Source organism: Crocodylus siamensis, chromosome 15 (genome assembly GCF_052110815.1).
Source record: "Crocodylus siamensis isolate JL-2025a chromosome 15, ASM5211081v1, whole genome shotgun sequence".
Classification (NCBI taxonomy): domain Eukaryota; kingdom Metazoa; phylum Chordata; order Crocodylia; family Crocodylidae; genus Crocodylus; species Crocodylus siamensis.
In genome coordinates this window covers 27,975,636-29,100,016 of record NC_143409.1, presented here as the reverse complement: position 1 = coordinate 29,100,016, position 1,124,381 = coordinate 27,975,636, and the positions used below count along the sequence as shown (strand labels likewise).

The 1,124,381-nt window shown below is 47.4% G+C and overlaps 5 protein-coding genes, 2 long non-coding RNA genes and 1 pseudogene across 30 annotated transcripts; 5 read left to right on the top strand and 3 right to left on the bottom strand.

Moving 5' to 3' along the window:
* The first annotated feature begins 108,096 nt into the window (after positions 1 to 108,096).
* Positions 108,097 to 108,350, top strand: LOC149852289 (U2 spliceosomal RNA; annotated as a pseudogene).
* Positions 108,351 to 162,491: 54,141 nt separating this feature from the next.
* Positions 162,492 to 252,223, top strand: LOC149852288 (uncharacterized). Of its 3 annotated transcripts, XR_016439336.1 has the most exons (8): positions 162,533 to 162,619; positions 163,676 to 163,876; positions 181,016 to 181,136; positions 193,235 to 193,439; positions 193,608 to 193,743; positions 195,175 to 195,310; positions 249,694 to 249,772; positions 252,105 to 252,223. It is a non-coding gene; the product is annotated as an uncharacterized LOC149852288 (long non-coding RNA). The 3 variants fall into 3 exon arrangements; XR_016439337.1 differs by lacking the exons at positions 163,676 to 163,876; positions 193,235 to 193,439 and having other exon boundaries at positions 162,492 to 162,619; XR_016439338.1 differs by lacking the exons at positions 162,533 to 162,619; positions 163,676 to 163,876; positions 193,235 to 193,439 and adding an exon at positions 179,656 to 179,806.
* LINGO1 (leucine rich repeat and Ig domain containing 1) lies at positions 251,871 to 722,884 on the bottom strand. Of its 11 annotated transcripts, none has more exons than XM_090029091.1 (5): positions 722,489 to 722,884; positions 671,438 to 671,636; positions 542,655 to 542,697; positions 415,228 to 415,313; positions 251,873 to 254,193 (listed from the first exon to the last, which is right to left on the bottom strand). In XM_090029091.1, the coding sequence occupies exon 5, from the start codon at positions 254,179 to 254,181 to the stop codon at positions 252,340 to 252,342; it is 1,842 nt and encodes a 613-aa protein (XP_089885217.1). In that variant the 5' UTR covers positions 254,182 to 254,193; positions 415,228 to 415,313; positions 542,655 to 542,697; positions 671,438 to 671,636; positions 722,489 to 722,884; the 3' UTR covers positions 251,873 to 252,339. The 11 variants fall into 11 exon arrangements, with proteins under 11 accessions (XP_089885215.1, XP_089885225.1, XP_089885217.1 ...); XM_090029096.1 differs by having other exon boundaries at positions 415,228 to 415,308; XM_090029092.1 differs by lacking the exon at positions 722,489 to 722,884 and adding an exon at positions 711,564 to 711,929.
* LOC149852287 (uncharacterized) lies at positions 284,332 to 298,775 on the top strand. 3 transcript variants are annotated; one of them, XR_016439396.1, is made up of 4 exons: positions 284,332 to 290,963; positions 291,506 to 292,194; positions 298,156 to 298,246; positions 298,497 to 298,775. It is a non-coding gene; the product is annotated as an uncharacterized LOC149852287 (long non-coding RNA). The 3 variants fall into 3 exon arrangements; XR_016439397.1 differs by having other exon boundaries at positions 284,332 to 291,778; positions 292,037 to 292,194; XR_016439395.1 differs by having other exon boundaries at positions 284,332 to 292,194.
* Positions 722,885 to 950,470: 227,586 nt separating the features above from the next.
* Positions 950,471 to 962,322, bottom strand: CIMAP1C (ciliary microtubule associated protein 1C). The gene is made up of 4 exons (XM_090029128.1): positions 961,571 to 962,322; positions 960,306 to 960,416; positions 959,511 to 959,624; positions 950,471 to 951,189 (listed from the first exon to the last, which is right to left on the bottom strand). The coding sequence occupies exons 1-4, from the start codon at positions 961,686 to 961,688 to the stop codon at positions 950,714 to 950,716; spliced, it is 819 nt and encodes a 272-aa protein (XP_089885254.1). The 5' UTR covers positions 961,689 to 962,322; the 3' UTR covers positions 950,471 to 950,713.
* Positions 962,323 to 986,360: 24,038 nt separating this feature from the next.
* On the top strand, positions 986,361 to 1,061,478 carry CSPG4 (chondroitin sulfate proteoglycan 4). The gene is made up of 10 exons (XM_090029917.1): positions 986,361 to 986,571; positions 1,028,052 to 1,028,215; positions 1,031,690 to 1,035,274; positions 1,035,717 to 1,036,196; positions 1,036,692 to 1,036,868; positions 1,046,067 to 1,046,265; positions 1,047,233 to 1,047,367; positions 1,048,205 to 1,048,371; positions 1,054,173 to 1,054,356; positions 1,055,240 to 1,061,478. Exons 1-10 carry the CDS (start codon positions 986,478 to 986,480, stop codon positions 1,057,198 to 1,057,200), a joined length of 7,146 nt encoding a protein of 2,381 aa, XP_089886043.1. The 5' UTR covers positions 986,361 to 986,477; the 3' UTR covers positions 1,057,201 to 1,061,478.
* Positions 1,044,119 to 1,109,094, bottom strand: SNX33 (sorting nexin 33). 9 transcript variants are annotated; one of them, XR_016439447.1, is made up of 10 exons: positions 1,108,960 to 1,109,094; positions 1,106,425 to 1,108,437; positions 1,070,190 to 1,070,330; positions 1,054,232 to 1,054,364; positions 1,051,620 to 1,051,797; positions 1,047,884 to 1,047,947; positions 1,047,190 to 1,047,333; positions 1,046,487 to 1,046,541; positions 1,044,837 to 1,045,790; positions 1,044,119 to 1,044,751 (listed from the first exon to the last, which is right to left on the bottom strand). XR_016439447.1 is itself a non-coding variant. In XM_090029918.1 (3 exons), exons 2-3 carry the CDS (start codon positions 1,107,860 to 1,107,862, stop codon positions 1,094,008 to 1,094,010), a joined length of 1,692 nt encoding a protein of 563 aa, XP_089886044.1. In that variant the 5' UTR covers positions 1,107,863 to 1,108,437; positions 1,108,960 to 1,109,094; the 3' UTR covers positions 1,093,336 to 1,094,007. The 9 variants fall into 9 exon arrangements, 1 of the variants encoding a protein (XP_089886044.1); XR_016439448.1 differs by having other exon boundaries at positions 1,044,119 to 1,044,664; XR_016439449.1 differs by having other exon boundaries at positions 1,044,119 to 1,044,664; positions 1,044,837 to 1,044,904.
* A 3,041-nt stretch (positions 1,109,095 to 1,112,135) lies between these two features.
* Positions 1,112,136 to 1,123,763, top strand: SNUPN (snurportin 1). Of its 2 annotated transcripts, none has more exons than XM_090029314.1 (8): positions 1,112,136 to 1,112,389; positions 1,113,081 to 1,113,234; positions 1,115,498 to 1,115,602; positions 1,115,996 to 1,116,083; positions 1,116,592 to 1,116,689; positions 1,117,096 to 1,117,173; positions 1,118,894 to 1,118,974; positions 1,122,578 to 1,123,763. In XM_090029314.1, the coding sequence occupies exons 1-8, from the start codon at positions 1,112,223 to 1,112,225 to the stop codon at positions 1,122,905 to 1,122,907; spliced, it is 1,101 nt and encodes a 366-aa protein (XP_089885440.1). In that variant the 5' UTR covers positions 1,112,136 to 1,112,222; the 3' UTR covers positions 1,122,908 to 1,123,763. The 2 variants fall into 2 exon arrangements, with proteins under 2 accessions (XP_089885440.1, XP_089885439.1); XM_090029313.1 differs by having other exon boundaries at positions 1,115,996 to 1,116,092.
* The last annotated feature ends 618 nt before the right edge of the window (positions 1,123,764 to 1,124,381 follow it).

Genomic DNA, 1,124,381 nt, shown 5'->3' with positions numbered 1-1,124,381 from the left:
GCTTACTGGAGGTCCAGCTTACAAAATCGTTGCAAGGAATTTGAGAGGTAAAAGGTACTATTTAATTGGAGATTCAAAAATTTCATTTTGTGAAGTAAATTGCTACTCCCACAGCCTTAATCCCCAGTTGAAAGTCATGCCTCAGGGCTTGTACACGTTATCTCACAATTGTTCACACTTGTACGTGAGTTATCTCACAATTGGTGCAATCTCAGATGTATAAACATAAGACACAGCATTAGAAAGAAATGTGTTTTAAATCATTTTCTCTATGAAGTGGAAAAATTCCCAACAACACTGCCCCTCTCCCTGGAACCAATTTCCAGGATAGGTTGAAATGTTAACAAGGTCAACAAAGTGAAGCTGTAAACTGAAGGTCAACTTGTACACGTGACGCCATTAAGATACATATGATGAAAATGTCACTTTGTATGGCTTAATGCAGGGGTGGGCAAAATGCAGCCTGGGGGCCGGATACAGCCTGCCAGGCCATTCTATCTAGCCTGCGGGGCCCCTAAAAAATTTAGAAAATTAATATTTATATGCCTCTGGCTGCCTATCATGTGATCCTCGATGGCTTGCCAAAACTCAGTAAGCGGCCCTCCACCCAAAATAATTGCCCGCCCCTGGCTTAATGGCATCACAGTGTACATGTGTAAGACTTTCGGGGTTTTTAAATGACTTTGCATTGTTGCAAACTAAACTACATCTGGATGTAGTTTAGTTTACAATGTTGCAAATTCCAACAGTGCAGCTGTCAGCTTGCCCCTTGGCCACAGGAGGCAGGCAGGTTCCAAAGAAGAAAAAGGATTGGGCCCCTCACCCCCAGCTCACAGGGGAAGGGGGGGAGCAGGCCCCTTGCTGATTGTGCTTCTAGCAGCTTGCTATGGCCAGCTGGATGCCTGGTGTTGCCTGGGAACAGGCTGCCTTGCCCCAGAGGCATGGCAGGAAGGTGGCTGGGTGCCCTGGCAGTGGGAGAAGGTGGCAGGGACAGTGTACAAGGTGCTGGAAGCCTGGGTGGGCGCATGGGGAATTTGTATCGGGTGCCTCTGAGCTGGGGCAGCACCTAGCCTGCTAGCAGCTCACCTGGGCATCCCCGGGGGTGTCACCACTGAGAGGAAGGACTGGGGCCACTTGGCCCGCCAGCAGCTCACTCCTGCAGCCGCAGTCAGGCTCTGGCCCTGCCCATCCCCCTTCCCCCCCCCCCCAAAAAGGATTGGGCCCCTCGCCATAACATGATTGGAAAAATAGAAATGGTTGAAGCAGTGGGGCATAAAATAAAACTTCAAGAATAACTGAAGTATAGAATAAAACCTCATAGAGGCATAGAATAAAACCTCATAGAATAATTGAAGCAGTGGGGCATAGAATAAAACCTCAAGGACTAAACTCCAATCACATATACAAGTGCCCTCATGTCTTAAGGATCTGCAGGCCACATGTGAGAAGAATATTCCATCACTAAGAAAATTGACAATTTGCCCTTTTTTTAAGTAAATACAAAAAGCTTTTAAAAAAAAAAAAACATGTTAGAGAGGTTTATCATAGTTCATAGATTGTAGAGTCAGAAGGGACCACGATGGATCATTGTGTCTGACCCCTTGCCCCTGGCAGCAAAGAGGACCAAGGTCAGATGACCCCAGCCAGGTGTCTGTCAGGTGACTATCAAGCCTCCTCTTGAAGACCTCCAAGTTAGGTGACAGTACTACCTCTCTTGGAAGCCCATTACAGATTCTGGCCGCCCTTACTGTGAAAAATTTCTTCCTAATGTCTAACTTAAATCTACTGCTCCCTGCCCTTTGGTGTGTTAACTTTGCCCCATAACTTGGTATCATCTGCGAACTTGGAGAGGGTGCTCTCCACACCCTCGTCCAAATTGCTGATGAAGATATTAAATAACACCAGTCCAAGGACTGAATCCTGCAGGACCCCACTGCCCACCTCCTTCCAGGCAGAGAACGACCTGTCCACCACTGTCTGGGTGCCATCCCTGAGCCAGTTGGCCACCCACCTGACTTTGTAGGCATCCACTACACAGCCTGCTAGCTTCCCTATGAGAACAGGATGCAAAACTGTGCCAAAGGCCTTCCTAAAATCCAGGTAGATGACATTGGCCTCTGCTCCTGTGTCAAGGCAGTATGTGACCTGGTCATAAAAGGCTATAAGGTTTGTCAGGCAGGATCTACCTGTGACAAACCCATGCTGGTTTCCTTTCAGCATCATTTCCCCTGCTGGGCCTTCACAAATGCACTCTTTGATTTTTTTTCCAGGGATAGAGGTCAGACTGACTGGCCTAAAGTTACCCGGCTCCTCCCTTCTCCCTTTCTTAAAAATGGGCACCACATTGGCCCTTTTCCAGTCCTCAGGGACCTGGCCAGAGCACCATGAGAGCTCCAACAGCCCTGCCAGCAGCTCAGCAATGACACTGACTAATTCCTTCAGCACCCGTGGATGGAGGTCATCCAGGCCGGCTGACTTGTACCCATCCAGCCCCTCCAAGTGCTCCTTAACTAAGTCAGCACTAACCTTTGGTGGTCTGGTGCCTTTTGGACATCTCTCTATGCTCAAGGTGGGGGAGTTGTCTTGGTCAGTACTTAGGAATACTGAAGCAAAGAACTCATTGAAGAGCTCTGCCTCTTTCTCTGCGTCAACCACCAACTGTCCTGCATGGGCCCTATGCTACTCTGCGCTTTCCTTTTGCTCGCTATGTATCTGTAGAAGGACTTTTTATTGTCCTTAATTGTTGAAGCCAGCCTAAGCTCCAGTCCTGCCTTGGCCTGCCTAACTGATTCCCTGTAATAGCGCGCCAGGGAGGTGTACGCCTCCTTGGTGGCTTCTCCCTGCTTCCACTGCCTATAAATCTTTCTTTGCCCCCAGTCTTTCCTGGAGTTCCCTGTTCAGCCAAGAGGGCTTTTTAATCCCCTTAGCCTCTTTCCGGCATACGGGGATAAACTCCTTTTGTGCCCCAAGGATCACTCCCTTGAGAAACCTCCAACCCCCCTGGACTCCCATTTGCTCGATGCTCTTGAGTTCTGCCACCTCACTAACTAGCCTTCTAAGTTTACTAAAGATGGCCCTTCTGAAGTCTAACACTTTAGCCTCACTAGATATTTTCCCCACCCTTTGCTGAACTCTACCAAGTGATGGTCAGTATCTCCCAGGTTACTGTGTACTCTCAGGTTCCCCATGAGATCATCCCCTGTTGCTAAGACCAGGTCTAGCAAGGCGCTACCCCTGGTGGGACTGGACACCATCTGGCTTAGGTGGAGGTCCTGGACACAGCGTAAGAACCTCCATGAGCGGCTGTTTTGGCCGTCTGTTCCTCCCAGCGGATGTCCAGGTAATTTAGATCCCCTATGACCACTGCCTCCCTCGCCTGCGTGGCATCTGAGAGCTGCCTGGAGAATACATTGTCTAGCTTGTCATCCTGGTGAGGAGGTCTATAGTAGACCCCCCACTACCAAATCCTTTTCTGATGGCCCCACCTGAACCCTGACCCACAATGCCTCGGTATTCCCCTCCTCTACACCCACCTTGATGATGGAAGATGCGTACTGCTCCTTAACATAGAGGGCTACACTCCCACCTTTTTTTCCCCACTCTGTTGCATCTATACAACCTGTAACCCTCAGTACCTACCGCCCAGTTATGCATAGAATCCCACCATGTTTCAGTAAGCCAACTAGGTCATACTGTGCACTAGCAAGCTTAACTTAAGCATCACAACTGTTAAAGCAGTTTGTTGAAAATCAGGCTCCCCTAGCCTAGAATTCTGCAGTCAGGCCTGGTATGGATTCTTAACACCTTATGAATAGTCATTTGCACCAGTTTGAGCATGGGCATAAAATACTTCCATATGGGTCTGGTGTTGGACCAAGGCCCTCCACAAGACAGCCCCTGTTTTTTTTCCAGCTGATGATGATCAAATGGTTACCTCTTCATGCTGTGTAAATAATGCTTCTGTTCATATTTGAATGTTCAAGTATAAGTCAGGTGGATTTGCCCACTCAGACCTGAGATTTCAGCAGGTAAAAGTCTATAGATTTTCTCCAGAAATCTGTTTCTGTAGCCTTAAAAGCCATCTTTGCTCCTTGTCTAAAATGTAAATCATTAACAGGTTCTTTCTTTCTAAAGCATTTTACTTTTCAAATCTTTGGGCAAGATCCTTAACTGATCTCCATTGGCATAACTGCCCTATTTCAGTGAAAGTACAGTATAGGAATCAACAGTAGTTGGGCATTCCTGTCTGGGGTATAGTTAATTTTCAGCCTGGTGTAATACTGTTATGGGATTTCTCTGTGCCTGTCTCCTGTGAACTGTATTAGTTTTATTAAATCTGCTCCAGTGTCAGTCAGAGAGAACTCCCTCATGTAATTTATTTAAAATAATTATCACTTCAGCTCAGGCCACTTGCTAGGAAATCCCATGCTGAAGTTTTAGGGCTGCCTATCAAACATCCATTCTCCCCCCAGCCCTGCCAAATAAATTGTACCATTGTACAACTGCATCAGCTTCACAGTTCCTGCTCAGAGGAAGTTTCTTGTTTCCTGTATGAAACTTCAGATTCCTGCTTGGACTGTTTTTATTTCCTCCTTAATACCAGAATGAAAAAAAGGAAGCTGTTCCAAAACAGACTGAGGGGAGGGGAAGATCTTAGCTTGAAGTTTATCAAAAACAGAAGAGACAGTAAGGATGGCTGAGCCCTAGAGATGGAAAAACTCTGGAAACCTAGTTGTGCTTCAGTCCTTTCCAGCAAAGCTGCCTCTTCATCATGAAAGTTGCTTGCACTCTCAGACATGCATAAATATTGATTCTGGATAGTGTTGACCCTTGGAATATTATATTCCTTTAAGCATATTGTGTTGGTATGTTTAGCTAAGAGAAGAGCCTATTGTGTCTGGAGAAGGGAAAATGGAAGTTTGAAAGCATGCAGCTTTTTGGTGGGTAGAAAACACAACTTGCAAAATAGAATGTGTGCTTTTTTTTTCTCATGGATTAGGATCATTAGTAACTAGTGGCTCTGGCATTCCTAATTGTACAAACTATGGAGTGATAAATTTCTATACAGATGCCCTGCTTGTTCCCTTCTGTAAGAGAAAAATATAGCCCAGAGCTGAGCTTCTTGGTGTTTTTAAGGGGTGGATATTTGGGGGGAAAGGGGGCTTCTTTGGTGGAAGTGTTACCTTTTTTAAATCTTCTAAAGTAAAAGGGGGTTTGGGGATGAGGGAGAGGCAGGGGTAAAGGGCTGAAAGAATAAAATTTGCCACAGTGCATGAAGCTTATGTTAATCCCCTACTGCTTTAGAGACATTTGAGAGGTAGGAGATTTTCCCCCTGATCACGTGTGCCTGGGCTCAGACATGCAAATTCCACATTTTTAAGTGCTTTATTAAGAGGAATGTAACAAAAGTGAAAATGATATTCTCATTGCACATCATTTTAGGATTCACAGTTATGTGGTAAATGCACAGTTCCACATGTCTGAAATCTATATCCATTTAAACCAAATTTCTGCTGGGGGAAGTGGTGCCCTCTAATGACAAGTTCTGGTATAGCATAATAGAATGGAAAAAGCCTGTGTTAACAGAGCTAAAGCCAGAGAGCTTGTATGCCAGAAACAGAAATCAATCCCATTCTTTTGTTCTAGACAGGCAGTAGCATGATCTGAGGATCAGCTGGTTCGTTTTCCTGTTTTTACTATGCTTTCAGAGCCAATCAAGATAGTGGGAGGAGGGAAGATGTTTCTCTCTTACAGGGGAATTTCAGTACAGCAAGTGAAGTAAAGTCGTTATCTTGACTGCAAGGAAGGGCTGTGTTGATAATACTCTGTTCCTTAAAAGCTGCTGCTGAGTGTCTTCACTCAGGTGTAATAAAGAGCCCGCAGCCAGCACTGTTGGAAAATCCCAGGATTTTTTTCCCCTTAACTTTTTTTGTTCTCAGTATTTTGATTAGACAGGATAAAATAATTAGAAATCATGGACACAGATCCCTACAATTGATGCCATGTGACTTCTGGTGCTGCAGCATAGTCTTGGGCTCTTTGAAAAGCTGGTCCCTATGCAGAACACTTCAAAGTTTTCAAGTTCCACTATATTGCAAGAGCATGTGGAACATAAGGGCAATTGCTTCATCTTTATTAAGAAGGGCTTCTTCTGTGGGGTGCTGAAGGCTGCAGTATTATCAGTTAAAAGTATTCACAAAGTATTAATAAGGTTTGTACAGTGTTCTGGTTGTTAAGTATTTAGAGCTCACATATTCAAGTTTAGATAGCTAGCTCTCGTAGCTGCATAAAAATAATTTTTAAAAAGTGAAGCTAAGATTAAATGAAATCCAAGGACTTCAGAAGTTTAGAATTCAAAATAAACTGAGACTCAGTAAAATCATAAGAATAGGTAACATGGGTGGCATTAAGCTGTCATGGCTACAGCAGTTTTAGTATGAACTATAGGAGCCCTGGTAGGGGATAGTGTAGAAACACAAGCTTTGAGGCAGCATGTTGTTATTTCCTTCCCAGCGGAAGACACTCTATGGAATGGGGCTGCTAGCTGTGGAGAAACACATAGCTTGTAACAAACTAAGCCCTTTGCTACAAGAGTCGCTTAAAGAGTGCTGCGTTTGGGAAGGACGTATGTCACAATTCCTGCAATCTCGGATGTATAAATAGAAGACAAAGCATTAGAAATAGATGTGTTTTAAATTATTTTCTCTATGAAATGGAAAAATTTCCAACAACAACACTGCCCCTCTTTCTGGGGCCAATTTCCAGGATAGGTTGAAAGGCTGACAAGGTCAACAAAGTGGAGCTGTAAACTGAGGATCTTTATCTGTGTGGGATATAGGAAAATCATTTTACTGATAAGAGGAAATACAATAAATAGCATAGAAATTCCTGGTTGAATCCTTGGGGTTACTTGCCCCATTGTAGAAATAATGTGTATGGCAGAAAAAGTTGTGCTGTTTCAAGCACATTTCAAAAGAACACACCCCCTTTTTACTTTGTAGCAATTCCTCATTGCAAAATTCAGTTCCAAGCATCTCAGAATCTTTTTTTGGCCATAAGTCAATGTAGCTGATATATGTTACCTATGGGCCAGCTTGTACATGGGTAGTTTAATCTCGCTACGTCTCTCCCATGCATTGAAAGTCTGTTGTATTTAATGGGATGTTAAGTCAGTTTATTCTTTGGGATTTGTGCTGTAATTTTACTGCCTGCAAAAGCAGCAACTTGAGGAAGGATAAAGGGCTCATACTCTCTAGAATACTTGCAGAGCTTTGCAGTGGTGCCTGAACATGCTTGCCTCATCTCCAACATTTATATTTTCTCGTTGCAATTTTTGCAATTTCCACTGTGGCGGTTTTAATTGTATTTCTCCTTGTGAACTTCAGAGTCTTCTTCCTTCCACCAGGAAATAGGCTTTTATTGCTCCCATCACCCACCAGCTCCACTGTCTGATGTGGTTCCAAATCCATTATTGCCTGGATGGATTTTTGAAGTCAAATCCTGCCTTGGACTCATGAAATAATTTTATAGCAGTGTGTTTGTACAGACATAGCTAAATGTAGGATTTGGTCCTTACATTTTCCATGGTTTTAGTACATCTTAAGTCTGACTTCATTTCCATCTCATCCTGTGTCCTTCTTTCCTTCAGTCCTGGCTTCTTCCTTGTGACTTCACAGCTGGTAGTCACTCTTTCACTTGCCCAGTGTCATTTATCTGGATAAACTTCTTTTTCTGTTTGACCTGTAAATGTCTGTAGGGAGTCCCAAGCTCCTCTCTATGAAGGGATATACAAATACAGTGTTACTCTGGTGTAAACAATACTATGTGTTAGATAGATTAGAGACTCTGTGCCTCTGACACCTGTATTGCTAAGGCTTCAGCAAAACCTTGGCTCAACAAGACCTTAGCTTCTAGTAGGCCTCCCTCCCCCTTTCCCCTGCTTTCTCCTTAGTTTAGTGAGGTCTCTACTTCTATGTAAATTCCTCCTCTTCACTCTCTCTTTCTGCAAGACAGTACCGGGCTCAATTGGGCTGCCAAAAGTATAATGAGCAAAGAGCTTCAAGGCCCTTGTATATCACACTGGGAAGATGGTAAGTTAAGTGACACATCTTCCAGAAAAATAGGGAGGTTCGAAAGGAGGTTCAACAATAAGGGGACAACTATTTAGTACACATACCAGACTAGTGAAATGGGTCACACATGCGTGAGTATCTATGTGGTAAGTGGTTCTGGGTTGGCTTTTTTTATGCAGCCACTAGAATTTTGTTTTTCTAGTTATTCAATATATAACACAGCTATAAAAGAGCTTTTTTTTTTTTTTTTTTTTACTTATCCCCAAAATACAGGGCAAATTATGCAACAAGCCTTACTAACTTCCTCAGGATTAGTATTCATCTGAAGCCAGTAAAAAAATGTCCCAAGCCTATGGATTCCTAAATGGATTCCTCTTTAACATATTTTTTCATAACACCTTAGAAATCCTCATCCCAGTGCCTTTAAGTACTATATCATCTGAACTGAAAGCCTACTCTTAATCATAAGGGATGGAAATATACTGTTGTAGCCACCTTGTGCTAATTAATTAATTTTTGCAGGTCTAATCTTCTGCAATAAACTGGCACTCACAGTCCACATTTTGTCTGAGACCACTCAGGCTTTTAAAAAATCAGATTGGCATGTACACGATCTAGCTATGACTTACAAACTTTTGTCAAATGCAGCAGAGAGTATATCTATGAAGACCAAATTACTTTTATGTTTCCAATGTGTCAATCCTACATTTATGGCTGGAAAACGTTCTCTGAATTTTTGGGGGAGTGGGGGTTTACCAGACCCTTTTGGGTAATGACAATTAATAGTTTATGGTCAGTTTTCTCTAATGCAGTCTTCCCATGAACCATTTTAGCTTCATGGACTAAATCCAAAAGTCTCTTTTTCTATCTGATCATATTGAAGTTTTTATTAAGTGCCCATGGTGCATAAGTCACTGGTCCCCACTTTTGACCATGCTGCTATAAGACAAGTAAGCCAGCATCCCCGTTGGCAGTGTCCCTGAAAAACTGAGGTTGGCATTTTAAGCCCTAGCACCTCAGGACTGAGGCTGTTTAATTCCTTCAGCTTTTCAAGTTCTTTATGAAGATTTACATCTATTTTATTAGATGTCTATGTGTATTCTGCAGTTGTGGGTTCAAGCAGCTAGATTAGCCATAAACTTCCATACATAGTGTGCCATTCCAAAGGATCCTTTTACACCCACCTTATCTACTGAAGCAGGCATGTTTGTGGTGATTTCAGCCTTGACTATAATTACTAGAACAACAAGCCTACCCAGCTCCACTCTTAATCTTAGCTGTAGGGCGAGGGGAATCTTTCCTAAAGATGTGAGTCGAGTTCTTTTATATCTATTGGGTATGCTGCTGAGACCTTCCTTCTCCCCTGGAATATGTCCTCAAACTCTTCCTTAATTGTTTGGTCACCTGCCACTCCAAATAATTTTTTTCTTGATGCGACCATGGGTTTGACATGCTTTTAACCTAGTTGTGGTTGGTATTTTTAGGGTACCATTTGAAATTGTATTTTTCCCAAATTGCTGTTTGCTCATTTAGTTTACATATGACTTTAGTGAAGATAAGCTCAGCATTAAAAAAGCCTGGAGTTCTATCCATTTACCTTCCAGCACCTGTGGCTTTTCTTTTAGCCCCAACACTGTTTCTGACAGCTCATTAGCTTGTGCACCAGTGTCCAAATTAAAATTCATAAATGTCCCCATTTGCATTCAGACTGATAATCCAATTGTCTTTTCTGCTGCATTGTTGTTCATTGCTCCTGTGAGAAATTTCTCTGCGGTAATGATGTTGTCATCCTCCTTTTTGTTCAGCATATTCTGCCTGCACACCCAAACTCTAGTGAAGTGATGGAATCCACTGCATTTTTTGTATCTTTTTTCCTTTATGTCAGGCACTGTTTGTGCTGTTTTTTCTAGACTCTGTCTTCTGGATCAGCCTGCCTTTCTGCCTCTCTTATAGTAATTTGGATACTATAATCTGTTTTCAGTGTCAGAACACTGTCTGCCACCACAAGCTTCACCCTGGACTAGTTAACTTCCCATGCTTAACAAAGTCTAATTGTTTTGTCAAGGATTCATTCTGTCTCTTCTGTTAGTCTTTCCCTGAAAACTTTGGTTCTAGATTTCAATCACAATCTGATTTCTCATCAGAAATTCAGTTAAAGCCCCAGAATTGCAAAATTGGCCCTTTAGTTTTAAAGAGGTATGTCGGTCTGAAAGTTAGTCTTCAGTTTTAAAGCCAGGTACTGTAAGAAGTAGGTCCACCTTCTGATTTCTCTTCTTTGGCACCCTTCACTTGCTAATACAGAATGGAATGCTATTTAGACCTTTTTCAGTTGTCCTTATTTTTAGAGCTTGTCTGCTCTGGTGGGTTTTTAAACTGTGCCATTCTTCTACTGTTCTTTTTTCTCCTACTATGTGGTGTTCAGTAATAATTCAGTGCTGGGGAAAGATCTACTTTATTCTCAGCCCCCCTGCCTGGCTATGCATAAGTTCTTAATGATACCCTGATCAGCTCTGTCTGGGCACCTCATAGGCTAAGTACAGACAGTCAAGAAGCCCGAGGCTGTTTTGATTCAGTCTTTGCAGGTTAGTCTAAACTGCAGAGGTTAACTGAGAAACAACTGGCCACACATTTACTTTTGACTCAGGAAATGCAGCCAGATGCCTGCAGTGGCTCAGGCCAGAAGCCGGGGGGTGCTGTATCCAGCTTGAGCTTTGTGTTTGCTTGCTCTTCCTGCTGCCCCCCAGGTCTCTGGAATCTGCAGTCCAGACTCACAACAGCAGGATTCTTCCTGTTTCCAGGCACAGGCAGGGGCTGCTTCCAGGTGCCTCCGGGATTTGTAGTTCACAGCTGCAGCCAGCAATAAGTTTGAGTGGGGGAAGGGGTGTTTAACCCCTTCCCCACCTGCCCCCCCCCGGCCCCAGACCCTAGCTGGGTTTTGCCTGGGGTGGGGGCAGTCTCTGACTCCTTCCTCCTCCACCTTTCTTTGCTGGAGCAGACAGCACAGCCCAGCCCAGGGCTGGAAAGCATGCTGGGGAATGATTTTAACTTGAACCAGGAAGGGGTCTGGGACAGAAGTTTCATAAATCAGTCTGACCCAAATCAGTTAAGTCTGATACAGGTTTATCTTAAACCAGCTTCAGCCATTTTGAAACTAGTTTATGTGCACTGAACTTCTGTTCTGTTACATGTTTAAACAAATTTCTGATCATTTAATCCAGTTTGTGTAACTTTTATCCCTAGCCATAAAGAGCAACCTCCAGTTCCACAAATACTATGTTATGTTAAATATTAAAAGCAATAAATCCTGCTTCTGTGCAAGGGGTTGAATTTGATGACTCAGGGGTGACGCATAGGGGGTGCACGCAGGTGCGCATGCATCTCCTGCAAAAATATTGCTGCTCACCACCCTGCTGCCGACCCCGCTGGCGGCATCTGCAGATAATCCGCAATCCCCACTGGCCGCCGCTGATGCTACCAGCACTGGCTGCAGGTGGTCACTGACCCTTGGTCAACGTTCACCACCCCCAAGCCCCCCACCACCAACAGCACTGGTGGCCTCTGCGGGAGCTCCCTCACTTGCCACCACTATGCACCCCCCCAGCCACTGGGGGCATGCACATTCATGTGATGACCCTTGAGGTTCTTTCCAATCCCATAATTCTGTCTGTCCTCCTGGCATTACAGGCAAGTATGTAGTTTGAATGGAAGAAGGATGTTAAACAGTACAAGTCTAGTTAGGTTTGCTTTTAATGATGGAGTTGGAGGATATTGTGGCAGTCAGGTTTAATGAAATTATAAAAGAAAGTGACTAAGATGCCAGAACAATGATGACATACAAATTCCTTCTATGTGGAAATGCTAACAGGATGCAATGGGATCAGAAGACAATGGGGCAGGAAGGACCAAGGACTGAACAAAATACCAGTGTTCTTAAAATTAATTGACACTAGTGACTGAACAATTTCTGCATACAATTCACAAATAGCAATAATACCATCTTTCCTGAGGCAGTTCCACCCCTGCTGAGGATGAGAGGATTGTTAAATTTCAAGGCAAATTCATTCCTTGACTTCCTAGCTAAACCTGTCATATGTGAGAAGGAACAAGTGGCCACTTGTCAAAAATCACCCGGTATTGGACCAAACTTTTTAAGCCATCTCATATAAGCCAGCACAGAGCTTTCCAATGATGAGAGAACTTGGGTTGAAGTCTTGGCTCCACTGAAGTTTATGGAAAGTTTGCCACGGTTTGCAATGGGGCCGGAATTCCATCGTCACCCTCCAGCAATCCCAGCCAACTACTATCTGCAACCAATCATATAGTTAAAACTAACTCTACAGCAGAGGTATCGAACATACAGCATGTGAGCTGGATCTGCCTGGGAAACTCTGCCATCCACCTCCTAGTGCTGCCCCTGGGTCAGCACAAACCCATGTGGTGCTGGTCTGTGGGCTAGATCAAGCCCACAGGCCCCCTCCCCCAATCTCCCAACTCCACCTTCCCCCCTCCTCTTGCTGGGGGAACTGAAGGGGGTCTGTGGGCCTCTTCTGGCCCATGGACCAGCCCTGTGACACTCATCCAACCCATAGGGCTGGATGAATTTGATACCCCTGCTGTTCAGCCCACTCCTGGGATCCATCTAGTCTCTCTAGCCACTGTCTTTTATTTTCATGGAGGAACCTGTAAAGGGGCTTCCCATACTGCCCAGAGTCACGTCACCTCCTGACTGGAACAGTAGTGTCTTGTAATTGATCTCCTGCCACGCTTTCGAATTTATGGGAGATATGCCTAGACACTACTGGGAGGCAACTAAGAATGGTTATGGACTCAAAACATCTGTGGCTCTTCACAGGGCTCCACAATCCCTATACCCTGCCCTCACCACACCTGATATTCCGGGCGCTGTTGATTGCCTCTAAGGTTTGTTACTATCTTTGCTTGAAGGATCTTGACTAGGGTCCTTCCCTAAGTGGCTGCTTGCCCCATTCTTCCTGGTACAAGTCTCAAGACGGCTACCTCTCTCTGTGGTTCTCCCCTTGTCACCCTCTTGTGACTGGGGTCCTCTCTCTCTTCTTCCCCTTCTGGGAGAGTAAGTTCAGCTTCATTTTCCTCTTCTTTTAAGTCCCAGAAGTGGTTCCCTTCACCCCCCAGAATTGGACTCACTGGTCACTCAAGCTTCTTTGGCTGCTCCAATTCTTGGCTGGACCTCGTCTGGTAAGTGAGTCTTTGAGGAGATGAGCTACCTCAGGTTCGTTTGGATCTGGACTTATGAGGTGAAGGAAGCATGTATGCATAACGGTTTGAACAGAGAACGAATTTATTGACTTGCGTCCCTTGGTTGACTGAGACGCAGGTTGTATTTGAACTTGACAACGCAGCGTAATGGTTACAACGGCTTGCAAGCTGAAACGGTCAATAGTGGGGTGGGATTTTACGCCAAGGGGGAGCAGTGGCGGGAGACAGTGGTGAGCGGAAAGCGCAACGGTTGATCAGGCCGGTGCATACAACTTAAGTTATTCAGTTGTCCGTGTCAGTTCTCCAAGCTTCTCCCCAAGCCTTGATGGGAGGAGGCCTTTATACAGGGAGTGACGTGGGTCAGCCAATCATGTTCGGCCCTCATGTCATTACCTTATTTGGCCCAGACACACTCACTGAGGCAAGTGCCTCTCTGAGGTAACCGTTGCTATGAGGTTACTATGGGGGTCAGGGAGGTGCATGAGGCACAGAGCCAGCTTTTCATCATGTCAGTAAGTGGCAGGTTCAGAGCTTACCGTTTGGTCCTCTACCCATTTGCCTTCCCTCACCTGCTCTCTCCTCTTCTCTCCTTCTCTTCTCTGCTTGCTTTCTTCTTCTGCCTCTCCCCAGATGCTCCCTTGGCGTCTCTTAAATCTCCTTCTTTTCAGCTGGGTCCATCATGGCAGTTCCCTACTGGCTGCCTGCCTGACCCAGCTGTTCCTTCTTTGCTCACTGGCATGGTACTTCTTCCTTTCTCTTTGTTCTTTTCCCATGCTACTCTTTTTTCTCCATGCTTGGATTCTAGCAGCTGGGTCTGCCATGGCAACCTTTGATCTGCTGTGGCCCCAGCCAACTTCTTCAGTCGTCCAGATTGCTTTGGGGTTTGCCGTGGCTCCTCCAGCTCCATCAGGTAAGTTTCTCTCTTTTAGTCCTTCCTGATTTTCTGTTTGTGGCAGGGTGCTTCAGGCACCCTGTCACAGAACCCCTATACTGACTCCTTGTGACCATTCAAACGAACGCTGCAGAGGTGTGTTTATACTGGCATTTACACAGTATCTATTTAGCTAAAATAGCAATATTTGCCATTCTCACTCTCTCTCTTCCCCCCGGCCCCCCTCCTTAATGGGGTCACTGTTTCTCTCTCTCGTATTTGTTATTTTATGGATACTGCCCAGCAGGGGCCCAGCAGTTTGATAATGAAAAATATCAGCTTTGTCATTTAAAAATTCTGAAAATGGAACAGCTTCAAATTAGTTGTAAAGTCAGTCCCACCATTTAAAAATAACATTTTTAGTTGATTAGCATTTGCTTTCACAGCTGCTACATTAACCAGCTAGGCTTTTATTTATTTATAAATATATTTTATATATATAACAGAGTTTACCTCAATTTGAAATGTCCTCATTTCTAGAATATTCTAATAAATCCCTTTGCAACTGCTTGCATCACCCGGGACCAAATCCTGCTCACCATATAGTGAAAAAATTCAGAAGGGAGTAAGGATAGTCTTGCATCTAGGACACTAGACTGGGACTCGGGTAATATAGGTTCAACTCCCAGCTCTGCCATAAGCTTCCTCTGTGTGTGACAGATGTTACTGATGTTGCTGCCTCCGTTAACAGAAGGTGCTCAGGAACAATGGTGATGAGGGTGCTCTAAAAGCCTATACAGGGTACAACTGTGTTCTTGTTTGACCTAAGCCCAAGTCACTTACTCTTCCAGGCTTCAGCTTCCCTCCCCATCCCCTATCAGAGGGCAATGATAATGCTTTTTTTTCTACCTTTCGTCTGTCACCCCTATTTAGACGGAAAGCTCTGTGGGATGCAGATTGTCTCTTGCTATGCATAGATACAATCCTTGAGCAATGGGCCTTGATCAGAAATGGGGCCTCAAGCTACTTCCGTATTATGCATCAGTTATAAATACCTGCCTTCAATGGCAGTTTTATGTAGAAGGTAAAAGAGATTTGGTGGTAGAAAAGTACAATGTGGTGACATTCTGTTTGCTTGTCTTTGTTGTCATCATATTTAAGACTTCCTAGTGATTCCTTCTTTTTTCCACTTTCATATGGTGATTAGACTCTCTCTCATTTTAGTGGAACTCTCCTTCAATTATCCTTCCTCAAATTCTAGCTTTGGAGCTTTTAAAAACATGAGTGGCAAAGAAATCTGTATTAAACTGCTGGAAAGGAGGTAGTAAAATTCTTAGTAGTGATCTGAAAACAACTTATTTTGGTTTTTATGAAGTCTATTAGGAAGAGGTTTAACTAAACATAAATAAGGCACTCTTACAGTGAAATCATTGTCCACCCAAGCTTCAGTATTTACTCACCCATATCAATTGAAAAGCTGATTCGCATTAAATTGAAGCAAATTTGGGTTCCTTACCTGAGACCTCATTGTGTCATCACATAAAGTTATCTACCATGATTGTAAGTCCTCATCCGAGTCAGTGCTTTCCAAAACCCATCCTTTGGTTTTTTTTTTTTACTTCCAGGGAGAATTACCTTAGTTCAGTTTTAGCCTCAATTCTCCCAGCTCCCAGAGAGGGAAATGGATTTCCAGTACTTGGAGGAAAACTGTTCTGTGGGAAATTTGCTACAAGTGATATTCTGCCAGAGGGGGCTTAAGTGGAAGCTAGATATGTGGGCATCTTGGGTGCACATTTCAGAAGGGGTGTGATGACTCCAGGAGTTCTGTTGCAGCAGGAAACTGGTAGCCCATTTCCAAAGCATAAGGATAAGAAAAGAAATGACTGGCCTAAAGCAATAGATGCCAGAGCATGCCATTCAGAGGAGAAACCAAAGGATGGAGAACAGATGGAAATTTTGTTTTATTAGTGTGGGAAGGGATAGAGAAACAAGATGTCTGTAATCTTGGTCTCCAAAAATACCCTGGGCCAAACTTGTTCCTATTTGAGGAAGAATTCCCATCAGCTACAAGTTTCCCTTGATCTTTTGCTAAATTTATGTAATAAGAAGGTTCATCACTAATGTCAGCCTGGACAGTTCTCTAGTTTAAATGTCTGATATATTCTTGAGCAGAGGTTTCTAAATATAAAGTAGGCTTGTGAAGTTTTATCTTATGAATATTCACTTGTTGAATTTACATTTTGTTTTTCATCTCTCAGCTTCTAGAGCAGAGCCTGCACAGAGGACAGCCTTCCCAGCTGTCTGATTAAACTCTCTGATGGAAAGATTTTGAGAAAACAGTAACTCATTGTTTCATTATATGTCTCTCTCCCCTTTAGTTATTTTTTTCAGACACTTTGAAAAAGGCCAGTCACTATGTCGCATGCAGGTCCTAGTGATCTAGGGAGATGAGCAGAATTCTGACTTCATTTACATTTGAATAAATTCTGGCTCCAGTGAAAAATGAATATAGATGTTTACCCATGGACCACGGGGTTATTTGATCATCCACCATCCAGGTGTGGGGTTTTCATCAAACCCTGAATAGAGAAAATGTTTCTGACAAATATCCCTCTATGCTTTGCAGCAGGCAGGACTGGGTTTGCTAGGGTACAGCATGGCTGGATGTAGTTGTACTAGGACAGCTGAAGTGGACAAGCTTGTGAGATACTTGCTTCATCTTTCTTTCTACTGTGCTTATCATCATAGTACTTGTCCTTCTATGTGAGGCTTAGCTATTGCTGGCAGTCCCATGCTTTCATGCATGTGAAAAATCACAAGCAAAGGAAGGAAATAGATGAATAGGGACATGTATTCTTCACAGAAGAGCCTTGGATGTGAAATCACTTCTAGGTAGAGGATTTATCTTCTGTTCCCAGCTACTTTCTTCTTTACTATTGTATCAAGTTATTCCCCAATCTGACTCCAGGTGGTTAGTGGAACAGAATTGATGCAATTGCTCCAAAAAGGGCTTTTAGTCAGTACAGTCTAATTAAAGCAACCCTTTTTCGGGGGGGGGGGGGAATCCTTGTTAAAAGAGTCCATTTCCTTTGCACTCTTAGACTATATGTGGGATAACTTATCATCCTACTGAAGACAGCATTTGAAACACCCTGGGAGCAGCTATGTGCAATAATGTGCAGGTGTGGGAAGTTCAGAACATTTTTGTCAAAACAGGTTTGTGTTAGCAAGTACCACTTCAATGACAGCAACGTTTTTTGTAAAAATCATAGATTTTGTAGATATTTCCTTTGAAATGGAAATTTCAAATTTTGATAATTACAGCATAACTTCTATCTTGCCTCCTCAGCTAGTCATAGTGTGGGGGCAAGAGAGTTTGAGTTAATATTTTTACTATGTGTTCAATTGTTCTCAGGGAGACAGAGGCATAACAAGCAGTCTCTGCACCCTGGCTGTCAGTGACAACCAGAGCGGTAGTGGTTTCAGAAGTAGCCCAGGCAACAGTAGCCATTCTTGTACCTCCTTAAAATTGGCTCCTGGGGTTGGTGCCCTGCTTGCCTGCCCCTGGTTATGCTACTGCATGAGGAAAGCAGAAAGGAGATGTTGCTAAGACTGCCTGTGAAAGCTATTCGTGAAAGACTAAGAGTTGCTCCTACTGCAGGAATAACGAAGATTAAAAAAACCAAAAAAGAATTCAAGAAAATGGCTAGATATGTGGAATAAAGCAATTTGAAAAGAATCTCTCTCTTTAAATAAAATGATTCAGCAGAGCTTTACTTAACTGGATTAAGGAATTAACCTGTGCAGAGAGAACACTTCCCAGCATGGAACTTCGCTGCTTCCCCAGACCCCCCACCAAGTGCTATGTGTGACCTGGCCATCCTGGTACAAAGGGGCTCCAGGAAGTCCAAGGAAGCCTGCAGTGGCACAACCAACCACTTAAAATGGCTGCTGCTGTTATGTGCTCCCCATACTGATGTCAGTCTGTATTTTGTTATGATACTACCTCCTCTCCCAAAAAGCATGATAGTATGCTCCATCTTTCCCCTCCCCTTTTTCTTTATTTGCCAACCCACAGCAATGAGAAAGGGTATAGAGCTGTTATATAGCCCCTGCCAGTAACCATCTATTCCCCCAGAATAAGCATGTATAGCCTCTGTGAGGAGTAAGCACTTGTAATCTCCTTGGAACAGTCACTGCCCCCCACCTTAGAATAATTATCCATAGCCCTTTAAACACAATAAACAGGCAGGATTGTGCTGCAATTGTGCCACCTTCATAGTGCTATCTCTGGGGCTAAAGAGCTAAGGGCTGTCACAAATCTCATCCTTCCACACTGAGTGCCAAGCACACTTGCTTGACTTGCTGTTTCTAACATAAATGTCTAACAGTGGATGCATACAAAACAACTCTCCTCTCCCTTACACTGCAGGCCCAGAGAAAGAATGCTATGGTTGACAGCTGCTAGTCACATCGGCTAATATATGATAGGAAGGCGCTCCAAAGTTATGTAATGAGACTACAATAAGACTCTGAATAAAATACGATTCCCCTCCTAGCCCCCCTGGAATAACTATTACCCCCCCCCCAAAAATACCTGTTCTTGGTCCCCCCCTTGGAGCTGGGAAGGGGCTCCTTGTGGCCTCACTGTGTGTGTGGGGGGAGGGTTGCTGTCAAATAGGCCAAGGAAAGAACTGTATTTTCCTTGGCTCCCCTTCCCCCTGTTTCATTTCACCTGAGCTGGCTGAATCTGTGCAGCTGCTAAACCTGTAAGTGTTGCTAGTCTCCTCTGAGTCAGAGCAGCTTTTAAATTTGAGTGTAAAATGAGACTCCTACGACAGTAAACAGTGAGCACATACCTGCTTTGAAGTTACCATTTAAATAACCTCCAGGGCTTCACTAATGCAGGGAAATGAGCAAGAAGAAATAATTCCCTTCTTCCCTCCTACTCTTTTCAGAAGTCAGGAAAATGAAAATGAATCCCCTGGAAGAAGCGGGACACTAGTTTTCAGGGAACTGCAGGGAAGATGAATGACTCTCACTTACAGTTTAGTTAATGAGTCAGCATATATTCATTCATGGACACAATTTATTAACCCATAAACACTGCAGATGACGGTGTTATCACTGTGATAAAGTTATTGTAATTAGCTGTATAATTTATAAGGTGGCTGCTGCCTTGGAGGGGACCCAACACATGTGCTTGTCTCTTCCCATACTGTGTTTGTACTGGTGACAGAGGAAGGGTATGCAGGGGAAATGGCAGGGGTGACCATTATGGGGTTGCCCTGACATTGTTCAGTCTGCAGGGGAATGCAGCTGATTTGTACGCTGTCTTCTGCTGAGTTCTATTTCTGCAGGCTGTTGCCAGCATTGCTAATGCAAGAAAGGGAAGGGTGCTTGGGCCTGGTCTCCAGTTCTCCATCTAAAGTGATGGCTGGATGGCAGCATTTCCCCAGAAGGCATTGAGAAACGATATACAACATCCAATATCTAACAGCATCAAAGGGATGCTCGGTGGAACAGAGGTCATCTCGCCCTGGACAAGATGATGCTGCCACCACTGTAATGCAGATGGCAGCATTACATGTTCAGGAGGTTACAGCACAGTCCTGTCTGTTTATTATGCTGGGTGGTTACTGAATATCAACAGTCACTACATGACGTCTCTGAGAGGTTATGGGCAACATATCCAGTGATGATGACAAGAAATTTATAAGGGGATAAGCTTCTAAGGGAGGCTGGGGATTACAAAATGCCAGAGAAACTCAAAGTAAGAGGAGATCCTAGGGGGATCTCTGGAAAATGTAACACTCACTATTATTATTGTTTTACAACAGCATTCAAAGTTCCCAATTAGATTTCATAGACATAGGGCTGGAAGGGACCTTGCAAGATCATCAAGTCCAGCCCCCGCCCAAAGGGGAGAAAGTCAGCTGGGGTCATAAGATCCCAGCAAGATAAGCATCCAATTTGCTCTTGAAGGTGTTCAATGTAGGTGCTTGAACCACGTCTGATGGCAGGCTGTTCCAGACCTTGGGGGCTCGGACAGCAAAGAAATTCTTCCTTATGTCCAGCCTGAAACGGTCTTGTAGTAGTTTATGACGGTTCGACCTCATCATCCCTTGAGGTGCTCTGGTGAACAAACATTCCCCCATATCCTGGTGGTCACCCCCTGATAAACTTATAGGTGGCCATCAGATCACCCCTGAGCCTGCACTTTTCCAGGCTAAAGAGCCCCATGGCTCTCAGCCTGTCATTGTAAGGTCTGTTTTCCTGACCTCTGATCATGCACGTGGCTCTTCTCTGGACTCTCTCAAGCTTCTCCACATCCTTTTTGTGTTGTGGAGCCCAAAACTGGACACAGTACTCCAGCTGCAGCTTCACCAAGGCCGAGTACAACAGGAAAATGACGTCCTAGGATTTGCTTGAGAAGCATCTATGGATGCAAGCCAGCATTTTGGCCGCTTTACTAGCCACAGCATCACATTGCAGGCTCATGTTCATCTTGTGGTCAATGATGACCCCCAAGTCTCTTTCTTGCATAGTGCTAGCCAGTGTAGCACTGCCAAACCTATAAGCATGCTACAGGTTTTTCTTCCCAAAGTGGCGAACCTTGCATTTTTCAGTGTTAAACACCATCAGGTTCTCATCCGCCCATTTGCTGAGCCTGTCCAGGTCAGCCTGGATCACCCTTCTGTCTTCTGGTATGGATACTTTGCCTCAAAGTTTGGTGTCATTGGCAAACTTGGCCAGTCCACTTTGGACTCCAATGTCCCCATCATTAATGAAGATGTTGAACAATATGGGTCTGAGGACAGAGCCTTGGGGGATCCCACTAGTCACAGGACACCATGATGAGTGACTTCCATCAATTACTACCCTCTGGGTCTGACCACAGAGCCAATTTCCCAACCAGCAGATTGTGGTGGACCCAAGGCCACAATTGGCCAGTTTCGCGAAGAGGTGATCATGGATACCAGATGGACGGCTTTTTTGAAGTCAAGATATATGACATCAATCTCTTCTCCTTTGTCCAGGTGATAGGTCACCTGGTTGTAGAAGAAAATGAGATTGATCAAGCAAGACCTACCCGCAACAAACCCATACTGGCTATCCCTCAGGATGTCGGTTTCAGCCAGTCCATTAAGGATGACCTCTTTAATAAACTTTTCTAAGATCTTCCCCAAGATAGAAGTCAGGCTGATAGACCTATAGTTAGCCGGATCCACTTTCCTCCCTTTCTTAAAGATCGGCACCACATTGGCCTTCTTCCAGTCTTTGGGCACTACACCAGAGCGCCAGGAGTTTTCAAAGATCCGTGCCAGGGGTTGGGCTATGATGCTTGCCAGCTCCTTGAGTACCCTGGGGTGTAGATTGTCAGGGCCGGCTGACTTGAAGGTATCCAGCTTCTCAGGTGTTCCTTCACGAGGTCAGCATTGATGGAGGGCAGGGGATCTCCCTCACCCGGACCTCCCTGTCCCATAGCGGGCATGGGCATCCCATGGGACTGATGAAAGACCGATGCAAAGTACCCATTTAATAGGTTGGCTTTTTCCTGAGCATCAGTTGCCCCATCTGGTTTAGCAGGGGTCCAATGTTGCCCTTGCTTTTCCTCTGGCTCCCCATATATCTGAAAAAGTACTTGTTATTGTCCTTGATGCTCCAAGCTAGTTGGAGTTCAGTTGCAGCCTCGGCTTTTCTGGTTTGCTCCCTGCAAGACCGGACCAGTGCAGAATAATCCTCCTTGGAGGTGAATCTCATCCTCCATCCTTTGCAGGCCTTTCTTTTTAGCCTCAGGAGGTCTGCTAGGTCCCTGGAGAGCCAGGGGGCTGCTGTGCCCTCTTGCTGCCTTTCCTCTGAGATGGAATAGACTTAGCTTGTGCATTGAGGATCGCTCCCTTGAGGAGCAACCACTTTTCTTGAATTCCCCTCTCCCTGGGGTCGTGGTCCCTTAGGGCCTGACTGACAAGCCTCCTGAGTTTGTCAAAGTTGGCTTTCCTGAAGTCAAGGACTTCCATATTGCTGACTGACTTGCCAGCTTTACGGCAGAAGGTGAAGGTGATCAGCTCATGGTCTCTGTCACCCAGCTTCCCTTCGATCATCAGGTTGCCGATTACGTCATCCCCAGTAGCCAGTACCAGGTCAAGCAGCGCTTTACCTCTTGTTGGCCCATAGACTCTTGAGTCAGGTAGAGGTCATCCACCCATGAGAGGAATCTTTGTGACTGCTTGGATTTTGCTGAGTGATCCTCCCACAAGATGTCCAGGTAATTGAAGTCACCAATGGAAACCATGGTCCTGGAGCATGTGGCCTCAGCTAGTTCCCAGGCAAACTCCTGGTCATGCTCTAGACTTTGGGTGGGAGGTCTGTAGTAGACTCCCACCTGTGCCATGTTCCCCACGAATTTTAACCCAGAGGGTCTCCAGTTGTCCACCCTGGTTGCCAATATCAGCTTGCAGGGACGTGTAGCTTTCCTTAACATAGAAAACTACACCCCCGCCCCTTTTATCTGCACGATCCCTCCTGTGCAGCGTATAGCCATCTATACCTGTGGTCCAGTCATGGGTAGAGCCCCATTGTGCTAGGTGTGGTACAAACAAGCAAGAGACACTCGGCTGTCTTGAGGTCCTATTGCACTGACACTGAGGACCACCACACAGCACCATCCATGGGAACACTTTTCAGACATTATTAAATGATGATTCACTGTTGCGGTGTTGTTAACTTTGCACTGCAGATGGGGAAATGATGGCAGAGAGGCTGGCTGGCCCACCCTAAATGTTAGGGAAAATTCATAATGGAGTTAGCAATGGAGGCCAGAAAACAAGTGCAGACTCCCATTTCACGTTTCTTACCACAGTGTCCTGCTGCCTTCCTGTTAAGAGTTGCATAATGCCTTTGTAGCATGTAGTATGCAAGTTGGGAGCAGCAACAGCAGCCCTAGTTCTCTCCTGCCTTATTCCTTCTCTCCTTTTTCTGTTTTTTTTTTCTGCTTAATGTTTCTGTTAATCTTAGTGACACTTTCCTCCACTCAGGCTAATGCAAGAGCCACTTTTTTTTCCACAGTGGTGCCTCACAGCACTAGAATGCTCCAGCATATCAGGCAGCATCTATCTCCAATGTCCATCTGGCTTAGCCCAGACCCACTGTATTTTCATGGGATGCTCTTGAAAGCCTTCCTCTTGGCCTAGAGCATGTTTTTGTGCTGTTAGTGGGCAGCTCCATTTCTCCAGTCTTACCAAGTCTGTTGCTCTCAATGGGTGGATGGTTTCTCTCTGCCTGCCTGCCAAGCACCACCTCTGTCCTTTGAAAAAAAATTACCTTCCTTTCAGGAATCCTTCCCAGTTTGTTTTCACCACTAATCCCCTGGGAACACTCTCCATGTTTTGTCCTTCACTGTCTTTCTCTCTCAGGTTCTAATCCTGCAGTTGGATGCACACAAATGGGGCTCTTGTGACTTAGCAGTTCTGACTGCTCAAGTGAGCAACCATTTCATATTTTCATAGACATTTGGGCTGGAAGGGACCCCGGAGGATCATCGAGTTCAGCCTCTTGCCCCAGGGGCAGGAAGTCAGCACCAATCATAGGATCCCAGCAAGATAAGGATCTAAATGTGTCTTGAAAGTGTTCAAAGTGGGTGCTTGAACTGTCTCCGGTGGCAGTCAATTCCAAAACTTGGGGGCTCGGACAGTGAAGAAGTTCTTTCTTATGTCCAGCCTGAATCGGTCACAGTGAAGTTTGTGACCATTCGATCTTGTCATCCCTTGGTATAAAGACAGTGAAGTTTTCAGAGAGTAACTTGTTGTGCTGCCTCTGTGTCTCTATCAAGAAATAAAAAATGGGATGTGTCAGTGTGATGTTGGTATCATAATGCTGCATGGTGCGTGGGGATGATGGGAAATAGCAACAAGAGAATTTAAACCCTGAAGTTAAGGGTCCTTGATGAGGATAAGAGGCTACTTTTTGTCCTAATAAACTCTGGGTTTTTCTACAGAAGAAAAGATGGAGTCACCAAAACAATTCCATGATTCTTTTGGTAGAGGCAAACCATCAGAATCTATTAGCCATGGTGTTAAGGCTGCTGTGGCACCTATATAGCAGTAGCAAAGACATTACTCCTTTTTTCCATCGTTTTCTATCGTTATTACCAGTGCTGGCTTCTTGCTTTATCCATTTCTGAGACTTGTTACAGGGGATGTAGGAATACAGTAGGATTTCAAGGCTGCCTGGACCTGCTCCCTTTCCCCCTTCTCAGCAAATTTTCCTGAGAATGAAAGGTTAGAGAGACCTTCTTTCATATCCACAGCATGGTCTTGCATTTCATCAAACACATTATTGAATTCTGAATTCTTCCCTACTTTTTGGTAAGACTCCTAGCTTCCCCAGATTCCTTTGATCCCATTCCAAACAATGACAAATTGTACAAGTCCCCATCAAAAACCTTGCAGGAGTGTCATGAATGCCAGTCTTTCTGTGCAGCACATTAGCTCAAGTAGTTTAAGCTTAAGACTGATGAGTTTGATTCTTCTATTTCAATCTGCTCTTTCAGATTAAAAAGCTGTTAAAAGCTTCATCCTGTCTTTGTACATCTGCTGCTTCACAGCCAATGAATTACATGTCCAGGATTTGAGGCTGTGGGTAGGAGGATGATATTTTGTGATAAATATATTTGGTGGGAGTTTGTGTTAGGGGATTTTGTAAAAAACCTGCCACAGCAAATGATCAATCTGTTGTGGAGATTGCTCAGATGGCATCTAATACACCTCCAAGTTTTACAGAGAGAATAGAAGCCTACAAAGTCCTTGGACTTGCAGGCTGTGCAAAGCTAACTTTTGCTTACATTTCTTAATTGCTTTCCTCTCTGCTGCTCCATAATTGTATTATGGATTGGTTATAACTGTAGAATATCATTCTGTAAATATGTTATATATTAGCCTGGTTATTAATTCTGTAATTCTTCTATACAGTTTTGCAACTATATGATTAAATCTGGAAACCCTTTATATCAAAGACTCCATAAAAATAACATATTATTGTTACTCTTTACTTGCCCTGAATTTCAATTTTCAAAGCACCAGCAGTTCTGAGAGACAGATTTAGTGCCCATGGAAATCAGTGAGGTTTGAGTTTTAGTGGTGTGATGATATGGGTCTTTTCATGAGTAAACTGGGCAGAAACATGTGAAAGGATACAGAACGATGGGCAAAAGCTTTGGCAGGCTAAAGACGTGCAAACCCTAGGCTTTCCATTGACATGACAGTCCGATCTATCACGGCATTTGAGAAACTTTGTTCACAGGCAAAGACACTTGACACTTCTAGAGATGGGGGTATGTGGTTGGATTTGAAACAAATCTAAACTGAGTATAGGTTTTGACTTTGAAGACAAGTCTTGGTTCAGGTTAAGTGTGAGGTTGAATCTGGGTGTGGGTGCACAGTTTTAGTGACTCCAACCCCCTAAAAACTGATTTAATGAGGCTTCAAAAAGCAATGGCTAAGCAAAATCAGCCCAGAGGTGAGCCACATCCCAACAGGAAAGAGGGGCTCCTGGTTTCAGATCCATCATGGAGCCAGCATCACTTAGGATGGGGAAGATCCAGGGATTCAAATCCAACCCCTTTTCCCCAGTCAGAAGGATGTCTGGCTCTACATGACATTTGTGGAACCTCCAGCGCAGAGACCCTGTCCAGAGCATTCTTGTTGGGACAGTCAGGACATGCTATTCTTCCACTTGGCTGTTCCCAGCTGTCACTGATCAACAAGGGCTGTGAGCTGACAGCTAGGTTAGCCATTAATGCTGGCCTGATCTGCTTTGGGTTCAACCAGCCCTCCAAAGCCTCAACAAATCCACCTTTCTCCCTTCTCATTTTCTGTACCAAGCTGGGCTCCACTAGAGAGGAACTGAGAAAAACTGAGCTTGCAAGCTTTTTCAGGCTGGGGGCATGTCTTGATTGCTATCCATAAAGCAAATCAAATTCATAGCAGCAGGGGAGTGACAGGGTTGTAAGATCACTCACGGTCTTCTCAAATATTTATGACTCCAGATCTCTTCTCCAGCTTGTTGCCTCCTATCTGAGCTTGCCTGTTTGTACCCGTATCTATTTACAATGGCTTGCTTCATCTGGACAAGTGCAAAGGCAGTGTTCAGCTACCTGTTTAGGTTCATTTAGGTCCAGCTTACCCAGTGAAACACCCTCTCCCCCTGCTACTTGGAAGCTTAAAGAAAAAAAAAGATGTCTGGCAAATAGAAATTCAATTGGTTTAATATAGAGACTATTTTACTGCAGTCTAACTGGAGCCTCTTATTAAGAACCTGATGGAATTTCTAAACAGGGAAAGCTGCTCCCTTGGTGGGGGCAATCTCCAATCATACACCAACATTGCTTTTGACATATTTATGACTCCAATAAAATCTCCCATCTGGTATATTTTAAAATAAAATTGAAAATTTATCACTTTCCCTTAGTTGGTTTGTCGTTCTCCCCGAGAGAAGATAGCCAGCCTGAGATTATTGCATCGGCAGCCTGTCAGCTGAGGTTAGGCCGAGGTGTGATTTAAATTTCAATACTTTCCACATTACAGCTGTCTGGGGTGGGAAAATTACAAGGAGAGAAGCAGAGAGTGTTTCTCTTATTATTTCTATTTGTTAGGCTCCCCTGATTTGTTTTACTTTGTTTAGCTCCACCCGCTGCTTGGTGTGTCTGGGAAATAAAATCCTCTGGCATGTCGCTGGAATCCCAACAAACCAGCCCAGCAGGCAATAGCAGGTTTGTTAGGAAAACCCAGGAAGGGGTGAGGGGAAACTTGGGTCTGACCATTCTTCCTGCTTTCTTATTACCATATTTCACAGTGTATAAGTTGAGGTTTGAAGCCAAAATATTTATCTTTAAATTTCCACCTCGACTTATACACCATTCCCTGTGAGTGGCGCTGCCTGGATCCCGTGCTGGTGTCCTGCCGCATGGGGAAGCAGCATGAGGTGGGCTTCCAGGAAGTTGGACTGAGCCCCTGGGAGCTCAGGTAGCACCCAGCCTATTGGCAGCCTAGCTGGCTAGCCCTGGGGGGTGCCACTGCTGGGGAAGGCCCTGCCCCCCACCACAGTTCCGGGGCTGCTCAGCCCACTGGCAGCTCACCCCCCAAGTGTGTGGGGCTGGGGGCAGACTCTACCAAAAGCAGCCCCTTGTGGCTGCTGCCTTCAGCAGGCTCCTGCAGCTGGCAGGATGCTTGGCACCACTGGGTAAGGGGCTGCCTCATCCCATTGGCAGTACAGGGTGTTGGGCAGGGGAGGGGGAAGGACAGGCTAAGGATGTTGGGCACGATCCCCAAATGACTTACTGAGGAATTCACTTTAGCCTATGTTATACAGATACCACAGACAAAGGGGATGAAGAATGCTTCCTTATGTCTCTTCTGCCCAGTTCCAGTCTTAGAACCTGTAGTGGCAGGAAAATAAGGGGAGCACAGGGGTTCTCATGAAGTGAGGTGAGAAGCTTCCCAAATAGAGGGAAGGTCCTGGATACTCACCCTTTCATGCCCCTGGCAAAGGTCCACCCCAGCTTAGCAGCACATGGCTATGGCATCCCAGTTTCTGTAACCAGAAGCACACTTCAGTGACCAGGTATCCATAAGCAGCAGGGGAAGGGCAGCTTCAGGATTTGGCAGAGGTGTGGGAGCAGCCACCTGCACTGCAGACATGGCTGTACCCTTCCTCCCAGGCTCCTTCCCCTTGGAATCTCCATCCTTGGAGTTTTTTTAAGATCCAGATTGACAAAGCCTTGACTGGGGTGATCTAGTTGGAGATGGTCCTGCTTTTAGCAGGGGGTTTGACTAGATAACCATCTGAGGTCCCTTCCAAACCTAATTTTCCCTGATTCTATGATGCTCCAAAATTGATATGCAGATGAGGCATAGGGCATCCTCATCCAGCTTCATCTCACAGAGGGCAGGGCTACACTAATCATATGCAACAGACTGAGAAAAGTGGCAGCAGAAGGATTCTGAGTAAACTGTTTGGGGACCCATTTGGTGATATTTGTGAGGCAAACTTCCAATAATGAGACTCTATACTTGGAAAATTATTACAGATTTATAAATTTTCCATATCTAGAATCTAATTATTGGTGGGACATCTTCTATTTGAGTAAATATGGTACCCCCAGAACTGGCTTCATATGTTCCTGGCTTCTCTGGCATTGCCCACTGACATTTTAGATTAGGTCAGTCCAAATGCTGAGCCAATTGGGTGGCAAATTGTCACAGGTCTTTCCTCGCAGGTCTAGGGATTTAGCAACCCCGTTTCCCTGCTCAGACTGAGAACCTAGCTGTGGTGGGAAAGCTTGCCTGGGACACCCCACTGTGAAAAATAGGCAGAGAGGTGGGCACAGGGAAGAGCCCTTGCTCTTTGTCTCCCCTATTTACCAAGCAGAATGCACATTTGGTGTAAGGTGTCCCATGCCAGGGGTGAAGTCATTTAACCCTCCCACCCCTACAGCAAGAGGGACACAGAGGAGAAATCATGACTGATTTCACCACCTCATCTCTGTGCTCATGCAAGTACTTACTGCTCTTTACTAAGGGCAGATCCTGCATAGGTCTAGCCCTGAGGGATTAAATCTAGCAGTGCAGGTTATGGGCAGGTGCTCAAACATCTGGAAGATTAAACCTTGGCCTCTAGGCCCCATGTATATGCTGTGCCAGAAGAGAGATCAAGCTTAACAGCCCAGGTATTGTGCATATGCCATACCAGCTGAGAGTACCCTGCATGTGTTCTGCCCTAAGTACCCTGCGTGTGTGTTCTGCACCAGACAGGAAATTAAAGCCAGGGTCTCAGATTCCTCATTACACTCTGTCTAGGTCTCTAAAAAGTGTTTTCCTGAGGCATGTAAGCGTGACTTCCATATGCAGCATATTTGCTTGTTTGGGAGAGTTTGTGTACAATGCATTTTTGTCTTGCCTCTGAATGTCCTTTGTGTGTTTGTGACTGTTTATATACATGGGGCTTTAGGGGCATCCTGCATGTATTTGTATCTATGAACATACACTGTGATGAATATCACAGGGTACCCAAAAATGTTTTTTGGAATACATTTGAGCCTCCATGAAATGCCACGCATGGGCCGCTCCAATCTGCCCAGCTCTTACCTGTCATGCCTTGATGTTAGTTCAAATACAGTGCAGGAGGCTGCCCTGGTCTTATTATAATGACCACCTGGATTGTGGTCCTGGCTTTATGGGCCAATTGCAAGGCTCTGTACCTCCCCTACACTATGCCCCATGCCTTGCAGATGTTCTACCGCTTGCTGATGCAGCCTGTCTCTGGGCCTTCCAACCCCTCGGCCTCTCTGTCGCATACCAGGCCTCAGATCTCTCCGTCTCTCTGCACAGCCCCCTCCTGGGTTGCCAGACCCCTTGGTCTTTATCTCAGCCCCACTCATGTTGCTAGACCCCTTGGTCTCTCCTTCAGCCCCTCTCTGGGCCCTCAGACACCTTGGTCTCATACAACCATTCACTTGGCTACCAGGCCCCCTCCCTGGCCCCTCTCTGGTCCCTTGTCCTAGCCTTTTTTTCTGTTCTTTACTTCCTCAGCTGCTCTCCAAGCCTTCAGACCCATCTGGCTCTGCACTCTATTCCCAGCCGTCTGCTGGACACTTCCAGTCCTGCTATGCTTGCTGGGCTTCACTATGCTCCTCAGGCCCCTCACTGGGCCTCTGGATCCGCATAGTCCTGGTCTCCCCTGCCAAGTGTTTTTTTGTTGGGGTGTGCTCCCCTAGCCTTCCCCCTCCATGGAATAACCCACAAGGCAGTGGGAGCTGAGGTTTTCCAGTGGCCCAGCCTCAACTTTCCTTGGAGTGGCCCATGTGTGGCATTTCATGGAGGCTGCCCTGCCACAGGCAGCCCCACCATGCTGACCAGCTCCAGTAGGGTGCAGTTTCAGGTCTTACCCAGGACCGGTCTTAAGGCCTACTTGATCTTGCTACCTGATTTCCTATGCCCCTCCTGGGCTGCTAACTACTGGCTCCTCTAGCACTGGCTCCATCTCTCATCTGAGTCTTCCATCTCTGTCCCCCAGCTCACTCTCGGACCTCTTTCCTTGATCACTCCTCATTAGATGGCCTAGCACCAGCCATCATCATTCTGGGCTGCACACCCCTTGACCCCTTCCTCTCAACTGTGGCCACACAAGGACTTTTGGCCTCCCCTAAGCCCTGGCCCTGCCTCAGACCAGCCAAGAATTCCAGGCTCTCTTGGCTCTGGCAGTCTCTGCTGTGGTCTCTTTCACTCTTTGTCTTCTCCTGGGCCCTGGCCCTGCACAGGCCAGTTGAGATTCCCAGGGTCAGTCTGTTGGCTATCAGCCCCCTCATCTCTGTGGGTCTGCCCTCTCAGGCCCCTCCATAGATTGCTCCCTCTCTCTGGGGTCACCTGGAGCCCTCCATAGTTCTTTCCATGAAGTCTCTCCTTCTCTGGGCTCATCGGGACCCCTCAGTGGGCCCCCTGTATTCTGCCCCACTTACTGGGTTCACCCAGACCTCCGCTGGGTCTCTCAAGCACTTGGCCCCTCACTATATCTACCAACTCTCAGCCCCTCTCTGGGCTCATCTAGCCTCACAACAGGCTCCAGGCACTCAGCACTCTTCTCAGGGCTCTGGACCCACCTCAGACTGGGTCCCCCAGGAAACTCCTATATCCCCTTAGTGCCCATCCAAACCTCCAGATGCCATTCTCCTTGCTAGCACTCAGAAGCAGCAATCATCCTGCTGGGTGATGTTCCTACACCAGCTCCCAAGGGTCTGGGTTTACACCTTGTCCAAACTCAGCCTGTCTCCAATCAGGTGACTCCTAGCCTCACCTGCCAGCCCTGGACCAGCTGACCCTGCAATTAGCCCTGACCCTCACCTGCTGGAAGCTCAGTAGGCTACCTGTCCTCTTCAAGTTGTACGGTAACCATATTTCCAAGTCCAAAAAAGAGGATACCTGTCACGGGTGGGGGTGTAGGGAGGGACAGGGGAAAATATGATGGTGGCAGGGGGCAATGACATTCCAGTGCCCTGCTCCCACCCATTCTGTTGTCCCTCACTAACAAGCCACAGTTCCCCCCAGCCCTGCTGCTGCCCCTCACTCTAGACCCACTGACTCCAGCCCTGCCAGCGCCCCTCACTTCCAAACAGCAGTACTCTGCCCCACCCCCCCTCCACACACACCTCCTGCTGGTGCCCCTCACTCCAGACCACAGCTTCCTGCTGCTACCAGTGCCCTGCATACCCAACCTGCAGTCACCCATCCTGTCCCCTGTGCCCCTTGCTTCTGAACCACAGCCCCCTACCAGAAGGTGCCCCTCACACCTGACCCACAGCCCCTTGCCCCCCCAGCCCTGCTGCTGCCCCTGATTTCTGGCCCACAGCCTCTGCCCCACTGCCCTGCTAGTGTCCCACACTCTGGACCTGCAGCCTCTGCCTCCTCAGCCCTGTTGGTGCCCCTCACTCCTGATCCGCAGAACCCTGCCCCCCAACCCCTTGGTGTCCAAGCAGCTCCTGCATTGCGCATGCACAGGCACTCTCACACACTCTCTCTCTCTCTTAGCTGGGAGCTTGCCAGAGCCCATGTGGTAAGCATGTGACCCCTGACAGCCAATCACATTGCTCGCTGCTGCCAGCCCCAGGCGACCAGCCTGGGAGAGTAGAAAACCGGATGCTTGCTCTTATTTTAAAAACCTGCCTGGACGCAGCACAAGGGACCAAAAAAGAGGACATGTCTGGGAAAACCTGGATATATGGCAACCCTATGCAAGTGGTAGGCACGTCAAGTGCCCTGCCACAATGAATATGCTTTAAGAGCACATGTTTGATTGCATTGGTAGAATGTGGCAAATTTCATCTGCTGAGAACAGTGTTAGTTTTTGTGAGGTGTTCTGTGTTCAGCTCTAAGTATATTTTGTAAACACATGTATGTTTTATTTAGTGCATGCAGTTGTTTCATTTTCCTGTTTGTGCGCAGAACAATTATATTCTTTGCAGGTGTAATGAATGTGTTTACTTCGTTGAAATTCCTTGCATCTGTTTAAGTAGGTATCTGTTGGTGTTGATTTCTGCTTGTGAAATATGTGCCTGCTCAAATCTTGGGGGTGTATGTGAAACGAATGGCTATTTTGTCTGCCTAGACAGTGTGTACATGTTGAATTCAGTACTGCACAAGTCTTCGTGGTCTCTAGAATCAGCATGTACCTTGTGGTGAGGGCTTAACAAATGTATATTCCCTTTGTGTACCATATATAACAAGAAGGAGAGGGGCACTGTGTGCAGTACTAGTAGACTGTTCATAGTGTGTGTTTGTATAATGAGGTTAGGAAGGTTTTGTTTGTGCAGTGTGTGTGCACACCTTTTTGTGTCTAATGGCACAGGAGTGTTGAGTCTACATATTATTGAGATAACATAAAAGATGTCCATATATACTGTAATTTTTCAGAACTTCAAATAGCTATCATGGTTTAAATTCCTAAGTGTCCATCTAAATGATGTATGTCAAAACATCAGGAGGGATATTTAACAGATAATGTCAAAGGAATGGAACAATGTCATGAGCTACTGCTTTTCTGATGCATTGCATGGCAGGCTACATAAAAGGCAAAATGGTGAAGAGAAGCCACAAATGAAGTACAAAATAAACAAAACCAAACCAGGTTAAGTGGGGATGCTTTTTCTCAAATTGGGAGAAATTTGCCAGCGGAGAACATTTTATTTCAAGGTCTGTATTTCTATTTTACACCAATCAGGGATCTTCCCAGCCATTCCCTGAACTCAGTTCCCCTGGGATCAAGCCTCAGGTTGTCACATCATGTTGGAATCCAGATGCAGTGATGTGGATGGACATCGGGATCTGGATACCTCCTCTCATTCACCCTGCCACTACTCAAGTATTTTGCATAAGAGCTTAATTATTCCAATCTTTCTTATCAAGGACATTTTAAAACAGTTGTAGCATCATAGCCATGATTAAAGCACCTGCTGCTAGTCTCTGTAATTATTCAGTTTCCTCATTGGGAGCTAGATTATTGCCATGTTAGAGTGCAGCATTCCTACTGCCACTTAAATAAGAGTGAGCCAAGCACCAATCTGCCTGGCTCCTGCTAATGCCATTCCAGATATTTAGACATAAAAATGATTTCCTTCTGCCATCATATTAACCCTGGAGCAATGAACTCTCTCCAGAGAGGCAGAACTGCATGAAAGAAATGGAATGGGGGATGAGAGAGAAGAGTGCTGCAAAGAGGAGTTGACAGAGGCTGGGGACAGGGCACTACTGAGAGAAACAAGAAAGGGAGTATACTGTAGAACTAGTAAATGCTTGTGAGGTGTGTAAGTGGCACTCATCCCTTTTTCTCTGTCTTACTAATAGAAAACTCCATTGTCTCCATTTTTCCAGCCCTTCACCCAAACGTTTTTTCAGCTGTTTTTTCTCTGCATTGCTTTTGCCTCCATTGCGTGTCCTTTCAGGCCAGCCATACAATGCACTCTTCTGCTGTGTAGATCCTTCTCTCTAGCCCAGTGGCTCCCAACCTTTTTTTCCTGCAACCTTAAATGTGCGTCATGACCCCTGCCCCTGCTGTCACCTCACTCATGCCTGGTCATGCCAGCAGAGCCTGGGCCAGGCCAGGATTGTGTGGGGGCAGCAGCAGCAAGAGCCATGTGTACCATGTGTCAGGAGAGCCCCACAGGCGGGAGGAGCAGAGCAAGGGGCAGACCCCCCTGTGACCCTGATTTGAGTCGTGCCCCGAGGTTGGGAGCCACTGCTCTAGACAGTAGGTGGAGCCAGAATAAGGGGGCTCCAGATTTTTGACTAGCTTGACAATGACCTGTGTGCCAGAATCCTCTTTTCTTGCTGCAGGGTCAAATAAGCACAGTAACCACTGTTAGAATGAATAAGATAATCACTCATATTTGGCGTTGGGGCAAATGGTTCCTATTTGTCAGGAATGGCCTGGGATTGTGCATGACATCCAGAGGCAGCTATAAGGACTGACCATTTCAGGGACTTGCTTCAGCCTTCCTTTATCAGACACAGCCTCCAATTCAAATGTAAAACAGTAGGCAGATTGCCAGGCACTGCGCTTCTTTCTCTCTCTTCATAGCCAGTTGAGCTCTAGGAGCTTCCATCTGGACAACGTTGTCAGTACATGAGATATACCCAGGAAAGGTATCTGGGATTAGCCAGTGGGTATGCAAGCAGGGCAAGGACAGGAAGGGAGAGGCAGAGCTGCGAGGAGTATGCCGAGAGCCCGCTGCACTTACCAGAGCATCCGGGCTGCTTCCCCTGTAATGAAAAGAGAGATGACAAGATGCTGTGTAGCATTACAGGCTCATGGTGAAACTCTAGCTTAGCCCATTGAGTCTGTCATGGAACTTGACTCATTACATTAGCATCCCAGATGCTTGGCCTTCACTTCCTGTCTGTCTTAGCAACCCATTTCTCACCACCCACCTTGTCTGCGACAGGCCTACAAGCCCTAGGACCCCTGAAACTGGATTGGCATCCTGGCCTCACTGGAATAAGCACCAAGCTTTGAAGCTGCCTCCAAAGCCTTTGGAGAGCCAAGCGGCTCTATTTTTCATGTAGAGATGTTGGAGAGTGCTATGGGAAAAGGTCAGGGGACAGGGTGGGAATGAATAGGTCACATAGGGCTTGGCTTAGGCCATAACAACATTGGTTCTTTAAGATCTCCAAGCCTGCTTTGTATAAATAAGTGTCTCTGACTGAGCTGCCTGGGAAAGAGTAGAGCCCAGCTTCCTGAAAATGGATGCTCACAGCATTTCTCTGGGTTTGTTCTACACAGATGGGCCTTCTGCCTTGGTGTCCGATTGTTGACCTGCTCATCAGCCAGACAGCCCCCTAAAATTTAGTGCCTGGCATTTAAAACAGCCCTTTAGTTACTGCATTGACCTTTGTCATGCAAAGAGAAATGCTTCCTGAGCAGGGGCTGCTCTCCTGCTGTCATCACACATTACTGGCTTGGAGGCACTGGGAGCAGAGTTGTAGGCCTGGGCTGTGGGATTCATTATTCTACCCAACTGGGCCTGAGTGGATTCTGGAAGCAAGTTGTGCAGGGCTCATTACTAAAGAGTCATTTGGCCTTTTCCCCTCCCCGCTACTTTGCTTCATTGAATCTCAAAGGAAGAATTAATAAAAAAAAATAGGAATTAAACAAGTAATATGTGCTCGGCTCCCACTCCTCACCTCTCTGCTGCATACTTCAGCAAGAAAGAGGGGGAAGTGTGAAGGAACAGGAAGGAGGAGGCTGAGGCAGAGGGTAATTTACATTGTAAATAGAAGCTGAATGTTTCTCAGCTCTCTCCCCATCAATCACTCCCATTTCCTATACAATATGGAATGATGAAGAAGAGTGGGCCTCCCTCCTTCTCCCCTTGGGGATGGAAACAGGCTCACTCTTTTCATCACCAAGAACTGCTGAGCACTCAAAACATTTGTTGTTAATAGACACAGATGGTTTTACATGCAAGCTTTCTGCTTCCGCTCATTCAGTCACTTGGGGTATCCCCCCCATGGCCTATGGAGACGGGGATTCACTCTGCCTTACTTCCAGCTCTGTGATGGACAGACTGGCAATGCTGCAGTGCAGGCAAGTGCTCTGTCCCTAGTCTGAGTCTAGCTAGGCAAGCACTCGCATTCTCAACAATGCATGTTGTTCTTTTGGGGTATTGGCAGTTTTCTTCTATTCCTTATAGTATCTGCAGCTAATTGTCACTCCTCAATGATTATGGGATAGATTTTTAAAGGCACAGTGGATAGGAGATACCCGAATTCCATTTATCTGTGAAAAGGGAGCCAGATAAGAGTGAGAATGGATGGCCCAGTTAGTGGGCATGTTTCATTGCTAACTCTGCCCCTGCTCTGTTGGGGTGATGGAGCTATAGAAGACATAGAAATAGGAGGAGCGGCTGGAGAAAGAAACAAGGAACAAGAATGGCGAGAAGAGTGAAGGAGGATTAGTGAGAGGAGGATAAAAGAAACAGAAAGAGGCGGAGGGAAAGGAAGTAGGAAAGTGATTGGAGAGTTGTGTCTCTTGCTCTTTGCAGGAATCACTCAGGTGTGGTATACCCCAGATAGCAGTGGGTACTGCATATAGACAATATGCAAAACTAAGCTACAAGTATCTATTACTGCTTTGAGTGGCTCTGTCATCTTTTAATATACTGAGCACAGTGAGCACCAATAGATAGCTCACATACACTTCAAAGCAGTACAACCTTACTCCTTTGTGCTGAAGAGTATTTAGAGAGTATAATGTGCTCACTGCTTGAAAAAATGTTACTGCTAATGGGACTGTATCAGCAAATGCTTCATTCTGCAGGTATGGGTTTCCTATAGCTGGACCATAAGGGGCTCTGATACTGCAGACAGTTCTGTTGCTCTTGGACAGCCAAGGGGCTGGTACTGCTTAAAGTTTTCATGTGACTACTTTAGCACTGACCATATGGGTTGGGGGTGTGTGGGGGAGAAAGGCAGGGAAGAGGCATAGCTTTTTTGCAGCTTCATTAATGTAACTGGAGCTGGGATATGTTCAGCACTAATCAAGTTATTTTCATAGAACAGCTAATTGCATGTTGTGTCCTTGGAGTGGTATTTCAGCCAGGAAATTCCTCTTGGCTGCAGAGGCTTTAGGTTGAACTGCAACCATACCACCTGGGGATGTGAGCTCATCAGTTTTTTTATGAGCTAAGCAATGTTGGGTCTTGGCAGTGCCCCCATGGGAGACTGATCCGGAAAACCCAAGCTGTGGAAGGAAGTGCTATTGATGATTCAACAGGCAGTGCTCTTCCCTCTGGTTATATTGGATCTTGGCCACAAAGCCACATCCTTTCATGACAGCTTTAGTGGCTCCCTACTCTTTTTGGGAACTGCCGTCACTTTCTCTTGCTGCCCATCAGTTTTGGAACAAGATTGAATTATGCCCCAGTGAATCTGTTATCATATCAACATTTGCAGTTTCTGAAAAGTTGGAATACATTTGCTTTTGTCTTGGAAAACGGGCTGCCTCATGCCTGTTCATATATTCGTGATGTGCAACCCTGTCTCGGAGAACTAGCTACATGGAAAGGTTTTCATAAACCATTCAGTTGCAATATGGGACATATTTATGGTTACCATGGGAATATTTATTGTGCCTGTGGTTACCTAGCAATTTTAATGGGAAGGATTGTACCCAGGAAAAAAACCAGTACTATAACCTTTATTAGCAAATGGTGGGTACAGGTTGGGCAAAATTTCTGACCCGTTTCTGGAGTTGTATGGGAATTGAGTGACTCAGTTGCAGGAATGGATATGGAAGAGAAACAATTTAGCACTGACTGAGGGAGAAAAATCTCTTTAATGTTCCATGTTAAGAGAGAGAGACCCCTAGTGGTCATCTCGAGAAAGGACACTTCCTTAGGTTCAAATGTAGATCCAGGCAAATAGTTTATTTTTGGCTCCTGCATGTAGGTTGACCGGAAATGAAATATCCTTGGGTTTCTTGGCAAAATGAAAAACTAATACTTCATTTTGAATCAACTGAAATGTTGCATTTTATTTTAGATTAGAATCTTTTGTTTTGTTTTTGTTTAGCCTGTTCTTCATTATGTTTAGGCAAATTTTGAAATGGAATTATGTTACAAAATAAGCCCCCAAAATGATTCATGTTGAACATGTCAAAATGTAGCACCTCACTATTTTCAATTCTCCTCTCCCCTTTCTTTTTTGGCTCAGCTGAATTCAATGAATAGTTTCAGCAACTCCAGATTGAATTTTTGGAGAATAATCTGTTCATCTAAAAGCAACTGTCCCTCCTTAGTGGAGTTATTTATTTGAGTTTAGTCTCTTTGCTAGGAAAGACCTGGGATGTTTGCTGACATGGAGCTGAAATGGGTGTTGGGTATTTGCAATCTGGAGTTAGCTCACTTATACAGTAGCTACTCTCTATACCTAAACAGCTATATAGTCTAACCTCAGCAGGGCCTTGGCCTGTGTGGGCTGCTGTGTTCTTTGGTGTCAGACTGCTCTGTCTGAGCTCATCATAGCAGTCACACTAAAATTGCTTAGGTACCAAGCAGAAGAAGGAAGAACAGTAATAACTAGGAATCTGCTTTTGGAGTTTGCTTTGTTAGGGATTTTGGCACTTAGGTGGTGTACCAAGGTTCTGCCTTCCACCAAGGCTATGGTACAATTGAAATGAGGCCTGCTGAGAGTCCGGAGAAATGGCTTGGGGTTATTTTGTGGGTCTGACACTGAAGGTGCGTCCAGACAAGCATGCATGTGTGTTTCCCCAGGGACAAATAGCAGCAGTATCCCCTGGGAACACCTCTGTACCCACACTCTAGCATGTGGCAAATTGCCCTGGATGAGGTACCGGAGGCTGAGCCAGCATTTGGACTGGCCCCAGCAGCCTTTCCTGGGGGGCCTCCTGGGGCTCCAGTGGTGGCAATCTGGCAGCAGAGAGCCTGGCTGGCAGCTGGAGTGCAGCTCTGGCTGGCCAGGCCCCAGTTTCAGGCAGCAAGTGCTGTTGCCACATGCACTGTCCCGCTTTTTTCTAGCATGGGTTTTTTTGACACTGGAATCTCCCACTGTCAAAAAAAGCCCCCACACTATAAATTAGTAGTGCAGGGAACTCCTGCATGTGCAGCCTGCCTGGTGTGTGGCGCCGCGAACAAGTCTGCATATCACATGTGAATGCTTGTCTGGATGTGTCCTGATGGGCTGTGTGTCCTTGGACGAATCATTCATCTCTGTGGACCTTAATTCCCCCTTCTGGAAAATGGAGCTGATAATACTGACTCACCCTTGTAGGCTAAATACAGGCAGTCAAAAAGCTGAATCGATTCAATCCTCGCAGGTTAGTCTAAACTGCAGAAATTAAACTGAAACAGAACGGAACATTTACCTTTGATTCATGAAATGCAGCCACAGGCCTCCAACCAGTTCAGGCCAGAAGCCAAGAGGTGCTAGAGCTGGGCTCTCTGGCTGTGTGTTCACTTCCTCTTCCTGTTGCCCTGAGGTCTCTGGGATTTGTAGTCCAGAATTATAGCAGCAGGACTCTGCAGGGTTGCTCATTACTTCCTCTTCCTGCTTCCAGTTGCCTCTGGGATTTGTAGTTCATAGTTGGCTGTGTGTGGGTGGAGGGTGGCTGGAGTGTATGAGATTGTGTGGGTGTGGGGATCTGTGTGTATGGCAGTGCGAGGGAGGGTGTAGGTGCACGTCTGTGGTGGGGAGGTACATGTGGGACTCGCCCTATGAACACATACACACTCCCTCCCTCCTTGCATACACAGAGACACAGTGTCCCTCCCTCCCTGTACACATACACTCTCTCCCTCCCTCCCTGCAGACACAGACAGGAGCACACCCCTCCTGCTCCTGGCCCCAGGGTACCAGCACAGGATGGCTGCTTCCGTGGCCCAGCGATGTAGCTAGGAGCCATGTGGTGCTGGAGTGGTCAGCAGCAGGTGGGGAAGCAGGGAAATGGCAGTGAGCGGGTACGCGGGAGGACAGTGACAGCTAGGCAGGAGTATGGGGCCTGTGCTGGTGTTGCAGTGCCAGCACCGGCAGGGCCCAGAACAGGGTGGCAGGAGCACGGGGTTTGGCATCAGCTGTGCTGGAGGGGGGACAGGGGTCCTGTGCTCCTGCTGCCCTACTCTGGGTCCCACTGATGCTGGCTCCCCAACACTGGCACAGGTCCCGTGCTCCTGCCCCGGCTGTCACTAGGCTCCCGCTCACCCACTTGCTGCCACTCACTCCTACCTGTAGCTGCCATTTTCCTGCTTTCTCGCCCACTGATGGCCACTCCAGCACCACGTGGCTTTTGGCTGCATCGCCGTGACCGCAGGACTTGGCAGAATCCAGTCCAGCCCAGCCCCAAGGACTGGGGCAACCACCCGCGGTCCTCCTCTGCCTCCCCCACTTGTTATCTGAGTTTCCTTCTCCAGTGCAGAGAGATAGGAACAGCCCCAGGGTTGCAGGCCAGAAGCTCTGCTAGGCACAGGCTTCCAGCTGGGGGCGCGGAGCCATGCCAGCCTTGCTGCTGGACTTCCAGGTCCTGCTGTCAGTTTTCCCAGCGTCCTACTGCCCCTTGCTCCTCTTAGCTTTAGTAGGCAGCCAGGAACAGATAAATATTCATTTTTAAAAATTTTAGGAGCTCCACGGGCCATATTTGGCCTGCCCCTGAGCTAGCAGTAAGTTTGAATGGGGGAAGAGGTGTTTAACTCCTTTCCCTGACCACAGACCCGAGCTGGGGTTTGCCTGGAGGGAGTGGTCCCACCCCCCTGTACACTGGGCTGCATCCCCAGCTGGACTTGCTCCCCACCCCCTTGTCAGCCAGCCCTCACTGCTTCAGCTAGGGAACAGAAGGGTGGGGCCAGGCCTGCTCTCTGGAGCAGACAGCCCAGCCCAGTCCAGGGCTGCAAAGCATGCTGGGATGCTGGAGGACTCTGATTTAACTTGAACCAAGAAGGGGTATGGGACAGAAGTCTCATAAACCCAGCTTATAAATCCGATACTACATTCAACCAAGTTTATCTTAAACCAGTTTCAGCCATTTTTGAAACTGGTTTATGTGCACTGAGCTTCTGTTCTGTTACAGGTTTAAATGTGTTCCCAATCACTTAAACTGGTTTATGTGTAACTTCTGTCCCTAGCCCTAAAGAACACTGAGAATTTGTTACAGAAAATGCAATGGAAAAAGACAATCCAGACCTTTGGCAGAGGTCACTGATACCCCATGCAAAGGTCTTCCTTACTCTTCATGCCTCTGCTGGAGCTATTTGTCCAGCTGTGCACACTGGTTCTTTATGCTGCCACAGTGTTACAACTGGACTCATCTTACAACAACTCACTTTGCAACAACATTCCATCCTGTCCTATTATTCCAGCTCGGTGATTTGGGATGTTCAGTGTCCTGGATTCAGGAGGTGGAACTGAGTGATCAAAAGCATAATGATCCTGCAAAAGCCTAGGCAGGAGGAAGCTCCTCTCAGCAAAATCCCCTCTAGTGCAGCTGTTGTTAGTTGTATCATTTATTCACACACATAGGCTTTATTAAAACATAGGCTGCCACAGCACAAAGTAAAAACTGTGCACAAACAGGAGAGAAGCAGATGGGCTTTGAAGAAGCACATGTTCCTCGACTATGTATCTGCAGCATGGATGGGAGGAGGACACTGGGAGGAACTGGGAGGTTTCAGTTCTGCAAGTCTCATTAATATTGTGGCGAGCAGCAGAATCTGAACTCCTGGTTGAGAGCTGGCAGAAAGTTCCCCAAGGAGTCCAGACTGCAGCATCTCTTTAAGTCCTTATTGAGTTTCATTCTCTCTATAAACCTTTTACCCAATAGGGCTGTGTGAAGCTTCAAGTGCTGATTCGATTCAGGGGAGATTCAGCCTGACTCGGTGGTCAAATCTCCAAATCCAAATTGAATCAGGGGACCAATAAAAAGGCCCAAATTGATTCGAACCTCTCTGAATCTTCAGAAAAGATTCAGAAAGTTTCAATGAATTGGCCAGTCATTGCCTGCTGCAGCAGGGAGCTGGAGCTGGACTTGGAGCTGGTAAGTAGGGGGCAGGGGAGCAGGGGCTGGGAGAAGAGGACCATGGGGGTACACCTGCCAGGCCCCATCTCTTCCCCGCTCCCCCAGCCCCACCTATGGCTACCCCATCCGCCCCAGCTCCTGGTAGTTTAAAAAAAAACCCCCAAAACACCGGGTGCTGCTGGGCGGGTGGGATCCCCGCTGTTCCCCACTGCCCCATGCTGCATGGGGGGCTCTATCATGAGCTCCCCCAACCCCCCCTACTCTTCTATGGCTGCCCCTCCCACCCCAGCTCTTGCCCTTTAAGAACCCCCCCTGCCCCAGAACTCACCAGCTTCTCCAGCAGCCTTGGGGCTTCAGGGGGCTCTTAGAAAAGCCCCCCACATGGTGTATGGCAGTGGGGATCACCCCCTGCCAGGCAGGAACTGGTGAGTGTGGGGTTTTTAGTTTTTTTTTTTCCTTAAAGGGCCAGAGCTGGGGTGGGTGGGGCAGCCATGGGGCAGAGTCCTGGGACAGCGGAGGGGGGCCAGGGGGCTCATGGCAGAGCCCCCCATACAGTGGGGGGCAGTGGGGATCACCCCCCCACCCCCTGCAGTACCTGCTGAGTCAGAGCCTTTTTTTTTCCAAAAAGCCAGGAACTGGGGTGAGTGGGGCAGCCATTGTCAGGCTGGGACAGCAGGCAGGGGATAGGCCTGGGTGATTCGGAGATTTGGCGATTCAGCTGCTGCCAAATCTCCAAATCAGATTTGGCCAAATTGATTGGGGACAGTGATTTGAATCACTAAATCAAATCGCTGTTCCCCAAATCAGCCGAATCCAAAGCAAATACTAGCTTCTTTGCACAGGCCTAGTACCCAGCTCGCTCTTCTCTCTTAGCTGTCTTTTAGTGTATTTAGTCCTAATGAGTACTTCTGTACCAGTGATTCTCAACCAGGATGTCATGAGATCCCATTAAGGGTGCCACACAATATTAATACTTTTAGGTATGCAAACTTTCACGCATGAGTCACAAGATAAACCCGGAGACTTCAAAAAGAAATCTATTGTGTCAGATGCATTCTGACTTGCTGTGGTTTTTTTGAGCTCATTGCAACAGAAGAATTGTTCTAATATTTTTCCGTCGTCAAAAATCAAATAAAGCTAGGAGCATTTTCCAAGGGTGTTTTGAGTCTAGTGAAGGGTACCTGGAGTCTAAAAAGTTTAAGAACTACTGTTCTATACAAAGCATTTTTTCTTTTTTATTCTGAATGGAAAACTATCCATGAGGGACTCAGACCAAAGCCTGTTTTATATAAATAGGCACCTTGGGCACAGACTTACCCAAGGATTGCATTGAATTGGCATTTGTAAGAGGCAAAGTGCATACATGTCAAGGACACATTTAGAGCAGGCAGTTACTGTTTTTAATGCCTGCATCCCCTCCTTCCTTTCCTTCCACTCTCTCTGGATATCTTGGTGACATGGATTTTTTTCCTTTTGCCTGATTTCAAAGGTGTGGTTTATGGGATTTAACACCTGATTGTATAAACCAGACTGTGCAGGTTTTGCTCAGACTGTAGCATATCATGTGTCTGACAGGTGCAGCAAGCAGAAGTGGTTTCAGAGGCTGCAGTGTTGTAACAAGGGGGTGGGGGAGGCGAGCAGGGCTACTGCCCCAAAGCAATGTTCTCCTAGGTAGAAAAGAAAGTTCATATTTCATAGGAGAGTTAAAGAGGTGGTAAAATCTCCTGTTTGGCACAGTTCATTTTATGCAGGTTAGGCTGAGATAAAAATTGGAATAGTCTCGAAGTTGAAATATGAACTTTCTCCCTGTCATGGGGCTACAGGTCCAAGGGGCCAGATGCTGTTGCAGGTGGCAACAGGTCACAGTCAGGCACCAGCCCCCACTGCCAGACTGCTGCAGTGGGTAGAGTGTAGAGGGGCTTCAGCAGTCTAGCTGGCACAAGGGACTAGTGTGCCCAGATACCAACTGACCAGGCCTCAGAAGCTCCTGAGGGCAAGTAGCCCTGAGCTGCTTGCCAGGGCAGCTTTTTGTACTGCTTTTTGTTCCTCTAGCTTTCCTGGCTGAAGATCTGGGAGGAGCTGAACAGGGTCAGTTTTTCCCAAGTGGCACAATTTTCCCCACACCAAAATGCATGTTCAGGCACATGTGCTGAGGCACAAATCTCTAGCACAAATTTGTGCTACTGCTACCTGAGCTCCTACAGATGCATATGCCTGCATGTGTGGATGCACCCAGTGTGTAGTCAATTAGTTTATGTCCATACACAATATAGTTAATGCTTGGATAGCAGCTGTGGCTACTAAGAGTTGTGATACTGTCACAACTAGAAAGTGGCTTTCTTCCTGTTGTGGATTCATATTTATTTGCACTAGGGGCCCCTCTGTGCCAGGCACTTCCCAAACACTTCAGAAAGATGTTTTCTGCTCCAGAGAGGCAGAAATCAGGGGAACATGACTAACACATGGCACATCACTTTGATTTTTTTCAGGTGCTGTGGCAGAGCTGGGCCTCTGAGGGCAAGTCTGTACTATAGTATTGGTGTTCTAAACTTGGCTAACTCAGTTTAAAATAGGAATGAAGACAAGGTAACTTACCTGCTCAAGTTCAACCTCAGGCTCTTCTCTAGGCTTGAATTTGAATGGCTAACCCAGCTTACAAATCAAGTTGCCTTATCATCACTGCTACTTTAACTCATGTTAGCTGATTTGATTTAGGCAACCTGAGTTAAGAGCATCCCTTCTTTTGTATAGATATATTCTGTGAGGGTGCCTATAGGCGCGCTCCAACGTGTTCTAATTAGAATGCTCCCAAGTGCCTCACTGTCATGTGTATTAAGTGTCCTGTGTTTCAAAATGGCTATGAGGATACTTTAACCAAAACTTGTCAAATGAGCTTTAGTTAAAGTGTCCCCACAACCATTTTGAAATGCAGGTTGTTTAATACATGTGAAAGTGAGGCACTTTAATTACACTGGCTCCAGAAACCACTTCTACTAAAATGCTTGCCCCCTGCCCACTCCCCCCCAAGCACATGTATAGACACCCTGAGTGACTTTCAGATGGACAGGATAAGGACTTTGGGATGAGCTCCAGGAGACTGAATGATACAGGAATAGGGTTTACATAGAAGTGAATCTGACAAATGGATAAAGGTGACTGAGAGCTTTGGGAAAGTGCATGGGATAGCAGAGTGCAACATGCAACTTGATAAAAGAGGATAAGCAGGAAGCCACTGATTTATATAGAGCTCTGGAGATTCTGAAGAGCAGTTTAGATTTGCTAGAGTACTGCCTAGATCACTGGTGCAAAGGAGTTACTTGATCAAACAGATGAAAAAGGAACATGAGTTTGGCTTAAGGGTGATATTCACACGAGCATGGACTTTTGGTTCCCTGGGGACAACTAGCAGCAGGACACCTTGTGCCGTTGCTAGCTGTCTTTGGGGAACATCTGTGCCATGTGCCCTCTGGCATGCGGCAGATTGCCCCGGTGGGGTCAGGAAGACTTGAGCCAGCACTGTACTGGCCATAGCAGCTTTACCTGGTGTCCTGGGGGCCTCCTGGGGCTGCAGCAATGGTGATCCTGCTGCCTGGAGCCTGGCCAGCAGCCAGAGTGTGGCTCTGGCTGGCTAGGCTCCAGTTTTGAGTGGTATGTGCTGCCCCCCAAATGCGCCACCCTGTTTTTATTTTGTGCAGGTTTTTTTGACCCCAGGATATCTAGGGGTCAGCCCCCACCCCCCGTTGTTCCCTTGCAGAACGGAGAACAACTGGAGCGGGTCTGTGGCACCACATCCGCACGGCCATGCTTATCTGGACGCAGTCAAGGAGTTTTTGGAGTAGAGCTCTCACACTGCCTTAGTTAATGCTAATGACCTGTACTCTGCCAGCTGCTGCAGTGTCTTGGTGGTTTGTGCTGCTGCATACAGAATTATAGTGCTTTTGTGGGAACATTATGCTCCCTGAATAGAGCCCTGCAGAGCAATTTGCCTTACCCTTACAAACCCATCCAAATAACTAGCAATGCCATACAAATGGAAAACAATTGAAAAAATAAATGTAGTATACTGTACATCTGTGACACAACAGTGCTTTCATGTGCACAGAGAGAAGTGTGTTTGCTTAACTTATGGTCTCACATTTGGAAATAAATGCATTCATTTAAATCAAAATGGGACATTCTGCAATGTCAAGGTATTTTGCATGCTAGATGTAACAAATATACTACTTGTAAATCGGCTACAAACCTGTGGCTATCACAGTAGTCAGTGTGACCATAAGTATGCATGCATTGGCTTATCTTGGAAAATGCCCCTGTCCCCATGGGACATCCCTACTCTTGCAATCAGGAGAGGCACTTGAATTAAACCCCCATGGTTTAAATAAAAAGGGGCTGCTGGCAGGGTGTTCTCTGCACGTGGCTTTGTAATTTACTTTCTTCTTAAGGCCTTGTCACATGAGACACTTAGCATGTTTTATTTAAAATTAGAGCTTGTTCTGAGCAGTTGCACAGTAATGCTTACTACAATCTGGACAGGGCTAGAGCCAGCTGTGCAGTCAACAAACAGCTGTTTATCACTTCCAGCTATCACACTGCACTAGAGCCTTGAACCCGCTCCAGTGGGGTCCCAGGGCTGGGACTGACAAATGGCTGTTTCAGTCCCAGACTGCACTGGAGCCTTGATCTGACTCTGGTGCAGTGCTGGGGCTGTGACTGGCAAACAGCAGAGCCTGTGTGGACTGCTCACATTATCTCTTTGGAACAGTCCCATGATAGCTGAACATGTTACTTAATACCATCTGGAGATGCTCCTCCTTAGAAACGTACTAACTTTGCTGTGATATGATGACACTTAGCACGTTTCACTGCTTAAATGCACAGATGCTGGTGTTTTAAGTTAGCACGTCCTAAGTTTAACATGTGACAACAGGCTGGAGCCTGTACCCCTTTGCACACGGGCTATGAAGCCTCTTATCCTCTAGGGTGTACAGGGTGAAGGAGTGCTAACAGGTTGACACACTTTATTTTATTGCAGCATTGTGATCTTTCGGTAGGCTTGTTTCATTGTGGGAGTACTGCAAGTCCAACATATATGTGATTGGTTTCCATTTTTGTATTAAACAACGTTAGTTTAGTTTGTGTAGAGCACCTAAAAGTTTAGACTGGGAGCTTTAAAGTTGAAAGAAATAACAATCAATATTGATTTTTGAAAAATGTACTTTCCCTTGTAATTTCTATTCTTTTAAATGGTTGAGCCTTTGTAATGGAAATAAGCAAGCTCTTGATGCTGGATTTCAGTTTACACACAAGCTTAACTATATCTAACCAATATGGTTTTATGAGTTAACATTTACATTTTGGAAATGAACAATGCAATGCAGGACAAAACGAGATGTGAATGAAGCATAATACAATACACTGTGTGCGCTGTTACTTATAGGCCCTGTCAAAAAGATACTAAGATATGATTTAGTTCATTATTCAGAGCATGGATATGCAACTAAATGTATCCAAGGCTATTTGGTCTATACAAATCTAGCTTGTAATCCAGTAAAATCAGGGTTTCTTGTGGGGTTCCCAAGACTTCGTGATTTAGGCTAACCCAGAGTAATGTGAATATTCAAGTACTTCCATGAGTACCTGAGATCAGGAAACAGAGGCATGTGAGAACTATAAATCAGGCTGAGGAATTTATGATGCATCAGATCTGTCATGGCTGTGTCAGAAAATGCAGTTTCATCAAGTTTACGCATCATGCAGCAATTTGTCAGTTTCAATGATATTTTCAATGGCAAAAAATCAAAACAAAGTAGTTTAATTTATTTCATTTTAATGGTATCAAAGCATTTTATTTTGATGAGGTAAAATGTGTAGTTTTGACTTTTACTTTTGTGCCTATATTATATTGAAATATTAATTTTAATCTATCATTTAATGTTGCTCCTTATAATTAATATTTAATATAATAATTTTCCAGCATTATAGAAAATAAACATTATAGCAAAGAAAGAAATATTTTTATTATTATTGAAGTGATATTTTTTGTAATTTTTATTTTGTGGGAAATTTAAAACAAATTTGGCTTTTAATTCAGACTTGGAATAAAAGAACACTTTGAAGGTTGCTATTTCCACAGATTGGAAATTCCAATTTGGATCAGCTGATCATCAAAAAAAATGCTGGCAGAGAGTGTGCTTGCTGTGTTGTATGTCAGAGGTCAGTGCATGTGGGTAAGAGCCTACTGCACCTGCTAGCATGATTTCATTAGCTAGTAGCAATAGTAAACTGGCATCCTATAGTGGATTAGTTATTAAAAGGGGGATGTAATAGACACCGCTGATGGAAAAAAAATTGAATTGTTCTAACTTAAATTTCCAAAAGGACAAAAACCATTGCTCAGATCACTCTCCAGGTAAATCTTCACCTTTGTTCTCATTTTATCCAAATGGCTACTTATATTCCCAGGTGAGGAAGATAGTGATTTTTCTGAGTTATGCACTTTTACCCCTTAGGTACTGAAGCCACACCACATAGTATGTTGAGATCTCTACCCTGTTCTTCACTAGTTTCTCAGAGCTACAGAAGTATGCGTTATAATGTTACCACCTTGTGGCTGGAGGCCAAAATAAGATATAAGCTTATCTTATAATTTAATACCCAGTTGAATACTCACAGAATTATAGGAAAGCAGAGCTGGAAGAGATGTCATGACGGCATCTAGTCCAACTTCGTGATCAAGATAGGATCGTCCCTGACTAAACCATGCCTGTCAGTCCCCTCTTCAACCATCCCCTCTCCAAACTACTCTTGAAAATTTCCAGGAATGGAGATTCCACAGCTTCTCTAGGCAGCCTGTACCAGTGCTTGACCATCCTCATAGTCGACAGCTTCTTCCTAATACCCAACCTAAATTTTCTTTGCTGCAATTTGAGCCCATTGCTCCAAGTGCTGTTCCTTATGGCCCCAGAAAATAGTCTATCTCCATCCTCTCTATAATTGCCCTTCTGGTATTTAAGAGCTGTTAACAAATTCCCTCTCCATCTTCTCTTCTCCAGACTAAATAACCCTAGTTCTTTTAGCCTCTCCTCATAAGTCATGCTTCCCAGGCCTCTACTTATTTTTGTGACTCTGCTAGGCTCTTTCCAACCTGTCCATATCTTTCTTGATACCTCTGGCCAGGTATTTGTTACACATCTCCAGCACCAACGGTATTATGTTCTTCAAGGCAAACACTGATGCACTGGCTGATTGACTGACAAGTTTGGATAGTTTGGCCTCCCTCTATTTCTTCCACAGGTTGATTAATCAAATACTTTAAATAATTGCTGCAGCTGTGATTGATGTCAACTGCATAGCTAATTACCTGGGAGATTAAAATGACTCTTTCTATTTAAAAAAGCTGCAAATTAGTTAATTATTTACTTTGCTCACCTCTCTAACCTCGTTATGCTTGTAAATGAATAGTAATATTGATCTAGGAACTGATTTAGGTGTTATACAGCCTGAATTATTTTAATTAGGGGGTTTAAACATTGCCCTACTTGCTCCTTCAGGCAGAGCGCATATCTCTTTACTGTACTTACCTGTCATAAAATCACAGGTAATACAGCTGGAAAAGGCTGTTTCAGCCTTTTTGACCTTTCACATCTTGCAGCACTTCTTTTTGAACAATCCCACTGCTATCTAATCTAGCCTCTTCTTGACTCATTGCAGCAAGGGCACCTCACACATCCCTTGATAGTAGATTCCACTGTCCAGTTGCTATTACCACCATGACAGCTTTCCTGTAACCTAACTTAAATGTTTCCTTCTGTTAACTTCAGGTCATATATTCCTGTTCATCTGTCTTCTGGGGAATGTGAATAATTTCCTTTCCCTTCACGTGTGCTAATATCTAGCACTAGAGCAGGTCCATTTTTTCCACAGAAATTCTTCTGGGGTGAAAAATAGTCTGTTTTTCAAACAATAATTTTCACAGAAAATTTACATTTCATTAATAAATTCCAATACTGATGAAAAATGACTGTTCTCAATTTCATAGATTTTTTAAACCTGAAAACCCTTTGATTTTTATAAAGAAAAAAACATTTTACAAAAAAAGGAATGTTTGTGTTTCTTTTGAAAATATTGATAAAAATGGTATTGCCAGCTGTACCTTGAATATATTTATAATTTGCTATGATTGACACATTCTCTTTTTTAGACTATATATATAGAGCATCTCAAATTATGCCCTCAGTTGTATCATGGTATCTCTAATGTCAGAGGGCTTGCAGCTCTATTAATGTGGACCCCTGGTCTATAGCTTTTGACAGAGTCCTGAACTCCTCCCATATCAATTTGTATGACCTTAGGTTTGTATACCCCACCTACTTGCTCTTGCTAGTTGAACAGTTTGCTTTTTATTTAAGGAAATGAAGTAGTAGCAGCACTGAAAGCTATTTATTTTTACTCCCCTAGAGATGCTGTTATAGGAAGCTATGCAGCATGGTCTGGTTTAAAGGTTAGAACTAGTGGCAGTAGCCTTACCTCTGAGAGTTCATGGCTGTGCCCTTTTACTTCACTCTCTCAGCTCTTGGCAGATTGCTTTCCACATTCTCCAAAAAACCTTGTGCCTCTACTTCCAGAAAGGGTCCATCTTAAATATTCAAGCCCAGGTCTTTTTTAAGGACTCCCTCTTATGTCACCACCTGGACACTTTGCTAGAGCTGCATTTCTCTTTGTACTGTACTTTACTGTTTCATGGGTCTGGTGGAAGCAGTTGCCATTTTGTGTTCACTTCAGCAGGATACAGGAAAGTCTCCCATTGTGCTGTCTCTGTCAGAGACAATTTATATAACCCACTCATCTGTTCCCCGGTGTGTCCAATCCAGAAAGGGTGAGAGACTAAGTTCCCTGCTACAGAGCCAGGATGTCTCTTTCAAGCTGTAGAGACTCAAGCTTTCAACTCTGGAGGTCTCCTGGGTTGGTCAAGATGGTGGCCATCATGTTTGTTTTTTTCTTTGCAGCTTCCCTTGAGTCGAAGGATAGAAAGTCTAAAGTTGCTGTCTACACTTTTTTCAGCATGCAGCCAATCAGGTAGGGATGGTGAGGCTTGTTCTAGTTCCCCTCCACTCTCTGGTGAGGTGGTGGGCTTATTCAAAGAGACTGTGCATAGACTGTCAGAAATAGGTTCTCAGAAAGGAAATACCATCTCATAAATCCAGGGCCATCTGTCACAGATGCACTCTTCCTCCTGTAGAGAGTGAGAGATGGCCAATGTTTGGCCCAGTGGGCTTAGCATCAGTCTCTATTCATATAGCTTATTCTCAGATCCTTGTGTCTATTTATCTAGACTCTTTAAGGCCTGGGGGGAGGTGTCAATTCTCACTCAGTTTGTTCCTTCCCTTGGGACAGGAATTTTTCATTCTTTGGGGCTTTTCCAGGGGCTGGTCCGTCTTCTGCTATCAGTTAGAACATCCTCAGGCATATAAAGACTGCCAATGGACGTAGTCAGTGCCAGACACGCCTAAGGCATCATGGGGCTGTAAGAGTCTATGTTGATGGGCTATCTGGACTCAGGTTTGATGTGATTAATATCAGGTTGGTTTAAAATGATTTAGTGATGGCAAGTTTTGTGTTCCTAGTGCATAGCAACAGTACCAGTATGGTGAGTGCCAGATTAGCCTGTAGGAATCTGACCCTGGCAGGACTCGTATTACTGCACTGTGTGAACCCAGCCCTGCCATGGTCAGTGACAGATCAGGCCATGGGAATCCTGGCTGCAGGTCTGCTGCATGGAAGTTGATAAATTTTCTTGCAATTTACCATTGTGGCTGTGTTTCCTGGCAGCCAGAGAAAATGGCTTTGAAAAATAACAGGAGCTCTTAAGTTAAATTGGTGTCAACATTCATTCCAGGCCACTTGGAGATAATCAATTTAAGTTGCTGCCTGGCAAATGAAATTCCATTCTTGCTGGCCATTCTCCCCCAACCCCTTTCTTTTTAACCCAACTCTCACAATTGATTCTCATTTTTCAACCTCTTTCTTTTCACTAATGTCTCTGCAGCATAAGAGGCATTAGATTCTGGGCCCTGGGGTATTGTGTGTTTTCACAGGCACATCCATTAGCTACGTGAGTTTAGACCTCTCTCCTCTTGGACAGGATCACCTTAATAGGAGCAGAGGAGCAGGGTCTCAATCTTAAAGAGGTCAAATGAAGATGCAGCTGCTGTGCCCAATGTGCTTGCACTGAGGACAGTCCAGCAGATGAGGACAAACAGTTGCAGCTCTTAATGAGCAGCCTGGTTCCAACAGTCATGCTTGATTTGTGCCTGTAGTTGCCTGGGGAGTGGTTTCACGGGGTTTTCAGGGATAACAAAAGGGAGAGGAGCAGTAGTTTAGGAATAGGAAAGCAATAAGGAGATGAGTGTGTGTGTCTACTTAGGAGGCACTCTCTTCAATAAGGTCAGGGCATTGAGCCCATTACTACTGCTAAGATCCAAGGATACTTTCAGGACAGCAGACTTCTGGTTAAAAACAGGGTGTTTGTTTTGTATTTGGGGTCAGATTTTGCATATCTGGCTCCTACAGCACAATCTCTGAGGAACATCCATCAGCACAAAGTGGTTATTGCACTGGTAAAAGTGTGCTATGTCCATACATGTGTAAAGAGCTGCCAGGAGAACTTACTCTAGAATATGTAGCCCAGTTCCCAGATTTTGCAGGAGCACCTAAGCTTGCTGTGTACTGCAGCTGGCAGTTCTTTCCCTCAGCTCTCAACAGCTAGCTGTGTGCACACCACAGGTGTTCACAGTTACCCACGTTTAGGTTGCACCATGGTGCCATCACACATGATGCTTCCAGCATTCTTGGGTGTGAGGGAGTTTCTCTTGCTTTGCCTGTATGCACCAGGCAGCACAGGTTGTTGAACAAGTGATGTACAGTTTATTGAGCAAACAAGGCAGGAAGGGATGACAAGCATGAGATGGAAAAAAGGGTTTTTCCTATCTCCCTCAGAGGTAAGAGGTGGTGGACGTAGTGTAAGCAACTTGCCTCACCTGTAGGCTTCTGCACCCAGGCTTTTGCTCCCTGAAACATTTCCAGCCAGTGACACAAATAAAACAGCATCTTTAAACAACCAAAACAAAGAAACAAAACCCTGTTGTCCTGTTCCAGACACTGGGAGGGGACCCCAGCAGCTTTGACCTTACCACAGCAGTTTGGCCCCTCTATGCAGCCTCTGGTTTAGCCTACTACTTGCCTCTGGCTCACAACTGTTCCTGGCAGTTTGCTGCTCTTCCATGCTTCTCTCTGAGGTTTTTAAGCTCTCAGTGGGCCACTCCTTAGCAGGAGGTTCCTCACAGCTGAAGCTACTCAACTGGGCTGGCTGACCCCTTTTAAGGGGGAGACTGTCCACAAGCACAAACTGTGTAGCCAGTGCAGTCATGACTAAGGATCTACCAAAATCACGGTGAGGGAAAGGGATTTTCAGGAGCTATTTGTAGCATGTGAAGCTGATTTTGCAGGCTTTTTGTGGTAAGCCTGCCCCTTGCTGCTGATTGGCTGAGAGGGCTATCTGTCATGCAGCCCCACCCCTCACTGTGGATTGGTGGAGAGGGGCAGGATCATGTGGTAGGCAGTGATCTCAGCCAACCAGCGGTGAAGGGGGGTGGGGAGCAGCCCCTATCTTGGCTGCTCCCCTTCCTGCTGGCAGTCCCCAACCGTGCAGTGAGTGATGACGGCAGGTCACAGCAGCTGTGAGGGCCTCTGGTTCCCACTAGGGAGGCAGCATTTTATTTTTAGTTAGGTTTTTGGTTGTTTTTTTTTTATTTCACATAATTTGCAGACAATGCCTGATTTCACAGTTTCACAGAATCACTAATTAAGTAGGTCCCTAGTCATGAGTCTTTGGATTGTTTTCTGTTTTTGCTCATTTATAAGGGGTTAGGTAGTCGTACACTAATTATTTCTGAGTGGATAAAACCTAAAGGAGAAAAACTTAAGCAGAAGCAACTCCACATTTCTGCCAGGAAAAAAATAATACTGAGAAGGTTAAGCCTGGGGTTTGCAACATGGGGACAGAGTAGTGAACCCCACAGCCTTGGCCTGCAGCCTCCGCTCACAATACAAGTTCAGCCCGGAGGGGCGCTGTGAAGTGTCTGGGTCGTTGGGTTTGGGTTGGAGACCTGGGTAGTAGGGCTGTGTGAAACGGCAGCGCTCTGTTTCGACAGGACAGCGTTTCATTTTGAATTTTTGTTTCAGTTTGAAACAGCTGTTCCATTTTGTTCTGTCGAAACAGGGTCGAAATGGCTAAACTGTTTTGACGTTTCGCCCATAAGATATAACAGGGAAGGACAAAACAGCCTATAACTTTGTCATTTCTGGCTTGATTTGGATTAAATTTGCTGAAATGGTAGCCCCTTCTGAGGGCATGAAGCCTGCCAAGTTTCAAGGAGATAGGTGCAGGGGGTTCAGGGAAACTGCACCCCAAATTTTTGAAAGCAAAACTTGTGTCACTTGTATGTGTTAAGCCAGAGTGGGGTCAAAACTGCAGGCATGCTAGACCCTGCTGAGGCCACAAATCCTGCCAAGTTTCAAGGAGATAGGTACAGGGGCTTGGGGGAAAACTGTACCTCAAGCTTCAGACAAGCAAAACTCGTGACATGGGTGACACTATGTGTTAAGGCACAGCAGGTGAAAGCTGCAGGCCTGCTAGCCCCTGCTGAGGCCACAAAGCCTGCCAGCTTTCAAGGAGATAGGCACAGGGGCTTCTGGGTTCTGGGGCCCTGCACCCCTAGCTGCTGACAGGCAAAAGTCATGACAATGGTGATGAAATTTTGCACAGCCCTACTGGGTAGTAATCCTTAACTGCTATGGGACTTTCGGCAGGCTACATCATTTCTCTGTTTCCTCTCCTGCCCTTTGCTTCTTCTACTTGGACTTTGAGTTCTATGGGGCAGATGTTAGGGACAGTCTCTCCCCAGACCCACTCTTCTCTAAAAACAAGTCTGTGGAGCTGGCCCAAACTGAGGTTTCAGTAGATGAAGTTGTAGAGGAAATTGATTAAGTTAAACAGTAGCAGATTACCAGGACCTGATGGCATTCATCCTAGGATCCTGAAGGAGCTCAGATTGGAAACTGCCAAACTCCTAATTGTATTATGCAACCTATTGCTAAAAACAGCAACAGAGGACTGGAGGGTTGCCAATGTGACTCCAATATTTAAAGAGTTCTCTAGACTCAGGGCCCAGGGAGCTACAGGGTGGTGAGTGGAGGGAGAGATGTACTGAAAGTAAACAGAAGACTGAGGTGTTGGAGCCACCACAAAGGCTTCAGCTTCTTCAACCAGGGGTCCATACCTCAGAGAGAGGGGCAGTGATCTGTCGGGAAGAGATGGCCACCACCTCACTCCAACAGGAAAGAAGCTTTTCTTGGCCAGATTGGCTGACCTGCTTGACAAAGCTTTGAACTAAGATTGCTGTGGGATGGGCGGACAATCATCAGTGCAAACCCAAGAACTGACAAACACATAATCAGCAGGTCAGGTAACATAAAGGAACTTACTCTGACCCCAGCTCAAAGAAGCCTAGAGCTTCCAATGGCAGGCTTAGCTGCCTGTACACAAATGCCAGGAGCATGGGGAACAAACAGGAAGAACCGGTCCTTCTGCTAAGCAGTAATGAATACGATCTCATAGGGATAATGGAGACCTGGTGGGAGTCCACCTATAACTGAACCACAGGTATAGATGGCTATACTTTGTACAGGAGGGACCGTGTCAGGAGGAAGGGCAGGGGTGTAGCTCTCTGTGTCAAAGAGCAGTAGACTTCCCTACAAGCAGACATTGGCACCCAAGGATGGCAACTTGAAACCCTCTGGGTTAGAATATGGGGAGAATGTGGTGAAGGGGATATAACTAGAAATCTATTACAGACCTCCTAACGAGGAGGAAAAGCTTGATCACGAATTCTCTGGGGAACTAGCAGAGGCTGCACACTCTTGGTGCATGGTTGTCATGGGTGACTTCAACCACCCTGACATTTCCATGGGAAGAGCATTTAGCCTAATCTGATCAGTCGCAAACTTCCTCACTTGCATTGATGAGCTCTGTCTGACTCAAGGGGTGTGTCCAGATGAGCATGCACGTGCACCTTGCAGCATCTCAAAGCCCTTTGAGACATTGCAAGAGGCATGTTCAAGAATGAGAAAAGGTTCCCTGTGCTGCAAATTTGCAGTGCAGGGGCAAAATGAGACCCCTGGATATCCATTTTGCCCCTGCCCTGCAAATGAAGGGTAAAAAAAATTCCACAGAAAAAAGCAGGGCAGTTGGCTCCAGTCCTGGTAAGTAAGGGGTGGGGGGGATTATGGTGGGGACCACCACCAGCCTTGCCCACTCCCTCAGCACCTCCATCGCTGCCCTGCCTGGCCCCACTCCCTGCCTGTCTCCAGAGCCCCCCATTTGCCTACCCCCCGAGTCTCCCCTAGCACTCCCCTGCCTGGCCCTATCCCCCCCCCAGTCCCCTGAGCCCCTCATCACTGCCCTGCCCAGTCCCATCCCACCCCCACCCCAGCATCCCTGCAATTTAAAAAAAAAACAACCCCCCCCACCACATTCACTGGCACTAGCAGCTGCCATTGGGGTCACTGGGGCCCCCTCTGCACAGCGTGGGGCTGAGTGACAGCTGCAGCAGCCCCAGCCCGGGCCCCACTGCCTCCTGCTGCCCCGTGCTGCATGGCAGCGCTCTGCCGGGAGGCCGCAGAGCCCCCACAGCCCCTGCTTCTGCGGTGAGTAAAGGCTTAGGGGCTTTTTTTTTGCTTTTTCTTTTTAAGTGCCAGAGGCTGGGGTGGGGGGTATGGGTTGGGGGTGCAAGCAGGGGATGGGGCTGGGCAGGGCAGGGCAAGCACTGGGGAGTCCAGGGAAGTGGGCAGGGGTGGGGCTGGGTGGGGCAGCCACTGGTGGGGGCTGCAGAAGCCAGCAGGGGATGGGGCCAGCAATCCAGGGGGGTGGGGGAGCAAGTGGAGGTGGGGCACGTGGGCCCTGCAGGGGGAGTGGTAGGCCCTGTGCGGGCCATTTGGCCCCTGTGGGGGGCAGTAAAACATATAGGTATTTAGAATTCACTTTATTATGATGATAGAGACACTGGTAGGCTTCCAAATTGCTTTAACACTGTAGATATATCAATAAAACATCACCCAACTAATCTCTGTCTCTCACTCTCTCAATATATAGTGGTCTTTTGTTTTAATTGTGGTGGAACATGGATTTCAGGCTATTTTACAGAGTGACTTCAGGATTTTTTATCACGGATTTTTCAGTTTTCAAATAGTGAACACCAGAATTCCTGCTAGGGAGGCCAGTGGCAGGACCCTCCCTGTTCAGAGCTAGCACTTTAGACCCAGCTGGAGGTGGCTGACCTCCTGGCCAACTGGGGCCAGGAAGACATGTCTTGACAGTTCAAAGCAGGCTACCACACCTGGAACATATTTTGGGCAATAGCTGCCTAGATGGCCAGGCAGGGAGCACACATGGTAGTAGAGCCACCCAAGGCCAACTTTGCAGCCATGGTCCACTGGCAGCTGGCCCAGAGGGGCACATGTCTCTACTGGCTGTGCAGTCCCCATCTGGGTCTGGCAGGTGTGCAGAAGGTCACAGCCAGGCAGCAGCCCCTGGTAGACTGCTGCAGTGGGTAATGGGTGCAGGGAACTCTCAGGGCTGCTTCAGCAGTCTAGCTGGCACAAGAGGTAGTGTCCCCAGGTACCAATTGGCCAGGCCCCAGAAGCTCCTGAGGGCGAGTAGCCCTGAGCTACTTGACAGGGCAGCTTTTTGTACTGCTGGGGACAGCACAGGTGCTGGCTCTGGACTCTAGCTCCCCCTGGCTGCAGATCCAGGGGGAGCCAGGCTGAGTTATTTTGCCCCAAGTGGCACAATTTGCCCCACACCAAAGTGCATGTCTGGGCACGTGCACTGAGGCAAAAATCCTTGGCTCAAATTTGCACCACTTCTATTTTAACTGCTGCAACTGTACGTGCTTCCATGTGTGGATACGCCCAAAAAGTCTATGGGCTGACAAGAGGTAAGACGCTGCTGGATCTGGTTCTGGCCAAGGGGGATGATCTAGTGAGTGACCTGAGGATTGAAGGGAAGCTTGGTGACAGTGATCACACGTTGATCAATTTTTCTATCCATCACAAAGCTGGCAAACCAGTCAGCAATGCAGAAATCCTCGACTTTAGGAAAGCTGAATTTCACAAGCTCAGGAGGTTGGTTGTTGAGGCCCTGAATGAACACTTTCTGACAGGGAGGGGCATCCATGATGAGTGGTTGCTCCTTAAGGATGTGACCCTAAAAGCACAAAGGAAGTCCATTCCAACCTGTAGGAAAGGTAGTAAAAGGGCTGGGAGACCCCGTTGACTCAGTAGAGAACTCATGGACCTCCTTAATCTTGAAAGAGAAGCTTATAAATGTTGGAAGATGGGAAATACCTCTAAGGATGACTATGTATCACTTGCCTGCATCTGTATGGAGTAGACCAGAAAAGCCTAGGCTGAAACTGAGCTCAAACTGGCTATGGGAATCAAAGACAATAAAAAGTCTTCAGACATGTGGGAAGTCAAAAGAAAAATAAGGGCAACATTGGACCACTGCTGAACCAAATGGAGCATCTGACAACCGACACCCAGGAAAAGCTAATCTCCCTCAGTGATTACTTTGTATCAGTATTCCACCAGTCCAAGGGGACCACCCTGCCTGACAGGACATAGGATTACCAGGGTAAGGGCAACCATATGCCTACAATTGGCAAAGACCTTGTGAGGGAACACCTTGAGAGGCTGGACATCCAGAAGTCAGCTGGTTTGGATGGAATGCACCCAAGAGTGCTAAAAGAGCTAAAACTATCTGGATGACATCATAGCATAGCCAATGGCAAGGATATCTGAGAACTCGTGGTGCTTGGGAGAGGTTCCAGAAGATTGGAAGAGGGCCAACGTTGTGTCTATCTTCAAGAAGGGCAAAAAGGAAGACCCAGGGAACTACAGGCCAATCAATTTGACCTCAATCCTTGGAAAGATCTTGGGGGAAAAATTATTAAAGAATCCATCAGCAACAGGTTAAGATAGCCAACATGGCTTTGTTACGGGTAGGTCATGCCTGATCAACCTCATTTCCTTTTATGACCAGGTGACACATCACCTGGACAGGGGAGGAGAGGCTGATGTCTTTTACTTGGATTTCAAAAATGTCTTTAACTTGGTCTCCCATGATGTCCTCATGGTAAAACTGGGGAGCTGCAGCTTCGACAACCTTATGGTCTGAGGATGGCTGGGGAACTGGTTCTGTATTCAGACCCAGAGAATGATTGTTGATAGAAGTGAGTCAACATGGTGTAGGCCGATCAGTGGCATTTCCCAGGGTTCAGTTCTCAGACCAGTACTTTTTAATTCTAATATAATAAAAGGCTTAGTCCGTCTGTTTGTCTGTCGGTAACACTCTTGGAGCTTTACGGACAGGAGGCGGTAGCAGTGCGGGGGAGCACTGCCATGACAGCAGGGACGGAGGGGACAGCATGGAGGAGGCGAGGCCAGCACCACTGGCCTCCTCCCCAGCTCTACTCCTTGGCTCCTTGGAGGTGGCAGCAGCATGGGTGCTGGTGGAAGGGGATGGAGGAGGTGGGGTAAGCTTCCAGCCCCCCATCATTCTTAATGGGCAATTTGCTAGTATATTCATAAACTATCTGGATTCGGGTGTCAGAAGTGGACTGGCTAAGTTCACAGATGGCACCAAATTATGGGGAAGCACAGTTACTCTAAAGGATAGGCTTGGGATTCAGACCGACCTGGACAGGTTTGCAAGGTGGGCGGATCAAAACCTGATGACATTCAACATAGAGAAATGCAAGGTACAATATCTTGGGGAAAAAGAACCCACATCATGCCTATAGGCTTGGCAGTGCTACACTCACTAACACCAGGACCAAAAAAGACTTGGGGGTCATGACTAACCACAAAATGAATATGAGCCACCAATGTGATGCCACAGCCAGCAAAGCAAATAAAACTGTGGCTTGCATCTACCAATGCATCTCAAGCAAGACCCAAGATGCCATCTTCCTGCTTTACTGGGCCTTGGTGAGGCTGCAGCTGGAGTACTCTATCCAATTCTGGGCTCCACACTTTAGAAAGGACGTGGAGAAGCTTGAGAGAGTCCAGCGGAAAGCCCGCATACACGATCAGAGGTCAAGAGAGCAGGCCTTATGAGGAGAGGCTGAGGCATGGGACTCTTCAGCCTGTAGAAGTGTAGGCTCAGGGGGGACTTGGTGGTAGCCTATAAGTACATAAGGGGTGCACATCAAGATCTGGGCAAACATCTGTTCACCAGGGCACCCCAAGGGAAGACAAGGTCTAATGGTCACAAACTGCTGGAAGACTGTTTTAGACTGAACATGGGAAAAAACTTCTCTACCTTCTGGGTCTCCAGAGTCTGGAACAGACTTCCCCCAGAAGTGGTACAAGCACCTACTCTGGACACATTCAAGAAGCGTTTTCATAGACATCAGGGCTGGAAGGGACCTTGGGAGATCATCGAGTCCAGCCCCCTGCCCAAAGGGCAGGAAGTCAGCTGGGTTCATAGGATCCCAGCAAGATAAGCATCCAATTTACTCTTGAAGGTGTTCAATGTAGGTGCTTGAACCACCTCCGCTGGCAGACTGTTCCAGACCTTGGGGGCTCAGACAGTAAAGAAATTCTTCCTTATGTCCAGCCTGAAACGGTCTTGCAGGAATTTGTGACCGTTTGACCTCGTCATCCCTTGGGGCGCTCTGGTGAACAGACGTTCCCCCAGATCCTGGTGGTCTCCCCTGATAAACTTATAGGTGGCCATCAGATCATCCCTGAGCCTACGCTTTTCCAGGCTAAAGAGCCCCATGGCTCTCAGCCTGTCATCGTAAGATCTGTTTTCCTGACCTCTGATCATGCGTGTGGCTCTCCTCTGGACTCTCAAGGTTCTCCACATCCTTTTTGAATTGTGGAGCCCAAAACTGGATGCAGTACTCCAGCTGCGGCCTCACCAAGGCCGAGTACAAGGGGAGAATGACGTCCCGGGATTTGCTCGAGAAGCATCTATGGATGCACGCCAGCATTTTGGTCGCTTTACTAGCCGCAGCATCGCATTGCAGGCTCATATTCATCTTGTGGTCAATGATGACCTCTTTCTTCTGTAGTGCTAACCAACATAGCACTGCCCAGCCTATAAGGATGCTGCAGGTTTTTCCTCCCAAGGTGGAGAACCTTGCATTTATCGGTGTTAAACACCAGGAGGTTCTTGTCTGCCCCTTTGCTGAGCTTGTCCAGGTCAGCCTGGATCACCCGCCTATCTTCTGGCGTGGATGCTTTGCCCCAAAGTTTGGTGTCATCGGCGAACTTGGCCAGTCCACTCCTGACTCCAATGTCCACATCGTTAATGAAGATGTTGAACAGTATGGGTCCCAGGACAGAGCCTTGAGGGACCCCACTGGTCACGAGGCACCATGATGAGTGACTGCCATCAATCACAACCCTCTGGGTCCGACCACGAAGCCAATTTCCCAGCCAGCGGATCGTGGTGGAGCCAAGGGCACAACTGGGCAGTTTGGCCAAGAGGTGATCATGGGATACCAGATCAAAAGCTTTTTTGCAGTCAAGATATATGACATCAATCTCTTCTCCCTTGTCCAGGTGATAGGTCACCTGGTCATAGAAGGAAATGAGATTGGTCAAACAAGACCTACCCGCAACAAACCCGTGCTGGCTATCCCTTAGGATGTTAGCCTGGGCCAGTCCCTCAAGGATGGCCTCCTTAATAAACTTTTCTAAGATCTTCCCCAGGATAGAAGTCAGGCTAATGGGCCTGTAGTTAGCTGGATCCACTCTCCTCCCTTTCTTGAAGATCGGCACCACATTGGCCTTCTTCCAGTCTTCGGGCACTACACCAGAGCGCCAGGAGTTTTCAAAGATCCGTGCCAGGGGCTGGGCTATGACGCTCGCCAGCTCCTTGAGTACCCTGGGGTGCAGATTGTCAGGGCCAGCTGACTTGAAGGTATCCAGCTTCTCAAGATGTTCCTTCATGAGGTCAGCATTGACAGAGGGTAGGGGATCCCCCTCACCCAGATTTCCCTGTCCCATAGCAGGCATGGGCATCCCGTGTGACTGATGAAAGACTGACGCAAAGTACCTATTTAATAGGTTGGCTTTTTCCTGGGCGTCAGTTGTCAGTTGCCCCATCTGGTTTAGCAGGGGTCCAACATTGCCCTTGCTTTTCCTCCAGCTCCCCACATATCTGAAAAAGGACTTTTTGTTGTCCTTGATGCCTGAAGCTAGTTGGAGTTCAGTTGCAGCCTTGGCTTTCCTGGTTTGGTCCCTGCAGGACCGGACCAGCGCGGAGTAATCCTCCTTGGAGGTGAATCCCGTCCTCCATCCTTTGTAGGCTTTCCTTTTTAGCCACAGTAGGTCCGCTAGGTCTCTGGAGAGCCAGGGGGGCTGCTGTGCCTTCTTGCTGCCTTTCCTCCGTGTTGGAATAGATTTAGCTTGTGGACTGAGGATCACTTCCTTGAGAAGCAACCACTCTTCTTGAACTCCCATCTCCCTGGGGTCATGGTCCCTGAGGGCCTGACCGACTAGCCTCTTGAGCTTATCAAAGTCGGCTTTTCTGAAGTCAAGGACTTCTGTGTTGCTGACTGACTTGCCAGCTTTACGGCGGATGGTGAAGGTGATCAGCTCATGGTCGCTGTCACCCAACTTCCCATCAATCACTAGGTCGCCGATTAGGTCGTCCCCTGTAGCCAGTACCAGGTCAAGCAGCGCTTTGCCTCTCATTGGCCCATAGACTTCTTGAGTCAGGTAGAGGTCCACGCACGAGAGAAAGCTTTGCGCCTGCTCAGATTTAGCTGAGTGATCTTCCCACGAGATGTCCGGGTAATTGAAGTCACCCATGACAACCAAGGTCCTGGAGCAAGCGGCTTCAGTCAGTTCCCGTGCAAACTCCTGGTCAAGCTCGGGACTTTGAGTGGGAGGTCTGTAGTAGACTCCCACCGTTGTGTCCCCTGTGCCGAATTCCCCATGAATTTTTATCCAGAGGGTCTCTAGCTGTCCATGCCGGTCGCCAACATCAGCTTGCAGGGACATGTAGCTTTCCTTCACATAGAGAGCTACACCCCCGCCCCTTTTGTCAACACGATCCCTACTGTACAGGGTATAGCCCTCTATACCCATGGTCCAGTCATGGGTGGAGTCCCACCAGGTCTCTGTTATGCCAATGACATCGTATTTCTTTGGATGATTACCTTGCTGGAGTTATCTGACCCCAGCTGACTTCCTGGCCCTTGGGCAGGGGGCTGGACCAGATGATCTTGCGAGGTCCTTCCCAGGCCTAATGTCTATTAAATCTATGAGTCTAACTTCTGATCCTGGAAACTGGTAGAAACAATAATAATAAAGAAATTATTCAGCACATGGATGAACATGACTTGCTGGGGAGAAATCAGTTTGGTTTTGTGAAAGAGAAATCAGGCCTTACCAACCTACTAAAGTTCATGGAGGATGTCAATAAGCAGGTGGATCTGGATGATCCAGTTAACATAATATATCTGGACTTCCAAAAAGCCGTTGTCAAGGTTTGTAATGATGTTAGGTAGTCATGGGATTACAGGAAAGGTCGATTTGTAGATTAGAAATTTGGTTTAAGGATCGAAAATAAAGAGTGAGTATAAATGGCTAGTTTTGGGAATGAAAAGAAGTCAATCAGTGCTGTTCTAACACATTAATAAATTATCTGGAAAAAGGGGTAAATAGTAAAGTGGTGAAATTTCTGGATGAGACAAAATTTTTCAGTGTGCTAAAGACCCAGGTGGACTGGGAGGAACTACATAAGGATTTTGCACAACTGAACAAAAAAGGCAACTAAATTCAATGTAGATAAGTGTAAAGTGATTCACTTGGGGAAACAGTAATCCAAACTATACTTATGCTGTGGTGGGCTCTACATGAACTGTTACCACACAGGAAAGATCTGGGAGTCGTTGTGGACAGTTCACTAAAACATGACCTCAGTGCTCAGCAGCTGTCAAAAGGGCAAAGAAAATATTAGGAATTATTAAGAATGGAATTGTAAGCAAAACAGAAAGTATCATTTATGCCCCTTTATAAATTCGTGATGCATCCATATCTTAAATACTGTGCCCAGTTTTGGTCCCCACACCTCAAAAGGGGTATAGAAGCACTAGAAAAGGTACAGAGAAGGGCAACAAAGATGGTTAGTGGTATGGAGGAACTTCCATATAAGAGACTAAAGAGGCTAAATCTATTCAGTTTAGAAAAGAAATACTGGAGGGTGGGACATGATAATGGTTTAGAAAATACTAAATGGTGAAAAGAAAGTAAATAGGGATTTATTATTTACTCTGTCGCACAGTAAAAGAACTAGGGGTCATAAAATGAAGCTAGTAGGTAGTAAGTTTAAAAATAACAAAAGGAAGTTCTGTTTCACACAGATTAAATTAATTAAAGTAATTAAAGTGTGGAACTCATTGCCACAAGTTGTAGAAGCTGACAGTTTATCGAGATTCAAAAAGGGATTGGACAAATTCTCGGAGAAAAAGTGCATCGGTAATCATTGAACATGAGAGTTAGGGGTACAGCCTCTGAATCAGAACTTTCCAGATCACAAATGCTGCAGGTTGAAATGGGAAAGGAAAAGGGGATAAACCCTGGTTGTACCCAGTTCATTCTCTCTTTCAGCATCCGCTCTCTGCCACTGTGTGACACAGGAGACTGGGCAAGATGAACCTGCGGTCTGATCCAGTAAATGTCAGTTCTTATGTTCTAATGAACAGTCTCTCCCTGTATGTCCCCCTAGCACAAGGAAATCCTGATGTTAGGGCCCTCCATGCACTACTGTAATATTACTAATAATATGTAACATAGGGCAGTAGGTTGAACTCAACAGATCCAATTCAAGACACCGCACTCCAGCATGGCAACAAAATGATGCGATTTGAAGCCCAGACCTGTCATCTCATTTTTGGAGCTGTCTCAGCTTTGCTGAATAAAGGTTAACTGAATTGTTTTGTAAATCTCAGCAGCAAAATCTGTCCACGATTTCCCAAATAATGGAATGAAGAAATAAGAGTGTAAAATGACTGTGCCAGTGAAAGAAAGGGAGCCTACTGGAGTCTGAAGAGAATGTGGGCAGGTGAGCAATGGACCTTGTGAAGCAGAACGAAATGTATTATTATTTTTTAATGGAAATTCAAAAAGGGCTTTGCAGATGCGCTGGGCAAAGAATGAGCAGAGAAATTGCTAATTCTATTTCATAAAGATGGTGGGAGTGAAGCCAGCATTGTTCCGGAGCTGGCGTAAATGAACGCAGGACCTCAGCAGGCCTGGCTGAAGAGGGGTGGGCGGAGACCTTGCATGAGATTGCACTCTACGCTCCTGCCAGCTTTTTATTCCAGCTGCGTCACCAGAGAAATCCATTACTGCAGCATAAAACACTGGGATCTTGTTGTGTGGGTGGAGTGTGGATGGCTCTGATATTGCTACTGGAGGCTGGTGCCAGGACTGCTGTTGTTCACCCAGACTGCCTTTATATTCTCTTTGACTTCCTCTGTCCCATGCCCATCCTCCCTGATGTAGGACATGTTCCATTTAGCATCATCCCAGCATGATCTGGAGTTAGATTTAGACTTATGGTCCTCAGACTACATCCCATATGGGTGTTTTAAATGAAACGGCAAGTTGTTACATCCCAAGTTACCTGGGAACCTCAAGGTGATGCCGTAATCAGATTTACTCTTATAGCAAACAAGACAGGAGTTATAGGACAAGAAAGGGGCTTACAGCAGTTTGTTTCTGACCCAGTTCTGTAAGGAACAGACTTTCTAGGGGATGCCATTCCTCAAGGCACATGACAAAGTTAGGCAAACTAGATCCCCCTTTTTACACTTGTCCAAAGCCACACAGACCTAAGATTACAGACCTGGTTTCCTGATTTCTAGTCTGTTCCCTGGTCCATGTCATGCTGTCTCCTTTTCTTCATTGCATTCATCTTTGACTGTGCAGTTGTAAGCTGATGGGAGTTCTAGATTTTGTGCTGCTTAGCGATAGGCAGAGGGTTAACATTCTGTCTTTGGGTATGGAAAAGACCACAACTGCAAGAGCTAGTAGGTAGCAGTTCGTGGGCCAGATGTCATAAATTAAGTAGCACCCACTCAGGGTCTAATCCAAAGCATATCTAGGAGTCAGTGGTACAGCTCTCCTAGATATCAGTAATATTTAGATCAGCTCCGACAGGTGGTTGGGGCTTGGGGCATTCTGTCATGACAGTGGGAGCAAATTATGTTTGCCCTCTCTGGAACTAGTCTCAGCCTTTGGCTTTGCAGAGCACTTTTAGTTTCTTGGTTTTAAATCTGAAGACTGGAAATCTTGTGCATATGCACAGTTTTGGCTCAGTGAAGCCACCTTCTTCCCTTCATCTGGACTGAGACCTGGAAGTATGCCTCCCAAAGGGGCCCTCAAGGCATAGTCAGGGTTTCCCCTCCTACCATGCTCTGTTTCTGGCCTGGATTCTTGGTGGTTACTAGGGGTGTGCAGAGTGGGCCCTATTTGATTTGGATTTGGATTCGGCCCGAATCAGGGACGGTGATTTGATTCATTGATTCAGATCGCTGTCCCTGATTTGATTCGGCCAAATCTGAATCTAAAGATTCAATGCTGATTTAGAGAATCAGCGATTTGGACATAGACACAGGTTTAAATGTTTTTTCTGCACACCTCGAGGTACCAGCATGGCTTGTGAATATTGTGATGTTAGGGTGGATGGGAGTGCGGGGGGGGAGGGGCCCTCCATGTGCTTGGTGATGAACCCAGAAGTGGACTAGAAGTGCTTCTGGTCCACTTCCAGGTCTGCTGCCTAGTGTGCTGGGGAGCCCTCCCATGCTCTTGTTATGATTTTGGCCCTTTTTCGGAGTAAGGATAGTTCAGAAAGGTGACCCCAGATGATCAGCCTCTACGTTGTCAAAAGATTTTCAAAGGCTAGAGAAAGGGCACTGCCGTATAGAGTGAGGGGGCTGGTAGTATGTATGTATAACTGCCTTGACTTTGGAAGATACTGACAGGTTGTTTGAGAATGAGATTCTGCTGGCTGAGGAAAGGAGAATACCATATGTAATTCAGGAGAGACCACCTACATTGAGCAAGAGAGGATAAGGAGACCAATTGCCCTGACTCAGTAGCTAGGTCAGAGCCCCAGAGGTCAACAAAAACACAGAGACTGTCCGGGGAGATGTTTTGACAGGAAGGCCTAACAACTCCGGATAAAAACAGCAATGAGCTGGAAGGAAAACTGATATACTAAGTCTGTATTTTGTGTGTGGGGGCCAGGATCTGGGAGAATTTTGTTTGTTGGGTATAATGGAGTTCACCTTCAGGGACAACCAGGTAATTAAAATATGAGAAAATGGGGGGAAACATAATGTACTTTTACAAATCTAAAACCTGGCTCAGCCTTAGCAATGCAGCTGTGACTTTCACCCCACAAAAGGTATTTATTTTTAAAAATGATTGAGAAGGGCACATGCTTTTTCTTGTCCTTTTCCAAGGATCTTAGCCAGGGGGAATGAGAAAGCTCTTTGAGCTTTTGTGAAAGCATGTTCTGTGTAACTTAAGATGAAGCCCTGATTCCCTAGGGCCTGCATTACACAGGCATAACACCTGGCTCCATTAGCTTCTTGGGTCACTGGTTGGATTTAGTAGATAGCATGGAAGGATTTAGGTGACAATAATAACGTGATAGAATTTAATAGGAGATGCTGCTAGGCTCTTCTGCTCTAGGGATACAACTGTCTTGCACACTGCCCTTCAAAATGTATGTGTTCCTGATATGTAGCCATGCTCCTGAGACCTAGGGAACTTCTGAATCAACAGAGAACTTCCCTCAGCTCTTCTACCTGTCTGCCAGCCAGAGGGTATGCCTATATGACTACTGAGTCAGTGTCTCTGACCCAATAAGAACCACTGTTATTGGATGCTGACCTTTTCCATGGTGTATCTAGTCTCTCCGTCCAGGTCTATATGGAGAACTGTCTCCACTCCAAGTTATCCTTGGCTCAGAATGGAGTGGACAATCTAGCAGTCTCTGAATTCTATGCTCAGATAACATCTCTATGTTCTTGCAAATGAGCACTGTGGAGTTGCATATTCAGGTGTACAGACTGACTTTAGTCTGGCATTTTAGAAAAGGAGTTCATATACAGGTGCCATGTTGTGAGAAGAATTCATGCATAAGCTTTTCTTAGGGAGCTCTGGCTGGGATCTGTGATGACAGCACTGGGTTCACCTATCCCAGTTGGGGAACAAACAGGAGGAACTGGTTCTCCTGCTAAGCAAGAAAGAAGAAAGATTACGATCTCATAGGGATAACAGAGACCTGGTAGGACTCCACCTATGACTGGGCCACAGGTATAGATGGCTATACCCTGTACAGGAGAGATCATGCAGATAAAAGGGGTGGGAGTGTAGCTCTCTATGTCAAGGAAAGCTACATGTCCCTGCAAATTGACATTGGCACCCAGGGAGGATGACTGGAGTCACTCTGGGTTAAAATAAGTGAGGAACATGGCACGGGGACACCATGGTAGGAGTCTACTACAGACCTCCTAGCCAGAAACAAGAGCTGGACCAGGAATTCACCAGGGAACTGTCTAAGGCTGCACGTTCTTGGTGCATGGTTGTCATGGGAGACTTTAACTACCCAGACATGGGTAGTTTCCCCAAGTGCTCTCATGGGAAGAGCACTTGGCCAAATTCAATTGGTTGCAAAGCTTCCTCACGTGCGTGGACGAACTGTACCTGACTCAGGAAGTCTATGGGCTGGCAAGAGGTAAAGCATTACTGGACCTGGTACTGGCCAAAGGGGATGATCTAGTTAGTGACCTAAGAATCGATGGAAAGCTGGGTGATAATGACCACGAGCTTATCACCTTCACTATCCATCGCAAAGCTGGCAAGTCAGCCAGCAATGCTGAAGTCCTCAACTTTAGGACAGTCAAGTTTGACAAGCTCAGGAGGCTCGTTGTCGAGGCCTTAATGGTCAAAGATTCGGCAGGAAGAGGAGTCCATGAGGAGTGGTTGCTTCTCAAGGGAGTGATCTTGACAGCACAAGGGTTGTCCATCCCATCTTGGAGGAAGAGTAGCAAAAGGGCACAGCAACCCCCTTGGCTTAGCAGGGAGCTTGAGGACCTCCTTTGCCTAAAAAGAGAGACTTATAAAGGATGGAAGGTTGGAATCGCCACCAAGGAGGAGTACTCAGCGCTGGTCCATGTCTGCAGGGAGCGGACCAGGGAGGCTAAGGCTGCAACCGAACGCCATCTGGCTTCACATATCAAGGATAATAAAAAGTCCTTTTTCAGATATGTAGGGAGTTAGAGAAAAGCGAGGGTAACACTGGACCCCTGCTGAACCAAATGGGACAGCTGATAACTGACACCCAGGAAAAAGCCAACCTGCTTAATGGGTACTTTGCGTCAGTCTTTCATTTGCCAAAAGGGACTGCCCTGCCTAGCATGATTCAGGACGGCCAGGGTGAGGGCGTATTTATACCCAGCTTCGGTGTAGACCTTGTAAAGGAATACCTTGAGAGTCTGGACACCTTCAAGTCAGCTAACCCTGGCAGATTTCACCCTAGAGTACTCAAGGAGCTGGCAAGTGACATAGCCCAACCACTGGCAAAAATATTCAAAAACTTGTGGTGTTCAGGTAAAGTACCTGAAGACTGAAAGAAGGCCAATGTGGTACCCATCTTCAAGAAAGGGCGGAAAGTAGATCCTGGGAATTACAGGCCAATCAGCTTGACCTCAATCCGTGGTAAGATTCTGGAGAAAATTATTAGAGACCCTTCTTGATAAGCTGGCTGAGGGCAACATCCTGAGGGACAGCCAGCACGGGTTTGTCGCAGGTAGGTCTTGCCTTACCAATCTATGACCAGGTGACATATCACTTGGACAAGGGAGAAGAGATTGACATCATATATCTAGACTTTTAAAAAACCTTCAATCTGGTGTCCCATGATCTTCTTATGGAAAAATTGGGCCAACTGTGGCCTCAGCTACACCACAGTCCAATGGCTGGAAAATTGGCTCCGAGGTTGGACCCAGAGAGTAGCAGTCTATGGAAGCAAATCATTATGGTGCTCCCTGACCAGTGGTGTCCTCCAAGGCTCTGTCCTTGGACTGGTTCTCTTTAACATCTTTATCAATGATGTGGACATTGGTGTCAGAAGCACAATGGCCAAGTTCACCGATGACACTAAACTTTGGGGCATAGCGTCCACACCTGAGGACAGGCCAGTGATCCAGGCCTACTTGGATAAGTTTAGTAAGTGGGCAGATACAAACCTGATGACATTCAATACTGATAAATGCAAGGTACTCCACCTCGGGCGGGGGGAACCCTCAGCTTACTTATAGGCTTAGCAGTGCTACGCTTGCTAACACCACGGCCAAAAGAGACTTGGGGGTCATGATTGACCACAAGATGAACATGAGCCACCAATGCAATGTCGCAGCTGGTAAAGCAAACAAAACTCTGGCTTGCATCTATAGATGCTTCTCAAGTAAATCTCAGGATGTCACCCTTCTGCTGTACTTGGCTTTGGTGAGGCCGCAGCCAATTCTGGGCCATGCGTGTGATCAGAGGGAAAGAGACTAGGCCTTATGAAGAGAGGCTGAGAGCCACTGGACTCTTCAGCCTAGAGAAGTGCAGGCTGAGGGGGGGCCTGGTGGCTGCCTATAAGTACATAAGGGGTGTGCATCAGGATCTGGGGGAACATCTGTTCACCAGAGTGCCCTGAGGGATAACAAGGACTAACGGTCATAAACTTCTCCAAGACTGTTTTAGGCTGGACATAAGGAAAAATGTCTTTACTATCCAAACCCCTAAGGCCTGGAATAGACTTCCTCCAGAAGTGGTGCAGGCACCTACTCTGGACTCATTTAAGAAACATTTGGATGCTTATCTTGCTAGGATCCTTTGACCCTAGCTGACTTCCTGCCCCTGGTTTAGGGGGTTGGACTTGATGATCTTCAGGGTCCCTTCCCGCCCTAATATCTATGGAATCTATGAAATCTGTTATGCAGGAATTGCAGACCTATGAGAGTGAAATAGCCTGTCCTCCGTAGGTATTAAAGCAAGAAAGATGCATCTGCCTAAGCCTCAGTAGCTCATAAGTTTCTTTTTGTAGAAGAGTACTTGTGTGCAGAGGACGGTACGGGGGAAGAGAAGGGAGGTTTCAGAGTCTACCTTCGCAGTGGTTAATGACAGAGTATACCTTCTTAGTGCTTAATGGCAGTTCTTTCTGAGTATCTGTGCATGCACGTACTGAGTATAGTGAAGGAAGTGAAGCCACTGTTTCATTCACTGCTCTAGAAGACTAATGGACCTTGACAACTGCAGCACAACATGGAAACTATTAAAAAGGAAGGATTGATTAAAGCCTTAGTCATCCCTTGGGCTCTTAACCCCGCGTTGGAGCAAAGAAGCCTGGCAATGCCTCCTCCCCCTCTGCACAATTAGCATCTCGTGTCACTAATTGATTCCTCTGGTGCTCACAGGACAATTAGAATTTAAATTGCCTTTTACAAAGGTCATGAAAACATGATAAAAGATGAATCTATTAAAAAGGATCACTCAGGAATTTCCCTCTATCTTTTCCCTGTGATACCACTGGCTTTTGGTTACTGTGCCTCAGACTTGTGCATCTATGTGAAGGGAACTGGAGGAGGGACCCAAAGTCTGCTAGGGTTTGGTCCTCTCATTAATGTGTTGTTGACATCAGTATCATGACAGAAGCTCAGCACTGCACAACTTCTGAATAATGTCATGGTGAATTCTGTGCTTATGGTTTTTGTTGCCTCTTTCAGGAGATATTTGCTAATCCTTACCTTTCCCTTTCCCTAAAATTTGATGAAATGGCTATTTTTGCATTCATCTTTCAACTTCACCTCAGAAAGGGACATGTGTTCACTGGGGGCCTAGAATTCATGGCTGGAAATTCATTGCAACCATCCCAGGGGAACACCATCTGAGTTAACGAATCCTTCAAAATGGACCGATAGGTTTCTGACACGAGGTAAGGTTGACCCAGCAACAGCCTCTTCATGTCCCCAGAGGGGACAGGAATGATTTGAAACATGACATTTCCACGCAGAAGGGAAAGTTGTGTAAGGTTGGTATAATGTATAGTCAGAATTTTTGTCTGAGTGGGGGTGTGTGTGGTTGTCTGAGTTACAGTGGAAGTTAGCTAGTTGACTCTAGAGCATACCAATGCATGGCCAGATATGCTAACGTTGCTGCTTCTGCACCATCCTTGGTGGTTAGAAATTAATGGAAGAGGCTCCATAGTGTTGCTACTCTCTCAATTGCAGGATACAAGAACATGGCTGCCCGCAGTTTCTACTTTAGAAGGTAATTCTTTCAGTGGTGACATAATGTGGTCAGAAACCTCCTGCTCCTGCTGGTGTGGATGCTTCTTAACTAAAGGTAAACCCTGGCTACAGGTACTTCAGGCAAGGGCTTGTGGCAGGTGTGGGGGAAACTTGGCCATCACAGAGGGATGTGGCAGTTAAGGATGGGATTTAAACGAGCCTAGATGTTCCTTTGAATATTACCATTCTCCTTGTAAATATTTGTGGAAGGGATTTAGAACCCTGTGCTTTTGGATTTAAGCCAGTCTAGAACTGTAAGGGATTAGGATAGGGGCATATTATCCTACATCTGCTAACTCTGGGGTTTCCTGTATCTTGGTTTTGACCATTGCCAGAGACAATACATAGGACCAATTGGATCTTGGGTCTGAGCCAGCTTGGTGATTCATTTGTCCCTCTGGAACGGCCTATTAGAGCATCTTGTCCATTACACAAGCCCTGCTGGTACAGAATTATGCCTATCCAGTCCTCAGAAGCAAAAATACCATGAGATTGCCCTCAGCTTTACCAGTGCAACCTGCTGACATACCTATTTCAAAAAGGCCAGGCTGCCTGTCACAGGAATTAGTGTCATTTCTAAGTTGACTACTTGCTATTCTGTTTGTTGAAATTGATTTTGTACTCTGGGCACGGGATTTTCCATTGCCAGGTTTAATGTTGAAGATAATAGAAATTATGTTTCTACTCAGACATAAATCTCCTGGCTGTTTGTGCTCAGATGACTGGACAGTAAGTACAGGTGAAACTGCTCTTGTGATTGTTTCAGTAAAAAAGTGTAATATTGTTGTTAGATTTTATAAAGTGTGTTTAATTGGCTTACATAGGTTCCTAACAGTTAGAGGAGTTTTTAGTTTAGAGTATATATACATCTCTAAACACAGGCACAAATTTTACCTGAGAACTCCTCTCTTTACAGGGGTAACTTGTGCCATCTATTTGAAGGCCGCTTGGGATTTTTGATGCCCCCACTTGGCAGTGGTAGGCACTGCAAGGCTGTGTTAGCTTCTCTGAGCATAAGGGATAGTTCAGGCTGATGTCTGAGTTACTAGATGTAAGCTCCAGAACCTCTATGATGTTCCTTCTAGACCCTCCCATCACAGTTTCAGTGGAGTTGCAACAGAACCTAGCTTCTGTATGGCCTTGAACAGTAAGTGGAAGATGTGAGCAAAGTTGAAGTTCTTGGGCTGCTAGGATAGAAGCGATGGGAACGTTTTTCCATCTGTAAGAAGTAAATGGGGGGTAGGGGGTGTATTCTGATAATATGGGAGGCCTCAGTGGCCAGTCAGTGCACCTGGAGCATTGGGATTGTGCTCCATTTGCACAGCTCTATTTTAGGTACTCCATTTGCCAACACAAGGCTTGGGTTCTGCATCTTCTACCTATATAACTCTCATCTACCTACTAGCCACGAGAAGGAGAGAGCCCAGGATGGCATAAGTATACTTAAAGGCCAGATCCACCAGAATCTGAATCTGGCCTGCCCTGCAGTTGTCACTTGGCCTGGACTCCCCATGACTTCCCCCTGAAGTGGAAGCCCTGCTCAGCTTCATGTGAAGCACCTCATAGATTTCATAGACATTTGGGCTGGAAGGGACCCTGGAGGATCATCGAGTCCAGCCCCACTTCCAGGGGCAGGAAGTCAGCAGGGATCATAGGATCCCAGCAAGATAAGCATCCAAATGTGTCTTGAAGGCGTTCAAAGTGGATGCTTGAACTGCCTCCAGTGGCAAGCTATTCGAAACCTTGGGGGCTCAGACAGTAAAGAAGTTCTTCCTTGCGTCCAGCCTGAATCGGTTGCGGCAGAGTTTGTGACTGTTCAGTCTTGTCACCCCTTGGGGCGCTCTGGTGAACAGACGTTCCCCCAGATCCTGATGAGCACCCCTGATAAACTTATACGTGGCCTCCAGATCACCCCTGAACCTGCACTTTCCTAGGCTGAAAAGTCCCATGGCTCTCAGTCTCTCATCATAAGGTCTGTTTTCCTGACCTCTGATCATGTGTGTGGCTCTCATCTGCACTCTCTCAAGCTTCTCCACATGCTTTTTGAATCGTGGGGCCCAAAACTGGACGAAGTATTCCAGCTGTGGCCTCACCAAGGCCGAGTACAATGGGAGGATGACATCCCGGGATTTGATTGAGAAGCAACTATGGATGCAAGTCAGCATTTTGCTTGCTTTACTAGCTGCAGCATCACATTGAAGGCTCATGTTCATCTTGTGGTCAATCATGACCCCCAAGTCCCTTTCATCTGTAGTGCTAACCAGCGTAGCACTGCTGAGCATATAAGAATGCTGCAGGTTTTTCCTCCCAAGGTGGAGAACCTTGCATTTTTTCAGCGTTGAACATCATCAGGTTCTCATCCGCCCATTTGCTGAGCCTGTCAAGGTCTCCCTGGATCACACTCCTGTCCTCAGGTGTGGATGCTTTACCCCAGAGTTTGGTGTCATGGGCAAACTTGGCCAGTCTGCTTCTGACACCAATGTCCACATCATTGATGAAGATGTTAAACAGTATAGGCCCTAGGACAGAGCCTTGAGGGACCCCACTGGTCACAGTGCACCACGATGACTGGCTTCTGTCAACCGCCACCCTCTGGGTCCTACTGCAGAGCCAATTTCCCAGCCAGAGGATTGTGGTGATGTCGAGGCTGCAGTCAGCCAGTTTTGCCAAGAGGTGATCATGGGATACCAGATGGAAGGATTTTTTGAAGTCAAGATATACGACATCAATCTCTTCCCCCTTGTCCAGGTGATAGGTCACCTGCTTGTAAAAGGAAATTAGATTGGCCAAGCAAGACCTACCCGCAACAAACCCATGCTGGGTATCCCCGTCAGCTTGTCTGTTAAGGATGGCCTCTTTGATAATCTTTTCCAAGACCTTCCCCAGGAGAGAGGTCAGGCTGATGGGCCTGTAGTTTGCCAGATCTACTTTCCTCCCTTTCTTGAAGATTGGCACAACATTGGCCTTCTTCCAGTCTTCAGGCATTACACCAGAGTGCCAGGAGTTCTTGAAGATCTGTGCCAAGGGCTAAGCTATGATGCTTGCCAGCTCCTTGAGTACCCTTGGGTGTAAATCATCAGGGCCGGCTGACTTGAAGGTATCCAGCCTGTCAAGGTGTTCCTTCACGAGGTCAGCTTTGATGGAGGGCAAGGAATCACCCTCACCTGGGTCTCCCTGACCCATGGTGGGCAGGGGCCCATTTAGCAAGTTTGCTTTTTCATGGCCATTGGTTGTCAGGTGTCCCATCTGGTTTAGCAGGGGTCCAATGTTGCCCTTGCTTTTCCTCCAGCTCCCCACATATCTAAAAAAGGACTTTTTATTGTCCTTGATATTTGTAGCTAGCTGGAGTTCCATCGTAGCCTTGGCGTTCCTGGTTTGCTCCCCAGAGCAGAGTATTCCTTCTTGGCGGTGGGTTCAGTCCTCCATCCTTTGTAGGCTTCCTTTTAAGATGAAGGAGGTCTGCTAGTTCCCTGGAGAGCCAAGGGGGCTGCCGTGCCCTTTTGCTGCCTTTCCTCTGAGACAGGATGGACTTGCGCATCCAGGATTGCTCCCTTGAGGAGCAACCACTCATCCTGAACTCCCCTCCCCTTTAGGGCCTCACTGACAAGCCTCCTTAGTTTGTCGAAGTCAGCTTTCCTGAAGTTGAGGACTTCCGTATTACTGACTGATTTGCCAGCTTTATGGCAGATGGTAAAGGTGATCAGCTCATGGTCACTGTCACCCAGCTTCCCTTTGATCATCAGGTCGCTGATTAGGTCATCCCCAGTTGCTAGCATGAGGTCGAGCAGCGCTTTACCTCTCGTCAGCCCGTAGACTTCCTGCGTCAAATACAGGTCATCCACACACAAGAGAAAGCTTTGCGACTGCTCGGATTTGGCTGAGTGCTCCTCCCATGAGATGTCTGGGTAGTTAAAGTCTCCCATGACAGCCATGCACTAGGAGAGCACGACCTCAGCCAATTCCCTGGAAAACTCCTGGTCAAGGTCTTGACCCTGGGTAGGGGGTCTGTAGTAGACCCCCACCATAGTATCCCCTGTGCCGTGTTCTCCACGGATTTTAACTCAGAGGGTCTCAAGTCATCCACCGTGGGTGCCAATGTCGGCAAGGCTACCTCAGTGTAGCCTTACCAACTGTCTGAAAATCTATCTGTTCTGCTACTTGCTACTTTGTTGTATTTAGGCCCTAGGTGTCAAAGGTCCTTCTTCAGTCCTTCCCCAAAGGGAGCCACACTATAATACAGGTGCTTTTCACACAGCATTCTGCATACCATAAACTGGAACCTGAAAACATCAGGGCAGATGCTGAGTGTGAGATATTTTAATGTGTTAGTCAATGTTGACATGAGAATCCAAACTTAACTTTTGCTTCTTGAGTCCACCGATGGCAACTAATTTATAGTTTTACTTCATATTCAGTACTGGACAGTTTACCGACACTAGTAGTTTGAATCATTTTATTTCCTGGATAAATATGACACTGAGCACCTGTGGATAAGAATTACATAATTCCTATTGTTTTGTCACCCTGTCATCTTAGCTCCTAACCTCATTCCACCTTTTTTTCTCACCCACATCTTATGGGACAACATTTGTCATGTTCTGTACACTTGTGCAGCATCAGAAACATGGCGGTTCAGCTTGATTAGCTTTTAGATGCCAATATGGTAGAAACTTTTAAATAATAAAACTGCATTTGTCTTCACCTGGTACAGCAAAGCATCCTCTTTGTGTTGCTAAACAATTGCTGCATTCCACACTAGAGCTGTCTGCATTTGGGTGCTGAGTAAAGAGACTTACTACATATCTCTTACCTACATCACAGGGATATTAAGAAATTTATAGATTGGTTTGCAATCACTGGATGAAAAGTTCTGTAGAGTTGCAAAGAATTATTATTTATTAATGTCTTTCATTGCTGTAAATATCATGATTTTAATCTAAGCAATTTCCTGGGTTTTTTTATTGCCTTGGTAAATAATTTCTTGGAGCAGCCACTGTGCGAAAAGGATGTAGGGCTTGTGTTCAAAAATCTGGAGTGCTGAGGATAGATGAAAATGCTACACCACACTTCTGCTTTTAACTTTGCCTTGGGTGCTCTAATCCCTCATTGTGGATTCTTCTCTACATCATAACTTGCTTCTTAAAATCACCTTTAAAGAAATCTCTTCCTCTGCTTTAAAATTTCACCTGGAGTTTATGGGAAGAAATTTTTAATGTTCAGGGTATAATAAATAGTAGTTATGTTGGCATCACTCTCTTCCATTGCAAAAGACTCCAAAACTACTTTATAAGCTATATATGCAGACCTGTTTTCAACCTTTAAAAAAACTGCAGCCACTACTGTGGTGAAACAGAATCCTTTTTGCACCCACATGGGGAGGAAAGGAATAATGTCTCAGCCAGTTGAAGCAGCAGGTCATTTGCATCGACTGGCCATAGTTTTCCCATTAGGAATTGATGAGGATGCCATCAATAACCCCATCATGGGAAAAGTGCTTTGGGATTGTTACTGGTCACCAGGGAGCAGCAGTACTATTGCATCTGAAATTTTGTCCTTCTGACAGCACAGTCTCCAGTCTGGTGCACTCACTCAGAGAGGAGAACTTCTCATTAAATCACCAGTACCACATCCTTGCTGTACTGGGGGTTTTCTTTGAAGGGTTCTTATCCAAGTACTGACTAGGCCTGAAATGCAAGCTTGTGAGATCGTAGCAGGTCACAGAATCTAAAGCAGGGATGGTCATGTACTTATTCTTTTCACATACCTATCTCAGTGATTGCAGTTTGGAAAAAGTTATGGGCATGACTACTGCCCTGTTAGGGAGTATGGAACATACATTGACTAGTGAGCTGCATGGGTTCATTACTTGGTTCTTAGCATGGCAGTTTCACATCTCTAGGAAGCACCTCTTTTTCTGTGTTTGTAATTGCCTCAGAAATATTGCAATGCTCAGACTTCCTGTTTCCCTAACCAAATGGACAGTCAGTTGCTTGCTCATGCATTTCTAGGCTCTGGGATAGGCTGTTCCAATGTAGTCTTCATTGGCCTCTGAGATTACTCCCTTTCATACAAAATTCAGCTGTAGCAGCAACAAGGATTTTTAGTCCTTCTGAACTCTGGCAGATCAATGGCAGCTTTAAAATATTTGTATTGGCTGTCAGTGAAATGTACCACTGATCTGAAGTCTTTTCCTTCTTTTGAGGCACAGTCTGGAGTGGCCTTGTACTGCCCCCCATCAGAAACACCCATTGTACTGCCCTCTATCTGAAACACCTATTCTTGCTGTTGCCCCCAGTTAGTCCCAAAAGGTAACCGTGCACCCAGCTCATAGAATACTGAAGGTATTCAGCTGTGCCTGTTTCATAGGGATAGAAACAGGCATAGAAGTTTCATAGGCATAGAAGTGGGGGAGAGTTCAGCTTAGCTGAACTAAGTTGACAACACGCCTCTTCCACCTGTGTAGGCAAGATCTGAGGAACTATACCTCAACATACAGAGCAGGAGAGGACTTTGTGGCTATCTCAGCAATGCCCAGCTCCACACAGGAGAAAAGATAGCCTACCACTTCCATGAACATCACAATGATACACTTGTGGCTCTCATAGAAAGGCCTTTTTCTCTAGGAGATCAGATCTGGTTTCTGCACATACAAAGAGTGCTTGGGTCAATATCAGAATCTAAAGCTGTATCTTGTGCTTTTTCCACTTCTACTCTATAGCTTTACACTGGGGGCTTCCCTATGGCACATGAAATAGGGGAGCAGAACAAGCAGTGAGTTTCAGTTCCAAAATCCAGCTCATTAACTGGGCCTTCCTCTTGCCTAAGAAGCCATTTCCAAAAAGCAGAAGAGTACTAAGAAGATGGAAAATACTTCTTCTCCACTGATGCTCCTGGTTAGAATGGGGTACAGATGGCTCTAAGGCTCCCCTATGCCTGGTTCAGCCAGGAGCAGTGGCAGTGGGCAAGTGCCCCCTTCCTGAGCCTGTTCCTGGAGTCTCCAGCTGTGAGAGTGATTGACCAGGTTGCCAAGGTCAGCTGGGAATAGTGGTGGTGGGCAGATCCCTACCTGACTTCCCCTAGATTTCCTCCCCATTCTGGAGGCCTCCAGCTGTGGGAAGCAGCTGCATGGGAAGCTAGGTTTAGCTGGGGTTGGTGGCAGCAAGCAGGTCCCCCTTTCCTGTGCCTACTTCCTGTCCATCACCACCTCAGGTATCCTCTACTGGTCTGGGAGGTGGACTGCACCGTTATATCCCCATGGATCCCATCTTATATAACACCTTTGCCTATTGCACCTGAGGCTTAAGTGGGGTGTGTGCTTTTCCTAATCCTTTTAGATCTGCTGATGGCCTACAGTACCATAAGCTCATTCATCCCCACTTTGGCTTTAATAACAAGTTGACATTAAAGTACTGACATTTCAAGTGAAACTACACTTGTGTTGATGTTAATGGAAGGGGGGCATGTGTCCAGAGGAACATTATATAAGTGAAATTATACATAAGTGTAAAAGAAAGACAATAGTAAATGTCTTCAGAGTATGAAAGCTTGTGATTTGTTTTTAAGCCTGTTGCAATTCTTTTAACAAGGGGTAATATTCCTAACTCATGGGGCAGGCCAGGATATTGCCATGGTCCCATAGTGCTTTTCAGAGGTCAGCAAATCTTCATGCTGCCTTAGAGTATTTTAGGAAATATTTAATGCTGGTTAAAGATACTTGACTGACAACACTGGAGATTATAGCCCTCTGTCTGTGGAATAGGAACACTGACAGGAAGAGTATAAGGTTCCTCAGTGGCACTAGCCCTGTCTTGGTATGACCCATCAAGAATGAGAGAAGAGATGTGTTTTTGTGGCCCAGATCAGGGGTGTCAAATATATGGTCTACAAGTTGGATCCAGCCTGTGGAGGTGAGTTGTCTGGCCTGTGGGGCTTCTCAAACACTGGATTGCCCACCTCTGTGGGCTGGATTTAGCCCATAGGGCTTGTTACTGTGGCTGTTGGATCCCCTGCAGTGGCCGCATTAATTCCCATTGTTTTGGCACATCTCTGGAAGCCAAGGGGCTAATGCTGTTCTCCCCACCACCAATCCATTGCAGAAACCAGGGTGTTAAATCACCCCTAGCAACTAAGACTGACTGTAAGGGAGAAGTCCTGGGTTCTGGAGTCACAGAGAAACAGTGGCTCCAACAGCTCCAAGATTTATTGTCACCATTCATGGGTCCTCTGGCTCATGGGATGTAAATGAGTTTGTCATCCTGGTCTAGATACTTTAGATCAGGGGTTTTCAATCTTTTTTAGCCTAAATACCCTCGGTGGCCAGATGCCGAGCCAGGGTACAGATGCGGTAGCGCACAGCCGGATGCTGAGTGGGGGCGGTGGGGACAGAGTGTTACTGCCTCCCAGGAACGGGGCTGGGGTGGGGCAGGGAAGCTCACCAGGCTGGGGTAAGGGAAGCGGCACCCCTCTGTGGGGCGGGGAAGCTCACCGGACTGGCGTGTGGCAGTGGCAGCCACCACATGCGAGCTTCTCCACCCCATAGAGGGGCACCACTGCCATTGCCCTGCCCCAGCCCTGCTCCTGGAAGGCAGCAGTACTCTGTGCCTGCCTGTGTGTACCCCCTAGGACCAATCCAAGTACCTCCAGGGGTATGCGTACCCCCTGTTGACAACACCTGCTCTAGATCTGGTAAGAGAATACTTATTAGTGCTGTGATAGTTTGTGGATATATTTACATCAAGATCTGAATTTCTTTTTTTTTGTTTTAGGAATATCCTTTATGGGTCAAATAGTCCCTGTAGTACTTTTGGTAGCACAGACTGGAATGTAGTGAACTGGTATGTCTGGAAAGCTGCTATGAAGTAATCAAGGAGTCACTGACATGGAAAAGCTCTTCTCTTGGAGAACAGTGGGGTTGCTTCCAGGCAGAATCACTGAGTCTGAATGACCCTTTGCTTAGCAGTCCCATTAGGGCATGGACAATATCCAGTAGAAAAAGAGACACAGAAAGGGTGTCAAAATCTGCTTTCAGAAGTGACAAGGTATTTGAGCAAGGGGGCCATTGAACAGGCAGAAATGAAAGACAGACCTGAATAAGAGGAGACACGAGAGGCTTTGACTTCTTCCCTAAGGTCACTGAATGCTTCAAGGAGGGAACTGAATTCAAGCAGTTATTGTTTGGTGAAGCTCTTTGACTCTTCTGTGCTGTCTAAGAGTAAAGTGTGCCTGTATGCATTTAAGCTATTCTTTTGCAAAGCCTATAGTCATTCCTGCCCGTGGCAGGGGGTCTTCCTGCCCATGGTAGGGGGTCAGACTTGATGACCTGCTCAGGTCTCCTCCAACCCTACATCTATGAATCTATGAATTATTTTACCTTCCACATTTACCCAAAGAATTGAACTATAAGCCACAGTGTCACTCTGAGGGGAGCATGCTTAAGTATGGTGGGGCTTGGGAGATTGCATACTGACCCTGGATAACATTGGTGCAGCTTTGTGTTTGGACACTTCTGAATCAATTAAAAATTGTCTTCTACTAACTTAGTTTGCCCACATTAGAAACTTTGGGTTCTTTTGAACTAATAGATAGTGGGTACCTAGATTTCTATAACTGGTTTATAAATCTACTAAACTGCCCATTAGGATCATACCATACCAAGGGTGCCTTTCTAGTAACCCAGAGATTATCTTTAGTCAATTGATGATAATAATGATTATTACAGTAATTCTGAGAGGCTCCAATTTCAATGTAGAGTCCCATTGTTCCAGGCACATAATAAGAGATAGGACTCACCTTCATGGTATTACAATTAGATACACACACATTATTATTCTGTAGGTGTCCTTAGAGTTGGGTGCCTGCATTTTTTTTAAAGTCTGTGAAAAAGTCCTAGAGAATTGCCTGGGTAAGAGTTCTGTCCGTGAGCTCTAAGTGACCAATTAGGATGAGCATACTTGTTGACTATGATGCCTCCTGACAGTAAATTCAACAAGTCTCCTCCTCTTCCTTTACCTCTAACCCCTAAACTAATACATTGAAGGGACCCTTATTGACACTCTCAGATGCTATCTTAGCACAGGATCCCAAGGGAGCAAGGGAGCAATCAGTGTGGCAGGAAGCTGCCTGACATGTGAGTGTGATGGTTCTTTGAGTCGCCTGTGACACCAAGGCTAAACATAATGGGGAGTGATCAGCCTTTCATCAAGAGTTACCTCCTCATTCTTCAGTTAATAGAGGACATGGCAAAGGATTCTCTAGGCATGGACATGCCAGTGTAGATTACACAGGGATAAAGGACAGACAGATGTGCACAGGAGGTCACAATCAAAGTGCCTCACTGCTAAGCAGTGGGAAGCAGTTAATAGGCTATGTGCTTTCAGCACATGGCTATCCCATGGTGGATGTAGACAAACAACACCTACACAAGTATAACTTACACTGGTAGAGTTTTCCTCCAGTTCTTTCAGGGGAAATTCTCCACTGGACTGAGCAAAGTTACAGCAGGTTACACCCGGATTACACCAGTGTAAACGATCCATCTGTCCATGCCCTTGGTTTAGGCCTCAGTCTGGCAGCCTCCCACACCAAATGTACTCTGAACACCAGCATTAGCTTCAGCTTAATGCAGGTACAGGCCTGGGCAGGCATATACGGTATAGACATTATATCCATATCATACCTGAGATGCAGTAGGTGAAATGTTTTCTGGTTCTGTACTTGGCAGTGATTTAAGTAGTGATTAGGCAGGACTGTGGTGCATTCTTCCTAGAGACTGTTTGCATTGGCATTTTTCTTCATATCTCACGCCATTGTTGTAGTGGTGGAGGTAACAGTGAGTGGAAGAGCTAGTGTAGACTGGTCATTAGTGTTGCCTAGACCTGATCTGAGCAGGAATACCCAATGTAGTAATAAGAGTGCTGGCAGCTGGTCTGTACTGCATTGGTGAACAGGGGTAAGGATGCTGGTCTACACTAGTACATCTACCATTGCTGCCACCACGGGAACTATATGGGTGGTGAAACAACAGTAGGAGACCCTAAGAAAATTATCATTGTAACTATAAACCTTATGTATAAGAACCTGGGCCTGGACAATTAGATGAACCCCAGCCCTATCAGAGCTGAGACATATTTTACCAAACCACCTGAGGTTCCACATATACAGAAGCAGAAGTGATTGCAGGTCAGAATTCACATTTTGCACATGGAACAGCATTTTAGCTACAGGGAGCCAAGCACAGATTGGGTGCAGTCCTGCACACTGATCCCACTGCTTTGAAGAGCCTTGTTTTGGTGCAGTGTTAATGATGCTCTTTCAAGGAGTGTGGCTTGTGTTCTGGTGAAGTGCATATGGCAGAGGAAGGTATCCCTGAAATGCTTGCGGTACAGTGGCAGAGAAGGTTTGAGGATGCAGGATGGGAGTAGCAGGGGTGTTGAGGACTGGGAGATAAACTGCAACAACAGAATAGTGTGGAGACCCAGGAGGAGACTAATCTTACAAATGCTCAAGGAACAGGAAAAAAAAAATCAATGCTGGTACCTGATTCTATTGGTCCTTATGAAGCACGTTTCTAGCTTTTAAAATCCAATTTATGGGAAGGGTGAGAGACCCAGGGCAGTTCTTAGCTATTAGATCCATACCATTAATGTTTCTGCCATTTCACTGTATTAGTGGCATGGTGCTGAGAGAGTGACCTCCTTTATGCAGGACTGGCAGGAACTGATATAAATAAATGGATCTAATATTCTTAAATCTGTATCCCTTCCCAAGACTTGCAGTGACCCCAAAGGGAAGAAGAAATAATAAGTAAAAGCCTAATTCATTATTTATAACCAGGAAAAACTGTGGAAGTAACTCAGGGAGATTACCCAGATAATTTGGCATTAGCATCTTGTTTCAGAGATCTTTATTAGGATTTGGGAAAACAAAGACAATGCAATATATTCATAGGCTAGCTTCTGACTGTCTGTGGGGCCCTGGGCTTAATATTTCCTCTAGGATACACATGAGTTTTTAATGAAAAGGCATTTGGTGTAGGTCAGAGAGAGAAAAAAGACAAAGGTGTGGGATGGGACAGAAGTAAGTAGCAGTGACAGAGAGGTTCAAATTGGGATGGATTTTATAATTGAACCCAGGTTCCCTGAAGCTCATTGTTGTTTGGTGGAGGTGGGGACACTAATGAATAACAGACCAGGACCACTTGAGCTCAAGTTCCATCTCCTCCACTGCTTTGCTTTGTTGCTTTGGAGACAAGCCACAAAGGTCAGGATTTTAAAGAGCAATTAGTAAGTTTAGGTGCCTGAAGGGAGACACCTGAAAGGGATCTCAAAGGGTGGGTGCCCAGTATTTTCTGAAAGTAAGGTAGGACCCTTTTAAGATGACTTAAGGCAGCCCCCAAAATAGAGATGCCCAAATCACTGATTGCTGAAATTCTTAGCATAACTTCTCTGCACCTTGGCTTTCCTATTTGCAAAATAAGGAGAATACTGACCTAGCAGACAGGTTATAAAGTTTAGTGGTTGTGGGGCTCTTTTGAAAATGTAAAGTGTCGTATCTTCTTCTCCTTGATTTGAGAAGAAAGGTCATGCAATTCAGGCTGAAACTCTTTGGGATGTCAAGAATGCATCATTTCACAGTTCTCCATCCTTCCTGGTTCTAGCCAGGAGTGGAAGTAGAAAAAGAGGAGAAAATCTCTTCACACAGGAGATAAAAGAGATGTGCACAGGGAATCTGGGGAAGGCTTGTTCTTGTGAGACTTCCAGCTTGTCTGAGGAGATATGGGATGGTTGGTTACATTTTGAGAATATATTCAGACCTTCAAATACTTTGTGCTTTGCCCATCATTCCTGTATCGTTGTGTGCTGCATAAAGAGGTTCAGTTTTGTGCAGTCCAAAACACACACACGGAAAGGAGACAGGAAATGTCATTCCACAGAAGATTCTTGCCAACCCCTGGCTGATAGACTTAACTCTGATTGTTTTTTTCCCCAGCCTTTTTTGGGAAGATGAGGAATCACTGCCTTGTGGTATATGAACACGACCAGACAGATGACTGTGAGAGCAGAACAGACTCTCAATAGTTAACACTGTAACAATGCTGCTGCTTTGCATTTATATTGCATTTTTCCTCAGAGGATCTAAAAGTGCTTTACAAATATTAAATAATCCCCACAATACCCTTGCAAGGTAGGCATAGTCAATAATATCCCCATTTTAAGAAGGGGGAAACTGAGGCGGGGGAGTTTAAGAGGCATCAGAACAAATCAGCAATGGAACTGGGATTAGATCTTGGGAGCTTCAAACGCCAGTTCCTTGCTCTAAGCACATCCCTCCTTATACCTCAATTCACATGAATGAATTTAGCCACCCCCAACACGAAGCAGATCAGATCACCTAACATGTCTGCATCCACAGATTCTCTTTAAACACTAGCTGTCAGTGGGCCTTTTTGTGAAATTATGCACAGAGGGAGGAGAGAATGTTACCATCTGGGATATCATATCAGTGCTTCTGGAGATATTTGGTACAGGATGTATCCAATTATAAATGAACTAGAAGCCTACAGTCTAACAAAAGCAGGTGGAACCTTATCAGCAGCAATGAACAGTTGCAGGAAAGGAGAGTTAGAAGGATTATTAACCCCTCAAAATAGACTCTGCTTTGCAAAAGGGAAAATAATAATGTCCATAGATAAAATAATTAACAGAAAAACAATTTGCAGCACTTAATTAAATGGAAAAGAGTATGCTAATACAATGCTAAGACTGCACAAAGGCATTTACTCCTGCGCATGCTAAGTGTGCTGTTTTCATACACTCATAACTATGTTAAATCAAAACCAATTTTCTTCCAATTTAGGAAAGTACAGGCTCCTCAATGAACACTCACCCCATGCCAGGTTTCAGGCTCTGGCCATTCTTTCTTTGTAGTCTGCTTTTCTCTCCCCCAACCACTGTTCCTTAGCTCACAAACAGCTGAAGGCATCTTGCTCAAACAATCCAAGCAACCCTCAGCTTTGGGAAGAAACCATGGATGGGAATGTCAGCCCTGCAGGGAATATGTCGGAAAACATGTTAAAAGGAGGTTAGAACAAAGGGTTTTGTAGCCTGAACTGTAACAGACGCTAGTAGCTCCCACTGTAATATGGAAATAAATTCTGGTTAGGTTTATTACTATCACTAATTGTATTATGGGAGTGCCCAACAGCCCCATCTGGGATCACATTGTGCTACATGCTATATAAACTCACATCAGAAGTCAATATGTAGATGGACAGTGGGCTACATGAGTATTTGGCTTCTTGGTAGGAGATGCATGATGGTTATATGTGTCAAGGAGGCAACCCTGAATGCGTGTGCCTAAGTTTAAAAGAGGCTTCTGGTAGATGCAGAACCACCCCCCAGTGCTTTATTTTCAGTTCGGTGTGCCCCTGCACCAAGCACAACGATGCCCAGAAGAGGAACCGCATGACTTGGCTTGCCCAGCATCTGTATAGATTGTGTACTTCAGCTGGACTTTTTGGTGCTTTTATCCAATATCCAACTGAATCAGCTATTAGATAAAAGTGCCAAAAAGCCCACTGAAGCATGCAGTCTGTACAGACACTTGGGGAGCTACGTTGAACTGATGTGGTTCCTCTTCCAGTAAAGTGTTTTTCTTTCCCCGCACGTGTCAGTGGCCAAATTGCTTGCCTCAATTTCCCCACCTCTAAAATGGGAATAAAATAGCTACCTGTTGTGGGTAGGGGCAAGCAGTGTCTAAGGAACAGACAAACCATGAAAAGCAGTATATGCAGTAAATATTACATTCAATAGCGTTGTCTGTTAGTTGTCTATTAGAAGTTACTGTGCACCATTATGGCTTTAATAAAATAAAATAGCTGATATCATGGCCTGCTAGAAACTGGTTCTTTGGAGTTAGTCTATTCACAATGATCTTTTTCTTATCCTGCTTTAGTTGCCTTCAGCTTGTTGATTGACACAGCCATGGAGCATGGCACTTTTCCTGTCTAGGAGATGCTAGGGAAGATCATCAGCTGACTCCAGTCAACTGTGAGTATTCACAGTAGCTGAGATCTGCTTCTCTGTGATGTCTTACAAGACAACCAAGTCTTCATTGCCTTTCAGGGAAAATGGGCTCTTGGTAAGATCTTTTCTCTTTGTCAGAACAAGGACTGCAGGAGAAGGTTTGCTCTGGATACTGTTGGTCCCCTAAGCCCCTGTAGAAGAACCTGTGAGTTTTTTGCTGTTGATTGGAGTGGGAGCAGGATTGTTTATTGAAGGATAAAATTCTCTTCAGATGGCCAATCCCCAAGGAATAAAATGACTCTGTCATTTCATCTAATGGAGAGGGGGAACAGAAAAGAAAAATTTGGTTCTCTCTGTAAAAGGGTCAAATGTGTGACTGGGTAGAGGATTAGGGTGAGGCTTAGATACAAATGAAAAGCTCAGAAAAGGGGCTTAGGTGGTATGTAAGTGCTGTCTGCATTAGTCTGGGTTTTACCCAAAGGCTATAACCTTCAACCAGATGAATTCTGCTCTTTCCTCTTGGTGTGTGATGGTGTTTTTTGTACATTTAGTGTGGCTGACTCACTTTTTGTACAGCCTGTATGAAAAACCTGAGTCCCAAGATGAGCCTCAAAGCAAGGTCATGTCCCTTATTGCTTGAACCTATAAGGTGAAACTGAGTTTAACGCAATTCTTTTGGTGGATTGTGATTTTTATGTGCTCAGTGTCTCATTGATCGAGCTCTTTGTGCTGTGCAAGCAGCTCAAAAATGAATGTTTTAAAAGTATGTTTCCACTCCTGGATGTTTTTTACCTGCCCAATGTCCATGTAAAAATATGGTATAGCTGGGTCATTGCTATTTGGAACAACTTGCAGCCCTGACTTGCAGTGCTGAACTCTAAATGTGACCTTGTGACATGTATACTCTGATGCTTTCATACTGACAATGGGCATCTTTTTTTAAAATCTGTGCATTGGAATGCGAGCTGTTAGGTGTTTAAGTTTGCAGGACGATGGGTAAGCATGATGTCCACCACAGATGTGTTCCTAAATTAATCAGATACCTTGTGTGGAGAGGGGCTCTGGTCTGTGTTAATGATACTTACAGCTGAATACATCACACTGCATTTGCAGGAACATGTATATCAATGAGTGGGATGTACCAGAGCTGACAGGCATGCATGATGGCAAAAGAACGGTCATGGAAAATGCTATAAAACAAAACCCATAAAAGCATTTGTTGATTTCATCAGTATCTGGCTCAGGGGACTATCTTTTCAGATGTTTTTAACTGATCCTTGCTGTTGTAGACCTCTCAGCTGGGACTCTAGACTGTGTACCTGTTATCTCTTTATGCTCATGCTGTTGGTATGCCTACTTCTGTTGATACTATCTGATGCTTCCTACTAGTTCCATGGTTAGAAGACCAGGGAATTCTTGCACGGTATCTTATTGCTATGGTTACAGACGGTTTATAGGTCTATACATATCATAAATGCAGGTGCTTAGGTAAATATTGCTTATTATTTTATATTAATCAACACCCATGCTGATTGCATTGTAAATATATGTGCTTTGATGGGAGAAGAGGGTGCACTTTGCCCCAGCCCCGAAAAAGCAAAGAAAATCGGAAAGAAAAAAATATTCCAAAATTACTGCAAAATAGTAAAGTGCACCCTCTTCTCCCATCAAAGCAAATATATTTTCAATAAGTAAATTGAAATATTAAATCCTTAAATATAGTTGGACAAAATCTTCCTTGGAGAGACAAGGGTAGCTTCCATTGGCTTTGGGAGACCAGGGCACGTATCTGAGAGCAGGTTTAAACCCAGTGGTCCCATTAAGTCCTATGCCTACCACCATTAAAGTCAATGGAGGGATGAATTGGGCTTATTATAGTTGTAGTTATATACAAGGGTTATTCTATATTCCTTCATAGGATATGCTGAGCTAGAACCCAGCTGTGTAAGTGTCAGAAGGAAATTACCTTTTTTATCTTTAGTTCTCTGTAATCAGAGTGCTGGGCTGGGGGAGTGAAAAGGGTGTTTGCTGGCCAGTTTTATAATGGGCAGGTAGAACTGGGGAGGATCCTAAATGGAAGAGGTGAGCTTTCCCCATAAATGAAGCTGTGATATTTATCAAAGCGATTGAGGTATAGGCTAACACTGCTCCCATTTAACCCAGTGAGAGTTTCACTACTGGCTTCGCTCTTCTCCTGCTAAAGCTGATGGCAAGTGTCTTTTCACCCCTCAGTATTAAAGTAAGAGTTTCAAAGGCCTACTTCTAACCCATGTTATTCAAAACAAAGGAGTTACAGTTGAGCCCGTGTTATCTGGGTTTGAATTCTTTGCTATTTACTTCCAGCACTAACTGGGTTAAAACTACAGCTATGGCATGTTAGAACCCTAGAGAAGACATATACATGAGTTAAGAACACATCTTGCTTCCCAGTGAAGAAATAGCCTATGGCTATACCCACATGTCATGCAGAACCTGGCTGATTGCACCCAAATTAGTTTTGTCCCACTGTAAAGTCTTATTGTGGTGTTGTGTTCTCACTGTTTCTGCACTTAGCAGTGTGTGTGAACATCTGGGGACATAACCTATACATGCTGATATACTGCAACTATCTTGCATAGTCAAGAATTGTACAGATTATGGGAGAACTTGCCAGCCGTTTCAGGGGGACTGTGGGAAGACACTTGGCTTGGGTTCAGACAGTCAAAAAGCCTGAAGCAGAACTGATTTGGTCTTTACAGGTTAATCTAAACTGCACATATTAAACTGAAATGGAAGTGAACAGACATTTACCTTTGATGTAGGCATGTGGCTGATTTCCTGCAGTGGCTCAAGCCAGAAGCCTGGGGGTGCTAGAGTATGGCTCTCTAGCTGTGTGTTCACTTTCTCTTCCTGCTGTCCCCAAGGTCTGTGGGATTTGTAGTCCAGAATAACATCAACAGGACCCTGCAGGGTTGCTCATCACTTCCTCTTCTTGTTTCCAGGTACCTCTAGGATTTGTAGTCCACAGTTGCAGCCAACAGTGAGTTTGAGCAGAGGAAGGGGTATTTAACTCCCTTCCCTGACCAGCCAGGGTTTGAGGGGGGACTACCCTGCTCTCTTCCCCCCCTCCCCCCAAAAAAACTAGGCTGCATCCCCAGTTGGGCTTGCACACCCACTGTGTCAGTCAGCTCTCAGTGCTCCAGCCTAGAGAGCAGAGGGGCAGGGCCAGCCTTGCTCTCTGGAGCAGGCAGCCCAGCCCAGGGCTGGAAAGCATGCTGGGATGCTGGGGGACTGTGATTTTCATGGAATCATAGAAGTAGGGTTGGAAGGGACCTTGTAGATCTTCAAGTCCGATCCCCCGCCTGGGTGGGAGAAAAACTGGACTCAAATGAGTCCAGCCAGGTAGGCATCAAGCCTCTTCTTAAAGATCCTCAGGGTAGGAGCCAGCACCACTTCCCTTGGAAGTTGGTTCCAGCTCCTAGCCGCCCTAACTGTAAAGTAGTTCTTGCGGATGTCTAATCTAAATCTACTGTCCAATAATTTGTGTCCATTATTCCTTGTCATGCCAGGGGGCGCTAGGAGAAACAGTGGCTCCCCCAAACCCTTCTCATCCCCACTAATGAGTTTATAGACAGTCACCAGGTCCCCCCTCAGCCTTCTCTTGTGAAGGCTGAACAGGTTTAGGTCCCTCAGTCTTTCATTGTAGGGTCTGCCCTGTTGTCCCCGGATCATGCGGGTGGCCCTCCTCTGGACCCCGTCAGTGTTGTCCACATCGCTCCTGAAATGGGAACACAAAACTGGACACAGTACTCCAGCTGTGGCCTGACCAGCGTTGCATAGAGGGGAGGATCACCTCCCTGGCTTTACTTGAGATGCACCTGTGGATGCATGACAAGGTCCGGTTAGCACTGCCAACCATGACCTCGCATTGTCGGCCCATGTTCATCTTGGAGTCAGTAATGACTCCAAGATCCCTTTTTGCCTCCGTGCTCTCAAGAAGGGAGTTTCCCATCTTGTAAGTGTGCTGCTGGTTACTACTGCCTAAGTGCAGCACCCTGCACTTGTCAGTACTGAAACGCATCCTGTTTATGTTAGCCCGCTCCTGTAACCTATCCAGATCTTGCTGCAATCTTTCCCTCCCTACTAGCATGCTCACCTCACCCCGAATTTTAGTATCATCAGTGAATTTAAACAGGTTGCATTTCACCCCGTCGTCCAAATCGCTGATGAAGAAATTGAACAGTGCAGGCCCAAGGACCGAACCCTGGGGGACTCCGCTGCCCGCTTCCCCCCTGGCTGAATATGACCCATTCACCGCCCCCCTCTGAGTATGACCCTTGAGCCAATCTGCAATCCATCTGACTGTGTAGGCATCAATGCCACAGTCGCCTAGTTTTTTAATGAGGATGGGGTGGGAGATGGTGTCAAAGGCCTTGCTGAAGTCTAGAAAGACCATGTCCACAGCAGCACCTGCATCCATTGCCTTTGTGACCTGATCATAAAAGGCAATCAGGTTGGTCTGACATTTTAACTTGAACCAGGAAGGGGTTGGGGACAGAAGTTCCATAAGCTGGTTTGACGCAGATCCGTTAAGTCTAATACTACATTCAACCAGGTTTATCTTAAACCAGTTTCATGTGCACTGAGTTTCTGTTCTGTTACAGGTTTAAACCAGTTTCTGATCACTTAAACTGGTTTATGTGCAACTTCTCTCCCTAGCCTTGCAAACTGTGAGCGCTAGACTGTAAAATGGGTAGATTTCAGGTTGAGGTAATGCAGAGGCTGGGTTATAATCCATGTCCCCAGCTGAACATGTTAATTTGCTGTTAAGGAACTTGCAAATATGGCTTGGAGGTTCTTCTGTGTGAACAGTAGTGGGGCTTGGGCTAAACCCAGGTCAGAGCCTGTTCAGTGAAAACACATTCTAAATATTCTGCGTTCACTTTTTTTTCTGTGTGAAGACGAATATTACTAGACACATTTAGGGGCTACAGAAAATCCCCCTCCTGCTTTTTCCTCACCATCACTCCAATTTGTATTTCCTGGCCTTTTAAGGAAACCACTTGGAAGCTCTACTCTGTGATTGGCAAGGTTCACACAAGGTCACTGCTCTGTGCCTACCCATCTGTTGCTGCTACCTTGCTTTCCCCTTCTGCAGCCTTACCTTTCCCATGTAATGTGGCGTTGCATAGCAGGTGCATGGGGGTGCACACGTATCCCCTGAGAGTGCCGGTGTACCCCCTGACCAGCTACACTTGCCACTTAGGCAATGGGCAGGAGCACCAGTGCCCCCCCTTGGAAGCACTGGCCAGGGATTGGAGTGCCATTGTGCTCCCAGAAGCGGCCAAAAATCCTGTAAATGGCTGCAGCCCCCCGGTCAGCGAGATCAGACACAGGAGACCCCCTTGGTCGGCGGGATTGGCTGTGGGGGGACCCCTCTGGTCGCTGGGGGGGCATGTCCAACCCCCCCGACTGTCGACACCAGTTGTCTATGCCCACATGCTTGGATGTAGTATTCCATCCTCCCACTTAAAGGGTATATTCTCTTTCCACTGAACTGCCTGCTCTCAGGATCTCATTTGGCCCCAGGGCTCATTCTTGCCTCATTCTTGCATGAATCTTGAAGCGCAAATTCCCACATGCCTGGATGTGAAGGTTTGTTTCTGTCACTCCAGATGGACAGACTCGATGCTTGGAACCTACAGGTCTTCTCACTCATGCTGCTGTAACTAACTCTGGTAAAGTTGAGGATCCTGATTTCCTCATTGCCTTTCACCTTGTGGATTTGCTCTCACTTGTTTACAGTAGGTGTGGAGTGCTAACAGAACTGAACAGCAGCACCTGACACCTCTCTGCTCAAGTGGAAATAATGGTACAAGGTGTTGGGGAGTATAGGAATAGGTCCAGGGGAATTACTGCTACATCAAACTAATTCAAATAAGATCAGAATGAGTTAGCCACAACTAATTTGGGTCCCCTATGAACATGTGTGTGGTTTGGGGTGATGGAAAGGCCTCTATGAGGCCATGGCTAAATAAAGTAACTGTTTTAGTTCACCTTTAGGGTAGGTATCTGTCACCCAGTAGTCATTACCTATGAGAATACAGTCTTTGTCTGAGGAAAAGGTCTGCTTGACATAGGACTTAAACCCAGAGGCACAATTGCAGAGTGAAAATTAGCCCTGAGTTGTCGAACTGCATGCTGAGGATGATGGTTTTCATTGATCATCCGTTGTTTTTACTAGCTGTGCTGTGTACCTGCTGTCTGAACAACTTTTTGTTGCCTATAGCATGGCATGCCTAAAGCTCTGATAATTCAGATTACAGTGCCTGCTTTTGTTTCCTTTTGCTTTGTGATACTGAGGCAGTACTTGTGCAAGTTTTTTGTCTTTAATGCTTGTGATTGTGTATCCCCCTGGTCTGTAAACCTTTGTGTCCATTACTTTCTGCCTTGGTCTTGAAGGTTTCTGTCTTCCTGAGGATTGGGGTTTTCTATGACACTAAAGGGAGTTTATATGGCATTGAGATTTGGATTGGGAATTGTGCACGTAACTTTTTGGCTCCTTTGTAAATCCCAGTCAAAGGGCGGGTCAAACATGTTTTACTGGAGCATTTGTGCCTTTCTTCAGAACTTCCCTCCCTCTTTTGTGCTATAAGAATGATGTAGGGCATAAGGTGTCCAAGGGCAAATAAGAGAAAAATCTTCCTTAAAGTGTCTGAGAGTGATTATTTGCCCAGATCCCCACAAGTTCCTTCTTTGTCTGCTTGGCTAAGTGCCAGGGGTCAGGTTCCTTTTAGACATACACACCAGTTTCCGCCTTTTACTGTGTCCCTGTATACTGCTGCTTGGATGCAGTGTTGTGGGTGCCCAGCACAGTACTGTGCCTGGAAGCTGAGGCACAAAGTTCCCACAGGAGGGACTTTGGTTACTTCTATGAGGCCTGGAAGAAAGGCCTCATGCTAGACCCTGGCTTATCAGAAAGGTACTAGGTTTAGCAGTAGATGTGTGTTGATGCATCCTGTGTACATAGGGGTGTTTAGGAAGAAGGGAGAAGCAGAGTCTCTGAAAATAGGCAGACTCATGGCTTGAGAAGTAGCACATAGGGCCTGTTCTTCAGGGCAGGTGTTTGAATGCCTCTGATGTCTGGCAGTTAATATTTATATCTTCTGGCCACCTGGATATGACCATTTAAAAGCCTGTAATCATTGAACATAGAGATGCTAATTAACCCAGTGCCACTTGGGAGAAACTGCTGCCAGCTTTGTGGGGCCCTGCAGTGCATGACTGCATCCCGGCAGGGGAAATCATTAGATTTCTAAACTCCTCTGCCATGGAGGAGCTCTGTGTCTTACGAGGCCTTCAGAGCTGGCTTCGCCCTCTGACCTGTGCATACAGTGTCTGGTGACTGAGGGGCTGGTAGGGTGCATGTCGCAACACAGTTACCATTCACCACCATGTTAGCCATGTGGAAGCACAAAGGGGGAGAGACCTGTTATGCGAGCTGCCCAAGGATTGAATTTCCTTGGTATTAATAGTGGCTTCTTCCAAGCAACACCAGGTTAATTAGCAGCAGAAGATCAGGCTGGCTCCCTGGCCGTTCCTGGGCTCCTCACAGGCATCAGCTGGGTTTCATCTTCTCCCTTGCTCTACTGCCAGAGGACAGCCTGTAGCCAGCAGGCCTCTTCTCCTGTCATCAGCTATTTTTAGCAGGTATTTTAACAGACCCCTTTTCTTCCTTAAGTCTTCCTGCTGAGACAGCACCTTTCTAGCTCACTCGTATCATGCGAAGCTGCAAGTTTCCAGCAGAGGGAGCTGTTTGGTATCAGAAAAATTTCCCAGATTTGAAAGCTGGGGAAAATATACCCGAGTATAATGAGGAGGAGGGAAGATGGCAATTTATAAAGAGGGTAGGGCTGAGGGAGTCCCCCTATCTGATTGTGCAATGCCCTCCTCTTCCTTACTCTTTCCCTCCCTCCCTACTGGAAACAGAAAGGAGTCTTTGAGATGAGGAAAGGTAAAATGAATGCTGGGCTCTGCGTGTTAGCTGCAGTATCTTTTCACCCAGTGAGAGACTCTGAATCCAATATGAAGTGCTACATGCACTGTTAACTCTCCAACATCAAGCCCATGGGCTGTAAAGGGAAGCGTGCCTGGCCCTAGCAGGGCTTGCTGCAGCAGTGAGTGGTGTTCCCCGAACAGCTGATGGGGATGAATCCAGGTGACTCCAGAGACCTGCTGCCTGGCACAGGGCAGCCCAGTGGTTCATTCTTCGCACACATGCTCGCTAGTTCCATCTTCTTCCTTGGGTAAGGGTGGGGATGAGGCATTGAACTTTCTGATGAATCTTAGCTTTCACTTTTTTTTTTCCCCATGCCTGGTATTTTTTTTTCTAAGGCATTAGGTTTTGGAAGTATTCTGTGTACATATTGCTGGTGCATCTCTAGCTTCCACAGTCCTGTGGAAGCTTAGGCTGAAGTTTTGTTGTTTGGCCTTCAAGTTGCAGATTGTCAATGACCAAAGCTTGTTTAAACTGCTACGTGTTGTTGCTGCCTTGCAGACCTGTGACATTGTTTCCCATAAGGCTATTGCAGAAAAAAGGGTTCCCTGAATGACCTGTAGGGCCAGTCAGTGGATGGGACCCACCCACCGCAAATCAGTGTTGCCACAGGGGTTGCATCTGCCACAGTCTATGAGGCTACAATGCAGAGAGGACGCCCTATGCAATTCATTGGGGATGGCATAGGAAGGAGGATGCTCTGTCCAGTCCTTAGGGATGTGCCCCATACCCACTGCACAGCCATGGAGTGCTGAATGGAGCATTAAGTAACTTTGAATTTTTAAAGAAATAATAATCCAAAGTGCCTGGAGCTCCTTCTCCCCCTGCTTCCAGTTCCACCTCCACCCCCTTGGGGCCTTGTGAGACTTGCATGAAGGGTTAGTTTGCTGTGCACACTCAGGAATGTGTCACTAATGCAGACAGCACCCTTCTCTCTGTGCTGATCCAGGGTCTGACTTGCCAAAGGAAGCAATGAAGAAGGCTCCTAGCAGCTGACTGCATTCATTATCTGTAGCCAGCAGGACTTGGTACTGCGTGTAGGCAAGCTGCAGCAAAGAGGATGGCTGCATCCTGTTTGCTGTCTCAACAAGCTGTAGCTTCCTGACTCTGCAGCAGGGAGTAGGGGGCAAAGGGGTGTATGGGGGGAATTGTGTGAGGTTGTTCTGGGCCTCACAGGTTCCCCATGAGAGAGCATTGCCTGGGCCTGCTTGGCAAAAAGGAAAGCAAATAGAGGCATCCTCTCACCTCAGAATTTGTTACTGCTCCAGGATAAAGGGATTCCTGGGGGGTTGGGGCAAATGGCCCCTGAACAACAGGGTGTAAGTAGTGTACTCTGCCTGTCTACCTTCACAGAGGCTGTCACAGGCCCAGTAACCACCCTGAATTGTGTCCCTGGGCATTAAAAGCCTGGGTTTTAATACAGTGAAGCTCAGTAATCACTGAAATATTCAAAGCTGCTTACAAGTTTTAATGCTCAATTCCTATTAATCTTATAGGGAACTGGATATTAAGAACTCTGGGGCAACTTTTTAAGACTGCCTAATGGTAAACAGATGGGAAAGCATGTTCAGTAAAGCTTCTAGGCTGGAAGCCTACCTATAAGAGTCTAACCATTGTCTTGTCCCAGCAAGCATTCAGGGTGGTTTGAACCCAGGTGGGGTGTGCACTCTTCTATGTCCTGTCCTTACAATACCTCTCTCCCAAATAGTAGAGTGCCAGAAGTAGAGTGCTTATTCCATTCTTTCAGTCTTGCTGCTCCTGGACGATATCAATTTGATTTCTGCATGCCAAAGACGTATGGCAGTGGTAAGTGGTTCCCCCCCTCCCCAGTACGGGTGCCAGAGCATGGCATCCAAAGGCATTTTGCTTGGCACATGCACTTCTGGGGCAGACAGCGGGGAAAGGGCCAGGGCTGCACTGCCACAACAAGGTTTGGGCCTCTCGCATCTCCTCTGCCATCCATCCCTGGCATACCAACAATCTTACAAGTTGAGGTTGCAGGCATTTTTGACACTCTCCCCAAAAACATTCCCAACCCTTGCCCTATGGCAGGGGTGTCCAACCTTTTTGAATGTGGGGCCGGATCATGAACTTCTTATTACCCAGTGGGCTGGTGAGCCACATTCAAAGACCTCATAGGAAGAGGTATCATATCACACCTCCCCCGCCTAAATGAAAGTACAGTGTTTACTGTTTACTTTTGTTTCCTGTTGCAGCACCTTGGGCCTCAGAAAATGGCTTGGAAGGCTGCAAGTTGGACAAGCCTGCCCTATGGTTTTTGGAAAGGCCCCCTGCATTGGAAAAATACTCTTCATTTTGAAAGAAAGGTGGCACTTACGCGGTGGCATTCAGCTGCTGTATAGTAGCACTGGTGGCTTGGCAGTAGGTCACTCCTGGGAATACCTTAAGGAGCTTCTATGAAGTGGCTTCCTACACTACACTTCTGTCTCTTTGGAACTTGTGTACTTCCATGGCTGGCAAAGTTGTGCAAACATGATGCAAGTGCACTTACGTTCTCTGGCTCTGCTGTTGGACTCGAGGTGCTATCGTGACATAGAGAGTGGCTGTGGGTGCCAAGCCAGCCTGACTTATTGCTCAGCTTGCAAGGCTGAAGAGAAACTTCACTTTGTCCTGGAGGATGCTTAGCTGTGTGACCCTGGAATCTGCTACCGTGCTTCTTGAGGTTGGGTCTGAATGACATATCTGCAAAGCACAGGCCACACCACTGTAGTCCTCTGCTTCCCACTTTTGTCTCCACTTTAGCATCTCCCTCTCTTTGTGTCTCCTTTACTTCTCATCCCATGGGGGAAGAGGCCTGGATGTCATCTTAGTCGCTGCCATCTGCTTGCTAATAGTATGCAAAAAATCATTTTGGGGCCCCTGACCATCATACTTGCCTTTTAGATGGGACTTTATATGTCCAAAGTCCTGTTAGAGGTAATTGCCAGCATTTCTCTGTTGGGCTAAGTTGGCTGTGCCTGTGTGTTTCACGGGCTGGGGAAACCATGTTGAGGCAGTAATGGAGTGCTGTGCCCATTCTACCAGGGTGTGGTTTTAATGTAGCTTGTACTAATATAGCTTGCAACATTATCATATGCTAATGTCCCAGGGTGATGCCAGAATAAATTCAGAGCTCTTTAACTGTCCTGAAAATGAAGCCTAAGGGCAGCACAGAGATTGAGCAGGTCTTTGTGGGTGAGTAAAATGTGGTTTTCCTTTAGATTCTCCAGATAGGAGGGCTGAATTTTCCAGTCTTGTTCACTGAGCAAAATGAAATGGAGAGAAGCCCCTTTAAGGGATCTAGTGGGCCACTGGAAGTGGCAAATCCCAGTGTCCGTAGCAAGCCTAGGTTCCTTTGAGAAGCTTGGCAGAGCCTCTGGTTATGAGTATGGGCAAGATTGTTTGCCTAGAGCTCTAGGGGGAGGTGGCTGGACTGGCCCGGCCTGTCTCCAGATCTCCTGCAGAAGACTCTCCCAGTACAGATGTTGCCTCTTTTGGTCCCCAGCTCCTAGAATAATGGATGAGGCTCTGAACTGCGTTCCCTCTGGCAGCAGGGGCAGGATTGCTTGGGAGTTGTTCCTCTCCCCAGAAGCAGGAGATGGGGCCAATCTGTGCCTCTGTCCTTGGTGGCATTGGCCAACAGTCTTGGTGGCATTTGCTGTCTCCTGACACGCCCATCTCATGGGGTGAAAACTGATCTAACAGAGGTGAATGGGGAGCTAAGCCTAGAATTCTTTCCCCTTCCTCCATCCACTCCTTCCACTTTCCAGCATCCCATTTGGATCCCTACAAACGGTGTTTCCTACCTACTTGACAGGGCTTCTTCTTCCTAGGAGAGATTTCCTGTCTCTCTTACTTATTTCTGTCCTGCCTCTTGGTTTTTTTTCTTCTTGTTCTCCTGTACACTCCCCTCCTAGTTCCTCTCTTTCTCACCATCCTTTGTCATCTTCTGTTCTCCTTCATGTCACACTGGAGCTGCCTGCCTCCCTCCTAACCTCCATCACCATGAGCTTCCTGTCCCATGACTCTGGAGACTCTGAATCCAGGACAGTCCAGCTAACCTCAATAAAGCTACTTGCATGAGTGAGGGCTGCAAGATTAGGCCTGCAGTGGTGGTGCATCTCCCTCAAGAACTCAACCCTGGGGTGGTTCCACTACAGCTCTCTGTCTTTGCTGATGGAGCAGAGAAAGGCACAGATCTCTGTAAAACCTATCAAACTTAGCCTGCTCCTAGACAAAAGCCTCTGTTTGGAGTTGATACTGTGTCATTGGTCTGGCAGTCACGTGCCCTGTATCTCTGCACTGACGGAGGTGATCGCCCTGGAAGGCAGTGGCTGTAGCAACAGCCTCATACTCCCAAGCCGCGGAGCACTGGTGGCACTCGCAAGCAGTTGTAAATTCCGTTTCACTCGTATCTGCAAAAGCCGATGCAGTCAAATAAAGCTGTTCTGACAGCAGCCTTTAATAGCCCTGCTGTCTGCAGAGCCCTGGGTTCGCACGCTCCCTGACAATGGATGTGTGTTTTTACTAAGCTCAAATTTAGTGTCTTAGTGCCGGATTTACAGCCCAACCAGCCACTGTACCCACACATAGAAAATACCATGAGGGAGAGAGAAAGATTGGGGGGGAGAGGGTATGATGCTCACTCAAACTGAAAAAAAAATCAAAACAAAACAGCTTTTGTGCATCTCTGCTTGCTGAAGTGAGCACAAAATTAACTCCTAGGTCACCATGGCAGGGTGTACAGCACTGGCCCTCCAAGCCAAAGGAGCCCTGATAATGGAAGGCAGGCAGTTTCTTGCCTGTAAGCCTTTGTCTTTTGCTGCATGTGGTTGAAGTGTGATGCTAGCTGTAACACGGAGACAAAGTCCTGTGGTCCATCCGCCCCTCCAGCTGCCTTGCTCTACTCTGTCATTTAGCCCTGCCCCTGCTATTCCAGTGGGGAAGAAGAAAACAAATGGGAGTGGGTCACCTTTCAGATAAGCCATGGAACCAAGGGCTGCAGCACATGTGGTCCTTAAATATTATCTAGTGCTTTTCAGAAGAGCAAGGGCACCAACTTCAGTATTAACGACATTGGGTCAAATCCAGGCCTGGTTCAACTCCATTGACTTTAATAGAGTTGTACCAGAGAGGAATTTGGCTCATTCTTCCCTCCTTTAATTCCCTCTGACATTTCAACTGGAGACAGCATTTTTCATTTCCTGCCTGTAAACTATAGGCTGTGAATAGTGCGCCATTTTCTCTCCCTCCCCCCCCACCCCAGAGGTGGCTGCATTTTAGTGATTCATACTAGCATGGTACAGTGGTTGCTTCTGATTGTAATTGTGACAGTATCTATCAGTTTGATGGAAACAAGCTGTTGAACTTGTTATGCAGCCCAGTGGTCTTATGAATATTAGAGCTGCATGGCACAGAACAATCCTTGCAATGATATGAGTACTGATGGCTGAATGGCAAGTTGTCTGTTATCACATGGATCTTCTTGGAGATCTGGGCTTTATTTTCCCTAGTGTGTTCAAAACTCAGGCCTTTTCTTTACAATGTGGGCAATAGCTTGCCCATTGTTAAGGGGAGAACCAGTTATCACTTATGAAGACCTATTTTAGCATATCCCAGTCCTGAATAGAAATGGTTTAATTGTGCTGAAATGGTCTGTGATGGAGGAAAGTGATTGGAATATTAATTTCATTTAGTCACAAAGAAGCTAAACTGCAAATGAAAGTTCCACATCAGTGGTGCTAAGCCTACAGCCTGCAGAGCATGTCATCCAGCCCATGGGGCTGGGCTGGAGCCCCAGACCAGGTTTGAGTGTACTGGGGCCTTCAGCTGTGAATCAACCCAATGACTGATCTGGCCCAAAGACTGAGGCCAGATCTGTGTGGCTAGATAGGCTGAGCACCACTCTTCTAGAAGGAAAGATGAGGTCATGTTCTATCAAACCTATTCAGTGTTACAGATCTATCAGTCTCTTCAGCCTGGGACAATACAGTGCTACAGTGAAAGGTAAAATGAGGTTGCCAGCAGACTTCATAAACCATTAGCTTCTCCCTGTTTCCTGGTTATGGGAAGCACTGCTAGGACCAGAGTTCCAGGTGTTCTGAGGTGGGGCAGGGGCAGCAGTCGTATATTTTTCCGGTTGTAGAATCAAAGAAGAGCAATTGCCACACTCTCTGGAGGCGCTCAGACTCTCTAGATCAGTCTTAAAAACTTCTATAAAGCAGAGGTTCCCAACCACTGGGCCGTGGCCTGGTACTAGGCCACAAAGGGTTAGCTGTTGGGTTGTGGCACAAGCACCCCGCTTGGACCCCCATCTGTCTGCCTGGGCAAGCGGCTTCTGCCGCTGGCAGTCGTGTGGGGTTAAAGCGGGGTGGCGGTGCAGCTCCTAGAGGGAGGCAGCCGACTCCATGTGTCCCATCCCACTCCCGTGCCCATCCACAGGTTGGGAACCACTGCTATCATGTACTCTGTGGCCCTTTGTCCTGCAATATGAATTGCCTCAGAAGAGGGTGACTATTTTGGCAGTTCATCCATGGAAGGAATTATATAGAACTGCAGAGAGTGGGTTTAAAATCCTGTGGAACAGTGTCTTTCAAACTTCCTGAAGTCACACAACCCTTTTGTATCACTGCTGCTGCTGCCTTTGGCTCCACGGGTTGTGAGCCCCAGCTCCACAATGGTGGCACACTGTCTCCCTGCCCTTTCCACCGTTATCCCGATCTCTTTGCAGAACCCCTGATGACCTACTTGGGAATCCTGCTGTTGTGCAAAACAGTTTGAAAATCACTGCTACAGGGGAATACTGTTATAGGGCTCCAACAGGGTCCATCCTGCCTCTGCTCTTCTGCTAGGCCCCACATAGCTCTCATCAGGTCTTGGATCCCCTGGTAACTCCTGTGAGCCCCCATTCTGCTTCTGGTGATCCATACTCTTCCTCTGACCTCTGCTATCTCCCTTGCCTTCTGCAAGTTCTTCTGCAGTTCTTCCGCTTTCACGGTATTGTTTCTATTCCTGAGACTGGCTGCTTTGCTGGCCCAAAGATTTACATGCGCACACAATATTAGTGTCGATGTATGTGGCCCTCTGCTTGTGGCCGTAGAAGCTGCAACATGATTGAATGCAGTATGAACTTTCCTGTGTTGCCTTTCCATCCACTCCTGTAGCACTAAAGGTGCCCATAGAGCATAATAAACATGGGTCCTCAAGAGCTCACAGTTTAGGGGTAAAGAGCAGGGAGGAGTAAGGAGGTTCATGGTTCAGGGTAGATAGAGGGTCCTCCATACATAGTGCAGTACAAAGACATGGTTGGAGAGAGGAAGGTGGTGGGAAGCAGAGGGCTGGATGGGGCACAGGGCAAAGGCAAAAAGAATGGTAACTCAGCTGTAGGCAGGGCACGGCCTTGTGGAGGAAGCCAAGAACATAATTCTGGGAGAGAAAGGAAGTTGATGAAGGAAGAGATATGATAAGGTTTGGGTTGGGCTTTTCCATGGTTTATTTTGTCCTTGGCCTTTGATCTAGGAGCTAGTATGTGGCAGTGGTGACTTCTGTTATAGAGTCACCAGGTTTCCATAATCCCAGCTGGGATTGCTGTTTTGTGCTCCACAGAAATGTCTCCTAAAGCCTCTGCCAATGCCCTTTGGAGGCAAGTCTAGTCCTTGACCTAATTTGCCCTTCCCTTCTTTGGCACTTGCTAGGATCTTCTGCCCCGCCCCTGCCCCAACCAAATGTTGGCTCTCACACTTCCTTTTTGGATAACTTCTCTGAGAGAGTGCCTTTCTTCAGATGGGAAAGCATAGGAATCCATTCTGGTATTACTTACCCTTCAATTCTGGGAGCATATTCAGTGCACACATGACTGTGTTAAAATACTGCCAACACATTATGGGTGTTTTTGGGGATTTTTCTCCAGAGGCACTCAGCAGCACAGGGGAAGAAGCAGGAGTGAGAAAAGTAGATGGGAGCTGTGTAATCTGGAGAAATTGGGAAGGGAGGGTCAGGCCTTGCTGGGGGCAAATACTCCTTGGGGAAATTTCCTGCAACTGGATCAACTTAAAAGACAAATTGCTCTTCACAAATAAATGAATTTTACTGACAAGTCAGGGACAATGTGGCATTATCCTGTGGCTGGGGACCTCCCATGAGAGATTGGGGAAGCAAACCAACTTTCACCTAAACTGGGCAAAATAGGTTTCTAATAGTCCATCTAGCCAAGGGCTTCTGTCAGTGCATCCAGATGCATGTAAGGCCCAACTGCCTGCTACCTCACACTGCTTTTTCATTTAAATACCCTCCCTTCTTTGTTTAGACTGAGTGATGTGGGGCATGGATCTTGTCTTCAGAGCTGTCTTGAAAATACTTAACATATGCTTGGTGCTTTGCAAAATATTATTGCATTAGTCAATTTAGGGGCCCTAAATTGGAACACGATTGGAACAGGTTCATTCTTGTAATTTGTTTTATATTGTTCTGGCACTTAGGCTTTCCAGTCAAAACTGAGGCTCAGCTTATGCCAGGGAATCTGTCAACAAGGACAGAGACCAGGGCACTTGCAATCTATGTGTTGGAAAGGGCCCAATAGGTGGTCAAACAGACAAACAGAGTGGAGGCAGGTTGGGAGGAAAATAGAACATTAAGAGGGTCAGAGTTTAGCAGAAGATGCAGTTATTTTGGAGAGAAATCCCCATTTCCAGAAATGCAGGAGTCCCTTTTAGAATATGGGGGTTTGTCAATTTTGGTGCCGATTTCTGCAAAACTGGGAATGTGGTGTGCAAAGGCAAGTCACAGGTCATAATGAGCCTTTCGCCAGAAGGCTCGTACAGCCCATCAGCAAACAGTAAAGGCCCACATTTCATCCTGTCTGGTGAGCCAACAATGCTGATCTTTAGCACAGGTGGAGTGTTCATCCATGCAGGGGGAGTGTAACGCCTTCCCTTCCAGAAATCTTAAGTGACTCGCTGGTGAAGTGGCATCCAGTTCAGTAGCAGAGCCAAGTACAGCACCCAGGAGCTGTATTGGAGAGGGGTTCCCCACCCCCATTATACCATCTTATCCCATGCCCAAGAGCATTCTGATGCTATTGGAATGGCAATATGTGGAGCCAGGCAGCAGGTCCAGCTGAGGCTGGTTGGCAGAGATGGGGTGAGGTGGTGACATTGGTGACCTTGCTGATTTATTCATTAGACAGTGTTTAGAAGAGGGAGAGGATTGATTTGTCTGTCAAACACGGCACCAAACCAAGCAGCCTGCAAGGGGAGGACTAATTGTGCATCTGACACAGAGGCCAGAGTCTGACTCATCCCATCAAGTGCCTTTTTTTGTTTTATTTTCCTGCTATTCAACCCTTCCTCTCTTCATCCTTCCCATTGTCTCAGGCAGTTTATTGATGTGATCCTAAAATTAAAGGTTATTTTCCCTCCCAAAAAAATCAACATAAAGAGAATATAATACTATGCTGGATCAGTTTCTAAATTATTGTTGCTCTTATTCATAGCTAGTTTAAAGCCAGCTTGAGCATGTCTACATGAGCTGTAGTTGGTAATGGGATTTCAAAGCCGGCTGCATAAGTGGTTTTGGTAAATCCTGCTAGGTATCTTTCTACACCTTTTATATGCTTAAATACCTTTAAATATCAAGCCTTAATTGTTGGAGTTCCTTTTGAATGTGAACCTATGGCACATCTGTGCAATAGCTGCTGCTGTGACTGCAGCTTATGTTTGAGCTAGCCAGCTCTGGCGCCAATACCAGTCTACCTGCAAAAGATTGGCTGCCCAAGTACTTAGCTTCTAGGTTTGTGTTGCAACTAATTTAAAGCTACCTCAGGTAGATCTACAGGAGCAAAAATTGTACCTCTGGACTGAAGACCTATCCTGAATCATGTAGTGCTGTACACCATTTTTACCTCTTGTTCAGTGCCTTCCCCACATGAGAACCCTTTCATTTTGGCTTCTTAATCCAGCACAGAGTATTATACTGTGAAGTTTTGCCTCTGAAGTTCACATCCTTTGTGGGAGTGCTTAATGATCACCCCGAGTTTCATTTGCAAGAGTTTAGAGAGGATTATATTTTGGCACTCCTGACAATTCCTGTGGAGACTGAGAAAATAAATGCCTGATATGTTTATCCAATGGTTGGCTCTGGTGGTGGTGGTGGTAGTGTGTAACCTTCTTGCCTATAACAAAACATCACCGTCTCAGCCTTGTAACTGAAAGCTCTTTTTGCTGAAGTTTCTTCTCTTCTGCCTGCTTTCCCCCTCCAGGGGGCACATTGGCAGGCTACCTTTCCAAAAGAAAAGTGGAGATTGGCAAGATCAACCCTTTTTCCCCTTTTAAATGGCTTTTTTATACAGTGGTCACTCTTGCCGTCATCCTCTTGAGGCTTCTACATTTTTGCTCCAAAAATGAACTGCAGCCTGCAAGTCACTGAAGCATCTGAAGGGAGTTCCATTGTTGTTCAGCACTGGATGTTTTCACTGCCCAATGATTCCAGCACTAGTCTTGAATTCATTAAAGCCAGCTGAAAGGCTTCCATAGCCAGCACTGAGTGCTGAGCCAGGCCTTAACAAGGACATGAGAGAGAATCGTCTGCACTAATTTTGGTTTTTGGATTTCCCCCTTGCTGCTCTAGTAAATAGATCTCAGGTCTCATCTTCACGCACAAGAACTGAAAATTTTCACGTAATTACAGGAAGACCCTTGTTTGCTAGTAGTTGGAACTGGGTTCCTTGCCTACCCTTGCTACCTTGTCCCTCTGTTATTTTTGTTCTTCCTCCTCTAGTGAGGGATTCTTTATCTCTAGATACGTGATGTTTCCCCTCTCCTACTCCATTCTTTCATGCCATCAGGCCACTGAGAGTGGTTCCATCTTGTGCTGAAGATAATCAGCTGATTCATTTTGTAAATGAAGGGTTTTGTAAAAGCTTTTCGAAGCCTGGTGCCTTGTTAACTCCTACTGCAAAGCAGAGGCAACATGATTCTGCCAGTTTGTTCATGCACGCACAGCAAGCTGTTCCTTTAAGCCATGTATTACACCCTACACTGGCATGTAGTCATGAACGAAAATGCCAGTTGAGAGATTCCTGGGCCATTTTGAAAACAAAAAGATGATTTTTTGTGACAGCCAAAGTCCTCCCTTCCTACCTCTTTCATGGCTACACAGATGAGTTTGGGATACCCTCAGCATGAAGGCAGTGCAGTTGGAAAACTTACCACTTTCTTGCTGTAGAGGATTATCTGAAAGTCTTGCAGAGACTTGAGTGAGGATGGCAATAAAGGCAATGAACAAGCTCCACAAAAGGCAAACCTCCAAGAATCTGGCTACTACTGTGCACTTTGGTGCCATCTGCCCAACAAAGGATCTCTAAGTACTTTGGAATGGAATTAAGAAACATGCTTTTTCCTTTAGGACCTCCATCTATTGTGCCATGATAATCAGTGACAAGGCATGTTAGGGCTTCATTAGTATCTCCTGTTTCCTTATTTTCAGTTTTAAAAAGCCCTGTGAATCTGTCAGGATGGATACTTGCTAGTTTTGGGTTCTGTATCTCCCATCCTAGTCTTTTCTCTCCCCAGCTATCTATGGCAACCTGTTGCCACTTGTTGTTACTTTGGGCTGTTACTTTGGAACAGAAACTATGTTATGCTAAGTCTGTACAACTCCTAGTATTGGAGAATCTGATCACAAGTGGGGCTTCTGCTAGTTGCTGAAATACCATATTTACTCAGATATATAATATAAGGCAACCCTGAATAAAAAAGATAATTAGGTTCTATATATGGAAATGTGTATATTTTGTTATAATTTTCTGGGTATAGAACCAATTCTTGGAGGTTTGCCTTAATGTTGTCCCCCCCCTCCTATGGTTACAGCAGGGAAAATACATTGGGGGAGAGGGGGTGGAGAGTTAGAAAGCGCCCCTTACCCCCACCCCCCATTACCATCAGACCCCACTCTCCCTTAGCAAATGGAAGTAAAGGGCAGACTTGAAAACACTGCCCTTGAAATAAACATATTGACATATACCTGTAGTAATTTGCATGTAGGCAAATTTAGTACAGGTAGTCATAGACTTAGTTTATCCAAAATTGATATATTTTTACCTTTTTTGAAACGGCTGCAAGTTTTAGCACCGGTATTCCATAAACACACTTTTAAGCATCACTTTTGCACCTATGCATGATGTTTAGTTCCAAAGCCAAAAGGCTCATGATTTACAAAGCTCACTGGATTGGACCCCAGCAGCATCAACAGTGCTACAAGCCATGGCAACCCCACTGCTCAGTATTTTTGTGTACTCCAGATTGCAATCCCCCTCCCCCCCCGAGGATCCTTATGCTAATTAACCCTCCACTAATGACTGGAACTGAATGGTCTTGGCATGAGTCTTGGGCTCCTCCAAAATCTTATATGCAGATGAGGCACAGAGTAACATGTTCCAGCTCCACCTCATGGGTGCCAGGGCCACACTTATCCTATGCAACAGGCTGAGAGACGGGGCAACAGAAAGATGCTGAGTGAACTGTTTGGGGCCCCGTTTGATGATGTTTGCTAGACATTTAAGGCTGGTGAAGAAACAGGAATAATTAGAAATGGGAAAGGAAGTTGCAGCTCAGCTGTGGGAGTGAAGAAGAAGCCAGTTGTATTCCATGTAGTGGCTCATGGTGACTTGAAAAGGGGTCAGTGCTGAGGGGGACTGAGTACAATAGGCACTGCCATATATCTTAATTTAGGTCAGCTGTACTAATCTATCCTTGTGGCATTTTATATATAAAAATAAATATTTTTGGAAAAAAAAAAGAGTAATTTTCCTTCACCTTCTCAGCCTTTTGGCTAAGATCAAGCATTTTAAGCACCAAGGGGAAGGTTTCAGGGCTGGGTCTAGTCTTCCTGGTATTGCAGTACCTTCAGGCCTGGTGACAGTTCCTTGTGGAGGGAATGCCAGCCTGTGTTTTTTAGGGCCAAAAAAAATAAGCATTGTTGTCACTAGGGAAGGCAGTTGGAGCTTGCTCTGGCCGGTCCGAGTGCTGGCCTGTATTCCAATACCTCCAGGCCTGGATACCAGGCTTGGTGCTTGTTCCCTCCTGTGGAAGCAACTGCCCTTTTTTTTTTTTTTTAAGAGCCACACATACTACAAAAAAAAAGGTATGGAGTTATTGCCAAACTGTGTGGGAGTGAATCTACAGATGGTACAGAAAGAGCACAGGGATTTGAATTGGCAGGTACCCCACCAGGCACTCCCCATGTGGGCATGGAAAAACAGAGAGGGGCAGAGAGGCCCATCAAACTGCCTCTTGGAAACCTGCTGGTGGAAGAAACAGTAGATCACCTCTTCTGGTACTGCCCACTCACCAGGGGGGTGTGGAGGAGAGTAATCATACTCTTCCTGGCAGGGGTCAAGACCCTGACAAGTGAGGCAGTGCCATTCTGTCGCTTGACCAAGCAGTAGGGAACCCCAGCAGCCTGCTTTGACCAGTACATCTCCTGCTTCAGGAACAGCCTGTAGAAGGCCAGGAACCTGCTCATAAAAGATGCACAAACCTCTCAGTTGAGGACTGTGTCAAAATGGGACTAAGTGAGATGCAGGAGTACTACATGAAGATAGTTGGAGATGACGGGGAGGAAATGACAGAGATCATATGGAAGAGAGGACTGGCGCAGACTGTTCAGAGGTGGGGCCAACACCAGAGAGAATGATGATGATGAAGACAATGATGGTGACAATGGTGATTACAATGATGAATGAAAGGATTGGGAGGGGGGAAGAAAGGGAGGCAGGGCACTGAGGCAGTCCCCTGTGTGACTGTGACTGTTAAAGGTGATGGTGATGGGAACATGGACATGTGGGTGCACAGTGTGGTTATTATAATAGGAATGAGAAAGGTGTGATTGTAAGGATGTGGTTTGGATTGTCGAGCGAACCATCCTGGTCATGAGACAGATTTGTATGTACTGAGCATAACTATAAAACACATGGCCCTATATAGACAGATTGTGACAGACTTTTGCAAAAAAAAATCAGCATGTTTGCTTAATATGGGTCATGTGTTTTATAGTTGCACTCAGTGTTGACTGAATTTAATCAACTTCATAGTTGGTTTCCATTATTGAATATGTGCTGGTTTTGGCAGCAGTTTTAATGATAGACAAGGAAATCTCATTAAATACATTGTATGTGAATGTAAAGTGTGGCTTTCTTCCCTCACATTGATTAGAGGGGAAAGTCTCATCTTTACTTCAGTAAATATGGTAACTTCACCTCCTGGTGTTGTTATATTTGGTCTTTTCAAAGCTTTTGAAAGAAGGTGCTGGTTGTCCTGTTTTATTATGACATTGTTTGGATACCAGTCAGAGAAGCCTAAAGTCAAAGAAAACCTGTTGAATGAATAAATCAGCTTACAGAGCTTTGTAGTGATTTATTTTGCTCTTTGTTCCTTTGGATATGTGTGCCTTTCATAAATGAGCTTATTATTCTATCCTGATTCATAGCTTTGTGGTAAGAGCACTGGGTATCTGTGCCACCAGGGAAGATGGAGGAGCTAGGGTCAAAATAGGTGAGCTGTAGATCAAACAGAGGTCAAGCTGGAATGAGGAGACAGAGAGAAAGAAGCAAAAACTATCTGTGTAGAAAGCAAGTGAGCACTAGAGCTGGCTGATACCTGCACATGATATAGCCTGAACAGAAGTTGACCCTTGGTGACCATTGCTCAGTACAAGCCTTTTTTTGTGGTGCTTGTTGGGATACAATGTCTTTTGGTGAGAGACACCCTGCCCTCTCTCAAAGGAACTGTCTAAGCCCTTGTCCTCCTCTGGTGCTTTTTTAAATTTTATTTTCCTTCCAGGCATCCATTCCTTCCTCATACAGCTTTCCTTCTCAGGTGACTAAGGTTTTTGTTTGTTTGTTTGTTTGTTTGTTTTTTAATGGGGACACCTTGCCTCTCCATAGATTCAGTTTTGTCCTGCTCCTGAGATCAAACTCCGCTTAGAACATATGGCATGTTGTCCTATTTACTGGCACTGCACAGCTGGCTTAGTCACACTGGGGCCCCCTCTGTCACTGGAGATTAATGCCACAAATAGAAATAAGCAGGCGGTTTGAGACAGGCCTTCAAGATGTCCCAGCCCATCATCCATGTGTCTGATCTAATCTGTCAGTCACTGTCTTGTTGGCAAGAGAGTGACAGCTTGAGCCAGCCTGCTTAGCCAGATGCCAGGGTATGCTTGGTGAGCTGTCAAGGCAAAAACTGCTCCATTCTTTATCCCCTCCTTTTTATTTTTCCAGAATGTGTGTAACTTGTGTGCCAAAGGGACTTTGTACTGTGCACATAAGGGCATGAACCGGACACAGTTTCTCTGAGACATTGTTATGGACCAGGTCAGGGGATTGTGGAGAAAACCAAGGAGGTCTATCTCAGCCAAATGTGGTGCCTCTATCTTTATGTATTGCCTATAAACTGGCTGTATTTGTGCAGGTACAACCTTAGGAGGTTTTCTCTTCTCATCCTGCTCTCTAGAGTCACTTGGGCACTCTGGGACTGATTCTCCTTTCCTTTGCATTGATATAAATCAGGAATTCCTCTACTAGGACCAGTGGTTTTGTAGCACTGCATACATATGTGAGGTGAGAGGGTAGTCAGTCTGGCAGTCTTCACAGCTACTGTGTGCTAGACATACTCTGTAAATTTATCTGCTAATAGACCCTCTTTTCTGAGCTGAACTAGCATTATTTGTTGGACATTGAGTAGGGAATCTTTGGATGGTCCATAGTGGGGCTGTTTTTTGGCAGGTTTTTTGTGCCCATGTTTGATTTTGCTTTCTCCTTTTTCCTGATGTCTCTTTCCCCATTAGGGTGATTTGAAGACCTTTGGTGGGAAGCATAGGAATGTACAAACCATCTCAGACAAAACATTTTGCATATTTGCTCCAGGCTCCAAACACAACCCTCTTCTGAGTTCAGAGATTTAATTCCAAAAGTTCTAGCTATTCTCTATTTTTCATGCATTTCAGGGTTTCTGCTGCAGGCAGAATGCTATGCTACTGTGACACAGGAGTCCTTATGCTAGCTCCAGGCTGGAGCAGCAAACACCAGCAACTTGTGAGGGGCCTCCAGAGACTTTCAGCCTCGATAGGTAGCTTCTAGGAGGTCCTGCATATATGGTGTGGAGAACCCATGAATTTGTGGGTGCTGTGTCTTGCCTGTATGAACTTCCCAACTCTAGATCAAAATAAATACAATAGAATAGAGGGTTGGAGATGTGGAGCTAAATGTCTTCATTTGCACCCTTAACATACTTCATGGCTTCACTGGGGTTTTACGTAAGATGGAAGTCAGGCATAGGCTGCATTATGCTGACATATGTATCCAATGCGCTTGGCATGACCTGCTCCATTACAGTTATGTATCTGCATTTTCTTCCTGTTCAGAATCCTAGAAGTTCCCTGAAGCTGGACCCGACTAAGGAGGGGTTTCTCTGAATCTAGTGAGGAACAATAGCGAAGGGAATTTTGTCTTTCGTTGGGCCAGGCTTATGAAATAGTGTAGTCGGTGGAAGATTCCTGCTTGTGCTAGGGCTGAATCTGGTATATTCTGCTGGATGATAGCACCTGTGTGCTGCTCCAGGACTCGAGACCTAGTCAGGCCAGAATTTTTATTGCCGGTTAAACATGATCTGTTTCTAAAGTGCTGAGGGATTCTTGAATCTCTTCCTGTGAAGCCAGTGGGAAGTACTTTATTCAAGCTGGTGAGGTCTGTAATATAGCTGGCAAAGGGGAGCAGAGTAGCAGCAGAGTGGTTTGGTAGTTGTATAGTTTGGAAGACGAGAGAGAAAGAGCCTATCATAGCTTAAAGAGAAACCAAATAATAAGGTAGATAAGAACAAAAGAATGAACGCAGTGTTTTTGTGGTCAATAATTATGCTGTGGTGATGCCACGTGGGCCAGCCTGTGGGCCATCATGCTCAGCAGTGTACAGGCGCATAGTGAGGGATATCCCCTCTTTTGGAGCCTTTCTGATCTGAGCCAATAAGACAAAAACAAGGACACTATTTCCATTTTACTAACGGGGAACTGACATACAGGAAGATGGAATTATTTCCATTGTGTTGCAACATGTTTATTTGCTCAAGTTCATCAGTGAATGAATCCATATCTCCCAGGCTTCAATTATTTTTGCACAAAACCTAGACTATCCTTCCCAAAATAGATGGGGGCATAGTACCTAAATGGGAGAGATGCAACAAATTGAGAACTAGAATAGACAGGATGCTTCTCTGATGCTGCGCCAGCTTGTACCTGCTCTGAATGTGGTTCAGGACCAGTCTCTGCTTTGAAAATAAGTAGTAGAGAGAGAGTACTGAGTTTGATTAAACGTGAGAGAATAGAGCTGGGAGCGATCAAGGAAGGAACCACCCTGTGGCAAATTGAAAGTAAATCTACCAGACAAAATTATAGGGTATCTTTTAAAAATATATATCATCCAGTGAGTGAAGTAGTAAGAAAGGAACAGCTCAAGGAAAACTGAAGATCTTAAGGAGATATGATGCCTGGGGCAGTAGCCAGGGCTACTCTACAATTGCACTTTAGCCCCAACATGGGGAAATGTCATGGGCAGCTTTTAGAAAGAGCCCCTTAATAATCAAACCAAGTAAGTGTCCATGTTTAGATATTATGCTGCTTGGGAGAAAGTATAGGGTAAACTATGGGTCCTAACCTGCAAGGTTCTGAGAGCCTTCCTGAGAGCTTTCTGAGAGCATTTTGAGAGCTTTTCATATCTTATGAACACATGATTAGAGGACCCAGGTTGAGGAACATAGAGGCATAGGACTGGAATAGGTCTCCTGTGCCACTGAGTTCAATCCCCTGTGTTCACTGACAACAGTTTGTTCAAGATTCCCTAAAATCACCACTTCAAACCCTCACACACAATTACAGGACACAGAAACTGCAGAAACACCATACAACATGCTATGGGTGAAAGCAGAAAGATGTGAGCACCGCCAAGGCATTCCTACTTCAATAACAGAGAAATAATTGGTTAATAATAGGCTCTTAAGCATCCTCAGCCATGAAGAGTTCATTGATTTGATGTTGGAGGAGGCCTCTAAGACTATGGAGGAAGAACTGCCAGAGGTGGCGGTGGAGAAGGAAAAGGACGTAGATTCCCAGGAAGGTGGAAGCTGGGCGCAAACAGAAGTCTTTATCCCCATGTGTAGCAGTTTGGCTGGAGAACAGCCTTAGCAACAGAGGAGGAGCATGTTCTGTGAGCAGAAGAGGCCAGGCCAGGCCTCCCAAAGGTTGCGAGGATCAAGACCACTGCCACCAAGAGGAAGTGATGGGTGGTGGTGGTTGGTGACTCCCTTCTGCGGGCAATGGAGGCATCCATCTGTCGGTCTGATCTGCTGTCTTGAGAGATCTGCCGCTTGGCTGGAGCATGGATCCAAGCTGTCATAGAAGGATTACTGAGGCTCATCTGGCCCTCCAACTACTACCCCATCCTGCCTATCCAATGGGGACACTAATGATACTGTCAAGGGGGGCCCTGAACAGATTGAAAGTGACTACAGGGTGAAGGGGACGGGGCTCAGGTGGTATTCTCCATGATCCTTCTGGTCAAGGCAAAGGGCCCGGGGAGAAGCAGTATCATCCTGAAAATCAGCGCATGGCTGCACAGATGGTGTCACCAGCAGGGCATTGGCTTCCTTGACCATGGGTGGTTGTTCCAAGAAGAAGGATTGCTAGGAAGAGATGAGATCCACCTGATGAAGAGAGAAGAGCATCTTTGCAGTCACATTCAGTAACCTACTGAAGAGGGCTTTAAATTTTGGCTTGCTGAGGGATGGAAACCAAAGCCCTGAGGTAAATGGAGAAGCGGGTGATTTGGAGGAAGCTGAAGCAGGAGGGTGCAAAAGGGCAGGTCTTTTTCATTCTTCCTGAGAAAGTAGGCCAATTGGCTAGTTACATCAGGTGTTTGTGCATGAATTCACAGAGTCTAGAGGTCTCCTCCAGCATCAAATTGATGAGCTCCTCATGGCTTTAGAGTCTTTTATTAACCAATTCTTTCTCTGTTATTGTAGATAACAGAACAAGGAGCAATGGTCTCAAGTTGCAGCAAGGGATGTTTAGATTGGATATTAGGAAAAACTCTCTCACTAGGAGGGTAGTAAAACATTGGAACAGAGAGGTTATCCAGAGAGGTTATTGACTTTCCATCCTTGAAGCTTTTTAAGATCCAGCTAGACAAAGCCTTGGGTGGGATGATCTAGCTGGAGATGGTCCTGCTTTGTCCTTGTTGAACCTCATGAGATTTCTCTTGGCCCAATCTTCCAATTTGTCTAGGTCACTCTAAATTCTAGCCCTGCCCTGGAGTGTATCTACTACACCCCCTACCTTGGTGTCATCTGCAAACTTGCTGAGGGGGCACTCTATGCCATCTTCCAGGTTATTGATTAAGACATTGAACAAAACTGTCCCCAGGACAGACCTCTGGATTGTGGCGAAATGCCGGGCTACCGGCTCCGGCACCGCTTAGGGGAGCCGCGGGCTTTGCGGAGTTGTGTGAGCGCGCGGCTTGTGGGGCGGAATTGAGGTAGCTCTTAGCCGCCCTCGAGGTTCGCCGAGTTGGCACAAGTAGACGACTTAAAGTAAGTAGTTAGTGTCTCTTAATCTATAGGGTGTCCGTTGGTTCACGAGGTTCCAGAGCCAGCCCTTGCGTTCCAACAGTGGAGCTAGTCCAAAGCTAGGTGCGGCTGCTGACTCCTTAAGTCCCAGAACTGGTCAACGGCTCATTGAGATGGAATGTTAGTAATAAAAGTTATTACAGAGTAGATATAGAGTAAAATAAAAAGATTTTATTCACTCACCTGGCCTCACCCTCTTACAAGTAAGAGGGGAGGCCGGTTGGAACGAAGTTGCAGTAAATACAAGTATAGCAAGCGTAGGTATGCTGTCTAAGCTATGATGCGAGGCAGTCGAGAAGTGGAGTCTCCGATGTTTCTTCAGTTACAGTATGCTGGATATTAAAGGGGTCTGTTGGTTCACGGGGTTCCAGAGCCAGCAGCTGCTGGCTCCCTAGTCCCAGAACTGGTCAACAGCTCATGAATGGGATATTCTATAGGGTGTCCGTTGGTTCACGAGGTTCCAGAGCCAGCCCTTGCGTTCCAACAGTGGAGCGAGTCCAAAGCTAGGTGCGGCTGCCGGCTCCTTAAGTCCCAGAACTGGTCAACGGCTCATGAATGGGAAATACAAAGCAATACTGTAACACGGTGAATCGTTGTCAGTTGTCGGATTTCTGAGGCCTTTGTTTTCACTGGGATATACCCAGGCGGGGAGGCTGAGAACCGGTCTGCGGGGTGATCAGGCCCACAGAGTTTTCCAGTTGTCGTCTCTGCTGCTTTCTGCTTTTTTGCCTCTTTTATAGATGTTTGTTGGACTGCCTCTATGACACTAACTATCATATATAGAGATAGGATAATTTTCTTTTACATAATAGTTACTAGGCAGATTTTCTACACAAGTTTTGTTTCTGTAATACTGACACTTTTTAGATAAGAGGTAAAATTTATAGAGTATAGGTGTGGGGTCTACTGCTAGCAGAGCATAGTACCAGGCACTTGTTTAGACTAACAGTAAAACTGCAAGGCAATAAAAAGCGGTACCAGGCACTTGCTTTAGATAACAGCACAGGCCTCAAGGTTACATAAATGTGAAAGTGCCACGCGGCAGTTATACAGAAAAGGGAAAATAATATAAAGTCTTTGCTAAAAACTATAAGATAGTTACATGGATTACTCTACTTGATACCAGCTGCCAACTAGACATCTAGCCATTGATTTGTATTCTCTGAGCCTGATGCTCCAGCCAGTTTTCTATCCACCTTTGAAGTCCATACATCCAGCCTGTACTTCCTTAGCTTGCCTGCCAGAATGTTGTGCGGAACAGTATAAGAAGCCTTGTTAAAAACAGGGATATATTTGGTAGCTGTGTTGGTTTGAGACCAAAAAAATGCAAAAATCTAGAACTCTTGGTTCAGAAACAATACCTTTTATTAGACCAACTGAGAAATTGCAAAAAAAAATAAATCTTTTTTTTTTTTTGCAAGCTTTCAGGCGCTCACAACCTTCATCAGGTTCAGGGAAAGTTCAAGAAGGTAAAAAATCCCCATATATAGGAAATAAACTTCACTTTTGCATAGAGGAAGCAGAAGCTGGAAATCTGTCCCTCTGGGTCCATGAGAGCATCTTTGTGAGATTGCTGTTTGTGGCAGGCAGGGAGGTGTAGAAACATTTCCTTGTTGTTCAACAATGAAGTTTATAATCCAAAATCATCTTTTTTTGCAGTTTCTCAGTTGGTCTAATAAAAGGTATCATTTCTGAACCAAGAGTTCTAGATTGTTAAAAATCAAAGTACACCACATCCACCAGTCTCCCTGCGTCCACAGAGCCAGTCATCTCATCATAGAAGGCAATCGGGTTCGTCAGGCATGACTTGTCCTTGGTGAATCCATGCTGACTGTTCCCAATAAACTTTTTCTCCTCCACATGCTTAGAAATGGATTCCTTGACGATCTTCTCCGTGCTTTTTCCAGGGATTGAGGTGAGGCTGACTGGTCTGTAATTCCCTGGATCCTCCTTTCTCCCTTTCTTAAATGTGATCATTATATTTGCCCTTTTCCAATCATCTGGGACCTCTTCTGATTGCCATGAGATTTCAAAGATTATGGCCAGTGGCTTTGTAATCACATCAGCCAACTCCCTCAGCACACTTGAGTGAATCCCATTCTGCATATGTGTTTTTGTGTTCTGCATATGTGGTGCTACAACTAGCAAGTATCCTCCACCCCAGACTTTTCAGCCTGGGGCTTCAGATACCCCCTCTCTTTTCTTTGTTTGCCTGGGAGGGCCATATCATACAGCCCCAGTCAATGTAACTAGTAGACCTATGGGCCACTGCAGGCATAACTGCTCAAGGCATAAAACGCAAGGGAGGCGTCGAGGCCAAGGAAATATCTACACCAGAGGGACAGCTGCCTCAAGACCTGGTGTCCTGCCAGAGGTTGGCATGAGGCTGGGGTGTAGGGGAGGTGGAGCCCCATGAACATCTGTTAAGTGGAGTGACCACCCCTGAGGGACCTCCAGCCACTCGCACCTCTGCTGGTAGTACATTCAAAGTCGTGGCAGGTGAGTTTGGAGGCAGCTACCTACTTCAGGGACCACATGAAGCATCAGCATGTCTACCACCGGACGCTTAGGCCAAGGCAGCGCGTGAACAGGTGTTCGAGGCCAGGCGGGCACAGTGGGCATCCTCCACACAGGCCCGAGCCTGGAGCTCCTGAATGTGAAGAAGGTCACGTGGTGCTGTCAAGTGATACTACCCATTGTTTGATGGAAATAACATTGGCAAGGGCACTATGAGATGTGTTTCAGTGCTATTGTGCAAAAGGATGCTTTCCTGAACCAGGACCCCCGGTTCTGTTTCCTCCCTGACCAGAGTTGGACCCATCGCTAGAAATTGGAGGGGAACACAGGATGAACTGATGATGTTTCTCTTGTTCTCACTCAGTTGCTGGGATGGTGTGAGAGAGGCTGAATGCGGGGACCAAGTTTATTTTTCATCTCCAAAAGCAACTGCATTTAAATTGGTTTTGGAATTAAAGGGATGCCTTTGTAATTGGAATATTTCTTTGACACTTATGGGCTTTTTGTTTTAGAATGGAACTTGCCTGTGCAACAGTTTTCTTTGTAACTTTGGTTCCTCCAGGTGGGTCTATGCTCTGCCTAAGTGGGAATAATTTTTCCTGCCAGCAGGGGCAGACAGAACAGAAACGGAGGCTGGCAGCTTCACTTGACCCTTGAAAAAGAATTGGCCTGAGCTTGCTAATTTTCTTCTCTTCAGCAGGAGACATGGACACAGAGGGCACATCTGGGTAATTACCTGCCATCGTTACTATTGCTGTATCAAAGCAGCATTGGCAAGGATGTGGCCTAGATGACCTAATAGTTCTCTTTTAGCTCTAACTACCATGAGTATATGTAATAAGCTTACCTCTTCATAGTAAGGGAATTTAGGAATCACAGAGAGTCTATCAGAAACTAGTAAGAGGTGTTAGTGAATTCAAAGAAAGGCTTCTTCCCCTTTTTCTTGCTGTGTATACGGGTACAGGCATGCACACGTGCTACTCTGTGTTTGCCTTAGCATTTTTGGGTGGATCTGTGTAATGAGTTTTCCTGCTTGAACTCACCCCTACATGTCCAAGGCTGGCCTGAGGAGTTTAAGTTGGTGGGATGGTTCTTTGCAGCATTCTCAAATTTAGCTACTTCATTTTAGATTTAGAAGTATTTGTGTGATCTTTAGGACCCCACCAGACTCCTGGTTGCTGTGATATCCTAAACCCATTAGTTTTCTACTCATCTACCAAGTCTTCCAGGAAAAACAAAAGAAGAAGACTGGAATTTCTAATTTAAGAAACAAGTAGAGAACAAAGTTTTCAAAAGCTTCCAGGCCTTTTTTCATTGACTTTAAAGAAGGAAAAATAAAAAGACCTACTTTTTCTCCTTTAAAAATAACCTTAATAATCATTCTGGAGGACTGTGCTGTGTTGGAACAACTAAGGAAATATCTCTTTAAATAGCTTGTGAGCCCTCTGGTAGTGCTCCCCTCCTAAGTTTTTTGTGTTTTCAGAAGCAGCAAGGAACCAACGAGAGCAGCAGAGTATGCGGCTAGGCTTTGTGTGTTTGTTTATAATTAGTAAACTTAGTTATTTGGGACCTTGAGACCTCTTGCCCCTTTAGTCTCTTCACATTGTTCTTTTTCTGTAAAAACAAAACAACACCCCCCCCCAAAAACAAACCAAAACGCCCCCAAAAAACAAAAGAAGCAACAAGGGAGAGTGAAAAAAGAAAGAATATTTCAGCAAAACTCACTTTCAGGATCATAGCAGGCCTCCAAGCTTATGAATAGGTGTTACACCTTGATTTTTTTTTTTTTTTTGGTTTTAATTTTATTTTTTTTACATCAGTGTTCTCAAAGACAAGTTTAAATCACATTCAAATAACCATTCTTTGTCAGCTTTATTAACAAGTTCTTCATAGTATTTTAATTCTAAATTTTGAAAAAGTGTGCATGTGTGGGGCAAACCAACATCACCCTGTGCTTCATCTCCTACTTGATCAGGAAGTGGGGAGAAGATCTGCTTGGAGTCTCAAACTTCTCATCCTGCTGGTCATTTACATTTTTCTTTGAAAAGGAAAAAAAGATGCAACATCATAGCACCTAAACATAATGAAAAAGGGCATTGTGGGTTCTGTGTGGGGCTGTGTTGCTGGGTGGTATGAGCTGGAAATAATGCAATTTCTTTTGTTACAGACATAAACCTGCTTTTCCAGTTTGATCACAAAGCTGGAAAATATGTTTGCATTTGATAATATTCCTGTCCTTTTCAATCACAGCTTTCAGCTCTATCCCAGCTTCTCTTTAGTAATTTGTTTGGGGTGGAATTAGGGGCGCCTGTGCCTCTGCATGTCTGGGTATGTGCTAATCTGCATCATCCCTCACTCCGCTTGCATTCTTATTATTATTAATACTTAATTATCTGTATTACAGTAATTTTGTAGGCCCAGTTGAGATTTAAGGTCCCATTCCTGTAGATGCTATAAATACAAGCAAGAGACAGTTCTGTGCCTGAGGAGCTTAATGTCTAAATAGGTGATGCAGATAGAGGAAGTACTGTGAGCTGTATTTCACAGTTATTAAATAACCTGCTAAAGTCATGGAGGGAGTGTATGGTAGAACCATTTCTTCCATGCAGATATCTTGAATACTAACCAAATACCTAAACCAGGAGGCTGGGTTTTCTATGGCGCATGACATGCAGGAGTATGTTACACAAGTGCCTGAATGTGGTTCTGGATTTGCATGCCAGGCTTGATGTATGTCTGCCTACCTGGCTGTCTTTTAGTCCAGGCCGCCTTGTGAGAAACTCCTGACTCTCGTAATAAATACATGTTTACATGGATGTATACATGCACATGCCTCCTTCAAAACCCAGGGATAGAACTACAGTCCTTCTTCAGTATCATGGATCTCTATTGCTTGTACTAAAGTAAAGCCTTAGGGCATCTACACATGGGCCTGATGCATGCTAATTAGCATGTGTCAGAGCACATTTGATTAATTGAGTCTGCTGGAGTATGCTAATTAGCACGCTGCAGCAATCTCAGCGTCTTGTGTATTCAGTGTCCCCGCATTTCAAAATGGCAATGGGGGCTCTTTAATTGGAGCTTGTTGAACGAACTTTAGTTAAGTGCCCCCACCGCCATTTTGAAGTGTGAGACCCTGAAGCACTTCAGGCCCTTTATTTAGAGCATCTCCTGAGAGCTACTGGAATTCGAGTGCCCCCCCAACCCTGAAGCACATGTAAAGATGCCTGCAGCTACTAGTTGCAGCAATGAGAACAGTTTTAAATGCACCTTTCTGTATTGGGTGTTATCTGCAGTAGAATACAGACAAAATGTAATGCTTTTTGCCTGCTGTGACGTATGCATAATTCTGCATGTATATGAGGTGTAGAAACATGTGTCTGCATGAATATGGGCACTGATACATAAGTACAGATGTGGTGGGTACTTTTTGTGAGACCCATCCTTCAAAATAGACTGCTTCTGGAGATCTTTACTTTGAACTTCAAGCCTCAGGGATATGCCTCTTCATTAGTGAAGAGAAACTGGATTCTAGGGCTTAGTACTTGGAGGATGAGCAAATCAAGAAGGGAGAGAGGAGCTGCTTAGAGTGTAGCTATGGGGTAATAGTATTGAGCTGGGCAAACTGAGCTCTTGCTCATGAAATTTATGCATCTCTGATTTAGGTAGTCAATAAGGTACATTTCTACCCTGGCTACTTCTGAAATGTTGTACATCTTAGGCTTGTGAATTGCTTTGGTATTAGAATAGATGTGCATAGTTTTTAATAGGCTCTGATATTAAGAAATATATTTGAGGAAGCCCAGTTTTTCCTATGGTTGAATCTTGTTGCAAGGCCCATATATAGGGTGTTGGCAAAGACCTGACACAGTCAAAACAAGTGTGGGTTTTTTACTGAGTCTAAATCTACATGCAGGGAGTAGAACCCGTAAGGGGCAAGAGACTGGAATACCTGAACAGACAGACACTGAATGTGTGGGAGTTGTGACAGACATGAAAAACATGCTATTGTTAAGACACCCAAAGGACAGAAAGAGGTGTGCGACTCACCGGTAAAAACCCAGCTAAAGATGAGACCTGTGGGACCTCCTCCTCACCTGACCAGAAGATCTGTGGATCCCCTGGAAAGACTTTCCAAATACTGGGCTGGAAGGAGACCCTCTGCCTTCAGGATTATGTAAATTCTATGCAAGGCTTTTTGTTGTCTTTTTGGCTTATTATGTTGCATTTTAAATTAGGTGATGTCGTGTTGTTACTGTGTCTTATTGGGCTGTGTTTTAGTTTAGGTGTAGTTTTTCTGTTGTTCTTTGTTGTATGCTTGAAATTGCAAATTGTTATGCTCAATAAATGCTCTCTTCAGAGAATGGACTATTGTTGTCTAAGCATTTTATGACTTCAATACCACTATGTAAAGTCTAATATTAAATCTGGTAACAACTGGAGCTTGGAGGGAATATATTAGGCCTCAAGTATGATGTAATTCCTGAAACTGATCGTGTAAGAAAAAAGTTTTGCTTGTAGACTTGGGATATAATTAATATGAAAATCAAAATGTCAAAATAATAGTGAGGAAAAATGTTCCAGTGGTTTAGGTACTTGCCTAGGACAAGCCACAAGCATCCTTTGTGTTCTTGGACAAGTCAGTTAGGGCTAGTTCCATTAAAGGGTTAAACTAAAATCTTAGGCTTTGAAACACTAAAAATGTATATGGCTGACTTCTGGATTGGGGGAGAGACCTTTGGCTTAGGGGCCTCAAAGTGGATCCTAAACTGGGATCTGACTAAATCTAGCCAATAGATAATGCTCAGGATGGGGTTGGGTCTAAAATCATGCCCTTCTGTGGTATAGGCACCTCCCATCCAGATCCAACAGCTCAGAATATTTCTTGAAGAGAAGCACCTACATCCTTTCTCTCATGACAGCTATTCATGGTGCCTACTGTCAAATAACAACTTCATGGTCAGAGCAACTCCACAAGGAGGTGGGAGTGTGAGGTACATTTTCTTCTTCAGCCTGAGGAGCGGCTGCTAGTTCGTTTTGTGGGGACGCTGTTTCTGCCCGTACATGGAAGGTGTGTGCTAAGAATACCTACTCAGGGCCTCGGCCGGAGGGGAAAAGGTGGGGATGTCATTGGAAGAATTCCAGATCCCTGGCTCCTGATTGCACTTAGGTACTGGCACAAGAAAAGGCACATGAAAAGTTGAGGTTCCTGCATGATCAGGCAACAGATGAATTTCGGATGTTTGAATTTTACCTATAGTCCCCGTTCAGGCATCAAAGTCTTTTTTTGAATAAAGTACTTAGTCTCTCGGGTTGCTTAAAGGTATAAAAAAAAGCCAAAAAATGGCACTTTACTGTTAGCTTGGTAAGTCTTCCCCCTGCCCCACCCCCCAAACATGGCACATGTCCAGAAGAGGCACTGTGTTAGATTAACCTGGCTCACCTAACATCTGTATAGATCTGGCACTTCAGCAGGGCTTTTTGCCGCTTTTATTTAATAGCTGATTGAATCAGCTTTAGATAAAAGGGCCAGAAAGCCCTGCTGAAGTGCCTGCTCTATACAGATGCTGGGGATCCGGGTTAGACTAATGCACTTTTCCTCTTCCGATAACGCGCTGGGTTTTTTTGTCTGTTTCTCCCTCCCTGCCCCCCTAAGTCTGTCAGCAGTCTGTTTCACCTCTTTTTTTAAATGGCATAATATCACAGCCCCACCTCATAGGGATGTTGAGGATTGAGATGTGGGGGAGGAATTTGGACCTATACTGAAGATAGTTACTGGAGGAGTTTCTGAAAATATCCCAAATGGCTGCCTATTTGTTAGAATCAACCATGAGGATTTGGAGAACAGTGGGCACAACATGTGCAATTAATACAACTGAATATACTCTTGGTCAATTTGAGCTGAAGTAAACTAATCCCAATGTCAACATTTACACGTGTTTAAGCACAGTAATTTGCTGTACTACTGGATGTCACTTGTATCTGACAGGACTATCCAGCAGTGCAGTAAATTAGTTCTACTGCGCCTTAATTGCTGCACATGCATAGATGGTGACGGTTTACTGTGCAGCAAATTAGTCTGCTGCACAGTAAAGCATCTCGTGTAGACGTGGCTAGTGATGCTTAGATTTTCTGAAGGCTCCACTGAAAAGTCTTCTCTCCTGCCCTGATTGACTTCTGTTGAATTTATGGTCTTGGTGACATGGAGTTGGCCATGTGACTGAGGGAGACGGAAAGAACACCATTTGACTATTTTCACTGATGCATCCTAGAAAACCCACTTCAATCCAAAACACACCAGGAATGGATGTTTGTGGATAGCCAGAGAAGGGGAAAACATTTTTGGACTTTTGGTGGTTTGGGGATTTTTAATTTCTTATTTATTTATTAACATCCTCTTATATTGGGGATGTTGGTCCAATGCTGACCAAGGCTGATTTCAACTAGTTTGGCAATTGGAGCTGAGTGTATATGTAGCAGAATCATTAAAGTAAGTGTGACAAAGTTAAGCAAAAGAAAATTTAAGGCGGAGAGCTGTTAGATTGTGGAAGTGAGTAAAGAAGAAATGAGTGAAACTCTTTGTTTGAAATTTAGACTGAACAGGAGCTATTGGATAGAAGTCAGAATTTATTGTCATTAAATCAATTACAGGTTAAATACATTTTGGAAGGGAACCAATTATTCAGATATGTTCCAGTAAAAAGCACTAATGAAGGGACAGGTCAATATTTTGAAATCTAGATACCTGATCTTGGCTTCCCAAAACCAGAGTCAGGTTCTATGATGTTCCTTGTTTTAAGAAGTACTTAAAGTTTATGATTTTCATTAACGACTGTGGGGGTTCAGTCCATGTGATTGGTCTTGCATATCAAAGATATTGTTATGGTTTCTCCAATTTCATGAACGCACTTCCTATCTTAAGAGTAGGGGTTGAAGAAACTGCTGGGACTTTGAATCTTTCAGGATGAGGGATCTGAAGATAGTCTTGGAGTAGATGCAACAGGATGGGGGGGCTATAGAAACATTTTCCATACAGACCTTGTTTAAGGCCTCAGCCATAGAAAGGTGTAGTTTATTGTATGTTTTGTAGGCCGTGTGCAGAAAGTAAAATGGAGGCTCATGACTGAAAAAGCTGAGATTTTGCTGCAAGTCAGGAAAACATGGATTAATTGCCAAAGCTGTATTTCTGTCTGGCTGTGGTCCCTCACTCTCACAAGTGCTAAAAGCTAACCAAACTCCTCTCAAAAGTGAGAGGTGATAAATAACTGCATCCTTTTCTGAAGTACAGGCTAGTTCCAATGAAATGTAGGCTGTACAAATATCATCCTGAGCTGGGACCTGCCAGCATGTGCCCATTGGAATGTTAAGATTGAACATGAGGAAAATTTCCTTGCTGATGAAACACCGCCTTGCTCAAGGGACATTATTATTGCTATTATTTATTATTTATGCTGTATGGAAGATGTGCATGGTGCTTTATAGTCCAATAAAAATGACTGGTCTTTTCCCTGAGGTTGTCACCACAATGCAGGAATATTACAAAGGGAGTGAGTTCAAAGAGCTGTATTTTTCCTGCACCCTGATGTTGAGTCTAGTTCCTGTTTTGGGGCATCCTCTCCAGATCCTAAGGAACTGGGCATTGTAGTTGAGGTGGTTTTCTCTTCTACCCTCCTCTTTTATCTACAGATGGTGCTTACTGAGCATGTTTCCTGTTTGATATGCCTTCTGAGTCTGTCAGTAGTAAGAATGAACACACAATAAAAGCGACACTCACAGCTCCAGAGTTTTTGAGTTTTACGGATTTCTAGCCATCTGCCACCTCACCAGCTGCTCACAGTATGACATGAAACTGATTTTCAATTCAGGGACAACCTCTCTAGAGAATGGAAGAGTAAAATTGGCACTATGTCACCACATCCAGAAGGCCTAGGCCCAGGCATGGTCTTGCACTCCTGGGAGGCTGGGAAATGTATTGATGTGAAGAAGTGCATCTAGGGCTGGGAGGGAAAGGGAACTTTGAAAAAGCCCTATGGTGGTGCCTGCACAGGAAGTCTGCCATAGAGATGTGCTAACCTGGAAGGCTGAGGGAGCATGATCCCAGGGCGGAGGGGAGCTACCTTTGCCTTCCCCTGCACACTGGGCTCCCCAAATTGACAAGGGAGGACTTGCAGACCCCATCAATTCCAGACACATCTCTCCTAACATGTTGGGATGGCAGTTTGGCATAATGTCCCTACTTGCTTTGAAAGTGTAGTTGCCTCAAAGACACAGAGGTAGTGGGGCCACTATGTTTGGCAGTGAGGAGCACATTCAGCTGGTGCTGTTAGGAGGGAGGGGTGTTCAGCAGAGGATGGTTGTCTGGAGGCAGAGTCCAGGAAATCGGAATGCCCAAGAAGTGGTTAAGCTGCTTTCACTTCCTCTGAGGTACCCCTCTGAGTACCTTCTACTTTCATTAAACTTCACTGTTTATAATTCCCTTTGGATAACCATAGCTGCCTCACATACTCTGCAAACCTGCTCCCCACTAAAGATGGGGTGATATAGGGAAGGCAATTGGGTTATCATCAAACTGGCCGAGCGTGAGCGGTCAGTTTACATAACTCCCTCCTAGAGACATCCTTCCTCTTGCCTGTGCCATTTCAGACCCACTTCCTCCCTCCCTCCCCCCGCATACTTTTATGTATTTTCCAATTAAATTTCCTCCACAAGAAGAAGAGAGACACTCTGAATCCATTAGCATTGGTAATTATGCAAACGCTTCAGGGAGTCGACTGTCCGTCATTACATATAATTAATGCTTCTGGTTATGAACAGAGGGATTGTTCCTTTTTGGTGGGGAGGGGATGGGGTACAGGGAGGGTGATGTTACTGTATTTAATTTGCATAATCAGGCAGTCTGATTGGGTATGCATGAGGCCTGGGGGTGGGGGAGGGAGCTCCTTCAGTACATGCATTATTGAGCTGGAGTGGAGTCTCAGGGGGAAGAAGAAGAAGAATGTAAAATATGGGCCCTGAGTGGCTAAAGTCAACAAGATGCCTTTTGAGACTTAGCTCTGGATAGGGCCTTCTACAGAAAATGCTGCTTTGAACCAGAATTGCTCTACACAAGGAGACCCACTCCTATATATACTTAGCCCTTGCCTCTACCTTAGGATTCTTCTGGAAACTTCTTCCTCTGCCCCTTCCAACCTGCTTTATCCCACCCCAGACAGAGAACTGGATTGGGACTCTGGATATGGCTTCTGGTTTCGGCTCTTACGTTGAAGTTGCAGGCTACTGGCAATCTCCTCAGCCCAGAATTTTAATTCTGTTTGGCCAACAGGATGTAGAGAAATCTGTGTTCAAGCATGTAAATTGATTTCCAAATTCTCATAGCTTTTGTGAGAGTTATAGGTGTGCAGCATCTCAAAGAAAGGGATTTCTGCGAGTGCCTGAATCTGAAATGAAGCACCTAAATTCATCCAGATGCTTGTGTTTGAAGATGTTGCACTAAACCTCTTGGAGCCAAAAAGGGGAGAGAGGGAGAATTGTACTCTTCCCTCTTCTAAGACACCATTAGAGCTAGGGAGGAAAACTTCCTTAAGTTCTAGTCACCATTAATGCTTTGGTAAACCTCCCCTGGAGCATCTGGCTCCCTGTTCCATTGCAAGATCTCCTGGGAAAGATGAACTGTTCACAGACTTTCCCTTGCCTTCACTTTCTTCCTCCTTGCTTTTCCTCTTCCCTGATCATTCCCTTCACCCTTTCTTTCCTCCTCTCATTTTTCCCATTCCCCTTTTTTCTTTGTTCTCTATCCAGTACTTACAGGGTTCCGACTGCTGTTGTCTCAAGTTAGTGAATCTGTGCATGTGCCTGCATGTGTGGTCCAGCTTGCTGATTGCAAATGTGCTGAGTACTGACCTCTGCTCAGAATGAATCCTACTGATCGTGGCCCTCTGTTGGAATGTGTGTCTTGCAAATAGCCTTCTATAAAATGTGAGTTGTGTGCCCTGGACTGATGTGTGTTCAGGACCAGGTCTGGGGCCAAAGATGCACAGTTATTTGGAGCAGGACCTGGTGCCAGAGGTTTTGAGTTGGTGGAAATGAGCTTGAAACCACACTTTTCAGCCAGCACAATAGGTTATACTCTTAGAGTGCCAACATCTCTTGATGAGAAGAGAAGCTGAAGCTCCATGGGGCTCACTGAGCATCTCCTGGCAGAGTCCCCACAATGAGTACAATGTAAGAAGTCCCAATGGCATACTTGTTCCCAGGGGCAAGGAAGCACTTGAACAAATGACAGTCAGCACAGTGTATGTCACAGCTGCAATGGTCTCCACCAATATGGTTGAAAGTGTCCTGGATTTGCAGACTCTAACACCATGAGGCTGTTGGGAACTGGACAGATTTCCAGGACAAGTCCATTTAACCCTAAAAATGGAGAGTGTTCCTATCATCCTTATCAGCAAGAAGGACAGTGACTGTAAATATAGAGTAAAAACAGTGTTTGCATGGTGGGGGGGAGGTGAATGAGAGAGGAAGAAGTGTCAGGGGAAACCTGGACCTCCTCAGAACATCCCCCCTTTCAAAACTCCTTCAGTTTCTGAATGGTGGGATACTTCTGTGGGTGGGTGGCATGTTTTTATACCAGAAGGATCAGCTTCACTTGAGGGAAAGCTGAAGTTTGTTTTTTGTCAAGGTGTTGCACACTCTGACTGAAGCCACTTTGGAGATTTGTAGTTCGGAGGTTCCTGTTGTTCTGCATTTTGTACGCTTAGTCTGCTGCTAGAAGAAACCAACAGGGATGTTTTTCAGCAGAAGCATCTGTAAAATCTCTAATGTACAAGGAAATAAAAGGATGCAATTCCCAGAGACTAAGTGTTCTTCTCAGAGATGAGAGAAGACCTAGTGCCACCTAGGAATGTAATCTCTGACTTGGAGCCCAGTGTGGACCTGTTGGTGTTGGCATGGCAGTCTTGGGTCTGTAAGTGGAAGCATGACTGCTACACTGGCTCCCTCTACACATTACAGGTATTGCACACTTAACTGGTTAATTGTGCAGGTAGCTTGAGACCAGCTACTTATGTAAAGTATGTATCACAGGACAAAAAACTCCAACCAGCTATAAAGTTAAACTTCGAAAACATGTACCAACTTTACAGCTGGTTGCTATTAAGCTTTAATTTACACATGTAGCAGGATCTTACCTGTGGCTGGCAGCCCAGATCTCCCAGGCACAGGGGTGTGACCCCCAAGCCATGGGGATCGCAGCCACTGTGATCCCAAGGTGAAGCTGGGGTGTGAAACCCCCAGGGCCACACGCAGCTCTTAGTCCCGGGTGCATCTCACCTGAAGGTGGGACTGAGAGTCCTGCAGCTGACGGGGTTCTGGCTCTTGGCAGTGCATGGCCCCCATGACTTGCAGCTGTGGATCCCTGCTTTTTGCCATTGCAGGAGGAGCACAAGATTGGGCACCCTGTACACCGGCAACAAGATTTGATGGGATCTAATTTATGATCCCACAATTGTGCCTTCTGCCATGCACATGTGGCATGGCAGGAGGTACAATTGTGTGGACCACACAATAGCTCTCATCTCATCTTAGTTGCATGTGTAGTGGGGGCACAGTCACCCAAGTTGGGGAGGTCCCTTACTTGAATTGCATGTAGTTCAAGAGGATTTGTGATTGTGGGGAAAAAAGGGAGGAAGTTACCGACTTAGGCCTACTTTCAGTGTCAATGACAGTGCGGCATCAGCAAAGAATACAAGTAGGCCAGTGGTTATCAGAAAAAGCAGTGAGGGAGAAGACAGGTAGGAGAAGGCAGTCCTATTGGTGTTATTAGGAACACAAGGGTTGGGACTCTTGGAACTGTGAACCTGCCACTGATCAAGGTATGCTATTAGCTTGCTTTTAGACTTGTCTCATTCAAATTACATCCCATCAAGTAGGTTACTATCACTGTTCTCAGTGAAGAGGAAGATGAGGTTTGGATTCTGGGTAAAGGGATCATTCCAAATTTGAAATTGAAAAGGAGCAGCTAAGGAAAAGGGAGTAGGAGATGACATGTGCTGGGGAATTGTTACAAATAAGAATGAGGCTGTGAAGAGAAAAGGAAAATCCAAGGCTTGATCTGGGAGAAGGACGAGTATCTGGTGGAATCTGAAGGCTGCCAGATAATGTTACAGCTTTGGGTTCTGTCCAGGAATCTGACACTCCAGAATGTGTACCAGTGGGCCACTGGGATCCTGTTTCCAACCATCTCACCTTCACAGGACTCTTCAGAGGGCATATTTGCAGGACTGCAGTGACCTAGCATATATGTCCATAGGGCTGTGAATGTGCTACCATGTTAGAATAGCCTCATCCAGTGTCCCTGAAAGTAATGGGCACTGGTGGAATTGATATCTACCTGGCAGGATGTGGGTTTGTTAGGAGTGGATTCCCCTTTGAACTTGGACTTATCAGCTGCAGTGGGTTCATAGTTCTGGTTTATATATCTGTGTGTTTGGTTCTTTTCTTTTTTCCCTCCTTTCCTTTACCTTTTTCAGTAAAGGGAAACTTGTGTGCATGAAGGAAAAACTCAGCAACATGTATGCATGCACACATGCGCGCGCGTGCACACACACGGATACTGGAGATTGCTAAAGGCACAAGTTAAATCCCACATCAAAGCAAAGAGCTATCGGAGCAGCACTGTTCAAAGGCTCCGACTTCCTTTCTGGGAAAGACAGATTGTCACTTTGATTAAGAGATTCTAACGAGAGAGAAACGAGAGAGAGAGGAGAGAGAAGAGAGAGTTTCATTTATACACTCTCTTCCCTTTGGCCATCCAAATAGCATTTTGGTTTAAAGAAAAAAAAAGAGCCCAGTTTAAAATAAGTTTAACGTAACAATGAATTATTTAAGGGTGAAGAAAATACAAGCTCCTGCTTAAAAAAATGGAAAAAGCTATTATTGAAATGTCAGAACAAATACCCAGCTTGATCTGTATTAATATGATAAATACTAATATATTCATTTCCCCTGGTGCTTCTGGGCTTACAGAGGTACATCTACAGTGCATTGCTTACGGTAATCAGGACAGAGCTTCAAAAAGAGAAGTGCAAAGTACTCTGGGTGACGTTATGCAAAATGGTGTTTGAGACCTCAGCTGACTATCCAGTATTGCTGAGAAGAGCTGCGTAGGGACCTCCTCCTAAGGCAGCTCTAATGACTGAAGACAACCCAAGATTAGTCCCATTCTTCCATGGGCTAGCACTAGTAATTCTATGATGGTATCTTTTCATCTCCTTCAACATTGTCATTCTTGTGCTTTCAATTGGCAGAGAAAGAGCTACTGTCTCATTGGCCTCTGCCTCCATTGCTCGGTTTACAATGGATTTCATCCTGCTGCCTAACAGGAAGGACTTAAAGGGGACCATTGACAATCTACAAACCACAGTGGAAGGGCTACTGCTGCACTGGTTTGAGTACCCTGCAGTTTTGATGAAAAGCTTTTTGGAAGAAGCTATGGTGCGAGTCACTGTAGCCTGGTTCATTCTGTGTTCATAAAACCAGTACAATGTTGGTATCAGTGGTGTTAGAGGAGTTTCAGATTATATGTAATGTTGTGGAATCCCCAGTGAGCATGCTTCCTCCATGGGTCCCACAGAGGCAGGCTAAATGACTTACTCAAAGTCTCACAGGATGTCAGTGGTAGGGCAGGGAATGAAATGTGCATTTCTCTTAGGTTCTACTCTCGTGCCTTTGCCTTGGGCCACCTTTCCTTCCACCCTAACTTGATGAAATATCTTTTTCATTCTGAGTGGCTAATGTTTTAGGATCTTGAAAGAGTAGCTCTGACTAGCCTTCCTCACTGCTATCTATTATCCCTTTTCCTCTCAGGTAGGCAGGGGGGAATGTGGGCTGGGAAGGGAAGGGATAAGAAATTTCTCTGATGGAATCAGGATTTGCAGAGAGAGGTGGAAAAATGAACTGTGAAAGCTTTCAGTTCCCTTGGTATGACCTTTGACCAAAGCTTCCAGTTGATTTGTTTACCTGAAAGAGCTTGGTAGTTCACTGTTAGAACATATAAAATCCTTACCCAGGCAGAATTCCCAACAGGGCCCCTGTTCTGCACTTCTCAAGAACAAGCACCTAGTTTTCAGGTTGAAGAATTGTTTCCTTGAATACTGGGTGGGATGTGTCTATTGCAGGGAAGGATTCATCACAGAGACCCTACTAGTAGCAATTCTACTGGTGCTGAATTAATGCAAAAAGACAAATGTCATTGGGTGGCATGTAAGTATTGTCTGCCTTGACTTTTATCCAGACCGGGAAACAGATCATACACTCAGTGAGCAGAAGACCACAATGAAGTAAACTTACACAACAGATGGTGTACAAATCTCTCCTCTACTAGAGTTTTTGGGCTTAGTCCGGAATAGCTGGAGAAGTTCCTCTTCTGCATTTTTCGTGCAATAATCCAGTTTCCAGACAGCTCTGAATCTTATTTCCAGTACAATAACCACTGCAGAGGGTGTTGGGGTCCATCTGCTTCTGTCTCTCTTTCTCCCCTTTTCCAAATTAAAAGAAAAAAATGTTTTGGCTTTTGGGCAATTTTGCATGAGTCTGGTGTGTCCAGGCTACAGACCAGTTCCTTATTTAATGAACCTGCATGTTCCATTATTTTATACCATTATTTTCCTTGGGGAGATACCACTGTGGGGCATGGTAAGCTTCTGATGTAAGTGTTGTTTTCAGCCTGTGGCTTTTGCACTGTAGAAGGCAGACTTTCCTATGGCCATTTTCAATCCATCCACTGTAAACAGTGATTACCTATTATTTATTAGAGTTAAATATTCCTGCTTGCAGCTGCCATGGTATTAAAGTAAAATGTTCTACATTTAACATGCCAAATGCAGAGACACGAGGCTAAATGCAACACATAAAATCTTTATGGGGCTGTAAACAGCCTCTCAGAATATTTTCAGCAATTTCTTTGTTCTGTCAATCCCAGGTCCCTCCAATGCCAGACAGTTTCTCCCTCAATGCCCTTGAGACTGGGACAAGACAGTGATGACACTGTTAAGGTGCTGGCAGGTAAAGGGAATGGAATACAGCACTGAAACAGGACCCAGGGACTGACAAGTGCTGCTCAGAGACCTTGCTTACATATGACTTGTTCCAGCTGCAATCATACACAGCCAAAGGCTAGTGCAAGGTACATCAATCCACTGTCCCGTGTGGACAGGTAAACTTAGACATGTATCAGTTGTGGCTAAGTTGCACTGGAAGAAATTACAGTTCATAGGGAAAAGGATTAGCACTACTACATGTTTGCCAGTCCTAGGAGAGGGAGAACTGGAATCTTCAATAAAGACAAGACCTTTAGGAATGAAACAGAGGAGAGGTCTAGTCTGAAATGTGGCTCTAAAAATCCCATGTTATTTCACTGGCTCTGCTTCCTGCATCTACGCTGAGTTCCCTGCTCTCCAGGTAGGTTCAGATGTGTTCAATACACTGACCAAAATGATCTTTTTCTATTCTATTCACTCCGGGGAGTCAATACAACTATGAGCAAATAAGCTACGTTCATCTTCATTGTCACCAGGCTTCCTTAAGGGGATTCCACCTGAAAGACCAAACTTTGTCCTTGGTAACAGTTGTACAGCCACCCTGAAAATGATAGGCCTGTACCAGTGTAATTGAGGGGAGTTTTCCTGTAGAATCTCCACAAGTGAACATTTTATGGAAGCAGGAAAGGGCCTGGTCTGACCATTGGATCCCAGGCTGTTTGTATATCTCCTTTGTTTAGGGAAAAACCCACCCTTTTTAAGAGAGTACATTGATTTAAAGTCACTGAGAAAGGAAAACAATTTAGATCCTTTGGTGCCATTTTCAAAAGTCACTCTGTACAGAGTGGCAACTTTGGTATCCACACATTGCAATATGTGTCACATTTGGCATATGCAAAGTAGTTTGGTATATGCAACTTAAGTGAAGTCATTGTATTGTTAGTGATTAGTGTAAAGATGCATTGACTTAACATCTATCATTTGACCATTAGATTGATATAACAAGCCTATTTGCTTGATATAGCAGTGATTTTCAATCTGTAGTCCATGGACCCCTTGGGGTCTGCAGACTACATCTAAGGAGTCCATGAAATATGACTATGATCAATCAAAAGTATGTGAATGCCCACACTTACAATTCAAAGGAGTCTGCACCTCCATTTGAAATTTTTTAAGGGTCTGCAGATTAAAAAAGGTTGAAAACCACTGTGATACAGTGATACTGTGATACAGATATAGCCCTAGGTATGGCCTAAGTAACAAAAAGACAAAAGTGATACTTGAGCTATGCAAACCTATATGTTGTAGTTATTTTATTAATACAAGCATTTAAATGACCTTCCTTGAAGCATTTAAAGAGCATCATGTTAGGACATGTTTCTAAAGAGATGTTTAAGTCCATGATTCCACAAATGTCAGCAGCAGGAGCTCCGTTGATCACACCTGCCTTGAACAGGTTTCAGTGCAGCACAGAGAAACTTTCCAATCTCCTCATTTAGCCAGCTCCATGACAAATTTGGGTTGATTCTTCTGGGGCCTGATTACATTTTTGCTTGTTCTTAAGTAGTGATCTGGAATCTAGAGTATGGTATCACCAGGAACATGGCATTTGCAAACCTTATTTTTATAGGCTGAATCACATGCATAATAGGAGCCTTGCATAGCTGTAATATAATGAAGGCAGATTTAAAATTTTGACATCCCTTGATTCTTTTGGATGCTTTGCTATACTACATTCTGTCCAATGTCCATGTTTCCCCTGCTCCTCCATTCAGCAAATGTCTCTTTGCTTCTAACATATGGTCAGAGTAAGTACAATTCCTAGTAAGGCAGACACTTTTGCTTCCTCACTTCAACAGCCCTAATAACTGTTGAACAGGAAATCTGCTGTTAAACTCAGCTGTTTGCAGTCACTGAAGAGATCTAATTATGCTGGCCTTAATTGGCTGACTGCAGTGCCAGGCCCAAGTAGTAATACATAGTCACACCCCAGAGCTGGCGATGGAACTGTTCTGGGTTTCTTCTCTGGTAGGCATGGATCCAGCCCACATAAGAGACCAGAGGGGATGTCAAACTGGAGCCAGATGGACCTTACCCTTATAGAGAGGACCTTGCTTTGACATTCTACCTTCTCCCAGCCTAGCTACAGATTTACTTTGTAACCTATCTTGAAACCCTTTCAAAAGGGACTCTGGGAGGTCAAACTTCTGGCTGGTTCACCAACAGTACCCACTGCCCCTTTCTCCCTGAGTTCCCTGTTTTTCTCCTTCTCATAGCCCTTCCAGGCTACTGGGCTCTTCTTTTCATTACCAGTGATATAGGCAGCGTGCTGCCAATTACTCACTGCTTTATGTTCGCTGGAAAACCCACCCAGGACTGGTAATAGCTATTAAGTGAGGGTGCAACCTTAACTACATGCCAATACATTAAGTTTCAAGTTGATATATGGCCAGAGCAAATTGAATTCCTGCCGCTATCCCATCTGACATTTGTTACATTACAACGCCTGCTCTTTTGTTTTTGAGTCAATAGCTGCTGCTTTCGAGAAATATGGATTATTAGAATTTATAGCTCGTCCTACGTGTCTTTTCAAACACTCATATCCTTTTATCATTTCTTTTTTGTTGTTATTCTGCCCAGCGCGGTTTGTATTTCTCCAGGTTTTAGCACCTGGGACTCTTGCTACTTGTGCTAAATCAATACTCCTTGTCCTCATTGCTTTAATATACACAACCATTTGTGTGATGCATGAATTGCAGTGGGTTTTCTGCCTGCGATTGCCATTTACTTCTTCAGCTAGAGCACTGCTTCCTATTTTTGCTTGTAGATCACTCTTGCACTCTTTGCAGTAAATATAATGCATCTGCATTTAAATGTATTTAAATGTAGATTACCATCTGAAGGCTGGCATGCTGCATGGTGAATTTGCTGGTTCCTATTATAGAAATATATCACAAGTATGACAATATTCAAATGTTTCATGGAAGGCTTTATGTGATATGTACTGTAGACGAGTTGCGCTCTGCTCTTTTGGCAATGCTACTGAGACTGTATGTAAAATACTGTGACAGGCGTTGGACAGCAGTTGGCTCACCATGGGAGAGCAGACAGCTCAGGAGTCTAGTAATGGTGTGAAGTGTAGTGTCCTTTCCTTCTAGTCCAAATGCATCCCAGGTTGGTAGAAACTGAAAGTTGTTACCATCTGGTGGCAATTTTAGATGCATGCAGGAAATTGTCTAATAAAGACATGGTGTCTGTCGCAGGGCACTCCTGTGCCCCACTCCTAAGGAGGCTCAACCCTGGGAGGGGGAGAGGTGTAGCACGGCACCAGGGTGCCTGCTACTAGCAGTAGGAATAAGGCTGCTGAAGCTCCCTGAAGCAGCACACATGTGGGTTGCTGAGGCAACCAGGCTGGTCCCATGACCAAAAGGTGCAGGGCCAGGCCCTTATAAACAGCTAGGCCAAAACCTAGCTAGCAGTTCCACTCTGGCAGCCGCAGGAACAGGAGCTCTGTGGGAGAGCTGAGCAGGCTGGGTGGAGGGTTGCTGCCTGACCACGCAGACCGGCTGCAATGATGCAGGGGAGAGAACGCTAGAAGAAGCCATGACTAAGAGCCTAGTGAATGCAAGCTTTGGGTTATAAGCCAGTAGGCTTCTTGTTTATGTTGCAGCTGCTTGGCTCATGGGTTTTGTTATAGTTAAACCAAAGGACCAGGTGAGGCTGTAGGGGTGCGAGGAGGTCTCACGGGAGCTCCCCAATAATCTGGGGGTTCCTGGTGCCCAGCAGGGCACAGCTAACGGTGCCGGGTGGGCACAGCCGTTTGCGCCAGTGGCACGCGTATCGAGGGGTGTTGACCCCACCCTGTGGGGCGAGACTAGAGAGAAGCCCTATCAGGGCAGAGGACCAAGACGGTGGTCCTGGGGGCCAGGCACGGCTGCGGCCACCTGAGCGCCAACCGGGGTAGGACCCGGAGAGAGTCCCAGAGGGCTCCACAGTGCTGGGGACTCTAGTGCCACAGTGGGCATAGCGAGTGAGCGTTGTAGAGGTGCTCAGCGTATAGGGGTTGAGACCCCAGCCTGTGAGGGCGGTATTTGGCCCAGTGGGGCAAGCGACCCAGGAAAGGGTCAAGGGGCCAGGCATGGCTGTGGCCACCTGAGCCCCAAGCACGGGAAACGCGCGGCATAGGCCCCAGAGAGGGGGCAATGGGCGCGGGAAACGCGCGGCGTAGGCCCCAAAGAGGGGGCAATGGGCACGGGAAACACGCGGCATAGGCCCCAGAGAGGGGGCAACGGGCGCGGCAAAAGGCCCTAGAGGGAGCGAGAGGCTCCAGAGGGGGCGAGGAGCGGGGGAAAACCGCAAGACAGGCCCAATGGGATGAGGCCTGGGCACGGCAAGCCCCAGAGGTGCTGGTAGTGGGGTGCAGGTTGCAGCACCAGCACAGAGGGGCCGGTAACGGGGTGAAGGTTGTTTAACCGGCCCAGAGGCACCGGTTAAGGGGCGACAGGTGTGTGACCAACCCAGGGGCCCTGGTAAAAGGGGTGCCAGGGGCGTGATAGGCCCAGGAGAATCAGAGAGGGGTGCCAGGGCGTGACAAGCCCCAGGGGGTGCCAGGTGGGTGACAGGCCCGGGGGTGCCAGAGAGGGGCACTAGGGCAGGACGAGCCCAAGGGGCACCAGAGAAGATGCCGGAGGGCAAGGACAGAGCAACGTCCAGGAACAGCTGTGAGGCTTGGGGTGTGCTAAAGGGGAGGTAGGAGGCACGCATTGCTCATAAGGCTGGGGGTGTTGGAGCGCCCCACTTGGAACGGAGGTAATACCAGCGTTGTGTCAAGGTGGAAGTAGGCAACCTCCCTTACTGAACTTCCTAAGATCAAAGACGTGGCGGATGAGAAGAGGGTGCTGGATCACCCTAATTGACACAGCAGGGGGCGCTAGCGAGCTCACGGCCGCTCGCAGGCCCCACCCCATGACGGTGTCCCCATCACAAACCCACAGTTGTTTGGAGTGAAGCTTAGAAGTCAAGGAGTGCATGGGTTCTCTCCCTGGGCTTTCCAGCTAGGGACTTATATACAGGGATAGCTTGGTCTGGGAACATTTTTCACTTCCACTTCATCTGCTCTTTCTGTTAATAAATGTATAAAGGTCTCCAAGGAGGCTCAGCTGGCACCTGTTACCTACAAGTGGAGGTGGGGAAAATGCCTTGCATGCTAACATGTTCCACTTCAGTGGCAGAGGCTTGCATTGTTCCTCAGGCCTTTCATTATCTGGCTTGCATCCTGGCCCTTTCCTGCCATTCTGATTGTGTTAAGGGAAGAAAATAAGTTGGATGCTATGCTTTTGCTGCTCTTGGAGGCAACAGCCCCCATTAATATTTTTGCAATCAAGTGCAAGTTAGAACAGCTCCAGTTGTTGCTGTAACCAGTCCCACGTTAGAACCAATTCTAACCAGCTGCTTTAATGAGTGTTTTTCTCCCATTTGTGTGCTGGGTACAGAAAAGCAGGAAATGACAGGCTCTAACTATACCTGCCAGATCAGAAAACGTGCAGCTTTGCAACAAATTCCAGGTTCCTTTGTAAGATCAGGTAATTCATGGGCCGGTAAGAATTAGGAATAATCAAGAATGAAGAGCATCTGGTTGGGGAAGGGCAACGTAACATGAGCAGTCCAACTGTTCAAATTTTGGACAGTCTGCGTGAAAGCTGTATAAGTGATGGGCACCAAACACCAAATCAGCAGCCTGAATTTCAAGCAGTGGTGATTGCTATGTAGATCCATTGACTTTTCTTCAGTGCTTTTGAAAATGAGGCCACCAGTTTAGATGCTTAAATGGGGACTTGTGAACATTGCTTTAATTTATTTGCCTCTTTGGCATTCTTGGTGATAACTGTTAGGGGTGTGTGAAATGGGCCATGTTCAATTCGGATTCAGCCCGAATTGGGGACAGTGATTCAGTTCATTGAATCAGGGACAATGATCCGAATCAATTTGGCTGAATCCAAATCTGAAGATTTGATGCTGACTTTGAGAATCGGTGATTAGGCCATAGACACAGCTTTAAATGTTTTTTCTACATCCCTCAAGGTACCAGGTGTGGCTCGTGAGTGCCACGATGCTGGGGCACATGGAGCGTTCCACAGGAGAGTGGGGTGGACCTCACGTGCTTGGCAACAAATCTGGAAGTAGACCAAAAGTACTTCTAGTCCACTTCTGGGTCCATTGGGCAGTGCGTAGCGGGGTGTCCCCTGGCTCGGTGATTGGCTGCAAGGGGACCCCAGGTGCCCCCAGACCTAGGAGGCACCAGTTGCCGAGCTGGGGGTGGGGTGCCCCCCTGCATACTCCCTGGCAGACCCAGAAGTGGACTGGAAGTGCTTCCGGTCCACTTCTAGGTCTGCTGACAAGCGTGCTGGGGAGCCCCCTGCACTCCTGTGGGACGCTCCATCTGCCCCAGCATCGCAGAATTCACGAGCCACCTGGTATCTTGAGGTATGTAGAAAAAACATTTAAAGCCGTGTCTATGTTTGAATTGCCAAATCATTCAATCTGTCCAAATAGATTCGGAGGGTTCTGATTTGATTCGGAGAGATTGAAGAGTCTTTTGATTCCATTTGGATTCAGAGATTCAGCCACTGAATCTCTGCCAAATCGAATCAGGGACCAAAGCTTCACACAGCCCTAATAACTGGGTCTGATATTTTAATTGAAATGAGAATGCATTGTTCCACATGCAGCCCTTCTACCTAAGCAGCTCACTTCCACATCTGGCTGCATGTATATCCTGTATAGAGCATATCACATACAGTGGGCGCATCTACACAAAACGCTTACTACATGGTAGCCTAGTAACACTGCATAGTAGCATACTGGTCAAAAACCATGCTAATAAGCTACTGTGCAGTATTATTAGTCTACTGAGCCGTAACCATCACAGGAAAACTGTGTGCCATCACTACTGTGCAGCAAATGTAGTTGCTACTCATTCAGTTGTACTTCATTAAGGAAATACTAAACTAAATGTGCAGTAACTATGGTACATTAATGAACTTGTCTACATGCCCAGTATACCACAAACGTGAGACCTATTCCCTTACTGTAAGTACATTTCCAATGCACTTACTCCCACATTTACACATACAACTTCTTGACCATCATTGAAAACATCATTGTGTTCACCTGCTTCTAGCCCACCCACATCTCTTAAGTGTACTCCCCACACAAGCTGGCTTGTCTTTGTTTCTGGCTGTGATGCATCAACTTGCCTGCAATGTGTTGCTCACATATGCTCTGTATTGAGAGAGAACATTGATTGTTTGTTTGTTTGCTTTGTTTAATTCTTCCCTTTTTGTATTGGTGGTGTAGCTTTGTGTTGTTTCTTACAGCAATTCTACCATTGCTGCTGCCACCACAACTGTAAAGGGAAGCAGAGGGATTTAGGATGTTGTAGTCTTTGCCAGGCCTTCTGCTGACTCCAGCTCACCCTTTAAAGAAGCAGGAGGTAGTGGTTCTCTCCTTCAGACCTGAGACAAATAGCCTGCAAGACCATTTGTGGTTGGGGCTGCCTGTGAGAGGGCATGTTTATGGCATTTCATGACCCAGGGCCTTGTGTGACTGCAGGTGTGTCAGCCTTTCCAGTGCTCAAAGAAGTGGTGTGCCCTCAGGTACCATAGCCTGCTATAAGAACCTTCTCTATACAGCTGCTCCTCCTGCTAACTTTGCTGTGTTTTCAAAGTGTAAATCTAGGATCTTACAGAGCAGGGGTGGGCAATTATTTTGGGCAGAGGGCTGCTTACTGAGTCTTGCAAGCCATCGAGGGCTGTATGACAGGCAGCCAGGGGCAGATAAATAGTTGTTTTCTAAATTTTTTAGGGGCCCCATGTGCTGGATAAAATGGCTTGGTGGGCTGCATCTGGCCTGCGAGCCACATTTTACCCACCCTTGTTATAGAGGTTCCCTAGAGAGGGATTTTTTTTCCTCCTTTACAGTGAAGGGCAGGGCAAGATTAATATTGTTCTTCTGTCACCCTATCACTCTTCCTTCAGTCTGGCTTCTCTTTCCTTTCCCCTCTTGTTTCACCTACATGCATACATGCCACTAATTTTTCTCACACCCTCACCCACTCCCTCTTTTCTATCTTTCACCCCCAGAGACCCATCACCCCAGTACATTCATGCACTCACTCAGGTACTGCTCTTCACCCTGCCCTTTTTCCCTCTTACTCACAGTCCTCCTACCAGTCACCCATGTTTACAGGTCCACTATGCTCAAAGCATCACTCACCACCCTTCAACAGTTTGTCATGCCCACCCCCATTTACATCCCTTATGCACCCACCCTGATGTCACCTTTCCATCTTGAGGCTCTGCCATTTTTCCTTTACAGCTCGGAAAAATACTTCATTGTCTCAGTTTTTCCTCTCCATACCTTACTTGCACAAAATCCATCCCCTCAAGCTGAGAACACCTCCCTTCCACCCAACCTCTTTTGGCTTGGAACTGCTCAGTCCTGTCTGACTCGCAGCCCACATGCCAGAGCCCACTATGTATTGGTGGGTGTGTCACAGGGCTCGGGTGCACTGCACAGGTCTTGGCACTTGGAAGGTGATAATTTAACCAAGTGCGATTTCCAAGAGTGAGTGTGATTTTTTTTTTTTTTAAATGTCTCATTGAAGCAAAGAGCATATTCTTCATCCCAAAAGGGAGCTGCTTTTTAAAGTGCCTCACAAGTAAGTGGAGGAGAGTGAATCTTTTTCTCCATGTAAGTGAGAGGTGCTGAGCCACTTGCTTTGTCTCTGTGTTCACAGATCTTTCATTTTACCTATGCTGCTGCTACCATTCTCATCTCAGCCCTCTTCCTCTTGAAAAATGAGATGTCAGCTCTTCTGAAAGTGGGGGGTTGGGGATTTCCTAGTAAAATATATAAAATATAAATAAATGGGAGCGACTTACTGACCAGCTGAATAAACTGAAGCAGAGATAAGTAGCAGCATGAAAAGATATTGCTGAATCTCAGCTGGTGTAACTCAGTGCTATTGAAGATAATGGTTGGTTTGTACTGGTTGAGGGTCCAGTCCACTGTGGTTAATCCTATGCTGATTTACACCTTTATGGAAATCATTTAAGCAAATGCTGCTCTTGTGGACTGGACTGACTTTGTTGGACTTCAGTAGAGTAAGATGAGGTTTGTGGTGGTGTAATAATGACAGGATTTTGGCCCACTGACTTCAGTGAGGATGGAAACCAGAGCAGAATGTGGTCTTTATTGCAATGTTTCTCCTCAACATCAAATTTATCAGTAATGCCTCTTTTCTTCCTGGTGAGGCCCTGCCTGTCTTAACAGCATATTAAGTCTTCTAACTAACCAGGTTTCAAATCTAGGTGGCTGAATCCAGTAGCAAATTTCAGAAAGCCCTTCAAAAACCTGTCATTCTGGGTGGCACACAGCTACGCACCCTCCTTGAAACATAAATGCTTCTGAATATAAAGATTATTTACATTCTTGAGCGAAGCTGCCAAACACTTTTTAAACGCATGTTAACGGCGCCTCTCTCTTTTCCCCTCGCTTGCTGATAAAGGGCCATAAACAAGCTTGACACATTTATAATAACCTTTCCCCCTCCCCGTCTGCCCTTCTCTTCTCTCCCTCTCTTCTCTCTAGCTCAGACTGCACAAGGTAATTTTTTATTATTCTGCCATTAGCTGGAAACATATTGTTTGATGGGGGGAAATAAAATGTTGAATCTCTCTTTATTTTTATTTTTCCGTCCTAGCAGCAGCTGTTTCAAATGCCACCGTTGGATGTTTGGATTTGAAACTTTTTCTCCTTCCTTATTTTTCCCTTTTTCCCATCTCTCCCTTCTGAAAGGTCATCTTAAATGATGCAAGGATACAAGTTTTTCAGGTTGTTTTTATCACTTATCAGGCATTCCCAAAGGTCATTCAGGTTGTTCAGCAAAGGTTATGGGTTTGTATTTTTCCTTCCATTTTAGAAGAAAAAAATCAGTACTAGCCTACACATGCATACACACATGTGTGTATGTATGTGTGTATAAACTAAACAAATTCCAACCCACTTTAAAATACAAGATTTATGTGATCAAATCTGAATAGATATCAGATTTGTCTTTTTAACATTGTCTGTTCCACTTCAGAGATGTTGGCACAGGCACCATGTCTAACGATTCCTTCCAGCTGCAGATGCAAGGCGAGTGTGGTTTAGTCAGTCACAGGGGTGAGAGGAAAGGATCTGGGGTATGGATATATGACGGGAAGGGAATGTGTTTCTGGGCAGCCATTACTGAAGGAGTCCAGTGCTGTGAGCTTGCATGGCTGAGGTTCCTTAACACGAATACCCTCAGTTTGAAAGGGATTTTTTTTTTAACATGAGTTTATTTGTGCCTAGGGACCTATACAACCACCTTGCCTGCTACACACGTCCATGGTGATTTGCAGAGCAGAACTTTGCATCTCACTCATCCCACCCAGTATGGTCACCCAGGCTGGTCCACAGCAGTAGTGGTCTCAGATTAGGCCTGGGTGAACTGGTCTGTATTTGACAGAAACCTTCCCCAGTCCTAAACAAGGCACAAGGTAAATTGATAAGTGCCTTAAGCTCTCTAATTCAGGGATCCTCTTTTTTTATCTGTACAGAGCCCAGCACAGGGTGTTCCTGGTCCCACCTCAGCACTGTAGTAGTGATAATAAATTATGGATTTGTTTGGCTTTTGTGTGAAGCATTGGCCTTAGACCAGTGCAGGATGATGGGGTGCTGCATTTGACAGGTGTTTGGTCTGATTTAGAACTGTTCATTCTCTAGAGCCAAATGAAGCCCTGTAACAGGCAGAAATCAACCTGAGTTCTTCATCTCTTCTCTAGACCCTCAAAGCTTGGGTTCTGTTCTTAGCTCTTTTGCTGACCTGCCATGTAACTTTGGGGAGAGGCAATGACTTGTCCACTTCATCTTATCTATTTAGGTAGTATTGTCTTCAGAACAGGGACCATCTTCTTCTACATATTAATATGGTGGATCCTGCTCCTATTTTATATAAATAATAATTATTACAACGTATGATCTTCTAATAATATTTTTAATGTTTTAATATAGTGTTTGAGTCAGGGTGGGGAATACATTTTTAAGACTTGCTCTTTTCTGCATGTGATATAGGTTGTGGTGTCTGGAGGTAGTATATGGTTTTTACCAAATAGAAAAGCACTGTAGTTGTGAAAAGATAACACAAACCTTCGCCCGACACTTGGGTCCAACTAAATACAAATATGATTAACTAAGGTGGCCCCAGTTTTCATCAGTGATTGAAGGTAAAAGTAGGGGAAAATAATATACCAAAATGAGATCTAATAGGTGGTGTTTCCAGCAAGAATGAGACCATTATAGTCTGAGAAATCTTGCATATAGATTTGATCTAGCAAGCAACCCAGGCTGAATTGCAGTTGATAGAACTAGGCCAATTTCCACCATTTGAAGGTTGGCCCCTAGAGGTTCAGGCAAGCAAAACTTTAATGATTGCATTTAAATCAGATATCATCCTGGCCCTTCAGAATCCTTTCCTCTGAATGACACTGAGGTCCTGTGAAATCTTCCTTCTTACGAAATGACTGGAATTTTCAAGGGATGGGACAAAAGGCATCCCAAATTGCAGGGCCATATTTTCAAATTTTCCAAGCCACTTAAGTCTGTAGAATGGGCCTGGAGAACACATTCTCCTGTGAAACGCTGCTGGTGTCAGACCCATCTGGGAAGCAGACGCAAATGTTTCAGAATCTCAAATTCAGTACAAGTTCAGTTCAGATTTGGTTCTGACATGGGACAAAGGCTGAAATGAGAGGTCCTGGGGCCCTGAAATGCTAAAGCAAGCAAAATAGGCCCTAATTAAATGCTGAAGATTTCCTAGATTATCAGACTCTCACTCCATCCCAGTTTATCTCCAGTGAGTGTTTACATTCCCTTTACATAACTAGGCCCTAGTACAGTATCAGTATCCATGGACTCAGACTTCTTATTCCTGAACAGAACCCTCATTCTAATAGGCCTCTATTAGTGGTAGCTTTCCTGGATTGGGACCCTGAACTGATCAGAAAATGAGGGAAGAATGAATTGTCCTCTCTAATACAACATGAAAACCTCATCACATGAGCCATTTTCCAGCATATTAATATTCATTTTGAACTAACGCAGGATGAATACATTTAAATGTTTGGCCAGAGCACATTAGTCATTTTTATGTCATACTCACCAAATGCATCAGTGTGATATATTGTGTATTTTAACATAACATTAGACAATACCATGCAGTATTTCATTTGGACATGTACAGAACAGTGAAACAGGGAGACAGCTACGCTGGACATGGGGTAAGCTCAGGAAAATAGAAATAAATTAAAATATATTAATCTGGAGTGAATGTCACTTCCTTAATATATTACAAGCAGTAGCTTTAGTCTATTACAGAGCTTGTTTTCCTCCTTGTTAGCCTTCTCTTGGAAGGCTTGGATCATTGACTATAGTGAGCATGAGCACAAGGTAATGAATTTGGTAGTCTCAGCCTTGCATATCTCAGGACCACTACAAAATTCAGTACCATTTTTGACTATGTTCAGGGGAGGCACAGCATTAGAATAACAAAGATGCTATGGGGTGAATTCAGGACACTTTGGCAGGAATGTGTGAAGGGTGCTTGCACAGTGCCAGTTCATAGACTGCCCTAGCCAGCGCTGTTAGCTGGAACGAGAACCAAGACTGAAGTAGCAGGAGGTGATGTGGGTCTGGGATGTGGAATCTTAAGAGCACGTTAGCGGAGGGGGTTTTCTGTCTAGATGGAAAAGCACAAGCAAAGCAGTGTGATGCTCCAGGACTGGTGTAGCAGGGAATGCAACCAGCTCGGGGTCAAGGAGCACCAAGAGAACTGGTAAGGGGCCAGGACTAGAAGAGCATGGTGTGCTGCAAGCCAGGTGCATTGGCAGAACTGGGTGGTAGCCCAGTTTGGTTATTAACAGCAGTGCTGCAGGTCTGGATGGGTTCAGTGGCAGAGCTGAAGGCTTGTGGATAGCTTTGCTTGTGGGGCGAGAGAATGATAGGGGTCCCTTGGAGAAGAATCAGTGACAAATGAATGGAGGGCAGTTTGGCAGCACAGGTAACAGCATGCATGTAAAAGCTGGAGTTGGGGTGGGGGGGAGAATGAAGGGAGATAGGCACTGAAAGAAGGTGAAAAATTACATAATTATTTAACAAGCTTTTTCTGTTTTGCTTTATTTGCTCCTGTGTTTGCCCAGGGCATTGGTGTTTAGTAATTTAGACCAAAGAGATCTGAAGAGTTGCTGTAAAGGGTCGTTAAAAAATCAATGGCCATTAGAAAGGGCCAAATGATGCCATAAAGAGATTAACGGCACCGAGGAGAGATAATATTCCCCTGCCTGCGGATATGGTCCTGAGAGCTTTATGAAAGAGAGACAAATGAGCAGCAACCTGATTGACACCCCTTTCCCTCTTTTGTCTTCCTAGCCCTGTAAGGCTCAGGGTTGGGGGCACTGGCTGAGGCCCTCATGAGGGAAGGAGAGCAAGAAGCAGCCAGAGTCGGGGGTATTCTAATGGCTGATGAATTGTTAGGCTAAACCAGACTAACTGCTGCTGTGTCTCCACAATCCCTGCTAAATTACCGAGGAAGAAATGGCTTGCTCGGCAACTAGCCACAGGTTTACAGCCCGAAGGTCAAACTTTATGAGGGCCCCCTGAAAGCGTGGAGGAGAACACTGCAGTGCTGTGTGCCACCCACAAGGCATGAGCTCTGTTGCTGGACATGCAGGGGAGCTGTCCTGGAGCACAAACAACTGCTAGAGTAGGAAGGAGCCCCACCCCAAACCCGCAGCCTGGCCTCTTCACTCTGATAAGAAGCTAACCCAGAGCCCGATCCCTTACAGCCGGGTTGCTAGTTTTGTGGGCCCCAAGGAACGGAGAAGGGATTGAAAAGCCTTTACTTGGTAGCTCAAAAGGTGGTTTTCTGAGCATTTGTGCTGCATTCTCAGTGGGCCATTGATTCCATTGTTAATTCCAGGCTTTTAGAACAAACTTGTGTAGGAAAGCATTTAATTAATCAGATTTTTTTTTTCTTCCTCCCCCACCGAGACTAACAAGCCAGGGCTGTATCTCACCCCCAGGAGAGGGCTGGAATTAATCACTGCTAGTTATTGTTTATTAAATGCCCTCAGCATACTTGGAGCTGTGAAGAATGGATAGAGGGAGGCCTGACCCATACCCTGATCTCAGCTGTAAGGCTTGGCTTTTGGAAGGAGCCCTTGTGCTCCATTGGGAATTGGGGGATAATCTCAGCCTGACCTTTACAGCTCCCCTCTCCTGTGGACTGCCAGTGAGAGTCAGTTAAGGCCAGTTAACAGAGATGCTTGGAGAGGTCACTGGATTGAACCCCAAACTGGGCAGATGAAAGCTAAGGCCATCAAGGACATAATGGTCTTGCCCTCCAGTGGGTAATTTCCTGATTGACACAGCTGCTTTTCTGAGCACTGCAGTTGTGACAGTTAATGAAAGGGATTTAAAAATGGGGGAAAACACAGAAAGGGAGAGATTTTGGTTTTAAACCTCTCTTAGAATCACACAGAGAATCCAGGCACTGCAGGAGGTAAAAAAAAGCACCTTAAAATGAATCTGTAATGAGTGAGGCTTGACAGATTGAGTGTTCGGTACTAGAGTCTCTTGCAGCTCGAGTGCTTCAGTTACTACGTTCACAGAGGAGTAACTGTGTGTTGAATCCTCCGTAGCAACACCAGCCTTTGCATGGATAGTGGCTAAGTGTGCTATCCCTTCATTATGGCTAACAATACAATGGAGAACAGTGTATAAAGTAACCTGCCTAGCTGGGGATTGGTTACTACTGTACTTGGATTTTGCTGTATTCCTTGGGGCAGGACATGTCCCTGACATGCGTGAGTGCACCCTGACCCAGCCCAGCAGTGCTTTGGCTGTTTTAAGGTTTGGGCCAGGTCAGAACAAGCTTCACATGGCAATAGCTCTAAGGCAGTGCCTCCCATATGAAAAAGCCTGGCAGGCAGGGGAGGGGGTGTGTTGATGTCAGGAAGGATCTTACAGGGTCAGAGGACCTGGGAAGGGGCTTACCACAGCAGACATACAGGGAAGCCTCGTTGAAGGTATTGACTGTGTGAGAGAGAGAGAGAGAGAGAGAGGCTTTAGGAAATGTCAGGCAGCAGCATCTGGGATTTGGGAAGTAACTGCTGAGTCTAGTAGGAGTGTAGAGCCTGGGGAAGATGGATTTGGATGGAACTCTTATTCAAAGAGATGTCTCAAATGAACTAAGGGTCCACGTGTCACTGTCTGAGGCCACAAAGGGGAAACTAAGATAGTGAACGCTTCATGATAAACAAGGTAAGATGACCGTGCTAATCTGTTCTTTTAATCATCAAGGGCAGTCTGTTTGTCCAAAGAGGCAACTTTGGGCAAGCAACAAGAGGCAATTTTGTGAGGGAGCTTTGATACAGCATGTGACAGAATTTGCACACACTGTGGTCTGTTAAGGACACTTGACTTTATCATTTCATATGTGGATGTTTGCCTCAGTCTGATAGAAAAGGACGAGGAAGTATGTGGCTTCCTGTTTTAGGAAGAACAGATCCTGAACTACCTGCTCTGACCCAAAGGAGTGGGTGCTCTTGCCTCTCCGTTGTGGGTGATCTGTGCTCTGCTGTTCATCAAAACTGCTGGTTACACCCAGGAGTCGCTTTATGTGGGTCTGGGTTAGAATCCTTATTACTGGGTGGGTGGGGAAGGAGAATCATTAATTGCCCCAGGTGATGCACAGACCTCTCTGGGGCTTGGAGGATTAGCACACTGCCTGCTGAGTGAGGTTCCAGAGGCCAGCGATGAACAGGCAGGTTGAAACACAATTTTGCCTTCCATTTCCTCCTTGTCTGCCAGGGAAACAATGACTTTGTTTTCTGACCTTAGTGTTTCTTGCAGGGATCTTCCCTTTTGCTCTGTCTTTTCCCCCTCTTTCTCTTTCCTTCTTTCACTGTTCTTTCTTCTTATCTTTGTGCCATTTTATTTTTCTGCCTTCTGTTACCTTCTCTCCTTTTTCCTCTCCTCTGACTCCCCATCCTCCTCTCTCCCCACACCTCCACGGCACCTTGTTTTCTCCCCCCTTATGCCCCGCCACTCTTTCGGGCTGTAGCAATGAGACAGGTTACAAATGCAATGGTCAGCTCTGTGCCTTGACTTCCCTGAAGCCTGTTACATCCCATCCAAGTGATCACAGAACTCACACTGGAAGCAGAAATGGAGTCTGCACAATATTTCTTTGCTAGCTTCCATCAGTCCCTCCTGCAGAGCCAGCTGATTATTATCTCTATAAACAACTGGAAGAAATAAAGTGATAAAAGGATTAAGTCAGACATATTTTATGTTATTTATTTGTATCTCCCGTTCCTCCCCCTGATGCTGAAACAAGTTGTGGAACATATTGTGCGGCAGCTGTCGCTGCTGTTCCAGGGAAATGTGGCAACACGGCAACGGGGTGAGGGCTGGTCAAAAGCTGCAGAGAAGAATTGTAGGCAGGGAATGCAAGGATACTGCATGATGATGGAAGGGATTGGGATTCATGGGATGAGGGTGACATGTGGCATGTGGGAAGCCCTTGGAACCACAACATAAAGGCCTTGGCTGTAGCTCTGCTAAGTCTCTTCTCTCTAGGAGCATCTCCTTCTGAATACTTCTTCTGTGAAATGGAGAAGAGGGTTCAGGAGGATGGAATCTCTCCAGCTTAGGACCTGTTAAACTTTAAAGAATGGTAGGAACCTCGTTAACTTTTCAAAGGACTCTGGGGCTGTCTGGGGTTCCTATTGGAGACTTCAGGTAAGTTCAAGAAGGAATCATTGCAAAGAAAGCCCTATTATTTCTTACTGGCTAAGACACAGGCCAAGATGCTGCCACAAACCTGGGTAGCAGTGGGACACAGTATTCCTGAGAGCAGGTGCCCAGCCAGTTTGTTCCCCAGTGATCCCTGCAGATCTCCCTCAGCCAACCTATTCCTCTTCTGGGCAGGCATGGAGTGGATTTGCAAGGGTGTGGGTAGGGCCTGCTTGCCAGCCCTCCAGCAGCAAGTCTGAGTAGTGCAGGTTAGAGGGGGTATTCACCCCAAATGTGACTGATTGCTAGTGCTTGCACTAACAATCCTTAGAATTAGCACCTGCTAACTCTAATGTGTAATCTCACCCTCAGAATCATGTCGGAGGGAGCCTGGGAACAGCAAAAACTATAGCGTGTGCGAGCTAGGGTCTTTTCCAGAGTTCTCTGGTACCTGAGCAGTTTAACAAGCCCCAGAAAGTTTTAGATGCACGTGTGTCAGATGTAATATTGAGCCTTAGTTTTCCAAATTGTTTGTCAAAGGCTGTGACAGTTTCCTAGCAATTGTTGTTGCTGGCAAAGTTGTCCTGCTCTGTCTGTGATTCTGAGTAGGAATGGAGAAGGTGCAAAATGTAGGGAGTATCTAAAGAGGCCTCCTCCAAGAGTCCTAGTAACCTCAGGGATCTGTGAGCTATGGAATGTAAATGGAAGACATTTTCCAATGAAACATTAACCTTCACAAAATCCCCACTGGATTCAGTGGGGCCAGGAAGTGTCCCTTGTGGAATAACAAAAGGGATAGGAAATTCCACCTCTGGTGTCCCTGTCCCCTGAGCCAGGTGGAGCTTCTCAGTGTACATACCGTAAGTCCTGCCTACTGGGATTCCTGTTACAATCCACTTTAGGTTGTTGCACTAGTGAAGTTTTTGAGCCAAATGCCCATTTCTCTTTACACCTGACTGGTGGGACAGAACCTGAGACACCACACACCAATGTACAACTTCTGTAAAGAGCCAGGGGGAAAAAGCATCTCCATGGATACAAAGCATTGTCCTCCATCCTTATATCAGTTTCTCTTATACCCTGCCCTGTCCACTGGTCAGGAGACCTTGTGAAGTGCAGGAGGGGCACTACCTCTGGAATCCTTCCCAATGCATAGTGTTATATCATAGTCAATTATATTGTATTAAATCAGTTAATCCCAGGTTTCAAGGTTTCTGTTGGTCACTGTAGGAGTCAGGAAGAAACTTTTCTCCTTTTTCATATATAACTTAGCTTCTGGATTATTTTTCCTGCTTGCCTCTGAAGCATCAGAAATTGGGGATACCTATAGATAGGTACTGGATGAGGTGCACTGCTGCTCTGAGCAGTCTTGAGAAACCTCTCAGGGACCTGGCTGGTGGATCTTGTTCATCTGCTTACTGGCTGCATCTACATGAGACACTGACTGTGAAGTAGCCCTATACTACTGCGCAGTACCATTGCATGGCAAGAACTGACACAACACTACTGCACAGTAGTATTAGGCTATTGCACAGTACCATCACAAAAATGGTGTTTGCCAGTGCTACTGTACAGTAACTCGGGTATATGAAATGACTGTGTTTTAGCACCAAAGAAGTATAAACAAGAATGTGACTGGCTCGTGACCACTTTACCAGCCAATGGGTATGCCCTGCTTCCCGGGCTATATAGCACCTGGGTCTATTCACCCATCATGACCTGTTGTTATGCTGGGTTTTACCTCTGAAGGTGGTGTTCAGTGGTTCCTGTAGGACCCAGGGCGACTCTGCTGGCACGTCTTCAGTGGGGCTCCTCCTCCCCTGTGTCCCCTTTCCATTCAGGTGTTTAGGATCAGCTTGATGATGGGGCTGTCTTCTCCTATGCTGAGGCCCAGTTGATGATGACAGCTGCAGGGGGTCTGGCTGTGGTGCTGTACAATGTAACACTATGGAACAATAGTTCAGTAAATCACAATGTAACAATAGTTCAATAAAAATAGCTCAGATGGTATGGTGGGCAGGGCAATGATACCCCCACACCAAGCACTTTTCTTCAGCGTGTGGGTGTCTTTGCGCAGCACCCTCTTCTCCCACAAATTCTTAAGTCAGTAAAGCTCCTTGCTAGGTATGCTTTCTGGTCCAAGTTCCGAATGGCCAGGTACTGTAATACTGCAAGGTACATCCTTCCATGCCTGCACGGTGTTCACAACTCTGCCAATCTCCTGCTGGGTCCGCAAACGTTCAAATGTGAGGTGTCAGGGGGGTCCCATGCCGATTTCTCCCCTCAGTAGGCTCTGGCAGTGCCCACTGGGCTGCCCTCTCCCAGCCCCAGTTGACCTGTACATTCCTGTGAGGGTCTTCGTGGGTGCCAGAGAATGGTATCAGGTGTGGGTTGCTTGGCCTACCAGCTGCGGCAATTGAGCTGGTGCCTGTTTGAGTCCCTGGTGCTGCCTGGGCAGTCTGGGCTTCCAGGCCCTTTCCAGGAAATTTAGCTCTGGGGAGAACTACCGGCTTTCTGCTGGCTATGTGGTGTGTGTCTGAGCTCTTTCTGGGCATACCAGTAGTTGTATGGGCATGTGGTGCCCCTCCAGACATGCTGATCTTGCACGTATGTGCTCCAGCTGCAGGGAGAGCATTTGTCTCTGCTACCAGTGCTCCCACTTCTCTCCCCCCAGGTTCTGCTTCTGGGCTTCCTTTAAGCCCCAAGCCTTTGGGTGCCAGACCAATCAGGGGAGCTCCTTCCAGCTGCACTGTGCTGATTAGTTCAGACTGGCCACGTGGGTACCGGCACTGCAGTGAGTAAGTCTGGAGCCTGCCACAAAGTACTGAATGACTGCACATTAACAACTGTGCAGTCAGCATCTCATGTAGACGTGGCCACTTAACCTGATTTGGGGTCAGAGAGGGATTTCCCTTCAGGTCTGGTTGGCAAGAGTCACTGATACTTTTGAAGCATGGGGTGTGGTCACTTGCAGGGCATTTTCCCCCCTAACAAATTCCTTGCCCTTTCAGGGCCCAAAACTTTGGTGGCAGCTTTGGTCTCTCATCTGTTCCTGTGGCACATCGCAGTTTTTGAGGCATCCTAGGTTTTTCTGTACAGTAGATGCTAGTTTGTCATTGAGATGTTAGTGAGGGGCTTCGTGGCTCAAGGTGTTCTGGGACAAAATAGTTACTAGAGGCAAAGTTAGGGTGATATTTTTTTTATTGGACCATCTGTGTAATGGTGCTAGGCAAGCTTTCAAATGCAGGACATTCATTTGGTTTAGTACACAGTTGGTCCAGTAAAAGTACCACCCTAAGAAATTCTCACCTTGCATAATCTCTGAATCTTCACAGCTACATCACCATCCTGACACTACAGAAATCCACAGTAGATATGTCTACACATGCATTTGCACTAGCTTAAATTTACTGCGCAATAAATTACTGTGCAGTGAGCGGGAATAGGCCAGCATCTACATATGCAGGTGACCTGGGACAAAATTTAGTCCCAGGTCAGAGCAGCTGGCCATGTTGCCCACGACCACCAGGGGGAGCTCCATCTTCTGGCCATGTGGCTACAGTTTGGTCCCAAACTGAAGCCAGAGCCAGCTACCAGCATTTGGGACTAACTTTAGTCCCAAACTGAAGCCAGGAGAGGCAGCCAGCCAGGAGCCCTGGGACTGAGCTCAGCTTGTCCTCCTAGTGGCTGGGCAGACCTAGCATGGAGGCCCCCTGGGTTACTGTTCAGTAATGTGTCTACATATGTGTTACCACGCGATAACTAATCAGGCATAAATTTGATACCTGCATGATGCAGGTATCAAATTTATGGTCACGTCAGCATTAGTCACAATATTTACTGTGCAGTACAGGCATGCATGTGTAGCCGCATGCCCATAGTGCACAGTTATTTTGGTTACTGCCCAATAAATGTGCATGTGTAGATGTTCCTGGTAGTCTGTGATTGCCGGACTTGATTACCCAGGTGGTCTCTTCCCATCCCAGATTCCATTTTTAAAGGAGCTTACTCAGCTTCCACAGCCAGTTGCTTCTAAAGTGAAGCTATGGTTAGGAAAATGGGGAACAAATAGAGAGTATTCCACTAGTGATAAGTCCATTCTGCAGCAAAGTGAGAGGGGCGAGAAAATGAATCCTCTCTAGAAAGAGCATTTTTTAGGCAAAAGAGGAACATCTCTTGGCTTGGTTCAGTTGCCTCTAGTGTCAGACAGCAGCTTGTATCCTGATAGTCAGGCTGGTGGCTTTTTCCATACCTGCTGTCCTGGGATTTACCTTTTCCAGAGCTCCTTCTTTACTTTTCCCTTCTAGCTTTCATTTTTTCTGTGTCCACAGTGGACACAGCAATCTGACACAGCATAGTTTAATATTCTACAGATCCTCCCAAGCTGATAAATGAGAATGAGAGGGAGAGGGGGAAAAGAGGGGAGATGTATAAAACCCTGAGACTGCATTCAGAGCGGGAGAGATAACAATAAGCGAGAATAATAGTCTAACAAGTTGGAAATGTCACACGCGATCTGGTGCCATTAACACAACATGGATCTGAAATATCACATAATTAGTTTTGTGCCTGTTGTTCTGATTTGGAGAGAAAAAATATTAAAGGGAAGAGAGTAGGGGGTAGGGGGGGAAGGGAGTGGAGATGAAGTGAAGTCATAAAAGGGTGAAGCCTACAGCCGCTAATGTTTTTTGGAATAATATAATAAAGCTCTATCTTCTTACCCATGTTTGAGGCAGAGATTTTTATCTGGTGGTATGGGATAAAAAGAAATGAGAACTTGAAAAGGGAGATAAAATTGCAATTGATCCCTTTAAGACCTCCTCACCGCCTTTCAGTGATGGTTCTGGGCTTCATGGATTGTTCCACCATTGCAATGCATGACTCCAATCCCCCACCCCCAAAAGCAGAAAAACTAGTGTTTTTTAAGACTTATTTGTTCTACCTGCTTATTGCCTGGGGCACAAAACATGTGTTTAATGGCTGTGAAATGACATCCTAGCTGCTAATTCCCTGAGAGCACCACTGACATGCCTGTTTGAGAAATAAGAATGACCAGTTCCTCCCATAAAAGTCCATGTGAATACAGATATGTTGTGTTCAGTCCTTAGTCTTTCCAGGCTTGTGTGTGCTAGTGGTTGCTGAATGCAACAAGGTAGCTGCCTTTGCCTACACAGTCCCTGCACTGCCAGAGTTACTGTGTGATTTGCTTGGGGATACCCATCCTATAAAGAGTGATAAATAAAACTAAATTCCTGTTCCATCCCCTGCATGGCAAATACTCCCTCATTACTGTCATTTATTAATTCAATGGAGTCTTTTCCCTAGTTTCTAAAGCCTGAGCAGAAAGGAAAATTGCAAACATGGACACAGCCAATCCCTTCCAAATATGAGATGCTTTAGGACTTGTTCCCACAGCTCCCATTTGTTGAATTCTCGTGACTCTAATCTTGAAGTACAGGTGAATTTTACTCATGTAGAAGACACCAGTTACCTGAGCCAGCCTAACCACCTTTCTGACTCGTATTGTTTCCTCTCCTGGCAGCAGGAACTGACCCTTGTGGTCAAACATTTCCTAAGGACATGGATGCTAACGCTTAAAATCTGCCTTAAATGGGGACTTAATAAGGGGGACCAGACAGAAACCTTCAATCCTTTCCACCTCTGCTATTTTGTTGTGATATTTTACTGACTGGGTATTGTGATGGCCTTTTTCTCTTTTTTCCTTAGGTGCTCCTGGTGGTTAGGCTGGCTTTTATTCTCTCATTTGAGGGATTAATTGTCTTGAAGGCTTTCTTTTCACTTCCCTGTCCCCAGCCTCTTTTCTGGAGAGAAACCAGTTATCCTTGGAAGTTAACGGAACATTGGTTCTGGAGGCTTTTATCTTGATCTTCAGGGATTCAACTTGGTACCGAGTACCCAGTTGTCTGGCTAGGAACAGACATTGCATTTGTCCCTGGATAAGTTGTGTCTGTGTTTGTTTTAGAACAGAAATATCCTGGGATTGATGTGTACTTACATTGCCCTTCTAATCAAAGTTTAGTGAGTGGCTGAATGTATTACTGCTCTTCTGCCATTGATTCAACAATGCAGTCCCTGGATAACCTTTCAGACACACTTCACATTATCCTGGAAAAAATGTTAGTAGTTTTTATCCCCTGAACCTTTTTAGGATTTATCCTGGGACAAGTGTGACATCTTTTTATAGCCTTAGTGTAACAAATTCTGTTGCTCCATCTGATGGCCATTCAGTGGCTATTAGCTGATGTTCTCTGTCAAGAAAGTAAAAGTATTGTGAAAGTATCATGAGTCAGGCAACAGGGGGTCAGAAAATGTGTCACTAGAGAGGCCAAAGGATTAAATGGTCCGGGGAGACTGGGCTAATCCCTTGTTAGGCTCTTCCAGATAAGGCAGGTGGTTCAGGAGATGTCTGCACTATTGTCCCTGTGCTCTCCTTGCCCTGTGACCTTCTTAGTACTCCTCAGCTAGGGCACCGTGTCCAGTATTGGGTATTAAACTTCCAGAGAGATGTGACCAGTCGGACAGAGTCCAGAAGAGAGCAACAAAAATGATCAGAAGTCTAGAAAGCACAACGTATGAGGAAAGAATGGGTTTTGTTTAGTTTAGGGAAGAGAAGACAGATGGTAGATATAATAATAGACTTCAAATATGTAAAAGGTTGCTTGCAAAGGAAAGGAACAAATTGTTCTCCATGTCCACGGAGGATAGGAGAAGAAGGAATGGGCTTATATTGCAGCATGGGAGATTTAGTTTAGACATTAAAGAAAAACTTTTTCTAACTGAGTATAGTGAAGCACTAGAATATGTTATCTAGGGAGGATGTGGGATCTCTCATCCTGGAGCTTTATTAAGGGTTAGATAAGCTTGTGTCAGGAATGATTCTGGTATAGTTCACCCTGCCTTGGGGTAGGGGCGTAGACTAAGTGACCTCTTGAAGTTCTGTCTAGCCCTCTGTGGGTGCATTTATACATGCTATTAGCATGGAGCAATAAGCTCTGGTGTATATTGCCCCAGAGTTTATTGTTCCCAAGCGCTGCATTTATTATGCGCACCCAGGGCCAGAACATGTTGAAGTGGGTTGGAGCAGCCTCAACTGGTACGGGGCTGGAGGGTCAGCTTGTCAGACCAGGGATGCTCTGACCTGGCTCACTGTACTACAGAAAGGTTGTCTGGGGCATGAGGGTGCCCCAGTGCAGGGCTAGCTGGCAGACTGCCTCCGCACTGAAGCACCCTTGTGCCCAAGACAGCCCTGTCAGCATCTACATGTGTTGCTGCATACTAAAGAACTCTGCCATAGGATAGTACCTGTATTTACAAGAACGTACCTGCAGCAAAGTTAATTAGTTTCCTGTAGCCTAATAGGGCAGCACCTATAAACACCGAGACTTTACTGTGGACCTAATCAGGCAGCTCTGCAGTAAATGTCTCAGGTAGATGCACCCTGCCCTGTTTCTGTAACCCTATTCTTAAAGTGGTTCTCTCTCATCTTCTGCTTCTCTGACTAAAATCTAGCCAAGATGCCAACTACAAAATTAAAGCAATAATATACATCTTACTGATATCACACTTTGTACCGAGTAAGATGCAAGCCAAGGATTCTGTACATCCCATGGTGTTTTCTTTGTTTCCAGCAGTGACTAACACAATCTATATAAAACCATGCTGTGTACCTTATGCTGGCAGGGTGGTGTTACAGGTTACCTTTAAACCATTTTAAATCTGTGGAATGTTAAGCTGTCTTAAAGTTGAAACATTTTCAGAACAGCCAGAGGTTAAGGTTTAATGCTGTCTCAGACCTGCTACTAGAGGGCTACTAGGGCCTGGTGAGCAGGGGCATGGACAGGAGCCATAACTCTATCTTTCCTCTGGGGTGGGAGACAAAGTGGTAGTGTGACCACCTTTTCCTAATAGCAAGGTGGGACACATACCTGCTTCCCTGCTCCCTCACTGTGGGGGACTCAATCTTCCTCCCTCACTTTTTCTATGCCCTCTTTCCCCTTTAGACTTACCTGCAGGGGAGCTGCGCTTCACCACTGCCTGGCTGTATTTTCAGTCACGTGCGTGTGGCACCCCTTGCATGTGGAACTCTGCCAGGGGAAACCCAGTGTTACCTGCATTTTTCCATGGCAAGTGGAAAACCCAGATTCCTGCACAGTATTGGGAATCTGGGACAAATGCTGTCCCAGAGTCATTCAGTCTGGGACCAGGTCTTTATGCTCGCATTTCAGGACTGTCCTGCCCAGTTAGGAACAGGTGGTCAACATGGGCAACTGATGCTACCTTAGTTGGGGGAGGGGGGGCACATGCCCCCTCAGCGACTGGGGGTGGAGATCCCCTGCAGCCGATCATGCTGACCAGAAAGCGGCTATGGCGCTCCCGGAAGTGGTTGTGACGCTTAATCTGGTGTATCCCCTCTGTGGCCAGCGCTTGCGGGGTGGCACCAGTGTTCCCACCCGCCCGCCTGTCATCTAAGTGAGGAGCACGGCCTGTCAGGCAGTGCACCAGTGCTTTCAGGGGGTGCATGTACACCCCCATGCACTCCTTATGCATCACCACTGGTGATCAACCTAGGAGAGGGGAAGGTGTCATGTAGCTTGGAGGCAAATTAACCAGCATGGGAACTGTGATATCTTTCCCTTCACAGTAGCAGGATCTGAGCTGGAGCTGTGGGTGGGAAGGGAAAAAGTGAAGGAGATGGGCATTGAAGAGAGAGGAGTGGAAAACAAGAATTAAAAAAGAAACAAAATGTTGCATGCGTCTCAATGATTTGTGATTTGTGGGGGAGGTAGTTGAGTTAGGAGCAGCCACCCATATCTATGCCCCCAAGTTAAATGTTGAATTGGTTTAAAAATAAGAAAATAGTTCATATATCTTCTTTCTCATTTGCTTTCTTGGTTTTTGAGCCTTTGAGAGTCAGATTTTCTACTCTGTAACCACAAGGATGAACAAATTCCCCCCCCCCTTTTTTTTTTCTTTTAATAATAATAAAAGGGGAGATTGCTATAGAAGTCCCAAGACTCCAGGAGTGGGAGATTTGAAATAAATCACCAAATACCCTGAGCTTTGTGATAAAGTCATGCCAGCTGGCAATAGTGGGATCATTGCAGACATACTTTTCTCTTGCAAGACTGGTACCAGTTCACCTGTTTCTCATGCCGTCCCTTTAACCTCTATTTCTATCAAACCTATTAAGCTGAGGTTTTGGCCAGGGCCACAATAAGTGGACATGCTCTTGCAAACCAGGAATAGGGGTAGCTGAAATAGAGGAGAGGGCCTTTTAATGAGGGAACAGCAGCCTGTAAGTGATGCATAGCTAATGACCCCTGTCTCCAGCAGCCCACAGTCAGGCGGAACAAAAAATCTATTTTCACCAAGTGCTTCATTACAATCCAGCTACACTTGGCTGAACAGCTCCGTTCAGCAGAGAGAGAGAGAAGAGGGGAGTGTGGCAGTGCTGCGGGCTGTATCTGTCTGAGGGATAGAAACCTATTGGTCTTCCTATGTTACCTTCGGCAAGTCACTTAAACTCTTTGGGAGGTAGATCCCCATCTGTGCAACTGGGGAAACACCATTCCCCTGTCTCCTGGGGGTGCAGGAAGGATAAATACCTCAAATTCTGTGGCAGTCAGGTGCTAGGTTGGTGTTGAGGCCATGTGGGTAGAAGGGGATGTTGAGGCACAGCATGGTGTGGCTTTGGGGTAGCAAGGGCAGCCCTGACAACCTGAACTCCTGTCAGCTTCCCTACCCATGGGGGGGCTTGGCAGTACTCTGAGGCCCAGCAGGAATTCCAGCTTCTCACGCATGGATGGGATGAATTCCAGCTTCTCGCCCATGTTCACAAACCACTGACTTCAGTGTGTTTCTGGGGCCAGATCTTCAGCCAGCATAAATAGGTACAACTGCTATGGAGTTGGTGGAAAATGGCCTGGATTTTTACTAGCTGATGATCTGTACCCTTTATTTTTCTTTGTTCAGCCCATGTGCACAGAAGTGCATGTGGATTCTTCCATGCTAGTGCTGTTTAACATGGAGATCCTAATCTCCATGCCTTAGCTTCTCCATTTGTCAGATAGGATGATAATTAGGACTGGGGGACAGGGAACCTTTTCTTGATATATTTTTGGCAGAAAATAAAATGCTTAGGGGAAGTCTCTGGTATCCAGAGGTGTGACAAGCAGTTTCGTGGCCAGAGTTGGGCTAAAGGCAATAGCCGTTTTTTTGAACCCTCAAAATCTGCTGTGTCAGTAGCTCTTATTTGCACTACTACTGGTATCTTGAAACATTTTCACAATCAAGCTGAAAACAACATATTTTTCTGTGTTTTTATGAAAATTGAAAACTTCCACAGAAAATACCCCATTTTCTATCCAGTTCTGATGATAATATTCACTAGCTACCCAGGGATATTGTAAGGCTAATTAATTGACACTTGTAAAATGTATTAAGATACACAGATGATGATAAAGAAGTGGAAATTATTTCTTTCTTATAGTATTATAAGGTTTCAATTTAAAGAGATAAAGGCAAATTAAAAATAATAATTTAAGCAAATTTCCTTACCTATTACCATATTACTTTGAATACAAGATGATGCCTCAATAATTTGATTTTTATATATGGAAAGATTATAAATTTTAAATGTTCCAGGTATAAAATCTAATTTTTGGAGGTTTGCCTTTAATTTGCCTACCTCGTACAGCAGGGAAAATGAATCTGAGAGGATTAAGTAGCCCTCTTGCCCTCTGCTTTCTCTTAGCTTCTTCCCTCTGCAGCCCCTTCCTCTGCTCTTTACTGTCCACCCTGCTCTCCCTGAGCACGTGAAAGTGAGAAACAAAATTGAAAATAGTGACCTTCAAGTTAAACTTAGCTATAATTATTTGCATATAGCATCCATAGAGTTAGTTCATTCAGAACTGATGCATGTTACCTTTTTTGCAACTGCTGCAAGTTTTATAACAGGACAGTTACTTATAACAGACAGGCCAACTGGTTATCAGTGCACTTATTGGTTAAACAATTAATCATTTAACCTTTCATCCCTAACACCTATATCTTTACAGTTCTGTTGCGTGACTGATCCAGTCTACTTGACAGTCTATAACACAAATATACAGTTAAACCATCATCATCTCATGGCAATATCACAACCATTTATCTGTGTGTCCTCATGCCTGTTGTCACTCTTTTACATGTCATAATCATGCAGAAAAAACACCTCAGCACCTCTGCCTGCCTCCAAACTTCCCTGTTTTCCCCCTCAGTCCTCTCACTCATTGTCCTTGCCACGCTCTCTGGCAGCCTCATTCTTGAACAGCCTGTGCCAGTCTCCTGTGCCAGTCTCTTGTCCTCCATATGTCTTCTGCCATCTTCTCCTTGTTGTCTTCTGCTGTCTTCTTGTAGTATACCTGAAGCTCACTCCCATTCTGATGTTGTCCTTGACTAGGAGAGTCATGTGTCTGTACATGAGCAGGTCAAAGTGAGCTGTTGGGGTCCTTACTGCTTGGTCATATGGCTGAACAGTGCTGCCTTTCTGGTCAGGGTCTTGACCCCTGTCACAATAAGGAGGAATATGATTTCTCTCTGCCATACCTCCCTGGTGTTTGGGCAGCTCCAGCTCCAAGGCCCATGGGCTCATGTTGGGTGCTCCAGCATTGCAGCAGGTGCCCTGCTAAAAACTTCATGAAGCAGGCTGTTTTGGAGTCTGCCCCAGCTGCCAGTTTGCAGATCTGGCTCATTTACTTGGCCCAGAAGAACAGCAGAATGTCTGGCATTCCTTGGCCCCGGTCTGTTTAGTTTTGTACAGCATGGCCCTCACAACCTTCTCCCATTTGGAGCCTCAGAAGAAGATGCATATGGCCTTCAGGATTTTATGGACAGTTTGCCTTGGTAGGGGGAGAGAAGACCAATGTGGTATACAGAAGCACCAATAGCAACATTGTCCTTAGGAGTGCCGTGTGCCCCTGCAAAGACAGGTGGCACATGTTCCATAGTCCCGGTCTCTGTTGGTCTTGGCCTCGGTTTTCTTCCATGCTTTCTGGCCTGTTAGCTCTGGGTTGAACTCTACTCCAAGGATCTTTACTGCCTCACTGGGGATGCAGACCCCCAGGGTAGACGGTTCCCTGAGCTTGCCCAGTGCTAGGCAGGTGCTCTTGTCCACGTTTAGCTTAGTCTGTGCTACTGCTCTGTATGCCTAGGCATGTTGCGGTACTCCTTCCAGTGACCACTTATCCCTGCATAGGATGTTGAGGACCTTCATATAGGCTAGGACTCTCTTCTCTGTGTTGCTGCCCCCGGAATCTCCACTCCATAGATCTCAGGGTCTCACCCGAGATGTTGGGCCAGTGGTTCCATCACACAGATGGACAGGATTGGGGAGAGTGAGCAACATTGCTGGATGCCCAACTGCACCACTGTTAGACTGGTCAGGAACCCATTCACCAGTACCCTGCTGCTCATGTTGGTGTATGGTGTTTTTAAAAATGTTCCAAAGTAAGTTGGACAGATACTTGAGTGGAATGATTTAGTCTGGGATAATCCTGCCTTGAACAGGGGGCTGGATTAGATGACCCACCTCATGGGGTCCCTTCCAGTTGCACTCTCCTATGATCCTAATAGCATCTTAGGCCCAGAGCAATTACAAACACGTAAGTTCATGAATGACATGAATTTAGGCCCTGCAGCTTCTTTGAAACCTCAAGTCCTCTCAAGATTGAGACTTTAGATATTACTAGTGAAAGAATTTTAAAATTCAAGTGAAGTTTTTGCTGCTTGCACAGTTTGCCTCTTTTTTGGCTTTGAGGTCAATGAGCTCAGTTTAAATTTTGTTTATAGTCCACTTTGCTACACTGTGATCTCCACACTGCAAATTTTGCAGGAGGACGTGAGATTATTTCCATTTATATGAATATATTCCATTTGAAGATATAAAATACAAAAAATCTGGAAAAACCTGGTGGTATATTTGTAGATCTAAGGGTTTTTCCCCCCTTTTCTAAGCAGAAGGATCCACCTGCACCTGCCAGTCAAAGCTGAGTTAAGCATGTCCTTTTCAAACTATCCAGTTGCAAGCCTTTCCCTTTCCTACTTTCCTTCCTAGAGCTGAACTGATTGATTCTGTTTTTGATCTGCAGTAGCTGACACATCACAGAAACCTGTACAAGCATGAAGTACTGGATCTGAGCCTGGTGGGCTGGATTTCACCTTCAAACCTGCTGTAAGTTGACTCTGAAGTAATGGCAAAACCTAGACTTAAACACCTTTACAATTTAAATTCAGAGTGCTGATTGATTCTAGAGTCGGATTCAGGTAGAGTTGTGCTGCTAACAGGCTAGTTGTCCATGACAGCCCAAAGCGGGATTTTTTTGTCAATGGATCGATCAGTAGACTTGCTTTCTTGTGGCTTGTGAAAGTTCTGCTTAGATGGAGACCTTTCCCCTTCATTGTTGGATTTTTCCTCTTCTGCTCTTTGTATCTACACCACAGCACTGGCTTCCATATCACTTGGGCCTCACACAGTTCTTACCTACTGGGATCTATACTTGAATTAACACCAAACACCCAGGTTACTTATTTCCAGGGCTATACTGAATGCCCATGTCAGGAAAACACAGAGATCCATTTCTTGTTTTTCTGCTTCTAGAGTTGTATTGTAGCTGTAGCATCTACAGTTGTGCTATGCACTGTACAAATAAAACAAACAGCTGGCTCCTGTTCCAAAGAATTAATATCTAGGTATTATTGTGCATTAGAGAGAAGCACCAGAAAATTAGCCCCCTTTATAATGTGTGTGTGCATGGAGCAAGTCAAATCCAGGTTTAAAGCCTCAATTCATCAAGGCACTTACGTCCCATTGGAGTCGATGAAACTTTAAACAGACAGTTATCATTAAACACATGCTTAACTGCTTTGATGAATAGAGATGTAAATACTTAAAGTTGGGCATATGCCTAAGTGCCTTGGGGTCACAAAGCAGGTCATGTCCATGTTATATTGCCGGATTTGCAGTACTGGAAATTCCCTTGGGATCTATAGATCCCCCTGCCCCCCACCAAGCCCTCAGGTTTGTTTTTAACTGTGCCCCCACTCAAGTATTTAATATACCTGTTTTCCCAGTGCACATTTAGTAGCTGCATTTATTATTCCCATCCCTTGGAAAGCAAAGTAGCTATGGCACTGCTGCCATCAGCGGGTAAACAAACATCTGCCCAAAAAAACAAATGTTTTGCAGGGTCTAATCACCACTTCTGATGGTTCAAGTTCCTCCATACAGGCCTTGTGATTTGCAGACTTCTACCACCCTTTGGAGGCAGCTAGCCCTCATTTGTGTCACCATCCGCCCCTTCCCATCTGTCGCTTTAGCTGACACTGCAGTGAAACTGTCACTACCCACTTGCTGTAAAGGGGACACTCCTGGAAGATGGGCCATTATGAACGCTTCATTAGCCACCAACATGCAGTGAATGGCCTGAAGGTAAGCCAGAGGCGATACTCACTCAAGCTGCCCAGCTGTTTGTGCCTACTGTGACAATATTTTAAATTTGAGATTTTGGTGATAGTTTTTTATGTTAAAGAAGGCCCTAATGTAATGGGTACCTAAAATATTTGTGGTAATGTTGGAATGATGTAGCTGTGATGCTCCAGGGGTTACGTGAGAGGTAAGGATTTTTGTGGGTGATATCTTTTATTAGATCAATTGCACCATTGGGATGAAGTTAGACAAGCTTTCAAAGGCAAAGCATTCTTCAGCAGGTATCTGAATGAAGAATGCCTTGCTTGTGAATGCTTGTCTAATTTTATCCCAACCATGCTAATGCTTGTGAAAGCTTGTCTAACTTTATCCCAACCAGGTCTAATAAAACATATCACTCACAAAAATCCTTGCCTATAAAATATTTGTTAACATCTTTCTCAATTAAAGCTGTAAATAGGATGAATAGTCAATCACTTGAAACTCCCCACAAGTACAGCTGAGTGAAATTTATTGGATAAATGGTTTATTTCTCAAAAAGGGCAGTGCCTGGGCAAATAGAACTACAAGCAAACTGGGTTGAATTTGGTGAAAGGTTTCAGTCCCAAAATTGAAAATTCACATTTCATTTTGATATTTCAAAATGAAATGCTTTAGTATTTTTCATTTTAAAAAACACCATTTAAAACCAAACTGACCGAAACTGAAGAAAAAAAATCTCAAAAAGAACTCCTCCTCTGAAAGAGAGAATAAAGTATTTTGACCTCCAAAAGCTGGGGAGAGGTTTCATTCTAGATGACGGGTGCCTCCCAAGACTGGGGTGGGGCAACCTGGCGGCAAGCGAAGACCACTCACTGCCGCTAGTGTTGGTGTCGACGGCAGCAAGTGGGGACCACCTGCAGCTGCTGTTGGCAGTGGGGGCAGGTGGCGACCACCCACAGAAGCCAGTGATGGCTTCAGCAATGGCCAGTCTCAGGGGGGGTATGCACCTCCCCACGCCCCCCTACGTGTTGCCTATAATTTTAGGGAGAAAGCTCAAACTCTTCATGTTTTGGGTCAACCCAAATCATTGTTTTGAAAAATGGTTGGGTTCAGCCACCAAACTCAAAAAAATAAAATATCTGCCCAGCTCCACTAATCTGTTTGTTACTTGCTGTTCCTTACCTTCCCATTTAAAATGTTTTAGTTGTCCAGTCATGGAGCAAAAACAATAGTATGTGAGCATCAGCTGTATAGTCTGAATAACACTTAGTAATAGTGAATGTTTTGCAAATACCTCCACTGATTTAAGATGATTCATTACTTCTGAATAATGAATACACCTGAAGGAAATGCAGATCAGCTCCTGCTACCCAAGGAGATGGCTTTGTAATGAATCTGATTTATAACAGGCAGTTTAATCAGCTTTTATGTCCTTTGTCATCATCTTTTCCCTCACCTGTCTCTCCTATGTGGAGTTCTATGTACTATTTCTGTGTTTCCTGCACCACAGGGTGTGTGTCTCCCAGAGACTGAGATGCATCAATTTCTGGTGCTTCTGGAACTGAGCACTGGAAATTCACGTTCCTTCAATGAAGAAATGCTGCTTCCTTGATTTGCATTTTCCACAGAAGCATGTGAAATTTCAAGAGTGTCAGGGAATCAGTTTCTTACCCTGCACAGTTTGAGCTAACACAGATGATAACAACATTCAAATAGTAACTGGGTAGCCATATAAAAAATTACATGATCTGGTGAAGATTGTGGTTTAAAACTGTTTTTGAAAGAAAATAGGGTTTTTTGGTTGAACAATTTTTTATGCAGTAAGAGTATCTGGTTTTTACTGGACCCCCCCCCCCCCAACCCACAAAATATTTTGATGTTAGAGATTTTGATCTGGAAATACCACTGTGAGGTTGTAGCTGGCTTGTCTCGCACCCCTATTTTCCTTGAAGGGCTAGATTTCTTATGAAGTCTCCATCTTCCATGATGCACATCAAAGGGGCAGTCATGATGCATTATGGGTAGGGTTGCCAACCCTCCCTCTAGGATTGCCCTGAAGTCTCCAAGATTTAAATATAAATCTCCAGGAGACTGCTGAAAGTCACCTGGGAGAGAAATGATAGGGCATTCATTAAAATAAACATTAAATGTTGAATCCAATTTATACAGTAGTCCAGAGGGTTTTTAAAATGTAATAGTAATGTGCATTTGCCTTCCTGACGTAAAGTCATTAATGTCATTATGTCCTGTAATGAAACCTCCTGGAATAGTTTCAAACAGTTGGCAACCCTAATCTTGGGAGATGGAGGCTCACTGAGAAGCATGGCTTAGAGAGGCCATGTTCTGCTCAACCCCAGACATATCACCAGTTTCACAGTTGATGAGTGTCATGCACAAGTCTCTGATCCCTTTATTTCCCTTATAGCCATCTTACATGGCTCATGCATCGCTGTAGAAAGGAGCAGGGCATAGACACTCAAGAATGTTTTATTGAGGATTAAAAGTGATATATATTAGGAAGGGGAAAGAAGGAAATCCAGGAACTTAGCCATTACCGCCACCTTTTTAAAATTTATCTTAAAAGTAAAGGCGATTTTTAAAATTATTTCTAATAACAGTACCAAGGACAGCCCACAGGTGGTTCTGTGGTTAAAGACCAGTGCTGAGATGCTGGGTTCTGATCCCAGCATTTTGACCATATTGAGCTTGGACAAGTAATTTCCTTTCTCTGTGCCTCACTTCTTCCATTTATACATATGTCATAGGGAGACTCCAGGGCATCCTGGTATTTTAAAATATTTGGAGAACCTGGATGGGAGATGCTGCAGACATGTAAGGGATTGCATTTGATAAGGACTAAAGGGCTGTGCTATGATAGCAATTCAGACAGCTGTTAGGAACTTCCTTGTGTGCCTGCCTGGTTGGGTATTTTAAAGCTGAAAAGATGAAGTGATGTCATTTATCCACCAAGATGTTGGCCACAACTTAGAGCGACCCCTTTCCATTCGAAGATTGACAGAACAACCCAGTGGATGAGCTGTAACAAATCTTATTTATGAAGGACACCACTGCCACAATGTTTTAGTTGCATTACATTTTTATCATGTCAGAGCCTTCATGTGAATACTGCTAAAAACAGACTTTTCACCTGATCTATCCTTAGTCGATACTGGCTGTGTTTTGCTTTTGAGCAAAGAGATCTGGCTGTATGAGGGCATATTCTCAGTTATACCTAGTCAAGCCAGCTGCAATCAAGACTTTGGGTGGGTGTCACTGCTGGGACAGGACAGTTTGGTTCATAAGTTGGTGAGGGATCCTCCTGAACGAAAGTATGTTATGGCGACAAATCATAAGTTGTTCTTCCCATTCTCTCTTGTTTTCTCTTGTTCTCTCTTACTGAGCACAGGATGTGGCTGATTTTACTCAGAACATTACAAGCAACCCTGTCTGAGTTAATTGACCAAGACAAATTTTGTTAAAAAACCTTGACATTAATAATGAGAAACAAGAGCTGGGAGGTAAAACACACTTGCTCAATACATGCATTACTGGGCACCCCCTCCCCTCTTTCCTGACTCCTCCTTAGGCAGCTTGGCAGAGAGTTAAGATCAATTAGTTTAAAATTAACTTGTGGTTTCCAGTCAGCCCCCCCAGCACTGGAGTTCTGTTTACCCCTTGTTTATTTAGCGTCTCTAAGTACTTGGAGTCAGGGATGGGCTGAATGGCTTAGCAATACCATAGCAAATTAGTCAGTGCTGATGATAGACATTATTACTGTATAAATCACTTGTCCTGGGCAACTGGGCCTAGCAACCTGGTCCTTCATCTCAAAAACAGGCTTCTGCAACTTGAAGTAGAGGACTCTTATCCTTCAGCCAGGTTCTTATCTTCTCTGAAAGCCAGTAACAATGCTATACCTCCATGTTAAGCTGCTGATATTACAGCACCTCAAAGACAGCTGTTTAGTCAGATCTTTACAGTAAAAGTCTTGCTCCTTCCTCAGCCTGTTCAAGAAGCTTCCTGAATTCTGCAAGGGTTTTGAGTAGCTCACTTGGTTTCCATGATGGGATGGAAGCAGAGATCACGAATGTTCCCATCCCTTGTGCACTGGTAACTGACCTTTCCATGCCCAAGGCATGGGGCAACTAAACAATTTACAGCAAGTTAAACAGGGGTGGGGACTCCACACATCAGATGGATGATGAGGTATCATCACTACAGTAACTGCCCATGTGCATGCTGTTACCCCATGGTAAATCTCTTCCACAGAGGGGTATAAGAGCATGCACACAAGCAGCCACAGTAAAGGAGCTCACATATCCTATTATCTTGATGTAACTTGTTCATTTGTGCACACTGTAAAAACAGTGTATGTAGAGAGGAAATACCAATTTTTTTCCCCCTCAAGTCTGCCCCCGAGGTCAGGTCAATGTAGCTTACCACACATCCGGGTTTTCCTGGGCACATCCTCTTTTTGGGTCCGAGATTTTGCTCTGCTTAGCTGGTGGGAGCGGGGGACGATTGGAGGCAGGGTCACCACGTGTGTCTGTGGCTGGCATGCAGCCAGGCAGGGGGGTGGGAGCAACCTTGGCAACTAGGTGCAGGTAAATCTGGGGAGCGTGGGTGGAGGGCCAGGGCTGGGGGACTGTGGGGATGGGTGTGTGAGCAGGGCAGGCACCTGCTGGTGTTGGGGGGGGAGGGGGTGGTCTCTAGGTGCGAGGTCTGCAGCAGGGCACAGAGGCAGGGGGAAGTGCCTGCCCCTCCAGCAGCAGGGGAAGGGGCGGGGGGGCCCTTCAGGGACAGCGGGGAGCTGCATGGCTGGGCTAGTGGCACTGGAGGCCAGTGCTCATGCTTGTGGGGGCAGGGTACCTGGGAGATGCTGCCTGGGGGAGGAGGAAGGGAGGGCGCCATAGCCAGGCTGCCTGGTGTGGCACAGGAGCCCCAGCCTGGGGCAGGGGGTGCTACAGGTATCCCCTTCTCTCAAGCCCATGCCATGGCTGGACTTGCTCCACCATTACCTGCAGGAGCCAGAGTCATGTCAACCGCTGTGTTCCAGCCCAGTCAGGACAGGGGCAGCTGGGGTCTCCCTTCGGCAGGGCAGGGGGGAGCAGGGGGGCTGTGGGTCAGGAGTGAGGGTCTGTGGGTGGGGAGTGAGGGACACTGGGGTGGGGGACCATGGGCTGGGAGGGCGGGGCACTGGCAGACCCAGGGGGCTGTGGGTTAGGAGCAAGGGACACCAGCTTGGCCCAGGGAACTGTGGGTAGGAAGTGAGGGGCACTGGTGGGAGGGGCAGCAGCTAGGACGGGAGGATGCAGGCTGGGAGTGAGGGGCACTGGCAGTGCCAGGGGGCTGTGGGTTGGGAGTAAAGCGTGCCCCCAGCTGGTGTCCCTTTTTTGGAAGTGGAAATACAGTAACCCTAGAATGGCATTGCAGTCTTCATCTCTGGGCATCTAAGTAGACATCCAGACTAAGAAGAACAGGGTTACCAACTGATAGAACAGCAATTTTAAGCTCTCTGCAGCCTCAGTTAGATATTGGCTACACTTGGTTCCTGTTTCTTTGCACACATGAGGCTAGGGATTTTTAAAAAATCACGAGGTTCTAGAGAACAACAAGGTCACCTCTGAAAGAGTGCTGGATGGTGTGGCCCTGTTCATGTGCGACATATCTTCACCCACATGGCACCAATGTAGGCTGCCTGGAGTTTGCCTCCTGTCCTTTAATTGGTTAGTAATGGTAATAGATGAACCTCAAAAAAGGTAGGTATTTGGGGGGGTGGGGTTGGGTCAGATGTCCCCCCAAGGATTCTGGGAAGCTTGTGAAATTGGCTTTGTCACAGCATTTCAGCCTCATTGGTTCCTATCCCAGACAGAAACTGGATGTGAAAAAGAAGTTCCTCAGATAGCTCAGAACCTTCAAAAAGATTGGATCCAAATGGCATTCTAGAGGGGTGGAGGCTGCGGGTGTCTGGGCCTGGTTCACATACCTGCTTATTATCCAGTTGCTTTGGATCTGTCTCAGAACAAACCACAGCCCTGGTTTGCTCTGCTGATACAGACCTTGCAGGCAATCAATCAGTGAGGTCCTCTTCCAGTGGCAGAGTCACACCCGTACGTTGCTGATCAATACTGCCCAATCTTGACATGGAATCAGTCACTTGGAGCCTGCTCATTACTGCTGGCTAACTGCTTGCCTGCATCATTCTCCATTAATATCCTTCCCTCAATGCTGCAGAATCACAATAGGATTTTCTAACTGTCCTATTTACATACAGCATCTTATCAGTCTCCTCTTCCCTTCGCTCACAGCTTGTCATCTGCTTTGCTTTGTGTCCTCCCAGGGGATGGTAACATTGGAGGTTGGGGACAGAAGCATGAGGTCTGTATCAATGACTGTGGCTACAGAACACCCTTCCCTGTGGTGAGCTGAGAAAACCATGGAACTGGTCCCCTGTAAACCCTCTGTTAATGAGCCTAAATATTACCAGATCGCTTCTCGGCCTCTTGAAGGCTCAGATGGAGCGAAAACATTTATTCTTCAATCAGACTTAACTGATCTGGCTCAAACTGGCAGTGGCTGGTAGGCATGCTCTAGCACCCCCCAGCTTCTGGCTTGTGGGCATGTGGCTACATTTCCTGATTTAACAGAAAATGTCTGTCCAGTTATTAATCAGCTTAGACTAACCTGCAAAGAGTGAATCAGTTCAGGGTCAGGCTTTTTTAATGTCTATCCCTGGCCCAGGGCCTTATTGTTGCTGGGTGCTGTAGACCCCATAGAACAAAAATATGTCCCTAATGGTCTTGTGATGCACAGTGTGTGTGTGTGCGTGTGTGTGTGTAAGTTTAGTAAGATAAAACATGAGCTTTGTTTTTTTGAGAGAAAAAGTCAGGCTGTTCTTATGGAGCTTAAATAGTTCATTAAAATAGCCCAAATATGTTTAAGCAATATTTCTCCTCCTTGGAGCCACGGAACCTGTTTCTAATTTAGCTAAATGTATTGAGGGCCAACTTTGGTTCTTAGCTGTGGGTGTAAATCTAGAGCAAGGCCACTGAAGGTGACAGTTAATGCAACTCTTACTCCAATGTATACAAGAGCTTGACTTGCACAAGCGAGTTTATGGGTAAGGAATGGCTTTCCATTTTTAAATCTAGTATCATTTTGTTGGTTAGGGACCCTGGTTTATTTCCATTGGTGAGGAGGAAATGGCTGCTTGAATTTCCTTCTTTTTTCACAGTGCAAGCAGCACTTGAAATATTAGCATATGCATTGCTATGTGCTGCATTTAATTTTCACGTGTGTGTGGAGAGGGAAGGGGGAGAGGGGGACTTTCCTAGCTGTTCAGCTTGCAGGGAATCATTAAAAAATATATCAGAGATCTCAAATTTCTTATTTCATGGGTTTCTGGTCAATTTGCTGACAGACCTTGGGGTCCAGATTTCAGAGTTCTCTAAAGCAGAATTTCCCAAAATGTGGATGGGAGGAATTCCCAAAGATCTCTTCCATTCTTTTCTTTCACATGGATGCCCTGTGCACCAGTTTGGTATGTGGCCAATTCTCTTTTCCCAGGGGAAGTGAAAGGATTGCAGAAAACTATTTTATATATGAAGCCCCTCAGTAAAGGAAAGAAGATGGATTTCTAAGTTTGCTGTGACCAATTACATTAATAATGCTTGGAGCTGGAAGTAAGGTGAGTGATACTGAACTCATGCCTGAAACACTGCTTGTCTACGTCTGATAGAATCATAGAAAATTAGGGTTGGAAGGGACCTCAGGAGGTCATCTACTCCAGCCCCCTGCTCAAAGCAGGACCATCCCCCAAAATATCATCCCAGACAAGGCTTTGTGTCTTAAAAACCTCTAAGGATGGAGATTCCACAGCCTCTCTGGGTAGCCTGTTCCAGTGCTTCACCTGCCCTCCTGGTGAGAGTTGTTCTTAATATCTAATCTAAATTTCCCTTGCTGCCACTTGAGACCATTGGTCCTTGTTCTGTCATCTGCCACAATTGAGAACAGTTCAGCTCCATTGTCTTTGGAACCCCCCTTCAAATAGTTGAGAGCTGTTATTAAATCAGTCTTCTTTTCTCTAGACTAAAGAAGCCCAGTTCCCTCAGCTTCTCCTCAGTTGTGTTGTGCCCCAGCCCCCTCACCATTTTTGTTGCCTTCTTCAGGACTTTCTCCAACTTGTCCACATCCTTTCTGTATGGGGGGAGGGTCCAAAACTGGACACAGTACTCCAGGTATGGCCTCACCAGTGCTGAATAGAGGTGAATAATCACTTCCCTTGATCTGCTGGCAACACACCTACTAATGCAGCCCAGTATGCTGTTAGCCTTCTTAGCAACAAGGGCACATGTTGGCTCATATTCAGTTTACTGCCCACTGTAACCCCCAGGTCCCTTTCTGAAGAGCTGCTGCTTAGCCAGTCAGTCTCCAGTATGTACTGGTTCATGGGACTGTTCTGTCCTAAGTACTGGACTTTGTATGTATCCTAACTGAGCTTCATGAGTTTTTTCTTTTGGTCCAGTCTTCCAGTTTGTCTAGGTCTCTCTTAATCCTAGCCCTGCCCTCATATCTACTGCTACTGCCCAGCATAACTACTGCTCTACCCAGCTTGGTGTTATCTGCACTCCATTTCATCTTCCAGATTGTTGATGAAGATATTGAACAAAACCAGCCTCAGGACTGACTGCAGGGGCACTCAACTTGATACCAGCTGCCAACTAGACATTGAGTATTTGATTAGTACCCTTTGAGCCTGACGATCCAGTCAATTTTCTGTCCACCTTATGACTGTAAGGTGGATAGAAACCACCCTTCCTTATCTTCCTACATCCAACTGATACTTCCTTAGCTTGCTTGTGAGAATGTTATGAGAGACTATATTGAAAGCCTTGCTAAAGTCAAGGTATATCGCATCCACTGCTCTCTCTGCATCCACAGAGCCAGTTGTCTCATCATAGAGGCAGCCAGGTTGGTCAGGCACAATTTGCTCTTGGTAAATCCATGCTGACTGTTCCTAATGGCCTCCTCCTCCATGTGCTTAGAAATGGATTCCTTGAGGACCTGCTGTATGATCTTTTCCAGGGACTGAGGTGAGGCAAACCAATCTAGAGTTCTTCAGATCCTTTTTCTTCCCTTTCTTAAAGATGGGCACTATATTTACTCTTTTTCCAGTCATCCAGGACCTCCCTGGATTGCCACAAGTTTTCAAAGATAATGGCCAGAGGCTCTGCATTTACACTGGTTAACTAGCCCAGCACCCTCATGTCTGGCCCTATGGATTTGTATGCATCCAGCTTTTCTAAATAGTCCCTAACAAGGCTCCCCTAGCATGCGGGGGAGCGGAGCAGTGTCCCGGAGCTGGCAGAACCTCATTTAGGGCAGGCAGCAGCTCTTCCCCCGAGGTGAGGCAAGGGATGGGGACCAGGACATGGGGCTGGTGCGGGCTCTGCAGAAGTGCTGCACTCCCCGTCCCTGATGTGGGGGAGCGGAGCACTTCCCCGGACCTGGGGAGCCTGGTCCAGGCTCTGGCTCCAGCCCCTGGCCCCCCGCCCCAGCCTCTAGCCTCTGGCTCCGGCTCCCAGCTCTGGTGCCAGGCTCCGGCCCCTGGCCCTCGACTTCAGCCTCCAGCCCCTGGCTTCATCCCTTGGCTCCTGGCTTCAGCCTCTGGCCCACAGCATCTACCTGGCCCCTGGTCCCAGCCCCTGGCCCCCAGCCCTCAGTCCCTTTGGGTAAGTGTCCCACACTGGACTGAGGCGGCACGCTAATGAACTGCTGCTCCTTAGAGGAAACATTGGTCCCTAACCTTTTCTTTTGCCACTGTTGGCTGCCCACCTCCTCCCCAAACTGTGCTGCCAGGTGCAGTAGTCTGGTAGCTGAACTTGCATTGAAGACATTGAATTACTTCAGCTTTTTCTGAATCATCTGTCAGTAGGTTGCCTTCCCTATTCAGTGAGGGACCCACGCTTTCCCTGATTTCCTTTTGTTGCTGACAGACTTGTAAAAATCTCTCTCACTAAAGCCCTGAAAATGACACAACACACATCATGCCACAGTGGTACTGTGCTAGGATGGCACTCTACCAGAAACTGGTACTGTATATGTGGTAGGTTCCTTTAAAGTAGAAACCTTTCCAGACTCACTGTAAGATTGGACCTATGCATTGATAACTTACTGGTTTCCATCTGTCTGTTGTAAGTGCCCTCTGCCAATCTGTGGAGGATATGATTCGTTATAACCTCTGCCTGCAGAATGTGGTCTCTTTAGCTCAGGTGACAGTAGCTTATGCGTTTAGCTCTGAAAATCCTTAGTTCAGGTCCATGTGTCTTGGCCAAAGTGACAGCTGTCACACTTACACATCTGCACTAACTGACCCAGAGCTGGAAGCAGCTGCTCCTGTTGCTGCTACCTGCTCTTACTTCGCTTATCCTGGTAGCCACGTGGGGTTAAAGTACTGCATATTGCGTAAATGCTGCAGAGCATAATTAGACAAAGTAAGACCCACAACTCAAAGTGCTTTGCTAGCAGCAGGAGCAGTACTACCAGCAGCACACTCCTCATCCTGGCTAAGGCATCCGCGTTCTCCTTGGAAGAAAGCTTCTCAGTCCCCACAGAGCCCGCCCCCAGCATTCCCTGGGATTTCCTGCTAGAGGCCAAATGTGCTATTAAAATAGCACAGCTATATCTAGAAATAGGGTTAGTCCCATCTTGCTCACTTACAGGTCTTGTACCCAATACAACTACTGATCAATTGCAAGCCAGGAAAAAAGATTCTTAAACAAATGGCATGCTGACCCCTTGACTGGCACTAATAAAATACTGTCTGCTGTTCCATGTGGCTCCTGGGTTTGGGACAGGGGCCACTTACTTGCTCTGTACAGCACTGAGCACAATTGGCTGTGGTTTGAGACTGAAGCTTTTTGGTATGACCACAGTACAAACAATTCACAGGTGATCTCCGGACAAAACAAGAACCTCAAGTAGATCACAGTGCTCATCCAGCCTCAGCCATTCCTTAAGTCCGGCGAAGACTGTCTTAGTTGGGTCTCTGTTGAGGCCTGTTTTCTCTCCACTCCTGGAATGGCAGAGCTTTTGTAGTTTAGGTTTGGCCCTGTGGTCACCTCAGTTAGAGAGAGAGAGTCTTGTATTTCAGAGCCATGCATTTTAGCTCTGTTTTCCTCTTGGTTTCCAGAAATGAATATATAGTTTCACAACCCTGCTGGGATTTGTTCCCGAGGAAGTTGATATGGGGAACCTGACAGCCTTGGGCTTAAAATAACCAGGGCCAGCAGCTAAAGGTGGCAATAATACCAACTGAGCTGAATTTCCATTCCCCCTTATATACAGAGGCAGTTATGAGGGGTGGGGAGCTGTAAATCAACTTGAAGCTGACTGAGTAGGGTGTGTACATTCAAGTGTATGTGGAAATGTGTCCTGATTCATAGTGAAAAGTCATGAACTTGAAATATTTCTGGAACAAAACCAGAATTGTCCACCTTACTGGGTGCCCCCAGATGCACAGCTGAGCTGCCTGCCTCCTTGAAGGCTAGGTTTTCCAGGGAGCCAACTGCCCAGCTCCCTGGGTCACCTAAGGAGCAGGGGAGTCTTGGGACTGGTTCCCTAGGAAATGGGGCTGGGCAGGCAGGTGGCAGAGTGAGTGGCTGGTTTCAGCAGAATTAACACAGTCCTGTAGAATCGACATTTTTCCAGTGGACACCTCTTCTGTCTGATGAGTTTTGACCAACCTTGTTTCAGCTGAATGGATCCAGAGATGTGAAAGTGAATCCATCCACTTTTTCTTTCCCTCCCCCCTTTTTTTCCCTTATCTGCTGTGTTTCTCAGTGCTTGCTAGGTGTATTTAGAACTGGAGATACTAGACAACCATGGGACAGGCTGTTTCCCTGGTTTCTGACCTAGTCAGGAAGAATTGGAGTATGTAAAATAGATCATGTTCTCATGCAGTTTCTAATCCAGCTTCACCAACCTGATGTTTGGATGCAGCTCTCTCTGGCAGACTAGTTCCTCAGAGGGGCAACTCAGTGGAGTTACCCCAGTATATACAACTGAGCCTTCAACAAAACCTCAACACCTAGAGGGACGTTGGGTGTGCTTCCTCCAAACTGAACATACTGAGACAACAGGCAGCTGGCAGAGAGGCAGGGTGAGGGGCTGGTTTCAACAGAATCAACTTGAAAGTCTTTATGGCACAAGCCTGTTGTCTTACAAGCTTATGATGTTTAAAAACCCACCTGCCCCCCAGTCCCTCAATTCCTGCCCCTTCTACCAAGCTTTAGCCCTTCTTCCTGTTGTAGCCCAAAGGCAATCAATTCAGCGCTTTCAAATATTTATGAAACATTGATGGATTTTTCTTAGCCTGAACTTGTAGCATTCATGGAATTTGATTTTATTAGCTGGAAAGTCAATATTTTCACTGCCGTCTTCTAGCTGTATTAATTCCAGCCCTGGCAGCAGCAGCACTGCAGTGCTAGTGGCTCACTGCCCATGACAGTTTGAGTTTAGACAATCTGGGATGTGCTTGAAGCAGGTGGGAACTCTCAGAGAAGCAAAATAGAGAAGTAAAAATCATGGTTCAAATTGGCAGAGGCAGATAAGGACCTGGCCTCCAGCAAAGCTTGGGACTCGCATAAAGTGAGGCAGGGGATTGCTTTCTTCTCGAGAAATCTCTACTATGGCTCCAGCAAACTAAGCAAGGTAGATTGGAGAACATGATTTGTTTCCCAAAACTCTTCTTACTGGATATGTCTATATGACATGTTTACTGTGCAGTAGACTAATTTAATTAGCTCCACAGTAAACATTGTGTGTCTATACATGCACCCCCTATTGGGCTGCAGTAAACTAATTAACTCTGCAGCAGGATGGTACTTGTAAATACAAGAATTATCCTGCTGTTTTAGTTTTTTACTCTGCAGCAGTGCTTGTGTAGACACTGTCCAAGCTGGCTGGGGCATGAGGGTGCTTCTGTGCAGGGGCTGCTTACCAGTTTCTTCTACCAGAGTCTTTCTAATCTTTTACAGTCTTTCTAATCTACAGATACATCTAATAGCACATAAAGCAACATGCTCTGCCTCCTTCATGTATTTGATTTCTCAGCCTGTCCCCAATGGGGTTAAGTGTATGTATGCAGTGGGGTATCTTGTTTCAGAAGTTATATATAGCGACACACAGCAACAAATGTGTTTGTGTGTACATGCATACATATAGACCTGTTGCTGTTTATATGTGGTAGAGAAGGCAGGGCAAAGAATTAATCTGTCCAGTAAAAAACGTTCTGGTTTCTGGATAGCTCTTTCTTCTTGGGGAGTTTGTTCCATAGTCTCAGACAAGAACTTTGACCCTAATGGTGGAGAGTTCTGTTGTGCACGAGGATCCTAACTGCCGACTATGGCAGTCTTCTCAGGCCAGGGCATGGAGCCTCTTGAAGAAAAGGACAGAGACCCTGAATTTATATGGGAAGCCAGTATAGAGGGTGAAACATTGGTATGATATGCTTGTCATAACTAGCATTGCTGGGAAAATTCTCTACAGTGCTTTGTACTAGTTGGATTCTCTTAAATGCAGCAGGCCTCATGCCCAGATATATTGCATTGTGTTGTCTGTCCAATTGAGAGGAGACAAAAGTGTGAATAACTGAAGCCAAATCATTTTTCTAGCACGATGGGTTGGAGTCTTCTGGCCAGCTGGAGATGACAGAAAGCTATCTGCCAATACTGCCATATGCTTGCTTAGCATCAGTAAAAGGAATCTGGGAACACTCCTGAGTGAATTGACCACTTTTGGATATATGCCTCAAATGAAAAGAAACTGCAACCTGGGTACAAACTCTTCCAAAAGCTTTTCTCTACTGAACAGCAGGGCTTCTATCTTGAGTTCAGCTTTGTCCATGTCATCATGCAAGTAGTGGGTGATGGCACGTGGTAAAGAAGAAACACAGATGCATATTGGCATAGAGCTGAGCAAAATGAGTTAAGTGTCCTGGGTATCGGTTCATTAAGTGCGATAGAGTTTTACCAGTTTGTTGGATAATAGATGCCCAGGCTTCTGGCACTAAGTAAAAGACTAGCATAGTCTCCAAAGAACTCTGTAGGACTCTAACAATAGTGTGGCACACATAAGACAAGGTTCAACTGGGAAATGTAGGTGTACATTACTTACAGTGAGACCCTGCGATTTATAGAACTCTGAAGAAGCTGTAGAGCTGAGGTATACTGATTTGAAGGTGAATACCTCCACAGCCAAAAATAACAGTTTAATTATAACTGGGAAGAAAACGGGACAAGAAACAAGGGATTTGAATGGATCTTGGAAGTGCTAATAACAGGAACATTGCCCACTGCTCTTGGTGAGAGCAGGGTTAAGCTGGAAAAAGTGAGCGTGTGCCTCATATATTGGCTTACATCATCAAAAGTAGGGCTGGTAGGGACCTCAGGAGGTTATCTAGTCTGAACTCTTGCTCGAGGCAGGATCATCCTTATCTAAGCCTAGTGGTTATAGAAGTCTTTGTTTAACCTGTTCTAAAAGCTCCCAAGAACCCTTTTATACGTACAATGCATAGTGCCTTAAAATATCAAGAATATCTTGCCTAACTTGCCACAGGTAAAGCAGGGGGATGAGGGCACTGTCAGTGTCCTGCCACTGCAAAGACAGGAAACAGTTTGTTAAAATACACTTGCAAGAGCCAAGGATGAGTGTTTGTGAAATGTCACATTCTCTGTTCAGGGTCTTTCCATAACCTTTCTTAGGATCTTGTCAGGTTCTTGCCACATAGATGTGGCCAAGATTACATCCTTTACTGACATGGACTTGTCCTGAGGCAGCCTGAGTCTCTTTATTAGTTTGGCTACAACGCTTTCCTTGCTGATCTTATTCCAAGAAGTGACAGGATTCAGTTCTGTTTCTTGGGGTGCTAAAAATGCACAATTTCATAGATAGATTTCATAGACATTAGGACTGGAAGGGACCTTGCAAGATAATCGGGTCCAGCCCCCTGCCCAAGGGGCAGGAAGTCAGCTGAGTTCAAAGGATCCCAGCAAGATGGGTATTCAAGTGTTTCTTAAAAGTGTCCAGGATAGGTACTTGCACCATTTATGGGAGGAGTCTGTTCCAGGCTCTGCACACTCAGATGGCAAAGAAGTTTTTCCTTATGTCTAGCCTAAAACGGTCTTCCAGGAGTTTATGACCATTAGATCTTGTCTTCTCTAGGGGTGCCCTGGTGAGCAGGTGTTTTCCCAGTTCCTGATGCACACCCCTTATACTGTATACTTATAGACTGCTACCAAGTCATCCCTGAGCCTTCACTTCTTCAGGCTGAAGAGTCCCGTGGCTGATGTCCCATCCCATTTAAATGATGTTCTGTCTAATTTGACTTGTCAATACTCATCATTCTCAACCAGAACAGTGAAGAGGATTTTACTGGCCAAGTAGAAGCTTTTGAAGTTGAAGCAATATGATGCTGACTCTTTTTTCAGCCTTGCAATAACACTTTCATCTTGTACCTAGTCAAAGATCTTCAAGCACAGGGTGGGCATTAATGAATTCACCCCCAGGAAGGGTTTGACAACTCCCTCGTTATGAAGAGGGAAGGGACTTCTTGCAAGGGTAACAGGAGCAATGGTAGAACCTAGTTATGTGTTTTAACTATTGGATAGTGTTCTTTTTATTAGCATCTCTAAGACCCATGGAAATCCATTGCCATTTTACTACCTTTTTCCCCACTTCCCTGAAACAAAATTCTTTGGGGAGAAAAAAATAGTCTTGTGGGATGTTTTGGCTTTTAAATCCAATCAAGAACAATTCTTTTTTATTTTTTCCCTCCTGAAATATGAGAACTTCCCCTGGAACAAGAAGTCCAGTTTCCAACCAGCCCTGAATGCAGATGATGCAGATACATCTGCTGGCACCCCACTCTCCAACTGAGACCCTGCTATGCATGTAAGGATCATCCAGAAACTTGTTTAGTGTGGAGGAGAGGCCCTACGATGTAAGCAAGGAAGGTAGAATGTGGTGGGCTTTTGCTCATTACACATAGCATGCAAATGTAGCTTGCTGACAAGAACTCATGACAAGCTAGAAGAAAAGCAGTCTGGTGACCAGACGTATCAGCATCCTATTTGTATGTCACACAGAAGGTCTAGTACCAATAGCCTCCAAGAGTGCTAGTTATTAGGCCATATTGTACCACACTATTTGCTGCTTTTTATTTGCCTCTGGGAGCTGCTGCAATGTGTGGTGTCCTGTACAAATATAAGAGAAAGCATGATTCCTGCCTTGAACATGCTCTTAAAAACAGCAAGAGAAAGAGAGACTTGAGGAAAGGGATACAATGCACAAGGGAAGTGATTGGGGGTGGTTGTGGAGAAAGCACATACAACTGAAGTTCACATTGTGGATGTGGGATACACAGCAGCCAGATCTGCCTGAGGCTAATGCTTGACAGTTGGCAGCACCAGGACATCAAATCAGAAACTCTGGCCTACTGAACCAAATAGCCAGGTAATGTCAGATGTATTAGTCTCCATAAGGCAGTGGTGTTGTCTTGTGGGTAAAGCACTGCACAAGGACTTGGGAGACCTGGGCTATATTCTTGGCTCTCCTATGACTCCTCTGCACAGCTCTACTCTGCAGGGCCTCAGGATGTATGTTATTAGAGTGACCAGGATCAGAGTGGCCCCAAATATGTCACTCCAAGTATAATGGCTCTCTTTGTTTCTGAGTCCAATCTGATTGTGCTTGGATGAATGACAAAAATGTGAACTCTGTATGATAATTCTTCACAAGAGTCAGGTCCTTTATGGATTCTGAAGAGATCCAAAACCTGGGGATTTGTTACTGAGGGATCTCAAGAAGTCCTCAGAGTGGTGAACCTCCCTTTAGTACAGGGCAGCAGCAGTGATTTCTTATACCTGTCCAGCAGTTTGGGAGGGAGCAAATGGAAGGAAAGGAGCAAAATAGGGCTAGTAATGGAATATGCCATGAAGGGCATAAGGGGAAGGGAGATAAAGAAAATAGTGTGCTATAGTGGACCAGATCTCTTTGCTATAGAATTGGGTACACTGACTTAGAGGCCTGATTGAAAAGCCTGTTCTTGTTGGATGAAAAAAACTCCCATTGATTTTTTTTTTTTAATTGATTTTGGATCAGGCCCTTGGATACTGAGCAGAATCTGATGCTTTAGTGGAAGATGAAGAACAACACATCCAGCAAAATATAGCCAAGTGGGTGATTGCTGACCAGAAGAGGGAAGCCACTCTTGTCTCTGCAGGTAATGTGGTAACGTCCTGGGTCAGAGGGCCAGATTCCCTTGCTCTTATCCATGTAAAGCAATGAAGCATTTACTGTTTTTAAAGCTGTAAGCATGTTAGCACACTCCTGATATCCTGAATTATACCAACTGATCCCATTGTTCAGAAATCATTGTGCTTCTCTTCATTTATTGTGTTGATCATTAATGTCATGAGTAGTTCATCTTTAGAGCACACTGGGTGCTGACAGATATGGAAAAAAAAAACCCAGCGCTTTACCGGAAAAGGAATCGCACCAGCTTGACCTGGCCTCCCCAGTATCCTCTGTATAGTTCATGTGCTTCAGAGGGGATTTTTGACACTTTGAATCAGCTATTAGATAAAATCATTTATTAGATAGAAGTGCCAAAAAGCTCCACTGAAGTGTGTGAGCTATACAGATGCTGGGTGAGCTGGGTCAAACTGACACAATTCCTCTTTCTGAGCATGCGTTGCACTTGGTACAGGGATGTGCCAAACTGAAAGTAAAGCATTGTTGTTGTTTTTTTCTCCACGTCTGTAAGCACTGTGTCCCTGCCTTGCTCACACTTTCCAGATCAGCCTGAAGGCTGCCCATACACATGCTTGAGGGTGAAGGGATGATATTTTAATTAGAGCAGTTCCTGGAGAGCCATTCTAATTTAAAAGGCTCACCATTACACATACTAGGCCCCTTCACGTTTCAGAATGGTCATGGGATGCTTTATCTAAAGTTCATTCAACAAGGTTTAGATAAAAGACCCCCACAGCCATTTTGAAACACGTTGGGGCTTAATACATGTGGCAGTGAGGCAATGCCAGAGCGTTCTAATTAGAATGTGGAGCAGATGATTGAGTCTGCTCCAACACCTTCTAATTAAAACATGAACAAGCATGTCTATAGGCACCTGAAGAGCAAGAGTAAGAGAGATGCAGGGAATATGATGAAGGAGAGTATTCTCTCATCCTCAAAGGCAGTTCTCTGTCTTGCTTAAACATGAATTTATACAGTCCCACTGCTGTCTGTTACTCACTTACTAACACAGGAATTGCTACTGTGCAAATCAGTCAGTCGTATATGATGTGACTGTTGCCCTCTCATGGTTGGATCACATAGGCTAGGGACAGAAGTTGCACATAAACTGGTTTAAGTAATCAGACACTGGTTTAAACCTGTAACAGAACATAAGTTCACTTTGCATAAATCAGTTTAAAAATAGCCCAAACTGGTTTAAGTTAAACCTGGTTGAATGCAGTATCAGACTTAACTGATTTGAGTCAACCTGGTTTATGCAACTTCTGTCCCAGACCCCTTCCTGGTTTAACCTGAACTGGAGCCCCCCAGCATGCTTTTCAGCCCTGGGCTGTGATATCTGCTCCAGAAAGCAGGGCTGGCCCTGCCCCTTTGCTTTCTAGCTGGAGCAGGGGCAGGGCATGGGCAGACACCAGCCAGCATGGCACCCTGAGGCAAAGGAAGCAGGGAGGGGGCTTATTCCCACCCCCCTTTCCCATTGGGGCTCACAACCAGAGTCTTCCAGGCCAGGGTGTAGCAGCCTGTCTCAGGCCCCTCTTCCCCCGCCCCCCCCAGTCTGAAGCAAACGGGGAGAGGGAGGGGGATTTAATCTTCCCATCTGTCCCGTGTCCCACTGGCAGCATGGGGCCCCTGGCCAGGGCACAGCAGCCTGTCAGCCACTTCCCTTCCCTTGCATGGCCCCACCATCCACCTGTTTCACCAGCAGTTGGAGCTGGGGCTGGGGCTGGGGCTATGGGGCTGAGCTGGGTGGTGCTACTAAGTGGAGGTGAGGGGCCAGGCCCTTCCCAGACAGCTCCAGCTCAGGCAGGGGCTGTGCGGCCAGATTGCTCCTGGCTCCCGAAGCCCAGACCGGGTGGGGCTATCATAGGGCCGCAGCTGGCTGGGCAGGGCCCTGCCCAGTGGTTGTGGCTCTGTGACAGTCTGGCACAGCAGCACGGGTGGGGGATGGCTAGATAGCAAGTTGCCTGGGCGGCTTGGAGATGCCAGTGGGCCCTGAGCCCAGCAGCTGCCTGCCACCACACCCCCTGCCCTGTGCAGCACTTGGTGGTTGCGGCCACATCAAAAGCTGTGGGCTGCCCAGGGCTGGGCAGGCTGTTCTGGCCCCCACACCTCAAGCCACTGCTGCTGCCGTGGCCACTGCTGCTGCTGTCCCTGCCATACCACACTGCTCTGGGTGGACGGGGGAGCTTCAGCCCAGTGACTTCTACCCAGGGCACAAAGCTCCAGCTCCTGGCTGCCTTCGACCTGCTGCACCTTGACCCCCACCTCCACAGGGGCTGCTCATTGCTCTGTGCAGGCAGAGCAGATGGAAAGCAGCTGGAGCCACACCTCTGTTCTCTGGGCAGAAGCCGTGGGGCTGAAGCTCCCCCTATCCTGAGCGGTGCTGTGCAGTGCAGCAAGAGCAGGAGCCACAGCTGGAGGTGAGGGGAGCAGAACAGCCCTGCCAGCCCCAGCCAGCCTCCCCTTGCCTCCAGCAGGTACTCCTCCATCTTCTGCCCCTGTTGTGCCACTTCAGGCCAGGAGGCAGGTAGGGGAGCAGGGAGAGCTTCAGCTCAGCAAACAGAGCTCTGGCTCCAGCTCTGGCTGCTTTCCACCTGCTACGTCCACCCACAGGGACTGCTTATGCACCAGGCAGGTGGAGCGCGTGTCCTGGGCAGAAGCCACTGGACTGAAGCTCCCCCTGCTCACCCAGCATGGTGCAGTGTGGCAGGGGAGCCACAGCAGTGGCCGTGGCAGCAGCTGCTGGTGGTAATGGGCCAGCCCACAGATCTTCATATGGTCACAGCCACCAGGTGCTGCACAGAGCAGGGGGCATGGTGGCAGTGGGCATCTGCCAGGCTCAGGGCCCACTGGCATCTCCAAGTCACCCGGGCAGCCTGCTACCCAGCCAGCCCCCATCCATGCTGCTGGGTTGGGCTGTTACAATGCTGCAGCCACAGCCTCTGGGCAGGGCTCTGCCCAGCCCAGCCTGGGCTCAGGGAGCCTGAAGCAACCTGGCCATGCAGCCCTTGCGGCCCCTCCACATCCACCTTCAGCAGCACCAACCAGCTCGGCTCGCCCCACAGCCTCAGCCACAGCTGCAGCCCCAGCGCTGAGCAGATAGCAGGGCCGTGCCAGCTGGCTCTGGCCAGGCCCCCTGCCACCCAAGCAGGAAGGGTGGGGAAAGATGGGCAGACCATGGCTAGGGTGCCATACCTGCCTGGAGATTTCATAGATTTCATAGACATTAGGGCTGGAAGGGACCTCGGGAGATCATCGAGTCCAGCCCCTTGCCGAAAGGGCAGGAAGTCAGCTGGGGTCATAGGATCCCAGCAAGATAAGCATCCAATTTACTCTTGAAGGTGTTCAATGTAGGTGCTTGAACCACCTCCACTGGCAGACTGTTCCAGACCTTGGGGGCTCGGACAGTAAAGAAATTCTTCCTTATGTCCAGCCTGAAATGGTCTTGCAGGAGTTTGTGACCGTTCGACCTAGTCATCCCTTGGGGCGCTCTGGTGAACAAACGTTCCCCCAGATCCTGGTGGTCACCCCTGATAAACTTATAGGTAGCCATCAGATCACCCCTGAGCTTATGCTTTTCCAGGCTAAAGAGTCCCATGTCTCTCAGCCTATCATCGTAAGATCTGTTTTCCTGACCTCTGATTATGCGCATGGCTCTCCTCTGGAGATGGTGGAGTTTAATCCCTACGCCCCACCACCCTTTGCCTGAGGCACTGCCCCAGCCAGTGTCTGGCCTCAGGGGCAAGCCTCACAAAGGCTGCTTCCCCCGCACCTCGAAGCACACCCTGGCTGAGGTCCCTAAAAGCCAGGGTGGGGGTTTAAGCCCCTCTGCAATCATACTTAGCCCCTGCCAGGGGCCTGGCCACACCCCCAGTCAGCTTCCCTCTAGCCTTGCGGCTGCTGTTGAAGGCAAGGGAGGGCTGCTCTAGCATCCCCCCACAGCTTCTAGCCTGAGCCACCGCATGCATGTGCCTGCATTTCCTGAACGTCTATTCACTTGCAAATCGGTTCAATCTTTGTAGGTTAAACTAACCTGTAAAGATTGATTCAATTTAGCCTCTGGCTTTTTGAATATCTGCCCCTAGCCATAAAGGTTCATAGGTCAGCTGCAGACTTTGAGTTAGCAAGAGATTGTCCATTCAGTTCAGACAGCTGAGTGGCTCTTGCTCTGCAATCCAGTGGGCTTGGGCTTCAGTTGGCTTCAGTCTCACTTCTGGGCCATTGCTTTACAGATGCACGCAGCAAAAGTTCAAAAGCTTATTACAGGAAATGCAGCAATAACATTTCAGATGTGGGATCAGAATGTACTAGCTACTTTAGCTTGTCTTCATTTAAGAGCTAATTTTAACCACCTTTTAGAGTTCCCCTTGGCTAGTGCTAAAACTCTTAGGGTTGATCATAATCTCAAGCTTAATATTTCAATGACTGCACACTGATGTTAGACCTTCTGGGCCAGAGATTCAAATGACGTAAATCAGCAGAGCTCCAAGGAAGCCAAGGATCTTAAGCAAGCAGGGAAAATTGCAAGTTACCAAGCCAGTGTGAACCTTTACATGTTGGGCTGTGAAGCCTTTAGTCACACTGCAAGCAATCCCACTGAAGCCCACAGCACTGCTGTTGGTATATCACAATTTGATCTTGTTAGGATGACAGAGATGCTCAAAAACACTTTTTGATGGAAAAGAGTGTTTTGACAAAGCAGACGTCTCTTTTGTGAAAATTTCCTTTTCATTTGGCAGTGTTCATGCTTTCCTTGAATAATTGAAATCCCGGAAACTAAATTCTATTTTAAGTGAAATTTTGAAGAGCTTTTCATTTTTTGTTTTCTTGTTGTTGAAAACCTGGAAAATTCAAAGAAAAAAATCTAAAGATAAACAAAAATGTTTCCTTGTTTCTAATACCATTTTAACATATGTGCAGGGAAAAAATCATTTCCCATCTTTGTGCACTCAATTGCAAGCTCCTTAAACATGTTTCCCTGATTACCTACCACCTGTTGCAGAGACAGAGTATTGGGAAAAGGCCACATGGATTTTTATAAGGATTTTTTTCTCTTTTTCTGCAGCTTATTAAGACAGGGTGGGGATGTGACTTCTCTCATCCCTTTCCTTTTTGATTTCTTTAGAAAGTGCGAATCAGATCCTGGCACTGCAGTTACTATGCCAACAAAAACTGGCATTGTGTTATAGGCAGTTTTGTGCTTCCCTATTGTAGCCTATGGGCAAAACGTCGAAACAGTGAAATAGTTTCAGTGAAACTTAAATGAAACAGTGGTTTTGAAATTAAATGCAACTTGAAAGGAAACACTCCATTGAAACGTCAAAATGGAATGGTGCTGTTTCACACAGCCCTGGGCAGCACCTGTTGGTGCCCTTTTACTTCAGCACCCAGAGTGGTTGCCCCACTCGCCCCCCTGTTGCTATAACACATACAAATACAAATACTTGGCTGAACAGCAACATTGAACAAGCCCCAAGGATAGGTAGAAGGAAACTTTCATCAAGGCACAGCAGCTCAAGGCTCTGTGGGTGACTTGAACACATCACATTCTTCCAGAGGTCAGAGTTACTAGATGAGTTGAACCACCCATGGTTACATCTGCCCTGATCGATAGCAGTTCAGTCACTGAGTCTGTCCTTGAATTGGCAAGTGCCATAACCATAACTTGCTGTCAGGGCAGTACTGCTGGTGGTACCCTTGTGAAAGCTGGCAAGGCACAGACCTCTATATCACTGTTATCTTACCCAGAAAGCTTGCTCTATATTTACACTACAGCTGCTAGCACTGGTGCCTCTGGCAGAGTTGCATTGACAGTGAATTATGGTCAGGACCTTGGCTAGTGCATATAAGGTCCATAAACCTGGTTCCCCAATGTCTTGGACCTTATGCAGGCATCTACACCAGCACAAAATGGCTGTCAAATGCTAACTGATCAGGCACCTACAGGTCGGGTACCCACAGGTAAATAACTTCTCATGGTACAAGACTGTCGGCAGCTGAACCTTAAACATCCAGGTGGAAATCCCCAGCAGGCAGCCTGTTGGAAGACACAGTCAGTAGAGTTCAAGGCCAGAAAGGACCACCAGGATTATCTCTCATGAATTAACAGGTCAGTGGCCAGCCTACTGACTTATCTCCTTTGCTTCTCTGGTTTCTGTTCGACTGGAGGTGCATTACTTTGTATGATCTTTAATACTTTTTCCAAGGGAACAGAACCAGATTAAAAAAATGCTTTCCAAGGCAAAAACAGAGTTTAGAAAGCAACCTCAAATTTAGCAGACCCAATATTGTTTCTCCAGATAATGGAGGGGGGTGATGACCAGGGTAGCCACCTTGGGCTCCACCTTTGTTAAGGGGCACAAAAACACCTGTCATTGCAATGGTAGCTGATTCCACTGCTGCATTTGGCATGGCAAGAGCCAGCACTGCCCTGGGTGCTGTGCAACAGCCCTGCATGTGGAGCTGTGCTGCTACACTTCTGATTTCCAGTGAGTGTGTCCAGAACACTAGGACTACATGTGCTATAGCAGTACTGTACTTCACTGCCTGAACTGAAAACAGTCCTGTGACTGAAGATGGCGCAGTCTTACTTCAGTAACCAGAGGCTACAACTAAGACCATTTCCATTATTAGGTAAGGAGGAAATGAGCATAGAAAGATGAAGTGATCTGCCTGGGGTTGAGGGCAGTGCAGAGAAGCATATGCAGGCCTCCCAGGACCAGTCCAGCTCCTTGTTCACAGTAGCTAATCTTAGTAAACCCAGCTGGAGCCTGTAAGTCCAGTAGCTGAGGATTGGGTGTTGGCACTTGTGTCTACAAGAAATAGAAGCTTTGCAGGTATTTAGAAGCAGAACTGTGTGCGTGTATGATATTTTACATTATATAATGTATGTATGCTGGTTTTATATATTAAAAAAGCCTTCATCAAATTCCCATCAACCCACCAGAGGAAAACAAGAGAAAACTGCTGAAGCTGGGCATTTCCGCCTGCAAACACTTAGCATGTTTTCTGCTTGCTGACATCCAGGAAGCCAAGCCTGCTGCTATTGCTGCTGCAGCCCTGTGCTGTCCTGCTTGAACTGCTTCTAACTCTCCTCTATTGTGCATGGATGCTGTGGCTGAATTCTCATTTTCTAGTGGGACTTTATTTTTGCCTTCCCTTCAGCCTTTGCTCACTGGTCATTCCAGGCTCATAAATCCATCTCCTGGTGTCTCTGAATATCTCTGGATGGATGTAGGGGAAGAGACTTGAACTAAGCTGAAAAGATTCTTCTCAGCAATGAGGCGTGAGATTAGATTCTTCATCCTATACATTTGCCTATGTCATGGCACACATTTGATGGTGGAGGTCCTGTTTTGGAGTAGTTGTTATCAGGGTGGTCCAGGTCAGGAGTAAGCACAGTTACAGAGCTGGGGGAATTGCCAGTTGGGTGGCTGGGGATGGGGCTGCATGGCAGGACTGAGGTGTATTGACAGAGTTGTGCCTATGAAGAGTGGAGGGGTCTAACTGCAATAACAAGGGACGTTGGCATCAGGGTGGAGCTGCATCAGCTGCTGCGAGTGAAGCCGAGGGCTGGAGTAAACCAGAGCACTGCAAGTGAGAGGGTGGATTCAGCCCGGGGCTGAATAAAATCAAGCTGCAGAAATAACACAAGGGACCCTGTACTGGGGCTGAAGCACCCTGCAGCATGGGCATGGCTGGATGGGCAAAAACACCTTTGATTTGGTTTGGATCAGGTCCCATGGGTTTGGAAGTGTATCTGCCAATACTGAGCCAGGCTGAACTTCTCCAGGAGTGAAATACTTGTCTACATACGCTTGAACATTTGGACATGGGAACAAAATGTCAGTCCTTATCTAATGTTTTTGCCCTTTCCATACCCTTTATCCTAGGTATTAAGCAAATCAACACAGGGAGTCAACTGGCTTAGGTGCCACTGCCAGTGGCATCCAGACCTATATGCTCATGTCCCTCTCTCAGGAAAGAAACACCCACTTAGGGAATGCTGTGAACCCCCTGTGTACTCAAAATCAGCCTTGTTCCGTAGAGAATTTTAACCACTCGGAGGAAGGTGGATGCCCTAACCTGACCCCAGCTCCTTCCAGTGGTGGCCTTATGGTTGTTGGGGCCCTGGGCAAGAGAGTCATTTGGGGTCCCTTAGAGGTTTAATTTTGATGACCTATAAGCAGCTGAGACATTTTTGATTTCAGTTTCACTTTGCCCTAACCATGAAACTGCAACGAAAGTATCTTAATACAATATTGATAATGCAGATATTCAGTGTAATTAATTTTTATGTTTATAAAGTGTGGGGCCAGAGGTGGTCACCTGTTTTGCCCTCCCCTAACGCTGCTACTGCTCCCTCTAGTCATGGGCTGATGTACAAATGACACCTGTGTGTTCCTAATGCCTGCACCCACTCAGCTTCCATGGCTTCTTTACTCCACTCTGTAGCCAGTTGAGGGCAGCCGGGGGGCCATAAATGCCAACCACTGGGGAGGAAAAATGGCAGAATAATTAAAAAGCAATTAATGTTTGCAGCGCTTGCTTTGGCAGGTCATTGCTGTTTCCAGTTACATCCCCAGCCTCCTGGTCTCCAACCTGCACTGCCTTACTCTGTGGGTTTTCTTTATCAGTTGCTTTCCATTTTTATTCGAGTTGGCCATGAGAACTAGAGTTTAAGTTCAAATTCAGTTGCTGCTGGGATCTGCTTTGCTAGGCAGATTATAAAGTTTGCTGTGATGTGTTTTGCTATGAGATGGGGCGAAGGAAGCCAGGCTTCTAGCAGGCTGATATCAGAGCAATGCCTTTTCTTGACAGAACTGAAAACACAAGTATGTCCTTAATGTGACCAATACCTATTCTACAGCAGATTAGACCTAAATTATTCACTTTGTGCAGAGAAGTTACATTGGAGTCTCTGGATACCCAAGGATTTTGCAGTGTCCTTTTGTGGCTGTATCCATCACAAACAGGAATTTATGCAAAGACTGGACCAAAGAGCAAATTATGCTGCTGCGCATGTATCTGCATTTTATACAAGGTCCCGAGAGTCACTGAGAGGAGAACTGGACCCTTAAAATATATCTAAAGCATCCAGCTGCCTCCTGTTAGGGTATAAGCAAATGTAAGTCAGCTTTCTTTAAACAGTACCCCACAGAGCTTTACAAACTCCAGCCATTAAGGAATCACCTCATGCCCCACTGAAATGCAGTTGTCTCAGAGACAAGTGGGAAGCAGCTGGTTCTTGGGTCAAAGGCTGGAGGCAGACATTTGAAAAACCTGAGCCTGAATTGATTCAATCCTTGCAGGTTAGTCTAACCTGACTAGGCTGAATCAGTTTGTAACTGCACAGACATCCAAGAAATGCAGGTACATGCCTGCAGTGGCTCAGGTTAAAAGCCAGGGGGTGCTATAGCAGCCCTCCCTTCCCTTCCAGAGTGCTGAGCTGAGAGGGGCATAGCTAGGCCCTGGCAAGACATTATGATTAGGGTGGTGTGGCTTCTGACCAGCCCAGCAGGGAATTGATAACACAGTGCTTATCACCCCTAATTCAGTGTTTAACACCCTATTAAGAAAACAACAAAAGAACATTACCAGCTATCTGTTGATTCTGCTTTTGTCCCGTGTGCCACAGCATGGACTGTAGCCATCTTGACATATGCTAGGTAATGCTGAGAGCTACCTGTGTAAGGTGGGGGGAGCAGGGGGAAGTCTCTGCCAAGCTCCAGCCTGAGAGCAGAGGGGAGGGGCCAGTTCTGCTGTGGAGCAGAGAGCCCCGCCCAGCCCAGAGAGCATGCCAGGATGCTGGGGGAGTCTGGTTTAACTTGAACTAGCAAGGGGTCTGGGGCAGACATTGAATAAACTGGTTTGCCCCAAATCAGTTAAGTCTGATATACAACATTCAACCAGATTTATCTCAAACCAGTTTCAGCCATTTTGAAACTGGTTTATGTGCACTGAACATGTGTTCTGTTATAGTTTTAAATTGGTTTCTGATCACTTAAACCAGTTTATGTGTAATGTCTGCTCCTAGCCAAAGCGTGCGTGGGAGAAAACTGAAAAAAATGAAACATAAGTGCAAGACTGGAGCATTGTCAAACATTATGTCTTGGCATGCCCCACACTAAAGGCAAGGCTGTTCTCAGTGACACTATTTGGTACTGCTGGGGAAAAATGCCTACTTTCACAGCCACAGGCATACTCACTACTGAATGATGGTTCTCTTAAAATGTTCGGATTTTTGGTGAAAATGGGAAAGAGAGAATTTTTAGCTCCTCTGTACAGGAAAATGGAGGGCGGCATAGAAGCTCCCAGCTGAATCTATGGAGAAGTTCTGTGGGTCTGGAAAGCCTTCATCAGACTGGTTGGGGCAGTGGTAAAGATGCACAGAGAAAACCTCCTGAGATAAATATATTTGGCATGAAAGGCTGAGGTGGCACAGCTAGATTTTGAACCTGTGCCTTGGACAGTCAAAGGCCCCCATCCTATAAGAGGCCTTGCAGTTGGTTAGAGTCCCACTGACTTCAGGGGAGCTTGTTGTGGGCCCCAGAGCTGGGTGGTTCTCCCATGGTTCTCTCTGAAGGTTGAGGATGAGTATTTCAAAATTATGCTTAAACCTCTTGGAAAGCCTTCTGCCTTCCTGGTTGAGATTTGTCCCTGACCACTGAGAGTAAGAGATGCTGCTGGGCCTGTGGTGTGAGAGAGCCTGTTTGACTATCTTCAGGGTACATTAAGACCCAGAGGCTTCTGTTGTGAGATAATAGTCCATTAGTTCCCTATCCTGACACTATCTCCCTTGTCTCAGCCAAGCAGTGGATGATGAAACAAGCCCAGTTCATCACACTCAGCATCTTCCCTTCCCTGTATTCTAAGAGTAAGGACACCTGGAATTTTCTGTCCATCTAAACTTGTTGAAAGCTAGAGCTGCTGCAGTTAGAGCTGACTGCTCAGCAGTGGATGGCCAGAGCCGTAGAGATGTTCAGCCCAGAAGGAGACAGTGCTAGGGAGATGGAACGAGTGGAGTAGGTATAGATAGGGCCAAGTGTGGAGGTGGCATGCGTCAGTGCAAACCTACAGAGAGCGAGCCACAGTGACTGTGCTAGATTGCCAGAGCATAAAGAGACCTCTCACTTTGAGGAGGACACGCTGGTGAGCAGCAGTAACACCCGAATGAAGGACAGAGGGAATGAGACGGGCTGGCTCCAGCACCCCAGTAGAATGTGTACCCCTGGCACCACTCTATCTATTGCTGGCTACCTCTTCTGTAATGTTTGGCCCAAAAGGCTGTGAGCAAGCCTCCCAGAGCTGGAAAGGTTGGCATTCTCTTTCCTTTTTGGTATTCCCTCTCTCCCTCGACTTAAGCTTATGATGAGGTTTCCCACACCTCTGCCCCAGCTATCCTTTACTCCATTCCTCTGGACTGAGGATAATCTTACCTTGTTATTTATGAATCCCCTGTCCCCTAAGCACTATGTAGTGAAAGCGCTTTCGTGTATGGCAGCAATAAAAACATGAATTTAACTTGCTCTCCCCTCTTGTCTTCTCCCATGCACTCAGGTGCCATCTGGCCTGCCAGTCTGCCCTGCCACTGAGTGCTGTGGCTGCAGTAATTCCTGCCTATCTGCATGCGTCTCTCCTTTCCGCCCCCGCTCTCCTTCCCTTAAATGCTGCTGGAAAATCTTGACAAGCCAGGCAGCCTTTACGGGAAAGGCTGCCATTTTTGTAGCTGTGATCTTCGTATCTCACTTACTCTGAGTTTCTGTGTCACAAAGGCCCTGCTATGTACTGTGTGCCTCTGATTTTGAGGTGATAAAGAGTGCGTGAAATGAGAACTGTGTCTAGCTGAGCAGGGCCTGAGCTAGGCAGCACAGCATTTTTGCGAGCCATTCACTTATGAAGGGGATGCTGGTGTGTGCCTGGGAGAAGCATGTGTGGTTTTGGGGGTGGGGTAGGTAAGAAGGGTCGGAAGTATTAATCTAGGCCTTAAGAAGAGCTTGAGTTTTGTAGCTGGTCTCCTGGAAATGTTTTTTATTGCACTGATAAATTCATTCTCGGCTTTCATAGGAACTAGGGGCTGGCAGAGTCTTTTAACAATCCCAGGGAACACATCCCTCAGATCAACCTAACCGGCTGTCACTGCGCTGCCTTTCAGCAAGACACCAAGCAGGCAGGACAGCCGAGCACCCTCTGAGTAGAGACACCTGTGCAAGAGCTCTGAGCCCCACTGGTGCTAGCAGGAGAGATGACTCTCGCCATGAAGCAGGTGGAGGTGAGGGCCTACTGTCTCTGTGGAGATGACCCCATTGTTCTAATATCCCTCATAGGCTCCCATGTGCAGAAAGACCTTCACCCTCAGAACTGGAGAAGAACAATACTTCTTTGACACACCCTTGCAGCTTGCCAGAGTTAAACAACTGCTGTTTTTCTTGTTTCATAGATTTCATAGACATTAGGGCTGGAAGGGACCTCAGAAGATCATTGAGTCCAGCCCCCTGCCCCAGGGGCAGGAAGTCAGCCGGGATGATAGGATCCCAGCAAGATAAACATCCAAATGTCTCCTGAAGGCATTCAAAGTAGGTGCTTGAACCGCCTCTGCCCGCAATCTATTTCAAACCTTGGGGGCTTGGACTGTGAAGTTCTTCCTTATGTCCAGCCTGAAATGGTCATGGAGGAGTTTGTGACCATTTGACCTGGTCATCCCTTGGGGCACTCTGATGAACAGACGTTCCCCCAGATCCTGGGGGATCTGTACCCCTGATGAACTTATATGCGGCCACCAGATCACCCCTAAGCCTGCACTTTCCTAGGCTGAAGAGTCCCATGGCTCTCAGCCTCTCATCATAAGGTCTGTTTTTCTGACCTCTGATCATGCGTGTGGCTGTCCTCTGCACCCTCTCAAGCTTCTCCACATCTTTTTTGAATTGTGGAGCCCAGAATTGGATGCGGTACTCCAGCTGTGGCCTCACCAAGGCCGAGTACAACAGGAGGATGACATCCTGGGATTTACTTGAGAAACATCCATGGATGCAAGCGTTTTGCTCACTGCTTTACTAGCAGCAGTATCATATTGCAGACTCATGTTAATCTTGTGGTCAGTCATGACCCCCAAGTCCCTTTCATCCATAGTGCTAGCCAGCATAGTACTGCCGAGCCTATAAGCATGCTGCAGGTTTTTCCTCCCAGGGTGGAGAACCTTGCATTTTTCAGTGTTAATCATCATCAGGTTCTCATCTGCCCATTTGATGAGCCTGTCCAGGTCAGCCTGGATTGCCCTCCTGTCCTCAGGTGTGGATGCTTTACCCCAGAGTTTGGTGTCATCAGCGAACTTGGCCAGTCTGCTTCTGATACTGATGTCCACATCGTTGATGAAGATGTTAAGGAGTATAGGGCCAAGTACGTACTCATGTATGATACCCTCCCTTTCCTCCTCCACATTTGGGAAGCTTTTACTGTGGGAGCTTTGAGGAGTGGCTGGGACTTCAGGAAGGGAGGCAGAAGCACAGTTAGTGCTGGATTTGGCTGAACTTCCTGAGTGCTTCCAGGAATGAGGTCTCATAACACCTAACTGAGACTGGCACTTCCAGTAGTGAGGTCATGGTCCCAGCTTTGCCTTTGCCCTTTTGCCTGGGTTCAGAAGGGGAGTTTTCCAGCCTCTGGTGAGGAGACATCATATTAGGTCCAGTGAGTTACTAGAGAGAGACTGTGGGGCTTGGGAAATGTGGCTGTTGTTCCAATTGCAATCACTGTCTTCTGCTATGACCTTGGGCCACATGCTTTGCAGAAGATTTCCAGACATGCCCAACTTTCTTTGGGACTTGCTTTGCCCGTGGGTTGAATGTTCCCCTCTAGGTATTTCTAAGGCAGTGTGATCCTACTCTTAGGGTGTGTGAGAATCTGGAAGGCTCTGAAAGTGAATGTGTCAACTGAGCGCTCACATCAACAGTGTGTTTATGATGTGCTGTAAATTTTACAGTCCCCTCTCCTCATTTGCTTGTCTCCTACAGAGTCTGGTGGCAGAAGGTCAGGGGTGCTACGAAAGAAAAACAGTCCTGATAATTCACGTCTAAGCTGCAACTCCTAAAACAACAGGCAGTGAAAGCATGTTTAAAATTCCCTTCCACCTAATCTCCAGAGATGCTGGTAAGATAGCAACATTTTTGCAGAGTTACTCAGCAACGAAACAAATATTTGGGTCGAACTGAGCTGTTTACATTCAACTTGGTTTATCCCTGGTGCTGGGAAGGAGGCAAGTTTCCTGTTGTTTTTTTCATTTATTTTTATCTCTGTACTTTGTTAAAAAAATAACTTCCATGTGAATCATGGACTCTATGATCATAATCAAGATGAATATCTCTGTGCTCTCTCCTCACTGTGGCAATATTTAGGGGGGAGGAAACTGGCTTGGATAAAGTAACAGTCACACTGTGTCCCCCACTTTAGACTTGGGCTGAATACCCAGACCTCCTAATTTTTTAATGCTATGTCCCCTACGCATAAACTGTCAGTAGGATTTGAAGCTGGTGTTTGCTGTGGCCACCCAGAATCATTGGGTTGGAAGGGACTTGAAGGTCATGTGGTACAACCCCCGGCATGAAGGCAGGAATATCTGCATTTGTACCAAAAGAGGCACTTTTGTGGTTGGCAAATGTGGTTGGTATTTCCTGATGCATTTGCTCAGAATTGGGCTTAGATTATTTCTGTGAGCAGTTGAAAAATCAGATGCTATGATTCTGTAAAATCAGTTTACGTTTTCATGAATGTTGCTGAAAGGGCTTTATCTGTATTTTTGTTTGGTCCATATTAGTGCTTGATATGTGAGAGAGACTACTCCTGAAACACCTCCCAGGTAATTTTGAGACAGCTAGAAACAGAATTCGAACCCAAATAATTGGAGGCCATCCATCCTACCTGAGCTTCTGCTCCTTTTGATGTTTGCCCACCTCTAATTTGAATTCCCTGTGGTGTCACACTATATTTCCCTATGCCTGTAGAGCACATGCCTGATCTACCTGCATGCATGTGAGCATATCGATTAAATGCCCAATATCCCGGCTTTGTGCCCTCTTTTTGTTGTTGAGCTGCATGGCTGAGCGCTGTGGGGAGAAAAAGGGAAGAGCAGAAAGGGTCTGGGCATTGCACATTGTCAGGTATGTCACCAGCATTGCCCGTGCTGCAAAGACAGGGGTTGTTGGCATTGCGGGTTTCACAGGGAGGAGCTTGTGGGCTTTGAAGGGAGTGCTAAGGCCAGAGAGGCTGAGAAACTGGCTGGGATGCCTAATTCATCTTAAATTCTAAATTTTCATGACAATATTCTGGTGATGACTACTGTAATGTTATCCAGAGAGCCGAGTGGGCAAGAATTCCCTTATGTTTGCGAAAATGTTCCTTCCCCATTTTGTTGAAATGTTCTGAATCTCTGTGCATGATCCAGGCTCACACACCGTGGTACCAAGCACCTTACAAGTACCATATGTAGAATTGCTCTTGCTATTTAAAGCCACACAGACAGCACACTGTGGCCAGTTCATGTGGTCTGTGGGAGATGTTTGCTGTTGGAGGTACTGATGTTCAGAACCCAACTTTGGAAGGAAAGGAAGCAAGGTCTTCTCAGTCCGGGGTCAGCAGTGGCACAAGTGTCTCCCTTGCCCAGGTACTGCACTTAGAAATACATCAGTAGCTCTTCTGACCTCTGGGTCTTGGGCTTTTAGTTCTCCTTTGAGCTTTCTGTTGCTTGTTTGTGCTGTGTAGTTTCAAGGTGTCTGGCAGAATTTGCTCCCTCTGTTGAAGGGAATCAAGACATTGCCTTATGTATCATAAATCAGTTTTCATTTATTTCTTCCAAGGTGCTTGGAGGCCTTTGGCCAATGAGGAAGTTAGCTAGGAATTAAGGGAATGAAAATGAAAACAGAATTTAGGTTGAATAGCAGAGAGGCTTTTTAGACAGTGGAACCATCTCTCCTGAGGGTACTGCTGGAAGTCCTGTCACTGGGATCATTTTTAACTGGATTGGCAAACCTCTGGAGAGTAGGCTGTGAGCAACAGCCCTTCATTGGCTCCCAGGAGGTGGTGGCATGACCTGATAACCTAGAAGGTCATTTCTTGTCTCTGATATCTCTTTAGTGAATGATATTGTAAGACTAATGACTGATAATTGACTTATGCTGGGAGTGTCAGATGTTGCTGAAGGCTCCAGATATGACTAGGATTCCTGTTTCTGATAGCTGAGGCTGCTATGGGAGTCTGAAAGTGTGTCACAAACATGAATGGAAACTAGGACAGCGACGCAGAGCACGTCTCTATGGGTGTTAGTATGCTTGTGTGTGTCTAGCAAAACTAGGAACTAAAAGGCTGTGTTTATCCTCTCCCTTATAGCATGCACAATAGAGGGGCAGAAAGACCTCTAAGGATAGCAAGCCAGATTCATCACTGGCAGAGATCATAACTGAAGCTGTATAGATTGAATGGGTGTTTCACTCATTTATGCTGGTTGAGGATCTTTCCCGGAGCATTTTGTACACTTTTGAATAATTGAAGGCCATGTGGGGAACAGAGCAATGCAAGGGAATCTGGGAGTAAAGCAGGAAGTCTGAAGTAGTGGAGAGTTCTTTAATGAAAATGGTATGCAGGAGGAAAACACTACCATTGGGGAGTGCAGGGCTGTGGTCACTGATAAGGCTGTGGGAAACAGCTATGTCTCGTTTCCATTTTGGATTTGGCCATTTCAGAGGACAGTGATTTGTTTTGGTGTTTTGGATCACTGCTCCATTTCGATTCAGCCAAATCTGTTGTGGAGTTTCAACTCTGTTTCGGAGATTCAGATCGGCTGGGGAAAGGCAGGCACAGCTGGGCGGCTGCAGGTTTTCCCAGCTCCTCCGGCTGTGCCTGCCTCTCCTCAGGTGCGGGGAGACCCCATGGCTGCCCTGTCCAGCCCCATCCCCTGCCCAGCTGGCCCCAGCCTAGTCCTGGCACTTAAAAGCCCCACACTCACCAGCTGCAGCAGCGGTGACTGGGGCCTCTGGGTGTTTGTGGCAGAGCTCCCCTGCCCAGCACAGGGCAGTAGGGGGAAGCAGGGATTGTTTCCTCTCACCTGGCACTCGTGTGGCAGCTGCCCCATGGCACAGTTGCAACATGGCTTGGTAGGGCACCGCACGCTGTCTGGGAGCTGGGTCCACTGGGGCTAAACAGTGCCAGGCCCCAGCTGACACGTGGAGCTGCCCCAGGTCCCAGACAGCGTGTGTGGTGCCCTCCCAAGGCGCACTGCAGCTGTGCAATTTGTCAGCTGTGTCCTACGCTGCATGGAGGTGAGTCTGCCATGAGTGCCCAGAGGCTCCAATCGCTGCTCCTGCAGCTGGTGAATGCAGGGCTTTTCTTTTTTTCTTTAAAGTGCTTGGAGGCTGGGCCGGGTAGAAGATGGGGCTGGGTAGGGCAGCCATGGGGTTCTCCCATGGATCCCCTGGTTGTACTTGGTGTGGGCTGTGCCGAGCAAACTCAGGTGCTGGCACTGGCCCCAGCCGGCAGCAGCAGCCTGCTGTCATCCTGCCTGCAGATCCGGGGGCCCATGCCCCCCAGGAGGGCTGTGGGGCTGTGCCATACCCCTCCTGGGGGGGCACAGCCCCTCAGATCTGCACACAGGATGACAGCAGGCTGCCGTCACTCCCCCAGAGCACTGGGATTGAAAGGGACCTCAGGGACAACTCGCTGGCCAGCTACAGATGTCAATATCAGAGCAGTCCTTCTGCCCTTCTTCGTCTTCCTCTTCTTAGTTTCCGTTTCCCTGCAAGCCCGGCTCCAAAACATCCAAACATTTCTGAAATGTTTCAGATCGTTTAGTTTAGTTTCAGAGATCTTTTGGATCCTTCCGTTTCATTTCAGATTTGGTGTCTTGAGCATTGAAACGGGCCGAAACACCTGTAAAACAAAATGGTTTTTGAAATTTCGCACAGTCCTAGTCACTAGGGTGGGCAGGACAGAGGATCAGCCCAGCAGGTGGAGGTTACATGGGTGTATTAACAAGGTAGGAGCAGCACTTGGTGAATCTCCATTTTAATTAGAAGAACTGGAGCTGGGTGATTGTTGATATCACTGACAATAGTGAATTCTTGTCAAAATAGGGGAAAGGGAATCTGAGAAGGACAAGCCATCCTGGGACTATTTTGATAAATATGTTATATATGAGTGTGGGTTCAGGAAAAAGTGCCAGGTTGAAATTAAAAGTGCCTTACTATCTAGGGCAGAGTTAATGGCAGTGCAAGCTTCCCTGCATGGCACTGACAAAAATAGGGCCGGAAGGGACCTCAAGTGGTCATGTAGTCCAACCTCCTGACCCTGCCCAGTCCTGATGTGGATGAACTGCTCATAGCCAATCTAATTCCTCTGAAAATGCCAGCAGGAATGACAAGTGGTGTCCGCTGTCATCAGACTAACAACTCTTTTTTTACACAGGCCATCAAATCACTGTCATTGAGTAACAACTTTTGGTTCAAAGAACAGGCGGAAACTCGGGTCTAGGTTCATGTCTAGTGGATTGATGTGTATGTCATTGTAACTCAATCCTAGCATAGACATAAATCAGGGCATCTTGAAGTTGTTTCCTAGTGGACCATACAGGGGAGATGAACTCCAAAGCTGGAGGTTTCTCAGAGGCATCTCTGAGAGCATTTGGCTCTGTTATGTCTGGAAATGAGCCAGTTCTCTTATTGGCAGATGGGATGGGCACAGAGTTATGTCTGTGCTGCACAGTGCAGTGCCATGTTGATATTTTTGATCTGAGTGAGCTACCTGTCATGGCCCCCGAAACAAGCTAGCTTCCTTTTTTGTGGCACTGCATTGTAAACAGGGTATGTCTACATGGCATGTACCCTCTGAACAAACTGGCCTTCATGCTGTAAGTAGTCTTCGCCCTGTTAACACAGCATCAGACAAATTAGTTCTAATGAGAACAGGCTTTGTCACAGCATTTATGCTCCTAGTCCTAGGTAAAGCCAGAACGAGTAAAGAGGTATAAATAGGGGGAACACATTTCTGAAAGAAAAGGGTAATGTTCCAACCCTGAAAAGATTTGGGCTTGGCTGGATCTTGGGTCTGCTCTTTTTCTCCGACCCGTTTTGCCCATTGCGAGATGGGAACAAATTTAGCCTTTTCCTAGTCCACCTCATAAGCTTGTTTCTTGGAGCTGAGAACCTGTGTCACTGAAAGGCGCTCCTGTCAATCCCTTCTCTGCGGGCTGCTCTGGTGAATGTAGATGAGACTGCTTGTCTGCTTCCTGGGCAGCTGCCATTTTCTGTTTTCAGTTCAGATGCAGGAGGTTACCTCGTGAACAGCTGTGCCTGCCCTCTCTGGGAGACTTTATATTAGTTCTTTCTTTTGTTTTTTGTTCAGCGTCCAGGAAACAGCCCCCTGGACAGAACTGTGCACGTTTCGCTCTGTGTCTGAGACAATATCACAAAGTGATGGGAGTAACCTCTTTGGGGCTTGGGTATACAACCTAGCACCCCACAGTTCTGTCTGGGGGGAGGCCCAGACCTCTCTCTAAACTGTGTGCAGATAACCATTCATTAATATGTAGGTCCCTTTACAGTCCAAGATCCTCCACGGCAGACTAGCATTATCTCTGTCGCAGGGGGTTTGCATAGTGTCTGCTTGAACAATATTTAGCTCTGTTCAGTGCTCTCAGTTTCTGCTCAGGCGGGGTTGGGTCAGGATTGGATTGAAGCTCAGGATTCAGCTACATTGGCCAAGATGTAGAAAAAACCTGGACTGGAACTGCAAGGACATGACATTGGTTAGGACTGAGGTGTATTGGGAGAGCCAGGGGAGGTCCAGGAACGGAGGTAGGGTGTCCACGCAGGGATACGCATCCAGTGAACTGCCAGAAGTTACAGCCATGAGGCAGTTCAAAACTGAAGTGCAGTTGCAGAGCTATATGAGTGAAGAGCTTGTTTTTGCCTCAGCTTTGGAGTGGACATGAAGCACCACAGCATACACCATTACAGGGCAATAAAAAAGATGAAGGGAAACGCCAAGCATGCAGCCGATAGATCTCCTTCCAGCTTGGGGAATGGGGTAGGAAGGTAAGGAGAACTTATGCATGGGCCACAATCCCCTCCTAAATTAACAGAAAGCAGAGGTGAAATGTTGGTTAATGTGGAGTTAGGAGGAAAAGATTACACACTCACTTCAGAGAAGGGAAAACCTCAAGATCCAAGGGAATTTCAAGTAAGCAAGAAAACATGAAAATTGGGTTCAGTTTTTCCAAAATGTGTTGGAAAAATTGCCCAAACAATCTACATGTTGCTTTGTGTGCTTCTGGTAGCACTATCTTAAGGCCAGTTGCAGACACTAAGAAATTAATGGGTAAATCAGAGAGCAAGCAGCAGAAACCATGTTCTAATAACATATACCTGTACTTGTCATGCTAACCTCTGATTGCATACAAGTTGCTTCTGCACTGCAACTAGCTGGCATATTTGCACTCCCTAAAGGAGTCAGGAAGTGAAAAATGTCGCTCAGGATGCCACACAGAGCTCCCTAAATGTTATTTATACTGCAGTAGCATATAGGATCTGAGGCTACCCATTGCGCTAGCAATGCAGGCATATGTAATATAATATAAGTGCAAGTGCCTGGACAGAACAGCTTGCATTCTAATGTAATTATATACAAATAGGTCAGATAGGTAAGTCATTTCCCTCTTCCACATTTACGCACCCTCAAACTTGTCAACCCTTCTGCAGGGGATAAGAGCAAAGCAAATGTGCAGTCTGTGCTCTGAAATGTTTGTTAGGGCATCACTTATAAAAATTAAGCAAGACCATCTCAATTTTTGAACCACTCTGTCACAAGTATCATTCTTGATTTGTCTCAAGCTTTCCAGAATTTTGCCTTTTTCTAAGAGCTTTCCTGTGAAATTTTAGGTCCATCAGAAAGAAATTGTCCATGTCTGGGTGGACAGAAGGGAGTAAAAGAAAAAAATCAGATGTGTGTAGCTATGTCCCCCACTGTGTGTAGTGAGCTGGAGAGCCAGTGCCAGAGTGACTGGGCCACGGGTTTCTCTTTCTAAAAGAGGGGAAGGAAGCTATTCTGTCACCCAAAGGTGCACTTGAGGCATAAAAAGTGATTTAAAGCATAGCTTGCCCTGTAAGCACACCATGAGAGTTAAACCATCAGCTGTTGCTTTTGACTGACAGATGACAGCACTGATTGTTGGATTAATCTGTTCTCTCTCTGCCTGCCTGTCCTTCTTATGCTCACCCCCATGGTGCCTTGCTGTGGTATCTGATCAGGCGTACATGACTTGTCCATGGGGAAGGCATCTGGCTATCTCAGCAGTGGAAGGGCTAGAAAAAAAGCAAAACTAGTTTTGAAATGGCTCCAAAATACTTGAGCGGTACCTTCTTTTTCATGCTTGTACCATTTCAGAGACCTTTGGAAAAACACTCTTGGAAAAAAAAGCAAGATTTCTAATATATTATTCATCCAGCAAAATCATTTTGGAGTAAAATAGAAATATTTTCTTTCTCCACTGTATTCCTAATATACTCTTCTCTCCATTTTCCCCTTCCCCCACTGTCTACCTTCTACTTCCAGGCTCCAGGGAATGGTGTGTATGAAATTATTTTGTAAAATCCAATAAAAATTTTAATCAGGTCAACATCATTACAGAAAAGGAAAGTGATGGATCTTCCCTGATGCAGAAAAATGTAAAGGAGGAAAGCAACACAAACGTGCAGCCACATGAACACACATACATACAGAGCATACAGTATCCTTTGAGCCCCTTCATTGCTTGGCAATAGAAGCTCAAAGTTACCTCCTCAGAAACAAACCATTCTGCATACATTCGTACTTCCAGCCGCATACGCCAAGCACACTGCTACACATGTGTTCCTATACTCAGCTGCATGCCCAATACGCTGCCAAGTACCCCACCCATATACACAGACACATATGCACACACACAGCCTTATTGCTATGTACACACACACACACGTGCATGTGCATATGCACATGCATGCACAGATACTCAAAGTGCAATATGCTCTCAAACATGTTCTACCATAGGAATTAACAATCTCTCACACAGTAAAATCTTCAAAATGTTGTAATGGAGGGACAGAATTTGGGGGGAAAGGTCTCCTTCCTTCCAGATGTAACCAATGACACCTAAAGATTTGGACAAACCCATTAATAAAAATTGCAGGTAATGCATAACTTATCCTGTTGATTTATAATTCCTAGCACTCTCAGAAGAATTGGGGCTGTAAATGATGGGTTGGCTATACAGGCTGTCCTTAGCTGCTTCCATCAGGCGTCACTGTAACAGTGGTGCAAGAAGGCTGGCTGTTGAGGTCATTGTATTGCTTGCTTCTCTTTGTGGGGAGGCACCAAAGGGAATACTGTGCTTGTTTTAGGGTGCTCACCCCCTGTTATTTCAGGACTATTGTCTGCCAGCTGGAGGCGCTCCAATGGGGAACAAGGGGAGGAAGACTGATGCTCACACCCACTCCTCTGCTAACACTCAGGGTACTGTATTGTGACAAAAAATGGGCTTGGATGTTAGGGGCTGGGAGTGTAAGGTTCTCCAGCAAGGGATAGTGTTGCAGACAGCAGCTGTAGGAAGTCTGGGAGAAACTTACTGGGATCTAGAATTTGCTAAACTGGCTTGGACCGATGTCCTGCCTGACAATGGATGATGCCAGGCACCTCAGGAAGGTGCCAGACCCCAGTAGTAGCAGACAAGGACTCATCTGCCCCGACACCCAGGTCTCTGACAGACTGCCTTAATGAAGATGGCTCAGCTCTCTCAGCTAATACAGCTTCTCCAGTAGCACGTTCTCTAAACACGAAAAGCAGAAGAGAAGAGAAGGAAAAGCCTGAATCCTATAATAGCAGCCCCAATCTTAATCCTTGTCTTGCTGGTTACTTGGCAGGGGGAGGGGAGGAGAGGGGAGAGCAGAGCAAAAAGCCCAGAAATGCACGGCCATGCTCTGTGGATTTGCATAGTTTAATAAAATGCACTAAGATTTCATTCCCATCTGACATTTACAAAAACCACAGCTCTGAGCTCCTTTCCATCTTTCCCCTTCCCGATTAAATGTGAACTTCTAAATCTGCCAGGAGGAGCAAAGGGAGGGATGGGAAATGTATCCGTCTCACAGATCTTGGCTCATTATTGCCATCAGAAAAGTGGAGTGAGGCCAAATGATAGAAGTAATGTATCTGTCCATGCAGGTCAAAACCCCTGTGGGAGAGGAGCAACCATGCCAAACCCTAAAAGTAATATATTGCTGGCTCCAAGGAGATCTCAAACCCTATAGGAAAGAGGCAGCCAAGTGCTTGCAATAACATATTGCAGTAATTCAGATGACTTGGGAGGGTTCAGGCAAGGTCACCTGCCTACTGCACTCATCTGTCCACTGAGGTCATAACAGTGATTACAGGAAGCCAGGCCACACTCTGGAGAGAATAAATGAGGGCTTGTTTGGAGCCCACCTCACCTCAATAGGAAGAAAGCATCCACAGCAAACTTGGGGAGCTATGTGCTCAAAGCAGGAGTTCATGGTCTCTGCAGAGGATGAAAATGTAGCATTGCAGGAAGGGATCGCATACCTTACCCCCAGTATTCACAGCTCCAGCAGGAAAGCAGGTGTTAGATTCTGTCCTAGGTTTAATGCACCTGCTCTAAGAAGCCCTTGACCCCCTCTCCCCCGCAGAAAGTAGTGAGCCCAACAAATGCCAGGGGCAACAGCAACACGATCATACTTCACTCAGTATGCTGGAGGTGGGGAATCAAGCAGGTTTTCCATGCAATTAGGAAACAGTGGAGGTTGTGACCTTGTATTGGAAACCTCAGATCTTTGAGTTTTTGGATAATTGAGGCTGAACTGTATTTGACTTGCAAGGGTTGTGGCCTCTCCAGGGGTGTGGCAGGGACTGCATGGCCTGGGAGCAGGGTGTTTGATCCACAGGCGTTGAGGGGGCCATGTCCTATGTTATGTATCAGTTCCCAGATTATGTGAATCATTGTAGGTATGATGATTCTAGTGATGCTGCACTGCCTTGTGTCATCTGAGGGTTTGAAAACATGCAGGTGAAATGGGCATCTTTCACTGTAGGCTGATCCCCCTCTCTGATTCTGTTTCTACTCTTGCTGAACAACCTTGGGGGCAGCTGGGACTGAAGCATGGGAGACATGCTTCATTCATGCTTCATTAATACCATGGTTTTCTGAATTGTCTTGACTTTGGTTTCCCTTTGCAGCAGCTGACCACGCAGTGCACTGTAACTGTTATCGCAGCAGTAGGGTGAAGCCCCGCTTAGAAATGGAGGAAGAAGAGAAACAGGCTTGTCCCCTTCCAAGACCCTAAGAAAAGCCCCCCAAAATGGCCCACCTTTCACATTCCAGCAACACCCCCATCTTGATGGGCTTCTTGTCCTTCTCTCTGGAAATCAGCTTGAACTCCAGGTCCTTGTCCTTGTCCTTGCAGCTGATGAGGCTGTGTGGGTGGGGTGTATATAGGGAGGTCTCTATGGTAGGCTGTAATGGGGAGACACAAGAGGGCCTGCTGGAGCTGAGGACCCCCAGGGTATGTCTATATAGCACAATGCAGAGACCTTCCTGCTAGGTCTGTGTATGCTGGCTCTGGAACCAGAAGCAGTATAGCCATGTTAGCATGGGGATGCATCCACCTAGTTAGCTCTGTTGAGAAGCAGGCCTTATTAGTCCAGGCAGAGTGCTGGGCTAATGCTGCTGTGCCGTGTTACTTCTGGTTCTGCCTCCAGCATGTGTAGCTGGCTGTGGTATCTCTGTGCAGTGCTGCTGGGCACATGCAGCTGTACCCTTAGGGCTCCTTCTTTGCTTCAGCAGAAAATGTTCAAAGCAAAAAAAGAAACTCCAGCTGCCAGAGCCCAGTCCAGCAAACCCTTCTGCCCATGAGAGCCTTTACCTGTATGAGTTATCCTACTGCACCCAGTGGGCATGATCACGGAAGCATGGCTACTTGTGTAGAAGTGTTTGTAGGATCAACTTACATAGCTCAAACCTGTCCCAGTCTGTGGCAGAAGTGGGTTTTATGGTACATGTATGCAGAAAACCACAGTCCGTTAATGCACACCAAGGTGGCATGAAGACAGGCATGGCTATGTGGTGCCACAGACTGTGCATTCAGGTGTTTCCCATGCTGCTACCTTCCAGAGATCCCAGGGTCAAAAAAACCTGTGCAGAAAAAAAACCAGGGTGGTGCACATGGCTGCAAAATGCTCCACCCAAAACTGGAGCCTGGCCTGCTGAAGCCACGCTTTGGCTGCCGGCCAGGCTCCGAGCTGCAGGAGTGCTGTGGCTGCAGCTTCCCTGGCCCCCAGGTAAGGCTCCCTACCCCACCGTGGATAGCTTGCTGTGTGCCAGAGGGCACATGGCACAGGTGTTTGCCAGTGCTGCTGCTTTTTGTCCCCAGGGAACCAAATGTCCATGCTCATCTAGATGTGGCCCAACTGTGCACAAACCCCTCCCCCAGCACCAACACTATCATACTTCCTCCTTCCTCCCCCACAAACAACAAACTGGTTCAGTCACAATGCATGTGTACCCACAAACACAACACCACAACTCACTAAGATGCAGCAAACACAGATCTTTCCCTATCCACACCCACCACACGTGTATAGGCACACACAGCAAATTGGTGTACTCATGAACACATGCAACTTCACTATACACACAGATGCAAAGCACACATGAAAATGCTCACAGGTGCAAATACAGGCACCTTTTCTCACCTATGTTCACATCTCCCCCTGTGACATACATATCCCCCACACCTCCATTTGCTTTACATTATTACCCCAGACAGTAGCCTCTGGGAAGGATTAAAAAATGCCTGTTTTAGGGTTTTTATATTTTGGAAGCTGGCTTGAAATTGTCCTCATGGCCAGTCACAAGGCACTTTATAGGAAACAGATGAACAACACTCTCAGGAATTTCTCTCTTTGCTGCTTGTGTTTAAAATCTAAAGTTAGAAAGAGAAAAGGGCGGGGGGGAGAATGAAGCTTTGTGGGAAAAAATTCCAGGAGGGGATTGTTATGACTTGTCCTTTGCAGCTCTCTCTGGATGGATAGAGAGCCTTGACTCTGCATCTCTTTGGGTTTTCCTGTCTAGCCTCCCTGGAGCCCTTTGTAGTAAGCATCCTATACCCATTTCTACCTGAGGGGACTGCTCATTTAGCAAAAATGGTTTTGTTATTCTTGGGGCTGGAGAAATAAAAACAATCGCATGCAAGTAGGCTTGTATTTCAGCTGCCTGCCCAATGCCAGACCCAGCTGGTTGAGAAGTGTGTCACCACCAGGGACAACCATGTTTTGGGAACCCAGTGTGTGCCAGGAAGGAGAGTGCTGTTTGCTTCCTGCATATCTGGATCAGGTGTTTTACCCCAGCTCAGTAAGACTAGAAGATGGGTGTTTCTTTGAAGGCGGCCCAGTATCATTCCTACAGGCTGGGAAGGAGAGGAGTAGTTGTTACCTTACAGTAGCCCAGGGGAAGTCGGTACCCCTGGATTCTCTTTTCCAGGAGACTGCGGGGAGGAGGCTAACTGACCGGAGAAGCAGCCTTCCCAGTGGGATTCTGTGTACCTACAACATGGGGCAAAGGAGAGGGATGTGCAGTGGCACTTCCCAGAGCAGATGCATGAGCCCAGTGTTGCATGCAGAAGTTGGCTTCCTGCAGCACCTTTGGGGTCCAGCTGATGTAGGAAGGGCAGGACTGGGACAGTTGTGTGGGGGCTGTCTTGCCAAGCAGAACCCTCTGCTTGGGGAGCCACATTTCCGGTGTCACTACCTCCACTGCTACAGCATGGGATTGGCCAGATGGGCTACAATACTGCAGCTATGATACTGTGACTGTGCATGATGTAACTTGGGGCTCTGGGTCCTGTGTGACTGGAACCTGAACTGCAGCCATCACAGACTCTCCCCAGCCTTGTTTCTCTCACCAGTCCCTCTTGCTGGTTTGCCCGGAGCTTGGTTACTTTATCATGGAGTGTACAAGGAGGCTGTATGTAGAAAGCTGCAGCTTCTGATAATAGACGGCAAAGGGGGATGGATTGCTCAAGCGGTAAATAAATCCTGTGGGCTGGGTGATATAATAAAGCGCTTGACCTTTGCCCTTGTGGTTTATTTTGTGATCAGTGCTCAACAATTGATTTATGGGATAATTAATTTCTCCCTCTTTCCCTTCCCCCTGGCCTTGGTGTTCTCTGTACCACAATCCTTGACTCTGAGTGATGACTCCAGGTTGCAAGCTGCACCACGGGACTGGGTTGCTTCCCCATCCCAGCTAAGGACAGGAAGTGCTATTTACAGCCCTGTCTGCCCAATAAACATTTATTAGGTCTCATTCCTCCTGCCTGGGCATCGTTCTCTGCCTTGCCAATCTGCAGCACTGTTGGCCAGATGCTGGGTTTCTCAGCAAATCTCTTTACGAGCTCTGCAACAAATTGTCTTGAATGAAAGGCTCTGATGTTGCATGATGGATTGCCTTCAAATAAATACTGCTGGTGAACATCCTTGCTTTTCCTGGGGATTTTCTTCATAGGGATCCCGCTGCCTAAGAAATTAAGTTTACATATGGATGTGAACTAGTATCCATGAGACATGATTCTCTAATATATACACATGACTTGGGGGAGTTAGGTTTGCCTTTCTGCAGTTTACAGCCACAGGGATTTGCTCAACAATGTAAATCACTCTCTTCTCTGTTAGAATTACTCTTTTTTCAAACACCTCCTATTTTCACCCTATATTTTTAATGTCTGTCTGTCTATCTGCTGATCAGCTTAACAAGTAAAGAAGCAGTGCAAACTAGTAATAATGTCAGGCTTATGCTACTGTTTTGCATGGTCCATCTTGGAGCCAGTTACTAACATCCATTCTTTGGGTATCGCAGCTGTCATGTGAGGCAAAGTGGTATTTTTTTTCTGGATTTGCAAACGGGGAATAATGGTGGAGAGAAGGGAAGTAACTTACCCACTGCCAAAGTTAGTGCCAGGACTCAATGTGAGTATTCCTGATTCCCAGACCCCTGCACTGACCGTCGGGCTGTGCTCTGTGTTATGAAGAGTCCTGCTGAGTCCCTGCTGCTCTGCTTGCTGCTGTCACCAATACTACTTGAGTAATCAATAGAGACCTTGGAGGGATCTCATAAATATGTTACTGTAAGAAATGAAAAGGGAACAAATGAGGGAGTTTAACATTTAGTGGACCACTAATGGAGAACATGTTCATCCAGTAAGTGACAGCCTGGGGGGGAGGAGGGGGAAGGGATGGGGGACAGACCCATCCCCATTAAGGCACTAATTACACCCCAGTCATCATCAGTTGGAGTTCAGTGTGTCAGTGAACAAGGAGGAGAACTCTGAATCCATTTCATCTTCCAAATGGGCTCCACAGACAGATCCCTGCATGAGGGGCCTCAGCATAGGGACTACTGTCTAAGGAACTGATCCAAAACCCACTGAAGGCAGTAGAAAGGCTTCCCCTGACTTTACTGGACTTAAAATCAGGCCTTCATTCCCTTCAGGCACCTACTCTCGCCATGTTCCCGCATCTCTTGAGTAATCTCTTTGGTGTGAAGTCACGTGGCATAACAAGGGAAGATTGCGCTGGAATGACAGAACCATAAGAGTTGCCATCTATTGATACAGGTCCAAGAGATGGGAAATGGGTTGGTTTCATATGATATGACAGGAAATATGTTGTGCCAAGCAGTGAGCTGCTGGGCAAGTAAATAGAGCCCTTGCCCAATGCCCCCAAGATCAGAAGGATGATTGTGGAGCATGTTAAGAGCACGGCTGTGTGTGGTGATGACTTCATGTGTGGGGGCATGTATGTTTATGGAGATGGGAGGGAATCACAGCTGCTGGGAGATTTCTATATAGTGTATCTGATAATGAAGAGACAGGACCTGGGTCCTGACCTCTCCTCCTACCCTTCCAAGGAAAATTCTTATCCAGAATGGGCTGCCTATCTCACATGGACTGATTCAGGGAGGAAGGAACTACTGCTACCAGTTGCAGCACTCGTGTGTGTAATGATGGTGTGATGCACAGGTACACTTCTTAGATGCTGTTCTAGACCAGTCACTTGGGGCTCCTATACACGTGCAGGGAGCTGGATGCGATGTGCTGGAAATCCAGCACATCGGCGCAGACTTGATTAATCAAGTCTGCTGGAGTGTGGAAAGTAGTGCATTCCATCATACTAGCATCATGGACTGTGTGTAGACAAAACGATAGGTGTGTGTGCATGACATTTTAAAGCAGGCTAAATGCTTTTGTACCGCTTTAGTGGTGTCAGTGTTTGCACGCCTCGGCGGCATATTGTACATTAATTCCAGCTGCTGTAGGAAATTCGGCGGCGTAACGCACCTTAAATGACTTGGGGTGCAGCAAACTAAAGCTCCTTTGAGGAGTTTTAGTTTGCTGCCCCAACAGCCGTGGAGCAAAGCACTGGGCTCCATGCAACTCCACGGCTCTGCAGGAAGCCCTGAAGGCAGCCTGGCAGCAGCCCGGGAAAGCAAGCTCTGCCCAAGAAAAGTGGCAAGCCTGATCTTCCTCCCTGCCCCGAGCCTGCCTGCCTGCCTGAGCTGTGCTGGGGCCTGGTGCTTCCCCCTGTGGCTGTGGTGCCCCCGGGACTGTCTGAGCTGGGTGCCTGTGGGTGGGTGCCACCTGGGCCGGGGGGAGGCCGCAGATGCTGTGGTGGAAAGCACCAGCCCTGCCCCTGCAGCCCAGGCACCGGTCTGCCCACTGGCAACTCACCCTCCCCTTCCCGCCAGAGAGGCAGGTAAGTCAGCAGGGTATATGCGTGACATGGGGGTTTAATCAGCCTTAAACTGAAGTGGTGTTTTTCAAAACCCACTGCTTCAATTTAGGGCCCCTGTTTCGTCTATACATGACCATGTGTATCAGTGTCCCTGTGCTGAAAAATGGTGGCAGGGCACTTGGAACTAAAGTGCATTCAATGAGCTTGAGTTCAAAGCACCCCACTGCCATGTCTCAGCATGGGGGATGCTGATACACATGGCTTTCAGGCGCTTTTAATTAATGTGGCTTGCTAAGTGCCCCCCCATGCCTCTCAGAGCATGTGTAAAAATGCCTTTGGGTTACAAAAACTGATACTGTCATAGGCAGAAAGCAGTAACACCTCATGGCAACTGCTGATGTGATTACATCGGTGGACTGGATGAATTTTGCTTCCTAAACAAATATGGGATATGGTTGAGAGAGGCCTCATTCACACCCTGAACCTGGGCACCATGAAGGGTTGGGTACATCTTTAAATCTGGCAGCTCAGGCCCCTCTCTCTCCAAACCATTTTTCTTGAGAGTGATGCAGCTCCTTCTCTCTGTGGGGCTGCTCTAGCATCCCCTGCTCTTCTTACCCATTCAAAGTGTTTCCTTATATCTATCTATTCCAAACTTGCCCTTCTTTTGTTTAAGGCCACTTCTTCTTGTAATACATCATCTGTGGTCAGCCTGAAAGGTTAGCAATCCCTGAGGGAGGAAAGGAAAGAGCTATAATGTCTCTGGGACTAAAGGTTTGATTTGGATGCAACCACATTTATTCAGCAGCAAATTACATCTTCAATCAAACCAATGTAAATCAGGTCACCATTTTAGCCCCATTTGCTTGGATTTGGAGAGTGCAGTGGGATTTGCTCTTCTTTGTTCTCTCCTCTGTCATACACGTACACACACACGCAGGCACACAGGTACACTGTACAGTCATGGGAAGTAACACTTATTCTCCCCAAGGTATTATGCTGTAGGGAGTGGAGAGGATACCAGAGCGTGTATGTTCTCTGGGCTCATTCTAAGTGAGCACCTGATATCTCCCCTAGGAAATATGAATATCAATATTATGCTGTGCAGAACCAATAAAACTCAGCTCTGAGTTGCGACTGGAGCTATGAATAATTGATTTTTCAGTGTGGCGACCAACCTGACAAATGACAAAAAAAGACAAAATCATTTCAAGTTGAACCCAAATGAAAATTTTTTGTTTATTGTTTTCCTTCCTGAAATGAAACAACCACAACAACAGATCTCTTAATTTTATCTTGGGTGTGTTTGGCTTTTTTGTATGGATGAATTTTATCTTGAGATCTAAATGGAACAAAAAGTTTAAATGTTTCCTCTTGAAAATATGGGACCTTGTTGTCATTTTTGGAGTTAAAACTATTGACTGAATTTTATCAGAATTTGCCGTTACTTTTGGTTGACCCAAACCAGCATTTTTAGGTGAATAAACTAACAAACTTTCTATTGTCCTATTCACAATCTTGTCCCCAGTCTGCTTTTGGGACAGCACAGTTGCATGTTACCACTGAATCCTCAGGTCAGAAATCATTCCCCTATAGCTTGTGTGATAAGGTGAGGAATACATCTGATTGGGATCTTTGATGAAAGAGCCCTGAAGGGTCACATCTGGGATGAAGGGAACCCAGTGTTTAATCTCTTACCTGCTATTGGACACAGACCTGATGTCCTCACTTCCCTTTCATTTAGTCTCCTCACCTACCTTTGGTGCTCCATGAAGCACTGTCTCCTCTGCACTTAAGTTGCCTCTGTCAAAGGGAAAAATCAGAGACAGTAAACTTGTTGAGTTTGGGGCACTTGGATTAGTTGTGGTGCTGTCTGAGTTTGTTCACCTGGCCTTCATTCAACAGGCAAGATGGGCAGTGTGTTAACTGGAGGTTTTCCCTTGTGTGTCCTGGTTTCTGCCCTCCCCTGGGTGGGGCCAGCAAAGCAGAGGTTGGTATTCTGGGTTTGTAGCTAGACGTTTTTACATGGTTGACAGTATCACATTTCAGATATGCATTGAATCCACTTAGAAAATGCCATTTTTGATTGCATTCCCCCAGTGCATATGGAAATGTGGCCAAAAATGAGGCAGCAGTCTGATTTCCCCCAGGCAAAGAGAAGCTTTCCCACTTGTTATCTGACTCTGTGATGTTTTGGAATGGCCATGACAGTATTTGCTGAAGAAAGAGCCTGCTTGTTTTTATGTTTGATCTCCTGAAAACTGCTAAATAGCTGTTGTGCAGTGACCACTGCATATTACACTAATTGGCATCACTAGTACCCTGGACTCCATCTACCTGCTTGCTGCTCCCACCTCTTGTCTTTCAGCATGGAGCCAGCCTCTGATCCTGCAGAGATTTATGCTTATACTTGGCATACTGCAAGCAGCTCCCTGAGAAGTCGTTTTCAATAAGATTATGGTATTGAAGCAACTCTTTGCATGATCAGAGCATGATTAGGTTGTGAGTTCTCTGCGGCATGGACTCTCTTTTTACACTTTTTTGTCTATACCAGCTACCAAAATGGGGTCAACATGAACCTGGATATGGTACACAAGCCGGCTTCATGTTAATGGAGAACAGCTCCCTGATATAATGGTAGGGAAAACTGACCTGCTCTGGGTGCTTAGGTGAGGCACTGCAGGCATCTGGAAATGATTCTCTCCCCTGAGGAGAACCAGCCTGGGGACTGTTTCAGTTCCAGAAAAACTCGGAGGCTCTGGAGATCATTTGATCTCAACTTGGGCTGAAAAGCCAAAACCTTGAGATTTTTTCTGGGAATGCAATTTTCTGATATTGTGTTTCACAAATGTCTAAATATTCACATAGTAGGAAGGTGTCCACTTTTCCAGAACATGATACAGTTGTCATGCTCCACACAAAGCTGTGGAAATCCTGACTCAGTCAGAGATGCCCAGGGTCCCCCACGCAGGTGCTTAGACAATAGAGGACGGGCAGCCAGGCCAGAAACAAGGCAGTTTGATAGATTCTTGCAGTACATTCAGACTGCATAGTGGCACTTTGCTACAAGAAGACATTGTCTTACAAATTTTCCAAGCAACTCTTGTCCTGAGATGCGCTCAAGTGATGCTTCTGCCAGAGGAGGCAGGAAAGCAAAAGGGTCGTACTTGGCCTAACGGACTTGGAGCAGTGGAGGCTCCTCTCTTCTCACAGCGACACCTACTCATGTAAGCAGCACTGCAGGCTGCCCTATTGCCACTTGTTGAATATTTGGTTATGAAGCTAGAGCTGATCTAGGGCTGGCCTGCTTACTACCACAGTGTCATCTGCTGGCAAAAAGCTACCCCAGTCATCTGCAGTCCCCTCACTCAGGGCTACAGTGATACCTGCTATTTAAAGTCAGGAGTTATTAATGACCAGTTCCCAGACTGGCATAATCTCTGCTACAGGGAAACAACTTGTCAGGCTTGTTCTAGTGCTGTCAAAGCTCCCGCCCCCCCCGCCGCCACAGCTGAGGGCAAAGCCCATAGCTCTGGGCTATCCCTTATTACAGGGGGCCTTCCTTAACTTTAGGCCTGAATTTATGTTTGTTCCACACAGTCCAGAAGTTATTTCACTTTTATTATTGTAAATTACCTGCCCCATAAATATTGACTCATAAAGCTGAGGTTATAGACAATGTTATTTATGTGAAGGAAATTGATTCCACATAGTTTAAAGCCATTCACATGGTTATTGCCCTTGTTATTTTCTGAAGGCCAGTCCCATTGTACAGGGCTGCATCTTTACTGTGGTTTCTGAGCCACCTGTTTTAAGGGCTTTGCTTGGATATTACTTCCTGCCTTTGGCGTGATGGTGGACAGACATGGCCAGCTGCAGGCTTCGTCATGGAAACAGTGACCCCTGCTGGTCATAGTAATCCCTTCCCTTGCCATAGTGACCCCATCTTATTAAAGTGTGTCTTGATTTCCCTTGTACCTACTCTTACACCCTCCCTCCCTCTTCTTCTTAACCTCTCACTTTCCTCTGGCCCTTTTCTCCTACAGGACAAGCCTGCTTTTGTTTCTCTCATCTTAAAGAAGCCCACACTTTGACCCCAGTTACCTCTCTATTTCCCCTCTCCCTTTCATCTTTAAGCTCTTTGAACATGGCTGCAGAGCATTTAATGTTGTCCCTAAGTGTTCCTTTGAATTCCTCCCTTGATCACTGTGGATAGCACCACTATCCTTTTTGTCTCTCAGGCTAGTAGCTTGGACATCATCATAATCTTGGACCTCTCTCTTGGGACTCACAATCAGGCTATGTCTAAATCTTACCAATTCTTTCCACATAAAATCTCTAAGTTGTAGCCTTTGCTATCCATCAGCACTGTTAAACCTCTCACCCAGACTGTCAGAATCTCCTGTCTCAGTTACTACAAAATCCTTTTCTCTAGCCTCAATAAATGTGATTTTCTCCTACTTGCATCTATTCTGAATACTGCTGCACAGCTCATTTTTTCTAGCCTGTCTTACTGACCACATTACCCCAAATTTTGCCTCCTTTCACTGGCTCCTGCTTCTCTATCATGTCAAACATAAGCAAGTTGTCTTTCCTTCTATGGCCATTCAGAGCTTATGCCGTCCCAGCTACTGTGTTTCAATCACTACTGATTCTCAATCACCACGTGTTGCATTTTAAAATTGGGACCTTTATGCTGTCTCTTGTGCTGCCCCTAACTGGTAGAAGGAGCTCTACATAAACATCTTTAAGGCTACCTCATTCATCTCCTTCAACCTTCCCCCCCACCCCACTCTCTTTTACTATGATGCACACAGAAAACTTGCTCAGAGAGCTGCACATTCTGCTAGCCAGTGTTGGCTCCTTGATACAAAAGCAGAGCACAAAGAAACAGAAGATACAAAAGCAGAGAGCACAAAGTAATCTATTGTCTCCCATCTTAGGTTGCAAGTGCAGTGGGTCTGTGTTCTGTATTTGGAGAGTGCCTACCACAGTGGTCCAGGTTTGGGTTTCTAGGTGTTTTGGTAGTAATGGTGATAATGATTAAGGCAATAGCATTCTAAACTCACTGATGCCTTGAGATTAAAACTGCATTATAGATTTTGTTTCCCTGAGATACCTGGTAGCATTATATTATTACTGTTATTATTATGCTCCCTAGCAATAATATGTAATCATCATCATCATCATTAGGATGCCACAGCAACAAGGAGACAATAATAACAATATATACTGAACATGATGGAATGGGCTAGCTTTCAGTGGATTACGGGTTCAGATATTATAATGATGAGCGTAGTAAAGGAACCAGAATAAGATAGGATGGGAGAAAGCAGCTTCTGGCTTTTCCCAATGACATTTCCACCACATTTCCTTGGAACATTATTGCCTAAGCAACCCCACTCCCCAACCTACTATGAGCCCTATTCCTAAAGAGACTCATCTGAGTACCAGGTTGCCTCCATGTCTAGGAGGCTCTTGGACATTGGGAACAGTCATAGGGTCCAATGAGCACGTCTGTGGGACATTTGAGAGAGGCCTTCATTTTCATCACAGCCCCCTTGGAAAAGCCCCCTAGTCTTTTTGACAGTTGACATTCATAAACTGGATTGAAGTTTAATTGCGTGTTGATTAAGTAGAACAAAGGTGCAAAGACAGTGAAGAGCTGATAGAATTTCAGTGCTCACCACCTCCTCTCTCTCTCACAGATAAAGTTCAGTTTCTAAATAATTACAGAATTAATGTGTCTTAGTTAACGGAACCAGGAAAGCTGCTGAATGGATGGCATCCCCTGCATTCAATGGCTAGAGAGGGAAGCAGGGGAGCAGTAGCAGGCTTTCCTCATTACCACAGAGGCAATTAGCTACAGGTTTCCTCTGAAACAACAGCTCTGGAGACATCCCAGATCACCAATTCCCATCTGCTTGCAATTACCAACAGGTTGCCCCACACTTCCACAGTGACATGGCTAAGAGAGTCCCCCACACCCCTAGGAAGGCTTATCAGTAGTCTGGTCTTCAGAGTCCCTGTGCCCTGGTTTGGAATGGGGCAGGGTTTCTTAACCTTGAGTCTTGCTGGCAATCAAGAGTTTCACTAAGATCTGGGTCCACAGCTAAAAGCAAGTGCTGCCCAAAATCTCCCTGTGCTATCCAGGGCAAGTCGGGAGACAGGAGGAGCTGAAGGAGCTTCCATCTGTGATGCAAGTGTAAAGGAAGATAAAAATGCATCAGTGCCTTTACCTGCTGTCATGGTTTTTTCCACCATATTATAGCAGCATTAATTTTTATTTATGTGAGGTTAAAGTCAGTCTGATTTGGAAATCAACTTGTCTAAGAAGCTCCCCTCAGATCCCATTAGACTCAGGTAGCATTTCTATTCATTTTTGCTAATACTATTCCCAAGGCTGACTACAATAGGAGCTTTCTGCAATATTAACCCATGCTTTGGTGCATGTCAGCAGTGACTTGCTTGAAGCTAGGCAGTGCACTTTAGAGCCCACACAGCAGAGGGCTGCACACTCAGGTGATTGAGAAGGGGAACTTCAGCCATTTGATGCTTTCCAACTAGATCATAGTGGTATCAGCAGTCCCTGTATCAGCTGAGAACAATGTGTTTGTGTAACATCACAAGTAGCCATTTGAGGGTGTCCTGGTTCTGGATGCATGTTGGGGTGTGTAGGAAAGTTGTTTGGTCCAATCAAGAGCAGAGTGGAAATCCCTGATTGCAGGGATTCCTTGCCTGGTCATTGCACGTGCTCTAGAGCCGACCCATCATGGCAAAGCTCTGGCACAAGTGGCAAGCAACTCTAGCTCCCTGTTTGCCTGGTTTCCCTTATGCAGCTGGGGTTGAGTGTAGGCAGTTCAGATCTATGAGGGGCTGGGATTTGGGGAAGGCGGGGTACCTTTAGAAGAAAGGATTGGAGACATATGGGTAATGGAGGGAACAAAGGAAAAGGAAATCCGAGGAGAAGGCTGGAGTCAGACTTCTAGGGAGCAATCCAAACAGGGCTTCCCTGCGGTCCAGATTGTTTCTAATGCAGAACTGCCAGCCACTGTGCAAGCCTGACTTAAACTGACTTACTAATAAACCACTGACCCCCAGCTGACTTCCCAGAGACCTCTCGCACAAGTAAGAACCTACCCACCTGACCCAGAGCTACAAAGCCAATCTGTGAATTGGAGGAAAATGACTGTTTAATGGGCCAGTCCTGAAGGCAAACTGGCTTTGCTAGTGCCATTAAGAAAAGCCATGCATTCAAAATACCTTTGTAGTACAAGACAGCTGTGGTTTTGCTGTTGGAGAAAACCTGCTGGCTTTGAAACTCAGCAACTGGGCTGGACGAGGGAGCAAAGTCAAGTTGACTTCTGTTTATGAGGCATTATTTAAATAGCATCCCCACTGACCCTGGCATTGAAAGGTCCAATTAAAGCCAGCATCACAGTGGGGGAAAAAGATAAGGCACAGGTCAGAAATAATCACTGAGCAGAAGTGAAAGCAATTGCTAAAAATAAAAACATACATCTCTGTGCCTTTGTGTAGGCACAAAACTACTTCCCCTAAACATGCCAGCAACAGATTTGCAGCTGCCCCATCTCCCCTTGTCTTTTTATTATTTATTAAAATGGTTTGATACCCTGTGACTGTAATTAAAAGAAGAAAAATACAAACAATAAAATGATTTTTAAAATGGCAATGTGCTGCATGCAGTGGAGCAAGAACATATTAAATATTTATTATTGCCAGTCTGCAGGGGGCAAAAAATTAAAATTATTTAGCCTGGGAAAAGCATTTTAATGATTTAATCCAAAGGAAGAGGGGGTGCAGGGGTGAGACCTCTCACCAACTCACAAGCCAACCAAATGATAATGAAGGTTTGGGTAAGAACTGAAGGTGGCAGAAACCACCGCTTATGACATTAAAGGAGATTCATTTTCCATGGGTACCTTTGAATTACTTCAATGAGAATGCAGGGATTCTATAGCTGGGGGACTATATAGCTGGGAAAACTGTTGGACAAGCTTTTGGGCATCAAGTGCTGTTCCTCATGTTGTCCTCAATGACACTTCAACCCTACTTGAACGAGAATGAGAGTAGGGCATATGATACCAGTAGCGATCTTAAGGCCATCCTTTTGTTTTACAGCAGAAAACTTTTATTATTTCATTATATCACCTTGTACCATGCAGGGTTAATTTTTCTCCTCTACACCAATTCTGCTTCAGTGTAGTTGAATTCAGTGCAGTCCTGATGTACAAAGAATGATAGTGAGAGGAGAATTAATACCACAGTGGAAATGGGAATCTCCTTCATCCTTTAAGGGGGTGGACAGGGTTTGTGAATCTTGTCAAAAAAGGCCATGGTACTTTTTCAAAATTGGCCAGATCCCAGAGAAGCTAAAGGAAATGAGGGTAAACCAAGTAATGAATTGGTCAGGAACTATAAGTTTGCATGTGGGCAGATGATTTCAGAAGGGCTCTTACGTCAAGTGGTCAAAGGCAAAATGCAAGCCAAAGGCTGGAAATTGCGGGGAGCCATACTCAAAGCTGAAAAAAGGTACGAGTTTTCACAAGGAGAGGAGGGACCCATTGTAAGCAGGTACAGAGATACTGAGTTCTTTGCCATATGCACTGTGTGAATTGTGACTTAATGCCTTTCTAAAGAATATGCTGTCACTCAAAGGCATAAATTATTGGGCTTAGTACTGCCATCATGAGAGGACATTTTGTGGCTGACCCTGTGCTGTGTGGGAAGTCATACTGGCTTGTCACAGTGCCCCTTTCCATCTCTGTGGGAGTGAATCTACACTGAAACACTTGGCCTAGGAAGAAGTTTTGGCCCCTGTATCTGAGGTCCCTCCTTTCCGCCCTTCCCCCCACAGTACAGCTCCTTTACTGTTTTACAAACCTCAATATACTATCCATTTTCTACTATTTTACATATTGGTACAGTGATTATAGACTCTAACTAAGATCAGGACCCACAATGCTAGGCACTGTATAAGCTGAGCAAAGATTGTTCCATCCCAGATTGCTTATGCCTAGATCTGCAAAGATACTTAAATCCCATTGATCTTGATTTCACCAGGACTCAGGTGCCTAAATAGGAGTTACAATCCTATACATATCTTTGTGGATCTAGACCTGAGAGCCCCTAAGGGACCCTAAGCAGAAAAAACATCGGGGAAATGCTACATTGGCACTTCTGGCTGTGATTGCAGACTGGTAATAAGGAACTCCCAGCTGACACAGGCATTTTTGTTTTTAAAGTAGGTTGGGGTCTAGAAACAGCTAATCATTTGCTGTGGGAGGAGGGGCTGCTATTTTCTTCTATATCCTCATTTGACAATCTCTCATTATTAAGAACTGAAAACAGGAGCTTAGACCAAAAGTGCCATTCTAGCCTTTACTGTAACAATCAAAGCAGCAAAGGAATAAATGTGTCCTGGCAAGAATAAATACAAATTGCAATGCTCAGTGTGAATAGTGGTATCCATGGGAGTAAACATCAAATGAAGGATTATCTCTCTTTGCAAGGAACTATTCTAGCAAGAAATTGAATGAGGACCATCTGCAACCCAAAGCAGGAAGGCTACCTGTGGAGCTCTACTTGAGAACCTGCTTTTGGTATCTTTAATTATCCTTTTTGAAGCCTGTAGTTGACAGTCGGCCACATAAAATGGTACAGAACCTACTAGCTATTTTCTCTTTGTGGAGGTCTGGCATCTTAAACTCAGCCCTGCAGAACCTTGAAGGTCAGATGATGTCAGGCATTTTCACATTTGTGCCATTTGACTATCAGGAAGCCAGCTTCTGGGCTGGGTTTTGAGCTGCAGCTGGTGAGGCTGCTTAGGAAGGGTGAACTAAACTGACTCCAAGCCATCTTGGTGCTCCCCTGATTCTGTAACTTCAGGTATTGGTCCAGCCTTTGGTCTAAGGTAGAGCAACCCTGACTCTTTTCTGAACTCCCTGCAGGTTGCAGACAGAGTAGGACAGTCAGCAGAGGCAGATGGCAGAAGTTACTGTGATGGGTAGGATGCAGAGGAGATGAGTGCTGAGATCAGAGAGATGCCACTGACAGAAGGATATGATCCTTGTGGAAAAATGTTAGAGACTGAAGGAACTGCTGCTGGGAAGAGGCTGGTTGAAGCTCTGTTGGAACAAATCCCAGTGGGAAGATCCTTGATCCGAGGAAGTGGAAGTTCTCCTCTCTGCTCCTGACATGACATTGCTGCCAACCCCATGCTCTCTTCTCCATTTACCATTATTTTGAGGTCAACTGTTAACTAAAAACCCATTCCCATCACCAACCCAACAAACTCAACCAGAACAAGCCGCCCCCCCGCCCTCATAGAGGAAGACAACCCTTATAACATAAATCAAGTGTGGAGGCACAGAGGTTCCATAAACAAGCTTATTTTCTGAAGCCAGGTCCCATTATGTTATCTGTCACTTTATTGGGGTTTCTGAGCCATTTATTTTTATGTATATACATCGTAGCTGGTGAGCTGGCATTGGCCTCAGAGTATAAAACTGACAAGACATGGTAGCAGAGTGTGAAAACTGTCAGCAAAGCAGCAGCCTGTGAAATTAACATGATATCGAAAGCGTCAATGTTTATTTACTGGAAATATCTGGATGGGAAGCACCAGCAGTGGAGGGTGGCCATGGTACTGGGGGAGGTGTCTGTTTGCAGGACAACTTAGGTCATGACACCTGGATGGAGAGTGCACCACAACCTGGATCCCCCTTTCATTTGACCCTAGTTACACATGGAAGCATAGGGATTTGTTCAGCTGCCTCAGACCACCTCCCCCAGCCCACTGCCTCTCTTGGTGCTTCATACCTGATCCTGCAGGGGGAGCTGAGAGAACTAGAGATGGCTGGGAAAGGCTTTCTTGACTGGTGAGTTTCAAGATTTGAAATAAAAGTCAGATCCTTAGCTGGAGTAAATTGATCCATTGACTTGAGTGGAACTGTCAGTTTACTCTGCTGAGCAAGTGACAAATCTTTTCCATTTTTTTAGTGAGAAATAAGTGTCTAAGTCACCTGTGCTACTTTGCAATTTGAGCAATTGTGTCAATTCCAGTATCTGTGATACTTTTGGTATAAGTAGCATTCTTCCTGCCATGTTGGCCTAATTGCTGTTGGCTACATTCTGACTTCCTCTTGTCTATCCTGTAGATCAAATTGGACTTCCTGTCCTAAACCAATGTGTTCTTGTGTGCTGCTCAACAGTTGCTGTATTCTGCCCTAGTGCAGCTTGCAAGGCAGCAATGGAAGATAAAGTTTGAATTTAGTTGGTTGTGTAATTTGGGTTCATCAGATGAAGGCACTATATAAATGCCAGATCAACTACAACAGAAATACCAAGAAACACATTGTATTTTTGGTCTGACATGATGGAACTGATACTAGTACAGTCTCTATGGTAGGTGATGTGATTCGTCAATGCAGCTTGTACCAATGACACTTGTGTAGAGCTTCTGCAAAATGCTGTTGTTCTCATTTACATCCCCTCTGTTGTTCTCATTTACATCCTCTTTGCTTCCCCCAACTGTTCTAAGTTACCCCAGGGGCTGTTTCAGTCCCTGGATGGCTCAGGGTTGCAGGAATTGAAAGGTAGTTGATTGGTACCATTCTAACCCCCACTCTTCTGCACTGGCACATCTGAAGCCCCAGCCCCCTAAATGTATGCAAACTGTCTGTGTTGATATAGGGGAGGGTGTGCTGGAGGGGAAGGTTCAGGTGAGGAGGGTGTGCATAAACCAGGATGTGGGTTTATATGGGGTTGTCTGCAACTGGTTTGGAGCAGGCTGCACATAAAGGCTTGTAGGCATGTGATCTGTGTGCTGTGGGCAGGGGAAAGCATGTGTTTATTATGTGTGGACGTGTCTACATGTTCATTAATGCACCATAGTTACTGTGCATTTAGTTTCGTACTTCCTTAATGAAGTACTAACTGAATGTGTGGTAACTACATTTACTGCGCGGTAGTACCAGCACACATTTTTTTGTGAAGATTACTGCGCCGTAGCCTAATAACATTGTGTAGTAGCTTATTAGCATGATTTCTGACCGGTATGCTACTGTGCAATATTATTAGGCTACTACCGCCTGAAGACTGCTGGACAGACAGTTAGGTCCTGTGTAGAGAGTGGACATAGGTCAGTAGCAGCGCATCATCCCTCTTGCCTAAGGGTAAGATACACTGATCCTCTGTTACATCATTAGAGGAGGGTGGATCTCTCATGGCTCAGACATTCATCCCATTTCTAGAGAGCCCTACCAAAGCCCAGAGGTTTCTCCAAACACTACTACTACCCAACACAGACATTCTGGACCAGGGCTGCAATTACACACAACTGTGGTACATCTGTGTCCCACCTGGCTGGAATTGGGGAGCAGAGAAGATCAGGGAGTGTTGGGGGTTATTGGAGAATTAAGCAAACTTCAAACTTTTGTGATCCTCAAGGAAAAAAAAAGGTTTAGGTTTGACTCATGTCTTGGCCTCAAACTTAGGAGGTATGGGGAGCCACCCATTGTACAGATACTCAGGCAGGCCCTCTGGGGCAACTCCAGCAGTACTCAGCCACCCCTCAGAGGCCTAAGGGGCTATGGCTGAGAGGATGGTAGTTTTACACCTTAAAACAGCAAGTCCTGGCCCTTCCAAGGGAAATTTCCTTGAGATGTTTTGCTGCCTGCTTGAAAGCAAAGCGTGCAACTTTAATCCTCTAGTTAGTCTCTGTGCTTGTAGAGGAACAAATTCCCTTTCCTTGTTTGAGTCACAGCCTCTTTTGTCAGCAGACAGAAAGCTCTCATGTAAAGGCAGCTCAGATACGGGAAGGCCCTTTGGACCCTTCTTCTTTTCAGTGAATAAAAATAGGTGGTTCTTGCCTGATTGATCTGCTGCCTTCCAGCTTTTTAAAGAGTGCATTGTCTTCTGTGATGCTGTCTCCCACTTGCTTGTGCACATTGTAAATCTCCCTTTAAAGCACTAGGACTAGCTGTTGATCGATTAAAACCAGGATGGCCAGATTTCACCGCAGCTCCATTAAACTGCTTTGACTGGCCCCTCCACACCCAATATAAGGCCCTTTTATACTGTTGGAGTTGTGCAAGGCAGAAATACATACATGGATCTTCCCCAGAAGCAGAGCTGTTCTCAGCCTAGCTCATACTAGTGCCATGTTCTGAAAGACCCCATGGTGAACAGGCTTGTATTACTGGACTTGAAACTAGCTGCTGCTGTTGAAAGTATTAAAATGCCTCAAGATTAACCCACAAGGAGCTATGGCTGTGGTCCATGTGCCTCAGCCTCTTTCTTTTGTGTTTCTCTGCACCAAGCCACTTATTGACTAGAAATCTAATCTTGCTGCATCACATATAATTGGTTTGCCCTGTCTCTCTCTATTTGCTTTCCTTTCTGCCTGATGCCCCTCCCATTTTCATGCCATCAGCACATTTAGCTGTGATTCTTGACAGGGGCACAAGGCCACAAGCATGATTGTTGTAGAAAAAAAATCCAACTTTCCTCTTCTTCTAAATCCAAATGACAAGAAACAGAGGAAAACAATTTCCCAAGCCCTTGGCTGAGTGCCAGCTCTGATAAAAGGCCATAATTAATCTCCCTAGCTTTATTAGAATATCATTACAATTAACTCAGCAATCTTCTGTTGATCAAAGCCATTGTTCCCCACAGAGCAGAAGAGGCTAGAGCTACTGGTATATGCATGTGCCGGGTTGCGTGTGGATTGCACGGTTATTAACGTTGTCTAGACTCAAGTCACTGCTGCAAGGCAACACAGCCAAGATTTGTGATGGCAGGTCTAGGATGTGGCTGCAGATGAGGAGCCCATGTGCTCTAGCAGAGAAGGCTGGGAGACCTATGCTCTAGTCCTAGCTCTGCTCTTGGGCTTGTGACAAGTTACTTCATTTCACTGTCCCTCTGTTTTGGTGTATCTTGTCTAGTTTGACTGTAAAGTTCACATTATCAAAGGTCTTTGATGCTTCACTCCGGTTGTAATTAGAGACTGTTTAAATACAATCTATCCTCCTGGTCTTGCCAAACTTGCCCCTTGCCAAATAGCCACCTGGGGATGGATTTCCTGTTGAGTTAATTACTTTTCTCAGCCATTAGACTCAGGGTTCATTCACCCTTGCCACAGGAGCTATAGACGTTCTTCTATCCTGCCCTGGGGACCTTCCCATGCTGACTTGCTAAGCCACATGAAGTTGGCTGGGAAAAAGTGCTGTGGTCATTGAAGTATACATCTCCACAGCAGGTTAGATCATGTTATAACTGATGCTGCCATGCCAGCATGTATGGTGATGATGTGGGTTACTGACAATAGAAATTGTGCAACTTCACTGCTGTTCACTGAACATAGCATGCTTATGTTGCTCAGTAAGACAATGCTAGGTTTTTGACCCAATTTGTCCTATGTCATTTGTGTTCACAGTACTTTTGTTATCTTGCCAGCCTCACCACTTGACCTAAATTGGTCTGATATGGACATCATAAAGATAACAAGTGTGCACAGTACCTCTAAGGGTCTGAGCTCCTAAATTCTTAAAGGGAGGGACTCTTTCTTCCTTTGTGTATGTACAGTACCTAGCACAACAAGGTCCCACTCCCTGTTGGGGCTGCAGGTGGTACTATAGTATAGATAATAACAATATCACAACTTACAGCCATCTGGCAGGGATACCAAAGATCACCACCATTCAAATGGTCTCAGAAAAAGAAACATTCTTTTTAAAAATGAGGAAATCTGAATTTTGCAGTTAAATTGCCTGAAATTAATGCTATTTAAAAGCAGGAAAAATCAGCAAAAAATAACTTTATCTTTTATAAGAAGTACTTTCCAATATCTGACATCTGTCTGTACTTTAAAGAGTTGATTATTTTAATTAATAATATATTATTAAAACAGAGATCTTAATGAGATTATGAAAAGGATTATATGTGTGTGTGTCCCCACATGTGTATGACTAAGACAAATAAGACGAGAATAGCTGCTGTTTCAGTAGCCTGGATAAAAGTATATCAATCCACATGCTTCAGGACATAATCCATTTGTGTGAGCTGCCTACAGCCAGGAAGAAATGTTCCTCATCTCACCAGCATCTTAGGTAGGATGGTCATTCCTGGGGTTTTTCTACCTTCCTCTGAAGCAGATGGCCCTTACCTCTGCTAGAAACAGGATAGTAGGCAAGATGGGCTGACTACAGATGGCAGTTTGTGCTGGTGTGTGGCTCTGAGAGGCTGCAACCCAACTTGCCTTTTGCAGTGGTAGACACAATGATGTGTCTAGTGGAGGTGAGTATACTTGGATGCCCAGAATCATGACTTTGCTGACACCTCAGATTTTGAATCCCTAAAGGCTGCATTTACGCAGGAGCTTTGCAGGCAATAGGAGGACACATTTCCATGTCTGACTCCCCGTTCACACCAGGGGCAGGGGTAATTTGCTACTGGCCTGTACCTACTGCAGATTATTCCTTGCACCTTGATAGCTGGCATATTGAGTCAGGCAGAGCCAAAGCTACATCCACTTTCCCAGCCCTCCCTGCTGCTTGCTTCAGAGCAGAGTAAACGGAGCAGACTCCTATCTTAATCCCTGCATACCAGGACCCAAACAGTATGTGCCTGAGTCTCATTTCCCTGATGTACAATATACACCTAAACAGCTTAATAGCGTAAGTACAGAGTTGTGCCAACAGATTGCACAGAAATGAGGCTGGGGTTCTTTTTCCTTTCCTCTCTGTGTTATATGGGCTTGGTCGTAGCAAGTGCATATGCAGTATTAGAAAATGTAATACTAAGCACCTGAGAACCACCTGGAAAATTAATCTGCAGAAGCTCCCAGTACATACATGCCTTTGGCAGCTTTTGCTGAGAGCTGGGCTTGTTTTGAAAGAAACAGTTAGCAGGTAGAAACCACATCTGATGGGTTCATCTTGGATTGCCAAGTTCTGGTCCCGGTCTAATCTGAAGTAGTGTAGCTCAGGAGTATCCTCCACCAAGTTAATGGAGCCACTCCTGGTTAAAACAAAAACAAAAAAAAAGTCCAGATGGGAGAGCAGCCCTAACAGTCCAATAATTTAGCAGCTACTTTAGCCATTTTCAGTGCAATGAAAGGACATTTTTACACATACTCCAGGAGGTGCAGGGGGATGCTTTAATTAGTGAGTACCTTTAATTAAACGTGCCTAAGCATCATATGTATCAGTATTCCCCACTCTGAAAAATGGCAGCTCATCGAATGAGCTTTAGTTCAAAGTGCCCTGCTGCCATTTTTTCAGCACCAGGATGCTAATGCATGTGACACCAGAACCTGCTGGAGCATGTTTATTGCTGTGTTCCAGCAAGACTCGATTAATCAAGTCTGTTCTGACATGCTGGATCTCCAGTGCATCGGAGCAGGCTCCTCGCACGTGTATAGGAGCCCATAGATTTTGTCACAGTGAGGCATTTGAACATTGTGTGTGTGTATGTGTGCACGTGTGTGCAATGTGTACATCTGTGTGTTTAAATCTCACCTCTTCCCTTTCTTACCACTTGAGAACCTCGAAAAAAGGTATGGTCAATTTTGGGCCTAATCAACCTTGCCAGTGTCCCTTTAAGCAGCCATTTGGGAAAAAGGAACAGCTGTTCCAATCCATTATCTCAGCCCAGATATCACTGATAACCACACAGCTAGTCTGTAGTGTTTATGCTGTACTGCTTTTAACTTGTGCATCCACATATCCTTAACCCTTTACAGGTGGGCAAAAATGGAAACTTATTCTGATGTGTATTCCATTCACACAGTGCTGGGCACCATAAGCGTTCTTAAATATAAAATGAGTAAGTATACTCTTCTACAGTGCAGTAACAGAGAACAAATGGGAGCTGTCATGTAAGAGACACAGTGAAGGTATATTAACACTTTGTCTTTAGGAATTAGCTTTTTAGATGAGCTGCTAGTCACAATTATAAGTTGTGGTAAAGCTCTAGATTCTCCATCACCTGAAGTATTGAAGTCAGGACTGGATGTCTTTCTCAAAGAGAAGTTGTCACAGAAATGATTGGCTCAATGAAGGAACATGCCCTAGCTGGTATGATGCAGGGGGTCAGATAAGATCATCTGAATGGCCCTTTCTGGCATCATGAAACTATAAACTTTCTGTTGACTGGAAACCCTGCTGATGGATGCTGGTGCCTAAAAGACGTGAACCTGTTCTTATTTTACCAGCGAGTTGCTTTCTGCATCATGCACGCTAGAGAAGCTGGGCAATATCTCCTTTTCTACTTGCAGTATGTTTGAAGGAGGATTCTGAAACCAAAGGAAAAACTAAAATACAGTGGAGTCCATTCAAATAAATCCAAAGGAGCTTGTCCAAACAGAACTTTTCAGCTCAGATCAAGCATAGTGTCTTACCTGGCAAGGGAAACACCATGACCACTGAGGCGGTCTTCCTAGTTGCACCCAGGAAAGACTGCTCTCCTGGCACAGGGATAGTACCTGTGAATGTATGGTAAACCTCCCACTTAGCTACTGGAGTGGGAAGGTCTTGGCTTTATGCCCACTTTATGGAAAGGGGAACTCCTTCCTGTCTTGCTCCTGGGACCATATGGCTGTGGGCAAGCAAAACTCAGGGGCATCTGAACCCCAAGCCTCCGGGCTTGGGCCTGCGAGGTGGATGCCTGCCAAAGGATATGGAGACATCTGAAGCCCTAGATGGGGGTGGAAGATATCTGCTGGTAGTATGGCCACTTATGGTTCTGGACTGATTCAAGGATTTGGAATTTGATTTGGCTGATTTGGCTTGGAATACGGAAAATTTAAATTAAAAAACCCCTCAAAAACCTGTGCTTCTCCCATGTTCTAAACAACGTAGTACACAAAAACACTGAAGTTGCCTGGAGTGAATTTCCCACTCTGCATTCCCCACTCTGAACAATGGCAGCTCATCGAATGAGCTTTAGGGGGCATTTACTTGTTAAAAGGATGGAGTTTTGGAGCTCAAGAAGGTCTAAACGCTGCCAAACACCACCGTGAGAACTTTACAGGCTGGTGTCTGAGTCAGTGTGAGTTCCAGCTGCGTAGCTGAGGGCGGGAAAGCAGCAGCTTTCTTAAAGCCTGAATTTATAACAGCAGAGGCATAATTACAAGGGGCTTTGCCTGGGGTGGCAGCAGTGTTTGGGACCCGGCCAGCTGCAGTGGTGGCAGTGGATGGGCAAGCAGCAGTGGCCATGACTGTCCTTTATCTGCTGCTCTTGCTGTTCAGACCTTTAGCTCACTCTATGTCACCTCAGCAGCACCAAGGAATTTATCCTCATAACACCTCAATGACGTGGGGAGTGGCTGCTGCTTCCACTTCCCTGAAGAGGAAATTGCTGTACAGAAAGATTAAAGGCTTCTAGATCTACCTTTGTGGCCACAGAAATCAATAAAGGACTTGGGTGTCTGAGGGGTCCCAGCTGGGCTTAGGCAGAGCCGCTCAGCCCTGTCAAGACAGGGGCAGTTTGGGGCTCATGAGAGCTACAGCCCTGGACACCTAGGGCTTTAAACTAAAAATGTAAGGTGCCTCCAAGATAAGGGGAAAGCTAAGTGGGAGGTTTCTGGATCACAGTTTTGGAGTTAGGCACTTAAATCCTGCTCTAGACCCCTAATCCCGCTATTGGCTCTAGCTTCAAGTGACTTGCTCAAGCTTGCATGTGTAGCCTTTTTTTTTGGATGCACAGAAATCTTCAGTCTCCAGGGCTGCCAACCCAGCATCTTTTGCCAGCATTTATATTCTCTCCCAAACCCAATAACAAACATTTGCAGAGAGCAGCGAGAAAGGCTAAAGCTCCTTCAGTTGAGGGACTCTAGGGATGTTCCTTGTCCTTAAAATCAGGTCACTTAGTCAGGGAAGGAAAGACGCTGGAGGCAGAAAAAAATTATCTCATTTCTGTGGAACATGGATTGGGGGGGGCCTTGTTCCCATTGGGCATCTAGTCCTCCCTGCACTCCTCATTATGGGGCACATCCCGAATGGGCCAAATCAGTGGGACAAGGCATTGTTCTGGGCATGTCTAAATGTGGGTCTCAGGGTCTAGGGAGTGTCAGTGACTTAAAGCAGGTGTCTCAGCACCTGGGGGTGAAGGGAGGGTGGGGTGCACAGGGCCAAATTCACAAGAGGATTTAGGAACTGATATAGGAGTTAGTGACTCTGAGCTGCAAAGCCTCATGTTGCTTTCAAGTACATGTTCTCAAACAAAAACGGTGCTATCAGTATGGCTTGGAGGACATTTGGTCTACTCGTGCCAGGCCAAGTGAAGGATTTCATGCAGACCTGTCTATATTCACACTGAAGTTAATGGTCAGAAGCCCTTGCTTCGTTAGGAGGAAAGCCTGGCTCCTCCTTACGTGGGTAGGGGAGATTAGGCTGGGTTCAAGCTGAGTTCTGGCTAATAGGTCTCTGAATCAGACTCAGAAGCTAAATGTCAGGTTGTTATGATCATTAATTAGCTCTAGTGGGCAGAGAGCTTTAACTCTGGACAGTGGCTGGAGGAGGGCTTGTCTGCAGCAACAGGGAGAGACAAGAGGAGTGAGCTGTGAAGGTCAGTGGCAGGCGGGTAGTTCCATGTTTTGTCTCTTTCCCATTCCTCATCTCTTCAGGGAGATGACTGGGACTAATCATCCTTGTGACCGCAGAGAGCTGTAAAGAGCTAATGCCTCTCCCCTCACAGACATCTTGGGGTTTGTAATGGGCCAGTGCAATGAGGACCCCAAGTTTACATCTCCTCTAAAAGGTGGCACTGCCAGCAGCTCTGTATGACCCAAACCTGCACTGAGTTGGCTCTGATTTGGAAGACAAAGCCCTACTGTCAGAGCCACCCTTGCTCCCTCCTGTAGCAGAAGATCACTCCTCAGGAGTTCCTTGGCTTTGCTGACAAGAAAGGACAGAATTACAGTGCCAGACAGTGAAGTGGTACAGGAGAAAGGCTCTGAGGAGAATCCTAGAGGATTTGTTTTTCTTTGTCTCCGTAACCATCTGCATTTCTAGGACACTTTTCGGAGACAGACAATAGAAAAACAGCAAAGGAGAAATGAAGTACAGCAAATACAGAATGGCTTTTGCTACATTACTTGTCCAGCTGCATATCCATCACACCTGGGGCTAGACTTTCCAGCACTTGGAACCACACTCAGGGTAAGGTGCACAGGCGTGCTGAGCACCCAGACTGCCCCTAGTGTTTGCAGTACCTTTGGAAATCTGGCCATTTAATTAAGTTGCATGAATGGAAAAATCTGACCCCAGTGGTGGGGACTGAGCACAAGAACATTCGACTCCAACTGCCCTCCTTTCCCTCTGTATGAGCTGTGGAAAATTAAAAGCGACCCACCTTGTAACGAAGGTCCATGAGACAAAGCACTGACGTAGATGCACCATTCACCTGTTGCAAACATTCATTTAAGCAGGGAGATTGAGAGATGAGAGATTCAAGTAATCATCTGGAAGAGCCAGTAGCAGGTCATCAATGGAGCATAGAGATGCTTCCTTGTGTTTATTTAAGGCAAGATGCCCTAGTTTCCTGCTTTCAGTGGACTCCCTAATTATCCCTCAATCTTTGTACTGAGCCTATTAGTTTAGCAGCATTCAAGCCTGGGGAACTCGAGAGGCTGAGGATAGGTGATGAAGTGGCAGAGGCAGAGGCAGAGTTGTTAGGAAGTGTGCCAGGCTGATAAATGGTCACAGGCTTGTAACAGGGCTGGTGATGGACTAGGTGTAGGGGTTGGAGCGGTGATAGACGATGTGCTGGGGAATGGTGACTGAGCAGGGAATGGTGCTAATCCCATGTAAGGGTGATGTGCTGGTTGAGTGAAATGACATGGGGATGGTGATGAAGTGGCAGAAGGTAATAGAGTGGAGAATGGAAATGGCTTGGTGAATGGAGGCAGGTTGGTGCGTCAAAGGAGCTGCACAGCACAGCTAAGGGGACTGAGCCAGGCTGCTCTGTTACAGAGGTGATTCAGGAGACTGTGGACTGGTGGAACATCCTTTCTGGCATGCTGACAGAGTAAATGGGCTGTTGCTGGAAGAATCAGAGTGGCTATGAAAAGGGGAGAGCAGTAAAAAAGTGATTTAGCAACTGAGAGAACGATGAGGGGGAGGGGAAGTGAGTGCAGCAGGTGCATGGGACTGCTGGGAGAAGGTACTGAGGACATGTCCGCACAACTAGACATGCAGTAGTGTGGTTCCTGTCCATGCCATTCCGCAGAGTGCTCTGCCTGGGCAGCTGGCTGTCTGAACTGATGGAAGCAGCATATCCTCCAGCTTCCCGGCCATCTCCCAGAGGAATGCCCTGCTCTGGAGCACCACCTAGAGGGTGCACATCAAATAAAATAACTTTTGAGTAATAGCTTTAGTTTGACCTATTACATTATGTTCCTGCATGTGCCACATACTGTAGGGAACTGGGTGAGTGTGTGTGTGTGTGTGTGTGTGTACACATGTACATTCTTCCTTCTGATGATGCCCCAATTCTTTCTAATGGACACGATTAGATCTGTTTGATTGTGGGCACATCTACACATGCTTTAACACACTTTAGTTAATGCACATTAAATCTAGTACCTCCAGCTGCCTGTATATAAGTGTGGAAGCTGCTCTGATGTGCTGTATTTACAGCATGCTGGAGCAGACTCAATTAATTGAATCTGCTGAGACTCAATTAATTGAGTTTGCTGGAGAATGGTTAATTAGCACACTCCAGCTAGTCTCCACAACTCGTGTATCAGTATCTCTGTGCTTCAAAATGGCAGTTAGGGTGCTTGAACTAAAGCTCATCAAATGTCCCAGCTGCCATTTTGAAGTGCAGGGGCACTGATACCCAAGATGATGCAGCACTCTAATTAAATTGCTCCCCTCCACCCTGGAGTACATGTAAAAGTTCCCTTTATTGTGAGATACTAGGAAAAAGTGCATTAGCCTGACTTAATGCATATTAAGTAAAAGGCACAATTTTTAAATAATGCTTAAAGCATATTGGCCTATTTTAATGCACATTAATTAAATAGCACGGGTTTTTTAACTGATACTTTAATACACATTAAAATAGGCTAATGTGCATTAAAGTACTTATATAGATTCACCCTCTGTCCTAAGCCCTGTACCTCACAGCCATGAGCTCTGAGGGTAGGAGAAAACCATTTCTATTCTCACTGTCACTAAGAAATCCTAGTGGCCATGGAATGCAGCATGTGACAACTATGAAGTGCCGAGGTGGCTATGGATTTATTTCAGTTATCCTACTAGTTTCCCAAATAGTGTCATCTGTCTTCTAAACTTTATATTTTATTTCTACGAGAGAATTTAGTATACATAGGCAATATGCTGGAGTTTTAGCATATGATAAAGGCTGGTTGGGAAGTGTAGTTTTATTGATTTGGCTATTAAAGTGCTGCTGGAATAAATCTGGTGATTTGAACAAAGTGTCTTATTACCTGGATTGTAACTGGCATATAATGAAATCCCAGAAAATGGTGGCTTTGTCTTTGCTCTGGGGAAGATGTAGGAGCAACTTATGACCAATCACAGCCCATTTATAACCCCAGCACTTGCTCCTTCACTTTTAGTCCCACAGGATTCAGTTCAGAGCTGATAGGCCAATCCCAAATGACTTCAACAGCAGTGTAAATCAGCCCTGAGATTGACCTCAAATGCTTCCAGAAAAGCACAAAACACAATCCTTTATGGTAACACAGGGTCTGTATTTTAATAATTGTTTTATTGCTTTTTTGCTCAGACAGAAGCTTGTTTTAAAGGGAATTGAGGAAAAATAGCTTTCATGGGGTAATATTTCTTTAGTACCATACATAATGGTGGCAGATTGGGAAATGATCCATCCCCATTACAGCAGGCTCTCACTATGCATCCACCACTTTCCAGTTAAAATTTGACTGCCTTGATTCCTGAGGATTATGGAAAATAAGAAAAAGGCCTAGTAAAATTTATGGGTTTTCATCATAAACCTATAGAATCACAATAAATCTATCATAACCATACCGATAAAGGCACAAAAACCTATGCACCCACTGGCTTTTTCTTTTAAAAATAAGTCCTGAAAGGCTCAGAGTTTTGCCATAAAGGATGCCACAAAGTTCATGACCTGGAGAATGTCTTAAGTCTCAAGAGGTCACGTGGCCATCTCTCCTACTGCCCATCCTCCCATATCGCTGGTGTGCGGGTATCCTTTCATTCTGCCACCTAAAAGTATTGTGTTAAATGACCTCCTGCATGTCATTGCCTTGAACCAATAGAATGACCTTGGCTCCTCATGCCTCGGGACACCCTTTCTCATCTGATACAGTCATGAGGCTCATTGCAGGGTTACAAACGCGGGGAGGACTCGGCATGAATTGCTGCCAGGCAGAATCAGGCTCTGCTTTTCCTTCCTGTTGGTTCTTTTCTTGGAAGGGGTGAGTAGGGTGGGCTTTAGCAGTGTGTTGTTTCACTCCCCTTTGCTGTTGTAGTTGGCTGATCATGCAAATGACTGTGCAGTTGCAGAGCTAGTGCTGGATGCAGTGTCTCTAGAACAGGGCCCTAACTGGCCACTTGCTTTGCTAATGCTTTAGGCCTGGTCTTGTTGAAGTAGGGTGACCAGGTGGACACATGCCCGCCTTCCCCCTCCCTGCTCCCTACCTCATGGTAGCACTGCTGGAGCAGAGTTGAGCAGAGTCTGTGAGGGGCAGGGGAGGATGCAGGCTGCCTGCTCCAGCCTCAGGGCTCCCTGCACTGCTGCCTGCCCCCCCAGGAGCCCCACACTGCCATGGTGAGGCATTCCCTGCCCACCTGGCAGTAGTGGAGGGCACAACTCTGTACCGTCACCACCCCTGCTACTGCCGGGCAGGCAGAGGGTACCATGGCAGCACAGGGCTCCTGGTGGTGCTGGCAGCAGCAGCACATATTAGCACCAGACCTCTCCACCTTCTCATGCCAGGTCCAGCCTGCTGGACTGCAAAGCCCCCAGGGAGAGGGCAACAGGGTGGGGAGCCCTAAGCCTGCAGCAAACAGCCTACATCTGCCCCCACCTCACACAAAAATCTCACGGGGGGGGAAATGCCCCTCCATGCCCCATTCCCTGTAACTGTGCTCAGCGGTGGGAAGCCAGTTTCCCTACTGCCCCTCAGACAAGTGGCCCATGGCTCTGTCCTTCTGCCTGGCCAGCCACCCCTGAGGCCACATATTCTCTCCCTGGTCCTGGGCCCCAGGTCCCATGCACTGCCCTGGCTGGGCAGAACCCTGAGCCCCTGCCTCACTCCCTCCCCCACTGTGGGAACCTCAGTCTGCTCCCAGACCCCATATACCCTCTCCACCCCCCACACAGACTTACCTATACGGAGCTGCTCTCCACCACTGCCTGGCTGTATTCTCAGCCATGCACATGGGTACGTGCGCACTCATGCACGTGGCGCCCCCTGCATTCCACACCCTCCACCCCAAGCTTCTTGCTGGAGCTCTGCCAGCCTGCAAGAAGAAACCTGCATTTCCTGTGGTTTTCTATAATGAACAGAAACCCCAGATCCTTGCACAATACTGGAAATTTGGGACATATGCTGTCCCGGAGTCATTCAGTCTGTGACTGCAACTTGATGTTCACATTTTGGGACTGTCCTGCCTAGGGATAGATGGTCACCCTATGTTGAAACCAGTGGCCAAACTCTGACAGTGTCAGTGAGTCCAGGATCTGGGGGCAACAGTCCATGTAGGGGACAATGGGGCAATGCCCTTCATGTCTCAGGTTCTGAGTAAAACAGGCACCTAGAGGGAAAGCAGTGGGGTCAAGCTCCATGCAGATCACCTGGGATGGTGGTGGTAGGTGGAGATTAGCATTTGATGGACAGAAGTTGTGAGCTCATCTCTACCATCTCACATCCTTATACACTGTACCTGGGAAGGAGCCACACTCTATTGTTCATCCCAGCCCCATCTCTGACAGAAAGGAAGCAATCTGCTGACTGTGGCTTACTCTCCAGCACCCAGCCCTTTGGTCTCCACTCATCCTGAGGGTTCAAGTTCTGTTTGAATCAAAGCCTTATTTCCCTTCACCTGAATTTTCCTCTTCCATGTCCCTGTGATGGTCTGATATCATGAAAACACACAAATGCTGCTGGCTAAACCCAATGACTGTGCAGGATGCTGCACCAAGCATCTTAGGTGCCATCTGGCCAACTGTGGGTAGGAAACATTTTAGGGTGAGGAGGATAAAAAGTGAAGAGGAATGGCAAGGGGGAAAGAAAGTGGACGATGGCAGGCAATAGATATTAAGGAAGACATGAAGAGATAGAAGCAAGCAATGTGAATTCTGCTTCCATCCAGGTAACTCAATGGGGATTTTTGCTGCTGACTCTAAGGAGAGCAGATTGGGACCCCAATGAGAGCAGAGGTGGCAAGTGAAAAGGAAGTGGGTCATGGTGGAAAGGGAGGCTAGGGTGAGGAATAGGACTAGAGAAGGAAAATACAGCCCCAGAGAGAAAGAGAGAAATGGTGGGAGAGAAACCAAAGAGCACAGAAGAGGAAAAAGCTGAGATAAGGCAGAAAAAAAAGAGAGAGGAAAAAATTGCCTCTGAAGCAGAGATAAGAGAGGGAGGGTAGTTAAAGGGAGAAGGAGTGAAATTATGTGTGATAAGCACTGATAAAAGGGGAAAATGAGCAACAAACTGAGACAGATGCAGCTAGAGGCAGTGCAAGACAGCTGGGTTGGGGCTGGCAGAGTCCCTTCTTGCAGAGGGGCCCTGGCTGCTCTCCTCTGGAAAGCAGCACAGTAAGGCAGCACAGATCGGGGGGCTTTACTCACCAGCTAGCACTGGGAGCCGAGCCAGCCAGGGGCTGCCTTGCACATGAAGGCAACATTCCCTTCCCTGAATGAGGGGAAATCTAGTGCCCCTGTTCCCTGCCCTCTCTTTGCTCTTGCTTCCCATATCTTTCCTTGTACAATGGGTGCTATCACCTCCGTCTGCACCATCCCTTCCTCTCTCTTTATGGAGAGGGTCTGAGGTTGAAATGGCCTTGTGCCCCCTCAGGCCTTCAGTAGCAATGAAGTGATACGAAGCTTACTGGGAATGGCGCTCTCTGGGCATGGGCAGAAAGGACGTGTGGGGCAGAGTGGTGGGGGCAGGGGAGGGAAGCAAGAAGGGCACTGGTGAATCCTGTTTCATGAGTGGAGGCTCTGAGACTGCCCAGCTCCATTAATGGACACTTACGCTTTGGATAAAGGCATTGGCCCTAAACCAGGCCTTCTTGTTTGCCAGGCTCTAAGTCATTTTAACAGCAGGCTGCAAGAGTGGTGGTGTTTGGCTTTCAGGGCCAGGGAGGTGGTAAGTGCTTCAAGCCGACTGGCAGAAATGGTGAGGGCCTCCAGGGCCTTATCTGCAGTTATAATAAAGGGTATTGAGCAGCCACAGGGATTTATGTGTGGGCCAAGGAGCCCCTGGTCATAAATGTCTCTCTTGCATGATGCTCATAACTCTCATCCTTACTCACAGAGAGAGAAGGGAAAACCTGGTAATTTTCTGCATTCCCTCCCTGTGGGAAAGGGGACAAAGGACCAAACTCAGCAAAGAAGAAGTGGAGTGGGCTGGGGGGAGCGCGATACTGGGCAAGGAGCAGAGAGAGACTAGGGAGGGTATGCAGGGAGACGCCTGGTCCTGCTCCCAGATACATCAGTGGGAACAGATGCAGGGACAAGGAGATGCAAGTGGGTCGAGAGAAAGCGGGGAACAAAAGGGGAGGAAGGAGAGAAGGCAAAGACAGGAGCATACAAGGAGATGTGGGAGGGAGAATGATGAGAGTGGAGGGACAGCACTAAGGAGAGAGCCAAGGAGAAGGGAAAGTATGTGGTGTGAGAAGGGTAGGGTGTTATCGCTAGAGGGAGAGACCATGCCGAGGCTGTACGATGAAGCAGAGCGGGTCTCAAAGCATGAGGGAGCCACTGTCTCTAGATATACTGCGGGCTCTGTATGGTGGTACATTGGGGAATCTTGTGGCCTCCCAAAGATGCATACACTAGGGTCTCTATGGCTCTGGAGGAGGGGGTGAGGGATGGGACTGATCCAGGGGACAAGTCTATTGTACCACTTAGGTTTTTTTATGGGATCCCTCAGTAGCTTCCTACAGGGGACTTGGGAGCCTGAGGCTGGAGGAAGGATTGCTGTGGGAGATCAGAAGCTGGAGGGACTCACTTTGGGTATTTGCACTAAGAAGTGGTGTGGAAGTAAAATGGTGGCTTTACAGGACATAGAGTAGGAGCAGAGACTCTCATCAGTGGGAGCTGCTGGCTACAGGGAGAAAGCAGGTGAGCACAAGGGCTTTATCAGGCCAACAGCTCTAGTCAGCATATGAGCAGGATGCCGGTTGTGGCCCTGCTAGCCTCCCTGCTTCCTGAGGCCCAGGTCCCCAAGAGTATTTTGGAACACTGAAAACAGTGGGCATGTGGTGCCTTGATGCCCCTGAACACCTGGGCCTGAGTCTAGCGTGCAGCTCACCTCACTGCCTGTTGGAGAAAGCAGCATATTGTTAATGGATGGAGCGAGACTCTGTTGACTCCAGCGCCCAATGCTCAGTCGCTGACGTCTGTGACCTTGCAGCCGGCTGCTGCTGTCCTCGTGCTATACATGACAATGCAGCTGGCGGCAGCAGTGGCAGCAGCATGTTATGGTCTGACATTCATAGACTTCTTTTTTTTTTTTTAATGAGGCATGTAAATATTGCCAAATTGCAGGGAACAGTGAGCTACTTGAGATGAATATTTCTTCCCCCAGCTTAGACTGAGCTATGCCAGCCCTGTCCCTTTCGCTTGGCTTGCTGGGACTCTCAGATAAATAGTCCCCTTGGGACAATCCCAGTGTTATGGCTTTGGCTGAACCAAAATACAAGCCCTCTCCTCGTTTGTGTCTCAGCTGCAGCCCTGCTAGAGCTGGTTTCAACATGTGTTTGGATTTCCGGCCCTGTGGATAAAAGGCAGGGAAGTCCAATGTTCATGCAGAGGGAGAATCAGAATCACCTGATTCAGGAGGGCATGTCTCCCTCTCCTTCTGTGGGAGGACATTTGGTCCAACATGATTGGGGCACAAGACAAAAAAAGCATCATCCGAGCGTGGGTGCAGTTCTGGTGATGGGAGCAGTGGCAGCGACAGGAGGGGACTAGTCCAAGTGGCCAGGAAGGGCCCTTGCAATCCCCGCCTCACTCGCCAAAGGCCCCCAGCAAGCGAGCATGCTGCTTAAGGCTGACAGGACCCAGCACTGCGAACGTCTGCCCTAACAGCAGCATTGTGGAGCAGAACCCAGATGTGCCACAGTGTTGACATCATGCTCTGACATGTGGGGCTCCTGGGTCCTTGGCATCCACCAGGGAAGGACCCGATGAGCCTCTGCAAGTTATAAGATGAGAGAGCAAGGAAATGATTCATGCACAAAGCCCCAGGCTCCCTCCCCCCTACAACCATTAGTGCAGGGAGGGGTATGTGGGCTGGAGGCAGCGTTGTGAAGGGGCTGCTTCTGCTCATGTCTGAGACTCAGCTGCCCTGTGTGGGTTTTCTCTATCTTCTGATGGCCCTTGTCAGCCATGCAGTTGTTTATGAAGGGTCTTTTTTTGCCCTGCAGCTGCTGGAGGCTTATCATTGCCAATTTTCTTGGTGACGAGAAGGAACCCACAGGGCCAATCTCATCCTGATGCAAGTAGACCTAGCAGAGCACCACCTTCCATTTTCTTCCTCACAAGATTCAGGGTTCCCAAGAAATCTTTTTTTTCTTTTTCCCTGGTGCAGAAGAGGTGTCTTGTCTTGCAATTTTTGTGCTAAAAAGCTGTGAGAGAAACAGAGGGGGACCCCTGGCAGAGAACCATGGATAAAGAAGAAAGGCAGGAGCAGGAAGGCTCACTTAGTAGAGAATGCCTTTTTCATCTTCCTTTGTTTTTTTCCTAATGCTCTTCTTTTCTCATTAATGGCAGTATATTTGTTTCCTTGTTCAAATAAAGCAGTCAGAACAGATGTGCACACGCAGTCACAGCCTTACAGTAGCACACATCCAGCCAGACATGCACACATGTGCACACATATACAGAGCACTGCCCCTTGCTTCCCTGTCCCTGCTGCCCACTGATTAAACTGCAGTACAACTAAATTGTAAATTTTAGCCAAAGAGTTTTAGTTTTCTCTTCACAGTCAAGAAAATTACCCAGACGAAGGAGCCCGGCCCTCTCTGAGCCGGTTTTCTACTGCTCCCTCTGTCTCCTTTAATCACACAGTGGTTGCAAAAGAAAAATTACGCAGTTCACAAAGCGCTGAAGATTAAAAAGTCACTGTGGATAATAAACCGCGTGGCAGGAGAGGGAGCCAGTCAGCATTGGCTAACCTGGATAACGAGGCATCGTTTGCAGCTCAAGCACTGGCACCAAAAAAGCAGTTCCCAGCTCAGAGGACTATTTTATTGTCTCAAGGGTGAAGGTAGGCTGCTGTCTGTCAGCGTGTGCATGCGCACATGTGTGTGTATGCATGCATCTGTGTGCCTGCGTGTGCATTTCTGTGTGCACATTCTAGGGTCCGTCAGGACGTTGTTCACTTTTGTTTAATGCGAATTTTCCATATTTGCAAAATACCTGTAGCTATTTTCTAGGAAGCTGGGCTTAGACAACCAGGCTCAAGCCCCAGCTGGCTCACAGTGAAGGCAGTGGCTGAATAATGAGTGCAGCATTAGCCTTCCACAACTACCATTGTAGCCGAGCCTGCACCATGAAGTGCAGTCTCCTGTGTTGGCAGGCAGTAATTTACCCAAGGAGTCCCTCCCAGACAAAAGCTGCTTTTCCACACATCCCTCCCCCCAACAACTGCAAGGTATGATACATGGAACAGCAAACACCCTACAGCATGCCACAGGTACAAGCAGGGATAACGAGGGCACTGCCAGTGTCCTGCCTCTGTAATGGCAGGGAAGTAGTTGGTATTGGGAGTTCCCATAGCAACTTCCTTCCTGAGGGAAGGCATAGGAACAGTACAGAGCAGATGTTTGGAGCCTCCTCTGCAGCCTGGCCATACAGCATGAGCATGCAAAGAGAGCAGGGCTGAGACGGGCAAGGTGATAAACAAGAAGGTGACACTCCATATTCATCCTTTGCCAGCTGGCCCCACTCCCTGTCTGTCTAGCTACCTAATCTAGGCCCTTACCCTTCTGGCATAGGCAGTCTCTCAACCACTCATGAAATGCTGGGGGTCTTTCTCCACAGCCCCATAATGGGATGGAAACTTGTCATTTCTCTCTGGGATCAAGCCTACACCTGCACCTTTCATTTAATCCAGGCCCCCCAAACTGCCACATGACTGTACACCAGTCTGTGACCTGTGCTGATTAGGACAAGACCTTGATGGAGGCAGACAATCCCTTCCTGCCTGTGGTGGGCTTCTTAGCCCCATCCTCTGAGCTACGTGGTACCCATCCCTGTCAGCAATAGTGTGTTGGACTTGCTAGACCTGGTCTTTGCTTGCCTGGTGGACCCTACAAGCCTCTTTTATTAAGGGCATGGAGTCAGAGCTCTAACTGGGAAGGGAGCTGGCCATTTCATTCCTTGCATTCCCAAAGCTGTGGCAAGACTTTGCCCTGCAGAGTCAAGGCTGCACCCTCCGTACAGCAGTACCGAGGGAGGAAGTTCCTGTCCCTTGCCCTGTCAAAGTGGCATTGCCAGTGAGGCCTGCAGCAGGGAAAGCTGCACAGCTCCCTGTGATCATGCTGCTTATCTTTGATCAGGACAATAAATCAGAGCCTGATGGAGCACTGTGTTAGAGATGTTATTAAGATCTTGTAAAGAAATTATTGGGTACTCAAGCAACACCTCCTAGCACTGCAAGGAGCTGGGTCACACAGTAATTGTGTTGCACAGCCCCTACTGAAAAGGATTTGTTTCTCTCAGGTGGGGAAAGCCATCTCCCAGCCTGATACCACTTGGGGCTCTGGGCACCCTTCCTCCTATCCAGCCACTGCAATGCCCTTGCTTGAGTACACCCCTGCCTTCCACCCAGCCCTGTCACTGCTGTTACTAGGGCAGTTCCCCTTCAACAGTGCTGCAACACTGTCCTTACCCTAGGTACTGGGAATAACCCTCAGCCTCTCTGCTGGCCGTGGCCTGCATTGGTTCTGGTAATGCTCCCATCCAGTCGCAGCCTACCCTTACTGAAGCGTCCCCCCAGCTGTGGCACTGTCCTGTCTCTGGGAACCCCCACCCACCCTGCTACATCACTGTCTTTAGCTTGGTAGCCCCTCACCTACCCAGCCATGGTGTACTGCATTTACCCTGCACTGCATTTAGCCACTGCACTGCACTTTGCCTGAGAGCCCCAGTTAGACAAAATGCTGCACTGGGAATCCTGCTTGGTTAGCCACTGCATGGCACTTACTCTGGGAGCCCTCTACTTAGCCAATGCAAAATACATATACTCCTGGAGAATTTTCTCAGCCATGTCCCTACATGCCCCAAGCACTGGCTGTGCAGAATCAGAGCATGGGCAAACAAAACAACTACACCAGTTTTGAAAGGGAACAATGTACCACAGTTCAAGTGGATCCCTTTCATGTGTTCGCTCTGTGCCACCGTCAGTGGCTGCTAAACCATAGTGATTTAGCAGCTGTTTTGACTGGTGTAAATTGCCCCACTTTAGCTTCCATTTATGCTGGCTAGGAACAGAGATTTGAAAAGGTTACAATGGATCAGCTGAGTGTACCAAGAAATAGGGTGTCCTTCTCCTTTAGACTGGCCATCCATGGCCTTGGGCACTCTTGAGCTGTGAATGGTGGAGAATGGAAGTGGACGTCTACCTGCCATGTCTCCTGAGAAAGGCAAGCATATTTCTGCTGGCTTTAGCCTAAATTCTAAAGTAGAAGATATTTTTTGCAACACATCTATATTAACTTGCAAACTCCCCAGTAAACTATTAAGAGAATCAAATTCATCATTTGTATATATGGTTGATAGCGTAAGTAGGGGAAAAAGGGAAGAACCTAAAAATCAGCACTACCACCAGTCATTTACAACCTTTCCCTGCAAAGGTTTGGGACTAGCAGCCAGCATCTTCTGTGAATTTCACTTTTGTTTTTTCACATACACACTTCCATATACATGAACTCATGGACGCATTTTTCAGATCAATACTCTCTGCAATTTGGCTTTCAACTGAAACTGAAAAAAAGATCTGCCAACTGAGACTGAGCCACTGTAGAGCGCAAATATGTCTTTATAAGCTTAAGTTTTGAAAAACTGCACTCCCTGCTTGTAACAGATGCCAGCAAGGTTAGCAGAATACTGAGCGAAATGGATACGTTTAGAAGCAAGGATAAAAGCTTCCTTTTGCACGGAAACTCCATTGCAGCTCCTGAACATGTTCCAGATGTCAGCTGCTTGCCAAGATCTAGGAGTTGATTGCAAAAATTCCTTGGAATTTATGGCAGAGGACTTTTCTTTACCACACTGCCCATCTTGTAATGTTTCACTTAAATGGATGTGCTGCTGTTGTGGGGCATCTGCAGTGTTTCTGAGCAATTGTATAAAAAAATCCAACAGGTTATACTGGACCTTCAGTTGTGAAAAATCTTTCTTCCGCTGACTGTATGGAAATATCCAAAGCAAAATGGGAAAAAAATGAATTTCTCGTTCTTTTCTTGATCAGATTCATCTCTTGCTTCACAATCAAACATTTTCTTTCTGATTCATCCTCTAAGTTGTTTTATTAATTTATTTATTGTTGTGAGATGGTAGCTTTGCTTTCCAGCTCATCCGTCTGTTCCGTAGCATCAGTAAAGACACTTGTGAATCCCTTAGCAGAACAGGTAGTTTACAGGAAATCCTCTGAGGCTGTGCATCCAAGCTGATGCCTAGTTTGTTAAATATCCATTTTGACTTCTAAAAACATCTTACTTATGGTGCTGACTACACAAAGTCTAGTTATAGGCCAAAGTGCCTCAGGGTAAGGACTTCTATTTGTAGATTTTGTGAGGCAATACCTTGGTATAACTTTGAGTTTTAGTTTCATTAGGTTTCAATTATTGGTTACTAAAATTTGACATTCATAAACTTATGAAACTTGGTATGGAAATGTGCTGATTGCTTTAACTCAGCTTTCCCATCTTGTTCCACCTAAGGGGTGCTGGAAGCAGGTTGGTGACATGTTGACCCAGTACATATTGGCAAGGTGGTGAGGCTGAAAAAAAAAGTATCAACCCTTTCAAGCATATTGAAAAATCCTGTAGCTCCAGTGTGGTGTAACTGAGCGTGGGATGCAGAGGATTTGCTTTGCATAAGAGGAAAAGAATTCACTTGTAAAGGTTCCTCAGTCCCTTTTGAACTGTTCTTTGTTTATTTGCCCTCTTGTGGTAGCCTTAGCCTCAGATCCTTGAGTGAGATTCCCATGTTTTTTAATTGTCCAAGGAAAAATTCTGTTGTTCCACTACCAGTGGACCATGTCACATTAAAGAAGTTAACATGTTTTTAGATCTTAACTCTGCCTTTTGCCATCTCAGTTGCTTCAGACATTGTCATCTGCTCTTGTCTGCTAATGTCTTCAGCACAGTCAGCTCCAGTAGACTAGAGTGGGAAACACCATGAAATACTGTATTTATCATTCACCAGCAGTAGTTGTTTTCTAACACAATTGGCAAATTGGCGATGTTGTTGGACCACAGCAGGTGATAGGCAGTATTCTCTATTTGAATGAGAAACTTCCTAACTGGTTGTTTAGAAGTTTTAGGTTAGTTTATATTGGTGTACCGTCAGCTAGTGGTCTTCAGGGATTACATACATTTCCACAGCTGAAACTGAAAAAAACCAGACTGACGTGAATTTCTGGACATGAGATGAGTAAAGGAAAGTGGGAAGAAAAGCCAAAAATTTGAAATAAAATCTGGCACTTTTCAGATTTCTGAATTCCGCTGTCTTCCTTCCAGCTGGATCTTCAAGTCATGAATCTTCCTCCAACCAAAATGTCAGTGGTCCTACTGAAGAGAATAACCTTCTTAAGAAAGAAGGTTTTCTCTCGTCTAGTAGTTCTGATAGGTCTGAAACAAGAGAACAGTAAGCAAAAGCTGTCACCACAGAGGCAGATCCGTGTGGATGTCTGACTTCAAGCAATAATATCTTAATGCAATTACACCATCATTCAAGTAATATGGAAGAATCTACAGAGGCGAATGCAGAGTAGTGATGCTTTGAATAATCCTGCCAAACAGTAGTCAAGAACATTGTTCTCTTTTGGCTTGTGAACATTGGGCTGGGGCAAATACAACCTAATGATTTTCCTCTTGATTGTTAATTTCTAGGTGAGGAGACAAGACCCCAGTGATTAGACAAACAGTCACTGAAAAGCTGCAAACACTTATGTATTGTATCATGTGACCTCACCTGTGCTCTTGAATTGCTTTTCCCTTCCCCAACAGTCTTGAGAATAAAGGTCAAGAACTGCCCGTAATGTTTGGGTACCAGTTGTAAAGTGAGAGCAGCACAGAGCAAGGAACTACTTACAGATGAAACCTCAACAAATAATACTTTATTTTTTAGTAAGTTTCTTTATAACAGCAACAGATCTTGATTCCATCCTTTGATTGCAGGGACACTAATATCTGTAGCAAATGAACTCCTTGGGCTTTGTTTTTTTTATGTGTGTGTTGAATTAGGCCTTTTAATTACAGTATTAAAAAGGATAACTGGAAGTCAATTAAAAAGCTCTTTCAAATTGCCAGTATTAATAGCCATCCAGGAACAGGGAGACCAAGGCACCTGTCTGCAAATGTCTCATTCTGCTGCTCTGATGGGCTGATGATTTAATTGTTCTCAGTCTGGGCAATCCAGACTAAAATAGAGGTGCACACTTATTTTTATGGCACTATATGGCCTTTCTGGTTGGGGCATGGCAGAGCTGTACAAAGTGGGGGAGTTGCTTATGCTTGCTCCCCTTCCTGGTGCTCTTGTGCAAGGGCTAGTCACACCCTGGCTGTTCTGTCTGCATCCCCATCCTGCCCCCTTGAAATAAGCATTACTGCCCCCCACACACAGACCAGGGGAACAGGAAAGTGAGCACTGAGAGGAAATGTGTCTTATTTGAGGTCATTGTGCATGTCAGTAGCAGAGTAGCTAATCCAGCTCAAGGCTCTTGGGTAGGTCAGTGGACTGGAAAGAAACTGACAGCACTTTTCAATTCAACCTGGTTAGTTCTTTTATTCTAGCATATAATAAGACCACTGCCAAATGCAGTTTGGGTTGAAACACGATTGGAAAAGTGGAAATATTTCATTGCAACATTTTCCAAATGGAAGTGATTCAAAACAACCTTCCTATTTCAAAATGGCCCCAATTTTAAATAGGTCTTAAGCAACCTGAAAACAAAACAAAATAATTTCTTTGGGGTTGATTTAAATACTGGAGGAAAAGAAATAAAGAGCCCTAAGAATGCTTTGCCCAATTGTTTTAGTTCACATAACCTGGAAGATTTGTTATTAGCCCAGCTTTGCTCTCACTCGCAGTGTCCCTTGGGTTTGGTTATTACAGTACCTTTCCTCCCTAAAGAATTCTTACATATTTTGCAAATCCCATATCAAGAATCAGCTTGTTCACCCTGGAAATGCATTACAACAGCACACAGGGGGCAGAGGCTCACACAGGAAGGATAGCAGAACTGCCTGAGACTGCAGCAGGGAGACGCAGTGGCCTGGACATGAAGCAGACCCTAGGAAGTCCTCTAACTCGGTTACACTGATGGAGACCATTAGCACAGCATATACAGCTGGTGGAAGTGCATTAGCACAGCATATACAGCTGGTATTTTTTTTGTCTAGCTAAGCCATGAGCTGCTGGAGGCAGAGTGGGCCTGCAGCACATGGGAAGATTTTTCGGTCTAATATTCTGAGGAACAAGGAAGCCAAAATAATTTCTCATCACTTTGAACCAACCTGCACTGGGCCTAGGTCAAACCCTAGTTCTGAACAGCTCTTGCCTTTGACAAACTTCAGACCTAGCCTCCAGCTCTGCCATGGACTCAACCAGCCTCCCACACCTATTACCTCTAATCTTCACTTTGATCCTGAGGGGAGTTTTGGATCCAAATTTAAGGTTGCCCACACTTTATTGGTGGGGGGATACTGGTGTATTATACTGCCACTGCATCCTGCATATGGATGTGACTGTCATGGTAAACCTGGTCTTTACAGTGGGATAGTCACACCCCCTTTGAGATTATTTTAGTCTCCCCATTCTCCAGTAATGAAATGACACTGGCCAAAACATGGTTTTGCTCCTATAACTGTGTCTGTACTAGGAACCTGGGCCAGCAAAGCTATGTCAGACTGGGCTCAATCTCATCATAACCTCGCTTCCTTTCCCCCCCCCAAGACTGGCAGACATAGGCCAGAAGAAAAATCACCTGGATGGAGAAGACTCTGGAGGAATACTAGACAGGTCCAATCACTTTATTGGAAGTTTGTGGCAAGTGCTGCTGGGAAAACCTGTAGGTGGGTAAAACTATATCATCTAGCAGGAAACAGCAAGAACCTTGTCCACATGAGACCTGGGAATATTTCAAAAGCAAATTGCATCTTGTAAAATTAATTTGGCACATATAGCTCTTCTGTAAGCCAGATAGATTTGTTTCATAGCCCTGAGAACAATAATAAATAGTAATCATCAATATTTAGCATGTCTTTATTACCTTTCATATAGCCTTTCGTTCATTTGTCAAAGGCAGGTTGGCATGATTATCTCTATTTGACAAACAGGGAAACAAGACAGAAGAGGTGAAATGATCTGCTCAGGGTCACACAATGAGTTGGTGGTAAAGCTGGGATGAATTTTATGGTTTGCTTCCTGCTTCTGGTTAGGATTTAATGGCTTTGATTATTTGTATGGCATCTAAATGTACAATCGTGATACAGGAAATGCAGGGAAATGGAACGTGCTTACCCAGGGTTAATGTCCCAATCGTGAAAGGGGCCATAGGATTTGTAGTGACTGCAAGTGCTTTGTGCTTTAGTTTGGTAGCTTCCATAAGACGTGCTAGGGAGGAGCCCTCTCAAGATACACTGGACCTTTCTTTCATTCTCTGGGGTTTGAGTATGGCATTATGGTAAATATCAAGTGGCAAAAGTCATGCTGTGGTAGGAGCCTAGTGACATCTCTGGAAAGGGTGAATAATCTAGATATAAGCAGGCATAAGATACATGCATCACACAGAGCCTTGGAAAGATCTAACAAACTTGGGAATAATACACCAATAATAGAGATCTCCTCCAGCACCACATCCAGGATGCAATGGAATGCAAGAGAGGGGGAAACGGCTGATGATTAAATACTAGACTCTTAAGGTCATGACTGAGAAAGAGACAACTTTGTCCTCTTGCTATTGGGTTCCCAGTGGCTTAGGTCCCAAATAGAATGACTTCACAGTCTCCTTAGAGATTAGCAACCCAACTGAAACAGAGCTGAAGACTCCATATGAGGACTGAGCTGCGCTGTCAGAGGAAGCCTGGGACTGGGATTTCAGACAAGTCACGGTTGTAGTACATTCAAGTCTGCTAAGGTGCAGTGGAGGATAGGGCAGGTCAGGGCCCAAGCACATTGGAGTTTTCAGTAGAAAGGATGCTGAAAGCAGAGCTGTGGGTGCTTTGGTAGGGCTCTCCAAGACTTCCATAATAGGGAAGATGGGAAGTCAGATGCAAATACTACCTTAGACTCTCTGCATGTTCCTAGCATACCAGCTTGGTACTCACCGGATGGTCCCTGGAGAAGCTGTAAAAGATCTGCTTATTCTCAAATCCATTGCTGTTCCTGACACTCCCATATTTCTCCCTTGCATTCATCTTTTTTACTGACTGCAGATGCAGTCGAGTCGGAATGGCATTAATGCCTTTGATACCCTCTACTTGGCTGTCAGTGTGATCCAATGCAGGGTACAGCCCACTGCAGGGGGGTTTGTGCTGCTGGCAGTTATTCATTCAACAGTGAATACTGCACTGTTGGTTATTCCAGCACTTCACTCTGCATCTTTTAGATATGAGAGTGTTTGCAACATGGCCCTTCTCTTCCCTTTGCCCTTACCCTGGGTCCTGGTTCTGTCATACCACAGGCAGACTTTGTTCATACCCTCATTTAGGCAGATGAGCTACCTCTTGAGTGGTTGTGTCTTGAGTAGCCTGCTTCATTCGCCAATGGGTTATGGAGTGCAGTGATACACTGAAGCCGCCCCTCTACTTACCACCCGGATACAGAACAGCAGCACAAGCTCCTCCTGTCTGCCCTGACAATACCTTACAACCCTGCCTGGGCAGGATGGCTGTTCAGATGATCACAAGGTAGCTCCAGTTCCATCATCTGATTTCTGTCCCAGCAAACATGCTCATTAACACCAGTTGTGATGGTGGCAGTCTGTGATGCAGCCATCTGTCTATTGGGAGCTGGAATGGGACAGATTTAGTTCCCTTCACTCACCCAACAGATCTGAGAGGGCAGCAGGTCTCAAGCGTGATCCAGATTCCAACTGGTGGTTATTAGGCTACTCCTCCCAATGTCCCAGTCTCTCCTGCCCAAGCTGTCAGCTCCCTCTGGAAATTACAAAATTCGTGTGACACGGTTCGAGAGGCCCTGGGCTCCCAGGTTTTTTAAGCTAGAGAAATTCTTGAGAACTGCTTCAAAGAGGGCCCCATTTTGTCATTTTACAGAGGTCCTAGCCCATATTTCCCATGGGATACTGCCCTGTTTCCAGTGAAGATGCTCTATTCATCATCTTTTCCTTTCCTTGTAAGTACAGAAATTCAGTCAACCCTTTCCAAAATGTGTAAGTGAGAATTGTATTTAATTAAATTCCTCCAGAGGCTTAGATATTGGGATAAACTGAACAGGGAAGGTCTGTGCCTGTTTTTCAAAGCTTATCTTGAAACAGATCTTTTCCCCTTGTTTCTTCGCCTCTTAATTTCTCCCTCCCTTTGCGGCTGCCCTTCTGACTCAGTGCTTTAATTTATTCACCATGCACTGTCTTCATGCCAGTGCTTTCTGTAATTTACACCAACTCTGCTACATAGTATTTAACTCCACTAAATGTTCTGGGACATCCTTCCAGGGAGAGAGATACTATGCAAAGTAAACTTTTATGAATCCCAGTCTTGATCTCCAGGGGGCGCTTTGAAGACCACCACAGCACATATGCCTGTGCATGTGTGCGCATGCACACACACACACACACACACGCACACACGTGTGCACACAGATGCACGCAACAGGCAAAATTTGTCTTTAATATACTAAGCACACTTTCAAATGCTGGCCTTTAAACAATGCTTAATCTTAAAAATAGGCGATTATAACCCTCAAACAGAGGTAGACCTCTCCAGAGCCCCTTGGGACTAACCCCAACACCAAGAGGTGGGCCCAGGGAGGGTTGCTACTCCATAAAACCTTAAGTGTCCAGATATAACAGTGATGGGCACATTAGAGAGATCCAGGTCATAGACAGAGAAAACAGCCTGCATTGCCCCAGCCCAAAACTACCGTGTCCCCCAGTCTTTCCCAAAACTACTGTGTCCCCCAGTCTTCCCTGCCTACAGTCATTTCCCATCCCTCTTTCTGTCACTGGTTCTTGAATCTTCTAGATAAGGTCTTCTGAATGTCTAGAAACTAGTCTCAAAAGAAATGCCAGAGGGTGTTGGAGAGTCTGGCTACCAACTGTCAGGGAATAAAAAAAGTTGCAAGGCATGTCATTACTAACCTGGAAATCAGGGACAGAGAACATCAGGGAACTCCCTGGATTGGTGGCTCCAGGGAGGACATGTTGGCTGACAAAACCCTTTTGTTGAAGCCTAGGAATGCTGGTGCCAGAGCAGGGGGCACAGCACTTCCATCCTACACGTAATTCCTACGCCATCCACAAGCCAGCTTCTACTTTCAGCTGCACCTAAATTCAATGGGCAGAGCTGGTCAGCATTTGTCCCAGGCTGCCTCCCCTACCCCTTCCAGCAGCACCACAGGTTCCATCGGTCCCACTTGGAGGAAACCCCACTCTTTCTCCAAAGCAGCACTCATTGCAGGCCAAGGAGCCAGCTGTTTTACCTCTGCTGGTGTAAATCAGGATAATTTTGTTGAAGTCAGTGGCGTTCCAGGAGCATAAGACCAATGTGAGAGCAAAATCAGACCCTCTGCCTGACAGGAGGTAGGACTATCGCTGAGAGCTGCAGAAAGTGTCTCTGCCCTGCATAGCATTAGTGGAATGCCTAAATAACAGGACCCCTTTCACCAGTAGTCCTAGGAAAAGCCCAAGCTGGCATGTCCTGGACTGTGCCGGGGAAGGTCCCAGGTGGGATACATTTCAGAACAGTGACAGCAGGAGCGGTACTCTAGTGGCCTGAGAGCCTGACCTTTACAGACTCTCCAGTCTGTTTTGAACTGGTTCCTTGTTCTTACAGCTTGCTGTTGTCAGCTGGCAGAGTAAAGACCAGGAGACACAGCACTGTTGTTCTACGGGCACTGCAGATCTGAAATTCAGATATCAGCTGGCTTCCTCAGAACTAATGGAGAAAGGCTGTACAGCACCACATGGACTTTGAACCCTGAGCTTGCTGAAAGGAATGGCATTATCTCAACCAGTCATTACAGAAAACTGAACTATTTTAATATAAAAGGCAAAGTGAAAAATTAGGGCTGAATTCTGGTTGGACATATTCCCCTGGTAACCTCACTTGCTTCAGTGGTTCTACCTGGGATGTAAATCACACCAGAATTTGTTCCCGACTCCCTGGTAAGCAACATCTTTTCCCTCAATTCACCTGGCCTCTGGAGTCACGTGGACAGGAGGCCCAGTTCTTTTCCTTCTGAGACAGCTAGAAACCTCTTCCGCAGAGAGTCAGAGAAGAGGAGGAAAAACAAAAACTTATCAGATACAGAACCGGACAGATCAAGAAGTCAAAATTTTGCATTCCAACTATCTATAGGAAATAGGGATTTTTTTATTATTTCAAGTTTTCATAAAAATCCATAATTATTGAAATCAAAGTTACAGAGGAAAGTTCGTAACTTTTTTTATTGATTTACTTTATTTAATCTTTGTTCTGCTTTTTGTTTTTTCTCTTCTGGTAATTAGATCTGACACCGCAGTCCGTCAGATTATGTCCTTACAAACACGGGAGTCCTGAAGATGTCAGCAGAATGTTTTCCTGGTATAAAGAGGAAGAGAAAGAGGTGGTGGAGTGGGCAAGTGGGATCAGAACAACAGGGACGAGGGGATTGGAGGGAGGAAAGAGGTCGGTATGTTTGTAGCAATGTTTTTGTTTTGTTTTATATTTAAAAAAACTTTATTATTTGCAAATTGCTTCCAGCTAGATCATCTTCATGTTGAACTTGCGTGGCGCATCAGCAGAGGTGATTCCAGCATCAGATTTGCGCGGCACATACTCAATCTCAATGTTGTGCTTAGTGTTACCTTTCCCCCTGCTCCACAGGAAGAGGAGCACCAGACAGAACAGCACCACACCCAGGAAGGAGATGAAGCCCATGGTGGTGGCAATGATGAGAGTCTTAATGTCGAAGGGGAAAGGCACCGTGGCGCGTGTGCTGTTGGCGTCACTCTCGTTGGGCTGGTTGGAGATGAAAGCAAAGGTCTTGTTGGGCTGGTGGGGCCAGTCTGGGGAGTAGCTCCGCACATGCAGGTGAGCCAGCATAGTGTCATTGCCACCTGCATTGCTGGCAATGCATAGGTAGGTGCCATTGTCCTGGATCTGGGCATAGCGCACCTCCAGAGTGCCATCGGGGAAGACGGTGAGCCGTCCGTTGGTTTTGGTAGAGATGAGGTGCTTCCTGGGAGAGAGCCACATGATTGCGGGGGGTGGGTCCCCATCTGCCCGGCAGACAAAATGTACTGTGTGGCCCTCATCCACAAAGATCTGCTGCGGCTTGCGGTCCCGTATCCGCGCCCGGCGGCAGGTGAAGTAGTTGGGCAGGAGCACATCAGGGAAGTCCTTGAACTCTTTTCCCTGGACAAACTCAGGCGTGGAGCAGGTGGGCTGCTGCTTATTGAAATTCAACCTCCAGCGGCGTCGGAAAACCCAAAGCAGCCTGCAGTCACAGGCCAAAGGGTTGTTATCCAAAATGAGCGTCTCCAGATTCCCCACCGAGTGGAAGGCCGATTCCTCCAGTGTGGTCAGCAAATTCCCAGAAACGTTCAGAATGCGCAAGTAATTGAGGCCTCGGAAGGCATAGGGCTCCACGGTGGTGAGCTGCCCGCCCACCAGCTGGATCTCCTGCAGCCTGAGCAGGTCATGCAACATGGAGCCCTCAATGGTGATAATGGGGTTGTAGGACAGGTTCAGGAACCTGAGATAAACCAAGTGCCTCACAGACACGTATGGGATGGAAGTCAGATTGCAGTGAGTGATGGACAAAGATGTGAGGTTCAGCCCATAGAGGCAGTTGGACGTCATGGTATCCAGGTAGGGCCAATGGGAGATCTCCAGGACCTTAAGCCTGTATAGCCTCTTAAATGAGTAATCCTTGATGGCATTGATGTTCAGGTGCCTCAGCCTCAGCACGATCAAGCCGTGCAAGTGGGATAGTGCCTCCGTGGGGATGGAGGTCAAGTTGCATTTTTCCAGTGTAAGCTGCTCCAAGCTGTTAAGGCCACTAAAGGCCCGGTGGGATATGTAAACTAGGTCATTGTCCCCCACCTCTAACGACTTCAGGTTGTACAAGTCCTGGAACATGTAATCTAGGAGGATGACAATTTTGTTCTCACTAATGTCTAGCTTGGTAAGATTGCTGAGTCCAGTAAACACCCCGAGCGGGATGAGCTTGAGCCTGTTACTCCTGAGACCCAGAGTCCTGAGGTTGAAGAGGCTGTTGAAAGCCCCAGGCTCAATGGCACTGATAATGTTCTCATTTAATTCCAGCTCCTCCAAATGAGGGTAGTTGGTGAATTCATCCTGGTTGAGCGTCTTGATCCGGTTCTTACCCAAGTCCAGGAGCCGGGTCTCAGTTGGGATCCCCTCGGGGACGGATAGGTATCGCTTTCGGTGGCACAGCACAGAGCGCTCCTGGGCAGAGCACTCACAGCGGGGCGGGCAGCCTGTGGCAGAGCCAGAGAGGATGGAGCCCAGCATCAGGAGGAGAATAGGCTGCCAGCAGGCCAGGATTGGGCTATGCATGCTCGCCTCCCCAGCTATCATCCTATCTCTCACCTGCAGGCAACACAAGAGCAAAGGGGGAAGGGAAAGAAAACAAGAGCAGATGTTAGCAAACCAAGGCCAGCGCCATGGCAAAAGTCACTGCATTTTGAGCCCACTCCAAGGTTTATTCACCTGCCAGCACTGTTGTTAGTGCAAGGTGAAATGCAAGGTCAAGATTAGACACCTCTAGTCAATAAATCTGGAATTTTAATATGCACTGCAGCAGCAGCAACAGCAGCGTGATTCAGTGTGGGGCATGTAGCCAGGCACGCCTGTGTTGCAGCGATGGCAGGAAACACTCCCTTTAAAACAAAAGAATGCAAATGCTTGACTTACTGTAGCTGGCCCAGACCAGTGTTTCACTAGCTTGGCTTAATGCTCTGGATACCCTGAGCACTAGCCCTAGCTGTGTCTAGGGCTACATATCCAGCTAGTTACTCATCCTTTTCTCTTTACCCAGCATTTTTCCTTATTCCCTTGCTGTCTTCTGGTAGTTGCTCTGACACCAGTGTTTGGGACCCAACCTCGCAATGTTGAGCACTGGCCAACATCTCTTATGAGCAACAACGCTTGCATCTGCATACAAGCCTGTGTTTATCACCAGCTATGGGGAAACATCCCACAGCCAGTGCCCTCCAGAGTCTGTGTCCGTCCCCTAGTAAGCAGCTCTCTGCACCTAAGCATGAAACTCCTTTCTACTTCTTTTCAGTGTCCACTGAGGAGGCTGTCTCTTCTCTGCAGCCAGGAGGAGGTAACCAAACTGCAGTAGCAATCACCTCAGGACCTGTAAACCTTGTTTAGTTACTTCAGTGGGCTTTGAATTTTCTGCTCCCTGTATGCAAATTCACAAGATTTCTGTCTGTGTAGTTCTAATCATCCAAAATCTACTTGAAATGGCAAGATGGACCTGCCCCCAGGCATGGCAGGAGGACAGTGCTCCAGCCCCTCAGACAACACTTGGTCCAGCAGGCATGTAAGGACAGCCCCTTCTCAACAGGCGCTGGCAGGCAGGAGATCCCCATTACTGTGACTGGCACTACACTGGGCCAGGGGCATACCATAAGACACAGCCCCTGGCCTAAGGAGCTCATAATATTAGTAAGGAGGACAGACATGGCACTAGAGAAGAAAAAGCAGCCCCCTGTGCAGATCTGCAGCCACCTGTGCCTAAGTCAAGAGTAAATCCAGGTCCCCTGATCCCAAAACACATGGCCCACTGTTGCCCTTTGCACCACACTGCCTCCCAAACTGAGATTCCTGTAGACTGGAGCGGTTGTGAAGACAGTGGGGAATTCATCAACACGGTGATGTAATGAGAGAAGAGAGCCTGAAATGGTTCAGTGTCTCAGGGCAATGAGATCTGAGATCACTCCTGAATGGCAAAAGTTCCCATTTCTCGTGGGGTAACTGGCTTAAATCTGCCTGTGTGTCCCAATCCCCTGATCTCAGTGGTGCCCTGAGTGCCTTAGCATGACAGTTTGGCTTATGCGAAGGGCTCAGAGCTTGCTTTGCAGTCTGCTCATACGCAGCAAGGACAATAGTCTCCACTAATGCAGTCGGTTCTGAGGGGAGGCACGTCCAAAAGGGAAGATGTCAGCAGTTTGGCCAGCAGCACCCTAATGAGGTGCCTAGGTACTGGGAAGCAACTTCACATATGTGGAGGCAGCCTTCTGGCAGGGCAGCCATCCTCTTGCTCTGTTTGCTGGAAGACGTATAGCACAGAGCCACCAGGCCCTCCCTGAGGACTGGGGGATGTGGTTGTGGAGAAAGAACTTTGTTTCCTAGTCCAAATGCAGCCTTTTAGCTATACTGCTCCCAACCTTGTGACTTGCTGCCTGAATGTGGAGAGCATTTCATAGTTTCATAGTTTCTAGGGTCAAAAGGGACCTGAGTAGCTCATCAAGTCCGACCCCCGGCATGGCAGGAAAGAGTACTGGGGTCAAACGACCCCAGCAAGGTGTACATCTAGCCTCCTCTTCAAGACCCCCAGGGTAGGAGCCAGCACCACTTCGCCTGGAAGTTGGTACCAAATCCTAGCCGCCCTGACCGTGAAGTAGCACCTCCTGATGTCTAATCTGAATTTACCTTCTGCCAGCTTGTTACTGTTATTTCTAGTCACTCCTGGCAGTGCTCAGGGGAACAAGGACTCCCCCAATGCCCGCTGATCCCCCCTGACTAGTTTGTAACAGGCCACGAGATCCCCCCTCAGCCTTCTCTTGTGGGGGCTGAACAGGGTCAGGTCCCATAGCCACTCCTCGTAGGGCCTGCCCTGCTGCCCCCTGATCATGCGAGTGGCCCTCCTCTGGACCCTCTCCATGTTGTCCACATCCCTCTTGAAGTGTGGTGCCCAGAACTGGACGCAGTACTCCAGCTGCGGCCTGACCAGTGTCACACAGAGGGGGAGGATCACCTTCTTGAACCTGCTCGAGATGCATCTGTGGATGCACGACAAGGTATGGTTGGCCTTCCTGACTGCATCCCCACCCTGCCGGCCCATGTTCTTCTTGGCATCAGTGATGACTCCAAGATCCTTTTCTGCCTCTGCACTGACGAGAAGGGAGTTCCCCAGCTCTTCCTCCCCAGGTGCATCACTTTGCACTTGTCAGTGTTGAATCCCATCCTATTCTCATCTGCCCACCCCTGTAACCTGTCTAGGTCCGATTGCAGCCTATTCCTCCCTTCTAGTGTGTTCACATCCCTCCACATCTTAGTGTCATCAGCAAATTTGAACAGGATGCTTTTTACCCTCTCGTCCAAGTCGCTGATGAAGATGTTGAACAGTGCAGGCCCGAGGACCGAGCCCTGGGGGACACCACTGCCCACATCCCTCCAGGCTGAAAATGACCCATCCATCACCGCTCTCTGGGTGCGGCCCTCCAGCCAGTTGGCGACCCAGTTGACTGCGTAGGTGTCGACACCGCAGCCCCCCAGTTTCTTAATGAGAATGGGGTGAGAGACAGTGTCGAAGGCCTTCCAAAAGTCCAGGAAGACTATGTCCACTGCTACCCCTGCATGTAAGGATTTGGTGACCTGGTCGTAGAAAGCCACCAGGTTGGTCTGACAGGACCTGCCGCTAATGACCCCGCGTTGGTTGCCCCTAAGCATGCAGTCCCCTGCAGGCCCCTCATGGACATGCGCCTGGATAATTCTCTCAAAAAGCTTCCCCAGGATCGAGGTAAAACTAACTGGCCTATAGCTCCCCGGGTCCTCCTTCCTCCCTTTTTTGAAGATGGGAGCCACACTGGCCCTCTTCCAGTCCTCTGGCACCACACCAGAGCACCACGAGTGCTTGTAAAGCTGTGCCCGGGGTCCCGCAATGACCTCAGCCAATTCCCTCAGTACTCGGGGGGTGGAGATCATCCGGACCAGCTGAATACATCCAGTCCCTCCAGAAGTTCCCTGACTAGTTCCTCACTAACCCTTGGCCTAGGTGCGCCTCCCCTGGGGCCTGAGGAGGGCCCAGCGCGGGGGTGGCTGTTCTGGTCCCTGCTCAGGAAAACGGAGGCAAAGAAATCGTTGAATATGTTGGCTTTGTCGTCTGGTGTGACGACCAGATTTCCTAGTGTGTCCTGCAGGGGCCCCACGTTTCCCGGTACCTTCTTTTTGCCCCCTATGTATTTAAAAAAGGACTTCTTGTTGTCCTTGATCTGGGAAGCTAGTCCCAGTCCCATCTCCACTTTGGCCTTCCTGAGCATCCCCGAGCAGCCACAGTATAGTTCTCCCTGGTGATGGCCCCTCCCTGCCATTGGGTGTGCGCCTCCCTTTTAGCTAGGAGACATTCCCGGATGCTTTTGGTGAGCCATGGAGGCTTTTGCGCCCTCCTGCCCCCTTTGATCCATATTGGGATTACCTCCCTTTGGGCTTGGAGGATCGTCTCCTTAAGGAGCAACCACTCTCCTTGGACACCTGGCTCCCCTCCCCTCTGGGACCTCAGCGCTTCCCCGCCTATCCTCCTTAGCTCATTGAAGTCTGCCCTCCTGAAATCTAGGGCTGCTGCATTACTGGAGGCCTTTGCCACCTTGCGCTGGATGGTGAATTCCAGCAGGCGATGATCGCTGTCGCCCAGGTGGTCGAGCACCCGCAGCCCCCTCACCAGGTCATCACCCGTGGCCAGCACCAGGTCCAGCAAGGCGTCTCCCCTGGTGGGGCTGTGCACCTCCTGGGTTAGATGGAGGTCCTGCATTTGGGCTAGGAACCTACGTGAGTGGTCAGACCTGGCTGACTGCTCTTCCCAGCAGATGTCTGGGAAGTTCAGGTCCCCCATGATGACCACGTCTTTTGACCTAACTACCTCCGTGAGCTGACTTAAGAATTCCTGGTCGAGCTCTTCCCCGTGGTTGGGAGGTCTGTAGCAGACCCCCACCGTTAAGTCTCTTTCCCCTCGACCTCCTTGTATTCTAACCCAGAGCGCTTCAGAGTGCCCCTCCTCTGACTCTGTGCTACCTGGTGAGGATGTGTATTCCTCCTTAATGTAGTGCGCCACACCCCTGTCTTTCCTCCCTGTCCTATCCCTCCTGTAAAAATGTGAAGTATCAAGGAATATAGGGCCTAGGTACCTGCAGGGGGAAACACAATGATCCCTTTCCACTGCAACAAGAATTTCCCCCTGTTATTTCACTCCCCCCCGGCACCCCAGCTGGAGCTTGAACACAGATCTCCCACGTGGTCAGCAGTGCTGGTACTGTGCCAAGCTGCTAGGGGTCTTGCCAAGCTGCTAGGGGTACATTTGTTATGTAAGCCTTTGAGGAATCAACACCCTCTTACTGGACTGGACTGCCCTCCATCCCACTGATTTCCACGGAGTGGCTTTTCTTTTACTTGTATGTAAATGAGAAAAGACTCATGCCCTAAATAGTCTTCCCTATTTAGCAGCATGTCTCTCCACTCAGTTCCAGTTAATGCCAGGCCTCATCCCTGAAGTTGGTCTATATAAGGATCTATTAGGAGTCTCTCTCTCTCACTGTCATTGATTTCCCAATCACAGTTCATTCCATAGTCCTTGTTTTTCTACCCACACCACCTCCCAGTCTGCCATTACAGGGGGAAAAGGAATTATTCTTTTCCTGACATGTTCTTCCTTAATGGTACTGGTTCTACTACCCCAGACTCACTTTCAAGAAATGAAGGGTTTAAAAATATACCAGAGTGACTGGGGAGAGTGGAGGGTGGGTAGAACACCTAGGGTTGATTCCTGGCTCTGCTACTGACTTTCTGTGCCTCCTTGGGCAAGTCACTTGACTTCTCTGCACCTTAGTTTTCCTGTCTGTGAAATGGCAGTCGTGATACTTATCCAGCTCTCTAACATCTGTTGAGATTGTGGAGTAAAAGGCATTTTGAACTCAGAAACAGTACTGAGCTCTTAAAAACTACAGGCTGGGATTTTAGTGAGGTGGGTAGCTAAATCTCTTAGGCTATTTTTTTAGAGACTTCTCCTTATTAACATAACCCCTATATAATGAAGCCCCCTTCTCAGTTGTTATTATGCATGGAGCAATGGGGAAGAAGATGTAAATTAATACAGCACACAGTATCCCTTGTTTGTCTCTGGAATCCAAAGTGAAACCATCTGGGAGTCTTTTTTCCTGTTGCTTTTAAATACATCAGATTACAGAGTGGAAAATACGTTAATCTGCAGAGGTCCAAAAAATACTGACCTCCGACAGGAGTATTTACATGCATCTGACAGGACTTGGAGTGGGAGAACATAGGTCCAAAAAACCCCCAAACCCCAGGCTGGGGATTTCCATCCCAGAAATGGTAACATTTCTGGTTTTGCTGCACAGGAAAATAAAACACCATGGCAGCATAAACAGAGGTTACATGACAGGCATGCTCCGGGACCACCACAGTAGAGGGATCCTTACTAACACTGACACTAACTTTAGAGAGGAAAGGGTTTCCCTCACACAGCTTAATTCATTCAGGAAAAGGAAAAGAACGAACTGGATTTCTGCACTCAAGCAAAATGGGGTTGGGTAAAATTACTCAGGGGAGAAGATTCTCTGATGGGTTTTCTGGACAATGTGGGTGGATCCTAGGAAGGATCTCTGATGGGAAACAGAGGCAGCTCCAGCTTTCAGGTCTGCTAGCAATGTACCGGGAAGATGACAGAGGACAATTTGTGTCATCCTCAAATGGTTTGAGCTACAACCCTAACCATCACTTAGAGGCTCTGGACAAACAAATCACAGTGAACGAAAAGGTGGTGGGGATTTACCAGCCATCACTTGCTTTGCAGTATTGCTGATGTCTGCTCATACCCCATGCAATGGTATGGGAAAGCTAACTCTTGGTAACTCAGCTCTGTTTTACTGAAGGGTAAGTTTTTCCGGTTTAGTTTTTACTTACTTTGGGGTAAGAGTGGACATACAGAGGCAACTACTGTGGAACAGCTGATATGTGGGGATTTTACACCCTCTTTTAACTCACAATTTGTCTGTCTATCTGTGCGACTGCCAAGATATAGTTTTTTTAGGTGCCAAACCTCACATAGCTTCCTGTGTGCATACTCGGTGTGGTCAGGGCAGGATGCATCCCTACCCTTGCGTATGCACTAACACACTATCAGCATGACAACACACCAGAACTGCCCACAATCAAAGGGGGGTCAGAGTACACCAGGGGTTAATTACTTTCCCCCTAGCATCTGGTCTCCAGTGATTTTGGAGCAGAGCGATGTAAATGCCCCTGTCCCCAGCACATACAGCCCCATTTCTTTCCCCTACACAATTTGCCATCTGCAGTAGTCCCCAGCTTCCTCACCAGTCATCCAAGAGGCTCTATTTTTTATGCCCTTAACCAGGTGGCTCAATCCCTTTTCTAGTATCCATTTCCACCTACATTTGCATCCCACGGTAGTATCACGTTGAAGGGAATATACCATTCTGGATGTACATGGTTTTCTTTTTAAAAGAAGGAAGCAGTTACTCATTCCACACAGACCACACACGAGATTAACAAGAGACATCCCAAATCCAAAGCCACTTTCCAGGATCACAGTCTAAGTCACTCAACCCTGCCCCTTCCAGACCTTCACTTCCCAGAAGGGAAGATGCAATTTGCAAGTCAAATGAACAAGGGGAACTGAGCAAGTGAAAATCTTGGCAAGGGGAGCCACAGAACATTATATAAAGTTATAAAGGGGGAGTTATAGCTTTGTAAAGGCAGCTTATACCGTCAAACCATAAACCAACCCATCCTGTTGTCAGCTGGATGCTAAAGCTGCATGTCACATTGCTTCTGTTGTATTTATTTTTTATGTTGCTCAAGCTGTTATGAAGGATCAAATCACATTAATATCATACATTACATGTACAACTACCACTGGCTCTGTTTATATATATTGTTGTGTACACACTCTGCATTGCCTTCACTAATGCTATTTATGGCTATCACTGAATATACTCTGCACATTACTTTCATTGGTTCAGTTTATATCCATCATTATATATATCCTGTGCATTACTTTCCCTAGCACTATTTATGGCTCTTGTATATACTCTGTGCATTACTTTCATTGCTTCTGTTTATATCCATCATTTTATATAGATATATGCCCCATGTATAACTTTCCTTCCAAAAAAAATTATTCAAACATTTTTCAAGATGTAAGGATGAAAGAAAAATGATATATAATCCATAAATATATCAACTTTCACCATCTTATAAAGCAGAAGCCCTATCAAACCATAAATGTCCTAGGCAAATTCAAACATGGATATTAATTACATTCAGCCCACACAGAATACTGCAGCGTTTCAATTTTATATGATATTTTACTTTGCTTCTTGCCCTAATTGAGCTGTGTTTCTCTCTGCTATTGAATCTTGGTGTGTGCCATCCCAGAGGTGACTGCAGAGCTACACTCGTGATTCCTCTGTGCACATAATTTGTAAATGCTTTCTTTGGTATCTTTCATAAAAATCTTGATCATTCAGCTGAAGTCAGTGGAAAAGTTTCCGGTAGATTCAATGGAAGTTGGCTCAAGCTATGAAGTACTCGATACATCTAGGATATTAATAAATAATTGTTTGCAGCATAACATCAATATTGCTGTTTGCATGGTCACTGCTATAAAGGCTGTCCATAATTCGCTGGTATAGTGTTTGCATATTCCAAGAACAAGATCTAAATGTAACCTGCATGTATCACTCCTGCCTTATTCCCAGTGGATCTTGAAGGACATAACTGGTTTCTGATGATGGGGCATACCAAAGGGAAGTAGGCCTCAGTGAAAGTGCCTTTTGCATCTGCTTAATGGTAGCCTGGAAGAGTAGATATAATCCATTACATGTAGCCACAAGTGTAGATATAACCAGTTAGCAGAGCAACCTGGCTGGAGGCTGAACTTGTTGTGTGTTTGTTCTACTTATTCCTGAGACCCTTTTTGAGCAAAGAGGCAGTTGTCGTCTCTGATAAGCCAGAAGGAAGGAAGAACCAAAGGAGGTATGTCCAGGCAGCAAGCAGCTATCTAAATACCTTAAGTGAGCCCTTCTCACATGAGCAATGGCCTTGAGGAGGGCTGTGGCAGGTTTCACCCATGTCACATGCCAAGGGGGTTAAAACAAAGCCAACCAAGCCTGCTTCTGTGAAGGAGGCTGGACTGGACAGTTCCTGAATCTCCTTCCTGCTTCACAATTCTGCTCTATGAGAACTCATGGCAGTTTAACACCTTTTGTAGCTGTCTTTGCGTCTGTGTTTCCCATCAGAGACTTCAATGCTCCAGATGAAAGCCATTACTTATTTGTCTATTGGCGGAGTAAACTTTGCCTCTTTGAAGCCACATCTTCCTGGGAGGTGCAGACATGCCAGAGAATGTGCCACGATTGTAAATGAAATCTGTGCAGCAGGCAGCACTTAAAATGCCTCTGCTGCATTTTCATACGTGTGGTACCTGTCAGGGCAAGTCACTGGTAGGAAATTCTTATGGCATTATTGCCAGGGGGTGTGCTTGCAAAATGCATGCTCTTTCTCTTTAAATATCTGCTGTAGCTCTCTCTTGAAATCCAATTCCCTGTACTCACAGTCTTGCTGAGAAAGACATATAAAAGCAAAACATTACGTGCAAAACAAAATACAGTCTAAGGGGTCTAATTATATTGAGAGTGAAGAGATTTTGCCTCATAGTGAAAAGCAGCTTGCCTTATTTGGATGCATTCTTAGATGAAATTTCCATCTTTGTCCTCCTGGGCAAAAAGCTAGGCCAGGCTTCTGATGGGCTCAGGAACTGGATGGGTCCTGACCCTGACTAGCAGCCCCATTTCTATTATGGTTCTTGGTTTCCACAGAGCTCCTCACATGAGGGGCAAGTTCATCCTTGGTGCATCCTCACGCTCACTAGAGATACACGTGGGTTGGATTAGACTTTGCTGCATATCCATCTTGTGATGGCCCCTCAATGTCAACCAGCTCTGCTGTTGTTCTAACCCTGGACCCAGCATGACCTTGCCAAGGTAATTCAGTCCTGATTTCCAAGCTGCCCATTATTTTTTAGTGTTAGGCTTTTGCATTTCAGCCCAGGTTCCTCCTGAGGCAGAAAACACTGAGGTTACATACTGTGGGCAGACATACACAGGTGAATGCTCTTTCCAGTCTCTCAGTGGTTTCTGGTATTTTAAGTAAATGAAAGATTGTTTGAAAAAGATAAAAAAAATCACCAGAACCCTAGCCAAGGTGAGGAGGCTGGGAGGAAGGGATAAGGCACATTAGAAGCCAAAAGCTAGGGTCTCAGCTCATCTAAATCAGCTTTAGCTCCACAGAAACTGCCTTATGCCAGCTGAGGATGTGACCCTGAGTCTTGCTAGGTAATAATTTGCCTGGTTAGGTCTAAACATACTTGGCATTGTGGAATTACTGTATCCTTTTTGCCTGAGCCTTCACATAACTACACAGAATAAAACGGATGTGAAGAACAACAGCTAAACAAGCTTTCAGTGGCAGAATTTAAGGCTTTGATGGCCAAGTGTTAAAAGATGAGCAAACAGATGATAAATGAACAAAGCAAAATCTGCATATTACTATAGGCTATTCAAACCCACTTGCATAGAATTAAAGTCTAGACACACCTCACATTTTATTAGTTTTAGGCTAAATTTAAAGCCATGATAAATACAAGCCCTGACAAAAACATCCGCAATGTTAATAGCCAGAGCCACGTAAAGAGGTTGAGATAAAGACAATGAGTAAGCTGAAAAATGCAGAGCTAAGATGAGCTTTAAATCACTTCTCTTTCCAATTTACCGTTGGACATTGTGGAGTGGAATCTACCTGCTCCACAGGGAAGCAGATTGTAAGAAATTCCTTTCTAAGAAACTAAAATGAGTTGATGCCAACAGCTTAACCCCTGTTCTTCCAGTAATTATGGGTCAGCCCAGGTATCACCCCAGCACTGGGCTCTCTGAAAATGCATGACTGATCTCAAACCTGAGATACAAGCTGTTAGTTTGCCAGCCCCCTGCTCTTTTGTCTTATTTATGGCAACTGAAATCAATGGATGCTTTTCCATTGACTCTAGTGGGCTCTGGACCAGATTCAGACACAGGGATGTGTCGGAGCATGAAGAGACATCTGCTTTAGCTTGCCTATGCTTAATCCCTGGACAGCCCGAGGAGAAGGGACTGGAGCAGAATGCCCAGGCTGGACACTCTCTCCAGTCACAAAAGGGTTTCTGGTATTTTAATTAAATGAAGAATTTCTAAAATAGGGAAAATGAATTCACCAGAAGAGCAGGAAAGCTGAAACCTATGGTGAGAGACCAGCAGTGTTTGGGAAGGTGGCCGGGGAAGAAGGCTAGGAGGAAGGGACAAGGGGGAGTCTTGCAGAGTTTGGGGTACCCTTGAATTCGGGCAGAAAGGGACAATGCAACCAGATACATGCCCCCTTCACTTGGACACACTGGCACCCAGCCTACACCCCGTGATGGCTTATACAAATGCACTGTTTTTTTCCACACCCCTGCTGCTCTAAGGGATATGACTCCAGGGCAAGAGGCCTGGAGGTCCAACTTGAATCTCTTTTCCCTCGCTGCAAACTTGCAGTGATGGCACCCCCTGGGGCTGGGATCTCACTGCTGCAAAGCCAGCATGAATGACAGGAAACTCAAGCCCATAACCCTAGCTGGCGAGCAACCTGACTGGTAGCGTGTGACCCTGTCACAGTAAGGGGTATCTCTTGGCTGAGCAGGCAGCAGGTAGGTAGGTGTGGTTACCCCCTCGGTGCAGGGGCAGTTAATCTAGCAGCAGATGGATGACACATTGACTTTGCTTGGGGAGGAGTGCCCACAGCTGGGCTTCTGCTCCAAGCACAGATGTGTATCCATGCTTCTAGCTGGATTCCACCCTGCTTTCCCCTCTACTTCCCTTGCTGCCAAAAACTGAGGGCCTAGTGAGATGCCTTTGTTCTGTTTTCTGCAGCATTGTTGTTCTTTTAGGGATGATCCTATGGGGAAAAAAGCCTGGAAAAGAGCCACTAGCTTTCCTGCAGTAGCTCTGAGAAGGGACCATGGCAGTGAAGAATAAACATATCCACATATGGGACATAGGGACAATAAATACCTTGGCTATTTTGTACCACCTCTTCTACACTCTCTCATGTAGACATGCCCTTAAAGGCCTAATGGACGTATTGCCCCAAGAAGAGGGGGAATGACAGCTCCTAACTGCTGTTCATGCTCATGCCATGTGGCACAAAGTGCCACAACAATTCTGATCTCCTGGCATGAAGCCCAGTTTCCCTAGGGTTGAATGCCAACGCAAGAGCCCTGTCTATGGTAAGGCAGGACCTGTGAGGAAGGCACCTTGCCCTTGCCTGTTACATTGTGATTTTGTGTTCACTTTTCTGAACAATTTCATGTAACATCATTGCTTTCTATGCACGTAACATGTCCTGTGCCATCACCATCATCTAGGAACTTCTCTTCCCCCCTATGCAGAATAATAAGCTGATTCTCAACCCTGGGCATCTTGGGTTCATTCCAACTTGTACTGGATTCATATTGTGCAGGGAAGGAAAGGATGATCCCCACCCTGATCTCTGTGTGTAAAGGCTGGAGGGTTGTATCTTCAGCTTGGCTAAACCATGGGGTACCAATGAACCCAAAGGAGCCACATTGATTTAAGCAAACCAAAGACCTGGTTCTAAGGGGAAATGGGAAAATGGAAATGATGGATCAGAGAGGGGGAAACTGGAGAGAGATAAAGGGGAGAAAAATTTGCAGAGAAAAAAACAAAATTTCTGAGGAAAAACTGAGTAGAACAGGCCAGTAAATCTGCATGGCTTCACAGCAATAGCCCCTGAAACATCAATGCCAGCACAGCAGTACTCTCCGTGTGTGTGAGTGCGTGCCAGGGGGCAGGTGGGTCTGACTCTGATCCTGCCTTTACACTGATGTAAACCAGGAGTAATGATGACCCTGGAAGCCGTGGGACTCTCTCCAGTATGTAATTAATAGAAACTCTGTAATTAGAAGAAACTGTGCTTTACAATACAATGGGGAAAACAAAATCATTACCTTGCCCTTGAAGGAGAAGAAGGCAGGTAGGTTTAAACCCCAGGGGAAAGCCATTTTGTGCCTTTGTTGTAGGCAGGATGGGGTCCAGAAGTCCCCGGTAATGAGAGTCCCTTTATTCTTTCTCTGGAGGAGATTTTGTTTGATTTTGTCACCAGATTATTCCCTGTGCTGCGCCCTACCTGCCTGCCCTGGGACGCCATGTTGCCAACGCTCATCATGCTCAGAAGCCAGGGGCTGGGGCTTGGCTCTGAGGACACTGTAGTGGGGGTGGGAGGGGACTTCAGCTCAGCTGACAGAGCATGGCTTTTTTTTTTTTTTAAATAAACAACAAAATTTCACAGTCAGCTAATAAAAAACCACCTGGTAATCATAAATTATAGAGCGCGGCATTCACCCTTGAACCAGATGCCCGAGAGAACCTCTCTGTTGACTTCAGAAAATCTCTTCATAGCAAGGAAATTTGCCAAAGTCACTGGAGTCAGCTCCGGCCCAGCTGCACGCCTCCTCCAGCGTTGGCGGCAGCCCCTCGGACTCCCTCACGGCGGAGCCTGGGTAAGCGGATGCCCCAGCACTGCAGGCTGGAAACGTGAATCCCGGCGCTCGTGTCCAGAGCCCACACCTGGCCCTGACCCCCGGGCTGGGCTCAGGCACGCAGGCTCAGGCACTGCCCTCAGACTAACTGCTGTCTCTGGGTTTTTGGCTTATAAATAAAACCCACAAACCAGGATCTCGGATCCAGCCTTCTTGTTTCCTTCAAGCTGCACCAACTAAATCAAATTTTATTGAACTTGACTATGTTTTAGAGATAAAGACTCCAGGTTTACAAATAAATATTTAACAACCTTTCCTGCTGGTAAAAGAGTTGCTTACCCAGACCCTGGGCTCTGCGCTAAGTGTTCCTGTGGCTATCTGCAAAGCAGCAAAACAAAGAGAAAAGCTTTAATTTGCCAAACACGTTTGTATCTGTTTCCTTCGCTCTCTATCATCCTCTCTGCCTCCATCATTCATTCGCTTTCACCTCCTCTCCTGCCTCTTCCTTCTTTTCCAGCAGACTTCTGCAAGCTGCTGTCACCTGGCAATGGGGAATGAAGGCTCACTTAGAAATGTGGGCTTTGGGCAGGCTAACAGAAGTAGGTGAAGATCACAGGGCAGCTGGTTCCCAGGGAGGTGAGTGAAAGGTTGCATTTTGGGTGTCAGAAACTAGTGCTCAGCAGGGTTAAACCGGAGGCTTTCAGCTAATTCACAGCTCCCACCAGCCTGCTTTTCCTCAGCTTCCACTCCCCACCCCCAGCCTCCTAATGCAGGCACTGCAGTCCCTCGCTCCGCCTGTGTTCAGCAGCATTAAATAGCAGACTTGGAAGAGTCTCTGCTGTCTGCGTCTCTTATTTTGTTCCATCTTCCTTCCTCTGTGTCTCCCTGCTCTTCACTCTCTCACCCCCTCCTCCCATTTTCTCCCTCCAGCCTTCCTGTGTCACCATCTCCCCCACGTAAAGAAGAACATTTGTAATAAAAAATCTAACCTAAACCTCAGAAGTCTTCAGGTTTGTCTAACTCCCGGCAGGGACACAGGCATGTGTGAGGGAAGGGGAAAGCTTTTGCGACAAAAGCTGAGAAGCGTGAGGTCCTGGCAAAGGCACTTAACTGGGGCTCTGGAGACTGCTCTCTGGCACCGGGCTGCTGTGTGTCACCTTGGGCAAATCATCTCCCTCCCTTGTGCCTCTGGTTCCCTGCCCATCCTTTGTCTTGTCCATTAGTCTCCTGGGACGAAGATTTTCTCTTACTTTGTGTTTACATGATATCTAGCACAATGAGGCCCTTTTTGGTACAACTAGAATCCTAATAATTACAATTGTCGGCAGCGCAGTGCGAAGCAACAAAATCCCAAGTTGGACACTTGGGCTGGTGCTGACTTGGGCTGGACCGCTGATATACCTCCTGTGGGAAGCCCCTCTCTGGAACAGAGTGTTCGGTTCTGGTTTCACCTAGTCTAAAAAGAAGAGGTCTGGAAAAGCACGGTGAACAGATTTCAAGGTATGAAAGGGTCTACATGAAAGGAACAGAAATAAATCATTTGGGTAGGAGATGAGTAAGAGGGACTGCAGAATACTGAGCAGTGCTTCAAAGGTTTGTGGTGAGGGACAGCAACAGCTTCAGGTTGTAAGCCAAGCACTGGTGTAAGAATCCCTTTCCCTCCTCCCAAGCGCATCCCTGCATAATTGTCTATTATTTCAGAAGCCTGTACAAAAATTCCATTGTGGTACTGGACAAGATGGTTACTGCTCTGATCTATTATGGCAATTGCTATGTTGCCATCAAATTGCAGGGAGAAGTGTTTAAGATGCTAATTCCCTTGCAGCACATGAGTTAAGAAGTTTTGTATTTCAAATGGCATTGAATGCCCAGCAACGTTCTCTCTGTTGCAAGACTGTTATGGAAATGCAACACAGAGTTCCTTCTTCCATACAAATGCTATCCCCCAAAACACTTATCTGAATTAAGTAATCCAGCCACAGAGCTGAATAATAAATGACAGCAGGAGAGAGGACGGAGGCAGAGGCAAAGCAAGGAGAGGAAGATGAGACCTAAGATGGGATGGGGAGTCAAGAAAGCAGAGAGACACTGGAAACTATTCCAGATGTTGGACACTCCAGAAGAAGCAGCTTCTGGCTAGGTCCTTGCCTGGTACAAGGATGTTTCAATGGAGCAATGCTGGTTTACATCAACTGAGAATCGGGTCCAGTGTAGGGAGGTAGAGGCATGAGGTGAGTGAAGCAGGCGGGATGGAAGCACAGGGAGGTAAGTTTGGTTCTTTGCAGAGGCACGAACACAAGGAGGGCAAAGAGCAAATTATTTTGCAAGCGGGACACTAGGAGTCAACGCTTCCTTTCCTTTGTCTCTCACATGGGTGATATTCAAGCTGCTTCCATTCAGAGATATTTTCATCCCTGCTCTGTACAGAACATTGGTGTTGTCTGAATGATTGTTCCTGTGCAAGAGGCACCCTCTCTCTTTTCTCTTAGAGCCCCTCTGCCTTCCCTTAGCAAAATTTTTCTCTCTCGCTGCACATGCTTCAGTGACCCACCAGGAAAGAAAACATCCTGACAAGCAATCAATAAGTAATTGTGAAGGCAGCTGTGGATGCCTCTGGTGTAAAACCCTGAGAGGGTGAGAGATAAATGAGACTTTTAAATGTGTGCAAAAGGGGGCAGAGCACCCAGTGAGGTAGGGCCCTGAGGCATCCATGTATCCATCCAGGGCCCACATTAGCAAGAGCTTGTATCCTTCACAGAGCGTTAGCTCATTTCTTGGTTCAGTGTCTTCTGCATCAGGCAAGTGACTTGGACAATGGGATTTTTCTGCTTGCAAAGACAGAGAACAGGAGAGCTCTCTGAGGCCCTAGAATAATCACCCAAGGGACAGAGTAGACATGCCATTGCTCAAACATTTAAAACTAGGTTAGAGAAAGCACTGGAGAATGAGACCCTGCCAGGAAAACAATTTCCAGTGACCAAGGATAAAGACCAGACAATCTAATGAGCCTTTTCCTTCTTAGACTTCAAGTCCACCATAATCTCCTCTACGTCTCCTCTGCACCCATTCTATTACGTTCTTGATGCTGTGCAAGCATGGCCTGGGCCACAGGAAACTCCAGTTGGCTGCTTGTAAGAAAACAAGAACAATGAGAACATGAGGGCTGAGAGAGCCGTGAAGGAGAACTTCATGCCACAACAGCAGGTTTAATATAGTGTGGGGGTTTCTATAGGTATTTGCCTGCCCCACATCCAGCTGCAAACCAGGCAGGAAAAACAAATCCCTTTTTCTGTGTTTATAAACTACCTAAAGTGAAATGGTGACAGGGTGTTGTTAGATGTTACCTTCCCCATGTGTTAAATGCTCTTAAGACGGGAGTGTCCAAGGCAGGAAAAGATGAGCTAGGTGCCCTTTGAGCATCTCAGAGTTGCATCTGTTTGGGTGAGGAATATCTCCAGCTGGTGTTAGGCAGCTTGTGGTGCAGTAATGTCAGTCTGCACCACAGGACCAATACTAGCAATTTTTTGGCCCTTCAGTTCCCAACTCGCCTGTGCATGATTTATCATCCAGAACTGTACTTTTCAAAATTGACAGGGTGGGAGAGCTGGGCAGCCCCTGGTGAATGGGGAGCCATGGCAGGGAGAATGGCTGGGTGGGGTGCCACTGGAGAGTCAGAGAACCAGGTAACCAGGGGTTGGACTTGGCAGCCCCTGGCTACACTCCTGCTCACCAGCCCCCTGGGGGCAAGTCAGAGCTGTGTACATTCGAGGGGTATTAACTCTTAATGTGTGACTACTGCCTAAAGTTACTTAGCGTTAGCACATGCAAACTGTATTGTGTAACAACACCCATAGAGTGGCTTGTCAGAAGTGTCTCCTCTGGATGATCTGGAAGGATCTTTGTGACACAGCAAAGATAAGCTCAATATCCTGTCACGTCAATGCTCAGAGGCAGCTGGTGACAGAAGAACCTTGGATAATCTCTTCTCTGATGCAGTCCTTGCGAACAGGCCTCTTTGGGAAAGCAGAGGGTCCATGGCTGCCAGAACTGAGTCTATTGTCAATGTCATGCTAACAGAGAAAGATAACCATCTTCCTTTCATGGCACAGAGTGCCTGCCTTGGGAACTAGTCCTTCTGCTCTACCTGTATTGCAAAGCTTTCAGCATACACTGAAGAGAGGATTAACTTCCTAAGCCATATTTGTCTGGTGCAATGAAAACTCTCTCTTTTCTTTCTGTGACCTAAGTTCTGCAATCTGCTCTGCTTTGCTCTGTGTGTGATTCGGCCCAGCTCATAGTCCTGATCTTCTCTCCAGTAAAGACTCACAGGTGAAAAGCTATACTGCTCTTCAGAAACTCCCAGAAGATGGCACTGGAAACTCCTCCCTTCCCCAGGGCCTGGTCAACATGCACCGTTCAATTCACTTAAACTGCTAGGAGGAGAGAACTAGGAGGCACAAAATGACCCAAAAAGAGAATAGGGCAAAACTCTTAAGTCCTCTTGTTGCCCTGGATAGACTTACCTACACAAGTGTACAGAGCAATGAAGAGTCCAACATCAGTCCACAACATGGAGGTCTCTAGGACTGTCCTTGGCCACGATGAAGGAATTCTGCCAAGGAGTCTCAAATCTGACTTTACTCCCACACCAGATGGGAGGAGTGAAGTAAGCAAGAGTTGTCTGAGATTCCCACGAGTTCTCAGTGCATTCCTACAAATGCTGTCTGAAAGTAGCCAAACTGTGTCCCCAGCCAGCACCCGCAGCTCAGGGGGGGTAAAACAACGAGACTAAACTCAATGGTGACCCTAACCTAGTGGCCCACAAGTCCTCTGCTATCCACATGTCATGTTAGTTAGCTTAGGCCACTTCTGTTAGGTAAACTTATTACACCCCACACTGTGTGGTCCCATACAGGCTGCCTCCTAGACCAGGAGCAGTGTTGTTCCAGCCCTGCAGCACTTCGGGTGAGCTGCTGAGTACCAGTGCCCCAAACGTATCCCTGTAGCACCGTGGAGGTGGCTATACTGCTTGGGGATTAGAAGGTAGCCTACCTGCAGCAGTGGGGCATACCTGAGGGCACTGCTTCTGGGCCTGACAAATTTACCATGTACACACCTGCCCACTTACCAAATTGTTACTTCCATCCACTCTGCCTCACACATGGATTCGTGCAAGTGCAACTCAGTACAGCATTTGGCCCAAAGAGTCCAAGAGAGTCTCTGCTAGTGTTCCTATGACACCAGAAGCACCAAGTGAAACAACCGGTAGCTAATGGGGCACAGGAATGTGTGACTCCATGAAAGCTACCTTCTGCTTCAACTTGTGCCTTCTTTCAGATGTTACACTGGCCTTGGCCAGAGCTCTCACCTGCACTTTGGGAGTAACAGGGGGGCACCAATCTGATGACACCAGTTGAAGGCTCTTGCCTTATGCACTGCTGCGGGGGACTCACCGGTCCCAGGGAGTGTAGGTCAGGGGAAGGTGTACTGTACAACCAATTCAGAATAGCAGAGAAGAACTCCAGGGCAGTTCTTAAAGGCTGTCTCTGCTTCTCTCTCTCCACCATCCTTACCTAGGCTCTTTTGCCCCTCTCCATCTTGCAGTCCTGTCAGTTTTCTCCACAGCTAATTCTGTTTGATCTGAGACGTAATTTAACTCACAGGCAGACCAAGCCGCCAACCACCCACCTCTGTCTGTCTGTGCACACTCCATTTCACCTCCGCCTGGAGGGAGGTGAGTGTTAGGGCCTCAGGACGAGGAGAGCAACAGGAGCACAGAGTTCCCCGGTGTCTGCTGAGAATGCCTCTCAGCTCTCGATTTGGATCCTGAGTTATTACCCATCATGCCACTTGACGCTCCGGCTTCCCAAGCGTGCTGGCACTATAACCAGAGGGGTCCACGCTTTTCAATAAAGCACAAGTCAATTACTCCAGTCTGAATTAGAGACAGCCTCAGACCCAAAGGATCCAGTTATTCTGGGTTGGTCTGTGTGCCCTGACAGACAAATGGAGTGCTGAATGCAAAAAGTCCTCTGCCTGCCACACACCCTGCGGTGAGTGCTGAGTGCTAAGCAAGTATCCTCTACAGGTGATGTGGAGATCCAGCAGTCATGGAGGGAGCAATGCTCTGTCTCACCAATGCACCTGAGCCTTGATATGTCAGGGCTGCTGCTAAATGAAAGAGGGCATTTCAAGTGCCTGGCCCTTCAGCCCTTTGCCTCTGCTGAAGCTTATGTATCTCTGCTAGCCCCAATGCTATCATATTTGCACATCCTAAATGCAGTGATGAGCAGTGCTCCAGGAGCTGGGGATGTGTCCTCAATTATCCTCATGTTACATGCTGCAGACTCAGCTACAAAGAAAAGCAATTAAGTCCATTCCTTACCCTAAGCAAGTGAGTGGCTTCACTAACAGAACTACTTGCATGCTTAATGTTACGCATGTGCTCAAGTATCTTGCTCAACTGAGGTTTACTGACTCACCACGGGGAGACTACAGAAGAATTAGGAGTTGAACCTATTTCTCCTGGGATCCAGACTGCCACCTCAACACCACGGATATCCTTTCTCCCCTTACTACCAGTAAGGGGACCACATGAAATGGTGGTTTTGTTACATGGATACCTTTCTTTTGGAAACTGCACCAAGACTAAGACCATGTCTCAAAAGCCAGGGAACAGCCATCAGATGGTAATGAGTCTCAGTCACTGTCATCCTGGGCTCAAAGGCCACGTACAGACATTACACTTTTACTAGTATAAGTGATCAGAAACTGGTCTATACCTGTAACAGAAGTTTGGCACATATGGACTGATTTAAAAATGGTGGCACCGAGTCTGTGATTTCCCCCCGTACCAAGGAGTGAACGTGTGCTCTGTTCACTAACGATTTAAGCTACGCTGTTGACACAACACGGTGTAAATTAGATTGATTCTGCCTCGGGCTTTTTGAATGTCTGTACCTAGCCGATGAGTTCCAGCAGTATAAAGCTGAAACGCCACATCTTGCTAGCGCTCTTCTAAGTATCTACAGCAACTGTGAACCAGAGAGCGTGTCTTGAGGCTCCAGAAATATGAGATGACATTTCGTGCAGTGGCACTGGCGAGCATTTGCTATGTTTAATTTAAGGTTACAATGTTCCTATTGGCAACAGTCATATTCCCATTCCGTATTCCCTAAAATAACCTTACAGCGAATGCAATATTACTTTAATTATACAAAGGTATGATGTCCTATTATTTGTAATGCAACTGCCTCATGAAATATTAGTGACATGGGGCCCACTCCTCAGCTCAGGGAAATCAGTGAAGGAAGGTTTCTTTACACCAGTTTAGGATTTGTCTGATACTTTTAGATACTTCATTTCACAGAACTCTCTAGAAAGTCAGCCCCATGACTGCAGAATATTGCAGTGAAGACTGCTTTATGATAACCCGTCAGCAGTATAAACTGCATGATGTCAACAAACCAGCAATGTGTATGATGACAGTAATATTATATCCAACTAATATGACATCAGATAATCATAGTCCTCACTATGATGAGATCATAAAACCACAGGATGTCACACTGATGGTGCTATTATTGTATGTCACCCCATAGCCGAGTTGCTTAGATACTAAGGTGATGGGTACCTTTAGGATGACAGATGGTCAGTATGGGTCTCTAAAACCCCCAGGCACAGTACTGTGACTATACAATACAAGTAGATGTTTGGTAACTGTATGGTTTAGTGACAGTGGCTAGGCTAGCAAACTGTGACTGTGCATCACAGGGGCAGGATGATATGCTGGTCTTCCTGTGACAAGGGTACTGCAGTGGTGCCATGGATAGAATGGGTAGGGCAAGCATGAAGCAGTCTCATAGCAGTGCAATATCTCATGGGGGTGAGAACAGCCTGGCTATTTCCCAGTGGCATGGGCATGGGAGTGCGGAGGGGCTCCCAGGCTCTGAGCGTGCTGCAGTAGCGATGTTCTGCTGGTCTCACGGCGGTTGGGCACTGCAATTTTTTGTGCACTGGTCCAGAAACCCTGCATCCCACACACTGGCACCTCAGTTTGGTCACTGGGACATTTTCTCTCTCACTCTGTCTGGGCACTGCTGGCTCTGCAATCATTTCTAGTTGGGATTCAATGGGCCAGGGAGGAGACCATGATTTGGAACGCTGGTTCTGAAGGTGACACCATTGTATTTCAAGACCTTAAAGAGACAAACATCCCAGACCTGTTTATCTGTCTGATTTCAGGCCTCTTCTCCACAACCAAGGTGTCGGTCTCTCTCCAGGTTACAATGACATGTATTTCCCATAATAACAAAACTACCACCTCAAGAATTTCCAGAAAAAGAGGGGGCCCAGAGGAAAGAAAGGGAAATAAAAAAGGACAGAAGAGAGAAAGCTCTGCTTTCCAGCCTGGCTGTCTTGGGGCCACGTTTACACGTATAATTCTTTTTTCTTCCCCCATCTCTCGGTTGTTTGATTTTGCATTATTTATAGCTTGTCTTTGGGGCCTGTATTTGCCGTTATTGTTTCATTCAACAATAAAATAGATTAGATAAAAACAAACTGTGTTGAGCTGTGGTTGGTGCAGCTCGTCCTCCAGTCAACAAGGCAATAGAAAGCCAGGGTAGGTGCCTTTTACTCAGCAGGCAGTTACCTGTTTTGCAGTGCTTTGCCTACAAAAGTGGGTATCTGCATAGATGCTGAATGGCCCTTCCCAAACCAGGGAACAGGACCAGTGTTTTACCACCTTCCCCTGTTTTATCTTTGTGCTCAAATCCCCTCTTTCAATGGGGAAGTCCAGCAGGTTCCAGTTCAGACCTCACTGAAGATGACAGGAATCTCCCTACTAATTTGACACCCTAGGCCCAGTTTTGCAAGGGATTCAGCTTCTATTTAGGCACCTTCAGAAGAGCTCAGCACTTTGGGGGAAGGTTACAGTGTTGACAGCTCTCAAGATACTATCACACCACATTATAACTGGGACTTTGTTTAAAGGCTCAGAACCTGGAGTGAAATTCCAGCTTTCACTTAAACAAAAAAATCATATAGATAAGCCAGAAAATGTCCATGCTAAAGGTTCAGAAATCAAGTGAAACTCCAAATGTATGTGTAAATATGTAGCTACATCTATATCTAGATATATGCATGCACTATGTTTATAATTTTTATTTTGTGTGTGTATGCATGTACTATATTGACCTGTTGAGCTCAGGGTCAACAGACATAGGAGATGGCGAAACACTAGAGGACCATAAAAGGGCCAATGTAGTGCCCCCTTTAAGAAAGGTAAAAAAGAGGACCTGGGGAATTACTGAGAAGTTAGCCACACCTCAATACCCAGAAAGTTACTGGAGCATACCCTAAAGAAGTCCATTTACAAGCATCTGGAGGAGAAAAGGCTCATCACAAGCATCCAGCATGGATTTACTAAGAAACAAATCATGTCAAACAAACTGGATCATCTTCTTTGACAAAGTAACTATTTGGGTGGATGATATGGATATAGTGTATCTGGACTTCAGCAAGGCTTTTGACAAGGTCCCACATGACCTTCTTATAAATAATTTGGAGAAATGTGGGCTAGACAAAGCTGCTATTAGATGGATCGACAACTGGCCCAATAGCTGCAAGCAAAGGGTAATTATAAATGGATCCATGCCAGAATGGCAGGAGATTTGGAGTGGAGTCCCACAGGTGTCCATCCTGGGCCCTGTGCTGTTCAACATATTTATTAATGATTTGGGTGCTGGCACAGAAAGCTACTTCAGCAAATCTGCAGACAACATGAAACCGGGAAGGATGTGAACATGTTGAACGATGGGAGTACAATTTTGAAGGACCTTGACAGATTCAAAAGCCAGGTTGGAACTAACAGGATGAAATTCAACACTGACAAATGCAAGATGGTACACTTTGGGAAGAATAATCAAGAATACAAATACAAAATGAGTGACACCTGGTGGGATGGCAGCACTATAGAGAAGACTCAAGGGGTCTTGGTAGATCACAGATTCAAATGTGAGTCTGCAATGTGATGCAGTTGCATAAAAAGTTAATGTGGTTTTGGGATTCTTTGATAGAAGCATTAGGTGCAAGAGACAGGAGAAGACAGTGCCCCTCTACTTGGCATTGGTTAGGCCTCATCTACAGGAATGGGTGCAGTTTTGGCCTCCACATTTTAAAAAGGATATAGAGAAATTAGAGAGGGTCCAGAGGCAGGTCTTCTCTTTCCTCTTGTTGATTCCTGTCTGAGATTGTTGATGACACAAATTTAGCAGAATTTGCAGATTTGTTAGAATCTGACAGGGCCGTGACATAAGTGCTTCTGCTATGGCCATTACGGCAGTTGGAATTATAGCAGAGGCAGGTGACTAAAAATGATAAAGGGCTTGCTTGGAAGGCAAGTCATACAAGGAGAGATTGAAGGAAATAGGCATGTTCAGCTCGTGGAAAAGGTGCTTAAGGGGGGGCATGATAACAGTTTTTAAATACCTGAAAGGCTGCCATAAAGAAGAGGGAAAGCACCTTTTCCCTTTTGCTGCAGAGAGGAGGACACAGACCAATGGTTTGAAGTTGAAGCAACAGAGATTTAGATTAGATATCAGGAAAAACTTTTTCACTGCTAGAACAGTGAGGCTGTGGAATAGGCAGCCTAGGGAAGTTGTTGAATCGCCATCACTGGACGGGTTCAAGAAGAGGCTGGACAGGTATTGGTCAGGGAGGATGTAGGTGTAGCTATGCCTATATTATACTTAGGGTATTTCCCATGCTTTTGGGTTTTGCTGGTTGTTGCATGAGGGCAGGAGGGAATTTTTCCCTTTCACTGGCTATATTTTCCTCAGAAACATTGGGTGTTGGCTGCAGCCAAGGCTGGGGATTTTGACTGGGGTATACGAGCGCTCCTGCTTGGATTTAAAGCCAGAGGTCTAGAGGGTCCTTCTATAATTGGGGTCAGAAAGGAACTTTACCCCATGGTCCGATTGGTATGGACTGTGGGGGGTTTTGTCTTCCTCTGTAGCAGGGGGCATGGCCCTCTACCTGGGATCTCTCGAGTGTATTTTAACAACCTTTGTAGCAGCAGGATATTGGCCATTGTGGTCTCCCAGCTTTATCTGTGGCAGATTAGAGTGTTATGTCTTGTGTTGTGTCAGGGTGGTCTGTGTAGTTTTGCTAGGTGGTTAGAGAATGGCTTTATATAGAATGGTTTGGATAGGGATGATAATGTCTCAGGCAGGGTGTTGGACTAGATCAGTGTTTCTCAACCCATGGGTCGCAACTGAAAAGTGGGTTGCAAGAATATATGAAAGGGTCACAAACTAACTTTAAAAACTGATCAACAAACTTTAAAAATGGATTCTCCTTTAAAGGAGAAAAATGTGGGAAACTGTGGGTTTTCCCATGCAGGCTGGCAGAGTACCAACCTGCGAGGGCTGCTTAGGGCCTCCCTACCGCGTGCATATCCCCCCCACACACCCATCCCCTGCTGTACACACTAGGGCAGGTGTGACGGGCACTATCAGGGCCAGGGGGCTGTTTTCTATTTAAACTATTTACTGGATCTGTACTGGTCATCTGTGTTTACAGATGGGTCTGGGTACAAAAAAGACTGAGAACCACTGGACTAGATGACCTCTGGAGGTCTCTTCCAGCCCTATGATTCTATGAATGCTGGGTACCAAGCACTCCTGAAAATCTAGCCTAGACTACAAAATCTTATTCTACTCTTTCCAAAATGCAGACCCTATAGTCCCCGGACTACAAAGCTCACCTTGGTCTGTGTTCCTCTAGGAGGAAGGGGCATGTCTTATAATCAAGCCACATTTCACCACAGCTGGGAAGCAGCCGCATTAGAGATGAAATGCGTGATAGTTTTAATGCCTCCAATAATGGCTCTAAACACGTATGCAGCTTCATGCGGCAGCAGATCCACCATGGGGTGCCTGTTTCCTCATTTCCCATTCCTTTCTTCCATGTTTCTGCAGCCGTTCATGCAGGGAGCGGCAGGTGTGGAGAAGCAGGACCCGGGGGCTGTGCAGACGGAACTAACCTCTGGGCTGCCCTAGATTTCTTTGTTTGGTCTGAGAGACGGTGATTTTTTTCTCCCTAAATGATAATAATACTAAAGAGAATGCACTCTCAGCTATATGAGAATAAAAGTAATCATGGGGAAATATGGTGTGTTTAAATTAAATTGGAAATGGAAAGCCAGGGTTTCCATTTCAGTTCAGTGTCTACAGTGTTTCAAGTTGAAAAGGATAAACAGACTGAGTACAAATCAGTTTAATGGCAGCAAATAATGGCAGCTAAATTCAGTGGTTTCCCAGAGCCAATCATAACTCAAACCCAAAGTGAGAGGGTGAGATCCAAGATGTAGAGGCAGTGCTGGGAGAAAACATCTAGGAAAACACGAGCAAAAGGTATGTGGGGGTTGCTCTCTGCTTGAGTCTGCTGAACAAACGGAGCTGAACATCGCCACTCCACCCCAACCCTGCTAGTTGCTCTGGGAGGATGTCTCAGAGGCACAAGGAGAGTGCTGGCTGCTTTCCCAGGAAGCGGGTTCTTAACTTGTCACTCGCCCTGTATCTCTGGAGCACAGGGCCAACCCAAGGAGCAGCAGGGTGATATCTGCCTGGCAATGTGAACTTCAGAAAGTTGCCTCCACTGAAATTCCCCCAGCTCTCACTGGAACAGCAGACAGGTGCTGAAGTTGCCACAGGGCCAGGGGATGTGCTTTGAAAAGGGGTAGGCCACAAATAGCCAGGCCTGGTTCCCTAAAGAAATGAGATCACATGCGAGTCCCCTCAGCATAGTTGAGGAGAAGACAGAGAGATGGGAGCTGTCTTTATTCCTACTGGAATGAAACCTGGGAATCTCAATATTCTCCACAAAGAAAAAACAAAGCATTACATTTTGGATGGATCAGAAATTTTGACTTCAGTTACACACATATACAGGGTCTTCATAAAGTCCTTGTGCACTTTTAAACTTCAATAACTTAGGTTGTGCACAAGGACTTTATGAAGACCTTGTATATAGAAAAGGGAACTAAAAAAATCTTGGTGTTTCACTATGACGTCCATTTTTGACATAAAAATGGTAAGTTAGACAGCAATGTCAGTGAAACTCTCAGTTACCACTTGAGCAGAACTGCATTTTCTGATAGGAAATGGTTTGGTCAAAGTGTCTTCAGCCAGGTTTCACTGGCCAGATCTCCCTGCTCTCTCTGAACCTCATCAGGCCCATACATCTGCTGAACTGGTATTGGTGACTTAGGGCTTGTTCTCACTCCATGTTGAGCTCAAGGGTCCTGCTGAGAAGCAAGTACCACCTCCTCCCTTCCACTCCTCTACCTCAGGCCAAATCCTAGACATGAAGTGATATATTATTATATTATTATACATGAAGTAATAATATATTCTTGCAACCCATTTACATCTACCCAAAACAGAGTCCAAGAGTAATGGTGCAATGTGTGCTCAAGGGTACTCTAAGGCAGCTACATTGCCTCATTTCTGGGATTTCATGTGTCCAGAGTAGAAGTGAGTGAGCAGGGTGTGCTTCCCAGTAGTGCTCTGGAGCTTGCTTCAGAGAAAGTGCAGACAAGCCCTTCCTTATAAGGCTCAGCCTCTCTTCTTACTGCAATTGGTAATGACTGCCACATACACTTCTCTCATGCATCTCATAGGGAAACTTCTCCTAATCTATGCTAGTGCCAGCTCGTTTCTTCCTTACAGTTTCTCTCTTCTTGTGTTTCTGTTAATCGTACCAGTGATTATTCTGTTAGTGATCACAGCATGATGCCCACAAATAAAGACAGCTCCTATTCCAATGTGTTCTTCCCCAATGTGGCACTCTCCTCCACTCAAGGCACTCATGTAGACACACGAGGCAGGGCCAAGGCCCAGTGATATTGCTGGGGTATAATCAGAGGGCTTACTCACAACCATTATCAAGCTTTCTTCACTGCTCTGTGGGCTTTGCCCAGACATCAGTGATGACATGAGGCCATGAAGCATCAGGCAATAAACTGTGTACATGTCCAGGTGGAGAAAGAATCACACTGCTCCTGTATGGGCCAGACCCTTGGCTGGTATAAATCAGTATAGCTCCATGTACTCTAATGATGAGTTACGCCACCCAAGGAGAAGTCACCCAACGTCTACACCCCCATTCTAACCTTTGCTGTGGTAACCGGAAAGGACCGCACAGCAGCTCTGACAGGGCACCTGAGATTGACTCTGGAGGAGAAGAACCTTGAAGTACAGTTTAACTCTACTTGCTCCCCATAATATAAGGTTGCATATGGAGATGAGGGGCCAAAGCACACTTCTCAAGCAATTCCCGCTAGGAATTGTGAACCATTGCAAACTGACGGAATAAAGAGCAGTGGTACTAAGTATCAGCAGAGGCTGAAAGCAATAGGGAAGTGCAAAGGTTAAGCCTCTCTTTGATTGCAGCACCCCTTTCACCTCAGTAAAGTGCAAGACAAGTTTGCTGTTTGTAGGAAAGCAACACAAGAAGAATCAAAATATTTCACAGGTCAAAGTAACCCGGGCATGGACACTTATCTTCAGACCCCGGTCTGAGTGAGAGTACTGCAGTGCTCATGTTAGGGACTCTTGCTTTGGGCAGTCCAAATGCTAAGAGAATCCAACTGATTTACCCTTTCTTCTTCTACTTTCTTAGCTTCTTTTCCTTTCAAGAAAGACTCTTTCCTTTTCTAGTTCAGCCCTGGTCCAACAGCCTTTGCAGTGGATGCTAGTGCTCCTGGGCTTCTCAGTTATACTACTATGGCTCATTTCTTGTTGTCTAATGATTGCTAGTCTTATTTTCCTAATCTTGCTGTGCAACTCTAGCTCAAGAGAGCCCTTAACACCTTTGCTGCCCCTTCTTTACCTTTCCTCAGCTTCCAGGTGCTGCCTCTCGCATACTGCCCACAACCAATGACAATCAATGTGCTAGGTGTTCTTGCTCCACTCTTTACACATGGTTGTGACAAACCTCTGATCCGTTTCGCTCCTCTGCTGATACACCCTGGCACTCTGTTTGCTCTCTTCACTACTGCCAGGCACTGGGATGATGGCGTTTTAAATTCCTCTCATCTGTAAGCCCAGTTCCCTTTTTTTTTTTTTTACCAGACTCTTGCTGTGTGTATTCACTTAAAGCATAGTTACAGCTGGCATTTTTTCCCCATCTAATCCTCATTAGTTCTTATTTCTCTGTGTTAAATGACATGAGCCACTTGTCAGCTGATGCAAGGGAAATAAACAAACTTCTGGCAGCAGAGATGACACCACTCCATCTCAAAACAACATCTTACATAATAACCTCAATGTCTTCCTAAAACACTTCACCCAACCAAACAAAACAGGGGGCGGAGGGGAAGGCCAATTCTTAAGAGGCTTCTCAAGTACCTTTCCAGTTAAGTAAGCAGGAGTTTTGCTTGAGTAAGGACTGAGAGTCTGTCCAAATCTTAAGAGAGTATTCCCTTGATTCACCTTTGCCATGAGAATACCTGAAACATGGTAGCTCTTGAAAAGCAGGTGGCACCACTAACAACACTTTAGGACAGGACGTGAAGAAAAATGTACACAAATGAACTAGCATAAGAGCATTTCAAGGGACAGAATGGACCCACTTGAGAGGAATGTGGCCAGTGACAAGGATTCATAACCATATTCTGGCAAAAAGAGATCATGAGGTCTTAAATGAGATGAATGCCTCTCCCATGCATCTCATCTGAGAGACTGCTTTTCCAGTGAAACGCCGCTCCCTACACCCTCCTGGTCTGTCTGTTGAACACTGGCCTGCAGAAAAGAGTGCCAGCTACTGAACCACCAGTGCCGCTGCCAGTAGAACCCCAAGGGAGCTCTTCTCCATAACCCTGTCCCCCGAGTACTCATTTATGCCTGTGAAACATAGGCCTAAAACCCTGCTAGATGGATCCAGGAGTGGAGCACTCTGGTAAGGTGCCAGAGACCATACAAGGAGCAAGCAAAGGAGACTGGAGCTTTTGGACTTTCCTGGGAGAGCTCCAGTATTCAGAATGGCAAGCCTTACCTCTCCCAATGTGGAGAGACCTGACTGAGCCCTTGTCTGCAATGCCCTGGCTGCAGGCGACTGGGAACCCCAGTGGATATTCCCTGCAGGATCTAATGCACAGAAGCAGCTACTAACACTGCTGATAATTTACACCCTGCAGCCACGGTGGGAGAAGCACTCACTCCTCTGGGCAGCAAGGAAGCAGTGGGACAAGGGACAAAGTGGAAAAGCATTGGGCAGAGGCTGGAAAATCAAGGGGCACTGCCTGCCATGGGCCCCCAGTCAGAGTATTCCCAAAGGGCTGCACCGTTCTGCTGTGGAAGTGCAGGCTTTCATGGAGAATACTGGAGCATAGTGGGATTCACAAATGGCTTTCACATGAAGCGACCAACCAAGAGGGAAGCTCATCCAGCATCTGAGATTTGCATTAGCTTCTGCCTCTTTGGATTGCTCTGGCCCTCCCAAACACAACTGCATAGACAGAACACACTCTTAGCTGCACACTCCTTTCGCCAGATCAGTCACGGGGGGGTGGGGGGTGGGGGGTGGAGATTCAAGTCATCAACAGAGGAGAGAACTTATTTAAGTGTCACCCCTGGGAGACAGGTCCACTGCATAGAGCCCTGGGGAAGCACATCCACTGCCAGGCTCAGACTCTGCCAGTCACCTCTGGCTTGTCTCCAAGGTCTGAATTAGTTGCTTCCCATTTCATATAAGACATCTTGAACCTAAACAATCAGCTGAAAGAACAGATCACGTCAAAATATTTCTGCTTTGCCCTCCTACGAGAATTTCCCATCAGAGACCAATCCAATTAAGGTGCTGGCTATGAAATTAACCATAATTACAAGAGAGATATTTAATGTTTTGCATTATGATGAAGAAACAGAATGAAAATAAAAAAGAAGATTTGGTCCTTGTGAGATAACATAGAGCAATATAAGGGGGTGGGGAGCAAATTGCACAGGGAGAAGGCAGAAGTGAAAAGGAAAAGCCAGGACAAAAAGAAGAGAAGAGCAAAGGGTTTGAGACACAGAGGAAAATGATGGAGCAAGAGAATGGTAAAGAAAGGAAGCAAAGAATGGAGAAAGAAAAGTGAGAGAATGGGAGGAGGGAAGTTGGAAGGAGGAGGAAGGGGAGACGTGTACAAATCTCTCATGCTAATGTGCTGAGCCTGTTCATTAATGTAGGAGATTAGCAGTGCCCAATGTTTCAAGGGGAGTATTTATAACTCTCAAGTCTCATTTAGAGCCCTTCAGGCTAGGAAGTCTCAATGCAGAGAGAGACAGTTGGCTGGAGGGCTGGGAGGGGAACAGTGCAAGGCTGAAGCAAGGAAGGATCCTGCCAGAGACAGTACGTGGAAACCATCTGAGAATGAGGGACACAGGAAAGCTCAGTAAACAGGCATCCGAGCTGGAGATCTGGGGCTGGGTCAAAAGCACCCATAGAATTGTGCACAGAGAAGCTGTGCAGCTAATTGAGAGGCAGGCCTCTTGCCATGGCCATTGTTGGATACTTCAACAGTGACGTTCCCCTCCCCCCACAAGTATTTCTCTAGCCCTCATCACCACTGTATCCAAGTCCCCCACAAACATTCATTCCAGTTGGAACTGGAGTCCTACCCCATTTCACATGCCCAAGTGGTACTTCTGTAGCTGCCTAGCTGCAATGTTTGGCACTTAAGGACAGGTTGGACTCTATTTCTACCCATGATGGAACAGGATTGCCCTGCACAAGTACCTGCTGGAAGTAATACGGAGGAGGAAGGGGGCTATCCATCACCTGGAGCAAGAGCAAGAGCAAGACCACTTATCGATGCAAAAGGAGACTCAAGTTTTAACCCTTCCTCTTCCACCTCTTCCTCCCCACCAAGTTACTCTGGCCATCAGGCAATGGGCCAAGCATTGCCTATAGCCCTCTCCAGTTCTCCTCTTGAAGCTAGCCCACTGTACCATACCATTAATTTTCACTGAATAAAATGAGGGACAAAGACAGGGGGACAAGGGTCCAGGTTAGAACCCAGGGTCCCTTCCTTTCCACGGCAGGACCCTTCTCACTGAGACACACTCCTGGCTAGTGCGTATCCTCCAGGCACCACATAACTTCCCCTCTTGGCTAGCCAGTGGGCCAGCTTCAAGAGAAGAGCTGGTGAATGGTCTCAGTAATGCCTAACCCATGGCCTAGTGGTCTGAGCCACTCTGCTTGACACATGTTGTATCCCCTCAGGGCTCTGTAGGGACTTAGACTCTGGGTCTCCCACAGTCTGGGCAAGTGCTCCAAGCATTAATCTATTGAGTTAAGAGGTAGGAGAGTCATTGTCCTCCTCTGGCAACAAACACTGGCAAGTCACATTTTCTTGTGACTAAAATTTCAGAACTTGCAGGATGTTATGTGCGTGCCTCTATGGTCCTGCTCTGCCTAACTCCATTTAATCAACCAATGCCCTGAAAACTGTGAGCCAGGCTAGCACAACTAGAGTCACTCTCCTGATTTAGACTAAAGCGAGGTGCCTCGGTAGCATTTGTTATGGCTAAGACTACTTAATAATTGCAAAGCTCCTCTTTTCAATACACTCAAAACTCCTCACAGCATGCCCATTTGGGGCTGACACTGACCCATGGAAGGTCTCTAACTTCTGTTAATACTTTCTAGAAAGGATCCCTTGAGCTGGCAGTAGGTCCAGGAAAGATGCACTGCTCTCCACTGCTAAAGCACTCTCTATTCCTCCTTTGACATGGCTACAGAAAGCTAACTGGGACTTGCCCGTTGACCTGGACACTGTTATTATTAGCATTAGTACTTTTGACTGGTTGGGATAACATTGTTTTAAATTTCACGGAGATAAGGCTATGCAGAAACTACAGACAGAGGATTCTCTTCTAGTCTATTCCCGCCCTGCTCTCATCACCGTAGTATCTGAGCGCCTCCCCAGCACATAGCGGGATATGGCTAAAATCTGTCACATGGAGCTTGTTTTATGCCGCAGTTTCTCTGATGTTCAGGATTATATAGCAGGACTCATGCCCAGGCACAGTGTTTCCTAGGCTGTGGCTGTGGGGCTGTGGCTCAGTGCCACAAATGAATCCCATATTTTCTGTATTGTCATCTCCCTGCCTGTTAACCAAACTCACTGTTTAAAAACTACTGCTGTGCACCAAACAAGTTCTCCTTAAGGCACTTTCAACAGCTCCTTCTACCCTCACGCCCAGCTCAAGGTGCTCATCCTGCTCACCTTTAAATGGTTCCTTCTACTGAGCGCAACATGGCATTCTGGGCTTTGAACTCCACCTGCCATTGCGTTGCCCTGTCTTCTGTTATTATGAACCATGTTTATGACAGCCTAAGGACCAACTAAGAGTGGAGCCTCACTGTACCAGGTATTGCACAAACACAGAGCAGTAGTAGCAGTGTCTTTCCCAAAGAGCCAAATAGACAAAATAGGCACTGTGAAAAGGCAGAGAAATCAACATTGGCAAAAAAAGGCAAGTGAGTTCTATGTCTCTCTCCCTTTAGGCTTCTTAAGTGCTTCTGGTGTTTATCAAAACCTTCCCCTTAGTTTTGTTTAACTCAAATGCATTGGCTGCATCAACCAATTTTACAATCTCACTTCCAGTACAACTATGTCATAAACACTGGCAACACCACCAGTCCCAGTACTGAGATCAGGGCCTCTCCAGCGTCTCACAAGCTCAACTATTTACTTTTGCTCCTTGCCTCCTACTCTGTCACCTTCTGGCTACTGAGTTTCTTCTTGAGGGACTCTGCTAAAACAGCAATTGAAACAAATGATAGACTTTTCTTTTACCAAAAATTTTACTCCTTCGAAGAGCTTTCAGAGGTCAGAGAGGTGTGATTCGCTCTTACTGAAGCTATGCTGTGACATTAAGGTTGAGATTTTCAAAGCTCTATAGAGCAGTGGTTTCCAATTTATGCTGTGGCCCACTAGGAGTGGGATGGGGTGTGCAGAGCTGGCTGCTCCCTCCCAGGGCTGCCCCGCCACACAGCTTTAACCCTGAAGGCCGCTTACCCGGGCAAACAGACAGGGATGTGAGCAGGGGGCTCATGCCACGACCCAGCAGCCAACCAGTCCACTATGAAACAATCATTACCTCCATGATCAGCCAACCTGCCACAGCCCGGTGGTTGGGAACCCCTGCTCTAGAGAATATAGAGTCCCAGCTTCTCTTAAAATTAACAGACAACATGTGTATACAGCCCCTAGATGGCTTGAAAATCCCAGCCCAGGTGCATCAAGGTGTTTTCAATATTTTTATCTTTGAAGTTTTTTCCAGCCAGTTTTTCCGATTGTGAATAAGACTAAGCTGATAATTCTTCTCACCTCTAGTTAGTTTTCAAAAGACTGCTATGACACTGACCACCTATTTGTCCTGTGTTTGATGGCTGTTTTTCAGGCAAGGGTGTGTATTTTAACTGGTAGTTCAGTCGTTGTGATCAGAGCATTCTGGATGGATGCCCAGAACCAGGAATGGGAGGGACTGAGGGGGCAGTCAGCCAGACCATAGAAATGGGAGGGAGAGAAATAACCAATAAATAATGGCCACTTCCAAGAAGCCACAGGGATGCTTCCAGGAACTGGACAGGTTTCATGGAGTGACAGTAACTTGTCACTGGGCAAACTGCTTATCTTCCTATTCAGCTGTGTGGCATCCCTCTACCCATGCACACAGCCCCTTTGTAGGTCACCTGTTTTAGCTCTGGGTTATCCTTTTACAGGTCCCCGTTTCCAGCCTGTTTCAGCATCTCTTGGCCTGGTGTATACTGGCCCCTTACTTTAGAACAGGGAACCCCTTAACAAACCTGCTGCCCCAGCTCCAATTTAATCCCTTTCCAATCTCACTATTTGTCACCACTGTGGAGTGACCAGGCCACGTTCTCTCCTCCTGCAGCACCTGCGACTTCAATGAAACTTTGCCCATTTTCCCAGCAGGGAATTTGGGCTGTTGTCTCTCTGAATGCTCTGGGTATTTACGCTCAAAATCCAGCGTAGATCCATAGCAACCACGTAGCTGTTCAGCCACCCAGGATCTCAGGCCACTCTGAATATGTCTCCACACCAGAGCTGGCACTGGCTGGCAGCTTCAGGGGCAGCTCATGCGAAAGACTAGGCAGAATGGGTCTGAGGGACACAAATGGGACATGGAGTCCCTCCTGACTTGTTCCTTCCAGGTCAGGATTGGGCAGAGCACCACAGATAAGCTTGTGCTGCTGCTACCCTTACTATGGATGGACACAGGCTCGCAGTCTCTGGGCCTGCTCATCCAAAGCTTTTACCAGCCCTGACATTCTCTGGAGATGTCAGGGCAGGCGGACATGGCTGGACAATCTCATGGAAACAGTTCTGCCTTGTTGCCTTAACAAGTATTTTAATGACAATGTCCTCCCTCCAGAGTGCTGGCACCAGGGGCCCATTGGCCATGAGAGGGTGCTGATTGCCAGTCCTGTGATTCCAGGCAGGTCCAGATCATGTCCATAGCTGTCATGGGCAGGTACCTCACAGCCAAACCTGCAATCATTGGGCTTCTGTTGGAGCCTGGGTAAGAACCCCCTGCCTGCTCCTAGGGCCCCCAGTCAAGCTCTGACTCCTTCCTGGGCCAGCTGGCCCAAGCGGTGCCTCATCCTGTTGCTGTCAGTGATGGATGAAGCTTGGCACTTCCCGCCTGTGCTAAAGAGGAGACAAGGCCTTTCATGGCATTTATTAGCATTTATTCGATTACCCAGGTCAAGCAGACAATTAATGCTGCTGCTTGGACACAGCCACCTCTGAACAATCTGTCTTGTGAGAGCCGCTCTCTGCTTGCAACGCCTCTTGAGCGCAGGGGGCAAAGCTCATGCTGTTCCCGACAGCAGAGATGGACAGGATGATCCATCACCTTGCCACCTTCCTGGGACAAGCTGGACATGACCATCCTCCCCTGACAACAGCACTGACCAGGGAGGGAGGAGGAAGAAACTGTGACAGGCTAAAGGTCCCAAGTCCTCTCCCCAATACACTGTTCATCCCTGTTGAGCTGTAAGCACATCCTAAGGGGGCTAGCAGCACCTGTGATTAGTGATAAGCCTTTCATTGTCTCTACTTCATCTCCAGAGCCTCAAATGGTGACCACCCTGCCTTTCTCCCAACCTTGAATAGGTCTTCTCTTGTGTGAAGGATGCCATTGCCTTCACCCTGCACTTCTTCCTCACCTCATCTCTACCTTGGCAAGGGAATCTTTTTCTTGGCAGCCACTAACTAATGAGGGGTTTCTAGTGCCAGTCTGCTTCCCTTCTCTCAAGAGAATAGCCAAGATACACCTGCAAAAACCTGTGGACTTTCCACTGCCAGGAAACAGCATCTCAGTGGGAGCTGCAGCCTCACTGACAGGTAATAAATGCAGGACAAATGGAGAGGGAGAAGAGACAAAAATAACTCCTAGTGCAGTGGGAGTACCCAGGGAGAGAGAGACACACACAGAGAGGTGCAGAGGAAGAGCACGTGGGGAACTGGGTGAGGGGAGTAAATGATAGAGGATCAATTCCTGAGCTCCTGTACATTGGCAGATCCACCAATGGCTTTGAGGGAACTAGGCTGGTTTACACCAACCAAGGATGTGGCCTCCAGTATGAGAGCAGGGGGAGTGACAGACAGTATGAGGGAGAAGGAAGAGATAAAGGAGGTGGAGTGAGAAACCAGAGGGAAGGGAGGATGATAGAAAACAGGAGAGGGACAGAGAGATTGCAAGGAGCATAGAAGGTGAAAGGAAACAGACAGAGGGAGAGAATGAAAAAGCCTCTTGCAGCAGTGCAAGGGCTTTGCAGCCAGTTCCCAGGCTTGGGGAGCCCCTGGATCAGAGGCAGTAGGCTTCCCTGGCTCAGATTTGCATTGATGATGCTCATGCATTTAACCACTGTCCTTAACATGTCACATGCTTGCTGGAATGCAAAGGCCTGATTAGTCCATCTTCTGTGCATGTGCAGCTCTGGGATAAACAGGCACTGGGAGCTTTGTTTGTGCAAGATTTTTCTGGTTCCTGTGAATTCTTGGAGAGCAACCACACGTGCATGGTACAGTGCATGGCATGTGCAGTACACTGAGCTTCTTGTTCCAAAGCACAACACCAACCCCCACCCATCCACAACCCCAGCTCACACGGACCATGCCTTCACATACTGTGAGACCCCAAATGCAGGTATCACGTAAGTTAGAACTCACCCTTTCTCCAATCCCTACACCCTCAGCAAAGTGATGCCAATATTCAATGTTCCCCACTTCTTGCTCTTCTTCGCTGGTGTTAATGGGGGTAGCACCACTGCCCTGCCGTGACCCCCCCACACTCCAACATCTTCATTCTGTTGGCATCCACCTGCCCTTTCCAGCCATTCCTTGTCCACTATGAAACAGTCATTACCACCATGATCACATGCCGCTTTGTCCCAAAGGACCCCTGTGTCACTCAGTGCAGGGGATGGAGGGTGTGCCTTTCATGAGTAGTTCTTTGATGTTCTGTTTTCTCCTGGCTTGCAATGTGTGAGCCCATGCCTTACACTACCACACACGGAGGGAGCCAGGAGCAGCGGGGAGAGGAGGGATCCAGGCACACAAGTGTCCTGCACACACATGTACCCCCTTACCTGACCCAAAGCAGAGACGGACGCAGCAGCAGCGCAGCCAGCAGTGGGGGCAGCAGCAGCTGATCCCCCTAAGGTAAGTGGGCAGAGGGACTGGACACAGCTGAGCCGGATCCAGAGGGGAAGCCCCCTGGATCCCTCTTAGCTGAGGCGGTAGGGAGCCGTGCTCCTGAGCCATGCTCATGCTAACAGAGCGCGCAGGCATTTGGGTCGGTGTTCGTGCTGGCAGGCGAGCAGGAGGGGCCAGGAGGGAGGCTCCTGCTAGGGCAGGGTGAAGGCACTGCACTAAGCTAAAAACAAGCAGCAACTCCTCTGATGGTGTTGATGTGGAGTGCTGCCAGGGCCCCCGCCCGGGGGAGCAACCTACCCGGGGATTGTCTGAGGCCTCCACCCAGACAAAGTCCATGGGGGAGCTGGCATCCCCCCACCCCCTGGCCTGTGGGGGTTGCCCAGCAAGGCCTGGGGGGGGCAGGGATTGGAGACCCCCACACCTGTCCTGCAGGCACCCACCTTAGGGCCCTGGAGGCGCAGGTGAGGGAGCTCCAGGAGGAGGTTAGCAGGCTAAGGGGAATCAGGGAGGCAGAGGAAGATATTGACGGCTATTTCCTTTCCCTGCAGGGCCACACACCCAAGGAAGAAGCACCTCGGAAAGTGCCCTCCACTGCAGAGTGGCAGACGATCACCTCCTGAACCAGGGCTGCTTGTAACACAGCAGTACCAGCTCCTCCAGTCCAGCTGGAGAACAGGTACGAGGCCCTGGCAACTCTGGAGGAGAAGGAGTGAGAGGAGGCAACTGGAGAGGAGGCAACTCCACGCTCTCCATGCTCCGAACAGGCCGAAGGAGCAAAGCAATCCCGGAGGAGAAAGCATTGAGTGACTCCATCCTGAGAGGTACAGAGGGCCCCATCTGTCGCCAGGACCCCTCGACACGCGAGGTCTACTGCCTACCCGGAGCAAAGATTCAGGATGTGATGTGGATGATCCAGGCCGTGATCCAGCCCACCGATTACTACCCCATGGTCCTAATCCATGTGGGTACTAATGATGCGGCTAGGAGAAGCCCTCATAACCTGATGGCAGACTACCATGCTCTGGGGGGCGTGCTGACGGAGCTGGGTGCACAGGTGGTTTTCTCTTCTGTCCTACCAGTGAGCGTTTGTGCAAGACGGTGTGAGACGTGCATCACAGAGACCAACTGGCGGCTTTGAAATGGTGTCTTGAGGCAGGCTTTGGCTTCCTTGACAATGACCTGCACATCACGATGAGAGACATGCTCGGATGGGATGGGCTCCACCTTTCCCCTAAAGGTAAGCATGTGTTCTCTTCTAGGTTGGCGGACCTCCTCCGGCAGGCTTTAAACTAGGCTCATCAGGGGACGGGGAAAATGAGGGCGGAGGAAGCCTTAGACCACTAAACCAAGCAGCACCCACAAGTACAGCCTAGCCTAGACTGACAAGCAGAACATATACGCAGGTAAGAAACAGGGCCAGGGTAATGCTGAGATTAGGGGGCCAGTGCACACATCCACGGGAGGCCTCAAATGCCTCTACACAAATGCTCGTAGTATGGGAAACAAGCAGGAGGAACTCACCCTCCTGCTGGCTGACACCAACCCGGACATAGTGGGGCTCACTGAAATGTGGTGGAACTCAACGCATGACTGGGCAGTGAATATCAAGGGCTATAGGCTGTACAGGAGGGACAGGACAGGAGGGAACGGTGGAGGCGTGGCGTGCTGCATTAAGGAGGAATACACATCCTCACCAGGTAGCACAGAGTCAGAGGAGGGGCACTCTGAAGCGCTCTGGGTTAGAATACAAGGAGGTCGAGGGGAAAGAGACTTAACGGTGGGGGTCTGCTACAGACCTCCCAACCACGGGGAAGAGCTCGACCAGGAATTCTTAAGTCAGCTCACGGAGGTAGTTAGGTCAAAAGACGTGGTCATCATGGGGGACCTGAACTTCCCAGACATCTGCTGGGAAGAGCAGTCAGCCAGGTCTGACCACTCACGTAGGTTCCTAGCCCAAATGCAGGACCTCCATCTAACCCAGGAGGTGCACAGCCCCACCAGGGGAGACGCCTTGCTGGACCTGGTGCTGGCCACGGGTGATGACCTGGTGAGGGGGCTGCGGGTGCTCGACCACCTGGGCGACAGCGATCATCGCCTGCTGGAATTCACCATCCAGCGCAAGGTGGCAAAGGCCTCCAGTAATGCAGCAGCCCTAGATTTCAGGAGGGCAGACTTCAATGAGCTAAGGAGGATAGGCGGGGAAGCGCTGAGGTCCCAGAGGGGAGGGGAGCCAGGTGTCCAAGGAGAGTGGTTGCTCCTTAAGGAGACGATCCTCCAAGCCCAAAGGGAGGTAATCCCAATATGGATCAAAGGGGGCAGGAGGGCGCAAAAGCCTCCATGGCTCACCAAAAGCATCCGGGAATGTCTCCTAGCTAAAAGGGAGGCGCACACCCAATGGCAGGGAGGGGCCATCACCAGGGAGAACTATACTGTGGCTGCTCGGGGATGCTCAGGAAGGCCAAAGTGGAGATGGGACTGGGACTAGCTTCCCAGATCAAGGACAACAAGAAGTCCTTTTTTAAATACATAGGGGGCAAAAAGAAGGTACCGGGAAACGTGGGGCCCCTGCAGGACACACTAGGAAATCTGGTCGTCACACCAGACGACAAAGCCAACATATTCAACGATTTCTTTGCCTCCGTTTTCCTGAGCAGGGACCAGAACAGCCACCCCCGCGCTGGGCCCTCCTCAGGCCCCAGGGGAGGCGCACCTAGGCCAAGGGTTAGTGAGGAACTAGTCAGGGAACTTCTGGAGGGACTGGATGTATTCAGCTGGTCCGGATGATCTCCACCCCCCGAGTACTGAGGGAATTGGCTGAGGTCATTGCGGGACCCCGGGCACAGCTTTACAAGCACTCGTGGTGCTCTGGTGTGGTGCCAGAGGACTGGAAGAGGGCCAGTGTGGCTCCCATCTTCAAAAAAGGGAGGAAGGAGGACCCGGGGAGCTATAGGCCAGTTAGTTTTACCTCGATCCTGGGGAAGCTTTTTGAGAGAATTATCCAGGCGCATGTCCATGAGGGGCCTGCAGGGGACTGCATGCTTAGGGGCAACCAACGCGGGGTCATTAGCGGCAGGTCCTGTCAGACCAACCTGGTGGCTTTCTACGACCAGGTCACCAAATCCTTACATGCAGGGGTAGCAGTGGACATAGTCTTCCTGGACTTTTGGAAGGCCTTCGACACTGTCTCTCACCCCATTCTCATTAAGAAACTGGGGGGCTGCGGTGTCGACACCTACGCAGTCAAATGGATCGCCAACTGGCTGGAGGGCCGCACCCAGAGAGCGGTGATGGATGGGTCATTTTCAACCTGGAGGGATGTGGGCAGCGGGGTCATAGTATCATAGTATCATAGTAGCTAGAGTCGGAAGGGACCTAGGTAGATCATCTAGTCCGACCCCCTGCCTTGGCAGGAAAGAGCACCGGGGTCAGATGACCCCGGCAAGGTGCTCATCTAACTTCCTTTTAAAAATCCCCAGGCTAGGAGCCTGCACCACTTCCCCTGGAAGCCGGTTCCAGGCCCTAGCCGCCCTGACTGTGAAGTAGCGCCTCCTAATATCTAATCTAAACTTACCCTCCGCCAGCTTGTGACCGTTATTCCTGGTCACTCCTGGCAGCGCACAGGGGAACAGGGACTCCCCCAATACCCGCTGATCCCCCCTGACCAGTTTGTAGCAGGCCACAAGGTCCCCCCTTAACCTTCTCTTGTGGAGGCTAAACAGGTTCAGGTCCCGTAGCCTCTCCTCATAAGGCCTGCCCTGCTGACCCCTGATCATACGAGTGGCCCTCCTCTGGACTCTTTCCATATCGTCCACGTCCCTCTTGAAGTGTGGCGCCCAGAACTGGACACAGTACTCCAGCTGCGGCCTGACCAGTGCCGCATAGAGGGGGAGGATCACCTCCCTGGACCTGCTCGAGATGCATCTGTGGATGCATGACAGGGTACGGTTGGCCTTCTTGACTGCCTCCCCACACTGCCGGCCCATGTTCATCGTGGAGTCAATGACGACTCCAAGATCCTTTTCCGTCTCCGTGCTGGCAAGAGGGGAGTTCCCCAACCTGTAAGTGTGGTGCCGGTTCTTCCTCCCCATGTGCAACACCTTGCACTTATCAGTGTTAAACCCCATCCTATTCTCATCCGCCCACCGTTGCAACCTGTCAAGGTCAGCTTGTAGCCTATTGCACCCTTCTAGTGCACCCACATCCCCCCACATCTTAGTGTCATCAGCAAACTTGAACAGGGTGCTTTCTACCCCCTCATCCAAGTCACTGATGAAGATGTTAAACAGTGCGGGCCCGAGGACCGAGCCCTGCGGAACCCCACTGCCCACGTCCTTCCAGGTCAAGAAGAACCCATCCACTACCACCCTCTGGGTGCGGCCCTCTAACCAGTTGGCGACCCATTTGACCGTGTGGGCATTGATACCACAGTCTCCCAGCTTTTTGATGAGGACAGGGTGAGAGACAGTGTCGAAAGCCTTCCGGAAGTCCAGAAAGACTACATCCACAGCAACCCCTGCGTCTAATGATTTGGTGACCTGATCATAAAAGGCCACCAGGTTGGTCTGACAAGACCTGCCACTGATGAACCCATGTTGGCTGCCCCTGAGCATGCATTCCCCCGCAAGGCCCTCCTGGATGTGTGCCAGGATAATTTTTTCAAAGAGCTTACCCGGGTTTGAGGTAAGACTAACTGGCCTGTAATTTCCCGGGTCCTCTTTTTTTCCCTTTTTGAAGATAGGGACCACATTGTCCCTCTTCCAGTCCTCCGGCACCTCACCAGAGCACCACGAGCGCTCATAGAGCCGCGCCAGGGGTCCCGCAATGACCTCGGCCAGTTCCTGTAGAACCCTAGGGTGAAGATCGTCCGGACCAGCGGACTTGAACACGTCCAGCCTCTCCAGAAGTACCCTAACTAACTCCTCGCTAACCCCTGGCCCAGGCGCGTCTCTCCCGGGGCCCGAGGGGGGCCCAGCAGGGAGGTGGCTGAACTGGTCCCTACTTAGGAAGACAGAGGCAAAGAAATCGTTAAATATGTTAGCTTTGTCATCTGGCGTGATGACTAAGTTGCCCATCGTGTCCTGCAGGGGCCCCACATTACCCGGGACCCTCTTTTTACCCCCTATGTATTTGAAGAAGGACTTCTTATTATTGTCCCCAATCCGGGAAGCTAGTCCTATCTCCATCTCTGCCTTGGCCTTCCTGACTGCCCCCCTACATCCTCGGGCGACTGTAACATAGTCCCCCAGGGCTCGGTCCTCGGGCCTGCACTGTTCAACATCTTCATCAGTGACTTGGACGAGAGGGTAAAAAGCATCCTGTTCAAATTTGCTGATGACACTAAGATGTGGGGGGATGTGAACACACTAGAAGGGAGGAATAGGCTGCAATCGGACCTAGACAGGTTACAGGGGTGGGCGGATGAGAATAGGATGGGATTCAACACTGACAAGTGCAAGGTGATGCACCTGGGGAGGAAGAGCTGGGGAACTCCCTTCTCATCAGTGCAGAGGCAGAAAAGGATCTTGGAGTCATCACTGATGCCAAGATGAACATGGGCCGGCAGGGTGGGGATGCAGTCAGGAAGGCCAACCATACCTTGTCGTGCATCCACAGATGCATCTCGAGCAGGTCCAGAGAGGTGATGCTCCCCCTCTATGTGGCAGTAGTAAGTCTGCAGCTGGAGTACTGCGTCCAGTTCTGGGCGCCACACTTCAAGAGGGATGTGGACAACATGGAGAGGATCCAGAGGAGGGCCACTCGCATGATCAGGGGGCAGCAGGGCAGGCCCTACGAGGAGTGGCTACGGGACCTGACCCTGTTCAGCCTCCACTAGAGAAGGCTGAGGGGGGATCTCGTGGCCTGTTACAAACTAGTCAGGGGGAATCAGCAGGCACTGGGGGAGTCCCTGTTCCCCCGAGCACTGCCAGGAGTGACTAGAAATAACGGTCACAAGCTGGCAGAAGGTAAATTCAGACTAGACATCAGGAGGTGCTACTTCACGGTCAGGGCGGCTAGGATCTGGTACCAACTTCCAGGCGAAGTGGTGCAGGCTCCTACCCTGGGGGTCTTTAAGAGGAGGCTAGATGTACACCTTGCTGGGGTCGTTTGACCCCAGTACTCTTTCCTGCCATGCCGGGGGTCGGACTTGATGATCTGCTTAGGTCCCTTCCGACCCTACTAACTATGAAACTATGAAACATTGTCAAACCCTGCTTTGAAGACAGAACTATTAATTTTCTCATGGGGTTCACCTGATGCTCATCACTGCAGTGTCTGACTGCTTCCCAACATAAATTAATTACACTCCACAACACCCCTGTGAGGTGAAGGGATGGTATTATCCCCATTTTACAAATGGGGAACTGAAGCAGAGAGAGATTAAGGTCAAAAGTGTCCACTTATTTTGAGTGCCCAATTTGAAACACCTCGCACCTGATTTTTCAGAGTACTTAGCATTATTCAGCACTTAATGAATTCAAAGCACAGTTCCCATGGATTCCACTTACACAGTGACTGCTCAGCAGCTTTGCAAACCAGAACCTAGAAAATGAAAAACATGCAACCAGTAGTCCCTTCCTGGCTTCTTATAACAGCCCTAGTGTCCTTGCCCAGCCAGCCCCAGCTTCCATTTCTGGGCTCTCTGTCCAAGTCGCAGCTCCCCTTGGTCTCTGGTCTCCTTCAAGCTCCTTGCCCCAATCTCTGTGTTCAGCCAGTCTCAGACTCCACTTATCCAGTCCAGACTGCTCATATGGCCTCACACTCTCTGACCCCCACAGGCTTTTCTTTTCCTTTGAGCCTTCAGCTCCCAGCTCAGTCTCCCCCTTTTATCTCCCAGGTCACAGTCCCAACACCATTCCCTCACTCCCATGCACTGTGTCCCAATATACTCCTACAGTCCAACAAGAAGACATGCCAGACATCCATAACAATAAGTAGTAGAATATTATGCAGAAGGGATGTACCGTGGGGGTCTGTGTTGGGAGGGATTCAAGGGCAGATGGTCTATATGAGTATATAGTATGATGGTATATATGCAAGAAAGTCCAGGAGAGGGCAAGTATAACCAACAGAGGATATCTTATATGTGTGGGGATGTAGCAAAGGATGCAGAATCAAGTGGGTTGCAGGGTTTTGACAGGACTGCATTAAGTCCATGAACTAAACCAGATGCTTGGATCTGAATCTCTTTGAATTTCAGGACGGTGCTGGCATCCCAGGAGCCAACCTACTTCCAGTTTTGGCTCCAAGTTGGATTCAGAACTGACTGAGGTCTGTTCTCTGCTGCAAAGGTGGGTGAGCCCTTAGGAGACCAAGTCACAATCCCAAGCTTGCCCTAATTAAGCCTAGAGCCCACCCCAAGTCCCAGATCTGGACAACATTTCCTTGAACTGCCCCTCTGCTAACCTTTTAAATGATTTCTGCAACTAAGTGGAACATTCTGACTTGATCTGCCACTGGGAAGGCTATGCCAAGATATGGCACCTACCCCCATATTCATGACCATTTTTGACGTGCTTATCTTCTTTCTGAACTCCTCAGAACCAGGCCAGGAGGAATCCCAGCAAATCCAGGCCACAGAGCCTTGCTCCTGCCAAGCTATGCTCAGGTAATTCTCCTAAAAAGCCAGAGAAACTCTATGGCATCAACACCCATGACTCATCCAGGGCCACGGTGACAGAAGACACCAGCCTCCTATTTATCAAAGGCAGTGAAATTGCTCTCACATTCTCTTGCCCTACATACATTCCCCTCCCTTGCGCCAATTTTTTTTCTCCTGGATGGAGAGAAAAATCAACTTGAAAGAAAATTGAGGCCGTGGCCTTTTGTTGTATTTATTTCTTTATTTTTCTTGTGCTGTTTGGTTTGAGTTAAGTATTTAAAGACTGTCTTAAAGGCTGGCTTTCTCCTCTCCCCTCCCCAATTGGCTTTGCTGGCACCTTTCCACTAGAGCTGTCTCTTCTTGCACTGGAAAATAAACAGAATCTTGTTCCCTTGGGTTCCCTGCTTTATCAGATAAGGGATGGGAGCTGCTGAATCAGCAGCTTTCAGGATCCAGCTAAACATGCTTTTCTCCTCATTCTTTGATTCACTCTCAGCCTTGAACCAAGTGTCCTTGTCCCCTTGCCTGCTGCAAACTGAGGCTGTAGTATCAAGGCTTTCAAAGACAAAGATACATTTAGAGCCTCTGTTTCAGGATCCCACCCTGTGAAGATCAGCATCATTCTGGTGGGGATTCAAGGGCCTAGGTGAAGGTGTCTAGCTTGCCTGGGGTCAGGATGGAAGCAGAGAGCTGGGGAGGGATCAGCACAACATTATGGATGAAGAATAATATGGCAAATATTATGCTACTATATAAAGCAATGGGGCACCTGCACCAGGAGTACTGTGTTACTGTACCCAGTGAGTACAGGAGTACTGTGTTAATTAGTCAACTCCACAGTAAAGTGCATGTGTAGATGCACCCAGTGAAACAAAGGACAGGAACAGTTCCCAGATATGGCTGCCAGTGTCCCATTACACAGCCCTTTGCCAGGGTGACCAGGCCTGCTCAAGGATGTACCATGCAGCAATTTTTTGGCCCCTGGTAGATCTTTGTAACCTTTGTCCCAGTTCTACATATATCCTCTGCTTTTACAATAAATCAGGGAGTTTAACTGTCTAAACATTTCAGTTCTGAAATATGTTCTAAATACAGAAACCCAAAAAGGGAGAGCACGGAGTTTCACTTCCAGAGCAGACACCCATCTGTTTTCATAATCATGTCTGCTGTCTCTTGGAGGGACCTTGCCTTCCTTCAGAATCTTTTCACTCTCCTTCTGCCTGTCACTTCCCTCCTTTCTTCCTCCAGTTCCTGGTCTCTGCTCTGTATCCCTTTATATAAACTGCCTGTCCTAGGGTCTTGTTCCCCATGTTGCATCTCCCTCCAACCTGTCCTCTTCTCTCAGGGTCTGTCCCATTCTCCCTTGACCCATTTGTGGGGACTCTGTTCTCCTCTACTTCTGTGCCGCCCCTTCCTTTACACGTCTCCCCTAATCAAAGACCTTTCTGCCCCCAAACTGCTTGCCTGTTGTTAATTCCCTCTACCCCCTGCCCTATGCCTGCCAAACGCAGTCATTATTAGGCTTAGTTTTACAGGAGGACTATTGAGAAGCTCATAAGTCTAATTTTTCTTGGATCCTTTCCTATAGAGCACCTCCTACTATCACCCTTTCCTATACCTTGTAAGTGCTCTGGCTTCATCACAGAGGAAAGACAATCCTGGGTAGCAATCTGCCCAGGGTGCTTTTTGTTCTATGAAATACATGTCTGCTCACCATGCATGATGGTCTGTGCTAAGAACTATGGCAAGAACAAGGCAAGCCTATTGTGCAGACATCACCAAGCAGCAGCAGACAGCACTTTACACTCCATGACTCTAGCTTGCTTATCTGAATGGCTTACAAGGTTTCCTAAGAGGAGCTTCTCCAGCCTGCTTGTCATCTCAGCTAAGGGAGAAAGCTGCTCATTCACCTTCTGCCTGCTTTTCCCCATGGAGAAAGCTTGCTTTGGGCTAATGCATAAAATGGTGCCATATTCTAAAACCTCTGGGAACAGCTGATGGACACAGTCCTCTGCTTCCCGTGTGGCTGAAAGGGTCCAACACTCTCCCTCCTCCTGGCCACACCACTGGCTTCAACAGAATACCTCCAAAGTGAGCAGAGTGGGGAAATCTGGGAGAAGACCAGGAGGCCTGATACTGCTGCAGTAAGATGCTAATCTCAAGGATGCCTTCAGGACAACTGCGTTACTGCCAGCTTCACACGAAGGTATGTGAGACTAGAATCTGACTCCCACCCTTAGTAATTCAGCTGGTTCCATTTTTAGTCCTAACGACTCATTTCAGAGGCTCTAAAATACAGAAGAAAGTCCTGCCTGTCCTACCACCAATGTTATACCCTGAGGCTGAAGAAAATGCTCCTTGTCTCAATCATTCTGCAAGATTAGAAAACACATGAGATCTCTTGTACTCCTGCTGGGAAAGGAAATCTGAGGCAGGCAATCTGAGCTCTGAGTCAGTGGATCAGGTCTGCTATATAGTGGTGGTGGGCAGCAGTAAAAGCAACAAAATTCATGGCAACTGACTTCAGAGCCTGGAGAGCATATTTTGTTTCATAAACATCACATCTTTTGCCTGGGGGGAAGGTCTGACTATCTCCATCTCTTAGATGGGGCAAATGAAGCACAGAAGTGGAGTGCCTTGCTCCTCTTTGGTCATGCAATGATCCAGGGGCAGAGCCAGAAGCAGAACTCAGGGGTCCTGAGTATCACTCTGCTGTTCTAACCACAAAGTTCCAGTGTTTCCGAGTAAATGCGACAACAGTGACAGCTTGGGGAGCAAGTAAATAGAGAAATAAATGACTCAGAAAAGCAATTCTCTCCCACCCACTTCAGATGCACTTAATTTTCCCCACTGCTGATAGCTCCAGGTCTGAAAGGTAAAGTGGATGTGAAGGGGAAAGACAAGTTTGGCTTGGCTTGACTCCTCACACTTACAGGTGGTGTTCAGAAGAATAAAAAGAGTTTCCCAAGCAGGTTAGATGGTTGGCCTCCCTCTATCATCAGCTCTGAAAATTAGAACTGCTGTGCTTTTCTGTCATTTCTATCACCCCCACAGCTCTTGTACCCAACAGGATGGACTAATTCTCTGTCTGTGTGAGTTAGACTGCAAGGTGCATGGTAACACTGACCAAAGGGACCTGAAGTCCCCTGCGGTTCAGTGGTAGAATCCTTATCTGCCACACAGGAGACCTGGGTTTGATTCCTGAATTCTTATATAACTATAGTCATGGAGGCACCAAATGTCTGGACTCAGTCTGCCCTTTGGATTCTGTCTCAATGGCCTAAAGGGAGGATGGAAAGTCTGGGTAGCCTCAACTCCTCCATACTCCTAACTAGACATATGTGCTGAAGGTCTGGTTGACCTCTCATGCGTACACCATGATCCAGTAGGATCTACAGTTGCCATACCAATAATAACTGCCAGAGGGACCTGAAGGTCTGAATTGCAGGGTGGTGGGTGGGAGCAGAGGAGACAGAGGAAAAAAAGAAGGGGCAAGAGACAATAATATAAAACAGAACTCTCCACACAGAACAGCTCCAACCCAGTATCATGAAGACAAACCACATGAACCTGGTGTCTTCTCTGTTCTCTCAGTGGCTCTCATCCATCTCCTGTGCACTGGACGCAGAAAACATCAGCCAGGCATTAAAGCAGGAACAGGACTAAAGGCCAAACATTGGCCCCATTACTCAAGATGAGTAGCCTCTTATTCTATCAGTGAGCCCATCAGCTGCAGTGGCATTCTAATGCAGGATGGACAGCTCATAGAAGGTCCACACACACTGGTCACCAAAGTATTCCAAGATCCAGGGCTGGGATTTTTTAGAAGCATCTAATTGAGGAGTAAAACTGAGCAAAAGCTAGTATTTCCACCTCGTGAACAACTCTGCCCTTTCCAGCAATTGTTTTGGTTCCAAAATCAGGACAGAAATTTGATTTTCATGGAATTAAAATCCCACCCCCCCCAAAATGTTGGTTCTGGAAATCCTGAACTCTCTCTGGAATCAACATGTTTATTGAATTCTCTTGGAATCCTTTGTTTTGAGTTAGTTTAGTGTTAAACTCCATTTTTTCTAGAGAGGGATATTGCCTTCTAGGAACTGTAGTTCTGGAAGCTTGATACCCCCATCCTCCCATACAAGGTATGCTTGTCTAGCTGAACTACAGCCCTCATAATGGACCCAGTATGAGTTTTGATGCCATTTGTGGCTGGGAGTCAAATTACATTATGAGAGATGTAGCTCCCCCCAGGAGAAAATTGAGCCTTGAATTACCCATCCTATGATGTGCCACGAAGGAAGTGCAGTTTTTCTTGAATTGATACAAAATGGAAGTTTGATTCAGTTAAAAAAATTAAATATTGCAATTCAGGTCAAGCAGACCCAAAATGTTTGTTTCAATTTTCTATTGGGAAAAGTGGCATTTTTGGGGCCCCTTAATTCTTTCTCTTCCATTGAACCTCACAGGGAAGAGGAACAGAATGGAAATTGCAGGGTAGATGCCCTTCTGTGTCCCAGCTGAGCAAGAGCCACATGAATGCCAGCTTTCTGGGCAACGGTACCCTGATACGTCCTGGCAGGGTTATGTTTGGTTGCTTAGTTCATCAGCTCAGCTAACACCCCAGCAGATCTGTTTTCACCTTCTCCTAGAGACTGGAGCTGGATGCAGTGTGGACTGGGCTCCCTCTCAGCCTCAGCAGTCCAAAGGATACCTAACTCTCACATCCATGAGTAAATGATACACAGCAGCAATGCTATAAAATGTTAATGGATCCATCCATTACAACATCAGTTCCTGTAGTTTTTGTCATCATCTTAAGTCTAACAAAGGCAAAGCTGAACCCCTAATATTTTGTCCTACCTAATAAGACCATCATTATCTGTCATTCTCAAGTATCATCCTTTCCCTCTCACACTCAGACCAGTCATTTTTGTCTCCTCACTTGATCCACACACTCAGGCTGTGCCAAATACCCAATTCCCCCTCCAAACTCTCTCTCTCTCTCTTTGCTGAGCCTTCAGCTCTCCACTAACTACTGCACCTTTCCTCCCTGGCTTCCCTACAACTCATCTCACCTCCAGCCTTAGTTTAATATAAACAGAACTGCTACAATCATCTCAATTTCCTGCCACTCTGTCCATGTCACCCACTGTGCAAATCTTGGCAATTGCTCCTCCTTTTCAAAGCCCTGTGGTTTTGCTCCAACTCTGGCTGACGTCAATGGGAGCATTTCCGTTGACTTCAAGAGGAGCTGAGTCAGGCCCAAAGGTTCAAACTGCTTATCCTGGCCTTCAGGGTTTTCCACAAGGCTGCTTCTTCCTGTTTATATGCTCTTGTCTTTCATTGCATCAACCTCTTCACTCCTCCTGGGCACAGAAGTGGCTGTCATTCTCAGAGTCACAATTTGGCCCCTGGTTCTTGCTTGCTCCAGAAGGAAAGTAAACAATGGTAGAAAACTTCTCTGAAAGTGGTATGAGAGAAGAACTGGGAGCTAGGAAGAGTGGGAATTTAAATGAAGTGGAAGTAGAAGAGAAACTGTATGATGATGACCCAATGTGATGGTCCCACTAATTACCATATAACATTAAACTGGGGGAAATAGGAGTCATCATCATGTACAACATATAACATCACGAGGTAGTGATGATATAAAAATCAGGTTTTTCCATTGTAGAGAAAGAGAATAATTCCCTCAACTGAGCTCACATACAGAAGGTAGGGAAGATATGCACCTTTATAGATTAACTAAATTACACACACAAACACAAGCACACACAGCACAAGCTTTTGTGAATCCAAGTTCATGCAGAAAGCAGAGTATAAGGAGATGAAAAGGACTATTAGTGTCTTATTCTAGCAATTGGTAATGAAAGAAAAGATACCGCTCATCTCCATTGCTTCTCTGTGGAGCATAGGGCTGCCACTGAGAAACAAGCACTGCCCACTGGCTCCTGGATAGAGACTTAAAGCGGTCCTGGATCTGGGTGAATGCAGACTGGGAGCAAGCGCATGGGACTGGCTTTTCAGGGATACTCCCAAGCTTGGCAAAGAATCTGTACAGACGTGGGCTCAGCATTCAACAGAGCTGGCCCTACATAACCTGAGGGAGCAGGGACATTATATGAGGTCTGTCAGATTGTAAGAGATGGCAGTAACACATATGTCAGAAATAGAGCATAGGGCCACTACGCAAGATTCAGATTTGAACTGGCCCTGGCCCTGCTGATGAAATCCAACATGGCGCTGTCCTTTCCATCATGTGGCAGAGGGCTAGGTGCTGGGAGTGGAAGATAAAGGCTTCTAGTCTCAGTTCCTGAAGTATGTGTTATTGATGGGATCGTTGTGTCTCATGTGCACATGAGTTGGTATAGGAGTCCCATCTGCCCACCCAGCAACTGCCATACATGAGCAGTGCCCTCACAGTCCAGTGGATGTACCCAAGGCAATACCTGATGAAGTCTATTAATCCTCATAGAGCCATGGTTTGTTCAGTTGCACTTGATAATTCAGTGACTGTAATTACAGTATAATTACACCACAATTGCAATGTTATTATAAAGTGATTTATCAAGCAATGAAATTAGACCTCAAGTTACAGGGTCTGATATTACTTGCATGTACCAAGCAGTATAACTTCGGCATCATTACAGCAAAAATGTATTAAGTATGAAACTAAAGGAATAATAAGTAATTCAGTCATGCAGTTAACCTTCTAGTTATGTGAAACAGTGGTAATTAGAGGTATCACAAAGTAATTATGTTAGAGTTGTAGCACAACTACAGAGTATTATAGTAACTGTATAACTATTAGTTTTGTAATTAATTCCTTGACTCGTTCTACACAAAAGGCATTGGGAAAACCTCACTCCTTCCTAAGATTGGGAAGCCCATCCTCCAAGTCATTTCTGACTGCATCAAATCTAACATCTTCCCATCTGGACAAACCTGCAATTAAGCCCAACCCCGCAGCTACCAAGGAGCTACCTTCTAAGAATACAGGTTCCCAGGCTGCTACAATCCGAATGAGGTGTTTTCCACCCCTGTTTCGACAGCTTCCTGTAATCCCAGGCTGTTTACATCCAGACTTAGAGGAAAGAGTAAAAAAGAACTCCCCTCATGCAGATAACTTGCTACCTAACTAATGGGGTTGGGACAGACCTGCTAAAACAGTGCATTTTAATGAGTAGAGGAGATCTACGTTACATCTCAGATTGCTCAGCCTTGAAACAGGCAATTGAGGAAACAGCAAAGACTGCCTGTAAAAGTGGGCTGGAAAATGGAGGGCAAACTTGTGGGTGACAGTTCCTTTGCATCCATGGCAGGACGTTGGAAGCTCTGAACCTAGCAGGCAAGAGCAGAGCTAGAAGGATACTGATGTGAGCAGAGGCTAAGACATTTAAAAGCTTCAGAGAGAGAGATCAGTTCTCTATAGTTATATAAAGCCATGAATCTCCCTGCATTGCACATTACAGAAAGGAGCCAGGAGGAGATTGAGGGAAGGCAAAAGGGATGAGGACAGTACTGAGCTTAGGAAAAAATGCCTCTGTGTCTCTTCCTCTTGCCCTGTCTCCAGCTCACACCACCTAAGAGACAGAACAAAACTGCACTGGAACTTTAAACCCCAGTGGGCCAGGGATGGTTTAAATGGAGACATGGTCTTTGGATGGCAGGAGGGACACACTGGCATAGACAAGAGGAAGCCACCAAACCTTTACCCCAAAAGAAATGTGTGGAAAAGGTTCCTAAAGCCAGATGAAAAAGTACCATGGGACATTAAAGCAGCATCCTACTCATTTTTGTGAGCTATGGCAGATGGGAAGCAAGTTCTCCTAAGGACTGGGAACAGGATAATGGAAGGTTTCAGATACTTGAGGGCTATAATTAACAGACAGTGGGGGATGTGACCTTGCCAAGGCTGGATAACTGAGGAGGTGCTGCCATTCCAATTTCAGGGAAGAGAGGATGGGGGTGGGGGTGTCTGAGCCAGGGCCCTGTACAGGCCCCTAAAGTCTGTAGGAGTGTCATTTCAGCTCCCCATCTTTACCCAGTTCATTTTACTTCACTGACTGTGTACACCCATTTCCATAGTGCTCACCACTGTAATCTGTGCCTTAAAGAGTTCAGAGCTAGTGCACTTGCCACAAGTGGGATGGGAAAGAAAGGGTTAACCCTCACTGAAGGAGCCGGGGTTGGGAGAGGGACAAACCCCAGTGCAAAACACGGTTAACAGCCCAGTTTGGTGCATGACAGAGAAGGAAGAGGCAAAGCCCCAAGTGGGGAAAGAGGTAAACCTCTGAGCCGACTCGCCTGGTCCTTCACCAACACGCTGCTGATCAAACACAGGCACCACAGTCTTCGGGTACCTGCTGTGCCAGGGAACAAATGCCAGGGACATGCGTAGCACCCACTGTGACTATGGTGTGGGGCTGGGGGCTTCCACTCAGCAACGTGACCCAGCGCTGCTTCTGAAACAGGCCCTACAGAGCCGCAGTGCCCGTTCCGCTCAGAGGTTTGGGTCTATATTGAGCATATTCTTTTTGGTATTGGGTGGTGGAACCGGAGAGTGCAAGCCTGCTTGTCCGTGGCAGGAAGGTGATTTTACTTTGGAAGGAGGAGGCTGTGTCTGTCTAGCTGCTATGGTGACAGGGACAGCGAGGGGCTCAGAGCTGTGCTGGTGAGCTACCTAGAAAGAGGCTGGAGAGCCGGGTGGTGTGATCCAGCACTTGCTGCCTGGCAGAGGGTCCTGCTCAGTCCCGCACACACGCATCAGAGCTGAAGCAACTGCCCTATTTTCTTCCCCGAGCCTGCCAGCTCCGGCGTCCCGAGCGAACCAGCCCCCTCGCTCCCACACGCTTTCACATCCCAGGCAGAAGGGACAGCCCCTGGGGCCCGATCCCGCCGGCGAGGCAGTGGAGCGGGGCTCGGCCGCCGCCTCCAGCCCCTGGAAGCTGAGACCACCTCTGCGGGAGCCGGGGCGGGCTGTGCCCCACACCGGGGGCCGGCTGCCCCTTCATGCAGCCCAGGCTGTGGGGGGCTCCAGGCCTAGCCCTGCCCGGGCTCAGGGACCCCCGCGCCGCGCCCCCGGCCGGGAGGAGACGAGCCGCCCGCAGCGCACCCCGGCTTGGTCCCCGCGGGCAGCGGCGCGCCGGGCCGGGCGGGGCGGGGCGGGGCGGGCGCGAGCCCGGGGCCCGGGGCCCGGCCCGCGGGGGGAAGGAGCCGCCCCGGCCCGGGAGCCCGCACCCTCCCAGCCCCGGGCTCCCGGCGCGGGCACACGCGGGCACGCGCGCGCACACGCGCACGCACGCACACACACACACACACACACACACACACACAGAGTCCCGAGTGGGGGCTCAGTCTCCCGCACGGGTTCGGCCCCGCGCCCCGCCCGTGTCCCCGCACCGGCCCCGCCGCCCCCCGGCCCGGCTCTTACCCGCATCTCATGCTCGCCGCCAGTGTCCTCCGGCCGCAAACGGCATGTCCCCGGCCCCGGCCCCGGCCCCGGCTCCTCCCGCTCCCGGCGGCGGCGGCCCCGAGCCCCGGCTCCCGCTCCAGCCGCTGCGACCCGCCGCGGGCGCCCGGGGCAGGCGAGGGCTGCGGGCTGCGGGCTGCGGGCTGGCGCTACGGGCGAGCGGCTGCCTCCCTCCCCTGCCTCTGCCTCTGCCTCTGCCTGTGCCTCTGCCTCTGCCTCTGCCTGTGCCGGGCGGCTCCTGCCTGGCTCCGGGCAGGTGGGAAGCGGGAGCGGGAGCGGGGGGAGCCGGTGGGATGCAGGCTCGGGAGGGAAGGGGGAGGCATCTCCTCGCTCGCAGCGCGCACACACACGCGCGCTCACACGCGCACGCACACGGGGGTGGACAGACGGACAGCCCGGCAAGCGCAGTCTGCACGCGGCGCGGCCCCGGCCCCTCGCCCCGGCGGCGGCGGGCGTGGGATGCAGCCGGGGCGGCGGAGACGCCCCCGGGGACGCGCAGCCGCCTCCCACGGAGCCGGGCCCGGAGCCGAGCCCCCGGCGGCAGGGGCAGGCGGGCGCGGCTCGGCCGGGGATGCCGCTCCTCACAGCCGCGGAGAGCCGGGCGGCTGCCGGCCCTCGCCGAGACTGGATGGACGCCGGGAATCGATGGCAGGCTCCGCTCCCCTCCCCGCCGCCGCCCGCCCGCTCCCCGCCCTGCCTGCCTGCCTGCCTGCCTCCCCGGCGGAAAGCAAGGGAGAGGCAAGGAGAAAGAGGCAGGAGGAAGGTGGCTGCAGGTGGAAGCAGAGGCCCCAGCTCTCCCTCACATGACAGAGCAGCTCCCTGAGCCCTTGGTGACACCCAGGAGTTGCCTCTTGCACCCCAGATCCGGCTCCCTCCTGGTCAGCCCCCTGGGGTGCCAGGAGCACTGGGGAGGGGTGCTGCAGGGGCAGCAGCGGGACGACTCTCTCCCAGACCTGTATGAGGTTGGTGCTGAGAGACACGAGGGCAGGTCTGCGCTTTTGGGGTGGGGTGGGGGGTACAACCTTTCTACCCAGCCAGCACCTTGGCATGGTGGTAGCTATAGCACTCCTCTCCCCCCTCACCTCAGCCTGTGCAAAAGGTACCACCTTTCATGGGGAGCAGAGGACATGTTAAGTGCCACTGTTCAAAGGGGTCTCCCACTGCTGCCCCTCTCCTCCCCCATGGCCCCAGCTGCAGGGACTAGATTTTGCTGTGGAGAGAGTGCCCCAGCAGCTCTTAATTTTGGGCTGCACAGTACTGAAATGTCTAGCACAGTCACAAGTGGACAGCTCAGACTCATTGTGTGTAGCGCAGGGCAATGTTTCATAAGCTCCTGTCCCCTTCCTTAATTGACAGGCACTGTCTTTTAGCTTTGCAAACGATCCGCATTGTCAGCAGCTTCCAACAGAGGGTGCCAGCATGGCACACACAGTCTGGTACAGCTGGTGGGGGGGGAGATTGGACAGCAGGGGAGAATAATCAAAGCCAAGGGAAAAACAAGGAATCAGCACCCATCAAAGACCCTGATAAGATCACCTGTACTAGAAACTGCCCATCAGATGCAGCAAAGCCAGACTGCGATAAGATCACACGTTGCTGAAACAGCCCATCTGATACAGCATTACCTAGACACTTATAAAATCATCCGGACTAGAGGATGCCCATCTCACAGCGTATGGGCAGGCTTCTGTATCTAATCCAGCACACCGCATTTATAACAGATAGGTGAGTTCTTGCAGAGGGTGGGTGCTGGCTGGTCAAGGAGCACAGCATCTCGAGCGCTCCGTTTTCCACATAAGGAAACTGAGGCACGGAGAGACTAAATACTTACCTCCAAACCACACCATGGATTAAAGTCATGGTCAGGAACTCCTGGCATCTGGTCTCAACTAGACCACAGTCTCCTCACGCTAGCAATACAAAGTGCTGTGGCTTCTTTTTGCTTGCATGAATGACGATGGATGCAGCACTCAGTCTCTCATGGCTAGAAATGGATGAGCCAGTTTGAACCAAATAAGTGGCCTCTGGCTTTTCCATCAGGCCCTGCCCAAGCTCTCAGCTTGTGTGATAAGGCTCCTCTTAGTCCTACAGCCTCTCAAGACACTTAGCCCACCAGAAGCATCCTACTTTCCTTCTTCCTGCTGACAAAGGAGAGCAGTCAACCAGAAGTATGTGACCTGCTCATCACCAGGTTGTGATGGGGACTTCTTAAGTGTGGACATGAACTGGGGTGGGGGAAGGGTTGGAGGAAGGAAGCTCAGGGCTGCTGTAGGCTTAAATGTATCAGATATTTCAATAAGGTTCCAGGTTTTGGCTTATCTGGAAACAAATGTCTGAATCATCAGAGATTTACCCATTACTGCATACAAAAATAATGGGTTCCAGAGGATATAGTGATGCCCTTTCCTGATAATGGGCAATGCTGTACAGCAAACAGAGCACCCTTTGCTTCTAATGGAGACTGACTTATTATAGCAACATTAGTTTGATTTGCCTAATGACCTCGCTCATATCCTACTAGTGATAATGGATGCAAGCTTTGCTTCTAATGGCCCTGGCTTTTCCCATTTCCTTCTCGAAGATCCATGCCATTCTGTCCCTCCTCTGCCCACCTGTCCCCAGGCACAGGAAACCTCCTTTCAGCCAAAGAGGGTTAGAGGCAGCTGCATTTGGACCCATTAACAAACACCATCTGACATGCTAGCCAAAGAAGACATTGGAGAGACATGCAGGGTTTCCTCGAGCTTTGTAAATTACCTGGGAACCAGATCCTACCAGACACTCTAGATGGGGCCTCAACAGTCGGTGGAAGTTTTTAATGATGATGATTTGGTCTTCATCCACAAGCCATGTAATTGATTCACCAATGGATACTGGAACTGGATAGGATCCCCATACTTTTAAATGCTCCAGACAGGCCTTGCATAAGCAAAAGCAAAGCAAGATTTTTTCAGGGTCCTGTCTGAATGGAGCCTTCAAGCCAATATCAATGACCCAGTAACTCACTCGCTGCCCCAAAATCTTCCTTTGGCATTGGAAATAGGGGGGGAAGAAAACCTCTGCAGCAGCTCCCCCTGGCCCTGTCTGGAGATGTGACAGGGAGGCACGGAGCCTTCTGGGTACTTAAGCAGCAGCAGGAGAAGGGGGAGCAAGATACTTGACACTCCAAGCCTCCTCTTATTAGATTAGGCTCCTGAAAATTTGTAAGGCATTTGCTGGCTCCCAGGAAGGACAGCCTGAATCTGGCTGCCAAGAAGCCACCTCTGGAACTAGTAGAAATACAATTTATTATCCTCCTTCCAGCCTGTCCATTTGCAATGGAAGGAAATAAAGAGGAGAAAATAAAACTTGCCAGGCTAAGCTTGAATCAACTCTCATAACTTCAGTTTGTCTGTTCAGTGCCCTGAGCCCTTACACATACATGCTCTAAATATGCATGCATACGTAACACAGTCTGTTTCAACAGGCCTACTAAGACTTTTGCTCTGTACAAGATTATCATTATGTTATCATTAACTAATACCATACGTGTGTAAATGGCACTTCACAAGTCTAGACCAGACATGAAACTGAAAATAGGAATAAGGCACAGGGCAAGATGCAGGACTGCACTTCAGATTGCCAGGTCTTCAGCAGAGGGGGGAAATCTGATTTATGCTTTTAAAGTCCCACTGAAATGTAGCATACCTTGTAGCTTATAATAATGCTAAAAATAGATGCTGGTTTTCTAAAGTGAAAGGTGGTGAAGAGATACAGAGTTCACCTTGATCTTACCAAAAAGATGTAGCATATGCCCCCCAGAGAGATAATCACTGTAATATTATTGAGAACATGTGATCATAGTGATACAATATATCTGTATCTATAGCTATATTTTACTATGAACATTTATACAGTGAACACAAGGGTGCTGATAGGTTGCAACTTGGACTATCCTATACATCTCATATAACATACTGCTGGCTGCTAACAAATCATTACTAGTAATGGCAATAATTCTGGGAGGGAGGGTCTGGAGTTTAATAAAGAGAAAAGATAAAATGCTTTGTAGGTAAGAGCAGTAGCATTCGCACATACTTGCACTTTAGAAGTATGTTCTGAGAGACAGAGAGAGGGTAGGGGCTTAGGGAGGGCTGGGAAATGAGATCAATGGAGATGGGTGGAACTCTCTGCATCAATGCTCTTGACCTGCCAAGTGTGAGACTCAATGTGGAACAAAGATCCACCCCTGTTGCCCCCTCCCAACCCCACCATCAGCCCAGGAAGCTGAACATGACGTGGGATCAATTCCTCTTGCATAAATTGCATTTTCTATAACCTCAGCTTAACGATTTTTGACTTCAGCATGTTGATAAAGTGACACAGCAAGAAAAGGATGAAAACATCAAATGCATGAAGATCAGAGGTAAATCAGAATCTGAAAACGGCCTCTATTGTGGTCCAATTTAAATCAATATGAATGTTGCTGCTTACTTCCTTAGTTGCAGGATCAAGCCCTTGGTGGGAAAGAAGAGGGGTTTCAGCTCTAAAGGCAGAGTCACTTAAGAGACACATTAGAGGCAGCCTCGCACCCTACCTGAGGAAGTGACAGTCGCCTCAGTACTGCTCACTAGGTGGCAGCATTAAAGAGTAGACAGAAGGATCCTGAAAGCTGAACAGGGACTGGCTTTGTGGTTAATCTGCAATTGCTATGGGAGGGTTGAGTCGGAGGCCCTTTACTTTGCAGCTCACCTTTCCCAGGGAACACGCAGGAACCGAGCTGGCAGTGCCTGCAAGCAGCTACCTTGGTGAGCTTGTACTGGTTGCAAAGGTCATCTCTGATCCATCCGGGAGAAGAGAAAACCTGCAGCAATTGTTGTCTTCTGGACACAGCCAAAGCTATTCCCTCCGTTTTCCCTGTGCTGTGCATCTGCGATGATGGTGAAGGTCACTTCATACCCATCAGGCCCAGGAATTGCAAATAGTCCACAACTGTTCCACAACCTGGCTGTGTCTGTTAGATTAACCAACTGCTGGGCTGTGGATGGCAGGGTGCTGCTTGTACCAGACTTCCTCTCGTCTCCTACTTCTCACCTACCAGACAGACAGCACGATGTAGCTGACTGGAGCTGACTGAGATATGCGTAGGAGCCCCCAAACCACTCCATTCCCTGGGGGAAACGCTGTTAAAAATCCATCTTGGGGAGCTCTCTTCAGAGCACAGGAGACCCGTCTGAGAGTGCAGAAGCCAAATTGTATGATGTGGTCTTCCTTTCCCACAATATATATAGAGAGAGCACGCCCAGTACTCGCCTCCAGAGCAGCCCCCTTACTGCTCGGTTTGGCAGAGCTCCAGCTGTTGGGAGTTTGATTACAGCTCAGAGAAGCAACCATGAGTTCAGATGCCAATTATTCAAAGATCAGCAAAACAACCTGAACCTCCTGGCTCCGCAGAACTGGGATAGAAATTTCCCTTGAGGTCTCTGGACTTTCTAGCAGGTTGGGACTACTGTGAGAACGGACTTTTCCCCATTCCCCCACCCCTCAACACATCTGGTCTGGATCCAGAGCTGGCCTTGCAGTTCTATATGGTGCAGGAATCAAAGTCCCACCTTTAGTGCCTGGGACACTCCGCAGCTCATGGTCAGGCTTCCTTCTCCCTCTGCTTATCTGGTGAGAAATCATTTTCCCTCTGATTTTCCACTGGAGCCTCACACTGCCTGGGGCAACTATGGGTGCCTGGAAGGGAAGCGAGCATAGTGAAAAGGGACAATAATTTTTTAATCAGCTGCCAATCAGTTAGCAGACCAGAAGGAAGAGTAAGTAAATCCCTGCCCCGTGGCCCTTAGCAAGAAAACCTGTCCACCAGTGCTACCCAACCTGTGACTTCTTTATCGGGGCAGTGGGGGGATGGCCTACTACAGAGGAGGAGTGGGGCTAAAACCCAGCAATAATATAATACTGAAGGAAGGCTTAAAGCCCTCAGTAAATCTGCAGTAGTCTGGTTCAGTGCCCTCCCAACTGGCCCCTGTGAATGCCCAATAAATGAGTGCTGGTCCTCCCACTATTGCCCCACTTATGGTTTGGTTCAGTAAATAGTGACAATCCAAGGTTTTACTGGTTGTGATCTCGGCATGATCTGACTCAGGCCATGGTGAAGCTCATCCCACCAGAGGCACAGCCAGCCCCCTGTGTGCCTTTGTGATACAGCTCCAGTGGAATGATGGGAAGGGAAGGAATTTGCTGAAGCCTCCTCTTCATTATTATAACCCACTGATTTTTCCTAGGGAACCATCTCTATCTCATCTCTGCCAAGACATCTTTTCTGCGCACAGGATCCTTAGGAAAGGGAAACTGTAACCAGCTAGGATCCTGAGGCAAACTCCTGGATATTTGGAAATGGGCTCCTTACCACAAGAGAATCCTTTCCTCTTTTTCCCCTTGCAGTTTAAATTTAACCTTCTAACCAGAGTCTAAGCCTGATGTGTTAGAGTGACTTCTGTGTCCTTGCTGAAAAGTGAGTATGTCACATATGCATGTGAAGCACAGTTACCTAGGATTTTTCAGACCTTAGTGGCTGGGAGATCCACATGTGGGTTCAGCTTTATAGGATCAGGTCTCACTGTTCCCAGCTGCTTTGCCTATCGCAGTCAAAAAGTTCAAACCTAGAACCCTAAAACTGGGGTTGTTCAGATCTTGGCCTTTATTTGTCCTGCTGAGCACCACATTCAAGGACCAGCCCTAGCATTCAACTCGCCCTCAGCCTTGTAGAGTAGTCTTGGTTGGATACCAGGTTTTGTTTCAGGTCTATCCCTAAATGTTGGCCCTTGCACAGTCGGATCCCCACAGAGTGCAGCAGTTTCGATAGAGCCAAGGATCGCTACCAGGGCTCCCCTGAGATGCAGGAGATGGGTGGTGAGAAGGGAGATATCTGTTGTCTATGTCACAGTGGGTTATCATCAGCATTGCCTTCAGTGAGGCTTCCTCTTTTAGATTGCACTGATAGCCTGGATATGATTGCTTTTATTACTGAACTGTTAGAGATGTCACGGGCGATGCAGATTGGAGTCTGACTGAACGCAGCTGGAGGGAGTCGGTCTGAAGTCATGTGAACTGGGGCCAACCAGCTCCCTGGAGCAGGAAGCACCTTCAGTGCTAGCACTGGGGGCAGGCTGGGGCTGGCACAGAGGCTGCTTCCTGTGCGATCCCTCGATCACTGGGACAGTCAGAGGCAAGCAGGGAGCAGCCCTAGGAAAGGTCAGGACCTTCTCTCTCATGCCAGCTGGTGACAACAATATAATGAAAAAGCTCCCTGGGTGAGTAAGGCTCAGCCTTCTCATCACAACCCTCAGTGGCTTCTGGAGCACAGCCACTCTGCCCCACAATACACAGCAGTGCCTGGCAATTGCAGTGAGCCCTGCTTGGCAACCTTCAGCTGTGCCCAAGGCCTGTGTTCACCCAGGACAATGCCCGCAGCTCGGAGTGACCCTCTTTGCAATCCACAGCAGCACTTGATGAGCCCAATTCTTAACCTACTGCAGAGCCCAGGCCTTGCAGCAAGCCTCAGCTGTTGCTGCAACAATGCCTGGCACCCATAACTGCTATGCACGTAACTCTTGGCAATGTGCAATGGGTCCACTTATAACCTGTGGCAGTAGCCTAATAGCCCTACCCAGAATCCATTGCAGTATTTGACTCCTGTGATGAGCATCCCTTCTAACTGGCCTCACACTTTTCCCACAGTACTACCTGACAGCCCTCTGTTTGTAACTTGTGGAAGCACATAACACCAACACTGAGCCCAACCCCTAGCCAGTAGCAACACCTGACCCTAACAGCAAGCCTCCTGCTATCCATGTCAGCACCTGAAACTATGAAATGCCCTTTCCATGATTCATGGCAGCCCCTGACAAGGCCCATCTGTAAACTAAGCTGACATGTCCAATGAGCCCCGCTTGTCAGCCATGGCAATACTCCACAGCAAGTCTCTCACCTGCTACCACAGCAGGGTGATGGCTCGGTCACAGTGGTGCTACAGGGAGGATGAGAGCTGATCCTGTGCTGGAAGAAATCCCTTGTCAGTCTCAGTGACTCCCAGGAGATTCTTTTGCTTATTGTTGGTAATGAAAACTAAAGAAAGGGAGGGATACACCCAGCTGCATAGATAGGTTTAGGAAAATCCTGTATATACTGACATCACCTTAGCCCACAGGTGCTACTGAAGCAGAGTCATGAAAGGGTTATTATGATGGTGGCACAGCCCAGTTTACTGCTCTTTATGAATATCTCACCCCTTGAAATAGAGCATACACATGGAGCACCAAAAGTTAAGACACCTGGTGAGTCCTACACAGACCGTGAGTCAATCCCATGGCAGCGTGACCCACATACAATGCCAAGTCTGTTTCCCAGCAGGAGGAGTTGGTGCTACAGCTCCGGAACAAGTGGGTTCTTATGTTGCTGAGATATATAGAGAGATACATATACATATCCTCAACAGGGAAAGGACTAAGTGAGGTTTAGACTTAATGAAGAACAATTACCTGCAATCTCCATCATCTGCTTACTCTACTTAAAGCAGCCCAGTGTCTCATGTTCAGGGTCTTGTTCCTCCAAATATAGCTAATTATGAAGAAGATGGGTTGGATGATGGCACTGGGCCTGATTTTCACCCCCTTCCTCTCCATTTCAGCAGCAGAAGGACTCACTCTGGTGTTTGAAGAGTAAATACAAGATTTCAGTGGGCGCCTACTGTGGGGGGACAATATTGCCTGTTACTTGGGAGCATTCAGACAGCCATGTGGGAGTGGCGGGAAGGCGTGCAAGTCCCTAAGCCTTCCTGAGTTTTAGCACTTATTGATTATTCATCTTAAATTTAGTCCTTGCAGTTTGTTATTCATTATTCCCCTCTGCTGAAATGTCTCAGTCATCCAATCTGTGAGTGGAAACAATGCCACGTGATTTGGCTGACCAATGGCATACTAGCCAGTGACAAACAGCTAACGAGTGGGTCGTGAACGACCCACAGGCTGACAATTATTCTGTGAATCCTTCACAAATACGCTCACAGAGACTGAGGACCTATTCAAGCATGATTTGAAAAACAGCTTATGGGTGGGGGATAGCTTTGTAATGCTTATTTGAAGCAAATAGTTTTCTAGCACTAGATACTATGCAGGACTAATAAAAGGAGGCTGGGGAGTAGGGTGCACCAATTACACTGTATGGAAAGCATATGTTGATGCTGCTCTGTGGCTACCCAGTGCTTTGGTGTGACATGGTGGGGAAGCAATGAATTCAGTTCAATCAGGTTCATCTGGTAGTATTCTCAACTCCAAGCCAGGGGATTAAGAAAGCAAGGTCCAAGACTGTTGCTGACCTAGTGATCTCAGGATAAGAGAGACTGTCTGGCTAGAGGTGCCAACTTTTGATTGAGATGTTTAATTATGTTTGGCTTCCTTTCCTTACATCACATTGCTATCTCCATGCAAGGAATGCCAAGATGTACACACATCAGCCACCCCCATAACACTCCCAAGCGGTAGGTATTGTGGCTCTGTTTCATATGCATGTTTGCTGCCATTTCACATTTGCTGTGGGAAAGGAGACTAGTACTAAAGTATGGAAATGAAAGGGGTAGTTGGAGGTGGTTGGGTTCATTGCTAAGGGACAAATCTTGGAGATCTACATTCTGGTCCATATAAGAGTTCTGAATTTACTGTTTAGTTCAAAGATAGGGATAACCTAGAGGTTACTAGGGTGGAACTAGAGCTAGGGAAGGAGGTAGCAGGAGGTGCATAAAAGGACACAGGCTAAGGTTAGTGGAAAATACATTCGGAACATGCCATTCTCTTCCATACTAGCAACGCTTACCCACAGGCGGATAACCACAAATGGGTTTCTCCCCTCCTCCATGGTTATTGTATTAAAGGACCATCATTTCTACCAAGCTCAGACAGACATGGAAATCCAGTGGCTGGTGAGCGCCAAGGGTACTTCTCCATGTACTCAAGTCCACAGAGCATGGCTGGCCATTACAGACATGTCTTCAAATTTTGGGGCTGCTATTCACCTAGCTCTATGTTGCATACAAGGTAATAGAGTTTAATCTTAGGCAGATGCTCATGGGAAAATGAATTTTTTTAACCCCTCATTGTTCACTGTCTTCTTTGAAAGGTGCCATTCTGTGGGAGCTCACCCAGTGATACTTCCTTAGATTGATGCATTAGACCTCTGTCACTGAAGGCTGCAGCAATTTAAGTGGTGATGGCTTGTGCCAGGAGGTATCCTTGTAGTGGCAGGAAACACAAAGGAAGAATTTATGCAGCCAGATGAACTCCAGGCTCCAAAGGAGGGCATGTGCCACTGATCCCTCCACATCCATAAGAGGCTTCCTTTTCAGAGCCAAGGGGGCCTGACCTGGTCTTGGGCAGGGACATCTAGGAAGCCCTCCTCTGTGTTCCCCAACAGAGATATCTCTTTCTCTCATGCATGTACAGGAATCCCACAGTGGATTGGAAAGGGCTGAGTTGGCAGGAGTTAGACAGATTTTAATTACTCCCATTATTATTATAATCCCCTTTCTTTTACATTTTCATACATTTCTTGTAACAAGCTGAGCTGAGAAAACATCCACAAACACCAGGCTGAGATAGCATGCACCAAACCTTGAAGTGACGCCAGCTCCAGCCCTTAGAACTCCAGAATCTGAGGGGAGCACTGCCTCTGCAGCCTGCTTATTTCTCTTCTTCTCCTTTGCCACTGGGAACGGACAGGTCTTTAAGTCAGGTCCGCTGGACAGGGATCAGTGAATAAGGTTGCATTACATTTCTCACAGGCTGAGCTTAAAAGTCTGAGCCAGCAGGCAACCGAGTCCTGGACTCTTTAGGACATGAAATAGTAGACTGGGCTATCCATAGAGCAGTTCCTTGAGCTCCTGGCTCCAAAACTGCTGTGCCCAATTGAGAAGGATGGCTATGGCACTGTAAGACAGAATATGGAGGGGCAACAAAGGATGCATTATGCATTCACTCGCACACATATAGTCCCAAAGCAAATTCCATCTTCTAGCTGCCTCTGGATAACTCTGATCTGGGAATTTCTTCAAATTGGCTTAAGACTTTGGATGTGTTTGTATATACAAGGAGCTGATTTCCAGTGGGTTTTCCAGGGAAGAATGGATCAGAGACAGGATTTACTGCTTGCACATATTTTGCCATTACATTCTCCCCCATTTCTTTCCTGAGCCTGTTGGGCAGGCAATGGAGGCATTGTTGAACAGCTGTTATTTTTTATCTCAGAGGCGGTGGCATTTTAGTGGTGGATGAAGTGGGATGAAAGGTATGGTGCAAGATAAATCATGTTGTTATCACCTCCTCATAGCCATCTAGACAAAAAACAGTACCTCCTAACAGCATGTTGAGTCAGCCCAATGTCTTCTCATCACCAGCTGGAGTAAATTGAAGGATGCTGATTTAAATCAAGGGTCATTATCAAGTATTATAATATAAATCTCTCTTTGCACCTTTTGGAACTGTGCCTTGTCCTGATAGTCTGCCTGATTTGGAAGAGAATGGGGTAGTGTAAGAAAATCCTTTGACTAACCACTGGAATATCTCCTCTGGGAGGAGTATGTGATTTCATTGTTTGCATAGTTTCATATCATTATGTTAGTGGTGATATAACTCGAATTGATAATTAGAGAACAGGTGACAACAAAAGAGGAGCCTCTTCCACCTCACTGCACTCTAATCTCCTTCCCGTTCTCTCTCACCGTGCTTCATGCTGAAACTATCAATGAGGGCATTGATCAGAACCTGTAGTGGGATTGGCTCTGGAGATACAGTTCTTCGCTTGATAGGGGCTGGCTGATGACTCTAATGCAGTTTGTCTGGGTCATCAAAGACGCCATGTGCACAAAATGCCACATGCCTAAAACAGGAATTCAAGAATTCTGGGAACAAGGCATTAGATATGAAAGAATCTGCAGTAGAAAGAAACGGCATGTGCTAATGGAAACCTGCCTGTGCTGCTTAATAGCTTGCTTGACTGTATGCTCTGGCCAAACACATGCTGTGGGGAAGGGCTGGGGAAGAAAAACCTCCATTAAATTCTTAAGCTCATTGACACATATACAGAAGGTATTAACAATATCAAGCATCTCAGTCTTTATTGTAGTCCACAGACAGTAGATGAAAGATAATTTCTGGTATGAGGATGTTATGAGTGTGATAGCTTTTTAGCAGCATAAGAATAGAAATCATACAATGGGACAAAGGAGCATTGATTAAAGAAGTGAGCACAAAGATGGGAGGGATGGGGGATCAGAACAAACGTGTGGAGAACATCAAAACCATGTCAAATGCTAATGAGAAAACTGCAAGCCCTGTGTTGGTCAGGGAAGGCTGAGGAGCTGGGAAGGGAGGTGTCTCATGGTGCCAGCTAAAAAGTGTCCAAGAGCAGAAGGAAAAGGCAGTCAAGGGTAGCTGAACGGCCGAAGGCCTAATGACGGAATAAAGAGCCTGCTCACCTTTTCTGTCTGAAAGAGGCCTGGCTTCTGCTTGTAGGCTCCAAGGCCAGAGGATGGAGCCACAGCTGGCCTTGGGGGAATGCAGACTGCAAGCACCTCATCTTAGACTGGGATGCTGTGGAGGGTGAGCAGAACAAGTAGGAATGGCACAAGAGCTGAAGGACAGGAGGAAGGGAAAGATAAAGGGTGTCTGTGGAATGGGAAGGGTCACGTCACACGGGGACAAGATGGGAGATAGGTGAGACCGTCTAGGAATGAACTCTTCTCCTTCAGTCAGAAATGCTCCCATTGATCAGCCGGAAAAGATAAGATAGCATCTGGCATACCTTTATTCCTGGCTACAGAAGCTGTTCCACAGCTGTTCTGTAAGGCTACTGGCAGGAATCACCTGGAAGGCCATAGGCAACTCAACTTCGTGGGAAGTCCAGAGGATCAATGCAGTGGCTTACCCTCTGACTCAGCTATCTTCCCTTCCAACACAGAGGCAGGTTGGGTGCCCTGAAGAAGGGTGCAAGTCCTTGCTGGTGCCCCTCAATCCAAACCCCCTCATGCTCAAGGCAGACTTGCATGACTATAGAGAAAACAGCTGGATTCACCTCCGAGTGAAGGAAGCAGAACAGTGGGGGCCCTTGGGCTGTGCCTGACTTTGTGCGTACCAGTCCCTAGACATTAGCAGTGACAGATGCTGCACCCTCTGACCACAGTGCTTCCTGCCCACATCCACAAGCTAAGTGTGGACAAAAGGACAGCAGCTGCGGCAGATGTTCCTGCTTTTCTCCGAGAAGATCTTGCCAGGAAAAGTTCCACTCACTGGGGACTTTAGAAGGGTGTTTTATAAGCAGAAAGGCTTGCTGTGCTGGGGAAATCCTGTGGCTACTGCATTTGACGCAGAGCTGAGGAGGAGCTTTGTGCTTCTCTGAGTACACAGGTTAAGACTGTCATTTTCCAAACTACATTGCTAACAAGAACTGGCTGTGAGCATCTATGACTACAATAATGCAGTTGGCTCTCCTCCGAGTGGGCTTATCAGAGACACTGAAAGGGTGCGGGGAAAGTTTGCTTTTAAGGCTAAAAGAGAGGCTTAATATCCAGAAAACCTGGATTCACTGACTAGCCTAAGTGGGCATGTCTACACAAGACAATTTATTGTACATCAGACTAATCAAATGTGCAGTAAAGTGTCACTGTCTACACCTGCATAGGACTTACTGCACAGTAAATGCAGCTAATGTGTTGTTTGCTAGTACGAGGAAATACAGGCACAAGATTAGCGGCACATTAGCTACAGCTCTGTAGCACACATGTAGTTGTGTGCTAGGGAGCAATTTGCTGAGGCCCGCTGGTGCCTTGTTAAGTCCTAATGGGGTGGGGGTGGGAGAAGGGGGTGCTGTGCTGGCTGTAGGGGCAGATGTCTCCCTGCCATGTGGGGATTGGGACCCATCCCAATCCCTGCATGGCCAGGACACACTAGTCCTGGCTCCTGGGACAGCTCTCCAGGCCACATGAAAATTGGGTCCTGATATGATCTCTGCATGGCTGGGAGATAGCTGCCCAGCTGGTAGGATAGCTCTCCCCCACCCCTTGAAAATTGGGACCAGCCCCTGTTGTGCCCCCTGCCAGCCCCAGGCTGGCACTCTGGGGAGCCTGGAGCTTCCCCGGGCTGCTGCAGGCGGGGCAGAGCAGGGCAGAAGCAGTCCTGGCATCAGGGCACACATGCACATACATGCAGGGGTGCAATTTAATGATTCAGGTGTAAGGACTTACTTACATGTGAAAGTTATTTCAAAATAAGGCAGGGTGAGATTTACATTTGAGAGCTATTTTGGAATCACTTCAAGTACAAACATAATTTATCATGAAATAAGAATGCCTCTTCTGGGTTAGCTTAATACATTTCCAGAGTGAATTAAACTGAAAAAGGCCCTCTGATTCCACACTCAGAGTGTTCATGCAGGGGGTTATTCTGGAACATTATCCCAGAATAGCTATTCCTGAATAGCTCCATGAGTAAACAAGCTCTAAGTTGCTTGGTTGTGATCTGCAAAGGGGTTCTGACACCTTACCCTCTCTGGAGTTAATGGGAATTATGTACCCTAGTACTTCTGAGAACCTGACCATTAACACCTCTGCATGCTTCCCTTCCCCATTGGGAGAATGGGGATAATATTGTTTCTTGCCTGAGGAGTTGCAAGGCTAAACCCATGGATGTTATTAACCACAGCACTTTGATCCTCAGAATAATTATGATTGATACTGTTGTTACTTTGAATACACACATGCTCACTTAATACATGCTGCACATGTAAACAGCTGCCTGGTGACATTTGCATGCCCAATTGCACCCGCATATCATTGATTTACATGCACAGTTGGAGATTAATTAAAAAAATTGGAGCCTGCTTTGCTCTTTCCCACAACCACCTCAATGACATCTACAGAAGCACCAGGAAAAACAGCAGCACCTTATAGCGGATCCAGCCCCCTCCAAGCAAAACCCAGTTCAGATTGCTCATGCTTGCTCTGAAGCTGTCCCACAGGAACCAGACCAGAACCCTCTATCAGGCAAGGCGTTAAGACCCCATGGCACTCTCCAGAGGGGGCAGCTGGGGTTGGTAGTCAAAGGCTGTAGCAACAATCCATGCGGTTGTTATTTTGTGTGTGAGGTGTGCTGGGGTCAAACATCTGCTTGGTGATGGACATGAGAGTAACAGGGACAAAGTGGAATCCCCCTCACCTAAAGACTTTAAATCAAGGGCATCTTTCTAAAATAGCTACTCCAGTTCAGCCAGTTATCATGGGCTTGGCTTGGGAATCACTGGGTGCATCTACACATGCGCTTTAATGCACAGTAGCCCACTGTACTGCACATTAAAGTGTCACATCAAAACAGTGCTTATATGCTAGTGTGCAGTAAAATTACTCTACTGTGCATTAAGTGTCACTAAAAAGGTGTTCCCTTTTGCTACTGCACATTAGGGCAGCCTAATGCACCCTTATGTAATACCTCATATTAGAGGTACTATACTTAATGCTCAGTAGTAAATGTGCATTAATGAATGTGTAGAAACACCCACTGAGTCGCACACAATGCCTGGGGTATGCAGGTGATTGGAGGGGTCCCTTGTGGCCTTAACATCCATTGCACATGCACAGCTCTCCTGGTGTGGCTCAGGTTAGACCTGACACTGCTGCTTAAGGCCTTTACATCTGGCTTTGCTCTCTCACCTCACTCCAAGCCTTGCAGCATCCTCTGTGATTACAGATCAGGAAGCCTCCAGGTAGCTTGGTGGTTTGGCTCTTTGAGGAATGATGGCAGTCCCTGCTATTCTAGGTTTCCCTTTTTGGCACAAAAGCTCCCCCCTGCTTTTTTTTTTTTGGTTTCTAGGGGTTTTTTTGGGGGGGGGGTTGTGTTTTTTGGGGAGGGATTGGTTTCTTTTTAGTCCCCTATTTCACTTGCTGCCAACATTCTCCAGCCCCAGCAGGGGCGGTTTCAACACTTTTCTCCCCTCTTCAGGAGCAACCCACGACATAAGCGCTTGTTGGCCGGCTCCATTGTCCTGCGCATTATGCTAGGCGTAGGCGAGGCAGGTTCAGTGGCTGCCTGTCCCCTCCCCTGTAACTACTGCCGTCTTTAACAACCCTGAAGCCAGCTGTAACACTCGCTGTTTGCTCAGCTCCTGTCATAAGTGATTGGCGCCTTTCCAAAAAGAATTAAAAGCAGGGAGTGAGAAACATAAAAGCTTGTGTAATTATGTGCAAAAAGCCCCTTAATAATTTATAGAGGGAGAGAGTAAATATCCTCGCGTGTTATTCAAGTGTAACTCATTGTCCCGTTTGGCTAATACCCAGAGCACACGCATCATGGGCTTCATCCAGGAGGCTGTTTTGCCTTTAATACCTTTCATAAATTATTGAATTTATAAAGAGGAAAGCAGGTGTCATGTCATTTCTATAAACAGCTTGTTAGCTTAAACTAATGCAGGTGGGGGCTGACAATTTCCTGCCTTGCATTATTTTTCTCCCCTCTCTCTGTCTCCAACATTGTCCATGGCCAGATGAAGAAGACAGAGGACTTGCCCAAACAATAATATCTAGGAAAAGTTCTGGGTTGCGGACTGCACTGTAAACAACTCCAAGTATGTGATTTAGGTTCCCCTTTACTATGGGCTTTGGTAGGGCCCTTTGGTTCTCAATAAGGAACCAGGGGGAGGGAAATTTCATAGGTTTCATAGACATTAGGGCTGGAAGGGACCTCTGAAGATCATCAAGTCCAGCCCCCCGCCCAAAGGGCAGGAAGTCAGTTGGGGTCATAGGATCCCAGAAAGATAAGCATCCAATTTGCTCTTGAAGGCATTCAATGTAGGTGCTTGAACCACTTCATGTGGCAATCTATTCCAGACCTTGGGGGCTTGGCTCTTTTCTGGACTCTCTCAAGGTTCTCCACATACTTTTTAAATTGTGGGGCCCACAACTGGACACAGTACTCCATTTGTGGCCTCACCAAGGCTGAGTACAACAGGAGAATGATGTCCTGGGATTTGCTTGAGAAGCATCTATGGATGCAAGACAGCATTATGGTCGCTTTACTAGCTGCAGCATCACACTGCGGGCTCATGTTCATCTTGTGGTCAATGATGACCCGCAAGTCTCTTTCTTCCGCAGTGCTAGCCAACGTAGCACTGCCGAGCCTATAAGCATGCTGCGGGTTTTTCTTCCCAAGGTGGAGAACCTTGCATTTTTCGATGTTAAACACCATCAGGTTCTCATCCGTCCATTTGCTGAGCCTGTCCAGGTCAGCCTGGATTGCCCTTCTGGCGTGGATGCTTTGCCTCAAAGTTTGGTGTCATCGGCGAACTTTGCCAGTCCGCTTCTGACTCCAATGTCCACAGCATTAATGAAGATGTTGAACAATATGGGTCCTAGGACAGAGCCTTGGGGGACCCCAGTGGTCACAGGGCACCATGATGAGTGACTGCCATCAATTACTACCCTCTGCGTCCGACCACGGAGCCAATTTTCTAGCCAGTGGATCGTGGTGGGAGAAAAGGCTCCATGAGGGAGAAAGGCTGATTCAGGAGTTGTCATGCAGGTCTACACCTCAAAAGACTCAGGACTCATTCAGAGCTTTGCCATACACATACACCCCCTTGATCAGGCCTCTTATGTTCCTCTCAGTTTTCCATGGATGCACTCACGCTTCCCCTATTTCACAGCATGTGTTCTGAGGATGAGCATAAAAAGTTCTGACATATTCTGGTACTACAGTGATAGCAAGTACACAAGTGTCTATATAGGAAGTATGGACACACTTATTTGCAAGGTTGCTTTGGGGAGACAAATAATTTAACTGAAATATGTGTAAGAACATCGCTGTCATACGTACACAGAGCTTCCCAGTAATAGCCACATGGCAGCCGGAAAATAAAGCCATCATCAGGCAAAGTTTACATTTCATAGTTTCATAGTTTCATTTCTGTTGAGTTATTTGAAAAAACAGAAGAGGATAAACAGAATCATTGGTACTTTGGCCCACTTGGCTGACCCTCAGTACAAGGCCTTGGACAGGCCAGAAATTCCTCATTTGTCCTCTTGTGCTTGCTTAAATAAGCAACAGCAAAGTAAATATTCCTCATGGAGCTCTTATTTCTGAGCCAATAAGGCTAGTTATATCTAGGACTGGACACCCAGTATCTGGAACAGTGTGGGTGCTGAGCTATCTGGTTTGTACAGCAGTGTAAAGAGTTGGGGGAATGGAAGCAGAACGCAGGAGTAGGTGGGTGTATGTGTTTATCTCTGTAATGCGACAAAGAGGAGCATTACCCAGGGAGTGCCACACACATGGCTTGCTGCAGAAATCAGAACCAAAGGAAAGCAGCTTGGAAAAGCATGTGGCTACAAGGCAACAGACAAACTGAGCTGGACACAGATGGTATCCTTTTTGGAGGTTCACTAAATCTCCACTAATCTTCCCTCAATCCTATTGTTTTTCCTCTGAAAGCTAGCTCTGAACTTTTTGGCCATGGGTAGGATCACATGAGATTAGAGACAGAAACACAAAGAAAGAACAAAGGCTGTTCTTGCATTTACAGCACACGGCCCACCCAAAGGCCACCTAATGTAGTATGAAAGTCTTTTGCTGAGATTCCTTGCCAAGGCTGGAAAATCCAAGAACCACAGGTAGTTTGGATATATTCCAGAGAGGCAACCCAAACCAAGACATCCTGAACTTCCAAATCACTGGGAGAATCTCAAATGCTTGATCAGGAGTCAAAGAAAAACAACACAGAACAAAACCACACCCTGTCTAATTCCCAGGCAAGGCCATATCCATCTTTATAGTTGGCCACACCAACCCCCAGTGCACACTCTAGGTTAGTGGGGATGCATGTGGGATTCAGAGCAGGATAGAATTCAATTCAGTTCCTTCCCTAGAAGGATGCTTGAAGCAGGCCACAGACATTAAAAATGACATTGCGTTTGCCAGGCTCCCTCTAGTCACACTAAGATGGTGGACTGTGAATGAGAACACAATTGTCCTAATAAATGCTAATGAAGACATCACAGAACAACCTTGCAGAATTACAGAAAGCTGAATGGCAGCAGATTCACTTCCCTAATGGAGCAATCTTTGGGCTGGAGTATAATAGCTCCAGAACAGGACACAAGAACCCAACACAACAGGTTTGGGGGATAACAGTGAAGTGAAGAAGTCCATCCCCAACTGGAATGCATGGGTAAGGCAGAATATAGTTGTATCTCTTGCTGGCGTTTGCTTGGCTCCTAGCTCCATAATATCCAAGCACCTCTCACTTGGGGTGGAATATGGCTAGGGCACACAGTTTACTTCTCCTGCTCTTACAAAATCTGCAACAGGGGCTTTACTTGAATGTAAGTGATCAGCGTTTCATAGACAGGTGATACCTGCAACAGCCCAGATTCCTCAGTATCCTCCATCTAGAGATGTGCATCTGCTGACTCAGTACTACAGGAAATAATCCTCCTATCTGGGGTCATATTGTAGCTTATGGATCCCTGTCCCTATTTTCTACACCTCATATTACTGACAAAATATTTCCTAGGGTGCCTCCTGCCTGCAAGGAGTACAGTGCCATGTCTGGGGATCATAATTTCTTTTTGATGCATGGATAAAGGGAGATGAGCCATCACAATAGCATAGGCTCCAAGTTCTGACCCCAGCTGTGAGTGAGGGTGGTTCAGTGGGCATATGCTTGCATGACAGTGAGATAGTGTTCCTTGGTACACAGAATTTCACGTGATCACAGTGCATGCACGCAGGGTTTTTAGATTGAAAAAACGATGTACAAGCATGCAAGACTGAATCTGCTGTGACACATGAGTAGCTTCTCCTATACCTCCCTCTGTGCACTCACCCCCATGTACACACATGGGTCCAAATGCACACACGTATGAGCCTGTGAATGTAGAAAAATTCTTGATTCAATTGTGATTAATGAAGCACCTTGCTCTGAATCTCAGATTTCATAACACATTAAAAAATCACTCAAGAATATGACGGCAGGGGAAAAAGAAGCCTCCATCTCACACACACATACACATACACCCTGTTGAGGGGAGAAGAAGTATCAAAATATCCCTAGCACTTGAGGAAGACAAATATGCTCCAGGCAATTAGACAATGTGGATAATTTTAGATTAAAAAAAACAACAAGTCTAGAGCTGACTGGGCACTGCAGAAGGGTTGCTCACGCTGCTGGCATCTTTGTGGAGAGTGCCATAGGGCACTGTAAGGAATCTTGCAGAAATGCTGAAGACTTTCCTGAATCCAAACCAGACACAGGGTACCACTGCACCCGACTTCCCTTGAGATAACTGTCATCTAAGAGGTAAGCCTCAGCTGCTTGATGACTGATGATCCCAGAAGAAGACCCAGCAGGGCCTGTGGGTGAGGGAATTGAAACTATTGATAATCAATTAACTCCTTCAATTACACAAGCTTAATGAGGTAGCACGAAGTCGGTTTTAATGAACATCCATTTAATGAAGGGGGTTCCTCCGGGTGGTGTTTTTGAGTCAATCTTTACACGTTAGGAACAGCCTAGAAAGTATCATCTAGTTAACATCACCTAACAGACACTTCCTTTTCTAGTCTCCTATCCTTTTCTAGCCTCCTAAAAACAGACCATTGTGTTTCAGCTAATTCTGAGCTGATCCTCCCTCTCCTCCCTTTTGCTCCAGTATTCTTGGAAATTCCCTTTCTTATTCCAAACATTAGTAATAACAGCATCATTTGGCTGACAGCATTTTCCATTCACACACTGCAAGGCACTGAGTAAGCAATTTGACATTTTAGAGCTGAAGCCACTGAGGGACAGACTGAAGAGAAGAAAGCCTACAGATCCACCAGGGACATGCATTGGGGAGTGAGGGGGGCTCCAAAATTGGCAGCCATTTTCTGAAGCTGGGCCTTTGTGGTTGGCTCCAAATCATTCAGCAAGGGGGTAGGAGGACTTGGACAAGAATTGCTTTCTCCTGATTTCATCCTGTTCAATCAGGTTCTGGGTAAAACTCAAGGGTATGTTGCTGAAGGTTATACCAGTGGAAAGGACCTTTGCTGCATCTGATTCACTAGTTGAGTGTCTGGTTATTAATGAGATGCTATCATGTCAGGGTACCTACAAACTCGTGTACGGGCAGATATTGTCTTATCTACACCTTAAATCTGAAAAAAAATATCTGGGCCAGTGAGGCCTTACAACTCTGCCAATGCCCCATGGGATGAGAAATACATGTAGCTGGGGGATGGGTGCTTACCAGAGGCAAAGTTCAGGGGCTAACATGGCTTTCAGACAAGCTGTCATGGAACCATGCCACTGTGTCACAACACTGTGCTCTCTGTGTTGACAAGACATGGGAAAAAAATTGGACAACCAGATTTTCTCAGTGAATACAGGCTCTCTCTCCCAACATGATATCAAAGGCCTCGGAAGACCTTTGGGGACTGCTCTGATAGCTCTGGAGCCCTGCTCAGAAGACATGGGTCAGCAGGAATGGTTAGCTTATTAAATGGGTGGCTAGCTTTATTAAAGGAGGATCTCAAGAGGGGACAGGGCACAGCCTTTTCACATTTCCTGTTTCCTCCCTCTATAGCAGGCCTGAGCTCAGTAAACACTGGGGCCACCTAGAAACAGATTTTCTAAAGCCCCCTGTACATCAGGTGACCGTATGTCTTGGTTTGGCCAGGACAGTCCTGGGTTTCATAGGCCAGTCCCTGCTGGTTGAACAAAAGACCTGGTATTGCAGGGGCGCAGTCCAGTGGGGAGATGCAGCGGCATCGTTTGCCTGGCAAGTGGGCAGGGAGGTGCCACTGCTGCTGTGCGGGAGCAAGGTGGGTGGACTGGAGTAGTGCCCTGCCCATCCCATCCCATCCCTTCCTCCAACTGCTGCTCAGGAGGAGCTGGGCCAGGCACAGGTGAGGGGATGAAGTGATGCCCACTTCAGTCTGTCTGCTTTGCTCCTGCACAGCAGTAGCTGCGCCTGCCCGCCTGGCGCACCATGCCATCTGCCTCCCTGCTGGACTGTGCCCTGTGCCCCTGCCCACCTGCCTCTGCCCATAAGCACCAACTTAGTTTTTTGCTGGCAGGGGTTTTTTTTGCATTCCCATGGTAAGCCCCACGCGTACCCAGAAGAGGCAGCGTGTTACTTCAACCTGGCTTGCCCAACATGGCTCATGGGTGCTAAGCATCTGCAATTTTTTTTCAGTGGGTGCTTGAGCCCCAGAGCACCCACAGAATTAATGCTTCTGCCAGTTGCAGCACCACTGATGATGGGGGGGAGGGGCAGTGTCCCAAATTTTCTTTAAAATAATATTGTCACCATACCTATACATAATCTGCAATGCAGTACAGTTTCTGACTCCTCCTTCAGACCTGACCCTGGGGCCAGTGGGCTAGGGACTAAATTCTCAAATTCCTCTCACCTGCTTAGAAAACTACACTTCAGTGCGCCGTCTTAGTTCTCTGACTGCTGGTGCTGTGGAGGCTTCCTGACCAATGTGTGCTGGAAGTAGTCACAGACTAGTAAAAAGGTTGTAAAGATGGCATATGCACACAGAGCAGAGATGACCTAATCAGCCATGGAGTCCTGTGTGTGTTGCTTCAGACAGGCCCCGTAACAACAGGCTTGGCCCTATGTGAGCTGTGCTTAGCACCTGGGTCCCTGCCCTTCCTTGAAATGATCTAAAAGCTCTGTTCCCCATTCCACTGTTACCGAGCTAAGAGCAGCGCCATGAAGGAAACCTCTGGGCATGTTGCACTAGACTGTACTAGGGAACCTTATCTCCTTTGCCCCTTTTGTTTCTGAGGGAAATCCAGCTACATTGTAGTGAGACAAGGACCCACAAGGGTTCACTGGACAACAGGACAGGCAGCTCTTCTTGCAAGGTTGCTGAAATTTATGCCTGAGCCCCGTGAAATGCCCGCCTGCCTGCTCTGACTCTTTTCATCCGAGGAAAGGTCCCATTTCACTGAGCATCACTGGAGCGGCATCTGCAATCTGCTGTCCCAGGAGAGGAAACTTTAGATGTCTCTCCCTTCACTCAGGCCATAATAGTAGGTAGAAGAAAGACAGCTCAGCCCTTGAGTCTGTCAGGTCCAGATGTAGCCCTGCTCCCTTCCCTTCCTCCTGAAACAATATACAGGTATGAATCCCAAGCTGGAGATCTTCCCAGAATGCTTTGGGCCAGAAAGGCTTCAACACCTGCCAAGGAATTCCCCTGCTCTCCTGGCCTGCCTCCTGCAGGAAACCTCCTTTGCTGTGAGGGCTTCAGCCAATATGCTCAATGCTTTCTGGGAAAATAGTTCCCCACAGACTGGCTGGCCTATTTATCAGGCTCTGATGTGCCTGAAGCAGCCATTCAGCATAGGGAAAGTGTGTGGGAGCAGTTCAGAGCAGGCAGAGGGAAAAGATTTCAGCTGGATGCTTGTGTCTTCTCCATCCCCGAAGGGCAGTCTCTGGAGGGGTTTTCTGTGCTGTAGGGAGGGTGCTTGTGTGGACAAGGATGCCTCCTGTTGTCAGTGCCCCTAAGATCTCTCTCCCCCCAATTGTCTTTGCTTTACCCCCATTACTCCCTCAGCATCCAGTGTGGCAGCAGCCACCCTCCAGCTGGGGCCCCATTGCAGGCACAGTAGTGCTGCACCCCAGTCAGCCAGAGGGAGGTAACATTGAACAAATGCAGGGTCATTGATCTCACCAAATTGAAGCATTCCCTCCCCAAAACCACACTAGCAAGCACTCCCGTCAGCTGTACTGCCCAGCAGATGAGTTTCTCTGAGGTGGGGGCTGCAGGGACGGATGCGTGTGTGAGCATCCTTGGTCTCTCACCCTGGCAGAACCGCTCTCTGCAGCTGGGAGGTGACACTGCAGCAGGTGTTGCCTCCTCTGGTACTGACAGCAGGGAAGACACAGCTGCCCAAGCACAGAGCCAGAGACCTGGCTGGGCTGGTGCCTCCTGTGCCAAAGCCCCAGTCACTGCAGCTTCACTTTGATGCTGTGAGACGAGGTAGAGGAAATCTACCCAGGCCATGCCTGTATGTGCTTCAGGCACACATCCCGACTGCCATGTAGACAGCCTCAGAGGAGGGATTCCTGATTTCATGGCCTTGCCATTCCCTCAGGACTCAGCTCATATGTCTAAATCTGGAGTTGGTTCATGGATGCATCATAACTAAGAGTGAATCTGGGCCCCTTCCCTGGCACATAGTCCTCCCAGACCCTTATAGACCATAATTCCCCTGCCCCCTCCTGTAATTACACAACCAACTAATTTACTTCCGAGCCATTAGTGTCCACTTGGTGTCAACCACCATTTCAATTAACCTCCACGACCTTCCTGGAGCAGGTCTCTCATCCTGCAAGAGGCAATGCACACACTATTCACCTCTTCCCCTCAGGTGCCAGCACCAGCACTACATTCCTCTGAATTATGTCAAGAATAGGAATTTAGTGGCATTGCTCTCCCCTCCCTCCCCTCTGCCGCTTGTTTTGCATGTTCCAGACAACTCTCCCTCCCCCTCTATGGGTACGTTCCTTACTGGTGTAAAGTCCTACTTCTGGCTGCCCACACCATGGGATATGCCCTCGACCCACAAAGGCAGAAATGATGCCATGTGGTTCTCTCCTGTCATTGGTAACAGTCATTCGCAGCAAAGGGGATGGCCTAGTTCCAGAAGTCTTATAAGACTCTGTACCCTCACTGGGTACTGAGGCAAACTGAGTGAGTGAGACAGCAAAATACAAGGAAGGAGACCTAATATGAATAAGGAAACTTGGGTGCAGGGTTTATAAACAGGAGAGCTCAGTGTGAGAAGGATGAGGAAATGCAAAGGGTGAAGGAGTCCCTCTCCTCTCTGCAATGAAGGCAAAGCAGGAATTGAGGAAGTCATGTAGAAGGAGAGTCAGGTGTGTAAGCGGACAGAGAGGGAGAGGATGGTGTGAAGAAGAAACTGCAGTGATTGGGGTCACAGGGGAAACACAACAATATACAAGCTAGAGGATTTCTCTTATAAGGAAGACAATGAAGATGTCAAGTAAGTCCATGTTCAAAGACTGGCTGGGATCACCCATAAAATGCTTCCCAGGAAATGTGGTTCCCTCTGAAAGTCTGATGCTGCACTGGATTTAATTCAGAAGGGATTTACATACTAAACAGCTTCCACCAGAACAAAGAAAATCTAACATCTATTTTGGGCCTTGAAGCCAAAGAATGTATTTCAGATCCACTAATCAGTACAGTAAATTTGTAAAGAGATGAAGCTGGGCGAGAGAGAAGAGAGGTGGGAGAGGTCAACCTGTGAGCGAGTCATTGGCTAGGCAACTCCTCCACACTTGAGAAGGTCTGTGGGGCCTTGGCTTTACAATGAGAAAGATTTTATGGTGCATAGATAAAGCTCAAGAAAGTGAGAAACTGAAAGGATTTCTTGGTCCTGGAAACAACCCATACAAACACAGGGCAGCGACCTGTGCAACAAGCACCCAGATGGTGACATACATCATTCCCAATTCTGTCCCTATCCAGTTTGCCAGTACAGGTCCATCTTCTCCAACAGTCCTCAAATATCCTGACCTGCATCACCTCCGCTCTTCCAGTCTGGGCTTCTCCCCTGACACATTAGTGCATCCTGATCTTGACTAGTAGTACTGCTTGCTATGCCAGCCTCCGTGCCTTATCTTCACCCCAGCATCTCTGCCACTGCACCTGAATCCTGACCAGAGACGCCTCAGTGCCAAAACCTAACACGCTTCAGCTCTAACATGTTGCTCCTTCTGCTTTCCTGAGGAAAGAATGACAATCCATGACACCCGCAAAGCTGAGGACAGAGAGTCTCAGTTCCAGCGCCGTGATACTGGTGCCTGATACGAAGGTAAGGACTGTTTCTAAGAAGCAGTTTACAAGAGGGATTTGCTCCAGTTCCAGCCATTGCTATAGGAGAAATGGTGCCAACCCCCTTGGCTGCTTTTGTTCTGATGGAGCTGTCTGAAACCAGGAGAACATATCCGGGTGCATTTCAAACGGGACTTGCAGAGTTAAAGCACAGAACAGCTGCCTTGAAGACAGCAGAGAAAGGGAAGAAACCCCCCCCCCTTGTTATGACTACTAAGATGAAAAAATATGACAGCTGAGGCACCCAGTCATTTTTAAGATGCGATGTCTTCACCTGAAAGAGCACTTTAAACACAGAGAAATTTCCTAGGAAATTGCATGATCCGTCAAAGCCCCCGTGCATACCCCGACCGCTAGAACAGAAACATAATCTAAACAGCCTGGTTCTATCAGCTACAGCCCTCAATCAGGGATGCGAGCACAGAGGTGCACTGAGAGATGATGCCAAGAGCTGAAGATCAGCAGAGCCCGGAAGGGACAGGACTGCAGGGATGGGAGGGTGGGATGGAGGAAGGTCTTGAAAGACATTGCCTAAAGGAGCAAGAATGAACTGACTCATGAACAACTGGTTTGAATGGGGGGCAGAGGCAAAGGCATTGTGTGCCTTATGGCTGCTGTGACATTGTAGAGTAGATGGAGGGTATCTGGTAATGTGTGACACATGCTATGGCAGGCTTAGCAGGAGTTTCATGATGGCTCATCTGGTTGTCTGGATGTTGTGTTGGGTACATGAGTACCCTGGGTAGACAAGTTTTGCCTGGGTGGACAGTGCATGAATCAGGGAATCTGCACCGAGACAGGGAATCTGTGCTCGTTTCTTGAGACAAAACAATCATGACTGAAAATGCCATGGGGCCCTGACAACAAATGGAGCACAGCAATGTAACCGCGAGGGGAAAGCAGACTGAAACACATAGAGGGCACGTACCTGCCCAGGCCTTGACCATGGCAGTACAGAGCAGACACAAGGGGCACAGAGTTATGAACTGCCCCTAGGCCTTCCTCCAACTCTGAACAGGCTATGCCCTGGGTGAGGCCTCTGCAGCGAGTCTATGTGGCCCTGTGTACCTGTGCAACAAAGAGGTGGGACTGAGGCTCCAGTTGGCACCTGCTCCTGACTTGCTCACATTCCCACAGCAGAACCCGTAGGATGAGTCACTGGGTCCAATGGGACAAAGAGGCTGCCTAATGCCTATGCTCCCTGTCAGACAGCAGCATCGTGCACACAGAGGGAACCAGCTGCCAGTCAACCAATGCAATCGGAAAACACAGATGAATACGCAAACAAAATAAGAGCTTTGGGGGTCTGGCAGCAAGCCTAGTCTCTTTCCAAAGTTTTCTATCTACAAGTCCCCATGAGCAGGACTGACTCCTGGATCATTCCAACCAGGCATGGTAACAGGGGAAAGAGTTCCTGGGAAGTCTGTGAGGGACACACCTTGAGTAACAGATCAGATCAAGTCACTGCAAACCCTGCTATCTCCTTCACTTCAGTATAATGGAGGCATGGATGAACGAACAAAATAATGACTTGCTCTCCTCTATTGCCCTTCCCCGAGGAGTGCCAAGCATTCTCCAAACACTTCTCTAACATCTCTTGGAAATGGATAAGTAATACCAACCCCACTTCAGAGACTGGTAAACTGAGGCATGGAGAGGCTGTGTGACTACCTCCAGGTCATTTAGTGAGTCAGTGACAAAGCTCAGAGCCAAATATGATTCTTGACTACCCTGTCTCCTGTTTAAACCCCTTGACAATATTGCATCTTACAAACTAACAGTAACTGCTCCCATTGGAAATGTTCTTTCTTGCTCCTGCTGCCTGGGCAGAGCTGTAAGTGGCCCTGAGAATAGAGCAGCAGAGGGAGTTGCAGTGCAATGCAGGGCCTGAGTTATCTGAAGAGGTTTTCTGTGACTTTTCATGCTGTGCCTGCTTTTCTTTATCTTTCTGATAATGATGGGCAGTGTTGAGACCTTTTTCATTAAACCAGCTGAACCAACCAATGTACCTTGCTGCTGAGGTCTGCAAAGAGCTTGAGGTAATAGTCCTCCCAACCTGGCTGTCGGCCAGCTGGCTTCAGGTGAGAAAGGACGATGTAGCTGTGCTGCCTGGGCCTTCAGATTCTGTTTTCCTTCCTGGTGGGGAGGTGAAAGGGGTTGCATCTTTTTGCTGCTCTCCAGGAACCACATCGTTCTACTCCAGAAGGGCTAGGAAGAGTGCCTGGGTTGCGTGACTTGAATACCAAGCTCTCAGTAAGGGTGGAAATGGAGGATGTACTATATGGAGAGGGTGCTCGGAAGGAGCTGGCTTCATTAACGGGAGGCAGCTTGAGGCATTAGAGATTATTCTCATCTCTTTTCTTGTTTGCTGCTGACTTACTCTAAGACTATTAATGGATTAGCAGAGGTTCTTACAGTGCTGGAACACCATCTTTGTGGGGGGTTTAGGGAGGCAAAAGGGGAGCTTTCCTGCTACCCAGGAGCATGTCTGCTGATAGGAAAACTGTCAGACAGCAAGAGACATGTGTGTGACAGTCCCACTCTTTCTCTCTGGCCTGTTGCTTCGTTTTATGGAGCTTCCCCTTGGAGGGGCTCTGTTGGTTGGCTCTGCTTCCGCACCCCAGGATGTCATAGAAGCATTCTTGCTCCCTCTCTTGACAGCAAGCCCAGAAGAGCCATCACATAAATGAACTCACAGCACTCTCCTACTGCTGGGTGTAACAGTGCCAATGGCACAGGCAGCACAACTGTCCCACCTCTACTGGCAAAGCCCAGGCAGCTCCCTCCAGAGAGCACAGGGCGAGATGCAGCATGAAATAACTGCAGATAATTAAAGGACTGAACAGGGTATTGGGAGCCGTGAGTTTGCAACTTCCATAAATAGCTCGTTTGCAGAGCTGCTTAGCTCTTTCCTCATTCTTGCTAAAGTGAGGACCCCAAAGAGACAGTGCTTGTGCTTGCCCAAGGGTGGAAAGTTTGAGCAAGTATTTTTAAACCATTCCAGATGTGCTGGGGCCAGGCCATTTCTCTGCTTTGTTTTTCAGTTTCACTAGAAAGCTTTTTTTGAATGCAAATGCATGGTTTTGCCTTTATAAGTACCCATCCCTGCCCCCTAGGATTCTAGCTGAATACTGTCAGGCAGGAGCTGGCTGGGAAGAGGAGGGGATGTTGTATGAGATAAAAAAGAGGGAACAGCTCCCTTCCTCTGAAAGGAACCACATGAGTGAGCATTTGGTGCCATCCCTGGTGCAGGGCTGGAAGGTGGCAGGGGTCTAAATGCAGAGCCTGGGCACAACCTGCATGTGAAAGAAGGCCTGCGTGGCTCTGACAAGGCCAGGCAGAGTAGGAATGGGGGGGGAGGGAGAGAGAACTGCCATTACCAGGAGAAAGATTGGAGGCTGGGCTGGAAATACAGGATTGCTTGTGGCATAAGTGGTATGAACTCTTAGCTCAGGAGGCAAACTGTGGAGACACAATGCCCATGGGAAATGAGAGACGGGGGGGGGGGGGGGGGATAAGAGAGCAACTGCTTTCCTGAGTGGTGACTCACTCCTATGTGCGTGACAGAGGGAGTATGTGTGTACGTATGTGTAAGACAGAGCGTGCGTTAGGGACTGCTCATGAAAAACCACTACAGAAAAGGGGCTAGGATTCCTGTTGTCCTGGCAGTGAACGAGTGTGTGCACATGTGTGTTTGGCTGGTGTCTCTCATGAGCCATGTAACCGGGGAGATCTATCAACAGCATGTATACCTCTGTGAGGAATTGCATCCCTATCCAGCTCTCTTCTCAGAGAGACAGAACCTCACCCCCATCCTGTTGCTTGCTTCTTTCCTCAGACATTAGACGCCATGCGTCCTTGCCTAGATCATGTCAGTACTGAAAAGGGACAACCAGGATACCCAGTGTAATGGACAGGGGAAAGACTTCTGGATGCTGGAGCCTGGGCATTCAACCTGATCTCAGCTGCTTGCTGTAAACCAGGCCCTCACAACTATGGGGACTTGTAAATCACTGACCACCTCTGTGGCTCCTGCCTAGAATGCATCCTATTTATATATGCCCGCAGGAATTGTACCTTCTATGCCCCAGTGGACGCAAGACTGGAGGGGTGCTGCCTTGCTCTGTTCTGGACTACGGAAGGCTTCTGTGGAGACTGTCTCATACTCTGCTTGCCTTTGAGGAGCTCTGTGAAGGCTCAGCCCAGGGAAACTGCACGTTCTCTCTTTCCCCTGACAAGTCCTTTACTGTTGTGTTTAGCAGTTCCACTGCAGGTGCCTCTGCTAATATGTGTGTAAAAACTGGAGAACCCTAGAAGCCAGCTGGCAAGCGACATAAACCCATTAGCCAACAGGCCCTTGGATCTGAGACGCTGCCCTGTTAGACAAAAACCTGCTCAAATAGGTTTTTTTTAATTATTGCCAAGTAGAGCCCAAAACACAAAGTTGGTAAATTATAACTCCAGCCGATTGTCTTTGATTCCTGCGCTGCTGAAATCATTAGCAATTTATACAATTACACTGTGAGAACTGGTGTGCCTCAGAAGTTTGTCTGGTCAGATGAAGAGGGAGAAGGGGTGAGAGAGAAAAAGACAGTGAGGGAGGGAGGAAGGGGGAGAGAGAGAGAGAGGATGGGAACGTATCCATACGTGAAATGGGACGGGGCAGAGGGAGGACTCCGTGGAGATGGAAAAACAAACATGGCTTCAGTTGGTGGCCAGTGAGTAATTGTCTGGGCTCTGCAAGGATGCTTTGCTCCAGGAGAAAAGTTTATCTTCTCCCCAGAATGCTGCCTGGGCTTCATCTACAGCAGTGCTGCAGAGTGCACAGATGGACGGTGTTTCCCATGGGGCAGAGAGCAAGAGTGTGCCAGTGGGTTCACCTCAGCTGATGCCCATTTGGCTGCCTGCTGCACTTGCAGGATGGCCGTACAGGAGGGGAAAGCTGTTTCCTACAGAAATAGAGCCACCAAGGGCCAGATCCTCAGCTAGGCACAGCTCCCCTGAAATCAATACACTGATTTACGCCAGCTAGTGGAAATGTCACAGATCTTGTGGTCAATAGGCCAGGCCTCTGCTTCTACTTCCTCTGCATTCTTACTAGTGCAATTTCATCACATTCAATGGAAATATTCCTGATTTGCACCAGCCAAAATGATTAGGGGCCTAGAAAGCACGATATATGAGGAAAGACTGAAATAACTAGGGTTATTTAGCCTGGAGAAAAGAAGACTGGGGTGGCGGGGGGAGGGGGCCAGAGAGGTTTTGATAACAGTTTTCAAATGCCTGAAAGGCAATTACAGAGTGGATGGAGATGCACTTTTCTCTGTGGCCAGAGGGGACAAGACAAAGAGCAATAGACTTAAGCTTCAACAGAGGTATTTTAGGGTGGAGATCAGGAGGAAGCATCTGACTATGAGGGCGGTCAGGCACTGGAACAGGCTCCCTAGAGAAATTGTGGAAGTTCTACCCTTGGAAAATGTCAAGAACAGGTTGAACAGATACTTGGCTGGGATGGCTTAGACAGAGATATTTCTGCCTTGAGCAGGAGGCTGGACTAGATGTCCTCATGAGGTCCCTTCTAGCCCTACTTTCCCTCTGATCCTATGATTCTAAAGCTGAATGAAACCCAACAGACCTGGCCCAGTGATGCTAATGAAGGTTTTCCTGACATGTCTTGGTAGTAAAGCATCTTGGCTACTGACTTAACAGTAGAGCAGGAGACAGAGAGACCAAAGAGTTTAACAAGCAACATAAATCTAGGTGAGAAACAGAGTGGGGCACAGGGAAAATGCACCAGGCATGAGCTGTGTAACAATTCCTCCCAAAGAATGGTGCTTAAACAATTAAGTGGCTTGGGCTTTATGAAATGATACCATCTCTGCTCTGAAACACATCATTACCTTTCTGGTATAGGGTTGGGATTTTTTCAATGTATGTCTCCCTTTTTAAATGCCTGATAAGGAGGCTTTTCAGTCTGAGATGTTGGGATACATTGCTAATCACATTCAATTTCTTGTGCTGCTCCACGTGCTGCTCTCTCCCCGATTGCCCCTATGTTCCCTTCCCTGCCTAATTGATTTTCTTTTGCTAACCTCCACAGAGCTTTAGTATCTGATAGGAGCAGACAGGAGACACTCATCAAGAGGAAAACACAGGAATGGCACTGCTCTGCCATGCTCCTTTCTGTTTGCTCTCTCCCTGCAGCCTTTGGAACCAAAAACGTAGGGAATTTTAATGCTAACTGTTGCTGACTCCTCTGTTAGCCATACTGGCACATTTTAAAATAAAGAAAATCACAGGGGAACCCAATTCAAAGCCCCCTGAAATCCAAAGGGATCCTTCTATTTTTTTCATTGGGCTTTGAATCAGGTGCAAAGAAAATGTCCAGACAGCAAGGAAACTTTCCGAGGATGAAAGCACCCGGTGTTAGAGCCATCCACCCTCATGTCAAACTGAGAGGGAGGATAGTATGGGGGTTTGGGCACTTGGGCAGCTTGGGATTCTGGAAGGCCGGGTTCAGATCCCAGTGCTGCTACTGACACCCGTGTCTTTCAGCAAGGCACATGGTACAGCTCTGTTGTACATCACAGGAGAGTTGTGCGGCTAGATTGGGAGGTGCTTGCACACTAGGGTGACACGGCCTGGACATGTACCTTAAGTAAGCCACAGGGGAATCCTTGTTCTCCCCAGGTGGGTGAATACTGAGCTAGGAGGTTGTGATGCTCATGGAAGAGTCCATCTCAGGTGTCTCGTCCTCCCATAGGCTCCATATGACAAAGGGTAGTGGGGCTCTATCTACCACTTCCTCCATCATTGCAGACCTTTAGTATTGCACTGAAGCCAACAAATGCACTGAAATGAAGGTAGATTTTCTGTACCCCCATGCATGTGTGAGTCACAGGGCTATCCTGCCATGTCATTTAATGGACTGTGCAGTTCCCATTTCAGGCCACTACTTACCACACCAGTGCAGTGCCATCTTGTCCTTGTGCCACTTCTGCCATTATCGAAGTCCCCAGTGCTTACTACAAAGGACTGCATGGGACTGGACCAGGGGAAAAAGCTTTTGTTCTAGAAATTGAAAGTTGATGGAGTATTTCATAGGAAAATGATGACAACCTATTCTACCTCAAAAGACAATTATTTCCCCACATCGGAAGTGATTCAATTTCTCCATCAGTAACATTAATAATGTCACAAACACCAAGAGCTCCTTTCCAGAAGATGGTTCTCTTTAGTGGTATGTATGAAATCTCTCACTATCAACATCCCAGCTCAAGACTTCTGTCTGTGCCCTGGGCCCTGGCTTTCTTACTTGTTCTTTCACATGGTGTGGTTATCTACAGAGCTGAGCAAGTAATGCATAGAGACCAATTTGTCCAATCAGTTTACAACCCTTGTCTGCATTATGGTCCCCTTAGGTCCCCATTATGCCAGGTGCTGTACATACGAAGGTGGGCAGAGGTGGAAGGAAGGAAAAATGACTATCCACATGGTATAGACATGGATGGGAGGCACAATGAGCCTTAGTTAAAGCACACCCGATGCCATTTTTCATCATGGGGACGCTGATACACATGATTATCTAGGTGATTTAATTAGAGTGGCTCTCAGAGCTCCTCCCAGGGGCAAGAGTGCTCAAAAGCCCCCATGGCTCATCAAAAGCATCCAGGAATGTCTCAAAGCCAAAAAGGAGGCATGCACCCAATGGAAGGTAGGGGCCCTCACCAAGGCTCCATCGCTCGAGATTGTAGGGGGGCTGTTAGGAAGGCCAAGGCAGAGATGGAACTGGTACTAGCGACCCAGATCAAGGATAACAAGAAATCCTTTTTTAAATACATAGGGGGTAAAAAGAAGGTACCAAGTAATGTGGGGCCTCTGCAGGACATACTTGGTAATCTGGTGGTAGCACCAGGGAACAAAGCTGATCTCTTTAACAGTTTCTTTTCTTCCATTTTTCTGAGCAGGGATAGGGACATCCCTCCCACTGGGAATCCGGACAGACCCAAGGGAGGCACAGCCAGGCTCAGGGTCAGGGAGGACCTAGTCAGGGAACTTCTGGAGGGACTAGATGTGTTCAAATCAGCAGGTCCTGACGATCTCCACCCCAGGGTGCTGAGGGAATTGGCAGAGGTCATTGTGGGTCCTCTGGAACGGCTTTAAGAGCACTCATGGTACTCTGGCAAGGTGCCAGAGGAGTGGAAAAGGGCCAATGTGGTCCCCATTTTCAAAAAAGGGAGGAAAGAGGACCTGGGAAACTATAGGCCCATTAGTCTTACCTCGGTCCTGGGAAGCTCTTTAAGAAAATTATCCAGGAGCACATCCGCAAGGGACCAGCAGGGGAGATTATGCTTAGAGGCAATCAACATGGGTTCATTAGAGGCAGGTCCTGTCAGACCAACCTGGTTGCCTTCTACGACCACAAAAGCCCTGGACACAGGTGTCGTGGTGGACATAGTCTTTCTGGACTTTAGGAAGGCCTTCGACACTGTCTCTCACCTCATCTTCATTAAAAAATTAGGTGACTGTGGTGTCGACACCTACACAGTCAGATGGGTCACAAACTGGCTGAAGGGCCGCACCCATTTTCAACCTGGAGGGACGTGGGCAGTTAGGGTTCCCCAGGGCTCGGTCCTTGGGCCTGCACTGTTCAATATCTTCATCAGCGACTTGGGCAAGGGGTGAAAAGCACCTTGTTCAAGTTTTCAGATGACACTAAGATGTGGGGAGAAAAGAGCACACTAGAAGAGAAGGACAGGCTACAACTAGATCTGGACAGGTTACAGGGGTGGGTGGATGAGAATAGGATGGGTTTCAATATGGACAAGTGCAAGCTGCTCCACCTGGGGAGGAAGAACCAGCAGCATACCTACAGGCTGGGGAACTCCCTTCTTGTCAGCACAGAGGCAGAAAAGGATCCTGGAGTCACTATTGATTCCAAGATGAACATGGGCCACCAATGAGGGGATGCAGTCAGGGAGGCTAAATGCACCTTGTCGGGCATCCACAGATGCATCACGAGCAGGTCCAGGGAGGTGATCCTCCCCCTCTATGTGGCACTGGTCAGGCTGCAGTTGGAGTACTGTGTCCAGTTCTGGGCGCCGCACTTCAGGAGGGATGTGGACAACATGGAGAGGGTCCAGAGGAGGGCCACTCGCATGATCACGGGGCAGAAGGGTAGGCCCTATGAGGAGAGACTACAGGACCTGAACCCGTTCAGCCTCCACAAGAGAAGGCTGAGAGGGGATCTGGTGGCCACCTACAAACTTGCCAAGGGGGACCAGCAGGCATTGGAAGAGTCCCTGTTCCCCTAAGCACTACCAGGAGTTACAAGGAATAACGGCCATAAGCTGACTGAGAGTAGGTTCAGGCTAGACATCAGGAGGCGCTACTTCAGTCAGGGCAGCTAGGAGCTGGAACCAACTTCCTAGGGAAGTGGTGCTCGCTCCTACCCTGGGGGTCTTCAAAAGGAGGCTAGATAGACACCTGGCCGGGGTTGTTTGACCCCAGTATCCTCTCCTGCCATGGCAGGGGGTTGGACTCGATGACCTGCTTAGGTCCCTTCTGACCCTACCAACTATGAAGCTATGTGTATAAATGCCTACGGAGACTATTTTCATGGCTAATGTGTTTTGATGGCTTGGGGTCACAGTGCTCATTATTTTTCCTTATCCCTAAGTTACCTGACCAAAGAAAATGTAGGCAGCAGAGTCAGAAAATTAACTCTGGTCTCCTGAATACCAGCGCAGGGCCTTAAATATAAGAGCAACCTTCCTTAGTTAACAGAATTCACATGGTCCCAGTCCCACTCCTGGCTTGGATGAGTACACAAGTGCTTTCCACAAACACTGTCACTAATAAACCATACTGGAGACAGATGTGGCTACACTAGTACTGCCTTGACCTCTGCCACAGAAAAGGAAGATGGATTTCTTTGGGGATGGGATAATGGGGCTTTGATGTTTCCCTTTGTCAGAGGGTAATTTAGCTCCTTTAAACAACAGACTTACAGAAGTACTTTGTATCTGCAGAGTGCTATATCAACATTTACTAAGCTGCCCTGCAAGGTATGGAGGGCCCATTTTTCTCCTTTTACAGATCCTGCAACCTTTCTGGTCCTGAGTTACCTTAAGTCACAGCCCATCAGAGCAGCATCCAGAAGTAGAACCCATGAGTTCTTGCTGCTGGGATGACTCATCTCCTAGCTCACATGCTTCTTAAGCAATTAGGCCTCAGGCAGGTCAAAGCTGCCCACTTGCTGGGTGAAGGTGAAACTCTACAACCACCTCTCCATCAGCAGCTGCATTCCATGGCTTCCCAGTGTCAAATGTAGTGCCAATTACATTCCCAACAGATTTTTTCACTACCTTGCTCCCAAGAACGCACCTGACAACACAGAAACCTTAAGGCCAGATCCAAAAGTTCAGGGATGTGTCATAAATAGTAGCAGCACAAATTTGTGCCACTACTTTTTGCCACACTGCATACCCCTGCATGTGCACTTTGGTAACTGGTAACGGACAAATTTTCCCACTTTGGGCAAACTTTCCTTGCTCAACTCCCAGTGTGCTAGAGGAGCTGGGGCACAACTGCAGGAGTGGAGATATTTTGGCCAGCAGCCAGAGCGTTTCCCTGGAGGACCAAGCCTCTGTGTCTTCTGGAGCACACTCCTCTTGCATGTGCTGCACTGCTTTTTTTCCTTGTGTTTTTTTTTGTTACTAGGATTTCCTGGTAGCAAATTTTGGCCCCACGCTGCAAATTTTCAGTGTGGGGCACATTTTAATGTTCTCCACATGTGGTTGGTGGTGCTGCAAAGAGGCTTGTGGCACCACAAAACACATATGTCTGTATGTAGCCTAAGGGTCTTAAGGGTCATGGATGCTTCTGCTTGATCCCAGGATGGGATCAAGAACACAGCAGCTGGCATTGTAGTCCAATCATGCCTTCAGAGGGTGCTCAGTCACTGGGTGAATCTTAGTTCTATGGCTCAGAGGGGTAGTGCTGCTTCCCAAAAGCCTCTGGGAAAGTAGATTTGGAAAGACTTAGTCCAAAGTTTTCAAATGTGGCTAATGATTTGGGCATCTTTATTTCTATGGACCTAAAATGGCCTGTTAAATCTAAATCTCTAGAGGTTTTGGGTCCTCAAGATCCTATTGTGGTGTCTCCAGTGGGCCTCCCAGAATCCAGGCCTCCAAAATCAAGACCCACTTTTCCCTGCTCTCTTATCAAGGGTAGGAATGACTGCTGGAATCCAGTGTGCATCAAAAAGGGATGGTCAAAAGTTACACTTACACTCTTACTGTTACAAGTTTGAGAGAGATGGTCCACAAACTGTGAATTATGGCAGGAATTCCAAAACATGTCACATCCCAAACATTATACCAGTAGTACCACCCTACCCCAAAAGAAGCTTATCTTTGTTCCACTTCTGCTTTTCTTCTTTGTTCCTCTCCCTTTCTTTTTTTCCCTTTGAAACTGCACTGCCATCATGATTAGGGAAAACACTGCTTTGCAGGTAGAATTGGTAATGTCAAGATGCACAAAAAGTGTTAGCCTACACAGATTACCAGTGTGCCACCTATGTTAAAGTTTGGGAAAAAACAGATGATTATATATTGGGTATTGTGTGCACGGGTGTGTTACACACATATGCACACACATAAATATGTATTTATGTCCATTATAGTTAATACATATGTATCTGTTCACATAAATAAGTTTTATGTTTTTTGTTTGTTGTTTTGGGGGTGGGGGTGTTACAGTATTTTAAAGCTGAGGAATCAGTGAGTCAGAGATCAGTAAATGCAGATCAATTTTAGATCTGAACCTTTGACTTGTCTCTTAAATTAGAATATTTACTTACCTATGTGCTATTATAGCTCCCATTACCATAGCAGCTGGGTGCCTCACAATCTTTAATGTTGTTTTTTAATCTTTGCAACATCCCTATGCAGTAGGGAAGTGCTATTATTTTCAGTGCACAGATGGGGAACTGAGACACAAAGAGACGAAGGCCCTGATCTACAAAGAGTTTTTATTTCAGTGAGAATTAGACAGCTGATTAGGAATTAGATGCTTAAATATCTTTGTGGATCTGGGCCCGAATGACATGCCTAAAGTTACACAGGGAACCTGTGTCACAGAAGGGTCTCCAAAGATGCAGGCTAGCATCTAGCCATGAGATCATTCTGTCTGCCCCATATTTGCAGCATTACAAGTAAGATGTGACTGTATAATGTTAACTAGAATACCTTATCAACCAGACTTCAGTCACGGTAAGATATAATACAGTCTTCACACTTAGCTTGATTTCATTAGGTCTCAACGGGATCTAAAAACAAGTCAAATTTGAAGGGGTTGGGCTCTGTAGTTATTAATTTATTAATATTTAAGTTGTGAAAGTTGAAACTTTTCATTTATTGTTTTAGCTAAACTCCAACCTAGGGCACTGCAGAACACCAGGGAGCTATGAAGCACTTTAGCTTTGACTCAATCTCACATGGAAGTACTGGCTGCCTTGGAGTTCAGAGTGCCTCAGAAAGGTTATGTAAGCTATTACATAAAGTCCTGTGTGAGTTATTAAGAACTGGAGAGCTCTAGAGGGGCTGGGTGATTATCTTATAAAAAGTATTATGGAGCTATGGGAGGAACTTCTAAGTTAAGGATGTGACTATTTGTCATTTATAAGCCCAAATTTGAGTCTCTCATCTTAAATACCCCGAAACTAAAAGATTTTTCACTTTTACAAAAGTTGTTGGGGTTTGGGTTTTTTTGGAGTATCATATCTCAAAAAAACCAGCTTGGTCTCTTAACTCTAAATGTATTTTATTCATCTGTATTAGTGCCTTGAGTATTTGGGGGAAGACTGTATGGGTAATTTTGGATCTATTTGCTATGGACTTCTGAACCTCTTCGAAGTTCATGAGCTCGCTGCAGAGTTCGTAAAGTCCACAATGCTTGTCTTCAAAGCCATTAAAAAATCTGCAGGGTGCTTGCAAAAGCCTGGCAATTTTTTAAAGTCTGGAGCTGACCCAGTCAGGTTGAAGGACATTAAGAAATCTACAGGGGTAGCTGGTACATTTGATAAAGTCCAGAGTTGATTTGTCTGGGTTAAATAACTTGAAGAAATCCGTGGGAGTAGCTTGAACGCTTCTCAAATTGTAGCCCTGAAGCAGCCAGGTTGAAGGACTTTCAGAAGTCAGCAGGCTTTTAAGAATCTTTGGTGCTCTTCTACAAAAGTAGGAGATGCAATATGTGCTAATTGTCAAAAATGTCACTTAGAAAGTCATCTACTTTACAAGTTTGGTTGTGAAAAACATAGTTCAACCTAGCAGGTGTGCCAAGATTTTCTGTGACAGTTTTGTAGAAATAACTACAGAAATTTTCTGGCAAAAACTTGCCCAGTTGTAAGTGCACACCAGTTTCTTAAGAATAACTTTCCATTTGAAGCACAGGATTTTGTTATGACATCGTTAAAACTTTAAAGAATAAACATTTGAAAGTCTGGTAAATCACAGTTCAACATATAACTGTAAACCTGACCTCATACCAACTCCTACACTCAATGTATCCACTGAACACCTTGGTAAAACCAGCTGCCACGCTGGCATAGTTCACTAACATCTCCTGCATTCCCAGTCCGGATTACAAAGCCTTCCATACTGTGCTGTAAATGCCATGCATAGAGCACCACTCCAGTGGGTGCCAGCCTGCCTAAAAGACCTTATCCCCCATGCAAAGTCTTGTGGGTGAAATATGCCATGACACCTCTCCTGGTGTGGACACAAGAACACTTGGAGCCTTTCCAAAATAGGAACATTTCAAAAGGGCAGCAGCCTCTATATTCTAATCAGAAGCAGATCCAGGATTTTGTAAAGGGGAGTGCAGGGACAGTGATTGGTGCTGCAGGGATGGCTGTACCCCCACCCCCACCCAACACTAGGGTGGGCAGACTACATCACAGAAGCAGCAGTCAGGGACTTTAGAAGTCCCCCAGGTAGGTAAAAATTCCCTGCCTGGTACCCTGGGTTTTCCCTGCCAACCTGGGGAAGGGGAAACACACCTGCTGCCACTGCTGTCCAGGGCTGGGCCCATCCCGCCTGCAGTCTGGCTGGAATGGGCAGAAGTGGCTCTGGAGCAGGCGGGAGAGATGGGGAAAGGTGTGGGGAAGAAACATGCTACTGAGCAGGTAGGAGAAGAGCGAGGACTTTTTATTGGCTTAGGGGGACTTAAAGAAGTCCTCCACTGCTGCTCTTATGGCATGGTCAGGAAGGAGAGTGCAGTTGCACCGCTGCACCTCCTCTAAGACCACCCCTGGTTCTAATTGTTATGGGCGAACAAACTGAGAATGATTCAAATGTAGCAAAATGACTTCAGTTTTAACTCGGTGAAGGGCTGTTAAATGACTCTGGTACTTCACTGACTGAGGTATATGTACTGGATCTTTAGCTCTTGCTGAGGAAAACCACAGGAATCACAATGGATCTCACAAATCCATAGGCATGTTGAGGTAGGGAGATATGCATTTCATAATTGCTGCATTGTTCTGTGACAAGGAGAATGGGATAGGATCAACATTAAGGCTGACCTGTTTATTAGTTGTTTATATAATCTGTCTCCATATTAATTAGTGTTGTTGTCTAGAAACTTATAAAGGGTATCAATATATAAATGGCTTTATGATTGTCACATGTTTATACGCAGCATACACAATACACCCCTTGTACTTGGCCTTGGTGAGGCTGCAGCTGGAGTACTGCATCCAGTTGTGGGCCCCACAATTTAAAAACATGTGGAGAAGCTTGAGAGAGTGCAGAGGAGAGCCACATGCATGATCAGAGGTCAGGAAAACAGACCTTATGATGACAGGCTGAGAGCCATGGGACTCTTTAGCCTGGAAAAGCGCAGGCTCAGGGGTGATCTGGTGGCCACCTATAAGTTTATCAGGGGTGACCACCAGGATCTGGGGGAACAATTGTTCACCAGAGCACCCCAAGGGATGATGAGGTCAAACGGTCACAAACGACTGCAAAACGGTTTCAGGCTGGACAAAAGGAAGAATGTCTTTACTGTCTGAGCCCCCAAGGTCTGGAATAGTCTGCCATTGGAGGTGGTACAAGCACCTACATTGAACACCTTCAAGAGAAAATTGGATGCTTATCTTGCTGGGATCCTATGACCTCAGCTGACTTCCTGCCCCTCGGGCAGGGGGCTGGACTCCACGATCTTCTGAGGTCCCTTCCAGCCCTAATGTCTATGAAATCTATGAATCCGTGCAAGACTCTTGATCCCAAGTTGTTGTAATTGGTTACAATATAAAATACATTTAGGTGTGCAAGCTCACACTGTCTCTCTTCTCTCCCACACACACACATACACACTCAAACTGCTTACAACTGAAAATAAAAACATCACTAAGCAACTCTGGTTATTTCCTGAACAATTTTAACACCATGAGCAGCTAAAAGTATATAATAAAAGGTTTAGAACTATTGCTGCTTGCTCTCACCTCCCCTGGTGTGTTATAAATGTAATACATGCCACTGGCATCTTAACACATTTTTTTTCATTTGGCAAAGCTTTGCTTGGGAAGAGCTGGTCTGTACTCACCATAGTAGCTGACAAGGGGGCAGTGGTTTTTACATAGGGTCTGGCAGAGAATGGTCTAGTGACCAGTGTGAGAAAAACACTTTTTGTGGATCCAAAATGACTCTCTGTCAATACTGTAGGTTTTCCTCCCTGAATAACAGAGAAATACTATTAATTAACAAAACCAACCTGTCCCACTCCAGCACAGTGTTTGAGGGACTGTCTGAATGAGGTGCAAACCCTTTCACCTTCTGTCCACAGCTGGGACACATCTGGCTATATAATGAGACCAAAACATGTCACAGCTCTTCTGTGGCTAACAGCAGGCAAGCTGGTGGTTCTCAGTTAGGTAAAAACACAAAGAGAATGTGCATTACAGTGAATTAGCTCACAATCTGCAAAGGGTATTAGTCCCTTGGCATCCAGGGGGAAGATATGTCAGAAAGGTGGCACAAGGGAAAAGTCAGGCTCTAGCTGCTGCAGATTGGTCTGTGCTCGCACTATGTATGCCCAAAGGGCTCCAGTCTCCAGGGCTGTCAATAGGCACTTTTTATTAGCACTAACATTCACTTAAGAAAAATTACAGCCAAAAAAAAGCCCAATGCAGGGTAATTAGATAATGACATTATTTCGGCCTGACGTGCCATATAATTAAACAACTAATAAACGGTGAGAGTCCTGCGCTGCTCAGGCCACTAAGTCAATACTGTGCTATTACTGCAGTGTAATTGAGTTTATACAGAACTTGAATGCTGAACTTCTGCAGCCCCATGCAAGGGATGGTATTAAAGGAAGCACTGGAGACTTACCTGTTAGCAGCAGGTATGAAGATAGATCTTTTCATCTAGATTATAGCTGGGAGTCCCTTGCCCCAGGAGGAGAAAAGTCAATGTTTCTGGTTGCTTTAAATACCTCTATGAGGTTAGGCACATGAACTATCACAGCTCATTTCCTAGGCAATTTGTTGGCACTGAAGGGGTTAAAGAAGGCAGGACTGCATGGCTGCTATCAGCATAACTAGGGCAGGACAAGTGGGGATGTACAGTGTGCCCATGTGGAGAGGATGCCGCAATGGCTGCTCCTGGGGAGACTGAGTTCTGGCTGCAAGAGCCATAGCGAGCAGCCTCTGTGGCCATGGCAGTGCAAGCAGCAAAATACCTTTCCCCCCTAACTCTCCTGCCCAGGGAATCAAAATGGTCGCTACACCTCTGCTCTGGGCTGTTGCTCTGGAGTCAAAGAATCATAGGAAGTTAGGGTTGGAAGAACTCTGAGGAGGTCATCTAGTCCAACTCCTTGCTCAAAGCAGGACCATGCCCAACTAGATCCCAGCCACAGCTCTGTCTAGCTGGGTCTTAAAAACTTCCAAGGATGGAGCTTCCATCACCTCTCTGGTTACCTGTTCCAGAGTTTTACTACTCTCCTACTGAGAAAATTCTTCCTAATATTTAACCTCAGCTTCCCTTGCTGCAACTTGAGACCGTTGCTCCTTCTTCTGTCATCTGCCACCACTGAGAACAGACTAGCTCCGTTCTCTTTTGAACCCTCTTCAGGTAGTTGAAGGCTGGTATTAAATCTCCTCCCAAACTTGTCTTCTATACTAAATAAGTCCAGTTCCCTCAGTCACTCCTCAGAAGTCATGTGCCCCAGCCCCCAAACCATTTCTGTCGCCCTCCACTGGATTCCCTCCAATTTGTCCACATCCTTTCTGTGCTGGGGGCCCCAAAACTGAACACAGTACTCTAGATGTAGCCTCACCAGTGCTGAATAGAGGGGAATACTCACTTCTATTGACCTGCTGGCAACACACCTACCAATGCATCCCAGTATGCTGTTAGCCTTCATAGATTTCATAGACATTAGGCCTGGAAGGGACCTCGGAAGATCATCAAGTCCAGCCCCCTGCCCAAAGAGCAGGAAGTCAGCTGGGGTCATAAGATCCCAGCAAGATAAGCATCCAATTTGCTCTTGAAGGTGTTCAATGTAGGTGCTTGAACCACCTCCGATGGCAGGCTGTTCCAGACCTTGGGGGCTCGGACAGTAAAGAAATTCTTCCTTATGTTCATCCTGAAATGGTCTTGTAGTAGTTTATGACCGTTCGACCTCATCATCCCTTGGGGCGCTCTGGTGAACAAACGTTCCCCCAGATCCTGGTGGACACCCCTGATAAACTTATAGGTGGCCATCAGATCACCCCGAGCCTGTGCTTTTCCAGGCTAAAGAGCCCCATGGCTCTCAGCCTGTCATCCTAAGGTCTGCTTTCCTGACCTCTGATCATGCATGTGGCTCTTCTCTGGACTCTCTCAAGGTTCTCCACATCCTTTTTGAATTGTGGAGCCCAAAACTGGACGCAATACTCCAGGTGCGGCCTCACCAAGGCCCAGTACAGGGGGAGAAGGACATCCTGGGATTTGCTTGAGAAGCATCTATGGATGCAAGCCAGCGTTTTGGTCGCTTTACTAGCCGCAGCATCACACTGCAGGCTCATGTTCATCTTGTGGTCAATCATGACCCCCAAGTCTCTTTCTTGCATAGTGCTAGCCAGCGTAGCACTGCCGAGCCTATAAGGATGCTGCAAGTTTTGCCTCCCAAGGAGGAGAACCTTGCATTTTTCAGTGTTAAACACCATCAGGTTCTCATCTGTCCATTTGCTGAGCCTGTCCAGCTGAGCCTGGATCACCCACCTATCTTCTGGTGTGGATACTTTGCCCCAAAGTTTGCTGTCATCGGTGAGCTTGGCCAGTCCACTCCTGACTCCAATGTCCACATCATTAATGAAGATGTTCAACAATATGGATCCAAGGACAGAGCCTTGGGGGACCCCAGGACACCATGTTGAGTGACTGTCATCAATTACTACCCTCTGGGTCTGACCATGGAGCCAATTTCCCAGCCAGCGGATCATGGTGGACCCAAGGCCACAATTGGCCAGTTTTGCCAAGAGATGATCATGGGATACCAGATCAAAAGCTTTTTTGAAGTCAAGATATATGACATCAATCTTTTCTCCGTTGTCCAGGTGATAGGTCACCTGGTTGTAGAAGGAAATGAGATTGGTCAAGCAAGACCTACCCGCAACAAACCTGTGCTGGCTGTCCCTCAGGATGTTGGCGTAGGCCAGTCCATTAAGGATGGCCTCTTTAATAAAGTTTTCTAAGATCTTCCCCGGGACAGAAGTCAGGCTGATGGGCCTATAGTTAGCCGGATCCATTTTCCTCCCTTTCTTGAAGATAGGCACCACATTGGCCTTCTTCCAGTCTTCAGGCACTACACCAGAGACCCCAAAAGGGGGCAGACCCCACACGGGCAGGTGGGCATGCTCCCAGCTGCCAAAGCCTGAAAAAGGGACAGGCAGCCCCCACAGCTGAGAGCCAGGGGCTCCGTGTGTGCGGAGCCCAGGGCTATAGGCTCCATCTGGGTGGCCGTCTCTAAGGTGCCAGGTGGGGACCGCAGAGCCCAAGGGGACCCTTGGGGTGCAGTGCGTGCCCATCCGTGTCATGCCCCTGGTAGGCTGGCTACGGCTGGGACTGTCTATCCTGGGGGGGTCGCAGGCAGGGTCTTGGTCCCTCCTGCGTGCCCTCCTGCATGAACTCTGTGCTAACTCATGCTCTGGCAAACAAGCGCACCTGTTTGCACAGCCTGTTCGCATGGCCCCGGTTGCGTGGCTCCCTGGGGGGCTGGGCGAAGTAGGGGCCTGGGTGGGGCTTGACCCGGCCTGGCTCCACGCAACTGCCTCCTCCCACTCAGTGAGGGGTTAACCCCCTCCCACCACGGGCCCCGCTTGCCTCCGGCTGTGCTGGGGGTCGGCAAGGGGCTTGACCGCTGCTTGGGAGTCTCTGGGGGGCTTCAGGGGAGCGGGAGCGTGGCGGGCTTTCACCTGCACGTCTCTTGCTGCTCCGGAGCCTAACTCAGTAACAAGGGCACACTGATGTGTCGTATTCAGCTTATTGTCCACTGTAACCCCCAGGTCCTTTTCTGCAGAGCTGCTGCCCAGCCAGTCAGCCCCCAGCCTGTGCTGGTGCATGGGGTTGTTCCATCCTAAGTGCAAGACTTTTCACTTGTCCTTGTTGAACCTTATGAGATTTCTTTTGGCCCAATCCTCCAATTTGTTTGATCATTCTGAACCCTAGCCCTAATGTATCTACTATTTCCCACAGTGAGTGCGCTCTATGCCATCTTCCAGGTCGTTGATGAAGACATTGAACAAAACTAGTCAGGTCTGGGCTTTGTGACTCTTAAACACCTTTGCTGACAGTTGCCAAGCCTTACCATGGCATGAGGTGCAACAGGCACAAATATAGGCGGAGTGGTTTGTTTGTGGAGAAGATGGGGAACTGAAAATGAATTAATATGAAGAGCTACTGATGCTCCTTTGCTATTGGCCATGACTACATAGGAGTGGCCTTGGAGTTGTTTTGCGTTTCATTTAGGTTTGGATCACCATAATAATTGTCCACTAGGTATGTACAGAAAGGTACATGTTCCCCAACCCCAAACTATGCTCATCCAAGCCTTACGTGTGCTAAATCCATGTATGCACACCATGTATACATGTCTAGTCATCCAAGTGTACATGCATGCATGCACACACACAATTCATGCTGTGCCGTGTGGATGCAAACTGCCAAACAGATGGTTCATGTTCCCTAAGTGTGCACACATGTCAGTGAACTCAACCATGCATGAGTTAGGATAGTCCAAGTCATGTATGGTTTGCAGGATCCTGGCTGAAGGATCCATATACATGTGCTCACAGGAAAAGTGACAAGATACTTTGACCTTATACAGTGCTTGGCATAGAAGAGTCCAAGTCTTGGCTGATCTCTAAACATGATCACAGTAAGTTCAATTAATGATCATTACAAAATGCAACTGTACATTAGTGCTGTGGAGAGGACAAATCTGGCAGCAGCTGGCTCCCCAAAACAGCTAACAGAATCCACTTTCACCCCAAAATTAACCTCCCCACTGGCATTTACACACATATGCATTTTTTACACTTACATCTTCTCAGGCATTCTTTGCCAAGGCACACCCCATAGCACCTATGTGATGGTGCATTTCAGCATCCACCCAGATCACCACTGCCGAGGCCTGTCCCTGCATACACCCCTGTGCACATATGCACACTCCTGTTTTCCTCCTTTCTGTGGCTCTGCTATACAATAACTAGCCAGAGTCCCAGCAGAATGAATCCTGAAGGTGAGCAGCAGATGGAAACATCTGTCATCCCACGGCAGAGTTACAAGCCTCTTCCTCTATGTCATATCCCTGCATGGCATAACAGTCAAAGAGCAAAGCCTGAGCAGTCAAGGCAGGCAGGCCCGCTGGATTCCTAACACAAGGTTCCTGCTATGGACTGTAGCCTTGTGTTCCCTATATAGATAAGCCCAAACAGGACAAAAGGCTTCAGGTTTCAGGATGCGGAAGGGGTGTGTTTTTGGATTTGAATTATTGGATCTAAATTTGCCTTCAGTATTTTGTTCCAGATTAACTCAGGGACAACTGCTGCTTAGCTGGGGATCCCAGCCACTTGCTCTCCACCTGCCTACAGCCCTATCTCTGCCAAGCGCAGAACAGAACCATAATCAGTTGCCCCATGGTGCTGCCTCATGCTGGGTTGGGATGGGGATGCAGGGTGGGGAGTGGCATCCAGAAGCAGGATGGGCTGGCAGGGCCAGAGCTGGGATTGCTGGCTAAGTGGCAGCAGTCACAAGAACTGAAACAGTAAGCGGCAGCTGGGAGTATGCAAGTACTAAATGACTGCACAGTAACAACTGTGCAGTTTGCAACGTGTAGACACAGCTTTTTTGTTCCATCCCTAACTAATGAGGATGCTACCCCACCTCTACTTGGCATGCACAGACTGAAACCTTGCTGAGATATTCAGTTTTGATTAAAACTTGTTTTTCTCCTTTCTCCAGGAAGAAAAGGATCACTGATACTACAGACTGGTGAATTTCAAAGCATGAAGGGACAATTATGACCATCTAGTCTAAATTTCTGCAGAATACAGGCCAAAGAACCCTACCCAACAATTTCTGCATCAATCTTATACCTTTTTCCTGAATGATATTCTAACTTTTAGAAAACCGTCCAGCCTTAAATACTGCAAGTGATTATTTCAGACAACCTCTGGCAGAGCCCAGAAGGACATCAGCTATTCTGTAATCACTGACTGGCACAATCCCACACCTCAGAGATGTCCATCTCTCATTCAAGGAGGTGCAAAGACAGTTGTAAAACACCTGCCAGTGTGTTTCACTTGCCCAATGTCAGAGAAAGGCTTGGTAAGGAAGAGGAGGAAGAGCTCCGGGTCAGAAGGGTGGGAACATTTCTGTACAGATGCGGTGATACATTCTGGTCACTGTGCTAGTTGAGGGGGGGAGTGACATGTGGACACTGGGTGCCAGACTCGGAGCAGCACAGTGCTGATGGACACAAGTTTCAAGGAGTGACAGTTCTGAACAGATGCACAACTACTGAACATCACCGGGCTGGAAGAGACTGTACTCTGGTGCTGGTGGCCAGGAGAGTTGGAGTGAGTGCAGTGTAGTGAGGACTCCGAAATGGAGCCTGGGTGCTCCAGGTGTTGAGGGGTTTCCTGTTGGTGAAGCAAGAAAGCAGTCCCTAGACTATAGTGAGAGAGCCAGGAAGAGTCTAGGACTAGTACAAGTGTGGAGAACTCTCAGCAGCTTGGGACTGAGGTGCCCTGAAAGACAGGTAGTCAGGAGTAGCATCTGGATGTGGGTCTGGTGTGACACACATACCACGGCACGGAAAAGCTTGAGAACCACTGGCATAGGAAGGGCCAATTTCAATCTGTCAACTAGAAATGCTTCTTGGTGGGTGAATCCATATGTGCACTTTAATATTTAGGAGCCTATTTTATTTCACATTAAAGCAACACATTAAAAAATGTGTGATTAAAACTAATGCGCAGTAAAATAGGTTACTGCATATTAAGCATCATTTAAAAAACTGTGCACATTCATTACTGCGCATTAAGACAGCATAAGGTGCATTTGTTTAGTACCTAACACTGGAGGTACTAAATTTAATACACATTAGAAAAAGCACCTTAATGCACATGTAGATGCACTCTGTCCCAGCAAAGCTGGGGGCAGGTGGGAGGGGGTGCTGTCATCAGGCTGCAGGGGATGTGGATGTTTAAAGGATATGAGGGAGAAGAGCTGCTGACAGCAAAAGGCAGATCCTGTCATTAGTATGATCTGAGCTTTGCGAACCCAAATATTGAAATTGCTGAAAACAAGATGTGTGCTTGTGCGTCTTGCTATCAATCAGCGAAGCGCCTAGAGTGCACCAGCATTGCTACAGCTCCATCTCCAATCCATCACAACATCCCCAAGCTGCTTGGGAGATGAGACTGTCTGACAGACTGATGCAGCAACAGGTGAGGGGAGAAAAATGCTGTTGCCATCACAGATATACTCTGATGTGGCATAAGGAGCCCTTACAGAGTCCAGGCTGACTCCCGTAGCTCAGGCTTTCAGAGCACAAGCAGGATTGGGAGTCTTGGGGTTAGTGCCAGAGACTGAAGTCCTCTCTCCTCCCCTTGGTGGCAGTGCTCTGTGGTGGTGACTGAACCTTCTCCAGGCCAGTGCAATGAAGTTAAGGGGGTTCTGATGAAGGAAGGACATTTGCCTTACAATGGGAAAAAAAATCAAATTTGAACAGTCTCGTCAGCAAATTTGAACAGGGTGCTTTTTACCCACTGTAAGCTAAAAAATCTCTGGGCTGATCTGCATGTCATCCCACACCCATGCTGGAATGTATGTGGAGTGGGTTTGACCCAAGCCAAAGGTAAGACCAACTGGAAGAGATTAGCAGGAGGGCTGCTATCTGAATTAAGGTGCCCAAGTCATTGAGAAGACATGGTGGTCTATTAAGGGTCCAATTATCCCTTGGGAAATCCCTGAAAATCTTGATGGCAGCTTTGCCTAGTGGATATCACTAACCCTGAGGCCCTGGGCTTTAATCAAAGCTCTGCCACAGGCCTGCTGAATGGTGACCTTGGACAAGTCATTGTGCCTCCCCATGCCTCTGTTCCTTTGTCTGCCATGGGGTAAGGTTGCCAACCCTCTTCCCAGAGCACTTGGGGATCTGCAGCTGAGACACTCTTCTTTCTCTGGATGGTGGGAGCTGTGAAGCAGAGTCTGTGTGGACTTGAATTCCTGCACTTCTGATAGTTTCAAAATGTTTTGCGCTGCACTTGTGATGAAGTCTAACTCTGGGGAGAGCTGCAGCGTAAGGCAGAGCCCTTCGCCTCAAGGTCACTGATTTAAATTCAGCTCAGGTCAAGTTCAGCCAAATGACTGAAATGTGCTGGCATCTGAAAGCACTTCTCTGTGGTCTGTCCCTGGTCACAGTCTCATTCCTGGTGGACAAATTCCTCATCACAAAAAACCCTGTTCCTGCAGTTTGCATTAGGTGATACTTTTATGGGCAGCTCATGACAGAGAGGCCAAAGACTGGCAGGGCTGTGGGTATGAACCCCCATAAGCTGTGTCTAGCCTGGCAGCATTACTGATCTGATCTGAGCGGAACTAGTGTGCACAGATGTAATGAGGCTGGTGCCGCACCCTGCCTGCACAGCGGGGACTTGCACGGTCTGTAGCACAGGAACAGATAAACGCATGGGAACTGCCTCAAGGGAGATGGAGCATAATGATTTTACCTCCAAGTTACAAGGGTTGCAGGCCTGGCAATGGGGCTGCGCTGCTACTATTTATGTAGCACCTGACCCAGAGCTAAAGCTGGAAGGGCTACTGGCAGTTGGCCCAAAGCCCATTGAAGGTAGTGGGAATCTTCTTGTTTCTGAGCTTTGCATGAGGTCTTTGAGACAGCACCTTTCCACAGCACTGAGCCAACTCACTGAAAACAGAACAAGAACAGTGCTTTGCCTAGTCCCTGTATTATCCTCATGGGGATGGGGTGCTCTTGCCTACCCCTGTAAGGCACCACATGGCCCTCATCGTCACAGTCTCTGAGCTCTTCTCTGTCTCAAATGTACTCCTTCCACCAGTCCTGCTGTGGGGTAGAGTGGTGGTGTTACCTCCAATTCACAGAAAAGGGAACTGAGGGGTGCCCAGGATGCATAAGACCATTTGGTTACAAGGGGAGTGAGTGCCAGAGCTGGGAACTGAACACCACAGGAATTCACCAAGGAAAGTCCTATGTCACATTCCTGTTATCCAGCAAACAGGTGGGAACAGGGTCTCTTCTGGCCTGTTGGTCTGTAAATCTCTGGAGTCCGAGTTTGGTTGCTGAACAATGCACCCTCCTTTCTTTTCTGAGGAAAGTTGAGGGACTGCATCACCCCATCAAATGGGTCCTACCAGCAGCAGTCAGAAAAGCAGCAGCTTCTCTCAAAGGGGGTGTCACTTGATGTAGACAGCTTTGTAGGAGCTCTACAGAACATCCAAGGATCCCCCCAGGCTTTTGAGTGACCCCATTATCCTAGCTGAGAAGTGGGGTAAATATGCCTCGAAGTGGGATTCTGAAAAGTGCTGAGCACTGAATTAACTTTTCCCACCAAACCCTGACTTCAATAGTGCAGAAAAAGGCCAATATGGAGCATACTGAAAACACACCCATTATTTTCTTCTCAGCGCTAGGATTGGAAGGGCCCCTAGGTCAAGGCTCACTGGCAGGCCTGTGTAGGTGAGGTGATTTCCAAGCCTGCATGACCTCCAGTCTGAGTTTAGAGTCCTCCAAAAGAAATTGTGATTCACTTGCAGTCAGACAGAGCTGTACTCTCTAACATTTATTAATATATCTGCTGGCCACAAGCTTCCCTTTGAGGCAGCCAGCCCTGTTTTGTTTTGAATTCAAAGTCTAAGCCGCAGCTGTGTCTTCCCTTTATCTCTCATTTCTACACTGACGTTTTAAAGGGAAGTTTACTCTCCCCCTTGAAGTGCAAAAATCCATGTCCGAAAAGCACACAGCCCAGAAAAGTGGAGAAGACAAACATATTTGGACGTGTGATTTCATAGTTGCTATGCTGATAGCTTTCAGAGGCTGGGTCCTGTCCATCAGTTATGCCCAATGTGCATTCTTACGTGATATGGGAGAACAAAAACTGACTTATTAAAGAGAAAAAGAGGTAAGTGAACATCAAGACAAGTTTAAAAAAGCAGCTCTCATTTCAAAGAATGAGGAAAGTCTTTCTCCTTCTCCTTCCCTCTGCCTGCCCCTCCCAGACAAGATTGCAACACCAGGTAGACAAACCCAAATGACAGTCCCCATTTTATTCACAAGAGAAAAAGCATGGCTTTTGGTCAAAAACATGTATAACATATTGGCACTGTTTTCACAAGCACCAGAGTGACTCACAGTATGCCTGCTCTGCTTCCACAGCGCTCTTGGGAGTGACATGCCTGAGTATAACCTACCTACGTGTGGTCATTCTGCATGGGCCACCCCCGAACCAAAGTGGTGGAGCCTCTCTGAGAGCAACCCCCTACTGCCACTTTCAAGGATATTGGGGACAGACCTAGAGAGCAACAGCAGTGGGCACCTTCAGGGCAGCTCCCCCACCTCATTTCTGGTATGGGTGGGTGGGCAGAGTGTGATTGAAAGCACTGTGGAAGTGTAGACATATCATTATAGGCTTGGCTTGATTGGAGTTTGGTGCCTACATGTCTTTAGAGATCTGGCCTTTTCAACAATTTTACCCTTAAGAAATAATCTGTTTAACGGACTGCAGGTTAGAATGAAGAATGACATAATTGGGGTGCGATTCAAGTAGCAGGAAATAAAGCTGAACTGAAGAAGGTGTGTGGCGAAGGAACCCACATGGTGAAGGACACTTCTGCTCAGCCTGTGCTGCTCCCACATATGTGTTTCTTGCTTAGTCTGTTGGCTCTGGAATAGCTGCTCATCGTTTATTTGTGCAAGTGTAGCACCTCCAGCACATAGCTGAAAATCCAGCCCCTGCCTTGCTAGACACTGCAAACATACATACTAAGAAACAGTGCCCATTTCATGGAGCTCACTATCTACATGGAAAAGACACTGAGGGTTGCAGGAGGAGGTGGTGTTATTTACATTTTACAGATGAAGGATGAGCAATAAAGGCCCCGCATGGTTCAGAAAATTATATAAACCCCCTGAACTTCAACAGGGCTGCATACATGCTTGAGGTTGGGATTTTCAGAACTCCCTGAATCCCTTTGACTCGCACTGGCCTTCTAAGTCACTTTGACACTTTTGGAAATCCCACCTTCTATTCCAAGGTCACACTGGGAGTCTGAGGAAAAATTGAAGAAGCCCAGATCTCTCAAGTCCTGATGAATTGCCTTTCCTACAAACCCTTTCTTCCTCTCCTTACCCATCCTACTATAAGTGGTAGTTTTGAAATTCTTTGGCTTAGCAATCCAAAGCTGGTCTTTCTAAAGATAACTTAAAGCCGAGTATAAAAGACTCATCTTCTCTCAGTCTTGAACTTGCAACCTTTCAGTTTGCCACAAGTCCCTGTGTTTTGATGCAGAGAGGACAGCAGATTCTAATAGCCCCTCCACAGCCCATTCACTATTTGATACACCACTTTCATTTCCCAGTTTATTCATCACAATGCAAATGCATCATAGTTGCTATGTCTTCCCAGCCCAGACATGTCATCTCAGGGTCAGCTGCTACCGCCTATGTCACAAATGTCTCTGCTTCCCCACACCTGAGAGAACAGACAGCCAGGAAATAGCTCTGTCCTCCAATAAGCCTTGAACATGCTCGGAGCAAGCTCCTGTATGGAGGTACCCATGGGTCCTGTATGGGGTTACTAATAATCTGGCACAGAATGTGGAGAAACCAATATCACTGGAATTGTTCTCTGAAAATGTTACAGCTCATGATTGATCTGGGTGGTGGGATGGAGTACAACCTCAATAAGTTTGCAGATGACATCAAGCTGGGGGGAGTAGTAGATAGGTGAAGGGTAGGACAAGGATTCAGAGAGACCTCAACAAATTGGAAGACTGGACCAAAAGAAATCTCATGAAGTTCAATTAGAAAAACTGCAAAGTCCCGCACTTAGGATGGAACAATCCCATGTACCAGTACAGGTTGGGGACCAAATGTCTGGGCAGCAGCTTTGAAGAAAAGGATCTGCGGGTTATGATGGGCAATAACCTGAATATGAGCCAACATGTGCCCTTGTTGTAAAGAAGGCTAATGTCATACTGGGTTGCATTAGTGGGAGTGCTGCCAGCAGATTGAGGGAGGTGATTATTCCCCTCTATTTGGCACTGAAGAATCCACATCTGGAGTACTGTGTCCAGTTTTAGGCCTCCCATTACAGAAAGGATGTGGACAAATTGGACAGTCCAGCAGACGGCAATGAAAATGGTTCAGGGGCTGGGGCAAATCATTTTTGAGGAGAGCCTGAGGGAACTGGGCTTATTTAGTTTGGAGAAGAGAAGACTGAAAGGGGATTTAATAGCAACCTTCAACTACCTGAAGCGTGATTCCAAAGAGGAGGGAGGTAGACTGTTTTTAGGGGTGGCAGATGATAGAACAAGAAGCAATGGGTAGTTTAGGTTATATATTAAAAAAACTTTCTCAGTAGGAGGGTAGTAAAGCACTGGAACTGGCTACCCAGAGAGGTTGCAGAATATCCATCCTTAGAGGTTTTTAAGACCTGGCTAGACAAAGCTTTGGCTGGGATGTTCAAGTTGGGGATGGTCCTGCTTTGAGCAGGGGGTTGAACTAGATAACGTCCTGGGGTCCCTTCAAGCTGTAATTTTCTCTGAATCTATGATTTAAATACCCTCTCCTATTCTCCTCCCCATCTTTCTTTCCTCCTCCTTACCTGTCCCTGATCTGTCTGCCATTCACATGCTACTTCTAAGCTTCTTATTTCATTGCCATCTTTCTAATGGCGCTCTTAAAAGCGAGCAGCTGCACTGTACAGAGGTGCAGGGGAAATATCTCTTTGTTGACTACTTTGTAGAGAGCCTCTCATAGATGGAAACTGACACTATAATTATTTTTTTCTTTATCTTCACTCAGCTAAAAGACATACATTTCCTGCTATCAACTGTGGGATTTTGCTGTGGCAAAAAATGAGAGAAAGAAATAGAGAGAAAGAGAGAGAGAGAGGGAGAGAGACAGAGGAGGGGAACAGGTGCAAAGCAGCTGAGTCTCTGCAGAAAATCTGTCTTCTTACCCACATCCTCCTGGGAGTTGTTGTTTCTTCAAGCCCAAGTTCCATGCTTGTAAAGGTGCCTGACATGCCCAGTGGCTACAATTCTCTTTCTATGCAGCCATTGGAGAGGAACAGCATGGATGACAGCAGTCAAACTTCCCCCATACTTATCTGCCCTCTGTATTGCAACACTGAAAAGAAAAGATTGCCTCCAAGGGGGAAAGGGGCAGGCCATCTCCATGGTCCCTGGCATCACTGGCCTCTCTGATGACCCTCTATTTGTAACGGGGCTACTGCAATGGGGGAAGAAGACTTGTGTTTCCTAGGAAACAGACATTGCTGATGATTACTGATTCATTTCACAAGTACCCATAAAATGTTGGGGACTTTGCTCTACATCGGGGTGGGCAAAATATAGCCTGCGGGCTGGATTCGGCCTGCCAGCCCATTCTACCCAGCCTGCAAGGCCTTAAAAAAATTTAGAAAATTAATTTATATTTGTCTGCAGCTGCCTGTCAAAGATGACATGCGGTCAACGGTAACAGGACCCAGCAGGAACCTGTGGCTGAGCAACAAGGCTAGCCCAGCTCCACAAAGTCTCACCCACCCTTCCCACCCTCAGCCCCCAACCAGAAGCCTCTGCAGCTTCTGGCCCCATGCCCCTGGAGATGGTCCCCCTCCCTCCGTCTGACTGGACAATAAGGCAAAATTAGATGCAGGGAGCAGTGGGGGCTGTATGGAGTGGCGCCGTGGCAGGGGGGCTGTGGGAAGCAATGCGGAAAGTGGCAGCTGCAGAGAGCAGCTGGACCCATGTGGTGCACAGCAGGCGGCGGAGCCACATCAGAGCCATGGTGGTCCCCAGCAGGCAGCACAGTGGGCCCCGATGGGTGGCAGAGCTCCAGCTGGGCCCCAGCGGGTAGCGAGGCTGTCGTGGGTCCTGAGAGGCAGCAGAGCCACGGCGGGCAGCAGAGCTGTTGCAGGCCCCAGCAGTTGGTGGGCTTGCGGTGGGTGGAAGAGCCATAACCAGGCCCCAGTGAGTGGTGGGAGCCAGTGGGCAGCAGAGCCACAGTGGGACCTAGTAGGCAGCAGAGCCCCAGTGAGCAGTGGGGCCACAGCAGGCCCCTGCAGGCAGCAGAGCCACAGCTGGGCCCCAGTGGGCAGTGGGGAGGCGGCAGACCCCAGGAGGTGGCAGAGCCACAGTGGGAGGTGGGCCCTGGTGGGTGGCAGAGCTGTGACCGGGCCAAGGCAGGACCCAGCGTCAGCTGAGCCCCAGTAGGTGGTGGTGCAGGCGCAGTGGGCCCCAGTGGTTAGCATAGCCGGGGGGTGCTCCGGCAGATGGTGGAGCCACGGTGAGTGGTGGGGTTGCGGCAGGTGGCAGAGTCACAGCGGGGCTGCGGCAGGCAGTGGGCCCCGGCAAGGGCTGCGGGGAGCACTGCGGGAACTGGGGGGCTGCAGGGAGCAGCGGGCTAGCCTGCAGGAGGGAATGCAGGGAAAGGTGGTAGCGGGCAAAAACACGGAGCCTGTGCAGGTGCCCTGGGACTGGCAGAGACCCAGGGTGAGGTTGTAGAAGCACAGAGCCTGGGCATGGGGTCTGCCTGGCTGCATCATGGGAGGCTCACATGCAGGGTGTTAGAGCTTCACGCTATGGAGCTGGCAGCCCAGGCCCAGCTCTCTCTCTCAGCACACACCCATACCCACACCCCATTGCAAGCACATGCACTCACGCACGCACACATGCACATACACTCTCTCTCTCTCTTCCCAACCACACTGCCACTTATACCCCCTTGCTGCCCACACAAAACACACAGTAGGGCTGTATTTTAAGCTATTATGCAGCCATCTCTAGATATACTTTTTGTAAACACAGAAATCAGTAGACAAATATTTTTAAATAAAATTAAAATAGGTTATAGTAGATGTTGTGTGTGTGTGTGCATTTGTGTGTGTGTGTGTATAGGTGTATACATATATATAACTTTTTCATGGTTTCCAAATCACAGCACCCTTTCTCCCAAAAGGAGTACTTCCAGGACAAGGAGAGGGACTTCCAATGGCAAAAGTCAGGGGCTAGGAGGTTGGACTTCTGGTCCCAATATGGTGATCAGGGCGGGGCAACTGTCAAGGGGCGGGGCTACCCATGCAGCCCTCCACAGCTTCCCAAAACTTGGTATGTGGCCCTCTGCCCAAAATAATTGCCCGCCCTGCTCTACATAGACCTGTGCTGGACTGGAACCACTGATTTACAGGAGAGGTGCCAAATCCTTTCTGCTAGTGTACGGAGCTGTCTAGTCTCTCTGAGGAGTGTCTCCTTCTGCCATTAAGAATCCTTCCGGTTAATAACAAGGGGATTCCCCCGGAGGAGATTCCTAGGAAATTCCACCAGAGAGACAGGGAACATCTGTTTCTCTCTTGCTTTCTTTTTCCCCTCAGTGATTTCATTCTTGAGATCTCTAGGGTGAAACAGAAAACTCATTCAGTAGCCACATGGAGATTCCTAAGGCCCACTTGCTGAATTGCTCAGTTGTGTTCCTTTGATCATTTTGATTCTGCAAACAGCACCAAGTCAGTAACAAAGATGGTCTGCTGGAGGGCAAAGGAAAGGTCACTCTTGGCAGAAGCACATGTGTATGAAGAAACAACCTTATGCCTCAAGATGAATGGAGAGACAGCATCCGGGCCAGAAGCCTGTCTTTGTCTCCTTGCTAGGGAAAAGGATCACCTTTCATTTTCAGAAGGATGGCTCATAAATACTTTGTACAAGGCAGGAGGAGACAGGAGGAATGGGAAAGCAGGGAAAGAATGGACAGCAGAAAGAAAGGAAGGGAGAAGAAGGTAAAGCCAAAAGGAATGTGGGTCTGTGTGACAGTACCTGCAAGGATGAGAACGCTGACATTAACATCGGGCAGTAGGTGATGAAGAGTGGTCCACCGGAGTGGTCCAGAACACCGGGGAGTTTCCATTTCAAATGCAAGTCAAGGCCTGTCAATGCATGGGACAGTATCTCCCATACAACTCATGCTAGATTTCTAACATGGTGGGGAGAACATGAATAAACTGCAGCTGAAACAACTCCAAAGGGTGGACCAACCTGCTGAGTTCACCCAGAATAACAAGAGTGGGCAAATGTATGAGTGGTGGGTCACCCAAATTTAACAGCACTGCTACAACTCCGATTAGGCAAATCCCTGTTCAATTAAAATTGAACAGTTTAAGAATCATTTTAATTCAGCAATCTCTGGCATCCAGATTTGGAAGGAAAGGTTTGGGTCAACCAGCTAGATTAGCCAATCTGCATTTACTTTGGGAGGTACTTTGGAAGGTATGCATATCCAAGCATATGGATTAATTGATTCAATGGATGACTGGATTGCCTTCTCCTATGTGTGACAGGATCAAGTTACTCTGTGGGAAAGCAGATTAGTTTGCTGTACAGTCACCAAAATACTCTACTGACAGGTGCTCTCTGAGTGTTTGGTTTAAAGTGCTGAACTTGGTAGATAGAAGATCAAATAACCCTAGAAATGGAGGATCTAATTATTCCCCAGGGACCAGACTAAATTACCCTGGAAATGGCGGATTAAAGTACTCTGTAGTTGGTGGGATTAAATTGTTCCGCAAGTGGCTTGCTCAAAATAAACCCTCCTGCAGAAGGCACAATGAAATTATTCCATGGATGGCCAGGAAAAATAGCAACATACCCTGGCGGATACCGTATTAAATTATTCTTGGAGACTGAATTGCTCCACAGGCATATCAGATCCCGGTGCTCTACAGCAGGCCATCTGTCTGGGGTAACATATTCAGATACCAAAGCCCCAGTAGCCATAGGATCGCAGTTCTACGTGCAGTACTTACAGGTTTCTCATTACTACTGGATGTGAGCACTTGCCGATCAGTAATGGAGCTTTCCATAGAACCACCCTGTGACAGAAGACAGTATTATCCTCCTTCTGCCAGGGGGAAGCAAGCCAGGGAGAGCCCAAGAGACTTGCCCAAATTTACACAGAGGAACTGTGGCAGAGCTGGAATTCAAACCTCAGTTTTGACCTCAACTCCAAAGGAGTTGATTGCATGGGAACTTGAAAAATGGAGCTGCCTGATTATCCAGCCTCCTCTTTTGAGAAATGACCCAAAATATTGCCCAGATATATTGGACCAGTTTCCTTCCTGGCATCACTGCCTACAATAATCAATAAAGTAACACTCAGGGCAGCTGGCTCCCTTTACTGACCATCTATCCACTCAGCTTTCCTTCTTTCTCATTCTGTCTTTCTTCTCTCAACCACCCACCTACCCATCTTTCCTGATCTTTCTCTTTGCCTTTACACCACACCCTCCAGCTGGGTTCTCATCTCTTGCCCTACTGAGCCCAGTTCTTTTGCACCTCCCTCTGGAGGCTGCCAGGGACTGTGCTTTTGTGCCATGTCTGGTCACTCTGGACAGGTTTCATTGTGTCCCTCTCTATTTTGCTAAATGCCTGTTGCTGCATGTTCACAGAGATTGTGACAAATTGTTATTTGAAACATGTGTCAGTATTTTTTTATGCTTATTTCTTTTGAGGCTCCACTGCTGAGATTTAAAGAGAGAGAAAGAGAATGAGCATTTCAGGATAATCTTAAAAGCAGAAAAATTATTACATGTCAAACATCGAGTGGGGAGTTTAAAAGGCTCCCAGGTGGGCTGCAGAATTAAATGTTTGGAGGCTTTTTTTCCCCCTGTGAGGTAAGAAGTGGTGGTGTCACCATAGCAACCAAAGGGCAAATATTCAAGCGACTACATAACTCCCAGCTGAAGCATGAGTGACAGAGGGTTTCTGCAGAGGGAGTGGTATTGGCCCCATCCAGGACTAAGGGCCACTGCACACAAAAGGACTACTTCCCTCGGCGCTCTTGGTTAGGGCTCCATGCCCCTAGGGGTGAGACCCCCTTGACAGAGATTGATGGGGGCTCTGCAGGAGAAGAGAATGAAGTTGAGTGCTAGATGCATTTTCAGTCTCATTCAATTCAGAAACAAATCCAATAGCACATGACTTGTTGGATCAATGGCAACAAACTGGCATAGCTAAACAACATTTGCATCCAATGGTAATGGAACCTTTGGAACGAAATGGTTGGTTGGATGGGTGCACAGATGCAGCACTGTTGAAGGCAGGAATGGGCTGATGTTCCCATATTCTGGGGAACTCAAAGTACTAGCTTCTCAAAGTTGCCTTTAAAAACTTGAGCCCTTCACTCTTTGTTTCACATAAATCCAGCTATTACATAAGCTGGCAGGACTGCAAACTTGAGTGGCATGCAGTCTGCAAGGTGAGTGAGCCACCGGGACCCAGGAGAGCTGAGTTCTGGGCCTAGCTCTGCCGCTGAGTTGCTCTGTGACTACAGGAATCTCCCTTCCCCTCTTATTCTCCTCATGTCTATGTATACTGTAAGGACAGTGGCTGTTTCTTCCTTAGTGTTGCACAGCATTGTTTGGCTTTGCCTTGCTAGGTACTACTGGGAACTATCATTGGAAAATGAATAAGGATGCAGAATGTGGAATGCCTCTGACTTTGCAAGGTGGTGAATAAAGTATATAATATGGTCTTGCTCTCCAAAACAGTCTCAGTCAACCCACAGCTGCTTACAGCAAGGAGGTTTGGAGCACCATAAGATGTAGGCCCAGAATTGTTGGAGAGTTCAACATACCTTTACTGGGGTACACAAAGACTTGACCCTGCCACATTTGGGATCAGTCAGCTGTTCCTGGGCTTTGCTAGTGCACGAGTGCAAATTTCCATGCAGTAGAGGCTGGGCAGAGTTTTATCTGCTTCCTTCCCAGGGATATTTACATGTTGACTTTTCCAGCAGAAGGGGAAGAAGAGAAAATTGATATGAGCCGTCAGGGGTTAACTGAGCATTAGTTAACTGCTGGTGCTAGAATCCGAGTGGCCTGGGTTAGGGTAATTAGCACTACCTGAGTTAGCTCATTAGTGGGCTTGGAGCTGGAAACTGTAGAGATACGGGGGGGGGGGGGGATTTGCCCACTGGATTCCAGGGGAAGCTTGCAAACTAGGAGCTCTCTTCTGCTTCCCCCAAAGGAAAGGATGGATTCTCTTCTTCCACCCTCATGCTCTTCTCACTGTTGTTCTGCTGCAAATTTAACATGCTGGACCAACAGAGGCCTGGCATAAAACATGCCTGAAGTCCACAGCAGAACAGTCACTTTGCTCCAGGGCTGAATACCACTTTGCCCATTAGCAGGTCAGTTATTTAGTTAAGAAGAGTTATCCCAAGGCGTTATAACTGTTACACTGCAGCAGATGTAACATTTATACTAACTAGGCTGTCATTTGGCAGGTCCCCAAAGTGATTCACCAAATTACCTGTGGCTCCTACTGCAACAAACCCTGTATGGTAGGCAACAGACACACATCCTGCAGCATGCAATTTAGAGAGGAAAGAGGGTCCAGTGATTAGGATATTAGCTTAACACTTGGGAGATCTCTACTTCCTACCCTGTCACATACTCCTTCAGCTGATCTTGGGCAAGTTACTTAAGGCAGATGCTGTGTAGCTATACCCTTTGTCTTGCTGCACCTCTGTGGGGGGCAGGGTAGATTTGCCCCTTATAGACTAACCAAAATAGATTTATATATTCCCCTCTCTCGCTCATACACAGCTTTGTGTATGTCATTTCACAGCATGATAAGTGCGCTTCAGCCCATGAAAGCTTGTGCTAGATATACATATCTACAGACTACTTTGGTTAGTCTGTAAGGGGCAAATCTGTCCTGCTTTCTACTTGACTTCAAATTAACACAGCTATGTCTCTTTGTCTCTATGTTCCCCATCTGTATCTGGGAGGGTGAGTACATTATAAAAGCCTGAAGGTCCCAGATACTCTGCATATGTGCCTGCAGACAGATAAGATTCATGCAGATATGTATTTCTGGGGAGATGGGATTACAGTCTTGGCCCTTCACCTCCAAAAATTGAGGCCTCAGCTGACATTTTATCCTATGGCAGCAATTCCCATTTTGTTTTCAGAGAGGTACCAGATTCACAGCCCCAATTCTGGTGTCATTATGTTTCAGTGGGGCTGGTGACCACACTTGTAAGTGCTGCAGCTAGTGTAGGTATGGCATCCCTCTAGCTCCCCGTAAGCCATAGTTCACTCACACTCCCAAGGCACCAGCAATGGAAACAAGTGCCTGCTTTGGAGGCCAGACCCTGATCAATGACTCTCGTGAGGGCCAACTGCTGCAAGGCTGTACTGCGGGGCGCTGCGGAGACTCTCACCCTGTGGATGTCCAACGCCAGGGCTGTTGCAGTACAGAACTTACTGCAAAGGAATCTAGAGAAAGGTCAGAAAGGTCGGGTCCTCAGTAGGTCTAGGACCTGGTGCGGTGGTTTCTAAATCGGGTAGAGGCAAGGTTGTACTCATATGCAAGATGTGGACTGCCAGGCACGGTCTGTGTGTGAGTACTCCTGCCTGCATATAAATACAGTCTCCTGCCTGCACGTCCGCTGTGCTATGTGGGTCACTCGTTCTTCGTGTCGGCTCTTCACAGAGGCTTTGCTGAAGCCTGGAAATAAAACTACACCGGAGGGGGAGTGGAAAGGAGCCCAAGAGTTCTGTGATCTTTAATTACTGACCCCGCCAAGCTGGAGAATCAAATTAACAGCTCTCCTCTCCCTGCCTGCCTGCGTGATCCCGCAGGAACCACATTCCTGCCTCATTACCAGGCTCCCTTCCCTGGGCATCCGCTTCTGCACATGCTGCCTCTGCTGCCACCTGGCCTCACCTCCTGCCAGGCTCTCTAGCCACTGATTTCTCCCTCACTCTGCACAAGGTGCTGTGCATCCTGGATTCCCTGTGGAGCCAGGAGGGCCTGAGGACACTTGGTACCTTGATGCTTTGTACAGAGAGGACCCTCTGCCTCTTCCAAGGCCTAGGCCCTTGCTTTCCCTTTCCTCTGTTGTATCCCATCTCTCTCACCTTCATTTCTCCCCTCTTCCCTCACTAGATAAAAATGGCAGTCCCTGAATGAATCAAGACAGTGGCAGACAGAAGGGGGGGGCGGGAGAGAGTGGAGGGTAAGGTAGGGAAGAAGAGCAGAGGAGGGAGGAGGGGAGGGGAGAGGAAGGGACCAAGACAGACAGTGTGTGTGCGTATGTGTGATGGGAAGGTAGAGAGGGGCAGAAGGGGTGTGCATGGGAGGGAAGGAGGAGAGGCTGAAGCTTTTACAAACCTAAAAGCAAGACATTTACTGCTTCCCACCCACTTTCACGGTCCAAGCCACCAGAATGTGACAAAATGTGTCAAATTAACAAGACACCCCCTCCTGCCCATCACAAGTTTCCTCCTGCCACCCCACATGTGAGGGAATCCCATCTGCTCCCTGGCATTTCTGATGAGTAGGTACCAGTTTTTGCATCATCTCTGCGCACAGCCCTGGCTGGAACAGCTGAGCAGTGTGGGCTCAGCCTGGCAGCACCTAGCTGTTGGATACCTTGCTGCCTACTGGGATCCACAGCCCAGACTTTGCCTTTCAAGATCCCAATTCACTGCACTGGGAAGAATTGGGTGTGTGAGGGAGGCAGGTCTGAGGCATATCATTTTACTTGGACAGAAGGGCCTCCTACCACTCAGGACTCCAAGCCATGAGTCCTTGTGTGGAGCTAGGCGCCTACACCAGGTCAGTCCTTTCTCTAACAAAGCCATCAGCTGACGAAGGGAATGGGGGTTTCTGGCTCATGCCTATGGGTTTATTAGGAGTGCCACCACCATACGTCACAGATTGAGACTGAGGTGCCATCCTGACATACTCTGGATACTAGTATACTAGTGTTCCTTGTGTCTCAGGTTCCCCAGCTGTGCACTGAAGACAATACTACTCCCTCACTTGGGTGCTGCACTCATTTCTAAGGGGCCTGTAGTTCCTGGGACGGAAGGCACCATGGAAGGGCAAATTTTATATTATAAATATCTGACCGGGCAGGATGAGTCACAGGAGACATGAAGCTGATTCGCCTCTCTGCACCTTACAAGCCTTGGAAGATACTCCTCTGTCAGTGCCACTGAGAGAGGGAAGTAGGAACCCAGAACCATCACCTGCGGCTGGCGGGCAGCTCCAGCTCTGGGAGATGGGCAAAATGCTGGGAATAAATATAAGCTAGTCTGCAAGTCAATCCCTGACAATGGCTGAGGAAAATTCCTGGCTTTCCACTTTTCATGCTGCCTTTGTGCTTCCTTGATCCAGGCAGCTGACAACAGGCAACACAGATGGCCATGATACAGCTCAGGTTGGGGTGGGAGGGCAGGGGGAGGAGGGAGAGCTGGGGAAATGAATCCGGTCACATACCCAAAATACAGTCGGATGGAGGCAGGGAGTCATTACAGACCCCCCCACCCCCACCCCTCCCAGCCCCTGTTCTCCTTCTCTCTCATCTAGGGCTGCCTGAGACCCAGGCTGGATGGATATTGCTACTGAAAGCCAACAGGGGATGCTCCTCATTGGTGACAAGATTTATAATGGATCTATTACCAAGAGCCTCTGCCCTTGAAAACAGACTGCCGGAGACGAGCAAGAGGTATGGAAAGGATTTTACACATCATTTCCAGCAGGGGGTGCTCTCACCAGGTTTATTGATATAATAGCAGGAGAGCCTGTAAAAAAGGTCTTTTTGTGAACTGAGAAGTGTGAGCATGAGCACACACAGACACAACCACACACTCAAAACCCAGGCTGAAGAGCATATTGCAAAAGGGACGTAAAAGTGGAATTTGAGACCTAGGGAAAGACTGAAAGACACAGCGGACCTACCTCATCTCCCCAGCTTCCAAGGGACTCCTTGTATACTCAGTTACATTGTTAGCTGAACTCAGACTTGTATCCTTTCTTTTGGGCCTACATTCCAGTAGTGTCATGCTTAATAGGAAGTATTTGACAGTCTGAACTGAGGTGGAGCACCACTGTGCTAAGTGCTGTAGCAACGCACAGTACACCCTGCTCCAACAACGCAGTACCGGGAGGGAAGTGGGGGAATGGGGAGGAAAGGTTTGGATCAGGACTGTGGCACATTAAGTACTAGAACCCACGTCTCTGGAGCCTGGTACAGGCAACACTGGAGCAGGCAACGCTGTTCTCTGGTTTCATAGTTGTTCAGCAGAAAAAAAATGTCTCTTCTTTGTAATGAGCTTTGGAAAGGACTCAGTTTACAGATCAAGAAGGTGGGCTCACTGGGCCACCCAAAGCCTGTTTTTAGAGTGGAATAACATCACTTTCATGGGTCTTTTCCTCACTTTGTACCACATGGAGAGTCCATAATTGGCCTTTATTTCCCATCCTGCTAATGAGAATGCAAACAGTTTTAATTGCTTCTTCCTCTCTCCCTGCACCCACACCTTTCCATTCCCAGTGCCCAGTGAAGGTGCACTGAGACTGGGAGTTTCAGCACACAGCTGGCTGCCATCAGCACAGCAGACAGCCAGATAGACTGAAGGGCAGTTATACTCCCTGGGCCCACTCTCTCTCTCCCCTCCCTCTTCCTCCCAAGAAGGCCCCAGCTCAGAGGGGTTTTTTTATTGTGAGCAAACAAAGTGGAAAATGAATTCCTTTAGATAGCAAATGAGTTTAATAGAAATGGTGATAGAGTGACACTGTGATGGGAATGTTAATCCTACACCTGATGCGGATGGACTCTCAAGCAGGGCAGTGCTGGAAGAAAGGTCAGGCACGCTGGAACAGATCTGAGAACTTCTCCATCTGTGGGGCGGCACTGGAAGACAGCCAGGGCTCTCTGCCCCAAGGAGTGAGGTCACAGGCATGTGGCCCCTCAAAGCCAAAAGATAGCTCAGCCCTTCAGCACTCTCTGGATGAGGTGCTGCCCCTCCGCCTCTGGACCATACCCTATCCATCAGCATGACAGTGGAAAGGTGATATTGCTGCTAGAGGTGCTGTCCATCATAGTCTGGACCTGCTCCTTCCATCAATGCCTCAGCATGGCAGAAAGGGTACCACAATAGCAACCAGCATGGCTTCAGATGCTGCTTATGGGAGAGTTGAAACAGCAGCTCTGCTAGTGAGGCAAATGGTTCTCCTGCATTTTATGTATCCTTTCCTCAAGACAAGAATGGAAAGGCTTTGTGATGCCCTAGCTGAGGAGCAGCAAAAAAAATAGGGGGAAATCCTGACTTCATAGAAATCAGTAGGAGTTTGCCACTGACTTTGATGGGACCAGCTAATGCCCCTGGACATCCGAAGGTCTGAAAGAACCTGCAAGTCTTTGTGCCCCTCCCCCAAACACAGGCACCACTGGCTCCTCTTCAAATTTATTTTGCTGTTGGTCTCCAGCATGCCCTGTACTGCCCCGTAGAAGCAAATGTACCAAGTCAATGCTGGCATTAAAGCTGTGAGCAGGTGAGAAAGATCCAATTCTCTCCTAGGGAAGTGGACTGTAGGCTGATCATAAAGAAAACAAGCTGCTGCTTACACACGTGTACCCAGATAAGCAGAACCAGGAAAAGGCACTGCAGAGAGAAAGGGGCTTGCAGGCTGGCCTTTGTTCAGAGGCATCAGGAAGTCACGTCCCATCACTACAGACACCACAGGATCCTGATACATGTGCTTTGTCCATGTGGGCCTGTGAATTTTGTTAGGGATTTGGTACCACACCCAGCACCACACACTGAAAGCATCTGGATACAACTGCAAACAGCTGAGAGAGGGACACGAATGACACAAACCTCCTATGTCTGAGCTTCCCCAAACTCAGAAGGAGCTTTAGCTTGGACATCACAGTGGAGGCCCATCTGAATGAACTTGAGCATGAATTAATGACTACGTAATGAATTTGGACATGGAGGGCTGGGAAAGGGCAGCACAGTGTGGCAATGACAAGCTCCACCAGGCACTGTGACTGCACTCTCCTGGAGCTGTCATTTTCCAAAGGTATACATGGGGCTTCCCTGCTTCAGACAACAGTCTGCATGGGATAAGTCACAATGACCTAGGGTATTTAAACTGGTAAAAATGGACTGGTTGGAGCCCGCTATGCCAAATGAATGACCTCAACAGAACTATTCCAGAATAGCCAAGACTGGAAACTGGATCTTTGTGAATGGTTTCCAGATCAGTGCAAACATGACTGTGCCTTCACTACTGCTCTGTAAGAACCCATACAAGACATCACCTCTCACAAATCCCCAGAGCACTGCAGAGCTGGCTCATGCATTAGGGACCTTCTGACTATTGGGTTTGCCTTCCTCTATGACATCAAACATGACGTTCGTGTATGACAGCTGTGCCATTTTGATGATTAGGGTCCCAATTAAGCAAAGTCAGCAATGAATTGTGGCCTTCAGGAACACACTCTCCAAGTGCTTTGAGTTCATCAGAGAGGGGCCCAAGTCAATCCCCAAAAAGGGCTTTACAGTCCAAGGGGCAAAGTGGCTTAGGGAAGGGAGGAGGGTCTCATAAGAAATGTGAATTTGCCTTTGCATTCCCAGAACACCTAGAGTTTGCAGGTGTTTGGATCAAGCTAATCCTGTAAGAAAAATGGGAAATGAAAAGGCTATGTGGAGTACTTTGAAAAGACAGTAACTAGAGTTGCCTTCTTTGTGTGACACTTCTGTGTCATTGGCCTGTATTAACATGCCAAGACTTCCTCTAGACTCTGCCTAGCAATTGGTGTGACAACCCCAATCCTAAGGGCAGCAAAGGAACTGGATCCACATAGTACATGTGTGTTAACAACTTCCCAAAATGTGGGAATGGCTTCTGAAATACTCCTGAGGTCACTCGCAACCCAGAGCTGGGCTGCTGGAGCAGGGCAGGCGTTTCCTGGAGACAAGTCCTGGATCTGGCCGTGGTTCCTTCTCCTGTGCTCAGTGACAGAACACACAATTTAATTCAAGGAGTGAAATCTATGGAAAGAGAATTTCTCCCCTCTCCTCCTCAGCTGGAGAATGTTGTTCATCTAGACTTAGTCCAAGGCAGTTTTAAAAGAGGTTACATTTCTATGGCAGGATTGCAACAGCAGACCTGGGAAGATTTCTTCTGTCCTCACTTGCATGCAAGAGCTAGGCCAGTGCCAGTCCTGGAAAGAGACAGGCTGCACTAAGCCATCTTCTCCCACAACAACTCTGAGTGACTTTTATGATCCTCAAGCAGACATCACATCCCCACTGATGTCCTGCAAGTCCATGCACTCCCTAAGCCCCATGCTGGAAGCCCTCCTAAAGGCTTACCCAGGTAGGAAGGGCTTAAAATAGGGCAGAAGTGTCTCCTTGACTCAAGCAGCCTGAGGCAGACGTGGCTGGGTGCGAGCTGGCTCAGACAGCAGAAGGACCTTTGTAAGAGCAGGTTCATCCCCAGGATTCCTGCTGTGTTGCCTGGGCTCTCGCCAAGAACAACTAAAGCACAAGCCTACATTAGCACCATATTTCTACATGGTTTAATTCCACATGATGATTCCTGCCAGGCAACAATAATACTGGAAGCACCACAGCCCACAGCTCAGCACTTACTGCTCGGTGTGTGACTCAGCAGCTGAGGGACGGGTCCCGAGGTGCCCTTGCCCTCTGACAAAGGCACGGAGTCTCCCTGCTCTTAGCCCTGCCCTGGCGGGGACATGACCTTGCTTGAAGCATGAGGGCCTTGTGGTTAATGGAGAGCCACAGGATACATGGGACCTGGGTTCAGTTACTAGCTTTGCAATACCCTCCCTGTGTGTCCTCAAGCAACTTCATCTCCCTAAGTTTGACTCCTATGTCTAAAATTATGGTAATCAGGCTCCCTTTATCTGCTTCACCTACATGGCCTGTAAACTCTTCAGGTCTGTGACTATCTTTTTGGTACAATTTTCTGCAGCTCCTAGGGGTACAATGGGGCCCACTGCAACACTGCTACTCATTCCCCACTTGGCTCAACACAATCCTTTGTTGATCTTTCCTATTGTAATAAGCCTGGCCTTGCATGACCAGCCTGGCCAGGGCATTTATTGCAAGCAGATCCATCCTTTGTTCTTCAGCAGTGACCGACAGACTCTAACCTCATCCCCAGAGGAGCATCCTGGGCTGAGAATAGAGCTGTTCACTCAGGCAAGCTGGGTCTGCAACATCACCTCTATGTGGAATAAGAGGGTAGTGCAGTCTGTCTGATATCCACCCCTATCACAAACCTTTTGTGTCAACTGACTTCAGATGTCACCCTTTGCACCCTGCTGTGCTACATCCTGCTCACACCCCTGCAGCAATGGATTCAGCCCACAGAGTTTTTTTTCTCTGCCAATTCCTGCCTACCAAACACTTCCAAGGGAAGATGAGATGGCCCTAGTTATCCTTATAAAAGCCAAAGGCCTGCCTGAGCCTACAGTTCATCAAGTTGGTGTGGTTAAAGCATGCCCATTTCTACAGCATTCAGCATGCAAGTGATGCAGCCAGTGTCACATCTGGCCACTTTATCTGCCCAGCCTCAATGACCAAGTACCCATTAAACACTTGGGGCAGCCTCCAGCCCAAGCTGCAGCGGGGCTTAAATTCATGACTTCTGAACCTTAGCAGGACTCTGCTGTCACTCACTGGCAGGTGCTCATATACAGAAGTGAAAATGCACATCTTGGGGCATAGCAGCTGCCTGTATCCAGGGAGCAGGATGAGGCTTCTAGGGCACCAGCCGCCTGGCAACTGAGGTGCTCCTGAGGTTGGCATCTCTGCTGCTGCTTTCTTTTCTACTTAAAGTTATGAGAAAAGCCCACGCTTCTGCTGCCAGAGCAGATTTGATTCTCTTGCTAACCTGACCTTATTTAGTTCATTATAAGCCCCCAGGACATTGCAACTGTAACTTAAAAAAAACAAACCTTTTCTCTGATCAATAGCGCAGGCAACTGGAAAAGGTATAATTCAATTTGTCAGCGCGTGGTTATTAGTTACTGTGACGGAAGGCGCCTTCCCCCCAGCCCAACAGTGCTCACCAGGCCAGTGCTCCTGCCCCCACAGCCTCAGGGCCAGCCTGGTCAATGGGGCCCAGGAGGGGAAGGGCAGTGCAACCCACTCTCAAGTGAAACAGCAGTGGTAGGGCCTGTGACCAAGCCATGGGTCTTGCAAGGACGGGGGAGGCAAATGGGGAGGGCCCAGCTCTTCCTCCCTCCTAAAAAGTGAGGGGATCTGCCTCTTCTTATGGGGGTGGACTGAGGACAGTCATATCTCCACTGCCTCAAAGATCTCCAGGTGGAGCATCTCATCCCCGTTCTGTGTGTGCTGCCCCTCAAAAACGATGTGGTTTGGCTGCCTAGGTGTGACACCAGGCAGGTATCAATGATCTCTCTCCCTATTTTGGTGAACAGAACTTCCCTGAGGTGCCCAGCATGCCCCTCATTTGGTGCAGACCTGCCCTGAGAGCACCTTTGTCATCTCCCTGTCTACATTTACTTGCTAGTCTTGCTGGAGCAAACATGATGCTTTTGTTCATCAGCATCCTTCCCCTCAAACTCCACTGGCGTGGTTTCTCTGGATACTCTCCAAAGGAGTGAGCTTGGGGCCTCTGCTCTCGGTGTGACTTGAGTCGTCTCCGCTCTTGGCATGACTGAGTCACCTCCTGTCTCCTAACCCCATTTGCTCTTTTTCAGACTGATGGTGAATAAGCTCCTCTTTGGGCTGTGGCTGGTTGGTCTGTTCCAGCAGGAAAGCACGTATCTCTCTGGCAGTCCAATTTGCCCATATGGATGTGAATATAGAAAGCTTCAATATAGTCACAAAAGAATATGGCTCAGGCCATTCTTCTATGATTAGCGACAAATTAACTCAGCGGAATGCACTTGGAAGAAGAGCAGATTTCTGTGGGAACACTTGTTTGTGTGATGGAATAGGCCCATACACCCTGCATGTGGGCAGGTGAGTGACCTGGAGAGGCAGGAGAAGTCCAAACAGCCCAGGAACTGGGCTGGGTCCCCAGGTTTGCCACTACATGGCTTGTAAAGAGAGAGAGACTGGCAGAAAAGAAGCACGCCAGGGCACGCACAGCCTCTGAGAAAATCAATTACCATACCAAATGAGTGTCTAAGAGGCTTTGGGGAGCCTTATCATATGCCTTCAATTCCACTCCATCCGCAGCCTAGCCTGAAATTACCTACCTGACGTTCCTGAGGTACAATGAAAACTGGGGGAGGAAGGAGGGGTGGGCAGTGGAGAATGGAAAGCTGCTTCTACACACTCTAATCCTGGTTCAGCACCTTTCTGTCTGCTTGTCCAGAAGCTCTTTGTTATAAGCCTGTGTCCTGGCATATGAGCCTGCTGGACCTCCTAAACCTTCAGCTGTCCATATGCCCCTCCAGCTTTGATGTGCCTTCAAAAGCCAGAGAGGTGAAACAGCACTTCAAAAACACCTCCAGAGGGGACCTGTTCGTCCCTGCAACCCCCACCATTCCTCTTTGGGGAACCTCGAGATGCACAGATGCTCAGGCGGGTGATGCTGTTTCTTGTTTGTTGATGTTGACAGGCGTATCGCGCACACATTCATTATTTAATCTACCTTTGAATTGGAATAAATAGTTCTAATGATAATTAGAGCGTTTGTATTTATAGAAAACCAACAGACGCGCGCACCCATATGCATGGATAATGCCACAGCGATCTATAAATACAGTAGGGGATGGTGGGGGAGGCTTGCAAAGTTCTTAGCACCATGAAACTCAATATGCACAAGTGGCATAACCACAAAGGGAGTAATTACAGCTCTTGTCGTTTATAGAACGCCACAAATGGAGAGCAGCACATGGGCCTTGTCCTGGATGCCTACAAGGCAGACCGACAAGGACAAGACAAGGCTCAGCACAACTGTGGAGTCAAGGGAGGGCACAGAGAGCTCACTGGTAAGGAGAACAACGTCAGAATGATTCCTGGAAGAAGCGGATTTCCAGGAAGGCTTTGGGGGAGGAGAGAGAATGGGAGATGCAGGTGGGTTGAGAGGTGGGAAGAGGCATTTTGCTTGTCCTCTACAGCCAGCAATTAACATTTTACAGTGTGGCCACCTCTCCTAATTTTACTCTGTGTTTCACAGTATCTGGAGTTTTTCTTTAAGTGCCCCTACCCCTGGAGTCAAGTTACAGAAGGATATTGGCTTTCATTATAGAAATAGTGTCTTGTCTTCCTGTTTGCAGTAAAAGCTGGAAAATGTGACTTTCAAGGCCAAAACATTGGATGGCAAATAAAAAGAACACAACATTTATGGGTTTTAATTTCTCTTTTAGATGATCTCATGGTTTTCAGGGGCCCGATTCATGATTCGTGAGTGCCTGGGACTAGCAATAGTAGGTTTATAATAATCCCACTGCAACATTTTTGGCCTTTGTCCCTTTTCGACCTCTCTCAACTTTCAGCCCCACAAGCAGGCAGCAATGTCCAGAAGTGATGTATAAAGTCATTTTCAGGACTGGCTTGAAATCTGCCCTGTGGCTTGTGAAATATGGGAGTTTATGTCATCACTCTCATGGCTACATGACATCTGTGCATTATGTGCATCTCTTGACATATACACAGAGGTGTAAGAAGTAACTGCATTTCATAAGCATCTACACGCCCATCCCAGATCAAAGTCTCACTGTGCTGTTCTACTCAGTGAGAGAGGTTTTGTTAGGCAGAGAAGTATTGAGCAACGAATTTATATTGGCTAATACCAAATAGATCCTGAAGGTGACCAAGCATGTGTGATGGCCCTAACCATGCCACTTTAGAAAAGGGAGGTACCAACCCAGTGTCCATGTTTACCCACTCCCACATCTCTCTAGAATCACTCCAGTAATGGATCCCCAACCCTGGCCTTTAGAGATCTCCTTCTGGGAAAGGAAGAGTCCAATCCAGAATCTGTGCTCCTTTGGTTTAAGGCTTTTACATCTGATGTTTCCCTTTGCTGATTTGCAAGCAAATAGTTGGCCATCTGGTAGCACCATCAGCTAGGCAGCAGAGCAGACCACTTGGCTTCTCTGTTGAAAGGGTGACGGAGATATTCAATTTAAAACGCTGGGCACCCCTTTCCAACGCAGCATGGCAGCTGCCATTTGGCAAGCTGTTCTGCACCATCTGCTTGGAGCACTCTCAAAGGGTATGTAGGCTTCTAAAAATAGCTAAGAAACTCATCAAACATTTACAGGCAAGCTGAGGAGACTTCTCACAATCTTGCGCCTTTGGTTGGAGTCTCTGCCTTGCCTGCAAAGTTCCCATTACCTTTAATCACCTCGGGATCTTCTCTCCCTCTTTCTCTTCAGATTTGGTCTATGTTGCTCTCTCCCTCACCTCCTTCTCACCTCCTTTACCCTTTCTTTCTCCTGACATTTCCATTACACTTGGTGAGCAATGCTCAGTGACCAACAAGGTCCTCTTGGGGAAAGAGGCCATTAAAACTGGAGGAAAAGTCCAGATGAGCTATATTTCTCTGTTCTTTATTTTCTTGCTTTCCTCTAAGCTATTCTCCTCTCCTCTTTGCAGGAATAGTTTGCTTCTTGTCTTCAGGATTGCCATTCTCACTTGGCTGGCCTCTCACGAGGTGACAGTGCTCCCAAATGTCTCCGAGCTGCTGAGAGGAGGTTTATTCCATGCTGAAGGCTGGACATTTGGTCCATAGAGCCACTCCACCCTGTTCTCAATAGCTCCTCATTCTCTAAAGTATCAGCACTTGTTTCCTTGCCCCTGGCAGATGATACTGCCCATGGCAAAGCCAGGCAGCAGAGTATGGCAGTCTGTATGGATATGAATCTATGCAGGCCTGAGGGGCTGAGGGCACTAATGATGTACATCTCACTGTGCCTCATGAGTCCCTACATCTATACAAACACCAAGTCCAACATGCCCCATGCTCGTCCTACCATGCTCCCATTTGGGTCATCCTTGCCCCCAGCACTGCAGCTGCCATCTCCAAACCTTCCAACCTGCCCATCACAAGCTCTGCTCTCAGGCGTCCTTTGCAGATGCGTCTAGGTGGTGCCACACAACATGGAGGCAGCCAATTGCTTTACCCTCGCTCAATCTTACCATTGTCTTTCTCTTCCTTGTCCATGCTATGATACCCTAAATGCCTCCACAATTCTATGACAGGATCTTCTGGTTGCCCCCTTCTCACCCACATCATCCCCATTTCAAGCAGACTTACCACTCACCTTTTGCAGAGAAGGCTGGAAAGGGAACACAATGCCATCCACAACAGACTGGCTCTAGACCCTAGCTGCTCAGCCCAGGATTTCCATGTGCGTACCACCTCACCTTTCAGTATCTGCCTACAATCGATTAATTGATTTCCAGTTAACAATGAGTGCATTTAGGAGCATGAGTTTGAAGCTCTTCCATAAGCAGAATCATTTGTTATATCTTTAAACCCTGAGTGGCCTAGACCTGAACACTGTCAAGCCCTGACTCCAGCTGCTTCCTTCATCCATACCGGACCAGGTCCTTCATCCCTTCTTCTTTCAGTATGGCATAAGGCTGGACCCCTTTTCCTTCCCCACTCTCCAGCCTGTCTTCTCATTGCTGTCCATACTTATCCCCTCCTTATGCATTTTCTGCTACCATGGGATAGCTTGCCTTATCTTGCAAACAGCAGAGGCTGCTGAGAATGGGAAGAATTATTGCAGTTTGTCCAGAACAAGAATGTGTTTTTTTCTGGACAGTTTATTCCATCATTTTTTGTTCCCTGCAGAAACAAACTGCCGTCTGGAAGTGTTTTACCACAGCAAACAAACCAAGAAACAGGGAAAAAAACAAGCACCCAGCAACTTGGACACGGACAAGCTTGGCATTAAACAGCCCTCACGCTGCTGTACAGATCTGAATTGTTAATAACGCAACTGCTGTAGTTCCTTGTCGGGAGAAGAGAAGAAGGCAATTGAAAAAAACAAAACCTCTTTATAGTGAACTCTCCTGTTCAGTCAAATATAAAGAGGAAAGGGGGAGGTAGGGGAGAAAGAAAAAGAAAAAGAAGAGGGAGAGAGAAAAGCAAAGTAGAAAACACACAACCATCCCTACCTCGAGTATTTATTTTCAGGTCCCCCTCAGAGCACTACAGATTGAGATGCAGACCTTTTCCTCTGTGACAGTGCATGGACCCCTGCAGCTTGAGCTGCCTCATCTCTGTAGGGACTCTGAGCCCCTAACAGCAGGTTTAAAAGAACTGTGAAGTTACCTCCACCTGGATTCATTACCCTCCACTTCCAATCTTCCTCCCACCATCTAAACCATTTTCCTCTGATGAAGTGTACAGACAGTGCTCATCACTGTGGTACCCAAGCAGGCAAGCAGCTTTTCTTCTCCATACACTGACCCCTAGCTGAGAGGCTGTTCTCTACCCATTTGGTGTTTGGCAAACTACGGTGTGGTGCAACTGGAGCCTGGGATGTGGAACTGGAATCACTGCTGTATCTTTAAATCAGCAGGCTTACTACCTCAGCTCCACTAACTCTTACCTAAACTAAGCCTAACTGAGACTGGTCAATACATGGAAAAGAGCCCTCTATCCAGAGCTTGAGGGAGTGGTACCTTTGGATTGAGTGGGTCCTGGAGCAATAACCTACTATGGTATTAAGAAGCTGTGCTACTGGAAGAGGCATTTCTTGGATGGGAGACAGAACTGATCACTGACAGCAACTAAAGATCTCAGAGTGGTTTTGTTGGGTGTGAGGCCCAATGACTTGACCATTTTTCAAGGCGGAGCAACAGCATCTGCCTCACTTCTGGTCGTAAACTGGAGAGAAACACAGCAGCCACCAGTTGTGATTAGAGAAAATCTACAGAAATGAAGAACATTTCCAATTAGGCTAAAGCAAGGGCAGGGGTGGAGAGTTTTGGAGAGAAGATCAGCCTCAGAGTCCTCAAAAACTGTGAGATGTGGCTCATCACATCCAGTTTGGCCTCAAGAAATGGCATCAGCTACTTGTTGACTGGACCTGACTGCACAGTCTGTGTCTTGAGTAAAGGGCATCCCAGCTGCCTGGGGGCAAGGGGCTGGTAGAAGAAGCATGTGGAGGAGGAAATATCACAGCCACATTTTAAATGGGAGCTGAAAAGAGCATCAGCAGAAACAACAACAAAAAATACTTCCTGCAGAATTCACACCAGCCACTTAATTTCCTTGTAAAATTGTATACACTGTGGAAACTCCTGGGACCTGATTAACCAGCCAGGAATGATGTCTGTATGCAGCTCCAGCAAAACAATGCTCGCTCTGAAGCCTGCAGGCCCTGCTCCAAGGTGGGCTCAGCCGCTGATGGGACAAATGGCTCTTAAAGATGCTCCAGGCTGTCAGTGCTTAGTGAATAGCAACTCCCCACCTCTCCCCACCTCTAGGGGAGGAAAGAAATAGTTAGTGAATCAAATTGTGCAGAAAATAGAGACCACTACCTCTTCACTTTTGTAAAATCTAGCCAGCTAGCAGATTTCAGACAATGGCAAGGACATGCATTAGTAGTTCTGTCCAGAGTCCAGGAGGTGGAGGCAGAAAGCAACATGGAGGGGGCAACTGGGGACAGACAGAGTGTGAAAGCAAACAGTGTGCAGATTAAATGAACCCACAGCCTTTAAATCAGATCTTAAACTGAGAGAGATTTGCCATAACTTAGAAGTGTCCATCAGCTGATAAATTACAGACATCTCATATCACAGTGCACACACACAATATCAGATAATTATCTGAAGTATGTCTGTCCCCACTCCCCTCCAGTATAATAACAGGGTCCTGATGCCTATTAGTTGCAGGGAACTTCCTTTGATTAGCAGAATCCTCAATTTTTCCAGATTACTCAGTGGCCCCATTACACTCAGACTGTCAAGATGGCACTGAGCATGTATGCATGCACATATGTGCATATGCTGTCCTTCCACAACACACATGCCTGTTTAATAAATATAGGCAGTCAGGTTCTTTGGGTAAATCTGATCTCTTTTATTAAATCAACTAAATAGTTGGAAAAAATTTTCTTAGCAAGCCTTCAGATTTAAAAACCCTTCATTACGCTCAGGAAGCTTCTGCAAGTTGGTGTGTGCTCTTCCTGGATGGAATTCCATTTACTATTCATTCCATCCAGGAAGAGCACACACCAAATTGTACAGATGCTTCCTCAGCCTGATGAAGGCTTTTTAAACCTGAAAGTTTGCTAAGAATTTTTTTTCCAACTATGTAGTTGGTCTAATAAAAGATATCAGATTTACCCAAAGAACCTTGTCAGTCTATGTCCTTAAACCAACACGGCTACAACCTAAACCCCTGTTTAATAGATACACTCCCCCATTCCCGCATGTATCTACTGCAGGCCTATTCACTCAAACCTACACACCTCAAAGCTCAAACCAAATCACTAAAATCTACACATGCACACATATATACCCCTGCATTCACATGCTATTATGCACAGACTCATATGCTCCTGGCAGGAATAATTCTGCTCTTCAGCACTCCAGAACAACCAATAAATAGCCTAGTCTGGACAGATGAGACAGAATTTCTTCCTATCCTACTAGTCAACTTTACCTGAACAGCGCTAGATTCACTGATGCACTAGCCCTACTCCTCTGAAACTCACTTCCCACCACTTTTGACTTGTAGACATCCCCCCATACAACAAAGAAATTGCCTGCCCAACATGATCTTTCCCCAAATCTCTCTCCTGCTCATTTCAGTCAGCTGCATCTCCTTGGGAAGAGACACGGAAGCACTAATCTATGTGCACATCACAGTGGGGTGACATGACTTGACAGGCTCTCGGTGGCAGGGCAATTTCAGGCCAAGGGAGGGAGCATGAAACCAGTTTTTATTTTTTAGCTCAGGTGGGCTCCCAAGCCAGGTGAAGTGACTTAGAGCTTCAGCAGTGGGTCAGGTCCGCAGCATGGAGTGCTCAAAATGGAGCCACCGGCAATGCAGCATTGTTAAAAGCAAGCCACAAATGGGTTGCCTATGCTGAAGAAGTATACAGTGTATTTTTTGTCAGACAACTTATAGCCTGGGAAATTCTATTTTGTGGTTTACTAGCCTCATTCAGGAAGATAATGCCACTTTCCCACAGACTTTTCCTAACCAATTTTCACTCAACATACAGGACTCATGCATGCATCCATGTTCATTCATAAGGAGTCTCAAAACCCAGGCCATCCTCTCTCATGTGTGCATGTGCACACGCTCTCTCCTTACCGCATCCTTCTACACACTTGCATATTTGTTCAGCCAGAACCTCAAGCACATCCCCATCCCAGCCCACTTCCATGCAGACTCACATGGAGATCCCATGCCATTCCACACCCCTATGGTCCTCCCCCACACACACACACTAGTGCTCATATGGCTGCAGACACGCAGGCAGCTTCCTCTCCTATGCTCGGACTGAGAAATATTGATTTCTTTTTCCCCTGTAATATTTCGCTTGACTGAGCAGATTTAGAATCAAGGAGCCAGACTCTGCCTAGAGACCAAAAACATATTTAATTCCACAGTTTAAGGAGCCCTGGAGCACGTTATTCTTATTTTAAAATACCAATGTATTTAAAGTAAGTGACATTTTTGGAGAAGGAAAGGGAGATGGTTGGTGCCATAGAGCTTGCCCTTTACCTTCATGGCAGCGGATCCAGCCTGCAGTGAAATGAGTTTGCCAGCCCCATTTCTGCTGTGTTATCAGCCCATATCCCAGCACAGTATTGGCCAGTCAAATGTGAGAGTTAGGTGTTGAGCCTGAACTGAAGGTACAGGTGACCAGCTATCTCGCTGTTACTCTTGGAGAAATAAAAAGGATGGTGAAAGGAGATGGGAAATCATCCAGTGAAAATGGCCAGGTATGCAAAAGATGCATTGCTGGTCATTAGTATAACATTAGCACCTTGGAACCCCGGTCATTGATTTAGACTTCACTGTGCTTGATGCTGTACAAAAACACTGAACAGTCTCTACCCCAAAGGCTGCTGGCTTAACTCATCTTCCCTGAGCAGCACAGTTAATTGGCAGATCCTTCTGCCCAGTCCTGTGACCTCTGCCCTTGTATAGGGACTCACAGCTGCACTGTGACTTTTATAGCTGAGCCATGACAGCCTCAAACAACAGAAGGTTGCAGTGGGGGTACTGGCATAGCTTTACACAGTGTGCAGTGCCTGGTAAAATGGTGCCCCAATTAGGATTATCTCTAGGAACCATTAAACAAGAATCATAACAACAGCTTGAAACATAGCACCCCCAACCCAATGCTTAAGTTTCACATACAACGATGCCACAACAAACTGGGAAGACCCCGGCCAGGCTCTTCATCCAGGCTCCGCCACTGCTAAATGAGAAGGGCTCAACCGCTGGTGACCAATGCTGTGTTGTAGTGTCCCAGTGCATGCTGGGGAAGTTCTTACTTCTGTAATTACTTGAGCACACTGTAGTGAGAGCAGGGTCCTGTGGTGTCACCTGTGCAGGGGGACATACGTGACACCGTCACTGTAAAATACTACAGTACTTTCCTTAAAGGGTGAGTGGTATTTTGCCTGTGTTGCACCCATGACCTGCACACATGTTCAGCACAGCTGAGAGCTGCAGGCCATGTGTGACTCCTGTCAAGTGTCAGATCTTTGATTTAGTGAGATCCTGGTAACCCAGGATACAACAGACATGGTGTCAGCTTTAAAGGGAAGGGAGACCCATGTGGCAGACCTCCAGCTTGTTTCCAAAGGAGGCTAAAGCAGCCGCACTGGGATCAAACACCCTGCCTGTGTTGCCTCTTTGTAAGGAGACTCCTTCTCACAGCAAGCAGGATCCTGCTGAGCCTGTTAACAGCAGAGGGCAATTCCTGGCACTTGGGACTTCCTGGCCACAAGGAATGAGGTGCTGGCAGGCAAAAACAGATGCCACTGGGCCATCTGCCTGGGACTGGCAGGAAATGAAAGAGGGAAATAAGAGGCTGCAGCTCTCCTCACACTGGGAGTGCTGGTAATAAATGGGATGCAACATTTCTGTTTCCCTTGTCAGGGCTACTGCAAGGAAATGGGGGAAGTCCTGCAAAGTCACTCTATCATCCAGCCTTCTACCATGGACATACCTCCACATCTACACAGGCCTACACCATTTAGTCCTGATGGGTTTGGGTGCTGAGAAATGCTGGCTGCTCACAGGATGGAAATTTACTGCTAGACAGAAAAGGGAACTGAGATGTGCCTCCACCACCATCAAGGTAAAAGCTGTGGGGACAGGATTCCCTACCCACTCCCTGCCTCTCTGCACACACCCTGCTGGGTTCTGCTTTGACATGCATAATACCCTGTTTAGGGGTGGGTGACATGCACAATACACTGACATGCCCCTGTTTGGGAGTGGGTAAGGTGCCCCTTTGATCAATAGCCCCTCAGCCCTTTCTTTCAGGGTGGTATCTGTGGTCTACTTCTGGCCTATTTCCAGCACACAGCCAGCCCCAGCAGCTGTTACATATGCAACCGAATGACAAGCAGGCCAAGCTGCTCTTTACAGCCTCTAAATAACGGAGATGAAGACATCAGATGCCAGGCATTCCAAGGGCACTGATGTGCCTTGCTCCTCGGAGCTTCATGTGCATGTGTGTGTGAGAGCACGTGTGTCCACTAAAGCATAAAGAGAACGGTAGCAGTACAATTTTATGAGGCAATAAAAATGATAATTATATTGTCTAAGAAAAATGGCAAGGAAGTGACAGAGGGAGAGGAAGCCCTGGGATAGAATCAGGATGCTGGTAGAAGGAAAGGGCAGGGCCGGGGAGAAGAGGCAGGTTAGGAAGTTGCTGTTAGATGTGTGGACAAAGGGATACAGGAGGCTCTGGGTTAGGTGTGCTATAAGCAGCAGTGTACTGTGGGCTCTGATGACCATCTAGACTACTACATGGAGATGCTGTGCTCATCTGTGAGTGAAGATGCAGATAAATGCCAGGTGGACAGCTAAAAGCAAGCGTGTGATGGTGCACTGGGAATGGTAACTGGGACATGAGGATTCAGAGCACTGCATCAGTGTTAAGTATGATGACTATGAATTGGAGAAAAGTCCCAAACCTACAATCTAAACCATCCCAGACATAAGACCAACATCCAGATCTGTCTGTCACTTGCTGTAGGTTAGGGCTGGGTTGAAGGGAGAGCTAAAGGGCAATGTTATCATCCAACCTGTGCTTTTTAGGACTGCTAATATTTGAGCACTTGACCAGACACCCATAATCTTCCTCTGCAGAAGAGAGGAGGGGATAGAGCTGCCAAGGCTGAAGAACAGCAAGTGATCCTTAGTGATGCACACAGTACAGTTTCACAATCACAGATGGGAGCACTGTCCTGTGCTTGCTATCTGTGTGCTCTTTGTGTTCTGCTCTTGAGGAGGATGGTAGTGGGGAAGATTTTTCATAGGCATGCAGGAGGTGAAGGCTGAGCTATCTGTGGTGTCTTTGGAAATCTTTTCCCTGGCTGAAAGTATTGCTTGCAGAAAGCATAGACTGGGAGGGAAAAAGGTCCAAGAGCTTTGCAATCATATGCAGCACTGCTTCTGGTCTGTAACACTGGGTCTTCCAAATGACAGCTGTGCCCTGACAGATATAGTCACCTGGTGTGCCATGGAGTAGGCTGACTTGGGGTAGAAGTCACAGTGAAAAAGCAGAAGCAGTTAGCTGTTGTAGGAAATATGGTAAGGTCTGGATTTGGATGCAGGTGTCTTATGGGGCATCTGGCAGAGTAGGAGAGCTGTGCTGAAGGATGTTACAATTTAAGCCCTAGACAGTTGTGGCCAGGACCTTACTGAGCTGTGGTTTATTACCCACGAGCTCTGCAGCCCATGAGATGATATAAGCTGGGGGGAGGTTTGATTCATACCAGAGTAAGCTGTGGGTTTGGGTGTGGGGTACTCTAGTAGCATGTGGTACTGGCTGAGGACAGCTGTGATGCAGAGAGATGTAGCACACACCGCAGCAACCTGTGCATTAGCTGGCTGTGGTCTGATTTGATACAAACCACTGTTAGCTGCGGTGCTGTATTTTGACTGAAGCAGACAGGCAGGAGAATTAAAATGGATCCTTATTTAAGTTCACTCACAAATTTTAAGGACTCTTCACATCTCTCCTCACTTCAGCTCCTCCTAGTGTCTTTGCCTGGGTAATGCACTAGATAAAACCTGTGAGATGGGATATTATCATTATTCCATAATAAATTGGTGCGCCAGGGTAAGATGAGATATAGCTGGGCCTGTAAAATGTTGGGGTCTTGGAGAAAGTCCAATATGGTCAAAACAATACTAGTTAGTGAGGGAGAATGCAGATGGAAACCATGGGGCATGTGCTGGGCCAGGCTGTGGAAAGTAATACAGTGCAGTAAGCATGAGGTAGGATGATGGGGGAAGTTACCAGTAAGAAATAGACACCTACATGATGCCCAGTTCCATGGTGACAGTGATGGGAAAGTAGAGTTTGAATCTGGGCCTACACCAGCAGTTCCCAACCAAGGAGTCATGACCACAAATGGGCTTACAGTACTTAACAAGTAGGGTTGCAAGTCCTACAGTGATCAGGCTCTCTGGAAGTGGGGTCTCCATGGAAGACAATTGGGAACTGCTGTCCTCTGTAGTATAATTTTTGGGAATACGGAGGCAAGGATTCCATAGGATGTTAAGGCTGAATATATATACCTCTGCTTTCCCAAAGACACCTTCATGCCTCCTCCCATACCACCTCTTACTGTTGCTAGAAGCACTCTGAAAAAATCCAGCTACTACTGCTTTTTGGACTAATCATAATCATCTTGCCTTCCTCTTGAACTCCCTCTGGTCTGTTGTTACTTTCTCTTCAAATACATAAATTGTAGGATCTCTGGGTCATAAGATCAGGAGAGCTGCCTTAGTTCTATGTATTTATAGTGCCCAGCACAACAGAGCCCTGATCTAAGCTTCTGAGAACTACTGGAACTCTAATAATAGACGATAATGATATTCATTACAGCAAAAAATAAATGGGAGAGCTGACTTGAGTTAGATATGAAAGATACCATGCTACACTGTACAGTTGAAGTCTAAGCCACAAGAAACTGTGAGGCAGGGTGCTGTTAAACTACTGCTAGGTTTGGACACCCCAGACCAAAGTAGGGATTAGGTTGTGTAAATTTTGATACATGCACATTCAGATGCTAGCTGGGATGAATTTTGATGCATCAGTCATCACAGAGAGATGTGTTAAGAGGAGACTAATATGTTACAACAAACTAGAGAGTCCTGTTAGCTGTGGCAAAGACAAGACCTGTAAGGATAAGTGATTTTCCAGTCTGATGGTACTTCCCAAAAACTGAAACAAAATATTCATAGTAGGAACAAACCAAAACAATATTTTTGGTCAGTCACAATTATTGGTGAATCACAAAGTCAACAACTTAATTATGTTTCAATTCAAAATATGAGCAGTTTTGAAAGTTTTATTTTTTTAAATGGAAAGTGGAAGGCACTTCTAAACAACAGGTGTTTCTAAGAAGAAATCAAGCCTTTTGATTTAGAAAATATGAAAATAAAACATTTGGAGGTTTTTTCAGGGGGGAGAGAGGTGTTACTCAGCATGAACAATTAAGCCAAACACAGATTAATTTGCAAGCAGTGTCAATGTTGCTGAGTCTGCATTTTGTGTTGAAAAAAACTTGAGCTCAATATTTTCTCCCACCTTTACTAAAGACAGTGGCAAACAACAGAAAAGGCCAAGGTCTGGTGCAGTAGAGGCAGAGGTGGACAATGCAGCATGGGTCACAGACAGATGCTGTCAGTAGGGTGTTGCTTAGCACAGAAGGAGGAGTGAGATTAGATGCATGAACCTATGGGTTAGATGCAACAGAAGCCAAGAACTCTGGGTGAGGTACAGAGGCATTTGGTAGAAGCCCATGTTAGTTATGGGTTAATGTACATAGGAAAGGAAGCAGAGACGCTCCTGCACTTTACACCAGTCTTACATGACCCTCAGTGTAGACCATGATATTCCCAAAGGCAGCTTCCTCTCTAGCCACCTAATTTTCCTTCCCCAAAGCACCTGTTCCAGCTGAGCTGGGTTAACCCTTTGCTTGCTGGCAGAGGGACTTTCTTGTTTCCCTGAAAACAAAAAATAATTTCAGGTGCCCTTGTGCTGATGACAGGGATCAGAGTCACTAATATAAGTATTCATGGTGCCACAGCCTACTGGGGCTGCTGCTGCTTCTCCAAAAGTTTTTATTATGGCAGTGAAGTTCCATACATGAGGAAAGGCCAATATTATCTCCACTGTTTGGGATGATCCAGATCTCTCTTGATCTTATGAACAATTCAATTCATGGGATTCTCAGCAGCATGGTATGATCACACCAGTGAGGCGTCTGAGGTGTAATCCTTTGTGGTCTACTCTTCTCACTGTTGTCTATTGTACTTACATAGCGACAAACAGACATACACACGCACACACCTAAGTTGTCAAAAGAGTCAGGGGGTTTCAATATCTGGGAACAGCCACCACTACAACTGCAGTTTCAGTGCTCTAGGAACATGAAACTGGGACCTAGTATTAATCCTTGTTCTATTATTTCCTTGCATCTCTACTAACTGAAATGTCCTCCTACAACAGACCTGAGTAGCATGGGGAGAACTCTGCAGACATCACTTGCTGGAGCACTGTAGTAACTGGAAGGGAGGAAGAAGGCCTAGCTCAGGCATCGCCCCAAGTCCCAGCAGAAAGCAAAGGCAACTGTACTGTTATTAAGTCTCTCAGCCCAACTCACTGAACCCTGGAAGGAACTGATGGAGAGGAAGGTGCAGGCAGCAGGGAGTCCCTTGTTTATATGTATCAGTGGTGCCACGCTGGACATGAGCTCCCTTCATTAATGCAGATGGGAGACAGGGACTGACAGATCTCAATGGGAATAATATTGCATTGGGAGTTTGTCACCAGGTTGGTTGGTTTGGTGGAAAACAGATGCACTTCAAATGGTTCAAATTTCCCTGGCATTTCTTCCACACCAGGGAGTCACCAAATTGCCAGCTGCATTACAGGAGCATTTCACAAGGGGTTATATGGTCACTAACTTCACACACGTGTTTACCTCTGGCACATGCACTGCAATCATGCACATCCACCCTTCAGCACGTATGAGTGCTGAGGCTAAAGCAGTGGTTCACAACTTTCTTTAGACTCAAGGGACCCCTTGGAAATTGTTAGCTCTTAGTTTTCACTTGATTTTTGATTACAGGAAAATAATAGAACAATTCTTTGGTTGCAGAGAACTCAGAAAGGCCACCACAGGTCAGAATGCTTTTAGTACAATGGACTCCTTTTTGAGATCTCTGATTTTATCTTGTGAATTATGTTTGCACATCTAACATTACTTGGCAATCTGCAGCACCCCTAAAAGGACCTCAAGATACAACACTGTGGTTGAGAATCACTGGACTAAGGACTCAGACATGCACCTTAGGTTACAAAAATATACTCAAGGGTCAGAGTTTCTTATATCCATGAGAAGGCAAATGGTTACACATGAAGGACACTGGTACCAAAGGTAACAGACACTGTCCAATTTAGAAAACTGTATGTTGAAAATCTGAATGGAAAACTTTGGAGAAGCTGTTTATGTTTGCACTCTGGGGTTACTCCAGTGACTGCCCATGTTCAGCTCTGTGAGATGGGGGCTCTCCTTTTGCTCAGGCTTCATATGGGCCTAATAGAGTAGGCTCTTGGCCCATGACTGGAACTCGTAGGCTCTACCACAACATGAGTATAGAATAGTGCTAATACTGAGAGACTACAAATCAAAAGGAACGAATAAACCAGACCCCTCAGCTGCCTCGCACGTTGGAGAGCTCCAGCAGTGGCAATTGACCCACTCCTGATCCAGAACCAGTGCATCTCACAAACTCAGGTTGCCAGCTCCCACACAGCTCAGTTTAATCGCATCCCCTGAATTGCCCTAGCAGCAGAGCACAAAGGACATTTAAAAAATACCCCCTTGGATTTGCCTAGACCGAGCTTCCAGTCAGTGAGGAATACAGAGAGAAGATCTGGGGGAACCTACACACAATTTGTGAATTCTGCCAAATGCCGGGGACTGGCCGTGCATCTCCAGGTCAGACTGTGACAGAATGAGAGGAGGCTCCTTTGCTTTTTCTGTTGCCTTTTGCCTCCTTGTAGAACTGAAACCCATGGGAGGTGACACGGCTAACAATACAGGATCATTAAATTTTGATGATTGTCCATTCAAATACAAGGAAAGCCATGACAGCTTCCCCAAGCAGAGGAATTGTTCAAATCTGATATCCAGAGGGAAGCTTCTCGAGAAGCCACTTGCAGGAGGGGCTGGATCTTAGATCCCACTGAAGGACTCTGGCCTAACCCCAAGGAATGCTCCTGAGCAGTGAGGAAATAGGAGTGGGAAAGCATGCCTACATATGTTTCTTGCTCTCTGCACCTGCATTCTCTCTTGTGGTAGCTACAACAGAGACAGTGGTTTGGGGTGCACACACAGCTCAGGGGACACAGGACAGAGCAGACCTGTCCCCCTCTGCTAGCCACATGAGCTGCTAGAAGCCTGGGGAAGGGCTCAGAACGGTGCATTGCTCCCCGGTGGAAATGGTTCCCATTCTGTGGAGTGATGGAGCAGCATCTGACCCTTCAGGAATTCCAGACTGACAGGTGATTCTGGACCAGGATTCTTCCCTCCCAAAGAGGCTCCAGGTGCAACAACAATTTCCACCAGCTAAAGGTGAGTCCCTAACTGTGGGATCCTGATCTTCCTTTCCAACACTCCTACTACACTGGAGAGCTCATACTGGTTGTAAGAGAAGGACCTCTCACGTGAAAAGTCCATGCAGCCAATTCCTCTCCTGGACCTTTCTGGACTACAGGGATCAAGCTGCCAGTATCTAAAGTAAGAAGCCCAGTGAATAGTCCACATGTACCTATGTATGCACTCATGTTGAAAGAAGCATACTATGCACACACATATACAAACAAGGACTCAGGTAAATATGCACATACACCCACGCACAATTCCACACCTGTGTCACTTACACACACACATTCTTCTTCTTGCAGTCTTGCACACATCCTTAGCCATATGTTCACTGGTGCTCTGCTTCCCTCCTTCCCAAAATCCTTCTGGAGAAACAGCAGTGGTAATAAATAATCCCACTGAAATAATTTAAAGAACAAAGTAGAGGCAAGGACAGAGTTTGGCTGAATCAAAAGGTATTTAAAAAAATGCAGCAATTAACTGAATTGTTTAATGAATAAAAAAGGTATTAAAGTTTCCTGAATGTCAAGTTGACACAGTTTGTTATGAAAGGGATGATCAGGAAAGAAAATTAGTCCCTTGTGTAAATTTCCTTGCTCCAGGGCTTAGCATTAAAAGCTTTTTGATGGATGTCACCTTTGGGGTCCCTTTGATCTGGGTTGCTTGCATACGTGACAAATCCCTTCCCTGCCCTGCTCCAATCAACATGGGGTCTGTCCATCTGTTTGAGATCATAGGTATTGCTGATGTTGAGATTGTCTAAATGGCGACTTCATAAGGCTGGCATTTGGACCCGTGGTTAATAGGAGTGGCACTTCTAAATCTCCCTAAAAACAGCTAGTGCATCCAAACCACGCAGCAGGATTTTGCGGAGAGCCAGGCCATTCTGAACCCAAGAACCCTCCTGCTGTGACGAGAGATGGAGCTAAGCCTCTGACCATGGTGTAGAGAGGAATGCTGTTTATCCCACTGTAGTGTAACACATACTGGTGGTTATAGTATATGGTCACAATACAAGTTGTGCTCTGTCCTGGGGTAACACAGCCCCCTTTGTTGCAGTAAATAATTTATAACCCTGGATGATAAGACATGTCTGGATGGACTTCTTGGTCCTGAGGGGCCTCAGCAGTGTAATGCCTCCCATGGAATGGAGTAGTGTGAGGGCATGAAGATCTGGCTGAGGAATTTCTCATTATTACTCTCTTCCAGTCTACCGTCCTTAGTTACCACATGACCACCATTAGTGTAAGACCTTGAATGTTAATACATATATCCTAACAAATTTCCTGCCTGGCAGAGCAGTTCTTGCATTCCTGTTTTACAGGTAGGGAAAAGCATTAGAGAGGCTGACTGCCATGTTCATGGCCACCAGGAAGTCTGAGATAGACCAGGAAATGCAATCTGGGGCTCTCAACACCAAATGCTTCACCACAAGGCTTTTGCTTTCATGCCTTTTGGCATAAGGGAATCTTTCTCTCAGAAATCAAGGGCAGCGAATGGAGGAAGGTGACAACCTCCCCATGAAATCTCACACAAACAGTTTCACCTTTTCATTTCAGGTGATTTTGCACCCCTCACATTCCATTTTTTCTGTGAAATGCAATGAAATGGCTGTTTTTCTGTTAGAACCATGCTGAAAGTAGAATTTCCACCTGCACCTCTGGCTCAGCACCGGGTTCTTTTCATGGGGAAAGAAACTATCTAATGAACACCTAATCAAATGAGGGAAACCTCCAGGCTGGGGCAATGTTCCCTTCTGCCACAAATGCTCCATACTTCTACTTCTTTGAGAAAAGTGCATCCTGAAATGATGAAGTGCCAGCCTAACTCCTAAACTCAACCTGATGTAACAGCTAAAGAGCAGACATCCAGCTATTGAAGGAAAATATGCTTTACAGCTATGAGGAAGGCAGAGGGCATTACTTTACTGCAAGGTCATTGCAGGGAAATCACACTTTTTATATTTATATACAAATCCTGGACAGACCCAGAAAGTTAACCAATGGGATCCCAGCAAGCACGTCATGTAGAGTAATGCATGTCAGACCATTGGCTGACTTGCCTCAGCTGCTGCTATCTCACCACTGATAATGAGACTTTCTTAAGTGTCCTGAAATTACACTGAGTTTCAAAACTGTCCACCACTCACCCTCCCTTTCCTCAAGTTTCTTCCTTCTGTTTCTCCTACAGCACAGACTCTTATGCAAATAAACATGCAAGGGAGGAACAAAAGGCATCTTTTCTTGGATTTCAGCATAACCACATTTGTATCATTCAAGTATTCAGCTGTATCCTTCAGTGATCAAAAGCAGCATGATAATGCTGCGTCTGAGGCTATGCACAAACACCCCAATGGAATTCAATCTGCACTTTCCTTCTTGTACAGGCAACTAGAATGCACTGAGGAGTTCATCTTTTTCCCATCACTGCGGTATCTGGGCACTGTCAATTGCTTGGTGTGTGTGTATAAAACTACAGCCTAGTTATGTTGCTAGCCCTCTCCCGCTCTTTCTCCTATCTTCACATACAAGTGTTATCCATTATTTTTAACAGCAATAGCCTTTACTATTTGTATAGCATGCTGAGTGACACCAGTGAGGAGATGCCTGATGACCTGGATCTCATTTACCTCTTACACCAAGCAGAATTGTAACCAATGACTATGTGCATGAGAAGCCACCAGAAAAAACTTGATGACTGCCAGAACTGGCACAGATGCTTCAGAGCAGGTGGTGCCTTTCTTTTCCAAATCTCCCTTGCTTCTGGTGACCTGGAAATCAGGAGTAGAATCACAGAATCACAGAAAATTAGGGTTGGGAGGGACCTCAGGAGGTCATTTAGTCCAACCCCCTGTTTCAAGTAGGACTGTCCCCAACTACATCATTCCAGCCAAGGTTTTGTCTAGCTGGGTCTTAAAAACCTCCAAGGATGGAGATTCCACCACCTCTGTGGGTAACCTGTTCCAGTGCTTTACTACTCTCCTAGTGAGAAAGTTCTTCTTAATATCTACCCTAAACTTCCTTTTCTGCAACTTGAAACTGTTTTGCTGTTATCTGCCACCACTGAGAACAGCCTACTTCCATCCTCTTTGGTTGGAAGAGCACCTCTTTGGTTGGACAGCACTTCAGGCAGCTGAAGGCTGCTATTAAATCCCTTCTCCGTTTTCTCTTCTCTAGACTAAATAAGCCCAGTTCTCTCAGCCTCTCCTCGTAAGTCACGTGCCCCAGGCCACTAACTATTTTCATTGCCCTCTGCTGGACTCTCCAATTTGTCTACATCCTTTCTGTAGTGGGGGGCCCAAAACTGGATGCTATTCCAGATAAAGCTACAAGAAGATAACTGGGGCTACAAAGTTTGGAGGAAGGCATACAACCACGAGAGCAGCTAACCGTTCCCAAGAACTTTTTTGGAGATTGCAGGTGTTGTCACAGGAGCATTAAGCACAGCTGTCTGCTCTCTCCCTGCTAGGGACTGGCTTGGTGCCCATTTCTCAGTGCAACCTGCCCTGTACTTTCAGTGGGATGAAGCAATCTTCTGCACTGCTGTTTAATGTTGTTGCTGGTGGGGAAGCACCAGCCGCTGCCAGGCACCGCTCCATGGCTGAATTTCAGGGACGCATGAAGTGATTCTTTGGTGGAAAATTCCCTGGGATGTGGGGTGCTTTGGAAATGTTGAAGAATGCTTGTCTGGTAAGCTGAGAGTGCAGCTTTGGGCACCTTTTACTGTTGGTCTCTATCCAACCCCAAACGACAGCAGCTTGTGATAAAAACTTGAAGCTTATCTAAATAGAAGGAGGGAATCCAATCTCATCTCTGTACCCCAGCTCCTGTCTGCCCTTGCACCATAACCACTTTCCCCGACTCCTGTCTCATTTCCCAGCAGCATGTTGAAGGTGTTTTCAGCTTGTCCTACTTCTCAGCTGATGTAAATTCCTTATTGCAGAGCCATAACAGTCAGTGCCCTTGGGGTCTGATACATGCCAGGTTCCTTTCATCAAAGGAGGTGAGCAGCAGCTTGCAAGAGGGAGGCTGGGGTGCAGCACAGCCCCCCATGCCCCAAGTCCTGGCTTTCTGCATGAAGCCAGGAAGCAGCCAGCTGCAGGTGAGAGCTAGAGAAGGGACAGGATGATGGCCCCAAATAATCCTGCTGAATAACATAATGAAACCAGTTGAGACAGGAGGCACTGAGAACAAAAGCATCATGATACCCTTGCTGACAAATGAGCATGGTTTTTGGCACTTCCTAGCAGGGCCCAGCATCAGGACCTCCCTCTGTGACTCTTTTAGCGTGAAACATGTAGGCTTGGCCTTAGCAGGGGGAGCTGTGTTAGCTGTTGGGAGAAAGCTACCACACAGCACTGCTGCCCCCTTGTCTGCACTCTGCATGGTATAGCAGTGACCTGGGAGAGAGAGAGCCCACAGGACCAACGACTGAGAATGTAGAAGGACATGAAGGAGGGAGCGGGGCTCTGAGGAAGAAGGGCAAGACGATGGTGAGATGTGCAAAATGGGAAGTGGCAGGGTGGGATTACACCTGGGCTAGAAGGAAATAATTATTTGGGGCCGCTGAAATAAGGGATCTCTGTGCTTCTACAGTGAGGCATCACTATGGAGATATATGTCCCCCTTGGAGCACCACGCCGCAGTGCTGGGGAGGTTGTGGGACAACTGCCCCTGTGCAGACCTGCTTGCATACCAAGTGCCCCCACTGATGCCAGGGAGAGGACAGGACGTACCAGCATTAAAGGGCTCTTCATATCTTGAGGCATCAGTGCCTTGGAACTGACCTAAATATAACCCCCCCCACTTCTTTCCACCCCTACTTTCCCTCCACCAAGCTAGTTACTCACCTCTTTCCTCCCCTGCTCTGGGCACAGCCTTGGCCTGTTCACCAGCTAGAGGTGCTGAATCAGAGAGTGTGTCAGGCAGCAGTTTGGTGCTGGCCCAGGCCAGCAGGACCTCATACCCAGCAAAGCTGGGGAGACACGTGTCTGAGTCATGATGCCTCCTCTGACATGGGCACAGCTCAAGGAAGGGCCTAGTCACAGGACAGCCCTCAGCTAAGTCATCTCCAACCTAGATGAGCTGAGAGTTTTGGAGCTGCTGTCAGGCCAGGGACACCCACGGCTCCTTCTCCAAGAGACACTGCATATGTAGGATAGGGAAACAACTACATACTGTGTCCTCTCACACAACCCACCCTCACTTTCCTCTCAACCACTGCCTGTGGTTATGTATGCAGCAGACTGAACCCGTACACACTCAGGGCCTGGTCCTGAACCTGCTGAAGTCCTTGGGAATCTTTGCACTGACTTCAATGGATTTTGGATTTGGCTATCTTTGTACTTACATAAGCAAAGGAACAATTGCTTAGCTGGAGCCAGACTGAATACAGGCAACTGCTGTGCAAGCTCCCAACCCCAACACAGCTCCTTAATCCTGGCCTGCAGCATCTGGTATGATTGTACTCCCCAGCCCCTGTGAAGCAGAAGCCACTGCCTGTGCTGAACTGCACTGTGAAAGGTTTTCACGTGGACCAAACAGGAGGCCTGGGCTCAGAGCCCTCATGGATTTCAGTGGGTTAGCTGCAGAGCCACTCTGAACTCCTGCCCAGGCCGGCCCTTGTTGCTGGTTTTACAGGGGAAGGCAGGAATGCCAGAGCTGAGGCAGATCACTCTGAATTCTAAAACATACATGTTTGCTTCCTAGCCTCTCTACAGAGAGGTACTTGGGTTGGTGTCATGGGGTTTGGCACATTTATTGTATAATATATGAACTTGTACTAGTTTTATAAGCCCCTCCTGACTCAAATCACATTGTAATTCTAAACAGCCCTAAACTCATTTAAATCCTAATAAAAACACTGCCCTGCATTTGCATTCGCTGCTCGCTGGTCCCGGCGGCTGCTGTGACAGCGGTTCTTCTGGAATTGATAATGCTTGGGACTTTGTGTACAGGAAACCATCTCTCATGTATGGGGTAGAGACTTGAACTTAATGGGGTGATAAAATATAGATGCAGGAAATAGGCCTCCAGACCATTCTGGGACCATGCATAGAGCAGTCACAGAAACAACCAGGGGGTACATAAGTCCCCAAGCACAAGCCTGCCTTTGCCCACTTCCTTAGTGGGTTCCCTCCCTACTCTCTCCTCTATAACCCATGCCATGGTGGGGCAGGACTGGCCCCTGGTTTGCCTGGTAGTGAGCAAAGCTCTCTGTGCTGTTTGCTCCAGAAGCAAGGTGAGTATAGTTTCACATAGCCCAGGTAGGGTTTTCCAAAGAGTCCAGAGAATGAACAACCCAAAGAACAAGGAAATAAGGAATGCAGAGAGCTCTTTACCTTGTGGAAAGGCGAGGAGTGGAAGGACATCGGCAGTGGGGTTCCGCAGGCCTCGGTCCTCGGGCCCACACTGTTCAACATCTTCATCAGCGATTTGGATGAGGGGGTAAAAAGCACCCTGTTCAAATTTGCTGATGACACTAAGATGTGGGGGGACGTGGCAACACTGGAAGGATGCAACAGGCTACAATCAGACCTAGACAGGTTACAGGGGTGGGCAGATGAGAATAGGATGGGTTTCAACACAGACAAGTGCAAGGTGATGCACCTCGGGAGGAACAACCGGCACCATACCTACAGGTTAGGGAACTCCCCTCTTGTCAGCACGGAGGCGGAAAGGGATCTGGGGGTCATCATTGACTCCAAGATGAATGTGGACCGGCAGTGTGGAGAGGCAGTAAGGAAGGCCAACCGCACCTTGGCATGCATCCACAGATGCATCTCGAGCAGGTCCAAGGAGGTGATCCTCCCCCTCTATGCGGCACTGGTCAGGCCGCAGCTGGAGTATTGCGTCCAGTTCTGGGCGCCACACTTCAAGAGGGATGTCGACAGCATGGAGAGGGTCCAGAGGAGGGCCACTCATATGATCAGGGGACAACAGGGCAGGCCCTATGAGGACAGGCTGCGGGACCTGAACCTGTTCAGCCTCCACAAGAGAAGGCTGAGGGGGGATCTTGTGGCCTGTTATAAACTAGTCAGGGGGGATCAGCAGGCATTGGGGAAGTCACTGTTTCCCCAAGCACCGCCAGGAGTGACCAGGAATAACGGTCACAAGCTGGCAGAGGGTAGGTTTAGGTTAGATATCAGGAGGCGCTACTTCACAGTCAGGGCGGCTAGGGTCTGGAACCAGCTTCCAAGAGAAGTGGTGCTGGCCCCTACCCTGGGGGTCTTTAAGAGGAGGTTAGATGAACATCTTGCTGGGGTCGTTTGACCCCAGTATTCTTTCCTGCCATGGCAGGGGGTCGGACTAGATGATCTGCTCAGGTCCCTTCCGACCCTAGAAACTATGAAACTATGAGTGGAAGCAGTGGGAGACAAATACTGACAAATACAGGCAATTTCTGCACAGTCTCCCCACAATCTTCTCTGAACTTCCTACACAACTCTGACAAAAGTTAGCTTCCTCCCTGAGCTGCCCTCCAAACTTCTCTGTACCAAACTAGTGACATCACAACAGTGTGTCACTTGCATCACACTGCTGTAAGACTGCTGCTGAGCTGTGAAGGGACACTGCATTGTAAGAGGACATTGCAGTCGCGGCCACCCAACATCTCTGTTGATATTGGTTAATGCTTTTAGTGCCCTAAAACATTCTCCAGAATACACATTATGCTCCAAAGAAGGGGCAGCTAGAAAGGCAGCACAGACTGAGAGAGAAAGGACTGTTAGCTGGAGATGAATTCAAGTCCTCGATCTTACACTGACACATTGTGTGGCCCTGGCAACTCACTTGACTTCTCTGTTCTATTTCCCCCTCTTTAAAAAGGGGGTTACAATGACAGCCATGAACTCATCTTAGAGAAGACCTGTGAGGATTCTGTTAAATGCCTCTGCATCAAACTCACTAAGCACAGGTTGGGAGATGTAGTGATAGGACAGAACTAAGACTACTTTGGCCATCTGGGAAATAAGGTTTGTTTCGTGTTATCTTCCACTGGGTCAACTGCATAGCTAGCAGGGCTGTTAAATAAGCTTCTATGCACAAAGAGAGGCGTCATACATAAAGCTTGTCTAACATCTCTCTCATTTATAGAGCTGTCCTAATAAAAGGTATCACCAAGCAAACCTTGCTTCACACACTACCTGGACCACCACAGCTACAACAACACTTTGATCATAGTGGACATATAGAAGAATGTGATGGAAATGTTTATCTCTATATTGGCTTAAACCAATATTTTGAGTTCAAACACCGTAGAATTTACAGAAAACTTGGATCTGAACTTTGAAGCTTGGGCCCTTTTCCACTGTCATGGCTAGGCTGAGCTTCTAGACTTAACTGCAAGATACCACCAGTTCCAGTCAGCCAGTTTTCCCACAAGGCTTGCTTAGGTTTGTGATCCTTTGAATGATACTGAGGGGTTTATCATGCAAAGTGATCACCTTATTTGGTGACCTGTGTTGGGTTCTGAGGATCTGAAAGTACATCTCAGTGCAAAACTCAAGTAAAAATAGGAGATCACAGCTCTAGCAGCAACTTTATAGGACTGGATGCATGAGATACAAGGCTCTACCTAGCATGCTAACACCTTGCACCACTCAGGTACTGAGTGTAACATCTGATACTAATACAGAAACACTATGTGAACCTCAAGCAGCAAAACAAAGCAATGGCTGGACACTGAAAGCCAGCATTTCAAAAGGCTGAGCACCCAGCAACTCCCACTGAGAAAAATGGAGAGACTCTTTCCCACCTTTGCTCCCTCTGAGTACCATGGAGACTCCTTCCCACTCCTGATTCCCACTGAAAATGGTGGGGCATCCTTCTTGCCCCTGCCTCAGTTGAATACGTGCCTCTGCTTTCCATTCAGGATGCAGGCAGCTGCAGAGTGCTAAACTCTTTTGCAAATCTGGTCCCTGCTGTGAGCATGAGTCAAGCTCCTCACGCCACCTGGGCTGACTTGTGCACAACGAAAATTGTACTCTTAAGTATCTGAGAGGCCAGGTTCCCCTAAGAGCCTTTGATGCCTTCTGCAGGCCCCCTCCATACCAATCCACCCCTACTAGACCAGATTCATGCCTGCTCCTAGCTAACGGAAACCACAGGGTCATCTGTTTGACCCATACATCCCCCTTCCCTACTGTAAACAATGTCCCATAGCCCTACATTCCCCTTCCCCTAAGCCTTCCTCCCTCTGTGGGCACAGAGTTGGGGGCACGTATATTCTGAAGTGGAGAGTGGTGATGGTGGATCTCTCACATCAAAGGCTCCTACTCCCCCTCCTCATGGGCTGTGTGGAGTGCTACAGGCCAGTTGATGCTAACGCTGAGTGACACCCTTAGCCAGTGCTAATAGGATTGAACAGGCCTTTTCCCCATGTGCCTTTGATATCACTGTGCTTACTACAAACACCCTTCAGGAGCAGATGAGAGAGCAGCCAAAGGAGGGAGTGATGTCTGGCTCCTTTTTCTCCCTCCCCAGCATGCTCCTGCAGCTTCGGAGCCATGGCAGCTGGCAGGGCTTGGGCAGGCAACACCGACAGGAAGGCAGATCCAAAGATACAAAGCATGGTTCTGTTCCCTGTGACCCTCTCTGTCTTCAGCTCCTCTTAACAAGCAGCTGTCAGCCCAGATTTAGTTGTTAGGAGGAAGAGAGAGTGAGGGAAGTCTCTACAGGCTCTGCCAGCCTTCCCCAGCGCCCCTGCGAGCACCTCGTACCAAGCCAGCACAGCTCTGCTCTCTCACTGACTTGTCGTATGCAGCTCCCCACCCCCCATTCCTGAGTCCTGCTGGCTCTTACATCCCTTCTCCTGAGGCTGTTTCTCTCCCCTTCCTTCTGCTGTTTCTCTGATGTGTGCGTTTCTCTCTCCACAACCTCCTCCTAGCTCTTCAGTTTCGGTACAGTGCTCAGATTCTCATTCCGTCACATCTGCCTCTTTTCCGTCCATCTTTTCCTCATCCTTCCATCCCCGCTTCTCGTTTCTTCTCTCCTCCATCCCCCTCAGCTCCCCCCATCCTCACGCAAAGCTCGGTGTGTCACTATTGTCTGAGATGACATTAATAAGCTCCCATGAAACAATGAGATTATGAGCTATGCCTTCTCAGCGATAGAATTACTAATTATTACCAAGATAAATGGGAATATCAATGATGAAAGTCAATATTATTGTCTTCTTTGTTCCTGTTTGTTTTATTTGTAGATGAAAAGAACACTCCGCCTGTCTCACTAGGATGTGGCTGCGAGCTGGAATCGTGCCTACTGGCAGGCACGCACGGAGCCGGCGTGTGATAAGAAATCATATTACACACATGCTTGCAAAGGGCTCTTTAAATCAACTGCTCTACCAAACAGCATTGTCTTTGATTAATTCATAAAACAGGAGCTGCCTCCTTTCCCCCCACTCCAGCATGAGGGGTGGGAGGCATTAGAGGAGTGAGGGGGAGAGGCGTGACGTGGGTGGAAGTGATTAATTGTTAAATGTAGCACAGAACTGAAAAGGCTCCACAACTGAATTCTTGTGCTTTTGCCTTAGACAGGCAACATTGCCCAGTGGCTCAGACCCTAAGACTGGAAGCCAAGCGACCTGGGGTCTGTTCCAGACTCTGACACAGACTCTGTGTGACCTTGTGGGCACGGCCCTCAGAACAGGGCTATTGTCCCTAAAATGACTGAGAAAGGAGCACCTCCCAGTAGAAAATCTCTTTGTTCCTTCACTTCATTCTGAGGCGTAGCTACTGACTTCAGTGACACCAGGAATGCCTTGTGCACTCCTATTAGCCCTATGGTGTGGCCAGGACAACTAAAGAAAAAGTGAGCTGGGTTCTAATTCTGCCTTGTGTCCTGCAGCGTCAGGAGACTGGCTCCGACAACAAATTCTGTCCCTTGGGGTGAGCAAAGGTGCAAACCTCAGTGGCATCTTAACACACCACCTCTTGCTCACTTCTCTTGTTGCCAGTGAGGATGCTTGAGGCAGGAGAACCCAGAATGACTCTTTACTGCACTGGCAGCCATCCTTTTACCTGGAGAGTGGACAATAACCAGGCACTCCTTGGTGTGTTTTCTACCATTGTGTTTCAAAGGGCACATCTAGGCTACTTCATCATGATCGTTTTCCACACTTAGGGCTCTGTATTAGAAGAGGGGTTTGAGGTGCTTTATTACCAGTGTCTATGCAAAGAGATTGCTCACTACCAGTTATTCCATTGGAATATTCCAAAAATCAGCCAGCAGAGCAGAAACTAGCTAACTAGCTAAAATCATGCCACCACAGATCTTCTCATGTGGACAGGGCTTCCTTTGCCTCAGCTACCCCATCCACAAGCACTAAGCAAGTATAATAAAACCTTCTTACAGTTGATGAGCTGCTTGAACACCATGGTTGAAAAGTGCTGCATAACATTGCAATGTTGCCTGGGAAGGTCATCTGGGAATCACCCTTTGTACCCAGTTTATCCCTTAAATGGCCTGCTGTTCCTTATGAGAGGTTGAGGTAGTATAGGGATGCACATTACCACACTGGTGACCAAATGGTTTTCAAAGGGGGCCAGATACACATGATTACACTGTCAACTGCTTTCTTACACTCCTGAGAAAAAACACTCCCTCAGTTCTCAGTAGTGCAAATGTTATGGAAAGCAATCAAATCTGTACACTGCAAGCGTCTCCTCTGGGCAACCCACCACACCCACTGCACAATGTAACAGAGAAGGTGTGGGACTGAGAGGAAGGATCAGAATTTGGAAGATGCACTTAGGAAAAAGACTGCTTGGGAAATATGGCCTGTTACCAACACTGGGATATGGGGAGGGGAAGGGAAGGGAAATGGGCTGAATCACTGGAAGCTGGAGAGGGAGGTTGACAGGATCTGAATATGGTACCTTTCCTCAGTGCATTGCTGGAGTAGATCCTGACGGCCGCTGGGATGGAATAGCTGTCACTAGTGCATGGCTTGTGCAGATGCTAGTGTTCACAGGGAGCCAGCCAACTAGGGAAGGATACCTCCTTTGTATGCTCTCTCATTTGCTCCTGAAGGGTATTTGTAGCAAGCACACTGATATCAAAAGCACATGGGGAAAAGGCCGGTTCAATGCACTCTAATGGACAGCTTAGTCTGCCACCATCCCCACTATAGTCCATCCTAAACACTAAGGAATGCATTAAAGCAAACAAACACCCCCCAACCCATCGTTAGATTATACTTAGATCATATTTTAATACGGTGGTAACTTCTCTCCTAATCAGTACAAAACACCCTGGCCCCTCTCTGCATTAACAAGGACAAATGTTTCTGCTGCCTCTCCAAATGCAATGAAATCCAGAGAATTGGAAAAAGCCTTGCAGGAGTAATTATGCCAGTTTTTAAAAAGGAGCAGCATGTCCTGAATATTTCATGGAAGGTAATTTTTTTAAAGCTTTTTTAAAATCCCTTTTTCCCCTTTGTGCATGTCAGGGTGTAATTAACCAGAAAGTATCAGAGCATAAACCAAAAGAAATAAACTGCAGCACAGCCCTGTCCCTCTCTCTCTAACTCTTTTCCTTTTCCACTCTTGGTTGTTTTCCCCCCTGTTTAACATTAATGTGACATTCTTAACTGCATGTGTATAAGATACCATCTCCCAGTTGGAGATGTTGTCATTTGACTGCTGGGAAACCTCCAGTGGCTTTTAGCCCACTGTACCCCAAATCCCCCAGAGTTATGGCTGCCTGAAAATTATCACCAGCAAATAAACAACAATGCAGGTGCCCCCTTATTTGGGTTGCCAGCATGGCATTACAAGGAGTGGGAAAGCCTGCTGGATCTTTTGTTGCTTGGCCTGGGAGAAGAGCAGGGGAAGCCAAGCTTTTAAGGAACTCTCAGTGTTACTGAATGACTTTTTTTTTCAGTGAATAAACTATTTGCCAAAAATTGTGGTTTTGGCTGCCCTGAACCTACTCACAGAATCATAGTGGTCTTGCAGAAGAGTTCTAGCTGAAAAACAGACTCCAGGGTCAGAGGAATCATGGTGCTGATGCTTCCTTTCTTACACAGCGATTAGGACATTGACCCAGCAACTTGGAGATGCAGATTGGATACCCCTCTGCCAGACAGGATCTGAGCTCATATCTCCTCGCTATCTGGAACGTGCCTACCCACCATGCTGTGAGATTTTGGAGTGAGTTGGTTACTCTCAGTCTGTCCTGTTGATGCTGTTCCACTCAAGACACCAGGACCCACCATGGTCCAGGCTGTTATATATAACGAGCAGAGAGCCAGCGTCCCAAAGAGCACCAACTTAACCTTACTGGAATGGACCAGTGCAGCTCCCCATCTCATCAGCCACAACATAACCTTATGTTGGACTTGTGCCCCTGGAGTCCGGACCCCAAACACTCCAGCTGGCAGAGTATGCCTGGGGAGGGCAGGGGTGGGAATGGGCTGACATCAGCATGGTGGTTAATCACAGTACTTGTTTGGGTTGCCTGTGTGCATTCTATCTGAAAGCCTCAGGCTGTTTTCCATAACACCCCCAGCTGACTGGCATTAGTATCCTATCCACAGCAAAGATAGAGAAACTAAGGCACAGAGAGGTTCAGGCCAATGAGGCAGGTCTTCAGATGGTGTCAGTGAGCCTAACTTTGAGCATGTGGCCCTGCGCTTTCAAACTTGAGTGCTCAGGCAAAGGCACCGAGTTAGCCCACAATGTGAACTGGCAACTTTAGTCATACAATTAATCCCAAGTTAAAAAAAAATTAGTCTGAACAACTTGGTCATAGAGCATTTTCTGGGCAGAGAAACCAGGGGGATGATGCCCACTAGGCCAACTGGCTCTTAGAGCTGTAGCCAGAGACTGAGTTGTTCAGCACTACTTCATGCTGCAGTAGTAGGGGTCAGCATTAGCACAGCTGGGTGTTTCAGTGCATGGCACAATTCCCAGCTGTTTTCACCCTCCCTTACCGAGCCGGGTTGGCCACGGCATCTGGCTTGAAACTTCACACAAGAGCAGTCTGTTTTCCTCCCCAGATCCCTTCCCCACTTCAAGGCAGCCTTTGAGCAGCGTTCGTAATCCTGTTAACTCCCAGCTACCTAAGCAGCGCAGGGTGTGCTGTTAGCATTCACCTTCATACTGAGGGACAGCAGTTGCATGCAGAATGTGAGGGTCGGGCTGTATGGCCCGGCACACTCTCCTCCCTATTAGCATCTTACACTATTAATATTTATTTTTGCTAATGTGATACCAAAAATGAAAAAAAGAAATCTTCTCATGTTAATGACTGTGGCAGCCCTCAGAGCAAGGCACATGGAGAGAAATCTGGGACTGGCTTGACCTGGTAGGCAAAAGGGGACAGAATTAAATAATGGGGAAGAAATTCAAATCAGATTTCTTCCTGGACGTTGGCTGGAGGGGAGAGATGTGTCTCCCTGGGTGAAGATATAGAACAGAAGATAGCAAGGGGAGATATTGTAGCCAAACAGACAAGGCATTAGACTAGGGGGCAAGAGACCTGGGCTCTCCTGATGCTGGGAAAGACTTTCCATATACTTGTTGATGCTTGGGCTTGCTTAACTGGCTGGTGAAAGCAGCCACACAGTGAAATAGACCTTGAGCTATGAGGAACAGTCCCATTAGGAGCTGATGAACTATGAACTGGAGTTTTAGCCTTTATGCGCTGACAGGCCAGCCCACTCAGGCTGCAAGCATGACCTCTCTCCCTTGAGTTAAGGCCTTTTGTAGGTGAAACAGAGTTGTGTCAGGATGGACTCTGCTGCATGGACATGCTCCAGGTCATTTCCACTTGCATCCCTTGCTGGGCTGGAGTGGCAGTTCTTTGGGGATGTGACTGTCCCTCACTCCATCAATCTGGATACTGGGGCCTGACCTTGTTGTTACCAATGAGACAAGCGGAGGAGGAGAAGCTAAGGTTAAGGAAGGTGGAAACTGCCTGCTGTATGTTTCTGGTTCTCCCCCATTTTCCCCACAGCTCAGCTGAGCCCCTTTTTCTTCTCTTTCACTGCCCTCCCTCTTCATCTCTACCTTCCCCCTCTTCTCCCTTTGCTTTCTTCCCTTTCTAACCTCCTCTCCCTATGCTCCATGCACATTACCTTAGAGCCCTCTGTGCTCCTATTAATGCATGCAGCTCTCCCCTCCTTTCTCCTCTGTCACGTTATCTTTTTCAACCTTGCTCTCTCCTTCTTTCTGCTTCCTGCTGCCAGCTTTCACCCCATTTATAAACTAAGCCTGGCAGAAGGAAGATTCCCATTCCCTGATGTCCCCCTCTTTCCATCTGTAGCTTCTCCTGAGAAACCCCCTGCATCCTCCATCCCCAGGGCCAGTGAGGTAGGGGCAATGCCGTGACTCTGGCAGGTGGTACCCTATAGGGAAAAGCTGGGCACAGGCTGGCCTCTCACGGGAGGAAGGGAGATTGGGTTCTCTCTCATTGATTTTTCTCTCTCTGAGTGAGCAGATTGTTCAGCAAAATGAAGTTATTGGGGGATGTAATGTTTTCTCCGCCTGACAACTTATATTGTTCACTCTCAAATAAAGTGCTGACCTGCACAATGGCGTGCGATCCCTGGATAGACGTGTTTCTGTAAATGAGCTGGAGCTCCCCCTCCCTCCCCTTTGATCCTGGCTTCGTACCATGCCAAGCTGTCTAACTCAGCCCTTTTCCCTCTCTTCTATTCCTCTTCCTTATCCCTTTTCTCTATCCTCCTGCCACAGTTTCCCTAAGCCTCCATCCCCTCACTTCCTCCTCTTGGCCTGGTTCTCTCACGGCCCTCACACCTGTATGCTCCTTTAGGAACCCCTCAAGTCCTGGAACAGCAGAGGGAAGCCCTGAGAAGCTGAGAGAGTACAAGGATAGCTGGAGCCAGTAGCACAGAAATGGAGTGGGAGCTGATGGCCTGTGATATATGGCAGCTGTACCTCCATGGGGAAAACAGATTCTGAGGGGACAGGACATCAGAACATTATTTCCCGGTATCGGCTGGAAACCGGCAGCATGGCGCTGAAGGTGGCAGTCCACCCTCCGTTCTGCCCATCTGCCCACACTGTCTGCGGTGGAACTTGCAAGGTGCTCTGCCCTCTGTCCCACCAGCTGGAAACTACGGCTTTTCAGGAATCTCCTGCGGGGCCATGAGGGGACACTGAAGGGGGTGGGAGAAATGCCAAAGACAGCTTCCTCCTGCTACTGCAAAGAAGTGGAGAGACTCAGCGCTGAGGGAAGAATGGGGAGGACACAGCACAGAAATAGGGGCAAGGAGACCACTCCTCCCTCTGCCTCTGAATTGCTGGATGAATGGTATCACTACTCTGTGCCTGTTTCCCCCATCTATATAATAGGGATAATACCTATCCCTACCGGGGCAATATGAAAAGCTTCATAGGCTCATGCACAGGGAACTGTTTGAGACCTTTGGTCTTCTCTGAAGTCTGCGAGATCCTCAGATTAATATAAATGGAGGTGGCACAATAGAGATACATTTATGACACCTGCTGAGGATCTGGCTCTGGAAGCCTGACATGTCTCCAGACACCTCTATCCTTCTAACAGCAGGAGAGCAGCAGAAGGAAAACACAGACATGATACAATCATACAGGTCAAAGAAATGGGCCTGTGACTGTAGGCAGCTCTGACTGCAATGGGGGTGCAGAGGGTTTGCATCCCCTGCTCAGCTGAGCCATAGTGGTAAAAGTCTAGTGGCAGCGTGGGATGAAACATATAAACCTTTTGGCAAAGAGGACAGACCTTTGTGTTTGTCTATACATATGAGCCTGCATGAGGGAGTGTGTGTGTGTGTGTGTGTGTGCGCGTGTGTGTGTGTGTGTGTGTGTGTCTGTATTCATGTCTCAAGCAGATTAGCTGTGTCAGGATGTCTGTTGCCCAGATTAGACAACATAGGCATTGCCCCTTGTCCCATGGGGTCAGGACTTTGCCACTCCCAAGGCTTCAGGGGGTGATCTTGTGAGACAGCTGCAAACACAGGAACCCAGGGTTCCCTGCTTGCAGATGGGCACTTGGGGAACCCACTGCCAGGGGATTCCCAGAATGCCTCTGCAAATGGAGGAACCCAGGCAGGTGCTTCAGGGGCCCAATCGTGCATGCTGCTGAAATGGGAATTGCTGAGTGCACAAGACCGAGCCCCTGTAATTTTGGGAGTGCCTGCCCTAGGTGACTAGAGAGCACAAACAGCTCCAGGCTGCCTGTACTTTTCCACCATAAAACAGGGAGACATCTGCCACAAAAAAGTGGCACAAATGCATACCAGTTATTGTCGAAGCCACAGTTTTGGGCACTTGTGGTGTGACAAGGGGAGCAGATCCCTGTTTACTTTGCCTCTGTGCTGCCATAAAATGTTTTATGGCAGCACAAATGTGATGCTTGTTTCCAGCCTGAGTATATTTGTGTGTTCTTCTGCATCTGCATGCGTGCCTGCATGTGCGTGGGGGGAGAAGGAGGGTGAACGGCAGCCGCCTCTGTGCATCTGTGGTCTTTGGGGATGAATTTCAGAAGCAAACAGACTAGGATTGTAGCCACATTTGTTCTGTGAAAATCTCTTGCTGACGGAGCCATTTAAAGAACACAGAAGAGACCAACTTGTTCCTAAGCAGAGCTTGAGCGGATGGGGACATGCAGTATTGCCAGCCACAAGCATTTGAAACCCATGAGTCAGATTCCCCCTTCCCTGGAATCCTCAGCGTGGCTGGCTTTGAAACCATGAGGCTTAAGGAAAAAACATTTGGCATTCGTTATCTTTACCTTCTGCTTTCCTTGCCTTTTGGGCATGTGGAGTTCACGTGTATAAACTGTTCCCCCCAGCCATGGGGCTCCGAGGTTTTGGGTTTGGGTTTTTTTTTACAGAAAAACTGCAATTCTTCAATCACCACATGACTTTTGGAGCTGGAGCTCTATGAAAATCCCGAAGTACTGCAAGGCTCATGACAACATTGCAAGTGGTTAGGGGTGGAGCAATACCATGGCTTTCAAAGCACGATTACTAGCATGTCTGTGCAAACAAGACTGAGAAGACTAAAATGCCTATATCCCACAACAGTCCAAAAGTGTGTTCTGTCAGATGCCAAAAAACATGTATGCTTAAAAAATCATATATGCTAAAAAACCCACTGGTGACTCAGGCTCAGCCCTGTCTCAGCACTAACAGCTGCACCAGCCAAATCATCTGGCCCCACCTCCTACGGCATCCTCTTTGCCTGCCACTGGCCTAGGAAGAGGAATGAGAAAAGGGACACAACTTCAAACCCCGCTCTGTGCCACCACTTCACACTGCCTCCTTGACCCACAGGACAGCCCTTGCTGCCATTTTGGAATTTGGGAGCCATTTGGAAAAAACAACAGTACATTTGGCAAACATCTGTGAGCCTAAATATGCCTTGAGTGATCCTATCCATTTTCAGTGTGTTGCCAGCCATTGTGTGGGACCTTTTTCCAGTGTCACAGAGGTCCTACAGTGCGGGGGTGGGGCTCTGGTGATATTCCCAGCCCTGGGTCACCTCAAATCTAACAAGCCCAGCCTTCAGCATTTTTCCCTCCCCCAGGGTATGACTAGGTGCACATCCCTGTTGTTCTCTGATTCTCCTCACTAATAAACTCCCCTTAGTTGCTGGGCATGGCACCGACATGGTGGTGGGCCTCTTTTTGACTGGGGGTGGGAAATGCATGATTCTGCTGACAAATAACCTCAGTAATCTGCTGCCTGTTGCTGAGATCATAATCATGAAGCACTAGGATGACAACGGATCAAAGTCCTTTGTCCCTATCATCCTTAGAGGTTGATGCTGAACACATTGTGACACTCATAGTGATGGGGCAGGTGAGAGGTGGAAACGATCACCTGAAGGATCAGGAACTAGTGGCTGAGTGAGACTGGATGGGTCTGTCCCTGCTCTGTAGCCAGGAGAGGGACGCCCATGTTCCACAGAGACCTTTGTTTTCTGAAGTCTGAAGGACCCCCACCATGCTTTGAAGGAAACACACAAACATACACAATCTAGGATTTGCCTGCCAGGTTCCTACTTCTTCCTCAGAGAAGGTACTCTGTGTTAGCTCAAGCCAGGCTAGGTGTCAGCCTATACCATTTATGGAAACATCTGAGCTCAAGGGCTGGAGGAAGGAAGGCACTAATTGAAGATTAGGAAATGTGGGCTCTGTACCAGATTTGGGGCAAGTTCTTCATTGAGATGGCGGCATTAACAGAGTGATAGGGAATTGAGTACATAACTCCTACTCAGTTTTAATGGGATTGGGTTACAATACTTAATTTCCCTGGGCTCTTCACTCCGTAAAATGGATATAATAGTACTGTTATCTGTCACATCTGTGTAATCTTTCTGGCAAGGTCTACCTTCCCATACACAAAAACTGGGGCTCTAATCTCAGTTGGGACCTTGAATTGGTACCACTAGATGACAACCCTGGAAACTTTATAAACCAAGGATCTTGCTGTGCACTTTTGCAAACCCTTCTAGCCAATGCTGGCCTGAGCACACAGGGGAATGTGAGGATGGCAGTCTCCTCTTTTTTGTATGTATGCAGAGATCAAGTGTATGCTGCCTTCTCTTTGCTTTGCGCAAAGAATATAATACAAAGGGAACACACACACACACACGTATGTGCACGCAAAAAAAGTGTTTGACAAATCTGAGAGATGGTTCTGGCTCATTGTTCATGTTCCCTCATTTCTAAAATAGATTCAGAGTAAGGACGTTGCCTACCAGCTAGCTCCAGGTTAGCGACAAAGTTCCCCTTCTAAATGAGACCCAGAGCAGGGGGTTCCCTGCTGGCTAAAGCCATGATGCAGATAAAGTTCCTCCTTCTAAAGGAGCCAGAGATCAGAGTACCCCCTGCTAGCTCACACCAGGTTAGTGAAGATCCAATCTGAATAATTTTTCCTCAGCTCAGTGTAAAAAAGATGCCTGAATCATCCTGATTTTTTTCATTAGGAAACTAAATTCTGTTCTGCACTGAAAGATCCCTTTGTTCTCTCCAGAGGACTGACATGCTGGGAAATTGCCTAAGCCCAGTCAGCTCTGATGTTTGCTGTCTCACGCGTTGCCTGTATCAAACTGACAGTTCACAGATTTTAGTCTAGGATTTTATATGTACAGTACAAGCTGAAACCTGCTCCTGTCTTTTTCGACTGTCCTGGAGAGAGAGCAAGGAAGCAGGCTGAGTTGTGGAGCAGAGCACGATGTTGTGTGACTGTAATAGAGACATCTCACAAAGCACAGTTGTTTGAGGGCACTGTCACTTGCCCTCTGACAGCGAGTGAAGAGCTCTTGTCTGCCCAAAATCCCCAGTATCGGACAGAGGGGGGAATCTAACTCTCAGTGCAATCAATGGGCAGCCACTTCTGCCTACAATCAACATAACATAAACCTTCCAGAGAAATGACCTTGTTTCATGATGGAGTAATATCCTAAAGATGATAGGTCACCCTAAACAAGAATCTTTCTTAACAGTACCAGTATTTCCCAAGGAGTTGTCCCAATATTACACATATTGTGGAGATCTCCCTAGAGCTCTTAGTGATGATGACATTCTTGAGAAATACCTTCCCTCCCGACATCCCTCCACTCTGTGAAAGGGGTGGAGTCTTCCTCTTTCTATCCAGAAAGGTGTGTATATCCCTAAGACTTCTATGAAGACTTATGGAACTGCATGGTAATACCAGATAATTGGTTAAAGAGATTTCTACCAAGCTTATAGCACCACAGCCAAGTCCATCATTGAGTATCATGACAGATCATTGAACTTTATACTTTCTTCAACAGTGTTATCCAACTCCCGTACCAGGGGTAAAACTTCACCTACCCAAGTCAGATGATGTCAGGATGCAGGCTGATTGGCTGCCAGAGGCTCAGTGGGTATCGATCTTTCCTTTTCTTTCCAATCCTGCACTGAGAAAGAAATAACACATGAATTATAGCTTGTCTAGTATTTAAAACCAGCAAGAAACACTGTTTCTGTACTAACAGCAAAATTAGTTTGGAAAGACAACCAACAGGATAACTGAAAAGCTTCTGAATAACTTTTCCTCCCAAAACTTGAGTCCAGTGGTGCATAACCTTCATCCAGACTGACATGCGAAAGCCATAAATGGGACCATATGAGAGAAAAAAAGTACAGAAATACCAAGGACTGGGAGAGTTTATGGGGTAGAAAATAGGCAAATATATCACAATTATGTCTGTCCCACGTGACTGCTAAAAGAACCCACCAAAATCAATTACATAATAGAAGTAGTTTTCTAATGAAGGAGGAACAGAATTGGGACCATCTAAGCAAAGTCTCTCCTTGTGTTGCTACACTGATTTTAATGGAGTTATACCTAGGGTAGGTGTGGGAATATTTTTGGGTGTCCCACTATGGCAGGTAGTTTTCCATTAAGAGAAATGCCTTGTCTTGTTCACTGTATTTAAACAATAGGTATCATCCTTCCTTTAGGACAGTGGTCTCCAACCTTTTTGAAGTAAAGAGCAATCCAGGATCTACCATACACCCTGCCCCCAGCAGGTCAGTCTGGGGGAGGCACACTGAGGCCCCCGCAGTGAGGGAGGGAGTGGGGCAGGGGTGAGTGGCGCCAGCTGAGGGAGGGTCAGAGGCATGCGGGGGGGCTCCCACCGCTGCCCAGACCCCGGTGGAGGCCCAGGGGGCATGTGGCCCCCTGATTTGTGTGCAGGATGAGATGGCTGCTACTGCGAACTGGACTAGATGCCCCAGGCTTTGCCTCGAGCAGAGGGCACAACTCAGCCCAGTGTCCCACTGCCATCCCACTGCTCGTACATCTCGCTGCTCCTGGACTGTGTCCCAGTTGCTCCCCATACACGTTCTGCCACTCCCGATCACAGAGCCTCTGGCAGTCAATCTCAGACTAAGATCAACTGTCAGGGGCTCCTCGGTTGACCAGTCAATCAGGATCAACTGGTTGGTGACCAATGCTTTAGGGAATTTGCACATGGATCTTATCAGAAACAAAGTTATGGCTTCTTTCCCATAGAAAACACTGAAGCAAAGAGGATATTCTCCTTACTCTGATAGCCACGGGCTAACGCAAACTATTCCATCTTGCAAACAGTAGGAGGAGGAGAGGTTGCTTTTACCCTGTACAGTATCCCAAACCACAAGAAACCTGCCTGCCTACAAGCTCTGTTACACATGTGAGATGACTCTGGTTCACCAAGACCGACAAATCACCCCAGAAAATGTGGGCCAAATTGTGGGTCTGCACTGAAACCAGGTTCAGCTCAACGGTGGTGTCACGGAGTCACAGAGGTGCCCCGTCATTCTGAGGCTGATTGGCAGAGCTGCCAATCACCCAGGCAGCTCAGGTGCCTGGTTGCCAGGGGCAACCAGGTGGTCACATGACCGGAAGGGGGCAGGGCCAGGCCTTTATAACCAGCTCAGGCCAGAGCCTGAAACACAGTTCCCTTCTGGCTGCCGCAGGAGCAGGAGCTCTGCGGCTGAGCTGAGCGGCCGGGGTTAGTGGCTACTACTTCATTGCGCTAACCGGCTGCAATGATGCAGGGAACAGGATCGCCCTAACTGGAGGTAGGATTGAGAGCCCTGGTGGGGCTTGGAGTTGTTAGGCGTGTGGAGCCTTTGTATTTATGTTATAGCCAGATGGCTTGAGTGTTTAGTTATAGTTTACATCCGGAGGACCGGGGAGGCTGTAGGGGAGCGAGGAGGCCTCAAGGGGAGCTTCCCCACAGCTTGGGGTTTCCCAGTGCCCAGTTGGGCATAGTGCCAGGGGCACTATTGTCGGTGCGATAGGGCACCATATTGCGCCAGCGAGGCACGGGGTGCGGGGTTACAGACCCCGGCCCATAAGGGCGGTGTTTAGCCCCGGAGCGGGGCAACGACAGAGCGCGAGGCGCAGAGTCAGCCTCGAGAGGGCAAGGCCCCTGGAGCGGGGCAGAGACAGAGCGCGAGAGACGCAGAGTCAGCCCCGAGAGGGCAAGGCCCCAGGCGGGGCAGAGACAGTGCGCGAGGCACGTGGAGTCAGCCCAGAGGGGGCAAGGCCCCAGCGGGGCAAGGCCCAGCAAGGCGACCTAGCCAGGCCTGGCTAGTGGCCCAAGGGCATCGAGCCTAGGGGGCGATAGCGCTAAGGCCAGCCACCCGAGGGCGCCGAGATTAGGGCGGCGGTAGTGCCGGCCCAAGGGCGCCGAGACTAGGGCGGCGATTGAGCCAAGGCTAGCGCGGCGAGAGCAGCCTAGCTAGCCACTCGAGGGCGCCGAGACTACGGCGGCGATTGAGCCAAGGCTAGCGCGGCGAGAGCAGCCTAGCTAGCCACTCGAAGGCGCCGAGACTAGGGCGGCAATTGAGCCAAGGCTAGCGCGGCGAGAGCAGCCTAGCTAGCCCCTCGAGGGCGCCGAGGCTAGGGCGGCGAGAGTGAGCCGGCCCGAGGGCGCTGAGGCTAGGGCGGCGAGAGTGCTCCAGACTCGGGCAGAGCCGGCGATTAGCCAGGCGCCGACTAGAACCCGGCCCAGGGGGCCGGTAGTGAGCGGCGCTGGAGGAGCCGACCCAGGAGGCGCCAGCAAGTAGCTGGGCGCCAGCGTGATAGGCCCAGGGCGTGGGGAACGGGCCAGAGATTGGGGCCCGACCCAAGGAGGCGCCAGGTGGGCAAAGAGCCCCGGTGCCCGAGAGTGAGAACAAGGGCACCCGAGGGGCGAGGGACCATACAAGCGTCCCCCGGAATAGCTGCGAGGCTTGGGGCGTGCTAAGGGGGAGGCTTGGAGGCACGCATTGCCCTTAAGGCAGGACGCTTATTAAATCCCCAGTCTGGAGTAGGGACGAAGAACTAGACCGTCCATTAGGGAAACTGGCAGCCTCCACATCATATATCTTAACATCAAAGTCGTGGCGGGCGAGATTCTGAGGGTGCTACGTCACCCTAAAGTGACGGTAGGCGGCGCTAGGGGGTTCACGGCCGCCCCTAGTCGCCACTCCCTCACAGGTGGTTTCAATTGAGTATAATTTTGAATTTATATAAACCCTAATTTTGGCAATGTGCAATGCCAGGTGACAAAATGACAGGCTGATGTGAAACCCCAGGAGCTGGAAGTCCGAGAGAGACAGGAATAAATCCTTGACTACAGTCAAAGTGTACACAGTTCCAGTAAGGTGTTTACATATCGAAGTGCCTGAAAGCTCTGAATCTGAGCAGAGTATTCATCTGAGCAGGAATCTATGGTTGAGGGAGAGAGTTGATTTAAATTCTGGGATGCTCTGAGCACTAAGTACAACTGATCTGGAGCCAGTATGATACAACCTAAAAGTCGGAACAAACCTGAATCCCCAACAAGGCGTTTTATACACCTTATGCTTAAATTTGGACGCAGCTTCCCAAGATTACTTCTTGTATTCACTTACCCTTGCACTTCCTGATCAGATACACCACAACTTGTGTCAAAACCTGAAGTTGCGGTGCACCTGGGAGTTACCTGACATGACACAGGAAAGTTTGCCTGAGAGGTCTGACTATGCTCAGGGTTATCCTGACGAACAACTGAAACACCAAACCTCCTGGTGTTCATGCAGCACTGTTATAAGCACATTCCAAACTTTGTGGTGCTGCAACCTTTGCTATAGGACTCTTCCAGGCCCTATGGCCAGAACCTATTTCTATGTGTGAACTTCATTAAAGTACTGACCTGAATAGGTCTGATCAGTTCATCAGCCAAATCTGTGGGTGATGGGTGGAGGGGGGTAAAGCAATAGGGGTCACGCTGGATACTTTTGTGACACCTGCAGGAAGTCTGCTCACAACATCAGTCCTTATCCTTCCATGAAAACCCTGACCCATTGCCCCACTGCTAACATGCTTTAGTATACACATTTTCCCACATCCAGAGGCATAAGAGAGTAGGTCCACACCCAGGGCAGCCATGTGGAGCCTGTGGCAGTGCCAGCTCTTGTGGTAGAGACTGCAGTGGTGTGATCAGCTGTTGCTGTGGCAATGGCTACTTGTGTTCCTGCCCCTCCCCTTCAAGGTAGCAAAAGAGACTGCACAGATATGCCTCACTCCTCAAGACCTACATTTACATATAAGCATCTACAGTAAATGAAAGGGGTGGGGGGCACAAGTGTCTCAGTGAACACAGTCTCCCAGCATGATGAAATCCCTGTGCATCAGCTACTGAACCAACATTATCTGGAACCTTAAAAACACATTGGTGGAGAGAGATAAATTGAAGCACAGCTTGTGTGACTCTCCTTAAATCCCATGGAGTGCGCTAATCCCAATTCAGAGCTGCAGACAGATGGCCTATCAAGGCTGTGGCATGGAGCTTTTAGTCACAGGTGATAAACTCTCAACCCCAGCAGCACTGAATGGGTCTGCTTTGGCTCCTGACTGGGGTTTTATCTTTTCTGAAATATGGACAAGGTGAAAAGGGAAGGGGAGAAAGGGGGCAAGAGAGGAGAAATTAAAGGGTGACGTAAGGTGCCAAATTGGGAAGAAAGCTAAAGAAGAGAGGGAAGAACAGGGTGTGGAGGGAAAGCATGGAAAGAAGCAAGGAGGAGGTGAGGGGAAAATATGCTCAGAGGGAACACCGACAGGAAGGAATCCACTGGAACAGGTGGGAATGGAAGGGAGTGGAGGGGGAAAAGAAACCGCACAGCACATCTGGCAGAGATGTCCTTCTTGCACTTGAACAACACAATCCCCTGCACAACCTTCCAACTCTCTCCACAAAGCAGTGCTCCCAGGCCTTGCTATACCCAGCTTTCCTCCTTCCCTGAGGACTTCTCTGAGATGCCTCCTTTTAACCTGGCAGCAGAGCATTAAAACTCCCAGACACGCAAATGGGCCTTTCCTTCTTCTCTAATGCCCAATTTGCAGCTGTTAAACCAAGCATGGGGAGCAAAACGCTGCCATTCCATGGAAAATAATGTGGGGTGAGGCCTGATCCTGTCTCATGCCCGGCCTGTGCTCAGCAGAGGCATAGCAGGCAAGGGAAAACGGTGGGGTGGAAGGGCTCAGGCCTTATAAGCCTTCTACCAACCATTTTGGGCCCTATCAGGGCCTGTTCAGGATGTAAACCTGAGCAGCTCCAGAGTTGCCCTAACTTGTACTCTTGCTTCTCTGGTTCCCTATGAAGCACAGATTAGTTCCAGTGCAGCAGAGATGTCTCCCAGACCTTCTCCATTCCCAGCAGGTACAATATTGTCCAGGAGCAGGGGAGCTGCCTTGCTCTGGGGATGTTCTCTTGAGGCTGTTTCTATCTCTTGTGCCCCTGAAACATCTGCTGTAGGGCTAGAAAGGACTGGGCCTCATGTGTAAATGGACAGATGGAGAAACTGTGGAGACGTGTGAAGTGAACAGACTCAGCAAGCTGACAAAGCAAAAAGAGATGTGCTAATGATCCTTCCACGAACTCAGCCCTGGAAGTCTTTGGTTTGGGTCCAGGTGAGAACCAAGATCAAGTCCTGTGTGAAATCTGTAGTTCCGGTTCAGTAAATGACTGCATAAACAAAGGCATTATCTCCATCCTACTCTCCTGAGTTTCACCCCCATTATAGCTTTTACTTTAATTGCCTGATATCATCTGCCAAGGCAGAAGGCAGCCCCTCCTGCTAGTTTAAAAAAAAATCTTTATGGTACGCTCATGATTTTATGAGATTCTGGAGAACAGAACCCAGGCTGGGTGCCAGGTGCCTCACGGGACAAATCTGGGAAGGCTGGAGACTCCAGCTTTCTAGACCCTGCCCTCAAGGTGGGCTGGGGAAGGGAGTCCCTTAAAATGGATTTTTCGAGGAAATCCCTTCCCATGAAAATGCTGAAAAATGCTGTGATTTGAGACATTTTGCCTTGGTTAAGAACATTGTTTTTCCCATAAATGTGAATTTTTTTACAGGAAAGGATCTCCATTGCCCAGACAGCTCTAAAGGACAACTGAGAAGCTGCAGCCAGAGACTTTCACTACTAGGGAGTGGGTTGAGGCCTAGCCCAGGCTGCCAGGCACCAAACATTACCATCTGATGCAGGATGCTTGCCTGCATAGTAGCCACAGCACAGACACTAGAAATCCACATGCCACCTTCAGGTTGGTACGCTTGGCAGAGTGGGACCATGAAGTGAGGGTCGGAAGACTGAACACTCTTCTCCACAGACATGACAGCCTAAGCTCAGAGGCAGGGATATAGCTTTGCTACTTTTATTGTAGCAGCTTCTAGGACTGTCAATCCAGCCCCTTTTAACAGGACTGAATTCAAGAATGAGGACTGGCAAAGACAGGAAGACAGTCTCGCCATAGATGATCTTCAGAGAAAGTTCCTAGCTAAACACCCCTTCCTCCCCCTCCATCAGACTAAGTTTAGGACTTTTGGCAAGAGCTACCAGAATGAATTGATAGCCATGTGCATTTAATCGGAGGAGGTGACCTCCTGAACATGGGGCTGGCCCATACTCCTATAATCACTAAGACAAGCGTGAGAACAAGGAGTGGGAGTTGTCTCCTTAGAGCAATCCAAACAGGAAGCATCTTGCAATAACACTTGCAAAACCCACTCTGTCGCTTTTCTCCATTCTAAGCGCTCCCAGGATTTCAATAAATGCCACAATGCAATAACACAAGATTAGCAACCAAAACTAAAGCAGAAAAGCTCTGTGCAGTCTCCAGGATGGCAGGTCATAAATGTGAAATCTGCAGAACACACATTATAGTGCCTTTGCATAACAAAACCAGCAAGAACTACTGGAGTTTCTACTCCTCAGGAGAGACATACAACTCCATTCGCTCTTCTGTCTTGTGGGGATTGTATCCCCATTCTCACCAACATCCAAAATTACACTGAAACTTTGTCTTGTATCTGGATAAAGCAAAGGACATCACAGGCTCTATCTCTTTCATGCTCTTCCTGCTGCTGCCAGTGTCTATGTAGTACAGGCACCAGAGCAGGAAAGGTGTTTTCCTGAGAAGCTGCAATGCTGAAGCATGCAGGATAGAGTGAGTTCTGGTGCGACAAGGAAGCTGCATCCATGCTGCCCTGCATGGGGCTGTTAAAATTCATGCAGGGAGAAGAGACCCATTGGCTGGGTCTGTCCCTATTGTCTGCAAATGTTTCCAGACCTTAAATGCCACTACCATGATGCAGCTTGTGCATGTGTTTTCTTGGTCTTTCCTTGGCTATTAAGAAAGAGCCTTCTGCTCTCCAGCCTAGTGCCCTTCTCTTAGGGATCTCAAAACAAGATGTGAACAGAAATGTATGGAGCGGTGGCAAACACTGCTGCTTCACTTGTGCACTTTGTATGCTCACTTTTATTTAGCATAGGAGCTGCCCAAGGGTGTTGATCAGGGTTACAATTTCTAATGTGGCATGTCCTCTTGGATGCCTGAAGTGTCCAAGCTGAGATACGGCCCACCTGATTTCCAGGGACATGGAGTCCCTGCAGTTCTTCAACACTCCAAATAGGGTTTTGGGTGCTTGCCTTGAAGTCCTTGACTGGAATCTCAAAATGTGCCACCCAAAAACTAAGGCATCTCACATAAGTGGGAAATACCATGGGCAGGCAGAACACACTTATAAGAGGGATGTGCCCCCATTCTACATGGGGAACAAAGGCATGGGGCAGGGACATGACCTGCCCAAGAATGTATGGTAAAATGAAGAGAGCTTTTCTTTAGGTTGGCAAAATCTATTTTGCAGCTAAATTGTCAATGACTTCTTTTTTTTATAGACATTTTATTGACTTAGCTTCTTTGTGTACTCTCATATATTTAGCAAGTTTTAAAATATGGTTCCAGGAGACATTTTAAAGCCCAAATTATTCACTCAACAGGCTGCTTTAGTGCTTTACTACTATGCAAATGGGTGGGGAAACTTATGGGGTCTCATTGCAGTTCAGAGTACAAAGATGCTTTTGGGCAGATCTCATAATGACTCCAAAATCTACCATAATCGCCCAGCCAAGTCAAACCTGGAATAAACCAAAGGGCCTTCTGTAGAGTCTTGTGACCTGCATGACTATATCTAAAAGGAAATCAAGGTTATTTTATATCTGTGGGAGTCTGGGGAAAGGACTTAAAAACTGGGAAACAACTCATTTATTTGTTTAGGGTTTTTTTTTCACTTTTACATTCCAATAATTTTCGTGGGCTAAGAAAAAAAAAATGATCCAGCTCTTAGAGGGAAAAAAACCCAACCTGTTTTGTGGGCTGGGATCTGCATTTCAATCTTCCACCCACATCAAACATTTTAAATCCCTTTTATACTGAAAGGCTATTTCCTATAACACAAGGAACAGGGTGTGTGTGGGGAGTGTAATGGAAAGGCAGGGCTGTTCTCATCTGGGAATGTCATGCCAGCACTCCTACATAAGTCCCAGCAAATGTTCCCACTGAGAGGTACTGGAATGAGAGGAACCAGGATCCTTTTGACAACACTCCTCCAAATGTTCCCTGATGACTCCTGCTGGGAGAGGCTGTGAGTGCCTTCCCCGGCTGCTTCCTTAGCCTTACCCTCACATTTTCTGTTCCATTTCCTATTGCAACTCCTGCTGGACTTTGACAGCACAGGGATTCCCTTTTGCCCGCATGTGCTGAAGCAGCAGAAACACCTCACAGGAGAAATGAGCTCTCAGAGAAGTGAGAAGCTCTGGTGAAAGCACTGTGCTTGAAAAGGCACAGCAGAAGCCTTGGCATTAGCCCTTCCTGCTGGAGTTGGGGGTGTATGGAGGAACCTTACCACAGGCTTAGACCATGCTACATCTGCAACATGTTAAGCAGTGTTAAAGTTAGAATGTGCTGTGAGCAGTTGCATGTTTATGGGTTAATACCATTTCTTGCCTGCACAGCTCTGATTTGTCACTAGAAAAGAGGTTTTCAGCCTTCCTGGACTCGAGGCACCCTTCATAACTTCTGTGAATGGAGTGGCACCCCATTTAAAAAACTAATATATATATTACAGTGCTTTCACTTTGCAGAAAGGGTGGGCAGTATGGATAGCGGTAGTTCAGACAGGGACAGACCTGAGCCTGTATTTATCTACTTAGCTTATCTCCTCATACTTTGTGGAAGCCTTTGAAGGATCTGGTGGCAGCCCAGGTACCCCAGCACCTGGGCTGAGAATCCCTGCACTAGAGGGCTGGCGCAGGACACCTGGGCTCTATCCCTGTCCTGGGTGGGGGAGGCTAGAACCAGTGCATTCTGGGGTGCTGGAGGACTTCATATTGCTCATTTTGGCCATTTGTACACACCACCAAATTGGCCTTTAAAGCAGTTTAATGCTGTTTTCCACCGCTTTAATGGCACGGTTGTTTACACATGTCGGCGGTGTAATGCACGTTAAATGACTTTGGGATGCAGCAAAATAAAACATGTCCCAGGTGTTTTAGTTTGCTACCTTACAGCCATGGAGAGAAGCACCGGGCCTCGTGCAGCTCAGGGGCCGTGCAGCAGCTTGTGCAGGCAGCCCAGTGGCAGCTCATGCAAGCAGGCTCCATTGAAGGAAAAAAAAAAGCAGAGAGCCTGATCTTTTTTTTTTCCCTCCCCAGAGCCTGCCTGAGCTGCATGGGGGCCCAGTGCTTCCCTCTGTGGCTGCAGTGCTCTGTGGGACTGCCCAGGCCGGGTGCCTGTGAGCGGGTGCCACCTGCGGGGCACCACCACAGAGGGAAGTACCAGCCCCGGCACCTCTTGCAGCTCACAGACTGCCCCGCCTGCCAGCAGCTCGCTCTCCCCTCCCCACCGCTGGAGAGGCAGGTAAGGATCAGAAGCAACCCTTGTGTACACACCACAGGGGTTTACTTCACCCTAAACTGAAGCAGTGTTTTAAAAAAACACCACTTCAATTTAGGGAGAATTAAACCAAAGTAAGCCTCCGTGGCATGTACAAATGGCCATAATCTCCACGAAGCCAACTGAAGTTATGCTAACGTGTGCTAGGTAGCATGGCCCAGAGTTAATCCTCACCTGAAGTGGTGTGATTTTAAGATGCTCAGAGGGCATTTAGTACAAGTTAATGAGCTTTAATGTATGGATGCTCACTTTTTTAAGATCCCTCGGTATGGTCTCAGTCTAACATGCAACTTCACCCCAACTCCTCTGGAAGGGAGGAGATAAAAAAGACAAATCTCCTGGACGGTTACGACTAAAAATACAGGCTCTTCATTTTAAAGCTTTGCCTGGAACTTAGACCATGCAAACCCTCTCTCATGTCCTGTGACCACTTCAGGGGCACCTATCTAGTAGCCTAAACAAATGACGAACTGAAAAGAACAAAGACTATCTGGTCATTCCCTCAAACTCAGCTGAAGCACTGCAGATAACTAACTGTCTCTAGGCCTCAATTTTCTACCTTAAGCCACTCTAAAAACTCATTGGCTTAAAGTCATGCTTGTTGTGCTAGCTGACTTTTGCCAGGGCATCCCCAACTCCCTCATCTCACTCAGTCCCTAACCAGAGGAGCCAGTTTAAAGCTCCTTTATTAACCATGCCTGGCTTGCCCAACACTTGCCTTGTCATGCAAGGGGTGGTGCCCTGATTTACCCCTTAGAGACGGTTTGACTTGAAGCTGCTGCATAAAAGGAGGTGATAGCTGCTCATCCTGCTAACAACATGTATCGTTTTTGTGGCTTTGGTGGGACAGGCATAGAGCTGTTGGTTTCATTTTGTTTTAAAGAAAGGCTTGAGAAGAACAGCTCCATTATTCCCCGGAAAGACTATAGCCCAAACAGCTTGTTTTCCAAGTAACCAAAAAAAAAAAAAATAGAAACAAATTCCTTTCCCAATTATTCCATTTAACTCATATTGCCCCAGTTCTCAGCTAGTCCTGCATGTGGGGCAGTAATAGAGGGGTGGGTGCAAAAGTCGCTTCAAGACACCTCTGTACTCCCAGCTTTCTGGGGCAATTAAAGGCCAATTCAGCTCCCAGGTCCCTCCAGAGAGAAGAGCTATAATGAAGCATGTTTCCCATTATACCTTCTCTACCTCTCATCCTTCTCTTGGATCCTCGTCCCTTCTCCATTCTCAGCACCTGTTACACTGAGGGGGAGCCAAGGAGCAGCTCTATGCCAGACAGAAAGCCCCCTGAAGAGGGGCAATTATGAGGGTGCCACGTTCCCTGAAATGAGGACCCAGAAATGGTGGCCAGCTAATGAAGCAAGTGTGGAGCAAGGGGATGGGAAGTGGGAAGACCTGGAAAGCGAAGAACTGAGGCTAAAAAAACGATGGCTGTAGAGGGGAGTGAGAGAAGGATGGAGCAAGCGAGGACAAACAAAGAGGGAGAGGGCTAGGGAGAAAAGTCCGAGCGAGCACGTGCAAGCCCGTGCTCTCTCCCAGCCCTGGCGTTGCTCACAGCTTCACTAATTTGTTTGCAAAGGAGAAAATGAAAGAGGCTGAGCCAAGTTCTTCCCTTGGGCTCAGAAACAAGCAGGCTCTTGGGTCTGGCGGTGTGCACACAGGCACTCATGCAGAAAGGCACTCATCCTGGCAGGGTCTGCCCTGTGCCAAGATTTGTCAGGGAAGAGTGTTGCTCACAGGCCTCAGTTCTCATCAGATGAGCCCTTTGGAAACAATACCTTCCCAGAGCTCTTTCATTCTCTGAACCCCTTAGCTGCTGAACAGCTTCCCTGCTGTGGCTTCTTCCCCGACTGCTCCTGCCAGAGACCTGCTGCTGAGCAGAGGCTGAAACCCAGACACTGCCACTGCCTGTTGATGCTGCCAGCCTGGCTAGGGACAGAAGTTACACATAAACCGGTTAAGTGATCAGAAACTGGTTTAAACCTGTAACAGAACAGAAGCTCAGTGCACATAAACTAGTTTCAAAATGGCTGAAACTGGTTTAAGATAAACCAGGTTAAATTTAGTATCAGAATTAACTGATTTGGGTCAAACCAGTTTATGAAACTTGCCCCAGACCCCTTCTTGGTTCAAATTAAATCACAGTCCCCAAGCATCCCACATGCTTTGCAGCCCTGAATTGGGCTGTGCTGCCTGCTCCAGAGAGCAGGGCTGGCCCTACCCCTTTCTTCCCTAGCTGGAGCAGTGAGAGCTGACTGACAAGGCCCTGGAGATTGGGGGGGTAAGCCCGGCTGTGGATGCAGCCCAGTCTGTACATTAGCAAAACCCTGAGCCAGGTCACCACCTTCCCAACCTGCTTCCATGAACTATCCTCCCTTGTCCATATTCTGAACTACCTCTGAACACTTTGGAGGCAGCCCTGCATTCCCCCTCAGTTAATAACTGGTACCCCCTGCAGCTGTCCCAGACCTAAGCAGAGAGAGCTCCACCAATTCTAAACCATGTTGTGGCTTTAGAAAGTTATGTGACCATCAGTAGAAAAACACTGAGCAACTGGCTCATCCCATGTCTATGGATGCTCTGAATTTAGGGATCCCCAGACATATAAGTGAGGTCTCCCAGGATTTGATCCAAGGCTTTGGAACCCATAAGAAGGAGCTTCTGCTACTCCTAGACACCCTATACCCCAAAGAAAATCATGCTTCTTGTGCCAATCAGTCTCTGTGGGCTGTACAAGGGATGCAACTGCCAGTCTGCAGAGGTAAAAGCTGGTACAGTTTCTTAGGTCATTTGGGGTCCCACAGTGCCATGTCCCACAAAAGTTTCCACTGCTCTAGAGGTTCCCCCTCCTACCCAACACTTTCAACTGCTAGTAGGGCCATCACTGCTCTAGATATCCACACAACATCCAGAGGATAGCTATGTGACATGTCAGCAAGGCCCATCTGCTCTTCAGAGACCCTTAAAGCCATTCTCCACCATTCCCACAGAAACCCACATGGCCATTCTACCCCAGAGAAAGTCATCTCTCTCTGCCCACCTGGTGGCTCTTACCATCCTAAGGCACCTTAAACCCTATGGGGGCTGTATAACAATCTATGCACAGGATGCCCCCTACCTTTGCAGAGAGCACAGGCCATCACTAATAGGCCCCAGAGCCCTATAAGTTGCTCCAGTCATTTAGAGACTGCCACAATCACATTCCCCTATAGCCAAATGTAATCAACCCTCCAGAAACCATCACAATCAAAGTTTGCCCTCTGGGACAACCGCTACTTGTCAAAAGATCTTCTGTGATCACCTCCATCTCTCCGAAGTCCACCACCACCACCACCGGACTTCAGCCTCAGCATGAGCTACCTTCCATCTCCTCACTGTCCTGCACAGCTCTGACACTGGGGCTACGCTGATCCTCTCCTCATGATCCTCCATCAAAGGTGGAGACCCTTTCCTGGAGTTGACACATCACACAGATCTCCAGATGGGGTATGTGGTACTGTATTACACAAGGTATGCATTAGGTGTATCCACTTGGATCAATGCTCAGCATGGTCTATCCCAGGCTCTGGAGAGAGGTCCAGCTGTGACTGACTAAGGAAGACATGAGGCTTTAAGATAACAAGGATCCAAGAACAGAACAGATTTCTTATAAAGGTGTGGGCAGGGGCAGGGTGCAACAGAAAAAAAGAAAAACAGGACCCCTCCCCTTGCATCCCAAAGAAAAACAATTTCCCATATCTCATGCCTAGTCCTCTGTAAGGAGGATCAGTGCAACCCACTATAACTGCACCATTGTTCCATTTTTAATTAATGAAAGCAAAAACTAATCATTGAATTAAACTTCTCATTACTCCAGCTGAATGCCCGCTAAGTAAATTTAATTACTGTACGGATTGGGTCTCTCCCTGCCTGTTTCATTAGCTGCTGATAAAGATGGGAACAGTAGAAAGGAGAATGGGAGACAGAAACAATAAAAGGAGAAGAGAGGTAAATGATTCAGCAAAAGGAGACTCTCAGTACTGTCGAGGACTGGACACACTGGTTGGGGAAGGAGCCTCTCACTTCCTTCCAGACAAACTGGAATCCATCCCCTGAAGGATCTAGACACATCTTGTTCTTCCTCAAACTACCTCCTTCTCATGGGAGAGCTCCAAATTCACCTTGCTTCATCCCATCCATAACAGGTAGGGCAGACCCTCTGGGGTGTGAATCCTGGCAGCTCCCTAGCCCTGTTTCATGTCTGTAGTGAATAGCTGAGATACTTACTCCTCCTCTGGGTCCAGTGGGGGGAGGGATGGCTAGCAGGTCTCTCCCCACCAAATGCCCATCGGAAGTTTTCTGGAGGGCTAGAGGCTTGGGAATACCCTACCAGCCCTCTGAAGACAGACCTGGAACTGCACTGCAGCTAGCTTGCTTTTGGGCCCATGCAGACAGAGCCACATCACAGCAGCACCCTCACCATAGGAAGATGGGATGAGACACCTGGCTGAGCATCATTTCTCCACCCTGGAGAAGTAGAGGCCGCTTTTGCAGCCCTAAAATTACCCCCTTTTATCCTTGATAAGCCCTCTCCCATTCTTCTCTCCTGAGATTACAAGAACCTAGTCTGAAACATCTAATTCCTACCAGCTCAGTTGACTAGGAATTAATGCCTGGGTACCGGATCAAGATTGCTAACATGGGCCTCTTGATGGGTGACAGACAAGAGCAGCTTCTTAGGCTCAGCCTGACTGTGCCCTTCACTTTGGCAAGAGCTTGCTCCCGCTTAGAAGTAGCAGCACATTCACTGCAAACCCATGGTCCAGGCTGGGACAAGGTGCCTCTCCAAAGCTTGTTAGCTTGGAAGGCAGAGTTGAGGTTTGCCACAGCAGGTGCAGGGGTCTACAAGTCAATATGCCATCCCTCAAGAAGGAGCCTGTGCTAAGGGAAGTGAACAGCATACATTGAAACAGATGTCCTGCATATGGTGTTTGATCATGTATGCAGAATACTGAGACAACTGGCCAATTTCATTGTATTTTAATGCTGCCTGCTGCACAGTTCTGAATGCCAGGAGTTCGGGGGTGAGCGGCTCAGCCCGGAGTGAGTTGTGTGTAACTCCTCCTAAACAAGTGGTGATGAACACGCGTCAGCATCCCCCGCACTCCAGCACAGATTTTGTTTATGCCACGCTTCTGAGGCCTTTTTCTCTTTCACTCTTCCTTGGATTCCCCCCTCCTCTCCTTTGCAACAGATGAGTGAAGAAACTGAAGAGTCACTAAGAGGGAGAGGAGGTGACTGACACGCACCTGCTAAGGACAGCGTCATGCCAAGGTAGCGGTTGCTATGAGGGGAAAAGAATCTTGTTAGGGGAAATCCATGATGGCCTTCACAGGAGAAATGTGGATAAAGTTCTATCTCAGGATGGGCTGTGAGGGACAGGAGTTGCATGGAGTCAAAGGTCAAGCTCTTTTCTCCTGTTAAGCACCCCAGATGCTGGCGTGGCCTAATGGAGATCCTGGCCAAAGATTGCATCCAATAGCTAAGAAGGACACTACTTATCAGACCACACTGGGTTGTCCCATTTTCACTACTTGGATGCAGCAGGGAAAGAAGAGAACAATGTCAGATACAGGTCCTCTACAGGGCATATTTTGGTAGCAGAGGCCATCTTTGAATGCGGTAGAAACATGCTTTGGGGGCATCAGAGTGTCCAAATGGCAACACTCTAAAAGCAAAAGACATTTTGGAATGAAGGACTGCTTTCTTGATCCCATGAGCTCACTGTATTCTCTGATGCAAGCCCAAATCTGGATGTTCCCTTCCTTAGGAAGGGGTTGGCTTCCTTTACATGAGCAGGCAAAGCAGACCCATTAATTAATTATCTTTCTCTGTTCTTTGAGTATTTCCTGTCGCTCTTTCCCTATGATCTCCGTGCCCTCTTCACTCCCCCTGCACACACTGTCTTCTGGACAGCAGCCTACTTGCTAGGCCCTATAGGGAAGGGGCCATGCTGCAAAGAATGTTTTGGCCCAATTCAGATACCTCACATACTGGAACATCTTGTGTGCGCCCTGAGATGTGGTACAGTAAATGGCTGCCCATCCACCCTGCCCCTGCTTTGAAAAGGCCATTGGCTCCCCTACTAGTGCTTGCAGCAGAGTAAGCAATGCTGGCTCTAATCCTCTCGCAGAAGACTGCAACCTAAACCTTGAGGATCAGGGGAGTTAAGGAGGCCAAGCTATTTTGCCATGGCTTCTTAGAGGACAAGTCTGCTTTGTCTTTGCCTGCAGCAATATCACTGGTCCTAATCCCATAAACTCTTTGTAGTGCAGTAACTGCAATAAAATGGTAAGATGGAGTCAGCAGAGTTTCTCACAGCTTTATCCCAGCTCCTTATCTAGTGAGTGCTGTCCAGCTATCAGAGCACAGGGGGATAGTAAAGAGGAGACAAGTGTCCCTGTCCTGACTCCATTTTGTGGGGGAAGAAGGGAGTATTGGGGAGAAGGGGAAGTGTAAAGGCCGAGGTGAATGCAGGGATCCAGTTAACATGACTGAAAAGCATTAGGAGAGCAGAAAATGGGTAGAGAAGTCAGCAATGGACTTTGTGGAAAGATGCAACTTCCACAGAGGCAAGATGGCAAAGGATAAAAAGGCAGAGCATGGGCTTTCTGCCCTCCTCAGGGAAAGAACAAGCTTAGTCAATCCCTTCCAAGTCTGAACTGCCTGCACAGGAACTGGACTCAGGGTAAATTAATGAACGCTGACTGAGATAGAGTCTGTGGCCACTTGAGCCTGGAGTGAATAATGGTCCCTGGAAAAAAGGACCTGCTTGTTCAAGGATGTTCAGAGTAAGATCTCGATGATGGGTGGGAAAACTGAGAAAGAAGGTAATACCAGCTGCATCCAGCAGCACTTTGAGAAGCCACAGTCCTGCACAGTGGTGACAGACCAATGCAGGCTGTGTTTTGTTAGACTGCTGTTATGCAGACTTGCATGTTCATGTCATTTTTTCTCCTTAGCAGCAGAAAAATAACATCATCCCGTAGGCTGGGGAAGTCTTCATTCTAGCTGAAAGCAATTCTCTTCAGAGGCAAATGCTGGATTAAATACCACTTTACTTGGTACAGCCATCCTGCAGGGTGCTGTCAGGACATCTGACACCTGCCACCACCCATCCCTTAAGAACACAACCCTGACCTGAACAGCGTGTGGCTACTTGCCAGGCTCTACACCTCTTCATACAAAGGAGCATTGCAACACCCCTTCAGAGCTCCACCACACCTGAGAAAACTACCATCAAAGACCCAGATGGAAGCTTTGTGCCTTTTCAACTAAATGTAGGGTCCAAGGGCAGCATCCTTTAATTCCTAATCACATTGGTACAGACTGTACTGCAACCAAGGGATCTTCCCAAGATTTCTCTAAAAAGCAATGCATAGTACATGCCTCGTAAGATCTGACACCTTCACACCCACTAGGCAAATAACCTCACAGTTTTCACAGCCAACACTTTCCCAGCTCTTTCTACTGTATTTTTAATGACAAAGCATCCTCCTACCACTCCAACCTGTTCTCTCAGCAATCCTGAGACCCAGTCTCCCGGGAGAGATGCCATGTAAGGGAATTTGCTCTTTTTCTATTTCTGCTTGGCCTTTCTCACCCTCACTCTGCTTCTTCAAGTGAGAACTCAGTCAATCAACTGAGAGAAACTCCCACTTCTTCTGTGTCCCTGTTTGCTGCAACTATTCAACCTCCCTCCATCACGGTCCAGCAGTTCATGAACCCTAAATGACAGCAAGCAAAACTAAGGGGCATCCAAACCCCAAGCCTCTGGGCTTGGGTCTGCATGTAGGATGCCTGCCAAAGGATTTGGAAACATTTGAAGCCCAGGTGGGGTGGAGGATGTTTGCCGGTTGTAGGACCACTTATGGTTTTTGACTGACTCATGGATTTGGAATTGATTTGGCTGATTTGGATTGGAACACAAAAAATTCTCTTAAAAAATGAGAGGAACTGTTTTCAAGGCATCTAACTAGCAAGAGATATTTGAACTGATGACTACTGTAAACAACTGAACTGTTTTGCTCAGTGGCCAAACTAAAAAAAAAAAAAAAAAAATCAGCAGGAAAAAAATACCTGTGGTAATTCAAAAACATTTTTTCCACAATTTTTCTGGGGGAATAGAAAAAAATGGGGGAAAATCCATTTTGGGTTGAAGAAAACATTTTATTTGATCTGAAACAAGATTTTTATTTCAATGTTAGGGGCGTTTCACCTTCCTTTGCAAATAAAATGAAGTTGGCTGAATTAGGGAACGCTCTGTCATTGTGGAATGGATAGCTGAGAGGTTTTGTTTTTGAAAATGTCAGAAGGAAATGGTTCAACTTTCTCGCATTTTTTTTCAGTGTTTTCTTTTGCAGTCAAAACTATTTGCCGAATATGACATGAATTTGTGAATAGGGCCTGCTGATCTAAAGCTGCACTGTTTGGGGAATAACCTATTCACTAGCAACAGTTCTTCCCAGCTGTTTGAGGACATGGTGCATGATTCTCTTGGCCTGGGAGCAACCTGCTGCACTTCGAGCAGGCTGGGAGATACCCTCGGCAGGTCTTTTAGCACCCCAAGGGCCAGCTGGTCAGCTGCCTCCATTGTTCACTTGCTCTTTGGTTATTTATGTCCCCTGCACCTTATAATGCTGATGCCATTCTACTTGTCTCCTGTGTTTTAAACCTTGGCTATGCTAGATGCCTGTATTTTATTGCCCCTTCAGATCTTACTCAGATCCTTCCCTTGCTCTCTTCCTGTCCTGTTTTAGTGTAGACTTACAACATGGGCCAACATGCAGAGGAGATCTAACTGGCTTCACCCCAGACATCACTTTCTTGCTACCTGGATGGATTAAGTAAGGATATGTCTCTAGCCAGTGCTCTGTTGGCCTCACTGTGAGGTGAAGGTAGCTGAAACATACCCTCCTCCCACACACAACAAATATAACTTGAGTTGGGGAGAGGGGTCCTGTGGGACAATGTGTGGTGCAGTTTGGGGTGATCATTTCCAAGCCTCTACAGTACGCAAAACAAATCCAAATGCTTCTTGGACTCATCCATTGTTGCTTCCCGCTCCTTCCACAGTCACTCCCTTCCCCTGTCTAATTTATTATATTTTGAGCCAAACAGTTCTGCCTATTTGTACATCCCTCATTTTTTATAAGGCCCCTTTGCTCCTTCTCAGGAATAAGACCGAGAGGGAAACTGCAGCTTCACTCTGTTCAAGGAGCAGTGACTTGCTGGAGCTGGTGCCCACAGCTTCTCCTGTTCTCCCGGGGCCAGAACTGGTTACTTGGTCACATGGAACAGCACCCAGTGGTACAAAGAGTTCATTTCAACAGGTCTACTTCTGGTGTGAAATACCGCTCAGAGCGCCAAATCCTCTGCTGGAGTAAATCATTGTAGCTCCACTGAAGACCTCAGAGCTATGCTATACCAATTGAGGATCTCACCCAGTGTCAGCATGGTCACTGCAATCTGGCTCTTTGTCATCTCATTCCTATTTATTCATTGACCAGCCTGGCACCAGTAGCATCTCTTGGTCTTTTGGTAGGGATGTGCCAGAGTTCCCAGGTACAGCTCAACCCAGAGTGAGAGTCACTAGACCACAATCACACTGTTCACTCTCCCTTTCAACATTCACTCTCTGCCACTGTATGACACTCAGTACTGGGCAAGATGGACTGATGGTGTGACCAACAAACAGCAGTTCCTATGTTCTCATGTCCTCTTCCTTGGATGAGGGAGGTATCAGGGAAGAGATGGAGCTGCAAGAGTGATGGAGGATGCGGGCAAATTGATCCTACTGGTTACAGAAAAGCTTTGCCTTCCTCTTCCCCCTGCACCTTCAGCCTTCTCTCTCAACTGGCTGGCTTAGTGACCAGGCAGGCTGTCTAAACCACAACCATGACCTCTATGATTTCTTATCCACCAGGCCACACTGTGGCACAGACAGTGGACATGAGGAGGGGTTATCATTATGCACCCCAGTATTACATCCAATTACTATGGGTCTTGTACCAGGTATGGAGACTATGACACAGTTGTTCTTAACTGGATGTAATATGGGGTTTACCATCTTCATCTCCCTCTGTGCTGTGATGATGACAGTGATCAGCCAGACCCACCCATACCATATGCATCACTCTTTAGGGCCCCTCCCAGACCCACCCCTAGACCCATACTGCAGGATGCCCTGAAGTAGAGTCACTAGTCTCTTCCCTTTCCCCAAGTCACTCCTTAATGTAAACCCTGAGGTCCTCAGAGAATTTCTTCTGACTCAAGCCCCAGTCACTGTGATCATCCCTGTACTTGACAAACCTACTTATCTGATTCATGATGGAGCCTGGCTCTCAGAAGTGGGGAAAGCACAGAGCTGCACAGAAATCAAGCTAGTCCTTCACACAACAGTGCACAAAACTTGACATGAAAAGAAGCCAAAAAAAAAAGAAAAAGAAAAAAGGATGACTGGGAACCTACTGTCTTGACTGACCCTCACAGCCTTGCTATGCAACCTTAGACACTCTTTCAGGTAGGGGAGGGAGAGGACAGCCTTGATCCAGAAGGTTCACAAGGGAATGATGGTCCTAGCCAAGCCAACAACTAGGGTCTCAAGAAATCCAAATCCAGTTCAAAGTGCTGCGATGCCTCTGAAGACTCGTCCAACTCTGAACATGGCTCCCTGCAAAACAGGATGGTACAGAGGGAGTGTGAGCAGGGGCTGAAGGCAGGAGGATGACAGTTATGGCAAGAGAGGAGGAAAAGGAAGAACAGTGGCACAATCTGCACAAAGGGGCTCTGATTTGGCCTGGAATATGAGAAGCCTGGGCTCTGAAAATCCTCAAAGGCATGGGGAAAGCACTGACTGGAGCAAATAATTTTGGAAGAGGCCTAAAATGCACCTGCAAAGCATTTCCTCAGCAGAGCTGCTGAGAGTTTGGCTCCCAGGATATTTCTGCTAATAGGCTTGACCTCTATCGGTGCCCTGTTGACGCTGGTAGAAAGCTAGGAGTTCCCAAATGGCTTACAAGTGGTGTGAAATCCACACCTCTGGAGTTGCAGGAGGAAGCCTAAAAGGCTGGCCTCAATAAACACCTCTCTCTCAGCTGTGCTTATAACATCACACTCGGCAGGGTGCTAAAACAGGCAGTGCTGCAACTGAAGCCACCCAGGATGCCGCAGCCCTGCCTGGAACACCTTCATTTCAGTAATTAAAAACCACTGTGTGCCACTTGCTGACTCTTCCTAACCAGTGGCTCGCTGTAGCTGTGTGCCTGAGCCCTCCCCACCTGCTGCATCAGATCTAGCATGGGCCAGACTAGGCCTGACACTTTCACAGTGGAGGGTGGGCCAGAAGGCTCTCTCTCCTCCTGCCAGCCCCAGGTGTACTCCCTGCCTGCAAGGGAACAATTTCCCTTGCCCTTCCAAGCAGGCTACCCCCGAGAAGAGGGAGCCACAACCCACCTCTGTTGGGGGTGAAGGGAGGGTCCTGCCCAGGGGAGGCTGTGCACCTTGGAGGTCTGGGAGGAGGTGGTATGACCTGTCTTGGAGTTCTGGCTGAAGCAGGACAGCTTGGGTCCATCCCTTTACACTCAGCGCCATGCCACTATGCAGTGTATTACAGAGGAGTGTATTATTGTCAATAGAGTCCAGAGTGCCAAAGATCTTATTAAGAGATCTCAATAAATAAGTAAGCAGGAAAACTCCTTGTGCTAAACTCTCATGCCATTCTGTAGGAAAGCTTCACATCTAATGGCTCTGGATGGGTCCCTCATTCCTTGCTGCAGTGGCTGAAGACACAGGTCCAAGGGCTTCATTTTGAAACAGAGAGGGCCAAGGCCTTTTCACCTTCTTTTTCTTTCCCCTTTCTACAAAAAAAACCCCCCACTCCTACCCACTGGTCCTTCCTTCTCAGGGGAGGTTTGCATGTGTGTTTAAATTCAGTACAAGTAGAACAGATGTTCTAGGAGTTAAGGGAGGTAAATGGAGAGATCTATTAGGCTGAGGAAGGGTTTCTGCAGGGAAGAAGCAGAAGCCCCGTAGCTTCTGTTTTTTATCACTAGATTGGACAAAGCACTCCAGAGTACGCTGCAGGAAGCAGTTCTGTGGTGAGGTGACTGGGGCAGATGCACAAGCTGAGCGGATGTCAGGAGGTCTTCTCCATCTTTGATGCCTCAGCTTTTGATCTAATTATAGGACCCCACTGAGACTACAACCCCAGAAGGGATTGGGGTAGATGTTTCCATTTGGAACCATACTTGCAGACTAGAAGTGTGCCCAGCTGGTTCCCATAACTGGCCATGCAGGCAGGATACTCTGGGAGCTACGGGGTGGGTCGAAGGAGACCGGGGTTCTAATCTCAGCCCTGACAATGGCCTATTGCTGTCTCCCCTGGGGCAAACCATTTCAGCTCTGTATTTGCCATCTGGGATACAAGTACTTGCCCACTTCTGTATGGCTTTTCTGGATCTGGCCTGAAAGAACAATGCCTAATTATTATGCCAGGAGGCTCCCAGGTACACAGCACACTCATGAGCAGGTGACAATATGTTTGGGAGGAAGAGGTAATAAAATAATAATCAGTGCTAATGCACCACTTTCCCTCTTTAAAGTATCATACACATATTAATTGACTAATTTTCATGACATCCCAGTGAGCCAGCTAAGGATTATTATCCACTTTTCATGTAGAGGGAAATGGAAGCAGAGGGGAGGTTAAGTGATTTGTGCAAGGTCACAGAGGAGATCGGTGTCAGAGCCAGGATTTGCACTCATGCATGTCTCTGACTTGTAGCCACCCGCTCAGTCTATTAGATGACACCTCATGCTTTGTAATGATGGTTTTACTGTCATCTTGTCCTGTTCTCAAGGTGCATTAGTCCATTTGGTCTATAGTCAGGGTGTTTTTGCCAGTGCCTATGGGAGTGATTTAAAATAGGCAAGCATTCATGTATCAAGGAGTACAGATGTGCTACAGCAGCCTGCAGATCCTGCAATGAGATGAGCTCTCTGCCAAGGATCAGAGATGGCACTCTTCAGCACAAAACCAGCCTTGCTGCCTGGGTCAAGGTGGCACCAGGCAGGAGGGGCAAACATTTGCAGGAGGCAGCTAAGGCAGCTAACAATATCCCCATGCATTTGGGGTCACAAAGGATCTCACAGTCCTTTTGTTCACAGAATCACAGAAAAGCAGGGCTGGGAAGGAACTCTGGAGGTCATTTAGTCCAACCCCCTGCTTAAGGCAGTATCATCCCTATCCAGACTATCCCATAGGTGTGCTTGTCCAACAACTTATTCCTAAAACTACACAATGAACCCTGTTGCCAAACTGCAGGGTACACTGCCCCAAAGCACCAAGACCACCATGACATAGGTAAAGCAGGGAGACAGGGCCAAAGAACAAGGTCATGCCCTCAGCTATAGAGGAACGCAAACCTGCTTCCCCCACCTCAGTCCGTCCCATCTGACCATGGGGTAAAATTCCTTCTTGACTCCAAATGCAGCAATTGGACTGACTTTGAGCAGAGGGTCAAGACCCTCTAACCAGGAACTTCTGGATTATAGTCCTACCAGGAGCACTGGCAAACCCCAGTCAAAATCCCCAGCCTTGGCTGCAGCCAACACCCAATTCTCTCCTTTTAGTTAAGGGGAGCAAAGTCAATTCCAAGGCACTGGGCAAATTCAAAGTGGAGGGATGAAATTCTGCTATCAAACTGGATACAGGATTCTTCTTACACAGCTAAGTCCCCCCTCACAAATTCCACACAGTAGAACTTGCCACATCTCTGGTTTTATCCCAAGTGTAAATTTGATCCCTGAGAGGCAGCATGCTATAATGAACTTGGCACCTGGTGGGGAACAGGCAGCCTGAGTTTGGTTCTGAGCTCTTATGTTGACTTGCTCTATGACTCTGAGAAAGTCACTTGGCCCTCACAAGGCCTAGCCTACTGGGAGCCTCAGCTCAGCTGGAACATCTTGGCACTATGGTAATACAAAGTAAGTTTTTTTTACAAGATAGGGCTCAGTTTTGCTCAAGCAAAAAGTTTTGGACTTGATGCAGGATTCTACTATGTGGAATCTTCTGGCCTGGGTTATGCAGAAAACCAGTAATAATGGCCCCCTGTAGCCTTTCCCTCTCTAAAGATAAGAACCAATGCCAGAACCTCGGACCCTAAACTTGTGAAATGCAGAAAAGTTTGTTCACAGCTTCCAGTTTGCTTCATTTTCACCAGCCTCCCCGTGTCTCTGTCCAGGAGCAGAGATGTTGAAATGCTGTAGAATTGCTACACTTCTAACCCAGCCAGAAACTAAAAAACACAAGAGCAGGAAAAGCAGAAAACCTTTTCTTGTGACTTCACCAGCCTGATTTCCAGACCAAAGAGGATTAGATACATCTTAGAATAAGCATCCCAATCCTATCTGATGTTTGACCATTGCTGCTGTATAGTTATGTAGATAGAGATTCAACTGTCTTGAGAGAGGATGTTACTTTAAAAACTTTCCCTTGGCCCTGATTACTGCAAAGATGTGGTATTTGTTGGGCCTTTAATAAACCACTGCACATCCATGGGCCAGGAGAGACATGGCTGTCTGCAGAGGAGTCTGTCAAATTAAATCCCCTGCAATCAGAGGCAAATTTGATCCAGACTCAAGCTCCCTCCAAAGTTCAGGGATATTGGGCTCAGAAATTAGGTCCATCTGTTCCTGAGGCATTGTGCTCACATCTGAAAGAGTGAGGAGCAGACAGAAAACCTAAGCAATAAAGTAATGAAAGGCTCCAGGGAGGTAGAGCAAACCAAGCTGTCCATCAATGAAGATGCACTACAGGTGGAAATATGGCCCAACTGTAAGTGGAGCAAGTTTGGAGGTCTCAGTAAGGACCCACATGGACATATATTGAAATGAAAACAGATATGATATGCATTTCACTATGGTAGCCCAAACTGAAACCCTATTGCATTCAATACTCTGCACAGAAAATGAGAGACTTGCAGCAGCACTCAGAAATTCACAGTTTAAAGCAGTAATTCTCAGCCAGGGTGTCTTGGCACTTTGAGGTGCTGCAATTTCAAGGGTGCTGCGCAATATTAGCACTGCTAGGGGAGCCAGCACCTACAAGTGATTGACAAGATTAAATCCAAAGATTTCAAATGGGAATCCATAGTGTCAAACACATTCTGTCCACTTGTGGTCTTTTGAATTCCACAGTCAAAATGAAAAAAAAAGGGGGTATTTTCCAGGTCTAACGAGTTTGAGAACCACTGATCTAAACAGAGAGAGGGTGAGAGATGAGACTAAGGAATGGAGAGGTGGGCTGAGGGTCACCCAACAAGGGAATAGCGGAGCCAAGAAAAGGGGCTAGCGTCTCCTGAGCCCCAGTGCAGTGTTCTGTCCCCTGGACCATGGTGCCTCAGTCTACAGCTGGCAGGGAGACAGTGCTAAATCCAGGGCTGGGTGTGACTTTCTGCACAAAATCTTTTTTGGTGAAAAATACAGATCCAGTGACACTAACATCTCCCAGACATGGCTGTTCCACTGATTCTTTTGTTCTGAAAATCAAAATTCAGAAATATTTGCCACAGAACATTTCAGCCATTTCAAAATGGAAAAGTTTGCAATTTTTTCCAGTTTAAATCAACTTTTCTTCTCAAAATATCTTTGAAGGTTTTTTTAACATCTCAAACCAGAAAAATTAGAACAAAAAAATGTCAAAATTGCCAATGAGCCAATCTCCCCTGCCCGTCCCCAAGCCACCCATCCTGCTTTAGCTAAAAGGCAGCACGGCAATTTGCTAGCAAGGCTATAAGGGGCTACAAGCAGACTGTGGGAGCTGGAGGTCAGAAGGCTCTTTGGCAGAGCTGTCTGTGGGGCAGAACACAGCAGCTTCTCTACATCTGGCCATTTAAACCGTCTCCCCAACCAAATCCCATCCCAGTCTGTTTTAGAAATGTAAATAATATGGTTACAGAAACTAAACAAAAGCAAGAGGACACATGGGACTGAAATTGTGCAATGGGATAACTGGTGTGTCCGAAACACCTGAAAAAGAGAGAACACTGTAGGAGTACTGCATAAGCCAAGGAAGGCATATGTGCATGAGGGGTCAGGGCTAAGAGCATAACTGCTGGACTCCAGCTGAAATGCACCCTGTGTGATGGGCCAGACCTAGTGAAACAGCAATGCATCAAGACAGAAATGAGGGTGAGTCCACATAGCTGCATGATACTACCTGGCTGGATTAAAGGGGTGCTGCAGGACAGGCATAGAGATATCCACTGGTGTATGTAAGGTTTCTAAACTGGAATATGAAGCAGTGGAAAGTCAAAAAGATGGTCTGGGACTTGGGACCCGGACCTGGACCTGCAGGTAACAGTGAGGTGCTATCTGTAACAGAGTGGCAGGAGCGCTCAGCAGTGCAATAACTAGGGCTCTGCGGGGCCGGGTGTACTGACAGAACGGCTTGAAGCCCCATGGCTGGACTAGCAGGAGCAGCAAGGTGAGCCATCTGAGATGTCAACAGTGACAGGAAAGGCTGAGGGCCAAGTCTGGGGGTGCAAGGGGAGCTGTGTGGGAGACATTCTCCGAAATGGCATGTGCGGTAGCTGGTGTGAGCTAGCACAATTGGTCCCTCCTGTTTGTGAGCAGCAAAACTCATCAGCTTTGGAATGTAGGATTTACTAGTTCTGAAAAAAAAATGCCATGGGGAATAACAGGGCTTTCTTGTAGCTGGCAGCTGAATGGAATAAATCTATCCATGGGACATAAATTGTTTAAGCAAAAATCCCTCTCACTTGAATATTTTGGAAGAAAAACAGTGAGAAACTGCTTCTTTCCTCCCTTCAAGGTCAAAGCTGTTAGTCTCTGCTATGAAGGAGAAAAAGACCTCTTACTGGTAAGTTTAGCCAAAGGAAACCAAACATTTGGGAACTGGAGTACGTAACTGTCTGGATTGATCTGTCTCCTTGTATTAGGCTAAATATCTCTGTTTAATGGGGAATTATCTTTTTAAAAAGCAAATTATACAAGTCTCTCGGCATTGTGGTAGATAGAAAATGCCCAGAGCTCTGAGAAATAGTGCACAGCTTCTGTGACAGCCCAGGCTTTGAGGGTTAGCAGCTGCTGCAACACAGCATCCACTGAAGTCACAAGGGGCGCTCCAGAGAGAGCCAGAGTGGGTGGGTGAGGAAGAAGAGCCTGCTTTATAGCTCCTAGCTTTGCTCCAGGCTGTACAGCGCAAGGAATGAGCAGCCCCATGTTACAAAGGACATTATGCCCAACATCTGAAAGCACATGCTCATGTCTCTCATTTTAGACACAGCTCTTAGAGGGTTGGGGCACCATGCTCATAAGATCAGCTATTTAATGGATCAGACCCTAGGTCCAACTAACCCAGTATCCATTCCCGCACATGGCAGAGAGTGGATGCTGAGGGGGAGGATGAGCATGGCGTGTACAGAGGTTTCTACCCCCTGCTCTGCTCTCACTGGAGTTTGCAGCCTTCAGAGGTTTAGTAAGTTCTGATTCAGAGACTGTGCCCCTTTCTATCATGATCAGTAGCCCCTGGCCTCATACTGCACAGCAGGAAGATGCACTACACTCACCAGAGGGAACGGACCTTTTAGTAGCATGCTGCTGCCTCATGCAGCACTGGATGCATGTGGACAAACCCTCCTCAGGCTGTGAAGGGTAGCACCTTTGAGGGAAAACCATCCCTTAGGCATCAACCAATACAGGGTACAGGTAGAAAGAGTGTGCCCAGGCTACTGAGGACCTCACCAGGATGGAGAAAATGCTGGATTTTGGACCTATAACTACTGATCCAGTTCCAAGGGAGAAGATCCCGCATCCATTTTCTTGCTGGCAAAATCCATCACAGATTTACAGTCCCTCTAAAGAGGGACTGGCCTCAGCCACAGGCACAGTGAGGCTCCGTTCCATGCAGACTCAAGCTCAGTAAGACAGAGAAAGACACAGCCTGCAGCACAGGACTTGCTCATGGGAAGCCCCGCTCTCCCTGAACTGCCACCCAGGAGTGATTTTGCTTTTTCAAACTTCAGTAATTTAGAGCAATTTTCAGTAGTATTTATATACAGGTAAGACAGGTGCAGTCCAAACACACCACTGACAGCAGCACTGTCACAACAAAACTCCCCTATGCTGAGGATGACCTGGTGACTGGCTCTGAGCACCGGTGTGCAAGTACAGGGAGACAGGGCATAGCAAACCACCTGCACACCTTGGCATAAGCCCACTGCAGCATGGGGTAGAGAGGGCTGAAGATGTGACTACAGCCATGTGCCAATCCCCTTCCAGAAAACTGTGCTGCCAAAAGGTGCGTGAGGGCCTGCTGTATTGTAACATAATGGATGGCACCTTTAGGAGCTCTTAATATGGACCTCACCAACAACCAACAGACCAGTGGTTCACAAACTCGTTAAGACTTGAGGCTCATCTCAGAAAATGCCAGCTTCTAGCTTTTTTGACTACGGAATTATTCTGTTCCAAAAAACTCAGAGAGACCACAACAGTTCAGAATGCTTTGGACACTGTTTGAAACCTTTGGAGTTATCTTGTGAATCATGTGCAGGTATTGGCACATCTAGTACGCAGAACCCTTACAAGGATCTTGCAGCGCCCCAGGATCTCATGGTACCCTAGCTAAGAATCACTGTGCTAGACTGTAGTGCATCAATGCTACTGATGTGACCCCAGGCCAAAACCCTCCTCACCTCCAGCCTGCCTCTCTCCTTGGTTTTATTTGCTGACTAGGGGATTCATATGCAATTACCCCCTTTTCCTAGTCACACCAGTGGGCAATAGATTGCTCTCACTGCACAGGTAAATGAGCCTGTTGTCAGGCACAGGCACAACTCAACCTTGCCATGGCATATATACCCAGTATTGGGGCATGTGTACACCACAGAGTGCTTGGCATAGCCAAGTCTCTTTCTCTCACTGCTTCTAATTCCCATCTGGACTATTGTTGTGCTTCTCCATCCGTGCCTCCCTCCATCAAAAGTATTTTCACATCCACTCTCTCTCGGTGCTCAGCAAACAGACAGCACAGCACAAAAACCAAAGAGATGCTTGATGGGGAAAAAGAGTGGAACAAAAGGCAACATCAAGAAGCAGGCTGGAGCCTGCACTGAGTAAAGAGAGAGATCAGAAACAGAGGGAGCCTCAGCAGAGAGCTCAAGCAGATGGAAGGAATGTCTGGCAGAGACACTGGTGGGAAAGGAGCTTCTCTATTATGGGACAACTTGATTAATTGAGGGCTGTTGCAGATGCTCTGGGACACTCCTGAGCCACACGCTCTGTTGAGACAGCTGACGAAGAAGTCAGTTCATGCTGATTGTAATGTTGGTAGCAGCCTTCTATGAATGTAAGCGAAAGCCCTAGCCCTCCGGGAGCAAAACCCAATGCAGCAGGATACAAAAGGAAGGGCGGGGGACGGAGGTTGGGGTAGGAGCTCCAATACCCCACCAAAAGTCATGGAAGGAGTTAAAATTAGATGTGATAGCCTGACTGAGGAAGCCAGGTTCTCATCACTCTGGGAGGCTCTGGGCTGTGGGAGCTAGAAAGGAGCCTGAGACTCCTTTGTGTCTAGGCAGGGCTTCTGACAGGGCTGTTGCTTTAGAGCACTGCAGGCACTAAATTACCCAGACGTTTATGACCTGTGGTGCAAAGAAGCAGCTGCTAAAGGCAGGCATGTTCAGAGGCTGCACCTCAGGGTGGAAGGATCCTTGGGTGCTTGGCTGGAAAGAAGGATTGATAGGGAAGATGCCCCTGACACTTCCCTAAAAAAATGAAGGGGCAACATTGCAAGGAGATCCCTGGGGACACAGGGAGAGGAGGAGAAAACCAATGAGCTACAGGATGCCAAGACCAGTCAGTACCCCAAGGGGCTCCTGGAGACCCAGTACAGCATTTCAAGATTGCGGAAAGCCTATAGGATGCTGAAGGCAAGCCTAGTGACCTGAGCCCTGCTTACATACGCCCTGTTTGTATGTACCTATGGCTCCAGGAGCTGTGCTACTCCAGGGCCAGTATGGCGGGGGGGGGTGGAAGTTGGCTTGAGTACACGCAAGGGATTTTCCCTTGAGCTTTTCCTCTGCAACCAGGATTCCCATAGTTTGTAGTTTTACAAAGAGTTTAGATAATGGATTGTATAGGAAGGTTTGATAGGGAAGATCCTGCTCAAGCAGGGCATTAGACTAGATGACCTCTGGAGATCCCTTCCAGCCCCGCTTCTCTGTCATTCTATGATAGGTCTATGCTGTGACAGCACAGAACTTGGTCTTGCTGCCAAGACAAGATGTTTCAGCCATTCACTCCAGCTCTATGCACAGAAACCCAAAAGATGAGGGTGGTTAGGATGCTCTGTGGGGCTGCCATGCCTGAGAATACTGAAAACCCAGTATTAGGAGAGTCCTCAGCATCTTTATTGCCTCATTCCTGGGACTAATGGGCACAAAACAGGAGCAGCTGGGCAGGGCTTCCTGCCCAGGTGGTGCAGACATGCCCTTGGGGTTCCTCTACCATTGATAAGAATACTGATACTACAGCTAGGTAAGGCTGATGCAAGCGAGAGCAGGCTCAAGCCCCTGGGAGTGCACTTTAATTAGCAAAGATTTCCCATTACTTTTCCCCACACACCCCATGCTGTACCCTGGAGACCCCTCCCAACACACACATTTTCTAGGAGGCAGTTGCCCCATGGAAGTCACTGAGGAAAAGGGGAAGTGGAAGGAGGAAATGGAGGGGAAGGGAGAAAGAGAAGGAGGGAAAGGGGGAGAAAGAGAGCGAGAGAGCGCACAAACAGATTAACTCAGCCCCAACAAATAAAAAAGCAGCAGTGAGGAAAAGCTGCCCTGAAATGGAATATCAAGGTCACAGCGAGTCATACCGACCAACACACACATTAGCTTTCGTCAATAATTCAGCATGCTGGTTCATGGAGCAGAGGTTCAGAAGAGGCCTTGGACAGAGGAGGAGGCCTGCCTGAAGGGCCAGGAATTGGTTTTGACTCCAGGCCGCCCTTCTCCCACTCCCACCAGTCTGCCCCTCAGGGTTGGGGGGCATTTGTGTCTAGACCCCAGTCTGGCCAAACAGAAAGCTCTGGGGCTCTGACAGGCTGAGTCCAGCCCCTCTGCAGGGAGCTTGTGGCAAAGCTGGAATTCAGGGGAGCTGAAAGCCTGCTGGGTTAAGAGAGGAACCTTTTTCACCCCTAGATAATCTCTGACTGGCTAGCGCTGTCCTGGTACTGAAGGCAACAGGGGAAGAGCTGAGGATCCTAGTGGATGAAGAAGGCCTGCCTGCTGTTCACTGTGTCGAGCTACACCAAGCAGATCTTGTCTCAGCTGCCACTGGAGCTCAGTGTTTCCAAGCTGGAACTCCACGTTAAAAAATAAATAGGTATCAAGAGCCCATCCCTGGTGGCCGCAGAGAAAGGGAGGGTGGTCACCACCCTTGATACCAGTTTTCACTCTTCAGCTTGAGAACCCGCAGAGTAGCTATGCCATTCCTTATCGCAGCCTTGCTCTGCTTTACTGGATAGCACTGCTCCATCTGTCCTACCTGGCAGACAGAAGATCAATGCTGGAAACACTAAGAACCATTGTCCTCTATACAACATTAATGGAAGTAGCTGGAGTTCCCTATTCCTGTCATACCCCATGAGAAAAGGCCCTTTTGCTAGAGTGGGTAAAGGCCACGGCTACCCTAGAAAAAGGGGCAGCTGAATGATGTGGTGGGAGATGAGACATGCTGAAGAGGTGTCAGTCACTATTTACAGTCACCAGATATGAATCTCCACTATGCAGAAGACTTTACATTTTTATGAGTGTAAAGCAAGGGCAAAGTCATCATAAGCCATCTCTAAGCCAAACCAAAGTAAACAGTGCCAGATGCTGCAGACCCTTCTACTTATATAAGTGACACGGTGGCTACAATCTGGAACCAACTTCCAAGGGAAGTGGTGCTGGCTCCTACCCTGGGGGTCTTTAAGAGGAGGCTTGATGCCTATTTAGCTGGGATCATTTGAGTCCAGTTTTTTTTTTTTCTCCTGCCCTGGCAGGGGCTCGGACTTGAAAATCTATAAGGTCCCTTCTGACCTGACTTCTGTGATTCTATGACATCACATACAGCACCTCAATCATGTGCACAAGTCTATTTTTACAAGTTGATTGTACAAAGGGTGACAGTCGCTGCTTTTTTAAAGTAAGAATCTAGATCTGTTAATATGTTTCCTGCTGCATGAAATATTTGCTTAGGTCAGAGGTTCCCAAACTGTGGTACACATATCCCTGGGAATACACAAGATGTCTTTGGGGATATGCAGGAGGTGTAATGGCAGATTTAATTTTCATTATAATAATAATTGGCATTTAAGGGGTTAAAATATAAAATGTATGGTGGTAGGGCTATGTGGGCAGCTGGGAAATCTGGAAGGGGGTACACAGTAAGAAAAAATTTGGGAACCTCTGGCTTAGGCGATACATTTGGGCAACTTAGAGATATTTGAAAGCTCAAGTCGCTGAAATCAGGCTTGTCTGACTTCTCTATTTCCCCGTGTTCAAAAGGATTGCCTCTAAGTCTATCACCTGTTCAGCTGGAGAGCGCAATGTGCTGGCAGGAGCGTCACACTGCACATTTCGGTAGCTGCTACTGAAGCAGTTCCCAAAGGACTGCTCCAGACGTTTCTTGTTTGAGATGATGACCACTGAAGTAGCTGAACTGCTGCTCCTTTGCAGCATTAGGATGATGTGACCTGACTGTCAGAAATGCTGAGTCCCTGCAGTTTCCAGTGATTTCCAGACCAGATATTTTTGGAAAACTTATGCTGTAGTTCAACACAAATCACTGGGCCTGTGCAGGTCAGACTAGAGGATCTCAGTGGTCTCTTCTGGCCTAACAAATCTTTTGACTTTGCGCTAGATAGGAGCTGTTATGACGGGCTGCAGCAGAAGATCCTACTATGTCAGCCTAGCCTGGCGGTATGAGTGGGGGTAAATGGGGGTGCAGTTGATAAGTCATGTGGAAGCTGCGACACCTGCAACTTTGGCCCATAAGGCTAGAAAAATAAAACTAGCTTGGGCTGATCAAGTGTAACTTTCCATCACTTTGCAACTGATCATCCATTCCCCAAGCCAGCTGACTGCCACATCCATGTTGTTCCCATTCATTTCAAGTGTTACTGATAAAGCTGATGCTTTATAAGACTAGCCCAAGAAACCTTGGGAGAGTTATTATCTGACTCAAATCTGCTGGACCTGGCCCAACCCTTAGGTGAATGATTAAAATGATCAGCACTTTTTTGGAAACTGAAATTATGCCTTGTGCTTGCTGTTCATCTTACATATACCTCCTAATGACAAGGCTGCAAAATAGAACACATCTGTAAACCTGCTTCACTCTCGTAAGTGGTTATAAAAATCTAAGCAACCTTGTCCTTCAATACACATCCAGCCCTGGGCCCTTCTAAAGCAAGCCACTCTTTCAATGTTTCATTTCTTTCCTTGCAGGCTGAAGGAACGAGGAGCTTTTTCCAATGCACTCACTTCAGGCATAATGCTACCATATTTGGGGGGTGCTGCTTGGGTTTTTACTAAAGGCACAAGCAAGGAAAATGCAGACAAGTGATGACAACCATTATCAAATTGCTAGCCCATGCACTCATGGGTAGATATGCGGGAAGCCAGTTCACATTAGTTTCTGCCGATGGGTCACACTGAAAGTGCACTCAGAATGGGAAAGACGGTCATTTTATGTTCTTGTCTCAGGATCTATATCCAGGTCCCGTCATTCTACATGAACAAAGCCACATCCAGTGGGGGCCACAATATTAGATAGCTAGGCCAGGAGGAGACAGCATAAATGCTTCTCTTCAGGATTATAATCAGTCCATTTCTGCTGTGCAGCAGCAGTCAACTCTGATTCTTCTCACTGCAACTGAATGAAGACGCTAAGGGAGGCCAGGTGGTCTACTGAATACAGACAGCACTGGACGAGGACTCCAGACATTTGGGTTCTGTCTCTGAGTGACTGCATGAACTCAATCCACACGCTCCATCTCTCTGGTCCTGTTTCCCTTCCCTCTGCCATGTACTGCGGAAATGCTCTCCTGTCAGTCACTGGCTTAATGAGGTACCCTCAGCTGGAGTCCAAGTACAGTCCGGGGGGCTTTCTTGAGCATCTCAGGAATTCTGTCCTAAGCCTGGCCGGGACTCCTCACATACCATGAGTTGCTTTCAGTACCTCAGAGAGACCAGCATTGTGGAATCTAAGCGGAACCAAGGGCTTTGCTACATGTTACATACACTTAGCATGCATTTTATTTAGATTGTAGTAGACATTAACACACCTGAGAAAGTTTTCTGAACAGTTGCAAGTTAATGCTTACTCCAATCTAAAGACAGATGGTACAGTAGTATGCTCCTGGGGTCCTGAACAGGGTTCTGGGTGGTCCCAAGGCTGAAACCCAAAAATCAGCTGATTTTTATGTCTCAGCCCTGGGATCGCACAGGAGCTGGTTCAAGGCTCCAGTGTGGCACAGGGGCTGGGCGTGATACCAGCATGCCACAGGAGTCAGTCCCAGTTCTTGCACCACATCGTATTGTCCTAGAGCCAGTTCAAGGCTCTGGTGCAGAGCAAGTACTGGGAATGGCTTTCATGGTGTGCTGGTGCCACTCCTGCACTGAAACACAGTGAAGTCTTGAACTGGCAAGGCTCCAGGAAGGGGGGAGCCTAACAAATAGCTTTGTTAGGCTTCCACACACCAGACCCTTCAAGAATGGTGTAGTAAGGAGGCTGCAAGCCCAACAAATAGCTTTGTCGGTCTCCCCCACACACCACACCAGAGTCTTCTGATGGTGGAGCAGCCTGACTTTAGGGCAACACGTATTCCCTAGCACCAGCCGGACAAACTCCTCATCCCAAAAGGTAACTTTAAGTCAATTAGCATGCCCTTAGCATGAGTTTTTCCACTGTAAAGTGTGCATGCTTACATTTTAAGTACATTTAATTTGTGCCAAAGATAACATCTAACAACACCCTGAGAACTGCAATTCAGGCATTGTGATGTGCCTCTTAAGAAACCAGACAGTGTTGAATTCTGTGCGCGCACTAGGACACTGACAGAACATAGGCTGCCAAAGTTGCTGTGCTGGGAAGTTGAGCTGTGCTGAGTTTGGGATCCCAAACAGGATGAAGTCTGCATTTAATACCTATTATCCTAACATCTTCCCATCTGTCCACTCTCCTCATATGTCTGTAACTGCAGCATGCCAGAACTGGCTGATATCAATGGCACTTTAATTTCATCATTCCCAACTTATTTAGAGCAATTAGGCAGCAATGAATGCACTCCATGGGGCCATGATGCAGTTGAATCCCATCCAAGGGTTACCGCAACATCACAGGAGACAGTCGGATCAAATTATCAGCCCGCTACAAAAATAAAAATAAAAAGGAAGGTAATCCCCAAAGGGTGAATAGGCTTTGCTCTGGCTTTATCCTGTATGTCCATTTTTAATTTGGAAACAGCTGATAGAAATATAGAAAGATGATGTCCCTCATTTAATTAGGAAGAGACAGTGCCTCTGGACTGAAGACAAAGATAGATGCTTTGTCCAGGCATCTGGCTGCTGAAGAGCTGAGGGTGGAGAGGCAGGATTTTCTGGGAGGTCACTGGGATCAGTGTAAAGTTTGCCAGAGTTAAATGCTCCTTGTTTCTGAAAAGGCCACCCATACATCCAGGGTATCTCTGCTTCTCTCTAGTGCTCTGAATGCTCTATAAATACCTGTGGATTTACCCTCTCTACAGGTCTGCAAGCAGGCTTCATTACCCCATTTTACAGCAAAGCAGCAGAGGCAAGTGACTTGTCCAAAGTCACCCAATCATTCTGTGGCAGAGCAAAGGAGAGGTGACCCCAGTCTTGTAATTCAGTCAGGAGACCATATGCCTCTTGTGCAGTATTTCTCAGTCAGTGTCTGCTTCTGAAAAGTGATGCTATGCTTTCCTATGAACCTTTATACTGCCTCCGCCTGTCTGAGGACAGCCACTACAGTTCCCCACTTGGGACACTGAAAGCATTTCCAGAGGGATTTTGCTAGCAATCTGCAGACAGAAGAGACTAAATGAAAAACCTGATTCAATCTACTGCTAACGAGACTAAAGGCAAAAGCCCTTCATTTGAGCAAAACCAAGCACAGCTCCTACGGATGTCAGTGACTGGGGAGGAGACACATCTCTGTAGCATGCTCCACTGCTGCGAATAACCGGCATGCCACCTTTTCCTCCCATGTTGCAGGAGCTGGGATCATGTGCAAGAGCTGGGTGGTCCCCTGTGAGTCAACCCTCTGGTTCTGGCAGTTCCTCCAGGGCACAGGCTTCTCTACAGTGGAAAGCAGAGCTGACAGTCAGCCTAGGATATTCTGGTAGGTGAGAGCTCTTGAGAAGATTAGGTGCCTGATAACAAGCAGCAAGCATGATGTGTGCATGTGTACACATGAGGAGGGGTAGGCAGAAGGAGATGTGCTTACAACTACTTGCAAAACTCAGCTGAACTCACTGTCAAGGAGCCTGGGTGATCCAAACAATCAATCTGAGTCTGGCTGCCCTGATCCCCTTTTGTGGCTGGAGAACTCCAAGGTCCTTTTGGAGGCCATATCTACTAAGGAGACTTGGCATAGTGAATATGAGGCCCCTTGCCCGTACATCCTTGCAGTACAGATAATGGTCACTTTTACTGCTGACCGGCCTGTCCCCAGTAGTATCATAATCCTATCTTTATTGCAAACTAGTAGGCTCATTTAAAGGCTGAGAAACAGGACAAGGGGCTCAGAAAGCTCTTATTACCTTTGTTTTTTTCTTACTATTTAAGCACATATCAGGCTGATGGATCTAAGCAGTAGAGAGTAAGGCCTCTGTTTCTCCATGTGCAGCACTGGTGGTGGGTGGGTAAGCTTCCCCCATGCTGTCCTTCCAACATGCCTCTTGCCTTTCTCTGAGAGGAAGCTGAGACCTCTGGCTCCATCCCCATTCAGTCAGTCCCTGACCTTTCTGCTCAGAGTGACCATGATCCCACCACTTGGTCCAATGAGTGATGTTAATTTTTGTGATCTGGACGCTATGAAACAAGATTAAAAAATACCATGTCATCACCTATTGCCTTCCAAACAGCTGTGAGATACTAATGACTTTTGGTTGCTCTGCACCATTGTTACCAATGGTATTTCCTTCACCTCTCTGTACCTGTGTATATATTTTTTATCAGATAAAAAAACCCAGCTAGCCAGCACTAAAATGCAAGCAACATAGTTTTCACAGAAATTTCTGATGCCATCAGCAACTGCAAGAGCAGAAATGTCCCAGAATGGGATTTCATCAGAATATACAGAGTGCCAAAATAAGAACTGCTAATAAGACATATTTTAAAATGTCACCAAGTTATAATCTATTGATCTGGCACCAGAATCTTGACTTTTTCTATGCAACATTCATGTGTGTCAGTTACAGCACGTTCCAAGAACCGCAGTGCGAGCAAGTTCCATTAAACTTAAATTAAGAATTATAATTAGGTGCTAATGCTCAATTCTGCCAGGTGCTGAGTGCTCTGGTCCCATTGTAACAAAGCATGGGCTTTGCAGAAAGCATTTCCACTGGCATCAGTGAGTACACTTGAATATTTTACTGGTTTGAATCAGAGTGCTCAGTACTTGGCAGGACTGAACCATAAGGCCTGGCTTGAGGAAAGCATCCTGGTCCAGGAACCTGTTTATGCCCTTAGACCAACACCGCTACAAACAATATCCCTGGTCCAGGAACGCATTCAAGGGCATGCTGAAGGCAATCTATCCTAAGCACATGCTTTAATTAAGGTCTATCCTAAGAGTGTGCTCATCCTTATTCAATACAGAAATAAGACAAGAATCCATGCACTGGAAATCTCACAACATGGCACCCAGTTATGCAAAGCTTGAGGTATGTGTGACTACATGCAAGCCAGCAACTCCACTAAGTTCCAAAAAGCCATCACCCACATAAAATTGTGAATGGTCGGAGAACTGATGGGAATCCAAGGTGTTTACTAAATGACACTTCTAAAGCCAGCAGATTTTTGCCAGCAGAGTTTTGCCAAACATTTATGATCTTTTTAACAAAGTCTATTTTGCAGACATTCCTATGAAAGCAAAAGGAGCAGTTGCCTTCCTTCCCTTCTTCCTTCTCCGCACCTGCCAGCTCTCCAAAGAGGTTTACAGGGGACAGAGATGAATTGCTTCAGAAGGCTACTGCATCATTGTTGAAAGCATCAGAAGGCAAAAAGGAGGCTCTCAAAGTGGAATTACACCTTTTCTTTGCTCCACTGAAGTCATTTAATAAGCCAGCTATTAAGAAGGACTGATACACTTTGCATAAATATATTAAAGCTAAAAATATATATATACATAAAATTTGCCAGCTTGTTTCCATATGCACTGAATGAGACACCACCACAAAGACAGCCACAGTGACATCACACAATATCCTGAAATAAGGTTTTACAATAACCAGTCACTATAAAAAGCAACAGACACAGCAGTCAGCCACAGTGTCCTAAGCAGCCAGTGTTAAGTGCTTCCCCACATACAGAAAGGGCTGAGAGAAGCCAGCAGGCCCCTCTGGACCCGAGTCCCAACTGCATAGAATGGATACTCAAGCCTCAGCTACTATATCAAGCCAAAGGAAGAAGCACATGGCATCTTAAGCCAGAAACTTAGGGGAACACAAGATGTGGGTGTAAGGATGCAGAGCAGCTAGCGCACAGCTCTAGAACCTAGCTTGCACGGTGGCTATTTGTACACTAATTAGTAGAACTCGGGGCAAAAGAAGGAGCAGGCTGTTGTTCCCTCCTCACTGCCTGCAGGTTTTCTGGCACAGGTCCCCCCTACTCTCTTTGCACTTCTATCACTTAAGATTCAGTTGGTAAGTACCATGAGCTTCTGCACTCAATAAACTGCCCTTTTCAAATTCCTCTCACTCACAAGAGAGTAAATTAAGCCAAGTGTCACTTGCTGTTTTCATTACTTATCAGTGGGGAAAGAGGAAAGCTGAAGCCCAGATGGGGAAATGTTCGTGAGAGTTCTCCAAGACTGAAATACATTTTTAAAAACCTGTCTTCTTTGCTGCTCGTGCCTGCCAGCCCTTTTTGTCCTCATTCGTGCATGCCTTTTCCCAGCACCAGGGTCCTGGTAAGTTTACTCTGAATTACCCTAGCATCACAGTGCATGTCCCCATGAGTGTGCATATACTGTTTATGATGCCACTGTGTAATTCCACTGCAAACTACACATGCCACACGTGCGGGCATTTGCCATGCTACTAATTTGCAGCACAGTGGGGGTTTTTTGACAGCGGGGGATTCAGTGTGCACATAGCTGCAGCATGCGCTGCCCAAAACCGGAGCCTGGCCAGCCAGGGCTACACTCCAGCTGCTGGCTAGGCTCCACGCACTTGGACTGCTACTGCTGGAGCCCTGGGAGGCCCCCAGGACCACAGGTAAGGTTGCTGGGGCTGGCCCAGGTGCTGGCCTCAGCCTCCCCTACCCCACCCAGGGCAACTTGCCATGTATCAGAGAACGCATGCAGGGGCATTTCCTGGGGAGAAATAGCTATGACACATATATATGTCACTGCTAGTTGTCCCCAGGGAACACGTTCCCACCTGTGGTTGACGCACCCATAGTGTCCTTAGAGATACCCAAGCTCATGGGCAAATTAGTCGGACAGAGCAGGGACTTGAGCCCAGGTGTCCCACATCCCCAGTGAGTGTCCTACCCATTTGGGGGCATAGCCTGGGTCTCTTCTGTGTTGGTTCTGACAAGTTTGTTTTTGACAAACTGGCATTTCTTCCTGAAAATATGCTGCATCACAAACTTCTGGACCAGCTTTGCTTCTCAAGTAGTTCCTTTCTCTCTAATAACTGCTCTGCAAACCTTCTGAGATTCCCCATGCACTGGCCATGACCACCCCCCCAAACTACACCTGCCAGTTCTGCACCTGCTGAAGACTGTCAAACACCAGGGATTTCCAGTGGAAAAATGCCAACTTGACAAAGCAAACCTTGCACAGAAACATGTTTACCTTACCAATGAGCATGAGGACCCTTAGCCTACCCCACCGACTTGGGCATCCCCTTGAGTTTTGAGACACAGGGTGGAGTGTGCACCCTGGTTGCTCACATTCCAGGTGAATCCTTTAACCAAGGAGATAGAGTTAGCCTCTCTTGCTCAATGGATAAGTTGCAAAGGGGGAAAAGCTCGGATAAAGGACAGCCAGAGAGGCTGGTTCTGCCTATTTGAGTCAGAGGCTTGAACTCGAGTCTCCCTTAACCTAGGTGGATGCCCTACATTTGGGGTGTGCATCTCTCTCACTCTGCTTCCCAGCGTCCATCTGCAGCCCAACACTGAATAAAACTGAATTCCAGCCTCAACATTTTTGAAGACCGAATTTCCTGCTTTCCAACTGACCTGACAGAGAGGTTACTTCTGGTGACACAAGGGGAGAAAAAATTGGCAGTGGTTTGCTCTTTATGAAACACTTCCTGGCAGTTAAGTCTATTAAGCTGTGAAAATTATTCTGGAAAGCACTGGAAGCTCCGCTGCTTGGAATATATAAAACAAGCATGAAGGATACTAGGAGAATGTAAAGCAGTGAGGTGGACTTGATGATTTACCAGGTCTTTTGCTTCTAGGGGGCTATAACTCAAAAGATTCCTTAAGTATGTAAAACATATTGATTACTCTGGCCAGATCTTAAAAGACAACAAATTTGCCCCTCCTCACCGTGAGGACAAATGCTGGAGGGCTTTTTCCTCTAAAAAACCATGATAGCTATTCTGAAAGACACTGCCTGACCAAACTTGTGAGTCATACATTCAGAGAGAACTGAATTCATCCAAACCTACATAGTTTACTGCAAACCTCCATGTTTTACTGGATATCTGCTCACCCTCTACGGCAAACGTAGAAAGCTGCTCTGTTATGGAGCAGACAAGGAACTCCAAAGGATACGTGTATACGCATCCTACAGCAGCTTGTACAAAACTACCAAGGATCTCTCTATCTGAGTTGAATTTGTGCCAGTGATCAGAAATGTAATGCCTCAGAAGTTTTGTGAATTATAGTGCTACAGCGAACAGCTCTGACCTTTTCAATATTCTGTATTTTGATTGGCTGCCCATTTCCCCTCAATCCCCACAGGCTAATTAGACCGCCAGCAGTGCTGAAGGCAGCCCAGGTAGCCAATCGCATCCCAGAACACTGAAAAGGTCAAAGACATACAAGCTTAATGAAGTTGCTCCCATGAGGATGGCTGTAACAAGATGGGGAAATGGGCCTTAGCCCATCCTGGTTGCAAGAGGAGAGGAGAAATCTCCTGGTACTAATTCAACATTGTAGTATATCATAGAGTTTTTGCAACAAGATTCCACCGGACAACCAAAATGTGTATGAAGAAGGCTCAGCATCGGCAAACTATAGAGACGGGTCATTGCCTTCTTTTGACTTCATTGCGAATGCTTGCTAGATTAAGTGCTCCCTAGCCTAAGAGTTTCACAGCTGAGTCCTTATATTGGGAGCTTTCTGGGCAGGAGCTGCGTGAATGGACAAACCCTAGCACAAGGTGGGAGCTACTGAAATAATAATAGAGGCAGAGCAGTTCCCCGCATTGCAAATGGGGAGAGTAGACAGAATTATCCCCTGGTGCCCATGCACGACAAGGCACATTAAACAAGCAGTTTTAACTGGGCCAGAGAGACTGCCTTTTGTCCTTGGTAGATGTGAGAGGCAACAGCTTAGGCATAGCCTCCCCTTGACATGTGGGTATGTAAACTTGCCAAGGGGAGAATTAGGCTCTCAGATACCAAGTGGTAACAACAGCTAGAACGCAGGGTTGGAAGGGACCTGGAGGGTCACCTGGCCCAACCCCTTGTATGAATGCGGGAATACTACCCCTAAATCATCCCTGCCCAGCCATCCCACCTCCCCTTGAAAGCCGCCCGCGAAGGAGGTCCCACCACTTCCCCAGGCCGTCTATTCCACAGCCGCCATGGTCTTCTAACAGCAAGGGATTTTGTCCTGAGATCTAATCTGCTTTCCTACAATTTAAAGCAGGGGAGGGCAGTTATTTTGGGCGGAGGGCCACTTATCAAGTTTTGGGAAGCTGTGGAGGGCTGCATGGGTAGCCCCGCCCCTGGTTGCCATATTGGGACCAGAAGTCCAACCTCCTAGCCCCTGACCTTTGCCACTGGAAGTCCCTCTCCTTGCCCTGGAAGTACCGTGTGGCAGGACACTGTTTGAGCCGCCACTTTAAGGGCCTGGAGCTGGCAGCCACCAGGTGCCTGATGAGGGAAGCCATTTTGAACCAAGGGCTGCCCATATAAACAGGGCAGTTCTGCTGCTGGGCCAGGCAACAACATCGCCTGGCCGGAGGGTGGCTGGTATCATCTGGAGGTAAGGGAGGAGCTGTAGGGGTGGTCAGGAGGCTCCTGGTCCTGGGCGTAACCTAAAACTGCACCCTGCAGGGAGTGGGTCGCCTGGTGGGGCTCCCAGTGGTGTGGGAGCCCCCAGGAAATGCCAGGCCAGTTAGTACTCCAGTGAAGGTGGGTCGGGGTGCCTTAAACCCTAGCCCCCACAACCGGGTGGGTTACCCCTTGTTTGGAGGGCCTGGAGGGTGGACCCTGAGAGAGAGAGAAAAGGCCATAGACTCAAGGCCTGTCTGAACTTCCCCTGACTGATCAGTGCTGGGACCAGGACCGGAAGGGTCGAAGGTCCGGAGGCCCACTGTGAGGGATGCCCAACAGCTGTGTACCTGTGGTTCCAGCTGGCCTGGAGGTGAGCCAGGGCTAGTGAGCCGAAGGTCCGAGGGGACCACACCCAAAGGGGAATCATTTCAGAGAGCTATGCTGCCTAGCATGACGGTCGATGAGACTGCATGAGGAGAGGAATCCAGGCAGGGTTCAATTAGTAGGATTCTGGGACCCAGTGCGGGGGCTGGGGATGTTGAGAACAGCTGGATGCCATCTGCAAGGCTTGGGCTGTGGTGTAGGGGAGGAATGGAGCCGCAGATAATGCCCTCTAGCATCAGGGCAGGAACTGGGCAGCCTTCCGCTTAATTACATCATTAACTAATCAATTCACAACAAGGCATGGCAGGCCAGAAGGCAGGCAGTTAGCCCAGAAACAGGTGGGCGGACCACAGTTAAATCGGCCCCAAGAAGGCTCCCTGTTACATACTCCTTTTGGGAGAAAGGGTGCTGTGATCTGGAAACCGTGAAAAAGTTGTGTGTGTATATATGTGTGTGTGTATACACACACACACACACACACACACACACAGAGAAAACATCCACTATAACCAATTTTAATTTTATTTAAAAATATTTGTCTACTGATTTCTGTGTTAAAAAAAGTGTATCTAGAGATGGCTGCATAACAGCTTAAAATACAGCCCTACTGTGTGTTTTGTGTGGGCAGCAAGGGGGTATAAGTGGCGGTATGGTTGGGAAGAGAGAGTGAGAGAGTGTGTGTGTCTGTGTGCGTGTGCAGTGGGGTGTGGGTATGGTGGCTGGGTGTGTGCTGAGAAAGAGAGCTGGGCCTGGGCTGCCAGCTCCATACCGTGAAGCTCTAACACCCTGCATGTGAGCCTCACATGATGTAGCCAGGCAGACCCCATGCCCAGGCTCTGTGCTTCTACAACCCCACCCTGGGTCTCTGCTAGTCCCAGGGCACTTGCATAGGCTCTGTGTTTCTGCCCACTACCACCTTTCCCTGCATTCCCTCCTGCAGCCTTGCCCGCTGCTCCCTGCAGCCCCCGCCACGGCCCACCGCCTACCACAGTCCCGCTGTGACTCTGCTGCCTGCCGCAACCCCACCACTCACCATGGCTCCACCATCTGCCGGAGCACCCCCTCGGCTATTCTAACCATTGGGGCCAACTGTGCCTGCACCACCACCCACTGGGGCTCTGCTGCATGCTGGGTCCTGCCTCAGCCTGGCCATGGCTCTGCCACCCACCCAGGCCCGCCTCCCACTGTGGCTCTGCCGACTCCCCACTGCCCAATGGGGCCTGGCTGTGGTTTTGCTGCCTGCAGGGGCCTGCCATGGCCCCACTGCCCACTGGGGGTCTGCTGCCTACCAGAACCTGTTGTGGCTCTGCTGCCCACTGGCTCCTGCCACTTGCTGGGGCCCGGCTACGGCTCTGCCACCCACTGCAACCCCACCAACTGCCATGGACCACAACGGCTCCACTGCCTCTCGGGATGTACCACAACCTTGCCACCCTCTAGGGCCCAGTTGTGGCTCTGCCACCCGTTGGGGCCCACTGTGCTGCCTGCTGGGGCCTGCCACGGCCCCGCTGCCCACCGGGGACCACCGTGGCTCTGCTGCTCTGCTGCCTGCTGTGGCTCTCCCGCCTGCTGCACACCACATGGGTCCTGCCGCTCCCTGCAGCTGCCACTTCCCACGCTGCTCCCCACAGCCCCCCTTCCATGGCGCCACTCTATGTAGCCCCCACTGCTCCCCGCATCCACCACTTCTGTCCAATCTTTCCTTATTTTCCACTCAGACGGAGGGAGGGGGACCATCTCCAGGGGCATGGGGCTAGAAGCTGCAGAGGCTTCTGGTTGGGCGCTGAGGGTGGGAAGGGAGTGGGAGACTGAGTGGAGCTGGGCTAGCCTTGTTGCTCAGCCACAGGCTCCTGCTGGGTCCTGCTACTGCTGGCCGCATGTCATCTCTGACAGGGAGCCATAGGCAGATATAAATTAATTTTCTAATTTTTTTTTAAGGCCCCGTGGGCCAGATAGAATGAGCTGGTGGGCCAGATTCGGCCCATGGGACGTATTTTGTCCACCCCTGATTTAAAGCCATTACTTTGTGTCCTGCTCTCTGTGGCAAGGGAGAATGGTTGTTTTACCTCTTCTTTATGGCAACCTTTTAAATACTTGAAAGCTTACATTATGCCCTCCCCCCGTGTTAAAAATACCTTTTTCTCTCAGCTTTTTCTTGTCCGGCCCCTTCGTCATTTTTGTGACCTGCCTCTGGACCCTCTCCTGTTTTTCTACATCTTTCTTAAAATGTGGAGCCAGGAACAGTACAGGGTCTTCTAAGTTAGAACTAGCTGGGTGAGAAAGACAAGACAAAGGCAAAGACATTGTATTGTCTGTCTTTGTAAATGCCAAGTCTGCAGGTTCTGCAGAACCTTAGGCCCAACAATCGGAAGAACTCAAATAAAGCAGGTTTGGTTCTGGGTACAGGCCATTAACCTGACTCTATATCCAAGCATTTAAAGCATCCCAAACTCCTTGTGCAAGCAGGGAAAAAAATCCATTTACAAATATATATACTGAAAACTACCAGATGATGAGCTATTGACTGGATGGGTGTTCTGACATACCCCGTTTGTTCCTCAGAGGGTAGGGAGCACTCGGCTTTGATTTCAGAGCTTCCAGTCACCCTCTTATTTGGGACAGGACACACACACAAGAATCACAGCCACATGCCAAAAATCACAGAAGCTGCTCTGTTTATGTCTATAAGCTGGATCCTAATTAACTGCAACAAAGCTACGCTGATTTCTGCTGTCACCTGAGGTGTCCCGGGCCGAGGAGATTCAAGATCAAACCTTACCTCCAGGGCATGGCCAGTCATTGGGCTCCTAGCTCAGATGGCACCCTAAAGAGCTAATCCTTAAGATGGACAACATAAATTCTGGAGAACCACAGCTCTGAGACCTGGACTCAAGTTTTCCTCCACCCCTAGATGCTCAGCTGGTCTCCATGATGTACCTACAGAAAGACTTGCGAGGCTCTGTTCCCTCCACCTCACACCTGTGCATGCTGCTGGAGCAGACAAGGCAAGGTGTAGAGGGGCACTAATGTGAAATTCAGCCCTGCTCCAAAGTGGCCCAACAAAATGCCTATATAGATTTCTAGCTACTTTGATGGCTTAAGAGATGACTAGTGGTGGTGCTGGCCCTTTGCACAGCCTTGGCCCTCAGCTGAGATGAATCCACAGCTTTATTCACCTAGGGGAAAGATGCCCATTTCCACCAGCAGAGGGCAGAGCCTTTCTTTTGTAAAGGGAGCCACAGGCCCAACCTGCAGCCTGCTGGAGCCTCCAGCCCCAGCACAGGGCTGAGATTGTGCGTTCCCACTCCTCTTCACTCCAGACATTCACCTCTAAGTGTGGCTGGGCATTTCCAGACTATTATGTTATTTATAGAAATGCCTCCTCTCTCCAGAGCACCCAGCAGGCAAAATATAATCCATGAACGCTGAATTCACTTAGCACATGGGAAGGAGAAACAAAAGATGGGAAACAGCGAGGGGAAGAAGGGAGGTCTCTGGGAGTTGGTTCTCATTCATGCCAGGACCCTTTCATACTGCCCCATCAGCAAAAAGAGGCCTTAAAGCAAGTGCATCTTGAAAGGGTGCAAAGAGTGAGAATCACGCAAAGGCTTGCATGAGTGAGAATCAGGCTCACAAAACTGTAATTTGGGGCAAAATGTTTCTTGTTATTCAGGGAAAGAAAATGAAGTAAATGGTTTGGTTTTTCCCCAAACAGGCCTGACATGTTTGAGAAGAGGTTAACAATATTCAATTAGCTCCTCACCCATTGGTGTGAAATGAAAACAGAGGAGGAACACATGAGGAAGAAACAAAGATGGCAGTGAGATACAGAAAAGAAAGGATATGAGAAATGAGAAAGAAATGAGGAAGATAGCTAAACATAATTGTCAGCAGTTTGTAAAAGGGCTGTGGGATTTTCAAAATGAAAAGCAAGGGTTAAAAAGTGTTATTGCTGATTTCTGAGAGATGGAAAATATTACAGCTCTGGTAAATAATATTAAGATGTTTCTAAAAGTGTTTGATTTTAGGATTCTCATTCTTTTATCTTTTCAAATGAATCTGGGAAAAGGAGTGCATTGACATTTGTGACAGATGGAATGGAAGAATTTTGTTTGGAAAAAAATCTGCCTTTGAGTCACGTGCTTACAGAAATAAGCCATTTAACCACTTTACTGCGTCCTCAGGCCCCCAGTACAGCGCTTTCTCAAATAATTAACGTTCCAGTGTGTTCCAAAGCACAACCTGCCTCCTAAAGACAGTTGGCGGCCAAATTAGAAACCAGCAGAGGAATGGTTAAAATGCCCACCATAAAACAATCTTATTTTGATTGTCTGCTGAGTAAGCTCTAAATCAGCCAAACACATTGGCTTTGTGTTTTCCAAAAAGGCTATGCTCCTGGTCAGACACCTTTCTACAGGATGACACACAGTGCAAAACCTTCCTAATGAAACTCAAGCCAAGGTAATCCACAGAGCCTTCACTGAGGTTTCGGGGCACGCTGCTGAATCTGAAACTTGGAATGAAATCCAAACAATCTGAGCCACCGAAAGGTCATACCTTATGGGAATCCCTGTAAATGCAACCTGCTGCCCTTTACACAGCTCTAGGTTAAATGACCAGCCTGAGGCTCATCATTAAGGTCTGGAGTTTCTATGGTTGGGTCTGAAGCAATCAAGCTGAAACCACGCAGAAAAAGGGCTGATCAGGATAAAAAGAGGACCCCTTAATCAGGGATGGATTTGATTTGATGGACAGTGTTAAGCTGGGACCCATAACACCAGCTGTAGAACGGAAAGCATATTCTCTATCTTGGGGTCTTTCCCCGGCCACCTGTGCTTTGCACTGGCACAAAGCACTTTCCATACTTAACACAGGTTTGGTGACAGCCTCCTGGACTTCATGACTGTCTTCTGCTCTGCCTTTACAGGCAACAGAAAGCTGTGCAGGGAGTGCAGTGCTTTCATGTTGCTCATCACCCAGATTTCCCTGGGACTGCTGGAGCTCCTCTTTGCCAGACCAATCATTGAAGGAGTAATCCAGCACATGGGGAGTTATCTAGCACAAGCTGATATCTCATCTTCCACACCCACAGGTCTAACTGTGGTGAGATGGGTTCGGGAGGTTTTACCCTCCCACACAGGGGTCAACATGCTTTGGTAAGAGCAGGTGGCAGAAATGTGCCATCCCACTGTCCCCAAAGGGACCTTTCCTCTCTGACTACATGGCCATTACATTCTACTTGCAATGGAGGCCCAGGACACCCCCTCCCCAGAGAGAAGAGTTCACAAGCCAGCTTAGAGAATGGGACCTTAACAAGGGCCCACCTCGGACACACAGACCTGGGGCAGGTCATCGTGTTGTGCCTAAAAGCAGAGACCCAGGGAAGATGATGTATCTTGAAAAACAACAAGGGTTATAGTCGTCTCGGAAAGCAGTTGCCTGGGTGTTCCCCCTTGCAGAAAATAGAAGCATGGGTGTGTGTGGGTCTGGGTCCCCAAAATGAAAAGCTGTGAAAGTTTAGATCTGGTGACACTCTGGATGGCTCAAGCCCACTTCCAGTTGTTTGGAGATATGGATACCTTCTGCTAAAAGACACACCAAGGCAATGGGAGCTACCTTTTTAGGAGGTGTGCCACAAATTAGCCTTGCACCCCCTGCAACTACCACTCTAATCCCCTGTCCCTACCCAATTTGTTGCTCTGCTTTCTGTTCCTAGCCCTGTGCTCCCTGTCTGATCTGCTGCTCTGCTTTCTGCTTCCTTCCCTGGGCTTTCTGCCTGATTTGCTGCTTTGCTTTCTGCTTCGTGCCTTATCTGCCTGTCCCTTCCCTGATCTCCTGCACGCCACAAACAGAGGCTGCCCATGCAATCTGTAGCACCTGTGTTACAGGTTGGCCACCTCATTTTGCACCTGAGGATTATTACGCCAGGGTCTCACTAGCACAGGGCTCTCCCTGTCTTTGTGCTGACACAGGACTATAGTAGAGGACCAGCCTCTACGGGTGAAAGCACACAGAATGCAGAAGGCAATAGGGCACCCTTGGTTACACTCATGGCCTAGCATCATAGTTCTTGCAGCTCTGGCTTTTGGCCCAACATCCCACCAGGCCTCAGCAGATGTGGTGGTAACTCAGCCCTGCCCTCCTCTGCCCCTTCTCTGCTCCCCTCTCACTCCTCTCCCCCACAGCAGAGCCTGCTTCAGAAACCATTATCAGTTCTTCCCTTTAGGCAGCCCACATGTTAATGACTCCTCCATGCCTCAGTCGCATGCTGTTTGGCAATTACATTATTTCCCCTCACACACCTCTTTGCAGATGAATCTACAATATAAACCAACAGGGCATCATGTTAGCAGAATACCTGCAATGGGAACGTAAGGAAAAACAACTCCTGTCCGACCCGCAGCAAATAACTGAGGGGACAGGGGCCAAGAAGGAAGCTTGAGAATAAGAGAAGGGATGAATTTAAGGACCATTTGCCCTTGTGGTAAAACCAGCTTGAGATGAACTCCCATTGCTGCTGTTTTGACAGCCCAAACACACTCGCTCGCACAATATCTCTGTCTTGTTAAAGGTAATTACAGTTCTTCCCGTGTAATGAGATGGTTTTTAAAGGCCATTCAAAAGAAATTTTCTATAATGAGGTTAAGGGTTTTATGGTGTTATACATCAAGGGAGCTAGTAATTGGTCGGATCCAGGCAACATCCTGAAGCGGGGAGATAGGAGGTTTCATGAATAATAGGCCAGTGTAGAGTGCAGTCTCCAAAATGTTTTGCCTCTTCAAAAGGAGGGAGAACAAAAAGGAGAAGAAAGAAAGAGGGAGACTTTGCAGTTTCCTGTCCCTCTTGCAGTAATGAGCTGTTTGCTAGTTGTGTTGGGCAGCTCTCACCTGAGGGGTCTGGGGCAGCTAAGGATTTCCGTGCGCGTATCTCTCTAGAACCACTGTCTGACTTCCCATACTGACTCCGGGAGGTGCCTTCATCCACCAGTGGAAATGCCTCTTCCTCCAGCATTCCTTCACTGTGGTGCCATTTGGTACAACATACTCTGAGCCATTGGCCAGATAGTGTGTAGAGAGAGGCCAGGGCTGGGCTGCTCTCTTCAGATTGGAGTTAGAATCAGAGAGGATTCAGAACTGGAGCTGTGCATCTGAGCAGTCACTTCTGCACATGTCTAAGCTTTGAGGCTTCAGGTAACACAAAGACTTAGCAAACTGACCAGGGCTTGTATAACCATCCTAATACACTCATTCCAGTCGTGGGACAAGATCACCTCCTGCTTATCAGTCCTCCAGATACACTTCGGTACTTACAACGTCCTCCAGACACACTTCCACAGTAGGGAGGTTTGAATCAAATGCAGTCCATATCCAAACCATTCCTGTTCTTATTCAGCTGAACCAAAACTCAATCCCTCCTCAGAGCTTAAACCAAACTTTCTATGAGGATCAAAAATTTTGGATATTTTTTGCTCTAACTGCTCTTCAGTTAACCCAGGTGCTTTTGTCTTCCAATATCTGGGAGCAGGGATCATCATTGTTCAAAATCATTTACCCCACAGAGCAGTCAGAGGGCTTGCAGCAGGTCCTCACATTCAGAAGACATCATTAAACTCAGATGTCGCAAGGTAGGAACTCTGGGTAAATGGATGGACAAGTAATTGAGAGAGGCTATTTTCATTCCATCCCCAAAGTGAAAGTAAGAAATACCAGAAATCTCATCAGAAAACCTCTTCTTTCATGATCTCCAACCCACTTGTACAAACTGAAGAGGTAGTAGTATGGGTTAAGAGATAAGTACCTGAACTTTGGGGTGCTTAAGGGCTTATCTGATTGAAAATGAGCTTCTAAACATATTGAGGTTCACCCAGCAGTAATGCTGATGTTGCTGAAGCAAGCTGACAAGAGCACATTGCCTCATTAGAATGAGATGCTCTTTGCATTATGCTTCTCTTTCTGCTGTATGGATTACCAGCTTGTGTAGTTAGGCAGATGACTGAAATGCAAACCTCTCTAGTAAAACCTGGACTTTTACATAAGATGTCAACTCAACCTTCTGTAAGGTGGGGCTAGAGCTGAACTCTTTCAGAGCTGGTGTTTTGCTTTGGTATGTGGTGTACAGACCCTGAGCTCATGTCAAATAGCTGAAATCTGTGGAGCTATGCCAATTTACTCTCCCAGAGGACACCATGGACACCAGCTCTGAAGTTCAGATATTTTGCTAAGTTCTTCTCTGAACATTTTGGAGTGCTTGGACCACCATCAGGCTGCTGCTGGGACCTAGCCCTTCATCCACAATCTAAGCAGTCCACTCCTTCCAGAGTAGAAACCAAAAACTCCAAACACTCACAAGTCACCTGCCCCATCTCACATAAGGCACTCTCCTTCCTCTTCTTTCATCGGGCTCTCAACTCACTTGGTTTCCCTATTCAGTCCTATCGTTCCCCCCTTAGTTGAAGGAGTCACAACATTTGCTCACCCCTGCTAAGGGGACACATCAACACTCTCTTGTTCCTTTCCTTCTAGGAGAGGGTGCTATATCCATCAACAGCACAGGGAGGGACTGCCAGCACCCACTGCTAGCAGCACACAGCCCTGAGAACACTAATTTAGGTTGTGCACCTTCCTAATGCAAAACACCCCAGCTACTTTTCTTTTCAGGCCTTTAGACCTATGCACTCCCAGCCATCCTGGTTGGCCTCCAACTTGTGGCAGAGCCCTGACTCCAGATCTGCCATCCTTGGAGCTTTCCTTGTCAGCCACATGACTCTCTGAACCATAGACAGCTGTTACCGTCCTAGCAGGCCAGCTTGCAGACACAGCCCTTTGTCATCCATCCCCTAAAACCGAGGAGGTGGTGCAAGGTGACACCAGTGCAGCCGAGCCCTGACTCCTCATCTTAGTTCATCCTACAATAACCTATTTAGACAACACACTTTTTGGCACTGAGACTCTTCTTTGGGGTCCAGGTAGCAGCAACTGCAATGAGGATCCAACCTCTATTGCATCTTCAAGATGTTCTTCTACCATATTATGATTTCACATGCTAAATTTAAATGAAAATTACAAAGCTGTTGTACCTGCCCTACTCCCCTGCATAGTGCTCAAACCCTCTATCCAAGATGGAGGGAAAAGGTTCAGTGTCCACAAGGTCAGGCAGTTTGAGCAAATTTTCCTCAGGAAGCAGGAGGAGTAACCCTTCCCAACAGAGCTACTTGTGTAAATAACCAGGGTGAACAGGTGTCACTCAGGCCTGCAACATTCAAGACCCTCACTACATTGCCACACAGCTTGGAGACCAGTGTGGGGTCCTGCTGGTCAGAACGGAGGTACGACGAGACAAGTTCAGGGGAGGATGGTAGGCTATAACAGTGAAAGCAGTGAGGGAGGGAAGCAAGGAGAGCTCTTTAGCCAACAGCATCACAGCTTTCTGCTTTTCTGAGCATAACACTAAGAAAAATCCCACTGTGAATCCTAGATTACAATTTGCACTAAATGTCTTTGCCAGGTTCCATTCGTGGTTAGGCAACACACATTATCCACCTTTTTCTGTCTGAGAAGCTGCATTTAATATCACAGCTATTTATGTTTTTTAAAGACCAATTAAATATTAAAGGCGTTTATCAAGGTTTAAGGCTGCAGAGAGCTGAGCAGCTCAGATGTCAGTGACGCTGCCATGTGGTTTCGGAAGGGGAGGCAAAGCCTAGAGCAGGGTCCGGCGGGAGCCACGCATTTGTGGATTGCCATGTGTTGCTTTGTTATGCACACCTGTGCCAGCCACCTCATTAAACAGAGTGAGACAGGGAAGTGGATGGCTCAGAGGATTGGGAAATGGGATACAAAACCTTTTAGCTCTAGGTCACTGCTTCAAATCTGGCCCAGGGAAGTTACCACAGAAGAGATGGCTCTTCTGTGTGGCCTTTGTGAACTATACCAATGGTCTCAGGCCAGTTTTCAGCAGATAGCTGTCCAAAATACAGGTGTTAGCACTGCACAGTCTCACTGTTATGGGCAACCTCACCAGGAGGACTGGTGGCAGAATAGGCTGTGGAGAGTGAATTAGTTTCCCTCCCTTGGAGGTCACTACTCTGGGTGAGGAGTGAGGGAGGTTGGCTGGGACAGTGTGAGAGGAAGCTGGCTTGGCCATGGCCTGTGCTGCACCTATTGTACATGAACAAAGGCTGGTACCCTCTCTGTATCACTCTGGCACTCCTCACTGGCACTTAAATAATTTTAAACACACACATTGACAAATTATCTTGCAGGAAGAAGACAGGACTAGAAATGGGACCTGAGCTCTCAGCATTTGCTTGTGAGGGCTCTGGTACTAAAAGGACTAGCTCTGGTCACCACAGCCAGCAGAGATGTGCTACCCATAACAGCTTGATGTGAAAACACAGAGATGGCACTAAAAAAAACACCTCCTCCCAAAAATGGGCAACAAATGAGCAAATGCACTTCTGGTAAGAGACAATCACTTCTAAGCAGGCCATCAATGCTCAACACTTTCAAAAGCAACAGAGGAATCAAGGAGCTGGGGTATACCCTGGTGTCCGGTCAGAAAGGAGATGGGCAGTCCGTGTTTGACTGGGACTCTAAAGAAGGTTTTTTGCAACCATACGATCTGCCCCCTCCTCCCCCAAGAGAAAAAGGGGTGGGAGGGGAGACAATGCACAAGGAGTTATAGTGACTTGAATCAGGCCATGGAGACAGTCAGTAATACAGTAGCACAATGTGTCTCCATGTTTAAGTCTCCTAAAACCTGGCTCAGAAAGCCTGCAGTCATTACTGCCTGTATTTCAATATTGTGTTCCAACAGCAATACACAGAATGCTTCCCAACTGGGCTGACCAGGAATACGACAATGCATTTCATGGTCCTAATCTACACTGCAATACTGTAAACAAGTGAGTGTCCCGGGGCTGGTCTGAATGTAGGCCCGCTCACCTGTTTCTGGGCAAACCACCCACCTACCTCACCTACCACACCTTGTTGTTACATGACCATACAACGTCACTAAGGCAGGAGGCTGCCCATTTACTCGCCCTGGCGACAAGCGCTTTACACACAACTCCAACCACCCTTATCATGTCCCATGACTCACAGATGTTTCTCCAGCTGGGTAGCACAGGGACCTGAGCTCTAGAGTCTTATGTGGGACTCTCACACCTCACCAGAGCTCGTGGTCCCAGCATCCTCACACTGGGTTCTTACATATTCTTATTCTGGGCTCCAAGCCTCACCCTGGGCATCCAAGCCCATACCTTGGGCCTACAAGCTCCACCCTCAGCTCCAGGCCCCATACTGGGCTCCAAGTCCCACATACTGGGCCTCCAAGCCCCACCCCAGGCCTCCAAGTCTGCATACTGGACCTACAAGCCCCATCTCGGGCCTCCAAGCGCTGTCCTGTGCCCCCTGGGCTACCATAACCTCATGGCTCACGGTAAATTTGGGCGCTGGTCCAGGTCCCTCCACCAACCTGGGCCCTGCCTCAGGACTCCCGTGACTCTGGGCTCCCCCTGCTTGCTCTCATACCCACCAGGGATGTGGGGCTGGGGTCAGAAGGCACCCCATACTTGCCCTTCACCAGGCCTGGTACTTTTGGGGGACTGTCCTGCCGCAGACAGTCCCACCAAGCCACCTGTCCCCGGAAGGGTGCAGTTTCTGGTCATGCCCAGGACCATGGGGTCTCCTCCTTCCCCACAGCCCCAGCCCTTACCTCCAGGCTGTTGCGAGCAGCACCGCCAACCAGGTGGTGTTCGCTACTGGCTGGCAGCAGACTGATGGCTTGACAGTGAGGGACCAGCCCTTCTATACAATGGCTGGATCTTGTCCCCCACTCACGCAGCCCTGCAGGCACCTGAAGGCTGCCTTGCTGCTGCTGCTCAGGCTGTTGCAAGTAACAGAGCACCCTGTGCTCTGTTACAAACACATCTTGACTTTTTCCCCTCCCCACATAACTTTACAAATTTCCATTAAGGTAGACCTTAATTTAAGGGAGAAGATTTCTTGGTATTAATTCTCTCTGTCCCAAGAAATGTTAAAATTAAGAAGAACCTGGCCCAGTTTTTCTCTATCCCAGTTTCAAATTATATTTTCACCATACATGCTCAACATGTATCTTCTAGAAGGCCTATTACTTTTAATACCTGTTTGTTCCCTAGGCAATCAATTTGCCTCCTCAGTGCTTTAGTGTCCATGATCCTCTCAGAGTATCCTTTGGGCCATAACACATTCATCCTGTTTCTTTAGCTTTACTCCAAGCCCCCTGGCATCACAGCCTTATTATTGGTTTGCCCATCGTAGCCTGGATATTCTCCAGCCCACTCTTCCCAAAACCGACCGTGTTTATGTTAAATAGATCCAGCACTGCTGAATGACTCAGATCTGTAATGCCAAACCCGACGGGTATGACGTGTTGCCAAAGATGGTGACAGGGTCAGCTTGTAGAAGAGGAAGAGCAAGAAGCTTCCATCTGCATTGGAGCTTTTTATTGTTTAAATAGAGACATGGTGAATGTTACCGGACTGATCCCCTTGGAATATGTATCCATCTATTTATTCCTAGGATCTTTATTCCACAAAAAACTAAGCAGATGGACAGATGGCAAGCATATTCAGTATGTCTGGAGGATGTCTGAGCCTCTACAAGGTACCCTCAGTGAACAGTGAGATTTCTTTGCATCTCCCTTCCTGACCACTCAGTAAGATGAAATAAAGACCCCTACACTCTCCCCCCAAGTCAGGAGAGTCTGACCTATGAGCCTAACCTTTCCACCCACTTTCTGCCAGATGGTGCTGGTACATGTGACCTCACACAGCACAACAAGGAGGAAGTGCTACAGGCCCCTGCTCAGTCAGCTTAGGTGAAGGGATGGTCCACGACCCTCTGTAGATGGAGAAAAGGCAAATGATTTACTTCCTGCCCATCCGCCTGTGGCCCCCCACCCCCTGGATCAGAGGTTAGATTAGGCATGTTTCCAGTCCCGATCCTGGGGCTCATGGGAACTTCCTGGTTCAAGAGCTGGGCTGATCTGTCTCTGTTCCCAGACTGAGACTCCATGATTCCTCCAGGTGGAGAACACCAATGCTTATTGTCTGGCCTGGTGTGAAGAGGGCAGTGTGTTAAGCCTTGTGATGGATTCACAGGCTCCACAGAGGCATAATGAAGTAGTAGCCACATGGGGCACTCATAGGAACACATGTACTGTACAATGGCCCACTGCCTGCCTGAGAGAAGACACCACTCATTCCTGTGCCTCTATAGCCAGTTGCACAGCCACATGCCCAGAGTCCCCTGCTGCCTGCTCTCTGCACATCTCCAATAATGACATGTCCTTCAATGTGTGGCTGTGGGGGCAGACAAGCTCCACTTGATGCTGGGTGTGGTCTGGAATGGGGCAACCCTCCCACATCACTCCATTTGTGCCCCTTCCTTGGGCCCTCCCTCTTTCAGCTCCCCTGTTCCTGGCTGAGGAAGGAGGTACGCTATTTCTGCCAGTCAGAGCCCATCGGCACCACTCTTCATGTAATTTCCATAAGGTAGAAGTGGCCAACCTGTGGTCTGCTTGCCGCAAGTGGCTTGAGCGGCCTCTGTGGGGGAATGTGGCAGACAGGGGAGGGAGCAGGGAACACAGTGGCAGGGAGGGCAGGGAGCAGAAACCAGAGCAGCTGATTGGGCAGGAGAAGGGGATGGAGTGGCACTTGGGAGGGGTGTGGGAGCTTAATTTGTGGCACACCTGCCAAAAAGGTTGGCTTTCACTGCCATACTGTCTCTACTCCCCTTTCAGGACCTCAGTGCAGGAGTTGCCGCAAATGTTCCTCTCCAGGCCCCTGGTCAGCCCCACACAAGCTCCTCACCCCAAAGAGCTCTGCTGGGCCTGTCCTCCTTCTACGTCTTTCCTGCATGTGTCAGGGCAGGGGTGAGCAATTATTTTGGCTGGAGGGACACTTAATGAGTTTTGGCGAGCTGTCAAGGGCTGCATGGGTAGCCCCGTCCCTTGACAGGGGCCCCACCCCTGGTTGCCATCTGGGGATCAGACATCCTGCCCCCTAATCCCTAACCTTTGCCACCGGAAGTCCCTCCCATTGCCCCCGAAGTACTCCTTTCCGCAAAGGGGTTGCCATCTTGGAATCGGAAAAACCCCAAATTATATTCTAAATATCAAACATCTACTACAACACACATGAATTTGATTTCAGAAAATATTTTTTGTCCTGATTCACATGTGTTTACTTAGTGTACATAGAGTTGATTGTTTAATAGCATAAAATAGTTTTACTTTTGTATATTGTGGGGGAGTACAGCTGGTATGGGTGGGTGGGTACAGATTTGTGGGGGGCTGTGAGTGTGTTTGTATGGGTATGTGTGTATGTGGGGGGGTGGGAAGGTGTGGGGGTGGGGATATGGATGGGTATGGGGCTGTGGGTGTATGTGGGGTGGGGGAGCATGTGGGCGTGTATGTGGATATGTGGGGTGTGGGTATGTACGGGGTTTGTGTGGGGCTGTGAGTGTATGGGGGAGGGTGACTGGAGTATGTCAGGGGGTGTGGGGTGTGCATGATGGTGCGAGGGGGGATGTGGGTACATGTGTATGGTGAGCTATGTATGTGGGACCTCACTACAAAAACGCACCCCCACACATGCCCCCTCCCTCATTTCGGACAGCTCCTGAAGTCTGGGGGCGCTCATGGGCCACGGCAGAAAATGGGCTAGAGGTGGCCCAGCTCCATACAGCCCCTACCAACCCAGGCTGTGCACTCCTACTGCACCGGCCTTGGCACCCACTGGCCCTGGTACCGGGGCACCAATGTAGGCCCTGCTCTCCTGCCCAGCTGTCACTGTGCTCCCGCCGGCACGCTCACTGCCGCTGTCCTGCCCCCTGCCTGTCTCCACTGCCACTGCCATTTCCCCACTTTCCTACCAGCCACCACTGCTTCTCCCCACCCTCCTGCCCATCCGCCTGCTGCCCCAGCAGAACGTAGTTCCTGGCCGTATGGCTGGGACCACAAGATGCAGCAGGAGCCAGCCGGAAACTGTGGGGGCTGGGCCAGGCCAGCTCCTGCTGTACCAGCAGAGAGAGGGCAGAGCTGGCTCGGCTCCACAGAGCAGCTGCCAGCCAGGGCTCCACGCTTCTGCTGCTCCACCCTGGACCCCACCAGCTCTGGCACTGGGGCACCAGTACAGGCCCCCCACTCCTGCCCCCCACTCCCCACTCGTTGCTGCTACCTTTCCCTTGCTGCTTCCCTTCTTTGCCACCTGCAACCAATCCCTGTGGTTCCCAGATGGCTCCTGCTGCTGATGGCCCTGGGACACTGCACTCCCGCCTGCCCGCTTGCTACCACTTCCCACCCCCACCTGCCACCGCTGCTGTTTCCCTTTCTTCCCCACCTGCCGCCACTTCCGCTCCCTACTCCCCAATCGGCCTGCTGCTCTGGCAGCATACAGTTAGTTCCCAGCTGCATGGCTGGGACCGCAGGATGCAGCAGGAACCAGCCTGGCCCCTGGCTGGTTCTTACTGTGCTGTGCAATTCCAGCCGTACAGCCAGGAACTACATGGTGCCAGCTGGGCTGGGCTGACTCCAGCTGCACTGGCCATCCTCCCCCTCTCCCTCTCCCTTTGCCGGAGGGAGGGTGGGGGAACTGCCTGAAGTTTCTGGCTGGGGACTGGGGGCGGAGGGGCTGGGGGTAGGGTAGGGTGGGGCTGGGCAGGCCTTGCTGCTGCCAGTGCTGGGTCCCGGTTCCTGCTTCTGCCAGCATCTTGTCATCTTTGACAGGAAGCCACAAGCAGATAGTAATTAATTTTCTAAATTTTTTAGGGGCCCTGTGGGCCAGACAGAAAGGCCTGGTGGGCCAGATCCAGCCCACAGGCTGTATTTTGCCTGCCCCTGTGTCAGGGGCTACAGCATGGGTCCAGTGGCCTAAGCCTGGCTTAGCTTCTGCAGTGCTCAGCACCAGCTGTGCCAAGAAACAGGTTGGCAGATGCTTTATGATAGATATCCGTGTAGATATAAAGGCATCAGACAGAGAAAAAATGCCAATAGAAATAAACGAGGCTGAGATAATGAACCGACATCCCACATTTCCAGAGATGAGTAATAGGCAGGCAGATCAAGCAACCAACCTTTTAGGGATCAGAAGCAAGAGAAAGGAAGTGATCCCCTTTCTCCCCTCTGCCCCAGTCCTGGCACACACGCCTTCTCTCTTTCAGGCATTAATCTTTCATCCAGGATAACGTCTGACTTCATGAGGAGAGAAAAAATTAAATATTTTACGAGACCGCAGTCAATCTTGCAGGCCCTTCTGTTGACATTTCAAACATATATTTGACCTTGTCTCTCATTCCCTCTTGGTGGAGCAGATAGCTCTACAGAAAGCACATTACCCTCAGAGTTTGGGGACCTGGCACATCAGCTAAGCCCTTTTAAGGAGAAAAAGGTGTAGGGAAGAGGCCATCTCCACATCCCTGCCTTCCTTCTCCCTGTACCCTATTTGCCTTCCCTGCCTCCTTTTCCCTCCCCTGGCTCCTTTTGTTCTCCCTTCTTCTTGCTCACTTTCTTGCTTTTGTTGTTCTCTCCCATCCTTCTGCTCCTTCCAGCATGCCCTTTCTATCCCATGCCCCCTCTCCGTTTCCCTCTTCCCCTTGTCCATCATTCTGGGCTCTCTCAGCAGCTTGGGTTCCTCTTCCCTTTCTGTATTTTCTTAGCTAATTTCTTTGTCTCTCTCCCCTATCCTCCTTCTGCGCCTCAATTAATGTCAGCATCACTTTTCATCCCTTTTTTAAACCAAAGGTTCTGTTGTGCCCTCACTGTGTCCAAGGCAGGACCGAGCAATCACAAACTCAGTCAGGGACAAGTGTTTGATAAAGGACTTGAGCAATCTCGCAGGGGAACAAGCATCTCTGACAGTCTCAGCTTTGGTTGGTGGCTCAAGGACTGCATGTCCCATTCCCAGCCATTCTGTCTTTGGCTTTGCATCAAAAGTTTCCTTTACTTCTCTTTTCTGTGACACATCCTCCCTTTGAGAAAGTCACATCAAACATTCAAATACAAGGGGAATGTTATAAAAATGCTGTCTTCATTTAAAAGCTAGACCTGTCATTTTTCTAAGACTTGTTTCTCATTTCCCAGTTATGGCCTTTTGTCCTGGTGGCTCTGGTTCAATACAGGGTCAAGCAGATGCAGAGCACAGCCTCTGAGGCAATCCCCCCACTCACAGCAATTGAGTAAGCTCACCATACCCCTCCTACCACAGCAGTAATAACAGAAAGCCCTCACCATGCCCTGCCTCACGTGATAACACATCAAGACAGAAGAGGGAGAGCTTTGGAGAATGCAGGTTCTTCTGAACCCCAACTTTAGGAGAAATGCCAGAGAGAAACTGCCATGTTCCCATCTTCACTGGAAAAGAGTCTCAGATCCTAGATTAGATAACCTGTGACAATGCCTGTTTGCTCACCATCGCTGCAGAGAGACAGATAGACCCCTGCCTCAGGGAAGAGGTCTGGCTATGCAAGGTATAATACATAATATCATTCACCTTTCTCTTCTGCCATGGTGGGCTACATAACTTATCCTTGTTGTATGTTTCCAACATACTTACCTGGCAGGGGAAGCACCGTGACCACGTAGGCAGGCTCCCCAGGGCAGGTGATTGTCTCTGATATGTCCTCCATCGGAGGTCTATATTGAGCAGATTCTTTTTGGTGTTGGGTGGTGGAACCGGAGCTTGCTCCATCCACTCCATGCATTGACCTGGTATTGAAGTGCTTCCAGGACTGGTGCAAAAAAAACAGGGAAAAAAAAAGCCATGGACCTGTGGATGGCAGAAGGCCATCATAGACATGAAGGAGGCGGGTTTGAGCCCATCTCCAAGGGAACCAACACCCAAATATTTGGAACTATGTGGCAGCATCAGCAGGAAGGGCAGGGGAAAAAGCCATACTTTCAGTTCCAACTGGAAGTAGGATAGACTAGCGCAGGGTCACACAGGATGAGCAGCACGGGGGAAGCCAGCAGTGTTGCTGCCTGTGCCTATCCAGTCCATACAGCAAGTACTAAAGCTCTGGTTTCAATGCAAACTCATAGCAGAGATACAAATCATTCACCCCTAATTAAAAAATTGGGCAAATTAGACTGACACAGCTCAGGGGCACCAGAATAAGTTGTGTTTATACCAGGGAATTGCAAAGAGCAGCCCTATCAAAGGCTGAGTCCTAATGGAGAGCAGAACTACTATTGAGAAGCAGCAGCTTCTAAGACTGCTGAGGTGGGTGAGCTGCATCACATTTGAACTGCATCCACACTAGACCATGTAGGACCCACTCGTACCACACTGTAGGATGGGAAGGCATCCCGAGGCTTCTTGCTATTCTTACAGGGTTACTGCATTTTGGGAAACCTTTGCACCTGGAGCCTGGGCTAATAGAGTCAAACTCCCCAGATCTCTTAGCATGGTCCATGGCTGAGACTCCTGGGAGCTACTGCAATACAAATAATGCATAACATTATTTACAAGGAAATAACAACAACATAGTTGCCCAGATAAAGAATGAGGGAATAGAAGGCATTTCCTCCTGGCACCAGAACGCCAAGTGCCTACATCCCACCAAAGCTATCTCAAGCAGCTTCCTGGGTACCAGAATCTCTGCTGTTCTCCATGCAGCTGCCAGAACCTCCAGTTATTTGGGGGGCTATTATGCTGCAGTGGACACAAGGCCTTGGTTAACCTGATAGATCATATCCTTGTGCTCTAACTCTAGATAACATGGAGTAACTGAACTGGAAAAGAAGTGGTGAAAGCATCCTCATTTGGTATGTCTGCCTTTGGTTAGACAGACATACCTTCTCCTGACCTTCATTCCAGGAAAACAAAATTATATGGCCTGTGATAGTGGTTTGGCCCTGATCTTGCCAACACTCAGTTGCACTGTGCAAATAACTACAAGAGCCAGGAAGGAATGGCAGTGTACACCAAAACTGTCCAAATCTGCTGCTTTAACATGCCATTTAACAGCATGACAGGCTATGATTCCTGTATTTCTGTGACACAGTAAGTCTTCCCAGTGGACCACTCTTTTAAGATGCAGCATTCTTAGGCAAAAGAGGCTATCAAGGTGAGTGCTAAGCTCAACTTTCTCTGTAAAACATGACGGCTTAGGACTTTTCTGATAGGTGAAGAAAAAGGGAAGCAGGCATGAAGGATTGGAGTCACACTGGCCAGCGTCCTGCAACCCAGTCTGAATAGGCAGTGGTCAGTTCCATTAGCATGGGAATGGAGCTCAAATGCCTCTCTTCAATACACAGTACAACAGCTCCCCTCACAGGTGTGAGGGGAGAGAAGTGGTTTTATGATGCCAACCACCTCCCCTGCACAAAAAAGAAAGAAAAGAGGAAAAAACCCCTTCATAACTGTAGTGCATTCCAAGGAAATTAACTTTCAGTCAGGAACCATCCATTACCAAGAGACAGTGCTGGAGGGTGGAGAGGCTGTACTTCAATCCTCAATCCCAGCATATAACATCCCTGGGATAGGAGTGTCAAGAAGAAGGAAGAATGGTTTTGGGGAATTTAGCCCTGCACTGTAGACTATTCATCCCTGGTCACCCAGGTGACTGACTTCCTCGGAGAGGAAGAGTTGACTGAAGGAGATTAGTCTCAACTTGCATGCAGTGCAGAAGGAGTTTTAGGGTCCCTCACAGACCCAGAATGGTCACAGTCAAAACGTGCCTACTGAAGTCAGAGGTGGCATCCAGTTTTATGGCCTACTCACTTCTCATTCCGCTGATGTGGATTTATTATGGCAGAAAGGACAGTATCCATATTTTCTCTGTGAGAGTGCTGTGACTGAAATGATTCGTGACTCTTTCAAGACCATGGTTCCTAGCAAACCTGAAACATTTCTTTCCCCATGCCAGCTACTTCTGCAGGATGTGGTACTAAGCATGTCTACAGCTATGCCATTTCTCTTACCCATCACCCTGCTAGCGTAGCATGATGCACTGACTGCACACCCTTGTTCTTTTAGCTTCTCCCCGCAACGCCCTCAGAATCCTGCTGTGCTCCTATGAGAAGTCTCATAGCCCCACACCAGAGGAAGGAGAATGGGGACAGCCTCGTTTTCTCCCTTTCTTTTATGGTGCCTCCAAAGGAAATATGAAAGAGCAAAGAGGAGTCTGTAATGGAGCAACTGGTATATAGGAACAACTGGTTCAAGAAGAGTCTGATAAGAAACCTTCTTCTCCTCTCATCCTTTCAAACTCTCTACCCACTAGCTTATAAAATTTATACCCCCCACCGCCTTTACTCAGATGTTACTGAATCACCAAAGGCCTCCTTAGAACCAGGTGCCTTATCAACAGCTCCATCACTAGACAAGGAGAGTTGGATCTAGAATTAGGTGTAATTACAAATGAAGGAACTTAATCTTACAAACCCCCATCGTCAAGCATAGTGCCTACTGCTAGGCATCTTGTCGCAATCAATGGGAAGACTCAAAGTAGTACATACATTATTTTTGTGGTGGGCTCTACCTCATTACTCTGGGATAGGAAAAACATGTAATTGTAGATGACTACTTAACTTCAGGAGAAAATATCCTAGGAACATAATGTAAGAGAGGAATTTCAAAGGTGTCAGTACAGAGGAATGGATTAATTCACTGAACCATTTTGAAAGAAACCAAGCGTTACAAAATGTTTTTAAAGTGCTGTAATCTCTTTGGTGTGTTGGCTAAATGAATCCCCCCTCCATATCTAAAAATACATTTAATCACCCACACCGTATTTCAATATTTCCAGATTCCTAACAAAATTACAATATCAGTATTTTTATCTAGGTCTAACCCTCTGACTCAAATTATTATTGTAACTTTTAAACTTTCTTAGATCAGCAGAGACTGATGTTTGGAGATCAAAAGGAAAGATTTATTATCCTAGTATTTTCCTCTGAAACACACTAGACCTATACCTCCTAGCCTAACAAGATCCAGTAGCTGGAAACTGAAGCTAGACAAATTAAAACTGGAAAGAAGATGCCAATTTTTAAGAGCATGGGTAATTAAGCAATAGAATGGCTTACCAAGGGATGTGTTGTTTTCTTCATCACTCAAAAGCTTTAGATGAGGATTGGTTGTCTGTCTTAATGATATGCTCTAGCTCAACTACAAGTTAATGGGCTAGATGCAAAAATTACTACTTGAAATTATATGGCCTGTGGTACTGGTTTCAAATCAGGCTAGATGATCACAACAATCCCTTCTGGCCTTAAAATCTGAGTCAACGATGGAAAAAAATCTAGTGTTGCAAGAAATATTCCTCCATTAGGAATTACTATGTCAGTTCTTTTCCCTCATAATTTTTGCTTTGTCAAGGATACCAAGAAGTAGTTCTTAAGACTGTTGTAGCAGTGAAAATTCTGAATAGGCAAATTAAGGGGAAAAAAAAACAAGAAGGAAGAAAATAAGCATGTTGATAAAAAGCTGAATAATTCAGCAGAGGATCAGTTAGTAGACTTGATTCCTTCAGAATTTGAATGAAATCGTTTTTACTTACAGTTCGTTTGTCTTTTGGTTTGGAACTCTGTGAGCCAGAAAGCAGTATATTTGCATTTCACTTTCTGCTACGGAAACTGAGGCTTCATTCCATGGGCTTTCTTGTTGAATGATCTGCTCTAATTTAATTGGAATTTGAATCCCTTAAAAAGCAGTTTTGTGATCTGATCCTTCATATTGAGACTTTGTGATCTGAAAAGCAATATATTTGTGTTTATATAGTAAGAGAAGCCTAATTGTTTTGGGCTTTTCTACTGCATAAACTGTTGAATCTAAAAAAGTTTTGACTTTACTCCTAATTGATATTTTTGTATTAAAATGCTATGACACAAAGAGCAATTTGTTTGTAGTTCCTTACTGTGAGTTTTTTTGTATTGAATAATGAGGGGCTTTGGTTCTAAAACACTAACAGGGATAACTTTGATGAAGTTAACAGTACTGCCTATACAAGTAATGATTCTCTTCCACTTCTTTGAGGAAATGGGCCCTAAAAGCTAGAAACTCAAAGGTACGGAGGAGTTTCAAGATGCAAGTAGGCATCTACCGGAATGTTTAAAGGTGGCTACGCACCTCACTCCCACTGAAATCATTGTACAACCTATGTGCTTTGGAAAATTTCATTAGGCATCTTTAGGTGGTTGAATACCTTTAAGAAGTCTAGTATAATAAAAGCCTTAGTCTGTCTTTCTGTCCGTAATGCTCTGGGTGAACTGCACATGCGCCACCAAGAGGGCACGTGCCAATTACAGATAGAGGCAGCTGCTGTGCAGTCCCCCCTCAATAGCCAGCAGAAAGGGGGAGGCGGTGGGAAAGAGGGGAGGAAGAGAGGAAGGAGAGCAGGAAGGGGAAGGGGGGAGCGGGTTTCCAGTGGCAGTGCCGCAGCCACCACTGCCCAGCCCTGACAACAGATGACAGAGAGGGGGAGGCAACGGGAAGAAAGGGAAGGGGAAGATATTGTATGCCGCCAGGTGTCAGCAGCTGCCACCACATGCAAGCTCCCTTCTTCCCCCCGTTCCCAGGAGCCAACAGTGGCCTGGGGTGAAGCAGCCGGGGGGGGAAGGGCATATGGGGCCACACCAGGAGCAGCAGGGGGTGGTATGGAGCCCACAAGGCCGGACATGCGGGGTGGAGATGAAGCAGGGGGCGCACGGGGCTGGAGGCAGGGGGTGGAGGGGGATGCAGTGGGTGGGGGGTGCAAGGGGCCAGACGTGGGGGGTGGGGACGTGGGGAGTACACAGGGCTGGAGGCGGAGCGATGGCACTGCAGGGCACTTGGTGACGGCGCTCCATCCCCGCCCACCCCTGCCTCCACCCAGTCATGCATGATGGGCAATTTGCTAGTCTGACCATAAGAGTCTAACTGAATGGGAAATAGCATTGATTAAAAATGCCAATTAGATTTACTTCTATAGCACGTATAAAGTTTTATGTGCTGAAATGAAAGTCTTTAGGGTTCCTAGTCTTTCTAAACAACTTGCTTTAACTCAACCACAGGGTCTCACATGCAATGCTGAATCAGAGGCTGAAATTCTTTGGTTTGTGTTATGCAGGAACTCAAGCTTAGATGATCCTAGGCCTACAATGTACATAATCTGTGATCTCTCTTAAATCTATTATTATCCTATGTTCATATGCTGTAAAGGAACTTATTTATATTTTACTGTGTTGGCAGTTTGTGGAACATGTTTGTTGAAGCCCACCTTCTCCCCACCTGGAGTCTGGAAGCAGTCACATCAACATTTATTTTAAATTTAAAATGAAGGAAAAGGCATCTTTCTCTATTCCCTTGGAGCTCTTCACAAAGACCCACCAGGATCACCCGGATGTCATTTTGAGGAACCCTTACCACGACATGCTGCAAACTGCGAAGTCCCCGTCCCCAGTCAGCAGTAACCAGTGATTTTTAGAATAGATTGTAGTGGCCCCAACTGAGAAGTCTTAAAGGAGCCCAGTTTTCAGAACGCCCTGAATCCTACCCCATCAAAGCCAACAGTAGCTGTGCGATGGAGCTCTAGGAGCACAGGACTGAAGCCAAAGTGTCAAACAGCTGGTTTCCCATAGTGTGAGTTAAGGCAGCCCAAGAAGAGGTGCCTGGAAGCACTATTCAGTTCTGGTGCTCATGGTCAGCTGTTGCACGACTGTCCTGAATAAGCACAGGCTGCTGAGTATTTCTGCACACAAGCATCCTGAATAATCAAATCCATCATGAGGTGACTTCTCTGAAATGCACTGCCCCATCTTTTTGCTCAAGCAGGTCTGCCAGCTGAACATCTATAAATAACAGAAGAAAGGAACGGAGGGAGCAGGGAGGATAAGAGTAGGCAAGCAGAGACTCAGTGAGACAAAGTCAGACAGAGAGAGGTCACAAACCGAGAAACTGAGTCAGGCATTTTGTTCCGATGTTTCAATCCACAGAGAGCTGTTCCCTTGCTCTCTACCTCCTTCCTCCCTCCTTATTTTTAGTGGTAGTCTTTTGCCTCAGGATGCAAACAGCTGCCTCCAGCCGCTGCAGTACCCAGTCTAAGCCTCTACTTGACTTATAATGAATAAATAATCACACCCCAGGACACTGTGCAAGTGTCGCCTCTCGACAGGTCCACACAACTTTGCCAGGCACTCAGACCTGCCGTTCATATTTCAGCAAGCATAAATGGTGCAGCCTGTCTATAAACAATGAGACAAGACAAGCTACAATGTATGTGTCTGTGTGCATGCACAACTATAGTGTTGATCGTTTACATACACCATACAACTGACAGGAAAGAAGAACACAGAGAAATAGAGACAGGGAAAAGCTAGCAGCCATGGAGATGCAGACCTGAGTTCCACGCTTCTGATATGGATTTGAAATGTAAAGTGTCATCTCCTTAAGACGGACTGTTTCCATGCTTGAGACAATGCTAGGCAGTGGCACTGTACATTATCTCTGCTTGTGCCTCTCAGCACTAAAAGTAAGGATAAGAATAACCCAGCACTCAGTTTAAAAAGAGCAGTTGCTAATATGTATCTATAATTATCCTCATCGTTGTTGCTATTAAGCACTGGATTATCAATAATATAACAAGACATCACAAGAGAGCAGAAGACTGAGTGAAACTGTACTGTGTAACCATTCACATTCTGCAATATCAGGCCATAATTCAGAGCAGCAGGCAAGCTTTGCTGCCCATGATCAGAAGCAGCTTGCTGCCTAGAAACAAAATGGACAGCACTGGTGCTATGGGGAATACACTATTTTATTCAGTGCATCAACAGAAAAGGGTAAATATAAGACAACGATCCTTCTGGCAATGCCTGGGTAAAATATTACCAAGAGAACAGAATTCAAGTGTGAAAGAATTCCAAAGGGTAGGATCATAATTTTGTTATCGTTTCTATCCCATGGGTGTTATTTTACCATTCATGTCATCAAGACAAAGGCAGGGAGTATAGAGACCAAATTCTCTGCGATGGAAATTTACAAATTGCCTTCCACAGAGCTGTACTTATGACACTGATGCATGCAGGTAGATCCACACAGGGCTCGCCTGCTTGCTGTGACGTGCTTGTTTTACACTGATTTCAACGGAGTTGTACCAACCTGCACAGTAGTAGAGCAGTTGTGAGTAAGATTCACAACTAAAGAGGATCACATGCATCTATGAGTGAGTGCACGGATGGAGGACAGAATAGCTGGGGAAGCACTGGCATCACTGGTTAAAGCCAAGATTTTACGGTAATACAAAGGAATACTTCCTAGCAAGACACACTGGCATAACCTTCAGCGAGAGGAAAGACAGGTTTGACCCTGTTGGAAACATCTGCAAATCCTACTGATCCCGCTGTGCCTCCAGTCTCCAAAGCAGATTCTGAGCTGAATCATTTAGGACACAGGTGTAAAACTCACACTGCCTGCTCAGCTTGATCCAGACTGTGGGGCTCCTTGTGTGCTGGATCCAGACATGGTGGCTGGGTAAGTAACAGCGGTGGCAGCAGCATGGTGAATAATGGCAGTGGAGTGAGCAGCGGTGGCAGTTAACGAAGCCGTCACTCACCCCCTGCCACTGACACTCATGCCCAACAGGGCTCTGTGTTCGAGATTTCACTAGCAAGCCCTGCCCTTGACTCTGCAGCCCCATGGGCCATGCAACAGAACTACATGGGCTGAATCTAACTTGCAGGCCATATGTTTGATGCTCTTGGTTTAGAAGTTTAAGGCTAGCCATTCTAACATATATAATCCCCCAAATAACTGCAGTAGCACACATGATGGTGAGGGCCTACTGGTTTCATAAGGCACTTGGAAAGGTGGTAGTACTCACCCAGGCAGATGTAAGAATGGGTTATGCAGAGCATCTGAATGTTGTACCGATATGACCTTTACCCTGGTATCACACAGGCAAAAACCCTGTTGCTTCTGCCCGTTACTGTAAATCCCTAGTAGGAACAGCTGAGGCCAGGCGTAGGCAACTTTTTGGAGCAGGTAGATTCTTTAACAGAGCTTACCTTCAAGTGTGGAAAGCTTCTAACCCTGCCAGCCCCGCAGTCACTGCTCCCCCCCTCTGCAGTGCCAACACTACAGCTTCTCCCCACTGCCTGGCTGCTACATGGACAACATCTCATGTGGACAAAGCTCCTACAGAAGTCCCCACTACTGGAATACCACCAAAGCCTGCCAGCTTTGTGAGCTGAATGAAATGGCTCCACAGGCCAGATCTGACCTCAGACCATAATTTAACAATCCCTGGTTTAGACCATTTAATTATTTTTCTGTTGGGACTACTTTGTATCTCACTTCTTAGAAAACCAGGAGTTTGTGTCTATTGAGAGACCAACAGCACAGGGCTCAGAGGAAGAGGAAGAAATAAAGCTTTTTAACCTCAACTCCCTCCCACCTCCAGCCCACATATTTCTACCCTCATCCCAAACAACCAATGTGGAGGCTCTTCTCCAGTCATTAACTATAACATAGCAATGCACAGACACAAGCAGATTTCAAATATGCTAAATTTAGAGCTATCATTGACGACACATATTGCCCATCCAGATACATTTTCCTAAATGTCACAAAAAACATCTCTCGATAGCATTTACAATCTCACACCACCCCCAGTCCTTTACATATATTGATCAAACTCCTCCCTCTCCAGAATTGCGTGTGATGACATTCATGAAAACCACGACATTCCTACATCAACAGTCAGAATATAGAAATATGCAAGAGTTTTGCTGGGTATTTGGATGACAAACATGAATACATAAGTCTGGGAGAGGCAGCTGAGTTTGTGGAGAAGGGTGGAAAAGTGGAGCACAAATGAGAAGCTGAATTAATTACGAGTTTGTTCCTTTTCTTCTAAGGGTTTCATATTGGTATGACCTTCAGTCTCATGGCCTAAATTCTAGAAGCCAGATCATGTAATCCTTATTCACACTGCGAGAAATTATTCCCACACGAGGTGCTCTGTTGGAGTATGCAATAGGATTGTGGCTGTGGTTAACTAAATGCTTATCCACAGAAGTCAGGGTCACACAATCTAGCCCTAAAGTAACAAAAGGTCAGATTGTGAAATCACTAATCATAACGGCAAAAAGCTACACACGAGTCAGCCAAATGGATTTGCCAAGATTCCTGTATGAGAGGGCTAGCTTCTGTGATCCTTATACTGAGTACCACTTTATTCCATGAGTAGTCTCCCTAGAGGCACTACTCACTGCAGTTAAAATTTCAGGATTTGGTTATAAATATACACACACACTAAATGCAGTGTGTGTGAACACATGTGTATTGTGTGTGTAAGTATGTACATATATAAAATAATCATATACACACGAATTATTCAGTATATTTGTTATGGGCACAAATACATGCACACATATGCAGACATATGCCTTAGTGAACACACCCTACTGCCAGACTTTAACTACTAAGCAGACGGTTCCACTGTATTATCATTTTACAACATTACAGCTTCTGCCTTGCTCAGGCAGTAAACATTTTCTGCTTTACTGCCTGAGAAAAGGCGGATGACATGGCTTTACAAAATTATAAATCTCCTACGTTATCTGTTTATTGGGTACTTTTCGGGGGGAAATGTTCTATTTTTTATGACTGATTTGCATGCTGTGGAATCCAGATTATTCCCTGGAACACCGTGTTTTGCTTGTTTGCCTGTTTCCAGCTTGTTATAGTTCTGTCATTCTTCACAGAGAACAGGGAGATAGAAGACTGTTATGCAGACATCAAGGGGCTGCAATTGCATGCTGGTAAACATGAGAGCAAGAGGGATTTTGGATAGTTTTAGAAACCACAAGATATCCATAGATGTAAGTGGTCCTGGAGGATGCAGATCTAGTTGCTAGAGAAACAATTAGATGTGGGTTCTATCCCTAACCCTTCAACTGACTTGCTGCATAACCTTAAGCAAATCACTGATGTTCAGAGCTGAGTGCCTGCAATTCCCGCTGACTACAATGGCAGCCCTGGCACTCAGCCTCTGCTCTTCAAGTCAGGCTGTTCATCTTCCTGGGCTTCAGTTTCCACAAGTGCAAACTGGGAACAACGTGATAACAGCTCTGCTCTAGCCCCTCCAAACCAAATAATATCTCAAATGATCCGTTTGTCATTTCAGATTGTTCCTTACAAGCTGTGGAGAGGGAGAGAGCTGATTTGACCGACACGGCACAGCGCTTTGCTTTACATGTACTGCAATTACTGTACTGGCATTTTTCCTGTGTTCCGAAGAAAAATGTCAATAAAGAACAAGTTATTAAAAAAAAGTGGGGGAGTGCGAGTGGCAAGTGCTAACTAAGGGCCGGCTTGAAGAGCCAACCTAGGCCTCCACCTCTCATTGGATTTAATTGGAGCAGGCACGTTCAAGCTGAATAGTGTCCCCTCCATAGCTCAGTCTCCCCAGCAAAGTCTGTGTAGGTGACTAGGCCCCAATCCTATTATCTCACTTCTTGTCCCTGCTCCTATTGGGACACCACTTGCAACATGGAGAGCACGGATTGCTCACCCAGTATGAGCAAGTGGGAGCAAAAGGGTCATAGGGAGATGTGGCTCCTTCCTAGCCAAACACACAAGCAGAAGGAAGATGTTCCATGAATAGGGAGAAGAAAACGTCCCCCTCTGCTCAGCATGTATGGAGCAGGGTGGGAGAGTAAGAGTCATGCTCTGCTGTCTGGACTGGTGCAGCCCAGCTACATGCCACCTTGCTATCAGCAAGGAATGAACAGCCACATACAATCTGCTGTCAAAAGTCTCTGTAAGGCTGAGTGTGAAGTACTTGCAAATCCTGGTGTCACCACTCACCATGGATTAGAGCCAGGACAAAAGCAAGCCACCATGAATGGCCTCAAATCATGTGCCTGTAGTTTTTGGGCCTCGTGCTGACATGCTGTCCAGGCTGGGCTGCATCCCAGGGTAAGTGAACCTTGAGCAGCCTATCCCACCGAAATCACAGGGACTGATTACAGAATGAAGCACCACTTAGAATGAGCAATTTGAGTTAGCAGGCAAGAGCCTGGAGTCTTTCCTTACACTGGAAACAGTCCCAGTGTGCACAGGTGAGGGGATCAAAGTACCACTGCCTGTCCCCAGGACAGAGGCTGTTACCTGTCCCCAGTTCCACAGTGGTGACCACGTTAGCTTCCCTCCACAAGTTTTTGTAGGCTTTAAGGCAGGGGCAGGCAATTATTTTGGGCAGAGGGCTGGTTACCAAGTTTGGGCAAGCTGTCAAGGGCCGCATGGGTAGCCCTGCCCCTTGACAGGTGCCCCAACCCCTTGTCTCCATCTTGTGACCAGAAGTCCTGCACCCTAACTTCTGACCTTTGCCACCAGAAGTCTCCCCTCCCCAGAAGTACTCCTTTCAGCATGGGGTTTTGCCATCTCAGAACCAGAAAAATACCAAATCATATTGTAAAAAGCAAACATTGACAACATTCATTAATTTGATTTCAAAAAATATTTTTGTCCGGATTTATATGTGTTTGTGTAGTGTACATAGAGGTGATTGCACTATAGCTTAAAATGACATCTTATGCTTGTATATTGGGGGGTGAGTATAGGTTTATGGGGGGCTGTGATTGTGTGGGTGAGTAGGGGAGGACATGGGTATATCTGTGGTGGTGGATAGGTGTGGGGTGTGAGATGAGGAAGCATGGATGTGTGTGTGGATACGTGAGGTGTGACTGCGCATGGGGTTTGGGGGGGCTGTGTGGGGGGAGCGTGGCTGGGGTGTGTGAGGAAGTGTGGGCTTGGGGGTCTGCATGTATAGCAGTGCAAGGGAGGGTGTGGTTGTATGTGTATGGTGTGGTGTCTGTGTGGGACTCACCTTATGAACACACACACCCCTTGCCCCTGCCTACACACACATACACTCGTCTCACTCCTGGCTCTGGGGTACCAAACCTGTGGATTTGACCTAAGCTAAAGCAGATCTTTTCAAAAGACACCCTGACTTGATTTACCAACCCCCAACATTTCCAGGCAAGTTACTCCAATGATTCTAGTTCAAAGCTTAAACATTTGTTTTTCAGGATTTTTTGATCAGCCTTAAACTCTCTGTGCTCTGCCTTGCCACAGCGTATTTGGGATACTAACAGCCCCCTACTGCTACTGGAGAGACTTCTCTGATCCCACACTTGATTATTTATGACATCCTATCATTAGGTGCATCCCAGCTCAGTGATAGTGCAGCATCACTTGTCCTCATCTCCTCCACTATCTAGGGGTGGGAGTGGTATTACAAGGCTGCTGTCTACCTTCCCAGGTGGGATCTGACCAGTGCATCATGTCCTCGTGGCAGGAAGCGTCTCCACATGTATGCACACAAGGGGCACTGAGCTGCTCAGCCCATTGGAGGCTGCTAAGTGACCCAGAAGGACCAACAGCACAGCTAGAGATCTGAGAAGAGAAGGAGGGAGTGGCTGGAGGACGGGTTAGTATGGATGGATTAATGTGGAAGGACAGTCTTGCCTTCTGCCCTGAATCTGTGCAGATCAGAATGGTAGCATTTCATATCTGGTTTGCTGAAGCATAAATGACCAGACAAGGACCAATACAAATTCCGGAGAGGTGCTAAGTAGTAGCTGCATTCTTAATGCCCTCTTAGAAGCTCCCACAGCAATTACTCCAGTAGCACTCCTGGAAACTCCAGTGTTTGAAGCCATAGGAAGCAACAGCAATTTTTATTCCGTTGCTATTAACCCTCCACATGCTGCCTGAATATAAATTGAGACTGGGATCTGAATTGAAGACCCACAGCTTCAAAGCAGAGCTGTTATCCTGACAAGCTGAAGGAAGAGAGCAAAGAGAATTTCTGTGTTTGTATATGGTGGGTGTCCTCCTCTGATGGAGGAAGCAGTAACACACATAAGTGGGAGGGGTCTTTCCCAAGAAGCTTTGCTGGGGTCCTGGTAGAAATATTCCTATGGCAGGTGCTGATCCATTTTGTAGTTCTGGGTGCTTTCAGAAGACGAAACTTCAGAGTACAGGTAGAGGTGTCATACTGCCATGCACAGGTATAGCACAGCTCTGCTACTAGCAAGCTGCTGTAGAGTCTTCCTAGCTGTGTTTATTATGTTCATTAACTCACCTTGACTGGGGCCCTACTTGGAGTACCATGGCATATGCTGTTTAAATAAGTCATAACTTCATTAACATGCATGAGCTGACCTTGCCAGCCCCTTCCCTCTCTTTTTACCCAAGGGAGCAGAAAGAGAGTGCATAAGAGAGTGAGAAAGAGATGCATGCATGTACATATACACGCAGGGAGAGGCGAGAGACTGAGCAAAGCTTTGTGTAACTAGGAGAGAGCAGACTGTGGGCCATATCCTTCAGCTGGTGCAAAGTCAATTTAGGGAGAACAAAGCCTCAAGAACTGAACCCCACAAGTAGTGTCAGGAGGACTTCCTCCATTCCTCCTTTATGCATATGCAACTGCCCAAACACAAATGCCCAAGGGCAGGGCATGGTGGGATGTGTCCTTTCCATGGCTTAGTCTACTCTAGAGGACAGAGTTTTGGCAGCACAGCCCTGTCAGTTGTGGGCAACGCAGCTACGCTGGTAAAACCCATGGGAGAGATGGCCCATGGGGAGTTGGTGGAGAGGTGGAGTTACCCCAACAGAACTCCTTCCCGCCACCTTCTTCCAGCACAGACCAGGTTCCCAATGGGGCCTCTGCCGATAGTTATGGGTCACACCCTTCACATGGTGTAAAGTCAACAGAGCAGTGCTGATTTATACCCATCAAGGGTCTGACAGTGCATGCTCTGCCTGACTACAGAATAGCAAACTTCAAGACTTGGACTGACCCCAGACAGGATCATGGATGGGCTATGTCTCAGCCCACAAAGCAACAGTGGCAGAAATGCTGTAACGTGGACAAGCCCTCAGATACCTTGCTAAGGGTTGCTGCCAAGGCAAGAGTACTGCCAACCTCTGTTAGTACAATTGAGTACTAGGACTATGGCTTTTGGGGCAGGGCAAGTCTTTTTCTCTTGTGTCCACAGCAACCAGCACAGTGGGGCTCTGACCATTGCTCAGGGCCTCATGCAGCTATCCCCATACCAGTGTTATGGGGGAGGATTATTGTTGTCTAGCACTGGCCTGGGATTGGGGGATGTAGACCGTATCACCAGCCTGCTGGGTGACCTTTGCCAAGCTCCTGCATTTTTCTGCTCCACAGTTTTACATGTTCACAGAGGAAAACCAACTTCAGGCATTAAACTATCCTGAATCAGGAGAGGATAATTTCAACTGCCTTTGTAAAGTGCTTTGAGACTCATGGGTAAAAAAGTGCAAAAAAGGAGCTAGGTACAGAATCACAGGAAAGGTGGATGGAAGGGACCTCATGATGTCATCGAGTCCAGGCCCCGCGCTAAAAGCAGGATCATCCCTGATTAAACCATCTCAGACAAGTGCCTGTCTTAAAAGGTTTAAAAACAACCATCACGCACAGCTACCAGACGTAATGACCAAAACACCAAGCACCCTTGCACTTGTCATATGTAAAGCAGGGGGAAGAGGGCACTGTCAATGTCCTGCCATTACAAGGACAGGAAGTAGCTTTTAAAATAAGTTCACAAGACCCATGGCCATGGGAGAAATAAAGCCTAGAGCTGTATTGCTGGGCCCATCTGGAATTGCCTCTGGATACCACCCTCCTAACAACATGAAATGCCTTATGACACGAATGCACAGAAAGCCCATTGCAGCAGTGAAAAATAGCCTGCTTGGAGTCTAGAAATAATTATACACTATCTTCTGAGCCCCTAGCATATGGAGAGAAGGCCGCCTGCTATCCCTTCCTGACAAATGGAGGCGAAACAGCTCTGAATATACCTTTGTTCTGGTACACCAAAAGCTTATTTTTATTATTTTTTAAATTGGGAATTAATTACAATTCATCTCTGAGTTGGGACAAACAGCTCTTTCTGAAAGTTCAAACCTGTAACAATGGGAGTTTGGCAGAGAGAATGCAAATGACCTGGAATATGACATGTGATGGAGACAGCCTCACTCACAATAAACAACATGACTTTAACGAGGGAAGCTTGCCGTCCTAATGCTGTCACAGGAAGCACATGCCAGTCTTTGCTAGCAAGGTATGGGAGGAAACTCCTCGAAGAGTTACCTCGTGCTTACTTCTGTCTCTCTACTCTGCCCACATGGGAAGGACCCAGGCAGAGAGACTAGGACAACCATATTGTTCTACCCAGGTGGCAGCTGAGGACAGGGCCTTACCATGCTAGGCTGGAGGAGGCAAATGCCTTGGGCAAAACAACCTGTGTCCTGGCTCTCCAGTACAGTCCTGACCCAATGAACTGGCTCTTGGCACCTGGGAAAGGTCTGACAGCAGTTAAAGGAAGGAAAAAATGGGGGAACATAGCCAAAGACAGAGTCCCCACCATCCCCCTGCACTGCTGCCCCACTGCTGCTCCTCCTTCTCCTTTGCCTGTTCACTATTCTGTTTTGATCTTCTTTAACCAGGCCCCGGAGACTGCATGAGCAGAGCCTGCCATAAACACAGCCCCAAAAGGAACAAGACAAAATACCAACACTCCAGTAATCCCAGAATGAATATCCAGGCCTGCTAAAACCTCTTTTTTTCCCACTGCCTCATGCTAATCTGCAGTGGGACTGTTTCCATGTCCCAGCTCTACCAAAGATGTCCAAGTAGGGCAGGGGTGAATGTCATAAATGCCATGACAACCAGGACCTCTGACTGTAGATGTAACTGGGGCACTAGCAGAAGGACAGGCAGGGTGCGCCTACACATGCAGTAACTGAAATTACTGCGCAGTACAGGCACATGTCTACACATACACACCCATACTGCGTAGTAAATAGGGCGACTTATGCCGAGACTTGAACATAAATTTGATTCCTGCATCATGTAGGTATCAAATTTACTCCCAATTAGTTACTACACAGTAATGCACATGTAGACACCTTACTGTGAAGTAACACTGTTTATGTGTGGGGCTAACTTTAATCCCAAGTCAGTCTACACACAGCATTAATGCACTTTAACACCTGCAAGTGTAGACACCGGCTTATCCCTGCTTACTGTGCAGTAAATTGAAGGCATAAATGCATGTGTTGACACACCCACAATGTACTGAATCAGCACTAGGCATAGGTATAAAGGGGGAAGGGACAGCTGTGACTGTTTTTCTGGTCTCCTGTAAAACGTAGGCTTTAGAGACTCAGCAGTGATTCCTCTATCAGGTCCTGTAATCGTTTCTGAGCCATTTAGAAAGACATCTGCTGATGAGTGTGGTGAAAAGCACACAGTGATTAACACCAATCTTTAGAATTAAAGAGTCTCCAGTTCCCAGTCCTTTGCATCTTGCTCTATGCCAAAGTGTCATGCTACATGTCAGTGGCTGGTCCCCATAAAAGACAAAAGCCTGCTACCAGAGGCTTAAGAGGCAGAGGACTGATGAAATGCTAAGTCCATTGATATCAAGGGGCCCATGATTTCACCCCTGGGTTTGATGTTTAATTCCCTGGATTCAGACCTCACTGACAACCTGTGATTAGGGTTTGTTGCCTGCCTATACACTCCTGTAAACCTGGGCCTAAACATTTTCACATTGTGGAGGTTTGGGAGAATGAAAGCATTTTTAATGTAATTAATAGATGTCATGGGACATGGTCTTGAGAGTCTAGCATAAATGAGGCTTGCATAATTGGTGCTGAAACATACATGTATCAGTGAGATGCATTTTTCCCACGTGAAGGAACCAGAGGCTGGAGTACACAGTACATTCATGCTGTAAGGATGTAACTATTTGGCTTTTTATTTTCTCTTTTCCATCACTAAAGGGCAGTTCTAGTTCTCAAGACCTTATACCTTGCTGTAGTATTGGGAGTAGAATTTGTTGGGAAAGGGATTTGTTTTTAAATATTGTGTGCATGTGCACGTGTGTATATATGTTTGTATGGATATACATACATGTGTAGGCAAATAAATTACTGTAAACAGAATCTTCAAATGGGAAGTGTTAGGAGACTTGAACAATAGGCATTGCTACCAGCTCTGTCAGTAATTTCACTTTTCTATTTCTCAGAAAGATTTGCAGGAATTTTGTTCCAACTCTAGGAAAACAATCACCTTTCACAGCACAGGCTGATGGAAAAATTCACTCCCAAAGTTCACTGGTTACAGTTCTGAGTGTGTGAAAAGAAGAAGGTTCAATTTAAATTACATTTGAAGTGTTAGTTAGAACGTATGTTCCTGAAAGCTAGTCTAACACCAAAGAGGAGACTAAGTAAAAACCCAGCTTTTGTGGTCCTCTGTGCAAACACTGCACTCAGTACAGAGTAAGACATCACTTCATTGTACATCCTTGTGTGTGCCCAATCCACTATCTTGCTATCTTCAGAGATTGTAAAAAATATCACAACCACTTCTAAACTCAGCTCAGTGCTATTCAAAGCCCCTTGTCCAACAGTACTAGGAGACAGCTGTCCTGGCTATTCTCATCCCAACTGGAAGCATGGACACCACAAACTCTGCAGTCAATGTTCAACACTGAGTTATGCCAGCTGAATAGCTGTTTAACAACAAACCATCCTCATGAGCCATTTTCAGCCTAGTTTAGAAGACTCAGGTGGTTCAGACACATCAGAGCCACCACTGATCTCACCTGGATGCGCACAAGTCAAGGGTAACTCTGCTTATGTTGACACTGTGACAGCACTGACTGTGTCAGGAGATTCACAACTTAGGAGTACGTCTCTATAGTAAGGGGTAGGTGTGATTACAGTTCTAATCTAGTTAGCACAAGTACCAACAGCAGTCAGGATGTGATGACACAGGGAACCAGTCAAAGCACAAACCCTCCAGGGAAGCAGCTAATTAGATTAAAGCTACCACTGGTAGGCTTACAGTCATCTTTCATATTTCCAGACCCTTGGAGTACCTCACCCCCCACCAAGGATAATTCCAGGCCCTCTGGGAGGTTTAGTATGAAATGGTATTGCAGCTGCAACACTCACACCTTCAGCCACGTGAATCTCTTTCATATTGTCCCCTGTTGCTCTTGACAGGGTTTCATGGGCTGTGCTGTGGTAGCCGCCAGGGCTAGTTTTATTGGTACTCCTCTAACATATTGTTTTACTGTGTTTCAAGGTGGCTACAACTCTTGTTGTATTTTATAGAAGGAATTTGATGGCCTATAATTCTGCAAGCTCCAAGCCAAACCAAGTAACTGTTTGCTGGAGATGGAAGGGTCTCTCTTTTGAACTGTATCACTCTGGGACTTACCATTCGGGGGTGCCTAAAGACATACAGCAAACCTGCTCCAACGCATTGTAATTACTCAATTAATCGAGTCTGCCAGACTGCAGTAATTAGCATGCTCCAGCAGACTCTAATGTCACAAGTATCAGCATCCTCACCGCCATTTTTCAGTGCGGGGATGCTGATACATGTGATACTCTGGGCGCTTTAATTAGAGCAGCTCTTGGAGCTACTTTAATTAAAGTGCTCCCCCACCCCCACTCCCTCCGGACTATAAATACAAATGATGTACCTACTCACTTGGCTTGAGTGAAGCCACTGAATTGCATATAAGAGATCTGAGACCTTCACAAAGTGGGGGCACATTGCATAAGATCTTTCAAGATGGGTTTCTGAAGGCCTTGGATAGCAAGTCCAATACTATACTTCACACATGTTATTTCAACACCAATCACTGAAGTACATAGTCTGCTTCATTTGCACACCGGGGAATCCAGCACCAGGGCTTCTAAACAGAGGACAGTACAAAGATGCTGCTTTCTAATCAATGTACTTGCTCTACTACCAGTACAACTTGCTAACTGGTTAGGGAAACAGAGAAGGAAAATCCTAAGCTGAGCTTGCCAGAAATGAGAATTTCTATGATCTGGGCAATTCCAACATTTTATTTTTTTTCCATTCTGAATCAAAAAAAACCCTTCAGATTTTCCACAGGGCAGAAATTTCAAAACCATTTGATTTGGAAACCTCCAAACAATTCCATTCTGGTAAGAATACAAATGCTTCATTTCATTCCTTTAAGATGGACACACAACATCTTCAATATAATCTAAGCACGATGTGAAAATACTAGTGTCCACACAAGACGAGACAAAAATGGTGACATTTAAACATTTCTAACATGAACAAAGTGAGAAAGGTAGAATAATTAAGTCAATGCAGTTCTGTGAAACATTTAGATTTCAATGAAATGACATTTTCCAATGGCAAACTGTTCCATTCAGATTTCTCCAGTACAGCTCTAAACCTAAATTCATATAGCCCAGGTTGCTGTGGAGGGATGAGTGCTGTTGAGCAGCTATTGTGAGAGGATGTGGCCATACAGAGCATGACTGTGGGCCTTCAACTAGGACGGCAGGAACACAGGGCTAGATTAGGGAGCATCAGACTGCAACATCCTCAAGCTGCTGTGTTCCTCTGTCCTGGAACGAAGGGGCCATTTAATAGTTAAATGCATCCTCTTCCCATAAAGACCAATGCAGAAGGTGTTTGCACCTGCTTGGGCCACTCCCTTGCGCAGTAACAGGGTGACATATGTAGAATGAGGAGGTGTCCTTGGAGGCCAGGAGTAGTAGCTCCTTCCATAGCCCCCCAGTGAAGTGAACAACACTGACACAGGGACTGCTGGCCCTTTGGTTTGCTGAGGGCCATGGGAAGAAGCAGAAGCAGGGAAACTCCTGCTTGAGTCACTTAATGAGCAGGAAAGCATTACTGTGGGTTATTAAGCATTTGTGTATGGGATTGGAAAACACAGCCAAGGAGCCCCATTATAATTATGGCTAAACACAACGCGGGCCATTGGAGCGCAATGAAGCAGGATAAAGGAGACTATAAAGAAGCACAGATCCGGTTTCCCCCTCCCTCCTCCAAGTTTTTGCTAGGATTGCTGGAGACGTTCCACCCAGCAGGCTTGATCCTGTACCTAGAACATGCTGACCTTGACCCAGTAGAGTGTGCACGTGAGAGCAGCCCTACTGACAGTTAAAGGGACTAACTGCAGGCTTAAAATTGATGCTGCTTTGCTTCATCAGGGCCACAGTACTTCAGGATCTTGGAGGAGGGAACCTGAAGAGGGCAAGCTTTGTAATTCTCTCTGACAGTTGAGATGTAAATCAAACACTGGTTGAACTAACCCTCCCTCCCAGAGTTTCAAGTACTTGCAGCCATGCACTGGCCCTGCTTCATTAGTCCATATCGATCTCCAAGTATTTATAGTGTTCCCAATTTCCACAGCATCCGAGCACAAAATACAGTTTTAAGAGAACCATTTACCAAAAAAAATCATAGCAGTGGACTCTGATTATTATTATGTGGCCTGGTATTTTTGTAGCAGTGGAATGGTATCAGGGGACGTATGCCTGTCTCAGGGACCATTTAATGAAGCCTCAGCACTTCATTAAAACAATCTCTGAGACTCACAAACATGTGCTCTCCCCTCATGCAGTGACAGTGCCAAAAAAAAAGGCAGCAGACTGATCCTTTTACTTCAGTCCACAGATCCCAAAGCACTTGGACAAAGGCAGGTAGGTATTACTGTCAAACTAGGCTGGAGGAGCAGGGGGGAAGGGTGAGACCTGCCCCCGTGGAAAGAGTCAGCCTAAAGCCTGTGCATTGCATCCATCCTGCATTGACCTGGCTGAACAGGCTCCGAGCTGGCCCCTCTCCATACGTGTCAATTAGCAGCTAACTCAAGGTCACGTCCTGGGCTAAGCACGTCACCTGCAATCTGCCCAGAGTGCCATGCATGGACGCGTGTTCCCCTTTTGTCTCCTCACCCCTTTGATTGCCTCAGCCCAGCCTGTTCTAACTGCTTGCTGGAAGTAGATAATAAAATGATCTTCTATTTCCTCTTTCAGCTGTTCCCAAGTGGTGCTTCTTGGAGGACCTTGTCACAAGTCTGATGTGCCACTAGGTGGCAGTGTGTGAGAACATTCGCACAGGCCAAGTTTTATGTGGTTTGGGCCATCTGTCACCATCATGTCAAGCACACCAATGCCAGCAACTTCCATTTATACAGTGCCTTTCAGCCCCATGTGCCGTGTTGTACACACAAGTGGCTTTCCCCACTATCAAAATGCAGTAACCTCTGCACTGGAAAGCTGGAGCTCACCTACCCATAACCACCAACAGCACAGGGCAAAGAGTGGAAGACACCAGAGGCAAAGCAAACTGCTGTTGTCCACATTTTTTTCTTTTTCTTTAGTAGTACCTGGATTTTCTTAGAGATTTCCCAGTATTGACTACACCAACCCTGCTAAGTCATGGCAGCATGATTTCTACCCTTTATGGAAAGGAAGGAGTAATAAGAATAGATGAAACCTGGTGCCACCTGCCAGCTGAAAAGCAACTAAGATGTAGGATGCTGGCCTTTTGCCAGTTGAGGCAAGCATGACTTTTACAAGTTGACAGGCAGTAGATTTCTCCTGCAAGCTCAAGCTAGCAATGCAGGTAACTGCAAGCCATGGGTGACCCTTACAGAAAAGAATTTAAGGGCAGGCAGGGTGCCTGAGTGCTTTAATATGCTCTGCCTGGACACGTGACAAAACTGAAAGGGAACCTATGCCACACGACTTGCCAGCAGAATGCATTGATAGCCACAGGATCTGCTTGGGGCAAGTGATTCTTTTAAAGGACTAGACATATGCATGAAGGTGGGCATGGGTAGTCAGACTAGGTAGGTTCTGAGTGGGCAGAGTCTGTAGCAGTAGTCTAACTAAAGGGGGAAGGGGTGAGCAGGGCACCAGCCTCTGGTGCTGATAAGAGTTGGGGACTCAAAAGTAGCAGCCACCACTGCCCAGAGTGCAGAACTACCGAGCTCTGCCTCTGGTCTTTAGTCCCCCTAATCTGGGACAAGAACAGTGCATCTATCCACTACTGGTCAGAAGGAGAAAAATCCCTATGCTCTGCCATCTGCACTGTCCCATAGCAGGGTCAACTGGGTGCACTGGATCCTGTTGGGCCATCTCTGAGAGATCTTAAAATGGAAACTGATATCTTTCTAATGGCTTGGTTCTAGTTCAGCCACAAGTTATTGGGCTTGATAGCATTCATTCCTGCGACAAAGAAGAGAAGCCCCTTCACACTGTAGGATCCCCACAGTGGCAGGGACTCACGGTACAACTGGCTTTTTCCAATATAGCAATATCTATGCCTCCTTTTGGTATCATTCAAAGGCAAAAGTTTCAGAGGAAGATGTCCTGCTTTAACAAAGCCTCTGTGTAGCAAGGAAGCATTTGAAAGCAAGCTTCAACTACACCTCCACTGTGTTTAGTGCTGCCATTTCGGACAGTGCAGTGCTATCTGAAGCAGCGTTACTGCTTTTACTAATAGTAAGACAGCCTCTGGGAGCTGGGCATGGTCCAGGCAGCGTAAACTTTTTATGTTCTTCCCAAAGACGCAAGAGACCACACTGCAGCCAGCTGAAGGCCAGCCAATAGCTTAAAAATCTACTGAGCCTCTAAGCAGAGAGTAATAAAGAACTTGCATACGTGACCCTGTCTCACACAAATTCTATCAAGGGCACATGCCCTGTACACCAAACGTCTTAACCTGCAGTCCATTAGAGGTTTGCTGGTGGTCTGAGAAGAGCTGGCTGACCCCTTTATTTCCAGCTATTTTTATTCTCTAGTAATTGTTATTACAGGGATGCTGCAGTCCATGACAGTAAGTAGGAGATACTGGTAGACCCTGTGATTTGAATGGGAGACTGGTGAATGAGACTCACTCTCTCCCTAGTAAGGTACAATCCCACTAATGAAGAAATTGGAAAAGACTTGCCAGAGGCTCTATTTGGACAGTTCAGGAATAGGCCCCAAGTAGGACACTGGTTCCCAATGCTTCCTGCAGTGGTAACTGAGACCTGCTCAGGCTGATGGATGCTGGCTGAGTGCATGGGAAAAGCCAGGCAGCCCAAGAAGGGTTAACTCTCAGCTGCAGGAGCAGAAAATGAGGTTCCAGTTATTAGTTGATTTATTGCTCTGTCCTCAATCTGTGCTCAGGACTTGGAATAAAATGTTCCACTCCAAAGCATTAAGCATCTTCAAAGAGCAGAAGCATTAAAAATTGAAATCATAAAATAGACATGTAAATATAGCGGAGGTAAACGGGGCAGCGAGGAGAGGAGTGGAGAGGGAGTTGGCCAATCACAGCTGAGCCTGCAGGGTACAGAAACGTCAGCGCATTAGAGTGCTGGAACCTTGCTACTGCACTGGATGGGTGACAGCCACGGGGGGGGGGCGGGGGGGTGACAAGGAGCTTGAGTATTGATACGAGGATGAGGGTGAGCAGCTATTAGTCATTTCTCAGAACAGCTGGAGTCTCCTAACTAATCTTCTGGGGAGAGGAGCAGCTCATTGCCTGGTACCTACAGATTACACGCAAGGGAGGAATCAAAGGGAAAGAAAAAAGAGAGGGACACTGATTACCAAGTGAGGAGAAAGAGGAACAAAAGCATGGGGGAAGCTAAGGAAAGAAAGAAACGGGTGGGTGAACTTCCTAGGTAGACTCAGAGAGTCAGAGAATCACCCAGAAACTGTAGCTGCAATTGCCAGGCTGAATCCAGAGCAGACAGGACACCACTCTGAAATATACACCCATATACAGGAAGTGCAGTGAACCTGACCAGCTATTTGAGTTGCGCATGTCAATGAAGCCCAGCACTGAGCTCACTAGCATCCCCCACAACACATACCTTCAGACCCTTGGGTTGGTGGGACAAGCACTCACACCTTCACCCCAGAGCCAACAGGGACTATGCTGGGCTTAGTCCAGCCACAAGTGACCCGTAACACAAATCACAGAAGAGTCAGATGGGCAGAAAGGAAAGAGAGCACAGGAGGAAGAGGGTGAAGGAAGGTATAGAAGGGGGAAATAAAGAACAAAGTGTGGAACAGAAGAGACAGAAATGGGAGAGGAAAGAAGATGGGGAGCCAGCTGTTGACAACTAGGGGTTTTGGAGCCCATGTTTGATGTTGGCCTGTCATTAAGTAGACCACCATTTGCAAAAATCTGCATTCAGATTTGGACATGAAGTTTAAAACATCCCCAAAGCCCAAGAGGACTCAGTGAGTTTTGAGGCCAGGACCTGCTTCACTGAAAAGGAATTGAAAAAAGCAGCTAGTTCAGTGTAGGTACCTCAAACACTGGCTGCTCACCCAGCCCCTGGGGGAAGGGGGAGTGCAGGAAATGCTCTGAGGATCCTATCAGTATAATCAGAGGTAAAACCTAGACAAAAGTTTTCAAATGAAAAGTACTTGTACAGAACTGTTTTTTCAGCATGTCAGTGGTTCTTAAAAATGCTTGTTTGATACAATTGGAAAACAACTTGACTTTTTGTTTTGTTTGTTTTAGCTTTTTCCCTCCCCTGTTGTAGTAGAAGGAGAAAGGCAAAACTCAAAGTTCAGAAGTTCAGGGAGCATTCTGAATTAATGAGTTGCTGCCCTTTCCAATCCCCCAAAACACAAGCCACTTACGTGGGCTGCAATGATTTCTAACTCCCTATTTTTCAACTACTGGAAGTCAGCTCTTAAGTAAAAAGGGGCCAAGCTTAGGCTTGGACCTGAAGAGTGTGGTGGACAGACCCAGGGCACACAGGGAATGCCAGATGCCAAGCCTCTCCAAACCAGCTTCGATTCCAGACACCTGACTTCAAAGTCCCACTACAAAGATCCAAATGGGCTCCTGAGACCTTGCACCTTTAATGACCAAGTTAATTGTTTTGTCCAGCCACCCAGGTTTGGTTGAGCAGGGTAATATAAACACCAAGACAGCAGAAGAAGGGACAGCCCCTCTGCTTTTATTATTTCTCCAACAAGCTTCTTGGCTTGTACCTTACACACACTTAGAATCCTTTATCTATGGGCAGGAGACCAAGTTCACCCCAGGGCTCTCCAATACTTCACATGTCTTTCCACATTACTCAGGCCTCCTGCAGCTTTATATCCCACGTTGCTTGGCAAAACATGCTAGGGATAATGCCCTGCAGGCACTGGATACCTGTCATCACCACCAGTCCTTACTTCACTGCATCATTAGTAGAAGGCTGCCTTTGGTGTCTTCTTTGTGGAGGCCTGTTGACCAGCTTGAATTGGATATGGAGTCTGGAGGAGGGAAAGGAAACAAGTAGGATGGGGAGCAGAAGGGCACTTGCAAAGGTGTGAACAAATTTCCTGCTGGGGACATGCAGCTGCTTCCCCAATTTGACTGGCAGGACTGGTGGGTATCAAGAGCAGCATTTTCCAGTGCCTTTTCATTACGGTCAGCTGCGTGGCCCTGGCTGGGACCCGTCTGTGGCACTCAGTTTTATTACAAGCAACAAGCAATGCACAGTGCTCCTGCCTTCAGGCGAGGATGCTGGTGCATAGTTTCACTCAGGGAAGATAAATAGTGGGTGTCTTTCCCCATGTGAGTTATATTTGTGTTGCAAGAGACTGGGAGAGAGGAGTGGAGAGGAATACATTGCACATATGGAGAAAAAGAAAGATGGGGTGAAGAAGGATAAGGTGGGGAAAAAGAGAAGGGGAGAGAACTCTTTCTGCAAAGCTCTTTGTGCTAAGATCAGCCAACGTACAACTGGAAGGACACCTCAGATGAAGGTCTTGCTGCCCTCCCTCCACCTTACCTCTCCCACCTCCTCCCCCAGCCTGGGAAAGCAAGCCACTGGGCCAAGTAAACTCCTTGCAACAAGCTACTCTGGGAAGCTGTGGAATCTCCTTCACGAGAGGCTTTCGGGAAGACGCTGGATAAACAGCTTGGGACAGTTGATGAACAGCGAGGTCTGCAACTGTGCAGGAAGTAGGAGAGGCCCATGGTAGCTGAGCCTTTGGGATGGATCAGGGAGGTGGAAGGGAGAATGGCTCCCCCCAGTGAAACAAAGGCCTGCTGACTTGCACATCCTCGGCCCAGACAGTGGCCTGACAGGGCATACTCACCCAGGGACTCCTACAGGAAAGCTTCCTTAGCTAAAACAGATGCCTCCTTCCAGTTTCCCTGTAGAGCACTGCAAGTATCAGATGAGACACTGAGGCCCAAGTATATTAAATAAGATGCTCAGGTTTGTGCAAGGAATCACAAATGAGAGCTGAACCTACACCCCCTGTGGCACAGGCAAGTCCCTTCAGCCTGGTTTGTAATCCAATATCTGGGTTGCTCTCTAGGTGCAGTCATTGCATGGATTCCCTGCACCATCCGGGCTCCTAGGGTGCAATGTGTGGGGTAACAGCTTGCAAGCTGACAGAAGACCAGAAGATGAGAAGCAAATTGGGTGGAGAGAGAGAGATACAAATGGATAACTGGAAACCCCAGAGATCGTGGAGGGAGATTGACAGATCTGCTAACCGGCACACACACGATGGATAGAGAGATAAGGGCAGGCAGACAAGCAGATAATTGCAGCTAAGGGATGAGAGTCCACTGCTGGAGCAGAGACGCCCTAAGGCCGGTCTTGAATGCTGCGCTCAAAGGAGCACGCACCAAACACATCTTTGCCAGAGGAGAGAGGTCAGCAAGGACTGCCAGCACTTCCCACCTCCCTGTCCCCCCGCCCCATTACAGAAGGGGCCAGAGGTCTGCTGTGGGGAGAGGAAGGTTACAGAGACAAGGACCTCCCAAGCTATTCTGGGCTGCATCTGAGTGGGTCGGGAAAGGGAGGCCAACCTGGCTGGCTTGGGGTAGGGAGAGGGTCATCAGGCTTGGCTCTCTTGCTCTTCCTTCCACCCTCTGGTGGGCAAATACATGTAACAGAGGCGCTCAGCATTTTGGCTGAATGAATGGCACAGGCCTGGCCTGAAGGCCAGACTGGACCCCCATAATACCTCCATCCAGTCCTGTACACTGGGATCAGGCCTTTGCACAGGGCAATGGTCCATGGGGATCTGGCCCGCGGGCCAAGGTTTGAGCACCCCCCTATTACAATCCTGCTGAGCTCAAGATGAGGTCTGTCCCCTCTGGGCTAGGCCATGCCCCTCGCTTTTCGCCTTGGGTAAGGAGGGTATGAGGAGACATCCACTCCGTCCAGGCCAACCTATGCCAAGTGCCAGATCAACTTCCCTGTACTGAGAGGCAGGCTGGGTTCAGGGCCTGGTGCAGATGGATGGAGATTGGTTTGTTGCAGTGCCATCGACTGCTCTTCCTGACTCCGACTTGTCCTGCACGTGCGTGACATTTGCTATGGTGTTCGTGGCGCTGAGTCAGGGCCTTACCTAAATGTGCACCAGGACTGCAGTTGCCCAGGGCTATGAGAGGGATGAGGCCACAGACACATTCAGGACACTTTAGCTTGCCCTGCCAGAGGGAGCCTTCAGGGTCAGGGAAGGTGTTGGTGAGAGATGGGACTGTCCTGTGAAGGGAAGCAGAGATGTGTTAGGCTGGGACCAAGTGACAGAGTCTGGTTTGAACATTTGGGTCAACTCCTTACTCCCGAGGCGGTTGCCCTGTTCCCCCTGCCCTCGTTACACTGCTAGGGACTGGGCACCTGGAATTCGTAGCGTTCCCATTAGTGGTGTAACGAGGGCAGGGCAACTGCCCCAGGAGTAAGGAGTTGACCTGAATATTCAGACCAGACTTCATCACTTGGTCCAACCTTGACACAGCTCCCCCTCCTTTTCAAAGGCCAGGATCAAGGTGTCTCAAACTGGGCATCCAGGAAGGACGTCACTCAACAAAACTGTGGCTGCAGCTGAGAATTTCTGCTCTTGACTTACCCCCGTGGTTCCCCCACTGCAAAAAATTAAGATAATGACACTTTCCCATCTTGGCAGAGTCACCTGGGCTACTGGCACAAGAAGCATAGGGTTTAAGAATAACTCTGGGGGGGGGCTCAGGCAGCCTAGATACTTCCTGCACCGAAGCTATGGTGGCCTGCTCCTGCTAGTGTGCAAACAAGTCATCAGAGAGGCAACCTTCTCCTCCGATCCCCCTTCCAGCATGAGAACAGGCTTGGTTGGCACAGTTACCTGCTTTTTTCCCCCCCACATGTAATTTTTCTTAATTGGGAGCTTGTTAATTATCCCAATACTTTGCAGAGGAAATAAACAGCAATTAGAGAAATAAGTGGTATTTTTATTCCCTGGCAAGCGCGCAGCAATGCCTCGCTCCCCGACGCCTCCCCCCACAGATCCCACCCGCTCCTGCTCTGCTGGCCGAGTCTCTCCCCCTCCCCTTCTGTTCTCTTCCAAGCAGGGCTGCGTTCCCAAGCCGTGTAGGAAGCGTTACCGTGTGAAAGCAGCAGGCCGTCCCACTGTAATCTGTTTTAAAAGTCATAAATTGCTGAGAAAAGCCAGTTTTTCCGTGCAACAGAAGGTTAGAGTGTTTAAAGAGAGCACTGGAACTGTTTTTATTAATCAGAACTGCTATAAAGAAAGCATTTTAATTAACATAATTATCCCGATTGAGAGAAGCAGCCCGCACCTCACAGATACTTTTCAGACTAAAGATGCAAGCTGTCACAATCAGTCATAATTAAGTAAAACGAGCCATTTTTCCTCTCCCCCCCAATGCATTTTTCTTTTCTTCTCCCAAACTAAAGCTGGAACTTGAACAAAGCCAGATGCTGTAAATTATGTGAGGAGGCTTGTGACGCTGAGGGCTGCTGGTGGGTGGGCTGCTGTGGGCGTAACATTTGGCAAGGCTATGGCAGTGCTGGGGACACTTCCCATGGATGGGCCCTGGCACTTCCTGGCCTCTTCTCCCTCAAGCACATGTGCCTCTCCATGCTTCTGCCTCCTCTCTCACACCCTCTGACAAAAACACAGAGGTGGGCCCTTTCCAGTCCTTCTGCCTGGCTCCTCTGCTCTCTGCCATACCCTGTTCTCACAGTCTCTCCTCTGGTGCCTCCCACTTTCCTGCTCAATCCAATATGGTTCAGCAGTAACATCACCCCCACTTACAACTGTGGCACAAATGTCCCTGGGTGGCTCAGTTTGCATCAAGGACCCATCAGCAAGGTTACAGCAAACAGCATGCAGAGGCCCAGCTGCCATGGAGCTACCGCTCTCACCAAGGGCACATCCTGCACAGCTGGACCCTTGAAAGTGGACCCTTTAGGTCCCATCTGCTTGAAGGTGAGCCTTCCCCTGGGCGAGCACCTCCAATACATCCCATTACACCCCTACCCTGTGGGATGTCGACAGAACCTCCAGTGTCCCTAAAGCCTGAGGCTTTCCCTTGTCTGTACAGTGTTGCTGCCCCTTCTCATAGCTTTGCTCTTTTATGAGCACAAGTGACCTACAAGGTGCTGCCAGGCTCTTGGCAATCCTCAGTTAGTTGAGCTCTCACAACACTCCCAACTCTGCAGGGGGACTTCCAGTTCCTGCAATACTGTCCTGTTTTCCAGAGCTCTTTACAGCACAACCACCCTGTACCCCTTAACCACTTGAAAGCCATGGCACCATGCCAACAGTCCCCCCACCCTTTGACATCTACTAATGGACACCTCCCAAGTACAATAGACATCTTCCAGGTTCTCCACAATGACTGCCCCACTGATTCCCCAGCGCTGAATGCACAGGCACTGGTGTTCCCTTCTTCCCCAGATACCTGGGCTGGTTAGCACTCGTCTCTCTGCAGTACTCAAGGCTCCAGGCTGCCCTTCGGGGGTTAATCTCCTTGCTCATTTTGTTGTGCTTGTTTGGGGCTGCAGCAAACAACCAGGGAGATTAAGGTGCCCATAAAACACACAAGATTTGTAGGACTTTGTTTCCAATGCGATATCGTAGTCAACAGATAAAAGATTTATTTTCTTGGAAAAAACACCAAAAAAATCCTGGCTCTGGGCCATCAGCCAAAAAGAGGGGGGAGGAAGGAAAGGAAAGAAAAAAGCAGCAAGAAGAATGCAAGAGGAGAGACAGCTGTGTTTGTGTCTGGCTTTCTCTGAGCATTGGAGGCCTCAGCCAGTTTCCATAAGGTCACGGAGCCTGCTGGGGATGCTGTGGTCCATCTCCAATGGACTCCCAGTTTCTGATCTGCCTCCGCTACCTGCCTTATGATGTTCGCTGCACCAGGCATTACATGTGCACTAGGCACAGAGGCAACAGAAGGTGCACTGATATTGCTGCTGCTGTTGGGATTAAGCCAACCTTGTGCTGTGCCCTCCTCAGTTTACCGATATCCACAAAGAGCCAGAGAGGGAGGAGGGGAGGGAGCATGGCTGAAATGACAACTGTCAGACTTGCTGTACCCAGATGCCCACAGGATGCACTGGAGAGTGGTCAGCACTAAGTCATGTAAACAAGTCTGAGCTCTCACTACCAGATCCTCAGTGAGGATAGCCCTGCCTAGCTGCATGGGCCATGATGATTTGCCTCCCACAGATCAGCTTGAAGAGAGCCAAAAGACAGAATTCAACAAGGGGAATAAACCCCCTTCTCTCCTGGGGAAAGACCCATGCAAAGCAGGGGAAAGAAACCTGGAACAAAGTGAATACTGAGCATGATACCCCTCTAATCTCAGACATAGATGATCCTTCCAGGTGAAGGACAGAAGATAACTGGGCTGGAATCAACATGAAAACCAACTTCTCTTCTCACTCAAGGCAAGAACGATCCCTCCAGGTGATGGGTTTTTGTTAGCTGGAGCAGCAGTTTGACTACAAAGCCCAGGTGTATATGACAGAGAGGTTTCCTTGTATGCATCTGTTCTACCAAGAGAAGCCAGAAGTCATTGCCAGGGTTGCACAGGGAAAGAAAATGTCAGACTGAACTGACATGGAGGCTGAACTATCCTCAGGGCAGCCTGATCCCTTTTGCAAATGTCCTCTAGACTTTAAACTGAAGTCCTAAAGGAATAACACTAAAGCCTTAGAGCACTTCTATACATGATCAGGGGGTGGTGGGGGCAGGCAGGGTGCACTTTAATTAGACTGTCTCTGAGAGCTGCTCTAATTAAAGTACCACTGTGTCTCCCTGTGCTTGAAAAGGCAGTGGGGCCCTTGAACTAAAGTCCATTTGACAAGCTTTAGTTCAAGCGCCCCCGCCACCATTTTTAAGCATGGTGATGCTGATACGTAAGACACAGGATGCTTCTGGGGCATGGCAATTGCCATGCTTCAGCAGACTCAATTAATTGAGTCTACTCCGACGCACTGGAATTCCAGCATGTCCAAGCAGCCTCCATGCTGGTGTATAGGTGCTCTTACAGACTGCCCTCCCCACTCCAGACTGCTGTTCTGAACCTCCTACAACACTCCGACTCTACATGGCCTGGTCATAAATGTATAGATTTGCATTAGCATTTGTGTGACCACCCTACAGGGAAGCATATGGCTTTGCTAACTGGTATATTTGGGTGGATGCTCAGAAAAGCTTTTGTCTTCTGTGCTAGGGGCAGCTGGGGAAGGAGCTCTAGAAGACCAGGCACACAAGGTCTGATCAGCCATGCACACTATCTACTGATGCAGTACTGGTGCTGGGAGCTCCACAGTGGGGCATACTTTGGGCTGGCACCAAGAATGGCCCCAGTGCACCAGTCCTTTCCTGCAGCACATGCCACCTGGATCCGACAGAATCCTCAGTCTTTTGATGCTTTGGTCTGTGAAAGGCTTTAGTGTTGAAACCCAGCCTTTCCCTTTTAATGTTCTGGGATCCATTTCTTTGGATAAAGCCCAGAAGCTATCTACGCTGCAGGAAACAGGCCCTAAGGAATCCATTCCAGATTTTGTATGGAAGGGCCCATACAGAAACCCCAGATGTGTTCATTTCCATTCTAATCCAGCCTTGGTGGATGAGTTTGCATACAAAACCTAGACCACTTTCCAGCCATCTTCTGTCTCTGTACCAGGATTAAATTGAAACTCTAGTCTAGGCCATCATGCGCCCTGCCCCCCCTCAGTTTAGCAGAAGTTCAAAATCCAGATCCTATATCTAGTTTTAGATTAAGATCCCAGAATCTTTTGATGGCTCTTGCCACTGGAGTAACTCATTCCTCCCAACCCCCTGCAAGACTGGGCAGCATCACCCCAATATTACAGATGGCAACCAGAGGCATGGAGATGCACTGATTTCCCTAAAGTAACATGGAGATCAACAACAAAATGAGGACTGAAACCATCTCTCCCATGTCCCAATCTAGTCCTCTAGCTACAAAAGCTGCCCTCTCCCCCATGCATGCTGAGATAGGACACAGGGAATACAAGTTAATTTAAGGTCTGCAAGCATCTGATAAACCCACTTTAGCATTTTAATGGCAAGTCTTTATGAGCATTACGCTACATCGTTAATATCACAACTTAATGCCTGATATAATAAACTGTTAAAAATTTGTGCTTACATTAAAAGCTCCTTTGTTTGTAAAAGGATAATTCTGATTTGATGGGTCCATCATAAGTTGTATAGGACAATGAAAAATGCCCGTCAAATTAATGTTGACGCAATGGCACAACACAAGTGTCAAAGTCATCGTGTGCAGCGCCTTCTAAAATGTTCTGCCATGTGGACTGCTGCAAAGATGGGGAATAAGGAGACATTCCTTTTGAGTGCTGTCCATCCAACAAAACCGCTTTATGACTTGCATACAGGCAGACAGCCATCTAGGCAGCCTGGCCTGCTGTCAGGGTAGAATAGAGTTGGCTTCCATGGTTACTAACAATATTGCATGTGGACAGAAACCACAGAAACTAGCTAGACATGTCCACTAACTCTCTTTCCATTAGCTTCTCTCCACAAAAGTATGTCAAGGCAAAGACGATAACAAGACTGCCTTTGAACAAGGCTGCTCAGAAATCTTCCAAAGAGATGCTTTCCAGTAGAAACTGCATTTCCCTCAGAGACTGATCTTTCAGAACTGGGTTTCATCTTCATTTCCAACTAGCCTTGTAGAGACCATCATCCCACTTGGGAATAGATATTACTTCTGCACCTCTGCTAAAGACTAAACATGCAAGGTGGACATCATGGGGGATATCGAGGCTTGTGAAAGTCACGGTGGTGCAGCGCACGGGATCACAGAACATGGGACTCTGTGTGAAGGGGTTGTATGCAGGCCCATACCTGGAGATGATGGGTTTGTTGGTTCTCTGCACCTCAGAGTAGTGTGGAAACTCTATATGCATTGAATGAAGGTGGCTGTGTGGTGCACAAGATTTTATTTTAAATGGATGGCATGATTTACTAGTGAATCTAGTGGAACTAGTGGAGCAAAAATAACCTCCAAAAACCATTCAGGAAGCCAAGTAAAAAAACCTTTGAGGTTAGGATCAGATTTGAGTTAGGAATAATGCAGCTGGGTAGGAGTCTTCTGAGGCCTGTTTTACTCATCACACCTTTGCTGAAAACAGACCATAATACTAAGACTAAAGACATGATACTACAGATTTCTACTGGCTATCTTCCCACTCCAGACTGTGAAGTGGGGAGGGGCTAGGTTGTACAGGTCTTCATTCATATTCTTTATGTATACATAATCTGTCTCTCATCCCCTCATATTTTAATCCCAGTTATAAATAGGAATCTTTCCTGGAAAGAAACATTAGCGTTGATAACATTACACAACACACAATTGCTATTCTTCCAGCCACTGCTCCTCCCTCCATGACCCAACCCAGTAGCAGAGGGGCAGGGTTTATGGGCTTTCATGTCTTATTCAGAGAAATATTTTCCCCACACAGACGGTCTGGGCACACTCATCTTATCAAAGCTGAGGTTGTGGCAAGATGAAAAGCAATGCTTATAAACTCCCTAGAAGGGAAATGTTAATAGGCACCAAGTGGAGGGCAAGAGAAGCCCTTACTCCCATTATCTACACTGCCAGAACTGATGGATGCCAGAACCACACCTCGCATCTCAGTCCAGCTGCTTGACAATCCAGTGGCTCCCATACCTGGATTGTACTGTTGGACCCTCTGCTAAAGCCACTCTCCTTGCCACCTCTCCATTCCTTTTGCGAGAGGTTACAGCAAGAACAATGGTGGAGCCTTTAGGTTGCTGAACAGGAAGAGAGTTACTCAAGGTGGCAGACCACCTGGGGATGCTTTACCTGGATCAACAGAAAGAGAGCAAAATCCTTCCGCCACCAGGTCCCATAACTGTCCTTCTCAGAGAACTCAGTCACAACACCCTCAGCCAAATACAGCTTCTAAGCCATTCCCAGCCTGGTCTCTCCACTTGAACAGGACTGTGAACGCAGTTTTCTACACCCATCTGGGTTGTTATCAGGAACATCGCTCTGTAAACACTACTTGTTCTGCTCCATCACAGCCTGCTCCCATGGGACAGTCAGATAGCAATCTAACACCCCTTCCTAGAATACTATATTTATCAGCACAGTAACAGGGAAAACCCAAACACAGCCACACTTTAAAGTGGGAACTCTGAGGATTCACTGACATCTTCAGGATGGAGCAAGCCCTTAATTATCAGGAGAGTATAATCAATAAGAATGAAGTGGACTTATATAAGCTGGTGCTGTTCAAGGTTTTATACAACTAGATGCAATGGGAGGAAATTAAGAATGGCAAAATTCAGACTTGGAACACTAACACTAGCGTGACCCAAGGCACTGTAATATGAGGGAACAATCCTGCATGGGCCCTGGGGAGATGGGAAAATGTTCCTGTATACCTGATTCCACCTCCAGCTTCCACAATGCTTGGGATACAGGGAAGGAAAGGAGCCAACTGGACAATGTAAGAACTAATCTGAACCTCTGCTCCTCACTTCAACCAAACTGAAACATTTCCTTTGGGCCAAAGAAGTGTAGCACATGAGTCTAAAATTACTGGTGCTGCTAAGAGCTGAAAGATCTCCTATTCTACCTGCTGAGCAAAGCTGATTCTCATGTGCTTTTACACACAGTTTTGTACCTCTGAGTGGTGTAGGCAGTTTGGATGAGCAACTTCTGGGTGAAGGGCGGGGGATGCAGAATAGGGGAGATTCTCCCTTTCCCTGTACCCGGATGTTGGATGCATGTCTAGCACTAAACTTTCACAGCAATGAGCAGTTCTATCACCCTTCCTCATTGATTTGTGGGGAGGGACCTGAACCTTTTGCAGTCAGGCAGTGGAAGGAAAGCTGGCTTGCAGGTATCCATTTCAGGTAGCCAGGCTGCCAGCAGCATGAAGCAAGGCCTTCTTCCAAACATCATGCATCATGACCATAATTACATTTCATAATGGCTGGAGTTGGGGAGGGAAGACAGTTTACACTCTGCAGCTTTAGATCATATAAATAAGTCATGTGCCAGGTTTTTAATGTTCATAGATATTTGCATCAGAAGGGACCTTAGCAGATCACTGAGTCCGACCCCCTGCCCTGGGCAGGAAAGAGTGTTGGGGTCAGATGTCCCCAGCCAGGTACCTGTCTAGTGTCTTCTTAAAGATCCCCAGGGTAAGGGAGAGCACTACCTCCTTTGGAAGCCCATACCAGATTTTGGCAACTCTTACTGTAAAGAAGTTCTTCCTGATGTCTAACATAATCTAACTGATGCTCTCCATCAGTTTGTGGCCATTGTTCCTAATTACTCCAAGGTGTGCCCTGGTAAATAGGGCATCTCCTATTCCATGCTGTCCTGCCCTGATGAATTTGTAGGTGGCCACAAGATCACCTCTCAGCCTTCTCTTAGGGAGGCTGAAGAGATCTAGGGCCCTCAATCTCTCCTCACAGGGTTTTGCCTGCAGGCCCCTAACCATACAAGTGGCCCTCCTCTGAACTGTCTCAAGGTCATCCACATCCCTCTTGAAGTGCAGCGCCCAAAACTGGACACAGTACTCCAACTGCGGCCTGACCAATGTCACATAAAAAGGCAGTATCACCTCTCTGGACCTGTTTGTCATGCACCTGCTAATTAATGATAAAGTGTGGTTAGCTTTACCAATTGCTTTGTCACATTGATGACTCATGTTCATCTTGGAGTCAACAGTGACTCCGAGATCCCTTTCCACTGCTATGCTGCTAAGGTCCTCCCCCAACCCGTAAATGTACTGGTGATTCCTTCTCCTTGGTGCAGCACCTTGCATTTGTCCTTACTGAACTGCATCCTATTCTGTTCTGCCCATTTTTCCAACCTGTCCAGATCCACCTGGATTCGTTCCCTACCCTCTGGTGTGTTTACTTTACCCCATAATTTGGTATCATCTGCGAATTTAGACAGAGTGCTTTTCACGCCCTCATCCAAATCACTGATGAAGACATTGAACAGCACTGGTTTAAGGACCGAGCCTTGTGGAACTCCACTGCCCACATCTTTCCAGCTCAATACCGACCCATCCTGGAAATATTGGGAACTCTGTCCTCAGCTTGTGTAACCATCTGATATTTATGCTACCAGGAAATTATGACATATAAAATATATAAGTGAAGATTTCCCTCAGAAAATGCAAGCGGTGCCTTTTGTGTTGCCCTGCATTTCAATCCCAGCATGACACACACACATGCATGCATGCACATGGGGGCATGATACACAGGGACATTTTTTACTATGACAGTCTGAAGTTTCCCCTTGGGGGGAAAACAAGTTTAACTTCTGGTCTAACCTTAAAAAGGAGACTAGCAAGATCTCTCTCCCATCAATTTTTAAAGTGACATTTAACTTGCATTTAACATTATAGATAAGCAATGCACAAACCTTAAACTTACAGGTTTGGTTCAGAGAAGCAGTCATCTTAACTGCACTAGACCTTGAGTCACTCCTTCAGCCCCATATCCACATTTCATCCCCAAGACCTCCAACAGATGACCTCTCTTTTCCCTAACAAGCTTTTTATGTTCCCGCACTGCCACTGCTCCCATTGTTCTTATTCATTGCTTGAGACATGTCCCTCAGCTGCAGTTTTGAGTGGCTGGGGCTGGGACTCATGTTTGTTGTTTATCACTGTCATTAGGAACTATTGTGTTATCATTTGAATGCACAAAGCTAGAGGAAATAAAGGTTGGATTGTACTAACCACCAGAAGCCTTCTTGCCAGCCATGCCACATGTTTACCACCACCTCCATTACCTAAGGTCTCTTATTCACAGGCTCCAATTCTTGCCTCATCATGCCTCAGTATGACAGAGGTTGGTAATCTCTCAATAGGCAAAACTGCAAAAATTAGTTTAGAAAAACACCCAGTCACCTTGGACCCTTGTGTATAACTGGGGACTAACAACTGTGCAGAAAATAATTCCAGGATGGGTTCTTCAGAGACATTTCTGGTCTTGTCTGCCTCCTCTGGTCAGGCCAAGAACATGTCCAAAACAGCCTCTCTCATGGGATTGTGGTATTTCAACTTGAGGCCTAAGACTGCAAGGACCCAAGACAGAGAAAAAAAATCAAAAGCAAATGGGGAATCTTGATGGTTTTAACGATCATTAATCATTTGGGTTTGCTTAGAGGTTTAGATGAGGGGAGAAGTGAGGTCTCCTGTGTTCTGAACCAGCTTCTGTCTGCCTAATCACATACTCAGAACGCACAGCAGTGAGAGGCCTCAGATCCAGACACCCAAGAATTTAGGGGAAGTACAGAATGGGAGGTATAAAACAAGCCTGGGAGAAATACCGTGACTGCCTCTGTCCACTCCTGTACTGCCATGACACATTGAAGCAAAGCAGAAAATCCAAGTACTTCCTGAATCTGTAATTTAGCAGACCCAGGGCTTCACAGTTTGGATCCCCTTAGTTTATTGAGATTTAAATATTAAAATCCCACTGCTGTCACATTTAGGGCTCTTAACATCCTCCATCCCTTACTTACAGAAAAACAAGCGATGGCTTGCTGGAGCCTTTCCCCATATGAATGGCTTTCATTTCATCAGGGAAGTCTATATGGCAATTGGGAACCAAAGAGGGAAGAGTAGTTTGGTTCTCACAACCTGCTGAAACCAAGAATCTAGCCACAACTGAAGCGGGTTCTTACACCTGCCTTTCCATTCACTCCCGAGTGACATCTAAGGATCTGGCACATTCAGAAGTAACACACAGAGGCAGTGCTTTGAGGACCAGAGAACAGTGTTCACCCACTCTCTTTCCCCAGTGCAGTGCTCAGCTGTGGAACAATTGTAGTGCAGTCTGCAATTTGGCATCTATGCTTGTAGGGCCATGAATCTTCCTGGGGACCACCCTGAAGGACTCTGCCCACGTCTTCCCAAACATCAGTCTAAGGACATGGTGCAGCAGCTGGCTTAGCCCTGCAGATGCATCATGTATTGTTACATGTAAAGCACAAAGGGCACTGTCTTCTCCAAGAAGTATTTAAATACAGGTTATATAAGAGTGAAGCTCATGATGTGTTAGAGTTACAAGACCCAGGGCTTGGCTGTATACAGAGTAAGTGTTTATAAATACAGAGTATTGTTATTTACACCTGATTAATCCTCGCTCAAACTTGTTACTTTCATACAGATACTTGCAAGATGCACCTGAAATGGGGTGAGTCACTAGGCATGGCCCCAAGATTTTCAGGGGAGGAAGCAGATCTCCTTCCCATCCCCATGAGGGTGGGCTCATGAAGTGGCAGGGGCCATGGTGATCCACCGGAACCTGCACTGCTGCTCCTCCTCCATGCTACAGTTCAGATCTCCTACGCAAGATGTTTCTCCTCAGAGGTCCTCCTTGCTCACTACACGCTTCTTCCTGAGACATACACCCTTTATACTATCCTAACCTTTATAGCTTCCTACACATCCTGCACTGTGCAGCAGTCTCATGGAACCATAAAGTCTGCTGGAAGGCAACTCTACCCAGGATCCGGCTGATCAGCACAGCACAGCACAGCACAGCACAGCACAGCATGAGCCTCTGCACAACACAACTACCAGTGCCAGCCAGTTCACAGCAGACCCTCTTAAAGTACAATTCTCTACATCCTCCTTCCCATAATGAGATAATATATAATCAGTTAATATATAATGCACAATTATTAACCTAGAACACCATTTCCAATGCATAATCTACTAACACTGTTGATTAAAATCTAAGCATGTAATATTGTTGTGTGAATAGTTTGCCTCCCCAGGAGAAAAGCAATGCTACTGTCTGGCAGTGGCAAGTCCGCTGGTTCTTACACTGTCTTTTGAGGCTGAGATGTCTCAACCAGGGGTTGCTGTTGCTCATCTAAAACCCACTTGATCAAAACAACAGACTCGGTACCCCTCCTCTTCTCTATGATCCATTTCTACACAGTATTGGACTGCCTGTGATGATAACCACATACATCTATGGTATTACCTCTTGAGACACCCCACTTGTCTGCCGCTGTAGTTTCCTGTTATGAATCCATACTGTCATTTTCATGAAGAAGTCCCAAGACCTCTCGTTGTCTGAAGTTTTATTCTTATGCCTCATCTGTCTCTACATTTAAGTCCCTGGTGTCTACCATAATTTTCAAACAGTGAAAGGCATGCTTATCTGCAGTTGAGAGAATAGAATCAAGAACATTTTGGTTTTAATTAAAGGGTGCTAAATCTGGATCAGAATCCAACCCTCCATCATTTTTCAGCTGGAGTTTTATTTAGACATCATTTTCCCCCTCAACACATTGAGTTAGAAGTAATGGGGACTAGCAGCAATAGGACTAAACCTGCACTCTATGGCAAACTACTTAGATGCGTACCTACCAAGAGTGACATACTATAACAGGGGTTGGCAACCCCCAGCATGCATGCCAAGCATGGCACGCGAGGCCATTTTCCTCGGCACACGTTGGGGCCAGGGAGGCAGCAGCTGTTTCCAGCCTCCTGACTGCAGCCAGCCCCAGCTCTGGGTACCTGCTGCCAGTCAGAAGCCCGGGCTGCTCCCAGCAGACAGCTGGGACACTGCAAGCCCTGCCAGGGGCAGCCAAGGCTCCATGGCTATCAGCAGCTACCCAGAACCTGGGTCAGCTGCAAATATCTGCTGCCTTTCTGCCCCAGCTGCCTCCCAGCCCCAGCCCCAGTCTCAGGCTCCAGGGAGGCAGCACATACGGGCAATGCTCCCTGCTGTGCTGCCCTCACCACTTCTGCAAAGCAACGGTGGAACCTGGCATGGCACGGCACAGCGGGGGGCACAGAAAGCTGCCTGCTCCAAGCTCCCCACTGCCCTGCCACAATTTCCCTGCAGGCAGGGGTAGCAGTGATGGGTACAACCCTGTGCTGTTGCCCATGCTGCTCCCATGGGCACACAGGGGAAGTGTGGCAGGGCAGTGGGGAGCTCGGAGCAGGCAGCTTTCTGTGCCCCCTGCTGTGCCCTGCCGAGCCAGGTTCCAACACTGCTTTGCAGAAGCGGTGAGGGCAGCACAGCGGGGAGCACTGCCCGTATGTGCTGCCTACCCTGAGACCAAGGCCAGGTTCTGGGTAGCTGCTGACAGCCATAAAGCCTGGGCTGGGGGGCAGGGTCTTTGGGTGAGGGGCAAGGGGCAGTAGGGCTGGGGGGCAAGGGCTTTGGGCGGGAGCCAAGGGTCATCAGCATAGCTGCGGGGCAGGGGCTTTGGGCTGGGGGGCAAGGGGCTTTGGGCGTGGGGCACAGGGCAGCAGGGCTGGGGCACAGGGGCTTTGGGTAGCGTGCAAGGGGCACAAGCAGGGCATCCTGTCATGTACTCCCTGCCCTCGTTTTGTTTTTCTGGCATGCCAGCATCCCGGCACCTTCCAAGGTAGGCATTGTGGGGGTTTTCAGCACTCCGGCCAAAAAATCTTGCCTACCCCTGTACTATAACATATTATTACCAGGAATAGTAAAAATGGATTTGATGTGTATGATCACCTGTTCATCTGTGGAATCTTCTAACAAGGCTCTACCAGAGAAATAGGAAATGAATGATCCTACAGAGTTTTTTTCCCACCCAGTATAGATTTATGACTATTTTAATCTAGGGTGGAAATGGGAGGAAGACAATTACTCCTATATCGCCAGCGTAAGCTTGCCTGGCCATGTAAACATAACACCCCTTAACTTCTTCCACAATATCACTGCTCATTTGAGGCCAATATAAACATCTTTGGCCCTTCTCACAAATGAGTTTCACACATCTTATTCAAGAATTGTCAAATCCCCCCCTCCCCTTTGCAACCTCACACCATTTTTCTTTCACATATTTGGTGCCTTCAGACATCTCTTCTAGTAATGAAAGTTCTCTCTTAAATTGATGGTAGAAGCTGGGAATATGATATCATGGCCACCTTGTACTAATAGCTTTAATTATGTTTGCCATATTTCATTCTTGGCAATAGCTCCAGTAATCATAGTTCACATTCTACCCAGACGTCCTCTTGGCCTCTCCATTGGACTGTTTAAAAAATACACACACACCTGTCACGCTCCTAGTCAAGCTCTGGGCATTCTTCCACTGCAGTTTTGGGAAATGCTCTACAGAATGTGTCTTTAGCCTCCCAGGCCTGTATTCCCTTTATATATTATAGTTTTGTAGCTGAAAAAGAAAATAATCTCTATTCTTGAGCAGGAAGCCTTTTGGCAATGTCAATAACTCATTTATGTTCAGTTGCTTTTAATACTGGCCTCCCATAAATAGAAAAAAAACTGTTCCCATCCATGAACTAAGGCCAAAGTCCCCTCCTTTGTGTGAGTATATTGGCTTTCTGGTTTTGGTAGTTTACATGACAAAAAAGCTACTGGCCTCCAATCTGAACATAACCTTCTAAAAAGACTGTGCCAAGACTCTTCTTGGAACCATGTGCAGACAACTTAGTTTTGTACTGTGAGGACTACAGACCTCTTTAATCAATCCCTTCAGTTTCTCAACTTCTTTAAGATTTGTATCTCATGTCCATTAGACATCATTGCACGGGACACACTAAGGTTGCCAGCTGAAGTGGTTAGCTTAGGTATAAGTTGCCCTGCACCATTCACCATTCCAAGAAATCTGTTGCTCCCCTTCCTTTCCTGGTGGGACAGGCATGTTGACAACGACCTCAATCTTACTGCAAAGTGCCAGTACACCTTGCTGTGTTAGTTTCTGGCCCATGCAAGCTATTTCTGTGTAGCAGCATTTAAAAAATGGACCCACCTGAAAGAATGGGAAGGGCTGCCCGGCAGGGACACAGAGTTTGTCCCAGCGGGGACACTGTAGGCTCTGAGGGCAAGTGCAGCTGTTTTCGAGGCAGCCCTGTTGGAAGTGGGAGGGGTGACATAACCCCAGCAAAGTTTTGAAAGAGAGCCGTTAGGAAAAGCCTGGGAAGGGCTCTGGGCTGGGATAAAAGGTGCGGGGGGGAAAGAGAGAGAGAGAGGAGCTGAGGGACAGGCTGGAGACCAGAGACAGAGTCTCAACACAGCGGTCCCTCAGACAGCCCCTAGGACTGCCCTGTGGAGCAGCAGAAAAGGCTGCCACAGAAGAGATACAGTTCCTCTCTCCTGCCCCAGCCGATCAGAGAGGGACTGATTGTGTGGAGACTCCAAGCCTGGAGAAGGCCCGCCTGCAGCCCGGTGACCAGCTGGGTGAGCACAGCAGAGCTGGGGAACTGCCGGAGTCTGCCCTGTTTTCCCTGATGGGTGAGGGGCTCCAGGGGCAGGCAAAACCCAGGGAGGGGCTGCATTTGCCAGGCTGTGAGGCTGTGCGGGACAGGAGAGCTGTTACAACTTGCAGCTCAGACACTGCTCCCTGCTGAGCCAGGGAAGGGGGTCAAAAGCAGGGGAAGGCTGTCTTTGCAGAGACTGCAGCAGAGGAACCGCTGACTGATGCCCGGAGAGAAGACCCTTGCTGCCGGAGACCCCAGGAGCACGGAGATGGACATCAGCACCAGGGAGCATCCACAGACCACGTGCAGAGAGACGGACAGTCCAGCTCCCTGAGACACCCCGCCAGGGGCAGTGCACATGGGATCCCCAGTACACCATGTGCAAGTGAGAGACTGTAAATAAGTTCTTGAGGGTTTATTAATGGGTATATCAATGTGTTTATTTAATGGTTATTTGTTATGTTGAAAATAATTAAATCTTGTAAATATTCTGAGAATTGTCTGCGAGGGTGCTTGATTGTAAGGGGAGTCTCTCTGCTCGGGGGCACTGCAGCAGCTTCCCAGGGGGGCTGGGCAGGGCTACTGGCTACCAGGTACCCTAGGATCCCACTATTCAGGTGAGGGTGCATGTAGTGTCACGCCCAGGGTTACATCTGTTATGCAGAAGTTACAGTTTTGGATGCTGAACACTAGCTCAGCAGCTATGGTGCTTATGAAAGCTGCTCAGGGCCCCAAGTCATACCCTTGGATTGTTTTGCCCCAGATCAAACTCATCATCCATGTAAGCCTGCTGCCTGGCATATTAACCAATGTTTTTTGTTGTACTTACAGGTGAAACATGTATACTAACCAATATTTTTTGTTGTACTTACAGGTGAAATGCACCGATGCAGAAATCACAGGCTGAGAAACCATGTGTGTTAATGTGAACTCTGCCCTTTTTTAAGAGCACTTGCCAATACCCTGTCAACTCACTGGTTGAGGGAAAACTTTAGGCATTAGTCCTCCCTCCCATCGTTTCTCCCCTTTTACTCAGTGGATTTTTAAAATTTAATTCTTTTTATTGTGCACATAAGCGATGCTTTCCCTCTTTTTTTTTCTAAAATGCCTAACCAGTAGATCTATTCTGTTGTTTCCTCATCTCAGTCTGTTGATTCCTAGAACAATGATCCTATGCAGATACTCCTTTAGCTTTCCCCTAGGGTGAGGGCAACTTTCTTAAGGATGTCAATTACAGAATAGCGGGGCTCTTTCATCAGTCTGCTGTTGAGAGTTTCCATATGTCTCCTAGAAGAAGTCCTCACACACTTCAAGAATTTTCAGGGGCTCTCCCACCCCAGGTGCACCCTTTGGATGAGCCAATGGCTTGATGCATTTTCAACCTGATAATGGGCACTTTGTTCCCACTGGCAGTGTTATAAATTGTATCTTTTCCAAATACATTTGCTCATATACATAGTTCATATATTTCTTTACTACAGGGGTGTCAGACTTGCATCAGGCCATCAACAGGATCTGAACTGTGGGGCTGCGCCCAAGCTAGATCTGTGGTGGGTCTGGGGGCAGCAGTGAGGGGGACAGAGATGGCAGAGGGTACAACGGCAGTGGTGAGTGGTTCACTAGTGGTGGAAGTCCAGTAGCGGGAGTCTAGCAGGCATAGGGTGAGTGAGGGTTTTATCTCCACAATCTTTTCTCTCTCCTTTCAGTGTCCACAGCCTTGATGGGAGGGCTCTGTGGGTCAGATCTGGCCCATAGGCTATATTTTTGACATCCCTCTTCTACTGGATTCACACTGAACACCCCCCCCCAAGGTTTTACCCAGTTCACTTCTACTGTTTTCAGATACAGGATGCAGAATTTTTTAACCTGATCTGGTTGTTTTCCACATTTACACAGAGTTTCAACTCAGTCAGGACATTTTCCTGCTCCATTTTTCTACTCAAGGCATTTTCTTAGTCATACTCATGGGCCCAGTGTTATTCAGGAATCTATCAGAGCACTTCATTGACATTTCTAAACTAAAACTTTCCAAAAATTTTGTTTCACAAAAAGAAAATATTTCAAATTTGCATCCCAAGCTGGAAGGGTAATAAGGGTAGAAACGTTCACATTTACCATAGACAGATTCTGGATTTTACTCAGCTCTACATTTAGATCAACTCCTGGATAGCAGTTTTGCAGGCCCATATAATTACAAGTGCTCTCAGTGTCATTTGGAAACCCATCTCTGATTTGCAGGTGAAAATAGGCTATTAAACATCTAAAATGACATCATTTGAAGCCACAATTATTTGAACCTAGAGAAAATCAGGTGGCAGGATGCCACATTCCTACATACACTGACGTGCATGTATTCACACACAGCTGCAAAGAGATGTTTCAAACAAATTAATTCCTAGAGTGCACGTCCTTGTGGAAACTTAATTCTGCATCCTAAAAGGCCCCACCGCCTCAGTAACAATGACTGGAGATTGCAGCAAAGTGCTTGAAAATAGCTACAATTAGCTGGCTTTTCCCAGGCTTTGGCAGCTGGAGAGGCTCCGACAGCTGTTTCAAAACCCTCCCTCAGTGGGGTAAGCAAGCTGCTGGGTCCTCTGAAGAGATCTAATCAGTGCTATCGAACCGTGCTGCACCTGTGCCCCCATGGCATAAGTCCTGCTGCCTCCCATAGCCCTCACCTCCTGGAGAGCCCTTGCACTGTAAAGGAGAACACCTTGGGGGAAAACCCCTACTCAATCACCACCCCTGCCAGAGGGCTGGCTGCTGGTCTTCCCAAGGTACTCAGTTACACAAGGGGAGAAATCCAGGAGGGGACGGAAGGGTCTAAAAAGGATGAGGAGGTTGAAACTTGGGAAGGTGTTCAGGAAGACACTGGGAGTTCATGCACTGTCACTCAGGCAGAAAGACTGAGCCCTGCAATGTGGTATGTGAGGAACCAGGTTCTTCTGTCAGCCCAGCGCCTCCAGCAGAGCTCCCTGTGACACGCACTGATGCACATGGAGAATCGGACCCATTGTGCATACAGACCTCAGGATTGTCAGTCGCAGTTCCATACTGTGCATATATTGCAGGTCCTTGAACTCAGAAGTCTTGAGCTTTCCTAACAGAAACATCCATCCTTTAAGCTGAGGAGGGTTTTATTGGCTCTCAGCAGTTTCACTGCTTTTATCATCTGTGAGCCCCCAGCCATGAAGAGTGACACAAGCATGAAAAGCAATGTTTCCTTCAATGGAGACCCCCAGTAATGCACATATTTCATGAGTAACAGATAATACAGAGCATGGGGTAGACTCCAGCATCCAAACATGAGACAGGAAAGTAAATCAAGGTTTTAAAATGTGGAAAGAAGAATGCGTTACAGCCAAGGAGTGGGATTTAAGTCTCTATGCTGCCAGCCATTTGAAAAGTTCCTGTGTTTGCAGTAAATGCCCTGAATTTTCTTGCTGCATTTGTGCTCCAAGCTGCAACCACACATGGAACATAACATTCACCTGCCTCCTGGTGCTCCTAGAAAATATGGTTCCCAAATGGTGTTTTTGCAGTCTGCTTTCCTGTCCAGAGTTCAAGCAGCAGAACTGGCTCCAGGTAGGACTGAGCAAAACAACCTTGTACAAAGGAAGAACCAATCCAAACTTCCACTTGGAATAAAACAGCACTCCAGACCCATCTAGGCCCTTCACCCAATGCAACTCACAGTGCCTACAAGTAATTCTGCCCATTTTCTTTCCATGTGCACTCCAGTGACTTGCGCTATTATTCACACATGACAACATAACCTTTTCCTGCAGACATACTAATCACATGGTTCACACTCACTCCTTTAGGCTACACCATATGCTTTTCTCCTACACAATAGCAGTGAAGGTACCCTTCTGCTAAATTCTGAGCATGAGTGAGTCTGCCATGCTTTAGTACAGGCGGATGGTGCCAACCTGGCAAGAAAGACCAGTCAAATTCAGACTGGGATATTCCCAAAAAATCCCCATTAAACTGTTGCAGAAAAGTGTTTTCAGCTAAACAAGAAACTTCATGGAACTGTTCCTTGACAAATGCCATATCCTAGAGTGCACGGTGGCTCAGAGAGTGCCAGGCTTATCTCATTAGGAAGCAAAACCATGGAGTGTTTTCATAGGTGCAGTCCAGCCACGAATCTCTGGTCCCTAGAGAATCATCAAGGCATGAAGCACCAGCACAACAACATTTCTGAAAAGTCAGGTTGTCCTTTCAGAATCTGGGTTTTGATGGTTTTGTGCCAGTTTTTCTTCCTGTTCATTGACATTTTCTAGAGGATGACAAGTGAGAGCTTTGACTGGCTCTATTCCTAATGCAGTATTTAAAAAAGATAAATGGTAGGCCCCTTCTTGTTTTCTTGTAAGGAACTTACCCTGGCAAGTCTATGCATCAGAAGTGACTGGATTACATTAATATGAGCAACTGTGATGAAATGGCACTGCTGGAAGCTCTCCTCTGCCACAGAGACCTTTGAGTCAGTCTCAACTTACAAACAAGTATTTGCACACTTCTGCATTACTGCTTGCTGCACTCTACTTGAGGGGCACAGCAGATTAATAAGGAACTTGGAAATACCTCCATCCAGTACGGAAGGTACAGGGAAAGTTACAAGGAGGCATTATTAGCTGGTGTCCCCACAGTCCCCACCATCATAAAATATTAATTTGGTGAATCCAGCTTCCCTGTCTTAATTAGTAAGCAGCATGTCCCAGAACTCCACAGAAGTGAAAGGCTCCCCCACCAATCGCTTTTTTCTGGGTGCTATGAAATACAGGCACTCAACTTGTCAGACAGACACCTTTCAGGATGACAGAAAAGATGGAGATAGGAGTCCATGAATTAAAAGTGACTCATGAAGGTTCTTCTCTGCACCCCCCAGTCTTTTACCTTTCTCTCCTTTTCCTACCTGTTGGAAGAGGATTTCTAAACCAGGGCATTTTGGATTAGTGAGACTCTGATAGAAAACAGAGATGAGAAGATTACTAATGGGAGTCTTTAATGTCACATCTTGGGCTCTAATTTATCTGAGCAAAGATTGAACTAGTCCTGTTCTCACTAACCTAACATCGAAAGTGCAGACTTCATCCCACAGGACTTTTCTGAGTGCGATACATTGTCTGTGGGAATCACATCACCCACCAGGGAAATGCAGCCAGAACACGAGATGAAGTGGCTGTTTCCCAGCATGCAGCGACACTCCAGTATTTGGAGTGGGAAGGGAAAATTAATTCAGAAATTTAAGGGCAAATGCCTTGAAGAGAAAATGTGGGCATGGAGTCCAAAATGCACTGTCTAGACTGAAACTGAACCAGAATGGCCAGCTTACACCTGGGCTTTCCAGTCTTTCCTTTGACAGCATTTTCATAACAAAATGTTTAAAGCCAGTCCTTTGTTTCTTCAAGAACTGAGCCCCTAACCCCCACCATAAAATCTTTTTTGCCGAAAAGCCAGTTTACTGTGCTGTTTGAAAGCAAATAGCATATGGAGATCTACATATCAGTAAAGCATAATAATAATAATAATAACCATCACCACCACCAGATTTAAGAACTTCAATTTTGTGGGGAAACAGAAAAAACAGATCAACAGTTTTGAATGAAGTAAGTGCATAAGAATCTCATTTTGTTGATAAAGCCCTTCTTGTTAGATAATTTTTAACTGACTCTTATCAGCATCTCTACTCAAGTCAGAGCAGATTTTAGATTACAAACTCTTGAGAAGGCACCATTTTAGCCGGTGGCTACAGAGCACTTAGCACACTGCTGGGTGCTGAAAAACATATCAAATAAAAACTGTTACAAGAAGCATCCTAGGGTCATTTTTCTATCTCAAAAAATAAAGGACATTCCCAGCACAGGGACCCTTAAACCCATGCTGAAGCAGTAACTCAAAGTCAGTAGTAGCAGCTCATCAAATACCTTCAGTACCTTGTTTCCCCTTACTCTGCATGTCATAGCAAATATGCTCTTGCAACCCTTGACACACGTTTTAAGTTCTCCCTAGAAGCCGTGTTAGATCTTGCACCATGCACCAAGCGTAATCTACATTGTTAGTTACTACAGTGGACAAGTCTATGAGATTACAGTGTGTAAACTCCCAAGTATGAGGATCTGGACTGAGTTGGCCTGCATCTCCAACTGGGGAGCGACTAATTAGAAGCAGTCTTGAAGGTCATTCTGTTAAATGAGTGGTGCTCCATCTTTTGGTACCATAGGCCAGATGAGAGATGCAAGGCCAGTCCATGGGCTGGATCAGACCCCATGTGCTGGGATTGGATTCTAGGGTCCTTGTGCTACCTCTAGCCCTGCATGCCTGATCCAGTGCCCAGGGCCATGGCCTGCAGGATTCCCCACAAACCTGTAAGGAGCCCTATATGTCAGCCAACACAGTGCCAGGGGCTAGATCTGGCCCATGGGCCAGGAGTTGAACACCCCTGCATTAGATCAGTGGGCCCAAAATTGAGATCTGTAGACTACCAGTAGCAGAGAGCTGCTGGTGGTGATCTGAGGAGACCACAAGGAATCTGTTTTTTTCAGTTAGGCCTGAGGATGGATGTGCAACTCATTGGCAACCTGATATGCATGATCTGAATAAATATACCCGGAAAATCATGAAGCAGCACTAATATCTATATGTACAAGTTGGGAGAGAGAGTAGTAAAAGGGACACTTCCAAAACAATTCTGGCAACTAAGTACATAAGATGCACTATGTTAAGGTCTGGGATTGACTGCATACACATGCAAACATGCACAGAGATACACACACATGTACCAGTGGCTAGTAATGTGTTGGGTGTGTAGCAAATGATGACAAAATGGAAGACCAACAAGTTCAACAAATGTACCTAGTACGTGAAACATGGAAGGGAGGGGAAGGGACAAGAGGGACAATGCAGCAGTAAAGCAACGCACTGTAGAAACACAGTCTACAAACCAGACAAAACCTATGATGGCTGATTTATGCCGGACTATGCATGGACAGGCATACTCACAGTGTTGATTGTGACAAGTGGCCTAATATGCACATACCAGTTTTATGAGCCGTCTATCTTCTCTTCAGTCAGGAAAGAGCCCAGATATTGTAATCCAGCTAGCGTTCATGCAGGCACCGAGCTTCCCATGCAAAAAGAGGGGCATGAAAATGTTTTAAATGTCCTAAAATCTCTGTGCTTCAGCAATTTCTTCTGAGACTCCTTCTATGAAAAAGCTTGTGCAATGCACTCAGGAGATGGACACAATGTTCACATTACTCCAATCCAACAGTATGATTGATATAAGGAAGCAAGAGGGGATTGGTTAGTTTGTGAACAATTGATGGGCTGAAAGGAATTCCCTGAGGAATTAGTAAGATCAAAAAAAAATGTGAGCCTGTTTAAAGATATGTTAAGGAGAGAGAAGGCCTTAGCAAGCTAAGCAAATCTGGTCTTTGACAGATTATTTAATATCCTGTGACTCTGGCCTATTCATTGGAAATTGACTGGACAGGTGCTATTCTCTTAAAATGCATTAAGGATAAGACTGGTATTTTCCCTGAACATGTTCCAAAGAAGTCTGTGCTAAGGATGGGTCATTCCTCAGAAGTGATCAAAGTTTCTGGGAGCTGAGAGGATAAAGTCAGGGTGCAGTGCCCAGGCAGATGCCCAAGTCACCAACTACGGCAGATACTGTATCTTTGGAAATTCTGGCACACTACACTGATGTGTGTGATACACTCACTGCCTAGGTCCCAATGCCCAGTTGAGTGGGGCTAATCTGAATCTTTAATCAAATGGAGGGTTCTAAATGGCAACCTTAGATCCTCCTGTCACAGGGACACATCATCTACAGACTGTTCCTATGACAGCACAAGGTCCTGAGCAGATCTGACACAAGAAATTTAAATCACTGGGGACACAAGAATGGACCCATCCAAGCCGGTGTGTATTAGCAGAGCAAAATGGTCAGCACTGAACAAGCTGGATATTTAGATCTGACAGGTTTGGATATGGAAGCAAAGCAGAATCCCCAAAGCAATTCTACAAATGGCCAAAAGGGCAAACTCACATTTCTCTATGAGTTGGCATGGCTCCCTCCAGTCAATAGAGGTGCAGCTGAACTATACCATGGGAGGGGTTTGACATATGTATTCAATATCCAGCATGACAATCATGCAAGTAGGTCGAAGATCATCAGGGATACAGAGGCACATCTTCAGATAAAAGACATCCTACAAATTAAAGGGGCTGAGATATATTCACTCAGCTAAACAGTATCAGGCTACATCATTAGTGGATGCCCACATTTTCAGAAGTCCTAGGGCTGCTTTCACTATACATTTTTTTCTTATTTCACAGACACATTCCAACTGTTTACTTCAACCGGATTTTTAAGGCAACAGTTATCCCACCTTCATGTTTTTTTCCAGCATGATATCCCTTTATAAAGCAACAGGACACAGAGGCACAAACCTACAGAAAGATGTTTACTGCAAAAGTGGTGATATATTTGGTTCATTGGGAATGACTTTAGAGTCAACATAACTAGATCTTTTTGAACACACCTCCTCTCCTTAGGAGACTTCTGTGGTCCACTGGACTGAGGAGTGAGGAAGCTTGTCTTATTCTAAAAACAGCAGGTAAGAAGGGTTTACCGTTGTAAGTTAATTTGTGTTTCTGAAGGTAGGAGCTATGCTTATGATCTAGGTAGGCATGGCCCCAAAACTACATAGTGCTACTTGCTTGCCTCAGCAGTTCAGAGTCCTGGGTTGTGGGTGCTCTATTTCATGGGTATGTGACTAGCCCACCCTGTCCCACTACTTTGGAGCCCTGACTAAGGCATTTTGTGAATTTCTTGCTGAAACCCACAGCAAGATACCAAAAGCCTCCCAGGCTACTTTCAAGAGGGAACCCTTATTCCGGAGATGTTTAACTCCAGCCTGTGTTGGTTTCAACCTCTTTTGCTCTGGCTGGTTCCATGGAGCATAACCTGGGATTGCAGCAGCACTGTTAAACTTTGGTATGGTTCTGCATCCGGCCATTGTGATGAATCAGCCAGAGATTCAGGCATTTCATGCAGCTGCCTTTCCCTCTGCCAGCATGACAATGTGATTAATTTTCAGCGCCGATTAAGCTCATTTATCATATCCACGTGACTGCCATGTAGCCTGAGGGGTTGAGGGAGATCATATGGGAAGGTAGCAGAGGAAAAAGAAATACAAGAAAGGCAGGAGGCAACAAGAAGAGGAGGAAGCCAAGCTTAAGGCATTGACCAGGAACATGGTTTGCCACATTAGAGTGCAGTGATCTATGTAGGAGAGAAGGCCCAGTGTGGGCAGGAAGTTTTTCTGTATGCTAGGCACACATGGAGGAAGCTGGGGCAAGCAGTAAGAAGATTTGAGTGAGGAAAGCCCTGAGCTGAAATCACTACTACACTCAGAATCCATTCTTCCACCACCACTGCATGCTGCACTCCCTGTATCTCTCTCGCTTCCCCAGCACTTCCTTTCCCAGCCTCTTAATTCTTCCGCCTCGCACTCTCTCCATTTCCCTTTTCGTTCTTTGCAAACTATCCTACTCTTTAAACACACTGGCTTCTTCTCCCAGACTTCCTGGAGACTGAGCTCAAGAGCTTGCTGGCCTGGCTAAGGATTCTCTTGAACAGCTCCTCAGACCTGAGGACGGCTTCCTATTTATTTACAACTGTTTCCTTGTATTTATTCAGCAACTTGTTGAATAACAGTTTCCTATTTATTTATTCAGCAACTTGCTAACAAGTTTGCAGAAGCTCTGAAGGAGTTGGATTCTGCTACCATGCCAGATATGCTCACCTGGGGAAGTCAATGGAGCTGCACAAGGCGTATTTGGCCTCGTGTGTGCAGGAAGGTTATAGATTTATTGAACCTGAGATTAAAGACCTCAGAAGAGTCAAATGACAGATACTGTGAGCATAATAAAGGCTTTACCCCAGTGTCTCTGAGGAATCTTCATGAGAGGTAGGTTCTCAAAGTTAGTTTAAGCTTGATCTTTGGGGTTCAAATCTCAATCCTGACATGGAAAGATCAGCCATTCAGACTGTATATTTGTTTGCAAACTGGAGTGTCTCCATACAGCTTTGCTAAAGCCAATCCCAACCTAATGAAGCTGTTAGAACTGCAGTAGATGGCTCTTCAAACAAGCACCAGCTTTCTGATTTGAAGGGAGTCTGCAGTTGTCTGGAGTTTCTGGCTTTTGGCTCAGCCCTTCATTCAAATCAGCCTCTATGTAATTTGGCAATACTGGTTCTGTCTTTGGTTGCATTCCATTTCTACTCTCCGGGCTGTTCCATGTACCATAGGGATACTTACACCACCTTTGGAAGATCTATACCTATGAGAAGTCTTTGGCTTCCTTCTAACTTTTGGTCTAGTACCAATGGGAAGAGCTACCAACTTGGCTCCTCCCAGCTAATTGCTTGTGATTCGTATACAGAGCTAAAACTCTGAGTTCTGATTTGATATGCCACAGATTGTGTGAAACCTGGGATTACCGCACTGGAAGCTATCTTCACAGGTTGCAATTAATCTACACTCAGTGGCACCTAGAATAGGGGGAAGGACAATTTTGTCATTAAGCATTCTACCTCACTGTTGCTGGACTAACAGGTCTAGCACCCAGGTCTGGGCCAATGGCAAGAAGGTTTCCATCAAGTTCACTGGTGGCCACATGGGTAGTGGGAAAGGCGTAGTGAGCTACCTGTAGGGGAATGAATCTTTAGCTGCAGTATGTACTGCCTCCCCGTCTCAGGACCGCCCACTGGAGGCGGAAGGAGTGACTCACCGCTGGGTGGGTGTTCGTACGTGCCTGTCTCATCTGCCACGACTTTGATGATGACTCCGATAGGTTCAGTTGGTCCAGCGCGTACAGTCCAGAAATGAGACTCCTTCACTCCGGGGTCCCAGGTTGATGAGGGCTCCTCCACCCCTACACCCTCACCCGATCAACCAGGGGCGACCATCCAACTGGATTGGTCATTTGTTTGTGATGTTCCAAAAAGGAAAATAAGGTGCAGCCAACAAAAAAACCCACGGCCGAGGGCACCTGGGGTGTGCCGCCGGCTTCGATTCTCAACAGCCGACCCCGGTGCTCCCCGTCTGCCGAAGGGTGGGGAACTCCCCCTTTTTACTCTGCCGGTATCACCCAAAGAGAAAAGAAGAGGAAAAAAACAGACAAACACATATACCGGCGACTCCTGCGTCCCGGTGTCCACTCCATTGCCGTCCCCTACGTCTCCAGCCCGTACAGGGTTCTGGCCGCTCCCCGCGGCCTTTAGCCTTCTTTGTCCTTGTTGGGCCCGATGCCCTGGGTCTCGAGCTCCACTGGGGTGCTCCGCTTACCCCAAAAAGTCCGGCCGCGCCTCCAAGCGGCTCGGATCTGCCGGAGAGCGCTCCCGCCAGCGTCAACTCCTCCTTCCGGATCTGCCACCTCCTGGGCCAGTTCCAGTGCCCCTTTTATCCTGCTCTGGGCCTCTCCAACACTCCCTCCTGCTGTGTCCCTGCAAAGGGTAAGTTCCCACTGTGCTCTTTGAGCCCGGGCGCGTGGGGGATTCTCAGGGGCATCTAGGTGGGGTTGCTCGGGGCCCGCCACCTTCTCTTCTCCCTTATACTCCCGTAAGACTGCTTTGGCCAACTGTACGTCTGCTGAAGATCTGGTTTCTTTAAAACAAAACAAAAACAACCAGCAAGTGCACCTTAGGGAAGGCCTTTGCTCAGCCAGGAGCTAAGCAGTTTGAACAAATGGCAGGAGCTGTTTACATGACAACTTTTACTGGGTGACTTAACAGCAGGACACTGAAGACTCAGGCTTACAAAGCTGAAAGGGATCACAGAGATCATCTAATGCAAACTGGAGGTGATCCTATTGCACTGGTTTTTTTCTGTAGTTGTAAACTATCTTCACATCTCCCACCCTCTTCTTCTCTTAGGTGCTTTACCCCTTCACTGCTCCCATCAGCACTTCACCAGTGTCTGCACCTTCCAGTTTCTGCTGCCTCATACAACTTCACTCAATTCCCCAGCCCTCCAAACCCTTCAGCAATTCAGAAGCTCTTAAGACACCACATTTAGGTACTACTTGTGCAAGAACAAATTCTCCAGTTACTCAAGTATTTCCAGCTCACTCTTCATTTTGCCATGGTGTCAGGAAAGCAGAATCTTCTGTGGAAGCCTCTTGAATAGGCTAAAGATGGTATGATAGCTACAAACTATTGGCTATGGAGGTTTTGCGGTGTTTACATGGGTCACAAGAGTGATGCTATGCTACATTCATTGGCTTGAGTACTTGCAGCCCCAAGTATTTTGGGGTGCCTATATACATGCTCTGATGCATTATAATTAGAACGTGTCAGAGCAGACTCAATTAATTGAGCCTGCTGGAACATTTTAATTAAAACACTCCCATGTGCAGCAGCAACATGTGTATTCAGCATCCCCATGTTTCAGAATGGCAGTGCAGGGTACTTTAACTAAAACTTGTCTAATTTGATTTAGTTCAAGTGCTCCCACAGCCATTTTGAAATTCAGGATGCTGAATACATGTGACACTGCAGCGTTTTAAATTAGAGTGGCTATCCAGGAACTGCTCTAATTAAAATGCACCCCTCCCCCTCCTCTGCCACCTTGGAGCACCTGTATAGACACCCTTGGTTTCTACGTACATTGCAAACAGACAGGAAACATTCCAAATAGCTTTCCCGGAGATGAGCTGGCTGCCTCATCTACACAGGAACAGAGATGCCAGGTTGAAACCAGTGGACCTTTTAGTCTGTTATCTTACCTCCAGCCATGGTCAATACCCAATGCTCAGAGAAAACATATGCCACAAACCAACCAGATATTCACTACCTAGTGAAAATAAATTCCTTCCTCATCTCTGTGGGGATCACCTTAAACATGAGACTTGCTTACCAGTAGCTGCACCTGCATTAGCTGCCAATGGCTATGAAAATGAAGCCATTAGAAAAGGCCACAGCATACTACTCAAAGGCCTCTTGCAGCAGGGAGTACCACAGATTGACTACGTACCATCAGCAGCATTCCCTTTCTATCACCATCTCCTAGCTGGCTGTTTCTTTCATTAATGGAAATCTTGTTCAGACCACCCCTGGCTATTTACTGTGAGTGCTGGCTCTTGCCTCATCATGTTGCTGACAATGAGGAGTGACCTCAACAATTAGTCTGAGCCAGTCACAGAGGGGATATGCCTGCTGCTCTTAGTTCCTTGCTAAGACAGCAGAAGGGATTGCAAAAAACAGAAGGATGCAAGACAATGTAGCCTTACTCCCTTCATGTTCCTCTTCTTTCTCTGTGTGCAATTTCCACTCAATTCCCCATGTATAACTTATACCACTTCTAAATTTGCCCTCCATGTTGTGTCTCTGATACAGGGGTGAAGAGACCCATCCATACTCTGCCTGGAGGTTTATGTAGGAATGAAGGTTTTCCTGTCCATCCTGAGCATACCGATTTCTGCTGTACATGAACCTGTGAGTAGCCTGCAAGACAGCCAGCCTCCTAAATGAATTCATTCACAGGGAAGTGAGAAAGTTCATGCTGAAGTACCAAGGCACATAAGGGACAGTAAATTAGATTGAGACAGTCGATATGCTGAGGCTGCCAATGTTGGGAGCAAGCTGTAAATATGGTTTGAGCCTCTTGATTGTTCCACTGTGATGAAATAAATCATTTTCCAGGTCTGTTCACACATTTCAGATGAAATGGGTCTGTGTGGTATGGGCATAAGGGAAGACACTAACCTTGCTGAAATCTTTTGGACCCTACAGCCAGTTCTCAGACAGAGACACTGCATAGTCAGCATCTCACTCAGGCGTGCTCTCAAATTGCATTCATTTTCAAATGTTGATAGAGGTAGGACTAAAATAGGTGTTATGTGGCCATCCAGGACCAGAAGAAATTTCAGGCCAGCGTGTATGTGATTTCTTCCAGAGCTAGGTTTGGATTTCAACTACACAAAATTAAGTTAGGCTCCGGAGTGGCGAGAGACATGCAGGTGAAAGCCCGCTGCGCTCCCACTCCCCCAAAACCCCCCAGACACCCCCAAGCAGCCGCGGAGCCCCCCGCTGACCCCCCAGCACAGCCGGAGGCAAGCAGGACCCGTGGTGGGAGGGGGTTAACCCCTCACTGAGTGGAAGGAGGTGGCTGCGTGGAGCCAGGCCGGGACAAGCCCCGCCCAAGCCCCTACTTCGCCCAGCCCCCCAGGGAGCCACACAACCGGGGCCGTGCGAAGAGGCTGCGCAAACAGGTGCGCTCGTCTGCCAGTGCGTGAGTTAGCGCAGGAGGGACCGAGACCCTGCCTGTGACCTCCCAGGATAGACAATCCCAGCCGCAGCCAGCCTACCAGGGGCATGACACGGATGGGCACACGCCGCACCCCGAGGGTCCCCTCGGTCTCTGCGGTCCCCACCCGGCACCTCAGAGATGGCCACCCAGATGGAGCCCATGGTCCTGGGCTCCACGCACACGGAGCCCCTGGCTCTCGGCTGTGGGGGCTGCCTGTCCCCTTTTCAGGCTCTGGCGGCTGGGAACATGCCCACCTGCCCATGTCTGCTCCCTTGTGGGGTCTCTGGCGCGCCAGCTGGAGGAGCTTAAGGCCACAGTCCAGAGACTGCGTGCCATCAGGGACTGTGAGCAGGAGATTGACTCCTACTGCCAGGCCCTTCTCCCCCGGGAGCCACAGGGTAGACCACGGTCTCCCTCCAGGACAAGGGAGGACTCCGGGACCTCCCGCTCTGTCCAGTCAGGGGCATGGACCAAGGTGGTCAAGGGCCTGAAGGCCCACCACACCAAGGCCCCTGCCCCACCGGAGCTCAGCAACAGGTCCACACCTCTTGCTGCTCCAGCAGAGCCTGCTGAGTTGCCAGCTCTCACAGACAACCCAGGCCCAACTGCAGCTACCGTCCCCACTCTCCCCAAGACAAAACGTAAGGTGTTTGTTGTGGGAGACTCCATCTTGCGGGGCACTGAGGGGCCAATCTGCCACTCCGACCCCTCAGCCTGGAAAGTCTGCTGCTTCCTCGGGGCCCACATCTGGGACATTGCGGAGAAGACCCCTAAGCTCCTCTGGCCCACAGACCACTATCCCATGCTCCTTATTCATGTGGGCACCAATGACACGGCTTGGAGCGCTCCCAGCTGGATCACGAAGCGCTACAGGGATTTGGGAGCGGGGCTAAAGGGTCTGGGGGCACAGGTGGTGTTCTCATCAATCCTCCCAGTCTCGGGCTATGGGCCGAGGAGGGAGAGGAGGATTCACGTAGTGAACCAAAGACTGTGGCGCTGGTGTCATCGGGAAGGCTTTGGCTTCCATGACCACAGCCCACTCTTCGGCGAGAGAGACAGCGAGCTGCTGGGAAGGGATGTCCTCCACCTCTCTCCCCTGGGGAGGAGGCTCTTCTCAGCCAAACTGGCTGACCTGCTCCACTGAGCTTTAAACTAAGCTCGTTGGGGGACGGGGGGACTACCACCACTGCTGGCCCGCTGAGCAACCCTTGCAAAGCCAGCGAGCCAAGGCACTTAAGGGAGCCCACCCCTGCCCCAGCCCTGGTACAATCTGTGGGCAAGGCAAGAGCCCCCAAGGGGAGGCTTGCCTGCCTCTACACAAATGCCAGGAGCTTGGGGAATAAGCAGGAGGAGCTCGTCCTCCTGCTCAGTGCAAAGAATTATGATGTCATAGGAATAACGGAGACCTGGTGGGACTCCACCCATGACTGGACCTTGGGTATAGATGGCTATACCCTGTACAGGAGGGATCGTTCAGATCAAAGGGGCAGGGGGGTAGCTCTCTATGTTAAGGAAAGCTACACGATATTGGTGACCAGGGTGGACGACTGGAGACCCTCCGGGTTAAAATCCATGGGGAACACGGCACAGGGGACACAACGGTGGGAGTCTACTACAGACCTCCCACCTATAGTCTTGAGCTTGACCAGGAGTTCGCCCGGGAACTGGTTGAGGCCTCGTGCTCCAGGACCATGGTTGTCATGGGTGATTCAATTACCCGGACATCTCGTGGGAGGACCACTCAGCAAAATCCAAGCGGTCGCAAAGCTTCTTCTCATGCGTGGATGACCTCTACCTGACTCAAGAAGTCTATGGGCCAATGAGAGGTAAAGCACTGCTCGACCTGGTACTGGCTACTGGGGATGACCTAATCGACAACCTGGTGATTGATGGGAAGTTGGGTGACAGCGACCACGAGCTGATCACCTTCACCATCTGCTGTAAAGCTGGCAAGTCAGTCAGCAACATGGAAATCCTTGACTTCAGGAAAGCCAACTCTGACAAGCTCAGGAGACTTGTCAGTCAGGCCCTAAGGGACCACGACCCCAGGGAGAGGGGAGTTCAAGAAGAGTAGCTGCTCCTCAAGGGAGCGATCCTCAATGCACAAGCTAAGTCTATTCCATCATCTCGGAGGAAAGGCAGCAAGAGGGCATAGCATCCCCCTGGCTCTCCAGGAACCTAGCAGACCTCCTGAGGCTGAAAAGAAAAGCCTACAAAGGATGGAGGATGGGATTCATCTCCAAGGAGAATTATTCTGCACTGGTCCGGTCCTGCAGGGAGCAAACCAGGAAAGCCAAGGCTGCAACTGAACTCCAACTAGCTCTGAGCATCAAGGACAATAAAAAGTCCTTTTTCAGATATGTGTGGAGCTGGAGGAAAAGCAAGGGCAACACTGGACCCCTGATCAACCAGATGGGGCCACTGACAACTGACGCCCAGGAAAAAGTCAACCTATTAAATGGGTACTTTGCATCGGTCTTTCATCAGTCCCATGGGACACCCAGGCCCGCTACGGGACAGGGAGGTCCAGGTGAGGGAGATCCCCTGACCTCCATCAATGCTGACCTCGTGAAGGAACACCTTGAGAAGCTGGATACCTTCAAGTCCGCTGGCCCTGACAACCTGCACCCCAGGGTACTCAAGGAGCTGGTGAGCATCATAGCCCAGCCCCTGGCACGAATCTTTGAAAACTCCTGGCGCTCTGGTGTAGTGCCCGAAGACTGAAAGAAGGCCAATGTGGTGCCGATCTTTAAGAAAGGGAGGAAAACGGATCCAGCTAACTATAGACCCATCAGCCTGACTTCTATCTCGGGGAAGATCTTAGAAAAGTTTATTAAAGAGGCCATCCTTAATGGACTGGCCAATGCCAACATCCTGAGGGATAGCCAGTATGGGTTTGTTGCGGGTAGGTCTTGTTTGACCAATCTCATTTCTTTCTATGACCAGGTGACCTATCACCTGGACAAGGGAGAAGAGATTGATATCATATATCTTGACTTCAAAAAAGCCTTCGATCTGGTATCCCATGATCACCTCTTGGGAAAACTGGCCAATTGTGGCCTTGGGGTCCACCATGATCCACTGGCTGGGAAATTAGCTTCATGGTCGGATCCAGAGGGTAGTAATGGATGGCAGTCACTCATCATGGTGTCCTGTGACCAGTGGGGTCCCCCAAGGCTCTGTCCTTGGACCCATATTGTTCAACATCTTCATTAATGATGTGGACATTGGAGTCAGGAGTGAACTGGCCAAGTTCACCGATGACACCAAACTTTGGGGCAAAGCATCCACGCCAGAAAATAGGCAGGTGATCCAGGCTGACCTGGACAGGCTCAGCAAATGGACAGATGAAAACCTGATGGTGTTTAACACCAAAAAATGCAAGGTTCTCCACCTTGGGAAGAAAAACCTGCAGCATCCTTATAGGCTCGGCAGTGCTATGTTGGCTAGCACTATGCAAGAAAGAGACTTGGGGGCCATCACTGACCACAAGATGAACATAAGCCTGCAATGTGATGCTGCATCTAGTAAAGGGACCAAAATGCTGGCTTGCATCCATATATGCTTCTCGAGCAAATCCCAGGATGTCCTTCTCCCTCTGTACTCGGCCTTGGTAAGGCTGCAGCTGGAGTACTGCATCCCGTTTTGGGCTCCACAATTCAAAAAGGATGTGGAGAAGCTTGAGAGAGTCCAGAGAAGAGCCACGCGCATGATCAGAGGTCAGGAAAACAGACCTTACGATGACAGGCTGAGAGCCATGGGGCTCTTTAGCCTGGAAAAGCGTAGGCTCAGGGGTGATCTGATGGCCACCTATAAGTTTATCAGGGGTGACCACCAGGATCTGGGGGAACGTCTGTTCACCAGAGCGCCCCAAGGGATGACGAGGTCGAACAGTCACAGACTCCTGCAAGACCGTTTCAGGCTGGACATAAGGAAGAATTTCTTTACTGTCCGAGCCCCCAAGGTCTGGAACAGTCTGCCAGGGGAGGTGGTTCAAGCACCTATATTGAACACCTTCAAGAGGAAATTGGATGCTTATCTTGCTGGGATCCTATGACCCCAGCTGACTTCGTGCCCTTTGGGCTGGGGGCTGGACTTGATGATCTCCCGAGGTCCCTTCCAGCCCTGATGTCTATGAAATCTATGAAATCTGTGAAAGTCTGGAGTTAAGTCTACTGATGTCCAGGTGTAACGAACTGGAATGCGGCCCCTCCTCTTCCCCAGTCTCAATGCAATCACACTGAGAAAGGTATATATTTCTTTCATACCAGTTTTTTCTAACCCTGGCAATGACATTTCCCTTACCATCCCTCCCCCAACACACACACTTTTATCCAGGGCCTTCAGGCGATTCGCTGGGTTTGAAGGTGTTGTATTGAACTCAACAGCAGGAACCGCATGATCGAAAATGGAAAGGCCTTTCTTGGAACAAGCAGAGATATTAACAAGTACATCGCACAGAACCTAGAAAAGTATACTCTAACGAAAGGTTTGCCTTCAGCTCAGCCCAGCTCAGCTATCTCCTCTTGTCATTAGGCACTTTTTCTGCCCCTGCTAAGGATGTCTGAATAATTTGCCAGTCTGGTGTTGCCATATAAATATGTATTTTCCTTGGGAAAAGTGCTAATACTGTCCCATAGGGAAAGGCATGGGGGCCATTCCATACTGAGCTGCTCTTGCACACAGAGGGACAGACTAAGGTCACAGAGCTGTAACCCACTGAAGCTGCTTTTGCAAGCAGCTTAGCAGGCATAGGATTTTCACAGCTTGCCTGGCTTCTAATTCTTAAGACCCTTCAAATCCCTGTGTCAGGTACCTCTTCCATTACTGTGGTCAGGAGTGGGATGGTTAAGGTCAAAGGGAGTTGGGAGCTGCTGGTATTTGACACTTAATAAAAAATACTACAGATGCTGCTTAGGTGCCTACAGCAATGCACCCACCTGCTGTGAGACACCGACCCACACGTGATTTTACAGGAGTGAGCAAAGGAGAGTCAGTCATCAGCAAGGCCAAGCGTAGAACCTGAAGCCTGCCTACTCCATCATGCCTCCAAGGGGCAGTGTTTTGACTTTCTTTTCTCCTCAGCCAATAGGGCTACAATCAAACAGAAAGAAGCAGGGCACTTATATCAACCTCTCATCTGCCTATAACAGGCTTTTGGAATAAAGCTGATACAGTGGCAGATTAAAACAGGATCCTCTTTAAGGTAGGAATCTGACACTGCTACAGAAGGGGGATCTTGCATTATTGCCTTCTGGATGCCAAGCATGGTACTGACAGCTAGTCATCTCACTGACTACTGCTCGGGTCTGCAGAATCTTCCTGTCCTGCCTGGATGAGGGATGGCTAATGTCCTCATTTCACAGCAGGGAGGCATCCATTCATCATCTTCAGCCCTGCCACTCTTCTGCATGCTTCTCCCAGCAACCTACTTGCCACATACAGCTCCATATCCAGTTAAGTGCTGACAGTGTGCTGGCTACTGCAGAAGACACTGTCTCAATATACTTGCAGGTCAGCTACACAGACAGATAAGGTAAAGGGCATTGAGATGCATACCAGAAGGCTTTATGTTTTCTTCTTTTCTGCCTCTAGTCTTACCAGGGAGCGGTAGCAGGCTTATTGGAGGGGATTAACTTTAGTGGGTCTCATGTCAGCAAGATGAGAAGCCACTATGCCAGAAGGTCAGACCAGGATACACAAGCTGAACTTGAAAGAAAGCCACAAACCACAAAAAGCAGAAGAACAGGAATAGCTTTTTGCCTTCCAGTGGAGGAAAGACCTTGAAAGGGGAAGATGACAGGAAGAGCTAGACTGGCAGTAGTTTGAAACAGAGGTGTGAGAATTATAAAAGCTGCAATGTTTTGGTTGATCTGGGTCCTCTTCCATCTCCTCTTAGTTTAGCTCTGCAGTTATTACCTTAGCTAGTGATTAGATATGTTTGCAGGGACATCACTCATACATAAAATGTAGCTATATACCAAATCTTTTTACACATTGCAGAGTTGGCTGCAGGCCCACCAGTACCCTACCAACTCCAGTATTTCACCATAGTGAACTCTAGCAAGAGGCTTCCCTACAAATATTTTTCTGTACTCCTAAATGCATTCACTTTGACTGCTCAGAGGCCTCTTGTGGAGGCTTCCCTCAAGTGAATGGATTTACAAGTATTTATAGTGGAACATCAATTCTAAGAATTATGCAGCTATTGTCATCCAACCAAGGAAGAGAAACACCGTGCAACTTGCCGCCAATCACAGCAGCTTGCACTTCAAATCCCAAATGCTTCCAAGCAAGCAACAGGCCAAGAATTAGTCAAATAAGGTATCTAGCAAGTCATTTTGAACAACTAAATCTATTCATGGACAATTTGCCAGCTGAAAGAAGTAGAAGTCATTAAATACATTTGCTACAAATTATTTGCTTGGTATCTAACAGTAGCTATACTAGATGCCTCAGAGAAAAGAAGAAGACTGTGCAGTGCTCAATAAACTCCACCCCATTATAAGTTTATTAGCATTCAGAGTCTCATTTCTTTTACTGGATCACAAAAAGAGACAGCATGCTGGGGAAGGGAAGTCTATAATATCAAAGTCCCTGCTATGTTGCATTCTCGTCAGTTCTGCTAATGCAACTCACTGGCAAGGGTGTTATTACAGGTCCTCCTGTGTACCTAGTCTAGAAGACAGGAATTTATTGCTGCCTTTGCTAGTGGGTCCAGCTCTAGCTGAATCTGGGACTCAAGTACTGACAGAAGTCCCCAGTTGGATCCCTATGTGCTGATCATCGGGTTCCTCTCCCCTAAAGAAAATGAAACTTTTGAGCGTGGCAGTGAAAGAGGCACAGCAAAGCAAAAGCCACCCGTGGGTGGAGAACAGGAAGAGGAAGATTTGCTGGCAACGATTTGTTAATGAAGAGAACCTCCAGTTTATCTATTGCCCACAACCTGTAGCCTGTGAAAAATCCCACCACCATTGCCAAGCATAGCCGAAGCAGCAATGTACAGCAAAACCATTGCCTTACTGCACTGGTGGTTTAAGACTAAGACAATAAAAAGATCCCCTGTGTACTTGTACACTACTAAAGCTCTCTAATTAGCTTCAAGGTTTCGGTTTATATTGTTTCTTGCATCATTTAAGAAAGGCGCACTAAAGCCACCATAAACATCTGTCCTTTGGGGGAACCATAGTTCTAGGCCTTGCCTTCATTAAGCTTTTTTGGTCGCCTCATACTCAGGGTAGACCAGGTTTCCCATCTCTTGTACTGTGTCTTCTGAGCAGAATGAGACAGCTATACCAGCAGCCTTAAAAGGACGGTCTACCTGGGGGCACCAACCATCACTGCCATCATTGAGGCTGAGTAATGAAGAGTCTGTAGTAATACGCTCAAGCAAACCTCCTTAAGGTGACAGCAGATCTCACCTGAATGAGGCAGATAAAGGGTGAGATGCTCACTCTTGTTATACATGACGGTCTGTTATATTCTTTTGGGTTTAAGTAAAGCAATGAAAGCCATTTTGTTACCTTGAATACTAACCCCTTGCCTCAATCAATCAGCCATAGAATAAGTCTAGAGCTTGAAGGGAAGTTTCATACAGAAAGAGCTGGTTACTCAGATTCTATGGGTAACTTATTTTGCCCAGGATGGGTCCATGTGTGCCCCTATACAAAGACCCACTGAATTAAAGCTGCTTCCTTTTCCAAGCTATGACAGACACCCAATAAATAACGGCATGCATGCCCTGTCTGAACTTCATCGTTCTGTCCAACTTCTCCATGATGCAATTTTCATGTTAACAAGCCACAATATAAATAAAGTTTAAAAACCTGGTCAGATTCTCAGGTAATGCAATTGGGAGCATCTTCACTGCCTTTAAAAGAGCCATATGAAATGGCCACTAGCTCTAAAGCTGCTCCCCCATTTCTGAAAGATGGTACATTCATATTTCACCAAGATAATTTTCAGCTTGTCGTAGTGAAATGGTTATGAGCATCATGCCCCAGGGATGACCTTTAACATGCTGGGACAACTGCACAAGATTCAAGAAAGAGGTAACCTGGATATGTGCACTCTTCTATGTGCCCACCTGGGAAGTGCAGATTTGTCTGCTGCTCATTCTGAACACACAGGAACGTGATTTAGTAGTACTTTCTCTCATCTTTTTCCCCTTCTAAATGAAGTCATTCCCCTATGTAAACACTCCTTTTTGCTTTGTGCCATCATTACTTTAGTTACTCTGCAAGGTAAATAAGCCTAGATGTTAACCAGAATTCATCATGACTGTCTAAGGCTATTAAAACCACTTTATCGACTCTAAAGAACTTCTGTATGTTAAAAAACACACCTCAAATTTAATTTGCCTCCTTGTCAGTGGTTTCTAGAAACCAATTAGTTTGGGGCATCACATTTTAGGACTTCAACCTTTCATACAAGGTATAGCAGGGTGTTAGTACGAGGGGTGCTTTTGTTTCCTCTTATTCTCCATTTGGAGGTAGAGCCAAGTCTCTGTGGCTGAACTAGATGGATCCTAGAATTAACAGGAAAATAACCAGGTTTAATAAACTTCCCATGCAATTTGCCATCACATCTGTGTGGCAAAAGGAAAACAAGTGAAATGACTAGGTAGCTGTGGAAGAGCATCTGCTATGGGATGGTTTGAAACAAGCCCATCACTGGAAAGGTTACAGATGACGACATTGTCTTGCCTGGTGCAGGTAAAGCCAGGACTCCTGCCTTTCTGACTGTTCACATTTTCTTACAGAACCAAACTGCTCCATTTGTTCTTTATCTAAACCTTGCTCCTTTGCAAGGTCCTGAGGGGAATTGCTGCTCTATTCCTACATATCACTTTGCCTTCTGATCTTTCAAAAGGTCTCCTGAATCCTGCCCTTAGGAATATCTGAGCCTCCACAATGATTTTGAGGCATCCCTGCTTTTATTTAAATCATCATGTCAATTTCTCAATTGAAGTTTTCAGTTTTCATCCATCAAAGTTTACCCAGGAAGAATGGAGGGTGCCCGTTCTGTTTCCTTTTGAAGATTACAGAAATGCAACAATAAAATTTGACTCTGCCATTGGCCATTCCCCCTCCCCACTCCACCACAGAACAGAAGTAATTATACTTCCCGACTCATTTTAAATGCTGTCGGGGCTGAAACCTTGGCAGAACTGAGTCTCGGCACATGCCCCCATTTTAGTTTATAAACCCACCTAGTGGATGCCCCTTAGAAAGGTAAGCTGTTAAAAGGCACCCCTGAATTCTGTTGGTGCAATTCAGGGGTGACCCTAATGAAGTCAATAGTCTTGCACCAGTCTTGGATTCAAATACAGAGGAAGGTGAAACTATCAGAAGTAAGTCTTCTGTTTTGCTTTAATAGACTCTTGAGCTAGTGGCTCTTGATTTCTATCTGACAAACCGAATCCCTGACCCCAGAGGTTCAAAGAAGAAGTAGCCCATCAGTAGCCCACAATGCCCAATCCCAAACAATACAATGAATGGGCTTGCTCAGTTTCATTAGTGTAAGTCTTTTGATTGTGATAGAGTTACTCCAGCACAGAGTGAACTATCAGGCCCCTCATGTTTACCAGAACATTTAGTGTTCACTAGTGCTACTCCAAAAAGAGAAAGGTAATTCAGCATCCATTAAATAATGTTTTTCAATTATTTCAGCCATTCATAATCTTTCTAAAAGGTTCTTATAGACTCACCGAAATAGTAGACGTTAAGTGCCAGTAACAGATGTATACATGTCCCCCCCAACACATAGGTACATACTGACACAGAACAATGTACAGTAACAAAAATAGAAGCTTCTACACAAACTAGTAGGTCTGAGAGGAGGAAACATTGTGTCGCTTACCAGTGACAAAATCCTGAAAGGGCTTTTTGCTTCGGTAAGAGATCTACAAAGGAACAGAGAAACACGGTTCAGTAGGCAGATCATTCATGACCACAAGCGTTCTAGAAGGGCGGCACAGGAATGTCAGTTCAATTATAATCACACCTTAATGGGCAGGATCCATTCTTACATGCCTTGGCTACCTCTACTGATCGCACTGTTGTAGTCATTGACCTGTAATGGAAATAACCCTACTTTGGCAATGCACTACATGTATGCAGCATGAAGCAGATAAGATTCACACTTAGATTCTTTGATTGAATGCTACAACCGGAAAGGGAAAAGCAGTACATTAAAATAGTAGGAAAGAATTAACTGTCATTACTTAATTACTGAAGATACGCTCTGTAACAGATAAGTAATAGATTTCTATTAATTCCTTAATAATTAAAGTCAGTTAAGATCCCATATGTAGCTGAATATATTTAGATTTAAATACTAATAGTTATATTTTCAGTCACAGCTTCCAATTTTTCACACTTGTGTGAACACAACCACTGGCTCTCAGAACTGGACAGGTATCCATCATGCAAGCAGCAGGAGTTCCAAGCTCAGGTGCTAGGAGGATTGTAACCCTTCCTCTATTAATGTCTAGATGAGAGGAGCGCCTGAATTATTTTAGCTATTGCTACGTGTGGTCACAGCATGGAAAAGATTGTAAGCCATTGGCACACACCAACTGGGCAGCTGGGAACTCTGTTGCAGGCTACGCACAGGCAAATACCAGGTTTCGCCTGCCTGTTACTACAGCCTGATGATGAACAGAGTAGAATCAGATGCTACTTAGACATGCAGCCCTGGAGATGAAACAAACCTGGGCTGTCCCCTTACTCATACCGAAGGATCCTGGTTACTTGATCCCATTACAGAAGTGTATCCTATATTAAGAAGCAAGAAGTAGCTCAAGAAACCCACCCCACCACCACCTAAAAGCCATATGGCTTAGGATTCTGCAGTGCCAGCTCCAGTGCAGAGCGGGTGAAGAACGATGGGGACTGACTGAGTGCTTCTTGTTTTGCCTATGACAGGTGATGAGCTGGCTAACAATGTAGTCCAACCCACTCCATTCTATGCCTTAGGCAACTGCAACATCTTCTACTGTTGCAGGAGAAATCCTGAACTCCTGCCATTGCAGAAAGAAAGCCCCCTAGGAGGGCGATTTAGGAAAATAAAAAAAAGGAACACATCTAAATCAAGGATTTTGGTGCATAACAGCAACATTGACCACCCATACATTTCATATATATATGAAATGTGAATATATATATCCATGGGACTTTTAAAAACATTATTAGTAGAGCATCTAAGCACTGTAGACAAATAAGGAAGAATATTTGTCATTTGCAATCTGGCACTATTTACAAATGCTTCTGTTTTCTGCCACTTGCAAAAAAAATGTAGTCTCTCCAAAGTGTAGAATTTGAGTTTGTTCTGAAGCTTAGAATACAAAAAAAGGCTTCACTGCAAGAAGGCAGACTAGAGGCCCACGGGCTAAGCTCACAAGTAAAGGACCAGCACCATGCATGTAAGGCCTATGTTGTGAACAGTTAACTATTGGGGAAAATAGCTACCAGGTTGGCAGAGGGGTTGGCTTGAATCTATCTGAATTAGCTGCATAACTTCTGCTTGGCCTCCCCCCACAACCTCTCCCCTCTGCCCTCCCCCTCCCCTTCCACCTTTTTTTCTTTGTGCTGCACACTTCATGATTGCTGGAAATCTGCTCCCTTTTGCTGAACCAGCCAAAGCAGCATATTCTTACGGAGACATGCTGTGCTCCCTTATGGAGATGGTTGCTTTTGTTCTTTCTTGTTCTTGTGCTCTCTCCACCCTGGCATTTTTCATAAAAGTTATGGCTACACTATAATCAGTGTGATTGCAGGAAGGGAAGGCATACCCCCACTGGCTTTAATCTCCCTAACATGGGGAATAGCAGCAGCGGAGACAAGTTGGAACAAAATTCTGGAGCACCAAGGGACCCAGGTTCATGCCCAGGGTACCGATGGGTTTCTACAGCTGGCACTGAATTCCACATTATCACGCATTCAGCATTACCTGTGCTATCTGGATTCAAGCCACTGCAGCAACGTATACCTGTGTTGCAGTCACCTCACTGATCACCGTGTAGATGTGTCACAATTCTCCTATCCCTGTGCAAACACTTGAGTAGAAAGAAGAATAGCAAAAATGCTGATGACTGGTTCACCTATGTCCTCTAAGCCTGTCTTGATGAAATATAGTATCAAAGCCTATATATCTTAGTCTTTAAGGAAACTCCTGGCAGTTCTACAAAGACCCATAGGCTATACAGAGGTTTCCAAAGAAGCTAATATTAACTCTGAGCCCTAATGCCCACTATTTATTGCACCTCTCTCTAGCATGCTGCAGAACGGGAGGAAACACTGGTCCTTGGAGGCGAAGGTGGTTATAAAGGAATGGGTTTCAGTAAGCTCCTCAGAGGGACCCAAGCCCTGAAGAAAAAGAGACTGCACATCAGTGCAGGACTCCTCAGTGAGGATTTCTGCTCAGGCTCCTCCTATCAGGTTTCCTTCAGGCTCAGTTTGTCTCTGCTGCATTTCTTTCAGGTCTGACCTATCCTCAGGCCCCCTTTATTGCTTTCCCCAAATTTTGGCCCCTCCCCAGGCCAACTCACCACCCCTGGCTGCAGATTCTAGCTTTTTTGCTCAAGAGCTCTTTCTCTTTCGCCTGCCAGGGTCAGTCTGCCCAGCTCTGGGAGGAGTTGGGTTTATATATATTCCTCAGGTCCTGCCCCTTCTGGCCAGGGCAGCCCAGATGTCTTAAAGGCCCTCTTTCCCTTTCTTTGTAATGGGATCAGGGGCATCCCATTACAAGGGATAAACTGGAAAAATCATGAATCCCTGAACACTGCCCTGCTTCATGTTTCTTTTCCCATTGATAGGTCACATGGCTATAGATACCACTGGGAACAGACTCTATTGGAGTCAATCTCCTACCCTTAGAGAAACAGCAACCCACAGTGAGTGCTAAGGAACTCCAAATATAACACCAGGTACCCAGGCAGCGTTGCTTCTCCAGGATCCTTTCCAGACTTTCTCAAGATTCATGCCCCATGCCTACCCAGCAAATTGCCAAGGAGGACAAGCAGCACTGAGACTGCAGCAAAAGCTTTCCAGGTGGCAGTGTAAGCACACTAACAAAAACTGGTCCTTTCTTCTCCCCCACCTTCCTTTTGCAAACACTGGGAGCTGCACAATTTGTTAAGATTGATCTCAGACCAAGGAGGAAGAGATAGACTCAATATAATTAACTCTGGTTTCCCTGTCACTGGGCAAGGAGCTTTAAAAATTTAAAAGGGGGAAAACTATTCAGGGCCCTTTTAGTCCTGTCCCCCCCACCCCCCCAGGCTATGAAAGGAAACCATTCACAATGCTCTGCATGCATAGCTCTCTCCGTCTTCCTCTCTCTCGGGCTACTTTAATTAAACAGAGGTTAAACATTGGCTTCCAATGCCGCTTTCACAGCAAGCCTATGAGAGGCAGGGGATACATCTACCAATCTTCCCACCGCCCCTGCTCCCAACCCCCTCCTCCCCTTTCCCGATATTCTCTCCTTATTCTACAGAGCTGGCCAGCCAGTCACTCTGGAACAGATGTATTTCCAGAGAGAACGTGTTTTGAGGGAAGTGGCTGCCAATGCTCCTTTTGTTCATCAGTTCGGAGCCCTGCGGTATGAGAACAAGAAGCTGTTTAATGGAGTCGGTATTACAGGCAGGAGGGAGGTTTCTTCCAGATGTATTGTATCAGAGAAATCTAAAATAAGCAGAGCCCCTGAGGCCTGGCCTTGTTGAAGGCACAGCAGGAAGATGCCAAAGCAGCTGACTAACTAGGGAAGCTGGCTGTATACCCTTTCTTCAGGCTCATGTGACACTACCGGGTTTCATGTGAAAACCCCATGCTACAAGTGAAGTCCTAGAAGATGCCATGCACCATCACTCTTCATGGCTGCACACCTGCAGACCTCCACCTGTGGGCAGCACAAGTGACAGACCAGTCTGCTCTCCCCACAAAAGCAGCACAGTCCTCTATATTGAGGCCTAACTGGATGTGTGATGTAGCCAAGGGGGAACTATTTTATTCCAGGAGATGGCACTAATGCGTGATGGCTCAGGGGACTATTAGCACTTGTGGCCCAGGCTGAACAGTCAACTCACGGCTGTTCGGTGACTGCGGGGTTCAGTCAGCCTGAAAGAAAACAGGCGCCACCATCAAAAGACTACAGGCCAGGTCCCCACACATGTCCACAGGCAGCTCTGCTCTAGGGTAGGACTGAAGGGAGATGTTCACACTTTGGTGGATAGGACTGAAGGGAGATGTTCACACTTTGGTGGACTTTTTGGCTAAAAAGAGGGTTTCAGCCTTGTCCAGCTGGAACTTTCCACAGAAGAAAACCCATATGGTTTTCAGGAAAGAAAAGATTTGCTTCAAAAAATCAGTACTTCATAAATATTGGATAGGACCATTATCAGATGTGCTACTCTCCTATCAATACTGAAATTCTTGAGTTAGCAAAAGGATTTAAAACTGCCACTAGAATTTCACTAGCTAGCGAGGCTCTCCAGTTTGGGTGCACAACATCGGAAGGCGTTTAGCCCTTCTTTACTGGATCTAGACCAGCATAACACCGCTGTCCTTTGCCAAATCTACTGACTTACAACACTGCCAAACAGAGCCAGAGCACGGTGCACCTGAAAAGCCAGCCCGTGGCTGTGCTGCACACACTCTGGGTGACTGGGAACAAAACCCTGCTGCTTCAGCTCCCAGAACAGGGGCCTCCGCTGCTTGAGGCACAGGTACTAGATGGCCAGCCACCAGGAGGTGATACTCATGTGGAACAAATATTTTACAAGCATCCCATAAAAGCAGCACACAGTGCTAGGTATCACTGCTCAAGCCTGGCATTCCATTCCCCCAGTGGGACCTGCCAGTGACAGCTCCCTATCCCTGCTAGCAAAACCCAACTCCCATGTCAAATCCAGCCCAGGGTGCCCCATCAGATGCAATGGTCAAACAATACTTTCCCACCATTCCCATTGTCCAGCCTATTTATTCTGATTACTCAGTAATCACTAACCATTAGCCAATTAACACTTCCTGAGAAACCTGGCACAGGTGCTTTCAGAGGCATGTATACAATTACGGACAATGGAGGAAGGTTAGGAATTTGTCAGACTTGTCATTGGCACCCATCTGGTAGAAACAGAGGGCATGCCATTAATGCCTCCATCTCCGATGCATCATCAACTCATGTAACACTCTATGCAAATCTATGCAAAAGAGCCACAACGTGTCTGGGAAACTATAAATATCAGTGAAAAATCTTCCCATAAATACAAAGGAAGGTGGAATTTACAGCACTTTCTTTGGAGATTTCTCCAGGTGTTCCCTATTAAGCTATTGTGTTTGTTTGCATAAGTATTCCTTAGACAATAAAGTATTCTCCATGTTCGGATATTGGCTCTGAAAATAGGAGCAGGAATGTGCATTGCATATTCAAACGACTGGCTGTAAAGATGATAGACTGGGTCATTCTGTCACCAGCTCTTCAGAGCTGTTACTTTAAATCAACCAAAAGGAGCAACAGGTTTTGTTTGCTTAGGCCCATCACAGTGTGAGCAACAATGGGAGAATAAAGAGAAGGATGCCTCTCCCCAAGAACAGCACCAGCTCATTAGCAAGAGCAAAGGAAAATGCTGGAATGCAGCAAGATGCCGCATGAAGACTTCCAAAAAGGCTTTAAAAACTTTCAGCCCAAGTGGGACTTAAATGCAGTCTGCTGAAGTGGAAAAGCATCCTCTGCTTAAGGACTGGGGCTCAGGAACAGAAGCCTAACAGGAAAGCTGTGCAGCCTGGGCAGCTGCAGCACAGGGGGCAGTGACGGTGTCCAGCTACTGATGGTGATGATATAGCTAGTCGCTAACACCTGTTATTTTTGTGCTGCCCTGGTCATCCCTGCTTAGTTGTAATACTGCTCAGGAACCATGCCCACAAAACATTTTCATCTTTGATAAGGTGGCACATTGTGATGAAAAAAAGGGGACACAAAGATTTTCTCTGTAATATGCTGCAAACCCCTTCCCCTTGAGGAAAAAATGTTTTTTTCATTCCTTCTCCTCCCCTCCCCCCCCCAATTTCATTTCTTAAAGAGACTTTGTGGTGTTCAGTCAGAGTAGTTTCCTCATTCTCTTTGAATGCAGGGAGGAGAACGCAGGGAGGAGAACCCAAGGATGCCCCAATGATGGAAGCCATCTAGATACCCATTGTTGTATATGCTGCTTTACCACCCTGCCCAAGCCCCCATGCTTCTTGCAGTATCACTCAACCCATTGCCAGCCAAGGAACATCTGGTCAATACAAGAGTGTAGATTGTACCCATGTTGGTCTAAGGACATAGGCAGACAAGGTTTCATAGTTTCTAGGGTCAGAAGAGACCTGAGTAGATCATCTAGTCCTACCCCCTGCCATGGCAGGAAAGATTACTGGGGTCAAACGACCCCAGCAAAGTGTTCATCTAACCTCCTCTTAAAGACCCCCAGGGTAGGAGCCTGCACCACTTCTCTTGGAAGTTGGTTCCAGATCCTAGCCGCCCTGACCGTGAAGTCGCGCCTCCTGATGTCTAGTCTGAGTCTCCCCTCTGCCAGCTTGTGTATTCCTGGTCACTCCTGATGGTGCTCCGGGGAACAGGGACTTCCCCAGTGCCTGCTGATCCCCCCCTGACTAGTTTGTAACAGGCCACTAGTTCCCCCTCAGCCTTCTCTTTTGGAGGCTGAACAGGGTCAGGTCCCGTAGCCTCTCCTCGTAGGGCCTGCCCTGCTGCCCCCTGATCATGCGAGTGGCCTCCTCTGGACCCTCTCCATGTTGTCCACATCCCCTCTTGAAGTGCGGCGCCCAGAACTGGACACAGTACTCCAGCTGCAGCCTGACCAGTGCCGCACAGAGGGGGAGGATCACCTTGGACCTGCTCGAGATGCACCTGTGGATGCATGATAAGGTACAGTTGGCCTTCCTGACTGCATCCTCACACTGTCGGCCCAGGTTCTTTAGGTGAATCTGATATCTTCTATTAAACCAACTTAAATAGTTGGAAAAAAATTTTCTTAGCAAGCTTTTGGGTTCTGCAACTGGTGCGTGCTCTTCCTGGATGGAATGAACAGTAAAGAAGCCAGAGGCTGGTAAGCATGCAAGGAAGGCAGCCAGTGAAGATGTAAACTGAGGAGTCACTGGGTGAGAGACAGGTGGGGGAAGGGGGGGGCTACATTCATTCCCGTTCTCCCCCCTACCCCCCATGCCTGTCTCTCACTTACTGACTCCTCAATTTACATCTTCACTGACTGCCTTTTTTCCATGCATACCAGCCTCTGGCTTTACTATTCATGGGGCAATACAAGGCACGCCCATCCTTATGGACTTGGGCTCATTGTGACAGCAACATCCCCAGCCAAGCAAGCCAGTTTGTTTCTGCTCTCCTTTTCTACTTTCTCTACATTTCTTTCCTTTCCTCCCTCTTTACTCAGGGCAGGAGCTCAAGCCCAGCTGGCAGGTCTAGATCTGCTGCAAGCCTATCATTCAGGAGTGTTTTGCAGAAATTCCAGTCACATTTGGGAAGAGAGGAAGGTATTAGCTTCCCAGTGTGAGCAGCTCTGGGGCATGCATCAAGAGCAATGCTTTATGAGAGCCTTCCAGCATTAACAGGAATTTACTGCTGTTTCAGAGAACAGCAACAAGTTAACCTGGCTTAGGGCAAGATTAGTTTTCTACTGGCATTTCAAGAAAAGAGGGTGGCCACCATATTGGCACCTTCGTTTGGATCATCAAACACTGCCCCGCAAACCAGCACAGGATTCAGCTCTACACAAGGCTACAGAGTTCTGCAGATGTCACCAGTGACGTTCCCAAATACTCAGCCATTGCTTTTCTTAGGCCTGTTATTGGAGGTCCTGGAAAGATCCCCATTCTTGGCTTTCTGGAGCTACAGGCTGCCCTGCAGCTCCTCACCCTTCCCAGTCATGAGAATACCTAGTGCATTTCTTCCTTTGTGCCAAGTAGAAATTTCTGTCTTGATCACCAGATAATACATTTGAATGTGGTATATTTCATTCAGAACAGCTGTTGCAAGCCGCTATGGCTAATTACTGTAAATCAAGCCCATGCTATATTTCAGATGTGACATTTCTTTGTGTCTAACATGTTTTTATCATGAATCCTTGGTGTTTCCATGTGGATTGGAAGGGAGACTATAGAACATGAATAATTCATTTTTTTCCACCGTGAAATTCTGAGCAGGCCTCTGTTGAGTGCAATTACTGTGTATATGACTCCTGTAATCTGGCTAATACAGTTAAGTATACTGGAGATTAAGGGATTTTGGTCTGTGAAGTCCATCTCATCTATCCAGGCAACAGGAGCACAGAAATCCATCTTCAGAACCACCCCCTGAAATGAAATAATTTATGTCCTGCAGGTGACAGTCTCACCACCTCCTCCCCCTGTGTGTTGTCTGTCTCACAAGGTTCTTTGTTTTGCACAGGTGGGAGATCAAAGACGTTAAAAAGCCAATGGCAGCCAAAACATTCAACGGCAGTTTTGTAGCATTAATCCTTTCAGGAGGTCACCTGGGCCACTGTCTGAGTCTAGATCAACTACAAGCTACTGGGCTCGACAATATTGGCCTAGATGGAGGGAAGAATACTTCCTTTCAGAGAGATTCAGGTGAAGTTCTATACCCTGACTAATGTCTGACTCAAATGTCAGATTGGACAGTCTTAATGGCCACTTCTCACCTTAAAAAAAGTCTCTGGATGATTATGTGATGGCAAATGAGCAGACACAGCATGTATTACTTAATGCCAGCCGTGAGGTCCTCCCCAGGTGATGAGACACACTCCAGTGGGAAAGTTCCCAGAGATGATGTAATGCCCTCTAACAAAGCAGAGTTAATCTGCATGCTGTACTGTGGTGCCTCCGATTAAGACAGCCATGTATGTCATAGGCTGGACTTAGCCAAGGGGAGCATAAGGTCTAAAAAGAGCCTGTGCCTTTGATGTCGGTCTTTTCACTGCAGTATTTATCAGGACTCCCCAGAGGAGGAATGCATACAGCAGTAGGGATCAGGGAATTGCTGCCAAAGAACAGCTATTTGTTAGGAGAATACAATGAATAGATAGGCTAATGGGACCCATCTTTTGTGATATGCATGGCAAAAGTTAAGCCCTGCATAACCCCATGTGTCGCTCCAATTCCTTTTCCTTGCCCAATCTTGTGCTCTGCTTTCTGCTGCCTGCCCTGTGATCCCTGTACACTCCACTACTCTGCTTTCATGTTTGCCCCTCCCTGATCCACCACGTGCCACAAACAGAGGCTGCCCGTGCCACTTGTAGCAGGTTGGACGCCCTGAATTCAGCTTTTCCTGGCTTTTGCAGTCTTATCCCCATCTCAGATGAGGGGATATAATTCCAGGCTCCATGACACACACCTGCTTCCCTCAGCAGCTCTCCTGGCTCTACCTCAGTGATACCGGAGGGAAACTGCAGCCCCTACCAGGAATGATGAAAGCTCAGTGCAGCACTGACTGGAAACCCACTGCAAGGCTTGGGTTTTTTCATACTAGATCTGAGCACAGGACAACTCCTACAATGTTTCACACAAGCATTAGTGAAAGACCTGCTGCCAAAATGCAGGTATATGAAACCTGCTACCAGTCCCCAGGCACTTCCAAGCCCTGAGGGAAACTGTGAGATGCCAGCTAAGGAGTCTTTAGTTTACATGGGAGTAGACACAAAGAATACTTTTTATTCCGGCCTCTACTGCATTATTTTGAATTTCCCAGATAATCCGAGCTAAACATGTGAGGTTGATATTTCTGACGACGTAACTTGAAAAGCTAGTTATTAGGCTGCTGACTTACTGCTGACTTGCTCCTAGAGCAGACTCTGCAGGGCATCATCTGCATACCAAGGGAAGTGGCAGGGGGCAGAGATTGTTAACCAACAAAATCACAAGACCAGGAAACAACGCGCAGACAAGAACTGAGCATCATTCAGACACACAGAACTTATGCCACTTGAACCCAGGCCTGAATGCCCAGCTCATAAAAACCAGTATAGCCAGCTCTGCCACTGGGTGATAGTAGAGATCATCATCTCCTTGGTCCAGCCTGAAGCCCCTGCTTCCAGAGCCAGCTGTATAACATAGGAATGGGATAAAAAGCCCCACAGCCCAGCCTACAGTGCCTGCTTAAGCAACTATCTGTGACAAAAAGACTATGGCTCTATGTTGTAGTCTTGCTCAGTGTCAGTGGTTTCAAGTGGACAACTGATATGATGACACACTGGAAACAGTGAAGGACTTAAGCTGTCACTGTATTGCTGCTGAGAGTGCTCTCCAGGCAACAGCAGAAGAGCCTTTATCTCCAAGTTGGAGAGTTAATAACAGCACTGGAAAATTTCAGCTTTGGCTCAGGCAACAGAATGTGCCTGCCTTGCGAAGGGTCAAAGCCTCCTCCTCTGCCAGGACTTGAAACAAGGAATCAGACCCAGAGTCTAATCAAAGTTCCTACCTCAGACCCACAAAACAGGCCTTCCCCGAGCATCCCAATGTTGGAGATTCCCATATTCAGTACAGTAGGCTGGGATTAGGGGCGAGGCCATTGGTCCCCACTCCACCTCTCCTTTCTGTCAGACCCCTCATCCCCTACACTCTCAAAAACTTCTAGTCTTAGACAAAATTAAAAGAGTCTGAAAGCACCTACTGCTGCCCACAGGGACAATTCAGACAGCATGTATCTAGGGTGGCTGCCTCTGCCCACTGACCAGGCACCGCACTGGGCTCTTTTTCAATCAGCAGTCCAGATGTTAAATGCTGTTACCAGGGAAGCATTCTCCAAGTGCTGGTATAAGTCTCCTCAGGGGGAAACCAAAGAAACAGAACCCAGTCTTTTTATTCCCCCCCAGTCAAGGCCTGGCTGAGGACACTCCTGAATCAGAAGAAGACCAGAAGACAGCTCCTGTCCCTTCTCAGGAAGACTTCACTTCTCAGAAGCTTCCACTTCCTTTTTGTGGACTCCCCTGCACAGGAGCAAGAGCCATCACCTCTAGTTTTGAGCAACCTAATAAGCCACAGCCACCAGCTCCCCTCTTCAGGTCTGACACCTGCAGCATTTTTTAGGGGCTCATTTCCTCCTTTTCCTCTGATTAAAGTTAAAGGTAAGACCCTTCCTTGTTCACAGAGGGACAGGGCTCATGCACCCTCTCTTTCTACTTCATAATCAATCCATTCTCTTCTATAGCTTCCACTTACTAGCATCTTCCAGATGTGAAACTGAGCCTCCCTGAAAAAGCACAATAAAATGAGGGAAGATCCTCCTCTATGTCCATAGCATTTGAAACGAGCAAGATACAGGGTTGTTCTTTGCCAGCAGGAACAAGTGAAGTGTGAAAATTAGATGAAAGAAGTTCACATTAAATGGTCTTTTCAAAGGGGGGAAAAAAACCCTGCTCAGATATGTTATGAATTCAGATATAAAATTATATGCCCCAAAATAGCAAAAAAACCCATCTCTATTTTGATTCTGGTTTCTAGTTAAAAGGTCTGGGGTGGAGCATGCCCCCAATTTGGTACATTGTCTGCTAGCTATTACAATCATGTTGGGCAGAGCACTTGATTCTAATAACTGGTGGTTCTAATATGCATCAGTAAAGTCAAGTCAGCAGAGAAGCAGCCTGTGTGGAGTCCTGTCAAGAAGCTCTGTACGACTTTGGTAGCTCATTGTATTTTACTCATGGATTCTAACAGCCAGCAGGCTGTGTGTATAGATTATAGCCTAACATTTTGATTCTAATAAGAGATTGATTCTATAAAATGTGATGCTAATAAGTGACAAAAATCTATGTAATACAAGACCTTTGGTTGGGACATTCTGATTCTAACAAGCAAAACTCCAGTCGCTGGCAGACAACGAGCCTGAGTTTCACAGTGATCAATGAAATGGCCAGTATAGTTCAGCACAGCTCCATACTCACACTACAGTCATCAGAGGATCAAGCTCATAACTTTGCCCTCTAGAAACCAGTCTGCTCCCACTGCAGTTAAGCACCAGGCTTCCATGGATACTAGGACCGACCACTTGAGGGAGACACGGCCCTATGCATCAAGCCAGTGCATTATGCCAGGTTGAGGCCTTTGGAGAAATTCTTCCTCATGGCACATCTGCAACGGCTGGGTGGACTCAGGTACCATCAACGTTTTGTTTTGATGAAGCCAGGATTCCCCTTTGCACTCAGTGCCTTTGCATTGTCCGCCTTTTAGAGGCCCTTCATCACTTCCATCCTCCTCCTGCCTGCGGCTGAGAGCATCCTGCAGCACTCTATCCTCACTGGCTCTGAGGCTGCAGCAAGGCAGTCATGGAGAGAGGGCTTTAGTAGGCCTCTGAACTCCCTGCCGAAGAACCTGACGGACTGTGACAGGACGCCTTACAGATCCTGCCCTGTGGGACTCATGCAAGACAGTAACCAAGACAACCTGTCCCAACCAGACACAGCGCCCCAGGCCCCAGCACTCCTCCTACATGTCCTTGGAAAGTTGGGTGTACCAGGATCTGTCCGAAGGGAAGCCTGGCAGCCAGCCGAGCTGGGCTCACTAATCAGGAGGGAGGGCCTTACTGGTTCTCCACTTGTCACTTCCCCTAGATATCAGCATTTCAGAGGGGCCAAAAGAAACCAGGGTGAGGGCCAAGTCCAATCCTGGGGTAAGCTATGCATAGGAGGTGAGCACAGCAGCACTTCCAGGTCACTGATGGCCTGAAATGGGGTGTAGCAGCAACAAGTGGTTGCAAGAAGGTACCAGAAAACATGTCTCACTCTGCTTATCTCACCCCCAACTCTCCTGGCTGCATTTGGAGCCCCCCTTACAGCCTTCCAACTGTAGCAGAACTCCAGAGTGGCCAGGAGAGATTCAGAACCAGAGAATATCAGAACTATCTTCATCTTCTAATTCACCTCCCATGAACTTTCCTTAAACAATCTGTTTGATAATCTCAATCTACCCCTACCATTTACCATGGCCCCTCCTGGGCTAGCAGTGTTTCTGAGAAAGCCATCTTTGAAGAGCTGTACAAGTCCAATGGACACTGATTGAATTTGGTAGTCCTTATGCCACCAGGCTGGGAAAGCAGTGCTTCAGCATATTCTTCCCTTCACTAAAGAATTAAGCAGGAGGCATCTTGGGGTATGTATGGGTGCAGGGTGAGTTCTGGAGCACTCATAATGCTACATGCTGAAAGTGCCAATGAAACAGCAACCAATGGGGTAGGGGCAGCTTTGCCTGCAGGTGGTGGCACAGAGTGAGGGAAGGAAGAAGAGCACAGCATGAACTGCATTTCCTTTTAAAAAGGAAGCCCTGGGAACCACCTATGATCTCCCACCCTGCAGGCTCCTGCATAATCTGAAGCTGAGCAGACGTGGCGCAGAGAAGCAGATGTCACAGAGTGACCTCCAGATGTGGAGCAGGAGCTATTTGATGGTTATGCAGAAGCAGCTCCTTGCCATCATGTTAGAACTCCAAGCCATGCTGACTTTTCCACTGATGAATGTCTTCTTGCCTGGGAGCACAGAAGATAGCTGGGAGCAAATAACAGGTAAAAAGCACCAGAGGAGCACTGAGGGGGCTGGTCCACATTTCTAGCCTGTTAATCTGGCTGCACCTGAAACACACACTGAGGGCAAATACTTTGCTGAAGTCAAACAGAGCACTGCAAGTTCACAGGATCTGCAAGGCTCAGGAACTTGTGGTTACGGGTAAGCCCCACACTCAACAAATGAGCCAGCCAAGAGACTCTAGGGACCAAATCCAGCCCTAGCAGTAAGCCGGGATAGCTGCCATGAAGCCAAAAGAACCTAGCCATTCTTATACCCCAGCCATATTTAGTGCATGTAGTGGCAATACTCTAGCCCATTTAGTGGCTCTTTGATGGCCTGTATGAAAGGTGGGGGTGGTCTCAAGACATGTCCTTGGTGGTATCAAATTAGGTACGCCATGGTTAACTATGGCTGGCATTCTCATCTGTAGCCTCCATGGCCGAGGACAGTGTCCTACCACAAAGAACCTACGGCGTGTTTGAGGACATTCTGCTATACTTCAGAATGTCCTCAAACATGCCATAGGTGCAACGCAATGTAAAGCAGTGAAGTTTTATGATTGATAGGAGGGTCAAGATCTTCCTGGGACCATGCATCAGAGAACACCAGCATACCCAACTGTTAGAAAAGGGCTATCAGGGTCTTGAAGCTACTGAAGAAGATTGGATTTGCAAATCCCCAACACTTAGGGCCACACTGAGGCTGTCCCTTGTGCACATTTATGAAGGGAAGGGTGAGAGGAAAGGGGGGGAGGGTTTCCTTGTATGTGGCCCAACCGCAGTTGTTGTCCTTGTGCTTTATGAAACTTGAAAAGCTGCCCTCAGAGTGCAAATGGATGGACCAGTAGCCAGTAAAGCACCTCTACTTACTAAGAATGGAGAGGGATTCTAGTCCCCATAGAAATGCTAGAGGGATACCCTGGTAGGCAGCCACCAAGAGAAACTGTGGCATTCACCACCAGCATCTAATTTCCCTTTCTCTGGGTGTTCCTGTGTGCTCTGTGAGGATCTGCTTTGGGTTTCCACTCATGACGATGAGCACTGCAGCTGGGTTCTTGGGACATTAGGTCCCAGTCTGCTAAAGTGCTAGTTCCCTGCTACCTCTCCTAAACACACTTGCATGTGTGGAAGAGCAATAATATCAAAAACACAAGCAGAAAAAAGGGGGAAGAAAAACAACTCCCTCTGAAGTAGATGGCATGAGGAGCAAGTCTCTCCTCTCTTTTAGATGTGTGCATATACACATGCACACATACATGTGCATGTCTGGCCCTCTTTGCCTCCCCTTCTTCTCCCTCATCTGACCTCCTGCCTTCAGTACACTGTGTACTCTGTTCACACTTCTTGCTCCGGTATAAAAGCCACCAGCAGAGAAATAGAAGGGCTGCCAAGGAAGGAGTGTATAGTTTCAAACAGAGCCAGTTATTGACACAAGTCGTACAGGAACACTACAGACTTCGTCCATGTGCCTCAGCCTCGCAATACACTGTGCAGAGGGGAACACTCACTGCGCAGCTAATGCCATCTGCACAGCCTCAGCTTCTTGGTGTTCAGCTTGAGATACCCATGTCCTGAGTTTCAGGGGTGCTTAGCACTTGCAGCACATACCAGAGACAGAAGATGCTGGGGATACTCAGGCTGTCTGAAATATTAGGCCCACCATGACAAAGGCTAGACAGCCCACAGAAGTCAGCCCCCCAAATTAGCAAACTCCTTCAAAATGTAGCTCTAAGTGACCTGGCTGAAGGGATTCTTTGTTTAAACCTGGAGAGGAACCCAGGCTTCCCCAGCACTGAGTCCCTGGTTCTACTCAGTAACAACAACCATAATCATCTGCCACTCTGTGCTGAGCTGTCTCCCTTCCCAGACGCATGCATGGGAACCTCACCCCCTATCATGTGGCCCTGCCCCTATTCCACACTCCTACAGCAACTTGCCATTTGTAGTACAGGCCCAACTAGCAAAATCTCCTGCTCCTCTAAGTCCAGAGCCCCGTCTCCCCAGACACCAACAGCTCTGGCTAGAGTGTATTTGGATTATTATTGGGCTGACAAATTCACCAAAGCTAGGCCATTCAGAATTATAGGCCATGAGATGTTGCCAAACACTCTGGCTGTGCTTTAATACCCGAGACATAACATGGGGAGCTAAGAGCTCTGTTCTGAAAAGCTCTTGCGCTTGTGAATTTAAAGTCAGACACTGCACATTAACTTTTACGGCATAATGCATACAGCACAAAAACCACATTATCAGGAGATACCCCAAAGCCATTAACACATCTGGATGCAAATGACTGTTTGAATACCCCACATGGTCCTACGCATACATGATAGATTTACTGTCACATCTTGTAAAATTAGGAGGGATAAAATAAAAAGCCAAACAACAGGGTTTGATGGAAAAAAACCCAGTATGACTCAAGAGGCTTGGCTAAAAAGGGAAAGGTAGAATAAATATCACATAAGCAGAGCATGTACTGTCTTTGCTTATACTTCCCAAGCGAATAGCACATTTGAACTCTGAACCCTCCTGACCCATGTAAACCCTACAAAGCAGAAGTATAATTTTAAGTCGTCACTTTCTGAAATAAGCCACAGACAGCATTTCTCTTTTCACCGGGGCGGAGGCCAAAAAAAAGACAGCATAAGGCCAGATTCTCTCCTTAATACAAGGTTTCTTTACTAACAATATGTGGGAAACACAAACTTAGGTACAGATTAGCATCTTTATCATCAACTATCCTGATCCGCACCCAGACTGCTATTTGGCCTTTATTCCTTCCTGGAATTTTTTTTTACACACACACACACACACACACACACACACACACACACAATCACTCAAACCCAAACCTCTTGGCTGTCTGTATTGCCCATCTCATAGCATTTTAGCAACATCATTGCCAAGGAACATGAAAGAATCAAGGTTTGTTTGGTAATATTTTTAGTGGTGTTGGGTGAGATCTTAGGCAAGGTTTGGAGCATAAAATGCCCTTCCTCAGATCCTATCTTCCCCAGACCTGATGAAGTACATTTTGTGCCCGAAAGCCTTGTCTTGCCTAGCTATATAGATAGTCTAATAAAAGATATTACCAAACAAATCTTGCCTCATAGTATTTCAGCAGTTTGCCTTATAATCCTGCCCAGAGACAGGATATCTATAAAAGTAGAAACACAAGTGGATATTATAGGAGATTATAAAAAGTAGTCTAAGTTTTGAACCAGCTTAGGAAGCAAGTTTGAACTAGGTTCATGACAAAGGTTGGTTTTCACCTTACTTTCCATTTATTTTAATTTTAGGTGTTGTCTTTTTTCAAAAGGAAGTGAACATTCTCAGCTCAAAGCACACATTTTACACAAAAATTCAATGCAGGTGAAAACTCAATTTTCTGTCAAAAAAAAGCTACCACAGGAAAAATCTGACCAGCTCCGTTCATCACAGTCTACAAGTACTTCCATAAGGAAGGAATTTCTAATAGCAAAGAGTTATTTAGCAGACAGAGACATATTGAGACCCAATGTCTGGAAGCTGACACTAGACAAATTCAGATGCGAAATAAGGCACAAATTTTAAAGTCTGAGAGTAATTAACCATTGGAACAATTTACCAGAGGGATATGCAGGATTCTCTATCATTTGAGACCCTTGAATAAATCAAACCTGGTTATTTTTCTTAAAGATATGCTGTAGCTTCAAAAAGAAGTTACAGGCTGGATGTAGAAATTGTTGGATGAGGTTCTATAGTCTGCCTGAAGCTATAAAGTAAACTAGAGGATCATAATGTTTCTTTCTGGCTTTGAATCTATGTCAGGATTTGAACCAGATTTGAGCCAATGCCCTGATCCAGGTTCCTCAAATTTGGTGATAGTTTAGGAGTGAAATACTATCATTATTTGAGTTTCCTTTGGAAGACCCCTCTGAAAGTCGTGGTGCAAGAGGGATGCTAGGGATGGGGCAAGGGAATAAAAAAAGGATGCATCAGAGCAGAACTGCGGTATACAGCATCTGAGATGGATCTGGCCTCTGAGGAGCAGCACATTTCACCATAGGGCCAGTTCCAGCTTTGCAGGTTGGGCACATCTGTAATGGTAAGTGGATTTGTGTGCAAAGGCACATTTAGCAAGAGAAGAAAAATATCACTAAGACCCTTCTACCTTCATCTGCTGCAGCATCCATTAGCTCAGTAGCCCAGACTGGTATAGTAAGAAACCATTAGCGTCCCCCTGCATTCATCTTAATTACAGCTCCCTGTGTTATCTTTGTGCAGCAAATGCAACAGCTGGAGTAAAAAGAACAAACAAAGGGAAAGAATAAAAGGACACAGCCATTTAAGCAGCACGGTATATTTAAAACTCAAGAAAAAAAAGGGGTGGAGTGGGAGGGAAGCATCCCAACCCATGCAAAGCCTCATTATCTTCGGAAATCCTCTCATTCTCCACTTTCAACCCCCACCATTCATTTCAGTATCACAAGTAGTACACTCCCATTGTCCTCACAGAAATCCCCCATCATAGAGACAGGTATTCCCTACACTCTGACACCGAGTGGGAGTGGGATTATCAGCTGGCAAGGTATACTGAACAAAAGCTAGATGCTCCAGCATGGCGTTTTGCCTTTTGAGGGCAGGTTTTGTGCTGTAATGCTTAAAGCCCTTATCATCGCATCAGAAATAATTTTTATTATTATTATTTTATTCCCCTTCCCTTTTTTTGGCTTGAAGAACCTTTAGACAGTCAAATTGTAACAAGATGCAGCAGAGGAAGCAGAAAACAAAGGATTAAAAAGGGTCAGGAAGATATTTTTATCTCAACAAATCCGTAAGAAGGGTTGACAAGTCCTTAATTTCACTCTTATGGAATAATCTGTAGGTACAGAGTTGTTACTGGGGAAAAAGGAGGGAAAAATCACAAGAAGAAATTATAGGAAGAAGAAACAGCCAATTTGTTGCATAAATATAAATAATCTGCAAGTTGTCTGACAGCTGAGTGCATCAGGCACTGAAACAACATAGCTTACTGAAGCCAAATGGGTGTGAAGTCTGGCACCCTACAGCTTTATGGGACTGATGAATTGGACATTGGGCTGGAATACAGAAAGTTGTTATTGCTCCCATCCTGATGCAGCCTTCCCTGAGGTCAGAATTCAGGTTAGTTTCTTCTGAGTTATCCTATGCGGCAGGTAACTCCCAGCTCATGAACTCCACATACAATTCCAGTTGCCTTAAATGAAAGCAGAATTGGCAAAAAGAACAGACGAGAGCTGATCATAAAGCTGAAAAATAGATGTGCTTATTTGTAGATAAAGAGATACTATGAAAAGGTTCTGATGTCTGGGCACAAAGCAAGCACTAAGACATAGAAATGTTATCTACAGCCTTATGTCATCTTGCTTCTTTCTCTCAAAGTCCAGTAGGCTATCTCTTGCTGTTGTCTCACCATAAGCCTATACTGCACACTGCCTGTGTGACTGTAGCACAGATGTGCCTATCTGTGCTAGGCATCAACTTACTACTGTGGAAAACACAACTGTGAAAAAGTGACAGCCTGAGACTCAGCATGGAGCAACAACCAGAGGGTGTATCCAGGGTACCCAGCAAGCTGCCAGCCCCTTCCACTGCATCTTCATTACAACTGACCCCTATACTGGATTTATGCAAGAGGTTATATGCCTGCCTCTACTACTATCATGCCTTTGCTGTGTCAATATACCCTCAGTCTGCTGCTCAACAGTTCCAAAGTGGGTCAATGCAGGGTGTAAGACTGTTCTCGTAAGTCCCCTCTTTGTTCAGATGTTTGGACAACACGGTCACTGAAGCACAATTCACTGTTGCCAACCAATACACGAATCAATACACTTTTTTTCCTGTTACATGTAGGGTTAATTTCCATGCACATCAGATGTTCTAGGTATACTGGATTCTTGGGGTTTTTTGCTGTTCTGGTATTTTTACAAGAATGCTGAAGAGAGTGTAATAAAAAGTTGAACTTCCTTTCCCAACTCCACAGCCTATGGATGAGAGCAGCATGTAGATGACCCTCTTAAATTCTCATTAGCATACTGATTACCTTGAACACCTTTTGGAGGTAGATGATTCATTTCTATACAAATGGTGAAGGTCCTTTTCCTAAACCAATCACTACTTAATGTAAATTACAGAATGCTGAGTATTCACTCCAAAATAAAAGGTAGTGTTTGTAATGGACAAAGCACTACCCATCACCTTGAACCTCATGGTTCTGAAAAATATAGCTGGAAAATCTCACCAAACAGGTTTGTACATCTAGTACTTTCTGCTTTTAGATGGTTGGAAATATGCAGCATCTGACAGCTGCTTCTTGTATCCCAAGGTACACAAGATTGGGGTAGGGTAGAACTGCATAAGGGTTTTGTTCAGGTTTGAGGTGAATGCCACCATCAGTAGATCACAGATTTTCAGAGCAGAAGATACCAGAGTCCATTAGATCATCTTTTCATATATCCTATGTCAACACATAACATGCATGGCCAAAGAGTTTAGAGATGGGTCTGTTGCAAAAAGAGTGAATTGGGAGGGGAGATCCAGCCTATCGCATCTATTTCATTGTGGGCTTTCAACTCGGTTTTCATATATTGATGTCCACCACGGGAAAAGAACACTCTCCTGCAGCAAAAAGGTCATTCAGCTACCCCTTCTGTTCTCTCCTTTGGTCCCCAGCTACAACACAAATAGAGCACTTGGTCCTACAAATCAAAGCATAACTTATGGCAAGGAAGCAGAGGAAGAAAAACAAAACAGATGAGACATTGTGCAGCTTCTCTTACAGCAGCTAGAGTCATTAGTTCTGGTTACATCTGGTCACTCTGAGAACCTATGATTTGACATTACACATGTTTCTATGGAGAACTTATGAGAGGAATATCACTTTCATGATTCAGAAAGACCAGCGAGAGACTACTTTACCCTTACTTGGAAAATCTCTTCCAGCCCTGTTTAACACTGATGGAAGGCCGTGGCTTCCTGGTTTCTCCTCCAGCATGATTCAACTGGGTTAAAATTTGGCTGAAAGGGAAAATATTGAGTAGCTATTCTGAGGTAATACACAGGAAATTGGACCTTGGCTTTCAATCAATGAACAGTAAACCATACACAGCCCCGACACAGCCCCCCTTCCCTCAGCTTCTCAAGGTGAGTACAGGCCATCAAATTATTTCTACACAATTAGCCAACTCCACAGCAGCTGGGATTGATTAACAATAGATCAGAGACAAACTGGATTATTGTTGTAATGCAGGCATTTATTCACTTAGTTACTGTAACTCTGAAAGAATATTCCACCAGATAAACGCTGACTCCACATGTGGAGACAGTCCTAAACCTAGCATGGGGCAGCAGGGCCCACGCACTTACAAAGCCAGCCCCAACCCAGCACGGGAGGGCAGAGGGGTTCTGGGAGCTTTGGAGCTAGTCAGATCATCAGCATGGAAGAGCAGAAGCTCTGGGCTTTGGAAGTAGGATGGGAGACTCCCCCTTCCCCACATGTGTACATAGCCTGAGCACTTGAGGCCAGGGGAAGACAGCCCATCCATTTGTGGGAAGGCAATGTGCTAGCCCCATCCACTGTGCAGCAGAGGCAGCTCTGGAGTTCAAGGCGATGAGGACACCTCCTTCAATGTGAAACAGAAGGAGCCTGGGAGGTCTGAAGGCAGCCCCCCTCCATCCAGGCTACATCAAGCACCCAGGGGCAGGGGCCACGTTAGCCAGCATTACTGGATTCCAGCTGATGAGGGAGTAATTAAACTCCCCGCTCAGTCCCGCGTCTCCCTGGCTGTTTGCCTGCCGATCGGGCCTCTTGCAGCACACTGCCGAAGCGCTGCTGTCGGCTATGATTGATGGTGCAGTTCAGAAGGAAATAAATTCTGAGGCTTTCGCACGAGGTGAATTGGGGGGTGTATCCATCTTAAAGATACTTAATGAATGTGCCAAGGCGTGCAGAATGGCAGCAGATATATCTCCACAGCCAGTGCTCCCTTCATTGTTCCTTGCAAGATTCAGGCACAATTTAACAGCTTCTTCTTGTTTCTATTTATGCTCGCCATGCCAGGGTAGTGCCCATTATTGCCACCTAGTGCTCCTCTCAAAAAGAACTGCTTTCTTTTTAAATCTGGGGCTTGGAGCTTAGCTTGTCTTCCCCTTCCTATCTGTCACCCCCAGAGATGACAGGAGGCCTATAAGGAGAGCCAGCCTCAGTGGCACCAGACCCGCACTTGTGAGTACAGCAACCTTTTTCAGCTGGAATTTCTTTCAATGAAAAATGCAGATGTGGTTGCTGCAATGTTTCACGGGTTTGCATCACTTTCACTGAATTGCTTGCGTCAGGAAAAGGGGGGGAGGGCTAAATAAAGAAAAATACAAAAAAGCTGAAACTTGCCTTTGGACTTTTTCTAAACAAAACATTTCCTCTTTTTTTTTCAAACTTGAAATGCCTGTTCATTTAATCCTGCTGAGGGAATCCAGGGTCTTCTCCCAGCTCAGTCATGGCTGAGAGAAACTATGGCTGCAAGAACTCCCTCCAGACCTACCCTGGAAATATTCAAAAGGAGACTGGATGGTCACCTCGCTGGGGTCACTTGACCCCAGTTGTCTTTTCCTGCCTAGTGCAGGGGGACTGGACCTGATGATCTACAAGGTCTCTTCCAGCCCCTGACAACCTATGACTCTATGGCCTTCTACGTGACCTTGGGCAAGTCACTTCACCTCTCCAAGCCACAACTTCCCTCTCTGTGAAACAGGGATAATGGTATTTCAAAGTACTGACATCTTCAGCTGAGAAACCTGCAAGCCTCTAGTGCAGTGCTTCTCAAAGTTTTCTTCAGCATGACCCCATTTCCTCAGCATGGCCCCTCACTCCCAAACCACAGCCCCCTCCCCACCTCATCCACTGATGTTGTGACCCCATTTGGGGTCGTGACCCACAGTTTGGGAACCACTGCTCTAGTGACATCAAGTCTCATGGCACTTCTGTGAGCTGTGTTATGCCTCATTCCCATTTGACAAACAGGGGGGTGAAGCATTTGACACCGTGATCCTAATAGCATACCACAGGTCTGTGGGAAGGGCAGGGGTAGAACGCAGATCCTCTTATTTCTTGCTTCTGGGTTATAATAAATACACTGCGATTCCGTTACATACAGAGGCATCTAGAAGTTCAAATGTTTATCTAACAGCTTCTGAGTCTGCAGAGTGGGCTGGAGCACATCTCTGGATCCAGCAATTTTAGATGCTAGCTGCTTCTAGCCATGCCAGGAATAACACAGAAACAGCCTTGCTTGTGCTATTTTAGCATTTCTGCTTCGTGTCCCATCTGGACCTCAGAGAAGCAAGGATGTGCCTAAAGGAGAAACTAAAACTTTTCTAAAGCTCAAAAGTGATTCTCTTCATGTTTACAGCCTAGGCTCAGACTTCAGCTGGTTTGCCCATCTCTTACATGCAGCCTAGCTTTGGCTTCCGGCCAGTTCTTTCCTGTACAACCCATCTCTCTTGCAGACACAACCAGGTTGGGGCCCAGAGGATAGTTGCTGTTAAGTTATCTGTGTTGTGGCAATGCTAAAAGTCATTGCCATACATCAGGGTCTCACTGGGCCAGGTGTTGTACACACCAAAGGTCTCTGTCCTGAGCCTACAAAAAGTATACTCAAGTGTCCTCAAGTTGTATCCCCCAAGAGTCCATATATTCTGTCATACACCATTCGCCACAACCTATCCTTCCCTCCCTTCCCACAATGGACTGTGTAAGGGGGCAGATTATCATCATTAACCCTCCACTCCTAGAGCTGGTCTTTAACCACTTCTTTGACCAAAACACCCAAGCGTTTGCAGAGAGTTCAGTGAAGATGACAAAAAAACACTAAATTTTTCCACTCATAAGATGACTTTGGCGGGGCAGGGGGTGCTGTGTTTATTTCGACTGCAGATGCTGGAGTTGGGATTAGGTGCCAGTGAGTCTCTCTAGAGGGTTTATTCAGCAAGCATTTTTAGTGAGAAAGGAAATGAAGGGTAAGGCCTTCACAAAATAGTTTGTGAATGGCTACTTTGCCTCAGTAGCCATTATGTAGGGTTTCATTTCACTAGGAACAGCATAGGAAAGAAGGGTGAAGAAGAGGTGGAGAAAGTGCCATGCTAGGTAAGTTTTCAGTGGTGGCTTGTGGAAACCCACATGACAAGATGACCTTGTGTGTTAGACACATCCATCATCACTGAGACTCCCTCTAACAACCCAATGCCGAGGCAGAAGTGTTAGGGGCAATGTCTTCTGTTTAGAACCTTGATCGTAGGCGGCTCTTCTGCTATGAAACCCATTGTGGGCTTGTAACAGGAAGACAAGATTTCATCAAGTTCCCTTTGCAAATCAATATATGAAACTAACCTGTGGCTGGAAAGAGTCCCATCAGGAAAATCCTTCTCAACTACACACATCCTTAAAATATGACACTTTTCAGGCATGTCAGTGTTGTGGTGATAGAGTGCTTGTCTCAGGAAATAAGCTCTACCCATCTGCACCCACTTCTGCACACCTCAACCCTAAAAATGGGTCCCCATTGCACTCAAGACTGGCAGCTTGGGGCACAGCCAGGACATTTCCACCACTTTGTTTCTCGGATCAATATGCATGGCTCAGGAGGATAGACCTCATTTCCTGGGTGGTCTGACAGAGCACTCTGCCATGGCAGTGTAGACATACTTGACACACTCTAATAGCTTTCACCATGCAGCACCGGTCCTGTAAGATCTTACAGGCTAAATAGGGCCTAAACATAAATTGAAGCTGGGTAAAGAGCCTCTAAGTACTGCAGGAGGGGCTGGCTGGTGGTAGAACTTCTAACTGCCTCAGCAAGCACCAGCAGAGTGTTACGGCTGTTGAGCCATTGATGATAGCATCCACGCTGAGATGCTGATTGCTTGTGCTCAACGGAAACTGCTTCCACCCCTAGAGCTGGCTGCATTTCAATGGGAGCAAAAGTCATTCTTGTAGTTTGTCAACTATTTTGATCATTTTTTGGATGGATGTGACTGAAACGTAAGATATTATTGTTACTGAAGGAGGGAATAAGCCCACCAGAAATTCAAAGCTATAAATGACTAACTAAATAAATAAATGGAAAACATTTTAAAAATTAGCTAACAAGAACAGATAATGAGGCTTAGCTTGCTATTCAGTAATAAATACATTAATTTGCAAAGCAATAAAAATCAAATTATTTTGGTGCTTGTTTTGTTCTGTTTTGTTTTATTTTTCCTATTTCTCCTTGGGAACAAAAAAAAAAAAAAGACCCATCTGACCTTTCCGGCTGAATGACCCTGTCTCAATTGCTGGATGGTAACAATGCATGAAATGCCAATGCCCTAGCTCATAAATACCAGCATCCTCTTGGTGTGAAATGCCAGCTTTCTAATGTGTAAATGCCATACATGAAATGTCACCCTCCCCAAAGTGTAAAGTGCCCGTCTCCAGTAAGTGGCTGGGCTTGGGAAGAGGCAGAACGCCAGTGATGGAACATGGAAAGGCTAATGCCTAATGCCAGGGCCCTCATAAAGGTCTATTAGAAACTGCACGTGACTGGGGGATACAAGGCCCTGAATCTCCTTCCACAAAGGGTCTGATCCAAATCCCCTTGAAGGCATTGGCTTCAATAGTTCTGAATCAGTTCTTTATAGACTCTCCAGGGAGGCCAGTGGAATTACACTACTGTGAGCGGAGAATTGGGTCCCATGTGTCAGCTGTCATGAAACTACTGTAAAGTGTTGGTTTTTTTGGCAGGGGTGGAAGGGCACAGGGTAAGTGGGGAAAAGAGTCATTATAGAGGGCAAGTCAGTTATTGGGGCTTGGACAATGGAGCCTTCTGATAAGAAACAGAGGAGGGTGTGATAAGCAATGACTCCAGCTCTCAGGGAGGAAAGAAATGGCCAGTGTACAGCCTCAGTACTATCGAGAATGGGGCAGGTCACGCTAATTCAGGGCAGTCAGAGTTCCACACAAGGGGCTTGTCTTCACCAGCTCTGCACAGGACTGGGAAATGGATCTAAGGAGTCTGCTTCAGGATTGTTTTTTTCTTTTCAGGGATCGTCTTTGAGGCAGGTCATGTATTATTAAGTCAGTCAGTTTGTGTGTGTATACACAGAAACATATATAGATATGTATATATACACCAATACGTGCATACACACGCACACACATGACTGCACATGAATATCTGTATGTTACAAACACATATATGATATATAAGATCTATATGATAAAATGATTGTTTAGATCAAACCTCTCCCCACTCCCCCCCCTTTTCTCCATAAAACACACAATCAAATCATTTCAAGCCAAGCAACAAGTTTCACTTGGTTTAGGGTTTCTAGGAGGTTTTGTTATTGTTTTGTTTTTTTACCTTTTTATATATTATATTTACAGAAAATTAAAAAAATACACTACTTTGAAACAAAAATTTCAGTTAGAATATACTAAAATGTTTTCACTAATCCAATGCTTTTCTTTTAATTGTATTTTAGATGAATTACTGACTTGCAAAAACTGCGTTTTGTAAGCAATCTAAACTGATTCTTCCAAGAAATTTCACCCAGATCTACGAAAGCCCATTTCATGTGGGCACATAAGTGCCTTGTAGATTCTTCTGCCGCAAAGCCAAGAGACTCCATCTATTTCAGGCTGACACTGGAATCCAATACAAGTGATTTTCTTCCCTCAAACCATTCTAAATAGACAGGGATCTAGTTCAGAGATGTTTCTTTTTCCTTAAGATGCTGTCCTGTTCTGGAAAGTGACTGTGTGTGGCACCTCTTTGTTTGATAAATGTATTCTTGATGCTAATGTCAGACAAAGCACATTTTTACTGCTTTTTACTCCCGTCATCTCTCTGGAGCCAAGACGAAAGAAAAGATTCCCATCTGCAACAGATTTGTTTACCAAGTTCCAATCAATGGCATCTCAGGAAAGTCACTGAAAGCAACAGAGCTGTACAAATGTAACCAAACCCTTTTTTACTCCTGGGTATGACTGGTTGAAAAAAAAAAAGATAACTTAATTTCATAGCAGCATTTTGCTTTTATATTTCTGGGTTCAGCACTGACCCATTTTGGCTTTTCTAACGTGTGTGTGTGTGTGTAAATAATTTTAACAATATTTTTCAGTTGCCTGTTTTTCCTTCCTTTCTCAGGGTACATATATATATATAAAAAGCCTAAGGAAAAAGAATTAAAAATGAAAGATGGGAACCAAAGAAAGTGAGGGCAGAAGGGTGAGGACAAGGGGAAGAAAAAAAATCCCAGAAAAAAACTGAAAAAATATTTTTTTTTAAATTGAAACTTCTCTGCTTGGGACAATTTTCAAAAGCAATTTCTTAATGGGAAAAAGCCCTCTAGATTTGAAAAAAGCTGGACTAGATCTACTGGTGAGGATTTAGAGAAACTCAGATCCTGAGATTGCCAGGCCTAATTCTCCTTTCCTTTGTAAAATGAGCTGATTGTGATCTCCATTCACTGAGGCAAAATAAGCCCAGATCCACCAAGCCATTCAAACAGTCATTTCTCAGGAAAAAGCAACACTTCAGTGCTTCCATTTCAATACACCCCAGCAGTTCAGTGGAGATGGCTCATGTGAATGGCCTTGGTGGGATTCCCAAGCACTGCTGGGAGCACTGTTCCCAATGACTTTAATGATTGTTGCTTTGGGTAATAAGGGAGTTGACACCCACTTTTTCTAAAAGTCTATCTTGCCAAGGCTGCTTTGAGAACATTACCCCAAAACTACCTCAAAACAGGCTGTCAATGGGCTGGCTGAGCTTCCCTACCCTGTAGTGGCAGGTCCCAGGATATTCAACACTCCTTCAGGCTCAAACAACTTAGATCACCAAAACACTTAATTTCCTAAAGAAAAATAAAGTACTGTTCCCTACAAGAAAGGTATAAACCACTGCAACTTACCCCAGTGGGAAGGCAGGGCTTGGGCAACTGCTGTAGATGGCTCTGTTTTTTAAGTGGGATGCCCTGTTAATAGCACCAGGGCACTCAGAGGCTCAGTGTACCAAAAACTTGGCAAGTTGCTTTGAATTTTCAGTCAGTGGCTCTGTGTTATTTGGACTGGATTTCCATCTTCTCATAGACAAGCCTATATCCAGCCCAGGTCTGCCACTTCCCTGGCTTAGAAAGGGCTGCTAGATGGCTAGATCATAGCAACATAATAAAACAGGGCTATAAGACACCTCTGGAGGTTATCTAATCCAGCCCCCTGCTCATCCACCCCACCAAGCATCTGTCTCTCTTATCATATCTACATGTCTCTCCCCTAACTGGAGACAGTCCAGAAGAAGGCAATGAAAATGGTTTGGGGGCTGGGGCAAATAACTTGTGAGGAGAGGCTGAGGGAACTGGGCTTATTTAGTTTGCAGAAGAGAAAACTGACGGGGATTTAATAGCAGTCTTCAACTACCTGAAGCAGAGTTCAAAGGAAGATGGAGCTGGACCATTCTCAGTGGTGGCAGATGACAGAACAAGGAGCAATGGTCTCAAGTTGTAGCAAGAAAGGTTTAAGTTAGATATTAGGAAAAAAATTCTCACTGGGAGGGTAGTAAAACACTGGAACAAGTTACCCAGAGATGTGGTAGAAGCTCCATCCTTGGAGGTTTTTAAGACCCAGCTAGGCAAAACTTTGGCTGGGATGATGTAGTTGGGGATGGTCCTACTTTGAGCAGGGCTTGAACTAGATGACCTCCTGAGGTCCCTTCCAATCCTAATTTTCTACGATTCTATGAGATGGCTGCCAGCTTGGCAAACACCTAGGACTGCATGAAGATTTCCAGAGTTAAAGGGGAGAATTTCTACAACCTGAGGTGAATGTCAGGCCATGCACCAACCCAGTGTGATGGAGCAACATTCCTGTGGTATCAGGAAGCAGGACACACTGGCAACATTGTAATAAAACTATTCAATAGACAGTAGGTGGATATGTTGCTGTACAGTGAGGAACACAAATGTGTATGGGCTCACAAGTCCTATACATACAGGAGATAAGTATGTGATTAAGTTATCATATGGCTCTGCAATTTATTTCCCATGCTCCTCTGACTAGGGCACCTGACCTCTCATCCCTGTTCTCCCCACCTGTCACTACTGCAATTCTGCAAACAGATTCCAGCAGCATCCCTTATTTGTAAACAGCCCGCCTACTTCTATATTCACCAAATGTATAAACTTTTTGGCATCCTTTTGTCTCCAGAAGACAATGGATATTGCAGTCTATGATATAGATGATTTGCAGTGTCTCCATGTGACAGGATAGTCCAGTCTGAGATCTGCATGCTCTGTGCCAGTGGTTACAAATGTATATGTCACAATCGGGTGGTTCAGGAGCTGCTTGCTTCCTTTGGGCTCTTTTCTCTTCAAGCTGTTGAAGCCATTTGCTGTCGTGGACTTTGATGCCCCGATGTAGATGATGACACCACTAGTTACAATCACGTGCCAAGGTTTCCCATCGGTCAGGATCAATTCCAAATACCTTCATATCTCACTTGCATGCGTCTTTGTAGCAAAGCTTGTGACGGACGTCCTGTCGTTCTTGCTCCCTCCAATAGTTATCTATATAGCATGTCGTTGGGCATGTATCCATCTTCCAATCTGCTAGGATGGCCTAGCCAGTGCAGTCATCTCTTTTTGAGTAGGGCTTTCACACTTGATATATTTGCCCTTTGAAAAACCTCTGTGTTGGTAACTTTATCTTGCCATTTGATGTTGAGTATGTGGTGTAAACAGCGCAGGTGGAAGCGGTTTAACATTTTCTCTTGATATGCATAGGCTATGTTTCCCCACCATACATGAGAGTGCTGAGTATGCAAGCTTTGTACACAAGCATATTGGTCTTGATGTTAAGTTTTGAGTTGTTTTATGCTCTTTATTTAGGCTGCCACCACCTTCAGCAGACTTTCTGATGCAAACTTTAAGTTCTTCGTCCAGTGAGAGGCTGGCGGTCGGTCGCTGTAGAGCCTAGGGAGCTGGTTTTCATTAAGGATGATTGATGGATCTTGTGGAACTCCCTTTAAAGCAGGGTGGACAATTATTTTGGCTGGAGGACTACTTAACTGTCAAAGGATGAAAGGGTATCCCCACCCCTTCACAGATGCCCCACCCCCTAGTCACCACCTTGGGGCCAGAAGTCCTACCCCTAACCCCTGATCTTTGCCACCAGACATCCCTCCCCTTCCCTCAGAAGTACTCCTTTTGGGAGGGGGAGGTTGTCATCTTGAAACTGGAAAAAACCCCAAATCATACCAAAAAAATCAACTGTTTACTATAACTTATTTTAATTTTATTTCTTTTTAAATCTTGTCCTGATTTGTGTGCGTTTGCACAGTGTATCTAGAGAAGATTGAATAATAGCTCAAAATACAGTCTTACTCTTGTATATTGTGTGTGGGAGTGTAAGGGGCCAGAGAAGATCCCAGCTTCCCAGTGGACATGCAGTAGGCACCTCCAGTCATGGAAAGTTCAATAACTGGACTTTAAAATCATGTCATTTCTATGTACAGAGGAGCTATTTTACAATGCTTTAAAAAGTTTTCAGGACCCTCTGAGTCCTAAAGAGTTGGACACATGGGGTACTTATACACATGATGGACCTGTGCTCCAGTGCATGCTAATTAGAATGCATTGGAGCAGACTCAGTCGAATCTACTGTGACTCTGCTGGAGTATGCTAATTAGCCTGCTCCAGCAGCCTCCGTATCACATGTATTCAGCTTCCCTGCACTTCAAAATGGCGGTGGAGGCACTTTAACCAAAGCTCATCAAACAACAGATGAGCTTTAGTTAAAGCACTCACAGTTAGAGCTGCCATTTTGAAGCATAGAACGCTGAATACACATGATGCTGCAGGAGCTTTAATTAGAGCGGCTCTCAGAGCCACTCTAATTAAGGTGCCCCCCCTCCACCCTGTAGCACATAGCTAGATGCCCATGATAACTAAGGACCTTGGTTCACAGTCAGAAAGATACAAAGAAAGCTTTCAAATAAAAATAAAATAGTGATGTCTCTAGCCCCCCTCCCCCATAATGTATGTGGCATATACAGAATCCACAATAATGTGGTATTGTAGGAAAGGTTTTTATCACTACTCATGTGGGATGACCCAGATAATTCACTAGCAAGATGGCAGATGAAGTTCAATGTTGACAAATGCACTGTAATGCAGGTTGGAAGGAATAATTTGAGCAGCTCATACACATTGCTGGGTTCTAAATTAACTGTAATAACTCAGGGAAAAAAGACCTGGGTGTCACTGAGCACAGCTCAATGAAAACCTCTGCTTAACGTGCAGAGGCAGTCGAAAAAAGCAAACAAAATGATGGACAAAAAAATTATTAGAAGCCTGGGAAAGACTTCCTGTGAGGAGAGATTGAGAAGATTAGGACTGTTTAATTTAGGTGGGAGATGAATTAGAAGGGATACGATAAAAACATATCAAATAATGAATAGTATGAAGAGGGTAAGTGAAGGGCTGATTTACCTACTCTCATAAGACAAGAACAAGGGGACGTTCAATGAAATTGAGAAGCAACACGTTTAAAATGTATAAAAGGAGCTTGCCTCCACCCCATAACACTAAGACTGTGGAACCCTTAGTACCTGAGAATAAATAATAACAAGAAATACCTAGATCTTATATGGTGCATGTCAGCCATAGACCTCAAAGCTCTCTGTAAAGGAAGCCAGTGTCATCATATGGGGAAACTGAGGCACAGACTTACAAAGTGATCAAGCAGGCCAGCAACAGGGCTAAAAAAATGAATCCAAATCTCCTGAGTCTCAGTCCAGTATTTATCCATTAGGAAAAACTGCCTTCTATCCTATCTTCTTCAGGAGAATCATTTAGGTGAGTAAACCCTCATCAATGTCTGGAAGAGATTTTCAATCTGGTCCACTGAATTGTTACTATTTCTTAAGAAGACAGTGCTTGTCCAATGTGCTGAGCACACAAAATGAGGGCAGTTACCCAAAGACCATACCAAACTGCTCAACAACAGTAAAATGAACTAACCTTTCCTTCAGATCACCACATCACCCTAACCCAAGGCCCATCTCCAGGAAGGAAATGGGCCTTTAAAAGCTTAAATTAGTGTGGTACAGGCCAGCTGGAGAAAGCAAGCCCCAGAAGTCCATGCAAATTAATGCTGAAATTCTCAATTGGCCTGTGGAACTCACTGCAACTAGGTGTAACAGAAGGCTGGAAGAGTTTAGAAGGAAACCAAATCAGATTAAGCATTTATGCAGATAACAAGAACACACACCATTCCATTAGACCAGATTAAGAATTCATAAGTGATGTAAATGCTTATGCTTCAGGGCTTCAGACAACCACAAACTCATGGAGGTTAGCAAGAGACTTCCCTAATGGAATCTTATTCTGTAACTGCACAATGCCATGGCTCTTGTGCCTTTATCTGAAGGCACTGGCACTGGCCACTACTGGAGACAAGACACAGGGCTGGATAAGCCACTGGCCTGACCTGGTATAGCAGTTCGTACACGGTTATGCTTTCTACCACAGAATGCAATACCTATAGGCCATACTATAAAGGTGAGCTAACAGCATATACTGAGGTTGCTAATATTTTCCATTATAAAAGATTTCTGTGATTTCATTTCTTGATTTAAATTAGTTTATACTTTTTAAAAGAATATGGTCTGTATGATCTTAATTTGGTTCCTTCAGCATATGCATTATGATACACTTCATGACAAACTCTCACTATATTTTCTTTCTCCAGGATACTTGCCTCATTCAGTGTACAGCACAGATCCACAGGGGAGGAAGATTTAAGTTGCTAGAACTGCCATAATTTCATCTTCAGTTTGGGGTGATTTTTCCGTATGGTACTTAGCGAGCAGTTAATGTATACATGGCCACATTTTACCAACTTGGCAACTTCGAATCATAGAGAATCACAGAGAAGTAGGGCTGGAAGGGACCACCAAAGGTCATCTAGTCCAACCCCTTGCCTGAGGCCGGATCATTCCTATTTTAACTATCCTGTACAATCCATCATCTAAACTCTACATAAGACTACTGACAACCCTGACACAATACAGAACTAACACTTTAACTTGCCACAAGTAAAGCAGGGGAACCATGGCAGCTAACATCCTGCTTCTGTGAAATGTCCATATATGCTCAAGAGCTGCAAGGCAGCCCCACTACAGAGGACAGCAAAAACCCACACAATCTGTACCGATCTGACCATGGGGTAAAATTTCTTCCTGATCCCAAATATAGCAGTCAGTCTGACCCTAACATTTCTTCCTGACATCTAGCCAGGAACCTCTGGCTTCGGTCTCAATACCTCTGAGGGAGGCTTAAAAACATCATGACACATGTAGCAGACCAGGGGTGGGGCAACCAGAAAAGTCCAGAAGCATGGGAAATATCCATGTAGTAGAACCTTACAGTGAATATATATACAACTCATACCTAGACCTGGCTTCTGACCTGGATTTTCTGATTAAATGCTTTTTCAATGAAACTGAGATGTTTTACAGAAATGTATCAGCTTTGATTATTTGCCAGTGAAATACAGGCAGGGCTCCCTTACCTCCAAGGCAGCTGAAGGACCAAAGCTTTGGGTCTGGCCCTGGGGCAGCCCTATCATACTCTGGGGTCTCCAAAGACAGCAGGCTGGGACCTCTGGCTCTAGCAGGGGTTCCCAGTGCCTAGGCTCTGGCTCTGTAATATGCAGCCTGGAAGCCCTGAGAACCTTGGTTCAAGCTGGAGCTCATCGAGCTTCTAAGGGTTGTCTGTGCTGCCCCTGTGCTTTGCCTGGGAGAGCTGCCAACAAGCCCAGCCTGCACCCTCGCTCCTGCTCTGCATGCCAAATCCCAGGAATGAGGCAATGCAGCTGCTTTAGAGTAACACTAAACAGGCATCCAGAGCTGCTACCAAATTCCACCCCACCCCTCTCTCAGGCTCATTGCCTTTGTACCATCATACCAATTTTTCTGCCAGAACAAGGCAAAAACAAATTGATATCCATGCCCTTTGTCACACCACAATGCCTCTGACTGAGGCTGTGACAAAGGGTAGTAATAACATGTGCCACTTTTTGTGGCAAATGTCTATTTGCTTTATGGCAGGAGAACACAGGCATCCCTGAGATGTCTGCACTCTTCCACCACCCTGAGCAGGCGCTCCTTGGGCTTGCAGGACCTGGTTCTGCCCAGGATCAGTCCCCTCAGGATCCCGGCAGGTTTTCTCCTCTGTAAGTAGAAATTCCAGCTTTCTCCACTTACTCAGGCATACCCCAGAGATTTCCCAAAGGCACATCTCTAAGCAGGGAACTCACTGCCCATCATCCCACCTGATCGACAGGCAATGTGCATTTCATCTAATGGAGCAGCTCAGCTATGCTGGAATACATCTCAGCACAGCTGAACGGCTCCATTTGACGACACCTATTTATACCCTCAGAGACTTTCAGGTGAATATCAGGAGCAATCTGGAGTGCCTACATTGCCATATTTCTGAAACTTAAGATAAAAGGGGACAGGAGCAAGTGGATGGAGTGGGTAAAATAGCACTCCCACGCCCAGCGCAGAGGCAGGGTAATCATGGAAACAGACCCCCCAAATCCACATCAAGGGAGACTCTCCTGCCTCCAGGAAATACTGTGCCTGCCCCTGGTCCCCAGGAGCAGTCTTGGTGTTGGCTACTCCTGAAGAGCTGAGCAGAAACACCGCCATTTTTCTGAGGAATAAAACCAAAAAGAATAAAAATGTCCTTTCTGCAGGAGAAATTTCAAAATGTCCCTGTTTGTTCTAATTCAGTGTAATATGTTTGACCACACATCAGAATTTCTTGAAAAGCAGAAGCTCCAAATGTTGAACAGATCTACTGACAAGCCCTTGAAAGCCTCTTTACTCCTCCAGAGTGGTATGAAAGGGCCTATCTAGCCCTCAGTGTGAAACAGTGCGTGTGTATTATCTGTATAGCCATGCACACATATACACTCTAAATCTAGCCCTCCATGCTCTCCCATTTCTCTCTTTCCTTGCTTGTTATGTCAGAGGAGAGAGGTTGGAAGACAATTTCAGCCATAAATAGTGCACCGTTCTCGCCTGGTCCCAGAGAACGTGCTGGGATGGATGATGGATGAGCCTGTATCAGGAGACTCCCCGAGGTGTACTCCATTCCAGGCTACCTCAGCTGCTTCCTCACCCCTCGCCTCACCAGCCTGCGTCAGCACTTTCCAACTCCTTAGAGGATGCTCTTGCTGAGCTGGTTAACCAGGTTGTTTCCAGCTGTCTGGCAAATGTAAGTCATTAGCGTTGGAGGCAGCTTCGGGTTGTAGTTTTCATGCCTGACCCCTCTCTCCCTAGCTTTGAGGAGAATGCAGCAGGAAGCTGTTTTAATACATTTTAATTCAGTCTTCATGTTCGTTTAGTCCTGGGTTTCCCCTCCAAACACACAAACATTGTTCAGTAAATGTACTTAATCCTTGACCTGGAGTGATCGCTGTCTTTTAGGGGATGGAAGAGAATTTGGGCAAGCCAGGTACTTTCTCACTTTCTTCCATTCCCAACAAAATGCAGTTCCTCTACTCAGACAGCCTGCCCCCACCTCCCTTTCAGGATGCCTTGGAGGAAGCACAAAATTCCACGGCTGACTGCTAATCATGAAAATACCTTCCTGACCCCTGCCAGTGACCAGGTTCCTGAATCATGAGGGCTGATAGCCTTTGCCATTTTAATCCTTGCCAGTATAATCGTCTTCCTCACCCCTTCAGTGCGCACACACACACGTGCGCACACACACACACACATACACACGATGCCATCCTTTCCCCAGTAGAGTACTTAGTGTCATGCCATGACTCATATACAGGATTTAAGGTACTTTTGCTGCTAGGCCCTCTAAGATCTAGCCCTTTTAGGCCCCAATAAGCTTCTACAACTGCCTTCTGCATGCCACACTCCTCCCAGCTCCCCAGGCACCAGCCTTACTCCTCCCAACTACCGTGAAACCATTAGTCATTTATATGCATGCTCTGGGAGGGGGAGCAGAGGGGGCACTTTAATTAGAGCAGCTCCAAGAGGCTCTCTAATTAAAGCGCCCTGAGCATTTCATGCATCCCCATGCTTAAAAAATGGCTGCAAGGTACCCTTAACAGTCCCGTTTGACAAGCTTTAGTTAAAGTACCCAGATGCCATTTTGAAGCACGAGGACACTGACACACAAGACTCTGGAGTCTGCTCAAGCGTGGGAATTACCCTGTTTCAGCAAACTCAGTTAAGTGCACCTGCTCCAGTGCACTGTAGTTGCAAGGTGTGGGAGCAGTCCCGCTACTCATGTATAGGTGCCCGTTGTTTTCTGCTGATCTCAGACACCGAATCAGCACCTCACCGGAGAGGAATTCAGTTATGTCTGCAACAGACCCGAGCAGCGTTCCCTCTAAGCTACGCAGCATGCACAGCTACGCAGGTATGCTCATGCCACACTGCCAGGTGCCCCTGCGCGGCTGTGCACACCACACAGCTTAGAGGGAACGCTGGACCCTAGGGTTTTTAGATGAACTTTCCCAAGACTCTATCCCTGAAATTAAAGGTCTGTTTAAGAGATGAAGAATTTAGCTACTGTATTGATTCACTAAGAGACTGCCCTCCAGGGCTGGATTAAGGAAGACCCATGGCCAAGGCCCTAGTTACTGAAGCCACACCTGCTGCAGGTGAAAAGGAAAGGCGTTATACCTCATGGTGGTGCAGATCCCCTGAGTCAGCCAGCACCCTGAACCAGTAGTGCTGAGAGGTACGAGCAACAGGATGTAAACTCCAACTGGGAATACTGGACCCATACTGCTGCCTTCCCATCATAGTGGGGGTTAGTGCCCCTAGTTTCATAGTTTCTAGGGTCAGAAGAGACCTGAGCAGATCATCTAGTCCGACCCCCTGCCACGGCAGGAAAGATTACTGGGGTCAAACGACCCCAGCAAGGTGTACATCCAGCCTCCTCTTAAAGACCCCCCCCCGGGGTAGGAGCCTGCTCCACTTCTCTTGGAAGTTGGTTCCAGACCCTAGCCGCCCTGACCGTGAAGTAGCGCCTCTTGATGTCTAGCCTAAACCTACCCTCTGCCAGCTTGTGACCGTTATTCCTGGTCACTCCTGGCAGTGCTCAGGGGAACAGTGACTCCCCCAGTGCCTGCTGGTCCCCTCTGACTAGTTTGTAACAGGCCACTACATCCCCTCTCTCAGTGAGGGTGCAAGGACAGAGATTGGGAGTCTCATTTTGTTTGTTTACAGCTCCAGATTGTTTTAATTTGGCCACATTTACCATCTGCTGCTGTGTCCTACTAGGACCTCCCTGAAAACAAAGCACCCCTGGGCTGGATCTGTAACTGAATGCAAAAGGAGAGTAACCCGGTGCTGGGGTGGGGAGAAGGGCCTTGGTTTCCTTGCTTGTGTAATCCTGGAGACACAAGGTGAAAGTCAAGGTGAAAATCACCTCTTTGCTGAGGCTCGCAGCACACAGGCTCCTCAGCACTGCAAGGAACCTCAGCCACAGGGAGGAAAAAGTATGAGCATGTAGGGAGGGCAGGGGGGAGCAGGGAAGAGAGGCAGGAGAGAGAACTGGAGAAGAGAAGAAGAAAGAAGGAGACAGGGGAAGAGAGAGAGGGAGAATCCAGGAAGCTGTCTAATTGCTTCTCCAGTGTCCTTTGCCCAGGTTTTTTGCTCTGCAGAAGCACTCACCCCCTCCCCAGGGAACAAACATGCATCCACAATACCATTAAATGCTGGAATTATTTCCACCATGCCCCCCTCCCCCAACTGATGATGCTAGAAATATCCTAATAGGCTACAAGGAGAGAGGAGACAAACGTGCTGCTCATTTAAAAAAGCACAGTTTTTAAGGCGCTGCCTACAGGAGGGCTAAGGGTTTACCCTCCCAAAGAGGTAAGGAACCAGCAGGGGGCAAGAAATCAAGGGTTGGGAGAACATAGCCTGGCCTGTGAGGGCAGGGATGAGAGGACAGTGCAACTGTTGGGATGGGCAGAGCCAAAGCTTACAGGGCCCACAGTCCTCCCAGGAGGGAAAGCACAGAGACTGCCTGTGCAGGAGGATTAGTTACAGGCATCTCATAACCTGGAAATCAGAACCACCAATTAGTGGGAGCCCTTCCAGTCTCCAGGGTACAAAACACCAGTGTTTTGGTGGGAACAGCAATTTCTCCCATGCTTAGGCATCCCTTCTCAGTGCAAAGCTAAGACTGTCACCACCATGCATCTGGTTTGTTGTGTTTGGCCATGTTTATTTTCCACTGCTTGTCAGCCCTGCAGCACCAGCCCTGTCCCCAGAGCTCCCATTCTGAGCCTGTTTATTTTCCATCTCCTGTCCCCCTGAAGCAGTGCTGCACACCTCAAGGCGCTGCCTCCCGTTGCTTGCGCTGGGAAGCGTACTCCCTGCCTTCTACACTGCCCCAAGCAAGGAGGGACTGCAGTGGGCTTAGGAGCTCTGGGGGGATAGGGAGATGAAGAAACCCCCAAGGAGATAAGTAAAGCACAGGGAACACAGAAGAAAGGAAGATTTTCATATGAGTGAGAGAGATGGAGCAGGAGCAACAATAAGGGAGAAACAGGGCAATCATACCTGGATCAGGGCGGGGACTTTATCAAGATAAGATCTGTAGGCTCATAGTTTTCAAAAGGTCAGAATGGATCATTGTGATCATTAACAGTGATCTCTGGCATTACACAAGCCACACAGCCTTCCCCAGTAATCTCTGTTTGAGTCAGACAATAGAGTTTAAAAATTAATCCAATTTTGCTTTACTGGCTGTTGAGTAACAGAGAGCCTGCTGTATCCCTCAGTAAGTTGTTCCAGTTGCTAATTACCCGCGCAAACGTTTGTACCTTTTTCTAGTGTGAGAGAGTGCCTGGCTTTAGCTTCCAGCCATTGGCTCTTGCTTTGCTTTTATCTTATTAAAGGGAGAGGGAAGGAAGTCTAACACAACTGTCCACAGTCTCAGGCAGCTGCTGACATCCCTAGAGGGTTGTGCAGAGTGTATAAGCAGAGGGATCATTCTAACAGCTACAATGAGGAGGTGTCCTACCATTCCCCAAGGGATGCTGGGCACCTTTGACACCACTTGTGCCTTTCGAGATCTAACCCCTGAGCTTGATGGCTCAGCTGAATTTATCTTTAGTATATTCCCCTTTAGTTCCTCTTCTGCCTCTTTAGAACTTACTTCCAAAAGGCACATTGCCCCGTAAACCACCTCAACACCAAGGATCTCTCTGGATCCTGATTTAACATGTGTCTCTGATGGGACCAAGCAATGCTCTTAAATGAATTAAGGATATCAGTTGGAACATGGCAGGAGTTGGCACATGCTATAGAAGAGAAGGGCTTGCTTTTGCTTTCACCTGATTGCACTGCTGTACTCTCTTCGTTACCCTCTTTCATCATCCTGCTTCTCTTCTCTTGCAATTCCTATCTCTGGCTTTCATCTGGGTCATCTCCTTGCCCCTTTCTAATATTTCAGTCTCTCTGCATCTTCCTTCATCTCTCCCTCCTCCAGCTCTCTGTACTTAGGGCAGAGGTTCAGGAAACAGCAGATGGATTTTATGTGAATGCACACTGAAGTGATGCATTCTAGATGCTTCTCTCTTTTAGAGAAACTCATTGTTAGGCAACCTCCCCACTGCGGACTGAAGAACGAGAATGTCTTGATGTTGTAGGGACTTGTGCCAGAGCAACGTGGAGGTGGGAATCCAAGGCTGAGTTGCAGCAAGAAAAGGCAGCAGCTCTGGGGAGATGCCACCTGTCCCAAGTCCTGTTATAGGGAGCATACCTCCATGGGGATGTGCACGTACAAAGCCAAGTCCAGAGGATGTTTACTGCACTGATCAAAGTTTTGGGGGCTCTATTAGCCAGGAAAACAGTGTGGGGAGCAAAAAGAAAGTAAGGCTAAAGGGGAGGCAGTATCACCCAGTGCAACAGAAGAATCCAAACCTGATGCCTGGGTCATGGATCTACGTGAACCAATCAGCAGAAGAATAGGGAAAGACTCCTGGGAAGAGTCAAACTAAGTGCAACATGTGAGATCAACTTCCTTCCTTCACCCCTCAGCATATAACACTACTGGGAATGATCAGCTGTCAGGCATACATACATTCCTTGGCAAAATCTCAAAGGTCTGATGACTACACAGGTAGAAATGGTATGTTGCAAACATACAGGGTAAAACAACTGTGCATCCAGTACCACTGCCCAGTCCAGTTTCTAAAATAGTTACTGCTGAGTCTGTCCTTTGCTTCAAGGGCAGATGACCCTTTGGTCTGTAACCAGGTTTTGGAGAGTGAGATAAATCCTTGGAACTCAAGACCCCAATCAGGTTGGTTTTGTTTCTTTAATGCTGATGTAGCAGGTCATAGAATTAGGAATTAATACAATCAGTTATTAAAAGTGCTGTTTGAGTGCAAGTCCAAGGCTGAGAAGTGCAGAGTAATACCTGTTCCCATTAGGGACCCGTCTGTAATACTGAAATCAGCAATAATTTTGTTGTTAATTACAAAGGATATGGAACCAGGCTCACTAATTTCCCTGGGAATAGCAAACACTCAGCTTCTAACTGGGTTTGACCCAGTATTAATTGTGCAACACCCAACACTAAACATACGCCTCTCAGACTGGAGAGAAGCTTAGAGTTCAAAAATTCACTGCCTGTCTCCTAAGCCTTCTTACTTAGATCCCTTTTCCCTTCTCCTACATGTAAACTCAAGTCTTCACCAGGAAGAGAAATAGCAAAATCCTGTCATCTGGGACTCCAACTAGCCCCACTCTAGCAATGAAGATGCTTCATGTCTGACCTCATATTTCACAACAGGTAGAGCTGACTCTGCAAACCAGCTGACAGTCCACAAAGCCACCTCCCCAAGAAACAAGTCGTACATGACATACTGATCACTATAGAGTATGGGCAGATGAATAAACTACACCAAGTGAAACGGGAAGCAGGAAGGAAGGACTCATCATGCATCGGCTGCTTTGCAGCAGCTGCTACACATACCCATTCCTAGCCCATTGCAAGTGGAAGCTAAACTACAGCAATTTCACCCTGTTTCATTCAGGAGCAATCTGCATTGGTTTAGCTTTTACCTACTGAGTGATAGAAGGAAATACACAAAACAGTTATCAAGAAAAGCTGACACATGGTAAATTTTCCCCTTTTTTAACTCAGTATAATTTGGTTGTCAATCCATAACTGTACAGACAGCTAAGGGCTCAGTGTGAAGCTCAGTATAATTGTGTGGGATACACAGAAGAGCAACGTTCATAATCAGTTTTTATTGTAGTTTCATTAGCCTTTAAACCCTCTGCTTCTTACTTCCTATATCTACCCCAGAGTTGGAGACAACAGGACACATTCTGCTCAGATTTATCTCCATATATCTCCAGAGCCAATGTAACGCAATGGAGTTACTCCACATTACAGAATACTGAATCTGGCTTCAATTACTTTAATCAATCCAGCGTAACTAAAACCCTAGTGAGTGAGGCTCGTCATTGTAAGGCTGAGTCTGCACTGGAATATTCTACCAGCAGAAATCAAGCTCTCTTGGCAAAGCTCTAATGTGTCCAAAGTCCCGGCCCCTCTGCTTTCTGTGGCCAGAGCTGCATGATCTCTCCCAAGCACAAGAAGCTTCTGCCACTGCTGGGCAGGCGGCAAAAGGCATGTGTAGCAACTGTGGGACCTTCTGTTGGCTTGAGCAGTCTGCTCTTCAGCAGCTGGTACCTACCTGGAGCTGCCAGGCACATATGAACATGCAGGCCCTCTGGCTGCTGATGGTTGCTCTCTGCTGCTAGAACCAGGTGAGCATAGACGAGATCTTATCACAGCGCTCTGCTCTAGAGCCTGACTTACTCAGGCCAAAGTACCTCGCAGGTCTTTCACCTCTTTATCAACAAAGATAGTGTCAGGCTGTTATCATACTAGACTCCGTAGCTACAGAGACTTGGAACAAGGCAAGAGTTCACTTCCCTTCACCCCTGCCTAGGCAGTGAGTACCAACAGGCATCCATAGCCTACAAGATGCATTCAGCCTTGCTAACCAGAAAGCTGCTAGTTCCACAGAGCGTGGTTTTGTTTTGTTTTTTTCTTGTAGAAAAGCAAACCAGCCAGAAAGCCATTCCCAAACCATGTGTAAGTAATATTCACGTCAGCACCCAACAAAGCATTCGCTTCTTGTTAAGCAGACTTGCAGGGCTGCCACTAAGGTTTCACTGGAAATGCTGATCACAAGAAAAATATCAAGAAACATAGTTATTCTGGAGACCCAGACATTTCTCCCTGCCTCCTTGCTGCGGCATGTCTCTGACTCCTTCCCCATGTCCTGACACCCTCCCAAGAAGCCTTAAATTTTGCCCTCTGCTTAGGGAATCTGTAGGTCCCCTCTCCCAGATGGCCCCTTGCTGTAGGTTTCAGAAGGTGCAGCAAGATGACAGCTGTTCTCCCTATCAGGTTCTGGGAAAGGAGACTGTCCCAGGACTACAGGAGTCCTACCAAGAACTGGCCAAATCTCAGTATCTCATGTTTGCAAGATAATCCTGAAATTTCCTGATATTTCCTGGTAAGGCATGTAGAAAATATTCACTGGCTGACTGAAATGGACACAATTCCCTTCCATTTCACAGCTCCCCACCACAGACTGTTAGTGGCTAAAAACTGAGTTTTCAGACTCCTGACATCATATCAGGAAACATGGAAACCCTGTTGTCCCCAAACAGTAAGTATGAGGGAGCTTCCCCAGAGCTGGCACCCACTCTGAGGCAGGCCACAGACCACATGGTGCAGATGTCTCAGGGCTGCAGACTCTGGATTGTCCATGCTCCTCAGCAACCAACCTGCTAGATGAACTGGTTGGAAACAAGGGATATGCACCTGTGATTCAGCAAAAACCCATTGAAATAGACATGCTTGGTTTTGATGAAAGCAGATATTTCCAAGGAAACTGTACTTCACTGGAAAATTTCCAACAAATTGTACTCTGAGGGGCTCCCAAAAAGGCTTTATGTGCCCTACATGAGGCATAGCACAAGAAAAGGAATACTTCTACAGCAATGCTAGACTGGGAACAGGGACACAGTGCTCCTTCCTCCTTCAGCCAGATTGCTGCTGTCCTAGAAAGAAAAATGGTCTGCTCCCCACTGGCACAAGCCTCCTTGTTTCTAGTCCTGTAAGTGGTTTGGAGGTTATTCCACTCTGCTGGTACCACAGCTTACCTTTGACCAGGCAATTCCAGAATCACCTGTAAAACTCTGTTTAAAATGTAATTTGTGGATCAACTTCTCCCCATCTGCTTTAAGACCCACTGGGTGTGTCTACATGTTCATTAATGCACTGTAATTACTGTGCATTAAGTTCAGTACTTGGTTAACCAAGTACTAAATCAATGCACAGTAACTTGCACTACTGTGCAGTAGTGCCAGTGCATGGATTTTTTACTGCACAGTAGCCTAATATTACTGTGCAGTAGCATATTAGCACAGTTTTTGCCCAACACACTACTGCACAGTATTATTAGGCTACCACACAGTTCACATCTTTTGTAGCCACGTACACTGTGGTTTAGGTTGGAAGCTGGAGATTCCTGCTCAGCTCAGGATCAGGTTGTGCACACAGTCATGGATGCAGTCAGTATCTCTCCATATTGAATGCAGCAGTGACTGGCACCATTCTCCCTCCCTGCATCTGCGGTCTCGTTGGATGAATCCGGAGAAGAGCCACTCATATGATTACAGGCCTAAAAAGTAAGCCAAACAAGGAAGGGCTGACAGATATGGGACTGTTCAGCCTAGAAAAGAGAAGACTTCGGGGGGATTTGGTAGCAGCTTACAAATATATCATAGGTGATCATCAGGGGCTAGGCAAACAACTATTCACCAAAGCACCCTAGGGAAAAACCAGGAGCAATGGTCATAAAACTCCTAGAAGAAGGTTTCAGACTGGATATAAGGAAAAGCTTCTCTGCGGTTTATGTGACCGGACTCTGGAACAGACTCCCAGCAGGGGTGGTGCAGGCACCTACCCTGGAGATCTTCAAATGGAGACTGGATGCACACCTTACTGGGGTTATCTGACCCCAGCAGTCTTTCCTGCCCAGAGCAGGGGGGCTGGCCTTATGATCTCAGCTCTAAACTTCTGTGAATCTGTGAATGCACAGCTGTTGATTTTTCACCTTAGGATGGTACCTTCTTAAAATTTTGCCATTCATTTACACTTTGGCCAGGTGCTGGGTTAGCATCTCCTGAGTATAATTTGCAACCTATGCCAGGTCAGCTAGATCTGGCCAGCAAAGCTATGTTATCCAGCCCATGGAGCCAGAAGGCTTTGCCAGCATGGCATCTGGGAAGTGAGAAGTGGCAGTGTGGGATGGGTCAGAAGTGGTCTGCACTCAGAGATAAGTTTTGTTCAAATGTCCCCATTTCAAAATGCTGCTAACCCCTGATCTAAGCAAATCTAACTTGGGTTGAACCCTGAATAGGTTTCCCTTCAGGAGCCTGTGACAACAACTGATCAAACTATTTCTTCAGAACAAAGCCTGAAGGTGCAAAGTATGCAGGGCTTTGGTACATCAAAAATAAGCACAACCAGGAGAAGGATGTCCTACCTGCACCTTCCCTTTCCTAACTTAAAACCTCCCTATCCCTGTCTTGGGCAGGTCTTGATTATTCTTCATTTCTGAGCCAGGAGGAATCAATTCCCCATGGCCTGCCTTCTAACTCTGAATATATCTTGCCTGCCTATTAGGTGCTCACTAGCACACGGTGCAGCCTCTATGTCCACTCTCTCTTTCTGCAAAGGTTCAATATAGCATAGCCTTTGATGTGAAGCTCACCCTTGGAAAAGGAAAAACACCGGAGCCCGGATGGAGCCACCTACATGACTAGTGGATGGCTCAGCCATTGCTGTGTTAATACCTCTGAAGTGGCTTCATAAAGCTGTATGATCAGGTTAACTAACCTTTCCTAATTGGTTCTTTAACCAACCTTTACAACCTCCTTTGACTAAAGTCTATGCAATCAGGCAGAAAGGAATTAAAACCAAACAGGGAAACATATATTCATGGTGCATTGTCCCAGTTTGGCAAAGTAGAAGTATCCATTCAGAGAAGAGGAGCACCCAGGGTGGGCCTTCAATTCAGACAAGCTTGCTCTTCTGTCAAAACGGACCTGTGGAGAAGTGTTTTTAAAACTTCCTGTTTCAAGACAACTGCTTTAGGGAAGAGAGAGTTTGATACTGACCCACCTCTATGAAGTTCTCAGATATCTACAGATGAAAGGCACTATGTATAATTATTGAGGCTGATCCCTCTCCAGCCAAGAAATACACGTACCCCCAAATTTTCACAGCAGGAAAACCTGGATTCAGGACCTTTAAAAGCACCTCTAGCACATCTGGACTAGGATGGAGGTAACAGCAGCTTCACTCTGGCTTCTGAATCCAGGCCTTCTCTCTTCCTTCTCTGCAGAGGACAATCTTTGTGTCCTTTGTGACCACCCTCCTCTAATTGATGCCCAAAGGCAGCTGGGTCTCTTAGCAGAGCAGGAAATGTACTGATCCACAGCCCGCTAGCTGTGAATGGCACATGAAGCATCCTGGTCAACCCATCCTTAGTACTATCTATTTACTAGTGCTTTGCTGAATCAGAGCACTCCCCAGCATGCCCTGTGGGCTGCTATATGTCTAGAACAGACCCTAACAGCACTGTCAGATGGGGAAATTCCTCATACTTTGATCAGTAAACTAAGGAACTCAGGGGAGCCGGGTCCCAAATGCCAGCCACAGCATTTGTAATTCCACCATTACAAAGTGGTGACATTAATGGCTTGGGTGTTCATATATTCCAACTACCTGACCACACTTCCTGTGGTATTGATTAAGTTATGTGAAATATCTCTGGAGGGAGTATCAGGGAGAGAACACACCTAAAGAATGGCAACAGGTTGTCTCACCAGTGTATGGCCTCCTGAGAGCCGGCCAACCACTATGGCCCCAACCCAATGGGGAACCATCAGTCTGCATCCAAGGCTAACGAGAAAAAACACTTTGCAGCTGCTGGTGGCGCATGCACTATGTTGGCAGTATACAACTGCCAGCCCAAATTAGATCACACATGGACCATGAAATAAAACAGCAGCTGAACTTATGCTCCAAAATGCCACTTTTGCCAATGAGTGTGAGGAGCAATACACAGTTAGTAAAGAGACGAGATGAAAGGAGCTCTGTTTCTAAGCTATGATTATTATTTTATAGGCACTCTTCACATACCCCACATTAAAAAGAGAGAAACAGCTTTGTGATTTAGCCAAATAGACCCAGCCAACCACCAACCTGTCCCTCTGGGGATGCCTTAAAACCTTGCAGGTAGGTTCAAGGAGTCACAGGATGGGTTGCACTGGATGGACGAGAACACCATTTCAGAGCTCACTGACTGCTATGGTTCCAGACTTTACTGGGGCCTGTTTCGGCACTGCTCAAAGCAGGGTGGCAGACCTGATGGGTTTTCCATCCAATTCACTTCAGATTCTACAAAGCAAACATCCTTTGCCTTTAGATTTAACCTACTTTATCTGAATAATCTGTGACTGGTTTTGTGGGTTTTAGGTACAGGACATAAGATGACCTAAGCAAACTCAGCTGGAACCCTATCTATGGAGTAGCTGTAAACCTTCTTGCACCCTTTCTCAACAGGAAAATCTCACCACTTTCAAGCCAGCAAGGACAGCCCCATTCCTAACACTCATATCACTGGCCAGCCAGCACAGGGCCCCTACCCTTTAGGAGTAGCAGATGAAATTCCACTGAAAAGACAGGGCTGTAAGTTGTAGCCGTGTTGGTTTAAGGACATAGGCAGACAAATTTCTTTGGGTAAATCTGTATCATTCCATCCACACCAACTGCAGATGCTTCCTCAGCCTAAGTTTTTAAACCCTAAGAAGAATTTTTCCAACAATTTGGTCCAATAAAAGATATCAGATTTAGCCAAAGAACCTTGTCTGCCATTGAAAAGAACAGGATTGATATGGCCATCAGACCAGTTTGGACAGACCCTGACATTTAGACAGAACCTCATGCACGCTGAGACTCAGGTCAGGTTCCTACTGAGCGTGCTTAGTAGGGCTGTGCAAAAGAGCACCGTTCAGCTTTGACGTTTCAACGAAACAGTGTTTTGTTTTGAGTTTCGTTTCATTTCAAAAGCACTGTTCCGTTTCATTTTGTCAAAACTGTTTCACTGTTTCGACGCTGTTTCAACATTTCACCCATAGGCTATTCCACACCCAGAGTTAGGAAGATTGGTGCTGCCACTGGCCCCAGCACCTGTGATCCGGCAGGCAGATAGGGGCCCTCCGCAGCCCCGGGACGGCTGTGGGGGCTGTGCCAAACAGCTTCTGGGGGTGCAGGCCCCCAATCTGCCTGCCAAATGTCAGCTCGCATGGGGACCCACCCCTGTCCTGATCCCAGAGCAGAGGTGGGTCCCCACATAAGTTGATATGTCCCATGCCCCGTACCACAGCTGACCCAAGGAGGGTGCAGGGTCTGGGGAAAATCAACTCATGAGGGGACCTTCTCCCACCCCGACTGCAGACTTTTGAAATGTTTGAGTGCCCTTGTTTCATTTCAAAACTGTTTTGAAGGCTTTTGTTTCATTTTGATTGTACCGTTTCGAGCTCAAAACACATCGAAACAGCTTCAAAACGAAACACTGGGGAAAATTTTGTGCAGCCCTAGTGCTTAGGTTTCTATCAGACCAATAGGCCAATGCTGTCTGATGTCTTTTAGGCACTTAAGGTACAAATACATTTGGGGCAAAGTCTTGACACAGTAGTTAGGCAGATCTGTCTGCAGTAGGATTGGAAGGGTTAAAAAAAAAAAAGGGTAATTACTATTATAATGTTGTGCTTAGCATCATCTCACCCAAGGATACGAAGACTGGGATTTTCAAAGAAGCCTATGGGAGCTAGGCAGTCATCTGGGGCTGAAATTCATCAGAAGCTAGGCACTTACCTCCCTTGGCTTGCTTTTGTAATCACAACCTTTATAAGATGGGGGATGGGATGCAGAGGGAAGTGGATACTTCCCATCATCCTCACTGTACAGCTACGGTAGGTGAGGCAGAGTGGCAAAGTGACACAGCAAAGAGGGGTGGCAAGTAGGAGCCCAGATCTCCTAACTGCACGTTCCTCTCTAATTGCTCAGCACACCACCTGCATTAAGCACTGCAGCAAGAATGGCTTTCTGGAGGATGGAGTCCAAACACATCCCGCTGCTGTTGCAAGCTGTTTTATCTGGGTGTTTAAAGCAATGACTGCCAGGCGATAAAGTATGTCCCTGAACTGGTCCACAGGCTAATCACAACAGCCAATTCATTTTTTATTAAAAGGCTCCTTTAATATTGTAGGTTCTTGCCATGGAGATATTCTCCTGGGTCTGGCTGGTTTCAAGAGAGCTGTTTGTTTCATTATGGCTGTCTCTTCATCCTCCTCCCCCCCATGTCAGAGGGACAGGGGAACTGGCTGGACCATGGCTAATGTTTATTCATCCTCTTCTTTGCATGCATGCCTAAGATGCTCTCTCCTTCCCACACCGCCTGGCATTCTGCTCACACCTTTTTATTCTTCCCAGATAATGACCTGGAAGGGGAGTTCTGTCATCAGAACAGCTGGCCAGGTGCTGACCAGTGTTTTACTGATCCAGCCCTTTCACCAGGGAGAGCAGACGACAACATGCTCCTAAGAAACCCAAGGGAAGAGGGTGACTCAAAGCTATTTGGGCCTGATCCATTTAAATGCAGAGCTTTCTACTTGGTTCAGTAAGAATTGGACCAGGCCCCAAAACAGTAGCTGCTTTAGCAAGCCAGGTCTTTGTCTCCTGGCAGCTCTGATCCATAAGCTTATGTCTGCTGTATCATTTACTGTACCAGATGGGTGGACACCACAAAGCACTTCAAGGCTTTGAATCAATTTTTATAACCCAATGACCCTCTTTTTTCTTCCTCATTTGCCCCTCCATCTTCTCCAGCATTACTTCCAGAACAGTTTATTTCACCATGTAAGTACATGAGCTATTATTCTATAAGCAAGATTTAATTAGCAAATAGCTGAGCAAACTGTTCTGTTTAGAATGAGCTCGATATTGGCATGCAGGAGAGAAAGCTGGGGCATGAGAAAGAGCCTCTCTTGGGCAAGTGGTTGGCAGGGAGCTCTGCACTTTACTGCCATGCTTGTCTGATGTCTTATTATGGCAATGACTCTCCCAGCTCAGCGAATTTGGAGCCGGTTACCTGGTCCACTCTACCACATGCCTGGTGGATGAAAATTTCACATGAACTGAAATCCTGGCTGCATTCAGCTACAGAATCACTGGGCTCCTATACACAAGCATGGAGTCTGCTCCAGCACACTGGAATTCCAGCATGTTGGAGAGGACTTGATTAATCAAGTCAGCTGGAGCATGGCAATTGCCACGCTCCAGGAGCCTCCAGCATCTCGTGTATCAGCATCCCCTCACTTAAAAATGGCAGCAAGGGCACTTTATCTAAAGCTCATCAAACGCGCTTTAGTTCAAGTGCCCCTGCTGCCACTTTGAAGTGCAGGGACGCTGATATATGAGACGTGGTGGTGCTTTAATTAGAGTGGCCCTTGGAGCGTGTGTAAAGTGCCCACTCCTGGAGCATGTGTAAAAGTGCCCACTAAGGCCCTATGTGGATTCCCATGGACATATGTAGCCAAAAGGCAACATGGCCTAGCCAGCAGGGTACTGGACTATGGCTTCAAGGTACTGACCCTTGAGACTGTCATTTCCCCCTCTCTGTGCCTGCTTCGCCTCTCACTTTTAGTCTGGATTGGTGAGCTAGATTATAGGGCAAGAACCATCTCTTACTATGTTCACAATAACATGGTACTCAAACAGGGCTTGAACTGGGGTAGGACAGGTGGCAACGCTAATTGTCATACTACATGCTGACCATGATGTCAGCTTGTTTGTGAAGCTGGCATGAATGGCTGCAGCTGCAATGAAGTTAGTGATACAGTGCCAACTAACTGCAGGTCAGGATCCTTCCCACAGACTCTGCTGCTCCCCCTCCCATTGCCACAGTCTCAGGCCAGTCTAAACCACGCCCAATGAAGGAGTCGTTGGCAGCCACAATGGGTTTTTTGAACGCAATTAGTCAGTGATCACACCCATGCTGGTGGCACAGGGGCAAGAAGAAGACTGGCAAAGGGCTGTTCTTTTTGATACTACACCAGCCAGGGATTGCCCGTACATGCAGGTGCCCCTAGGCTGCTGGAGCAATGCAAGCACTTGGCACACAGCAGAAGATCTGAGTCTCTCAGCGTGGACACAAAGCACCAAAGCAACCAAACAAAATCATTTCCACACAACAGTGAATTCAACACTGGTGCTAGCCAGAAGACTGTCATATCACGCAGCCTGCTGGGCAGACACGAGATGGTAACTGCTTCCAGCCACAACCAAGCCAAGCTCAGAAAGAAAGACCTGACAGAGCTGAGAGATTGCATAACCCAAAATGTCCAGTACTAGAACAAATCTCAACATCTCAATAAGCAACAAATTAGGATGACAGTTGCGGAACTGTTGCCTGGACAACATCCTGCAGCAACACAGCACATCTCCCAGTCTCTTCTCATGTGGCTCATCCTTTTCCGAACCTGAAATAGCTCCCAACTGGTCATTCGGGACCCTGCTTTTTCCTCCGCTCCAGAAGTTTGTTGTTGATGCTCTTGTCCCTTTGCTCATATTAGAAGTGGGGTCACAAACACCTGTGCTCTCAGAATTTGGGGGCAGAAGGGGAAGTGGGGGTAACATGGGGAAAGATGGTTTTGTAGTTAAGGGACTGGACTAAGAGCCAAGAAATCAATGTCAATCTCTAGCGCTCAAAGCCTGCATGCAAAACCAGGGCCAAATTACTCCAGCTCCCTGCCTCTCTGTTCCCCAGTGGTATAATAAAAAGTTATCTATCTTGTCTGGAGAGATTTTAAGCACATCAGGACCCAAACTGTCATTGTACCCAGGCCCTGTATAGCATCTCAGCTGGTGCCTCTTTCAGTGCTACCATGATACAATTCAGTAACAACAGAAGACAAAGAGAAGCACAAACTACATCACACAAAATCCAGAGTGAGTGAGTGACAACACAGAGCCAACACGATGAGCAGTATGATGGGAAGGTAAATAAAAAATAAATTATCTGGCATTTAAAAAAGAAGGAGAGAATGCTCTCAAGTTTACAGGCCCAATGGCTGGTGGTAAAGGGAACTCATTTTCTCATAATGAGAGACGACTACACTTCGTTAACTCAAACTTTCTCATTAATCACCTTTGCGTTGCCTCTGTCTGCCTCATCGCTGTCAGGCCATAATAATATATGAAGAACATTCATTTATTCTCCAACTTCCCACTCAGTAAAGATATACGACACTGTAGAACTGAATTTATCCTGACACCCAGCTCCCAGCACAATAAGGCTAATTTAAACACACACTTGAGTCAAACCTCCTTTCACCTCTCTCCTCCTTTTATTTTATTTTAAAGTCTGTGGGTGCTAAGCCCAGCAATTAGAAGCAATAGGCAACTGTGGAGAGAACATTGTTGTTGTTTTAGTGTTGATTAGATTAAGGCTGTTTCTTCCTTACCTTTTCTCTCCAAAGGAGGCATCGGGTTTAGTACCCTGGCTAGGTCCAAGGTGAAGCCCAGAAAAATAGCCTGATGCCAACCAGCGCATTGAAATGGAGCTTGGTCAGAATAAAAATTGATTATCCTTTGCTTTTCTGTGATGGGGGAAGGGAGGGAGAACAAAAACAAAACAGAATAAACAAGGATCAGGCAGCCAGTGAGCTGAGACTGTTGTCTACCAGATTTACCACCATTCTAATATTATAAAAGCCGTAGTCTGTCCATCTTTCTGTTTGTAATGCTTTATTCACATGCTGACTGGTTGTCTCAAGTGGTCCAAGAGCGGTGCGGACAGGAGGTGGCTGCAGCAGCACGGCGGAGCACTGCCATGACAGCAGGGACTGAGTGGTGGGGGGTGAAGCCAGTACCGCTGGCCTCGCTCCTCTGGCCCTGCTCCCCGCAGGCAGCAGCAGCAGGGGGTGCTGGCCAAGAGGGACAGAGGGGACAACAGGACAAGCTTCCCTCCCCCACTGCTGGGAGGTGGCCAAGGTGCTGGTGGCAGGGACAGTGGGTCAAGCAGCATGGGATGGTGGGTAGTGGCGCTCCATCCCCACCCTCCCCCCTGGCAAGGAGAGGGAGGTGGCAGGGAAGAGGGGAGGAAGGTAGAGAGAGAGGGGAGTGGGATGGGGAATGGGGGTTTCTGGTGGCAGTGCCCCCCAGTCACCACACCCCCTTGTCACTGCCCATCCCCAACAACAGCCGGCAGAGGGAGGTGGCGGGGAGGGAGGGAGGAGAGATGGAGGGGAGGCAGAGTGGGGGATGTTGCGTGTGGCCGGATGCGGACAGGTGGCAGCGCAGGGCACTGGGTGTCAGCAGCCACCACTGTGTGCAAGCTCCCTTCCCTCCCCATACTTGGGAGCCGCCAGCAGTGGGGGGCAGCAAGGTAGAACAGTTTCCCATAGGGTCTAAAACCCACTATGAACCTCTCTGTCTTTTGGACTGGATGCGCATCTCTGAAATCCTGGCACTGGCTGACAAAAGACATGAAGACTTTGTAGAGAACATTTACACTTTAAGATGTCCACTTGACATTTACTTCCTAGGACCAGCAAGAAAGGTTGACTCATGTGCGCCAGATGCTAGGCACATCACTAAATTCCTCCCTATAACTGCATTCAGATACCACAGTGATGGGCATGCTGTAAAGAACCAGAATAAAACGGGGGATGGGGGTTACCCCAAACCGGAACCAAATCATTTTTGATGCTTGGATTTTCTTTAAAGGTCATTTTCATTCCCAAGCATGAAAGGATCAGCCCTGTTGTTCACTCCTGAATGGTTCTACATGTCTCCTACTGATAGCCAGAGCTGGCTTCAAATGTTGCAGGGATGCTCTGTACTTTGCAAGATGTAGTTCCAAGTCTACATGCAAGGTCCTCAAAGAGGGGTTGTGTTCAGGCTTACACTCCTATCCAAGTGCGCCATTAGTGAAAAAAAAAAATCACCCATGGCTGGAGGAACTTCCAATCTTGAAGGACATAGGACAAGCCAGACATCTTATGAGGGTCTGGTTACATGAGTTTTGAAGTCCAATTTAGACTTAAGAGCTTAAGAAAACATGCTGAGTTGGCATGATGTTCTGAACAGCATTTGGTATGCACTGGTGCTTAATTCAACTGAACCTTTGCAGTTGTTGAGGCTTACCAGATTTAACTTTAAGGATGGGCTTAAGTCCACCCCTAGCTAGCAAGACACTTGAGCATGCACTTATGTCCCATGGACATCAACAACTTATGTGCTCCGGTGAATAAGGATGAACTAAACTCATGTTTAGTCACTTCGCTGAATTGAAAACCTACCTCTTTGGGAAGCAAGAATAAAACAAGGGTCACTGCATTGTTCCTGTTAATGCCCAGTGCTAGTGACCGCAACAAAGAACTAAAATATGCATTAAAAAGCCCTGGGGGCTCTGGGACCCACTGTGAATTATGTTTCAGTCTCAGGGTATCATGAGAAACCCTTCTTGGTCACAGCTACCTAAGCATCACCATATCTATTTTGTCTGAAAAAGCAAGACGGTCACCAGCAAACACTATGTACACCCCTCAGGAGGCTCTGATGATATCTCAGTAGTGCCTGTAAGAGACCAAAGCTTGAATCATTTGCAATTGCCTCACACCCCCAAGATGAGTGATAGCCTTTCCAACGGCTTCCCTGTGTTGTCTTTGACATATCTGATGTTTCACAAACACATTGTATTTCACTGAAATTGTATGCAAAACACTCCTCCTGCCTCCCACACATCTGTTTGTTTTTCAGTATGATTCTGCTTGTTAAAGATATGCTCTTACCAGGAGATGGCCCATTTTCCAATGGGTTTTACACCTGATTTTCAAGGCATTTATTAGATAGTTGATCATGTCATACAGACACCATCACCTGCTAAATATCACCCCCATTCAGGAGGGAGAATACTTGCCCTTTTTTGCCTACTGCAATTATTTCTACTGGACAAGATGTTCACAGGATCAGTATAGGGGCCCAGTCCTGAGAGAGGCTGGATGCCTCCCACTGACATTTAATAAAAGAGGAAGGTATTCAGCAGCCTGCAGGTTTGAACCTCCATACAGCACAGGGGTATGCAATTATTTGGGCTGGAGGGCCACTTCAGGAGTTTTGGTGAGCCGTTGCTGGCTGAGGAAAGGAAGGGGGAGATGTGCTGACCTAGTCAGAGAGGCCGGAGGGGGAGAGTGGGGGGGTTGGGGAAGTGGAGGGTCAGGCCCTGGGCCCATCCACCCCCAACCCACTGCCAGGGATGCCAGCTGGAGCAGGCGGGCAGGGTGTCAATGGAGACCAGTCCAGAACCCCTGTGGGCAGGACACACTCAGCTAGAGGATGAGATGGGGAGCAATGTCCAGGAGCGGGATGAGTGGCCAGGGCCAGGGCCTGGGGCAGAGCCATGATCCGGTCCGTACATGTCCCTGTGACAGGCACTGGTTCCACAGGCAGGGGCATGCAGGGAGCAGATCATGACTCTGCCCCAGGCCCTGGCCCTGTGCTGTCACCACCCTGTAATCCTGGCCCCTGGTCCTGGCCCCTGCCATCCATACCACTCCCATGCTACTCTCCACCTGTGGCCCCATCCCATCTGCCAGGCCAAGTGTGCCCTGCCCACAGGGGTCCCAAACATGGAGACCCCACCCACCCACTCCATCTGGTGCTGCCAGTGGTGCGTGTGGGGTAGACTGGCAGTGGGAGCCAGGCAGAAGGATCTGCTGCTGCTGCAGAGGCTGTCAGGAAGCTGAATCTGGCCACCATACTGCCCACACCCCGACATGCCTGGGGGCAGCTGGACCAGCCACATGTGCCATAGTCTGGGCTGCCCCCCATGCCTGGACCAGACAGAATCCCTTACCAAGGCAGATCTGGCCCGTGGGCTGCATTTTGCCTTCCCTTGATATAGCAGCATTACAGAGCTAAAAGACTAGAAAGCAGAGAGTGGGAAAGTGTGGTGGCTGCATATGCATTGAAAACTTAGTGACAAAGAGAATTTGAGTAGTTTGTATTTAAAAAAAAAAATCTAAAAATTTCAAGCTGTTTTCATTTGGTTCAAACAGCCTTAATTTTTTTTCAGGGGAAAAAATATTAAATAAATGGTGCCATTGAAATTTCACATTTACTGAAAGCTGCTTTTTTATTTCAGGAAGAACTATTGAGAAAGATTAAAACATTGATTAAAGTGTCACGATACAGTGTTAAATTATTTCTTTTCCAAAACAGCCTTTTGACAAAATAATTGTTTTTTAACAATATTTTGATGTGCTCCAACTATGATACAAGCCCCTCAAAGCACTTTACTAACATTAATTAAAACCTGAGGAAGAAGGTGAGAAACAGGGTGCCTTGCCCTGCAGTCTCACAGCAAAGTCAGCCGCAGAAATCCCAACGCTCAATCTCAATCTCTGTTTTAACCACTAGATCACAAGAGAAGCAAGTTCACATGCTCTTAACAGACCAGATCGTCAGCTGGTATAAACTGGTATTGTTCCACTGAAGTAAGCTCCCATCAGCTGATGATTTGGTCCATCTGACAATGTATTTCAAAATACGAGGTTCAGACCCTAAGAAAGAGCAAATCCAAAATGGCAGCCATGCACTTCACAGCATCATAAATTACAGCCTGATAGAGCTGTGTGAATTACAGGCTTTATACAGCCTTGCGCTTCACGCTGCGTTGTCTGTCAGTACTGGAACGATGCCACGCGTCACTGCAGAACGTCACCCGCGGGAGACAGAACTCTAAACTTTCAAAGCACCAAGCGCGACTCCACTGTAGCAAGACATCTTCAAAAATCCCCAGGGTTTGCCCGTTTGCCAAAAGAACAAAGTTTCAGAACCATCTAGAAATCAAACAGCAAAGTGTAAAAAAAGGTCCAAACTAACATCCTCTATAATTGAAAGTCTCTGATAAAGAGAATCTTATCCTCAAAAGAATAGTACACAAACCAGCAGGAGGGCAAGTGGGATTTTCAAAATTGGGATTTTAATTAAAAAGAGCAAATTCCCCCCCCCTTTTTATTAAATTCTCAGATTAAGTCTTCATGAGGTAGGACACCTGGCTAAGGCCTGAAGCAGCCACTAATGTCAAAGAGCTGGGAAAGCCACTTGCCTGGGATCCACTGGGGTGGGGAGGGGGAGGCAACCTGTGGCATGAGTGCCACAAGTAGCTTGGGCAGTCTTTGTGTGTGGCAGTAGCAAAGTAGCAGATAGTGGAGGGCCAGAAATCAGAGCAGCAGATCAGGCAGGGGAAAAGGATCAGCGTGGATCTCAGGGAGGATGCGGGGTTTAATTTGTGACTTGCCTGTCAAAAAGGTTAGCCCCCACTGAATGACAGGGCTGGGTCAAAAGATAGATGCATCTCTGGGTACAAGAAACAGCTTCATCCTTCTGGTTATCCTACTGGCCTTGGAAGCCCTCAAAACATCCATGTGCCTCTCCCTTGGTTTAGTTGCCTGCTCAGTGTCTATACAGTTTTCACATTCCCATGTACGGCTAAAGCATCACTAATATGTTGAAAGATGACTTGGGGATGTGTAATGATTAATTGACGAGACTTCTCTCTGCATATGGAGACAAGCCAGTGATTCATTCTCCTTTTGCTATTAAATGTATTCCTTAAGTGCTTCATGCCATAAGCCAAAGGCTTGAAATGTATTTCAAGATCTACCCTCACTGCTCTGCATCCTCTGGCTTTATCTGATCTAATATGGGTGGAAAGCAATGGCAGGAAGGAGGCAGTCAGTTGGTGAGACTGAGGAGCTCAATGAACTCAGCATTTCAGCTACAATCCCCTTATTTTCCTTCCTCTGTAGTACCCAGGTGATCTAAAGAGTTTTCCATCAGTAGCCAACCTGTAAATAACAATTTGCAAAGCCAATCTCAGCAGCATGATGGGATTTGTCCACACTGCTATATTCCCCTCTAAAGTACCTTAGGCTGCTGGCAGTAGCACAAGGCAAATCATATATTCAGATACAGAAACCCAGTCATATTCCTCGGACTGGATAACAAGAGGATGTCTAGCCACTGCTGGGACCTAAACAAAGTACTCCAGAGATGGCAAGTAGCCAAAGCTCTAACTGTACAAGTCCCTGAGTAAAAAATGTCTGTTCTCTCCCTTTCCCCTCAGAAGGCAGTGGAGTCTTTTAGGAATAGCTAAGAGAAGACAATACCCTTTCCCCACTTCTAAAGTCTGCAGCATGGTCCGGTGGGGACTGCTAGCAGCCCACTTCTGGCAGAGATTTTGATCGCTCTCTCCTTCCAACAGGTCTCTAATCCCCAGCACAAACGCATGCACTCCCTTTCCCTCCAGGATGCGTCCATATCTTCTCTGCAAGCCTCCCTCCAAATCCAGGTGAGCACAAAACAGCCATATCTGGCGATTGACATGAAAACATCTGTCCCATTTCCTCCTGCCACACTTGGGGTTTGAACAGAGTAAAGTTGGTCTACAACTTCCTTGTTCCTGGTTGGAGATATGACCTTTTTTACTTGTAGCAGCATATAAAAAGCTCTGCATCGAGCTCTAAAAAGGCTGAACCACAGCCAGACCAACGCATGTATTATTTCATCAGCTCCTACAAGCTAATCAAAGTCAGCTGTGGTCAAGAGATAGCTGGGAGACTCACTGAGGAACACTTCCATGCTTAAGGCAATGAGGCTGGAGATTTGCAGTTACTTCTTCCTAAACACTGCTATGTTTTACATGAGAAATAAAACGAAGAACGTAGCCATTAAAACACTTTTTTTTTTTTTTTTTTTTTTTACAAGGGAAGAAGTCTTGTTATCCCCCAGCTGTATTCCAGTGTGTGAAAGTGTCTTCTGCATAATTAGAAATCCACCCACTAGAGCTGGGAACAAAGCCCAGTCTCAAGCCTGGTCCATCCTCGGGCTCCATGCCAAGATTGCCAATAGTGTGTCCAAATTATTTCCAGTGTTGAAGGGGAAGAAAGAGAGAAAGCCCTTCAATGTGGTTTCCTGTCCATTAAGAACTGGAACAAGGCTGAGAACACCTTTCACAGATGCCACCACACAGTCCAGCATTGCTCTACAGAACTTCCCTCAGACAATGAAAGACATTTTCATTTTCCCTGAAAGATCTTCAGGGTAAGAATTTCTCTCTCACTGTCTGTCTGCACAGTGTATGAAATAAAGGGATCCCAAACTCTGCCAGGGTATTTTGTTGGTGCTGTCATACATATCCCTAAAATGAAAATAATGGTTTCAATGTTTTTCCCACATGTAGGAGAGGGTGAAGGCCTCACCCAAACCATTTCACTTCATGCCACATCTAGTGTCAATTAGTGCCATTGGCAACAGTCCCACGGAGGTGCAGTATGTGCTGTTGCCTGGCTCACTGTAACAAGAAAAGTTCCGGAAAATCTTACTGTTAGCGAGGAAAAGCCACCATCTATAGAAGGATCCAAAAAAAACCTGAGGATGCAGATTTCATGGCCCACTAATATCTCATTTCAAAGCACTCTGATGCATTACATTATTCTGAACATTAACAGAAGCAATACAAAAAAATACTAGGAGCTTTAAAAATATATATCTCAGATGCCATTTCCTCGCTCATCTTCCTGATGATATCTTGCTGATCTTCGAGAGGAATCCATATTAAAAAAACCCCCAACACATATACATATCTCAAGCACTGAAAAATGCAGAGCACAATGAAACAGAACTGCAGGCAACGCAATTCACACCCTTTCATCAATTAAAAATGCATAAAGGAACACAAAATCATAGGCTGCAGAACAGATTTTCAGCATGGCTGAAGTGCTTTGTACTTTATGCTCAGTGTCCATTCCAGACAGGCCAAAAACCAGCATGAGGAAATTCCCAAAGGCTTAGGTAAGACTGACTGCCTGTGCACTAGACACTCATCAGGCCATTATAATATTAGATGGCCTGAACAACTGGGCAGGCTGTTTCTTGAAAAGGGGCTTTTTTCATGAGAGTCAAAGGACCCTCTAGGCACTACTACAGTCAAGGCATAAAAGGGGCAAAGGAAAGCACCAAGAAAAAAGCATTATCCAGCCTAAGGTGATGGTTTGGATTGACTGGTTCATTGGGCATCTTAACTGGTTCAACCAGCCAGGATTCAGGGTTCTTGAAAGACAGTGATGGGGCCTGCCTACCTGATCACATACTAAGCGGGACAGCAGAGACTCAGTTCGGATTCACCCTGACTCTGTCTTGTGTAGACGCGCCCATACTGTCAGAAATCAGAAGTAACCCTTTGGATGCTTCAGTGCAAGTGAGCAAAGAGTCATGCCTTATCTGTCTCCAGCAGTTTGCATGAATACAGTTTATGGATAAAGCTCTTTACCAGGTAAAGTCAAGGAAACCTTTAGTGAGGAGCCTGCATTCTCTCTCCTTTATTTGTTTTGACTGTCTGCCCTTTACGTGTTTGCTGTTTTAAAAGGAAAAAAATCCATGTAGCACATACATGTTGGACCTCCTCTGGGACACCCTGCTAGGAATACTCCATGGCACAGAGGGGGGGTGTGTGCTTGCACACAGTCTCTCCAGCAACTGGAAGCAGCGTGCTGAGCAGAAACACTCTTTTACCATCCCTGCCTGGAGCATGTACCCACGGCAGGCTTGGAACTCATCAAATGAGCTGCTCCCCATTTGCTTGCCCTTATTCTGGCAGACAGAGGGAAAGGGCTCAGACATGCCTGCCCCAAACCTCTGCTCCATCCCAGGAGCTCCAAACCTGTGGATGGAGGTTGATTGTACCTTGCCTGGGATGTGGGAAAAAGGAAGGAGTACCTCCCTGAGGCTTAAGGGATTACAGAAGAAAAGCTGAGTGGCTGCAGAGGGGAAACAACATCTGGAACTGAGCAACAGAAAGGGGTGAAACAACCTACGTGACACCTTGTGATGAGCACAGTTGCCTTGGGCAGGAGTGATGTTTACTAATAAGGAAGTGAGGAGAGGTGGTTTTGAAGCTGAATTACAGCAGTTTGTCTGCCACCATCCCAGAAACTCTGCAAGCCTCGTCTCCAGCACCCACTTGGCCTGCCCCTGTGGCAGCTCCTGCTGGGTTTGATACGAGGGGTGCCTCACATACCTGTTTCGAGTCCAGGGTCCTTGGAAGAGAGTGGTGGAGCCTGCCTACCCAATCACATACCAAGCAAGACAGCAAAATTAAGTGCAAGTTATAATTAAGACTGGATGTTTGAAGAGAAACATAATCTCCGTTCGGTGGGATTCAACGGCACAACAGTAATTAACGTCTCATTAACATTCGCCTAATTAAGCAGTTTATGAAAGTGGATAGATTTGCATACTGCTCCACTTCAGCTTCAGTGAATTCAGCTATATACAGGCGCTAAAATTAACCCTTTTGTGCAGGTGCCAAACCTCAATGCCATCCATCCTTGGGTTTAAAAAGAACAGCCTTTCTGGGATGTTAGGTATAATGTGGTTGCCTTCCAGCCCAGCACAGTTCCCCTCTTGCCTACTCTTGCGGGGACTTTGAACACACAACCTTGTAGCAGCACATCCTTTCTTTTCACGATGGGTGAGGGGAATGGAAATTCTGCCGACTATCGGCATCCAAATTTGGGGCAAAATTCCCAAGACAAACAAAAATCGAGAACTGGCTGCAGGGAAGGAATGAATACTATTTCTGCCTCCCTATGCTTTCCTCCATTACCTCCCTGCTGTATGCAGACATTTCTAATTGGATGCATCATGTGGATTCCAGGGGGCTATAAGTGTGTTTTCCAGGCCTTCGTCCTCTGAAGATCTGGGCTCAGAGCAGCCTATTCCTGCAACTGAGGGAAGGTGGGTGGTCACGTCTTATTCCCTAAAGAACACAGAAGGGCGTGGACCCAAACCACCACAGTATGCTACACCATGATACCCAGACCAGGCTAGTCCTGACATATTAAAGGTGTTGTTCCAGGTCAAGGAGGTCACAGATGAAGTTGAGATACGGGGGTCCAAAATCACAGTTACCCCTTCCCCCTGCCCCTCCCCCCATATAAACTGAAGCAGCTGGTTATTTGGCTTTAATCCTATAGTTTTATGTTGATGACTAGAGGGATGGGGTGGGGGGAGAGGGTCAAAGACAGAGGGAGAAAAAAATATTTGGGGGGGCTGAGTATGTGTGCACATGCGTGCATGCATGCCCCCCCAGTATGTAAGTCTGTGGGGGAAGGGGTGGGGGGGGGGGAAGATCAAGGCCCCCGCTGGGAGAGAGGGAACAGGACATAGGCAGAAGCAGGGACTGGGGGCCCCGGCTGGGCCAGGTGGTGGGATAAATGGAGCCTGGGCTGCTTTTCCAGGGGTGCCTCCGCACCCCATTCCCGCCACTCCTGGTGGAGGCCTGGGGGGCATGCGTACCCCCACAATCTGTGCGCAGGGTAAAGGCAGCTGCCATTGCGAGCTGGGCTTTGCTCCCTGCAGCAGCTGCCCCAAGAGCCGTGTGATGCCACATGCATCCTGCAGCCGGAAGGGCAGGGGGCACAGCCCAGCACAGAGACAGCAGGCACGTGATATCACACCACTCCCAGGGCAGCTGCTGCAGGGTGCAAAGCCTAGTGCGCAGCAGCAGCTGCCTCTGCCTCCTGCGCTCCTGGACAAGCCACCTGGGCTCTGATTGTCCTACCACCTCCTGCCTGTACCCTGCTCCCTCCCTCACCATAGGGGCCTTGATCTATCTCCCCCTCCCCACCAGCCTCTTCCACTTCACAGAATAGATTGATGCTTGCCTGCCGTGCTGGGCAGCCAAGCATCCACACATTGGGCTGCAATCTTGGCTGCATGCACACCCCTCCCCACCGCTGCTGCAGCTGCCTGGAGCCTGCCACCGGGCTCCTTTGTGGCCATACCCATTGCACTGTGTTTGTGGGGGTCTGAGCCCCATTAGCCCCGGCTTTCTGCCGCCTATGGAGAGGGTTAATGTCATTCACTCCTTGCACTAAAAGGCTCTCTCTGCAGCATTTCAGGAAGAGGCTGAGGCTGGGTTTGCCTGATCTCCTCTGGAAGTGCCTCAAATGGCTCATCCTAGGTTTTAAGGTCTCCACTGTCCCCAATCTCCACTTGGTCCACTGGTTGTTTTGAATATTCAAACCAAGGCCTTAAAGTGGCAGCAGAAACTAAGTGGAAGGACTTGGGCACCTCTAAAAATGGGTCAGATAAGCCCATTTCCAAGATTCCCCCTACATCTGTAAGAGCTTTTCATTTCTACTAGTGCCAGGTACTAGGGGTATGGGTAGACGAGCCAATTTCAGGACACTGAAAGGGGGCAGTGACTTACTGTGGAACAGCAGATGCACTATAACTGTCCATGTGCTTGCTCCTACCCTGTAGGAAGGAAAACCTACACTAGGACAGCTTAGCCTTGTGTGGCACTCTCCCATGCTCTAAAAACAGAGGTGGTCAACCTGCGACAAGTGCCAGAAGTGGCATGGGCAGTTTGCGTGTGTGGCACATGACAAATCAGGGAGGGGACAGGGAACACAGCAGAAGATAGAGCAGGAAGCAGAAGGCATAGCAGATCAGATAGCAGCACAGAGTTGGAAACAGAAAGCAGATCAGGGAGAGGAAGAGAACAGGAGTAGCACTCAGGGAGGGTGCAGGGCTAATTTATGGCATGCCTGCCAAAAAGGTTGGCTCCCACTGCACTGGAGCATGTGCATTATATCCGCTCACTCTGTTCAGCTCACTCTGTTCAATTAACAGACTGGATTTTGACAAAGTTCATAGCCAAACTTCATCACTTCTCCTGTTACTGTAGCAAGCCAAACCAAGAAGCCCGCACCTGAACTTCCCCAAACTTTAAGGAAGCCTGGATCAGGATCCAAGGTTTTCAGCTTGGGTCCACTGCTTGGTTAACATCCATTTCCAAATGGCAGCCTGAAGAGTTTGAACAAGACCTTTCTGGGCAGATCAAGGAACAACATTAATTTCCCAGTGCCTATTGTCCATTGCGCAGGATATCACAGCATCTCATAGCTGATGCAACATCCATTGCTAAGACCGACATCTACAAAAGTGGGAGATCCCCTTTTCTGTGAGCTGTCAGGAACAATGATGCTACATGTGACACAGCCCATCAAATAAGAAGCATTCCCCATGCAACCAGTTAGCGATAAGTCACTTGAAATGCTGGACATAATGTTTTCCGCTGTTAATACCAGCCTTCTGTTCTGGTGTTGGATTAGGAAAGCCTCTGCATCCATCATGCTCTTAAAAACAATGTGCACAAACTTGCCTTTTTTTTTTTTGAAAGGGAAAAAATGAGCTCTCTAGTTAGTGGTTAATGCTTGGAGCCAAGATGCAACTTTGCAGCAAATACAGTAGGAGAGAAAAATTCATGACACAGCCTTTCATTGAAAATCAATAAAGCCCAGACCTGCCTGTGATATACACACTCAATTTATTCCCTGCCTTGCCTGCCGTATCTTTACCACTGGGGCCCAAAGATAAGGAACTAGCAGGGAGGAAGGATGCTTTTTGGGGGCTGCTAGACAGAGAAAGCTGGTTTCCCCAAACTGTCCCACTTCTCCTTTCTTAGCTACCCCTACCATGAGGCCAAGGCTGCAATGGATACAAAGACTGCACATAGGTCATGCAAATATCATTTAATACTTGGAGAAGCTCAAGCATGTGTGTTCATTCATGTATATGCTATCATGAGCACATGCAATGAAGCAGCATATAGGTTTGCACATCCAGGTTTGCACATGCTCACGGATGTATTTGTAGGCGCACGTAGATGTACATGTATGGGAGACCAACTCTTGGTCCAACAGGAGCCCAGGGACTCAAGCAGATTGTGCTCATTATCTCTGTGTGATACTTGGCACAGGGTGCCCTTGGGCACCTTGAGCCATGCCTGGTTGGAAAGCCCCAGAGCATTTGTTCACATCCTGGGTTAAATGGAGGATTTCTTATGGCATCACAAGTAAAGTGGTTCACTGAGGTGGGAGGAAGGAGTCTGACTAAGAAGATTTAGAAGTATTTTCTGCTCACCAAAACTGCTTAAACCCAAAAGTAAAGGGACCTGTTCCTGCTTTGGCTTTTCTGAGTCTCACTGTTTAGCCCCTGAAGGCTCTTATTCACATCTTGCACTGAAACGCTTTTCCCTATCTTTGCATTAAACCCAAGTGATCTGTTCTGCTTCTTACTGCTCATTCATTCCATGCAGATCATATGCACGTCTGGTTCCATCACACAGAGTCAACAGACCACTACGCTACATGGACTGGCACAAGTGATTGGCTGATGGTACCAGGTACTGGCTAAACCACTGGGAGGATAAAAACCTTGCATCCTCGGTTTGACAAAAACAGCCCTGCTAACTATATGTACCTCCTGGGTGGCATGGATTACCCCATAAAAGGTGCTGCAGTATTCTGTTACACTCCATATTCAAGTTCCTATAAAAATTGGCGTGAAAAAGATACACTATTACAAGATGGCATAAGCAGGTAACAGGCATGAACAGAGTCTGTTTCCACAATTAGAAGCACTTTTAATGCTGCTGTAGGTGTCATAAGGAATCTGCTAACCACAGGTGGTTAGGAACTTTCTGTCTAAATCCACTCCACAACAAACAATGTAGGTCCCACAAAGTTTTAAAAGACTGGGTCAAACCAAATTGAAATATTTCATTCCAGTCCCCTATGAACTGTACTCACTTGAGCTTTGCACTGCCTCATGAGAGTTCGACTTTGTATGCCTCAGACACACCTTCTCCAGCATGCTCTCAGTTCTCCAGCTGCAGTAATCTCCCATGATCCACTACTGCTTCAGTGCATCATGAGAGTCATGTAATCCATGTGCATCACAGAAGATGCAGTCTAGCTGGTGAGGCCTGTCCCTAGAGGAAGCAGAATTATGATCTCTACAAAGCACCCTGCTAGCAAAGCGGGACACATTACACAGACTGACTATGGAACTAACCTGAAAATGCCCACAGCAGTCTGGGTATGCCCAACTGACAGTTTTGACATTCATCTCAATTTGGCAGGGAAATTCTGATTTTCAATTGGTCCAACATTAAGTTACACGCACTGCAGGTATCTGGAATAATCAGCCCATGACTTAAACATTGTTTTTGCTTTTATAAACTATGTACAAGTAGAATCTTTGTATAATGTGTGACCCAGTATTCTGCAGCCGTGCTCTGAAGCCAACTGATGTGAACGATGCCAAGGCTTTAGCAGGACTCACAAAAGGATTAAACTGTTACACAGATAACAAGAATGTACGGAGTTCTATTAGGACGGATATAAGGGGTGGGGGGAAAGGATTCTGGATGGGATATAAATACTCATGTTTCAAAGCATAAACCAACTGGTTTTTAATGAAGGTTTGGAGAGAACGATCACTGGGGTCAGGTTCCCTCAGACCTAATAACTGCACAGTGACTGGAAACATCCAGTTCCCTAGAAGTTTCCCCTGAAGCAGCTGGCTAGGACCACCACTGGAAGCAAGGCACTGAGTTGGGTGTGCACCTACATGCAACAGAGCAGTTCCTTTGGTTCAACACACCCACCCTTCCAGAAGTCAGACCACCATACATCAGGATCTACCCAGAAACACCAGAAGGATACCAATGGCAGGACTCTAAGCTTATTTATCCTGCCTCCTGGCAAGAAGCCCCATTCACTCACTCCCATTCTACTTGTGCCTGAGCCTGGTAATGAGGTGGCACAGAAGGGTCCTGAGTGTGTGTCTCAGGACTACCCTCAGGCTCTATTCAGGCCAGGCAGGAGGCAGTGATGTCTTGCATCCTGCTGTGGTGGACAGTAGTGTAACTGAGATCAGGCAGAAGCCCCGGGCTCCACCTTGGGGGAGAAGGGGATGGGACACAGAAACAGTCACTGTTGCACCTAGCAGCCGGATGTCCCACCACCACTGGCAGCCTGCACTGCCCTGTGAAACCCTGCTGCCTGGGGCATGGCATTGTCCCATTAAGCCTCTGGTTGTGGGCTTTTCCCAGTACATAGGAAGGCAGCAATCCTTGGAAATCTAGTTGATTTCTTAACACTGGATTCACATCCACTCCTGCTGTACCACATACCTTGCTACTGCTGTTTCCCAGAGCTTGTATACCTCCTGTGCCTGTAAAACATCTGCCCTATGGTTTAGTTCCCCTATGGAAGGGGCCTGGTGTTTGCACACCTCAGTCCCCCAGCATTTCTGCCCACAGTATTTCTTTGGTGATCTGAAGAAGAGGCAGGACAGGGGAGGGAGGGAGCGAGGGAGGGAGAGCAGTGTCCCCATGAAAGAATAAAGCCACCTGCAAAGTTTTTTTTTCCCTCTCACCACAGATACTCAGAGCTCAGACAAAGCGCTGCTCTGGGAGGGAAACACTCCTGATCTGAACTCAAAACTCCTCTTTCAAAAGCACATCTTCAGCCTCCCCTCTCCAGGAAGCTGAGCAGCTTTCCTGGAAGGGCTGATAGGCTGATTCTCCTCCCCTTGCAGTGCAGAGCACTCTTCCTTGTTCCCCTGTAATGGGCAAGCTGATCTCATACCCTTTGGAGCCTGTTGGAAATGCAGGATGGATTTCTAGTCCATTAGGACGCCTGAAAGTGGGAAGTCCTCAAAGCCACAGGAAAGGCAGTGGCAGGGCAAGCTTCCCAGGCAGCCCACACAGCATACATCGGTCTGAACTCTTAAGGAGGCAGGGCAGCTCATCCCTCATGCCCAGGCACTACATCAGCTCCTACCCAGCACCACCAGCTAGGGCACTTATTTACACTACTGATTGCTGTGATTTGGACACTTCTCCACTTTGTGTCCCACAGCTATCCAAGAGTTACTTCTTACTGGTGCTACCAACCCAGACCAGATCTGAGTTGGCAGCCAAGAGAAGCTCCCTTCTCTCATCTCAATCCCTGTAAGCCATCCAGTCTCCCTGCAACAGACACTTTGATTGTAGCAGCACATTTGAGAGGCAAATAATTACAAAGGCTGCAGACTAGCATATGGAGCCAGAGGCCCACATAGGTTTAAAGGGACATTGCATTCTTTCAAGAAGTTGTTTTTCAAAGCAAGATGTTTTCCTTTAGAAGTAACACCTGTCTGTTTTTACAGGAAAGAACAGCAGGCTTTATCCAGATTTAGTTATTAAATTGTTTATCTGTATTCTTTTTCTTTCTAATGACAAATCAGTCCTGGCTAATGCAGAAAATGGGATAATAAGGAGTGGAGTGGGGATCTGCAGAGAATAAGAACAACAAGGAGGCGGCACTGAGAACAGCATGGAACAAGGAGAGAGAATGACCTCTGTCCCAGCAATTACAGCAGTAGTTCCCAACCTTTGTAGACCAAGGTACCCTTGTTAGACTCCGGGCACTCCTTGGAGAATGCCAAATTCTTAGCTTTCACTTGTTACTTGACTAGGGAAAAAAATTAGAGCAATTCTTCAGTTGCAGTGAACTTAGACCACAACAGGTCAGAGTGCTTTTGACACTGTGGATTCCTATTTAATATCTCTGAGTTTTTCTTGTGAATCACAGATACATGTTTCCAAGCTGAATATTTTGTGTCGTCTTTAAAGAATCTCACAGGACTCCTTGGCGCTGAGGTGTGAGAATCACTGAATTAAGAGTATGGTAGGGCAAAGACAAGAAGATCAGCGTGAACAGGGCACGTTTGATGCTGGCCAATAGGGGGGTAGTTAAGACCATTTCAGGGCTCAGAGAAGAATGTAACTTGTGTCTATTATTAAGTAAAGTTTGGAGTCATTTTTCAAAGCTTTTGTAGGCCTCAGGAGCATCCTGTTTCACCCTGAGAAACTACCAGGCACCTGATTTTGGGAAATGAGCAAAGAGACCACATCAAGATACTGTCACCTGGACAGTGGGACAACTGGGGAGCCCTTATCCTCTGCAGACCCTACCCATGAACACGCCAGCCTTTCTGCCAGGGTCCCCCACGTCCCTCTAATGAGCATTCTCCAGTTCAGCTGGGTTTCCTTCTCCTCTCATGTCAGGAAAATACAGCCTAATTCCATGAATGGTGATAGAGTTACTCTGGACTAACCCTGATGTATCACACCAGAGCATAACTCATTGTGAGACATGGTCAGATGCCCCAGCATTGAGCCCTGGTCCTGTTGAGAAAGCCAGGTCATTCCCCACAATGGATCTGGAACCTCCCCCCTTAGAGGTAACAATCTGGGCTTTGATGCCCTGCAGAAAACAACACAGGGACTTGGGGGAGGCCAGGTGGGGCAAGGGCTGGGTGCAGCCAACACAGAGGTTTGAGAGGGGAAAGTCCATACAGTCCCCGAGCAGCACTGTTTTTTGTATCCTCGCTCAGCTCTGCAGAACAGAATGACCTACTTTCTCCCGTGGTAGAGCCATTATCAGACACAGCAGTGCAAGCAGCAGCAGCAGCGCAGGGTTTCTTGTCTTTTCTAACACATACAGATGTCTTGTTAGAAACCAGCAGTTGGATTTCTGGCTTGCCAGCCAGAGCCCCCCCTGCTCTACAATCTCTGTGCGCAAAGTGCTGGCTGGAGGGAAGGCAGGGCAAGAGTCCATGAGTGTGTGGTGGGGTTGGGGGGAGGGCAGGAAACGTGGGATGGGCTTGATGGGCTCGGATGATGCTCCCCTCCTCTAAGCACCCTTCCCCGAAAATAATTCATAGTACATCTCAGCCAAGAGGAGGAAGATGAGGATTTATTGATCATCTCATCTGCGTCTAATCCCAGCCAGAGCTCCATGATAAACGAAACTGATGAAATAAAATGCTTTCCTGCAAGGTCTCTCAGTCAAGAGCAGCCAACGACTTCCAGGATATAGACCCAGCTGTGTGCTCCCCGCCCCTGCCCCCAACCTGGTTCCACTCAGACTTGCACATCCCTCCATGCAGAAGCAGCCCATTAGGGGAAGTGTATTTAGTGAGGATTAGCACACCGTGCTGTGGATGCCCATCTATAACCGGGAAAACACAAAAAACACTTTGCCTAATCGATTGTAAGCAGTTTAAACACTGTTCCTCCGCAGTTCAGGAAGCCTTAATTCCAGCCATGACCTGAATCTCTTTAAAGGGAAACAGAGGATGAGGGGGGGAAAGAAACACCAGAAATTTACTGCCTGCTAATTTGTTCCAATCCTGTCTTGGCAGAACAACATCTGGAAGCAAATGCATCTGCTTAAGGAAACTGACACCCACCAAGACCGTTATGGTGCATGCTTCTAAGAAATCACTCTTAATGGCTTCAATCCATGCTAGGTAATACAACAAACTAGATGGAAGCAGCCCCCTGACCAAGTACTGGGTAGTATATTAAACACAACCACGGGTAGTGGACAACCTTTTCCAAATCGGTACAAAAAACATAACCAGGTTGAGGCATTCTCCATGTGGGGGAGGTGGGGATGCTACATGGCTGAGCACCCCAAATGCACCTCTCTTGTATCTGGGTTTCTGCACAAACTTTTACAGAAAAATATGCAGTACAACATTAAAAAAAAAAAATCAGGCAGCAAAGATTTCAGAGCTGTCTCAGTTACACAAAGATATCAATCTAAGAGAATGAGAGTCTCTGCCCCTTTAAGAAAGCAGCAATTTTGGTTACCTGGCATCTTAGAGAAGGTTTAAAGTCAGAACAGACTGCTTCTTGATGGAAGATTAGCTTCACCCTTTGGTCAGGGATTGTTAATCCAGTTAAGAAAATAGTTGAGTTAAAAGCTTGAACGCAGAGCTGGTAACATCACGGGATAGGGAGGGCTACACCTCTCACTTGCTAGCCGAGGCAATTGATAATTTACCTCCCTCCAGCTCCCTGCTTCATCTAGGCCCTCAGCAAAGCAACAGTGGTTAAAACCTTCCATGCCCCATCCTGTGGCTGCTGCTGTCAGTGCTTTAGTGTGGACATGACATGGGTGAGTGACTAGAAACTACAAGTCACTGACACTGGTTGGCTTCTTGATGAGTTGTATGAAAGTCCCTCAGCCCAAACCCTAGTGAATGAGGACACACTTCATGTATAGCACCATGGGGCCTTGTGAGCAGTTTCAGCTGAGGATAGAAGGGAACAAGCTATGGGAAAGGCATCCCCTATTATCCTGAGAGGGCAGCCTCTAGGGTTTGGAGAGGCGCAGGCAATGAAGGCAGTGTGCTCTGGGTGAGCCCAACTACATCAGTTCTGGGGGCAGACAGAGGTCTCCTGAGTTGTCAAGCAGAATTTAATAAACACGTAGGAAAGGAATGATACAGCCTCATCATATGTGTGTGACGCACCCATTTCTTGCATTTGCGCATGAAGGAGCTCAGAGATCATGTGTAGGCCTAGACTGGCCTCCCAACCAAAGATAACCCAAACCAGAAGGAAGAGTCAGCCCACATGCAGCTAAATGAGGAGGCAGATGACTTGGAGCCTGCTAAAGAGACAAGCTGCAAGTTGAAATGCTGCTCTTTTCCACCCTACATGAAGCCGTGCTCTGTTTTTATTTTTAAAACTGGGTTGAGTGCATGCCGCCTGATGGCTTGCAGTCCAGAGGCCTTCAGAAGGGCCTTCTCACCATGCTGTTTTGATTGGCTCAAGAAGAAGATTACTTCAGGGTAAGTGGGAAGCAACTCTCTCTCTCCATCTTGACTTGCGTATCTGTCCTAAATGCACTTGATTTTTCAGTGAGGTGCTGTGATGATAGGCTGTGTGCTGGCGCTCCAGTGCCAGCCTGCCTTTAAGGTTTACATTTTCCAGCTGCTCTGTCACAGGTGCTATTGCTGCCTCTGGAAATCCCTGTAAGCGGCAAACCCATATGCACAACCATCCCTTCATGAGCTTCATCCCAGAGCTCAGCTGGCCCCATGCTGTACTGGGTGGATGTACTCCCAAATCAGCACTACTCTCTGTGAAAGGTATTTTGGCATCCAGCAGCAGGTAGTCACATTCATGAGACTTTGCCCAGGCTAAAGTAACCTGCTTTGTGCCACATAAGCATAACCCAATCCCAGAGCTCCCTTGGCCCCCTCTCAACATGGAGACACAGGGGTTATGAATGTGGAGACAGCCAGAGGCAGGTCCAGGATTTGGCAAAGAAGGGTGTGGGAACAGCCACCCATGCTGCAGGCATGACTGTACCCCCTCCCCTAGACTCTCCACACTCATTGGTGCAGGCAGACCAGGCAGCCAGAACCTCCAGGGTCTTTTTAAAGTCCTGAAAGCATGTAAGAATCACCACTTCTCCTCCCTGGTCAAAGGCATGTCCCCTCCCTCTTCCTGCACCTGCTACTGTCGCTTTTCCTCCCCTCCCAGGGGAGGAAGCTTCAAAGCTGCTCCTGCCTGCTCCAGCCTGGCTGCAGACAGGAGCTGTGCTCAGCTGGGAACAGCAGCAGCAGTGATTGGTGCAGGGGTCAGCTTTCCTATTCCTGCTCCCAAAGACCAGAAAAGGGGGGGAACCCCCAGCCATTGCCACTGCCTCTGTTCCCAGAAGAGCCCAGTTGGAGTGGGCTAAAACAGCTTTGAAGCTTCCCCACCCTGGGGACAGCAGGGAAAGTAGCAGCAGCAGCAGGTGAGGAATGTGTGTGTGGCATGGGGTGGGGCAGGGGCCATGCCTTTGACCATGGAGGGGAAGGGGAGCTCTTATGTGCTTTGGGGATTTTAATAAAATCCCCAGAGGCTCCCAGGGTATAGTCTAAAGCAGTGCAGTCCAGTGTAAAAGCAGGGAGCTGGTGTGCAATTGCACCCCCCTGGATCCAGCCCCAGAGACAGCCTCCCTCTCAGAAGCAGAGGGACTTCTAAGGCACTGAAGTACAGTGATGGTCTCCTCTCCATATTCTGTAAGAGCTGGACCTCCTAACCCCAGAATTTCCTGTTCCCACCAGAGGAGCAGGGTGTCAGCCTTACCTCCTAGGATCCGCTGCACCCCAAGCAAGAAGTCGTCTGCCTCTACCTTTCTGAGGCCCTACGATCTCAGCGCCTCTAGCCTCTCATTACAGAATGCAGCTGATATAATTGCACAAAAAGAAACCAGTGGTGGGAATAAGGGGATTTAGTGAGTAGGGAACAAATATGAACACCACTAGAATGGGAAGGCTTAAGAAATGCCCTAATAAGACTCAGACTACAAAAGCCCCTCGAGGGAAAAAAAGCAAGCCTACAGAAATAACCAGTGGCTATTACAAGCTGCTTAGAAGGCCCAAAGGTTTGAACCCTAGCTAGGGAATGAGGGGGCCAGACAGAGTGAATTGAGGTTTGCAGGGGAACTGGAAGGCAAGGGAGTGCTGGTCCCAGGGCTGGGTAATGGAAAGCAGTACATTTACAAACACAGCCCAGGAAACAAAGCACTAAAGGTAAAGTAGGTCTGTTAGGGAGAGAAGTGAAATTAAAGATGATGAAAACAATGGCTGAAATACTCCTTTTTTTTCAATCCCTTCCTTTACGCCAGGAAATGCAGGAGAAGTGTGAGCAATTAGGGGGCAAGGAATACCCTGTAAAAATAGCTGCTGAGACATGGCAAGGATGGGACAATGTGACCAATGTGGATAAGCAAATCAGCCAACCTGGGTGAGATCACACCTGCCAGCAGCTTCTGGCTGATACCCAGCACTAAAATTGACAAGGGCCCATGCTGAATCCTTGTTGATGGGCTGTGGCTCTTAGTACCTCACCCTTGCTGTGGATGAAACCTCAGCTGGCATGGACAGTGCCTGTCATCTCCCCTGCTACCAGGCTGAGGGGCACAGAGCAGATACAGGAGGTGCCAATGGTAGAGGGGGCTGAGCCTAGCTCCCCACCCCCAAGCCATAGGTAAGGTTATAGGAGATGTCATCTTTCTAGTGCAAGGGTGGCCAGCTCCTCTCTGCCTAGAGGGAGGTAGGGTGCCTCTCTCTTCCTCTTGTTCTCTGAGTTTCTCCTTCCTTTACAACATCAAGGAGAAGAAAATGAACACACCAGGGTGTAGGAGAGAGGGCTGAACATCACTGAGGAGCAGATTTGTGGGAGGGTTTGCCTGTCCCACATGGAGAGAGGGAGCCACAAACCAGCTCCTTCCACCCAGATGGGAAGCTGCAAAGCAGCAATCTCAGTCTTTCAACTGAGCAACGGCTGTGAGGCTGAAAATCCAGGAGTCTGGTGGTTACAGGCCCCTCAGACCAAGGGGATTAACTACAGGAGATTAACGGGGTGATGTGAGGGAAGGAGGATTCTGGCCAAACACCTGGAAAGCCCCATGTGCTGTGTGGGATCAGGCTACAGAGCAATCTCAATGAGAAGCAGTAAGAAGCATATTTGTATGAGAATTTGCAAAGCAGACTGGGGTCCTGTAGGGATGCGTGGTTGGGCCCACAAGGGCCTTTCATTGCTACAGATTCCAGTTCCCTTTTACAAACCCCAGAGTTTGAGGTTTTACAAACCCCAGAGTAAAGGGTGACACCTCCCCTTTATTTTAGGCCTAAGCCAAAGCCCAGTATAGTCACTAGAAAGACATCCACTGGCTTCCATGGGTTTCTAATCAGACTTTTCTGTCCTGCCTTTAACCCCTTTCCTGCTAGTGACCTTACCCAATTCAAACCCAACACCATCCCTTACAGACTTCCAGCAGGAACGGGAGGGCATGAGCTTTGCCAAATTCCCCATCATGTTTTGTCTTGTGCAGAAAACACTGCTAAAGAAAGATTAATGGGTGAAAAGCATGAGAGGGTGCTACGGGGCCCTCCCTGAGGTGACCCCAGCTCAGGTGAACAAGTGCCACCCTCTTTCTGAAGTGATTCAAACAGGCAGCTGGCTCCCAACTCCCCCCCACCCCCCAACCTCCTAGGCTATGCACGAGCTGGCAGAGTGCACAGGGAGCTGTCAGGCGCCATCACGGCTCATGCAGTGAGTTCCCTTCAAGCAAAAACCAGACAAGCAGTTAAAAAATTTGAGATAAACAGGGAGAGGAGATGGAGGCAGCTAATGAGATCTCAGGCACTGGTGCGAAGTATGAGGAGAACACAGATGCTCAACTGGCCTAAAGCAGCCATAGCTGGAGGGCAGGAGAAGGATATGGTCAGAAACAGGGAGAATATAATGCAATCTGCAGTGCTAACAAGACCTAGGACAGCCAGAGAAAGGTCTGTAGTCCTTGCTTATGGGTACTACATGGCCAGAACAGCTTGCACTGAGGATGAGAGGAAGGGAAGTTTAGCACTGGGAGCAAGTGCCCGAGAGGCCAGGACCCCAGGGGTCGTAATGGATACTATATCAACAACTCACTGACCTATAGCAAGTTACTTAGGCACTCTGCCTCACTTATGTCTCCTGGTTCACCAAGGACCTTTGGGACTCTGCCCTGAACGGCCATGAAGCAAAGATGCAAATGCAAAGTGTTACCAGAATTTGGTTTGGGTGAGTGACACCCTGGGCAATCTATTGAAGACTACAGGTGGGTGGGCTGGCCAGCTTTAAGGCTCACCTGATTTACTGAAGAAGCCATGGGTCCTGACCATAATATTTGTCACCCTGGACTGGGACTGAGGAGGATTTAGCCATGTCCCTCACAGAACTGTGGCAGTCAACCCACAGACTGCTGACAGTTGGCCCCAAGTTCAGCAAAGGGATTTGTAATTCTCAAACAAGGCCTATACTGGCAAGGAGCAGGAAGGGAAAGGAAAGGTTGCTGTCCTTCCCTTAGTCTGGGAGTGTCTCTGAGCCTAAATGGCTCTCATGGAGCTTTATACTCCAATGGCCATTACCGAGTCCCAGATGTGTTTGCAGAACTTGCAAGGATATTAATGAGGTTTGCAAACTGGTTTCAAATCATACATCCTCCAAGCGCTCCCCCCTCCCCCCAGCTTTAGCCAGGAAAAGTCTGACTCAGAAGACCAAGTAGGTCAGTTCTTGTTATGTTGCTATTAAAGCCTCTTCTTGCTAATTGTAAATGGATGCTGTAAAGAAAGAAATCCCTGTTGTATCTTTAGGGAGGTACAGACCTGATTCTGTCTCCTACACTCACTTTTGAATTATAGGGTTGGAAGGGACTTCAAGGGCCACCTACCCCAACCCCCTTTCAAAGAGGCAGGAATCACTGTCTCGTAAATCACTGCAGACAGATGCCTATCCAGCCTCTTTGAGAAAACCTCCAGCAAAGGGATGTTCCTCAGCTTCCCTAGCCAGCTTGTCCCATTGTCCAGTGGTTCCTACAGGGAGGAAGTTTCCTGAGATTTAATCCTAATCTGTTATACTATAGTTTCAACATTGTGTTCTGTCTTGCGTGGCAAAGTTTCCTCCCTCATCTTTATGACAACCTTGCAAATACGTATACTCTTCCCCACTGGTTCTGAAGGAGCTCACTTTCCTAGCACAAAGAGAAAGCAACAAAACAACTGGGTATGTGTGTAGTGCCTGGAAATATCCATAACTGCATCAAGAATGGTTTATAAAGAATTGGCAGAAGGCAGGGTAGATTTTCACCTTCTAGACAAACAAAATCAGAGATGCATAAGCTTTCATAAGCAGCTGCTTCAAACCATCTTTCTCTATAAAGAACTGTCAACATATGAATGGCAGGTGACCAGCCAGACAATTAACTTCTATTAACTTGACTTGACTCCATTCAAGAGGCGGAGGATTTGGGAAAACAGAAGGACTGGAACATAAGACCAAGAGTTGGAGTAGAAACAGGCTGCAATGAGAATGCCACTGTGCAGTGCAGTGGGTTGAATCCTGGACCTTTGTGTAAGACAGGCAGGCTGGGCTTGAACCAGCCTGGGGGTGGGAGGGTGGTGCTTTAACCTTCTAGTCTAATGTCTCTCAATAGTGAATTCCAGTTGACTAATAAATGCTGCCTTGTTTTGAAAAGGCTGTGCTTTGTTGCCAGAAGCATTTGCTGGTTATATAGGTCACATATCTTCAACAGGCTTCCTAGTTAGTAGGGTCGGAAGGGACCTGAGCAGATCATCGAGTCTGACCCCCTGCCATGGCAGGAAAGAGTACTGGGATCAAACGACCCCAGCAAGTTGTTCATCCGGCCTCCTCTTAAAGACCCCCCAGGTTCAAATCATTTCAGGACCTGCTGAAGGAGCCTCAGTAGGAAACAGTGATGCTGAAGCTGGAGACCCAGCCTCCAAATAGCAGAGCTGCAGGAGTTCCTGTTGTAAAAGGCACAACTAGAATATGGCAGTGAGAAGAGTATGTTCCCTAACATGTTCCTTGGATGTAGCACATGCTCGGGGGATCTGAGACTGATGTCTGACCCAATCGGAGGTATTTTGGCTTAGTCCAGAATACAAAGCAATGTCTTATGGACTTCAGGGTTGGGGACAAGAGGAGGGTGCACCAAGAAGAAACACTCCCCATATTCAAACTACAACTAAAGGTTAGCACAAAATACTTCTCCTTTTGGAGATATCTGACAACATTCAGGTGTGTGGTTTGGAGCAAGAGAGGGGAGAAGCCCTGCAGAACATATAAGTGTCTACCTAATGCAGGCTATGGCCGAGAACCAGGAGGTTGACAGATTTATGCCCAGCTCTGCCACTGATTCACTTTAGTAGCACTTTGCATATATACAGCAATTGCACTCTGGCAGGTCCCCCACCTGGAAGCCTTTGCTCTTCCATGCTGTTTTCTGCTCTTCCTATACATATGTAGGGTAGATAGGCACCTATAGAGTCAGTGTACCATACGCCCCTTACTGTCTCTAATGACTGCTACCCCCAAAGCTCACTGGATCAAAGGGGCTTTCAGAATAAGTCAATGCAAAGACCCAGCACTGCAGAAACATTGCCCCACCCCATCTATCTGGGAAGACCAAACTGAACCAGAAAGTCACTGCCACCAAGTCCTAGGAAGGATTAGGAATGACACTCCAGTGGCATGTCCACAGCTGGACCCTTTGGATCTAAGCAAAGAGAAGGGCCAAGCAAGACCCTGATCCCTAGCAAGGCTGCTTTGCCCCTTTAAGATCCACAATTCACCCAAACAAGTTAAAAATAAAATGGAATTTACCTCTCATTAAAATGAAGTGTGTCAGTTTGGTAACAAATTGGCCTGCATCGTGGCAGAAATAGCTCCATTAACATATTTTTTCCTTTCCTAAATCAGTCAAGAACAGGTAGGTTTTTAAACTCCCCACAGACAGTTAAAGTCTCTCCTTCTCCCACCCTGCACCTGACTGAAATGAGGTAATTATCTGTCAGGAGCCCTGACTCAGACAGACAGAGAGCGAGCGAGAGAGCACATGTATGTGTGGTTAGTTACTGTTCTAATTAGAAGGACCGACTCCCTGTTTGAGGGATGAGCTATGCTTCTCAGAGTCCCACCTTACAGCGCCTCATTCCTCACCCCTTCTGCTCTCCTCCCTACTTCCTTTTTAGTTGTCCACATTTCACAACTGCTTATTTATTTTTGCAAAGCAGTTGGCAAAAAGGGGATTGCAGCCCTGCCTGTCTGAACTTCCTTGGCCGTACAATTCAAAGCCAAAGCTACTCTCACGCGCTGCCTCCCCACCTGCACCTGATCCTTTTCCATTGTGCTGGGAGAATTTGTGCTGGGCAAAAAGCACTGGATGGGAGGGAGGGGGGATATGGGGTTCAGAAAGGATACAGAGATATAAGCTATGAGACAAAGAAAGAGATTTGATAATTCAATCTGAAGATTTAAAACTATGCATCTGCCCACCATGATATTATTTGTATAATATTATTTGCATTGCAGTAGCACTCAAGAGCCCATCACAGACTGGGTGCCCCACAGAAGAAACTGTTCTGACTCAGAGAGATTGCAATCTATGGAAAAGCTCTTAGCAATCTTGATATGAAGGAAAGGAACTATATGCAAGCCCACCCTCCCAGTCCCAAGCCGACAAAGTACCATGGCCAACAGTACGAAGGGCTGAAACAGGTTTAAATCTACACAAACACTTGACCATAATTAGGAGGTAATCAGCCTGTTGAACCACCAGTGTCTGTGTTACACTCCAAACCAGGCTCATACAAGTCAGAAAGAGCAGATCCTAAGACAGCCCCTTCCTAGTGTAGAAAGGACAGAGGCACTGGAACTCAGAGGGGGTCTCTCAGCTTTTTCTATTACAGGGACCTCTTCTTCCCAGTTTGCTAGGAAGGATGGAATAGCCATGGCCACCTGATACCTGTCTGAGACCAGGCTAGGCTAAGGGAAAGATGGAAAGATTCACACTTACCAACCCATTCAGCAGCTCAAGCTAGTGGTTGTTCTGTAACTGAATATTTGTAGACAGACCCTTAGAGGGTGACAGGATAAGCTCAGAGGATTAGTGACATGAAGCTCCTCTCCTCCCTGCCAAGGAGGAGATCCAGGGAATAGGGGTGCCAAACCCTTACGAAGAGCAGAAGAACCTAAGATGTTCAAGCTACAAAGACCACCTCCTCCCACATAGTACCAGGAAGAATATCAACATGAATGTTATGGAGACTTATTCTTGTCAAATATAGAACAAAGGCATGCATGCCCTTCTCTGTCACAGGGTATAAGGGGTTTAGACTCCAGGATTAAAAGGATTTTGATGCCAAAAGACATGTATTGCCACAGATGGACCCTCCTTTCAGTCCTCCCAAACTTTTTGGTCTCCTCTCCTTCAATAGTAGCTGCTTCTATTGCTTCATGAAGTGAGATAATGAGAAAGATCTTGCCACTAGGGTGCGAGTACAAAGATTACATGTTCCATAAAAGGGCAGGTCAAGGCCCTCTTTCCTTGACCTCATAAGAGTAAGTGCCAGATGCACCCAGCATCACCTCGAGTCCTGGCACCATGTCATTCCTTTAGCATGAATCCAACCATTCCATGGCCCAGCGTTGACAAGTGTGAAGACAGAGTTGGCTTCCAGGTCAGGCCCATCTGGAGCTTAAAGTGATTGTAATGCAAAGAGAAGGGATGGTGGGGGGAAGGACATAAAAGGTCTTCCTTTATAGCACAGTGGCACCAAGTTGGTCCAACTGGCACATTTCACCACAGCAGCTCTGCTAGCAAATGTACAGACATCAGTGACTGCTTCATGAACTGCCGACTTCTCAGCTCCTGAGTTTTCTGGATGCCTTCCAGTTTTGTGGGCTATTAAAGACAACAAAATTCTGTGGAAATGAGCCACCAGCTTCGTTTGTTAAAGGACATGATGCATGTCACACACCAGCAAGTCTTGTCTCTGGATGAACACTGGGGACAGAGATACCCAGCATGTATTGTTAAATGCTGGTAGTAGTGTTTACCGATATCTGGTCCAGATGATGATCCAGCATTTTACTGGATGTAAGGGCACTTTCATCTCATACTACACGCCCCTCCAATCCCCAGCAACATAGCATGCAATTACTGCTGACATTTCTGTGGTGATGTTCGACAATAATGCATTCTTCAAAGGAAACACAAACAACATTAGCCAGGCTGAATAAATGGACAGAGGAACTTTGCATCCTTGGATTTCAGAATGCTGCATGCTTGGCATACAAACATCATTCTCCTCACTGGTACCTGGGAAACTGAGGCACAAAGCAGTTAATGCTCATATTTTCCTAAAAGAAACAGTGGATTCAGGGCGCTTCATTTTCTGGTAACCTGGTTTAGGACACCCAAGTCTTGGTGTTGCTCAGCACTTGCCCCCTTAGTTGGCAGAAAGGAGACATTATAAATGTTGAGTACTAATGACCATCAGAACCATGGTGTTCTAAGCTGGGTACCCAGGAGTCAGGTACTTTTTTTTAGTTGTGAAGCCTCTGACTGACCCATCCCAAGGCCACACAGCGACTCAGCGGCAAAGTATTAGAGCGAATCGAGGACTCTTGACTCCAGTGTTGCACCTCCTTGGCCCTACCAACTTCTGGATGTGCACATGCACACAAAATACGAGCGCTGGAGATTGATGGAGCTCCTTCCTTGCTGCAGGGAGCTGCCCTCCCAGCTGGTGCTGAAATGCATTCTCTATCTGTTACTAGAATTTGTCTTCTGAGATTACTGCTCCAGCCCCTTCCCTAGTTTGGCTCCTTTAAGGAAACCCAGGAGGTGATGAAGCTACTCATCTATATGACAGAAGCATCTAGGATTTCTCTGATGTCTAAAACCAGATAATCTGATTGTTGCTTCCTATTTTTAAAGGACAAAGCTCTAGGGCACCTCTAGCAGCATGAAAGTGACAAGTATACGGAGCTGCCTGAGCTGCAGAAAACATAGAAAGATTTGCCCATGCAGGCCCCACACTCCCTCCCAGGCTGCTGGAGCTGCACAGAGTAGGGCAGAGATGAATCATGGGGCCCTGCTTCTTGGCCCGGAGTGATCTGCATTCAAGAAGAATAGCCCAGATGGGATGCACTGGGTTCCCCTCCTTTTCCTCCAAGAAGATGAAGGGGAGATAACTAGAGGAACATTTCTTCAGAGCTCTCTCCTAGCTCTCCAACCCCAGCCAGAGCAGCATGCACATTATCCCAAATATTCATCACCAGCTCTGAACCTTGTTTCCATTAAATCAAAATCCCCTTTGGAGAGTAAGTTGTCTGCTCCTGGGTGCTGCTCACTCCTTCCCTATAGCGCATGACTGGGAGCTCCATTTGCTTTTGGTTTTTTAGCATGTAGAATGTGCAGATGCCCTGAGCTTCTTAAAATGCAGCCTCAGGGCGTGGGAAGTGTTTTGGAACATGCCCCAGCTGTCTGCTCTCCATTCACGCAGGCTGCTAAAAATGATCCACCTACAGCCTTCATCTCTTGCGCTGCTTGTCAAAGCACCATGCATTTCTAAAGATAAGCATGTTTACACGTGCAAGCAAGCAGCACGGGGATCAAAGTGTCAGTATCAATCCGTTCCGGATGGGGGAGCCTACCAGAAACACAGGAACTTTTTGTTCTGGGGGAACTGAGCAAACTTTCCCTGTAATCTTTGAGAAACATTAAGTGAGTGTCATGCTACCAAAGGGGGGCAAGCTGACAGCCATGGCAGCTGGAGCACTTTGTGGAGAGAAGATGCAGTGAAGTAACTGCCCACCCTGACAGTATCAGATCATGTCACCTGCTTTAATGCATTTATCTTCCCAGTGCCCCAGGTGGTGAACCAAGGCACAGATAGACCAAGTGACTTATTCAAGGTCACACAGGCAGTGCAGAACAAGCTCTGAACTCAGACATCCCAAACCCCCAGCTACCAGCTTAACCACCAGATCATCCTGACACTTTGTATGGCACAAATAAAATACTGCTACAAAACTTGAGGCTGGGGCTGTCTTCACATCATGCGTCTCTGTACTGCCTACAGATGATGCCATGATCCAGAGACTGAGGCACTGTTACAATCAAAAAGTGAAAGGTCCACCAGAGCTTAGGAGCCCCATTGGGCTAATGTGGTTAAGACACACTAGTTCCTTAGCCTACAGAGTACAAGGCAACTTACAGGGCCAGCTCCACACATGGTTCGCTTTGACTCCTCAGCCCAAATAGCCAGGTAGCCCTGAATGACTGGGTCAGCCTCCACTAATCAAAGAGTGGGTCTCCAACTCACAACCAGTGTACAACATCTGAGCCAGTCTTCCACTGTATTCTTCCCTAGTACTATAATATATATGATAATATTTACAGAGCGTCTTTCCTTCTGATTGCCCCCAGAGAATTTTCTGAATACATATGGGCTAGAAACAGGAGCAAATAACTCTGTGAAATTAGCCCTGTCTGAGTGAAAAAACATCAGCTGGTCCAACAATACACTGAAGCACTTTAGAATACCAAGAAAGTAAAAATACAGGGTCAGCTGGTGAAAATCAGCTTAGTTTCATTGAAATCCATGGAACAAGACCAGTTTCCATCAGCTGTGGATATATGCTCAAGTATCCAACTGAGTTGGCAAAGAGATTTTAAGGAAGCAATATGTAATGATTCAGCTGGCCTTCAGTGTGGAAGAGAAAGGCTGACACCCTCTAACTTCTGAGAGAAGTGGAATAGAAACTTTCAAGGCCACAAATGATCCACAGGCTTCAGCTTTCTCTCTCTACAGGAGGGAAACTTCCAGTGATGCCTGGTCTATAGCAGAAGCTCCAGGAAAGCAGTGACAGGTTTCCCATAGGGTAGGGCTTTGAAGCACTTGCCAGTTCATTCCAGGAAATTTGCTCCCCTCCAACCTAATTTTTCTGCAAAATTGAATCAAATCAATATTTTCCTATAAGAAAAATATAATAATTTCAAGCCCCCAAAATGCCAAATTTTAAAAAGGCAGCTGTTGTTTGGAAAGCACCTGCCTTTTGCTTATGAAAGGGCTCCTTTTTACAGGAAAAGGGTGTGGCTTTTGGAGCGAACGATGTATAAACTGCATAAAACTGGGCCCTTTTTTGAGTTTTCAGCACAGCAACAACAAAAGCCTTTAATTTTGCCCCCAAAATTTTACTCTCATCTACCCTGTAACCATATGTTGGGGCATCAGTTCAGTACAAGCCTTAGTGCTGAGAGCAAAAGCTACTGATTTTCCCTCCACCACCTCCTGTTGCACCCTAGGTTTGGCAGGGTCGAAAATTGATTCATCCCACATTTGTTTAGTTTGAGAGATCTGACAGAATCAACACAAAATGAGGCAGTACGGTTTTAAGGAAGCAGTATCTGCTGTGCCCTAAGCTTACCCCTGCTCTTTCTGGACTCAAGGGTGGTTCAGCTTCTAAACCCCCTTGACCTTTTTCCACCGAAAGGCTCCAACTAAATGACCACTCTGTTAACACCAACTGCAGTGTCAATTTGGGGAGCTTGACTCAAACTTTTATTTATACAGTGGCTCAGGTGTATGGGGGGGGGAGAGGGGGAAACACAAATGCATGATGTTTTAAATAACGTCTAACCACCATGATAGGAGGCAGCAACTCAACTCCATATGCAGGGAACAACAACACTTTTGCAAATTTATGGAGATGTGCGAAAGTAATTATATTCCTGAAAATATCTCAAGTGGAACGGCCTACCTGGCATTTTGTTCATCATGAAACATGATCCACGCGCTGCATTTTGCAACTTTCCATCTGCTTATATAACGCCAAGTTTAAAAAAAATGGGAGAGCAGAATGGAACAGTGCTGAATCACTGCTACTGAACCTGAAAAATTAGGGGATCATTTTTGGAAGGAAGCAATGCAAGAGGAAGCTCTCCCCACATATATCTCTTCTGTGTGCTGGAATGTACATGGAAGGAACAAAACAAGTGATTTTTCAGGTTGGTGGGGAAACTGAAAAACTCTGGAGAAAAAGAACATTTGGGGTTGATCTAAAATTAACAGTGTCTGGGGCTTTGGGCTCAAACAACATATTGTTTCATTTTGATGGATTTGTATACAGGTTTCCCTCGCTTTAAGCAGGTTCTGTATGTGTGAATTCACTATTATGCGATGACCCTTTTTATACCAAAAATTTGTTATATGCAAGGTAAATTCACTCTTACATGATCGGTGTGGTGGAAGCCCATTGCTCAGGGCAGCTGATGCTTATGCTTTTGCACCACATGCGTCCTATCGCCGGGCAGGCAGGGGACATGGCACAGCCCAAAGGTTCTGCTCCCAGGGCAGCTGCAGCTGGGCGCGAAGCAGAGTGGCAAATCGAGTGTTTTTAAGAAAAAATATTTTATTCTAGTATTTTAGTGAACCCTCAAATTGCATTTTCCATCACAAAAATGTAAAAGCAAACACAAACCTTGAGTTCCATATACAATATGCTATTTCATTCATTTGAAAACTGGAACAGGTTGGATTTTGGTATATATTTTATTAGCACTATAAGGAAGAGTCACAAAATACTGAGTGGATCACAAAAAACACTGGAGCTATTCCCCTTTAAGTCACTAGTACAAAAGCAGCTGAGATGTCAGTAGCGACCATCAGTTATTATCTTCCATCCACTGTGGTAGATAATGCTTTTTTCCCACAGAGCAGGTAATTCAGCTCTGTGTGAACTGAATCAGTGACTTCTATCAGTTTCTAAGTGGATTAAGCTGTGGATTAAGTTTTGGATTGAACCTTGGTACCTTTTTCTCTTAATGTAGCTACCAGTTTGAGATTCATAATCTGAGCTTCTGTTTTCAGTAAAAGCCTCCAGCACTTGGTTTCTCCACCCCCCCAAAAAAGATGACTTTCAAAGCATAACATATAGGTAAACCAATGCAGTTGGTATTGCCCAGGTATTCAGTGAGCCTGAAGCAATAGCTCTCAGCTGACCTATTAATCACAATGGGACATAAACAGTCCAGTCCAGGTATTTCATTGTAAATGTCAACGTTGGTAACTATTTCACTAATGAACAAAGCACACAAGCAAGAAGAACGGTGTATTGTGAAAGGCTCCACATGCTGATATGACAATGGGAAGAATCTGGCTCATCAGCTGGGATACACTTCTTTTCTAAATTGCCCACTGTAGACCTCATCCCCATGTCAAAAAAGCCACACCCAAGATGAGCTGTAAATTAGTGCCTCTGAGTTAAACAGTGCTGTGCCATGCCAGGAGCAAGCAACAAAAGCAGTTTGGCTCTTGACACACAAGTCGTACCCTGCTCCTAGGACAGTCTACATCAGCCACAAATCACTGTTTTCCTACTGCTTTCTCAGCTGTGCCACCCAGTGAGGCTCCACACAACTAGGCCTTCACCTGCCCACCTGCTCTATGAAATAAAAGCAAGGAGCACATGGAAGGCATGGCTGCCCGACACAATGGCTTAAGCAGGAGAAAGGTTTTTAGTCTCTAGCAAGACACATACAAGAGCCACAATCCTTGTCTGGTACCTCACTGAAGGACCAATGACTGAGCAAGAGCCTAGAAGCCAACCTTCCCTTTCATCCCCACCTGCCCCAGCCATCTCCCTTGTTAATTATTTTTAACTCAGAGGTGCCAGGAGACCCCAGCTAAGATTAGGACCTCACAAGTCTCCCTGCTATGAGGCCACAAGCTAATTAGACAAAGCACAATATTTAGGGGAAATAAGGCACAAAGAGGGTAAGCTACATGTCCACAGTCACATGGGGAGGCTGAGGCAGGGATAAGCACTAAGCACTGAAGCTGCAAGAACATACAGGGTCAGACTAATGGTCCATATCCTCAACAGTGGCAGGAGTGGAGGCCTTAGTAGGAATGCACTAAACTGGGTATATCTCTAGAGTGATCCATCTCCTGTTCATTACTTCTTGGCAACTACCATCATTGGTTTAGGAGGCCAGTCTTGCAAGTCTCAGGCCAGTGCCTCAACCATGAGGCCAGCTTTCCATGCTGCAGCTTAGCAGATGGCAACATTGTGATGGTGCTTTTGGGAATGGTAGATGTAGGTTCAAATCCTGGAGCTAGAAGCAGATGCCTCATCCCCCATCCCATCTCCCATCACAGAGAGCCATGTAGCCCCACAGCTGCCTCTTTCCCTTTGTCTTTTTCTCCCTGCTGGCCAGGGTGCTCTTTGCGTTTGCCCATGCCAGGTTCAGGTCCTCTGGTGGGATGCATACAAAGGGATCTCATGTAGTTGATCCTTGTGCTGTTTAATTAATCCATATAAGGCTTTGCTCTCCAGAGCTGTTGAACCCAGCATGCTTCAGAAACAAACCAAGTTGTCCTAAAGAATATACTATTAAATAAAAGAGCATAGGAATTGTTGGGAGGCTTAATTAATGTTAATTCATGAAGTGCTTTGTGGTGCCAGGATGAAAGGTGCTGTAGAAATGCCAAGAGTTCTTAGTAAAATTCTGAAAGCCAAATAACTCTGTTGTGACTCGAATGTGTTAAGTGACTTTTAAGATGCATTAAAAGCCAACATGCCTGCTCTTCAACAACCCTGCAAAGATGCTTGTTCTTCTTAACCCATTTTCACCTGTGCATACAGCAGTTACCCACTCAGCCAGTGCCAGCAGCAGCAGTGCACCCTGGATGGCATTTGAAGATAAAACACAGAGGCCATGTGTTCCTTCCTGCTCTCCCCTTCTCTCTTACTTGCAAGACATAGAGAGGATGACAGGAAGAGGAAAGCACAGGGCTCAGCTGCAGCATGATTCTCCCGCATGTAGTTTCTTGTTAGCTACCTCATCAGTTCTCTGCAGGGCAGGAGCACTGCCAGATACCAAAGGTGAGATACAGAGATATATCTGGGTGCAGAACTCATCAGCAACAACCATGGCCAACAATCAGTCACCAAACTGCTCACAATAAATACCCTCCTGTCTCTTGTATAAAAAGAAAAAGGCAGATTGATCTGTCCTCCACTGCATTCTAACAAGCTGCCAAACTCATGTCCTGGCAAACGATGAGCAGGAACAGATGCCAGCTCTGAAATGCTGGAAGGGCCCCCTGAGAGTGATCTGTTAAAATTCTACCATTCAGCTTGAATGAAAGGTCGAGGCGACTTCCCATCACGGGTGGAATTACCTTTCAGTGTAGACTGTGGAGCCAAGAAGCTCTGCTTTTACAGAATGAGGTCTTCCATCCAGTTACCTGGGATCTTGCCAGAACTACCCTTTCCCACCAGCAACCCCCCCACGCCAAATAGGATGAGTAGGATGATGATCCCCAAGCTGAGAATGCCCACTAGGTCACCCACCCGTCTTCCTACCTAGGTGTCCTAGCTCCATATCTCTCATAGCCATGCAGAAAGTATAAATGGGCCTTCGACCCAATGCTAAAACATCCATGGGGCTCCTACAAAGCTTCTGAGATGTATTCACTGCCCTGTGACCTGCCCCACCTCGCACTCCAGGCAAAAGATACTTCTACACTGCAGCCTCCATCTTGAGGAGAGACTGAGGGACCTGGACCTCTTCAGCCTCTGCAAGAGAAGGCTGAGAGGTGATCTTGTGGCTGCCTACAAATTCATTAGGGGGACACAGCAAGGGATCAGAGATGCTCTGTTCACCAGGGCGCCCCTTGGGGTAACAAAGAACAATAGTCACAAACTGACAGATCAGATTTAGGCTGGACATCAGGAAGAAATTCTTCATGGTAAAGGTGACCAGAATTTGGAATAGGCTTCCAAGGGAGGTGGTACTCTCCCCTACCTCGGGGGTCTTTAAGAAAAGGCTGGATAGGCACCTGGCTGAGGTCATCTGACCCCAGCACTCTTTCCTGCCTCGGCAGGGGGTCGGACTCAATGCTCTGTTGAGGTCCCTTCCAACCCTAGCATCTATGAATCTATGAATCTTCTGCAAAGTCTTACCGACCCACCTTGCAGGCAGTGACACATGTTGAACACTGTGTATTACAAGCAGCAGTACACATGTTCCCTGCAAAGAGCCACTTAACAGGTTTGCTTACCAAGTGGCACTCCCTCCCTCCTGCCTTCTGCTTGTGATATAGCCTCTGCTTAAAACAGACAGCGTTTTCCAACCCTCTGCACAGGTCTTGGGGAAGTTTCATAGTTTCAGGAAGAGCTTGGTGCAGGAGCTCTTTGTAGAAATACTGTGTACCTGACACTATCCTGCCACCCTCCTCCCTTCCTTGGGGAACCGAGGGATGGTAAGAGCATTGTCCAACAGGGAGTATAAGGATAGTAGGAGAGAGACAGTACCAAAGGTTCTGTCCCAGATACAAGCTAAGCTGCATTGCTGACCCTTCTCAGGGCTTCCTTACCATGTCAAGGTCAGGCCTCATCTTTCCCCCACTTCCCAGAGAGGAAACCTACAGTTCTTCCATCCTGGAGCCAGACCTTGGACTATCATACCCTGTATGCTGACAGTGCTTAGAAAGCCCAACTGGATTCAACACTCAAGTTTCTTCTGCTTGGGAGTCTGAACAGTGGTGAAAACGGTTACCAGACAGCCTTCTTATACCATAGCCTTCTTATACCCTTTCATCCTAGCAGCAGTGACATAGCACAATGGAAAAAGGATTTTAAAACAGCAGACAAAACAGTCTACAGCAGTGGTTCTCAACCCTCCTAGACTCAAAGCCTGTCTCATGAAACACAAGGCACCCCTTGGAAAATGCCCACTCTTAGTTTTCACCATTTTGATCATGGAAAAGTAATAGAGCAATTCTTCTGTTACTAAGAACTTAGAAAGCCTGAGAAAAGAGGCCAGAATATTTTCTGGCACTGTGGATTACTAATGAAAATGTCTGGGTTTATCTTGTGAATCACGGTGCTAATATTGCACACCACCTGAATAGGATCTCACAGTATCCTGGTGAAGAATGACTGGTCTGCTAAATACATGCCTATCTTCCCTAAAAGCCTTTCCAGCCTGTGCTCCAGACTCTAGGCATCTCAGGTGCCTGTAGGGGTCTAAGAAGCTCCTTGGCAATGGCTATGTCCACAGCTACCATCTCCCCACTGAGAGCAAGTCACATTTATCCACCTGAACTCCTTTGTTTTCTCCATTCCCTGCCTTTGGGAACCTGCTGGTCCTGGTTCTGTAACACTCCTTTTCCTGTTGGTTTCCTAGCAGCCTTGTTGATGTCACCCAATATAGTGCACACCCAAATAACTGGATCAATATATTGTATTGATATATTTTAGCAGTCTGACACCCAGGCTGTTTAAAGCTTTCCCTTATAACAGATAGAAAAAGAGGGGTGAAGAGAGGTGAAGTATCTCTGTGCAGCATTCACATCCAGCCTTCCTGCCTCAAAGCAACACTTAGAAGAGAACCACTCATCCAAATGCCACAAGCTACAAGGCCAAGGGATGACTCTTTGACTAAGGGCTTAGACTCAGTCCTGTGTTGCGTTCCCGATACTGCCTGTGTTATTCTGGACACACCATGCATTTGCCCTGTGCCTCAGTTTCGCCGTCTCTAAAATAGGGGACTGTGTCCTCTCATCTTTTCAGACCGTAAGCTTTTCCAGGCAGGAACGGTCTCTCTCTAACTCTATGCACAGCACCTAGCACAAAAGAGACCATGTCTCACTGGAGACCTCAAAGTGCTACTGAGCACAAATGCAGAGCAAAGCTTAAAAAACAGGTATTTCACAGGGTGGCCCTCGGTTTACAAGCACTGCCAAGAACTCACTTGCACAGGCAACAGTCTGACCACTCAGAGACCCAGCTCACCTCTCAGGAAGCGATAAGGCTGCGAGTCCTAGAGTTTTTCCAGCATGGACAGGCCTCAAAGCAGCATGGAGCTGGTCTGTCAATTAATAAGTGCTCCTCAGAGAATAGAGAGGGATCAGCGCTCGCTCCAACTCTGACATTTCCTCCCCGATCCTCTGTGTTGACAGGTTACCTCTTCGTTCGTAACTTGTGTTAAACACAAGAGCTCCTGCTGAGGCAGCTTTTACATCCTTCATCTAACAGCCTCTCTCATGCCTTGCTCCCACCTCCCCTTCCTTCCAGAGAAAGCCAGGCACCACTTCTCCATTGAAGCACGCTTGCCCTCTCCTGATATTTATTTAAGAGTTTCTATTTTAGATCTCATGATATAATGGCTCACTCGGCAGCAGGAAGGTGGGCGTCTGTGAGCGTGCGTGCACACAACCACCATGGACTGCGCATGTAGTCTCACATAAGTGGACAGATGAGTGTCCAGAGTAGAGATCATGCAACTGCCTCTGGGGAGTCCACAAGGCTACACTAGTAGTAGAGTTTAATTAAGAGCCTGAGTAGACAACTGTTTTAGAAAAGCGGCAGCCAGATTATGCATCCCATTAAGTGGAGTAACTTTGCCTGATCTGGTGGAAAATCACCCCTGGAAGAATAAGAGGTAAAACTTTTCTGGTCCAAATTGTACCAGTTTAAGTTTCATCTGTTGGCATCCACCCTGGGCAGCCACCTGCTCAAAGCAAACAGACTATTAATCGCTCCCCTGCTGCTTAGCAGCGAGGTGCAGCATTAACCACCTGCTGAATGAGGTGCCAGAGGAGAACTACACATCTGTCCATTCCTGATCCTGGCAGACTCCACACCAGTGTACAACTGTAACACGCCCACACACCCACTTGAGGTGCATCTTGTATTTTTCTGCGTGTGGGTTTGTTTTTTTTTATGTGGACAAGATGGCACCCATGTTTTGGCTATGTGCTCAGTACATGGCAAACTGGGGCCTGTATCTGGGGGGAAATATGTAAAGCCCTCTGGCCTCATTGGCCAGTGGAAGCAGAGGATGCTTTAGGCCGATTGGTTGGGAGAGGAACTGGAGTGTCACACTCCCTAACTGGACAAGGCCAGGGTGATGTCATGAAAAGGGATATAAAGTGAGCTACTGGCCTGGGGGGAGGCAGAAGCTCCTAGGGGCTCCTGAAGACTGAAGTCTCCTCTAGGGAAGAAGGAGTTTGCAGACAGTGAAAAGGAAAGCTCAGCCTCGCCATGGGAGCAAAGGTGGGTACGCTACCCCTCCTTCAAAAGCAACAAGGGGCCCCATGCACCGCAGAAGGGCCCATGCTCTCTAGCAGCTTCCCAGGTGCAGCGCAACCTATAGGCTGTCTTGAAGTCAGTAGTCTTTTAAATTGTATTTGGTGTTTTCCTCTGTTTTCTGTAGTAAATCTGTCTTTTGTGTTTACACTGCTTGTGAGGAGTGGGGGTTTGTCTGTGTGTATAGTAATTCATTTAGTGTTTCCCAGGTGGTCTGGGTAGGGGCTTAAGACAAGATAAAATATATCAAGTACCCTAAAACTGAACCCAGCCCTTGTTGCTGCTGACCAGTGCCCAGCAAAATGATTACACAAAACTGATATAAATGACATCGGGGTGTGTGCTCCGCTGCCCACGCACAAGGCAAAGCACAGGCAAAGGCAGGTCAATAGTATCACATCCAGATAGGAATCTGCCTACTCAGATGAGGATACTGGAGTTGGGGCCCCTAGGTGCAAAGCAGGGGAGGGGCCATGCCAGCTTTTCTGGGGACCTGGGATAATCCCTTTACCAGCTTCCACTGGACTGCCAGGGAGTCACAAGTGTGCCTGGATTGAACTGGACTCCCTTGAGCTGCAGCAGCCAGAGGCTGCTTCTGCACAAAGCAAGACCAAGTCAAAAGGCAAAACACTAGGCCATGTCAACATGGAACCATTTCTGGCCAAGGATGATGGCTCCTGGAGCCAAAGCCTTCTCAGTGGCCTGCTCTGAAGCCCCTGGAAGGGGATGCCCTTTTTTCAGTGATAACTGTCATTCTTCCCAGCCTTTCCCACACTCCATATGGCCCCTCTTTTGCCCAGCTGCCCTGGAAATGTACAGGAAAACATGCTAGGCCTGCTCCCCTTCTTTCTGTTTTGCTTTCCTTTCCTTCAAGCATCAGTTTAATTTATTTCCCACCCTGGCATGGCAGGAGAGAAGAACACCTTTAGCCCTGAAAACAAAGTTCTTGGTTAAGGGAGAAGGCACTTGTACCCTGATATGTGGCAGACACTGTGACTTATCTATGTATTGGAAACAAAGCACTAGCTGAATGGTGGGATGCCCATAGTGCAGGTGCAGCAGGTTGCTCAGAAGGAAAGAGGGAACGAACGTGTTTAGTTGTAGCAGTGTTAATGCAGCAGCACTTGGGAAGCCCAGGGTCTGTCTCCATCACAGCCCAGCCATGCTACGGAGCACTGTTTTGGAGCACCCCTTGTCAACTCACTCTTACTCCACATATGCAACGTTTTGGAAGTGAAGTAGTGTGGCCATATGAGAGTGCCCTGAGCATGCGCCACCACATGCCCAACAACAGCACTAGGATGTGCACTCCACAGCTGCATCACTTCATTTCTGGGGTTTGGCAAGCATGCAGCAGGGCACAGCAAGATCTAGTCAAAGCAGATATGCCCTCAGTCACCAGCCAGGATCCCACAAGGTCTGGGCTCTGCAAAACCAGAACAAAGAGCCAGTCCCTTTCCTACTAGCACCATCGTGTTTCAGAGGGCTTACCTTTCCCACAGCACAGGAAGCACTCCTAGCTCTCTTTTGCTTCCACGTGGCCTGACACAGGCGCCAAAAAGCCCTGCAGCTGCTGCCCAGGTCTCTGATACTTCAAATTATGCCCACTGGGATGTGCAAGCTGCAGCACCCCTGACATCCAACTAGGATGTGCCTGCAAAAGGCTGAAGACTTATGAAAACATTTATTACTGAGAATCAGACCCCACTAGGCTAGGAACTGGTCAGACTCAAGTATCTGAAAGGCAGTGTGAGAGGGGCAAGGGCATGACATTTGTTTCCTGGTGAACATGAGGTTAATATCCACCCCCTGCTGAATACCTGTAGAACAGGCTGACTGAGAAAGAAGAGAGCATATGTCCCTGGGAAGGCCAGCCATATACCTGAAATGGGGTTGAGCCCCCTGTAGAGGGAATTTCCCCTGTGTGTAGTTTGCCGTCACCATTGAATCAGCTCTCCAACTTATAAATCAAAACAGTTACATTAAGGAAAACAGAGCTGTACCCCTTTTGCCAGCTGAAGTTCTAGCCCAAAGCCCCCCAAGGAAAAGATAGCAGTGGTAGTTGCAATCATCCATTTGCATTTTATGGGTTATTCCACACATTTCTGAACTAAAGTGAGATGGGGCAGTGCATGGCTACAGAGAAAGTTCAGTCTTAAGCCACAAGCTGCAGCACCCAGCAGGGCCAGGCTAGCCCAGAAGCTAGGATGTTTATACTCACAGATGCTGCTACAGGAAGATGCATCTGGCCTCCCCCAGCTGCCATCAATATTGCTGGTTTAAGACCATAATAGTCACACACATCACCACCTGAAGGTTCAGTTTGGACTGTTCAACTAATGGTGCTCATATGAAACAGAAAGAGTACAATTGCTCACCTGTATGTCCAATGTCCTCTTGACAAGTACAGTTGGGCAGAAGCTATGTTTCACTGTTTGCCCCCACAAAATAGTATGTCCTTTATCCCACTGGAGATTCAGCCTCACTAATGCTTTAATGGCAATAGACCCTAGCTCCTGTGGCTCATGAGCTATTGAGGCTTCACCAAAACAAGTTATAGATTCCTTGGAATAGAAGAGCTCTTGAATTTAAGATGCACCTGAATCTTCCAACTCTCAATTTAAGAACAAAAATAAACTATCAGATAAAAACACCATCTATGGTGCATAAGAACTGTTTACTGCTCTTCACCCAGTAGCTAGGGAAACCTGGCTTCCTCGGAAGGTGAAGAGAAATCGCATTAATAACCAAAATTAAACTAAAAAATTTTTTAAAATAACTCCTCTACAGCACATACTAAATACACACACAAAGTGGGGCGTGACAGAAGTAAGATGGCATTAGGCCTAGGTATAGACAGTCAAAAAGCCCAAGGCTGAATTGATTCAGTCTTTGCAGATTAGTCTAAACTGCAGAGATTAAACTGAAACATAAATGAACAGACATTTACTTTTGATTCAGGAAATGCCTTAAGTGGCTTATACCAGAAAGTGGGAGAGAAGCAGTAGAGCACAGCTTCTGGCTGTGTGTTCACTTCCTCTTTCTGCTGCCCCTAAGGTCTCTGGGATTTGCAGTCCAGAATTTCAGCAGCAGGACTCTTCAGGGTTTCTCATCACTTCCTCTTCCTACTTCCAGGTGCCTCTGGGATTTGTAGTCCAGCTGCAGCCAGCACTAAATTTGAGTAGGGGAAGGGGTGTTTAACCCCCCTCCCTGGCCTTAGACCCCAACCAGGGTTTGCTTGGGGGACGGGAGGGAAGCAGTTTCCCCCCCTGCAGACTGAGCTGCATCCCCAGCTGGGCTTGCCTCCCCACTCATTTGTCAGCCAGCTCTCACTGTTCCAGCTAGGGAGTTGAGGGCTGGGGCCAACCCTACTCTCTGGAGCAGACAGCACAGCCCAGCCCAGCCCAGGGCTGAAAAGCATGCTGGGATGCTGGGGGACTGAGATTTAACTTGAACCAGGAAGGGACCTGGGACAGAAGTTTCATAAAACAGTTTGACCTAAATCAGTTAAGTCTGATACTACGTTCAACCAGGTTTCTCTTAAACCCATTTCATCTATTGTGAAACTGGTTTATGTGCACTGAACTTCTGTTCTGCTACAGGTTTAAGCTAGTTTCAGATCACTTAAGCCAGTCTGTGTGTAACTTCTGTCCCTAGTCTAATAGGGTGACATGCATAATTCCCTAGTACCGCAAACATCCCAAATTCAGGTCAATTGAAGCTTCCTGATGTTGCACCCCAATCATATATTCTCATTCACTCCACTGTGCATACAGTGTCATCAGCCTGGCAAGATTAAGCCATCATGAAAATTCATTACCTCAGTAAAAGCACAAGAAGTGAGTTTTTCCTAGGATAAAAAATAAAGAATAAAATGTCATTGAAATAAGGCCAATTGTAATTACAGCGCAATTACAATGTGTTTTAATACTTGGATTCCAATAGAATAGGCATTAAACACACCAAAGTGATGGCAAAAAAAGACAGTCAGACAAGTACTTAGCTTCTGGCTGTATGAAACAGTAGTAATTACATACTGAAAAGTAAAACTACACTGCAATTACTATTAGTCTTTTAAAAGGTATTACCAAAATAAACAAAGATATTTGACACAAAACACACTTGCCCTGACTGAGCAGAATTCTGTAGGACTGTCATACATAAAAACATCTTTGTGTGTGGGAAGTAGGGTAGAGACCAGTAAGATATGAAGAATATTTTCTCAAATGGCAAAGCGAAGCTTCAGGGGTGTAGGTTGTAGCTGTGGTGGTCTAAGGACATAGGCAGACAAGGCTCTTTGGGTGAATCTGATATCTTTTATTAGACCAACTTAAATAGTTGGGAAAAAAAATTTTAAGCAAGCATTAGGGTTCAAACACCCTTCATCAGGCTGAGGAAGTTTCAGCAGTTGGTGTGCGCTCTCCCTGGATGGAATGAAAAGTAAAGAAGTTGGAGGCTGGGCTGGTATGCATACAAGACAGGCAGTCAGTGAAGATGTAGACTGAGGCGTCAATGGGTGAGAGACAGGCTGGGTGGGGGGATATTAAGTGATTTATCATAGGTTATCTCCAAGTAAGAAATCTCTCATACCAACCACATTGTTTGTTTATACAACTCACTTGCTTTGTGTTTTATAAACTCCTTTGTGTCACCTTCTCATTCCAGATGGTGCCTGGTTTTGTATGCATTTTCTTATGGGTGTTTTTATTTTGTTTTGGGAAATATCTTTACTTTTAGGCCTAGGAAGCACAGTCCTAATACCCAAACTCATTGTAGTTATACTGGTTATTCCTGATTTACAGTGAAATAAGACCGGTTAGAGGCAGGGTGCATTGTTAGAAGCACAAAACCTGTAGGAGGAGTTTCTTGTGTGGAAAAGAGAGTTTCCTGGGAGAAATTATCTGCTTGGAAATAATCTAGTTCAGAGAGGTTGCACTGCATCTCTTTAAAGGCTATTCCTTGCTGAGAATTGATTAATGTGATATCTGTGGAGTTCTATTAAGGATTTGATTTTATTTCTTGTTAAAAAAAAATAAAATAAAAGGAAGACGAAGAGCTCAGCCAGAGGAAAGCCAGTACCCAAGAAAAGGGGAGGAGTAACAGTAGCTGCCTGACAGAAAATGAGTGAAAAGGCTCTGACAAGATGAAATGTTTTTTCTTTCATTGAAATCACTCCCTTTCAGAATGACTAATATACAGCTATCGCACCATGTATATTTCCAGAGCAGCAAGATGTTTCTAAAATATCTCACTGTGCCTCAAAATATCTCACTGTGGCTCAATTGATCATCCAAAACACAACCTACAGAAGTCATAAATAAATAGACAGTCTATTGCCATAAAAGAACGCAGCCATCATGGGCCAGGTTAGCTGACTCCTTAGGCCTGCTAATGAAGCTGGTCCGTGACTTGGTTCTGTGGTTACTGCTCACACAGTGTGGAAGGAATTTGAGAGAGTCCTAATGGACTTAGGCACTCTAGTCCTCTTGAGATGAATGACAGCTGGGCACCTAAATCTCTTGAGCCCCTTCAAACATCCCAGCCAGGGACTGCATGTGGAGCTGAGAGGCTGATGTGACCAGTGACTCACTGAAGTGAGTTACTTTACTCAGTCTGATGTTGGAAGGAAAGTCCACTGCTGAGGAAGACCTAGCTCTTCACTAGAAACTTTGGTCAATGTAATACAGGTTTGTCCAACACAGGGCCTGCGGGCCACCATGTGGCCCACCAAGCCGTTTTCTGAGGCCCACGGTGCTGCAACAGGAAACAAAAGTAAACTCCGTTTACTTTTGTTCCCACCCCTTGTCCCTCCCCTAGGCCCTCAGCAGCTTCCTAATGGCTGCTGAAGGGCTGGGGAAGGGACAAGGTTTCCACACACCGCATCAGCTTGACATTGCCGACGTGGTACGTGTGGGAAGAGGAGTAGCCATGTGCCGCTCGGGACAGGACGAGCCCGGCCGGAGCAGCAGGGGCTCAGCTGCACTTTCTCCCTACCTGTGCTGGTCAGTCCTGGGCGGCACACGGCTCCGCTGCTGCTTCTGCTGGCTGGTGTCAACCCGGCCGAGCTCCTCCTGTCCCCAGCAGCACGTGGGAATCCGGCTTCAGCTGCCTGCTGCTCTGGATGGGACAGACCCGCCCCGGTCGGCACCAGCCAGCAGAGGCGGCGGCAGAGCCGTGTGCGGCTCAGGACTGACCAGCACAGGTAGGGGGAAAGTGCAGCTGAGTCCCTGCTCATCCTGAGGTTCATTTAATGTTTGTAAAATGCTTGGAGAGCCCCACATAGATGCACTGCATAGAAATGCAAAATATATTTTGACTTATTTGGTTGGCACCTTGGGCTGAGATTTTCAAAGCTGAGTCAAAAGGCCAACTTCTGTTAAAATGAATGGGATTTAGAGGGCTCCAAATCTTTTATGACAACTTTGTAACATGCCTATCTACTCTTTTTTGCAAATCTCAGCCATAGTTTGGAAGCTCAGCCAAAGAACATAAGAGCTTCTGAACATAAGAGCATAAAAAGTGCCATGCTTGGTCAGCCCCATGGTCCATCTAGCTCAGCATCCTGTCCTGAACAGTGGCAGAGGTAGATGCTATAGAGGGAGAGTTTTGAACTGGTTAGACCCATTTCATTGTCACTTCCTGCAACTTCATTGGTGTCAAAGGTCACATGACATCACTTCCTGATGTGATACCACTTCCTGTGAGGTCTTTGAATATGGCTTACCAGCCCACTGGGTGATAAAAAATTCATGGTCTGGCCCCACATTCAAAAAGGTTGGACACCCCTGATGTAATACAATGCTTTTAACCAGCAAAGGCAGTAATGTAGATACCCCCATACCAGCAAGAAACTCCTCCTGACAGCATAGCCAATTTCATTTGAGGAACTGGTAGCGTATCCTAACTCCATGCATACATGGGAAGGTTTGCAGCTGCTGCTACGTGGGTGAAACTTTGTCCTGCAGGCTAAGTTTTCAGTCCTCAGTATGCTCTATCCTACATGCCCTTCCCTGATTGGTCTAAAACCCTGGCTTAAAAAAAGTCAAAGGCAGGAGGGAGGGTTCTCACACTGGTTCTTTAGTGAACACCTCTGCCACTACTCCCTTGTACATCTGAGAATAGTGAAAGGGCCCATGTACTCTGCTAGACCTTCAAAGAACAAAATCAGAAACAGCAAGACCTTGCCCTTCAGGGCGGGAAGGAAAGGGGGCTGCAAAAAGAGCTTGAGGATGAACAGCAAAATTTTACATTCCTAGCCTCTGTGCTGGCTGAGCCCTTTCAGCTCCAGTGGCAATATAAACACAGCAACAGCTTCTTGAAGGGTGGGGTTAAAGAGGTTCAGGTTAAAGAGGCATGCTAAAAACACAATCACAGTGAAGGCTGAACAGAGCATTGCTGCTGTAATCTTTGCTGCAGAAAGGGTTCTATCTAATGAAGAATTAAGTTGGGCTTTTAACCTCTCACTAACAAGACCAAAACTCTGACACCTTTTCTGTATAACCAGTGCTTGATGAAGCATCTGATCAAGTTGGTTGTTTTTTCAAAAGCTCATGCTTCTCTGAACCAGTTAGTTTCTAAGATGCCACCCTGACTTCAGACTAATGCATCCAACCTCCCCTCTCAACACTCAAGAGCTTGACATGTGGTTAGTGATCATCATTGATTTCCCTCCCCTTCTCCTAGTGTTTTTCCCATATACATATAATATAATTTTGAGAGACTTGGCCCACTTTTGTTTGTCTTAATTTCTAAGTCTTACATTTCTGTAGGAATGTCAGCATTTTTAAGAAATAACACAACGATTACACATTGGATGGAAGGATTGCTTTTGTTTTGAGAGCTGTTCTCATGAAAGAGTCCCTGGGCAACAGATCTTCATACATGCTTTTCAATTTGGAGAGAAGAATAAGATCACAGAGTGGTGAAATTGCAACATGAGAAGCAATTGAGCCAATCAATTGACCTATATTTTGCATACTGCTTAAAACAGGATTTCTTCAACATCTAAATGCAATTATCTTCTTAATACATGGGCTTTGAGTTTGTCTCAATACTCTACACTCCCAGCAACCGTAATCTGTGGCATACTTACTGTCCAAACCCACCACTAGATCCGAATTCATGGGTGGTCAGGCCATAGTTGGAGTACTGTGTCCAGTTCTGCACTTCAAGAGGGATGTGGCTAGCCTTGAGACGGTTGAGAGGAGGGCCACTTACATGGTCAGGGGGCAGCAGGTCAGGCCCTATGAAGACAGACTAAAGCAGAGGTGGGCAAAATGTGGCCCAGGGCCTGATGTGGCCTGCCAGGCCATTCTATCGGGCCCACAGGGCCCCTAAAAAATTTAGAAAATTAGTATTTATCTGCCTTGGGCTGCCTGTCATGCAGCCCTTGATGACTTGCCAAAACTCAGTAAGTGGCCCTCTGCCCAAAATAATTGCCCGCCCCTGGACTAAAGGGCCTGAATCTATTCATCCTCCACAAGAGAAGACTGAGAGGGGTTCTGGTGGCCATCTATAAACTCACTAGGGGGGACCAGCAGAAAATAGGTGAGGCTCTGTTCCCCCAGGCACCACCTGGGATAACAAGGAATAACGGCCACAAATTGTTAGAGAGCAGGTTCAGGTTTGATATCAGGAGGCATTACTTTACAGTTAGGGCTGCCAGGCTCTGGAATGGGCTTCCAAGGGAGGTGGTGCTCTCTCTTACCTTGGGGGTCTTCAAGAGGAGGTTGGATAGATATCTGGCTGGGGTATTATGATCCCAGTACTCATTCCTGCCCAGGGCAGGGGGTCAGACTTGATGATCTGTTCAGGTCCCTTCCAACCCTAGAAACTGTCCCTCCTACTTGCCTTTTTTGTTTAGATTCTCAGTTCTCTCCTCTCCAGCAGAAATGGTCAGTGCTATACAGTAAAAAGTGAAGAGAAAGGCAAGCGAGAAAGCAAGTATACAGCACTGCTGATGGAGATTACTCCAACAACGTCTGTTGTCAGACAAAAATGTATTCACATGCAGAGACACAATCATCAGATGAGGTCTAAAATATTTACTGCCCAAATATCAATCCTCATAAAGTGAGGCAGTGATTTGGGTTTGGGGAAGGGGGGAGGGAAGAAGGGATGGACTTGCTGGTAATGTCATAAACACACAGGCAATTTTATGTATCCCTGGAAACGTCTGAGGAATATGCAGCTTGACAGATGTGCACATGGGTAATATGGGCCTCCTAGTTATGAGTATGAGAACATTGGGAGAAATAGATGAGCAGTAATTCAAAACACATTGGGCTTGGAGGAGTCTGTGGGCACTGTAATGAATACATTATGGGAACAGCAATGGACAAGGGATCAAATAAGGTTATAGGCACAGTGGCAACCAAAGAATACGTAATAAACAGGGAGAGCAGCATTCATGCAACAGGGAGGACTCTATGAAGACAGACTGTGCTGGAGGTCTACTTCAGATACCAGGGGTACAGGAGGATAGCGACTACTGACCTTAAGACAGGAAGGCCCCAACAGGGCTCCCGTTTTGCTGAACAGGAGCTAATCTGATTGGTCTTTGCTACTATAGAGGCATTCTGGCCCACAGGGCAGGCTTGGGATACAGGCCCTCTACTGCAGGTCCAGGCATAAAGGTCAGTTGTCATTTACCCTGGTAAGAAAAACATGCCCTGGAGGAAAAGATAACAATTAGGGGAGAGGGTAATTGCTTGGAAGAGCAGCACTTAGTGAAGAGCTTCCAAGTGAGAAGAGTAACATCCCAAGCACTGCCCTTCTCACTTGGCATGTGTGCACATCCATCTCTCCCATGTCTGTCCAGGAATGGTCTCATTATGCATTTCAATAATCACATGTGGAATACTGCTGCATGAAATACCACAACCACTCACAGCAGGAGCCTGAGATATTAGGTTTCCCATTTGGAAGCTGGTAGCAAGAGATCCATTCCAGTGCCATTGATGGCCAACTCCCTACCCAGCTGGGCCACCAGACTTTACTTGATTAAAGGGACAGAGGCCCCTCTGGACTCTTCCTCAGCTCCCTCTGCTTCCAAACAATTCTGGATCATCACAGTCCTCACAGGGGGCAAGCGGGCTCTGGACAACTCTTGGAACCTGCCCAAGGCACCATTTGGATGTCTGGGAAAAGTATCTTCTCCAGGGTGACCAATGTTCCTCCTACTTCAAAGAGTGCTTCAAAGGCCAAGGGTTAAAACCTGTCTGCAGTGCTGCTGAACAGAATCTCAGCCCAAACAAAGGCTTATGTGCAGAGAGGGAGGATGTAAAGTAGCTTTTCTTCTTCCCCCTCCTGGGTGGCTCCACAGCTCCCATTATGATTTAGACAATCTTGGGGCCTAAATTTCATAACCCCCCTGCCTCATCCTGGCTTATGAGTCACCGTGCTGGTAACATGCCCACAGAACACCCCTATTTCAACACTTCAAAGGGAATCCTTAGAAAGCAGCCTTATAATGCCTCTACCAAGGGCAGGGGTGGGCAAAATATGGCCCGCGGGCTAGATCTGGCCTTCAAGGCCATTCTATCTGGTCCACAGGGCCCCTAAAAAAATGTAGAAAATTAATATTTATCTGCCCTTGATTCCTATCAAAAATGACAAGAACCAAGGGCATTAGGACCCAGGGGAAGCCCGGTGGGCTCCCACAACAGCAGGGCCTGCCCAGCCCAGCCCTACCCCTCCTCCCCCACCTGGTAAACCCAGCCAGGGCTTCTGGCCTGGGAGCGTGTGGCTGCCCTGCACCAGAACCGCTGGGGGCGGGAGGGCAAAGGGCAGGGGGAGACCCTGGGCAGGGAAGGACTTGGGTGGGGGGGAAGTGGCCCCTTGCCCAACCCGTGGCTGCCGCCCCATGCTGCAGCCACTTGCAACCCATGCAGGCAGCCCCAGGCAAGCTGCAAGCAGCTGCAGCATGTGGTGTCAGGCATGGGGTGGGGAGGGGCCGCTTTCCCCACCACCCCATGCTCAGCACCACTTTGTAACCCGGCCCTGCTGCCAGCCTGGGCTCCAGGCTCACCTGGCTGAGCAGCGTGTGGCAACAGCAGCTGCAGCCCCCCCACTTGCCGCGCTGGGCAGTGTTTGCCACTGTTGCCTCTGGGCTGCCCAGCGCGCAGGCTCCAAGTAGGCCAACACAGCCTGGTGCAGGAAGCAGGGGGGCTGCAGCTGCTGTCACCAACAGGTGAACCTGGAGCTGGCACAGGGCCCAGGGTGGCAGCAGGAACGGGTTACAAGCTGGTGCTGAGCGTGGGGAAAAGCAGCCCCTCGCTTGCCCCGTGGCCAGCACCCTGCGCTGTAGCTGCTTGTAGCCCATGTGAGGCTGCCTGTGCCTGCTCCAGACAGCCCCGCATGGGCTGCAAGCACCTGTGCCAGTGAGGGGCTGCCTTTCCCCATGCTCAGCACTAGCTTCTTCCTTGCTGGTGAGCAGGGGGTCGGGGCTGTGCACGAGGGCCCACAACGGTGCCCCAGGGCCAGCACCAGAGGGGCCCAGAGCAGGGTGGCAGGAGCTCGGGGTCCCTGCTGGCCGAGACTCTATGGAGCTGGGCCGGCTCCCCCCTCTCCCTGCTGGTGCAGCCCAGCCCAGCCCAGCCCAGCTCCACAGACCCCCTCCCAGCCTGCACCCCACTTTGGTGCTGGCCCTGGGACATTGGTTCCAAGATGGTAACCAGGGGGGTGGGGCTACCCACGTGGCCCTCAACAGCCTGGCAATACTGGGTAAACAGCCCTCTGCCTGAAATAATTGCCTGCCCCTGACCAAGGGAGTCCACCTCTGGTTGGATCAGGGACTCCAGATATGGGGGCTACTGGGGAAGGGAAGATCCCACCTCAGATGCTGAAAACAATCTCTGAATAGTGGATTTACTCTGACATGAAGGCATGTCTGAGCCCATCGATTATCATGCTTCAGTTTTGCAAATATGCATTTGTTTGCTAGATGGCTTAATGACCAAGCCTGCATAGGCACCAAGAACAATGAACACGAAATTGGGCAGGCGCAAAACTCTTGACATCAGAGAAGTGCCCAGAGTTTGGGGCCCTAACAGAGGAATTTTTAGACATTCTTTACTTGGTCTCAGCATCTCTGGCTTCTGTTCTACAGCAGTGGTCTCAAAACTTTTTTGATCGCGCACCCCTATCAGTAAAAAATTTTTGAGCATGTATCCCCAATATATGTATATTTATATAAATAGAAGTTCTAATATTTTCTTCCCGCACCCCAATGGATTGTCCTGCACACACCCCACTTTGGAGACCACTGCTCTACAGCACAAAGGATGACCCAAACTACTGTTTCATTAAAATAACTTTTCTTTAAGAAAAGGGTCAAATCCTCATTTCATGGTTCCCTAGAGCTAAACAAATAGTGCCAGTCAGTTGTAGCACCAGTTCTCTAACCCCACATGCTCTGTTCCAAACCACAACACCTAGATCCAGTCTCCTGACAAGCAGTTTGAAGGCCAGGCCAGATTTTGCTGCTGGGAACATTTTAATTCCAGAGGATTTGAAAACACTTCTCATTGAGGAAAAGAAACTCATGGGTGAGAACACAACTTGGTGAGACCCAGAGGAGAAGGGAATGCTGCTAGATCACACACCATTGGAGCCAAGTAGACTTTTTTAACAAAACACCTGGCCTACCTTTATAAACAGCATGACATACACCACACTTACAAGCAAAGTGCCCCCAACTCTGGCACTTGCTTACAGAACAGAAGATAACCGTCAGATCACTCCAGCCAAATGCCCCATCAAATCAGAGCATGGAAACTGCAAGGCTGCAACTGGAAGACTTCCAAGGAAATCCATATAGTGCTGGGCACATTCTTCCATCTGGGGTGTTTGCATTTCCAAATGCACAGCTTGGGGTAGTACAAAAGGTGTGCTGTTCTGCTAGAAATGGAAGGCTGGAAAACTCCACTGGGACAGAAGGACATGGGCAGCACTATGCTGATTCATACCAGCTAAAGACCTGACCTGCAGCCCTAAAAACCTGACTTGCAGCCCTACAACTGAGATTCCAATCAGCAGTTTTCATGAATTATCCCACAGCGATCTTCAAGACCAAGACCATGAAATCCAGCATGAGTGCCAAAAGCATTCTTCCTCCCTCCAGCTGCCCATGGTCTTTCATGGGGAAAAGTCTAAACCCTGGTGCATCTTTCTGATGAAAATACTGCTCATGAATTACACCCTACATGAAAGTGACCCCTGTACAGAGACATATAATCTGTGAAGAGCCTTGAGACTTTCTGAAGGACAATAAATATATAGGGTTTGGACTATAAATATACAGGGTTTGTATTTTAACAGAAAGAGTTTAATAGCAATATTAGAAGGGCTGAAAATAATTTGTTATTTTAGACTACACTCTCTGAGCTAACGCATGCTGTTCAAAATGGTGCTGTATACCTTGGCTGGTGTTCCTCGGGAAAACCTTGTCACTGCCACTCAGAATACCTCAGATGAAAGCACATGCACGCACACACATACACTTCTGCTCTGTTAACTAACAAGAAAGAAGTGCCTTTGACTAGAAATGGAATAATTTCTCCTGTTATTCAGGCTTGGGTTTGTGTGTCAGGAGGAGGGGGAGGGAGAAGCTATTAATGGATGATTATTCTTGGGGGTCGGGGGGGAAATCATTTATTGTCATAAAGGTAAGTCTAACCTGAATTAAGTTACATGGGGCTCCACTATTAGTTAAATAAAAATGCTCAGATGTCTCTTTTTAGGTTCTTCTTGTAGGTTATGAATTATGCTCACTGTTAACCAAATTTATTATGACACCAAACTACAGCTTTTCTCCATTCACGAGCTTCTTTCATTTATCATAGGTTATTAGAGAACTTAATTAGTTTAAATTAATATAGAACTTAGCAGGCTCTTGTTTATTAGTTAAATATTTCTTATAAATTAATCTCTGGGTACAGTATTAATCTCTATGTTTGCAGGCTCTCACTTCCATCACATGTGTTTTTCATCGACTGATTTATTCATGGGTCCAGATTGCAATTCTGCTATTCAGATGGAGTCATGCCTTACTCTGCAAGTAATCAATGGGACTAATTGAGGGTTAAGGTGGTATTCAATGCGAGTATCAAAATCTGCCCCTAATGAGTAAGCTGAAGTGGTCAGAGTAAAGTGAGTTGCCTTGGAGACTGAAACATTTGACAGGTAAATTTAAAAAAAATAGCATTGAAAAAAATTGAATCCTAGGTTAAAACACACCCCTCAGGGAACTAAAAGAGTATATCGACTCCTAAAGTACTGAGGAGGTATGTAGGGAAAGAGGTTTTAAGGGAGTTAAATTAGAAAACATAAGGAGGAGAGTTTGAAAAGAGACAGATTGGGGGACCCTGGAGAAAGCAGTAAAGAGGGAACAAGATGAAGGGGCAGTAGGACACAGAAAGGAACATATTCTGAGTAGAGCTGCACAAATAAAAGGAAAATTAACATTATTAGCTATTGGCTTTTTTGAACAATAATGTACTGATAAATATTCCTTCTGGCTGGAGCCCCCAAATAGTGTGTGCATGCATACAGCCGCAGCATGCATGTGGCCAAGAGCACAGCCAGGCAGTGTGGAGAGCAGCACCCTGCAGGTAAGTCTGTGGAGGAGAAAAAGCATGAGGTGGGAGTGAGGGGACAGATTGAGGCCCCGCACGGTGAGGGAGGGAGTGGGGCAGGGGATGACAGTGATGCCCAGCCAGGGTGATGAATGGGACCTAGGGCCAGAGCAGGGAGCAGGATGGAGCCGTGGGCAGCTCCCCACTGCTGCGCGCATCCCCAGGCGACGCATGGAGGAGGAGCATGTCCCCCCCCAGATCTGTACATAGGGAGGAAGTTGGGTGCCCACTGTGGGCTCAAGGCTCTCCACCCTGCTGCATTTCACCTGGGAACCTTGTGCCAGCCACACGCTCCCTGCCTGCCCAGTGGTGGTGGGGGCAACGAGTTGTTCCTCCTGCTACCAGATGGGCAGGGGATACGGTACGGCCAGCACGCAGCTCCCTGGGGTAAAGCACAGAGCAGAGAGCCCTGAGCCTGTAGCGGGCAGCCTGCCTCTGCCCTCACCCCACTCAGCTCTGCTCCTGAAAGCATCCCCATGCTTAATAATGGTGGAAGTGTTGCTTGATCTAAAGCTCATTCTATGAGCTTTAGTTTAAGCACCCCCACCACCGTTTTTAAGCACCAGGACACTGATCCCCTTGACGAGCCACCTGCAGCTCTGTCCCAGCCCTGGAGTCCCAATTCATTGCTCTGGCTGGGCCGTGCCGCCAGCCCCAGCTCCTGCCCCACTCCCTCCCTCACCGTGGGGGCCCTTGATCTGTGCCCCCCGCCCATGCCCCTTCCACATCCTCTCCCCTCCACAGACTTATCTGGAGGGTGCTGCTCTCCACGCCATTCAGCTGTGCTCCTATAAATTGGTCATCAGATTGGTATCAGCCAATACACTTGGTGAATAATGAGCTACTGGCATCAGCCAAGAAAGTCTCTATCAGGGCACCCCTGTTCTGAGGCAAAGATGTTCCATGCTGCGTCTCAGGCAAGAGAACGTTTTATCTGTTGTCCCTCTTGTAGAAATTTAGCCCCACCCTCTAGGACTGGCTGGCTGAAGGCTACCCCCGGCTACTTGAGGTGGCATTTGACCAGAATACAGAGGCCAATAATCCTATACTTTCTCTGGGACTTTCCAGAAACAATATCTGTCCATAAGTGGCTGGGACAGACCTCGAAGCATAGGTAGTCCAGTGACCAGGGCATTAGCCCAGGATTCCTGTGACATGGATCCCATTCCTTCCGCTGCCACTGGCTTCCTGAGTGGCCATAGACAAATCACTTGTTTGCTTGGCACCTCAGCTCCCTGTCTGAACAATGGAGTTAACAAGATTCTGCTTGAAGAGCCATTGGCATGAACCTCTTCAGCTCAAACTAGCTTGCACCCCCAAGCACCACGCATAAGAGAGTATGAGAGATCCAATATTAGCAGAACATCAGCTCACCAAGGTGGCTGCGTGACCACTGACTCCTACTCTGAATGCATCCTCTGTGGGTGGATTCACAATCAAGTATTTGCTTAATGGCTGCCAGAAGGTTTCATTGTGCTAGGAAACTCATTACAATGCACAGGTAACTAGCTGTGGGAAGAGCTGGCCTCGTAATGCTTCAGTGACCAGTGGAAAGATACCTTATCATTGTGGATGGAGGAAGAAGTCTCATTTCCCAGACACACACAGTTACCCATGGAATAAATTCCTTCCCTCATCTTCTCCACATCACACACTTTCTTTTGTTGAAGGGAAAAAAAATTGTAAGAATAAATGAGACCACTAAGACTGGGTTCTGAAAAGAAGGAAGAGACAAATACTATTCTATTCAAGAAGGACAGACAGACTATTGCACATTGAAACCAACAAGGGCTTACTGCCGTGCTTACAAAAAAATTCTGATATGCCAAGATAACTGATAATGAGAGTGCCCTTCAAAAAAAAAAAAAAAAAAAAGAAAGAAAGAAAAGAAAAGCAAGTTTCCACTAGAAAAGTCTTGAAATATATTCTTGACATTATATGTAAAAATTCCACAATAATGTAACGGTGACATATTTAAATGCCTCAAAGATGCAATACAGAAAGGAGCTAGTTTTCCAAGAAATGAGAACTCTCAGATATTGTTGCCCACTATGCCCAAGAAGTATCCTGAAGATATGGAAAGGGCCCAGTTTTCACTTCACTCATGCTAACGTGATGCTACTGTAAAGCCATTAACACCAAATGGACACAGATGGATTTGGGCTTGACACATACAATGGGGCGGGTTATCACAGCAATGTGAGTTACATTTTTTCACTTCCTGACGTGCCCAATTTTGTTGATGTAATGTTGCTATTATTAAAAAAAGAATCTGGTGGGGAGGGGGCTGTATTTTCTTCTTTTAGAAAAAAAATTAGAATAAACAATATTGGACTCTCCCCTTTCTTCACCCCACCCCTCACCTTTGGTTGTATACTCACACAAAGACAAAGACAGTCTCCAAAATGAGTTGTACCCACCATAAAAATTTCAGTCCTTTGCTGTTTGCAATACTACATAAAAGCAGCTTCATGTTTCCAAGACAGTCCATAACCCATCTGTCACAGGCTTCTACCCACCAGCCCCACATTTCTGCACCTCTACAGTAGAGCAGGGACCAAAGAAGTAAATATTTCAAGCATATTTCTATGCAGAGATCCATCTCCAGGTGGCTAGTCCTAGAGGTATTGGCAGCTGGTGGAGCATGTGGTAAATGCCTCTGCCAACTGTTCCTGGGAGGCAAAATGGTAGCCTACTGACCACTCCAGAGGGGCTATTTACCCCTGCTATATTCCTTCCTCACAGAATCGCTGTTGGGCCAACTGGGGCAGATTCAAAAGGATGTGCTTGTATGTGCGCCTTATGGAGGACGACTGGTCCAGTTCAGAAGTTAGTCCCTGCTGCTTTGTAGTACTTTGTGCAAAAAAGGAGCAAAGTCGGCTATAACCACCTGCTTAGGAACACCCCTCCGTAGAGGTCTGGGAGTTCTGGGCACCAGCATGACTAGGAGCAGGTGAGAAACACTCTTGGCAAATGCTTTCACTACAGTCCATCCTGCACCGGCCATGGGGTTTCACCCCTCATGGCACAGGTCAATTGCCCCCCGTAGTCCCACATAATCAAACTTTGCAGCCAAGTCTCCACACCTGGCTGACTAAGCAGCCACGATCAACTGCATGACCAACAGCGAGGCTGACTAGAGAAAAAAATTCTGGGCAAATGCTTTCACTTTGATCCATCCTGAACCAGTCGTAAGGTTTCAACCCTCACGGCCCAGTATGAATGCTCCCAGCAGTCCCACTTAGCCAGGCAAAGTACTTGAGACCCTCGAGGTGACCGAGGTTGTACAAGCCTCATCATCACTGGCTGTTTTGCAGTTCCCCAAGACACTCAATTAAGAAAAACACCAGGTTAGGAGTGCTGGAATCCCCTCCACCCCTGCAGGGTCTGGGGCCCAGCAGCACCCCCATGCCAGAAACTCCATGTCCCCAGGCAGCTCCTTTAAGAGCAACAGCTAGGGCAGGGAGATCACATTGCAGTGGCGACACCTCAGCCAGAGACTGTTCAGTTCCCAGCATGGGCAAGACTGCCCCCTCCCGACACCCCCCAGGCCCTCAGAATCTACGGTCCCCTCCTCCTCCCCTGCAGGGTTTCTTCTGGGCACCAACTCTGCCCATTACACCACAGGTTCTGCATTACCCTTTACCCTGCTTCTCATTTTCCCCCAAAATAAGGGGCTAGAACATTTCTATGCTCTGGTATTCTTAGCTTCTGAGGTGTCCTCTCAAGAGGCTAGAACAGCCTTCAACTTACTTCAGGTGCCAGACCAGTCCCCAGGACAACATAAAAAAGCGTCCCCAACCAACTATTTTACACCCACTCCCCTGGGCTAAATCTTGCAAGCCCTGCTGGGACACCGATTAATGTCAGTGATGGACAGATCCTTTGTCAGAGCCTTTTGCCATAACAAGTTTGGAAAGACAAAGCAACCCCTTTCCCTCCCCCCACACACATGCACACACCTTTAGCAACTCTGATCTTCAAGAGTGTTCCAAATCCACATGCAAGCACCACACCCAAAGAAAGTTGTGAATGTGGCTACCTGTTAGAAGAGGCCAGCCTCTCCAAACTCAGCTTATTTACTGGGACAGTGGCAGCCGCAGGATTTGAAAAAGTAGGACAAGAAAAAAAAAAAATAAAGGAAAGGAGGAAAGATGCCCAGGTGCAGTGACTGTATGGAAAAAAAGAAAAGAGAAGGGGGGAAACATGCACATAGCACAGGAGTGACGGACAGCAAACCCATTAACCGCTTCACTCACATCATGTGACCTTGGGATTCCAGGACCTGTTCCAGTAATATTAAAGGAAGGGGGAAAAGGGTGGGGGCAGAAGTACAGAACAAAGAAAAAGAAATGAAAGGGTGAAGGACCACATGCAGCGGCTTTCTGTGTGGAACAGACTCCATCTGCCACAGTGGAGGCAGCCCCCAGTGTTGCATGGATGACATGCTGGGGAGGGGGCCACCACAGTTGGAGAGAAGGGGAACAGAGAAAATGGGAATATGAGAGTGAACAGTATTTCTCAGTGCATACAGCATAGGATTATCACTCAAGCCAGTTTTTAGTCCCAGCTCTGCCACTGCCCAGCTGGGCTGCCAGAGTTCAAGTCATGCTGCATGCTACAAGTTTCACCATCCAGACAGTAGAGATAAAGATACTGGTTGCTTTGTTAAAGCTCTATGAAGGTATCAGGGATTGTAGGATTTCATTCATGTATCCCCTCTTCCTTCCCCCAAGTGTCATGCTCATCTCAATTTGGTTGTGTGTGAGAAGTTTAAAGGTTTTCCTCTCTCCCCTTACCATTTGCACAGCCCCCTCCTCCACCTCTGAGGGCAAACCAATGGCTACCATATGCATTGGAAGCAGAGGGTGCCACAGCACTGTGCTCTATAGCTCAGAGTCCTGTGTGCCCAAGAGGCAGGCTGTACCCTACAGCTGCACCCATGAAAACAAAGTTCTTGGGACACCCATTGCTCTTCCTGGGAAGAACTCAGGCCTGCTCTCTCTCAGGCCCCAGGGCAAAATCTTTAAGGCTGCAAGAAGCCCTGCCTCCTCTGGCCAGGGAATCAATCACTGAAGTTGCATTATGGACATCTGCCTGGTTAATTTACAAGACCCCCCCCGGCCAGGGAAGGAGGATCCAGGGAACTACAGCCTCATCTCAATCCCTGGAAAAATCATGGAGTAGGTCCTCAAGAAAGGAGGATAAGGTGATTAGGGACAGTCCCTATGGATTCATCAAGAGAGCAAGTCACACATGACCAACCTGATCACCTTCTCTGACAAGATGACTGGCTCTGTGGATGTGGGAAGAGTAGTGGACATGATATACCTTGACTTTAGCAAGGCTTTTGATATGGTCTCCCATAACATACACTCAAGCAAGTTAAGGAAGAATGGGTTGGATGAATAGTCTAGAAGGTGGATAGAAAACTTACTGGATCGTCAGGCTCAGAGGGTAATGGTCAATGGTTCAACGTATATAGTTGGCAGCCTATATCAAGTGGAGTGCCCCAGGGGGTCAGTCCTGGGACAGGTTTCTTTCAATATCTTCATCAAAGACCTGGAAGACGGGATGGAGTGAATCCTCATCGAGTTTGCAGATGACAGAGGGCTAGGATTCAGAGGGACCTTGACAAATTGGAGGACTGAACCAAAAGAAATTGCATGAGGTTCAGTAAGGACTACACTTAAGATGGAACAATCCTATGTGCTGGTACAGGCTGGGGACCAACCAGGTAAGCAGCAATTCTGCCAAAAAGGACCTGGGGGTTACAATAGACAAGCAACTGAATATGGGCTGCATTAGTAGGAGCATTGCCAGCAGATCAAGGGAAATAATTATTCCCCTCTACTCATCACTAGTGAGGCCACATCTGGAATATCGTGTCCAGTCAGGACTTCCCACTACAGAAAGGATGTGGACAAGTTGGAGAGTGTCCAGCAGAGGGCAATGAAATTGTTTCGGGGGCTGGGGCATATGACTTCTGAGGACAGGCTGAGGGAACTGGGCTTATTTAGTCTGGAGAAGAGAAAGGCTCAGGGGCAATTTGATAGCAGCCTTCAACTACCTGAAGTGGATTCCAAAGAGGAAGGAGCTAGACTGTTCTTAGTGGTGGCAGCTGACAGAACAAGGAGCAATGGTCTTAAGTGGCAGCAAGGGAAGTTTAGGTTAGATATTAGGAAAAAAACCCTCTGTCACTAAGAGAATAGTAAAGCACTGGAACAGGTTACCCAGAGAGCTTGTAGAATCTCCGCCCTTGGAGGTTAAGACCCAGCTAGACAAAGCTTTGGCTAGGATGATCTAGTTGGAGACAGTCCTGCTTCGAGCAGGGGCTGGACTAGATGATCTCCTGAGGTCCCTTCCAACCCTAATTTTCTATGATTCTACGATTTCGGGATGGAATATTGGGCTGGGAGGGGCCCTCCTGCACCACTGCCTAACTCCCTGCATTCATAAGGTATTGTGAACCAAAGGAATTGTTCAGAAATAACCCTCTCCAACCCTCTTCCATGACCACAAGGAACAGCACCAAGCACAGCCTATATAACATGCCAAAAGTAAAAGCAGATGCAAGGAGGGCACTGCCAATGCCCTAACAATACAAAGTCAGGGAAGCACCTAAGTAATATATGCTTAGAAGAGACTTTCAGGCAAAATACTTTTTCATTCTCTTTAGGTGAAAAGCTATTTAGTACAAGCACTGGACTTGTATGCAGAAGAGGTTCCCAAAGGGCATTGGTCTGTGGCTAGTATGGCCTTTGCTCTCTTGCTTACGAGGATTGGTCAAAAGAAGGCCCAAGCTCCTCTCTCACATTCCTGCTTCACCCATGGAAAAAGCTGAGGCTCAGGGCGGGACATTTACCGGAGCAATATTCATGCAAATCGGAGCAAGGCCACATCTTCCCATGTCCATTCTAAACTCACTAGACAAATCACTTAGTCTCTGCCCTGCTTTACCCACCTGTAAAGCAGTCTTGTATACCAAGTAAGCAAAGGGTATCTTTCTAACAAGCTGTTATCCTCAGATTCCACCCCCCACCGCCAAATATCTTGAGTATCTGTATGATGCCTTAGGGCCGTGTGGGAATGTAATGCCCTAGACTTTGGTTCTCTGAACTTCATGCATGCAAGCCTCCAGCAACAGCCTGAGCCTACTGGTATCAGGCAAGAGACTGAACACCACTTTCAGATGCAAGCAACAGAAATCCCTGCTTACAAAACCCATCCAGCCTTTCATGACACTGGATTTCCATTTGAGTCTTGTAGCAAAAATAAATAAATAAGAGGAGCTTCCAAGATCCTAGTTATCAAAGTGTTTCCTCAGCCAAGTCATGCATTTCAGTGAGCACCCACAGCAGCACATCCTTGCCAGGCTGAGGAAGGCTTTGATATGCCTGCCCAGATCTGCTTTGATTAAGGAAGGGATATCGCAAGAGTCATCTCAGACAACTGGCCATAGACTAAGCGTCAGTGGAGCCATGCAGCCCCTCTCCACTCTTCCTCTCCTCCCCAAGTCAGCATTTACCTGTTTATTTCACTAGACAAAGCAGCTTGGCAGTGAATTCAACACTGCCCGTGAAGGCAGGCCCCACATGCCGACACACCATGCCCGCCAGGACAAGAGCAAGTATCCAATAATAGATGCAGAAATTCCTAGAAGCTTGGGTAGGGGGAGCTCTGATGAACAGAGTCCCACTGTGCCTTCTGCCACCACCACACAGCTGCACCCTCCTCCCGCTCCAGTTCCACACATCTCTGCCATGTGCTGCCAAATCCTTCCATCCTCCAGCATAGGACTTATTATTCACAAGGGCCTCTTGACTGGAAAGGCCCCCCAGACATTTCAAATACCACAATCCTTTAATTGGGGTGTTTTCAATTTCTCAAAGAGGAACTGCAGTTTTGTTTTTTTTGACCCTGACATGAAAAATGCAAATGAATCAAGTCACATTGTTCTGCCAACACTTCCCCCTCATTCTTAGCCAGCATGCTGAACTCTCTCAGGAAGAGCCGATTTATTCACAGCTTGAACAGCTCTTTGGCACTAGCTCCATGACACCCAGGCTTCCCTCCCAGCTGGGGACACCAAGTATCAGCAAGGAGAACCTGCCTAGGAGGAGATGAGTCACAAGTCGCTCCAGCACCCCTGCTGGGAGAGGCTGGGACTGCCATAGCCCTGAGCCCCCTTGCACTCCTTCACCTTTCCTTACCTAATTTCATATTTTGAAGCAGGGCCTCATTTCATATTTTGTAATCTCATGTTTCATAGATTGCAAGGCTGGAAGGCACCTTGGGAGATCACTGGGTCCAGTCCCCTGCACCAGGCAGAAAAGACAACTGGGAGTCAGGTGACCATCCAGTCTCCTCTTGAAGATTTCCAGGGTAGGCAATTGCACCACCTCTGGAAGGAGCCTATTTCAGTCTGGACACCCTAGCTGTGAAGAAGTTTTTCCTAATGTTGAGCCTGAAATGGTCTTCCAGGAGTTTGTGACCATTACTCCTGGTTCTCTCCAAGGGTGCCCTGGTGAACAGTTGTTCACCGAGCCCTTAATGTACAGCCCCTATAAGCCAATAGGTAAGCTGCTATCAAGTCCCTCGTCAGCCTTCTCTTTTTCAGGCTGAAGAGTCCCAGGTCCCTCAGCCTTTCCTCGTATGGCTTTCTGTGCAGTCTCTGATCATACAGGTGGCCCTTCTCTGGACTCTCTTGAGCTTTACCATGTCCTTGTTGAAGGGCGGTGCCCAAAACTGCACACAGTACTCCAGCTGCAGTCTCACTAATGCCAAGCAGAGTGGAAGAATCACTTCCCCAGTTTTGCCGGAGATGCATCAATTGGTGCATGCCAGGGTATTATTTGTCCTGTTGGCTACAGCGTCGCACTGCCGGCTCATATTCAAACTGACTGTGGTCTATTATTACCCTCAGGTCCCTTTCATTCATGGTGCTGGTCAGTTTGGTGTTGCCAAGCCTGTAGGTGTACAAGGGGTTTTTTTGTCCCCAGGTGGAGCACTTGGCGTTGAATTTCATCCGATTCTGATCTGCCCAACTTGCTAGCCTGTCTAGGTCCACCTGTATCTGCAGCCTATCTTCAAGCATGACTATGCTTCCCCCATAACTTGGTGTCGTTCATGAATTTGGCTAGTGAGCTCTTCACCACCACATCCAAATCACTGATAAAGATGTTGAAAAGCACTGGACCAAGCACCGAGCCCTGAAGGACAGGGCTCTTATGAAGACGAGACAGATTAGTTCGTTAGTACTCTCCGGGTCCTACCCCGCAACCAGCTCCCTACCCACCTAACCGTCTCAGAGTTAAGCCCACAGTCCTCCAATTTTTTCACAAGAACATTGTGGGACACTAGATCAAAGGCCTTTTGGAAGTCAAGGTATAGTGTCAACCTCATCTCCTTTTATGATCAGGTAACTCGCCACCTGGATAAGGGAGAGGAGGTTGGTAAGATAAGACCTGCCCATGATGAAGCCATGCTGGCTGGCATTCAGAATCCTGTTACATACAGACTCCTTGCATATATGTTGGCCAATTATGGGCATATCCTACACATATGGCTATAAATTTAAGACCAGCACTTTTTTTTCCTCTTTAAAACACAACTCACCATGTGTGAAAGTGAGGTTTACATGCAATCAAAGGCTCTCCGGCTGTGAAGCTTGCGTGCAATAATGTTTTCCTGGATCAAATGTCCTGGCAGAGCTCTTGGAGCTGGGTCCCACCACATCTGGCTCGTTTAGTATGGAGCTTCCTCTATAATCCCACTAAGATGCAACAATCCTTTGCCTTGGCCTCCCAGGTCCCCTCCTGGATTTGGGCTCTGCGTACTGCCTGTACACAAGTAAAGCCTTGTAGCACAGGCACCCTAGCCTCACTCCCCAAGGCCAACGTGTGATGCCTACACATGCACACAACTCCCCAGTAGTGTGAGCACCCCTTTTCTAAAGGTCCAAGTCATGGATATGATGGGATTATAGTCCACTCATCAGTGACACATGAGAATCGAAAGCAAACAGGCTGAGAATTCCTCACTACAGTAAGTTTTTTTTTTTTTATAGATGCTGACACAAGAACACACATATTGTACACACACCTGGACACCATTCCCCACTCCCTTGAGCGTACTTCTCTCCTTCGTTCCTGCCACTGGTGCCTACCAGTTCCTTCTCAACTTCTCCGCCTTTGTGTTTCTAGAGGGACTTACCAACACCTGGCTTCTTTGTCCTGTTTCTAGAGAACTGTCACTGCTCCCTGCACAAGTTGGGGAAACTGTTTTATTTTCATTCAGCTTCTCCCAAGCTGTCGCCATTATGGCAGCGGCCATTCAAGTTAACAGCCCGCTATTAATGGTCCTGAGACACTGGTGACATCCTGGAATCTTTGTCCAATCGGGCGAGGGGGAAAAGTAAACCAAAAGGACATATTGAACAAGAGACTCACAATCAAAATGAAGCCTACAGCCTGGCAGATAGAGAGAATCCTCTATATCAAACACTATTTCTAAGCAGTACACAGGCTCCCCAAATCATCACAGCATGGATGTTTCAGAGGTTAGTAATAAATCTAAAAATAAAAACAAAAAACAAAAAAGAACCTCAGCAAGCAAGTTTCTGGTCTTTGCTTTGGGATTTGAGTGAGACAGACAGAAAGAGAAGTGATGAAGGAGACAGAGATCTCAGCAAATCATGGGTACATCAGAACCAATAGCTCTAAGATGTTGGCTTCACCACTAGAAAAATTCACTTTTAGCTGTGTGTATGACAACGCTGACAGCCACAGTTTAATTCCAGGGCTGTATTCCCTGTGGGCACTGCAGAGGCATGAGCAAGCCCAGGCTTTGTTGCCTATTTAAAGCCTCATCCACACTGAGGAAATGCAAAAGCAATGGTATTATACTAAGATCACTTTCAAAGCCAAGCAAGGCGGATTGATGCTTCCCCGTAGGGAGCAGAGTGAGCACATCTGAAAAACAAGCTAGGGCCTGTCTAGACAAAGAGCATTTCCCCTGCCTCTCCCAAATGCTTCACTACAGCAGGAACAGGAACATGCAGGAACAGGTAAGTTAGGCATGATGGGAAGCTGTGTAGACGTGCCTAGGACAGTTCTTGGCTCCACCACAGGAAGCCTGAAAACACTGGTTCCTCAGAGCTTCCATACTCCTTACTACACAGCCAGGAGCCGAGTCCTCATTAGAGCCAGGCATTCAAACTCCCACCTTGGGGACAGAGAGATAGGAAGCTTTGTCATGTCTGGCTGCCTGGAACCACAGGCTCAGGGAACAAAGAACTTCCCCGGGGCCCAGCAGGTATCTAGAAGGCTTCCTGGGGATCTGCCTTCTTTCCAGTGCCAGTTTGTCAAGGCCAAGGTGATTCAAACAAAATATTCCTGATTCCAGAAAAAAAACCCCAAAAACGGTAGGTTTTCATTAAACTCTTTCACCCACTAACATCTGATTCGGTCCAGCTGCAAATTAGGTACAGCTTTCCCTCCACCTTGGGGACCTCAGGCAGTTAGAAGGGTACAAACTCATGATTTCAGCACTGAAGGGTTGGGGTCAAGCCACAGCGATAGTCCTAGCAGGGTATGCTGCATCACCAGAGTGCTTCAGAGGCAGCCAGACACGTCAACTTGGAGCTCTCCTGAAGACCACAGGACCCCAAGCAGGAATTGCACAAGATTCGGAACCAGCTCTGAAAGCTCCTTGGTGAGATGTAAACCTGGCCACCTGCCTCCAGAGGAGTTGAGTTCATTAATTCATTTGCAAGCAGTACCACAAGAGAGGCCTTAGAAGTGACAGCAACTGGCCTGGTCACTCCCACAACTGTTCTTCAAGCCTATGCTTTGGGAATGTGAAAAACTTAGCTTGTTCTTTTATCTTTATATATCTATAAATACACATAAATATAGATAAAACAATGAGCTAAGTTTTTCACATTCCCAAAGCATAGGCTTGAAAAACAATGCTAAAAACCTCAAGTTGGCAACACTTCATATTGCATATGAAGGCTTCCCCCTACATGCCCATTCCCTCCCCAGCCCATATCAGAAAAGAGAGTAGGCAATATGAGAAGCAACCCCCTACTCCAACACACCCCACAATCTTGGTAAAAACTGCAGTGAAATCAGAGCTGCTGAGATAAAACAAGGTTTTGATTTGCAGCTACCGACTTGGGGCCATGCTTCTGTCCCACCATGTGGGACACATAGTCGTCTACTATATCCCCAGCGGCAGGATCAGAGGCTGCATCAGGCTGGGTTAGATTTCCAATCCAATCCACAACACAGTGGAGAGCAGGGTTGTGCTCCTGCCTTGCCTCCCTGAGCTGGCAGGTTCAGAGGGAATGGAGATCGCAGATGAGAAGGCAGCTCCAGCAATTGGGAACTGTTTATTTTGCACCACAAGGCTGTGCTTAGTATGCAATTTATTTCCAAGGAGTGCTCATTAGCCCCGATTGTGCAGTGAAAACCATGAGCAAAACCTAGAATACTCTGTCAAACAATGGCTCCAAGCACAGAGACAAAGAGAAGGCGAAACAGGAAATCATCATCAAAGCTCCTGTTGCAATGGTTGGAGCCTCACCTTCCAGCTCATAACCTCCGTCTTATTCAGATTTCTCCCTCATGCTCCGGCTCTGATAAATAGATGGGTGGGAGGTGAGGAAACTAAGGGACTTAAATGGTCCTTTGCTCTCTGAATGCCTTAGTCTTTTTGCTGGCAGTGCTCCTGTATGGCATGGGTGTGTTATCCCTACTTTTCACACTAGAAACCAGCTGGCTCAGTGGTCTGTTCCAGGTCACACTGGAAACACGGCCAAACTGAGAACTGAACTCTGGGTTCTGGAGTTCCCAGATGACGGCCCAAACCAGTTTCTGCTCCTCTCCCCCTACAAGGTAAAGGGGTCATAGGTGAACAGTAGTGGGGAAAGGAAGGCAAGGGAAGGACTGAGGCAGCAGCAACGGAAAGCTTGAAGATCCTACCATGTGGAAGAGGGTGGCCAGGGATGGCACAAACCCAACTAGTGCCCTTTAAACTCACAGGGAAGCTTTATCCTAAAGTTTTCTTCCTTCCTAGGAAAGCTGCACAGGGGTACATGGCTGGGAGCACCAAAAAGTATACAGGGTAATGCCAGGACTGGGGGGTACCGAGATAAAGGGGAGGTGGCACAGGTGACTAGTAGGTGGGGCATGTGTCCCCCCTGAGATTGGCCCCTGACTTGGCGCCACTCAGGACAAGGGAGTTTTTTTGCCGTGCGGGCTGGCGGAGTGTTGGGGAGAGGAGGCATGAAGCCGTGGCATAGAAGTATAGGAGTGCATATGGGGCTTTGGGCTTGCCCCTGGGCCTGCCCACAAATTGTGTCCCCCAGACCCACGAGGCACCAGTCACCCCTGGGAAGTGGGCTGCAACAGGGACCAATAGTCTGAGCCCATTCCCCACTTTGAACTCTGGCAGTGGTTCCCAACCTTTATTTTCTGCGACGCATTGCTGCGAGTGGAGTGTGGCAGTGATCTGTGGGCAGGGGAGCTCCTGGCACACGGCACAGCTCATCTTTTGTGTGCAATGCCACAAGCATTGCCCCCATGACCCTCATTTGGGTCACAACCTGGGATTGGGAACTGCTGATCTATGGATTAAACTGAGGCACTTCTCTATGGATCACTTCCATCTCCTGGCAGAAACAATGCAAGGGCATGGCTCCCAGCTTTCTGCTGGCTCTACTTTTATGAATCCCAAACAAGGCAGTTTCTACCACTTCCCCTTGAAGACTCCTCCTCCCACGTCCAACAGCCCCACACTACTAGGCAGAATTCCTAAGCTTCAACTTGAAACATCCTTGAGCTTCCTGCCACCATGACTAACTGAGATCCTAGCCACTACCTTGAAGCACTCCTCTCCCTTCTAGACTCATTCTGCCCTTGCCTGAACTAACTCTGAGCCAATATATTTAACTCTTTTAATCTCTTAGACCCCAGTTATTTGCTCCAGGTCTCTCGATCTTCTTTTATTGGTCTCTGAACTCCTTCCAGTTCAGAAGAAGCTAACTCCAGGCACTACAATACCAAACTAGCAAATTGCACCCAGGTATTGTGAACAGCTTTGTAACTGTGATCCCTCCTCCTAGGTACAGCCCCACAATATGGGGCTGCTCGAGCAGGGAACCTAGAGAACTCATCCTCAGAATCTGGAAACACCAAGCCACAAGCTCTCCTGGCCCCAAAAAGAGATCCTGACTGAAGATGAGCTCCCATGTATGGCCAAGTGGCCCCTTTTGGGGACATCTGGTTCCAGACATGAACATTGCAGATGAGGTGGTCTGCTGTAGCTCCTGTCATGTGCATTGGTGGAAGGAAAGAAGAGAAGCTGAAGTGCACACTTCCCAACTTGCACTACAGGAGAGAGGATCCCTGTACAGGCAATAAGCCACCCACACAAATTGACTGAATCTGTTTTCTCTACTCTCTTTGCCCTGTTGCCAGCTTTTACCTCATTAATCTTCATGAATTTCATTTTTCCCCATGCCACATATCCTATCTGGTACCTTCCCTCTCCCTCAATAGCCTCTCTGGTCCATGTTCAACCAACAGGCAGGTGAGTGCAGCTAGGAAGATGCCCACTTCATCAAGACCCACGTCAGCCTTTCAGAGACCTTAAGGGGGAGGCCCAGCCTGAGGCTGCTAATGAGAAGGATTTCAATTGACCAGGCACAGCGATTTATCAGTTAATAAATGTTAAGAGCAAGTCCATAAATCACATGCATAGGAAGTGACCTAGACAGGGGGCTTAATAAGTTAGCAGAGGGTTTTTATTTAAAAGCTATTTGTCCGGAAACTGCAATGCAGAAGAGTCAAATAACTCTTAAGAAAACAGCACAGCTAGAGTCACAGAGAGGAGGAAGAGCTTGATATTTACTTCTAGGGAGGCCAGGCCTGGAAAAGCCATGCTCTCCCAGTTTACCACAGGCAGTCCTTCTGGGAAGGGCCAGGCTGAAGGAAATTTTCAGCTGATCCCCTACTCATGCACCCAAACAGCCAGTCCTTCTCAGGGAGGTCAGCTCTGGAGAAGATACAATCACCCCAGCCAGTATTTCTGGGAGAGTTCAATGCTAGAGAGCTATAAGCACTTTTAAACTGTGTACTTGAGCCATGGGAAAAATATCAAGGCATTGCATACAGGTCAATGAGGTGTTTGTTTGTCAACCACATCCCATGTGGGATCAGCCAATTAGCACGTGTGTTATTTGGATCAAAGAACTTTGGAGGAGACTGAGCACAGCAAAAAGGACACGCAACTCTCAGTTCTTGCGGAAAATGTTTTCAGATGCTTTATTTCCTGACCCCAGCAGACACATTCTTTTAAAAGCAGCCCCAACTGCCTTTGCCAGGATAGAAAGCAAATGCTTGAAATGTTATCTGCTGCCCAAGGTGGACTAGAAATCCAGATAGAATAGCATTGCCCTGGCCTCTCCCCTTCCAGCCCTCAGGCCACTGCCTGCTGGAATATTTGAAGATGGTCAAAGCACATATAGACCTGGCAACAGAGTTAGGACAGCTGGGTTGTCTCTTACTTGCAGCCTGACCCTGGGCAATTCTCTTCTGAAATCTCTCTGAGGCCAAAACTCTCTCTTGCTCTTGCATCTACACACAATGCTTAGTTGGAGCCATCTGATCCCACTGCCTCCCACGATGCTTAACAATGCAGTAAAATACTGCACCGTCCAACAGGACGTGTGGTTCTCTCTATTTTGCACTGTCAGACAATGGGGCACCAGCCAATCAGAGCAATCCCATGTTTGGAAACAATGGCCACCACAGCTGGGTGCTCAGCCACAAGCCAGAGCACCAAGCCTGTGGAGCTTTGCTCCAGAAGAACATACATTCCCACCACTTTTGCTAAGGGAGGATCTTTATTAACTGTCAACATCACACCTTATGGGAGAGCATAACTGGAAAGGACCTCATGGGCTATCAAATCTAGTTTTCTGCCATCACAGCATGTATTTCTGTTCACAAATTTATCAAGGTCAGACTATTTGAGTCTCTTGCCCTCACTATCCTGGACTGGCCTTCTGATACAACCTGCTCCTCAGTTAGCAATAGTCTTTTAATATATCACCTCAACTATGCATGACCAGTCTATCCCCATAGGTCCTATGCCAGCTTTTGTCCTTAAGAATATATTCCCCCTCCTTGGTGTCTACCCTCCTGATGGTTTTAGGCAGCAATCATATTCCTGCTCAGCCTGAACTTGTGTAGAAAAGGCAAGCCAGTTACTTCTGTGACCTCTCATATAGCAGGTTTAAGTGGCAATAGGGAAATGGAAAAAGGGCAGCATAGCACACACACGCAGCACGAACTCCACCTATGGCATAGGTCTTGGTCAGGTCAGGGACGTGAGAAAGGAGAGGCAAATGACACACTGTGCACAAATTCCATGTCACACTTCTAGCTTTCGAGCATTTCAGGAGCTCTCTCCCATTTGTAATTTAGCCAATTCAGTGGCTGCAATAAAATGGCCTCTCACGGCTGAAGGAGCTGGCTGCCAGCTCACCCGACAGAGGGAGAGCATCTCCCAGACTAGGCCCCCAGGTCCTGGCCACAGAGTGAAGGCAGAAGCAAATCACGGAGCTGCCTCACAGCACACTGAAGGGCTCCCATGACACCCGGCTCTTGAGCTGTTACCAGGTGAGATCATCCGCTCTACGGACGTCAGGGGTTGTTCCACAGCCTTCCTCTCATGCTGTCCCTCTATGCAGCATCTTTCTTAAGCTCCCTATGGATGGGGTACATGTGTCTGGTCAGCAAAGCCCTTTGCTTTTCTTCTGTATCCAAGTTAAACAACCTTAACACCCGCCTTCCCCTTCGCCCCAAACGTACCCTTCACCCACCACCCCAAACGTACACCAGTATCTCTCTCTCTCTGTCATCAAATCATAGAAAAACAAGCCTGGAAGGGACCCCAAGAGGTCACTAAGTCCAACTCCCTGCTCATCCCCGTCTAAACCATTCTGAACATGCGAATGTCACTTCTGAAACAACCCTCACATACAACGACCTAGTATAACAGCAGAAACACCCTTGCATTTACCACAGGTAAAGCAAAGGGACAAGGGCACTGTGAATGTCCTGCCACTGCAAGGACAGGAAGCAGCTTGTTCAAATATGCTCACGAGATCCAAGGAAGAGCACCATATTCCCGGGTACAGGGGAAGGCAAAAACCCCAGCAGTCCACACCAACCTGGCCATGAGGTAAAAATTCCTTCCTAGTCCCAAACATGATGAATGGCCTGACCCCAAGCAGGGGAGCAAGACCCTGTTGCTAGGAACCTCTGGGTTTTGCAAGTCCCAGCGACACACCACCACACCCAGGCAAAATCTCCGGCCTGGGCTGCAGCCAACACCAGTAGCAATGTGGGGGGGGGCAATTTTTTCCTGGCCCCATTGTGGTGACCAGAAGCATTGGATAGCCAGACACCTTCCACTCTGCGCTTCAACCTGAAATCCTTCAGAAAGGGATTAGATCTGTACAATAAGAAATCTCCAGAATTAATGCAATTAATCCTTCATGCTTCCAAGGTTAAAAGCCAGCCTATTGTGGGTTAACTTATGAGACCTCCACCAGGGCAGTGTTTTACACTGAAGGAGCACGAAAACCCACAGAATCGTCTGGTTCCAGCTCCTGCTACACCCTGGATGCCAGACTGGATGGGTCCGACGCTGCCTGCCTGGGAACGCAGATGTTTTTATACATACAAGGAGCACACAGCTCAAAAGCTTTCTTCAGTGCCAGCCTCCTGGGGCCCAGTTCTCCACTACCTTGCACCTGATATCATCACAGCCTTTCAGTGAAGCCTGCTGGGGAGTCTCTGCCTCCTCACACCCAGAGAAGCAGCACCGTACCTAGGCTTCAGGTGGCCCCAGGCAAACTGTTAGTATCAGGCCTCCCTTTGCTAGAGATAACAACAACAACAAGACAATGGAAAAAAATTACCATTTTCAGGCCCCCTTTCTGTCCAGGCCCCAGGCAGCTGCCCTGTTTGCCCATGCCTGTGTCTGCCCCTGCATAGAAGTGAAGGTTTGAGCACTCATCAGGGTGCAAGCATGCCCTCAGCTAGGAGCTGTCCCTTCCACCCCATCCCCCCAGTGACACAGAATCACCATAAGCTCTTTTTTGCGCACCGCAGGATGAAGCACCCTGTACCATCACACCAGACTCAGTATCAGTCCCAACAGGCTTAGCAGACAACCATAGTGCTGGTGTGTCCTGAAGAGGTGAGCTCATGGGTGTGGTCAAAGCATGTGATGCCCCATTTTCAACAGATTTCACACCTCTTTCCCCTAGGGAACAGGAAACCGCTGGGTCCCCAGGAACACATTACTGTGCAGGCAATGCCCTGCTGGAGCTTTGCAACAGGTATGAACCTCTTGCAGCCCCAGCAGAGCCTGCCAAGCTGCAAGGTCCTGCAGACCACCCCCACTCTCCCTAAGACAAAATACAACATGTTTGTCATGGGAGACTCTATCCTGAGGGTGCAATCTGCCACTCTGCCCCCTTAGCCCAGAAAGTCTGCTGCTTCCCAGGAGCCTGAACCCAAGACATTACGGAGAAGATCCCTAAGCTCCTCCAGTCCCCTGACCACTAGCTTATGCTCCTTATCCCTGTGGGCACAAATGACATGGCTCAGAGCGCTCCCAGCTGGGTCATGAAGCACTACAGGGATTTGGGAGCAGGGTTTAAGGGGTTGGGGCACAGGTGGTGTTTTTCCTTGATCCCCTCAGTTTCAGGCTACGGGCTGAGGAGGGAGAGGAGAATCAAGGCAGTAAACCAAAGACTGTGGCGCTGGTGTCATTGGAAATGCTTTGGCTTCCATGACCACAGCCCGCTCTTTGGCGAAAGAGGCAGCAAGCTGCTGGGAAGGGACAGCCTTCACCTCTCTCCACTGGCGAGAAGGCTCTCCTCAGTCAGTCTGGCTGATCTGCTCCACAGGGCTTTAAACTAAGCCTGCCAGGGGATGGGAGACTACCACCACTACTGGCCCACTGAGCAACCTTTGCAAAGTCAGCAGACCAAGGCATTTAAGGGAGCCCACCCCTGCCCCAGCCCTGGAATGATCTGTGGGCAAGGCAAGGGCCCCCAAGGGGACACTTGCCTGCCTGTACACTAATGCCAGGAGCTTGGAAAATAAAACAAGAGGAACTTGTCCTCCTGCTTAACACAAATTACGATGTCGTAGGGATAATGGAGACCTGATAGGACTCCACCCATGACTGGGCCAGAGGTATAGATGGCTATACCCTGTACAGGAGAGATCGAGTGGACAAAAGGGGTGGGGGTGTAGCTCTCTCTGTCAAGGAAAGCTACATGTCCCTGCAAGCCGACATAGGCGCCCAGGGTGGATGACTGGAGACCCTCTGGGTTAAAATCTGTGGGGAACACAGCACAGGGGACACAATGGTGGCAGTTTACTACAGATCTCCGACCCAGGATCCAGAGCTTGACCAGGTGTTCACCAGGGAATTGGCTGAAGCCGCACACTCCTGGTGCATGGCTGTCATGGGAGACTTCAACTACCGAGACATCTCATGGGAAGAGCGCTCAGCTAAATCCGAACGGTTGCTAAGCTTTCTCTCATGCATGGATGACCTCTATCTGATGCAAGAAGTCTACGTGCCAATGAGAGGTAAAGCACTGCTCTACCTGATACTGGTAACAGGAGCCGACCTAATCAGCGATCTAACTATTGAAAGGAAGCTGGGTGACAGTGACCACAAGCTGATCACCTTCACCATATGCCGTAAAGTTGGAAGTTGGTCAGTAATACAGAAGTCCTCAACTTCAGGAAAGCTGACTTTGACAAGCTCAGGAAGCTTGTCAGTGAGGCCCTAAAGGGCTACAACCCAAAGGGGAGGGGAGTTCAGGAAGAGTGGTTGCTCATCTAGGGAACGATCCTGAATGCACAAGCAAAGTCCATCCCGTCGCAGAGGAAAGGCAGCAAAAGGGCACAGCAGCCCGCTTGGCACTGCAGGGAACTAGCAGACCTCCTGCATCTAAAAAAAAAGACCTACAAAAGATGGAGGACTGGATCCACCTCCAAGGAGGAATACTCTGCACTGGTCCGGTCCTGCAGGGAACAAACCAGGAAAGCAAAGGCTGCAACTGAACTCCAACTAGCTACAAGTATCAAGGACAATAAAAAGTCCTTTTTAGATATGTGGGGAGCCGGGGGAAAAGCACGGGCAACAGTGGACCCCTGCTAAACCAGATGGGGCCACTGACAACTGATGCCCAGGAAAAAGCCAACTTACTAAATGGGTACTTTGCATCAGTTTTTCACCAGTCCCATGGGACACCCCTGCCCACTGTGCATCAGGGAGGTCCGGGTGAGGGAGATTCCTTACCCTCCATCAATGCTGACCTCATGAAAGAACACCCTGACAGGCTAGATACCTTCAAGACAGCCGGCCCTGAGGGTTTACACCCCAGAGTACTCAAGGAGCTGGCGAGCATCATAGCCCAGCCCCTGGCGCGGATCTTCGAAAACTCCTGGTGCTCTGGTGTTGTGCCCGAAGATTGGATGAAGGCCAATGTGGTGCCTATCTTCAAGAAAGGGAGCAAAGTGGATCTGGCAAACTACAGGCCCATCGGCCTGAGCTCTATCCCAGGAAAGGTCTTAGAAAAAATTATCAAAGAGGCCATCATTAACAGACTGGCCGACAGCAACATCCTAAGGGATAGCCAGCATGGTTTGTTGCGCGTAGATCTTGCTTGACCAATCTTATTTCCTTTTACGACCAGGTGACCTATCACCTGGATAAGGGAAAAGAGATTGATGCGTTCCATCTTGACTTTAAAAAAGCCTTTGATCTGGTATCCCACGATCACCTCTTAGCAAAAGTGGCTAACTGTGGCCTTGCCTTCACCACGATCCACTGGCTGGGAAATTGGCTCCGTGGTCAGACCCAAGGGGTGGCGGTTGATGGAAGTCAGTCATTGTGGTGCACTGTGACCAGTGGGGTCCCTCAAGGCTCTGTCCTTTGGCCTATACTATTCAATTATGTGGACACTGGTATCAGAAGCAGACTGGCCAAGTTTGCTGATGACACCAAATTTTGGGGTAAAGCATTCACACCTGAGGACAGGATAGTGATCCAGGCTGACCTGGACAGGCTCAGGAAATGGGCAGATGAGAACCTGATGGTGTTCAACACTGAAAAATGCAAGGTTCTCCTCCTTGGGAGGAAAAACCTGCAGCATGCTTATAGGCTGGCTAGCACTATGGACGAAAGGGACTTGGGGGTCATGACTGACCACAAGATGAAAATGAGCCTGCAATGTGATGCTGCAGCTAGTAAAGCCAGCAAAACACTGGCTTGCATCCATAGATGCTTCTCAAGCAAATCCCAGGGCATCATTCTCCCATTGTACTCGGCCTTGGTGAGGCTGCAGCTGGAGTACTGCATCCAGTTTTGGGCTCCACGATTCAAAAAGGATGTGGAGAAGCTTGAGAGAGTCCGGAGAAGAGCCACGCACATGATCAGAGGTCAGGAAAACAGACCTTATGATGAGAAGCTGAGAGCTACGGGACTGACTCAGGGGTGATCTGGCGGCCACCTATAAGTTTATCGGGGTGCTCACCAGGATCTGGGGGAACGTCTGTTCATTAGAGCACCCCAAGGGATGGCAAGATTGAACGGTCACAAACTCCTCCATGACCGTTCCAGATTGGACATAAGGAAGAATTTCTTTACTGTCCGAGCCCCTAAGGTGTGGAATAGCCTGCCATCGGAGGTGGTTCAAGCACCTACTTTGAACGCCTTCAAGAGGCATTGGGATGTTTATTTTGCTGGGATCCTACGACCCCTGCTGACTTCCTGCCCCTGGGGCAGGGGGCTGGACTCGATCTTCTGAGCCCTGATGTCTATGAAATCTATGAAATTATTTGGCTGTTCTGACTCAAGAGTAGTGAGCAGGGAAAGCAACAACCTCATAACAAGCTAATGGGGCTCCACAGCTATTCCCTCAGTCCACTTACACAGTGATTGTGAAGACAGATGGTCCCATCATCATCTTCCCCAACCTCCAGTCTCACACAAGCCAGAGACTCTCATTCAGCAATCCCTGCACCTAGCTCACAGCCCACATGGCCAAATCTCACAACAGCTGGTCTTTATTTATTTATTTATTTTTAAAGCTTCTGCCCCTAGAATCAGGCAATTCCATGCAAATTCCCATAGAAATGTACTTTGTCTTTTTTTAACCATTGCAGTTCCAGAGAGAAATCGAGACAGACAGACATACACATGGGTGTTTTTGGTTAAGACTGTGATTTAGGGGGAGACAATTTCTGAGTTCTGCCTGTTTTTGGCAGCAATACTAATTTCTGTTTGAAATATACTGGGTCTTGTCTTCCTGTTATCTGGCACCAGAGGAAGGAGAAAGCCAAAATCCATTCTCTGAACCACACACTACCATAGCAGCCATGCCAGAACTAAATTTCCCTTGGTTTCAATTTTTTTTCCTTCCCACTCTCCCCCCAAAACTCAGCTTGATTTCTTCAGCCGACCTCAGAAATCAACACAGTAGAGGGCAGATGAGAAAGGCAGAAGAAACAGTTACAAAGAGGAATCACGTGTGAGCATTCTGCACATTAATGATGAGGTATATGTCACTTTGATGGACAAAAAAAATCTCAACACACTACCAACTCCAAACAGCGCTGCTATAGTGATCTCCACACCCCACCCCCTTGCAGAAGGAGAAAAATCTCCTAATTCCTCCAAAGGCCTAGACTGTGAGAGAAAAACAAACAAACAAAAACCTTTGCATTATTTTCAAGGGCATTATTAAGACAAACTATAGAAAATGATATTGGAAGCATATCAGTGGAGCTAGTCAAAACAGTGGAGTCCCACCCAGGCCCAGACTCATTATTGTCTAAAAAGGACAGAGATTGCTTTGATGGAAATATCATTTACTGCACAAACATGTGATTCCAATGGGTTTAAGATTAGTGTCATCCTCACCCAGCTGCCATCCCTTGTTAACCCGTTGTGAACAAGCCTAGTCACCTACAGAAAGTGGTGGTGTTTTCTTCATAAAAATCATGCCTGTGAAAAACATACATCTTAGAGAAGAAGATGCACTGTTCTCCAGACTGAAGTCTTTTTTTCAGCCACAGTACAGGAAGAAAAATAGCAGGCCCATTTCCCTCAACTGGACTGTACTGGGGAGCTATTCACCAGCTCAACCTGAAGATCTGGGTCTATTACCAGCTTTGCCACTCATCTACTATAAAAACATGGGTAAACCTTCCCTGTTCCTATGCCCCACTTAGTTTGTTCTTTAGGATAGAGGGCTGTCTCTTACTAGGTATATGTACAGCACCTAGCACAAAAAAGCACCAATCTAGACAGGTGCCTCCAAATGCTTGGAGAACAGACATGAGTGTTTGTTTGCTCACTAGAGCCTGGCTGTACATTCTGGTAAGATATTACAAGGCTGAATATGAGAGCTGAGACTAGCAAATCAGTATGTTATTGCAGAGCTGCTCAGAGCCAGCTTGTTCTGCCTACTCCCAACAGATCTGTTAAAACTGCTCACCAATATCAGCACTGACATGGACTCTGCAGACTGGTTAAATTCAACTCTTACATCATCCCTTGAAACAATGCAGGGAGACATTTCTTGCAGACACAGTGTGAGACATCACACATCTCCACCCTAAAAAAGCAGCATGCACTCTCCCCTACCACACTTCTGCAGGCCCTGGATACTGCAACTACCAACTAGCAGACCAAATGCACCCCAAATCCTGCCCCTATCTGTCATGGAAGCGCAAGGAATCAAACTCCCACCTAAGCAAGTTGGGGACATAGTGTAATCAAGCAGCAACTAGTCCTCAAGCCAGATAACAACAGGAAGGCCAGGTTAGCACAAACAAAGTGAGTCTAGGTCTTACCTTGGTAGATACACAAGACTCTAGGTAGGGGCTTCAGGGGGATGCAGCCTGGGTTTTTTTCCTGTTTGCGAGCTTCTTTTGCCTCAGCTCTCCTTGGCACAGCAAGGTCTTCTATAAGAGCCAAGGTGCTGAGAATGAAAGGTTGCTCCTTCAGTTCTCCAGAAACTGAGAACAGCATATGGCTCTCAGGTGCAGAAGACTGGGGTGAGATAAAATGCAGGAGAGACAGTGTAAGCATGTAAACTGAACCACAGGGCCAGCATCTGACTAGCATGAACGGGGCAACTGTGGTGAGGTGCTACTCCTTGTTCATGCTGTGTGAGTGCCCTACAACCTATCCAGATTTGCGCATCAAGAAGGTTGACAATTAGATAGGTGCCCCCTCACCTTCCCCTCCAAGTACTAGATGCATTTCTTTAGAACATTTTGTTATATACATAAGGAACTCCCCCATCCACCAGCCAAAACTGCTTCACATGCTTTTCTGCCTAGAAAGGGAGCACATTGCTTAATAAATTTCTAGAAGCTGTTCAGATGCTAAAGAAATGAGCATGGAATCAGGAGTTCTACTGACTACCATACTCCCTCACACTGCCAGGCCCACAAATACCCTTTACACTGGATATGTGCAAATAGCTGCCTCTGCTTTTATAGGCAAACTGCCCCATGTCTAAAGATACACAGGCATATTCACATACTAGTAATTATCCATTCAAAATGCTCCCAGACCTGCAAATAATCTAGTGTTAGGACACAGTCCATTTTATGTATGCAGGCAATCCTTGACTTACAACATTTCAATATACAAAGTTTTGCACTTACAACCTTTATAAATTGACACACAGTTTCAACTTTCTGACATCAGTTTCGACTTTACTATGCTTGATTCGATGAAACACCATGCTAGCGAACAAGTTTGCTGTGTGGCCCATCTCCCTGGAGAACATCTGTCCAAACTTCCTTGGACACTTTCTTTAAGAAAGCAGACAAGACTCCAGAAAAACCTGCAGCCATGACTCCTGAGAAGACTCTAGCCAAGAGCCCTTCAAAAAGTCCAGCAAAGTCACCTCAAAGAAGTCCTTCCAAATTAATATGATTGCTATTTACAATATAAATACATTAAAGTAGCTATATTATTCATCTAAAATTGATCAAGTACAAAATGCTGGGGTATTTTTGGTGAAAATAGGGTATTGGAGCTTGGTTCAGGAAACAATCCCCCATTTATAATATTGTTTCTTATGAGAAAATTGGTTCCGAATTACAACATTTCAACTTTAGACACTGTTTTTAGGAACCAATTGTATTGTAAGTCTGGGGACTGCCTATACTTCACCCTCAAATGTAAGAAAGCTGCCTACTGGGGCAGGCCCGACAGAGAGTAGGAGATAGGTTTCTAGAGGATTTAAGGATCTCTTAGGTTAGGGTAGAGTCCATGTCTCTGTTGTGAAGCACTGCATAGCACTAGCCTATAGGAATGGAACCCAAGTCTCCCAGGTTACCTCTGCTGCTGGATGACCCTGGGCATGTGACTGCATAGCTTTGGCATAGGTTTCCCCACCCACAGAACTGACATAATGACCTCCTTCATAGAAGTGCTTTGAGATCTGTGGGTGAAGAAGCACGGGGCTATAACTGCTACAGCAATCATGTCCCTGCCTCAATCAGGGGAGAGGAAACAGCTGGCCATAAATAAAAAAAAACAACAAAACCAAACAAACCACACACCAAACCACAGCGCAAACACGGTTTAGCAGAGAGAAACATATTTGATGCAGACCGGGTCAGAACATCAAGACTGCTCTGTGCCTATTAGGCCTGGAGCTCTGAAGGGGACGCAGCAGGCCTATGCACAGGACAGCACTGTGCTGCTTGTAAATGCTGCAGCAGTGGCCTCTGCAAGGCGTGTTGTCAGATGTGCATGCCTTTGGATAGACTACTTCTATTCCAGTGTCACCCTGGGCTGAAGAAAGGTATCAACCCTGTAGAAGTCCTGGTTATGCTAAGCTATAGCAAAGCTAAGGTGCCGGAAACAGCAGCTGAAACGCTCACAGAATCATAGAAGTCGGGTCAGAAGGGACATTGTAGATCTTCAAGTCCGATCCCCTGCCACCTGGGCAGGAGAAAAACACTGGGCTCAAATGATCCTAGCCAGGTAGGCATCAAGCCACCTCTTAAAGACCCCCAGGGTAGAAGCCAGCACCACTTCCCTTGGAAGTTGGGTCCAGATCCTAGCTGCCCAGACTGTGAAGTAGTTCTTACGGATATCTGATCTAAACCTACTCTCCAACAACTTGTGGCTGTTACTCCTTGTTATGCCAGGCGGCGCTAGGGGAAACCAGGTCTCTCCCAAACCCTTCTGGTCCCTTCGCTTGTGAAGGCTGAACAGGTGCAGGTCCCGCAGTCTCTCATTGTAGGGTCTGCCCTGTTGTCCCCGGATCATGCGGGTGGCCCTCCTCTGGCCCTCTCAATGTTGTCCACATCCCTCCTGAAATGGGGCACACAGAACTGGACGCAGTACTCCAGCTGTGGCCTGACCAGTGTTGCAGAAAGGGGGAGGATCACCTCCCTGGCTCTACTTGAGATGCACGACAAGGTCTGGTTAGCCCAGCCAACTGTGACCTCGCATTGTCGGTCCGTGTTCATCTTGGAGTCAGTAATGACTCCAAGATCCCTTTCTGCCTCCGTGCTCTCAAGAAGGGAGTTTCCCATCTTGTAAGTGTGCTGCTGGTTACTACTGCCCAGGTGCAGTACCCTGCACTTGTCAGTATTGAAATGCATCCTGTTTTTGCTAGCCCACCCGTGTAACCTATCCAGGTCTTGCTGAAGTCTTTCCCTCCCTACTAGCGTGTTCACCTCACCCCAAATTTTGGTATCATCAGCAAATTTAAGCAGGTTGCAATTCACCCTGTCATCCAAATCACTGATGAAGAAATTGAACAGCGCAGGCCCAAGGACCGAACCCTGGGGGACTCCGCTGCCCACTTCCCCCAGGTCGAATATGACCCATCCACCACCACCCTCTGAGTGCGACCCTTCAGCCAATCTGCAATCCATCTGACAGTGTAGGCATCAATGCCACAGTCACCCAATTTTTTAATGAGGATAGGGTGGGAGACGGTGTCAAAGGCCTTGCTGAAGTCCAGAAAGACTACGTCCACGGCAACACCTGCATCCAAGGCTTTTGTGACCTGATCATAAAAGGCAATTAGGTTGGTCTGACACGACCTGCCCCTAATGAAACCGTGCTGGTTGCCCTTGAGCATCATCCCTGAGGCTGGCCCATCGCAGATGTGCTCCATAATGATCTTCTCAAAGAGTTTCCCTTGTATTGAGGTAAGACTGATGGGCCTATAGTTGCCCGGGTCCTCCCTCCTCCCTTTTTTAAAGATGGGGACCACATTGGCTATCTTCCAACTCCACAGTGAATGCAAAAAAGTAAGATTTCACTAATGAGGCAGAGATAAGAACAAAAGCATATGTGTATAAACACTGCAAAGGAAACAACCAGAGATGAAAATCTCACCAGAGAAAGAGAGAATTGGTATGAAATGGGGGGCCACTCAAGTATTAATACAGAGGCTGAGAGACCTATATCTTGTGGCAACTTAGGGAAGCATGGGCTGCATGTAATGCATTGTTACTAGTCAAGGGCAAGCTTTTCTAAGTTGGACTGACCGTTAATCAGAACAACCAGTGCACTGTCCAAGGCAATAAAACTTTCTGAAGCTTCTTCCACTGAACATAAATTTGAGCGGTTTTTTCCTGTGTTGCCGTTGCAATCTGGAGGACTGCTTGCTAGTCCAAACCCCAGCAGCCTGCATATCAAAAGCAACAGCAGCAAGATACCACTGAGAAAAAAAAATCCCTATGCCTCAGCAGCCACCTTTCTCTGGGCAAAGAGATCCTTTATTTATAAAGCTAAAGCTTCTTTAAAATAAGCAGAATAAAAAAATTTGCATTCTCCCTTGTTTTCCCTAACAGCTAGGCATGTCTGAGAAGCACAGTTTTCATTAGGAGCAGCCAGCACGGATCTGTGAGGGGCACTAACATTGTACTGCATTAGCACTGATGGACACATGCCGAGAAGCGCCGGCTGAGCTACCTGAGCAGTCTGAATGCTCCAGGCATTTAGAACAAACATGGCCCAGCTCCTCTGGAGGGAGATTAACTATCTTGTTCTTCAGAGATATTACTGATAGGGATGATAATGACATTGTACAATAGTTGTTCGATGGCCTATCTGCAATAAAACGGGGGTCACGGTTAGCGGACAGACATTTGCATCCAAGAAGCTGTAATGGAGCTGGGAAGTCTTTCTGCAGCACTCTCCTCCAGGGCAGGACTCAGAGAGCCTGTGCTGGTGATGTTCTATAGCATACACTTAACCAACCTGGCAGCCACCAGGCCAGAGAGAATTGCGGGGCCTACCCAGTGTCATCTGCAATATACCCCTTCCCTGCTCTTATGGTCTGCTGCATGCACACGTGCACATGCATGTGCGCACACACACACACAGAGCAGCTGCCCATTTCCTCCATACCTCTTCTACTCATAGATGCAGTCAGCTGCACAGTGACCACTAAGCCTATATTCATACTGCTATTTAACGTTAACCTTAGAGCCTCCAACTTAGACCCCACTGATCACCACTGTAAGCTCCTGCCCTGGCTCTCCAACTCTTGACACATTGCTCTCAGGCTACACAGCTGCCCGGCTGTTCGTGGGATGGGTGGCCATAAAAATAATGAAAGCCACAATTAATTAGCTGTATAGCTAATTAACAGTTGGCTGGGTACAGCTAGATGTGGGTATACTGAGCCAAGCTCTGAGGAGTGTCCAGAGGGACTAGAATTTTCCTTACAGGCCAAGGGATCAGGTAAGAAGAGAAGAGCAGGGAAAATGCAAGACATTGAGCCATATACCTTGGACAAGTCACTTTTCCTCTTCACTCTTCCCTTCCAGCCTCTCTGGGTGCTGCTCAGGCTGTCAGGGTCCAAGGCCCAAATACAGATAGAATTAATATCTAACAGTAGAAGGGCAACCAAGTACAAGTCCAAGTTCTGAGTCTGAGCTGGTAACCCACAGCATGCGGAGGGGGGGGACACTTAAAGTGTTATGTAATACAGCAGCTTAGGCTCCAAGAACCATTTCTGATTTGGTTCAGGGTCTCTGACCTGGAGAGCCAACAGTCTAGATTAGCCCCACATGTCAAGAATATGGTCTAGTTCATAGAAGGGCAGAGATGTTCTCCATATGTACCCAGCATTCCCTACTTTCCTGCACTGTGCTTCCTTATTAAGAGGAATTGTATGAAATTAGGATGCAAGTGGTCTTCTGCTGTTCCCCATTGGAAGTCCTCATTCGCTTCTCTCTGTGACACTGTAATGGCCACCTAGCAATCAACTGGAAGGTCACAAAAGGAGCTGGGTGAGGCTGGTTAAAGCACAGAATAAAGAACCCATGGGTATTAATTGCCTTGAGTGGGGGGAGCAGGTGGAAACCAATGTTGTTTACAAGCAGCTATCAATACCATTACTGGGGTTATCTCCTTAACCCTTAGCCTTGTTTGCATTTAGGAAGTGCCTCTTTAGTAGGCATCTGTCTATCTTGCAGGACAATAGAATTACACCAAGTCAGACATCAGCTGACTGAATGTAATCTTCACTGGAAAATAAAGTGAAACTAGAATGACCTCTGGAGGGCGCAAGAGATTGGGCAGTGTATATGGAGACAGTGAGTTGCCTACACACCAGTGTCCTCCTCTCAGCCTTGCTGGTTTAATCTAAAGGAAAGGCAGGTGCCAGTATCTTTGGAACCACCTTGCCTGCAGGAGCTGCCAGAGCAAAGGAAATCATCCATTTGTCTGTCCATTGGGGCTCCACTCCTAGACTGGCTGCCAGCGAGACTCCAGTCTACCCTATCATGTAGTAGACTTTAGTTCCACAATTTTTGGTGGCATTTCCTCAGCCAGGGGTAAGACTAGTAACCCCCTCTAAGGTGCTCTTCTGCACAAAGCCATTGGCATCCTAGAGGTTGCCAGGTTATTTAACCACCACCCAGCACTCGGGCTAGGAACAGAAGTTGCACATAAACTGGTATAAGTGATCAAGAACTGGTTCAAATCTGTAACACAACAGATTCAATGCACATAAACTGCTTTCAAAATGGCCAAAACTGGTTTGAGATGAATCTGAATAGATGCAGTATCAGACTTAAGTGATTTAGGTTAGATCAGTTTATTAAACTTCTGTCCAAGATCCCCTCCTGATTCAAGTTAACCCACAGTCCCCCAGCATCCCAGGATGCTTCGCACCTCCCCATAATCCCAGCCCCCTTCCCTTCACAGAGTGGAAGAGCTAGCCTTGGTTCAAGTTGTCTGCTCTAGCAGAGCAGGGAGGTGTGCTCTAGTACCCCCAGCTTCAGGCTTGGGCCACTGCAGGCACGTGGCTACATTTCTAGAATCAAAAGTAAATGTCTGTTTACTTGCTTATCGGTTCAATCTACGCAGCTTAGACTAACCTGTGAAGACTGAAACAATTCACCCCTGGACTTTTTAACTGTCTGTACTTAGCCTCGGTATAAACAGTAACAGGTAGTACTATCTACTGTAAGTTATAGTAGCAGGCGAACCTCACCTGACCTACATTAGCACCAGGACAATGTTCTTAATTCCCTGAGAGGGAGGTTTTGGTACAAATTTAACTCTCTCTGTGTCCTTGCTGATGTCCTCATTATTTCTGAGAGATTCGTACAGCAGCAACACAGTTTGAAATGCTCACCTTCCTAAGACCTTTGGAGAACTCTTCTTTGGCAACTCTTAGCAGTTGCCTCCCTACTGCTAAGCAGAATTGCAAGTTAAGCAGTAGCTTAGGCAACAGACCACTCTGCATTCCAGCACTGCAAGTGTTAATTATTGAACCCTGTTAGAGTCAGCCATGCTCTCCACCAGCCACTACATCCTCATCTTCCTGGCTGCACGTCTGTGCTCCCGCATGGAACTGATTCTCATTCTTTGCTCTTCACTTGCACTCTTTGCCTAAGGACCCTAATTGGGAAAAGACATTTATAGCAGACTGATTGCAGGTTTAGAGAGTGGCAAGAATCCTTGGCAAATATTTGTAAGACTGCGCTGAAACTTGTGACTGTATTGCAGAACCTAAATGCTGACCCGTAATTGGCAATTTCAGCTAGGATGCCAGGCCTTAGACAGAAATTGCCAACGGTTCTGCACACCTGCTACCGAAGTAACCAAGCAAAGCTCCACGACACTCCCCTGGTTCAATTTAAGGAAAAAAATTCCAGTAGCGTGCAACCATGTAGAGATCTTAAAGATAAAGACACACTTGACTGCATCCATTCTTGGATCATATCCTTCCCATTAAGAGATGACTACAGTTAAATACCATTCACTTGGAAAGGTCTGCAACCATGGCCTTTGCAGTAATTGGGATAGGCAGCCCCATGTCAAAGGATGGGAGATTACATTTTTCAATAAGTAATCTCTTTTTTATTAATTTGTAGTACACTGCTGCTTGATGTCATGTAGGACTCCAGAAGAAGCCACTGCCTGAATAGATCTACTCAGTTTCATTGCTGTTAAAACAGGCTTGTACTTCAGAGTTGAAGCGGAAAGAGGAAGGCATGGCACATCCCACTACAGACAAGAAAACTTCTTCCATTTCTTTTCCTGCAGCAGACTGTCAGTGTGCTCAGATCTAAAAGATCCAACTGCTCCTCATTACAAATGGCCTCTTTCCAAGCTTGTGTCTCCTCTTGTTATAGGCTATGCAGGAAAGGAAACGTAGTTATTGCATGGCACCATTCAGTAACTTTGATCACCGAGGTTATTGTGATGGTGGGTAGGCCAAAGAAAAAACCCATTTGTCCCTGTAAGTATAATCACATGCCTCTTTTTGGCAGAGATTGGCCAGTTTTCACAGAGCACAGCCTGGAACCCAGCTACCTGGTGGTGCTTTGCTCTTTCCACTCTCCGTGTGTGCTCTGTATATGTAAGGAGTAAACGTCCCCATGCAAAGTACAGAATTGGACATAGGCGTTAGCTTCAGCCATATCAGTTTGGAGACTCAGTAAAACAAAGCGACAGTGGATGGCCACCGAAGTGGGAGAAGGCATGCTGCTTTACAGGCCTTTCCCTGTTTTCATCAGACTGCCAATGAAGTGTACAACACAACGTCATTTTGTTTTGGAACCTGCCTCGACAGCAGGAAGGGAATTGCTGGCTTCTTCCATTCACCCTGTATCAGAAACCTGATTTGTTCTACATTATCCTTCTCTTACAGCAGAGCTGGCATCTTCTGGTTCTCTCGTCAGGCTTTTAGCTGATGTGCCTTCATCTTTGGTGCATTAATTATAAGTCCACAAGCAAACAGCCCTCCATAATAACTATATCACTTATTAGGTACTGACATTTCTCCCTTCCTTAATAGCTCTCCAGCCCTACTGCCCTTGCAGCCAATACGGATGCAAGTGACTTCAAAAGACATCGGGCCCTGTTACTGGAATACTTGCCCCAGGAAGGTAAGTGCCTGTGCTCTCTGTGTTTTGCTGTGTTGCTCTGATGACTAATAATTTTACGCATGTTTCCACTGTGATGTGCTCTCCATTTGCAAATCAGGTCACCCAGGAGGTCCTGGAGCCTTTGAGCACGGTTACACCGGCCATGTTACTTGCTGACCTTCTGGTGCAGGGTTCTATTGGCTCAATGCAACCTCTGATGCAGGCCGGGCCACAAAGGTCCTTGTACTTGCCTTTAGTAAACTGAGCTGGAGATGTTTGTTCTCATCAACTCGCTGCTCACTGGGGTCAGCCCCTCTGGGGCTAATGCATTGTTTTAATCACAGATCTTTTAATTTGTAGGTATATCATCTCTAAAATCCATTGTATCCATTTTATGTTGCCTGCCTCTATTTTCAAATGTAGCATTTTGTACAAATGTACAACCCCCACCCTGCCCCAACTCCCACCGACATATACATACACTCCAACATACCCTATGCCTGCCTCCCTGCATAGCCACACCCTCTCACCCCCCGCATACCCTCTCACAATATAAAAGTGACACTTTATTTTGGAGTTATTATGCAATCCCTTCTGTATAATACACAATCACAAGTCATGACAAATATTTTTTGTAATGAAATTAAAATATAGTATGGCAGGTGGTTGACTTCTAGTGTATGATTTTGGTTTTTTCTGGTTCTAAGATGACAACCCCCCCTCCGAAAAGGAGTGTTGGGGGAAGCGTCTTCTGGTCCCAATGTGACAACTAGGAAAGAGTGGGGCAACTATCAAAGGGCAGGGCTACCTATGACAGCTTGCCGAAACATGTTAAGCAGCCCTCCATCCAAAATAATTGCCCACCCCTGTCTTAGACAGTCTGGGGGTTTATAGACTACAGGTTGAAACCCACTGCTGTAGAGCAGTGGTGCCCAATCTTTTCACTCCCACCCAGGTCCATCCACAGTCTGGAGCTACACAGAGGGGGGAGCAGGGGCAGAGCATCCCAGTGCCAAACTGGATCTGTGGGGTGGGGGAGGGGGATGAGGAACAGCCCAACCAAATCCAAATGGGCAGAGACGTGGGCCTGGTCGCATTGCCTGGCAATGGCCCAGGCAGGATTGGATCGGTCTGCACAGAGCTTCCACCACTCCCCTGCTGCCAAATTTTCTGACCCATGGGGATCCCCACAGGCCAGATTTGGCCTGAGAGCCAGGGGATGAGCACCCTTGCTACAGAGTCACAGGCATGGAGATACAAGTCAGAACTCACCTACAGTATGCATGTAACTAGTGTCGGGGAAATTGGCCAGCTACTGCGTAGCACCCATACACTGAAGGGTGTGCTCATACACCGATGAGCACTGGCCACGTCCCGTCTCTGGGCTCATTCCTAGCCGCGATCAATTAGGCAAAGAACGAGGGAGTGTCCAGTATGCGAGTTTATTGCTCTGCAGAGGGGTGGGTACTCAATGTCCAAAGACAAAAAGCTCCCCCCGATCTGAGTTTGATAGTACTCTTTTATGTTAACAGGTCATACATATGCAAATATAAGTATACATAGGCATAAGGCATATGTGCGCGCGCATCTTTGGGGAATTTCCACAAGTCTGGGGTCCTTCTACGTGCTGTTGCTGGGTTACAGAATGCGGAACGGAGCAGACTTAAACTGGCTGAAGTTGGTTTGGTGGTCTCCAAACTTACTGTCAATCAAGGGGGGGGGGGTTCAAGCTTCTGCTTTTAGAAGGTCACTCCTGCTTCCCTTTTTTTGTTTATGGTTGTTTTTCTTACACGAGCAAGCAGCAAGAGGTGCAAGCTGCCATTTCCCATTCTCAGCGCTGGCCCTGAGAGGAGCCAGAATCACAGAGCTTTAGGCTGGGGGTCAGACCCAAGTTTGCTAGTGACTGACAGCAGTTGCTACTGCCTGAGTACAATTTGACCAACCCTGGGAAATATGATGAGGTCACCAGCTTAAAGCCCATGTAACTGGAGCTCCACACCACACAACCTGCACTAGCAACCTCAAAGAATGAGTGCGACTGGGCCATGTGGACTAACTCCAGCTCCTGGCTAAGGAAAGCTTGCAGTGCACCTGCTAATAGGCAGAAGGTTCCAGCTGCCAGCACCTGCTTACATTTCTACACTGATCTATGTTCTTGCCCAGACAATTGAATCCTCTAGCTGAGCTGAAGGCCCAGCTTCTACCATTACTCAGGTCTTCTGACCCCTTCGCTGAAGGATCTGCAGCTCCTGGTAGAGGCTTCAAGCCCTGCTGGCTCCAACTAAAAATTAAAATAAAATATTGCTGCTGCCCTCTGCATCCCCCGTGCTCTGCCAGGTTCTCTGCTGCCTGCTGAACTCCACCTGCATTCATTCCCTGGGCTGGCAGGTCCAGGTATTTGTTTAATACCTGATGCTTACTCCATAGGAACAATTAACACTGTCCACATTATCTTGTTCTCCCCACCTATGACAACTGCTGCTGCATTTTCACCTCCCTAATTATTTCAGCCTGACTCCTGACAAAAAGAGATGCAGCAGCTCTAAGCTAATCTGCCCCGAGACGGCTCGCCGGGGTTCCACCACAGGACAGCCAGATGGCACAGCCCCAGGTTGCAGCTTGTGCTGCCTGCTTCACAATGCAGCGGCACTCCCTGTGCTACAACCTTCTGTTACTGCTACAGCTAATCCCCACATGCACTGAAATCCAGCCTTTCTGCTCTCTGAATCTACTGTCTGAGCACCAGACACTTGAAGGCTAACCTGGGCCCCTTGAAACAGTTGGGGGCTGCATGGGATGGCGGGCTTAGCTCCCCAATGCTTCTGTACCAGTGCTGGGACTGGTGCTTAATCTCTCTAAAATCCAACCAGCCCCTGACCCCGCTTTCCCTGTGCAGAGGGCTGCATGCAGTTTCAAAGGCCAGTCTCTCTCTGCCACAGCTACAGCAAACACTGCAAGTTCTGTAGCTCTTGCCTGGTTTGTTCGCACATTCTTCCCGGTTCCCTGACATCTCCTCTCTGTTTCTGGGTAACCGTCCTGCCCCCCCACCAATTGAAGGCTCCAGGGATTCCAATTACTGAAATTCACTCTCAGGAGCAGGCAGCCCATTGGAGCATTTCTTTCCCTTTAAACAAAATGGAACTGTCCACTGGCTAACTAGGTCTACTACATTTGTTTTCTTCTGCAACAGGTGCTAGCCCTGGGTTCTATTAATGGATCCAATTAGCCTGGCCCTGAGCCCCAACCTTGCTCCAGCTAAAATAAAACCAGCAGCTCTCATCTCCTCTCGCCTGGGAATTAAGTCATTTATATTAATTTTGCAAGCCCATCGCTTCTCACCCTCTCTCCCGCCCTTTGCCTGTCTGCTGCCATGGGAGTTTGCAGAGCGATTTCCAGCCCCACCCTCTCTAGAAGTCTTTCATGCCCTTCCCCCTTCACGTGATGAAGGCCAATCCCTGCACCTCACTCTCCCCATCAACACTTCCAGATCAAACCAAGTCTGACTCACCCTCCAGATCCAACACACCAATAAGACATGAACAAAACCATAGCTCTACCCAGCATTTTCCTCAGTGGAAGTTTCCCAGCTGCAGATCCAAATGCATGTAGCTAAAGCCCCAGCCAGGATATTAAAAATAAATTTTGCATATTGGGGCAGTTTTTTGCTGAAGAAATGGAAACCAACTTCCTTACTAATAGAGCTTAGTGATTTAGGGTTACATGATACCAAGAGAAAATAACATCTTTCAAGCCAGTCATGAAGATCAACTGACACTGCCAAAATGCAGCCACATCTGGGGTGGACACTGCACCACAGCATAACAGTGGAGGAAGGGGAAATTTTGTACAAGGACCCTGGAGCAAATATCTCCTCCAAAGAAAAGTGCCCTACCATCACTAATGCCTTTGAAGCTGCATCCTAAGGATACTCTACATAATAATCTGTATTCCCTTTGCATCCCTCTTCAGGATCAGAGGCTGGAATACAAACATGTGGCCACAGGGAACTGAGAATCTCTATCCCTGAGAATAGTTTACAGTGCTAGACTATTGTATTGCCTACTTAGAGCAAGGAGAAGGCTGGCCTCATGGATAAGGCGTATCCCTGGCTCAGAGACCCGGGGCTAATTCCTAGTTTTGCAACAAACTTCTCGCGTGTGACTTTGGACAAGTCTTTGTCTTCCTAATCTTTGTGCCGCAGTCCCCACAGTTGTAATATGGGAACACTACTAATTCCATCTTGACTCTAAATCGTAAACACTTTGGGGCAAAAACTCTCTCTCTGTGCTGCATAAATAGCAGCCAACACAATGGGGTCTCCAGTCTTGACCCATCACATTACAAGTAATAACTGGATCAGAAATTCCAGGAGCTGATTTTGCAAGTCCCATTTAAGACAAGCATCATATACAGCTACTGAGTTCTGCTTGCTGTGCTGCACCAGAAACTCTGGGGGCATTATTGCAAAAACACTGACGGGAGGAAATGTTAATCAAAGTGGCTCGAGGTTGTTAAATACAGGGACATCAGAGTCCAAGGTCAATCAAAGGCCAGAGTTTCCAGGTTTTGACAGAGCTGACAAGCTGAGGCACAAAGGCAAAATACCACACAAAATAACGAGGCAGGATCAAGGATTGACTGTATCTACTTTTCTGACAAGAGAAAATAAAATCTTTAAACTGTTCAGAAACCACAGAAAACCAGATCTGTAGGAAGAGCATCACAATAGTGGGACTATGGTGATGAAAGGCCAAATCTGGCTGCCTCTCTTGAGGCCCAAGTTTCCTAACCCCTGAGCTGTGAGGTTGATGGTAACCCTTTTCCTGTTCAAAAAGGGTGTTTCAGGTTTCCCTGAGAAGTGAAGGATCCAAACAGGTAGCACCTCCCTTTGTCCAGGTTCTCAGTTATAACTAAACAATTCACCATGACTCACTTAACAGACTTCCCTCTTTTTCCCCCGCTCCTATCCCATTTAGTGACATTATCCTGAACATTGTGGGTAAGGACAGAAGTTATACATAAACTGGTTCCAGCCCTAATGTCTATGAAATCTATGAAACTGGTTTAAACCTGTAACAAAACATTGACTCAGTGCACATAAACCACTTTCAAAATGGCTGAAACTGGTTCAAGATAAGCCTGGTTGGATGTAGTATCAGGCTTAACTGAGTTGGGTCAAACCAGTTTATAAATGTTCTGTCACCGACCCCTTCCTGGTTCAAGTTAAATCGCAGTCCCCTAGCATGCTTCTCAGCCCAGGGCTGGCCTGACTGCCCCAGAGAGCAGGGTTGGCCCCACCCCTCTGCTCCCTAGCCAGAGCTCCAGCTGGCTGAGAAGGAGGTGGAGACTGCAGGCACAGCAGCATCTGCTTGCCTTCCCCCTGCCTCACCCCCCACCCCTTGCCACTTGCTGTTCAAGCAGCCCCTCCCTTCCCTCCCCCACAGCATGGACCCCAGCGGTACAGACCCCAGCCAGCATCTGGTCATGGTCATGCAGCCCCACTGCTAGCTAACACCGAGGTGTCTGCGTTTCCACAATTTCACCGGAACAAAGGCAGATGGAACAGTGTCCACTTAGGGCTTTGTGGAATTAATCAGCAGGTCAGCTGGTAATGTCCCTCTGTTCTTCCTTACAAATGCCTTGGAAAAAGCTGGGTTTTGTTTTCATGATGGGCTGATAAGGTTTGTGTTCTGAGAAGCTCCCTGCTGGCTTGCTTCAAAGGCTGCAATCTGACAGTGTTCAAGAGGGGACAGGCAGAGGTGTAAGAAATGACCTGGTTTGCAATGCATGGGACCTGCGAGTGCTGTCAGTTTGCTGCAAACTTCTTGCTGAGCCTTCTGAATAATTTACTGCTCTGCCCCTCCCTTTCCCTGTCTTCCACCCTATCCCATTCCCTGACCTGCCTTATTTGAGTGACAAGCTAAGGGACATCTCCACACACTTCATGTACAGAGCATCACCCGTGGACTGGTCTGTAAAGCCATTAGTCACTCTCTCACCTGGAAGAAATCAGCCAATTAATGGCTGGCTTGAGAAGCACGTGGAATACACGTATGTATTTTACATGTATAAAACTTTTTTTTTTTAAATTGAAACCTTAGGAAAATTTTGACTTTTCATTTTCTTGAAAGATAGGAAATGTACAGTCAAAAATTAAATTTTGAGCTAAAAACTGAGTAGACTCTGAAAACTTTCAAGTTACTGATGGAATTTAAAAAAGGAATGAACGAACACAAACTGCATTTACTCAATTCCAAGACAAGGTTTTTTCCCCTCAACTGGTGGGGGGTGGACAGGAGGCAAACCCCTTTGTTTATAAATCACATACAAGGAAATCTCGCTAAATACAATGCCTATCATTAAACTGCTGCCAAAAGCAGCATGTGCTCAGCAATGGAAACTAACTATGAAGTTGATTAAATGCAGCCAACACTGAGTATGACTAACACATGTGGCCCATATTGGACAAATATACCAATGGATTTTATTTATTTATTTTTTACAAATTATAATAAAAACACATTTATCACCCTATACTTAAAGTTTCACAGATTTAGTCTCTTTGTTTTACCAAAACTTCATATTGCAAAAACAACTATATCCAAAAACATACAGATACATATATAAAACCTGTAAAAAACATGCGGCAGCTTCTCACAAGAAACAACAACCCAAAAACAAAAAACCCCTCACAGAGCTCTTTTTCTTCATACAGAACTCCATGAAAAACTATTCCCTCAGTAACCACCTGCAACTCTCCACCCCTCTCACCTGTTATCTCCATTGCATCAGTGAAAGAAGCGTGTCCAGTCCTTTTTCCTCTACTTCTTCTCCGCCCATTCCTCTCTGATCTCTTCCTTGTCCTGATCAATGTAGTATTTCAGTTCACAGAGCCCCAGCTTCAGGCAGCCTCTTTCAGTGAAAGCCAACCCCTTAAAAACCTAGAAGGTTCTTACTTTCCATAAACTTAATTTTAACACATGCTAATAACATCCTTAATAATAATTCCTCTGTCCCTTTACTATGAGTCCTTATAGTACCATCTCCTGCACTAACAACAGGTTTATTCTGGTGACACTCAGGAAGTGGCAGGCCCTTTCCCGCATACATCCCACCATTTCTCCTTCATTCCCTGGGTTGGCAGGTCTAGGTATTTGTTTAACTCCTGATGCTCACTCCATAGGAGCAATATTTTCAAAATATGCTCCTCACTTGCATGTGCTCCAGAAAAGCAGAGTAAGGAGAGGGGGAAGGGGCTGCCAGGGGAAAATGCTGTGGAGGAAGCAGAGAGCAAAGAGCTACCTGATCTCATAGATTTATTTTCCTGGCTGTAGCAGTGAGAGGGGGACAACTTCCAAGGCAAACCACCAGTGATTAGATTCTATACGGGGAAAATTATAACAAAATTTACAAATTTTCCATATAAAGAATCTCATTATTGAGGGTCATCTTATAATCAGGGCCATCTTCTAGTCAAGTAAATACAGTATCCATGCCACTGCTTTCTCTGAGCTAAAAACCCAACTTCTGTCAAAAAATGCATAAGACAATTTGCCATCTATTCTAATCAGCACTCAATGATGCAGCCAGCTAGAGCAAAGTTTTTACATTTTCCAAGGCATAAAACCAAATCTTTCCACAGATTGACAATAAAGCATCTAAACCCAAAGCATTAATCCCATCACGTGAAGTTCTCTCATTCCACAGAAGAAGGCAGGCCAAGGGCTAAGACACTGCTCCTTTCAGAAGCTGTCACTGTCACACTATTTCATCAGCCAGATTGTTGCTGGACAGTATTGAGATATCCCATCTCTGACTTCTCAGTTAAGGCTGCCTCCTCCCCAGCCTGAAAGCACTCATGTCACAATGCCCTGAAATGTATTTGTGGTATAATGTAGGTCTGCCACTGGGTTATTTAATTCATTCCCCTTGGATAGGCAGCAGTTGAAATTTCATTGTGCCCAAAGCATCCCTGATGGATAATTGTCAAGTCTAGCCTTGAATATCTCCAGTGATGTTAACTCCACAACCTCCCTTGGCAGCTTGTGCCACTGTTTAATTGTCCTGATAGTTATGCATAGTAGTTTCTCTTTGTAAAGAGCTCAGTGGAAACAAATACCCAGGAAAGCATTTTCTTTGGCATGCTTCTTCTATCCTGTGACCCTTGCCTCTTCATTAAATACAGTTTATGTGGAGAGAAACAAAAAGAATCTTGGCTTCCTGCACAGCAATCTACAAATACCACGTAAGAAATGTGTACAGTCTTGACATGTTTAGGGTGTTTATAAAGCCACTACTACACTGACTCTCAGAGAATTGTTAGGTATACAGCAGGTACATGATTAGGTGATGCGTACCATGAGGGCCTAATTCATCAAGGCACCTCTTCCAAGCCACCTCATGCTTAACTCTCATTGCTTTTGGAAGGAGTTGGGGCTCAGTTTGGGGGCTCAGTACAGGAAGGTGCCAACGAAGAATGTTAGAAACACTTCAGCCCACCCCTACGCTTACCTGGTCTCTTTGCCCCAGGTAAATTTCCTACCTGAACAGCTCGGTTTCACAACATGTGTGTTGAACACCACAACAGGATTGCTATACATTCTCCTGACCACAGCATGACACTCACCATAGCTCTGCTCCACAGCCAACAGACTGCCTGCAGCATTAAGTTTACTTTTTCTATATATGCCTGATCTAAAGCCAACTAACATTAACATAAAGACTTCAGGATTTTAAGAGGTGAGTTTCATCCTCCCCTTCTGCCCCTCCCACTTCAATTTTTACTAGGGTTCATTCCAGACAGAAACTTTGGGGAGACATGAAACTCAGGCCCATCTTGAATCTTCACACTAAAATTGAATAGAGACTAAAACAAGGCCAAAACTACCAAGGGACAGATCCTAGTCTACCTCTCAGGTCCCTAAACTCCACTAGGCATTCATGTGCAATCCTTTTCCACCCTGCTCAAGTCCTTGAAAAGGCCAAACAAACCATAAAGACAAAGCAGCGAGCTCTCCTCCTTGCCACTGTTCCCTGACTTAGTCCTATGGTTAAGATGGACACACATTACAGAAATATACAGTATGTATTGTAGGGACCACATCAGGGTGGAATAGGATGGCACTTGGGCATCTAAGTGCCACTCAGACAGCTAATACGTAAAGTAAGACTGAGAATCAGACCCACTGGACTTTTTAGGTGAAAAATGTGTAAGACTTTCAAAAACACTAGCATAATTTCAGAATCCCAACAAACCTCATCTCCTTTCATGTATTTTCCCTTCTGGAGAGGGCAAAAGGGTAGAACAGGATAGAGTAACAACAACTAAGGCCATTTACATTGTCCCCTCCACTCCCCAGAAATAGAAGGAAAGGCGGCAAATCTGAGTAGTATTACTCAAAACCATTTGAAAGAAAAATAGGCTTTTTAAGATGAAAAGAAACTTCTTATAGAAATGAGAATTTTTAGCAAAAGACCTGAAAACATGTTCTTATTTTTGTCTAAAACGAAAGGTCTTGATCTGTTACCTTGCTTAATGAATTGCTAAAAAAGTGCTCACAGCCCTGGTGACAGGCATGGTGCAAACCTGTACAGAAGAGCGGGACAAGAAACAGACACAATGGCATTCTTATGATCGCCATCGTCTACCCTGCAGTGGAACGCAGAAGCAACACCATTCACAATGCTCTGGTTCACCCCATGTGTCTGTGTGCAGCTGAATTCCATTTGGTGCCTGGTATATACAGGATCTCTACAGAGGACCGTTTCTTTAACTGGATTTCTTTTAAGTACTCCAGGCTCCACAGCAACAGGATTTTCCAGACATTAAACTGATGCTCAGAAAACAACAGAAATAGAAAGAGATTTCATTATGAAGCTGGTCTGTATCCAAAAGGAACTCAGGGGCCAGACTAGGGTATGAAATAACCTTAACAGGCTTTTGTCTGAGGCATGTGAGAGGTATGGCTCTCAGTGGATTCCAGAACTGTTTGCGGCTACGTGCTCCCTTTCCAGAATGGGCAAAAGAAAACACAGCCAAGTTTTCCAGCACTCTTTTCTGGTTGGATCACTAACCCCAGCCACATCCACATGGAAGGAAGCCAGAGTAGAGACCTTACAAAGCTTTGCAGCCACATGTAGCACCAATCTGAGCTAAGAGCAACTCTGTTCTGATGCCCAAACACAGCTCCCTTAGGAGGCAAGGCTACACGGAGCATACATAAAAGAATTTGCTTGTTTCAAGGATGAAAAGATGACACCACATTATTTTTTACTTTTCATATGACAGTAGGATCCTGTGCACATTATGGCCCTGCCATGCTAGGTATTGTACATTAGGGGTGTGCGAAATGGGCTATATTTGATTTGGATTCGGCCTGAATTGGGGACAGCGATTCAATTTGCTGATTCGGATCACTGTCCCCAGTTCAATTCGGCCAAATCCAAACATTTGATGCCGATTCAGAGAATCAGTCATTCGGCCATAAATGCAGCTTTAAATATTTTCTTCACATACCTTGAGGTACCAGGTGCGGCCTGTGAATGCCATGATGCTGGGGCAGATACAGGGTCCCACAGGAGTGCGGGGCGGACCCTGCGTGTTCAGCAACTAACCTGGCAGTGGACCAGAACTACTTCTGGTCTGCTTCCGGGTCCACCAGGGAGTACATGGGAGGTTTCCCCCGCACTCCTGGCTTGGTGATTGGCTGTGGGGGGAGCCCGGGTGCCCCCCAGACCAAGAAGGCATCAGTTGCTGAGCCTGGGGATGCGGGGGGAGGGGGCGGGGAGGGCCCTGCACACTGCCCAGTGGACACAGAAGTGGACTGGAAGTGCTTCTGGTCCATTTCTGGGTCTGCTGCTGAGCACGCTGGGGACCCTCCTGCACTCCTGTGGGACGCTCCATCCACCCCAGCATTGCAGAATTCACAAGCCACCTGATACCTTAAGGTATATAGAAAAAACATTTTAAACTGTGTCTATGTCCAAATCAATAAATCTTTCCAAATTGATTTGGAGGGTTCCGATTCAATTGGAAGTGATTAAAGGGTCTTCCGATTCTATTCGGGTTCAGATATTTGGCCACCAAATCCGGCCAAATTGAATCAGGGACAGAAGCTTTGCACGTCCCTACTGTACATACCCCTAGTGAGAGGGAGTCCTTGCTTAAGAGAGCTTAGCCTTAGGATCCAAGTTGGCAAGACCTGGAGCAGCAAAGGTGGGATTAAAACGCAGGTCTCCCAACCCCCAATCCAGTGTCCTGTCCAAAAGTCACTATCTCCTCCCCATGGCAAAGCTTTGATGTGGATAGAATTCCACTGTCCTACATCTGTCCCAAATTTAGTCCAGGGTGCATTTTGTTTGGATCATGCTAATTATGTTAATGGATACTCATCTTGAAAAATATTGGAGCTAAAACTAGCACTGCACAATCAGGACAGAGGTGTGAAGAAAGATAAAGGCCCTTTGCAGTATCCAGTAAATTCAAGGGGAAAAATAAATAGTGAGACTCAGTGATGAGAATTCAGATTGATTTTCTAAGTTCTTCCCATTTAAGTAACCTGCAGCACCATTAATTATCCAGTTAAGGAAAGCTACCCTTGCAAACACACACCCTTCTTCAACGGGCTTTAACATGACAATTTCCCTTGAATCCAGTTCTGAGCATTTTCAGTTCTTCATGTGCATGTCTTCTTGGCGTTGGAACGTGCTCTTGTTTAGACAGCTGCCTTCAGTGTGGCAGTGTACCTAGGGTGGGACTCAAAGGGGGCTCCAGCATGGCTTATGCAGGTGCAGCTAGTTTGTAGGAACCAAACTGGCACAGCCCCATGCCCAACAATGCATCTGGGAGGGGCAGGGGGATAGAATGATTCCCCACAAGGAGGCATAGCCTTGCTCTCAGAGGTGGGGGCAAACAAGGCACCAGGAACAGCCCCCAGGAAGCCCATGCTGCTGCCTGTCCCTCAGCAACAGTGGCTGGAGCCTGTACCACTTTCCCAACAGCAGTAGCAGCTGCTGCTCATGTGAGGAAAGCCCTGCAGGTAAGACTCCTCCTCTCCCTCTCCCTCTCCCCCACCTCCAGGGATCAGTATAATTTGTCTCCCACCCCAGATGTTGGAAGAACTGGCTACACCTCCACTTCAGTGTGGTTACTCTGGACTAAGGCAGATGTAAATGACAGCAAAATTTAGTCCTGTATGAAATCTATGCAGGTTTGCAAGGCTCTTCTTGGCTCTTGTGATTTGCTGGCATTTTCACAGGCAACTTTCTTACTCTGGCAGCTGAGCTGTCCAAAACACGTCACACATCCCACAAGCTGACAACCTCAAATTCCACATTTCAATGGGAGGACCACCTTCTTCAGTTAACAGCAGAGGGAGCCTCTGAGCCCTCCTTTTCAAGGAATGGGTCTCCCCCCTGAGATCATTCTAGGGATTGGGGACCAATTCTAGTTGGACCCCATAGCAATATCCATAGCAAAGGGGACTGGTGCAGAAAGGCCAGGAACAGTTAACAGATAGGACCTGTACCATTACAGAACAAGACCTAGATTTTTTTTCTGTCAACCCTGACACCTGGCTCTTGTAAACAAAAAGAGAAACAAAAATATAGTTGTAGACTAAATCTCCATCTCTCCTGAAGAAGGAGATGTCTTCTTTGAAGGCAAAGTTGGGAACCACTGCTGAAGCAGCATACGAGCATGATAGAATTGACTGGACATGAAGACTGAGTTCCTGTCCCTCTTGACCTGCTGTGATACATACTGCAGTCCATGGAGGACTCTCCAAGCAACAGCCATTATTTTCAAGAGTAACTAAACAAAAATAAAAGGCACTAGGAGTCACAAGTCTGTTGCAAAGAACACAAAATTGGAAAATCCCCAAGGATGTGTAGGGCAGGAACAGAACTCAAAGCCTTGTAGAAAGAGCGCCCTCCCCCTTTCCCCCATGGTGCCAAGTGGGACCAACAGGCCAACACCAGAAGAGTCAGAGAAAGGGATGTCACGATGATTTAAGAGGCCTTGATGCGACTTGCTGCTCCACCAGCATGACAGAGACATTGGGCAAGTCATTTATCCTCTCTCTACCATGGAGATAACCATGACTTCATCTGAGTGCTGCAAAGTCGGACAATCAAATTGTGAAGTTCAGATACTATAGTACTAAGAGAGTGAATGCAGGAGACTAGATATGGCCTGGATCCAGTTGCAAAACCTCCTGGCCCTGAGTCAAACTGAATTCCTCTCTTCTAAGGATGGGTAAGCATGATAAGAAACACTCACAGTCACCCCATGTGTTCCACCCAAGATAGCAAACAGAATTCTGAGAGCTTGGAAGTACACAACATGAGCTTAGACAGATAAGCCATGTAGTGACAGATGTTGCAATTTGGAGATGCTTCCATACTTAAAGACTACAGAGGTTGGAGTTGTGAGGTAGTCCCTGAAGTCAGTCAGAGCCAGACAAATGGGCTAAGTACAGTCAAAAAGCTCAAGGCTGAACTGATTTAGGCTTTGCAAATTAGTCTAAGAAGCCCAGATTAAATTGAAACAGAAGTGAACAGACATTTACTTTTGATTCAGGAAATGCAGCTACATGCCTGCAGTGGCTCAGGGCAGAAGCCAGAGGGAGCTACAAAACAACTCTCTGGCATGTAGCCAGCATGGGCTGTGTGTTCACCTCCTTGTCCTGCTGCCCCTGAGGTCTCTGGGATTTGCAGTCCAAAATCACAGCAGCAGGACTCTGCAGGGTTGCTCATCACTTCATTTTAATGCTTCCAGATACCTCTGGGATTTGTAGTGCACAGCTGCAGACAGCAGTAAATTGGTGCGGGGGAAGGGGTGTTTAGCGTCCCCTCCCTGGCCCAGACCCCAGCCGGGGTTTGCCCAAGGCGGGGGAGAGGCAGCCCCCGCCCCTCCCCAAAGACTGCATCCCCAGTTGGACTTGCCCCCCACCCCATTGTCAGCCAGCACTCTCCACTTTGGCTAGGGAGAAGAGGAGCAGGGCCAGCCCTGCTCTCTAGAACAGAGCACGCAGCCCAGCCCTGGGCTGCAAAACATGCTGGGGGACTGTGATATAACTTGACCCAGGAAGGGGTTGGAGATAGATGTTTTATAAACCAGTTTGATTCAAATCAGTTAAGTCTGACACTACATTCAAGTAGCTTTATCTTAAACCAGTTACAGCCATTTTGAAACTGGTTTATGTGCACTAAACTTCTGTTCTGTTACAGGTTTAAACCCATTTCTGATTACTTAAACTGGATTATGTGCAACTTCTGTCCCAAGCCTGGGACTACTGATCCACAAATAAATTTAGTGTTCGTCCTTATTCATTATATGCCTGTATTTATTGAACCTGATGATCAATACAAGCAGTTCTCAATTTTCCAATCCAGAAACCTGTGCCTACCTAGGTAGGATCCCCCTTCTATTTCGCTGGAGGAAGAAGTTGGGGTGGTCACAATAGAAATCCCTGAATACATGAGACCACTGCTGGGGTGCACCATCTGTCCTTCCATCTTTCCTACATGCTGACTCTATCCCAAATACATTGTTTATGTTTTATTAGTACTTGCTACAATGGACATCTCATCTAAAAAAAGCTTTTCCTTTGGTGCAAGTCATCTGGCAAGAAGGCAGCATCGTTAAAGATTAAGAAAGATGCAGAGCTCTCTCTCATTTGTATTCCAGGCTAGCCACAGCCTTCAATATGGCTGAGAAGAGTGAGAAAAGGAAAGGCCCACAGAGAATGCCTAAAGATTATTTCTCACAGACTCCAATTTATTTTCTATCATTAATGCTTTTGAAAACCCAACACGTCCTGTAAATGGAAAGAGCATTTTAACACATTGATCAAATGGCTACATTGCCAAGGAAAGGCGTTATGTTGCACTCTAACCTAATCAAATCAGCCAGAAAATCAGGTAGGTTTGGGATCTCCAGGCCTTGTTAGACCCAGTAAGGAGTAAAAGGCTCCAGATTTCATAACTGCACCACTTTCAGCAGGACTCTCAATAGGAGAAGACTGTAGAAGAACTGGCAGCAGCTGGGACTTTTGCAATGGATTAAGCACACACTGAAGAGAATGATGGAGGAGGACTAGCAGTGGGCAAGTTTACAGCCTCTCCCTTCCCTACTGGAGCCCCTATAAGGGAGATGTCAAAGCAAAGTGAGATGTCACCTAAGAGGATGGGTGATTGCAGCTATTCTAATTCCAGCCTCTCCAGTAGTTACATATTAGTAAAGAGTAGAAAGCAAGCCTAAAAAGTTAAAGAATAGGACTAGGTAGAGTTTTCCATAATGTAAAGAAAATTGCTTTTGTTGACTATATGTACAGGCATACCTCGTTTTATTGCGCTTTGCTTTATTGCGCTTCGCAGATATTGCATTTTTTACAAATTGAAGGTTTGTGGCAACCCTGCATCGAGCAAGTCTGTCGGCGCCATTTTTCCATCGGTTAGCATTTTTTAGCAATAAAGTATTTTTTAATTAAGGTATGTACATTGTTTTTTAGACATAATGCTATTGCACACTTAATAGACTACAGTATAGTGTAAACATAACTTTTATATGCACTGGGAAACCAATAAATTCGTGTGACTCGCTTTATTGCGATATTTGCTTTATTGCGGTGGTCTGGAACCGAACCCACAATATCTCCGAGTTATGCCTGTAGTTTTAAAGCAATTATGATTTGGGGAAAGTTGAGAAATGGAAGAATGCCTGAGTGCTGCAATTGGATTTTTTTTTAAATGTAGAAACAAGGTAAAAGCAGAAAAGCCTTGAAAGGCAGCAATTGTAGGCAGTATAAAACTGACATAAAATATTTACATCTTACATATGGGACAGACCCAGCCTGGGGACTGTAGCAACAGAGACATGGGATATAGCTGAGACCCTATGAAGAGAATTGGAGACTTTTCTATGCCATTCAAAGAGTGCCTGTATGAAGTGAGCAGCTGTCAGGGAGCAAAACCTGGGACATAATCCTGGATACTGCATAGAATGCTATGAGCAGCCACAACATAGCGGGATGGTAGTCTATAAACCGCAGCCTGGATCAGGAAACCATTTGATGTCCTTTGGGACTCATTTTTCCCCATCTAAGATGAAAGACCCATTTCAGGAAGTCCTTGGGAATACCTGGACACAGCCCCTAAACTTGTGATGTTCCTAGAAAACCCTGCGGTGGTTACTGTTCTGTTTAAGACTCCTGGGTTCTGTCCCATCCCCACCTATTCTACCTGCTAAACCCCCAATATTAGCACAGGGAGTTTTTCCATGCAAGGCAGACACTGCAGACTGGGTTTTCAGGGATGGATGAGTGTGCATGGGGAGAAGGGTTGGGTGCAGGTTAGTTTCAGGGTAGCATGCTGAAGGGATGAGATTTCAAGAGAGGGAAAAAAAAGGGATCATATTCCTAATATCTCTTGGTAATCACCTTAACTAATGCATCAGATCTGAGGCAGGCCCCTAGAGCTAGCTGTAAGGTAGATGTCCCACCCTATGAAAATGTTGGTTTCACCATGGATGGACGGACCAATCATCTTGAGAACACTTCCCCTCCTATTCACAACCCCTAGCAGCTCTGTGATAAGTGATTTGCTTGCTCATAAGACTAATGTTAAGAAATGATATACTTTCAGCTTCTTGGGGTGCAGCATGTTGGCTGGGAATTAGGGGGAGTCAACACCATGTCGTGGCAGAACACCTCACAGAACATTGTTTGGGAACAGTCAGTATACACAGAAGAACAACCAACTAAACAGAGATCATGCCCTGTACGATAGAGGCTAGCTATCTATCCCCCGGGGTTACCACACCAATCCACTTGCCATTGATGATAATAATTGGCTTTTAAGTTGCCCCTTGCCTGAATGGATTTTTAACTGTCCTCCAAGAAAAAGAGGCTCACACCACAGAAAACCAAATCCTCCGCTAATATGTCAGACAGTTTCTAAAGCATTATCATCTCATGATAGCAGTGAGGGTGAGAATCAAAGAAATGGCCACTATTACAGCAATGTCTTTAAACATAAGTTAAAGATGGAGCTATACCCTCAGCTGCTTGATGCTCTAGGGCTGCATGATAGATAAGGCATTCCCCTATGCTGCTTCTTACCCAGGAGAATAGCGAGTTTAGTAGAAGAAGGTGCGGTCTTGAATTCCAGAGGGGATAGAAAACATGGCTTGCGTGGAGTCAAATAAGCCTCCCCATGATGAATGCAACAGGGATAGAAAATAGTGATATACCTTTTACTGATCACAGGCTACACTAATAATAATTAGGGACCCAATTACCACTTCCAGGATACTAATCCAGCCACCACAGTCCACCAAGGGGCAGCTGCATGCACCTTTCGTGCCTTCTGAGCACAGGAATCCAGACATGGTTCCATTAGTGGGTCCCCTCTCTCACCCAGGCACAGGAAAGCCAGTTGGAAGGCTCCGACACCACAGCAGCTGAGCTCTGTTGGACCAGGTAGAGATTGTGTTTGCTTTAATTAAACTGCATTCACCCTAGGCTTTCACACTTTGGCTCTTCATGCTGGAGAAAAGCTAACGAGCAAGAGTCACAGCAGCCAGCAAGAATCAGGGCCTGTTCTCATTGCCTTTCAGCCTCTTTGATCATTCTTGCTGAGAGATGAAATGTTTCAATTGGAGCTGCCTGACTATTTCTCTTAAAAACCCTGGGCTGACCCCAGGACCTGTCAGCACCCCTCCACCTACCAATTACAGCTTTTCACAGCTCTGGATTATTTAGACAGAAAGAGGCAATATCTTTATTTGGTTTCAGATTATGTCTTTCCTGGGAGCTTTCAGGAACAGTTTTGTTTTCTCTCTACCCCCTCATGACCATTTCCCCCCATCCTAATCTACTGGGATTACAAAGGACCCCAGACCATAAACATATCTGCTCTAATTACCAAGGTGATAGGGCCTCAAGCATTCTTGATCTCCAAAGCTGCTCTATTGACTCTTGCTAATGATGCTTAGACATGCAATTTATCAGCTGGGTGCCTTTCCCACCTGCACTTTCAGGACCTTGTAATCTTTATCTGTTTCAGGGAAGGATGCTGGAGAAAAGGAGAAATGCCAGCCACAGCTGTCTGTGAAAGATCCCCCTTTAAAAGAATCATTGTTCTGCTATTATCATTGGCTCTTACCAAGTAGAATTGAAGCATGAAGTAGATTTGTGCCCAAGATAATAGCATTTATTAGACAAGCTATTGAGGAGAAAACAAAAGGTAACAGCAGAGTCAGAAGTGGCTATGCTAAAAATCTATCAAGGATACAAGAAGAAATGACATTAATAGTTTGCATTTCCTGTCTATGGTTAGAAACCTTGAGTCGTCCTTTAACAACGTCAGGATAAATGGGATTAATGTCATTGATCAACAGGCATTAATCATGCTCAGAGATACTGGCCTGCTTCCTGTCCCCATCCCAGCTAGGCTTTTTTATTTTTTTATTTTTTATTTTTTTGAGGGGTGGGCAAACAGATCTAAAGGAGCTAGGATAGGATTAAACCTTTCACTCCTAGTTCAAAGCAAATTCCCAACTGTATGTGAGGAGCACGAAAGGTTGCATTGATTTTCACTTGATCCAGCTTTCTGTGTCCAGGCTTGGTAGTAGGTTATCCTGATGACATTTTAACGCTTGGCATTAAATTTCAGCTTCAGTGTAGCCCCACAAGGAGCACGTTTGTGAGGCAACAAAGGCATGGGTCATACTAGTGATCCACATCCCAAAGGAGTGGTTATATTCTTCTCTACAAAGCTAGGGAGTATCTTAGCTATGGCCATGGGTTGAGCTACAAGGACAAGCAGGACCTACACAATTCCCAAACTGCCACGTGGCATAAGACACAACAGAAACATTTGCTAACATCTTTACATATTCCTTTCACCACATCATCTTGCCCTTCTTGCATATGGCCTGAGACAGCAGACCTTATCCACAACCCAAGCTTATGCAGATATTTGGCTGCAGCATCCACTGGGTCAGGAGACACAGAGCGTACTTCATACTAACTATGTAATACAGCCCAACCCTCTTCACTACCCGCTACTGATAGCCTCCTATCCACACTGAGGAAGAGGGAGACTAAACAGAAATTAGTGGTACCCAATCCACAAAGATCTTTGGTAGGAATGAAGCCACTCAAGACATGAGAACCATCCTTGCTAGGGACCAAAGGTGCATCAACAGCACCTCATGCCCAAAGAAAGCCAACAGCTCCAAAATAGTCAGTGTAGGTGTTGACTTCATCTAGAGTTTGGGGGAAGATCAGAAAGCAATACCAGCAGCAGTCTTTGTCTCAAGCTTGGGCCTGAAACCTTATAGACTGAATTCAACATGTCTGGGAACTCCAGATGCCACTGCAGTAGCTTCTATCAAAACTCTCTCAGCCATCCTTTCCCAAAAAGAGAGAGGGAGAAATAGGTATCACCAGAAGTTAACAAGATAAATCAAGTGATGTCTCCCTTAGCAAAGGCTCCTTCAACAGACAGCAGACCTAGCACTTCCCCAACCAGAACTGCTGCCTCCTAGGGTGTCCCGCAAGGCATCCATGGGACCTCTAGAGCTTCACTTAAAAATCCTGTCCCTACAAACGACAATGACAAAACTCCCACTAGCTTCAGCAGGGCCGGGATTTCACCACTGGAAAGACTTGAGAAACGCTGGACTGTGCATTGTCCCCCTGTGACGGCATTATAAAACATGGCTACAATAATAGGATAAAAAGCCCCAGTGGCATGTAAGGGCCACTCCACCTCCCCCCATTTCACCTGCTTGAGTCCCTGAAAACCTGGTAACACATCTAGTTTTATGACCAAGATGGACAAAAATAAGTCACAAACAGCAGCAGAGGAGGACAAGGATGAGGACAATGATGACAAGAACTCACTTATCTTTTGCATCAACAGCTTTCCAGGGACTCCAGCAAGGCAGAAGAGAGTCACACATGAACATCTAGGATATAGCAACACCACATTCCCTAGCATTCTTGGGACATCCAGGAACAAACCTCCCTCTCCCCTGCTGCTCCACCCTCATTCCCAGTCATATACACCACACTCTGAGGTTCTTCTCTTACAGCTTTCTGAGCCCTCCAGTATGTGACAGCATCTGCCAGAGTGCCCCTCCTCAGCCATCACTGTCACATTTCCAGGTTTGGGATGTGTGAGAGGGAGTAGGTAAAAGGTTATGCTCAGGATTGTCTCTCCCAAGAGTGCTGCAGATGCAGCATAGACATCTTCTTAGACACTTAATGGGTGGAATGAATTCTGGCCCAAAGCGTTTCAGTCACATGTACTCTAGAGTAGCAGCATGAACAGGAAAGACAAAAAGGATACTGTGCTGAGGACTGAAGAAGAAATACACTGAAGAGCACTTTGGGTTAACGCTTGCTCAGAGCAGGGCTGGAGGCACTGAAGAGATATTGTCCCTATTATAGGCAGCCTAAATGAAAAGGGAAAGTTTAACTGTGTCTTACATGAAGAGGTCTCTCTTCTAGCAGACTACTTTTTCCTTCTCAAAAGATTTATAAAAAGCTTTTTACAAAGCTGTGGTCTAGAGGAAGGGATTTTTAAGAGGGGGTGAAAAAAAAATCCATCCTCTCTTTGCCTTTCCCTCTGCAGGGAGGAAGAGAATATTCCTATTCTTCTGAGACAGGCAGGGGGTGTAGCGCCTTCCCTCCGTTCTTTGTTTTGGCAAGAGTTATCTGGCTTAAACAGAGCACTCTTTGAAGTCAGCTGGTAAAGACACAGAGTGAGTGCGCACACACAAGGACAGGTTCTTTAGATGGAGCACGGCCTCTCATCAGTGGACTCCTTTTTTGGATATCCAGTATCTTCTGAACCAGTATCCATTCAGGTTCAGAGCTCAAATGGATCAGGCTTCATGGGACTACAGGGATTCTCTCTCTCTCTCCTCATTGCTCATTTGTGCCTTTCTTTCTGAAGGAGAAGATAGCTTTTCTCAAAAAAAACACTGCTGAGACCATCTATTTTCTTTCAACAACAAACCTATCCAACTGTAGACCAATATCACCCGTTTCATTCCCTCATGGTGCAAAGTAAGCTGGTCTCTTGAGCCTCTTTTAAAAACTTCTTGTCCTGATTAAATCTCAGCTGAACAACCGCTCTCAATGCGATCTGCACTCACTGCCTGAGTTTTATTAATGTTTAACAAATGGAGAATCTGAAACAATTTGTAGGGACACAGGAGAACCCAGCAACACTCGAAGCAATCACCCAACAGTCTTGGGCAGAGACGAAAGGAATGCAGACTCCCCTATTCCTCCTGTCCTTTCCACCAAGGGATCACCTTCCCGAGGGCTACAAGGAATTAGACACATGAGGCTAGAAAGAATCTCCAAACCACCTCATCAAACCCTCACACAGAGGCACTAAAGCAGAAACACAAAGCACAGGGTCCAACACATACCAATAGGTAAAAGCAATGGAAGCGTGGACCCACCAATCCCCTGTCCCTGCCACAGCAGGCAGACAACTATTAAGGAAAAGTACAGGGTTGGTGCTTTTCTTCATTAACATAAGCTAGGACTTAGGTAGCACTGACCTGCTGGGTGAGCCAGGCCAAGTCAGGTCACCTCTCCATGCCTCTGTTTACTCTCCCATCTTTGTTTGCCTTGTTTATTTGGACTATAAAGCTTTTTAGGGCAGGGACTCTGGTTATAGAGCAACTATTCAGACAGACTATACAACCTGCAGCACATACGAGGTACTGTGTGAGCTAGTAGTTGCTAAACTCTGGCTGTTTGCTCATAGCAGCTAGCACAGGGGACCTGGTTTCAGCCGAGGTCTCTTGATGCCTTAACAAATGGTTAATGGAACAAAGAAAGTGGAACACGAAGTGCAGCTTGGGTAACCCACTGCATCTCATTCAATTCACCCTCTATATGGCTTTCTTCAGCCACCCATTTCCCTGGAACTAAGCCGTGGCCATCAGGCAGTGGGGAGAAGAGCCATTTGGTTTTCAAGGTCATGGGCTAACTCCCCCAATTGAGATGGGTAGGACAAACAGCAGGAAGTTTCATGATACTGCGACTCATCCAGCAGCTTCCACTCTTCTCTCTGCTGTGAAAGCAGCCCCTAAGTCCCCCATGCCCCCACACACCCAATCTCAAGGGTTCTTATGTTTACAGAAGCTAGTTCAGAAGAAACTGAAGTATGTGCCAACTATGCCTAAAGCATCATGGGAGATATCTAATGCTCTGCAATGCAGCCTCAGTCCTTGCAGCAAGTCCCCTCGCTCCCTTATCCTGAGCAGTCGCTTATCACTACTTTGCAGCTCTCTCTAATAAAAGATGGGATTGGTGCTTTCCACTGCAGCCAATGTAAACAGCCTGGAAAGCCAACATGCCAGTGGGGTAGGAGTGGAGGAACTGGAGGAGAAATTCTGTAACACGATGAGAGAGACTAGGCTTCGCTATAATGAGTACAAAGGGGATTATTTAACAAGGCTGCTGGACTAGCAATGGTCAGAAACCTCTTATCAAAGCCCTTCTTTGGCTGAAAACATTCCTGATGATGTTTTCACTGCTGTGCTGGGGATTCTTGGCAACAACAGCAAAAGCCCCAAAACTGAATGAAAGTTTCTCTGAAATATTTTACCCAACTAGGAGCCTTCAACGACAACAAAAAGAAGATCTTTGCCATGTAAAGCCACAGGCCTTCTGTTTCTCCAGCTCCAGACTTGCATTGGTCTAGTCCTAGGTTTCAGGTGGACCATGTACAAGTACACATGGATGGGAAAATACCGAGTCCACAGTTCATTCTGTTTGACCGTCCTTAATCTCCAAGGACCTCACTCATTTTAGTTCTACAGCTCCCCACATTCCACACACACGTTTCAGTGCCTCCTAGCTTTTCCTGTTGAAAGAGACTGAGTTCAGTAATAAGAACTCTCAAAACTCAATTTACAACTCTGAAGGAAGAAATCCTATAGCAAATGAAGTTCCCTGCAGGAATAGTTTGTGTGTTCCCTAAGTCAACTCTGCATCACATATTGCCTCAGCCATTTGGGCCTTTCTAACAGGAGAATATGGATTTTTTTTTCGGATTTTTTTTAAAGAGGTAACAAATAGAGACCGGGGCACCGCAGCTCAGGAGACAGCCAAGAGCACCCCTATTGCCATGATCCCTAGCTGGCTCCGCTGACAGTTTTGACAGCTGCCATCCCAGCCCTTGTTCTTTAAGGGTAACACATGCCCATTTTCTAGAACCAGAGCTACAAGGGAAGGAAGTTAATTCAGTATCTGGTTACCATTCACTGTAGAAGTGATAAAGACTCCAATTTTAATGTATTTATAGTTCCCAAGAATAGGCCAGACATTTATCAGAACCAAAATTTCTATCCCGTGGAAAATGCTGCTATTTTGAAAAAATTCTATTCAGCCTATTCTATTATATTAAAACATTCCTATTTTCTCCCTCACAATTGGTAGGTTGCTGCAAAATGTTTCTATTTTCATTAAAATTGCTTTTTCCTTTTTTATGGACAACTGTTCCATTGAAATTTCAGATACTAACTCTACTTCTTATGTTAACACGGGCCAGAGTCATGGGTAGAGTCAGCCAGGCATCAGGGATGCTGCTGCTGATCACGTCAGCTGATGGTAGAGCGCCCTCTGCCCAGAATTTTCAATGAGGCTTAGCAGAACCTCAGCAATAATGCGAGTCAGTTTTTTCAGAGTACTGACTGTAGACATCTTTTGAGAAGTCTGGTTAAATGCTGGAAATAAATCTATGCACTTAGGATAATAGACATGTAGGGCTAGAAAGGCTCTCAGGAGGTCATCTAGTCTAACCGTCTGTTCAAGGCAAGATCATCCCTGTCTATACCACCTCAAAGTCAAGTGTTTCTCTTTGGAGAATGTGGCTCCATCTGGTCCTGAAGGTCTAACACAAGCACATGTTTTAAGCCCAAATCTAGGCCGTAGTCTGAGGACATGCCATTTTCACCCCAAAAATCATTGCAATATGACCACTCTTTGTCTGCAGAAAGCAACTAATAAGTGACATGAGCAATGGGCATACATGAGCTGGGCTCCTTTAGCAACAGAGCTGTACCAGAGAAATTTATTGCTTGTGGCATGTTGTCAGAGTGAGACTAGGCTCGTTAATCAGAACCGAAACAAACAAGAAAACATTTTAATGAATTAAAAACAGCTCTCTCTGGAAACAAAGGGGGGCTTGAGGACAGGCTTAATACCCACAAATTCCCCCATGATGACATTCATGGCAACCTCTTTGCTAGGCCACCCCAGGGAAGAAGCTAATCAGAAACATCCGTTCTCTAACCCAGGGTCTCGGCAGGCAGACTGAAACATCTCAGCACCTGCAGGGTTCCTGATCCTGCTCTTTCCAGCCCCAGGAAAATGTTAAAAAACTTTAAGTGCAGGCTCCCCTAGGCTGCAGTCATTTTGCATAAGATATGCAGCAAGCCACCTTCATTAGCACACATTACTGCAGGGAAGCCTGTTGCGCCCTGTTCTGGAGGGCTTTGTTTTAAATATAAATTGGGTAGATGTGTGAATTATGTTTGTGGCGGTGTGCAGGGTGTTTGTTTTGTATTGCATTCACTCTGTAGCCATTGAGGAGACAGAACTGTGCCCAAGGAAGGCAGCTTCCTCCCTACACTGGAATATTTTAGTTTAAATTCTTATCTGCCTCCTGTCCTCTCCTACATCTTGGCCTGTCTTCTCCTCTCCTCCAGCAATCCTTCCTCCCCCTCTCCCTGTCTCTCTGTGGAGGTTGGTGATGTCTGGAAGTAAGTAGGCAAAGTGACACAAATGTGAGCTCAAAGCCAATTTGCAGCACCAGGTAAAGATCATGATGCATCTGGCTCAAACCAGTGAGACTACCCTGAGGAGCCTCAGCTGTCTCCGTCTTTGCTTTCCTCCTTCTCACTTGCTCCTTCTCCAGTGTGGCTGGAAGGATCATTCATAACAATCCATTCAATGAAATCCATTTGTTATTCTGCTCATCAACAAATTGCAAAATTCTCACATGTAGTCATCATATAACACTAACTCAGGAGGAGGAGAGCTGGGTGAAGTTTCTCTCAATGACTAGTAGTCACCAAAGAGGCATTTCAGAGAGACAGAGAGGGAAAAAAAAGTCAGATGAAGTTCTGTGCATTTGTTTTAGCCACAAAATGGCTAAAATATTATTTAAAGAGACCAAACATTTTGTAATACTTTAACTGGCAGGTGTCATTGTAAAAGTTGATGGCCTTTCAAAACAGTTAAATAACCCCAAAATAAAATTAAAACTCTTGAATTTGGTTAAAAAACGTCAGGTTACCCAAAGGTGAGTAGTTTGGTATTGTTGAAAAAAAAATAAGTGTGTGCATGTTGAGGGAGCTAGCAGGGGTTATTGCAGGGCCCTTGGCACAGCTTTACAAGCACTCATGGTGCTCAGGCCAGGTGCCGGATGATTGGAAGATAGCCAGCGTGGTCCCCATCTTTAAAAAAGGGAGGACCTGGGCAACTATAGGCCCGTCAGTCTTACTTCAATCCCAGGGAAACTCTTTGAGAAGATCATCATGGAGCACATTTGCAATGGGCCGGCCTCAGAGATGATGCTCAAGGGCAACCAGCACGGTTTCATTAGGGGCAGGTCATGTCAGACCAACCCAATTGCCTTTTATGATCAGGTCACAAAAGCCTTGGATGCAGGTGTTGCTGTGGATTTAGTCTTTCTGGACTTCAGCAAGGCCTTTAAACCATCTCCTACCCCATCCTCATTAAAAAAACTAGGTGACTGTGGCATTGATGCCTACACCGTCAGATGGATTACAGATTAGCTGAAGGGTTGTATTTGGAGGGAGGTGGTGGACGGGTCATATTTGACCTGGGGGAAGTGGGCAGCGGAGTCCCCTAGGGCTCAGTCCTTGGGCCTGCACTGTTCAACCTCTTTATCAGCAATTTGGACAACAGGATGAAAAGCAACCTGTTTAAATTCGCTGATGATACCAAAATTTGGGGTGAGGTGAGCACACTAGTAGGGAGGGAAAGACTGCAGCAAGACCTGGATAGATAACAGGGGTGGGCTAACAAAAACAGGATGCATTTCAATACTGACAAGTGCAGGGTGCTGCACTTGGGAAGTAGTAACCAGCAGCACACTTACAAGATGGGAAACTCCCTTCTTGAGAGCACGGAGACAGAAAGGGATCTTGGAGTCATTACTGACTCCAAGACGAACATGGGCCGACAATGCGAGGTCACAGTTGGCAGGGCTAACCGGACCTTGTCGTGCATCCACAGGTGCATCTCAAGCAGGGCCAAGGAGGTGATCCTCTCCCCTTTTGCAACACTGGTCAGGCCACAGCTGGAGTACTGCGTCCAGTTCTGTGCGCCGCACTTCAGGAGGGATGTGGACAACATTGAGAGGGCCAGAGGAGGGCCACCCGCATGATCCGGGGACAACAGGGCAGACCCTACAATGAGAGACTGCGGGACCTGAACCTGTTCAGCCTTCACAAGCGAAGTCTGAGGGGGGACCTGGTGACTGTCTATAAACTCATTAGTGGGGACGAGCAGGGTTTGGGAGAGACACTGTTTCCCCTAGCGCCCCGTGGCATAACAAGGAACAATGGACACAAGTTATTGGAGAGTAGGTTTAGATTAGACACCCGCAAGAACTACTTCACAGTCAGGGGGGCTAGGATCCAACTTCCAAGGGAGGTGTTGCTGGCTCCTACCCTGGGGGTCTTTAAAAAGAGGCTTGATGCCTACCTGGCTGGGATCATTTGAGCCCAGTTTTCTCCTGCCCAGTTGGTGGGGGTCGGACTTGAAGATCTACAAGGTCCCTTCTGACCCGACTTCTATGATGTAACACACACAAAACGCAAACTGTATTTTGATTTCTCAAGGTCTTAGTACTAAGCCAAAAACAACCCCTGCCCCCCCCAACCCCAAGAAAAAAACAACATTATTCACCCAGCTAAGATTGCAGATGCCTAGAATGAATAGTTCTTGGCCTGCAGCAAGCTGGTGTATCATTCACTGCAAATATTCAAGTCATGGTAGGCTGCTTAGTAACATATGCCACATGGTATTTTTCCTTTCTCCTGACCGGATGATTTAGACAACTAACCAATAGTATCCTAGATTATAGACACCAGTGGACAGTTGCCACTTGCTGTGTGAAATGTACACTATTTTCAATTATGAGATTAGGAGGGGAAAATATCTGTTTGAGAATATTTGTCTTTGTAGTTTGTTTTTCCACTAGTAACCTTACAAGTGAAGCTTGGGAAAAGTCAGTCCAGATTGGGGAAAGAGTGAACACAATTAGAGGAGCTTCCTTTAGAAAATGGAATGAATGTTCAGATTTCTTAGCATCTTTGATCTGTGCAACGCCCCAGCTTTTCACTTGGAATAATTCGTCTATACTTGCTTTATTTCCTCCTCTGGCTTGGCCTCCTATGAAGCTCCTCTTTTGCACAGCATCCTATACATACTGAATGGGCTGGTTGTAAACTGGTTTGTATTTGTATAAATGCAGACTCCCAGGCTCATACAAGCACAAAGCACTCCATTACCCCCAGCTTTCTAGGAGCTCACTGTATAAAACATGTAACCACCAGTAAGTCATAACTGGGCACTGGAGAATAAGAAAACTAAATATGGGTAAATCAAAGTCAAGATACCAGTCAGGCAGATGCGTCCCACTTTACTCGGCCCTGGTGAGACCACAGGTGGAGTACTGTGCCCGGTATTGGACCCCACGCTTCAGGAAGGATGTGGAGAAGCTTGAGAGAGTCCAGAGGAAAGCCACTCATATGATCCAAGGCCTGCAGGGACGGTTGTATGAGGAGAGGCTGAGGGACTTGGGACGCTGGAAATGAGAAGGCTCAGGGGGGACTTGGTAGCAGCCTACAACTTCATAAGAGGGGCATATCAGGACCTGGGAGAATACCTGTTCACCAGAGCTCCCCAAGGAATAACAAGATCTAACAGCCATAAGCTCCAGGAAGGCCGATTTAGACTGGATATAAAAAAAAAGTTCTTTATGGCGCGTATGCCCAGGGTCTGGAACAAACTCCCCCCAGAGGTGGTGCAAGCACCTACGCTGGACTCCTTCAAAAAACTGCTGGAGGGAGTTTCAAAAATCTTGCTGCGGTCACTTGATCCCAGCTGACTTCCCACCTATGGTGGGGGGGCTGGACCCAATGATCTCTTGAGGTCCCTTCTAGCCCCTAATGTCCATGTAATCTATGAAATCATCATCAGATAAAGATACCTTCTACAAAAGCAGCCAAGAATAGTATGGAGAATAAAGCAGAGTTCAATGAGGGGACCCAAGTGAGATGAACAGTAGTAGAATAGAAACCAAGAGGAAGATGGACTCTGCACCACCTGGACACAAATTGGTGGTCAGATACATACAGACCAAAGCAGGAAGGTGCAACAGAAGCCAGTAATGAAGAAAAAGGACAAATTACACCAAATCTGCAAAGACGCTTAGATAACAAAGAACAGTCCCTTATGTAAAAATATATCCATGCCATCCAACCAAAACCATTGCCATAAGAAGTCAGTTGCTGGTGGGGGGGGAGAAATTAGAAGAAGAGTTACTACATAGTCTTGTGCTAAGGACAGTAGGACTGATTCACAGAAGAGCTAAGACACCCTAACACTCACCTGAAGTCAGTCAGAGCAGGAGACACTCATTCTGAGCAAGTGAGACTCGAACCTCGAGACAGCCCAGCTACTCTGTTAAGTATGTGCTTTCCTTCACAAAATGGCAAAAGAAATTCCTGCAAGTCAAAAGCACAGATACAAATTCCCTGTGGAACTAGGCAAGGTGAAAAAGGTGGGCGAGTGGGCATTTCCAAACACCCTCAAGGAGCTTGCTCCTCCAGGAGGGAAGTTCCCACGCTCAGAGGAAGCTTAGGGGTGTGCAACAGGCTTGGCCTCCACAGTATCTGTTTGTGGCACCCCAAGGCACTATTCAGCCGCCTCCAGTTCTCTCCAGATCTCCCAATAACATGCTCATCAGCCAGAATTCTGAACCAGTCTGTGGCCTGGAGGGTACAAGAAGGGAACAGGAAGGGGATAGATTACAAGTTTCCCTCACTTTATGCAGGTTCTGCATGTGTGAATTCGCTCTTATGCAATGACCCTTTTTAGAACAAAATTCATTATATGCGAGGTAAATTCACTCTGATGAGATTGGTGTGGTGGAAGCCCACAGTCAGCTGCTTTGTGCGGTGCATCATGAGAGTGATGCACACCAAAATATACCTGTGTGGATCTGCACTTCTCACTCATTGTCTGTAACATGTGCTTTATAGCTGCCATCCCCATTATGATAGTGCCCTGTGCTTGTGTGTGTCTGCTGTTGGCAAGTACCAGAATTGAATTGTAAAAGTGGTGGAAATGGGCCTGGGAATCAGCACAGTTGAGTTCTTGGAACACATCCCTATTTGTTACACTGCAAAGTGGGTTCCCTTGACGTGAATTCAAGTTATGCACCATTTTCCAGGAACACATGTACAGCATAAAGCAAGGAAAACCTGTATATCTTTACAAAATGCCCTCATTTTGGCCTTTTGGGACCTCTACTTCCCTCCTGGGCTGTCAGATCACCCCCTCAGCTTCCACCACCTTCCAGACCACAGCAACCCAAGCCTCCAGTGAGGGCACACAGAGCACCCAACACCACAAAATACAACCAAGAACAACTCTCACCGTACCTGAGCTCAGTGCCCCATGGACTCCTCACCCCTCCAGGCTCTGCAAAGTTCTGAGAGAGCCTGAACTCAGGTAAGACTTTTTCAGCTACTGGTAGCCAAACGAAGCAAGGCATCTCTGCCAGACTTACCCTCCCACAACGCTTCAGAGTGCAAGCTTCTTGCATGAAATACTTCCCCTCTCCAGAGCCAAACCCTGCCTGAACCAGGCCCTCTCCCCCTTAGTTCATGCTTGACACCTGAGCCCTTCCCCAGGTGTTACAGCTCAGGGCTGCTGAGGGCTCCGGCTACTTTGTCAAGGAGCATTTCTGTTCTTCCTGCCTCTGGAAACCGCAGCCTCCAAAGGAGAGCTGCCTCTGAGCTTCTTTGCTGGGCTAGATAGATACTGTCCTTTTGTTTACCTGGATCATTATTCTGGGGGCTGCGTCTGCTTGAGCAAGCAGAGCCCACCAATAAAGAGACTGCAAGGTCACAGAACAAAATCCCAGGCTCCTTCCTACTGCTGTGTCCCTAGTGGGAGGTTAAATCAGAGCACAGACTCCGTAGTGAAGTACATAGCCATGAACTTCATTGATCATGTCTGCAGTATATGAGAAGCCTCCCGGCTGTGCCTATATACCAGGAGTCCTATCCCTGAATGCTTAGGGGCTAGTGTAATACCTGGAAGGAGGGATCTCTTTGAGATGGCATTCTCTTTGGTTCCTCAAAAGTCCTAGCCAGAAACATGGTGGGCACGCAGCATGAGCATTATATCTGCCAGCAGCAGAGACAGAGGCAAGGATTAGTTAAAAAAAAGAGAAGGGTCAACTGAAGGACCCAGGAACACACATTATTTTTGCTCGGCTAGTTTCCAAAAGTTTCAATCGTGAACAGGACCCCAGCACACTGAGACTAATACTAATCAGCTCTCTGAGAATGGAAGCAAAGGGAAGAATAAAAATGCTTGCCAATATACAGACATTTTTGCCTGTAGAAAACCCAAGAGACATGTAGGTTCCCCCATGGGGCCTACGTATATAACTTGGGCCCAGGGCACAACACACCGTGTGAGCAGCAGCCAGCTGAAGCTTTTCTTCCTGGTTGTCTGACAGAGGTGGCTGCCAATACCTCCCCCTCCCTTTTCACCATTTCCCCTCCATACACTTCAGGCACATTGTGGACACAACCAGAGCTAAAACCAAGCCCCTTCACAGCTCCAACAGAAGAATTTAAGCAGCACTAGCTGCTTTCCCTTTCCTCTTCCCACACCTCTCTCTGCACCTCCTCCACATGTCCCTGTAGATTTAACATGTGACACTTTCAGAGCATGGCTGTCTCTTCCCCCCCACACCCCCCTCCTAAGTCTTTGATGCTGCAGCAAGGGACTTTACAGCCAAGCAAGGGAAACTGCTGGAAATAAGACTACTCTTCTTTTCCTTTAGAGCTTCCAGTCCATCAGGGCACCTGCACCCTTCCCTCCGTCTGATGCGGCATGCTGCCCTAGTCCCAGCAGGTGGACAATACTTGATTTTCTTGTGTTAATTTAGCAGGCTCTGAAAGCAACTAAGGTTTGTTTTGAATCAGTGGCCAGCCAAGGATCCTGTGTGTTTTGCGGCTCCCAAATCCACTTCTTTCCACATGCCCCTTTATTTTCATTCCCTCCTGTGCCTCCCTAGGTAGCAAAGGTCCCACGCTGCCCCCCACCCCACTGTCCGCCTCCTTCAGTGAGAATTTCTCCAGTACCTATAAAAGGTACCAGTAAGCCTGCAGCAGTGACAGTTCAGGAACTATGTAACATTAATTGAATTACACTGAAAATTAACCCTCCCCCCTGCTGATTGGAGTATTTATCCTCAGAGTTAATTCAGAAGAAATATCCATTTTGCTGCCTACCTGAGTCTGCCACAGAATTTCCATCTGCTGCAGAACCGTGTTTCCACAGGAGGCAAGGCTGGCTTGACACCGAGTGCATGAGGCTTAAGTTACACAGCACTGCCATCAGTGAAGCTATGTCCTCATGGAGCAGACAGCAAAAGGACTCCTTGTTCTTCCCGGGTACATTGAGAAGAGTCCGGCTCCTGTGGGGAGCTGACAGCTGTTTCCGTGCTAGGTTCTTCTAGCTGGAGCCGATCTAAGGAATTCTGCAGGAGCGCACCAAGGGAGAGCCGGTCTGTTCGATGGCATTGCCTTCCAGTGGGAGTCACTCACAGCCGGGGATGGAAAAAGCACTAGCTTTCAGGTGCCAGGCAAGCCTCTTCCAGCAGGGGCACTGCAAGAACTGAGGTAGGGGCAAGGGCTGTTGGGGACCTTAAAGCTGTAACCATCCCAACATCCCTCTCAGCCAAGTTGTTTTAGTGACTAAGAAAAACTGCAGCACTGTGCAAGCTAAAGCTCTACTTTCAATAGCATTTCCTAAATTAAACAATAAACAAGAAGCTGTTTCAGATTTGCCTTACGCTGCAGTTCCTTATTAATCCCCACAGTAAACACAAAGGAAAAAAACAATTAACCTAAGAGGGATGCTTTCTGTTTAAAGATACAAATTGATACTAAAGCTAGAGTCAGGCAATTGGAGCTCAGGCAAGTGCTTCTCAGAAGCAATAAGGACCAGACCACATGGCCTGGCAAGGAAAGAAAGCTGCAGGGCCTAGCTAGGACTCATGCCAGGAATATCCAGGAACCTATAAACCTCCTGAGATTACCACCCATTTCACAAGCCAACTGACTAATAGAGTAAACTGGCCCCTGTACAAACACGTTGCTTCCAGTCAAGGGAAGCTCACTGTAGCAGGGCACTAAGGTGCCTGCTACTGGCATTGGTAACAGGGCTTGGCTGCCAATCAGCAGGGCAGCGCAGCTGAAGGTTGCTTAGGCAACTGAGTGGGTCAGCTGACCCGGGGGGGGGGGGGGGGGGGGGGCAGGGCCGGGCCTTTATAAACAGCCAGGCCGAGTCGGGAGTCAGTTCCCTTCTGATAGGTAGAAGTGCTGGAGCAGAGCAGAGCAGAGCAGAGCAGAGCAGAGCAGAGCAGAGCAGAGCAGAGCAGAGCAGAGCAGAGCAGAGCAGAGCAGAGCAGAGCAGAGCAGAGCACCTGTGTGCTGATGAGATGGAGAGGTCTCTGACAGGGAGGCTTGATGGAGAGCCAGGGTGGCATGGGATGTTATAGCTGGTAGGCTGATTTTTGGGTACTGCCAGTTGGTGTGACTTTGAGTTTGGTTTTGATAGTGATTGTGTTACTGGAGGACTGGGTGAAGCTGTAGGGGAAGGGGGAGGCCTCAGGGGAGCACCCCAGCAGAATGGGGGGGGTCCTGGTGGTGCAGAGGGTGCTGTGTTTTGGGGTGTGCCCAGGGAGGGCACAGTGATTGGTGCCAGAAGCAAGGCATAGCCATGTAGTGCCAGGGTGGTGCTGTGTTTGGGGTGTTGTGACCCCAGCCTTGTGAGGGTGGTATTTGGTAAAGCCCAGTGGGGTAAATAACCCAGAAGAAAGGTCAGGGGGCCAGGCATGGCTATGGGCCACCTGAGCCCCAAGCATGGGGAGTGCAGACATAGGCCCCAGAGGGGGTGAGAGTGCGAAAGGGTGTGGGGAGCATGGACACAACTCAATCTACTCATCTCCTCTGAGGCCTAACTCTGGAAGGAAGGGGTGGGCCTATCAAGAAGCCTCAGAAGAGGGTGAGTGCACAAGAAGCCTGGAGAAGGGTGGGGGCACGTACATTGGAGAGGGTGTGTATACCGGAGAGGGTGCATAAATAGAGGCACAAGAACATCCGGAACACCGGCGAGGCTTGGGTGTGGTATTGGGGGTGGAAGGAGCCACACGATGCCCTAGGTGGGGTGGACCAAGAGATATCCGTAGAGGGCAAGAGCACCGGGTCCGAGAAGCCCAGGAAAGGCAGCCTCCCATTAATATTATATAAACAGCAAAGATGTGGCGGGCTAGACAGGGATGGTAGATGGGCAACTTGGCACGGTAGGGGTGTAGGAGAGATCATGACCACTCCTTGGGCCCTGCCCTGTGACACTCACCAAAAAGAGAACCAGCCACCAGGGGAGTCCCAGATCTTCCCGATCTAAACCTAGAATGCTAGCCAAGGAGATGGCTTCCAGTCTCCATAAATACGAACACCTGAACCTTCACAAGGCCTGAGGAGCCTCTTGCTTTCCCTCCCATATGGAACAGGGAGGATGATGAAGAAAGTGGCTACATGGAGACAATTGGGTAATAGGCAGGAGAATGCAGCAGCATGAGTGCACGAACACCAGTCTTCCTTTGCTAGAGGGATCAGTAACATTTTGTGGTACAAGGGAGGGCCTGGGGACGGGGGAGGAACCCTGAAAACATCCACAGCTGCAATTAACAACCAAAAAGTTATGTAAAGGGATAATGAAGCTCCAGCTTTTGGGGTTAAGCCAATCTGTAGTAGAGATCAGGGAGAGGTTCATGGGAAGCAGCTTAAGCCATCTCTGCCTATTGAACCATCCAGTTCTGGCCACACAAGGCAGGACCTCAGCTCAGATCCAGTCTAGGAATTCCCATTCCTTTGTTGAGGGAGGAAGAGGGTGGACTCTCCCTTTCTCTGTTATGATCAAGCAGGAGCTGCAGCAGGTACAGTGTCCAAGAGAGATCACATCTCCAGAGAGAGGAACTGATGCCCCTTTTCTCTCTGTAGTCTCTTTTATACAGTGACATGACAGTAGCAGAGGGAAGGAGAGCTGCTGGGGCCAACCCTGAGGAAAGGATTACTTGGCCTGCCCAAGTTAACAGCCAGTGTGACTGAAGTGCATCTGCAACCACTGGGGTCAGGGGTTAGGGAAGAAAAGCAGCTCAATGAATGAAGAGGAGGGTGGGGGGAGAAAAGGAGACTTTCCTCAAGTTTTAGGCTGCGGCTGCTTTCATTGATGGCATGGCCTACTGGTTTCAGCACTGGGTTGGGAGACTGTGACTTTACTCCAACCTCTCCCACCAAGTTGCTGGTCTTGGCAAGATGCTTTCCCCATCAGTGCTTATTGAGAGAGCAAGCTGTTTGTGGGAAAGAACATTTCTTCCCATGTGTCCATACAGCATCTAGCACAATGAACAAAGTACAAAACATTCCTCCCGGGAGAGGTATGAGCCACAAAGTCAGGGAACATTTGCATGAAAGGGTTCACTCCAGCTGACTTCTACAAATCATGCAATGCCAGTTATGTTAAAAATCACTTCCACAGTATAGAAATGCCTCTTTGCAATGGCATCACTGAAGTATCTGTACCAAAGGCACCAGCTGCTTATAAAGCAAATAGCATTTTTGTTGCCAATGGTGCAGAAGAGAAATGGACAACATAGTTTATTCCAGGCTCTCAGGGCAGTTCATGAACAGCAGCACAGAAATTCATCATGGGGCCCAAATCCTGTAGCCTACCAGCAAGTAATTTCTCAAACACAAAGAGAGTCCCTGTTCCCTTCCTCCCCTTCACATGCACAAATATAGTTTATTCATGATCAGAGTTTCCCAGGATGGCAACTAACCCTTCCACCCCAAAAGATCCCATAGTGCTGTCAATGTAGGAATACAGGGAGATCACCATCCCAAGGCCAGAGATGAGGCACTTCTGCAATGCAAAGACACATTGGCAATGAAATACAGTCACTGTTTAAAGTAAAAAAACCAAAATGATGGAGTGTTGTCATTGACTTCAGAAGGAGCAGGATCAGACCTGCAGAGTGCATGTCAAGACTGCACCACAGGCCAGGAAGTGAAGGACAATGCTACAGGCAGCACAAGGTATTTTTGGGAGCTAGAACGCATTTGCTCACACTGAAATGGCTCCAAGACACTTGGACTACCACCCCTGTCTGTATGACAGACACCATGGGAAGTTGTTTTAATAAGAATTGGTCATTTGAGGTCTTTGAATCTCAGCTGGCAAGTTCCCTTTCTCCCTTCTCCAAGCTGCCTCCTGCACAGTGCACCCAGCTAATTAATTAAGGAGCACAATTCAATCAGTCAGACAATCCCATTTCAGCAAAATGCTTTTAAGGGATAATGCCTTTAAACTACAGATGGGCTTAACCAAACCTTCACATTCAGATCCTCTGGAGTGTTGGGTCAGTTCCATCTCTGAAACCAGCTCCAGGTCTGAATTTCACAAGTAGCACCCATTATCAAATGTGGCCAGAGCAAAACCTCTGACCCAGACCCACCTATAGACTTTGAAGCTCATGAGTATATGATCTAAATGCTACCACTAAAGCCCCTGGCTACTTTGAAGACAATTTAACTCTCTCCCTAGCTTTGAATCTGACCCCCATGTATGGCCAATAACTCCTATGGAGGCAGCTCTGCTAGCAATGTTCTGGGGAAGAGGGCAGTCCATAGTGGCCTTGGCCAAATGTGAACTGCTGCTCACCTTACATGCACAAGCCAAAAGCTGGAGTGAGTCCACTGCAGTCAAAAGACTGAAACCATAACACAGTGGTCTGAAAAACCCAGTCTTTTTTCATTCTTTGTAGGGGATGAAGAACGGACTACAGGGGCCAATCTCCTGATCTCCCTTATTCTCAAGGGATATTGTTCTATGCTCCATCCTGCTTTCCCTTCTCCCTCGTCCTTTGTGCACCTTCTTTACTACAAACCGTCATGCTTCATGTCCGAGAAGAACGTATTAGTCAGAACTTGGACTAAGCATTCAAGCCAGGCCCATTTCGGTTCAGTCAGGAGCCACTTTATCTGGACTGGATTTGAACAAACAAGAATTCTCAGTCCGCTGATGTGCATGGATTTGGAGGCTTGTTTCAGGTGCATCTTTAATTATTAGCAATTTGCATTTCCTCACTTCAGCTGAAAAGAAAAACTCAATTTCCACCTCTGTCCTCTTAGCTTAGAAAGGGACAGTAGCTCCTCTCAGGACAGAAAAAGGCAAGTTTGAGAAGAGGAGATAGTAAATATGTGGATGAATCTCATTCTCTCTCTAGATCTGTGCGGGGCTAACAGAAACTGCTAGGAGTAGGAGAGAGGTTAAAGCAACAGGGTGGCAGGAAAACCAACACTTTCCTATTGCCTGGCTAATTTCTGCTGATAGAAGGAGTTGTTCCCAGCCATGCAGATGGATTAAATCTCCTCTTCAGGATTAATGTGGTGAAGTTCAACCCCTTGCAGGCCCACAGTCATACCTCACCCATGTGGGCCGAAGTTATAAGATTTGGGGCTCTCTGACAACTGCAGTGGCCTCAGTCAACCTGCTCATTTAATTCTTAATCTGCCACTACCTTCAGATTGTAGACACGTAAATGAATTTATTCAGCATGCCCCCTTCTACCTCTGTCAACCACTGCCAGATAAAAGGAGCTTATTTTAGTTATTCTGGTTCCAAGGTCCAATCTAGATCAGAACCAGGCATCTTACTGTGAGCTCAGCTTGCTTCCCGAGCCATGCACGGCAATGTTATTAAAAATAAATAGGACTTTGAAATGCGCACATTTCAAATTCGTCTTATTATAAGGAATGCAAAATCAAAGGGCAAGCTCAGTTCAGCTCTGACTAGCATTTCTGAACACTTGGATGTCATGCTTCCCTCTTTCTGGTCACCTGGGAGTCCAATGTCAATACTGCTTTAACAGTCAGAAGAACTCCTTCCCCAATATTTAAGCAAATGTTTAATGCATAGAGTGTGAAGGTGGCATTTCTGATTGCCATGCTAATACCCAAGCAGGATGGCGACAGCTTTATAACCTCCAACATTCATTGCTGCTTCTTCAGAAGAGTTACAAAAGCTGATGCTTCCTGACAACACTGCACTGTATTAACAAATGGTTTTCCAGCTGAAGATCTGCAGCTAGTTGACCACAGTGAAACTGCATGGCTTTCCACTGCTGCACAGTTCTGATGCTGACTGATGAAAATGGCTTATTTTTATGATTTATTAAGGCTACGCTGGGTTAATTTTGTCTACAAGCAGTGAGGATAAGCCGTTGGATTTGCGGATATTTTCAGGATTGTAGTTTTAACTTTTGTCAAAAACGCTTATGCCTTGATCTAAAGCCCAACAAAGAGAATATACATCAAAATAAATTCGTGTTGCTTGCAATGTCAAAACACTGCAGTGGACAAAAAAAAAAAAAAGCAAAGAAAAGAAAAGATTAAAAAAAAAAAAGTCAGTGCAGCCACCATTCATTCCTTGTCCAGGACGTGCTGCACCAGTGTGACATTTACATCACAAGCTCATGTGGCATGTTGGCAAATTGGAGTGGAACATCTTTGAGTCAGGAGATGAGATGTCAACCCATTATTCCAGGGCCTTTTAGCATCCTGAAGGAACATGGAATGGCCCCTGGAAATAGGACAATCCTGAAAGGATTAGGATTGTTGGTAGCTCCAGACAGAATAGGGGCTACCTTGGCTTCCTGGCTGCTCTCTTAGTCCCGAATATCTTCATTTGCTCTTATCTGAAGAACTTTTTTCTTAATGCTCTCTTTCTGGAGACTCTGAGGTAGTTTCTCCTTCAGAAGTAGCAACTCTTTCCTTGCAGTCTCTGCGCCCAAGGTACTCAACAATACTGACATGCTGCCTTACTGATGAAAAGCTTGCTGGATAATTGCCAACACCTCATATATCAGCAATGCCCATTGCCTCCCAAGTCAATGTTCTTTTGTCTAAGGGATTGATTACTTGACCTGATGCACTTTTCTTGGCTTAATACATGCAACTGTCCATCGTGAGGCTAGTGCTCCATTATAGCATGGGTTTAACCTGCAGCAAAATTGCTCACAGTTAATATTTAGAGGGAGAAGGATCTGCTCTATGCTCCCACACATGGGAATTTCACCATTCTTCCTCAGGACACTGTTCCAGCCAGCCCTGTTAGGTCTAGATTACCCACTCCTCTGCCGCAGATGCAGTACCCTTTATTCTTCACAAATCTCCATGCCCAGTTGTCCCTGTTAAAGACCATAGTGTGGTCAAGCAGTCTACTCATATGGCCTACTTCAAGGCAGAACAATGGAGAGCACAAAAAGCCTCCCATGAGGTTGCTTTATAGCCCCTGATGAGTTAACTCATATGAATGAGCATTGTTCCTTTAACAGAAAAATCCAAGTTGGTGCTACTTGAGTATGAGTCTCACAACCTGGGATGTAGCCAGGACCCATCCTATGGCAGCTATTTACCACTGACACCACAGGACTCAGCCACAATGGTGAGTGATATGGGTACTCCTCATTTGATATCGTCTCATTATTACATTGCTGATCTATTAGGGAATATACTCACTTAAAGTCTCACAATGTTTGCTTTTAACATTGTTTGGCCACCGCCTGCTAGTAGGTAACTACTGTGACATAATTGGATTTGCTTAACATCGCATTTTTCAAGAACATAACTACAACGTTAAGCGAGGGGTAGCTGCACTTGTACAGGAAACAAAGCTTCCCAGACCACAAACAAGGAACAAGTCAGGAAGAGCATACCTCAGCAGCAGGAAACCATGAGGCAAATCTCACCTGACCCTTGGATTAGATTCCATCCAAAGAAGGTCATGAGTGGAGTTTGTGTTTTATTCCAAGCTTTTATGATGCCTGCAATGGAAATGGCTTCCTGGGCTGAAGGTATAGAGGTAAGAAAGGAGCCCTTGGAAAGCTTTGGTAGAAGGAGCTTCAAAAAGCTTATTTATATTTTGGATAGTAATCCAATTCCTGCATTTTAGTTAAAGAAGAAAAAAAGTCCATAAATTCCACCCCATGGTAGCAGGACCCAAGCATGGGCTGTTTTCACTGACTCAGCAAGGGGAAACCCACCTCAAACTATGCCAGTGTGTTAGGATATGCACCTAAACATCTGATCATTTCTCTGAACCTTAGGTTTCAGTCCAAGGCAAACATGTCAGACGGCAACACGAAGAAAGGAATCCTTAGTTGCAGCATCACCGCCTCCCTGTTCTAAGGCTGCTGACATCACAGCTGGGTTTCAGAGAGCAGAGTGGAGAAAGCCCACTGCTTCTATGCCAGATGGGGTTGGAGCCCACTGTGGACCCATGCTTTACACAAACCCAATGGTCATGTCTCCATGCTGTCAATCCCACTGCACTTTGGATATACAGCATGGAGGGGTCCTTCCTTTTCTTTACTGTATCCTTAAAAGAAGTATTTAGCAGAATTTTACAGATTCCTTGGAACCTGACAGGGCTGTGCCATGAGTACGTCTGTTATGGCCTTAAACTCTTGACTCCTGGGCTTTCAGCCACTTGCCCCAGCACCCACACCACTGGAGCAGGGTCATGGAGGGGTGGGTGCTAGCTGCCTTTAAGCAACAACTCCATGCTCTGGCCCATTGTCCCAACAGGAATGCAGCTTCCTCACTGCAGGCATGTTGAAACATTCCAGCTGGGTCGGCTTTGAAAAGGGCCTCCATATGGATTTTTAATAAAGGTGGCCATTCAGGTCACCCACAGGAAGAACCTGCTGGGCAGACATGCCATGAAAGGAACTTATTGTAATACTATTATTAAGCTGTTGTCTTTGGGAGCCTTCTTCAGACCTGTCCACCTCCCAGATTGTAAAGCAGTGCTTCTAATAGAGAACTCCACTTGGTTTCTACTCAGCAACATGCTGAAAATAGAGCCAGCTTGATGTCACCTTGTTCCTAAAAATCCAGCAGGAACAGAATTGGAAACTGTCTCTTTAAAGTATCTGTTCCCTGTCCCTACCAAGGAAGAAACATGAATGCAAAATGCAGAATGGTTCAAAGCACATCTGGAGGAGTACTGAAATAGTTTTACTTTTTTTTTTTTTTTTTTTTTTAAATTATGTTACACCAGACATTCATTATGCTCTCAAGCCACAAAGACCTAATTCCAGTGTAACTGTATCACCACCTTGGGGTTGTACTGCTGGTGAGCAGCTCGCTGGGGGGGCACTTCTAATAGCGAATCTAGATCAGACTCTAGAGCCCAATGAGTGGGGTGCAGCTGGGATGGGGGAAGGGCGTGGGGAGCAAACAGATGTTGTGCACATTCCAACAATGCCACTGGAGCAGAAGCTGGAAGGTCCCTTATGAGCCCAGAGCTCCTCCACCGCAACTGTCTGGAATGGCAAGCGTCTCCCAGTAGTGGGAGTTGAGCCTAAACTTACATAGCTCCTATCCACAGAGCATCTATAAAGTGCCCCATAAAGGGAAAGAATATAGCTCTTGAGCAAGTACTAAAGCCAACAAGCCAGAGGTTCCCTGGAAGATGCCTCCAGATGGCTCTGTTCCTGGAGGACACCAACTGACCCTTCATACATCCTGAACAACGCAGCTTTAAGACTCCCTCAGGAGTCAGCTCTATTACTCAGTCTTAAAAGATCCGGTACAAGGGAGCATCAAGGGAATAATACATCTGGAAATCCCAGTCCATCTGGAGAGAGCATGGCCGTGAATTTTGCTTATTGATCAGAGCTCCTAAAGATACACCCCCCCGCAAGGGGCAGCACAGGGCGCCCCAGCCACTCCCAAAGCTCTTAGCCTCTAAACCACCAGACAAGACCCTAAACTCTTTAACATCCGATCCTCCTTGGAGAAGGTCCTAGAGGTAACCAACTTGCAGTGACTATAGCAAAGGAAAAGGAGCAACCCGCCTCTCCAACAACACAGGTTTGTTCAGTCGCAACACGTAAATTCTGGATTTGTCTGAATCTTGGATTTTCTGCAATCCAGTATGAGCCTGTCACAAAAGCCACCAGTTAAAGTAGGTAGCTGTTCTCAGCCTCATTTCCTGGGCATGAAAATGTCCTGTTATTTTGTACTTGCCAAGCTCTTTGTCCTGGTGGATTTATACTGAGCTGATACTTGAAGATAATTTAGCTGATACAAGAGGCAGAGCCCTGGGGTCATTAGATCATCGAGTTGGTACCACACTCCCATACAAACCACGTGACTCCTTAGAAAAATGAGACAAGACCTTCATTTCTCCACAGCATCATGAGGAAGCTGCAATTTTGCCCATAGAGAAAGGCACTGGGCTGGTCAAAACAAGATGTGTGTCGACACCTTCCCTTTGCAGGGGGTTTTCTAGCAGCAGGGAATGTCTGGCAGTTAACACATTATGCTGAGAGGCAGTCCCTCTTGTTTCAAACCCGCCTTCCTCCACAGGCTTCTGTATAACCCTAGGGAAGTTTCTTTTCAAATTGGCAGTGATGAAATGGGGAAAAACAGTGCTCCACTTCTCTGGCTCGTCCAGGCAGATTGTAAGCTCCCCAAGGCACGGGCTCCTTCGATTCTCGGTGTGGACGGTGCCTGGCACAGCAGAGCCCCCAGATGTGCCAAGAGCCACCTTAGCATAGATGACAGTGACCACACACTCGCTTCGGGTTCACACCACTTGGCAGCTGCACCTTCAAGCTGCCGGGGGCCAAATCCAACCAAGAGCACCCTTTCATCTGCTGCCCCCACAAGCTGGCCCCAAGTCAACTTGAAGGGGACCCCGGTTAGCCCAGGAGCGGGGGGAGAGGGGAGGGAGGCTGTGGCCGGCCAGCCAGCTCCCGCGCTGGGCGGGGCGGGGCGGCGGCTTGGAGGCTGGCTGCGTCCGCCCGGGCAGATGTCCTGGGGCCAGGCAGGGCGGACAGCCTGCCCCTCCCCCGGGCCGGCCCGGGCCGGCTGCCGGGGCACAGACACGCCCGGGAGGGGCAGCCAGGCTCCAGCCAGGCTGCGCCCGGGCCCCGCGGGGCTGCCCCGCTCCACCGGGAGCGGCTCCCCCGGCCCCGGCCCGGCCCCGGCCCCGGCCCCGGCCCCGCGGCTGGGAGCCGGGGGGCGCGGCCCCGGCTGGCGGTGCCCGTGCCCGTGCCCGTTCCCGTTCCCGGCGGACTCACCCGTGCTGCTCCGACGCGCCCCGGCGGCCGCCTGCCAGCATCACCTGCGCGCGGAGCGGGAGCGGGAGCGGGAGCGGCGGGTCCCGGCTCGGAGCGGCGGGCAGGGCAGGGCAGGGCAGGGCAGGACAGGGCTGGGCTGGGCTGGGCTGGCTCGGCCGCGCCGCGGGCTCGGGCGCTGCTCAGTCCCCGCTGCGCCCGCCCGGCCGGCGCATCCCCGGGCAAGCCGAGCCCCCGCGCCCCGCGCTGCCGCCGCCGCCGCCGCCGCCGCGCATCGGGGGCCGGCGGGAGAGCAGGTGCCGCGCCGCGCCGCGCCGCGCCGCGCCGGTCCTTGCTCCCGCCCGCTTCGCCAGCCCCGGTGCAAATCCCCGCACAGCCGCGATCCGGCGCCGAGGTCCGATCCCGGGCGGGCGGGCTTTAAAGAGATGGCGCCCGCAGCGCGCAGACGCCGCTGCCCGGGCAGCTCCCCCGGCCTCGCCCGCCGCTCCTGCCCTCGCTCCCGGGGGTGCGGGCGCCAGGGGCAGCGGCACGGCTCCGGCCGGGCCTGGCTCCACGCTTGGCACGTGCCGGGGGTGCCACGGCCTCAGCTAGGGCCGGGGGCATGCCCGGGATGAAGGCCCGCGCCGTGGTCCGGAGCAGCACCAGAGGGGCCTCCCTGAAGGGAAGGGCCTGGGAGCCCTGGGGGCAAATGGAGGCAGGAGTTTCCCCAAATCCGGACTGGGGGACCCTGGACAGGGGCAGGGTTAAGCAGAGGGTAGCACAGGGAGGAAGAGAACGGGCCAGGTCCCTGGAGGAGCGAGGGCCTGTGCACCGCCTGCCCCGCAAGCCTTGGCCAAACCCCGTCTGTCCCTTCTGTGAGGAAAAGGGCCAGGTTCACCACAGCTGTGTTTTAAACAGACTCCCCCCCTCCTCTAAAAGCTACTGTGACACTTTGGCCCTGTCAAAAGAAACAGCAGATATCCTATTGACTTCAGTGGGCTAGGAGTGCCTCAAGGCCAAGCCTCTAGAGCAGAGGAAACCCATGAAGCCGAGCATGGCAGGCAGAAGGATCAGGGCAGGGCAGATCTACTGGTGGAGAAGATCAACTTTTCCTAGCAGGTCAGGTGAAGAGCACCTGCTTATGCAACGCCTCTCACCGAGCAGTCCCAGTGTCCGCTTCAGACTTTTGTCTGGTGGCGTTTGACAGCCAGCGCTCCGCACAGCAATACCGAACCTCCCAGCAGCAGGCAGAGATGCAGGCTTGATGCTGTCACAGAGCATCACCTCTGCAGTAATAATGGTAAGCAGAGAGGGAGGGAACTAGTAGGGCAGCAAAGGCCTCTTCCGATCCTCAGCCACCTCACAGAGGACTTCTGTACACACAGCTTCTAAGCCAGCATTGAGAGGAGTTAGTCCCCTCCATCAGTGCCAAGAGCCCATCACAGCCCAGTGAGGGAGGATGGGGGCATGAAACAGCACAGCCCCAAGAATATTGGTGCCAGCCTAAGGACTTGGTATCTCAGGCCCTGAGCTCAGTGCTTGCCTGCCCAGGTCAGTGGGGCTGGCACATCTGCTGCAGATGCTAAGGCAGTGGGAAGCTTGGGGGAGTGCCTGCCTCACATTGTACACTGCTGCACCCCTCCAAGTGGTCCCAGAAAGAGCTGTGCCATCTCCATCACATCTGGGCTCCCTGCTTCAGGGAAACCACCTCTCTTTCCCTTGCAAAAGACTCATGCTATGTCACAGGCACTCTGTGCTGCAACACTCTTGCATGCCATGCTGCGACAGCTCCAAGTGCAGTCACATAGAGAGATCTGGGACTAGCAGCAGCTCCAGCCTCTCTACCCCATCCTAGCAGCTTCCTTTGAGAACTAACAGATCTCTTATCCTCTGTGCAGGCCTGGCCAGCAGAGGGCAACACAACCACCCTGTATTGCACGCAAACACCTGGACACACACACACTCATAAAGCAGCCTTACAGTTGTTTTAATCACAATGTCACAACATGACCAAGTTGTGCATTGTTCTCTTCAATGATCTAATATAAGCCCAAGGGTTGGTTGTGTCCTATGCAAAGGAGTAGGGGGGGCATGGCAATCCCAGGAGGTCATTTTGACACTGCATGTACATCAGGACAAATGAAAGGGAGCGCAAGATAAACAGGCAAATCCTCCTCCCCAAAAAAACACTCACGCTGTGCTTGCAATATCATAAAATTCCTTTTCACCCCCAGCTTATCCTCAAGCTTATTCTAGAATGAGTCAGATGCTTGTTTTCCTAGTTACAGGGGTGTAGTCTCATCACATTATCACTATTTGCTTTTTCAAACTGAGACACTGTGAAGTGTGGTGGCAAAGTGCTCATAAAGCTTTGTAATGCTCTTACTTGCTCTGGAGCTGTGAGTTCAAACCTTGCTTCTGGTATGTATACTGAAGACTACCTACTCAGTCTAGCTCTAAATAGGTACCTGGTCATGAAGGCAAGGTCTCAGAAATGCCTGAATCAAATGTAATGCTAATCAAGTGACTCTGTAATGAATAGTTACCTACAGAAGTTGCCATAACTCAGTAAGCTGCTATCCTCAGGTGGATCTTTGATAAAAAGCTTACCTTTTTTTCTTGCTGCATCATTTAGAAATTATACATACACGCACACTTGCCTGAGTGCAAAATGTTATTACAACTTGTACTCTAGCAGCACCCAGTGGCTTCAGCTGCCACTGGAGTCCTGTTGTGCTAGGTACTGTACATATACCAACTGTGAGAGAATTCTTATCCCAAAATAGTTGCAATCTCAGACAGACAAGACAGTCAACAGACAGGAGGGACAATAGTGAAGTGACCTGCCCCAGGCCACAAAGCAAACTATCAGCAGAGCCAGAAACAGAATGCCCTATGGGGTAGGCAGTATAGCCTAGTGCACACAGCACTTTAGGAGAAGACTTGACTTTGATTCTCAGCTCAGCCACCTACCTGCTGCTTCATCTTAGGCAAGTTACAAAAACTGAGACATGGAGAAAGAAAGTATCTGTAAGATGGATTGTGTTTGCAAAGTGCTTCAAGAACTTCAACTGAAAAGCACTGAATGAGATCCATGTATTCTCATAGCCTTTAAGTTCCCACCCATTGTTCTGTCCACTGGGTCACAATGCCTTCCTTTCTTACTGTCATTCTAGATATCATGCCTGATCCAAAGCCCACTGAAATCAATGGATGCCTTTTCATCAATTTTAATAAAGGATGGATCAAGCCATAATAATTCACATTACATCCAAATTAGAGTTAAGTGAGCTGGGAAAATCCACCTGGTAAGATGATCATAAAACAATTAATACATAATATTGCTAATGATCTTTTTCTTTCAGCTCTGCTTATTATTGCAGTGAGCTATCTCCTGTCCACCATAACACAATGTATAAAGCAGCCATTGTGTGAATCTGATATACTGTTTGGAGATGCTCCCCCTAAGAAATTACCTGTGAATTGGTCTCACCTGCACTCACAGCTGATTAGGCCACTGATCAGCAGGTTCCTCACTAGCAGTTCTAAATGCAAAGGATTCTGAATAATTTAATACACTTTTATGATCAATAATGAAGCAGGTCAAGAAGCCAACAGGAATCAAGAGCCAACTCCTGTGCAGCAGCTGAGGAGTATTAGGCAAAGCCTAGGGGTGGAGAGAATTGCTAAGATGGCTGTTTATGGAGCTTTGGATTTTTAGAGGCATAAGAGACTTGGGCATACCCTGTTAACCCCAGCCATGCCCTAATTGTCCCACTTTGGGGTGGTGGGTTACATAGGGCCTGGCATGTCAACTCTATACCACCTGATAGTCCCTAGAGATTCTCCACAATGGCTTTAGGGCCCTTTTTTTGGTGCACTCATGCCTCAAAACATCTGTCCCCAAATTGCATGCATTAAGGCATCATCAGGTGCCCAAAGGGATGAGTGAGGAAATCAAATCTCATATACATGAACAGCATTGTATGAATGCTTAGGTACAGGGTAATATTTTTCCACCCCATCTCCCCTAAAAAAATCAGAGGGTGGATATCTGAGCATATGGACCTGAGTGGAGCAGATACTGCTGTTGGAGAAGGCTCCAAGGTGTGGCTGCAGATGCTAACGCATAGAAGGTGGGGCTGCTGGCTGAAGGGGACAGAGCAGACTTGTTTCACAGCAGGAGCTCAGGAGCCGTGTGATTCTTGCTATGTAAAGATGACAAAGTCATTTCACTGTTTAGACACAAGCTGTCTGTGCCTCACAGCAGAGGACACTACCACCCCCGCCTCTGAAAAAACACATTCCCCAAGTCAGCTGACACCAGACCTACATGTTCATGGTACGCTACCTATAATGAAAGCTGCAGCACAGGGAAATTGAGTTTCACTTGACTTTATTCCAGTTCAGAGAGCTCAGCATTCATGCTGTTCCTTCATCAGCACAACCCAAACACAACCTCCAAGCACTCCTTATTTACAATATGCTCACCTGCAGCCCAATTACCATCTGCAACGCTGCACACCCACAGAGACCACAGGCGTGGACTCTGGTGTGGACCATGGCACTGTGTCTTTTAACACCATACAACACCTATGTCACACAGGGCCAAGGCTGGTGAGGCCTTCAGGGCCTCTTCTCTTTTGAACTGATGGGAGTTCCCCACACTCCTTTTTTTCTGAACAACTTAACAAGCATTTGAAACCACTCACTATCTCCCACTGAGTAACAACAGTTAAGATATGTTGGGCAGCACACTGGCATTCTTTGCCAGTGGCAGCTGGACTGTCTTAGGCAGGGATATCCCTGGGGATCCCTCAAATAGCTGGGTGGAATCTATAGCTCCATCTGAGTGCTGTTTCTCACTACCTTAGTACCAGCACCCTAAAGAACACCGGGCACACTGTCTTTCTGCTAAAACAATGAAGGAGACATAGGCTTAAGACACTTGCAGGCGGGGGAGGGCTCTTGAATGGCTGAGTCCTACTAGAACTGTCTCCTGAGATCACAGGCCACCATGTCATCCAATTGCTTTCATAAAGTGATACAGCCTCACCTTAAATCTAATTAGGTTTCTTGCCCTCACTGTTCTTATTTGCAAAGCCCTTCTAAAGCCTCACTGCTTTGATGGTGAGAAACCGCCCTCTAATTTCCAGCCAAAATTTATTCATGGTTAGTTCAGCTGTATTTGTTTTTGTGCCAACATAGTCTTTTAGCTTAAATAGTTATTTTCCCTCCCTGGTGTTTACCCCCTGATATATTTATGAGCAGTAAACATATCCCCTCAGCCTTCATTTTGTTAGGCTAAGTCAGCCAAGTGGTTTTAGTTTTTTCTTATAATAGGTTCCCCTTTTCCATGCTCCGCCTATTAACCCTTCCTTACAGGTATTCCAGTTTGAATTCTGCTCCCTCAAACATTGGTGGCCAGACCTATACAGAATAATCCAGCTCTGGTCTCTCCAGTACCTCAGACAATGGCATTAATGCTTCCTGTCTCTCCTGGAAGTCTTGTGGCACCACTGGCTATGCCCCTACCAACCCACTCTTAGCATGATGACACCCCCTTCTGTGGCTAGGGCCTCTCAGGGCTAATGGCATACAAATAAGGAGTAATAATACCTCAGCACCCATCCCTAGCAATTTACCCCAGCACCCACACCCACCTAAGCTCACACACCATAGACATGACTTTATGAACCAGGGTACCACTGTAGTCCAGTAGACAGGGCAGCAGCTTGGCACCCAGGACACTTAGCTTCCAGTGCTGGCTGTGTCACTGAGTTGCTCTATGACCTGGGATGAAACAGTCACCCTACTTGTTCCTGGAGTTTTCCTTCTATATACAGTTTCCCTCAATTTATGTGGGTTCTTTATATGTGAATTCTCTCTTATGCGATGAGCATATTTAGACCCATAATTTGTTATATGAGAAGTAAATTCACGTTTATGTGATCAGCGTAGATTCCACCCCCGTCCCCCCGTCCCCCCCCCCCCCCCCCCCCCCCCCCCGCCCAAGCAGGTAAGTCTGTGGGGGGAGGGGAAAGGGCTGTGGATAGGCCCACACTCACCCCCGCCCCGGCTGCAGCAGCCCTGGGAGCAGCCGGTGTCAGCTGCCTGCAGCCACTGGGCTGCCCTGTGTTCCCCGTCCCCCTGTGCCTGGGCTCACCCCAGCTCCTGGGCTGCTTTGTGCCCTGGTGCAGGCAGCTAGCGTTGGCTGCTTCGGTGGCCGCTCCAGCATGGGCTGGGGTGAGTGCGGACAAGTGGAGCCTCTGGTGGCAGGTGACATGGCACTCATCTCAGCTTGTGCTCCAGGAGCAGCCAACACCACCTGCCTGCACCAGGGAACAGTGCAGCCCAGGAGCAGAGGTGAGTGGGACAGATGGAGCACGGTGCAGTGCAGTGGCTGCAAGCAGCTGGCACTGGCCGCTCCCCTGGCCACTGCAGCCGGGGCTGGGTTGAGCACTGCTCTGTTCCCTCTGTTTTGCTGTCTTCTGCAGCCCCGGGAGTGGCACACCTCCCCCTGCTCCTTCCCTAGTCCCAGCCTCACTCTCTCCCTCCCTGACCGCCATAGGAACCAATCCCTATTTGCTACATTGTAAAGTGGGTTCACTTTATGCAAATCTGATTTATACACCATCCTCCAGGAACACATGTACAGCATAAAACGAGGAAAACCTGTAGACTGCAAGCGCTCTAGGGCAGGAGCTGCCTTTTGTTACATGCTTGTGCAGTGCCAAGCACACAACAGTTTCAATCTTGGACAGGACCCCAAAGCTTGGGTTGGTGTGTATAAGCTTATACTTTTTACACTTTTATCTGAGGCCCATCTCTGTCTGACATTGCCTTTCTCCTGGTTTGCTCCAAGTGCTCACGCCCCTTCAGGGGCTATAGTTGTATACCTAGAACTGTCAATTAATTCTTCTCACCTTTGTTTCTTTGGATTTTATTCAGGAATCTACTAAAATCAGTGACGGTTTTGCCACTGAGGCAAGTTTTCTTTATGATATCTTTCAACAGACTAACTGCCTAGATGGGAGAGAAGTTTGACAAGCTTTTGGGTACACATTGCCCTTACTCAGGTCACCTGGGCTAAAACCCTGTGTTCTTTCAGGAGTGTGTAGTTCTCAGTCCCTTTTTTACTTAAGAATTCTGTCCCTGTGACCAGCTCTGTCTCTTTTCAAATCCCGTGATCCTGATAAGTTCTGGAACATGCCAAATCATCCAGTCAATGAACCTCCTTTCTTTTACTGCCCCTGGACTCCTGAGTCTAGTCTTATTGATTTGTTATTCCTAATTAGTCACTGCATCATTTCTACCATTAATTCTTGGTCTGTATAGATTTTTCACAAACAAGCCTTGGTAAATATTCCTGATTTCAAATCTTAAGCTAGGTCAGCTAGCTTTGATTAGGCACATGGTTCACATGGCATCTTTCTGCACCCTGAGTGAATCCCTTAAAGTCGAGTTTCTGATGCAAGTACTTGCAATTACAAAACAAGATTCTTCAACATGTGCTAGGGTATGAAGCATTAGGTTTAGGATATCAGGGAAAACTTTCTAACCCGAGGTAACCAAGAGAGCTTGGGGAGTGCTTACATTCTCTGCTGTTGCTGCTTTGGCCCAAGCTCCCCCAACACTGGCTGGGGGCTGCCTTTCTGGCATTCTCTCTGAATTGGCTGGAACTGGTACCATGGCTCCCTGTGCCCCAAGTTACACTACTGCCTCTTTTCCCAGGCATGGTGCAGTCTCTAGGTCTCCTGCATAAACCAGCTGCGTGTTTGATTCGCTTGCCTTGCTTTGATGCTAATTCAGTACGTGGCTCACTGGAGGACAGTGAGACTTGCTTGACATAGCACCTTTCACAGCCAGGCCTCTTCTGGATCCCTTCATATGCAGCCTCCTGTGGCTACTTAACAGCCAGCCTGCCTCTAGGTGCCCTCTGGGTTTGCTATCAATGATTACACTCATTCCATTCCATTACCTATAGTTAGTCTGTGCTGGGCCTTTCCCAGCACCCACTTTTCCTTAGGTCCCTTTATAGTCCTTTTTAGACCAGCCTTTCTTCCAGCCTTCTTGGTCTTAGTCTGGCTCTTATCCCATCTGACCTATTCCCAAGCCTACTTATAGCATCTGCTCCCTGGATCTGGCCTTATCATGCAGGAGTTTAATTCTTCCCTACTGCTGGAGCACTTCTGCTCTTTCCTGAGAGAGTTTTTCCCCTTATATTTACGTAAGAGTGGCGTCTCCCAGGGTATGGTATCTTTTTAAAAACCCTCTTTTATGTTTCTTCCTTATAATGGGGGCCAAAGGAGGTCTTGTTACACATTCTTCCTTTTCTTCCTTCTTGTCTGCTTTTCTTTCTATCTGCTTCTTCTTTCCTCCTTGAAAAAAAAATTCTGCTTTGCATGCTGTTTCTAAGGCCAGCATTCTATTGAAAAGCAGTATGGTCGTAGACTTAGATACCGTGTCAGTTTGGCATTGTCAGTTTTCATTTGTTGTAACCATTTCAGAGGAGCATGGTCTGCAATGTGAAAATGACCTCCTAAGAGATAACATCATACTGTTTTGATAGTCCATTTAATGGCCAAGCACTCCCTCTCAATTGCACAATATGCCTTCTCATTATCATGTAACTTCTTCCTTATGTATACCATTGGATGCTACTAGTCTCTTTTCTTTCATGATAAAAATGCTCCTATGGCCAAGTTGTTGGTATCTATCTGCCTTTATTATTACTGTCTAACTGCATTATATATCTTTCTATCTTTGGAAGGCATGTTCATATGCAACTATCCACTTGATGTTTGTAGGTGCTGCAGTTTTCATAAGATCTGACTCGGGCTTCAATCTCTGAAAATCTTGGCACAAAATACCTGTGAAAAGTAGCCAACCCCAATAATGCCCTCACTAGCTTCTTTGTGCTTGGCCAGGGTAGTTAGTCTTTCAGACTTGGAGGCAGCCTACCAAGGGTCATATCTGAGGTAGCATGTCTCCTTTCCCCTTACCACATGTTTTCCTGCTTTGCTGTTAACACACCTTTCCTTAATGGATCTTCCCATAAGCTTTCCTGACACAAGCCTTGGTTCCAGTAAATTCAGTCTTATACTATGATTCTTATCCCACCCAGTCTATCCCTAAGCCTACTCACAGCATCTGCTTCACGGGTCTAGTTCTTTATATTCCTGTAAGGGCAGGGTCTCCCTACCTGTGGTGTCCCTCTTAAAGGCCCCTTCTCCTTTGTCCTTTCCTTTCTTGTAATAGGGGCCCTGCTACACTAGGATGTTTATGATCGCATCACTTCTGGCAAATGGAGCCAAGTTGGTTTGTATTATATCAGTTCTACATAGCAAAGCCAGCTAACCCCCTGCTACCCAATGCCACCCCACAAACCCCAGAAGCAGCATTTATCCTGGAAGAAATGTATGTCATTCTGGGAAAGTGCCGTACCTGTATTTGTAAAGAACGCTGTGTCTCCACCAGGGGGCTTTGTCTGTCCAGCTCTTCTGATACAGCGATGCAAACAAAGCCTCTATACCAGTGGTTCTCAACCTTTTCAGACTCTAGGCACCCCTTGTAGACTCAAGACACCCTTCAGAAAATGCCAGCTCTTAATTTTCGCTCATTTTTTGATTGCAGAAAAATAATAGAGCAATTCTTCTGTTGGAAAGAAAATCCACAGCAGGTCAGAATGCATTTGATGCTATGGGGTATTTACACAGGTGCTTGGGGAGTGGGTGGAGGTGGGGAGGGAGTGTTAATTAGAAAGCTGCTCCAATTAAAGTGCCTGGAGCATCACATGTATCAGCATCCCTGCACTGAAAAATGCCTGTGGAGGTGCTTTAACTAAACCTCATCAAACTTCATTGTAACCTGGGACTCTACCATCCTCAGACACTCCATGGATCCGACTTTGAGACTTGAACGTATTTAACAATGGGGCTTTCTTGTGTTCTTCCATCCGTCAAGGGAGAGGTGAGGTGGGAAGTTGGGATCATTGCATCACCTGAGATCCAGTGATGGAGCGTTCTGGGTGAAGGGGGCTAAATCTGCATCTTTCCAACTCCTTGCAAACAAACTTACACTGAGTGTCACCTCAGCGTGACCTTCCCCATAACAGATGGCAGTGTGTGCAACATGCCACCCTGTCACTGGTGCTTCCTTCAGCTACTTCTTCAGACATGCTCGTGTAGGCACATAATATGTAGTTGGAACGTCACATAGAATTACATCGCACATGAAGTTGTATACTCGATGACAGGCAGAACATCCTCCTGGCCTTACCACTTCCCATCCTCCTACACCCTTCAGCTCATCCCTCTGGATTGAGATGTCATCCCCATCTGTAGGTAAACTTCCACTTAACCTGAGGAGTTCATCTCTGGGTCCCCCTGGTCTCAGCAGCACAGTTAGGCTAATGCTGGAGTTTCTCAAGGTGGAGAGAGCCAGTCAGAGACCTGGTCTGTAGACAGGCAGGATGACAATCGATCTGCACCAGGCTGATGCTGTTTAAGGGAATCCTCCACAGTTCTTGCTGAAATCAGAACAATACACACAGAGGTCCTCAGCTAAGATAAGCGGAATTCAGTATGGTTATAACAACAGATGCCAGCTGGAGATCTGTCTCTGTATCTATTAAATTCATAGAGGGCAGAGAGCAGGTATCACTGTGCTCTGCTGGACTGTAGCTATGCAAATCTTAGGAAGTGTATATACTGTTGCCGCTTTGAATGATGTTAACAAAGACTCAATTCACTGAATATTAAAAGGAGCTGATTTTGTTCTCTGCTGCACCGAGATTCTGTGTGTGGAGGTCTCCCACAGGGAGGTTTATAAACTCCCATTGCCTTAAATGAAACTCACAGAGGACGCACAGACTCATTCCACTAAACACAAGAGGGAGATGGTATCACCATGCTCTGATGGTCACTAATAACTTTACCTCTCCTGTGCTATTCTCAGCAGAGATAAACCTCCAATGTCTGATGAGCCAGAACAGAAATATCCAATGGCTCTTCTTTCTTTTCTATTTTTGCTGCAAGCTGGTTAACCCTGAAATCCAATTACTGCTCATTATTCACTGGAACTTTCCTCTTATCAAATGGACACATTGCAGGGCTGCTGTGCTGACTCCCAGTGTTAATGGAGCTGCAAATTACTCTTCCCGTACTGAGGGCTAATAGGTATGAACCTTGGCACTAGTGTTCCAGTGCATCCTACCACCTACGGGACCCCAGGGCATCAATCCTGGCATTTGTTCCTTTGGGCTTTGCTTAACCAATAAAAAATCTGAACTGTATTATCTTGGGATTACTAGCACCTGTGAGCTCTCCCAAAGTTATAGCACAGTGGAGACAAAGAACTGTACATCCTGTGGACATCGGGACAATATCCCTACCTGCATGGGGTTGATCTTTTGATAAGACTACAGCATCCCGTCTTCACTGTGTTTCTCTTGTGGGATAGCTCATGCATAGTAATTGCCCTGAAACCAAAAATGCAGCTTTTGTATTAGCAGTAGAGATGATCTATAGGAGATAGAGAGCACCAGCATACCACGTGCTATGAATGGGAATCCTGGCAGCAGGGCACCAGAGTGCAAGGCTCTGCTCTTTGGGCCTGAAAGTACAAATCCAAGTGCTTGTGTTCAGATCTGTGGTACACATCCCCCAGGCAGAGGCAAAAAGTGTGAACCCTGGCATTCGTGCCTCAGTGGGAGCATTTGTTTACCAGAGATAGGATCAGCGCTTAGCTCCCCAGAAACTACCACATCAGGCCAGGCCAGTGTACACATAAAATAGCCTCTGCTATAGCAGTAGCTCTGCCATTTATTTTGTTCTTGTCTCTTGCCCTCTTCCTGTGGCACATTGTGGGCTGTGGTACCAGGTCTGCGAGAGGCTGTCGAGTGGACCCTCATGGTAAACAGTTGCCTGTGAACACAGGGAACTTGATTTGATGGCCCAGAAAGCCCCTTTCAGTCCTGTTCTCACTGTGTCCAGTCTTCAACAATGAGTTGTACCAGCTGCTTCAAAAAGGTACAACACCCCAGCAGTTGATTCTAATGGAAGAAGCTACTGAAGGAATCGATGACTGGCTTATGCCCTGAAGCATGTGGGTTGAATTCCCTATATGTATGTGTACACATACAACATTATATATTTTTTCCTTTATACATTCCTATATATAATATAGAGTTATCTAACATGGGAACCCTGAAGTTCTCCTTATCCAGATAAATGCCTGCCCCATTTTGAATCTCAAGATATTCTCAACCTCAGTAACATCTCACAGCAATTAATTCCACCAGTGAATCATATCTGGTGTAAAAATCATTTGTTTGTATCAGCTTCAAATGCATTGCCTTTCCTTTTCAATGGAAGTCCATGTCTTTTTAAAAAATGTCAGCTGTAGCACCCAGTCTCATTCTTCTTCATTGGTGAGACCTCGGTCACCTATGATCACTCTCAGCAGCCTTATCTTTCCAGTCTCCCTTTACATGAAGTCTCTCCATGAATATAATCATCCTCTCTGCCCACCTCCAACCCCTCTCTCCTCTCGCTCTTAGGGTTGGGGTGATCAGCACTGCCCACAGTATTCCAGATAAGGTTGGCCCATTGATGTATGGCATTGCTACACTACCTGAGTGGTATTCCTTTTTTATTCCTTATGCATCCTTTTGTCTATTTGCCATCCTGACTTTTGTTACCCATTCAGCAGAGGTTTTCAAATGTAGTCATACCTGGACCATTTTTCCTGAATACTTTCACTTAAGCTATGTGGCTTCTATAACCACATAAAGATGAAATGTAAATACTGCTGCTGGTGTACTAATGAAGAGAGAAGAGAGATCACATTGCCCATTAGGAGTGGACATACGGATCGAAGCATCTGTGTACCTTCTGTTTGAACTGCCTCTGGGTTGTGGATTTCCATGGGAAAAAGCAGTGAGTTTCAAGGGACTGCATTAGCAACAATATGCATCTGCAAGGCACTGAGTGGTTTTATCACAAACCTGCATACAATGAGCCTGAACACTTTTGAACCTGAAAAGAATGGAGGAGAAATGCAGAGAGCCCCCGGCGGCCCAGGAGCTGAAATGCTGATTGTTGCCTGCTCAGTCTGTTTACAAAACGTTAAAGCAATAAATAGCTCATAATAATGAGAGAGAGAGAGAGAGAAAAAGAGAAACATACTTTGTCTGATTTGAATGTATTCCAGAAGGTTTATGGGGCAGGTAGGCTTCACAGGCCATTGCACACAAAATAAAATTGAAGTGAATGACGTTTTCGTTTGGACACACTCAGGAGGTGGACAGTGGGAAGGGAGAGTAAAACTGTCCTCTGAGGCTATGTGTTTCCCTAAACAAGATGACATTCACCACAGCCCATGGGATTCCAGCTTTGGATTTCATGATCTACAAACGCCTTTGGGGCCTTACCTGTTGATGCACGGCCCCTAGGTCAAAGCACCTGGTGTTTGTCTCTAACCTAAGAGATGAGCAAAAGCAGCCATAGTTTTGGCCTGGTAAAAAAATCTCACTCTGTCAAGTTTTGGCTTCTTCATCACAAGAATATTATACAAGTCAGACCCAGGTCCCATTAGACCCAAAATCCCATGGTCTGATTGGATACCAGGTCTCCTGTTTCATGAAGATGAGTGAAGGTGAAAGGGAAGCTTTGATTCTGCATTTTTTTTTCATGGGTTCTCAGGCTCTTCCTCTGGACAGCCAGAACGGCCCATTCTGATCACTTGATCTGAGCTCCTGCAGGACACAGATCATAGAGGTCCATCCAGGGGGCTTCAAGTTTTATTGAGCAATTCAGAATCCAAGTTTCCTTTCATCTGGAGTTCTCCAGAAGGAATGGGATCAGCTCTGGCCCATCTCTGGCCCTCCTCATAAGACAGCTGACTCCCTACTATCAGCTCTTGCCATGCTATTTTCTGTGGGGAACAGACTCCCTACCACATTCTGCCCTGGAGAGAGAAGCCCAGGTTTTAGCCAGACTCTTGTTGGGACATGGCATTTGCCGCTCACAATCAGAGCATCAATCCACCTAGGCTAATAATTGGAAAGTTCTGGATGAAGGAAAAGCTGTTCTGTAATGCCCGCTACTGGGTGTGCAGTGCTGCTGCACGATCTGGAGAAGGACTTTCTTGCCCCTCCAGCTGGTAGAAAGACTATCTAGTAGGAACTTTTAAATGGTGGCATCACAGCCTCCTCACCAATCATAAGCCTGTTGTGCTGTGCTTCCCATCAGAGGTGGGAAAAGGAATGTCACAAGATGCAATTTTCTCTTCTATTTTGTGCATCTCTCTATATACATACATATCTATGTATACAAGAGAAGCCAAGAGGAATCAAAACAACATTCCCACTGCTACCTCACAAGAGGGAGACTAGGGGCAGAGATACAGAGTGGCTGAGGGTGGGAAGACAGGGTAAGAAAATGCAACTGGGATAAATATGGGACAATGGTACAACAGGATTTGCTTCTTGTGGTGGGCACCTCCTTGTGTCCACTCTAATCCCACCCCTTCCACTTTGGTCTCACTCTGGGTACTACCCTGTCCTCACCTGCCATGCCTTTTTTGTTGTTATTAACTCTAGGAAGTTGCCTCTGGAGAACCAGAATGGTGGTCCTGGCTGCCCTGCCACACACTGGTCACGTCTACACAAGACATGAACTGCACAGTTCTTACTGCGCAGTCATTTAGTACTTACATACCTAAGTACTAAATGATTGCACAGTAGCATCCCTGCAGAGCTTCCTAGTGATGCTGACTGTGCAGTAGCTCATTACTACTGTGCAGTAGCATCATGTCATGGTTTGTGCCCCATGACACTATGCTAGTGGCGCAGCAGTACTGAGTCACTGTGCAGTCAGCATCAGTATAGATGTGGCCATTGTTACTTGGGCTCTGACAGCTTGGTCACAGTTCTCAGGGACTCTGGCAGCCCACCAGTTCAACAAGTATCTAAGCCCCTCTATGGGGCATCTTCAATAGCCTCCTTTCCTCCCCTTCAGCCACTCTCATGCCTCCCAGCCTAAACAGCAATGTACAGCAAAACTCTAACACAATCAGTGCAGCTGGGGTGCCTTTCTCTAAGCTCTCTCCAGGTTTTTACTTAGTTCTGGCCTTCCTGAGTCTGCTTACCCCAATCAGTTTCTCCAGTCTCTCCTATTGCTTCTTCACTCAGAACAGGGATCTCCTTCAGCTAGTATAAGCAGGTGCAGTTTCCAGTTCCCTGCCTCCTCCCCCACTACTTTTCTCTGCTTCCAGCACTGAGCTTCTTCCTCCATTTCTGCACAGGTCAGGCAGACCCCCTCTGACTCTGAAGCTGGGCTTATATATCCCCTGGCTCCTCCTCCTGTCAAGCTGAGGACACCTCGGCAGGCTATTACCCAATCATCTCCCAGCTGCCTATCACCTGGAGCTCTGCAACTTTCTAACTTGACTGCCTAGCCCTACTCTTAATAAGGGGGCTTGGCCTAGTAGATCTGTGTAACTCTAGCCTGCTGGAGAAGGAGGGATAGGGAGGGGCTGGGAGAGGGATCAGAAGAGTGAGAGTCAATAAAGGGTTCAGCTTGAGTGTGAGGTGGGGAATCATGTTTTGTTCAAATGTATTTGCCCATCCTTGGAAGAGGCAAGGGCATGGGTACTCCAGGAAAGGAGCAATCCAGGATGAGATTCTCTTTTTTATTCACACGGAGCCTGTAGCTGGCTGGAGCCCAGGGGTGCCTTTATCTCACTGTATGAAGGACCATGAGTAGTACAGCAACAAGGGATCATTCAGATCCCAGGCTGGGCACTTCTCCTGTGTGCACAGGGTGCTGGCATGCTCTGAATTAAAAGAGAAGCCCGGAACGGGCTTTGTTAAACCAGACGGTAGCAGCCCAGAGCGAAACCTAGTCTCCAGCTCTCCTCCTCCCTTCTTCCCTACTGCCACACTCCACTAGCTTGTCAGTTATTGTTGTTGTGATTATAGCTGATTAATTTTCCAGACCTCCCTCCCCCTCTGTCCTCCTAGACAATCAGTTAAAGTGATTAGTCCCTTTATTAATGGAACTTGAAAAACATGGTGGCACTTTCCAAATTGAACTTTAAAGCCAGCATTGAATAGGGGTATCCCTGGGACTCAGCTCAGCCTCAGTGTGTAGAGTCTTCATGGGGCAGAGAAACTGGGCAAGGAGGTGGGTCCTCTCCCAGGGGGAATTCAGTGGCTAGGCTGCTGTACAAGGAGCCAAGGGACCTACATGCTATTTTTGACTTAGCTGTGTGCCCTTCCCCTCTCTGTACCCTCCCTCTGTATAATGGGGTAGTGATATGGCCTGGTTTTGTATCAAGTTTTGATATCTACAGATGAGGATTAGTAAGCGTCGCTGTTAGCCAAGGGGACAGAGCTGTTATAAGCACCTGGGCAGGTGGTGGGTGAGGCTCTCAGAGATGCATGGCCCAGGGTCAGTTTCTTATCTGCTGTCCATGGATACCAATGAAGCTAGGCTGTTTAACACTAGCTGTGAATTTGACCCCGTGTTTGCCCTGGCCAGAAACCCTCAGACTGTGGGGTAAAAAATGAATAAATGCTGAGACCTGATGGCAAATCCTGGCCATGGAGAATAGTTAAGTCCATTTCTGCAGTGGACATACTAGGGCTTTTCTAGCCTTTTCACGAACACATTGCTCTGGAAGACAGATTCCCTCAATGGTTACTGAAGACATTTTGAGGTAAAACCAGGAAAACTGGCTGAGCTGGGCTCTACAGAACATTTGCAGACATGGCCCTGTGAAATGCTAGGAAGGGAGTGAAAGCAAGGAAACTGTAGCAGTCTGTGGTCACTTGCTAACTCCTCATGTTACACATAACCTAAGAGAGGAAGCTTATTGCTGGTGGCAGAGACCAAAAGGACACACTGAATATTAAAGCTCATGCCTTTTCTCCAAGACTGCTGATTTTTAGGACTCTTTTCCTACATCTCTGTCCCAGGACTCTCGCAGACTCACATCTATCTCCTGCCCTTCATGGGTTAAGTTAACCATCCACCCCTGCCACAGTGAACCTTTTCACAACTGCTTACTAGGTTTGGGGACTTGGCATAAATAAGCAGATGAACCCAGCCTTCCTGTAACTGCAGCATTTTGCCCTCCATCACCAACGGAAAGTCATACATAGAAATGAATGAGTCTGCCACAGCTTTTGTTATCAGAAATGGACCATTTCACCTGGACACTAGAAGCTCCTGGATTTAGAACCAGAAGTCAAGGGTTGAGTCCCAGCTGCTGAAACATTCACCAACAGGAGCAGAAATACAGCGCCTCCATCCCAATATCTCCAGTTTGTGGTTAAAGGGGAATGCCACAGCACCCATAGTGGACAGCTCCAGTAATTCCCCCCCGCAACTGCATTGCCCATTAAACTGCCAATTTCTAATTAAAACAAATAAAGTTACTGTTAAAAGCTGAAGCAGCTGCATCATGTGAAAGATTAAATGTAATACCAAGTAAATTAATATACAGGAGAAGACGACACTTTTCAAATTAACTTACTGCACTGCTAAGCTTTTGAAAATGTTTATTTACTCCATGCAGCCTGCAGTCTCATATGGAAAATGGCTTCTGGTTGACTGCTATTAAAACTCAAATGTGGACACATTTTACTGGGTAGAGAATACTGATGGCTGGCTCTTCGACAGCCAGCACCTGAGCTGTGTCCACAATATATGCGCAGCATAAGCAGAAGTCGGTAATTGCACACGCAAAATACTCATGTGTGACAGCAAGAGGGGCGAGTGAATACATAAATGGGAATCTATTTGCATGAACAATTACCTGTGGGAATAATAGGAAGAGGGGGCTTGTGGTGAAGACAGCATGAAGTCAACAGACCTGGGTCCCATTGCTGCCTGCTGGGGGCTCTTTGGGAAGATCGCTGGACTTACCTATGCCTGTGCTTTCTCTGCCCTCTGCCCTGCAGTGAAGAGGGCATGTCTGTGCCTGGCAGGGGTGGAAATGTAAGTGCTGCTGGACAGTCAGATCCTTTGCAAGTCACACACTCGGTCAGTTTTTCCCTGAGGAGATCCTGGCTTCCCAGACTGCCGCACTTATTCCAAATTTGTCCTTCCTAGGACAAAATCATCCTCTGAAAGTTGTTCATGACAGAAGCCAGAGGGACAAACAGACCCCTTTCTTCCTTGCCTACTTTCTGCCTTCAGCCTCTGCAAGAACGTTGTCCTGTCTTTGAAGCACTGAATCATGGTTGAGGGCGGGGGCAAGGGAGGACAGTAAGATGAAGACATTTTCTCTTGGGGAATTTCCTTCCCCTGAGAGGAAGCTTTATCACTGTAAGTCCACTAATCTGGACAGTTGTGGACCAGGGGTCAGGCCCATGGCTCACTAACAGCCTGCATTTGTCTCTATTATTAACCAACATACTCACTGCACTACAGTTCCCATAAGCCTATGGGAGGGCCCTCACCTCCAAAAACCATATTGAACCAAGTGGATCAATAAAGCTCTTTGAGGTCAGAACAGTCTCACAGACTTATAGCATTCATAGTGCAATGAGCTCACTGTTTGGTTAATGGAGATGGATGTGGGCAGCCAGCTGGCTGTATGCTCCTACTGGGAAGACAAGACACAATGCCAGAGGCTTTTAAGGGGGTAGAAAGTGCCCTTCTTTCTACCATCCAGGGTTTTTTTTCAATCAAAACTAAGGAGGACAGCAAGGCCTGAGTCCTTTTCAGATGCGTGCAGTGAAACAGTTTTGTTCCATGTTTATACAGCACCAAGCACAGTGAGGCCTCAGATCTCCTGGGTGGTCATTATTAATTAGATCTCCAGTGCTAATTAATAATGAAAATGAACATCTCCCACTGGCAGCCCTCAGGCAGATGCCACGATTCATGCCACCTCAACCCAAACACACTTAGTTTTGTTCACAGATAGTGGTATGTATACTAGCAGCCACTTGGTGCCCAGGCTTCATGGATGAACAGGGCTAGGGACCTTGGCCCCACTCTGAGGAGGTGAGCTGTAAAACTTCTGCTGCCTTTAGTGGCAACAGAGGAAGAGTAATGCTGAAGTCCTCTGAAAATCCAATTCTGTATATCCCCATGGGCAGTGTCACGGTCATGAGCTGGTTCCTGGGAACCAGGGCTCCAGGGAGGTCCTCCTAGATCAGTTACTTATTTGTTCTGCCTCTTAGTCCCTCAGTGACTCTGTCTCCCCTGGTACAGAACAGCTCTGACCAATGCAGCTGTGTAAAAACTGTAAGATAATGGAGCAAGCAAGCTGCCTTGGGAAGTTGTGGGATCTTCTCCGTTGAGGTTTAAGAAGGTAGATGGACATCTGTCCAGGCTGGTTTAGGAATGGCTCATATTACATTTATACAGGGGGTTGGACTACCAAGCCCCTGAGGTCCCTGCTAATGCTTTGATGTCTTAGGGCCACGTTGGCATGAAGGCTTTGTGAGGGCAGAGTCAAGGGCCCCACAGAAGGGAAAAGTAGAGTCCTCAGTAAGGGGCCTTCCCTAATGACACCCCAGGCTCAGGGCAGGCAGAGGGACTATCTGCTGGTTTCCAAGTATCCTTGCATCCTTCCCACCCTGGGCTGCTCTGGAACCCCCTGCTCCATCCCAGCACAGTGGAGATGTCTTGTGGGGCTGTCCACCATCCCTGAGCTGCTCCTTGGGCTGCTCTGTCTGCCTCTTCTGCAATGTCTGCAGTGGGGGAACCTTTCTCTTTTACAAGGGGCTACAGCCAGGGCTTTAGTAAACCTGTGTGCAGCTCCAGCCCGCTGTGCAGGGATGTGGGACCAAGGCAGAGTATTTTGCATTATCTACACTTTCAAAAAAGAAACAAAGGGGACAAGGTGAGAACAAAGCTGACTCTCATCTACCTGTGCCCTGCACCTGTGAGAAAATCTGAGCACAGCTGATGAAAGCATCAGGCAGTGTAAATGACAAGGTCTCTGAGGATTCTGGGGATTTCTCCCCATCTGGAAAAATGAAATCCCAGGGGTATAGTTGAGAGACATGTGCTAATGATTTAATTCTTGTCTCCAAAATGCTTTACAAAACCAAGCCAGGTCACCTTCACAATGCACAAGTGAGAGGGGGAAGTACCACACAATTGAGGAAACTGAGGCAGTGAGGAGAAGAGATGTGGCCAAGGAAAGAGAAGGACTCAATGTCAGAGATCAGGAAGGTTCCAGCTTCTCAGCTTCCCCCGTCTCTGCAACTCATCCCTGCATCTCCTGCTGCCAGACCATGGGGCCAGGCCAGTCTGTGGCTACAGTTAGCAATGGCTTACTGTCTCCTCACCAGTCTGTGGGTGAAGAGATCAAGTGGGGTCCACCTCTGGGGCCTGGTTGTTTTGTTCTCCTTGAGCTTTAGTCCCCCTTTCCCTTCTTCAGCTGGTACCAGATTCCTTTCTCTCTCTCTCCATGAAATGGACTATCTGCAGGAAAATCAGTCCCCAAGAGAACTGGAAACCTGGGCTGTGATTGTCCTTCCAGCAAAGGAAGGATTCCTGCTGTGAAGAACCAGGGGAGAGGCCGTGGGTCCACTATGCTGCCTCAGACCCTGTCCCTGCCATTCCAGCAGCCTTGCCTGCACCTCCTCTTTATACTGCAGCTGCACCTGCAGAGCTCACTTCCCTACTCAAAGGCCCCTTGAAAGCGGAGCCTTGACAGCCTGGGTCCTATGACTGTATAGCTGCCTGCTTCTCACCAAGGTCACATTCACCCTCCACCATGCTGCCCTTTCCCCTCTGCCACCCACGTGACAACATGCTCCTGCTTCACATCAAGGCAATTATAATGCTTCCCTTTTCCCCTTACAAGTCTGACATCATCTGTTGCTGGTTGTTAAAGGTCCTGTCCAAACACCTCATGCTCACTTGCAGCTGGCCTATCAAAGTTGCTTTCTATAGCACCAGTCAATCTGGAGCAGGTGGGTGAATCCATAGAAAAGCAGAGAGCAGTCCAGAGAGGGTGACTGTGGAGATGACTCAGTGGGAAATCAGGTGTGGCAAGGTTGGGTTTTATAGGTGGAGCTGGCAAGATGAGCTCTTGGGTGAGGGAACTATGTCACAGGTGGGTTAAGTGATTATCCCAAGGCCATTGAGCAAAGTGGTGTGTGATCCCTCCAGGTGGTATTGTTTATAGCACCTTTGCTTTGACCCCTTTGGAGTAACCCCCAAAGCTGCATTCATTTTTCTCTTGATTATTTAACTGGGGATCACTGAATGCAGCCAAGCATTGGAACACTCTCTCTGGCTCTAATTATGACACCTTCATCTCTGGGAGATCCAGACCTGCTTTCCCCTATTCATAATTCAGCCTGACACTGCACAGCAAAAATCAATTCACACTTATAAGAAAGTGCCAAGGCAAATTACTTCCCAGAGCCTTGGATGGAGCTTTCTTCCCTCCCAAAGACTATATTTTTGGTGTTAAGCCCTAAATTGCAAATTAACCCCTTGAACTCTTCTGCTTCATCAAAGAGCCCTTCAGCTCCATCGCTCTGCTCTGATTGGGGATTGATAAGGTTGCTGATGCCTCATCTTTATTGATGAATCTGTCCATTTAGCTACCTGTACATGAGCCCATTCATTTGTCCTTCTATAGAGCTCTCATCTATGGATTTCTTCTGCTATACAGCCCTCCCTCCATGTATGACCATGTCAGAGAAAGATCTAGCTCGATTGATAGTTGGATGGGAAAACTCGGAGAGCTGTAAGCAATGGTTCACTGCAGTGGTTCAGTACGTGGCATGCTAGCTTCTCAGTCACACCCCCATGCTGTATGAAGGGACAATGTGCTGCAGGATAGTACCACTTCCACCAATTTAACAACTTATGATCCTTAAAGACCCTTGATGCTTCTTGTGCAACATCCCAGAGGTATGAACCATTTGGTGAATGATACTAGGGAAAATCATGTTCTGCCTCTATGTTCCCCCTAGTCCTTCTAATAAATGGATATGGTGGTTCTGTTCTCCCCCTTGCCTGTGACTATTGTGCCATGTTGTTATTCAGTTGCTTGGTCTATCCCAGAGGTGGCAACATCTCTCTGAACCAGACTAGCATCCAGGGGGCTATTGTGAGGCTCAGTGCTGCTAAAGTGAGATCCTCTTATTAAAGGGACCAGAACAGCACTCGGAGATATCATGCTGCCAAATCTATAGACAGAAGAAAAAAAGGAGATTTGAAAGTGAGATGAAAGGAGTCCTTAACACACTTGCTTAACAAAACCCACTAAGCAATGTGAACCACAGCCCTCTGGCCCCAACAGAATACCATCCCATGATGAGAAGAGTTGGAAAGAATTGGCAGTGAGAGAAATATCACAGGGAAGAAATGAAGGAAGAGTAGAAACCCCAGATGTATACACGGCCAAGAAAATGAAGGACTCAAACAGAGTCAGGCACAGAAATGGAAGCTTGTCACCATGCAACAGGGAACCCTTGCTCTGTTACTGGGAGAAGACTAGGGGACAAGCAAAACCTGCAAATGCCTTTTAAGAGTAACGCCTTTATGGCTTGAAGGGATAAAAATGTAGACAATGCCATTAGGGAAAAGCCCTCGGAGGCAAGCAGCCATAGGGAGAAAGCAGACAAACATCAGCAATCACCAACAGCCCTGTCACAGGTATAGTGAAACCAAACAAGACTGGAAGGACTAATGAAGGATCACTGTGGTCATGATGATAGGATGGGCTGATGGGAGCTCTAGCCCTGGCTGGGGAAGAATGAGGAGCTCCCAGGCAGGCTACTGTAGAGCCAGAAGTCACATAAAGGGATCTCTGAAAGGCAAAGAAGCCTTTTTGGGGGGTTCTCAGTTCATCCTGGTGGAGGGGGAGAAGAAGAGGTTCTGGTTATGCTTTGTGTTGCGAGTATCAGGATGGGCTGCAGTTTTTTGTTGTGATCAGGATATTAAAACTACCAGAGGACTGGATTGTGGCTGTAGGAATGATTAGGAGGTATGTAAGAAGCAGTCTGGATTTGCCCCTGCCACAGGAGAACATTATAGACAGAGAGAGAGAGCGAGAGAGAGAGAGAGAGAGGGAAACAGGAAGCCTGGGGCAGGAAGCAACCAACAGGGCTAGAGCCTGAGCCCTGAGAAAGAGAGAGGCTGAGGCCAAGAAGCTGGGCCAAAGAAAGTGGGCCCAGGCTAGAAGCCTACAGCCAGAGTAACCTGTGAGCCACAGACAAGAGCGTTGGAGCCAGTACAGGAGGGTGAAGGACAACTGAGTGACACCTGTGAGGCATGGGTGTGGCTACTGAGGAGGATGGAGGCCATGGCTGGAGCCCTTAAGGGTTGAGCTTGGGCCACTAGGGTGATGAGCTGTGATTGCCCAGGGTGAGTTATGCTAGCAGGGTATGAGTATTTTTGACAGGGTATGAGAGCTGCCCACAAAAAAGAAGTAAGGGTCTGGCAGTGGACAGACGGCCCAAAGACCAGAGACTGAATAAGTCTACTAGGCATCAAGAATCCCACTCCAGGACTCAGGGGCAGCCTACCATCAAAAGAAAGGGAACAACATCAAGGCATGGCAGGAGAGATAGAAAGGGGTGTTGTACAGAAAACCTAGAGCAGGGGCAAGACTAGGGAAGTCCACAAAGGGCATCAGGGAAACTCTCAAGGATGTCCTGTCATACACACTGAGTTGTGACCCAGTCCCTTTCCCAGCACAGCCAGCTTTAGACACGGGAAAGGCCTTTGCTTCCTGGATCTGCAGTATGATGGCATTTCTCCTCTTTGATTTACTGGTGCCAAGAATAGGGGCATTTGAGAGGCTACAGAACAAATGTGGTGCTCCCTCACTGGGCTCAAAGCTGGGGTGATTACCAGAGAATCCATGGGCTGGGAGCCACAGTTCAGATTCACACTCCCTGCATAGCACGAGGGCATGTTTGTTTCAGCCCTTCACCTAGACTGGAGTGAGCCACGTTTGGGTGCAGATCCAAATGTCACCGATGTTCTGGGCTCTTCAGATCTCAGGCTCTGACCAGGTCCCATCTCTAATTCCGAGGGGGAATATTTCCTATTCCTTTCCTTGGGCCTCTGGGGTAAACAGTAAAGTGACTGGTTTTCAGGGAATATGGTGTGGGAAGCAGTCCTACATACTCCCCACCGCTGCTGCCAGCTTGAAGTTGACACAGGCTAGCCAGTTCCATGTCTGTTACTAGCAGCCCTGAAATGGTGAGCAGCTCATTCATTTTCGGGACTGTCTACTTGCATGGTAGGCACTAGCCCTGAATAGGACACCACTTAGTGCTGAATTGCGACTAAACTTCTAAATTCAGGATGAAATTCCCATTCCAGGGAGTCCTTGAGGACACCAGGACACAGCCCTCGAATTCAGTCCCAAATTTTCCAGTTGGTCTCAGACAACTGGTCGTAGTAGGTAAGTCATGACAAGCTGCTATGGCCTAGCCCAGCTTGCGAGCACCCGGTTGGGTGCCATCTCCTGCTGGGGCCATGGCAGCGAGGGGTAGCCCCTCTGTTTATTCCCCCTGCATTGCTCCTTGGCAGAAAAGGGCTTGACATAGCATCTCTGCCTATTGTTGGCTTGGCCAGCCTTGCAAATGAGTGAAGAACATCACATGCTCTCTGGCCCTCCTGGCTGCTTGCAGCTGTGGCTGCCAATATCTGTCCTGTCGGCTGGCTGGTTAGCTGGCCACTCCTGTTTATGTGATTTCTAATTGTCTCCACTGCTCCTGCTGCGAAGCAGCACTTTGCAATAATGAACCCGGTCTTTTCTTACAAGGTCACTGACTAAAGTGCAGCATGTTTGATTATTATGTGGCCTTTTAAACTAATTAACATAATCATTTTCCAGCTGCAGAAAGAGAGAAGAAAAAAAAGTACTTGGCAATTCTTGTAAGTTTCAGCCGGCGGCCCTTCTGTTCCAACATCCCAAGCAATCCAGCCGGAGGGAGCACTGAGTGCAGCACGCTCAGCTCATCCTGTGCTGTCTGGTCTTTTGGGTGGTCTCAGGAATTAGTGGCCTTTAGCTAATGTTCTGCCCCTTCCCCTTTGACTTGGGTGCACTCTTGCATCATCCCTCCCAAATCAATCTGAGGAGGTTGCTCAAGAGCAGTACAGAGCAGTCCTCCTTCTCCAGGTGCGGGTGCTTTCAGGCCCAGATTGGCTGAAATTCCAATTCACTCCATTGCAGGGATTGCACCCCCCCTCCACTTCAATTTGTTCTCTTGACAGCAAACGAAAAAGGGGGAGGCATGATGCAGAAGCCTTGCTGCCAAAAGCCAGGTTAACCTTTTCCTGGCCTTGCAGCCACCATCACATTAAGGGCTTTTGATCTTCACCTGCCATGTAAAAATGTGGTGGCTGCAGAGCCAGGGAAGGGTTAACTTGGTTCTTGGTGGTGAAACCCCCTCTTGCAGAAGCCCCACTCCACACCCCCGTTTTCAATAGCAAAGGTCTGCCACTGATCCCAGGTAAATCCTCCAATCTGGGGTTACATGCTGCATGTGTCTCTTTGGCGGATCCTCCCTACAGCAGTGAATTACACCTTTGCTGGGCAACATGCACAGGGGATTTATCACCTTTCACCATGTCATTCCACAAGCTCCTTATTCACCGTTATTCCATCAATGCTTTGTATATATACCTTGCAGCTGATTTGGTTGACTGGTTTGGATCTGTGCATGGCAACTATTCTCTCTCCAGCCCAGGCTTTTCTCTTACCAAATTAGGGGAGCTGAGCAAAGCTTTCTTGTATGAAAGCTTTTTTAAATTCATAATGGCATATGGTGGTGAGACATTCGCTCTCTCTGCACCCAGATAAACAACTCCCGCTCCTAGAAGTCATGGTGAGAAGTCAGAGAACAGAGCCAGGTTGACTGCCAGAGTGAGTCTGTGGATTTACTGTGACAGTACATCGGTGACTGCCTTTGCACAGTGCTTCCTTGACTCCTGTGCTACCCACGCCCTGCCAGAGGCTGAGCATCTCAAGACAGACTCTAATTCAGAAGGGTTAGAAGCAGGGGAGTCCTATGACCCTCGCTGTACAGAAGATCACAGTGCCCCGAGGGTCCATAAACACCACTGAGAACTCTGGCCCAATCCCGCACAGACTTCGGGCTTGTCTACCCCACACCCATCCATGAAGCATTCCCTGCCCATTCTTTCTCAGGAAAAAAGCAATGTCCTCTGAGAGCGGCCCTGAGGCCAAAACTTAGCATTTCTCCCAGGCTCAGGGCTGCCCCAGGGTGGATACTTTGTCTCATATCTGTGATTTGGGGCACATAGGGGAGGAGGTGGTGGTCAGGGTATCAGCACAGAGGCCATGTGGGCAAGTCCTGAGGCATATGTTAATGCCTTGTGCATTATTGCATTGGCTCCAGTGTAGGAGTTAAAAACAAAAGCCCAGGCACGAGACTCTGCAGGCCTGGGCCTTTAGGGTGCTCAACACTCACCAGCCAGTTTGAGCACTGCCACGTCAGACTTGGAGCCAACCCAGGACCCACACTGGGTCCTGCTTGCACCACCCTGCAGTAGGATCTACCATGAGCCACACAGCAGGTCAGTCTGTGGGGAGGGAAGTGGGGGGGGCAGGTTGAGGCAGGGGGCAAAAAAAATATTTGGTGGGGTCTGAGCATGGTAGATCTTGGGCTGGACTTTAATTCAAAAAAGGTAAGTCTGTGGAGAAAGGGAGGGGGAGGGGAAAAGGTGGGGGGCGGGGGAAGGGCAGATGGAGGCCCCAGCAGTGAGGGAGGAAGCAGGGCACAGGCAGAAGCAGGGGCTGGGGCAAGGGTCGGGTGGTGTGATAAGCAGAGGCCTGGGGGGCACATGGCCCCAGTCTGTGCACAGGCTGGAGGCGGCTGCCGCTGCACACTGAGCTTTGTGCCCCAAGCCCTGCTGCAGTTGGCCTGGGAGCGGCCCGATGCCGCTGCATCCCTCTGCTGGGTTGAGTCTCAGCTCCTGCCAGCCTGGCAGTGGGACGCACTAGCGTCGCGCGGCTCCTGGGGCAGCTGCAGCGGGGCTCGGAGCACAAAGCCCAGTGTGGAACAGCAGCCGCCGCTGCCCCACACACAAATCAGGTGGGCACGTGCCCTGTGGGCCTCCACTGTGGCGTGCACATTGGTGGGAGCCCCCATGTCCCTGAGCTGCCCAGGCTCCAATTCTTCCACCACCCGGCCCTGCTAGAGCCCCACTCACCTCAGCCCCTGCTCCTGCCTGTGCCCCACTCCCGCCCTTACTGCAGGGGCCTCAATCTGGCCCCCGCCCTCTCCTTCCTCCACAGACTGAACTGCTGGCCGGGGGTTGGGATGGGGTTGCATGCATGCACGTGCACTCAACGCCCCCAGTCTCAGATGACTTTCTGAAGCTCCACAATTGACTGGTGGGTGACCATCGGCCTAGACAGATCCCCAGGTGAGCACTGGACTGCATTGCTAATTCCTGCACACCCACACTGGGCTTCATCCAGCTGCCCCTGGAATCCACAGGAGAGCAGACCTGCAACATGGCCAGCAAGCCCCCCAGCCAGTCATTGTTACCGATCCTTTGGACAATGGGGTGAAGTCTTTAATATATGACATCTGAGTAACATGCTCTGCTCAAGTAGATATGGCTATAAAAACTTCCTGGTACCCACAGGGGATTCAGCTTTAGGTGCTGCCTTGATGATGCCTGGCCCTGTCTGGAACTGCATTCCCAGGTGCAGTGATTATCAATCATGCCATCGCAATCACAGAAGACTGCAGAGACGGGAAAGACAGGAGGATAAAAATAAGTGACTGAAAAGTGCTAGGTTGACAGGCCCAAACCCCAGAGCCCTCAGCTTGCCCTACAGCAGGTATGCCATGGCCAATGACTAGGCTAAGCTAGCCCAGGCTAGGCAAAGTTTCCCTCTCCCCACCTCACCAGGCACTCAGGTCCCAGTGTAAGAAACTTCATGGGACTTAAATCTATGCCTAAATGCTTTCTAAGACTGAGGCTTAAGGATGTAATCCAAAGTCTACTGAAGTCAATGGGAGTCTTTCCATCAGTACCATAGCAAGTGGGGGGCGAGCAGGGCAACCACCCCAAGCGCTGAAGTGAAAGGGTGCCAACAGGTGCTGCACAGCTGTGGTGGGGTGTGGGACAGAGCCACAAGCAGCTCGTTTGGAGGGCTGCAGGGACGGGAAGGGTGGCTCCCATGCTACTCCCAGGCAAGCATGGGGCGGAGGGGGAGGGAATCTGTGCATAGGGTGAGGGCGGGCTGCTGCTGCGGGCTTTGCCCCAGGCGCCAAACTTCGTTGCTATGGTACGGCCTGCCATTGACTCATTGGGTTCAGAATCAGAGCTGAAGTGACCTCATTCCCTTTCCTCCTTGACACTCCCTTCCATCCAGCTGCCTTTCAGTACTAGTTCCCACTCCATCATTCCCCACCTCTCCTCTATTCACTGCCTGGGGACCATACTCTTCAGCAAAGAAACCACCCATTGATTTCAATGAGAAGTTTGCTCAATTAACCCCATCAGATTAGGCCCCATGGGCCCATAATGAGAGGAGTCGAGCCATGATTGTGGGAAAGGTCAGGTTCTAATTAAATGAAAAATATTAATACACTAAAAAGCCTTAAATCCTCCGTTAAACAAAAACACTTCCCCGGCCTAAGGCCACAATAGATGGAAAGCAGAGGAAACTGATGAAAGAGTAAATCTAATAAAGGGAGTTTTAATCAGACCGGTAAAAGGGGAAAAAAGGATCAGAGTCATAAATGGGCCAGCTCTCAGGGCCATCGTTATCACAGGCATCCGATCAGAATTTAATAGTATTTGACATTCATTAATTTAAAGGAGGCTTCTTGGGAAAAGAGAAAGAGAAAGAATGAACATTATTAATTTTAAAGCCTTTGCACCAGTAGAGAGAAGGTAGAGCCCCAAAGCCCCCACTGGGGAAGAAGAAAAAACATCCAAGGAAAATTGTTTCTTTCTGTTTTTCCCACTTTCTTCTTGCCTTCTTCAGCCAAGGGGAGATGAGTGAGCCATTAACAGGCTAAAACCAAGACCCTACATTTCTACCCCTGCACCCAGCTGGTGCCACCACAAGCATGGGAGCAGCCTAGACCTCGACACTTTGGAATTCCCTTGTGGAGTCTGCAGCTACCAGTCACGTAGCAGAACATAAGAGAAGCCATACAGGGTCAGACTCCAGGCCCAGCTAGCCCGAACTAGACCTGCATGCTGTATTCAAGGCATGGGCATACTAAGGCTACAGGGTCCCAGCTGAGAGGCTGGGTTGGGGATAGAAGGAAGTCTGGCTGGAACGCTGCATTCCAGCTAGTCTCAGAGACCTGTGCTCAGCACCCTTTTCGTCAAGCCCTGTGTACTAAGCACACATCTAGTAAGCTGGTCTGCTTTGAAAATCTGGTCATGGATTTTGGTACCTGAATGGGACCCAAACTTTTCTGAAACCTGGTTGCAATGACAGGTGTTTCACAGTTAACAATCTAACCCAGAGATCTATTGCAAAAACAAACCCTGGGGAGAATTTAGAGCAAACTGCATGGCTCAGAGCTGACCGCAGAATTGGGGGGCCTAGAATGAGGACAGGTTTCTTTGCACTCCATCACACAGAAATGGTCTGTTATACCTCATCTTGCATATTGACCTCAAGTAGTAGATCAACGTCTACCGCAGCTAAAGCTGAAAAAGCCTCTATTTGCTTCAATGGGCTCCCTATGAGGTATCACTGAAGACCTTAAAACTATTGCATTGAGATGACATTCACACAGATTTCATGAGAATTCAACCCCTTAGACCTCAAACATCAAGAATCTCCAGCTACAACCTTCAGCAGGTCTCAAAATGTCAGGGAACATCACCATTACCTTCTTAGCATAAAACAGCTGATTGCAAGACTTCCAAAAAATGAAGGATGAAGGAGCTGATCTTTATTGCATGGCAATATGGATACCATAAAGAATATGCTCTTTAAATGCTCATTTAGGAGGGCAAAATAAGATGGACTCTGGAGAAAGAGAATTTCTTTGTGAAATTCCACTATGGCCTTTTAGAAGTAACCTGTTCTTACAGGTGAAGTGGAAGGTTCCTTTTTAGATCTAATTGAAGGGAAAAAAGGCTACAGATACTTTCCAACAATGGGGGAAGATGGTTTCAAACTTTGTCAAAAGTTTTCTCTGGATCTTCTACTGGTATTTTTTAAAAAGCCAACATTCTTAGATGATTATTTCAAAGGATTTTTGGAATTGTCTTTTTTTTCAGTGAAGCTGAATATTATTATATACTAAAGTCTGAATTGATGCCTGCAGGGTAACCAATTTAGTTCTATGCATTTGTACTGCTTTTTAAAAGTCCCTCTATTGATTTTGCTGCCAGGTCCAGCTGAGATTGTGGGTTATTAAATACAGCTGGGACAGAACTACTGAAGTTGGCAAGGAGTTCCAGGTGTGGACCCAAACCTTCCCAGAAATTAGATGTCTTTGGGTTTAAGTTCAAGTTGGCTGGTATTCTCATTTTCAGTCCAGTGGCAACCATTTTGCAAGGTGCTGCAAACCCCTATTAAAAGAACTGGCCTGTATCCTAAAGGGCTTCTTTTAAATCAAAAACATTTCTAATTCATCCATGTTCTACGAGCACGCTATCTACTAAGGAGTCTGGGGAAATTCTTAATAAAATCTTCTACAATTGTGCCCCCAGTTCACTTTTTAACAAGGTCATTATCCTTAAAACTAGATCCCAACCTTTATCTGAAGAGTTATCAGGGAAATATCATTATCAGCTGTGTGAGAGTCACATAGAGACGTACCATCCAAGTTTACAAAATCTGTGGTATGGACAGATGAAATATTTAAACACTCTAATTGGAATTGCATTGGAGCGACAAGAGAAGAGGGGCAGAGACTGCTTTCCCAGGGCCAGAATTATGGTGAGAGAACCCCAAGGAAACAGCCCCAAAAGCCCTATGATGGGGATGTACTTACCTCATGCCGGCTCAGTGACAAGGAGCTGGCAGCAGCAGGAGGACACGCCCATGTGCTTCATCAGCTGCTTATCTGCACAGCTGGGGCCAGCACGGGATGGTGACATTGGAAGAAGTGTGTGTGTGTGTGCGGGGGGGGGAGGGTTTCAGCTGGGAGGTGGCTGTGTGCTCCCTGCCAGCATGACCAACACTGCCTCCAGCCCAGGACCCAAGATGGAGTCCCAAAGAAAAGTTTACCTTTCGTTGGAGCGGCACCTGGCATTGGAACCAGGAAGGACACTGAGGGACTAACTGCTTATTGGCCTGCAGGCTTGCATGAGTGAAGAGGAATATTTGCTTCCCGATTTACTTTCTGTTTAATTTCTTTACATATTTTAGTGCCTCTGAGGCCTGAGAATGGTCCCATCCATTGCTTCAGGGCTTAGGGATCAGGGGATCCTCGGGGACTCTAGAGAGGAACGTAGAAGGCCCAACGTCCTGCCGAGCTGCTTGAAGCCCTGAACAGGGAGTGCGACCTACTGTGGGTGTTGCCAGCGCTCTAGGCCAAACCCAGCTACAAGGAGCTCTGCCCAGCGATCAGAGTGCCACAAGAAGCCATGCTCACACAACCATGGCCAAGGCCAGCTTGGGGCCACACCAGAAGAACCAGCACCCAAGGGGTTCAAACCATCTGACACACAGCCAAGTGCAGCAGGTTGGCATATGGATGGGGTGTAGGGGAGGTGGAGCCCCAGAAACATCCGTTAACAACATTTCTAAGTAAGTCCCAGTTCTAAGAGAACCTCTCGCACGTAAGGCATTAAGACATCGCAGGTGAGTATGGGGGCTTCCCTGGGGAGGTGATGTACGCCCGGTGTGGGTGCCTGTGGAAAAGCTTATGTGAGTTGAGAACACCTGATCCTGAGCCGCTCGAGTGGTTACTTGGGCCCAGGTGGGCACACACTTTTATAAAAAAAATTGAGGACAGATACAAACATCTGACCCAGAGTAACTTTGCTTAGTCTGGTGGAGAACTATTTACCCCTGGAAGATGCATCTTTTTGTCAGCATTCTCTGTTCTTGCTCTCTACTTCCTACCTATCAACTAAAAATGACCAGACATTTTCCAGGAAAAACGGTTTCCCCAAATATCTGGATTTTTCTGGAAACATTCCCTGAAGCAGAATATTTCACTGACCTGAAACACTGCATTTCAAATCAGTTCAAAAAAATATTAAGCTGTATGCCCTCATCAGCACATTGCCTAATGGATTTGTAGGCTGAGCCCCATCACCTCCTATGGGTCAGGTCAGACTCCCTGTAGGTCTCTCTCTCCCATAATGCTATGCAGATATCTCCTTTCACAAAGGTCCATGTGCTATATCCTGAAAGCAAGAGTGCAGCCAGGGAGCAGGTCCCATAGGGGAGTGTGAGGGAGAGAAAGAGGCAGCAGGCTCTTTACTCCCAGCCTGAGCGAAGGGCCAGTGGCCCCAGGCCCACAGCCCCAAGGAGACAGGCAGAAATCCCCCTTACTCAGGTGTGTGGGGAAGGGAGAGGCCGGTACTTCCTTCGCCAGCATAAAAGAGAGGCCAGGGCCGACAAGCGGGGGCAATGCAGAACCGGAAGGAGGACGTGGAGCTGATGGAGCACGCCGGCGTATGCTGCAAAGGCTGCGCGCAACGCTGAGTGCCGGTAGGAACCTCTGGCAAAGGGCTAAGCCCCAGCGGGGCTTTTGAGCCCAGTCTGCTGGCCCCTGCGGGGCACAGGACTGTTTGTTTACCGGCGGGAGCGGATGGAGCCCGGCTGGAGTTGGGTACCGTAAAGACCCTTATAGAAGGGCACTATTTGACTTCGGGTACCGTAGCCCCTGCAATAGGCGCAGCTCAATAGTGAGCTTTAACTGTGAAAGAGGAAGTCGATCAAGCCCTCCTTCGAGAGCCAAAAAGGGGGTTTGACCCCACAGAGGGCACGTTTGTATTGGAGGACGACTGCAGACGGCTGGAGCAGCCGCTCCGATCAAGGGAATCTTCTTGGTCATAGTGCTTGTTTTGATTTTCATTTTTCTTTTGTGGACTATCTGAGTGACGTGTGGATATGTGGCCAGACCAGACAGTCGGCTACCACCTGGTGGAACAGGCGAGGGTGTAGGGGTGGCAGAGCCCTCAGAAACTCGGGACCCACGAGACGCCGGTGAGACTCATAATTGGATTGCGTGCGTCGGACATCTGAACCAACTCCGTTAACATCAAAGTCGTGGCAGACAAAGCAGGCATGTGCGACACACCCAATGAAAGGTGAGGATACACTTGGCGACTGGCAGGCAGTGCCTGCACGGTCCGCGGGCATTGGTGATAAACCCGACAGGGAGAACAGGGACAGCAGGCTGCCAGACTACAATTCTCATAAAGCAACATGTCATAATGGGCCAATACAATTTCATGGGATTACGCTGAATGAATTCTCCTTCAAGCACATGACTCTGGGCACAGGGTTTTCAAAAGAATACCAACCATCGGGGGATTAGCAATACAATCAGAAAAACTGGCCCCACTGCAGTCTCTGTGGTGTGTAGAGTCCATGCCCTGTAGACCCTACTGTCATAGCTTTGTTTCCCAGAGATTGCCTGGAAGTGTTCTAACTGGTAACAACCACATGGGTGTTCTTCATGCAGTAGAGGAGTTTGCTGGGAACTGGAGTAAAACTACTCATTCATTTCACCTTCGCACAAAACCATTGACTGGATCTGCCCAGTCACATGGCGGAAAGGCACTTGCAGCCTGGGTCCAGAGCATCATTCATTTCCTTTCAGTGGCTGGTTGGGGGATGATACCTGGGGGCGGGGGGGTTGTTTAGGGCTCAGAAGTGGGAAGGAAGCTGGGGAGAAATGCATCAGGTTTACTTTGCTTTATATATCCAAACAGTACCCTGGCCAACCGGTGATGGGTTTGGCTTTTGTCCTTTTTTATTACTGCCTTTTGACAGAAAAGAAATTCAAAAGGGATATTTATGAACTCTACAGTAAGTTGGTTTGGCTCTTGCACTGTGTTTAAAGTACCTCCATTGTTTCAAAGCATTAACTGTCTCTGAGATATTTACAGTGTTTGACAGGCAAAGACAGATACAGGTTAATGCTCCTGGCTGCTCATGTTATAAACGCTGACCTACAGGAAAATTTGTTAGCAGGCAGAGGAAAGAGAACCAGTACTTCCACCCAGGAGCCATCTCACCTAGCCAGACTTAATCGTGCTTCCCAAATCCAAGGCCAATCCAAATGTCTTCAGGATTGGGAGGAAACAGAAAGAGACAGGAAATATTAGAGGGAAGGGAAGCTGGACTGGCAGGTTCTGTGGCATGGCGCTTTCTAGGGAAAGCCATCTGTCTGTTTTGCAGTAAAGGTTTTGTTCATCTTGCAGCTTCATTTCTTCCTGTTTTTTGGTTGTTTTTTTTCCCAGATGAGTCACCCACCTGCCCTTCACATGTCAGGGAACCTGTCTAGGGAATAGCACATGCTGCAAGAAAGAAAGGGGTGGGGGAGTGGATGTCACAAGAGGTGAGGAGAAGATATGATCAGATTTGTAGTCCAGGAATGACTGTCTCTGATGTGAGACCAGTGTTAGCAAATATTTCGCCATCCTCGCTCCAGTAATTCAGCAGTCTGCTCCTCCTCCCCTCCTGCCTCTCTCCTCTCTCTCTTCGTTCTGTCTTTACTTTGCTCTTTTTATCTCTCTTTTACTGCCTGAGCATGACTTTGCTTCACCTTCTCTCCCTCTCTCTCTCTCTCTGCTGGCCCCTCTCTCTCCATTTCTGCTCCCACGCTCCCTTTATCTCCTGTTTATTTTTCTTTTCTGCTTTTGTATTCCATACATCTCGCTCTTTCCATCTCCCTGATCCTGAAAAGCTTGTCAGGAGAAAAATGCATGAGCCCAGATTCTTCCAGCTCTATTTACCAAATAAGGCCTGGAGTCAGATTTTATTTAAGAGAAGAAAAATGAACCGGAGGAAAGTAGGTCAGGGGGAGCTCCGAAGTGAACAAAAACGATGGTGAGAGAGGGAGCTGGACAAAAGAGAAGAGGCAGCGCTAGTTTATCCCCACCAGGGAAGGAAACGTTACCAAACAACAGGGGCAAGAGCTGTCTTCTACAAAGCGGGTTCGGGTAGCCCCTTGAAACTAATAATGTGGTCAGTTTTTCCTTCTTGGGCATGTGCAGGGCAGTAGGCATGGGGCTGACCTCAGTTTGCCTGTGTAAGTCTGGAACAACCCCACTTATATACACTGACCGAGGGGATTCTGTGGATCTCGATGTCACAGGAGTAAATCCAGAACTCTGGGTCATATGGGTGTAATACAGAGAAACTCCAGAGACCTCAGTGAAGCCCCCTGAATATTGTGTAGATATGGATCTAATCTACAGATTCATTCCCAGCCCCCCTCTCCAGCGCTGCTGAAGAGTGATAGCTCACCAGAGCCTGGGATGGACCCATCTTCCCCTCCCCTCCCCCAGCAGGTAGTTCCCTCTCCCCAGGGTGTCTCTGAGCTACAGCCAGCCAGGTTTGAATGCCTGCTCTAATACATGCCTGTGCAGCCCTGATCTTCCAGCTGCCTCCTTCCCCCTCCCTACCTCCCTCCATCTCCCTCTCCCCTCCCCGATTTATATGCAAACTCAATGAGTCAGAGCAGTGAAGCGTTGAGGCAGAATGATTGTGTCGACTTCAAAGAGAGCAACAAGCGGCTTTTAAAGTGAAATCCAAGGTTTAGCAGATTGGGGGCAGGGTGGGAGTCTGAGACAGGTTTTTGCAGGGCAGCAGTGAGGGTTTGAAACAGGGGTAGTAGGGAAGAATACGTGTGCCTCTGTCTTGGTACCAGAGACTTTGCCACTCTGTTGCTGATGTAGTGCATCTCTGGCCCTCATCACAGTGGTACAAGAGCCCATCTCAAACATTCAGGGTTTTGTCTTCAAAAGCTGTATAAGGCTGGCCGAGATCATCACCCTTCATTTCATATTTGGGCACAGTGAAGCATAAAACCCTCAATATGTGGCTTGTCTGAGGTCAGAGAGTAAATCTCTTCAAATCTCTATTGGACAAAGGATTTTTCCACCATTCCTCAATGTGAATTAAGATCATGAAAATCTTTCATTCTACCACCTCAAAGCCAAGCACAAATTTCACTTTACAAGTTAACACTTTCCCACTACATCCTATTTGCCTGACCCATCATGGCTACCATTTGCAGTAGAGCAAACAGGAGAATTGAGAGCCCTTCTGACCATCCCATCACCAGGGACCTGAAAAGGGCATCATCAGCATTGAGTCCATCCCAGTGCTTTGGCTCACTGCATTGCTTTCTTCTCTGTCAAGCCTGACCAACTTCTTTTCTTAGCTGACCTCCTCGGACCCCCTCCCTTTATCTTGAATTTGTTTTGCTCCTCCCCTCGTCAGCCTGATGTGGTGGTGTCTGATCACTGGGTGTGATTCCTCCATCACTGCTCACTTTGTTCACAAGAAGGAACATTACACCCTTTTGTATAAATGGAGCATGCACTTTGATCTCTGTCTCTCCACATAGGGCCTTTTAGTTTCTCCTTAGAAGGGTGTTTTTGACACCTCAAGGCATCTTCAGGCACCGCTTCTTCCTCTTTAGGATATATTCAGATGACTCCTCTACCTGTAACACTGCTTGCTTGTGAATCTTCTCTCCAGAGGATACAGATGGGCTTTTCAAAGAAGAGAAACCAGGCACCCAACTGCCACTGACTTCCAGTGGCTGTGGACATCTAGCTAACTTCCTAAGTCCTCCTTCCTGTGTACTTTCTGCCCACATAACTAATATAAAGAGCTCTCAAGCTCCCCCTGTCTGCATCTGGCCTTCATTTTCTTTTCTAAACCCCACTGGCTTGGCACAAAGCTCAAAGCAGTGGCACGAGCTCTGCAAGGGGCTGGACATCGGAGAACAAAGGCCACACTCTCATTCTCCCACCAAAACACTGCTGGGATGCTGAGACTGCTTGAATGCATTCTCTCCAGGCCTCTTCAGCACAGCCTTCTACTTAAAAGTGGCTCCTGTGAACCAGCCTGTTTCAAACAGCAAAACGATTTGAGGCAGAAATCAAAATTAAATTTTCATAACCCCACAGAAGGTGAGCAGGCGGGGGAGCAGGGAAGGGAAAGAAGATTCAAAGCTGTTTTTCTCCATGTCCAAGATCGAAATCTGGCTTGCCAGTTATGGTAGAAATAATAAGACTGGCCAAAATAAGGCAGAAGAATAAAGGCCCTGCTGCTGGGCTGAGGCAGCAACATTTTCTTACCACGAAGATGGGGATGGGGATGGAGGGAATGACAGAGAATTTATTTCTGTTGGGCCCACTTATGTGTGAGGTACTTTACAGGCCTATCAGGCTGTCCCCTGAGCTAAACAGAAAAAGAAGCAAGGGAAGGGGCTGATGAGAGGACCCAGCACATGCTGGTTCAAAGAGATGGGCGGGGGTGGTCGCCTGAGGGCAAGTGGGGAAAAGTAGGTTATGATGAGGAGTCTGATGGGAGAGAGGGAGGCTGCAGAGGTAGATGAGAGCAATGTGGAGTAAGGAGGACATGATTATACAGAATGAGGGGAGCATGAGGAAGCCCAGACAGGTGACACCAGTCCTCTGGACTCTTTATTCTGGATGAGGGCACTTGCCTAGATCAGGTCATGCTCCAAGACCCCTGGAAGAAGGTTATGGGGTACCTCTGGAGCCCTGGGGTGAAAGGATAAGAGAGCCCTTGCCTTTGTTGTGGCCCTCCTGGCATTGCTCTTTAAAGCCCAGAATCCCCTTGAGTTTTGCATGCAGATTTCTGCTGGCTGTAAATGAAAGGAGGAGCCCCACTAGGCAAGGCTTCAGCATAGTTTGCGGCCATTCCTTGGGGAATGGGCAATGAGCAGAGCTGGAGGCAGAACAGGTTTAGGATGACAGGAGGAAAAGCAAGAGGTTTTATTGCTTCCCAGGATGGGTGTGTCTGGCCAAATGCTACCCTCTCTCCCAAGCTCAGGGGAGATGTGCACAGCCCTTTTGCCTTCGGGGATGCAGGATCATGAGCTCCACTGTCAGACTCTATGCGTCTCTACAAAGCATCGGCCTGGTACCATCATGCCCAGAACCCCAGATTTGTGGCTTAGCCCTAGGTGTCATGGATTGCAAGGTGGGGAGGAAGGGTGAAGGAGGGAGAGGGCAAATTAGGGCTAGTGTTGAGGGAATGCCTTGGGGGATGCAATTCATCCCTATGCAGTGTCAGGAATTCAGCCTATTTAATGAGATGGTGGAAGAGAAAAGAAGCTCTCCGTCAAAGGGAAGCCTCCAGCAGACTGCAGCTTGAACATACCAGACTATCTGACTGGAAAGAAAAAAATCATCGCAGCCCCTCTCAGCAGACGCTCCTGAGACAGAGGGCACCTGCCACTGTCCAGACTGGTGTTTCCCAGCAGGAGTCATTGTGGTGCTGAAAGAAGAAAAAATTCTGCTGGATTTGCCCTCACCATCAGGAGTTGCTGTCCTTAGAGAGAGGGAGCTCCTGTGCCAGGGACCCTGCAATCCAATATCCATGTGTAACATTGGAATCTGACCCGGGTTCAGCTGCAGGTAGCAGCCCACCTAATTAGCACTACAGTAGCCACAAACAGGAGCAGTGCATTGTCAGGGGGAGTACTGTCAGCTATGGAGTGCAAGCTGAAGCCCCCTCCCCCTGCCTCCTCCCTCCCTCTGCCCCTCCATTAAGACATCCTTTAGCTGCTGCACAGGACCCTGTCTGTGATCGATAGCTGCTGTGCTGCAAAGAGAACAGGAGGAGGGAGGCTGGATCCCAAGCTCAGGATACTGGAATTATGGCCTCATCCATATGAATAGCAGCCATTGTTCTGCTGTCTGCATCCAGTGTGTCCCTGCTCAGCTCAGCAGGCCCCCTTTTCTCCATGACAAGCTGGCTTTTGTCTGTGGGACAAACAAGGATAAATATTTTCCTATTGGCAATGTGTTTATCTGCAAGTGCACACGCCTCACCTATCATGCCCAGAGACTTGAGCAGAGGCTGGGGAGAAAGGCAGGGACTGCACCAGCCCAGAAGCCTTCCCACCTGCTGCCCTTACCTCAAATTCTACAATCCCATTCTGCTTCTCTCCTTCTCTGCCTGCACCCTATGCCCAAGGGCCTGCCTCCTTTTGTCCTTACAAAATGGATGCCCAGTAAATGTTGCCTTGAAAGATTGGTCCCCTGGGGATGGGGAAGGAAAGTGCCATTTTAGGGGGCATGGAAGTAGTTTTGCACTAGTGACTTACCTGAAGGGCTTGGGGAACAGTGAATGGGGAAGCTGTGAGCAGTTGGCACAGGGGACTGAGAGATCACACAGGAGTGTTTGGATAATAGGTTTTTAGACTGATGGGTCTGACCTCTATTAGAATCAAGTTGATGCCTTGATATATTGTCCACTTACTGTGATTCTCATAAAGCACTTGGGAGCAGGAAGTGGTGATACTGCATACGATTCAGTTTCTGTCAGAACAGCAAGGATCCCATCAGTTTTCCTGTCTAACTCCCTGGGCTGGAGTGCGGCAGATGCTCATAAGCAAATGATTAAACCAAAGGTCTGAATTTTGCTTTTCGGCCATTTACAACACCACAGAAGCTGTTGGTACGTACCCCTCAGATATGACCCAAAGCTTGATCTTGTTAATGCAAATCTACACACTGACTTCAATGAGGCATCAGACAGGTTGTGTGTCAACTTAATCTGCTCCATTTGGGCCAACAGGATGTCCATGTTTAGAGGGGGTGTTTCCCATAGGCTAAGAGAGGAACAATGGTGCTCAGAGAAATATAAGAGAACTTGGTGGATCCAGAGCCCTGTTAATTCTTTCCTGGGAAGAAGCCCGGGACAGAACATACATTCTCCTCTTACCACATGAGAAAGGCAGCCCCTGGAAAGCAGAGCAGGGACCCATCCTTGGAAGGAGTATAGAGGAATGAAAAATCAGAAACTAATGGGACATCATTCTGCCATCACTGACACAGAAGCTTCATTACTAGAAATACATTTGATATTCCTACATCTGCAATACCACAGGCATCCAGTGCCACCCCTTCGAAGCTCCCCGCCAAAGCCTTACTCTTAACAACTACATGCAGTTGCCTCTGTGACTCTCCTAATTAGCAGTGCAGAAATTGTGTGAAATATAAGAGAGTGTCACAGAAGGTTAGAGAACAAGTCAAGTGGCTAATTAGTTGGTTTATAGCTTCTTTTGTTTGAAACAGAAGCAGCATTTTTTCCCACAGAACATAACATAATTAAATAGACAGGGACTATATCTGAAAGACCAGGATTAGATCTAGGGGTGGGTTGGAGAGAAAGCCTCATGCCCATGATATGGCACTGCTGGAACACCCCTGATGAGAAGAGCAAAGTGGTAGGTGAAGTAAACCCACACATACCACAAAGTGACCTTGATAAATCAGGGGTAGAGTTTAAGCCATGTTTAACTTGTGGACAGCCTGGAACAAACCCTGGTATGTGGGAAGGTGTTTGTTTGTTCAGAGCAGGGGAGAGAGTTTAATTAGAGGTTTTAAGGGATCCTTAGAGGAAAGTTTCTTCTGTTTTTTCACCTATGCTGACTGGTTAATTCTGACAGGTGAATGGAGCGGAGATTTCATTTCATGCAATCTCAGCGCACAGGTTCTCCTTTCCTACCTAATCTACCCATTTTTTATTATTACCATGGCTTCTTATGATTACCATGACTGAAGTCACAGTAGCTTCTGATCCAGACTGCATATTATCCATATTCTAAGCAACCATTCTTCAGTGGAAAGGAGAGAGTGTATTTGGCTGCAAGGTTTTGCTTTAATATTACAGGGTGGGGGGGTTGTTTTGCTGAATAAAACAGGCCCTATTTACTCCAAAGCAAAGGTTCTGAGGGTAACCCATTTCCAACTCCAATGCATATGGCTGGGGCAGGATATGCCTCAGTGCAGCAAATGCAGGAGTGAATATTTCATTTGGACCGGAACCTGATGGACATTGGCTGTAATGGGAAAGCACTGAGGAACCAGTATCAGTAAACCCTCAGAGGGATGCAGTGGGGCCAGACCATGCCTCTCCAATGACCGTGATCCCCTATGGGCACTAACAGATGTGCACTTGTCACTGTAACTCATGGTGCTTCGCAGGAAGCAGCACAAGTTAGTGATCCTTTGGACCCAACAGGCATTCACTATTTGATCTGGGGTGGGTTGGGGAATTGAGCTCCAGTTTGGAGCAGCTGTGTGTCTGCAGCTGCTCTCCCCTAACCCAGAGGAGGGCCACTCGCATGATCCGGAGACAACAGGGCAGACCCTATGAGGAGGGGCTATGAGACTCGAACCTGTTCAGCCTTCACAAGAGAAGGCTGAGAGGGGACCTAGTGGCTGTCTATAAACTTCCCAGGGGGGACCAGCGGGGAACGGGAGAGACCCTGTTCCCCCAAGCATCTCCTGGACTAACAAGGAATAACGGCCATAAATTGTTTGAGAGTAGGTTCAGGCTGGACATCAGGAGGCACTGCTTCACAGACAGGGCGGCTAGGATCTGGAACCAACTTCCAAGGGAAGTGGTGCTGGCTCCTACCTTGGGGGTCTTTAAGAGGAGGCTTGAAGGAAAGCTACATGTCCCTGCAAGCTGATGTTGGCGACCGGCATGGACAGCTAGAGACCCTCCGGGTAAAAATTCATGGGAAAAACGGCACAGGGGACACAACGGTGGGAGTCTACTACAGACCTCCCACTCAAAGTCCTGAGCTTGCCCAGGAGTTTGTCCGGGAACTGACTGAGGCCGCTTGCTCCAGGACCTTGGTTGTCATGGGTGACTTCAATTACCCGGACATCTCCTGGGAAGATCACTCAGCAAAATCTGAGCGGCTGCAAAGCTTTCTCTCATGCGTGGATGACCTCTACCTGACTCAAGAAGTCTATGGGCCAACGAGAGGCAAAGCGCTGCTCGACCTGGTACTGGCTATGGGGGACGACCTAATCGGCAACCTAGTGATCGATGGGAAGCTGGGTGACAGCGACCACGAGCTGATCACCTTCACCATCCGCCGTAAAGCTGGCAAGTCAGTCAGCAACACAGAAGTCCTTGACTTCAGAAAAGCCAACTTTGACAAGCTCAAGGGGCTTGTCGGTCAGGCCCTCAGGGACCGTGACCCCAGGGAGATGGGAGTTCAAGAAGAGTGGTTGCTTCTCAAGGAAGTGATCCTCAGTGCACAAGCTAAATCTATTCCAACACGGAGGAAAGGCAGCAAGAAGGCACAGCAGCCCTCCTGGCTCTCTAGGGACCTAGCGGACCTCCTGTGGCTAAAAAGGAAAGCCTACAAAGGATGGAGGATGGGATTCACCTCCAAGGAGGATTACTCTGCACTGGTTCGGTCCTGCAGGGACCAAACCAGGAAAGCCAAGGCTGCAACTGAACTCCAACTAGCTTCAAGCATCAAGGACAACAAAAAGTCCTTTTTCAGATATGTGGGGAGCCGGAGGAAAAGCAAGGGCAATGTTGGACCCCTGCTAAACCAGATGGGGCAACTGACAACTGATGCCCAGGAAAAAGCCAACCTATTAAATAGGTACTTTGCATCAGTCTTTCATCAGTCCCGTGGGACGCCCATCCCTGCTATGGGACAGGGAGATCCACGTGATGGGGATCCCCTACCCTCCATCAATGCTGACCTCGTGAAGGAACACCTTGAGAAGGTGGACACCTTCAAGTCAGCCGGCCCTGACAATCTGCACCCCAGGGTACTCAAGGAGCTGGCAAGCGTCATAGCCCAGCCCCTGGCACGGATCTTTGAAAACTCCTGGCGCTCTGGTGTAGTGCCCGAAGACTGGAAGAAGGCCAATGTGGTGCCGATCTTCAAGAAAGGGAGGAGAGTGGATCCGGCTAACTACAGGCCCATTAGCCTGACTTCTATCCTGGGGAAGATCTTAGAAAAGTTTATTAAGGAGGCCATCCTTGATGGACTGGCCCAGGCTAACATCCTAAGGGATAGCCAGCATGGGTTTGTTGCGGGTAGGTCTTGTTTGACCAATCTCATTTCTTTCTATGACCAGGTGACCTATCACTTGGACAAGGGAGAAGAGATTGATGTCATATATCTTGACTTCAAAAAAGCCTTTGATCTGGTATCCCATGATCACCTCTTGGGAAAACTGGCCGGTTGTGGCCTTGGCTCCACCACGATCCGCTGGCTGGGAAATTGGCTCCGTGGTCAGACCCAGAGGGTTGTAATCGATGGCAGTCACTCATCGTGGTGCCCTGTGACCAGTGGGGTCCCTCAAGGCTCTGTCCTTGGACCCATACTGTTCAACATCTTCATTAATGATGTGGACATTGGAGTCATGAGTGGACTGGCCAAGTTTGCCGATGACACCAAACTTTGGGGCAAAGCATCCACGCCAGAAGATAGGCGGGTGATCCAGGCTGACCTGGACAAGCTCAGCAAATGGGCAGATGAGAGCCTGATGGTGTTTAACACCGAAAAATGCAAGGTTCTCCACCTTGGGAGGAAAAACCTGCAGCATCCTTATAGGCTCGGCAGTGCTACGTTGGATAGCACTACAGAAGAAAGAGACTTGGGGGTCATCATTGACCTCAAGATGAACATGAGCCTGGAATGCGATGCTGAGGCTAATAAAGTGACCAAAATGCTGGCTTGCATCCATAGATGCTTCTCGAGCAAATCCCGGGACGTCATTCTCCCCTTGTACTCGGCCTTGGTGAGGCCGCAGCTGCAGTACTGCGTCCAGTTTTGGGCTCCACAATTCAAAAAGGATGTGGAGAAGCTTGAGAGAGTCCAGAGGAGAGCCACGCGCATGATCAGAGGTCAGGAAAACAGATCTTACGATGACAGGCTGAGAGCCATGGGACTCTTTCGCCTGGAAAAGCGCAGGCTCAGGGGTGATCTGATGGCCACCTATAAGTTTATCAGGGGTGACCACCAGGATCTGGGGGAACATCTGTTCACCAGAGCGCCCCATGGGATGACGAGGTCGAACTGTCACAAACTCCTGCAAGACCGTTTCAGGCTGGACATAAGGAAGAATTTCTTTACTGTCCGAGCCCCCAAAGTCTGGAACAGCCTGCCATCAGACGTGGTTCAAGCACCTACATTGAACACCTTCAAGAGTAAATTGGATGCTTATCTTGCTGAGATCCTATGACCCCAGCTGACTTCCTGCCCTTTGGGCAGGGGGCTGGACTCGATCTCCCGAGGTCCCTTCCAGCCCTAATGTCTATGAAATCTATGAAATTACCTAGCTGGGGTCATATGAGCGAGTATTCTGTCCTGCCCAGGGCAGGGGGTTGGACTTGAAGATCTACTTTGGTCCTTTCCGACCCAACATCTATGAATCTATGAATCAATGAACCCCTTCTCCCTCCACAGCTCTGGTGCTGTCTTTAGAATGGGAGGCAGGGAAAGGTGTGGAGGGAGCTTGGTCTGGGGTTTGCCCAGCCTGCACTGGAGGGTGGGATGGGTGGATCTAGGAAAGGTGAAACAAAGACCATTTGTGCATTCCCCACAAGGTGAAATCCAAGGCATTCCTTTGAATCCTCCTGACAGGGTGTCTTTCCCTGTTGGCTCAAAATCAGGCCCCTGATGTTCATGTGCAAACCAACAAATGCTGAAGGCATGAGTTGCACACCCAGAGAGCTGGTTGGGTGTTCATTTTCAGGGTGTGTAACCTTGGTGCTGCTTGATATGAATTTGAAGGGACCAAGCACAAACATTCATAGGTCAAATCAAATTATGAATAACCAAAGAAGCTGGGCAACCATTCTTTCAAGTGGTGTGTTTGCTGTAGATGCTGAAGCAGCAAAGTAGTTGGAGAATATCTGCAGTGAGAAAGGAGCTGGAGGGCACAGTTTGCTCCTAGCTTCTAGCTCAGGCATCCAGCAATGGCAGCATTTCAAATGGTATCCTGTTAAGTGCCTCCAAGTGCTGGGCATGCATCTCAGTAACCTCAGCAATGCATTGACCCATGCAGATCTAAAGGGAAGTCCAGGGGTGTGTCCCTTATGGGCTGCCACAAAGCAGAACTAGAATCATTGGAGCAGGGTTTGTTCATGGAGAGTTATGGTACTTCATGAGTAGTATAACACACTGGGAGGTTGCATCACAAAATGGATCTGCAATGCAAACCATTGCTCAATGGATATAACATAATATTCCTTACACAGACAGTGTTACAAAAGGGAGATTTACAGGGTGGTTGTCAGTCAAGTAATACTGAACAGTCCATGGCTAGCCTCACTGATCAGCTGGCCTGTCAGAGATAACCACCATTAAAAATTTTATTTGCGAGCCACATACAAACATTTTGTGGGCTACAAGTGGCCTGCAAGCTGCCACATGGGAACCTCTGCAAAAGGCTGGACGGTTACTGTGCTGGGGTCACATGACTTCAGTTGTCTTTCTTGCCTAGTGCAGGGGGGCTGGATCTAATGATCTTGTGAGGTCCCTTTCAGCCCTTACAATCTATGAACTGCAGGTACAAATAAAATCACCTACAAATTTTGTCCAGTTAAATATCTGGGTACAACTGTCTCCTTTATGCAGATACTTCCATCCTATGCTATAGGGTGGCATAAAAAAAATCAGTGGGATCTTTCCTAGTAGCTGCAGTAATCAGGAGACATGAAAAAGACCCATACAGTCTTTGAGGACACAATTGGTGAGATGCTTCCATGGGGCACCTATACATGTGCAGCGAGGCTGCACCGACACACTGTAATAAAGTGCACTGTAATAAAGTGTGTCAGAGCAGACTCGATTAGTTGAGCCTGCTGGAGTGTGGTAATTATGACAAGTTAAAATGCACCCGACACCATTTTTCAGCACGGGGACACTGATACATGTGATGCTTTGGGCACTTTAATTAGAGCTGCTCTTGGAACAGCTCTAATTAAAATTGCCCTACCCCTTACCCCTGGAGCACATGTATAAATGCCCTCGGATTCCAGCATCTGCTGACTCAGTCAGCAGAGGAGTTGGCAGGAGTCCAGGCAAAAGTACTAACAAGGCTGGGGACATGTCCAATGAGGTGAAATGAGGAAATGGCACCCCCACTATAAGATCCCCTAAGGGAAGCCAATCTGAGCCTGTGGAACAAACATGCATAGGAAGGAAGGGCCACCACAAACCTCCCACCTTCCTCCACAAGTGCAAGGCATGTTCTTTCAACCATTGCCACAAGTATATAAAAAACCAAAGCAGCATCCTACAAAGTTCTGCCCCTAGGATGACAGAACATCTGCCATGTGGTAGCTGCTGGTCAGAAGCATTAGTGCACCACGGGAAAGTGCTCCAATGCTGCCATGACAATCACGGTGCAAGAATGTAAATGGAGTACAGCTGGCATTGGATGGGGCTGCAAAGACAAGGCAGAGATATATGAAATATATACATACTGTCTATGGAGAGAGGCTATATACAGACTTTATATATATCACAGCAGACAGCAAGCAGGAAAGGGGGACTGGAAGGGACCACATGAGGCAGTCTGGTCCAGGCCCCTGCTCAAGGTGGAATCAGCTCTGACTACATACATATACACGTATACATATACAAGATGTAGACATCATAAAAATGAAGACAGCATTTAAGATGCATACTAAGAATATATAAATGTCAATTAAAAATAAATTACACAAAAGACCGCACCTAGGTATAACAGTTCAAAAGGTTTTTATGCTATTTTGGTTTGTGTGTTTAACACTATCCCCTCATTCACAGACAAAAGGGGTTTTTCTTTGTTTTTGTTTGTTTGTTTAATAAATAAGTAGAACCTCAGATATTATCCTTTTTTAAATTACATCATGGGTTGGTATTTTTTCCAGATTTTGACATTTGAGATTGCAAAATACTAAAATGATATAATATGAAAATATGGATAAGATCTTTTTCAAAAGCTCTCAACTTTTTAAGCACCTGGGGAGCCAATGGAAAGTTTTAGAAAGTTAAAAAAAATCATCCAGAGCAGTGATCATCGCCTGCTGGAATTCACCATCCAGCGCAAGGTGGCAAAGGCCTGCAGCAAGGCAGCAGCCCTAGATTTCAGGAGGGCAAACTTCAACGAGCTAAGGAGGATAGTTGGGGAAGCGCTGAGGTCCCAGAGGGGAGGGGAGCCAGGTGTCCAAGGCGAGTGGTCTCTCCTTAAGCAGACGATCCTCCAAGCCCAAAGGAAGGTAATCCCAACGAGGATCAAAGGGAGCAGGAGGGCGCACAAGCCTCCATGGCTCACCAAAAGCATCCGGGAATGTCTCCTTGCTAAAAGGGAGGCGCACACCCAATGGAAAGAAGGGGTCATCACCAGGGATGACTATACTGCAGTCGCTTGGGAGTGTAGGGGGGCAGTCAGGAAGGCCAAGACAGAGATGGAATTAGGACTAGCTTCCCAGATTAAGGACAATAAGTCCTTCTTTAAATACATAGGGGGTAAAAAGAAGGTCCCAGGTAATGTGGGGCCCCTGCAGGACACGTTGGGAAATTTGGTCGTCACACCAGATGACAAAGCTAACGTGTTTAACGATTTCTTTGCCTCCGTCTTCCTAAGTAGGGACCAGAACAGCCACCTCCCTGCTGGGCCCCCCTTGGACCCCAGGGGAGGCACACCAGGGCCACAGGTTAGCGAGGATTTAGTTAGGGAGCTTCTGGAGGGACTGGACGTATTCAAGTCAGCTGGTCCAGACGATCTCCACCCTAGAGTACTAAAGGAATTGGCGGAGGTCATTGCAGGACCTCTGGCATGGCTTTACGAGCACTTGTGGTGCTCTGGTATGGTGCCGGAGGACTGGAAGAGGGCCAACATGTTTCCCATCTTCAAAAAAGGGAAGAAGGAGGACCCGGGAAACTATAGGCCAGTTAGTTTTACCTCGATCCTAGGCAAGCTGTTTGAGAAAATTATTCTGGCACACATCCAGGAGGGGCCAGCAGGGGACTGCATGCTTAGGGGCAACCAACATGGGTTCATCAGTGGCAGGTCCTGTCAGACCAACCTGGTGGCCTTTTACGATCAGATCACCAGATCATTAGATGCAGGCGTAGCAGTGGACATAGTTTTCCTGGACTTCCGGAAGGCTTTTGACACTCTCACCCCGTTCTCATTAAGAAACTGGGGGGCTGTGGTGTAGACACCCACACAGTCAAATGGGTCTCCAACTGGCTGGAGGGCCGCACCCAGAGGGTGGTAGTGGATGGGTCCTTCTCAACCTGGAAGGACGTGGGCAGCGGGGTTCCGCAGGGCTCGGTCCTCGGGCCCGCACTGTTCAATATCTTCATCAGTGACTTGGACAAGAGGGTAAAAAGCACCCTGTTCAAATTTGCTGATGACACTAAGATGTGGGGGGACATGGGCACACTGGAAGGATGCAACAGGCTACAATCAGACCTAGACAGGTTACAAGGGAGGGGCAGATGAGAATAGGATGGGATTCAACACAGACAAGTGCAAAGTGATGCACCTGGGGAGGAACAACCAGCACCATACCTACAGGTTGGGGAACTCCCCTTTTGTCAGCACAGAGGCAGAAAAGGATCTTGAAGTCATCATTGACTCCAAGATGAACATGGGCCGGCAGTGTGGGGATGCAGTCAGGAAGGCCAACCGTACCTTGTCATGCATCCACAGATGCATCTCGAGCAGGTCCAAAGAGGTGATCCTCCCCCTCTATGCAGCACTGGTCAGGCCACAGCTGGAGTACTGCATCCAGTTCTGGGCACCACACTTCAGGAGGGATGTGGACAACATGGCGAGGGTCCAGAGGAGGGCCACTCGCATGATCAGGGGACAGCAGGGCAGGCCCTATGAGGACAGGCTACAGGACCTGAACCTGTTCAGCCTCCATAAGAGAAGGCTGAGGAGGGATCTCGTGGCCTGTTATAAACTAGTCAGGGGGGTTCCCCCGAGCACTCCCAGGAGTGACCAGGAATAATGGTCACGAGCTGGCAGAGGGTAGGTTTAGGCTAGATAATAGGAGGCGCTACTTCACGGTCAGGGCAGCTAGGGCCTGGAACCAACTTCCAAGAGAGGTGGTGCAGGCTCCTACCCTGGGGGTTTTTAAGAGGAAGTTGGATGAACATCTTGCTGGGGTCATCTGACCCCAGTACACTTTCCTGCCATGGCAGGGGGTCGGACTTGATGATCTACTCAGGTCCCTTCCGACTCTAGAAACTATGAAATTATGAAACTTTTCAAAATTGAAAAAGAAGAAAAACTTGGGGGAAAAAAATCAAAATGTATTTTCATTCCCCTTACTTCACCTCCCATCAGCTAGAAACATGTCTGTTTCTAGATTTCTTAAATGCATTTAGCAGTTGTGATTCCAATACGTCCTTCATAAACCCTGAGATTCAGCAACTCATTTTAAGACACTGATGTTGAAAACCACTTAGTCGTAATATCTGCCTCATGCACCATCACTGTGTCCATGCTGCGTGCAGCAGCAGGTATGAGGCAGCAAAGTGCTGCGTGGTATCCGCCAGGGAGAAAATATGTAGGAGGGTACAGTCTAGGGGAGCTTGTTGGATACTTAAAAAAAAAACCCAACTATCCCCCTTGAAAGATCTGTCTACATCAGCTCAGACTGAGGACTCCAAGCATTGATGGAGTATTGGTGTACTTATCCCTTCTATGAGCTTTCCTAATTCTACCAGTGTGCCTCACTTCAGGTCTGTGCCCTGCACATCTTCCTCTGCCCCAGACAACTTCACAGCTGATTCCTGACCACCCTCAGCCTGGTCATGTCCATTCTAGGCTCTCACACTGCTTTGCCATTATCAACCAGTCCATGCAGCCCCTCTGTGCTTTGGTGCAGGCTTCCCCACAGCTTTAGAAGAACTGTCAGCTGCTCAGCTACTAGAGGGAACTCAGGCTCTGAGGAGGTGACTTTCTTTCTTCCTGTTCAACACATCTATACTTCCTTCCATGGTAATACCTCTCCAGCACTCAGCTTCCATCAAGTTCCTTTGTCACAGGCAGTTTTATCTCCTGATTTCTTCAGCTGCTGAGCAGAATTGGCTTGAATTAGAAGTGCTCAGTACCTTTGAAGATCAGATTTAAATGAGGGCCTGTTTGCAACCTATTTTGCAAGCTAGGGAGTCAGAAGGAAACAGAATATAGCCAGGATGTACACACCTACCTGGAAGTTCTGGACAAATTAATCTGATCATATTCCAAATCCAAAAAGACAAGCTTTTCATTAACATTAATTTATCTAAGTCAGGAGGTTGCAGTCTCACCAATTCTACTGAGTTTATGTAAAGTCTTATGAAATCTGGTGAGGTTTTCCTTCTCCCATCCCTTCATTTTAAAGCCTGAGCCCCTGGAATCAGGTGATTTAGTGAGAATCTCGGCTCTCATTTGAAAACAAGAATAAAACAAGAGAACTTTCTAGCCTTCCTGGCTGCAGAGGAAAGTTTCAAAAGACATAGCCCTGAACAGCTTGAACACCAAAAGGGAAGAGAGAAAGACACCCCACATTAAGTCTTAAAATCTCCTGATGTTGAATGCTTGGAGTCAGCAGTGGTCAACTGAAAGGCTGTGGAAAAAAAAGAGTGGAGTGAAAAAGTATGAATGGAAATAATCAATGCAGCCTGACTCACAGAGAATATTTCAGCTTCTGTAAAGGTGCTGGTGTTCTTTTTGATAGTGTCTTTTTACCCCAAATGCAGATGACTTCAAGCACAGAGCCAGGACTCTTTGAAACCTGAGTCACATCAGAAGGTAAAAATAAAAATCACCAGGCTCAGCTGATGTGCAATGAAAGCAGGAGATTCTCTGCTGATTTTCACCAGTTGAAAATGTGACCCAGGTATAGGTAAAAGAGAGGGAGAAAGAGAGAGCGAGAGAGAGAGGATGATACATTGCCATTCCTTTGCAATGGGAATGTGCTTTATTCACTTATTGTAGCACATTACAATAAAGCCTCAGTCTGTGTCAGGATAAACAGAGTGGCTGCAGCAGGAGCCTCTCTCATCTTTCCCAGGAGCTGAAAGCACACTCCAGAAGGGGGAAAACCCCTCCACCAACCTGGCATTTATCATTGCACCTGTAATTGGGGCTGTCTGCACTGAGCATGTGTGGCATTTCCCTGGTGAAAGGGAAATGAGGTGCAGTTAGGACCTTGGAGTGTCATGCAGTACAGAAATGTGTAGCTATATTGTAGGTTGTTATCTGTTCCCCCCCCTTCCCCACCAACCTCTATTATTGTTCCCCTAACACTGCCTTCTACTCCTCTTGGCTGGGTTTGGAGGTCCTGGACTCCATAATCACTCTGGCTGCAGCTCTGGCAACCTCTGGCTGAAAAGTGAGTAGAGTGGTGTTCTGACCCACCAGTCTTTCACCTCTGGGTTCAGATGGAGATTTGAAGGAATAAAGAGCTTCATCCTCTTTTCAGCTGTGTCTTAGCAGGCAGGAACCCAGGGCAAAAAGCCACTGGGTGGCTCAAAGGACAGGAGCTAAAATGAAATGGCAGATCAGGCTGCAGGTCAGGACAGCCATGGCTGAAAAGAGCAATGAGAAGCCCAGGCCTGGAACAGCAATGGGTATGATGGGCCAAGGCTGTGACTGAGGGGCAGCCTCAAGACCAGAACAGGGATAAGGGGCACTGCCAGAGGTCTGTGGAGGCCTAGAACAGTAGTTGGTGGTAACAGCCACAACTCTGAGTATGCCTACACCAGTGGTCTCCAACCTTTTTAAGTATGAGATCACCTTTGGCATCTAAAAGCAACTCAAGATCTGCTCTGTGCGACTGCCCAACCCCCCCCCTCCCAGCAGATAAGTCTGTGGGGAGGGAAGGGGTTGCAGATCAAGGCAGAAAAAATTATTTGGGGGTGCGCCTCCCCAGCAGGTAAGTCCCACCCGGCCAGGGCCACACTCAACTTACCCCTGCTCCTGCCTCTGTGGCACTGTCCCTCACCATGGGGGCCTTGATCTAGCTCCCAACCCTTCCCTCCCCCACAGATTGACCTGCTGGGTTGGGGCATGCGCATGCACGCATGCAGGCACTCAGCTCCCCACCCCAGCCTTGGATCGACTCCAGGAGGCTCTGAGATCTACTGCAAGAGGCTCTGAGATCTACTGGTGGATCAAGATCCTGTTGGCTTAACAGGGAGCTTAAGGAAAGACTGGGGGCAAAGAAACAGATGTATAGGCAGTGGAAGCAGGGGGCAGCCACCAAGGAGGCATACACCACCCTGGTGTGCTATTGCAGGGAGTCATTTAGGCAGGCCAAGGCAAGACTGGAGCTTAGGCTGGCTACAACAATCAAGGTCAATAAAAAGTCCTTCTACAGATATATAGAGAGCAAAAAGAAGGCGCAGAGTAGCACAGGACCCCTGCAGGACAAATCAGGTCAGTTGGTGGTTGATGCAGACAAAAAGGCAGAGCTCTTCAGTGAATTCTTCGCTTCAGTATTCCTTAATACTGACCAAGACAATCACCCCACCTTGAGCATAGGAAGATGTCCAAAAGGCACCAGACCACCAAAGGTTAGTGTTGACGTAGTTAAGGAGCACTTGGAGGGGCTGGATGGGTACAAGTCAGCCGGCCTGGATGACCTCCATCCACGGGTGCTGAAGGAACTGGCCAGTGTCATTGCTGAGCCGCTGATGCAGCTGTTTGAGCTCTCATGGTGCTCTGGCCAGGTCCCTGAGGACTGGAAAAAGGCCAATGTGGTGCCCATTTTTAAGAAGGGGAGAAGGGAGGAGCCGGGTGACTTTAGGCCAGTCAGTCTTACCTCTATCCTTGGGAAAATACTAGAAAAATCATCAAAGAGTGTATTTGTGAAAGCCCAGGAAGGGAAATGATGCTGAAAGGAAACCAGCACGGGTTCATCACAGGTAGATCCTGCCTGACAAAGCTTATAGCCTTTTATGACCAGGTCACATACTGCCTTGACACAGGAGCAGAGGCCAATGTCATCTACCTGGATTTTAAGAAGGCCTTTGGCACAGTTTTGCATCCTGTTCTCATAGGGAAGTGAACGAGTTGTGGAGTGGATGCCTACACAGTCAGGGGGTGGCAACTGGCTCAGGGACCGCACCCAGAGAGTGGTGATGGGCGGGTCGTTCTGGGCCTGGAAGGAGGTGGGCAGTGGGGTCCTGAAGGATTCGGATTAAGTATATCTTCATCAGCGATTTGGACAAGGGTATGGTGAGCACCCTCTCCAGGTTCACAGATGATACCAAATTATGGGGCAAAGTGAATTCACCAGAGGGCAGGGAGCAGTTACAGGCTGACCTGGACAGGTTAGATCAATGGGTAGAATGTAATAGGATGCAGTTCAACAAAGATAAATGTAAGGTACTCCACCTAGGAAGGAGGAATCTCCAGCACACCTATAGGTTGGGGGATGTCCTCTTCAGCAGCTCAGAGGCTGAGAGAGGTCTTGGAGTCATAGTTGACTCCAAGATGAACATGAGCCGGCAGTGTAAAGAGGTCTTCAACAAAGCCAATTGTGCCTTGCCGTATATTAGTAGATGCATGACCAACAGATCAAGGGAGGTGATGCTCCCCCTCTATGCAGCATTGGTCAGGCCGCAGTTGGAGTACTGTGTCCAGTTTTGGGCGCAGCACTTCAAGAGGGATATAGAGGATCTGGAGAGGATTCAGAGGAGGTCCACTCACATGATTAGTGGCCTTCGTGAAAGACCCTACGAGGAGAGGCTGAGAGATCTGGATCTCTTCAGCCTTTACAAGAGATGGCTGAGGGGTGAACTGGTAGCCACCTATAAATTTATCAGGGGAGGACAGCAGGGAGTTAGGGATGCGCTGTTTACCAGAATGCCCCAGGGAGTAATTAGGAATAATGGGTGCAAACTACTGGACAGTAGATTTAGGTTAGACATTAGGAAGAAATTTTTTACTATAAGGGTGGTCAGAGTCTGGAACGGGCTTCCAAGAGAGGTGGTCCTATCACCTAATTGGGAGGTCTTCAAGAGGAGGCTTGACAATCACCTGGGTGGGGTCGTCTGACCTCGGTCCTCTTTCCTGCCAGGGGCAGGGGGTCAGACACGATGATCCAATGGATCCCTTCTGACTCTATAATCTATGAATCTATGAGATCCACTGGTTGGTGGCCACTGGCCTACACCATTCCTAGCACTCACATGACAGACACTCTAGAGAAGACTTCCCACTTGCTCTCACTTACATGTGCCAAACCCAGAAATAATGGAGCGAAGCCCTGCAGGGGCATCCCCTGCAGATGCTATCAAGCACCCTGGAGATAGAAAGCTCAGAAGCTATGCAGTTGTGGATATGCTTCACCACCTCATTTCCAAATGTGGCTTGTGTGGTGGGGAACAGGTGGACTGCATGTGTCTGAATGCCCCTGTCCCTGGGAGCACCAGGGACATGGAACAGATGTGCTGCATCTACAGCAGTGCTCAGAGCTGAGGTGCTCTGGCACAAGTGTCCAGGTAGGCCGGAGCAGCAGGGCAGCTGGCCAGGGCTGTGATGGTAGGGCCACCTGGGGACCAGAGCAGGGCTGAGATGCATCAGCAAAACTTGTGTGAGAGGCTTTTCCACTACTAACAGGGGCTAAATGCAACCCTCATACCATGCACATGCAACCTAGAGTGCTTCAGGGTCTGCACTGGCTTTCAGTAGCTTTCCAGGCACAATTCAGAGGACTAGTTCTAACTTATAAGACCCTAAATACCCTAGGCCCTATATACCTAAGGGACCATCTTCTTCTTTATTCCTCATCAGAAGCCCCAGTCAGCTGAGAGCAACTTTCTGCAAGTACCATCAATCCTCTACGCTCATCTGATGAAGCACATATGAGTCTCGGGTTTCTCGGACATCTGCTCTTTTTGTGGCCTCCTATCTTTATCCAGATGGGTTTTTTTAAATATGATCAAATGTCTGGGATTTTGGTAAGCTCAGCTTCTAAGTTTTCCCTGGCTTGCCCTAGCAAGGAGCTGCTTGGGGCTGGGGGAAGCAGGGGGAGGGCGATTGGGGGCAGGACACACATCCATGTGACTGGCATGTAGCCAGGCAGGGTGGTGGGAGCAGTCCCAGCAGCTGCATGCAGGTAAGTCTGTGGGGAGTGAGGGTTGGAGGGCCAGGGCTTGGGTACTGTCTGGGGGTGCTATGTGTATCTGTGACAGGGGTGTGTGGAGGGGATAGGTGTTGGGGGAGGGTGCCTGCTGGTGTTGGGGGAAGGTGTCCAGGTGCCGGGGCTGCAGCAGGGCAGGGGGAGGTGGGTGGGAGGTTCTGTCCCTCCAGTGGGGGAAGGGAGCAGAGGGGGCCCTTTAGTGGCAGCAGGAAGCTGTATGGCAGCACTGGGGCCAGACACTGCAGGGCTGGGGGGAGCAGGGGGCTGAGGGTTGGGAGTGAGAGGCACCAGCAGGGCTGGCAGGGAGGAAGGGGGCTGTGGCTTAGGCATGAGGGGTACCGGGGGGGCAGGGGACTGTGGGTCAGGAGTGTGGGGCACTGGCAGTGCCAGGGGGCTATGGGTTGGAAGTGAGGGACACCAGCAGAGCCCAGGGGGCAGGGTACAGCATGTTGGGAGTGAGAGGCAGTAGCAGGGCACTGTGGCTTGGGAGTGAGGAGTAATGGAATGGGCAGGGGCAGGGCATCGGCATATCACTGTCCCCCACAATCATATACCCTCTCCCCCAAGTGACAGGTGTCCTCTTTTTTGGAACTAGAAATATGGTAACTCTACATGGGAGGTCATTCTCACTAGTCACCCCTCAGCTCTGGAACTCCCTCCCCCTTGAGGCCTGCCAGAGCCCAAGCCTGGACATCTTCCAGAAGGGTGGAAGACCTTCCTATTTGGACAAACAAGGCTAAGATGGGATATTGCTTAGCAGGGCATTGTCTTATATTTTATAACTTATAAAAGCAAGTAGAATATTACCATTTTATTTCCTTCCTAAAAGGTGCCCTGAGCCTTTGGTAAGAAGGGAGGCATATAAATCTTGTATATCTAAGTAATAAATCCACGCTGGCATGCACTAGCTGTGGATGCTAAATACCCTAACATGCCTTCTCTCCTGTTCATGGGTGTGGGTGGGCGTGGGCAGACCCTGCATGCAGGGAGGATGAGGCAGATAACAAGGTCAGGGGAAATGCCTAATTGAGCTGCCTCTTCCCTTATGTGATTGACTTCCCAGCCTTTAAACAGAGTGTATTGACTGCAGCCAGCCACTTGGGGAATGGAGCTGCCTTGTTCTCCCCTGTGCAGGGGTCAGCCAGCAGCCTCATCTGCTTTCTTGTTTTGGAGCACTTCTAATTGCTTTATCCTAAAGTAGCGTGAGAAGGCAGAAGGAACCACCTGCAGGCCTGACAAGAGGCTGGATGCCACACAGTCCTAGCCTGTGTGGCAGCAGGGGGCAAAGGGGCTGGAGGCAGGAGTGAAGAATGAATTGAGTGGCCATTTTCAAATGGCAGCAAGGGGTAGTTTGGAAGCTCCCTGTTTGTTTTCTGCCACTAATGCAGATGTGTGGCAGGGATGGCATGCCTTAAGAGGAACTCACACAAGAACCAGGGAACTCTCTATCTCTCACAGTCCTTGTATTTATTGACTACAACATCGCTTTTATACTACTTATATTTATAGACATCAAACTGAATACTCATAGACTAGCTCCCTTAACTATCTCCCCCCTCATGTCTAGCTTGCAGGTCTGATGCTGCAAGCGATATTCCTATAGAGTAGCACCTACCTATGGGAGGAGCACCCCTGGAGTCAGAATCAGGCCCATAAAGTTACTATAATGGGCTTCAATAGAGAGGAATGACACCTATGCCAATGGCTGAAGTCAGTTCTTCCCTGGATCAGTGCCTGTTTCAGCCCTCAAGGGCTAGGGGCAGACATTCAAAAAGCCTAAGCCTGAATTGATTCAGTCTTTACAGGTTAGTTTAACATGGCTAGGCTAAATCAGTTTTGTAACTGCACAGACATCTAAAAAATGCAGGCACATGCCTGCAGTGGCTCAGGCCAGAAGCCAGGGGGTGCTAGAGCAGCCCTCCCTTCCCTTGGACAGTGCTGAGCTGAGAGGGGCATGGCCAGACCCCAGGAGAATGCTATGATTAGGGAGGGTTTCCTCCCCTTCTGAATAGCCCAGCAGGAAATCTTTATCACCTCTAACTCAGTGTTTATCACCCCATTAAGAAAACAGAGGGACATTAACAGCTATCTGTTGATTCTGTCTTTGTCCCGTCTGCCACAGCTCAGAGGAAGCCAGCATGTGGTCTGCTAGGTAATGCAGAGAGCTGTCTGTGAGGGATGGGGGAATGCCTGCATAGTAGAGAGTGGCAGGGGGAGGTGGGCAGCAGAAGCCAGGCAGCCGCCTGCAGACACTACTGAAGCTGCAGCCAGGGAGCAGAGGGGAGGGGCCAGTCTTGCTGTGCAGCAGAGAGCCCCACCCAGCCCAAAGAGCATGCTGGGATGCTGGAGGAGTCTGATGTAATTTAAACCAGCAAGGCATTTGGGACAGACATTGCATAAACCGGTTGGATCCAAATCAGTTAAGTCTGATACTACGTTCAACCAGGTCTATCTCAGACGGGTTTCAGTCATTCTCAGCCTGGTTTATGTGCACTGAACATCTGTTCTGTTACAGGTTTAAACCAGTTTCTGATCAATTCAACCCAATTGGCTTATGTGTAATGTCTGTCCCTAGCCTGGGGACTCAGTGTTCAACCCCATTGAGGTCAGCTGACTGGTATGAGTTTAAAGAGGTCTCATTGCCTGAACAAATGTGAACTGCCTCCAAGAGCTGGGGAACCTATTCCCTGTGAGCAATTCAACTGATGAATTTAGCCCTGTGTCCCGTCTGTGATTCACCCTGGGATACATCAAGTGTGACAAATACGTTCATTAGTCACAGTTACTCTACAGCTGGCACACTCACTTCATTTCAGCCTCTGGCTGCTCAAACTGCTGCAGACGACTGTTTGGAGTGTTTGCAATTCACCCAGTGTGACCAGGCAGATAAATGGCTGGGTATTGTTGGCATATCCTGACTGGATGACTCTCAAAGCCCACAAGAACCTTGCAAGGCAGTGGCTTGAGTACTGCCAGAGAGGATCTGAATGCAAATACCTACCTGCATGAGCCTTTGCAGTGCTGCCTCCTTCCCAGAGCAGAAGTTGGGTTGTGCGGGCTGCTCAGGGCAGTAAGATCAAAAGGGTCTGAAAACATGCTACTAGGCAAATCTGTCATCTGTACAGAAAGCAGTCACTCGCAGTGGACATGGTCCGATACCTGTTGACATTAACATGCATTTTTCAACAAACTTCAATGTCTTCTTCAATTTTTCTACGGAACCTTCTTATACCTAAGTGCTATTCAGGTAAAGGAAACTTAAATCCTAAAAACCTAATAAAACTTATGCTTCCATCATACAACTCTTGGTTCTCCAATGACATGTGCACATGTTTATCTCTACAAATTATGAGCTGAAGTCAGTCTGGTCATTTCCACCCATGGACTGTAACATCTGTCTTCATTTTGGCAGGATTAGGCCTTGGGCATCATAACAGATTCTGTTCATGCCCTCCCACACTTCATAGGAGTTTGAGGTGTTTAGTTTGTTACTTCCGTGAGTTATGCATTTCAGCCTTTGCCATTGCATGCATTGTTCAGTCTCTAGCAAGGACTTGTCAATACTATGGAATACATATCTTTTTCCTTCCCTTAAATTACAACTTAATTACCCATTTACAAGGACTGGTGGGAAGGGCAGCAAATTCCCTATGGTTCATATTCTAGCTCCCCATTATTAGCCTTTTCCTGGCCATCATTAGCTAATTAAACCTTGTCCATTTCATTTACCCAGGAAAAAAGTACAACCACAGAAACCACGGATGCTCACTCACAGAAGAACGAAACAAGATTGTGCCTCCCCTGAAACCAGGTGGGTGGATCTGTGGGGGAGGGGAGGCAGTCAGACATGGGGAGAGGTTCCCAGGAACTAGATACAGAGGGATCTAAGGCCTCTTGCCTTCAGTCCCAGAAAACCTAACGTTGAGAAGGAAGGCATAAAAATATTATTAGTTCCATGAGGATTACTTGTCAGTCCTAGAGAACCCAATGGGGAAGAAATGTCAGAAAGCATAATATTGTAGTGTGTAGGACTTGGGCAGTATCCCTTTAAATACTGCAGCACTTAACTGTGTTCTGTGTTTTCAGCCAATGTACCTAGCACACAGCAGTAGGGATGTAGCTAAGCCATGCATGTTTGTGCATGAAAACTGCTATTTGGGACCCAGTTATGACTGTGTGGTATCTTTGTATTGGTTTTGCTCTGTAGTGACACAAAGGTACAGGAGAAAGGGCAACTCATTCAAAGGAACAACTCCACAATGGGAAAGCAGAAGCTTCAAATCCTGAGGCAGTACAATAGGAGCTCTCTAAATACAGTGCTTTCCTGTATGAGATTCCCTGCACTCCCTAGGGTGTTAAATGGGCGTCCTAGGCAAATCCCTATCAGACCAGTCTGCTGGCTGATCTAAGTTCCTCCTGTGCTTTCAATTTTATTTTCCACCTCCTCTTTTCAGTGGCTGTGAAATCTTGCCGTGTGCTATAAACAACTGCTATGTTCCACCCCAAAGAGTGCTGCATTTAGGGAGATCTACCATAAATGCTTACCTCGTGAAGGAACACCTTGAGAAGCTGGATACCTTCAAGTCAGCCGGCCCTGACAACCTGCACCCCAGGGTACTCAAGGAGCTGGCGAGCGTCATAGCCCAGCCCCTGGCACGGATCTTTGAAAACTCCTGGCGCTCTGGTGTAGTGCCCGAAGACTGGAAGAAGGCCAATGTGGTGCCGATCTTCAAGAAAGGGAGGAGAGTGGATCCGGCTAACTACAGGCCCATTAGCCTGACTTCTATCCTGGGGAAGATCTTAGAAAAGTTATTAAGGAGGCCATCCTTGATGGACTGGCCCAGGCTAACATCCTAAGGGATAGCCAGCATGGGTTTGTTGCGGGTAGGTCTTGCATGACCAATCTCATTTCCTTCTATGACCAGGTGACCTATCACCTGGACGAGGGAGAAGAGATTGATGTCATATATCTTGACTTCAAAAAAGCTTTTGATCTGGTATCCCATGATCACCTCTTGGCCAAACTGCCCAGTTGTGGCCTTGGCTTCACCACGATCCGCTGGCTGGGAAATTGGCTCCGTGGTCAGACCCAGAGGGTTGTAATCGATGGCAGTCACTCATCGTGGTGCCCTGTGACCAGTGGGGTCCCTCAAGGCTCTGTCCTTGGACCCATACTGTTCAACATCTTCATTAATGATGTGGACATTGGAGTCAGGAGTGGACTGGCCAAGTTCGCTGATGACACCAAACTTTGGGGCAAAGCATCCACGCCAGAAGATAGGCGGGTGATCCAGGCTGACCTGGACAAGGTCAGCAAATGGGCGGACGAGAACCTGATGGTGTTTAACACTGAAAAATGCAAGGTTCGCCACCTTGGGAAGAAAAACCTGCAGCATCCTTATAGGCTCGGCAGTGCTACGTTGGATAGCACTACAGAAGAAAGAGACTTGGGGGTCATCATTGACCACAAGATAAACATGAACCTGCAATGCGATGCTGAGGCTAATAAAGTGACCAAAATGCTGGCTTGCATCCATAGATGCTTCTCGAGCAAATCCCGGGACGTCATTCTCCCCTTGTACTCGGCCTTGGTGAGGCCGCACCTGGAGTACTGCATCCCGTTTTGGGCTCCACAATTCAAAAAGGATGTGGAGAAGCTTGAGAGAGTCCAGAGGAGAGCCACGCGCATGATCAGAGGTCAGGAAAACAGATCTTACGATGATAGGCTGAGAGCCATGGGGCTCTTTAGCCTGGAAAAGCGCAGGCTCAGGGGTGATCTGATGGCCACCTATAAGGTTATCAGGGGTGACCACCAGGATCTGGGGGAACGTTTGTTCACCAGAGCGCCCCAAGGGATGACTAGGTCGAACAGTCACAGACTCCTGCAAGACCGTTTCAGGCTGGACATAAGGAAGAATTTCTTTATTGTCCGAGCCCCCAAGGTCTGGAACAGTCTGCCAGCGGAGGTGGTTCAAGCACCTACATTGAACACCTTCAAGAGTAAATTGGATGCTTATCTTGCTGGGATCCTATGACCCCAGCTGACTTCCTGCCCTTTGGGCGGGGGGGCTGGACTTGATGATCTCCTGGGGTCCCTTTCAGCCCTGATGTGTATGAAATCTATGAAATCTATGAAAATGCAGTGTTTTAATGACACCCCATTGTGATAGCATTTGACCACTATTTGTGGGGGAGTATTTGACCACCACCCAGAATCCACTTGCAGCAGCTGAAATAGGAGTGGCACAAATTTGAGCTGGGGATTTTTTCCTCAGTGCATATGCCCAGACCATGTACTTTGGTATGGGGCAAGTTGTGCCACTTGGGGCAAAATAACCCTGCCCAGCTCCTCCCAGATCTGCAGCCAGGGGGAGCTAGAGCCTGGGGCTAGCACCTGCGCTGGCCCCAGCAGTATAAAAACCTGCCCTGTGCTGGACCCGGCAGTATAAAAAGTTGCTGTGGTGAGCAGCTCAGGGCTGCTTGTCCTCAGGAGCTTCTGAGGCCCAGCCACTTGGTATCTGGGGAAACTACCCCTTGTGCCAGCTGGCCTGCTGAGGCAGCCCTAACCTGGAGTGGCTCCTGTACCCTCTACCTACTGGAGCAGTCTGGCAGTGGGGGCTGCTGCCTGGCTGTGACCTGCTGTCATCTGCGACAGCATCCAACCCTTTGGACCTGTGGCCCCTTAGCTGCATGCCTGCCAGACCTGGATGGGGTGCCCCCACTCTGCCATCTGGGCAGCTATTGCCCAGAAGATGTGCTCCCTGTGGTAGCCCACTCTAAACTATCCAAGTGTGTCCTTTTGGCCTCAAATGGCCAACAGGTCAGCCACTCATCTGCCCTCCAGCTGGGTCCCCAGTGCTGGCCCTGGACTGGCTCCTCTGCTCAGGTCTCACCACTTGTCTCACCAGCAAAGATCCTGATGTTCCCTCTTTAAAAATTGCAAATTCTCTGAGAAGAAACCCAAATTCTCTCATTAAAATATCCAAAATAGTGTTCTTTTATTATTAAGATTAAAAACCACTAGAGAGAGAGAGATCAGGACAATATTTTATTGATATATATATTTACAAGTTTAAAGCAATTTGGAAGCCTACCAGTGCCTCTATCATCATAATAAAATAAATTCTAAATATCTATACACTTTTTCATTTACTTTTGGCTTTTTTTTCATAGAACAATCAGCTGTCCCTACCCCCTTTCCTCACCAGGATGAGTGCAGTGCTGAGCAGCACTAACATGCCAGTGCCCTGCCCCTGCCCTTCCCCTCACTCTCGATCCACAGCCTGCCCCCAGCCCCAGTCCCCTCACTCCTGACCCACAGGGCCAAGTATGTGGGTGAGGGGTCTGTGGGGGTGTTTTGGGGGTGTGGGGTTTGTGGGTGGATTGTGGGAGGACTGTGGTTGTGGGGGGGCCATATGGGAGGGGCTGCTCAGGAGAGGTGGGTCCCGATCCCCCCACAGGGTGCAGCCCCCCCCAGCTCATGGACTGCCCCCCCACAGAGCCCACAGCCCCCCCAACAGGGCCCGCAGCTCCCCCACGGGGCCCACATGCCCCCCCAGGGGTTACAGCCCCCCCACAGGGACCAAACCCCCCCTGTAGGGCTGCTGTGGGGGAGTATGGGCTGTGTAGGGGGCAGGCAGGGGATCCATCCCTCCTGAGCAGCCTCCCCCTCACTGCCACCCTCCTCCAGTCCTTTACTTACCTTGGACGGAGCTGGGGCCCATAGAGCCTGCACCGCTCCAGGCTGCCTCACACAGGGAGGCAGCGTGCTTCAGCATGGGGGCAAGGGGCAGCCATAAAGATGCTCTGGATGGCTACCAGAGTGTCTCTTTGGAGGACCTGAGTCTCTAGTTGCCTCAGGGCATGGTCCTGGACTGTGCCCTGCCCTGCTTTTTTTCTGTGTGTTTTGGTTTTTTTTAATACCTGGATAGTCAGGTATCAAATTTTGAGCCCCCACTGCAAATATGCAGCATGGGGAACACGTTTTTGTTCCTAGCATGACTCTTGCCGCATCTCAAACTGCTTTGAGACGTGCAAGCGGCACGTGCACGCTCATCTGCCCCAGGTCTCTGCTTCTTTCCCCAAGGCAGCTGGGGCTGTGGTTTGCTGTTTATTTCCTGCAATATATTGCCTTTCCTGTGCTCACTTCTTACCTCCCTCTTGGCCCCCACCTTTCTCTCCCAGAGGTCTCTTTGGAATATGCAATGCCACAAGCGTCCCGTCAGCTCTGCTCAGCAGCCTCTGAGGCAGGGGAGGATTTGCTCCCTCTGATTGTTCCTCAAGACCATCATCTCCTGAGCACCAGCAGTGCTGGGGAGAACTGCAATAGAAAGCCCTGCCCTGTGGGAGCTGTAGCTCCCCTGTGGCAGCAGCAAGGCCCACCATGCAGCCTGCAGCCCCTGGGGTCCCTCCTGGCCTGGGTCATATCTGACCTGTATTTCAGCTGGTTTCATGCTTAATGCAGTCAGGAAACCACAAGCCAAACGCACGCTGACGCAGACTGCAGCTGCCTGCTGAGGCTCTTTGATTCTCAGGCCATGCTAACCCCTCTTGGCTCCTCAGAGGCTGTGGGATTGCTCAGAGGGGAGACCGCTGAGGGAGGAATTTGTCAGAGCGCAGACCCAGAGAGAAAGCAATGCTGGAGGATGGTCACAAGCCAAGCACCTACCTCTGTCCCTGTCAAAAGCTTGAACACAGCCAGTCTTCTCTCCCTCAGGTACCAGTCTCCTCCTCTTCCCCCTTTGACAGGACTCAGTTTAGCTCCTGACCCAGGGGACTCTGAGATCAATTCTTATCTGCGCTGAGAGCAGCTGTTACTCTTTCTTCCATGAAAGAGGTTTTGAATCACCGCTGAAACAAAGACTCCATTGTGTCTGCACTGATTTCCCTCATGTCTGCCCCTTTCCTGCCCGCCCAGCCCTCCCTGATCTGCTCTCCAGCCTCAACCTAGCAACTCCATTCCCACTCGTCACTGTATACCAAAACATCCTTCCTCACTTGCCACCAAGAAAAAACATCCTCCCTCCCACCTGCAGTTCCCTCCGCTGGTTTCTCGCCCCGCTTTTCTACCTCTGGCACCTTTCCATCTTAGCAGGAACAAGGGGAGGTTGGAGAATGGCTAGCAAAGATACATTCATTGGATAGACCTACTTCTGGAAAATCAAGGATGATCAGCTGGGCTGTGGCCTCGCACCGCGATGAACAACCCCAGCTTTGGTCTTACGTTCTACAGTTGAATTAGGAGTAGAGCTGGAGGAAATATAGACTTGGGAGTTATCTATCCAGTGAACTTGACCCTTTACTTCCTGGTCCTGAATGCTGTGAATGTGCATACGTGCAGCTAGAACAGTGGTGCCTTGAGATGTCTGTGCTCAGTGAGGTTTCAAAGCACTTTTATTTCTGTGCTCGCATTGGCCATTTCCAACGTCACTGTTCAGTGCAGAATGGCAGAGGAGCTGCACACCCTGCACTCTCTCACAGAGCCGTTACCTTTGTTCCTTTCTATTTTGTCAATCAAAAACAAGGTCTTGGAGTAAAGGTATTATTTTCTTCTTTTTAGGCTGGTCTAACACTATAAAGGCTTTGCTCCTAGAGAGATGCAGCTTATACCAGCAAGAGGAGATCTTTTGCTGATATCGTTAAACTACTTCCCAGAACATCATAAGATAAAACAGTAAAAATACTCCTAGCAGTTTATGTTGTGCCTGCACAGAGAGATTTTGCCAGCAGAGCTATGTTGGTTGGCGGGGGGAGGGGAGGGTGGAATTTATTTCCCTCTTCTAATTGACACCACTAAGTGAGCAAAACTTTATTGTGCAGACCTGGCCTTTGTGATTAGAAAAAACCGTGACTGTTTGCCATGGAAGAACAATCTTTAGTCTAGGAGTTATTCACAATCTGTTCACTTCTGTTCCTTACAATTCACTCCGTAGTGTGTGCGCACGGTCACCTAAGTCACACTCTATTATTCCTGCTTCCCGCCTGCATGTCTGTAACATTGGAACCAAGGGAATGTGGAAAAGCAAACACCGGGATCAAGAACAATTCCTGGCAGCTATTTGTGTGAAGAACCCTGCCCTCACGCTGTAGAGGGAAATAAACCTCATTTACAAACAGTGGACAAAGGGCATCAGTAGAGTCAAACCAAGCAGCTTTTCAGTAGTGGAGTGACTGGTCACAAACACCGTCCATGCGCAATTTATGAAGTCCTGGAAGGCTACCACACAGCTGAGGAAGCTCTTTACTTTAGGCCTTCCTCCCAGTCCTGGAGCTAGTGTTATGTGGACAAGGAAAAAGCAGACTTAGACACAAAGTAGAGCAATCATGAAGCTACTCTAACTTATGCCACCTTGAAAAGTTCTCTAAGGATTCACAGTCCCACCACTGACTGCTGAAGCATATCACCTTCCAACTCCACCACCAGAGTAGCACCTTGTGCCTCAGCCTGTTTGCTTTGCACCTCTATGGGCGCACAAATCGCATTTAGCTTCGAGAAGGACTCCGGCCCATGGGTTTAGTGTGGCCAGTGGGCACTCCACAGCCACGGTGGTAGGTACTGTGTAAGAACTGAAATAGAACAGAACAGCAAACACCCGTCTCCCATTTATTCTGACATCTCTGGCTGTGGGTTCAGGTCCAGCCATGAAATACCCAGGTATTGTTGATTCAGGGCAGGCAATCTCCTGATGGGAGGACTGAATTAAAATCCTGGGGACTGAAGGTTATTCTCTCTGGAGTGAAACTGTGCTGCGGGTAACGTTCTGATTTCCCTACCGACACCCAGACTTTATGCTCAGGCCCTCTCTGTGGAAAAGCACCAGCTGCTCAGAATACATTATCTGAGTCTGAAATGTAACGTTTTTAAACCAATTTGCTTGTCCAGAACACTTTTTTATTTCTCTTCCTCGTGAACACATTTGAGCTCAGAGTCTAACATGTTTAAATTGGGTGCAAGCAAAGCACGTTAACAGCTATCAAGACAGTTAATTATTTACGTCAGAGGGAAGTTGTGAAGAATCAGTTACCAAGCCCAGCCAACATGTGCTGTAAACCACTGGTGAATTATTCAAGGCCTAATTTCAAGTGATTCCTGAACTAAAGATGACAGAGACCAGGGAGGAAAAAAACCCTGTTCCAAAGGGCCACTTTAATGACAACTAAGACACCAGCTTAGGTCACAGTTGCAAGGGATTCTGGGCTTTTCCTTATCAGTTCAATTCACTCTGACAATTCAGTAAGCACTGCCCCCTGGCAATAAAGCAGGATTTTTCATAGCAGCACCAACCAGGGCTGTAGTTGGATTTTTTTCCCTTAGAAATTCTGCCTGGTGTCAAGTCATGGGCCTAATGCACAGTAGCAGCTCTTAGCATGCTCTGTCACTTAAAGACTTGCTGGTATAGGGGTTTCTAAAGTATTTTCTGTTGTGACAGGACCTCTCTCAAAGCAATATCATTCCCATGTCAGCTGGAGCACCAGTTGTGGGTTCTTTCCCACAACAGTGCCCTGTTAATACCAGTCAAGTGCCCTGCTAATGTCAGCTGGGTGAGGTGGAGACTCCTCACTCCATTGACCTTCCTCACACTGGTGAAACATCACAGCGAGCTTCAATACACAGAGAATGTGGGGCTCCTTGCACTGTTCATTGCTGGGAAAAAAAGCTCATACCACAGATGAGTCAAGGGCTCTACCACATTAGTGCTACCTCAGGAACTCCATCTGAGCTTCCCCAGCATGCTGGCCCTTCTGGTAACTGTCTCCAGTGTAGGAGAGTGAGAAGCTGGCATAGATCAGTGTCCTGGGAACAACAGCTTATGCTGTCAGCTTCCTCCCCAGTACCCCAAGTCAATGGCCACTGGGATGGAGAGAGCACAGAGAGGTCAGTTAGCCCTGTTAATCTGAAGTCAAGAAGAGGATAGGATAGATATGCACCTATAGACTAACAAAATAAGATGAATATAGATGTGGTGGGCTTGCTGGTAGCAGCCCAGTTTGCTGGCTTGAAAGAGCTTTGGGCCATTGGTGAGGCATTCCCACCAATCAGGTGGTGGTTAGGAAGAGCCTGCCCCACCCCTATCCCAGCGGTGAAGAACCTGGACCCGGGTGAGGACTATACTCCCCCTCAGCCTGATTGGTCCCTTTGCAATCCAGGGGCAGAGCCTCCAGAGGGTATAAAAGAACCCACGTGTCTAGCACAGGGGGAGTTGAGAGTTGTGTGGAGAGCGGGCAAGGGAAGAGCTGGCAAGAGTTGGCTAGTGGGGGCAAAGCTGTTGCCCTGAAGAGCCCAAAGGCCCCTTCCCTTTGCTGGAGGGGCAGTGGTGAGTGGCCATGTCCCCAGCTTTCCGCGGAGAAGCGTGGTGCCAGTTCACGAGCGGTGCACAGAAGGGGACCCTAGGAGCTGTATGAGGCAGCTTGGGTCTCCGACTCCCGGTGTGAGACCAGACAGCGGTGCACAGCTCGGTGCATGGAGTGAGACCCTGGGAGCTACATGAGGCAGCTTGGGTCTCCAGCCAGTTGGTGCACAGGGCGTGCATGAGTTGAGACCCTGAGAGCCATATGGGGTGGCTCAGGTCTCCAACCCCTGGCAAGTGGCCAAGAAGACTCGATGCAGGCGGTGCTGCACAGAGGGTCTGAGATCAGACCCAGGCCCTGGAGCTGTATGATGCAGCTCAGGTTCTCAACCCCTGGTAAGTGGCCAGGTCCTCAGTGCACAGATGGTGCATGGCATGGTCCAGCAGCGGACCTGGACCCTGTGGGGTGCACAAAGCAGCTCAGGTCCACAACCCCTGGCAAGAGGCCAGGAAGACTCAGTGCAGGCGGTGCTGCACGGAGGGTCTGGGAGTAGGCACAGGCCCTAGGAGCCGAGTGGAGTGGCTCAGGTCTACAACCTCCCTGTCACGAGGCCAGGCACTCAGAGCAAAAGCGTTGCATGGAGGGCCCTGGTTGGAACCGAGACCCTGAAACTGTGCAAGGCGGCTTGGGGCCCCAACCCCAAGCAGGCCAGCAGCCCAGAGGGAGCCAGAGACAGGTGGGCCTCAGCAAGAAAGGCAGCAACTTGCCTGGAGAGATGAGGACCCTCCACCTGGCTCCCCAAAAGCATGAGTTCCTGGGGAAGAGGATTCCCACGGAGGAGAGGAAAGCTACCCCGGGTCGGTATGGCTGACCCCTGGAAGGGAAGCCCAGAAAGAGAAGCTCCCTAGGATTGGAGATTTTGTTTTGGGGAATGCATTTTGTTGGGCTGAGGGAAGCTGGAAGGGCACTGGGAAATTCTTTCCCACCATCTTCTGTCACTGGAGTGCAGCCATGACTCCCAGACAGTCTGGGCCTTGGTGTCCCTTAAATAGTTAATTTATAATTAAGAATTAATTTATAATTAAGGTTCTTGTGCCTTATATTTTGGAGATAATGTATTATATTTTGTGAAACTGTATCTTATTGTGCATAAGTGTGAGCTTTAATTGAGTTTAAAGTTGCACGACCTACACTGAAATCTTTGTTGGGTGATATAAGGTTGAATGGACATTTTTCATAGTTTGTTATTATGTATATGTCTTGTGTATTTTTATAATTGTAAATTAGTAGTTCAATACAGTTTAGAGTATATGACTCTTAGCTGGGGCTCTTCTGGATCCCCTTTCTTGATACTTATCTGTGCTTACCTGTACTTACCTGTTTATCTGTTTCAGATCAACTGCTTACCCATGCATTGTTCAGTGCTTCTGGTGGTGGTGTAATCTGTCAGCCTTCATGTGTGGGATATAACGTTATATCACAATTGTATATCTGCGTGTATATGTTTCTCAATATCTATGTATTTATATTTTGTATATATTAATACATTTGTACATAGTTAAGTTCATAGAATGTCCTGACTTGGCTCTGTATAGGGGAAGGAGGGAAGCTGCATGTAGCCAGCAGTCATCCACCCACCGCACACCTGCTCTGCTGACATTTTTCTTCAACTGGAGAAGGGAGTACATACCTGAGTACACCCCGGCTATGTAGAGCACAACCTTTTGTGAACTTGAGCTCCCTTCATTGGATGCTGTGAAAGGACAAGAACCCACAGACTGGAGACAGCATGTCTCCATAAGAGTCCATGGGACTCTTTAGCCTGGAAAAGCATAGGCTCAGGGGTGATCTGATGGCCACCTATAAGTTTATCAAGGGTGACCACCAGGATCTGGGGGAACGTTTGTTCACCAGAGCGCCCCAAAGGATGACTAGGTCGAACGGTCACAAACCCCTGCAAGACCATTTCCGGCTGGACATAAGGAAGAATTTCTTTACTGTCCGAGCCCCCAAGGTCTGGAACAGTCTGCCAGCGGAGGTGGTTCAAGCACCTACATTGAACACCTTCAAGAGTAAATTGGATGCTTATCTTGCTGGGATCCTATGACCCCAGCTGACTTCCTGCCCTTTGGGCAGGGGGCTGGACTCGATGATCTCCTGAGGTCCCTTCCAGCCCTGATGTCTATGAAATCTATGAAATAAGTTAAGTCCCTCCTACAATACCGAAATTAGGACAGAGGATTCTTAGACGTAGGCATCAGACATTAATTTTCTAGTTCTACCTGTAGGTTCTCCAAGCTAGTCAAGGTCTGTGTGGGCTTGGTTACACATACCTTAGTGATTCAGTATTGTTATCACTCATGATTCTTATGAGTTTTGTGGTAACTAGTGTTACTGAGAATGTCCTGAACTCTTCATTACCCTAACCGTGGGATAACCCTGCTTCAGCTGCTGGAGGGCACTCACAATTTCCAGGAATAACCCCGGTTTTCTCAATTGTGTCTTGTATTCTACTAGGGAATTGCAGACCTTCTTGGGGAAATGTGACAGTGTGGTACCTTCTATCCCATGCTATCCAGAGGTGGCTGGGAAGGGAAACTCCGCATCTTCTGTTTGCAGTGGTTTTTAAAGAACTTGGACCCATTTTTTTGTTATAATTTTTTTGTCAAAAATATTCTCAAAAAGGATCCCAGTAAAGTCCACAAACCTGCACATTTACTAAGAGGCTGTTTCAGTGCACCAGAAATGTTGAGAACCAGCTGAGAGTGTTTTTGAGAGAAATGTCAATAAGAAATTGATTAAGTAACATCACTAATAACGGCACCCTGAGAGTTTTCACTGAAAAATATCATTTTAAAAAAGAGATATTCTTCACCAATAAGGGTTTTTGGATCTGTCAAGCACTGACCTGCTCTAATTCCACTGTACTGTACAACCTCTATACATCACAAGGCAAGGGGCTCATACCAGCAGACATCCCCACACAGAACTCCAGGGCCATTACTAAAATATTAGTTGGTTTCACAGGACCAGGACCAGAAGTGAGCAGTCTGACAAATGATATATAGAGTTGGAAGAGAAGAGAAGAGAGAGAGCCTGAATCATCCTGAACCCTCCCAGAGTAGTGAAACCACAAAGGAAAATGAAAGTATTTTATTGCCTCTGTTTGAAGTGAGGAGCTACAGAAATGAGCAAACACAAGATTGTTTTGCTTTTCCTCACAAACGAACACCATGCAGAGCCTAATGGGATTTTAGATTACAAGATTTTTTTTAAAAATAACCACCTCCACAAATACAGTTTTATGAGGTGAAATAACAGATGTGCAGCAGCTGAGAGCACACGTCTTTTTTGTCTTCCTCTGGGAGGACTTCTCAAGCACAAACCACCACCTTCACGTCCCCCTCCCCTCATAGTCATGCTTCCAGGTGTGGAGAACAGAATAGAAAGCCATCCTGGTCCCATCCCAGCCACTTCATCCAGGCAGCTTTTGCCAAAGAGTTTGGGACCCCTGAGCAGGAAGGCTCAGCCCACTGACTGGGCCGTTCTGCTGAATTTGTATATGGATTTGCATAGCCTTAGCTGTATATATAGATGAAGGCATTTCAGTGGGGCATTCCAGCTCCTGCTCCCTCATCCATGAGTCTAGCCAGCAAGATTCGTACCAGCCCGGAAGATGAAAGAGTATGATGGATGAGATGCAACATAAACATCACACTGAATGTTGGGCTCTGCTGAAAGCCTTGTAGTTGATCATAACCCACATTTTGACTGGAATGGGCTAAAGTTGCAATGATGTGTAGTTCATTCTGTGGAAAGAAATGGGTGATGCCCTCTCACTGTTTAAACTCAAAGGTCAGATGATGTCAAGCAGGTGACAGAATTTTAGGACTTTGCCTTCATCAGTTACCTGGCAGAAGTTGATCCAGTAAGGCCTGAAGAGGTGACTCATTTGTACCAATGCAATTGGTTTGGTGTAAAAAAGACGACAGACCACATAAACCAGCAGAGAACTACCCTGAAAGAATCAGGTAAAATTCCACTGCTGCAAATTCCACTGATGTAGACGTCATCTGTCCACCTCTATCATAGTGGAGCCATTTGCTCCAGGCAAGCAAACTTTTACTACCTGTTCTACCACCACCTTCTGGCAAACTACTGTTAGACCCAAACACTGCACTCAGCTACCCTACTGTCCACTTCTGATCCCAGGGTAATTCACCTTGAGGTACCAAACTGATGTAAATGATACTGGTATACATACATCATCTGGCCAGGCTCCAGGTTATCAGCAGCAATGGTAATGATGCAGGGGCTGGGCAAGAAGCCTATTTCTGCACGTGGGTATTGCTCAGGAAGTAACTTCAGGAGGAAGGGGAATATGGGTTAGTGCTTGGCCAGTGGTCCAAGTAGAGACCTGAACAAGCCAGTCTGTAGATTCCTGAACTGAATTCTGCAAGCCAAAAGTTTTATGTTTGTTGCCAGTAGTTGGGGACCTCAACCTTTATTTAGGTGTCTAAAAAAAACAGCCTGATTTTCCAAGATACGCTAGCAGCAACCATTAACTTCCAGAGCGTTTTGGGTGTTGAGCGCCTCAGGAAACCAGGCCACGTTGAATATTTTGGCCCAAACTCAGTTTGGAAAGCAGATGTACTATGACAACATCAAAACCTTGTGACAGACTATATATTTGGCATTTTGAATATTCTTTAAGTGCTCTTATTAGCCTCAACTAATTTGCTATCACCTCCTTCTTGTGTGAGTATCATTTTCCCTCTGTGATATGAGAACGGCAGCTAACAATGCAATGTCATTCCAGTTTCATCTCGAAACAGCACTGGCTGAGTTTTGAGTGGGAACTCCTGGAGCTTTCTTCTTCCTAGAATGAAGCTGTGCCAGCAAGAGAGAAGATCCCAGCAGCAGCATGCTCCCCCAGGCTTCAGTGGATGTCTGATGGTTCAATGCTGCCAGGCAGAAGGGTGCTAGACATGAAGTTGGGAATAGATGACTCTTAAGTTTGACCTACTGTATGAAGCAGCACTACCCCCACTGATTTCTCCAAGCCTCAATTTCTCTACCTGAAAAAATTAGAATAATAATTCTTCCTCACCTTTATAACCACCAGATGCTGTAATTACCCCCTTCATAATCATAAAGAAACCAATGTAACCGAACACAGTATTAACCCAGCACTAAACCTGGACCCTGGGTGTCTATAGTTTTGTAGGCAAGCAAGCTATGAAGAGGTTTACAACTGTCCTTCATTGTGCTGGGAACATGTACTTTATTCCTCCCTGCCTGCTCTGTGCTGTATTCTGCCAGGTTCGCTATCTATCAGCTCATCATGACCAGCAGCGAATGTTTTCAACAACCCAGAGAGAAATTAGGCAAATCTCACATCCGTCCCTCTCTCCCAGTCAGGAAAGGCCAGGACTGCTGCAGACTCAGCTATGCAAACCACTCCATCCAGCCACAGTCGATCAGGTGCTGGCTGCTCTCCTGTCTGGCTGTGCCACAACCCTTGAGTCCAGCTCAGCCTAGATTCTCTCTTGAGATTCTTCACTCACCAGCCCTGGGTGGTTTCTTCCATACCACCCTCTCCATCCCAGCTCATCCCAGCCCTGCCCATTTCTTCCAAGAGTCAAAAGGGTGGAAGCCTAGCATTAAAGAACAAGGAGACAACCTATGGTTATTTGCACTGCAATAGCCATGAAAGGCCACAAGAGAAATTAAGAGCCCCATTCTGCATAGACACCTGGCTTGAGATGGCTCCTGCCTCAAAACAGGCCAGACAGATGAGTGGAGCAAAGGGAGTGTTATCCCAGCTTTATGGATGGGAAGCTGAGGCATGAGGAGATTAAGTGACTTTCCTAAGGCCACACAAGCTTGCTGTGGTGAAACAAGGATTCACAGGAGGATGTCTTTCCAAAGGAGCTACTCTACCTCAGCCAGAAACTTGGCTCCTGGCCCATGTTTCACAAGAGGTCCAGCTGGCTCATCATAATGGTGTCACATCTAGCCTTAATAACCATGGATCTATACAAACCCAGGCCTTCTGGGTTCTGAGGCATTAACTTCAAGATCCTGCTTCCCTCTATCGTTTCTAAGCCCTCCCATTGTCTGGATGGCCCAGGACACCCTGCTTGCTTCTCGGTATCTTTCAGACATTAGGAACTGGCTTAATATATATGTGTGAATTACGGCACACTGAGTACCTTGTCAGCCAATAGGAACTCTCTTTACTTTACTTCTCCCTAACATGCCTATGACAGTGGCATCTAAATGTCATTAAGAGAGATTAAAAGAGTCATCTGAGATCCCGGACGAGCTGACAATGCTAGAACCTCCGGGGGAGATTATTAAGCATTAATAATTGACTGGTCCCTAATAGGAAATGAATATAAAGAAGGATCAGAATAAATATACACACATAGAAATATCAGCTGGGCCAAACAGGCATGTCGTCCGGAGCTGTTGCTGCTTCCATAGCTGGGCCACTTAAAATTCTGCAAGAGCCTAGAACAGCTGCTCAGGTGCCGCTGTGCTGTTTCAGCCCCTTTTGAAGTCTCTCTGCTTTGTTTCTTCACCATTGGTCCCTTTGGCTCCATCTATCAAGAAGCAGGCTGTGGCTGCTGAAGATTGCTGTTGGGATGTGTTTTTGCCCCACTCAGCCAGGCCCACAGCATGGGGCTGGAATTGGACACTGCTGACAAAGACAGAGCTGCCTGCAAATTAAACTGAACCCCCTCCCCCGCCTCTCCCAGCATGACCTAGACTTCCAGGTGCAGGAGGCTGCCACTGCATTTGTATTTCCCATAAAATGCCGAAGTCCAGGCAATCCCAGCCTGCTGCTTCCAATTGCTCCATTTCTGTTTGGCAAATTCATTCTCTTGTCCCTGTTTAGTAACACTGAGGAGGCTGATTAGAGGAGCCTGCCCTGTTAACGCTTCAGCAACCACAGGCAAATGCTAACATGCATTTCATTAGGAAGAAGCCCCCAGCATCTAGCAGACAGTGCATGCAGAGCTCACCTTGCTTCAGATGGATCACTGAGTCAGCAACAATGTGACCAGATTCCACATGCAGCTCCTACCTCAGTCACCTACATGCCTCCTATCTAAAAGCCACAATTAGGCTGTGTCTCTTGTAAGCGAACTCATTTGATCTCCACTCAGATTTTGCTGAGCAAGAGTCTCTTTCATCGGAGCTGTGGCTACTGCTGGCTGCAACTTTCTCCCTTTAGTGAAAAGAACAGGTCTGCATGGACATGGAGTCTGGACTCTTTTCTTGTCCCTGAGCAGAGCTTAGGTGTGTTGGTGGGGCAGCTGTCCATGCTATGGATAGACAGAAACCGACAGTCCTATATTTCTGCAGTGGTCACTCCATGGAGCAGTGGAAAGGTCAAGGACTTTTGCAGAACTTTTCCCCAGTGCAAACCCTCTCAAGTGTTCATTTCCTGCAAAGGAATTAAATAAACCAGCACGCTGTGCCCACAGTGGTTTGGTTAAGTTGCTTGTCCAAACAGCTCACAACCACATTAAATAGCACTGTCCCTAGGCACCCTAAGACTTTGGACTGGTTCTTTGCCTTCCAAACCACTTTCTGCTATTTATTCAAGGTCACCAATGCCCTTGACCAGGCTGCAAGGTTAAACTTTCATATTCAAACTCATCCACCCCTTTGAAAAGCCACTTACAAAATAAAGCAGATTGGAAGGAAATTCTCCCAGCACTTGGTGAAATTCATTCTATTAATGGATAAAGCCACAGGGAACTCCTGTGAATGCCTTCTCCCACCCTGCCCAGCACAGAACTGGGATTGACACTGTGAAGATGGGTGTGGGGTAAGTTTTATAACCTCTCCAATGGTAAACGGTGTCAAGATGTTACTGGAAAGAATAAGCAAAGAGCTCCTATTTCTTGGGGAGTCCAATTGCGATCTGACTGGATTAGTAATAGGATGTGATTTAATCATCCTTTTAAGCTCCTATTTTCTCAGCATCCTGAATCCTTCTCTTATGCTTGGTGACATCTTTTCCCTAAAGGGATTCCTGCTGGTGGGTGGGATGACACTGGTCTGAGCTCTGCCTGTTTTTCCACAGTGCCCCCCAGCACCTACCTCCACTGGCAGGGGTGGGGACTGCAGTAGCTGTGAGCTCCCTCAAACCTAGTACATCCACATCATTGCTTCTTGCAGGTACTGAAGCTGCTAGCCCCATGCCATCCAGAGCAGCAGCCCTCTCCCATTCATATCCTCTATCTGTATACGCAAATTTAAAAGATTTGCCTCCATAGCTAAAGAGGGAAATAACTGGAGCTATTAACATTTGTTTTCACTTTTAGCTAAGTCCGTGACATGGGCACAGAGGGTAAAATGTCTGTGTGACCCAAAGAGCTTGCACAAGTAACTGCTAGATGCAGAATTAAATTACATACATACATGTGTTTGCATATATATACACACATACATGTATGTATATACTAACCCCTCCTCCCCCCATTATTCCTTATGTACACCCATTCTCTACAAGGTACAAAGCTTTATGTCTGGCCCTGGCTCCTGTTCCATACATTCAGAAACATCTCCCAGCTCTCATCCCTTCACCCCCTGCTTTTTCCCTGCATCCAGCACCACTAAGGCAGATTCCGTAGGGGTCAGTGCTGCTTCCCCATGAAAACGCGTACCCTACCTTATTACTGGCCCACGAACAATAGTGCATCATGTGCAATGCTGCTTCCCTGAGAAGGTCCCTGCACCTCAGACATGGCTGCCTCTCTGCAGGGACAGAGCATGGCACCTCATTGCACTCCTGCCAGGAGCTGCCCCTCCCAACCCGCAGGGGTCACTCAGAGCCCTCTGCCCCCTCCTTTGCTCCCAGCCTCACTCTGCTCCCTCCCACCTCTTGTCCAAGGCACAGAAAGGAAGGATGTCAAGCCCCCAGGTACCCAACCTGCTGTTTACTCAGATTACCTGGCTGCAGCTTCTCTGCCTTCCCTGGCAGCCTGAGATGAGATGAGAGGTCCACGAGTTAATTAAAAAGACATCTTTGCTTGTAAAAGGAGATAGAAAACATTATGCATGAGAACATGGGGAAGCTGGGGCCTGGGAAAAGGTATTTTATCTCATTAAAATTCATCTGAGGCTCGTCCTCATTCCATTTTAATACTCTGCGCGCCGAGAGTGACGGACAGCAGCCAAATCACCCGCCTTGTGGAAAGGCACTGTCTGCGGGGTGTAGGTCTTGCCAAGGCTGCCACACTCACACATGCCACTTGCAGGCTCAGCCAGCCCTTGCATTTGCAACAAGAGTGAGAGATGCCAAGGTGAGCTGAGTTGTCCCAGCACTGAGACAGGCCCAGACTCCTCAAGCAGGGAATGCCGGCCCTGCAGCAGTCTCTCCTGGGTATTGCCTTACAGCACAGGGTAGGGTTTGAGCGGGTATAGCATGTCTCACTCAAACAGCATCCCACAGGTCATCTCCAAGCCTGTGTAGGATACGGAAACACACCCTGCATTTGCCTTGGCTTTAACACTGCTCCTTGGTAGAGCAATGAGCATCATTAGTCTCTGTTTTACAGGGGAAACTGAGGTCCAGCGCAGTGAAGTGACCTGCCTGAAGGCAAAGAGTGAGTCAGTGTCCAAGCAGTAACCCCAGTCTCCTGAAGATCAGTGTGGTGTCATAGTCACAAATCTGCCCTTGTCTGCCTTGATCTGACTGCTAGGAACACAGAGAAACCAGAGAGCAGCAGGCCGGGCAAGATCCTGGGGGCACCAGTGTTTCCTACACTTTGCCTTTGGGGAGCTGTTTGCACCTTTGGGACCTAAGTCAGGCATCAGCCCCTGCCATCCCCTAAAAACAAGGGCTGTGACTGCCTAGGCAGGGGTGGAGTTGGGAGAATCTCAATCTCCCTCTACTCTCCAGCACAGGCTAAGATCAGGGCCAATCTGGCCCAGAGAACACAGGTCCAGGTGCAGCAAGGCTGTTTCTTAATGGCTGAGCTGTCCAATTAGAGGATAGGACCAATACCATGTGACCCATCCCACTGTCACTTAGTTCCGCAATCTAGTGGTTCAGAGTCTCCCTCAGGCCCAGATTCAGCTACCATCACTAGCCACAGCTTATCCACCCAAGCCTCTCCTCCCCAGATGTCTCTGCACCAACTTCCCAGTCTTGGCAGGGCAGCTCAAGAGACCAGGTGACATCTGTGGGCAGCAGCAGGTTGACACGCACTTTTCCTCCTTTCCCATGCCCCTGCTTCTGAGGTGCGGGGCTGGTGCTCCAAGCCAAAGGCACTGCAGCAGCTACTGCCTCTGCTGATTGGGGAGCAGCCTTGGCCTCTCCACACTCCCTGCCACATCTCCCTGCTGATTGCAATCAACACCTCATTCACTAGCTTCTGTTTACCAATTTTCCAGGAGATATAATACTAATGAGCTAGTGCTGCAATCAAGGAGGAAAAAGGGGGAGAGGAGAGAAAAAAAAAAGCAGCATCACAGGAGCAGGGGCTAGAAGGGGCCCACTGCCACAGGGCTGGGGTGGGGGGCTGGAGGGAACTATTTCTCTTTCTCCCTCTCCCCCTTCTCCTGCAGCAGAGCCAGGGAGAAAGAGGCAGAGCTGAATTGTCTAAGAAAGAGCTGAAGTCATATGAGCTGAGACAGCAGCCCCCACAGGCATAACAAATGCCCCTGGCTCTCACTCTAGAATCCTATAGGATTGGGTGGAAGACCAACCCCAACAACAGGCACTACAGATAGCCGGGGCTCTTGGCTTGTGCAGCTGTTGTGTGAGAGAGCGCCCCGCAACAGGCATTACCACCATCCAAGGCTCCCTGATTCTTTGGAGTCAGGAGTTACTTTTTCCCTCCTGTGATATGGTGCCAAAGAGCTGGAAGGCAGACTAGCTGCCACCCACCCAGAAGTGCTGATACTTCACCCCTCCCCACTACCTCTTTCTTTGTCACTTCAGCACCCACATCCACTTCCACACCAGAGTTTCTTCTCTCTCCGCCTCTTACTGGATGCTGTCCTGGATGCTGTCCTTCTCCATCTCTACCAGCGTCCTCCTTCCCCTGTGCCCACTCAACACCTCACTTAGGAAGTTATTCTCATTTGTTAACAGCCCTATGAGCAGGAGATGCCATTTCACTCTCTCCACCAGCATGACATGCTCTTAAGTCAGAACCAGCTCCCACTCTGGATGGATAAGGCCAACAAGGCAACCAGTTGCTGACCAAACCACCCAGGACAGTGTCAAGGAAGGCTATAAGCCCTGGGGAAGTGGCCTGCAGATCTTACCTGGCTTGCAAGCAGGGTCTTGCCTGCTAAGAAATGCCAATGGAGAAAACCTGGAAGCAGAAGCATATATTATGGGGCCTTTTAAACAACACCGCATAGGTCACAGAACCTCAGACAGCCCAGCCCTGCACTATTGTGCCCATATGTGTATGTGTGTACTTGAATTCATTTTGAGCAACAATTTATGACATGGAGGGGAGCCAGCTCTGGCTAGAGATGCTGCCCAAGACCCTGAGCCTGCACCAGCTGTGTCGACCAGCTCCTGCCACAACCATGCTCTGCACGAAGCCAGCAGCTGTCTGCTTCAGGCAGGTGCCAAGCAAAAGGCTTAATTCTAAGAGCAAAACACAGTGGACAAAAGTTATGTTAAATGGGGTGTTAGTGACAGGCAGGGAAGCTATTGCTTTGGATCACACCTAAAGGCTTCGGGGGTCCGCCTGGCATTAAGGGACAGACTCTCTCCGCTTTGATTGCTGCATGGTGGGGATCAAAGGTCTGTGAACTCCTTTCCTCTGGGGTCTGTCAGGATCAGTTGATACATATTCCTTTCCATGCCCATGAGAGCTGGCAAGGATATTCTGCTCTTGTTGAAATGCAGCAATCTATAGTGTGGAATGGCAAGACAGTCCCAGACACTGTCCCAGGTGCACCCCAGTTCACAGCCAGGATACTACACCCTCTGCTGCAGGTGGGCTGTGCCAGGAGTCTGGTCCATGCTGCAGAAGAGAGCTCTAGACTCTGGGCAATAGCTGGGGAAGCACCTAGGCAGGCACTGCACAAGCAGAATCTAGGGGGCCAGGGTCTGGACCAGGAGAGTGCTGAGGCACCCACAATGTTAGTGTAGCGGCATTAAAAATGGACTCACCTGAAAGAATAGGAAGGGCTGCCTTGCAGAGGGACAGAGTGCAAAGAAACAAAGGTTGTCCTAGTAGAACAGTGTATGCCCTGAGGGCGAGTAAAGCTGATTTTGGAGGTAGCCCTCTTGGAAGTGAGGGAAGTAATGTAACCCCAGCAGGGTTTGAATGAGAGTCATTAGCAAAAGCCTGGGAAGAACCTTGGCCTGGGGTTGGCTGAGAGGCTTCATTAAAAGAGGGGAGCAGTTTTCCCAGGAGGAAGAACAAGGGAGAGAGGGGTAGGAGACAGGCTGGAGACCAGGGAAAGGATCTCCCCATAGCGGCCTCTGGCAGAGCCCTACAGAAGTAGCAACAGAGGCTGGGCTGAGAATACTGCAGTGTGTCGTGCTCCCTCCCTTTCCTTCCAAACTCTGCTGGGGCAGGACAAGAGAGCAGCTGCCTGGAGGAGACTCCTAGCCTGGGAAGACCCTCCTGCAAGCCCCTGTGTGGCTGGGTGAGCACAGCGGCAGAGGGGATGCAGGGCCAGGGGAAGAGACTGGAGACTGCTCTTGTTTTTCCCCTGTGTGTGAGAAGGCCTCTGGGAGGGGCAGGCTCAGGTGCTGGAGGGAGCCTTGGGCTAGATGGGCAAGGACTGCTCTGGCCACCAGAAGCCCCGGGGGCAGGCAGGCCCAGGGAAGGGCTACATTTGCTGGGTGCTGTGAGGCTGTGCTGGGCAGGGGAAACTTTTACAACCTGCAGCCCACACACTGCTCCCTGCTGAGCCAAGGAAGGGGTCTGGGCAGGAATCAGCTCTCTTGCAGGGACTGCAGGGGAGGAGCCATGGCCTGCTGCATGGAGACCCCTGGAGCCCACAGATCCTGTGCAGGGACACACACACAGTCCTGCTCCCTGAGGCACCCCGCCGGGGCAGTGCACACAGGGTCCTCAGTACACAGTGTACAGCTTTAGACTGTGATGGTTCTTGATGGTTTATTAGTTCTTGATGGTTTATTAGTTGAAGTATCAATGTATTTATTTATTGGTACCTTATTTATCTGGGTAATTTGTATACCTTCCCCTAGTGTAATGGGTATCCAAGAAGCCTAAACCCTTAAGCCACCATCACCAGGTCATGTGGTATAACAATTGTTCTATTGCATTGGTTATTTGTTCCCTTGTAAATAATTAAATCCTTTGTAAATAGTTTTTTATTGTAAGGGGGGCTCTCTGCTGGGGGCCCCTGCAGCAGCTAGCCAGGGAGCTGGGTGGTGCCACTGGCTATTGGGTACCCCAGGATCCCCTATTCAAGTGAAGGTGCGGGTAGTGTCACACCCAGAGTTACATTAGGATCTGAGGATGTATTGGGAGGACAGGAGGCATCATGCTGTGCCTGGAGAGATTAATGGAAGGGAAGGGAAGAAATAGGATGCATTGAAAACCCTTCCTGTTCTTCCTTCTCCAGAAGGGGCTTTCTTCATCATGAGTTGTGCCTGTTCGATGCATACATATCTGACTGGAAATACAGGGCCCAAGACTGAATTCTGGGCACACGGTGGGGGTGCATAGTTGCAGTATAGGTGCTTTGCACCAGCTCTGCCTTGCAGTCCTAAAGGCTGGAGCACCACAGCTCAGGTCTTAGGAACTCCTGAGCCACACACCCATCTTCTGGAGGGTGATGAAGAGTTGGCAGTGCCAGCTCTACCCTTGCTGAATAAACCTCTGGTGTCAGTGGTGAGATGGGGAAGTGACCAAAGTGTTCTTAGGTAATGCTACAGTGCACAGAGACGTTCATGGGCAGCTACAAGTTAAGATGGCACTCAAGGCTGCTTTAACCCGTGCCCTAGAATAGTCAAGGTCCAAGGTTCCCCCTTTGGTTCCATCTTCACATTAAGGCCTGAGAGATCTTCATCTGAGGGGGCAAATCCAGGCGTTTTGTAGGGACTGCAGTGTAGACATACCCTTTGCCTGAGCCTACCCTTTGAGACCCCAAAGCTCTGCATGCACAAGGAAGCCATCCGGCAGTCAGCAGAAGCAGCATGTGAGCAGTGCAGGGCCTTCTATTTCTTGCCATGGTCCCTTCAGAAGTCTGTGACCCCCCCAAAATGCACTTCACTCTCTGCCAACACAGCTGCTGAGGGAGCAGCTAGAGGTGCCTGGATGTGCCTGGCAGCTTGGCGGTGGCAGCTGCTGTGTACGTCAGAACTTCTGGTGCCAGAGTGAGGTGAGTCCAGATGAGTCCCCTCACGCCCTCAGCTACTTGGCTTGTCAGAGCTTCACAGCAGCGACTGCCTCTCACTAGGTGTCCAGTACCTCGCATGCTAAGTGCTACCTTCATACAGATAATAATAAATTACAGAGGGGCAGAGAGTCATTCAAGTGATTGCATTTGCTGAGAAATACCTCCGTTGAAATGTGCCTCTCTCTGTTCTGGAATGAGAGTGGAGGTTAAGCAGCACTGGCAGCCTCTATCACATTCACTGCTGGATAAATCTCTTTTATGACACCTCTTTCACCTCTCCTCTCCAAACCAAATAGCCCTTCTCACCTAATGCCTTCCTCTGGAGGAGTCTCCCTTTCTTCACCCTATGTTCCATAGCAAACTGTTGCTCAAGATTAATATATTATATATGCTAGGTATTACAAAGCAGTACCCCACCCCCAGAAATGTCGTTGCAGTATCTCCTAGGGGGGGATGAGCCGACAGCTGGCGTGTGGCGTGCTGCATAATAGCAGGCAGGCTATAATAACATTTGGCTGAAGAGACCAGAGTTAGTTGCTGCATGTGAGGAAAGATAACATGGAATCATTGGCAAAGCTGGTTTTAGGGGTGAGCAACTATGGTAATTTTGGGGTCCTGGGGGATCCAAAGAGGCTTACATTGGTGCAAGTCATCCACTGTATTGCTACATGATGGGGAGAAATTAGGTGTCCAGGTCTTTGCTTCTACCTGGGATCCCCACAAATCTAACACTTGCTTTGACCTCAAGGCCAGGGTCAGATGATGCTATTATGACACTAAGAACCTCCTGGAGCATCTGGGTATGGGATGTGTGCATGCTGACTCCTACACTACTTCCTTGTTGGACTGGTGAGAAGGGAGAACTGAGGATGGGTTTTCCTTCCATTTCTCCATGCCTCCTGGAGCAGGTTGTAGGGAGTAGACCCTGAGGTCATGAGAGCACAGGTACTGCAGTCTGACCCTTAGGTTCATACAGAATCTGGGTTCCTTGGCCCTTGTCCAACAGGGAGGGGCACAGCAGATTATCCTGCATATCCACCTGCTGAGAGCCAGACTTCTTCATTAGGAAGCTTCAGTCTGATGCTAGGGTTATGGGCAGGGCACTGTTGGTGCCTGCCGCTTTAAGATCAGAGGCAAGCACCTAGCAGGTGCTTTATTGTGGCAGCCATTTTAGATCCCTGGCTACCTATATAAGCAGAGCATTTTGCTGTTGGTAGGCTAGGTAGCAACATTGTCTGGTTGTGAGGCTTCATGTATCATTCTGGAGGGGAAGTACCATGATGATGTAGGTGGGCTACTCAGGGATAATGCTGGAGTGATGGAGGAAGCAGAGAGGAGGTGAGTGGCTGGAGGAGGCAGCGCGGGGTGAGCTTTGATTGAGAAGCAGTATGGAGAATCAAGCAAATCATGTGAGGTCTTGAGAGACACTGCAATGAAGACAGTGACTGGTGAGCTCACAGAGGGCATTGCTGAGGAGGAGGTTGGGGTTTGGTCCATAGTTGGCTGGCAGGGCAGGGTGGGGCTTCTGGAGACTAAGAAGAAAAGTGATGCTGAGTTGCTGGAAGGCCCTGGAGAGGGGGTGGGCCAGCAGCAGAAGTGGAGGCAGAGCTGGGCAGAAAGCAGTGAAGCTGTGGGGACGGTTCCAGAACCTTCCTGTTGTTTGTGGGGAGACGGAGACCCGCGAAGAACTATTAAACTGCATGTGAAAGCCATTCAGCCCTCGGGGTGAAGGGGAAAATGACCATGTTAAAGAGCAGAGAAGGGTTCTTTTTGAGAACTTGAAAGTTAACCCTAAAGATTTAAGTTGTGTGGTGGTGGTTGATATGTTTCACCACTGGAATATTACTTTCTGGAGGCAAGAGGCGTACTCAGCCTACTGGGCCCGGTATGCTAAAGTGGTGGGCAACGAGAACTCACGGGGTCTGCTTTTTTTAAACTGGCCAGAAAGCCTGGGAGAGGGTGCTGTACTTTAAAATGTACGCAGATGACTTGGAGCCCAAAGATGTGAAGAGGTGGCTGGAGGGGTAGGTCCAAAAGATCCTGGATAGTGAGCGTGTCTTGGACCAGTGGCAGATCTGGACCAGGGTGTGGAGATCCAGGGTAGTCCTGCCCTCTGTGGTGTTGATAGGCTAGGTCCCCCCTGTGGGGCCCTATCATGGCCTGCCTAAACTCTACAGCAGGTGTGGCTTGGAGGGGCATCTAGCTGCCTTCTGTAGCCTGACCATTTGCTACAAGTGTGGTGACATGGGGTACTGGGCCAAAGCCTGTAAAGAGAAGCTGAAGTGCACCATGTGTGGAGGCAAGGGGCACCTGCAGTGCCAAAGCCCACTTTCCTATGCAAACAAGGCATGTGAGCCACATGCAGCAGAGGACAGGAGCGAGCAAGATCCAGGGGCACGGAGGCCAGCCATCTGGACATGGACAGCTTTATAGTTGAGGAAACACCGGAAGCAGAGCAGAGAGACAACACGATTGAGGCAGCCAGCCAGCTCAGTCAGAGGAAGAGCCACAGATGGATGAGGACCAGAGCAAGGGAGAAGGGGCATAAGAGTCTGAGCCAGTGGGTGTGGACCTGGAACTGCCTGAGCATAAGGGAAAAGAGTCTGGATCAGTTAAAAGAAAGAAGAAGCGTAATGCAAAGCAAAAGAAAGAGGGTAGAGGAGGAAGGGGGGAAGTTCTGCAAGACTGAAGGGGGAGCACTTGAAAAAGAGGTGGGGAAGAGTGGGGAGCTGCCTGTGGATAGATGAGATGGGGAGGAAGGTGTTGGTTTCCTGAGCCCAACTGTGACTGAACACCTTGCAAGGGCTACTGGAATGTGAAAAGTGGGGGGAGATGCTTCAGAGTTAAGTAGCATCACAGATAAGACATGATACAGGGTTCTCTTTGGAAAATGGCTGTTATGGCTCTGATCTTGGGCATCATTAAAAGTAAGAAGTTTGTACGGGAGGCAGAAATGCACAGAACCCTACAAGGCTTGGGCATGCAAGTGCTGGGCTTGCAGGAATGTGGGATACCATGGGGGAGGAATTATAAATACTTGGAGAAGCAATGGAGGGTGGGACTGTTGTGGTGGGGGGGGTTCCAACAAAAACAAAGCTGTGGGAGTGGGGGTCCTGGGAAGGGAGGAGGCTTGAAATTCAAAGACCTGCAGGTCTTGGAAGAGGTCTTGGCAGGGGTGTGATGCAGAAAGCGGTGGTGGAAGCTGAGGGCATGGATGTGATGATATAACGTATATGCCCCAATGGAGAGGGTGTGCTTCTTTCACAAAATGGGGATGTGTGTGGGAGGTTGAGGACCACAGATTGTGATGGGGGATTTTAATTGCATTATTGAAGAGGGTGGGCAGATTGGGATGGGGCAGGGAGGTGGGGATGGACAGCACTGGGAGATGGCTGAGGGGGTGGATTGAAGATGAGTAAATTTCCCCCATCCCTTCCCAAACATCCTGGAGCCCCTCAAATGGATCCTGGTGGGAGGGGACAATCAAGAATTGACTTTGTCTTGGTGTTGGAGGGGTTGGAAATCCATAGCAAGCAACTGGTCAGTGTAAGCTTCTTGGATCATCGTGTCTGCTGGGTGTTGGGCAAGGGCTCAAACAGGGGAAAGGGGTGTAGAAATGTTTTCTTATTGGATGACACCCAAGAATGCTTTGCCTTTCAAAGGGCGTACCACCAGTGGCAAACCTTGCAGCCCTTTTTCCCAATGCGATGGGACTGGTGGGTGGAAGTTAAGGGGCACATGTGGGAGTGGTTCAATAGCATGGGGAGGAGGTGGGCACAGCATAAAAAGGAGTTGGGGGGAAGTTCAAATTTTGTGGGAAAAGTTTAAGGGGCGGGGGAAGCAGTTAAAAGAGAATGGGAAAGGGCAAGAGAGGGAGTGCAAAGTTGGTTCCAGAGCAGGATGAGAGAGCGGATGTTTCTGGCCAAGGTGGAGAGGGTGGATGAGGGGGAGGAATGGGGCAGTTTTTCATCTTGTGTGAAAAGGAAGAAGTGGGTGATGGGGGCAGTTCACATGGCCAACAGAGGGAGGGTGGAGGATGCGGAAAAGGTTTTGCGGGAGGTGACCAGATATTATGGGGATTTATTTCGCAAGAAAGTGGTGGGGCGGGAACACCTGGATGGTCTGGGGGGGGGCGTTGGAAGCAAAGGTGGAGGAAAAGAGGGAGGAGCTGATAAAGGAATTGACAGAAAGAGAAATATTGGGAGTGCTGAGAACAATCCCACTAAAGACACTGGGAGGCAACGGGATCCCAGTGAAATTCTGTTCCAAGTTATGGGACTTAGTTAAGGGGGATCTCTTGGCCCTGTTTAGGGAATTTATGGATTGGGGATGAGTAGGGGAGGGTCTTGTGCAGGGTATTGTGGCTCTGATCTACAAGAAAAGGGGCTGGGAGAACATCAAGAATTGGAGGCCAATTACCTTGTTTAATTAGGACTATAATTTATTTTCTGAGATCTTAGCAGCAAGCTTGTATCCTCTTCTCTGGGATACACTGTCATACATTTTTGACTGAAAGTGGAACACGATAGTCACGAGTCTTGACTTGCAAAAGGCATACGACAGTATTGGGCATGGGTTTTTGTTTTGGGATGCCAGGGAAATTTGTGGGGTGGGTGCTGGCACTTTATGGAAAAGCAATGATCAGGGTTCTGGTGAGGAGTTTTTCCTAGGGGAAGTTTCTAAGTGGACCCAGAAGGGGGGGGGGGTGCGGGGGGGTTGAGTCGAGAGTGTCCACTGGCACTGGGGCACTTTGTTTGCACCATTGAGCCTCTGGGGAAGATCTGGGGAAACTCTGATTGCAGGTGGAAAGGGAGGAACTGAAGGTACCGGGCATCTGGATGGATACCCAGGGGAAAGGGAAACGGGCATGGGATGTGTTGGAGGGGAGGGTGAAACAGATGGTGGGGTTGTGGGGCACACAAGATTTATTGAGGGGGAAGGTGCAGGTGATTAAACACTGCCTGTTGCTGATGATTTTGTACATGGGGATGGTGTACCTCCCCATCCTGGCAACAGGCCTGTCGGGTCCAGTGGGCCTTGTGCCTGTTGTTTTGCAGGGGCAAGACCAAGAAGGTGGCTGGGACAGAGCTATATAAGGAGGAAGGGTTGGGGGGGAATGGGGTTTCCCCAACATGAAGGTTTTTGTCTATGTGCACATCTTGAAGATGGTGGTGAGGGGAGCACTGGGGATGGTTTCCAACTTGTGCAGGTTCCAGGTGGGAAGACTACTACAAAGGTTGGGGCTGTTTGGGAGAGGGGCATGGGTTTGGTAGGTATCGTTCCCTTCTGCATGACTTGGAAGCCTTGTTACGAGGGAAGGCTTAAAGGGGTTAGGGCTCGAAAGGCTGGGGGATGCCAAAAGAGTCTTTAATTTCATGAGGGGGAGGCAGAAGATGACAGATGTGGGGGAACTGAGATTGGAGCAAGTCATTAGGGTGTGGAAAAAGCTGGTGAGGAAGGAATAGAAAGGGGAGAGCATGAGGAGCTGATGTGGAGGGCTGTGCAAAATGCTTTGCCAGTATGACAGGGGCTCTATTGCTGGGGGGATGTTGTGGTCCCCCAAGTACCCAAGGCAGCTCTGCAATGAGCCCAGGTTGGTGCCACACATGCTATGGGACTGTTTTTGCGCACAATGGGTGTGGGGACAGGTAGCCACCTACTTGAAGCAAAGTGTAATTTGTTCTTGATAGATACCTCTCATGTTGGCTGATACTGGCTGCAGTCTAAGTGAAGTTGAATATGATGTCATTTATCATGTTTGTATTATGTAATCCTTGGAAATGTTATGCTGCAATTTGTTTCTGGGAGGCCTCTGTTGGGGTCATTTTAGACTGTCTGCTTTTATCGGTTTAAAATATCTTTCAAAAAAATCATCCTGGAGGTAAGGGAGGAGCTGTAGGCAATGGCTAGGAGGCTCCTGGTCTTGAGCATGACCTAAAACTGCACCCTGCTGGGAGTGAGTGGCCCGGTGGGGCTCTGTGGTGCAGGAGCCCCCAGAAAATGCCAGGCCGGTTACCACCCCAATGAAAGGTGGGTTGGGGTGCCTTAACTCCGGCTCCCACAAGTGGGTGGGTCACCTGCTAGTAGCACCCAGAGGGCAGACCCCAGGAGATAGTGGGGCTAGAGACTCAGAGACCTGATTGAGAGAGTACCCTCAACTAGTCAATGCTGGGGCCAGGATGCTTAAAGGGGCCAGGGGCCCACTACAAAGGACACCAGAGCTAGGAGGGCCTGGAGTTTCCGACTGGCCTTGGAGGTGAGGCCAGGGCCTGTATAGCCAAAGGTCCCAGGAGGACCATGCCTGAGACCGGGGCGGGCAGGGAATGGTTTCACGGAGCTCGATCTCCTGAAATGAAGGTGGGGTAGGCCTCCTGAATGGAGAGGTCCCAATAGGAGGATTCTGAGGGCCTAGTGTGGGGCTGGCATAATTAACACCAGCAGATGCCAACTGCGAGGCATGGGCTGTTGTGTAGGGGAGTTATGGAGCTGCAACCAGCACCCCCCCTGGCATCAGGGCAAGAAATGGGCAGCTTCCCACCTAATTTTAAGATCATTAATGAATCAACAACAAGGCATAGCAGGTGAGAAGGTGGGTGGTTGGCCCAGAACAGGTGGGTGGGCCAAAGGTAAAATCAGCCCTGAGAAGGCCCCCTGTTACAAGTCACTTAGATTCATCCCTTGAGAGCTAAAGCAAGCCAGCTTTCTCAGCTTGTTTGTGCCATGTCATTGTACCGTGACACCATCCAGGACCCACACTTCCCAGGGCTGAAAACTTGTCTTGCCACTCTGAGCAGCAGTAGCCTTTCTCCTGACGTACCCATCTACAGGATGCCCACAGAAAGAAGATGGTTGGGAATAAGAGCTGCAGGGCAAAGTGCCCCAGAGAGTAAACACTGCCCTGTGGAGGAGTTCAAGGAGTCAGTGACTGATGCCAAGGAAGAATTCATGCAGCCAGCTCGGTGCTCAGATTCCCCAGCTCTCATTCACTATTGATTCCCTCATTCCCATTTCCTGGCTTCTGCTGTTGCACCCATAGCTGACTCCTGTCCCCCAGCCCATCACTCCAGTGAGGAAGCAGGCCTTGCATTCCTCTTGGGCTCCGCTCACCATTCCTCGGGATTCAAATCAACCACCTCCTTTCCCCAGTACTGCCATTCACTTTTTAAATGAAGTATTTCCGAGCAATGGAAGAGAAATCATTTCTGCCCAAATAAACAACAACAAAGCCCAGCGTTTTAATCACAGCATTTGTCAATAGCACAGCCTAGGAGGGCTCTGCTGCTTTACACATGGTAAAGAGAGAATTGCATCAAACTTCAGTACATGACAAATGAGGGTAAAAGCTGCTTGTTAGAACAGTGGGGAAGAAAGTAGCAGCAAAGAAATACACTGGCATTTTTAATATTTCATTAGGAAATGCACATTATTTATCATTTCCATCCTGCCTCTCTTCAGTGTCCCTTCTTGGCAGCCAGGCAAGAGCAAAAAGTGGGGAATTGGTGGGCAGGGTGGAGGAGGAGAGATGGGCCCTTTCTGCTGCGGTGCTTTATGTGGTGCACCAAGCTTGCTGTGTGGGGGTCGCCCATCAGGATTCCCCCCTTCTCTCTGGTGCTGGTGTTTGTGTTTGGGATGGTCTAGCAGGAGCTCTTGGCCTGTAGAAGTCAAAGTGCTGGGCACATGAGTGCGGTTGTTCAGGGGCCATCTCATGCTAGTCAAAGCTTAGCACCCTCCAGCTTACCTCTACTCTAGGTCTGAGTGATTCCTGGAAGGTGGCTGACAGGGAGCTTGTAACCACATTAGACATCCCCATGAGGGCCCAGTGTATTCACCTGTATTACCTATAGATGCAATACCACATACTCTCTGGGTATGCCTCTGGACTCCCCCATCCCTCATCAGGTTTCCATCAGGACTATTTAAGTTTGCCTCTGCCTTGGGGATGAGGTGAAGGTTATATTTGCTGGGAGTACGGGGGTGGGGATTATTCTTTAACAGGACTGAAGTCCAAAAGGGAGTTGCTGACAGGGCTGAAGGTAATGTCTTTGTTACTCAGAGGTTTCAACCAGGAGCCACAGACTTTGCAGATGGAAATTAGTAAAATAGTCGAAGGGTTGGCAATTCTCAGAAAAGGTATTGGCTAGCGAGGTCCAAGCTTCATTCTCGTCATCTCTTTGCTAGCTCATTTTAATGACCAAGTGCTCTTTTCAGGCACATTACAAATTCCCTGTCCCCTCCCTTTTGCTTTTCAGTCTTTCCAGTATTCACAGCCTTGCTAACAAATTAGCATACATACACACTGAAACAAAACAAAGCTGAGTGGGAGATTATGATGCAAAGGTCTCATCCCAAATGTTGTTGGCACGTGGGTCCAAATGAATTGACTGACGGGGAAGAGCATGATTTTAGCTAGAAGCAATGCTTTTCCCAGGGATATGTTTCCTGCTTTGAGCTGAATATAGATTAGCTACTTGACAGGCGGGATGCTCACAAAGCTGTTCTGTGCAAGCTGTATGTGTGACCTGGATTAAGAGATGCCAGATCTTTGTGGCCCTCTAATGGCAGGTCTCAGAGGAGGATAAAAGCCTGTTCCCCATCTAAGCCCCCTCTGCCAGTCCAAACAGGGCAATGTGTGTATGACTACTGAGGGTGGAGTCCCAAGACATCCCATCTCTAGGCTGAAATTTGTGGGGATCCAAATTTCAGCCTGAGGCAGCTCCCAAAACTTCCCCCACAATGACCCTTCTTCTAGGCTTGTGATGCCTCTCTCCTGGTCAAGCCCAAACACTATAAATGAACTTTTGTGAAGCTCTTGGAAGCTCCTTTAATTAAAGCACCCACAGCATCATGTGTATTTAGCATCCTGTGCTTCAAAATGGTGCTTTAAAGCTCATTCAGCAAGCTTTAGTTAAAGTGCCCCCACCACCATTTTGAAGCTTGTGGATGCTGAGTATGTGAGATGCTGAGGCTGCTGGAGCGTGCTAATTACAGCGCACTGGAGCAGATGTCATGCATGTCTACAGGCACCTTGTTCCTCATATTACCTGGCTTACATGGAAAACACTTGTCCAAAGGAAGAAGAGTGAAAATATATGTATATGTAATTTTTCGAGCCATTAATTTATCTTTGTAAATTATTAACACTTTAGCAAACAGGTTGTACCATTGTTTGTCCAACTTCTATGCTTAGACATTAAAAAATCATGACCTTATCATTATATTTCTGTAGGGTCTCAGCATCTACCAGGTCTCCACTATCTCAGGACTAGGATAGTGCATCCCTGCTCTATAGAGTTTATGTTCTAAGCAGACAAAGGGTGGGATAAAAAACTAGAGGCACGGGGATGTTAGAGGATATGACCAAGGTCACCCAGTAATTCAGTGGCAGAGTTGGCCTGCTGTGCAGTGAGGATAAAACCTGAGAGTGAACTGGATTTGGGGGTTTGTCTCTCCAGATTCATGCAAAAGTTCCTGTAAGTTGTAAGAAATTAAATCATATTCCACATGTGTGATCCTATTCTATTCTGCATAAAATGTCAATGTGCCTATTTTTGAAATATACAGTCATCTTCACCTTAAGACTAAGCTGCAGAGCAGCAAACAGATGGGCTCACCCACCCCTGATAATAACTGATTTTCAAGAACACAAGTGGGATAAAATAGATTGCAGTTAGCTACTTAAATCCATTTATGTATCCAATAGTAAATAGGATATGACCCTAAGAGGTGCTCAAGTGAAGCAACTTGATCAGATCACAGGTTGCTCATGTTTGGGCAGGCCCTGTCTTTTTGTCTCCTTATCTGTACAAGGCATAGTACATTGGGGCCCCAGTCTCTGAGTGGCTTTCCGAAGCATTGCCACAATAATAAATACTTGCTAACTGCAGTGCAATGAGACGAATACAGTGCAGGACACCTAATTCACAAACAAAGCCAATGGAAGGCACTGCCTATAACACTGCATGTCCCCCTTACGTCATACGTGGCCTGAGCCTTTCATACCCACACCCTCATTTAAACTGCATAGGAGGAGACTGTGACCTTGAACCACTTCTGCCTTGGGGATGAGAATGCACTTACAGTTAATAGCACAAGGCCCAGCATCCCCTCAGACTTAAGACACACCTTAAAAGTGTTTAGTATGTGCACTCATCAGCACTGACTCATATAGAAAGGGGATATGGGGCCTGGGCTGCCTCTCTCTGCATCTCCTATGGAGCTCCGGCACTGCTGGTGTTACTGCTTTCCCCTGGCCTTTGCACAGGGGCCAGAACTGTGCCTGCCTACAGTGTAACTACTAGGCCTATGCAAAGCGGCTAGTATTCGCTTTGGATTCTGCCTAGTCAGGGGACAGTGATTTGATTAGATTATTTGAATCACTGTCCCAAATCAATTTGGCCAAATCTGATTTGGAAATCTGTCCGCCACTGAATCAGCTGAATCTCTGAATTGGCCCCATCCCCTGCCCGTTCTCTCAGTCCTGTCAGTGGCTCTTCCACCCTCCCAGCTCTTTTTAAAAAAACCCCACGCTCACCAGCTGCTGCCTGGTGGGGGACAATCCCTGCTTCCCGCCCACTGCCCTGGGCTGCATGGAGGACTCTGCCATGAGCCCTCAGAAGCCCCAAGGCTGCTGCAGCAGCTGGTGAGTGCACGGCTTTTTTTTTTTTTAAGAGCTAGGAGCTGGGCTTTGTGGGGTAGCCATGGGAGGGAGGGTTAGGGGCTTGTGGCAGAGCTCCCTATGCAGTGCAGGACAATGTGGGGCAGCAGGATAGCCCCCTACCTGGCAGCAGCCAGTCACCGGGGACTTTTTTTTTAAAGAGCTGGGGCCAGGCAGGGCAGCCATGGGGGGTGGGAGGGAAGCTGAGACAGCAGGTGGGGGGTGTTCAGGGGGGCTGGGGCCCCTCCTTGAGCCCCCTCTCCCTTGCCCCCTACTTACCAGCACAGGGTCTGGGTCTAGCTCCGTGTGGCAGCAAGAGGACTGCCTGAATCTCTGAAGCTCTATGAATCTTTTCCAAACTGATTTGGAGAGCTTTGAATCAATTTGAACCTTTTAGCTGGTCTCCTGATTCAATCTGGATTTGGACATTCGGCTGCCAAATTGGGCCAAATCAAATCAGCACCCGAAGCTTCGCACAGGCCTAGTAACTACACAATGGACTGCTTGCCTCAGTCCATCATTAATGACTTACGCACACTTGCAAGGTGCAGTGTGACCAAAGCTTTAATGTTAACAGTTACCCTAAACTGCTGGGCTCTTCTATTGTCCCACTGCTTGTGACATAAAACTGGTTGATCACACAGAAAGGGCCATACTGAGGGCACTACATGCTTCAAATGAGCCAAACAGGGACACAAAGGGTGTACTTACATGATACAGATCACACATGCTAACTCCAAGAAATAGTACATGGTATTAAAGTTAGCACGTGCTGTGAGCAGTCATATGTTAAAGGTTAATACCCTCTCTAAGATTGGTAGGTTAATGCTCTATAGGCACTTGAACACAATCACAAACAGATGAGCCTGATATTCATCTCAAGCGCTTCATGAGCAACCCAACACACTATCCACCGGGGTATGAGCTTCCCCACAATTTATGGATTCAACTAAACAGGATTAACTTTGGAGCTGGGCACTCTAAGATTGGCTTAAAGGACAGTCCGACAGGTGAGTGCAGTGATGTACTACAGACTGCTGACTACCTCCTCTCATGTGCAGCACGTTCGCATACTCAGGATGAGGGTGTGGCAAGCATCAATGATAAAGTTATGTGGTTCCACCACATTAATGATATGTAGAGAAAAGAAGTATACGAGAACCCTCTCTAAGGTACATAGGCTCTGCGATGCCACTAGCAAGCTGGCAAGCAGAGGTGTGGCTAGGAGCTGCCAAGTCTTCCCTGTGGCTGCCCGAATCTCTGGCTTTCCAGAGGCTCCCTGGAGCTTTCCAGTAGAGCTGTGCGAAACTTCAACAGCTTTTTCGTTTCAAAGCTGTTTCAATGTGTTTTGAGCTCAAAACAGTGAAATCAAAATGAAACAAAAGGCTTTGAAACAGCTTTGAAATGAAATGAGTACACTCAAAACGTTTCAAAAGTTTTGAAACGTTTTGAGTTTCGAAGCCGGGCTTCCTGCAGCTAAACAGAAACTAAGGAGAGGGAGGGGAAAGATGGAAGGACTGCTCTCTTGTTGACATCTAGCTCCCTGTTTGATTCCTCAGCTCTCTGATCATTTCCCTCAGCTATATGATCAATTCCCCAGCAGCTCCTTGGTCACCCCTTCTTCACCCTAGTGGCTGCCCACTCCCCCATGGCTGTCTGGGTCTCCCTGAGTCTTTGTCAGTCTGGGGAAGTAAAATCCTCGATTATTATCCATGGGGGCTGAGAGCAGTACATCCTGAGATACTGAAGGACTACAAATTACTGAAATGGGCTTCCCTTGCTTTATGCTGTACCTGTGTTCCTGGAAAACGGCACATAAATCTAATTTGCATAAAGGGAACCCACTTTACAATGTAACAAACAGGGATAGGTTCCAAGACCTTGACTGTGTTGACCCCCAGACCCATTTCTATCACTTTTACAAGACAATTTTGGTACTCACCAGCAGCAGCCAGTACACACAAGCACAGGGCACTATCATAATGGGGATGTCAACTACCGAAGCATGTGTCACAGACAATGAGTGAGGGGCACAGATCCATACAGGAGACTATATTTTGATGCATGTCACTCCCACAATGCAGTGCACAAAGCAGCTGATTGTGGGCTTCCACCACACTGATCACATAAGAGTGAATTTACCTTGCATATAATAAATTTTTGGTATAAAAAGCATCATCGCATAAGAGCAAATTCACACATACAGAACCCATATAAAGCGAGGGAAACCTGCATTGAAGTCCGTTGAAGCAGACCAACATTACTGCAACATGAGCTGCCTAACACCGAGGGCATTGAGGTGGATGTTGTCTTCCTGGACTTTAAGAAGGCCTTTGACACTGTTTCCCACCACATTCTCCTAAAAAACTAGGTGACTGCAGCATTGACGCCTACACAGTTAGATGGGTGCAAATTGGCTAGATGGTTGCACCCAGAGAGTGGTGCTGGATGAGTCGTTTTTGACCTGGAGGGCAGTGGAGTCCCCCAGGGCTCGGTCCTGGGGCCTGTACTGCTCAACATCTTTATCAGTGATCTGGATGTGGGTGTGGAAAGAACGCTGTCCAAATTCACTGATGACACCAAGTTGTGGGGTGAGGTGGGCATGCTGGAGGGGAGGGACTGAATCCAGCTAGATCTAGACAGGTTACAGAATAGGATGGAATTCAACACACACAAGTGCAAGGTGCTGCATCTAGGGAGAAGGAACCAGCAGCACACCTATAGGCTGGGGAACATCCTTCTTGTCAACATGGTGGCAGAAAGGGATCTTGGAGTCATTGTTGACTCCAGGATGGACATGAACCGCCAATGTGAGGAAGCAGTCAGTAAGACTAACCGCACCTTGTTGTGCATCAACAGATGCATCACAAGCAGGTCCAGGGACGTTATCCTTCCTCTCTATGCGGCATTGGTCAGGCTGCAGTTGGAGTACTGCGTCCAGTTCTGAATGTGGGGCCTGAATCTATTCAGCCCGCACAAGAGAAGGCTGAGAGGGGATCTGGTGGCCATTTACAAACTCACCAGGGGGGATCAGTGGAAATTAGGTGAGGCTTTGTTCCCCCAGGCACCACCCAGGGTTACTAGGAATAATGGCCACAAATTGTTAGAGAGAAGGTTTAGGCTGGACATGAGACACTGCTTTGCAGTTAGGGCTGCCAGGCTCTGGAATGGGCTCCCAAGGGAGGTGGTGCTCTTGGGGGTCTTCAAGAGGAGGCTGAACAGGTATTTGGCTGGGGTGATATGATCCCAGCACCTGTTCCTGCCCGGGGCAGGGGGTCAGACCTGATGGTCTGTTTAGGACCCTAGGCACTATTAAATAGCAGCTGGAGATAATCCTCTCCTGAAGAGGCATAACTTTGAGATGCTTAGAGGGCATTTAGCTCATCTTTTCCTGCCTTAATGTGTGGACACCCCTGCCTTAACAGCATTTCATATGTAGGAGGTAACATTTAATCACAAGCAAAAGTGTGGGTGCAATGCAAGTGGTATTCCCCAGTCCTGCCAGAGGAGAGGATCAGATTGTGCTCTGGTGTGGGCACATCTGGCAAGATGTTACTGAGTGTAGCAATGTGGCAGGCTACCAGCTCAAGGAGCCTGGGGGAAGACTGCTAGTTCAAGAAGCCTGGAAGCAGTCTGCAGGCTTGCAAGGATTACAGCCCAGCTGGTGGCTGTAAGGGGTGACTGCAGGCTGCTTAGTTAATGGGGCCAGCTGAGAGAGATAATTAGCTGGCAGAAAGATAAAAGGCTCCCAGGAAGGGAAGCCAGGGAGAACTTAGGGGGAGAGTTAGGTTCCTAGGTAGAGGAAGGTGCTAGAAACAGGCAGACAGCTAAGAGCCTGCGAGTGGAGAACTAAGAGGGAGACAGCCAGTGGGTCAGCTCATGGTGGAGCCCATGGACCACTGCTGTTATCCTGAGAGTTAGTCTGCAAATGTGAAGATGACCACTGGGGTGGAGGGACCCTGAGTGCATCAGAGACTGAATATATATGGCTTATGTTGGGATTTGCCTGGAGGAGTAAGGACAATAAACAAAGGTTGTGAGCCTGTAAAGGACACTGAAAGACTGAGTATGGGGCTAGTTAACACCAAACCCGCTACACTGAGCCTTTGTGGGGAGGTGAAGGAAGGAACCACAGGCAGACTGGGAGGCATCAGAGAAGAGATACAAGTGTGAACTTTTTATCTCCTATAGAGATTAGGAATAACAATAATCCAAGACTGAATTTTGATGATCAGTCAAGAGCTGGCAGAGATGCCATATGACATTCTGTTATTCCTCCAGGAAAAGAATATATTGAGCAGTCATTTACTATGTGATCAATTGTTTGAAGTTTACCACATTCACATGCCAGAGCCTCTCTAAGTCTCCAGTTGCAGAGAGGGGTGTACATCTGCCATGTGATGCCCTGATACAATTAATGACCACCCACTGCTCCTATGGGAGAGAGAAACTAGGAGATGCAGCTGTAGGATCATTAATAAGAGTTTTATTTTTTTTACTTCTATACCTGCCTGTTGCTTTGTCTAAATTTCTTCTGCGCTCATAATGGTTGCCATTGAAATTTCAATTGCAAACTGAAAAGGCCAACTTGTCTTGGAACAAACCAAAGGCACTTATTCCCCACCTTAATGAACAGGACGTTAGTTGAGGGTTTTCCAGAAATGTCTTACAGTCTCACAAATGTGACATTTCTTGATAGAGGTTGGGTAAAGGAATATATGTGAACACTGACAGCCAGGGACAGGGAGTTCATTTCAAAGCTCCAGTAATAAGATATGTAATAACACTGAGCTGGGCATCAGTGCTCCTTCCCCACAGAGCTGCTCAGTGTTCATCTCAAGAAGAACCGGCTACAACCAATGTTGCTGCTTAAACAGTTTTATCATTGATACAGATAGCAGCAAAAAAACGCAGCAAGCCTGCCCCAGACGTTGGGTATGTACTTGTGCTTGAGGCCTGTGGTCTGCAGCTTCACTGCTTATTGGTATTTATGCTAGCAGGAACTGCGTTGCAATCACTGCTCTGATGGGCAGGCAGATTTAGCCACCTAGGATGGGATCTGCACAGTTTACTTTGTGCACTGAAGGGTTAACCAGGAGCCCTGACAAGTGCAGGTAGATGGGGAGAGGCAGTGATTGATTCCATCTGATTTCTTCTTTTTGAAGGTATATGAAACTCAGTTCCCATCGATGGTTTTCCTTGATGAAAAATATGAGCGATGGGCTCAAGCAGACAACAGCAAGGAGCCCTGAGAGCCAGAGAGGAGGGAGCCTCCAGTGATAAGAACCAGACATATAAACCCCTGCAGAGACCTGGCAAAAGCAATGCCCCTGGCCCAGTGGAGGAAAACGGAAAGAGTGTGCCTCGGTGACTGCTGCTAATGGCCGCAGTGAGGGGAGATGTTCTTTGTTCAGCAGAAGGGGTATCAGCGGCTCCTGCTTCATTGCCTCCAATCTAAAGGTCCCAGATTGGGGTTAAAATAAGGAGGGGAAATCCAGCTTCACCTGCAGCTCCCTGTCTTTGGCTGCTATGGCAACAGCTCCCCTTCCTGTTTCAGTCCACTTTCCCCCTGCTCACTGGAATACATCACCCCTGCCTGTGCCAGGGGGCCCACTGCCCTGGCTGTCCTTGGTAATGGTTCTACTGAATTCAGATTACAGTTCTGGCCCCAATACACATAAAGCCCAGTTCAGATCTCAGTCCCCAGTCGGTACCAAGCAGACCCCAAATGAAACATTTCAGAGTTCATTTTCCAGGCCAGGCAATACGGCTCCTGAGAAGCCTTCAGGAAGGAGGGAAGGGGTTCTCTCACAGGAAGGAAAGCAGTATAAAACTGAATGCTTGTGTCATATGTGGAATGTCAGCTTTTCTGTTTGCTGTGCGTTTGTGCAACAACCACCACTAAGAAGTCCTGGTGAAGGAGTAGGGACTACTATAATGTACAAGATTAATAACAATCCTCATAAATATTTCTTACTGCCTCGTGGTTTCAGGTTACACAGCTGGTTGAAGTTTTCCAGATTCCAACGGGAATCCTCACCCTCATTTTTCAATCGGCTCCAGATCTGGTCAAAAATGTTCCAATTCTGAGAAAAATGCTCATTCATGCTGTGAATGCTAAAGGAAGACCATTTAAAAGACACATTTCCCCCCCCCAGAAAGTCTATTTTTTTTGCATTTGTTTCAGGTTGTGAAGCAGAAGATGGAATGGGATGGTGTGATATGCGTTAGGATGATAGTTAACTATAGCGACTCCTGATTAGTGTATGGTCTTCCTCTGTGCCTCACCCTTAGAGGATGTGTGCCTGTTACAGCAGTAGCAGAGAGCACTAGCTCTATAGTCTGGGCTGTACCTCTTAGCTGTAGCAATCCCTGGCCCAGTCTTCAGTGTTTCAGGCAAGATGGAGGCCACCAGAGAAGCATCTTCACTTATCTGGTCCAGCCAGGCTATAGTTGCATGAGACAGATGAGCTGGAAGTGTAAACCCCATGCTGCTTCTGCATTAGCAAATTCTAATGGTGTTATGTTTCTACAAAGCACCTTTCTCAGGAGCAGTTTGCAGTGCTACGATAGTGCCTACAGGCTCTAGGCAGCAATCAGGCCCCCACAGTGCAAGGCACTGGGCACGCTCAGGCTAAGGGAGTGCTTAGCAAAGGAGTGGAAACCTAAATAGACAAGCCAGACACAATAAATGGCTATGGTCCCATTTGGTAGGTGAGGAATTTAGACACAGAGATCAAGTGATTTCTCCAAGATCACTACCCATCTCTCCTGAGCTTTGACCAGATGCTTAAGCATGCTCCTTGTAAGCTAGAATCTGGGCATATTTTACATTTCTTTCCCATTTTTACCAATTTCACTCACCCCACAGCCTTCAGCATCACTGGATACAATAAAAAATGGGCCAAATAGCACCCCTTCTTACAAATGTAGAAATGGGCTCAACTTTCTTAAATACCCTAACACAGAGCCATGAGGCAACAAAAGGGCCTCCAAGTGGAAGAGGCCAGGAAACTTTCCACTTCATGAGACAGCAAACTCCTTCCCTGAAAACATGCAGCAGCCCCTTTGGTTTCAAGGCCCTGAGGGGGTTTGCTATGCATCAGAGCAAAGTGAAGAGTGACTGATGGCTCTGCCTAGAGCAAGGACATTTTGTGTCTAGAATCAGAATACAGGAACTACAGGCAGTGCTGGCTTCGCCTCCCACCCACCCAGTGCTCTCCTACTCCAGTGTCTTCAGATGGCTAATTTATGCAGATAACAAGTGACAGGCCCTGCCAGCAAAAGCAGCTGAAGCCCTGGCAGCACCTGGGACCTCTTCCCAGCTCTCAGTCTATTTGCCTGTCATTTAGCAGAGAGAAAAACACAGGATGGAGATGGGTGGGGTAGTGGCTGCCAAAGCCCAAGGCAGCTGTTAGGATGCTGGAAGCCACCAGCACAATTATTCCCTCCGGGGTCTGGGAAGAGGCTCATACCAGTCTGTTGGAACTTCCCCACTCCAGATATTAATTTTCTTGTGCTCTCTCATTCCCTTTGTCCCTCTGCAGCCATGAGCAGATATAGCTATCTGGGTGCTGAGCAATGCTTCCACACGGTAGCAGGGACTCACCAGAGCTGTACTCAATCCAAGATTGGTCCATGCATACCCAGTTCGGGAGCCAGTTGCTCATGGGTTCCAAGACATGGCCATGCAGCACTGTTCACATCTGCAGCCAAAGGTTACCAGGACCCTGGGGCACCTGGGAGTTCATTAGAGAAGCAACAGCTTTGGAGGATATTCTCAGTGTCATTCCAGCTGTGTTTCACAGGAAGCCTCTATCCCCATTCCCTCCCAGGAGCTCTTCTGGGACCACAGGGGTCGTAGGTCTCTTAGCTTCCCTTTATTCAGGGTTCCTGCCTGGCTTCTTCCCTATCCATTGGCATCATCAGGACAAAGGGAGTGAATGAAGAGTGTCCTTACCTGCAATAACTTCACATGACTGTATGCAGATGAAGTAGTAGTAGGGGGAGAATATTATGCAATCTCCAACATCCTGAATTTCAAGGCCCCTTTCAAGATATGGAGCAGGACTTTGTAACTAAATACCCCAAACTGGCACCTAATGCCTTGACTGCAGCCTCTTATACTGTCACTCCTGCAAGCCCATTCTCTTAAACAACAAAGCTCCTTAAATTGTCTGCTAATTCATCCCACTCTTTCCAAATTTCATTTCAGGCCTGGTTCAAAACTGTGTGGCAGGTTTTCCATTCATTTCACTGCACACAGGAGCAGTGGTACAGCTCAGGAGGTTAGCACTTGCAGATTTATGCATTGCTCCAGGAAGATCCGGCATGACCTCATCTCTCTCATAATTCACCATACTGCACAACTCTGACAGCTTTTTCATCATGAGTTTAAGGGTGACAAACTTGGATCTCAATTACACAGATGATGAGGTGCTCACTGGCCGATTCTTCCAGGAGCAAAGAGTTGGAATTTCCTATGGCCAGGCATTGCTATCATGCAATTCTGTTTTATTGCATTTTCAAGATTATGATCACAGTGGCTGCTGGGGTGGGAACTGCTCACTGGCTGAAGACAGCAGAAGAACAGTGAGTTCTCAGAGCCCCCATTTAGGAAAAAAGAGTCAGTGACATTGAAGAAGACAGGCAGGTTATCCAGTCAGTTGGAGAAGCAGGATCCATCTCCAACAGGAAAGACCCACCAGGAGATAAAGAAAATGTGCTGAGATGTAGGCAGACTGCAGAGATAAAAGATTTGATCTGTAAAAACAGTACAGTATATGAGAAACATTCCTTGACCTGCCTACTGGAAGTGAAAGTGGTGGGCCTCACAAGGCATCTGAGAAACTGCCACAGGCACCACTCACTGGAAAGCAGTCTGTGGCTTGTGTTACCTGCTGCAAGCAATGGAACAGGAAGGAGCAAGAGAGGCCCTGAAACCCATGGTTCTATATTATGAAGGAAATTTAAGGCAGTCTCTGAAATATTTCAGTTTCTCCACACAGGACCAAGTAGAGATGGTTAATGTCTGGCTATGAGCAAAACAACTGTGCACAGGGGGAGATTTCATTAATTTGACATTGAGGTCCTTTTGTGGGAAGGGAGAGCTAGCATAGAAAGGAGGGGCACACCTTTACAGCATTAGCGTGCAGGGAAGCAGGAATTGCCCTAGTTAGCTTCAGCACAACATGCCATGCTATGATTCAATGCTGCTTGCAGAGCCCTGCCATGCTATTTGACAAGAAGAGAAGAAACTCTGCTGTGGCCACTGGGAAGATGCTTTGCAAACTATTCCCTCCCTTCTTTGTGAGGCCAGTTTTGTTCTTTAAAAAGAAAAGAGAACAGCAGGAGAATGGACATGAATAAAGCCCACAACATTGCCACAAGTTCAATGAGGCCGAGACCTTGAGCCATTAGCTAGTGAATAGCCCCTCCTTTCTTCTGAATGCCTTGAGCAGCCAGTCTGAGACACCAGACTGAACCTATTCAGACAAACAGCTCCATTAAAAAAAGAGCAAAGGTTGGAAACACATTTCAGTGGAATCCAGCTGACACCCTCACCCCTATAATTATTAGCATTATATTGGCATCTGAATTGGAGCTCCCTTGTGTTAGGTAGCATATAAGCACAGCAAACACCAAGAACTCTACCCTGAAGAGCTGACAGCCAAGTGGATGGGCAGCAGGCGTGGAAGGACACAGAGGCACAGAGTAGGGAAGTCAACAGCAGCCCCAAACAAGTGATCCCAGGATTTCTGAGCCCGCCATGCTGCTTCTTGCTATACAAAAATTCTACCCTAGATCATCGCTTGATTCTTGTATCCAGGGTCAGCAAAAAATGGCCTGCAGCTGGATCCAGTCCACTGAGCTGTGTTGGAGGCAGCAGTGGACTTTGGCAGCATGTCTGCAGCAGGGAGCTTTGCCCTTGCCAGGGATTGGGCTGTGAGGAGCTGCACCTGTGCTGTAGCCTGGGACCAGGGAGAAGTGGCAGTGGTGGCTGGGTCAAAACCTTGGCCTGCCTAGGACCCAAACCAGGTTATTCTGGCCTACAGCTCTGAAAGGTCGCTGACCACTGTCCTACAGGATCTGACCCGCAGTCTATTATAGTGACAGCCTTTCCAGTGACTTCAGCCTGCAGGCTTCAGATGAACTCCATCATCTTTCTTTGCTAATGCTCACCATCTTCTATAACAGAACAGTGCTCTTGGCTGGATTTTTGTTGATTTTATAAATTGTTTATTAGGACGCAGAGTCTGATAGTCTTACTTACTGTGTGTAGCAACTTACTTAGTAACTAAGCCCACTGAAATCAATTGCAGTTCAGTGTATCAGGAAAGGTACTGCTGGAGTCAAACAATGTAGTTCTCTTCCTAGCTCTATGACATAAGCCAGGTTCAGAGCTGGACAGTGTTTTTCAGCCAAAACTCTTTTTTTTTTTTTTTTTGGCCAGAATTGCAGATTTGTGTTGACCAGTTTGTAGATGTGTATTTGCCAACTTTGACATATTGTTTCAGTTAAAAAAAAATCTAATAATTTCACTGCAACGTTTTCTAAACAAAATGTTGCCATGTTTAAATTCAAAATTATATTTGATAATTTACTTTGTTTTAGGAAAAGGTTAAGACAATAAAAAAAGTTGAAGAAATGGAAATGTTTGATTTAAGGCTAAACTATTTTTTAAAATTTTTTAGTTTGCTTAAAATATTGAAAACCTTTTGTTTTGGTACAACCTGAACTTATTTTCTTTCAGAACTGCTACCTGTTATTTTCCAAAGCAAAATCATTGATTTCCACAGCTCTGCTCAAGTAATCACACCTCTGTGCCTCAGTTTCCCTTGCCACTTACTATGTGTGCTTCTTTCACCTATTTTGATTGTAAGCTCTTTGGCCTGCCTAGGTATTGCAAAGTACCTAACAATCAAAGGAACTCTGACCTTTATTTAGGCACTACTATAATATAATAAATGATCATATTCATGGCATAAGATATTTCTCAATGGAGTGAAGCTGGTAGAATCTTTCCTGAAGGTATATTCAAGATTTTGTAAGGAACATTGGGAGTATTAAATTATGTTAGCATTCCATACTTTTCTTCATAATCCGATCCATTGGTGAAGTCACTGATTGATTTTATGAACAGGCTTGGAATGATTGATCTCTTTGGAGTTATGAAATGCGGTGATTACATGGTGTTGTAGGGTTTGTGGTAGTATATGATACGGAGACCTAGGAATGTTGCCTGTTGCCTATATTAACTATGCTGTGGAGCAGCTAACATGTGCAAAGGGATTTCAGGGTTTTCTTAAGTAATGTTGACAATCATATTAGTGTTACCAAGTATCAGAAATGGAAACCTTGAATAGGAAATGTGATTTTTATAAATCACCCAGAAATGGACTCTTGGGATCTTTGGACATATACATGCATATATATGTACACATGTTCAATATTAAGAGGCAAAATTAAAACTGAGCTGGGGGGTGGGTACTTAATTTGAAAGTACAGACTAGCATTGAGGCATATGAAGTAGTGGGAGTGAACAAGGGAAAAAATGATATCCATGGGCTAATGACGGGATTCCATCACTGCTCATTTCTAGACTGCTCAATGCTTGGTGAGTTCATTTTAAGGCACTGAATTTTTGTGAATGTTTGATTGGCTTTGAGTGGCAGCTGGGCTCCCTGGAAACAAGTGCTTCCAACTTCCATTCTCTCCTCCTGGAGTTTTTTTGTTTGTGGACTTCTTTGGTGGTTTGGATGGCTGTTAACAGGCTCCAAGAACTTTTAGCTGGGACCTGTAGCCAAGCTGTTAGATGTTATACATAGCTTGATGGATGGGGCCCTACACTCACTCAGTTTCTAGCCTTGTTTTTTCTGACTGTGAGCCATCTCCTACTGTAGCAGGGCTGGGAATATAGCAGACCAGTTAGCTCCAAGAAAGCTGTGGTGGGTGAGTGAATCTGCTTATTAGCACTTCCATACATGGAGTTGTAATTAATAATGAAAAGGAGTGCCACACAGTTTTCACCTGGAAGGCTGCTGGCTGTGCTGTGTGGTGGGTGGAAGAGGAAAGAAAAGAGAAAGAACAGGCCCTCAGGAGGCATCTAGTCCAACCCTCTGCTATAGCAGGATCATCCTTGTTTAAACCATCCCAGTCAAGTGTTTGTCTAATGTGCTTTTTACAATTTCCAGTGATTTAGATTCCACATCCTCTCTGGGTGATCTGTTCCAGCGCTTAACCACCCTCACAGTCAGAAAGCTCTTCCTAATATATATCCTAAATCTCCCTTGTTGCAATTTAAACCCATTACTTCTTGTCTTTTCCCTTTTCTCATGTGTCATGCACAGGACCTGCAAATGAAACGTAAGCAGCGACCCCATCATTCACCTCCCACATGAGACGGATGGAATACAAAGACTAAGCCTCGGTGCTAGGCATGGGTGCTCACATTGCATAGTTATCCAAGAATCAGTCAGAATGACTGGGGTGATTCTTCTCCTTTCAGTGTGAGAAAAGTGGTGGGGAGGGGGGAAAAGCCATTTCATTAATCGTATATTAGCAACCTTATTGAATTCATTAGTCCAACTTTATCTCACTTTTCACAGTAGTGAATTTTCTTGATAGAGAAAGCAGCAAAAGGATTTGGATGGCAGTCCCATGGAAGAAGATGAGAAGAGAGACCCATTTTTTTCAGTGCAGATGCTTTAATTCAGGAAGATAAGCAGTAGTCATGTGATCTATTGCTGAGTTCATAACAGGGACGTTTCAGGGCTCTGTTCACACAGGATAGGCATCTGCTATAGTACCTGCTTTGGCTTTAATACAAATTGGGGCCACACAGCAGTGTAACTAAGGGGAGGCGAGTAGGGCACCATCACTGGAGGATGACTTCGGGGGCGACCAAAAATAGAAGCTGCTGCCACCTCAGCACCATCAACACTGGCCTGGCCACTGCACCACAAACAACTGTGACCCAGGGCACAAAAACAGTTACATCTCTGGCTACTGCTTTCAATTCTGGAGGTCCTTATCTTAAATCTCTTGTGCATCTGCAGTATGACAGCTGTTCCTGTACTCCTCTTCATAATTAGGAGTAGCAATTGCATTGACAGTGGATAAGATAAATATCAGTACAGTCCCTGCCCCAAAGCACTTACAGAAGTTACAAGCATCCTGTGTTATAGCACGTTTCTTTTCCTCCTCCAGTACAGAGAAGGGGAAAAAGGTGGCCTGTGTGTACGAGAGAGAAAAAACAGACATGAAAAATGCCAGTTGTTATTCATAGGATTTTGTTTTAAGAAAACTTCTAGTGACCTATTTTGATTTTTCATCAAAAGAAAAAACCCAAACCAAGCATTTTACTTTCAGTTTTCTTTAAACTGAATTCAGTTTCCTAAAGCAAATATTTCTGCAGTTCAAATCAGAAACGTTTTACCAAAATGGATAACTTCTATGAAAAAGGGGGTGTTTTAAGGTGAAAAGAGACTGTTTTAGTGAATCCATGCTCTGATCAGGAACGCCCCCAAACTATCAGGCTAATTTTGATGTCCCACAGTGTTTTGTACCATATGGAGAACACATTGCTATGATAAGCACCAAGCTGGAGAAAGGTCAGATTATATGCATACGAAGTCTTTACACAGTTGCATGTTATGTCTCTAGAAATAGGCTGTGTTTATGGCATTTCCACTGAGTCATAGTGAGAGCGTATTAAAGACATCAAGATGACTGAGGACCCTGAGAACAAAATGCAAAATCCATTTTAACTCATCTTGCCCACAGCAATGCCCCGCAAAAAGCAAAATCCAGGCTGGTCCCTGCTGAATGGGAGAAAGAGAGAGAGAGAGAGAGAAAGAACGAAATTATAATATCACATGTCCATTTTGCAATCTACAGGGATTTGGTCATGGGACCAGATAAGAATCTTCATATAAAGTTCTCTTTAGAATGTAAGTCACATGTGGTCTAGCATTAAGGTAATTCACCATCACACACCGTGCATTTCTTAACGAATGCTCCAAGGAATACATCCGGTATTTTCTCCTTTGAAAGGGATAGTCAGTTAAGACCCAATCAAAACCTTCCCAAGGAGAAAAGCCTGCAAATGGCATTTCAGCTCAAGCTCTAGTGAGGAGAATAACTCTGGGAATGATTTATTAAACATAAAAACAGGGAAGAAGCAGACTGAGCTTAAGGAAGAAGGCTTTAGGGAGCAGGAGAGATTCAGCAACAAGAATGTGCCAGGCAGAAATCATCTAAAAATATGGACAAATGAGAAAATGGAGCTGGTTCTCTTCTCCAAAAGGATGAGTTAAAATAAAGGGCACACCATCAGCTGGTGTAACTCTGCATAGCTCTACTGAAGTCAACTGGGTTCTATCCATTTACATCAGCTGACACTGCTGTAACTCACTCAAATGAAACAGGACTGCTGTGATTGCCAGGATCTGAGGTGGGCTCCTTAGGAGTTTTATTTACACTGCTGCTTAAAAGCTGCTTAAAATGATTGGGAAGCAGGTGAATAATTAATTGCATCTTGAAAGAACCCAGCCATTAATAATACTCCCCCACAGTGGCGGTTTATAAAGGGCTCTGTTGGGGCGGAACATGGTGGATGTGGGGAGGGAGGTAGGGAAAAGCCTGGAGGAGCATCTTCCCCATCCCTGCCTGCAAAACAAATTGAAGTTGCAGTTTTTTCTGCCATCCAGCTGTTCCTGACACCTGGATGTCAAATCAACATTATAATGACAGCACCACTGAAAAAAAGTCCTATTACAGCACAGAAAATATTTATACTACCTCCCACTCTCCAAGGTATAGTCTGTTAATTGAGCATAAAAGGTAGGATTTGCCTGGAGCCTGCAGAACCCATTGAAAAAGACCTGATAATGCTAATATTAAATTGGGTAAATTCAGTACTGTGCGGAGTAGATGCCCCATGCAGAAAGTTGGGTGGGAAGAGAACAAGGGGTGCTTTGGGCCTGCATGTGTTTTGGCTGGGAGATTATGTTGCAGAGCCACTAAAATGAAAGGTGGGGAAAGATCTTTGAGATCTTTCATGTACCAAATCCTCTGCAGTGGAGACTGGCATCGCTGTATTGACTGCAATCAGCTATACTAAGACCAGCTCAAGAACTGGCCTAACTTGTCCATCTTCCTGCTCTTGTAAGAAGGTCCTCTGTCCAGGAATGTCTGTTTGAATTTTCCCTTACCATAGATCCATTTATCCAGTCATCCCCATTCACATTCATCCATGCTGCCATCAGCTTGCCTATCAAAGTATTGCCATACACACCCACCTAGCTATTGCAGCATCCTTATTTCTTAAGCAGCACCTATTCTCAGCTTGTCTTTCCCTTCCACATATGCACAAGGCAGGGGTGAAGGGAAGGAATCTTGAATGGATTCTGCCTTTCTGGTATCAACAATATGTACATTAAGTTTCAGTTTTCCAATAGCTGAAAGTAAGAAGAGAATCCCTGATTCCAGGTGAAGCTTGTCCAAGGCAGCCTCTGGGTACCTGTGAGAGAGTCCAACTTGGAGGCGTTAAACTGTCTCATACTAAGAAAGAGGTGAGCAGTGGGTACAGGACAGTCTGTTAGTGATTATGTCATATAATCCAAAAAGATACTTGAGTGCTGCTACTGATCAGCTCATCAGGGCTGATAGACCATGCTGGGTTACTAACCACAGATCATACAGTGGACAGAAAAGGCCCAACCTGCTCTTCTGTCTGGTAAATCAGTGGGCTACCACAAAGCAGCCCACGGGAGGCTTGAGAAAATTGCATGGCCGGCAGGCTACCCCTGAGAGCTGCTGGTGAGAGCAAGCAATGTCTGAAGGAGGTATGCTGCTGGTTTCTGGAAGTCCACTCTCTAACTGCCTCTCTAGCCGTCCAGGTATTTACATGGTTCTCATCACTAGGACAACTGTACAGCTGTCATTTCACATCTTTACATCCCTATTATTTGTACTGCTGTGCAATGGGACCCCAACCAGATTAGGATGCCATCCTGCTAGGTGCTGGGCATGTGAAATGAGTTGAAAATGGTGGGCCCCAGGTGGTTCAGAAGACAGTTTTTGATAGCTCATGCATGAACAAACCAGCAATGGCCTACTCTCTCTTCTATTCAGTGGTACTCATTTATTCTTCCAGGCCATTTAAATGCTCCCTAGATAATCTCCCAGGTGAAAACAAGAATATTCAGAGTTATAACAGGGAGGCTTAAAAACCACCATCAAAACCCAAGAGCTTTGGAAGGAATCTCAACCCTCATGCTCCTGGGCATAAATAAGCCGTAGGAACTTTCCTAGAGCAAGTTATGCTGTAACCACCTGCAGTGGGGTTGCTTACACCAAAGCAGCTAGTTTTGCTTTTCTCAGGGTACCAGCTAGATTGCCAATCAGGATCTGACCTGTTGTCTATCTCCTATTTATGATGAAAGCACAGGAGTAGAAGTTAGCGCTGCTGAGTCTTTCTGGAATTGTTAGGTCACCCTGATCAAGCAAGATCCTGTGTATTGTATAAAATGGGAATACTAGCAGCTCCTGGGTGCTGCTGTCAGGTTTAAATTCATTCATGCACCAATCCACAGCAAACTTCTTTCTTGCTATGAAGCCATCACCTCTGCTGAGTACATGGATTTAGCATAGAACCAAGAGCAAGCCGCTTCCAGTCTCTAATCCCTGCTCCAGTGCTTTGAATCTGTTTGGAAACTTATGCATCTGTTCCCATTAGCCTCACTGGGCACTGGATCAGGCCCCATCTCCCACTGCAGCCTTAATCAAAGTCCTTAGCTTTCTAGCTGTGTTTTGCCTGCTGCAAAATGAGTAAAAAATTCCTCACTCATGCTTGGGTTATTGCCCTTGGAGGCTCTGACCTCTGTCCAAGCCTCCCTTGGTGGTAGGCACTGTAGAAACTCGCATCATCTTGGTGCTAGTTTAACATAGACATACTAGCAATCATCAGAGAACTAGTGGTGCAGGCTCAAAGTGATCCACAGAGCCACAGAAAAGTGTCCTGGGACACCTCTGAGGCAGGGAAGTTGCAGAGCCAATCAAAGCATCATGTAAGCAAGGAGGCTGCCACTGCCTTGCTTCCCTGCACCCAGCCTCCTGATCTTCCAGTGCTTCCCCTTTCTCCTGGCAGAGCTCTGTCAGGGCTGTGGAAAGAACAGGTGGTTCCAGGAGCAGCAGTAACCTCTCCACCTTCTTAGGGCAGGCGAGGAAGAAGAGATGGCATTGCTGCATACACAGAAGTGCTTGAGAGGGCGTAACAGGGCTACTGGTCTACCAGTCGAGCCTCCTTCTCTTTCTCCTCAGAGTGGGTCTGGCTTAGTGGGCAAGAATACCACTTCTCTTTGGATCTTCCTCAGTTCCTTCCTTCTAGTCATGTTACTTTAGCCCCTCCTTGTGAAGCTGGCAACAGGAAATCCAAGTCTCACTTCCCAAACCTTGGACCTGAAACTGAACTTCAAGATGGTGGATGGCATGGCCATATCCTCCACCCTGGGTTGTTGATACAGGCTGTGCTCTTCACTTGACTTGCATCTAACCTGGAAAACCAACATCTCCTCAGTCCTGGCAGATTTTCATGATTAAACAGTTTGGGGTGGTAGGGAATAGTCCTTTTGCAAAGAAAGCCTCATATGAAAGATGCAGTTAATCAGACAAATTCCTTTGCAGCAGCACCAACAGTTTTTTCTATAGCACAGTCTCCCTGGAGCCGCTAATAATTACTTTAGACCCAGACATTAAAGTGAAAAAAATGTGTTTTTAATTAAAAAATTAATTTTTCCAACAGACCCTCTGATGCTAAGCTGGCACAGGGCTGAATTAATCAGAAGGGAATTGAACACAACTGCTGCTGTTGTTTTGAAAGTTGCTGCTGGGAAAGTGTCTGAGGGTAAGAGATGGTGTCTTACTATTGTCACAGCAGAAAAATGAGGAAATGAGGTAGGCATGAGCTTTCACCCTGATTTTGATTTGCACTGCCTCACTGTCCTGATACCAACCGCTGGGAGCGTCTGGGGCCTATCGGAGGTTTGTTTTCTCTCTCCCAGCACAAAGGCCAACATCCAGTCTTTTTGCTTGTGGGTTCTCAGGGAGCAAGAGATTCCAATTAAAGGTCACTGAGGTCTCATTTTGTCAAGGACTTGCTGCAATCTGTTGACTTCAAGTGGGAGATGGAAACCAAACAGCTTTTATTCCAAAACCCAAATACTAAGAGCTAGGAGTTAAATTGGAAGTGCCAAAGCAAAATACTGTGGGACTGATTGGCCCCTAAATGTTGTCATGTTGGGGACTTCACCTTAACCAGAAAATTAGATCATTGAGCCATCTTCCCTCTCAGTCATCATCACATACCATCCCTGCAGTGACGCTAGTGGTTACTTGCATGGGGAGTCATTGAATCATAGACAGTGAGGGTTGGAAGGGACCTCAGGGGATGACCTAGGTCCAACCCCCTGCTCAAAGCAGAACCACCCCCAACTAGATAATAACCAGCCAGTATTCATAGTCTTTAACATAGCTCAACAGCTGGGAACCTGGAGGAGGTGGCAGCACCTTGTAACCAGTCACCACCCCACAGACCAAGGGTCTGCAGCCTTTGAGTAGGGAGAGGTTTAATTAGCAGGCTGAGGCAGAATACCCCCTGTGACCTGACTGCCACTGCCTTGTGCTGCCAATTCTCCCCACATCCTTTCTTGCTCCCACTATCCCATCTCCGTGGGATAGTGGCAAGAATATCTGGCCTGTGGGCTGCGGGCTGTTGACCCTTGCCGTAGACCACCAGCAAGAGCCCCACAGTTTGCAGCAGCCTTGTAGTGCTGGGTATGTCACTGATTATGTCAGCTCTGTGACTGATCATTGCAATCCTGTCCTTGGGTAGAAGATCTAAGCCGGCATTTCTGTCTCAGGCTGGGAGAAAGGAGGAGAAAGGCCAGGCTGGGCCAGGCATAACACAACAGGGGGAGGGGGGCACTTATTGGTTTATACCTGGTGCTGAATTTTAAATCACATAATAGAATCACAGGAATTAAAAATGGATGAGGCAGCAATAGATCACATGTACAGTCCTGAGGGGACTTTCCTCACAACCAACCTTGGGAGTGAGGCTGTTGCTCAAGCTAATGGGTCTCCCACTGGATGTCTCCTGTCATTCAGGCTCCATTCTTTTCCTTGAATCACTCCAGCCTTTTAGTCATCACACTCCTTTGAGCCTTGGGCTGGACACACAGGTAACCATAATAGACAGCTACTGCCCCAAAAAGCCATAATCATCACAGGAAGTATTTTTATCCCCATTTTACAAATGCAGAAGACAGGGATAGATTAAGTGACTCACTCCTAAGAAACTCAGGGCAGAGTCAGGATTTAACTTGGTTATCCTGAGTCTTAAGGGCCTAGACCTTGGCCACAAGTCCAGCTTTCCTTACTCTTTGAGGCAGCAGCCCCTTTTAACTTGTCTCCTTTAACAGCAGCTACTAGGGCTGGTTGCTTATCTGGTCCATTGACATATTCCCATACCATCCCTGTAAGATCAGCTGTTTCCTGATCTAAACCAGTTGACTGACCCATTCCATCTCCACCTGTGCCCAGAAGATGCTCAGCATTTCTCTGAGATGCTTCAGGCAGGAGGCTTTCCTGAGACAGTGCAGCGGCTTAATATTTCTGGGGAAAGAGGCAAGAAGAAAGCATTAGTTTAGTGCTCTGAAGGCAGAGACTCACTGGATAACTGGAGGCATAAAGGGCCAAGGTTCTCTGAATTATGTCACATCAGGTCTGTTGAAGGAACATCAAAGCACAGGCTCACCATGTTCGCACTGGAAGTGTTTTTCACCAGTAGCAGGTTTGGTGATGCACTAAGGCTCTGGATACTGAGTGGCAAGCAGAAGAGCACAGCTGGAAAGCAGCCCTGGAGTAGCTGGGGCACAGCATAGCTCTCTGTGTTCCCAGGTTGGAAACAAGCGTGATTTGGGTTTTGTAAAGTCCCCAGGATACAGAATTAGACACAACATGATTCTCTTAGGAAAGACACTAGGTAAAGGAAGGAGCAAGAAGAAGGTGAAGGCGGGGGGGAGGGCGCATAGTGCCTAGCTTTTGAACTTTTTAACTCTAGGTTACTGGCTGGAATCCACCAAAGCTGAAAGTCATGACAGTGGTCTGCAACCTTTTTAAGAGTCCAGGAACTCAAGGCCCCCATGGAAAATGCCAGCTCTTTCCTTTACTTCATCTTTGGACTATGGAAAAATACTAGAGCAAATCTTCTGTTGCAAAGAACTCAGAAAGACCACAGCAGATCAGGATGTCTGATGCTGTGGATTCCTATTAGAAATTTCTGGGTTTGTCTTGTGAACACCTAACACTGTTAACATTGTGGGGCACCCCACAACACTCATAAAAGGATCTCAGGGCACCCTGATTGAGAATCACTGCTCTGGGGCTTCTTTGGTGCCATGTGTAAATGACTTTAGCCCAGTGTCCAGGATATAGCCAAACCACCCTGACAACTTGTATGCACTAATAACCATAGAGGTAGTGGCATTAAACAGACTACAGACATGGATCTATAGCCCTTCAATAAGCTTGTGCAGGTCAGGATTGAGGGGCACTGGATGTGGTGGGGAGAAGGGTGGTTACACTGCAGCTGGCCATGCTGTTTCTGCTATCTGGGCTAGTGTAAGCCTTCACTCTCTTGGCCTCTGGGTCTGACACCCCTCACTGGAAACTCTTACAGATTCTCTCTCCCAGATATGAGAGACAACAGGAATTTAAACCTTCTGCTCCAAGCAGCAAATCTGGGAAGACTCCTATTCAGAACATGAGGCACATGGCTTCAAGTCAACGTAGTTCAGTCCATCAAAGAGAAAAGGCCATATAATCTTCTTAACTATATTTGGGCACTATCTTTATGAAGACAGGCTGAATTCATGGGGGCTTTTGCCATGGGTTCCTGCTCCGTCTGTATAAGCCTACACAAATGTGCACTGCAAGTCACAAATGTGAAATGTTGGATTGTTTCATCTTGGGCATTTTTGCCTAGCTCAAAAAGTTATCGCACAGAGCTTCCCATCCCTCTTCCCTCATTTATGCATGGCATCAGCCCTTGAAGAGGGAAAATACCATCACAGAGTTGGCTGGGGACTCTGCACAGACCAGACCAGGAACAGTTAAAGACAGGGACCGACTGCTAAACAGGAATAAGATGCATTACAGAAGAGTGTGGGGTCTGTCTTGGGACAACATGGAACTCAATTGACAGCTAAAAAATAAAAATCAGAGCTGAAGGCATTGTGGTTAAACAGCAAAGGGGTGATGGTGACCCAGGCCTGGCAGAGCAGGAGGTGCTGTAGGTCTGAGGTGCACTGGTGCAACCAGCCTGGAAGTAGACTAGCACGGATGCTGTCTGCCAGGACTCAGCTCTTTTGAGCTGCCTGGGTACTTATCTACTTGAAGGAAAGGTGCCAAGTAAAACAGTCCCCAAGGGACCTTTTTTTCCACAGCCCAGCTACTCCCATCTGCCCTAACTGTAAAAGTAAAAACCTACAGACACCACACACCAGCGAGGAAAAGCTGCTCAGACATTCTGCCCACTGTGCTACTGCGAAATGGAGTGTTTTATTTGGTATGATAATTTTACTGCTCTCAAGTAGAGCAGCAATAGTGCAGGCAGTGTTGCACTGTGCTGGATTAATGAGAGCCTCGGGTAGGCACTTCTTGGGGTGTAGGTATGGCCTGGGAGGCTGAGCAGCAGAAGGTACATTAATTAGCCCTGTCTCCTGAGGCATAGCTGCTGCTGTTGCTAGCACCCACAGTGTCTTTGGCAACATTCACATTGGTGCCATGTTAAATACATGGAGAGACTAGGAACCGACAGTGAATCTTCCCCAGAGCCAGCCCTGGCGTTGGGTTTCCTGAGGGGGAAGAGGGGAGCACCCTTATGCCACGGCAGAGTCTTGATCCCTACTTCCTTCATGACAATTTTGCACTTTACCTCAGAGCAATTATGTCCGCTCGTTTGGGCGCTGGTAATGAGAGCTTCCTTGGAGCAGTGTCCTCTCAGTGACTCTGAGCTCTGCAGCTACAAGGAGGCAGTGACGCCATGATGCTAGGAAACATCGTTACTTCCTAGCCACACCTCATTAAGTCTCGATTAATGTGTCCTCCAGTGCAGGAAGCAGCTTTGCAGCAATGCGGCACGGCTCCTGTCAGCGCCTGTCATGGCTCCAGGGCTGGGAGCTACCAGAAAGCGAGGGTCCCTGGAGACCCTGGATTCATATCGGGGGAAGCAGAGGAACAGGAGCTTACGCACCATCACTGTTCAGCTGAAGTATAACGCAGAGGGACTACTGAAAGCTATTTTTTCTTTCTATAGAGCAACAATGATGGAATCTAAGGACCATCATATCCTGTGGCATCTGTGCCTGAGAATGAGGAGACTTGGTTTCTAAGTCTACTGAATTGCTGTGGAGCCTCAAGCAAGTCACTTAATCTTTCTGTGCCTCTGTGCCCCATATAATGCAACTGAACCCTGTGCTGCAAAGTACTTTAGGAGCAATGGAGCCCTGAGCCAAGGCTGAAATGAAATTTCAAGTGAACCAAGTTTTGCACAGCCTCTCGCAGCATCAGAGGTGGCCGGTTAGCTCTCACACCAGAGTGCTGCTTTCGTACAAAGGTCCCGTGCTGAGCAAGAGACTCTGTGGCCAGAAGACTGGGCCAGTGCAGGGCATCTTCCCTTTCAAACCTGCTGAACTGATGTGCTGGCATGAGCCAGGCCCTGCTCCAAAAGGCATTGGAGCTATTTTATTTATAAATGACAAAATCCCTACCTATAGACTTCATTAAAGGGAAGTCAAGGTTGCAGACATAAGCCACTGACCTTTTAAGAATATTAAGAGTTTACCCTCCAAAAATGCAGACCCAGGAAACAGAGCTGAGGCTCCACCTCTCAAATAAGCCCCCCCCATCACCTTAACTCTACCCGGGTGTCATGTCCTGAAAACACAATCAGAGCATATTACATTATCCATCCCCATTAGCAATTTCATTTTATCTTGGATCATAAAAGCTTCAGTCTCAGTTCTATAGTGGTTGTGATGCTTTATGGCTGCTTTATGGTCAGATACTACACATATACAAGAGCTATTTCAATTCCTAATTGCACAAATTGAGAACAATTTTTTCTCCAAGGGTAAGATCCTGTAAGATGCACAGGTGCTCATGACAGACTCATAGCACCTACAGGCTTGGGTGATGCAATTCCACCTGACCTCCCATCCTTCAGGTATGTCAGTAGGCATAGAGCTATTATGTTGCCATTTATAAGCCTCAGATTGTGCTATTAGACCATTTCCATGAAGACCACAGAGCTCTTGTGACAATGGGGTGCACTTTGCGCTGAGGATGTGTATATCTGAAACAAATGATGAAGCTAATTTTCTGTGGTGCATAGTTTAAATTAACTTCATGCAAAGGAGGGAAAGTGAAAGGCTGGTGCCCTATCTGGGGCAGAATTGAGGTGATTCTGATATCTTGTTTGAGAAGTGTAACTAATTGCACTTCCCCATGTTATTTTTTCTGTACTGAAGGGAAACTAATTTAGCTTTACTGCACTTAGAAGGCAAACATTCACTTGGATCACTGACACATGCATGTCACCATAACTTCCAGGTGATGTGTGGTGGAACAAAGGCTGAGTCTCAAATATTATCATTGTAAGAGTCTTGATAAAGCAGCCCCCCCAACCTGAGGGGGGTACTACTGCTGCACCTTAACAGCTCCGCAATGCAGAATTCAGAGGCTCCTACCAGAAAAAAAGGTTGCTACTTTTAGAGGCAGTCATCCAAGAACAATGCTTCAAGGGTCTTATTTAGGCAGCTCTGGGGACCAATCAGATTTATCCTTCCCCATCACTGCCACTGAATTCTAAGTAGCATTCCTGCCGGCTCACCTCCTAGTGGCTCAGTGAGCCTGGAAGTGGGACAGACTAATGGAGAGACCAGGGTCATGGTGATAGGGGTGAGGCATTTGGAGGGCTGGTCTAATGTTGCTCTAAGGACAAATAGATTCTCACACAAGAGTCAAAATATTAGACCATCAGCTTATGAAGTGGAGCAATGTCTATGCCACAGGCCTGGCCTGAGGTCCAAGGTAAGCAGAGGTGGAAAGCGCTGCACCAGCAAAGGCACTGCTGTGGATTAAAGTGATCCAGAGTGGAGAGATTATTTCTTTTCCCTTTGTGAGGGGATGGGATGGAAGCCCTCTTTTTTCTTCCTCATTGGAACCAGGGCCTGAAGCAGAATATCAGTCTAGAGCCCAGCAAAAGGCCTGTGAGGAAGATATGCAGAGGTGGTTGTTCATAGCAGTCCATTAATACAAACAGTGCAAACGACTTCCCATGCTTTAAGTAGTCTTGCAGCCCTCAATAACCAATGGGCCAGGCTGGTTATAAGTTAGAAGGTACTAGAGGATGCATGCAATGTAATTCCCTCCCTCAAAGGAGCTCTAACCATCCAGCTGAGTTGAATTTATTATTTTTGTGTTGGGCAAAAAGAAGGGAGGGGAAGAACAGAAATAAAATGCATTGCCAGTGGAAAAGGTTCCATTACCTAGAAGAGTTTGAATGAAAAAGTGTGAATTCACTCAGCCCCAGTGGTAGCCTGATCAATCGTAAGGGGAACAAGTGTAACAGCACTGAGAGATATGGCTTAAACCACTGCTCCCTGGAGCACCATCACTCAGCTATATGGTAATAAAGTGGCCAAGGCTAAAAAAATGCTATGAGGCTCTGGAGAGTTCAGTCTCATCTCACTGTATTATATCCCTGTTATCTACACTCGGGGGCCTTATTAGACCTCACACAGGCCAGGCGAGGAGAGATGGTCCTTCAAAAAGGCAGGAGAGGAGACCCTTTGTCACACCAGCACTGGGAAAAGGAGTAGATCACTTTCCCAGGCACATACATTCATCTCAAGGATCATCTCAGGTGTGTCTTGTGCAGCAGCTGCATTGGCTGGAGGCAGGCTTTGAAGCTTACCACCAGTAGGCACCTGCTGCTGAAGACCTTGCTGCCTTCCTCAGGTGCTGTCTCTGCACATTTGCTTGCCAGATATCTGAATCCATGCCCACTGAAGTCTATGGAAAGACTCTTACGGTGATTATGTGTCTTCAGCCTGCCCAGTCTGCCTTTTGTCTAAAAACAGGCATTCTTTTACTCCCTGGGATCATCCATCCCTGTAGGTCTGATGCTGTTGGTGATGGCCTAACTAGGTCATCTGGAAATTGAAGAAAACTAAACCCGGGTCCAAAATGGACACAATTAGCCTTGCTATAGCTATTGCACTCAGCACACTCATTGTGGCCCCATCCCTCCAACCATGCACTTCATTTTAAGACAAGTAGACTCACTCACTTCAATGGAATTAGTTATGTGCTTAAACTTACATATGGATTTGTGTTTTTCAGGGCCAGAGCTCTGGCCCAAAGCCCATAGATGCTAGTGAGTTCTATTCTAGCAACTTCCCTAGATTTTGAATCAAGCCCTTAGAGAAAGGGTACAGTTGAGGGAAGAAAGCTAATAGGTAATGTTACTACATGTCATGAGGATACATAAATAATACAACTGGTCTGCAAGAAGGGACTCCCCATAGTCAATCAGGTCATTGAAGAATGACAGCTGTTGTGAACAGAGCATCTGTCTACCTTTTATACATACAGCCTCTGCTGAAATCTGCCCCTTCCATGTCTTTCAGGTCTGGGTAAGATTACCAGTTCTGATTCCTAGAGAATTGGCCTCTAGAACAATATGGCTACAACCTGAATACCTGATTAAGTCATAACACTAGAAAAAAAAAGTCAGTAAATAAAACCCAAACTCCCATGGACCGTGAAGATGCAATGGTTTTAAAACCTTAGCAGCTTTTGGCATCATGTTTCTCCTAGTCCAAGAAGTGCTCCTCTTCTCTGCAGCTTTTGATCCCCAGGTTTGAGTCTTTGTTCCTTTTTAGTTAATTAGAACACAGAATCATAGAAAATTAGGGTTAGAAGGGTCAGGAGGTCACCTAGTCCAACCCCCTTCTCAAAGCCATCCCCAGCTAGATCATCCCAGCCAAAGTTTTGTCTAGCTGGGTTTTGAGACCTCCCCAGGATGGAGCTTCCACTAAGTCTCTGGGCAACCTGTTTCAGTGTTTTACTATCCTCCAAGTGAGAAAATTCCATAATATCTAACCTAAACTTCCCTTGCTGCAACTTGAGACCATTGCTCCTTGTTCTGTCATCTGTGCACTGAATTTCTGTTGTGTTACAGATTTGAACTGGTTTCCAATCACTCCTTGTTGGACCTGGTGCTGGCCACGGGTGATGACCTGGTGAGGGGGCTGCGGGTGATGGGCCACCTGGGAGACAGTGATCATCGCTTGCTGGAATTCACCATCCAGCGTAAGGTGGCAAAGGGCTGCAGCAAGGCAACAGCCCTAGACTTTAGGGGGGCTGACTTCAACAAGCTAAGGAGGATCGTTGGGGAAGCGCTGAGGACCCAGAGGGGAAGGGAATCAGATGTCGAAGGTGAGTGGTTGCTCCTTAAGGAGACGTCCTCCATGCCCAAAGGGAGGTAATCCCAACAAGGGTCAAAGGGAGCAGGAGGGCACATAAACCCCCATGGCTCACTAAGAGCATCCGGGAATGTCTCCTTGCTAAAAGGGAGGCATATACCCAATGGAGAGATGGGGTCATCACCAAGAAGGACTATGTTACAGTCGCCCGAGGATGTAGGGGGGCAGTCAGGAGGGCCAAGGCAGAGTTGGAGATAGGACTAGCTTCCCGGATTAAGGACAATAAGAAGTCCTTCTTCAAATACATAGGGGGTAAAAAGAGGGTCCCGGGTAATGTGGGGCCCCTGCAGGACACGATGGGCAACTTAGTCATCACGCCAGATGACAAAGCTAACATATTTAACGATTTCTTTGCCTCTGTCTTCCTAAGTAGGGACCAGTTCAGCCACCTCCCTGCTGGGCCCCCCTCGGGCCCCGAGAGAGACACGCCTGGGGCAGGGGTTAGCGAGGAGTTAGTTAGGGTACTTCTGGAGAGGCTGGACGTGTTCAAGTCCGCTGGTCCGGACGATCTTCACCCTAGGGTTCTACAGGAACTGGCCGAGGTCATTGCGGGACCCCTGGCGCGGCTCTATGAGCACTCGTGGTGCTCTGGCGAGGTGCCGGAGGACTGGAAGAGGGCCAATGTGGTCCCTATCTTCAAAAAGGGAAAAAAAGAGGACCCGGGAAATTACAGGCCAGTTAGTCTTACCTCAATCCCGGGTAAGCTCTTTGAAAAAATTATCCTGGCACACATCCAGGAGGGCCTTGCGGGGGAATGCATGCTCAGGGGCAACCAACATGGGTTCATCAGTGGCAGGTCTTGTCAGACCAACCTGGTGGCCTTTTACGATCAGGTCACCAAATCATTAGATGCAGGGGTTGCTGTGGATGTAGTCTTTCTGGACTTCCGGAAGGCTTTCGACACTGTCTCTCACCCTGTCCTCATCAAAAAGCTGGGAGACTGTGGTGTCGATGCCCACACGGTCAAATGGGTCGCCAACTGGTTGGAGGGCCGCACCCAGAGGGTGGTAGTGGATGGGTTCTTCTCGACCTGGAAGGATGTGGGCAGTGGGGTTCCTCAGGGCTCGGTCCTCGGGCCCGCACTGTTCAACATCTTCATCAGTGACTTGGATGAGGGGGTAGAAAGCACCCTGTTCAAGTTTGCTTATGACACTAAGTTGTGGGGGGATGTGGGTGCACTAGAAGGGTGCAATAGGCTACAAGCTGACCTTGACAGGTTGCAACGGTGGGCGGATGAGAATAGGATGGGGTTTAACACTGATAAGTGCAAGGTGTTGCACATGGGGAGGAAGAACCGGCACCACACTTACAGGTTGGGGAACTCCCCTCTTGCCAGCACGGAGACGGAAAAGGATCTTGGAGTCGTCATTGACTCCACGATGAACATGGGCCGGCAGTGTGGGGAGGCAGTCAAGAAGGCCAACCGTACCCTGTCATGCATCCACAGATGCATCTCGAGCAGGTCCAGGGAGGTGATCCTCCCCCTCTATGCGGCACTGGTCAGGCCGCAGCTGGAGTACTGCGTCCAGTTCTGGGCGCCACACTTCAAGAGGGACGTGGACAATATGGAAAGAGTTCAGAGGAGGGCCACTCGTATGATCAGGGGTCAGCAGGGCAGGCCTTATGAGGAGAGGCTACGGGACCTGAACCTGTTTAGCCTCCACAAGAGAAGGTTAAGGGGGGACCTTGTGGCCTGCTACAAACTGGTCAGGGGGGATCAGCAGGTATTGGGGGAGTCCCTGTTCCCCCGTGCGCTGCCAGGAGTGACCAGGAATAACGGTCACAAACTGGCGGAGGGTAAGTATAGATTAGATATTAGGAGGCGCTACTTCACAGTCAGGGCGGCTAGGGCCTGGAACCAGCTTCCAGGGGAAGTGGTGCAGGCTCCTAGCCTGGGGATTTTTAAAAGGAAGTTAGATGAGCACCTTGCCGGGGTCATCTGACCCCGGTGCTCTTTCCTGCTAAGGCAGGGGGTCGGACTAGATGATCTACCTAGGTCCCTTCCGACTCTAGCTACTATGAAACTATGAAACTAAGTGGCAACAAGTAGGAGGTGCACGTGCACCCTCTGAGAGTGCTGGTGCACCCCTGATTGGCTGTGCTTGCCGCTTAGGTGCTGGGCAGGGGGGGCAGGCGGAAGCACTGATGTCCCCCCTGCAAGCACTGTCCAATCGCTGCAGCCACTCTCAGAAGTGGCTGCAGCAATCAGCCATTGCGGGATCAGCCACAGGGGTCCTCCCAGGCAGTGAGATCAGCCGTGGGGGGACCCTGCCCTAGTTGGCAGGATCTGCTGCGGGGGACACCCTACCCCCCCGGTTGGCACGACTGGTCGCAGAAGAGGCACGTGCCCCCCCTGACTAAGGTGATACCAGTCACCCATGCAATCACTTATACTGGTTTATAGGAACTTCTGTCCCTAGCCCTTGGTGATAAACTTCCAGAGGCATCTAACTCTCTGCTAATGCACATACAAAAAGCCACCTAAGCAGAATTTTCAACTTAGCCATTTTCCTGTGCAATAAGGCCTGATTGTGACCATGCATTCGTAGCATACTTAAGATGAATGACGCCTACGTGAAAGAGCTGGTAGGGATGCTTTCAATGCTAGATACCCTGTGTCCCTACCAAGAGTATTCAGAATGTCCCGGCACTTAACTAAGATTTAGAAGACTCAGGTTCAAGCTCCTGTCTGTGTATACACTAGACAATGCAGTACCTCAGACACTGAAAGCAGTACAGGTGTATTAGCCAGGTGTGCTTCTCAGAAATGTAAATTAGCTGGAGTGAAGCCTATATTAATGTATCAACTGTGCCTCTAGTACTCAAGCTAGTTCATTTATGGCACTGCCATAACTACTGGCTTTTCTGGGTTGACATCAGAGGCACAGCAAGGCAGCTCCATGCCCAAGCCAGCCACAATGCAGTGGGCAGCACCAGCTGCTGGGGTGCAGGTGGTAGATGCAGTGCTTAGATACTGTGGTACTGGGCAGTCTGAAAATGCAACTGACTGGGACACCACTGAGCCTGAATCAGAACCTCAGAGATGAATGGTGCACTTCAAATTTGGATCTGAACTTCTTAACCCTTGTCTTCACAGTAACTGAAACAGTAGTATCCAACCCTAACAAACCTTAAATGTAGGATCTTCAAGAAAAAGGACCTGGTTTCCACATACATCTCCTGTCAGAATTTCATTAATTTTTTTCCAGCAATATTTTTTTTCAAACAAACATTTTCCAGCCAGCCATAACACTACTTGAGCTCCTCTATACTTGAGAGCTTTATATTCTGATTCTAGGTGGTCCCAACACTCCACACATCTAGAACGAACATAATAAATCTTTCCACTTTGGCTACAAAATGTGTAGAGGAAAGTACAAAAGCTACAAAATGTGTAGAGGAAAGTAACGAACATTTTTCTATAATAGATTCTGCGAATGTTTTACACGAGCCTTGTAAAGAAACACAGTTTGACAGTGACTCTATAACAAAAGATGTCTTTATTGCATAGTGATAAAACCAGGATATATAGAAGCCGTATGATACTTCGGTTGTATTTGTTGAATTAATTGGATGGGGAAAATACCTAAATATATAAGTGGAAAAGAAATAAAAGGCATTTATACAGGCCTGTATATAAGAGGAGCCAAGTAATAACTTGGATAAAGACACAGAGAACTGAATTCTCTGCAGATATAATGCTATTGATTTCAATGGAGTAAAGCCAGCAGAGAATATGGCTGTGTGTAGGTATATGTTAGAGATAACACTAAGGTAGTCAGAGGATCTCTGCAGCTCTTAACCCAGGATTTTGGAACAGGCAAATTAGGCACTGCTTCTGCAAGAATCTAACCCCACTTTTACAGTGGTCTCAGTGCATTTGGGGAGTTTTTAAACAAAGGGCTATACAGGCTGCCACCCCAATTGGTGTCATTCCATAAAGCTGCTGCCTTATTTAAAAGCTCCCTGGAACCTAGATCATAGAAGAAGAAGCAGTTCTCTTGGATAGGATTTTTCAGCCCAATCCATTTTTGAGATGTCACCAAGTCACATGAAATTCAAGATAAATATCCCTCTTTTTGCAGGTAGCATTGAAACAACTCTTGTAGGTACTCCTGTGTACCACACTGGGTTGTGTGAGCCAGCTTTAACCATGAGGTGTCCCATATGAAGGCTTCAGTGTTCCAAGTGAGGATCCATCCCCAACTAGACACTTGCACTCTAACATACCTGGATGGAGTTCACCCAGTGAACGATTAAAATGATCCTGGTGGCTATGGGATACTAATACCATCCACAACAAGGCAAAATTGGTTGTATTAGGAAACTGAGCTCCGTGGGCAAGGAAGAGATCACTGCCCCAAGACACTGTAGAGACTAGCAATTTAAATAAGGTTCAAAAAAGGATTAGACAAATGCATGTAGGAAAAATGGGTCCAATGGTAGGTACTAAACATTGTAGTTAGTGGTGCAGGCTCCAAATTGAGACTCTGTAGGCCTCCAAATGCTAGAAGTTGTAATGAAAGTGGGGGCAGGAATAGATCAGTCTAGATAGGCTCTTCTTAAATATTATCATCCTTGGCAACCACTCTGCCACTGAGATACATAATACTAGGCCAGAGGGATCAGTGGCCTGAGGCAGTATAATATCTATTATGTTCTTATTTGTTTTTTATTGTTAAGTGTGGATTTTTTAAGCTAGTGGCCAGGTTTGTGCTTCTCTCTGATGCAAGCTCAGAGTTCCACTGGCAATCAAGCATGCAACTCTGAGCAGGGGCTGAAGTGAGCAGGAGCCATCTAAAAATCAGAGGAACCACACCTAGATCCAATATACAGATCCATCTCCCATGAACTGACAGGAAAAGAATATGGCATGAAAAGTTACACATTCTTTGAGCCAGGCTATGTGATAGGGTCATGCAACACTGGTGCTTTCTTCCACAGCAAGTATTGCATTGGCACAGGTCCATGGTTCTCACTTAGTGCTAGATGCTGACAGCTATTGGACCCTTACTACTCAATTATCTCAGGATTGGGACCCTAATTTGCTTGCATGTCTGTATACGCATACCAGCAGAATGCCTACTCACACCTGCGTTTGCATCAGGAATTGAGTAGGAATCCCTGGACTCATGGTTGATTCAGTCAAATGTTTTAGGGTTCCCTGATTGTTCTTGGAGGTCTCCACTTTGAGTACCAGTTGAAAGAGCAGGGGCTCTTTCTGTTTTTTCCATAGACCATTCAATCGGCCTTGTATCCTACTAGAAGTTAGCACAGTGTTTGTATAGATGGAACCCAAGTGCAGACTGCTTGAATCCCAGTTCCTTTGAAGCATATGCAGCAGCTCCTTACAGAAACGGCATGGATCTTAAAGCCAAAGGAGCAGCATAGCCAGGGGAGCATGGTGGGAACTAGGAACATTGACCTTCCCAGTAGTATTTACATGGCTTTCATCAACAGAGGATGTGTGTATCTCAGTCATTGGCGGTTAGTCTCTCAACACCCTTGTCTGATTACGGGCATGAGGAAGTGAGCAGATCACCCAGAAGTCTTAGACTGTGTTGAGAGCTGAATCCATGTCTCCTGAACCAATGACCAGTACTGACCCTCTACCTATGCATGCTTGCCACCCAGACAACATCCATGGCTAAGCATGTCTGGCTTGGGGCATCTTTCCTAGGAGGCTTCCATTTTCCTTTCTATAGAAAGGATTGTTTTTCTGTCTGGAATCTTCATTAAGGCCAGAAGAATCCCCAAACCTAGACAGGTACAAGAGCACCCATCTCTATAATGTGGATAGGTCATGCTTTATAGTTGAATGATTCTACCTTTCCACCTTCTCCATTGTCTCATTCTTTTTTCACTGTTTCCTTTCTCGGGGACTCCTGAACTGAACATGACAAAATGACCCTCCATTCCATTTTGTTCTTGTTACGCCTTTGCCTTAGCTCGAAACCCACTCACTCATAGCCAGCAGCCCTCCTGAACTTGCAGCTGTCTCTGAAATGGCACAGTTAAAAGATATGCAGCTCCCTCTGGAGGTCACAGGGAATAGTAGTGTATAATACACAGGGGAGAATTACAAGACAAGACACGAGCAGATAATGATTCCTAAACACTCTGAAAAGACAAATCTTTAACAAATTCACTCTCCAGCATCTGAGCTGAGGACTTGGTGGAATGCAGCCTAGAATACGTGACAATATGTAAGAGGCATGCAGCTGAGACCAGGGCACTGGGATGCTGGATTGCAGCTGAGGATGCAAAAGCAGAGCTGATGGAATACACCTGGGGTCCACGAGCTGAGCCACATGGCTGAAACAGAGTCCAGGGAATACAGACGCTGGCGCACAAGCTGGAAGGAACCAGCTGGGATGCACAAACACTAGGAGCTGAGTCATTAAAATGCAGCTGAGGCTGAGGAGCCGAGTGTCAAAATGCACATGGGATCAGTAGCTGCTTTACTGGAATGCGGGTGGGGATTAAAGCACCATTGGGAGCCAGCAACATTCCCTCTCCTCCTCACTTTCAGGCCACTCCCCTTTGAAAAACCATCCTGGGACCTGGCTCCCTCTCCTAGAGCTGAGTCAATAAATTAAAAAGAATCAATGGCCTGATGAATTTTGCCTCTTCTTCCTCATGAGCTGTCTGGGAGCAGCTCCCCATGTTCTCAGAGGGATTCATTATTTGCTGAATAATATCCATGACTCATTCTTGGGTCTTCATTGGTTAGTGAGCTGTTTCACAGACAGTCGATGTTCAAGCTGTGCTGAGTAGTTCTGATTGGGCAGGTCACAGGACGGGGTCCTAGTTAGATCAGTGCTCTGGTGAGAATGAAGACAGAGGTGCAAATGCTCTTTCTGATGTATCTGAGAACAGTCCTCAGCTCACTGCTCTCAATGTTCTCCTTTATCCGGGTAGTCCTGTGACCCCCTCCCCCATACAAGCACAGCATTCAAGTGCCGAGCAGACATCAGTGAGTGTCATCCTCTGAGCAGGGGCGGAGGAACTGGTGGGGAACATGGGCACAGGGTGCTTTGGTGATATGCACAAGGTGATGCAGGAATCCTGTGTTGGAACTGGGGCCAGAACACTCAGATTGCTGAGTCCAATCCTGCACTGTGGGTCCATGTGAATGGAGAGGAACTAAGAAACGGGGCTGAGTTAGGATGCAGAGTGCTTGCTGAAAATTTGAAATAAATGTTTGCCGGGGTGGGGGGGGAACAGCATAAGCTTTGCTCTGCTTTCTCAGACCCCAGAGAATGAGAACACATTCAGATTCTCCATCCGCTAAAAACCTGTCAGCTGTCTGGATGCTAAATTGAGAATTTCCAAAAACAAAATCCCTCTGACATGAACAATTATCCAGAGGCAATGGGTCGCCTTGACTATTTTGGTACTGTTTGCAGACTAGACTTTGATTTCATAGTGCAGGCGCCTTGAGCCCTATGTGAGTTTGCTCTAGCAATGAGGCCAGCTAATTAATCATGGATGTTATTCCCTTTGAATAAGTGATCGAGTAAGATTTAGAAGTGAGAGTGGACAGCAGACTGGACGCAAGCGTGATGTGGTGGAAAAAGAATGAAGCCATTGTCATTCTGGGTGGCATATGCAGAAACTTCATGCCACAGAGTAGAAAGAGTCCCTGCTCTGTACAGCACTGATGAGATGACTCCAGAATACTGTATTCTGTTTTGGGCAGCTCAGTACCAGAATGACAGCAACAGACTGGAAAGGATGCAGAGATGAGCAAGAAAAATGATTGCAGGGATTGACATAAAACGAGCAGGAAAATTCAAAGACCAAACACCTCCAGCTAGTTAATAGGACACGGAGCCCATCTATATGCATCCTGAAAGTGGACAAGAGGCTCTAAGGGATGGGCTGCAATACAGTCCATACAAACACACTTGGCCTTTCCTACTGATAGCTAAAGCACATCTAGGCTTATGACACCACTTCTGTCAGTGAATTAGAAATGTTGGTTGTCTATCTTAAGCAGCAAAGAATTATGCTTTAGATGTAGATGAACCTGGGTAGGGTAGGAAGGATGGAGAAAAACGCTCTTTTTCCTGCCTCAGACCCAAACAAATACCTTCCTGCTGAACTATTCATTGAACCAATATAGATGAAGTTTCAGCTTTGAGGAAAGCAGAACTTTTTGCCAAAATACCATTGCAGGGAGAATGTTCTGACTAGTGCTAGCATGAGACCTTGACCCTACTGACTGACTTGTGCCCTAAACAAGGAGAAAGCCATATCCAGAGAACCCATAGGCCTCTCCCAATGGCCCCTCTGCTGCAACTGCAACTCCAAGTACTGTCAGAAAGGGAAGGAGAGTGAAGACAATGCAGCCTGCAACGGGAAGGATCCAAGCAGCAAAGAAGGACAGAGATGCAGTGTCTGCTTGGACGCTAGTTTTCAAAGGGAAGTTGTTCCCCACAGCACTGCTGGTTTGAAGCTGATCTTCCTTTTATGCAAACTGATGGCTGTCAGATGCATTATCTCAGTTTCCATCAAGACAAGGCCCTGGTCTCTCACAGTCACATTAATTTGTTTGCTCTGAAGCCCCCAGTCTCCCTTTTAGCTGGTTTGATTCATCTCCTGTGTTTTGCTAAGGAAAAGCTCTCTGGTGGCTGAGGTGTGTGTGCATATCTGACTCTCTAGCATGTCAGCAAGTTTGATAGGGAATGAGCCCTGTCTGCAGGCTAGAAGGCTGATGGTTACCAAGCAAATATCATATCAAAATGAAGCAGCAACCAGAGCACTGAAGGTGACAATTACTGTGAGGAAATAAAAAGCTTGGTGAATAAAACTACCTCTAAGAAGGGAAAGACCTCACAAGTACCAACAGGGGGGTCTTTCACCAGGTGCCATCCAAGAGCTTATCCCAAGCCCGTCACATTTCCTTGTTCTTCACATCTATTCAGCAAATACTCTTTTGGAATCTCTTTGTTCTCCAGCTTGATTGCACCTATTCTAAATAAGCAGCAATTGGCCCAAGAAGTTGCCCATCATCGTCTCCCCCTCTTACCTGGACAAGTGCCAAAGCACTTCTGGCACAAATTCCACTGCTAATGAATTCAGAATTCGCTCTCCCTTGCACTTGCCACCTGCACCTTTGATAGCTAGTTTTCCCTGTACTGTTTGGCAACTCAAAAGTGATTGCAGAACAGCACACAGGGAATAAACAAAAAAGGAGGGCAGGACAAACATAGCCATGGGCAATGGCCTGCAAACCAAGAACATGTAGTCACATTATTATTATTAGTAGTAGTAGTAACAATAGTAGTAGTTTTATTAATAATAATAACAATAATTCATTAATTTGCCCAGCTACATGCAGGATTAAGAGCAGGGAATGCTTACAGTGCCTGAGTTAGGGTAGAAGTATAACACAGTGTTGCACAGCACTGAAGGCGTAAAACTGTAGGTCAGAGAAGTCAACGAGTCAGGCAGTGCCATTGCAATGTTGCACAGAGATTCACTCTCAAGGCAGGAATTAAAGGTGAGATATTCCAAGCTGCCCAGGAGGGAACTGCATTCACAGTTCTTATTAAAAAGATGTTTCTAGATCCTTTCAGCAGCTTGAGGACTTTCCCAAATTTCCCTTCTTGCCTCTTCACAGATGAACAGACACGCTGTTTAAGACTCTGCCACTGTGTGTGTAGACACTGACTGGTTTGATCAGTTTATCTTTGCTTGGGAGGTACTGAAATGCCTAGCTGAGAAAGGCAGTGCCTGGAAGGGTTAAAACCAACCCTAGCCTTCAGCATATCCATGCCTCTCTGCCTTCCCTGACAGCCACCACTTGTGGTTAGCTGTGGATGACAGGCAGAAGCTGGGATAGAAGGCCATATGGGAAGTGGCAGAGAAAGGACTTCAGAGATGAGGCATCTTGCCACCATCTGAAAAATGACAGCAAAATGCATGCATGTATCAGGCCTTTCCTCTGATCTTAAACACAGGATCCCATCCCAGTTTAACATCACTGACTTTGATGCAGCTGTGCTTTGGTGAGAGCAGGACCCGACTCAAAACTACATTCATTTGATGTATATGCAGCAGCTTCCATTATGCTTGGGAGAGAGCAGCACAGCAGTTATGGTGCCTTATGACAGTGTCCAGAAGGATGAGTTCAAGTCTTGCTCTGGACTTCTGCTAAAGATTAACTGAGCTATAAATGGGAACCTGGTTATTCAGGTTGGTGAGTCACAGGCAGCCAGGTGTGATGCTCAATATATTATTCCCTGTGTCTGCTGGGTATAGAAATGGACGTACCTTCACCACGCCAATGGTGGGCTGAGGACCTTTGCTTCAATCTTTAATTATGCTCTAGATATGCATAGAATGACTACATAGGCCACACACATCAGTATAGCACTGACCAAAGAATTCAACCTCAGCCAATGAAAGAGGAAAATCAGCTCATCTTCTTCAGTGAAAGCCTAGGTAAAACAAAAGACTCTGAAATTTGCCTGAGAGATCAAGAGACCTAAGGCCTGTAGGTCCAATGGAGCAAGTTAATTCCAGTGTCCAGCATCCCATCTCCAAACCAAGCTTCCAGATATGTTGACAGAAAGTGCCAGCTCAAGCACTCCCCTGTTCTTAAGGACAGCTTGCCTTATAGGGCTCTGTGCTGGTATCTCTCCAATAGGAAAAGCTATATAGTTTAAACCCATCATTTTGAATTACATCTGGAAATGTGTTGGAAGCCAGTACAGCTCTTGGAGCAGAGGTATAATACACATACTAAAGCATGCAGGCAGCTGCATTCTGCACTAGCTGAATTTGCTGAGTGGTCCCTCAGGTTCAGCCATAAGCAGAGCACATTGTGGTCATAAAACACAGAGGTGCCAAGCAGGGGGGAAATGGTGAGGGTCACGTAAGAAAGGAACCATTGCTACATCTTAGCAACACAGATGGGAAAAGCAATCATGGCTAGTACTTCAATCTGGGCATCCAGACCCAGCTGGGAATCCAACTGGTCGTGAATTGTAGTAGTAATAAAAAGCAGGAGTATTTTTGCAGTTGAAAGGGACTGCTGTAATCTTTGCCGACCATCTATCTTTCCTCCGAGTCCAAATATCTGCTAAGTACTGCAGAATTCAGTCACTGTCACTGATCAAGTTAAATGTAACAGACACGTACTTCTTTACAGTCAAGGTGTCCAGACTGTGGAATAAGCTCCCTCCAGAGGTGGTGCAATCACCTACCCTGGAAACCTTCAAGAGGAGGCTGGACAGTCACCTTGCTGGGGTCACCTGACTCTCAGTTGTCTTTCCTGCTTGGTGCAGGGGGCTGGACCCGACTATCTTCCAAGGTCCCTTCCAGCCACACAATCTATGAATCTAAGATCAACACCCAAAACTTCCTCATGCCATCACTCTCCATAGCCTGTGATCTACCTTCAGTGGGAAGGTACAATGCCATATACTGAGAAACCCTTGAGAGCAACCTAGTACTGTCCTCTGCATCTTCTCTAACATGAAAAAACAGAGCCCCTCCTTCCACTCAGCCATCCAGCCACGTCGAGCCCCTGAGAGGTACAATTCACAACAGGAAGACCCTGGGTAGGGCACAGCGACTACAGGGCTGGTAGCAAGGTGTTGTGGCTAATGAAATCAAAGGCAGTTAATGCCTTATAAGACCAGCACCGAGATGACCAGTCAGCTAAACAAAGACTGACAATCTCTGTTGGACCAGCAGCCTGGGGCACAGCAGACAGGCATTGAGTACCTGCCACAAGGTACACATGTTCTTTCCTGTGCCTCAGTTTCCCACATATACAGTGGTGGTAACAGCACAGGGCTGTTGTCAGGGGGAATCCATTGATGACTGTGAGGTCCCTAGGCACTGTGGTGAAGAGGGGCTGTAAGTACCTAGGTAGATAGAAATCAGTGCTGTCTCAGAGCAGACCTTCTCAAGGATTTTCCTCTGCTGCTGTGCCCCAGTGGCCACTCATCATACCTGCTAGTCCATGGCTACCCAGCTGCAGCACAGTCAGCAGCCCCTTTACAACTGAATAGGCCAAGGCAGGGCTTAGGGAACGGATTCTGCAGCAATCTCTCTGAGCTCAAGTGTCTGCTTCGTACAGGGGCCATATTTTAAGTGATCCACATTATCTAACACCAAGTCTCTGCACAGCATAACAGCTGGTTCCAACCGGCTTGTAGGGACAGTCTTTTGGGGCACGTCCCCACAAGTGTGAATGTGCGGTTTGTGGTGCCTCAAAGCCTTTTGAGGTGCCACAGACTGCATGCAGGACGCAGTCATAATTTGCTGCCCTACATATTTGCAGCGCAGTGCCAAAATTAGATACTGGGAACTCATAGTATAAAAAAACTGCAGTAAAAAAAAGCAGCTCAGAGCATGATCTAGGAGTATGTGCTGCAGCAACTGAAGGCTGGGGCCTCCATGGAGATGTGGACGCCTGCTGCTCCAGCACGCTGCCTGAGCATGCTGGATGCTTCGGAGCATACCTGGAGCCCAGGGTCTGTCCTGGGCTCAGACACACCACCAGGACCACCTGGGCTGTTTTGCAGCAGGGCCACTGCTACTTCCAGGTGGGCAGGGGGTGCCTCGCCATGGTGCTGTGGCCAGCGCAGGGTTCCTGGAGGCAGCAGCACCGAGCCTCTCTGCCCTTCCACACTGGGTCCTGCCCGCTGGGCCACTCGGACACACAGTGGAAGGGGTGAGCAGACCCCAGGATGGCTGTTGTCCTTGTCAGAGTGCTGGGCCCACATTGCTGTGGCTTGGGAACAGTCTGTCTGGCCCTGCACCTGAGAGTGAGGTTATTCCTGGGGACCCTCGGTGAGGCTTTTGTTCCGTGCCATGTTGCTGTAGCTGAAGATGGCCCTCTGGATTGTTCTCTCTACAGGTAGCCCATCTGCCAGGGGAGAGGCCCCCGTCCTGCACCCAAGAGCCACCTGCCAGCTGTTGCAGACTCCAGGGGCTGTCTGAATGCTCCACCTGCACTGGGAGTGGTGTGCCCAGTGGGAGAGCTTGCAGGAGAAGACACTCTGGATGGAGCAGAGATGCCACCAGGAGGCCCAGACCACCTGTGCCTGGGTCCCATAGACACTCTGCCACTTTCACTGCAACCAGACTATGGCCTTGAAGGAGATCTGGGCCAGGAAGGTGGCCCTGCAGCACCTGGTGGCCCACACCCAGGAGAAGCGGCAGCTGGTGCACAAGAGCTTTGAGGAGCTGCGCCAACTGCAGACCTCCACTGATGCTGCCATTATGCAGGAGCACAGGGTCACAGAGCAGCTCCTGGCTGCCATTCCTGGCCTGGCTATTCCTGGAACTGTGCTCCAGTCCCCACCAGCCCCACCACAACCACCTGGCCAGCCTGTACCCCTGGCATCAGGGGCAGGGCCCAGCTGGGAGCAGGTTGGTTGGATGCTGGCACAGCTGGCACCCTGGGAGGTCCACCGTGGTCATGAGAGGCACCCGTCTTACCTCCCCTCTTCCTAGTCCCTGGCCAACCTGTTGAGGCTGCTTCTACACACAGGGTGGTTGGACCCAGCATGATGCGTTGCTAGTGTTGGAGGAGTTTTGGGGAGAGAGATGGGAAATATAGCCACACTGCCTATATTGTTGTAGTCCTGGAAGTGGGCAGGGATGAGAGCTAGAGCTAGTGGTGAGAAGGCCAGTGCCTTACTCAGGGAGACAGGCTTATAGGTAGGTTGTGATGGCCTTGCACAGTTTGGCTTCCACATGCAGCTGCTGGAGAGGGTGGTCTTTGCCTGCAACACTGTTCCCAGCCAGCTGGCTCTGCTGCTGCTGTTGCTGGAAGCACCACACTACACAGCGAGTGTCCTTCATCTACTGGGCTCAAAGACTGCTGTCCAGGACTCAGATGCATTATGCAGGACATGTGATGTGGTGCTGATTTGGGGTACCATCCTCATAGTCAGTCTGAATGCCCAAGAACCCAAGGTCTGTCTGTGACCTGCTACCAAATCCTATTTCTTTTCTCTCCCCAGTGATGCTATGATATGCCTATGCCATATGCATCGACACATGAGGATGAATGTGCACAGTCCTGGGGGCACACAAGTATTCCAGGTCATCTGGGCCTGTCTACATGCATGTACACATCCACGTAGATCAAAACACACATCCTGCCCACGCCTGCTCACACAGAACACCTTTGACTGTACTTTACATTAGACTGGCGGCAGTTTCTGTCTGCTTGCTTATCTCATTATCAGTCTGTCCTCCCATTGTTACCAAAAGGTCCTCTTGGCTCTCATTCCCCATCTAGACAAGCTAGGCCCCTTTCTCTTCTCCAGCACACCCTCCACCACTCTCAGCTGAGTGACACTGTCTGCGCACCCAGCATGTCCTCTGGGGGCCCTGAAGTGGTATCACCAGAGCAGGTTGCTGTAGCCTCAGCCTGGCTTTCTGTGGAGAGCAATTAGCAATTCAGAACCAGAGGCTCTCTTAATAGTGTGACTAATAACCCTGGGACCAGCGCAGTGTATGGTGGAGGCTGCTGCAGAAACAGTAACAGCTGCTCCAGGATGTCCTTGACAGTGAGAGACAGTGATTTCAAGAGCCCTCCTCACATTCCAAGAGAATGCCATGGCCAATGGCCTGGGAATTGGATAGCCACCCTTTCTCTCCCCCACCTTTCAATTAGGGAGATAGCTGCCAGGACTGCAGAAACCTGGGTGGCACATTTAACTGTGCCCTGTTTCTCTCCTTGTCTCACTGCCCTTCAATTTCCATCCCCATGCTGGAGGGATGGTGTTTCACCAGTAATATCTGAGAAGTGTTATATGCCAAGCAACAGCACGGGGCAGAGGTGATTGGAGAAGAGAGATACAGCTGCTAGGCTGTCCCAGGCAGAGTCAGCAAGGGAGTGTAATTCCCCTCCGCTCCTTCCTTGCTGCTCCTCCATCAGTAGTAGTTCCTGCAGAAGGATCAGGTTGGGGCCTCCAGCAAGACACATATCCAGGCTTTGCTCTCTGTGAGGGTCAAACAGACTTAGCCCTCCCTGTATCCCGGCTGCCAGGGAATCTTCCATGCCCAGTCACCTGAGTTACAATATTCAGGTTTCTGCTCCATACACCTACCCACTTCCCTTCCCCTTCCTTCAGTGCACTCAACTCCTTCCCAGGATATGGCAAAACAGATATGGCCTGTGGAAACCATCTTCTTTCCTGTTCTTGCACTTTGTTCTTCCCAGGCTGGCTCAGTGCTTAGGCTGTTATAGTTTAGGCCCAGGGATTCCTTCACTGCCACGGGTGATCCCGGGTGACCCTGGGCCAGCCCCTTAGCCTCTCTGTGACTCCAATTCCTCTTTATAGTGAGTGTAACAGTGCTACCCTATGTGGGGTCATGAGGGAAAGCCCATCAGAGGCTGTGAGGGGCTCAGGTACTGCAGTGATGAGGGTAGAGAGCCTGGAGAGAGGCACACTTTGGCAGGGAGCAGCAGAACAGAACCCACTCCTCTGCTTTGAGTTCTTTCTTCCCCCCCCACCAGTGTGTTATTTTGTAAGAGCAAGGGAAGGAAAAAAAGGAAAAAAGGGTGGGGGGAGCAAGTAGGAAAAGGTCAGAAGTGATTGCAGAGAGTTCACCTCACAGAGATGAAAGGCCAACCTCTTTTATATAGAATGGCTCAAAGCAGATTAGAGAGAGGCAAAGCTCCATCCCCAGAAAGGCTGGCATGAAAGGCAAGATCAGAGTGGCTCTCCCTCTTCTCTTCGTGTCTCTGAAAGGTAGAAAATTGTTCACAGCTTCAGACAGAGATTGGTGTAAATGGAATTCCTCCCAACCTCAGGGCACTGCAGCCCTTTCCAAGTCATTATCAACATCACTGGGCGATGGGCTGAGACCTTATCCTCCTCCCCTCCCTCCACCGAGGAGCAGCCAAGGGACCTACAATCAGTACTCAGCTGGGGGAGTATCTTTCTGTTGGGGGCACCAATAAGAAACAAAACACAATGGCTGTGTCCAGACAAGCATCCAGACCCATCAGTGGTGTCACACATTGCACATGCAGGCATTCCCCACGCTGCTACTTTGCACCAGGGGGTGTTTCTTGGCCCTGGGAGATCCTGGGGTCAAAAAAAACCCACACCAAAAAGAAGTGAGGCCATGCACGCGGTGGCAGCTTGCACCACCCAAAATAGGATCCTAGCTGGCCAGAGCCACACTCCAGCTGTGGGCCAGGCTCCCTGCTGCACGAGTGCCATGGCTGCACCCTGAAGCCCCAAGGACCCCAGGTAAGGCTGCTGGAGCCAGCATCATTGCTGGCCCCTGCCTCCTCTATCCCACCCAAGGTAACCTGCCATCCACTGGAGTGCGTGTGGCATGGGTGTCCCCAGGGAAACATGCGTTCTCCCCTGTGGAAACATGGCCAATGGGCACATCTACACGAGATGCTAACTGTGCAGTAACACGCCACAGCACCAACAATGCTAATATGCTGCTGTGCAGTATTATTAGGCTACTGCACAGTAGCATCATTTAAAAGGCATTCACTGGCACTACTGCACAGTAATTCTGGTTACTGTGCATTTATTTGAGAAATGAAGAGACTTGCCCAAGATCATACAGGTAGGCGGTTGGCAGAGCTGGGAATTGAATGCTGGCCTCTCACAAAGCCATTCCTTTCAATACTTCCTTACTGCTCCCATCTCTCCCATATTAACCAACCCTCTTTCTAATACTAATTTCATTTAATTCTTTTTTTTCTTTTAAAAGTAGCACTGCATCCCGTCAGCCCAGGGGAGTAAAACTTTCCTGATCCTTGCCTGCCACTCAGATAGAAGTGGCATCTGTGCTGCACTCCCCAAAGGCATCAGTCACTAGTCTGAGACTTCACTCACCCAAACACAGGCTGGCAGCAGGCAGCCGGCATGCGGGGAGGAGGGGAGTAGGAAGAGACAAGGAGAATGAATATTACTTTATTTTCTGTCAGCTCATCAAACAAGTGAGTGAACAACCTACAGATCTATTATATTCCATGTACATGGAGTAGAGATTAAAAATGATTCATCCTAGACATTGTTTTCAATAACTTCCAATGGCCCATAGCCTTCAGGACACTACTGACATCACAAAACTCTGAAGCCAATAGCGCTTGAGTTTCTCAGGCCCTCTGATGACATCATAGCATTGAGCAATGGCAGAGAGAAGTTTCAAACAATAAAGGGGTTTGGTGTGCGGTGAAAGGAGGAGGCCAGGCCTGAGGGTGCTGCCTGGGTTCTAAATTTGCAGCTGAGGTAAAGGAAAGAGGTTTGAATGGTTACAGCAGTGAGATGGTAGTCAGGACTTTTAAGTTCTGGCTCTGGTTCAGGAAGACCTGAAAACTAAGACAGGAAAACTGAAAGTCAGTTCTGTTGGATGTTAGTCCTGGACACAGGAGGGATGTGGGAATGTATGGATAGATCAAGGAGGGCTGAGTATGAACTTGTGAGTCTTGCCCCAGCTCTGGTAAAGAGTTTGAAGCGACTGAAGCAGAAAGAGCAAGGACTCCAGGTCAGCCATGCTTCTAGGATGGTAGTGTGTTCTGTCAGCTAAAGCATGGGAACTAGAAATCCAGATGTGTGTTCTCTGTGAGAGTGAGGACAAATCACTTCACCTCTCCCCCTCTGTGTATCAGTGGTCCAGCCTTGCTCAGTAATGACTGAAAGTCATCTCCCATTACCATCTGGGCTTTGTGGCCCATGTGAAATGAATTGGTGATGTCAGCCAGTTCCTGAAGGACAGATGTCTACATCACAGATGGCCCTGCTGTTGATAACATCAACAGAGAAGCCAAGGACTAGAGCTAAATGGGCCATGGTAAGGTGGTTTTCCTTACTGAAGCTGAGGGTCTTAGTTTGGGGAGTACATAGAAAGCTGACACTGCCTGTGCTATACCCATGTCAAAGAACGAGGAAATTTCAGGTCTCCAGGATGGTCAGATTGGAGCCTTTCACATGTACTAAATACACTCTAAGAAATTGCTTCAAGTATAGGAAGAGCAAACTATTTTTATGTATCTTCTTGGCTTCAAAACCTCCATTTCTTGTTTGATGAGGGAAGATATTTCTGCTCATTTGAAAGCCTTCAAAATCAATATAATCTATAATCTCACTTTTAGGGAAAGTATTTCAAATCATGTCCATCTGGGGAGACAGTAATTTAAAATCTCTTCGTCTAGGGACTAGTCACATTGTATGCATTGGGCTCAGCCAGCACTCAGAAAGCTCACAGGATACAACAGCATTTTTCACACCACGTGGAAAATACGAGCTAGACTGGAGAAATGTTTCCAAATCAAAACAGAACTTTCTATGCCTCTTGGGTGAGAGCAACTGAATATTTCTGCTTCCTACCTGGTAAGAGAAGAGCAAGTGAAGGCAAAACCTGGCCTCTGCCCACTTAGCTTTTGGGTGGTATCAGAAAACACATTTCCCTCTGTCCATATGAAATGTAATTCCCTCCAGGAATTTACTGATGTTAAGGTGGCCACATACTCAGAATCAACAACCGGAACCCTTTTATGCCAACGCTTATTAGAGAGTCACAAAATCCTAATAGGTAGCATTGCCAACCCTAAGCATTACAGAAGAGGTTATCACCCCCTCCTCGAGCCCCCCAGATCATGAGACTGGCTTCAATGATACCTTTTCAGTGTATTTGCAAGCCTTGTTCTTTGCTTTCTGAGCTTTTCATGGTTTCAGATTTTCAAGCTTTTCTAGGTAATCACAAAGGCTAGTAACTTACTTATTTTTTATTTAGAAATGAAAGCAGGGATTTTTCTCTGACTTCATCCTTCCAGCGGCAGGGACTCAAAGAAAGTATCATGAGAGCCATAATAAAAGTCACAACACTGTGCAAGGCAAATGTACACACACACACTTGCCATCTATGACTGCCAGTGTCACCCCGACAACTTCTGACTCAACAGCAACACAAACATATTTCTCAGAGTGGAGGATTTTTCCAGTAATGAATTGTTCTGAACAAGCCCATCATAAAACAGTGAACAGGCATCATTAGCATACATTTTAAGCTGTTCTTTTGCTTAAGTATTCATACTCATTTGGTATTTTTCTCCACTCCATCTCTATTCACCACACTGAGCATTCATTCCACTGGACTGTTTGTTCTCAGGAAACAGAGCAAATTCTACTTGTTATATCAATATACTCTCAGCTAACACTCTGTAGTAGTTAAAAAAGCAGACAAAAGCCAGAAAAACCCAGCCCTAACATTTGGACCGATGATATAACCAGGACATTTCAAGTGTCTTGAAAAAAGCTCATGGGATACTCAAAACATCATTGCTAGGGAACTAGAACTAGTGGTTCTGGTTAAAGTTCTTCCAAGTGTTAAACAAGAATAAAGTAGGATGTTTGCAATGTCCTACACAAAGCACAAAGTCAGCAAGGATTAGGAAGATGGCAGCAAACATGGCCAGTTATAACAGGGTTTGACGTTTGAACCCACGAGGAAGAAATGGCTTATTTTGGCCATGATCTTGTGTGGTCCCAAGTGCTCTTGCTGGTAGAAGATGCTAAGAATAATAAGCAAATGGGTCAAAGTGCTGAGAAGAGCATGGAAGAGCTTCTTCTGTGATCTCGCAAGAGGGAAAAGGCAGCAGCACAGAAAGGTTTGGAGTATGGGAGGGAGACAGAATTCAAATCATGCAAAACATACTGGATAAACAGCCTAGCTGAGTTCCTAACATCCCCTAGAGCAGTAGTTTCCAACCTTTTTTCATCTGCAGACTCCTAAAATATTTTGAATGGAGGTGCAGACCCTTTGAATTGTAAGTGTGGGTATTTAATACTTCTGTTTGATCATAGTCCTCTTTCACAGACCCCTTAGAAATAGTTTGCAGATTCCAAGGGGTTCATAGATCACAGGTTGAAAACCACTGGCCTGGTTTCTCAACCTGTGGGTTGCAACCCAAAAGTGGGTCACAAGAATATATGAAAGGGTCACACACAAACTTTAAAAAATGGATTCTCCTTTCAAGGAGAAAAACATGGGAAACCCAGGCATTTCCCTTGCAGGCTGGCACAGTTCCAGCATGCAAGGGGCTGCTTGGGGCCCCCATGCCCCACACACTCCCTCACTGCCCCACACACTGGGGGGCTGGGGTCAAGGGACAGCAGGTCAGGAGTGAGGGGCACTGGGTCAGGACTGGTCACTGATGTTTACAAATGGGTCCTGGTACAAAAAAGGTTGAGAACCACTGCCCTAGAGGGCTACATCCCTGAGCAAGCCCAAAACAGTTCCTCAAGAGATGGATACCATGTGACGGACACTGTTATGCAGTTTTCTACTCTGGCCATGAAACCCACCAGAGATTGTCCATTCAGGCTGAATCTTACTCTCAGGTCTCTGTCTCCTCAAACTGAAAATGAGAAGCAGGAAACCCACACCTGCAAAGGAAGGCCCCAAATTCAGCCAAAGCTATAAACCCATGGCCTAATGTTATGTCTACGAGTCTCCATGCTGAAGTCAATCAGGCTGCTTGCACCCATGAAGTGAGACACAGTGCAGCACCATGTTGAATGGGGAACTAAAAATGAGGGGGAAAATAAAAATGTACTCACCTCAAAAAGGACTCAAAGTGAATTTAATGCTGTCTTTGTTAAAGCTCAGATCTCGTTACTCTCCATCCATCTATGGACTGCCTTCCCCCTGATGAAACCTCTTCTTTTGCTAGCTCAGGGCAGCATATTTACATGTGCATAGCAGATACTCCAAAATGCTTTCCCCAAAAAGAGATACTCAGATTAATCTGAAATAACGACCTGCTGGGAAACTCAGAGAAAATAAATTGCCTCCTATTTGTAATGACATTGCTGATTCCTCAGTGTCCCTGCAAGTGAGACTAATACAGCAGCGAGAAGAACATATTAAATACAACCCACTAACAGCTCCATGGCCCAAAATTTCTGCTGACACAGCAGGTTTCCTGTATTCCCACCCCCCCCCTTTTTTAATACTAGGAACATTTGCATTAAAATAGGCTTGCTGATTCTTAGGAGCTCATCCGCTCCTGCTGTTTATTCTTCACCTCAATTCAGAGGGCCAGCTTCATCCCCAGGGTAATGATGATTAGCATCGCCACTGTTTGTTATTTGTTAAACACCGATAACATGCAGGGCGCATTACACAGCCAGTCCATGATTACAGCTTCTCCCATTGGCTCACTGACTGTGGGCAGCCCTGGAGAGGGGAGTCTGTAGGAAGGGATTTGACCAAGGCTGGAGTGAGTGAGTGGAATTTTGATGGCCTTTCATGCACAGTGGGGGCCTGGGAGAAGGCAAGGTAGAAGACAGATAAACTAAGCCTTCAGGCTGGCCTCATTAACAGAATAAAAGAAGGCAAATGGACTTCACCAGAGCTTCCACTTGCCTCCTAACCATCTCCTCTGACATCCTGAACAGGATCAGGAAGCAGCAGGAAAAAAAAAACCTTGAATGGCAACACAGATGCTGGGCCAGACCTCCCATCCCCACAACTGCTGGACACTGGCATCAACTCAGATGGAGCTGTACCAACATACACAAGATGAGGATTTTGCCCTGTGTTCCCATACTATGATAGGCAGATGATCTATGAACAGACTTATTCCCAAAGTAACTGTGCTGCTTATTTGTTTCCAGTAGAGAAGGAACAGAAGCAAGGCCTTGGAGCTGAAGTTTGGCTCCATTTTGGCTTCCTCTATCTTTACACTGGCCCATGCAAACATCCCCAGCTGTGAGGAATTTCACATTTGGCTATGACTCTCTGCTTTCCCTTTTCAGCCAATCTATAGGTGACTTTTAACAATTTTCTGGATTCCCATTAAATTCAATGCTTCTAATTCACTTTGCAGAAAAATCTGTGGTGCTCTGGGACTTCCGCCCTAGCTGTGTCCTCCTCCCATTGTAATTGTATTTGCAAACAAATTAACAGAATCAGTCAATTAAGTCCTAGTGAATAACGTATTCATTTAATTGGATCTACCTTTCATGCTCACAAATCACTGGTGAACTACTCTGGATTTCCATGCCAAATGTGTTTGTTTTTTCTAAGTTTCTGCAGAGCGGCTTTAATGAACTCTTCAGTGCAGAGGCTGTTGGTGATCTATTGTCTTTACTGCTCGCTGTGGGTACAGTGGGCCTGGATATTGTTTCTATTGTTTCCAACAGGACAGATGATACATTTAAAAAACTAGACATGAATAACAATTACTAAAATAGCGATTAGCCCTCTTTATGCACAAAAAGGCATTTCCCCCAACAAAATTATATTTAGTTCATAGCCTTTCCACTGTAGGCTCTTTACCTCTTGATCTCAAAATGTTTTCTGAGCAGATCAAGATCATTAGCCTTCCTCACTCTGTGCCTCAGCAAACTGAGGCACAGAGTGAGGAAGTGACATCTCCAAATCCCTTCAGCTGCCCAATAGCAGAGCTGGGAATAGAACCAAAGTCCCGCACATTCGAGGACACTGAGCAATCCACCTGGCCCCAGTGTCAGAACTTGGTAAATAGGGTAGGAAGTAGGAGAGGGCTTAGGCAAATCCATGGAGGACACATCCATTGATAGCTACTGAGTAGTCAGTCAAGTACGTATCCTTTGACATCCCTAAACCAATGATGGTTGATGCCTGGGAGGTTATGATGAGACGGATTACACTAGACATGCTCTGTACATATACACTCCCTCTAAAGTATTTGCTACCTCCACAGTTGACATGAGCACACTGGGCTAGATCAATCATTGGTCTGACCCAGCCTGGTACTCCTTGTGTTGTTATGTTCCAAGGAGGATATGGAAGGTGAGTTGAATGTTTTGGCAGGATCGTGAACAAATATTAAGGCGATGAATTTGCAAGAAAATTGCAAATGTGCAAGAAAAATCACATGGATGGTGCTACACTGAAATGTCCGTGACAGTCAGTAATAAGTGGCATCACATGTCAGCCCATACATGTGCATTAGTGTAGAAAGGTGCTGTATGACACTATAACAGAAAAAATGCTCATCTAGTTACCCCTAGTATGAACAAGGTTAATCAGAACAGTCCCTGAGAATAGGAAGAAGTGTTTTCTAATGCTGTGCTTGTAGCACTCTACCAGACAGCTCTTCTAATTAATAATCATATTAATTTTCCTTTAGATTCATTATCACCCATGTGTGCGTGTGAGTATACTATAATTTGGGAGAGGAAAAAAAAGCCCTTCTCCTCTGCTCCTACCTACAGCATTTGATGAAAGAGCTGTTTCAAGTGCTGGCAATAGCTAGAAAATTGTTACTCCTGTCTTGCAAGTCACTTTCTGTACTAACCGTAACCCGCTTGTCAAATTGGATTATCAGAATTTTCAGCACTAGACAAGAGTCACTTTCAGATTGAGACACGATGCAGATGGCTTCACAGAGCTCTGATCCCCCTTTGCGGACACCTCTGACCATTTTTTCTACCATCTAACCACTTTGAAGAATATTTATGCAAGGATAACATGCAGTGTTACACAGATAGGTTTATAAATAGGAGCCAGCAGAAGCTGATCGTCCACCAACATTGTATGCATATATTATTTATTGTCTCCCCATTCCTTCTGGGTCTATTGCAAAATCTTACTTGCTAAGGTAGTCTTCCCACTGCTGTCTTAGAAGAAGTTAATACATCTTTTTAAAATAATCAATATATACAAAATGTGTATTTTCTTCCCTTGAAGTATAAAATAAAGCTACAAAATCAAACGTTTGTAAACTATCAAGCTGGTAGAACAGTGACAGGTGTCATGTTGATCATTCCCTTGCTATCTGCCTATAGACAGGATGGTATAGGATAGGGTGGACAACCCATAGTACGGGTGCCACAAGTGACAGGCAACACAGTAGCAGAAAGGGCAGGAAGCAGAAGCAAAGCAGCAAATCAAGCAGAAAGCATAGGGAAAGAAACAGAAAAAAGAGCAGCAGATCAGAGTGGGAGCGCAGGGCTGGCTGGAAGCAGAAACCAGAACAGCAGATTGGGTAGGGGAAGGGGATCAGAGTGGCACTTGGGGAGGGTGTGGGTCTAATTCTGGCATGCCTGCCAAACAGGTTAGCCTATACTTGCATAATAAATCCCCAGGCTGAATGAACCTAAGTGATGGGTGAAGTGGAGTGCCTCCATTCTGAAGTGTGCATGTGGAAATATTTTAAAGAGGGCATTCTGCTTTGTTAAATATTGAGCTTCCTTCCTTCTAAAACTAGGTCTTCTGAAGTATCCCAAAGCTGGGAGCCCAAAAACTAACACACCCAAAATCCCTGTTAAAAATCTTGGTCAAGTCTGAATATCCTAATTTAAGGCAGGGGAAGCTTCTCTCAGGGGTAAAGACTTGGTATAAACAAAGGAAGATCGTCATGGAGGAGCCAAGGAACTACGTTATCTTCTTCACCAACAGGAAGTTGCCTCTGTCTGCCAGAGTCAAAGTCTACAGGAAGCAAAGAGATGAAGCTGAAACTCAACTCAGGAGGCTCTGCTGGGTCGATGATGCTTTTACTGTCTCCTTTGCTTTATCCCCCCACCCTGAGATGCACTGAAATTTCATCTCCTCTCCTTATTATCAAAGACTTCATGTGACCCGAAATGAGATGGTCACTGACTTGATGAAGCAGGCTTGTGATATGGCATATCAAGAGGTCAGAGGCACCAAGGACTTCAATAAAGGACCAGCAGAGACAGACTGAATAACACAGAAGATGTCAATCTGTCTCCCCATTCCTTTTTAATAATGTTTTATTGAGTGCTTGAAGAGATGCAAGGAAGTGGAGGCTATGGCCCAAGTGGACCTGCCAAAAGCCCCAAATTGAGTTCTTAAGCTCTTCCCTGGAGGAAATGGCTGGTGTCACTCTAAGTTACTGTAGGACCAGGGATAGCTGCAAAGGGGTTTCCATAGCAACAGGAAGGAAGGAAATGCAATAAAACTTGGGAGCAGCAGCAAAAGGAGAAACAGGTCGGGGAAGAACTTTCCCGGCTGAGTGCCTGGTGCTGCCCTTGGAGAAGACCTGTGGCAGTGCCTTCTCCCCCACCCACATCTCCATGGAGACTTCTTCCATTCACAGATTGGCTGCAGCCTGCCCCAAAATGCTGATACAAAGCATTGAAACAATATTGTCTCGTATGCTCTTGGCTAGTTCTACTTTTCAGCTCTCTGTGCTCATGGAAGGGAGAGGCTGCCAGTGATGGCAGATGTCAAACAGTGGTCCCAAGGGACCTCAAAAACCACACCTGCAGCAGCCCCAGCCATCATAGCCCCAGTTTCTGTCCACAGTGCCATCAAGATGCCTTTTGTTTCTGGCCAGCAGCACCTTCTGTGTCCATGTTTTCTCCCTCTGACGGCTTCAGCCGCGTGCCTGAATTCCAACCTGTGGCACCTCCGGACGGGCCACTCCATTCCCTGCCCAACGGATCCTGCACTGAGTGGCCCACACAACTTTCCCTTGCCCTTCACTCTCCCTCCTACAGCTTCCTAGGCTATTCCAGGCCTGGTTCACCTCACTGCTCTATCACTGGGCCTTATTTACCAGCCTCTCACCACAGCCCTTGGCTTTTTAATTTCATCCTGAGGCTGAGACATCCCATGGTGCCCTGAGATATTGCCCAGAAAAGGCACAAGTGAATTAAGGGAGTGGGAAACCTATTATCTGAAGAAGCAGAACAGCAAGCCAGAAATTCTTCAAAAAATCAACCTTGCCCAATATGGCTGGCACCCATCCCCTCCATTGACTGGACCCAAATTGTCCATTTCTGCCTGGTGCATTAGCTTCCTAACCTGCTACCTTTTTCCCTTTACCTGTGGCAAAGCCACAAGAAATGTTGGATGCATTAGAATAAATGGAAATAATGTTTCCCAGTAATTAATACAGCAAGTCATCAAGAGAGGTGACCCTCTTTTTCAGGTAACAAGGAGATCAGGATAATTAAGATTCAGATCACTGAGACTGTGCTGTGTTCCTTGATTTATTTTCCTAACCCTTCTGCTTTTTAAATCTTACTTTATTAGTATTACCTCATAGTGAAGCACAATTAGCAGTATAATAGCGATTAAAAGGCAGCCAGAGCTGGAAATATTGCAGTTATTAGTTTTAATACTGCATATGCTGGATGGGTGAATGGTGCACACCTTAATTGTGACCCCCTATGCTTGTCCTTTGACCCAACCTTATTCACCAAGAGCCCCGGGCCCCTTCCCCTCAGGGAAGATGAACTCCTACTTGACCTTCCCTGACATGCTGCTGCCAGAGTCAGGCCTCCTGTAAGTAGTACTTAATCCTCCATCTCAATAGCTTTTATCCAGTACTGCAGCAGAGCTGACACTAATCTTGGCCACCTTTAACTGTTTGTATTGATTATGTTGTCATCTCATTTCAATAAATTATAATCAGATGGAGCCTTTTTGTTCATTTTAAGGAATAGCACCCAGATCATCTTTGTGGTTTGTGCACTTCACTTACGATAGGGCTGAGGTATTAACAGTACATTTCTGGTTGTGTCTTCCTTTGAAAGATCCCTCTCCCTTTTTCCTGAACTTTGTTTCAGGGATGCTGGACTGTACATGCCCATTACTCCCTTGCCTTCACGGTGTGTGAGATCCTGCATACAATTCGGTATATTTGTTTGGGACCTAGAAAATGGTTCTGGTTCCATTTCTGATTTGATGTAGCTTTCAGATTGGGCATTATTTGCAAAGAGTTGACCCATTGCTAGTTATCAAAGTCCAAGTTCCAAGCCTGGTTGCTATTCAGGCTACTGTGGTTGAGGCATGCCTGTTTCAATAGCCATTGGCACCCAAGGCAGTGACATAGCTAGCATCATGCCTGCTTACCTGTTTCTCCTGCCTGATTGGCCAGCTGGCCAGTGGATAGCTGGCTTTCCTGGGGGCTCATGAGCATGAATCCAGAGCAAGTCTTGAACACATGGCTCTGGAGCAGGACACTATAGCACATCTGGGATGTTCAGATACAACCCCCTGTAATATCAGTCATATCAGATTTTCCCCTCATGGGGCATGTCCCCATGAGTGAGAACGTACATTTCCCTCTGGACAAGTAGCTTGTTCCTAGGAAATACTTATGCGTGCACGCTCTGGCATGTGGTACATTGCCCTAGGTGGTGTAGGAAAGGCTCTGGCCACCTCCTGGGCTGGCCCCAGCAGCCTTATCTGGGGTCCTGAGGGGCTCCAGGGGCTGCAGCTGTAGCAATCTAGCAGCATAGAGCCTGGCTAGCAGCCAGAGTGTAGCTCTGGCCAGCCAGGCTTCGGTTTCTGGCAGTGCATGCTGCTGGCCTCGTTTTTTTAAGGTGCGGGTTTTTTTGACAATGGGATCTTCAGGTGTCAACCTCTCCATGCCCCATGCTGCAAATCAGCAGTGTGGAGAACACCTGTGTGTGTGGTATGCGGTGCCACAGATGGGTCTGCAGCACTGCATACTGCACGTCTATGCTCATCTGGATGTGCCCATGGTGTGTAAATCAGGAATAACTCAGCTGAATTCAAAGCCCTTCACCAGTGCAAACTTAGGGGGTATTTTTACATGTGTTTCTGATGTAGCACCAGGTGCTTTTAATTAGTGAGCCATGCTAATTAAAAGCTCCCAGCACTGCATCAGGAGCAGGTGTTTTGGTGGTACAGCGCGCAGCAGCACTAAAAAAATGGTGGCGGTGCACTTCGAACTAAAGCACATCGAATGTGCTTTAGTTCAAAGCACACCACCACCATTTTCTCCATGCTGACATGCACTGCACCACTGACACACATGACACTGCCAGTGCACATGAATTTGCATGCTTGAGCAGACTCCCTGCATTTGTGAATGTGCCCAGGATGACTGGCAAGAGAGTCCCACCAATACATAAGTCCTTTCCCTTGAGCCTCTGTACATCTGCTTGGATGATGCGTGTCAGCACTCCCCTACCAAGGGCTTTAGCCTTGGGCTGGGCTATTGGAACCAGCAGGCCAGCTGTTCCAGATGCTGCCCTTTCCATTGGAGCTGAGATACTGGCCTCCCTTCCAAGCTGTTCATTCCCCTAGGTTCAGGGCATAAAAGTTGACTAAATTCTACGGAGTGCAACTTATGTGTGTGAGGGAGGAGTGAGTAACTAAGATTTGCCTGCCATGTGGAAGTTCCTCCAAGGCGGGGCTGGTCCATGAGCTGACAGCTCACAGGGCATGTATCCTGCATGTCCATATAATGTAGAGGATCAGCCACTGAACAGCAGCAGGAGGGTATTCAGCCTTCTCACTCTGGGCTATCACATCTCACAAACTAAGCAGCATGCAGCCTGCCTTGTAGTTGGACAGGGGACTGACCAGAGAAAGCCAAGTGCTACAGGAAATGGCACTTCCTCCTGAACTAGTGCCTTGGCTGGTGTTCACTGCTAGAGGTTCCTTCTTTGGGCTAGGAGGTGAAAGAGCTGAACATGGACCCTACCAGATCATTTTTCATATCTGCTAGGTGTCCCTGCTGCAGACACAGGCCTTTGGGGTTCCAAATCCCTGAGCAATGTTCTTTGTGTAACAACAGGGCCTGGAGGCCACAGCCAAAAATCAAAGCCTGTTTGTCTTACTGCAAACACACCTGAAATGGTCCCTGCCCCAAGGAGCTTGCAATCAACACAAACCAAAAGCAGGGCGGGGGGCAGGGCACAGAAGAGAAGCAAATTAAGTGACTTGTCCATGGAACCCAGCAGGTCAGTAGCAGATCTGGGAAAAGACTCCAGCTTTCCTAAGGGCACCAGTCTGTCCCATCTGCCAGGAAGGACAAATCCCCCTTACCAATTCCCAGCTCACTTCTGCAGGAACACAAGGAGCCAGAGCAGGAGCCATAGCTTGGCTGAGTGGCTGGGGTGAGCCCTTTGGAGAATCCCACATCTTTCACAAGTTCAGTTAATGAGCAACTTGTTAAACACACTAGGAAAGGCATGAAAATCACTGCTTACCACAAACAAGTGCCATCCGGGCATGTTCCTCTGCACGCAGCACAGCAGGGAGAACAGAGGAGCCTCTCACATTCCTGATGCAAGCAAAGTGGCTGTTCATTAGCGTTACTTCTCCTTCAGTCAAGTTTGGCTTTGAGAAGATGTAGCTGTGGGGTAGAGAAGGCAAGATTCACTATACAGGGCATAGTAGAGAGGTGTAGTCACATTTGGGGTGAAAACTGCCTAAAACTTCCCATATCAGAGACCCTAAGGCAGGAAGGCTTTCCCATTCTGTTGTGGGAGGATGAGGCTGCAGGGCATCTGGTGCTGGGAAAAGTCCCTACCTGAGACTGAATACAGCCACAAGAGGTTGAAATCTGAGCTTCTCTCCCAGCCTTTCATCATGCCAAACTCCCATTGAGGGAGCTGGACAGCTGATTGAGTAAAAGAGGGCTCCAGGAGTCTTCCCCACCATGAGATACCAAGCAATTACCTAGTAGGAGAACAAGCCCTTCAGGACTATGCTAGGAATCTTGTTGGCAGGAAAAAACAACAGAAGCTAGTGCAAGAGGGAGACAAAAGGGGCCTGGATTCTCCTCTTGCTTACAACAACATAAAATCAGGAGTGGAGAATCCAGCACTAAAGAAAGCCAGAGCAAGCATGTAGCATGCAGGAGGGAACCCCATTACAGTATATTGCTGGCCATCCAGGGGCAACTGACAGCATTAATGTTCTTATTTATACAGAAATAATTGCTGACTTACACTGATGGTTTTCCTTATATAAACAGCACTAAAAACGTCAGCCGACCACAAACCTGATAAACGGCATCACATAAATTAAGCCAGTGCCAGTGACTAAGGGGCTTCAAACCAGCTAGATTGGAGGAGGGAGTTGCAGGGCAGAAACCCTGTAAGTGGCCCACAACACAGAGGGAAGTGCAAGGGGATTGTACAGAGAGAAAGCAAGGGAGGGAGAAAAGGATATGGGGGAGCAGTATGGTGTCTCATAGAAAGGAGATGGAGAAGGTGGTGGGGTAGGAGGAGAGACTCAACTGAGGACACTGAAAAAAGCATCTCTTTATTAATGCAGCCCAGAAGGAGCACATGCCAATAATGAGTTGTATCCAATAACGATATAAAAATAGTCATAATGATACAACCAATAATGAGTTACATCAACTGTAAAAAGACCTAGACAAAGGAAATCTAAAGGCAATGACTAGAGTGGCTGGGCCACATTGAAAAAATGGAAGTGATCTGGACACTAGAAAGTGCTTCTTGGGATACCGGAGAGGAGAAGGCTGCCTGGACGACCAAGACAAAGATGGCTAGATGATGTAGTGTCAGAAATACAGAAATTAAGTCTGAACAACTGGAGGACTCAGGCAAATGACAGATGGGAATGGATGAAGACAGTGGAGGCAGCCAAGGGCCTCTAGGGTCTATAGCTCTAAAATCTTCTTATTTTATTATTATTAGAAGGAACACACACAACACACACAAAGCTGTCCAGCATGAGGCTCCAACTGATTTCTCTGGGTTTGGATCAGACCCATGGGCTGGCAAGGAGCAGAGAGATGCCTCAAAGAGCAGTGGATTTGTGTTAGTACCCTGTGGTAAATGGAGGAATCCAATGGTGCTTGTATACATGTTGCCATTACCATGTACACGTGATGAAAATGTCACTTTCTGTGGCTTAATGGTATCACACTGTACATGTGCAAGAGTTTTGGAGGTTTTAAATGAGTTTGCATCACTTCAAACTAAACTACATCCTGACACAGCCAGGTTTTTGAGTCCCACTTGGGCTGGGGGCTGTACATGCAAAGAACAAATAGAGTCCAAACAGGGAACATACAGGGAAGAATTAATGAGGGAAACTGAGGCACAAAGAAGGGAAGCAACTTGCTCAGTGTCACTTGAGGAACAGAATACAGGTGTTGAGTCCCCATCCAACATCTTAACCACAAAAACGTCTGCTTGGCTGCAGTGACATTCTGTGCACTGCTGATTAGAGAGACTTGAATAAGAGAATAATTCATGTGATGCTAAAAAAAGATATAGAAGGAGTGCTGGATCTCATTACCTTTTGGTTGGCTCAGCCAATAGATGGTTAACCAAGCACTCAGTGTTCTTGGAGCCCTGGGTTGCCTCATATGGCTTTACTGTGAGGACCTGCCTTAGTTTGGAGAGGGCAAGGGGGACTTAAAGTCCACATAACACTGCTTTGTTGCTGCCCTCTGGCCCTGAACAGACAACACTTTCACTTCAGAGTAACTTTAATATGGAGTTGTACACCAATGGAAATTACATTTTGATCTGGAGCAGGCAGTAAGGCTGTTATCTGGAGCAGCTGCATGAGCTAGGTGTGAAGGAACAGGTCCTAGCCTGTTTGCTCAAGGCAAATACCTACTCTGGGATAAGCCATAGACAGACAGCACTTATACCCATATAACTTATATTGGAGGAGTTATACCCTAGTTTTGTTCAAGGGTAATTAGGGAAGAGGGGTGTCATTTGTTTGCGACTTTTGTGCACCAGTGTGCAGGCCAGTCACACTAGTATAAACGTGCCATCTGTTGGGGCCCTGAGGGAACTATTTCTTCCTAGAGCTGCTCTGGTTCATTCACAGTGACGGCGTGTGCAAGCCTGGAGATGCCCCTGAAATAAACAGCAGATGAGCAGGGAGCACGATGGATTTAACAAGGCTTGAGATACTGATCAGTGCAATTTTGTACCTCATTCTGGCTGCCAGGGAGTTAAGAACATTTCAGCTGTTCAGCCCCCAATGAACTCCAGCACCCAAAGGCCTTCTATTTAAATCAAAATGCTTTCACATTTCCTGCCCTCCTGCTCCACGCACCCAACAGATTTTTTTCGGAGTGTATTTTTAGAAGCTGTCGCACCAACGCCTAGGTGTGGGGGTGAGGGACTGAGTTACACAAGGAAGTTGCTCAGTGCTGGGAGAGAATCACATGGTCCAAACAAATGCCTGGGTGGTGGGTTGTAAATGCAAATAACTGGAAGGGGCTCAGGTTTCAGAACCAGTCACAACAAACACAGGGAGCAAAAGACATTGCTCAGGGGACAGGCAGCTCATGGCAGTCAGGAGGGAGGGCCAAATTCAGGTATAACTCTGACCCTCCTCCCATCTATTTGGTCAGGGATTGAGGCCATTTGCCATCAACCTAGCCAGGCCAGAGCAGTGGTATCAAACTCCTTTGGCCCCTTAGGCCAGATGTGGTCTGTGGGGCTCCTCACAGGCTGGATCTGGAGCCACCTCTAGCAGTCTGGCAAGCGGCAGCTGCTGTGGCAGTGTCAGTTCAGAGAGCCACAGGAGTTACTACAGCTGTCACACACACTGCCACCACTTAAACAAGCCCCCAGTGGGGCTTTACACCCCAGATTTTGGTGGCAGGCCCCACCCTTGCTCATCTTGCCCCCAAATTCCTGGGCCCCTCCAGGAGCCTAGCAGGCCAAATCTAGCCTGCAAGCTTTATGTTTGACATTGTAGCCTGGAGCAAAGTGAAAACAAGCCTCTTCCCCTCCAAATCCCTCACTGTACAGGGATGACCTGGCTAATGAAGCATTGCTATCACCATTAAAAGCTCCTGGTACCAGAGGGGTCTGTGGGAAAGGAGGGATATGGGTGGGAAATTCTCGTGCCCCTGCTGTACACCCTTTATCTAAACAGCTTGTTGAAGTCCTGGTGGGTATAGTGTAAGGCAGGGCAACCCCAGAGTGTGCCTGAAGCTGTGCTGAGAGATGAACTGGCCTCAGATAGCTCCAGGACCAAGATGGTACATTATCATCCCTCTTCAGTCTGGTGCCAGTTCAGGATGAGATCAGACCTTTGAACTCCACTAGCCCTGCAAACATCCACTCCACCCATGTGTAAGGGAGTCAACCCAGGTGGAATTTCACCCTTTCCTCTCTTTAACTTTCCCTTTCCTCCAGCTTTGTGGCCTGCATAGGGTGCAGGTGGGAATAAACTGCCCCAGCAGAGCACAAGGGAGTGAGGGTGTGTGCTTCAAACTCAGATTGCTTTACCTGAGACCCCACGATAGCTCCCAGCATCTCTCTGTAAACCCTTCCTTTCCGGCTTCATCCAGCCTCAACTCTTGAAACTTGCATCTACACAAGATAGGTCATCTCATTTCCTCTCCCAGGAATTGGAATGCATCACCCCATGTCTTTGGAAAGCTCTTTCAACTATCCTTTCAGTATTTGAACATCCCGGAAAAAGTTGTGTCCTACAGGCACATTCTGCTGTCTGCTACCACTGGTGAGACTTGTGTAACTCTGCTTAAGTCAGTAGGTTGACTCTGCATTTACACTAGTATAAAAAGGAGGAAAATCTCGTCTCTCATCTCTAGGAACATCCATGGGCTTATTTTCACTCTCTTCCTACTTCCCACTCCACTTGCTGTGCTGGGTCATGCGTATTGTTCTGAACATTGTAGTGAATACCAGCTGGTCCTCCAGGCCACTTCCCTGGAACCCCTGAGCACAGCCGTGCAGTGCAGAATTGGGGGATTGCTGGAGGAGAGACAGTCTGACTCCTCTCATCCAGATCTGATGGCCAGTTCCCACCAGAGAGGCCTAGAATAACAATCAAAAGGCTCTACAGCCTCAGGGAAGGAATCTGCTGAACATGTAAAAAGGGCCTCATTTGCATTCACACAGGCACCAAGAATCAAACTCCCCATAGATCCCTGAAAGTGGCTTTTAACAAGGTGATATTTAACAAGGGCCTAAGCTGAACATACCACCAGCACAGGGGCAAGGCTTCCTACTTCCCCGTGTGGGTGGAATTTCCAGGCCCTGTAATCTTCTCGCTGTTCGCTGAGTGAGGCCAGCAAGTGGGGAAATTTGCATGCGTTCCCAATTAGAAGCATTACCAAAGCACTCCTGTCTGAACTGCGCCCTTCCCTATTCACACAAAGCAACTGCCTCAGGGCTGGTTACCATCAGTTTGCGGCTGTGCCAGAAACTAGCTGTTCTTTGTGAACTGGTAAAGGAAATCCACAGGAGGTGAAGGAGAAGGCAAGTGTAGCCTACATGCAGTGTGTACAGGCAAAGGGGCAGCTTCTTCACTTTGTCCCAAGAGTCTGTGAGCTTTCAACACAATCTTCAATGAATCTCCGCATCAAATGCACCAGAGCTACCTGCGTTTTATTGTACCCACTTCATATCACCTGCTGGAGATCTCAAGACCATCATGAAAGGGGTATTACCTTGATCTCATACCCAGGGCTAGATTAACCCTTTGGTGGGCCCTAGGCAAACAAACTCGTGGGCCCCAGGCTGTTCAAGACCCCCTCCCCACTCTGGTGCTGCCACCCATTGAGAGCAGGGCTTGGAGCCACTGCTAAGAAGCAGCCGCTGTGGCAGCAAGGCCCGCAGAGGGGAGGGGAAGGGAAGGGAACAGAGGCAGACTGAGCTATTCATGCCACCGACATGGAGAGAAGGACTGCCACCCCCACATGTGCTTAGTTTGCCTATGCGTTAACCCAGCCCTGCTCATAATTGGGTAAACTGAGGCACACAGGTGATTAAGTGACCTGACTAAGGCAACAGAGGAAATCAGCATAAGAGCAGTGTTCATAACTCAGGTGTCCCTAGTCTCCAGTCTTGCCCTACTGGACTAGTCTTTGGGCTTCCAGAAAATGGTGATTTCCCAAACTCCACAAGACGCATCTTAACTACCAGCCACGTTCCACAGCATCAACAACAGTTCCCTGTTGTTATTCTTGGACCTGAAGTGCAAAGCCTGGGTAAAGGTCCATACCCTTTAGGACAGCCTGGATCAGAGTTATTGTTGGAGCCCATCTCTAACATAACCTACTTCATACATTATCTTCCTAGGAGACATATAACATATTGTTATATAACCTTTGCCATTTGCCCTGGCTACCACCAATTCTGTGCATGCACCATTACCATAGGGACACAAGCTTGGTTAGGCACGTTCATGTTCACTCTCTCACAAGCATGCTCACAAGGTACCCAACAGCAATCTGTAACACACATTGCCTCTGTAGTTGTATCCAGGAAAAGTTTATTGCATCCACTGCTGTCCCTTCTACCATCTTTGGCTGGCCTGGAGATGTTGATCTTTGCTTTCTGCTGCAGGGCCTACTGTCAACATTTCTCCAAATTGGGTTTAGGCAACACCCTCTGCTTAAAGCTATCCCTGATGTCCATTTGGCTACCTATCTATTCAGGCTGGGCTAAAATGAACACACGGGTCTTGTGTCCCATGCTCTGCACTGGCTCCAATCTAGGTGTTAGTCAACAGTAGCAATGGCACTGGACTGAACACTGCATCCAGATTCTGTTCTCTGCATGCTCACTGACCTGCTGTGCAACTTTGGGCAAGTCCCTCTCCTTTGTGAGTCTGTTTCCCCTTCTCATTCTACATATATTTGGGGTATAGACTCTTTAGAGAAGGGAGGGAGAGAGAGAGAGCATGAACGAGCACATGTCCATGCCCATGTGTGTATGAAGTGCCTCCCATAATGGGATTCTGATTTCAGTCAAGCTCCCTAGCTATTACTGTAATGCACCCTGTAATAGTACATTGAAAAGTAATGAGCTGAAACTGAGAGAAGAAAAGCTTAAGCCGAATAAGTACGGAAATGGTTCTAACTCTGAGATCTGTTAAACTGTGGGAAAATCTCCCTGGGGAATCAGTACCACCCTCATTGCTTAAGTCATTTAAAATCAGAGCAAACATTTCTGCATACTTGGTATGGGCAAGGGGTGGCCTGGATATCTTCTCATCTCTCCTCCATCTCCAGTAGGGTATGTCCACAATGAACTCTCTGTAGTTTATTTGAACATCCTGGAGGTAGCACTGAACTGGGGCACAGAGAACAGCATGGCTGTGGCTGGCAAAGAGATCAGCATGGGACAACCTCCTGAGCTTCTTGCAGCCCCTGCTGAGGCCTGGGGCTGTTATGATTCCACTGTTATCTGTACCCAAGCTGGCTTTTTCAGACCTAGCTCTGGTTCATCTACATGAGCTACAACTGCAGAAATGATTGCTAGGTACATGCATCCTTTGGTTCCAACATCCTTCCCCTTAAGCCATAAATGAGCATCCTAAACTTCACATCTTTCAGATGATGGTGCTTTCTCCCCGAAAAGCTGCAAAAGACTAGCTCCCGTTTCACCCTCCCAAATCCAGCCTTGCTTAATTATAACAGCATTCTAAAAAGGCACCAGATTGGTCATTGAAAAGCATTTTGGCCTCTGGAAAGCACTGGCACACATTACCTGGGAAGCTGTGGAATCTTCGTCATTGGCCGTTTTTAAGTTCAGATCAGACAAATGCTTCCCAAAGACAACTTAGGAATAGTCAGTCTAGCTTTGGGGAAGAGGCATGGATTTAAGGTTCCTTCCAACTACATTTTCTATTGCTTTAAAATGTGCTGTAGATACCTAGCTCTGTCTGGTGGCATGTTATTCCACTGCCTTTCAAAAGTATGTAAATATCCTTGGCATGGCCCCGGGCTGTACACTATTGCCATCAAACATGGATGAATTATCTTTACAGGAAGAGGCATAGATTAATGTGTCAAATGAAAATGAACTATTGTCAGATTTAAATGAAAATGCAATGGGCAGTGATAAAAAAAAAAAAACAAGCTGCTCAGGAGGCCAAGAACATTAGGAATGGAGTCATTGATCGGCAGTGCTGAAGCAAGTTGAATGGAGTTGTACATAAAACAAAAATATGCACAATGAGACGGATTCTTTTCTCCCTCAGGCCAGTGAGTCAGGAGTAACTCCAAGGCAGTAGAGGGAGGACAGCAGGACAACAAAAGGACATGGTGGAGAACCAGCTGTGCTTACAGTGCATGAACTCAACCCACATTTAACAATGGGGCCAAAGCCCAACTGTTGGTTGAAACTGCTACTGCAGTCAGCGAAGTCAGGACCACAGGTCTAAGCCTCTGTAGTTTCAGTTCTGCATGATTTTCTTACTCTTCTATGATCTTCTCCTCTGCTGCCTGCAGATCCTTGCAAACAGAGAGCACATTTGTAAATCTCTTAGAGGAAATAGCTGCCTCAGAACAGGTACATTTCCATTAGGGGTTACTAATGAAACATCACCTGCACATGTACAGATAAATTTCATCTCACAGTACATTAATGGAGGCCTCCAGGGAGGAGACATCAAGTCACTCATAGGCCTGTGTCCTCTGTTGTCTCAGTATCCCATATGTTATCCAGGATTTCACAGACACCACAGCTGGCCCCAGTCTACCTGTACAAGGATCCTAGGTGTCTTCATAATATTTTGTGCTCTGCTCTGGAGCCCAGTCAATCTGAATATGTCCTGGTGGCAGAAAGTCAATGAATCCCCAGTTATGCATTAGAAGCATCTAATTCTTTACTGGCAACAGACATAAATCCAAATGAATGTCCCAGCTTTGGCCATCATTGCGAGCTTCTGCTTAAAGCCAGGACTTTCAAAGTATCTTAGAGTCTCAAGTTCTGGCTGGCTGAAGGTGATGCCAGTACTGGATGTCTCACAAATCAGCTTCTTTGAGAGCTCTTGCCAAATTTTGCATCCTCAAGGTGACTCCGACAGCAACAATGTTTCAGGGATGTGTCAAAACCAGCACAGGAAGCCTTCTGCAGCTCACCCATCCCTGTCCCCTAACCCATGACAGATACAGCCACATATACACAAACTTTTGTAGGGGGGACACTCACTCACATAGCCATGCACACATGCAAATATACTTCCCATCTCATGCATGTACAGACCCATTTGTTTTCATATGTAACACCTGGCTGATGTTAGCACTACTTCTGACATTAGGTAGTTTTACAAGATCACCTGTTCTCTCCATAAACTCGCAGCCAGGGGGTGAACTGATGGGGACACACCCAGACTGCTGAGAGAGTCTGAAGCTTTCTCTTCCTGAGCCTGCCTCCAGCTTTTCAGTAAAGGAAACTCTATCCACACCTCTTCCCCACTGAAAGCCCCACAGAGAAATAGCAGGGGCTTCTTAAAACAGCATTTGTCTCAAGGAGCAAGGACACTGGAAATGTTGAGGCCTGGAAGGAAGCACATGCAAGACTGACACAAGAAGGAAGGCACATCAAACCATGTACAAGAGGAAGTCTCAGTCCCAATGAGTGAGGCATGCCTTGTCTGCATCTAGGAGTACCTCAGACTGAAATGGGGACAGAGATCTTAGGCCAGGGTTGAGGGAGTCAATGAAAATACCCTCATCCACAGATACATTCATTCCAAGCATAGTGCCAAAGGTGAGGGCCACACTATTTTGTTCGTCTCTTTTGCACATGGAATTGATTGTGTTTGCAGAAGGGTGTAGGCCTTGCATATGAGCCTGCAGCTGCCAGCTGCTAGCTGGCGACCTGATTGACCTATTTGCGCATACAGGCCTGGGTTGTAGGCTGAGCTCCATCACATACCACTTATGTGGCCTATGGTCCAGTCACCAGTGTAAGTTCAAGCTACTCTGTTTCATGCCTGGCTGCCCAAAGTCCTGACTGTCCATTCTGACAGCTATGCCTAACCAAAATACCATCACCTCAGCCCAGCCCTCTGACTCCCAGTCACTCCCTACTCAGGATGCTGCATCAGATATGAGGCATTTCAGGATTTCCCTTATTTACAAAGAGCTCTCTCCTTGCTGGCAAAAGCCAGGTCCTAGTTGCCATGCACCACCATTGTGCTGCAGACTAGGATCTGCCCAGCAAAGGGCTGATGGCACATGTAAAATGGTCCAGCATCCATTTGTGAAGGCACAGACAGGTGTGCATGCACAAACAGAGGCATAGCACAGAAGGCTTGGCCCACATGGCTTCATAACAAGTGTGGATTATGTGCCTGGCGTGAAGGGTGGATGAACTCTCTTGTCATAGGCAGGTCCTACCATACTGGGAAGTACCTTTTAATCCAGGAGGGAAGGTTTAGCTGCATAATGACCCGATCAACTTCAGTTTCTGTGTGTTAGGCAACACAGCTAACACGGCAGATATCCCACCCTGCAGAGCTGGGGACTGTCACTTCTGGCCTCTGTTGCCACAAGAAAAGTGTCCTTGTTCCACACCTGGAAAAAATTTAGGTCAGAGGGAGCAGCACTGTGAGCTAAGTGAGGCTAACAGAAGAGCGGGCATCTGTGGCCTTAGGCTTTCACCTGAGGAAGTCTGTCCTGCCCAGTGCACGCGCCACATCACAACATGGCACTGCCCCACAGTGACCTCACTCACTGGGCCAGAGTGTCAGGTAAATCAGTGGAAGGACAAGCTCACTAGTTTACATCAGTGGAAGATTTGGCCCACAATATTCTGGCATTCCACTGGGCCTAAAATAATACATCAGGTGCTTTGGGGCACTTGTACATGTGACAGGAGTTTAGTCCTCTGGGTTTTATTCTATGCCCTCTAAACTGAAACAGTGGGTTTTTAATTGAAACCCATTTCAATTTTTTCATCATGTTATGGTGAGGGCACCCAGCTTGCCCCTGGGGCAGCAGGGGGAGGTAGCAGGAGGGCAGCTGAGTGTGCTGGTAGTGGAGAAGGTGGCAGGGATGGTGCGCAGGGTGCTGGAAGCCCATGTGGGCTTGGGGAGGCATTGAATTGGGCGCCTCTGATATGGAGCAGCAGGTGGCCAGCTAGCAGCCCACCCAAGCTTTCAGTGCCCTATGCAACATCCCTGCCGCCTTCTCCAGTCACCAGCAAACTCAGCTGCCCTCCTGCCACTTTCCCATGCTGCCCCAGGGGCAAGCCAGCCTGTCTCCAGGTGGCCCCAGGCTTCCTGCTAGCTGCAGGAGTCTACTGAAAGCAGATGTGATGAGGGGCCCGATCCTTTTTTCTGCAGAGCCTGCCCACCTCCCACTGTGGGCTGACAGGTGCATTGTTGCAATTTGCAATGTGTACAGTGTGATACTATTAAGCCACACAGTGACATTTTTTCAACGGGTGTGTGGTAATGGTATCATGTGTACAAGCGCATTTGGAGATTTGCTTTTTGGGAACAGAAAACATAGAAGAACTCATTGGATCTCTGTATAATAACATAAGCTGTTCCCTGGCTGTAATCATTTCCCACCCCCAGAGACCTACCCATTTATGTATGCCTCAGGAGCCTTCTGCTGTCCCTGTCTCTGTATATTTAAGTGCCTAACCCTGCTGCTTCTTTTGCTGCAAAACTGATTGGAACTAGCACCAAGATAAATACCACCAAATGATCTTGGAAATATTTCTTGAAAGCCCAGTATAAATGTACACTGGATAGGTGGCTGATAGAGCCTTATAAATTACAGGTGTTTATAGTCATGGTGTAGGCAGCAGAGTCTAGTTTCTTTTATTTATATAGACTTCAAATACCTAAGAACAGATATTTATATTTTTCCAGTGTTTTGACTCATTTGGGTGCTTGGATTTTGATGGATCAAAACCATGAAACAAGAGGCTGATGCCATTTATTCCCTGTCTGCTCAACTCCAGGGGCTCCTTGTAACTTCTTGTACAAGCCAGCTTGGATTTTTACGCTGAAACCTCTGAGCATTTTCAGGCCAGAACTGAAGGGCTGGGTGTTCATCCAAATATTGCGGCCTTGAGCAGATGGAGACCTGAGGCCTGGCTAAATCATAGAATCATAGAATCAGGGTCAGAAGGAACCTTGTAGATCTTCAAGTCCGACCCCCCGCCTGGGCAGGAGAAAAGACTGGACTCAAATGAGTCCAGCCAGGTAGGCATCAAGCCTCTTCTTAAAGATCCCCAGGGTAGGAGCCAGCACCACTTCCCTAGGAAGTTGGTTCCAGCTCCTAGCCGCCCTAACTGTGAAGTAGTTCTTGCAGATGTCTAATCTAAATCTACTCTCTAATAACTTGTGTTCATTGTTCCTTGTCATGCCGGGGGGCGCTAGGGGAAACAGTGTCTCCCCTAAACCTTTCTAGTCCCCCCTAGTGAGTCTATAGACAGTCACCAGGTCCCCCCTCAGCCTTCTCTTGTGAAGGCTGAACAGGTTTAGGTCCGGCAGTCTTTCATTGTAGGGTCTGCCCTGTTGTCCCCGGATCATGCAAGTGGCCCTCCTCTGGACCCTTTCAATGTTGTCCACATCGCTCCTGAAATGGGGCGCACAGAACTGGACGCAGTACTCCAGCTGTGGCCTGACCAGCGTCACAGAGGGGGAGGATCACCTCCTTGGCCCTACTTGGGATGCACCTGTGGATGCACGACAAGGTCCGGTTAGCCCTGCCAACCGTGACCTCGCATTGTCGGCCCATGTTCATCTTGGAGTCAATAATGACTCCAAGATCCCTTTCTGCCTCCATGCTCTCAAGAAGGGAGTTTCCCATTCTATAAATGTGCTGCTGGTTACTACTGCCCAAGTGCAGCACCCTGCACTTGTCAGTATTGAAACGCATCCTGTTTGTGTCAGCCCACTCCTGTAACCTATCCAGATCTTGCTGCAATCTTTCCTTCCCTACTAGCGTGCTCACCTCACCCCAAATTTTGGTATCATCAGTGAATTTAAACAGGTTGCATTTCACCCCATCGTCCAAATCGCTGATGAAGAAATTGAACAGCGCAGGCCCCAGGACCAAGCCCTGGGGGACTCTGCTGCCCACTTCCCCCCAGGTCGAATATGACCCGTCCACCACCACCCTCTGAGTACGACCCTTGAGCCAATCTGCAATCCATCTGACTGTGTAGGCATCAATGCCACAGTCGCCTAGTTTTTTAATGAGGATGGGGTGGGAGATGGTGTCAAAGGCCTTGCTGAAGTCTAGAAAGACTACGTCCACGGCAACACCTGCATCCATTGCCTTTGTGACCTGATCATAAAAAGCAATCAGGTTGGTCTGACATGACCCGCCCCTAATGAAACCGTGCTGGTTGCCCTTGAGCATCATCCCTGAAGCCAGCCCATCACAGATGTGCTCCTTGAGGATCTTCTCAAAAAGTTTCCCAAGGATAGCGGTAAGACTGACTGGCCTATAGTTGCCCGGGTCCTCTCTCTTCCCTTTTTTGAATATGGGGACCACGTTAGCTATCTTCCAGTCATCTGGCACCTGGCCCGAGCACCACAAGCACTTGTAAAGCCATGCGAAGGGCCCTGCAATAACCCCAGCTAGCTCCCTCAACACCCTGGGGTGGAGAGCATCTGGACCCGCTGACTTGAAGACGTCCAGCCCCTCCAGAAGCTCTCTAACCCAGTCCTCTCCAACCTGAGGTCTGGAGGCATTCCCCTTGAGTCCATCTGGCATCACAGCGGGGAAGTCCCAGTCCCTGCACAAGAAAACGGATGTGAAGAATTGGTTAAAGAGGTCCGCTTTCTCCTCTGGCGCAACCACCAGATTGCCCAGCGTACTTTGCAGGGGCCCCACATTACCCGGTGCCTCCTTCATCCTCCCTATATATTTGAAAAAGGACTTTTTATTATCCTTGATCTTGGACGCTAGTCCTAGCTCTATGTCCGCCTTAGCTTTCCTGACCGCCCCCCTACAGGCCTGAGCAGAGGAGGTATACTCCTCTTTGGAGATAGCACCCCCCTTCCACTGGGTGTACGCCGCCTTTTTGGTAAGCAGGCATTCCCGGATGCCCTTGGTGAGCCAGAGGGGCTTTCGGGCACTCTTGCCCCCCTTGCTTCTTGTTGGGATGGACTCCCCTTGGGCCGTGAGTATCATTTCCTTAAGGAATGACCACTCGCCCTGGACACTGAGTTCCCCTGCCCTCAAGGACCCTAGCGCCTCACCCACTAGTCTCCTCACCTTGTTGAAGTTGGCCCTCCTAAAATCTAGGGCTACCATCTTGCTGCAGGCCCTTGACACCCTGCGCTGGATGGTGAATTCCAGCAAGCGATGATCGCTATCACCCAGGTGGTCAAGAACCTGGAGGCCCCTTACCAGGTCATTGCCTGTGGCCAGGACCAGGTCCAGGTCCAGATCCAACAGGGCGTTTCCTCTGGTGGGACTGTGTACCACCTCCTGGATTAAGTGGAGGTCCTGTATCTCAGCTAGGAACCTTCTGGAATGGTCCGTCCTGGCTGACTGTTCCTCCCAGCAGATGTCCGGGTAATTAAAATCACCCATAATGACTACATCCCTTGCCTTAAGTGAGGGGCATCTGGTGTTAAAACCCTGGAGTTAGCTGACTGGGATGTTTGGATTGGATGGGCAATGTAATGTGTGCATGTGTACACACACACACACACACACACACACACACACACACACACAAACATTATACCAAACAGCAAACAAGCTGTCAACATAATTCACTTTAACTGGTGCCCCAGTGTCTGTGAATGGAGCACTGAGAGATGAAAGGCAAGTGGAAAGCTGAAATGGGAGGAAAGGAGGGGGGGGGGGGGGGGGTTGTAAGGGCAAGGAGAAATGGGCTGGGAGTAGGCTGCCTGCTGGGATAGGAGCTGCAGAGATGAGACTGGCTGGGTATGTCGTCCCCTCCCCACCCCCCGGGTCAGCACTTTGTAGGGGCAGGAAAAGGTAGGAGGATCCAGAACTTGCAGTCCGGTTTGCAAGAACGGGGTTCTTCACACTGCTCTAGCCCCATGGTGTGTGCATTGGTGCCCCCCTGCAAAACCCAATACTGGATCCACATGTGCAAGTGGGGAGGTTGCCACAAATAGGAGATGGGCTTCTAATGCAGTGATGTCACATCCTTTTGTGCCCATGAACTCATACTGGGGTTAATGGGATGGTGGAGGTTTCGCCTAGCACGAGGCAGAGACGCATCACAGCACCCTTCGTGGCACCGTGCCTCTGAGCCCCTGTGGGAAAGAGGGGAGTTTTCTCCATGCCAGTGATCAAAGCACACAGAACAGCTCCTGAGGCAGGGATGCACAACATGGGGCCCACCAGGGCAATCCCAGTGGCCTGTGATGATTCTTTATGAAGCCACTTGATTAAATGAAATAGGCTTTGAAAACCAAGACACTTTATGAATAGCCCATGCTTACTAATGGAGAGCCCAGTGGCAGAGCCCTATAGTTGCCTCTCTGTAAATCCACAGCTATGAGTCTGAGCCTGGCCCCAGGCTCATAGTGAAGGCTACCCTTAACCAACCCAGCTGTGTCCTTGCCTTGCTGCATGAGGATTCATTAAAGTATGATCCAGTTTCCTGCTTGAGAACATGCGAGGGCTGACATCTAATCAGAGCAGACCCCACTCCTGGCAGCCCTCCATTAGAAACTGTGCCTCACAAGTGGCTCTCCATAAAGTTGGAGCTGTGCACCTGCTGTTGGGTGATACGCAGCAGGGAAGCCTTGAGACCGCTCTAAGTTATGGTGTGGGCCATAACTTAGTCTTGTCCATGACTAGCCCCACACTCTTACGGGATAAAAGTGGCCTTACTCTCTCTTTTGCTTATTCCTCCCAGAGCTCCACCTGCAGAAAAATCAGGGCCTGTGATTAATGTAGGAATTTTAGTCAGTTCAAGGTACATACATACACACTCAGGGGTTCAAAGTCATGATCCCTGCTACCTGACAATGTCATAACCTCCATTGTGGAGATATGAAAGCTGCTGTGCAGAGAACAACACAGCATGCTTTTCAGGAGCACTCAGCACTGTGGGTGGCCAGCCCCAAAGGTGGGGCCCAGAGGAACTCACCCTTGGCCACATAACATACTCAGCCCTCTGAGGCCCAGCCACTGGACTGTCCTTCCTATCCTAACCCTCTTCTCCTGTGGGGCAGCATCTGTGCTTTCACCAGATCCCCTCACTGCTCTTAAGATGCCCCTGCTGCTCCACACAGGCAGTGGGCAGGCAGGGAGGGATGAAGGCTATGGCCTTCACCTCTTTGATCGAGCTCTCTCATTTCCTGTGCCTGAGGGAAATAATGGAGACAGGTTTGCTGGCTAACCTAAGGAGATCCCTCTCTCTCCCCGTCGCTCTCTGCCTCTGTCAGAAACGATAAGAATTAATTAAATTTGTCCGCCTCTCCTCCTGCTTTGTCGCTGCCCGCGGGATTTATCAGCCTCTTCCACCATAGGCTCTATCAGACTGGGGGCGGGTTGGGAAATACATATATACTCCATTACATGTGTCTTAATATTCTGGATATGTGCTCCAGGGTGATAGCCTAACAAATTATGATTAAAATGAGCTTCATGGATAGGGCCAGGAAACAAGGTAAGGAGGGGAGCCAGCTTGGTAAGTGGAGTTAATGAGGGCACTTTATTTCAAATGTGGTGTTTTCTTTACTTGCAGTTAGAAACCAACTTAACATATTAGCTTATTAGAAGTACTGATCTGGCTGTGCTTTCTCCTCGCAGGATCCTATATCTCTGTGAATGGCATCAGCATTCAGACATGGCTCAGCAAGGCATAGTCCACCCTGTGACACACACGTCCAGTCTCACATGGCACATTCTGCCCTGAGGTCACTCCAGCTCTCCTCCCACCCCCATTTGCTGTTTGTGTGAATAGTACATGTTTAACTCCAGGTGAGTCCAGTGACAAAGGAGTTTAGGTGTCTTTCTATCACCTAGATTCACACTGAAGGCTGCCCCCAGCGAGCTCACCTGTAAAAGGGGACCTAGGCATTCAGGCTGGGGAATACAAAATGCCTGGATGTAATGTCAATCACATCATTCCTTAGTGTGCCAATGGCTACAGAGAGTGGTGGGCTCAAATCATACTCACCCAGGGGGCTACCAGGCTCAGAACAGCCTGTTACACATTCAGTGTGGCAGGGCAATGGAGTTACTACATGGATGAATTAGCAGCCGGAACAAGAGCCAGGGTCCCTTTCTGAACTCCCCAGCCCCTTCTCCAGGGCCATTTGTGGTCTGGAACGTGGTGGGACTTGATTTGAATCCTCTGCTATTAATGATGTAGTGATAGGTTGCCCACAGAGATGGTCAAAGCAGCAAGGTCAAAAGGCACAAGAGTACCAGAGCTGTGCTAAAAACACCTACATTCAGTTCCCAGCTCTGCTGTCACGTCCTGTGTGACCTTGGGCAGGTCCCTCACTGCATGCCGTGCCTCAGCCTGACATTTGTAACATAGGGACAATACTTTTCATCTCACTGAGTGTTTATGAAGACAAGGATCCATTGATGACATGAGGTCATGAGGGCCCAGTGCCCAGGTAGTACAGGGGTGAGGGCTATGTCAAGGCCCTGTTTGGCGGGCCCTTTTAAACTACGCGCATGCGCAGTGGGCCTGCCGTCAGGGAACGCTGGCTTCTCAGGCCAGGGGGGGCCTGCCCGGGATTTGGGGGGCCCTGCCCTACAGGAGGGGGACTGGTGAGTACCCCCTCCTTCACTTGTCTCTCCCCGGGGGGCTGGGCCAAGTAGGGGCCTGGGCAGGGGCTTGACCCGCCCGGCACCAGGCAGCGGCCTCCTCCCAGCAAGCGAGGAGTTAACCCCTTCCCACCACGAGCCCGCTTACCTCCGGCTGTGCTGGGGGTCGGCAGGGGGCTCGGCGGCTGCTGAGGGGGTGTCTGGGGGGCTTCGGGGGAGTGGGGGCGCAGCGGGCTTCACCTGCGCGTCTCTCACCGCTCCAGAGCCTACCTGAGTGTGGGGTTTTTTTTGCACTCATGCACACATCCCCGGTATACATCTGGGCACACATCTGTACACATACACATCTGTATTACTGAGCATACTCACACATAGGTATACACTGGTCCCTTCATATTTTAATACAACTTGAAATTGCATCTATTGGGGACTGGATAAAGAGACCCACATACAGAACTTTGCCCCACAGTCTGGGCTCAGTAGATGCCCTGTCCTCAATTCACATAGCTGGATGCCCCCATATCACAAACAACAAGAAGAGAGACCACCTGAATTTAAGACCCTGACCAGATCATGAGGGTGCTTCCCTTCCATCTCCAATGCTCCCATCAGCTCCACAGCAGAGCCCGGAGGAGACTGTCAGGCAGCGGTGACCTGCATCTCTCTCCCCTACTGGCTCAAATTCCTGCCTATTCACACTGCTCACTTTCACACCACCCTCACAAATCAGTGGCCACTAGCAGCACCACTGTCTCGTCATGTTTATGATCAGGCAGGAGATTATAGAGAGTAATAAGGGACAGCTCCTTCCAAAAATCAATAAGTAATTTTGCTCCTGGGGGTAGGGGACTGGGTGCTGGTTCACATGAAACGCCGCAGCGATTTGCAAACAAAATGGGGGGCCAAAACACAAAGCAGCCATAAAACCAGGGCAATGTGACCCCTGCTGCCCACATACCTAGCGGGGCTTTCATACAGCACCCCTCCTCCCCCCAACCTGCTGTAGAACAGCAGTCTATCAGCCATGGTTTCAGAGGGGCCCATTTTAGACCCAGTTCTAAAGCTGAATGCCTGCCTGTGTAAAACAGAGGCAGCAGATCTGGGTTCAGAGTCTTACATTGTACTGCAGTAGCATTTCAGAGCTCCAGCCATATACCAGGACCCCACATTGTGCTAGGTGCTGTGCAAACTCAAGGCCAAAATCACAGGTTTTCTTTCCTCCTTTTCCAATTATCTCTGTTGCTGTTGCAGGGTTTTTCTATAACACATATTTTGCATTGGATTTCAGCCTTGCCTAGTCAATTAGATATACATAGGGATCACACTGTGGAGACTATCATTCTCCTTCTTTTCCTGATTATAAACAGTTCCACTCCAGGCAGGTGTCTACCATTTATTCAGTTATGGTGATGAGGTTTCTTAACACAGAAGTACCTTGCATCATGGCAGAGGTGACAGAACTTTAGATCAGGCTCATCTCCTCTGAAAGTTTGTTCTATGGTCAAGTTCCAAGGGCCTTAAACATTTCATCTCCCCCACTCTTCCATTTCACTCTGGACTTTGAGTTATATTGTCCACAACATTTTGGAAGGTCAGAGAGGGGGAAGTATCAGGGTACTGATCTACTGCTAGATTTGGGGCTCATGCCTATACCTGTAGACTAGATTCAATGGATGAAGCTGAGCACAAGGGTAATGTGCTTGTAGCAGCCTGTCCCAGTGGAAAGGCAGGCTTGCTGTATTTTGCATGAGATGGACTTCCTGCATTGCATCCATTCATTCCTGTCTATGGTGAGCAATCAATATGCAATCTGAGAGTAGAACCATAGTGGACAACTTTCCTTCAGGGGCAAGGTCTCCTAGAGAGCTCATGCATCAGGGATTTTTTTGGGCCATTTTATTCTACCCAATCTTCAAAGTGTCAAGAGATTAAAGAGGATGCTCAGCTCTCTGTACTCAGGAGAGCAGAGATGGGTGCCTTCACTGACAGGGGGTTGGTAATGGAATTGTCTACACTAGATTTTCAAAACTTCTCTATTTATGGTTCGTGCAAAATCACTCTCTAAATATTTTGCCAACAGAAAATGGACTACTTGACAAAAAACAGAAGCCCCAAATATTTCCACTTTCAACAATGGAAAGCTGAACTTTTGCTTTTTTGTTTGTTTGCTTGCTTGCTTTCCTCAAAAAGCAGAAATGTTTCAAAATATGATAGAAAAATTCATTCTTATAGATGAGTTTCATGGGGATATACATTTCCATTCTATTCTTCTCCTATTACCCAACATATTTATATGAATAATTCCACCTCTTTAATAGAAATGCTGTCCATACTACCATAGTGTGTGCCTTTGTCTCCCCTTAGAGGTTAGTTCAGCTGAATAAATCTATTACTGCTACCAGCCAAAGGACTTCTTTAGTTCAAGCACTAGAGTCTCCTACTGTATGACCCAAGACTGCAATTGACCCAAATGTACTGGGCTCACTGTAAAAACTCATCACACCCATTTCATTCACAGCCTGATGTGAGCTGGAGATGGGTTGGCTCTGACACATACATGAAACCCATGCAGGTATGCGGGCACACATGGGACAGTCACTAATATCCAGTGCCCAGATTTTTGAGCTGACACCATTTACAATATGCTGCACTGGTGGTACAAAGTGATGCTGGCTGCAAACAGCTACCACAGCATTGCTCTTTGTGTGTCCCATTGGCACCAGGCTCACAGAGGTGGCAGAGCCTCTGAACCAGCTCTCCCATCTCTAGTGTAGGGGGCATGCCTGAGGCAGAACAGGCCATGCCATGTGGTGTGGCTGAGCAAATTTCTGCTGAGCTATCTCCATTGGTCTATGGGGGCCCTATACCAGGGTCATAATGTAGGGCACCTCTCTGCTACTCTAATACTGAGCCTGGGGGAGGCTCAGGGAGCCCTAGACAGCTTCATGATGTTCCCTCCCTTCCCTCAGCATCACAGAAATTCCCAACACCAGATTGAATTGTGCCAGCTGAGTGCTGGGAAAGGACAGGGGAGCTGGTGACCACCAGCACTGGAAGCAAAGCACACTTCTTCCATCCTGTTCCTCAGCTTGTTCCTGGCCACAGCTGCGCTGCCAGGGCAGGTCTAAGAGAAGTTGCCAGTGTTCTCAGAAACAGGCACCCAGCCAGGCATGCCTAAGGGTGAGGAAGTGTCCATGCCTGCAGAGATTTAGCAGGGTTTTCTCTTAGGGTGAAGACACCTAACACTAAATGGTAGAAACATGGTATGTGCCTTCTCCATAGCTCTACTGTTTGGTAAATCACTTGCACCCAGGGTAGAGTTACCCCTTGAAAGACGTGCAGTCACTTTACTACATGACAAGATGACTGGGTGGAATGTCCTGTCAGTCCCATGCCCAGGTAGCCATTTTCTCAATGCAAACTGGCATCTCCAGGCCATGAGTCAAGTACTGTATCAGCTCCTCCTCTGGGCAGCCACTCTACCCACTTCCTTAGTATGAAGACCATTTACTACAGAGTAAAACTCTAGGGTAAGAGAGTCCATAGTTCACACCCTCTCCCACTCAAGTGACTACTTTCTATCCCATTTGACCTGATGCAAATTGGCCTGACTTCACTGGCTTCACCTACTACAGATCCATTTAGGAAGTGCCAGTGCCCAGATCCAAAACCAGGGGAAGCCTCTTAACAAATGGAAATCATTGCATCCTTCAGGAGAGCCACAGAAACCACCCGTACTCTAATCTACCCAAACCATCTCACCCACACCCCATAACCTCCACACACCAGCTGTCCCACAAAGCCCTGCCCTTCTCCAGCAAGGGGTATGGGGTTTTAACAGCTGCTGGCAGAGAGACCTGCTGTGAATCACCTTGAATTTACAGCTGAGCTATGGGAAAGAGAATTATATATAGATCTCAGGAGACAGGCTGGTGGGGAGTGAGCATCCATCAAGCATGAATTCTGGGTTATTTACTGAGCCTGGGTCTTGCCAAGAGAAACACCCCCTGCACTGGCCAGCCTGAAAACAGATTCTGCCATGGGGACCTATTCAGCAAATGAAAAATATCTGCCTTACTCCTCAGAACAAATAGAGCAAATGAAGCTGTTTATCCTCCCCCAAATCCTCTCTTGCCTGCAGTACTAAAGGCCCCAGTGTGCAGGATGAGGCCACGGTGCCTCCTTCCCTAGTGCTCAGCATCCCAAAGGTAACACCCCTTCAGAGCCCAGGCCCCAGTACAGTTGAGTCGCTCAGTACTTTTGATGGACTCCTTTATGATTACTGTTTAATTATTCACCCTTTTAAAACGTTTTGCATCATAAACCTGGGATAGAGTCTGGGAAATGAAGGACTTTGGCAATTATTCCATCATTTTTTTCCTTTGTGACAGCAGTAGGCAATGTGCTTCCCAGCATGCCTTGCTGGGGTTTTTGGAGGTCACTGGGAACTTGCTGGGCAAGCCATGTCCAAACTTTAATACCACCAGCATAATGATAGTGTTTTCATGTCATAGCACATATGAGAATGGCATGGTCTCATGATGGTGGGGACTGGCTGCCATACTCTGCCTGGAACTTGCTGGAACCTGCAGACACAAACTTTGGTCCCAATACAGAGGCCCTGCCAGTGGGAGCTACAGCAGCAGTCTTGGCATTTGCCATTAGTGCTGTAACAAAGAAACGTGCTGTAGACAACAGGCATGAAATATTAAGCTCAGCCGTGGGGAGACAAAACTTGTCCCTGCATTAGTTACAACATGATAGTGCCTAGCAGCCCCTTTTGTGAGACAGGACCCCATTCTGCCAGGCACTATATTACAATCATGCCCAGAAAGTCCAGCTTAGGCCAGCATCCCAATGTGCCAGGCATTGTACAAACATATTGTGTGAGATGGTTCCTGTCCTGAAGTACAAATAGACAAGACAGACAGTCTGTGGGGAAAGGAAACTGAAGTACAGGACAAGGATGCAACTTGACCAAGGTCATGCAGCAACTCAGTGGCAGAGCCAGAAATATAGCCCAGGTCTCCTGACCCTCAATCCTTTACTCCATCCACTGGGCCACACTATCCCATCATGACACTTCAGCTCAAGCAACCAGAGACTTTTATCACATGCATTAAGGAGAGCTTTCCTATGCGTTGGCAGTAGTAAGTACTGCTCTGGCATTACACATGCACACATATACACATGCACATGCACAGTGTCAGTGGTCTGAGCAACACCCCACAGGCAGTCTGTTGCAAGCTCAGCTGTGTTCTTTGTACAGCTTCTGCCCTGGGAAAGGAGGGCTTTGGGGTGTGTATGACAAAATGCAGGTCAGGCAAGCAGGGCTTAGAGTTACGTAAGGCAGATCCAAAGCAGCAGCAGGGCTTAGGTGCGATAGAAAGGAATGGCAGCTGAGGTGACTCCTCCCCAGCAGGACCCTATGGTGAATCAACAGTTTTGCTGATCTCTGCACATGGACTGTTATTGGAGGACAGCAATGGGGAAAATCTATAGACTGAATCATTGTCTAAGAGTTGACTCAGGTCATGGCAGGTGCAGCTGTTTATTGCCTGTGGCTTTGATCTTCTGAGCTGGATCCTACAGGCTGCAGCTTTGGCTTGCAGGAGTGAGTTGAAAGGAACAGTTTTCTGGAAAGCTGGATGCACTTTTAGGGAGCTGATGATTCCTCATGTACCTGGATTTATATTTTGACACTTACTCCTACAAGATCCAGCAGTCAGGTATTAGAAGCTGTAATCAATACAATCCAGCTGCAGACTGAGAATCCCCAAAGTGGGATGGAAATGGGGTCTCTCTTTGGGAAAAGCAGACAAAATCAAAATGGCTTGTGCTGCCCATGTCTCTGGAGAAGCGCTGCTCTTTTTTCCTCACCACCCCAGTGTGCTACCATCCTCTGCACATTCATGATGAACAGCAGGGGGAAACACTCACACATCTAAGATCAGAGCTACACACATTTCCACATCTACTCTGAGTTAGCAGCCACTCCTGAAGATTTAAACAGGTGAAGCATGTGGGCCTCGCACGTATATAATGGGAGTTAAGGAGCGTGCAATTACATTACTACCAGCCAGTCAGAAGTCAGGCTCTCATTGGGCTAAATATTGGCTGCCCCTGATTTAGATTGATCAATGGCTCTGTGCTCACTAAATCCATTGCTAGACCTTTCATGCCAACCCCATTCCTGCTGACAGACTCTGTCTTGTTACTATTTACAAGAGGAATCATAGAAAGTTAGCCATTCCCTCAGTCAAACCACAAATGACAAGATGACCAGATGCATTCTCATATTAAGCCCAGAAGGGTCCTGGGGAAGTTTCTGTTCTTGTGAGAAAGATAGGACTTTACAAAGAGTTTCTTGACAAAGCATTTTAATGGCATGGCCATGTCAGAAAACAGCCTTCCAAGGCAGAGGCAGTTGTGGCTGTTATGAGTGACTTAAATCAAGGCAATGCACCTCTGAAGGGATTCTAAGACTCAGACTAAACTCCCAAAGCACAGGGAGCATTGCAAACTCTGGGGTGGATCCACCAAAGAAAGGGGTTTTATTTGGTTGCTCTGAGGTCCAGAGAAGGAATTTAGAGGGGTTATTGCCAAACTGTGACAAGAAAATCTCATTGACTTAGATAAAAATCAGGCTGGGAGTGACCTCGGGTCACTGAAGTCCAATGTCCTGAGTCAAGGCAGGGTCATCCCAGGTTAAACTATCCCAACAAACTATTCCAGATTGTTTTTGTTTGCTCTGTTCTATCAATCACTTTATGGAGTAGAGATTCTTAAAGGACCACGTATATCTTTCCAAACACCATAGGCTGAGATCCAAGTAAACCTCAACTTTTGCCAAGCACTTAAGCACTGGCTTAACTTTAAGCATGTGCCTAAGTACCTTGGATTTAACTTTACCCTATGGTATGTAGTCACATGTATGGTAGTCCACTGCCACTTAGGTATGTGGCTAAGTGCTTCACTGAATAGGATGGATGTAAGCACACATTTAAAGTTAAGTCAGTGCAATGTGAACATTTACACTGCCTTGCAGGATGCATCCAGAATTTTGGGCTGGGTAGGATCTTCCCCTTTGTTGAGGTAAGTGTGTGTTTGTGCAAGACCATGGCCTTGGCCTCCCCTCACCGGTCTGTCACTTCCCCGTATGTGAGAACACTGAGGCAGATGCAGGTGGCCAGAACACTCTATCTGGCCCTAGGCACGTGCCCACTCCCTGCCACCAGATTGTCAAGCCAAGGTCAACTGACCTCTTACCCCTTCCCATATAAGCTCCCAACCGAGAAGGGGAAATGTCTGGGCAGCAAGGTGCAATCTTGTACCTAGGCTGCTGCATTTTTTAATTGTGCTGCTACCAACTCTAATGGATTCTCTGACCTGGCTAGTCTCTCAACCTCACATTCTGCCTGACCCTCAAGATACTCAATCCAGCTCTGGCCTGACCTCCTGGATACCTAACCCAGCTAGTCCCCCTAACTTTACATTCTGCCTGACCCCCTGGACCTCCAACTCAGTTTTCTGGACAGACCTCCTGGCTTCTGACCTACTGGCTTCTCCCAACCCTGAGGTAACACCCCAGTCCTGGCCAACTACAGCCTGACTTGACATATTTGGGTCTTGGCTGCTTAGCTCAGTAACAAAAACGTAATTTTAGTTGAGACTCTTATCACACAGAGGAAACTTAAGAGGTCAGCTCCAATTATCAAACACTCACTTTGGCAGTTATTCAACAGGACCCCTAGTCTTACCTTTGTAATGCTCTTTGTTCAATTACAACCTTGCAAATAAATGAGCTATCCAACATCAGTGGTAATTCTTACCATTCCAGTCGTCTTCACCCATGTGGGTTACAACACAATTACATTACAGTTCAGCACAGAGCACACACAATATTCAAAGAACACCTCTGGTTCTGTAACTTTTCAGGCTGATTCTGAAACAAGAAGCTTGGTAATTTGTGCTAATGACTTGGAGATCAGTGTGGAAGTACAGGATTTTTGCAAATGAGGGAATGAGTGAATAAGCACAATCAAGTACAAGCCTCATGCTTCTAGGATAATTATTAGGGGACTGCAGAAATTTCAGTGCGAGCCAGCCAGTCCATCACTGCCAACAATGTAGTAATTATTGTACCTTTCTGTGAAGCATCTAACTGGAGACTAGATGGACCATGAAGTTGAGATACTTTGGCCATATCTTTGTGCTCTAAAACGTTTATCTGGTAGATATACATATGGTATTGTTTTTTCCATGTATAACACCTTTAAATGCATAAAATCTGCCTCCCTATCTTCATGGAGCAGTGAAGCTCTTCCAGGAAGGATGATCTGACTATGTGAGTACCCCTCCTCTCCCCCCTGCTGCTCTCTTTGTCTGCCTGGCAGCCTTACATCAGTTTTTTCTTTGGTGCTTCTTTTAACCTGCAACAAATATTCAAAAAATGGTGTGATTTTTTTCTTTGCATGTGGGAAACAGGGCAATCTTTTGTTCACTTACTCTGACAACTGCATTTTGGGTTTAATTATTTACAATAGTGTTCCAAAATGCATTAGCGAACATTCAGTTAGTTTATAAAAAATAATGGCACCTTAGTACTGACTGGTATCTAGCTACAGCTTTTTTTAACACATCTGGAAGAGATAGGCCAGTATACATGTGCATTATAAAGTACATGGGTGACAAAACTATTCTTATTTCCCCACTATGAGTGAAATCCTGCCATTAGGTCTGCAAATCTTCCCTCAGACATAGCTTCAGTGGGGTAGTGGGCTTTGCTGATATTTTTCAGCACACATCAACGTGTTTAAAGCACACAGTGGCCTCACATGGCATTACAATTGCCTCTGGGCATGGTGTGAGTGGCAGCCATTTATTTTCATCACACTGCCCACAGCCTGCCCTATCTTGTCATCACATCCAAAACCAGCAGAAACTGAGGCTGGTTTTTAGCACACACCATGTTTCTGGGAATGCTGGGCCTGGTGGTGAGGTCCCATTCTGTCAGTATCTGCTCTCCACAGACCCTACCCTGAAAGTCTCCCTTCCACACCTGGTTCCCCACACAGGTGGGAGGGCAAAGCCCCTGGATGTAGCAGAGCACTCCTTGGGCTGAGTGCACTGGGACACATGCACACCACCTTACTCAAAGCCTAGCAGTGCAGTGAAAGGGCAGCATCGCCATGGAGAGGCTCTGAAGGCATTTCTCAGCAGCTCCTTTTCAGCACCGAGGAGAGTGGCCATGGATGAGGACCTGTTGCATTCCAGCTCAAAGCAGGGGACACTACTGACAGCCGGGACGAGGAGGGACAGGAGGCCTGGGTCTCCAATAAGTGAGTCATGCTGGTGTAGTTCTATCACTGCGTGTAGCCAAGAGGCAGGTCATGCCTGCAGAAAACTCTAGTGCTTCTTTATAGAAGCACCAGCCCCGACTCAATGTTCCCAGTGCCAGTTAATCTGAACGATGCTTGTTGTTATAGCCTCGGTTTGTCAGCAGTAAAGGGAAAATTTCATTCCCCATTTTTTAATTTCTCTTGGCTTGTTAACAAGTACCCTTCCAGCTGGTGCAGACAGCTGACAAGAAGAAATGCTGCATGTGAGCGAAAGCCTGCCATTCAGTGCTGAAAAAGGGGCAATGGGGTGGGGTGTGAGGGGACAGACAGGCCGGCAAGACTCTGGAGTGGCAGATAATTGAATGTCAAGGCTGATGTGGCTAGTATTTATTTTAGTGCTTGCACATCTATAACACTCAGGCGAGAATCTCTGTAATCTATAAAAACTCAAGAAAGTAATGGGAAAGAGAAGTTAATAGTTACATATTTTTTTATTGAGACATTCAAGAAACTGCTGAAAAGGAAGAGATGACAAGAAAACAAGAAAGAAGTAGCAGGGGGTGTTTTTCAAGGAGCAGGGAAAAGAATCACAGAGCAGGAATATCAGAGGGGCAGGCAGCATCCTGCTGAGGGGTATGCTGTGATAGATAGAGTTGTCAGAGGGGCAAGCCACAGTAGGCAGCAGTGACAGATGCATTACAGACTCCCAGGTCCATGATGGCAGGAGCAACTGGGGTGGAGTAGAACTCTACAGGCTGTGTCTCTCAAGGGAGTGGGCTGCACCGCACAGGGCAATGGAGCAGTGAGCATGTGGGGATGTCAGACTAATAGCACACAGTGCATGTAAGATGCAGTTGTCCAGGTAAAGAACCAATCAGTTCATGGCATGTTGTATTCAGTTCATGTAATAGTTTGGATATAGGGAGGGAAAAGTCCATCTCTGTAATACCATCAGGAGCTTTGTGTGGGTCATGATGCCTTACAGCATAAAACCTACAGTGTCCTGGCCCCCTCCAAGCCAGGCCTTATCCCTTCATGCCCTGCTGTCCCTGCAGTTGTCCAATCATAAAAACATGTTCCTGAGGTGCTATCTGCAAACATGACAGGTGTCTACACCCCATGCACATGGTGCTCATTAATTAGCCGTATGCAGGGCTCCAGCCAGCAGCAGCACAGCACCCAGTCCCGCTCTCCAACTGCCGTCTCCATCTTCAGAATCAAGACTTTCATTTATAAAAAAAGAAAAAACTAGAAAGTTATGACAGCTGTGAAGGAAGCTTCAAAGATATGAACAGAGCAGAGCTGAAGCGGAGGTGTCTGCAGAGTGTCTGGAACAATAGCACCAAGAAGTGTGAACCCAGCTGCCCACAGAATTAACTCATTCACTACTAGGGTGGGAGGGATGGATGGCAGGCCCAATCCACTTGCTGTGAGTGAGGCTTCATTCTGGTGCTGCAAGCAGCTTTGGGAGCAGCTTCCCACCACCAGTCAAAGAATTCAGGAGCCTATCTAAGCCTCACTAAACTTGAGGACCCCAGCGAACCCAGAAAGCAGGTGCAATCACCTCGCAAGCCACTGTACAATACACTGTGAGTGACATTACCATTTGGAGGGTCTCATAAGGGAGCAGATGGTGTGGACAAAGTCTGGAAGTGTTCAGTCACTTATTTGACCCTGACTTTGCATTCCATTCATTAAGCACAGCATAACTGAACTGCAGCTCAGCTAAGGGTCTGTCTAGACTGGGAGTTTTATACACACAGGGCAGAGGCGTGTAATCTCACACTAGGTCTTAGACCAGAGAAAACCCCACATTCCACTGGTGTGGTTCCATACATGCAGATCAACCACTGCAGATCCTGTCAGTCCGGGCAGTCCTTGGGTATTTCAGTTCTTAATCTGTAGTACTCTGAATAATTTAACATTCCAAAAAGGCCCAAGTTCTGCCCAGGCAGTCCACCAATATAGGCCATCAGGCTACACCAATTTTTGTAGTCAGCCGTACACCAGGGAACAAGGTAAACAGCATCACATCCAGCTGTTCCCAATTCCCAACCCAAATGACCAAGTGTCACTCACAAGTTGGGTAACTATGGATAGCCTATAGCTCTAATCCAAGTCAAGGCTCAAAAGTCAAAACGTACAACTCTGGCTTTACAGAAAGATACCTTAACCATGCTGTCACATCACCCAACACTTGGAGTGAGACCTGGCCAACCAACTGACCCACAGGGTTAGATAATTCTATTCCAGTTCCAAGTGGCTGCCTGGTTTGATCAGGAAGAGGCACCTTCCTTCAGTTATCTATTCATGCACATTTGTGCAGGTGAGTATGTTTTTGATATTTTTGCCTGGAGAACAGCTGCTGTTCACAGACATCAGTATTTACAGATAAGCATGAGTATTATCCTTCATAATCCCTTATTCTCCTATTTAAAAAATTTCAGCCATCCAGTCATGGAAAAAAGAATCATCAGGGGCCAGATTTTTTAATGGTTGTGCCAAGGAAAGCAGTGTGCACCTATGGGGAAGGAATCACAAGGTGAACTTTGCCCACCTTTTCTGAGAAGAATGGGGAAAGAATATGTGGTTTGACCCCTGGCATAACTTAGGGCAACCTCAAGACCTTTCTAATTTATGCCTACTTAAATGACCCAGTCTGCCAAACAAGGATCACCAGAATAAAGAGTCTATCCATGTCTCTGGAGTGCTCCCCACCTGCTTATCACATTTGGTGTGATTTGGTCAGGGAGATAGAGTAGCTGAGATAAGGCACCCAAAGAGGCTCATATTGAAGCAGAATCCTAGCTGTTTTTCAGCACATCTGACTCAAGTGTGCAATCACAGCCTATGAATAAGAAATGGCACTTTGCCACAATAAACAGTTCACAACAAACTCAGAGGGTGGAAATGGTTCATTCAGCACCATTCAGCAAACACTCACAAATAACATACACGTTTGCAGAAACCAGGATCTATTGGCAAATAGGAAAAAAAGGTAAAGTCATTGGCTAATTTATTTCAATCAAGTCATTTGTATCCAACCCCAAATCCATACCCAATGATACAACATTGCTGAGGAAATTCTGTACAATGAAGTCATGTCATCATAGAACCCTCTGAGCTAGTCCTCTTAATCTACTCTGTTCCATAGAGAGTTTCCTACTCCCCCTTTTACCTGTACAATCTGAGCACCTTCTAGCCATGCAAATTAAGTAGCATGACTAACATCTGCTGTGTCTAGTTCTCTCATCTTCTCCCCAGGAGAGAACTGGCCAGGCAGTGGATTGCTTCATTTACAGGACTAGGAATGTGTACAGGATTGCTGAACATATATGGCAGCTGTCTTTATGTGGAGTAGGCTTCCATGACCTCACTCCTCTGGCACTTAGAGGGTAGGGAGGATTTTTCTGGCCTTTATTTCCTGCATGGAGCTCACCCCACAGTCTGATACTTGCCTCCAAGAAAGGTCCATTGCTTGTACAACCGAAATTTTTCCTTTGGGTAGCAAGGCCCATTATGCTGGAGGAGCCTGTCAAACACAGTCCTCTTTTTTAGACAGTCTTTAGAGACCCTAGCTATTATGTGTGATGTTCCGTCCCCAACTTTTTTGCCATTTAGCTTTGCCCATTCATTGTATTCAGGCACTTACTATAATGACTTGCTTAAGATTGTGCTTTTTATTATGTCCTTCACTATTAGTCACAGGAAAAAGAAACGACAGTTGGTATTTCATCATTAAATACATCTCATCCAACAAATTGATCATTATTCTCGGCTTATTAGCAGCTTAGTTTTCATCAGTTTAGAGAAGTTCCATTTCTTCCATCTCAAGAACAGTACAGTTTCCCTTAAGATCTTTTATAATCAAAGGATTAGAGGATTACAAACATCCTTTCTGTACACAGAAGGAATTTCTGTTCAGATTGCTGCACGTGCACCCTCTTTCTCTCTCTCTCTCTCTCTCTCTCTCTCTCCCTGAAGGAAAATGCTTTAACATCATTGTTTCTTAGCCATGTAGTATAGTTTCATAGTAGGTAGAATCGGAAGGGACCTGAGCAGATCATCAAGTCTGACCCCCTGCCATGGGCAGGAATGAATGCTGGGGTCAAACGACCCCGGCCAGGTGTCTATCTAGCCTCGTTTTGAAGACCCCCAGGGTAGGAGCGAGCACCACTTCCCTAGGAAGTTGGTTCCAGCTCCTAGCCGCCCTGACTCTGAAGTAGCGCCTCCTGGTGTCTAGCCTGAATCTACTCTCAGTCAGCTTATGGCCGTTATTCCTTGTAACTCCTGGTAGTGCTCAGCGGAACAGGGACTCTTCCTTTGCCTGCTGGTCCCTCTTGGCAAGTTTGCAGGTGGCCACCAGATCCCCTCTCAGCCTTTTCTTATGGAGGCTAAACAGGTTTAGGTCCCTTAGTCTCTCCTCATAGGGCCTGCCCTGCTGACCCCTGACCCTGCGAGTGGCCCTTCTCTGGACCCTCTCAGTGCTAGCCACATCCCTCCTGAAGTGCGGCGCCCAGAACTGGACACAGTACTCCAACTGCAGCCTGACCAGTGTTGTATAGATTGGGAGGGTCACCTTCTTGGATCTGCCTGTGATGCATCTATGGATGCATGACAAGGTGTGGCTAGCCCTCCTGACTGCGTAGGTCCTATGCAGCTTGTTTTTACTTTGTTCTTTACTGAATCGGGCATCACCTGCATGTGCTTGGCTTTGAGAAGTCAAGCTGAATTTACTGAAACATCAGTTCAAGAGAGTTCTACCACTTGTAAATTGGGGCCTTATCCTTTAGGCAAATATAGGCAACCCCCGTTTAGAGCTTTTAATTGGTTCCTGCAAAACTGAGCATTAAGCAGAATAGCATTAAGCAAAACCTAAAGGTTTTAACGAACCAAGATGGCTATCATGAGCATTGTAAATGAAACTTGCTGAACCTTAAGTGGAATCAGGTATCAATGTAAAACAAGCATTATAGCGAAATAGAGGTAATCGATAAAGCGTTAAGTGGGGGTTCCCTATTGTATCCCTTGCAAGACCTTATTCTAGGGTTTGAACTCAAGACTTGCTACCTGTATTACTACGTAATATATTACTTATTTTTAGTTGTCCATTTACTTTTGGATAGAAAAAAAGTTCTAGTGTGTCGTGGTTGTCATTTTCGTGGTAAAGGAATGCTCAGTGGACCAATATAATGACATGGATGGATTGACAAATGCCCAGATTCTAATCAAAAGGAGCATTGCTAAGAGTCCCACTGACTTTCAGTGCATTTTATATCTTGTCCATGCTTCCTCAAGTTGGATAAACTATTTGAAGAAAATGCTTTATTTGTCAAAACACAAGCCTTTTTCTGCTTACAAGTTATCCACAAAGAGTCCATGATTTACATTAATTCACTCGTTGAATTATTTTGTAACAACAAATGTTTTGTACTGACTTATTTCAGCCCTGGAATTGAAACTTTTTGCTGCATTAAGAACTCGGTAGGTATCTGCAGTTTCAAAACCTGAGATGTTTTGACTAGTACATTTTTGTTTTCTAACTGGATGGATCCGACTTAGAGAATCAGGATTTTGGTGCAGTTCTCACATACATGAAATGTTAAATTAACTTGCTACAAAATAGTTTACCATATTCGTTTAAGAGGTCATGTTTCAGCAAGTTTCCCACTAGTAAGTTGTGCGCTTGAGTAAAGAGGAAAAGTGAGCATTTGAGGAACAAACATGTCAGCAAATAAAAATCATTCGGGTATTCCCAGATAATTATTTTGCCCATTTTCCCTAGTTTGCTTTATACTGCAAACAAACCCTTCTGTTGCAGTGGAGTTTAGATCATAGCTACATGAAACTGGCTTATGGTCACCTCACTCCCCTAGAACATGTGTCCTGAAATGCTCAAACTGATATGCCTTAAGTTAAGCTGATGCTTTGTTAGACATCGCTTTCACTTGGCTCCTGTACCAATGTCAGGGGGAAACAAGATACCTTGCAACAACTACTCCTGCTTCTGTGCCCCCTGCAGCTCTGAACCAGGACTTTTATTCATACACTTCTTCTCACTGAGCCATGGAACAATTGCACCTTGGTGGTAGATACCACATGGGACACCGTATGCTGCTTTCCCTTTTTATTTGCACCTTTGCAATTAAACAAGGCTAAAACATTCCTCATTGTATCACTCTCCGCGTCCATTGCCCTGGCAGTCATTTGAAATCTGCTTCTTCTGGCCCTCCTATTGCAAAAGCTTTTGTGAAGTTGGTGAAGGACCAAAGACTGCTCTCTCAATGGGTTGCATAGCCACCATTGAAATACATTTGCTCCCATCAAGGGTATAGGTTCAGGTCATCTTAAATACTAACCCACCCAAATCAGGTATGGCTAGGGGTTAAACCATCCAATGGTTCCATCTCACCAAAAATCTACCAAGCTCCTTGAATGGTGGCAGGCAGAAGGCAAGGGATGGCCTAATAAGTCTGGGTAGATTCAAAGGATCTATGGCTAAGTACCATAGATTAAAAGCCATGAGAAGCTACTTAAACCCCTAGCTTCAAGCACCATTCTTGCATATTAGGAGAGAAAAGGCTTCTCCCCTGCCCCCTCCCCGCCAAAAAAACCCCCAAACAAAACAAAAACACCAACACAAAACTTTCATTGCTTCCCTAGGGCTCAGCTCATCACTGCAAAGTGGATTTGAGTCTTCATTCCCAAATGTAGTCTTCCTAACCAGCCACCTGAATTCCAATCCAACCACTGCCTGGAGGAAAGACAGACAAGTAAAGAGAAGATTATGGAGAATGTAGGATGCTTCTAGGAGTTTCCATCCAATTACACATTGTCCTAGCAGCCCTCCAGGTACAGGATGTTTATCAGACACCTCATGGAAGGACTGTCCTTCACTGGGTCAGGTAACTGTTTCTTTTGTGGCCAATGGCATTCCATAGAGGCCCTTCCCTACTGTAAAGGCAGTGTCATTTTTAGCTGCTGCTTTGAATTGAACTGGAGAGCTAACTCCCTTTGTATCTTGTAACCAGCACAAGTAATTATATCTTCACCATCACAGGGTTCTGTAGTATTTCAGGTCATGTCCTGGTGATATGGCAATAATGGTCACAAAAGCTATTTGTCTCATGCCATGTTAATGCACTCCCTGGAAATTAAATTCAATTAGTTTTGTTGCCCAGCAAGCACAATAATGAAGAAATGCGTCAATATAATTAGCCAGTGGAGACTGTCATGGTCAGTCGTGCTGGCAGGTGAAGGAGGCAAGGCTCATTTTTGCTCTCTCAAGAACCGAGTACCTTCAGCTTTAGAATCCTTGGGTCACAGACCTTACAACAAGCCACATTGCTTTCTACTTCAAAGCTTCTAAATATTTTTTTTCCTTTTATGGAGCTCTTGGTAAAAACACGTTGTGTTTCTTTTCAGGATAGAATTGGAAAGTCTGCTCTGCATATCTGGATAGATTGGTATCATTCTTTAGCATTGTACCCTTCCTGCTCACACACACTCATCATTTCTATTTACTGCATTGACATTAATGCCTTTTTGAGTGTCACTGGATTGCTTTGGAGATAATGATTTTGCATCTTTAATGGCTGCTTCAATATTTGCAACTCACTCAGTCTTACCCAGGGTTAAATCTCTCTCTCCCTCTCTCTCTCTCTCTTCCCAGGCAGTCTCTAATTGTGGAATGATCTGTTGTCTCAGCTATTTGATCACAAATCATTTTGTCAGCTAGTCCCTCCAAATTGCACCTGGAGACCAATTCACTTAGGTGATACCCTGGACAGCTGTGCCTGGTCCAAGCAGTGACCTGTACACTGAGCCTGTCTGGAGGGGATGGGGGCAGGGTGGAAGAATGAAAATGTCCCCATGGGCTACAGGAGCTGTTCTGCAGCTGCTACTGCATCCAATTTAAGGAGCTCCCAGCAACGTGTGGCACAGCAGAATGAGAAGTGCTATGTAATACAAAGAATCTTAGCTAGACGATTTTGCTAACACCAGCCAATGTGCCAACTTAAAATAAGAAGCAGAGTTTGGGAGTGTCTCCAGGGATCTTTATAAGGAATGCAGATTCTGTGTTATATTAAGAAGCTTTTAATCTCTACCACCTATAAACAGGCAGAGGAAATCTATCCCCTATAAATTCCAGCTCAGCACTGCCTGGCTGCAGGGCCCTGGGCAAATGATTTAATTTTGCTGTCTCGGTTTACCCTCCTCTCTGACATTGGGGTACCAATTCTTGGCAGTACAGAGCAGGGAGTTCATGTGCATATAGCACTTTGAAAGTGTAAAGTGCTCACTTGTTAGCATCAGTGTTACCATCACCAGACCTACTCTCTCCATGAAGAGGACACTAATTTTGTTTAAAATAAGTGTCCTCTTCATGGAGAGAGTAGGTCTGGCCCTACCCTCATTTATATATGCCCATAACATAGGCAACATCATGAGCATAAGTGACTTCCCACCCCACTTGCACTTATTTCTCATTATTTGTTATGGTACTGGCTGAAGGCTCTATCCCTCTCTCAGCCTCTCCACTCTCATTGCACCAGGTGCTGTACAAGCCACACAAGTAGAAAGATTCTTTAGCCAGAAGAACTGTGATCTATATAAGCCTATGATCTAGACAGGAGATCTATACAGGATAAGAGATATACAGCAGTGAAATGATTTGACTGAGGTCACAAAAGTAAGTCAGTTTTAGAGCCAGAAATGGCTTCCTCATCTTTCAGTCATACCACATTTCACAGCGGTGGTACATACATACTTTCACAGCAGTGAATTGCAGGGGGGGGAGTAGAAGGGGGACACAAAACTGGTGCAAAAACTGCAGAGTTTTTTGGTCAAAATTTAAAACACTAAGCAAAATGTTAAGCAAAGCTAATGACAAAATGAGTGGGAAAGCAGGAATGATGAGATCTTTCGTGAAAAACAAAACAAAAGTGGGTAAAGTCTGTTTCATTCATTGGAAATTTAGTCTCTTTTGGCATGTTCATAAGCTGGCCTTAATTTCCATGTTATTTACAACCATGGCCAGCCCACAGGTTCTTTACCAGCTGTTCATTTTCACTCTGTGTTACCTGTGGTCCTTGACAGGTTGGCTAAATTCACATGGTATTATTTCTAATCCCTTATTGCAGGAGTTAAAACCTATGAACAGGAGAATGCAACGGGTCTGCAGTAGGAAGTCAATCCCTACTTCATTCTCAAATGTAGTCTGGCCAGTGCCACCTGAGTTCCATCTAAGCACTGCTTGGAGGAAAGACAGACAAGTAAAGAACTGTCCCTTATGGAGAGCGTAGGATGCTTGGGGAGCTCCCTGGTAGAAAGAGGAGGGATTTAATACTTCTGCATACTTTGTGTTAAATATTTGTGAACATGTTAACAAACTTCTGATGAGTGCTTATATGGCTCCTGTCTCCATAGTACCTGAACACCCTGTGATCGCTAATGTATTTATCCGCACCACAGACACAAAAGGCAGGGCATGGCAATTATCTCTGCTGTACAGACAACAAATTGAGGAAGAGAGACCAAGCAACAAGCCCAAGAGCCCACAAAGCTTGTGATGGAGCATCAGTTTGAACTTGTGTCTCCCAAGCTCCAGCCTGGCAGTGCTGTTTATTGGGTCATCCCACCTCTCTCAAGTGCCCTGCTGCCACCACTACCACCACCACCAAACAAGAGAGCCCTCCATTTTCAGCAGTGGAAACATGGAGGGGATGGGGGTGGGAAATCACTTCTCTTCCTAAGTAGGATCTTATGTAAAACAGTGCATGTGTGGCCTCCTTTGGCATTGCAACCCAGCTCTAAAAAGAGTCACCCCTATGAGCAAACATTGCTTAGTATTTGCCTCTGACATGCCTACTCTGCTGTGGTCTCCAGGGCTTCTTTGTTGGCTCAGGCTGTTCCATTCTGTACTTTGAAGGGTATTTTAGCCTCTTCTGTGATCTGAGGCTATTTTTGGGAACGTTGCTGAGAAACACATTCAAGCCTCCTGAGCCATGGTGTTCCTGGGAACTTCAGGCCAGTCCTCTTCCTCACCCTCCACCAATGCTCCTGTTAGAGGACCAGAGTATTCCTTCATTTAGGGGGCTTTCAAAAAGAATCAGGATATTAAACCCTTCACCTTTACACCATTGAGCCCCCTCAAGATTTGTGCATGTTTCCCCATGGCGTGGGGATTAGCAAGTCAAGGAGAAACTCCACTGGAAAGGGAACCACAAAGTTAGGGTTGCTGAACAATCAGGTTAAGACTTACCAGTGGAGCATCCACCACTACATCAACACAGGTAGAGTAGTTTAGCTCCCTGGTGTGCCTTTCCTTCTCACTTGTTGGGAAGGGGTGTGAGACTCCAGTTAAAAAGCAGCAGTTAGAAGATGATGCAATGAGCAGGCAGGAGAAACCATTTGCAGTGCACCCCAAACTGTGCTGCTCCTGCCAAACTTGGGGGCTCTGCTACATATTCTGAAATGCCGTCTACTGACACCTTCACTGTTTTCCTGGCTACACATAGGTCACTCCTCCAACCAGGTCTTTTCTGTCCCCAGAGTGTCTTTTGGAGGGTGTCCTGAAGATAAAGATTGGCAAGTCAATATGCCCTGCTAGGGGGCTGTAATGAGGCTCAGACTGGTACGCCATTAGGCAGAGCTGATTTCTTCTTCATGTCAATCATACTGTTCCAGTAGAATTAATCACTTCATAAAAATCAGTTGTTATTTTTCAGATTAATTCCTGGACTCGTACACATGTATAACTCTCAGACTTCACATGCCTCTTGGCTAAACAGCTTGTAATGACACTGCCCATCAGATTAAGATATTCTCCTAGTGATTGACAGGTCTGAACTTGTAATCATGGACCGTGTCCATCTTTGATCGGCTCCTTCAAATCCAAAGGTCTGCCCACACTACTTGGCTGGGCACTGGTGCTGGGCGAGACAAAGTGCTTGGCCAGCATTCAGGTGAGTGAGGTTGACATGATGGGGAAAATAATGCTAACAATTAGTCTCAGCATTTCCAGACCCAAAGTAGAGGGGAGGGGAAGAAACAGAGAGTAAAACAAGGCAGAGGCACTAAATCTTAGTGCCAGGCAAATCCAATTAAGCGTACCAAATTTCATTCCCTTAAAATCTATCATTAATTTTGCTTGAAAGCATGATGCGTTTGCAGATTTGCATTTGGGTGACATTCCCTTAAAGTGACAGTGGAATACATTTTCCCTTGTCCGAATCCCCCATAGGGAACTAGAGTGGTTGTGGGGGGTGAGGTGGAGCTTGTGTGGGAGTTGTCATACAACAAGTAAAGACAAAGACTGGAAGGAAGGGCTACGTTTATATCAGAACATGTGCCTGTGTGTTGCTGAAATGGGGAATGAGATAATAGCCATGCTGAGATCCTGCAAACACTCATTACCCCATCAGCATCACCACCAATGTTCTATTCGCAGCTCAGATGTTAATTGCTAAATTCCCCTGCATCTGTTAACACAGCAAAATACAGCTCTTCTTCAGTTTTGGCTGGGGCTGGTTCCATTTTCATTATATGTTAGGTTTAAATCCCTGATAATCCCACACTACCAGAGTCCATTCCAAGTGAGCACTGAAATCCAATTTAGGATCCAATTCTCTCTGGCTGTGCAACCAAAGTCTGTTTCATGAGGTCAGAAAAATCCAATTCATCTTCTCCATTCAACAGGGCACCCAAGAGACCATCTCAGGTGAACACAGAAATCCAGCTTCTGAGGAGGGAAAAAGCCAGTGTCGTCCTAGGGTGGTTTTGAGACCAAAGCTTCCAAACAAGTAGGTGGCACTGCAAGGAATTTTTGCTTGGACATAAGAGTATGAGACATGGAATTTACACAAGAAACAGCTTATTCCATTTACTTCACCTTCTCTTTTAACCTGGGGAATCATGGTTGTAAAATGTATCAAGTTGTTCATGGTTCCACATATACAAATTGCTCCACTACTTAAATTCTTGGCCTGTTCATGACTCAGAATCCCCACCCTGGGGGAGCTGCATCTCTTAGTAAGCATAATGAAGCAGTTAGAGTTAAGACTATTTGCACAATGGGAGCTCAGCACCTGACTCCCAGGTGAAGAGAATAGCAACACAGCTGGTGAGGGGGCCATTTCCAGTTCCAAGGCTCAAGATAGAATCCAGCTCCTTTTGTCACTCAGATGGATGGATGGTTGAACAAACTGCATAGGCAAGACAACTTGATTTGCTTCAGAAGCTAATTCAAGTAAATGAGGGATATGGCCTATGTGATCTAAGGCTGTTCCAAAAGGACAATCAAGAGCTTCACATAGGGCTCTAACCCCCAAAGAGAGATGCAACAGCTAGAAATTAAAAGATCGTTTAAAGGAATAGTTTGATGCTATGCTGCATGCAGACTGGGAGCAGGCCAACTGCTGGAAAGGAACCATGGAGTAGGGAAATGCAAAGATTATTGTTAATAAATTGATGGGACAAGCCAAACTGGAGCATGGCCAAGGCCAAGAAAGGCTGGCTAGTCTGGGACTGTTGAGGCAACAGAAGGATCAGAGCATATCTGCATGCTGCTGAATTATCATTCTAGGCTGAACATGCTCCAGTGAAGTCCTGTTTAATCCATAACCCATTGCTTAATTTCCTCTACATAATAGAATATGAACTTTAGCAGCTCCCCCTCAAACTTCCTCTCTGAAGCCAAGGCACTTAAAAGGTGCAGATCCCAATGTCACATCTTCCTTTCTGTCATGGCACAGGGTCCTAGGAGCAGCCGTGATCTCCCCTAGCACCCCCTATCGTGCCAAGTTCGCATTAAAGCACCTTCATTCTCTCCTGCCACGTCTTTGATGTTATGTATTTATAAGGGAGACTGCCTATTGTCCTCTTAGACACGGTGCTCTGATGTTTCCTGGCCCCTGTTCTGCATTGTGTGACTCAGTGCCCCCAGCCTTATGGGCTATGCGTGGCTCCAACTGCCTCTTTACCATGCCCCAAACTTCACTGATATCCCGGATGTTGTTCAGTCTGCCCTCTCTGGCTCCTGGGCTTTCCGCAGCCCTTGTCTCACACCCTTGCACCCCCTTAGGCACTCTGGCTTGCCTTGCCACCTTGCTCCTCCTCAGGAGCTCTTCAACTGATGCCCCCTTACTCTGGGGCTCCTCATTACCCCCCTTTTCCTCAGGGCACTTATGCTGCGCCTTCGCTGGTACCGGGGTCAGCGCATCTCAAGTGCTGCGCCCTCTCTGGCGCCGGGGTCCCCACACTACTGTGGAGCCCCTATGAGGCCTCCTCCAACCCCTAATAGCCTCACCCAGTCCTCCGGTTGTAAACAGTAAACCATCAACACAAACTCAAGCCCCTTGGCTACAACATAAATTCAAGCCATCCAGCTATAACCATATTCAAGTCCATGACAGGGTTTCTCCCTCTCTCACCCATAACAATTACCCAAGTATTCTGGCTTCTTCCTTTTCCTCACTCCAGAAGAGCTCCCACCCCCATAGCTGCTGGCAGGGAGCTGCCTCTCTGGCCTCAGCCTGGGTTTATATATAGGTCAGGCCTTGCCCCCTTCCAGTCAGCTGACCCACAGCGGTTGCCCCAGCAACCAGCACCTGTGCCTCTTTATTACTATTTGGGCTGCCCTGGTAGCTAGCAGTGGGCTCCCCACTCACTGCTAGGGCTCTCTCTCCCTAGCGGTTTCTACCCTAAGGAGCAGGGCACCTGTGTGCTGTGCGACAGACCTCCCCTCTTTATAGGAGCAGAGCACTGAGGTGCTCTGCAACACTCTCCCAGCCAAACTTAAGACTTATTAAACAGTGCTGATAGAAACACACGATGTAAAGTGTATAAATAACCCTTTGTATCATTGCTCAGCTATCAGAACTACTACCACTGTCAGGAGTCAGTACCTGTGTTTGTGCTGGCAGGACTATGCCCTGTGACTTGGCTGTCTTAACCTGTTGTGGTTCCTGCCTTATGAAGATGCTCAGGCAAAGGAGCAAACTCAGTGTCCCTTACCTCTCCAGAAGCTGGGGAAAGTGTTGCCTTTTCTTCTTCATTATATATCCATTTGGAGTAACTCTCTCAAGAGGTCAAGGGCCCACTTCATGTGACTGCTTCATCACTATTTTCAATCATTAATTTCTATCAGATCCACACTGCACTGTGTTTATGAAGCAGTGACAGCTCCCAGAAACCCAAATCATATTGTGGTTTTTTGTGCTTGTGGATTTATCTGTCTCTGTGCTTCCAACAAATCCCCCGTAACTCTGGCATCAGCTGCTGTTATGACTGGCATTTTACTCTCACTTTTCTGATAAACAAAATCTATGTAGAAGATGACAAACCGTGTTTCACTGGCACCTCCTTCTTATTTAATAGCACTAAGCATGGATTAGTTTGACTCTGCAAACTTTTCCAGAAGTCACTTCAATTTAACATTTTCTACCAACCTCTTACACACTTAATCCAAACTTCACTACAAACTTCTTAAACAGACTTCCATTGAACTTTAGCCCATATGTAGACATTATGAAGTCAGGTACATCATGTCTAGCAAAAATAGATTTGATACATAGGATCACATGTTTAGCTTTGTCATCCAATATGGCCATCTCAAAGGAGAGAAAATAGCTTAGATTTAATCCATTGTTCTTACCAGGAATGGTAAAGATATCTATGGATACTTTGCTACAGAGGATAAAAATTTTTCTGTGCCACCAACAATGGCTCTTTTCTTTTACTTGGCTTCTATTTTTCACATGTGCAATGTCTTGATTGATTCCTCAGTAAAGCTGCTCATATGATATCAATGTAAAAATGGCCTTAATTGCTTTCTGCATGGGGTCATCTTGAGCTGCTGCTCCAACAATCATAGGCCACACTCCAGCTCAGACCTGACAGGATTCTCATTTAAAATATAAAGAAGATACTTGAATAGTCTTTAGCTCTGGATTTTTTTCTGCTGCACTTATGTATATGTATGTCTGCAAGCACAAAAAACTCTCCCAGCATTTAAATTTGTATTTGTTTTTCAAATCATACATCTGCAGATGAAAAGTAGTGTCTGTGGAGGAAGAACAAGTATGCCAGGGTCCCTGTGGCAAAGGTAGTGGCTTATGGTTAGTTTCAGCCCACATTGGCCTTCCATATATAGACTCTCTTTACATTTTGTGGATCAATCCAAAGCCTCCTTTTGTCAAGGACATATCTTGAGATTTTATTTTAGCACAATGACATTTTTCTTAGTGCCTAATACTTAGAAGCCACTGGTGTCCAGTTCTGTCTGTTGTTGTTGTAAGAGTAATGCACCAATACTCTCTTTGAAGATATCCAGGGACAATTTCATTTCGGGCAGAAAGTCATGGCACCTCAGGACTAGCTTTTTTTTTTTTATTTCAGCCTTCATAAACAGGGGCAGCTACAAGATGATAAGCACAGTTGGCAGCAAAGACAGGGAAGGAGTAGAATATTCTAGATTAATGACAGAACAGGTTAGGAATTACTTGGAGAAAATAGATGTTTTCAGGTTGGATGGGATGCACCTTAGGGTATTGAAGTAATTGTCTGATGTAATTTCAGAGCTATTAGCTATCCCTGTTGAGAACTCAGGGAGATCCAGATGACTGGAAAAAGGCAAATATAGTGCCCACCTTTACAAAAGGGAAGGAGGAGGATCAAGGGAATTACAGATTAGTCAGTCTGACCATGTTACCTGGAAAGATCATGGAACAGGTCCTCAAGGAATCTACTGTGAAAGGGAACAAAGTGATCAGGAAGAGCTTCTTGGATTCATCAAGAGCAAGACATGCCTTGCCTGACCAACTCAATCTATAAGGTGACAAGCTTTGTGGATGGGGGGAGAGCAGTGGATATGACATACCTCGACTTTAGCAAAGCTTTTGTCACTGTCTGTCTCAACTCCCACAACATTCTCATTAACAGGCTGATGAAATACTGACTAGATTAAAGTATGGTAAGGTTGGTATAATGGGCTGGATCATCATGCTCAACCAGTAGGCATTAATGGCTCAATGTCTAATGAGGAGGAGGTATCAAGTTGGGGTCCCCAGGCTCAGATACTGGAACTGAATGTGTGCTTAGCAAATTTTCAGATACCAAGCTGGATGGAGTTGCAGGCCCTCTCTGGATGGCTCTCCACCCAAAATTATTTCAATAGATTGGGAAAATTGTCCATAAATCTACCAGATGAAATTCAGCAAGCCCAAGTGCAAAGCCCTGCACTTGGGACAAAATAATCGCTTGCACAAATACAGACTGGGGAATGACTGGCTAGGGTGCAGCACTGCAGAAAAGGACTGGGAGTACAGTAAGATGAATTTGAGCCAGTAGTCTGCTCTTGTTGCAACAAAGGTCAACAGTATCCTGGGTTGCATCAAGAGTTGTCACTTGCAAATCATGGGAAGTGATTCTTCTGCTCTGTTCAGCACTAGGGAGGCCTCACTTCATTACTGTGTCCAATTTGTGATCCTACACTTCAAGAAAGATATGGAAAGATTAGAAAAAGTTCAGGAAAAAGCAGCACAAATTAGAGGCCTGGGAAGTATGACTTAGGAGGAAGGCTAAAAGAGCTAGGGTTATTTAGTCTAGAGAGGAGAAGTCTGATGGGGATTTGATAACAGTCCTCAAATACCTGAAGGGTGATTATACAAAGGATGGAGATGGGCTTTTCTATGTGACTGTAGGTTTACAGGACTGGGAGCAATGGACTCAAGTGCAGCAAAGGAAATAAGGTTTGAGATTAGAAGGAACTTTCTGACTATGATGATGGTCAGGCATTGGAACAGACTACCTAAAGATGTTGTGGTATCTCCATCTTTGGAAGTTTTTAAAAGCAGGTTGGACAGACACTTGGCTTAATCAGCTACAATCTTCATCCGAGGGTACTGAGGGAATTGGCGGAGGTCATAGCAGGGCCTCTGGCATGGCTGTATGAGCACTCTGGCCAGGTCTCAGAGGACTGGAAAAGGGCCAACATAGTCCCCATTTACAAGAAGGGGAGAAAGGAGGACCTGAGTAACTATACGCCAGTTAGTTGGGAAGATCTTTGAGAAAATTATCAAGGAGCACATCTGCAGGGGCCCAGCAGGAGAAGTAATGTTCAGGGCCAACCAACATGGGTTCATTGCAGGCAGATCCTGCCTGACTAACCTCATTTCCTTTTAGGACCAGGTCACAAAGTCCTTGGATGTGGGTGTTGAGGTGGATATCGTCTACCTGGACTTCAAGAAGGCCTTTGACATGGTTTCTCACCCAATGCTCATAAAAAAATTAGGTGACTGCGGCATTGATGTCTATACAGTCAGATGGGTTGCAAATTGGCTCAATGGTCTCACCCAGAGACATCTTTATCAGTGACTTGGAGGTGGCATGGAAAGCACACTGTCCAAATTTGCTGATGACACCAAGATGTGGGGAGAAGTGGGCACACTGGAGGTGCGGGACAGAATCCAGCTAGATCTAGACAGGTTACAGAGGTGGGCAGATGAGAATAGGATGGAATTCAACACAGACAAGTGCAAGGTGATGCACCTGGAGAGAAGTAACCAGCACACACCTATAGGTTCTTGTCAACACGGTGGCAGAAAGGGATCTTGGAGTCATTGTTGACTCCAGGATGGACATGAACCACCCATGCGAGGAAGTGGTCAGTAAGGCTAACCGCACTTTGTTGTGCATCTACAGATGCATCACAAGCAGGTCCAGAGAGGTGATCCTTCCCCTCTATGCGGCATTAGTCAGGCCACAGTTGGAGTACTGCATCCAGTTCTGGGTGCCACACTTCAAGAGGGATGTGGCTAGCATTGAGAGGGTCCAGAGGAGGGCCTCTCGAATGGTCAGGGGGCAGCAGGCCAGGCCCTATGAAGAGAGGCTGAAGGACCTGAATCTATTCAGCCTCCACAAGAGAATACTGAGAGGTGATCTGATGGCCGTCAGTAAACTTACCAGCAGAAAATAGGTGAGGCTCTGTTGCCCCAGCCACCACCTGGGATAACATGGAATAACAGCCAAAAATTGATTGAGAGCGGGTTCAGGCTTGATATCAGGAGGCATTACTTTATGGTTAGGGCTGCCAGGCTCTGAAATGGGCTCCCAAGGGAGGTGGTGCTCTCTTACCTTGGGGGTCTTCAAGAGGAGGTTGGATAGATATCTGGCTGGGTTATTATGATCTCAGCACTCGTTCCTGCCCAGGACAGGGGGTCGGACTTGACGATCTGTTCAGGTCCCTTCCAACCCGAGAAACTTAAAATTCTGCCTTAAGCAGGGGCCTGAACTAGATGCCTTCTTGAGGTCCTTTCCAGTCCTGCTTTCCTATGATCATGTGACCTTCTTCAGTTACTCAGACACTTTATTAAAATTTGCACTCCGTACCCACTGGACATCTTTGCATTGTAGATGCAGGTTGTTGGTTGAAGAAATCAAATTAGATACTGACTTTCCCTAAAACTCAGCATTTTGAGGAAACTTTATATCCTCCCTTGTCTAGGTGGACAGCATGTTGCTGATAGCCTCAATCTGGTTGTGATTTCCTGTGTATCTTGCTGCGTTAGCTTCTTTCATGACATGTACATTTGTGTTTACTTTTCACTAGCTCTGGCTGTTCTCTTTTAATGCTAACACTATTCCTAGCAACACACTAAAAAGTTAATTGCTGATTTATTTGCTTTCAAGTTGACACTATTAAATTTTCTGCCGCACTTACTCGTATGGAGACATTCATCTGAATTAGCAGTGCTCTTGTTCCCCTCATTGTTCATACCACACACCATACTTGTGCTTACACACTCTTGTAAAGTGATTCAATCCATTGCATTTCTTGTATTTTTTTCTTTAAGCTGGACATTGTTCTGGTTCTCATGGAGGTTGAAGCTACATGTGCTATGTTGCACTGACTCAGGCCTTAAGGCCTGTGTCGCGAAGCCTCATGTTTCTTTCCTTGTGCTGGTAGAGATCATTAAGACTCCAAACTATGTCGGAGCATTGTCTAGCCTCCAAAAGCTTCCATCTAGATGGGATGAGTTCACTGAGTTGGCAAATTCTAAGTTCTTTGCTAAGAACTATTTCTGGGTTTTTCAATGATTTCTATAAAACTGAGTCACAATGTATTGTGTTACCTGGGACTGTTTAGACACCAAAGACTACAAGACTGAGACTGACTTACTCTTTTCTCTTACTCTTTTACAGTTTCACTTTCTTTTCGTAGCATTGGGTTAAAAATCCAGCTCAGACATTTCATTGTTATGTGGAGTGCAGTATGTGAATTACTGCAGTACAGTTTCATAGTTAGCCTCCCCTGCCTGAGTGAACCAAAAACTGTTATAAACACATCAGAGCCTGCTACTCTCTAGAGTAAGGCTATCTTCTGACTGTCTTCCTGTGCATTGGCACCTGTTGTTTATAGGTACAAAGTGAAGCACTACTGAAATTTCCTCCAGTTGCCTTCCATATTCTCAGTTATTGCTTTAGGTATGATGTAGAGCTGCTCCATTCTTCCACCCAGATTATTACACTTAATTCCTACTTACACTGAATACAATGTGGTATTTAGGAGTGACTCTGAACCCAAGATACTTCAGGGAGATCCCATTTTATTCAATGACCAGCTCTCCCTCTCTTTAAGGGAACTTGGGTTTCTCAAGCTTCTTCTCAGACTTCCTATATCCAACTCTAAGCCACATGAAGATTCAGTTCCCAGAACTGCAGTGGGTTCATCAGTCACCCTTACACCTTAGGCGAGGTTGTGAATGTGACAATGGAACTGATGAAGAACAGTTAATAAAAAGCTTGATGAGACTAGAGCCAACATTTTCCCTGGGTTTTAAATATGATAGCGAAGCCATGGTGGCATGATTCCAAATGGAAGAGAAACAGCTTAGAGCAGCAATCAGACCCAGGCAACTGCTATATTTTCCCTTCCACAGAAGGGAACTGAGGGTAACAAACAGCTGCTGGAACCCACAGACAGTAGAAACATTTAAACCATGGACTGGCCTTTTCTTAGGGAGTATAAGGGAGCAACAGAAAGGTATTGCCACTAACAGGATATTGTGATTACAAATTCCAGCCCTGCCTAGTGAATGATTCATCTGTCCTGCAACATTTAATGTATCCTATCAACTCTGCTTTCCCTGGTACCTGGATCATTGGAGAGAAGATGCTAGATGGGGCAAGAATGTGGCTTTAAAAGCCTGTTCCAGGAAGACTGGGAGTACCCAAGCATTTGAGAAGTGTCACTGGCATTGAACAGCTCCATTGGTTCACTTGGGATCTGAATCCTTCAGGAATCATCCATTGTTTCTACTGGGCTTTGATCATGCCCTTTTCATGATGCATGTCACTCATAGACTTATAGAATATATAAAGCAATGATTCTCAAACTTTTTAGACTCAAGGTCTCCCTCAGAATTTGAAATGAAAAAGAGTTTTCACTCACTTTTTGAGTACAGACGAATAATAAAGCAATTCTTCTGTTGGAAAGAACTCAGAAAAACCATAATAGGGCTGAATGTTTTTGACACTATAGATTCCTCTCTGAAATCTCTGGGTTCATCCTGTTATTAGCACACATAACAATGCTAATTGTTGCATGGGACTCCCCCCCCAGCACACTGACTGAGAATCATTAATATAGAGGGAAAAGACTCTTCTCTTCCCTTCTCCCATCCATCTCTCTACAGTCCTGTTTTGCATCTTTTAAGTTTAAAAATGTCTTCTACCTCCTTCCTTTGGGAAACTGTTCCGCTGCCAAACTAGAGCAGTTAACCTCTCTCATACATTCATATGGAATTTCATCCTATCGCTCATCTTTCATACGCCCTTCTCCTATCCTTGGTATTAATCAAGGCACACAAACTCAATAGTCTATTTAGTCCAATATGCTCTCCTCAACAGACACTTCTGCAAGCTGCTTCAAAGAAAACTACAGTGGAAATAACATAATATACAAGAGAAGATCTCTTCCCAACCCTAGTCAGTCAGTAGTAGTTTCATGTCCTGAAATACATTTGATGGTTTATATCTGCATAAATGCTGCATTTTTCTAGTCCCCTTGATGCCTTTGGCTCCAGAATATCTTGTGGCAGTGAGTCCCATAGGTGAATTAAGGTAGCATGTGAAAGCTAATTGCCAGCTGAAGTCTGGAGTTTTTGAAGGCACTTTGAAAATGGCTGCACCTCTTAATTATTGCACTTCCACAGCTGTCATCGGTTTCTCAGAACCCTAATAGTCCATAGTTGAATGTTTCAAACAAATCCTCTCAAATGGTTCTCAAAATGTGTCACATACTGCTTTTTAGGATGTGCTGTACTGCGTGTACCCAGATGATTTGGTGTGATGGAAGGAACACTGTGTCATTACAGCCACTCTCTAACCTCTCCGACAACCTCAGAAATATTATAGACTTGTTTGTCCTTTTCTTCTTATTTTTCCTCCATTTACAATTCCTTATTCCTTCCTCCTGTGCATCATAACCTTTAGAAATTCATTACATAGCCCTGGAGGGCATGTACCCTATTCTAAGGAACGTTGCCCTAGACTAAATGCGATTCCCAACCAACTGATCTACATACGTCCAGATTTTCCATGCATGCTGTAACTTGTTCAACAGCAAGAATGATTTGCTGCAGGGCCCAGTTCCCTTATTCAAACACCTTTCTTATAGTTCTCCTATGGAAGACACATTTTTAGGAATTCAAAAGCTTAGCCACTGTTGTGAAAACACAAGAACTACCAAGATCTCTGGGAAGGTGTTTGGCACAGTTCCTAACTGGAGGTACCCACCCTCTCAGCTATATCTTGTGCACAGTCAGCTGTGCTAACTCACTGGCAGACTCAGCCCACATTCTCCCTTATACCTAGGGAACACAGGGAGCTGACAATACATCCTGGCTAACCCTTCTCACACTGACCAGAGTAATAGCAAGTATTTCTGAGGAACTGCCTGCAAAGGAGTGATCTGAAAATAAGACAGATTCTCTCACCAAATATCAAAGCCCCTCGGACTGTAAAGGGCTAGATACCTGGTAGAAAACAAGGGCAGAGAGCCCAGAGGCTCAAGGGCATTGTGCCTTGCTCCAAGGCAGCTGCCACAATAGGAAATTGACTGAGTTTTTCTTAAGCCCACTTTGGATCAAAGGTAGGCCAGAGCAGCTAGAAACAGGAGAAGTTCATCTGGCTTCTATGCTGCAAGGTAGCATTCCTTGTAAATCAGATAAAGGGCCCTCTCATCAGAGATTAAGCTGCCTCCTTAGCCCTTGCAGCTGAGGGATTGCTCCTAATTCCTGTGTCTAATAGCAGAGCTGAGGGTGCTTGGGGGAAACAAACTATTTGCCAATAGCACTACAGCTTTTGTTCCTGAAGCTTAGAAGGTGCTAGCTAGAAACAGGAAGACTCCACAGGAGTAGCCCAGACCTAGCCCACCTCCCTTCCCAATCACTCAGCAGCTCTGATCCCCATAAGGGTTGGCCACCTGCCCCTGGAGCTCTATTTGTAGATGCCCCTGGCTTCCCTCTGGCTGCCTGACTGGCCCTTCAGCCTCCTAGGCAGCCCAGCTGTGATAGAGCTGGGCAGGGAGTTAACCCTCTGTGTGCTGGCTTTCGGGCTTCTGCTCCCTGACACACCTTGGGAAGGTTTCACTTAAGGGTCTCCACAAGCAACTTTGCACAGAGGTGGAAGTGTAGGACCATGACAGCAGCATGATGATGGTGTTGGCCAAAATGCATAGTCCACCTAAGCAAATGGGAGTGGCCAGAAACTGCCCCAGGTGCAGAGAGGGTGGGACAATGAATGGCTGCCTTTTCCTTTGATAGGTAGAGGTCAGTCTTCCCCTTGCACGTGACCCCAATAAACTATAATAATGGTGCTTAGCACTGGCAGAGCCCTCTGCCTGCTCTGGGTGGTAGAGAGTCCCAGTGGGTAGCCCTTCCCTTGACCCAGCAGCATTCACATTGGAAAGCAAAGTAGTCTTTGTGCTTCCCTCTGGTTCACTTGCCATCCCTCCTTCCCCACTCTCCAGTCCTGATTGCAGACTCCAGTTATTTTATTGGCCTGGCAGTGGGCTTTGCTATGTGTACCCATTGCAATGGATAGTGTCAGCCTGAGTAAGCAGGCACTGTGCTTACCCTTGCCACACGCTACCTCAGCCGCATGGCTAACCCTGACATTTAAGAGGAATTTTTTTACTGGCCTATTTAAATTGCTTTCCTGTTGACTCTTAAGTGCTTTAAATTGAAAGGATGTGTTATGAATTGATTAAGAGGTAACTGGGGTTTAACAGCTAATGCTGGAGGGAAAAGGCATCTCGGCACCATGTTCCTAGGCACCACTGCTCCGAGTCAGCAGAAGGGCCAGCACAGTCCTTCTTGGGTCTCACAGACTCTTGGGCTCACACTCCTCCTTGGTGCAGCTCAGCTTTGAGCTGGAATCCCTTCACAAGCCTGCCCTGACATCTGTCTACAGGGCTTGGTTATATGACCCATTGAAGGCCAACTGGTGCGGCTGAATCCACATCAGCTCTGAATTTCCCTCTCTCTGTCAGGGGCTCTTGAACTTCTACTCTTGTCTCTCTCCCAGCTGTTCCAGACTCTCTCTTATTCAAACATTTTCTTCTGGTGTATGTTTGCTTTCTTTTTTCTTATAATCTGCTTAAGAAACAGCTTTCCCAAACCCCTGCACACTGTTGACATTTAAAAAAAATTGCTCCCAAATAAGGATGAAAAGGAAAAATCTCAAAATTATTAAAAAAAAAAAAAAGTATTGGTTCAGGTAACTCCTCTGGGGGAGTCACTGTTCCCCCAAGCACCGCCAGGAGTGACCAGGAATAACGGGCACAAGCTGGCAGAGGGTAGGTTTAGGTTAGATATCAGGAGATGCTACTTCACGGTCAGGGCGGCTAGGGTCTGGAACCAACTTCCAACCCCCCCCCGTGTCCTTTTTCTTTAACCTTTCTTTTTCTAGCTTTACTTTAAATTAGCTTCCAGTTCTAAGCACAAAGTCAATTGGAGGTAATATATTTTTTTTTTTTTTTTGCTTAAGAATATGTCAAAATGGGATGTTTTGACCATTTTAAAACTTCTTTCTCAAATTTGTTTCCAAACAGAAACTTTGTCCGTAATGACCCTTTTCCAAAACATAGGTTCAGTGGCTGCAAATCCTAAAGGGGAAATAAAGAATCAATCCAAAAATCCCTGACCAAGCCCGTTCCTCAGGCTCTCTCACCCACCCTTGCACAACTCTCCTTCTTTTGTGGCCCCTCTCTCCCTCCCAGGGCTTTCTCTTGCCCTTTTCTCCCCTCCTGAGTTCTCAGCTCTTTGTACTCCTCTCTCATCCAGTGCTCTGTGCTTGGAGCAGCAATGTATTTACAAGGAAACAATGGTTCTTTCCCTTTCATGTCTCTCCTTTGTCTCTTTCCTCCCCCTGGAGGGGAAGAGCACTTGCAATTTCCCAGGAAGAAACAAAATCTCTATAGGAAAGAATAAAACAAACAAGATGACAAAGAGGCCCCTGGGGAGGATGGATCCCCCTTCTATTCACCCATCACCCCTCCCACACACATACCCCCCATGGCCTTCTCTCAGTCCTGGCTCATCTGCAGCCTCAAAGACAAACTGGGCTTTGTCTGTTTAGTTATTTATGTTGTAATTGAAAGTGTCGGTCTTTATTCCCTGGAATAAACAGAGCACAGAAGGAGAGACAGAGAGAGACAGAGCAGGGAAAGGAAGAGATTGAGGCAGTGGGGGAACACCCTGAATCTGGTGCTCAATACCAGGGAGGAGAGAGGTCATCCTCTAAGTGGTGATCAGGGGCAGAAAAGACATTGAAATGCACATGCCCCAGCCTCCTTATCTCGTGGTTTACAGTGCTTTCTCCCTTCCCTGTTCCCCTCCTATTGTCTCTTGGCTCTTGTGCTATCCCCGCTGGTGCTGTCTGCCCTGTAGTCTGACATTTTCTCCCATTGTGTCCACAGTCTGAAAGGTCATCACTTCCATTTTATTTGTATTTTATTATTATGGATCTGAGTGTGTGTGTATGTCTGTGCCACGCTATGTTTCAGATCGCTCTCCTTACAGGCACCTGGCTCTCCTATGTTTGGGGCTGTGTGTGCCAGGGCAGGCCATCTCCATGACAAGTCTAATATTACTCTTCAGGCATGCACATACATGGTGCACAGAGGTGATGTCAGTGGAAGGGTACATGTGGGCATGCCATGTTTCATCTCAGCCTGCATGTGTGTGGGATGCACATGTGATACCTAGTTGAAAGTCCTCCTAAGCCTAGTGAACCAGTATGGCTAGGGTGCACCAACTTCTGTAGCCAATGGCACCCTGGAGAGTGATGTGATAGCATCATAGAAAGCTGCCTTTGATTTCCAGTTCAGTCAAATGGGGGCAGCCTTTGCACACATCCAGAACATGACTTGAACTCCTGCCTCCATTCCGTTTTGCCCTGTGCAGAACAAGAGCAGGTAGGTGGGACATGGTAGAAGGCAGCATTCCTGGGAGTGCTGGGAGGCAGCACTGACATGCCGAGAGTGACGTGCCCAGGGCAGGGAGGGAATCTGTGGTACAGCAGAGACTTCAGCCAAGATCTCTCTACCCTGGTTTTCCCCTTCAAGTTCAACAACCCCTACTGAACCAACATGGCCCTCCATAGCATAGCAGTGCAGTTTATTTCATTGCATAGTGAGAAGCAGAGCAATACCTCCTACTAGTGACAGTAGTGGGCAACACACCCCTGAACAAATGTCCTGAAACTAGTGCAATGACATCCCATGTGCCGGAGCAGGCCTGCCCTGCTAGCAATCAGCCTGGTTCAGGGGTGAGTGGTCTATGGTGTAGAAAAAGGGGAAAGCTTATTCCATCCAGGGAGGGGGTGGGGATGCAAGAATCTGCTTCACCTCAGAGGAAGTAGCTGCCACCCTGTGCTATGGTAGAGGGGAGCTAGCCATGCTGAGCTTGCATGTGAGCATGGTCTGGAGTGGCCAGGACCCATGGGCTCCAGGATCCTATGCTGTATATCAGAAAAGCTATGTTCACCCCAGTTCATCCACCATAGGGGAAAGGGTCCAGCCAGCCAAGTGTAGGAGCAGCTCAGATCTCATTCCCATCCTCTCTCAATCTCCTGTGAAAGCTGCCAGTACTCTTCTGCTGGTCAGGATGTCTGGAAATGGTTCCTCTGCACTACGGGTAGCACTGCTGTTCAGAGGGATGGTGGGTATGGGAGCAGTGAGGAAGATTGTGACTGTTGGCCCTGATGTCTCTTTTTAATCAGTTACCAGTCAGGAAGGTGGGGAGGGAGGATGGCTAAAGGGATGTCAACAGCTAGAAGTATGGCTCTGGGCCTAGAGCCTCTCTGACATACCTGAGTGGCCCCTGTACAGAGGCTGCTGCTTCCAGGAAAACTATGGCCATGATGGGTCCATTAGCATCAGAGACCATGTCACTGGGCCCAGCTGCATTACAGGATTTGTTTCAAGAAGAAGTACTCAACTTCTGGCCCACAGGCAGAGGGGAACAGTGGCAATCAATATTACTACCCTCCTCTGGTGCCAAACTCCCAAAACCCAAGCCACACGCAGCAGGTTGGGACTGGGCCATGCCCCCTGCCTCCCCCTCATGGCCAGATCAGGGCAGGGCTATACCCCTCCCTCATGGGGCTAGATCAGGGCCAGGCCATACCCCCTCTCCCATTCAGCAGCCCTCCCATTCCCCTCTGTGTGGCTGGGTGGGGCTTGCTGTGCACCAGTCCTAAGTGCCAGATCAGGACCACCGGCTGGATCTGGCCAGTGGTGGGACCAGGCACTGCCCATCCAGACCACTTGGCAAAAAGGTTAAGCACCACTGGTTTAAAGGAACTGTTTTTCTTTGGATCTGATTGGGCAGTTTCTTCTTTCCTTCTGACTCATTCTTGGGGCACTGCCAATAAAGGCAAGTGCTCCCTCTCACCACAGTCACACAGAGATGAGCTCAGGTGTGTTGCTGACCTGGGATGCAACTTGGGGAAGGGGGAGTTAGGGCCCGTAGCCCCAACCTGCCCTCTACAGAAAGGTACGGAGGACAGTTTGTGAAGGGGCTGGATGCCTCTCTCTACCCCCACTGCCCGATGCCAAGGAAATTCTCAGATGGAGAGTTAGAGATGGGGCCTACAGAGAACTAGTGTGCGTGGTCCTCTTTTTGACTCCTTCAACCACTTTCTTTCCCTTTTTAATTCTTCCTGGGAGCAAGTGCAGCCCCCTTCCTGAGAGCAAGATCTAGGGCAGGTCAAACACCAGCAAATCACTATCTGGTGATGACCAGAAAAGGGGTGCAGGGGCAGACGAGGAGGGGAGTGCAGGTCTTGGGTGAGAGAGAATCTTTCACTACCCTCCAACTTTGTTTCCAGTCCCACTCATCTGGCTCCTGAATTTGTCTACACCATGGCAGCAGAGTGCCTGGTCACACCAGCCAGCAAATAAGCCAGGTCTACTCGACGCACATCAGTTGTGAGGATGCCATTGCATGCACAGTGCTGTAGGGAAGCCTCAGGATGACCTCACTCCCTCATGAATAGGGAGCAAGAGTGGTTGGGGGGGCATTTCCCCAGAAGATCAGCTGAGCTCTCTGCTCTCATGGTGTAGATACACTCATGTTGAATGATCCCCAGAGATCCTCCTAGCTATACATCCATTCATCCTACCCATACCCCTGTCCATCCATGCCTCTCTGTACTTGGGGAAGAAGTTTAAATGAAACACTCCCACTCACCATCCAAGCCTCTGCCATTTCAGGGGCAGCTCTTCTTTCTTACTCTCTTTGGCTAGCTTGTCAGTGCCTGTCCCGTCACACATATGGACTGTCCTTGGAAAAAACATAGCACAAACCCAGCATAAGTGTCTCTGGTGTGTACTTTCCTCCTAGGCATGGTGGGGTGATTTGTGCTGGTTATTCCCATTCAAAGCAAGATTTATTATCGGCTGTAGGGAAGAGTAAGGAGCTCAGAGATTGGTTCTGACTTTAAACCATCACAAGAATAACTGTTCTTCAATAAACATACAAAATTCATGGCCAGGAACCCCCTGCACATATGTACGCTGACTAAAAGCACTCTTCCCCCAGCACACCTCCTGGACACAAACACACAGACATTAACAAACAACACATCCCTCCTCAACAAATACCCATATGTACATGCCCCCCCCCCCCCAGTTTTTCACACCCTTCACAAACCTAACCCTGAAAAAAATACATATACACACACACACACACAATCCCCCCTGGACATTTCCACTTATCCTCACATCCACAAGAGACTAGAAAACACTACTTCTCACCCACAAATTCCTGTATCCCCACACAGAACACAACCCTCACACATACTTGCTCATTAACTCATGCATGTGTAGAAACACACACACATCTGCTCCAGGGAGCATCACTAGCACACAGTGCCCTGTCCCAGCCCACTCACAGATCAGTGATGAAAAGATGCCATGCCCTCTTGATGGGTATATATTGCCTTGTGTGCAATAAAGTTAGGTCCAGCTCAGTTCTTCAAAGACTCCAGGGCAAAGATCAACCCCTGGATGGTTGCTAACTCTCTGGTAGCTTGGCCATCACAACAGAAACCAAGACTTGAGTGAGCCACAAACAATGAGGAATTATCTAACTCAAAGATCAAGTTGAGAATGATCTTACGTTTTAGGCACCAGACAGGGACTCAGAAGCTCTGAGCTCAGATCCTAGTTGTACCTTGCGTTGCTTATGTGACCTGGGGTGATGTGGCTTAATTTTTAAGAGCTGTGTATCAGATTTTCAAGGAGCAAGTGTTTATATCCAAAGCCAGATATCAGGAGCTCCTAGCACCCAGGCTGTCTCATCATGGCATTTGGATGAGTTTTAGAACAGCCAACACATTGAACTCTGAAAAATCTGGCCTTTATGTGAGGGCTGAACTCTTTGGAAAATGTTACCCTTGCCAGTAGTTTCTGAACATTTCATTTGCCCATTTGTAAAGTGGAGACAACAGTACTTCCTTTTAGCTATAGCTGATCCTGCTCTGGGGCAAAGGATGGACTAAATGATCTCTTGATGTCCCTTTCTCTGACCCTATATTGTCTATATTGTTTGCTTATTCCTCTCTAGTCAGCGCTGTTGAGGCCACATCTGGAGTACTGTGTTCAGTTTTGGGCCCCCCACTACAGAGAGGATGTGGAGATATTGGAGAGAGTCCAGTGGAAGGCAACAAAATGGTGGGGGCTGCAGGACAACATGACTCATGAGGAAAGACTGAGGGAACTGGGCTTATTTAGTCTAGAGAAGAGGAAACTGAGAGGGGATTTAATAGCAGCCTTCAACTACCTGAAGAGGGGTTCAAAAGAGGATGGAGCTGGACTGTTCTCAGTGGTGGCACATGACAGAACAAAGAGCAGTGGTCTCAAGTTGCAGTAAGGGAAGTTGAGGTTGGATATTAGGAAGAATTTTCTTACCAGGAGAGTAGCGAAACACTGGAACAGGTACCCAGAGCGGTGGTGGAATCTCCATCCTTGGAGGTTTTCAAATTCCCAGCTAGACAAAACTTTGGCTAGGATGATCTAGTTCAGGATGGTCCTGGTTCGAGCAGGGGGTTGGACTAGATGACCTCCTGAGGTCCCTTCCAACCCCAATTTTCTATGATTCTAACAGTAAATTCTGTGGGGGCAGGAACTGTCTCTTACCATGAGTTCATACAGAACAATAGATGATGGGGGTGATAACAGACATAAATAATAAGTGATAACTAACAGCAGTTATTCAATGTAGCACTAAATTGATGATAAATGTTTGGAAAATGAAATAGTTGTTTCAGCGCAGAAATACTCCCACTGCTTTCCCTGCGGTCTAGGTTCAAGATATTTTTCTGACATGCCTGGATTTCTCACCAGTGTATTTGTACCATAGGACTGTCTGAGTGTCTATGAGGCCATTATAGATTTGGCAGGTATATTTCTAAACTAACATTGGTGACTTCCTGACCTGTGGCCTGCCTATATCTTAATGTATATGCAATACTAGCAGTTCTAGGTGGTGGGGAAAAAATCCTGGTATTAACTTGGACCTGCAAGCAAGTATGACAGTCTGTCAACTTGACACTGCAAAATAAAAATAATTAGTATCCATGCAATAATTAAATTTGATGTGTCTCTGTAATGACATGTGGAATTAGCAAAATCATTGAGGATCATGAATTTTCATCTGTGTAATGAAATGGCCACTAGGAGGGAGTGTGTGTATTTTTTGCAATTTCTCTTTTCATAGTGACACTTCAGCTGTTAAGTGCTGTAATTCTCCAGCAGTCAGTTTTGTGCATTCTTCAAACACACCTTCTGCCATGGAGGTTCTCACCAAAGCCAGCCTTGAGCCTAAACACATGGCAATTCCCAAGAGCCAATTCCCAAGTAGTGTTCTGTTAGCCAGATGAGATGAGGGAGGGAAACACCAAGCTTTACTGTGATGCCTTTGACCTAATGGATGCTTTTTACTGCCTCTACCTGTCTAGGGAAAAGGCACAGGGCATAGTCACTGGCTTAGGGTGTCAAGGCTGAGTATTGGCCAAGCGGCAAGATCAGGAGTTACAGTCACTTGTTCAGGGATAGGTCATGTTGAACAGACTGCTGCTGTTTCTGTGCCAGTCGCTTAAAAGGCTGAGCAGCTTCCTTCATCCATTTGGACCTGCAGCTCTCCCAGGACCCACTGTGTGTTTTATCCGGTTGCTGGGGGGCTAGCATATTTCCAGGCTCCTCTTCTGGAAGGCAGGACTAGTGAGGATTGCAACACATGTTTAGCAATCGTGATGGGCCATCAGAGAACAGACAGCATAGTCTGAAGGCCCAGTGGGCATGTAAGTGTGAACATGCATGGTCAGTCAAGGGGGGAGTTGTCTACTGCTCTGTCATCCCCTCCTGCTGTGTCATTAGTGTTCTGCATTTTCAGATTTTATTTAAAAAAAAAAATCAGGAGTTTTTTGGGGTTTATCTTCAAAGTATAAAAACCAGGATGAAATCAGGACACAAGAAAGAAAAGGGAAAAAATCAGTTTAAATTGTGGAAAAATCAGCAGTGAGGGAAGGAGGAAGTAAGGCTGGGACTAGAGAAGGGGGCTCAGTGCAGCCTGACGTCCACACCTGGGGCTGCAGACTGGAGCAAAGCAGGGGGATCTGTCAGTGGATGTGGGCTGCAGGTTTGGGGGCATGGCCCTTGCTGCTACATGTCCCCTGGGAGGGCTGCGGGCTGGAGAGCCTGTGCCGGGCTCTTCTCAGGGGGTGCATGCCCCTGGATTGGTGGCAGGAAGCACTTGGCGCCATGCCCTGCATTTCTTCCCTTGCTGCGTTCACGCCCCTTTCCCCTGCTGCAGCAGCCTGCTGCCAGGCTGCCTTGGTGTTTATGGGGAGTGGGGAAATGGTGCATGTCCAGATGTGGAGGAGGGTGGAGTGTGACCCAACCCTGGTACTGGCACCTCCTGCCCTGCCCAGGGTCAAAGCTGGGAGCCCTGTACCCCCAGGCCATGGCTCCAGCCCCACAGGCCCATGTGCAGTGGCTAGGTACAGTACCCACCACAGGCCCCAGTGCCCAGGGCAGGGCCGAAGTGAGAGCTACCAGGGTGCAGCTCAGACCCACTTGTCCCAGAAGTGATTCCTGTGGCCTGTCCTGCCCGGGATTGGAGCTGGGAGCCTTGTGCCCCCAGGCAGCGGCTCCATCCACCCTCCCCCAGCCCCTGTGCAACCACACCCCCACATGCCCCGCTCTTCATGCGGCCACCACCACAGCCCCGCCACATCCAGCCAGAACACTGTTCCTCAGGTAACCAGCACAACGGCTCTGTCAGTTTACCAGCACCACCCGTTTTTCAGTTCAAATCCCTGTTAACCAGCATGAGTGGGGAATGGGCCATTCCCCATTCATGCCAGTTAACAGGGATTTGAACTGAAAAAATGCGTGTAAATCAGTAAAAACTGAATGACTTAAAAAATCAGGGAATTTATCAGTGAAAATGGGTAAAAACTGAGAATGTGGAATGCTCTGTGTCGTCTACTTCCCTTCTTTCCTTCTCAGCCCTGCCAGCAGTAGCACCGTAGTTAACACTCTTCATGAGGGCAGCAAGGAAGGATTTTTCTTTTCACAGAATTGCTGTGAAGAAAACTGTGCAGAAAACAGACAAAGAGTAGTTGTTTTTTTTCTTTCTGATGCCCATCAATCACAGAGAGATTATGTGAGATTTGATTATTTTGATTTCCTTTGGAGGATTTTCAGGTTCTGTTTTACTTTAACTTTTGTATTTGGTGCAGGAAGATCAGTCCCAAAGACTAACAATCTTCAAATGTCAAAATCCAGATGTTGAGGATTTTTGCATTAGAGTTTTTCCTGTGGAAAAAAACCCCCTATCAATCCACCCATCCATCCATCCATTATTTTTTTCCTTTTTTTCTTGGTTTCTCTCTCTACTTTTTCTTTTGCTTCCTGTGTTCTACAGGTATCCTTTTTTCCCTATGTTTATCTCTCTATCCATCTCTCCATCTTTTCCTTTCCTTTCTGTTTATCCATCTCTATTAATCATTTTGTGTTTACTTTTACCTATTTATCTATCTATCCATCTATCCATCTATCTATCTATCCTTCAGTCCTCCTCTAGAATCCTTCTTTCACTGTCTCCCCACTTCCACTTTCACCGCACATCTCTTTTTCTTTTTCCCCACCTTCTCCCCTTAATGGAGTCCAATCTCAGAGGCCAGCATGTGTGTCCTTCTTTGCAAAGGGGTTTAGCCAAGCAACAACAATGACATGTTGAAAAGAAATATATGGTGGAGGGAATTTTTTCAGGAAACAGCTCTATTTGTGCCTTGTCACCAGCTGACAGTTCCCCCAGCAGCACGGCAAGCCTGAGTGTTAGCTGCAAATGGGGAGGCATGTGTGCAAGTAGGAGAAGGGTGATGGGGGGAGGGCTGTGGCCCCAATCCCCCTGGATCAAGGGAGCTGCCACTCTGACTGGCATTTTTAATATTACTCTTATTATCATCGGCGCCGCAATAGATTGCCGACCAGCTGCCTGCCCAAGCATTTTGCTTTAGCACGTTACAGGCCCTTGCCGTCAGGAGCTTTTGAGTTTATTATGACTATTTTCCTTGCACCAGCTTTTTTTTCTTTCTGAGTGGGGAGGAGGGACACTAAGGAGGAGGGAGCAGAGCAAACAATAGCCGGTCCTTTCAACTGTGTCTGCTGGGGATTTCTTAAGGAACCCTTCCCCTGTCCTCAGGTACCACCTGGAGAGAAGGTGTCCTTAGCTGGAGCATAGGTTTGGCTGTAGACAGGAAACCAGAGACCCCAGTAGTGGGCTGCTTCTCATGGGCCCTGATGTTTTTGCAGCCACTCATACCCGGGCAGTGGTGGGGAGAAGGGGCAGCTTGAATCTCCATTTCTGTTGCTCTATTTTGGGGCCTTTCAGGGAGCTGCATGCCCCAGCCATGTCAGTGACAGCAGGTAACCACCAGTCTGGTCCCTGCTCCATCCCTGGCACATCATGCCATGCTGCCAGGGAGCCATGTCAGTTTACCTCTGGGCTTCCCCTCCTCATGCCTGGCCCACTCCTACCACACATGACACAGGTGTAATCAACATATCAACATGAAAAGAGAGTGGACCAGTAACATAACCCCTCCCAACCCCATCTGGGCAAACTCTGCCCAAACCACTAGATGATAACCTCTGAAAGAATGTGGGGTAAGCCACTATTGGCACAAGTTGCACTAGGTTAGGTTTCATCTGTTTGCGTCCACCCCATGGCAGGCATTTGCCCAAGACAAACAAGCAGTCACCTACCCATCAACACCTAATGGTAAGGCAGAGCAACAGACATATACTCTGTGAATTGTCCCACAATAGCTGTATATCTTTCCGCTCCTGATCTCAGTGCAACCTATACCAGGACACAAAACCAATATAAATTATATCAGGATAACTCTTCACTTGTTCGGGTCCCTAACTTGCTTCTGAACCGCTTCATTGGCTGGACAGGGTAAGTGTCAGCATAGGTACCCTGGAAGCTCTATACCAATAAGCAAGTCTCAGGATACAGGGATTGTTTCCTATGGGCCCTTTCTAAACCTTTTATGCCACCAGAGAAGTAAAGGGAGACACTGGCAGCACAGAGGCTTAGTCCTTATTGTTCTGCATGCTCTGATCTCACTGACTGCCCAAGGGGAGAACCAGACCCCTGTCATTATGATGCAACTCAGAGTTAATACACAATAAAGCCTTTGCTTATCCCTTCACACTATAAAATTTTACATTCACTCCAGGCTTGACAATGCAAGAAAACCCAGAGGGAAAGGACCAGAGCAAGGAGGAAAGAGACAGGAGCTGTAGGCAATGGGGGAAGGACAGCACGAAGCCCGTGACATGCCTGACAACAGAACCCCCCATGCAGAGCCCCTGTCATCCCGCAGCCACGACACCGGGCTGCAGCTGTCTCCAGCGTGGTTCCACCAGGCCCATCAGCAGCACACTCCATGCACGTCAACATCCCAGAGCGGGCTGTCAATCAAATGCTTCTAAAAATAAAGACAAAATGCCATCATGGTTGGGGAGCTCTTTTCTTCTGTTTTTTTTTTCCTGTGCTGCTCATTAGCCCTTTTGACCTGTTCACTTAGCCAAGAATTCAGGGACTTTGCAGACCATTCCAGTCAGGGGAAGAAACTGAGGATGGAATTGGTCTTTTTACTGCAATTCTTATTATTTATAAGAATGTACAAAATGCAGTTTCTTTGAACTCAGGAGGAATCATAGAATGATAGGAAAATAAGGCAGGAAGGGACCTTAGAGAAGTCATCTAATCTAGCCCCTCTGCTCAAGGCAAAATTGTCTTTGTTTAAGTTCCCCCAGACAAATGATTGCCTAATTTGCACTTAAAGCTTCCAGTGATGGAGACTCCACAACCCCTCTGATCAAACCACCCGAGAGAAGATCCCTGCTCACAGCCCCAGACCGCCTTTAGATTCCCTTCTGCCCTCTGGGGTTTTCTTTCTAGGCTTTTCCTCAGGGTCACACAACCACACTTGTTCAGACTGCGTCACGGCTTCCTTCCCTGCCTGGTTTTGAGTCCTGTCTCCCTGCTTCTCAACCTGCACTGTCCTTCGTAGTCCACAAATCCACTTAAGCCACTGAGCTCTTGAACCATCCCTTATGATGTTGCTGCTGCTGCTGCTGATTAGTTATGATTTATGTGGGACTTTGCTGAGCAGAGTCCATCATGGATCTACATGCCACTGCCAGAAAATCCAGTCAGTCATAGCAGCTCATATGGTGAGTGTAGGGAAGTCACACCAGCTTCTGCATCCAACAGCACACAGACGAGTGACTAACAAAACATCAAGTCACCTTTGACCTCCCAGGCAGCTGTCAAAGGTGTCTACTTACAGCTGTGCCAAGTGAGGATGGCCTTCAGAGTGAGAATTGAACTCGGACCTCTGGGAACAGTACACAAGTTCAATACCTGAATCAATCTCAATTGAGTGTACCTAGCACAAGGTCTAGCTTAGGTCCCTTTCACCATTTTTACACTTGTCTATGTGCACCAAACTTCCGTGTGGCTATGAGTTTAGACTGATCTGCGTTCACTTGGACTGGTTTAAGTGTAATTCTGTATGTGCCCCACTGGAGACATTGCAAGGCATCTAAACTGCTCTATCACCAAATTCCCCTTAAGACACTGAATAAGACAGAAAGAAGACAAAACCCACCCCAGAGAACTTGCAGTCTTGACTTTCTCCCTGGAAGTGCTCTGAGAATAACAGCCTTATTTTTTGTTGTCTTTCTGTCCTCTCACACCAGCTAGGTGAGCCTAAGGGACTACCAGCAGGTGATCAGGGTCTCCCTGAGGATCATCTCGCTTATTTTAACTAGGCTTAGAGCTTCAGGGTTTAAGCAAGGCACAGGCATTGTTCAAGTCCTCTACACAAGGGCGGTTCTCACCATGTATGCAGAGTTCCCCTGGCATTGTTCCCTTCCCTCTGTCAGCTCCCGAGTTCAATATAGCAGGCCAGTATGTCTGAAATCACTGAACTATCAGGACCCTATCAGCAGCAGATTACAGGGACTGCACTGAGGAAAGAAACACATAGGATATCTGTGACTCAGCAGCTGGAGGGTGATTGTGATGGAAAAGAGCATGACACATGCTACTGGGAGAAGCCGTAACGTCAGGAGTGATGGAGTAACAAGGACAGAAATTCACACAGGGACATGAGGGGGATGAAGGAAAGAAGCTGGAAGGAGCAGGGAGACAGGAGTGTGCATCATGAGCAGGAGGATGGGAAGGTGAGAAAAAATGCATACTCAGAAGGATGGCCTGTACAGGGCACTGCCAAAGCCCCTGCTTGGTAGATCTTGGGGGCATACAACCCCGTCCGCCATCCTCTTCTGCACAGAGGCTTTAGTTCTATTCTCATGGAAATGGCAGGGCATTACCTGGGAGTAAGTGTCTAGACTCTAGGTACTATGGTAAGTGGAATGATTAATAGATAGACCAACAGACAGGCAGACAGGGGCCAGACTATGTTACTAACTAGCTGGTGCAATCATATGTAAAGCCCATACTACTTTGGAATTTTGAATAATAAATCTTCCATCTCCAGGCTTTACTTTCTTGTCCTGGTACTAAGTTCATGATCTCTTAGGCTGTGTCTACACAGTCAGCAGCTGAGCTAGGGAGTGCCACAGCAAAGCATAGCCTGCTGACTCCACACACTTCACCCCAATGCAGAAGTCATTGTCCTGTCTTAAGGTGGTGGTGGGGAAGTCTGTTGTCTTGGGGGAGCTTGTTGGATTGTGTCCAGTGCCACACTGAGGCAGGGGCATTGCATCTGTTTCCAAGTGTGGTCAAGACAGGTAGGCAGAATGTCTTCACAGCATCACCCCCTAGCAGCTGTGAATCCTGGCAGGCCAGGCCACATTCTCTTCTGTTGCCAAGAAAGGGCATTGTGTTGAGATAATTTTTACATGTGCTCTGGGGCGTGCAACTGGGCACTTTAATTAGTGAGCTGCTCCAATTAAAGGCACCTGTACGTCACATGTATCAGCACCCTTGCATGTTCCCATGCTGAAAAGATGTCAGTATGGCGCTTTGAACTAAAGCTCATTGAATGTGTTTTATTTCAAAGCATCCTGCTGCCATTTTTTCAGCGTGGGGACACACGGGACACTGATAGACGTGATGTGTAAGGCTGCCAGAGTGCATCAATTTCCGTGCTCTGACACATCGTAGAAGGCTCCCCACATCTTTGTAGAAGCCCTCTGGGTAGCAGCCAAGCCAAATCTCTGAAAATCCAAAGAGCTAAGCACTCAGCTGATGGGCAGGTTTAATTGAATGTTTTTCCCTTTAGATTTTCCTTTCCATAAAATAAAACTGAGAAAAATAAAAATATATGATGCTTAAAGGGGACAGTGTAAAGTCATTTTTATCATTTCAGTTTGTGTTTTTACTCCTCGTTTGTTTGCGATGCTTTCTCTCTGAGCCCGGGAAATAACATTTTACCCTTCTTGGGTTTTGTCATTTTTCCATTTGGCAAATATTGATTGCTCCCTTTCCCCCCCGCCCCTTTCTTTCTCTCAGCACTCAGAAAGCCGGCTGGATTGTTTACATGCACGCAGGGAAAGCTGTAGGTAGGCAGTACAAATTACAAGGTGGAGAAGCTGCAGAACTAGAGAAGCACTTTGCCTGGAGAAACCCACCCACAGCTCCCACTGCATGCAGAATGCAGTTCATACTGTGTAAATGCCTAGGTATTAAAGTGTTCTGCACCTCTGAAACCTCCGCTTCACTGTGGGATAGTGTCTGTGGACCTCTGAATGTGGGGAGGGTCATCTAGAACAAGGGTGGTCAACCTGTAGCATACACGCCACAAGTAGCACAGGTAGCTTCTGTGTGTGGCATGCAACAAATCAGGGAGTGGTGAGTTAACACAATGGCAGATTGGGCAGGGATCAAAAAGCAGCAGATCGGGCAGGGGAAGGGGATCAGAATAGCACTCACGGAGGGCACAGGGCTTAATTAGTGGCACCCTTGCCAGAAAGGTTGCCCCCATGAATCTCAGTTCTTGATCAATGTGACCCCCAAGGTTAGAAGGAAGGTTGGATGGCACATTTTAGGGTTTTACTTCAAGGCCCTGATGCTTGAATGAAGAACTTGCAGGAACAGCTCTGCCTTCCTTTCAAACAGTATATTTTTAGCCCCTGTGATTAAAACGAAAATCTTGAGAATGTAGAGTGACTGGAGCCCAAAAGCTCAGGAGGAAAGGTAGAGAAGAGGAAATAACCCTGCATTTCAAGCCTTTAACATCCTGGGATTTTTTAAGCTGATCATGCAACTCTGGGAGCTTTCTGGCCCATGATTTCTCAACTTTAGGTCTTGATATAGAAAGGAGATGTGCTCTGTTGTACAGCTGTGTACACAGGTGTGCTTCAGTGTGGTGCACTGGAGGGCCATGAGCCTAACCAGGGTCCCCACAGTAGCAAAGATGCTCAGGCAGTCATACAATGAATGACTAGATGACGTGAATACATCACAGCAGTTTTCCCTCACCCTGAAATGGCTCCCCAACTGATTATCATGTGCTGGTCCGGTCCTGCAGGGAGCAAACCAGGAAAGCCAAGGCTGCAACTGAACTCCAACTAGCTTCAAGCATCAAGGACAACAAAAAGTCCTTTTTCAGATATGTGGGGAGCTGGAGAAAAAGCAAGGGCAATGTTGGACACCTGCTAAACCAGATGGGGCAACTGACAACTGATGCCCAGGAAAAAGCCAACCTATTAAATAGGTACTTTGCGTCAGTCTTTCATCAGTCCCATGGGACGCCCATGCCTGCTATGGGACAGGGAGATCCAGGTCATGGGGATCCCCTACCCTCCATAAATGCTGACCTTGTGAAGGAACACCTTGAGAAGCTGGATACCTTCAAGTCAGCCGGCTCTGACAACCTACACCCCAGGGTACTCAAGGAGCTGGCAAGCGTCATAGCCCAGCCCCTGGCATGAATCTTTGAAAACTCCTGGCGCTCTGGTGTAGTGCCTGAAGACTGGAAGAAGGCCAATGTGGTGCCGATCTTCAAGAAAGGGAGGAGAGTGGATCCGGTTAACTACAGGCCCATTAGCCTGACTTCTATCCTGGGGAAGATCTTAGAAAAGTTTATTAAGGAGGCCATCCTTGATGGACTGGCCCAAGCTAACATCCTAAGGGATAGCCAGCACGGGTTTGTTGTGGGTAGGTCTTGTTTGACCAATCTCATTTCCTTCTATGACCAGGTGACCTATCACCTGGACAAGGGAGAAGAGATTGATGTCATATATCTTGACTTCAAAAAAGCTTTTGATCTGGTATCCCATGATCACCTCTTGGCCAAACTGGCCAGTTGTGGCCTTGGCTCCACCACGATCCGCTGGCTGGGAAATTGGCTCTGTGGTCGGACCCAGAGGGTTGTAATTGATGGCAGTCACTCATCGTGGTGTCCTGTGACCAGTGGGGTCCCTCAAGGCTCTGTCCTGGGACCCATACTGTTCAACATCTTCATTAACGATGTGGACATTAGAGTCAGGAGTGAACTGGCCAAGTTCGCCAATGACACCAAACTTTGGGGCAAAGCATCCACGCCAGAAGATAGACGGGTGATCCAGGCTGACCTGGACATGCTCAGCAAATGGGTGGACGAGAACCTGATGGTGTTTAACACCGAAAAATGCAAGGTTCTCCACTTTGGGAGGAAAAACCTGCAGCATCCTTATAGGCTCGGCAGTGCTATGTTGGATAGCACTACAAAAGAAAGAGACTTGGGGGTCATCATTGACCACAAGATAAACATGAGCCTCCAACGCGATGCTGCGGCTAATAAAGTGACCAAAATGCTGGCTTGCATCCATAGATGCTTCTCGAGCAAATCCCGGGACGTCATTCTCCCCTTGTACTCAGCCTTGGTGAGGCCGCAGCTGCAGTACTGCGTCCAGTTTTGGGCTCCACAATTCAAAAAGGATGTGGAGAAGCTTGAGAGAGTCCAGAGGAGAGCCACGCGCATGATCAGAGGTCAGGAAAACAGATCTTACAATGACAGGCTGCGAGCCATGGGGCTCTTTAGCCTGGAAAAGCACAGGCTCAGGGGTGATCTGATGGCCACCTATAAGTTTATCAGGGGTGACCACCAGGATCTGGGGGAACGTTTGTTCACCAGAGCACCCCAAGTGATGACGAGGTCGAACGGTCACAAACTCCTGCAAGACCGTTTCAGGCTAGACATAAGGAAGAATTTCTTTACTGTCCAAGCCCCCAAGGTCTGGAACAGCCTGCCAGCAGAGGTGGTTCAAGCACCTACATTGAACACCTTCAAGAGTAAATTGGATGCTTATCTTGTTGGGATCCTATGACCCCAGCTGACTTCCTGCCCTTTGGGCAGGGGGCTGGACTCAATGATCTCCCGAGGTCCCTTCCAGCCCTGATGTCTATGAAATCTATGAAATCTATGAAATCATCTATAAGGCCTACAAGAAGCCAGAGCCTGGTCACCCTAGACTGCCTCTCCACCCACAATACACCAAGACAACTGTGTTCCAAAAGGAGGCTGCGACCTACAGAGCACGAGGACAGACCCTTGGGTGAAAAGGAGGAATGGCATGCCTGACTGAGAATTTTTGCTTGTGCCATCTCTCAGCAAAGCCAGTGGGAACTCTGCCATTGATTTGAACAGCAGCAGGGTCGTGCCTCAAGGCCCTGTTCCAAATCTCACCATCTTTCTTCTGCAAAGAAAGCCCTGTTTGTAAAAGGATCCCTTATCGCTCGCCTTGTTCCTGATGGTTTTTTGTGTCAGGACAGAGTAATGCACAAAATATAAATGACCTTTCACTCTCCCAGCCAGAGAGTGCTTGCTGGGGGCGGGGGCAGTGCGCAAATCTCCAGAACCTTTTACTAAACCACTGGGACAAGCCCAATTTCCCCCTCCCATATGCACTGCCTGGACTTTGCTAATTTCTCCAGCCGCCATGATAAATGACTCTGTCGGCAAAGTGACATCTTTCTAATCTGCTAGAAGACAGATGGGTCCTGCTGCGGAGAAAGAAATTCACCGGTGAAGCCTGAGCAGTGAGAAAACAATGACACCGGGAGTTTAAGGAAGAGGGAAGAAGTTTGCTTTTCAATTCATTTTTTTCCCTCTGCCAATTAAAACCTGAGAGCCGTTGAGTTAACAAAAAAAGTGAAATGAAAGAAACAGGAAAAAAATAGGTTTATGTTTGGCCTCATCTCTGATCTGATATCGGGTATTCCATCTCACTTGCACCATACCTGAAAATCTCCAGGTAATCGGAATATGCTGTGGCTCAGAGACTGAAGAGAAGGTGTTGCAGCATTTAACATGATCTATTTTAGGAAGGGGTGTCATCTACTACTCTGCATCATCTTGTCCTAGCCCAAAATAGCTTAAATGTGCCTGAAAAATAATAATTGGCATTGTTCCAGTGCCAGTACAGTAATTAAGCCTTACCACAACCCTGTATAATGGGGGATTTTGCTATCCCTCCATTTAAATCATGGGGAAACTGAAGCACAGGAAGGTAAAGCTGTGGATGGGTCACATCCAGGGTTAAGCCAGAAACAAACCCATATCTGTGGACTCCTGCACCTCTGTTCACCCACCTACATGAAATATGACCTCCATTTTGATCAGCTGTTCTGCTTACCAGCTGGACATTACCATCTTACAGTGTCGTGCTTTGGGGTCTGCAGGGATGAGGAACGGGTCTTGTCCTTATGTTCAGTATTCCACATTATGTTGAACAGGGGTATTGTGGGATGGAGAGTCGCTTTCCTGTTTAACACTGACCATTGGTCACTGCCAGAACTCAGGCACTGGACTAGCAGAGTGTGATCCAAGTTAATCCTTCTTATGCTGGCTAGAGACATTCAGAAGGCTGTGGGTCCACAGGTGAGTCTGAATCTGCATCAGCAGAAGCACAGAGGAGACAAACAACAATAAAAAGCTTGAGACATGGCATTTGCCCAGGAATGCCCCAGGCAGAACCCCTCATGATGTCCTAAAGGAAACACAAGCACTTCTTCTCACGTCTTTGGGGGTTCCTCTCTTCCCAAGCTCAAAACTCTCATCCCTGCAATATGCACAGCCATTGCCTTTCCAAACCAGGAGAATAGTAAGGACCTTCTTTCTAACCCCACCAATGCTAGGATGGTCATGCCTGATATAAGTAGGTATAGGCCCTGTGTCAAACTAGTTCACCTAAAGTTTCTATCTGGTCCTACAACCTTAATATATAATGCACCATGAGGCCTCCAGAAGTTAGGATCAGCTGTAACTCCAGCTTCAGCCTATGTTTTCCATGAGGCAGTACAGAGTATTTACTGCTAGATCTCTAGTCATCTGTGTTCACCCTAAACACCTATTGAATCCATGTTATACATAGCAGCATTCATGCCCCAGACCAGCAAAACACTTGCTCCCCTGCTTAACTTTAGGCCTGCAAATATACATGTTCAGAACAATGAAACCCTTGTGCCCAAACTCAAACCCATGTGTAACTGCTTTGCCAAACAGTGTCAAGGTGGTGGGAAGCATGTGTGTGTTTGTGTGTGTGTTTGTGTGCATAAGACCATTCTATACAGACACACACACACACACACAGAATTTAGCAAGAGACAACTGAGTGCCCATCAAACAACTGAAGACTGATCCACAAAGACTACAAATGATCAAACCAACAGGACAGTGTTGGGGAACTAAAAATATTCCCACTTAGGCTAAAAACAGACATTGTTTTTATCCCTGGTCTGACTGTCCTGGGGTTTGACTCACATCAAAACAGATGCAAGACAGTCATTTACACAGGCTGCTTGGGTAGCAATTAACTTGAATTAGCCCTGACTGGGGGTAGGGTAGTGTTATCTTGGTACTTCAGGGGTACTTAAAGTGGAACAATAGGCTTGTACCTCTGTAGGAACCCAGAATAAAAGGATTTATTTTGGGAGAAATCCAACATCTCTCTTTAGCCTAAGGCAAATTTGAAGATCTAACATCTGCAGGCCTTGGGTATCCATACATCACTATTCTGTGTGTAGAGAGACTGTGTAAGCCAAGAGGAGTTGGAGGAGAGGTGGAAGGTGATAGAGAAGACCTCCTGGGATTGGAGTGGGACAAGACAGAAGAGCACAAGGGAAGCTAAGGGAGCCATGGGGTGGAGCATTATATATACTGACATAGTAGCCATTATCCCCCAAAGCTTGCTATGTCTGCACCACCATCCACCTTTCTGCAGCAAAGCACTCCAAAAGCAATGGGCTTTTCTGAACGTTTACCTCATGGGGGTGAGAGTGCATGAAATATGGCCATCCTCACCATCCCATGCCTCCTCTACCCCTGCTTCTCTAAAATGTACTGGGAGGAGGAAACATAATGTAAGGATGAGGCCACTGAGAGGGGAATTTGTGTCTCCAGGAGCTTCATTTTGAAGGGTGTGGAGAACCACTGCAGCCACTGAAGAGCTGTGAGTGCTCAGAACCCTTGGGAATCAGTTCCTGGTCCCGAGCATTTTCATGCCTGCATGTGCTTATGTAGGCATCTGGGTGCAGGGGAGGACGTGGGCAAATAGATGAGGGAGTGCATGGGTGTGTCCACAATTACACATGTGTATGTATGCATGTGAGAAGGGGGCTGTGTGCAAGCATGAGTGAACACTAGGTGTGCACAAGGGTGTTTCTGTAGTTCTGTCTGTAGTTATAGAGGGATGTGCGTGTGTGTGCACGTGCACATACATGTGCATGTGTACGCACAAGGCACAGCATCAACAACAGGTGGTTCTGTCTGATGGGAGTGAAATGTGTGACTTGGAGCCCTGCCGAAATGGGCTTTTAAAACCACTCAGGTGCAAAGAATTCACAGAAGCTACAAAACAAAATAAAAATGGGAGTGAGGCCATAAATCAGGCCTGCATTTATTTATTTATTTATGCATTTTAAATGGGCCTCCCTTGGGGAGCAATCAGAAGCATAAATACTCGCCATAACGTCTCCAAGCGAGGGGGCCCTGCGGGCATTCACTTCCAGAGAGCGCAGCCAGGAAGCTAACCTTTATCTCTGTGACTTGCCAGAGCTCTGATGTGCAGGCGGCAGCTTGTGATGGTGTAGGGGAGGGGGGGAGGGGGGAAGGGCACAGGGAAAACAGACCCAGCCTCAAGTAAGACAGCTGCAGGCCACAGGAAAGAGGCTTTTAAAAATGCCCCAGCTGGCCCTGCATGTTTATGAAACTTAGCTCGCCCACCAGCTGGTAGATCAGATATGGCACATGCAGGGGTGGCTGGGCTACAGCTGCAGGTCTCCTAGGGGACCCAGCATTGTTCCAGCTCCACTACACCTGCTGCCACCAGAGAACTCCTAGCCCTGCGGTACGTGCCAGCAGGGTGTCAGCGTGCAGCAGAGGATGCAGGCTTGGGTGGGAGTTGTCCACACATGCTCCTAGCCACATCCATTCTTACTAGCCATCAGCACCATTGGGCACCAATTTTGCCCATGTCCACTTGGGATCGGGAAGGAGTCATAGACATCAGCGGTGGGACAGGCCTGTTCAACTACCTGGAACCACAACTGTTAATTTTTTCCCCCCAAAACCTGAAACATTTCAATCAAAACAAATTTCCTCACAGAAACATCCACTTCGTCATCAACAACAAAGAAACTGGCCAAAGTGGGCCCGATTCTATTTCCCACGTTAAGGCATCTAACTGTTCCCCTCATATCCATGCTGCCAGAGACTTTCCATGGCTAAGCTACATTCCACTTCCAGGGAAATGTCACTGCAGACAGAGGTGGAGGAGAGCAGGCTGGAAAAGAGATCACAGCCACTCACCCTGTTCCCAGCCTCCCCCAGCAGAACTTGCTGAGGAGATGGTACACAGGCCCTGGCTGAGAGAGAGCTCAAAGGTGCTCTTGTCCCTCTTGTCTTTTCCAAACAGGAGAGCCTCTGGCCTGCACCCTCAGCTGGTGGAAGTCACCCTAATTCCATATACTGCATTGGCAAGTCAAAGGAGCTATACCAGTGTCCATAGCACCTGAGAACTGGCCCAGGGTGGAGAAAAGAGCCCTGGATCTTAGAAACTGCCAAGCACTGTATATCCAGCCCTACGTCACAACAGGAACAGTCCTAGAACATGTCACAATTAAGACATGAGAGTGAGAGAACCAGCTGCAGGAGGGAGGCAGCAGCACCTCTGGGGATGGCACGTACCCTTATTTCTGGTGCAACGTTCACACCTTCTCCGCAGTGACAGAGGAAAGGGCTGCCCAACTCCTTTGCACAGGCCCAGCCAGTGGCAACCAGTGAGGTGAGCAGCACGCTGCTGTGGTAGCTTGAAAGGAGCAGAACTTTGCTCATTTATTTCAAGGGAGTACAGTGAAAAGCACAATCTCATTCCCATGTGAAAACACAGGGACACTTGTCAAACCAGACAGGATCAAGGTGGCTAAAGAGAAACTTGTCCTCAGTGTTTCAGAAGAAGTTTGCCAAGGGAAAGCTACCTGTAGTATGACATCCACTCCCCCACAAAGTTCTGCTGTAGGGTCAGCTCTGCTGCCATCTCTTTGCTCTTTCTCTGGAGCTCACCTGGAAACCTAGAGAGGTGAGACATAACTTGACAGATAGATTCTGTCCCCCTCACACTGTGCAAGACCCTACTCCACTGATATCAATGAGAATCCCAGGACTGAGCACTGAGAGAGTATCGCAATTTGGCTCCATAGTCACCTGAGGCCCATGGTAGGATCCCAGTAGTGTGTTTACCCTGCCACACATGGGGTGAGCGTGGCTACTATGGGAGGAGCACATTCTTTATTATACTGATTTGCATCACTACTTGCAGTTGGCATCCTGCTGTGCTTTGCAAACACCTCTCTGCACCTGCACCACTAATGAAGCCCCTGCTTGGGTGTGCAGACAAGCACTCTGCACAACAGCGGTGGGGAGGGAAAGGCCAAGGCCCAAGAGTACTTGGGTGAAGCCACAGAAAGTGCCAGGGGATTTTTAATGCCCAAACAAGACAGAGAGCAGTGCCAAGGCAAAGGCCTTATCCAACAGACTCCTGCACAGAAAAGTGCGCAGAGCTCAGTTTAAGGAGCCCAGAGGCATGAATGGCTGAATCAACCCATTTCTTCTCTACCTGCTTCTTCTTACTTTTACTTTCAGTCCTCTTCCCTTCTTCCCTTCCTCTTCTGTCTTCTCTTTCCCCTTCAGTCTTTTCTGTTCCCCTTCTCTTTTCTATCCAAATCTCCCTTCAACTCTTCTTTCAGTTCCACCATATTTACCTTCTCACCCTTCTCTCCCTTACCCCCTTCCCTGTCTCCTCTCTCATCTGATGCCCCATGATGGATAGCATCAATCATACCACATCTATTACCTATAAAAAATAGTCACACCACCTCTACCACCCCAGTGCTGTGTTACTGCTGCTGCCACAGCCTGTGGCACTTAAACACCACAGGACAGACGGACCCTTCTTGCAGAGGGTGGCAACATGGCAGTAGCTCAGAGGCCCAGAACATCAAGGGGAAAGGTCACTTGTCCATCAGCCTCTGCCTTGTTCTCCATTCATCATCATCTGAAAATCCCAGCCCATCAATCTGTGTTTTGTTCATGTCTGACTGTGCTGCTGCTCCTGCTGCTTGGCTGTTTGATGACAAAATCATGTCTAAAGGCAGTGCCAGCCAACCATGGGATGTTGGCTTTCAGCCCTGTGTTACCTCTCAGCTCCATGTTCTTGGGGAACCCTAACACAGGACGCAGACTGTCTGACTCACAAAGAATCCCCACCCGCCTCTACCTAAACAGAAACTGCTTAAGATACAGTGAGAGACACACCTAAAACCCTCCAGATAAGGGTGACAAGAGTGAAACAACTGCCCTAGGTCTCATTTGCATCTGAGATGGAACCAGATGACCATTCATTTACATGAGATGGAGCACAGAAAGCCCAAAGCAGAGACCACAGTGAATTCTGGGATCAGAGAAGCAGGGGAGCACTGCATGATGGGGAATCTGTGCTCCAAATGCTAATCGACTCACACACCCAGCTCAGCATTTATCAGACCAGTTCTAATCTGGATTTACAAAAATCCTCCTCCCCAACACACACACCCCTCTAAGCAGCAGTAAGTTTACTAGGCATCTTGGGCCGTACATTTCCCGGTCCCACTATGGGAGGCCTATTTAAACTTAATTGGCTAAAACTCGGTTGCCAGGTTAGGGAATGCTGAGGAAAGACACTGAGTCAGAGGGGATATGGGCAACATTTGAACAATGGTAAAGGGTTCATCACAGCATCCAGCCCGTTGGAGCCCTGACCATAAGTGTTGTCATACTTTTCCTGGGACGACTGGTGGAAGTCCTCCCCTCCCAAATGTTATGAACACTCCAATAATTGCCTTAAGTCTGTTAAAAGACTATAGTAAGATCTGGAAAAGTCATGCTAAGCTAAGGCTTGTTCACAAGTAAAAATCCAAAACCCTGATGCTGAAAGCTATCTATTGTTTCTGAAGAAACCAGGAGATATCCCATCAGTATATCTGCTATCCATAGGAATTTCAGGCTGGCTCCTAAGTATCTGGTTACTTCTTAACCTTATGTGTTTCCTGAGTATCAATCAGTTTCCTGAGATGTTCCAAACCAGATAACCCCTTGTCAATAGAAAAGACAATTTGATTTACACTATTGAGAATGCTTGAAAGAAGCTGAACTGAGGGTATAAAAATCTGTAAAAAGCAGCAGTGTGTGTGCTTCAAGAGGAGAAGTCTCTCTGACACCATCTGCTTGCTTCTTGGGACGCTGAAAAAGACAGATCGTCTCCCTTCAAGGATCGTGCTGAGAACTTTAACCTGTCAGCTTTGCAACCCAAGTGCCTTGGACTGGTGAGATCCCAGCTCTCTCTCTTTTCTCTTCTCTCTCTAAGCATCGATTTCTGAACCTGAACTGTAGTTAAGCTTGAGCTAAGTTTCCCCAAATACTTAGTGAAACCAGGGTAATACTGTAACTGTTTGTGTTTGTTTTTCCTTTGCATGTCTAGTACTACTAGTGCCGTTATATATTTCATATACTTAGCAATAAATAACTTTTATAGTCAAACTGGTGGTAATGGAGTATATTTTTCCTTCACTACTTCTCCTTCCCCACTCGCTTTGCAGCAACACCTCTTTTACCTAAGCTAAAGATCCCTATGTAGCCCAAAAATACTGTGGGGTCTGCTCATCAAGAGGCTAAAAGATTGGGACGTGCTGAGTTTGAAACACATAAGGGGATCAGCTTGTACAGGCTGATTGACCCAGATTGGCTCAGACGTGCCCTAATGAACTGAATGCTGGCCCATGAGGATGTCATCTGGACACCCAGCCGGATTCAGAGATAGTCTGTTTACCTGTGTGCTTGTGTCTGACTGTAGTTTATGGTTGCTCTGATGAACTGATTCTTGGCATATGAGGGTGTCAGTCTGTCCATGCTGATCAACCTGGCCAGGTCAGGCGTGTCATGTTAATCTGTGTGTGTTTGTGTGAATGACTGATTTGGGGACTGGAGGAACCCAGCCCCACTGAAACTAAGTCCTGCAAGATAGCTCCATTGGCGGTGAGGGCTTGTGGAAGGGAGAGATACAGCTCCAGATAGAAACACAAGTAACACAAGCAGCACATTAATAGAATTTCCAAGACCCTAGAAACGTATCCCAAATAAATGAGCACACCCCAAAGTAATGGGCAAATCTGGTAACACCTGCCATCACCTGGCAATCGAACTGGCAGTGTCTGGGTGCTGGGAATAGATCAGCCTAATGTATGTTGTCCACACCTGCTAGTATACTCCAGGGCATACAGTCTCAGCCCAGAGGCTGTTCTGGTTGCATCTTCCTGGAGTTGGGTAGAAGTTAATTCTTGGAGATTTCAGCTGCCTTTGCTACCCATGATTATGGAATTTAGGGACATCTCTGTGGTCCTGAACTGGGGCAGATAGTCATACATGGATAGGTTGGTGACTGCAAAAATAGCTGCGCAGTGACACTGCTCACCAGAGGTTCTCTAAGGCAACTGGTATCTATGAAGGCCTGCAGCCGGGTAGAGACATAGCTTGGGCAGTGGTGCCCTTGGTGCTGATGGCATACACAAGTCCATTTCATGGATGAGACTGGAGATATCCAATTGCCTCTCAACCCAAATTATATCAGCACCCTTCTCTGAAGGCATGGCTAGCCCATGCATGGTTCCACAGGCTCACAAGCTCAAAGTCCAGGCAAGGTGTACAAGTCTGCTTTCCCCCCCATATCTCAGGCAGGAAATGTGCACCTTGTCTGAGACAGGTCTTTGTTACCCTCTGCCTAGGGTAGCCCAACACAAGGGAAACCTTAGAGTCACTCACAAACACACCCAAGTGCAAGCAGGAGCTGCCTTGTTTCCCTGTAGAAATGGATGCTTTTAACCCCACATCACCTTCAATAGCTTGGCCTTGGGTACCTGACAGGCTGAGACTGGCAGAGGCTCTTAGCACTTTGCTTCACAAGGATGTGACATTTCCTATATGGAGACCTCAATTTCAGGATTCTCCAGCTCTCTGCCCTCACCCATTCTCCCAGGCTAGTCTGGGTGGGATAAGCTGGTGGTCCCATTAGCTGTGAGCCCTTGAGTAGCTGTATTGGCTCAGGCTGCTATTCAGCAGGCTGCAGTCTGGCTGGGAGGATGTACTGTACTGTATGAGGCCCCTTTCCTTGTGATGATAATAGCTGTGCAGGTGCCTGGAGCATAGTGAGGCCCTGCTAATTAATTCAAACTGATCAATAACATTTAGCTTTCAAAACCTATTAATATGTTCACTGCTGGAGCTCCAAGAGGCTTTATCTGAGACCACAGCCCTACAGTGCCAGGCTGTGTGGACACAACAGAAGACCTGCTTTTGCTCCAGAGAGCTCACGTTCCAAATCAGGGAGGGCATAGAGGGGAGGGAACTTTCCCAAGGTCACCCCGCAGGTCAGTGGTGGGGCTGAGGAAGAACCCAAGCTGATCTCTGGATGCCCATTCCAGGGACCCTATCCTCTGGGCCCTGAAAAATTTGCTCATTGCTTTCCAAATAGTATTCCAAGGTCAGCCTGACCCTTTCATTTTGCTTTAATCTGCTAGCCCATGAGTACAGCAGCTCCAGATGTTCAGCAGCCAGCTTATCCTTAGCTCCAGTTCCCTGGCAGGGGATGGCTGCAGCCTACTTAGTCCTGCTTAGATGCAGCTTCACATTGCCTCTGGACTGGAAGTGGTATCATCCTCAGGGAGCTCTGTTGGCCTTTCTTGCTTAGCTGCTGGCTAAGCCCTCCTGAACCCTTTCCCCATGCCGAGCCCAGCCCTCTTGCTCTCTAGCACAATTGTGGCTCTGGAGTGCAGGAGCCAGACCTCTGCTAAAGACCTTTCCAATGGGAACCCTCCAGGCAGAATCCCTGGGGGCTGATTTGTGCTGGGGACAGTCCCACAGAAAAGCTGATCCAGGATAAAACAGGAGAGGGGAAAGGAAAGTGCATGGCTTGTGAACCTCAGAGCCAGGTAGGACATCCCAGGGCTCCTCTAGCTTCAGTGTAACCTGGAGGCATCCAGACTCCAAAGGATACAAAAGGCCCTTCCTTCTGCTTGGCCTCTTTTCGCTGGAAATTGCAGGGCCAGAGGGGGTTAGACATTTTTCCTGCTGCTTTAAGCAATGACTAGCCAGGCTCGGCCCCACTAAAGATGACAGAAGGAGGCTGGTGACTCCTGTCCTCTCTGCTTTAAATCCCTCTGCGCTGCCTTTGGGACGTGTTGCCTGAGGAGGACAGGCAGGCAGACTGTCAAAACCTGAGACATACAGTGCAATGCTGCCATCTCCTGGACAGTGCGCCCCATCAGATGGCAGGACAACGCTATCAGATTCTCTGATAGCATCATAGAAAATTCGGGTTGGAAGGAATCTCAGGAGGTCGTCTACTTCAACCCCTGCTTGGAGCAGGACCTTATACCAGACACCTTGTGCAGAGGAAATGGAAATCTGCAGAGTGTGTAACACACAAGGCAAATGGAGAGTCAACTGCAGGGATCAGGGACCTGGTCTTGCCCATGCTGGATGCCAGCCACCAAATCATAGTGTGAGAGCTGAGGATGCTAGACACTTGTCAGGAGGCATTCAGCCCCTCTCAGGACAGGCCACTTGTCAGCTGGGGTCCTGAGTGCTAGGCCCTGTGTACACCGGCTGAGGAGTGTTAGAGCACAGCTCTAACAGGGTTTCCTTGCCCTGGAGTAGGTGGGGCTTCTCCTTGCCAGATGATAGACATGACACAAAGCCCAACCTGGGTCTGAAGATGTCTGCTGTGGACATTTACCCCTTGCCACTGAAGCAGTGTTACCAGCTGAGGGATCACTGTTTTGGCCCAAGTGGTAGAAGCTCATCCTTCTAGTGATGGCTTCAAGTTTGAACCCTGCTGATGGTGCCAGTGAGAGTGGGAAGGGGGTATTGGTATGTACACACCTAGACTGTACACAGCACATGTACTCATCTCTGTTCCAGGCACAGCTGTGGCAGTCCGCTCCTAGCCCCATGGCCCTGGCCTGCCCTCTTTACTTCCACCTGGCTGTGGTCCAGTCTACCCACACCCAGCTGACCTCTCTGCCTGTCATGCTTATCAGCTCACGTTGTCCTTAATTCCCAGCTGTGAAGCAAAACTTGAACGGGGACATGCCCCCCACCTCCACCTTCCAAATCAAAATGGACCCCGGCACAAATCCAACGGCTGTCTCTGGGCATGTGTTCATTGCTTTTACTGGGCTCTGCACCAAGCGGATATCAGAGAGTGAGAATAGTTGTATCAAGTGAGAGCTGCCAGACTTTGAACTGGGCTAAACTTAGGTTAGTGCTCCATTTCTAGGGTCATTTGAGATTATATTAAACTCAGAGTTTCCCTACCATTGTAATGGCCCAGACATCAGTGCTATCTTTGTCTCCCCTCCCCCTCCTCCTGGCCTGGTGTAGTTTTTTCTTCATAGGATGCTGTGTGACTGTGGTATGTGAGAAGGGCCAGACTGGATGCTCTTGTGCATTTCTTGGGAAAACGGGTTCCTGCAAATGCAGGGGACTGGACTGAGTCGCCTGGGAGACCTATCCCACATGGCTGCATTCCTGCACACCACCTAGTGTCAATGAGTTCACTCACAACATGGGTTGCTGTCCCACTTAAGGAGGTTTGCAGATTCCCTGTGCCCCAATCTACCCATGGATAAGTACCCCTTGTTAGCACTACCTGTTTCCATTCAGCCTCTTCAGTGCCACCCTCCCATCCCCACCACAGAGCTGCAAACCCCTCCATTTGACCTGCCCTAGCTTTGGAGGGGCCATAGTCACAAGAAATCTTGTCCCTGCCATGCACAGTGAACATACTCAGCAGCTTTTCTTGCTAATTACCATTCTCCTTTCCTCAAAAACACAGGTTACTGAGCAACAAATGTGACAAAAGTCTCCAGCATAGGAGGTTTTGTCAATTCTGGACAGTTGAGAGACCTGCATACACTTTAAACAACCTTTTAACCCTGCAAATTCCTACCCTAATCCCCTCTGCTCTTTACCTGCACACACTGGAAGTTTTTCATAGGGTGCTCTATGGCAGTGAAGTGCATGAGGGGCTGGTAAAAAAAATAATTTTGTAGATCCTTTTGGACAGTTGGTTGCCTGCAAACACAGGAGAGTAAACTTAATGACCCAAGAAGCCCCTTCAAATTATATATTCCTCTAGCCTTAACAAATACTATATGCTGAGAGCTGACCGTACCAGCTCTCCTCAGAACACCTTTCCCCTGCGAGAAGGCCCCAGGTCCAACACAGAGGTCCCCTCCCTCCAGGGAGATCAGTTCCTGTGACCTGGATGCTCAGTCCTTGGCCTCTCTGCAGGTCTCAGAGAGATTAGAAACCAGTCAGAAATGGTCAGCAGAGGATTCTCCTAGCAGAGGGAATCCCTTGCAGGCATAAAGCCAGGGCAGCTGGATGCAGCTGGCTCCTGCTACAGCTGTGGCCAGGCTGGAGTTTGAACAGGGCTCTCCAGAAGACAAGACCCCTCACCCCCCTCAAGGGAGAGCTGAGCTAATAGCTTGTAAGCCATACTCTCACAAACACCCCCTGGGTGCACCAAGTGCTCCCCTCCTTGGCCCATTTGGCTCAGGTCACACAGCAGCACTCCACTTGAAGATGCCACAAGGAACGCAGCCCTTTACAAACAGGTGGCTCAATTTTTATCTGATGTTAAAAATGCACCTCTCCAAGGGCCACAGAGCCCTGAGGAGGATGGCAAAGACTGCTAGCACTGGAATGTCACAGCTCAGCTCCCCTCCCAAAACATCTTCAGTTCAAGCTAAATAAACAAGCTTTCATTGATTTATTTTTAAGCTAACAGGAAGGAGCAAACTATTCAGGGAAAGCTAAGGGGACTTAACTACGGGCAAGCATAGTCATATTATGCTGTGAATTACAGGGCCAGCAATAGAGATGTGTGCAGCGAAGAGCATGATGCATAGGAGTCTTTCCAGCAGGTTCCATTAACTTCACTGGGTCTTGAATCAGGACCCACGGGCGCTACAGTCACAGGGTTAATGTGCTGCAATATGCACTGGTGTCCTATGTGCAAAACAGCTCTGGGGCTCAGAGTCCCACAGACCCAGTCGCTGCTCTGGATCACTCCTTTACGTCAACAATCAAGGGTGTGAGGTAGTTGGAGTGTCGGATCCCAAAGCTGAAGTCTGGGGCCCTGAGCTTGGTAATGGTGACGTGTTCTGCTTTGTAGTCTGCAGGTCCAGGCAGGCGCTCTCTGTAGGGCTCATATTTTTCTCTCATGCTGAAGGCAGGCTGCCGGTTCAGGTAGACATTGGGTTCAGGCCTACTGACAAAGGCTGGGCCAGGGCCTGTGGCGAGGTCCTCTGCATAGCCCCCTGAGTCCAGTCTGGAGGCCATGCTGTAGCAGGGGGCAGACGACTTGACAGGGAGCTTAGGTCCCAACACTTTCACATGGTTATACCTGTTGGGAGCTGGGTTGGGGTCATGTTTATAGTAACAAGTGTAGACACCCAAGGAGTAGGCTGGTGCGTGAGGCTCTCCTGGCGGGTGCACGTTCTCTCTGTAGTAGGCATTTGGGGCTGGCACTCCTGATGGCTCTGGAAGACAAGAGCAGTTTGGTATTGAGGCCATTGCACTGGGAATTCATCTCATCACCTACGGAAGCTGAATGCACAAGATTGTGCCCATTATGGCTCTATGCAATAAGCTTTACCGACTGCAGACATTACTTTAAATTTTGCTTGCCTTTAAAATGAGCTTCTGTTTAACCATGTTCCTCAGTCTGGGGACAGAGTCAGGATAGAAAAGAGGTAGGACTGACAGAGCTGTGCATAGCAGTTCAGGGCACCAGTGAAAGGGATCTGGCCAGGGATCTGTGTAGGAGATGCATTGGTAAAGCTGTCTGTAAGGAGACCGATAAAAGAAGCCATTATGTATCAGCCCAGAGAATCAATTCAACCCCTCAGCTGATATAAACTGGTGCAGCTCTACTTAATTTAGTGGAGTCACCTCCTTTATTCCACCTGAGGATCTGGCCTGAAACAATCAAGAGACCATGCCTTTGTGAAGCCTAGCACAAGGCAAAACATACTCATGTCACCGTCAAAATGCCAACTGCAATCCTTCAGCCACAGCGTGTTGTCCCAGCACAGTAGAAACCGTACACTTTTGGAAAACCTGCTCCCAGCCATAGAACTGTGGCCGCTGCTTAGGTACTGCCTTCCTTTCAGCCTGGGCTTCCCCTAACAACCCAGCTACCCTGGTCATTTGCCTTATCATTGGGTTCGTGTCCTCCTGATCCCACTGCATTAGAGCTATTGTTCAGCAGCTGCCTTCTGCAATCTGATCTCATAAGTCACTGGGGATTTTGAGAATCTTAGGCTGCCATCAGTGATGTGATTCTGCTCAGAGTAAAAGTGACTGGCAAAGCTCCCATCAACTTCAACAGGAGCAGCATCCAGTTTTAAAGTCAAATATCTCCTCAGCAGTATATGTGATTAATCAGAATGATACCAATGTACACTTAGTCAGCTCCAAGTCACAATCCATTGAGCCCCAACTGTGCTGGTTCCTAAAGAAACCCCCAGTTTTGGCTCTGATGAGAAACGGCCCTGTGAGGAGAGCAGGAGACTGCTTCTGAGACACCCCAAATCTGACCAAGAGGGTCCAGGCCTTGCCTTAGGACTTCAGGTAAATGTAGCCTGCCTGGGTGCAGGGGCTTTTCAGACCCACAGAGCAGGCACTTAAGGTATTAACCAGTCAGCCAGCAGCCATCTCAGCATAGGCATTATTGATGCTTTTCTGATGGCTCCTAATAGATGTATTGGATTTTCTACTGAGAGGCAGCACTGCTAGCAGACAGGGCATGACTCCAACACTGTTTCTCAATGTCAGGCTACGTGGGGGAGGAGGGGACAGTTAGCTCCTCACAAATCCTCTTGCTCCCACCTCTGTCTCCATGGGAAAAAGGAATGGAGCCAAAATAAGTCAGCCTTTGGCCTCCAATACACAGCCTTTCCCATGATACCACCAAGAGCATCTCTGCAGGGTGGTAACGCAGTGCCCAAGATGGCACCAGTGAGCCAAGAAATGTTCAGTCAGTGGCACAGTCCTGTGCCTGCTCTCTGGCCAGTGGCTGCAGGATCAAGGGAGGAATAACCCTGGTCATCAGTCTCAGACTCAGGAGGGGCAGGGATTTTCTCCAAGTCATGGCTCTTCACACTCGTTCGAGTTCCCCGTTCTAGTCTATAGTTACAGTGATCTGCAGTTCAGGGAAGCAGCAGGTCAGACACAAGGCAGAGGGGAACATTTCAAGTGCCTGAAGGATCCTGATGACATGTCTGTTGCCCAGGACCCCCCATCAGTCTTCTCACTTGCCGCTCTCCTCCAACACAGGCCTTGGCTGTGGATCAGGCTGTGGAGGGTTTGAGACAGTAACACAGCAGCCTTAGAGAGCTCAATATCAAGAGGAGGCACCTCCCATCTCAGACTGGGGAGCAGCCCCTGGGCCATGGAGGATGAAATGTGGGCCTGTAACATGTGTGTTGGTGACCAAAGCCCAGTTACACATTTACTGTGCAGCGCATGCCAAGGCTTTCCTCCATCTCTACCAGCCACAGGAAAGTTTGGGTCAGGTTCCCAGTCAAACAGGGGCCCAGAAAGCATCCACAGACAGTTTTTCCTCCACAGCCTTTGCTCACACATCAGGGAGCCCAGAAAAACACAGAGTAGCCATAGAGACCAAGGAGCCAAGTCCCAAAGCCACAGGGACATCAAGGCCAGTTATGGTCCCACTGAAGTACACGGGAGCTTTGCCTCTGACTGTGATAACTGAGAGTTGGGTTCTGCACAATCTTCCCAAGTTCTTCAGCACCTGAGGGAAACCTTCTGCCCCCGCGCATGGGCCCGCAGCCAGAGGGACAGCCAGAGCCAGAGCCCCGAGCACCTGCAGAGCCAAGACAGCAGCCACCAGCAGCCAGCTTCAGGTCAATAGTCAGCAAGGCAGTCATCTGCTGTGGAGCTGTCCTTTCTCTCACAAAAAGATGTACGTTGACCCAAAGGGCTCCCAAGCCATTCCCTGGTTACCCCCCAGCTTCTGTGTTTTCTCACCCCTTCCCTTGGCCCCTGAGATGATCACCTCTTTAGTGCAGAAAAGGAATCAGCAGCCTCTGAAGGTCACGACGCCGGCACTATTGCCTGCATAGTAATAGGATGAATAGCAAAGGCTTCCACAAGTGGCCTTTCAGCTCAGCACCCTCCCTCAGTGCCTGTTGGCTAATGAGGGACCATATGCACAAATAGAGAAATGAGAGCTGCTTGGGTCTACTTGGGAATCAGCAATGCCCAGGTCTGCCATGGCTCTCATTAGTGGCATGGGCAATGCATCTCCCTTGGCACTCTAATGCTGTCCCCATTTATCTTCCCTCATTAAACCCTTCCACCTCTACCAAGCCCCTTCATACTCCCCAGAAGGGACAAATTTTATCTTTTCCTCCCTAGATGTCCTGTTTTTGGTGTAAGCATGCTTCACCAGGGAGCTTCCCCAGAAGCAGGGTCTTCACATCTCGTTAATTCTTCGAGGAAGAAACCATTCTGAGGAAAACTCCTGAGGAAAACTCCACTACCCTGATAACCCTCTGTCTCATGGCTTTTCTTCCATGCTGGTTCCTAACAGCTCCGGGTCAAGCAGTGATGAACAAACTCAGAAGGATGGGGTTTTCATAGACAAGGCCTGTACTAGGGACTGAGGACTGGATGTTGCATCTGAAGTTAAGGTAAGGAAACCTGCTTGTCCCAAGTGCTAAGTATCAGTAAATGACAGAGCTGTTTAGGTGGCCTTGCATTTAATAGGCTTTCCAGACCCACTGTCCTGACCTTTACGGACTTGTAAGTAAGAAACACAGGAGAGATGAGTCAATGCACTTGGCAAATCAGCCCATTAGCTGTGAAAAGAATTTGCTGTTCCCCTCAGGAACAAGTGAGACAGACACAGAAAGTTGTTCAATACTTAACTTGCCAGAGACTGTGAGCAAGTCAAGTAATAGGGCATACTTCACCATCCCTTGGAAGCACAAGGGCCTTACACAGCAGGTTGGATGGGTAGATAGCCTGTCCTCCCAGAGAGGGGAAGGAGATGTCCTCTCAAATGCCAGACTGAACTACACCAAGGATTACATGCCCTTAGCAGACTATGGGCAGACAAGGTTCTTTGTCTACTATGTAATTTGACCAACGCAGCTAAAACCTATACCCCTTAGCAGACTATGAGTGGCTTCTGTGAGGAACAGGAGTGAACAGAGCATGATAGAAGTCCTTGCAGCAGGTTATCAAGTCATCTAGATGGGTCAGCTCCTCCACTGCCGGGTGGACATGGATGGAGTTCGTCATGTATACCTCATCACAGGCATGGATAAACATGAGGTAAAACAAACCAAAGGACAGTTCCTGTGCCAAGTATATCATTAAGGCTAGGGACAGACATTATACATAAACTGGTTTAAGTGATCACAAACTGTTTAAACCTGTAACAGAACAGAAGCTCGTGCACATAAACCAGTTTGAAAATGTCTGAAACTGGTGTGAAAAAAACCTGGTTGAATGTAGTATCAGACTTAACTGATTTGGCTCAGACCAGTTTATGCAATGTCTGTCCAAGATGCCTTGCTGGTTTAAATTAAATCAGACTCCCCGAGCGCCCCGGCATGCTTTCTGGCTGGGTGGGGCTCTCGGCTCCACACAGGGCTGGCCCCTCTCCTCTGCTCCAGCAGTCTCTGCAGGCATCTCCGTGGCTTCTGATCCCCCACTTCCCTCCCCACTCTCTGCTAAGCAGGCATTCCCCCATCCCTCACAGACACCTCTCTGCATTACCTAGCAGACCACATGCTGGCCACCTCTGAGCTGTGGCAGATGGGACAAAGGCAGAATCAACAGGTAGCTGGTAATGTCCCTCTGTTTTCTTAATGGGGTGATAAAAACTGAGTTAGGGGTGATAAACATTCCCTGCTGGGCTGCTCAGAAGGATGGACCCCCCCCTAATCATAGTGTCCTGCTTGGCCTGGCCACACCCCCCTCAGCTCAGCACTATAGAAGGGAAGGGAGGGCTGCTCTAGTGCCCCACAGCTTCTACCCTGAGCCACTGCAGGCATGTGCCTGCATTTCTTGGATGTCTGTCTGGTTACAAACTGGTTTAGCCTAGCCAGGTTAGACTATCCTGCAAAGATCGAATCAGTTCAGGCTCAGGCTTTTTGAATGTCTGTCCCTAACCTAAGTCTAAGGGGCAAACTGGGACCATACAGCTGGCATGGAGACAGTGGTTTCTTAAAGATGTAAAGGCAAAAAAAAATTGGTCCAGTTGAGGCAATGATAAAACTGAGAAAGAAGGTGGATGAAGCCAAGTAAGAAGAAAAAAGAGCGTCTGTTTCTATATCAGTATTCATCGGTTGCCACATCCAGAGCAAATATGATGCATGGGTGTTTGGAATACCACTTAATTTCTATATGTAGGCCAAATGCCTATCCATGTCCTGAGGTCCCCGATGTATTCTCAAAACATGAACAAATACAGAGATTTCTTTGCAGGGCAGGGGCCCACTGTTTCTCCAGAAGGGATGCAGATTGATCCAAGGTAACCTGGTTTCCTATATGCAAACTGATGCCCAAAGAATTTGCTCTGCCTTTATAGATTGTGTGGTTTCTGTGGGAAATTAGAGATGACGTCACCTTGAGCCATCCCATATTCTGGCAGGGACCTTGGCTTAGACACTCACTTACTGGCATCCCTGAGCTATGTAATCATGAATGGAAGTGTCCTATTTTTAACTGTATCCTCTGGATCCCTGAACTGTGTGGCTTCTTAGCTGAATCCCTTGAGGTTTCTTTCCTCATATTTGGCTTTTGGCCAGAATGGGTAGCGTTTGGCCTCTGTGTGAGCGCCACAGAGCTGCTGCAGACTTGCAGTTTAACAAGTAAAGCACTGGAACAGGTTACCCAAAGAGGTTGTGGAATCTCCATCTTCGAAGGTTTTTAAGACTTGCCTAGATATAGCTTTGGCTGGGATGATATTATTGGGGTTGTCCTACTTTGAGCAGGGGGTTGGACTAGATGACCTCCTGAGGTCCCTTCCAACCCTAAATTTCTACAATTCTGAGTTTAACAATAACATATTCACATGGCTGCTCTTTATTAGGGGGCATCATGCTCCAATGATTAAGGAAAGGGAATAGCAGATAAGACTCCTACTGTGGCCTTCCTTGGCATTAGTTATGCAGCAGTGATCAATTCTCACAAGGACAGTGAGTTGCTTTCTCCCAAAATGAGACAAGGAACTTTCTCAGAATAAGAAAAAACAGTATTTTCCCTTCAGGTATTAAGCCCCTGCTTTGCCATAAAGTTTCTGCCTAGAAAAATCACCAGCTCTGCTTCTGCCTGGGTCCCTAATACAGATTTAAAGAAATAGTCCCTGTATCCTTCATCTTCGTACGTCTTCTAAAGCTTCAAGCATAGCCACACTTTGCTATAGTCTTAATATTGATTCCAACCAATTTCCTAGGATTCAACATTCACAATGGTGCCTATGTTTCTAAATTTGAAAAACCAAGCTGCATATGACTTCACAGCACTGCATTTTTCAGCTATCCTGTCATTTGCATGGAGCTGTATTTCAATATGACAACACAGTAAGCCCTTGCTCCAACACCTTCCCCCTGTGGATCTCAAACTTAATCAGACAACATTACTGTCACCTCGGCTTCTGAAACCTATCTCCTGTTACAATCCTTGCATTGCTGCCATCTTTTGAGTGGCAGCAGATATCCAGAGCTTTCACCTCAGCTTCACAGGAAGGAAGAAAGCACAGATAACACAGATACATGTACCTTGCACATCAGTCCTGAAAAAGAGATGCTCAAAAATCATGCCAACAGTCCCTTCTTCTAAGACTCCGTTCCCATGGATCAAACTGCCTCAAGGACTGCCCTTGATTAGTGACAAAGGCAGGTAGCAAATCTCCCAATACCTGGATAACTCTCAGTCCAGAAACTACCTTTGTAGTGAACTTTGCATCACCCCCAAACTAAATATCAAGTCTTATATACAACATACAAGTCTTCACATGTCCTAACATTTTTTCACATACCATATACAATACAGAACTTAGAAGGCTATGTCTACAGCACAACCTGCCCTGGCATTAATTGGTTTATTTAGCAGGCAGAGAAACTGAGGTATGGAGCAGTCTGAGTGAGTTGAATAAAATTATACAGAAAGTCCCTCAGAAAGCCGGGAATGGAATCCAGGTTTACTCCCTCTTCATCTTGCCGCCTTAACCTCAGGACCTGTCTCCTTCCCTTAAGTTGTGGGCATGATATTTGAAGACATCAAACAAAGAGATCTCAGCCATGCTCTGGAAGATGGGGCAGGCAGTTCTCATTCCCAGCAAATTCAGATTGTGCCTCTCAAATCATTATGGTAACAGATGGATAGAGTGCTATCCTCTGATGTCACCATTAAACCCTTCAGTAGCATCTTAACTTTGTAATGCACAGCCATTTATCTTTCACTCTCTAACTAAAATCCAAAGTAGTTGAACGTAAAACTAAAGGCACAAAGCCCTTTGAATTCCTTGGCATTATTTCCACATGATTTTCACTGACTTTGTTTGTATGTTCATTCAGGCAGTCACATCCTCAACAACCCAGAGTCCCCAGGCCCTATGAAGACAAAGCAACCCTGATTACTGAACAAACCAAGTCACTCCCTCTGGTATCCTTCATCTTTCCCCTGGGTAAAAAAAATCTCACAGGTACTCACATATCTACCCAGCTGTTTCCAACCACAACAAAAAGCCACAAAGCTTCATATTATCAGTTTCTGATCTGATGCAGTGAAAGCAGCTGGACACAATCAACAGCAGTTCCCAGATGTAACTGTTGTTAAGGAGTCAAATGTTTTTGGTGGGGCAGATGGGAAGCTTCATCTCACCTCTATATAAAGCCCTGTTAAAACCCCAATCCTCAGCAGTTGTGATGCCTACAAAGTTGCATTTTTTCTAGTTTGTATTTTCTGACTAATTCCAATGTTTCTGACAAGGCTTTGGTTTATACTAACCATTGCCAGGGTCTAACAGGGCAAGGTGGGTTTGTCTAGGAGGTGACAGGAGGGACTTACAAAGAAATTTGTCAGAGTAGGTGTTTACTCCCACTAATCCTATTTCTCTTTCTCCCCAAGAAGGACATGGAGATCACAATGGAGACCTTACAGTAGTTTTAAATGTAGATGGTGACCCAAAGCCCATTGGAGTCAAGGGGCATCTATCTATCCACAGACCTCAAAGAACTTTGAATCAGGTGAAGGTTACTCATCTGTCAAAGGCTGATATGATGTTAGGCACACACCATCTGAGACACTCTGCACTGTCTGCCTGACTAAACATTAAGTGAACTGGGTATGTGACTTAGATGCTGGTCCCTGTTGGCACCTATAGGCACGTACTGCAGATGCCTGACCCCTGATATGTCACAAAGCAGGCAGAGCCCAGCCTCCAAGCTCCAGTGCAGCCCTCAGGAGCAAGGCACCTCCTACAATGAGCTTCCTGTTAGTCCTGCAGTTGCTTGCGGAAACTCCACCCAAAAATGGCCCCAGGTGCTTTGATAATGAATGTACAATGCTATGCAGGCTATAGCAGACTTTAATCTTACTCACTTTAATCAGTCTGCTAGGCCCCACCCAAGGTCAGGGTGTTTCTGGGTAAAGATGTCTCCATCCTACCCTTTTTTCCTTTTTCTGTTGGTTTTTTTTTTTTTTTGAGAAGGAGACAAGCCTTCTGATCCTTCTTGGTGGGCTGTGATCAGCTAATATTTTCTGGCAGCTGTTCTAGCCCCTCGAGAATCAGAACTTGTTGATCTATATTAATGCTACTTACTTGGATCCCTTTCTCGGTCAAATATGACAGATAATGGTATCTTCTGCTTCCCAAATCGGGAGACGTGGGGGTCTACAAAGTAACAGGGACCAGGGCTGACCAAGTCAGTCAAGGCTATAAGAGAAAGGAGAAGAATCAAGTTCAGGATATGATGTGGAATGTCAGTTCCCGCCTACCCACAAGCTATGGCTCAGGTGACTGACCCTCAGCTCACCCTCTGTCACTGGTTCATCTCCTTTTGCCCCTTAACTGTCCCTGAAAGCTGTGGCCCTTATCACTAGAATGCAGTAACAGAGGGGCTGGGCATGAAGACCACGTATCTTCCTACTGAAGTCTCTTGCCCTTGCAGACAGCAGAACAAAGTGCCCACAGAGAATGTGCCCATGGGTTGACAGCACATATGAACACTTCACTGCCTGACACCATTAGGGTAGGGAAGCACCGCTTTCATAGAAAAATATATTTATCTTGTAAACTTATGCAGCTTGGGTGCTCAGTCCATAGACATTCAGGCATAAACTGAGCTATTACATGCCAACTGGGTGGTCAGTCCATAGGTTTCTGGGGTTTAGTCAGGTTAAAATTCTTTCCCTGTGTAGTCTGAAGGAAAGGTAACCAAACTCATCTTGGATTGTTGTAGGATAGGGCACTGTGGGCCAAATTCTCAGTTGGTGTAAATCAGAAAAGCCCCACCAATGCAGTGAAGCCCCACCAGTGCAGTGAAGCTACCCTAATCCACATCGGGGGGATCTGGCTCAGTCTCTCTAAATGTCTTCCCTTTCTCTTTATTCTCACTTTTTCCTGTGTGTTTTATATGCATTGTGTAGGCTGGTTCTGCAAACATGGTGAAGTCATGATTCATGAAGCCAGTGCAAGGCTTCCTGGCATATTTTGCAGGCCCTGGACCTGGAACACAAAGAGAAACTTTCATTTAGAGCGTTAACATACAGAGACACAAGAGCCAAGGAACACATAAAAAAAGTTCAAACCAGAAAAGGGTCATGCCCTAAGATCTTTGAGAAATGCCTTCATGCTGCCACTTACGTATCATTTTGGCTCAAGAAGTAACCTTGAAGAGAATGTGACATAACAAGGTGGTCTCTAGCTCCTACCCCAAACCCTAATCTGAAGAACTGTGTGAAGTTGTCAACCTCAGATGAAGATGCTTTTGGCTTCTTACCTGCCTGGTACCCTAGGCCTCATGATAGGGTCATACCTACTTATCATTATCACTAAGGCTCTACCTATCTCTTACCCTCCCATTCTCTGGAAAACTATGGTAATAACTTTATCCCAGTGAAGAATCCAGCCACCTGCCCCACATCATTTCAGGGTATCCAGATGACTGTAGAGGCTGCTGTCTTCTCATAAAACAATCTCTACTCTTGATATTCTGTCAGTCTAGACAGGGAAGTGATCCTTAAACTTGGGGAAACAGTGACCTAAGAAAGTGGTTGGCAGTCCCTTTTCTTCTTACCCTCCAAAACTGTGGGGGAAGCTGTTTGAAGTGCCACATCCCACCAAAGACAGGCACAACCTTCAGATTGCTGGTTCCTTCTAAACTCTCTCCCCTCCATGGTCTGCACAACCCCATCTAACTGCATATATTTTCTTCCTCCATAAGACCTTCTCCCCTCAGGTTTGTCTATCTTTCTGTCTTTCTAGTTACAAAAAAAAATCTATAAGAATGTTAACTTCCCTCTGAGGTCTATGGTTGAAAATGCTAAGCATCAATCATTATTATCAATAACTGCTATCACCACCTCCACCCTCTGTCTGTCTGTCCATCTTCCCCTTATCTATCCTTTTGCCAATCTAACTATCATTTTGGGACACTGAAGAATTTCTACTCACTCTGGTTACCCTTCCGTCCTTCTCTCTACCCAAAACCATGGTACCCAGGCAATTCTGTAAATCTAAGACTTCTCGGAAACATTGGAATTAGCCAGAAAATACAAAGTAGCAAAAAGGAGAGCTGAAGGAAAGCAGCGATGGGCAGGACTGCTTCACCCTTAACTTGTGGTTTTGAGTAGGATCATCTCTGTACGAACTTCACTCACCCTTGATTTTTGAACTGATTGGTGGGAACCGCTTGACTCCTGATGCTTCTGTGGCTGAGGGTCTACATCCACCGTTTCCAAAAGTGATGGTTTTGCTTTTGGCCCTGGAAATCTCCATCGGGGGATGCTGCGGGGAGTCTTTCTAGCTTCCCTTGACAGCTGGTCCCCTTCAAATATATACCAATAACTAACTAATTAAAGAAAGAAAACAAGCACAAGCTTCTTGCCAGTGGGGTTGTGGCAACAATGAACCTAAGGGGCAGAGTGACAAAGTCAAGACATGAACAATAGACTTGGCATAGTCAATGACTTCATGGCCCATTATAATCTACCTCATAATAGTTAACCTCTGCACTTTACTGGTAATAACAGCCAACCTGACCAATCTTCTTTCTCCCATATCAGGTTGTTTACTGCATTTCTCCTGCCTATTGGTTGCCTAATACTTTCTCTTATATCCTATTTTGGTTTACTTATGGAGTTTTACACAAGCTTTTGTTCCATCTGCTGCTTATCTCTGCTGTGTCTAATTCTTCCCCAGGGGCCTAAAGAAAGGTAGTGTGATACCCAAATACCTTTCTGAAAAGGTACTGTGATACCCAAAATTGCCTATGTCTATCCCAACCATGCAGTTGGTCCAATAAAGATTTCACCCACAAGAACTCTTGCCTCTCACATATTCCCTGTACCGTAATGACAACAACATCACCTCAACACTTCCAAAATCAAAACAGCCATTCAGGAAAGGTACATGAGAGGTTAGAAGGGCTTGATGTTACCGGTTGATTCTGACTGATGACTTGTGTTGCTGTGGCTTCAATTTAGCCAAGGATTAACCGCCTAAAATTAAATTTAAAACAACCACCCAGATCCTCCCTGAACTTGTCTCAGAGTCCCTTTTTTTGCACTCGCTCTTTTGAACGTTAACAGTGGCTCCCGCTCCGATTGGTCCTCTGCCTGCCAAGGCAGTGATGTAAGTGTAGAGTCTGGAACGCTGGTTTATTTCCCCATCGCCATGGTGCTAATCGCATGTTGTGGAACAACTGTCTCCGGTGCTGAGGAGGCCAGATGACCCCTCTCCTCCCCACCAGGTGGGCATTAACTCTGTATAATGCTCACCAAGGAAAAGAAAGCCTCAGGCAATTACTGAGACGTATATTACACAGATTAGGCAGGCTCTAAAGGGCGATCATGTTACCAGCAGCCGCTGCTGTTGTAAAAGAAAGATTTAGAGAAAGAGCTTTTATGAGCTTGGCAGCCCATGGTGGTATTACAGAAAAATGCGTACTCTTAAAAAAACCTATTAACATTCATCTGAAGGGAGGTGGCTACTGAAGGGAGCTTTCAAAATAATTTGTATCAATCCAAAGCGTCCAGTACATGGCGAAGTAAAGAGAGCGGAGTCTAAATATGGCTCGGCCCCTGCTCTGCTCTGTGGGAATTCATTTCCTCACTCTGACAGCATAGACATATGAACAACTTAGCATGGGGTATAGTGGAGCGGGGCTTTATTGCACATTAGTTATTCTGCAGTAGCTGCCTATGAGTCTACTCTTAGCGCACAATAAACAGATAAGCCATTGCAATTTACTGCAATTTTATCAAGGGCTAAAACTGTGGGTTTCTTCTACATACAATACAGTAAGAGCACACACAAGCAGTTACCATGAAACAACTGTTATGTGGTAAAGCCCCACTTTCTTTTGTCCCGGGATAAATTGTCATATCCTAGACTGCTTCCTTTTCCCACACTGTTTAAACTTGAAAGATCTTCAGGGCAATAATGGTCTCTCACTATTTCTACAAGCAGCACCCAGCATAATAAAGCTTCAATCCTGGCAGAGACCTCCTGGCGGGCCTATAATGCAGAATGTTACAATACCACAGCCTATTGATTTGATCAGGACAGGGAGTAGCCAAGCTTGGATTCTGTTCCTGTCTCTGCTACTGGGAATGTAGGACCTTACTATGCCTGTCTCAGTTTACCCATATATAAAATGGGTATAATAATACTGCACTTCCCTAGCTTAATTGGGTGCTCTGAAAGTTTCAAGAGAAACTATGACATAGGCTAAAGACAGAGATTATATCATGTGCATAAACAACACTACACATTCCCATACTCCCTTCAGGAGTGAAAAACATCAAAAGAAGTAAACAGAGGAATGTTGAATGCACCCCTGAGGCACTCGTCCACTTGAGAAGCTCAGCTTGGTGTCCAAGGGCTGGGTAAGCCTTTATAAAAAGAACCATTTGTGGGCTACACCATTGCTTGCATGTTGTCATACTTGGCACCCTGATGGCCAAATCATCTGTGAGGAAGATCCAGGCAATTTCGAAACATCTCATGCAAAGGAAGAATGTCAGTTCCCATAAATCTGCAGAGCAGCCACCAGGCAGGAGGGTTCATTGCAGAGAGCGACACGGCCACACCCATAAAGGGATACTGGCACTGCTTCTAGGCCCAAATTAGTAGGTTTCAGTTGAGCAGAAAACTTTGCTTCTTAGTGGCATCCATCCACTGCAGTTTACTCTCCTCTGTATCAATCCAGATGTGGACTAGGAAAGAAAAATAAACCTACAGCCATCAGAGCCTACCAAGAGCAACAAAGCTGCTCTCCAGACCTTGGGCTCCTCCTGAGTTTATATTTCAGCAAGCTGCAACACTCTGTGCACCACACAGTGCTCAAATAAATACAAGGAAGGATTCAAATGAGGTGGGGAGATGACGTTAGAGTGGAAGAAAGGCTTTGGGCGGTTGAAGTGTTGCTGCAGAAGCAGCATCTCTCTTTGTATACAAGAGCCCATCTGGAGGGATTTTCCATCCTTAACTTTAATTCTTTTATTTCCTTTATTTATTGTGCTAAAATGATTGATCACAGTGGAATAGAAAAAGCATTATGGTAGGGAAGGAGAAACAGCTGCAACTCCACAAATTCAGACATCTGGGCTAGGTGCAGACAGTCAAAAAGCCCGTATCTGAATTGATTTAGTCTTTGCAGGTTACTCTTAAGCTCCACAGATTACACTGAAACATAAGTGAACAGACATTTACCTTTGATACAGGAAATGTAGCCACATACCTGCAGTGGCTCAGGCCAGAATCCTAGAGGTGTTGGAACTGGGCTCTCTGGCTGTGCATTCACTTCCTCTTCCTGCTGCCCTGAAGGTCTCTGGAATTTGCAGTCCAGAATTACATCAGCAGGATTCTGCAAGTTTGCTAATCACTTCCTCCATGTGCTTTCAGGTGCCTCTGAGATTTGTAGTCCACTGTTGTAGCCAGCAGTGAGTTTGAACAGGGGAAGGGGTGTTTAACCCCCCTCCCTGGCCCTGGAACACAGCTGGGGTTTGCTTGGGGGGTGCAGTCCCCTCCATGCAGGCTGGGCTGCATCCCCAGGCAGGCTCCACCCCACTTGTCAGTCAGCTCCCTCTGCTCCAGCTAGGGAGCAGAGGAGTGCGGCCAAGCCCTGCTCTCTGAAGCAGACAGCACACCACAGCCCAGCCCAGGGCTGGAAAGCATGCTGGGATGTTGGGGGACTGTGATTTAACTTGAACCAGGAGGGCTCTGAGACAGAAGTTTCACTTATACTTAGGCTATAAGTTTTTTGAGGCAGGGGCTTCTTTTTGCTATATGTTTGTGCAACACCTGACATCTGGGAATCCAGAACCCTGATTGCAGCCTCTGTATATCACTGCAGTGATAAATAGTAAAGATGAAGGTGATCTGAGATCTACAGTGCTACTGAAAGAAGTCTCCCCACAGATATTCCAGACAAGCCAAAGTTTGGGGTAAAGAGGAGAGACTTGGGTCAGGGTGTAGCAGTAATATGAAATTCTTGGTATATGCCTAAATCCTCTGTCATTCATACTGCTTCACTGGCAAACCATAGATAGAGATCCATACATAGCAAGGTTGCTAATCAACACGCAAGTGCATAGACTCCAGCACAGAGGAAAAAGGGAATGAAGAGGCTGAGACCTCAGCAATCCACCTGTCATATGAAAACCCAATGGTCCTCATATAACACACTGCACACAGAAGCAGCAGGACTCTGCAGTCCAGCCACTGGCTGATTCCCTGCTACTCCGAACAAAGAGTAAAGCACTGTTATGGTAGCAGCCTGCACAGATGGAAATGTCTGGGCAAGGGAATGAGCAAATGGAACCTTAGCTCTTGATCATTAGCAAGCAGTCTGAGGCTCAGGGTGAGGTGGGTTCCCAGGAGCTTACCCACGCTTTGTTTAACCAGCCAAGTTATCTTGCAGCACACGCTCTGCGTAAATCACAGCACTGACCCAATATGCTAGCATCTAATGTTTATATCACAGACTTCTCTTGACATGAACCAATCCAAATGAATCCCAGGAAGCCCTGCGTGGAGCTTGTTTGGCCAGGTTTCTACTGTCTGTGCACACATACACACTAATCAGCCAAACGAATAAACACATGCATGCAAAACAGAAAGGCCAGTCAATCCTCCCTCGAGCCACAGGAAAATAATGTCGCTTTGGGAATTATTTTAGCAGACGTGTGAAACTAACTGATACTCAAAACTGGACAGTGGCAATATAAGCTCCTTTATGAATGAATGGCATGTTTTGGATATATCTACTCTGTTCTAAACTGAAACACGGCCCTAACCATGAAGCTTTTGATAAGCTACTTCATTATGAAACAGCTAAAGTTATTCACTGCCTTCTTTCCAGATACTGGTACTTGCTTATGGCCTGGAAGACAGATGGGCCCAATCTGCAAAGGTCTGATCCAGATGTGGAACTAGATGTGGACAACATCCATATTCTGTTGCATGGGTTTAGTTTAATCTGAACAAAGCACTGACAGCTCTTGGAGCTGTCTGCCTCTCAGTAGTGAGGAGACAAGCCAAGGGCTCTGCATCCTTTTGGATGATAATGCTGACATCAGTGGGCAACCAGAGTACAAATCAATGGCTGAGTAATGACAGAGTAAAGGACAGAGTAAAGGACTCCTATTCCAATGGGCAGAGGAGAGAGATCTATAATGGCATGGAGCCAGGATCATCTAATCAATGATTATTCCCTCTAGCTATCACAATCTAGTACCTACAGTGGGTTCCCCTATTTCACAAATCAATCTGGGTTTTCCCGCTTCATCCAGGCCCTTTTGTACAGCAAGAGCAGCCTCCCTTAGCTATTTATTACAGCCTGTCAAATGATAGCACACCACCTGACAAGGCTTGTGTTTGCAGAAACAAACAGTGGCCTTTTCTCTTCGTGGAGACTGTGTCTGGAATGATTCACTGAACGTGCCAGCTTTCTCACTGAAGCGGCTGTGTGTTTGGGCAGTGTGTTTCTTTTAAATGGGAGATTATTCATGAAAGTCCAAATTACAACCAGGCATAACGTGGCACAGGTGGGCATCAGGCAAATTAGGTACCTGCAGCATTGCCCAGTTGTGCCTGCCCTGCCTGTTAGTCACCCTGCATTCTTCATACGCACCTCTACCAGTCACTGTCATTCCCAATCTGCAGCTAATTCAGCCCCAACTAATCCTGCCCCAGCCTCCCAGCATGCATCGCTACAGGGTTCTTTCCAATGACATGCTTGTCCTTGTGAGATCTTCAGCTCTAACAGTGCTAGGCTGCATGCCCAGATAAGGGGTGGGGAGAGAGTAGGGAGGCTGTTAAATTAGCAAGAAGCAGCAGATGTGTCTGGTCCCTGCTTCAGAGACATTGCACTATTCATAGACCTCTGGATACTTTCAGATTCCTTCAGTGCAAAGTTCTGTTCTTTCCTTCCAAGGACTGTGGCCCAAAGCCTGAGACACCTGCGGAAACATTTCCTTAGCCTATAGATATAATTTAAAGATGCCTCTGGGGCTGGATGCAAATGTTGTATGTGAGCAAAGTCCAGGTCACCAACTGCAATAACAGCTGGAAGGAGCTCTTCTCGTAAGGCGCTGCTCTACCCCTACAACATTCTAAAGCAACAGGAGTTATTGAGAGACTTTGCTGTAATCTCCTTGGTGGGCTCCTCAAATGAAAGGGATATTCCTCTGAAACAATATAAAGTCCCGTAAAAAAAAGTCTGCGACTCTTTTATTCATTACGTTTGCAGGGATAAAAACAAGAATGCAGCAGTGATAAATCCCCTGGCCTTCCTGTCTTAAATCATGAGAACATTCTTAGCGTGTCTTACCCACTGCATATTGCCCAGGGCTTTTTCTTTTTTGAAAGTCACTTGAGCCCTGTGTGTATCAGGTTGGAAAACTGAACTCAAAGAAAGGGCCTTCCCTTAGAAGCAGATAGTACAACTCTGTTCCTGAGCCGAAATTTCCTGGGGAAATGGCCTGAGGATGGGAACAACACTAGTAAGAATGTGAGTGGGCCTGGATAGCAGGGCAGGCACCAGCTCTTGCCCAGTCTGTAGATCTATATGTAAGGCAAGGATTATCTTTTTTTCTGTGATCACTCATTCTGAGACCTGAGACAGGACAACGCTTGTCTATGTGCCTCCTGACTATACAGTTGGTCCAATAAAGGACAGCACCCACAAAACTCCTTGCTCCTCACATTTTTCTGGGACTGTGAGGGCTATAACCTCAATCCAAGGCTGTATTGCAGTGATCTTCAGAAGACGCAAGTTGTTACATCCCTATCTCTAGGGCAACAGCTGTGTACCTCAAGTTGTAGGAGCCTGGTTTGATTCCCCATGCATCAGTGAAAATGCATGGAGCGCTGTCGAGTTCCTTACAAAGTCAGAGGCACCATTGTCCATGTCTTGCTCCAGGCATAGCAACTCCATGGATTTCAAAGCCATCACAGCTGATCCATGGCAGTGTTAATGGAGATCACAGTCTAGCCCTCCATGAGCAGACTGTTATGGCATATCAGCAGGCTGCATCTCCAAGAGCCCCTTCAGAAGGGCTGAGCTGGGCTATTTACAGGAGAGGAGGTGCCACTTGGCATCTGATGCCTCTCACTCCTTGCTGTGGGTCTGCAGGAGGGCAGGCCGACTGTGGAACTCCACCAGCCTCTCAAGAGTGCAGCAGGCAGTACGCTCTGCACCCGCCCAGCTCCACTCACCAGCTCCTACAGCCCTCCTCACTCCATGTCCACTCCAAATAAACCAGCCTTCCATGGGGCCTGCCCTCCCCAGGCAGATTGCAGCTGGCCCTTTTGCTAGGTGAGGTGAAAGGTCCACACTCTCCTGGCACTTGGACGAGCCCAGATCCTACCTGAAAGATGTGTTAATGATGCGGATGACATCCTAGTCACATGCATACTAACTAGCACAGTCCAGTGGCTAAGGCACCTTGAGCGTCTGCAACACTGTTTGGGTCTGTCATCATGACCATCACTCAGCCCAAACATGCAGTGCAGAAGATCATGCATGGATACATTGCGCAGTGCTGTGCACACCCAGATGTGCACTTATGGCCTTGCACATGAACCCCTGCAAATCTTTTCCATGCTACACAGCGGTTAGACTGGCCAAGCTCACTCCTTGCTGAGAAGGATCTCAGCTGAGACTTAGAACTCAGTTCTTACTGCAGACTCTAGCCAGCCCCCACAGCTGAACCAACTCTGAAAGCGTTCATTTTACAAATTGCTTCATCCCTGGATACCTCTTGCCTTGGAAACCTTGCTCCGTATAAAATGAATTGCATTAGCTTCTGAGCTGTGTGATAGTTAAAAATAAACAGTGTTTGAAAACCTTTCTGCACTCTGCTGGGACTATATGTCAGACCTCACAGTAACTCTGTTTATGGTGGCAAAATTTCTGAACCCTCCCCCACAAGCGTGAGAGATCTTATAAACAGAAGCATCCCCTTTGCCGCACTGGGCAGGAATGCAGATACTCTGTTTTAATAACCTATTAGAAACCCGGTTGCGTGTAGGTGTGTTTGATGCAAGAGTGTGTGTAGCAGCAGAAGCCTATGTATGTGGAAGTGTGCAAGACCAGTTTTGATCTCTGAGGTTGTGGTGGGTTTGTGAGGGAGGGAAATACTGATTTAAAGAAGCATGTTGGGGGTATGCTCTTGTGTGAGTGTGCGTTGGTGTGTAAGGGGAGTATCAGGGTGTGATTGTCCAGGTGCATGGGCTGAGTGAAATCAGTGGCTGCAGTGGGGAGTGCATGTATGTGTACACATGAGAATGAGGAACATGTATGTACATGCATGATAGTGGGCAGTATGTGTGTATGTGCACATATGTGTAATAGAGCAAGTTAGCTGTGTGTGTGTGTGTGTGTGTGTGTGTGTGTGTGTGTGTGTGTGTAAAGGTGAGACAGGAAGGGAAGTGAATGGCTAGGAGTATGGAGTATGGAGCTACATCATCTGGCTCTGAGAAGATGCACAAGATGATAGGAGCAATGCAAGGAGCCTTTTCCCCACACTACGTCCCAGCCCAGGAGCCAGATCCAAAATTCATTTTTCCTGAATGCAAAGAGTAGGGGTTACCAGCAATGCTGGAAAGACCAAGAATGAAGGGATATCAAGAGAAATCAGCTGCATTGCTCCCCTGGGATGCCCAGCTCCAAAGCATGGGTCTCTGCTGCTTCAGCTGACAGAGTCCTAGTAGGCAATTATCCTGTGTGGACTAGGGGAGGACAGGGCATGTTCGCCAGTGTGTTAGATATGAATAAAATTGAGGGAGCTGAGATCAAAAACACATTTAAAATAACCCAGCTCCTGAATCATGATTTTAAAAATCAGTCTTTAGCAAAGAAGAGAAAAAGAAAAAGCTAAAAACAAATAGGAAAAGAAGCCATGCAGATATCGTCAATAGAATTGTAGATAAAAAGTAGGAAGGGGAATACTTGCTAAAATTCAATCTATACAAATCAGCAAGTCTAAATAATATGTAACCTAGAGACTCAATAGAATTAGCTAATGAACTTACTGAACCACTGGGAATTACTTATAAAAAGTCATGGAGAATGAGGCATATTCCAGTTTTAGTTAATGTCTTTATTAATGATCTGAAAGCAAGAGTAAACAACACATTAATTAAATTTGCAGATGATACTAAGCTGGAAGGTGTTGCAAACATTAGCAAAGACAGAGAAATTGCACTTAGGGACCTGAAGAGGTTAGAAATATAGACAGGAAAAAACGCAAATGAAATTCAGCCCTGAAAAATGTCAGTGGGAAAACCATTTGAAATATAGATATTCAACAGAAAGCAGACATAGGCTTTAAAAATGCTCAGAGTGATAGCGGGAAGTAAGCTGGACATGAGCTACCTGTGAGATATGGCTGCAAAAAATACCAATGCAATTTCTGGCTGTATAGACAGAGACATCACATCACAGACCAGCAGGTACTTTCCTTACAATATGGATGAGGCTGCACTTGGCATGGACACCTAGACTACTACAATTCCTACTTCTAGGAGGACTCCTCATATCTCATATCTTCACCCTCCAAATAATGCGTAATCCTACTGCCAAGTTTATCTTCCTCTCCCACAGCCCATGCCTTCCCACTACTCTAGCTCCTAAGCAGATCCCAGAAGTTGTTCAAGGTTCTGCACATCTCTTCCTCCTTAGGCTCATAAAAAAGTAGGGTGGGATGGGAGCTCCAGAGACCATCTGGCCCAATCCCCTGCAGTGAAGCAGGACCTCACAACCCTCATCTTGTTCTACACTTCGCTTGTTCTTTGTACTGCAGCCACGCTCCGCAAGGGAAGTTTAGACTTAGCATCTGGAAATATTCCCTTGGTTTGTGCCTCAGAGAAGTGGTGAAAGCCTCATCACTTGACCCACTTGAAACAAAAGCTTAGTGAAGGCAGAAGGTCACCATGGGAATGTCTAACTGTCTGTATAGCCTCTTCTGGTGAGAAATAAGCTTCACCCATCCACTTTCACTTCCCAGGTGTCCCAAGCTAAGAAAACCTAGTAGTGTCCCTAGTCATGCTCCAAAAGTGATCTCACAATCTTTTTCTGTAAGTGGCACACATGGAGCTGGAGCAAATGGGTGGGACTTGTTCCTCAGCAATTGCCTCTGGAGCACAGAGGAAAAACATAGCTAAACATACCCAGAGTCTGCCTGGTCCAAACTTCCCCATAAACTGGGAGTGTTTGGGGCCATCTCTGTTTAAATCTGGACTGTGTAAATCTCTGGAGTGTAATAATAATATAGCAAGCATGGAGCTTATTAGGGACCACACTGTTTATGTATGGATGCGTATGGCTGGAATCATAACATAGACCTAATTTTTTCAAACACACCAAGTAGTAGGTGCCATCGGGTATTCTCTAAGTCTAGTTAGCAATAGCTAACTGGTTAAGTTTAACCACAAATTTTAGTTAACTTGTGAGGTATCTTTTACCTTTTATTTCTAGTTTATTGTATAATATATACGGTAAATCTAGCTATCCTATTTGATATAGCATCATGAAGTATAACATTAAAGCAACTTAAAATATTCTGTAACAAATTCATTGCAGCAAGAAGTTTCATAGGTAAATAGTTCAAAATATGTCTATTTTTAAAAGGATTTTAACATATGTATAATATATACATATATATGTATATATTTATATCTCTATATAATTAATCTTTAATGAAGGCATACAGAAAAAAAATATTTTCTTTGTATTAAAGAAACTGATTGTTCAAACCATATATTAAGAAGCCAATGTGAAACATAAGTCTTTAAGATGAATCAACAAAAATGTTATGTTGCCTAAATGACCCAAAGGCCCATTTACCTGTATGACTAGCATTTGCACACAGAAAGTTTTGCATGTGAAGTGATCCTTGTGAGAGAGCCTGTGCCAAAGCCAGAAGCAGCTACCCTAGACGCACAGCCCCAAAGGACCTGGTTGAAACCCTTCATACCCAGGTGTTTCTGGAGGGGAGGAGCTGGGAACTCAAACCGCAGCATAAACAGGAACCTGGAGCAGGCAAAAGGACCGGAAGCGGAGATGGGTCGAACGATGCTGGAGGAACCTGTGAGCCATGTGGAGGGCTGGCAGGAGGCTCCTGCAGAGAGGAACTCCCCGGAGAAGCTCTAGAGCAGTGGTCTCCAAAGTGGGGTGCGCAAGATGATCCTTTGGGGTGCGGGAAGAAAATATTAGAACTTCTATTTAGATGTATATTTATATAAGTGTACATATATTGGGGGTGCATGCTCAAAAATGTTTTACTGATAGGGGTGCGTGATCAAAAAAGTTTGGAGACCACTGCTCCAGAGGAAGGTACAGTGGACTGGGACTGTCAGGAACTGCCTGCGATCTCCTCCAGCCCAGAGAAAAAGGTACTGTAAAGACTGTAATAGAGGGGCAGTATTAAAGCCTGGTACTGTAGCGACCCTAAAAGGGGTACAAGGAAAAATTATAAATGATGACCTCAGTGAGATGAGGGTACTGTGATGACCCCAATAGAAGGCACAAGAGATGTGATCCTATGGACATGTACAGGGGAAGGAGAGAGTAGTCACACTGACATTTTGTTTCTTTGTTTATTGCCAAAAGCCAGACAACAATCCTCCAGGACAGGAGGCGTGGGTTCCTTTCATTTTTTTTGTTAAGGTAAAAGCCCCGGGGAGGAACACACCGGCTGAATACAAACCCGAGGACACCTAGACAACGGGTGGACTGGGCAAGGGTGTAGGGGTGGTGGAGCCCTCAGCGTCATAGGACGGCAGATGATGACTAGATGGAACTACCCATCCAGGTACTGAACATCTTCCTATAAACACCAAAGATGTGGCAGGTGAGAGCGTGGGTGTGTGGATCTCTACGACTCATTCCTCATTTCAGCTGGCGGGCTGAGGTCCTATGAAAACACACACCTAGATCAGCTGTCTATATGTGTGTTTAGTTCTCAGGAGGAGGAGAAAACAAAGGAAAAGATCACAAGGATGCTTGGGAGGGCGAACTCCCAGTTGGCTACTTGACAATCCTAAAAATCTTGTCACACAAGCATAGGGAATAATTGAGTGTTGATACAGAAGGTTGCAAAGCTGTTCTGTACTTGTTTCATTAATTGCAACACAAATTAAAAGGCTTTATATTGCTGCATGATGTACTACTCCAAAAAGACATAACTTTCCAGGAATGTGAAGAACTTTTATAGAAAGACTTTATCTTAACTTCTGAAGGGATATTTTTGTAGACAGCAAAAAATGCTATTAGAAAGAACAAAGAAATGTGCAAAACTAAAAAGGACTACTTTGGGCAACTTTACACATCTTGTTGTGTGCATGGATCCATGGAAAGTAGCTTGTGAAAGTAGGTTGCTAAGCTAAGTGTGTGGCCCAACGCGTCTTCCACAGACTGGTGTCTTACAAGATGCTTTGCACAAAGATACCTGAGTTTTCCAGACACAAAAGATGCCTGTTCATCAGTGTCGACCCTGCTCCAATGCACTATAATTACAGTACATCAGAGCAGACTCGATTAATTGAGTCTGCTGGAGCGTGGTAATTTACCACGCTCCAGCAGCCTCCCACATTTCCTGTATCAGCATCCCCACACTTCAAAACGGTGGCAGGTGTGCTTGAACTAAAGCTCATCAAACAAGCTTTGGTTCAAGTGCCCCCACTGCCATTTTGAAAGGCAAGGATGCTGATACACAAGAGGCTGCAGTACTTTCATTAGAGTGGTTCTTGGAGCCACTCTAATTAAAGCACCACCCCTTCTCCCACCAGAGGATGTGTAAAAGTGCCCAAAAATACAGAATTAAGCACAAAAGACATGCTTCATTTTCTTGTTGGAAGATGAGAACAACATAGGCAGATTAATGCACGGGCCTGGGCCCCTACCAATTAGGGGTCCTGGGATCCTCATCGGCAGGGAAGCAAAAGCCGTGGCTTTAAACTTGGCACATTCTTGTCTCCCAGCGGGGAGACAAAAGTCGCCGAGTTTAAAACCACAGCTTTTGCATTTGCTTCCCTGCAGCCAGGAGCAGAGCCCCTCCCACAATGGGGCTGGGGGGGCAGGCTGGGGCCAGGGTGGCTGGGAGTGCCATGCAGTGCCGCGCTTGCAGGGGAGGGCATGCTGCACTGCGCCTCTACAGGTGGTCAATGGTGCTGCAAGGGGCCATAGCCCCCCAAATTCACCTCAGCCCCACTAGCCACCCCTCCTAGCACCACCACCTGCCCTCAGAGGTACAGTACTCCCAGCCTAAGTCTGGCAGCTCAGTGAGACTGAGCTGTGGGCAGTGGGTGGGGGGCAAGGAAGGGGTGGGGAGGGGGCTGCCTCAGAGTGATCAAGAGTGGCAGAGGGGGACGTCCTGTGAGGGGAATGCATGTGGCTAGGTGTGCATGTGTCTCTGTCTTTCTCTGTCTCTGTATGTACATGTCTGTATGTGTGTGTGTGTGCACGTGTATCAGTATGTGTGTGCGCAAGTATGTGCATGTGTGCACATCTGTATGTATTGTGCGCACATCTGTTTGTGTGCACACACCTGTGCATCTGTGTGCATCTGCGTCTGTACACACGTGTGTCTGTGCACGTCATGTATCTGTATGCACCTGTCTCTCTGTGTATTTGTGCACATCTCTGTGTGTTTGTGCGCATCTGTGTGTGTGTGTGTGTGTGTGTCTGTTTGTATGCATCTGTCTACACATCTGTGCATGTGTATGATTGCATGTGTGTGTGTGTCTGTGTTCTTGGCAGGGAGAGTATGTCTGTGTCTGTGTCTATGTGTCCATGTGCAGACAGCGAGTGAGTACAGTGCACACCCATCTGCATGTGTGCATGTGTGTGTGTGTGTGTGTGAATGTGTCTGTGCGTGTGTGTGTGTGCACATGTCTGTGTTCATGGCTGGGAGAGTATGTTTGTGTCTGTGTGTCCATGTGCAGAAAGTGAGAGTAGAGTGTGTGCCTGTCTGTGTGCATGCCTCTGTGTGTGTGCCTGTTTGATCATAGCAGGGGAGGTGGGGTGGAGAGCAGGGAGAAGAGGCAAACATGTACCCCACCACCCCCAGCCCGGTAGGGTCCACCCAGCCTCCCCTGCCAGCACTGGAGGGGAAGGGGCCCCTCCCCCCCTGCAGCCCAGCTCCCATGGTGGGAGGGGGCCTCCAATTTTGTGTTTGCTCAGGGCCCCAGTACACCTTAATCCACCTCTGGAGAACAGTGTGCCCTTCTTGCCAACAGCATATTGGGCTGCATTAGTAGGAGCATTGCCAGAAGATCAAGGGAAGTAATTATTCCCCTCCATTCTGCAGTGGTGAGGCTACATCTGTAGTACTGTGTCCAGCACAGGTGGAGAGAGAAAAAATTATTTGTGGGGGCTGACCATGCATTCCCCCCCAGCAGGTAAGTCCGTGGGGGTAGGGGAAAGAGCTATGGGGGTTGGGATAGGGAGTGGGGCTGGGGCAGGTCCTGCACAGCCAGTGTGGGGAATGGGACAGAGCCACGAGCAGCTTGTCCAAGGAGTGCCCAGTGCAGAGATGGGGTGGCGACTGCTGCTGCTATATGCACACTGGGAGGCATGGGGGGGCATGTGCCCAGGATCTGTGCTGGGCGAGGGTGGGCTGGGGCTGGGACTGCACCAGGCTCTTCCTGGCAGGGGGGTTAGGTTACACTGTGCTCAGGGCAGAGTGAGAAGCAGCACTAGGAGAGGAAGTTGGGGGGCCTACAGTGAATTTTGGGGTGGCTGAAGCCCCCCTCATCCCCCATTGCTCCCCTCCCAGCACCACAGCTGCCTGCCCAAGCATAGGGCAGCCCAGCCAGGAAGAGCCTGGCACTGCTGCATCCCACAGTGGCAGCCAGCCCTGCCCTGCATGGAACTGGAGGCATATGCCCCCTGTGCCTCCTGGGGTCTGTGTAGCAGCAGAAGCCGCGTCCCCCGGATGATCCGCGGCTCAGTCCCGTGCCACGCCCCACGCTGGCTGTGCAGGACCTGCCCCAACCCCAGCCCCATTCCCGCCCTCACTGCTGCATGTGCACCCTCCCCACCCTTCCCCGCCCCTGCTGCAGCTGCTGGAAGCCCGTAGCAGGGCTGCCTTGAGGCCCTACTGCTGTCCCTCTTGGGCGAGAGGGACTGAGCCCCATTAGCTCCCCCCTTCCGCCACCTGTGGTGTCCAGTGTTGAGCCCCCACTGCAAAAAGGATGCAGACAAATTGGAGAGAGTCCAGTGGAGGGCAAAGAAAATGGTTAGGAGGCTGGGGCATGTGACTTATGAGAACAGGCTGAGGGAACTGGGCTGATTTAGCCTAGAGAAGAGAAGACTGCGAGGGGATTTAATAGCAACCTTCAACTACCTGAAGTGTGATTCCAAAGAGGAAGGAGCTGGACTGTTCTCAGTGGTGAGGGATGACAGAACAAGGAACAATGGTCTCAAGTTGCAGCAGAGGCAGTTTAGGCTGGATATTAGGAAAACTTTCTCAGTAGGCGGGTAGTAAAATACTGGAACAGTTTACCCAGAGAGATGGTAGAATTGCCATCCTTGGAGGTTTTTAACACCTGGTTTGACAGAGCCCTGACTGGAATGATTTAACTGAGGATGCTTCTGCTTTGAGTACGGGGTTGGATTAAATGACCTGAGGTCCCTTCCAGCCCTAATTTTCTATGTTTCTATGAGAAAGCACACAATTTCCTGGTTGAACATTTAATGTCTTTGATAGAACTTAGTTGCTTTATTATTGCCCCACCTCAAGCAAACAAATGCCACCCAGAAGAAAATGTATAAAACCCTTTCTGTTGTTCAGCACATTATTTCCCTGATTCTGAAACCTATGTGTGAATGGAGCTGTGAGCAGGACTTCCATGTCCTAGCCAGCAAGAGCGCCCTCTGTTTGCACAGAACTAATGTCTTGTGGCTGCTGCCAAGATCCCTACTCACTCTGTCTTTTTTGGTCCTATCTCAGGAGACCCCTACAAAATTGGGAATGATGATAAGAAGACAGCTGTCAGAACACCATGAGTGACTCACCAGAATGAGCTCTCTATCTGCCTCCAGAAACCAGTCATTGCGACCGAAGCTGGGCTGGAGAATCCACTTTCCTGCCGGTTCTAACTGATAAGTAGCAAAATGACTTCTGTACCTGTATTTTTTAATGCAAGTGCCAGTTCAGGTTATGCTAAGCTAAATGCTTCTCAGGAAGCATGTACCTGAAGTTAAAACCTTCCAAATGACTGAAACATGATGTGTGCTTGAATTTCACTAACAAATTTAGTCTTGGGGCTAAGAAGTTATACTAAATCAATAAGCAATTGAGAGCGTTGAGGCTGGAGACACTTATTACATGAAGCCTAGTACTATTTATAACAGGAAATTGCACTTCTTTCCAACAAAAGTCACTGTGTGAAACTGAATATTTAAAAGGGATGAGGCTAAAAATTACATTTGGCGGTCAAAGAAGTTGACAGTATCATAGACAAAAAGAGGAAGAGACTTCAAACTGGCTTAGGAGCTGAAGATTTTAGTACAATCTGAACTGTTATGCCATAATTTCTTAGCATACTGGTGTCATGAAAAAAAAAAGCATACTGGTGAAATGAGGACTAGGGGACTATGGGCACAACAATTCAACTGTCAGATGGGTGGGAAACTGGCTGCAGGTTCGGACCCAAAGAGTACCAATAGACAGGTCTGGTTGACCTGGTGGAAGGTAGCCAGTGGGGTCCTCCAGGGGTCAGTACCTGGACCACTGCTTTTCAACATCTTCATCAATGATCTGGATGTGGGGGTGAAAAGCACACTGGCAAAGTTCACCAATGACACTACGCTCTGGTGAAGTGCAACCATACATCGGAGTGGGATGATGACCCAGGTGGATCTCGACAGATTAGTTAGATGAGTGGAACAGAACCAGATGCTGTTCAACACTGAAAAAAAGTGTAAAGTGCTCCGCTTGGGGAGGAAAAATCCGCAACAAAATTATGGTCTTTGTGGTGCTACACTAGCTAGCACCATGTCCAAAAGGGATCTGGGGATCATAGTTGACCATAAAATGAATATGAGCCACCAGTGCGATGCTACAGTTAGCAGAGCAAACAATACACTAGCATGCATCAACTGATGCATCTCAAGCAAATCTAAGGAAGTTATTCTTCTGCTCTGCTCAGCATTGGTGATGCCACAGCTGGAGTACTGCATCCAGTTGTGGGTGCCATACTTCAAGAAGGATATGGAGACGCTTGAGAGAGTCTAGAGAAGGAGCCACTCGTCTGATTAGAGGCCTGAAGAGCAAGCCATACAAGGAAAGGCTGACAGATATAGGACTGTTCAGCCTAGAAAAGGGAGGACTTCATGGGTATTTGGAGGCAGCTTACAAATATGTCAGGGGAGAGCATCAGGGCTTAGGCAAATAATTATTCACCAAAGCACCCCAGGGGAAAACCAGGAGCAATGGTCATTAACTCCTAGAAGGTTTCAGACTGGATATAAGGAAAAACTTCATGGCTTGTGTGACCAGACTCTGGAATAGACTCCCAGCATGGGTGGTGCAGGCATCTACCCTGGAGATCTTCAAAAGGAGATTGGATGCACACCTTGCTGTGGTTATATGACCCAGCAGTTTTTCCTGCCCGGAGCAGGGGGGCTGGACCTGATGATCTCATGAGGTCACATCTAGCCCAAAACTTCTGTGAATCTTCTGTGAAATTCCAGATACATAAAAAGGGCTCATATACGTGTTCAGGGAAGCTGTTCCAATGTGCTATAATTACAACATGTTGGAACAGAGTTGTTTAATCGAGTCTGCTGAAGCATGGTAATTACTGGGCTCCAGCAGACTCCAGCATCACATGTATTAGCATCCCTCTCCCCCACCTCCCCAAGCACATCTATAAACAAGAGTAGATCAACACTTGTTTCATATCATACTTGAGACAATTCAAAAAAAGCAGGGGATTTCATGCTTAGGGGCAACCAACATGGGTTCATCAGTGGCAGGTCCTGTCAGACCAACCTGGTGGCCTTCTATGATCAGATCACCAAATCCTTAGATGCAGGGGTAGCAGTGGACATAGTCTTCCTGGACTTTCGAAAGGCCTTCGACACTGTCTCTCACCCTGTTCTCATTAAGAAACTGGGGGGCTGTGGTGTCGACACCCACACAGTCAACTGGGTCGCCAACTGGCTGGAGGGCCGCACCCAGAGAGTGGTGGTGGATGGGTCATTTTCAACCTGGAGGGATGTGGGCAGTTGGGTCCCTCAGGGCTCAGTCCTTGGGCCCGCACTGTTCAACATCTTCATCAGTGACTTGGACGAGGGGGTAAAAAGCACTCTGTTCAAATTTGCTGATAACACTAAGGTGTGGGGGATGCGGGCATGCTAGAAGGGAGCAATAGGCTACAATCGGATCTAGACAGGTTACAAGGGTGGGCAGATGAAAATAGGATGGGATTCAACACCAACAAGCGCAAAGTGATGCACCTGGGGAGGAACAACCGGCACCATACCTACAGGTTGGGGAACTCCCCTCTTGTCAGCACAGAGGTGGAAAAGGATCTTGGAGTCATCATTGACTCCAAGATGAACATGGGCCAGCAGTGTGGGGAGGCAATCAGGAAGGCCAACCGCACCTTGTCATGCATCCACAGATGCATCTCGAGCAGGTCCAAGGAGGTGATCCTCCCCCTCTATGAGGCACTGGTCAGGCCGCAGCTGGAGTACTGCGTCCAGTTCTGGGCGCCACACTTCAGGAGGGTCCAGAGGAGGGCCACTCGCATAAGCAGGGGCAGCAGGGCAGGCCCTACGAGGAGAGGCTACGGGACCTGAACTTGTTCACCCCCCAGAAGAGAAGGCTGAGGGGGGATCTTGTGACCTGTTACAAACGAGTCAGGGGGAAGTCCCTGTTCCCCCGAGCACTGCCAGGAGTGACCAGGAATAACGGTCACAAGCTGGTAGCGGGTAGATTTAAGTTAGATATCAGGAGGCGCTACTTCAAGGTCAGGGCGGCTAGGGTCTGGAACCAACTTCCAAGAGAAGTGGTGCTGGCTCCTACCCTGGGGGGTCTTGAAGAGGAGGTTAGATGAACATCTTGCTGGGGTTGTTTGGCCCCAGTATTCTTTCCTGCCATGGCAGGGGGTCGGACTAGACGATCTACTCAGGTCCCTTCCAACCCTAGAAACTATGAAACTATGAAAACAAGTCCGACCCACATGCACCCACTCTATCTGTCTCAAAAGAACGGGGACTGTGTAGATGTCTCTATAGCCCTGTTCAGGTTTTGGGGCAGTGGAGGCAGAGACACTTGTTTCCGATAGGGAATAGAGGGCTTGTTTTCAGAGGCATCCTTGAGAATGGCATGGAGCCGATACAGACCTATCTAGAATACCTTCAATATGATTATTTACTTAGCTTGCTTAGATTTAATGGAGGATAAATGTGTATCTTCATGTGGAAAAGCAATGGCTGTGAGTACCCCCTGGACAAAGTAGTTCTGAAGTGGATTGAAACTGTTTCTAAGTGATCTTTCTAAATATCTAAATCCCTCCCTCCGCTCCCCACCGCCTCCGCTCCCCCAGTAAAGAGCGAGGATCAAAGTCTGCCTGTGCAAAAGAGTATGGCAAAACACTCATTGAATTGACTTCTTATCACTTAAAAATTTTAGCATCCCACACTGAATTCAATTTTTGGCATTATGAACCCTATCATCCATTCATCTTTATTTTGGTTCCTAGAATCTCTTACTTTACATTAAGCTGTTTTGGCTAATAAAACTCATACATTTATAATAATTCCCTAGTCTGTACTTTAGCCAGGGAATACAGATCCAAAAAACAGTGAGAAACCTGCTCATTCTTAAATTATTTAAGCAATGTGTGTTTTATAACATAGCTTTTCACAAGAGAATATACCATCGGGAACAATCTTACCCTGGAAACCAATGAAGCTGTTGGATCACCCCACAGGTCCTATCCACTTTCAATTCCAATGTCTGGACTCCTAAGTGTCTAAGTGATTGGGATTCATGCTCTCAGCTGTGAATAACGCAGACTCTGCTTCCAGCAAAGGATACATGTAAATACTTATGACCAAAGTCTCTCCTGCTTTCGTGTTTCCCTTTCCTGAACATGTACTCACAAGAACACACCAATTCAAAGGCAAATGCCCATATCGAAGATAGAGTCCAGATCTGTCTAATGTACTGTCACTTTGCAACTCTTGTGTTGAACAAGTTTATGGTGTATGGGGTCATCACATATGCATAAGCTGGACCCAGCACTAAATACAAGTTTCTTTTATGTCAGTGGATGCCTTATACCTACAAATGTCAACTGTTTATACATCTTTGCTGGGGCTGTTCATCCTGATAAGCACCAAGAAGATAGTAGTGGAGACGGACAGGCTATGTGCAGACCTACAATGTCTTCTATACAAGAGAATTCCAACATTGAGTCAGTCAAAACTGTAACAATGTTTTCTTGATCATGTGAAACCACTTGAGTCATCTGGTGAATCAAAGACATTGCAAAAATGGTGTGATGGCCTGCAAAAAACGCCTAGTGATCTGTGTGATTTACCTTCCACTAGCCAAGCATCTTCCACTTGGTACAGACCTGCCATGGCATCTATAATACTGCCTTAACTGACTTCAGGCCAGAGTTGGCCAATCAAGGGATGCAACGAAGACATAGCGTTCACCAGTGCTTCTACTATTTATTGTTGTGGCTATGAACCACAATCCATGCAATATTTTTTTTAATTAAAACTCCTTGCAGATGAGTGTTCTGTAAGCAGTCTGAAAGAGTGTAATGACTGAAAGCTTTCTTATGCAAGTGTAACACGGGTACACACAAGGGTGTGCCCTATTCTCAGTTGGATGGGATGGATAGGCAGGAGGGGGTGGTGTGAGAGGGATGCCAGAATTTCGAGTCCCTCTTTCCTCTATAGAGTTACCCCAAGCCCAAAGTTTTTAACTATATACAATTTATTGAGTTATAATATACATAAACATAAAACTAAATAGCATATGCATATATTTACACAGTGAACATTAACCAATAACCAAGTTCCCTCGTTCATTAATGCAGAAAGATAGGCATCAAATGGACCCCTACCCAGTTAGGGGACCTACCATTCCAAGAAACCAACAGGATGCTTTTCAAAAATGACTCTGTCCTATGATAACACTATTTACCCATCACAATAAAACAATTTCAGCAGCATCAACACAATGCAACATCACAATACAACATTTCAATTACAAAACATAAGGCACAAACATGAACTATCTTATAACCATCTATTCCTTAATATAGTCCCTGACTCATAGCAAGAAATAGTCCTCCTTCCAATGGCATCCCTTGGTGGGGAGGGGGTGTCCAGGAAGCACCAGGGGCCCCTCCTCTTAGGGCCTTGACTAGGCAGGGGGTGCTGCTCACCCAGCCTCTTCTCTGGGTTTGCCTGCTCCAAATGTCTTTCCCCTGTGGGACCTAAGGGCCCAATGACTCAGGCTCCCTCAGGTGGCAGTGGTCAGCTCAGTGGGGTCTTCTCTGCTGGAATACCTCTCCAGGCCTCTCCCGCGCCACTGGGCTCCTCCCCACCCTGTGCCCCGCTGCTGGCTTCTGGGTGCTGAGCCTCATGCTGCAGCACTACTATTTCCCTGTGCCCTGGCTTTGGCACCAAGGCTCTTTTAGCACAGGCCAGGCCCTTCAGGCTCTGGCCGGCCGGCCTCAGGCTGGGTGACTAATCCAAGCAGCCTCTGCTACTACCTGACTCCCAAGGCTCAGGCCCATGTGCCGCCCTGCTCACCATGGGATCTGGCCACTTGCTGGGAGATGAGGTCTAAACCACCTCACTGTGGCCCCCCAAGGCCTTTGCCCTGTGTGCTGCCCTGTGCACCATGCGGTACACTGGCCTTGCCGTGGTTGCAGGCTTGAGCTGCTGCTTGTGGCTCCCAAAACCTGGGCTGCGTGCACCAAACCACGCACCACGATGGGCCCGAGCAGTCTCACACTGCCCCCAGGGCCGAGTCTCCTCACACCGTCCCTGTGCACTGTCAACAGCCCGAGCTGATCCAGTGGAGGCTTCAGGAGCCTTGGGCCTACGGCCCACTGGGGGAGAGCTCCCCAGCTTTTCTTGGCTCTTCTCTTCTAGAGTCCCTCGCTGCATCTGCCCAGTGTGCTGAGCATGCTGGGCTTTTATTTCCAGCGGAGGCCGCGCCGCTGAACTCTGCCAGACCTGCAAACGCAATCTTCAATCTGGTCCAGGGGCTCCTCACATCCCCATCCCCCGAGCAGGGGAGGGGCAAGCCCCTCCCAGCTGTTACCTGATTGGTGGAAATGTTCCACCAATCCAAAGTGTCCTTCTCCAAGCCAGGCTTGTCAGGCAAAAGCAGCGAGCCCACCACACGAGGAGGTGGCACGGAGGAGAGGTACAAGGCCGTAGCAAGATGACAATGCAGAGCTACAGCTGAGGACACAAAGGGCAAAATCTGTTCAGAACGATGGAGAGGAGGCTATTTGGTCAGTTCAGTGAAATGCGGGGAGAAACAGTCCCCTGTATCGTATCACTGAGGTAAATATAAAAATAAAATCTCCTTTTTAGGATCACTGAATCCAAGAGCTAGAAGGAACCTGAGGGTCACCTAGCCCAGCCCCTTACACAGATGCAGGATGTGCTATTCCTAAACCATTTCAGGCAGATAGATACCCTCTTCCTGAAAACCTCCAGGGAAGGAAATTCCACAGCTTCCCTAGGCAGCCTCAGGGGGCTTCAGTGGAATAAGCCATTTTATTTTTAATCCTATGATCTCTAGCAACCTCTTTCAGTATCATTAGAATCAGAGAAATTAAAGTTGGAAGAGATCTCAGGAGATCAGCTAGTCATTGGGAATGGGATCAAAGCCTCCCCTGATAACTGCTATAAAGTGCAATGAATTTTCCTGGGAACAGCCATGAAACCAGCCAGACAGGATGCTTTGTGCTTGCATGCAGGTGAAGGACTAGGACACATTGGGCACATCTACACAAGATGCTTTACTTGAGATTAGAGCTAATGATTGCTGTGGACAAACTGAGTTATGCTAAGGCTTTTTAGCCATAGTCCAGGCCTTGCCAGAACTAAGAAACAAAATTGAACAGAGCGCCTTCTGTGGCACTGGGACAGGTCAATACTGTGATTGGGCACTAGGTGAGCAAGGAACAACAGTTTCCCTACCTGGCATTGTGCCAGGGGATTGGTGCACTACATAAGGAATGCTTGGCACAGAACCAAGGGACTGGACAATTTGGGATAAGAAAAGTTACAAAAGTGATGGACAAACAAAGGAGCACCTGTGTTTTGTGTTGCCACCCTCAGGAGACAGGAGCAACCTTGGAATAGTTGTTTGAACAACAGGGAATCCAGAAACTAACATCCCACACACCCAGCAGAGGATCTGAGGCCGGTAAGACTGAAGGTCATTGTTGTAACGTCTGAAGAAACCACTTGCCAGGTCGTATAATGAGGAGGAAACTTGTAATAAAGCCTAGGGATTAATATTAAAGTTCACTTGATACCACATTGGACAAGTTGCTGTGTCAATCATTGGAGGGCTCTGGCAAAAAAAATTCTAATAGTAACACTTACTATGTAGTAAGTGTCACCATCTACAAATGCAAATGCTTACCACACCATAATTTGATCTAATCTTGAGTAAATTTGCTACCTGTAAATACAAGTAGCAAACTTACTCTAGATTACTTACTGTGCAGTAGTGCACGTGTAGATGCCTGACTAAGAGTAAATGTGCTCCCTGTCTGCCGGGGGCAAGAGATTGCTCCTTCCCCCTGGGAGCTACCTGCTGCCAGGGCAAGCTCTGCCACCAGAGCTGGGGCAGGGACTATGTCTCCCAGCCCCTACTTCACAACTGGGGAGTGGGGACTGGGAGATCCTTATCTCCCAGACCGGCAGTGTGGGCCCAGGCTAGGAGATCCTTATCTCCCACCCCAGGCCCTGGCAGCAGGCAGCTCCTGGGAGCAGGCAGCAATGTTCCAGCCCTCGCCAGGAGACAGCTGTACCCATGCTTCCTGCCAGCCCCTGAGCTACCGCTCAGGGGGAACCTAGAGCTCCCCCTGGCTGCTGTGGGGGCCTGGTGCGGGGCCACAGGGAGTAGGAGCAGTCTGCTGCTAGGAGCAGGAAGTCTGTTCCCGCATCCATGCATTTGTAGTATGCTCAGGAGAGTTTACTTTAGGGTATTTTACTCTAGAGTAAACTGCTCCCAGTTTATTTGCATGTGTAGACACTCCCACTATGCCACGATGTGAGACCATCCTTTTTTATTATTATTTTAGCCCTCAGCCCATGAGACTAGCTAACGCCTTTGTGAACTGGGGAGTTCACTAGGCTTCTGAAGCATGTGGGGAAAAGGCTGGGAACTCTGGAGAAACAAAACAAACACAAGCCTCTATTTTGCTATTAGTACCAGTCCTCATATGCTTTTTTTTCTGGTCAGCATGGGAAGGGGGTATCACTTTCCACTCAGGCCTCTTCTGATTGATATGAATCTGAATTTGGGACATGTACTCCTGCTCTCTAGTCAGTCTCCTTACTGTCACTCCAGGGACATTCCATCTCTCAGTGATGTCAGACCCTGGTAGGTCCAAGGGGATCTTTCAGCTAAAACAGGACTTCCCCTCCTCCCAGGCATGTCCTATTCCTACCTCAGCAACCAAACAGCAGTGAGACATCATATAGTCCCTGGCTTTAGGCTTGGGCAGCCCAGAAAAACCATGGAGGAAGAAAGAATCTTTCCCCACTAAAAGGAATAAGGAAATATTTGGGGGTGGGATGCAATCATGAGGCAGTAGCCCTTTAAGAAGAAACAACTTGTAATCTGAGAATTGCCTGTTTTAACCCAGCCAGATTTGTGACTGGTGGGAAAGTCAGAAGGTCCCTCCCTCAGCAGCAGTTTATTAAATATAGTAGTAGCAGAGCCCTCAACTGAAAACAGATAGGCTCTGTCTGAGGCTGTGCCTCCCTTGCCTTCCCCTCTCACAGCGTGGGGAACACTGGCTGCTGGTCCACTCTAGGTCTACACCATGGGGTCCAGCACTCTTTCCCCAGCTCTCCTGCTGCCACTTCTCCAGCTTGGCTTCCAGATGTTGGCTCTACATGCAGACCCTGGGCCTGGAGGTAAGTCTCCCGCTTGTACTGTTGCAGCTTTCAGAAAGATGACTGGGGAATACAGAGCTCAAGTCCCAGAGAGAGACACAGACAAAGCTGGGGTCAGTCAGTGACCAGAGGAGAGGCAAGGTTATGAGTAAAATTATGAAGCAAGGTTATGAGCAAGATTAGCCCTCAGACCTGCATAGTTCAGTGCTGAAACCCTGGCTGCGGGCTGGAGAAGGGATGAACTCAGATTTGTCTCAAAGCCCAGACAGTCCAAACACTGGGACAGCAGCTGCAGGGAGCAAATAAGGAGACTGGTTACAAGACCATCTCCTTATATCCCCCCTCCCAACACAGGTACAACAGCACTGGGAATGATGGGGGTAGTGATTTCAAACCAGCCAGAACTGGGCAGGAAATCAGAAGGAACAGTTTCTGAGTGATAAAGTCTCAGCCCTGTGCTGCCTCTGACTGGGATTAAACAGATGAGGTGCTTGTTTTAAACCAGGGATTTTGTTTATGTTGGAGACTGGGAAGTATTTTGGATGGGGAAGTAAAGGGTTCATGGCAGTCATGGTCTCTGAAGAAGCCAATCTTTAGCAAATAGGCTGTACTAGGTGCACTGGTGTTGAACGCGTGTCAACTGCAAATTCTGCCATTGGAATCAATAGGTTTGGGTTCAGTCCTGTGGGGTCCTTGATTTTTGCCTCTACTTGCTGTCAGTGAGAAAGCCTCCAAACCCTAGGCAGCCCCCAGCTCACATGTACCCTGCTTCCCTATGGCAAGGATGCCAGCTACACACCGAACATGTGAGACACCCTTGTGCTCTCCAGTTCTGATATGCCCCTTTCCTCCAGGGGCCCCCCAGCCATCACAGCACATCCATCTGGGACAGCAGCCATATGCTGAGCAGTGGCCCATTTTCCCATGTTCATTCAACCCATGCACCCCTATGCCCTGCAGTACAACTCTGTTGGGGGCACTGACTGGAGAGCAAGCAGGTGATGTGTCCAAGTGCCTTCCAACTGCCAGGTGCCCCATGCCCCACAGCACTGCTCTGTATTGTTCCACACCCTCATGCAGTTGGGGAGGACCCTTTCTGTGCCCTGTGGCAAATTGCTAGCATTGCTGGGAGCTGAATGTTAACCTACCCCATGCTTCTGCTCCTGTCCTGCTCATCTGCCCTTGGCCCAGGCAGGGCAGGGATGTCACCAGGAGAGAAAAGATGCTTTGGAAGTGAATGCTCTTCACACTTTGCAGATAGCACCACACTGCTAGGATGGACCATCCATACATTGTCAGTATCTCATTAGAGAGGCCAGTATGGGAGCAGCACACCCAGCCCTCTGTCCATGTTTGGGCTTGAAGCTTGAAGGCTGACACCGCAGCCAGGTTTGCAGCCAGCTCCTGTTCAAAGTACAGCTCCTTGCTACCGCCAGTAACAGATGAGGGATGCAGTGTTTGTGCACTTTTGGTTTACATCCAGGACTCAGCTTTGCCCATCCTGCAGTAATGGGATGCACGGAATCAGTTTTCTCATGCATAGCTGCTCTGATTCAGTGGTGATGGACATCAGTACAGAAGTCTAGGTACATACATAGCTTGTATCTACATTGGAGAGGCAGGCTGCATATGTGGTAGGTATGTGTACCTTTCAGTCTCTAGATAAATCAGCAACAAGGAGTCAGGGCTGAGGAGTATCTTCTGTCCCTCAGAGAAGGGTGTGCCTCTAGTTCAAGGCCTGAGGTGCTTGAATAGGAGCAGCAAAATGAAATGCTTCCACTGCATCCAATGTGATCTGGGCAGTAGAAGACAGCCAGCGGTGCAGAAGGCAAGGGATTGATTCAAGTCCCAGTGACTCGGGACTATGGAGGGCTTGGAACAGTGACAGATACACAAGGAATGAACCAGTCTCTGTTCAGCCAGAAAGGGTTACTGTAGGGCACAGGATAGGCGGCAACACAGAGCATTGATTTATAGTTCTTTTCCCTTATGAAGTGGCCAGGCTTTACCACACACTGCTTGGCACAGCCAAGACTTGCTGGTGTTCCCTGCTTCATCATGCTGCTCAGTGATCCCGCTACTTAAATTCCACCCTCCTTCTTGCTGGCTTTTCCCCTTCACCCTCATCTCTGCCCAGACAGTCATAAATCCAGAAACAGACAGTTGCCAGTCTTAACCTCAGGAGGATTCCCTCATGCCAGCCTCACCCTCTTTTGGACTGGACCATTGGTATCAGACTAATGCTTCAATATTGAACACCTCCAGCCCTTCCTCTCCTGACTCCACTGCTGTGTCCCACCCCTTCATTCTCCATTCACAAGGGTGACCTATTAGGAGATGCTTTCCTTGTCTTACTGGCTTAGGTGCTTGAGGACAGCCGTCATGGTCACATGGTGCTGTCTGTACTCCCTGACTGAATGGCTAAGCTTTTACACACAGGAGTTACCAAGAGCCCTTATTTCACAAATGCAGTGGCTCATCCAGCTTTCACGAGGACATCTTTATCATGGGTATCACTCTGGGCGCTGTGGACTTCAATATACTCCTGTGCTCTATGGTGTCAGGGTACCAGGCAGAATACAAGCAAGAAAGAGTCCTAGCACATGATAGTAGGGTGGCAGGATCAAGGCGTCTGTGTTCATCATGGAATGAGATATACAAAGATTTTGCTGTAAGAAGCCTAAGTGCAAGACAGAGGCGGAGTCAGGGTGTTTATAATAAAATGAGATAAACAGGATAAATAATTTATAAAGCAAACAAACACTTAGTCATTTCACCAATCACTACCTCCTCCACCCACCCCAAAGCCCTGTGGGTCTAGACTGTGACTGTATCAGCCTTACTTGACCAGGCACACGTTAGTAACCATTCTGAAAGCTCCACTCTCTGCAGGGCCCAGGACTGGCAGATGAATGCAGGAGGAGTGGGTAGGCAACAGATAAGAAACAGCCTTAAACAATTATGGGGATCCTGCAAGCTGAATGCTTCTTCCAGACACATGGCACAGAGTCTGCTGCATTCCAAGCTATATGAGACCTGGTCAAAGCAAAGTCCAACGCCAAGCTGTCCTGCATCTGTAGGATTCTCTAGACGGATTATCTAGGCAATAGTTATGAGGGCGTTCACAGGGGGACATGGCAGGAGAGCATCCAAAGCACTAACTGGGGTCAGGGAAACACCTCAGTAACAGAGGTGTCCCAGGGAATAGGATTCTAGACCAACCAAGACTGCTCTGCCATGCCCCCCACCACAGCTTTGCAGTCCTTCTCATGGTGAGCAATGCTTTCCTCTGCCTTTCAGAAGCCCTGCTACAGCATGGGTGAGAGGCCCTATTCCAGGCCCCTCAGGCAGTCTGGCTGTACAATTTATTGTCTTCTCCTCTTTCCCATCTCAGAGGAGAGAGAACATGGGCTGGAGCTGACCAGGAAGGCCAGCCAGAAGAGGAGCCCCTTCTCACTGCTCCTCCAAATTCCTGTTTTCTGTCTCCCCACACTCACTCAGCATTTTTGCCTGAAGAAGGAGGCTTGCAACTGGCTGCAAGAGTAAAAATTTCCACTTTTAAAGAACACTTTGTCCCAACAAAGATAGTTTCACTTCTCAGGGAGCTGCGCTGACTCTGCAATGGCTCTCCTGGAGCAAAGACAAGCTCCCAAGGCAGCAGTGAATCATGAGTTCCCAGCATGTATACCCAAGCTGTGGGATTTGCAAAACATTTTCTGAGCACTCAGAGTACTGAATTACACGAACTCATAGCATGCACTGAACCAGTCTTGGTGCTTTCTTTCTTAAGGCTATCAGAAAATCAAGTGTTTTGATGTTTGACCAGCACTTCCTTCTATTGGTATTTAGATGCTTTCCATGTCTCCTTCCTGATCTGCTCCTTTAGCCTTCCTTAAAATTTGATCCAACCCTACAATGGCTTTGCTTGCTAGTGCAAATCAAAACACTTTATCCTCCTCATTTGAGAGGACTTCTTGTCTGTCTCTAAATCTGACTATTTGACTTCCACTTCTGCCTGTCTCCAAATATTCAACTATCTTGTTTTCTGTGTTGCTGGTAAAAAATCAACAAGTATGTTTTCATCACATCATTTTTAAAGAAATGAACTCTTTCCATTTTTTCCAGCATTTTTACTGGAGATTTTCAATTTTTAACAGAAAAAGAATACCTTCAGTTCTCAGCTTTTGAAAACTGAACAATTTGGGAGTTTAGTTGAAAAATGAGAAAATTTTGAAAAACATTTTTTACAGAAAACATTTTAGTGTGGGGAAAAGCCATTTTTTCCTCTCTTATTTTCTTTAATAAAATTTTTCAACCAGCTTCAATCTTCTCCTTCCTAACTATTTTCTTCAGCTGAATCTCCTGATTTCATACTCCAAAGGTAACCACCGACAAGCACTTTTTTTTGCTTGGTCCCTGATTCTTACCCTCCCTGATTCTTTTCATGAGAAGCATGTGCTCCTCCAGTAATGCAGTTCTCTCCATAACTGTCCACTGCAAACTGTCTTAGAATCATAGAAAATCAGGGCTGGAAGGGACCTCAGGAGGTCATCGAGTCCAACCCCCTGCTCAGAGGAGGACCATCCTCAACTATATTGTTCCATTGTTGAGCCAGACCTTAAAAACCTCCAAGGATGGAAATTACACCACTTCTCTAGGTAACCTGTTCCAGTGTTTCACCACCCTCCAGTAAGAAAGTTTTTCCTAATATCCAACCTAAACCTCCCTTGCTGCAACTTGAGATGGTTGCTCCTTGCTCTTGTCATCTGCCACCACTGAGAACAGTCTAGCTCCATCTTCCTGTGAACCCCTTCAGGTAGATGAAGGTTGCTGTTAAATTACCTCTCAGTCTTCTTTTCTGTAGTCTAAATAAGCCCAGTTCCCTCAACCTCTCATCACAAGTCAGGTGCTCCAGCCCCTGAACCACTTTTGTTGCCCTCTGCTGGATTGTCTCCAACTTGTTGACATCATTTCTATAGTGGGAGACCCAACACTGGACACAGTACTCCAGATGTGGCCTCACCAGTGCAAAAAAGAACAGAATAATCACTTCCCTTGATCTGCTGGCAACACTCCTACTAATGCACCCCAGTATGCTGTTAGCCTTCTTGGCAACAAGGGCACATTGCTGACTTATATCCATCTTACTGCCCACTGTAAACCCCAGAGCTGTTGCTTAGCCAGTCAGTCCCCAGGGTGTAACCGTACATAGGAGTCTTCTGTCCTAAGTGCAGGACTTTGCACTTGTCCTTATTGAACCTCATGAGATTTCTTTTGGCCCAGTCCTCCAATTCATTTGTCTAGGTCACTCTGAATCCAAACCCTATCCTCCAGCATATCTACTGCACCCCCCAGCTCGGTGTCATCCACAAACTTGCTGAGGGTGCACTCCATTCCACCTTCCAGATCATTAAATGAAAATATTGAACAAAACTGGCACCAAGACTAACTTCTGAGGCATTCCACTTGATACCAGTTGCCACCTAGACATTGAGCCATTGACTACTACCCATTGAGCCCAACAATCCAGCCAGTTTTCCATCCATCTTACAGTCCATTCATCTAACCCATACTTCCTCAGCTTCCTTGCAAGAATGCTGTGGGAGACAGTATCAAAAGCCTTGCTAAAATCAAGGTATATCGTGTTCACTGTTTTCCCCATATTCACAGAGCCAGTCATCTCATCATAGAAGGCAATCACATTGGTCAGGAATGATTTGCCCTTGGTGAGTCCATGCTGACTGTTCCTAATCACCTTCTTCTCCTCCAAGTGCTTAGGAATGGATTATTTGAGGACCTGCTCCATGATTTATCTGGGGACCAAGGTGAGCCTGACTGGTCTATAGTTCCCTTGATCTTCCTTCTTTGCTTTCTTAAAGATGGGCACTATATTTGCCCTTTTCCAATCATCCAGGACCTCCCTGTATCACAACAAGTTTTCAAAGATAATGGCCAGTGGCTCTGCAATTACATCAGCCAACTCCCTTAGCACTCTCAGATGCACCACATCTAGCTCCATGGACTTGTACACGTTCCCCTTTTCTAAGTAGTCTCTAACCTCTTCTTTCACCACTGAAGTCTGCTCACCTTCTCCCCAAACTGTGCTGTCCGGTGCAGTAGTCTGGGAACTGACCTTGTCTGTGAAGACAGAGGTAAAAAAAGGCATTCAGGCCTTTTCCTCATCATCTGTTTTCTACCCCTTGGTTTTTCACTCACCAGAATCTGGTAACTGGCACGCTAATGGGGAAATTTTCTTTCTCTTCTGCTTTGATAATGAATAAAATGGTTTCCCTTCCATCTGACCCCAACCTTTATATGCTAGACAGAAATTAACCAAGCAAGGCCATTACCAATGTCTTTTTCCAAAATGGCTCTAGTGTTCCTCTGGCACTCACTTTAGATGTTTCACAGTACAAATACTCTTATTGTTTCCAAAAAATACACGATCTCCAGACTGCTCCTTCCAGCTTTGTACATACCAAGCAAGTTTAGTCAGTGTTTCTCACTTTTCCAGGCAAGTGCTACTAGCTTCAAACTTCCACAGAGATTGTCTTGTCCGCTTCTCCCAGCTTGTCCATTAAATGGAAGAGAATGGGTGGAAGGCATTGTTGACTGGGAAAGGAGACTTGAAGGTTTAGTGATGGCAGAAAGCAGTGTACTCCTTGGATATTTTTGGGCCCTTTCCAGTTTGATGTCAAAGTAAGAGTAGAGTGCATTTGATCCCTCAAATATACAAAAAGCCAAATCCTCAGCTGCTGTAAATTGGGGTCCATAGAGCAATGTAGAGTTACACCTACTAAGGATCTGGGCCAAAGAACTTATGCCAGTTCCAGGCCCTTATTCCTGGAACTAACTAAGACCTGTTTAATGTTGTTCCCAAGGACAGGAAACAAAGGTTACTTTATACCAGTTTTGTGGCTCCCTAGCTTGGGCTATCTGGGAGCCAGGGCAGGTCCCAAGCAAACCCACTCTAATAAGACACCCAACTTCCAACAGTATGAGGGGCTATTCTAGCATCTGAGGATGGTTGGAGCACAGAGCCTTAGCCATGCTCCCTGAGAGACCAGCAAAGAGGGATGGCATTCAGCCAGCCATGTCAACTCCATAACATCTAGGGCTCTACCACAGCAGGAAATCCCTCACTGACTGCATAAACCAACACTACAGCCCCTTTTTGGTGCAAGCACAAAGGGGACCTTAATAGAGCTAGTTTGTGGCTCTGAGAATCAAATATTGGTACAACCCCACTATAGACTTTCCCCCCTGCCCAGTTTCTGCCTACATATGGTTACAAGCCTGTAGTGTGCCATGTCTTGAGTTAGGACAGGAGGATGAAGAATGGACATGTTTAGAAGCATGGACCATGTTTAGCTAGTCAAGGCAGCGCCTCTGCTCCGGATCCTGGGCATTCTGCCCATTACAAAATGGAAAGAGTCATTGCATGTATCAAAAAAACACTTGTAAACTTTTGCTCTTGAAATGTAACAGTGATGTTTTAGTAAACTGTTTTTAAATTGAAGGAATGACTGTTAGCAAGGCCACACATACACTAAATTCACTTTTCTTCTATTTCTTTCTTGCTGAATTTTTTTAAGAAGTGCAGATGAGGGAGGAAAAATCTTGATGATGAAACAGGCAACCCTAGATAGCTATACACTAAATTCACACTGCGCCTCCCAGAAGAAATGAATTTCAGTGGGGCAGCAGAGGAAGGCTTCTAATGCCCCCAAAAAGTATCTAGATAAATTGCTTCCACTGTACCTCCCATATCAGAGTCCTGGTTCTATACGGTTCTTCACTCTTTGAGATTTAGGCCCTGAATTTCAGAAGGTTTCATGCCCAGCAGAGATGCACCGATACATGACTGCAGGAGTGCAAGATAACTTGCCTACATGACTGCCCACAAGTCCTTGTACATCATGGCTGGGTGTGTGGAAATATGAACATCCATTTTTCACACCCAGAATTTTGGCTTATATATTTAAAGTCACCGTATCAAGCTACACCTTGTTGATGATCATACAACCCAAGTGACTTCAATTAAATTGACTGGGTGTAACCAAGGGCAGAATTTGTAGCACAATGTAGACAAAAAGGATGATTTTAGTTAATCATTGGGCTGAGGTCATTGCTTCTGAAGCAAAGTTGCCCTGTTCTTCTTAGCTGTTAGGAAGTTCCAAAATTGTCCTGAATTCATATTCTTCATTTTCAACCAGTCTGTATGTCACTTCTACATCAGTTCTACCCTTTCACCATCCCACACAGAACCCCTTCTGTGTGAAGAACGCCTAAATAGTTGGACATCCCCAAATGTATGAACATTAATGGGAACTGGGCAATCAGAACCTTTATGCTTGTGGCCTCAACAGTCAGCACAAATGAAACAATGAGCCAGCAGTTTATCAGTGGCAAAATAACATAGTTTGAAACAATCCCAAAATATGAGAAGACAACAGGTCTTTGGGTGCTTTAAATACATCAACATCAATGGAACAAGACTGATGTTTTCTGAATGAGGATATCTGATGATTGACACAGTGAGCTCATCTACATATGATGCTATGTCGCCATAGTGATGCGGTATGGTGACATAGCATCCAACCAGCATCATGGGTGTCTACAAGCCACTACTTTGCCACAGCAGTGCACTCCCCCATTATAGTGCTGTGCTACAGCAAAGTAGCTGCTAAAAATAACCATGCGCCACACATATGGCACAGTACAGGCAGTTACTGAGAAGCAAGGCACAGTAACAACGTTGCCATAGGGCAATGTGTAGACATGCCCAGTATGAGGTAAACCTTGAGGAAAATTTGGTAAGAATTAGAGTTAGACCCAACTTCAAAGTCCCATGCTGTATACAGTTGTAAAATCCCCAAAGTTCAAGTGTACTTTGGCTGCATGCATTTAGTTTTCATTCTTCCACAATAATAACACTTAAACAGTGAAATACATAGCCAGTAGACTGATCTAGTGTACTGGACTTGGCAACCATATTTACAGGAGAATCAAAGATAATTACATCAATGAAGAGAAGAAATGACCGGGACCCTTATCCAGCAAAACACCCATACCAGTTCTTGGTTCCAAGAGCATAATTAGTTTCAGCACTAGATAATTTGCTTAATCAGGGCCCAAAGGACTCACCAAAGTCCTTTTTCAGCTAACTGGCTCTGCAGGAATGGTTGGTCTCACAGATGGACAATTACCCTGCCACCGTGATCTCAGTGCCCTTCCTATAGTTGGTTGGGACTGCCATGCCATCTGGCCTTTGTCTTTGAGAAGTTACTTCTAAATCTGAAGACTTCTCTAGTGATTTACCTAAGCAGTTAAGCTGGGACAAGATGTCCTGCCTTGCCTTATCTCTTAATGAAATCTGTGTAGATAAGCTAGAAGTTCCTCACTCAAAAGTCAATGTGATGATAGGTCTGCCCCACCCTCCATTTGCCAATAGGTTAGCAACAAAGTACTTACAGTTTGGGGTTACTTCTGTGCTACTTTGGGAAATTAAATTATTTATTCATACTTTCTCTTTGCAAATTTCACCACATATTTTGAGGTCAAAGTTCCAAGCAGCTGGAAAAGTTTCCAGCTGATGGGAAAGAGCAGAGGAAAACTTTAAGAGGGGGAAGGAGAAGAATGCAAGCTGGTATCGTGGGAATCATGTAGGAATATGTTTGCCTCACTCATATTTAGCAACAGAAAGCTGCAGGCAAATCCACAATAAGCACATCCCCCAATGGGTGCAGGACAGGGTTAACTGAAGAATATAGTCACTAACATCAGGTTGAATGTCAGACAGTGAAGTAGTTTCATAGACACACAAACAACCTTACCTGAGAGTCTTAATTCAGTCTGATAGCTTGACAAAATGAAACCACAAGCCATTCACAAGAGGCAGAGAGAAGGTTGCTGCTCCTTGGGACTGTTTCCAACATCCCTTCCAGGTGGCCATAGAAATTCAGACTCAAGGTCTTCTTGTCCAGAGTTGAGACTCCTATACTGAATTCAGTATTAGCACAATTGCAGGCTTCATTAACCTACATTTTGTACCTAGGATAGTCAGACTGGGATTTTCATACGTCACTGAACAGGACTCTGGGTCTGTCCCAAATGTCATGCAGTTACAGATTTCTTACACCCAATTAACCTTGGAATCAAGAGACACTGCATTTAGAGTAATGCTATTATCACTCTGGCACACACAGCTCTGAGCAGGATTCCATGGAGCTGACCCTGATTGTACTGATATGTTATTATTACATGTATCACCAAACTGGCTTCAAGGGCGGTCTTCACACCATGAACAAATGGCAGAGCTGATTGATGCAATGGCACATTTTAAAGACTCATTACAGCACTGTGATGCTATGCTGCAGCTGTGAAATGTGCATGATGCATCATTGTGCCTCAAATAGATTCAGGACTTTATCATTGGTTTATGAGCCAGCCCGTGCAGCACAGCCCCATGTATGCTCTCAAGGAGAGAACTTAGGGGCATACCCAGTGGAGGCAACAGATGAATAGAAAGCTCTAACTCCATAAATACTGCAGATGCTTAAAGATGCCACAGTCTTCATGAAAGGGCAAAACTGCAGTTTCAGGTCAACTGTGGTAACAGAATGTTTACCAAACTAACCTAGTAATAGTTTAATGCTTGTTCATGATTTTTCAGTTTAAATATAATAGAAAAATGAGGAGACTAGAAACATGACCACAATGTTTTGTAACTTCACTGAATAGGTCAAATCTGGGTTCAAGCCCAAACAGAGAACTGTTCCTATGAAGTGTGTTTAGTTTGCAGCGCTTACATATCTGTCTTGTAGTCATTTCTTAATGCACATGAACTAGAAACCACCTTACATAAAAGTCACATTAACAAGTTTATTTTGATCTCCGGGATTTTCAGCTCTCCTCATCACAGCAATGCAAGCAGTTCACTGTTGAACTACCAGCTCTTCCACTTGCAATGGATCATGGGGACGAAAAACGCAAGCATAATTTTTGCAGATGCAGCTTTTAGGAGTGTTTGCCTGTCTGTGAGAGTTTACTGCATACTTCCATGGGAGCATATTTTATATGTGTTTTTCTCTGGGGGTCTGTTAGAGATAGTCTGCGGCTGCAAAATTCCAACCCAGATATGGATCCAAGTTTCAAAAGCTCTGAGATTCACTGAGCTTGGTTTGTTCCATTTATTGCAAAATTTAGACCTGAGTTAGGGTCACCCTTGCATCTGCAAAACTAGGCTGGAAATTCCAGAGGAATTTGATTTTTGGGAAGTGAATTGTCAATGCATATTAAAGAAAGCGAATCATTGGCTGGAAAAGAGAATCATTAGCCCAGAGGTAGGTGCGAAGCAAACCGTGCAGAGAAGCTGGGGGAATACTGGGATGAGTGATGGAAAATGTGACTGTAGAGGTTCCAAGATAAAACATTGAGACACTCAGAAAAAAGCAGCATTTCCAAGACTCCCTACTCCAGAACCAAGCAGGTAAATGTCTCTGATAGTATCAGACAAAAACTGGGCTCCCCCCTTTACTAAATCATCTTGGAATAATTAATAGCTGTCACTTTTTTCACCTGGATGAACCAGAAATACACCCTCCCTCCCCCCAGTTGATGAAGGAACATACATTCTGGTCCCTCCTCATTCCCCATCCTAGAGTGTGACAAATTCATATTTTCCATCTTTCTACTTCTGTTGATCTGGGTGTGTCTTGTGTTGCAATTTCACTGAGGTCCATGCAATACCACTGAGTATTGCATTGTGCTGAGTGGTTGCTCTTGGCTTCCTGACAGATGGACAGTAGCAGGCAGACAGACAGAAAGCCACTTGAGGTATGCCAAAAATATCACTCAGCAGAGAAAGCGAGAAGGATTGCACAGACTCAGGGTGGGTACCAGCCTGGGAGGAGAAGGGGCCCCAGCATGTGTCATCTGCTGAACAAAGAAAAAAAGGAACAATCCTGTACGTTCCATGTAGCTCAAAAGCCACAGAATGGTGCCATGACTCATCCAGTTAATAAAGAGCTTTTATGGGCAATGAGTCAGTTGTAAATTTGAGCAAGAGAATATGGAGGGTTTTTTTTATCCAAATGTTGTTTTTTATTTGTATGTTGGGTTGGAGGGAGGATGGAGGATTATAGGCTTTTTGTGGGGAAAAGGAGAAGTGCCTCATCACCACCAGACATGTATGCTCACAAGCACATAACTCATGGCTTCTCTCAACCACACTCCACTCTTCGGTTACTGATGGAAGAAATGCTTTTTTTGTTGCTAATTCTGGGCTGTCTGAGTCACAGCCTGCCAGATGTTTGAAATAGATATCCTGGATATTTTAGCGGGGGGGGAAGGATTCTGATTTTTTTTCTGTCTTCAAGAAGGAGGATGCTCTGGTAGTTGACGTCCATGTGACAACCTCCCTTCCCCATCCCAGGATGGTACTCATCTAGAGCAACTTTGAGAAGATGAGTTCAATTTCCAGTTCTGCTACTGATGCTCTGGGTGACCTTGAGCAAGCTAAGGCTTTATCAGTGTGGGGAACCTTTTTGGGAAAGAATAAGCTGTGAATTAAACCACTATAATTGCACAAATGCTATCTGACTAATCCTATTCTGGTATATATAAGAAGGCCACCTTTCAAATTAGTTTATGTTGCTTCTGAAGTAAGATGAGCTGTTCCCCTTAAAAGCCACTGTTATACTGGATCTAGCCTATACATAATGTTTTATCCCTAGACATATGTCAGTAGGCAATATGATTTTCTTACCCATACAGTTGGTAATATGCAGAAGGTAACATTATCACTACAGTCTGCAAAATGACTGCCTAACCTGCAGACAGTCATTATGGTAAATATAAAGCTGCCTTGTACCAGGCTAGCTTATTCCCATATGGAAACACCTGCACTGTTATACGTGTTTATATTGTTTTAGTTTTGCCTGCAGTGAGGGAGCTGAACTGTTTTAGCTATACTACTGTAGTCAAATCGTACTACTTTTGTGAGTAAGCCAGTCCACATGACTGTATCTGAGAACCCAGCGGGTACAAGTGGCAAACCTTTCCCATGTAGACAAGGCTTTAATCATTCATACCAGCTCTGCGTATAGGTGAAATACTCGGATTCTGTCTTGCACACCCACACTGAAGCCACATTACAAAAGGGTGAGTGACACTTGATGGTACAAGGCAGATATTTAGGTATACACAACTGTGTCCTCTTGACCTCTCTCTGCCTCCCTTACTCTCTCTGAAGCAAGGAATATGATACAGCCTGTTTGTCTCGTCTAGGTAAGGTGTTTGGGACAGGGACTGTCTCTGAGCGCATATGCAGCTCTAAGTACAATGGGGCAGCGATCTTCACTGGGGCTTCTAGGTCAGTGGTCTGTCCAAGCCTGGCAGCTTACTGGCCTTGCACGGCTCTGGCCTTCCAGGTTCTGTGGGCAGCAGCATGTAATGGAGCAATGTGGCTGGCAACACATCCAGCTGCCTTTGAATAATCAGGCATCCTAACACAGTTGGGTCAAGTGGTGGTGATCGTTGCATGAGTCAAGAGCAGGTCTTAAACACATGTCTCCTGATCCATATAGACAGGAGCCTTGACTGCTCTACTGCCATGCCCCAATTGGGCTGCTAGGTACTATAATTATTATTATAGTTCTGTTATAATAGTTTCAATTTTCTGCCCAAATGACTTGCCCTTGCTTGATCACGTTCTAGATTTTCTCTCTCCTCCTGGGAAAAAAAGAGTAAAATATCAGCTTATGATTCCAGACCAAACTCTACTCAGGAGTGAGTCTGTTGACTTCAATGGACAGCTCCTTCTGTGGATAGATTTGGCTCAGCACAAATGAACTGCCAGCATAAATTTCCATCATCTTTCCCTTTGCTTTGCTGTCATCCACACCATCACCAAAAAAAGCCCATTAGTGCAATCAAGTCAGATCACTGCAACCTTTTTACAGCTCCTGAGAAGGTGAATTTGAGGCTCATGATGAACAGAGGAAAAGGGTATTAAAATGATCCAGAGGATGTGAGTGATACAAGTTCGCTTTACAGCTTTACAGCGAATGAGCCATAAAACTGAAATTCTTCCTCAGCACCCCTCTAAAAACGACTCTTGGTACACGTGAGAACCAAGGGGATGGATGAGCTCCCAGCCCTGGGGGACTATGGAGGAATTTTCCGTTTCCCATCCCTGCCTGCCCGTCCCAGATAGAGAGATCCTCCTGGCTTTACTTCAGCAGTGTTTGGAGGTTTTATACATCCTGTCCCACAGAATCTCTGGGTCCAGTGTCATTTCCTCTGGGAGCAGGGGCAGTGGGAGACTGAAAGAAGAGGCTTTTTTGGCTGAGGTGGAGGTGGCTGAGAAAAACCATCTGCCCAGTCAGCAGCTCTGAGAGGGGATGTGGAGACTCACTTCCACACACCCACACACTCACACATCCAGGACTGACTGTGTATATATACATTAATCTTGCACTATAAATAGAGGGCGGGCAGTCATGAACTTATTTTCTCAATAAACATAAACTCCAGCCTTGATTCTCATAGAAAGAAAAGCTGGAGCGATAATGTATCCTGTTCCTGAGGGAGAAATCTCCCTCATGCAAAACCCCTAGAAAGACAGACAGGCAGGCAGGCAGGCAGAAACACTAAATATTTTCTTGCTTTCTTATATTAAGCTACAGACATGACATCCAGTTTTCCATCAGGGTTATTCTTTCTTTATAGCACACATTGTTCCAGTAAGGCCAACAGGACATCAGCCCTGGGCACAAGTCGGTTAGTGTCTGCCACTGCTGCTGGCCCAGCCACCGCCATTGCCCATGACACAAAAACTGCTTGTTATACGTTTCCACTGTTCACCCCGGTGGCTTAAAGCAAAGCAAATGTGCCCCAGCGCCCCACCTCAGGCTGGCTGCATAGACTCGGTGCAGTCTCAGAGGTGTATGGTTCTGGAGGAAAGATTTGTGCTAAGTGGGGAGGATGCTGTGCGCTATGGAGAGGAAAGGCGCCTTCCCTCTTCCTTTACTGACAGCACCAGATTCTGAAATTACACACAGCAGGCTGTTCCTGTATGAGCTTCAAAAGCCACCTCACATGCCTGCCTGCTCTTTAAACACTTCTCTTTTCCTGTCCTGATTAAAGTTGATCAGTTCCCCCAGCATCCCAGTGCTGTGAAAACATTTTGTCCCAGGGTAGGCTTAGATGTGTGGGCTCAGAGCCCCAGCTGGTGTAACCTGCCATTGCTCCACTTATTTCAGGGTAGAAATGTTAATATATCCCACTCTCCACTGGAGTTTAGACATCCTATTTATTCTACTCTTTGTCTCCTGACTTTGCTCTGCTCTTCATTTTCTTGCTATCCTGGCCTCTAAAGAACCACTTACTCCCACTCCCAGAGATCTTGGTAAGGACTTTGAGCAGCTTAAGTCAAATAATCCATACCAGGGTTTCCCCTGGGCACAGTGGGTACTGGGAGAGGACTCCGTGTAGCCATCTGAGTAGACTGATGTGAGAGGTAAAATGGGTGGTTTCATTCCAAGCTCCCACCCAACCTCCACATACCTGCTCGAGGGCTGGAACGGCTCACGTGGCTGTTTCAAGCAGAGGGGCAGTGGATGGGGCACTGACAGTGGGGCACTGACTGTGCGAAACAGCAGCGTTCTGCTTGGACATCCGTTTTGACAGAACGGTGTCTCATTTCAGGTTCTGTTTCGTTTCCAAATCACTGTTCTGTTCTGTTCCGTTTCGTCAAAACAGTGAAACTGTTTCAACACTGTTTTGACGTTTCGATTGGGCTGGTGATGGGAACTCAGCCCGGCCCAGTTCCCTTACCCAGTGCTGTGATTGGGCTTCAAGTGGCTGGGAACTTGAAGCGATTGGGCTTCAAGTGGCTGCACCGGGCTTCAAGCGGCTGCACCGGGCTTCAAGCGGCTGGGAACCCTGCACTGGGCTGGGTTTCTAGTGGCTCGCAGCCCCGTGGAACAAAGCCCCAGCTCTGCCCACCTCCTGCCACCAGGCTGAGCTGCATGGGGCTGGCAGAGCCCATCAGAGCACAACCCAGCATCAGGAGGCAGGTAGAGCAGGCACTGCACTCTGATCAGCTCCACCAGCCCCAGGGAGCGCAGCCCGGCAGCGGGAGGTGGGGAAAGCCAGAGCTGCACTCTACACCAGGCTGAGTCATATGGGGCTCCATGGAGCTGCTGGGAGCACAGCCCTGGCTCTCCCCTGCCTCCCACCACCTGGCTGGGCTGCTGCTTCGAAGCTTGAAATGTTTCGAAACTTTCAAAATGTTTCGACCGGCCTCATTTTGTTTTAAGGCTGTTTCAAAGCCCTCTCTTTCGTTTCGATTTCACTGTTTTGAGCTTGAAACAAGTCAAACCCCATCAAAATGAAACAACCGGCAAAATTTTGCATAGCCCTACTGGCCAGGGGGCAGGGGACCATAGTGCTACCCCTAGCTATGCTGCTGATCTCCAGTGTGAAGATCACTCTGGTGCTGTCAAAAAAGGCTGTTTACTTCCCCCCACACATACTCTTCTCCACATGGATTGTAAATTCCTGATGTAGGGACTGTCTTGCTAGGTCCAGCACCTAGCACAAGGGGGCCCTGGTTCCCTGCTATTGCAGGGTCCTCAGGCACATGTGGCACCCTTTTATCATGCCTAATCTCTGCATGTGGCACAGTGCAGCTTTCTGGTGTTTGCTGCTATAGGGTGTTTTGTGGGTGTGGTGTGTAGGAGGGCCTGAAGCAGGTAGTCTTATTGCCCATCCTGGGGAAATTTTTAAGACAGATGCCTGAAATCACAAGGAACTGGGCTTGCTGACCCAGGAAGTCTCTTCCAGTCCTACTTCTCTCTGTTCTGAGTGCATGTTTCCATTGTTATGTATCTATAAAACATCCTGAATCTCCTCTGAAGAGTCTCTGGGGTTCCATGAAATGCATGCTTCTCCCTTTCCCTACCTTTGATCTGGTTAGCCATCTGTAAATCCCACTTCTACCTCCACATCAGGAGTCAACCATATCTGTATATAACCTGGTCAGTAAGGAAGCCAAGATGTACAGGGGTGAAGCTGGGCCTCATGGGGGTGGGTGAGAACCCTAGATCAGTTTTGATGCAATAAGAGAGTGAGTGGGAGGCCCAGAGGTGGCAGGTGAGACAGGAATTTTCCTAAATGAGATTTTCATGCCATCACCATGGAGGCACCCATGAAAACAGTTCCTTCCCCTGTCCAGCTATTTGTTGCCTGTTTTTCACCTGACTCCAAACATGGGCCCCTTCCCAAGCTCCCAGGTTCCCACACTCACTCTAGAGGTGCTGCTTACAGTTCCCTGCAGAGGAGCTGACTGTGTGGGGGCAGGATTTAGCACAAGCTGTGTTTGAGCAGGATTGCATTTCCTCCCAGTGCGCTTGCCTCTTGGCTGCATATAGCTGTTTTTATTATTTAAGAACAGGGAGCTCCTTTTTCCCAGAGAATGAGATTTTCCTATAAGACCTTTCATTACATTCAAACTTCAGACACCCAGGATGGGCAGAAGAAGCTTGGAGCCAGGCAGAGACCCTGAGGACTGTGCCACCCTGGACACACTAATTGCTTTGAATTCTCCTGTCCTCCATGTAGTGTGTTTCACACCTGGAGCACACAGCTGCACATGCTGCAAAGAACACACACTGCAAACACATGAGCCATCATACACCCCATGGCTCACTTTGTACACCTCTTTCAGACACAGGCAGCTCACACCACTACTCAGATCATGCAACATGCAAACAAAGCAGGCCCTAGCATACAGTCCTTGTCAGGGGCAAACAGACTCTACAGTGTCCCTGTATCTGCTTTCAAATAAAGGACAGATTCCTCCCATCAGCAAACCAGATGCCTAGGTAGGGCATGGAGTTTACACCATAAGATACAAGCATTGAATCCCCTAGCACAAGACCTCCCCACCCTCTGCCACCTAGAGCAGGTCACACACCTCTTTAGACCCTTCTGCACAAACCATTAACCTCTGTACAAATACACACACAATAGACAAGTATTCAAGCCTCCTGCACCTAGGTTTATAGCTCTATAGGTACAGGCAGGCAGGCCATTGCTAAGTCACTTACATCCTTACAATCAATCCCTTTACATATATACAGGCCCCACCCATGCTGCTAACCCCCATATTGTTTCTGAGAGCTTCTCCAGCTAGCACAGCATGACTCTGCACTGAAGCATTACTGTACATCTTACACTGTGCTAACTCAGGGTCCTGGCCAGCTCCTAGTGACGCCAATGGGAATCTTTAATGGGACTTTAATAAGAATCAGATTAAACCCTAAGCTCTCAAAGTCCAAGCCCTACATGCAGTGGGCTCAGAACAAAGTCTAATGTGGATGACTTGGGAGCAGATCTTTCCTTGGATTGCTCCAAGGTCAGGAATTTGTTGGAGGATTGTCCAAAGCTACTGGCATCAGTTGCATTCAAAACCTCTATGAAAATTTCAAGGACACAGACTTATTCAAGCGTTCACACAGACATCACTACATGAATATACGTGGTACATTCAGCCATGCTAAACCACTGGTACAATATGCAGAAACACATACATGCACAGCACTGCCAACATGAGACATTCAAAAATCACACATCTGGTGGCAAACTAGCATGGGATTGGATTTAAACAAGGCATTCTTTTAGTTGTCTGCAGGGTTTTGAACATTCAGGATGCACTTGAGTCATAATTTCAGTTTTTCTTCTGCAACCATGAGAGCCAGAAGCTTATTTTTTCTTTTAAGGTAAAGCTGAGAGTCTCTCAAAATCACATGACTCCAGGTTCTGGGGCTTTTAAAATAATATTGTGAGAATTATGTTAACATGGTGAAAGCTGGCTGGGCTGCACACACTTCTCACTTGAAAACATAAGTTCTTTAATCCTCGCCTGCTTGATCCATCACCCCACGTTCTGACACATATCAATGAAAAAGCACCTCTGTGCATCACATGCCTGTGTGTGCAAATATATATAGGCAAATAAAAATATAAGCCAAATTATACTCTGTGCATCTTTATGTAGGGACTTCATCAGGACTGCATGAAAAGTAAGGCAATCCAGAATTTACCCCCATCTCCCTCATTTGGAAAAAAGGGCCCTTGCCCCTGCTGTTCTCCCTGCCTCCCATATGGGGTGTCCCTTGCCACCAAAGCCCACCTAAGGATGATAAAAGGTTTGCAAGGGGCTCTGAATATCACAGGCGAGGGAAAGCTGTGTGTGTGAGGGACAGTGAGCACAGGGCGGAGTCCGGAAATCCTTCCAGCAAGAAAGAAAGACTGAAAGAAAGAGAAGAAAGAAAAGGGAACAAAAAACCGACTTGGAATGGTTTGGAAACCACGTCCTCAGGGGCTGATACAATCTTTCCAGGCCAGCTACTCTTGGCAGCCTAGAATCTGTGCGAGAGCTTGAGTCACACTGCAGCAGACGTCACAAAGGCCCTATTTAGCTTCCCTGTTCCCCAAAACCTCCCTCATTCCCCCCCTTCTCTCTCGCGCGCTCTCTCTCTCTCTCTCTCTCTCTCTCTCTCACACACACACACACACACACACACACACACACACACACACACACACACACAGCTCCAACCACCACTTCCAACTTGGGAGGATTTCCTCAGCCCCTCTGGAGACTTTCAGCGAAATGCAATTAAAATTGTTTCATCTTTCCTTGCCCTTGGTTGCTGTTTCAGTGGGGGAGATGGTTCCAATGCAGCCTCTGGCGGGAATGTAAATGGTACGTTAGCGTTGTTCCAAAGCTGAGAGCCAGAGAATCCAATTCCTGCTGGAGAAACGGGCTCTCAATGTGCAGAGCACACACTAATACACAGCCATATGTCTAATCAGACATGCAGCTGTCTGTTCGCATGTTGAGTGTGGCATGTGTCCCATATTTTGCAACATGTGTGCATACTTATAATCAAGCCTGCACACCTGCATCAGTAGTTTACAGACATGTGTATCACCATAGAGAGATGTATTATTAGCTACACACATTGCAGACATTCTTTGCTTATGTATATATGCGCTCGCACACACACTTACACTTGCATGCAATTTTTTACATTTCATTGCAAAGAATTTGAATTTTGCTGCCAGGTTCTTTCCCAGGGCACCAGAAGGAGAAGCTGTTTTCATTTAACTTTAGTACAATGGCAACATCCATAGGCATATGACGTATATGTGATGCAAACACTGCCACAGTGACAGTAGGCTGTTGCACAGGAATGTTACAGGCAATTACATGCAAATACCCGTGCACAGATAGAACAAGATGGGGCTGCTTTCCATTCTGTACTCCTGTACATATGCACTGTGAAGGCTTGGCAGAGGCTGAGGGTCAAGCGAGATTACACCTGTTTTTTGTCTCTCTCTCTTTCTCTTCTGAAACTAATGTGACATTTTTAAGGTAGACCCAAGCAGATGTGCTCAGCAGATTTGGGGCTTGTTTTTCAGTGACCACTTGTCATTCTGCCTTAACCTTCCTATATTTATTCTGCATCTGGCAGAACCAGGCCATGCAGGAAATGCCATCAGCGTTAGAACTTCTTGAATCATTGTAAAACCATGGAAGCTGTGGTCCCCATGGCACATGTCTGTAGTGCCAGCCAAGCCTCCTGGACTCTATAGGATAAAATTCAGCTAGCAAAAGAGTCTCCTTCATTCTTCATGAGGGAAAAGGGAAAAGCGAGGAACAGGAGAGAAAAAAAAATATCAGCCATGTAGAGCCAAATGTATTCAAGTGTATGTGAAAAATACAAAGCAACTAATCGCCTTGTGCTCTTCCAAGCCCCTATCGCAAATTGAGATCAAGGCAGCCAGTCCAGCCTCAGGCCTCACACAGGCACATCAAGATTTAATTTAGCGACAGGCAAATTTTCAGCCATCTTGAAGATGGTGGGCTCCAGGCTGTGACTCAGACATCTCATAACCTCTCATAATCTCATAACCTCTCATAATCTCAGTCATAATCCTGCTAAGGGGAAATGGGGAAAAGAGAGCAGGATGAAAGCAAAAAAAGGAAAATGGGTAATAAAGTCAAGTGAAAAATAAACGCATGCTGAGATTTCCAAAAGTTACTCAGGTATCCCAACTAAAGATGCTTGAAATGTATTTGATTTACAGAAAGTTCTGAGGTCTTCAATCTGCCTTGGATCCACGTGTGTGTGTTATTATAATTTGCTTTGTATAGTGAAGGGTAGCTAACAGAGAAACGTACCTGGTACCTACAACAGTTTGTCTGCAGCTCTTACCATCTACCCTGTCAATAGGACTTGCCAACTAATCTGTCAGGCCAAATCCAGGGACTACCAACATGCAGCCTTTAGCCTCCGTCCTTTGCAAGAAGGGCAATTTGGCTTGCAAAAGGTGTCCACGCTATGTATTGTCCTTAGAAAAGTGTCAAGGCAGGCTCTTGAACTCAGGTAAAATGGGGGAAATGATACTGATCTCCTGTGTGAAAAGCCTGGAGATCTACCACACAGGGAACAGGAAACTACAGTAGCACTGAGCTCCTACTTTGGAATCCTGTGGGTTAGGGCTGTGTATTTCAGAGGAGCATGATCTCCACTCATCCTGCACTGTGTCACACGTGTTGTACAGTGTGTGCTTGCTCCATAACCTGAGGCACAACGGGGAGTGAATGGCAAAGTGGAATTCTTAGCTCTGCCTCCTTGGACGCAGTTCCAGTCATGGTGTGTGTTAATATAATTTGCTGCACGTGGTGTAGGGTAGCTAGCAGAGAAGCTTACCCAGTAACCACAACAGTTTATCTGCAGCCCTTAGTGTCTACCCTCTCAAGAGGAGCTGTCAAGTCATCTGTCAGGGCAAATCCAGGGAGTATAGACCAAGTTTTCACAGAGCCTTCATATAGCCTCTGTCTTTTGCATGCAGGGCGGATTTGGCGTCACACGGTACAGTGCTATATTCATAGACGCAGACCAGCTGTATAGCTCTTTAGTGTACAGACAGCTGGCTTTCATGGGAACTTTTCACTGCTATTTGTTAGGTCCATTTGTGAGGCACAGGCAAACAGAGGCAATATGCGCTGAGATAAGAATCCTTGAGAAAAACACTGGGTGTACATGCATAGCAGCATGGCAAAGGTCTGTGTTTCAGTTACGTTATTGGCTTCCCAGCTGAGGGAGCAGATGCTATGCAGCAGAGGGTTTTCCTACCCAAGGAGTCCTGTTTGGACAATACAAAATCTAGGTTCTTGTGGCAGGTGCTGTGTTGTACTTGCTATACCTTTCACCTTCCCCAGTAGGGCAGATGCTTTAGCAGATACTATTCTCCTGGGGCGGGGAAATGGGAAGCCCTCTACTTTGTTTCCATCAAAAGAAGACAAATATGCAAAGGGCCGAGCAGAGAGTGGCTGGTGCAGTGAGCACAGACTAGACAGCCTGATGCTCACTGCCAGTGCTCCAGCTCATGCACAGAATGGGCAAGCTGCCTTCCCCAGCAGAAAACTGCATGTCCTTTCAGTTCAGACCGGGGCCCCCATCCTGGCAGCTCTCCACAGGCTTCCTTCTCTCCTAGACTGAGGCTCTTCGCACCGAGTTCTTGTGCTGCGTTCCCCCCTTCCCCCCCCCCCCCAAGTGACATGCAAAACCAAAACTCCTTCTGGTCCCAATAGAAGCCCTGGGCCTGTTCTTAGTGGGTATAAATCACCGATATTAATGCTGGTTTACATGTGCTGAAGTTTTGACCTCAAATGGGTTTTAACAGCAGGCAGGTGGAGATGTGCTGTAGTTTTTGCAGCCTGCAAAGATTCAGAGACACCCCATGTTTTTGGAGCAGAGAAAGCTACTGGCAAGCCCCAGACGTCTCCTGTGCTTTCAAAAGCCAAGGCTTAGGAACAGCTGAATGTCCCCGTGTGACTGTAAGCAGGGGCGGAGAGAAGGGACGTGTGTGCGGGGGAGTCTGGCAGGGCCCTTGTACAGAGCAGGAGGCAGCAGCATCTTCCATCCCCGGGAGAGGGTGAGTCTCGTGTTGCTCTCAAGCCATGTCAGCTGCTTGGCCCTTGGAGAGAGCTGCTTCCCCAGCATTTGGCAGAAGGGAGAGGACCAGATGCAGCAAGAGTGGGAAATAAAACTGTGAAACCGATTTCAGCCCTGGGCAGTTTAAAAAGACAGTATGATCCCAGGCTTGGGATGCCCCATGAGCTGAGTTTTAGGTTGAAATAAGCCAAGCCTGGTAATAGGGACATGGGCCTTCCCAGTGAATCCTTTGACCCTGCTCCAGAGGCCATGACACTAGGGATGCACCAGGTAAGAGCAATGCAGTGTTCACAGCTGCACAGACCTCGCAGGGCCCATGTGCAGTACATAAGGATTATTACCCCTTCCCTGCTTTGAGAAGGGGAAACTGAGGCCCAATGCACAGAATTGTCTTGGTCAAGGCCTCCTGGTAGCCCAGCTCAAGCCCTGATACCCATCCCCTGCTCTAACCACTGCATGCTGCTGCCCTTCTGGATGCTAGCCCAGCTGTGTCTTCCAGGGGCATGGGGTGCATTTGTTTTCCAAGGGAGGAAACTTGTGTGTTCCTTTGCAAAAGGAGGTTCTTGCTTTCCTGAATGCACATTGCATCATCTGCCCACTACATGTTGGCTGTCATGGGAACTGTTTGGTGCCAATAAAGCCTGTGTCACAGCTTCTTCACGGGTATGGCTACTCATGCTAGATGGATTAACTAGCACAGGGAAACACACACATGCTGTGAAGACATGGCCCACATCTGTGCCCATTGCCGGTAGACCCAGCACTGAATGGAGAGTGGCAAGGCCCTTCCAGCTCCTCTGGATCTGTGCTGAGGGGACCCAGGAGCCAATAGGACCTGCTCTGGGCATTGATTTTACTCCTGAATCTGGACGGGACATGTCTTCAGGCCCCTGCAGCCATCCCACCCACGCTACATAAAGCCGGCATTGAGGCCTGACCCTGTGTCTACGCACTGCAATCCTCTGAGGAAGCAGCACGCAGAGGCAGCAGCCAAGGCCTCATTATTTGTCAGCTCCGTTACACAAAGAGCCTTTGAACCTCGCCCAGTTCCCCCGGCCTCCTAGCCCCACCCCTCCAAATTTATTTTCATGCATAGTAAATACACATACACCCACCCTATATACACCTTCCTAATGGCAGGAAAGCCCCAGCCAAACCTCAGGCATGCTCAGTGGAGCCTGTGTTTTTCTTAGCCTGCTTTGTAACCTGTTAATTTCCTTCCCCAGTCATAAATAAAACCATCCCATAAAATTAAGGGGTTGTGTAATATAATGTTGCCTTTCTAATAAAATCAGTCAGAGCCCCAGAGGCAAGAGGGGGCCTTTCCTGTCCCATCCCCTCCCCCTCTCTCACACACACACACACACACACACACACACACACACACACACACACATACTCCACTCTGGGCCAGCACTAAGGCTGAATCCTGTGTCCCCACTGCTGACATTTCTGCCCAGTAATTTGGACTGTTAGGTCTAATCTCCATGCAGAGCTCTCAGACTGATCACAGAGCAGAGTGGGGGTGTCTGTCAGGATTAGAGAGGCCAACAGGTGGTGAGCCACCCATCCTAGAGCCAATCATGACCACAGCATGGACTGGGAGTACTGGTATCCTGGAATGACAAACTAGAGTGACTGAGGTGCACTGTAGTCTGGGAAGGAGAAATTAAATGATCCTAGCCCAGGTGCTAGGATGGGCTGTACTTTTCATGGTGAGTGACTCATCTATAATATAGTAGTATAGATGCTATGCAGCATGCCAGAGGCCTCCATCATGAGGGGAGATTTCTTCTGCCTGTCCCTGACCCTCAGAGTTCCTTCTAACCAGGGAAGCTTTTCAAAATGCATAGGCCCCAACCCCATGGCTGGAGCCTAACATTTTAGCATGCAAATGAGCATACCGGGGAGTCTGTTGGTACAAAGAGAGGAGGTATGTGCTACACACTTATAGTGCTGGAGACAGATGCTGAACATCTGGCCTTTTCTGTGGAGAGCAAGATGCCTTTCAGTTGAACCACTAGGAGCCAGGAGGGGATGCTGCAGGAAAGGGACCTAGACCAGTGGCTTCCAAAACAGGATTCAGAGAGGGCTTTGAACCTGCTCAGGGATCAGGAAGCTTGGATGAGGGTTTCTTTTTCTCTCCCTTGGGAAGTTCTAGGTACTAGCTGCAAAGATCAGCCCTGGGAAGTTCTCCAAGATTGTTCCACAACCAGAACCAGGGCCAGGGTAAAGCAGCAGAGCTCCACTGCACTCAGGATAGATCTGTCCTTTTGCCAGATGGGTGTGTACTGTTTGCATGAAAATCTCAAACAGAAGGGCTTGGCCTAACAGCAGAGCTGGTTTGCGGTTGAGGGAGCTTTCTACCTTATAAAGTCATAAAAAAGTCAGAAGGTCCCAGAATGCTGCTCCTTGCTAATGCTGCCTCCAGCCTGACTGCTGTGGAGCAAGGAATACACCATGTCCCCTGCATATGGGCTGGCCAATGAGCCACTGGGGCAGAGCTGGCTGACACTTGCCCTGGGATTGAGCCCCACACCCAGGGAGCGTGGAAAAGCACTGAGCCCTGTAGGGATCAGGACTGGTGGTGAGCACCGCAGGGGCAGCAGCAGCAGCAGCAGCAGAACCATCACCACACTCCCAAGGTAGCAATAACGGTAAGGCGAAAGGGGACCCCGCATGGCTTCCTATTCTAGAACCTCCCTCTCTTCCTCCCACCAGGCCCACTTCTTCTGCTAGGGCCTCTTCTTCCCTACTTATTGTCCTGGGACTCCATATCTGGACCTGTCCCATTGCCTCTGTCCTGGCACCCATCCCTCTGCTGCTCCTAGGTGCTGCTTGGCCTGTCTCCAGGACCTGTTCCTTGCCTTCTGATTGCTTTGGGTCAGAAACAAATTATACGGATACATGCATCTCCCACAACCTGAGTGCTGCAGGGACTGGCAGAAGGCCATGTCCATCCTCCCAAAAGCTGTGACCTGAGAACAGGGCGTTGGCTGTAGAGGCCACACAGTTCTTCCATTGCTATTTGGGGCCTACTCCATATGCTGCCTTTGTACCCATTAAGGGGAGGACTGTTTTTGGATGAACTGTACCAGAATAAGCACTTTTATCTCAATAAACCTATATCCACATGGAGGGGATTGGACCCCGTAACAGGATTAAACCAGTGTGGGTTTTGTGTGAAGTTAAGGCCTACACTAGATCTACTTTAGATCTGCATTAGATGTGAGGACCTGCCCCAGAGCTAGGAAGAGAAAATCCTTGAGCAGGCATCCCGTTTCCCCTACTGGAACACAGGTCTGAGATCTGAGGTGTGATACAGTGTGTGAAAACACTGCAGGAGAGTAGAGAGGTTGGAAAGGAAAGGAAAGGAAAGGAAAGGAGAAGGGAAGAGAAGAGAAGGAATCAGAGAGAGGGTGGATATAGAGAGAGAAAGAAGGAGAGGTCGAAAAGATTGGGGCTGTTTAGGTGTGAGAGGAAAAGAATAGAGGAAAAGAGTGACACAGAAAGATGAGTGCTTCAGGGAAGGAAAACTGGATGTTCCTCTTTATTCTCAAAACAGAATTGCTGGGGGGTATTCAGTAGCACTGAAAGGTAGCACAGTACAAACACATCAAAGGAAAAGCTACTGCCCATGGCAAATAATTTGACGTGGAAGTCACTTTCACAAAGTGTTGGAGAAGCATAGAGATAGTAACAGTGGTTTTGTGAGAAAAACAAGCCCTTCCACATCAGGACTTAACACTACCCACAAACAGAAGTTGCCCCTCAAGAGTGGCCACCGTTGCTGTCTGCTGCGGGAGAACTCACCCCTCCTCCGAAGCAGCTGGTGCTGACCATGGCCAGAGACAAAGCACTGGACAAGATGGACCATGAGTTTCAGCCAGTCTGGCAATTCCTGCATCCTAGGAATAGAAGATGGAGTTAGGAGAGATGCCTGTCCCTTACAAATCAGGACCTCATGTAGGGCCCAATGCTGTGAATGGGTAGAAGGATGAAGGTTGCACTGGATGTGGGAAAGAGGCTGTGATGCCTGGCAAGAGGGGTTGCTGAAGACACCCTCAAGGTGGGGGCTTTGTGTAAGCAGCCCATGAGGTGCCCTTCAATAGATCAAGTATAGTGGCTCCGGGGAGAGTGAAGTCCTCCAAGGGGCTGAGCCCCACGAGGATGTACTCCAAAGGGCCCCCGGCTGGGGCAGGCGTAGGTGACCTGCTGCTTCGACACCCCATTCTACCCCCAGCTTAGGGGAATCTCAAGCTATGGCAATTCGGAGGGAACAGAGTGGGTCTTCTCTCTTCCTTCCCAGAGGCTGCTTCAGGTGAACACAAGGCACCTTGTCCACAGCCAGCTCACTTGCCACCTTCCGCGCTTTGAAAGGGAGCTCCAGTCACAGGAAATAATGAGGCAGCCCTGCTTCCAGTCATATTGCACAAACACTGCCACACACAAGCCAGGAGCTGTTTGCAGAAACAAGGAACCTTAACTCCTGGCATATTTTTCCACCTTAAGAAAATTCTGTGGCTAGGGCAGGAAATAGCCAGGAACATATGGACCCTTTCAAGGAGGGAGAGAGAGAGTGTGTGTGTGGTTTTCTGGGAACAGGCTCTTCTAATGTTCTGTGTATAATTAAAGAGCTGTTTTAATGAATTCCATACCCCTCCCTGCAAACTCACACACAAACACACACCTCCCTTGCTTCTCCACACCTGCCCTCTGCTGTACACACACAGAGCCTCACAGATGCACCAAGATTTATTCAGTCATCTTCTCAGGGCTGTCCTCATTTTCAGGAATTAGGCTAAACTGCAGCTTTTTGAGGTAAGCAAATGAGTCAGCCTTAGCCCTAGTTGACTGATAGCAAACCGAGGCATAGAGCCGTTAATAAGTAACTTGACAAAGCCCAGAAAAGGTGTCAGTGTCAGGCACGGGATTAGAACTCAGTATTTCTGCCCATGTTCAAACATGCTCCTTCACATGTGTGCACTTCCTTTTCCAGGTGCCTAAATGCTTTGTCTGACACACAAACATGTTACAGCAACAGGCTACAAACAGGATCAGGTCCCCACTTTCCTAGGTGCTGTGCATACAAGCACTTTTTTCAAACTGCTTCTGCTGGCAAGAGCAACCAATTAAACCTTAGGACACTGGCATTTTCCAGACCTGACGCCAAGTTGATTTTTGGCCTATGACTATAGGCCAAAATATTCAAAAACAATGAATACAGCCCAATTCTCCAGGACCTTTCTACCATGAGAATAACAACTCTGATAGCCCCTTATGCCAAACTGAGCCCCACAAAAAAGAATTGATTAATTAGTTAATTAAATTAATCTTAAAAAAACTGAAATGAACCGTCTCAAAAAATCCCTCCCCCCAAGCAGTTTTTATCTGAAAAGAGAAGGAGACAGGGAGTCCATGAAGCTCACATTGCTATTGATTTTACATAGAAGGCACTCAGGGACTGTGGTGCTGGGCAGAACCATAAAACCCTGCGACAGACAGACAGATTTCACAGCAGTGGGCGCCCAGCACTTTCTAAAATGTGTGTTCCTTTAAGATGTCTCTGGTGGGGTGCCTGCAGATTGAGGCAGGAAACATAACTAGTCACTTCTGCAAATCTCGGTTGTAGATTATAGACCGCTTTGCTGTTCCATATCCAAAGTGTTCACATTTACACACTGTATTCATATGGTATCTAGTACTATCTCTCCATTCCTGGCCAGGAGGGATTCTCCATAGCCATATTTTAGTCTTGTGAGTGCACAGCTTTCTTGGGAAATACCTGCTTGAGCAGGTTTTCCTCAGGAAAATGAAGCTGTTAACAGTTCTCAGAGGCAGCTTCCTCCCCCTGGAGCAGGTGTCTGATGGGGAGGATGCTGACATCTCAATGCAGATGGGCAAAACTGACATGCAGAGCTGTGCTCAGAGGCAAGTTGCAGCAGCGGGTAAACATCACACTGGATCTGGCTCAAAACATGGCAGAGGCGCTCTGCCCAAAGCGCTGTCTCCTTCTATCCAATATGGCTGCCTCCTAGCAACCTCCTGGCAGTTGCCTGACATTAGCAACCGGCCCCCAGTGGGAACCAAAATGCCAACCTGTCACATGAATCATAATTTAAAAGGGTGAGGGCTTCTCCTCTCCACTCCTCTCCTCTTGATGGCAAAGGGAGAATGAAAATGTGGATGGGCTGTGCATCATGCCCAGTGCCTAAGGACCAGAAAATCCTTCCTTTTCAGAACCCTTTCAGCCTTATGCCATAAGCCCCTTCTTCATACAGCCTGGTCAATCCTACTCGGGACACCTCAGGGCCCAGCTAGGGAGACCAGTGCACTTGCTGTCTCTCACTCCCTACTTAGCCACAGAAGACTAGCACATTGCTTCCCCAAGTGGTCTGAGTCTTAGGCTGCCTACTAGGTATGCCTCTGCTTTGTAGCATCACGCTCACGCACACTGCCTGGTGCAGCACACACCTGCGCATCAGAGCCAGGCAAAAGGATTCAGAATTCACTTACTGCCTGAATTCTGTCACTTTTGTCTGCCTGTGATTTTTCTCAGATTCATTCCTTATCTGAAATTATTCATTGTATCGCTCCTGTGAAGGATCCTTGCTCTGTTGCTCCTTCACAAGCAGCTTGTTGCAAGTATCACATATCTAGAAGTTCAAGCAGGTGTGAGTGTCAATCACCTGGTCTGTGTCTGCACCCCTGGAATCTTTGAAGTCGGTTTCTAGTGTGAATAGGTTAGGACTTGGTATTTCAGAGTCACTCCTGCCATCAAACGGGTTTGCTAGAAAAGCTGCAGAAAGTAAACTCTAAAAGATGTGAACAGAGGCCAGGTAAATTCATTTCAAATGTGAGCAATATTACCAGAGGCTACAGTTCCCAGCCTATTGCATGCTGCCAACCCTAATACAGAAGAACAAGGCTTGGGGGCATAGTTTGGGAGTCCCAGAAAGAAGGTGTATGTGGATGTAATGTCCTGAAACTTGTTTGCAGTCTCCCCATCTCTAACACATGATTCAACGGCTAACCTACCTATGGACACTCTGAGTTATACCCCATTCCAAGATAACACCCAAAGCACACATGTGCCTGCTCTTCCAAACAGCATGCATGCATTGGCCTTCACAAAAAAGCAACCATGCACGTAGTGAAGCATGCAGACAGACATCTCATGTGTGCATATAAACACATTCCTATTCTCTCCCAGTCTCTGAAAATGACTTATGGCCAACCTGCAGCAGCACAGATGCCACAAGTGGCAAGGGCAGACTCTGCATGGCACGCAGCAGAACAGGGAGGGGACAGGCAGCACAGCAGCAGATAGGGGAGGGAGCAGAAAGCAGAACAGAGCAGTCAGGAGCACAGGGCAGGGAACAGAAGGGAGAGCATCAGGCAGGGTAGGGGAAAGAGATCGGAGTGGCACTCAGGCATGGTGCTGAGTTAAATTTGTGTCACTCTTGCTCCCATTGGCTGGAGGCATACCACCTTCAACCAAGCCAGAGAGAACTTCTGTGAAAACAACCCACCACCTTGTTCCCACCTCCCACACACCAAATGCTGAAAAAATACAGTGCAGTTGTATGTACCAGTACATAACTGGGCTGCAGTTGTATGCACTGGGACATAACTGGGCTGGTCTTAGGCTCAAGTGTGCAAGCCCAGTGCCATTCTAATAGCAGCTGCATGATAATCTCTTGGCAACCGGCACATGTCAAACAGGAGTGAATGGGCAAGGTATGTATTCATGGCAGCACTCCCCAGCACCATTAGAAGTAGTATAGACCTGCCCTTAGGGTCACTTGGAGCTTGTGGATTTTTTCAGTGCATGTGCGATCATTGTCCTGGTTCAAGAACATTAGACAAGTGATTTGATAAGTGTGAATAAATTAATAATTAGTAGGGAATCTATGCATTGATTGATACAGGTAATTAATGAATAATTAATATTGAATTAAGTGATTAAATTACTAATAGGTTAGTAATAAATGCACATCCACTCTCAGGCTATACACATACAAGCCCTTGTGCATGTACCTTCTCATATGCACACCCAACACACAAGCCCATGTCCATTTCTAAACACAGACACCTTCTGACTTTGTTTTAGACATTGATGCACAAAGACACACACCTAACCGTGCTCACTGGGCCATATTTTGCCTCAGTGGCGCAACGGACAGTCCCCTGATAGCTGCGTGAGACTGCACACAGTAAAGCAGAGCACATCCCATTCTTTTTTTTCCCCCATTACTACCTAGAGCTGTCTTCACCAGCTGTTTCCAGCCATGTGGTACAAGTGCTGTTTGGGTGGAAAGCCTGATGGTTTTGATTCAAACAGGTCTCACATGCTGGCTGTAAGGGATTGGATGTGAAACATGCACTATCTGACTACATACATCTGGGTAGGCGTGGGAAAAGATATTTCTCTCTAAATGTGCCAGCTCCCAGAATTGGGACCTTCAGGCACTGCGTGCGTATGGAATGAATCACGGACAGCACGACGCCAGTGAGGGTCAGCCAGGCCTGCGATTCACAAACATCCCCTCCCACAGGATCCCCACCACTTCATTGTGATCCATGTGTCACAATGAAGCACTGCCCTTCAAGGACCAGCCCCATGTCTGACAGAAAACATAGTCTCTGACGATCCACCCTGAACAGTAACACTTGCACCAGAACAGATCTGGGACCCAGAGCTCACCTTCTCAGAAGTTAGGAAAAGGGGAGGGGGAGAGAAGAGGATGAATGGGAAGCTACATAACCTGGAGAATGGAGACATGCTTCCACACATGCTCTGCAGTGTTGGGGCTAGTGTCTTTGTGCCCCATTGTCTTCTGCTGGATGAGATCAGAGCTGCACCCATGCTGCTTATAAACCTCCAGCTATCTAGTGGCTGAAAGCTTGCAGAGATGTACAGTATATACCCATTGCTCAGGGTGTGTGGAGCATCTGGAGTACAAAGCTGAGTGTACAACACGGCTGTACCCCCATGCTGCATGTGTGAGATAAAAGATTAGCCAGTGTCTGGGTTGTCAGTCTATAAATACTAACGACCTGTTCCACTCACAGAACTGAAGGAAATTCCTACTTGATCTAGGACTCATGCCTGGCCTAAAGACAACACTCTACCTTGGCCAAGGGATTAACCTCAGACTCTAGGCTAATTCCAGTCAGAGTCCACATGGTGGGATAGGTTAGTCACTGCAGATCCAGAGAGAGCAGATAGCTAGTGGAAGTGCTTCCTCGGCTCTAGCATAGACGTGTCCTTGGTGCCTTTGACCGCAGGGATATTGTGTTCTGGTTTTATCTGCCATGTGAACTCAAGATTTTCAAAATCATCCTTGTGACTTGTGCTGAAATGAAGAAGCAGGAGGTAGAAGGGAGAGTAAAATGGAGATCTAAAAAGCTCTTGGGAGGAAAAAAAAGCAGAAGAAAAAAAAAGAGAGTGAATGTGAGCCTCAGGAAGCAGAGAGAGCAGGAAGGGGAGTGAGACAAGGCTTTGATGAGAGGCAGCCAAAAGGAATCAGAGATAGACAAGTCATCACCATCAATAAGGAGCCTTGGGTTTTCCCCTTGGATGGCGGCTGTGGAGGCATCTGCAAGCAATTACAGCCTTGCTGGTGTCCCATGCTGACCTCCCCCATTTCCATCTCATACCAGGCAGCTCTACCCACCCCCTCTCCCCTTGACCCTTTGCTCCCAGCCACCTCCCATCCTCTCCCAGCTGTGCGCACAGGAAGAAGCTGTCTGCTCTGCACTCAGTGAATTCTGGCAGGCAACTCTCACAGTGAAGCCATTCCTCTGTACAGCAGGCCCCTCTCCAGAGCCAGTTAAAGCTGCATGGTCTCAGGGAGCTGGGCTTGGATGTGCCCATCTCCACTTTCCAGCTGCTCCAAGCTCTGCAACCCCAAAAGGATTCCCCCCAAATCTGCTGATGACTGAGCTATGGACATCACATCAGGGTATTGCACTGAAAATCTCTTGATACATGGCTGCCTGATCTGCTATGCAAAAGAGGGTACTGGCTTCATGGGTGGTGGCTTAGCAAACAATAAGCCCAGGAGCAGAGATTGTCCCCTGCCAGGAGTTCCCTTCTCCTCAGGGAGCCCCAGAATGGGAAATCCCTCCCAGCCAGTAACAGCATATGAATGAGCCTCTGCTTTCTACAGTGGGTTCAAGACCAGATGAGCTTACGCTCAGGCACTCGACACATTCCATACTGCTGAAGGGTTGCCTCCTCGGGCACTCTCTTTCAGCTAACTCCAAGTTAGGGAATTACTTGAGGCCTCCGATTCTTTAAGCATCTTACAGAATGAATCATCTCACTGGGGGTGGGCTAAGGAAAGAGTGACTTGTGATTTCTTGACCTATTATAGGCTGGTCTGAAGTCTCTGTTTCAGAGGTGCGGGGAGTTGTAATACACAAGGCAAAGAACAGCTGAGGCTGGAAAGCTAGAGAGGTCCTGTGGACAGGCTTGGCTTGGCAAAGATACCAGCTCTGTGAAGCACATTGCCTTGCAGGAGTGTTTGTTGGGACAGTAGCAGGGACAAACAGTGTTGCCTGCCAGGCCAAGGGTGGGAGAGCCCCTCAACAGCAAAAATAGCTATTCAGAAAATAGAGAGGCCAAAAATAATTTGTTTTTTAAGCAATGAAAGAGGAAGAAAGGAAGGAGGGATGAGTGGCAGCCAACGCTTTCCAGGCTCTTCATGAATTGTCCCATTGAGAGCTCTTATGCTGCATACATGTTCATCACCAGCTTCCTGTGGGTGCCCCGGGGTAGCGCCAGCGCACAGAGCGTCCTCTTGTTGCTCTTCACCCCAGGAGAATAACGATGTAGGGCAGGATACTACCGAGAGGCCAGTTAAGAAGAATCAGAACAGCAGCCTATAATCTACTGACTGCTGGCCGGGCACTCGGAAATTGTGACTGAGGCATCTTGCTGCTCTATGAACGCCTTTCTCTCCCTCAGTCTCTCATTCTGGCAAAGCAGAGGAGAGTCATTTCCTGAGAGACATTTGGAGTTGGGTGGGGGAGGTATTTTTAGCTCAGTGACTGAGCATCAAGGAGATACTACCACCAACAGTGGAGGACATGACTGTTGAGGCCCTCAGCCCAGAAGGTGGGGGCCCATTCACAGCCATCAGCAGGCAACAGTGAACACTGAGGTGAGTATGTGCTCCTGATGGGGGAGCAATCCTACTGCATTTGCCCCAGGGTAAGTGTTTGCTGTGGTACGTTGCATGCCTGTGGGGCTGATCCTAGAGGAGCAGAAGGGAAGGCAAGTCTGGAGCATCTGGGTCACAGGAGCATCAGTTAGCTTGGCAACCCCATGACAGAAGAGGAAAAGAGACAGGCAGGATGGCCGGGGATTAGAGCACTAGCTGGCCCTGGATTCAATTTACTTCTCTGCCACAAACCTCTATGGCCTGATTAAGCCTCTTGTGCCTCAGTTCCCCCTCAAAACACGGAAGATAATAGCCTCATAGTGGGTGGCGAGGATAAGTGCATTAAAGAAGATGAACCATGATGACAGGATCCATATGAGAACCTCAGATAGGGGGAAAGTGTAGCCAGCAAAATTTTCAGGGTCTTGATCATGTGTAACAGGCAGAAACTACCTGGGGACTGGGTTCAGTGTATTAGGAGGTCTCTTCCAGTCTGATGTCTAGTCTCCTTACATTTCCCCATGTGTGGATTACCAATTGATAAGTGTGACAGTATAATGGCTGCATTAGCCCTGGGCTCAAGGACACCCCAAAATTCAGACTGGGAAGGTTGATTGGTTTTGTGGCAGGACATTATTAGAGACTGCATCGCAGTGTCACAACCAGCTAATCCCTTAAATCAGAGACACTTATTACTAATTGGCTGCAGTAGTCCCTGAGGCCCCAGGCAGGGATTAAGATGTCATGCTGCCAGGTGCAGTGGAGCCATATAAGAAAAGACAGTGCCTGCTCCCAAGCCCTGAAGCTCTTATTTATAAAATGGAAAACAAGTTATTGTGCCAAGATCATTGTCCTTTCTGTCATATCAGGCTAATAAAGGCAGAGCTGATTACAGCAACCAAGTCCTCTTAGCTAGCATCTCCTAAACTAATTACACAAACTTTTATGAACCTCAGGAGCCCTGGCTGCTCCCAGCTTAGCATCTGTATTCCAGTGGCACTGGCCCCTTAAAGGCATATGAAAAGACCCTTCCCTACCCCACTGCAGTAAAAAATGTACACACAAACAGGACCATGAATCCTCAAATCTAGCAGTGGAGGACAGGACTCAAGCTTTGTGCCTGCTAGACATTACCTGCCTGCTAGATACTACCTGTGCCGCTATCCAGCACTTCTCAGGGACAGCCCAGGATTCAGGCTACCAGGGTTCAGTGCCTCAGGAGCAAGATGTTCTAGCAGAGCTGTGTGGGTGGCCAATATTGCACTAGGAAGGAGGTGCAGGTCAGGGCTAAGATAAGGACTGACAGAGCCCTGGACAGGAACAGTACAGCATGTTTCAGCTCAGGACTTGTAAAGCTGTAGAGGGTCTAGGATTGGAAGGGCATAGGGCACTGTAAATCAGGACTGAAGTGAAGGCCCTGGATTGTACAATGTGCATTGCCAGAGCTTCTAGAAAACCCAATGCTAGAAAAGCAATTGTGCAAGTCAGGCTTAGGATGCATCTGTTGACCCTGGCCTGGAGCAGCAGGACAAACTGCATGTTGAAAGATCAGTGTAACAGCAGAGGTTTTGCACGAAGCCTCAGGTTCTTGTACCATGCCTGGCTTCAGGCACTGCTAGGAGCCTGCAGTTTTATGCATGATACAAGAGAAATTCCCAAAAGAACAAATGACAGCTATACACCTAGGGTCTGATTTTGTTCCACCTATTAGAGACCTAAGTGGATTTAGACACCTAAGTACAGTCCCATTTCACCAAGCTTGAGTTGCTGTAAAACTGTTAATGTAAAAGGTGGGGAGTCCTCTTCCTCCACAAAGCATTTTTGAGACATAATCTGAAGACTAAATTGACAGTGAGTTACAGAAGTAGACGAGTTAATATTTTTTTCAGGGACTTGAGCAGGCTAGAATAAGACTGTATTGAGGTGCCCTAGAGAATCTGTTCCCTCACACCACCTGACTTTCAACCTTAAATGTACAAAGATGATGAGCCGGGCCCCTCAAGTCTCATGAGATTGCCTTAACTATCACAAAATCTGAAAAACATAGCCACAGTATCACATTTGCAACTTCTCTGCAAGCATGAGGACTAGAAGCATGGGTATAAGTGTCTGAAGAAAACTGAGATTCATATAATAACATGACTCCAAGAGCTGAGGGTTTAAGAAAAACATAAAATATAAGAGCAACAGCTACTTTTGTCTAAAAAACTCCCCTTAAACTCTAGACACTTCAAAAAGAAATCCAACTTTCAGCTGGAACATTTAGTACAAACAACTTGTGTCCACCTGTGTCTCCAAACCCCAGCATCCTCTTCACTTTGTTTTAAACTAGAAACATTAAAGTTAAAGGCCCTGCTCAAAACAGCCTCTGCAATGGAAGTCTGCTGTCTCCGGACATAATTCCCTCCCTGAGTTGGCTGGAGAAATGAGAAAGAGAGCAAAGCTGAAATAAAGCAGGGTTCCCAGGGAGACAAATAGCAGTAACTCACATTTATATAGTTAATTTCTCATGGAAGAATCCCAAAGCAGTTTGCAGCTTGTATAAGGGTTGCTCATCCACCAGTGAAATGCAGATCTCCATAGTCAGCTATCTTGTATCAGCACTTTATACATAAGTTTTGGAAGGAAAATAGGACAACTTCTCTGGCAACATCAGGGGTAATTGAGGTGGGACAAAATGTACATGCTGCAGGAATTGCTGGATGAGGTCCTGTCAACTTTGTTATGCAGAAGGTCAGGCTAGAGGATTATAGTCTCTTCTGGTCTTGGAACCTATAACTCTGATTAATCATATCAAGAACCAGGAGTTGAACACCGTACCCTATTTATTATTATTTGTACTGCAGTTGGAACCACGGGCCTCGACCTAAACTAGGGCCCTAAGATGCTAGGGGCTGTACAAACACATATGGAGAGGCCACCTCTGCAGCAAAGAACTGCATAGAAAAGACCTACATAGAAAAGACAGGCGCAAGGTGGAAAGTGAAGGTTCTTCTCACACAGCATACACCTGTGCAACACTATGCAGCACCTTGTGGAGTTTCCCAAGCTAGGTCCAAAGTACTCAGGGGAAGTCATGTTAGAAAGACACAGATCAATTATTGTATTAAACAAAAAAGCTATTGGAGTGATGGATCAGTTCAGAGGAGGACAGTGACCTTCAATGTCCGAGTGGATAAAATCAAAACTTTTGTGATTCATCCTTGTGCTTAGCCAAAAAGGACTAGGATTCCAACCTGACACACACCAAGTACATGTATAACAACCAGGAAATGAGCAGGCTCATAATATGTGCTGGTGGCTGTGCCCAGAGTTAAACAGGAGGGACAGTTTGGAAGGGAGGACCAGCACTAACATGCAGATCTCACTGCCCTGCCAGAATTCTTGCCCATATGTAAATCTCAAAGAGAAATCTGTGGGCCATACTCCTTTGGCAGATGAATGCAAGCACTGGTCACAGAGCTAAATAATATCAGGGGGGCCACTGGGATGTTCCTAAGGGCTGGAATTCAGAACACCCCTTGGAAGATCAGAAGGTGATCTCCTATATAGGGTAAAGTAAGATGTAGAAATAGAGCTGTACTCTTCTCAGGGCTTCTCAGAAGAGCAAGGTTCAGAGAAAAATCAAGAAGGCCAGAGTCTGAATCAGAAAGAAAATGTGAAAAGACAGAGAGACAGGAGTCCTGCCTTTACCTGCATCAAGGCTGTAACCTGTAACCTTGCCAACAAGGGGGTGATTTCAAATCATCCTTGCAGATGCAGTTCCAGCGCTGCCTAATCACTGTATTTGTGGTCCATTTGCTATACAACCTGTATTAGCAAATTGTACCTGCAGGGGATAAGCCTGACTAATTCCCTGTCAGTTCTAGAAGCCATCAGTTGCAGCCAGAGATAATTGGCCTCAACCTCAACACAAGAAGTCAAGCAAGAAAGCTTCCAAAGTTCTTAAGAGAAGCAAACGTGTTGTGTAAAATGCAGTTGCCTGGATGTAACAGTGGAATCCCTACAATCAAATGTCTGAAGGTAGCTAATACACTTAGGAGCTATATAAAGTAAAATAAACTTCAAGTTGTGAAATAGGTTCTCTCCTCATTTACACTTGTGTAAATCAAGGGGTGACTCCACTGAGAACATTTGACTCTGGACAGAGATAATGGTCACAACCAGTGTCCAGGCAATTTCACCCATACAGGCAGAACCTGCGGCTGTCCTAGTGGCTCCTTTATGATCTCATCTTATAGCTGTAGCATGAGGTGGAGGAGAAGATAGGCATATCTCAGCACCTCTGAAAGCCAGACCACTTTAAATTAGTGCCTAATTAGGTACTTAACTCTAGATAGTTTAGGTTTGAAAATATTGGCTTTATAAGCCAAGGGCTCAAAGGATATGCCTTGAAGGCATACCATATTGCAGCATTTTGATTATGAAGCGTTGCTAGGACTGGAGAGAGTTGAATCTCTGCTTTGTACATGAAAGATGGATAAGGGGCCTGTGGTGGGGTTCATGACAGATGGGTAGTGTTGTGGGATGGTAGGTGATTTGAGTATAACAGGATGTCTCACCAGTGTTTTTTAAGTTGGGCAGAGGTATATGATAACTTTTGAAATACAGTGCTTTATTTTACACATGTACATTTAATTTAGGAGACTTTCTGGATTGTGACTGCATCTTCAGATCTACCTGCCTACCCCTAACTGTTCCCTTCCTTACATTTAAGCCAAGGGTCGGCGATGTTTTTGGGCAGAGTGCCAAAAAAAACCCAGTAACCTTGACTGGGCAGTGACAGGGACCTACCCAGAGCCCAGGCTGGCTGTGGAATGCCAAGCAAAATGACTTAACGAGCCATGCTCTGGCACACATCAGGGGTTGCTGACTCCTATTTTAAGCCGTTATGGCAGCATTTTCCCAGATTCTTCCTCTGTTGATCTCCTTCTGGGTTCATGACTGAACCTCCACTGCAAGTTCCACTTCCACAGCTGATTTTCTGTGAGCTTTGTCAAGTGTCTATTGTTGAGTGCCATGATCCCACTTGAGATTGTGAGCTCCAGATTTAGGAACATCTGGCTTAGGGATTTTAACTGTTGTTTTCCTTAATGCACATACATACCAGGTAATGTGTTAATTTGTTTTATGTGTTCTATATAATATACGCTGTGTGCAATGTGTGCATGCATGTGTATGTACATGCACATATAAAACCACTTAAAAATGTAAAATTAAAGTAGGTAAAATGAGGAAATGCCAGCATTATAGTTACTCATGAAACTTTATTTTTTCCCTTTTGTATATATGCATTATGATATAAGCATTATGATATATGATGCATTATGTGATCATATACATTTCTGAGGACTTCAACTTCTAGTATTTACTAGCTTCTGAATGTTTCACGTTTTGCAGTGTAGTTTTATGTGTTTTACACACACACGTATGCAAGAATAATTTCTCCAGAACCAGGGCCAGATTAACCCTTTAGGGGCTCCTAGGCAAACAAATGAGTGGCTCCCTACTTAATACTGTATATGTATATTACTTTTTTCACTCAGTAATTATAATATGTAAAATAAGCTGGGCCCCTTCCTTCCTTAGGCCCCTAGGCATATGCCTAGTTTGCCTATGTGTTAATCCAGCCCTGCCCTGGACTGAAAAGCAGCCACCTTTGAGCTGAAGTTCAACAATGCACAGCAACAGTAGCTTAAAGAGAAAGCCAGGAAGATTACAGTATCCATCTGAATCTGCATATTGTAGATTTACCCTGTGCTTAAATGAACTGCAGTTCTGTTGTTTGTTCAAGCCACTCATAATAATGACACCAGACACAAATATTGGAAGAGTACTGCCAAACTGGCAGGAGCAGAATATATTGCGAACCTGAAGTAAAACTGTACATGCATTAGCATTAGCAGATTCAACAAAAAATAACTTTGGATTCACAAATGCAGATTCAACATATTCCCATCTCTGACAAGTTCAGTGTGTCAAGATCTGCCACTGGAATAAAACATTACAATTGTAGTAACTTAAACTGAGTTATAGTAAGATACCAGGTAATGATCTGGTCTGATATGTAGTATGGTCGCTGTCAGAAGACTCTACCCTTCCTTGCAGTGGGATAGATATGATGGCCTAATGGTTTTTTTCTATCTCTGATGATTATTCCTCTAAACTGAAATGTGGCCAGACCACTGGAGCTAACAAACCTCCTCTTGTGCAATGATGACAGGGAAAAATTGTCTCCAGACCATTCACACACTCTCTGGGCTCTGAAAAGCACAACTTTCTTCATTTTTATGACATCTCTGTGAAGCCTCGCCATAAAGGGACACATGGGAACTGGAAAGGATTAGTTTGGAGGGTTTTCCTTGTCTTTTCATGAGCTGCAGATGCCAAATGATGCTTTCTTTGCTGAGCTAAGAGTCGAAATTTGCTACTTGCAATGCATTTCTGTGGTGGGAAATGTGCTGAAATCCAAGCCCAACAGCTCCTTGAGGAGCACTAACAACTGACCCCTGAAAAACAGGCTCTTTGAATGACACCCACCTGGGTATTTGCTAGATATAGGGCTCACTGAAAGCAGAGACAGAGATTGTATTATGCTGGTCAGGAAGGCTGGGGAACAGACCGCCAACCTGCTGACCTGCTACCCCACCTAGCGCCCATGAGGGGTCTGTGCAGCTTCCTGGCCTCGCATTTGCTTTTCATTAGCTTTTTTAACACCACCAGGAGATGAAATAACAAAGGAGCTGCAGAGGTTACAGGATTTCAGTTCTGGGATGACAGAAATATTACAGGGAGCTTCAATCCCTTAGTAATTTGATCCCACGTAAATGGACCCTGGAGGTTAAAAACAACACAGCCCTTTAAAAACATAACACAAATTACCAAGACAGTGGAGTTCCTGCAGATAGTGGTTCCTCTGCCCTGCCCTGCACAGAAACTGGCTTCAGTCCCACAGACCCCTTCTCCCTGTCTGGCCAGAGCTGGTTTTGCAGCCTCTCACCATCAATACTGTTTATTTCTACCTGTGGGTCCTATAGGTTAGATCAGGGCTGCAGTTCACATGGCCCTGCTCAGTCTGTGTGTTTGGGGCTAGTTCCTGCCCTCAGAGACGTTACACTCCAAACAGCCAAGGCAGACGAGAGGTGGGAGGGGAAGTGCACCCGAGCAGTGCACTCAGCAGGTCAGTGGCAGGACTGGGAATAGAGTCCCCGTTTCCTGAATGCCAATCCAGGGGAAGACTCTTCATTCCTTTGCAGGCACCCAAGCCCATAACCTTATCTCTTTCCCACAGCTTCTTTCTTTGGAGACAGCTTTGTGGAGGTGCCCCCAGTGGATGCACACAGCGCAGTTCATCTCCGCCTCCAGTTCTACACACGCCAGCACAATGGTCTCCTCTTCCTGGCTGCTGGACAGGCTGACTACCTCCTGGTGGAACTGCGATCTGGCATCCTGCAGGTCAGCAAGGCTCTTTTCTTTCTGCAGCAGGGGTACCAAGCCTCCTGGCCACATTTGGCCTTAGACAAGGCAGGCTTTGTCCCACTGAGGTCACAAGGGGCACTTGCTTACTCCCAGGCTGGGTTTGATGCTCAGCATGAAGCCCCGTGAGGAACCTGTGAGCAGACTGCTCTGGGCCTGACAGTGTGATGTGGGTAGTGACTGCCACCAAGCTGCACATTTTTAGGGCTATGGTGTCTGTCATAGAATCCCCTCCTCCTCCCCCACCCCCACCCCTAGTTCTAGGGCCCTAAATGGAGGATGTCGATACAGGTACCTGACTCCCCTGACAGTCAGACCACCTCTGGAAGGTTGAGTATTCTAAGGTAAAGGACAGCTAATAGGACAGACAGGGGTTCAGAAGGAAGCCATGGAAACCACCAGCTCATGGCCAAGTTCAGCTTTGACTAGGCAAACCTCAGAAAGGTTGGTGAGCCATGGCTTGTAGCACACATGTAACTGCTGTGTTGACAGCTTAGGGCACCATCTCTGTATAACCCCCACAGGTGTTTTTTTATTGGCCTTCTGCACTTACCCTGGCTCCACATCAGGAGATCTACCACAGACCAAAGCATGGCAGAGACCATGCCAACAGGCTCCCTTTTACCTTAAACCCTTAAGGCTCCAGGATCGACTATTTTACCCACTTATGACACTCTTTAATCCTACTGACCCATGTACAACCAGTGTTGTACCCATACCCTGCCTTCTAGATGCCAGGTGGGCCCAAGGGTCGGGGAGTCCAGACTGTGGAATAAGCTCCCTCCAAAGGTGGTACAATCACCTACCCTGGAAATCTTCAAGAGGAGACTGGACAGTCACTTTGCTGGGGTCACCCAACCCCCAGTTTTCTTTCTTGCTGGGTGCAGGGGACTGGACCCAATGATCTTCCGAGGTCCCTTCTGGCCTTACAGTCTATGAATCTATGATGGCTGATGCCTTGTCTATGGTCAATGAGTGACAGAGCAGAGGAGGAGAATCCAGAAAAGTGAAGGGCTGTCACTCATCAGCCTCCCCTTCCACAGAAACCTCTCCCTGACCGCAGGAGGAACCAGGCTCAGATGGACCATCTGAGTGAGCTGGAACATAGGGTTGTGCTATCAGTGTCTGCCACAGAGGAATAGCACCAGGAGAGTCCTCTACACATATACTGTTCCCCGACATTTCTCAAGTCCCAAGAAAGCCACCCAGGCAGTCTCACAGACCACATGGCTAGAGTGTCTGGCAGGCAGCTCTGTGGGGCGGATGATTCTAGGTTTCTCTAATGCAGGCCATCTGTCAGAAGGGAGCCCACTCAACTGGCCTTTCAGGTCCTGTCATCCAACCCTCTATTACCCAGGCTCCAAGGCTGCTCTTTGTGGCGAGACTGTTCCGGCTGAGAAGACAAAGCCTGCTATCTCCCTTGCAGCAGGGGGGAGAGCAATGGTTAAGGAGCTGGAAGAGGCCAGGTCCTCAGACATGAGGACAGCAGACAGGAAGGGAGGAAGGCAGGAGCCCAAAGTGAAGATTTATCACATGGCTGAGTTCCTCTTTGGTGGGAGAGAGAGGAAGAGGAGAAGGAGGCGCCTCACTCCCACTGTGCACAGAGGTTCTTGCCCACCCTCTCCAGTGATCTCCTCCTAGGCCCAGCAATGGGATGGGAGACCACAGGAAAGACCTCCAAGAAATGGGCACAAAACCTACCGAGGGCTTAGGAAGGGTTTCTAGATGAGCAGATAAGTATTTTTGGATAGAAAGAGACAGAGAGCCTTGGGTCACAGACCATGGAACTATCACAGGGGAGGAATGATGGCTTCTTATACCCCTTTCCACAACCAACATACATGCCCTATCTACCTTCCTTGAGGTAGGGAGTAGCAGGTGTCCAGTTACCTCTGCATGTCCAGTTACCTCTGCATGCCCAGACCTATGGACCAGATAGCCTGCACAGGGACACAGATTGGATTCTCACTTCAAATGACTGTTCCTAGATGCATGGGCAGAGAGACAATGCATGCTACATAATGAGCTCCATAGACCTGCTTAAATAATGGACAGATCTCTAGATATCACAGTTACAAGTGGCAGAGAACTCCCCAGATGCAAATTACTCATACTGTGTGCACATGTACACACGTTCACAGCAGTGGCCACTGAAAACCCTGAACATGTCAAGGGAGACCATCCTCACAACTCCCAGATACCATCCATTTTAAGCATGGGGAAGAAACAGCTGAGAGTTCACTGTGAGATAATTGTTAGCAAATCCTGAGTTTTTACATGGGGTTCACGCTGTGTGTGTGCTTCAGAAACAAAATCAATGCAGCATGAAGGCTGCACAATTAAGAGGTATGCTATTACCTAGTCCTATTCCTCTTCCTTAAATCCGGGGCTTAATATGTCTTTGCCTACCTCAGCCTCAGTCAGCCATGATCCTACTAGCCTAGTAGGCCTATTGAGCTAGTGGGGCACAACAGTGATAGACAATGTCATGCCAGGGGGTAATGGGGTTACATTCACATCAGTCTTTTTCTGACTCCCCAGCCCAAAAAGCCAGATATTTACTTACAGTTGGGTCAAACGGAGGTGGGCACAAGGGCTGAGCAAGGCTTGACCTCATGCCCCTAGATAAGTGATTCTCAACAGGGTGTTGCAGTCAACATGTGCACATTTCACAAAATAAATGCAGAAATTTCAAATAGGAATTCATAGTGTCAAACATTCTGACCCACCTGAGTTCTTTGCAACAGAACTGTTCTGTTATTTTTTTCTGGAGTAAAAAACCAAGTGAAAACTAAGAACTGGCATTTTCTGAAGGGGGCCTTGAGAACCACTGGTCTAGAACTATGACAAAAGATGCTTTAAAACCAGTCTGCCATCACATCCGTGAATCACCAGAAATAGGCCAAATGTGCAAAGCAGCCAGCTTAATGTTGCTTTTGCAGCCTTGGACCAAAGCCTCTCTTGGCATTACTGTGGACTGGGATGGTGTTCAGCACGTTTACACTACACCAAGGAAGTTCACGTTTGATTGAGGGGAACATGGAGTAGATGAGGGCACATTCCCACCATTATGGCTAGTGTTTTCCTCCTAGACACCCTTTACATTTTCTGCAGGGCTGAGTTTATAGAAGAGGAGCACAGCTAATATTGTAAAGGCTGAATCTTTACAATGGAGGAAGAAAAAGGCCCTAATGTTCCTGTCCTACTGAGTTGTACTCTTTGCAGAACCAGAGGGGAGGGCAGAGAAAAGGAATGGGGGACTTTATTTAGAGTGGCCTTTGGGCTGCTGTGACTTGCATCTAGTGAACCATTGCTTGAAGGAGGTTCTGGGAGCTGGGGATCACTATGGTATAAGAACTTCCTAGAGCTGGCCTTACCCCCTTTCCTTGCCTTTCCCAGAGAATGTCATGCACATGCCAAGCTTCCAGCTCCACTTGTCTTCTTTTATTGCAGGTTAGACTACAGCTGGGCTCAGAGGAGATAATGGTCAACTCTCCAGCAGGCCTGCAGCTCAATAACTTAGTTATCCACAGTGCTGAGCTGTTGGTCAGTGATGGTCAGATGACTCTGATTGTGGATGGCCTCTTTAACACCTCTGTGGAGATCCCAGGACCCCAACAGCTGCTGGACATTCAATATGGTCTCTACGTAGGTGGGGCTGGGACCCTGGAGCTGCCATACCTCTCGAGGTCCAGCTCACCATTCAGAGGCTGCCTCCATACAGTGATCTTCAATGGCCTAGATGTTCTTTCTCTCCTGACATCTGGTGATGGCTCCAAAATATTCCACAGAGTCCAGGAAGGGTGTAGCACAGAGTTCTCTGCTGGGCCTGATGACCCTTTCAGTTTTCTGGGACCACACTCTTACATTATTTTCCCTGGGTGGAGTGCAAGGGAAGAAGGGACCATTGAATTTGTGATAACAACGAGTATCACTCAGGCCCCTCTGATCTACCAGTCAGGGCTGAACAATGACTTCATCTACCTAGAGATCTTTGATGGGCGCTTAAGGGGAGTAGTTGAAAAAGGGAATGGGACTGTCACCCTGCACAATAATTTCTACATCAGTGACGACCAGCAGCACTATGTGAAAGTCTATGTGGACATGTACAAGTTTGAGATCCTTGTTGACTACTACGGCTCACGGACATCCAACCGGGGTATCCACAGCCATCTTGATCTCCAGGGAAGCCTCTTCATTGGAGGTGTGAATGAAAAGGCCTTGCACAGGTTGAGGGAACACCGACTTGCTTTCATCTCTGGGGACAGCTCTGTCAACAGGTCATTCATTGGCTGCTTGGAGGACCTGAGGATAAACTTGGAAGAGAAGAGCCTGCAAGATGCTCTGGTCACAAAGGGCATAACAACAGTCTGTGGAAAGCAGGAGCAGTACTGGGACTATGAGAATGTATATGAGCAGGATGAAGCAACCACAACCCTAGTTCCCAATGTCTGGCATGAAGTGCTGGGCCCAGTGCTGGAGCCTTGCCACCCTGACCCTAGCCTCCCTCCCATCTTTTCCAACCTCACTAGGCTGTTGCATGTCAGCCCCCTCATTGTCGCTGAAGGAGGCACAGCCTTTCTAGAATGGCGACACACCCAACCTACCATAGACCTCAACAGTGCAAGTATCAGGCAGTCTCAGGTCCTTTTTAGTGTCACAAATGGCCCCAGGCATGGCCAGCTGGAACTAGATGTACCCAGTTCTAGAAGCAGAAGGAAGTTCACTTTGTTGGATGTAGTGAATCGGAAAGTCAAGTATGTCCATGATGGCTCTGAGAGTCCCATGGACCAGCTGATGCTGGAGGTAACGGTTACTGCCCGGAGGGGGGTTCCTGACTGTTTGCGGCAAGGCCAGATTTACCTGCTCCCAGTAATGATCAACCCTATCAATGATGCCCCACAAGTGATCTTCCCCCATGGGGACCTCATGGTGATTCTGGAGCACACACGGAAACACCTGAGCATGGACATCATCCAAGCACATGATGATGACACTTCCTGTGACAACCTGAAATTCCAGCTGCTTGGCAGCAAGAGAATGGAAGAAGGTTATGTGGAATATGATTTCCAACCTGGAGTACCCATTGATGAGTTCTTCTGCAGGGACCTGGAGGCAGGCAATGTGGTCTACGTCCACCAAAGTGGACCATCATTACAACTCATCTTTCAAGTGAGTGACGGCATGGTCAGGAGCCCAGTAGCTGCTTTGAGAGTCATTGCCATTGAGCCAGACATTCAAATACACAATAACACAGGCCTGTTCATCTCTCAAGGAGGCACTGTTCTGATCACCACAGCCAATCTCTCAGTAGAGACCAATGCAGTAAAACAAAGAGTAACCATCATTTATCGCCTCACAGATCCTCTCTGGTATGGTGAAATCCAGAAGCAAGGGAGCATGGGAGGGGAGTGGAAGCAAGTTGAAGCTTTCCACCAGCAAGACATTGAGCACGGGCGTGTACAGTATTTCAGCACAGACCCTGAGCACCATCTGGAAGATGTCATGGAGAAGCTGAGGTTCGAGGTCCAAGTTGGCCAGAAGGTCTTACCAAACAATACTTTCCTCATCAGGATCAAAAGGGCAACTATCAAGATGAGGACCATGGTGCCCCTGCTGATGAAAAACAAACGACACAGAAACATCACTGCCAGGGAACTGGAAGCAACCTTGGAGGATCCAAATGCTACCCCACTTCCTTTCTACTATAAAATAATCCAGGCACCCAAAAAAGGGAACCTTGAGCTTCTGGGCAGTAGGCTAACAGAAGGCTTTGGATTTACCCAAGAGGCCTTGCAAAGAAGACAACTCAGCTACAGCGCTACAATCAGGAATGCTAAAGAGACTGAGGACTCCTTCCAGTTCCGTGTCACTGCTGGTGACCAGTATTCCCCGGTGTACACCTACATGATCAGCATCGGGGGGGACCCAGACGCACCTGCCCTGACCAACGTTCTTTTATCTGTCCTGGAAGGAGGTCAGGCTGTCATCTCCAAGGACCACCTGTTTGTACAGAGCTTAAGTAGTATGGACTATATGTATGAGGTGATTGAAGGGCCAGCTCATGGGAAGTTGATCTGGAGGACATCACCAAACTGGCCTGCCAATGAAGAGGTCATTACCGAGTTCACCAATGAAGACATCCTCCACAGAAGGCTTCTGTATCAGCACGATGACTCTGAGACCACAGAAGATGATATCCCCTTTGTGGCCATCCAGCAGGATGAAGGCAGCACAGACCCTGAAGCAGAAGAGGTGAGGGGGGTCTTTAGAGTCTCCATCCAGCCTGTCAATGACCACACACCCATCCAGGTAGTGAACAAGGTCTTCAATGTGGTGCGGAACGGCCAGCGCTTGCTGACCACTGATGATATTGCCTTTGTGGATGAGGACTCTGGTTTCTCAGATGCCCAGCTGGTGCTGGTGAGGAAAGACATTCTATTTGGTAGCATCCACTCCATTGAGGACAGGAGCCGCCAGGTCTACCGCTTCACCCAGGAGGACTTGAGGAAGCGGAAGATTCTCTTTGTCCACTCAGGGGCTGACCGAGGCTGGATCCAGCTCCAGGTCTCCGATGGCCTCCACCAAACCACAGCTGTCCTGGAAGTACAAGCCTCGGACCCCTACATCCAGATTGTCAACAACACTGGCTTAATCATCCACCAAGGGAGTCAGGGAACTATTGACTCCTCTGTCCTCAACCTGGAGACTAACATGGACATAAGAAATGATGAGGACATCCGGTTTCTGATAACCACCCCACCACGATGGGGGATGGTGCTTAGAGGGGGCCAGCCTACAGGGATCTTCTCCCAAAGGGACCTGATGAATGGAGAAATAGTGTACCAGCACAACGGCAGCAGGAACTCGAGGGATGAATTCCAGTTCTCCGTAGAAGCGAATCAGGTGGCTGTGGAAGACACCCTGGAGGTCACCGTGTTCCTGGATAGCCACCCATCTCCCTTGACCGTTGTCCACCACAAAAGAATATATGTCTTTGAAGGGGAACCAGTTGAGATTAAGAAAGACCATTTGCTGGTAAGTAGGACTTTCTGAAGTTATGTTGCCTTGATCTTATTTATCCAAGCATTAATGTACCTTCCTGGTTAAAGGATCTGGGACAGCAAAGTTCTGCAGTACCCTCATGAGCTGCTAGGCTCTGCTCTGTAGAACCTGTTAGGCCCAATTTCTGTTCATACTGCAGCCCCTTTGAGCTAGGTCCAGCAGCAGAAAGGGAGTGTAAATACAAGTGTGCCCACATTAAGCCCTCTGTGAATTGCCAGGGGTCATAATCCAATAGAAAATTGGTTACTCTAAGGAAGGGGCATCCCCTTTCTCCATTAAGCAGTTCCAGAGGACTGCTAAACGAACCTTCCTATTACCAGTGAGAACAAGCTGCCTGTCCCATCCCAGGATGAAATGGCCTCTGCATTAACTCTCCCTTTTTCTCTCACCCTCTTCCTCCCACACAAACATACAGGTGACCCATGAAGAGATCCCACCTCATAAGATCATCTACTCAGTGAGCAGTGTCCCTCACTCTGGGTTCCTGGCAATGATGTATCATGACAGCGATTCTGATGAGCCTCCCAGTCTGGAGCGCGTCCATTCCTTCACCCAGAAGGACATCAATGAAGGCAAGGTCCTCTACCTGCACTCTAAGCGTGAGGAGCAGACCGACCAGTTCACTGTGGACATCATGGCCAGCAGGGTAGATGCCCTGCGGGGGATTGTGGTGAACTTGGATGTCCTTCCCATCGCAGTCCCTCTGGAGGTCCACAATGTCACAGTCATGGGCAGGGGCTCCACAGTCCTCTCCACAGACATCCTGACCATCCCCAGAGCCTACATCACAGTGCTGAGCGTGGAGTTTGTGATTCTTGAGCCGCCAAAATATGGGACCATCCAGAATATTGATAGACCCGAAGAAGGCAACCTTCATTTCTTCTCCTGGAACGAGGTACAGAAGCAACTGTCTTGGGGCTGGGATACATGGCCAAAAGGGCTTTTGAAGGGACTGTGGCAAGATTAGAACCCATGCACTTGATCCTGATCCCCCAGTGATGTAACTCCACAAAATCAGGCCCAAGTGATACAGGGTGAATTAGAAGCTCATGAAACACAGCAGACAGTGGAAATACTGAGGGTCATACATGTTTTCTCTGTGTTGAGAGATCATGGAGTATTACCTTCTGCCTTTGACCCAGGCACAGAACATCTCCCAGCATCAGTGAGGTGGGCTGCTCTGTGCACAGATGGGTCAGTGGGCTGGGATACAGCCCATGGGGACAATCCCGTGTGGTCTGATTCTGTACCCCTCAGTTCTCCACCCACTGGCCTGGGTTTCACAGCACAAGGGAGCAGGCAGGACCCCTGATGGGTGGCTCCACAGAGAAGCCTTTCAGCAAATGAGACACTCTCAGGCTCCTGAACTCGGTGTCTGTCTCACCCCCAGGTGGAGCAGCAGCTCATCCAGTACACACACGATGGAAGTAAGACCCGGGCTGACAGCTTCACCATCCTGGCCAATGCCTCTGAAGTCGACCGACAGAGTCAGCCCAAGACCATCTCCGTCACCATCGTCCCACGCAATGACAAGGGGCCTGTGGTTACCATTAATGCTGGGCTGCAGGTAAATGTCCTCACCTATGGGAGGCAGCTCAGAGACCTCTGCCATTACTTTATCCCAAGGCAGAGATTTACTTTGGGTGACCTGGAGCCTGCATTGGGTTGGTGGGGGAGAAGAGTCTCCTTCAGACCCTCTGCAAATGGCACCTATCTACTAGCCAGCAGGGTCAGTTTAGGCAACAGCAAGCCTGGAGGAACAGGCAACCCAGCAAACATCTGATTATAAGCTACCCATGGGGGGTGGGGGGGAGGCGCCCCACACACATACTGGACACACACTGCTGCACAAGGCAGCCTAACTCAGAGGGGAAAGGGGGCAGGCCATTTCTGCGTTCCTGGGCCTGCAAACTGAGTACACACTACTGAGTACATACTACTAGATGCCTTCAGGAAGCAGTGGGTAATATCAGGATCATCATGTTGTGTCCTCCTCTGAATCCCTAATTATTAACTCTTGATCTGCACTTCCTCCTCCCCTGTTTATCTTTGGTTGTCCCAGACAACGTGGCTGCCCCACTCCTGGTAATGAAGAGAGCTTACAGCTTTTTTACTCTGTTTCTACCCACCAGAGGAACAAGAATGACCTTTAGCCTTGGGTGGACCTAAAAGCCCACTGTCTACTCAGTCTAGCGTTTCAACAGCTGTCCTGGGCTGGAGGGTGGAGGCCCAGTGTGATTTCATGCCTGCTGGCTTGAGCAGGGGAAAGAGAAGGGAGCAGGGCTCCCTCTGCACATGTAAGGCAAGTGTGTATCCTCCCATCTCCCTTTTTGTGGACTAAGTATGGGCAGTGGCAATGACCTCTGGGTGGTTTTGTTCTGTCACAGATGTTGGTGCATGTAACCAAGGTGTGGGGTGATTACCTCAGGGCCTGCTAGGCTTGGAACCAATACAAGGGAAACAAGTGGAGCAGTAATGATTATTTATGAGCCAGGGCGTTACCTCTGCCCTCAGGGACCTGGGTGTAAGCACAGTCAGAAGGGGTAAGAGCAAGTGAAAAGAGAGCACTGGTGCTGGTTTAGCCTCTGTGAGTTACTGACCCATGTCACCGAACCATTAGAGCACTTACATTGAAAAACACTGGGAACTCTGGAAGAGAGGCATCCCATGGTGAGCTCTGGGGCAGGGCTGAAGAGAGTATTAGTCAAGGTATAGAGGGAGTGTAGGACTGTGGGGCAGGACTGGGGGGCAGGAGAGGGTACTGGTAGGGGCTGTGGGATCCCAGGGCTGGAAAGCAGGGGTCACTCTACATCAGCAAGCTGTGAGGTAGGGGGAACTTCCCAGTACCTTCCTGCCTAGTGTTGGAAGCTCCCTTTCCAAGTGAGATACAAGCCCAAGTGTGGGGAAGACAAAGAAAATGGTAAAGTCTATGACTTCAGGAAGAAGTCTCTTGGCAGTCAAGGAAAACTGGTGGGACCTGGCTCCAGCTGCGAAGTCGTTAGTTGCTGGCTGTGCCAAAGCAGGGCAAAGGGCAAGGAAGTACTTGAGCAGAGGGAGTTGTGTGACTTTTGCAGTTTTTCCACTGACCCCTAACATGGAGTTGTGCTTTCAAGAGAGAGGAAAACATCTCTTCGGATGACAAGTGAAGGGTGTACATCTGTTTTTTCTGTCTTCCCCTTGCAATGCCCACCATGGCCACATGATGGGAGCATTACACCGTTTTCCAGCCTCTAGGTCTGTAAAGGGCTGGTGCTGCTCAGTGAGAGCCAGGCAGGATACTACAGCGTACACAACGCTTCAGGCTTGTGTGGTTATGGGACTGGCCTGGGCCCAGCATGGTAACAGGCTCGGTGCTTGGAAAGTCCAAAGCCGCTCTCTTCTTGCATTCCTGCTCCTGAAGACTATTGACACAAGCCTGCCTGAGCCAGGCCAGTGCACACCTCTGCGTCCTGATAAACTCTGCCCCACAGCAGAGCAACCCTCCAAGAGCAAACAACAGACTTCCAGCCAGAACTGTCTCTCCCTTGGGGGGGAGGGAGGGGAAGGGCAGGGAATGAAACAAGGTGGTATCTTGTTTGTCAAGCAGTGGAGTCTAGTAGTGATGAGTACAGGTGGGGGGAAAGGGGATGCTGGACTCCTGGAGGAGTGGGGACTGGTAGTCGGACCAGGCAGTGGGGCTCAAAGCTCCTGGGCTCTGGGCTCCATTCTGTAATCAACTTGCTTCTTTGCCCTTGGTCAAGCCTGAGCCTGGTTCTTAATAGAGTAAGGATGGCTGAGGCAATAGTGCTGACCTTTACCGTGAGCACAGAGTGCTGGAGCACCTGGCCAGCAGAGTCCCAGGAGCACAGAGCCCTGGTAGAGGGGCTCTTATTACAGTGTCACAGGATACAGGGGGCTGGTGTCTGGTAGCAGGTCCCCAGGGAGGCTCCTTTAGTCATGCCAAGCTAAGCCAGGCTGCTTCAGGCTGCCTGAAGGATTCTTGGTCCCTCCAACAGTGCTTTCACAAGAAGACCCGTTCTCTTATGTTGTGCTGCAAGTGGGAGAATCTCTGCACCCTCATATACAGCCTTGACGCTCATCGTATTTCTCAGCAAAGCAAGGAATAATTATGCAATATTTATTTATGCACATGTTAAATATATGCATGCATGTGCTTTGGTCTGGATTCCTGGAGGCACTGAGTATGACACAACCTCAGGTAAAATCCTGGACTCTCCAAGGTAAAATTAATTCTGGGAAGGGTACATAAATGTGCATTGTTAAAGGAGGGGAATGGGAGCCAGGGCTTCTGGGGTCACTTCCTAACTTTGTAACAGACTTGCTATGTGAACAGGCAAGACCCTTTACCTGTCCCTTGCTTGGTATCTTAGAGAAAACAAGAAAAATCCTAGAATCTCCTAGAGTGCTGGTCACCAGCAGATCTCACAGCAACTAGAGATGGCAGTGCTGTTAGCTCCATTTTAGAGAGGGGGAAAATGAAGTACAAGGTAAAGTGACATGCCCCAGGTTACCCAAGAAAGCAGTGGCAGAGCCAGAAATGGAAGCCAGGTTTCCTGAGTCCCAGCCCAGGGTCCTGTCCCCCAAGCCACAGAGCAACATAGCTCTCTCTGTGCACCATAGTGACTGTTTGAAATTCACCACCCCCAGCAAAAGGCTGAGGGCACAGTGCAGCCCCCTCAGCACCTCAGCAGTTAGCTGGACAATGCAGGATAGGTAGCACAAGGACTGCTGTGCCCCTGGGAGGAACAGGCGTAAGTACAACAGCAGAGCCTACAGCAAGGAGCTACAGTACTGCTGTGGCCAGTTGCAGCCCCAGGTCCAAACTCAAATCACCAAAGCCACCCCACACTCCAGTGCTCCCCCAGCTCTTGCCACAGCCCCAGCCACCCTGCCCTGCCCTCTTAAAAGGGTTTCTTAATGAAGGGCCCAGCAAACTCCTGTGCTCCAGGCAGAGGCAGCAGAGTCTATCCTCCTCCTCAGAGACAGCATTAACCCTTTTGCTGCCTCTCCTCAGACAATAGCCAAGGTGTAGTAGTAGTAGTATCGCCTCCCTTGATTCTGCAGCTTCTAGGCACCCTGCTCCATCCAGCCTGACACAAAAGCTGTGCTCTGGATGGAAACCCAGAGAGGGACCTCACACTCGAGCAAGAAGAAAGTAACATCCCCCCTGACCTGTCAGTTCTTGCTTGCTGAGATGGGGCTGCCTTTCCAACTCCAGCTCAGAGCTGTGGGCAACAAATAGCCATTAACAAGCTCCCATCTGCTGCACATACTGTTTGCCTGAGGGAAAATACCTGAGCAGAGACCAAAAACTGCATCAATGCTCCCAAGGCTGCAGGGCCATCATCTGCTCAAGGCCTGGAGGAGACTCGGTTGCTGGTTTATTCTAATCCAGTCCATTAGAGAGCAGCCCTGCAATACCCAGTGCTCACATACTCACATACACAATTCCCTCCAGGGCTTGCTGTGAAAAACAGCCCAAAATAAAACCAGCCTCATTACAGAGTTAAGGCTCCATCAGCATTTCCATTAGGCTAACCGCCCGGTCCCTGGGGATGCTGGGTTAACTCCGACCCACTGACAGGAAGGCCTGTTACAGCCCTAATTGTCTCCCCTCCAGGAATGGATTGTTTACAGAGGGGCTTAAACAAATGGGGCTGCTGCCTTGTTTTGGAGCGGGAGGAATCTGAAGCAGCTTTAGAAGTGGCAAGGGCTGGCCTGTGTTTTTCCCTCTCTCACATCAAATTACTTCACTGTTTAAAGGTTGAGGTCCAGGCTGGAGACTGCACAAAACCTAACCCACAATAACAAGATGTGGATGTGTTTAAATTCCAGCAAGAACAGGGGTTGCCAGCAGTTGGATTGAAACCTTGCTGGGTTTGCAACAAGGGGCTAGGTTCAGTGGAGCTACAAAACTACCTGATGGGGCCCTCTTGGGAATTTTCCCAGTGTAAAGGGAGCCTCAGCAGCCACACAGACTAAGTGACCCTTCCACCTGGACCCCTAGCACAGCAGGCCGGTGAGAAGACACTGCAGCTAGTCCTAGCAGCAAAAACAGCCACTAGCACTACAACTTCCACAGCGATGACTAGAGCAGCCTCATGGCTGCTCTAGCTTTGTCCAGGGGCCAAAGCAGCCCTCAGGACAGATGATGCAGTAAGCCCCTCTGCTTCATCTTGTCCACTGGTCTCATCTTGCTTGGAAGCACCAGACGGCTTATGCATGTTTAAACCATTCAGTGGTTGCAACCTCCCAATCTGAGGGGTCAATTTGTATTTCCAGCCTAAAAGCTAGTGCAAATGGTTTGAAGCCCTTGCCTTGAGAGAGCATCAGAGCAGCAGCTGTGTCTTGGGCTGAACCTCCCTAGCAGCCATTCATCAAAGCAAGTCATGCCAAAGCCAGTTCTGCTGCTATTTGGATTGCTACATAGGAATCCCCCAGAGCATGCAGGCGACAGGGAGTCTGACCATGTCTAAGACAAGCAAGCAGGAGTAAAACCAAATGCAAAGCTTCAATAATTCAGAGAAGATACGGGATATAATTAAGCCGTTCAATGAGGGCAGAGCAACTCACGGCAGCAAGCCCCAGTAAGGAAATGCACTGGACATTCTCACTAGTTCTTCCTGCTGTTCAGGAAGCATTGACACCAAAGCTGCAGGGCTTTCCATTAGCTTGCTGTGGGGTTCAGGCAATGGAGCAGAAATGAATTACAGCAACCCAGGATACCTGCCTTGTGCACCTGTTAAAACTGCCCTTTCTACCTTGGTGAGGGGGAATTTTGGATGGTGCCAAATCCAATCTAAGATTGATCTGCCATTAAGAATCCTCCAAGCAGCCTTACTTCCTCATTAGTGCATGAGTATTAGAGGGAGGGAACAGAGAGGCCTCCATGTAGAAGGCAGCAGGGCTGGGAGAAGAGCCCTCCACAAATGATATCCCACCTTCAGGGGCTGTGCAATTCCACATGCAGATTCTATGGTGCTGGCTTTGGCTAGAAAACAAGTGTCTAGAAATAGGCCCCTGCACCCCAACTTGTCTTTGTGGAGTACCTTTTCACCTAAAGTCTTGGACTATTATGTGGAGAACTGCCATGGACTTCAGGGGATGTCTACATTGGACCAGGCCCCTTATTCCATATCATGTATCTGCACTAGAGTAATAATGTAATAATAATAATCTGTGCTCTGTATAGCAACCCTTTTCATTTGACACCTCATGAAAGCTCATGGAAAACTTCCCATTGACTTAATGCAAGTTGGATGGAGTCCTGAGTTACCACAGCTTCTCTGGGCAGTGCTTAATAACTGCCTTTGTTCAGGACCTGATCCAGAATTCCCGTTAAGTGGAAGAGCCTGAGAGATTTTGCAGGATTTGGCTATTCATCAATAAACATTTTCACCATGCAAGCAGGAGGGAGAAGTAAGAGGTTGAATAAACCTGTAGCTACTCCACAAAGAATATTAGCATTCAGGGCACTTGTACATATGGCAGTTGTCATGATGTACATATGATGAAAATGTCATTTGTGTGGCTTAGTGGCATCACACATTACACTTGCACCAGTTTTGAGGGTTTTAATGAGTTTGCATTGTTGCAAATGAGACTGTATCCTGATGTAGTTTCATTTGCAACAATCCATTGCAGCTGTCAGCTTGTCCCCCAGCCAAAGGAGAGGTGGGCAGGCTCCACAGGAAAAAAGGATCGGGCCCCTCGCTGCTTCTGGTTTTAGTGGGTGCTGCTGAAGGCAGAAGTAGTAAGGGGCCCAGTTCTTTTTTTTGTTTGTTTTCCAGTAGAGCCTGCCTACCTCTCCCACGGCTGGGGGGCAAGCTGTTGGGAGGCCAAGCAGCTCCTGGGCTGCGGGGGGCCCCCAGTCCTTCCATCCACGGCAGCAGCACCCGCCAGACAGACTGCTAGTGGGCTGGGTGCTGCCCCAACTCAGAGGTAGCACCTGGCCAAATCCAATTTTCCCCAAGCCCACCCACTGGTAGCCTGCCACGTGCTGCTCCCTGGGCAGGCTTGAGGAACAGCTGGATCGGGCCAGGTGCTGCCTCTGAGCTGGGGCAGCATGTGGCCCACAACCAGCCCGCCCAGGAAGCCCTGGGGGGTGCCACCACTGCAGCAGGAAGGATTGGGGGCCCCCCCACAGCTCAGGGGCTGCTCAGCCCACCAGCAAGCAGGCTCCGTCTCCGACAAAAAAAAAAATGGATTGGGCCCTTCACCATAATGTGACAGAAAAATTGAAACAGTGGGTTTCATTTAAAAAACCACTGTTTCAATTTAGAGGGTATAGAATAAAACCTTGAGGACTAAACCCCTATCACATGTACAAGCACCCCTAGAGATCCCATAAGACACAGCCACCTCTGGGAGCCATGTGACATCTCTTTAAGAGCACATAGCAACTGCATACAAGATTTGGGGGAGTAGAGAGTGAAGAATTAAATAAGAAATGCAAGGAAAATTTGTATGGAGCTAAAAAAAAAGTGTGCTTAGACTGAAATGTAACCAAAACCCAAGGGTTAATGTTTTAAGCCTCATGTAAAGCATGGAACAGATTGGCCACCTGTCCCAATTTTTGCCTGGGTAGACAGGACTGGGAGGGGACCTGGCAGAGTTGAATGCCAAGGAGACCAGTGCAAAGCTGGAGCATTCCTAGAGTATTTTCCTTTAAAAAGCTTCTCTCTGGCGATGGCAGAGATCTTCCCAGGGTGACAGGAAAACAACAGTCATACCCACCCAATGGGATGATGGAAATCTTTACATTGAGCATTTGGTGAAACCATAAACCTGCCAAAAGTCAAGTTTGAGTCACAAGAAACCAGAGCTGAAAGAGCCACTTTATTACAGCACTTACCAGTAGCCAGAATTACAGCGGAGGCTGCACTCTGTACAGACTGGGCGTGCCTCGTTCTAACACAGAAAGCAGCTCAAAGGCCAAAGGCTGCCTGAGCCTGACTTCCTGCTGCTTGTGTGAGAGCAGCCCTGCCCAGCCATGCAAGAGAGAGGCCTGCACACATCACCCTGCTGCAGAGCAATCCCGAGCTCTCCTTCTGCAGGAACCACCATATCCAGTCAGGGCCTTCAGTTGGGGTCGGTGAAATTTGGTTCTGGCCCATTTCACCAGTGACGCTGGCTCCTCTCCCAGTGACTTCAAGAGAGGCAGATTAGTACTGTCTCATGTGAATTTGGATCCGTTAACAACCATGAATGTTTGGCCTGTGGCAGACAGGAAACAACTGGCTGTTTAATATAGTGCATCATTGAAGTTTAAGGCAGGGCAGACATTTCCTAGCCAAACCTTGGAGAAATGTGGCCTGCAGGAAGGTGAGCAGGGAGCAGTAATCAAGCCTCGCAGGCTTCCTTCTGGTGGGGTAGAAATGCCAAAGTTGTGATCACTATGTGATTCGCTGCCCCCGTCTCGCCTGCAGCATCCCCATAATCTCAGGCTTGCTGTAGGCACAATGGGTACAGATTCTTGGTGATATCAATGCACCCTACTCCCATGCAACCAAGTGGGAGTTAGGTGCTTACATACCTTGGAGGATCGGGGTCAGCAGGCCCACTAGCATTTCAGGTGCGCTCAGGAAGAGGTATATGACAGGTCTGATGGAGGGCAGAAGCAGCAGAGTGGAATGAATCGGGATCCGCAGTGAGAGTCAGGACAGCTGGGTTCTCTCCCTAGCTCTGCCACTGCCCTTCTGTGTGTCCTTGAGCAGAGCTCTTCTCCTCCCATCCTTTTGTCTGTCTTGCCTACTTAGACTATTAGAGACTGTCTGTGCAAGTCCTAGCATTACAGGGCCCTCATCTGTCTTGTGACTTCTAGGCACTAATGCAATCTAAAACATAGTAGCAGTGAGGCAGCCTCAGGAACCCTGCTCCCAGAACATGAAAGCTGGTAGCCAGGGCTGTGCACAGGGCTAAGCTGGGTACATACTTGCCGTTCCAAGAGACTTTGCCAAGGCAGTTTTCTGCCTTGTGAGGACCCTATGATAGGATGGCTGGATTGGAAGCCATCCAGTCAGAGGCTGTCTCACAAGCTGAATGAGACAGTCATGTGGAAAGGAGAACTGGTCCTGTTAAGAAACACAGCACCTTGAGATGCAGCTAGTTCAAGAATTTGTGACCCAGTGAGAGCCACTTCCTTTGAGAAGCTCCAGGAAGGAACTTGGGTGAAACTGCAGAGTAAATCCTGTTAGGAAGTGTGAAGCCAGAGAGGTTGTTAGTGCCCAGCCATAGGAGGTCACACAGGGGAACAAACTCTCGTTCATCAGCTTCACAGCCCTTTAGAAACATTCAGGCCCCAGAGACCTGGGTCAGGATCACCACATCCTATTACAGATCGGAAAACTGAGTCCTGAGACACCCACTGCTGAATGCTTCTGCCTCATCACACAGTCGGTTCAGTGTCAGTGAGCACCTGGCTCTGCAGCTTGTGTGGAGAAGCCTCAATTAAAAACAGCTGTGCTCCAGAGTCACGGTGACACTGAGCCTGTGAAAACACAGAGAGGCTGCATGTTCCCTCCCTTTATAGACAACATGCTGTTGTTTGGCCGCAGCTGATTGAAGAGGACTGAATCTGCCACTCCTTGCTTGTGTGACTAACCCCACTGAAGGCAGTGGGGCTACTCTTGTGAGTCAGGGCGCCAGGATCAGGCCTCAGCTGACTGTAAAAACAGCTCTCTGGTTGCTCTGGTGGACTCTCCCCACCCTTCTGGGGATCCGTGTTGAGTTCACGGCAGGCTAATATTTTGGCCTTCTTCCCCAGATGCGGGAAGGCACCACGGCAGAGATCACTCCTGACATCCTGAGAAGTGAGGACGAGGACTCCCCTCCAGAAGATGTGGTTTATTCCATCATGTCCCCAACCAATGGGAAGGTTGCGCTGAAACCATCTCCTAGCAACAGGGTTCTGCAGTTCACTCAGGCTCAAATAAATAGCAGGCTCGTCCAGTTCGTGCACAACGGTACGGGACACTCCCCCAAAGGTGGGAGACAGCCTGGCCTGGCCTGGTTCCTAGTGACCCTGGGAAACCTGTCTGTACCTCCATCTGGGAAGGCCAGCATGAGCAGGAAGTCACCCCAGCCCACCAAACACCCCACACATCAGTGCCCAGCCCCTAAACCCCGGAGCCATCCCACCCTGGGGGTACCATCAAGTCACCGGGCAGGAGCTGCTCTTACTTACCCCTGTGGAGCCCCAGGGAAACCCTCAGCCTCAGTGCGGTCACTCCAGATTGACCCTGGTGCGAGGGGGAGCAGAGCTCAGCCTTGGGTGTTCAGAGCTGCTTCCTCCTGTCCTGTAATCACCCCAAGGCTGGCCAGGAAGGGCTTTTGCCCACCGCTAGCTTACTTTGTTATGTACAGACCCTGGGCAGTGTGTTCGACAGTACGCTGCTTACAGTAGAGTACAGATCCTACGTGTCTTCATACAAAAGGCTCTAAGGAAACTACCAGCCCTTGCAGTCCCCACCCCAACTCCTCAGTTGTCCTATTTTGTTATTTTGAGCAACCTCAGGGTTGGGTTGGTCTGTGCGCTATAACTGACAGTCACAGATGTAAAAGTCACAGCCCATGGCACAGAGAATTGCACTTTATGTTGGGCACTAGCCCTGGTCCAGTCTGGGCTGGGAGGTGTACTCTCTGTGGTCATGCAGACCTCAGCTTAGCTGGTACATACTCCCCCAAGTACATAGTTCACCATAAGACCTGGAATCACTTTGGGACATTCAGGCCTGCACAAGGTGTCCTACTCTTACACCCTCAACATTTGCCTGTGCTGGGGCTAGAGAGGAAATTATCCTTCTTGTCCAGCACTCCCCAAGCTTTGCTGGGTCACCCTACCAGGATACCCTGTAGTGCCACCCATCCTGTGGTATAAGAGCACCTACCAGATATTACTCACTCCTGAAATCACTGCTGTACTTTCTGCAGGGTCCCTTGATGGTGGGTTCTCCTTTGATTTGTCTGATGGAAAGAATGTATCACCTCGGCACTTCTTCAGTGTGAGTGCCCACCAGGAGCCGGTCATCAGCCTGGTAAATAAACAGGATCTCACCGTGTGTCCAGGTGAGTTGCACATAGGGGAGCCAGGGGCAGTGCCATCTGAGGCTGTTGACAAGAGTAAACTGTGGGGAGGGGGACCTTGAGAATTCACCCACTTACCAACATCCAAAGGCTTAAATGACTATTGGCCTAGGCTGGCTTGTGGAAAGAGAGGCTGAAAAATCAACTGCATTAGAGAGAAGAGTGGGAATAGTGTACATCAGGCTGAGATGAGGCAGCAACCTCTTAACCCCTTCATTGCGGGCAGCAATAAAAGGAGATTGGAAGTTGATTCAAAACGAGACAAATGCTTCAACAGGCTCACATTGTCCTCAGGAGAATGGCCCAGTCTCAACTGGCTTCTACTGCACCATTACAGCCAGCAGCCTTCACTTACCCAAGCCATTATTCTGGAATTTATTGACACAGAGAATCGGGGAGGCTGCAGAAGTGTCTATTTCTGGGGAAGACAGTAAAAGTGGGGTAATCTGGCACGATAAAATTGGATTCTTCTACCCAAAAAGAGAGGTGGTACTTTACCTCCTATTGTGTGGAATTACCGACATTCCAGGGACACTTTCCAGCACAGATGTATGTGTTGTGGCTGGGAGTTGAATCCATAGGTGGAAGAATAGGAATGAAAGAGAGCAGAGTAGCTAGATTAGTGCAGATAGACCAAAGATGGTGCAGATAGTGCAGACCCAGATTGGTGCAGATAGACCAAACACCCATGTACCTGTAGACCCAGATGGCCTGTCACACACATCTTTCTGTAAAGGCAATGGGGAGGGGGAAGCAAACACTAACTGGCTGCCATGCCTGTACTGTGAATAAATCCACTATATATTATTTGTTTTAAAGGGACCCTTCAGCCAATCACTAGCCAGAATCTGAAGGCCATGACCAACAGCAAAGCAGATGCCAGCACCTTATTGTACAGCATACAGCAGCCCCCACAGCTGGGCAGGCTGGTGAATTCCCAGCTGGGTAGTGCCATGGGGGATGTGAAGAACTTTACTCAGGCTGAGGTGAGTGCTTTTGTCATGTTCCCTGAGCTAAAGGAGGTGCCCTGGCTCATTGTTGAGGCTGCTGCCCCTGTGAGGGAGCAGGGGCTAGGGGCGGCCGTGAACCCCCTAGCGCCCCCTACCGTCACGTTAGGGTGACGTAGCACCCTCAGATTCTCGCCCGCCACGACTTTGATGGTGAAATATATAATATGGAGGCTGCCAGTTTCCCTAGTGGACGGTATTGGTGTTCCTGTCCCTATTCCAGACTGGGGTATCTATGTGCGTCCCACCTTAAGGGCTACGCGTGCCTCCAAACCTCCCCCTCAGCACGCCCCAAGCCTCGCAGCTGTTCTGGGGACGTTTGGATGGTCCCTCGCCCCTCGGGTGCCCTCGCTCGGGCCTCGGGGCTCCTCGCCCACTTGGCGCCCCCTTGGGCCTGTCTCGCCGGCGCCCAGCTACATCGCCGGCTCCGCCTTGGGCCGGCTCGCTCTCGCCGCCCTATCTACCGGCGCCCTTGGGCCGGCTCGCTCTCGCCGGCTATTCTGCCCCTCTCTGGGGCCTCGCCCCTCTGGGGCCTCTACCGCACTCTCTGCGCTTCGCCCCTTGGGCTTCGACTCTGCCCCGCTCTGGGGCCTTGCCCTCTCTGGGGCTGACACCACATGCCTCGCGCCCTGGCTCTGCCCCGCTCTGGGGCCTTGCCCTCTCTGGGGCTGACACCACACGCCTCGCGCCCTGGCTCTGCCCCGCTCTAGGGCCTTGCCCTCTCTGGGGCTGACACCGTGCTCCTCGCGCTAGGGGCACAGGCACTCGCAGCCGTGCCTGTCCCCTTGACCCTTCTCTGGTCTGGTTGCCTCGCTAGGCCAAACACCGCCCTGATGGGCCAGGGTCTGTAACCCCGCGCCCCGCGCCTCCCTGGCGCAATACGGTGCCTCCCTGGCATTGACAATAGTGCCCCTGGCACTGTGCCCCTACTGGGCACTGGGAACCCCCAAGCTGCTGGGGAGCTCCCATGAGGCCTCCTCGCTCCCCTACAGCCTCACCCGGTCCTCCGGTGTAAACCGTAACTCAAACTCCAGCCATCTGGCTGCAACATAAACAGAGGCTCCACACGCCTAACAATAACTCCAAGCCCTGCCAGGGCTCTCAGTCCTACCTCCCGTCAGGGTGATGCTGTTCCCTGCATCATCGCAGCCAGTTAGCGTAGTAAAGCTGCGACCACTAACTCAGGCCACTCAGCTCAGCCACAGAGCTCCTGCTCCTGCAGCAGCCAGAAGGGAACTGTCAGTCAGGCTCCGGCCTAAGCTGTTTATAAAGGCCGGGCCCTGCCTCCTTCTGGCCATGTGACCCACCTGGTTGCCCTGGCAACCAGGCACCTGAGCTGCCTGGGTGATTGGCAGCTCTGCCAATCAGCCTCACAATCACAGGGCACCTCCATGGCTCCGTGACAGCCCCAAAAAGGAGGCTGTATTTTCCATGGCTCCCAGACCAACTGCATCCTTCATGAGGCAGTCTTTTGTAACCAGAGCTGAAATACCTGATGACAAACACCTTATTGCCAATTGCCAGAGCCTGTGCTGAAAACAACAAAAGCTACTGTAGGTGACAGTGAGGGTCAATGAGCTAGGAGACAGGGGTTTGGGGCCATTTCCTCTGGTAGGGTTGAAGGCATCAGGTAAAGCATCAACACAACGGACCCCCTGGCTGGCTGCTTCAGCAAAGAAGCTGAGGACTGAGCAGACTGTCAAGACTGAGTGACCTTTCCAGCCTGACAAAGGGTTTGACAGGCCAAAGCTAAACAGGATTATCAGGCTCTGTTCCAGGAGCCTATCTTCCTGCTGCCACTGCATATTGAGGTAAGCAGAGGACATGTGTCTTCCTAGAGGTCAAACTGTCAGCTCCCACTGGTGCTGCATCAGCTGCACATTATGGGATTAGCACTGGAACCTGATCCCCGGCAGGTGGAGGTCAGCCAAGCTCCAGCACAGCCAGCAGAACTATCTTGACTTGCACTGGCTGAAAAGCGGGGCGTTCAGTTTCACAAGCAGGGGCTCTCTTATAGGATTCCTACTCCATAATCCTAACAGAACAATGGCATCTCTATCCACCAGGTGCCATGTGGCTGTACAAAGTTTTTTCTTGGCTTCCTCTGTGATGCCTCAGGGTATGAAACACCCTCTATCTGATATGGAAAGCTTGTAGCCCTGGTACCTCATTAAGGGCCACAGGAGCTGGAGCAGCCAGGCCTGTTACATTAGCAGACCCAGCTTGGAAGGGGTCTGGTGATTCCTATAAAGGGTTCTTCCCAGGAAGGGCCTCTCAAGTGTGGATGTGGGAGGGCTTCCCGGGAGAAGGGAGGGAATGGAAGGGCAAAGAGAGCTCTTCATTGGCTAGGAAAACAGTTACTTTGGAGTTGCTGTACACCTGGAGAATGAACCTGGGCCCTGAAAGGCAGCATAGGCAGCATGTCAGTCTTTCCTAGGCCAGAGTGGTCGGGACAGGCCAGCTGTGCATGCATCTGCCTATAAGCAACTGGATGGTTAAGAGTTAGACAAGAGTGGGAAAGCCTAACAGCTTTACTTCATTTTACTGAACTAGCCCAGTCCCTTGTAGAGAAAGCTATAGATTGAGGCCTGCTCATAGAAAACACTGACCTGTGACATGCCTTCCTATTCAAAGAGGAACAGAGAGGATCCAGTTTGTTTTTCAGAATCTGCATTACATTGTAGGTTGTGCTTCCCTTTTTCTTGTATTGCCTGGCTACAGCTCCTCTCTCATGTACCATAGACAAGCAATAGGCAAGGCTTGCAAAATGTTACTGTGATTACACTAGCAGAGTCCTAGAGAAATGATTCTAAGAACACATAAAAGGGGAGTTTATCCCATTACAGAATTCAAGCGGTTGGCCTGGATGTTCCCTGGAAAGGCACCAGCACATGCTTCTAGAAATCTGCCATGAAGGATTGATTCCTGGGTAGTCTAACCTGGTAATCACTGCATTCCCTCATGATTTCCATTTGCCCATTGAGGCAGCCTGTGTTAGTAGGTTATAGCAGGAAGCCAGGAGCACTGGATTCTACTGGCTCAGCCCCTGACCTGCTGGGTGATCTGGGGCAAGTCACTTCTGCCCTGTGCCTCAGTTTCCCTATTGGCACTATGGGAATGGTGGTCCTCCCAGTATGTAGTGTTTTCAAACCCTTGGCAGAAAGGTGCTAGAGCATTGTTGCCCTGATGATACTGTGCCCTGTTTTACTGGTGCTGTATATACCTACCCAGATCTGGAACCTGCTGTCAGAAGAGAGGAGCCTGCATGCAGGAAAGAGCTACTCATTTTCCCGAGCTCAGCTGTGATTCAGTCCTCCCCAAAAACAGCTCCCACCACATCTGGTTTTCATTCTTGACTTCGGTTTCAAGTCCTGCCTCTTAAGATCGTCCCAAGGATCCGCAGCGCTGCAAGCACAAGTCTATCAGATAACACTGCTGGCCAATGAAATATTCACTGGGTTACCAAAGCAACGTTTGTGGTTGCCATGGCTCCTTTGACATCACACTCCAGAAAGCCTGTGGTGGATGATGGTTCCACTGTCCTCAGCAGCATGTGAATAGGGAGAGAGGAGTACAGGAAATTCAGATCTCCACTCCATCAGTGGGGTTTCCTATTCGGATCTACCCCTGCTTCTGGAAATCTCTAGTTGCCTTCTAGCAGACTGGGGCATACACATAAGCAAGCAGCCATGTTACAGAGAAGGCTGTAATCACCCTTGGTGTTTTATAGGGAGAGAGAAAAAAAAGAGCCTGGTATTTAAAATCAAGCACATATAGCAATGCCCATAAGTATAATTAGATGTCTAAATTATGCACACATTGACCACAGCTATGTGTACAAAGGTTTGTGGGGTTGATCTTTTTATGCACAGTTTTAGGCACAAGTTAGAGGTGACTGTGTAATTTACTGTACATCCAAACTAGGCATGCATTTTGTGTATGCAAGTGTACCTGCCTAAGTCAGAAAACCTATCACTAAAGGAACCATCTCATTCTGATCTAAACCTCTGGAGTAGGTAGTTGCAGCTTTCAAACTGCCTTTTTCTTATGGTAATAGAGAGCTCTACTCTCCATGGGAGCTCTGCTCTGCTCAGCCCTTTGGTTTCTCTACCCCAAGCTATATAAGCCATTTTTAGCCCAGGGGAGCAAGGGGGCTCTGAGAGGCCTTGTCTTTCAGCATCTTTGACAATACCATTTATTACGAACAATATTACTGTGGTACCTAGAGACTCCATTTGTGGTGGGGGTCCTTTGTGCCAGGCACTGTACAAGCCTATGGTGAGAGGCCACAGCACTTTTTACCGTTTTAAATAAATGAGACAGGCAAGTGGTAGGAAGGAAAACAGATGTGAATGTAACTTGCCAAAAGCTACACAGCAGTTCCGTGGCTGAGTCACAAAGGGAACCCAGGTCTCATGATGCAAAGCCCAGTGCACCATCCATTAGGCCAGCTTTGTCTTCTGTGCCCAATCTATATTCTCAGTGGCAATGATGAGGTTTTACCACAGCTTTCCATGTTGTAGCATGGCTTTGCTTATCATTAAGCCTCTTTGTTCTCTTTGTTCTCTGTGGGGCTTGTGTGTGTCCATCCAACCCAACCTTATTCAGCTTCTGTTTCTTATTCCCTGCATTCTGGTATATTAGTGACATATGCAACATCTTTTCGTGGTTCTCTACTCTTTTAAAGGTGGACAAGAAGATCTGAGTCCTGCTTTGCTCAGGAGCTCTCTGCATTTCCATGTCAGTTTATAGCCAGTTCTTTGACTTTCTGCTTGGCTCCTATTCATAGCCAGCCATCCTACCATTTCTCAGCCCAGTGCAGAGTAAAGGCAGTCATCACTGCCTGCAGTAGCTGCCTAATAGGAGTGGTGTCCCTTTCCCTTGAAAAGTTTTGGGGGTCTTACAGAACTGACTCTATCAGGATGTGGAATCAGGGACATGGGTCATGTGTTTTCAGTGTACACTCATGCACTTCACTTCCCCCAAACACAGAATCATAGAAACGTAGAATAAAAGGACCGGAAAGGACCTGTAAAATCATTGAGTCCAGTCCCCTGCCGTGGGCAAGAGGCAATTGGGTTCAAACTAACTCTACAAGGTGTTTGTCCAGTCTCCTCTTGAACACCTCCAGGGATGGTGGTAGAAATAAGTATCATCAGGCAGTGTCCTTGCTTAAAAATCCCTAGTCTGCCACTCCAGTGAGCTCTGCCCGAGAAGCCCTGTCCCTCCATCTCCCTCGCACTCATGTACATGGCCCCTGCATTTGTAGGAGAGACCCTCCTCAGTCCACATAGCTCAGTTTTGACTTGCTGTGTCACCAAGAGCCTCAAGTAGTAGCCCCTCAAGCGCCCAGCTCTTCCTATTAAATAAAAAGGCTTGATTGTTCTTTCCTATTAAATCTGCAAAACACTGTTTGGCATGTCTGCTGGCTATAATGGAGTCTTAATGGTCTCAGGGTACCAGATCCTCGAAGTTAAATGTGTCTGACACCAAAAGGAGACTCTATGCACCAAAAGGTAGGGAGCATGACTCCATTGCTAAAGACAAATTGAGGAGACAAGACATCAGGCTTCTACTCCACCTTGCTGTGTGGTGTAGGGCAAGGACTGTGCCTCAGTTTTGCTTAGGTCCCTGTATCACAACACTTGTGACAGCACCGTGATTGGAGTGAAGAAACATGAACAGTTCTCTTTCTGACTTAAATCGGTTTTATTTATTCTGTCTGACTTTGCTGAAATTAAACGGTTGTTTGGTTTGTCTGTCTGCTTGTTTCAAACTAGGTGAATAGTGGAACAATCTTTTATCAGCATGAAATGCCCCAGCAGCCATTTTGGCTTACCCAGGATGCTCTTCACTTCCGAGTTGCTTCTGCTCCCATTGTAACAGAGCCATATATCCTCAGAGTGTCGATATCTTTTGAAGCAAGCTGTCCCCAGCGGTTAACTCAGCTCTGGAGAAACAAAGGTAAAAGCCTGGAGGCAGAAGGGAACAAATCGGAGCTGGTTTCCATGAACTGAAAGGAGAGGTTATAGCCAAGGAGAAAGAGGGAGGGTGCAGATGGGGAGTCCAACATTTTTGGCGGGCATGCCACAAATGACATGAGCAGTTTCTGTGCATGACATGCAGCAGACTGGGAGGGGATAAGCAGCACAGCAGCAGATTGAGCAGAAAGCAGAGCAGCAGATCGGGCAGGGAGAGGGGATTGAAGTGGCACTCATGGAGGGTGTGCAGCTAATTTGTGGCTCAGCTGCCAACAAATTGCCCCCCCACTGAGTTACAGGATGCAGAGGACAAGAGAGTTGTCCTGAATTTACACCCCCCCACCGTAACTAAGAATCTTCAGAGCGACTACCCTGAAAATCCAAATGGAAATCCCAGTGTAGGAAGGCAACCCCACTCAGGATGGCACTTTAAGCACAAGGAAGTTTGACCATGTGCTTTCCTGGATCAGGGGTTAACTAATGTGGAACTGGTCTCTCTCCATGGCAAGGATTCTCATGCCTCTCTGTTCCTTCTTGTCACTCATTCCTCCCTTTCCTGCCAGTTCTTTCTTTCACATCCCTCTATCCTTCTGTAGTCTTTCCTTTTGTCCTTCATCTCCTGCACAGCCATGTGATCCCATAGCTTCCCCTTCCATCCCTGTTCTAGCTTTCCTTCTGACCTCTCTTCCCTACTTCCAAAGTCTTTTTCCCCTCCCCTCTCTTGTCATGCTGCTGTCTAGTCCATCAGTCTAGCTTTCTGGTTGTTCCTTCCCTCCTTTCTTCACCACCTTACTGTCTCTGGCTGCTCATGGCTGAGCATTGTTATCATCCAGACCATCACAGGCCTGTATTTTCTTTCCTTTTAGGCCTCATGGTTCTGAAAGCACAGCGTGCAAAGATTAACACCTCAGTGCTGGATGCTTCCAATCTTTTGACCAAGGTTCCAGAGTCCAAAAGGGCATCCTATGATGTTGTGTTCCTGGTTACTGAGTTACCCTCCCATGGTCACCTCTCTGTGGCTGATGTACCCATCAACGAAGGCCATCCTTATTTCCTGCAGTCTGATCTGGTCATGGGCAGTCTGAACTATGCTCACTATGAGTCTGGTGCCATAGAAGACCGTTTCAGATTTAAGGCTTGGCTTCGGCCTCTGGCCATGGAGTCTATTCACCCTCCCCAGGAAGGAGGTGGGGTGTTCATTTCTGAAGCCTTCAATATAACTGTGAATGCTAATAATGAAAATCCACCTCGGCTAACTAAGCAAAGACATGTCCTGCAGGCCCACCAAGGCTCCTTAGTGGTGCTGTCCCAAGATCACTTGGATGTAGTGGATCCTGACAGTTCTCCTGAAGAGATTGAGTACAACATCCTCAAGAGGTCAGCCAGTGGCTTCCTGGCCAACATGCACAATAAACAGGTGCCTATCAGCCGGTTCACCCAAGCAGAAGTCAATGCAGGCCACCTGGTCTTCATTGCCAATGGGAGCAGTTCTCTTGGATCCTTAGACTTGAGCATCTCTGATGGGCATAATCTACCTATCTTCACTTCCCTGGAAGTAGAGGTTCTTCCTGTATTGACAACAGGGATGAGCCAGATACCTCTAGAAATACCTCAGGACCGGAACATTGCCTACTTGTCCAGAGATCACCTCCAGGGGGGCTCACAGCCAGGGAAACAAGATGTCCTTTACACAATCACCAGGAATCCCAAATTTGGCCAGCTGAGGGTCAACCAAAAGCCAGCAAGGGACTTCTCACAGAAGCAGGTGGACCAAGGGGAAGTGACTTTTATTTTCACAGATTTCACCTCCCCTGAGGATGAATTCCAGTTCCTTTCAAGATCGAAAGGAGGAAATATGTCAGGAGCAGTGAATGTGACAGTCAAGGCTTTGGTCAAAATGCAGCAGGGGATTCTGTGGCCAAGGGGAAAAACCATCCTGCTGGACACCAGTGTCCTTGACGCAAGTGAGCTGGCCAACAAGACAAAGAGCGTCCCAGTCTTTAAGATCCACAAAGCCCCCCAAGGCAGCCAATTTGTGAAAATCTCAGATGACAAAGACAGGCAGCCCACTACCACTGACACCTTCACCCAGGATGATCTTGAGAGAGGGTTGATTGCACTGGAAGTCCCACAAGCCAAAGACTCTGGGCAGCACTTGCAGAACAACAGCTTTGTGTTCGAACTGGCAGCTGCAGGGGTGCCGCCTGCCTTGGAGTTGCTGAAGTACAGCTCTGAGCCCTTCGACTCATCCAAGGTGTACAGAGCCACACTTCTCACTGCCACCCATTTCCCAGATACAAGCATCTGGCCCACACTCCAGGAGACAAGCCCTTCCCCAGCAACCTCAGCCACTCAGCCCAAGGCCTTACCGCAACCAAGTCACAATGCTAGTGAGCAGGAGACACCTCCCACAGCCTGGCAAGGCCATGAGGCCACAACCAGCCCTTCCCCTGTGGAAGGGGGCACATTCCTCAGCTTCATCGAAGCCAACATGTTCAGTGTTATCATCCCAATCTGCCTCATCATCCTTCTTTTGGCTTTAATCCTCCCCCTGCTGTTTTATCTCCACAAGCGCAACAAGACTGGAAAGCACAATGTCCAGGGCACAGCTGCCAAACCCAAAAATGGGGCTGTGGTTGACCAGGAGACCTTTAGGAAGACCGACCCAAACCAAGCCATTCCTTTAACAACTGTGAACACACTGGAGGCCAAGGGATCGGGACCTGTGACCAAAGGAGCAGGGGCAGGAGGGCAGCAAGACCCTGAGCTACTTCAGTACTGCCGGACTTCAAATCCCACCCTAAAAAATAATCAGTACTGGGTCTGAATGCGGGCTAAGAGGCTGAAAGGCAAGACTCTTCCCTTCCAACCAGAACTCCCCAGCCTCCTCAACTGCTATGGAGTCCTCCTGCCCCTTGCTCCTCTTTGTCTCCTCTCATCATCCCTCACAGACAGGAGGCAGTATCCCTTTGACACAGAGGACTTCTGGGGATACTGGGTCTTCCTGATGCTTTCAGGGCCTCACTGGTACAAAAGCAAGGAATCTCCCTGAATGAACTCATACCCTGAAGTCTCAGCTCTCTCACCATCTTGGGGAGGAGGAGAGAAAAGTCTGGTGGGTAAATTAAATATGAAATGCCATAGACCAAGGAGAAAGACCTTGTGGGAATTCTATAAGCATTTGACTGCCCAAACCATTCTGGTGACGTGTTCTGGGAACTGAATAACTAACTGAACTAAAAGATCCCAGGCCAGGTTGATCCCTGCACACCCCATCCAGCCCACTGTGCACAACTCTTTCAGTGGGGAGATAGGATAAGACTTTCACCAATGTGTTTTTCCAGCTCTGAAGCATGAAATGGGATTTAAGAGCAAGTTGCACTAAGTAAGGATTGAAAGGAAGCTTTCTGAGTTCCCCAAAGCTAGGCTGGCTGAGGCACCAGAGCACAGGGTTGGAAAAAATCTTTTGCTGATGCCAAGGGAATCTGAAAGTGTCACTACCCATTTGGAAAAATAATCTCCCCTACTCTGAATATTTCTTGTGTGTCTCATAAGCCAAGTTGCACAGTCTCCCTAGCCTTGTTGCGCAACAGGTAAAACGAATTTACCAGACTACAAAACTGAGTCATGTTTATAGTGAGGAAAGCCTATCACACGCTCCATAAAGGGCATGTGTGGGTGTGTGGGGTATATTTTATGAAACAAATAACATGTGCAGGGCCAAATCCTCACCTGGTATAACCCAGTCTCACCCCATTGATTTATACCATCAGAGAATGGAGCCATGTGCAACTACCCTGGGCTTGTTTCCACTCTCACCTACCACAGTGAAAATTGGATGTAACCCCTCAGACATCAGTGAAGGGATGGGTATGTATAGAAGAGAAAAAACAGACCCATCACGTATTTCCATGAGGGCACCTCTCCTCCAACATGGGACATACACACAGAACAAAATGGTTTTTCCAAAGTGGTTCACATAAATATATTGTCCTAAGCAAGCTTTTTGATAGAAGTGATGTCCCCTCCAGTTCATTTTTAAGCCATTGAGCAAACAGAACAATTTAGAAATAATGGTGCCAAACCTCAGGATCTTTCTCAGATCAAATGTCTATTACATTAAAAGGAAAGTTGCTGAAGAATGGGCAGAGGAAGACCTGAGTTGGGAGCTCAAGTCCTGACCAAACTATAATATTTTTCATTGCTACATCACCTCAAGGGCCAGATTCTGCTTCCATTTACAATGGTGGAAATATGGAACAATTCAATCCAAGCCAATGGGATTTTTCCAGATTTGTGCCATTCTAACTCAGAGTATAATTTGACCCTAACTGACATTTACTTACATTGTTCTCTCCAAAACTAGCTCTCTGAGTGTAGGAGTTGGGGGATATCCTTGGGGTGTTTGGGGGTTGGGGGTCTCTCTAACATCAGTGCAAACAGGGGAAATATTTTTGTGACTATGCTGAAGTTGCCTGACTGTATGTGTAGGGCCAAATGTTTAAAAGCACAGCTACTAAAGTGCATGTATCTGACTCACAAAACCAGGAACTGCAGGGTATACAAGCCCCAGTTTGTGGTGTCCAGCTACCCGCATGCACACGTACATCAGACCTGCATACCTGTCAGCATTTGTGTACTTGGAAATGCATGTGCAATAGAACAGGTGCGCATGTTGGGGAACGGGGTCCCATGTCTCTACAGTTGTAAATGCCTCATCTCTGAAACAGTTCCTGTGCCTTTAGGATACTGTGAAGCAAGGCTGCAGAGGAGCTGAGAGCTGGATCCCATGCCAATGGGTGGAGCAGAGGCACAAAGAATTGTTTCACATCTTCCTCCTCCATTGCAGTTCCCAAGCTCACTTCATGTGTGACCCTAGACATGCAGCCTTCCAGAACAGGGGCTGACAGCGCTGACCTGAGCAAAATACTGCAGACTTCTCCCACACAGCTCTGCCAATGCAAATTCCTTTGTGCCTGCCATTGGTGTCAGACCTGTGTGCAGCTTTACCAACACCTCTCACTTCTGTCCTGCAGCAACTCTCCCAATAAGCTCCAGGACTGAGGGGCAACACCCCTGTTCTTCCACTCTCAGGCCTCCCCACTGCCCTGCCTGTGGTCCCCCATACCAATCTGCATCAGCCTTTGCCAGTCCACACCACTGTTTCACCACACTGCAGCCCTTTGCCTCCTGGGAGCCACTATTGCATAGTGCAGTGGTGTCAGATATATGGCCCATTGGCCAGATCACTCCCACAGACACATATATCTGGCTTGTAGAGCTCCCACAGGAGCTGGGGATTTGGGCAGTGGAGGGGCTATAGAAGAAGCATGATGTAAGAGCTGGCCATGGTTGTTATTCCTCTTCCCAAAATACTAGCATGAGTGTCCACCCCAAGCGGTAGGCTTCCTCGCTCTGTTCACTGTCACTAAATCCCAGCAACACACTTTCTCCCTCTCCTCCCAGGTTTGCCTCAAATGGGAATTTTGTATCTTGCTACCCTGTAAAAAAGGATTCTGGTTTCATTGCCTGAAAGAATGACTGAGTCAGGGATGGAGGCCTCGAATGGAGCTGGGAGCCAAAGAATAGTTCAAACAGCAGCAGCGGTGTTGGAGGTGGATTTCCTAGGGTCTTTTTGTTTTCTTTCCTTTACAGTTTTCTTCCCAACAACAGATTGGATAATTTATAATAAAGCGACCAGTTTTGTAAAGAACATGGAAATAAACAAGATATTTTTAAAGCAGGTGGTCATGTGATCACTTCTCAGCAAGCAGGAAATGCTGAGCCCAGGTTCCCAGGACACATCAGGCTGATGGTCACCTCAGCTCCTGCTGTTAGTCCCACCTGTGGGAAGCCAGAGTGGGACCATTGCCTGCATTCAGGGTGCTCTGGAGCTGCACCTGTAAAACCGAGGGTGGAATCCAGCTCAGCGCATGCCCAGGCATTGCCAAGTCTCCAGTCCTGCAGGCAATGCCCATGCTGCAGCATTTCTTCTGCAAGTGACCAAGGGCTTTTCCAGGCCCAGCATCCTCATCCTGCCTTTGAGTTATCATTCACATGCTATGTCAGACAAGCTGCTCAGCTGCTACAAAACTGCAGAGCTCCACTGCCTTCAATGGGGATGTGCCAATTCCCACCAGCTCAGGATCTGCCTCAGGCTCTGCAGCCTGCTGTTCCCTGGCCATGGAGCTGCACAGGTGTTCCTTCAGTGGGAAGAGCCAGGCTTCATCTGGAAACATCCTTGTGACCTTGGTCACCCATTTCCTCCCTGCCCTGAATGTGAAGGGAAAATAAATTAAGATACTAAGAGGAGAAATCCTGCCCAGCAAGTCTGAGTCTAGTCTCAAGTTGTTCATCATGGTGCTGCTTGTTTGGGCTCATTCACACACCCTTCCCATCTAGCTCATAGGTCCTTTTGGAAATAGAAGACTCATGCGATCTATGCTGAGGTTTGCAATGGAGCTCTCAACCAACTTTTATGTAGCTCCCAAGCCTACCAGTAAAATGGGAACCATGTCATTGTTTATGACTGGGTGCCAGGGATCCTTACCCTGGTTCTAGTGCTCACTCCAGTTGGCTGCCAGTATGCCTTCACTGAATTCAATCTGTCTTGAGCAACACCAGCCTTAGTAAAAAAAAATCATGACCTTTCTCAATCAATTTAGGTCCAAAATGTCAATGTCCTCCAGCATATGTATATATATTCTAGAGACAGCTTCCTTTAGTTTACCAGGCTCAAGAGCAATGGACAGTAGGTCTGATTCTGTCCTGTACTGAGATCTGCTGGGTGGATGAGTGAGGGGGGCAGCAACGGAACCTGCCCCAGCCCTGACATGGGAGGACAGGACCAGAGGGGCCTCCTGGGCCATCACATCTAATCCTCTGTATTTGTGCTTTCCCTTCACTCAAGGATTTTCCAAAATCATTGCTTCAAACCCTTGCACAAAAAAATCTATTCTGGTATCTGCAGATGTGCAGCAAAGCCTTGAGACCTGGGATGGCCAGCACCTGCCACACAGCAAGAAAGTTTCCTCAGCACCCTGATCTGGAGATGGAAGATACTTGATACCACATATCCCACATGCTGGAACTCCCTCTCTGATCATATATCCCTTCCATATACTTATGCAGTACAATCTAAGAGCCATTCAGGAGGTTTTTGGCCCTTCATCCCTGGGCTCAGAAGACCATTCTAAGGCTCCTCTCCTCTGATAGATATCGCCCTCTAACTTCCATTCTCATTGGCCACATCTTCACAAGACACTGACTGTGCAGTAGCATTGCATGGCAAAAACTGTGGTGTGATGCTACTGCGCAGTAGTATTAAGCTACTGCACAGTAGCATCACAAAAAAGGCATTAATCAGCACTACTATGTAGTAACTCGCGTTACTGCACAGTCATTTAGTTCTTGCTTATACAAGTACAAAATGACAGTGCAGTAACAACTGTGCAGTCAGCATCTTGTGTAAACATAGCCAGTGTGTTCATAACCCCTCTGTAGCCATTTGATTTGATGCCAGTCTTACTTTTTAGCCCAAAAGGCTCTCCTCCCTCCCTAATATTCAACACAAATGATTAGTAATCATATTCTCTTTAGGGTGATTTAGAGAAGCTTAAAAGCTGCTCTAACTTACCTCTGCTGGTCACAATCCCCAGTAAATATTATGTCAAGGTGGGAGGGAAGAATCAGGAGCCAGCTGCACTCTTTTAGAGCTCCCCTATGCTGAGGGGGTTCCCAGGTGGTTATTTAGGGCCCGGTTCTGCCTAATCAGCACAAAGCAGCCAGAACAGAGAGAGCATCTGGCCTGCCAAGCCCAGCTTCTAGAATAGCACGATCTGCCGCTTTTATACAGACTGGACCACCTGAGTTCATCACACTCCATCCTCCAAGCAGTCAGACACCTGGATGAGGCGAGAAGGCCACTGTGGACTGAGCTATCATCTCTCAAGACCCCAATGCAGCCACAACAGAGTTAAGCTTCCTGTTACTTAGCCCCACAGTTTCTGAGCAGCTTTTCCCAAGAAGGCAGCAAGATGAGGAAATGCCCCATTATGCTTTAACTAGAGATGGAGCAAATACATCAGAAAGCTGCCAATGCTTCTAATTATGGGAGCCCTCAGGCACCGCCCTCCTGGAACAGCACTCACCTGGCACCTGGCCGAGTGGGAAGATGGAATCCAACTTTGAACCAGCCATGGAAAACTCACCAAAGTGCAGCTGCTCTCTGTGGCCTGCTCTGTGTTGTACAAGCCTCTGTCATGTCACAAGCCCGGGGGCTGGGGAAGTACATCATTTCCAGGGGAGATGGTTAAAGTATTTTTTAAAACCCACATATTTTTCAAAACAACAACTTCCAAGCATGCATAGCTGGATCAACAGCCTGGTTAGATGTATGCAGTGGGACCAACATGCAGGCCAGATGCATATAGTTGCCCTGCACAGCTTTGAATAATATTCCCAGTTGTATATACACCAGATGTGGAGTGCTGTGTCCTCCAGATGTGCACATCTGTCTGCTGTCAACCTGCCCTACTACACATGAGCCCATCTGAGAGAGCTTTAGAACCCAGCATGGGAGCTGGGAGAGATTGTTTAGAAACCCCAGTGCTCCTGTATACAGCCAAGATGTTTTTTTGTTCTCCCCTGTTTCCCTTTCCCTGCTGGGTTCCCCAGGTTGCTGTGGGCTTCTTGGGGGAGTTGTGGCCAAGAATGCAGGACAGGAAAGAGTGGTTTCATGCATGGCAAGGTTCCTCAGCATTTAACACCACTGTCGCCACATAGAGACACAGGTGAGGGGAAAGTCGCACTGGATTGTTCAGCGTGCCCCAATGAGAAAGGTTTTATGGGTGGAGAGGTCCATTCCCAAACTGGTGGGGCCCAAGCTCACACCTCCCTGCAGTTTGGCTTTACTAACATAGAAATTAACAAGCCTTCTCATTAGGCCTGCTTGCTTCTCAGGTTCCTCCCTTTGGACTATTCAGTCCACACCCTAGATCCTCTCTCACTAGAGAGCCACCCCCATCTACCTTTATGTCTGGATGAGGCAACAAGCCATCTGCCCCAGCAGTAGTCATCATCACCTACAGTAGTTAATACTACCAGGATCCACACCAGCTACCAGAGTGGGAGCTCTCGAGAAAACACTATCTGCTTGTTACACAGGGCAGAAGCTGGTTTGACTTCTACCCAGGTCTAATTTTCAGAGAAAAGCTCCTGTTCATACCTTACATCAATGCAGAATCACCTACACCAGAGCTATCCAGCTTTGGAGCAGCTAGGGGCCATGTGGAGTCTCCCCAAGCTGCCCCCTCTGCAGGCACACTGCAAGGGCTGCTCCCCAGGACTCCCCTCCTTCCCCCACATGAGCTGCATGGGCTTCCCCTCATGGGGTGCACTGACAACATGTGCTTTCCTACCCCTGGCCATGCAGACACAGCCCTCAGGGATCCCCTCCCTGTTGCACAGGAATACATAGCCCCTGCCCCCTGGCATTGTGGGCTTCACACGGGCCCTCCCCCACTACACAGAAAAGGGAGAAGCACCTGCTAGAGCCCAGGAGCCACCAGCTGGACAGCCTTGAGCTCCACAGAGGAGCACTGAGAGGCACCTGCACTAACACATATACAAACTTGCACTCACACTTCTGCAGAGGTGGCTCTGTCCAAGCAGGCAGAGAGAGAAGCACTTGCATGCCTACATGCAGAGTCATAGGTGCTAGGCACAGACAGACACATGGGCTTACAGATAAAGAGCTGTGAATGATTATTGTATTGCAGTGGCAACCAGAGGCCTCACCCCACATAAGAGTACATTCAAAACAGCAAGGACAAATGAAGAGAAAGAAGGGAGACTGGCACAGAGACTTGCCCAAGGTCTCACAGCAGGTCAGTTGTAGAGCTGGAGGGAATTGCTCAGGTTTCCAGACTCTCTGCTGAACTCTCTTCACATCTCATCTCATACACATTGAGGTTTTACTGCACAGAGAAGCCCAGATACTGACACACTCACCTGCACGTGATGAGATGACACATTCTTGTGTACACACCCACATACGATTACATGTATAAACATGCCTGGGACTTGTGTAGGCAGGGCATACATCTGAATAGGACCAATTCTCACTGCTTGTACTACGTGCTCATGCACCCACACACACACCTACACACTGAAATCTGGTTGCTTGATTGACACATACACTCACCAAGCCCTGGAAAAGCACAATTAAACATTCACTGCCTTGTGAACTTCCATACAGCAGCACTCTGGAAATGGCAGCCAGGACTTGAACAAAGTGAGCTTCCCCTCAGCAGTGCCCTTGTCATCCAGCAGTATGAGTAGTGCCCTGACCAAGCAATCTGGGACACTATCTGAGATGAGAGAACGTGAGCAAGGATCACAGATTTAGAAGCCAACAAGTTGTCCCCTTAAATGCCTGGTCCTTCCCCCCAAGCCTAGCCCACGTGCTGGAGAGCTGATATGACTTTTGTCTTTCTAAGACTACTTACAAAGGGCGGGTGTGAGAGAGGCAGAGACACCCGCGTACGGAAGGAACAGCTGTGCCTGTGTGCCGGCATGGCGAGATGCAGCGCTCTGGGAAACGGGGTCCTGCAGGTCAGCTGTGGAATGAATGGACTCTTTATTTCGAAGCGCTGACACGCCACAGCTGTCTCTGCCTGGCCACTCAATAGGCAAAGGAAGAACAGCCTGGTCCGGGCACCAAGGAGACGAAGTGCCCTGGTGAGATCATGTAAGGCTCGGCCTCCCCCACTCCTTCAGTGCTCAGTACCCAGCTTCGTTGCCCCTGTGCTGTCTTCACCCTGCTGTAATGCCGGAGCTTGGGCTGCACCCTTCCCTCCAAGGCATAGGGGACGCAGGTCAAGGCCACCCTAGAGTTTGCTGCCACTGTCTCACCCTAGGAGCTGCCACCTCATCTCAGAGCAGGGACTGCCTCCTCAAGAAGAGTGGGTCCAGGCCATGTCTTCATGGTAAACTGACTGCCATCAGCACTGCCATCCCATACTGCTCCACAGAAACAGTGTGGCCATGTGGGGCACTCCAGGTGACCTAGTTAGCACTGCTTAGTGCCTGTGCCAGTTAGTTGCCCCTGATGCTAACTAGTCCACCTGCAGTGTTGCACAGGTACAAAGATGCTGCTTCTGGCTCACGTGGAAGCCTGTTCAGGACAGCACAGTGAACGGGAGGGCACCCCTGCCAGCATGGTGAATGTGCTACACAGACAGGGCTGTGGTTTCATTCATTTCAAGCCATCCCACTATCAGTGGGTCCTAATCCTGATGTGGAAGAAAGTACTTCCTGCTGGGGGGAGAGGGGACTTTCCTCCCCATGACACCGGACAGCCCTACCACACTGTACTCTGGGCAGATCCTACTCAGATCCTTAGTGGGGGAATGCAAGTCATGCAACGTGAAGGTAGGAAAATGGAGGGGGCCACACTTTATCCTCTTCTGATGGCCCCCATGAGCCTAACACAAGCTCTTAATTCCAGCCTGAACTGTCCAACCATCTCCTTGGCAACACAGGCTAGCTAGGGATACTGCCTCACCACAGGGCAGCTTTTGTTTCTTTAAAACAAAAGTAAAACCTGAGAAGGAAGCAGAGTGTCAAATAGCCGGTGTTCGTGCGAAATACAAACACAGGCTGAATAAGCAGGTTTGTTCCAGGAAACAGAGGGAGGAGGGAAGCAAGCAGCCTGGCCCCACCCTCCTGCCTGCGAAACCCTGCCACATCCACGTCGTGGGGGCAGGTAGCCATGTGTACCTGTTTTTGTCGAGCATGCAGATGATGTGCTGTTAGTCCCTGGCTGCTGTGGTCCTGTGACACAATGCACCTGCTGCTGCACAGAGACTCCAAAAAAGGCCAACTCTTGTAATAACAAACCTTGGCACCTTTCATCAGCAGGGCTCAAAGCACTTCCCAGTGGCCTCACAGCCCTGCATGGCCAGGGTGTGGTGGGAGCTGGAGGGTGGGATGCAGCAGCATGATGGCGTGGTACGGTGCGCCACGGCTGGGGCAGGAAGCGAGGAGTGCTCCATTCGGCTGGAACCACAGACCCCAATCACTGATAGGCCAGCTGGTGCTTCAGCAGTGCATGCGCTAAATTATGACGCAAAGAGGGAGCTGGGATGTAGGCAGATCACCAGGGCAAGTGCCCAACTCCTGTCTGGCATCTGACTATCACCCACAGGATAGACCAGGCCTCAGTTATACATCTCATCAGGAAGAGGGCACCTCCAGAGCCCCATGCCAACTTGGCTGGGGCATTTGCTCAGAACCAGGTCAGGAGGGTACCCTACCAACTGGTCGTCAGCCCACACCTCTAAAAAGGCCCAAGGCTTTCTGTGATGCAGCCAAACAGTGCCTGATTCGCTGGCTCGCTGCTAGAATGCTCTGACTAGCCGGCCCTTTGCTTTGCCCATAGTAGTGTCCCATCCAGGCTGTCGGCATCCAGAATAGGTGACAGAATTCAGCTCCCTTTACCCACAGCTAGCACCTTGACACAATGGGATGAGCTTGTGGGATCCTGTGACTCTCACAGCTTGCTGCTGAGGAAGGGCAGAAGGGGGATTAGAGTCATGCAAGCCAAAACATACAAAACCGGAGCATGCCCTTGTGATCCTGAAGCCAAACTAGAGAAACAGAACCCTGGCTCTCAGACAAAACTCCATCTTTTTACCACAAATGTACAGTACTGAAAAGCAGAGATTTATCAATATCCTGCTATGTATACTCCACGTCTTCATAAAAAACAGCCTAGACAAATCCCAGACATAGAGTGGCCAGAAAAAATCATCAGTGGAGTGCTACAGAGAAGGAGAAAGCAGCATGAGAATGACACAGCAGAGGAGGAAAGACCAAAGCCCAAAGCAGTGGCATGGCTGTTGCAGGAGGCATCAGGGCTGGCCAATGATACCAAGGAGATGTGCAAGACATGCCACACCTGCAGCCAGCAGAGCTATCTTGAAGATACAGTATTTGCACTGAATAGTAGCCCTACACTGGACAGGGTGGCTTGGCCTAGCAGCTGGCCTGTAAGAACCCTTCATTAGTTTCATTTAATGTGCACGTGTGTGTGTGTGCACGTGCGTGCGCGCACAAGTGTGTGCTCTGTGCATTGCTACAATCAAAATTCAGACCCAGGCTGCCACAGTCCATAACCAGCCAGCAGTGCAGACTGTATCAGATGCATCTCCACTGGCCTTTGCTCTTTGCCTAATTTACACACACACGAGCACTTGCACACGAACACTGGAGCACAGTGAGGTGCAGGGCTGGGAAGCAGAGCTGCCTGTACATCTAGCCCAGGAGCTCCTTCCACGCAAGGGACTTCCCAGTGTTGTTGGTGGGGGGGGACAAAATGATCCCCATCCTAAGAGCAGGGCAGTAGGAGGGAAGTTCCCTATTGCTGGAAGAGTACTAGTGGGCTGAGACAGGGAAAAGTGTCACATTGATGCTCCCAGTCCCCAAGCCCAGAGCCCAGCACAGTAAGAAGCTATCCCCCCGGCCCCGGGGAGGAGCTGGAGCAGGCTGACTGCAGCTTTGGCTACCCAGGCTGTGATTTTATAATCCCACACTTTAATGCCTGCTTCTGCCCTCCCAGTCCTGGAGGCTCACAGCTGGGCAGCTGCTGAGCATTTCTCAGGGGCATCCTGCTAGGCTCAGAGCACCACCTTGCATTTACCAGGTTAAATATCCTGGCCTCTAGATCATAACAACTGAGAAAGATGGGCTAAAGCAGCAGGAAGCTGTGCCTTTAACCAGCAGGGAAACTTCAGCTTGAGTTACTCAGGCCCACTTCAAAGTTCAATGAGAGCCCGTTGCCATGGAAACAGCAGAGGCAGCTTTCCCAGCCCTTCCCAGCTCTTCTGCACCCGTGGTGGGGGGTGGGGGGCGCTACTGCTAGTCCTCCTGTTCCTTTAAGGATGGTGTCTTTTGGAACAGAGGGCTGTAATCTTCCTTTTTTCATCTGTAAAAAGTGATTCTCTGAGGTGTTTTGGAGTCGCTCCAATGCCTGGGCACCTCTGGATGCCACTGGCTGGGTTTTATTTGGGTTACTTATTCTTCCACTGCTGTTAACACAGACAAGGCAAAGACTGGCAGCTGCATATGCTCATTCAACAATTTTCATCCCCAGCTATATAGGCAGGGCACCACAGAGTTGCAGGCATGGACCTTTGCTGACAAAAGGCAACCAAGTACAGTGAAAAGTAACTAGTGAGTGAGCTTCTAGGAAGAGACATTTTGACTGAGAAATCTAGCAATGCCCTATAGATCCCTGATGTAGAGCTAGGACCACTAAGGAGTCCTCTAACTCAAACAAATATGAAGAGGTTATGCTTGTACTGCCTTATTCTTTGGGACAGTCAAATGGTCCAAAACATGTCTGGGAGTCCTGGAAAGGAAGGTGAGGATGTCCTTACAAGCTCCTGCATACACCAACCAAACAGTCCCCTTGCACCTGCACTTGTTCCCCTTTGCACAGGCCACTCCCAGCACTGAAGGATGACAAAACCAACATCCTTGGGCTCTGGTGGCAATAGCAGACCACCAGCTTGTACCACACACAATACCAGGCAGTGTGGCTGTGGTCAGAGTGCCAGGACAACCCCACCCATTGATCTTTCCAGTCTGCTAGATTGGTGGTTCACAACCTTTTTTGTACCAGGACCCATTTATAAACATCAGTGGTCAGTCCTGACCCAGTACCCTTCACTCCCAATCTGCTGCCCCCAGGCTCCAGCCCCAGCTCCCCGGTGTGTGGGGCATGGGGGGCCCCAAGCAGCTCCTCGCAGGCTGGAACTCTGCCAGGTTTCAGGGGGAAAGCCATGGTTTAAAGGAGAACCCATTTTTAAAATTTGTTTCTCACCCTTTCAGATATTATTGCGACCCACTTTTGGGTCACAACCCATGGGTTGAGAAATGCTGTACTAAATAACAATGTGTGGCATGTTCTCCAAGTGAAGCTATGAAGGCATCACAACCTCATCTGGCAGGTGATGTGGTACCTTGAGAATGACAGTGATGTAAAAATCGCGGTTCGTTTCTCGGGAGGCGGAAAAAAAACCTTCAGCCACAGACACACTCTATTAGCAACACAAAAGGTATATATTTGCAAATAGGGTCAGAGAGAGAGACAAAAGATCAAACACTCTGCTGCCCCCGGGGGAAACTGCCCAGCTGGCTTTATCCCCTCTCTCCTGACCACGTGTGCAGAAGGAGGAACTTTTACAACTCATTTCCGATTCATACAAACATGTATGTAAATACGTCAAATCATGCGTCGCATGTGTATTATAATTAACTACTTAAGTATGCGGGGCGGATAGGCTTAATATGTATTAGGTTATTGCGCATGGGCAGACAATATTTGAGGTTACAAGAGTCTGAATTTTCCTTGCTTCAAGGCTAGAACTGCAATCTACTCTTATCTGCATGAGAAAAGCTGAGGAGTATATGCTTTACTGTAACAAAGAGATAGTAACTTTGCAAAACAAAGAGGGAGTGATACCTTAATACAAAGAGCTTTCAGTAGCTTTCCCAGTTTTTTCACCAGGGAGGGCTGACAGCTGCACTGTTTTAACAAGACTCCAGGGAGGGCTGACAGCTGCACTGTTTTAACAAGACTTATTGATAATGCATTTTTAATAATATTTCTAACAACAGCATGATATCAATAGCGCTGTTCATGAACTGCATTACTGCCAAGTCACCTGTGAAGGCCTTAAAAGCACTGGGAATGGAGCAAACCTCCCCACTTACTCAAAAAGGGGTATTTTTGTGGATATCAAGGATTACCTGAAATAACTTCTGTCTTCAAGCAAGCAGGCATATTTTGGCTTTCCATAATTCACCATGTTCCATACGCACACTGGCTGGTAACAGTAAGAACAGAGGCCTGAGAGCTTCACTGATAGTCACCCATAGTGGACAGGTTCTCTGAAAGATAAATAATGTTAAGACAGATGTTCCAGAAACTAAGAGACATTGCATTGCATGCTGTGTAGTCACACCAAGTGCATGTGCCACACCCCAATCCCAATTTTGTTATGTTTCCCAGGCTCTTTGTACTCACTTTGCTAGTATAAGTATCTGGCTCAGGGAACTGGAGTAGCAGGAGCAAGATATGCACAAGATGATGGTTTGGTGTTGCTGGGGGGTTTTAGAGAAAAATCCTAGGTAATGGAGAGGGGGGAAAGAAGCACCTTCCAGAAACCCAGGAACTCTCTAGAGGTAAAACTCCACTGAAGTGTAGCTAGTTTTTCAGAATACCATGGTTAGCATCTGCCTTGGCTCCTTCAGTCCATACGTGCTACTGTTAGGGTCCACAGCAGTATTAGCCTGTCCTAAAATCAGTCAGCCAAAAACCCACTGAAGTAGGAGAATAGACCAAGCAAGCTACTGCTGCGGCTGCACAGCCCACTCTCTTCATTTATCTCCAAGGAACAACCTGCGTGTGATAACACACTTCTGAGCATCAGCTTTCAGTGTTACACAGATCTTTAGTCAGGAGGGTCACAAGCTCTAGTGACCTGAGGAAGCAGCGGATGAATTCAGAGCAGAAGTGTGAGATTTCTCTTGTTCTTCACATGTGGCGTGATGTACAGGCTGCCCTCTATTAACAAGCATTTATCTGAGAACAGAATCTTCCACCTGAATGAAGCAAAAATGCTGCGGTTCGTTTCTCGGGAGGCAAAGAACTCTCAGACACACTCTATTAGCAACACAAAAGGTATATTTGCAAATAGGGTCAGAGCGAAGACAAAAGACCACACTCTGCCCCCGAGGGAAACTTCTCAGCGGGCTTTATCTTCTTTCTCTTGGGCACGTGTGCAAAAGCAGGAACTCTTACAACTCATTTCCGGTTCATACAAACATATATGAAATGACGTCACGTCATCCGTCGCATGTGTGTTATAATTAACTACTTAAGTATGCGGGGCGAATAGGCTTATATGCATTAGCTAATTATGCATGCTTAGAAAGCTCTTTTAGGTCGTTAAAAGTTCAAACCCCCTCTGTCCCAAGAACACAACCAATTAAAATTGCAGTTTCTCTTATCTATATAAGAAAGTGAAGGGAGCATGAAAGGGAGTATGATTTAGTGTAACAAAGAGATAGTAAATTTGCAAAACAAAGAGAGTGATACTTTAATACAAAGAGCTCTTGGTAGTTCCCCCCCCCCCCACCAGGGAGAGCTGCCAGCTGTGCTGTTCTAACAACACTATTCATAATGCATTTTCAATAATATTTCTAACATGAAGGTCTAGACGCTTGTTCCAAGCAAAAATGCTTTAAGTCTTGAGCGAGTCTTGTATGGTGGCCTTCCAAGGAGAGACAGGCTGTGGGTAGAAGCATTATCCTTCTTTCACTCCTAAATTCCTTCAGATCAGTTTCCCCACCACAAGCTTCCTTCACAAGCTTCCACACCAGCCCCAGGTACTGGAGGGGGGGTCTTTAATCCACGCAGCCGGAGGGACTCATGGGGATTAGGAGGTGGATGTGCTGAAGCCACCCGTCAGCAGGCTGCTCCCACTCCTTTTCCAGAGGTGGCAGAGAGGGATGGTGGGGAGTGATGGAAATCTGATCCAACAAGGGCATAGGTCACATTCCCTAAATTCCAAGTGAAAAGACCCTGGCATGTTATTTTCTTGGAACAAACAACAAAGGTGGAGGAAAGCAGGGGAGCAACGCGTAACTTGTAAGGATTGGTGGAGAGACAGGGCTGAGCTGAGGCTGTTGTGGGAAAGAGTTTTCTACAGATGCCCAGAACATTGTCCCATGTCCCAGCTGCTTTCTCCATTGAGAAGCTCATCTCTGAGGCAATGTCTCAGAGAGATTCCACTGGGTCAGCACTCGGGGAGGGGTTCCCCTATTCGCTCCCAGCTTGCTTGGCAAAGGGAAGGTAGTGGAGGACTGTCCTGGCTCTGACTGCACAGTGAGTGGGCGCCGCAGCTCAGCTAAGAGCCCAGCTAGGCACCTTTTCATTCTCAGGCATTTGCTTTGGAGAGGTCCTAGACTCCTATAACATAAAGTAGTCTCTAGGCAGCATCTCCAGGAACTTTTTGGAGGGGGCTGCTGAATGTTACAATTGGCATCTTCCAAAAATATCAAGATGGATCCATTATGGAAAGCTCAGATCCAGCCAGAGGGTTAGGGCCAAAGCCCATTTATATTCAGACCATTTTCAAAAGAAGAGCTACAATGTGAGGTTCTGGCCAGGTCCCTGATCCTAGAACAGCGATTCTCAACCAGGAGTGCCACTAGATTCTTTCAAAGGTGCTGTGCAATATTAGCACTGTTAGGGGTACATGTTTCTACATGATTCACAAGATAAACTCAGAGATATCAAATACAAATCCAGAGTGTCCAAACATTCTGCCCCGCTGTGGTCTGAGTTCTTTGCAACAGAAGAATTGCTCCGTTATGTTTTCTATAGTCAAGAAACAAGTGAAAGCCAAGACCTAGGACTTTCTGCAGAGGCCCTTCAATCTAACAAGGAGTGCCTTGAGTCTAAAAAGGTTGAGCTCTAATTCAGACCCATCTCTTCCAGAGTCTCAGCAACCACTTCAGTATTTTTGACTGTCTGGGTCTCAGAATCTATTTCTGAGTTCCTGTACAAGTGGCCTTCGTGAAAGGTATCCTTTTTTAGCTAACAAGCTAAGCAGGCTTGGGCAGGGTCAGGGCTTGAAAGAGAACCCTCCAGGGCAGAGTGCTGTAGGAAGTGGGGTGGATGATTCAGTGAGGTGGTGTTCTCCCTGGAGAGACAGTACAGAAACACTACCCGAGCACAGTTTAAAAGGGCACTGTGAACTCCCTCTGTGACTGGAGACACAATACAGAAATGCTGCCTGAGTGGTGCTAAAGGGGCACTCTGAACTCCCTCTGTGACATTTTAGTGAATTCCCACATAGCCCAATGGCCTGGGTGAGGGTGGCATTTGCTGATGCAAGGAGCAGCAGCAGTGATAAAAGCCACAAAATGGAGGATTTAGATTCTTGTCACTGTCTTTTGGTTCAACAATCAACCTCTTGCCTGACACGATTGGCAGTAAGTCACAGCTACAAGGCATGCTTATAGAAGAGATGGCTCTTCCCTTACTCAGGTGACATTCTGCTATTCATCATGAAACCAAATGCCTCCAGGCCAGGCTGTAGCCATTCACCTAATCCAGGAATTCAGGCTAATCTTCATTTCCACCATCAGCAAATTGAAGACAGAAGTCACAAAGATAAAGAGCTGCCCACCCTCAGAAACCCACACTTATGAGCCCAGCACAGAGTGAACAGGCTTCTGCTATGTTGACATAGCCATGCACTCAAACACGTACTGCCCAGAAAGCTTACCTCCATCAAACAGCATATTCAGTGAGATAAGAGAAAGAGTCCTACCAGGAACCTTGACTCAGATAAACAGCCCTGGAGCAAAGCTACACAGTGCAGCAGTGCCAGGACAGTGCAGGGTGCAGGGTCCAGGAATTTGGACATTCGCCCTGCAGCACTGCATAGGCTCCTTAGGCAGGCAGTGTAATCTAATGGGTAGGGAGTATGATCTAGTGCGTGATTTAGTGGACTGGGAATCAGAGATCTATTCCTGGCTCAGCTGCTGACGTGATACATGACCTAAGTCATGTCCCTTCTGCTATCTCTGCCTGCTTTTGCCTTCCTGTGTCTGATTGGACTTTTTAGACTGTGACATCTTCATGGAATGGACCTGTCTGTCACTATGGGTAAAGTCTAAAACAACAGGACTCAACATTAGGGTGGGATCTTAAGCACTGCTGTGGTAGAAACAATGACCAGATGCTTTCAGAGCTGGGACTAGAGATTAGACAGACCACTGATTTGCATTGGCACAGCAATTGCTATAGCACCTTAGTTCAGTGAAATGAAAATCCCCATCCATATATCTGCTCCTTCATCCAAACAGCAGTGGAAAGCACTCCCAGATCAGCTTCATCATCACATTTCTGGGTCCGGAGCATGGGAGCAGGAGTAAGTATCTTGTGATCTTGTGGCTACCTATAAATTTATCAAGGGGGTGCAGCAAGGAATAGGGGATGCTCTGTTTACCAGGGCATGCCTTGGTGCCACTAGGAACAACAGCCACAACTGACGGAGAACAGATTTAGGCTGGACATCAGAAAGAACTTCTTCATGCTAAGGGTTGCCAAAATCTGGAATGGGCTTCCAAGGGAGGTGGTGCTCTCCTCTACCTTGGGGTCTTTAAGAGGAGGCTGGATAGGCACCTGGCTGGAGTCGTCTGACCCCAGCACTCTTCCCTGCCTTCCAACCCTAACATCTATGAATCTGTGAATCTAAGTAGGGGGGCCGGGCTTGCGTGCTTCCCTTTCAAGGTGCCAAGGATCCTGTGTAGACAAACCCAGCAAGAGCAAAAACAAATATTCCTGCAAAATAACCTCTCTACTACTTCACCAGGTATTATCCAAAAGCCACCTATGGCATCGACTAAGATGAGTATCCGTGACCACACACATTTAGGAGCACTGGGAAATCAACCTTTTTACATATACTGCTGACATTAATACCTGATACAGATACTGCCAAAGCATATAGTAACATAGCAGAATCCATAGTTTGAAGATCCCTGAACTATTAGGAAACAGACAGAAAAGAAACACTGCATCATAACCCCAAAATATTTCCATCATCTTCCAATTTTGCCTCAAGCATCTCCTGTGAGACCACAGAAAGGCAGGCACTCAGCACACTTGATAGGCCAGATCTACTTTTTCACTGCCATTCATGGAGCACTCAAAGAGATCATTCTGAATCTTTCTACCTTGGTCACAACACCCTGGCCAGCATGGAGCAGGATGGCAGCAGTCTGTGTCCATATTTGAAAATTCATCATGAAAACTCAGGAAGTCCAGCAGATCTGAAGGACGAATTCACTGCTCTTCATGCAGCCATGAACACCACTGAACAGTGCCTAAAGGGAACCTAAGCAATAGTATTTCTGGATGCTATCAATAATAGTGGACTCCCATAGCTAAGACTCCTTCCCAATGAGCCTACCTCAACCCCAAGGAGTTCATGGCCATATATGTCTTGTACATTTCAGTACTCACTAACAAATTGATCCACTGGCCAAAATCTTTCCAAGTAACTGGTGATTTTGGGGTATCTCTTCTCTTGCAGGACACAGTGTGAGATGCCATAAAGAGGCCACATTTTCAATGTAGGGGTGCTTGGCATATTCTGAATATTGATCTCCTTTAAGGAGTATCCAGCAGATGTGGTAACAAGGAAAGGACCCAAGGTCAGGGGTCAATTATGGTAAGCTTACCTTGACTGGTGCTAGAAAGGACGTGGATATGTAGCCCTTATACTGATTCTGAAACTGAACATTTTGGTCACAAAGACATCAAAGCCATCAGACACATACTTTGATTTTAAAAAAGTACCCAGCAGGCTGGGATGTTCTGTTTGAAGCTCCCTGATATTTACCAAACCGCAACCAGTGATTTTATTCAAAATAGTAACAACATGAGGGAGGAATCCTCCCCACGTTACAGCTTGCAAGTGAGAGACCTTACAATTACAATGTAGCTGAACAAAATAGAGGGCCAGAAATGGCAGACAGGGGGCACAGCCCAGATCCCAGATTATAAACTCTCCAGGCTGAATTGAAGAGCAGTGGGCCATGGCCAATGCAAAGTGCCAAAGATCAAAAGCAAACCATGTCATTCAGAACTCTATATTGAGAAACTTGCCCTTTCCTGATTTGATGTCCTAAGAAAATATACCGATGAGGATGCCAGGGCTCATCATTTTATCAAGAGCATTGTGACACTTCCTACTTACCTTAAAGTTCCCTGAAATGGGAAGAATCAGTTCCCCTCCCCCCCCCCAAATGTAGCTTTTCTCATTGTGGGGAAAAAAATATAGACTCAGTGCACCTGAAAGCCTAAGAAATCAGGAGCCAAATGAAAAGGACCCCAAATATATTTTACCACCCAAAATTTCTTGATTTTTTAAAGTAGTGTGGAGGTGGTTGCTGCTGTGATGGTCTAAGAGATAAGCAAGAGGCAAGTGAGGCCTGAGGAAAGGTACTGTGATACCTGAAAACTTGCCTATGTCTAAACCAACTGTACAGCTTGTTCAATAAGTGATATTACCGACAAAGATTCTTGCCTCTCTCATTTTCAAGGCAAACACATAATTCTTTGGCACCTGATTCAGGATTTTACAAGTATGAGGCCAGCAATCCTACTTGTCCAGGTGTAACCATTTCTGCACAAATACTCAGTGCACATACTCAAATGTGCACCACATTATATTTCTGTTACCCAATAGCTACAGGTGTTACACAGAACCCACTCATTTCTTCAGGCTTGTGGTCCAGAGTCCAAAGCTGCATTGCAAAAGCTACAGTTGGCAACCCATCAGGTGTCAGGAACAGGTGCATGGGGGCTGGCATTCAATGCAGTGGAACTGCAAGGCCAACCATGTTAAATGCTGTTTCAAAATTCACGAACAAAACTTCCAGTAAGCCCCAAATGTCTGTTACCCACCTGTCAAAACTGGGTCAAGGCTGTCACAGGGTTGGGGGACTGCGGAAAAAAACTGTCCAAGTCTTCTACTCATGACAGGAAACAAGGCTTAGATGATAACAATGAGGCAGGGTGAGCTTTAGGCCTCAAGGCCTGTGGGTAGATGAAGAATGTCCTTTTAAATAGGAAACAGCTCCCTGCATGGGCCTGGACATTGCCACTGTGTCTGCAGTGGATGGAATTCCAGCCTGGCCAGTCCATGCCTCCCTGCACCTGGTGTCTATTAATGTGCTGAGCTGATACTATACACTCCTAAGCCTCATGCTGATTGTTTCTGGCAAGAATCCCATGGAGCAGCTCAGCATGGGACTTGGCTAGCTTCCCAAAGTTGCCTCAACAAACTCCCTGGCTTCCTGCTCCTCATTTGGGCTTCCACCTTGATGCAGACAACCCAAAGGTGCCATCACCCTGTCTGGGAATGGAGCAAAAACACATCCAGGCCCAGGTGGAAGGCTCAGGTGCTGACATGAGGGGTTTCTGGAGGTCAGATGAACCATCTGCTTCTGGGTGTGAGCAAAGCTGGAGGATGGAGCACTCCGCCAGCTGCCAGGCCTTGGGATCCAACCAGAGAGGCTGACCTCCTGCAGCACCTCACCACCTGGGGCACCTGGTGGCTAAGGGCTCCAGAGCTTGGCAACTGGTTGCCCTCTACAGCTCAAGGGGAACGCCAAGCAAGAAAACAGACCTATCAAAAAGGGTTTCCCCCAACCCCACCCTAAAAACTGGGCAGCAACATGACCTTGCCCCCGATGCAGGATGACAGAACCAGCTCCTGGAGGCAGCTAGTCCATTCCACCTGGGAATGGACCTCCCCAAACTGCTTCTTCCCTGGAGATCTCCCCAGTGTCCAACCCTCCCACTCTCCCAGAGCACAGGGTGCTCAGGCATTTGATTCTCTGATACATCTTATACTCTTGGGATGTTTCTCTCTCCTCTCCCCATTCCAAAGTGTCAATTGTCCTAGGACAAATTCCTCCTCTGAGTGAGTGGCTGGTCCCACCAGAGAGGTTGATCTTCCCTAGCACCTCACCACCTGGTGCACCTGATGGTAAAGAGCTCCTTATCAATGGCTGGCAGAAGCTAGATCAGAATCTGTCTGGGATGCTCTAGGAAGAATGCAATCTTCATCTGAGCAGGAGGTTGGACTAGATGACCCTTAAGGTCCCTTCTAGCCCTATGATTGACCCTTCCCTCTCCATTAACCTTACCCTGACCATTGCAAAATGGGGGCACAAATTGCTCTGTTGATTTATTTTTACAAGTGCTGCCCAGCAAGGGTGTCTGAACCAGTCTTAGTTATTGGAGAAGACAAATGTCAATGCCAGCCATTGCAGTGTGGCCCAGCTGGGCACAAGAAAGAAGCACAGGAGGCACCAACCTGGAGTGAGGCCAGATCATGGGGCAAAAGCAGAACCATTTTAATTCAAGTGGACAGTGCTTGTTTCAGAGTAGGGATTCTGGTTCTGGACAGAATAAGATCAGAAGACAACTGAGTACTGACACCGCACCCAGCCCAGATCTGGTTCTGGAATGCCTAGCTGGTAACAGGAGGCAGGAACAGCTCAAAGCCTTCAGCTACTGTCAGCAGGGGGTTAAGACTTTCCTTTACTGAGGGCGCAGGGCTTCAGGCCAGCTTGGATTCTTCTTTGTTTAGCAGAAATCACACAGAGCGCAAGTCACTCCAGAGCTGAATGCTGCAAGGAGCATTACATCAGAGGCTAGGTATGTAACCGGGCAGGAACACAGCACTATGGCAGAAATTAACATGGGCTGCAGGGCTGCAGCTCATTCTCCAGCTCCCACAGACAGCCTCTCCCCTTATGTACACACACAGTAGACCATCCACCCAGGCAAGCTCACACAGATGCCACCCCTAGCAATCACCCAACCTTCAGACACCCTCAACACACAGCCTCCATGTCCTGAACTCCGACAGAAAAGGCAGTCAGAGGGCACCAGATCTTGGAAGGGGAGGGGTTGTTGTAATTTGCTTGCAAACTCCTTGCATCAGGTACTGGTGACTTGCACACAGCCAAACAGGTGGCTGGGCCTGCAGAGATAATCACCTCCTTTTACTTCTTAGTCCATCAGTAGTAAAGAATCTCATACGCACACACAGTCCCTCTCCGTCTCTTTCTCACACTCATATACACACATGCTCCAGTGATGCACAGTAGTCCATTGTTCTTGGGAAGGCCTTGCCAGAGCTCCTCAGTGTGGAATCAGTTAACTGGAAAAGGAGGAAGGACATTCAGTGCCTGTCACTCAGGGACTTGTTTTTGGCAGGCCAAGGATGCAATGGTCCATGTAGGCCCCTGACTACCTCCCTCGGGCCCCCCAGCTTGGGTGAAGGTACATTAATGGGGAAGTAGGGAAAGGGCTGCCATTTCTCTGGCCAACTCTCCAGGACCCTGGATGCATCAAAGAATTCATTCTCTAGGGCAGTCAAGCCACTAGTTTTCATAAGCACAAAAGTCCCCAAGAACTCCATTCAAGACAGGGAAGGCTCAGCTGTCTGCGTTACTTGGAAGAGGTCCAGGTGGGTGCAGGGACAGCCGGCAATGAAGTTGTGAGCGCACAGCCAGTCTCTGGGGTATGGCTGTTGCATAAAGCAGAAGAGTTCAGTTGCCTCAAGCAGGGTCCTCTCTTTTCGCCTGGCTGGGAGATCTGCTCTATCTGAGCCCTCATTCAGGAAGTTGGAACAAAATGTGGCCTCTGGGCTTTTACTTATGACATCACATCTCCATGGTAACTAGCTGTGATGTCACACACGTTAACATCACCAGGTCAAATGTTTACCCAACTGGAGACAGGATAGTGACTCTGGCAGAATGAGCTTCATCTCAGCAGGGCTCTTATAGCAGGCAGCTGGGACTATGGAAAGGAGGGGGACCTCTCACCCAGGCCCTGGAAGGCTTGATCTTGCCGTCTGCTCCCTGCTGGATGTGCAGCAGAACCAGCTGTGTCTGTCTTGCCTCTGGCTTGCAAACTACCCAGAACGGAAGTAAATCCAGTTCTCCCTCCCCACCCTCTTCTACTTGCTGTGCAAATCATCCCCCTGCTGCTTTGGCCTCTCAGCACATGCCCTTTTGAAACAGGTGATGCCATGACACCAGGAAGACAAAAGGCAGGAGTCAGGCAAGCTATGCTACTGCAGGTTCAGGCTGTGAACTTTGGATCCCCCACGTGTTTTGCTCCCAGGGATACATGTACACAGTGCACTTCTATCCACAGAGCAGCTGAAGCAAACGTAATTGTGCCAATAGGGCTCCAAGCCTAGCAAGAGAGGAGTCAGCAAAGCAAAGGTCATCTGCTGTACTTCCCTTCACTCCCCCAGCACACAGCAACCTGAGAGGTATGGGAAACCAGAAGTCACTGCCTATCTGAATCTGTGGGCTCTCCCATCCCCTTCCTGCAGCAATCTGGCCTTCTTTGAGGGAGTGGGGGATGCGAAGGCAGGTGCTCACTTGGGCAGGTGGACTGCAGGGTTTTCATGGAAACCAGGCACAGCTGAAAACTCCAGATGGCAAATCTTCCAGGGAAAATGCTGAGGGGGAGCAGTCAAGCCTCATGCTTCAGGGCATTGATGCATCACTGCTAAGGTCAAGAAGGAATGCAGCACAATTGGTCAGGTGCCTCATGGGGAATGAACATTTGTCTTTCCCTTGAACATGGAGCACTGGCTGCTACCAGGGACTATCTGTGCCAAGGTCTGGGTCTGGTGTGGCAAGTCCAGTGAGACAAGCAAGCAGTCAGATAGGTCCTTTGGCCACCTTTCCCTTGCCTGAGTGCTGCTTTGAGGCTTGATCCACAGTGATCCCCATCTCCAGCTATGTCTGGAGGGGCAAAGGCAGGTTCTGGAGGGAGCCACCACCAGCTTGTCCTGCCCTGGCAGTGCAGATGACTGCTGATAAGGTGGGAGAAGCGAGGCTGGAGACTGTGGATCTCCACTCCCAGCCTTCTCTGTGCCCTGCAATCCCGGCACCTCATAGGGAAGGCAAAGCACAGATCAGGATAGATCAAGAGAGGCCTGGAGTTGACGAGTTCTACCACACCCCTCCATCTGGCAGGGCTGTCAGGCTCCGCATCTTACCTGCTCCTGCCCTCCAAAGGAAGCTCTCATGTCCCCAGCCACCTCCCAGGTAACTTCCATCTCTTGGTCTGCTCCCTGTGGAACCTGCTGGCTGTCGAGCCCTGGCCTGTCTCCCTCATGGTCCAGCTGCCCCACGCCCTACACTTCACCCTACACTGTGCCACTGCAGCGTCTTCTCCACACTGACGTACAAGGGTTTGGTTCACCCCTGCCAGCCTAGTGAGCTAAGAACTGTGCTCCCTGTGCCCCTGACAGGAGGTGTTCACCCCAGGGTGTGTCATGGACCTGGGTTGAAGCTGCCTATTGTAATCAGTTCATCTCCAGGCCGTCCCTCTTCCCTGACTAATACCCTTATACTTTGGGGTCTGCTGTCAAGCTGTGGTTTCTTCCCATGGCTACAAACCCTCACCAACAGGTAGAGTAGGAACATGGTATCACCCTGATGAGTCCAGACACACTATTGTGACCCCCAAAGGGAGCACACTGAAGCCCTCTTGTGACACACTCATGGGAGTATGGCTTCCTTGTGGCTCAAAATAAATATTTTTAGCACTTGAACAGCTAGACAGGCACAGAATGGGGAACAGAACCCAGACCTCCTGGCTCCTGATTCATTGCCTTAACCACAAGGCCATCCTTGAAGCAGAAGAATTTACAGGCTTGGTATGGGGGGAATCTTTAATTCAAACACAGCGACTGCAATAACAGGAAAAGGAAACACAAGTTCCCAGCAGAGTCAATTGCTTTGTGAATCAAGAGGCTTGGTTTTCTGCCATTGCCTCAGTGCAAAAGTCCCTCTCTGGAGCGTGGTGGGTACTTTGTTCCCTGAGAGATTGCGGCTTTGCTCACAGCAGATCTTTGCATGTGTCTATTCACATGTAACCAAGATTGAAATGAGTAACAGAATGAGCTTATCAGGTTTTCTTGGCGGGTGGGAACTAAGGGCAGGAAACAAGATAACAAGCACTAAGAACTGCCAGACCAGAATAGACCAATGGTCCTTCTGTCTTTGGCAGTGTCCAGTGCTGGTCCTTCCGAGGAAGGATGCATCTAATGGCTGTATCCTCCCCTTCTCTGTGACCTTCCCCCCTTCTGTAAGTTATTTTGGAGCATTTTGTTCCAGCAAAGAATTTTGAAAAGAGGCTTTTTGCATGGGAGCAACCTTGAGAGCCTTACTCAGACAGAAGGAAATATACTTGCTTGGTGAACTCAGAGCTTCCTTTGCTCTCCCTGAAAGCACAGTCAACTGAATTTTACTTCATGCCCAGCTCCCCCCATTGGAAAATCAAAGGGCTTTGCAATATTATGGAGCCTCACTCTACCCCTTCCACTGGAGCAGCTGTCTGCCTTATTCCTCAGATGGAGGAAACTGAGGCAGAAGGGGTGTTCTCCTGGTAAATGCAAATAACTGTGATGTCATTGGGATAACGGAGACCTGGTGGGACTCCACCCATGACTGGACCATGGGCATAGATAGCTATACCCTGTACAGGAGGGACTGAGTGGACAAAAGGGGTGGGGGCATAGCTCTCTATGTCAAGGAAAGCTACGTGTCTCTGCAAGCCAACATTGGCACCCATGGTAGACGACTTGAGACCCTCTGGGTTAAAATCCGTGGGGGACACAGCACAGGGGATACTATGGTGGGGGTCTCCTACCCAGGGTCAAGACCTTGACCAGGAGTTCACCAGGGAATTGGCTGAGGCCGCATGATCCCAGTGTAATGGTTGTCATGGGAGACCTTAACTACCCAGACATCTTGTGGGAGGAGCGCTCGGCCAAATCTGAGCTTCCACAAAGCTTTCTCTCGTGTGCGGATGACCTCTATCTGATGCAGGAAGTCTACGGGCTGACAAGAGGTAAAGTGCTGCTAGACCTCGTGCTGGCAACTGGGGATGACCTAATCAGCAACCTAATGATCGATGGGAAGCTGAGTGACAGTGACCATAAGCTGATCACCTTCATCATCTGCCGTAAAGCTGGCAAGTCAGTCAGTAATACAGAAGTCCTTGACATCAGGAAAGCTGACTTTGGCAAGCTAAAGAGGCTTGTCAGAGAGGCCCTAAAAGGCCACAACCCAAAGGAGAGGGGAGTTCAGGAAGAGTGGTTGCTCCTCAGGGGAGCAATCCTGGATGTGCAAGCAAAGTCCATCCCGTCTTGGAGGAAAGGCAGCAAAAGGGCACAGCAGCCCCCTTGGCTCTCCAGGGAACTGGCGGACCTCCTGCATCTTAAAAGGAAGACCTACAAAGGATGGAGGACTGGAACCGCCACCAAGGAAGAATACTCTGCTCTGGTCTGGTCCTGCAGGGAGCGAACCAGGAACGCCAAGGCTGTGATGGAACTCCAGCTAGCTACAAATATCAAGGACAATAAAAAGTCCTTTTTTAGATATGTGGGGAGCCGGAGGAAAAGCAAGGGCAACACTGGACCCCTGCTAAACCAGATGCGACAACTGACAACCGACGCCCAGGAAAAAGCCAACTTGCTAAATGGGTACTTTGTGTCAGTTTTTCACCAGTCTCATGGGATGACCCTGCCCACTATGGGTCAGGGAGGCTTGGGTGAGGGAGATTCCTTGCCCTCCACTGAAGCTGACCTCAAGAAGGAACATCTTGACAGGCTGGATACTCAAGTCAGCCGGCCCTGATGGTTTATACCCCAGGGTACTCAGGGAGCTGGCAAGCATCATAGCTCAGACCCTGGCATGAATCTTCGAGAACTCCTGGTGCTCTGGTGTAGTGCCCGAAGACCAGAAGAAGGCCAATGTGGTGCCTATCTTCAAAAAAGGGAGGAAAGTAGATCTGGCAAACTACAGGCCCATCAGCCTGACCTCTATCCTGGGGAAGGTCTTAGAAAAGATTATCAAATTGGCCATCCTTAACAGACTAGCTGAAGCCAATATCCTGAGGGATACCCAGCATGGGTTTGTTGCGGGTAGGTCTTGCCTGACGAATCTCATTTCCTTTTATGACCAGGTGACCTATCACCTGGACAAGGGGGAAGAGGTCGACGTTGTATATCTTGACTTTAAAAAAGCCTTCAATCTGGTATCCCATAATCACCTCTTGGCAAAACTGGCTAACTGCGGCCTCGACCTCATCACGATCCGCTGGCTGGGGAATTGACTCCGCAGTAGGACCCAGAGGGTGGCGGTTCACAGAAGCCAATCATCGTGGTGCACTGTGGCCAGTGGGGTCCCTCAAGGCTCTGTCCTAGGGCCTATACTGTTTAACATCTTCACCAATGATGTGGACATTGGTGTCAGAAGCGGATTGGCCAAGTTTGCTGATGACACCGAACTCTGGAGTAAAGCATCCATACCTGAGGACAGGAGGGTGATTCAGGAGGATCTTGACAGGCTCAGCAAATGGGCGGATGAGAACCTGATGGTGTTCAACACCAAAACATGCAAGGTTCTCCACCTTGGGAGGAAAAACCTGCAGCATCCTTATAGGCTTGACAGTGCTACGCTGGCTAGCACTACAGATGAAAGGGACTTGAGGGTCATGGTTGTCCACAAGATGAACATGAGCCTGCAGCGTGATGCTGCGGCTAATAAAGCGACCAAAACGCTGGCTTGCATCCATTGATACTTCTCAAGCAAATCCCGTGATGTCATTCTCCCCTTGTACTCGGCCTTGGTGAGGCCGCAGCTGGAGTACTGCGTCCAGTTTTGGGCTCCACAATTTAAAAAGGATGTGGAGAAGCTTGAGAGAGTCCAGAGAAGAGCCACGTGCATGGTCAGAGGTCAGGAAAACAGACCTTACGATGAGAGGCTGAGAGCCATGGGGCTCTTCAGCCTGTAAAAGCGCAGGCTCAGGGGTGATCTGGTGGCCACCTATAAGTTTATCAGGGGTGTTCACCAGGATCTGGTGGAACATCTGTTCGCCAGAGCCCCCCAAAGGATGGCAAGATCGAACGGTCACAAACTCTGCCGCAACCGACTCAGGCTGGACATAAGAAAGAACTTCTTCACTGTCTGAGCCCTCAAGGTTTGGAATAGCCTGCTGCCGGAGGTGGTTCAAGCACCCACTTTCAACACCTTCAAGACACGTTTGGATGCTTATCTTGCTGGGATCCTATAGGGAGCTGTACTTGATGATCTTCTGGGGTCCCTTCCAGCCCAAATGTCTATGAAATCTGTGAAAGGAGTTATTTAAGCAATTCTGGCCAAAGCAAGGATTTTTTAAATTTCCTTTCAAAGGCCAGATATATTCCAAATTCTACTGGGCAAAGCCCAATAATCAGGTTCTAAATTTTGACTGAGCTTAGACCTATCATTCAAGTCTGTGTGTGTGGCTCTACCACCAGGCAAGTATCCTCCTTCCCTGGCTCATTAGTCTTGGGCTTCAACTCTCCAAATCCATAGCAGGCATCCTATATACAAGCCCCAAAGCTGGAGGCCTTGGGGTTTGGATGCCCCCTGCTCTCGCTTGTTCCTATCCAAACGGACAAGGAACAAGCCATGAGGGAAGCATGAATGTAATCCCCCATTGCTACAGAATTGTGCAGTCGAGTGTCCCACATTCGGGAAAACTCTCAGGGGTCAGCCCACCAAGAATGCAATGGACAGGTCTCACCCTTGGTGATCATGGTATCTACCCTGCCAGGTAACCTAGGGAACCCAGTCACCTGCCGCCCTGCCCAGGTTATTACAGACCACGCTGATCCCAAGGTAGACCCTAGATTATGTTATGTCCCCGCAGTACTCCTCCCAAGACTCCCTGCTAGCTTGCTGTGCATTGTACTTGTCCCATGAAGACTACAGGATGCATGGACCTGTGACCACTGAGTCTGGAAAGTAGGATGGGACCATGAAGCTTTCCCACATTGGTGTAGGGGTTCTTATGTATAAACAAATGCTGTGTCCATCTGTCTACCCTGGGGTGGAGGTTACAAGGCTGCTTCAGGCCAAAGGGTTTGCAGCTTTCCCAAGAGTGGTGAGAGTGGGATGCAGCCAGGCGGATTCTCAGCCCATGAAAGTCCCTGCAGCTCTATTGACCTCCAAGGACCTATGCACTTGCTCACAGCAGCTGAAGTCTGGCCCAGGGAGGTGAGAGCACAGGGCCCTGTGTCTAGCTCTGTCTATTTCAAGCTTTGTGAGCTTGAGCAGGTGACTGGCTAACCTTGCTGAGCCTCTGCCTGGCTTGCTCAACAAGGAGTACTTATCAGCCAGCCCATGGAGGTTCAGAGACTCTTGACAAATATTAGAAAGAGCTCTGTAACAGTCACATGAGAAGTCCTCTAAGAGGAGGAACTGCCAGCTCTTTGCCTGGTGGCCTGATGCCTAATCTCCTCCTCCCTGTCACTAAACACGGAAGCTGTTCCTTTTCAGACTGAAATTTTCCACACATGGTCTCTGCCCCAGTAATTTTTGCTCATTGTAAGAACATACTGGTTCCTGGCACATCTGCCCCAAGCAGCACATCTTCTTCCCCAGTTCTTCCACATGTCAAGTTTGTGAATTTGTTGCTAAGAAAGGCCAGGCCATACTACATATGTGATTAGGATGCACAGAACCTAAGGGAAGCTTGGGCCCCCATCTTGGGAAGTCCTACATCATCACCGTAACCGGAGCCTCTATTAGACTGTATCTAAAGGCCCAATTAAGTCAATGGGAATCTTTCCAGTGACTTCAGTAGGCTTTGGGCTCAGGCCCAGATGGCATCCCGTCTCCTCAGGAAGAGCTGGTAGAGAACCAGCATGACTTGGAGAGTGGATACTTGGGGGCTAGAAACTAGAGAAGCCACTGAAATTGAACATGAGTTCACACTGAAACTGCTACGTGCCTGCTCATAGAGTTTCCCCACAGACCAGGTTAATTGGGCAAATCTGGTTCCAGTTGCAGTGGATCTCTTAGTTCTGGGGCAGAGAGTGATGATGGCAGAGTGGTGAGTGTAAGGCCTGCACATGCCACCACATTTTCACTTTTACCCCCTGATGCTCTACCCCCTCTGCAGTGCTGCAGTGCACTGTGCACATTGCCCTCCATGTGGCTGGAGGGACCCTAACCAGCACGCAGAATGCATGGAAGGATGTTCCGTGTAGGTTTAAGGCTGTAGAATAACTCAGGAAAGATGGCATCACATTGAAGCCTGTGCAGAAGAATCCAGAGTCCAGAGGGCTGGTGACCATGTAATGCTGGCAGTAGTCTGACCTTTGAGTGTCTGGATGTTTCTGCTGGAACCTCTGTGCAGGGACTGTGCCCCAAACCTATACACCTGCTAGGCTCCACTGAAGCCTTGTTTTGAAACGTCAGGTGGGACTTGGCAGATGCTTGAAGCACATTTGGTTTTCAGCACAGGGATAAACTTCACTGCACTCACAGCATCCCATTAATGAGGATGCTGTTTTTATGTTCACCATCTCCCAAGTAAGAAGGGGCTCCATCCAAGCTCCCTTTAGTGTTCCAAAATGTGCACTATATACACTTATTCCTTTCCTATTTAACCAGCCTTATCTAAAGCAATAGTGAACCATGGGAGTTTAAAAGTTGTGGCTAAACTTGCACGAAAGGCAATCAGAATGGAGGTTCCTTGGCTGTTTTGCAGTGCCAGCTCTAGCCCCAGTGACATGAAGTTGTCTGTACCCCTGCCCAACACAAATCATGGAGCACTCCCAGTCCCATTACCAGGGAGGTACAGATAGGCAGAATCCCAGCTGTAGTAGGGAGGGAGCAGCATAAGGAGGCACAAGATACATTGCATTTTATGGGTAAAGACTAAGAGGAGACCACTAGGGTCACTCTGCACATCAGCGCCACCTCCTCTCTGTGGTCTTTCAGCCTGTCAGTTCCTCTGCAGGGTTGCTTTATGGGCTTGGTAAAACAGAGGGGATTTTTCTGCTTTTCACTGTTGAGTCAATCTGTTAAAATGTGCACTCACGGGGCAGGGAGGAGCCATGGTCCTCACCCAGAGCTGGGCCACTGACAGGGAGAAGGCAGGAATGTTAATGGGAAACAGGTTCACTCTTCCCCTGCATCTGCTTTGCTTTTTGTGGCCATTCCTAGCAAAACCTAACAGGTCCTGGGGGTTTTCTGGGCCATATGCTCTTCAGGGAGTTGGATCTTTCCTTGCGCTTTCAGCAGATCCATGATAGGAGCCCACTCCAGCAAGAGCAAGGGAACTCTGTTCAGGCGCAGAGGAGCCCCTGGCACTGAAAGAATGGAGGTTTCTCAGTATGAGCAAGCTAGAGACTGCGGGCCAGTTGAAGAGACAGGGTCATGCTGTGCTTGTGCATTGCATGGTCTCAGTGGTGGGCCTCAAAACACTTTGCAAGGTAGAAGGTCAGGACTCCCTGCACTACAGCTGGGGAAACTGAGGCACAGAATGGGGCAAACCCACATTTTCAGAATTTCAGCTTTGTCAGCTTGACCCTTCTAGGCCCGACTGGCAGAGGTGGTGAGTAGTTTTCATTGGCTTCAGGACCCAATAAGTCACTATATCATCCCCTTTGGAATCCCGGCTTCGAATCAGCCTCCACTGGGCTGCTCCTGAATTGCTCGTCTGGCACTGGTTATACTGGCAACTGCCTGTGATGGCTGAGGATGCATCAACACTGCCTCCGGTCCACACTCAGGAGTTCCACTGTAAAGTATACCTTGCCCACTCACTCCTAGGCTTTATGCCAGCTCCAGCTAACGAAGGTATGCAGGCATTGTGGTGCTGAGTGGTGCACACCCACCACTCTTAGGCTGTCTGTCAGGGGTGCTTTTAGGCACATGCTCAGGGCTGCTAGGAGGGAGCTTCACTAGCTCATATCCAGGATTTGCATATATGGAGCAGGAACAGGTGAGCTGTGCACACAGGCAGTGTGGGCCCTCCTGAGGCTACAGGGGCTGCTGACCTATGCAGTCTCCTTTGCTGTCACCCTCCCATTCCCATGTGTCTGCTCATACCTCATTGAGTACTGTCTGAACTCTAGACTGGGAGCCATCAGTACTGGGGACCTTCTTAGTGGTAATACTTGTACACTCCCAAATGAGTGTACACAAACCTGGCACTGAAGGACTGTGTTTGTCTCTTCAGGAACTACTGCAGTGGAACTAAAATAATAATGATGCCTATGTGTGGGCATTCTGCACTACTGAAAATCCAGGAGCTGGATGTGGATTTAGAAACCTGTTTCAGAGCCCCCATTTTAGCAACTCTCAGACATGTGGAAGAGCCTGTGTGTCATGGAGAGAGAGGGAAGGGACAAGCGTCAGGGGCTGTGTGTCAGTCGAGGGGTGGGAGAAGGCTCATTTCCCAGGGCTCTACTTGGGGTCAACTTCCTGAGGGAATTTCTTCCCACAGCATCTGCAGGAAGGTGGCGCTTCTTCTTCCATCCCACATATCCTTGGAAATATAAACCAGAGGCACAGTTCTCAGAAGGGCTATTTTCAAATTAGGGATTGCCAGGAATCCACATCCTCCAAACCCTGCTGGGTGGTCTTTTGAGCTCTTGAGATTTGAGCTGAGCACACAAGAACCTAGCCTCTAACCCAGTGAACAGAACTATCCCGTGGCAAGGACAGACAAGCACAGATGTGGCAGGATGGGCCCTAGCTGCATCTCCAGATCTCTCCAGACCTGACCCTAGTCCCATTAATGTCAGTGAAAAAACTCCAGTTGACTTCAGCAGTTAAATCAGGACATAACTTGAGATGTTGCAGAGATGCCTGACTGCAGGTCATGCAGGCCTAGAGATGCCCTCTGGCCTATAACCATCCAGCAACAAGAGCTGTCCAGCAACTGGCAGTTATCCAAAGGGAAGGAGATCCTATAGAGCTGGCACTCTATGCATGGTCTGTTTTCCTCTGGAGACTGTACCAGAGTTATCTGGGGTCCCAGTCACCCAGCAGAGACCACCAGCATGCTAACAGTGGCACCAGAAGCCTGCCCTACTGTGTTGACTGGGGACTGTGCCAACCTTGGCTCCCGCCTATTAGCTGGCAAGATATCTCCTGTGCTGGGGGAGGGAGAGAAGATTGTTGCCTAGGTCACACTCCTCTTTCACTGGGCTTTCTTTGCTGGCTGAAGGGAACAATAGGCTCCCTCCTGCCTGCCTCCAAAGGGAGGGAGAGCACATGCTCATTGTCTATTGTGTTCTCTCAGAAAAGAATGGGACTGAATAAGGGGCTGGGATCCACAGCCTCCATGCAACATCTGGTTTCAGCATGTGGCAAGGACAGAGCTTTCATCTGGCCCCTCCAGAGCCACAGCATCACACAACTCTCTGTCCAGCTAGGAAAAAACAAGTTGTTAACCCTCCTAGGGCATTAGCAGCACAAGACAAGTAAAGAGAGCAAAGGGCAGCCTACAGCATATGAGGGTAACACTCCACTCTGGCCCTTGGGAAGTTATGGTACACCTAATCCAAGCCACACCTCTCCCAGTAGGAGGCACTCTAATTGTGTGGCAGCAGGAAAACCATGCAAAGTTGGGCCAGGCCCCTCCTGTTCACCAGCAGTGCTGCAGGGAGTATGAGGCAGTACTGCCAGTGCTGGAGGTAGCTCAGACCTACAGCAGCCAAACACCAGGCAGGAAGCAATACAGAGGAGCTAGCAACAGGTCCTCCACAAAATCCTATTCCAGCCTCTCCCAGCCCTATGTACCTGGAGGGGGAGTTGCCAAGAAGGGTGTCAAACCCCTGTGGGGACCATAGGTGCTGGGACAGCTCTGGCTGTGTGACTGTAGCAGGGTTGTGGCAGGCCCACAGCTCAGTGCCCAGCCTGTACAAGGGCTCTGCCTGTTATCTAAAATCAGGGATAAAATGCAGTTCTTAGCAGATGCAGAAATGTAAAGGTACAGACCAATCTCCTCCTCCCTGGGAGGGAGAAGGGGCAGCCTACTACATTCCCAAGGATGTTATTCTTTTAACAATACCCAGCTGGTCCACATGATTTCCGTTCTATTTTTAACCCTGGAATAACTCCAAATGGCCTAACATCTCTTCTTGGCTGTCATTTATTTTTGATGTTTCCCTTGAAAAAACAAGGCCCACGCGCTGGGCCTCTTTGCTTTCCCAGCCCAGTGTCATGGTAAAGGCTCTCCCCCTACAAACACACACAGCTCTAGCATGGCACCTAATCCTTGAATCCTCCCTGGTTTCCTCTGCAACCACAGCCCCTCCCTTCCCAAAATGCTGTTTAGATGCAGACGGTATATATGCTCTCCCCTTGCTGTGTGGGATGGCTCATTTCAGATTTTACTTTTCTTCTCTCCCTTTGCCCCCACATTCTGCCCCCTCCAATAAAGGGTTAACTTTAATCCACGCTCCATCCTTCGAGACACTTCTTTGGCACCTGGTCAGCCCCCACCCCAAGCAGGCATACATGGAACCTCAGAGGATTGTTTATAAAGAAATAAAGTAAGCATAAAGTAGAGGAAGGGGGCGGGGGAAACCCACTGCAGTCACTGAAGGATCTCCCCAGCTGCAGAAGTCTCAGTCCATTGTCCAGAGTCAAGCTGCTCTGTCAATGTCTCTTGACCTGACATGTTGGTTTCCAGGAAGGTCAAAGTACAAGCTGACTGCCCTTTACCAGTCTGCATAGGATCTGTATGACAGCAGTGCATGGGGTCATGGGGTGGATACTAGCAAGACTCTGCATTGTCACAGAGACTGAAATGCTCTCTTTGGCATCTATAAAGCCTGGGAGATGAGCAGCCCAGCTTCCCCATACCCAGCTGCCTTGGTTCCTTTACCCCAGCAGGAGAAGGACTTATTCAGTACAGTGAGTATAGCCTCAGGGCCGGATTTTCCAAGGGGCTGAGCAGCTAGAGCACCAGGAGAAATCAACAGGAGCTGCACACTCAGCATTCTGAAAACGCAGCTTTTATTGCCTAAGTGACAAACTCGGTGACATGAAGAAGCAGCCAATGATAAACCAGGATTGTCCAGGAACTACAGTCTGAGGCCCAAAATAGTGTTGAAGTCTGAAAAAGAGAGAGCCCTCTCATTGCAAAGGCAGGAACAGGACAGATCTGCCTAAGCCAAGTGCGGATGAGCTCAACCAACAAGGAGCTTGTGTTTCTCTCTTATGGAAGGTTTTGGGGAAGCTGAACAGTCTGGCTCTCTGTATTTATTATCAGCACAGAGGGAGCGTATGGAAAAATAGATGAAGACCCAGCTTAAGGGTCCTGACAATTTCCCAGTGCAGCCCTTGATGCCAAAGAATTTGAACATCTTGGTCCCTCAAGCACTCGTCAGCATTAATTGTTGCTGGGGGCAAGAGTGAAACCTGCAGCAAGTGAGAAGCTACTGAGACTAGTCTTCTGTCAAGAGTACATCAGCCCAGTGCTGGAGGAAAGAGGATAATGAGCTATAAAAGTTCTTCTACACAACCAGTAGAGATTGGTGTGTTTCATACAACCAAGTGTTAACCATTCTGGTATCCTAAGTGCACATCTTAAATGCTGGTGCTACATGAGAGATGAGCAGAAAGTCGGGGAGAAACAGCCAAGACAGTGTCATGGGCAACATGACTTTGAGCAGCTTCAGCCTTGCAGGGATAGTGGGGAAAGCAACTTTGGCTGGAGCTGAAAAGCATAGGAAGGTGTAGAAGCAGAAGGGACAACAGGGCTCTGTTCATCTCACAGTCATGCCAGTGTAAATCTAATAACTACTCAGAAATTACTCCAGATATATATCCATACAATCAAGGGCAGAATCTAGCCCAGACCCTCTTACTGAGACTGGTAGGGAATTTTCCTTTTTGTTCTTTCAACTAAGTAAAAAAAAAAAGCTTAGCTGCAGCAGTGCAAAGTGACAGTGGACCAGATTGTTGCCCAAGATAAGAGCAACTCCACTGAAGCCAAGTCAGAGGAAAGTCAGCATAAAATAAGCAGCAAGTTGAGGGTACCTGGAATGGGAGGACTTAGGGTTAAGAGGCTTAGAATTGGATGTTCTTGTTATCACATGTGTAGCCCCTCACCGGTATCTATCTCTTCCTGTTTTGTTTTAGACTGAGTAGGTGGAAACAACCCCGAGAGAACTCTATGGGTTCCCTCATGTTAGAGGGAGAATGATCCTTTCTGGTGTATTTACTATATAAGTTTCTTTTTTTTCCTGAGGGCAAGAATGGCCAGGATTATCATTCTGGTCCAAGAGTGAAAATGAGTATATGTCAAACAAGGTACAATTCACATGGATCTTCTTAGGATAACTTTGAACCTCAGCAGTCAAGTGAACACTACATTTTTTTCTAGAGCTGGCCAAAACTGGAACTAGATTTGTGCAAGGATGTGCCTAATGTGATTTCTTTCCCACGGACTCATTTTCCACAAAAGGTGAAATTTCTATGTTGAAATTTTTATTGCAAACACTATGGAACATTTTCGGTAGACAGACACATCCGATAAAGATTTGGAACATGATTTCCATCAACATTTCTATTAAAAACTAATTGGTAAAAATGTTGTTGAAACATTTGCCAAAAATGGAAAAATTGCCATAATTTTTTCACAAAAAATTTCAAATAAAGGCCATTTTTTCCATCAGAAAAGTTTTTGGTGTGCAAATTTTTGACCAACTCTACTTATTTTCCCTCTAGACTGTAATGCATCAACCTCCCTACTCTAGTGGGACATGTTTCCAAAAGCTACAACTTACTGCAAAACCAGAGATACCAGCACCATAAAGTCAATGTCTGTTCCCTTATGAAAGATACCCATGTCTGCTCCACAGTCTCTCAGAGACAAAATTGGTGGAGGGGTCCAGCTATCAGGGAAGGTAGCGGTATGACATGAGTCAGTCGGACATGAGTCAGTTGGAAGACATGAATGTAACACATTCCCTGCAGCACCTGAGCTCCAGGAACATGGAGGAAAGCCAAAGGATTTTGGTCACTAGCGTTATGAGTTTCCATTAATTCTCAGTTCCCCTCAAACAGAGGTGTGGGAGGTTCCAAAGACAAAACCACGAGTTCAGATGAAGAGGAATAAGTCAATGCATCAAGTTGGAAGGCATTAGAGGTTGTCATACATGAGTAAAGTCCTTTCCAGCTGCTGGCTGACCCTCTGGTAGAAGATGATCTGCTGTTTTAGGTAGGACTGCATCATTCTCTTGAAGTCTGCCATGCGTCGCTCATGAAAGTGGTTCATCTCAGCCTGCAGGGAGAAGCCGACCACGCGGCAGCGTTTCCGAATCCCATCTGCTTCGTCCTGATCCATTTTCCCCTCATCACTCATCCGCTGACTCTCTTTCACCTTTGCAAAGGCTCCTGTTAGGAGGAAGGATGTAAGATTCCCAGGGTTACTGAGATGTATACCAGTACTCCACCTCCTCATGCTATCCCATGCCTTCCTTTCATCCCCGCAGAGAAATAAATGCCTGTGGAGAGCAGAAAAGGAGCCCCAGCTGTGCCATACTCTGGTTCAGTGGCCCTAAGCTGTCAACAGAGCCAGCTCTTTCCCTTCAGATTCACATGCATACACCTACACATTTCTGTGATACTAGTAAACCATCCCTTCCTCTGCAGAGCAACGACAACACCCTCCCGTTTCTTCTGTAGTCCTTTCCAGTCTCCCCAGGCATCTGAGTGAAAACAAGCAGCTGTACAAATTGCATCAACCCTTAGCCTGCCACTGTGGGAGTCACTCGGTCTCAGATGGGAGTGGACTGAGTGTTGTTCCTCTGAACATGCCAAAATTCAGGGAAAGCACAAGTTCATCCAAATGTCCTATCAAGAGATCCCAGTGCTAGTACACAGGCCTGTGAGAGGGTTAATCTAGGAGTGAACATTGAATGGTCTTTTTCTTAAGCTCCCCCAACAGAACAAGGAATGGGGCCATCTAGGGATCTGTATGCAGTTAAAAAGTAACAATATTCTAGCACTGTTTGTTCCAGCTTTTGAGGATTAGAAGCTAGATATTCATCAGAGAATAATAGTTGGCCCCTACCACATGGCTAAATCAACATGTGCTAAAACCAGCCTGTCCACAGCTGGGTTTAACAACTAATGTTAAATGATGTCAGAGCATATAGAGGCCTTAGAACCAGCAGATATGTAAGCAGACGGATTATCTGGAGATTTGTGTTGTATCTCCAGTTTTGCTAATAGTTTGCTGAGTCACTTGGGCAAGTCACTTCACCTCACCTGACATACTGTCCCTATTTATAAAGAAGAGGTAAGAATTTTTATGGTCCTACTTAATATATTTGGAAAACTACTGAGAGAAACTATATAAGGCCCAATTATATGCATAGATCATAGACTAAGGAAAATCCCAACAATCCAGGACATCAGATCTGCTAGTAGATGCAACAGAAGATGTAAAGAGAAGAATATAGTTTTATATCACGTCAGAGGTATCTCAAGGCACTGGACAAAACATAACTGAGTTCTAGCCATGCAATGATCATGTAGATATGAGGTGCATTTTGCAAAGGCTTATACACAGCTCCAGGCCCTTCCATTGGGAACAGGGGGGCTGGAAGAGAAGAAAGGTATTAGTACCTAATTTATTGTAGGGGCAGAGGGCCATAAGCCAAGTTCTTTAAGCTGCTTCTTCATCTTTGTGCAAAATGACACAGGACTTCTATTTTCCACCTGGATGACAGGTGGGTAGAAGAGAGCCCAGTTTATGTTCATAAACTCTCAGGCCAGAAAGGGACCATTACAATCACCAAGTCTGGCCTTCTGCACCACAGAGTCCATGGGACCTCACATAATGATTCCTATGCCCTGTCTACTTCATCATCTTTTCTGTGGGACAGTCCAGTCTTCTAGCTACAATGGCTAGGGACGGAAGTTGCATGTAAACTGGTTTCATAGATTTCATAGACATCAGGGCTGGAAGGGACCTCGGGAGATCATCGAGTCCAGCCCCCTGCCCAAAGGGCAGGAAGTCAGCTGGGGTCATAGGATCCCAGCAAGATAAGCATCCAATTTACTCTTGAAGGTGTTCAATGTAGGTGCTTGAACCACCTCCGCTGGCAGACTGTTCCAGACCTTGGGGGCTCGGACAGTAAAGAAATTCTTCCTTATGTCCAGCCTGAAATGGTCTTGCAGGAGTTTGTGACCGTTCGACCTAGTCATCCCTTGGGGCGCTCTGGTGAACAAACGTTTCCCCAGATCCTGGTGGTCACCCCTGATAAACTTATAGGTGGCCATCAGATCACCCCTGAGCCTATGCTTTAAGTGATCAGAAATTGGTTTAAACCTGTAACAAAACAGAAGTTCAGTGCACATAAACAAGTTTAAATGGCTGGATAAACCTGACTGAATGATAAGACAACTTACCTAATTTAAGTCAAACCAGTTTATGAAACTTCTATCCCAGACCCAGACCCCTTCCTGGTTTAAGTTAAATCATAGTCCTCCAGCATCCCAGCATTTTGCAGCCCTGGGCTGGGCTATGCTGTCTGCTCCAGAGACCAAGGCTGGCCCTGCCCCTCCGCTCTCTAGCTGGAGCAATGAGGGCTGACTCACTGCCCGTCCCGCCTTGGCCAAATCCCTGCTGGGATCTAGGGCCAGGAAGGGGGTTAAACTTTCCTTCCCCTGAGTACAGAGCTGCCTTGCCCTACTTACTTAGTGCTGGTTGCAGCTGGGGACTACAAATCCTAAGGCACCTAGAAGCAGGAAGAGGAAGTGATGTATAACTCTGCAGAGTCCTGCTACTGTGATTGTGGACCCCCAGAGACCTTGGGAGCAGCAGGAAGAGGAAGCAAACACACAGCCCATGCTGGCTATGTGCCAGAGAGACGTGCTCTAGTGCCCTCTATCTTCTGGCCTGAGCCACTGCAAGCATGGGTTGCATTTCCTGAATGAAAAGTGAATGTCTGTTCATTTGCTTATTGGTTCAATCCTTGCAGCTTAGATGAACCTGCAAATATTGAATCAATTCAGCCTTGGGCTTTCTGACTGGCTATACTTGGCCAATATGAGCATGGTCACAGCAGCCCCAAACTCTTCCACTATCTGTGACTCTTGAGTACAAACATAGGTCAGGTCATATACCTAAATAAGTGACTTAACTGTGCTTCTTGTAGGTCTCACCACTATGCAGGCCTCTCAGGACTTGCCTAAACTAATTCTTAACTATCACAAGCTAAACCAGTGGTGCTCAATCTTCTAGTCCCATGTGCCAGTGTGATCTAGCATGCAGATCCACATCATCCAGTGTGTGGGGCTCCCTACAGGTCTGGAAATTCAGCAACAGGAGAACAGTATACCACTGCTTCCCTGCTGCCAGATTTCCAGACCCCCAGGGAGACCTGTGGGCTGGATAACACAGTTTTGCAGGCTGAAAGTTGAGCACCACTAAACCAAAATAAGAGAGGCCATATGGAGTTAAAATCAGTTTAACCTAATTGGTGGTTGAAGAAGCAAGTTTAAGAACTAAGAACTAAGAACCAGTTTAAGTTAAATCCGTGCAACTTTCTCATAAAGGTTTTCTTCCCCTGATTTTATAGCAGCTTTCCTCCACTGACTTCAGAGGAACTCCTGCTAACTTCTGGTAGTGTAAGTGGGAGGAGACTCAAGCTTTGTGTGCTTTGAGGTCCGTCATGTTGTTCCTGCTTTGCCTTTATCACACTTCAGTCATTACCATAAATACACTCAGCTCTTGTGATGAGGTTCCTCAAGGCAGCAACTTGTCTTATGTTAGACACGCCTCACTTGTGTACACCTGTGGTGTATCCACATAGCAATTATCTCAAAATCAAAAGCCAGCTCTTACAACAAAGAGTCTGTGATGTGGAGAGGCCAAAAACAGATCAGGAGAGACAGTTTAGTTCAAAAAGAGGTGTGTTGACAGAGCAGTGTCCATGACCGAAATAGCAGGAACTCTTTGGTATAAAAACGATAAATTTGGAGCTTCTTTTCATTTGCCTTTAGGGGTGTGTTTTCAGCTACTCCACACCCAGGAAAGCTAACACTTTGTGTTTATTTTTAAATGAAAACTTGAGTTTCCCACAGAGTCAAGTAACTCTAGGAGCTGACGCTTTGTGAACAGCACAACTCTTGCCTGTCAGGACTTAGGTGTGTCATCAGAGCCTTGCAGGGTCCAGAGGAGGTTTGGAAAGTCAGGATTCAGGTGCTTGAGCAAAGCTAAATGAAGGAAGCTTGCAGAGCATCTATGTCAGGGTGGGCAATTATCTCAGGCGGAGGGCTGCTTACCAAGTTTTGGCAAGCTGTCAAAGGCCACATGGGTAGTCCCACCCCTTGACAGATGCCCTGCCCCCTGTTCACCATCTTGTGACCAGGACTACCACCCCCACTAAGCCCTGACCTTTGCCACCAGAAGTCTCTCCCCTTGCCCCCAGTACTCCTTTCAGCATGGGGTTTTGCAATCTCAGAACCAGAAAAATACCAAATTATATTCTAAAAAGTGATCATCTACAACATTCATTAAGTTGATTTCAAAAAATATTTTTGTCCTGATTTACATGCGTTTGTGTAGTGTATGCAGAGGTGACTGTACAATAGCTAAAATGAAGTCTTATTCTTGTATATTGTGGGGGGTGGGTATAGGTTTGTGGGGGCTGTGGGTGTGTGGGGTGTGGGTGTGCATAGCAGGAGGGTGTCTGGGGTTTGCGTATGGCAGTGCGAGGGGAGGCGTAGGTGCATGTGTATGGAGGGCTACACGTGTGGGACTCACCCTATGAACACACACACACACACACATATATACACTGCCCCTGTGCCTGCAGACAGACAGACAGACAGACAGACAGACAATGCCCCTGTGCCTGGGAACACACACACACACACACACACACACACTCTCTCTCTCTCTCTCTCTCTCTGCCCCGTGCCTGCAGACATGCACATACTCTTCCTCTGCGTCTGCCGATGCACGCATGCACACATACACACCCCTACCAGCATGGCCCCATGCTCCGCGGTCCAGGGATGCAGCCAGGAGCCAGTCACAAGGTGCTGGAGCAGGGTGGGGGCAGGAAAGCAGGGAACTGGCTGGGGGTGGGCAGGGCAGGGCTGGGCTGCTCAAGCCTGCAAGCCTGAGGGCTCCCTCTGGGTCCTACTGCCCCTGACTCCAGCCAGCTTTGACAGGGACATGCAAATAAATATTAATTTACTAAATTTTTTAGGGGCTCTGCAGGCTGGATAGAATGGCCTGGCAGGCCGAATCCAGCCCACAGGCCGTATTTTGCCTGCCCCGATCTGTGTGTATAATGCCTGGCTCCTGCAACTGCCATTAGGAACCTAAGTTGCCCAACTGGGAGGGCTGACAGGGGTGTCAAACACCTACCTTACATTGGGCTGCAGGAAGGCACCTGTTTCAGAATCTCAAACACTTGAGTGAGGTCCCAGCCCAAACTGTTTCTCACAGCCACCCCTTTTGTCCAGGACTGCAGTGGTCCCAGCCTCCACACAAGGCATGAGAAACCCAGGTCCAATTCCCTCCTCCGCCTGAAGGGCTCTGAACGGACATTGCCCACTGCCCCAGAGTGCCCTGACCACCAGGCTAGAGGCAACTGTGGAGTGGGAGGAGCACGTGCCATCCCCCCTGTTGAAGCTGTCACTGTCCTGACATATAATACTTAAACACAGATGAAGCCACAGAGAAAGAGATGGAGACACTAAACATGATTGTGTAGCTTTGTGGTGAGGACAGCTGCATGGAAGAGAAAGCCCCGAGCCCCAGCCCCCGCTCCAGTGAAGACTCGATATAGAATCCTTCAATATTCACTGGAGCAAGAGCTGAAACCCAGATCTACTCCTGCAAAGATGAGCTCCCCAACCACTAGGCTAGAGAGTCTCAGTCTCTATCACTCCCAAGAAATAGCGAATGTTTCCAGACAAGCGGACCAAATTGGGAGAAGATTCTGAGAACGCCCTGCCCCGGCAGAGCCGGCACACAGCGGTTAGGGCAGTCAGGCAAGTGGTCACGGGAGCAAGCTGAGCTCCCTGTAGGCGGAGAAGGGAACTGAACCCGTGTCTCCCACATCCTGGGCACATCCTCTACCCCACCCACTGACCTACTGGTTAAGGACAAGGAAAGGGGCATCACCACTGCTTCCTCGGAGGGCTGGGTTTTGTGTGGGGAAGACTGAAGGATATCAAAGATCATTTATATTTTGTGGCGAAGACAGGTCCAGAACTGCTGACAAATCTATTACCGTTCTTTCATGAAAACTAGCATGACCCATATTCTCCCTCGATGTCATGCTTGCTCTTCCTCTCTGCTGAGACCCTGTGTAGTCCCCAGTGTCAGAACTTGCCACAGGATCCAGCCAATTTGCTCCAAAATTTAATATTTCACTTCAAAGAAAGCTGAAGGCTGAAGTTTTCAAATCTGCCCATGGTAGATCTGGATCGCATCCACTGAAAATCTACCCTGAGATTTTCTAAGGTCTCTGGTTATGAAGAAAACCTAACCAGAAACAGTGTGCCACTGTCATCTACCTAAGTCTGCTGAAAGCCTGAACTCCACTCAGGGTGAATTTGTCAGCTTTCCTCTCATACTCCCATGGGGATCCTTACTTGATCAGGTAAAGGCATGTAGACACTTTGGTGATGGGTGGACAAATGAAACGTATGTTTTTACTGCAGTAAAAGGATAGTTTTGTACACAGAGGCACCTACTTTGATGCAAACTCCTAATGGAGGCAAGGGATTGAAGATTTCACCACAGTGGAGTTAGTTAAGGTAGACTGCAAGGGAAAATGGATTATGTTGACCTCAATTCTGTGCTTCAAGACAAAAAAACTAGCTGTGCTTTATTTCCCTAGGAGTTTACACTATTGTAGCTATTTCAGGTTAACTAGCTCAATAACAAAATACAGCTGTGTTTGCAGGAGAGACAGGCCTATGTAGATTGAGCCCAAACAAGACTGAGAGGGGAAGTCAGCTGAAGATTCATTTGTGCCTCTCCACCCATTCTAGAGGGATAGCATCTAACTACAGCCAAAATCACCTCACTAAGCTACCCTAGACCAGATCCAAGTCCGCAGCCTCCAGACAAAGACCCAGACCACAAGTACCAGAAGGAAGTTGGGCCTGAAAACTGAATCGGTTGATTCTATATCTAGGACTATATCAATGTGTGACAGGTGCCCTCTTCCTCAGGTAACAGCTAAGAGACATACAATGTAAAACAACACCAAACACTTTCATACTGAGGCTATAGCTATGCTGCCACCCAAGGTGATTGCGGCAGGGGTGGGCATGCTCAAGGTAGTTTTCATCAAGCTAGGTGAGGTAAAAAAGCAAGGAAGACACAGTGGACCAGACCTTAACCACTCTCATATGCACTCAGGATCCCCCTGCTCCTCATCCAGGCCATAATAAGGCCTGTGTCACTGTGCCTTCACAGCACTGTTACCCAGGCTATTGAAGCAAAAGCTCTAGGTATGTGGAACTACGCCGCATTCACTCCTCTCAACTACAGAGTAACCACAGCTTTAGATCCCCATAAGCAATTTTTTGTCCGCCCCCCACAGCAAGGCTTATTTGATCTAGACGTAGTGAAATTCTCCAGACTCCTGACAAAGGCCACTTATTTGCAAAAAGGTACCTAGTCACTGGGAACTGGGGAGTCAGGGACAGAAAGACATGACGCCAACCACATCACTCCTTTGCATGCCGCTCGCTATAGAATCCATGGCTTATTAACCACCCTAGCCTAATGAGCCACTTGTGGCTCATCAACTTTTTTGGCTTCCTCAACAACACAGACTCAGTGTGATTTACTACTGAATCCTCTATTTTAATCAGAGTTGGGAGAATACGGCAAAGGAGCATGCATGAACACCCCATGATCCTTCACTGAGAGATATTTGCTGCCCATCTCTTTACAAAACACTAGTCCTTCTGCTCAGGGAGGCAGAATCAGCACCCTGCCACTTAGCTCACCCATTCTACACTGTGAACGGTCAAAGGGAAACAAGCCAAGCCTTTGCACAGGGCTATGGAAGCATCCCCATTAACAGACAGATTTGGAGAAATCCAGGGGTAGGAGACTAACCAGCCACATTCTCACACCTGGGACTCCCCCCGCCTCCAATGCCTTACACCTTGCACGAGGTAGGTGCAAAGTGTTATTACATCACAACTGTCACTTTGCATTGGGGTAAATACACAAGATGCAAACCAGGATGATGAAGCCATTATTGGCAATAATTCAAGCAGGTCTCATTTTAAAGGCCAATGATGAGTGCTTAATGTCCAAGTTCAGAGGGCCTTCACAAGGGGCCAAATTATTCATTATTTAAATGACACTAGTGCCTGGAGAGCCTCATGGCACTGAGTACTGTATGCACATGTAACCAACTGGCAACCCCCGTCCCAAGGAGCTTGCAGACTAACTAAACCCTTCAGGCCAGAACTTATTCCACCTATTAGGTACATAGGTAGACTTACATGCCTAAGCATGATTGTATTCCACCCTGTATGAATAATGCAAAGGGTACCTCAGTCACCTTCCTCCTTCTTGCTTTTTTGTGACTTATTCTTAAGACTAAGGTGACAGTGTGCCACACAAGTAGATATATTAATAAGTTGGAATAGAATTGCACTTAGGCATCTAAGTCCACTTTGGTGCCTAAACAGGTGGAATAAAATCAGGTCCTTCTTGTGCAGATACAAATCTTCCAATTTCACTTTAGCCTTGAAGACTTGTACTAAAAGACAAAGCTTTTTCCTTTCTGGCTCCTAGGAATTGTAAGCTTTGTCCAGCTCAGAGGCCACATTGTAGCTCAAGTTAAATGACCTCCAATTTGCCGGTGTGAATTGAGTCCTTTTCCAAAGCTGTGTGCCAGAGTAACTGAGAGCGCAAAGTCACATCCGTTTTCAAGCTGATTACATGAAACAAGTGGACACCACAGGGCAAACCCTTCTGCTTCTATTTAAGAGGGACTTATTTCAACTTAGGTCAAATGTGCTCTTAACTGATTTAAACAATATCCAAATCACCCTCCTTAAGATGATAATAAGTGCAGCCACTCAGCCTTTTTCACCAGCTTAACCAACTCATGTTAAACTCCCACCTCAGTAGGACCTAACATGACTGTCAGTGCAAATGCTGGCCCTCTGCAAATATTTATTCTTGGCTAGGGATCACCACAAGGCTCAAAAGAAAATGACAGAGACAGGAACAGGTCTGAAGGTCGCAGTCAGCCCTCTAGTGAACCGTGCCCAGGAAGGAGTGTCTGTGGTGTGGCTAAGTTAGTATTTACAGTTGAGTTTGCTGGAAACTGCCTAGCTTGGGTTCCACCAGGATAAAGCCTCTCTGGTGGAGACAAGGCTTTAGAGCATGGCTAATACTCATACAAAACATTTTTCTTTTTTTTTTCCCCTTAATTCTGTTCACAAAGAATTCAGCTTGGCGGTTTTCCTGCATTCCTCTGCCCTCGTTCTTTAGCACTGGGACCACTGGCATGAACACAGGATTTCTTCTCACAGACAGCTTCTCTTCACCCCCGCTGAGCACTCCAGCTATGAGGTTATCACCCTCTGTGTGACAACACAGAGGGGAACGTAGAAGTCCCTCAGCTGTCCCAACCAGAGTATTATGGCTCCCAGTTGGTAAGTTGTAGCAGAAACAGAGGAGCTCTTAGGAAACAAGGCGTTCTAAGCCAAAACCCGCCCCCCAGCTACACCCGAGCAGTCTCACTCTGGGCAGGTTCTGGCCCCATATTCGTACGGATTTCCTTAGTGGTATAAAAAAAAAAAGAATGGAAAAAACTACAGGAACTCTCCAGGGCTAAATTCCACTCTAAAGCAATGGCAGCAGAGGCAGCTGAGTGACACCAGGGTGGGACTTGAGCAGGATTGTTTCTAAATAAATGCCATTACCTAGATCTTCTGTATGGTGCCAGCACCACCCCCAAGGGGGAAATGCCACCATCCTGACCCAAAGAGTAGTAGCTAGGACCTTCACTGCAGTAAGAGCTACTCACAAAGCAGCCACTTCTCCATGTGAAGATGGCCCTTGGAGTTCAGTAGGATGCTCCCCCGAAAAAACAAGTCTATTTTCCTGTTTGCTTGCAGGCCAGGCGTGACCGAGACCCTTCTGGTAAGGTAGTGAGACAAGTTAAACCAGACCCACCCACACGCCACAGCCTGTCTGTGTGCGTCACACCTGACTTCCTCCCCGCAGTGGTATGGGAGGACACCACCTGACTGCATGCCTGTTGCCTACACCTTTCCGTCACAAAATATTTGCCCTGGAGAGAAATCAGAACTGGATTCTCTTGCCTACCTCCTCCCCTGGGAGGTCAATAGCAGGCTGGGGAGGAGGGAGAACAACCCCACAGAAAGACAGAGTCTCTTGGGTGCATATTACTTGGGGAAAACAGCCGTTTTCACCTTGGCAAGGGAAGCATGTCTGTAGCACCTCAAACCTGGCCATCCTGGCTCTCCTTCTCTACACCACAGGAGCTTCCTCTGCCACCTCCCCTCCTCAAAACATTCAAATGTTTCGTGTTCATTAGGCGAACATGACCAGAGGAAGGAGCCTGGGGCAAATACCCTGGAATCTGTGATTAAGAGATGGCTTTTCTCCAAGACTCACCTTTCCACTGCTGGGCAAACCCATTCACAAGTAGCAGGTTCCCAGATGCAGCTCACTCTCTCACTGTATTTGGTGAGTACAAGGTCCACTCGGGACCCTGCTGCTCCAGCAAGCCCCATGCTCTGCTGCTGCCATGAGCACCTCATTAGTAAACCATGGTGCTCTGATTGGTGTTTCATTCCCCAGCTGTGATGAAACAAGGTGTCTTCAGCTCCCTGGCCCAAAAGGCCATCTGGGCTCTGCACTGATAGGCAATGACTGACTTTCCAGAATGGACTCTAAAGGCTCTGGCTCTCTGAAGAGGGCTGTGGTGCTCTCCAAGGAGAGGTAGGCAAAGCACCAAGGCCTTCCTGGAAGACATGTGGCCACATCCAAGCCATGCTGAGAGCAAAGTAAATATGAGCTGGCTTCCTTCAGAGGGTGACAATGACTGTCCCTGTCTACCCAAGGTACCTTTCATGCCTCAGGCCATGCATGCATTGGAGCAGAGGGAAAGGAGTCCTGAGATCCTGCCTCAGAAACCAAGCCAAGTATATAGTGTCCCATCTTCCTTCAACTCTGCACAGGCAGGGAAAACAGGTTTTGCCTACCACTGGATTTCATGCTTGTCCTTGAACCATGAGGAGGAGCATAATTAACTGATGTCTCATTATCTTCTGGAAGGCAGTTATGCCTGGTCAGGGTTATATGGTAATTCCTATCAGTGCTCACTCAAGAAAGTCCCTGGCAGAGCTACGTTTCTGAGCAAAACACCGATCACATAGCTCCCAAAATGCAGTGGGCTTCCCCTTCTCAGTTTGGGTGGGAGGGAAGGAAATTAGGCCCACATTGGATTCCTCACTCCACAGTGGGATAAATGTCAGGCTGTAATGTGGTATGGCAGAAACTGTAGCAAGGGCACTAGGCAGGCACACTTCTGGCTGACTGGCAAGGAGGATTTTGGCCTTCTTCCTGGCCCGAGAGATTCCAGCCAGCCTCTTCAGTGGCTGTGCAGTCCAAGAGGCCAAACACAAGGCTGGGGATAGCAGCACCCAAGTTCTGCTGCTAATTTAGCATGCAATCCTGGGGAAATCACTGAGGCCCAAATTCCCTAAAGTGGCCTCTAATTCTGTGGGTCCCATTTGAGACTGCTTGGGCCTTGTTTTCAACCTAATCTCATACAAGTCAGCAGGGACCTGGGAGACTCAGCACCTCTGAAAAGCAGGAGCTAGAACCCAAAGACTTAAGACACCTAAAATGAGGGGTCCCTTTGGAAACCTTGGCCTGGGCAGGGCAGCAAAATGGCTAAGGTGTCCTGATGTGGTTCCAGGCGCATGAATTCAAAGACTCACTCTGGACTCAGGCTGAAGGCTGCCTCTAGTCAACTCAGTTGTGAATACACCCCTGGTCATTTAAGCTAAGAGGTAGTCAAAAGTGCTGCTAACTATACGATTCCCTTGGACCACTGGCTATAGAGACTGGTGTGTCTTACCTATGCCAGCCTGATGGGTCATTAGGCCTGAACAAACCTTGACTTTGAAGCCTTGGGCCATAACTTCTAGGGTCTCAGGCTCTCCAGCTATAAAATTAGAGCAATGACACATACTGGTGCCACAGGGAAGCTGGGAGAATGGACTGATGTGTGCATAGCACTTTAAAAGGCACAGCACCCCAGAAGGGCTAAGAACTGAAGATCCTCTACAGCAGCCCTTCCATCAACCCACAAACTTCTGTCTTCAGAATCCACCCCTGACTCCCACCTCCTGCTCTACAAGGCCAGAAAACAAATCTGCTCCAACTTTAGGAGAAGGCCACCTCCAAACAACTCAAGTGTTGTCCAACCAAGCAGCTACCCAAGGCACTGACAAGTTTTGCTACATTATTACACAGCAACCTTTGAGAAAGCCGCATCTCAGCATGGCTTACCTTTCTGGAGGTGAATAATGTCCGGAAAGTTGGAAAGTAGCCCCTGGTATAAGGAGAGAGTGTCCAGCATGAGGAAAAGGTCATTCTTGGGCTGCTCAGCAAACATCTCCCCTACAGTCTCGTATGTCTTGCCTGTGTGGGAGATGGCATTGTTGAGGGCATCCGAGCTGTAGGGTGGGTCCATCTGGAAGGAGTGGCTGATGGCTTGGAAAGCGTTGCCCAGCTTCTGGAACTCCTTCCTGAAGCCTCCCAAATGCTTGCGGACCAGCTCGGAGGCCACATTGGTCAGCTGCAGAACACTGTCATCCATTTTCTTGCTGAAGGCCTTGAACGAGTCCACACGGTCCTCCACATCCTGCAGGTCCTGGTGCTCCGTGGGAATCTGAAGAGTCAGAAGGAAGCTGGCCCCGACCATCTCATCCTTCTCCGCCCGCCGCTTCCCCAGCTTCCATTGCTTGTCATCACGGCAGGTGAGGAAGTGCTGGAAGCCCTCATACTGGGAGAGGACGGGGTGGCTGGTCATGTGGTCCATCCACAAGATCAGCCTCCGCTTGCGCTTCTCAATGAAGTCCTCCTCAAAGCGACCAGTGGCCTGCTTCTCTGGCAAGTGGGGCACCGAGATCACTGTGAACTTGTGCAGCAGGCGGTTGTACAGCCAGTCAAAGTGCTTGTACCGCCGGTAGACTGGGGAGGTGATGTTGCTGGGAGTCAGCTTATAGGAGATGTAGCTCTTGATGCCCTTGAATTTGGTCTGCTTGGTTGGGTCCTCCACAGAGCAGATGAAAGGGTGTGGATTGGCCCTCCATTGGGGGCCTTTGGACCCCATCTCAATATAATAAGCCTCAGCAATCTTGGACATAAGGGGCACATCCCCCAGGATAAAGGCCTCCACCCCCGAGCGGACGAAACAAGAGAAGCGGTTGAGGTTCCGCCCTACCACGCTGCCCCTCTTGGAGGAGCTTATGCTGTCCTGTCTCTCTAGGGCAGGCTTGGGTCGATAGCCAGCGTTCTGGCTGGGGTACACCGCAGGGTACTGCAGGTGAGGGGAGGGATGCCCGTTGGTGCCAGGGCCACTTCTGGGTTCCTCCACCACCGTGCAGCCATCGTCCCAGTCATCCCAATCATCGTCGTCGTCATCCTCAAAGCTGCCCTGGTTGGAGATGCTGGTGTTGGGAGGATGCACACAGAAGGAGGAGTCATGTCCAGGAGAGCCAGCTGGGCTGTTTGAATAGTCCGTATAACTGGAGCTCGACCTGGACCGCAGGATCTCCACGTAAGAGGCAGGAAAGAGGCCAGTCTCCCCTCTGCTGTTCTTGCCCTGCAGCCACCCGTCCAGGGAGTTTTCACTGAAGATCACCAACTCCTCGTTCTCTTGGATGCTGATCTCCTCTTTGTTTTCACTCTGGAAGTTGTAAAGTGCTCGGGCTTTCAGCGCCATGGCTGTTTCCTGCAGGACTGCACAACTCAGCCCTTGAGAACAGGCAGATAATCGCTCAGGTACTTAAACAGCTCCTGGCAGAGGAGGACACTGCACACACTCTCTTTATGGCTTAAAACCTGGTCCCGAGCTGTGGGAAAGGACTGAGTTGATTTAACCATGCAGTAAAAATATATAGTCTAAGATGTAATTTTCAAGATCTAAAAATGCCAGTGAATCTTGGGGACTCAGTTCCTTGGTGCCAAATGATATTCCTGGGGTGCACAGACATGCTCTGCCCCTCCATTTAGGTGACATAAGCCTCCGTCAGACACATCCACATCCACATCCGCAAACCCCTCATGTCCACACAGCTTCGACTTTGCTGCCCACGCCGTCCACCTTCTTGGCTTGAACTTACATTAACCAAAAAACCAAGGATCCTGATCAGCCAGGAGCAGGAGGCCGAACTCCCCTCACCCGCTGGAGCTTTCTTCTCAAGGGCTTTAAAGAGAAAAGCCCAGGGTCGGCCTGGCCTCCTCGCCCGCCGAGCTGTGTCTCCGGCGCGATGGCGAGTGGCAGCGCTGGCAAAAGCCCTGGAAGGAAGGAAAACAAAACACAACCTTCAGATGATCCCAGCCCAAACGTTTGGCAATCTCTCCGGGGCGGGGGGAGGGAAGGAGGGGGAGCCACATCCCTCCGCCAGGGCGGAGGAAGGAAAAAAAGGAGCGCGGCCGGCCGGGCCCAGGGCAGCCCGCACGGCACGCACTGCCCCGCGCCCAGCCCGCCGGGGGGACGCAGCCCGCGGCCGCCAGGGCCCGGGCAGGGGAGGGCTGCCCCAGCAGGAGCGGGGGCCGCAGGCGGGACGAGCCCCTGCAGGGCCGGGCCACGTGTGCGGCGAGACCCCCCGCTCCGCGGCTGCTTTTGCGGCCGTCGCTCCGCGGCGCCTGCCCCGCGAGGGCCCCGGCGCGGCGCGGCAACACCCGCGGGTCGCACCGGCGCCGAGCCCCGCCCCGCCCCGCCCGGGGTAGCGCGCCCGGCCCGGCAGAGGCGGCGGGGCGCTGCCCCGGCCCCCGCCCCGCGCCCGGCAGAGTGGCCGGGCCCCGGCCCCCGAGCACCTGGGCCGCTCCGTGCCGCTCCCCGCGGACCGCTCCGTCACGCTCCAGCCTTTTCCGTGACGCAAAGGCAGGGAAGCTGGAAAGTTTGCGAAGCCTCCAGGCGAGGCAGCGCCAGGCAGCCCGGCTCGGTCCCAGGCCGCCCCCTGCCGGCCCCCGCGCTCCCAATAGTCCCCCTTTGGGCAGAAGGGGAAACTGAGGCACGCGGAAGCCAGGTGACCTTGGGCGAGTCACCTCGCCGCCGCGTGCCTCCTCGCCCAAGGTTGCCCCCACCAGTGGCAGAGCCTGGGTGCCAGCAGCCCACTGCTCTGCGCATCAGGCCCCAGCGCTGTTGCCCCCAGAGCCAGAAGACAAACAAGTGCACAGCTTTCATGAGCCTCAGCACCCCGAGCCAAGTTCCCTCACCAAGGTACCAGCCAGCAGCCCCCCTAGGGAGAGCAGAGCTGGCAGGAATGGGGACGAAGTGAGAAGAGAGTCCAGCCCTTCATGCATCCCCTGCTCCCCCAGGGAGATCATACAGGCTCACACAAGCTGCTGCCTGCAAGGCACCCACGCAGATTCTGGCTGCAGCAGCTCATAGGCTTATACCTATTAGCTCAGCAGGGCACTGCCAGTATTTTAGGCTTATATTGGTCTTCACACAGGCTTGATGCTTAAAATAACAATTCATTAATAGCCTTCAGATCTTCCCAGCCTTGGGATCCAAGGGTTTTGCTTAAAGCATGGCCAGGGAACATGATAATAAGCATTGACTGTCCTGTGTGATCTTAGGGGGACAGAGCTGGATCTTGGGGCTCATTCTCCCTATTTTCTATTCCCAGGTCTCTAATTGAGATCAAAGGCAAAAGCAGGTGGGACACACAGGGCTGGATTGGGCAGCAGGTAAAAATTTGGGAGTCCTGCTCCTGCTGATGCCTGGTTGGAGTGAGCCCTAGATCCCCAAAGCCCTGCTATCCAGGCAGATCTCTGTGCTGGGCCCCTCCCAAGGGTGCAGTGGCAATGAGCAAGGGGAAAGATCTCAGCTCTCCTGGCTCATCCCTCTGCTGACCTGAAAACCTGAAGTCCCCAGCCAGCAGCCTGATCTCAATCCAACAGCTGTTTTCATGCATAAGCATTCTGGCTTTCCATGTCCTAGACTGTACTTTCAGAGATCATTTCTTTAGTCTATACTTACCTGGCAGGGGAAACACCATGTATCTGGGTCCAAGAAGGCAGTTTTCCTTAAGCCTCCCAGGGTTAACTTCTTCTGGTGTGGTTTAGTACCCACCAAGGTGTTGGGGCTTAATGCCCATTTTATGGGAATGGAGGGTTTCTCCCTAGCTTGTTCCTGTGGCCATATAGCTGAGGGCAGGCAAAACTTGGGGGCATCCAAACCCCAAGCCTCCGGGCTTGGGCCTGCACGTGGGATGCCTGCCAAAAGACTTTGGAAATATCTGAGCCCCTGGTGGGGGTGGAGGATGTTTGTCAGTTGTTGGGCCACTTATGGTTCTGGATTGACTCATGGTTTGGACTTGAGTTGGCTTGGAACATGAAACATTTCTTTAAAAAAAAGTCCTAGCTTCAGGTGCTTGCTGCTGTTGAAGTTTTGCTATGATTTTTGGATCTTACTTCAGAAAGCTTGAAATCCCATAGGCCAGCCGGTGCTGGCTTGAGGCCTGTCATTTGCATTGGCAGATGAAAACCACAGCAATTGCTGCACCTTGACTCCCAAGCAACTCCCTTCTGACTTGAAAGGGCTACAGCCGCCACTATGTTTTAGCTGGTCTTATCAATGATCTCCTCTGTAAGATGGGTACAACTGGCTACTAGATCAGGATGCTTTTTATGCTGACTCTGCAGTGGTCTAAATCAGGGGTGGCCAACCTGCAGCAGGTATGCCACAAGTGACATGGGCAGCCTCTGGGGAAGCAGCAGGCAGCACAGCAGCAAATCAGATGGGGAGGAGACATCAGAGCAGCAGATGGGACAAAGGAGGGGGACAGGAGTAGCACTTGGGAAAGGTACAGGGTAACTTTGTGGCATGCCTGGTCTAAATGACTGCCCTATGGCTATGGACAGTCATTTACAAAGCTTACAAAGAAGAATTTTCTCCACTATTTGAGTTGGTCTAATATTTGAGTTGGTCTAATAAAAGATATCAGATTTACCAAAAGAACCTCATCTGCCTCTGGCAATGGAGAATCCAGCCCTGCTACTCCTGCTCCCGAGGTCACGCCTCTGTCCCTGAAACAAACAATCAGCTTTCACGGAAGGCCGAAGCCTGCCAAGGGCTGAGCAGCTTTAACTCTTTTCTTCTTTTCTTCAGCCTGAATAAAATGAAGGCTGAGAGGGGACTTGGTAGCAGCTTACTGCTACATCAGAGGTGTACATCAAGGACACCCTTGGGGAAAATTAGGACTAATGGTCACAAACTCCTGGAAGACTGTTTCAGGCTCATTAGGAAAAACACTTCACAGCTAGGGTGTCCAGACTGTGGTATAAGCTCCCTCCAGAGGTGGTGCAATCGCCTACCCTGGAAAACTTCAAGAGGAGACTGGATGGTCACCTTGCTGGGGTCACCTGACTTCCAGTTGTCTTTCCCACTTGATACAGGGGGCTGGACCCAATGAACTTCCGAGGTCCCTTCCAGCTCCTTACAGTCTATGAATTCCTGTAGAAATCAGCTGGAGGTGAAGCCAGGTGTGCAAACCCCTCAGCACAACCCTGCTCTGGCTCCTGACGCCCATGACACCGTACAGATTTGTGCCAGTAGACAGCAGGCATTGTGGGGGCCCTGACATCATTTGGGCATTCACCCCAGTGCAGTGGTGGTCAACCTTTTACCCTGCAGGCCGGGCCCGCGGGTTTGGCACGTGCAGCGGGCCCCGCATGCCAGGATCCAGCCCTGTACCATCCAGTTCAGACCCTGCATGCCTGGATCTGGCCTGACACTGCCCCGCCCCGTGAGCCAGACTGGGCCGGGTACCGCCACAGCCCTGAGTGCCCAGACCCGGGGCCACATCCCAGGGGTGCAGTTCGACCTCGCTTGGATGCTGGCTCTACCCAACGTTTGAAACCAGCTGCCTGGCGGCGGCGGCGGCGATACCACAGCCACCCGGCCAAGGCAGTGTCAAATGAGGACCCAGCTCCCTGCCTCCACCCCGCCCCACGCCGGGGTGCGCATGCGCGCAGGGGAACTCCGGGCAATCGTCCGGTCGGCCGGGCCGGGCTCGCTGCACTGCCGGGTGCGCGCGGGTCGGCCGCTCGGACACCGCCCCCTGCCGGCCATGGAGGAGCTGAGCCTGGCGCTGGCCTCGCGCTTCGCCGTGTCCCGGGCGCCCAACAGCCCCGCGGCGCCGCATCCGCGCCTGGCGCAGCACAAGGCCCCGCCCGGCGGCCCCCGGCCCCGCCGCCAGGACGAGCGGCGCCACCGCCTGCTCCAGCTGCAGAAGGCGTGAGCGCCACTGGCACACCCCTGAGAGCCGGGCTCCTGCCCCGGGCGGCTCCGAGCAGCGCGGCGTGTGTGTGGGCGCGCACGCACGTGTCTGCCCCCGGGGCCCCCGAGCGCAGAGCCGCCCCGGGCACCCCTGGGTCGCTGCCGAGTTGGGGGTGGCCCCATGGCCCCGCGGGGCAGGCCGTGCCTCCTGGCTGGGCCCGGGTGCCGGCGCGGGAAGGGGCCGCGGGCGTCCCTGGGAACACGCGGGGCTTCCCGCCAGGAGCGCAGATGCCCTTTCCTGCCCTACTCGGAGCTGCGCGGTCCACCGGGACCTTCCCGGGCTTCCTTCAGCGCTGCTTTCCCGGGCGGGCGGTGGGGGCTGAGCGCGGGGAAGCAGAGTCGGGCCTCGGGCGTGTGGAGGCAAAGGCCAAACGCCAGCGGCACCGAGCTCTGTGGTAGTAGTCAGGCAATGCACGGCCGCGCCCGTCCATCTGCTGTCGGAGCATCGTGGGCCCGGCCCTCCGGCTAGCGGGGTCTGGCTTTGTGCAGGGATGGTCCAGCTGGCGATTCTCCTTGGCCAAACAGAACTGGACAACACAACAAATGCATTTATTCCTCAGCTCAACCCAGTGGCAGCGCTCCTGGGAGGAAATGCAGGGTAGAAACAGCCAAGCTAGCTTTCAAAGAGGGAAACTGCTTTCCTTCCCAGGAAGCGTTTGGACTACGTGAACCATGCCAGAAGACTGGCAGAGGACGACTGGACAGGACTTGAGAGCGAGGAAGAGGAGGAGGGGGAAGATGTGGACGATGAGGACATGGATGTCGATGCGGGCAAGAAGTTGCCTAAGCACTATGCGAACCAGGTAAGCATCTGTACCTAGGGAAACCAAGAGCCTGCCGCCATGGCAATGAGTGGAATACGTGGCTGCCTCAGATTTGAGTCTAGGGGCCATGGGTAGAGGGAGCATAGCTGGGGCATGGGGTATTGCTAGGCAGTAGTTGATGACACTCTGCATTCATGGCAAAATGACAGCAGGGGTTTGTGCCTGCCTACGTCTGGGCAAGAACGAAAACTGCAAGGAATCGGTATGTGTGAGTGAAGACCCAAACCACTGATAAAATCTAGAGGTTTAGAGGCTGCTTGGCCTTCTGGACTGGATTGGTACCAATATAAAGAAAGAAAATTTGCTGTATCAGATACTAGCCCATAAATGCTCGTGCTGTGTGCAGCTGCAGCGCAGCACTTGGGCAGCGAAGAACAGAGCCGGCAGCGTGCAGAGCTGCCTTCAGCTAGTCACTCTATTGTGGTGGAAGGGAAGGCATGTGGGAGGACAGATCAACACCTCCCTGCGGTGAGGGAGGAGACAGGGTCAGGCACTTCCAGGGCAGGATGGGCGTAGGGGGCAGCACCTGCCACTTCTATCACCCAGGGAGGGCATAAAGGGGGAGAAAGGGTGTGTGCCCCCCAGGATCCACACAGGGGCAGGCTGCAGCCAGGGCTGCTCAGGGCTCTTCTCAATGAGGGCTGGACTCTTCCCAGTGCATGGGTGGAGACAGGGTGTTGAGCCAGGGCAGTGCTGGGAGCTGAGCTGTGGTGAAATTTGGGGTGGATGCAGCATCCTCCCAGTGCCAACAGCACCCGCTCTGAGGCCAGTCCCTGCTGAGAAGAGTCCCGTGCAACCCTGGCTGCAGCTTGCCCTATGCAGATCTGGGGGCATAGCCCCCCTCTCTCCCCCCGTGCCCTCCTGGGGTGCAAGCAGCAGCTGGGAGCTGCCCCCCATGCTGCCTGCAACTCCCCCCTGCTCTGCCTGGGCAGTGCCTGCCCCTGCCCCTTCCCTCACCATGGGTGAGCATTGATCTGCCTGCCCCCTCCCCTTCTACCACAGCCAACTTTCCAGCTGGAGGCAGCTGTTTTGGAAATTAGATTGGTATTGTATGATATGCCTCCTTAAATGTCAGCTATTGGTATTGGCCCCCAAAATCTATCAGTGTACCCCCAATAGAAGAGAAGTGGTGCAGGCTCCTACCCTGGGGGTTTTTAAGAGGAGGTTAGATGAACACCTTGCTGGGGTCATTTGACCCCAGTACTCTTTCCTGCCATGGCAGGGTGTCGGACTAGATGATCTGCTCAGGTCCCTTCTGACCCTGGAAACTATGAAACTATGAAATCATAGTCAGGAGAACAGGTGAGAGAGGAGTGAAGGTATTTCCTAGAGGGGGACAGTGCATCCTGTAAGTACCACATGTAAATATGCGACCAACTGACTGACTAACCCCTGTGGCTTTCGAGTCACACTAGCATCCTGCTTATGTAATGTGTTGCATCTATCTATAGGATTGTTCCGTGCCACCCAAATAACAGAGGACTGGTAGCCACATAATTGTCTGCTTAGATGCCTCGTGCTTTCTGCTTGGGTTACGAGCTATAAATCTTTGTGGTTCTGGGTTAGGGATGGACAAAATATAACCCGCAGGCTGAATCCAGTTTGCGGTGGACTCCATTTCCTGGCAGCGCTGCCACTGCCAAACCTAGCCCCACTGCCCAGGCACCCCAGATTCTCTGTCTCACCCACCATGGGGCAAGACCCACGTGGGCACACAGCCAGGCAGCTGGGATGTGGCTGCAGCTGGGAGCAAGATTGGCTGAGAAGACCCCAGGATCTTGGGACAGTGACACCATGGGGCTGGGGCAATGCTGCAGTGTACACCCAGCTTACCCTAGCCTGCAGAACCCACAGCCATCACACCTGTGCAGGCAGCAGATTGTAGCTGTGCCCTGGCCCTGTACTGTCACTACCCCAAAATCCCGGGATCTCCCTGGGCCTGCCCACCTGTCTTGCTCCTGGCTGTCGCCCCATCCTAGCTGCCTGGCCATGCGCCCTGCCTGTGCAGGTCCCACCCCCCAGCGGTGGGCGTGGGGCAGATGGTCTGGGATGCCTGGGCAGCAGGTCTGGCTCCAGCAGCAGCAGCCAGAAGGAGCTGCCACTGCCAGGGCTGCTGGGAAATGGTGTTTGGCCATGGGCTGGATCCACCGTTTTGCTCAGCCCTGTTCTAAGTCTAGCTGTATAAAGCTATGGGTCTTTGCTGAGTGTGGTCATTAATTTCATTGCCCTGCTTTCTCCACAGCTGATGTTGTCTGAATGGCTGATAGATGTCCCATCAGATCTGGGACAAGAATGGATCTTGGTGGTATGCCCCATAGGGAAGAGGTCACTGGTTGTGGCATCTAGGGTAAGAGATGGTGATATGTGTCACTCCACAGAGCACAGTAAAGGAGATCTCTGGGTTTGTGTCAGTCTGTCTTTGTGATGCTCATGCAGTCAGAGACTAGTGTGTATTCTGGGAGCTCTCCATACAGTAAGGGGGGCTGATTCTGTTCAGATTAACTCAGAGAGTGTTACTACTAACCCCAGTGAAAGGAAGTCTGAAATGGGCTATGCTGGGGGACCCAGCTACACCACAGTGGTCTCAGATGCTGTTAACATAGCTGTATCGTGTGGGGAAGATGGGACAGACAGCGTGTTAAGCTGGACCTGTGTGTTTTAAGTTTTGGTGCTGTCGGACATGATGGCTTACAGTGTACGAGCAGCAAGGGTGGGCTTCAGTTTCTCTGTTCTCTTCTAGGGCTCCACTGCAGCTTACACGAAGAGCGGCTACTGTGTCAACAGGTTCCCCTCTTTCCTGCCTGGAGGAAACCGGCACAATTCAGCAGGTGGGAAAGGTAATGATCTGAAGAGGCCCTCAGAATAGATGCAAGAGAACTGGCATATTGCTCTAGTCAGGTGCTGTCTTAGTGCTGCTCTGTCCAGAGAGCCCCACCCTGCCCCAGCATAGTCCTGCTCTCCAGGGGATAGTGGGTAAGTTTGCCTCTGTGACCATGCATTTCCATCTCAAATGTAGGAGGTACATGGACACTTACTAGTTTAGGCCGCTCTCCTTGGTAGTTTTTCCCTAGTTTGGTGTTTCAATCTAGGAATCTGCCTATCACACATTCATTGTCTCCTAGAATGATCTCTTTCCTGTGTCCTTCAGAGCTAAGACAATGTTGGACTCTAAAGTAGCAGCTTTCACAGCTGGAAGAGAATTAAAGATTCTTCTGCAGATTGTTGGGGAGTCTTTGTGCCAAACTGTCTTGGAAATCCTAATAGCATCAGAGCCCTAGAGTGTGATCCTGCATGTATATTGCTACCTGTATGTGCTGCTTGTGTTTGTATGTACAGAATACACAATCCTGGACTGCATCTACAGTGAGGTGAAGCAGACATACTACATCCTTGATGTGATGTGTTGGAGGGGGCACCCTGTCTATGACTGTCAGGTATTGAACCTTCCAGCCCAGTCAGCTCCCACCTGTTCTAGAGAGTCTCATTTTGCCACCATTCTCTGAGCTGCCTTGCTGCAGGTATTGATGCTGAGAAACTTGTACAGCAAGATGCTGTTTAACAAAGTAGAGGTGGACACACACTCTGCTTTAATTTTGCTAATAAGGTGGTCATGGAGAGCCACAGGGGTTGGAGTTTGGAGCCAGCTGGGTTCTGTAGTACCTATAAATGTTTGTGCGTTCTTTGGGGTCCTTTGAACAGACACACATGGAGAAAGGAATCTACATATATTTGGGGTTCAGTGGAGTCTGAAGATCCTGGAAAACCAAGAAGGAACACAGATACACATTTCACATGGTTTGGGGTAGAGTACACTAATCCATATCTCTTCTCCCTCCCCAGACAGATTTCAGGTTCTTCTGGATCCACTCAAAGATACAAGAGGAGGAAGGTCTGGGAGAGAAAAGTAGAATTAATCCGGTAGGTCCGTCCTTTGTTTCCAGAGACAGGGAGAGGCGTTCAGTGCCAGCTGCGTTTCATCATGTTCATTCACAAAGGGATTTTCTGTCCCGTGTGTCACCACTTGGCCACAAAATGTTCTTCTGATGAAATGAGATGCCATGTTCAGGATGTAAACAGAACAGAAAATAATAAATTTGTATTCCTTTCAATAAGAGTTGGAGGAGATCTGGACCTCAGGGTATTAAATGACTTTACCAGTTTTAGCTTCCCTGACTGAAATGCAGATGTAAAAGAAAACCAGCTAAGTTTCTGCAGGGACGGTCTTCGTGGGCATCATGTTTGCAATAGGAATCTGCCCTGGGTGTGAGGGGGAGGCTCACCTGCTCTCTGTCTCCTGCCTGCCTTTGGAGGAGTGGTGTCAGACTTTCAGGGCTCCTCATGAGCCAGAGCTGGTGGCAAGGCTCAGGCAAGCAGCAGTGGTGGTTGTGAGGGTTAATGCAGCCATTGCTTGCCTTTTGTTGCCAACATGCATTCCCAAAGGAGCTCCATACCCTGGATTTCAGTGATGGATCCTACCCCCAAATTCCTGATTTCTCAGCCCTACAGGGTAAATGTTTGATATCTGTGCTGTTAGACAGCTGGCATTTGAGGCAAAGTCAAAGAATCATAAAGCATCAACCTTCCCGCTGTTGAGCTTGCCCAAGGTTTAAGGAACTGGTGCTATATTGGCACCTGATTCTGTGCAGTGCTGATCATCCTCAGCTTCCAGTGACTAACCTGAGAGGTCTTCACCCTCTGCTCAGTGTTCTTGAACAGTCAGTCCTGTTTGTCGGGTGCCCTTCAAGTTGCGAGGACTCTTCCTGCACAGATTAGGCATGCCCCAGGTTCTGGAAAGCTTTCCCTGTTCCTCTATCATGGTTGCTGAAGCATGAATGAACCATGATGTCAAAGACTTTAAACAAGGAGCCTCTTTGCCATGTCTCCACTAAAGAAACTAATATTGGGCTCATTCCCACAAATAGTGACAGGAAGGTATGGTGCCCACCATATGCTGTGATTCCTTTCTGTTCAGTTGCAACCACTGCAGTTGGTAGATTTTTCAAGACTAGGCCCACAGATGGATAGCTTTGCAAAGCGGGGCCTGAGTTATATGGTACCTCCTATGGGGCTAAGCAGGGTAGGGTGGCACCTTAGACACTAACTGGTTCAGAGAGGTATAAGCTTTTGTAGGCATCAGCTTACCACCTAGCTTCTTATAGGCCTGTTGCCTGTGGTTGCTCATGTCTGATTACCTGACTTCAGACTAACCACTTCTGTGAGTCTAGGTGAATTGTAATAAGGAACTATGCTGATGTGGTTACTAGTAGCTGGACAATGCTTACTGGTGGATTCTGAGAATCAAATTCAGTGAAGGTATATGTTGGCACATCTCTCTCTTGATTTCACCTCAAATGCATCCTTTTATGCCCATGATGCTTTTGTTTACTGGCATAAGATGCACTTGAGACACCAGGTTGAAACTTTTGTTGTGCCAGAGCAGAAATAACTTAACTGTTGAGCTGTTTGGGGGTGTTTTCAATAGCATTTTGTGTTGAATTGAAGCAGTGCCTTTGGACAGCTAAGTTCTGTCACCTTATCTCCACTTTCCAGAGCTTTGCAACATGTAATACAATGTGTTGTCCTGTTTTGGGTGGGAGGGAAGGTACTAACTAACTCAAGCCCCTTCTTACTCTTTCAGTTTAAATTTGTGGGCCTGCAGAGTTTCCCCTGCACCTCGGAGAGCCTTTGTGAAGTGTTGGCCATGGACTTCCCCTTTGAGGTAACTGAGCCTACAGCCAGGGGACTGGGTACTTGACACCATGTCCAGGCTCCAAGGCATTACAGCAGTGAGCTGTGTAGGCATGGTTGGAAAATGACTAAATTGTGGTAAGACTATTACATTTTGTGCTCAGTGGGAAGCATTCTTATCTGATTTTAGGAATACTTTATCTATATGCTGGAAGCAAAGTCTCAGTGGGGTTGTTGCTCAGTGGGCCAGGAATCTTTTCTTATTTGACTTAAAAACTGTATGCTCCCTAGATGTGCTGTAAGCCAACTCAGCTGCAGTGCAGTTCTCTCACACTGGATCAGAATGGAGGAGAATGGCTTGGTGACTAAGATTTTAGCCTGAGACTTGAGAAACTGCTTTCATAGCTTACCTCTGCCACAGTCTCCTTGCATGACACTTGTCATATCACTTAATCTCTCTGTGCTTCTTTCTGTTCTTCACCTCTAAATTGGCCATAATGATGCTTCCCTCTCTCAGAGGGGGTCTGAGAAGGATAAATTCATCTGCATTTCTGCTCAGATTCTGCAGTGGTGAGCCTTGATAGAAAGGGAGATAGACAGCATTCTCAACCCTCCCAAGCCGCGTGCTCCATTAATTTTTAAAATGCATCTATTATTTCAGCAACGAAAACAAATACAAACTGAACCCTATTAATAGGCAGATGTTAGATTACTGGTAACAGCTGACTTACTGTCATCTTCTCATTAAAGCAAACAATCGTCAGATGAGGTAGGAAGTCTGAACCCCCTGGCTGGCATTGCCATATCCTACTCCAGAACTGTATTAATAAAAAACAGACTGCACAGAACATCACTAAAGGATATACGATTTCTTAGCCAACCTGCTCACTCAACTGCTGAAACATGAATAATCTGACTGCCTCACTAGATACAGTGACATATTTGCCAGAAAGCTCATTTCCTCCCCTCGAAACTTCCCCCTGGAAAGGAGCAGTGGAATGTGGAACCGCACTGGGGGTGGAGCAGAAAGTGAGCTTTTACCAGAGAAACACTAAAACACTTGAAAAGACTAGAGACAGAGAAAAGGAGACTATCAGACTTTTCCCTGAAATCCAATCCCAGTTTGTCTCCAGTTTTCCAGCAGTGAAAGGGTAGTACATCAACATGCTATATGCTCTAATTGTAACCCTAGGAATTCTCTTTCTAAGCCAAGAACCTCACAGAAATAGGCTACCACGGTTTTTGTGAGTAAAAGAGGGTGCTGGTAACAAATATCCCACCAGAGGGAGCCCACGAAGTCTCAGTAAGGTAACATTAATAACACAAGCAGGACAAAAAAAAGAAGGAAGACTTGCTTAGGACTAAAGAGCATAAAGACTAAGTGTTGCGTATAGACAACATCCAGGAAAAACTCCCACTAAATTGTGCTGTTTTACCTGCCCTGCCCCGTGTGCCCTCATGGACAAGTGGCAGGAGCTGCCGGGCAAGCAGGCAAGTGCTGGATGAGCCACTAGACCAGCGGCTCCTAGACCAGTGGTGTTCAGTGGTGGGAGTTGCCCCTCCTTTCCTCCCTGCTCCATCCTGCCCCTGCCCCACCCTGGCTGTGCAGCACTTCCCCCAGCCTCACTCCTACCTCACCACAGGGGCCTTGATCTGCCCCCCCACCAGACTTACCAGCTGGACACTGCTCTTCAAGCTGCCTGGCTGGTATCGGAAATTGGATTGTTATCGGCTGATATGCCTCCTTAAAAATCAGCTGTTGGTATCCGCCCCAAAAATTTCTATTAGTGCGCCCGTAGTTAAAATGGCCTTGTGTTTGCAATGGCTGTGAGCTTGGCTACCACTAATAGAGTCCCTGAAGGTAAGCCATATCTGCAAAATTTGTGTCTGGTCCTCAGTGTCGTGAGACCACTGGGGAGTTATTCCATTAGCTTGAGTCGAGTTTGGATTCGTCTGTTAGTACCTAAATTAAAGTGAATTACAGGCCTCGTAGTGCTGGGCAGTTGTAAATCTGGTTGCAGTCACTGAACATTTCATTTGAGATTCCTGCAAGCTGCAGGTGCAGGAAAATCGGGCCACTGTTATTTAGGAGTCTCATTTTGAACCATGAAAATGTTGGTCATTAAAAAAATAAATAACTTCAGGGCTGCTGGACCAGCTTTCCATCCAGTTTTGTTTTCCAGGTGCTCTGATTTCCCATGCAGACCGTTGTTAAACCTCTATGTGATTTGGCTGGTGTCTGTACAGTGACAATGTCAAGAGACAAACTGAAAATTAAATAACCATGGACAAGTAAGGAAGTGGCAAGAACTTAATAGAAAATGTTGCAAGAGTAGATGTGAGCTGTCTCACTCTGCTGAGAATTTTTCAGCCAGCATGTCGTGAAATCAGACAAATGGAATTGAAATTGGGTTTCTTCCCTTTCAAAGGCCTCATGTTTTTTTAAGACTCTGTCATGGGATGGCCAGAGTACATTCTTCTTAACAAGTGCTGGATTTAGCAGTATGTATATGAAAGTATGTACCACTAGAATATAATAGGGCGGGCACCATCTCTTCCTGAGTTCTCCTTTATTTTCTCCATGTGCATTATCTTATTTGAGGGAGTGTTGTGCATTGTTATACCCAAGCAGAATATGAATGTCCTTGTTTTGGTTCCCAGTTTACTCCTACTAATGAAGTCCCTTTTTCCTGTGATTATATTGCTAGAACCTTACAGGGATTGATAACTAAGTAAACCTTTCCCTTCCCCTGTATTCTGCAGAGTCAGCCTCTTGTCTTCATGCACAAATGCCTTTAAGAGCTCACTAAGCTTTGCTAAGGAGCACAGCCTGAAACATTAGGGAATCCCAGGGTATGGTCCAAGCCCACAAAGTGCACCTCTGGGAATCCACGGAAGGGGGAGTCAGAAATCTTTTAGTATGTAGGATAAAGAGGCAAAATGTCAACCAGGTGCAGTACTGCAGTGAGTGGAAGTGGAAGCATAAGTAAGGGCCCTATCCTTTTAAACTGCTGAGTGCCCTTATCTGCCATTGATTGCAGCGAGAGATTAAGGCACTCATTACCTCTGGGGATTCATTAAGAATTTATTTACCGTGAGGAAGCTGAAAGAATGGTAACAGTATAAGAATGAAAGCTCCATGGCGTCATGTGCTCTGACTCATCACTTTCAAAATGTGCTGTTCAAAAAAAAAATAAAAAGATCAGTGAGATGTCCTTTCTATCTGCTGCTGTGTTAAAAATAAGGCAAATATTCACAGAACTGGGTCATAGCAACCAAACTAAAAATGCAGGCAGTTGCAGATCGACTGCCATGAGCCTATGTGTCTGTTCTGCTTCTGTAATGCTCAAATTGAAGCGAGCACTTGAGTGCTTTTTTGTATGAATCCAAATAGTGGAATTGGCTGACAGTATTGAAACTCTTTGGTTTCTGATTTCCCTTCCTTGGTTTATTTCATTTAAATGAGCGAATAATATGCCTGGTCATTCTGACTTGTAAATGAATGAAGATCGAAGGTGAGTAAAGCTGGGAAGCCTCATGGTGGGTTTTTGCTGTCAGATCTTCTTATGTACAACTCCATGCCTTTTGTCCAGTGACGCAAACTCAAGCCAGTTATCCACTCTGTCTCTTGCAGGTAGATGGGCTCCTCTTCTACCACAAGCAAACTCACTACACTCCTGGCAGTACCCCACTGGTGGGCTGGCTGCGGCCCTACATGGTATCAGACATCCTTGGACTGACTGTGCCAACTAATCCACTAACTACCAAGCCAGACTATGCCGGGCACCAGCTCCAGCAGATCATCGAACATAAAAAAAATAAAAAGTTGGCTTTAGGGGAAGGGGGCTTGAATCCTGAAGAGGCTGCTGAAAATGGGCGTTATGAGTTGGAATACTTGTCTACCCCTCAGCCAGCAAAACCTCCCAGGAGCCTACATGAGACAGCAAGCCAGATGGAGAACTAGACTGCTGTAACAAGTTGGTTTTATTTGGAAAGGGTAAAGGGTCATCACTCAGCTACAGTGCAGCCTCTTCTCTGACCATTGGAGCTCACACTGGCTGAGAGGGAGAAGAAGGGTATTATGAGATGGCTCAATTTCAAGTGCCTGTAAAGGGTATAGCTTGGCTTCAGCACTAGTTTTTGAAAGAATTCTGGATCCTAAGGCTTCTCTATGCCTTTGTTAAGGAATTCCACTGTGGGGTCTTTAAGACTGTAGCCTGTGATAAACTGCATGATTGATTGTTTAGGCCCTGATCATGGTCCTGTTAAAGTCCATGGCAAAACCATTTGTCAGGGGCAGGATATGAACTCCTTAGAGTTCGCATGAATGTGTGATTTTAGCCTGGACACCAAATACTGGGCCCTATAATTAGGCTACAAGTTTCTAGGCATTTAAATCTAAAGGCTTTTTGATGAAAGTTTTGTGGTCAGTTTGTTTCTAGTTACGAAAGTTTGTGACACACTTCTGTAAAATCTGAAGGCTTTATTTTCAGCACCCACATTTCTGAGAAACATAATTTCCTTGCATCAGAGCTAGCCCCCAGCTTTCAAGTATATTCTTGTGCAAAAAGAACACAGCATCATTTTTATTCTTGCTGACGTTTTCTCAGTGGGAGGAAATGCCCTCCTGTGGGGAGGCATTTTTTTTAAATAGTAGTATTGATTCTGAAGAATAAAGGGTTACTTACGAATATGAACTCATCAGGATCTGCCCACTAGTTTGATGCTGAGCTGTACAGCATATTTTAACTCTGTGTTTAAAATGTGATGATTTTAGAATATGAATGCCAATAGGCTAATATCACTATCCAAAAACAGAACACTTGTGCAGGTTTGAGTCTTGTAACTATTGGGGCACTTTCTTCTCGCTTGCTGTTCTCTCCACTGTTACACTGCTAACCCCTTCTCTTATAAAGACCATCCTCTTTATTCCTGTGCACTAAATTTTATGATACAGATGAATCTCTGGTAAATGGAAACTGCTGAGCTCAGCTGGTTGCTTATTCAAACTTGATTTTCAGCTGGAGTTGAAAGAGCAGTCTCCTAACCCAGGTCAAACTCACCTGGTCTCCTGGTCTGGGTCCAGACAGCAGGGCTCCTTGCAGGTAGTGAGGTAAGCAGTGGCAGGGAGTCTTGGGGGTAATAGCCATCCCTTATTCCTTCCTCCCCATGACTCCACACTACCAACACACACCCACAACTGGGCTCCATACCCTGGGTTTCAGTGGTGGCCCCTGCCCTTGAATTCCTGGTCTCCAAGGGCCTGCAAGTCAGATGATATAGCTCCAGCATGCAGGCCATATGTTTGATACCGCTTCCTAAACACACAACTGTAGTAGAAAATGCATGTGTTTTAGTTTCAAACAGCCTATTTGAATTAATAGGTGGAGATGAAATTATATCATGTAAATACCATTGCAGATTGTGTTCCTGATCTC

Excerpts from the sequence above, each read along its gene's own strand:
- SNUPN (XM_090029313.1), top strand. The coding sequence starts at position 1,112,223 with ATGGAGGAGCTGAGCCTGGCGCTGGCCTCGCGCTTCGCCGTGTCCCGG. Across the intron at positions 1,116,690-1,117,095 it reads ACCCTGTCTATGACTGTCAG|ACAGATTTCAGGTTCTTCTG; the intron begins GTATTGAACCTT and ends CTCCCTCCCCAG. Across the intron at positions 1,117,174-1,118,893 it reads AGAAAAGTAGAATTAATCCG|TTTAAATTTGTGGGCCTGCA; the intron begins GTAGGTCCGTCC and ends TTACTCTTTCAG.
- CSPG4 (XM_090029917.1), top strand. The coding sequence starts at position 986,478 with ATGGGGTCCAGCACTCTTTCCCCAGCTCTCCTGCTGCCACTTCTCCAG. Across the intron at positions 1,036,197-1,036,691 it reads ATTTCTTCTCCTGGAACGAG|GTGGAGCAGCAGCTCATCCA; the intron begins GTACAGAAGCAA and ends TCTCACCCCCAG. Across the intron at positions 1,047,368-1,048,204 it reads GGATCTCACCGTGTGTCCAG|GGACCCTTCAGCCAATCACT; the intron begins GTGAGTTGCACA and ends TTTGTTTTAAAG.
- CIMAP1C (XM_090029128.1), bottom strand. The coding sequence starts at position 961,688 with ATGGAGATTTCCAGGGCCAAAAGCAAAACCATCACTTTTGGAAACGGT. Across the intron at positions 960,417-961,570 it reads AATCAGTTCAAAAATCAAGG|GTCCAGGGCCTGCAAAATAT; the intron begins GTGAGTGAAGTT and ends TTTGTGTTCCAG. Across the intron at positions 951,190-959,510 it reads TGACCGAGAAAGGGATCCAA|AGCCATCAGGAGTGCCAGCC; the intron begins GTAAGTAGCATT and ends CTTGTCTTCCAG.
- SNX33 (XM_090029918.1), bottom strand. The coding sequence starts at position 1,107,862 with ATGGCGCTGAAAGCCCGAGCACTTTACAACTTCCAGAGTGAAAACAAA. Across the intron at positions 1,094,262-1,106,424 it reads CATTATTCACCTCCAGAAAG|GAGCCTTTGCAAAGGTGAAA; the intron begins GTAAGCCATGCT and ends TCCTCCTAACAG.